General features: G+C 40.3%; 2 protein-coding genes across 2 annotated transcripts in view; both read left to right on the top strand.

Annotated features, from left to right (window-relative positions):
* The first annotated feature begins 246,153 nt into the window (after positions 1-246,153).
* Positions 246,154-757,948, top strand: LOC137501278 (neuropilin and tolloid-like protein 1). The gene is made up of 3 exons (XM_068228211.1): positions 246,154-246,361; positions 750,865-751,128; positions 757,779-757,948. The coding sequence occupies exons 1-3, from the start codon at positions 246,154-246,156 to the stop codon at positions 757,946-757,948; spliced, it is 642 nt and encodes a 213-aa protein (XP_068084312.1).
* Positions 757,949-763,099: 5,151 nt separating this feature from the next.
* Positions 763,100-1,153,433, top strand: part of LOC136875841 (uncharacterized) — a 479,643-nt gene continuing 89,309 nt past the window's right edge. The window contains exons 1-4 of the mRNA XM_068228200.1: positions 763,100-763,253; positions 863,566-863,806; positions 877,317-877,432; positions 1,089,078-1,089,224. Of these exons, the coding sequence (XP_068084301.1) occupies positions 763,110-763,253; positions 863,566-863,806; positions 877,317-877,432; positions 1,089,078-1,089,224 (648 nt within the window). The 5' untranslated portion in view covers positions 763,100-763,109. The remainder of the gene's footprint in view (positions 763,254-863,565; positions 863,807-877,316; positions 877,433-1,089,077; positions 1,089,225-1,153,433) is intronic.

Genomic DNA, 1,153,433 nt, shown 5'->3' with positions numbered 1-1,153,433 from the left:
CGGTCGTTCAGGTGGCAGATTCTCTATCAATATTCTTTACCTCATATTTATCATAGTTTACCTGGCTTTTTCTTAAATATTGTCAACGAACTTGCAAACTGATCGAACATTTCCCTTGATAATGCCTTACTCCCCGTCATATAAATCAATATTTTCCCCAGTTTGTCCTCTTGAATTCCAACTTTATCTTCATATTATGATCCTTCCTACTTTTAAAAACTGCACTCAAGCTTATTCTTCTATTATGTTATTCCAAGCCAACTCACCACTGACAGCTCGAAACATACCACGGAGTCTAGCATCTCGTATCCTTAGTCCCAAGTCTTCACACTCCAAAGTTTAGAACATTTTAGTAACCCTACTACTTTGTCGGGAATCATCCAGAACAAATTGAGCTGCTTTCCTTTGATTTTCTTCCAGTTCTCCTATCAAGTATCCTGGCCTTACCAGATACACCTTGATGAAACTTTCTACTTGACTTTTAGTCCCACTTACATTGTCTGCTCTCTATTCAGCACATTGTTGAAGTCCCACTGCAGGCGCTCACTCATTTACTACCCTAATACAGCATAACCTCACAATACCAGCGGATGTTCTCTTCCGTCTCAGGAAGTGTAAATTCCAAAGAACTCTCTGCATTCGAATAGTTCAAAACTCGACACAATGATAACACTACTTCATATTCTTTAATTCATTTATTCGATCAAAAATATTTAAACATCTTGCATTTTTCCCCCGCCTCTTCCTCTTCTTCTTCCTCCTCCTCCTCCTCCTCCTCTTCCTCGCGTATCTTCGTCACCATATTCTTCTCCCATTACATGTAGTATCCAGCATAATAGTACGCCTACTGAAAACAGCAGAACTCGGATCGCAATAATGCTCACCGGTTCTGCTGTTTCCTGGCTGGTCAACTGGATATGTTCCGACTCTGGAACAACTAACATAATATTCAAAATTATTACAAGAACTCAAGTGTTGTACGCATGAATGACCTCTTTATACTTTAACGGTTAAAATTTAAATTCCTGATCTCATTCCAAGGTGGTACATCTCATCTCAGGCAGCTGATGTACCCTTCTAACCACACACCAGTCCTCTTGCCAATCGTATACTTCTGGCAGCACCAGGAATCGAACTCGGGCCTCTGAGGACGGCTGCTAATAGTGTTAATCGTTACGCTATGGAGCTGGACGTTTTGAGATCTACAGGACTTCCTCTTAAACATGAATCATACCGGCTTCTGGCTGTGGTACGAGCATTCAGCAGGAGAGTAGCTCAGACGAGTGTTCAAATACGTCAGTGACAGATTTACTGCATTGTTGACATGGAATGGAAGCTGTACAGAAGAAGTAAGAAGCAGACTATCTATGGGAAAACAAGCTTTCGGTAATGTGACAGGTCCTTTAATATCTAAGGCAATCCCTATTAAAATAGGAAGAGGTTCGCGAAGTGTTTTGTGTGGAGTGTGGTGTCACACGGAGCTGAAACATGGAAATTAAGAAAAATACAAAGTATTTGCAAAGTTTTGAAATATGGTTGAAGAGAAGAATGGAAAAAGTGAAGTGGACAGATAAAGAGAGAAATGATGGCGTAATAAGAAGAGTACGAGAGAAGAGACACCTGATGTGGGGAAAATGTCCTCGTTGGGTAACATATTGCGTAGAAACTGTCTTCATCAGAGGCTGATGGAGGGAAAAATAGATGGAAGAAAAAGAAAAGCGAGAGGAAGAAGGAGGCTTGGAATGTTAAAAAATAAGGTACAAGCTATGAACAATGAAACAAGATGCTCAGGACAGTGAATCATGGAGGATGTCCAGCTGATACCTGGCTCAAGACAGATTCACAGAAGAAGAAGAAGAAGAAGAAGAAGAAGAAGAAGAAGAAGAAGAAGAAGAAGAAGAAGAAGAAGCACTGCCGCTTAAAATCTTCTCAACTTAAGAACATGGGTCCCCCAGCTCACTGCAGCATTAACTTGCACTCCTGACCTCTCTTGGAATACACTGGTTTTCTTTAGACGTTCAGCTTACCTGTCTTTTGCTGATTAGTATTAAGACACGATGGTTGCCATGTGTTTTTATCATAGGATCGGGAGGTATTTTCACGCCCATGACGGCTCTTCCCCTTCTTAGCCCCTATTAATTTTTCGAAGAGTTGGAGCTCTTAAATTTTCAAAGCGAGATCTTCAAATGATTGCTAAAACACGATTAGATTCCGGTCCCAACTTATGAGTATAATTAATGCATTTATTTTTTCACTTTTATAGAGTGAGGAAGAGGTGGTGGTGATTACTGATTGAACGTGAAGTACGGGCAGGCAACCATCTTCTCTAAACACTATTCGTGGACTGAAGAAAAAGAGTTTCATAATAATAATGTTATTGTTTTAGGATCCACTGACAACTTTTATAGTTTTCGGAGACGCCGACGTGCCGGAATTTAGTCCCGCAGGGGTTATTTTAACTGCCATAAATCTACCGACACGAGACTGACGTATTTGACCATCGGATTGAGCCAGGATCGAGGCCAGCGCCTCAACAGTGTGAGCCAATCAGCACGGCAAGAAGAGTTTCAAGCCTTCTAAATGTGAAGGTGTCGGTAATACAAAGTGAGGAGCGAGAATTGAAAACTCCCGAGGTCTCATAAAAATAGTTCCGTCGGGGCCGGAAGAGAACAACGGTAGACCAAGTGAGGTCGGGCAGAAGGGACGGAAGTGAGGAACCTAATGCCAGACTGAGTTAAGTGGACCGGGATTGCCAACCCACACTCCGAAGTTGAGAGCCATCAGTCACCTCTTATGACTGGCAGGGCATACCGTGTTTGTATTCTACCACCATGATCATTAGGTGTGAGTAACACGCTATTCGCTGAATTACAATGTTCAAAACTCACAAAGAAGAATTTCTCGAAATAAATAATAGAACTATAACATACATTTCTAAATGTTACAAATGTAGACTGTGTACTTAAATTATTACAAGAAAGTTAAAGTACAAGGTATGCAATGAACTGCGGAATAGAGATTTGAGAATTGCAAAGAAAAGAAAATTGGAAGTATAATACAAAAAAATAAGTGAAGCTATAATGATGAATATAGAAAAATATAGGGTGTAACTTAACACTTGTCGGGGCGTGATTCCTTCGATCAGACCATGAACAATGTCCCTGACAACACATGCACTGTGTTACTGAGTTAGAGAGCGTACATTGGCCACGTCACAGGAAAAGCTCAATGTGTGCGCCATGAGCGGCTGACGATAAAACAGCAGATAACCTGTTCCAGGTTGTTGATGTCGTTAACCGAAGTACCTTACACCAAACATTTCATGAGTTCTTAAAGGTTCTCTACCGTCGTGGGAATGTATTAACCACATGAAAACTGAAGTCTGCTGCAGCCCCGACATGTATCAACCACGTGGTGCGGAGAACTGCTAAGGGCACGTTTGCCAGTAGTAGTGGCAGCGTGTGTCAAAGAACGTTACGTACGGGTCCATTCGGTCATCGGTGTAGCGTCTATTGGCCACATATTTGCGTCCAAACCGCTGTTGATGATCGGCGACAACCGTACCACGTGTGAGTTTTACAAGTTTATGATGTCATCCCAAAACTGACGACAAATACGTCATTGCGTTCGTGGTCATGTGCAACGAATGTTCATCAATTACAAAACATTGTAGCGATTTACTTTTGCTTGTTAGAATTACCTCCGACGTTCGTTACAATTGGTTAGATAAGCCATGCGTAGATTCTGATAGCGCATTGTTTTATAACTAGCAAATAATTTGCACTTACACCAATCCAGGTTAAAATACACGACGGAAAAGATTTGAAACGAGTGTTGTAATGTGATGTTTTATTTATTTTGAAGGGAAGTTGAATTAAACAAAATCGTTGAGGTTTTATTTATTTATTTATTTATTTAGGATGAGCACAAGCATATCGTCGATTTGAGTAGAAATTGTTGAGTTTTTCCCAGTCGAACACTCAGACCATCTGGAGAAATTGCTGAAAGGTATGGACAAAGTCTTGGGGAAGGAGTACAAGACGAATTTAAATAAGTCTAAAACAAAAATAATGCAGTGTAGTTGAATCCAATCAGGTGATGTACGAAATATTAGGTTAGGAACTGAAGTCTTAAAGGAAACAGATGAATATTGTTACTTAGGAAGTAAAATAACTAAGGACATCGTAACAGAAGTAAAGTAATAATAATTATGTTATTTGCTTTACGTCCCACTAACTACTTTTTAAGGCCTTCGGAGACGCCGAGGTGCCGGAATTTAGTCCCGCAGGAGTTTTTTTACGTGCCAGTAAATCTACCGACACGGGGCTGTCGTATTTGAGCACCTTCAAATACCACCGGACTGAGCCAGGATCGAACCTGCCAAGTTGGGGTTAGAAAGCCCGCGCCTTAACCGTCTGAGCCACCCAGCCCGGCACAGAAGTAAAGAGGACACAAAATACAGACTTGCACAACTAAGGAAAGCCTGTCTTAAGAAAAGGAATTTGCTCACTTCGAATATTAGGAAATATGTTCTTGAAGAAGTTTTTGAATATGGAAGTGAAACATGGATGATAACTAGCTCAGAAAGAAAGGGAATGGAGCTTTCGAAATGTGGTGTTACAGAAGAATGCTAAGGTGAGATGAGTATATAGAATCAAAAATAAGGAGATACTGAATCGAACTGGTGAGAGGAGATCGATTTTGCTCAATTTAACAAGAACAGGTTATAGAATGATAGGACACATTTCTGACAACCAGGAATCTTTCTGTTGGTTTTTTATGGAAGTGAAGAAGGTAAAAAAACGTTAGGCATTGACAAGGTACGAATATGAGAAGCAGATTTGAGTAGATGTAGGATGTTGTAGTTACGTAGTAATGAAAAGAAAACAGGGGAAGGGTGGCACGGAAAGCTGCATCAACCGGTCTATGGACTGATGGCTCAAACAACAACATAGGGAAAAATTACAAAAGCTAGGGTATTTTTGCACAAATGATGAGATGAATAATTAATTGTGAAATAAAGAATAAGTACGCATTAGCGAGCTGGATAGCTGCGGTCGCTTAAGTGTGGCCACTATCCAGTATTCGGGAGATTGTGAGTTCGAACTCCACTGTCGGCAGCCCTGAAGATGGTTTTCCGTGGTTTACCATTTTCACACCAGGAAAATGCTGTGACTGTGCCTTAATTAAGGCCACGGCCGCTTCCTTCCCACTCCTAGCCCTTTCCTGTCCCATCGTCGCAATAAGACCTATCTGTGTCGGTGCGACGTACAGCAACTTGCAAAAAAAGTACGCTTTACTGTACATATCCCAATCCATATTTTGTTTGTGTGGTTAAGATAGTGTGCGCCAGGAGAACACTCTCGCATTTACAAGCCCGAAGTATTTATCGTCTAATCGCCAACCGGCACGTATTCAGTTAGCCATGTGATTACTCAGTGTGATAAGTAGATCACACAGCTTATTTTCCTACTTGCTTTTCAGTATTTAAAAATATAACTCCTGTAAAATAGATGTAATTATCGTCTTTTGATGTTTCAATTGGGGAATGGGGAAGGAATTAATATCAAGGGAATAAAATAATCTGATAAACACGAGAACAACAAAGTAGTGAAGCAGGACAAAAAGAAGATGACAGCATTGACTTGCACTTCTTCTTTGTTAAGAATAATAATAATAATAATAATAACCAAAACAAAGCAATCATCGAACGGACTCTAGCAAACACAACATGCAGAGTTAAGTTCAGAGGAGAAATTTCAGACACTCTCAAGAAAAGAACAGGAGTTAGGCAAGGTGGTAGTCTCTCGCCGCTGCTCTTCAACTGCGAGTGGCGCAAATAACTTTACAAGGATGGGCTCCAAAATGGTGTGAAATTCGGTTACAGGAACATGAACATTTCAATTGATTGCGTAGCTTTTGCAGATGATCTAGGAATTTCCTCTGAATCATTAGACATTTCTACGAAGCAAGATAATCACCTCAAGACACAGGCAGAAAAGCAGGCCTCCATATCTCTTAGCAGAAAATGCATTTCATAACTAATATCAAGAGAGCTACAAGTAAACTAGGGAGCAATCAAACAGACAGGTAAGCGTAAATATCTTGGTGAGTGGCCAGAACGAAACATCTCTGAAACAGAAACTTTCGCGTCGCGCATAAATAAAACTGACCAAAGACATTTATAACAAAATATTCAGATCATTGAACGCAAAACCCAGATATTATTGCACTGTCGTACGACCAGAGGCTTTGTATGCAGCGGAATGTCTTGCTATGAACAAAAATAGCCTGACAGAAAAGTTGGAAATTAAAGAAAGAAATATCTTAAGGAAAATTCTTGGCCCACTTAAAGACAAAGATGGATACAGACGTCGGCATAACGATGAGCTCTATACTCACGTCCATATGATCTCTGATGTCATGCGGAGGAGGAGAATTGCATGTTATGGCCACATGCTAAGAATGCAACCCACACGATAATTGAAGCAGACTTTTACCTATCTTAAAGGTAGGAAGACCCATTCAGCTTCGTTCAAGGAGGTGGAAAATGGATCTATAGAAGATGGGTACCACTTATGAAGATATACAAAAACGCAACCAGCTCAGGAGGAATCTAAAAGCCCAGCAGAGTTTTGAAGAAAGGCCAAAGTATAAGACGGGAAAGACGTGGATGGAGGAAAGAAAAGAGCAGCACCGGTAACGAGTGAAGGAGTGCTGGGCAAAGATCTAGGCCCAGAGAAGAGGTCCATAATAGGCCGAGTAGAGCAGGGACCTACAGCAATATTTTTTTTTTTACACTCTAAGTAAAAATATCAAAATAAGTTGACAACAGGGATTCATGGCGGATTTTGCTCTCCGATATTTATTTTTATACTTGCAGTATCTTGGTGACGTCAAGTGACACTGCATTTTCTCCCTCGTGAAGTTAGATTACACGAACCTAAAGTACTATGTTATTCTACTGAGAGTATTTCACTACAATGTTTAATACCTTCAATCACATATTCCGGCAGAATCAGCCTTCGCACCGGGAAGCCGGAGCAGGTGCACAGTACAGCAGCCAAGACCAAATATTCTCCAAAATACATTTCTCAAATTATCTCACCACAGTTTTAGTCAATTCTATGACAACCACAGAATTGTCGATATGCTATTTATAGCCTCTGGTTACTACCAACTGTTGTTAATGGAACATTGTTGCTTCTCGTGCTAATGGTGGCTATTGTTACGACACTATGTTTGCTCCATGACGGCCATTAACGCACAATTAACATTGGAAATGCATGTACTTGACGTACATTTTATCTGTCTAGTTTAAAATAATTCTCTTCCTGCTAAATAAACAGCCATATTGTTGGACATACGGCATCTTAAATATCCTAGTAAACAACTATTCAGCGGCCATGCCGCTGGACCTGAGGTCTGCAGTGAAGACCTGTATTCGTTAAGATGCACTATTTAAAAGAATGTAAAGGCCTGCGTGCCTTCCTTATCTTCAGATTTGCACTATGAACACAACCAAAATCAGAACTAAAGTAAAATCGTGTCCTCGGACCGAGGTGGTGTGGCTCCTTTTCAGATACATGTATAATTTCAAGACCTACCAGCCCTGGTGTCATTCTCAAAACGCTAGTAGTACCGGGAATCGAACCTGGGCCTCAGAGTACAGCAGCTAAATGTGCTAACCGTTTCGTTACCGAAACAGTCAAATAGGAAACGTTCGTTATGCATGTTATAAGATCTTGCTCTAGACTTGGTACAATTTTGTGTACGCGACATAACATAATCTACAGCTATTATTATTATTATTATTATTATTATTATTATTATTATTATTATTATTATTATTATTATTGTCCGCCTCTGTGGTGTAGTGGTTGGTGCGATTATCTGCCACCCCCGCAGGCCCGGGTCTACGAGTATTCCTGGCTCTGCCACGAAATCTTAAAAGTGGTACGAGGGCTGGAACGGGGTCCACTCAGCCTCGGGGGCTAATTGAGTAGAGGGGGGTGTTTCGATTCCCACCTCAGCCATCCTCGAAGTGCTTTTCCGTGGTTTTCTACTTCTTCTGCGGGTAAATGCCGGTATGGTGCCTAATATAAGGCCCCAGCCACTTCCTTTCATCTTCCTTGCATATCCCCATCCCCCACAAGGTCCCTTTTCACCATAGTAGGTGAGGGAACCCGGGAAAGGTAGCGGTCCTATTTCCCAGTTGTATTCCTGATCAAATGTCATACGCTCCAGGACACTGCTCTTGCAACGGCAGAGTTTGGATCCCTCGATGAGTCCTGGGTAAAAAACAACCCTCGAGGTTAAGCGGATAAGACAAAAAACTATTTAAATTTATTTTACTGGTTTGCGATTAAACATTGATAGTGAAGAGAAACTCTTTTACTTTTTTGAAAAATTTCATATAGCACACTTACATCTTATATCCCATTAAACACGGTGCTGTAATATAACTTAGTAGTCGTTAGCAGTTATTTTCGAGAGTTATCTCTCCACGGAATTCTTCATGTACTTGTTTTGAGAAATAGTTTTAATAACACCCGGTGATACAGAGCGAGTGGATCAGAACCTGGCGAGAAACAAATAGCATGTGTTACGAAATAAAGGACCGTGGAGCTGGAAGCGTTTAAAGAGAGAACAAATGATGCGCGAAGCAGGTTCAGAGGGGAACAAATAGCAATAGCACGCTACATGTGGCGGATTCCAGAAGCGCGACGTTGAAGTGCGGCGTGATTATTTCTACGTGCATGGCCTCACGAGCTGCAGGACCCTTTTGACCAGAAGGTGCAGAACGCCGAGGTCTACATATCGCCTGAAAGTTGGTATTGCGATGAAGGAGTGTATTGATAAAATGTTTTACCGTATTTTATGTTATCGAAAACTAAGATATGGAGAAATGTTTGTTCGTCAAGAACGCGTGAAGATGTTCTGGTACTGATGGTGATTATTCCTTGAAGAGGAATCCCCTGCCTGTGGTACGAGGTGACTAAAAGATGCCCCAGGGGCTCTCAACTTGGGAGCAGGGGTTGGTGACCATGATGTCCTTAGTTGAATCCTGAATTTGTTTCCACGTACTTGTATCAGGCTCCTCAATTTCGACTATCCTACCCGATCTCCACTGTTCAACACTTCTTGTCTTCCGACCCCGATGTTAATGGAGCATTCGAGAGCTAGGAAGTTTCAGTCCACGTACCACTTTTCAAATTTCTGACAGAGCCGAGAATCGAAGTCGCGCCTCCGGTAGTGGCAGCTCATCACGCTAACCACTACACCACAGAGGCGAACGTTATTATTATTATTATTATTATTATTATTATTATTATTATTATTATTATTATTATTATTATTATTATTATTATTATATTACTATTATTAGTAGTATGACTCGTTGGCTCAATCACCAGCGTACTAGCCTTCGGTTCAGAGGGTCCCGGGTTCGATTCTCGGCCGGGTCGGGGATTTTAATCGCTTCTGATTAATTCTTCAGGCTCTAGGATTGGGTGTCTGTGTCCGTCCCAAGACTCTCCTCTTCATATTCACACAACACACTACACTAAAAACCACCACAGAAACACGCAATAGTGACTACATCCCTCCATATAGGGTTGGCGTCAGGAAAGGCATCCAGCCGTAAAACAGGGTCTAATCCACATGTGCTACATAGTTCACACACGCGACCCCACAGATGTGGGAAAAACGGTAGGAAAAGAAGATTAGCGGTTCAACGCCGCAGTAACATACATAATGTTTTCGATGAGGAAAAGATGGGAAAAGGCTGTCTGGTAAGATAAATTGCAAATCCAAGGTCCATAGAAGTCTTCAACCTCTCAAGAACTTTGTTTATTAAAGAATGGAAATTCCTGCGACACTGCAGGAACAGTAATATGTAATTATTCGGACAGAGCTTGCTCAGGGAATAATATTCGCTCCGTTATTCAACATTTATCCCAATAATAATAATAATAATAATAATAATAATAATAATAATAATAATAATAATAATAATAATAATAATAATAATAATAATAATAATAATAATAATAATAATAATAATGATGATGTTTTGGGTTTACGTCGCATTAACTACTTTTTCAATTTTCGGAGACGCCGAGGTGCCGGAATTTAGTCCCGTAGGAGTTCTCTTACGTGCCAGTAAATCTACCGACACGAAGCTGACGTATTTGAGCACCTTCAAATACCACCGGAGTGAGCCAGGATCGAACCTGCCAAGTTGGGGTCAGGAGGTCAGCACCTCAATCGTCTAGATCCCGGAAGTTCAGGCATTTATGTTTGATAAAATAGGCACTTAAAATTTAGAAAGTAGGCAGTAACATAATTAAAATAGGCATTCATTATAAAAAATGGGTACTAAAATAATAAATATGGTTTAATACAAGCTAGGTGTTGCACATCTTCATCCCATTATACTACTTAATCTTACGTCCTCCTTTGGGTGGATATGATAGAATAACATTAACGATACTCCAGCCTGTCGCAACAGACAACTAAAAGAGACTTTAAAAATATAGATTTCAATCACCTAAAAGAAGATGCATGCAAATGTCCTTGGGGTGACATAATACTAATGAATGACATAGATGAAAAACTGGAAAATATTAATTCTCATATTCATGGACTTTACAATAAGCATGCTCCTAAGCGCTGTGTCAAAGTAACACGGCCGCCTTGTCCGTGGCTGACAAATGAAATTAAATCTTTGATGGCTAAGCGTGATTCGTTATATAGACGTTACAAACGAAATTTATCAGCTGACACATTTGAACAATACCGTGTACTGCGAAATCGAATTAAACAAATTATCCGCAATAAGAAATTCGATTACTTCCGGCGTCTATCCAATAATATAAACGCTGGTAGTACTTGGCGACAACTTCGTTCATTAGGTATTGGAAGGCCTCCTGTGAACCATGCTAAACCAGAAATACCGGTTGACGAGATTAATAGACACTTTTCAACAAATGTTTTTACTCCTGAACACGATATAGTGCAGGCCACCATCAAGTCTATAATACGACAACAATCATCTGATCGCCCGTATTTCGAATTTCGAACTGTTTCAGAGTCTGAAGTGAGACGAGTACTGATTTCAATTAAATCTCATGCAACAGGGGCTGATGAAATCCCTATTTACTTTATTACTAACATTATGGATATAATATTGCCGGTTATTACTGACTTATTTAATGCATGCCACTCCCGTAGCTATTTTCCGACAAAGTGGAAAGATACACAAGTGTCCCAGTTCCAAAAAGGTCGCCAGCTAATGTAGCATCCGACTTTCGTCCTGTATGCATTCTTTCAGCACTGTCTAAAGCTCTAGAAAAATTGATCTATAGCCAACTTGAACAATATCTGGAAAAATATTCTCTGCGTGACCCCTTCCAATCTGGTGTCAAGAAAGGACATAGCACAGGGACGGCACTGCTAAGAATTACAGACGACATTAGACGAGCTATAGATGAGCGGAAAGTGACTATACTTATTTTACTTGACTTCAGTAGTGCGTTTGACACAGTAGATATTGACATATTATTAGCGAAACTACAAAGATTTAATCTGAGTCCCTCTGCTATTCAGCTCTTTGCTTCGTACCTCTCCAATCGGCGACAACGTGTTGTCATAAACGGCACTACCACAGACTGGAAGACGAAGCAAACAGGTATCCCACAGGGATCCGTGCTTGGTCCTCTTCTGTTTACTCTATATATCAATGATATATCTTCTCAGTTCAGTAACTGTATCATTTATACGCAGATGATCCACAAATATTTTATCACTGTAAAGCTATTGATATTGAGTTTGGAATTCATCAGATGAATTCCATTTTAAATCTGATTAGCTCTTATTCTAATAAGAATTGTTTATTAATTAATCCTAGAAAGACACAAGCTATTATAATAGGGCAACAAAGGCAGTTAAATATCCTTAATAAGAAATTATTGCCTTCACTTTTGCTTTGTGGTGTAGCTATACCATTTCAGAAGTCGGTAAAAAATCTTGGAATTATCATAAGTGACACACTAGATTGGAGTGAGCACATAACAAGCATCTGTAGGAAAATTCACTCGCCACTTCACCCTCTCAAAACTCGCCAATCACTTCTTCCACTAAGCTTGAAAATTAAACTTATCCAGACCCTCATATTTCCCATACTTAATTATTGTGATATTGTAATGATAGATGCCACCATGGAACAGACACTAAAATTACAGAGGGCAATGAACTCATGCATTAGGTTTATATTTTCAATTAAATTTTCAACTCATATCTCCCCCTATTATGAACTTCTCTCCTGGTTAAAAATCGATAAACTACGACATCTTCACGTTGCTACTCTCGTATTTCGTCTGCTGAATGAATCTAAACCCCAGTATTTATCCTCAAAGTTTAATTTACTCTCCTCCTCTCATGAACACAACACACGATCGATTAAGACACTCTCAATTCCTGTGCATCGCTCATTTTTATTTAACCGCTCCTTTCAAGTGTCTGGTGCAAGGCTATGGAATTCCCTTCCAGTTAGTGTTAGGAATTGCACTTCCTTAGCTTCTTTCAAGCGGTCTTGCCGAGATTACCTATTAAATGTATAACCAGCTTGTATGAATGGCAGTATGAATGGAAGAATGAATAAGGTTAGGATTTATATTTTGTTAAATTATTTCATTATTCTGTTTTATAAAGTTTACTAGATATGTGGTTAAGTGTAAGAGAGGGCCGTGAGCCTTACGTCGCCACAAATGAAGGCATGAAATAAATAAATAAATAAAAGGGGGATCAGGAGCTCTCAACTTGGGAGTGTGGGTTGGTGACCACGGTTCTCCTAGCTGAGTCTGGCGTTGCTTCCAATTACTTCATCGCTCTTACCTTTCATACACGAACTCCCTTTTTTTTCTCTTCATTTTCACGCCCTTCGTGGCCCTTCCGTTTTCTTTAGCCGATGTCTTCATTTTTCGAATTATCAGACCTCTTCCATTTTCCTTCTGATTAGTGTCTTCTTCCTCTTTATCTGCTTACCCTCCGGGATCGGTTTTTCTCTCGGACTCACCTCTACTACCTCAAGCGCAGTGTCCTGGAGCTTCAGACTCTGGGTTTGGGGATAAAACAGGGGAGGATGACCAGCACCTCGCCCAGGCGGCCTCACTTGCTATACTGAACAGGGGCCTTGCGGGGATGAGGCAGGGGAAGATTGGAAGGGATAGACAAGAAAGAGGGAATGAATCGACCGTGGCCTTAAGTTAGGTACCATCCCGGCATTTGCCTGGAGGAGACGTGGGAAACCACAGAAAACCACTTCCAGGATGGCTGAGATGGAAATCGAAGCCATCTCTACTCAGTCGACCACTCGAGGCTGAGTGGACCCCGTTCTAGCTCTTGTACCACTTTTAAAATTTCGTGGCAGAGCCAGGAATACTCGTAGACCCGGGCCTGCGTGGGTGGCAGATAATCGCACCAACCACTACACCACGGAGGGGGACCTGATTAGTGTCAATAGAAGATAGTTACCAAGGTGTTCTTCCCCTTAAAACAATAACCACCACCACTTCATGTTACGTAGCAGGAACAGGATCAAACAACTCACTCGACCATTTGGCTTGTGGAGTGAGATTTCAGTAGACATTTGTTTATTGTTAACATATTATTGAATATTTAATAAAATTAGACATTAAAAATTGTTTGTGTAAATTTTATCATTTATCTATTAAGTTAGTATTAAATTGTCTTATTTACTATTAACTCAGTACATTGGAATCATATTTTATTTCCATTAATAGATCATGTACCCTTTAAATTCTTAGGGTTAAATGTGCAATAAATAACAGCAGAACATATCCACAACAACTCAAAAGGAGGCAAAAAAGACAAAATAAAAACTGGCCCTACTGTTCCCAAACGTACGGAAACATGTATGTCTCTATTCGACAATTAAACACCCAAATTAAAGAAAAGCATTTTTTCTAACTTACGGGCTTTAATTGAAAATTAAAACCCACAAACTGTTTTCCAGTCATTCGACCGGATCAGGTATGGAATGAATGAAGCCGCGATCTGGCGGCAAGGATAGGAATTGTGCCGGCTGCCGAGGGCTGTCGCACTCCTCTGGGGCATTGATTAATGACTGACAGATAAAATGCAATGATATTGGAGAGTTTTGCTGGAATGAAAGATGATAGGGAAAACCGGAGTAGCCTACCCGGAGGAAAACCTGTTCCGCGTCCGCTTTGTCCAGCACAAATCTCACATGGAGTGACCGGAATTTGAACTACGGAACGCAGCGGCGAGAAGCTGACGCTCTGCCGCCTGAGCCACGGGGGGTACTTCCGGGATCTAATCATAACCCTGAAATGCACACGGTGTAGTTGCAATACATTGGTAGATCTGATTTCGGTAGATGTTCTTAAAAATTATTATTATTATTATTTTTTGCTAGGTGCTTTACGTCGCGCCGACACAGATAGGTCTTATGGCGACGATGGGATAGGAGAGGCCTGGGAGTTGGAAGGAAGCGGCCGTGGCCTTAATTAAGGTACAGCCCCGGCATTTGCCTGGTGTAAAAATTATTGACTTGGAAGTAAGAATACCTATAGTTCAACAAAGTTAGTTATGAAAGGCCGGTAATTAGTTCTACGGGAAAACCCTTGGTTGACGGGAGATTAATTTTGCTCCTTACCAGTTATGTGAAATAAATATTAACCACCCACGATTTAGAAGATTTTATCAAATCTAGCAAGAAGGAAATCTGACGGTTTGTTGCTGAGTGAAAGGACAACGTGTGACATCTCTTGCTTGTTCTCTCAGTATTTTTTAACTGGGGCTCTTCACAACAAACTTACTCCAGCTGGCACTGCAACTAATGGCACGATTGTCTTGTGTTACTGGGAGTATTTTTAAAAAGGACACGACATTTATAGATTTTAGGTCACCGTTCTCGGTACAATATGGCGTTGTTAATTGGGTGGCTATAGTTATTTCATTAATTGGAAACAAATCATACATAGCTTGGAGTGTCCTTGAACTCATTGTAAAAGACAAATTTACTGTCAAACTATATAGACCACGTAAGTAATTAGTCTACTTTACATACACGGTAGGAATACTGGGAGAAGGCCAGAGCATGCAGAACTATGGTCGTCATTCCAATACTTGGTAAAGCATGCGGGAGATAAGAAAGGCTGCTGGGTATGCGCCAAATTCAAGCCTCAAAGCCTGACAATAAACACCTGTTCCGTCCGCTGTGTGTCTTGCGGACTGGGGTGCTGTTATGAAGGTTAAAATTAGTCGGGCAATTGTGCTTAGTTACATACTTAGTATAATTATATGCACTGCATAACGAACAGTTTCGCCGAGCTGAGTAGTTCAGACGGTTGAGTCGCTGGTCTTCTGACTCCAACTTGACAGGTTCGATCCTGGCTCAGTCCGGTGGTACCTGTTTGTACTCAGATACGTCAGCCTCGTGTTGGTAGATTCACTGACACGTAAAAGAACTCCTGCGGGACTCCGAAAGCCGTACAACTAGTTAGTGCGACGTAAAGCCAATAATAATATTACATTTAGAATGAACCTGGATCTGTCCCGTAATGTTTGTAATGAGTATACCACCTGTTACTCGTGCCGTGCCCAAAAACTGCCGCAACTCCTCGTGAGAGGTAGATAGTGCTTGGAATTACAAGATAGAAAATCTTAAAGTCCGCCTCTGTGATGCAGTGGTTAGTGTGAGGCCCGCGTTCGATTCCCGGCTCTGCCACGAAATTTGAAAAAGTGGTACGAGGTCTGAAACGGGGTCCACTCAGCCTCGGAAGGTCAACTGAGTAGAGGTGGGTTCGATTCCCACCTTAGCCATCCTGGAAGTGGTTTTCTGTGGTTTCCCACTTCTCCTCCAGCGAATGCCGGGATAGTACCTATCTTACAGCCACGGCCGCTTCCTTCCCTCTTCCATATCTATCCCTTCCAATCTCCCCATTTCCCCGAAAGGCCCCTGTTTAGCATAGCAGGTGAGGGCGCCCAGGCGAGGTACTGGTCATCCTTCCCAGTTGTATCCCCGACCCAGAGTCTGAAGGTCCACGACACTGCCCTTGAGGTGCTACAGGTGGGATCCCTCGCTGAGTTCGAGGGAAAAACCGACCCCGGAGGGTAAACAGATAAAGAAGGAGCATAAATTCTTAAAAGGCGAGTTAAACCGGATGCACAATCTTACCATTGCTACTGTTGTTTTTGGTTAAGTCATCAGTGGTGGTGGTGGTAATTATTGTTATAAGAGGAAATACAACTGGGCCACTATCCTCTATTTGGGCAACCATCCTCTATAAGCACTAATCAGAGGGGAAATTTGAAGGGATCCGACACCTCGAAAGATGAGGGCCATGAAAGGCAGGCCTCGGTACCTAATACCGTCGCGTTCAGCAAACGGCAAGAATTGACTAAGACTGGTCGGATACGAGCGACGAGTGGAAGCAGTGTCAGGACTCACCAATCCACCCTCCCAAGCCTCTTACGACAAGCAGGGGATACCAGGGATGTTATTCTACCGACCCCACTGACAAGGGGATTAGGCCGACGTCATCAATCCGTAGACTGGTTTGATACAGCCTGTGTTAACATTATTTAAATTCTTCCTCTTGGCCGGCTCCGTGGCTAAATGGTTAGCGTACAGACCTTTGGTCCAAGGGTTCACAGTTTGAATTCCCGTCCGTATCGGGGATTTAATACTTCATTGGTTTAATTTCCATGGTTCTTGGGCTGGGTGTGTGTGCCGTCTTAATCATTAGAATTCATCACGGATAGGGACCCAACCCCCACGGATGTGCAGGTCGCCTACAAGGCTTCATCTCGAAAGATCTCCACTAGACCTCATCGGAGACCATATTCCATTATTATTATTATTACTATGTTATTCTTCCCTGGCGCTTTTCAGATTATCTGGTGATGACGCTGATGTAGATTACACCTAGTTGTACGGCAGCATACCCTCCCTGCCGCCAGCTGATGTGAAGGAATGTCTTTCTTCATTCTTCTAAGTGTCGGTCCCTTTCAATATTTTTCGCCTGGCTAGTGTTAACAGAGGAAGGTTGCCCAGTTGTATGCCTTCTTAAAATAATAACCACTACCTCCACTGCTATCACCACTACCACTCGGAACGGACAGCAACCACAAGAAGAATTTCTTCTCTCTTACCGCCAAACTACCCCCGTTAGACCGACCAACATATTCCATTTCTCCTATGGTTTCTGTTACATAACTGCGGATTAATATAAAAGTCATAACTGTTACCTGTAATTACAATACGAATGGCATCTCATTAATATTGCCTTTGGACGGATTTTATTTATTAAATATCGTCGCAATTAAATGTAACTCGACATTCGTACAAAATGTTTTGCATTTATTATAACTGGTTTATTTAAATCATTTCCATGTATTTTGTTTATGCATCATGAGTGAAAGCTAAATTGTACATTTCGGATTAACATATCGCTGCGTATTACCCTATAATATTACATTCACTGTAATCGGAACAATCTCTCATGGAAAATTTTTACAGTAGGTAACCAGAGTGGAGTTGGTGACTTGTCTATCGACGATCATGTTTATAATAATAATAATAATAATAATAATAATAATAATAATAATAATAATAATAATAATAATATTAATAATAATAATAATAATTTGTATACCCTCCAGGGTCGGTTTTTCCCTCGGACACAGCCAGGGATGCCACCTCTACTCCCTCAAGGCAGTGTCCTGGAGCACGAGACTTTGGGGAGGGTTGACCAGTACCTCGCCCAGGCGGCCTCACCTGCTATGCTGAACAGGGGCCTTGTGAAGGGATGGGAAGATTGTAAGGGATAGACAAGGAAGAGGGAAGGAAGCGGCTGTGGTCTTAAGTTAGGTACCATCACGGCATTTGCCTGGAGGAGAAGTGGGAGACCATGGAAAACCACTTCGAGGATGGCTGAGGTTGGAATCGAACCCCCTTCTACTCAGTTGGCCTCCGGAGGTTGAGTGGACCCGATTCCAGCCCTCGTACCACTGTTCAACTCTCTTGGCAGAGCCGGGAATCGAACCTGGGCCTCCAGATGTGACAGCTAATCACGCTAACCACTACACCACTGAGGCGGACATTATTATTATTATTATTATTATTATTATTATTATTATTATTATTATTTTACCGGGAGATACACCTCAACTCCGCACATTTAAAAGAAGCGCTTAAGGAACGGTATCTCACAGACAAATCTTGAGACAGCTAAGGTATGAAGTTGGGACATTGGCCAGAAGATGTCACCACTGAATAATTGAGTAATGTGTTATTTTGAAGTTGCCTAAATTGACTGGATTTATTTGTTTTGTTTTGGTTTACGTCAGGAAGTTTGAATTTTTCTCCATACATGCCATTACAAAAAAATGAGGTAATGCACTCTGGTGCAAGGCAGAAGAATTAGTGATTTAAAGAAGTTTGGTGTTCATAGGTTTTCACAACTGAACTAAATTTCATTTATTTCAAAATTTCTAGGTTTGCAATACTTCTTTTTAATTACGGCAGCTTTTGAATCTGGCCAATCAGAAATTTTCTGTAACTATCTTTCAGCCAATAATAGGCTTCTTGTACCTTTTTAATTAACCAATAGATGAGAGGGTATTTCCGGATTTAGTCCAGAACCCTCTCGAGCCTTCCCCTCGGGTATATAAGCTGCGGCTTTTTCAACCTATCTTGTCTTTAGATCGCCGAATTTCTGAGAGTGTACGTGTTAAGACAGGAGGCGAGGAGCCTCATCCTTCGGCAGGCAGTACAACAGCTATTTGTACCTGTAACCTTGTTATCTCTCTAAGTGAAAAGTTTGTTAAGTTTGAGATTTGAAAAGAAATATAACCTTTACTTTTTAAAGTTTTATGTTAATCTTTGATATCGTAGATAGACCCATTCCAACCAGCACCTTCATTCACCTCTCTCTGAACCACGGAAGAACCGTAACAGTTATTATTATTATTATTATTATTATTATTATTATTATTATTATTATTATTATTACTTGAACTCGTCCTTTTGGGAAATTGTGGATAAGGCCCCATGTATTAATTATTCAAGAAATCTCTGCGGGAATTCTGAGATCTAATATTTCTTTTTGCTATTGATTTTACTCCGCACCGACTCCGTGAGGTCTTACGGGCAATGAGTGGAAAGGATGTGACCTATAATTTTACAATAGGAACGAAAATGGAAAACCATGGAAAAACTATCATAAGGGTACTCGAGAGTAGTGGTGGGGATGGAGCTGTGCGCTGAGGAGCAGCTGTTGTGGTGTCATCACCCGGTTGTACTGAGTGTCCGCCTCTGCGGTGTAGTGGTTAGTTCCGGGTTCAATTCCCGGCTCAACCACAAAATTTCAAAAGTGGTACAAGGGCTGGAACGGTGTCCACTCAGCCTCGGGAGGATAACGGAGTAGAGATGGCTTCGATTCCCTCCTCAACCATCCTGGAAGTTGTTTTCAGTGGTTTCCCACTTCTCCTCCAAGTAAATGCCGGGATGATACCTAACTGAAGGCCACGGCCGCTTCGTTCCCTCTTCCTTGTCTATCCCTTCCAATCTTCCCATCCCCCACAAAGCCCCTGTTCAGCATAGTAGGTGAGGCCGCCTGGGCGAGGTATTGGTCATCCTCCCCAGTTGTATCCTCGACCCAATGTCTCACGCTACAGGACACTGCCCTTGAGGCGGTAGAGGTGGGATTCCTCGCTGAGTCTGAGGGAAAAGTCAACCCTGGAGGGTAAACAGATTAAGAAGAAGTAGAAGAAGAAGGAGGACTACCGAGTGAACTACTGTAGCGGCACGTTTCAAGTAATGACTGATAGGCAACGTGTTTCGTAAGCTTAGAAAGGAAAAATATATTAAAATTAAGTTTACTTTTCATAAATTTGTGGGGGGGACGGAATTCCGAACACATGTTTCGTAGTTTAATTTTTGTACTGTTTATGTTGACTACCTTACGTTATAACAATTTCATTGTAACTTGCCCGTAAGTAGATAGTTTACTAATTTTTAGCCTTGTCCATAATATTCCTGAATTTCTACAAATCCAAATCTGCTAAGGGGACGGAATATGGGTCACCAACCTTACTTTAGCATGAATCTTTTACATACATAAAATTAGTACTTGTTTCGACAATGATAGAGCAAAGCTGTTGGAAATGTAATCGTGACTTAAGTGGACATGAAGCGTTCTTCCCTCAGGTGACCAATTCTAAAGGCTGATTTTCGTAATATCTTATTCACTTTACGTGCTTTAGGCACGTGACAATGTTCATACTAAGGTATTAGGTAATAATATCAGATAGCTTTTTCACTTACTTCCTCTTAAAACAACAAAAGACGTAAAGCATTTACCCCGTTTTATGCTCATAATAGTTCACGCTCTAGACCATAGCAGGAAGATAGGTTTTATGGTAACCTAGACCATATTGTGGTTAGTAAAGTACCTCACGTACAAGAGGCCTGTCTCGGGGCACCAATTTGTAATCTTGGTGCGTTCGACCCAATCAGGCGCTAATTCTCTTGGTCGTCATGGCAACGTACCGTGCCGGTCAACAAGAGTCTAGGGGACGCAGTCGAGTTTCACAGTGAATATTTCTTCAAAAGTGGAGAGTGACTTACACCCTCTCGAAAGATCAGAATTCAAGACAAGTATTTTCATCTTGCAAACATAAAATATTCGGAAATGCTGTAGAATATTTGGACTCAACGCACATTATATTGAAGTACGGCTCCCTGGTGAGCCAGGCGTGGGTGGTTAATTCCTGTGATCCACGGGTTGTGTTCTTGTGTTAGTCTTAATACGCGAAAAATACATCCTACTCGTAACGTACCGGTAGTCTAAAAGCGAATAGGGTTGGAGCCAGGAAGGACATCTGGCCGTAAATCTGGGCTCAATCAACAAAATCACAAACACATGGATTTTTAAAAAGCCAGGAAGCAGAAGAATTAATTTTTCAAACTTCACATTCCCTTTTGTGTATTGTCCATAGCGACTGCAGCGACCAAGTGGCTGGGCAGTTTGTATCTCGAAGGTATTAGCTTGTATTTGGGAGACAGTGGGTTCGAAGCCAACTGTCGGCAGCCCTGATGATGGTTTTCCGTGGTTTTCTATTTTCACCGAAGGTAAATATTGGTGTGTACCTTAAGTAAGGCCACGCTCACTTTTTTAACACCCCTAGCCATTTTCTATATTTTCTTCGCCATAACGTCGCCTGAGAACCTATACCTCGTATCTCACAATGCTCTTCCTATCCATTACATTACTTAAGACGAGTCACGCCGTCCATCAATGCAATTTTCCTACGGCTACGTGCAAAGGGAAAATGAACCTCACCATACAGTACTGTAGGGATGTATGTTTGTATGACGTATTTGTGCATCCTACAATATACTGTATATAAAGTTCATTTTCCTTTATACAAAGGCATACCAAAATGTACTCAAGAGAAATTTTTCTGATGCACTGCATATCCATACGGGCCTGGGAGAGAGAATAGTGGGTATGAAGAACATTGTGAGATACGAGGTACTGCTTCTTATGCGTCGATAAGACCTATCTCTGTCGGTGGGATGCAAAGCAAATTATGAAAAACAAAACAAAAACTCATAGTGATTGCTGGTGCTGATTATTACCCATCCATGTTAGAGAGAAATGTACGATATGCGACCCTTTGAAAAATAATGGTGTCATAACTCCTGTTGTCTGCGGTATGAGCGATGCCAGTAGTACCATACCTTATGCACCCAGTTCTTGTGATCGATGGTTTGAAAGTGTTGTTCACAGTGTTGGTTGGTGTGAACATTTCAGTTAGCTTCGCAGTCGGATATGCAACAGCAACTTCGTGCTTGGTGAAGTAAACAACGGGAAACTACCTCATTCCTAATAGCATAGTATGCTTCTTCAGTGACGCCTGGGTTACTTACAATAGCTGAGGATAGATGAGGATCCATTAGCTCGAGGAGCCAACATACAGTACGTATGACCAGTGTTTTTCTTCTAAAACTCTCAGTTGTGGCCGACAAAACATCACGATCTTACAATTTTCGGCAATTATGCACACTCCGGTTGTTACTTCTCCGGCTGACATGTTTATAGAAAAAAATGTTTACGCTATTTTATTTGTGGTCCACGTGTAAAGGTGGTAACTTCACTCAGTATTTCTTATCATTTTACATTTTAAAATTAAGTGAACACATCAATATAAGCCCTGTGGTAAGGTCTCATATTGCTGACCTTCTTACAGTAAATTCCACACTGGTAAAAGAGGCTGATCACTGCCAACTTTACGCTTCATCTCCTTGTTTTTCGTGTCGGTCGCCAGATATCTTCCTTTCAGGAACCATGGATTCACGTAATCCACAGGTTTGAAAATTCTTCGTGGAGGTCGAACCAACTTGATGAACACGAGATTTGCTACTGTATTCAAATGCAATGATGCTCTCGTTGGAGTCATTATCAAGTTCATTTGTAAGAAGCCTCTTTCAAATTCACCTGTCGAAATTGGGAAGCTCCTCATAGTATTCGTAAGGGGCAGGAGAGACAATGGGAATTTCTCAAATAGTTTCTGTTCATGTGTTCAGATTATCAACACAGTTCTGATAAGTTCTTTGCATTCTTTAAACTTGCAAACGCCGTTAAGAAATTCTTCCCCATGTTCCCGAATAGGTGATAATCAGTTGGTGTCATTTCTTTGGCGGTGGACTGTAGCTATGCTTCCTTTGCATCGATTGTTGTTCCGTTTGTGGCTCATGGTAATGGAGCCATTTCTTATCACCAGTCACAAGCCTAGCCATGAAGTCGGCTGGATATTGATCATGTTGTTGCAAAAGTTCTCTGTACACTTCCACACGCCCCTGTTTTTCGTCTGCAGACAAGAGTCTAGGCAGCCACGTGGATGATACCTTCCCCAACTGTAGGTGGCCGTGCACGATCCGCTGCAGGGTGTTTCGGCTAATTCCCGTGGCTGCCTTCATTTCCGTAAATATGATGCATTTGTTTGCTTGGATGACCTGTTAGACAATGGTGAAACTGTTACATTCCTTCCAGAACTGGTTCCCTTGTCCACCGATATGCTCCCTGTTTTCCAACCTTGCACTAAGTTGTAAACAGTTTTCCGAGACGGTACATGATCTCCGCAGACTGCTACCAAGCGCCGATGAATTTCTGCAGTGGTCACGCCTTCTTCCCATAGGAACCAAGTCGTATAGCGCTGTCCCTGACGGTTGCTTTCCATGTTGTCTGCTCCTATGCTGACAGTGTTGTTATGAAATGGCTATGACGAGTGCATTCGTTGGCCCCTGTGGGCGTGCTGCTACCAAACGGTGGAACAAGACACTAGTTACACGTCACCACCTTCAAGAGTGAAACGTAAACCATATCCGGCCGTACAAAAATAAAGTGTAAAACAATATTGTAAGCCCTAAGTAATTATGGATTACTTACCTTTCCTTCATATCGTTACCGGCGCCGATGACCTCCACTGTATGACAAAATTTGTCACCAAACTTCCCCATTACATGGTTTTATGATTCTATAAACTGTCAGAATGAGGTTTAATTACTTTCACCGCGTTCATTTTTTAGTCTGCTTCCCATTTCATTTCCAACTCCAGTTTTGCTCGTTGGCTGAATGTATTGATCGGAAACTTTTAAATCTGCTTCTATTTATTTCACGAACTGATCATAATAATTGTAAAGTTAACCAGTGGCCTACGTTCCAATTCATTAGAGGCTTGTTCAAACTCGACGATAACATTGAACCAACCGTTTTACATAGATTTTTATAGATGTGTGTGTGTCATTCATGGCCGCTGTAGAACAAAATACATCCGCTTGATACATGCTCTAGAGAAGTTAATGAACTGGATTTTTAGATTGTGTGTTCTAATATACTTCCCCTATGTGTTAGAGTTCATTCATGTAATGTATGACCCCCTCTGCTGTAGTTAAAAGCGGCGCACTGTTAACCTGTTCTGCACTTTGAAAAGCGTGATTGAGCAGAATAATGCTAACATATGTTGTGCATATCGTATTGCCAACGTTATAAAAGACGGACTGTAAATGAGATGATCAGGGCCTCGGGTCAGAACCCATATGCACGTAAAATTTCCTGACCCGACCGGGAATCTATTCCTGGGCCTAAGGAAAAAATGCACGGTCGCTACCTCTAGACCACGGGGCTGCACCCCCTCCCCCCAGCGTCCGCTAATTATTATTATTATTATTATTATTATTATTATTATTATTATTATTATTATTATTATTATTCCTTCGATTTTGGCCTGCTTTGGACCACGGTAAACAGTTGACTTGGCGGTTAGTCCTTGTTTCCTTCTCCCAGAATTTCTTCATCATTTCGCTGTGGTTCCTCTTCATCTTTCTCTCCTCTGACTACAGGTTCTTCGACTTTTGATTTTGCTGTTCTTTAATTTATCAATTTTAGCTCGAAACCTACCTCTATTAAAGGTTTATTTTGGATCGATGCAAAATTCCTCCATGCTTCTTCTTGTTTCTTCTACCCATTTAATAGTTGCCTCTAAGTTATTATTACTCGTGTCCTCATCCTGAGGTGTTGCAGCTCTTTTTGGGCATGCATATACCATTTCAACCACGTACCAGCCCTCCTGCCAGTTTTAAATTTCTGAAAGTACCGGGAATCGAACCCGGGCCCCCGAAGACGGCAGCTAATAACACTAACCGTTACGCTACGGAGGCGGACAACTTTAAGTTGATGATATGGCGCCGTTCCTGCTTCCAGGTAAGGACACAAAAGATCCAGGCTAGCTCAAATTGTGATAATAATTGTCATTTCGTCTTTTACGGGCTGTGAGTTCCGACTGAGAGGAAAGAACACCGATTTATATTCGTGGAAATATCTAACTCACGCAGAAGGACGTCTCCTACTCGTTTTCTTAGCTAGAATTCCCTATACCTTATCAGATCGCCAAAAATATAAGTGCCCACAGCTAAAAAACTACTTTAAAAGTCATTAAAAGGGTTGATTTTTGACATATTTCATTTATTATAAACTAAGTTCAATCAGTAGTAAGATCATCATAGTCCCTTTTTGGAATAAAGGTAACGAGTGTCGAACTACGCATTTACCTTGGAGTTCATTTCTGGTAACATTAAGTTAAAGTCTTTTTAAAAAAAATGAAATATCCAATTAGGATGCTCGAAAAACAAATAATCATGACCGTAAAAGATCTTAATTGAAGAATTATTTGTCTGGAAAATATCTAGTTGAAAAGAAAATAAATAAGTTAAATAAAGGTATCAGATAATAAAAGTATTGGATAACAACAATATCAGATAATTAAAATATTAGATAATTAGAATAATAGAAGCATCAAATGAAAGAAAATGAAAATTTACATCACAACATACTATGTACAGTATTGTAGATTGAGTATTGTCCAAGAAAAATGTAGGACGCAGTTTCATATTTGGTCATACATCTATTTAAAAACATTGGAATCACATCTTTCCTAACGGAAATCTAAAAAAAAAAAAAATTCAAATGTTCTGTTTCTCTCGTCATATTTACGTTAATTTATGGACATGCGTTAACTTCTCTTGATCTACATTCTTTGTGTCCAGATACACAACCAAATTAACCTGGGAAAAATATCCTCATAACATTCATAATATTTGACAGATGTCGTATTTTCAAGTTATGCTAATGTTTCTTGACGCTTCATCTTGCATCAGCATCGATAACCCCCCTTTAAGCCAATGTATACTCTTAAAAAGATCATGATCAAATATTACATCTAGGAAATTAGGCAAATTTTTCTCTTGAGATCATTCATAAATTTAAGTGCGTATCCGTGCTATGACACTGTATTAGCAAATGTATGTAATCACAATTCCATCAAAACATACGATAATTATGTGGTCTACCTTGTGAAAAGATTCTACTTCAAATTAATGACTCTTATTTGTGCAGTTAAGTCACCAGTGATATTGGGTACTGCCTTAGAATAAACTTCAAAATCTGCCTAACACGTGAGAAAAATCTTATAATTAGAAGATATACACGGATGTCAGCTAATGTAATTTCATCCCCCTCAGTATGAATCATTTGGTGATCTTTAATATAAATGTCAACATGCGGACGGCATTTAGATCGTATTCTATTCTACTCATGGCTTACTCATGGATAAATAGTCGACTGAAGACAGAACAAATTCACTAATTACTTCAAAAATTCATAAGTTGGAACAATATTTCCATAACAACACTACCATGACCATATTCACGAAGAACAATACCTATCACCAACATTAATTACCATATCTCATATCATTACCCACATTAAATAACCCTCATTTCACATTTCACTTCACAGTATATGCATTATCACATTCTAACTCGACGTATTTCTTACCGTCATCATGGTTCGTGAACTTATCTACTCTGTCATAGTTTTAATCCATTCAATTCCAAAAGATATTACCACATCTTTATATATAGTAAGCACTTCCTACATACGATCTCCTTTCTACGATCATTCGGTAACATAAGTTCTCACGTATGCCTAACTTCTATCTCAACGTTGTATGAAATTCACCAATAAATTAAAAATTAACCTCCTCACACATTACACTGACAGCGTTACGAACGAAGGCTTTATTATCACTGGATGACTGTACCCTACATGTGGATTTGACGTCTAGGCTTGATGAATACCTAACATCCTTTAACCTCACTTTGGTAACCATCTACTCGTATATAATTATCGCACTGACACTAACTAGAATAGCACTTTAATAAAAAGAGAATGAATAAATTCTTACTTGTACATTGGACTTAAAGTGAACTTATCTTTGCTCTGCAACTCTCATAGTCGTCTCATGTCCGGGTGGCTGGGCATGCGGCCATAGCTCCTTGCATTTCCCTTAGGTGTTTGAGAACATTCGGGACCGTCTCAATTGGTTACTGGTCATCATGGGCCGGCAACATTATCCTGCGATGCTTTCATCTGGGCAGTCTCGCCTTCATCTTCTTAGTGCATCATGGTAGTGGCTTGAGCAATTGGAACAGAATAATACATCGTTTCAGTCAATGTCGTCATCTTATGGCTATTTTCTGTTACTATTTGCCTATGATAAATAGACGTCATTCTTGGAAGTGTTGATATCAAAAATATTTTAACAATCTGGGATGGGCAAAGGTAATTATTCCACTCAAAATGTGAGGATTGCTTCTTTATATATATTTCCATTTTCAATGTTCAATCCTTTAGCCGTTCTAAATTGGTGATATCGGCAAATACGTCGTCTAAGGAGTGTAGTGTGACGTATCAGGTGGAATCTTTTATATTTTCCAGAGCAATTTAATTTCGCGGAGTGAAATAATTGATACCGCTAATACTGTAGAGAACTGCCGTGAACAAATATTTCTCTTGGTCTTGGGAATAGAATTCCTATGTGATGATATTTTCTCCTTCTGGTAGTCGACTGTGACGTTTTTCTTATAAGCAAGTTGAGTGAATGTTATAATTTTTCTATAATAATAACTCGCAACAATCTTCATACGTCATTCCTTTTATACCGCCTTCCATGTTCCGTTCTTTCGCCGAGCGCTTGATGAAAATATTACTACCTCAGTTTGTAATAGTGTCAAACGTTTAAAAAATATCGTCGTTTTGATAATTTAGACTCCATTTTTGTTCCGGTTGTATCTGTTGGAGAACAGTGAAATGGCACATTATAGTTAAATATTTTCTTTGTTAGTCGATTTTTGTGAGGTGCCCATAACACTTCAGTCTCCTCTTACGTGTAGTGTCTGTGCTCTTCTCTGTCTGTCTGTACAGATCTTCATTTCTCCTCTTCCTCCATGTACCATTACAATTTTTCTCCGGTCCTAAGATATTTCTCAACATTTTTCTTTCTTTCTTCTCTAGCTCATCCAATCTCAATTTCCTATTCAGTGTCAGACATTATGAATTGTAAAATCCGACTGGCTTGATAACCATGGTATAGTTAGTGTCTGATCTTCGCACTGAAAGATATCGTTCTTTTGTTGTATCTATTCTGTACTAATCTATAAGAGAACTGCCGTGAACAAATATTTCTCTTGGTCTTGAAAGTAGAAAGTACGGCGTTCGCGAGCCACCTGGTATAACTTTATTTTACATGTATGTTTTAGAAGGAACTTAGAAGGATTTTAAATTGTTCTTTCCTTTATTTGCTTCTTTATATGGCCCATTCGGGGGGATCCTTTACCAGTATATTTAAATGTATCTGACCTCTTCATTTCCCATACTTTGTTTCCAGATGCTTTTCTTTATTATGATTGTATTCTATGTAGTCTATCATTTTATATGAGGTACTGAGCCCTGCTTTCTCTACGATTTAATCTCTTTCTATTATTATTAGTAATAATATTATTATTAGACTGGAAAACACAGTTTTATTATATTTATATAAATACTTGTTATTACTTAATTTCGATGAGCAATTCTCAAATCTGAAATTATAATTTCTCTGTAAGCTACAGTATTTAATTTCCATTCAACATTTTTAAAAATTCTTAATCTTCATCTAAATTTTTCAACATTCAGTTAAACATGCAGAATTTCGATATCATCATGTACACCATCCTGGGGAGAATATTATTGATTTATACACAAAAAAATGCAATTATAAAAGATACTAGCTATAGTGCCTGCCGTTGCCAGGATAGTTTTTGAACATTTACCTTTAAGATTTGTATTAGCAGTTAGTTATGTGTGAAGTGAATCCTTATAGATTTCCTTTTTGAGTTGTTGTTGATTGATATTTCACGATCTACTATGTAGTTTTAGAGTTTTTTAGATGTGTTTGATTTCGAGTCTTAAATCATTTAATTTTCGAGTATGAGTATTTTCCAGCATACCTATCAAATAAATTTGGTACAAATATTACTTAATATGTGTGAAACATACTGTGGGGACAAGACACTTCTAGAACCCCGACAGAAGTGGTTTGAATACAAATATAACTAAAAACGACCAACTCGTCGCCATAAGACCTATCTGTGTCGGTGCGACGTAAAGCCGATAGCGAAAAAAAAAGACCAATAAGAGTGACGAATCCATAGTTTTCAGCACTACAGGAGCGATTCGAACCAACATGTACGCTTATGACTTTCTATGAGGAGACTAACCGCATGGGGGAAGATACCTCAGCTCCCTTACGGGTGTGGGTGAGGGGGTTAAGATATATAAATAATCGAACGTAGTGTCGAATCTATAGTTCTCTGCATCATGTTGATTGACCGTACGGACCTGCACATCTTCATGGGTGGTCAGAGAAATACTCGACCGGTACAAACAACACTTTTACAAAGTGTAATGTCTGCACGTGTATAAGTTGTGGCGTATATACAAATGCACCCTGTTACAGAATGTGTGCAGTAAAATGACGGCTATTTATTTCACAACATCCGCAACACAGCACGTGGTCGCTCCTTCGAAATCAAGTGATCACGCATCCCGTGCATTACTAGGGCACGCGATACATTTGTAAGTAGAAAGTACGGCGTTCGCGAGCCACCTGGTATAACTTTATTTTACATGTATGTTTTAGAAGGAACTTAGAAGGATTTTAAATTGTTCTTTCTTTTGATTGAATAATAGTATATGTATTAAGTGTTTCACGCCATTATATCTGTACCAGCTTGGAGGATAATGACTAAATAATTAAATAAATGAATTGCTTTCTGTCATGTGATCAGTGTGACGAATCCTCTCGGTCGTTATTGACTTTCTAGACCGGGCACACTACCTCACCTTCGGATAACTTTGTTGTTACGAAGACTGCGTCGACCCCGAACCAGCGTTCAGTTCCTGGTAAAAGTCGCAGGCCTGGCTGGTATTATGCCAGAAAGGATTCCTTCTGATGTGTAGCCGAGAGCAAGTAGCGACTGATTGGGATTGATCTGGCAGTGTCAGTGATAATCCTCACTATCCCATTGAGCTGAGTGTTGATCTTATTTACTTCAACACTCCAGCACAATATTCGCCTGTAGAGCAGCAGAACGCAGTACATTTGCATCAGCCCTCCATTTACTTCCTGCTAGGACATTACATAGGCCAACGTGGGGCATAATCCTGAGGGTGGAAGATAGTATACAGTGGCGGTCAAAATAATAGAGCCACCTCTATTGACGAGATTAAGAACTAGGATATCTATTAGTTCGCAAAATCTCCACGAGTGCCGTGTTGTCAGTCCCTTTTAGACAATATCAGGGAAGACGTCGCTGTTGTCTGTAGTCGTGCGAAAGGAAGCGTTTGAGCTAGATGTTCGAAAAGAGGCATAAAGGTAAGAATCTTATGGGTCAAAATAATAGAGCCGTTTTACAGAAGTCCCGTTCAAATTGATTTTTTGCAGTTTTTTGGGGGGCTAGTGCTATTATTTGTCAACAAACCTCCACTCAATATTATTTTGTATGTAAACTGACGTTTGGTTTTGTTTACATTCTTCTAGATGGGCAGAGCAGAGCATACAAGTGATGATGGTCGTATAGTAATGTGCTGGATGTTCAAAAGTGGAATATCCATGAATCAAATAGCCAAAGATTTACACGTTTCGCGAAAACGAGTCCAGAACGCCATTAGTCTGGCAAAACAAACAAAGCTGCAGGTGGGGAACAGGGGGCGACCTCGTGTAACTACTCCTCGCGTAGACAGACTCATCACTAGGGAAGTAAAGAAATCCATTTTTGTCACCACCACGACTGAAAGCCATTTTGTTTAGCGACAAAAATGATGTTCAACCATCAACTTCAACGATTCAAAGACGACTGAGATCCACAAAATTGAATGGGCGCATTGCGAGACAGGAGCCACATGTTTCAAAAGCTAATGTTCGGAAAAGGTTGTCCTTCGCCCGGAGAAATGAACACAAACCCAATATTTGATGGAGGAACATCCTTTGGTCCGATGAATCCAAGTATAATAGGTTTGCCTCAGACGGAAAAGTGCGCCGCCCACCAAACCAGGAATTTAATCCCAAGTACACTTTAAAAACTGTGAAATACGGTGGCGGAAGTGTTACGTTATGGGGATGTTTTTTCATGGTATGGCCTTGGTCCAATACACCGTATCAACGGCATAATGAACGCAGAAATGTACAACGACATCTTGGCAAATGTGATGCTGCCTTATGCTGAAGAGGAAATGCCGCTGAAATGGAAATTTCAGCACGATAACGATCCAAAGCATGCTGCAAGGATCATAAGGCAGTTTTTTCAATATCACCATATCGAAGTATTAGAGTGGCCACCTCAATCCCCTGACGCATCATCCATCGAGAACTTATGGGAGATCGTAGACAAGAGAATTGACCGCTCAAAAGCTACGACTTTAGATAAACTTTGGGAAGAAATCCAGAGAGCCTTGTATGCGATCAGCAGCGACGAATGCAGGCGTTTAGTCGACTCTATGGGTAAGAGGTGCAGGGCAATCCTCAAAAATAAGGGTTACAGCACGAAGTACTAATGCACTCCTATGCAAAAACGACTGTTCCTGTAAATTTCATAAGACTTAGATCAAGTACAAAATATTTGTGTCAATTGGCTCTATTTTTTTGACCCTGTGGTCTGGTATTATTTTGAATATTATTGATTAGTTTCAGTTGTGTTATCTATATAACTGACTGTGGTACAATGTGACTATGTTGTAATGGTTCCTGTACAACGTAAAATTTTGTTTCCATCATAGTACAAACATGTCTAGTAATAAATTTGCACTTTATTCTAAACCTTTGCCAGGTGGCTCTATTATTTTGACCACCACTGTATATTCACGGCATTTCCAGACTGTCGTAAGAAGAGACGTAAAAACAATTCTTCAAGTGTGAACCTGGCATTGCGTCTACTTGTGCTAGGCTCCTCTCATTTTTCTTTACCTTCAGACATCCACTGGCCAATTCTTATTCTCTTCTTACCCACTAGGTTTGTGAGAACTGCGGATTCCTTAACTTTCACACCATTTGTGGCCCTCGCTCTTTTTTAACATGAATATGATTCTGGGATGGGGATCTATCTAAAATTAGCGTCATTCTAACGATGACAACCAGTATTAGGTCAGTAGCACCATCTTCTAACTATTCGCTTTCTTCCTGTACCAAGGGGCTTGAGGAAGTGAACCCCGTTCCCCTCTTCAGTCCAGAATTAAAATCCATCAACTAACCAAGAAACGGATCCATGGCTTTTAAATAACCGACAGGCACGCTACAATTACACCACAGAGCTGGCGCTAATAATAATAATAATAATAATAATAATAATAATAATAATAATAATAATAATAATAATAATAATAATAATAATAGGAAGAGAAGAAGAAGAAAACAAGATGAATAATATCGATGGCTTAACTCTAATACCATGCATCCTATAATGGTTTTCCTATCCAATATTTTCTTTAAGATTCGTCACGCCTCTCAGGCACATATTGAAATGCATACCATCAGAACAATTTTCTTCGCGTTCATTTTCCTACGTTGACGTGAAAAAGAAGATGAACGTTAAATACAATATATTGTGGGTGTGTGTAATACGTCATACTGTCGGCAGCCCTGAAGATGGTTTCCCGTCGTTTTCCATTTTCACACCAGGAAAATGCTGGGGTTTTACCTTAATTAAGGCCACGGCTGTTTCCTTCCCATTCCTAGGCAGTGCCCGTCCTATCGTCGCCATAAGACCTATCTGTGTTGGTGCGACGTAAAGCCACTAGCAAAAAATGTAAACATACATTTCTACGGTACGGTTCATTCTGCTTTACACATTAGCATGGAAAAATGACCACAATGAAAATTAGTCTGTTGGACTACACGTCGATATGTGACTGGGAAGCGTGACCAGTCTTAAGGAAAATAATAGACCAATCCAAACCCAATGGCACTACAGCCATTCAAGGGCCTTGGCCTACCAAGCGACCGCTGCTCAGCCCGAAGGCCTGCAGATTGCGAGGTGTCGTGTGGTCAGCACGACGAATCCCCTCGGCCGTTATTCTTGGCTTTCTAGACCGGGGTCGCTATCTCACCGTCATATACCTCCTCAATTCTAATCACGTAGGCTGAGTGGACCTCGAACCAGCCCTCAGGTCCAGGTATAAATCCCTGACCTGGCCGGGAATAGAACCCGGGGCTTACGGGTAAGAGGCAAGCACGTTACCCCTACACCACGGGGCCGGCGAAAATAATAGACAGGTAGAGCATTGTGAGATACGTCGTATTAGAACTAAGCAATCGATATATTTACTAGGTCTAGAATGGCTTTCATTTTCTCACAATACATCAGCCTTTCCGTTCTTGTGTGGAAACACTCATTTTTCTTTGAGTTTGTCAGAACATTTTATCTCCCCTACACGTCGTAAGAGCCTACTAAGAGGGGAACAAGCATAAACGCTGTACTCGATCTCTCGATATGTGAGCCCAAAAGCATATTCATTGTTCATTCAAATCTCACACACGGACGTCCAAGAGAGATTCGGTTTACTCTGTCTGTCATCTAGTAACCCTAGTGTAAAACGGAACGTCGAAATTGATGAACACACAGCCGTATGGCGTCAGACAGGAATGTCTATACACGGGAGCTAAGACCATACGATTATTATTTTTATTATTATTATTATTATTATTATTATTATTATTATTATTATTATTATTATTATTATTATTATTATTATCATTTTATTATTCGTTGACACCACCTAGGACCGCGCTAAGTCTTGTTACATTTGGCAGTTTGCTTCGCTTTCTTTTGAACCCAGAACTCTCTCATTCTCTGTGAGTGGGCCAGCTTGCGTTCCTCTGTCCAGGTGGTACCTTGTCTTTTTATTTCGGTTGCTTGTGTCGGTTTATCCCATTCGTCAGTACCTTTTAGTGGAAGAGATCTCTATTGAAGGCATCTTCGGGTTTTATATGCACCATTTGGAGGTCTTCTTTGTTGTTCATAAGCCAGGGCATTGTGGTTTTGGGTTTGGAGTCAAAACGTGAAAGATCTGATTATTCAGCCTGTTTCCATCCATTCGTTTGAGATGACCGTAGTATCGTGCTCGTCTCTTAAGGATTGTTTCTACAATTTTCTCTGTTTTCCTGTACACCTCTTTGCTGGAGTTTTTATAATAGGTGCGATTCTTGTAATTGGATCAGATGATACTTCTGGGGATATTGCGCTCTTTTTTCTCCATTTCTTCGAGGACTCCTTTACCAGCATTTAGGGATATTATTATTATTATTAATTATTTATCGATACGGCCAGCTGTGGGCCACGTTTACACAATCTTCCTTCTTTAACGCTGACTGATACCCTTCTCTTTACAATCTCGCCAAACATTCTTGAGTCTTTGACTTCTTTTTGCTCGCTCTTCCACCGAGATGTTCCGTGGCTTCGCATGTAACTCTTCAGACGCATCCCTCATTCCCGCAAACTTCTTCCTAAATGATGTTCTTCCTTTTATATCCTTCTCCTTGATACCTATTTCTTCCAAGTTATTGTGCAACTGTGTAAGCCATCCCGGTTGTTTTTTCCACTTTTCCTGAAGAAGAAGTATCCTGTTGGCCAATCTATCAGGGTTCATTCTTTTCATATGCCCATAAAACGTCAGTCTTCTTTTTCTCACCACAGTCGTGACTTTCTATTGTCTTGTAGAGCTCCAAATTCGATATTAACCTAAATGTGTTTGGGTCACTCGTCGACTTTCTTGAGCCTATGACTTTTCGTAAGAATCTCCCTTCTCTTTCTTCAAGGACTGGGTCAGGCATCCTCGTCAAAGTTCCTGCTCCATGAAGGTACTCTGTTCTAACCACTGTGCAGTGATATCTTAACTTGGTCTTAATTGGGAGGGACTTACAGGTGTCCTAACATAGTCTGAATGCCAAGTTCATCCTTCTCACCCTCTCCTTTAATCCCTTCTTTTCATCTCCATTGGGGGTGAGTATTTTTCCCAGGTATTTAAATTTTTCACACGCTGAATATCCCTATACAGTGTAAGAAGTCTGTCCGTGTGGCCTTTTTTTTTTATAGAATCCATGAAGGAGATTCTTAACCCTGTTTTGACTGCAACGTTTTGTAGTTTCTCAACGTGTTTCTTGGCTGTTCGACGGTTGTCTGTAATAAGAAGGACGTCGTCTGAGAAGGCAAGGCAGTCCAACGTCATCGCATTTTTTCCACAACCTATCTTTACCCCATTCTTTATTCCATTTTCAGTCATTAGCAACCTCCACTAACTGAAAACACTTTATAAAATGCAATTAAAGAGTGGTAGAGAGGCTTTCTCCTTGTCTCAAACAAGTTTTTATCTGAAACGGGTTTTATAGTTCGCTCATAAATTTGACTTGAGAAAATGTGTTTGTAAGAGATTGTCGAATTATGGCCAGATATTTCTCATCCACACCAAACTCCTGCAGAACGTTCATGAGCACTCCACGATCTATGGAGTCATACACTTTTTTGAAATCAACGAAGGTTATGATGGTCCTCTTCTGATTTCTCATTGATCATATTTTTATAAGTGATTTTAGAATACAAATCTGCTCAGCACATGAACGCCCTTTTCTGAATCTGGCCTGGTATTCATCAATTTGTTTATCTAGAAGTGTTTCAAGCCTCCGCTGCAATGCTTTGGATAGGATTTTGTATGGTATAGGAAGACGGGAGATACCTCTGTAGTTGTTGACGTTAGTTTGCTCCCCTTTTCTGTGTAAAGGATGAATGAGTGCATTCTTCCAATCACTTGGTATTTCTTCTTTTTCCCAATAAAAGCGACGGGGTGACGGAATACAAACCATTAAGTACGCTAACTTGGAAGTTAAGGATCATTAATAATAATTTCAGAAAATACAAATTTAAACAGCTATTTATTAAGATGAAAAACGTGACGTAACGCCGTATTAACGACATCTGAAGTTAAGAAAATAAAATTAAAATTGAATGAAATTAACTCAAAGAAAATGAACTGTTGCGCGAAGACTTGCAGTAATTTATGTCATTAGCTCACCATTTGTAGACTCTGTTATGTAGAAGCTGATGATTGATGGATCTCTCGTACAGGTGGCGTCATCTCTTGTGGATTCTAGTCCTACTTCTGCTTTGTTCATAGTACACTAGCTGTACTATGACTTTCCTGCCTTTAACACTTCCTACTGTACTCCTTACATAAAGTCGTAATGAGTCCTAATTTTAAAAGCAAAACCACCATGGATTATGTTCATGGAGAGAATACACTTGTATTCTTCCGTATTACGAAACAGTAGCGTAACTAAATTCATAACAAAAGCTCTCCTTCCCTATACTAGTCAAAACCGGTCTCCCGTTGACTTTACCTCACGTCATTGAGATAACAGGTCCCAATGAGAGTAACTTTTGAGTAGTATACTACTCAGATGCGAAGTGAACTAAGTTAAAATCTTCTCCGATGTGCGGACGGAGAATCGTCGTTAGAGTGTCTTCCAAGAGTACGAGTACGAGTGTGGATGTTTGAATACGAGTCTCCTCTCCAGCTCTTGTCGTCGAGTATATAGCCTTCAAAATCTCCCTCCATCTACTATATCACATGGTCCAGAAAGATTTGTGGTCTCATCCCATATCCTATGTAGTGCTGTGAATCCATCATCTTGCTTCATTGCGTCCATTCACATAGGCTGAACTTTTCCGCGGAAATGAAGCGTCAGGTAGCGAACTTCGAAAAGTAGGCGTTCATACGTTTTCAACTGTCTCCTCAGAGCGTGGAAGGGGTAATGTCTCTCGTAAGCTTGATGACGTACATTTCCTGGAAATGGGCTGAAATTAGCCTGCTGACTCTGGTCACCCCACTACGGCTATTGGAAAATTTACTGCAAGCTATTAATACGAATGATGTTGAAATACTTTACACAATAAATTGTGCTTTCAGAGTACGTTATAGCAGCGATAGAAAGAAATGAAATGATGATGTAAAATGGATGATTAAAACCAAATATATATATATATATATAATAATTTTAAAATGACCTACCAGTGATTATATACATACATCTTATAAATTGATTATATAGTTCAATATGCCTTTGCTGGCGAGATGTAGTGTTTACAGTGCACCATGTCTTCTGGTATGGGCTATATCAAATTTGTTACTTTCATTGACCTGTCTCAGTCTCATCCTTGGCTTTGACAATATGAAAGTGACTGAGGTATGAGTGATGCTAGTAATACCATTCCTCATGCAGCCAGTCCCTGTTATGAATGGTGTTAAAATATCGCCCTTAGGGTCGGTTGGAGCATGCATTTCAGTGGGCTTGGCAGACTGATATGTAATAGCAACGGCTGGCTCGGTGAGGAAAGCAACGGGAAACTACCTCACTCCTCATTTCCCTAGCACGCCTCTTCAGTGACGCCTAGGCTATTTATGACAGCTGTTGGCGGAGCTGCAGAGGATCAAACAAGCCTTCGGGCTGAATACCCAACATATAGTTCAATAATTTAATATATGCAGTGATGTCCCAAACATCACAATGCGTAGAGAAGATACATCTATTGTACAGACCGCACTTCGCATCGTACTATCTGGAAATCAGCAAGAAACACCTTCAGAAAGACATGCGGTCTGTTCAATTTGTTCCGAACAATGCACTCACTGGAACCAAGTGGACATTGGCTTGGAAAACCGTCGATCCTGCTCCATTACGGGACAAGTTCTGAGAAGATGATGAAGACGATAATGACTAAGAATATTGTATAGCAAGAAGGTTATATGAAATATCTGAAGCCAATAATTCTCACTACTGATGAAAAAAATTCTGCTCAGCGAAAATATGAAATGTATTGTATAAAGGAAGAGATTGCACAGACTAGGCGAGAGTGGTTTCCCTGGAATATGGAAATGAATCTCCCGGGCCGAGAATGTTGACACAAATGATAGCTTGCGAGTGGAGCCAAGTCGTTTCATATGAGCTACTTACCACAGCACATAACAATATATTACTGGGGAACATCATAACCAAATCATCATGGATCATCCAGCCAATAACATGAAATATTTGGTCTCACGTGACTCGCCTACATCTAAGCGAGGAGAGATTCTGAAACTGCAGCTGAGTCAGGCATGTAGCATTATAGTATCACATTCAGTTTATCTCGTGTACTCTGAAGGATGATGTTTAGGGATAATGGCCATTCCATAGATTAATAATAATGATAGTAATAATAATAATAATAATGGAAGAGAGAAAACTTTTCTTGTAAGATTTAGCTACATGACGTTCACCAAATACATTATTGATTGTAATATTTGCATACTGTTTATGTACATGTCATGATGAATAATTGCTAAATAATTATCGCTAAATAATGGCTAAATATTTAGCGTTCTGGCCTTTGGTCACAGGGTTCACGGGTTCGATTCCCGGCAGGGTCTGGAATTTTAACCATCATTGGTTAATTTAGCTGGCTCGAGGGCTGTGTGTATGTGTATTCTTCATCATTATGTCATCCTCATCACATATGCAGGTCACCTATGAACGTCAAATCAAAAGACTTACACCTGGCGAGCCGAACATGTTCTCAGACACTCCCGGCACTAAAAGCCATACGCCATTTCATTTTTATCGGTACAGAGTCAGCAATATTATTTTCCACCAACGAGCAAAGTTTTAATTTCATGTGGGTATTTCTACTCGAGTGCAGCCCTTACTCGGATGACAGTGGGCGGCATCTGCCATGTGTAGGTAACTGCGTGTTACTATGATAGAGGATAGCCTAGTGTTGTGTGGTGTGTGAGTTGGAGGGATGTTGGGGACAGCACAAACACCCACTGCCCAGTATTGAAATTAACCAATGAAGGTTAAAATCACCGAGCTGCCCTGGAATCGAACCCAGGACCCTCTTAACCGAAGGTCAGTACGCTAACCATTCAGCCAACGTGTAGGACACGATAAAGGTTTATATTATTTATGCCTAAACTAAACAGTACGTTTGCCACCAGTCCATAAATTGTTCTCCTCACATCGAACAGAGGGCCATTGACGACAATGTAACCATGACAACCGGCATTGGTCTATATACTACTGTAGGTCATACGAAGTCTCTGTTGCCATGACTTCCACGATATTTCTCTTCCATAAAAGGAAAGCAGCTGTAATAGATGTTCTTTTTCTCCCCTGATCGACAGGTTGATCCATAGAGTTTGTTTCATAGCGTATTGTTTCTTCTACGCTAAAATATCCAAAACATCGATTAGCTCCTGGACCATCTAAGGTATGGATTACTTCAGATGTATCATATTCGATATCATTTAATAATAATAATTGTTACGGAGTTTCGGTGGAGCAGAAAGAGGTGATAGAAGGTGCTGGGTGGAATGAGTCTATCTACTATATCAATGGTTAACTTAAACTTTAAAAATAAAGGTTATATTTCTTTTTAAATCACAAACTGAACAACTTTTCACTTAGTGAAATAACAAGGTAAGAGATACAATGACAGTTTCAAGAATTAGAAAACTCAAGAATAGGCAAGTTAACAATTTTGGGCTGTAAGCCCCTAGTTTACAAAATTACAATTCCGCAAATTTGGTATTATTTAGACAAGGACAGAAATCTCCCGATTCGAGAGCATTTTGCTCCAAAGGTTACAAATCTATAGACTTCCAGAGGCACTCCTCGCTGTTACAGAAATCTCAGAAAAGAGCTTACATGCTCTCCAGCATTAATCAAGGAGACGGCGCTCTCAATTTCTTACAGCCTACTCAAGGCAGCATTACACAAAGTCATACAGTGTCCGGCCCCTCTAGGCCCAACCTACAAGTTACAATTTTGCACAGGGTTAACTAGTACCCAAACTACTGGGCCTCGTGGAAAGAAGAACAGGTTAATTTACTGCCCCGCACAGAAAATGAATGGAGGCGTACACTTGCACTCCTAGAAAATTAAAAACCCTAATTGGGCTCTCGGCCTGACGATGCAGAGGCTAATCCCAAGCTACTGAGGTGACTAGAATGGAGGTTAATCTAACACTTTACAGAAAAGAGAAAAGGTTACAAAATCATAGTCACCTCAAATTAAATTGAAGGGGAACTCAAGAGGGTAACGCACTCTCTATCCCCGATTTGCAGTTTTAAGGCTTTATGAAATTTTACATTAGCCGAAAGAAGGTTTACATTAGAAAATATCAGGCTCCCCGCCTCCTGTCATAACACACACACTTTCAGAAATATGGCTATCAAAAGACAAGGTAGCCTGAAAAGCCGCAACTTATATACCTAAGGGGACGGTTCGAGAGGGTTCTGGACAGGTCTGGACACGCCCTCTCGTTTTTATTGGCAAATTTAAAAGCTACAAGAAGCCAGATAATGGCTGAAAAATATTTACAGAAAATTAGCGATTGGCCAGATTCAAAAACTGGCGGAATGAGAAGGAAGTGTTGCAAACCTTGAAATAACAAAACAAACGAAAATGAATTTAGTTGAGAAATCATAATAACACACATCTTCTTTAGATCATTAATTCTTTTACCTTGCACCAGAGTGCATTAATCAGTTTTATAATGATATCTGTGGAGAAAAGTTTAAACTTCTTGAAGTAAATAAACACAAAGCAAATAAATCCAGTCAGATTAGGCAACTTCACAACAACATAATTACTCAATACTTCAATGGTGTCATCTTCTGGTCAATGTCCCAACTTCATGCATTAGTTGTTTCACGTTTTGTTAGAGAGATAGCGTTCCTTAAGGCGCTTCTTTGGAGTTGAGGTGTACCTCCCGGTACAATAATAATAATTGTTACGGGGATGTCGTGGATTGCACAGGTGTAAGAAAGTGCCGGGGTGAATGGGTGGACAGAGAAAAGATCAAAGCATAATTTAAAAACACTGAAATTTTAATTTTTTTCCTTCCTTTCTTTTCCTTCTAACTTTTAAACTTTGATGAACAAATCCAAATAACAGTTGAATAGACAAATGGTGAGTTCGACAGCTCTAATCACAACATTGACGCACAGTCAAAATTTAGTTACAAAATGAGCTTGTAGCTCGAAGTTACACTATTTTCAAAGAGCACCTTTGCTCTACTCAGTTTACACTCTGGAAGACTGAGCTTCAAACTTACTACAATGTAGCCTCTCCAAGGCACAATTGTCTTATTTAAACACTAAATAAAGGTAGAAAACAGAGTTCGTTGTCTTTTTTGCTCGACAGTCTGATATACAATAGACTATGAGTAAGTACAAAATTAAACAGAGGCAATAAGTGCCCAATCTAAATGGCCTTTATTGGTCAAAAGGAAAGGTTTAAGAAATCGGCCAAATACAAAAATGCTAGGAGGCACTTGCACTCCTTTTGAAATATACTTAGAAAAACACTTAAAACCTATCTGAGCTTATGCCCGAAGTTACAGAGCCTAAGCCATTAGGCCTACTGCAGGGGGTGACTAGTTGATGAAAATATTAAGTTCCAAAATAAGGTTAAGATTTAAAGTTTCAGAAAAGCTTTGTCACCCCCATACCTAAGTTACATCTTTCCCAGCAGGAATTTGAATAAAGCCCTTACACTTTCTTCAATATGTACATTGAAAGAATGATACTAAACTTTAGAGATTTACATTTACAAAATTTTTCAAACCTTCACCTCAAGTTAGCTTTCTGCAACTATTACATATTTAAAAGATGTCTGCCATTACCTTGAGCCGGTGGGCCTTCCGACGGTGGGCAAGGCCTCAAGAAACGTATGCGTTTTAGACTGGAACGGTGAAGAAGACAACGTGTTTCAAAAGCTCCCAGCTGTTATAGCAGAGAGGAGAGTTCCAGAACTCTCTAGGCTGATGGCCTGTACACTCCGACATTTTTGATTGGCTAACAAAATACGTACCAAAATTTCTGATTGGCTAATAATTTCATGAAGAAGTAAGAGATAGAAGTGCTAGTAACCTTATAACACAAAAAACACTACTATATCTACAAACGCTTCAGTTTCGAAAATATAGAAATACCAAAATTCCTCTGAGAATTAATTATCTGTCCTCCCACCAGAGGGGTTGCATAAGTCGACAGTAGAGAAATCTGAAGATATAAGTTCGAACTTCTTCCAATAGCCTACACCGTTGAGGGTTTACATCACAGATGGCCTTCTAAAAGGCGCTCAGTTCAAATGCACGGAGTACGTGTACCTCACGTATCATAATAATAATAATAATAATAATAATAATAATAATAATAATAATAATAATAATAATAATAATAATAATAATAATAATATTGTTTGAGTCATCAGTCCGTAGACTGGTTTGATGCAGCTCTCAATGCCACGCTAACCTGCACTAAACTTTCTTTTCTACGTAACTGCTACATCCTGCATCTGCTCTAAATTGCTGGTCATATTCCTACCTTGGTCTACCCCTACCGCCTACACTTCCCTCAATAAACCAACTCCACAAGTCCTGGGTGTCTTAACATGTGTCCTATCATTCTGGTCGAATTTAGCCAAATCCAACTCCTCTGACCAATTCGATTCAGTATCTCTTCATTCGTCATTTGATCTATTCATCTCTCCATCACAATTATTCTGTAATACCACATTTCAAACGCTTCTAATCTTTTTCTGTATTAATAATAATGATAATAATATTAATTTGACCTAACTGCTGAAGGCTTCGGTACTTTGAAGAAATGTTACGGGCCTTAGTTCTGACACCGCGTCAGCTCTTACAATCTGAAATCATTGAAGGAACGAATATTATTATAATAACATTGGAAGATAATTATAATAGTGCCTGAGTATGGAAGATATTGCAATATATTTTGTCCCCACTATACAGCTATTGCTCATTTATTTATCATGAACTTTTCGTTCTAACTGTATGATAATCATGGCTAGGACTTATATTTGAAGAAAATGGCTATATATGTACGGGATAAAACTGTTCAAATTATGGAGTTAAATATGGACTGAATTGTTCAAAAAGAGTTCGATGTAAATAATGCAAAGAACATCTCTACTCAATAAAATTATCATACTTATAAACCGAGTACAAGTAACGTTTATTGCTAAAACATGGAAGCCACAGTAGAAGAGTTTCATAATTTTAGTTATATTTCACAGTGGGTAGAGTGATAGGACCCAAACAAACAAGACAGAAAAGAATGTGCTTAAAACTGAACTTGCTTTCCACATTTCCACATTTTATAATGCAGATTTCAAACATTAATGCTACAAAAACGAATTTTAAATTATTTTCTATCCAAAATAATTGTAACCATAAACTACGGAAGATACTTAAAATAAATGATTATGTAAATATATGTGAGGTTTCCTCAAATATGTGAAAACATTTACTAATGCCGGAATAATATGGAATATGTTTTAAATACTCTAATTATCCTAATTGTTGAAAATATGTCAAAAGTGAAAAATCAAATACGTAGGTGCAAGATATCATGGTGGTAATCAACGCTTCTTTCTTTTTGTTTCAGGTGAGTTCCCTCAGAAGAAACATGGCATGTACCTGCTTTGAATCACTAATTGGTCATCTCAATAGTAAGTCAATAAGATTTGGTAACACTCCTCAAAGACGTGATATCCTGAATTGTGTCCTCAATTTGCATGACGTTCCTCTCCTTGTCTTAACTCCGTTCCTTTCCGTTTGTCATCGTGAGAGTATAGCGGCATTACGTTGTTATAGCCTTGGCCAGTTTCTCTGTCTTGGGCTACTAGTACGCCTTCATGGATGCTCAGACTAGCTGATCCAACCATCGTGCAGGACTCCGTTCTCTCTGTCGCTTCCCATTTACATTTCTACTTTTTTGTTTTTTTGCTAGTTGCTTTACGTCACCCCGACACAGATAGGTCTTATGGCGACGATAGGAGAGGAAAGGTCTAGGAGTGGGAAGGAAGCGGCCGTGGCCTTAATTAAGGTACAGCCCCAGCATTTGCCTGGTGTGAAATGGGAAACCACGGAAAACCATTTTCAGGGCTGCCGAGAGTGGGGTTCGAACCTACTATCTCCCGAATACTGAATACTGGCCGCACTTAAGCGACTGCAGCTATCGAGCTTGATCATTTACATTTCCAAGAACTATAAGCCTTTTTTGGTCGTTGGTAACTTTGTACATCTTTTCTTACTGTAAAATCATAATCCATTACCGTCAGATGAATAATATTACGTGTCACACTATTATGAGACGAAATACATACACGGAGTGATCAAATAGCTTCCGTTTGAGGCCGTCCTGCAGCGGACATTGCAATGTAGTGCGACTCCGATGTGAGTGTATAAGCACGGACATTATAGGCAAAGGCATTAGTGCGATAGTCGTGTCGTGCCGAGGTGCGTGCGTTAAATGCTGCCGCGTGAACTATGGTGGCGTTAGTACCAAATGCGTCCAAACAGGACCAATCTGCTGTTATTCTGTTCTTGGCTGTCGAAGGAAAAACATCGGTGGACACCCAACGGAGAATAAAGATAGTGTATGGGACTTCATATCTGTCGAAAATCACCGTCGTGAAATGGTGCACTAATTTCCATGTGGGTCGCGTTTCGACACAACACGCCGGTCGATCAGGAAGGCGAGGCTCATCCGTTACGCACAGCAACAAGTTCGCGGTGGATGAGGCGATTAGAACGGTCCGGTGCATAACTATTCGTGCGATAATCACGCCTTCGGTTGACTCAAAAAAGGCCTTGAAAGGTGGATGCTTCCTGTCGGACGAGGATGTGCAGCAGGCAGTTAAGGGCTTCCTCACGCAGCGGGACGCGGTGTTGTACCACAAGGGGATCTTCAACTTGGTGCGTCGTTGGGATGAGTGTCTCAATGCTCACAGCAATTTTGCCTGATTGGCGTCCTTATCCAGGGCTGTACGGCCGTCGAACGGAAACTGCATATAACTGACCAAAGGACTAACACGGAGTTTCCACATTAACCCCTGCTTCTTTCACTGATTGCCCTGGAGCCTTGTTTACCGTCATCGTGAAAGTTTGGTTACCCTCATGCAGTACAACCTCATAAACTAGCAACAGTTTCTACTAGTAGGCATGTAGTTATGATTTCCCCTAATGATGAACTTGATGTGAAGGATTCTGAGCAGACCTTCCAGTTGCGGCATTTTACGACTAAAACGAAGTTTTTACAGCCTGGAATAAACAGAGTCAAGAAAGTACAGGGTTATTATAAATGCCTGAAGCGATTTTACAGATTTCTTGTAGCTATATTTGTAGACATAATGTTACAGAACTTTGTGGATATACGGAAAAACTCAAGAAAAAAGAAATGTTCTATATAGGCCTATGGCCCCACTACTGATTCTGCAGATATCAATTCGATAATCAAGTTCTGCCCACACTCGGTGCAGCATTTCTCTATGAATATTTTCAAAAGGAGTGTTGATGCGAGTTCGCAATTCTGGTAGGTTTGTTCGTAAAGGCATAAACACTAAATATTCCTTCGTCCTGAAGTGTCTCTGCAATGTTATGACAGACTTATATGAAAGAAACTCAATCACAATATAAGCTTTCTCGGGCCCTGTCGCAGTTCTATCTAATTGCTCATTGCTGCGCTCTCGTGGCAGGAATCTGAAGTATGACTGCAACAGAACATTTTTTTTCTATATATTGTGCCCTTTTAAGGCACCCAACTGCGGTGGTCGTCTTTCTTGATATGTGCGCCGGCTGCTCCTGAAAATAATGACATTTTAAGAATACCCACCGCCACATGTAGACTCTTCTTCCTCAAGGGTGGTGCGTCCTTCGATCCCTCGGGTTGATGGGCCACACGTCGATCGGGGGGTGAGGAAATGAAAGATGGGGTAAACTAAACTATTAAATAACGGTACCCAAAGACTGAATTAAAATTGAAATAAATAAAACGGTTTATTCAACAAAAATTTTGCAAAGTGAAATTATGAAAGTAAACTGGTGTATAATAAAATGATGTGAAATGAAATTCAGATTTAAAACAATTGAAAGATCTGCATTACAATAAATTAATTATCTGCCTTAATAAAATTCTCAACTGCATGTCGATTAAATTTTAGTGTTCTGAATTACATCGAACCACTGTCTCCATGACGATGACGTGACCACATTTAAACACTGGTCGGAAATATATTCCCATTTGAATGAATTTTTTATAATATCTTAAAAATGTCATCTCACAATAAATTCAGTAATTAATTAATTGATTTATTAATCCATCCAATTGACATTGACGTTAAGGTGTCTGTCAAATATTTAACTCATGTTTAAATTCATTTGGGAAGCACCCCACTCTAAAATAATAACAAAATACACTGACCATGTGTAATAATAACGAAAAGAGAGAAAGGGAAAACAACCATGAACATTGTACTTTTTCTGTTATATAATCTTTGCCACATGTTTAAACTGAGTGTGGCTGAAAAACAAGGAAATTTTTACTGAACTGAACACCTGAGTGCTACCACCACTCATTTAATTTGTTAAACCTCATTTACTTAGCTGTGATAGTCTGGACTCTTAAAATTACTTAAATTAATTAGGCCAAGTGCCTCAGGTTTACATCTGAAATGAAAGCGATCCCTTTACATCATTAACTTTACCTAGTTTGCCGCTGTCTGCATTTTCATTGTGCACGCATATTTGTGGTACCAACTCTAGATGGAGGCAGATCCCATCTAATTTATGTCACTCATTTACGGCACTTATGATACAACTGCTTATTAAAGATCGCTTCATTTGCCTAACTGAAATGTAGTGGATTTTAAGACTTGGGGATTACTGACTGCCTTTTATATGAGCATCCCACTACTATATTTTTGACTATGAACTCATCAATGATCTCTTACCCTAACACATGAAATCTTATTTACATAAATGAACATGTCAATGGAGAAACACCGCTCCTAAGAAATACTGAAATTAAAATAATCTGACTACGCCTATTCTATTCTATTTTACAGACATTAAATCAAACACAATTCACGTATCAGATTTAAAATAATACGGTGACAAAATATATTCAAAGAAATGAAATCATAATAAAAATCTAGATCCCAAAAATCGCTGCCAAATAAAATTTAACAAAAATAAATATGCGCAATGAAGAAGCATAAAATGTTACCCTGATCCAAGTAGCAAAAATTATGTGAATTTGATGGCAACCTTCTAACCTCAGACCAAAATGTCTGGATATGACCTTATTCAATCTTTACGGACAATAATTATTCGCATTACATGTCATCAATGATTAGACTTGACTGTCGAAACACGCATTGATCAGTCGCTCTGTTCACAACTTATCTCGGGCTCTCGATTGCATATTTTCCGAGCATTTATTTTCCATGGAAACTATTTGAAGCACTACAGGCTTTCCGCCTACAGCCATTACACATGTCGTCATATATTTAACACTCTCGGTTAAATAACTCATCTCTCAGTTCTATTTATTCATCGATATTCTCGACGTAGTAACTCACAATACGGCCTCGCTCGTATCCGGTGGGCGAAATAACTCTGTCGTTCACGCATCCATTTATACGACACTATTAATAACATGGTCCAAATATCACAAATTTCCATTTCTCACCACAGAACATCAGGGATATTACTATTACTTTGCTCGTTACTTTGATTATCCTCCGTTTCACATCTTATGAAATATCAGAGCTAACTTATCAATGGCTTTCTGTCACTAATTAAATAACTGAAATAACGAGATTGCCTCTCAAAAACACGGCTATCGAACTGTGTAACCACGTTACATAAAGAAATTAAATCTTCGCGTATCAACCATCGTCGCGAAATACAAATTGTGAGAGCTACCGGAAACGGTCATCTGAATAATGATTACAGAACATGAAATAATAAACCTAATGCGCTAATAGCAAAAATAAACGTTTAAACTAACATGGCAGCATCCACAAAATCAAAGTGTCAACAAAATACCGCTCATTACCACAACTATTATTATTATCATCACTTTAAAAATCTGCACTACACCGTATGTAAAATTTCTTAGTAAAAACAGGATTCTCACATGTCAAAATGACTTACATTAAAAGAAAACTGCGCAAGTAACACACGCTAACACTTATTTATTATTATTATTATTATTATTATTATTAATATAATCCTAATTTTATAATTACCATCCGATCCGTGAATTATTTACAGTCCTATCTAAAATTCTAAACTACATTTTTGATCATCGACTGTTCATAGCCTTACTTGTTTACATGTTTATATTTTGCTCATTTACCTTATTTGTGCTGGACGTAGGTCAGATCATCCTCCGGACCCCGTCATGACGAATTAGTATTTCATCTTCAAGCTGATGTTATCCAAGAGGTCACACACGCAAACTTGATGCATTTTTACAATATCGTTGCACACGTCCATATTTATATTAACACTCGCATTTTAACACTCCTACGAAGAATATTCAATGACACTGCATTATCACCTGACGTGAAGTCGAAAGTCTGGACTCCGCTACCTGCCTGCTGTTGCCTCACTCTCACCCTTCTCAGATTGTTTGTGTAAAGGATTATTGGTTATTCACCTTCTCTGACCATGACACTGGACTCAAGTTCTTACTACGGCAGCATTCCAAGTATGAAAACAAAGTTTTTCTCCCTGTAACTGGCTGGACTAATTCTGCTCCCAAATATCTCACTTGCAATAATAGTTCTATGAGAGTGGGGAAAAATTACATGTAATGTTCCCAATGATGTGGAGAATTTTATAATAATCGTTCTCCAACATATGACTTTTCCACGAAATATACAAGCTACACGTGAAATAGGGAAATGTGATGCAGCTACGTGTTACGACGAGATTCAATGTTCACCTAGGTCCTAGCACCTTAAGTTCATTCATGGCAAGTGTTGAGAATATAACTACCATAGTCATTTGTTAATTTAATTGCCTGATTATATCTGCATAATCTAAAGTTGAATAAAAGTTTGTCAAAGTGTTCATTTTCGGCTAAGATATTACTCTCACAAATAAATACATTACTCACTCGGATTTCAACTACTGTATAAGACACTGAAGATTCTCATAAGACTGCGAATTCTCACAGGACTGCGATTCACTACAAGACTGAGATTTCGTGCAAGCCTACTCAGGATTACCACGAGACTGAGATTTCGTACAAGACTGAGGTTCACCACCTTGGTGTCTCCGTTTTTGTAAACAGTCCTCCCCCCACTTCGAAAATAGTCCCGTGGAAGGGATGTGGCATAATAATCCTGCCTTGGGACCGATGTATCATGTGTCCGTAGGTTAGAATTTTAGAAAATGTGTTCAAAATCTTCTTAATTCTGGTCCGACTTATGTGTTATATTGCGTTATGAGAAACGATCACAGGTTAATTTCTATGACGTCGCGCGTCACTGGCTCTATTTTCTGTCAGAGCATGGCGTCTTCCCGCCATGATGGTTCACTTCCTGGGCGATTCCACTCTTCCATGTAAAGTTGAAAATTTCTTATTTAGCCACTGATTAACCACACACTTGCACTGATAAATCCTTAAATATTACTTGGAAGTCAGGACACAATATTTTACAGCTACTTCGGGCACCAAATCGCGAAATACTAGCTGTAGATTCCCGCTATGACAAGCCATAAAAATTTGCAATTTTGTGATTGGCTGAGACGTTCGCGCTCTTGGTAGTTTGGGTTCTTCCATTTTCTGCTAAGAGGTGACGAGTATTATTCGTGTCTCACTCAATCTTCTGGGCACGGCACATTCCAATCGTGCGGATTCACGTGGGAACTGAATAGAAAGCTTTCACTTCCCGTCGGTATCATAAAACATAATTGGATATACCACTCAGGGTAGCTACATCCTGTTCGTGCCTTAAAACGTATTCTGTGGATATATTTTCAGTCTGAACGGCGCCTGGCAGTTGCTTTGTTAGACTGCAATCTTTTTCCAGCCTACTGCTGTATTCTCATATGCGAAAAATTGAACATTTAATTCATGCATTAATTACGCACATTCGCTTATGGGTGCAATATGTAGGGTTACGATTCGTCCGCATTTGTACGGACATGTCCGTACTTTCGACGTTTCATGTACTGTCCGCGTAACATTTTTACGATTTCTGCTAATGTTCGCATTTTTATTTTTGGTAAGTAAGATCTTTTGAATTTCGTTTTAATCTCGTATCTTCAACACGTTATATATATTTTGTATCTATTATTGAATTACTCCGGTTGTTACTCGCTTACAATCGATCTTTTATGCCAGTAAAACCGAAAATATCGATTTGATTTGCTTACTATCGATGTACCGGTATCGATCTTTTTAGCTACCTTAGAAGTAGCTTCGATAGTTCTTCTCCGCGTTTCACTTAACTGTTTATGTTTGTGTGGTACACGTGAACACTCTAGTGAACTGATGTGTTCATTCAGCTATACTTTCATTAAATTGCATATTCCACACCCAATAAATAATCTTATTAGGCAAGTTGAAAGAACATTTTCTTGATTTCTTATGGCTGAAAAATGCGTTTTGATTATGCTTTGTTTCGTTGTTTGAAGATGATCTATCGTTATGCCGTCCGACTCGTTGGCTGAATGGTCAGCGTACTGGCCTTCGGTTCAAAGGGTCCCGGGTTCGATTCCCGGCCGGGTCGCGGATTTTAACCTTCATTGGTTAATTCCGATGGCTCTGGGGCAGGGTGCGTGTGCCGTCTTCATCATTAGAATTCATCATATGTAGGGCCCCATCCTCATAGACACGCAGGTCGCCTATACGGCGTCAACTCGAAAGACCTGCACCAGACCTCTTCGGAGGCCACACGCCATTATATTAAGTCCAGTCAGAAATACCCATGGGATTTGGGCTCTAATGTGTAGGTATGATAATATCCTCCACCACAATAACACGCAGTTACCTACACATGGCAGATGCTGCCCACCCTCATCGGAGAGTCTGCGTTACAAGGGCTGCACTCGGCTAGAAATAGCCACACGAAATTTATTATTATCGTTATGCCGAAGAGAAAACGTACATTTACGGGTAAAGTCCGAGAAAAATATCCAAGCTGTTAAAACAAGTTTCAGTCGAGTCAGAGTCCGGCTCCATAGCTAAATGGTTAGCGTGCTGGCTTTTGGCCCAGTGGGTCCCGGGTTCGATCCCCGGCCGGGTCGGGAATTTTAACCTTAATTGGTTAATTCCGTTGGCTCGGGGGCAGGGTGTGTGGGCCGTCTTCACTATTAGAATTCATAATAGGTAGGGCCCCATCCTCATAGACACGCAGGTCACCTGTACGGCGTCAACTCGAAAGACCTGCACCAAATCTCTTCGGAGGCCACACGCCATTATATTAAGTCCAGTCAGAAATACCCATGGGATTTGGGCTCTAATGTGTAGGTATGATAAGGTGCAATATATTTTATTATATTTGCTGTTTATGTAAACACAGCTATTTGACAAGATAAAATTGAACCAATAAATGTTTCATTCGGGATTCGGCAGTCTCAAGAGAGTGTTGGTCAGTACCGTAAAGGGTGTCCTCGTTTTCGGGTTTTAGAATATGGGGACGTTATCTATATGACTACTGAGTTTAGTGAAAATATGTTAAATAATATAGCCACAGTGAATTTACAAAGTAGCTTCAATCACTTACGAAAAATAAATGGCGGGAGGTGTCCGAGGACTTCGGCTCAGGAGATACAGGTCTTTTGATTTGACAGCCGTAGGTGCCCTGCGCGTCGTGATGGAGATGAAATGATGATGTAGACGACACATACACCCAGTGTCATGGGAATTAACCAATTATGGTTAAAATTCCCGACCTTGCCGAGAATCGAACCAGTGCCCCCTGTGACCAAAAGCCAGCACACTAACCATTTAGCCACGGAGCCGGACTTAATTTGCTTATAATAACCCTGAACGTAATAAGGACGTCGTCTCAGACATAAGAAACGAAGAGGAATACAAAATTGTTGCACATATGATTGAAGCAAGTAATCCGCACCTGAAAGCAGTCGTTGCAGGGGCCTGTGAAGTACTGCTCGTGTGGCCAGTCCTTCCACGGCAACGTCGATATTTTGCCTATTTTATTCATTTCATGTTTTGTGTCCCCCTTACAAGATGGAGTCCACATTTAAATTTGACCTCTACGGCCCGTCCGAGTGCCTCGTGCACCTTGGCGTGAATTTTGGTACTGATCAGTGGAGGCGTGTAAATTTGCATAATGAACAGACAACCTTACGTTTGATTTTATAGATAATGTAGGTAGGTAAGGGTTATTCTGCCCGAAGGCAGGTCCGAACCTCCGGAGAGGTGTTCCTGAGCCGGAGTTTACGTACGGTAGGGTGGCCAGTTCCTTTCCGCTCCTCCATTCCCTTATCCCCCACCAACAGCGCGTGGCAACCCATCCAAGTCCTGACCACGCCCAATGTTGCTTAACTTCGGAGATCTCACGGGATCCGGTGTTTCAACACTGCTACGGCCGTTGGCTATAGATAATGTCGACAATACTACTTCAAACCCACACTGACTAGGTATATCGTTTGACAATACCTATCACGCAGTACGTATTCTACGTAAACACTTGCCGGCAAGACCTCACTGTAGCCCCATTCGAATTTTTAAACCCAAGCTCAGAAGGATGCGTTTGTGGCTAAAAGTAAAAGAGCTGAAATGAGTCCGTCGTAGAAGCTGATAGCAGGGTGTGATTGTGGAGCTACCTCACAGACCATCCACCATGTAATTGTCGCGTGTCCACAGAGAACTTTTCAAGGTCCATTGGAAGACATTCATACCGCAACTGAGGAGGCCTTAAAATGGATCAATGGACTTGATTTGGAACTATAGGCTTCTGTTAGTATATATTGTGTATATATTTCATACTTATTTATATAATCTTTATGTGTACATTATACGATAAATAAATAAATAAGCACCAAAATGTGCGTATACTCTCCTAGTAACATATTATGCAATTAACTCATTTTTTCATTTTTTGGCACTTGACTGCTTTCTGAATTAACCGATTTAATTAAGGTAGAGCCCCAGCATTTGCCTGGTGTGAAAATGGGAAACCTCGGAAAACCATCTTCGGGGCTGCCGACAGTGGGGTTTGAACCCAGTACCATCCGAATATTGAATACTGGCCGCACTTAAGCGACTGCAGCTATCGAGCTAAACTGTTTACTTAGTTTGATATTTTGTCACCACTGAAAGACATAGTATTAGCTCTCGAATCATGTACGGAGGATAATTATAATAAAATGTAAAGTATTCACAAGGTGGAAAAATGTTTCATATAAATGAAATATAAGCCAATACGGAGAAGATTGAAAAAACATGGTTAAAATAATCAGTTCCAGGCATCTGTTCGTTAAAGAGGAAATGCGTGTGGGATTGTCTTCAATAACTCTAGCACGAATTAATCTTTTATGTTACTAGAAAACAAACTAACGTTTCTCGTTTATAATATGAAAAATTCTCTGCAAAATGAATAAGTTTTAGCATTTGGATATATTCTCACCCATCTCCTTCACAGAATGGGTCGCGCCGAGTTCTTCTGTTGATATGTTCCTGCGTTCGAACCCCTGTGTGGGGCGATAGCCCCTACATTTCGTAAAAGGCGACTAAGAGGAGCCCCTGGGAACGTGATTTGGCGACCACGTGGCTCTGAGCCGAGTCCCGGCACTGCTTTCACTTACTTGTGCCAGGCTCCCCATTTTCATCTGTCCTATCAGACCTCCCTTGCTAATCTCTTGTTATTTTCCGACCTTAGGTTGCCAGGCCTAGAGAGACTTTCATTTTCACTCCCTTCGTGGTCCTTGTCATCCTTTCACCAATACCTTCTTTTATAGAAGTGTCGGATCCCTTCCATTTTTTCTCTGAATAGTGTTATATGATGTACTAGTTGTACTTCCTCTTAAAACAATAAAGACCACCACCACAACCTTCCTGGGTTCGGTTCCTGATCTTGTCGAGAACTTTAATGACGTATACCTGATTGCTCTGATTCGGGGACTAGGTGTTTGTGTTTATTCCAGCACACTCCTTTTTCGTATTCATATGACACACCACGCAATAGCAAATACTACAGGAAGGGCATCTGATCGTAAAACAGGGCGAAGCTCACACGTGTGACACAGTTCGCAAATACGATCCCAAGAAGAAGAATATTTGGATGTGTTTCTCTTGTTCCTTTGTCGAAAATATTGAGTGAAAATATTTTAATGCTTACCACCAGCAGTATGACAAAAGCCGCCTCTTCTGGAATATTTGCAATAGGCTGTGTGCTCACAGCTTCGTTACGCCTCATCCCGCTCTTCAAGTTCCTTCGTAACAAGAGGAAATTAACAATAAGAGGAGAGCAAGTCGTTGGTGTGGTGATCATCACTAATATTATGAAGGAAGCTGTTAAGGAAGCAAGAGCTGCTAACTCACACATGAGAGACATAATCCTACTACAATTAATGCCCTTGCGGCCGTAACGACCAATTTATCCCAATTACAAGGCCACAATGGGAGGTAATAGCCACCTGACATGAGCTCAACGCTCATAATGGAGACCCCAGCAAGTGGATCAGAGACATCTACTGGTAAGTACCGTCTAGTATGAGGTAGAGGTGTATGTATAGTAGCGCATTTGTCTCCTATGGTCAAGGCTACGGAATGTTCCACCTCCTTAGCTGAATGGTCGGTTCAGAGAGTTCCAGGTTCGATTTTCGGTTGGGTCGATGATTTTAACTGACTCGGAGAATGTGTGTTTGAGTTTGACTTCATATGTTTCTCTTCATTTACGCAAAGCACACTGCAATACCAAACGCCACAGAACAGGTAATACAAAGTTGCTGTCAGAAAAGGCAGTCAAGGGCGTGAAATTAAAAGACGCCCTAGGCCTCGCTGACCTAATACCGTCAGGGTTGGAAAAGAAGAAGAGTTTTACCAAGGAAGGTTGTACAGGAAAGATGAAATGGAAGGGCCTGACAGAACCACGTGGAACTAATGTTAGAAACCGAGCGCGTTGGCGGGTGCGGTTAGTGTCGCGTAGTTTGCCTTCGGGATATGGCAGGTTATAATCCTACCGTCGGTAGCCCTGAAGATGATTTTCCGTTGTTTCCAATTCTCACACCAGGCAAATGGTGGGGCTGTACCTTAACTGCGGTCACGACCGGGACCTTCTCAATCCTTGCCCTTTTGCATCCTTCTGTCACCGCCAAAACGTTCGATGTGTTAGTTAAACAATTTCAAGAATAAAACAAAACAATATTAGACTGAGGTAGGGAATCCGTGGCCACAAACCCATGATCCTAAATACAGAGGTGGTGGTGATTGTTATTGTGGTATAATTAACACATATTTTCCCTACATCTATGTTCTGGAAACAGGAAACTGATGGTATTAACACAACAAAGAGAACTCGACAAAGCCACATTTAGTGATGTACATTTCGCTCAAGTCTCCGTTTCACCTTCGTGGTGAGTTCTATCAACATGCGTCCCGGAACAACTGTGTACAACATGCCATGCTTTCTTCCCACGGCCAGTACGTGACATCTCCCTTGTGGTCTGTAGCGACTTCAACGTCGATGCCATCGTCAATCACGAATTTGTGCGCTTCGCCATATAGACTTTCAGCATTGCGGAAAGCGTCTATAGTACGTTAGTCCCGACTACTTCGAGAGACATTTGCATTCTCCAGGCGCATCACCGCCGAGACTCTGTCTTTCTCACATCATCGCCCGACACTCAATCGTTTGCACTCAACCACTGATCTTCCCTTCCGCGCTACAAAGAAATACATTGATTCTGCCAAACACACACACAATGCTTCATTTCTCTCACCCCCTACAGGCACCTCCGGCCTTTTAAACGACACAACCCACGTCATGCATTTGCACGTGGCCTGGGGTCTATTTCGAATCAACGTCATCAATTTCACAGCACCCTTGTAACCATGGCAACCAGTGTTCGCCTATGTACAGTATATTATTATTATTATTAAAGCGTCTTTATTGTGGCGAAGTTAGGGCTCCCGGCCCTTTCTTACACTTAACCACTTCATGTATATACAATGTATATTTTACATAAAATTTAAACATATGAAATCTTTACAACCTAAAGTATAACTAAAGCAACTTAAGTATCACTAACTAAACTAAGGTGAGTAAAGTATAACTAAATTATATACAGGAACACATTGCAATAAACAACCATATTCACTCTCATTCATGCATCCCATTCACACTCAAGAAAGACTGGAAGTGCTTAAAAGATGACGCTGGCAAAGGATTTTAAATTTTGTCTTAGATTTAGCTTCCCTGATGTCATTGGGGAGTTCATTCCACCAGCTCGTGGCGGTGATAGTGAACGATCTATTGTAGGTTGCGGTTCGATGCACAGGAATTTCTAGCGTACAGCCTGACCGGGTATTGAACAGGTGCAGGGAACTAAGGTAGCGAAATCTGGTGGATAGGTAAGGAGGAGTGTTTTCAGAAAGCACTTGATACACCAAAGTAGTTGCGTGGAGTCTACGTCTGTCATTCAGTCGTAACCAAGATAATTGTGTATAGAATGGGGATACATGGGCGTATGGTTGTATGTCGAATGCATACCTGATGCATGCATTTTGGGCACGTTGCAGTCTCATGCTTTGCTCGTTATTGATATCAATAAAAACTGTATCACAGTATTCGAGAATTGGAAACAAGAGTGATTGAATGAGCTTTATTTTCAAGGACCGAGGAAATATATTTTTAAACCGCTTCAGAGGATGCAGGCTTTGATATACCTTTTGGCACACTTTCATCACATGTTGCGACCAGTTCAATGTTTCGCTTATAGCCACACCAAGATTCATAACTGTTTTACAAAATGGAATAATGGTATTGTTTAGTGCTACAGGAGGAATTTCGTATTGTTTTAAGACGTGTAAGTTTTTTGAAGTACCAATGATTATTGCTTGCGTTTTAAGAGGATTAATTTTGAGATTGTTACTCAATGCAAAATTACTTATGAGACTTAAATCAGCATTAACTTTTTCTACAGCACTCTGAATTTTATCAGTTCTTGAGTGGTAGTAGATCTGCAGATCATCAGCATAAAGATGATACTTGCAATGTGTAATCGATTTGGCAACATCGTGTAAGTAAATTGCAAACAGCAATGGTCCAAGTACAGACCCTTGGGGGACACCGAGGGGTTTGTTAAGCCACTCAGATCTGCTATTATTTACTTTGACACACTGACGGCGATTTTTGAGGTACGAACTGAAAAAGTTTATTGCCGTCTTGCTGAAATTTAATGAATCCAATTTTGAAAGTAGCAGTTGAGGAACAACAGTATCAAAAGCACTAGAAAAATCAAGTAGAACCAGTACAGTCACTTGTCGAGTGTCCATTGCCTGTCGGATATCATCAGTTACTTTCAGTAAGGCAGTCGTTGTGCTGTGTCCTTTCTTGAAACCAGATTGGTAAGGGTCAAGCAGTGAGAAGTTAGTCAAGTAAGTGAGGACTTGTTCGTGTACCAAGCGTTCTAGTACTTTGGAAAGGGGTGGGAGAATGGATATAGGGCGATAATCTGATGGTAAACTAGGAGAATTCTTCTTAGGAATAGGAATGACGATACCGTGCTTCCACACAGTTGGGAATACTCCCTGTACAATGCAATGATTAAATATATGCGTCAGAATAGGTAATATGGCACCAATAATATTTTTTATGAAAGATAATGGTATGTCGTCATTACCGGGAGCATCAGACTTGAGGGAGTAAATTACAAGCTTCACATCGTTCGCCCCAACTTTTTTGAAAGTGAATTTTACTTGATTTACTCGGGAATGAGCATTTATGGCGTTAATATCATCATTAGTTAGGTCATCAACTGGTTGATTATTATTATTATTATTATTATTATTATTATTATTATTATTATCATTATTAGGATAGTTAGCATCATAGTCATTATTGTCAGTAATATCATTATTAGTGTATGCTGCTTTCGTAAAATGAGAATTTAGATCATCAAGTGGTATACTGGGTGTCTGCATGGTCAGGCTGCGACCTATACCCATCTGATGCAAATGTTTCCATATTAGTGCTGAATTTCGTCTGTTTGTTATCTCTTGAATATATTTATACTTGCTGTTACGAATTAATTTCTTAACTTGATTTCGGAGAATACGGTAATTTTCGAAATCACTAGTGCTTTCAGTTCGCCTAAATCGCCTATACCAAGCATCACGATTTGCCATGACCGACTTAATTTCATTTGTTAGCCAAGGAGACGAAGGGTGAGAAACTCGAATTTGCTTCTTCGGAGCGTGTTTGTCATACAGTCCTAATATTAAAGAGTTCAGTCTGTCAACCTTATCATCAATGTCATTAGTCAGTAGAATGTCATTCCACGGCAATTGATATGCTTCATTTCGTATTATCTCAGTATTAAAATGCTTGAAGTCTCTTCGCATTATGTACCTGGTTTTGTACTTTGGTGCCTTGAGAGAGTAACATAAGTATATGAGATCGTGGGTCGAAATACCTGGTACAGCAAGCTGTCCATGTTTTACCACTTTCTGCGGATTGTTTGTTATAATAAGGTCAATCAGTGTGTGAGACGTGTGGTTTATTCTGTGAACATGGTTAGTCGCGTCTAGTGTCAGTATATTGTAATCCATGCCATGGAATAAGTTTTGTAAGTATGTTGATTCGTTACTTGTAACTAGGAGATTAGTATTGAAGTCACCAAGAATGATTATGTTTTCGTACAGCGGAGTTAACTTCGATAATGCCACTTCTAGGTCAGATATATGTTGTATGTCCGGCGCCTTGTATACCACTCCGATCAGTAGTTTTTGATTATTAACCAAGAGTTCAACAAACATGAATTCAGGTCGAAATGGAGTCTTAGGATCTGAGGTCATAATTATTTTACTTTTTAAGTCGCTACGGCAATATATAGCGCAACCGCCCCCTACACGATTTAAACGATCTAGGCGATGTAACGTCATGTTATTCAGCTTTACGAGATCAGATTTGAGTGACTGCTGTAACCATGTCTCTGTTACACAAATACAATGCAAGTTACTGTTACTAAATAGAGCCTGTATTTCGTCAAAGTGACAAAGAAGCGATTGTGCATTGATATGACAACACTGAAAATATTGTTGGTGGGGAGCTAACATTTCCTTAAGAATGTCTCCTGCCACAGCTGGTGAAGGGGAAGGTAAGGGTGAAGGCGGACGACAATGAAGAGGGATAGTGTCAATGACATCACGGACATGCTGTTCGGTATAAATAATTGACTCATTTACGTTAGCCATTGTCAACAGAAAAATTCAAACTACTCACCCTAGTTGTTTCATAAGCACCTCCAGAAATATTTACACAATCACTCTCACACACACTATCACATTCACATACACAAACATTATACGCTATTATATCACTCATTGTTTTTCCTAGTCAATCTCGTCGCTCACATAAGGCTTATTAATTGTGCCATGCTGCTAACAAACATTTTCTGTCCATTGTCTTTCAAAACAACAATGCGGCCGTCCTGTGTCCACACCCGTCGGAGTCCGAAGTGATCACGTGCCCTGTTTAGAATAGTTTTTCTGATACCCGTCAGGGATTCAGTCAGTAGACTGAGACAGTAGCGACATCATCTCACTGTGCACTTACTTTATGTAATTAAGAGCTTGTATCAAGTGAACACTGTTCTGTTCCTCAGTCCAGAATTAAAATCCTTGAGCTGGCCGGAAAAGGAACACAGAGCCTGGTAAAAGTAAATAAATTTGTGTCCTCGTCTCGAAGTGATGCAGTTCTTTTCAGATACAACCCCAATAGAGATGAGCTACGTGTACCATTTTATTCGCATACCTGCTTTCCTGCTATTCTAACATCTCTGTCAGTACCGGGAATTGAACGCAAGCCACAGAAGTTAGCAGCTAAAGTGCTAGCCGCTACGCGGACAGGGCCTAATAACAAGGCTAGGGCACACTTGTCTGATTTTAATCTGCGTAACTGCATGTTTTTCATGCAGTTGGACGACCTGCGAGGTGCGTGGCCAAACTTGTATGATTTTATTAGTGTGTGTTATATTGTGAAGTACCAAATGTCACCACTTTTCTGCATATGGAAGGAATTACATGAAATAAAACTCCGTCTTAACTTTATGTTCTGCGTTGTTTGTTTGTCGTCGTCAAGGAAAATATTGGATCCATCCTACAATAAGTGACAGGTCATCAAGTGGACAATGTGTGCTCCTACAAAATAAACTGAAGTACAACAAAGAGAAATTCTTTAAGCATGTCCGTGACCTCATTTAAAATGGTTTTCTATTTGTTGAAAAATGCTACCAGCAAGGAACACAATGTCTCCTCCAACACAGTGCCCGTTATTGATAACCACGAAACTCTCATCATGTTTCTGGTTTTGAGCACTTGGTCCTTTGTATCGTAAAGGCACCTCCAAAATTATTAATTCACTGTCTACTTCCATTCTGCAAAGTGAAAGTACAAAACAAACGCAGATGGACCACGCGCAGTATTCAAACAAGAGCACAATACCGCAGCAAGTGTGGCCAGATACACGCGAACAAAATGGACCTCAGCCCATTCTCGAGAGAGCGCCCTGGCTCATGTTCCGCGGTGGGAGATCATGCTGTGTGTGGCCGGTCCCGTTCAAATTAGAGTTGTGCATTTTTGACGCGAGATCTCGCGCAGTAACGCATTGTGAAATCACGCAAGTGCGGCCCCAGCCTAAGAAACAAACAGGCTACCTCTATAGCACAGGGCTGGCTTAATAGTAATAATTAGGTTAGTATTATATTTATGAGGTATAGAAAGTCTATCATTTTCTCATAATTCATGAGCCATGCCATTCTTTTTAAGGTCTGCTGATTTTCCTTTCGATTTATCAGAACTCTTACCTCCCCTGTGAGTGGAGTCAAAGGATTTATTATCGGTACGTCTCATCTCAAAGGTAGCCTACATACATGGCGTTCGTAAATCCTGAAAAGGCATTTGATGATGTTGATTGGATCAAGCTATTTGAGATTCTAAAGGTGATTGGGATCAGAAACCGAGAACGAAGAATTACAAACTGTACAGAAATCAGTTTGCAGTGATAAGAATATAGTGCTTTGAAAAAGAACCAGAAATCCGGAAAGGAGTGAGACAAGGCTGCAGTTTGTCCCCCTCCTTTTCAATGTGTACATATAGAATGTATTTATTACAATTTGTTTACGTCGCACCGACACAGATAGGTCTTATGACGACGATGGGACAGGAAAGGCCTAGTAATGGGAAAGAAGTGGCCGTGGACTTAATTGAGGTACAGCCTCAGGTACTGCGCCTGGTGTGTACATGGGAAACGACGGAAAACCTTCTTCAGGGCTGCCGACAGTTGGGTTCGAACCCACTATCTCCTGGATGCAAGTTCACAGCTGCGCGGCCCTAACTGCACGGCCAACTCGCCCGGTATATATAGAACAGGCAGTAAAGGAAATCAAAAAGTAATTTGGAAAGGGAATCACAATCCAAGGAGAGGAAATCAAAACTTTGAGATTTGCTAGAAGACATTGTTATTTCATCTGAAACTGCAAAAAATATGGACACATTTCTGAATGATATGGATCGAGTCTGGGTAAGGAGTACAGGATTAAAATTAATAAGTTAAAACAAAATTAATTGAGTGCAGTCGAACGAAGTCAGGTGATGCAGGAATTATTAGATAAGGAAATTAAGTCTTAACGGAAATGCAGATGAATATTCCTTCTTGGGCAGTAAACTAACGATGGCAAAAGCAAGGATGACATAAAATGCGGACTAGCACAAGCAAAGAAGTCGTTTCTTAAGAAAGGAAATTTGCTCACTTCAAACATTGATATAGGAATTAGAAGGTTTTTTTTTGAAAAAATCGTCTGGAATATGGCATTGTAAGGAAGTGAAACATGGATGACAACTAGTTCAGGAAGAAAGAGAATAGAAGCGTTTGAAACGTGCTGTTACAGCAGAATGCTGAAGGTGAGATGGATAGATCGAATCACTAACGTATAGATACTGAATCGAGTTGGTGAGAGGAGATCGATTTGGCTAAATTTGACAAGAAGGAGAGATGGTATCATAGGACACATCTTAAGATACACTGGACTTGTGCAGTTTGTTTTTGAGGGAAGTTTAGACGGTAAGAACGGTAGGGGTAGATCAAGGTATGAATATGACAAGCAGATTAGAGCAGATGTAAGATGCAGCAGTTACGTAGAAATGAATAGATTAACACAGGGTAGGGTGGCGTGGATAACTTTATCAAACTAGTCTATGGACTGATGACTCAAAAAACAACCCCTGCCTGTAGTAAGAGGCTACTTATAGCGGAACAACCGACGAGTATGTACTCGTTCTCTCGTCTTCTAAGCCAAAAATATATCCATGAATCTATGCTCTTCCATGTGGTTGAGGAAATGTATTCGGGCGATTGTTCGAACTGCTTGTCAGTGCCGAAAATCTCTGTTCGTACAGGTACGTTTTGAAAGCTGAAATAGTAGTCGTACACAGGAGATAGAAACCTGCATGTAAGTGTAGGGTGTTAAATGTGAGGAAAGGAACGTTAACTTTATCACCACAGCTACAGTATTAATATACGAGTCCCAAGAATATCGTTAGATCAAACTCCCTTATTTATATGGGCCGTGGACTTTACCGCTTTACTTCTCCTTCTATCTTTACCTGTATTACCATACAACTGTCCGGCTCCATGGCTAAATGGTTAGCGCACTGGCCTTTGGTCCAGAGGGTCCTGGGTTCGGTTCCCGACCGGGTCGGGGATTTTTAACCTTCATTGGTTAATTCCAATGGCTCGGGGGCTGGGTGTGTGTGCTGTCTTCAGCATTATAATTCATCACAGGTAGGGCCCAATTCTCATAGACAAGCAGGTCGCTTCTACGGCATCAACTCGAAAGACCTGCACTCGGCCTCTTCGGAAGCCACACGCCGTTATTTTACCATACAACTCACATACAACTCACTGACCGAAACTTAAATACCTCATTTTTGATCCCGCTGGACCCCAGGCCAGGGATATTAATCATTTACAATTAAAAACCTCTGACCCGGCCGGGAATCGAACCCGGAACCGCTGGGTGACAGGCGGACGCGTTGCCCGAATACGTTAGGAGTTAAACATGTGTTGTCGGGCGTTCCGGTAGTTTATACACTTTCCGCTAGGGTTCGTGATCCCCAGCGTTTGAAATCCTTCTGATGTTGCCGTAATAATCTACAACTCCGAACAGCGTGTCACAGATGAACGTTAAAGAGTGGGTACGGAGTTTAGAAGACTAGATGAGGAGGACAGGAGGTTGACAAGACCACTTTATTTGATTTTGATCGTCTGGTAAGTGCTGCATGGAGATGTCTCCACTTCCTCTGCTTATTTTAATGAATGGGGAGCAGCTCGTCTGAACGTCGTGAGAGCAGGAAGAGGCCTGTTACTAGTAACAGCCCCTTCCTTCTCAAAGGGTCACAGCTTGTTCCTCGTAAGTCAGTCATCAATAATCTGTGCTTACCTAGTCGTTACTTAAATACGAACTTTGAAATTTATCGGGTGACGTGAACGCTACTGATCCACGAAATATCACTGTAATGTTTGTCACATATGAAAGGTAATCATTGATTTACTCAAATAAAGTCTAAAATCCCAGGTAGATTAAGAAATTATGGAAATATTTAATTTTACAGAATACATACTTTACTGCCTTACAGCTATATACAATTTTTTCTGCGTCGCAGGGCTTCCGTGTTTTGTTTATGTGTAACACAACACTTTCGTGTGTCATGTCTTTGCTCACGGTAATGCTTTGGTGTCGTGTCACTTCAACTGTCAATTGTCTAATAGTGCTGTTCCTTTAATAAAGTAATATATCTGTTGGTCCAGGGATCATGCTATTTTCCGGTTGCTTCGGCACGAGATTTAGGTCTTGTAATTTCCTTATTACATGGTGATTTTCGTCGTCAAAAAAAGCGATAACATCCTTAATGTTGCTCACCTCCATTTTGCTTTTTGAACTGTCCGCGCTAGACAAATGCACAAAGATAATAAGAATTCACAGACATGGCACTTCCATTCATCGGTGCCAGCCCTGGACCTCAAGAAACAAACAAAAGACGGCGCGAGCAGCGATATGCAACATGATGGACTCCTGTTTACAGCTCGTAAGTACGTATTCATATTTCTTGCTAGTAACGACGGTATTTCTTAATCTACCTGGGATTTGAGACTTTATTTGAGTAAATCAATGATAACCTTTCACATCGTGACAAATATTACAGTGATATTTCGTGGATCAGTAGCGTTCACGCCACCATTTATCGTAAATGATTTAAATCCTTTATTTCCCTTCCTATAATGCATATTTGCCCCGAATTCTCACCGTGACTTCCAACTTTATGTACATACTATGAACTCCTATTTATATGCATATAAAAATGTCACAACCAACCACCACAAAAATAAAAAAGTAGTGAATATATTCCTCCACGTAGGGTTAGCATCTGGTGGTCCAGAATTAGAAAAAGAGAATATTACAGTGCTTTCTGTCGCCAACCTCAGTTGAGGAGCTAATTAATTTGAAATTAACCTATTGTGAATGCAATTGCTTAAGCAGATGGACGAAATTGGCTGTAGTTTATGAATTGGAACTGTCCCGGAAGTGAAAATAGTAAACCACAGAAAACAATACATTATCTGAGCAGCCGACAGTGGGTTTCGAATCGACTCGCCTCCCGATTGCAGAACTTGGCCCCATAGCCGTAGCGCGTTAACACGCGTGATCACACCGCTCGGTATAAGTTTCTGTGTTTAAGAGACATGTATTCTTGATAAACCGGATGAGGAAGCCAATATCGTATAAGAAATTCGTTTGGGCTGGGCCTGATTCAGTGGACAGCAAACAGTGTGTTGTTAGGGCGATGTTCATAAACCGCGTTGTCCATGAATACCTGTTGTAAGTTAAACGGTGATCCAGTATCACTGATTTGTTGCCAGGTAAAACGAAGGCAGTGTAAACCTTGACTTCTAATGTGGTATGGTGCAGTGCTAAATTCCTAATGGCGCACTAATGAATGTTGCGGCCACACTGCGGCCAGTGCGCTCCCACTGACGATCCCTGGCGGTGCACTGGCTAATCTGGAGGCTTCACTGGTTTGTGGACTCTCATGACTGCGAACCACTGTTCTTCCTCCATCCTTTCTCTACGAGAGATAATTCGTGCATCAGCTACATGTAATGTCGTCAGGGGCCTAACGTTAGGGAGCCTTCGAGGGGCCTCCATAGACTCCTCGCAAAACAATAACATGTACAGGGTGGTTACAAACAACGTGAACAGAGAATATGAGCATCAGAGCGTTGGTCATACTGATTCGTAATTTGGAAAGGATTCCGTCAATATCACGCGTTGTTGTTATGTTTTCAGCTGCTGAATTTAGCCAATCAAATCACATCATATGGGCTTTATGAGGTGGTGTCACTAAATCTGCACATGGCTTGGTCAAGCTCGATGGCCATGCCGAGAAATTAGTATCAAACACGAACAGACCATGGGTTTCAGCCAATACCACTGTAGCGTGCGTGAATAAACGAATGACGGAGAACAAATAAAATCTTGAATTATATCACCAAAGTAAAGGCGAAAAAAGGAAAAATGAAATGGTGTATCACTTTTAGTGCCAGGAATGTCCGGGGACAAGTTCGGCTGGCCAGATGCAGATCTGTTAATTTGATGCCCGTAGGTGACCTGAGAGTCTGGATGAGGATGGAATGATGATGAAAACGGCACATATAGCCAGCCCCCTTGCCAGGGAAATTAAACAATTATGATTACAATTCCAGAAACTGCCGGGAATCGAACCCGGCACCCGTGCGACCGAAGACCAGCACTCTAACCACTTAGCCATGGATCCGGACGCAGGTTGAGGAAACAAGCAAGACGTATATGTAGTTGGGATCGATCCACAAGTGATCTGGAATAAAATGTGTTTTAAATGAAGGTTCGACAGTACTCTTCCTGTCGTCGCCCGTCACTGATTATAACTAACGTACCCAAACCTATGTCTGTGCAATAATCTGCAAGTATATTTTCATTTCATTACATCAGTATTGAATGTCTTGTTGGTAAAAAAGAGTTAGCACCCGTACATTTTCTCGGCTACACGGAAAAGCATTGAATCGTAGAATCTAGGGAGAACAACGTTCACTGGCGAAGAGCGTCTGATGAGAGGAAATAAGGAGACGCCTCATTGAAAGGAAGAAGAAAGAGTGAAATCATAGTGTCTAGGAAAACATGGTACACAGTTCAAAAGCGCTAGTTTAGAGGGAAGAAGGAGGAATCTCAGCGAAAGGAAGAAAGAGTGAAATCATAGTATGTAGGAAAAACATGGTGCACAGTTCAAAAGCGTTAATTCAGAGGGAAGATGGAGGAATCTCAGCGAAAGAAAGAAGAAAGCGTGAAATCATAGTGTCTAGGAAGAACATGGTGCACAGTTCAAAAGCGTTAATTCAGAGGGAAGATGGAGGAATCTCAGCGAAAGAAAGAAGAAAGCGTGAAATCATAGTGTCTAGGAAGAACATGGTGCACAGTTCAAAAGCGTTACATCAGAGGGAAGAAGGAGGAATCCCAGCGAAAGGATGAAGAAAGCGTAGAATCATAGAATCTAGGGAGAGACATGGTACAAAGGTCAGATGAAATAAGGAAGTACCTCAGTGAAAGAACGAAGAGATTGTGGAAGAAAGAGGTATGACCAACTAGCAACCAATAGATATTCGCTGTCCAGCGTAGGATAAACTCGTTTAAAGAAAGAAGAATTGCAATGAGAATGGAACGAGTCGGTAATGGTGTGAATCTCCATTCACAAGTTTTTGTGGCTGCTGACAAGCTAAATCCAGACAAAACATAAAAAAGAAGAATTTTGTGTTGGTGAACGAGTTCGATATGAATGCTACATCGCTTTCCAATACATAACCAGATGATCAGCCTGTCAGCACGTATTTCAACAGTTGGTAACTCTTTGTGACAAATGACCCGAGTGAGAGCGGAAGGTAGGCCGCTGTTTCAGAAAAAGTGGGTGTTGTAATCTCTCAGGTATCTCTGTGAACGTAATGACACAGCATAATGATGATTTCATGCAGGAAGTCCTATGACAGGTGGACGATGAAGACCACGCTATAGTTATAAATGTTCCAAAGTAAACGAAGCTTTACCTGCAATATATCTAAAGTTTCGAAATCGCTGAGATTTCGAAATTCCGGTGACAAGGACGTCGAAGTTCAAAAATCGAAATAATTACTAGGCATCACGTGCCATGACATTGTTTAATATCACCTTGTAAAGAGGAAGAACCAACGTACCTGTAACAGAGTTCGGGTTTAGGTAAGTTTATTCCACTGAAACTCAGCTTGTAGGATCTCAGAGAATTAGAGTAGGTGAAGCACTATGTCCGCCTATTTGGTGTAGTAGTTAGTATGATTAGCTGCCAACCCCGGAGGCCCGGGTTCGATTCCCGGCTCTGCCACGAAACTTGAAAAGCCGTACGAGGGCTGGAACAGGGTCCACTCAGCCTCGGGAGGTCAAGTGAGTAGAGATGGGTTCGATTCCCACCTCAGCCATCCTGGAAGTGGTTTTCCGTGGTTTCCCACTTCTCCTGCAGGCAAATGCTGGGATGGCCCCTACCTTAAGGCTACGGCCGCTTCGTTCCCTCTTCCTTGTCTATCCCTTCCAAACTTCCCATCCCCCACTAAGGACCCTGTTCAGCATAGTAGGTGAGGCCGCCTGGGTTAGGTACTTGTCATCCTCCCCACTTGTACCCCCAACCCAGAGTCTGAAGCTCCAGGACACTGCCCTTGAGCCGGTAGAAGTGGGATCCCTCGCTGAGTCCGAGGGAAAAACCGACCCTAGAGGGTAAACATATAAAGTAGAAGAAGCCATATCTGATCCCGTAATTACAGTATTAAGGGAAGTCGTTAAGGTCCAAATTGGCAAATTTTGACATTTTTACTTTAAAAAGTGTGAACATGTGAATCATTCCGTTTAACGTCGCACTCGTTTCAATCAAATATTCGACTATTTACTATTTTAAATAGTTTATTTAATATATTGATGCAATTCTATTTCAAGACACACTTTGTGCAATGCATCACTGATTTACACACATCTCAGGGACTATTCACTCTAGAAGGCTGTGGCTTGGCGTATTTTGAAGATAAATGCCTGTTTCATTAGTTGGTCACCCTGCTTGAGCTGTAATTGCAAGACATACTGTTGTTTTGCAGAGGATTTTTAAAGCTTCTATTCTGCCGTAGGTGAGCTTTACCGAAACTTAACTTCAATTTACTCCATATCACTTTCTTTTTTTGAACCAAACGATCCATTTTCTCAGAAACTACTGGGTTCATGTCCATGAAATTATTGCCAGATGTTTGTGATACAGTCGTGGTAGTATGGATCTACTTTGTTTGATATTTTTTATATAGTTTTTCGTTTATAATAAAATATCTGCAGAAAAAATTCAATTTCTGAATATTCTTTTAAAAATCACAATTTTTTTGTAGCACATACCTTAAAGTTGTTCTAGATCAGCGTATGCAAAGGACATGAGCTGATATATTCAAACGTCATCTTTCTACACTCAGCGGCTACTGACATAAAGGTTCATTTATTCAGCTATTTTAACAATGAAGAGACAGCTTTACGATTCACCTTGAGAGGGGGATTCCTCATGGAACTATTAATGGACCCTTTCTTATACAGGATGTCCTAGGAGGAATAGTCAAAATTCAGGGATATGATGGGAATGATTATTGGAAGCAAAAATCTCCATGTGCCCTATTCCGAATGATTTCTCAGATAGAACATTTAATGTACATTTGGTTTTGCGATAGTGGCGTGCATGTATCTGTCTTACCTTGTCTTGCCTTCTTCGCAACTATCGACGAACATCTGACAACAATAATGGCTATTCACCTGAATAGTCATCCTAGTTTAGGTCTAATTTCTCATTTGATTTATGTATTTACTTATTTTTTAATCATTTCTGTGAAATGAAATGAAGTGGCGTATGGCTTTTAGTGCCGGGAGTGTCCGAGGACAAGTTTGGCTCGCCAAATGCAGGTCTTTGATATGACACCCGTTGGCGACCTGCGCATCATGATGAGGATGAAATGATGATGAAGACGACACATACACCCAGCCCCCTGCCAACGAAATTAACCAATTATTGTTGAAATTTCCTACTCTGCCCGGAATCGAACCCGGGATCCCTGTGACCGAAGGTCAAGACGCTAACCATTTAGCCATGGAGCCAATATTTATGTGTTTTTGTATTTTCGCATTTTTCTGTGTTGCACGTATCTCACTCGATTTATACTTTGCGTCTTATCCTGACTATTTATATTTACTCTGAATTATTCGTTGTTTTTATTATTTTATTCCCACTAATTTTGTGTACGGCTTAACCCCAAATTGGTGAGGTGGGGTCGTTAATTGCACTAGTCAGAATTTTCCCTAAGTGTTGCTTTCCCTCGTACCTCACCCTCAGCCGAAGCGGCTGTTCGCTGATGTCATTCTTCGTTCTATCCAGTTTTTAAATAATAATTGTGCCATTCCTGACCCCATCTCAACGTTTGCGCAAGTGTAATGTAAGTATCTTTTTTTTACTTTACGAATTTTTAGCCATGAACATCGAATATTCGTGTAAATATTGAAGTTTACATATTTCTATTCAGCTTTAGCTCTCGATGAATAGTTTCTATCACCGACCCTGATTTTCCAGACTTTGTGATTTTTGTAATGATTACTATGGCAGTAGTGCAAGAGATGGGTGGATAATGATCCTGAGTTTGAATTTGGAATTTCTGAAGCAATACTGTACTGTGTCCCTTGCCAAAACCTCCGTCCCGTTCCTTCCCGAGAAACAACCAATAGTCATGTACTAATAAAATTCAGTCGGTTTCAGAAGCCAGGAATCTCCAGCCCATTGTAATCAATTCATCACATTGCAAATATCTGTACATTGAAAAACTGTAAATATATTCGTTAAGACATATTGAATACTGTAAGAATTGTACCCTGCAAAACTGTAAAAAATCTAGATGTAAAATTATGAAAATAATGTAAAAGTTGTAAAAATTTCTAATCAGATACACAGCTATAAATATTGTAAAAACTCCAATATTAATTTATACAGTTCAATAAAAAATAAAATAGAAAAAGAGAGAAACAGGGTAAATTATACAACTTTGTTACACCCATGCAAAAATAAAATCAGAATCATATTATAATTAAGACATTGTAAAAAGAAAACGGAATTCATAAAATGATACTAAATTGTTAAAAATACAAATCATAACCTCATTGTAAAAATTAAAAACTAATTTTAAAAGGACTAAGACCAACCATGTAAAATCAAATTTTACAATTTGAAGTACTCACTAAAGCACTTAGCCAAGAGGCCACAACACCTACCACCTCCTTTACAGATTCAAGTCTCCCCCCACCACCTCCTAACTCTATCAAAAATCTAATCTTTCTGAATCTCGTGGCCAGAGAGAAGGCGTTACCTCCTAGTTGGCCCGCCCTACCCCTCGAGTAGGGAAATGAAAACCTTTCCTAGGTCCTAGAAGTGTCCAGAAAAAAGATTGTGAAGTACTTTCACCGCTTGCGAAATAAAGGAACTGTGGAAAAAATCTTAATTTCTGTATTTGTAGACTCTGATATGGCCTGATATTTATTTCTCAGTATAAATGTTTGGAATCAACTGTGCCTTTCAAGGTGAAAATTCGTATCTTTTGGGACCTTTATCTTGAATAGTTCTTTGGCCTTTACACATACATTTTAGAATATTTACATTTTATGAGTATTTTTAAGTTGGTGCCAGTTTTGATCCCACATCACCATTTACGTACACCGGTTGAGTTGGCCGTGCGGTTAGGGACGCGCGGCTGTGGGCTTGCATCCGGGAGATAGTGGGTTCGAACACCACGGTTGGCAGCCCTGAAGATGGTTTTCCGCGGTTTCTCATTTTCACACCAGGCAAATGCTGGGGCTGTACCATAATTAAGGCCACGGATACTTCCTTCCCACTCCTAGATCTTTCCTGTCCCATCGTCGCCATAAAAACTATCTGTGTCGGTGCGACGTAAAGCAGCTTGAAAATAATTAAAAATCATTCCTTAGTGGATACGCTCATTTTTCTTTCGATATATCGAAACTATTTAGATCCCTTATGAATGAAGGCGCAGGAAAATCCGTGCATGTCGTAAGAGGCTACTAAGCGGGGAGCAACCAAAGAATCTGTACTCGCTCTTTCGTCTTCTAAGGGCAGAATCTTATCCACGATGCTACGCTTTACCGTGTCGTGAAGAAAATGTACGATTGCGACGTTTATTTTAAACTTTAACGCATTAAATGCTTTTACTGAATTGGGACCAGCATTACTCAGCTGAGGACGCTACCGGCTACCACCTAGCATTTGTATTTTGAACTGTTCCGCGGGAATAAGAGAAAGACAGGATCAGAATAGTGAAATAAAATATCAATGTCAGTGATGTAATTGTGAGTCATTTACTATTAAAAGATATTAAGATGTTATTTTATAGTCATTTTATGAATATTCCGTAAGCATCGATGTGAAATGCAACACTGGGAAGCCTTCATCTGTGCACAGTAGGGCCGTATTGACTGAAACACCGGGTGATATAAGCTAGAAATGGCACATCAAATATTACACCTTTTACTGTAATTTTCTCGCAGTAAAGTTTTAGTTAAAATTTTACAGGGGGCCGATGACCTTCGATGTTAGGCCCCTTAAAACAACAAGCATCATCATCATCATCAAGCAAAATTTTACAGACAAATTATATTATTCTAAATATTGGAAAACAAGACTGACTATGTCATATCCAAAAGAGACAAGGGATATCAACGAGGTAATATTGAATTCTCTTGAATTCAACTATATTCTCGCAGAGAAATTGATAGATCCTCTCGAATATTCAGCAGAATTTATTTCTGAATGAGATGATGAATAGACCAGGAAAACCTGGAAAGCTACTTCCACAAAAAGAAAAAGTCTTGTTTGAAATCACATTTTTTTAAACAGTTAGTAAACTGTGTACAACTTTTTACAATGTCTGTTAGGTCAACAGCCCAGAGGCTGGTTAGATCCTCAAATAGCACCACCAAAGTTTGTGGGGTTATAAGGAAACCCAAAAAACCAATGGCAGCACCAAAATGAGGCATACTAGGCAAGATGAGGAGTGAGGTAGTTTGCCATTGCTTTCCTCACTGGGTCAGAAAGTACTATTGCAGCATGACTGACCCTGTGAGCAGCACCTTTCATAACACTCAGAAGCACTAGTCGTGCTCCGAATGTCATTACTCAGCACTACCCATACCCCAGCAGCTTCCATATTGTCACAGCCATGGATGTTGACTGGGACTTCGGTGGAAGCTACACTTTACTCTGGTCTGTGCCAAGAGATGGACTCAAAAGTACTGTATCCATCAAGAAATGACAGCAGGCATCACTTTTTACAATAATCATTGGGAAAGTGGAAGTAGTCTGACCATTCGAAGCATGAGTGAAACGACAGAAGAAAGAAGGACGATAAGAAGGTCTGTCAAGTGTCGAGGCCGGAACAGAAGAAGACCTGACGGAGGGACGTAGGTAGTCAGATGCAAGTAAGTGGAAGCAATGCCAGTGTTAAGTTCATAGTCTCTGGTATTTCCCCATCTTAGTCACTACTTACGACAGGCTGGGCATACAGAAGCTGATGTTTTCTACCACCACAACCACAAAGGAAATCAATGGTAGTGCTTGGTTCATGACCACAGATTCGAGCCCGATTGAGGAATAAAAATTTAGAAGGATAGTCAGAAATATTGACACTGCATGCCATTGTTTTTTGGAAAAAATTACACAAAGTGGATGATTATCAAGAGGAATGGGGGATGATATTGGAGGCTGTCTGAAGACCTGTAGTGGTACGATTGGAAAGGTGGTATCACTTAAAAATCTGCGATTCCACATAATTGACGAATGGGATTTCTTTCGTGAGATCCGATGCAGAATCGAGTACGCCAGCACTTCATTTCAGAAAATGAGTATCGCCGAGCCGACGGAGGCTGAACAAGGACTTAAACGGCATTCAGAGTGTAACGATTCATCTCAGCAACCCAGGAACCTATGGAATCCATACCAATATTGGTCGTTTTGGGATTTTTGGCACTTCACCCCGTCTCTTAGAGGTACTATGAGTGTTTTACCTCCACAGTCGTTTTTTCCAGATGCTAAGTCATATGTGTACCAAGTTTTCTTGAGGGTGCAGAGGGAGCTAGGGACATGCAGAAATAATCGTCAACGACCTATATTAGTGTTCAGTCCACAGTTTTCGGGATCGCTGAGATGAACAGTGACACTCTGGATGCTGCTTCGGTCTCCATCGGCATTGGGGGTGAAAAAAGAAAATTTTGAGGTATTGGATGTATGTGTGTATGTCCCAGCTTAGCTCTAAACCATATGACTTACTATCTGGAGAAATACGGTTCCATGGCTAGATCGTTAGCGTGCTTGCATTTGGTACAGAGAGTTCCTGGTTCGATTTACAGCTGGGTGGGGGATTTTAAACTTCATTTGTTAATACTAATAGCTCGGAGGTCACACGCCATTATTATCTGGGGGTAAGACACCATTCGGGGTCAGGAGGGAGTGACATGTAAAGGATCATCGAAAGGGACCAATGTTAGTGTCGAATTCATACCTTTCGGGGACCCTGAGCTGGATTGTGACAATCTGGATGCCGTTTTAGTACAAGTTCAGCGTCCACCGTCACGAGTAGGGCATGGATATTTATGACCTAAAGCTGTTAGAAATATGCAAGCATTTATGACTTAAAATGTATTAAAATATGACCAGAAATATGACTTTAACAATTTTTGGTCTCATTTTTGAAATCTTCACAATTTTGCTACTGTTTAAATTAACATTAGATTGACAACATATTTTTAAAATCTAGAACATTCAGTAATAATAAGTAACAATATTTTTATTGTTATATTTTGAATTTATTTAATTACTGGTTGCAGAGGTAACAGAGAATGAAATAAATGTCACAGTCTGATGGGCGATCAGAAATAATAACAATAGCAAATTACATATACTTTAAAGTCTTCAAACAGGAACGATCTTCTATTTTCACTCAATATTGACTTGTAAGAGGAAAAAGACCGCTCAACATCGCAGGATGTTATTAGGCCATATTTTAAACACGTCAAACTATTAGAGTTCAGTCGAGGCTCACTATTATGTCGCCTTACACGCATCTGTCTCTTTCTATACAGCTTATTCTCCTGATTCACATAAATATATATTTCCAAGAAAGATAATGTTAGAAAATACAAACAACAATCAGGAGATATAAAAAATCCGTATTTAAGACAACTGAGAGCGGATATGCGAAAATGGAATAAAAATATAAAAATATGACAAAGACACGAAAATTCACGGAGAAATATGACCATAATATGAAAAATTACCGGAAAATGACAACAAACGTTAAAAAAGCCAAAATGTGACCCGTGAAAATTGCATCATTTTAGTCACCGTAGATAAAATCATGCTTAACTTGTATTTTCTATGGAAATACTAACATGTCATAAACATCCGGGTTGAAAATAAAATGTTGAAAATGTCCAAGATTGGCGCAGAACCTACGATTTTCTGGTTCGCCAGGTTGATTGGTGATTGCTACAATGGCAGTTGGAACCGTGCACATCACATCTATAGATCGACGCGTAAATACATTTATCACTTATTTTTAATATTTGTATGAATGGCTCATGTAATTGCCAGACAATATGGGCTGCAACAAGGACACAGTTCCTAAATAATCTAAAAGTGAAAATTTAAATTAAACACAAAAGAACTCAAAAACTACAAAATAGTTCACAAAATATCAATTAACGTCACAAGAAAGACATCTACAGAAATTCACTTCATAAAGGAGAGTGTTGGAACAGACAGGAAAGCCCAGTCCCTGAGCCAGAAGAATTAATCAGAAGCGATTAACCGGCCAGGAGTAGAATCCAGGACTCTCTGAACTGAAGGGAAGTCACAAACAGGTAACATAAATGGTAAAAATAAAAATTCAAAAATGTACTGTGTAAAGTGTCAAGAAATTTCATATCAAGGCACGTTATTTGACCCATTAAGAACGAATGCTATGGAGCAGCACGGGTCCTCTAGCATATTACATCTTTGACGATATAAGAACCTCTACGATCCGTCTGAGTGTCTCATGAGCGTTGGTGCAAATTTTAGCACTGATCAGTGGCGGCGTGTACATTTGTATAAAGAACAAACAAACCTAGGTTTGATTTTATAGATGTAGATCATCATCTTCTTATTCATCTTCTACTTATAATTATTTTTCTACCGTTTTCCCCACACCTGTGGGGTCACAGGTGCGAACTGCGCCGCGCAATTGTATTAAGCCCTGTTTTACGGCCGGATGCTTTTCCTGACGCCAACCCTATATGTAGGGATGTAATCTCTATTGCGTGTTCTTGTGGTGGTCCGTAGTTGGTGTGTTGCCTGAATTTGAAGAGGAGAGTGCTGGGACAGACACAAACGCCCAGTCCCCGTGCCAGAAGAATTAATCAGAAGCGATTAAAATCCCCGATCCGGCCGGGAATCGAACGCGGGACCCCTCTGTACAGAAGAGCAGTAGGCTGACTATTCAGCCAATAAGTTGAACTTTATTGATATAGATCAATTGTATGTATGCATATTGGGTATTCGGCCCTAAGGCTGGTTAGATCCTCAACAGATCGGCCATCACCTGTCATAGATCGCCTAGGCATCACTAAAGAGGCGTACTATGGAAGTGAGGAGTGAGGTAGTTTGCCGTTGCTTTCCTCACCGAGCCAGAAGTTGCTATTGGATATCAGTCCTTCAAGCTCGCTGAAATTCATGCACCAACCGACTCTAGGAGCAACATTTTCACACCAATCATAGCTGGAACTGACTGCATAAGGAATGGCATTACTGGCATCGCTCATACCTCAGTCACCTTCATATCGTCAAAGCCAATGATAAGACGATCAATCGTAAAGGAATCGTAATCTAAATAAAATGAAACCTATAAAGCCTGGGTTAGGAGCGCTTAAATGTACACAGGTACCTATAGACACAAGACGACCAGTCTCCACCTCCTGCTGGGCGGGGGAGGAATTTTTTATAATATTGGGGTCGTTGTCGGACCCAGAGTTGGCTTCGGCCATAGCGGTGGCTATGGTTTTATCGTGGCTCTTCACCCCTATATTCGGGGGGACAAAGAGGGGCTGATCCCCGACGTTGGCTGTGCTGATAATGGTTTTTCGTGGTTCCGAGGCAGTTCCTAGTTTAGGCCACGGCTGCCAAACTCCTCACATCTCCTTCACCTTTATTAAATCTCCCTGGCCTGATAGATATAGTTTCTAGGAGGCCCGCCGTCTCCTACAGTAGCTGAAGGTACTTTTATTTAAATATCATTATGCTCAGTTCGGGGTGCATCTTTCAAGCAGTCGACATCATACCTGAAATAATCTATATCATTCGGGAATCAGCCCAGAGATATATTGACTCTTACCAAGTGAGTTGGCCGTGCGATTAGGGTCGCGCGGCTGTGAGATTGAATTCGGGTGATAGTAAGTTCGAACCCCACTGTCTGTAGTCCTGAATTTTCTGTTATTTCCCATTTTCACACCAGGCAAATGAAGGGGTTGCACCTTAATTCTGGCCACTGCCGTTTACTTCCAAATCCTAGCCCATGGTCGCTGTAAGACCTGTCTGTATCGGTGCGACGTAAACCAGGGATGCGCGCGTTCATAAAACATGCGATGGCAAACCGCACCATCCCTTTCCGGCGCGCGACGAATGAGCTGGCAGCTCCCCGATAAGGAAAACAGCGCACCGGAGTTAAGGTTCAGTCACACAGAAAGCGAACTCTCCGTGCGAACGAAATGACTGCAGACCGTCGCGGACAGGCGTAGTCCAACAGAATGCGGACAATTCAGGGCGAACCAGTATAAAAGCATTCGCGATCAAGTGCGTACCAACTTAATTCGATATCGCCTTTCTTGAACTCAGGTTTTCTGCTTTTAATCAAATGTCCAGCAGTTTCTCCGTCCAATTAATTCTGTTCCCTTTGCGTAAAGCAAAACGAAAAAGAAAATGGATACATGAAATAAATAAAAAGCGAGAGAAGAGCCGTGAATTGATTTCATTTCAAGACCGATTTTTCACTAATTTTAGCTTCACAGAGCCATTTGTTTATGAATAAATGCAAACCTTCCAAGTTTCCACTTTCTTCAACACAACTTTGTAATTGGTATGCCGTGTGTCGTACAAGTGTTCATGACGATGCACTAGAGCAATTAATGCCTTCTGGAAACATTGTTCACTTTTTCCCGCCGCGGTCTCGATCAGCAGCTCGTGTTCTGTTTACCTGAACCTCACATCTTATTTGATTACTCTACACTGAAGATCTGTCATTGACAGTTGACAGTTCAAGTATCATAAGCGAAGAAAGTGTTTGGATGAATGTTCATTCATTTAGTTGATTCATTAAGTGCTTAAATTCTTATCGTCGTAAATCAATGTTGCATTAACCTAATAAATGCTCTGTACAACGATGGAAATCGCTTTTAAATATATTCTTTGGTTCTCGAGATTATTTCGAGAAAGCACAGACCGACACCGCCGAGCATTTTCTTTTATAATTTGTGTAGATATAAATTCTTAAACGAAGCCTCCGTGGCTAGGACGGCAGCGCGCCGGCCTCTCACCGCTGGGTTCAGTGGTTGAAGTCCCGGTCATTCCATGTGAGATTTGGCTGGACAAAACAGAGGTGGGACAGGTTTCACTCCGAGTGCTCTGGTTTTCCCTGTCATCTTTCATTCCAAGAACACTCACCAATATCATTTCATTTCATCTGTCAGTCATTCATCATTTCCCCAGAAGAGTGCGACAGGCTTCGACAGCCGGCACAATTACTATCCTCGCCGTTAGATGTGGCTTCATTCGTTCCATTACTGACTCGATCGAATGAATGGAAACAGCCTGAGGAGTGTCGTTCTCATCAATTCTTTAACCTGAGCGAGTGAAGGTGTAGGCAACAGTTAGTAAATAAATATATTTCTGTGTAAAATAAACATAGAAGTTAACAGGATAAAATAATCGGTTCTGCGCCGTGGTGTTTTTCACAAATACCTCGCCTTGCTGTAATTCCGGTAAAGCAGGGATATAGATGTCGTGCTGTGTAAATTATGGGCTCATCAGAATAGCTTACCTCGATGGGGAGTTGAGTGGGGAAACATTAGCCGCTTGGGTGTAGCTGAGTGCTGGGCGGCCATCAAGAGGGCTTTAGCTTCACGACTTTCTCACCTGAGTACCCAGATCAATACTCAACCAGCTTTTATGTTCCTGACATAACATAGTTTATTGTTATTGCCTTGAAATAAAGCACACGTTAATGATCTATTTTATTTAAATTCTGGCGGGGAGATTGGATGTAGTTTCTTTGTAATTTACTAGTTAAAAGTTTCCCCGATCGGGATAAGAGTGGGATTTTCGTACTGTGCGTAAGCTCTCTCGCTATTGAATACTCGATGGTTGTGAAGACCGTAGACACTTGTGAAATTGAGGCTCGGCCTGACAATGTGCACGCTCTGGACTATTGATGGGATTTAACTCGACAGGGGAGGAGGAGATTAGGAACGGCGCTATCTCCTCAACTGAAATCTTTCTCTCGGTGAGGTTCGTTTATCACCTCGCTGTAACACAATCCTGTTAAATCGCGTGAACATTTGAATATTTCTAGTTCACATTAAGAGCAACGACGGTTGTAATTGAAGAGTAAGCCATTATTCTTTGCTACAGAATGATATTTTATTTACTTATCACTCTTGCAACAACAGAGCTCTACAATGGCTTTACATCGCACTGACACAGGTAGGTCTTACGGCGTAGATGCGATAGGAAAGGGCTAGGAGTCGGAAGAAAGCGGCTGTGGCCTTAATTAGCGTACAGCTCCAGCATATTCCTGGTGTGAAAATGGGGAAACCACGGAAAACTATCTTCAGGGCTGCCAACCGTGGTGTTCGAACCCACTATCACCCGAATGGAAGCTCACGGCTGCGGACCCCTAAACGCGCGGCCAACTCGTTCAGTAAAAGTATTTAATGATTCTTCTTACAACCATAAACTTTATATCATGTTATAAACAAAGAGAAATATAATAGTACTAATGAACCATGCTCTACATTAGGTACACAATTAACAGTTATAAAGTGTGGCAGAGTTCGGAGGCGCCGGGATCAATTGCCGGACAGGTCAGGGATTTTTAACTGGATCTGAGGGCTCGTTCGTGACTACAATTGAGGAGTTATCTTACAGTGATATAACGATCGCAGTCTAGAAAACCAAGAGTAACGGCGGAGAGGATTTGTCGTGCTGACCACATGACACCTCGTAATCTGCAGCTCTCCGGGCTGAGCAGCAGTCGCTTGGTAGGCTATGTTTCTTTAGGGCTCCTGCGTCATGGGGTTTGGGCTTGGTTGGTGGCAGAGTGCTCCAATTATTACAATTTAACATCTAGGCACTTGTAAGAAACAATCTGAGCAATACAAGGCAACGACATATAAATATTTCAATTTTAAAAAAATATCGCTATTTCAACAATACAAATTTTTACGTACGTGGAAGGAGCTCGTAAACTAATATGACAGGGAATATAGCCCGTGTCCGCGCCATTCCAGGCCGATCCAAAGACGGAAACCACTGCAGACATTGCGGTGAGACTGAAATTTTGGCACGCGTCGTAGGATATTGCTGTTTCGGCGAATGTCTACGAAACACCAGACACATCACATCCGATCTTCGCTGGCCGATACGCTACGCGAAAAAGAGTATCTAATACACGAAGAGGTCCATGGCGTGGCAGTTGGGCGGTGAAACAAGACGAATCAACATGATCACCTTCAAATGCAGGAGCAAAATATGTTTCATTCTCCATCCGAGAATCGGATTAGAATCACGTGCACAACAGCCCGCTAAAGCCGACGAAGAGAGGACCAGTTATTATGGAATAGGAGTTAGCATCTGGGACATGTTCTGAGTCGTGGCGGCTCAGGCAGCTAGGACTGTACTGCAGATCCCTTAACCATTAGAATGCAGATATCCTGTTGGACTATGTGTATGTAGGGTAGCATCCTACTTCACAAAAGTTTATCCAGCTCAGGATACTTAATGGCTAGGCTTGCAGACTAAACTAACCATATAGAACCACAGCCGTGAAGGGCCTGTGCCAACAAAGAGACCGCTGCTCAGGTTAAGAGCTGTCATGTGGTCAGCACGACGAAACCTCTCGGCCTTTGTTCTTGGCATTCTAGTCCGGGGCCATTATCTCGCCATCAGCTAGCTTCTCAATTCTAATCAGCAGTCTGAGTGGACCTCGAACCAACACTCAGATTCAGGTAAAATTCTCTGACCTGGCAGGGAATCGAACCCGGGACCTCCAATATAAGAGGCAGGCACGCTACCTCTACAGCAGAGGGCGGCACACAATGAAGATATAGGCAGATATAAATGTATATAAAAATGTCTACTGAGCAATTAATCTACGTGTCTCAAGTGAAACTAAATTCAACCCAGTCCTCAACTTCTCGCATGACACACGATTAATCAAAGCCAATCTTTTATAATTTTACAGTCCATAAATTTTGCATAATGGTTTTTTTTATTTCTCAACTCCAATACGGATAGTTTAACTTACACTAGGGGAACCACAAATACACAACCTACTGATGTATCAGGTGAATCAAATGAAATGGCGTATGGCTTTTAATGCCGGGAGTGTCCGAGGACAAGATTGGCACGCCAGAAGCAGGTCTTTTGATTTTATGCCCGTAGTTGACCTGCACGTCGTGATGAGGATGAAATGATGATGACGACGATACATACACCCAGCCCCCATGCCAGCGGAATAAACCAATTATGGTTAAAATTCCTGACCCTGCCGGGAATCGACCTCGGGCCCCTTCTGACCAAACGCCAAAACGTTAACCATTTAGCCATGGAGAACTAAGAAGGCAATGGTAAAGAAAGGACCTCCTCTGACCAAACGCCAACACGTTAACCATTTAGCCATGGAGAACTAAGAAGGCGATGGTAAAGAAAGGGCCCCTCTGACCAAACGCCAACATGTTAACCATTTAGCCATGGAGAACTAAAAAGGCAATGGTAAAGAAACGGCCCCTCTGACCAAACGCCAACACGTTAACCATTTAGCCATGGAGAACTAAGAAGGCGATGGTAAAGAAAGGGCCCCTCTGACCAAACGCCAACATGTTAACCATTTAGCCATGGAGAACTAAGAAGGCACTGGTAAAGAAAAGACCCCTCTGACCAAACGCCAACACGTTAACAATTTAGCCATGGAGAACTAAGAAGGTAATGGTAAAGAAAGGGCCCCCTCTGACCAAACGCCAACGCGTTAACCATTTAGCCATGGAGAACTAAGAAGGCGATGGTAAAGAAAGGGCCCCCTCTGACCAAACGATAACACTTAACCATTTAGCCATGGAGAACTAAGAAGGCTATGGTAAAGAAAGGGCCCCCTCTGACCAAACGATAACACTTAACCATTTAGCCATGGAGAACTAAGAAGGCAATGGTAAAGAAAGGGCCCCCTCTGACCAAACGCCAACACGTTAACCATTTAGCCATGGAGAACTAAGAAGGCGATGGTAAAGAAAGGACCCCTCTGACCAAACGCCAACACGTTAACAATTTAGCCATGGAGAACTAAGAAGGCACTGGTAAAGAAAGGACCCCTCTGACCAAACGCCAACACGTTAACCATTTAGCCATGGAGAACTAAGAAGGCGATGGTAAAGAAAGGACCCCCTCTGACCAAACGCCAACACGTTAACCATTTAGCCATGGAAAACTAAGAAGGCGATGGTAAGGAAAGGGTCCCCTCTGACCAAACGCCAACATGATAATCATTTAGCCATGGAGAACTAAGAAGGCACTGGTAAAGAAGGGACCCTCTCTGACCAAACGCCAACACGTTAACCATTTAGCCATGGAGAACTAAGAAGGCAATGGTAAAGAAAGGGCCCCCTCTGACCAAACGATAACACTTAACCATTTAGCCATGGAGAACTAAGAAGGCGATGGTAAAGAAAGGGCCCCCTCTGACCAAACGATAACACTTAACCATTTAGCCATGGAGAACTAAGAAGGCAATGGTAAAGAAAGGGCTCCCTCTGACCAAACGCCAACACGTTAACCATTTAGCCATGGAGAACTAAGAAGGCACTGGTAAAGAAAGGACCCCTCTGACCAAACGCCAACACGTTAACCATTTAGCCATGGAGAACTAAGAAGGCAATGGTAAAGAAAGGGCCCCCTCTGACCAAACGATAACACTTAACCATTTAGCCATGGAGAACTAAGAAGGCGATGGTAAAGAAAGGGCCCCCTCTGACCAAACGATAACACTTAACCATTTAGCCATGGAGAACTAAGAAGGCTATGGTAAAGAAAGGGCCCCCTCTGACCAAACGTTAACACTTAACCATTTAGCCATGGAGAACTAAGAAGGCAATGGTAAAGAAAGGGCCCCCTCTGACCAAACGCCAACACGTTAACCATTTAGCCATGGAGAACTAAGAAGGCGATGGTAAAGAAACGGCCCCTCTGACCAAACGCCAACATGTTAACCATTTAGCCATGGAGAACTAAGAAGGCACTGGTAAAGAAAGGACCCCTCTGACCAAACGCCAACACGTTAACAATTTAGCCATGGAGAACTAAGAAGGCACTGGTAAAGAAAGGACCCCTCTGACCAAACGCCAACACGTTAACCATTTAGCCATGGAGAAGTAAGAAGGCACTGGTAAAGAAAGGACCCCTCTGACCAAACGCCAACATTAACCATTTAGCCATGGAGAACTAAGAAGGCACTGGTAAAGAAAGGACCCCTCTGACCAAACGCCAACACGTTAACCATTTAGCCATGGAGAACTAAGAAGGCACTGGTAAAGAAAGGACCCCTCTGACCAAACGCCAACACGTTAACCATTTAGCCATGGAGAACTAAGAAGGCAATGGTAAAGAAAGGGCCCCCTCTGACCAAACGATAACACTTAACCATTTAGCCATGGAGAACTAAGAAGGCGATGGTAAAGAAAGGGCCCCCTCTGACCAAACGATAACACTTAACCATTTAGCCATGCAGAACTAAGAAGGCAATGGTAAAGAAAGGGCTCCCTCTGACCAAACGCCAACACGTTAACCATTTAGCCATGGAGAACTAAGAAGGCGATGGTAAAGAAAGGGCCCCCTCTGACCAAACGATAACACTTAACCATTTAGCCATGGAGAACTAAGAAGGCAATGGTAAAGAAAGGGCCCCCCCTGACCAAACGCCAGCATGTTAACCATTTAGCCATGGAGAACTAAGAAGGCGATGGTAATGAAAGGACCCCTCTGACCAAACGCCAATATGTTAACCATTTAGCCATGGAGAACTAAGAAGGCAATGGTAAAGAAAGGGCCCCTCTGACCAAACGCCAACATGTTAACCATTTAGCCATGGAGAACTAAGAAGGCACTGGTAAAGAAAGGACCCCTCTGACCAAACGCCAACACGTTAACAATTTAGCCATGGAGAACTAAGAAGGCACTGGTAAAGAAAGGACCCCTCTGACCAAACGCCAACACGTTAACAATTTAGCCATGGAGAACTAAGAAGGCGCTGGTAAAGAAAGGACCCCTCTGACCAAACACCAACATGTTAACCATTTAGCCACGGAGAACTAAGAAGGCACTGGTAAAGAAAGGACCCCTCTGACCAAACGCCAACACGTTAACCATTTAGCCATGGAGAACTAAGAAGGCACTGGTAAAGAAAGGACCCCTCTGACCAAACGCCAACACGTTAACCATTTAGCCATGGAGAACTAAGAAGGCAATGGTAAAGAAAGGGCCCCCTCTGACCAAACGATAACACTTAACCATTTAGCCATGGAGAACTAAGAAGGCGATGGTAAAGAAAGGGCCCCCTCTGACCAAACGATAACACTTAACCATTTAGCCATGGAGAACTAAGAAGGCAATGGCAAAGAAAGGACCCCTCTGACCAAACGCCAACATGTTAACCATTTAGCCATGGAGAACTAAGAAGGCGATGGTAAAGAAAGGACCCCCTCTGACCAAACGCCAACACGTTAACCATTTAGCCATGGAGAACTAAGAAGGCGATGGTAAGGAAAGGGTCCCCTCTGACCAAACGCCAACATGATAATCATTTAGCCATGGAGAACTAAGAAGGCGATGGTGAAGGAAGGGAAGTTTCTTCTTCATTAATTTTCATTGAAATGTAAAGTATGCTAGTAGCTTTACGTTACACCGACACCGATAGGGACTAGGAGTTGTTGCAAGGAAGCAGTTGTGGCCTTAAAATACAACCCCAGCATTTACCTGGTGTGAAAATGGGAAACCTCGGTGTAAAGAATGACTGTTAGGTACGTAATTCACAATTTCTGGGCAGCTTCCATGCGGATGGATTACATTTTATATTGATAATTATTTAAAGTTATAAAGATGTTTTTTTTACGATTTGAAGATAGTCCTTGAAGATATCAAGATGTGTATCTTGCAAAATATTGGTGTGTAGTCCAAACCATTTAAAAAAAGAAATTACGGGGAAGTTCTCCCACACCGATATTTTCCAATATACTAATTCTGTTCGTCTGTTCCAAGTCACAAAATCAAAGCTCATAGTGCCTCTTATTTTCTCCATCAGCCTCTTTGGACTGCTCTCAGTCGTGCTCAACTCTGACTGGTGGATCGATAATGACGTCTTTGCTGAACTTCCTGCCGACGACTACAATGTCCGCTCCTTTAAGTGAAAGTTTAGTATAAGTACATAATACTTCTTCATACATTTGGAAATGTTTAGTTCTTCTGAGGCGTTCAGCTACCTTTATGTCTCACCTTGTGGTTCCTTGTTGCTCGAGAAGTGAAATTTAAACCAAGAACGTGAGGAAAGATATCAAGCTCGGCATAATCACGGCAACTGGCTTTACTGGTAACGAATCAGGCAGCTGAGGTACACTTCAGCTTACTACGAATGAGAATGTTACAAAATAAAATCAACGTTTCTTTTACATCTTTAGAATTCCCAAAATCTAATGTTCTTAATGAGTCTGTCATTGTTTAACGTCTCCTTAATGTGCTCAGATTTCAGCGACGCTGGTGTAGGAAAAGATCTAGGACTGCGATGCTAACGGCCTAGGCTACAAAAGATACACACATGATCAGAGTAATTTCAGGAGGAATAGGGTACAGGTAACGCCTGGGCGTAGATTTTGGCCAACCCTGAGGTTGAAGAAGAAAGAAGCGAGGCCACTTCACATGTGTTCGTCTACCTGGAGGTGCGGTTTGTGAAGTCACACACTCAGACATCACTCCAACCCCATTTTCTCGGGAACTGATTAAGTTTCTATGCTTAAACATTCTGACTATACTGGCTTTCCGTAATCAATGAAAACAATTAACTGTAATTTCATTATGAAGAAATATGCTCAATATAATCCCGCCCTAATTCGTATAACATTTAAATGTTTGATCGGCGCTGATAATAACTATTAACCAATGGTTTTTCAAACATCCTTTCATCTGTGATCACCATTAGTATTTAATGCCAGATTGTTGATGAAAAAGTACAATAATAATAATAATAATAATAATAATAATAATAATAATAATAATAATAATAGTAATTTTACCGGGAGGTACACCTCTACGCCGCACATTTAAATGTTGCGCCTAATAAAACCTCCTCTACAGGAGAAACACTGAACTTGAAACCAGACCTACTTAAACTTTTCCTCAGAAGATGTCACTACCGAATATTTTGGTTATTTTGAAGTTTTCCGTACTGTACAAAATTTTACGTGTTTTGTTTACCACTTATCAAGAAGTTTGGACTTTCTGCAACAGATGTCACTACTAACAAACTTTGATCATGCACCCTGGTGCGAAGTGGAAGAAACTTCTTGAAGAGATTTTGTATTCATAAGTCTTTTCTTTACTAAATTTCGTTCAACCAGTTTTTGGTTGGCAATTTTTATCTTTTCTTTCCACCTGTTTTGAATCCAACCAATCAATAATTTCTGTAATTAATTTCCAACCAATCACATATTTCTTCTTCGATTTTGTGTGTAACTTTTGTATCCTCCAATAAAATTCTGTGGGTGTGTCTTGATTATTCATGAAAGGTCTCGAACCTTCCCCGAGGGTTTATAAACTGCCCATTTTCACGTCTCTTGGCCTTTTGATCAACATCTAACTAAGTGTGTGTGTGAAGCAGGAGGCGGGAGGTGCCTCTTTCATCAGGCAGCAGTACTTCGACAAGGTATGGCCACTTAACATCTTCACCTTTTGCTAGCTCCGCAGTTTAACCCAAGGGATAGGTTCGAAACTTTAATATGTAACCACCTTCTCTAAAATGTAATTTTCTGCCGGCTTATGTAAAAATTTCATAAAACCTTTAACTGTAAATCGGGGATAGAGAATGATACACACTCTCGAGCTCCCCTTCATCTTGGTTTGAGGTACCGCATTTGTTTTTAATATGTATTAAAATTATCTCCATCCGAGAAACCTCAGTAGTTTGGGATTAGCCCCTGTTTCGTTGGCCAAGAGCCCTATAGGTTTTTAAATTTCTCTTTGGGAGCTCAATCTTTGACTCCATTCCAGTTGTACTTGGGCCGTTTAAAGAACCTATTCTTTTTCACTAAGACCCCATAGGTTGGGGTAAGTAGTAAGTTTTTTTGAAGTAAGTGATCCATCTCCAAATCAACTTAAAAGAGTGCAGGCGAGATTGTTCCATTTTTACCATAGAGTTAGCGATATATTGTCTCTAAAACTAAAGGAAAATCATGCCAAGGAGGCGAGCAATTTAGTTGATCATCTATCAAAAATGTCCAGTAAGGTTAGTCAATTGTTAACTGGGGCAGCTGCTCCCAAAACCGACCAGCCCACTGTGGTAAACATAGCTAAGCCTGAACAATCCGGTTTTCGGCGTGATCTGAATCACTGCTTTCCGAGTTATCCTTTTATTGGTAGTATTTGTAAAAAGTGCCTTGTAAGGCCAGTAATTACTAGATTTTCACATTCTGTTGCCTTGAGTAGGCTGGGAACACTGAGAGCACCTCAGCTCTTTTCAAGTATTGTAATAATGCCGCTGGGAGGCCCGATATTGTAATTAGGAGCAAGTGCTCCATGTGTTAGGGGATTTATACCCTTTGAACAAATTATTGTTTTGTAATGCTGAGCTACTAGGGGCTTGTAGCCCAGGACTGTTAAAATTCTGAAATATTGGATCTCTCTAAGTCTTGTTTCGAAATTGTTATTTCATCAAGTGAAAAGTTGTTATAATTTTGTTGTTTCTTGTGAAAATATAACCTTTGTTAGAATTTTAAATTAACTTTGACTTTGTAGTTAGACCCATTCATCACGGCACCTTCTTTCACCTCCGCGTTCCACAGATACCCCGGAACAAGTAGTATCGGAGCGTGGTTGAATGGGTCTCAATTAAGCTCCTTTTGACGGCTAAACATTAGATTCGATTTGGACTCGAACAATTTTCTCAGTCGCTGGAATTTTCTTTTAGTATTTTCTAAATTTTTAAAGTTTCTGTCATCATGGCCGGTTCTCGCGAAGTCCTCCATCCCGGCTACTTGCGCAAGGAGGAATTGATTTATGAATTAGCCATTAGAAATTTTCAATCTGGAGGCACGGTTGCGGCAGATACGACTGAGCTCAAAGAGTCATTAGAATTGCCTATCAGTCTCCCAACCTTGGGAGAGAAGGATATTGATGAGGCTCTGTCCACCATCACAGATAACACCACGGAGTTAGCTTCTGTAGTAAGTTTTTTTGACGTAAGTGATCCATCTCCAAATCAACTTAAAAGAGTGCAGGCGAGATTGTTCCATTTTTACCATAGAGTTAGCGATATATTGTCTCTAAAACTAAAGGAAAATCATGCCAAGGAGGCGAGAAATTCAGTTGATCATCTATCAAAAATGTCCAGTAAGGTTAGCCAATTGTTAACTGGGGCAGCTGCTCCCAAAACCGACCAGCCCACTGTGGTAAACATAGCTAAGCCTGAACAATCCGGTTTTCGGCGTGATCTGAATCACTGCTTTCCGAGTTATCCTTTTATTGGTAGTAATCTTCGTATGCATTTTCTCTTTTTAGGTCCTTTGTATCTGGACCACATTCTACATCAGACATATCATCAGAAATTTCATGCCATAGACTCAGCAACTGATAGTTTATGAGACATGTTTACTGTACAGTAACGAGCTTACGAAGGACAACACTGCCGGAGACGCAGTGGAAATAATGTTCGTACAATTCGTAATATATCAGAGTTCCATTTTTGATTTTTTTGAACATTACCGTTGTTGATAGGATAATTATGAGCATATGATTATATCTTAGCGAGAGATATATTTTATAATAACTTTTATTACGATAGTTAATACAGCGGTCAAAATGACCGCTCCGGCGGTAGTAGGTATACTCATTAGTAACGTCCCATCCATTGGCGCAAAATTAATTATATTTAATACGGATATTTCTGACCAGTAATCAGGAAAAGTCGCTGCAGCTCAATATCCTACAATGAAAACTGTAGTCAAAATTGAGTTTGGAAAATGTGTAGCGGTCATTCTGACCGCTCCGGCGGTTCTAGTGTTAAATTTTGAAATTCCCACAGTTCTTCCCCTTTCAAATTCCGTTCTCTGTTTTACCTAACTCCACTTTTGAACTTCTAAATGCCCACGCCCATTTTTATCACCAAGTCAGACAATATCGCCTCTCGGGACAGCGTCTCTCCCTACCTCTGCCTGGACTTTGTAAACCCCTACTGCTCGTCTGTAAGAGGTGATACAATTTGTCTAACATGAATAAACACAAGGTTCGACGTATTCTACTACCCTTCTCTCTCTAATTTTCCTAGCATGGACGTACACGTCCTGGCTTCAACCCATGCTCTCCGCTGAATTACAGTACGGGCGGTTCGGTTACAATATATAATCTATACTAAATATAAAGAGGTTAATTTTGTATGTAATGGCTAATCTCAGGAACTACTGGATCCATTCTAAACATTATTTTACTAATTTAAATATACGTTATTCCAGAGGGACATATGCTGTGCTTTATTTTCAAAACAATTCGAGGGGGGGGGGGGGAGCGACGGGAGGAGATAAAAATAATAGGCTAATATAGGTAATGTAGGTGAAATATCGAATTTGTCGTACAAGGACGAGGCAAGGCTCATTTTAAGCCCCTTGATGCTTGTTTTGTTTTCAGAAAAACTACTTATGGGGTTAAAAAGTGAAATGTGGATTGAATACCTTTCATGAGGATACTTATGTGGCAAAAACTGAAGAAGTTATAGGCTTGCAAATTTGTACGCAGTATCTTCTTTAAAAATAAAGGAGCACGCATTTTTTGAATTCCGAAAAAGCACTTAAGGGGCGTTTGAAAGAAGTAAAAAGGGTGTGAACCTTTAAAATTTGACATGGTACAGACGTGAAAATTGATACTTGGTCTTTCCTTTAAAAATACACACGAAACTTTTGTTTTCGGAAATCCACTTAAGGGAGATGAAAAGGACTGGAGAGTGTTTAAATCCTTTAATTGTGGTACTTATATATCAACACCTGAGTATGTTACAGACGTAAAAATTGGTATTTGAAATCCCTTTTTTAAATAAAAAATACGTACTTTTTGTTTTCGAAAAAGTTTAGGGGGTTGAAGTATTGAAAAAGGGGTAATTTTTTATGAGTGCATCTAAGAAACTTAACATTTTAAATACGTGAAAACTTGTATTTCGTCGTTGCCGGGACGAAACCTCCTATGTGTTAATATTTTTGGAGATATACTGACCCGCAGCACATATTTTACGAAGAGCGAGAATGCCTTGACAACTGTCACACAATATTGGCCCTTAGATGACAGAACCTTACCGGGCAAAATTCTAAGCTAAAATATTTCACATAGGAGGTTTTGTCCCGGCAACGGCGATTTGCATCCTTCTTTAAAAATAAAAGGACATGTATCTTTTGCTTTCGGAATATTCACTTATGGGGTGATAAGGACTCAAAAATGGGTTTAATCCATTAATTGGGGTACTGATATCTCAAATACTTAGTATGTTGTAGACGTGAACGTTAGTACTTGTAATCTCCTTTAAAAATAAGGAAATGCTTACTTTTTGTTTTCGGAAAATACATTTAAGGGGGTGAGAAAGACCCAAAAAATGCGGTTGAATAATTTTTATGAGGATACATATATCTCAAAACTGAACATGTTACAGACATAAAAATTTATACTTGGAATCTCCTTTAGAAATAAAGAAATGCGTATTTCTTATTTCGGAAAATCGATTTAAGAGAAGAGGGAGGGGTCCAATAAGTGAAAAAAAGTAGTTGGATTATGTTTGTGAGTATATTTAAATTTAAAAAAATGAAGTGTTGCAGATGTGAAGATTTGTATTTGGAATCTCCTTTTTTATAAAAGGCGTTTTTTTAGATTTTTCTCACATTTACAGTTCCATGTACCATGTTCCAGAGTTACCTCTGGATCTCAATTTTTCGGTAGTTTACTTTCGAAATTTTCATTTAATGTCTTAGTGCAGTACCGACGAATAATTACTTTTATCAAATTACGAAATCCATGAGAGTGAAGCCGCGGGTAACAGCTAGTCTTATATATAAAAATGAATGTTTGTTTGATCGTACTCTATAGACTCAAAAACTACCGCAGCGATTTGGTTGAAAATTTCGTACTTAGTTTTTATTACTCCTGACAGGGTTATGGAATTGGTTTGACTTGTTACGTCCTCACCATTCCCTAGATTAAGGGCCTTTGGCACTTCACAATAGGCTAATATAGGCTAAATATCGAATCTGTCGTACAAGGATGAGATAAAGCTCATTTCAAGCCTCACGAAGCGAGGAACAGACCTCCGTACGTTCCTGCGGGACCCGAAAACCACATTTTCAGGCCCTAAAACCAGCCGTTTTCGAGATAATGACACCTCGGTAGCCCAGCTGTAATAATCGGCTGCAGAAGTGACCCGCCGTAACAAAGGCAACGTTACATCAAGGATTCTAGGTTATCGAAAAAGACCAATATTAGGGTCGATCCACAGTTTTCAGGGTCGCTAAGGTGAACTGTGAGAAAATTATAGATGTCACAGAACGAGAGATACGATTACTGGTTCCACATTTCCATACTCTTATCACTACGTTGTCTAGATAAATGATTTTATAGAATGTCTCATTTCCTGGAATACGATCAGACGTGTTCTATCACACAGCTTCATAATGCTCATTTTACTAACTTTTCTTCGTCATCCACATTATTCATCTCCCAGCGTCCGGATCCATGGCTAAATGGTTAGCTTGTTGGTCTTTGGTCACAGGGGTCGCGTGTTCGATTCCCGGCAGGGTCGGAAATTTTAACCTTAATTGGTTAATTTCGCTGGCACGGTGTCCTGGTGTATGTGTCGTCTTCATCATCATTTCATCCTCATCACGACTCGCAGGTCGCCTACGGGAGTCAAATCGAAAGACCTGCATCTGGCGAGCCGAACGTGTCCTCGGACACTCCCGGCACTAAAAGCCATACGCCACTTTTTTATCTCCCAGCGGCATGGGGCGTGAGAAGGGGTCGAAAAGAATAATAACCAAAATTACCCAGATTATCGAAAAAGACCAATATTAGTGTCCATTCATAGTTTACGGGGTCGCTGAGATGACCTGTGGAAAATTTATAGATGTAGCACCACGATTATCACTTCCCGAATCAAGTTCAGAAATATAATGATCTCCACTACACCTTTCCTATAGCAACAAGATATGAAAATGAGTACATAGTAAAGTCTGAGTTGTGTTTTGTACATTATTATTTCATCCTCCCACATAGTGTTGGGGCTTCATCTCACACATACAAAGTAGAATTATTATTATCGATGCCGATCAATGTAAGTGAATCAACGAACGATATTTTTGGTTATCACACTAACATCAGAACTGCTCAGACTACCTGAGTTTCGCGAGGCCATTTCACGCCTTCCCAAAGTAAACACAGCGGATGATATACGTTCTGAAAGATGCCTGCCTAAAGTCGCTGATAATAAAATTCGGAAGGCCATGGATTCTCGAAAGTCTACGTCTTGCAATAGAATCGCATAATACTTAAGTTCTTCCGTTATAAGACATTGTTCTGGGAGAAAACGTTGTGTCGCAACACTTCAGACATAGCAGCACAACAGAAAATCGGAAAATTGACAATCGACAAAAGACAAACAGAAAATATTCGGTATGACAAGCTCGATAAATTTCACTTTCACACAGAAATAAATTTTCTTTGGACGTGGCAACACTATAGCTTTCCTACAGTAACTAGGCATGAAAATAAGTACATATTAACGTCTAAGTTGTGTTTTTGTTCATCGTTGTTTCGTCCTCCCACATATTGTTGGGACTTTATCTCGCACATACAAAGTAGAACTTTTAATAACGGTGCCGATCAATGTTACATTTACTGGAAAATTTCCGGTGCAAGCAGTAAATTTTCTATTTATTAAGTGAATCAACGAAGTATATTTTAGGTTATACAAGCTTAGAACGTGTTACACTGCTTCGTCATAAAATATGCCTCCAAAACGTCTTCATTACCAGCGCAGCACCTAGAAATAAGAGAATTCGAGCTTTTCAAACAAACGAGGAACGACAAGTGGGCAATGAAGCAGATCTATTAAGAATTGCAAATTTACGTGCATCATAATCTCGAGATAAACATGCAGGAAGAATCGAAACACAACGTTTATGTGCTACCCGATCACGTGCATCAGAATCAGAGGAGCAACATGCGGCAAGATTTGAAAAAGAACGTTTACGAGCTACCCGATCTTGACGAACAGTACATGTTTATTTGAATCTTGCTGCATTTCAATATGATGCTAAGTACGATTACTGTCTGCATCCCTGGTGGGCATTGCAGTTCACTTACGTTCAACGATGAAACACCTGGAATGTGCTGAGCAAATGGCAAAGTTAAATTACCGACATTGAATCCACAACCTGATCCATTTTTGTCATTGCTTTCAGGCGATTCACCTGATTCCAAACACTTTACGCAGAATATTCGCGAATATAATTCTGCGTTTCAAATGACATCTTTCGGAGCAGATAAAGTCTTTCAAGATTAGTACAAGCCTACATTCAAAATACAAGAACCAATATATCACCTTGTTGGTTCATTTCAACCCATTTCGGACTCTGAACATAAATTTCTACAAATATATGTTATGGGTGACGATGGGGCACGAGTTGATCAAGGCTGCGATGAAATTACAGACACAAACGCCACATTATATTCGATTTGCAAACATTGTTCCACCAATTGATAACATTATTCAAAACTGCAATTGACAACTTACCCGCGGATAATTACGCAATTCAAATACGAGCCGACAAAACGGCACCCGGACAGCATCCCGAACCCTACAACGCACCTACCATCAATGAAGTAGCAATTGTCATAGTTGGCGAAGAACGTGAAAAGCATGATATAATTTTTCAGCGACGGAATAATACAATTCAACGTGTCGCTGAAACACATCGGTCACATGATGATCTGCAGTATCCCATAATTTTATGGGAAGTGCAGGACGCATATCACTTCAATATTATACAAAATAATCCAATTAGAGGTAACTACAGATATCTTTATTTCATTTTATCAATTGGAAATATAGATTTATTTTCAACTTTGCATTATTCGTAAATGTAATCGTCATTTCTCATAATTTTGTTCTCTTTATTCTTACAGGTAAACAACTCAATAAAAAGTATAACCGATGAATTATTATTATTCACACCGCATAATGATATCTCAGAATGGAAGAAATCATATTCTGCAATGCCGTCAACTATTCCATCAATACGTGATAGACGGGTATGCGAAAATTTAATCCGAAGGTTTGTTATTCAATCGCGTAAACCAGAAATCGTTGCGTTTGCAAGAATACATTCATTTACGAGAGGCAATTGCAAACGGTGGAAATGTTTCCGACATTGGCAAAGTGGTCATACTTCCAGCAACGTTCAATGACAGCCCACGGCATATGCATGGATACGCACAGGATGACATGATATACGTGCGTTCATATGGCCGCCCCGACATATTTATCACATTTACATGCAATCCAGAGATAAGGAAGCTTCCATTGCTCCGTCAAATACCGTCCGATCGACACGATTTGACTGCACGAATGTTCAAGCAGCAACTCATTAAATTGATTGACTTAATTGTGAAGTATTACATTTATGGTGAAATTCGATGCTGGAGGTATGTGACTGAATGGCAGAAGAGAGGATTTCTACATGGTCATATTCTGATTTGTATCAAAACGTACAATACATGCAGCTCAAATTGATGATGTCATTTCTGCAAGAAATCCCTAATCCTGAAGAATGCCTACTGCTGTTCAATATTGTGGGAAAAAACATGGTACATGGACCATGCGAAGCAATGAGTCCACAATCTACTTGCGTGGTAGATAACAAAAGCACGAACAAATTTCCCAGAAACTTTGTTAATGAAAGACGCTCTGGCGATGACGGATATCCTCAGTACAGACGCCGAAAACCAGAAGACGGAGGTCATACAACAACAATCGTGATGAGAAATATTAAAGTTGAAATCAACAACAGATGAATTGTGACATATTGTCCATTTTTATCGAAAACATTCAAAGCTCATATCAACGTTGAATATTGTAATTCCGTAAAATCTATCAAATATGTGAACAAAGGCAGCGATATGGCATTGTTCAGTACTGATAGACCTGATGCGCGCCACGATTAAGTCACTCAATTTCAAACAGGTCGATATATCAGCAGCAACGAGGGTGTTTGACGTATTCTGAGTTTCTCAATTCACAGTCGCCATCCCAATGTTTTTCATCTCAGTGTTCCTTTTGGAAATGGACAAATAGCCTGTTTCACGGCAGAAACTGCGCAAGACGTGTTGATGAACCAGCGCACACACGACTCACAGCATTTTTTGCGCTTTGTAAGAAGGTGTATTTGCCAAAACATTATATTACGCAGATATTCCAAAGTACTATACATGGAATGCTACATCTAATAAATTCCAACGTCGTAAGCGAGGCATGCCCGTCGAAGGCTATCAAAACCTGTATTCGTCGTACGCATTGGGCTAAATTTACACAGTACATCCAAATACTACCGAGTGTTACCATTTGAGAACGCTGTTGGTTAATGTCAAAGGTCCTACTTCATTTGCAAATTTGAGAACGGTCGATGACGTAGAATGCCAGACGTACAGAGAAGCTTGCCAAAAGCTTAATTTGCTCGAAAATGACAAACACTGGGAAACAACATTGACGGATGCATGTGCTAGCTGTCATCCGCGAAAAATTCAAACATTATTCGCCATCATTTTAACCACATGTTCGCCATCCAATCCTAAAAATCTGTGGGAAAATTTCAGAGGATTTTAACGACGATATTTTGCATCATGTTCGTGCAGTTATCAATGACAATTATATTGAGTTTCAGAAAATAATTTCAATCATGCTCTGATGAAAATCGAAGACATACCCTTAACCATCAACAACAAAGAACTCATTCAACTTGGCATGATTACGCCACAACGTTCTGCATTTCAACTTTGTGATCACGATTTATTATGAGAACAGCAGTACAATGCAAATGATTTGCGTGTAGTTGTTGAAGGCAAACGAACAACTTTTCCTTGCGCAACAAAAATTGGTCTACGACACAATTATAAGCCGTGTCAAATGGCAGGGGTGGTCTGTTTTCCCTTGATGCGCCTGGCGGCCCTGGAAAAACGTTTCTCATCGGTTCAACATTGGCTCATGTTCGATCTCAAAATGGAATTGCTTTGGCTTTTGCTTCATCAGGTATTGTGACTACATTATTAGATGGTGGACGAACAGCGCTTTCGGCGCTCAAATTGCCATTGGATATGCATTTCTCGCAAACTCCAATATAAACGCTAGCAAATCTACCCGAGCTTCGCTATGGTATTCTACATTGTATACGGATATCGATGTAAATACTGTACGTGTAGTAAATAAGATTGTTTTAAAATTGCATGTCTTTTAGCGTTATCCGAGAAATAGCATGGCGAGGTGCCCATACGTTGTTTCCAATGTAAAGTGTGGGTTGCGGAGTTATGATGATAACGGGAATTGGGAAGTTTACATTATGACTGCAGGCCCCATTGCCTACTGCGCGATCACAATCGATTTTGGGAGTTTTCGTTACAATGGCAGGCCCCCTTTCCTACTTTCAGACATATAGCAGTTGAGGAGTTTGTATTATAATGACAGGAAACGTCCATACTACCAATCAAAATTGAGTTGTGCAGTTATCATTATAATGACAGGCCCTTGTTTCTGCTGCCAGCCAGCTTACTGCCAGTCATACAGAATTGGTGAGTTTCCATCAAAATGGCAGGCCACTATGCCTAATACCAGTCATATTTCAGATGGGTACATTTGTTTATAATGGCGGGCATCCTGGCCTACAGCCAAACACAATCGAGTAGGGGAGTTTTAAACAAAATTTCACGCTCTTTTGCCTTCTGCAAGTCAAATCGAGAAGTGAACTATTCATTACAAAGGTAGGCCCTCCTTACTAATGCCAGTTACACAGGAGATGGAGAAGAACCCCATTCCTACTGCCAGTCAAAGTCGATGTGGGGAGTACTGATTACAAAAGCAGACACGCCCTTTCTCTATCGCTACGAAACGACATCAATGAATATATATAGATCGACATACGAAAGTATATGCATGCTTACAATATTGCCGACCTTCATTTGCAGATTAACTGCTGCTAAACGGTACGCCATATCGACAAAAATTTGTACAATAAAATGCAGTATCTACCTGCCTAAATGGCTGCTCCTATGATACTTTCTCGCGTCTCATCTATTCATGGGTCAGATTGAGTTACAAACGTTGAATAGGGTGAAAGTTGTGTAAGATTATCTTACACTGCATTACTTTCGGATAATTATGTGACATAGCATTTGACTCACATATGGGTACTGGGTGGGCCAATGTTCGTGTAGAGTTTGATGATTCTGTCTTTCCTGTAAGTGATTGAAAGTATGAATTATGTATGTAAAAAGTCCAAATTTACTTAAAATGGAGAAATAGAGACGAATCTAACGAATAAGGGATACATGTACGACAAAAAAGTATAAGACCAAGGTTGAAGATCACTCCAAATTGAACGGAGATTGTGCCCACCGTTATGTGTTAGGACTTACCGTTTATCCCACGAAATACCTCGAAACGAATGTCTGCACCACCATTAAAACTGCCTCCTGTGGGGGAAGTTCATCTCGGGTCTGTAATACCGCTGATGCTACTATTACGGTCAGTGTAGTTTCTAGTATAGCTCGCAAGCCCAAGTTTGTTTCGATCAGCTGTGTATTCTAACCTCTCGCGAACTTCATCGACGAATTTACTGACGTCGGTTTTTGACAGTCTATCTCTTCAGAAATTGTTCCTCAGATAGATTTTCAAAGTCTTTCCTTCTCATTGTAGGCCTGTTTCTGTTAGGAACACCGTTTAACGAATCTAAATAAACCAACTCTGCATCAAATGCATGATTTACGGTGGCCATTTTGCTTTTAACCTCGAATAAAATGTTTAACCCAGATGAAAAAAGGGGTTAACTTAACTCCGATCTTAACCTTGAGTTAAAAATAACCCTCCTTGATGAAACGGAATGAACAGTCAAACTCAGAGTTAAAACTGTGTTGACGAAACCGGCCCTCAGGAAACTATACCTAAAAAAATGCAGATGGTCATTATCACCCCTTAAACTAAAAGCTGTACGAAAATTCCGCCAAAATAGTCAATGCACAGACACACGGTCATTACGATTTGATTTACATAGATAGATAAGGAATCGGCTCCACCTTTAACACCGTTTGTTCTATGTCCGCTGGACTTAGCCTGGAAAAGCGACCTTTCATGATATCTCCCTTATTAATCCTCCTGTTGAAAAAATGTACATAAGAAAAAAAAATAGAAAAGCATTTCCATCATGTTTGATCGATTTCCAGTCAGGCTGGTCTCTTACTTTATATATTGTGGGAGAGTAAAATCACAATTTCGGTTCCCTATAAAACCCCAGTCCATTCCGTATTTCGAAATGTTATCGACCTTAAAACCTACCCCTGGACAGGTGGATGCTAAGTATGAAGTTTGGTTTAAATATCTTCTGTAGTTTACAAGTTGTAAGAAATACACTTTATACGCACCCGCTCCTGCGTTAAGTCCGGTGGGACTTGTACCGAAAAACGGTCCGTTAATGATATCTCCCTTATTAATCCTGTTATCGAAATGATGCACATGAAAAAATGTTTAGAAATTAACTTTCATTAAGGCAGGTAGATTTCCATTAAGTTTGGTTGTGTATATTTTGAGGGAGTGCAAAATTACGGTTTCAGTTACGTATAAACCCCCAGAGAGAGTTCAGGGATTTAGAAACAATACTTGCCCTAAAACTCACCCAAGGGCAGGTGAATTCTAAACATGAAGTTTGGTGTAAATATATCCAGTAGTTTTCAAGTTACAGAAGGACAGACAAACAGACACAGAAGCTAAAAATTATGCAGATGGTCATTATAACACCTGAAACAGATAACTGTACGGAAATTTCTCCAAAATATTCAATTTACAGACACATGGTCATTACGATTGTATTTATATAGATTTTTTAAATTCCTATTTGCTTTACGTCGCACCGGCACATGGCATGGCTAAACACCCTCGTTGCTGCTTATATATCGACCTGTTTGAAATTGAGTAACTTAATCGTCTGGGAAGAATGGACTGTAGCTCATAAGAAATCGCTTGAAGCACTTTATAGAACTCTTAAAGATTTACGATCAAATGCACAACCGTTAGGTGGCGCTCTCATTTTTATCTGACAACTTTAGACAAACACTTCCAGTGATACTTAAATCAACACCAGCTGATGAGCACAATGTTTGCCTCAAAGCATCGCATCTTTGCAGACATGTGCGAAATCTCACATTGAAAACCAATATGCTCATACATTTTCAAAACAGCTACTGAACATTGGTTAAGGAAAAGTACCAGTATGCTACCAAGAAATGCCTTTAATTTCCATTGAACTTTTGCGTCATTGTGCTATCCATCGAACAAGTCATTCAGAAAGCTTTTCTGCAAATTGCTAACAATTATGAAAATCATAAATGGCTATGCGAACGTGCTATTTTGGCACCAAAAACACCGACGTCAACGCAATGAACCATGCAATTCAAGAAAAATTCCAGGCGATTGAATAACATCTTCTCTATTCGACATTCCGTTAAGAATAGTTGCCTCGATGACATTCGGCATCGGTTTCTTCACAGCCGGTCGATTGACAGCGTCATAAATGCGGACGAAGTTGTAAATGATCCAGTCGAGATTTTAAATCCGCTGGATCTTCCTAGTGTGCCACCGCACAAATTGTCACTAAGAGTTGGCGTCCCACTAATTCTCTTGAGGAACATTAATCGACCCCGATTGTGTAATGGAACCAGACCGGCTGTGAAGAAACCGATGCCGAATGTTATCGACGCAACTATTCTTAACGGAATGTTGAATAGAGAAGATGTCATTCAACGCGTTCCCATCATTCCCACCAAATTGCCTTTTGATTTCAAACGACTGCAGTTCCCAATTCGACTTGCATTCTCAATGACCATCAACAAATCACAAGGTCAATCACTTCAATTGTGCTGGTTGAACCAAGAAAATCCATGCTTCTCACATGGCCAGCTGTATGTTGGGTGCTCACGAGGCGGACAACCAAGAAATGTATTTGTTTTTGCTGAAGACGGGAAAATATTGTCTGTCTTAAAGCACTTGAATAATAAAGTCAAGAAAGCAGAATAAATACAATTTACGCTTCTATTTTATTTATTAATTTTTAAATGTACTCACTGAATATTGCATTTTCACGACCGCATTGAAATCGAAATCGAAAAAAAATTTTCATTCCTAATTAAACAAGATAAATATTTAGAATTTCAAATGATATTTCCAAAGTTATTTCTTCTGCGGCAGCAACGCACCGTGTAATACAGTTAGTCCCTTATATAATTCGAAATCTCTAACTTTACAAAAGTAATCACGACACTTTATTTTAAAATGACAGTGAGAAAACATTAACGCGCGCACGTTTGCAGCATGAACGGACAATCCGAGAGTGAGGCTGTTTTGTACACAAAGGACGTGTCAGGAAAGGGCAAGCCCTGTGGAATCATGAGAGCCAGGGAGCAGCTACATGAGACACGAGGCGCCCTCAGTGTCTGGGGACCCGCATTCAGATTGCTATCATTAAAGTTGCACGAGCTACATGGCTCAGCAATCTCACACGTCTTGTGTGTCGTCACGTGTGGCCATCTGACTGTGTTGCACTGATATCATAAAGAGATACATTTTCTTGCATTGAGATTGCACGTTAACTGACGATAGATGGAGTAGGTGAGTAAATATTTAAGAAATGTATTAAGGCAATCTGGTCCGACTCCTCGGCTGGATGGTCAGCGTTGAGGCCTTCGGTTCAGAGGGTCCCGAGTTCGATTCCCGGCCGGATCGGCGATTTTGATCGCGTCTGATTAATTCTTCTGGCTTCGAGACTGGTGTTTGTGTATGTCTCAACACATTCCTCTTCATATTCTCAACCACAATAGTAACACACAATAGTGATTTCACCCCTCCAAATACGGTTGGCTACCGAAAGGGCATCCGGTCGTAAAACAGGGTCAGATCCTCATGTTCGCACGCGCGACCCTACAAGTGTGGGAAAAGCGGTATAATAATAATAATAATAATAATAATAATAATAATAATAATAATAATAAGATTAGGCCAACTGGACAGGAAGCAAATAAGCCCCATAGCACTAAAACCCTGATGGGCCTTAGCCTACACAAGCGACCGATTCTCAGCACGAAGACGTGCAGATTATGTGGTGACGCATGGTCAGTGCGACGAATCCTTTCGGCCGTTATTCTTGGTTTTCTAGTCCGGGGTCGCTAACTCACAGTCAGATAGTTCCTTAATTGTAATCACGTAGGCTGAGTTAACCAGTTCAATATGAAAGTTTCTGACCTGACCGGGAATCGAACGCGGGGCTTGTGGGTGGGAGACAGGCACGCTACCCCTATACCGCGGGGCCAGGCATATCGACATGCAAAGTCGTCAACATATCTCCTATAGCTTTTCACTTCTTCCAATTGAGTAAGCTTTCCTGAATCCAAAAATATATGTGTTTTCTGGCAAGAAAAGTGTGTTTGAACTGGCTGGGGCGGTAAAGACGTGCTCGGGTCACTCGAAAGGACGTGGGTTCGATTTCCTCGTAGGAGGTAGAAAAAATTAATGAGATTTAGCTCACCAGGGTGCCGAGGTTACAAATAGTGGAAACCTTTACCTTCCACCCCACCAAGGATCATCATGGCCTGTACGGAGATGACCTTTCTTTGCAACCACTCGTACTCCACCTCAGCTGTCAGTAAAAACGTTTACATATCTGAAAATGCCAATTTTAAAAATCTTCCTAGAAGCCAACACTTTTGTCAGGAACCACAAAGCCTAGAGCACTCGAGCGCAGTACACTATTTTAATATAAAAAATAATTAGTATGGCATCATACATCACCAAAAAATATTAAAGTAGACCAAAACAAAAATGTTAAATTGTCTCAGTATCAAAAAGTGTATCGGGCAGTGTTCAACTATATAATTATTTGCTTTTGCTGTGCGCCGCTCCGCAGGCCGGTAAACCTGTCACTGTGCTGTAAGCGCTGAGTGAGCTAACCGCTCCATCCAGTTGATTTCAACAACACGCGCGCTGGCACTCTGCCGTTTATTTCAAGTGTTGTTTATTATAATCGAGTGTGATGTCTGTCGAAATGCCTACTTGTAGTGCGTGCGGCTGTAACAACGAAACGAGTAGAAACCGAAACTATAGAGAGAAAGAAAGAAATTTCCATGGATTTCCAAATCGAAGTAAGTCGCCTTGTAGTTTTAGCAGTTGGGTAGAATTTTGCAACAGGAAACATTTTTATCCGCGTAATGTTCAGAGCATTTAAAGAAATACAGATTACGATGGAACAGAACTTTCAAAAATGAAGTTGATGCGTACGAAAAGCTACAAGGACCAAAATTGAAGCCGGGGACTCTTCGTTCAATAAGATGTCCTGCGCCGACAGATGGAGATACTTCTCATGCAGGAATGCTAATTCATACGGAAGCCGCCCCACAAAATACACTGTAGGAGTACTCGTCAGTAACTAAACAGAGCAGTAAGGAAAGGTATGGGACTAAAAGTTGAAGGGAGTTTGTTGACACAGTATTAAACAAAAGTGATAATGATAAACATGTAACGAAGTTCAGAATGATATGAGTGAAAACATTTTACCAGACAGATACGAATTTAGTTTAGAAACTCTCACATAAATATACTGTTTTAATTTACAGATTGAAGCTCACATAGGTGACATCGGGTTACGGAGATGTATTCCTAATGGTGTTGACAACAAATGATGGTACGACAACTCTGTTCTTTTTACCAATCGCAGTGCGTGAACTGTTTGCAGGTAGTGAACTGTTGCAACAAATAAAACGCTAATTTCTAATTGATGAATTTAAAGTTGTCAGTAAACGTTTCTTTGCAACCTCTATCTGATAAAACCACGTGGCACAGCTCTACACCCGTCTAATCGCTTGCACAAATATCCTTGGTATTTATGTGGTTATACTTGTCTTGCAAAATGTAAGTACAGTATGCTAAATGGGTTTTTTATTTGACATATATAGGTAGATCGAGCGTCCCTTTCCTGCTGTAGTTCCTTTGAACCTGTTCAATTTTCCCATTTTGCACTCAACTACTGTATAGTAGATATCATTGGGTCATCATAGAATACTTTCCAGCATTCTTTAGGGGGTTTAGCAAGCTTGCCAACACCATTCACACAAGGTAAATGCATGGCGATATTTTGTCACTGGGTTTGAACTTTTCTGGGAGAATTAGCTTTACGCGACTTAGAAACTCCATTTCATGCTGGGAAGTGAGTACTGTCATTTTCTCCTGCTTCATTACTACTGTATGCGCCTCGTACAGTGTCTATACTTTCCCTCCTGGTTTTTATAAAATCTTCCACCTCAACACTACACAGTTTACTTTCTTCAACATCATCATCATCTTCAAGCAAACTCAGCACAATCCTTCAGTCTTCAAGGCGGTCAAGGTTATGCCTTCACACTACTTTCCACTCATTTTCAGCTCTAAAAATATGAAACATTTACATTTTAGCAAGAAAACGTGCAATCTGAGACATTCTGAAGAATAATTGCTGCATTGATATTGAAGATAATACTTCAAAACGGGAATTTACTTTGTAGCAGTGAAGTTATGGTAGCGTCTATCAGATGCCGTTGATGCTTGTGGAGTAATAATTCACCAGCACACGAGTTAGACTAGAGGCTGCCTGGCCGAGGCGGAAAGGCGTGCTCGGTTCGCCCGGAAGGACGTGGGTTCGAATCCACGTCAGGAAGTCGTAAAATTTAAGAAACGAGATTTCCACTTCCGGAGGTGCATATAGCCCTGAGGTTCACTCAGCCTACAACAAAAATGAGTACCAGGTTAATTCCTGGGAGAAAAGGCAGCCGGGCGTAAAGCTAACCACTCTACCTCATCACGTGCCGAGGTTAACAATGGTGGAAGCCTTTACCTTCCACTCCTCCAACGGCCATGAATGGCCTGTACGGAGGTGACTTTGCTTTTTTTTTTTTTTTTTTTTACGAGTTAGACATACACTGGCGTACTGATGCTGTATTATGTTGCTTGTGAATAGTTACTTGAAAGGTAGTCGGATATTCCGGTGAGTAGCCTTGATAGTTTCTTTGCAGTGACAGAAATAATCTCGTGTGGTGTCTCTCAGACGCCGCGCGACGACTCCAGGGTTAAGGCTTAAACATTTTCTTCTGCTAGCCAATTTTGATAGGTTACTCAACTTCTTGCTAACACTTCAAAGCCAGTAATAGGTTACGATGCCAACCTACTTAAGCGAGTAACAAGACGTATACTCTAGCGTGCAGAACGGGTATGTTTATGATATTTGCATACTTATTAGGGTCAAGGCTGTAGGAATATATATTTTGATGACAATTTTACGCACCGCAGCAGGATAACGAATTTAATGTTCACTCTCCTTTACACGTGAGCACATGAAAATGAACGCAACGAACACTGTTCTGACGGGCTGCTTACGCATATGTGACTGCGGGGCCTGACCAGTCCTAAGGACGACAATGGATAGGAAGATCACAGCGGAATATGAGGTATTGCTTTCGTAGTGACGATGTATAGAAGGCAACTTCACTGTAAACTCAAAATGGCCAAAAAATGTGACTTATGATGTCTCTGAAATAGATGATTCAGTTAATTACACAAAATCTAGACTGTCAAGGATGGACGTCTACTTGTTATTAAACACACAGTACAGACTATGACAGTAGATCAAAAATGTTTTTATTGTCTGCATAGTAGTTCGTCCTATACTGGCATGTAAGAATCTGGTACTGCTGATAACACTGTCCGCAGAGAATACAAGAAAACTATGTCGATACCTGGTGAGATCTTCTTTGATCGTGGAGCCCGAGGCCTGTATTCGCGTGGGAGTGCGAAATTAGGTTGTTTCAATTCCACACGGTTCATGGCAGGTATCTGATAAAAGTCTGGATCAATAGTCGATGCTTTCTCCTCTTTTTCTTGGATATGACATTTGTATGCAAGTCTGACATCAAGGTTGTCTTTCAAAAGTAGTTCCCTAATAATAAAACCAGTCCCTGCTTGTACATATACGAGCCTGGTTCGTGCCCTCCTTGATAATCGCAGGGCTCTTTTTATAGCTTGCAGTCTCTTCAAATTTGCACGGGATAGGTCCAATCTGAGCTGACCACGTAACAAGCTATTGGTGTAAGGGTAACTATATAACGTTGATTAACAAACAAAAAAACCTCGTATCCCACAACGCTTTTCTATTCATTATTTACCTTAGTACTGGTCACGCTTCAGAGCCACGTATTGATATGCAGTCCATCAAAACAGTTTTCGTTGTGTTCATTTTCCTATGTGTAAGTGTAAAGGAAAGTGAACCTTAAAAGTACACCATACCCTAGGAGTGCGTAAACAGGTCATGCAAACATACATTCCTACATTACGGTACGGTAAGGTTCATTTCCCTTTACCAAGCTGCATAGGAAAATGAACAAAACGGACATTTTCTGATGGACTCCATATCCACATGTGGCGTGACTAGTCTTACGGGAAGTAATCGATAGGAATAGCTTTGGGAAATAAGAGTTTTTTCTCCGGTGACGAAAATCGATATTTTCGTCATTTTGGTGAAATTTCTTAATGACCGAAATTGAAAGGAGTTTCTTTCTTCTTGTCACAGTTATTCTGCTGAATTCAAACTATTTATCACTGTAATAATGCTTTGTTTGCCAATTGTAATTTTACACTTAAATCCAATTTTCTCCCATAATATTCTGCCAAATGTAACAACATTTGTATGGTATATGTATCATAGATTAAGAAACCTGTGTATGGAATTGTTATTGCTGAATTTTTTCAAGTACTAGGGATATTTAAGTCCAAAATTTTAGAACGTAAAAGTTACACAATATTTAGTACGATATATCTCCTTATATAAATTATATACACACCGGCGAGTTGGCCGTGCGGTTAGAGGCGCGTGGCTGTGAGCTTGCATCCGGGAGATATTGGGTTCGAATCCCATTGTCGGCAGCCCTGAAGACGATTTTCCGTGTTTTCCCATTTTCACACCAGGAAAATGCTGGGGATGTACCTTAATTAAGGCCACGGCCGCTTCCTTGCAACTCCTAGGCCTTTCCTATCCCATCGTCGCCATAAGACCTATTTGTGTCGGTGCGACGTAAAGCCACTAACAGAACGCCACCTCACACGTGAGACAATGGAATATCCTACTATCATTATGACTATCAATGTGTCTCCTAAGAAAAATGACCGCTTAAAGGCACTCCCACAAATAGAACAACCAAAGGGCCTACCCCCTCTATGTGTAACGCTACGCGACACAAGAGAGGATTTAACCTAAAGGAACTCCAAAGGAGTTTTATAAGAGGTCCCACAAACGGAACGGAACTCGATCCCCACTATGACTGCTAGTACCTGACTGTGTACACTGTTACTCTATGGAATGTCATTACCTATGTAATCTAATCATTCTGCATTATTGTGTGTATGGCCATTGGCTGTAACAAATTGTTATATAAAAATTATGTACAGAAAAATCGATACGTAGTACTTTTAAAAGATGTATTATCTACCTAATTACGAATTTACATTAACATTCTAATTAAATTTCATGAATTTTTTTTTGGAAAAACTACTAATTGTATATGAAAGAAATTAAAAGAAATGTTCGAGAAAATATATGCGTTAGGTAAAAATATCTTTTTATCTCCGGATTGTAGCCTTAAGCGACGAAATATAAAATAAAGTTCGTCTAAAATTGTTTTTTCATACCTTGTTTTTACCTCATATTACATATACAGAAGACAAAACTTGGTACATTTCTATTTTTGTCTGTCAGTTAGTTTGTTATCACATCGAAGGATTAAGGCGTATCGGATCATATCAAAATTCGGTGTTCGAGTTCATGGTAGTAGGGTTGTGCCTTACTTGTGGAGGGTGTAGGGAATCAATAAAGATGACAGCCTATATATGGGCAGTCCTTAGTGTACCAGCCAAGTCTCAGGACAGTATCCTCTGTAGACCTTGCCACAGGGAGTTTGAAACCCTTGCGAATGTTGTTGGGATCTGCCCACTTAGAGACATGCTACCATCACACAATGATATCGTGAATTGCCAGTATATTCAGTAAACAAGGCTACATATTATTTAAAGAAGTAGATGGAATTTTCAGTGAAAGTATCACACACACAATTGGTATTATCGCCTTTATAACTACATCGCATTTATAAAAAAAAAATAAAGAATCACCTTATACACCAGCCGACTTTAACACTAGACTTCGTCTTTCAAAGCGGTTTGAATTTCATGACCAAAAACCGGAGGAGGTAAATATATAAAGGAGGCTTATTAACAAGCTAGCAATCAACTTCTATAAGGACGAATACAATCTCAAATCCATTACGATTACCGATCCGATGACTAGAGTTCATGGAACCATACCAATCCTCATGGTCCACTACTGTAAAATGTTTGACCTGCATCAAGATGTTATGATTGATTTTTCTCTGGAAGCCTTATAAGGTTCACCAGCCATCTATAAATTTCATTTATTTCCCATAAAATTAGCTTTCCTCATTTATAGCTCAACGCGATTTTCATAGATATAATATTCTAATCTTATTCCTCAAAATATGATTTCATTGTTATTACAAGCCCTCCTTCTGGCCGTATTATTAAGTCGAGAAGTCTATATGCATGCCCCGCGGTGTAAGGTTAGCGTGCCTGCCTCTTACCAGGAGGCCCTGGGTTCGATTCACGGACATGTCAGAGATTTTTGTCTGGATCTGAGGGCTGGTTCCAGGTCCACTCAGCCTACGTGATTACAATTGAGCAGCTATCTCACAGTGAGATAGTGGCCCCGATCTAGGAAACCAAGAAAAACGGCTGAGGGGATTCGTCGTGCTGACCACACGACATCTCATAATATGCAGCCCTTCGGGCTTATCCCCTTGTGAGTGGGTGCGGTACAACAATACCCACGGTATCAAATGCCTGTCGCAAGAGGCGACTAAAAGTGTCCAGGGGTTCGCAACTTGGGAGCGCGGGTTGGCGACCACGGGGACTTGAGCTGAGGCTTGTCATTTCTTGCACTTACTTGTGCTAGGCTCCACACTTTCGTCTATACTATCCGACCTCCCTTGGTCAACTCTTGTTCTTTGCAACCCAGACGGTATTAGAGCATTCGAGGCCTAGGAGTCTTTCATTTTCACGCCCTTCGTAGCCCTTGTCTTTCTTTGGCCGATATCTTCACTTTTCGAAGTGTCGGATCCCTTCCAAGTTTCTTTCTGATTAGTGTTCTATAGAGGATGGTTGCCTAGTTGTACTTCCTCTTAAAACAATAATCTCCACCACTTGAGTAGCGGTCGGTTGGTAGGCCATGGCTCTTCAGGGCTGTTGCGGCATGGGGTTTGGTTTGATTCATTCAAATCTATATTGTCTGACCCCGTGGTCAGCCGGTTCGAGTACGGCTGGTGGAAAAAAATATATCACCAACAGAATGTTGGTCCGCAGGATAGAAGACATGGTGTCCTACAAATTCTGATCACTAGATTGCGTGTCGAAAGCCTGGGTTCAACGCTAAACCTCTGCGCTGTGTTCATATACAGCGAGGGTATATGACACTGTTGTTTCTGATACATCATCTTCATCATCCGGACGCGCACGTCACCCATAGTTGTCAAATATTAAGAGTTGCACCCTGCGAGACGAACATGTCCTCAGACACTCCCAGCACAAAAAGGCATACAATAAGTTGTGGTGGTGATAGCTGTTTTAAGAGGAAATACAACTGAACAACCAACATCTACAGTATATAACACTAACCAGAAGGGAAATGAAAGAAGTACTTTCAAAGAAATGGAAGAGCCGCGTAGGCAGGTTTGCCAACCGTACGTTTACGGTGTACAGTTCGAGTGTCAGACTGTACGCGTTATATATGATTCTGCGAAATTTTTAAATAAACAGGTTTTATTATTGGAAATGTTCAAATTTTGCTTGCAAAAATATTTTTTCTCTAGTTTGAACATACCCCATTCTGTGGGCATGTATGACCTGACCTCTATTTCACCCGGGGACTCCCCAGCTTTGAATGTTGTGATTCACCTTTGAGCTGGTTCCAGATCAAGCAATGAAGCGCCTGAATAGTCTGAGACGTGGTATTTTCCTGTCTCACTCTGCGAACAGATTACCCTACTTCAAACTTTACAAACTGTGGATCTTGTAGTCGTATATTTGTTCACAGTCACACTCTTGAATGAGCCCCCACCGAACTCTGTCAATCGTTCCTTAACCAGTGTGAAGTGTGGTGTAGCGTCACACATGTAACAGTGCAGCGTCTAGTTGTATATATTATGGATAACGTGTTTTTAGTCAAACTTAGGAATAATATTGTGATGTACTTGCAAATTATTTTGCGTGACAGTGCAGTGATTCAATGTCTTGTTGGTTAGCTTACTATGTATTTGTTCCGGGGATTCCGTGGCTCACAGAGGGATGAGAAGAGTGTGGGTTGAATGTCTGAACAAGGAATTAACTAGAGCAGAACTTTACACAACTTCTTCTTCCTCCGCATTTTCCACATCTGCGGGGTCGAACTGTGTCGCACACATGTGGATTTGGCCATGTTTTAAGGAGGGATGTCCTTCCTGACGCCAACCCTGTATGGAAGGATGTAATTATTATTGCGTGTTTCTGTAGTGGTTGGTAGTGTAAAACGCATCCATAAAGACGCACACGAAATGCTGTCAGTTGGTACAGTTATTTATTCACATCTATTCACAAATTAAACACACACATAACCTTAATCACTGCTGTCACTAGCAAAATACACACATCAACAAAGTCGCCATTTTAACAAGTGTCTAACACTTCAACATGGAGACTGAAACCACTGCATGTCTTAACAACAGGAGGTCACAAGTATACTCCTACTACACCATAACTCTTCTCTACTGTCAAGATCGCCTCTTTATATAGGTGCCAGGCCAGGCTTCTAGAAAGATACATTTTCTCGTAAATTTTAGAGTACATAACCACACGATTATAATGTACAGCATATTCGACCATCATCTAGTGGCATTCGGGAAGTTAAAGTGAGTTTCACAATTCTGTAGAGGATTACACATTATATACACATTATATAATACTAATTTAATTTACAGGTATTTACAATAACTGAACTCACATAAATATTTATGAACAGTAAACGTTTCATGATATAACCTCACAAACAATGCGATCGTATCGTAATAATAATACAAATACTAACTAGATGTAACACTTCACAGCCATACACAACAAGTAATAATAATAATCATAATCGTAAAATAATAATTCGAGCTCGATACTTGCATTATTTACCCGTGGGTGAGATAATATTGTTTTCAGGTTATATCTGTTTATCACACTTCCGTCATGTAGTGTGTTGAATGAATATGAAGAGGAAAGTTTTGGGACGTCCGCCTCTGTGGTGTAGTGGCTTGCGTGATTAGCTACCGCCTCCGGAGACCTGGGCTGGATTCCCGGCTCCGCCATGAGATTTGAAAAGTGGTACGAGGGCTGGAACGGGGTCCACTCAGCCTCGGGAAGTCAACTGAGTAGAGGTGGGTTCGATTCCCACCTCAGCCATCCTGGAAGTGGTTTTCCGTGGTTTCGCACTTCTCCTCCAGGCAAATGCAGGGATGGTACCTAACTCAAGGCCACGGCCGCTTCCTTACCTCTTCCTTGCCTGTCCCTTCCAATCTTCCCATCCACTAGCAGGTCTCTGTTCAGCGTAGCAGGTGAGGCCGCCTGAGCGAGGTACTGTTCCTTATCCCCAGTTGTATCCCCCTACACAGAGTCTGAAGCTCCAGGACAGTGCCCTTGAGGCGGTAGAGTTGGGATCCTTCGTTTAGTCCGAGGGCTAAACCAACCCTGGAGGATAAACAGATTAAGAAAAAAAGAAAGAAAGAAAGATTTGGGACAAACACAAACACTCGGCTGCGGGCCACAAGAATTAATCAGACGCGATTAAAATCCTCGACCCGGACGGGAATCAAATTCGGGACCCTCTGAACCGATTTGTCCCTGTTTAACGGTCGGATGTCTTTCCTGAAGCCAATCCTCTATGGAGTGCTATAATCACTATTGCGTGATCCTGTGGTGGTTGGTAGTATAGTGTGTTGTCTGAATATGAAGACGAAAAAGAAACACCTAGCCCCCGAATCAGAATAATGAATCAGGAACGATTAAAATCCCAGACCCGACCGGGAATCGAATCCGGGACCCTCTGAACCGAAGGCCTCAACGATGACCATTCAGCCAATGAGTCGGACAGAACTTAACAAGTTTTGAAATTTCGTCTTTTTCCTGTTTTAATTTAAAAATTAAGAAATAGACAATCTGAGTAAATTACAACGATAATAATGATATCATCATCTCTAAAAATAACAGGGACTTAGAAGTAAGAAAATCATGTATGAAACGTGCGATAAATAACAGTTTGGTTGATTTACGTAGAAAATAGCGTTATTGAGCTTGACAGGTACAAATATTCACTAAGAGCAGGATTTGCTTCCAAAACTTACATAACTACGGAGTCTAGGGTCCACAATACCACAGTAGATTCTCGCGGAGGCATCCGTTTCTTATGGTTAATTAAGATTCCACCTAACATTAAGGTGTTCATCCACAGTTTCCGCTATGTTGGCTTATCCATTTCACAACAGTCACTATTCTCAAATGGAACGAATACAAGGAAACCTTTGCACTCTGAAAAGAATACACAGGAGCATAATAGCCCATACTACGTGGCCTTAATAGTACAAGAAAAAGATTGCACATGCCCGGCCATAAACAATGGGTAAGGAGGCGAAACTCTTGCAATCCTTCAAGAATGGCCCAATGATACGGAGGCTAATCCTGTACTACACCGTAGTGACTAAATGAGAAACATTAGTGCCAAATGAATTTACGAAATGTAGAGGTTTTGAAAACTTGAGTCAACCCATGCAAGGTTTTATGGGATACGGTAGAGGGTCAACACTCTTCGTTACCTTGTATTACATATTTCCAAGTTTGGAATAGAATAGTGTCCTCAGACTTGACGACAATTCTACATTTATACCAGCAGATTTAGAAATTTACATTAAATGAAAGAGGTTTCAGACCTTTCCCTCACACTATTCTCAGGAGGTATCGCATGTCTAAGGAAATTCAGCCATTACTTTGAGTCACTGGACTTTCTTCACTCAGGCCGCGCCGCTACTTCCCTTCGGATACGCCGTGCAAACCATCATTGGAGAAATACATACAATACGGTCCTAAAGCGAACTGCTGTTATAGTAATATAAGGGCAAGCTTCCAGAACTCTTTACTGATAGGCTGGATACCTATACACACCCCCAGTTTTAATTGGATAGAGAAAATATTTCCAAGCTTTCGATAGGTTGATTACAATCGAGGAGAAACCTGCTGTACTGATTATAAAATAAAGTCCTCAGAAGAAAAATAAGTATTGCTTTATGAAATAATTAGAGTTTGTCCCGCTAGAGGGAGCAAATAAAGAGATGGTAGAGGCATGTAACAGTCGAAGAGCAAAGTTCCTTGTTGTTCACGAGTTCAAGTTTGTTTACGTAGATGGCCTTAGGGAAGACGCGCAGTTTAACTGGCCGTGAAAGGTGTACCCCTGCTATAGTATTAATTAAGTGTATATTGTGTTCTTTGGCGTTTATTTTCAATGTTAAATAAGTAAAGATACGGATAACTTCTGATTTCGAAATTAAAGCAGGCCCTTCGACACCCAATAAAACTAAAACTTTCTGTTAAAACACCCAGAGGGAAACAAAAGTACAGGCAGTCGTGGGTGAGTATAGACAGTATAGGAAGTTGTCCAACATGTGAAGAAACGGAAAAGTGTGTATGTTGCATTATTTTAATAATAAGTTTTAGTTAAATTCTCCTATTTGGTATTATTGCTACTTGCTATTATTCCACGCATTCTATTGAATTTTAGTGTATTTAGGTGAACATTAGTACTGCACGGCTTTACTGCTATAAAGAATGTGGTTTATTTTGAATTTCTGTACAGTTTTAAGTTTTTGGAGTTTGGAAACGCTGCATGAACGGCTCTCCGCCCTTCGCAAACCGAATGCCGTATACATGTCGGAACAAGAGTTCAAGGGAGATCGTATAGGGAAGACGAAAGTGAAGAGACTGGCACAAGTAAGTGGAAGCAATGCCAGAGTTAGCTAGGGAGCCATGGTCACCAAACCATACTCCAGTGCTAAGAGCCTCTGGTCCCCTTCTAGTCGCTTCCTACAACAGACAGCGGATACCGTGGATGTATTCTACCGCCCCCCAGCCAGATGGCGTCGCCATACAATAATTAGCAATATTACATTTGGGTCTTGTTGTAGTGTTTCCAACATATATTAGTATTACATTATTATTATATTATTAGTATCATCTTCTTGTACCTTAAACCATAGCAGGAAATGCTGGAAACCGTAAATTCGGTGCACTAATCGGTTGCTGTCACATGTCTGCGCGTGCGCATCTCCCGCATGCTCCATCCCGAGTACGTCAATGTGTTGTTACATGTGAGTGAGTGAGTGAGTGAGAAAGAGTAGCAGATGTGTTTAGTGATCTGTTGAATGCAAAGGTGCTCATGGTCAAACAGCGTGTGTTCATTATCGAGTATTATGCGAATCACAATATTAGTGGAAAACCTGTGCGGAAGTATTTGCGCAAAAGTTTAAGACCGAAAGTGTTTTGGCAAAACGTTCTGCAATGTCTGCAATGCAAAACTTAGTATCAAAATGACCCGGAACGGGCTCTGTAGCGAATAAAAACCGTGACTATCCGAAAAGATTTCGAACACCAGAAAACATTACTCGACTGAAGGAAAGCCTAAAACGAAGTCCGACGAAATCTCTACGCTGTTTATCTGTGCAAGTGATCGTCGTGTCTGAACATTATCAAAAAGGACCTCCATTTGCATCCTGACAAATTTACTGTTGTGGATGCGTTAAAGAGTCTAGAGCAACCTTCCGTATTCAGTTCTGCCGGTGGGTTATGAGTGAAGTGGAGTCAGGATTTTTGAATCCTCACTTTTTATTTCCTTCAGATGAGGCCAGTTCCACCATCTTCATTAACAACCACCAATGCCGCGTCAGTTCTATTGTAACTATTTTCCGCGTCAGTTTTATTTCGCTCACCCTGTACTGTTCATCGCTCACAGCCTGCGACTACTGCAGGAAGCACTGTAAATAGGTATTAGTCTCAGTAATACACTAACATTCTCCCAGAGTCTGCGTGCTACTACATTTACCTTCTGTGTCCCCGCCATACTTCCAACACCTGTCTGTCGTATTACGAACGGCGCATGCTTCTGCCTCTTTGCCCACCGCATCATCGTCACGTCACGAATACGTCATCTCCTGCCGACTTTCTCGAATATTTTCATATGTATCCAGAACCTTCCACGTGCCCTATATATACTGAGACTTTCCGTTCTTTCCTCAGTCCATTCTTGATTGTGGTCTCTCACCGTGCTGCGTGCTGGTCACGCCTTATTAACATCCTGTGCCCAAGACATTTTATTCGGAGACACTTGCTGAGCAACTACAGTGTCCCATGCCCCTTTAGGATATGGCGCTTCTCGCCTCTAATCAAGCCGTCATATATTCTTGTAACTTTGTGTATTGGGTGCGAGTACTATGCTCGATTAGTGCATATAACTAGTTTTGAAACTGAAACCGCGATATCTGACTGTTGGAACGTTCAGGGCAACGTTCTCTGTCAATGCGATATGGACTCTTTAATTATGTGGTAATAGTTTTCTAAATATTCTTCCTTTTTAATTTGCTCGGCGAACTCCGGTTTTAACCATCTCTGCCTGTGATCCCCCTTTTCTTCCCCAGTATAAGGTTCTTCACCTTTTTACGTGCTTTATATCGTGCAATTGTACTCAGGTATCTCATTTTATGTCAAATGTGTTTATTTTTATCAAAGTTTTGTGGCAAGTTCAAGTTACTGATATTTCATACTTTTCTCAAGTGTTAATTGAGGTTGTTATTGCTACGCTAGTTTATCCGTACTCTTGCTTGTTGTTTGTAATTTGTCATTCTTACTTATCTTGTTATCTATTCTTTTCATATCTTAATTTTCGATCCTTTGCGTTTTCATACGCTTCCCGAACTCTGCTTATTGGTTCTTGTTATTATCATCATCATCATCATCATCATCATCATCATCATCTGTTTACCCTCCAGGTTCGGTTTTTCCCTCGGACTTAGCGAGGGATCCCACCTCTACCGCCTCAAGGGCAGTGCCCTGGAGCTTCAGACTCTTGGTCGGAGGATACAACTGGGGAGTATGACCAGTACCTCGCCCAGGCGGCCTCACCTGCTATGCTGAACAGGGGCCTTGTGGAGGGATGGGATGGTTGGAAGGGATAGGCAAGGAAGAGGGAAGGAAGCGGCCGTGGCCTTAAGTTAGGTACCATCCCGGCATTTGCCTGGAGGAGAAGTGGGAAACCACGGAAAACCACTTCCAGGATGGCTGAGGTGGGAATCGAACCCACCTCTACTCAGTTGACCTCCCGAGGCTGAGTGGACCCCGTTCCAGCCCTCGTACCACTTTTCAAATTTCGTGGCAGAGCCGGGAATCGAACCCGGGCCTCCGGCGGTGGCAGGTAATTACGCTAACCGCTACACCACAGAGGCGGACTCTTTTTATTATTATTATTATTATTATTATTATTATTATTATTATTATTATTATTATTATTATTATTATTGCATTATTATCGTTGAAGCCTTTCTCGTTGACAGTCGAGATTTTCTTCTGATGACACAGAGCACAGTTCTGTGCGATACGCAAAGAATTTCACCTTATTTTCTTGACACGGCATAAGCCCAAAAGCCTATATCATATCTATTATTGTTATTATTATTGGTTATTTTCTCACTATTCTGCCAACGGCCGTAGCCGTGTTGAAACACCGGATCTCGTGAGATCTCCGAAGTTAAGCAACATTGGGCGTGGTCAGGAGTTGGATGGGTTGCCACGTGGTGTTGGTGGGGGTAAGGGAATGGAGGAGCGGAAAGGAACTGGCCACCCTACCGCACGTAAAATCCGGCTTAGGATTACCCCTGCGGAGGTTCGGACCTGCCTTCGGGCAGTATAACCCTTACCTTACCTCTCACTACTCTATTTTTTTTTTTTTAATCTACAACCTGTTTTCCAGTCAATGACCGGGTTAGGGATGGGATAAATGAAGTCCCCAACTTGTGGAGAGGATATAAATTGTGCCGGCTGCCGAGGCCTGTAACACTCCCCTGGGGCAATGATTAATGACTGGCAGATGAAACGAAATTATATTGGAGAGTTTTGCTAGAATGAAAGTTGACAGGGAAAACCGGAGTACCCGGAGGAAAACCTATCCCGCCTCCGCTTTGTCCAGCACAAATCTCACTTGGAGTGCCTGGGATTTGAACCACGGTATCGAGCGGTGAGATGCCGGAGCGCCTCTCATTGTTATAAAATATGGTACCATGTTATAATATATAAATGACTTCTGCCTATTTGACTCTTATATTTCGTCAGAAAGCATTAGCTGAGCTAACCCGAGATACCCCCACAATACGCAGTGCCGTGGGAATATTAAGAAGTCAATATTTCTCCGCACCTTTATCGAAAAACGAACGCTGTAGGAATGCAGTTTCCGATATTTTATGCCCCATAGATGTTTACCGTTCGAGTTATATTAAAAGAGATTTTCAATAATTTATGTTGTTATTGGAATATCCATCAGTGGCGAGCATCGCTGAGCTGGAAATATTGCTCAGTCATGAAGTTAACGAGTTAATTAGAACAATAAGTGCGGGGAAGAATTAATAATAAACATTTTCGAGATGGGGCAGAAGTGAGGTTATCAATATTGGATGTTTGTGAAGTCCGACTCATTGGCTGAATGGTCAGCGTTGAGGCCTTCGCTTCAGAGGGTCCCGGGTTCGATTCCGGGTCGGGTCTGGGATTTTAATCGTTCCTGATTAATTATTCTGATTCGGGGGATAGGTATTTCTTTTTCGTCTTCATATTCAGACAACACACTACACTATCAACCACCACAGGATCACGCAATAGTGATTATAGCACTCCATAGAGAATTGGCGTCAGGAAAGACATCCGACCGTTAAACAGGGACAAATCAATATTTTAGACACGGTTAGCACTCGCGACCTGAAAAACGTGGGAAAATACCATATAAGAATAAGAAAAAGAAGAAGTTGCGGAATGAAAGTTATGTCACAAATTCAATTTACAAGACGTCGATGTTAAGTTCAGAGAAAGACGAATGGCATCATAGTAGAGAATTGTCACGTCAATACCATCGAGTTTTCATCGGTTTACTTCTAAACTTCGTATTTACGGACAAATTGACACCAGAATTGCTTCGATCAGATGAACCTCTCGCTCGCTGCCGCAGTTGGAAGTGTACTGAACCATTCGCGGTACAGCTCCACTGTGGCCTGATAAAGATAGCACAATGAGATAATCAGTGAGGCTAATAGTCTAAGGACTGACCTATGCAATTGTACATTTTCGTCAAGCTTTTCTGGATAATTTCTACGAAACCGAGTAAAAAACTCGTAACGCTCACTTCCAGAACCTGAGTGGCTGGATCGTAAAACATTCATAGGCCTACGTCAAAAGCTGGTGGGGGTGAGCTGATGCTGCTGATCCTGAAGGATGAGTGTGATGGACTACAACGCACGTACCGAGCGAGAACGCTGTGGGTCGTGTACCTGTGAGTTTGCATTCGGGAGTTGGTAGGTTCGAACCGTACTGAAGATAGTTTTAGGCGGTTTCCCATTTTCCTTCCAGGCAAATGCCGCATCTGTACTTCAATTAAAGCCACGGCCGCTATATTCCCAACATCCGCCGTTTCCCATCAGTCCGTCGCCGAAAACTTTCGATGAGGGATAAATAATTTGTAATGCACATCTCCAAAGCCCCTAAAACTGATAAAGAGTAACATGTGAGTGACTGTCTACTGTTAGCTGAGGTGTGCTCTGTTTCTTCTTCCAAAACCAAACCTCATGGCCTTCCAAGCGACCACTGCAGTTTACGAGGTGTCGTATGGTCAGCACGGCGAATCCTCTCTGCCGTTTTTCTTCGTTCTCTGGACCAGGGCCACCATCTTACCATAAGATAGCTCCTCAGTTGTAATCACATAGGCTGAATGCACCTCGAACCAGCCCTCAGATTCAGGTATAAATCCCTGTGATGGCCGGGAATCAAACCTGGGGCCTCCAGATAAGAGTCAGGCACGTTATCCCTACACCGCGGCACCGAATAAAAGTAATCTTATCAACCACGTGTACAGCACCTACTATTGAACACAAACCACATAGAATGGTTAACCGTAAGTATTAAAAACAAGACTGATGAAGTTCCTTCATTCGAAATTATTCCTAACAATAACCTCCATATCCGATTTCTAACCTCGTAGTTACTTCCTGTAGAATAAAAGTCATCTTCCTGATAGTGTTACTTGTAATGTCCTTCTGTGTGCTGTTAGTTGAAACTTGGGTTTTGCTCATGTTATTTGTTTTCTGTTCCAGTGACTACAGTCGTGGTGGGTCTTCTATGCTGCTCACTCGTCCAAGGTAAGTGTTTTATTACGTTCATGGAAATCACTTGTGGCATGGTCCAAACAATAAGAATATTATAGACCAGGGTTTCCCAACTTTCAGCAACTTCGTACCACTTGAAATTTTAGAAATTTTGACGTAAAAACAGCCCATATTTTCTTTTTAGAAACATACTTACTGTCGGAAAGGTGCCCAATGGCTTGATTTATTTTAACTAAAGCTTTGTAGTTAATTATTAACGCACTTGTATTTTTTTCAATCCTCCCAGTCAACATTGAATTTAACAGTGAGTTCACATGTTTTGTGAGGAAAGTTTTTGTGAGTTTCAACGTACTTAATTTCTTCGCTGCTCAGTCAGCATTGAAAATCACAGCGAACTCAAAGTGAACTAACAGTAAATTTATCGTGAAATTCGATGCTGACTGAGCATTATCAAGACAATAATAAATATGTATAATTTTTCCAAAACTTTTTCTAATAGTAATTTAAAAATATCTTGAGATATATGTATATTAATAAGACTTTTATGCCGGCCTCTGTGGTGTAGTGGTTATTGTGATTAGCTGCCACCCCCGGAGGCCCGGGTTCTATTCCCGGCTCTGCCACAAAATTTGAAAAGTGGTACGAATGCTAAAACGGGGTCCACTATGCCTCGGGAGATCAAGTGAGTAGAGGTTGGTTTGATTCCCACCTCAGCCATTCTGGAAGTGGTTTTCCGTGGTCTCCTACTTCTCCTCAAGGCAAATGCCGGGATAGTACCTAACTTAAGGCCATGGCCGCTTCCTTCCCTCTTTCTTGTCTAACCGTTGCACTCTTCCCATCCTCCCGCAAAGCACCTGCTCAGCATAGCTGGTAATGCCGCCTGGGCGAGGTACTGGTCACCCTCCCCTTTTGTATCCCCGACCCAGAGTCTGATGCTCCAGGACACTGCCCTTGAGGCGGTAGAGGTGTGCTCCCTCGCTGAGTCCGAGGGGAAAACCGACCCTGTATGCTAAACAGCTAAAGAAGAAGAAGAAAGGCTTTTCTTGCTTTAATGGATAGGATGTGCATTGTCCGATACGTGGTATTGCTCCTGAAGCCAAGGAAGCATGAATCGAGCAGCATTAGTAGCAGTTCAACTCTCTGGAAAGCATGATATTTCAGTTTCAGGAGATCAATATCTTTCATAATGTACATACAGTAAAGGCTGTTAATCTCATGGAACCCAGCGAGTTAGCCGTGCTGTTAGGTTCGCGCAACTGTCACTGAGGTTGCATTGGGGAGATATTGGATTCGAACCCTATTGTTGGCATCGCTGAAGATTGGGCCTTATGGTCTCCCATTTTCACATCAGGCAAATGCTGAGACTGTAGCTTAGTTACGACCACGACCATTTCCTCCCAACTTCCATCCTTTTCCTATCATATCGTCGCCATAAACATAGTTTGTGGGTCATAAAATAAATAACGGTATTTCTGTCGGTGTGACATGAAGCAAATTATAAAAAGGGCGGTGCTTCTATAATGAAGCCTCTGCTACAATAGGTGCGACAAATGTCGAGTTTTTTGTTAAACGGTGGAACAACATGTTCAACATCTATTAATAATCAAACGAATCACACGATATGAGATTAATTCACCTCGTAAAAACAGCCAATAATATTGAATATATGAGTCAAACTTCAATAAATTGTCTTGAATAGTTACCGAGTTACTGAATATTTTCTGAAACGTTCCGTTTTACACAAGGCCCACTAGATGGCAGAACAAACTGAATCTCTCTTCGGTGCCTAGGCTGAATTTTATTGAAATTTTTTGAGTGAGCACAAAATGTGTTACCAGATATATTTCACATGCCGACATCTTACGAGATACAGTGTCAAATAAACTTCGTTGCACCCTTCAAAACTCCATCTCCCTCTGTCGGGTGTGAATCCGGGATCTTGAAATTCAGAAGCCGACGCTCTACCACTGATCCAGAGAGTGAGCGAGATTATCTCCGACATTAAACTCTACGTAACTCAGAATGTTGAAGTAAGCAGAACAGTTCAATTAAACTTGCTGGATGTCGTTGAGTGCCAGACAAACAGCAGCGCAGTGTTAATGTTACAAATGAGCTGAATGATCAAGTTAAGTGGCGTCATGATTATCAAACCATGAGCAACTCTCACCATTACCATCAGACAATGTTAGGAAGTTTGTCTTCTGTCTTGTTATCGCTCATACTTAGTGCACTCCGGTGCACTTTACAGGAGCTGGAGTTTCTTGTGAAAGTCATGGTCGTTCTGCGAGACAAACGGGGCGATAATAATAATAATAGTAATAATAATAATAATAATAATAATAATAATAATAATAATAATAATAATAATAATAATAATAATAAACTGATAAATTGAAAAGGGCTTACAAAATCACATGGAACAGATACAGCAAAAGATGTATATCAAAAAATGCAAAATTACGACACTGCAATACAGTCATCAAACCAGAGGCACTTTATGCATCTGAAACACTGATCATTGGCGACAGGTCACAAATGAAAAGCATTGAGAAACAAGAGAGGAAAATTCTCAGAAAAATCCTGGGACCAATGTTCGAAAATGGAATTTGGATGAAAATGAAACCACACGAAATTTATCATTTCACAAAAAAAAATCACAGATACCATAAGAAAGAGACAACTAAAATTCTACGGACATCTACACAGAATGGATAACAACAGGCTGACAAAGAAAATTCTAAATCTAGCTCTAACCCTGAAAATCCGCTACAATTTGTTAGCAGAAATTCATGAAGATCTACAAGAAATGGGTATTGAGGACGAAATCATTCAAGATAGAATGAAATTTAGAAGCTTAGTAAACAAACAAAAATTTTCAGAGAAACCAACAAGCAAAAATACAGGCTGGACAGGAACACGCAGAAAGAAACACAGTGAAAAAAGGAAGAGATATTGGGAAGAAAAGAAGAAGAAACATTGTGGAAAATAAGTTCAAACGCGCTCCACAGTTGGGCACAACGAATCAAAAAGTAATAATAATCAAGAAGCCCAAATTATGCTTGATAAATGATATGAAATCGCAGAGAAAGTAGGACTCAGGATCCCATACAGAAAAACAGAGTACATAGGATACAAACATAGTAAGGAAAGTATCTGGGAACATTGTATGGGAATGTCAAGACGACAGATAAATTTAAATATCTTGGTGCATGGATCCAGCCGAATGGGCTTGATAAAGAAGCAAATAAGGGAAGGGCCAGAAGGATGGATTTAGCTGATAGATTGGTACAGAATAGATACAGTAAAAGGACGATATCTTACAGAGCAGGGATCAGTCACTATACCACGGTTGTCAGAATGTGTAATCCGAATAAGAAAGGGGAAATGGATGAGGCAGATAAGAAAGAAGGAAAATTCTTTAGGAAGATCTCAGGACCAGTGATAAGAAAGGATGGAACATGGAGGAAGAGAAGAAATGAAGATCTATACTGTACCAGGAAGGCCTAGGTCCCGGCACATATAAATTAAAAACTTTATTTCCAGCATACAATTCCATTCCGATACGTGATCAGCGGTGTGAAAGAATGTTCTTGTACCTAACACACTTTACGAGCAAGTCAAGCAAGGTCAAGTGACGTCACCGCCGTTTACTGCTTACTTCCCCTACAGATATTTCTAGACTTTTTTCATTAACTTTTTAACGCCTGGACCGATTAAAACGAGACCAACACTAAACTATAGCTAACATTATAGAAGTAATGCCCTGCAAATTTCAAGTCAATCCATCCAGTAGTTTTCGAAATATAACGATTTAAAGTTTGGAAAGAATGAACACCCCTCCGTCAGCTCATTCAAAGAGCCTCCCACCTGGCGTGTATATATATGCCACTAGGCCAAGGCCAGAAAGAGAGCAGTCTGACTTGTGTGGCGAGTACAGTCTGTCAGTGCCGTCTCGTTAGTGAAGAAAGTATGCTCCGTCGCGATTCGCGAGGACGTGGTTATGGCCATGATCGAACGCCGTTGAACTAGTACCGTACGTGAAGTTCCAATACGCCGTGATGACGGTAAAATTCTAGACGTTTCCGTAATATAGCATTTGTGAAATTATTGACTGAATAAGACCATAATTCGGAGTGAGAATTCAAGTTACTGATATTTTACGGACTGGTACACTTTACTAATTCCGTGTAATTGTGGACTATGACGATATCTTAAATTATCGTGTGTAACCAAATGGAAATCCTAATTTACGACAAATTTAATCATTCTAGGACACACTCCTTCAAGACAGTATAACAGTGAACTTATTTTCTTTACATTTGTTCCGTAACAAGACAAGACTTTGCTATTTTCCCCAGTGAACTTTCTCGAAATTTCTATCAACGCTATAATAAACGCAGAGAACATTAAGAACATTTTATGGTTATATTAAATAATTCAGACTAGTGTTATATAAACACGACCATAAAATCACCTTAATCTGCCAACAACAATTGTTCAGAGACTGTGATACAAACTATTGCAAATTACATTTTCAAGTGTTTGAACTGTGCTTATTACTTCGCAATCATAATTTCAGACGTAATCAGTGACGATTATGAACTGTGTTTTGTGCCACAAGGACTGTAAATATTAATTTAATATCGTAAAATTAGAGTTAGAACAGAACTGTGTATCACGACAGTGAGTGGTAATAATCTCCGTGATTACCGAATTGAATAGTGCCAATTGAACTTTCCGTGTGCTAATGTCATCTCCAAGAGTGACGGAAACCTTGGCGAAATATTACATCCTGCTACATCGGACATCATTTCTTCATCTATAGTACCCATCGAGGGACGTCGACGTGGTCTCTTCACGGAACATCGCCGAGTTCGAGTCTTCTTCCGCACTCCGCGGGATGTTCCAGACGCCGAGTCTCCAACTTCAACATTCGTAAGCAGATATTTCTGTTCTGAGTGAGTAATTACAAACTGACTGACTTTTACCAAACAGTTAATCCAATACAGTGATATTATCAGTGCTTCGTGTGCAAAGTATCCCATAATTTTCTCGCCATACCAAAGAAGTTCACATTCTGTGACAAATTTATTTCAAAGTTAATAAGTAATTCAAATTCACGTTACCTAGATAAACTTTAGGGTTTTCAAGTGCTTTATTATAATTTCTTACAATAAAAACTGAGAGACACTCAACAAGAGTTTAAATATTTTACTCTACTTTTTCATGATAAATGTGTGTGTTCATTTTGTGTGATTTAAAACTTAGAAAGACTCTAGGTGCAAAACTGATATCTTATGTTCTCACGAGATTTAAAAAGAATATAGGATATTAATGTCCCACGAAGGAGTGATATTTATTTTCAAACTGACTTCAAGAAGGTCACGATATAAATCTTTGATTTTGACAAATATTGATGATAGATTTGAGTTCTACAGTAAGATTGCAGGGTGATCTATCTACTGATATTATTAATAAATTTTATAGAAAAAGATATAACCATCTATTATTCGCCCTGCGATTCTATCCTTCTCTGTATCGGCTCCAAAAAACACCGTACACTACCTGAGATCCTTCTCATGCCCAAAACCCACTATCATTTCCTGGTACAATACAGACAGACAGACAGACAGAGAAGAACACAGACACAATACGTAAGGGAAGACTAAAGTTTTATGGGCTCCGCAAAAGAATGTTCGAGAGTCGACTAACAAAGAAAATATTTAACTATATCATCAAATTAAAAGCAGCTATTAAATGGGTAAAAGAGCAAGAAAAGTCATGAAGGTAGTTGACATCAATCCAAAAGCATATACGTTTCGAGATAAAATTGATAAATTCAAGTCGTTCCAGGGAAAGCAAAATGAAAAGTCCAAAAATATGTGGTCAGCGGAAATGAAGAGGAACCACAGCGAAATGATAAAGAAGTTCTGGTAAAAGGAAGGACTTGCCAGCAGGTCAATTGCTTATCGTGGTCCAAAATAGGCAAAATCGAAGATAATAATAATCTTTGTACGAGGTATATAAAATAAGTGTTTTATCTGTACACTGTTCAGTATTTAAAAATGTATTTCTGTATCGGTCGTGTACACAGTAACAATGAAATGTACTTTTTCATTTCCCGTTATCTCTGTTTGCCTATCTGTCTGTCTGTCCATCTGTCTGTCTGTCTTCGCACAACGAGAAAATGGCCGAAGAGACTTTAAATGAAAATCGGTATATAAATTCGGGGAATGAGGCACTACAACCTAGGCTATAAATAATTTTATTCACACTGAGTTAAATAGTAGTTTAGTGGAAAATCTCAAATGCAATTCTCAAATCCCATCGATAAACACTAAATAACTAAAGTTATATAGAAATGAATTACGACCATTTATGTCTTATATTGTGCCCTTCTAAAGGCACCCAAACGCGGTGGTCTTCTTTCTTGATATGTGCGCCGGCTGCTCCTGAAAATAATGACATTTAAAAAATACCCACCGCCGCATGTAGACTCTTCTTCCTCAGAGGTGGTGCGTCCTTCTATCCCTCGGGTTGATGGGCCACACGTCGACCGGGGGTGAGGAAATGAAAGATGGGGTAAACTAAACTATTAAATAACAGTACCCAAAGACTGAATTAAAATTGAAATAAATAAAATGGTTTATTTAACAAAATTTGCAAAGTGAAAGTTTGAAAGTAAACTGGTGTAAAATGAAATAATGTGAAATGAAATTAAGATTTAAAACAATTGAAAGATCTGTATTACAATAAATTAATTATCTGCCTTAATAAAGTCTCGACTGAATGTCGATTAAATTTTAGTGTTCTGAATTACATCGAACCACTGTCTCCATAACGATGACGTGACCACATTTAAACACTGGTCAGAAATATAGTCTCATTTGAATGAATGATTTATAATACCTTGAAAATGTCATCTCACAATAAATTCAGTAATTAATTAATTGATTTATTAATCCATCCAAATGACATTGACGTTAAGGTGTCTGTCAAATATTTAACTCATGTTTAAATTCATTTGGGAAGCACCCCACTCTAAAATAATAACAAAATACACTGACCATGTGTAATAATAACGAAAGAGAGAAAAGGAAAACAACCATGAACATCGTACTTTGCCACATGTTTAAACTGCTTGTGGCTGAAAACAAGGACATTTTTTACTGAACTGAACACCTGAGTGCTACCACCACTCATTTAATTTGTTAAACCTTATTTACTGGACTGTGATAGTCTGGACGGTTAAAATTACTTACATTAATTAGGCCAAGTGCCTCAGGTTTACATCTGAAAAGAAAGCGATCCCTTTACATCATTAACTTTACCTAGTTTGCCGTTGTCTGCATTTTCATTGTGCACGCATATTTGTGTGGTACCAACTCTAGATGGAGGCATATCCCATCTAATTTATGTCACTCATTTACGGCATTTGTGATACAACTGCTTATTAAAGATCGCTTCATTTGCCTAACTGAAATGTAGTGGATTTCTAAGATTTGGTGATTACTGACTGCCTTTTATATGAGCATCCCACTACTATATTTTTGACTATGAACTAATCGATGATCTCTTACCCTAACACATGAAATCTTATTTACATAAATGAACATGTCAATGGAGAAACACAGCTCCTAAGAAATACTGAAATTAAAATAATCTGACTACGCCTATTCTATTCTATCTACAGACATTAAATCAAACACAATTCACGTATTAGATTTAAAATAATACGGTGACAAAATATGTACAAAGAAATAATATCATAATAAAAATCTAGTTCCCAAAAGTCAGTGCCAAACAAAATTTAAAAAAATAAATATGCGCAATGAAGAAGCGTAGAATGTTACCCTGATCCAAGTAGCAAAAATTACGTGAATTTGATGGCAATCTTCCAACCTCAGACTACAATGTCTGGACATGACCTTATTCAACCTTTACGGACAATAATTATTCGCATTACATGTCATCAATGATTAGACTTGACTGTCGAAACACGCATTGATCAGTCGCTCTGTTCACAATTTACCTCGGACTATTAATTGCTATTTTCCGAGCATTTATTTTTCCTGGAAACTATTTGAAGCACTACAGGCTTTCCGCCTACAACCATAACACATGTCGTCATATATTTAACACTCTCGGTTAAATAATTCATCTCTCAATTCTATTAATTCATCAATATTCTCGACGTAGTAACTCATAATACGGCCTCGCTCGTATCCGTCGGGCGAAATAACTGTGTCGTTCACGCATCCATTTATACGACACTGTTAATAACATGGTCTAAATATCACATTTTCCATTTCTCACCACAGAACATCAGGGATATTACTATTACTTTGCTCGTTACTTTGATCATCCACCGTTTCACATCTTATGAAATATCAGAGCTAACTTATCAGTGGCTTCCTGTCACTAATTAAATAACTGAAATAACGACATTGCCTCTCAAAAACACGGCTATCGAACTGTATAACCACGTTACATAAAGAAATTGAATCTTCGCGTATCAAGTATCGTCGCGAAATACCAATTATGAGAGCTACCGGAAACGGTCATCTGAATAATGATTACAGAATATGAAATAATAAACCTAATGCGCTAATAGCAAAAATAAACATTTAAACTAACATGGCAGCGTCCACAAAATCAGAATGTCAACAAAAATACCGCTCATTACCACAACTATTATTATTATTATCACTTTAAAAATCTGCACTGCACCGTATGTAAATTTCTTAGTAAAATAGGATTCTCACATGTCAAAATGACTTACATTAAAAGAAAACTGCGCAAGTAACACACGCTAACACTTATTTATTATTATTATTATTATTATTATTATTATTATTATTATTATTATTATTATTATTATTATTATTTTATAATTCTAATTTTATAATTACCATCCGATCCGTGAATTATTTACAGTCCTATCTAAAATTCTATACTACATTTTTGATCATCGACTGTTCATAGCCTTACTTGTTTACATGTTTATATTTTGCTCATTTACCTTATTTGGGCTGGAGGCAGGTCAGATCATCCTCCGGACCCCGTCATGATGAATTAGTATTTCATCTTCAAGCTGATGTTATCCAAGAGGTCACACACGCAAACTTGATGCATTTTTACAATATCGTTGCACACGTCCATATTTATATTAACACTCGCATTTTAACACTCCTACGAAGAATATTCAATGACACCGCATTGATCACCTGACGTGAAGTCGAAAGTCTGGATTCCGCTACCTGCCTGCTGTTGCCTCTCTCTCACCCCTCTCAGTTTGTTTGTGTAAGGGATTATTGGTTATTCACCTTCTCTGACCATGACACTGGACTCAAGGTCTTACTGCGGCAGCATTCCAATTATGAAAACAAAGTTTTTCTCCCTGTAACTGGCTGGACTAATTCTGCTCCCAAATATCTCACTTGCAATAATAGTTCTATGAGAGTGTGGAAAAATTTCATGTAATGTTACCAATGATGTGGAGAATTTTATAATAATCGTTCACCAACACATGACTTTTCCACGAAATATACAAGCTACACGTGAAATAGGGAAATGTTATGCAGCTACGTGTTATGACGAGATTCAATGTTCACCTCGGTCCTAGCACCTTAAGTTCATTCATGGCAAGTGTTAAGAATATAACTACCATAGTCATATGTTAATGTAATTACCTGATTATATCTGCATAATCTAAAGTTGAATAAAAGTTTGTCAAAGTGTTCATTTTCGGCTAAGACATTACTCTCACAAATAAATACATTACTCACGCGGATGTCAACTACTGTATAAGACACTGAAGATTCTTACAAGACTGCGAATTCTCCCAAGACTGAGAATTCCAGCGAGATTGAAGATTTCCTACGAGACTGAAGTTTACCACGAGACTGAGATTTCGTGCAAGACTACTGATCTTCTACAATACTGAGGTTCACCACCCTGGTGTCTTTGCTTTTGTAAACAGTCCTCTCCCCACTTCGAAAATAGTCCTGTGGAAGGGATGTGGCGTAATAATCCTGCACTTGGGACCGATTTATCATGTGTCCGTAGGTTAGAATTTTAGAAAATATGTTCAAAATCTTCCTAATACTGGTCCGATTTATGTGTTACATTGCTTTATGACAAACGATCACCATTGCGTTATGAGAAACGATCACAGGTTAATTCCTACGACGGCGCGCGTCAGTAGCTCTATTTTCTGTCAGAGTATGACATCTTCCCGCCATGACGGTTCACTTCCTGGGCGATACCACTCTTCCATGAAAAGTTGACAAATTCTTATTTAACCACTGATTAACCACACACTTGCACTGATAAATCCTTAAATATTAATTGGAAGTCAGGACACAATATTTTACAGTTACTTCAGGCACCAAATCGCGAAATACTAGCAGTAGATTCCCGCTATGACAAGACATTAAAATTTGCAATTTTTTGATTGGCTGAGACGTTCGCGCTCTTGGTAGTTTGGATTCTTCCATTTTCTGCTAAGGGATGACGGGTATTATTCGTGTCTCACTCACTCTTCTGGGCCAAGTGCATTCCAACGTGCGGATTCACGTGGGAACTGGATAGAAAGCTTTCACTTCCCGTCGGCATCACAAAACCTAATTGGACGTACCACTCAGACTAGCTACATCCTGTTCGTGCTTTAAAACGTATTCTGTGGATTTATTTTCAGTCTGGACGGAGCCTGGCAGTTGCTTTGTTAGACTGCAATCTTTTCCCAGCCTACTGCTGTATTCTCATATGCGAAAAATTGAACATTTAATTTATACATTAATTACGCACATTCGCTTATGGGTGCAATATAGTTTTACCGTACCGGCTATGATAATATAATTGATGAATTTAGTCGCTCAGTCCATATCATCGCCGATCATTGCTAACATGGAAGTACTGTTCAATTGTGTTAACTGGCGATGGTTTTCGTCATGATTGGCTTAAGGTGCAAACCGCGTATTCATTGGTCTATACCGACAAGGAAAATCGTGATTTAAAAATGTAAAAAAAACGTAAAGGAACGTTGGTGGTGGTGATTATTGTTTTAAGAGGAAGTACAACTAGGCGACCATCCTCTACATAACATTAATTAGAGAGGAAAATTGGAAGCGATCCGACACTTCGAAAATGAAGGTATCGGCCAAAGGAAGGCAAGAGCCACAAAGGACGAGAAGATAAAAAATTCCCTAGGCCTCGAGTGCTCTAATACCGTCGGGGACGGAAAAGAACCAAGAGTTGACCAAGGGAGGTCGGATAGGATAGATGCAAGTAAGGAGTAAGTGGAAGCAATGCTAGGACTCAGCTAAGTGCCCCGTGGTCACCAACCCACGCTCCCAAGTTCATAGCCCCTTTGAGTCACCTTTTACGACATGTAGGGGATACCGTGTGTGTTATGATACCGCCCACACCCACAGGGGTGGATAAAAGGAGATAACAATGAGGAAATGAAAATACTATAAAGTAGAATAGCTGATCGTGGAGTGTAACGACTCAGTTGGAAAAATATAAACCAGAACATAGTCACTGTTCTTCTTCTTCTGCTTATTCTACTACTACTTTTTAAGAGGCCATTTCCATATGGAGGTTGGCAATCCACGTATCCAGCTCTGATCTCTGCATTCCACTGAGTGAATTTATAGGGATACCCTTAAGGATCTTTAATACAGTGGTTTCCCATTGCCTTCTGCATCCCAACGCCGTTGAAGAAATTGGATCCTCCACCATTAGGAAGAATTTCTTGCCCCCAACACAATAGAGTGTCCTAACCTATACCTACTCATCCACTCTCAGGGAGACTGTTGGCACTTGGTACAGGGGATCTCCTTATATCGGGAGATATTCGGTCCCTACGCAGTTTTCCCGCTCTAAGGATGACTGACTGAGTAAGGGCAGAAGGTGTAGGTAAACAATACAAACTTTGTGGCCTAGGAAACGCAGAACATGAAGAGTAGAGTCCCCCACCTGTATCATTGTTTCCGAGGCTATTGTTTTGAAGCACGCAGAACTATATATAATTATAACAATCTAAATAAGTTAAGGAGAAATAAAATTACTTGCAGGTTAGACTACTTTGCAACTCGTGGTGCATGATTATTACCTCCAAATTGCACACCATAATACGAATCATCGCTGTTACAGCAAAACCTCGTATCTCGCAATGCTCTTCCTATCCATTATTCCTATCCAGACTGGTCACGCCTCCCAGCCACGTAAGGATAAGTAGTCCATCAGAACATCGTTCGTTCTGTTTATTATCCTATGGTTACCCGTAAAGGAAGTTGAACCTTGCTGTAGCGATCTGTAGGATGGCGTATTTACGCACTCCTCTAGTATATTGGGTTCATTTTCCTTTACACGTATGAAGAGGAAAATGAACACAAAGAATATTGTTCTAATGGACTACATATTAATATATGACTGGGAGGCGTTACCAGGTCCTAAGGACACTAATGGATAGGAAGAGCTTTTTGGTATTGTTTCTTAAGCGACGGTATGTCAATTGACACAGGTGAAAATTTACTGGTGGCTGGGAAGCGTGACAAGTCTTAACCCGTGAGCGGGCGCACGTGAGACTTTCTCTCATATTAAAATTCATTTAAAATAAATTATCTTCTACCATTTTGCGGGGCATGAGATTGAAATGAGACCCAAAGCCTTCATTATACATTGTAGACTTTTTAAAATGAAATGATTATCCGTATATCACAGAAACAAATTACTACTCTATAGAAATTAGTCATTAGTTAAGTCACATGTCAGTACGTACTATTCACAAGAGTGCCGGGCTGAATGGCTCAGACGGTTAAGGCCAACTAGGCAGGTTCTATCCTGGCTCAGTCTGGTGGTATTTGAAGGTGCTCAGATACGTCAGCCGTAGATTTACTGTCATGTAAAAATCTCCTGTGGAACAAAGTTTTGGCTCCTTGGCGTCTGCAAAAACCGTGAAGAGTAGTTATTGGCACGTAGAACCAATAACATTGTGATTAATGTAGAACTTTCTGACAGACGCAATACGAATGCAATACGAATGCAAGAATACTGTGCAGTAGGTCTTCTTTCTACCATCTGAATTGGCTGGAGTTTTTAACAGATCTTATTACTCAGCATTCTTCCTCGACTCACAATTTCTGAATAACTGCAAATGGAGAACGTTTCGCTCGCGACTTGAGTCAAATACTAAGGCCTGAAACAGGGTAAAGTTTCCCTCTCGACTTCAACATAACACCAACGTCACAGGCCGCGCGATGAGAGAACCTCTCACAAAGGGCATATGAACTCACACGAATCATTGTTCCGACTAGAGGAAGGGATGCTTACCCTTCAAATGTGAATCGTCTTACTCACGACAGTTATCAACTCAGCTAGAAGAGGGAACAGTCACCTCCCTTTCATCACTGAGAAGTAAACTCAGAATGCAAAATAATGTTAGAAAAAAATCTCACATAGCGACCACTCCAGGGTTAAGGAATATAAAGGATAGGAAGAGTATTCTCAGATGCGAGGAGTTGTTTCTTCACCAACGATATGATCTTAAAGCCTGTTCATCAGACGAAGAGTATTGGACATACATTGCCAGAAGGAAACATAATAATAATACAACACTCAGTGAAATATTTCAATCTTCTTTCGAATCAAAATATTTAGTACTTGAAACTAAGAAAACTGAACATCGCTCCCGTATAACAGGTCTTCATTTGGAACCTTCGTTAAGGATGGCACTGTCATACTAGACGCCAGATTTTGGAAGCCACAAACATTCACATTTCGTAAAATTCATGTATATTTAGTCCTTAGCCGGAAATCTGGCCATCGCTGAAGACGTAAATGTGAAGCGACGTAGTGAGGTAGTGAGGTAGTGCCAAGCCCACTGAAATGCATGCGCCTACCGACGTTAAGAGCAACATTTGCACATCATTCATCATAGGTAATGCCTGTATAAGGAATGGCATTACTAGCATCGCTCACACCTCAGTCACTTTCATATTGTCAAGCCAAGGAGTAGACTGAGACAGATCAATGAATGTAACAAAATTCATCTAGCCCATACCAGAAGACATAGTGCACTGTAAACAGTAGTTATCGCCAGCAAAGCCATGTACAAGTAATATCTTAAAATAACTTGTTACGTGTGGATCCCAATCAGTACATTTTTTTACTATTTAAAACGCATTAATACATTTTCGTTATTTTAATGGGGACACCTATTGTATTTGTGATATTGAGAAGGTGATAAATACCAAATCAAGAAGTTCTCGGTTCGTTTTAACGGAAGAAAGTTATATAACATTACAAAGCAAGCTGACCAAGAATGTGCTAGAGTACTCATTAACTATATGGCTTAGGAACCTTCTGAAAAAATGCCCTTTTGAGATGCGTATCACTCTTGTTTAGACCGGAAACAGACGGGATATCATCAAGCCTTAATTTTTGATGTGCGAAATTAAGAGAAACCATTTCGAACATGTTTATGGGTGTGATACCACTTTTGTCGGCTTTCCACATTCAAACCACGGCTGCTATTATCTCAGATGGTCAGCCACAACCATTGATATCAACATGATCACCTGGATACAGCAATATCATTGTGTGACGGACATAGTTTGTATATTTGTGTCCTAAGTGCTCATCAGTGCCGAATGATGTGTGAAATAGTATAATTTTTCGAGAGATAATTGAATAAAATATGTGGAGTTATGAATAATAATAATAATAATAATAATAATAATAATAATAATAATAATAATAATAATTGCGTTACGTCCCACTAACAACTTTTTTGGTTTTCGGAGATGATGAGGTGCCGGAATTTAGTCGCGCAGGAGTTCTTTTACGTGCCAGTGTATCTGACGACATGAGGCTGACGTATTTGAGCACCTGTAAATACCACCGGACTGAGCGAGGATGGAACCAGCACAGTTGGGGTCAGAAGGCAGGCACGTGGCCCGTCCGAGCCACTCAGCCCCGCAATGACATTAGAGTAAGGGAACACATTTGGGGGTACATCTCTCCAAATCATCCTGCAGTTGTAATCGATGCGTGAAGGCCCCAGTCTAATCCCATATGCTGCGAATATCACAGTGAGTGGAGAACATCGACAGTTATCGAGTCACATATTTTGTCTTTCCAGCTTGAGGAACGGTGGGGAGAATCTCATTACATAGCATAGATAATGACCACAAGGAAATGAAGTGGCTGTGCCAGCCATTTCTTTCACCGGAATCCTCACGCCTAGAGATAAGATAGCACCCCCATTAGCAGTTGGCTAGGTACCGCTTGAACTCACCGCGGCTGGCAATTACGGGACTGACTGGGGAATGCACCATCAGCTGTTCGCCGTGCTAGGTCTGCAGACCCGCTCAACGTTAGGCTGCAAAGTGCGTCTTTAGTTTCGAGTTTATTGACACATGATTGTTGGAAATATTTCAGATGAGATTCAGTTTAGTCCTTGTTTTAGAAAGTTCAAAGCAATGCAGTCCAAATCGCCAATGATTGCATCATTGTGTATTGCTCTCTTGAAGACGTGCCCTCCGAGTTTTTTAACTTATTTAGAATTAGTGACGAGTCACGTCATATCACCACTCCGTATAACTGAGTGTAGAAATCGCCGCATCTTCACGATAGATACGTGTTTATTTGAGTCAAAATCTTTAAAGAATAATTTTTGCAAATATAATAGCTTACCAATTAACATGAATATTGAACAAAAACAGAAAAAAATAATGATGAAAATCACCACTTAAGAAACAAATCCTCGTATCTCCCGATGCTCTCCCTATCAGTTATCTTCTTCTTTTATCTTCTTCTTTATAAAAATAAAATCGTAACGCCCGTGTGTCTGTACATTGACTATTTTGGCGAAATTTCCGTACAGTTATCCGTTTCAAGAGCAATAATAACCATCTGCATAAATTTTAGCTTTGGTGTCTGTTTGTCTGCTTGTCGGTTTGTCTGTTTGTCTGTTTGTCTGTCTTTCTATAACTGAAAGTCAGAATTTTTACCCCCTCACCCAAAATCCAGATTGCAGCATAATCTGCCAGACGAGCAATAAAATTGAAATTTGGAAAAATTATACGTTTCAGCCTGTAACGGACGAAAAACTACCAAGCTCTTTAAATTTTTCATTTGTTATCCCCGAAGAATATCGAAATATGGAGGCAATTTTAATGATGGTTCAGACCTTCGTTTCGAGGTATTTCGTGGGATAAACAGGAAGTTCTATCACATAACGGATGGCACAATCTTCGTTGAATTAGGAGTGATCTTCGAACTTGGTCTTATGACTTTTTGTCGTATCTGTATCGCTTATACGTTAAATTCGTCCATATTTCTCGATTTTATGTAAATTTGGACTTTTTACCGGCATAATTCATACTTTCAATCACTTACAGGAAAGATAGTGTCATCAAATTCTACACGAACATTAGCCCACCCATTAACCATATGTGAGCTAAATGCTATGTCAAATAATTATCCGAAAAGTAATGCAATGTAAGATAATCTTACACAAATTTCAACCTATTCAACGTTTCTGACTCAATCTGACCCATGAATAGATGAGATGCGAGCAAATATCATAGGACCAGCGATTTAGATTGCTAAATTATGCACCTTACTGTGCAATTCTTTGTCGATATGACGTACCGTTTAGCAGCAGTTAATCTGTAAATGAAGGTCTGCAATGTTGTAAACATGCATATACTTTCGTATGTCCATCTATATATATTCATTGATGTCGATTTGTAGCGATCGAGAAAGGGTGTGTCTGCTATTTTAATCAGTACTCCCTACACCGACTTTGACTGGCAGTAGGAATGGGGTCCTTCTCCAACTCCTGTGTAACTGGCATTAGTAAGGAGGGCCTACCATTGTAATGAATAATTCACTTCTCGATTTGTCTTGCAGAAGGCAAGGGATCATGCAGTTTTCTTCAAAAGTCCCCTACCCTGTCGTGTTTGGCTCTAGGCCAGGGTGCCCGCCATTATAAGCATATGTCCCAATCTAAAATGTGACTAGCATTAGGCATAGTGGCCTGCTATTTTCATTAAAACTCACTAATTCTCTGTGACTGGCAGTAAGCTGGCTTGCAGCAGGAAAAAGCATGTGTCATTATAATGATAACTGCACAACTCAATTTTGACTGGTTGTAGGGAAGTTGCCTGCTAGTATAATAAAAACTCCTCAACTGTAATCTGTCTGAAATTAGGAAAGGGGCCTGCCATTGTAACTAAAACTCCCCAAATCGATTGTGACTGCGCAGTAGGCAATGGGGCCTGCAATTATAATGTAAACTTGCCAACTCGATTGTGAATGGCAGCAGGCAAGTGAGCCTGCCGTTATCATCCCAGCTCCGCAACCCATACTTAACATTGGAAATAACGTACGGGGACCTCCCCATGCTATTTCTCGGATCAGGCTAAGACACATGCAATTTTAAAACAATCTCATTTCCTGCACGAACAGTATTTACTTCGATATCCGTATACAGTGTAGAATACCGTAGCGAAGCACGGGTACCTTTACTAGATCTACTTAAGGCTGGTCATGCTTCCCAGTCTCATATGGATATGCAAGCAATTAGAACATTTTTCGTTGTGTTCATTTTCCTATACGGAGGTGTAAAGGAAAATTAACTTCATTTTGCACTACACAGTAAAAGTGCATAAATACTTCACGCAAACATAGATTCCTACAATACGGTAAGGTTCATTTTCCTCTACACATATTCATAGGAAAATATGACTGGCAGGCGTGTCCATTTCTATGGAAAATAATCGCTACCTAGAGCATTGTTACATACGAGGTTTTGTTTCTTCACGACGATAGACAGCAAAGAAAGAAAATAGAAAGTATTCTGCATGTATTTACAGTGTCATTGCCCAGAAGCGATTAACTGAAAACTGTATCTTGAACTCTAATTAACTAATCTTCAGTGCAAGGTACTGAGAGAGATGCTTCATTATCATTCGTCTACGTAAGACATCAGAAGGGATGAAGATTCTGTTCTCCTTCGAAGGACTAATATGACAAAAATGCCACATGTAGAAAGTATCAGGCGTTACTTAGGTAAAACCATGAAGTTTTTAAATAAATAATACCTCTTTTCTTACGAGCCTCCATGGCTTAGGCGGCAGCGCGCTGGCCTTTCGCCGCTCCGTTCCGTCGTCCAAATCCCAGTCACTTGATGTGAGACTTGTGCTGGACAAGTAAATAAATAATTAAATAATAAAAATAAAAAAATAAAAATACAGATAAATAAACATAAATAATTAAGAAAGTAAATTTTCTCCTGTGAACATCGAAATAGGTTGTGAAAGAAACAATACCAGATTTCCCTATACGAACGTGTAAAGGAAAATGAATGCGCCGAAAATAGTTCTGATGGATTGCATATCAATATGTGGCTGGGAGGCGTGACCAGTCTTAAGGAAATTAATGGATAGGAAGGGAATTGTGACGTACGAGGTTTTGTTACTTCAACGATGATATCACACTGCAGACGTATTACCTTCTTCACAAAGGACGTTTCCCTGTTTGTTTTTCCAGATGTTGATTGAAGTCCAGCTGGAATATGGACAGTGTTTCAGTGGAGTCGTTATTTGTCGTTTCTTAGATTTCGCTTATGCGATGTGACAAGGAGGCGACAACATTTGTCTTCTATCATAAGGAAGTAGTAATCACGCTCTTACTCTTCATGAAAAATGATAAGGTTGCTTTTTCTTATATCAATAAATGCAACAAAAGCTATTGTTTATGTTGAAGGGCGCAGTGCGAGTGCGAGAAGTGTACCTTCATGAAATTGAAGTAATTCTATTTTAGAGGATTTGAATATTTCTCACTGACAAAATGGTTAACGATCGATCAAAAACGAGGCAACGATGAAAATATGAAGACAGCAATGAAAATTGATTTGCAATTTCTCATTTTATTGTAAAAACATTATTTGTTTATTTTTTAATAAGATTTTATTCTGTTTGGACTGAAATTTTGGACCTGGAAAAATTGTTTCGATCTCATGAACCTGGACTTATATAGAACATTTGAAATTGACTGTTTTAAAAAACATTTATTTATTTATATATTTATTTATTTATTTATTTATTTATTTATTTATTTATTTATTTATTTATTTATTTATTTATTTATTTATTTGTAGCAAAAATTATCATTTAATCTGCAGATTTCCACATTATATTTTGGGTCAAATTATTTTGTAACATACTGTACTATAATGTGCAGTTAGGAAAGTGCGTTTCCTGTTGCTTAGTACACATCTTTATAGAACATTTAACATTTAAAAGATTGTGGATTAGTCCAGGTTAATGAGATCGAAACAATTCTTCCATGTCCAATATATCAGTCCAAACAAAATGAAATCTTATAGAAACAAAATTATGCAGTAAAATGGGATACTTCAAATCAATTCCCACTGCTGTATATATACTGTCGCACAGTAATCTATATGCTGGACAGGTCTGCTCTTGTGTGTCAGTCATTAGGACCCTAGGTCGGTTCCAAGTCATTGTAGTCGAAAGAATGTCGGCTTTCATACTTGTCCAGTGACCTGTAAACATTTCTAGAGTCTGTCTGGAGCATCACTTGAGAGCCAGTAATTGGTGGATTGCGTCGTACCTGAGTCCCTGTGTTCACAGTCTGGAGCTAAGTGGACTGAGTTAAGGACTCGGCCCTGTGATGGTGAATAATTCAGGAACTACTTGCGACACTCTGATTTATCCCCGAGGACAGAGAGCCGGCAACCTCTATGTAAAGCAAGGTCTGTCTTCTGTTAGGTTAGGGAGTAATGCCTGGACGACCAGTGGAGTGTGGAGTAAAGAGTTTGGAATATACAGTTATACAGTGTGAGTCTATCCAAATATTTAGCTCAAGTTACTCGTGAACTCACATCAGAATAAAGATTTTGAGGTTTTTTTGCTAGGGGCTTTACGTCTTACCGACACAGATAGGTCTTATGGTGAAGATGGGATATGAAAGGCCTAGGAGTTGGCAGGAAACGGCCGTGGCCTTAATTAAGGTACAGGTCCAGAATTTGCCTGGTGTGAAAATGGGAAACCACCGAAAACCATTTTCAGGGCCGCCGACAGCGGGATTCGAATCCACGATCTCCCGGATGCAAGCTCACAGCCGCGCGCCTCTACGCGTACGGCCAACTCGCCCGGTGTTTTGAGGTTTTAGACCTTCTTGGAATGGCGTGCCAGCCCAACTGATGAACTCAAATGGCACATTGTGGGCGAAATGTAGCACACAAACATACGGACTAATAACTAGACTCCGAAATTTTATGCAGTAACAGGTTGAAATGCAAACTGATTCGGTTAATAGGAAGTGTCGTCTAGCCCGTTTCTCCGTGATGTAGCAAGAATAACATAACTTGCAGACGTTCTGCTGAGTCGTACCTCTACAGGTTATGGAGGAATCATAACTAGGGACCAAAGAAAGGTCTATAACAAGGCATAAAATATCAAAATAAGGATGTTAAAACAGGCAAAAGATATAAAAATGCGAACCGAATTTATTCATAGTTTTAGTTACATATTTAATGTTTAAAAATGACTTGCTCTATACAACATACAGCTCCAAAATATGAGTGTAATATTTCGTCTCTCAGATATTATATACTTTTAGATTAACATAATTTAAAAAAAGGCATTCCGTGTTTTTAATAAGTGTACTTGCAGAATTTAGAATGATATTCTTTTTCACAAAGAAGGAATTCAGTGAACACGCAATGGACACCCTGAAGAAAGAAATTGAAATTAATATAATTGGCGTCATATTTGGTTTAACCACACTAGGGTTACAGAAACCTTACCTCAGTTGGCTCTTGAGTATATCACAATTGTCACTTCCTGGTTCATAGGTGTAAAGGATCGTTCAAGCACTACTTTACTTTCTATTTTAATTCAATTTTCTCTCTTTTCAGGTATGGTTCAGATATACATATTTACTAGAGAAATGATATCTAAGAGGTGATGGATGAACTAATGGTTATTCGAATCGGAAATGAGGGTTAAAAATATAGTCGAAAGAAGGTAAAGTTGCAAAATACGTTAAAACCTAAAAATGTCAAAAAGACCACCTCGTCTTCGGACACTCCAGGTAAAGAAAGTTTTTTTCCTCAACTTCCTACTCATAGCATAACCGTCGTATAAGGTAGTTGTAGTCTAATGTCCCCTCCCGTGCTATTACTGTCTGCGACACGCTCATATATAGTCTTACCTTGTTCAATGGTTCTCCCGGCCTTCTCCTCTCGGCGTCAGCTGCTGTACTGCCGAGCATCAACTTGCTCCGGGCCACCATGTTACGTCATATCGCCACGTCACACTTGCCAATCTACACCTCGTGATAATTCCAGTATGTACCACACGCCAACTCTCTCTGCTATATAAACTCGTGTTTTTCCCCGACTCATCAGTCCGGGATTGGAATTTGCTGGTGTGAGGAGGCTATTAATTGCCTTCTTCGCAGCACCACTGATACTCTTTCTGCAAGGCAGATAGTGAGTTTAGCATGTCACACAAATTTTAATTTCTATTCGGTGGCCATTTAGCCCTTTTGGTACTTTCGTCTGGAGATTTTGAAACTTTGAATTCCCTCCCCGGTGCCATGGCAACAGTTTTTTATCGTAAAGATTTTGAGTGGCTCAGTGGGATGTTCTATCCGTCCTTAGTTTTTCCATCTCAGTTCTTTTATTTTCTTATTTTTGTGCTTATTCCCGTTTTATTCTTTTCCCTTCTCTCTTGCCGGTTGAACTGCGCGTCCCTCTTCGCCTCCCTCATCACGATCATATTCCCATTCGGGTCCGCCTTTTTATATCAGATTTTTTTCGATGCTAATCTTTACTATGGTGTAGTTTGTATTCGATTTTGCATTTATCCTCTAAAATCCACGTTCAGAACAAAAATTTGGAGGCTCAAACAAAGAAACATAACTAGTGTACTGCCTTTTCCCCTTTCTTGATGTTTTTATCTTTCCTTTTTCTGGTCATACTTCTTTGTAAATGATTTTTGCAATATTACGATATATTTATTTATTAAGACTTGACAAATATTTGTGCTTGTTTTGTACCTACCACGGTCCTGTGATTTTCTTCACACGCTTCCCTGGCATTATTTAGTAAGTCTACGATCGTTTATAATCACAATATTTAAATTATCTCAAGGTAGTCTATACTTGTTACCCGCCTCAGTGAGTTTGTATTCTAACCTATTACTGCGTAAAAAGCTGGACTGTACTGACAAACCAACAACTTGGGGTTCTATTGTTCTGATTTTTCTATGTGCGCCCACGAAAGCCGCAGTTGGCAACTCCTTAACTTTATCAGTTACCTGCTATAATGTTAGCATGATATCATTGTGTATAAAACCAGTTCTTTGGTTGAATGGTAGGAATCGATGCCTCCACCCTTCAAAGGGTTCAGAATCGATTCTCGGGGATGGGATTTTAAGTGACTCGCCGACTAGGTATTCATGTTTTTCTCAATATACTCGCCTCCATACGATCACACCACACCACACAGTGAGCATGTCCTGCCACACCGGGTTGGTGTCTGAAAATGCATCCACATTTTCAACGAAGAACACAGCCCGCATCCCGCCAGGGATTAAACAATCTGCCATTAAGGCCAAGTAATCGGCATCAACCAAACTTATTACAATACAGGATGGTCGAAAACGACGTGAACCGAGTATATGAGCGTTAGAGTGTTCGTCACACTGATAAGTAATTTGAAAAAAAATTACGTCAATATCTCACTTTCATTTTATCGGCTGCTGAAGTTAGCAAATCAGATCACTTCGAGGGCGAAGTAAAGTTGGCTGTGCGAGGTGGTGTTGCTAAATCTTCACGTAGCTTGGTCGGGCTTGAGATCCATGCCGAGAAATGAGCATCAAACACTAACACACTGTGGGTTTCAGCCAATACCGCCGTGGAATGCTTGCTGTGGGCCGAACAGGTGGTCCTTGTTCAAGTCCCTCCCCTGGAGAAGTATGTTTCTTCCATCGGCGCTCTCAAACTACGTTCAGTTTTAGCAACACCGCATTGCAAAGCCCCTCTAAAATCACCCGCGAGGTGATCTCATTGGCTGATAAAATGACAACGGCCTGAGATATCGACGCATTTTTTTTTTCCATTCACATATCAGTATGACCAACGTTCTAACACTCATATATTAGGTTCACGTTGTTTCCGACCACCCTGTATTTCCAACTTACTTAATATTTCCCACCCTGCCCCTTTATAACTTTCCCTTAATAGCCAAAATACCTAAATGTAAAGAATCGGATTTTGGTACTTCTACTGGTTTTAAAACTTAGAAACGAATTTTTGGAATTTTGGCCCGGCACGTATTAAAAGTCTTATTATTTTTGATATTTTGACTCTCGTTAAGATCTTCGAGATATTGAACTGTAGGCTCACAAATGGCTCTCTTTTCTAAATCAACCTCCTCTGGTTAACAGGAAGATACCTCAGATCTCACGGTAGGGAGTAGTATGTAACCATTCTCCTCATAACGGTCAATGGCTATGATGTCAACCCAACACATGCAATTTCCTAACGAAATTCAAACCACTTTTGGGAAAAATCGGCTGCCATTTGTGATCTAATTCTGACCCAAGAACAGGAGCATTGGTTTCAGGTTCGGTGCAGTGTCTGTAGCGGACTCCGTGACAGCATTAGCTATCAACTGCAGTTCTTCAAATAAAAGTGTCAATAATCTAATTCCTTATAGAAAGGGTTACCTTACCTCCCCTTTTCCCGAAATACGTCGTCTTTTCCGTTAGTTTAAATGGCGTCCGGCCCGGGTTTCTGTTCATATTGAAATGTACGGATTTTCATTGTTTTCTGCATATACTTACATTAAAAATGGAAACAAATAACCAAATTAATATATTACACGATAGATAAATTAAGTGTTAAGATAGCGATCATCAACAAAATCGATACTCGTAAACTAAAGATAGTGATTAAACTGTTTATATCGTAAAAATGACACTCTAAAATAATCTTGTCCCCCGAATGCTGCACAGGTGAGAATGCCAATCACCCAGATTTATTGAAAACTATTCAATTATTTTCTTATTCCAGTTTATAATGGTCACAGTGGACAGACTAAATCCTGATTCTGCAAGGATATGAGTATTTCACTTTTTCTGTACTACTTAACAGATATGTCCTCGCAACAGTTGTTTTCAATATCATCGCTGTTATACTAAAACTGCGAATGTGACAATGCTCTTCCTATTCATTATTTCCCTTCAGGAAACCAGGAAGTGAGATGGGCACAAAAATGTCAATTTTCATTTTTTGAGTTTACAATCTCCAATATTTCCTGAAGAATTTGCTTTATCGATTATTGTGTTGAAGTTACATTTGATACAATAAATTTACGTTTAAACATAACTCTGCACGCTGAATATCGTTAGATACCAGCTACCAGTCAAACATTATTTTCGGATTTTCTATACCCCATAAATTTTTGAAAATTTGTGTAACTGTTTCACAGCAAATCTCACCTAAATGTATTTGAAATTAGACACTATATACATCTTATTGCGGAAGTAAATTTAATCAGATACCCTATTTTTATTAGTACATGGAGGCCAGCTTGAAGAGCAGCGAACATTTGAGAGAAAATTTGAGGTCTCAATTAGAAAGTAAAAAATTAATATCTCAACTGACGTAAATAATCGGACAATAGTTTTACTTCAGCAACTCAAAAATGGTTTAAATATCATGCATGCAAACTTTCCTGCGTCTGATTTGAGTATTTTCTCTGGAAAAGGTACATCAGTTAAGGGTTTTTTAAAATAATATTTTTAAAAGGTATTATTTTTATAACACTCTTTCTGACACAAATACTAAACATAGAAGCTTAATGTTCAAACCAAATAATGATGAATGCATTAAGAATATAATCGTAAGGGAACATTCAAGAAAATACCTCTTTTAGTTTCTGAGATACTCGTATGTAACTAATCATCGGTAGTTACATTTTTTTATCGTTTCACACTTCCCGGTTCCCTTAAGACCGGTCACTCTTCCCAGCCATATATTGAAATGCAATCCATCAGGCAAAATCGTTGTGTTAGACTTTTGCATAGGAAAATGAACATAGGAAGAGCATTGCCACATAGCAGCGACGATCTATGAAAGGAATGTCAAAATTGTTGAGTGGAATGAGATAATCTAATAAATAGGACATGGCAACAACGAAACAATAACTGGCTGTCCACTGTCTTAAGTATATTTTGAGACATACCACACATTTCATTGAACTGCCTCGCGTTCATGTTTAGTTGTATTTAAAGCTGGATTATTTTAGCAAGTAAATGCATTTTCACGCAACATTTTTGTATGTTATTTTTTCTTAAGTGTTACTTTTTCATGAATCACAGTATTGTGACCCTGTCTGTAAGGTCTGTGGTGTATTGCAGCCCTCTCACCACGGTAGCTGGTAATTCTTTCATTCAGGGATCGTAATTGAAATCTGACCATAACTTTTATTCTGTGATAGAAGATCGCTTTGAGTGCTATCCAGATAATGTAAATCTCACATTACATTCCCTCAAATATACGATATTTGCTCATCATGCAGATTTGAATATGTTTGGACACAATTGTCATCACAGTGTTCTAACTTCCCACATACTGAGAGATAATGAGTCCACGGTTTGATATTGCATCCCAAAAGCAATCGAAATGGCACTGCGTTTTGAAACGATTGTAAACGGGCGTTGAAAAATGAATTGTCTTCGACAATGGAGTGTGGACATAGAACACAAAGAGGACTCTTGATGTAGAAATGTACTCTGTGTGCATTTCACTATGAGGCACTCTCATAAAATCTCGCGGTGATAATGACAGTGTGCTGCAGATGGCTCGAGAAATTGCATCAAAACTATCAAGACAAGTGAGCGAAACAGGTGGATGTGAAAGGTTTATTTATTTATTTATTTATTTATTTATTTATTTATTTATTTATTTATTTATTTATTTATTTATTTACTTATACTTGACTTGCATTTGTGGCAAAGTTATGAAATCACTCGCAAAACTTTGCACGGGGAGGGAGGGAGATATCATCGTACAGTCCACCATATGACCTGGATATTACTTCCACCAGTTCAATTCTTCGAAGAACTTTTGGAGTGTCGGTTTGTCTGGTTATTCTTTAGAGCAGTAGTAGGTCGTATCCTCACAGACCACCACCAAAGGTGTCCTAGGGGCGTGGGTTCGTTTTACAGCTGAGTCGGGGATTTTAACATTCATTAACATTCATTGGTTAAAAGCTCGGGCCTAGGGTACTTGTGCAATCTTCAAAATTTGGTTTGGCTCGATTCTCACAGCCGAGCAGGTCGCCTATGGTGCGTCTACTCTAACGAATTTCACTAGACTTCTCCGGAGGTCAGTCGTCGTTATGATTAATACCATTTTTCTTTGCTAGTCGCTTTACGTCCCACCGACACAGATAGGTATTATGGCGACGACGTGATAGGAAAGGCCTAGGAGTTGGAAGGAACCGGCCGTGGCCTTAATTAAAGTACAGCCCCCTCATTTGCCTGGTGTGAAAATGGGAAACCGCGGAAAACCATCTTCAGGGCTGCCGACAGTGGGATTCGAACCCACTATCTCCCAAATGCAAGCTCTTAACCGCACGGCCATCTCGCCCGGTGTGATTAATACCACCGAGGGTTTTGGGGTTATTACGAAACAAGGAAAGTGAATGGCGGCTCTACATAGAGGTGTGCAGGCCATACAAGGGAGTCAGGCAGTTTGCCGTTGCTTTACTCACTGGGTCGAAAAGTGCTATTGAATTACGACCAACCCTCTGGGTAGACCCGTTCATTACACTCATCCGAACATGAGTGCTATTATTCAGCACCACCAATACCTCAGCAGTTTCCAAACAGTCACAGCCATAAATGATACTGAGACTTAAGTGGAAGCTGCATTTTGCTCTGGTCTTTGCCAAAATATAGATGAAAAAAAAAACTGTATCCGTCAAGAATTAGCAACAGGCTAATAAGTTGTATGTATAATATTCTTCTTCTACAGTTGTTCCCACACTCGTTGGGTCGCGGATGCAGACTGTGACACACACACTCGGCCCTGTTTTACGGCTGCCAGATGCCCTTCCTGAAACCATACCTACGTGGTGGGATTTAATCACTAAAGACAGATTCCATGGTGTGTTGTCTGATTATCAGACGCGATTAAAATTCCTGACCTGGCCGCGAATAGAACCCGGAAACCATTCAACTGAAGGTCTCAACGGTGACAATGCAACTAAGGAATCGAACATATAATATCATAACATTATAATATTGAAAATGATTAGGTTGATATTGAAACACCGACCATTTGGAAGAATGAAGAAAGTGTCGCAAATTAACTCTACATGACAGTGTACAAAAATATAAGATAAAAGTGTTTGAAATAATTGAAGGGTGCGGCCGGACAACACTGAGCACTTTGTACAGGAGAGGCTGAGAACACACCAGCTCATGCTGCTGACTGTGCACGTCTCCCGTTGTTCCATTCTACTTCGCGCGGTAAAACAAGTTTTGATAGGTACGATCTAACATGTGCAAGATTCTGAAACATTTCATTTCGTTTAATGAGCTGAGTAAAGATTGAGAAAGCACTAACAAACGTGTTAGACTCGGGAGGAAGGAAACTACTACTACGAAATGTTTTCATTCCCCCCCTGAAGGGGGAGGCGGGCCTCTTAGACGGTTACGCCGTCTCTCAGGCTGGGAGAGTTGTTACGGTGAAGGAGATGTGCGGTGAAGGTGAGGGGGTAGGCGGCCGTGGCCTATACTACGAACTGTCCCGGCATTCGCCTTAGTGCAGGAGAATGGAAAACCACGGAAAACCATTCTCAGGACAGCCGACGGGCGAGGTCAGGCGAGAAGTGCAGCACTGTGCCCAAGGCCCGTCTCCCGAATGCAGAGGCGTAGAGCCACGGTAGAGCCGTGACCACCTCTCCTCTGCTCGGTTGGCCGGTAAGAGTACAGAGCTTATGAGACAACAACCCACTCTGCATCTACCGACCAGGAAGGAAAGCACAGGCAGTGCTTTTATTGACTCATGTCCCGTTCTTCCACTAGATATAAAATATGGCTCGTTCAACAAAATCGGGCCTACCTCGCTTTCTAGTGGATTTCCCCCTAAACATACCCAATCTCGAAAATTTTGTCTCACTGTAACCGGGTCCAAGGGGCGGTACTGCGCTTTAATCGTCAAGTGTGTATCAGCTTCTGTACTCGTTCGATGTTCTGTTCGTTCGTAGAGTTCTCTAGAATTAATGTAGAAACAGTGAAAGAAGGGTATTTCTTACCGTAGAATGGTATTCCAGAGCAAGTTTTGGGATTCCGTTGTTATCCATCCTCAGAACGTGTTTTTTTTCAATTTATCCTGTTTTGGAATATTCTTTCATTCACTGAGAATATATTTAATTGTTGTCTTATCTCTTCATTTCGTATTTTATCTTTTAGGGAGTATCCTTTCACTGATCTTAGGAATCTCATTTCAGATGACTGTATTTTATTCATATAGCTTGTTTTATCCACCCATGTCTCACTTCATTATAACGAAGTTGGTACATCCATAGTCTTACAGAATTTAAGCTGATTATCTTCTCTTACTTTTCCTTTCAGTGTTCGGCGAATTGTCCCACACACATGTTGAAACCGATTAAACTTCTTATTCGCCTCGTCATCATCATTAAAAGATATTTCACTACCAAGGTTCTTCAAATTTTAGACTTCTTTTTCCTAATTGATTGTCAATTACTATCTTCGCTCTGATAGGATACGTCCATTGCCATGCCGTAACTTTAGTTTTCATTCTGGATAGGCGAAGATTGTAACTTTTACAAATAGTGTTTAACTGATTTATTGATTTCTGAAGTTCATCTTCATCATCCTGCATGATAAATTGATCATCCGCGAAGAATATAGTATTTATGTATGTGTCTGCCTTCAATTGTATTCCAAAGTGCACAATTCGTTTCCACTGTCTGATTACTTCATCTATATACCGGCTGGTACAGCTGCCCCTATTTTTTCCCGAATATATGCAACCAGCTAGGACGTAAATGCCTCTTAGTCCCATCTTGCGCAAAATCTTACAGCAAGGTTATGTGCAGTTAACCCGATGTAGACTTCTCCGCACAATGGAAAAATGGTACAAGAGGCAGTAAGTGAGGTCCATCTCAAAAACACTGTACCATTTTATGTAGAGCGGTGTCCAATACTCTACTAATTTTTACGAAATGTTACTATACTGTACAAACCATAAACACGCCTATAGCTGTCGGTAGAGAATTGCGCACCTGATTGGCCCAAGAGGCCATTTTCTTTTGATAGAAAGGGCGGTCGTGGTATCATAGAAAACGTGATAGGGTAAGACCAATTACAGACATGTCAATGCACCACCATTTTGTACAGTCTCATCACATCGAAATTGATAGAAACGTGTTTTGCACTGTAGCTTATAATCTGTGGCACGCAAATACTGTACAGCTGATGTGATAGCTTACGCCATGTAATTACTACCGTTAGAGCGATTAAAAAAGGCATAAAACGGGACCATAAGGCTGTAACTCATCAGTAACTTGTCGAAGCGGGAACTTCCGCTCTCCTCGTGAATACAGAGTTACAAGGATGGCGCTTGTACGTTGCAAATAGCTGCGCGGAATTACGTATGGAAGACGTACCTCGATAGGTTACTTGAAGCAGGAAGGGTTCCAACCATTCTTGAGTCATGCATTTTTTAATGTCATTTCGTATTCGCCTAGGCATCGTTTACGAAGACCTTTCTGAAGTCTCCGATAATCTTCTACGGAAGTTATAATAAACAGGTATCATAAATATCGCCACATACGCACCGATTGTGAATACCACCCGAAACATAACGCTGGACTCATTCGACCAAGTAACGCGTAGAAAATGGTTGCAAATATCTGGGCGTAAGAGAGACGCGATTCTTTAGTTCACTGTGGTGTTTGCACATTCGAGTTCAGAACTTTTAACATCAACGATCAGTATCGAAGCGATAGCCTAGGTAATTCCATTAGTACAGAGCTACGAGACCAATTCTTTGTCGCCTGTCGTGGCTACATGGCACTAATCGCAGCAGGCATACGATATGTTAGCAGGCATTTAGAGTTCGAATCTAGTTACGAGCTTTTCAATTTTATTTTTATATTATACTTGTAAGGCCATTCGTAATAAATATTTAACGTTCTTAAGTCTCAAAAGTAATTTGCCACCTTTACAAAGAAAGCATACATACGAAAGGAATAATAACATGCGACTTCCATATGGCAAACGACTACAGGGAATGAAGCGCAGTGCACGTGTTGTCAACATTCTGACCCACCCATTCAACCAAGCAACTGCGCACGTTCGACTCGAAGACCAACTAACAGCGGTCTACACTTCATACGTAGGGCACATGAAACAGCATATCGTAATCCTAGCAGCAACGTGTGAGCACGTACTGTACGGTTAGCACGAAAGCAAACATTATGTATTCACGGGATGATTATGTGAATATGGTACTACTTTATGGAGAAGCAAGGCAAAATGCACGGGGAGCCAGACGCTTGTATCAAGAACGATTTCCTGGACGAAGGCCGCCAACTGCAGATACATTTCGACGTGTTGAAAGACGGTTGCGTGCAACGGGGTCATTTCATACATTACCCCCCCCCCCGTTCGGGATGCTCCAGTGACGTCTGGAAATAACGACGAAGCTGTTCAAAATGCAATTGCATACAACCCGCACACAAGCTCACGGGCCATAGGAAATGAACTGAACATCAGTCATGTATCTGTACTGCGAATATTGCACCGCCATAAATTCCACCCTTTCCATCAACAGCTGCACCAGGAACTTCACGGAGATGACTTTTCAAAACGGATAGAATTTTCGCAATGGATATTACAAAGAGTTGAAGCTGATGCGAATTTCTTAATGGACATTATCTTTAGTGATGAATCCAGATTTCACAACAACGGAACTGTTAATCGTCACAACTTCCTTTACTGGAGCGTTGAAAATCCTCACTGGATCAGGGGAGCTTGATTTCAGGTACAATGGGGCGTCAACGTGCGGTGCGGGATACTAGGCGACAAGATAATTGGACCATATTTCTTCGAAGGAAACCTCATGGGACGACGCTGTCTAGAGTTTCTTCGTGAGTACCTCCCACTCTTATTGGAGGATGTGCCCCTTATGACACGGTTACGGATGTGGTTCCAGCAGGATGGAGCTCCCCCACACTGGTCGTTGGCAGTACGGAACCACTTGCATAGGACATATCCTGGACGATGGATTGGACGAGGGGGTCCGGTCACATGGCCGGCTAGATCACCTGACCTTACTCCACTCGACTTTTTCCTCTGGGGTTATTTAAAGGAAAGATTCTATGAGCAGGAGCCTGAGAGCCCGAATCATTTACGGCGGCTCATCACGGAAGCCTGCAGGCAGATTCCACCACATATGTTGCAGCAAGCAAGAATGTCTCTCCTCCACCGTGCTCAGATGTGCATTAACGAAGCAGGTGGTCATTTTGAACATTTGCTTCATTAATCGAATGGCCATGCATAAGTCCATCGCACCGCTGTCGGTACAATCTCACTTTATTGCAAATAGCTCTTTTAAGAGCTCCTTAAAAAACAAACATAGCTGAGTACCTGCAATATGAGAACTGATCATGATTTAGATTTGTCGTCAACAACACGACTCTCACGAACATCAACAACGCAATAAAAATATTCGTCGTACACAGGACTCGAACCGCCTACTAACGAACACCGGTACTCTCCTCTAACTTTTAGCAAGCTCGGCTATCACGGGTTGCTGTTGAGCGCTGTTGTGTTGCTGCTACTTCTAGTCATTCACCAATAATATTCTCTGTACAGGACGTTTCTGCGACACATAATTTTCACGATTCTTTACCATCAATCGGTATTTTATCATTAATGCTGATTTGCTTGACACGAGTAGTCAAGGTCAATATTTTTAGGTTCGACTATAATCTGCGGGTTGCATAAAACTGCGTGAATAGGGGCAGCTGGACCACCCGGTATATTGAATGGTGTTGGACAGAGGTAGCACTTTTATTAATTAATATTTATTCCGTTAGTTTGTATCCTAGATCTAACACAATTCTCGTCCCTTTGTACAGACTTTGGATAACTTTAATGAGATGTTTAGGGTATCGTCTTCTTACCGTTATATTCAATAACTCTTCTAAATCTACCCTATCAAAAGCCTTTCCACAGTCGACAAGTGCGACATAAGTATTCAAGTTAAATTCTCTTCTCTTCTCCAGTATCTGTTTGAGGTTAAATATATGTATAGGATCTGCCTTTTCTAAATCCACATTGTTCTTCCAATAAGAGATTGTGTGCAATGATTTTAAGTCTATTGTTTACTATTTTAACATATATTTTATAGCCAACACTTCGTAAACTTATTCCCCGAGAGTTACTGCAAAAACTTATATTTCCTTTCTTGAAAAGTGATATTATTTTAGCTTTCCTCCATTCTTCGGGTATATTTCTTCTTTTTCAACAGAGATTAATTAAATGTAACAATCTAAATTTCGAAATGATCCCACCATATTTGAACAACTCCATATTTATATTGTCTAACCATGGCGCTCTTCTTTTTATAATGATTTCAGAAGAGAATTAAGTTCTTCTATATCTATTAGGTCAATTTCTTCGACGTCGTTATCTATATCTTGATCTTCCTGACTCCCACCATATTCTTGGTTATACCACAATTCTTCTTAGTGTTGTATCCATGATTCTTCTTCTATTACATTATTTTATATTAGCAGTTTCTTTTTTATAAATTACTTTATTATTATTATTATTATTATTATTATTATTATTATTATTATTATTATTATTATTATTATTATTATTATTATTATTATTATTGTCTCTCTTGTGGTAGGTACAGGTGGGAAGAAAACTTTGTTCATAAATATAATTAGTGTTCATTTACTCTAAAAGTCTACATAATAAGATAATTCATTCAAAACTTCCAAGCCTTAGAGGACACAATTTGTAAGCCTCGTTGTCTTAATTAGTTTCAAATTAAGAGTAGTTCTGCAAATATAATAGAAGGAAGTGCCTTTTGTCGTCGGTGTAATAGAATAGCTTTAAAGAATTAAACAATTTTCATTAAATCTGAAAGAATATTTAGTTTAACAGAGCTAGAAAAAGGGAGAAAGAAAGCCGACTGTAATCAGAGGAAGAAAGCCTGCAGGAACATTTGCATGCATATCACAGTGGACCCGGCTCTTTGTTTACTCTTTCCTTCCATATTGTCCGCCTCCGTAACTCAGCCATGGGCAGGTGAAGGCAGAGCACGCAGTATGATGACGGAATTGAAAGCCACTCGTTAGAGGACAGAGGAATTCGACATAGCTCTGATTTTATTAAAGTGAAAGCGACTCGTTAGATACTTTGTAGCGTGCGTCTCCTGTTATTCAACTTGCTATCGAGGATCGGCTGGCCCTTTTATTGACGTATTATTGAGTCTCTTTGTCTTGTTCACTTTACAGCCTTCAAAACATAGGAATTCGTTCGTAATATAAAAATGCTTTTTACGTTATCTTTTGTTTTTGTGATATCGAACTAATCAGTCACGTAATTTGCATTGTATGAATGTTTGCATTCCATCACTCGCTGTCTTTATAGAAGAGACGGAATTTGGTCTTAAAAGGATGATCTATAGGCGGATGATAATCGTTAAATATGCAACCCTTAAGGGGTCCTTTTGTTTGCATACTGTATGTGCAACGATTTAAGCATGAGACGTTAGCTGAGAGTTTAATATACAAGAAAGCAGGAATGTTGATGCCATACACAATTTATCTATTTTATTAAAGGAACAACTATATTGGTATTATAAATATACTCATTCAGGACAAATTAATATTTCAGGTTCCGTATGGGAACCAATATCTATGTCATCTGATGGCCAGGCAGGCATCAATTTTTCTGAAAATGAGACGAAGTCTCTGATAGTGCATTGGACCCGTCTCCGAATTTATTGAAGTGAAAGCTACTAAGCCATAGGCAGGTGAAGGCAGAGCACGCAGTATGATGACGGAATTGAAAGCCACTCGTTAGAGGACAGAGGAATTCGGCTCCAAGTAGCCTACGCAGTCGCCTCCACGGCATGCACTACCCATATTTCTTGGTAAGTGTGTTATTTACCAACTGATGAGTCCAACTTAGCATACTGGGCCAAAACGATGGCAACCAGGAATGAGTTAGCTGAAAAATGTATAATATCCAATAACGGACCAACTTTATAGGTATTATAACCAGCCATAAGACATAGCCTGCATGGTTGCAAGGTAACATTGCCTGACCATCCATCCATATCTTACATCACTGTCTGCGTCCGACTCGTTGGCTGAATGGTCAGCGTACTGGCCTTCGGTTCTGAGGGTCTCAGGTTCGATTCCCGGCCGGATCGGGGATGTTAACCTTCATTGGTTAATTCCAAGGGCCCGGGGGCTGGGTGTTTGAGCCGTCTTCAACATCCCTGCAACTCGCACACCACACATAACACTACCCTCCACTACAATAACACGCAGTTACCTACGCATGGCGGATGCCACCCACCCTCATCGGAGGGTCCACCTTACAAGGGATGAACTCGGCTAGAAATAGCCACACGAAATTATTATTATTATCACTGTCTGCGCGGTTGCTGATTACACTTCCGTCACGAATTCTGTCGTGTCATGTTACACAAATTACACGGGCCTGCGAAAAACGAAATCTCCGGCAAAAGGTTGAGGAGGTGATAATTTAGGTGTGCTGATTTCAAATATGTAAACCATTTTTGCTATTTGAAGTCAAACTTTGACATATTGTTGTAATTTCGATAGAAAACATCATAATGGAGAATACATGTAATTTTAATGGGACATGATCAAATCGCTACCTATATACAATAAGTAATATGTTCATTGCTAAAATGTATGAATCTCACTACAAGAACACTATTGTTTGCTGCGCTTTGATGTGAATGAACGCTGTGTTGATTTGCGTTTGTGTTCCTCTGTAGTGTCATCTCGCACTAGACACCAACAGTAATCGGACATCATGGAGACGTCCCATCGCCCCTGATACCTTCGTTCCATTTCTTTTAGATGCTGATGGAACCTCACGCAATGTTCCTAGCTGAATGCTCCTAAATTTGCAGGAATAAATCCAGATGACTCTGCAGGAAATGTAATTTTAAGCTCATGTGGCAACCCAATTCCTCTAAGTTGTATAGCATGGTTTCCACAATCTGTTGGTAGTTTGAATCTTTAACATTACCCAGGAATTTGCTACAAACATCCTTGAATGATTCCCATGCCTGAAGCTGTGTTTCGTTCATCGCCGTACTGAATGTCGCATGCTTCATAAGCTTCCGCATTTGAGGACCGTCAAAAACACCTTTCTTAATTTTGGCATCCGACAGTCCTGGAAAATTCTGACAGAGGTACCGAAAGCAGGGACTGCCTCTATCCAAACTCTTCACGTACTGCTTCATAATTCCCAATTTAATGTGTGAAGGGGGCAATGTCATACTTTGAGGATGAATTAATGGACGATTTACAATGTTTTTTTTCTCCAGAAACGAACTGTTTTCTCTTGGGCCACTCAGACACCAACCAGTGACGATCCCTGTCCCGAAAGTCCCACTCACACAGATAACACGGGAAGTTTGTATATCCTTCTTCCTGCCCTAATATGATACCGCACACTTTTAAATCACAGCACAGTAACCATTTGTGTTCATTGTAGTTCAGTTTCTGCAACACCATAGGCACATTGTGATAGTTTTCACGAAGAGATGTTCAATGGGCGACTGGCACTGAAGCAAGTTTATTTCCATTTTGCAGAAGAACACCTTTACTGGCATCAGTAAATAGACGCCCGTCCTTTGCTCAGTAAATAGTTACAAGACGACGAATCAAGCCAGGGATATCACAGCAAAACACAAGTTCGCCTTTGTGAACAAAATACTACCAGAATGATTCCTCCAGTTTTCCGTAACAATATGAATTTTTCCCACGAAGGGAAAAAATTCTCTCTTTCAATCCTGATTCTAAAGTTCACTCATTTCTTTAGTGAGGCCGAGGTCACACTGATTATAAAGACGAGGAGTTTTATCGTCATCATCTGGTACAAAAGTACTATCGTCACCACCTTCCGCACTTGAATATGACGAAGACACACTGTCTGGTAACTGTATTGGTCATTTTGGGACAGGAATATCTGGTCCATGGGGTACGGGGTTTATGGCAGATGGAAGGCAGGGATACGTAATGTGCTTTTTGTTTTTCGTATCGAACCCGGATAATTTACATACACAAAAATAGCATTCGTCAAAATTGTTCCCGCCAATCCATTGGGATTCCGAATGGAATTGATGGTAACAACCCATTTTACCATTGCCGCAGGTTTTCTACACACGTTTTACACACACTATGGGGTGCGAAATTCTCGTCCTGATCACCTAACTTCCTGTTAAAATATACCAAGTACAGGCTTTTCATAATGGCGTAATATTTCGCTTCTGGCCTTTAATTGTATACTGGCCATATATATAACAGAAATAATTGGAATTGTTCACACATTTTCGCCTCCGAACATCACTGCCACTTGCCATTTTAACACAAACTTATTCACTCAATTGACTTCAAGTGCACGTTGTGACTTATAGACAAAGGCGTGACACACGTTCTCAGAATCTTCTCTCAGACTACGGAGAAATGCGATCTTGGCTTTTTGACCTTGACTGTCATTGCGCATGCGCGAAGTGCAACTATTGTTCTTCCGGTGTTCCTGTATGATTACCTACTGCCCTCCAAAACAGAGCACATACAATATTTTCTCTCAGATATGCCCATACCTGCATTCCATACTACCAATCCAAACCTCATTTACAACAACGAAGCTCCATTAGCATAAAAATGAGACGGACTTTGACAAATCTGTACGTGATACGAAACAACTGATATCATTTTTTACATAAGGACACTAAATGTAACGTATATCATATACAATTACTTCTGCAGGAATATCTTTGCAGGTCGGTGTTATCGGATCACCCCAGCCATAGGACATATCCTATTTATGTCAAGAGTAAGGTTATTGAGATTTCTTCGCTTACACTTTTGTAGTGGGTGTGTAATGTTCGAAAACATATAAATATAATAATTACCTGTCTTTTGAAGCACATGGAGATTGTGTAGGAGGAGGTCAAATGATATTTAATTACTCATTTTTCTCAGTCATAGGTCTCTTTGAAATAACCTAGATATTGTCGTTCCGCCTCAAAATACCGATATGTGACAATGTTGAAGGGGCAAATACTGATCCGCAGCACAAGTATCACTTGAACGGAAATTCGTTGATGCAGTTCATGCAATACTGAACCTTTCTGGTTCAGAGTTCTAAGCTGAAATATTATCACACAGCGGTTTATATAGCCGCAGTAAAAATGCAGGGCTTTATTTTTAACAGTTGACCGATGAGTTCGCATCCGCGCTACCAAACAGACTCCCTGCCTCAAATACTGTGTATAAAATACACCTTATAACAGATGCCGGAGTGCCATCCTTCCAGTATGGTTTGAGTTTTGGCAGATTTGTTGCTTTGTGTGCAGAAAAAAATTAAAACCCTACGTGTCGTGCTAATTTCGGGAGGGATTTATTGGACGAATGTTCAAAATATCATGAACTTCCTCTGGCATTTCCAATGTTAACACTGTTCGTTTGCGCTTGCGTTTCTTGTTTTCCACCGAACCAGTACTGCCATATTTGTTTTTAATATTATGAATTGCTGCTCTATGAGGTGGCAGGCAGGAAAGTTCCGAGAAAATTCAACATGCAAGCCACGAGCTGGTTTGTTTTTGAAATGCGTTTTACAGACGAAGATGTGCTACTTTAATTAAAGCATCTTTCCAAATGAACAATCCAGCGTTTCGACCTTTGGCTGAGCACTCGCTATTGCAGACTACAGATCGACTTTCAAGAACAGAACCGGTGCTATCGCCTGCCTGGCAGTTAAGAAGTAAGACGCTCTGTGATTGGTCAAGTGTCAGAAATAAGGGTGAAATATATTCCTTCACATTACAGCAATATTGTTTTACCTTCTGTTTGTGCTTGAGCAAGAAATAATCACTATTTTCGTGACATAGATACCGAATGAACTATAGTAAACACAGAACAATCACGAACATGTGTTCGTCAAGTAGCTTGCTTCCCGCTGAGTACTGTCCCCGTAGTAGTATACAGACTGGGGTGTAGGCGGATGTAGTGTGGGTCTCGACCCACAAGTGGGCACACCATTTCCGTGGTCCGACAGCTCTGCACTCCGACCGACCGACCGAGCAGTTGACGGGTGGCCACGGCTCTACGCCTCTGTGTTCGGGAGACGTCGGCGGTCCTGAGAGTAGTGTTCTGTGGTTTTCCATTCTCCTGCGCTAAGGCAAATGCCTAACAGTTCGTAGAAGGGGCGATGACCACCAACCCCCTCACCTTCTCTGCACATGTGATTCTCCGATACAAATCTCTTGGCCTGAGAGACGGCGTCACCGTCTAAGAGACCCGCCTCGCCCTTCAGGGGGGAAATGAAAAAATTTAGTAGTAGTTGGTACAGAATCGTGAGAGAATGAGGGGTCCGACACGTTTCTACACTCGCAGTGTACACACGACGGTCTCCTTAACACAATGAACTCCGAACTGAAATGCGTGTATTTGATAGGAGCCCTAATCTTACGATTATCCATGCTTACGGCACGAGGCAGGTGTTGAGCAGCATCTCCTGTAAGTTATCATCCAATTTACCCATTTGAGATTGAGTTATTATTTAATGCCTTGTAATCTGTACCATTGTCATTCTGAGTAGTATTTACTGTAGCGTCTTTACTAGGTAAAATAAATAAGTGCATGAATTGAGGCATCCATTTCCAAAGGGTTCCTTGTCCACCTACATGAAAAATCCATGTTATAGTATCAATGGCTTCGTCTATGCATCATCTACTGATTGATAATTGTCTTACAGAACGAATACGGCCCAAAACCCTCGAAAATTGCATTTGAATATCCTATGCAGTTCCAATGTGACCCTTGTCCAATGCCAGAAATCCAATATGGCAGACATAATAATATACAGTAACAAACGGTTGCTTGTCCCATTGCGAGGGTAAGCAAGCTGCACTACTGAGTTCCAAAGTGACCCTTGTCCATGTGTTTTAATATCATATTACCATACTTTATTATAAATGGAATTATTAACTCTTTGCTTTATTTCAATGAATAATACGTGTTTTCCAGTTGGCAGCATTGCTTTTATAGATAAATAAAATCAAAACATTATATTTTAAACGAACAGGAAGCCTGTAATGTTTATGTGAATTATTGGTTCGAATTAGGTGAGTAATTGCAATATGCTTATGCGTTTTATACTTCATTCATTATTTAGTGTACTTTATTGGGTTCATAACGAGAATTCTGGTTTTACAATGTAAGTCAATATAAATTGCAGACATGATGCAAGAATCAACACGCAGTGAAAATGTGGTTAGGCGAGATGGAACAATGACACCGTGTCCTAAAGGCAAGGCCAGAAAAAAATGAAATCCAATGTTATGGAAGAATAATGTGCATGAAAGAACTCTTTACTCCTCAAAATGCCTCCCGAAATTACCAGATTGCCAACACAAGGACCGCAAGGATCTCCATCCCAGGACTGATGAAGGATGTTGCTGATTCAGCTGAATAATTGTGGATATGTTGGTTTCTAAACAGCAATGTAATCTATTTTCAAGTTTTATGAATAAATTAGCTAACATTACATCAAGAATAATTGTTATTCTTATCGTTAAAACAGTAATTTTAATTCATACATAAACGAAGTCTCTCTTGTCCATTTCATACTGTTCCAATATGGCCCTTGTCCACCTTGCAGTTCCAAATGGCACGTTGTCCAAGTTATATTTTTTATTTTCCGAAGAATCGTTGGGTTCTATAAGCTGTGATCCCTCCAAATGGCTTCCATGATCAATAGTAAAAGGTGTTAAAAATATTATGAGCATACAATAAACAGTATGTCTGAAAAACACTTTTCGCATTTTCCCAACAATTTCACTTCTTCGACAAGGAACCCTTTGGAAATGGACGCCTCAGTTATTCAAATAGTTCGCTTTTATTTCAAAAACCGAGGGATTTCAATAGCGTGTATATATAAGATATGGATAGTATTTTCTCCCTCACAAATAAAGGCAAACCAATTTCTCGGCCGTTAGAAACTCTCAAGTATCTTACAGGTCAAACACTGTTTGGCATAATACACACGTGAGGGAAGCAGATATTGAATATCCCTTCAGTTCAAGGACAAAAGGTATCTTCAGAACGTCTGGTCGTAGTTCCATGGAGTTTGGGTAGACGGCATAGGAATATTTAGCGCTGTCACTTAGCATCACCAATGTGTAATGATTTCCGTGCGTGGAATTAAATAAATGTTAGAACACAGCGAGGGAGGGTGTTCATTTAGTTATCTAGGTAACGGCGCGCTATTCAATTGGCTTAAGTGGGCGAACTCTCCCCTCATGTTTGTAGTTGTTCTGTGTTTATTATGACACAGTTGGCTATGAAACGTGCGGTAAAGGTAACTTTATTTTACAGTGTCCATAAAAAGCATAATTTACTTTTCAAAGACGATTATACAACTAGTGACAATAAAGTTCGGTGAATGAAGTCAGAACGGTCGATCCGGCAACACTGGCGACACGCAACGCTCCATCTGCGTAGCAGCAGGTTTCGACCACCTGCTCCCAACGTAATTTAGTTGAGCATCGTGTGTGCGCGGTGTAAGACCTGTTTGACACAGTGCACGTTTAGTGCGTTGGTTCTGACCTGCGAACAGGAAAATGAATGACCAAAAGGTCAATGTACAGTTTTGTTTTAAGCTTGGCAAGACACCGAAAGAAACGCATGCGATGCTGGTACGTGTTTATGAAGATGAATCATTGTCCTTGAATTGTGTGTACGAGTGGTTCTCCCGTTTTCGAGGAGGCCGGGAAAGTGTTTCTGACAACCCCCGTAGCGGAAGACCGGCGACCGGCGTCAGTGACGAAAACATTGAGAAGGCGAGGACATTAATCACGAACGATCTGCGATGAACTGTGCGCATGATAGCGAATGAACAGCAGATTAACCGTGAATGCGTGCGGTCAATTGTTATCCAGAAATTAGGGAAGAGTCAAACGTGTTCTCGTCTTGTGCCTCACCACTTGACGGACGAACAGAAGCAGTCACGTTTAGATGCTTCACAGGATTTTTTCGAAACGGATGCGACACCAAATTTCTTGAACTGTATCGTCACCGAGGATTAAAGCTGGTGTCTCAGGTACGAACCTGAAATGAAACGGCAAAGCATGGAATGGCGTTCTCCGGGAAACCCTCGTCGGAAAACATTCAGAGCCGAAAAGTCACGCATCAAAACGATGCTCATCACCTTTTTCCTGACATCCAACGAAACGTGACGAGGCTTTTGAAAACCATCCCATAGGAAGGCTTCTTGAAAAGTTTCCAGGACATGTGTCGCCGATCTCAGAGGTGCATAGTTGTGGTAGGGGACTATTTCGAAGGGCAGTATGGTCATTGTCGTGCATTATTCATCTATGTTGATAGTAAAGGGCTATTCACCGAACTTTATTGTCACAGGTTGTATTTAGAAAACAGCTTGTTTTGCTGAGGTAGCAGGTAAAAAGGGAGGCCCCGTGGTGTAAGGGTAGCGTGTCTGCTTCTTGCCTGAAGGTCCAGGGTGTGATTCTCGGCTAGGTTATTTTTTACCTGGATCTGAGGAATATTTCGGTGTCTACTCAGTCTACGTGATTATAATTTGAGAAGCTAACTGATGGTGAGATGGCGGCCCCGGTCTAGAACAACGGCCGAAGGGTTTCGTCGTGCTGACCACAGGACACCTCATAGTCTGCAGGTCTTCGGGATGAGCAGCAGTCGCTTGGTAGGCCATGGCCCTTCGGAGGTGTTGCACCACTGAGTTAGGTTTTTAATAGGTAAAATTACAATCAGGTATTTAAGGCTCATAAATGCCAATTGACTTTTCGGAATTGGACCACACAAACTGAGTGTAGGGCAATTACAATGATCAGAAGGTCAAGATGTACCAATTTGTAGCCTTTCGTCACTGTGTGCCAAAATTATATTTTTCACATTTGAGGTGCAAGGGAGATCGAAACTTATCAGGAAAAAAACAGTCGAAACCGATTAACGGTCGTTATAGGCGATAGTCGCACAATGCAGTCTTCTTATTGATAAAAAGTCATTTCATAGTCAATTAACAGAATAAAATTAAAACATAAGCGAAGTAAGTGTTGTATTCGCAATACATTTTTGGTGAAGTATGACCAAGCGGAATTTTTCTTCTAACGATTGCGCAGTACTTACAGCAATAATATATCAGCAAAATATTAAATAATAAGTAAATGTAAATTGATCAGTAATGTCGTACACGGTCTTAGCTAATAAATAAGATGTTCTATATGTCCTCCGAAATAATTCTAGAAATCGCTGAGTGTGGTATACCTAATTTATTCGCGATGTTAACGTTTGTTTCCCCATATTTCTAATCGCTGTATTATAAGTGACTTCTCTGCAATATTAAGCACTTTCCTTTCCTTTTGTTATATATTCACAACGACGCTTGCCTTGACTATTAAGGAGACATCCTTTTGTTGCATATTCACAACGACGCTTGCCTTGACTATTAAGGAAACAGCCTTTTGTTACATATTCACAACGACGCTTGCCTTGACTATTAAGGAGGTATCCTTTTGTTACATGTTCACAACGACGCTTGCGTTGACTATTAAGGAGACATTCTTTTGTTACATATTCACAGCGACGCTTGCCTTGACTATTAAGGAGGTATCCTTTTGTTACATGTTCACAACGACGCTTGCCTTGACTATTAAGGAGACATTCTTTTGTTACATATTCACAGCGACGCTTGCCTTGACTATTAAGGAGACAGGCTTATTTGAAATCCAAAATCTACTGAAAACAAGATTTTAAAAATAAATTTTACATTGTTGTCAGCAACACCAAAATACGTAATAAATAAAAAATTAACACTGGACGTTGTAGTCGACAAAATTTTCCAAAATGTAATAAAAATACACCGTTTTGTACGATATGTCGCAATAAGCGAAAGCGAATACGTACTAAGCGAATTTTTAAATACAGTGTTTATGAAGAACTTAGTCGAGACCGTCAGATGTCCCCATTATATCCAGTACGCCGTTAAAAGCAATGTCCCAATAAACGGTTTCGTCTGTATTTTCCCTGCATTATCAATAACTTTCTGCCGAAGCTGGAGCAACGTTTCAATACCAAACCTGAATTTTCAACTTCCATATCACCATGATCGATATTAATCTTTAGGTGCCTTTTCTGAATCAAGCACTACATTCTGTGTGGGTGGAATTTATTTCAGTATAATTTTCATTGAACAGAATTGAACTGAAAGGCAATGTTTTCTGTCCACCGTATCGTTGTTCATGGAACGCTTTGGGTGGGAGGAACAACAGAGGAAAGGTTGAAACATATCAGAAAAGACGAGGGAATGCTGTAATGTGGAATAAAAAAAAATTGAAAATAATGGTTCGCTCTTTTTCCAAGAGTTTGTCCCGAGATGTAGCAGGTTCAGCTTGACTGATGACCTTTCTCTATCTTCACTTTTTTTATTTGTTTTACGTCGCACCGACACAGGTAAGTCTTAGGGCGAAGTTGGGAAAGGAAAGGCCTACGAATGGGAAGCAATTGACCGTGGCCTAATTTAGCTGCCTGGTGTGAAAATAGAAAATCACGTAAAACCATCTTCATGGCTGCCGACAGTGAGGTTCCAACCCGCTGTCTCCCGGATGCGAACTCACAGCTGCGCGCCCCTAACCGCACAGCCAACTCGTCCGGTTTTCTCTACCTTTCTAAACCGGGAACATCATTAGGAACATCTTCTTAAATCCGTATGTAGCGATCGAATCACCGTTTCTTCGGACGTTCATAGCGCTGCATCGTCTCGGAGAGTGTCTTTGCCTTCGAAATCTTATTACTTCTTACAGAATAGGTAGACAACCTACAACGTACTTCTCACTTCTTTCTGTAACAATCGCGCTCCCATTCCTTTTCTGACGCTGTCGAGACTTCTGTGTGGTCCAGCAAGTGAAGCATCTTTTCATGTCTATTCTATTCAGAACTTGCTCGTGTTACCATGAAGTACTCGTAAGCCAGCATTCACAGCCATCGAACGTCACTAGTAGAAACAGGGATTTGTAAATCATTCGCTTGGGTGGACGGGTATTCCCATAACAGTCTGTTCTCTTGTCCCTTGAACTTTCAATATCGATAGCCTAGTTCTAATACCACGTATCTAACAATGTTCTTGCTATCCAGTATAATCCTTAAGACTGGTCACACCTCCCAGCCCCATGTTGATATACAGTAGCCTACATCAGAACAATTTTCGTTGCGTTCATTTTCCTGTGCCCACGTGAGCCTTAATTCCATGACAGTGTAGAAGTGCATTAATACGTCATGCAAATATACATTTCGCCAGGCTGAGTGGCTCAGAGAGTTGTGGCACAGGCCCTCTGATCCGAACTTGGCAGGTTCGATCCTGGCTCAGTCCAGTGGTGCTGAAATATGTCAGTCTGGTGCTGGTAGATTTACTGGCACGTAGAAATAGGGGACTAAATTCCGGTACCTCGGCGTCCCCAAAAACCGTAAAAATAGTTATTTTTCTCCTTTGAGTAAGTCAGTCTAATGGCTGGTTTTCCCCAACTTGCTCGATAGTGTGCAGTACTTTTTCCGTCTGCACAGCAACTGCATCGTGAGGGTGTTTCTGTGATATTTTACCTTCCTAAATTTCCATCAACACATTCCTATGTCAAAGCCTATGTCCCAACCAAAATTGTTGCCTGTTCCTAACCTGACTCAATATCTGGAAACTGTTAAATACCTAAGTGTTGGTCTTCCTCCCCAACCTACTTATCCGTTGCAGCCGACGCCTGCACCACATCTCAAAGGCTTCTAGCTTCTTAATATCAATCTTGGTTAACGTCCAGGTCTCAGCACAATACAGAGCAACACATAACACTTCATTGTTCTTTAACGTACGGTGAGGGACATTGCTTTCTGACATACGAGGGACTGTTCGTTTGTACAAGCAAAATATCACAAGATGTTAAAAACAAAGCACTCCATATTATTCAAAATTTCTCCGTGACTCAGGCGGCAACACGTCGATCTCCCAGAGTTGGCTTCCATAGTTCAAATCCCGGCCACTCCATGTGAGATTTATGCTGGACCAAGTGGAGGCGGGACAGGATTTTACAGTCATCTATAATTCCATCAACACTCTCCAATATAATGTCATCTGCCAGTCATTAATCATTGCTCCACAGCAGTGAGACAGGTTCGGAAGAATTGTTTTCCTCGCCACTACATGCGAGCTTCATTTATTGGAATTCTGTCCCGGTTGGAACTGAAAACTTGCTGTGGATTTTCATTATATTTGCTCCACGACGAAATAAAGGAAACCAAGGAGAAATGTGTCTTTTTGTCTTCTTTCTTCCTTAATCCGTTTAATCTCTGGGGTTGGTTTTTCCCTCGGTCTCAGCGAGAGATACTGAATTTACCGCCTCAACACCAGTGTCCTGTAGCTTGAGACTTTGGGTCGGGGGATACGTCCAGGCGGCCCCACCTGCTATGCAGAACAGTGGTCTTGTGGGGGATGGGAACATCGGAAGGGGGAGAGGGAAGAAAGTGGCCGTGGCATTAGGTTCGGTATCATCCCAGCATTTTCCTGGAGGAGAAGTGGGAAATCGCGGAAAACCACTTCCAGGATGACTGAGGTGGGAATCGAACCCACCTCTACTCAGCTGACCTCCTGAGGCTCAGTGGACTCAATTCTAGCCCTCGTACCACTTTTCAAATTTCGTAGCAGATCCGAAAATCGAATCCGGGACTCCGCGGGTGTAATCTAATCACGCTAACAACTACACCACAGAGGCGGACAACTTGTAAGGTGTAAAATCTTTAAGTACATCAAAATAAGTATTTAGGTGCCCGTCATGAAACCCGCCACCAAACTCAAACAAGGAGATTTGAACTACTTTTGGATTTTCCTTGTAAAAATGGACATTTACTGTAAAATACCAAGTCTACTTATACCTCAGATGCGGAATTTTGTTCGCTGGTTGGGTTTCCCGGCAGTTTTTGCTACTTGTGATAAGCCTGCAATATATATATATATATAGCCATATTAAGAATATGAGATTGATACAGAACACGTGAAAACAAGGCCGCACCTTTCACCTTTCACAAAATACTTGACAAAAATAATAAAAAAATACTCACTAACTAATTTTCTTCTTAGTACTTAAAAATGTCATATTTGGGCCTTTTATTTCATTTACGTTCCATGCCAGAAACTGCTGTACCGTGTCGGTGTACCAGTAGCAGAGTTATAAATTTGGTATTTTTGACAATGAAATCCCTTTCTGTAGTTTCAATATCTACATTCAAATGCTTCCTGAATACTTTTTGACTATAGATCTCTTTCAAAGCAAGTCGCCTTGTAATTTGCCAACTTCAAAAGCCGCCCTGTGTAATTTACTTGTTCTCTTTGTGGGAATGTCTCCCGCACACGATCAAAGATTACGAGCGGACATAAAGAGGAATTAATCAGTCCACCATACGCAGTTACGAACTTATTTTTTAAATTCATTCCGTAGGATGTCAGACCACGTCCACTCAATTGCTGGCCGATTCTATATAAAAAGCGAAGCGGAGAGAATTTAACACACACCGCAGTTGCGTCACTCAAACAGCTGAATGTCTACCGCCGCATGTCGACACTGGCCTGGCGGTCGAGTGCCAACACTCCATGGCTCGCAGCCAGGGGATTCACCGCACCTGCCAACCGCCGAATAACATGGCATATTCATGTCACAGAAGAGCCCATAGTTGAGGTAGATCTTGGAGTTGTGCGTTCACAGAGATGCACGCAAAACTTTTTTTATATCCCATCATAGTGTGTCTCTTCTTCATCGAGGTTTTACTACATCTACCCCATCTTACTTTTCTTTGCGTTTCCATTACTTTTCCAGTGTTCACAACAGAGATACAAGGACTAAAACATCGAACCTGCCCGCCATACCTCGCCATCGAACTGCTATTTACAACAACGCATTTTCTGTGTCTGTCTCACGAGAATGGAACCGTTTACCAGACGACGTCAGAGGAATACGTGTCAACTGTGCAGTCTAGACTTTCACTGATCCTGTTATTACATTTATTTTTTTTTCTTCGTTATGCCCGTTTACGGATTGCGTTGGAACTTGTTAGATTGACGATGGTTTTCCTTTCTTCTTCTCTTCTTCCCTCCTTCTCTTTCTCGTCATGAACTCGCTATGCTCTTTCTTGCGTTCTTCCGTCCTTTGTTTCCCTGTAGTTCATTTATCATTTTCCGCGAACGTGTGCATTGCAACCAGAGTTCCAAAAGCCTTGCGATCCCTGATGGCATCTTCTGTGATGTTCATTTCTTCCAAGTCCTGCTTTGTTTCCTCTAACTAGCTGATTTTGACCTTCTTTGAATTAATTATACCAATGAGTATTTTGCATATGTAGTGCCGTCCATTCTACAGATTAGACCATAGAATTTCAATCGTCTCCTACGTACGGTATTATTATTATTATTATTATTATTATTATTATTATTATTATTATTATTATCGTTATTAAGTTTACAGTCATGTAACTATATATGTCACACTGGGGTGGATATTGACTTTAGTTATAGCATATCGATGGCCTACTTATATTAACATGTATCAGACTATGCTCTTCTTACCCATTACTTTCCTTAAGACTGGTCACGCCTCCAAACCACCGTACCGCACTCATTTGCGCACTCCTACAGTATAATGTATTTAAGGTTCATTTCACTGTACACGTCACCACCGGAAAATGAACACAACGAAAATTGTTCTGATGGACTGCATATCCATATGTGACTGGGAGGGGTGACCAGTCTTGTGGAAAATAATTGATAGGAAGAGTATTGTCAGATATGTGGTATTATAACTAGGACATAGATATTTTGACTGTGTTAGAGTAACTTGCTTTATTTATTAAAATATTAATTAAGATGGATTTAACCATGATTCAAATCTATGTATATCTTCTCCTTCTTAATCTGTTTTCCCTCCTGGGATGGTTTCTCCCTCGGACTCTGCAAGGGATCCCATCTCTACCGCCTCAAGGACAGTGTCCTGGAGCGTGAGATATTGGATCGGGGATACAACTAGTGAGGATGACCAGTACCTCACCCGGGCGGCCTCATCTCCTAAACTGAACAGGGGCCTTGGCGGGGGAAGGAGAGATGGAAGGGATAGACAATGGCGAGGGAAGGAAGTGACGGTGGCATTAAGTTAGGTAGCATCCCGGCATTTGCCTGGAGGAGAAATGGCGAATTACGGAAAACCACTTCCAGGATGGCTGAGATGGGAATCGAAACCACCTCTACACAGTTGACCTCCCGAGGCTGAGTATACCCCGTTCGAGCCCTCGTACCACTTTTAAAATTTCGTGGCAAAGTCGAGAATCGAATCCGGGCCTCCGGAGGTGGCAACTAATCACTCTAACCAATACACCACAGAGGCGGACATATATAATCCCTAATTCTCTCTGTCACTCACAGCGACATTGAGCAAAAGAGAAGGTTTCAGCAGCTCAAATTGGTACCAGTTATAGAATGATATGTCTTCTTTACATGAAAAAATACAATGAACCTCTCACGACGACGACTTTTGTAGCTTTAAAATAAAAATACGTTTCTGTCAGCAAATTACTTGTCACATATTTGCCACGATGACGTTAGGTACACAGCTATAGCTATCGAACTGTATACATTCTGGCTCCTGTTGCCTTACGCAGATATATTCGAGACACCAATTATGGGTTACAAGAACAATGCAATGTTGACCACCCTACTTGAACTCTTCTTCTTCTGCTTATTTATCTGTTTAACCTCCAGGGTCAGTTTTTCCTTCGGACTCACCGAGGGATCCCACCTCTACAGCCGCGAGGGCAGTGTCCTGGAGCTTCACACTCTGGGTCGGGGGATACAAGTGGGGAGGATGACCAGTACCTCGCCCAGGCGGCCTCATCTGCTATGCTGAACAGGGGCCTTGTGGAGGTATGGGAAGATTGAAAGGGATAGACCAGGAAGGGGGAAGGAAGCGGCCGTGGTTTTAAGTTAGGTACAATCCAGGCATTTGCCTGGAGGAGAAATGGGAAACCACGGAGAACCACTTCGTGGGTGGCTGAAGGGGGAATCGAGCCCACCTCTACTCCCGAGGCTGAGTGGACTCCGTTCCAGCCCTCGTACCACTTTTCGAATTTCGTGGCAGAGTCGGGAACCGAACCCGGAACTCCGGAGGTGGCATCTATTCACACTAACCACTACACCACAGAGGTGGACACTTGAACTCTTCAGTGAAAAATACTATCCTTCAGTGAAATGGATAGAAACATTCTTTCCATTCTCGGGATTATCTCTCTCGACAAGCACGAAATAGAGCAGCCCACCTGGAGGCCAAGGTCATTATCGCGTCAAGTCTGTGTGATCTGACACCGTGCATGTGCGGTTCGAGGCCCGTTTGTTTGAAATGTTTTTACCATCAGAATGTTGGCTGGCAGAATAGGGGAGGTGGTGTTGTGGAATTTCTAATAACTAGAATGCATGCCAAAGGCCTAAATTAAATTCAAAACCTCTTCACACTGCTCATATGGTGTGAGGGCCTATGGCGCTATTGATGATGATTCGTTTTGGACAGTTGTATGTAGCTACCTCAAGAGTACGCAGATCTATAGACATCGAGGTTCGAGTCCGAGCTACAACTGAACTCGATATGGTTTGTGAGGAAATACTACATTCCATTCGAATGCCGTATACAAGCTGGAAAGTATAACTTTAATTCATAAGTCGTATTAATAGGCCATTTAGAATTTCCAATTACATTATAGATTGTGATATCGACTGCCAAAGACAGGTTTACATACTAGTCTACATTAATTTGTTTAGTGTAAGGGAGGGACTAATGGCCTTAACTGAGCCAATAAGTACATTTATATACCTATCTATCTACGACCTTGTAGGGAGCTTATTCTATAGGTAGATATAAGAATACGCTGTAGTAGGGTAATAATAATAATAATAATAATAATAATAATAATAATAATAATAATAATAATAATAATAATGTCCGCCTCAGTGAAGTAGTGGTAAGTGTGATTACCTGCCACCGCCGGAGGCCCGGGTTCGATACCCGGCACTGCCACGAAATTTTAAAATTTATACAAGGCCTGGAACGGGCTCCACTCAGCCTTGGGAGGTCAACTGAGTAGAAGTGGGTTCGATTCCCCCCTCAGCTATCCTCGAAGTTGTTTTCCGAGGTTTCCCACTTCTCCTCCAGGCAAATGCCAGGATGGTACCTAACTTAAGGCCACGGCCGCTTCCTTCCCTCTTCCTTGTCTATCCCTTCCAATATTCTCATTCCCCGACCTGGACGATGTACTGGTAATTCTCCCCAGTTGTATTCCCCGACCCAAAGTTTCACGCTCGAGAACATCGCCCTTTGAGGCGGTAGAGGTGAGATTCCTCATTGAGTCCGAGGGAAAAAACCAACCCTGGGGGGTAAACAGATTAGGAAAGATAAAACGAATAATAAGAATAGCAATAATAATAATAATAATAATAATAATAATAATAATAATAAATGCATGTGGCATCCGAAGAGCCCTGGTGTAGGTCTTTCCTCTGACACACTCTTAATGGCAGTGAGCTGAAGGCGCAATTTTAGTCACATACCACGCCTCCTGCCATTCCTAAATCTCTGACAGTACCGGGAATCGAACTCTTACCACTCGAAGGGACTGACACACATTGCGATTTAACATAGTCAAATAATCTTATCCAAGGACTTGTTCGAACGGAAAAAATATGTGTCCAGTCCAAAAAGTCAGGTTGTGCGGCATACCGAACTACCGGATCGTTGTAGAATCGTTTACCACTCAGGTGTTTATTCAACGGTCCGAAGAGATGGAAATCACTGGCTATCAGGTGAAGGATGTGGGTAGGATGGTCTAGTACCTCCCACTGGAAGTGCTGTATCAGTTTACGTTTGCTGTTGACTGCGTGTGGCCTGACATTGTCGTGCAGAAACCCTTCGCCTGTTGAGAGAAGTCCAGCTCGGTTTGCACGGAACTGCTACCCGCAACGCTCCATTGTGTCACAAGCAGCATTCACTATCGCTCCCCTGGTGAGGAAATAATCTGAGAAACAAACATATGGAAGAATAGGTGGACATTTAAAAAAGTACCTTCTGAAGTACGGGAGATAATAATTTAAGAGGAAAGCATTTTCCATGAATAGAGTAAACTTTGAACTGATGAGTTCACGTCCTTGGTTGAATGGTAGGGTAGAAGCTTTTATTTCGGAGAGTCCTGAGTTCAATACGTGGATGGGTGGGGGATTTTAATCTTGTCTGGTCGATTCCTCCTGTTCGAGAACTTATTGATTTTGTTAGACACAATACGTACAACAGAACACAACCATGCGAGGGAAAGAGCGGAGAGCTGAACGCCCCAGTCCAGTGACAGCTGATGATGGTTTCAGAGCGGTAGACGTAAGTCAAAGTTAAGAAGTTGTTATTCTACTGGAATGAATGAAGCCACCATCTAGCGTCGAGGATAGGAAATGCGTCGAAAACTGTCGCACTCCTCTGGGGTAATGATTAATAAATGAAAGATGAAATGAAACGATACTGGACAATATTGCTGTAGTGAAATATGACAGGGAAACACGGAGTACCCGGAGAAGCACCTGACCCGCCTCCGCTTTGTCCAACACAAATCTCACATGGATTGACCGGGATTTGAACCAGAGAAGACGGCGGTGAGAGGCCAGCGCTACAGCCTGAGCCACGGCGGCTTCTAAACATGTAATATGTATGTCAACAACCTGCTGAAGTACCTCATGCCTTGCTCTTTTAATGTTGAATGCAGTTCTTAGCAGACAAAGTACGGATCCCAATACTTCGAAAAGCGTAAAATTAAGCACTTTCCCCAATTGTGCCGAAAGTTAAAGCGCTAAAGGGACTGGAAAGGTTTTAAATTGTGAGTCTTTGATAGCTCCAGAAAACTTTTAAAAAGTTCGAAAATATAGTTCCGGAAAATCAGCCTAAAATCGCTTGTTCCTTTAATGGATTTATTTTTAATTCAAATCCTAGCCAAATTAACTTATTTACATAATTCCTTCTTAAATGTGTTCCTTGGTTCAATACGCGATGCAGTTATCAAGGCTTATGTGCAACTCTGCATTTGCTCACATTAGCGCTCGTAGCGGTAGAAGAAAGGCAAACTGCCAATCTAATCGACCGGATAACGATGAGTAAGGAGAGGGTAATCATTTTTAGGAATAAATAAAGAATATATTCTCATACTTGATTATATTTTATTTACCAAAATTATTAGCTCATATCCCCAGGATGTTTTCAACATTGAGTTGCTTTCCTGAAGGGCCAGAACTATGGATTGTTACTTGGATCTCAGGGCTGGTTCGAGGCCCATTCAGCATACGTGATTACAATTGAGGAGATATCTTACGGTCAGATGGCGACTGCTGTCTAGAAGGATAAGAATAACTGCCGAGAGGTTACGTCGTGCCTACCACACGTCACCTCATAATCTGCAGGCCTTGGGGCTGAGCAACGGTCTCTTGGTAGGCCATGGCCCTTCGGGGATTGGTTTTGGTACTATCAGCTTTAAGGGGCTGCCTGGCCGAGGCGGTAAAGGCGTGCTCTGTTCGCCCGGAAGGACGTGGGTTCGAATCCCCGTCAGGATGTCGTAAAATATAAGAAACGAGATTTCCACTTCCGGAGGTGCACATGGCCCTGAGGTTTACTCAACCTACACCCAAAATGAGTACCAGGTTAATTTCTGGGGGCAAAGGCGGCCGGGCGTAAAGCTAACCACTCTACGCCATCAATTGCCGTGGTTACGAATAGTGGAAGCCTTTACCCTCCACCCTTCCAAGGGCCTTCATGGCCTGTACGGAAATGACTTTGCCTTTGCCTTTGCCTTTTACTATCAGCTTTACCCTTCATACACAAGTTTACAATATTAAAAACAAAACCATCCTACCGTATTAACAGGCTGCTATGAATGACAAGGTAATACGTGTGATGGAGACGTTACAAAGATATAACAGAGAAATTACATACTTTCGAAAGTTCATGTCAGTAATGACATTATGCGCTTCACGAGCCTAATGGAACTCCTTCGGTAGGTGGAAACGCTCCCATGTGTCGGCGAAATGTCCAGGTATGGTGCAGCACGCAATTACTTCTGTCTCTTGAAGACTGTATTTTGACTTGTGATAGGGGATTGTACCGCCCCGTGGTGTAGGGCTAGAGTGTCTGCCTCTTACCTGGAGGACACGGGTTCGATTCCCGGTCAGGCCAAGGATTTTTACCTCGATCTGAGGGCTGGGTCGTGGTCCACTCAGCCTACGTGATTAGAATTAAGGAGCTATCTGACGGTGATATAGCTGCCCCGGTCTAGAAAGCCAAGAATAACGGCCGAGAGGATTCGTCGTGCTGACCACACGACACCTCGTAATCTGAAAATCTTCGGGCTGAGCAGCGGTCACTTGTAGGCCAAGGCCCTCCAGGGCTATAGTGTCAAGGGATTGGATATAGGGGATTGTTGGTTCGTAGATCTCTTGTTTCTCCTCTTGTTTACCTCTTCTGATTGGCCTTTGTGGTGCTCGAAGCCTACAGTTGGGTCTATAACAAAGCATTTATGGCTGCGTTCTCTGAAAGCTATCATGTCGATACGACGAGAACTGCCGTTCATGGCCAATTCGTGAACTTTTTTCCTCAAAAAAACACAGCAACTATAGTAGATAGATAATGACTTTATGATCGCGAAGTTAGGGTTCAGGACCTTCTCTTACACATAACCACTAGAAGAGTATACATTTACAATATTGCAAACACACATGAAACAAGTAATAATAATAATAATAATAATAATAATAATAATAATAATAATAATAATAATAATAATAATAATAATAATAATGAAATGAAATGGCGTATGGCTTTTAGTGCCGGGATATCCCAGGACGGGTTCGGCTCGCCAGGTGCAGGTCTTTCTATTTGACGCCCTTAGGCGACCTGCACGTCGTGATGAGGATGAAATGATGATGAAGACAACACATACACCCAGCCCCCGTGCCATTGGAATTAACCAATTAAGGTTAAAATCCCCGACCCGGCCGGGAATCGAACCCGGGACCCTCTGAACCGAAGACCAGTACTCTGACCGTTCAGTCAACGAGTCGGACATAATAATAATGATAATAATAATAATAATAATAATAATAATAATAATAATAATAATAATAATAATAGAATCCTTAATTTTAAAATACTCAAAATAGAGTACAATTAAATAACGTAACTACAGTAAGCCAACATTCCATCAACAATTATCCAGCAAGTCAGCGGGATCTACTCAGCAAATGCTCGCGGCAAGCCACTCTAAACTTGGGATGAGAGGGATTGTCTCTAATGTTCGCAGGTAGCGAATTACATGACCTGGACACGGAGATTATGAAGGAGCGATTGTAAACAGCAGTACGGTTTACAGGTATGGCAAGAGTGTCTTGTTTTGGATTGCTCTAAGATTTGTTGAGCAATGAAGTGAGTTAAAGCCGATTTACTTCCTTCTAACGAAAAGAGGACGGGGCATTGCTGCTCGAAAACATTGGGGCGGGGATGGGGGCGCAAGAAACTGATATTACTGATATTTTGGAATGATTAATTCATACTAAGTATATACCGATGTACTGCTGTACTTCTTCTACCGCTTTTCCAACATTTGTGGGGTCGCGGGTGCAGGCTGTGTCACACATATATGGATTTGATCATGTTTTACGGTCGGATGCCCTTCCCGACGCCAACCTTATATGAAGGGATGTTTGTATGGTGGCTGGTAATGTTCACGGCTTTCTTAACAGTTTTTTTTTTTATCGAAACGGCTTCTCCAACCTATTTAGTTTGGTTAACCGGTATTTTACTGTGGTAGTGAATACATCTCTCCCCACATGATCACAGTAAGGAAGAGAATGCGGCCGTAAAACAGGGTCAATTCCACATTTGCGACATATTTTGCATATGCGACCCAACGAAAGTAGATAGGGGGGGGGGTAATGTGGTAGAAGAATGACAGTCTTTGGATTCATATAGCTGTAACTCCTCCCTCACTAGATAGCAGCCTGAGTGCACGTGGTCAGGGTAACGATATCTTCAGCTGTCTTCTGTGGCGGAATCCAGAGACTCCCTTATCAAGCAGCTCCTAGTAGGGCTTCACGAAGCTGAGTTAGCCCCGTTTCAGCACTTAATCAACAGTTACAGTACTCTAAGTGGATGGGAATGAAACCCAAAGGCCAGGATTATGACATTTCTAACCATAGACCTGCACTAATTTGAGGTAAAACAGTACAATGTTTGGTATCCTTATTCTTAAATCTCCGTCTCCAAATGGAAGTTGACCGAGCTCGATAGCTGCAGTCGCTTAAGTGCGGCCAGTATCCAGTATTCGGGCGATAGTAGGTTCGAACCCCACTGTCGGCAGCCCTGAAGATGGTTTTCCGTGGTTTCCCATTTTCACACCAGGCAAATGCTGGGGCTGTACCTTAATTAAGGCCACGGTCGCTTCCTTCCAACTCCTAGCCTTTTCCTGTCCCATCGTCGCCATAAGACCTATCTGTGTCGGGGCGACGTAAAGCAACTAGCAAAAAAAAAAAAAAAAAAAAAAAATTGAAGTTGGCAACGATGACAATGCAGCATGGAAAGCTTCTTCTGTTGTACATGTCTGGCACCTTCAAACGTCCTTTTGTTATGAATTTCTCCCTATCCAATCGGACCTTTCCGCTTTTATCTTTTCTTCAATAATTAGGAGTATTTAATGATAGAGCGCATTCCTCATAACATGTCCTTTGTTTTTTTTTTCATCCGATGAAGGACTTTGTGATTTTAAATCTTCAATATCCATGGTATGCCAAAGAGACGACGATACAGATACATTACAAAGGCATCGATACGTTTTTTAATGCTTAGATCCAGCGTCCATCTTTCACATCCATGTAGGAGAATAGACAATATGTAGCAACGGATCATATGGATTCGTAGCTGCAGACTGAGATCTGACCTTACAAATAATTTCTTCATATTAGTGAGTTATTTCCTGGCCTGCTTAATTTTATATTTCATCCCTCGTTTGGAATCTCATTGATCGTTCAGTATGGTGCCCAGGTATTTCAAAGAGGGCACTTTATCAACTAGTTTACCCAAAATGTAGTATAAAACTTAATAATTGCAGATGAGAATACATATTCCACACGCTCCCTTAGCTCCTTAAATGGAAATTATCATTACAGGGGAAAGAAACGCTTTCTTACCTGGTCACATTTTAAACGACTGGGAGCCATTCTATCCAGTGGATACTGATTACAACACCAAACGCAGGTAGTATTTTACCTGCTGAAATATTTTGATCAAAACGTTCAATTTCCTTCACAAAGTATCATTAATAAAACACGCAGAATAGCAAATCAAAGTATCACGTACTCGCTCGTAAAATATTGTACAATCACGAGAGCATTTTAACAGTTTAATTATTCCTTTTGAATGCAGGGCAAGTATAGATATGTATTTTATTTGTTACCGGTGACGTGCTTTATGAGTGCATACAGGTGGGTTTACATTTTGTTTTAATAATGTTACCTGCGTAATGGAGTGTATTACAGATGACTTTATTAACAGCGGTTTTATTAAAAATGTAAGGTTCTTACAAGGAAACCATAATTTAATTTCATCGATTGCATATGTTAAAAACATTTACACTGTTTAAGTCATTAATATTTTCATTTTAATATTATTATCCTATCATATCACAACCACAATACGCCACTGGCTACTTCTTGTAACCATATCTCCAAGTTTCATCATTGTTTAGAATAGCTCCTCATGTGAAATTTTACATCTCGTGGGGATTTTTAACATGGATACCAAAAATCACTTCCTGAGTGCATCCGACCGACTTGTTTGATGGGAGAATGAGCATAATTCTTGAATGTTAGAAAATATATATGGTACATCTCTCTTCTATGGCAGAAAGTAAGGAGGTGTTTCGGAGTACATAAGGAAGATGACAAATAACATTGGGTCTAATTCCCCTTCAGTAAAATCAACTACTAATAAATCTTTTAATGAATGAAACTCAAATCGATAACGTTTTAATTTACTTGCATCTAACGAATCGTTTTCGAGAGACAACTGTGTGGAATTTGGAGCCGACAAGTGTAGCATTCAGTGCTCCGAAAGATGTAACCTGACTCAGGGCCTATGAAACCACCACGAATTAAATAATTTAGCTAGGTTATGATGATGTGAGGTCTTTTTTTATATATGTCACAAGAGTCATGGCCATCGAACAATACTTCACATCATAGCCCGCACGATCTCATGGACCATTTCTACTGTAACGCCCCTCTTTGATAATATGTCTCTCAGTCATGGCCATCCATCAGTATATCACATCACAGCCTACAAGATCATAATGACCACTTCTACTCTAAGGCCCCTCTTTGATAATATGTCTCTCAGTCATGGCCATCCATCAGTACATCACATCACAGCCTACAAGATCACAATGACCACTTCTACTCTAAGGCCCCTCTTTGATAATATGTCTCTCAGTCATGGCCATCCATCAGTACATCACATCACAGCCTACAAGATCACAATGACCACTTCTACTCTAAGGCCCCTCTTTGATAATATGTCTCTCAGTCATGGCCATCCATCAGTACATCACATCACAGCCTACAAGATCACAATGACCACTTCTACTCTAAGGCCCCTCTTTGATAATATGTCTCTCAGTCATGGCCATCCATCAGTACATCACATCACAGCCTACAAGATCACAATGACCAATTCTACTCTAAGGCCCCTCTTTGATAATACAGTATGTCTCTCAGTCATGGCCATCCATCAGTATATCACATCACAGCCTACAAGATCACAATGACCACTTCTACTCTAAGGCCCCTGTTTGATAATATGTCTCTCAGTCATGGCCATCCCTCAATACTTCATAATCACAAGCTACACGGTTGCTAGGTAACATCGCGTCACACAAGATTTGTCGGTAATTTCATGACGCAGATTTTCGGGAGACCGTTAGCCATGAGACACATCTATGTCAGTATAATTCAGTTCACTACCGTTTCTACACTACAGGTTGTGTCTGATGATCATCGGTCAGTCTTTAGTGACATAACATACACGATATATTGGATGTGTACAAGATCGTTTCGTATAGCAACCTGCGGGGAGACTGTTGATCAGTTCGCCTCATGTTGCGGAGCGTACTCTGGGCCGGAACAACAAACAACGTCACAGCAGTTGCTCGATGTGAGGCTAAATTCATCGCAACACGATGTGCGTTCTCCTTCAAATTTGATAAACTGAAAGTAACAGACAGCACAGCAAAAGTTCAGTAAGACTAACAATCCTTCAGCGCACGCACCTGGGCGCGATTGCACTGACATTTATTTCTCTCTCGCTCACTTCTCGCGATGATCGTGATCGTGCGGTTGACAGGGCTTCCATCTGTTCATCAAAAGAACTAGTCCTAGTGTGGCGGTACTACTTTAGAATTTACGAATCTCGTACGGTAACTAAGCCATTGGTCAGGATACGTTAGGGTAGGGTAGTGACAAAACAATTGGTCTGAATACGTTAGTGTAGGTTAGTGACAAAGCCATAGATCTGGTTGACGCAAAGGAGGTCTGGGGACGTAAGCCCCCAGGTTGGAAGCCGTGAAGCGTCCCTAGGCCTCTAGTATCCCGCTTGACACCTCCATTGGCCTGGATACGTTAGGGTAGGTTAGTGACAATGTTAGGCATTTCTTGTGCGCGGGTATGTAACGAAATACAGTTTACTTCATTGCTAGGAGTGAGCTCATATCCCATTGTGTCTCACCCGATGGAAATGCTGGTACGTAGTTAAGCGATGGACAATGACACGTGATAAATTGCATTAGGTTATAAAAGAAAAATTACTTCTGGGGCACGGCGGGTGGATTCTTCGCTGTCGCAGTGAACACATCTCTCCTCTACAAGGTATTCCACTTTAGATTTCTAACATATTACATCCTTACCATGCTATAAGAGTAATGTAAGTTTTACTGAATTTCTTTTCTTTTTTTTTTTTTTTTTTTTTTTTTGCTAGGGGCTTTACGTCGCACCGACACAGATAGGTCTTATGGCGACGATGGGATGGGAAAGGCCTAGGAGTTGGAAGGAAGCGGCCGTGGCCTTAATTAAGGTACAGCCCCAGCATTTGCCTGGTGTGAAAATGGGAAACCACGGAAAACCAACTTCAGGGCTGCCGATAGTGGGATTCGAACCTACTATCTCCCGGATGCAAGCTCACAGCCGCGCGCCTCTACGCACACGGCCAACTCGCCCGGTACTGAATTTCTACGGACAATTGTACTGCATCTTGGCTTACTATCCTCCTAATCATTCTTATCATCACGCCAGTCAACTCCCTGTTTTTATTACGTACAGGGAGGACACTCCCTGTGTATTTGGAACTAATATGGCTAAACTTCAGTTTACTTCCAATATTAAGTTATTCCACCCGAGCACTTAGATTGAAATGAACGAGACCAACCAGTTGGCATCCATACGAAGAAATTTGAGTTATACAACCGGACCATACTCCACTGTCAATAAAAATAATGTATACTATCAGTTTGAGTTATAGAGTTAGTTTGAGTTATAGAGTTAGCATTCATGAATGGATCAAATGTCATTATTTCAAAATATCTTAAATTACTCCCTTGAAAATTGGGTACCTGTCCTGTCACGTCCTAATTTTATTTCTGAGATCCCTGGAAATCAATCCAGGGATACTCGGTTCAAGAGTCATGTGGATACAACACTTAGCTCATTACACGACCAGCTATGCTAGCTCTATACTCGAGAGACAAGTTCGTTGGAATCCGTCGTCGGCTATCCACGAAATACTTTTCCGTGGTTTCCTCATTTCAATTCCTGGGAAATGCCGGAATGTTATCTTTCTCAAGACCAGGGTCGCTTCGTTCCCACTCGTAGACCGAACGATCTATACCTACTGAACACCCACAGACATCGCCCTCTCACAGTGGCACATGCAGTTCAACCCCATGGGAAAAGCCGTTACAGAAATGACAAACTGAACGTGTTCTAAGATAGGTATACATAAATCTTCACCGGTGAAGACACGTAAGTAAATTATCTTGAATACTGCACAACATTATTTCTACTGAAGTTGTCAAACGCTAAGATATTAATGGTTGAATTACCGGGTCTGGTAAGTCATCCTGCGCAACTTTCAAACCTCAGAGGATTTAGATACTATCTACTTGGGAAGTCGTTAACTTTTACATTTGTCTGCTTTGGAACATGATGACCGGAAATCTTCTGTTCCCGTGTTGGGGCTGTTGAAGCGAACTACTTCAGTTCAAGGTGAAATGTTTAAGGAGTGGTTGGATAGCGAATATGCAAACAAAAATGAGGTAATCTGGGCCACTAGTAAATTTTAACCGACTGACCACTGGAAATCGTATCATTGGCTACATCTATTGGCGAATCTCTGTCGGTATTGCAGGTACTAGCCGTCTTCCTGAGAGTCTGTTCTGTTCGGCGCTGGAAGTGATTCATTCTTGAAATTGCCTCTGTGTGCTCTTTGTTGTAATTGTTATCTCCAGAAATTTCGCTTGATAAAATTTATCATATGCTTCGAAATTTTTAATCTCTTTCTTTGCTTCAACTCTTTAGTCCACTGAGAGAGAGGGATACGCGGATTGGGTCACAGAGATGTGTGCCCCAAGAGCTCTTAACTTGGGACCTTGGGTTGAAGACCACGAGGCACTTATCTGAGTACTGACATTGCTATCACTCACTTGTGACAGCCTCCTCACTTTCAACTATCCTATCCGATGTATGTTGCTCTTATCATACCCCTACATTATTAGGGTTCCGATACCTAGGGAGTCTTTAGTTTTCACGGCCTTCGTGGCCCTCGCCTTCCTTTTGCCGATACATTCATTTCTTGAAGTGTCGGACCGCTTCCACTTTTCCCTATGATTAGTGTTAATAGAGGATGGTTGCCAAGTTGTACTTACTGTAAAAACAATAATAAACACCACCACCTTCACTATAAAAGCTGTGACATTACATTCGGGAGATAGTGGGTTCGAACCCCACTGCCGGTAGCTCTGAAGATGGTTTTACGCGGTTTCTCATTTTCGGACCAGGAAAATTCCATCGTCGTTTCCTTCCCAGTCCTTATTCTTTCGCATCCAATGGTACTCAAAAACTTGCCTGTGTCGGTGCGACGTAATATAAATAGCAAATTTAAAATAATATGTATTTACTTCAGCATTTCGGCTGAATGATCTAGATGCTGGTCTTCCTTTCAGAAGACGCCGGGCCCAATTTAAAGCGTATAATTAATTCCTATGTCTCACAATGCTGTGTACGCGTTCCACTGAATGCACTTGTCTTCATGTACACAGCACACTACTAACCAATAGTGATTACCTGTCTCCAGATAGGCTTGGCGTCAAGAAGGGCATTCGGCCGTAAAAGTGAACTAATAGCGTCATGTATCGACTCTGTCAATCGGTAACAGGACACGGAGAGGAGTAAGAGTGTTTTGTATAGTTAATTATATTCTGGACATAAATACTTTTCTATCACCTAAACCGACAAGGCCTCTATTCGCTACGCACTAGCAAAGTAGACACAACCCTCGCCGTGACTTCAGCAGTTCCGAACACCATTCTAATCGACGGGCATTAATGCGTGTACTGGGCGTGACTTATATATGTTTGTACCGGAGTTTTTACTACTGGTTTAACGTCGCACTGAAGCATCGAAGTTTTTCGGTGACACAAGAACTGGAAATGACTGGGATTGGAAAGTTAGTTGGCGTGGCCCTAGTTTAGATACATCTTCCTGGTGTGGAATTGGGAAAACCATCTTCATGGCTGCCAACGATGGGAATAGAACCAACATCTCCAGATTGCAATCTCACAGCTACGCGACGCTAATCGAAGATAAATGGCACTATGCCCATTAAAAAGAGTTTTCACATCGTCCTTTTGTATTTTTCCCTGTCCATTCGGGAGTGCAAAGCCCTATCTCATTTCTTTTCTTTTCTTAATCTATTTACCATCCATGATTAGTTTTCCTTGGGACTGAGCGAGGGATTCGACCTCTACCACCTCAAGGGCAATATCTTGCAGCGTGAGACATTGGATTTACCGATACAACTGTGGAGGAGAACCAAAACCCTACTAGGCGGCCTCACCTGCTATGCTGAACAGGTATTTTGTGGGGGATGCGGGAAGAATTGAAGGTATAGACAAGGAATGGGGAATAAAGCGGCCATGGCATTAAGTAAGGTACCATTCCAGCATTTGCCTGGAGGATAAGTGGAAAACCACGGAAAACAAACCACTTTAAGATGGCTGATGTGCGAATCAAACCACCTCTACTTAGTTGACCTCCCGAGGATGAGTGAACCCCGTTCCAGCCTTCGTAACACTTTTCAAATTGCATGGTGGAACCGGGAATTGAACCCGGGATCCCAGCGATGACAGCTAATTACAGTAACCACTGCGCCACAGAGGCGGATGCCCTATCTCTTAAAACATAATTTCAACTAATTTAGCCGGTAGGAAACGGCACCCCGTTCTATCATGTTAGCACTACTGTAAACCCTTGACAACAACATTCCATCCGGTTTACAGAAGCCTAGGACACTCAACTGTTGTGACGCACTTTCCAGTTAAAAATTGCGAACATTATTGTGTTCATTTTGTACAATGTGTCAAAATGTACAACATATGTATAATCAAATGTCAATGATTTGAATGTTTCGTTTATGCGCAGCTGAAGTATTTTTTCCAAAGCTTTGAAATAATAATACTTATTACCACACTTTCAGAACAATATTACGAATCGTGTGCCCCTTCCGTTAACTTCGTAATGATCTTGCCCTATGGTTTCTTTAACTGTCCTATTTTACGATATCTTTCATTGTAAACAAAAGTTTCGTATCTGTTTTCAGTAATACAACATATCAATAATTCATTCTATATAATAACAGAAAGAATGGTAACACATTTCCTTGCTTTTTTTTTTACTAATTTATTTCAGTCCAAGGAATGTTTAAAAAATTGAGTACAATATAATTAACTCAATTTTATTTCATTTTGTAATGAATTTACTTTGCCGTATCACGAAGTAGTGCTTATGTAGATTGGCTTTCTACATTTCATATTATAGATGAAAGGCATCAAGCCCAGCTTATTTTCAACACAAATAATAAATATATCAATTTGAGTATTTGGTGTTAAGAGGGCAATTAATATTAGTACTTGATGTAAAGCAAGTTTATAAATCTTTTCATAAAAGTAATGCAAAGTAAAATAAAGAGAACTAATTCCTTCTCGCTGTCCTGTATAGTTGAATGCTCGTATTTGTGACCAAGTAACTCTGATGCACAGAAATCTTAATGCTTTAAAGTCACTGTTTTCGTTTTGCTCAAATTTTCATTCTAGCATCCCGATTTAAAAGACGAATTTACGTTAGAATGTTAGATCACCATATTTTTAGTTTCACAAGAAAAATCTTTGCTGAAAAAGATACATTAAACTTCATTATCCACTCTATTGTTACTCTCGTTCATCATGACTGTACAACTATCGGCAGATGGCGCTGAGGTCGAATACCTATCCTAAGAATTGCACAGGGGTTTCAGCCTGCCTCACGTTACGACAAGCGCTGGAGGACAATGTGCTACAGGTAAACTGATTCGTATATCGTCGTTGCATCTCGAAATGCCATTATATGACAATGTTGAGGGGCGAAATACTGACCCGCAGCACGTGTCAATTAAATTGCTTCCTCCCTCGCTCTGAGCGAGGGATCCCAACTCTACTTCTTCAAGGTCAGTAACCTGCAGCGTGAGACATTGGGTCTTGGACATACAACCGGGGAGGAGGAGCAGTATCTCGCCCAGGTTGCCTCACATGCTATGCTGAACAGGGGCCTTGTGGAGGGTCGGGAAGATAGGAAGGTATGGGCAAGAGAAAGGGAAGGAAGCGTCCGTTGCCTTAAGTTAGGTAGCATTGCGGCCTATGTCTGTAGAAGGAATGGCTGAGGATGGCTGGGGTGGGAATGGAACACCATCTACTCAGTTGATCTCTCGAGGCTGAGTGTAGCCCGTTCCGTTCCTCGCTCCACTCTTCGAATTTCGTGGCAGAGTAGTGAATTGAACCCGGGCCCCACACAGGCTGATTTGTTTGCTGTCACCGAAACATTCTAACATCCACTGTTTCTTTTTCACTTCATGAACCACAGCGCTAATATAGCAGGCGGTGTTTAAAGAGTAAATTTCATTTGTTCCTGGTCGACCTCTCACCTATTATTGACTGCATTTGTGCCGGAAGTTCGCCATTTTTCTGCCGGACGCTACTGGCGTGATTGATGAGCATGACGACGTTACGTCCGTCCGGAGACATGAGGGGTAGGGGAGGGTAGAACTGCTGGCTCAGTGACAAGCCCGTACCTGAACGTGACCATAAATTAGCTCCTACATGGAGCGGAACGTACTCTGCTGACAATGATCACAATTAATGCTGTCCTAAAGGGCTACAGTACCTGTGAGAGGGAAAATATTATTGTTTGAGAACCGAGAGGAAAGAAATGTCGAGCTGGAGGTCTAAACTCCGAGCTGTTAGCTTGCATTTGGGAGATAGTAGGTTCAAACCCCACTGTCGGAAGCCCTGAAGATCTTTTCCTATGGTTTCTGATTTTCACACCAAGCTGTACCTCAATTAAGACCACGGCCGCTTCCTTCCCTCACCTAGCCCTTTCCTATTCCACAGTTCTAGCTCATCAGGCAAGCAACTCATTCTTAAAAACATCCTACGAATATCAGATACGAATTTTATGTAAAAGCCCTTATAACTACATTCGGTGTTGACATTTTTCAAGAAATCAAAACCCTGAGGGTAATCAACCAAGGAACACAATACAAAAACAATTATGCAAGTAAGTATTTTTGGCTAGGACTTGAATAAAAAGGAAAACATGTAATAAAACAATCGATTTTAGGCTGTTTTCCTACGATGCATTTAGGGCGGAAGTGATTTTCGAAATTTGTTTTGTAATAGTTCGATAGAACATCCAAGATTCACAATTTGAAGCATTTCCGGGTCCGGCTCCTTTAGCCTTCAACTTTCGGCACAATTGAGGAAATTGCTTCATTTTACCTTTTCCTAGTAGGCTAATGGGACCCCTACTTTGCCTGATATGAAATGTTTTCAACATTAAGACGCAACACTCAATACAAAGGGTTGGTGCCAGGAAGGGCATCCAGCCGCAAAACTGGGCCCAATCCGTCTCATGTGCCATCCCGAGAAATTGAGGAAAGAGGCTAGAAATATTCCTTTCCACAGACTAAATCTATACAGTATATGGACTGTAATGGTAGTGGCCTGGAGTCACCTATCATTCATTAAAAATTTAGTGTTAATTAAACATATAGGATATATTTATACATAAACACTGCACCTGGGAGAGGTTTGATTCACTTCTACAATATTAATCATCATCATCATTTCCTCCGTTTCCAGCTGATACCGGCTGGGGGCAAAGAGGGTTCCTCTCTACTTGTCCTGTCTCTCCACTATTTCTCATCCAACCCCGTGTTCCAGTCCAGGTATCGTTGGCCTATGTTCTTATTCCCAGAGACCATCCATCCTAGTCTTGGTCTTCCTCGTCCCCTCTTCCCTGTCATCGGTTCTTTCTGTGCTTGTCTTGGCATTCCTTCTTTATGCATCCACTTGACATGTCCAAACAATCTCAGTCTGTCCTGTTCAGATTTTCACTTAGATGTTCCACATTTAGGTCTGTTCGTGCGTCGTCATTTCTCACTCTATCCCTCCTTATCTCCTATCCATGCTCTTGCATGTACTCTATCGGCATTTCTCCAAGTCATTGTCCAGGTTTGTGCTGCATATGCCATTATCAAGTAACATTCCTTGTAATTTAGTTCTTTAGCCTTCATTGGTATATTTCCATACCTGGTAGAAGAAGGCAATCCCCAATCGTATCCTCGTACTAATTTACATACCCAGTCTTCCATTTTCTACCAGTTCACTTCCCAAGTATTTGTAGTGTTCTACTATATTCAGTTCCGTGTCTCCATTTTGATATCTCCTACAGTATTATCTCTCGCAAAATCACTGTATCTTCAAGCCGGTAATACGTCTAATGAAGAGCCTCACAATGTGGCAGGTATTCAAGCGTGAAAAACAATATAAGTGGTTGCATATTGATTGAGTATGGCTAATGATCTGTGCTATCGACACATTCTCCACATTTCCTGGACTGGACAATGAGTACGTCCGCGCTGGAAGAACTTTTTTTGTTAGGGGCTTTACGTCGCACCGACACAGATAGGTCTTATGGCGACGATGGGATAGGAAAGGCCTAGGAGTTGGAAGGAAGCGGCCGTGGCCTTAATTAAGGTACAGCCCCAGCATTTGCCTGGTGTGAAAATGGGAAACCACGGAAAAACATCTTCAGGGCTGCCGATAGTGGGATTCGAACCTACTATCTCCCGGATGCACTGGAAGAACTAGGCATCCAGATGAGACTTAGAGAACAGATCATGCAGAATTACCTCAGGTACATCGACAGAATAGGCACATTGAAGAAGCTTGTAGTGGACGGAAGGCGCGAGATAGGTGGACCAGTTTCAGCCCCTGATCGGGATATCTCTCCACTAAACACGCTGTTTAGTTCAGTTCCTTATCAAATCTCCGAAGCCGGATCACTTATGGTACCTTTATGGGTAGTAATTGGCCGAGCCCCTAATATTTATGCAAATCTCGTAACAGGATTGCTTACTGGAGTTGAATATACTTGTTACCCACTTCAATACGTTCCCATTCTAACCTATCCATGGCTAAACATCCAAGCTCTACAGAAATCATGAACAAAGTTGTAACGGATACAAATATCACAGCTAGGAAGCGTCGGTTAGCGGTTTGATTTCTGAAAAGTTTCACATGAAGTGGTAAACTTAAGCTCAAAACTGATGGTTAATTCAATCACACCATTATCCATTTATGCCTCCGAATTCGCGGGCTCTGCTCTTTGTAAAGAAGGGCTTGTTCATCTCTGAATGAACCAGTTCCTTGCAACGTTAGTAAATCAATCAATGTCATCCTCCCTAGACTTTGCTTCGGACATGCCCTGTCGAACGAACTGGAGCAAACTCGGGCATTTTAGATTACACGCTCCAGTCACGCGTGATGGTGGTTGCGTATGCAGCAACGCACAAGTTGCTCCATTTTAGTTACCCGTCTCCAGTTCGAAAATGCACGCCTTTAGTATCTCGTTAGTGTAGCAATAAAATCTTACGAATTTGCCCATTTTTACATTCCTCACTGTACGGGATTGGGAAGACTGAAAGTAACAGACGAGGTTGACGGTGCAATCAGGTTGGAGCAATGTCAGGAGGATGCTTGGAATGAGGACATGGAAGTGAATGGAGAAGGGTAAGTTACCTAGAAGAAGAATTTGTTCAAAACTAAAGAATAACCGAAGTAGATGGAGACAAAGACGGCGACGGTTACCTTCAGTTTTAAGGAATATAGAAATTAAATAACAGACGAAGTTTTAAATAAAGGATTGTGAAACAGCACTGTTAATTCACAGAGACTTGCAGAATGAACGGCGAAAAGCGTAAGAGTCAGAAATAGAGATGTGTATGTCACTATGTATGAATAATAATAATAATAATAATAATAATAATAATGATAATAATAATAATAATAATAATAATAATAATAATAATAATAATAATAATAATAATAATTCCACGTCCTACTAAGTACTTGTACGGATTTTAGAGACAACGAAGTGCCGCAATTTTGTCGCACAGGAATTGCTTTATATACCGCTGAGTCTGCCGACACGAGTATGGCTTATTTTAGCACCTTCAAATACTACCGCCCAACATGGAATGGAACTGTTCAGTTTGAACCCAAAAGGCCTGCGCTATACGATCTGAGCTACTCAGGCTTGTAAGTACGTGTGTAATAATAACGTATTTTTATACCAGTCGTTGCAGTCTTCAGGGCTACCGAATATGAAACGCGCTCCCAAATACTAGCCGTTCAGCAACGATGTTGAGTGGGCTGCCTATCTTACGTTGCGGTCTACCGTTAGGTACGGGAAGAATTACCGTAGACCAAACTGGTTTTTACAGTTACCGCTGGAATGGCACTCGGCCACTTTCACGAATATCGATACTAAGACTATATCAGATTGGTTCGTGATTCATAAAAGCTAAGCTAGAGATAAGTACTACAAGTCATAAAAGACAAACACTAAGACAGAAAGGGAACCTTTCTAATTATGTTGAATAAGTGGGTTTCTTTCGAGGTTAAATATTAGTTCTATGTATATAGTCTTTTACCGTCTCCTTTCATGTTTGTATTTTTGTCCCTTCCGTATTCCTTCATTTATCCGGCTTCTCACATCGAAATTGACAGTCTCTCAATATGGCTCCTGAATTAACGTTGAAGCTGAAACGAACTCGTGATGTACTGAGGGATGCAGAAGAATTCGGATTGGTGACGACGTAGCCCATTTATTTGAAGACGGGAATGCATAAAGAAGTGGAGAATGCCATTGTCTGCTTTTTCTTCATGTATCTCATATCTTGTTCTTCTTGTTTTAATGTTGATCGTTTATCCTATTATGAGTTTTATACCGGTATATGACTTGACAACGTAACTCAAGGTGACATGGGTGTTCTTGTGAATTATAATTATTGTCCAACAATGCTGATGGTTCGATATTACTATAATGTTTTTAAAACAACAGTCCATATATATTTAATATTCAAAGCTAGCTTTCGGAATTTAAATTTCATCATCAGTGATTAAAAATTCAAAAATACCGAAGGCATTTTAAAAATCCAATTAACTGTGTTATTAATCGTTAAAATGTACGCCAATTTAATTGCACCTATAATGTTTTTTTAAACAACGTTCTATATTGCAACACAATATTTGATATTCAAAGCCGGCTTTCGGAATTTAAATTCCATCATCAGTGATTGAAAATACCTTTAAAATATCCTAATTATTTCAAAACATCCGCACGCGTGTGTCGTTAATCGTTAAAAGTTATAATTTTGGCCAGCAATTTTTAAACTCTATCATCAGTGATTAAAATTAAATGTATACTATCCAAGGTATTTTAATAATCCATGTAGGTGTGTCGTAACTAGTTAAAAGTTCACATTGTGCAATCGACCTGGCAACCATTTTAACTTTCACCTATGTGGATTGTTTAAATGCCTTGGATATTTTAAATTTCATTTTAATCACTGATACAGATTTAAATTCTGAAAACTGGTTTTGAATATTACATGTTTTGTACCGATACGGACTGTTGGTTTAAAAACATTATACTTCTGCTCTTGTGAAGTAGTCATGTGTTATTTTATTCTCAATAGATGTGGATTCCCATACCTACACTGTCTCATACATTTCACCAACCGCAGGTATCGTCATTACTAACGCTGATCCGCAAGAATCACTGTTTCCATTTTTAGCGTGTTAGGGTAGTGTTAAGGTGGTAGCGTGAAGTTCCTACTTGATTTGAAGGTTTGCTGGTATGAACTTACAGAGTTATCTCCACTACAAAAAATGTAATATATAAATAAATATACTGTCTTTTCAGGTGGGGGATGGCCCACTAGACTCGGCTGATCCTGCAGGGACTCTTCTGAGATAAATTAAGCAAGTAGTGTTTAGATGGTAACAACTAGCCATAACACGTACTGATTCCAATTTCGCCCGTGAAATATGCGTTTGCAGTTACTACTTCCCACTCCGCAGGCCTACATGCCCGGGAATTTTCGCGTTACGAAATTCTACTGTATATCGCGGACTGATTCTCGTAGACTGTACGTGATAAATCTGATATTCCGATACCATCAGTTAGTTAAAGGCCTCAGCTATACGGCACAATGGGAAATTTAGTGCGAAGGTGCAATCTGTTGCCTCGGGCTACTCGTGCTTCGACTGTATGATTGCAGGCTTTCAGTACTACTGCGAGTAAACTGCGTCTGGTCTGAACAATTGAATTACAGACAACAACGTTTTAGTGAAATCGCACTCTTATAGGCCAGGTGAATGAAAAAGTATTCAGTCGTTTACGTGGGATAAAATCGGACTCGCGAAGCATTTGCCAACGCACTTCATCGGCGAACAATACAGGGACCTGCTCTGAAATCATATCCACTTAGTTTTTCACCTCCCACCTGAAGAATACGCATACCTGCAGCAAGACAATACATCGGCTCATCGCCCCCGGACCGTGGCTGATTGGTACGTTGAACACTACACGGTCGTGAGGATACCTGAAGTTCACCAAACCTCAACCAAGTTGAGTATTGTGGGTTGCTGTCGGGAGGGGTGCACGGTTCCTGGAACCTGTTTTGACCAATCTACGTTCCTTAGGGAAGCTGCTTAGCGGTCAGGGGTCTCCACAAAGCTTCTAGTGCCTTGTGAAGGAAAAGTAAATTGCCTAACCGGCCCAGATTATTGTCAAATGGAGCTTTGAAAATATCATTTGATGTCAATAAGTAACAAATCCTAAGAGGTGAATTGGCCAAAAGATAACGTATCCATGTAGCCAATGAGGAGCCATTTCCAGGACACGTGATCAACAGAACGCTTTGTTTAATTTACGTTGTTGTGTTTGGTGATTTCATTTAATATTATTTAACTAATCTCCGCTTTCGCTCTAAATAATTTAAATGTCATCATAGTATATTGAAATACAGCCAGTTTCCTGATAACTTCAGTGAAATTTATGCTACTCCGGAAAAAGTACTCTATATGGAGATTCAGTGCCAAAAGGTATAAAATCTTTTCACGAATCTCTCTTTATATGCAAACGTGTTAAGAGAAATAGTATGTACAATAATGTGTTTAATATATTTGAACGAGCCAAAATGTATTTTCACTTGAAATTTTACACTATGTGTGTTTTTGCTTACGGATTTGTTATCTTCTGAAAATAAATTTATCAGGTAGATAATTTAAACTTAGGGAATTGTCCTTCGTTTTCGAACCGTGAAAGACACCATCCATAAAAAAAGAGGAACAAATATACTTTTGTAGCATTAATCGTACCAAGGGAGAGAGCTGGTTGCGTCGTTTGGATCGTGTAGGTTTGAGATTGCAATCCGATGTCAGCTCTAAACATGGTTTTCTGCTAATCTAATCGAACGGACAACGATGATTAAGAAAAAGGATTTTAATTTAGGGGGATTAATAAGGAATATGTTATTATATTTTATTTACTTAAAATTCATCGCTCTTATCCCTAGGATATTTTTAAGGGAACCGAGTCGTGTAAACGTTAGTTCCCAATAAGTCTTGAATATCTCCGAAACTACATGAGATATATTTATGACATTTTGAAGAATTGTTACAATAATATGAGGATATACATCAGTTGAATTTCGTGGTGATTGAAAGATTATGAGCAGTGGCGTAAGGTTAAATAAAAAAGTGAGCTGCTTTGTTTTTTTTTACCATTTTCTTGTGACCTGGAAGACACAGAACCTTGAATATTGTAGCATGTACTTACAAATGCGTGGTTAATAGCCAGTAGTTGATTTATGTTGATAGGATTTATGCTTGATTTTTAAACACAAATCTAATCGAGCAAACGTTTTGAGCATTTTGTAATGGGAGCACCAATATGAGTGCTATTTTGAGTCAATGTACAGTTTACATTAAGCCCTCATAACTACATTCGGTGTGAACATTTTTCGAAACATCAGAAATCAAAATACGCCTGAAGGTATTGAACCAAGGAACACATTACAGAAAAAGTACCTAACTTGGCTAAGGTTTGCATTAAATACAAAACGAGTAAAGAAGCAAGCGATTTTAGGCTGTTTTTCGGGAACTGCATTTAGATTGGAAGTGATTTTCGAAGTTTGCTTTTTTAGGTTGATGGAGCAATCCAAGACTCACAATTTGAAATATTTCCTGGCCCTTAACCCCTTCAACTTTCTGAACATTTGAGGAAATGCTCAATTTTACATCTTTCATAATATTCGTTTGCCAAGAAAAGTTCTCAAAGTTAAACATCCTTTAGTTTTACAGGTTGATTAATCCTAGTTTCTGACAAGGGTTTTTAATATTTACATTGTTTAACTGAAATTGAATACATTGTTTGCTTTATATTTGGTAATAATGTACAGCATGTGGTAGTTTTAAACACGAATAATTCGGCATCTGCAAAGCTATTGTGTACGCGAATCAATTTCTAGACTATATCGACGCTCTCTAGCTCTGATAATCACGGATCACAATGTGTTGAACGTGGAAGAGTCTTTCTGTGAATGGCGTAGTCCTGCCAACATCAGCACTGTGACATAACTCAGCTTTATTGCCAGATTTCTCATTAAGACTTCTCGATCGAAAACTGGGTCAGCGAGCTAGTAAATTGTGTTGGTCCATGTATTGTGTATTCCACTCTGTGGAGCTAATGGGCTGTCTCTCTCACATGACCACTGCTGGCACGTTGTAGAGAGTTTCAAAATTCAATCCTCTTCAGACTGTCTTCTTTACGTCCGGTCCACATGGTGCGTTCAGGTGGACACTCGTATCTATTCTTCTCCCAGTTAAATTATAACAGCTGCCCCGCAGTCTATGAGTAGCATGTATGACATTTCACGAAAGCCCGGGGTTTGGTTCGAGGCCAGGTCAGTGAATTATACGAAGATCTGGGGCTCTTTTAGAGGACACTGAGGAGCTAACTTACGGTGAGATAGCGGATCTGGTGATTAATGTTTCAAGGTAAAGTACAACTTGGCAACCATGCTCTATTAATACTAATTGTATTCCAGCTCCATTGCTTAATTTATAGCGTGCTGGCCTTTGGTCCAAAGGGTTCTGGGTTCATTTCCCAATTGGGTCGCGGATTTTAACTCTAATTGGTTTATTCCGATGGCTCGGGACCTGGGTGTGTGTGACGATTTCATCATTAGAATCATCACAGAGAGAGCCACATCCTAGAACATCCTCGAAAGTCACGCGCCATTATTATTATTATTATTATTATTATTATTATTATAACTCGAAAGTCATGCACCAGGACTCTTCGGAGATTACGGGCCATTATTATTATTATTATTATTATTATTATTATTATTATTATTATTATTATTATTATTATTATTATGACGCGAATAAGACGGAAAATATGGAAGGGGCTCGACACTTCGAAACTTGAATGTTCTGGCTAAAGAAAGACAAGAGTCATGAATAGCGTCGAAAGAAGTTGACAAGAGTTGACCAAGTGGAGGCGGACAGAATAGATAAAAGTGAGTAAGTGGGAGTAATGTCAAGAATCAGCTGAGGGCCTTGTGCTCGCCAACTCACACTCCCGTAGGACTCCTTTTAGTCACCTTTTACGACAGGTAAGGGATACCGTGGGTATTATTCTACTTTCCCCACACGCAGGGGACAGATTTCGAAGGATATCCATCGAAATTATTTCCCGCGCTGACCAGGCTTCACCTCGTAATCTGGAGGCCATCGAGCCGACTTGTGCTCACTTCGTAAGCGAAGACCCATCACAAGAGTTGCGCCATGGGCTTCATTACAGCGTGTAATAATTCGGGTCCTGACAACCGAGTTGCATAGTCACTTGTTTCTCATTCGTATGGAAATGTGCGATCTTTGAAATGAACAATTACATCCGCGAAATTCGTAATCCTCGTATAACTGGAAATCCTGTGTCTGCAATTTGATGTCAGCAGCCACGTAAAACCACTAACATGCTTGCTTCTTACAACAAGTGATTTGCAACGCAATATCGAAGTTTCATTTCTCAATAATGACATTTTCTTCGTCGCAAAGGAACATTCATATGAAGGTTCGTGAGTAGTTCCTCTGTCGTCCTCTGCCCTGGTCTGTCGAACTGACCCCTATAAACCTCCCGCTGACAAGCGACGGACGATGTGAGAATTAGACTATAAATAAATAAATAAATAAATAAATAAATAAATAAATAAATAAATAAATAAATAAATAAATAAATAAATAAATAAATAAATAAATAAATAAATAAATAAATAAATAAATAAATAAATAATTAGTAAATTAATATTGCATTGCTACGAATTAATAAGAATAAGAACTGAGCGCTCGGAGCAACACGAGTTTGGGGGCGTCATACCCGATGAATCCAAACAATGAACTATAGTGTTATTAAAACAATGTGCGTGTTCTGACAGCTCCCAGCGTGGTATTAAGTAGTGACAGTTACTATGGCGATCCGTTCTCGCCTCCCATTTAAGCCAATCCCAGCTCGAGACGCGCTCTCCCTTCTTATACCCCCTCTGTCTTAGAGCTCTGAGAGGCGGTCGGTCCGATTTCCACGTTGCCAATGTAGTATAACGTAGCACATGTGGCTGGACTATAACAGTGTCAGCTTCGAGTGATATGATTATCTGTATGGTGTGCTTTTGAAACCCAGCTAAATATTTATAGTACTATTGTGTTCGTGTAAATAAGTGTATATAAGGCTGGCAATGTAGTATAGTGTAATTTTAACACCTTGTCATTTGCTGAACTATAAAATGTTGCAACCCGTTCAGAGCGCCGCTAAACGACAACGAGGGCGATCAAGAATCCATTCTCTCGAAAAAAGGCAAGTGTAATGACGAGGCGTGGCTTAGTTATTCTTGGTCAAGCTCGCGATATGCTGTGTGCCTTACTAGAATATTTTGAGGCTGAAAGGGAAAATGGGGGCCACTGATAGACGATAAAAAAGTTGTAGAAACAAGAGCAGCAGCGTTAAAGATATCTCAAGCAACAGAAATTAGAATAGGGAAATGAAAAAGATAAAAGGAGCCCTGCAAACAAAGTGAGGGGGAAAAAGAGCGAGTGAATGTATCTGGACCATCACATGACGGCGTTCCCAGCACCCTTCAAAATGCTGTTAATGTTTATTATTTTTTGTTTCGTAAAATAATAATTATAAATTTTTCTTCTTCCGCGCTTCCTTCTCAAAGGTGCACAAAGCATGTGCGATTTTAGAAATTAAGAATCAAGACCTGTGGTTAGATTATATAAGGCTCTTTTCTTCGGATTTCAGTAAAAAAGAGGTCCCATGACTAATGATCGAAAGTTTAAAGGCATTCGAAACGACACGGTGAAAGATGGACTTTTACCTCTCACAACTCTAATTTCAATTATGGCTGGCATTTTATATTGTGCCAACGCCTATGACAGGGTTCGACGAATTTCTCCTCTTTATATATATAAATCTCTTAGATATTTCTCCCATCCTCACCAGGATTTGAACCCAGAATATGGAGGGCAGGCCACTCAAAGTGCCATTCTGCTATTGAAATCTACCTAAAATGAAATAAATCTTTCGGGGATAGACTGATAAAAGCCTAAGAGGAAGGGGATACGATATTTGAGCTGATAAAATTACTGCTGAGCTACCTTGGTGTAATAGCAGCTATACTATATGTTATTCTAACGCTCTCATGATGGATATTATTTTCCGCAGCGCCTAGTACAGTGTGAGAGGCTTTTCAGCCGGATTTTATTTTATTTATTTAGCGTGTGGCCCATAAAATCAAGCTGAGTTCAGAAATAAATTATATACATATTTACATAACAAGAAAACAATGAATATGAAAAGGCTCCTTACTACAGAATGTCGAGATCATTGATCCACTGTCTTTATTCTGGAGTTGCCACCAGGAAATCCACTTTGCTGCCTGTGTATGCCGGCGTTTCACACTCTCTGACAATATGATGTGTGGTTTGTCGTGCAGCTCCACAGTCACACGCGGGTGTCGGCAACTTGTTCCATTTAAACATGTCTCTGCATCTACCATGGCCTGTTCTTATTCTGTTCACATCAGACCATGTTTTATGTGGTAGTTGGAATCCGCTTGGAAGTTTGGCATTCGAGAACATACTGTGCAGGTGGATCTCCGTTGCTGCTTCCCACCGTCTTTCCCACTCTGTAGTTGGGTTGTAGCCTCTAGCAACCATGTCTAAGGCGTTACGTAAAGTTGGATGGCGTGAACATAATCTTTTTTGGTTAATAGTTCGTAGATCTTGATTTACAGGTAGATCGGGGTTCCTTAAGATTTTATTGAATTCCTTGATGAGAGCGGTGGATCTGCGTAAATCAGAAGCCATTATTCCCGATAGAAGAGGGAGCCAATGAGTTGGTGTAGATCGAATTCTGCCAGTTATTATGCGCATAGTGGAATTCAATTCAGTATCAATGACTCTTATGTGATGACTGTTCATCCATACTGGAGCACAGTACTCAGCACTTGAATACACCAAGCCTAAAGCTGAAGACCGTAAAACGCTTGCCAAAGAATCCCAGGTAGTTCCACAAAGCTTATGAATGATGTTGTTACGTGATTTCAGTTTCTGTGCAGAGTCCAGTAGATGTTGTTTGTAGGTTAGTGTTCGATCCAAGGTTACTCCAAGATATTTTGGGTTCCAGTTGTGGTAAAGTATCCTGCCACAGAAACTTACACTCTATTTAGTATTTGCTAAGTGATTGTTTAAATGGAAACAAGACACCTCCGTTTTATTGGTGTTGGGCTTAAGTCTCCAGTTCCTGAAGTAAGTTTCCAAAATGGACAAATCCCTTGTTAAAATCTCTTCAGTTCTCTCCAGTTCTTTGTGTTGCACAGCCAATGCTATATCATCAGCGTAGCAGAATTACCGTGATGTGACTTCAGTATATATAAGCTGAACAGGAGTGGCGATAGGACTGAACCTTGAGGCAAACCATTTTTAAGCTTCCTCTCCTTGCTCACATTGTTTCCGATGATAACCTGAAGCCTCCTATCACTCAACATATTGTTAATAAGTCTTGCTATCTTTATGCATGGTATGACCCGGAGAAGTTTATAGACCATACCTTTCCTCCATACGGTATCAAATGCAGTAATGAGATCAACAAAAGTAACAGATGTTTTCTATTTTGATTGGAACCCCATTTCTATGAATGTTGTAAGTGCCAAAACTTGATCACAACAGCTGAGACCTGGTCTGAAGCCTGCCTGATCCATGGGAATGTGCTGTAAAATGGTGCTGCTTATTCTGTTAAATGCGAGTCTTTCAAACAGTTTGTAGCAACAGCTAAGAAGGGTTATGGGGCCATAATGTTCTGGCTTGTTGTTGTGTTTTCCAGGTTTTAAAACTGCAATTATCTTAGCTTTTCTTAATTCCAAAGGTATGTGACCAGATGTCTGTGAAAAATGTTGCCAGCCATTTCTGCGCATTTTGTCCCAGATTGATCAAGAACTCGGGATGAATTCCATTGAAGCCAGGAGCTTTAAATGGTCTTACATCTTTCAGTGCTGTATCAATCTCGGATACTGTGAAGGGATTTGCATATTCTGAAGACTGAGGTGCTGTTGACTTCAAGACTTGAAGTTGTCGTCTAATATATTTGGCATGTTTCTTGTCAGCTGGAACTCGTGACGTTGCAATGATGTGAGAGACAATTTGATCTGTTGTAACTTCAGCCTGTTCTCTGCATACTGGTGGGCTTCCTCCTAATTTTCTGAGAATACTCCAAGCTTCTCTGCGAGTGCGAGTAAAATCTATCCTCTCAACTGTTTCTATTCACTTATGCCTCCGAGATTAGTCCAGACTGGACAGAAGCTCGGTTGCTATGTTAGGATCTCCACATCGTTCAAAGTCTTGATATAGTGCTTCACTTTCTTCATTCCATCCAGGGATATATTCTTTGCGGTAACCTCTTGGAATGAACTCTTAGCTGTTTCTATAACTGCACCAGCAAAACGCCTATAGTTGTTATATTTAGGAGGAATCCATCGGATGCACTTATCAAGTTCTGCTGTGAAATTGGTCCAGTCAGCTTTAGGAAAATTCCAACAAGAATGTAGTGTTGATCTAATTACAGGGATTGTGATACCAATTTCAATTAGGATGGGCTTATGTTAGCTATGTGGAAATTCATCAATCACTTTTCTCGTGATGTTTTCAGGAACACCACTTTCATTAGAGCTTACAAAACAGAGGTCTGGATTTGTATCATTGATCCATGCAGCTGATCTAAATGTGCCCTTGTCTTTAGCACAAAAAATCAAATGGAGGTCATTTTCCTCTGCCCATTTCACGAGCATTCTACAATATTTATCATTTTTTGAGTACTTCCTGAGTCCATGGTGACTGTTAAAGTCGCCGACATAAATTGCAAGATGCTTTGCATAATGTAAGACATGTTCAGGCCAAAGAATGTTAGATGGTTTATAGACATTTGTTATAGTAATGCCATGCAAGTGTGTATCAACTGCATGTATATTTCTATCCGTGCGAGGCCTCATTTATGTTGTTACGGATGTAGGTGGCTATTCCATACACATCGTGATACGTCACTCCAAGAGCAGTATAACCAGGGATACGACCTCTGCTTCCAAACTGATCTGCATTAGAAACAAGCGTTTCCTGAATAGCGACAATATCAATATTGTTGTCCAATAAAAGTTTAGATAGATATCACACTTTGCTTTGCTGATACTTTCAACATTTAGTTGGAGGAGTCGAATCGTTGGCCCAAGGGAGCTCTTAAAAGAGCTGTTGAGACGTGTTTTATATGTCATTGTATGTAACTACCAGGAGATCACAGTGATAGACTGACTGCCAAATATATTGTTGCTCGCTTAGCACCACCCAGGGGTCACGTGTAGGGTATTTTGAGGTTAAATCTACGGACGTGAGCAACATCAACCCCCGGATGATGTGGCAACACAGGGCTCCCATTCCTTTGCTCGGAATCACGTGCTGCGAGCTGTCAGAACATGCACGTTTTTTTAATAGGAGTATAAGTGAAGAGCAAAGTGAAGAAAACTGGACTATCTAATTAATTGTAGTTGACACTAGATTATAGAAGGTAAGGTAAGGGTTATTCTGCCCGAAGGCAGGTCCGAACCTCCGCAGAGGTGTTCCTGAGCCGAAGTTTACGTGCGGCAGGGTGGCCAGTTCCTTTCCGCTCCTCCATCCCCTTACCCCCCACCAACAGCACGTGGCAACCCATCCAACTCCTGACCACGCCCAATGTTGCTTAACTTCGGAGATCTCACGGGATTTGAATTTTATTAATAATTATTCACTAAATAAATGAGGAGAGAAATATTAGATAACATAAATACTACTACAGTTTTAAAATTACGTAATAATCGTATGCTGTCAGCTGTCGTGTTGCACACATCTTGATTTTACGCAATTTAATATATCTGCAACTACGATATGGATTACTGAATGGATTTGTTTACACCCTTCCAAAATGCAGATACTTCTGATGAGTTTGAGCACATGATCTCGAGACCTAATGGCCGACTCTCAGCCAATCATAAACATATGGATTAATAGTAACGTAAGTTGCTTTACGTCGCTCCGACACTGATAGGTTTTATGGTGACGATGGGACAGGAATGGCCAGGATTGGGAAGAAAGCGGCAATAGCCTTAATTAAGGTACAATACCAGCATTTTCCTGGTTTGAAAATGGGAAACCACGGAAAAACATCTTCAGGCCTGCCGACAGTAGGGTTAGAACCCACTATCTCCAGAATACTGGATACTAGCTACACTTAAGTGACCGCAGCTACCGAGCCCGGTACATATAACAATATACTGACGATCAAAAGAAACCAACTTTCCATTTGCGAAAATCAAATGATCAGTCATGGCCACCCATTAACGGCTGCTAATTCCAGATGGCAACCATCCATGCGTTTCATCACAGCCTGCATGGTTGCCATGTAACATTGTCTAGCCATCCGTTCATACCTTACATCATGGCCTGCAGGTTTGATAGGTAACATTGTCTGGCCATCCATCCATACCTTACATCATAGCCTGCAGGGTTGCTAGGTAACATTGCCTGGCCACCCATCAATACCTTACATCACAGCCTACAGGTTTGCTAGATAACAATGTCTAGCCATTCATCCATACCTTATATCACAGCCTACAGGTTTTCTAGGTAACATTGTCTGGTCATCCATCCATACCTTACATCATAGCCTGCACGTTTGCTAGGTAACGTGGTCTGGCCATCCATTCATACCTTACACCACAGCCTACAGAGTTGCTTGGTAACATTGTATAGCCATCCATCCATACCTTACATCATAGCCTGCACGTTTGCTAGGTAACATGGTCTGGCCATCCATCCATACCTTACGTCATAGCCTACACGTTTGCTGGGGTTACACTTCCGTTCCACATTTTCTGCCGTTAATTTCCGTAAAGCAAATTTTCAGTTGACCGATGATATGTATTCATGTCGAAAGGAAGAACCTGGGCGGGACAAATTCTTAATGCTAAGTTAATCGTCAATCAAAAGTTTGATAATAAATTTTGTGTACATCCAGAAAGCATGACTTTTGACAGAAATGAACTCGTTTCTTAGTTGGAAGAATTTGGTGCACATGAACAGACTTTAGCAATAATCAAGCTGACATTAAGAAGTATAAAATCCGAAATAAATTTTGTCGGGAAAATCTAAAAGCTTTTTTCAAATCAAAACTGGGATTAGACAAGATGACGTTCTCTCTCAAAAATATTTTGGATATTATTTAGAGAAAATAATGATATGATGAAAAATCAAACTTCAAGAAGTAGGCATTCTCGAAACTAGAATTGTGTACAAAAACTCCAAAGCATTTAGCCTTTAAAGATGATTTAGATATTCTGTCAGATAATACGGGTAATTTACGGGTCAAATCAATCTTTTAAAAAGGCAGAAGAGAAAGCAGGGCTACGAATTTGATTTGACAAGACAGAATTTTGACCAACATTAAATATTATTCTAAACATCTTAACTCGAAATATGGAAGAATTAAAATAATTAACAAATTTTAATACCTCGGAAGGATATTTCAGCCTGATGGTCTTGCTGAAGAAGGCAAAAGAATTACAAGAAATGGAGCTAGGTTATCAATTAACGAAATATATTTAAGGCAAATTATCAATGTCAATAGACGGTCTAAGTTGCTCAGACGGTTTAGCGCTGGCTTTCTAAACCCAACTTGGCAGGTACGATACTGCCGAAATCTGGTGGTACATGAAGGTGCTTAATTACGTCAGCCTCGTGGCGGTAGATTCACTGGTACTTGAAGGAACTCCTGCATGTCGAAGTTCCGACACCACGGCATCTCTGGAAACCGAAGAAGTTATTAAAGGGAAGTAGAAAGCAACATATAAAGTATTATCAATGCCATTAAAAAAGAAACTTCCTTATTACAACGTCGTTATAAAAGAGGACTGCCTGTATGTAGGGGAATGTTCGGTCTTGAAAATGGAGAAATTGAAAAATTACAAAAGGGGAAAGGAAACGAAGAGAAAAATTACTCTTCCAAAGAAGAGTGGTATTGAGTGGAGGAAAAGGAACATTAACGAACTGTATTTGTAAAATGAGAAGCTTTTGGACAGTATCAGAAATTTTAGGATCACATGTTAAGGCCATTTGGTCCAGATGAATCAAGACAGGTTAACGAAAAGAATATTTGAACACTTTCATTAACGTCCAAAAACACAAATCCGATGGTTCATTGAAGTTTAACAGGATATTACAAGAAAAGTACAAATTTTCAGAAAAATGATTAAGGAGTTCTTGGAGATTCATGAGGAAGAGAACGGGCAAAGGAAACCTATCCTCACGGAGTAAAGAATGAGGGAGCATAGTGAAAGAATGAAGTTATATTGGGAAGACAGAAAGGCAATTTAGAAGACGAAAATCATGAATTTAATTCACGTGGTCCACACATGGGACAAGATCGAATTCATAACAAAATTATTAATAATAATATAATGATAATAAAACAGTGAATCAGTAAAGAAAGTCTGCAACGCAGGAGAATAAGAAGTAAAGTAAGAAACACAGTTCGTTTTTCATCGCACGGTCGGATATCAGTACAGCGGAAATTAATTAGTGACCTTATCGATGTATACTTGCGAGAGGACAGGTGAAGAGAGAATAGCAGCAATGAAAATGAGAAGCTGTTAAGGGAGGAATAAGTCATACTGGAGGTGAGTAATATTTCGCTGCAGAGATCCTGGAAGTGTTTAAATATTTCATGACGAAACTATGAAACACAAGCGGAAAAGGCTTGCTTGGTTCGCGCGGAAGAACGTGGTCGTCTGTTCAATTCCCCATCAGGAAATCGTAGCCCAAAACTAAAATGGGAACATCGTTAGTCTGTGAGGTAAAGAACTATCCACTCTCTCCTAACTCTGTGCCGAGATTACGGAGCGTAGGAGCCTTTACCTTCCACTTCCTCCATGCTGCAGGAAGAATGCTCTGCTTCTTTGCTTTACTTTGCTTTCATGTCTGATTCATTAATCTAGTCAAACACACTCTCTTTTCAATAGGTCAAAAAGTAGACGTTGAAAAGCTGATAAATATACGAATGGTTTCAAACCACTACAATGCCATATAGCATGCTTCTCCAGCAACCAAAAATTAGATCATTGATCTTGATTAAGTATTATCCCACTCACATTACTTACATTTCCGCTTTCTCATCTTTGAAGCCTGTCGAGTTTTATTAATTACATTTTCTATACGGGGTTTCTCTGGTCAGCCTAACATAAACGTGGAACATGTTAATCATTACCTTTGATGTCCCTTTCTCATCAGCAGAGATTGGCATGGTGAGATAACACAAAGTGCCTGGCACAAAGTTTGCAGGAAACAAGATCAGTTCCTTGTAATCCTAGACGCAAGGCAACCCCCTCAACCTTACTGTGTGGCGGACAAGCACTCCGAGTGAGCGAATTCGTGACTTCCGCAGCAGTAAAACGAACATAGAGGCGTTGTTGGTTAGAAACTTCCTGTGTGACTGAAAGTAAATTTAAGGGAAGTTTATTACCCCTCCAAGTTTGTAAAAAAGGAAACCATACTATTTTAATATCGACTCGCTTAATAGAAGTTAAAAACTTTTCAGTCCATTACACATGTGCCAGGCTGAGTGTCTCAGACGGTTGACTAAATCCCGGCATCTAGGCGTCTCCGAAAACCGTAAAATAGTTAGTGAGGAACAAAACCAATAACATTATTATTATCACTATTATTAATATATTAACACATGTGACACCATTACATACATGTGGTGTGTTTTTGAGGTAAGGTATGTAATAGTGCAATATATATTATAATTCGTGTTTCGAGAGATGAAAAGTTTTGAAGTTGTATAAACTTTCCAGACGTTAAAACTGTTAAATGTATCTCTGAAATTTTTATAGTGCTTCACTTTAATATTTCTAGAGCAGCGATATTAGAAATGGAAAATTTTAGGATATATAATTTTTCTTGATACTTCATTAACTTCGCACCAGCAAATCGAAGGTTCCTGACTGTAAGATAGTGGCCCCGATCTAGAAAGCTGGGAGGATCCGTCGAGCTGACCACGCCTCGCCACGTAGTATGCAGGGATTCGTGATGAGGCATAGTTGCTTTCTAGACCAAAGCCCGTATAACTCATTATCGTAACGTCATTTATTGGGCGAAATTAATGGTATTCATTATCGGCATTAGAACTCGCTACGCTGAATACAATGGTTTAATTGGAAGCTATACAGCCACCACCATTGGTATATGGGGGTCATCTTGAATTTATTTTCATCTCTCATGGTGTTCTTCTTCTTCCTCTTCCTCTCAACCCTAAGATTGATGGCTAAATTGCATGTCTTCCAAGCGTATCCTTTCTTTGTCCAGCAGTTTTAAGTGGTAATAGGTGCGCTTGCCTTTAAAGTTGTCGTTAAATTGAAATTTAGGTCCTCCTTTGATCTTTTCACCTTCTAGTTTCCCTTCAAACATCTTGGAGCACCAGTCAGAATGACGAAGAAAGTGCTAAAGGAAGCTATTTATTCTTCTTTTCGAGGTTTCAATAAAGGTAAGTGTCTCGTTTGCTCTGTTGAGAACGTTATCATTTGTGAGTCAATCAGTCCAAGGTATTCTAAATAGTGAACGCCAGCACCACATCTCAAAGGCCTCGAGTTTTAGCACTTCCGTTTTGCACAGGTTCCAGGTTTCTGAGCCCTGCCTTACAACACTTTATGCGAATCTTTTCACGAAATGTTTTCTTACCTCCATGCAGATGTGAGATGTGTGCAATCTGGGCGGTTACGTCTCTCGTACATTTTCCGTCAGATATGATCAGACTTCAGATATGTTAATTCCTTACTTGTTCTAGTCTTTCTCCATCCATCAGTACGTTGGCAATTTGGTAAGTATACCTCGTACAGGTCCCCACTGTCTCTATTCTCATGCCACACCTCTATCTTACCAATTCGTTCATGTGATTTAGTGCCTTTTCCATATGATTTTATGCCTTTAACCGTGTTAAATTCATAATGATTTACCATCGATATCAGAATACCATTTTCCTTATCACGACTACCAATCGTGCAAACTGGACGAAATTAGGTGCGGGGACGGACTTTGCGCCCCCCCCCCCCCCCGCCAACTTACCACCAAGCTCCTCATCTTCGTTAACGATAATTCGTTTTGCAACACTTCTAAAATAACATAGAGCTTATGGGCATGAACATGCATTGTGCTGTTTGTGTTCCCACTTCGCCATGTAGGCAGTTCTGAAATGAACATCAACATGGCTTGGAGTTGGGAGGCTTCATGCGAACCGACTCCGCTGTTCGGAGTCGAAGGGGTCGACGCTCCCTACTGCCACTCTGGCAAATGTGCACGTACTCATACGTAAAATAGTCCTTCTGGTTTTGTTTTGGGTTCCTGACCTGATATTCAATCCTGTTAGGTCTCTCACCGTCACCACTTTTCTCTCAGAAATGCTCATTTCCATATCAGGTTACCTGAACTTGTTTTCCATCTACATGATATTAGATTGTAGACTTTTATCAAAGACTGCTGTTAAGATTAAGTTTATGATAAATAACAGACTTCTTACTACATCTCAACTCAGTAAAATTTCTCCTTATTATCTACATAAATAGAATGGTAACAATGGTGTGTCTGTACATTGAATTTTCTCCATTTCAGATGTAATAATGACGATATGCATATTTCGTAGTTTAGATATCTGTCTGTCTGTTTGTATGTTTGTCTGAGTTCTTATAAATGGAAATCTACTGGAAATACTTTCTTCATACCTAGCACTCACCTCTCCGAAGGTAGGCTTTAAGGCCCATACCATTTCAAATTCTTGGCATTGACTGGGGTTTTATAGGAAACCTAAACAGTGATTTTACTCTCCTACAAAATATACAAGACTAATCTGAGTGAAAATCAACCAACCTTAATGGAAATCTATTTCTAAAACATTTTTCTCACGTGCCTCTTTTCGATAGTGGATTAATAAGGGTGATATAAAAAACGAACGGCTTTACAGCTTATGTCCCAGCGGACTTAGCGCAAAAGAGGGTTCAGTTTGTAATCTTCTCATTAAGGATTGTGTTATCAGGTGCATATGACGTCAAGGTAACACTTGGTGTTAGCGTTTGTAGGGAAATTATTCCCAAATGTATACGTTAAATTGTTTCTATCAACAGGCTGTGTATAAGAAATGTTTAAGAATACTTTATTTCCGTTGTTTTATGCCGTGCGGTGGATAATAAATATCACGCTTACGCAAAAATGGATTTTTAATCCGAGTCCAGTGGAACACTTGGTCTATGTCTCTTCAAGGTGGGTTAACGGTAATATCTTTGGAACCACTTTACTCTTTTTGTCAGAACAGATGATAAGGATGGGTTTCATGAGTCTTCAGGCACAGTACCACTCCAGTAGTCAGAGAAACAACAGTTCGTAACCCAGAAACAGGGAGAATTTCGCACAACTTTGTACCCGGCCTCATTCTGTCTCAAGTTTGTCCTTTTGAATACAGGGGTGCAACTTGGCATGAATTCATTAAGGAAACATGTAATCCATTACAGATTCCCATGCGAAGAACGGGTATGAATGCTGGTTTAATATATTTCATTAAATTATCCAGCAAGCTGCGAACAATAAGGGTGATAGATTGCAGCCTCGTATAACCATTGCAATCCTTTTTAAATTCTAATTCCGTATCGGATTTACTTAATTGAAATGTGGTAATGTGTACTGGTGCCTTTGCTGGTGGGACCTAGTGTTTACAGTGCACTATGTCGTCTGGTATGGGCTAGAGCAATTTTGTTACTTTCATTGATCTGTCTCAGCTTTATCCTTGGCTTTGACAAAATGAAAATGACTGAGGTATGAGTGATGCTAGTAATGCCATTTACCGGGCGAGTTGGCCGTGCGCGTAGAGGCGCGCGGCTGTGAGCTTGCATCCGGGAGATAGTAGTTTCGAATCCCACTATCGGCAGCTCTGAAAATGGTTTTCCGTGGATTCCCATTTTCACGCCAGGCAAATGCTGGGGCTGTACCTTAATTAAGGCCACGGCCGCTTCCTTCCAACTTCTAGGCCTTTCCTATCCCATCGTCGCCATAAGACCTATCTGTGTCGGTGCGACGTAAAGCCCCCTAGCAAAGTAATGCCATTCCTTCTGCAGCCAGTCCCTGCTATGAATGGTGTGAAAATATTGCTCATAGGGTCAGTTGGTGCATGCATTTCAGTGGGCTTGGCAGAGTGGTATGTAATAGCAGCATCTGGCTCGGTGAGGAAAGCATCGAGAAACTACCTCACTCCTCATTTCCCTAGTACGCATCTTCAGTGATGCCTAGGCCATCTATGACAGCTGATGGCGGAATTGTTGAGGATCCAACCAGCCCTCGGGCTGTGGACTAACATACATGTATACAATGTGTACTGTATCTTCATCGAGTTATAAGTTACACACATGTCTGTACATCTTTCCCTGATCTACTGGGCATCTCTCTATATCTGGAAAGTGTAAGCCTCGAACTATAGCCAGAGACATCAAAGGCCTTCCAGGTGTTGCTTTGATGTCACACAAGTTGCAAACACTAGCTTCATGTGGGTAATCGGAGTCATTCAGTGTATAACTGTAGGTTCCAGAGATTATCACCACATCAATTATGTGGCAAAGACCGAAGCTCTACACTTGTTACTTTACCACATGGAGGTGGTAAGCTGATTACTTCGCCGGGGATGACAGAGGACGGGGAGATATAGATCACAGGAAAGGTTTCAGATCTCTTCTCTGAATAATTACACGACATTAGTAATCCATAGGGTACTCAAAGAGACCACCAAAGTCTTCCATGTAATTGTAATGATATTAAATGTCGTACTGTAGTTGGTAAAATGTGACATAAAACGTTACCAGAGGGATTTCTATTTACCCTGAATAATTTATAAAATCACTCCTGCAGATTTCCAGTACAACTTAAGGTCAAACAGTGAGTTCACATTCGTATCCTGCGTAGTGTTTTCCTTTCATTTCTAAACGTAGTTCTTGTATGCTGCGGGGATCATACCGATGAACAAGAAAGGCACTATGGACGACCTGGAACAAGTTGAAAGGCACATCCTCCAACCGAGATGGAACCTACCGACTCAAAGTGAACTCTGAACTGTACCAACAGTTGGAAACGGCTAACACTGGCTCGGGATGTCGGCGACTGAAATTTTACGGACACCTTCTGAGAATGGACAATGGCAGGCTTGCAAAAAACTTCTCACTCATCGAAAGTTGCAAAAGCATGTTGATAAACGAAGCAAAAGAAAGACTTATCTTTCGCTTGGATTCCTGGTACTGATATCTCCGACTACCCTTAATTTTATAAAATAGTAAGTTCGTCGTCTCCTCTACCAGAGGTTGTTAAATCTCGCAAACATCTTTCACAACAAGGAAAGGAAAAGCTAAAAGGAGGGCTCAAGAGGTATTGAGAACGAAAGTGAGCATCCAAAAAGAACTAGTCATATGCGCTTTCTAGTGGGCTTAAGTGACTAACAATTTAGGTATTGGTTTCTTGAAGGGCAGGCACACCCTGACGTACGATGCTGTCACGCAAACGATCTCTGCCGGCATATTCGATGTTTATCCAACGAAATTAACAAAACAAAATTTAGCTAAAAATCGTCCAGCAGAGATCTAGCGTATTTACATACGCCATTGGAAGCCATGTGATAACGTTTATTTATTAGTGGACACGAGACTGTTAGCCATTAATTGAATCGAATGCAAAGTAATTTGCCTACTAGGCAGTGTCGTCCAGCCCGTTCTTCTGGAATGTAGCTCGAGTAACATAAATCATAGGGGTTCTAATGGGGCGTACCCCTAATGTTTATGCAAACCTCATAGCAGAACGTTGTGCAGGTAGGTATTGTCATCAAACCCACTACTTCTTATTTTCCTATCTCTTTTTCCCCACACCTGTGGGGTCGCGGGTGCGAACTGCGTTACACATGTGGATTTGGCTCTGTTTTACAGCCGGATGCCCTTCCTGACACCAACCCTATATGGAGGGATGCAATCACTATTGCGTGTTTCTGTGGTGGTTGGGAGTGTGGTGTGTTGTCCGAATATGAAGAGGAGAATGTTGGGACGGACATAAACATCCAGTCCCCGAGCCAGAAGAATTCATCAGAAACGATTAAAATCTCCGACCCGGCTGTGAATCGAACCCGGGACCCTCTGAACCGAATGCCAGTACGCTGACCATTCAGCCAACGAGTCGGGCTAACAAACCCACAACTGCCGACCTTTATTTATTGAGATCCCCATATTAAATAATCGCCTGCGCAGCGTTTGATTCAGAGGGTGCGGGATCGGGGACTCTAGCTCTAGGACTGAGTGTTCGATTTTGCTCCGATATACACTGCCTGACAGTAAAATTGAAACACCCAGAAGAAATTGTCAGGATGTAGATGTAACTTCGTACACATACACATCATGGCCGGGTTTGTAAATTATTAGAACTGCAATTCTCTGTGGCAGGTAGAACGGCCACTAGAATGCATTAGTAGTGTTCGTGTTTAGTGTTGTTGCCAGCCCTGGGCGTGAACAGCGTCAGATGTTGAGTGAGCACGAAGGTGCCACGTACTCGTTGAGACAGTGTTAGCAGCACCTGGCAGAGTGCGGAAGTGGCCTCATTGTGGGTCTCCATTTGTCCAGCTGGTTCAATGGTGCAATATTCAGGTATGTGTAGCAATGGCTCGATGTTGGTCTGCACTGGAACGTGAGGCCAGGCATACTCGGCATCAAGATTCCAGTCGATCACGTCTAAGCACCACAAGGGAGGATCTCGTATAGTGCACCAAGCACATGTTAACCCCTTCACATCTGCGCCTGCAATCTGCGTCTGACATCCGTCACATGCATAGGCTCCTCGGATGACCATCGTCTGCGAGAGTGGCGGTGACCTGGAGAGAGGTACCATTCTTCCAATGTTTTGGAGAGGCACAGTGGTTCTACCACTGTCGTCATGGTGTGGTATGCCTTCAGGTCACGGCGGGTAGTGATTGAGGGAACTGTGACGGCACAACGGTACATCACGGACATCCTGCGTCCTCATGTGTTACCTCTTAGGCGACAGTATCGTGGCACAATTTTTCAATAGGACAACGCTCATCAATGCACGGCACATGTCTCTACGAAATGTCAGCCTGATGTTGAGGTACTACCGTGGTCAGACATATCCCCAGCTCTGCCCCAATAGTACATGTGTGGGGCCAGTTCGGACGTCATCTCTGTCCCTGTGCCAGCATAAAAGATATCAGAAACCAGTTACGACAGTTGTGGGCCAGCTTGCCTCTGGAGACGGTACAACGGCTTTATGATAACCGTCCCAACCGAGTCAGTGCGGAAATCCAGGCCCAAGTGGGGGTCGAATCCGCCAACTCGAGCTCAGACGGCCATGGTACTTACCATCTGAGCCACTCAGACCGGCTATTTATTAATGTACGGTACGTGTTTATATCCTGCATACAGCATACGATATGAATAACTTCTATTGCATAAATTATAGACTATTACAGAAATAAACATGTTAATAATTAATACTAATAATTGTTCTAGGCATTTCGTGGAACGCAGAGGTATAAGAAGGTGCCGGGGTGAGTGAGTGGACAGGGAAATGGCAGAGCCCAAGTTATTGCACTAAATTTTGAAATTTTACTTCTTACTTTACTTCTTTTTTATTTTAAACTTTGACAGATAATCGTAAAGAACAGCAACAATAATATGATGAGCTCGTCAGATCGGGTAACAACAGCTGACTATAAGTCCGAAAATCAGGCACAATAAAGAAAATTATCGACACAATAGCGCATAAGGCGTGAGCTTTGTAGCTCTGAAGGTACACTATTTTACAGGAGACCGAGCTCGATAGCTGCAGTCGCGTAAGTGCGGCCAGTATCCAGTATTCGGGAGATAGTAGGTTCGAACACCACTGTCAGCAGTCCTGAAAATGGTTTTCCGTGGTTTCCCATTTTCGCACCAGGCAAATGCTGGGGCTGTACCTTAATTAAGGCCACGGCCGCTTCCTTCCCACTCCTAGCCCTTCCTTGTCCCATCGTCGCCATAAGACCTATCTGTGTCGGTGCGATGTAAAGCAACTAGCAAAAAAAAAATTCAAGAGCATATTTGCTGCACTCACTTACATGCTAGGAGACGTAGGTCCCAAAGGTACTCTAGTCCAGCCTCTAACAGGAAAAAGCTTCTTACAAAATTATGTTCTACAACTTTCAAAAACAGTGTTTGCAGTCACTTCTGCTCAACAGTCTGTTACACACTCGTTTATCAACAATTACACTTTAAGCCGGGGCGATGAGTGCCTGGAGGTGAAACACTTGCACTCCTTTTGGTAAAACACTTCAAACCTAAGTGGGCTTGTGTCCCGAAGTAGCAGAATAAAGCCTATACTACAGAGGGGTGACTAAACGAAAATTATTAAAGCGCTGAAGGAGAGTGAATAATTTAAAGATTTAGAACATTTTATTCACCATATACAAAGTTGAATGGGAATAAATAGAGGGTGAACACTCTTTGTTCTCTTAATTTACATGTTTCCCAGCAGGTATTTAAAGATTGTCCTCATACTTGCCGAAAATTTACATTGAAATTATGACTTTATAACTTTACCTTAAGAAAAGGAGTTCGAACCCTTCCCCACAAGTTATCAGCCTGGAGCTACAACATGTTAAGAAATTTCTGCCGTTACCTTGAGTAGCTGGGTCTTCCGAGGATGGCAGGAAGCCCCTGCCTCGTTATTACGCTGCACACACACTAGACCGCAGCGATGAAGACGCAAAAACGGCCCTAAAGCGCCCACCTTTTTTAGTATCTCAGAGTGAAGATTCCGAAACTCTCTCATGATCGGCAGAATGCATGTAAACAACCCCAATTATTATAGTTGGCTAGAGAAATATATACAAAAATCCTGAATGGTTATTAATTTAAGGAAGAAGGAAGCCGTAGGAGTGTTGATAACATAGACACATTAAAAACTATCAATAAAACTTCAGGTTTGCCACCTTTAAAAATTGAAATTCCCTTCAGAATTAAATATGCCGATGGTAGAGATATATTATGGTTAAAGTTCCAAATAACTGGAGTTAAATTAGTTCGAGATTCACCACACAGATGTCCTTCTAGAAGGTGCGCAGTTCAACGGGACGGAGGAGGTGTATCCCCGGTACAACAATAATAATAATAATAATAATAATAATACTGGGCGGAAAAGGAATCTAAAATGTGTAAACGTTGCTTATTGTGTCTCTAACGGCCGTATAAACCTAAATAAAAATAATGGTATAACACTTATTATATCAAGGCATTTATCATGCCATTCTTTAGTTTTCTATCTTCGTAATCATGTATTTTTGCCGCTCATACACAATTTAGCTTCACATCTCACTGACACAGATAGAGATAGGAAATGGATAACAATGGGAAAGAAGCGAGCGAGAGTTTAATTAAGGTAGAGCATTTGCCTTGTGTGAAAATGGGGTTACCGCTCATGAACTCATATGTTTCAATATTGCATTTTACATATTTTCATTACGAAATACATATTTTAAGGTACTATTTTGCCACTGCATTTGTTTGTTGGTTGCATAATGACTTCTTTCCTTACTAGGTTTTCTTCAATCTATTATTTATTTATTGAAATTAAATTGCGTATGGCTTTTAGTGCCGGGAGTGTCCGAGGACAAGTTCAGCTCGCCAGAAGCAGGTCTTTTGATTTGACTCCCGTAGGCGACCTGCGCGTCGTGATCAGGATGAAATGATGATGAAGACGACACATACACCCAGCTCCGTGCTAGCGAAATTAAGTAATTATGGTTAAAATTTCCGACCCTGCCGGGAATCGAACCCGGGACCCCCGTGACCAAAGGCCAGCACGCTAACCATTTAGCTATGGAGCCGGACATTTATTTATTTATTATCAATAAAAAAGCCCTACTTTGTCTAGCATATTAGGGCTGTTTGTTATGTCTGGTTACCTTGAATAGTACAAACATACAATATAACATTTTTGAAGAGTGATTACACACACAAATTAACTAAACTGGGAGAAAAGGAACAACAATTCTTAATATTTTCTGAAATAAACTGTATAAACTTTTAAAAAGTCATTCAAACGGCAGATCTTGTGAAATATGCTAAAAATAGGTTTGACAAACATTACTGTACAACAATTTAAGTGGTGTTCCAAAAGATATCTGGCTTTGATGAAGAATGGACAATCAAAATAAGGTGAGTTGCAGTTTATTCATCTCCACAGACTCAACTGTTATTACTACTAATTTTGAATTCATATTTTAAAAAATAGATTTTCCGTGACCCGAAAGAAACCAAGTGCTGGTGAAGTTTAGTTTCAGTCTATTATTAATCGTAATTATACTTTATTTTGCTGTTGAATACCAACATTACTTTCATTACCTTCCAATTTAAGTGGTTAAATGTAAAAAAGAGCTGTGAGTGCTAACTTTACCACTAATAAATTAACTTTATAAATAAATAGATAATAACATTTTTTCTTCATGATGGAGTGGACACTTGTGAATGGTTCGCACTCCACAAGCGTCTGGAAATCTTACCCACTATAAACCACATACCCTTTCCCCACGATGTGCATTTCCACCCCGGAACCACTCTCGCATTACTTCAGGGCGGCATCGTGCTTCTACCCTGCCAGGCTTCTTCTTTCTTCGTTTCTCCTTTACTGACGTTCATGTGCATTCGAATCACTCTTTTTTCCTTGTAGGATAATTTCTGCGTATGCAGCTATCTGATCCCAAAATTCCTAGCTCCGTAACATCACTAGGACAATAGATTGTGATGTAAGTTCTCGTTGCTCAAATTTTAAACATATTTTCATCTAGACCAATGCTCACATAGAAAAATTACATCGTCAGCATACTTACAATAAATAAATTCTAAAAAATCCGTGGCCTGTCAAGACCTGCGTAAAATAATAAATAACTTGACCATGTTCCCGTGCTACCCATTTCGCTAAACATTGTATAATTAATAAAATAATAATAACAATAATAATAATAATAATAATAATACAAAATAACAATTCCAACATAACGTAGGGGAGAAGAAATAAAAGGTGTTGAAATTAAATGTCTGGTATTTGCAGACGATTCTCCTATTCATTTAGAGAGCTTGATAGGTACAATGACACAGATAAGCGTCTTGGAAGAAAAAGCCAACAAAACAGGTTTGAGAATCTCTGTCGAAAAAATACAACTATAAAAAACACTCCGAAATATTGGTCGAACAGAGAAGGTAATGAATTTCAAATATCTGGGAGAAATAATTCAAGAACCCTGCTTAGAATAGTCTGCTGTTGTAGACAGGTTACACACGATGGAAGGAGCGTATGACATCACTAAGGAAACTTTTGAAACAAGAAATGCTTATATAAAAATATTAAACATATTAGTAATATTAAAATAAGTTTAATTGAGAATGTTTTTATACAAGTGAATGTCTAGATTTAGATAAATCTTGCGTCCAGCGAATACAACGGAACAACGGGACTTAAGTAAATAAGTAAATGAAGAGGATCATAGTAAATGAAACAGAAGCAATATGAAAAGTAGGAATGCTATTTTAGGACATGTCTATAGAATGAATGATAACAGACTGTCAAAACATATATTCAAGTGCCTTTGGGAGAAAAAAACAAAAATTCGCTGGATACAAGAGGTCAACAATGATTTAGAAAGAAATAAATTAAGAGGAGGGGGAACTATGGAGAGATATATTCTTAAAAAGTTTAATTTATGAATGGAAGTATTTCAAGGAAGAATGAAGTCAAAACCCGCTCCAAAGTGGTTTGAGGTGAGAAGAATAAAAGATACAGTATACTGGAAAGAACGGATGAGAAAAATACCTGGAAGGATCAATTGAATTTGGCATGTGGTCCCTGGCAGGTCTCATTTTAAAGAAGTAGATAAAGAATATTAACGATTTTCTGACCAAAATCCTCGGTCACACTACGCTAGAAGTTCTCTGAGAGGTCCAATATCAGGCCAGCCAAATCTGCACCAGGCACCAACCTGGGAATTGCAAGGTATAGATCTGACAGCTGCTATATACGCGCTTCTGTTTTAGGCAAGTTAATATTTTTCCTTACCCTTGGGACGGATCTTCTTATATCACAAAAACATACGGTCCATTCAAGTATAAGGCCATATGAGAGATGTTTCTACGCGGTATATTTTTCTACGCCATTTATTTTTCTGTTCATTCAATCCGTCTAGAATCTCCATTACACCCTTATATTATTTATATATGCCGTATTCTTTGTCCTTCTCTCTCTTTCACTCTCCCTCGTTAGGTTCGCATTTAGAGAGTCCATAAATCTCAGCGACTATTAGCCTCAATAGACAAGGATAGCCCCCGTGTTCTGAATGGAGCACGACAAGGAGAGAAATACGAGATGAAAGAGGTCTCGTGGGAGAAGAGGAACAAAAAACGAGAAGTCCTCTGAATGTTTTATGTGAGGCTCGCTAAGTCCAGCGTGATGTGTGCTAGTCATCGGTCCGCCCTGTGTGACCATTAACAAACAGTTTTGTTTTCCTATTTGACATTAAATTTTCAAACGAATATTTCATAAGATTTGCAGGGAAATTATAATTATAGCAGAAAGTTGTAACAGATTATATGACTGATTTGACGAAGAACGAATGACGTGAAAAAATTGGTCACTACAATTTTTCAAGACCAATGTATTATGACAGAACTTAGGCTAGGTGTGGCGAGAAAAATAGAACATGATTGTAATATTACTGTTACCGTGGTTTGGTGGATCAGCAGAGGTGAAAGAAGGTGCTGGGATGAACAGGTCTCAACTTACGAAATGGTAAAGTTAATTTAAAATTCAACAAGGTTATATTTTCTTTTCGAGATCAAGAAATAACAAGTACAACAGGAACTTAGTTATATAGCAACAAAGTAAGAATGTACAATTACAGTTTATTAATGTATTTTGGGCTTCGAGATCCAGAAACACAATCCCTGAGCAATGAGCCCAACTTTACTTATACATAAGGTTTAACAAAAGGGGCAGAAAACCCCAATCATGCCCAGGAGCACTCGCTCCCTATTACTCAGAAAATCCTGCTCGAGGCACACAGAAACCAAATTTCAGAAAGACCAACCCGCTCTCAAACTTCAAGGCTATCAAAGGCCACACCAAACTCCACCTTCAAGCTGTCCTCCAAGCACATGAAAACAGGGGTATAAATACCCAACCTACTGAGGCCTATTCAATAAAGAAACAGGACAATTACATGGCCCCCAAAAATACCAACTTGAGAGGAGGCGTAACTGCACTCCTAACACACCTTTTTAAAACCTATTTGGCTCTTAGGCCGCTTATACAAGGGCTAATCCCATACTACGGAGGTGACACGATAGGAAAACTTGATTACATTATGAAAGAAAGAAAAACGGTTGAGAAAACGTAGTCACCTCAAAACAATATGAGTGGGAGCTCGAGAGGGAAAGGCACTCTCTATTCCAATTTGTGGTTACAGAGACAGAACTTTATACCAAGAGTCTTTTACATTTTAAAGGAAGGTTACATGATAAAAATTTCGAACCCGCCCCGAGGGTTAAACTGCTGAGCTAGCAAACAAGGAAGTTATTAAAAGGCCATTACCTGATGGTTGAACTGCTGCCCGAAGAAAGAGGCGCTTCCCGCGCCCTGCTACGTAACCACACAAAGAAAGATGTTACTGAAGTGGCGAGGAGACCAGAAAATTAGCAGTTTATATACCGTCGCGGAAGATTCGAGACGTTTCATGAATGATAACACCCGCCCACAAGCTTTTTATTGGACGGCCAAAAGATTACATGTCAAAACTGGGGAAGAAAACCAGGATTGGTGGAAAATTAATTACAAAAATTTGCGATTGGCCAATTTCAAAACTGGCGGAAAGAAAGGATTAACATAGCCAACTTAAACAATGGCTGAAAGAAATTTAATAAAGAACAAACTTATAAATACTAAATTTCTTCAAAAAAAAGGTTCCTTCACTTCGCACTAGGGTGCACAATTGTAGTTCTTAAGAGGTGCCATCTAGAAGAGACTGTTCACAATTCTTACTACAGAGCAAACAAATACACATCGAAACTGACATAGTTCAGAACACTTCAAAATTTACCGTAGAGACATCTTCTGAGAACTCAGAGAATTAAAGTGGAAGTTAAAGTTCCGGCTTCCTCCAGTAGAGGAGTTTCAACTGGCGCAATGTTTGAATTAGCGGAGCGGAGGTGTACCGCCCGGTACAATTACCATTGATGTTTTCATGGCTCGTAATTGTAGACATGATATAGGTTTTTAGGGATTATGTTGTGTCAAATGAATAAGGTAAAATTCTTTACTTCAGATGTAAGGCTTTCCAGGCGTTTACTCTATTAACCAGCATTTCGTCTGAGGTCTGACACTAGACTCGTCAGACCCACTGACGATGGGGTGTATGCAGGTGAACTTATGAGAAGCCCATTATAAGAGGCACAGTCTGATAACTACATACGGGAGGTAAATCTCCGCAATGGAATTATTGCCCACCTAACAATTCCGAATGGAAAATTCTAAGTTCCCATGGAGGGAATTAGATATTTTTCACCAATAGAGCTTGTCAAAAACAGATCAGATGTAAGGCTTTTCAGGCGTTTCGTCTTAGGTCTGACATTAGACTCGAGTCACCCTCACGCTAAATACGGTTCAGGAGGTTAAGAATAATGATAGCACTTTGTATCTAGATGTAATGTATACGCATGAACAAAAGTGGTGTCCCGACATAAACAATCAACACTGCACCACTGCAGTACTGAAAAGGAGGGAAAGGAGGTGAAGGAGTGGTGTTGAAGGCCACTCCAGTACTACAAAGGAGAGGAAAGAGTGAAGAGGTAGTGTTGAAGGCCACTCCAGTACTGAAAACGAGAGGACGGAGTGAAGGGGTAGTGTTGAAGGCCACTCCAGTGCAGAATAGAAGTGATGGGACTCAACAGGTAGTGTTGAACGCCAATCCAATACTTAATAGGAGAGATAGGAGTCAACAGGTAGTGTTGAATGCCATTCCAGTACAGAATAGGAGTGATGGAAGTCAACAGATTGTGTTGAAGCCCACTCGAGTGCAGAATAGAAGAGATGGGAGACAACGGGTAGTGTTGAAGGCCATTCTAGTGCAGAATAGCAGGGATGGGAGTCAACAGGAAGTCTTGAAGGCCACTCCAATACAGAATAGGAGGGATGGGAGTCAACAGAAAGTGTTGAAGGCCACTCTAATACATAATAGGAGGGATGGGAGTCAACAGGTAGTGTTGAAGGCCACTCCAATACAGAATAAGAGGGGTGGGTATCAACACGTAGTGTTCAAGACCACTCCAGTACGTAATAGGGGGGATGGGAGTCAACAGGATGTTGAAGGCCACTCCAGTTCTGAATATGATGGATGGGAGTCAACAGGTAGTGTTGAAGGCCACTCCAATACAGAATAGGTGTGATGGGGGGTCAACAGGTAGTGTTGGAGGCCACTCCAGTGCAGAATAGCAGGGATGGGAGTCAACAGGTAGTGTTGAATGCCACTCCAGTACAGAATAAGAGTGATGGGAGTCAACAGGTAGTTTTGAAGGCCACTCCAGAACTGAATAGGAGGGATGAGAGTCAACAGGTAGTGTTGAATGCCACTCCAGTACAGAATGAGAGTGATGGGAGTCAACAGGTAGTGTTGAAGGCCACTGCAGAACAGAATAGGGGGGATGGGAGTCAACAGGTAGTGTTCAAAGCCACTCCAGTACAGAATAGGAGGGATAGGTGTCAACAAGTAGTGTTGAAGGCCACTCCAGAACAGAATAGGAGTGATGGGAGTCAACAGGTAGTGTGGAAGGCCACTCCAGTACAGAATAGAGGGGATAGGAGTCAACAGGAAGTGTTGAAGGTCACTCCTATACAGAATAGGAGGGATGGGAGTGAACAGATAGTGTTGAAGGCCACTCAAGTAGAGATTAGGAGGGACGGGAGTCAACAGGTAGTGTTAAAGGCCACTCGAGTAGTGGAAATGTGGGGAAAGTGGTAAAAGGGTAGTGTTGAATGCTACTCCAGTACTGAAAAGGAGGGTAGAGACGAACGCGCAGTGTTGAAGGCCACTCCAATACAGAATAGGAGGGGAAGGAGTGGAGGGGTAGTGTAGGAGGCCACGCCAGTACTGAAACTGCAGGGAGGGAATGAACGGGTAGTGTTCAAAGCCACTCCATTACTGAAAAGGAAAGGAGAGATGAACGGGTAGTTTTGAAGGCCACTCCAGTACTCAAAGGAGGAGAGGAGTAAAGGGTAATGTTGAAAGTCACTCCAGTAGTGAAAAGGAGGGATAGGAGTGGACATGTAGTGTTGAAGGCCACTTAAGAACTGAAAAGGAGGGGAACAGAGTGAAAGGGTGGTGCTGAAGACCGCTCCAGTTTCGAAGAGGAGGTGAGGGAGGGAGTGTATAGGTAGTCTTGAAGGCCACTCCAGTGCAATAAAGCAGGGTAGGGAGTGTACAGGCAGTTTTGAAGGCTTCTTATCTTTTATCTTTAAAAAATGCTATTTTTTCGGGGTATCGAACATGTGATATGAACCTGCGTGTAATTGGAATGGAGGAAGTGTAGAATGTTGAATGTGAGGAAAGGAACGTCAAGGACGACACAAACACCCAGTCTCCAGACTAGGGATATTAATCATTTAGAATTAAAAATCCCTGTCCCAGTCGTAAATCGAACCCGGGGCCGCTGGGTGACAGCAGGCGGACGCGTTGCTCCCTAGATCGCGTGGCCGGACAAGTTTTGAAGGCTAATTCAGAACTGAAAAAAGGGTAAGTGGTGTACAAGTAGTGTTGAAGACCACTCCAGTACCGAACACGAGGGGAGCGAGTGTATGTTGAAGTGTTGAAGGCCAATCAGGCACTGAAAACAGAGGGGAGGGAGTGTACAATTAATGTTAAAGGCCAATCCGGTACTGAGGAGGAGAGGGGGGAGTGTACAGGTAGTGTTGAACGCCATTCTAGTCTTGCTAAGAAGGGGAGAAAGTGTACTGGTAGTGTTGAAGGCCACTCCGGTACTGAAAAGGAGGGAAAGGAGAGAACAGGTAATGTTGAAGCCATTGTGTGGATTCACCCCTTAACCTATTTCAATAACAAGAGTCCTGTAGCGGGCAGCAATGCGTTAAGATCCGGGGGTGGGGGTGTTCTTGGATATCCAGAATACCAGGTCATAAATTAGCATTTTTAAAACTATATTTAATGTGTTAGCCTAAGTTTTAGGTTTAATGTACAGGAATAATTATTGGAATATCTGAGTTCGTTCCAGAAATTTGCTTAAAATTGGGACTGGCTGACATTTTTTGCCAAGCCTCTTCCTCGTACACTTTTCTTCTCATTCTTGGAACAGTTACCAGAGGGCAGTCTCAGAAGTCAAGGAACCGAGCTCGATAGCTGCAGTCGCTTGAGTGCGGACAGTATTGTATTCAGTAGATAGTGGGTTCGAACCCCACTGTTGGCAGCCCTGAAGATTGTTTTTCATGGTTTCCCATTTTCACTCCAGGCAAATGCTAGGGATGTACCTTTATAAAGGCCACGCCCACTTCCTTCCTACTCCTAGCCTTTTCCGGTCCCATCGTCGCCATAAGGCCTATCTGTGTCAGTGCGACGTAAAGCAACTTGTAAAGAAGGAGAAATGAAAGCAAGGAGAATGATTATAAACACAAGAATAATATAACTATGGCAATGATGAAAGTAATTAGACGAATTTTTAAAGATTTTTCTTCCAGTGATCGTTTGAAATGTTGTACGGATAGTCATACGTAGAACTATAATGCCAACATTTGGAAAATATGGCCCAAAACAGGATTCTGCGGCCAAACATTCGGTGTTAATAGCAGTAAAAGATAAGGCTGTCACATTGAATTATGGGATGAATGGAAGAGTGAAGGTTTTGAAACAAATAGGACTGGAACCGTGAGCTTACTGGATTCAAGGAGTGAAACAGAATGATGCGAAATAGCACGTGAGTCCTCAAAGGAAGGCGGGAGGTGCAGAATGAGTTTCAAATTGCAGGAAGAAGGAAATAATCGAGAGAGTGAAGGAGTGACTTATACCCCAGCACAGTCATGGAAGGTGAGGGATTCAAAAGTTGTATCTGTCTGTCTGTCTATCTATCTATCTATCTATCTATCTATCTATCTATCTATCTATCTATTTATATAATATTTATTGCTGTCCCCACCACAAAAAATATTAATACGGATTCCATCTTAACTCTAATATTATTTCATTGATAATGACGATATTTTCAGGGCTCCTTCCCATAGTATCGTCCTACAACCTGTACCTCATTCAGATCAGAATGATGTATATTAGTTTCTATGTACTGTATTTATTCTTCAAACATATATTCGGCTGCCCAGAATTAAAATGCAATAAACTTACTACATTTAAAGTGAATGATATGGATGGGCAACATTGATGCATGGTTAAAAAAGCGGGAAATTTTAAACTTTTATATAAAGTCTTATCATTAGAATGTTGCTTCTGGTTGCCAAGGAGCAAGCCATTACAGGGATATATATCACAGTCTAATATACACAGTCGCGAAGCTCCTTAGTGATGAAATGGCATCCTGTTGACAGGCGGAACGACACCAGCGATCGTAGCGGCCAGCAAGCTCTAACTGTCCGGAACAATTCTCTACTCAACAGCTGATTGCACTTTCCCACGTAAATTATAAACTGCAACCACCTCGACAACTATATTAATCGTACATTTTAATAAAATACGTTGATACACCAAACTACTTCTTGTTACCGCGTGTTAATAATACCAAAGGAAAATAACAATAGTTTATTTTCGAAGGAAAACTGATCATACCACTGTAGTTAAAGTCTTAGCCAATTTCGAAGTCCTATTATTGTACTGAATTTGATACTTTCACATAAATCATAAAAATAGAAATGAACTACAAAACAATTCAAATAATATTCAAAGATCTCAGGAACTTAAATGGCTGAATTTTAAGCTTTTTTTTGTTTTATGACACTGAAAACTTTCATTGCAAAATATCACAATGTAATCTAATCTTAGTTTCACAAATAATTTCCACACTAATGACTTAGTACCTTCAGAGCATTAATGTGGAAAATCAGTTATTTACATTAGGGAATTAATAGCATAGCACATCCAAGTTAGTGAGCATACAGGAAATTCCTGAAAACAGCCCATGTTCTCTCGGCTCCTCCGAGCAAGTGGCCGCGCGGTTTAGGTCGCGTAGCTATCAGCTTACATTTCAGAGATAGTGGGTTCGAACTCCACTGTCGCCAGGCCTGAAGATGGTTTTTCGTGGTTTCCCATTGTCAAAACAGCCTGTACCATAACTAAGGCCATGGTCGCTTCCTTCTCGCTCCAAGCCCTTTCCTATCCCCCCGTTGCCAAAAGACCTATCTATGTCAGTGCAACGTATGACTGTGTGGTGTGCTCCTTTGAGACGAGCTAATCATCTCTTATCAATAACTTTCGGTTCGAAGAAATCTGCGGAGATTCCATACAATTTCTTCTTCTCTGCTAACATGAACTGGCTGCCTCCAAAATGATTCGAACATAACGTTGTGTTATTGTATAAATAGTTCACATGTTTCTCCAATAAATCAGCCCTCCAACTATTTACAAGCAATTTTCTTGCCTTTCTTAATCTGTTTACCCTCCAGGGTCGGTTTTTCCTTCGGACTGAGTGAGGGATCCCACCTCTACCGCCTCAAGGGCAGTGTCCTGGAGCGTGAGACTTTGGGTTGGGGATACAACTGGGGAGGAGGGCCAGTAGCTCGCCCAGGCGGCCTCACCTGCTATGCTGAAGAGGGGCCTTGTGGGGAATGGAAAGATCGGAAGGGATAGACAAGGGAGAGGGAAGGAAGCGAAGGTGGCTTTAAGTTAGGTACCATCCCGGCATTTGCCTGGAGAAGTGGGAAACCACGGAAAACGACTTCGAAGACGCCTGAGGTGGGAATCGAACTCCCTTCTACTCAGTTAACCTCCCGAGGCTGAGTGGACCCGGTTCCAGCCCTCGTACCAGTTTTTTCAAATTTCGTGGTAGAGCTGGGAATCAAACCCGGGCCTCCGGGGGGTGGCAGCTAATCACACTAACCACTACACAGAGGCGACAAGCAATTTTATACACATTGAAAATTACAACACCGCTACGTGTTAGAGGTTACGGTTGCGTTAAAACGTTATTTAAGTTCATATAATTATAATTGGATGGATTTCACTATGAGTTACATTCCTGAATCACTGATGAACGAAATGCCTACTTATCTGAAGTTAAATTTATGAATCTTCACAATATTGTTCTATTATCCGAAAATGTAAACACTAATTCAGGCTTTACTGTAGAGGGTCTTTAGAAAACCTAAAGAATTATAGCTCTGGTGTCTTATTGTAATTGAGCAATTTATTGCGCCACACACACATCGTTTCGTAAACACCATGTCAATTTAATAGACAACCGATCATCTATAATGTAATTACCGCACGCTTACCTCACAAAACGTATACAACTTACACATCCCAGACGACCGGTGGCTTGCTGGCCGCGTAGAGCGCTGCAGCGCCTTGGCTGCAGTCGCATGGATGAAAAAAATATGCCGACCTTCTCGTCTGTGTATATTAGACTGTGATATATATGGCATTTCTCAATAACAATTAAAGCATGTTCAACAATATTGACATTGTATTCCCCTCTAAAGCTGGATCTCTCTCCATAAGCGAGGTAGCGGGGGAGATACCATGCTTTGTTTATATTGGGAGAATCTTTCTGTGCATGCGTGCTCATGATTACATCAGTTAACGCTAGGTAGTGTATAGGGGGCTGTTGATTGTGACAGCACTTAACACTAGATTGTGTTTAGGGGGCTGAGAATTGTAACAGCACTTCACGCTAGATAGTGTTTAGGGGGCTGTTGATTGTGACAGCACTTAACGCTAGATAGTGTTTAGGGGGCTGTTGATTGTGACAGCACTTAACACTAGATTGTGTTTAGGGGGCTGAGAATTGTAACAGCACTTCGCGCTAGATAGTGTTTAGGGGGCTGTTGATTGTGACAGCACTTAACACTAGATTGTGTTTAGGGGGCTGAGAATTGTAACAGCACTTCACGCTAGATAGTGTTTAGGGGGCTGTTGATTGTGACAGCACTTAACACTAGATTGTGTTTAGGGGGCTGAGAATTGTAACAGCACTTCACGCTAGATAGTGTTTAGGGGGCTGTTGATTGTGACAGCACTTAACGCTAGATAGTGTTTAGAAGCCTGAGAATTGTGACAACACTTTACGCTAGATAATGTTGAGAAGGCTGAGAATTGTGACAGCACTTAACGCTAGATAGTGTCTAGGGAGCTGTTGATTGTGAAAGCACTTAACTCTAGATATTGTTTAGAAGCCTGAGAATTGTGACAGCACTTTACACTAGATAATGTTTATAAGGCTGAGACTAAGCTCGATAGCTGCAGTCGCTTAAGTGCGGCCAGTATCCAGCTTTCGGAAGATAGTGTGTTCGAACCCCACTGTCGGCAGCCCTGAAAATGGTTTTCAGTGGTTTCCCATTTTCACACCTGGAAAATGCTGAGGCTGTACCTTAATTAAGGCCATGGCCGCTTACTTCCCACTCGTAGCCATTCCTGTCCCATCGTCGCTATAAGACCTATCTGTGTCGGTGCGACGTAAAGCAACTGGCAAAGGAAAAAGAAGGCTCAGGATTGTGACAGCACTTAACGCTAGATAGTGTCTAGGGGGCTGTTGATTGTGACACCACTTGACGCTAGATAGTGTTTAGAAGCCTGAGAATTGTGACAACACTTTACGCTAGAATATCGTCCTATCACTGGGGGCTGAAGATTTTACGGAAAGTTTCCTTTTTAGATACTAGCGTTATATGTTGTGCTGAATAGCACAGAAAATACGTTCAACGATCATTATCCCTGGTGTGTATTTGCAGAGTCATAAAATGCTAATGTATGCCCCTTGGTATATTTTGACCCCACTGTCGGCAGCCCTGAAGAAGGTTTTGCGTGGATTACCATTTTCACACCAGTGAAATGCTGGGACTGTAACTTAATTAAGTTCACGGCCGATTCCTTTACACTCCTAGGTCTTTCCTATCCTATCGTTGCCATAAGACATATCTGTGTCGGTGCGACGTAAAACAAGTTCTAAAAGAAGAGGTGTATTTTGAGATAGCTCATCTGAATTTGCAAGTACAAAATAAGACTATTCATCACAGTCATACCCTATATTACTGACAAGCTGAGCAATCATATAAATTTTTGTGTTCTAAATTTCCCACTATCCTGTGTGTAGTAAATCGGTCGAGAATCCATTAAGCACAATACATTTAGTCATTGTGAGAGATGCACAGCAGTGTGTATAAAATCATAGCTCACTTCAAGGTATTTCGTAGTTTTCATTAATAAGACCCGTATGTTTTTTTCCTTTTACAAGTTGCTATACGTTGCACCGACGCATATTTTAGTTAGTTTCATAGGCCTTGGGACGTTCGTTGTATGTTTTGCCAGAAATTGGCAATCAACACTAGTGTTATCTTATAATCTTCTCACCAGATGTGATAGGACTTCTTACTCGAAGTCCGCATGCAGTTCTTTCTTGGCGTTTGGACAGTTATACTGTATGATCTAAGTGTTCGTTTGAATGTGTATCCATTGCGGATTATAATTTTCACTAGATAATAATGTTATTTACCTTACGTCTCATTAACTACTTCAACGGTTTTCAGAGACGCCAAAGTGCCGGAATTTAGTCCCGAACGAGTTCTTTTACGTGCCTGTAAATCTACAATCAAGAGGCAGACATATTGGAGCACCTTCAAATGCCACTGAACTGAGGCAGTATAGAACCTGCTAAGTTGAGGTCAGAAGGCCAGCGCCTCAACCGCCTGAGCCACTCAGCCCGCCATTCTCACTACAGTAGAGAGGTTCAAGAATCTACTCGTTAGCTGTGACGATAATTATTCTTGACCAACAGAAATGTTCACGTCACTGTTTCAAGAGGTTGAGAACGCAAAGTAAAGGTTCCTGGCTTCGATCCCGCCTCAATACGATGGTATTTGAAGGTGTTCACATATCATGCCAGTAGATTTACAGTTACGTAAAGCAACACCTTCTGGGAAAATTATATTAATTTAACGTCTCTGAAACCCACAAAAGTAGTTAGTTGGCCATAAAACTAAAAAAAATCATTATTGCTGCTTGGAAGAGCTACTTCACACGCACTTACAGTACATATTCCGTATTGTTATTGTATAAATATTATTGCAAAAAATTCGTGGATATAGCGATATGTTTTTCTTTTATAGTACTGATGCACACGTTATTTAATCAGTTTATTTGTTTCTTTGTTTGTTTCTATTTAGCATGCACTCATCCACTATGCAAATGTTTAGAAAATTGCATTTGCATGTTGAAGGCGTAATTGTCGGTAAATGCAGCACCGGTGGAACAATTCACTCTGCAATTAAACTACTGCCAACACAACTCCCTCTGTTCAGACGATTGAGAAATTTTAACGACGTTCTGGTAGCAAACTAGCAAATGTACTGCACAGAAGTCCTTTACTGAAGCTTCAGGACATTTTTCAACCTTCATTTCGAACGTAATCATTGAAGGCGTATGTCCCAGTTGTTCACAGTAATCATTGTCTTACGTGAATAATTCTGAGATTAAGAAGAACTCCCACGTTACTGTTGCATTTCCGGGCATGATACACTTGCGTGATAGATGGATACCCATCACGCTTAAGGAGAAAGTTTAGAAGAGGATAGTCATACTTCTGTCATGTATGGCTTCGAGGGAAGGAAGAAGCAAGGTAACACCATAGCGAGGTGAATGACACGAGGAAGATTCACGATCACGTCTATCTGTGAGAAACTGCCATATAATAATTGTATAATTCTCTGTTTAATTTATATACACCCTTAATAGATTCGATTGGTTTAGAGAAAAGTGTACCTGCGAGGAATATTTTTTGAGAGGCTTTTGCATAATTGTAATTATATTTTTCAAGTTAAGTAATTCATGCAATGGAGTGTAAAGAGAAATTCTATCAATATTCATAACGTTAATACCTCCCGGCGGTCCAAAAAACAATTGGCCTTTTATTTGTTAAATATATAATTACTAAAATACACATAATCATGAAAATTGTCAACAATCAGACGAGCTCACTAATGTGTTAATGGCATTAAATGTCATTGAAATGTAATAACATTTGTATCTGGTTTATTTAATTTATGACGCTCACACTCACTGGATTTTATTACACGAGGGTAAACTTACGGATCATTTGTTTATAAACCATTCACAGTCACAGTCTAGGAAATGACGATGGTGACGTATAATTTCGGGCTTCGTCTTTTAAATCAGAAATCAACAACAACAGCAATGAATCTGGTAGTCCTACTTCTCACACAATCTGCCTTATACCCACATACATCTTGTGATCAAACAATTATGAAAGGATACGAATAGAAGTAAGATTGCGAATAAGCGTGAGAATGGGAATAAGAAATTAAAATGAAATGAATCAATTGAAAAAGGCGAATGCGATTAAGAACAGAACTTCAATGAGTGTGAGGTTAATATTGAAAACAATAAAAGAAGAAGACGATTAAAAGTGTAAATGAAAATGGAAATAAGCCCACTTCTGTGGTGTAGTGGTTAGTGTGATTAGCTGCCACCACCCGAATGCCCGGGTTGTATTCCCTGATGTGCCACGAAATTTGGAAGTTGGTACGAGAACTGGAACGATGTCCATTGGGTCTCTGGAGGTCATTTGATTAGAGGGTGTTTCGGATACTACCCAAGCCAGCTTCGAATTCGTTTTCCGTGCTTCCCTACTTCTTTCACAGGCAAATGCCGGGATGGTACCTAAAGCAAGGGCACGGCTAATTCCTTCCCTCTTCCTATCCTACCTCTTCCAATCTTTCCATCTACCATATGGCCCCTATTCAGCATAGCAAGTGAGGCCCTCATCCTAACTCGTATTCCAGACAAAAGTCTCACGCTACAAGAAACTGCCCTTGAGGCGGCAAATGTGGTGTCCCTCGTTGATTTCGGGAGAGGAAACCAACACAACTGACTAAATATTAAAAATTCGAATACGAGTAAGGCAAGTAAAATTATTACTCTAACATTCCTCTACTGTTGATAACTAAATACCACGGCTGTCCTTCACTTCAGAATGCGGAAACAGAATGTTGATAACTTTATATAATCTTGAGAAATTTCAGCTCATGATGTTACAGTCTCACACATCTTATCAAAATAGCATCATACTTGGATCACAGTGATGTTCTCGAACAACACTCTGGTACCATCTAGTGCAACAGTGTTGTAGGTCTTCAATTTCAATTGGATCGTTTGTCACAAAGGCTTCGTGTGAACTCCATCCATTGGATCCATTTCTCCTCGATTCAAGTTGAAACTTATTCGATCGGTCGTCAGGAATCTCCTGAGCTACCAAGCGCAGTTATATCTGATTGGCGCCATTTAGTCAGCCTGCATGACAATCTTCACGTTACGTTTCCCTCTACCATCAAGCAAAGAAAAAAGAATTCGTCTTATTCGTCTTAATTTTCTCCTTCTTCTCCAGCATGATTAGTTCCCCTGAAACCTGGTGTCACACATGTGGACCGAGTCCTACATTCATTTCTTATTGATATAAATCCTATGGTTTGGCACCCTGCCAAAACAAGAGATATAACATTTAGGACACTGTAACATACCTGTACATACCTATTAGTAACAGAATGATCTGCTTCATTCCACAGGAACCTTCTCAGATGTTTCCAAATCACTTCGGACCATTGGTATAATATTACAGAATACTGTATGTACAATGTTCTTTATGTTGAGTAAACTTGCCATTTATTGTGAGTGATATTATGAACAAATGTAACAAACGGAGAGTCCGATATTGACTATTCAGTAAATTTGACCATTTTTTCTCTACTTAGATTAAACCATCTCTGACTTCACGTTTGTTAAATCCAGGGCCCTGGCTAAAGTGATTTCAGGTCACTGGCCTTCACTGTGGCTTGATAACACATGAATGTCAGTAGGGCAGTTAGGGGAAGGCGGAGGGTTAAAAAGGCTGTCCATCACAGAGAATGAAGTGATACGTGGCTGTAGTCTATTTGTCTTTACGTGCATTAGAAAAGGCATGAGAATCATATTTTTAGGAAATGAATGTGCAGCAATGACTTAAAGACTAATTTTTTGACCTTATTTGTGATAATATAGCACTTTACAAAACAGTCTCGAGTGGAGAGCCAGTGAGTAAATTCATAGAATTTAGTACAGATAAACATAACCTAACCCATATTCCAGACGTACTTCGCATCAGAGGAACCTCCAGTGGGATTAATTAAGAGCGAATGAAATATAGTGTGAAATGCTGTTTACAAATTTGAATTAATCTATCAGCATGAGAAACGAATTTTTCAGATTTGTCTCATCGTTGAGGTTGATTTGGTTAATGGTGATTTGATAGAATATGAAAATGTTCTTGTAGAGCGAAACATGCCGTTCTATTACCAACAGATTTTGCATGTCTGTTATGATGTTTTAGATGTACATTTCTTGTCTCTACAGACCGGGAAAAGATATATATTATTATATTAACAGAGTTGACACTGAAACGGAATGGCTTGCCTTCCTTCTCAATATATCTTTTCTGTTGTGCACTTGGACCTCCTACAATTCCGGTTCCATAAGTTCCTAGTTAACGCTAGTCCCTCCATCTCCCGCGGGACTTCCTTCTTTTATGTCCAACAGCAGAAATATCTAGCAGGCATCTTCCGTAGTCATATCCTCATAATGTGGTTAGCATGATTTTGCCGGTGTTTGGTTTACTTTTAACTAATTTTATCGAGTAAACACCGAAATTATCACTGGGGATCTCTTAAATAGTGTGACATGGGCTGACAGTTGTATTTTTTCGGCCCTTCAAAAATGCGACAGTTACTACCGGGTTTAAAACCCTGATATTATACAGCACACGCTGGCACTCTACCACTAATCCATATAAAGGGGCAAAATTCATTTGGATGAAACCAGAAGGATTGAAGGCGAATATTATCTGCAACAAAGAACTTTAAACTCAATAATAGAATATGAATTTTTGAATTTCAGTTGTTCATTGTATGGAATATGCAAATTCAATGAACGAATAATATTTTCAAGTAAATATCGCACGTTATTGAAATTAGTAATTGTTTTTCTGCGGAAATACAATTACACAACCATACTGTCTTTATATTAATCAAAAGAGCACAAAATATGTAATTTTGTGTCCTCGTCCCGTTGTTTCAGGCACATCACGAATAGAGGTAAATATCATGTACCATTTTAATTGCGTACCCTCCCTCCTGCCAAACATAAATTTCTGGCGACACCTGTAATCGAACCAGGTCTGAGGAAACGACGGCGAATCGTTACTCTGCGGAGACGGACAGAAAGAAAGCAAGACAATGCGTAATGTCTGAGTTGGACAGTACCTGGATTTTCAGAAAAGCGACCACTGTTCGGAAACCGACCAATGACAGTATGTGGAATTCATGACGTGGAAACTCACGCATTTAATTTCGGATTTCCCACGAAATTCTATATCCCACGTAATGCAACAAGGATGCGTTCTAACAGGGAAGGGGTTCAGGTCCCCCAAGAATGAAGGGAAATATCTTGAAGGGAGTGAAAATGTAGGACGCCCTTAGAACTCGCTTAGGGTTTCGGAACACTATAAGAGTACCTATTTATTTTATTGTTATTTATTTTACGTCCCCCTGAGAGACAAGTCTAATCGTAACGATGAGATGATATAAAAATGAATGAAAAGGAAACGCGGTAAAAGGTGGTCCGAGGAGTAAAGAACGGAACATAGGACAATGATGAAGGAATACTGGAGATAAGTAAGAAGAAACAACAAGGAAGTATGAATTGAAATTGTAATTTGGTCCCTAGCAGGTTTCATCGTAAATATAAATAATACTACTACTACTACTGCTACTACTGCTACTAATACTACTACTACTACTACTATTCTTTATTTTGCCACTAAATCTTTCGACACCAGGCGACGTATTTAAGAAACTTCAATTATCACTTGATGCAGGCGCGATCGAACTAGTTCTCAGAAGGTCAGCGCAATACTGCATGAGCAGGTCGACCCGGAATTCGAATATGAAGATCCACGCAAAACCATCCTAAGTGCTGCCGACAGTGGGGTTGGAACCTACCATCTTCCGAATGCAAGATCAGAACTGTCTGACCAAACCGCGTATCCAACACACTCGCATTGTTATTGTCTATAAGTGTATAATCATCCCCCTTTATGTCATAGAAGAAAGGATTTCACCGCGTGAGTTGGTTTAAGAAATGGAGATATTTCAATTGAACCGGGTGAAAAATGTAAAAACAATTAACTATAGCAAGGTAGACGTCAGGCAATTTTTCTCTAACTACGTCTTCTTAACCAACTTTAACACATTACTTTAAACTATCTTGTTGAGAAAAAAATATAAGTATCTAAGCTTTACCCCTTTAAGTGTCAGACTGACCTTTAAGAAAAGTCAAAACTGACGTATTGCAGTGTTTTCAAAAACAAATATGTGTATACCTCCATCATATGTGCACACCAACAGGTTATGGCCGCTGAACCACGTCATATAGGTCTCCGATTGTGGACCTGCATTCGCAGAATTTGAAACAGAGTGTTTGGATATTGCCGTCACGCTATTCCTTTTTACCTCCTGTGCAGTAACACGGTCGGCAATCTGCAGGCCAGCCTAGGGATGTGGGTTGCATACATTAGTTGTCTTGGCCTTCGCTACTGGAACGTGACTGTGACACTGAACTCCAGCAACATTATCCGTAGTATTCTGTGCTCGAATGTTCACGATATGGACAGGAATATCGTGTTTATCACTACTATTTTATAACAATAATGATAATAATAATAAGCGTGCCTTTTCGATGCATTTATGCTTTTTACTTCAGTTCTTGGTGGATCATGCATCCTGCTATGTGTGTTCTTCCTTGGTTGCCCTCCGCTTTTCCCTCAACACGTTTGTATATGGTAAAGACATTCGATGGAAACAAATAACCAAATATTATTAGGTGTCTATGTTCTGCGACTACGTTTACTCATGAAATGTGAAGCGCAATGAATCTTATTCACAGAGAATGCTCGCAAGTGCCGTGTTTGAAAAGGCTAGTAACAGTACCAAATAAAACTCCACAGCCCTTCAGGCAAGCAACGCAATGTTGAAAATACCCTAGAGGTATGAACTACTAATTTTAAGTAAATAAATTATAAAAAATTATGAGAATATGTTATTTCTTTAATCCTAAAAAATACAATCCTCTTCAAAATCATAGTATCAGTTTGCCTTTTCTCTACCACTACAAGCGCCAATGTGTTTCATTCAATGTTTCACTTAAGCACTAACTTGAGTCAATGCACAGTTTCACCTAAACCCTTATAACTACATTCGGAATGGACATTTTTATAAACCTCAAGAACGCTTGAGGGTGTTGAACCAAGGAACATATAAAGAAAGTTATGTAAATTTAATTCGGCTAGAATTTGAATCAAATAGAAAACGAGTAAGAAAAAAGTGATTTTAGACAAATATTCCGGAACTGCATTGGCCGGAAGTGATTTTTCAGATTTTTTCTATTTTGAAGTTAGTATCCAAGACTCACAATTTGAAGATATTTCTGGCCCTTTATTCCTCTAAATTTTTTACACAGTTGAGTAAACTGCTTAATTTTACGTTTTTCGTAGTATGGAGACCCGTAAAATGTCTACTAAGAAATAACAGCGACCTCTTTTCTTAGTAAATATGCACGAAGTAACTTATAACTCGACGTATTTTCCACTCTCTTTTGATAAAAATTTCCTCCCACGCAAAAGTAGTGCTAAATTCTTTACCTAAGTTTTAAAGTAATTTTTTCTAAATTTGTGTTATGTCTGCCAACGGCCGAAGCCCTGTTGAAACACCGGATCCCGTAAGATCTCCGAAGTTATGCAACATTGGGCGTGGTCATGAGTTGGATGGGTTGCCACGCGCTGTTGTTGGGGGGTAAGGGAATGGAGGAGCGGAAAGGAACTGGCCACCCTACCGCACGTAAACTCCGGCTCAGGAACACCACTGCGGAGATTCGGACCAGCCTTCGGGCAGAATAATCTTTACCTGCTTTATATCTGGGTATTTGGAAGAAAATATTGAGGAGTTATATCAAACACATTCTCAAAGCCATATAATGACAAGCAAACTGCAGACGATAACCTGGTTATCTTTAATGTTAAATTAGCAAGTCCAAAAGAATGAATGGACGTGAGAATTGAAAAATGGCTTGATCTTGGTTCAGTTCTCGAATTTGACATAAAGATTTTAAATTCTGAAATCACAGATGGAATGTGAGGTATTCGACATCGCGACTCACAAATCAGAGAAGAAATTAAGTCGATTCACTTCCTAATAGTACCTAATAATGTCACTGACTTCAAGTCCCACTATATTTTGGATACCGAGCTCGATAGCTGCAGTTGATTAAGTGTGGTCAGTATCCGATATTCGGAAGATAGTGGGTTCGAACCCCACTGTTGGCAGCCCCGAAAATAGTTTTCCGTGGTTTCCCATTTTCACACCAGGAAAATGCTGTGGCTGTACCTAAATTAAGACCATGGCCGCTTCCTTCCCACTCCTAGCCCTTTCCCGTCCCATCGTTGCCATGATACCTACCTGTGTCGCAGTGACGTAAAGCAACTTGAAAAAAAAAAGTATTTTTGAGAACCCGATATACTAGAGCTAGCTTACATGCCCGTATTAACACGCTGATTAATTCTGTAGTCAAGAAGTGATTCACTTAAATATAAACCAATTCATTAAAGAAATGTTGTCGTGATGGAAAATTTATGCCATGAATCCTGATATCACCCAATTACCTGTTACTGATTTTTTTGAAAAGGATTGGGGATCGAGCTTCACTGCTCCTTTGTAACTGCCGGTGTTTTGTAGCCAAACCTGTTGAATAATGAATACAGTGATAATGACTGCGGGGAATATTTTATGATTGGAGATAGCAGAATGGTTCATTAAGAATTAACAAGGGGGAGTACACACAGTTCACTCTTTATAACGGACAAGCTCATATTCACTGGTATATTGTTAGCAGGCTTGAGACTATTGATACAGTTTCGTTCGGAATAGGAAGGCTATGCTACAAATGAAACATCGACTAAACAATACTATAAGAAATAACAGTGGAACTGATTTTAACTCTCACTTTCAATATTTTGGGGATGCTGAGATTCTGCAGCTAGTTTAATCCACAACACTACGCTTTATGGGTGAAAGCTTGTCTGGCTGCGGAAGGAATTTTTATGTATGCTTCATTGAATACGAGAAAGCGTTTCATAAAGTGTCACGGAGCGAAGTGTTCCAATTCTCGTTGAGATAGGTTGCCCACATCGCATGATACAGCTGTTATACAATTTATACAAGCATCAAAATGCAGTTATCAGATTAGGAAACGAATTAACAGCCCCTGTACGGATACTGAAAAGAGGGAGGCAGTGCTGTTTGTTCTCACCATTCCTGTGTTGAAATTCATCAATGATTCTATAAGGAAAACAAACTTAGTGTGAAACTAGGAGGGCGACTAATGTAGACCATGGTATTTGCCGATGATCAAGCTATAGTTGTGGGTAGACCAAAAACTTCATCCAATGGAAAGATAAGGAAACTTTTATGAAAATGAATATTAATATAACAAAAGTCATGATGTTCACATCAATTGCACGTGATGATCAGTGGTGAGCCTGTACAACAAGTACCACAGTTCAAATACCTTGACCTGATCACACCCGAAATCTTTTAGACGAACAATGAGATAAAAACACGGATAGCAATAGCAAAGCCAGCCTCTAGAGATAAACATTCCCTTCTATGTCAGAAAACAACGCCCCTCACCTTACGTAAAGTAATAATGCAATGTTATGTTTGGTCTGTGGCGCTGTATTGTGCTGAGATCTGTACGTTAACCAAGAGTGAAATTAAGAAGCTAGAAGCCTTTGAGATGTGGTGTTGGCCTCGGCTGCAATGGGTAAGTTGAGTGAAGAGGGAGACCAACATTGAGGTATTGAACATTGTCCAAGAAAATAGGCAGCTCTTGAGTCAGGATAAGGATGGGACCTACGCTTCGACATAGGAATGTGTTCATCGAAAGTTTGGAACCTAAAATACCAGAGAAACTCCCTCCTGGAAGAGCGAGGAAGACATTCATGAGGATATTTGTTGTAAACTCAGGTTGCAGGCGCTATGCAAACGCAAATAGTAGCGCACAGGAACTACTCAGTTGGAGAGGACTTACCGCAGGGCCAGGGACTGAATTTGCAAAGAAAGAAATATTTATTTACTCGAGTCAGACATCATGACATCATTGTGTAAAATAATGAAATATGTATTATAAAAGAACAACTGAGTAATTCCAACTCTAAGTGAGAAAATTAAATAATCCTCGCCCAGAAATGGGCAACATCAACTCCACTTTCGTCAGCCTTAATAAATCTTCATCACTGCATCACTCAGGGCAGTGGGTATTGGCATAGATGACTCATTGTTGTTCTTCGCTACAGTCACATTTGACAAGGACACCTGCTGTTCAATGATCTCTAAGTTAACCAGTCCAGAGTACATTCAGCATGTTTCACCCACTTTTGAAGGTGGTCACATCTAGCAGCCCACAGTTGTTCTTTGGCTCTTTGAGGAAACACAGTTAGCGCTGAAGTTGAACTGAGGAAGCGTTTTCTCATTGGCTTCATGAGCCAATTCATCTCGTGCGATTTGGAATTTATTGACATGAAACATGATTTTTAATGCCCTGTTTGACAAGGATTGAAGCCGTTCTGAATATTTCTTTATATTTGTTACTACGGAGCTTCCTACCAAATTATGTGTTCCATCAGTATCATCATGGGTTTGATTTCTTTGCATTCAGTAATTTTGGAAACACACTTCCAAAATAGGTGCCTTAAAGCAGAAGATAGGACGGGCTATGCGATAGTTTACCACTGCATTCAACACAACCGGCCTAGTGTGTAGCATATGTCAAAAAAACTGGACACACGAGTACTGCTATAAATCTCTCAACATTGCCCATAACTCAACGGCTTCCATAGTATCACAGCCATGGATGAGGCTGAGGATTCAGTGGAAGCTACATTTTGCTCTGGCATGTATCAAGAGACTGATGCAAAAAGCACTGGCATTCATCGGTAAAGACCGGATGTTCAGCCATTTATATTTTAAAATGCAAACTCACGGAATGGTCTGAATGGTGTACCGATTACTCCATTCACCGGACAACAGCTCTGCTATGACATTTGCATGAATATTAGGGGCCAGGCATGTTAGAATCTATGGAAGTTATGTCTCTGTCGCTACATTACGGAAGAGCGTGTTAGACGGCAACTCCTACCAACCAAAGTAGTTTGCATTCTAACCTCTTACTGCCTAATCTTCCAGTCTCTACTCGTCAAGATATAGCAAGAGTCTGTAATATTGTACGGATGTCTAATGGTTCCTGGCCGTGAGTGCCGAATTAGAAAGCAACAGGCTCTGCGGAGTCACAAATGAGGGCGAATATTCCATTTAAATAAGAATGAAGAAGAAATATTCGTTAGTCCTAGAGAAAAGTGTCATAATTCCACATTTTGTCAAATTCAGATTATTTTCGGTTTAAATTGGTTTAGATCATTTCTTGCTATGAGAACAATAATATAAATGAACGGTTAATACAATCATGGTGAAATATTCATGGAAAATTATGATATAAATAATTACGTTATGGTTTTCAATGGTGAAAAGAGGTATGGCTAAATTTATGTCAGCAATCATCGGTAATTACTTATGTCACATTTCCCGGAGTTCATGTACTGTATTATTTTCGAAACAGCAACATCTACAATATAGAGTTAAAATTACTGAATTACATTGCACAAATTTCGACCAAAACTTTGCAATATCAAGAGCATTCTGTGAGCCTTGAAAGAGTTCGTCTTCTTTATTATTATTATTTTTTTTTTGCTAGGGGCTTTACGTCGCACCGACACAGATAGGTCTTATGGCGACGATGGGAGAGGAAAGGCCTAGGAGTTGGAAGGAAGCGGCCGTGGCCTTAATTAAGGTACAGCCCCAGCATTTGCCTGGTGTGAAAATGGTAAACCACGGAAAACCACCTTCAGGGCTGCCGATAGTGGGATTCGAACCTACTATCTCCCGGATGCAAGCTCACACCCGCGCGCCTCTACGCGCACGGCCAACTCGCCCGGTTGTTCGTCTTCTATACAGGAGGATAGGCACAGTGTACGTTCAAGCATGTGCTGTAGAGTATGGTTTTCCCTGCGTTCACACTTGCTGTGTTTAACATCGATATAACCCCATCTCGCTAAGGTCACTTTGGATCTGTCCACACCTGATCTCAGTTCTCTTTGTCGCCAGGTGGTAAGCATTCAGCTACTGCTATCTGTGCAAGGATATTGGGATACCTTGCTTTTCATAGCTTAATCTTGCTTTTATGGCTGATCCGATTAGTTTCTGAGATGTTTGTAGAATACTGTTTCGGGACTTCTGAGTTGGGTACATGACCATGTAGTAGGTGAGCACTTTGCTAGTTCAACTCGTAACCTCCCCTTGTCTTCGAACAGTGAGAAAGAGGTTAAGAAAGACAAGAATCGGGATGAAGGTAATGAGAGGAAAAAGTATGAAATCGAAGACTAAGCAACTCAGCCGGTAAAGGGTTGACCCTCTGAGCCAAATTTCACGAATTCGATCCCGTAGGTATTTGGGAGGGCTACTATTCGGCAGATTGACTGGCAGGTAAAACAACTCCCAGTTATCTTCAGGTTTATATGTGCTTATTAAAATAGTCATCCATGACGACTAAGATAACACTTCATACAACAGCAAAAACAAATGTATGTTATATTACAGAAGGAACAGTTCCACGGCTTCACAAACCCCAGATGTTACTTCAATTTCTCCAGTACACGACCAATTCGGTCTCCACAGCCCTCCGTGTCCTGCGGGCTTATATTTCCATGACAAACTCTGCTGTCTCTTGAGACCAAACCTCCCCACACACTCCTTATTTATAGACAGTGCCGTGTGTGTCCGTGATTCTCCGCAGCCACGTGTACGGCAAGAGCCACGTCGATTCTATATTGCAAAACTGAAGAGACTATAAAACTATAAAATATATTGCCAATTCACTTCTCAAGTTAGTTTCTCTTTTGATTACTTTTCTCAGGATAATGTCGATAATGATAAATTACTCTCATGAATTTGACATTTTTTGTTGGGACAGGAAACGAACTTCGTATAGCCAGTGCAACAGTCGATAATGGGTGGTGAATAGCGACACTAGCTACTTAAAACCACTTAATGTTTTGTCTGTGAGATATCATTATAAAAATGTCAGCCCAACGGTAACCCTGCGGGATATGCAGTGTAATATTTTTTCTTCTCCTTCTTGGTTCGAATGGGCCTTCTTTGAACCACGCTTGCTCATCATTTGGGCTTTGATATTTGCCAAGAATTTTCGCATTTCCTGTCGGTACAACTCCTTGCTTTCAATTGTCGAGGGGTACCTTTCTTGTGGGTTTTTCCTGAAATCCATAGACTTTTTCCAGGTTATATCGTACCGACTGTCTATCTTGAAAGTCTGACATTCCCTGTTATTCATTTTCATTCTAAGTTTCTGTCAGCCAAGTGGTAGAAATCTTCTTGTTCTGCCACAAGATGAGCAGGCGATTGGTCAGTATGTCGTGAGGCGTTCCTGGTATATATATATATACACAAGGGTCGAGTCATAAGTCATGGGGACTAACATTTTTCTCGCGAACACGAGACAACACGGAAAATATAAGATATTAACTGAGAAATATAGTGCATGTACTTATGTATAGTGCCTGAAGACAAGTTCTGACTCCAGGAGATTATTGTAGGAAAGTGACAGAACACAGGCCATTGGTAAACATTGTTTTATTATGTTATAGACAGCAAATACACAAGACTACGTACAAAGGACAGGTCTCCACTGAGTACAAGCCTTCGAAATAATCACCCAAGGTTTCAGCTGTACGTTGCCATCGGTGGGGCAGGCCTTGAATACCATTCACTGCATGTGTATCGCTAACATGTGACACCTCACTCCTGAATGCTGTTACGATGTCCTCTTTGTTAACAAACCGTTGTCCGCGTAATGGCTTCTTGACTTTTGGGATTAGATCATAGTCACACACCTAATGCTTCCCGCAGCTCTTCATGGCATTGGCGTGCATTTCTGCCGCAGAGAACTGCTATTTTAATTTACGGTCGTTGCTCCTGCTTGTTCACTTCCGTTTTGTGACGCTCTCACTCACACACTGAACTTGGGGGCATGCTTAGACCCACACTGTTGTTTACATACACCATCTAGTGGCATCATACGCAAGTGCATACAGTACGTTTCCAAATGCATATCTTAGACTTTCCGTGTTGTCTCCTGTTCGTGAGAAAGAAATAATTGCCATGACTTATTGTTAATACACAGTATATCATTAATAGTTTCCCGCGGACTCCGCCCACAAATCTTGCTGCACATTAATATCTCCCGCGGATGTACGTGCGATGTTTACAGGTAACAATTCGCGTGAATTGTTGTCAGACGTAGGAAAATACGTCTGAAATAAATCACTCAATACTCATTTAAGACAATAAATTGCTATGGTATCTCTACTGACTCTGAGTATCGTATATGATAGTCATGTATTTTATATTTTCCTGCCTCAGAAAATTAGTGTAACCTTTTGGCCGGCAGAGTATGAGAGGTGGTGTTACATAATTTCTAATCACTAGATGTGTGCAAAATCCTGGATTAAATTCCAAATCTCACCGCAGTGCTATCGTAATCCTTACTTTTATTGCCTTCCGCAGACATATTGAGGAAACGGCAACGATTGAGAGACTTGAGCTCGCACCAGTTATCGGTGACGGATGATACATTCTGTCTTTTATGTTTGTAATTGTTGTGTCTTCTCCTATTGCAAGGCGTAGGTGCCTGCACAGTGTAAATGTCGAAACTTGGTACATTCCCGGAACAAATAACCCTAGAACCCTTCTCCAAGGTATTGCTTTTACAGATATGTCATATTTTGTCCCTTAAGACCAAACTGAACAGGAAGAAATTAAGTTAATATCATAATCCCCAATATCCAAAGGCCACCTTAGCCAGCAGTTTGATCACCCCCACTGAAATACTATTTTTTTTTACGATTTGTCATATTTTGTTATCGAAGTGGCAATTAAACACAAAGATGATTTTTTTTTTCGAAAATTACCCTTGTGTCTTTGGAAGTTAAAGAAAAATCCGCCACCTTTAAGCAAATAATTGATATTCAGTTATGGAATTAAGGTTAATTTTTCCTAAAAATAACGCTACATTGTATCACAGACAACATGCAGGGAAGTACTGATGAAGTACCTTTGTATGAAGTTTGACCATATCCCTTGCTGTTGCAAGTTCCATGATTTTCGTGTCTTCAGTCTATTCCTTAAGAGCTTCGGTACAAAAATGGCATGCTCAATTGGCTTTATGTCGCACCGACACATATAGTCCTTATGGCGGCGGTAGGATAGAAAAGAGCTGGGAGTGGGGAGGAAGCGGCAGTAGCCTTAATTAAGGTACGTTCCCAGCAGAAATGGCATCAACCCATAAAACCGTCTATCCGTTGAGCCACACCTCGTGACCTGCTTGTCTTGTTTTTATATTCTTCAGATATCGCATTTCATGCGACGTCTTGTGTATCAGTCTGTCTTGGCTGCATAGCTTCATGTATACCGTGCCCGATATTTAGATATATGGCAGCTCATACTATGAGGATCGCCAAAACATTTATTTCTATCTTATCTGCATGTTGTGTGATCTTTAACATTCTGATGTAGATGTTTTGTGATGTGGCTTTCGTCTCTCACAGAAGTTATTATAAACGTTTTAAAACGTTACCCAGTACGAATCTCGGAGTATGGAGTCGGTAATATGAATACTTCTTCCCGAGGTAATGCTCACTCCTATCATTCGAAATGTGTGCTCCTATCATTCCGGGTTTGCCATAGGCAGTAATGCTGTTTATAAGGCCGTATCTCGTTTTGTGTGTTATTTCTTTTATTATCTTCTTGCTGACTTATTTTCTGTTACCTCCCTTCCTTCACATGTCTCCTTATCTGTGCTCATTTCGCCTTAGAGCGAAAGGTGACATCGGCCCGATTGTTTGTGTGCGTGATGGGTTTGCTTGTTTTGTTTGGTTGGATACCTTTAATTATTCTTTATCGTCGACGTCTTGGTTCGAGTTCGTGCTTTATTGTGTTTTGTCGCTGGTACTGTATGGTTCATGTTCGTCTATCTGCACGATATGAATACTTGTAATACAGCGAGTAAATGGTTTTCGTTGTAAATTTGGACTTAGTGTGCCATGCCCCCTTTGCGGCAATCCCGGTTTCCGATCTGCGCTTTCAGATAGAATTCATGAGCCGTTGACAGGAGCAATTTACGTTGCACGATTCTTGTCGTTGTGCGTCGTGCCATTGTACTTGACTAATACTTTATATTTCGTATGCTGGCCTCTATGTGTGTGCGCGAGTGTGGTGTGATTACCGGGCCTATGTTACTTTTAAGTATTCAGCTATTATTTATAATTATCATTGTTCCCATTTCGTCTTACTCTCATTTCCGTCATTCCTAGCCGATGTATCTGTTTGTTTTGGATTTTAACCCCATTTTACGTCTTTCTGCTGCATGTTCATGTAGGTCTTGTTACTATGGCAACCCTTCACATTACTCTTTTTGTTCCATGTTTGTTCTTTTCAGCCGGTCTTGACTTTTGTGTTTTCATTGATTTTATTTGGGATTTTACCTCCGTGAGGATTGTTAAAATATCTGAGAATACAGATTCTGATGATGTACCTCGGAATGATTATTGTTTTCTATTTCGAGGGGGAAATGCTTTGGAGTCTGATCTTAGACGCTCTGCTCGCTGTGTGGTGAGAGTAATATTATATTATAAAATAGATTCCTCCTTCGTGCTTTCTAGAATTATACTAATGAATTATGAGATTGTGTAACACTTCCTTTGGATGTACCGTTTTTGAACATCATGTATGTGAGTAACTGACTTCTCATATCCCTATTTATTTGTTCTTTTATGCCGGTCTTGGACTGATTTATTTCCCCTTTGTGATAATAAATGTTTCATTTAAATTAACCCTAGATCTGCGTTATTTTGACATTAGTTTTGGGACGTGCCTCTTTCACTCTGTTTATAAGTCCCAGAGGCCTAAATTCAGCTCCTGGCCAATTCCTTAGCCAATTTCGACCGATCCAGTGAAAATAGGTAGTAGTAATTAAGTTTGTTGATTCCCACCACCTCTCCAAAATGAGTCTCCCTTGTTGATCAACTATATGGGACTCACCGTACATCACATGTTACGACAAACTTTACCTTATTAAATCTTTGACGACATAACAACCTCTACCATCCGGCCGTGTGCCTCGTGAGTCCTGGTGCAAATTTTAGCACTGATCAGTGGAGGCGTATATATTTGTATAACGAACAAACAAACTAAGCTTCGATTTTAGAGATATAAATTCTCACAACAAAGCTAAGGCACAATGGCCCGTCAAAGGCCTTAGACTGCCAGGATGACAAGTGGTTGGAGTTTTGCGTGATCTGTGAGGTTACATGCACATTTATTTCTATTTACTTATTTATTTATTTATTTATTTAAGAGACCAAAACAGCGAGATGCCGCAGTGAAATATTTATTTACAATGGAGTAGCACAATCTAAGCATAAAAGAATAAGTGAAAGAGCAATGAAAGGTCATGTAATGACAAAAGTAGCGGAATAATATTAAGACTAACAGAATAACTGTAGAGACACAACAATTAGCAATGAAACATTGAGGTAAAAGAAAAAACGAGGAAAATTAAGATTGAAAGTAAAACAAAGAGGAGTTATACATAGGCACAGTAAGATAAATACAGATTTGGAACATGAGTAACCGCTATAGTACTGTAAGGAATAAATAAATATTACATTACGTACAATAGAGGGGACTGAAATGTGAAGAGAAAGAAGGAATTTGAAGGAACTGAGCTAGGTGAAGTTAAGGAAGATTCGATTAAAAGGGGCATACTGCAGGTTCGATCCTGGCTCAGTCCGGTGGTAATTGAAGGTGCTCAAATACGACAGTCCCGTGTCGTTAGATTTACTGGTACGTAAAAGAACTCCTGCAAGACTAAATTCCGGCACCTCGGCGTCTCCGAAGACCTTAGAAAGTAGTTAGTGGGACGTAAAGCAAATAACATTATTAAAAGGGATATACTAAGGAAAAAGGTCCAAAGTCCTGTCAGAAGATACAGAGTTAAGGAGGGTTGTAATGGGGATATATAAATTTATTTGAACAAGAGAGGCGGGAATACGCATTACGAAGGGTTGGACTTATCCTGGTCTTGCTACGTGGGACATGTATGGTAAATAAGGATGCAGGTTCAGGAGAATGAAATAAAACGTTAACAGCATTATATACGAATCTGATTGCTGCTCACGTTTTGACAAGTGGCTGATGACCTCTAGATGTTAGGCCCATTTACATCATCAAGTTTCGATAATCAGATACTCTGGCTCTAACAATGGCACAGAAGAATGACTGAACGCGTTCTGCGTGATTCATATTAGTTGGTGAAGGGGTAAGCCAAATGGGAGACGAGAATTCAATAGTCGGTAGGCTCTGAGAATGCGGATATCAGTGATGTTAGGAAATCTTGCTCGTTAGGTTATCTCTTGTACATGGAGGCAAATAACATTTTACTGTTAAATATATTGCTTGTCTGTCATGTATGTGACGCTGCCCATCATAACAATATCTCTTCGGAGGGAGTCACGAGACTATGAATCCCATCCGTGGACTGGCGGGGAATTAAACCCTGGAACTCTGAGTTAAAGGGAGGTATTCTGCTCCTTATTCACGTGGAGCTCTATTGTTATTTCGGTGGAGCGTATTTAAAATTTCATATATCCAGTAGAGGGTGGTCGGAAGCAACGTGAACTGGGTATATGAGTGTTACGAGTATTATTCCGAAAGTTTTTATTATAGTGTTAGAAAACATTATTTGCAAAACAGAAATTAAAACTTTTCAAAATACTCTCCATTAGCATGTGTACATTTTTACATTCTCTGAAACTACTTAGGAAACAATTCTATTCAAAATTCTTTCGGGATGTCACTTAGTGCACTCTCGAAGGCTGCAATGGCCTCTTCATCTGAAGAAAACAGCTGTCCACGAATTCTTCCTTGGCCTTAGGGAACAGAAAAAGTCACATGGAGCCAGATAAGGTGAATAGGGAATATGAGGTAACACTCGCACGTTTTCCTTTTCCAAAAAGTCGATTGTTCTGGCAGATGCATTGTCGGGTGCTGTGACCTCCATGTGGCGAGGACTTTGGGAAGGCAATCATTCACGAACCATTCAGCATTGACTGTACGGTGTGTGACCAAGGTCACAGAGGTGAGATGCCCCATTTTCGTTAAGGAAAACTTCCCAACATCTTCTATCCAGAGCTCTGACTTCGTCAAACTTTTGTGGGTGGTTCCTCCTCTGGAAAGCACCACACTGAAGACTGTCTTTTCGTTTCAGTGTCATATTGGTAGACCCATGTTTCATCACACCTGTGACGATATGGTAGGTGTCTTGGGACTGTCCTCCATTGAATGTTTCTAGCATGAAATGACACCAGTCCACTCTCGCCTCCTTTTAGCTTTCTGTCAGGGAATGGGGCACCCAACGAGCACATCTCTTGGTAAGGCCTAAATAATCGTCAACGATGGTTTGCGCTAATCTTAACCCAATATTTAGGGTCCCATCAATGTCACAGAATGTAAGATGTTGATTTTCTTTGATCATTTTCCTCACAGCATCAGTGTTTCCCCTGAGTCATCACCACCGCCGCCGCCACCACCACAAAAGTCACCTCATTCAGTTGGCACAGAAAATATCCACCCTGGCTCTCTTTTATATTTTGTTCTGCCAAGTGGTAGTATGTATCATTAGAGAATGTAGCAATACAATAGATGCTAACTTACCATAAAGGGGGTTAGTTCAGTGAAGTAGGGTCTTATTCTTACCTTCAGACCGAGCGAATCGGTTATACGCTGTTTGGGTCTCGCGACTGTTAGCTTGCATTCGGGGATTGGTACATTTGCCAGCCCTGAAGATGGCTTTCCGTGGTTTCCCATTTAGTTCAAAATTGCTTTAAGATAGGTCTTAGAGCAAAGATGTTACAGGAAAAGGCTAGGAGTGAGAAGGAAGCGGCCGTCATCTTAATTAGAAGGACATCCGCAGCATTTTTCTGATGTGAAAATGGAAAACCACGGCAAACGATCATCAACGCTGCCGGCGGTGAAATTTGAACCCACTATTTCCCTAATGCAATCTCACAGCTGCTTGACCCTGACCGCATGGCCAACTCGCTCGATGAATCCACAGTTTTCGGGTTCGATAGGCTGATTTTTGACAGTCCCAATGGCAGTGTATATCTACCTTTAGTGCGACGCGTATATACATAGCCTACAGTTATTTATTATTAGTATTACAGTATTTTCGTTTCGGTCTTCCATGGACCACGATATTTCAACTCATTTCTCCTCCTATCTTTTACATTTGCACAGTGTTCCCGCATTTTTCTTCGGTGAGAATGCCCCGTTCTTCAGTCCACTTCTTGCCGTTTTTCATTTTGGGTTTTGGCTGAAAACTCTGTACTTCCCCAAGTTTCTTCTTCAAAGAGTCACGTTCCAAAGTGTCCTCATTTGAGATCCCCATTTCTTGTACGTCATTTTCCACATCTATATAAACCAGATCCATTTTGTTGTTTTTCCCGCAAAGTAGGCACAGATTATTTTGGACAATCTCATTCTTGTCAAGTGATCATAGAAATATATTCTCCTTTTGCGTATGATGTCCGTTATACTCCCCACGTGTAGATACATTTCATCGTTGTGTCGTCTTCTGTACTCTCATTGTTCTTTGACCTGGCCCATAATATTTCTAAAAATCTTCCTCTCTTTGGCTTCCAGTTGTTCTGCCAGGCCTTTCCCATTCATCACAAGGCATTCTGATGCATGTAGCACCTCCGGTCGAATAACGGTACAGTACTGCCTGAGTTTGGCCTTAATTAATCACTTATTTCAAAGGATTAACTACATCCTAGACATTCTGGGCGTCCTTAAGGACACAGTTCCACGCGAAACAAAATAATTTTAACACTAAAAATTTAATTTAAACACACGACAACAAGTGTGCAACTACAAAATAGTTAGTCACATTGAATAAATCTGCAATAATTCACCTCATAATAATTTACAGGTAATACAAAATCTAAAATGAATTGAAAAAGTACCTGCACAGCGCATGGAGCAAATTCATATCAGGGCACTATCAAACCTAGTAAAATGTTAAGCTCATTACTGTTTCGAACGTGCACTACATATAACATCACAGTTCATAAATTTCCTGATCTTGATTTAAACTTTGCTGTTAGATACAATTATTATGTAAAATTATTGAAAAAGCACACAGTTAAAGTAATCATTACACTATGTTGGGCTCTTTGAGTTCAGTTAAAGCAGTATTTTTGAAGGTATACTCTATTTGTGTTTCATTTTAGTATTTCATTTTATTTAAATTTATTCAATTTAAATGTATATAAATAAAATGTAGAGAAAACTGCAAACAAATTGTCATTGCTAGCGTCGATTTGTACCAAAGATTTAATGTTCTGTTCATACTGATTGCCACTACTCACTCTTACCATGCATATATTTCATGCCTTACTTTTCGTGATGTTCTTTTATATGTCAGTTGCTATAACTGGTGTCAGTTTAGGACTAGAGTTATTTCTTTTGTACATACTAATTATTAATTTATTTTATGTTCTGTATTCCTAATTTTATTTCATTTATTTCTAGATATTAAGTATTTTATTCATAAGTCCATTTCGAACTTGAAAAAGTATTAATGTGCTGTAAATGCCGTTTGCTGCTTTAATTTTAAATAATATTGTATATTTTTATATTTAGATATTAAGTTCTTTCCGACATTTGTTATTTTTAATAATTAATGTATAGTGAGTACGCCAGCTATAATTGGAGAAACATCTCTGTTGGTGGTACAAAAGAAATAAAAAATAAATGATTATGAACTTAAAAATGATGATATCTTTATAAATTAGGATAAGAAACTTCCTTGGCCACAAGAGCGAACACATTTATACTTGTAACCCCCTAAAACTGAAAACTTGATGTGCAAATTCTCATGGACACGCCAAAACTGTATTTTTAGTTTGATTGCCAGTCGGGACTCACTACTGTCTTCTATTTGCAGCTAGGGAGGCCGCCATCACCACCATGACACCCCAAGAACAGTCGGACAAGGAGACGTCAGTGGCGTTATCGACGGTCAATCGCCTACAGCGTCGAGATATCAGTGACGAGCTGATGTCGTCTAAAGCTTGCAAGACCTTCACAGAGGGGAATCCCGACAGAAATGAATTCTACTCGCCGAACTACCCCATGCAGTACCCCAACAACACGGACTGTGTTCGCGTGCTGGACGGTGAGTGTGATCCAGCTTCCCTTTAAATACTTCATTCCTAGATTGAAATTTATTAGAGTAATTTGGTTCTTAGAAGAATTAAATTGACATAATATAGCAAAGACTAATTCTGTTTTGCAGTCCTGATTTTCTACCTTGGTGAGAACAAGATATTATTACTGAAATTAAATAGATGCATGCTAAAACTCGCTAACAACCAAATTTGTGAGAACTGAGTTAAATGCCTCCAGCTACTGTTGATGACAAAAATTACATTTACTGAAGTGGGATACCATCAAGGAACTATAAAAATTTCAAGATTTGGAATTTCTTGGAATATTAAATCATCTTGACATAATTGCAAAATTAGGTTAACCGATTGTTACTATAATTTCGTTTATGATGGCACCACTGTATCGGCAGGGTAGCAAACACTACGGAATTTCATAGTCCATGATATATGTCCATTTTGTTACAATTCAAAATGAAATAAAAAGTGCAGGTAATATTTTCATTTCAATAATAAATTGCCTTAGGAGGGTATTCAATGCAATAAATTAATGTAAATTCCAAAGTGACATACGGACATTTATTGTTTATTATTGGCCATATTGTCTGTTAGAAAAACAAGTAAAGATGGCTTCTGCTATTGAAGTTGATGATTCACATGCACATAATCAGAGTTCTACCAGCGAAAGTCACATAAAACTTGAAAAGAATGTCAGAAACTGGGAAAGGGGAAAGCAGAAAAGGAAAAGGGGTTTGTGGTGATTCTTACACTACGTTCAGATGTCAACCAAGGAAAAGCAACGCTTGGGTGGAGACTGTATATGTGTGCGAAAATACTATCGCTGAGAAATGGTGAAAGCATTTTGTGTTTTAACTTCAGGCCCAGTAATTTGTATTCCACTCACCTCTGTAGCTGATCATGTTTACTCATGCTCCACGACAGGGCTGAGGAGCTGTGACGTTAGGAGATCCGAATTTCGAATCCCGGTGCTGATAGCGGCTATGCAGAGTGTGGTTTTACTCTGGGATTTTCCCAATTATCTCCAGCCAAATTCCTGGATAGTATCTTATTTCAATTCGCCTGGCAACTACCCTATGACGACAACCATTCATCAATTGGGGAACCATTCTTCAATGGGCTGGATTTTGATTATGTGGCTGCATCTAAACATAATTTGCCTCACCCCTGTTATGTATATAAATAATGTTGTAGTTGGTCTGCTGTCTGTAATTTCATTTCTTTCAGATATTTATCCGTTTTAGGTCCGTTTGTCTGTTTGTTCTACCATCAAGAACATGGATAGATCTCAACCAAACTTCATATTAAGAGTATGCCCATCCCGAGAAAGGTTTTGGTATGCATATGACTAAAATATCTGTAAAGACAAAAGTTCATAGGAAAACCGGACAGTTATCTTCCGTTTTCTCTTACACTATTGATTTTTTGTAAAATCCGTGGGCTACATGTGAAACGTCCCTTCATTATAAACAACTTTTGTTATGTACATAAATTTGCTTACTCTTCAAATGACGGACAGACATACTATTTTCTGCGGGTCTCATGCTCTGCACTGAGTGCCCGATAGACCGACAGGTTACCATGGCAACGTCTCTGACTGCTTGCCAGCAAGGAAGCAACATATTGCCTTTTTCGTCATCATTCCTGTAAACTCGTTGGGTTTTCTTGCTTAGAAAGCAGGAGAGAAGTTAATCGGCCGTTTTGCGGGATATTGGTGGAATACCCTTGGAGGTTACAATTGTCCTCGAATAGCACTAAGGGGCGTTGTTAGTATTTGAACAGTACTAAGGAGTATAGCTCATTCTTTCACACTATAAGATGTTTTCAGGTATTTGCTATCATTTTTACTTTATTTCTATTCTACTTATGTTTTGTGCTTTAATTTCTTGCCTCTGCCTTGCCTCTGTAGGCTTCAATCATCCTCTTACTTGTTTATCTAAGAATCCATGCGTCTAAATTTCTTGTCTTATACCGTCTTCTTATATCTGTAACTCATACCATCACAATTTATTGAGGGGTATTTTATTTTCCAATACCTCCAATTGGTATTTACGTATTTCTCCTATCCGACTGTCCTCACTTATAATCCCCATTTCCTATTATTTTCAACTTTTCTAACTCTATTACTTTCTTCCTTCGTTTATTCGTATGTATGCAATTTTCTAATCCCTAAACCTGGACACTCCGTTCTTTGAGGAAAATTTCCAAGCTGTTCAAGTGTATAACTTTTGGCCCCGGAAAATATCCAAATATGGATGGATTTTAATGACGGTGCAGACTTTTGTTTTGGAGTAGTTATATTTTAAACGGTAAGTCGTATTACAAAAGTGATAGCACAATTGAAGTTCAATCAGCTATGGTCCTATGATTTATTGTCGTGTTTAGATTGTTGATACGTTTCATAGTGCTGCATTTCTCGATTATAATCAAATATCTCCAACTCGATTGTGACTGGCATTAGGAAAAGGGACCTGTCTTCATAATGAAAACTCCATATCTACTGTGAATGGCGGTTGCGAAGTGAGCCTGCCGTTATTGTGGAAACTCCCGAACTCGATTTCGATGGCACTAGGGAATGTGGCCTGCCATTATTATCAAAACTTAGCAAATGCCTGCCTTACATCAGAAACAATGTATGGCGTCCTCCCTGTTTTGTTTTTTTGGGTAGCGCTAAGAGACATGCAATTTAGTATAATCTTACTCACTGTCTTTACTATAATTTACGGAGAAATCCGTATACAATGTAGAATACCGTGACGAATCACGGGTACATTTGCTAGTTATCAATAACACGGTTAAATTGGTATGCCAATGTAAAATAAAAAGGTAGTTAATTCAGATAAGAAAAAACATGTATGAATTTTATCCTCCAAAAGATAGTTTTTCCATCAGTGAGAAAGTCTCTTTTTCTCCACTGTAAGAAAATGGTGGTTAGCCCATTTTTGCCTACATCCGCTCAATTTGTCACTCTGAAAGGCCGCAACAATAGCACCATTCAAGTGAAACAATATGCTTTTTATGGACATTTAGAGCATGAAAGGACACACATACGTACGTCTTCATTATATAGGTACATTTCAGCGGTCAGTCTGAAAATCTCTGTGAATTGACTCAATAACGTACAATTCCCTGTATACAACTAGCTCTGTGGACTCAAATATTTCCAATCATCTTGCTATTAAATCATTAAATATAGATTCTAGCTATACCTCTACTTCTCTTACTATCCATAGACGATTCCTTTAGTCTTTGTAGTAATTTATGTTCCTCCGTTCACCTCATTTTACCCCACCACACATGTCGCTTTATAGGCAGACCTTCATCCATCGTTTTTATTCGTAACTTAGCCTTAATATGCTCATTCTGAGTACTCTCTTGCCATTGTTCCCAACTATACTTCATGAATAAGATCTCGTGTCAACACAGCTTTCAAAATAGTACCAGAACGCACTTGTCTGTTAAAAAAGATTGCTGATAGCAACTGCGAGCTCGCTGTATTCCTCTTCAGAAAGTCTGAAACATTTAGAAAGGGCATTTTCATATCTGGAATGGAACATGGTACTAAGGTAAACTCAGCCTATAAAAAAAATTATATTCACCCCGACAGCTGGTTGGATCGTCAACAGCTCTGCAATCAACTAGGTGGCAATTAAGAGGCGTTCTAGGGAAATGAGAAGTGAGGGAGTTTCCCGTTGCTTTCCTCACGGGGCAAAATTACTGTTACTTAGTCGATTAATGAAATCTTAATTCATAATGTAAGTAGGTAAAAGACAGCCTTCCTGAATCATTCGTCTAGTGTTAGTATAATTGTATATGTAACTTATGAATACTACTTTCAATCTGATATTATTACGAAATCTTAAGTGTGTGGAACTGTGAGGAATGTTATTGTGAATCGCACACGAAATTAATTTCCTCAGTCGTCATTTCATGGAGTTTATTGCATAGAGTTGAGGGATGTACATATATTCCACGTCTGTAAAATACTTTACCATATTCCGAAGTCATCATCCCAGCTACCATAATGAACTTGAAAATGAGTTTGAATATTTGTAGAATTATCAAGTCCGAAGGACTCGACGCCTCTGCATTCACATTTCAGCTATAACAAGTAGGCTAATTATTATGTCACGCTCTGTTAAGAGGAATACGCAGCGAAAGAAAACGTGCACCAAGTCACAGGCAATACATTCCCAGGACCCTTAAAAGTGAATGGATTACCAAAACGGTTCATCATATTTAAAACATGAAACCTTCCAAGTATTCTTAGAATTCAGTTTCTCACAGAAAAGAAATCATGTGCGTTTCTTGCCAAATACTTTTTAGGATAATTTTATGCTTTCATGATTTTCAGTGAATGTAATACCCGATAAACAAACTGTTCGTCTTGTACCGTACCCAGGGGTAATAACCCTCTAGGACGATGCCTCCATTTCCTGATTAAACATCCGACTAACTCAGGTTGGGCAAAGAAGTGGGTATATTGTCGAGGGTAAATCTAAATGTCGAAGTTTATAACTTATATCTAATATATGACAGGAATAATGGAGGTTTATCTCGAATGAGAAACTCTGATATGGGGTAAGATGAGTTTATTACATAAAATAACCCCGAAACATACTACAACAAATAAAAATCCAAATAATAAAACGAGTATGAAATTAGCATTAAAATAAAATTGAAATTAATATGGACCACGGAGGTTAATTACGCAAATCAAATAAATGATAAAATGAAAGTTCAAAATCACAACATTAAAATATTTATGTTTCAAAAATAACTCCACATTATTGGCCTATGTTCCTGTTCGTTTGGAGTAGCACGATTTTAAGTATCACCATAATACGGATTAAAATTCAGGGTAGTTTCCGCAATAGCTACTTTTAAACGAGAAAGACGCAATGGGACACTATATGAACTACGAAAAATACTAGTGGCATTTCCCTACGCTATATTTACAATAATCACAACACAATTAAAATATCTCAAGTATTTACATTGGATCAGGTATGACACTGACTCGACGTGAAACGCGTTTCACGGAAGGATCTAGTAAGAACTAGATTGACCACAAACATTCACTCAGCACTCGGGCTGTTCCCCATTAAACAAGACAACATATCAAAAACAACATGAAATCACATAACACACCATCCTGTAAGAGAAAACAGATAATATAGGGCCTACTTTAATAAACACGTGGAAAGCAATGGGCAAAATTGCGTTCCTCTGCTGCATTTGCGCACCGGATAGTGCTTTTCCTCTGTCACATATATCCTGCTTTTCAGTGGTCTGAAAAGAAATGTTAAAACTCAAGACTGCTCTGGGGACTTGGTCACTGTTTCGACAAGATTATATTACGGAAATAACATCTCAGTTCGCGCTGTCTGTATACCCACGGCTGATAAGCTAACTTGTTGGGTGAGCTTGTATCTCGACAACTGCTCAGAGATTCACATACAGAATCGTACATCTTGCCAGCATGCTACTATAATTCAACACACACATGATATTCACTGGCCTAACTTTTATTTCACGGCAATTCTGATTCTCAATAATATCTCAGAATACAATCACAGGCCTATTCTCGCTTCACACAATCTTCATAACATCACAAGACATGCAATCTGCCTGCGTAAATAACTTCATATTTCAGCATGCACTAAATTCTCTTGTATATCTTATAATCTCATCAGCCTTTGTCATTATAAATCAGGGTTCGATTCCCTCTCAAATCCTTGTACAAAACAGTTTCCATTCCACATTAGAAGAATCTATTCTAGTCAACGGTGCATAATCAGCTCCACACGTGTCACAGCTCCTGAAATGCATGCATCATGCATCCTATCTGTTACTAATCTTTCTAAATGGAAAAATAAAATTTCGTCTCGACATCGCGAGTGTTTAACTCGGAACGTGGATGATTTTGGCAATCTAATCCGTCTATCTGTATCATACAAAAATATAGGAATAACTTTAAGCTAGTTAACATGCATATTTAACACCAATAAAAGCAAAATAAATCCTAACATCTCCCCTAATATCCCATTTAGCTAATCATAAATTAAAAGAAAAAAACAAAGAGTGTGATCCCCTCCTATCCAAATTTACCGCATCACAAATGTAAAATGAACACATGCCGTCGGGCAAAAGTTAAATTAAAGAAAATCCCTAAACTGAGCCTCACTAGTATTAATCGTATTTCATAAAACATGTCATTTAATTAATACTTGCGTCTTATCTTGGCAACTCCCTGGACATTGGTAGCAGTTTACATCCCTGCTACAGTGGTGGTCTACTCCATCTTCAAAAAGTTTTCAACACATGGAAACAATCGTCATTCTTCTAAAGACGGTGCCATCTTCTTGAGGTTAGTTCCTGTACACTGCAACATACAAGATTCTGGTAAATACCTCTTCACCGCTCTCCGTGCACGTGCCGAATAAACTCTTTGTCAGCTGTAATTTATGCCAACGTTAATATAACACCACAAAACACACGTAATATTCACTATACAGAAATGTTTAGGGTTTAAATACAGTCATTTACAGCGGCTCGCTGTTCGACACGACGACCCGAACGTACAATGCGGATGAGCGTCTCTCAATCATTCACCAGTCTGCGGCTATTATTACCGTCTGTTACTTTAATATAATAATTTCCGACATAGCGACCCAGTTTGCGTATCACTGTTCACAAAATAAATGCACTGTTTTTGGTCGGTGCGACCTTACACCGTTAGATTTCTGCCCACGTGGCAGCATTCGAGCACAAATAAAAGAGAAGTATGGAACGGCAACAAACACAATAAGAAGGACGCTCCCGATAAGTGGGGCGCTTAAGTAAGATAGCCAATGCCGTTGTAGCTAGGGAATTCCCAGTATGTTCAAATATTCAACCAATCAGCGTGCTTGTTTGATATTTATTAAAATTACCTTCAGGCACGCACCTGTTGACTTATAACGGCTCAGATAATTCCTATGACGTATTCCTTATTATTTCTCACTCTCAGACCTGTGGATGACCATCAAATAACAGAACTGACTTCTCTATATCGATGTACACTTCACACAGATATCCATGTTGGTCAACTTGGGATTTTAATTCTGCGCGGTCCAGAATTCTTATTAGCCACACCCTCGCTTCCTAATTGGCTGAATACTCCTCGTGGCCAACGAATTCTACACGTGCCGAGATGTGCTAACTTCTGGTAAAGCTGAACATTTACCACGGTTGAAAGCAAGCTTCGCGCAACATCCAGCGACATTACGTCTCCATGGACTTCCGGTCTCAACTGTTCTGTAATCTGCTACTTTTCCAATGCCTGACTGAAATCCACTTTTATATAAATATTAATTTATGACTTGATATCTCATACGGGCCTTCAGGGTACGACTCAGTCTTATCAGAGATGGGGAATAACTATAGAATTTAACATTAATGTAAATATCAAAGTTCTATCCTTATAAAGTTAAATATAACAATTTTCAGCCCCGTTTCTATGAAACTTTCCAGGGTAATAAAACTGACCTACCTTCATTAGAAATCATGAAATGATTTTTTTAATTTCTTAAATGTTTTTAAATGTTTAAATTTATTTATTAAAGATGTTTATGACCAGACTATACGTGGTATCTCTACCATTGTAGATCCATATAAATAAATAATGTTGTTAATGAGTGATAAACATTTCAGAGCTCAATCTTATGTAGTTTCTGAGAAAATGTGAAACTATCCAAGAAAAGATAGTTTCTCAGAAATTACAGTGCACTTGAAAGTGTAATGCAACTTTCAAGACGTGAATGCTACCATACTTCGGACTACATAAATACCAGATATGAAGTAATATCATAGAAACCAATGTAGCCAACTTATGCAGCAATATTTTTATTATAAGTCAATAAACATTACCACCATCTAGACCAATAATACCCGAGATAGCTTGTCTTAACTGAACAAGTGCTCATGAAATATGGAGAAATGCCTTGTGCAGGAATATAGTTCTTTTTAAATTTATAAATACTTAGAGAAATATAAAATCAATTAAACGTACACCAAATCAAACAGGAAATTCCAGATAATACTTTTCCATACAAATTTACCTGTGTCACCTTCTGCACTCCCATTAAATGAAACAAAATGTGTGTTTTACCGTTCGGATTTGAACGAATTCTCCTGAGGCAGGTCACGGCTTCCTTGACGTGTTCACACTCCACATGCAACACCCGAAACATTTCCCACTTTCACACCAGGAAAATGCCGGATCTGTACCTTAATTAAGGCCACGGCCGCTTCCTTCCCATTCCTAGGCCTTTCCTGTCACATCGTCGCCATAATACCTATCTGTGTCGGTGCTACGTAAAGCAACTGGCAAGAAAAATGTTCTGACTGTACTAGATTCTCCTAATCAATGAAAACAATTAATTAACTGTAATTTAGTTGTGAAAAAATGTGAACGATGTACTTCCGTCCTAATACGTGTGGCATTTATTTGTTTCATCAGCGCTGGCAATAAGTCCATAGGAACGGTTTTCCAAACACCCTTGTTTTTAACGAAGAACCATTGTTTCCTTTCTTTCCTAATTAGTTTCCTCCATCAATTTGAATTACTAGAAAATGATTATTTTTATTAAGAACTAGTGCACTGTTTAAGATTATACAGATACAATTATTTTTGTGCGTAGGAACCATCCATTTAATTTATTTATATTTTTCTTACAAAATGCACTCCTTTGCTTTTTAAGACATTTTCCTGTGATATGATAATTTGTATTATTGCCTACTGTTATGTTTTGGATTGTGAATAATATTCTTCATTTACACGTGTTTTAATTGTAAGCACTGTTTCTGTTTTGCATTTTTTTTGTAATTTTATCCCATTCAATTTCTATCCCATTTCCCATAATTAGGGCCTATATAAAGAAAAATGAATGGTATATTATTTCAGAAGTGGGTGGGCCATAAATCTTTATATGAAACAGTTTTATATTTTATATATAATGCTATTTGTTCTGGGCGTCCACCTATAGAGATCTTTTGCCCCTACGAAATAGTTACTCTCTTTCATTTTAATTTCTTGCGTTTAAATTTGATATCTGTGTATATTATAGTGCAAAGTATATTAAATATTCTTTCTTGACAGTGTCTGAATGAGTATAAAAGTAGTTTAATTTAATAAGGTCGATATTGACGAAAATATGGGTCATTCTTTCTTACAGTGGTTGAGTGCGATGAAAAAGTCATGCTCGAGATCGCTATCATTTCAACCATCCTTCGCACACAAGAATTACCAAAAAAGATGGAGAATTTGACCTTCAATGAGCTGGTATAAACAGTACATCTGTTGCCTTAGAAGACTCCACTCATTCCCCTCTCTTATCATTGTCAAGCCAGGGGGGACGTGCGGGCAGGTGGTGAGCAAGTATCCTTCACCCTCCTCGTGTTTCGTTCATGTTATATTTCCTTTACTTCACTCTCTCCACCTCCCCTCACTCTTCAGATGTGACCATGTGTTACGTGTCTAGTGGATGTGACCTATGAGAGAGAATGTGTAAGCAGGTACTGGCCGATTCTGTGGGCTGTACTGATTTCTTGCCTGAAATGAATATTTCTTGTCACGAGATACTAAATTTCTCGAGTGTACATGACGTCCCGCAGAGGAGCCACTCATCTGTTGTCGAAGATCATTTGGTGCCTGCGGTGGAGCAACAATTACATCACTCTCTCTGCTTTGGGTGGTTTTCGTCATTCTATTACAGAGTGATGAAAAGTGTGTGCCCCGATATGACAAGTGCCTTGGTGGCGACTACTTGGAAAAGGAGTGCGTAGAATAAATGATAATTAAATAATTTAAAATAATGTTGGCACATACAGAACGCGCCTCGTAGCAAGGATGTAAAGGACAAAGGGAGAACAGTCGCGGACAAGCCCATAATTATAGTACGGGTCTAGTATATTGGACATTAACAAGGATTACTAGATTCGAGAACTGGAATAGATTGAAGGGAAAGCAGAATGACTTGTTCAGGGTCATTTAATAAACAGACCAGTGTTACGAAAATGGTGCAACCATTGGACTGGGGTTAGACTTGGTAGTAAAGGAGACAAGCTGCTTGACTAAGTAAAATATTCCGAGATATCAGTGGAGAGATTGCCAGAAATGACATTTGCAAGCGAATAAGCTTGAAGTGCGTTCTTACAAGTAGAGCAAATCAAGGCTTGATCATGATAAGTTGGAAATCAAAGGGAAACCTTGTGGCAAATACAAGTTTATAGGGAGAAGAATTAGGAATGAGAACAATTTACTAAGGAAGAGGCTCGATATATTTCCAAATAATTTGATATTAGTGAAAAAATGCACAGTACCCTTCAGGCAAGCAACTCAATGTTGAGAACATCTAGGGATTTGAGCTACGAATTTTAGGTACATAAAATATAATAAAGTGGAAGAATATATTCTTTATTTATTTCTAAATATTACAATTCTCATCTTAATTATCGTTATCCGGTCAATCAGATTAGCAGTTTGCCCTTCTCTAACTCTACGAGCGCTAAAATGAGTCAATGCAGAGTTTCACTTAAGCACCACTACGACCGCTAACGTGAGTCACTCCAGAGTTTCAGTTAATCAACACTACGAGCGCTAATGTGAGTCAATGCAAAGTTTCACTTAAGCCCTTATAACTACATTCGGTGTGGATATTTTTCAAAAATCTACAAATGCCTGAGGGTATTGAAGCAGGGAACACATTATAAAAATAATCATGTAAACAATATAATTTCGCTAGGATTTGAATGAAAAAGAAAACGAGTTAAGAAGCCAGTGATTTTATGCGGTTTTACCGGAACTCTATTTAGATCAGAAGTGATTTTAGAAATTTGTGTTTTTAGATTGTTAGACCTCTCCAAGACTCGCAATTTGAAATCTTTCCGGGTCCTTTAGCCCTTCCACTTCCGGCATAATTGAGGAAATTGCTTAATTTTACGTTTTTCGTAGTATGGGGACCCCTACTTTGCCTAGGCTGGGCAATGAGCCACACGCTCCTTACATTAGCATATCCCAATATATAGCTCATGTTTATGTTCGCTTCTTGTGAAACCCTAAGCCAGGAAGGACTCTCTACTTGGAGACGTACCGAGTTGTGGAGATAAGGGTCTGCTAAAGCCATAACTGGGAATGACTCATAAACTTGGACAACCTTCGCGAATATAGAGGCCAATTTACTTGCGGAGACAACAACTTGGCAATCTGGGTTTGTGTCACGTTCGACAGTCAAAATAATACGAGACGAATAGCGATAACGGCTCAGAAACTGCAAGACTGCGTCAAACTCCGTGGGTTTATTACCTTTTGCTATATCCTACTTCGTTTTATTGCAGCTAATAACGTAAGGGGACAGCGACGGAGGTATTCGCCTACTTGTACCAATCAAACGGTCCTGAACTCGAATCCTACCAACTTTGGGTGGGAGTTTTAATAGTATCAGCTCACGGCTTAACGCTATGGCAGTCTTACTCCGTAGCGTACCGGTTAGTGTTATTAGTTGCCGTCCTCAGGGGCTCAGGTTCGATTCCCGGTAATGCCAGACTGGCTAGGGGGATGTTATGTGGTTCAAAGGGTACACGCAGCTCACCTCTGTTGGGGGTGTTGCTGACATGAGCTGCACCACCTCAGGATGAGGATACGTTGCCATGGCAACCAGCCTTAAAAATCCGTACAATTCTGAACTGACGGTCAGTGTTCCAACGAACCCGCATCGACATCGGAAGCAAGTGAGTGGGTTCGAATCCCATCTACGGCTGTTTTGAGAATAGTTTATTGTTCTTTACGATTTTGCATACCGGGCAAATGCCGGGAATGTTTCTATTCATAGGCCACAGCGTTCCTTACACCTTCCATCCCCTTACCAAATTTCATTCACAACCAATCACTTCATATCTTTTAGATTCTCAACTGAGTTTGGCGTCAGGAAGGGCTTCCGGCCGTAAAACACGTCATTTCAAATCATCTCATCCTCAATCCCCATTTCGTATCAAGAATCAGGACTAAGCGGTGGAGCAACAAACAAACAAACAAACAAACAAACAAACAAACAAACAAACAAACAAGCAAACAAGATTATGTGCAGGCCGGCAACTGCTATGACCAGGGAAATGAGATACACGTGTTGAGTTCTGACAGTTTTAGAAAATATTTTTGAAACTTTAAAGTATCGTTTAGTATTGGCAGTGTAAGTAACGTAGAACAGAATGAGAGGTTGTGAGATTTTCTGAAGCAAAATCTGAGTAGATTATTACATTAAAAATTTGTAACACATTTTACACATCTGTGGTGAGAGGCCGACGCGCTGACGTCTGAGCCACAGAGGCTCGCGTGTATTATAATATGAAATATTAATTTTCTATATCAACGTCCCAAGTGGCTCAGGTGGCAGCGCATCGGCCTCTTCCCCTGAGTTCCGTGGTTAACATTTTGGTCACTCCATGGGAGATTTGTGATAGACAAGGTGGTGGTGGGATGGGTTTCTCTCTTGGTACTCCGGTTTTCCCTGTCATCCTTCATTCCAGCAACAGTCTCCAACAACATCTCGCTTCATCTGTCAATCATGAGTCATTGCCCGAGAGGAGGACGATCGGTTTTGGCAGCCGGCACACTTCCTATCCTTCATTCATTCCATTCCTGACCATGTCTAATGACTGGAAACAGGCTGTGGATTTTCATTCATTTCATGAACAAAAATAATCACAAATACAACAGGCCGACACTGCTAATGCTATCATCAGCACCGACATCGTTCTTTCACATACTTCTGCACAGAGATGGGCCTATACCCTTCACAGAGACCTTAAGGGTAACAATCTCTACCCTGACATGGCTCAGGACAGAACTAAATGAAGACAACGAATCCATGTAGCGAAACCCTCCAGCATGACGGACAAACGCTGAAGAAAAGGAAAATTGATATTATTGTTGTTATTGTTGTTATATATTTATTATATATTAACTCTTCCTCAGGTTGAAGGTTACCTTACAGACAAAATACACTTAGTACCAGCTAAAAGCGTGTAAAAGAAAAATTACTAAAACAATCTCTGGAATTTTAAAGGATATCACCGAAGATAGTTTCTTAAAATTTTATTGACCATTTCAAGGCACAAAGTGTTATGTCAACTAATCAAAGGTGTTAGCAGGGAAAACGTCTTGCAGAACTCGAAGAATATTTGATATATATTACCTTCCCGCTTAGCAAGTCTATGATTACGATCCTTTTCAGGTTATATACTGTACCGGTTACGCCCTGTACATGCATATTTTTTTGAGAGTTGATCGTATTTTATCACCACGCGTATTACTCCGTGCAAGCCTGGTTTGTTTACATTCAGCAGGACGAGCAAGCAAGCTGAGAACAGCTCTATGCGTGACGTAGCCGCAGGGGCTAGTTAGTTCACCCGCCTGTCATGCCACGTGCAGCTAGCCTGAACTCGTATGTTCCAGATTCAAGCGTCACACCTTCCGGAACATTCGATGGAGAAAAAAATTAAAACTCCCATAATAATTGGGGTAGCGACTTGATCAACATGTCATTCTAAAGGGAATTACATAAACGTCGCAATGCTTGAATTTCAAGGAAATCCGTCGAGGGATTCAGGAGATAACCAGCTTCACGGCATTTGTGACGTAGATGTCCCAAACCAAATATAAGGAGGGCTCCATATAGCCTGATATCTCAGTTTATCAGTGACAGTCGAGTAGTTAACGTGGCCCTACTCGCTGCCATTATCGTCGGGAGCTATCTTCGTGTGGTTATAGTCTCACTGAGGAACTCTGAATTTTTCTAAGCCTTGATAAATGGGACTTGCAATATTTACGAGTGTTGAGGAACTCTGAATTTTTCTAAGTCTTTATAAATAGGACTTGCAATATTTACCAGTGTTGAGGAACTCTGAATTTTTCTAAGTCTTTATAAATGGGACTTGCAATATTTACGAGTGTTGAGAAACTCTGAATTTTTCTAAGTCTTTATATATGGGACTTGCAATATATACGTTTGTTGAGAAACTCTGAATTTTGCTAAGTCTTTATAAATAGGACTTGCAATATTTACGAGTGTTGAGGAACTCTGAATTTTTCTAAGTCTTTATAAATGGGACTTGCAATATTTACGAGTGTTGAGGACTCTAATTTTTCGCCAGTAAGACTTGTAATATTTACGAGTGTTGAACTCTAAATTTTCGCCAATAAGACTTGTCATATTTAGCAGTGATGGACTCTAACTTTTCGCCAGTGATTATTTAAAGACTTGTCATATTTACCAGTGTTGGACTTTAACTTTTCGCCAGTGATTATTTAAAGACTTGTCATATTTACCAGTGTTGGACTTTAACTTTTCGCCAGTGTTTATTCAAAGACTTGTCATATTTACCAGTGTTGGACTTTAACTTTTCGCCAGTGATTATTCAAACACTTGTCATAGTTAACAGTGATGGACTGTAACTTTTCGCCATTGATTATTCAAGGACTTGTAATATTTAGCAGTGATGAACTCTAACTTTTCGCCAGTGATTATTCAAAGACTTGTAATATTTACGAGTGATGAACTCTAAATTTTTTCGAAGTTTCCATGAGCATAGACTTGTGATCTTTGCCAGTGATTACTTGAAGACTTGTAATTTTTTCATTGATGAACTATAACATTATTGAAAGTCTTCATGACCACGGACTTGTCACTTCCGTGAGTGTTAAAGAGTGGATTCTTGAAAGTCTTTACGAACTTTGTCTTGTGATTTTACTAGTGGTGAGAAAACTCATTACTCAAGGTTTTCATGAACTTTGATTTATTCTGCGAGTGACGAAGAGCACATTTTCGGAGTTTGCATTGATTCTACCAACCTCATTGTACTTGGGTAATGTAATTACCCTCAACATCGTCAGGAACCAGCGGAGGTCATCACGAGCATCGGGAACTTGAGGCGTATTCCATGCAACCAACCTGGATGGTCCGTCCGCATCTTGATGAAGTACTTGGACATCTTCTGGAACGTGTTCCAGCCGGTGAGGCCAGGTGAGCTGGAGACCCTGGCCATTTAAAGGACGATGTGGAAGTCAACCCCTATCTACCATGAGCTGATGTGCAATTTATCATGCATTACATGAATAAACTCTTATCAAATCAGATTCAAATTTTTCTTGTAGATAGGACCCTGCCTCCTGTACCAAGCCCTAGCTATTATTCATCCAGTTTAGCCCTGAGAACTATTCCATGCTTGCGTTAAAGTAAATCATAAAGTCGGGCTCTTTACTGGTACAATACTTCCTTGTAAAATGTAACTGTGGGATCGTATATTTCCTTCTTCTCACGATCAACATCGGCAAGTTGACTCGCAAAGGATTCGAAGCGGAAGGTTAGATCGTTTGTAAATCCTACCTTCCTGTCAATGGGCGAGTGCTATCATTCTCTGCCAAAGCACGGATCCACTGTAGTACGGTAAATCCGGTTCTATCGAGGGCCTGGGAGATGGATATTCTTATTTCATGATATCTAGTTATTCGTAAAGTCCACAGATATCAAGGACGTTTTCAAGTGGTTCAATCTTGTTGAGGAATCGCCTACAACGGTTGCTGTCGGTTGTTTGGGAGGAGTTAATTATCAAGTTGGTAGTTCCAAAGATTAATTCCCTCCTAGCGCGGGTCCTTTGCTGAATGGTCAGGATACTGCCTTCAGTTAAGAGGACTCCGATTTCGATCCCTGGTTCCATTGGTTACTACTTTTGGCTCGGGGACTATGCGTGTTCGTGCCGCCTTCAACATTCCATCCTCACAGACGTGCAGGTCACCCATGTGAATCAACTTGAAAGAAGAGCATCAAACCTCTGATGAGGCTAAACACTAAAAGAAACCTTTAAACGGTCCATTCCGTATGTTGTTTGGTCTTTGTATTTGGTTTTGGAATACAATTCATTATGAACGGACCTTCACAGTATTAAATATTGAAAACGGATTTACCAGACTGATGTAATTGACAGCCCCACATGGAGCAGATGTAACAGTTTCAAAAGAAGCAGCAGCAGAGTGATCACTGACGTGGATGATTAAAGTCGCTAATTGATTTTTTGTTCCATATATGGAGCAATTCATGTTGCCGGCCGTACCGTGAGATGTATGTTGATTCGGTGTTAAACAGCATTGGTTTTGTAATAATTATCTCACAGTGACGGATATCATTTGAGCGTGAACATGCTAAATGTCACATTTCGGAAACATTTCATTAATATCGATACATGACGTTCGATTGAGAATACGTGATCGACCAAAGAACTGTTAATCTGCTGGGCTCAAATGGTCACTCTCTGTTTGGAAGTGCGACCTGGCCCAATATAATAATGTGCGTCACAACTCCCAATTACATCGACGTCACCTTCGATTGTACTCCGTCTTTCAGGCAGAACTATCATCGTTAACGAGCCACACAATGAGCGGTCCAGATAATGCGTTCTTGCCACTTTTGTGCACTCGTGTAATCATTAGTTTGTTAACTAGTAAATAGAATTAAAGACAATGAATTCCTCGTTATTATATGTCCATTGCAATACTTGCTTTCTTTCCCTCCCAAAATTCCCCTTGAATTTGAAGAGAGAAAGAACAGAAAATACAATTAAACAGGGTACTAAGAATAGTAGTCTATTCGTATCACCAATTAAAACGCCTGAAAAGTATGCAGAGCCACATAACGGTGTGGACGGACTAGTTGCCCGCTTAACTCCTAGCCATTCCAGCTCAATGACACCTTTGTTATCGCTGCTGTAGGACGGGTTGTGTCCTTACCAGGGTGAATATTCCTGCTCTGTGCATTACAATGCGAACGGGCTTAACGTCTTCACCAAACAATATGAGCATATCTCTAGTCCTTATGCGGACTAATTTCCTCTTCGTTAGTACTGCCAATATATAAGTGATAGTAAATGAATATCTAGACGTTTCTACATTCCTCAAGACGGGCTGAGTGGCTCAGACGTTTGAGACGCTGGCCTTCTGACTCCAACTTGGCAGTTCGACCCTGGCTCAGTCCGGTGGTATTTGAAGGTATTCAAATTTGTCAGTTTCGTGTCGATAGATTTACTGGCACCGAGCTCGATAGCTGCAGTCGCTTATGTGCAGCCTGTAAGCTAGTATTCGGGAGATAGTGGGTTCGAACCTTACTGTCGGCAGCCCTTAACATGATTTCACGAGGTTTCCCATTTTCGGGTCAGCTAAATGTTGGGGATGTGCCTTGGTTGGGACCACGACTACTTCCTTCCCGTTCCTCGCCCTTTCTTGTCCTAACGTCGCCGTAAAACCTATCTGTGTCGGTGCGACGTAGATCAACTTGTAAAAGAAAAGATTTATTGGCACGTAAAAGAACCCCTGCGGGACTAAATTCCAGCACTTCGGCGTCTCCGGAAATCGTAAAATTACTTAGTGGGACGTAAGTACAACCATAATTATTGTATCCTGAACAAGATATTAATAATCTATTTTTATTTGAGGTCATGCATTGCAAGGGTGAGCTCATCGCTGTTATTGGAGAATGAGAAAAATGAAAGCAACTTGGTGGTGCGATGAGGAGAAACACGTTCCGCTATTCCGCTACCGTTGTCACATGCTGTTGCTCGCTATCTATTATGTTGCGCTTGTAAGTAATGGCGTGCAGTCTCTGAATAGTCTGGGTTCAGCTTCTCGTAAGGCATAGAGAAATGGCCGTGTTAGCTGCGCGCTCTAATAAAGAGTGTGTACAAAAAAAAAGAGCGTTGTAGTCGTCGTTTACGCAGGCGTCGCCGTGTTATTAGTATTGCGACTAATGCTCTGTTTTTCTACTGACGTGACTATCGGGTGTAGCGTCACGTGGCCGTGACCAGTGATGGTGGTTAGTGGATGCCCCTGGTCATGCTGTGGCACAAAGTGACAGCCACCTTTGGCGGGAGCTAGTGTATCCGTATGATCCCGGCCTTAAAAAAGGAAATTAAATACAGCGAATTAGCCAATTTTAATCTGGCGTCTGAAAGTGAGATGTTAACCTCATTTTCTCGAACAGAAAAATGTTCTCCACCAATCTGATGGCACCGTCGTTCTTAGCATAACACGAAGAGCATCCTTGACCTTTTTTGGCGGTAAACTTATGATACATCTGTATACGCCAAATGTCGAAAAATGTTACTTTTCTTTTCCTTTTTGTATTTAGACATCAAACACTCGGCTGCGAAATCTCGCTCGTGGAACCTGTTCTAAGTGCCTCTGCGTTACAGTACCTTGCGGCCGTATAACTTAGTCCTAAAATTTCGAATATTTGTATTGGTGAAACGTATCGCATTTTGCTCGGAACAGCTATGATTCCACCGGGATTTAAGCTAATAATCACGGTAATTTGCTCCAGGATATTTGGGTATGGCGTTGAAATCAAACATATTTTGCCTCATCCTTTATTTCCATTCACTCAGGAGTTTTTTTTTTTTTTTTTTTTTTTTTACAACAGGTTTCTGAATACAGATCACAATTTAACCCTTCACATTAGAAGGTAAAATATGCCCCTTACAAAACGTTACTGTCATACAGAAGGTGCCATATATGAGTGTTAACCTTAACAACACCGTCGTGCGATAAATTCCTTTGTAAAGATTATGTCTTATGTACTCATAGGTTATATCCAAATCTTACGCTTCCCGGGGATCAAATAAAATAAAATATAAATGAAATATAAAATAAAGTCCTATTAGCATTTTGCCAATATTACCTAATAAATAAATGTAATTTTCTTTGTTTCTTTTATGATATGTTTACCGCCCGGGGTTGGTTTCTTTCTTGGACAGAGCGAGGGATCCCACCTCTGCTGCTACAAGGGCAGTGTCCAAGGAGCGTGAGACATTTGGTCGGGGACTACAACAGGAGAAAAAGGATCAGGACTTCGCCCAGGCAACCTCTCCTTCTCTACTGATGGGAAGTTTGGACAGGATAGATAAGGAAGTGGGAAGGAAGCGGCCGTGGCCTTAAGTTAGGTACCATCCTGGCATTTACCTGGAGGAGAAGTGGGAATCCTTGGAAAACCACTTCGAGGTAGGATAAGGGGGTAATAGCAGCCCCTTCCACTGAGATGACCTCTCAAATTTGAGTGGAACCACTTCCAGCCCTCGTACCGCTTTTCAAAGTTCGTTGCAGAGCCGGGAATCGGACCTGGTCCTGCGGGGGTGGGAGCTAATAACACTAACCACAACAGAACAGAGAATGACTAAGTATAATTTTAGTAGTAAAAATAGTGAAGTGTTCAACTGCTGAAAGGTACCGTGCATAACTTGCATGGAATTTTAAATAAAATTTTACTGTAGTCTGAGTGGATTAAATATTGAAGCTTCTTCGGGACGGTATCATTACTTTCTCAAATAAGTGGATAGATTCCCATTGTAATTCTAATAAGTAAATTGTTAAGGTATTCCTAAAATTCAATTATTACGTTTTGTTAACCAGAGACCTGGTACTTTAAAGATTACTGTACCTGTACTTTAATGACGGCTGTTATGTGAAGAAAGAATACGCCCGGCTGAGGATATGAACTTGGCCTAGATAGGTACGTTTATGGTAGTCGAATTACTTGCTACTCTCAAAATTGTGGCATCGGAACCTGGGGCAGCGGGTTAACATTTTACCTCCTCAGCTGAAATTTTAAAGAAATTCTATATTTTCTAAGTAATGGGATCATGTGAACACGAGCATATTTTAATAATATTTGTACCGGGCGGTACACCTCTACACCGTTTATTTAAAAGTTGCGCCAGTTGAAACTCCTCTTCTGGAGGAAGGTTGAACTTTATCTATTCTATTAATTCTCTACTTTCTCAGAAGATGTCACCACGTGGAAAATTTTTGAGTTTTTGAACTGTGTCACTTTTGATGTGTTTTTGTTTCGCTTGAAGTAAGAAGTGTGAACTTTCTCTTCTAGAGGACACTACTGAAGATCAACAATAGTGCGACCTAGTGCGGAGTCAAAGAACTATTTTGTTGGAGAAATTTTTATTTCAAGAGTTTGTTCTTTGTTAAATTTCCTTCTGTCATTGTTTAAGTTGGCTGTATACCCCTCTTTTTCCCCTTAGTTTGGATCTAGGCAATCCCGAATTTCTTTAATTAATTTTCCACCAATAATGTGTTTCTTTTTCCTCTATGTAGGGGTTTCTTTTCCCGAACCAATAAAGATTTTGTGGGAGGGTGTTTTCTTTCCCCTAACGCCTAGAAACTTCCGCGAGAGTATATAAACTGCTGATTTTGGGGTCTCCGGGCCACTTCTGTTCCATCTTTCAGTGTATTAAGTACATAGCAGGAGGCGGGAAGCGCCTCTTTCTTCTTCTGCCGTTCAACACCAGGTAATGGCCTATTAATAACTTCTTTTCTTGCTAGGTCGGCAGTTTAACACTCGCGGCGGGTTCGAAGCATTTCCATCATGTAACCTTTTCCTAATATGTAATTACTCTTTTCATCTTTTTCTTGTAAAGCTACATATTGGGATAGAGAGTGCTAACCCTCTCGAGCTCCCACTCACATTTGTTTTGAGGTGAACTTATTTTCTCAAACTATTCTTCGTTTATGTAATGTAAAGTGTTCTTCTCTAAATCACCTCTGTAGTATGGGATTAGCCCTTGCGTTAGTGGCCCAGAGCCAGATTAGGTTTTAAAAACAAGGTGTATTAGGAGTGCAAGTTCGCCTCCTCTCAAATTGTTATTTTAGAGGTCATGTAATCAACCTTCTTTTCATGTAATAGACCTCCGTAGTTTGGGTATTTTACCCCTGTAAATACGTCCTTAGAGGACAGCTTGAAGGTAGAGTTTGGTGTGGCCTTGTGATAGGCTTACAATTTTGAGAGCGGATCGCGCTTTGAAATTTGTTTCTGTATGCCTCGTGCAGGCTTTATGTGTAATGTTTGGAGCCAGTGCTCCTGGGAATGAATGGGGTTTTCTGCCCCTTGGCTAAAATTTTTTTTTGGAGTAAGGCGGGGCTGATTGCCCAAGAGTTATGAAGTAAGGGCACTGAGCCCGAACCCAGTAATATTGTACCTACATTTTTGCTACTCTGTACCTGTTATGATTGTTATCTCTTGTTTTTGAAAAGAAAATATAACCTAGTTAAATTTTAAATTAATTTTACCTTGCACGTTAATTTCGTAGCTTGAAACCCATTCACACCCGCACCTTCTTTCACCTCTACCTACCACGGATATATCCGTAACAAGTGGTAGCAGAGCGTGGTTGAATGGGTCTCAATTTAGCCCCTTTTGACGGCTAAACATTGCTTTGATTCGAACTCTAACAATTTTCTCAGTTGCTGGAATTTTTTGAGTTTTTCAAAATTGTTCTGTCATCATGCCCGGCCCTCGCGATGTTCTCCTCCTTAACTACTTGCGCAAAGAGGAGTTGATATATGAGTTAACTATCAGAAACGTTCAATCTGGAGGCACGGTTGCAATAGACACTAACAAGCTTAGAGAGTCCCTTGATTTGCCCATTTCCATCCCCAATTTGGGAGAGAAAGAAATTGATGACTCTCTTTCCACGATTGTCGAGAATATTACTGGGCTAGCATCGGTAGTCAGCTTTTTTGATGAAAACGATCCATCTCCTAATCAAATTAAGCGTGTGCAAGGCAGGCTGTATCACTTTGCAAATAGAGTTAATGATCTATTGTCTCTAAAGGTGAATGACGTTCAGAGGAAGCAAGCTAATACGCTCCTTGAAACTATTTCTGAATTGTCTAATAAGGTCACTCAATTGCTAACCGGCGAAGCTCCTCCCAAATCTGATCAGCCCACCATAGTGAATGTAAGTAGTGAGGAAGAACCTGCTAAGGGAGAAGGCAATAGGATAACCGTTGCTGCTCAAACTATCTCTGCCCCATCGAACCACGAATCTGAACGCCGCGCGTCATTGAGTAACATCCGCTCTGAATTAACTTCTTTGCCATTGACACCTTTAACGACTATGTCACCTGGGTTCAGCAGCTTGCCTCATCCATTGGCAATGTTGCTTAGAGGTATCTCTAAGTTTTCCGTCAACACCACCAGTGACGTAATTTCATTTTTAAGATTTCTAGTGGAATTTCAGGATCATGCCCTTGTGTTTTCTCTTTCCCCATGTCAAATTTTGCAAATTATCTATCCTTATGCTATTGGTGTTCTATCTGACAAAATAGTTAGAGCCATTGCCGAGCAATCTTCTATTGAGGATTTCCATGCCCATTTGCTAGCTAACTTCATCCCGGCTAGGGCCAGGTCCTCCCTTATTCAGAAATACTATTATCGGGTACAGCGCTTGGATGAAAACCTGGCAGACTTCATCCAAGATATTAAGTTTTATACTAGGGTGTTTGCTCTCCACTTCCCTGAGGATCAGAACGTGCAAGCTATTGTCGAAGGGATTTCACCACCCTACAGGTCATATTTGTGTTTCGCGGCGCGCCCGCAAACCTTCTCTGAACTGGAAGCATTAGCCGTCTCTGCGGAAGGAGTTAGGTATGCCGATTCCTTGCGTGTGGCGAAAGAACCCCCGCCTTCCTTTAGTAACACTCGGCCTCCACCTCGCCGACCAGTCAATCCCCGTAAATGTTATGCTTGTGGGTCGCCTGACCATCTGCGGAATAAGTGTCCTCTGATCAAGTCAAGTGGGACAAGGAATGGAGCAGGGTCATCACAAGGCTGTTTTAAGTGTGGGGCCTTCTCACATATCGCCAAGAATAGCCCAAACTCAAATAGCACCCCCTCCTGCTCAACTTCTGGTGCAAATTCCAGCTATGCCAATAATAAAAAGTGACTAGGGGCGTCGGCTGAGCCGACTAATCCATCTTCCCGAGACTCAGCCCCTAGTAAACAGGTTGTAAATGCAGAGAACGACCAGCCTTCAAATTCATCTTTTGAATGCCCTAAAGAGTGTCTTAGGATTGCGGCGGATACCCCCGCACCTGTTCCTTTTCTTAAGATTGAGTTAAATAACGAGCCTGTAACAGCTCTCTTAGATTCAGGCAGTGTTTGTTCCATTATTTCGGCTGATTGGTATTCTAAATTGAAATCTGTTTGTAAACTCCCTGACTATGTCTCTTCTCCTGTTCAATACGTTTCGGCTAATTCATCTCCATTAGAAATTCTAGGTTCCTTACTGGTCAAAATTCGTGTTTTTAAGTTTACATGGAAAGTTAAATTGTTTGTGGCCAAGCAATTGTCTTGCCCCATTATATTGGGAGCTGACCTTATTTCTCACACTGGTCTTGTGCTCGATCTCCAGAGTAGGTCGTGCACATTCAAATTTGCGTCCAATTGTAGAATTCCCTTGTTAAAGTGTAATTCTGTATCCTGTTCATCTATTTCGCCTACCCAGGATGAGATGTTGTTAGACCTTAGACATCTACCTGAGGAGCAGGCTGATAGTATTCGCAAACTGTGTCAGTCGTTTCCCGAGGTGTTCTCTGATACTCTTGGTGTTACTGACCTTATTGAATACAAAATTGAGGTTACGGATTCGATTCCTGTCCGTTTTCCACCGTATAGGCTATCTCCACCTAAAATGAAGGCTCTGAAAGAAATCATCGATCAGATGTTGAAGGATGGTATTATTAGGCCCTCTAAGTCAGCGTATTCTTCGCCTATTTTTCTAGTCCCGAAACCCCAAGGAGGCTTCAGGCCTGTCATCGATTACAGGGCTCTCAATCGGAAGGTGGTGTTGCAATCTGTGCCCCTTCCCGACCTTCATTCTTGCTTTTCATGGTTTCGTAAGGCCAAGTTCTTCACCATCTTGGACTTGAATCAGGCCTATAATCAAATTCCCCTTGCCGAGGAGTCTAAACATCTTACAGCGTTTGCCACGGACTGGAACTTATACGAATACAACCGCGTGCCTTTCGGGCTCCCCACGGGGGCAGCTGTGCTCACTAGGCTTCTAGATAGGGTCTTCTCCGACATCAAATTTGAGTACTTATATAACTACTTGGATGATGTCGTCGTATTTTCCGAGACTTTTGAAGAACATCTAGATCATCTGCGAGAAGTTCTGAATCGCCTTCGTAAGGCTGGGTTAACTGTCAAGTTGTCCAAGGTTGCCTTTGCTAAGCCCTCTATGTCATTCCTAGGGCATATTGTGTCACCCGATGGGGTAGCTGTCGATCATTCTAGAACACAGGCCATCCGTGATTTTAAACCTCCTAAGGACATCAAAGGTATCGCTAGATTCATTGGTATGGTGAATTTCTTCAGGAAGTTTATTCCTAACTTCGCTAATAGAGCGGCGCCCTTAAACCTTCTTCGTAGGAAAGGCATCAAATTCGAGTGGGGACCTTCTCAACAAGCCGCTTTCGAAGATCTTAAATTAGCTCTCTGTAATGCCCCTGTACTTGCTATGCCTGATTTCTCGAAGAAATTCATTGTCCAAACGGACGCGTCGTCGTCAGCTGTAGCTGCAGTCCTTCTTCAAGAGACTGAACTAGGGAGGCGTCCCATCGCCTATGCATCTAGGACTCTATCGGCTCAAGAAGCCAAGTATTCCATCTATGAGCTCGAAGGGTTGGCAGTCTTATTCGCCTTAGAAAAGTTCCGTCTCTATCTGGAACATGTCAAATTCGACCTGGAGACAGATAACCAAGCCTTAAGCTGGGTCTTAGGTAGACCGCGTCGTACTGGTCGTATAGCCCGTTGGGCCATCCGTATTTCCGCCTTCCAATTCGATGTCAGGCATATCAGAGGTACCGAAAATGTTGTGGCTGATGGACTCAGCTGTATGTTTTCAAACGAGGTCGAGACCCATGAACCGGTCGACAGTTCATCACCTTCCGAGTCCATACTATCTAAGGTTAATGCCATCCTAACAGATGCTCCCATGCTTTTTAGGGATATTGAGAAATACCAACGTGAAGATCCGACGCTGGCTCCTATAATGGAAACCCTTTCTTCTGGGGAACATGCTGTCCCTTATGTTCTGAGGAATGGTGTTCTATGTTGCCCTTCGAGGCATGATAAGTTGATGAAAGTTGTTGTTCCAGCGGTTCTTGTACCTATGATCTTCAAGTATTATCATGAGACCCCATTAGGAGGGCATCTGGGTATCTTTAAAACTCGTGAAAAGATTCGTGAAATGTTCATCTGGAAAGGTATGGACGGTGAAATTCGGGAACTCGTAAAAGCTTGTAAATCTTGTTTGATCAGTAAACCCACCATGTCCACTAAAGTAGGCCTTTTGTCTTCTCATCAAGCGTCGCGCCCCATGGAACGCCTGTATATTGATTATGTGGGACCCTTCCCCCAGTCAAAGGGCAATGCCAACAAGTTCATCTTTGTGTGTGTAGATGGTTTTACAAGATTTTCGTGGTTATTCCCGACTAAGCTGGCTACCGCTCAGTCTACAATTACTTGCTTAAATTCTATTTTTGCTTCTTTTGGTCCGTGTCAATATATTGTATCTGATAATGCTAAGGCTTTTACATCTAATTTATTTCGTAAATTCTGTTTTGACTTGTCCATCTCTCATGTAACTACATCTGCTTATTATCCTCAACCATCTCTGGCTGAACGGGTTAACCGTAATCTCAGGTCCGCACTCATTGCCTATCATCATGAAGATCCTTCCAGGTGGGACACGTCCCTGCATTGGATAGCTTTTGCTTTGAATTCGGCGGTTCATGAATCTCACAAGTTTACTCCAGCTTCTTTGATGTTCAAGTTTGTTCCCAACTCGCCGCTCTCTAACCTCTGGTCTTTGAATGACATTCTACCCGAGACAATAGATCCGGATAACATTAAAGATCTTTGGAAGAAGGCTAAAGCCAATCTTAAAGTGTCTCATGAAAAGGTTAGGGAAAGGTATGATCGTGGACGGAGACCCACCACTTTGAAGGTAGGTGACCAGGTTATGGTCAAAAATTTTGTTCCCGCGGGCAAGCTTGCCCCCAGATTTCATGGGCCTTGTATCATTCTCGATTTTCTTACGCCGGTTACCTTATTGCTAAGTAATCCAGCCACCGAGAGGATATTTAGAGTTCACCTGTTCCAGGTGAAACCGGTGTAATTTCTGTGTTAACTTGCTCCATATTATTTTGAAAGGATATGAAGGTTATATTTTTTTTTGAGTTTCACTTTTAAGGCTTTCTGCCCCTTCTGTAATATTTTGGTTTTAGATGTAAGCCTTGTGTAAAACCTGCCCCGACCCGTTAAACTGCCATCCTGTTCTTGCCACGGCCATTACCACGCTCCCGTCTCCTGCTCCACCTTACACTGTGGCTTCATAATAGTAAATGCCATGGATATCTACACGCCGCTGGCCCCTCAACCTCTCCACAAGCCTGTACCCTCAAAGAAGATGGTAGTCCAACACAATTCTGCCGCCTAGCTTTAATGTTTCAGCGCCCCCGCAGCCGCGCAGCGCCGTGCAGATCTGGGGAGGGGGATGGGCCCCCTCCTCTCCAGCGAAGACGACATGTGCACGGCGAACCGGAGCTCTCCTCCCGGCCAAGGCTGATGTGCGGCGCACGACCTACTACATGCCCGCAGCCTGTATCTGTTCACCGCGGGCGCGGCGTACTTCAACACCTCTGCTCCCCTCATAGTGCGGGCGAGCGGTATCTCAGGGTACTTGAGGGGTCCGAGCGGCCTCCGTTGGACGCAAGCTGCAACGGCCGGTCTGGCCATCCGACTCAATCTACATCAACTACATGGACAGTCACCATAAGCAATAATTACACTTGGGAATTCAACAACAATATTTGGTGGACATTGCTAAACTTTTCTTCACTTTTAAGCATTAAAGGTTTATCTTCAGAAATTCAACTACTACAACAGAAAACCTTTACTGCACCTGCAACAACAAAATTTTGAAATTGCAACCAACCAAATTACTAAAATCTTATAAATGCTTCCGCAATTAATCTTAATATCAACATCAAAACTTGGACCTTATTTTGGAAACAAAGCTTATGTTCTTCTGTGTTACCCCTTGGAGGAACTTTTGGGGGGGGAGGTCTGTACCGGGCGGTACACCTCTACACCGTTTATTTAAAAGTTGCGCCAGTTGAAACTCCTCTTCTGGAGGAAGGTTGAACTTTATCTATTCTATTAATTCTCTACTTTCTCAGAAGATGTCACCACGTGGAAAATTTTTGAGTTTTTGAACTGTGTCACTTTTGATGTGTTTTTGTTTCGCTTGAAGTAAGAAGTGTGAACTTTCTCTTCTAGAGGACACTACTGAAGATCAACAATAGTGCGACCTAGTGCGGAGTCAAAGAACTATTTTGTTGGAGAAATTTTTATTTCAAGAGTTTGTTCTTTGTTAAATTTCCTTCTGTCATTGTTTAAGTTGGCTGTATACCCCTCTTTTTCCCCTTAGTTTGGATCTAGGCAATCCCGAATTTCTTTAATTAATTTTCCACCAATAATGTGTTTCTTTTTCCTCTATGTAGGGGTTTCTTTTTCCGAACCAATAAAGATTTTGTGGGAGGGTGTTTTCTTTCCCCTAACGCCTAGAAACTTCCGCGAGAGTATATAAACTGCTGATTTTGGGGTCTCCGGGCCACTTCTGTTCCATCTTTCAGTGTATTAAGTACATAGCAGGAGGCGGGAAGCGCCTCTTTCTTCTTCAGCCGTTCAACACCAGGTAATGGCCTATTAATAACTTCTTTTCTTGCTAGGTCGGCAGTTTAACACTCGCGGCGGGTTCGAAGCATTTCCATCATGTAACCTTTTCCTAATATGTAATTACTCTTCATCTTTTTCTTGTAAAGCTACATATTGGGATAGAGAGTGCTAACCCTCTCGAGCTCCCACTCACATTTGTTTTGAGGTGAACTTATTTTCTCAAACTATTCTTCGTTTATGTAATGTAAAGTGTTCTTCTCTAAATCACCTCTGTAGTATGGGATTAGCCCTTGCGTTAGTGGCCCAGAGCCAGATTAGGTTTTAAAAACAAGGTGTATTAGGAGTGCAAGTTCGCCTCCTCTCAAATTGTTATTTTAGAGGTCATGTAATCAACCTTCTTTTCATGTAATAGACCTCCGTAGTTTGGGTATTTTACCCCTGTAAATACGTCCTTAGAGGACAGCTTGAAGGTAGAGTTTGGTGTGGCCTTGTGATAGGCTTACAATTTTGAGAGCGGATCGCGCTTTGAAATTTGTTTCTGTATGCCTCGTGCAGGCTTTATGTGTAATGTTTGGAGCCAGTGCTCCTGGGAATGAATGGGGTTTTCTGCCCCTTGGCTAAAATTTTTTTTGGAGTAAGGCGGGGCTGATTGCCCAAGAGTTATGAAGTAAGGGCACTGAGCCCGAACCCAGTAATATTGTACCTACATTTTTGCTACTCTGTACCTGTTATGATTGTTATCTCTTGTTTTTGAAAAGAAAATATAACCTAGTTAAATTTTAAATTAATTTTACCTTGCACGTTAATTTCGTAGCTTGAAACCCATTCACACCCGCACCTTCTTTCACCTCTACCTACCACGGATATATCCGTAACAATATTTAATCGACATATGTCCCAAAAATGAAACATGTTGTGTGGAAGGACATTTCCTTTACTTAGAATCAGTCAACCATTAAATGAAGTATACAAATTTTTTTACCTTAATTGTATTTAGAAGATCCTGCAATGAAAAACTTAGAACACATTATTAAAGATAATATATACCCATGTAAATATTGAAGTTTTCCATTACTAATCTAAAATAGAATTTAGAGTGAATTCTACAAAATAATCATGAATTATTTCTAGCGGGCCTATGTAGCACTGGCAGTATATCGCTGGCCTTTTCAGCCCAACTTGGCAGGTTCGAACCTGCCTCCATCCGTTGACATTTGCAGGTACGTAAGAGACAAAATTCTGGCACCTCGGCGCTCCAAAAACTATACTATATACTGCAGTTAGTAGAACACAAAAAATGACATCTTACTATATATAAAAATGTATGTATGTATGTATGTATGTATGTATGTAAATGACACATCTCCTCCTAAACCACTGGAGCAATTTCAATCAAATTTTGAACGCTTATTATTTGCTCTCCGGAGACGAGCACTGTGGGGGTAAGCCACCTCTAGCCCCCTTAGCAGTGGGGGGTTAGGGAGTCACAAAAAAATAGAAAATAGTGTCGAATCCAAAGTTTTTGAGGTCGCTAAGGTGAATAGTGGCACTCCCGACTTTTTTAAAGTCAAATTTCTGCTCCCATTTGGGTGGGGGGCGAGGGGGGACTGATGATGGATATATATGTGTAAATGACACATCTCCTAAACCAATGGAGCAATTTCAATCAAATTTTGTAACTTATTATTTGCTATCTGGAGACGAGCACTGTGCGGGTAAGCCACCTCTAGCCCCCTTAGGGGGGTAGGGGGTCGGGTAAAAAAATCGAAAATAGTGTCGAATCCATAGTTTCTGGCGTCGCTGTGGAGAATAGTGACACTTCCGATTTTTTAAAAGTCAAATTTCTGCTCCCATTTGGATAGGGGGCGAGGGGGGACTGATATATAAAATTAAACGAAAATAGTGTTGAATACATAGTTTTGGGGTCGTCGAGGTGAATTGTACACTCCGGATTTTTAGTATCAGGAGACAAACCACGTGCGGGTTAGACAGCCCAGGAAACCTTAGGGGTGGGGCCAAGGGGGTCAGATATACAAATTAACGAAAATAGTGTCGAATACATACTTTTCGGGGTCGCTGAGATGAATAGTGACGCTCCGGGTTTTTAAAGTCCCAGTTCAGCCCCCTTTGGGGGGTGAGGGGGGTGATATATTAAAATTAAAAAAATGGATGTATGTATATATGTGTGTAAATGACACATCTCATCCTAAACCACTGGAGCAATTTCAATCAAATTTTGAACACTTATTATTTGCTATCCGGAGACGAGCACTGTGGGGGTAAACGACCTCTAACCGCCTTAGGGGTGGCGGGTTGGGGGTTCAGGTAAAAACATAATCGAAAATAGTGTCGAATCCATAGTTTTTGGGGTCGATGAGATGAATAGTGACACACCCGATTTTTTAAAAGTCAAATTTCTGCTCCCATTTGGGTGCGGGGCGAGGGGGGACTGATGATGGATGTATGTGTGTAAATGACACATCTCCTAAACCACTGGAGCAATTTCAATCAAATTTTGAACACATATTATTTGCTACCTGAAGACGAGCACTGTGGGGGTAAGCCACCTCTAGCCCCCTTAGGGGTGGTGGATTAGGGGTGTCAGGTAAAAAATAATCGAAAATTCTGTCGAATCCATAATTTTTGGGGTCGCTGAGGTGAATAGTGACACTTCCGATTTATTAAAAGTCAAATTTCTGCTCCGGTTTGGGTGGGGGGCGAGGGGGACTGATATATAAAATTAACCAAAATAGTGTCGAATAAATGGTTTTCGGGGTCGTCGAGGTGAATTGTACACTCCGGATTTTTAATATCAGGAGACAAACCACGTGGGGATAAGACGGGCCAGGAAGCCTTAGGGGGTGAGGGGGGTCAGATATAAAAATAAACGAAAATAGTGTCGAATCCATACTTTTCGGGGTCGCTGGGATGAATAGTGACACTCCGGATTTTTAGTATCAGGAGACAAACCACGTGGGGTAATACACCCCCAATAAACCTTAGGGGCAGGGGGCAAGGGGGCTCAGAAAAAAAGTCATCAAACGTAGTGTTGAATCCATACTTTTCGTGGTCGCTGAGATGAATAGTCACACTCCGGAAATTTTTAAGTCTAAGTTCAGCCCCCTTCGTGGTAGGGGGCGATAGGAGAGTGATATATGAAAATAATCGAAAATAGTGCCGAATCCGTACTTTTCGGGGTCGGTGAAATGAATAGTGAGACTCCGGATATTTTATAACTTCATCCCCCTTTGGGGTGGGGGACGAGGGGTGAGTGATATATAAAATTAATCGAAAATAGTGTCGAATACATAGTTTTCGGGGTCGCCGAGGTGGATTGTACGCTTCGGATTTTTATTATCAGGAGACAAAGCACGTGGGGGTAGGACACCCCAGGAACGTTGATGGGCGGGGTGGAGGGGGAAGACATATATATCATCGAAAGTAGTGTCGAATCAATACTTTTCCGGCTCGCTGAAATGTATAGCAGCACTCCGGAATTTTTTAAAGTCGAATTTCAGCCCCCATCGTAGTGGGGAAGATGGGAGAATGATATATAAAAATTATCGAAAATAGTGTCGAATACATTGTTTTCGATTTCGCGGAGGTGAATTGTACACTTCGAAATTTTAGTATCAGGAGACAAACCACGTGGGGGTAGGACACCTCAGAAATCCTTAGGGGCGGGGGGGCGGCGAGGGGGCTGAGATATAAAAATCATCGAAATTAGTGTCGAATCCATACTTTTCGGGGTCGCTGAGTTGAATAATGGCACCCCGGAAATTTGTAAAGTTCCGCCCCCTTCGTGGTGGGTGGCAGTTGGAGAGTGATATATAAAAATAAACGAAAATAATGTTGAATCCATAGTTGTTGGGATCGCTGAGATGATTGGTGAGACCCCGGATATTTTACAAGTTCAAGTTCATCCCCCTTTCTGGTGGGTGGTGAGGGGGATTCAGATTTTAAAATAATCGAAAATAGTGTCGAAGCCATAGTTTTCGGGGTCGCTGAGATGAATAGTAACACTCCCGATATTTTAAAACTCAAAGTTTAACCCCCTTTAGGGGGGAGGGGGAGTGAGATACAATAATAATCGAATATGCTGCCTAATCCATAGTTTTCCGGGTCACTGAGGTGAATAGTAACATTCCGGATTTTTAAAGTCCAGCTTCAGCCCCCTTTGGCGTAGAGGGTGAGAAAGGGTGAAAAAATAAATTGTCAAAAATGCCCCCCTTTGGCATAGAGTGTGAGAAAGGGTGAAAAAATAAATTGTCAAGAATGCCCAAGGTAATAGACGTGTGTATGTTCCAGTATGACTTTTAAGTATGACTTACTACCTGGAAAACATACTGTGGGTGTAAGACGCCCTTAGAACCACTTCGGAAGCGGGTGAAATATATAATCCATATTAATAAATAGAAGTCAGTTTGGCGCGATCTATATATACTGTACTATACATATATAAATTAAGGCATAAAAATGAAAACAGACGTGAATTAATGAGACCATTCTAGGCATCCTAGAAACGTAAAAACTTGGTACCATACACCCTGATGACTTCAGGATCCCTAGAAAACACTAAAATTCTCAAAATTCTCTGAGAGGGACACGTTGGCAGTTTCAAATCTGCACAAGAACGGTGATATTTATCCTGAACGATAACCTATAGGTTTCATGGGCTTAAAAGTTTCCTGAAAGTACTAATTTTTAACCCCCTCCCCCATATCAAGATGGCAGCAGAATCTCCCAGACGAGTTAGAAAATTGAATTTTAGCAAAATTATAGATTTTAGCCTGTAACCGACGGAAAATTTACGAGATGTTTAAACATTACTCCCGGAAAATGTCGAAATATGGAGGCAATTTTAATGACGGTGCAAACCTTCCTTTCGAGGTATTTGGTGGCTAAACGGTAAGTCGTATCACAAAACGGATGGTAGAATCTCCGTTCAATTTGAAGTGATCTACAACTTTGGTCCTATGACGCTTTGTCGTATCTCTATCCCTTATGTTAAATTTGGCTCTATTTCTGGATTTACCTAAATTTTGCACTTTGTACACGTATAATTGATGGTTTGATTCACTTATAGGAAAGATGGGATCATCAAATTCTACACGAATATTGGCCCACCCAGCCAAATTCAATGTTTGAAGCTGTCTCATAAAAATCTGAAAAGTAATTCACTGTGTGAAAACCTTACACAAATTTCACTCTATTCAACGTTTCTAAAATAATCTTGCCTTTGAATAGATGAGATACGAGGAAATATCATAGGACCAGCCATTTAGATAGCTAAATGAGGCCAGAGGCGTCTTTTCATACAATCCGATTTTCAATATGAATGCACCGTTTAGCAGCAATTATTCTGTAAATGAAGGTGAACATGCATATACTTCCGTATGTCGATCTACATTTATTAATTTAAGTCGATTTGTAGCGATCTATTATGTCTTACACTGTAATTAATACTTTACAAATCAATAGTGACTCTCATCAGGAGGGCGTCTGCTGTTGTAATCAGTACTCCCCACATCGACTTTAACTAGCAATAGGAATGGGGTAGTTCTCCAACGCCTGTATACCATTGTAATGCATAATTCCCTTCTTGATTTGGCTAGCAGAAGGCAAGGGAGCATGCATTTTTTAAACTCTTTTACCTGATTCTCTTTATCATTAGGTATTGGTTCCCCCGATTATAAACAAATTTACCCATCAAAATGTGACTGACGTAACGCATAGTGAATTGCGGCAGACAAGTGGGCCTGTCGTTATCATCACAACTCTACAACTCGCACTTCACATTGGAAACAACGTCTGCGGACCTCCCTATGCTTTTTCTCGGATAAGGCCAAGAGACATGCAATTAAATTTTTTATTCACTTCATATACAGCAATTTAGTTCGATATCCGTACACATTGTAGAATACCGTAGCGAAGCACGGGTTCATTTGCTAGTTATTTATAATTTTTTCCGTATCTGTTCCTACTAGGTAATTAAAATGGCAGAATTCACAAATATTTATCTAAATATTAAACTTAATGAATTAGAAACAATGTATTGGTTTAACTGATAATAATTAACAATTCATTTGAAACGAATCGTTATTCCTATTGAGTGAAGGTTGCTTTTTCGTTGAAAACTCACTGTAATATAGGCGTGTGGTCTCCGGAAAGGCCTTGTTCAGGTTCTCCGAATTGACGCCGCATCGGCTCTGACACCAAATTTGAAAAATTAGTACGAGGGCTTGAACGGGGTCCACTCAGCTTCGGATGATCTACTGATTAGATGGAGGGGGTCGATTCCCACCTCAGGCATTCTCGAAATGGTTTACCTTGATTTCCTACATCTCCTCCGAACAAATCCCGGGATGGTACCTAACTTAAGGCCACGGCCTCTTCCTTCTCTCTTCCTTGCCTACCCTTTCCAAACTTGCCATCCCCCTACAAGGCCTCTGTTCAGCATAGCAGGTGAGCCCGGTTAGACGAAGTACTGGTTCTCCCTCTCCCGACCCATAGAGTCAAGGAAGTTGTAACACTTGCACGGAGATGGAATGTGTTGACATTTGCACGGAACAGCAAACATTCCAGGAGATTACTTATCATGGGTATGTCGAACAGTGACATTTGCACGGAGGTAGAAAGCAGGGTTGGAATGGAGAGGCACTGAAGCGTGAAGACCACCCGGCGAAAATATAGATAGATAGAGAGAGTGACTTTATAGTTCATTGAATTATAACAATTGTGTGCGATGTTTGGAGAGGTCTGGTTCAGTTCTTTCGAGTTGACGCCGTATAGTAGGTGGCCTGCGCTTCTGTGAGGGTAGGGCCTACCTACGACGAATTATAATATCGAAAAGAAGCACAAACACGTTGCCCGACGAGACAGAGGAACTAACCAACTAACCAATGAAAGCTGGAATTCCCAAGCTGGCAGTGAATCGAACTCAAAACCCCTTCTACCAAAGGCCAGCACGGTAACGATTTAGCCATGGAGCTGGACATTGCCACCTGTTGGCAATTACTGGTCTGTATTGAATTGTTCTCCATCTGTATAATTCTGAAAAAACTATCAAGCCTGTGTTGATTTGCGACGGATATCTGAACAGTATGTACTATACTAATAAACATCTGTTGACTTTATGGCGGAGCGCAGAATTCAGGAAAAGTAAATGTAAAGGAAGAATAACGAGAATAAAAAGAAAAACGAATAAAGTTTTAGGCGAGGCAAGTCATGTTTTCATTCCGAATGAAGTGAGAAATAGTGTATTTATGGAAAAAAAAGAGGAAGAAACGTACGAGGGACACAGAGTATGGTTTCAACAATTTATAGCGGAGAGGTAGTCCAGGTATTCAATGGAGCCCTTGAGAAGTACTGGACGTGTATACTAGTACCGGAATATGTTGTCAATGTGCCTCGAAATATAGAAATGTGACGAAGTATTCCTCAGAAATACTCACCCGCAGCACATGTATCACTCAGAATGAAAATCCGTTTATTTCATGCAATAATGAACCTTATATATACACCCTTTCTGGTCACAGTTCTCAGCTGAAATATATCACATAGCGGTTTATCTTAGCGCAACGACGGTATGAAAATCGAGGATCCGTGCTAGTGTCACTCCGTGCAAATGTCAACGTCCTACTTCTGACTCACAAAGCACTGCTAGACAGAGTGAAGAGCTCCGTGCAATTGTCACTCCGTTCAAGTGCCACTCTGTGCAAGTGTCACTCCGTGCAAATGTCACCATCCTACTGACTCACCAAGTACTGTTAGATAGAGTAAAGGGCTCCGTGCAATGTCACTCCGTGCAAGTGTCACTCCGTGCAAATGTTTCTCCATGCAACTGTCACTCCATGCAATGTCACTCCGTGCAAGTGTCTCTCTGTGCAATGTCACTCAATGCAAATGTCACCATCCTACTTCTGACTCACCAAGTACTGTTAGATAGAGTAAAGGGTTCCGTGCAAGTGTCATTCCATGCAATGTCACTCCGTGCAAATGTCACTCCGTGCAAGTGTCACTCCGTGCAAATGTCACTCCGTGCAAGTGTCACTCCGTGCAAATGTCACTCCATGAAATGTCACACCTTGCAATGTCACTCCGTGCAAGTGTCACTCCATGCAAATATCAGTCAGTGCAGATGTCACTCCGTGCAAGCGTCACTCCGTGCAAGTGTCACCATCCTACTTCTGACTCACAAAGTACTGTTACACAGAGTAAAGGGCTCCGTGCAAGTGTCACTCCGTGCAATGTCACTCCGTCAAAATGTCACCATCCTACTTCTGACTCACTAAGTACTGTTACATAGAGTAAAGGCCTCCATGCAAGTGTCACTCCGTGCAAGTGTCACTCCGTGCAAATGTCACCATCCTACTTCTGACTCACAAAGTACTGTTACATAGAGTAAGGAGCTCCGTGCAAGTGTCACTCCGTGCAATGTCACTCCGTGTAAATGTCACTCCGTACAGGTGTCACTCCGTGCAAGCGTCACTCCGTGCAAGTGTCACTCCACGAATATGTCGCCATTCTATTTCTGACTCACAAAGTACTGTTACATGGAGTAAAGGGCTCCATGCATGTGTCACTCCGTGCAAATGTCACTCCGTGGAAATGTCACTCCCTGCAAGTGTCACTATCCTACTTCTGACTCATCAAGTACTGTTAAATAGAGTGTCACTCCGTGGAACTGTTCCAACCCCGTCTCAAGCTGCAGGACACTGTCCTTAAGGCGGTAGAGGTGGGATCCCTCGCTGAGTCCGAGGGTAAAACCAAACCTGGACCGTAAACTGATTAAGAAAGAAAGAAGGAAATAAAGAAAGAAAAAGACCAGTGCATGATTTCGGGAGTGGGTGGGGCAATGTCAAAGAACGCTATTGATGTCTGGAATCATCCGACAAAATTTGAAACAAATCGAATTACCTGTAATGTCGCAATATATTTAGTTTCTTAGAATAACACGCTGTATTTCTCCTCTAAATTATCTACTGTATATCTTGTCAGTGCGCTCAATGCTTATCTTTAATTTTACAGAGTCACTATTTCTTTCAGTAGAACTCTATCAAAACTGCAGTCAGATTAGTCGGAGCTGTTATCGACTCGACGTATCCGTGGAACTGTTTGAATGTGAACACATCAGAAGGTAGCGGACTTCCTGGTCAATAGCTCTCAAGCGCTATTACCACATCGGCAGAGTCCCTAATGAAGTTTGTACACAAGTTTACTAATTTCGAAGTTAGAGGAAGAGCATTGAGTCGGTTTATCTTTCCCAACGCATCCTGCGGCACAGGCTTTAATGTTCTTGTCAAATGGCAGCGGGTTGTTAACGAAATAGATCGAGCTAGACTGTCATGAATTGTTTTATCAATCACGAAATGCCATTTTAAATTCCTTTTAAGGTTTTCTCACAATTTCAAAACTTTCAATACTCTATTCATTCCATTTATATTATAACTGAGCGGGGGGGGATGGCGCTGGGGTTTTGGTTAATACATTAAGAGGAAGTACAACTGTGCAACTTTCGCCCCATGAAAATAATAAACAGAAATTCTTTAAGAGGTCCAGTCCCTTCAAAAATAAGGTTATCAGTGAACGGGAACGGAAAAGCCACTAATGACGTAAAATCTAAATGTTCCCTAGGCCTTGGCACAAGATTGCAGAATCAATGGCAGGACTCGGCTAAGAGCCCCGTTGTCACCAACCCACGCTGCGTAGTTAAGAGCCTTGGGGCCCATTTCAGTCACCTCTTACGACAGGCAGGCTCGATTCTCTCACCCCCGCCCTCAGGAGGTGGGGTCTGAAGATTGTAGTTGACTTTTATTCGCCGGCTGACGACAAACTACAATCATTTTGCGAAAAGTACGTAATACAACCGACCAGAACATTATTGAATTATAAAGGATCATGAGACCTGGTAGGCCATGTGGTGATCAGTAGTGCTGAGGAAGCCCTCCCGTCGGTGAGGGTGATATTTAATGTTGAAGGCGGAACGAATATCCAGTCCTCGAACCGGTGTAATTAACCAATGACTAGGCCAGTAATCTAACTCAGGATCTTTTGGACTACCGGCCAATATGCTAGCCATTTAGCTACGGAGCAGAACACCAGCAGATTGAGCAGAGTGAAACGAGATTTCTTGTCTCATACTTTATTGGCTGTAGTCCTACTGTGTTCCCGTATATCAGCATGTCACTTAGTTCCGGGGACCTTGTCGAGATGAACACATGGGGCACCTAACCGGATCTCGCCAACATCAACATCCATCAGTCAAGTTGTCAACTCGTGTTATGATGTCCTTTACAGAATCCATCGTGTCAGAGATGGAACTGTTTAAAAGAGCGCTATTTTCAACAAGAAGGAATTAACTAAATTGCACTGGTGTTTCATAGAACTGGTATAAAAGTAGTCCCTTCATGGTCCATGAGTGATATTAACAGTGATACTAGATAACAATTTAAAAAACGTTCATTGCCTCTTCAACAGGATCAACAAAGGAAGCACTTACCCACTTCCTCGTCTTTTATTTTATCTTCTTTATTCCATCCCCTGTACCTTCCTGAACTCGGGTTGGAATTCACAGTTCAAGAATAAATTATAACTCTGCTTTGTTCCGTTGTTCTCTTGTTTAATGTTCAAGACACTTCATAGTAAATAATGTAGAGGTCCCCATAAGTAAAATAAGGCAATTTTCTCAATTGTTCCCAAACTTGAAGGGCTAAAGGGCATGGAAAGGTTTCAAATTGTGAGTCTTAGGTAGTTCTATCAAACTAAGAAGACAAATTTCAAAAATCACTTCCGGCCCATATGTAATTCTGGAAAACTCCCTAAAATCGCTTGTATCTTTATTCGTTTCCTTTCTTGTTGAAATCCTAGCCAAATTAACTTATTTGTAGAATATTTTCTGTAATTTTCTTCTTGGTTCAATACCCTCTCAGCCTTTTTTGATTTTTTGGAAAATGCCTACACCGAATGTACTTATAAGGGCTTAAGTGAAACTGTGCATTGACTCACATTAGCGCTCGTAGTGCCAGAGAAAGGCAAACTGCTAATCTGATAGACCATGTAACGATGATTAAGAAAATAATTGTAATTTTTAGAAATAATTAAAGAATAATATATTCTCATAATATATTTGATTTACCTAAAATTCGTAGCTCATATCCCTTGGATGTTTTCCAACATTGAGCTGCATTCCTGAAGGGCGAGAACTGTGGTTTTTACACCATAAATATGAATGTAACTCTTCAAAACTGTACTACGTTTATGTAATATTGTGCTCTTTCTTCTTGACTTTTGTAAATTTTTAAGTAAGCAGTTCCTGTTAGCTAGAGTTCAGGAGATCTACGTAGCCTAAGTTTATGAATCCTTACCTTGTTGTATTTATCAATCTAATTCTTTTATATTATTTTTAGGTTGTGCAGTATGCCAAAGCTAATTTTAAAAAATAATTTTACAAACTACCTGTAAAAGAGACAACTTTTGAGGTAAAATTCTGTTAAAATATGCTTTCTTTTTTAAGAAGTCGCCCTACACTTGTGTAGGTGAGTTGCATATAGTTTAGGGGTTCTGAGAGTTCATATCGCTAATATTTGTACAAATCTGACTGCAGAACTGTTGTGCGGGTAAAGGACAATTGCGCCTTAGATAAATACATTTCCATTTAACCTATTACAGCCTTTCCCTAATCATAACAGAGTATTTACTTGGTGTTCATTTTCTCGGCTAAGATCTACATTTATTTAAAACACTAAGCTGAATTTGTTCCAATGATTTTGAGAGAACCGCTGAACCGATGGATGTCGTAAATCATTCTGATGAAAGCTGTAGATCTGGAGAGAACTTTAAAAATCTTGCGATTTTTTTAAATTTTGAAAGCAAAGTGTAGCATTCGGATTCGCTAAAGCGCTCTCCAGTACTTCCAAGGCCGCCTGAAGCGTAAGAGCGCTGAGCAGGAGGCACGATGGGGAGGTGGAAGGGGGTAGGCACGCATGCGCATTCGACGTCTTTTTTGAACAGTGCACATTTCCTCGAAATTTAAGTAAGTGTTCGGTGTCCTTGTTAAAATTATAGTTCAAAGCAGCTGAAGATATTCGATTAGCACGGCACAAGATGGGATAAGGACCCGATGGCAAATAGTCATTCATTAACGTACGTGAATCGTCCTCTAAAATATATCATGGGTAACGACATTCCATTCCTTTTGGTTGGAAAATTATTGTTCTTGTGGAAGTTTTAATGACGGCTGTACCTGTTCTTCCACGGGCTTATAGTCAAACAGTTACCTATTATAACTGTATAAAATAATCTCCTCTTTGACTCTTCTTCAAACCGCTCCACTTATATAAATATATGCAGCAAGACCACAAAAAGGAAATGGAATTTGCTGATTTTTTGCAAGAAAGCGGTAATGGCGATTGCTGCTTTGTAGATGGTGACGGCTTCAGTATTATTGAAATACCAGTCAGAAATTTAGCACATGATATCGTGATTGAAATACAGTATATCGTACTCTATAGCAAAACCTTCCCTTCTGCAAAAGATGCCATTATTTTCTCGAAAATTGCCATTCTTAGTTAATTTGAAAGTCATTGGCCTTGTAACCGGTAGTTCAAAACCATTAACTAGCGTCAACAGATTAATACTGAAGATGGTACCTAGCCACTGCTATTTCCTACATAATTCATGAATTCTTTGAAAGTAATGGTTTGCCTCCACATATTCCTAGTCTAAATATTGGAGCCATAGTTATGCTACTTTGAAATAGGAATGTTTTTCAACGACTCCTAAAAGGAACCAAATTAGAGCCTAATTCTAAGAAGTGTGTACGAAGTGTGGACAGAGAGATCTAAGGTGGTGCTGGTGGTGTTAGTGATTATTGTTTTAAGAGGAAGTACAACTAGGCAACCATCCTCTCTATTCGACATTTCTAAAAATGAAAGACAAGGGCCGCGAAGGGCTTGAAAACTAAGGACTCCCTAGGCCTCGAGTGCTCTAACACCGTCGGGGTCGGAAAAGATTAAGAGTTGACCAAAGGAGGTCGGATATGAAAGACGAAAGTCAGGAGCCTGACACAAGTAAGTGGAAGCAATCCCATGACTCAGCTGGGTGCCCCGCGGTCACCAACCCACTCTCCCAAGTTAAGAGCTCATGGGCTCCTCTTAGACACCTCATGCAGCAGGCAGAGGATACCGTGGGTGTTACTCTAGCGCCCCCATCGACAGGGGAGAAAGAGATCTAACCCCTCGAACTGACCTTACAACGTCCGACAAAACACTTCCATTTTCTTTCAAGAGACATCAATTTCTAATTTGCTTGGTATTTTGTATCACGATCAATAAAACTCCAGGGACGTGAAGGTCTCTGTTTACATCAGCCAGTTTTAGCCACGGCCAGTTACATTTTGTAATGTCAAGGAAGCGATATTTCAAAGTTGCAACAGTGCCGAAAGGTACAAGGAATCCAAATGGGTGCGTGGTTTGAATCATGCAGCCATTTTTAACCCACTGTAGGCAGCCGTGAAGATGGTTTTCCGTGCTTTCCGATTTTAACATCACGCTAATACTGGTGCTGTACCTCAATTAATACCACGGTCGTTTCCTTCCCAACGGGCGAGTTGGCAGTGCGGTTAGAGGCGCGCGGCTGTGAGCTTGCATCCGGGAGATAGTGCGTTCGAATCCCACTGTCGGCAGCCCTGAAGATGGTTTTCCGTGGTTTTCCATTTTAATACCAGGCAAATACCTTAGTTAAGGTCACGGCCGCTTCCTTCCAACTCCTAGGCCTTTCCTTTCCCAACGTGACCTATCTGTATCGCTGCGACGTAAAGCCACTAGCAAAAAAAAGCGTTTCCTTCCCACCCCTATCTATTTTCTACGAACGGCCTAAATGCGTCGGTGCGACGCAAAGAAATATAAAGTACAAGGAGTGTCGTACATAGACCCTATTGACCGTGATGACTTGACGGGTTTCAGCTAAAATGCTTTTAAAGCTAGGACAGACACAGTTTAAGTTACAGGAAGAACATTTGACAATTAATGGGTTAAATGTAGGAGAGTGACGGCCTACCTAGCCAAGGCGGTAAAGGCGTTCTTGGCTCACCTGGAAGGACGCGGGTTCGATTCTCCGTCGGGAAGTCTAAAATTTATTAAACGATATTTCAACTTCCAGACGTGCACATACTACTGAGGTTCACTCGACCTACACCAAAAATGAGTACCAGGTTATTTCCTGGGGGCAAAGGCGGTCGGGCGTAGAGCTAATCTCTCTACCCCATCAAGCGCCGAGGTTAAGGGACACTGGGACTGAAATTTCAAATTCCTGTAAAACTTAAGATATCACCTTAATATTTGGTTGGCTTAAGGTATGTACTATGATGAATATCTGTACTAAATTTGATCAGTGTAGCTATACTAGTTTCATAGATATTAATTATTTTCCAATATTTATATGCAAATTATTCAAATATTCTAAATGTTAAGCGTATCAAAGCGATCCAGGTAGCATACATTTTTAGTAATGATCTAGTACCTTATCCTTATATAAATGAAACTGTGCATTATTTTTTAGATTGTATTATTTACTATGGAGATACGACTTTTTCCACTGTTGAAGTTTATTTTTTGTAAACTTATTGAAATTTTAAGTTTTGATTTTTTTTTTACCGGAAAACCAGAATTTAAATCATAAAAGTAATGCACACGTTTATGTATAATGTACTAAGGAACATTCATGTGAATTTTCAAGGTAATAGCATCGTATCTGTAATCCGTAGGACAAATTATACATCTGAAAATGTGAAACTGAGAAATTAGCATTTTTCTAAAGTCAGGCATATTTTTTAATATTGTCAGTTGACTTACTCATTAGAACTGTCCTGCAGCATAAGTCACACTCTCCGTCTTCCGTTTTTCAGCCTCTTTCTTCATTTTTGTGACTTTCGCCTTCCGTCGAGTTGATTTTTTTTTCTCAGAGGACGTGGCTGTGCAGCAGGCATTTAAATGTCCCGCTGTGCCTTTAAAAATGGCGGAACGTGAAAAATTATATCGCTAATTTATCCGCAATGGTCAGGGGTAGAGAATTACGTGAAAATCGAAAAATCGAAATATTTGATAAAATATGCCTAAAACTCAGTCCCAGTGTCCCTTAAGGATAGTGGAAGCCTTTACCTTCCATCCCTCCAAGAGCTTCATAGCCTGTAAGGAGGTGACTCTGATCCTGTATAAGAGGAGGGAAGCTGTCCCTAAATTTGACAGGATAGGATAAATACTTATAAATTATCATATATGTACCTATCTAAGCACAGAATTTGTCTTTGAAATGAACACCCAGATTGCAAAATTCATGGTTATCGGCAATTACAAAGTAAACAACATTCAACGGATGTTATATTTTAAGTACCCAGGATGCTCATTAACACAAGAATGGCGCCTTCATGTCGAAATAGGAACCTCAAAATATATTTTTCTGACATTAACAAATTCTTATAATACCATGATCTCCAAACCAAAACTCACTGGCGTGTTGTGAATTATGTTGCGCTCCCAGTGCTGCTATCCTCTCACCAAGGATGGATACTGAATACTTCGTCAATGATCGGAATGCAGGATTTTGATATGTGATTATATCACAGAACCCATCGGTAGATCACATCACCAATGAAGTCAAATATTAAAAATATTCTAACGAGGTCACTACATTCCGGGACCTTTTCCCAAGGGTTTCTTGCCTAAAATATTTTCTCCCTATACTATTTTCCCTATTACATTTCTACCATAAAACATTTTTTCCGCTTTGCGCAATTATAGTACATTTCTTTCCTTCAGTCCCTTTGTGGGTGAGAGCGGTAGAATAACACCACAGTATTCGCTGCCTGTCGTAAAAGGTGACTAAAAGCGGAAGCAGAGGCGCTTAACATGTTAGAGTGGGTTGGTAGCCATGGGGCTCTTAGCTGAGTCCTGGCATTGCATCCAATTACTTTTCCCAAGCTCACTTTCATCTATCCTATCCGACCTCCCTTGGTGAATTCTTCTTTTCTTATGACTCCGACGGTATTAGAGTATTAGAGGCCTAGGAATTATTTCATTTTCACGCCCTTTATGTCCCTTATCTTTCTTTGGCCTATACCTTCATTTTAGAAATGTCGGATATAGAGGATGATTGCCTAGTTGTACTTCCTCTTAAAACAATGTTCACAAGCACCACTTCTTTCCCTCGAAATATGTTTCCATGGAAACAGAGGAAAAGTTTTGAAATGAAAAGTCAAAGCAACCTTACTTTTCACCCTCATTTCGCGGTGGCGAAAAATTCATTTCCAATGGGTACATGTATCATAGGAGAGATTCCAGAGGGGAGAAGAAGTGTTATGAGTGAAAAATGAGCCATAAATTAGGACAACTTCCTTAACCACACACACTGGAAATGCAATCAATGTAGTAAAAGAATCGGGAGTAAGGTCAAGTAGTACTAACTTACAATAATTTCAAGAGAAGACACAAAGAACATCCGGAGGTAACCCAGTCATAATTGATTCGAACATAACTGCCGAGAACTGAGTCCGGGTTTTCTAATGTCATTTATCACAACTACAAAACTTAGAATTAATTCTTAGACGGGGCCGTAAGGGAGATCAATTATCGGGATCTAAAGCAGGGAAGGGAAGTGCCCGACAGATATAGGAAAATGTTGAACGTTCCATTGTTTCATTATAAAGAGTAAGGGAGGATTTTAGAACATTTAAGGGGAGACAGATTTTGGTAAAATTCTTTTAACTCGGAAACTATTTGAGTTACAACAATACAACCTTGCATGTTCATTTAAAATACATTGTCCTTAGCTATGACCTGTAAGCAGTAAGCTTAGCTGCATGAATGAAAATCCACAGCCTGTTTCCAGTTGTTCGACCGGGTCAGGAATGGAATGAACGAAGTCTCCATCTAGCGGCAAGGAAAGGAATTGTGCCGGCTGCCGAAGCACATCGCACTCCACTGAGGGAAATGTTAATGACTGATAGATGAAATGAAATGATAATGGAGAGTTTATCTCGAATGAAGTATGACAGGGAAAATCGGAGTACCCGGAGAAAAACCAGTCCCACCTCCGCTTTGTCCAGCACAATTCTTAAGACAAGCTTTTGAAAATCTTTTCAAATTTGAATTTTATTCATACTGATTACTTTTCCTCGGCAACGCTGAGATTCTGAACCAACATTTTTAAAAAAAGCAATTTAGGCCTAATGCCTGCAGGCGCTTTTAATGTCATTCCTATTTAGCTTTTCAAAAGTAAATGAACTTTCCACTTTGAAAAGTTCACAAAATACGTACCTAGGGTGGTAGGAAACCAGTCGTTTACGTCGTTTAGTACATGAGTGTATGCTGTGTTGTCTGCACTGTAAGCGCCAGTTCAAGGAGTTGAGTGTACGCCATATTGCCTACATTGTAGGCGCTAGTCCAAGACGTTCTTGACTCTAGTGCATGGTTGTACGCGGTAATGTCTACACTGTAGGCGCTAGTCCAGTACGTTGTGGACTATAGTATTAGAGCATTAGAGCGTAGGTTATACTGATAGGTAATTTGAAAAAATACGTCGATATCTCGCACCATCTTCATTTTATCAGCTGCTGAACTTAGCCAATGAGATCACTTCGCGGGCGTATTCATTTGGGCTTTGAGAGGCTGTGTTGCTAAATCTGCAAGTGGCTTATGATCGGATTGAGAGCACCAATAGAAGAAATAAACTTCTCCAGGGGAGGGACTTGAACAAGGACCTCCCTGCTGATAGGCTCAGCCCGTAGGAAGTAGCCTACGGTGTGACTGGTTAAAACCCACGCTGTGTTAGTGTTTGAGGTTCATTTCATAAGATTACATTTTTTTCTAATTTCCTTGCAGGAACACGTGTGACAGTGTTTAGCCTGCCTGACTATCAAGTTTCAGATTGGCATACATTGTAGTTCAAGAGAGAAAGGTACATTTTTCATGGAAGGTTAGAAAATGACGATTGAATTTCAAAACGCGCAACCTCACATTGTACGTCTCAAATCAAAACCAACTTCCGCTATGATCGCTATGCTCGATCAATACGAAGTGACGCTTCGCAGACTTCTTCATCACTCCAGCAAGTATTGACGTAGAATAAGTACTGCGTGGTAGTCGCTGTCGAAATAAAGCGGCCTACCCAGTCAGGTTGGGTTAGAAATTCAGTGTTTATTACTTAAGTTAACCCATGTGTGAATCTTCAAGACAAATTTAACTTCGATTTTTACATCATTAAATACTACACGCCTTCTTCCACCAAATATTGCATCGCCGCACCACTACCACCATTTTTAAAGACCCTGCTTCGATATAAATATCACCGAGCTCGATAGCTTCAGTCACTTAAGTGCGGCCAGTATCCAGTATTCGGGAGAAAGTGGGTTCGAACCCCACTGTCGGCTGCCCTGAAAAGGGTTTTGCGTGGTTTCCTTTTTTACACCCCGAAAATGCTGGAGCTGTACCTTAATTAAGGCCACGGCCGCTCCCTTCCCCCTCCTAGCCCTTTCCAGTCCCATCGTCGCCGTAAGACCTATCTGTGTCGGTGCGACGTAAAGCAACTTGTAAATACATATATATATATCACGGACTTTAGTGTAATTAGTGCATGCATGTCTATAATCGCTCTTTTCTCATACTTTAAATTTTCAGTCTATATTTGCAGTCTATAAAAATGCCTCTTGCATTATAGTTTTTGACACAGGCAGTTCAAACTTGCTACATTACTTCACAGATTGAATTAAAATATCCTTGGATTTCTTCTGAACAATATACAAATGATATAGAAATGATATCTGCCTCTATGTTGTGTTGTGTTGTATTGGTTAGTGTTATTAGCTGCCACCGCCCCGGAGGCCAGTGTTCGAATCCCGATTCTGACACGAAATTTGAAAATTTGTACGAAGGCTGGAATGCGGTCCATTCCGCCTCGGGAGGTTAACTGTGTAGAGGAGGATTCGATTTCCATCTCAGCCAACCTCTAAGTTGTTTTCCGTGGTTTTCCATTTCTTCTCCAGGCAAATGCCAGGATAGTACCTAAGTTAAGGCCACGGCCGCTTCCTCCCTCTTCCTTGTCTATTCCTCCCGATCTTACCACCTCACCCCCCCCCCCCTGTTCGCCATAGCAGGTGAGGCCACCTGGGCGAAGTACTGGTCCTCGTCCCCTGTTGTATCACCCGAACCAAAATCCCACGCTCCACGACACTGCCCTTGATGAGGTAGAGTTGAGATCCCTCGTTAAGTCTAAGGGAACATTCAACACTGGAGGTTAAACGGTCTGAGAAAGAAAGAAATATATGATGATATTTAATTAAAAATTTACGGTGTCCAAGTTTAAATAAATGTACAGGATTCTCTACTATTATTATATATTACCCCAAAAATGTAAAGAGTGCATGTATGATGAACCTCTTGACAAAATATGAAGTTGAAAAATAAGAATAAATTTGGTCATTTCATCTGAACCATGGAAGATACAGAAATGGGATTTTATGAAGCGTCCTCTGATATTATACTGTATATTCAGTAGAAATTTGAAAAATATTGTTTTGGTAATTTGATTTTCACTCATGAGTTACCTTAATTCTTAACAAATTTACATATCTTGCAGGCAAAGCCAAGGCACTGTAGATTTGTGATATGAGGAGAAACATATGTGGTAGGAGATAATACGAAAACAATACAATGAGAATATAAGTGAAGTCAAATGCAGCCCTATCTACACAGTGGCTTGCATTGAGGTACGAAGTATTAGCGTGTGTGTTTGCCACTCACCGGAATCACAGCTCCAGGTCTTCCACCTTGCTTGAGGGCGACACGCTCATTTCCGTTGGCTGAACAATCGAGACACAATCACATTTCCGGCGATACAGTTGTATTGTTATGATAGCTACATGTCTTGGTTCTCTCAGCACAGAGCAAACAAGAGACACCTATAACTTTGTCTTGAGTTGCACTAGATTCCTACTGTGAACAGTGACAGGAATTACGAATGTACGCATTACCCGAATAATATGGGTGGAGGCTGTGTTCGAGCCACAACCACAGATCGTTTGGACGTAAAAGACTTCACGTGAGTGTTAGATACAAGTAAATGGGAAAAATTTACGTTTAGAAAGTTTTTTCTTGCCCGGGTTCTCCCTTCGCGAATGTTTTCTCAAGTCAAGCTATTTCTGATTCGAATACATATTCCCGAGTGCCTACAGATTTATCGACCTGTTTCTACAGTGGTTTCACATCGCAGCTGGCCCCGCGGTGTAGGGATAGTGTGCCTGACTCTTACCCGGAGGCCACGGGTTCGATTCCTGGCCAGGTCATGGACTTTTACCTGCATCTGAGGGCAGGTTCGAGGTCCACTCAGCCTACGTAATTACAATTGAGAAGCAATCTGACGGTGAGATAGCGGCCCCGGTCTACAAAGGCAAGAATAACGGCCGAGAGGATTCGTCGTGCTGACCACACGACACCTCGCAATCTGCAGGCCGTCAGGCTGAGCACCGGTCGTTTGTTAGGCCAAGGTCCTTCAGGGCTGTTGCGCCATATGGTGGTGGTCGGGGGGTAACGTCGCACTAATCCATCGAAGGCTTTCGGGGGCAACGATGTGTAAACGGCTAGGATTGCGAAGGTAAAGACCGTGGGCTTAATTAAGGTACAACCTGATTTGAAAGTGGTGAACCACGGAAAACAATGTTCAGGGCTGTCGACGGTGGGATTGGAACCCACCATCTCCAAAAATTCAAGCATATCATTCTGCAAAGGAGACGTATTTTGTTGTCGCTGACGGTGAAGAGGGAAGCTCGACATGGTTTAGCCTTGTAAAATATAGTGGTTTTAATCGAATTATGATATTTATTTTAATAAAATGAGCCACGATAACCTACGATCATTAAAAATTAATTAATTAACCGCCGAGTATCTATGCATCCGTAAAGCTGCGGATGCACCTGCCGCTTATTTTATCACACCTAACTCTGAAAGCTATTTAGGTTGATACTTTGAACCTCCCTGTTTTCAGGTCACTTTTCATATTTATACCATCATTTATAGTTTTGAAAATTGAAGGAAGTCTGGCAAATATGTTTTGAGACACGCGGATTTTTTATCAAGGTTGCTAATACTGGAAAGAAACGATAAAGGTGAAAATTAGTTTTGATGCACATCATGTGGAATTCTGGTAACCTCCGGAAATACACTACCATAGTCTCACTTGTTTATATTCGGCTCTGTGGGCAGCTGTGCGAAGTTAAGTGCTTAGAAGTAAAATACATGTCCGCCTCTGTGGTGTAGTGGTTAGTGTGACTAGTTGCCACCCTCAGAGGCCGGGGTTCAATTCCCGGCTCTGCCACGAAATTTAAAAAGTGTTACGAGGACTGGAACGGAGCCCACTTAGCCTTGGGAGGTCAAGTATTCAGAGAGGATTCGATCCCCATCTCAGCCATCCACGAAGTGATTTTCCGTGGTCTTCAGTCAAATGCCGGGATGGTACCTAACTTAAGGCCACGGCCGCTTCCTTCCCTCTTCTTTGACCATCTCCTCCACTGTTCCCATCTCCCACACCGCCCCTATTCACCATAGCAGGTGAGACAACCTGGGAGTGGTGCTGGTTCTCCTCCTCAGTTGTATCCCTGACTCAAAGTCTCACGCTCCAGGACAGTACCCTTGAATCGGTAGAGGTGGGTTCCCTCGCTGCATCCGAGGAAAAACCCAACCCTGGACGGTAAACGAATTTAAGAATAAAGAAATTGTGTAAAGTTGAAAGTGTCATTTTTCAAGTACAAATATGATCCATAAATTGTTATGAAGGTATTGTCAATAGCCTATCTTCGGCAGGGCCAGTTATGGTTGTTATTTCTGTACGCTCGAGATAGGTAGGTTCGAGCATCCCGTCGATGATCCACTAAACAATTTTCCGTTGTTTAATATTTCAACTCAGGCAAATGTAGGGATTATACACATCTCAAGGCCTAGGCCGTTTCCTTCCTACTCCCAATCTGTACATGTACCTACCGATCGAGTTGGCCGTGCGCAGTTTTGAACTTGCAGTCTGCATCCGGGAGATAGTGGGTTCGAATCCCACTGTCGGCAGCCCTGAAGATGGTTTTCCGTGGTTTCCCATTTTCACACCAGGCATATGCTGGGGCTGTACCGTAATTAAGGCCACGGCCACCTCCTTCCCACTCCAAGGCCTTCCCAATCTCATCGTCGCCATTAGACCTATCTGTGTCGGTGCGACGTAAAGCAACTAGCGAACTTGCATTCGGAAGATTGTGGGTTTCGAACCTCATTGTCGGCAGCCCTGAATATGCATTTCCGTGGTTTCCGATTGACACAACAGGCAAATGTACCGTAATTAAGGCCACCCCTACAGTGACTTCCCGGCATGCTATTTCCTTCTAATTGCAAGTTACGAAGGAAGTAAAGAAACTTGTGTCCGGCTCATTGGCTGAATGGTCAGCGTTGAGGTCTTCGGTTCGATTCCCGGCCGGTTCGGGGATTTTAATTGTTTCTGATTAATTCTTCTGGCACGAAGACTGGGTGTTTGTGTTTGCCCCAACACTTTCCTCTGTATATTCAGACAACACACTACACTACCAACCACCACAGAAACACGAAATAGTGATCACATCCCTCCACACAAGGTATGCGCCAGGAAGGGCATCCGGCCGTAAAACAGGGCCAACTCCACATGTGCGACGCAGTTCGCACCAGCGACCCCACAGATGTGCGAAACGCGGTAGACAAAGAAGAGAAGAAGCGAAGGAACTTGTACGCAGAACTTAAGACGACTGCTGCCAATGTCTATGGGTTCTAAATGGAAGGCTTGACGACATCTTCAGCTGCTTTCATGACCAGGTACAATACAACTTATGTGAGGTGGCGGTGTTGGTGATTATTGCTTTAAAAGGAAGTACAACTGCGCAACCATCCTCTATATAACACTAATTACAGAGAAAAAATGGAAGGGATCTGACACTTCGAAAAATGAAGGTATCTGCCAAGGAAAGACAAGGGCTACGAAGGGCGTGAAAATATCCTTTAGGTCGGAAAAGAACAAGAGTTGACGAAGAAAGGTCAGATATGTGAGATGAAAGGGAAAGTCCTCGCATAAGTAAGTCGAAACAATGCTAGGATTCAGCTGAAAGTCACCGTGGCCCATGGTCATCAACCCACGCTTCCAAGTTGAGAGTTCCTGGGGTCACTTTTAGTCACCTCTTACGACAGACAAGGGATACCGTGGGTGTTATTGTACCGCCCCCACCAAGGGAGGATGTAATGTGAGGTAGCTCCCCAGTTCATCTCACGAAAGGGTTATGCGAAAGAATAGTATCCATGAAATGTCATTTTTTTCCTAAATGGAAAATAATTGTTGCTTTTACGCAATTCAACAGTAAAATTGGTGCTAAATACCATTATTACCAGAGAAATACATTCATGCCATTACGTCACAGCGCGTCTGTATTTCTTTTGTTCATGTAACCATTTGCTTGTGAAGTCTTTCCTCACTTAACTACTTTGATCTGCATTCCTTTGCTTTGTTTTATGTTACTTGTTGACTTGTGCCCGTAACACATTAATTAATATAACTATTGGTCCAGGGATCATGCTGTTTTTCTTTGAACAAAAAATCATTTTTGTGTTCTTACGATATACCTTAAACCCATATTTTCCCGTTTGAACTGCCCGCGCTAGCCATGATGGAAAAACGAAACTGAGAGTTGACAGACATAGCACCTCGAGAAGGAAACAAAACACGGCACAATGAAACGTGATGCCACAGAAGAGAGTCGTGTCTGCAACGTAACAGTCGCCTAGTAATAAAAGTATTTCTTAATTAACTGATAATTTTACTGTTGATTTGCGTCCCACCACCAAAGTAGCGATTGCACTGCACCACGGGACCGCTCTATTGAACAGACTTGAAGAGTGTTAAAATTAAAATCTAATAGTTTCTTTCCCAGCCACATCAAAATTCCCTCAACTACCACCAATGTGTGATAGTTTAATAACACATACTAGTTAAAGCCTTTTGTATTATCCCTAGAAGTTTGAAAATTTAATTTTGTGACACATGATATGCACAACAACGCTGAGCGAGTACAGGTAGTAATTAGCGCCTGGAATTTGTTTGTCCCGGAAGTACAAAATGAACTAAAGAATTCTTTGAAGTAGAGAAGTTTAATTTACTTTTATGTAATATTGATATTTATTACAGACTTTCACGTCCTAATTACGAAATGAGCTCATCAAAAATTCATTTCAATTAGTGCTTTTCATTTCTCATGTTTTGTTATGTTGACTCAAATGAAGACAAAGTCTGAGAGAAATTTAAAAAATAGTGATGTCCGTATCAATTAAGCGTCATATCTCTAACGATATTAATTACTGCAATATTCCGAGGCAGATCCCCTTTGTTCGTATGAAAACATCATATTAATTCACAGCTTCAAAGTAAGTGTTGCTGGACTAGACTGTACCCTATTATACCTCGGCTCTTACAAGCGAAGTTCAAACACGTACTTGATTATGATGTACACCGAACCACACAAAAGTCTTGTACATTCTCGAAATGCGGGGCTATTTGTAAACTGAGGGCAGCCGGTGGCCGACGAGGTCTTACTAGGAATCCTACAACCTGCATAATATATTCGGCCTATTTCAAACAAGGATATTTTGGAAATAAATCATCTTCTGTGACGGCCAATATTTGTGCAGTCCAATGGGCATAATTCCTGTCAAACTTTAATTGTCGCTTGACATCACGCTGATCTCTGGTCTAGTGAATGTTGCTTGTATCTATCCCCAGTGGCCTGTTCCTTACATAAACTAATCAAGTAAGCAGACTTTACCGTACAATGGGTGAAAAGGTCTTGTTTATATCTAGGGGCACCCAGTTTTGAAAATTAGTGGGGGGTGTTCTAATTCACAGTCCACCCTAGCAAGTGGATGCGTGGTTTCGGTCGCATAGCTGTCAGCTTGTATTCGGGAGATGGTGTGTTCGAGCCCCACTGTCGGCAGCCCTTAAGGTGGTTTATCGTGATTTCCCATTTTCACACCAAGCACGGTCGCTTACTTCCCACTCCTAGCCCTTTCCTATCCCATTATCGCCATGAGACCTGTCTGTATCGGTGCGACGTAAAGCATATTGTAAAACTTCACAGTCCTAAAATAGGGAATTTCAGAAAATACACACAATTTAATCCTCATTAAAATGCAATTTTTATGTGTTTTTGAATGAGCAATACTTATTATAACCCTAATTCATTATTCGCCATTAGAGGCAGGGAACTCATATTTCATTTCTGGACTGAAGTAGCTTAATGTATTTGTTAAAATCATTTTTCGGTACAGTGTTTATTAAGTGCGATTAGGTCCTTGTACACGATTAATTATTATTGACCATAATCTAGTATGTTCTCAGCTACTAGGTGCATGCATATATATCTGGCACGTTGTTGGCTGCCTGCATGTCAATTTAAACGTTTAATTTTACAAAACGAAATAGAGATACTAGGGTAGAATACCACAGTATCGTTAAAGGTATATTTATGGATGAGCATGCAATTTTTGACAATTTGTATGCTGTATTTGCTGCTAGTATGCTATCTTCATCATTATTTTTATTTACGTTACAAGACTTACTTTTAGGATAATTATTTGTAGCATTTTAATCACATTCGTCAAGATGAATGACTTTTCTCTGCCTGGAAACATCATCGGGCACTTTTCTGCCACTTACAAATATTCTTTCTATTAGGTCTGCAAATTTGGTCTATGCTGGTCTTGTTTTGTTTTGGAGTATGGCTTTCGTTTTCAGATTAGAAAGCTTGTTAAATTATTTGGAGTAAACTAGAGGAGCCGTCCCGATTGTGCTGCTCACACAATGACCTGCAGGTGGGCGTTACTGAGTTAAAGGAAGGTTAGATCTTTGTGTTAGTCCATATGAGGTGTGCACATTCATACAGAACTATGGAGATGGTGCCCTAGCAAGTGTGAGTATCCATGTGTTAGTTGGCTGGGACTGGGGCAGGAAATCGTTTTTCAATATCGACTCTCTGTCGCCTTGTGCATGATAAGCTCGCCCCAACAAGATAACGGCGTGGTAACTGCGCTGGTCCACATCACAACACAATCAGTGGAGATAATACCCTGCGAAGCGAAGATCAGAACTATAACGACTTGCCATTGAATAGTAAACACGAAGGACTCACAGAGAATGTAACTGAATGAAGTCAGTTGATGGGAAAATATCGCCCTGGAAAATTACATCGTGCATGCGGCTACCTGAGTATCTGAAAGGCTAGGGATTGCAAAATAAAAAACAGCTACTACTGACGCTGGGGGATGTATAATAAATACATGGTATCCCCTGGCTTGCGTAAAAGGCAACTAAATGGGGACGCAGGTGCTCTGAACGTGGGTCCACCTATTCGTCCCTTGGCCGTATCTGGGATTGTTTCTACCCACTTTCCTCAGGCTCCTCAATTTAATATTTCCTATCCGACCTCCGTGAATTATTATTATTATTATATTTCCGACGATATTAACTTTGCGAACCCTAGGGAGTCATTCACTTTGACACCCTTGTTGACCATCCCGACTCACTTGCCGATATATTCTTTATTTCAAAAGTCGGGTAACATGAATCTCTTCCAAATGTGCTTCCTCTTAAAAAATAATCACCACCACTACATGAAACATCAAGAAGTGAAGAAAGGAAGGTTTTATTGTTGTTGATTGGCTCATCAATCCATAGACTGGTTTGATGCAGCTCTCCATGCCACCCTATCCTGTGCTAACCTCTTCATTTCTACATAACTACTACATCCTACATATGCCCTAATCTGCTTGTCATATTCATACCTTGGTCTATCCTTACCGTTCATACCTACTACACTTCCCCCAGAAACTAACTGCACAAGTTCTGGGTGTCTTAGGATGTGCCCTATCATTGAATCACTTCTTCTCATCAAATTCAAGCAAATTGATCTCCTCTCACCAATTCGATTCAGTATCTCTTCATTCGTGATTTGGTTTATCCATCTCACCTGCGGCATTCTTCTGTTACACCACATTTCAAAAGCTTCTACTATCTTTCTTTCTGACTAAGTTATCGTGCATTCTTTCACTTCCATACAATGCCACGCTCCAGATGAAAGTCTTCAAAAACATCTTTCTAATTCCTATACCAATGTTCGAAGTGAGCAAATTCATTTTTAAGAAAGCTATTCCTTGCTTGGGCTAGTCTGTATTTTATGTCCTCCTTACCTCTGTCATCGTTAGTTATTAACTAGCCAAGTACCAATATTCGTATACTTCATTTAAGACTTCACTTCCTTATCTAATATTTCCTCCATCACCTGACATCGTTCGACTGCACTCCATTACTTTCGTTTTGGACTTGTTTATTTTCATCTTGTACTCCTTACCCAAGACCCTGTTCATACCATTCAGCATTTTTTTCCAAATCTTCTGCATTCTTACAAAAAATAACAATATCATCGGCAAATCTCCATGTTTTGATTTCCTCTTCTTTCATTGTGATACCCTTCCCAAATTCCTCTTAGGTTTCCTGTACTGCCTCTTCTACATAAACACTAAAAAGGAGAGAGGAAAACATTCAACCTTGCCTCTCTCCTTTCAGGCTTTCACCGTACAATAATCTATATCATAAGTATCGCTCGTCTCAACATTTATAGGTTTAATTCCTTTTTTCTACGTTTTCTATGCTTTCTATGTTTTTCTTCTTCATTACATATATAATACTCATTATATGAGATATTTCCCTGCACTTTTGGTTTCGGTCACTGAAATTGGAAAACAAGTGGACACATGTCACGCAAACTCAGTATGCTTGCCTTTCGCGCAAGGGTTCAAGGGGTTTGATTTTCGGGTGGGTCCTGAGTTTTAACCTTCATTCGCTAATCCATCTGGTTTGGAGAATGAGTGTATGCGCTGTCTTGGAAATAAGATTTCATCTAAGGAAGGGCTCGACTCTCACAGATTAGACCCGCACCAGGTCTCTGCCAAGGCCATATGCCATTATTATTTTCACTATAGTAAATATACTTAAACAAGAAAAATGACACTACGATATTCCATGTTAATATTTCATTTATTGCCAAAACCACAATATATGAATCGGTTATTTATGTAAGGGTGTAAGTCACATTTTGGTGAAAATGTGTTTATGGTACTAAACGTTTCTTTCTGTATAGATGCATCTGTCAATTGTGAAAGGAAGCAAGTCTGACCCTTATTAAATAGTTGAGATATAAACTTTCATCGTTAAAATTCACTAAACGTTTGATAACAAGTCAATGGTAATAAATACAATATTATTACAAACATTTTGAAAAAATGTGCAGGTTTATTTACGATATGGCATAAGTCAAGTATTGTTCAAACATGTTCACATCGTCGGTGAAGGATCAATGCCTAGTATGTCACCTTAAGACTGGTAACGACTCCCACTCACATATTGTTATGCAGTCCATCTGAAAACGTTCGTTGTGTTCACTTCTTTTTTTTTTTTTTTGCTATTTACTTTACGTCGCACCGACACAGATATGTCTTATGGCGACGATGGGATAGCAATGGCGTAGGAAGTGGAAGGAAGCGGCCGTAGCCTTAATTAAGGTACAGCCCCGGCATTTGCCTGGTGTGAAAATGGAAAACCACGGAAAACCATCCTCAGGGCTGCCGACAATGGGGCTCGAACCCACTATCTCCCGATTACTGCATACTGGCCGCACTTAAGCGACTGCAGCTATCGAGCTCGGCAATGTGTTCACTTCCCTATGCGAATGTGTAAAGGAAAATGAACCTTATACAAAAATATTATACTGTAGGAGTGCGTAAATACGTCACTAAAGAATACCTTCCTACAGAACGGCACAGTAAGGTTCATTTTCCTTTACAGACATGCATGGGAAAATGATCACAACGAAAATTGTTGTCATGAACTGCATATCCATACGTGGTGGGAGGCGTGACAAGTCTTAAGAATAATAGGATAGGAAGAACATTCGGACATTATTATTAACAAATGCATCGCAATTGTTAATTATCCCCGGTGGGCATGATCACTTACCATACCATACCAAGCGGCCGCTGCTCAGCCCGAAGGCCTGCAGGTTACGAGGTGTCGTGTGGTCAGCACGACGAATCCTCTCGGCCGTTATTCTTGGCTTTCTAGACCGAGGCCGCTATGTCACCGTCATATAGCTCCTCAATTCTAATCACGTAGGCTGAGTGGACCTCGAACCAGCCATCGGGTCCAGGTAAAAATCCCTGACCTGGTCGGGAATCGTACCCGGGGCCTCCGGGTAAGAGGCAGGCACACTACCCCTACACCACGGGGCCGGCATGATCACTCACAGTAGTGCGATAATAAAGTGAATTTCAAACATAACTGCCCAATAACAACAACTACAACAGGCATTTCCATGGAAAGGAAATATTACAAGAAATGCTACTAGTTTAACGTTCTAAATCCAGCATCATCATATACAAATTCGCGCGTTCCTAATTCATTTCAAAATTTTACACTATGACATGCAATATTTGCTCCTGTTATTAATTAAATAGTTGAGGTACAAAATTTCACTGTCAATTCGCTACATGTGCGACGGAAAAAAATCGAGTGCTAAAATTTTTCGTCAATAATGCTTAGGAAGATGTACTCAGTTTTGTTATATTTCTAATCAGTTAACTTTTTGACTTATATCGCTTCATGAATAACGTTTCCATATCCGAATCAATCAAATGTGTTCTGGAAATGGTGCATTCGAGTTCCAAAGTCGATAGCCCTGAAGATGCCTCCCTGTGGTTTCCCATTTTCACCTTAATAAACACCACAGCGTCGCCAAAAACTTTGATGTGTTAGGGCGACGTTCCACCTCTAGCGAAGAAAGTTTTTTTCTAAGTTCTCACATTACATAGGAATACAAAATTCCTCAGGGTCTCATTTTTGTATGGAGAGGGTTAATGATGAGAAAGTAAGTGATGAACTGAAGCACAACGTTGATTCCCACTCTGGAGGACTAACGTAGGAGGAACTGAAAGTTTTCATTTGCTTCATAATTTTCGCTAACGTCGCACCTCAGGCAGAGAGGGAGTGTAAATAACTCTCCGCCGCCTTTCTTAACAATCAATATTCTGCTAACATTTTTCACTTTTTTCGCGACACAAACTGGAACGTTCTGCCTCCCTCAATCCACGTTTAAAATATCCAATAATGTATTTTAATAAAACTGTCAATCAAATATTTAAGAAAGTTTGTCTGGCTGGAATATATTCAGACGAAAAAGATTTAATGAATACTGAAGCTGATTAAAATAATTCAATAGGAAAAGCATCGGTTTATATGTGGTAGTATGTCTTCTAACAAATATGTAACATAGGGCATACTGAATACATTTTGCATTAACGTATTACGAGCCATTTTAATAAAACAGAGAAGAATTCAGTTGCCGGATTAAGTTTGCTTCGAAGTATGGTCACATCGAGACTATGATCCTATCGATTAATTATTTATTGGAAATTAAAATTACACTCAACCCACTTAGACGTGTTCACTGTAAGCTCGTGTTACCAATAATTAAAATAATAATAATTTCAAAATAAGAGGATTACATCACGAGATCGGACTAGGATAAGAATTTCTACGGATAGTTATAAATTGCCTGGTTTCCTTGGAGGTATAGAGATAGCATCAGAAAATCAAAACCTTTTGAATGAAGTTGCGAGGAAAGTTCAACTTCAAACATCTTTTGAGAAGGCCAAATTCATTATCATCATCAGAACGCACCTAATATGTTAGGAACAGAAGACGTAAATATCGACAAATTTGACAAGTTCAAGCATCTATAACACGTAATTCAAATTAACGGACTAGACAAGGAAGCCAAACAAAAAAAAAGAATGAAAAATATGGAAGTAACATACCAACTGTCTAAGAATACCTATAATATAAGGACCATTCATGAGAAGTGAGCGGGAGACTATCAAATTAAACCTTGTACCGTTATTTCACTGCTGAGGCACTTGCCCACTGCGACACAAGGCGGCAAATGGCTGTCTCGTAAAATTTCTGGGGCTGAGTTTTGAACCAGTTCCGAAGGTACTGCATGGCGTCGGTGTCCGAGGTAATCGGTTGCCTCTCAGAGCCTCCTTTAACTCATATTGGATATTTTGGTTGGCGACGACCCTGCATGCTTCCACTGGAGATGGCGTCGTTTTGACTCGGTTTCGAAGTGATGACACCACGTCTCGTCTCCAGCAACCACCCGTGACAAGAACTCATTCCCTTCCTTGGCATAGTGCAGGTTTAGCGAAATTTCAGTCTGTCCTTACTGATGGCGTGAACACTCCGGACGCTCACTCCAACCTCTGCGGCAATGGCTGCTTCCGTAACTCGCCCGTCTTACATAATGAGAGCATCCACCTGCTGGACAATGGCATCGATAAAGCGGTGTGGCGTTCCTTCTCTGAATCGCTTGTGCCATGCCTTGACCGTTGCAACGGTCATGCAGTGCTCTCCGTACATTTGTACCATTCTTCGATGAATTTTTGTTCCCCTCACTCCTTCTGCTGTCCGGAAACGCTCTAGATACCACTTGCAATGAAGTCATACCATACCGACTTACCAAAAAGTCATATGATATGTAGGAAAAGCAGTCACATGGATACATCACCAAATTAGGCGTGACACATCTACAGTAAACACAAGATCAAAGGAATACGTCGTAATTACACTCAAAGTGTTGAAGGTACAGTCAAGTGAAACAGTGAGGGATACATTTCGTATAAATTGCTAAATATCCGGTCAAGAAGAATTCAAATTCATGCTTAGTTTCTTTCAGTTGCAATATCATAATTTCATATTCTCATCTGTTTTATCGCAACAAAACTTACTATTTTTATATAAAATTTCAAGAATATATTTTGTTCTATCAAATTAATCTTTCGTTTCATTTATGCAGTAAAATTACTTAACCTCAAATTTAAGGGGAAACCGAACGCCAATCTCCTTTTCCCAGAGCTTATAGGGTATGTTGTCAAAAGTAAGTTTATTACCCCACACCCTAGAGATAGTCAAGATTCTCATTATATTATTGCTGCACTGAGTGGTAGCTGGCGCCCATCAAATAACGTTTGTGTAAGTAAGCAGGTAAGAAGTAAGTGTGAGTACAAGGTTCAACGATTGTGTATTTTATTTAATGAATATTAATTTTCATAATTTTCGAGTTAAATGCAGTTTTATATGTTTCAAAAGCTAGTCGGCGAGATAGGAACATTACAGTGGGTATAAAACATTGGTTGGTAAGTCTAAAATAACATCGTTTTCTAATTTGAAATGACCTGACCTCAATATTATTATTTTATTTTTGATATTTATTTATTTAGGATCATTTCAACCTCCTATGGGTTACAATTACACGGCTTCTTTGACTGTGGATGTTCTTCCTTTTTACGCCAATACTCCTTCATTCTCTGGCTCGCCTCTGTTCCTTCCTCATCCGAGACCTCCCTTCTTGTTCTCCTGGGTTTCTCTACCAACAGATCCGTCACCTCCGCGATATTCCTTCTGAACACTGTTCTCTTTGTATTATCTCCCTCCTCAATGCTACATGTTTTAAGATCCTGATGAACTTCTTCCAGCCATGATACCTGGGTCTTTTTTTCTTTCCTTGAAGGTGAGGATCTTATTTGCTATCCGTTCCGGTCCCGTTCTCCTCCTGTGTCCATAGAATGTCAGTCGCCTTTTTCTTATCGAACTGCAAATGTACTCGCATTTTTCATACAGCTCTTCATATGATCTCAAACGGAAGGTAAATTCATTTCTTGTTACCATCTTGAGTCCCAGAATCTTCCTCAGAAATTTACGCTCTTTCTTTTCTATTGCGGTAATCCCCCTTTCTGGAAATTGTCTCTGCTGCATAGAGGCATTCAGGTTTCAACGCGGTGTTATAGTGTCTGAGTTTGGCTTGTGAGGAGAGAGATTTGGACTTATAAGTTTCCTGGCATAGTCTCAATGCAATCTCCATCTTCTTTGCTCCTCTTCGATAGTTGGCTTCTCATTGTTGTTAGGAGTCAGAATCTCCCCTAGATATTTGAGTTTGTGGACTCTCCTTGTGTCACCATTGTCCATGTCATTATTATTATTATTATTATTATTATTATTATTATTATTATTATTATTATTATTATTATTATTATTATTATTATTTGTTAACTGGGAAATATCCCGGTGGCAATGGTCACCTACAGTAGTGTGATAATAAAGTAAAGTTAAACACAATTACCCAACACCAATAACAAAAAGCTACAAAAACAAAAGTTCAAGCAATTTCATGAAAAGAAAATATTACAAGTAATACTACTAGTTTAACATTCTAAATCCAATAACATTGTTAGGATTAACGCACATCATTAGCTGTTTAAAATCGGTGGACATGATTAACTCTGTGGCTTCACAGCTGTCTTCCTTCCCAGAAGGCTCGGGCTCAAAATCCAGTCAATCATGGGTTCATATTTTCGTCTTATGAATTAATTGTTTAAAATTGCATAAATAATTACCGTAGCCTAGGTCTGCATGAAATTAAATACGAGAATCAGACGGTTGTGAATTGTTAATTAGTTACCCTCATGACTGCTGATGTCTCATACCCAACTATTTGATACACACTCTTCACCGTTCTTAAGATGTCGCACAATTTATTTGCGGTTATGTCATCTGCAGCTATGTTAATAATCTTCAGCAAACATATACCCGTATATTTACTACTGTATAGTCTGCTTAAAATACACAAATTCTTGTTCCTTGATACGTCTTTCGACCACCATTACCGATGAATATTTAAGTCTATTCACAATATTCTTGACTATAAAGCAAAGCAAAGTCACCTCCGTACAGGCCATGAAGGCCCTTGGAGGAGTGGAAGGTAAAGGCTTCCACCATTGTTAACCTCGGCACGTGATTGGGTAGAGTGGTTAGCTCTACGCCCGGCCGACTTTGCCCCCAGGAATTTTGGTGTAGACTGAGTGAACCTCAGGGCCATATGCACGTCCAGAAGTGGAAATCCCGTTTCTTAAATTTTACGACTTCCTGACGGGGATTCGAACCCACGTCCTTCCGGGCGAACCGAGCACGCCTTTACCGCCTCGGCTAGGCAGCCCCTAATCTTGACCGTCCTCGTTAATTTAGTGTGTTGCATTTCCAAGCCAGCGCAAACTTTTGAATTTGGAGAAAGTGTGTCTGAACCAGTTTATACTGGTATTCGTGTGCTCCAACTGATCAATTTTACTGGCATTTATTTATCTTGTCACTGCACTTGCTTGCACTTAGCTTTAAACTTATATTTTTTGAGGAGTTAGCCAACCCCAAAATTCGTATTCCTCCAACCGTATTTAAGAATGCTTGTTTTCTCCATGCTTTTTCAACCTTTAAATATTGTCTCCTATTTTCACGTACCATTTTAGTTGTGGACGGGCCTTGCTGTTCTGCAGGTGACATGTTCGGTACTAAACTAAAGTAACAGACAAAGCAATACACTCTTTCAACTCACTGAACAGAACTGTAAAACACACACCTACACTACTAGCAAGGAGAATGCTAAGCAGCTAATAGCTAAAAACGAACCAATGAAGCGCCGAATCAGCACCGCTCGGGGGATTCACACCCACTATGGCATGGCAACTTTTCCAGGTACTATCTAATACGTATCCTACATACAGATAATACGTTTCGGGAAGTGGTTTTAAAAATGAATTAATGCTACCATGTTATTAAAGGTAGGCTTTTAAAAATATTGTAACATGGAGAGTACCTACTATTAGAATATTTTCATGTTGGAAATTCTCTATAAAAATTAATGAGTAAATGTGCCTATATGTAGGGATAAACCCCTACATGTGGCTAATCTGCAGCCGACAGATCTCACCCTAGCGCATCCGAGTATTTTTGGTAGGTTCACATTGTCGGGCGCTAAACGTAAGTCAAATATTTCTTCTCGTTCTTTATCTGTTTACCCTCCAGGACCGGTTTTTCCCTCGGATTCAGCGAGGGATCCCACCTCTACCGCCTCAAGGGCAGTGTCGTGGAGCTTCAGATTCTGGCTCGGGGATACAACTGGGGAGGATGACCAGTACCCCGCCCAGGCGGCCTCACCTGCTATACTGAATAGGGGCCTTGCTGGAGGGATAGAGAGCTTGGAAGGGATAGACAAGGAAGAGGGAAGGAAGCGGCCGTGGACTTAAGTCATGTACTATCCCGGCATTTGCCTAAAGAAGAAGTGGGAAAACTACTTCCAGTATGGCTGAGGTGGGAATCGAACCCACCTCTACTCAGTTGACCTCCCGGGGCTGAGTGGACACCGTTCCAGCCCTCATGGCAGTTAATCACACTAACCACTACACCAGTGAGGCGGACAGTGAGAATGAACTATTTACCAAATAATATTTTAAAGGCGTATTTTAAAGTTCGTCTTTGGTAAATCCTTAACATAGACCACAAATACAAGTCATAAAGTCATCAGATGATATACAAGTTAAAGTTATTTCGAACAAATTAATAATTCATTTTGAAATATCAGATATCAGTGTGATCATTGGTGATATAACATCAATCTGTCTTCTTCACAAGCCCAAACATTGGTGACCTGTGGGTCATAACGTTCTCATTAACCTTTCCTTGCTAATGGGCCTTTAGGTGACCTGATTCATACATTTGATTTGTGCTGCTATCTGGTGTGGTCATAAGAAAATCTATAAAATATTCTGGTTCTGGTATATTTGGACTTTCTATGTTGGTGGACATGTTCGTAGTTCATGTCTCTAACAATTCTTCATGCTCCGTAACATTATCGAGCAGTGTATTGAGTTCCACAAACCAGTTAATTTCAGCTTTATCGATTTCCACGAACATTTTGACAGCACACATCGGGACTCCTCGGGAATCATCGTAGGAAGACGTGCTACAGCAGACAGATTTATCAACGTTTTCAAAAGTTTGCATCGTAACAACAGTTGTTGTGGGAGAGCAGATACTGAGACAACGAACTTCTTCATCGTGTCACACAGGGATGTATTTTATCACCCTCTCTGTTCCTCTTCACTGTCGATTTTGTTATGTGGAAGGCGCTGAATGGACCAAGCAATGGAATCTCGTGAAATGACAACATGCATCTCATTGACCTCGATTTTGCCGACAACTTCGCATTGTTATCGGAAACCAAACCAGTACCTCTCTACAAGACAAGACAAGGGGGCGGATGTTGTTGAAATGTCATCTTCTTTAGCTTTCCATTGGGACGTCACTCAGTAGTAAAGAAATTCATTACCAAGTGAGTTGGCCGTGCGGTAACGGTGGCGAGATAGTGGGTTCGAACCCCACTGCCGGCAGCCCTGAAGATGGTTTCCCATTTTCACACCTTGATTACCTTGATTACCTTGATTAAGGCCGCGGTCGCTTCCGTCTTACTATTAGCCCTTTCCTATCCCGTCGTCGCCATAAAACCGATCTGTGTCGTACAACGTAAAGCAAATAATTGAAAAATCAGTGCTACTATGTGCACCTTATTTTTTGATAGGGCCAAACGTTTCCCACTTCTTCTCCAGGAAATGCCGGGATGTTACCTAACTTAAATCCACGGCCGCTTCCTTTGTTCTTCCTTGTCCAAATGTCTCACACTCCAGGACACCGCCCTTGAGGCGGTGGAGGAGAGATCCGTCTTTGAGTCCGGGAAACAGCCAATCCTAAAAATTCACATCCAATTTCCTAAAGAGAAGCAGGTGGCAATAAACCCACAATAAAATTAATGAGGCGAGATTCGATCCGTGTATCACCAGCGTGTGAATAAGGTAGCTTGAGAATATGAATCACGAACTGGTCTCCACTCTCCAAGTACTCAAATTCCACTTCCGAAAAATTAGTTAACAATGGTGCTTTGCAATTGAAACCTTTGAAAATTCTCTCCCTTGTCTGCGAAAATATTGAAAATGAGTCAAATCGTTGGAGAAACGCTGACAATGTTTCCTTGTTAATTTAATAACGAAACGTAGCCGTCAGTTTACAGCTATACACGCAATATAACAATCTCTTGGTGGTTGCTTTATGGCAGCTTTATTTATATAGAACACCTCAGGGACTCGTTCTTCTGTTACAATAAAGAGCGACTAGTGAGCCATAAAGCACATTTCACGCCCTCTCATTTCAGAAATCTTTGCGGATATATATGAATAAAAATGGTTGTATAAAGCCTTCAGCAACTGGAAGCTTCCGTTTAAGTTAGAGGAAGATGACGAATTCTCTTCCTACTTACTCGATGATAGCAGAGTCCTCTGGAGTACCTTACCATCCTTTCATGAAGATTTGTTTTTACAGTAACTGAGTTTATAACTGCCTACAACTGTTGTCTTGACTGCAGTGAAATCGGGTAAACACTTAATCTAGCATTATGAAAATAGCGGCGCATGCAGACAATGTCCACTGTTCGTAGTCAATTTCTATTGTCATATCCCGACAAATCTGTGTGATTGACTTTAAATTGTTTCTGTACAATTGTTTAATCCTTTTCTTACACTTTCTTTCTTCCTTAACCGGCTTACCATCAAGGGTTGGATTTTCCCTCGGACTCAGCGAGGGATCCCACCTCTACCGCCTCAAGGACAGTGTCCTGGAGTGTGAGACTTTTGATCAAGAGGATACAACAGTGAGGAGGACCAGTACCTCGCCCAGGCGGCCTCACCTGCTATGCTGAACAGGGTCTTGTGAGGAAATAGGAAGTTTGGAACGGATAGACACCGAAGAGGGAAGGAATCATCCGAGGACTTGAGTTAAGTAGGCCCTACCTCACCGGAATTTGCCTTGAGGAGAATCGGGGAATCCCGAAACACACCTTCGAGGATGGCTGAGGTGGGAATTGAATACCCTCTACTCAGCTGACCTCCCGAGGCTGAGTCGACCCTGTTCCAGTCCACGTAGAACGTTTCAATTTATTGTCTATTCGTATTCCCTTATTTACCGCGGTTGTGATCTAAACTGCATTTTTCAGTATTATATGTTACTATTTCCTCACCTTTAGCTTTAACAATGAAACCTTTATGAATGCATCGTTAGGTGGCTTAGTTAATGTTTGAAAATTAAAGTCTGGAAAATGTTTAAATTGTTCCCCAACTCAGCAGGATCTTATCCGTTTCGTTCGTTATAAGGAGCACGCGTACTGCCCGATATTAGCGCGCGAGATCTGTTCATTTGCTTATATCGACCACCCCGAACCAGGAACAGGAGCGGGGAGAGTAAAACGTGACATGTAGAAAGGACCTTGCAATCGTTGGTGCTCAGTATGCCTCGTCGTGTTCAAACATGCTCCAGGGGCCTAAGTGGCTATACACGAGATTGATCTACCGCAGAGTGGACGATAATTTTGTGCTCTAAATTCTTTATTGCCAACTTTGTGCAACATTTGTGTATACGCTTTGTAATGTACAGTGTACAGATATACATAGACATAACGAAATAAAAAGTGCACTGAATCAGAATAGGCCTTTGCAAAAAATTTTGTAAGCACAGTAAATTAAAAATAGGGGTGATTCAACAAAGCTTTACCATGCACTATCGGTTATACCATCGATAACATACCTTAGATTATGGTATGTGTGTGGAGGGTGGATTGATGACGATGATAATAATAATAATAATAATAATAATAATAATAATAATAATAATAATAATAATAATAATAATAATAATAATAATAATAACCCCTCAACTGGGTTGACGTTTTTAGACGTTTTTGCGCTGGGCTTCTACAGTGGGTATGACGGCATTAGTCGATCGTAAAATTTATCGCGTATGTATCTTGACGGTGAAGGCATGCGGCGTGTCCGTGGAATCTATCGCATTAGTTGATATGTTTTCCACGAGATCATGCTGTGTATAGTCCTGACGCTCAAAGCATACCCACGCGGTATCTTCTGATCTCAAAACTTGGCCCACCCTGGTAATAATGAGGGTTGTCAGTCTGCCCGCCCTAGTGATAATGAGGGTTGTCAGTCGGTTCCTTTCCTCTGGACACAAGGGGCGCGTGTCGTTTAAAAGGCAAGTGAGCGCCGTCAAAAGCAAGGTTGTCATATTTTGCGTCGATTATTTAAAAATGTTAAGATTTAATTTATTCTAAAGTCAAAATATAAATATAAAAACTTGATCATGAACCACGAACCAATATCGCAGAATAATTTGTTTCGTGCTTAACCCGTGCGGTGGTCGCAGATGTTGAAAGAAAGAAAGAAAGAAAGAAAGAAAGAAAAAACAGGAAGAAGGAATTGGCAAATAAACTCGACAAAGACTAAACTTAAATTGGTACCAAAGTAGGCCTATTAAAAAATTAATTTTATGCTGCTAATATCAGTGTCTCGCTTTCAGTAAAGAAAGGAAAAGTACAACAATTTTTTCAATTTGTTTTACGTCGCACCGACACACATAGGTGTTATGGCGACGATGGGCTAGGAAAGGCCTAGGAATGGGAAGGAAGTGCCCGTGGCCTTAATTAAGGTACTTCCCCAGCATTTGCCTGGTGTGAAAATGGGAAACCACGGAGATCCATCTTCAGAGCTGCCGACAGTGGGGCTTGAACCCATTATCTCCCCGATGCAAGCTCACAGCCGCGCGCCCCTAACCGCACGGCCAACTCACCCGGCAAAGTAAAAGTAAAATCACGAACTAGGGACTGGAAATAATAATAATAATAATAATAATAATAATAATAATAATAATAATAATAATAATAATAATAATTGTCCGCTTCTCTGGTGTAATGGTTAGTGTGATTAGCTGCCACCCCCGGAGGCCCGGGTTCGATTGCCGACTCTGCCACGAAATTTGAAAAGTGGTACGAGGGCTGGAACGGGGTCCTCTCAGCCTCGGGAGGTCAACTGAGTAGAGGTGGGTTCGATTTCCACCTCAGCCATCCTGGAAGTGGTTTTCCGTGTTTTCCTTCTCCTCCAGGCAAATGCCGGGATGGTACCCAACTTAAGGCCAGAGCCGCTTCCTTCCCTCTTCCTTGCCTATCCTTTCCAATCTTCCCATTACCCACCAAGGCCCCTGTTCCGCATTGCAGGTGAGGCCGCCTGGGCGAGGTACTTGTCATTCTCCCCAGTTGTATCGACCGACCCAATGTCTCACGCTCCAGGTCACTGCCCTTGAGGCAGTAGAGGTAGGATCCCTCTCTGAGTCAGAGGGGAAAACCAACCCTGGAGGGTAAGCAGATTAATAATAATAATAATAATAATAATAATAATAATAATAATAATAATAATAATAATAATAATAATAAATATCGGAGTATGTAGTTCGGACAAAAATTAGCCAGCAAACTTAGCTACTTTTAAAACAAATGGCGTATTTACCTTACCTCTATTCGTCGTCCTCGTCATTGTCTGCTAGGTGAATTACAAATCTATCTTGGTTGCTATCCGTGTCGTGTTTCATGTACTTCTCTTCTGTCCTAATGGTGCTGCGAACACAAGCAGATCACCTCTCAGGACCGTTCGTTCCAGCTCCTTCACGCAGAAGTTGACACACACTAGCACTCAAAGTTGGCGTAACATTAATTTTCCTAACATACGCCTTCAGCTGAGACCAGATCATTTCTATGGGGTTTAATGTACAGTGATATGGAGGGAGTTACAAAACTCGTATCTACATGAGGCTGTGGTCTCCTGTACAGCGCACCTTTTACTGATATTGGCTGATTTGATTTCCTGCAACATAACTGCCTTGATAGGTACAGGTTTTGGCACGGGAATGTTATTGTACTCCATAAACTTAATAATGTCCTTAATAGCTTGTATTATCCATCACGATTACACATTTTCGGTCACGTGGTAGGTTCTGTAGAAGGTGAGACCTAAACCAGTTTTCGAAAACTTGAGCTGTCATTTCGTCATGGATATCAGCTTTGCAGTCTCCAATGTTTTTAGCCGATAAATAAAGGCAATTCTCAACCCAGCGCTCACTGCCTCCAGCATGCAATACCATAATACGCTTGCCTCGCGATGTTCGTGCTTTTAGTATGCAATTACAAGTTCCATCATCCCACCCTTTCTTCACAATGTCATGAGTATCGTACCAAGTTTCATCTAGGTAGACAACTCTGCACCCCTCGGAATGCAACTTCCGGAGATGGTCTATTAATTTATATCGCCAAGTTACTATTCTAGCAGATTCCATTACAATCTGTTTTTTACTAAGAATACGGAAACAAAACCCGTTTTATCAACAGCTGTCGTAGCGTAGTTTTTTTCATAAGGTATGCCACACACATTTTTCAAATGTTTTAACAGTTCCTGTACGGTTGATGACTTACCTTTAGTAAAGAATGCATATACCTCGCGTCTCACCAAATGACAACAAAAATCATCAATTTTATTAAAGATAACCCTATTATTATCATACTTTTTTGGAGTTGTAGGTCCCCTCTTTACTATTTTACTTATCGTTTTCCTGTTAAGTTTCAACATTTTAGCTGTCTCAGAAATACAGTATAACCCTTGCGAACGTTGTTCTTCATAACGTATTCGTATGCGTTACATACCAGCCGTTGACTTTGCTTACTTAAAGTTTAGTAGCCTTTCTTTTCTCCGCGGAACGTCTACTACCCGGATGAGTATCACTCGCGGACACGGAACCAGTACTACTCGGTCGAATATCACTGTTACTGGTGCTCGGTTGAAGATCGTTTGCGTGCACCGGCAGATTTAATTCAGGATTTTCTGATGCGATAATTTCCAGGTGTGATTCCCACGGCCTCCACATTACTCCATGAAGCGAAGTGAAGAACAACACACTTCACGAATAGTAATTAACGAAGCAAAGAAATAATCCAAAAACTTTCAAACAGCCAAGAAAGCAAGTGTGAATTGTCTTAGCTGAAAAAAGAGACTGACGACTATTTAACAAGAGGTGCATTGGCAACAGAGCTGGTGAGGATTTCTGAAGAGAAATGCGAACTTTCGTTTTAAAGCCCACTGCCGTCGTAAATCACCCCTGCTAGGACAGTGAGTGGCCAGGGGGATCAAACACTGGGTACGGGTTGCCCGTCTCAGCTTGTTTTTAGAGCTGTCATAGCTTCGTGAAATGCATTTGTTTTGGCGCCTTGCACGAAGTTCCCGCGCAGCCATTTATGTCGCGAAACATAGCTTCCAAACGTAAAGTAGATCGGCTTGATTGTGCGGGTTCTTCGACAGTTTGAGAAGCGGAGGAAACATCATACTGGTGTCCTGACTGTGAAAAAGCTTTGTGTGTAACACGTTGTTTCCGCCTATATCACACAGATAATCTACAAAACCTATAATCATCCTGATTCAGAACAATGTAAATAAGTAACACATTTGGATTCATAACAATGTAAATAATGTACATAATGTTAGTATCACATTATTGAAGAATGATAATTACTATCGTATTAGATTTAACTAATTGTGTACACATTTATGAAGGAAATATTTAAATATCTCAAAAAGTGGGGAAAAAGTACCCAGGGCAGGTTACGCATGTGGAGAATTTAGTACCCAGTTAAGGGAATAATACTAACATACATACATACATTCATTATCATTATAGACTGTTATGCCTTTCAGCGTTCAGTCTGCAAGCCTCTGAGAATTTACTAAACGTCGCCACAATCTTCGATTTGCAACTAGTGTTGTGGCCTCATTTAGTTATATACCTCTTATCTTTAAATCGTTAGAAACCGAGTCTAACCATCGTCGTCTTGGTCTACATCTACTTCTCTTACCCTCCATAGCAGAGTCCGTTATTCTCCTAGGTAACCTATCCTCCTCCATTCGCCTCACATGACCCCACCACCGAAGCCGGTTTATGCGCAGAGCTTCATCCATCGAGTTCATTCCTAAATTAGCCTTTATCTCCTCATTCCGAGTACCCTCCTGCCATTGTTCCCACCTGTTTGTACCAGCAATCATTCTTGCTACTTTCATGTCTGTTACTTCTAACTTATGAATAAGATATCCTGAGTCCATCCAGCTTTCGCTCCCGTAAAGCAAAGTTGGTCTGAAAAAAGACCGATGGGAGCTGACTTCCTTCTTACAGAATACAGTCGATCGCAGCTGCGAGCTCAGTGCATTAGCTTTACGGCACCTTGATTCAATCTCACTTACTATATTACCATCCTGGAAAAACACACAACCTAAATACTTGAAATTATCGACCTGTTCCAGCTTTGTATCACCAATCTGACATTCAATTCTGTTGGATTTCTTACCTACTGACATCAATTTAGTCTTCAAGAGGCTAATTTTCATACCATACTCATTGCACCTATTATCAAGTTCCACGATATTAGACTGTAGGCTTTCGGCACAATCTGCTATTAAGACCAAGTCGTCAGCATAGGCCAGACTGCTTACTACATTTCCACCTAATTGAATCCCTCCCTGCCATTTTATACCTTTCAGCAGATGATCCATGTAAACTACAAACAGCAAAGGTGAAAGATTACAGCCTTGTCTAACCCCTGTAAGTACCCTGAACCAAGAACTCATTCTGCCATCAATTCTCACTGAAGCGCAATTGTCAACATAAATGCCTTTGATTGCTTTTAATAATCTGCCTTTAATTCCATAGTCCCCCAGTATGGCGAACATCTTTTCCCTCGGTACCCTGTCATATGCTTTCTCTAGATCTACGAAACATAAACGCAACTGCCTATTCCTCTCGTAGCATTTTTCAATTACCTGGCGCATACTGAAAATCTGATCCTGACAGCCTCTCTGTGGTCTGAAACCACACTGGTTTTCATCCAACTTCCTTTCAACGACTGATCGCACCCTCCCTTCCAAGATGCCAGTGAATACTTTGCCTGGTATACTAATCAGTGAGATACCTCGATAGTTGCTGCAATCCTTCCTGTTCCCTTGCTTATAGATAGGGGCAATTACTGCTTTTGCCCAATCTGAAGGTACCTTACCAACACTCCACGCTAATTTTACTACTCTATGAAGCCATTTCATCCCTGCCTTCCCACTATACTTCACCATTTCAGGTCTAATTTCACCTATTCCTGCTGCCTTATGACAATGGAGTTTCTTTACCATCCTTTCCACTTCCTCAAGCATAATTTCACCAACATCATTTTCCTCCTCCCCTTGAGCTTCGCTGTTCACAACACCACCAGGATGATTTCCTTTTACATTGAGAAATGTTCAAAATATTCCCTCCACCTCTCCAGTGATTCCCTGGGATCTATTATTAGTTCACCTGAATTACTCAAAACACTGTTCATTTCCTTTTTCCCTCCCTTCCTAAGATTCTTTATTATTGTCCAGAAAGGTTTCCCTGCTGCTTGACCTAGCCTTTCCAGGTTGTTACCAAAATCTTCCCATGACTTCTTTTTGGATTCAACAATTATTTGTTTCGCTCTGTTTCTTTCATCTACATACAACTCCCTATCTGCCTCAGCCCTTGTTTGGAGCCATTTCTTATAAGCCTTCTTTTTACCTTTACAAGCTGCTCTCACTTCATCATTCCACCAAGATGTTCGCCTTTTCCCATCTTTACACACAGTTGTTCCAAGGCATTCCCTGGCTGTTTCTACTACAGCATCCCTGTATGCCACCCATTCACTTTCTATATCCTGAACCTGCTTAATGTCTACTCTTCGAAACTTCTCACTAATCATATCCATGTACTTCCGTCTAATTTCCTCGTCCTGGAGATTTTCTACCCTTATTCGTTTGCAGACAGGTTTCACTTTCTCTACCTTAGGCCTAGAGATACTTAGTTCACTACAGATCAGATAGTGGTCTGTATCATAGAAAAATCTCCGGGAAACTCGTACATTCCTAACAGATTTCCTGAATTCGAAGTCTGTTAAGATATAGTCTATTATGGATCTGGTACCCCTAGCTTCCCATGTGTAGCGGTGAATAGCCTTATGCTTGAAGAATGTATTCGTAACAGCTAAACCCATACTAGCACAGAAGTCCAGCAAACGCTTCCCATTCCCATTAGCTTCCATATCTTCCCCACATTTACCAATCACCCTTTCGTATCCTTCAGTTCTATTCCCAACTCTCGCATTGAAATCGCCCATTAGCACTATTCTATCCTTGCTGTTTACCCTGACTACGATGTCACTCAATGCTTCATAAAACTTGTCAACTTCATCCTCATCTGCACCCTCACATGGTGAATACACGGACACAATTCTAGTCCTAATTCCTCCAACTGACAAATCTACCCACATCATTCGCTCATTTACGTGCCTAACAGAAACTATGTTGCGTGCAATGGTATTCCTGATAAAGAACCCTACCCCAGACTCTGCCCTTCCCTTTCTAACACCCGTCAAGTACACTTTATAAACTCCTATCTCTTCCTCGTTATCTCCCCTAACCCGAATATCACTTACTCCTAGCACATCCAGATGCATCCTCTTTGCTGACTCAGCCAGTTCTGCTTTCTTTCTTCCATAAGCCCCATTAATATTGATAACTCCCCATCGAATTTCATTTCGTTCGCCAAGTTGTTTCCAAGGAGTCCCTCGCCTGTCAAATGGGAGTGGGACTCCGTTACTCCCATAGGTCCGAGGCTTGCTTAAAATGTTGTGAGCTCGGTCGATTCATGAAGCAGGATTCTGCCCTACTTGCACATAGTCCAAGTGAGGATCTCTCCTCTAACGGGTTATGGACCACCGATGGATTGTATGGTACTAGCCGCCTGAGCACAAGGAGGGCCAGGACTCAGAATATGTCCGAGATGCCCACTCCCATTCCATAGCAACTGGTATCCCGACACTCAGGACCACTTACTAGGCCACTCAGCCGTTGCCCATGGTTCACGAACTAGGACGTGACTACAGTAACCCACAAACATGAACCATGAATACTACTACTACTACTACTACTACTACTACTACTAATAATAATAATAATAATAATAATAATAATAATAATAGCAGAAAATTTGACGAGGATGGCTGACCCAGTCTTTGAGAAAAGAGAAAGAAGATTCTTACGAAAAATTTTAGGCCCAAGAAAGTCGACGAGTGACCCAAACACATCTCGGTTAAGATCGAATTTGGAGCTCTACAAGACAGTAGAAAGAATCACGACTGTGATGAGGAAAGGGAGACTGACTTTTTATGGGCATATCAAAAGAATGAACCCTGAGAGATTGGCCAACAGGATACTTCTTCTGCAGGAAAGGTGGAAAAAACAACCGGGATGGCTTACACAGATACACAATGACTTGGCAGAAATAGGTATCAAGGAGGAGTATATAAAAGAAAGGACATCATTTAGGAAGAAGGTTGCGGGAATGAGGAATGCGTCTGAAGAGCAACATGCGAATACACGAACATCTCGGTGGAAGAGCGAGGAAGAAGAAGTCAAAGACTCAAGAATCTTTGGCGAGAGTGTAAAGAGAATGGTATCAGTCTGCGTGACAGAAGGAAGATTGTGTAACCGTGGCCCACATTTGGCCGTATCGATAAATAAATAAAAATGAACATAATAATAATAATAATAATAATAATAATAATAATAATAATATCAAGCAAGCGTCCAAAGAGCTAGATGTACGACAGGGGAATATCAATCAAAAAAGCGCTCAAATATTTGGGTGAGTGAATAGACCCCAATCTTTCTCAGAAGGCGGCTTTCGAGTCACGTATCAGGAAAATGGAAATGGTATATTACCTAACACAGGCCACTTACAAGAAGAAATCCATATGTACGAACGCCGATTTAAGACATTACCACACAATCATTCGTCCAGAGGCCTTGTACGCTGCAGAGTGCCTTGCAATGCATCGGAAAGGACTAATAGATGATTGTTGTTTAAAGGGGCCTATCATCTAGGTCATCGACCCCTAATGTACGAAATGTAATTACAATTTAAACGTTCAAAATCATCCACTGACCACAATAAAAAATGTGATGAAGAATGAATGGATGGATATGAAATTAAAACAAGCAGTGGACCCGACCCTGAAACTATCATAAACAATAGTATTACTGACCAAGGGACTGCATCTATAGCACAATCTTGAATCGAGGAAGTTTGCTGCCTAAAGGGGTCCAAAATCCAGGTCAACGGCTCCTCATAATGGTAATTATCGCTAGGAAAGTAGAACCATGTTATTTGCCATGTAGCGGAAGTAGCGTAAACTCATGGTGTTCCACACATTATGGTCATACAATTATTATTGTACGTCGCACAGGTAAAGCAGACCTATGGTGTTTCTCACGCAATGGCGCCACTCATAGATTACGCAAACCTATGGTGTTCTTCACCTTGGTGTACTAATCACGTGCGCCGTTATTCCCGTGGTGTTTCTCATACAGTGGGTACTGATCACAGGCAGCGCCCACACCCGTGTTATTTCTCACAGTGGTACTAACACGGGTAATAGAAACCAACAGTGAACCACTCTCTGCTGCTACTAATCACAAACCTATTGTGTACGTCACATAGTCTAGTGATAATACTCGCAAGTAAAGGTGACCCAAGGTGTTCCCTAGGTGATGATACTAATCACAAGTAGTTTCATAGTTTCATGGGCGGGAGGGGGGACTAATAGAGAAACTGGAAGTGAAAGAAAGGACATTCATAAGAAGAATGTTGGGCCCTGTAAAAGAAAACGGGGAATATAGGAGACGGCACAACGACGAACTTTATACACATGTGTAAAAAGTAACTGACGCCATGAGGAAACGGTAAATTCCCTTTCATTGCCATATTATAAGAATGACCCCAATGCGTTTGACAAATAGGATTTTCACCTACTTTATTTAAAAGGGAGTTGGTTCACTGACGTGGACAAAGATTTACAAGAGATGGGACTTACAGACAACGATATCTGGGAACGTGCTCCCCTTAAACAGAAACTAACAAGACACCGATGTTTCCGAGAAAATACTAAGCTTCCAACAGGCAAGAAGTGGACAGAAGGAAGTAAGCAACTGCATCGAGAACTAATGCCAAAGTACTGGGAGGAGGTTAATGCTCTATGCAGCAAGACGAGGGCCTTGGATGGCCGAATCGAAAGAAGAATTAAAGCCAAAGCTCATACAATGAAATGGATCTTAAACACGCAGGAATTATACCAGAGAATGACCAAAACCGGGTAATCTTCAGATTCAAAATTCACAATTGGAAAGTTGACAAAGAGGCAAATTCACTCCCCTGTGAGTACTATGTGTAGTCCTAATGGGGTTCTTCTCAAACACAATAATAATAAAATAATAATACCTAATAATAATAAAAATAGGTTAGAGCAATTCTCCTAGACTCAGTGCTGGAGGTTGGAACGAGAGTTTATGAGATGTTTTAACCTCCCAGCTTCAGTCACGGAACATTGAGAGCCCGACCACGAGCCAAGACAAGTGAAACGTGAGGAGGCCCAGGCGAGCGTCAAGACTTGGACCACGACCAGCAGCTTACAGGGTGGTTCGCAAGTTGTTCAACAAACAATGCAATGAGGAGGTGTTGCCTAGCCTCAAGACTTCGACCGTGCCCAGCGGTGTAACAAGCAAGTGAAACTTGGCGTACTGGTCTTCGGTTCTATTTCTGGCCGGGTTGGGGATTTTAACTTTATCAGCGTTAATTCCTGTAGCTCCGGGGCTGGGAGATGGTATTCATCTTAATGCTCAATCTCATTTACATACAGCACACCTCAACACCAACCACTACAGAAGCAGACAATAGTGGAAACATCCCTCAACCAAGTATTGGTGTCAGAAAGGACATCCGGAAGTAAAACTTGACTGAATCCAAGAAAAATGCCGATCCAGTATAACTGAAGAAAGGCCAGGAAAAAGAAGAAGATATTTAAAGGGGTGTAAGCCTCAAGACCTGGACCGTAACTAAGGGTACATAGGGTGGTTCACAATCGATAATGGTGTGAAACATGCCTAGTGTAAAGGCTTGGCACAATAGCTCACAGGGAGGTCCATAAGTTACTGAGAACCACTGTAGGGAAAGGGAATAGAAGTTCAATTGTTTGTTGCATCATAGTGCTTATATGACAGTATCATGTATTGAAATCGATGTGTAATCGATGGAGACTCAGGTGACGGTTTGCTGAAGACGTATTTTCCACAACACATCACGTCGCCTTCACTATAAATTGTGGATGGATATTTACTGATTCATAAATATGTATTGGTTCATAACGTCCAGACAGACTACAAGAAATGAGATTGTGGGAGGTCACTGTTCATTCGGTCCTCCAACCTGATAGATACTGCGATTTCCATTAGGGAATTCATCATGGCACATTCAGGGCCAAGGAAATCAGCGCCTAAACCTAAATTTCATGGTGAAGGTAAAAATTTCATGATGAAGGCGAAAAGTACTGTTCTTGATTTCTTACTGCTTTCTTTGCATTTTTCAAGTTATAAATTGCCAATGGAAATTTATAAAAGCTATTTACAAATAGACTGTTTGTAGTCTGAACTTATACCACTGGAAAATGTTAACGATTCGAAATTTTTTGTCACGGTAAAGTCTGTGTAAATGTATTCACACATTTAAGATTGTTTGAAACAATTTTATCTATGTTTGCATCGACTTTTATTTTTGTGTGTGAGCAGATACCTTCACAAATGAACTAGGCCAAGAAAAAATGCAGGATCCGTTTCACTGACATCTGTTGGCGAGGTTGGAAAAAGCCTTAACTGGTTTGCAAGTTCCTGAGAACCACAATAGAGATTGGGGAGAAGTTCGATCCTTTGGTACATTATATCATTGCGGGAAAACGGCTTTAACTGACATAAACCGAGTTTTTAGTGAAGTAACTGAAGATGTTAATAAAATGCAAGGAAAAGTAAAATGTCTTTTAATTTTTTATTTGTTTAATGTAGTCTAAAATACATATAAACCGTAATTAGAATATGTCTAAGAATTATTAACTGATACTACACTCTTCGTCCTTTTGTGCCTTATTAAACCGGTTCGTTACGTAGTACGACGTTCTTTATCAAGCGGTTCGGTGTTTGCCCATTCTTCCAGTAATCATTTTCTTTTATCAAAACTTAATCATACCTTGAGGGTTTCCTTTTTTGAATTAATTAGTTTTCGACTTGCTTTACGCCAGAAACTTTATGATATGTTCAAGGTTGAAAGTATCTTTATATTTAAAATTCTTGTGACCCAGTGGATGCACCTTAACCATTTATCGAACACAAATAAACTATTTTATATGAAATTTTCCACATGCATTGACTGTTAGAAAACGAAGAAAATGTACTATAAACAGCGGAAAAATAGAGTGGTGCTGAGTGGGCTGCAAGCAGTTTTCACGATGCTATACTACTAAGAACAAACACAGACCTTCTCTTCCAATATGTAACAATACAAAACCTCAGCCGAATTACTTAGCTCCAGCATAATTCTCTGTTAGTCAAGTTTTGCAGCCCTGCTAGTATAAAGGCGAACATCCAGATCACAGATAATAGGACATTTTAACAAGATACGAGGGCGGATCAAATATTGCATTAACCAAAAATACACAAAAATAGGTCACTTTTCTACATAGTGTCCTGTCTTCGAAACACATTTTCTCCATCGAATTGGTAAATTTTTATGCCGTCCTGATAAAGAAGTGGGATGTATGCGGAGCCAGTTGAGTACAAACCCTTCTACACTTGCATCATCATCGAACCGCTGTCCTCCTAGGTCTTGTTTGAGTGGTCCAAACAAATGGTAGTAGCAGGGTAATAAATCTAGACTGTACGGAGAGTGTTCCAGAGGTGTCCAGTCAATTTCCTCCAGTTTTCACCGCGTTAAAACAGCGGCCTTGCAATTTCATGGAGAAGAATGACGTTTCGGCGCCGCTTATTGCAATACACAGATTTTGCTTCATCCAAAAGGCGACAGTAATAGGCTGCAGTTATTATCCTTTGTCTGAGAAGAAAATCCGCCATCAAAACTCCCGTGGAGTCCCAGAAAACGGCTGCAATCACCTTTCCAGCCGATGGGTTTGTTTTGGCCTTGACCGGACGTGCTTTGTCTCTTCTCCGCCCCTTCATGCTTGCTTTCTTTGACTCTGGAGTGTAATGATTCACCCAAGTTTCATCACAAGTGACAATACAATGCAGGAAATCCTATCCTTCCTCCTCATAGTGACGCAGGAGTAGTCTGCAGTGTTGTTTGTCCGCGGAGGCTCATTTTCCACAGCTTCTCTTCCTACCACAATTTTTTTGGCCCCCTCACACACTCGAGTCTGCGAAAGTGTTTCTTCCCCAAACTATGTGCATAGCCTTCCCAAAATTTTGGGAGGTTTGGTGCTCTCGTTTGCGAGAAATCTGATAATCATGCGTTGCGCAACAGGCGTGTGCACCTCTTGCTCACTCATGGCGTACTGAAGCAACCCAGCGCGAACATCCTGGCAAAGCCCCGCCTCAGAATTATTACTAACAGCAGCGGTGCATTAAAATTCCCGTTTATATTTGATCCACCATCGTAATATCAATACAAAGATATTTATAGATATATAACAGATACTTACTTAGTTCCTGGCATGATTGTGTAATTCGGAGATTTAAGGAGAAGCTTGTGAAAAGTGAATTAATTATTAGTCACTTAATTAGAGACTGTTCAAAATCAATTTGCCTCGTGTGAATTAAAATAAGAAATCTCTTCATTATACACAGTAACAGTCTTTGACCTAATCAGCTGTCTCTAAATGAGAGAGAATGCAAAGGAGGTACTTCTCGCAAGTATGTAAATACAAATTTCGGTGTTTTCGGGTAACGATTTATAAATTTAAACATGTTTATTTAGTTCCTGGCATGATTGGAAAGTTCGGATATTTCAAGAGAAGCACGTGAAAAATGAAGTAATTTTAACTACAAATTAGCCAACTTGTTTATGGAATTAGGATGTTTAAATAGCACACCAGTTTAATCACGAAGGATCAAACTCTAAGAACGTTTGCGATGTTTAAGGTTCAAACCAGCAGAGTGATCGTAGCTCCCTCTGTGGATCAGTGGTGGAGTATCGGCAGCAGAGGTTCTTTCGTTACCACGCGATGTTGGCAAGCGAAATATCTCGGGAGGCACATTTGGTTTACCCGAAGAAATCAATTAAAACTTAACCACAGGTCGTACGACAGAGATCTGTCTCGCTGCCAACTGGTAGGGGAAAACTGAACGTCGAAATTGACAGACATGCAGCCAAAAGGGCACAAAATTATATTATAACTGTGGCCGGTCGATTATTATTATTATTATTATTATTATTATTATTATTATTATTATTATTATTATTATTATTATTATTATTATTATTATTATTATTATTATTATTATTATTATTTATTCACTGGGGCCATCGAGGACCACGTTAAGTCTTGTTACATTTGAGCCCAGAATTCACTCATTCTTGCGCTCCTCTGTCCAAGGGACACCGTGTCTTTTTATCGGTTGTTCGTCTCGGTTTAGCTCGTCCGTCACTATCTCTTTTCGGAAAATATGTTTGTCAAAGACGTCTTCGAATTTGATCTGTAGCACGTCAAGGTCTTCTTTGGTGTTTATAAACCAAGCGAAAGATCTGTTTGGTCAACCTGTTTCGTCCATTCGTTTGAGGTCACTGTGGATCGTGTGTGTAATTTTTTCTATTTTTATAGACTTCCTTATTGGGTCTTTATTGGTGTATGCCATTCCTGTAGTTGGATTCCAGGATTTCCCTATCGATTCTTCTTCTTCTATGATTATTATCGGCAGCCCTGAAAATGGTTTTCCGTGGTTTCCCATTTTCACACCAGGCAAATGCTGGGGCTGTACCTTAATTAAGGCCACGGCCGCTTCCTTCCAACTCCTAGGCCTTTCCCATCCCATGGTCGCCATAAGACCTATCTGTGTCGGTGCGACGTAAAGCCCCTAGCAAAAAAAAAATGATTATTATCCATAAAGTAACAAAGTAGATCAGTCATCGCAAGCGAAATGTCCGATGACTTCTTTGCAGAGAGCTTGACTGACCGCTCGCTTAACAACGGATTAAGGGAAGTGTATTGCATATAGACAGCAAACCCTAACATTATGAAATTTGTCTGAGAGAACAGATACAAGAACTTTCACAACATAGTTCAGGCTAATGTAAAATGAAAACTTATAAAATTGATGGCATATTTTATACTGTACTGTGTGACGGTATATGTGTAATAATAGTTTACAAAATTCTATTGTGAATTCCCAATTTACACTAACAAAATATAAAGAGGGAACTTCGAAATTGTTACAGCAAAGATGTTTCGTGCATTTAGAGATGATATGTGTTTGAACATTTGTTATGATAAATAAGAGTATATTTACAGTTCACAAGGCCTAGTTTGATATGAAATACGTGATAACGTTTCGTGTAATTATATTGCGATATTATATTGGTAAATTACGAGTATAAAGAAGAGTACAATGAAAATGAAAATCCATAGCCTGTTTCCGGTCAACTAACCGGGTCAAGAATGGAATGTCCTATCGTCTAGTGACGAAGATATGAAATGTGCCGGCTGTCGAAGCCTGTCGCACTCCTCTGGGGCGATGATAAATGACTGACAGGTGAAATGAAATGTTAATGGAGAGTGTCGCTGGAATGAAAGATGACAGAGAAAACCGGAGTACCCAGAGAAAAACCTGTCCTGCCTCCGCTTTATCCTGTACAAATTTCACATGGAGTGACTGGGGTTTGAACCACGGTACCCAGCATTCAGAGGCCGGCGCGCTCCCGCCTGAGCCACGGAGGCTTGCTATTTTTTTTCTATATTTATGTTAATTAGAATCCTGTTCATTTTCAGTACAAAATGTAAATACGTTGTCGATATGTGAATTATCTTTATACATTTATTTCCTCTTTGGGTTAATAATGGAATTTTACATAATAATTGCATTCGGGAGATGGTGTGTTAGAAGCCTACCGACGGCAGTTCTGAACATGTTTTTCTATGGTTTCCAATTTTAACAACAGGAAAATGCTATCTATGTAGTAGTTAATCGAATTGTGGTAACAGAAATGGCTTATATGTCACGGTTTATTTACTCGTATTTTCATTAGTGAAGGTATATTTGACGTATATAAGGGGAGGAAATCCTACGCAAAATACGAGAGCAAATCTGCGAACTCTAAAATGTCTGGCCCGAGGAATCCATAACACAACTACAGGAGGTACCTCACAGTCTCGTTATCTATAACTGGCCGTTCTGCTGATGACTGAAGTAGAGATTCTCAGAGTGACTGTAGGGAGTGTATTACGGAGTGTTTTAAAAAGATGAATGCTTTTGGCATAAAGTCGGATAAAATTTTGTATTGATCATAAGTCACGTCAAACGAGTGGGAATAAAACGGTTCTGGTTAGAATGAATGTTCAACAGACTGTGACAGATCGCTTGAACGAGGAATCCTACAATGGTGTGGACATGCTCAGCGGATAGCCAAAGCTGGAGATTGATTGGTCTCACCGGACCGTATAACGGAGAGATGTCCGTACAGACGAGGAATAATGAGAAGGATGGAATTACGATAACCACTATTTAGTGGATAACAATTTAAAAGGAAAAGGCTAACTATTCTGCCAAGGATATAGAGAAGTGAAGAGATGAATTTAAGGAGTTTAAAATCATCCGCGAAATGTAAGCGACCTGAATCATTTAAATGCAGTTTGAGAGGTTGTTAATGAAATTCAGAGATAATGAACGGTATTATTCCAAGGTTCACCGACAGTGAGAATATAGTTCATGCTTCTCTCGTTCTCAGCAGCCTTTAGAGCGATCTGGGCGAGAAATTTGTATGAATTAAGGCTCAGTTCGTAGCTTCATATCCATGAAATTATTCGTTCGAAGACGGTCAAACACCACTCATCTGATAAAATTAAGTAGGGTAAAGTACATGCAAAATATTGACTACTTATGTCCCTTATTTCATCAACAGGGATGCAGAGAGCAACAACCCGTATGTATAAAATTCAAATGTATGCAGCAATTTCGAGTGAAATTTTCACGGAAATGAATACTTAAATGGGATTCTAACTAGAGTAACCTTTATTCATAGGGTTTTATGAGCAAGGATTAAAGTTGTTAAATTACTATGGCCCGCAATATGTGTGTCATACAACACGCTTTTGTAGACTACAACTATGTATCTTATAAATAAAGGTGTAGGTGGTCCGCTGTTTGGAATTTAATTTATTTCATCATATGTTGATATACGGTATTTATCTGTTTTAGTTCTACTAAAGATAGTATCAGTAGTTTAGCTTTCGTGGTTTTTGTTTGCTTGCCCGTTCCATCATCAGGGATAAATGACTTCATTTTTAAGAGTCTACTCAGCCTGGAGCAGGTTTTGATATGCATTTCATTTGAAAATCACTGAATAGATGGAGGATTTATAGGAAGACTGTTACGCAGCAGCGTGACCTAGGTGTAATATTCGATACAAAACTACAATTTAAGACCCACATAGAAACATATACAACCAAGGCTATGAAATTACTAGGCATTCTCTATCGCTTCACAGAAATTGCTGACCCCATTGCTCTTCGTCACTTCTTCCTCACGATCATTCAACCTCTCTTAAACTACTGCTCTCCTATTTGGACGACAGCCTCCCCCTTCAATACTAAGCAGTTAGACAGAGCAGTACCCTTCTTTGCTGCAATTGTAAGGAACAGAAACCCCAAGCTCAGAAATCTGTCTACGCAGCAGGTATTAATGGCAAGTAATATGTCACCGCTGCACATCAGGCGACAGGTAGCTGACCTGAGTTTCCTTCACGGGATCTTAAATGGGCATTACCGTTCGGAACATCTTGTCTCACTCTTCTCTCTCCGTGTTCCTTCCCGCTCCACCAGAACCACGTTCCCCACACTCAGCACTCAATACTTCAACGACCTTTCCTAATCCGCCTCCCAACACTCTTTAACAATATTAATAGGAGACAAGAGCTTGATATAGCATCAAATAAAAGTGTATTCGAGAGGTGTGTGTAAATAGTCTCTTAAAGATAAGTTGATGTGAAGGGATTATACCGCCATCTTGACCCACGACGACTTGGCTATGAAGATGGACATTCTCATGGTTTTCGATTCGGACAGTTGTTATTAGTAGGCTGTGTACCTGATCTTGTTATATTTTGTTATCTTTGTTATATTTTATTATGAAAGTTAACGTTTGTTAAATAGTCTGTTGACAGTGCAAGTGAAATTTGCTCAGTGTGGCTGTATCTTGTGCTTCGTGAATAAATAAATAAATAAATAAATTAATAAATAAATAAATAAATAAATAAATAAATAAATAAATAAATAAATTATATAAACAATCTGTTGATTGTATGTGAAACTCCCCTTTATTTTAAATCATTCTTCTTATGTACATCATTTCGCTTACTCCTCAAATGACGGAGAAAATTACTATTTTCTACGGGCTTCGTGCTCTGCAGCCAGTGACGCACACTGTCGTAGACTACAGTTATTTGAAGGACCCATAACAGGAGAAAAAGGATGCATAATATTTCTTTCAGCTTAAAAATTTACCCAAGTAACGTAACCGAACACCGAAGAAATATGAGCTAGAACTTTTCCCTCTGGAGTCAATCCGTCTGTCTGGTAATCTATCTGTTTGTATATTCCGAAAAGTGGAAAACTGATTGGACTTATTTCAACCAAACTATGTATTTGGATAATAGTCACTCAGGATTGTGTTATCAGGGGTATATGTCATCACGTGGAGTTGGTATTTATAGGAAGATGATTCTCAAATATTTTTCTTAATATTACGTCTGTCAAAAGACAGTATATAACAAACATTCAAGAATATGTTATTTCCATGCCTTTATACCATGCACGTATTTACTGTACGACGCATAATAATGCAAAAGATTACGAAAAATTGGATTTTTAGTCCAAGTCCCGAGGGACCTGTGCATGCCACTTCAGGGTATGTAACGGGAAAAGCTAAGGGGACATTTTACACCTTTCGGTAGGGCAGATGTTAAGGGAGGTATCATAAATGTCAGAGCGCCACGCCAGTGGTCAGAGATACAATATGAAACTTGAGAACCACGGGAAATTCCGCACAACATCGGACCAGGAAGTATACCGTACAATCAATTTGGAAATCGGCCTCATTCTCCCTCGACTTTATTCAGCTTCATCAGATTTCACGTTACTGTCACGAGTTTTCGTAGGTAAATACCATTTTAACACGTCGCATTGAACTTGTGTTACTTGTCATAAATTCCTGAAGGGAACATATAATTCACGGCAAATTATCGTGCGAAGAACGGGTACAGATGCTAGTATAAAATAAGAATTTTGTGTATACATTGCTCAGAATTTAAAAAGAATTTGTAATTTTTGAATGAAGGATAGATTTAAGATTTATATGAAATTAGTTGATAATTCTTAGTAACACTTTGTGGTCAGTTATAACAATTATATATATTATATATATTATTATATTATATTATATATACATACATTCATATAATATTATTTACATATACATACATATACTGGCCATGTCCACAGTAACAAGGAATAGCATTTTTTTTAATTTGCCGTCACCCCTGTCTGTCTGTCTGTCTGTTTGTCTGTCTGTCTGTCTGTCTGTCTGTCTGTCTGTCTGTCTGTCTGTCTGTCTGTCTGTCTGTCTGTCTGTCTGTCTGTCTGTCTGTCTGTCTGTCTGTCTGTCTGTCTGTATGAACGCGCATCACGAGAAAATTGCTGAAGAAGATAATGAAAATCGGTATCTAATGGCGGGGTTTGAAGTACTACAACTTAGGCTACTAATAGTTTTATACATGCTGAGTGAAATGGTAGTTTCGGGGAAGGCTTAAAATGTAATTCTCAAACATTCATTTTATTAAGTGGTCCTATTGGTAAATACTACATAACTAAAGTTATTTGGGATTAAATTCCCGAACATTTATATCTTATTCATTTTTACCGTACCAACTATGGTAACAGAGATATTCGTGAAATTCAATTTTTGTTCAAAATCAACGCCGAGTCACAAGAAGATGGGGGAACAGAATTTAATGAAAATTAGTATGTAAAGTCAGAGAAAAGTGTTCTACAGTCTAGGTTGTAAATAATTGTGTTTAAATAAAATAAAATAAAATATATAAATAGCCTTGTGAATCCCTTAAGGGCTATGGCCTCCTGCAATGTAGGGATAGTGCTCAGTTTACCTCATCAGGTGAGTACGTCCTGAAGAACATTATTATATAGGTTATTTCCCAGTTTGTTTCGTGAAAACGTGTTATTGCAAGATGTACACTTGTGTAGTCTCACCTCCGAGTTGATGCAATGGTGTTTTTCGAGATCAACAATTCGGGAAAACACATGTTTCATTATTGACACTTGTACACTTTTTACCCAGGGAGGGTTGAGATTCCTTCTTGGTGAAAGCGTACCCTTGCAGGCTTCTTGTATTTAAGCTGGATTAAGTGGTAGTCTAGGAAGGTGCCTAAATTTGTTCATACCTATTCATAGCTATTGCTCCTATCGAAAAGTACTACATAACGAAACGTATAGAGAAAAATAATTTGCAATCATTTATGTCTTATAGAGTTTTATCGTAGCAACTATGATAATACCTAGAATTCATGAATTTAGACTTTAGTTGCTTAGTCCATAGCAACGCTTTTCAATGTCCGATTCGTTGGCTGAACGGTCAGCGTACTGGCCTTCGGTTCAGAGGGTCCCGGGTTCGATTCCCGGCCGGGTCGGGGATTTTAACCTTAATTGGTTAATTCCTACGGCACGGGGCAGGGTGTATGTGCTGTCTTCATCATCATTTCATCCTCATCACGATGCGCAGGTCGCTTACGGGAGACAAATAGAAAGACCTGCACCTGGCGAGCCGAACCCGTCTTGGGATATCCCGGCACTAAAAGCCATACGCCAACGCTGTTCAATATCCATGGTTTTCATGATTGCCTTAAGGTATAAAATCGCGTGGTCATAGGTCCATATCGACAAGGAAAATTGTGAAGATGAATACAAATTTAGAGAAAACGCAAATGGAGGATCGCTGGAAGAGTAGGACGAGAGGGAATCATGGAAAAGGGAAGTACTCTCGTTACATTAGATACAATAATATCACAGAGTTGGAATAAAACTAAATGTAAAGGCCTACAATATGGAAAGCTCATAAAACTGATGAAGACCATTGTTGTGATGTTATATGTCTCTTCTGCTGGCACTCATATCTGGCAGAAAATTGGTGCGGAATTAGATTGTCCAGTGAACGTCAGGTCCTACAGCTACTATATAAAAGTGTGGGTTATGTCCGCTCGACACTCGAGAGTAGGACGCGTAAAGCTGCCCGAGACTGAAGACTGGTTCTATAGATAATGACGGGAAATGAAATGTGAATTATAAGGTCGTCGGTTGAACAGTGGTCTTCGTCTGGTCCGACGCTGTGCACTGCGACTGCCCAACCGTGCAGAGGAGGGGTTTCTTTCCACCTCTGCATTCAAGATACGAAGAAGAGCTGCACCACGGTCGTCTGTCCTCAGAATAACTATCCGTAGTTTCCATTCTCCTGCACTAAGGCGAATGCCGGGACAGTTCCTAGCATAGACCTGAGAGACGCCGTCACAGTCTAGGAGGCCCGCTCCTCCCCTCAGGGGAGGAATGAAAACATTTTAGTAGTAGGGAATTATAAACGCACTAAATATGAATCCTAAACCTGCACAGTATTACAGTGCAGAAACACGTATTACACATAGTATAATACGATCACGACGATGACATTGGAAATGGGCGAAAAAATCTGCAGCTCACAGCACTTCTCAAACTCATACGGAAAAGCAAGCTTCGCACTCCCAACAAGACAACTGTAGCCTCCAAACACTATCCGCACAATGGCGTGCTCATTTTTCAGCTGGCCTGATAACAAACCATCAAGTGGTCTATTCACGAGTGAGGGCGACCGCAGCTGAAAACACAATACAGCTGAATATTCTACAACACTTTTAGACACGAAGAAAATGTATATGACGGTTCTTGTGAAGAAAAATATTCCAGGCCAAACGGTGCACCTTATTTTTCAACTACCTGATGTACCCGTGCTTCGCTACGGGATTCTCAGAAACACTGCCCTTGTGGCTTTCCTAGGCGAAGTCAACATAGGTCATTACAAAAACGTCAGTAGGAAAGGAGCGATTAAAAGCAATGTTATCATATAAAACACTCAATGAAATGAAGAACCACACCTTTTCTCACTTTTAAAGAACAGTACTACGGTGGCGATCTAACAGTCCAAAGTTCCAGTGCTGGAGTGACCAGGCCGCAGACAGCCGTGAACACTCCTCTGCTATTGTTCCGTTAAATATTCACACACCGAGCTCGATAGGTGGAGTCGCTTATGTGCGTCCAATATCCAGTATTCGGGAGATAGTAGGTTCGAACCCCACTGTCGGCAGCCCTGAAGATGGTTTTCCGTGGTTTCCCATTTTCATACCAGGCAAATATGGGCTGTACCTTAATTAAGGCCACGGCCGCTTCCTTCCCACTCCTAGCCCTTCCCTGTCCCATCGTCGCCATAAGACCTATCTGTGTCGGTGTGACGTAAAGCAACTAGCACAGAAAACAAAATTCACACTGCTCATTCCAATCAATGCCTCGGAGTAGGGATTGAATAGCTCGAATCATATGATGAAACAGTGTGTCATGTATCAGTAGTATCAGTCTAACTCCCCTGCTACTTCCCACCAATATTCAGACAGGCTGTTATACTTGGTACGACAGACAGACAGGCAGACAGACAGACAGACAGACAGACAGACAGACAGACAGACAGACAGACAGACAGACAGACAGACAGACAGACAGACAGACAGACAGACAGACAGACAGACAGACAGTACTGAAAATTAAAAACTGCATTTCCTTGGTACTATGGACACCACCGTTACAGAAATACAATCCTTTTAAAATTCTGCGCAATGTATAGACAAAACTCTTATTTTACCTTTATTTCAGTTAATGTAGGGCAAAAATTTCCCAAATTTGGGGCATACTCCGTATAAACTCGCCCACTAGGCTCGAAACTGTGAAATATATCAAAATCAAAATTATCCGTTGCATCATTCTGGATTTCAAGCTATGTCTTTACCAAATTTCAGCTGAATAGGTCCAGTAGTTTTCAAGCCTATCCGGAGCAAACAAACGAACGAACGAGGCCGTGCGGTTAGGGTCGCTCAGCTGTGAGATTGCGTTAGAGAGATGGTGGGTTCGAACCACACCGTCGGCAATCCTCAAGATGGTTTTCCGTGGTTTCCCATTTTCAACATCAGAAAAATACTGGGGCTGTACATCAATTAAGGCCACGGTCACTTCTTCCCACTCCTAGCCCTTTCCCATGCCATCGTCGCCAAGACAAGTACAACAAATTGTAAAAAAGAAGCAAAACACAGACAGACCAAAAATGGACACCATCTATTTTTTATTAGTACAGATAATTTTTTCCAGTTCAGGTTATCAACGCTAGTATCTACAACAAAGACTTACGAAATAGCTTCTCATAGTGAAATATAATGTTATTGGCTTTACATCCCACTAAATATATGTTTCGGTTTTCGGAGACGCCGAACTGCCAGAATTTAGTCCCTGAAGAGTTTTCATACGTGCCAGTAAATCTACCTACACGAGACTGACGTTTCTGAGCAACTTCAACGACCACTGGACTGTGCCACGACCGAACCGGCCAAACTGGGGTCAGAAGGCCAGCGCCTCAACCGTCTGTGCCACTCAGCCCGGCAAATATTTATTTCTTCATACCAGTTATATTTTATGGAAGAATATACCATTTGCAGGTCCTCCTTGTAGTGTTCAGACAATTGGAGGTGCATAGTGACAACCCAAATGCTTCGAAAACATCGGCAAATATAACGTCGGAAGTTATCAGTCCTGGAGTAAATCTGTCAGGCTACAAAAGCACATCAGAAGGAATGGTTTAGGGACGTATTCTTTCCACACATCGGTGGAAAAATTATTTCGTTACTAGCTTTTTGTATCAATTGCAATGGTTCATGGTGTGGTTTAGTGTAGTCACGTCCTAGTTCGTGAACCATGGGCAATGGCTGAGTGGCCGAGTAAGTGGTCCTGAGAGTCGGGATACCAGTTGCTATCGACATCTCGGACATATTCTGCGTCAAGGCCCTCCTTGTGTTCAGGCGGCTAGGACTATACAATCCGTCAGAGGTCCCTAACCCGTTGGAGGGGACATTCTCACTTGGACTATGTGTAAGTAGGGTAGCATCCTGCTCCATGAATTTAACGAGCTCAGAACATTTTAAGGAAGCCTCGGACCTATGGGAGTAACTAAGTCCACCTCCCATTTGACAGGCGAGGGACTCCTTGGAAACAACTTGGCGTACGAAATGGAATTCGAAGGGGAGCTATCAATATTAATGGGGCTTATGGAAGAAAGAAAGTAGAACTGGCTGAGTAAGGAGTAAGTGATATTCGAGTAAGGGGAGATAACGAGGAAGAGAGAGAGAGATTATAAAGTGTACTTGACGGGTGTTAAAACAGGAAAGGGCAGAGTGTGGGATAGGGCTGTTTATCAGGAATATTATTGCACGCAACATAGTTTCTGATAGGCACGTAAAACTGGAAATGATGTGGATATATTTGGCAGTTGGGGGAATCAGGATGAAATTGTCTCAGTGTATTCACCATGTGAGGGTGCAGATACGGATGAAATTGACAAGTTTCATGGAGCATTGGGTGACATCGTAGTCAAGGTCAAAAGCAAGGATAGGATAGTGCTAATGAGTGATTTCAATGCGAGAGTTGAAAATAGAACTGAAGGATACGAAATGGTGAGTAGTAAACTGGGAGAAGATATGGAAACTAATAGGAATGGGATGGTGGTGGTGGTGATTATTGTTTTAAGAGGAAGTAGAACTAGGCAACCATCCTCTATATAACGCTAATCAGAGGGAAAAATAGAAGGGATCCGATACTTCGAAAAATGAAGATATCGGCCAAAGGAAGACAAGGGCCACGAAGGGCGTGAAAATGAAAGACTCCCTAGCCCTCGCAAACCTAATAGCGTTGGGGTCGGAAAAGAACAAGAGTTGACCAAGAGAGGTCGGATAGGATAGATGGAAGTGAGGAGCCTGGCACAAGTAAGTGGAAGCAATGCCAGGACTCAGCTAAGGGCCCCGTAGTCGCCAATCCACGCTCCAAAGTTCAGAGCCCCTGGGGCCCCTTTCAGTCGCCTCTTACGACAGGCAGGGGATACCGTGGGTGTTATTCTACCGCCCCCACCCACAGGGGGATAGGAATGGGAAGCATTTGCTGGACTTATGTGCTACTGTGGGTTTAGCAGTTACGAATCCCATTCTTCAAGCATAAGATTATTCACCACTACATATGGGAGGGTAGGGGTACCAGATCCAAAGTACACTATATCTTATCCAAATTAGAATTCAGGAAATCTGTTAGAAATGTACGGGTTTTCTGGGATTTTTCGATGAAACAGACCACTATCTGTTCTGTAGTGAAGTATCTCTAGGCCTAGGATAGAGAAAGTGAAATCTGTCTGCAGACGAATAAGGGTAGAAAATCTCCAGGACGAGGAAGTTAGAGAGAAGTACATGGACATAATTAGTGAGAAGTTCCGAACAGTGGACAGTAAGCAAGTTCAGGATATAAAAAGAGAATTAGTGGCATACAGGGTTGCTGTAATAGCAACAGTAAGGAAATGCCTAGGAACAACTGTGTGCAAAGTTGGGAAAAAGCGAACATCTTGGTGGAATGATGAAGTGAGAACAGCTTGTAAACGTTAAAGGAAGGCTTATCAGAAATGGCTCCAAACGAGTGCTGATGCAGATAGGGAACGAAAAAACAGAGCGAAGCAAAAGTTGTTGAATCCGAACAGAAGTCGTGGGAAGATTTTGGTATTAACCTGGAAAGGCTAGGTCAAGCAGCAGGGAAACCTTCTGGACAGTAATAAAGAATCTTAGGAAGGGAGAGGAAAAGGAAATGAACATTGTTTTAAGTAATTCAGGTGAACTCATAATAGATCTCAGGGAATTACTGGAGAGGTGGAGGGAAGATTTTGAAAATCTGTAAGTAAAAGGAAATCTTCATGGTGGTGTCGCGAACAAGCGAGCTCATGAGGAATAAGAAAATGATGTTGGTTAAATTACGCTTGAGGAAGTGGTAAGTATGGTAAATAAATTCCATTGTCATAAAGCAGCAGGCATAGATGAAATTAACCTGAAATGGTGAAGTATAGTGGGAAGGCAGGGATGAAATGGCTTCATAGAGTACTAGGATTAGCATGAAGTGTTCATAAGGTACCTTCAGATTGGACAAAAACATTAATTGCAGCTATCTATAAGCAAGGGAACAGGAAGGATTGCAACAACTATCGAGGTATCTCATTGATTATTGTACCAGGGAGAGTATTCACTGGCATCTTGAAAGGCAGGTTGCGATCAGTAGTTGAGAGGAAGTTGGATGAAAACCAGTGTGGCTTCAGATCACAGAGGGGCTGTTAAGATCAGATTTTCAGTATGCGCCAGGCAATTAACAAATGCTACGAGAGGAATAGACAGCTGTGATTATGTTCCGTAGATCTGGAGAAATCATATGACGGGGTACCAGGGGAAAAGGTGTTCACCATACTAGGGGACTATGGGATCAAGGGTAGATTATGAAAATCAATCAAAGCATTTATGTTGACAATTGGACTACAGTGAGAGTTGACGGTTGAATGAGTTCTTGGTTCAGGGTACTTACAAGGATTAGAGAAGGCTGTAATCTTTCACGTATGTTGTTCATAGCTTACATGGATCATCTGTTGAAAGGTATGTAGTGGTAGGGAGGGATTCAGTTAGGTGGAAATGTAGTGAGCAGTCTGACCTATGCTGACGACTTGGTCTTAATGGCAGATTGTGGCGAAAACTTGCAGTTTAATATATTGAAACTCGAACATAGGTGGAATGAATATGGAATGAAAATTAGCCTTTCAAAGTCTAAACTGATGTCAGTATGTAAGAAATTCAACAGAATTGATTGTCAGATTGGTGATACAAAGCTGGAACAGGTAGATAATTTCAAGTATTAAGGATGCGTGTTCTCCCAGGATGGTGATATAGTGAGAGAGATTGAATCAAGTCGTAGTAAAGATAATGCAGTGAGCTGGCAGTTGCGATCAACAATATTCTGGAAGAAAAATGTCGGCTCCCGGACGAAACTATCCTTACATCGGTCTGTTTTCAGACCAACTATTCTTTACGGGAGCGAAAGCTGGGTGGACTCAGGATATATTATTCATAAGTTAGAAATAATAGACATGAAAGTAAGGAGAATTAGTGCTAGTAAAACAGGTGGGAACAATGGCAGGAGGATACTCGGAATGAGGAGATAAAGGCTAAGTTAGGAATGAACTCGATGGATGAAGCTATACTCATAAGCATGCTTCTGTGGGGCGAATGGAGGAGGATAGGTTACCTAGCTGAATAATGGACTTTGTTATGGAGGGTATGGGAAGAAGAGGGAGACCAAGACATCGACGTTTAGACTCAGTTTCTAAGGTTTTTAGGATGAGAGGTATAGAGGCTGGAGCACTAGTTTCAAATAGAGCATTCTGGTGACATTTAGTAAATTCACCGAGACTTGCAGACTGAACGCTGAAAGGCATACCGGTCTATAGTGATGATGTATGTATGTATGTATGTATGTATGTATGTATGTATGTATGTATGTATGTATGAATGTATGTATGTATGTATGTACGAAATGATGTCAAAACTAATTTTTCGTGATGGCAAAGAGTTCGAATTTATGTAGTACGTGGAACATCGTCACGTGGTCACAGTGAAGTCGAGGTTGTACAAGCATGACAGACGGCTGACGTGGCACGAGCTGTGCTGCGCGGCCTGACCTTCAAAGAAGAAAAGCATATATTGCACGCTTTTCTCGTGCGCCAGCTGTGTTTTGGAATGCTTACATAATTAAAAATTCACACGTTAAATGAAGTTTTATCCTTTGTATCCAGCATTTGAATAGCTATCGCAAATATTACAACTGCAACGCTACAAACGCGTGGAGAGGGATTGATTACAGATTCGACGTCTGTCGCGCCCCTAATGGAGCGCATGCCGAGGTCTGGTATGTAAGTAGCTTTTTTGATTTTGTCTCCTTTCAGATGTAAACCTTCAATGATTATCTCCATTACTTCTCATGAAATTATTTTTTATTTCTTTATACATTCAAGCCGCACACTCTGAATTTTTCAAGCACTTGATGTGTATGGATTCCGAATTCGGGAAACTTTTGTCCGAAAGATTCCTCATCATGCCCAAGGGTCTGAAACACCTCGTACATAACCACCATTCCCCAGCAACATTTGTAAGCATTTTCAAGTTATTCATTTATTTATCGTATTATTTTAGTGCCGTGAGTGTCTGAGGACATGCTCGGCTCGCCTGGGAGTGAGATGATGATAAATGAGGTGTGGAGAGTGTGAAACTTCATGTCAAGAAGTAACCTACTCCATTCGAATAACATGAAACGGTCTGCTGGAGGCTTAACTTCTCCATCCGACGGAAGAATCAACATCAACAGCGTCATACGCCCTCACTCCCTTTGAACACTGTGGAGAGGTTTGGAGTTGAATCCATGCAATGTAGTGGTTAGAAATTGTATACCACCACCTCTCATACACTGTCGGCCAACATTCTGATTGTGAACATCATTTCCACCAACGGGCAACGAACGGGCTAACCAAGACTTCATTTTTAATTATGCCTGACTTACATGTGGCTCCACTGATTAAAGGCCTTCCAGTATTAAACATCCAGTTCCATTCAGTTTTACTAATAGAGAAAGCCAGGATGAGTAGCTCAGGCTGTTGAAGCTGGCCTTCTGACCCCAACTTGGCAGGTTCGATCCTGGCTCAGTCCGGTCGTATTTGAAGGTGCTCAAATACGTCAGCCTCATGTCGGTAGATTTACTGCCATGTAAAGAAAAACCTGCGAGAATAAATTCCGGCACCTGGGTGTCTCTGAAAACCGTAAATATAGGTAATTAAACGTAAAACTGATATTATTATTATTATTATTATTATTATTATTATTATTATTATTATTATTATTATATGCCCTCGCTGGCAAGATGTAGTGTTTATCCTGCACTATGTCTTCTGGCCTGTGCTAAAGAAATTTTGTTACTTTCATTGACCTCTCTCAGTCTCAACCTTTGCTTTGACTACATGAAAGTGACCGAGGTATGAGAGATGCTAGTAATGCCGTTCCATATGCAGCCAGTCCCTGTTATAAATGGTGTGAAAATGTCGCTCATAGGATTGGTTGGTGGATGCATTTCAGTGGGCTTGACAGACTGATGTGTGATGGCAACTTCCAACTCCGTGAGGAAAGCAACGGGAAACTACCTCTTCTTATTTCCCTAGTGCACCTCTTCAGTGATATCTAGGCAATCTATGAGAGCTGATGGTGGAGCTGTTGATGATCCAACCAGCCTTCGGACTGAATACACAACATACATATTATTATTATTATTATTATTATTATTATTATTATTATTATTATTATTATTATTATTATTATTATTATTATTCTTTCGAATGGGCCACCAGAGGACCACGTGCCAATTTCAATTCCTTCTTCTTTGTTCTTTCCTTTTCTTCGAGTACGCTTTCATCTGTTCACTATGTTTCTTCTTTCTGTCTTCAGACCACTTTGAACCAGTCTTTTTTACTTTCCTACCTTGGAATCCTTCTATTTTCAATACTTTTTCCCGAAAGCCTTCTCTATTATTTATTTCTTCTGTTGTTATATTGTTTTTTTCTAAATCCTTTCTTACTTCATTGACTCAGCTTGTCGTTGATTTCTTACCCCACAAATATCTGAAAATCTTACTGGTTAATCTACTATCTTGCATTCGATATAAATGTCCAAAAAACATAAGTCTCCTTTTCCTCATTACATCTGATATATTTTCTATTTTTTGATATATTTCAGCATTATTATTTTTATTATTATTATTATTATTATTATTATTATTATTATTATTATTATTATTATTATTATTGTTATTCTTTTCGTTTCAGCCATCTATGGGCTACGATTACGCAACTTCCATTGCTTTCTCAAGTTCTTTCTCCTTCCTCTTTCGCCAGTATTCCTTCATCCGTTGGCTTGCTCGTGCTCGTTCTTCTGCCGAGAATACTCTATTCTTCCTCGTTTTCTCATCAGCCAGGTCCTTCACCTCCGCAACTCTCAGCCTGAAGATTTTTCTGTTTGTTATATCTTCTGCCGTGATCCCACATTTTTCTAAATCTCGGTGGACTTGTTTTACCCCTGGGACTTGTGTCTTCCTGTTCTCCTGGAAGGTGAGGATCCTGTTGGCGAGTCTCTTCGATGCCATCCTTTTAATATGTCCGTAGAACGTCAATCTCATCTTTTTCATTGTGGTGGTGATGTTTTCAAATTGTTGGTATAGTTCTCGGTTTGGCCTCAAACGAAACGTAAACTTGTCTGATTTTATGGGTCCAAAAATCTTTCTAAGGAACCTCCTTTCTTTCTTTTCCAAATCTAGGAGTCCCTTCGTGGCTAATGTCTCAGCTGCGTATAAACATTCAGGTTTGACTATCGTGCTTAAGCACCTTTCACAAGGCCATCTAGAATTTAGTCGTCGAACTGTTTCATACAAGAAGTTTAGATGTTTTTCGACAGATGTCGCTACTATCAACTTATATTGCGCCCTCTGGGGTGAAGATGAACTATTAATTTTCATAGTAATTTTGTGGGTCAAGGTTTCCTAATCGGAATTGTTTATTTTTATTATTATTATTATTATTATTATTATTATTATTATTATTATTATTATTATTATTATTATTATTATTATTATTATTATTATTATTATTATTGTTATTATTATTATTATTATTATTATTATTATACCGGTTGTACACCCGCCCTGTTCATTTAAATTAAGCACCATTGACAAGGCCATCTAGAATTTAGTCGTCGAACTGTTTGATACAAGAAGTTTAGATGTTTTTCGACAGATGTCGGTACTATCAACTTATAATGCGCCCTCTGGGGTGAAGATGAACTATTAATTTTCAAAGTAATTTTGTGGGTCAATGTTTCCTAACCTGAATTGTTTATTGGTTGCTTTTGGTATTCTAAAGCTATCAACACTTCCATCTCTTCCACCAACTGAATATGTTACCCAATAAGGATATGTGTACATTTGTTTAAGTAACCTATCATAAATTTTTGACATTTATTAAAATTAACCAGTAGGGCCTAGGCCCAGAGAAATCTGGAACCTTCCTCTCCGCTATAAAAGCTGGGACATTTCGGGCCATGTTTTCTTTGTGATCGCTCCGGTCTAGAGTGTGTTCGTAACGGAGGAAGAGGGAAAGTGCTCCCTCATCCACCTTCGGACGGTCCACCAGCTCAAGGTAATGGCAGGTTCTGTTTTAAAATGTGATAGACTTTGAAAGCTAGCTCGAGGGGGAAGGTTTCAAATTTCTTTCGCAGTATAACTTTTAACTCTTAATGTAAATCCTCACTCAAGTCTAAATAACTTACTCGTACTTGCGGAATAAAGAGTGAGGATCCCTCTTGTATTCCTTCTCAACTTGGTATTGAGGTGACTATGATTTTGTAACCTTTCAGTTTATCTCTCAATTTTGTTAACTTTGCTCCATCTAGTCACCCCCGTAGTATAAGCTTAGCCTCTGTAACGTCAGGCCATAAAGCCATGTAGAATGGACATTTGTTACCCCTGTTACCATCAATTTTATTTCATTTTAAGGCAATTAGACTGTTGAGTCGATAAACAGGGAATACTGTTCGTTTTGTTAAGTGTAGGTTTTGCCTTTGATAGGCCTGGAACTTGTAATTTTCGAGAATAGTCTCCTAGATTAATTGTGCAGAGTAAAGACGCTCGTCCTTCTGGTGTAAAAATAATTGGGAGATCCGTCTCCTAGATTGTTGGTTGAAAGGAGCAGTAGTGCTTAGGTAAGAATGTAATTAGGGAGCTTCAAGCTCATATTGTTAAATTATTGTTATCTGATTATTCTACACCTCCTTAAAATTGTTACTCAAGCTTACTAGCTAAACTCTTGTACCTGATTAATTGTTATTTTCTAATCTTTGCTTTAATTTTGAAAAGAAATAAGTAAGGAAGAAATGTTAATTTTAAAGTTTTAAATGAATCTTCTATCCTTTGTATATCCACTCATTCCTGCCCGCATCTTCTATCACTTCTGCGTTCCACGGTATTCCCGGAGCAATTCTTCTTCTTCCTCCTCTTCTTCTTCTTCTTCTTCTTCATATTGTAACGTGTTGGCGGGGTAAATAAATGAATAATTGAGTACAGGACCTGGTAGCGTCCTATTTCTAAGATTTATTAACTTAGCACTACAATTACAGATTTACACACACACAGACGATAGCCGAGATTACAAGTTACACAAGTACATGGTTACACACACGACTCGCGCTCTCTTAGTTTCTCATGTCCCATCTACAATGACACATACACACAGAGTCCCCTATTATTTATACTACACTCACTCAGCCACTCAGTCACACTCGTTAGCGCTGTCACGGTCCACAGCCTACACGTCAGTCTCACAAGTCGGGATAGTATCCGCTGTTCATTCAATCCGTTGAACCCCGTTCGCAGTCTACACACGTCGTCACACAGTGTTCTCTTCTTCGCGGCTCCAGAACACCCAAGGTTCTTCTTCAGCAGCCAGCCACAAGGGACGCGCACACACACACGACGTCAGGGGAAGAGGAACGAGTCCTCGGCTCCAACAGGCAGATAATTCATCAGGCTGCACTCTCCCAGGCCATCACTGACTGCGCTCCAGCGAACTCAATCTCGCTCGCACTTACTCTTACTCACTAACTCCGTCTAACTCTCACTGACTGCAAGCAAGTCACTCCTCTCTTATATAGCCGCGCCAGCCCTTCTGGAATAGTCCGGATGTTCGACGGATCCAGGAACCTCGCGAAAAAGAAGACTCCAGATTAATCTTCCAGTCGTTTCCGTAGACCTCTGCTGCGGGACCGCGGGCGGAGGCGAGAGTGGCTGGCCTAGCACTAAAGCGCTGCGTGTGATTGGCGCAACTGAAGTAAGGGGGTGGGCAGAATGCGGTGACGGGGCGGGCCCGCAGCAAGTTGGCATGGCGGACATTATAACCATTACAATATTATTATTATTATTATTATTATTATTATTATTATTATTATTATTATTATTATTATTATTATTATTATTATTATTATCATCATCATTATCCGAGGATTGTCTGGAACACAGAGGTGAAAGAAGGTGCGGACATGACTGGGAGGATATAAGACAGTCAGAAGATTAATTAAAACTTATAATTAGAGCTATATTTGTTTCTCTTCTTTTTTCTTTTCAAATCTAGAATTTACAAATTCAGGTACCAAAATTTATCTCAAAGCTAGGTAACAACTTTTATAAAATTAGAAGAGTTAACTAATAACAAATTAGAAAGCTTGAGCTTGCAACTCCGTAATTACCAATTTTACATGAGTAAAACTGGTCCCGTTAAAAAACAGTCAAGGAGACGGGTCTCCCAATTTCTTTTACATCAACAGGAAGAGCATTATTGCTCTATCAGTTTACACTTAGTAATCTATTTCCAAAATATTCACTGTCTTAAATTCTCAAGAGTCTGATATCTTTACCATGGAAAGAATGACATAGAGTTCAACAGGGGTAAGGGGTACCCATTCTACAAGGCCCTTGGTAAAAACATAAGGTTAAAGTTACTGGCCCAAAAACCAAAATGGTGAGGAGGCAGACACTTTCACTCCTTAAAATTTGCATTAGGTGCATAAAACCCTATTTGGGCTTGTGGCCCGACGTTACAGAGTCTAAGCCTCTACTACGGAGGTGACTAAATTAAGAAAAATATTTAAGTAGCAGAAATTACAAGATAGAAAATGTTACAAAGCCATAGTAACCTCAAAATCAAGTTGAGAAAGAATACGACAGGGTACCTCACTCTCTATTCCCTGATTTCGGATCCGTTCCTTCCACTGGTTTGAAATTATATTTAGAGTTTGAAATTTACATTTTATTAGAAAATAAAGTCACATCACTAGAGATTTGAAAGGCTATTAGATTTTAATCAGCATCTGGTATCACCTTGAGCTCGTGTATCTCTCGAAGATGGACGAGGCGCCTCCACCTCCTTTATAAATACTCTCAATACTCGATCGATCACTAAGAGAATCTCGTCCGAAAAGGTGCCAGCTTTTATAGCCGACGGGAAAGTTCCAGGAAACTCTGGGCTAAGGCTCTGACACACCCCCAATTCTCATTCGATAATCAAATAAATACCAACATTTTCTAATTGGTGAATAAGTACAGTAAATGTACAAAATTTATGATAGGTCGACGCCTTGAGTTGGCGGGAAGGGATATAAATGTTGATAACTTTTGAAAATTTAAAAGTAAACGCTAAACATACCAGTTTCGGAAACCTTTACATACAAAATCACTCTAGAATTTTAATAGTTCAACTTCATCCCAGATGGCACAATATAAGTTTATAGTAGCGACATCTGTTGAGAAATGCTCAAACTTCTTGCACTAGTTGTTGAAAAGTTTTATATTTTAGATGGCATTCTCCAAGGCGCTTAATTTAAATGCGTGGGGTGAGTGTATCTCCGGTACAATTATTATTATTATTATTATTATTATTATTATTATTATTATTATTATTATTATTATTATTATTATTATTATTATTAACAGTTTCGTCAGAACAGGAGGGTACACTTTGAATGATGAGTAGTAGGAGTGATGCCATCATATTTAAGCATCCATTCAAAACATACATTTATTTATCGGTTTAGGAGGTCCGACTCGTTGGCTGAACGGTCAGCGTACTTGCCTTCGGTTAAGAGGGTCCCGGGTTCGATTCCCGGCCGGGTTGTGGATTTTAACCTTAATTGGTTGATTCCAATGGCACGGGGGCTGGGTGTTTATGTTGTTTTCATCATCATTTCATCCTCATCACGACGCGCAGGTCACCTACAGGGGTCAAATAGAAAGACCTGCACCTGGCGAGCCGAACCCGTCCTGGGATATCCCGGCACTAAAATCCATACGACATTTCATTTCATCGGCTTAGGAACGCTTATTCTATTTAAATGGCTGGAAAAATAAAGTGTGAATTATTTGTTAATACACAAGTCCAGTTGTCTTTCATCGCCGTTGTGTTTCATTGATTAGTCCAGCTTTTCATTCTTTTGGCGAATGACATGCAGAGGGAAAAAGAGCAACACGTGCATGATGACCACGTTCGTCTACAACTGGTGAGGTTGTCGTTCTTGTGTAATCACACACGGAAATGTCTCTGAGACAGCGAAGTTTACCGAGGTAAGATGCTTTACGCTCTGCAAACTTCTCACATGGGAGAAGAAAGAAAAGACATATCTACTTTAAGGAACTTGTACACATCCCCATCCATCTATGTTCTCTCTCGTAGAAAAGAACAATGTGGAGCTTCAATTCCAAAAGAATCCACTTTACTTCAACCACTTCGCCCATCACTTCCATTACATCCCTTTCACGACAGAAATCATAGCTCGTATTAACGTCACAACGCAGTTTTCTTCTATTAGATTGCCAAGAAACGTGGTCACTCCGCCAAGAAAGAGAAACATTGACTGTACTACGCAGTAGAAGACTACAAGGAAGTTAAGATGCCCGGTTGTCCAATATCTAAAACTGCTGCTCATTTAATCCCTTTGCGACTTTGTATATGGAAGGAAATATTGAGTATGGCTTTTCGATTTGACTTTATAATCAAGTTTGTGCAGCTCTCGTAGTCATTTCATTCCTTATGCAGGTGTACTTATTCGATCTTTCATTGTGTCTACGATCCTCCAGCGTGCCATGTATTCCGAATTTTACCCACTTATTAATCATATATTTGGACATTTTTGTGAAATGTTCGACTATATTCGGTCTAATAACCAACAACAATTTGATTTATTCACAGTCACATTTTAATATTTCTAATATTTTCTGATTGGCCTTGTCAAGATAAATCACATGTTACTTCCCTCGTCGTCGGGTGACACATACAGGATGACCCAAAACTCCGTTAGCATCTGACGGGGCCATACTTCACGGCATATTGAAGGCAGAGAGGCAATAATTGACATAAATGATTGGCATGACATGGGATTTTATTGACACCAGAACAAAGTACACAAACAGGCCGACAGATGGCGCAACACGTCAAGAACAAATGCCACACATGCTTGATATGATGTTAGGTTTTATTGACAACAACAACGAGTGCACAAAGAGGAGGACAGATGGCGCTGGACAGCAACACGTCAAGTAAAAATGCCACACATGCTTGATATGACGTTAGGTTTTATTGACAACAACAACAACGAGTGCACAAAGAGGAGGGCAGATGGCGCTGGACAGCAACACGTTAGTGATGCCGCATGAGATTCGTCTACGGTGTAAAAAGTGCTGTCGTGGGAGATGGCGTCAGATGCACCTGCAATCGCGGCATGTTGACGTTACCAGAAAATACACTGTTAGTGAAGTGTCCATTGTTACGTCTCTACTTCCAGTATACCGCTAAGTATTGACTCTTCAAATGTTAAAGGACTTTAGGGTAAGCCTGTAGATGTGAATCTACACCCCCACTTTTATTGATCTTCGACCGCCAAAATATTATCTTAAGTTAGCGGCCAATTTGTGATGACGTCATGCTTATTAAGTCAACTACGATGCACACATCGTGTACATTCATACTTCATACTTTCATAGTTACACAATGCTCTTTCTATCCATTATTTTCCTCCCAGACACATATGGATATGCGGTCCATCAGAACAACATTCGCTGTGTTCATTTTCATATGGTTATCCGTCAAAGGAAATTGAATCATACCGTACCACACTCAAAGGATGTATGTTTGCATGACGTATTTATTCACTCCTAGAGTAATTAAGGTTCATTTTCTTTCACACATATGCTTAGGAAAGTGAACAGAACGAAAATTGTACTGATGGACTGCTTATCCATATGTGACTCTAGCGTGAACAGTCTTACGGAATAAATGGACATGGAGAGCATTGGGAGATAGGAGATTTTGCTGTAAAGGTGACGATTTCATGTTTATCACTTTTCGCATTGTATAAAAAGCATCACACCGATTTACCGTCGGAGACTTCTGACCCTCTCGTGAATGGCGCTTTATGTAAGGAATATTGTACATTACATGGCGAAAGTGTTTCACGTTTAAAAGCTGTATACATAAAACCTCACTTTACTTTCAGACTCAAAAAGACAAACAAAAAGACACCTCCATACAGGCCATAAAGGCCCTTGGAGGAGTGGAAGGTAAAGGCTTCCACCATTGTTAACCGCGGCACGTGATGAGGTAGAGTGGGTAGCACTTCGCCCAGCCACCTTTGCCACCAGGAATTAACCTGGTACTCATTTTTGGTGTAGGCTGAGTGAACCTCAGGGCCATATGCACCTCCGGAGGTGGAAATCTCGTTTCTTAAATTTGACGACTTCCTGACGGGGATTCCAACCCACGTCCTTCCGGGCGAACCGAGCACGCCTTTACCGCCTATTTTCAAGCTCAGTAAAGTAAATAACTATAACGTGGGGATCTGTATTGCAATTATCTCTGGCAGCATTCTCTTCGTGGTACATCCTCCATATGAGAGACAGTGTCAAGACTGATTCATCTAAAGTCGCCGTCATATTTAATACATTACTCTCAAGATACAGCAGCCACTCGCGTTTCCATGGCAACCCCATGACCGATCCCACTATGAATACAGTGCTCCGTGGGATCCTGCACTGAGCAATTGGGAGTGAAAACTCAGCAGGCAATCTCAGGCTACTGAAGCAATGTTTGGATTGATTTGTTAACAGGACCAACGGCTCCTAGTCATAGTGGGTCAATGGAGGAGCCTACCACGGGGCCGTCCTCAGACTGAAGGCCTGATGATCACGAAGCGAAGCATGGTCAGCGTAACGCAAAAAATTTGGAGTTTAAAAGGTAGAAGGTTTTAATGATTGAATAAGTCCACCTTTAGAACACTTGGTAACATTATAAACACAGTTAAAACGGTTCATGTTGTTAAAATATGTTGTGTCATGGGAACAAAATCAATATATCGCCGCTTGACCGGTAATGGGTTGTATTCCACAAAGCTCTTTCTATCACGTATTCTCCTTAAGACTGGTCACGCCTCCCAGCCACGTATGGATATGCAGTCCATCAGAACAAATTTTGTTGTGTTCATTTTCCTCTGCCCATGTGTAAAGGAAAATGAACCTTACAGAATCGTACTGTAGGAATGTACGTTTGCATTACGTATTTACGTACTCCTAGTGTACAATGCATATAAGGTTCATTTTCGTTTAATCGTCGACATAGGAAAACGAACACAACGGACATTGTTCTGATGGACTGCGTATCCGTATGTGGCTGGGAGGCGTGACCAGTCATAAGGAGTATAATGGACAGGGAGAGTATTGTGGGATACAACGTTTTACCGGTGAAGCGACGATATGATGAAGGTTCCGTTGTGTTTTGATTCTCAAAATTAAATAAAATCGAAGTAAAGATCACAATGATCTAAAAGTGGAAAGAATATCTTAATTAAGTTGACGTCGTCTCAAGTTTATGAATGCTCGAGTACATGAGTATCTAACCGAACAGGGCTAGTTTATTTAGTTGGAATTTCTCAATATACTGGTTGTGTAGCCGGACAAATCGTATAGTACATATATAGGAAAAAAGGAAAAGAAAAATGTAAGAGAATTGTACAAATTCTAAGGTAAATTAGGATTTTACGGCATTTTATCAAGAATATCATGTGTCTGTTATTATTATATTTAAACTGAAGATGCCTCACATGGAAGAGACGAAACATGTCGCTTTTCAAAGTAAAATGAAAAGTAATATTAATAAATATGGAGTTACCCAATTATTAAGACTTTCTATAGCCGGGCTGAGTGGCTCAGATGGTTAAGGCGCTAGCCTTCTGACCCCAACTTGGCAGGTTCGATCCTGGCTTAGCCCGGTAGTATTTGAAGGTGCTCAAATACGTCAGCCTCGTATCGGTAGATTTATTGGCACGTAAAAGAACTCCTGCGGGCCTAAATTCCGGCACCTCGGCTTCTCCGAATACCGTAAAAGTAGTTAGTGGGACGTAAAGCAAATAACATTATTATTATTATTATTATTATTATTATTATTATTATTATTATTATTATTATTATTATTATTATTATTATTATTATTATTATTATTATTATTATTATTATTTGACTTTCTATCTTGTTGACATTGTCAATACGGATTAATTATGAAGTTTAATTCTTGTGTAAATTTGAAGTATCAGCTCTTTAACATTATTAGTGAAATTACTCATGATATGAGTATGCTTCAGGAACTATACATACAAATACAACAAGCAGGGCTTAAAGTGAAACTTAGCGTACTGTAGGAATGTATGTTTGCATGATGTATTTAGGCACTGCTACAGTATAAAGAATTTAAGGTTCATTTTTCCTTACACATCAGCATAGGAAATTGAATACAACGAGAAATTGTCCTAATGGACTGCATATCCATATGTGGCTGGAGGTGTGGCCAGTCTTAAGGAAAATAGTGGAGAGGAAGGGCATTGTCAGGTACGCGGCTTTGCTCGCGTAGCGACAAAATGCTCTGTGTGGAACAGGATTTTAACATTTTCTTTATACTAACCTGTCCAGTACCTGTAGCCTCTTATTTGCTCCTTCATGTTGCGCAAATTTCTTTGCAAATTATTATATTATATTGTTTTTGTTAAGTTGCTTTATTTATAGCGACAATGGGAGAGGAAAGGGTTAGGAGTGGGGAGGAAACACCCGTGCATTTAATTAAGGTACATCCCCACCATTTGCCTGGTGTGAAAATGGGAAACCACGGATGAACATCTTCAGGGCTGTCAACAGTGTAGTTCTCCCGATTTCCGGATACTAGCCGCACTTAAGCGACTTCAGCTATCGGTCATATGGGTACAATACATACATAAATAAACATACGTGTTCACTTTAGACGTTTATGCCTTCCTTCGTTCAGTCTGTAAGCCTCTCTGACTTTTCTAAGCCCCTCTGGAGTCTTCAATGAGCTACTTGCTCTGATGCTTCGTTTAGTCACTTCCACCTCCCTTTGCGTTTCTTACCCTCCATTGCCGAACCCATTCTTCTCCATTCGTTTCACATGACGTCACCTCTGAAGCCAGTTTGTATGCTAGGCTTCATCAATCGAATTCATTTCTAACTCAGCCTTTATTTCCTCATTCAGAGTACTTTCCTGCCATTGATCACACCCATTTGTACCAGCAACAATTCTCGCTACACTCATGTCTCTTATTTCCAATCTATGAATACCATATATTGAGTGTACTTACCTTTCACTCTCATACATCAAAATCTGCCTTAGAATGAGCGTTGTAAACATTTTGTCCGAGAATTCATATCCTTCCTACAGATTTATTGTAAATTTCAGGTTAGTCCGTTAACTTTGCTACCTTGATTCAATCAAAACGAAATATTATCTAAACGTCATATTCAATGTAACACTTCAACTAAAGAGAGGTAATAATAATAATAATAATAATAATAATAATAATAATAATAATAATAATAATAATAATAATAATAATGGCGTGTGGCCTACGAAGAAGCCTGGTGCAGGCCTTTTCAGCTGACGCCGGATGGGCGATCTGCGTGTGATGAATTCTAATGATGAAAAAGGCACACACAGCCAGTCCCCAAACCATCAGAATTAATCAATGAATTTTAAAATCCTCGACCTTGCCGGGAATTGAACCCAGAACCCTCTGAATCAAAGGGCAACAGGCTAACCAAATACCCACGAAGCCGGATTAAAGATGAATAGTGTTTATAGTCAGAATATGGCCTATAAATTAAATGTATACATAAGTCATGGACATGACACTCTGAACACTGTCATGAAGAGATAATATTTGGTACGGTTTTTTGTGGACAGTAGTGACGACTGCTAGTGTGTTCACTACTCGTGAGAAACAAGAAGATAAAAAATTTTAGTCGAAGTCTGAGATGGCTGGGAAAATGTAATGTGTATCAATACAGTTCTTGACTGGTAAATGTCTTTCAATAACAAGAACCTGAGTATGTTTCTCTCGCGTCCCAGTGTTTCCGGTGAACATGTTACAAAGTCTTACAATTTGACTAAAATTTATCATCACCATCATCATCGGTTTACCCTCCAGGTTCGGTTTTCCCTCGGACTTAGCCAGGGATCCCACCTCTACCGCCTCAAGGGCAGTGTCCTGGAGCTTCAGACTCTTGGTCGTGGGATACAACTGGGGAGTATGACCACTACCTCACCCAGGCGGCCTCACCTGCTATGCTGAACTGGGGCCTTGTGGAGGAATGGGAAGATTGGAAAGGATAGGCAAGGAAGAGGGAAGGAAGCGGCCGTGGCCTTAAGTTAGGTACCATCCCAGCATTCGCCTGGAGGAGAAGTGGGGAAACCACGGAAAACCACTTCCAGGATGGCTGAGGTGGGAATCGAACCCACCTCTACTCAGTTGACCTCCCGAGGCTGAGTGGACCCCGTTCCAGCCCTCGTACCACTTTTCAAATTTCGTGGCAGAGCCGGGAATCGAACCCGGGCCTCCGGGGGTGGCAGCTAATCACACTAACCACTACACCACAGAGGCGGACGACTAAAATGTATCAAAATCAAAATCGTAATATGAATGACATCAAACACAGTTTAATTTTTCTTTAGTACAACTCGCTCACTTTCCCTACTACGGTATACCAGGGTCTGACACAACCTGCGTTTGAAACCTCTTAAAACTACAGTTTGTCTATGTTTTCTTTTTTAAATCACATTCAAGCTATCATTATATTAAATGCAATGCTAAATTATTTTCTTGCAAAATCTAGTACTGGCCACTGATCATTAAACAAGGCATAATTATTAAATTATCTAACAACAATACAAATTCAAAATGTTATTTTCACTAAAGAAATCAAAACTGAAAGCATGTTAAAAGGTAAAGAAAGCAATGAAATGGCCAAATTGCCAAGAAAGCCAAGTTAAAAACATGTCAGAGTAGTTAGTCATCAAAATACACTTTGAGGATCAGGGGGAAAGTTCGATTACTTCGATATTTTCTGATGGTTCCAATATCAAATCAGAAATTTTACTAGTTGACGCCATTTTGCACTCTACGCAAGAGTTCACTCGCACGTATTAAGCAAACAACATAGTTACTGATACGAAGAAAAGGGTCACGAATACAGTACACCAGGATCAAAAGACGCTGTTAACGTGATTTGACTCAGATACATAAAAGTCCCTTTCATTAGAAAAACAAAATGCATTCTTGCTTCCATAGTTAGACTCGTACCGAATTGTCGTAAGTCTCCCACCACTTACAGTTATTCTGTGCATTTGCCTCAAGCAAAGAAAGAATATGAACCGTCTCGCTGATCTTGGTGTACTGAGGGATGTTTAATTTGAGCAAGGAAATTGATTCTGAAAATATTATCTCTGCAATGGTTGATCATGTTAATGTTTGATAAGTTCAATATTACTCCGCTCTCGTTTTCAAGCGTTTTCCCTACCTTTTATTTCAAATACATGGTGTAGATTTACACAAATAAGTGGCGGGGAACACAGTTCTCCTCCTCCTCCTTCTTCTTCTTCTTCTTCTTCTTCTGTATCTGCTTATCCACCAGGGTCGGTTCTTCCCTCGGACTCAGCGAGGGATCCCGGCTCTACCGCCTCAAGGGCAGTGTCCTGGAGCTTCAGACCTTGGGCGGAGGATCCAACAGGGTAGGATGACCAGTACCTCACCCAGGCGACCTCACCTGCTATGAATAACAGGGGCCTTGTGGTGGGATGGAAAGATGGAAGGGACAGACAAGCAAGAGGAAAAGAAGCAACCGTGGCCTTATGTTAGGTACCATCCCGGCATTTGCCTGGAGAAGAAGTGGGAAACCACAGAAAACCACTTCCAGGATGGATGAGGAGGGAATCGAATCCCCCTCTACTCAGTTGACCTTCCGAGGCTGAGTGGACCCCGTTCCAACCCTCGTACCACTTTTCAAATTTCGTGGCAGAGCCGGGAATCGAACACGGGCCTCCGGGGGTGGCAGCTAATCACACTAACCACTACACCACAGAGGTGGACGGGGAACACAGTTAAGGATTCAAAACTCTTCTTGAGGGTTGAGGATACGCATATATGACATAAGTCTGTTAATTATAACAGTGAAAGCTGTAACTTTAGTGAACCGTCAGTTGAAAGTTCTGTCGGGGAATGAACTTTTCGTAGCGTAAGAGACCCTTTTCTTTATGCCCATCAGCAAATGATTTTCTTATAATTATATCACTTTCCTCCCTCACCGCGAAATACTCCGTTAATTGCAAGTCCACTTGCACCAAGTAGGATTTAATAACGTCCAGTATCTCCTTTGCAACATTTCCTCCTGGCATCTGGACCAAATTTGCCACAGAGAGGATTATCTCCAACATTTCAGAGTCTATTCTCTAATTTCTCGCTTTCAGTTTTCCTTTGTTTCCCTCTATTTTACCTCGAACTTTAAAAAATTAGAAAATTATACAGGGTGGAACAGATGCGCAAGCGGCCTCACCTGCTATGCTGAACAGGGACCTTGCGGGGGGATATTTTCTCTAGAACATATGCAACCAGCTAGGAATTAAATTTCTCTTTGTCGTATCTAGTATAACATCTTACAGCAATAATATGTGCATTTAGCCCGATATAGACCCCCGCACACGAAAAAGGTACAAGAGGTAGTAAGTGAGACCCATCTCAAAAACAAAATTCTAGTCACTTTTATGAAATGTTACTGTATTGTACAAATCATAGGTATAGCTGTTGGTAGAGAATTGTGCGCCACTTTCTTTTGATAAAAAAAAAGCCCAGTCCTGGTATCATAGAATACATGATAGGTTACGACCAATTACAGACTTGTCAATTCATCGCGATTTTGTATACCCTCTTCTTCTTTATCTGTTTACCCTCCGAGGTCAGTTCTTCCCTCGGAATCAGCGGGGGATCCCACCTCCACCGCCTCAAGAGCATTGTCCTGGAGCTTTAGATTCTGGGTTGGGGGTTACAACTGAAGAGGATGACCAGTACTTCACCCAAGCGGCCTCACCTGCTATGCTGAATAGGGACCTTGCGGGCGGAAGAGAAGATTGGAAGGGATAGACAAGGAAGAGGGAAGGAAGCGGCCGTGGCCTTAAGTTGGGTACCATTCCGGCATTTGCCTCGAGGAGAATTGGGAACCACGGAAAACCACTTACAGGATTGGTAAGGTGGGAATCGAACCCACTTCCACTCAGTTGACCTCTCGAGGCTAAGTGGACCCCGTTCCAGCCCTCGTACCACTTTTCAAATTTCATGGCAGAGCCGGGAATGGAACCCGAGCCTCCGTGGGTGCCAGCTAATCACACTAACCACTGTACCACAGGGAGTCCGGCCCCGCGCTGTAGGGAGCAACGCGTCCGTCTGTCAACCGGGGGCCCTGGGGTTCGATTCCCGGCCGCTTTAGGGGTTTTTTAATTGTAATGATTAATATCGCTGGCCTGGGGACTGGGTGTTTGTGACGTCTTTAATCTTCCTTTCCTCACACACAACTGTCCACACTACCGTCATTTCAATTACACGGAGGTTCATACAATATGGTGCCAGTAGGGGCAAAAGGTCCACATGGGTCGACGCCCCGAACAAATAGGGTTAAAAAAAAAAACCACGACGGAGGCGGACTTGTATAGTCTCATCACATCGAAATTGATACGAACGTGTTTTTCACAGTATGTGGCACGTAAATGCTGTACAGCAAAAGTGATAGTTTTTACCATGTAATTACTACAGTTTAAGCATTCAATAAAGACATAAAGCGGGCCGTAAGGCTATGACAAACCAGTAAATTTTCGAATCGAAAACTTTCGCTCTTCTCGAGAATACAGATTTATAAGGGTTGAACTTTTACGCTGAAAGTAGTTGAGTGGAATTGTGCACGGCAGATATATTGCAATAGGCTACTTTGGAGGAGTGAGGGTTCAAACCCTTCTTCAAACCCTTTAAATTTTAATTTCGTACTCGCCTAGGCATCCTTTACGATGACTGGACTTTACTGAAGTCTCAGATATTCTTCTAAGGAAGTTATAATACATTTTGTTGACTCGAATAAACGACTTATAGAAAGTGTAGTAAGACCAGTCATTGCTGTGGGTAGTCAATGCCAATATTTTTAGGTTAGGCTATAATCTGCGGGTTGCATAAAATCTGAGTGAATAGGGGCAGCTGTAACACCCGGGATTAATATCGTCCTTTAGTAAAAGTGTCTGTAGACCATCTGAATCATTGCAGCTGACACTCATTTTGGGAGCCGGGCTTAGTGGATCAGATGGATGAGACACTGGCCTTCTGGACACAAACTGACGGGTTCGATCCTAGCTCAGTCCGGTGATATTTGAAGGTGCTCACATACGTCGGTCCCATGTCAGTCGATTTGCTACGACGTAAAAGAAGTCATGCAGGACAAAATTACTGGCACCTCGGCGTCTCCGAAAACCGTCAAAAATAGTTAGTGGATCGTGAAATAATAATATGTGTTATGTGTTAATTTCATGTTTTCATAACGTGCGTACACCAGTTTTACACCCCACCCACCCTCTAACGCCGTCTCACATCATTATCATCCTCAGGTTATCTCCACACACTTTCTTTCAGCTCTGTTCTATTCTATCCTCGTGTTCTTCGTTGCATTTTATTTTATTAGTTTCTATTTATTTTTTCTACACACTTTCGTCCCTGATTCGTGTAATGTCCTCTCTGTTACTTCTCACGCACACACGGTGTGATGAACATCTTCCTATCTGCGCACTTTTTAGCGATAGATTTACACCCTAGAGCTGAAGCGATCGACCTCGGCAATCTTCGAGATCCGTACTGGCAATCTTTGAAACACAAACTAGGAATCCCTTATGCATCACTGTGCGACGTCTGGCGTACACTTTACGTACTAGTATTGTTGTTATTTACACAACAAAGCCAAGCTATAGAATTCACTCTAGGAATAAGATTTGCATCGAGAAATGTTATATAATGTTATATAATGTGTGTATGACACAGATAATGGCTTAAAATAACAAAGATTTGTAAAATTCATATAGATCGATCATATTATCGATTCATACCAGATTTCATTTCCATTCAGTTGGCAGTACTTACGGAACCGGAAGCGCTCCCTTCTTACTCTTCAAACCCGTACAGAAATCTATCGCTACCGGGCGAGTTGGCCGTGCGCGTAGAGGCGCGTGGCTGTGAGCTTGCATCCGGGAGATAGTAGGTTCGAATCCCACTATCGGCAGCCCTGAAGATGGTTTTCCGTGGTTTCCCATTTTCACACCAGGCAAATGCTGGGGCTGTACCTTAATTAAGGCCACGGCCGCTTCCTTCCAACTCCTAGGCCTTTCCTATCCCATCGTCGCCATAAGACCTATCTGTGTCGGTGCGACGTAAAGCCCCTAGCAAAAAAAAAAAAATATCGCTAAAAAGTGCGCAGATAATAATTGGAAGTTAATGTTGTCGTCGGCTCCCGCTTGGAGCGCTGTGCCAGCATACAGCGAGTCACCTGGTGACCAACGAGCGTACCAGTACAGATCCAACGGTAAAATATTCTTAAATTCAAACCCTCATTATTGTAGATGTCTTTCTCTTGAACAGTCGAGGTTTTCTTCTCAAGACGCGAAGGGAAGTTCTCTGTGAAACGCAAAGAGGGGCATAAGCCCAAAAGCCCATATCGTGTCTACAAGTGCGGGCTGTGAAAGCAACAATGGTAACAATAATATTGTTACAATTACTATCAAATTTGGGAACCTCTTTAACGTAGTTGATTCCTTCTTGTGTCCTGTGAGTTATACAGTTTACATTATTTTAGCCTTAAAACATATTTTAGTTTTTTTAAAATTTTATCACTGTATTATAAGTTTAACATCACTGGCTGCTGGCCGACTCGGTGGCTGAATGGTCAGCGTACTGGCCTTCCGTTCAGAGAATCCCGGGTTCGAATCCCGGACGGGTCGGGGATTTTAACCTTCATTGGTTAATTCCAATGGCCCGGGGGCTGGGTGTTTTTGCTGTCCCCAACATCCCTGCAACTCACACACCACACGCAACACTATCCTCCACCACAATAACACGCAGTTACCTACAAATGGCAGATACCGCCCACCCTCATCGGAGGGTCTGCCTTACAAGGGCTGCAACACGAAATTATTATACTGGTTGCTAACTACTATCACGGGGAACAGTAGTATGAATTGCAGACAGACTTCAAAGTTAGAACAATGAATATTTCAAAAAAGTCCGGAGGAATATTAACAGTCGTATATTTAGCCGAGAGGTTTGTCCACTTGAGAACGAACAACTCTCATACAGAGATTTCAATCTCTCTCGCTAAATTGTCATGTGACGAAATTCTCTCATTTCCCTGCATCACTCTTTCATAGAGGAGTGTCCCCAAGCGCATGTGTTTAATGCGATTATGACAGCCGCGTCGCCAAATCAAAGTCCGTTGGTTTTTCTTTTTTGCCCGTGTCTAGTCTTTCTTTTCCTCTGCCAGCGCTAAATATACTCGCCGCATTTTTGGGCCGTGTTATGTTCCACAGCAGTGTGTTCACTCGTGCGATCTACGCTCCGCATAAGGACGACACTCCAATCTATAATATTTGCCAGTTCTATCCATATCAAAGGGAGTGGAAACAGGGAAAATCAATAAGTAATGCGAACATGTAACTATAAATGTAAATTTTCTATAGTTGACGAGCGGTGCAACACGTACCGGTATTCTAATCGAATGACTTAACGCGAGTTCCTTGCATTAATCTGTAAGCTGTACGATTTATTACTAGAGGGAGTCCTTTGTTCTAGGATCCACACTTCAGCGCCTAATATACATTTTACCGAGAAACATGTCCGACTCGTTGGCTGAATGGTCAGCGTACTGGCCTTCGTTTAAGAGGGTCCCGGGTTCGATTCCCGGCCGGGTCGGGGATTTTAACCTTCATTGGTTAATTCCAATGGCTCGGGGGCTGGGTGTTTGTGCTGTCCCCAACATCCCTGGAACTCACACACCACACGTAACACTATCCTCCACCACAATAACACGCAGTTACCTACACATGGCAGATGCCGCCCACCCTCATCGGAGGGTCTGCCTTACAAGGGCTGCACTCGGCTAGAAATAGCCACACGAAATTATATTTTACCGAGAAACATATCAGTGAATGTATCTTCTAGTGGAAGAAGAATCACCATGGCAGCACCTTCGCTGAACAGGACTGCTGCTGATTTGCATATAAATACTGTGATAAAATAATGTTGAAAATGAAACATTACCACACTGTAGTTACTTACAGCACCTCAATTTCAATCAATATAAAAACATAACATTAAAACGCAATATTTTGATAAGAAATTGTATACCCCTACCTCTCTTACCCTGCCGGCCAACATTCTAATGGTGTTATTTTTTTCGATAAATGGATCCCAAACCGGCTAGCCATGGTGTCAGAATATACATTCCTCACGCCTTAACAGAAGTTGGTCTTTGTCCACCTCTGTGGTGTAGTGGTTAGATTGATTAGCAGCCACTCCCAGAGGCCCGGGTTCGATTCCCGGCTCTGCCACGAAATTTGAAAAGTGGCACGAGGGCTGAAACGGGGTCCACTCAGCCTCGTGAGGTCACCTGAGTAGAGGAGGGTTCGATTCCCACCTCAGCCATCCTTGAAGTGGTTTCCGTGGTTTCCCACTTCTCCTCCTGACAAATGCCAGAATAGTACCTAACTTAAGGCCACGGCCGCTTCCTACCTCGTTCCTTGACAATCTCTTCTAATCTTCCCATCCCCACAAGGCCCATGTTCAGCATAGCAGACGAGGCTGCCTGGCCTAGGTACTGGTCCACCTTCCAGTTTGTATCCTCGACCAAATGTCTCACGCTCCAGGACACTAACATTGAGGCCATAGAGGTGGGATCCCTCGCTGAGTTCGAAGGAAAAAAAAAACCTGGAGATAAACAGATTAACAAAGAAAGTAAGAAAGGAAGAAAGGAAGGAAGGAAGTTGGTCCTAATTTTCAATCACGTTTTCAATCACTACCGATCTGAATTTAGGGCAGTCGCCCAGGTGGCAGATTCCGTATCTGTTGTTTTCCTAGCCTTTTCTTAAATGATCGCAAAGAAATTGGAAATTTATTGAACATCTCCCTTGGTAAGTTATTACAATCCCTAACTCCCCTTCCTATAACCGGATTTTTGTCCCAGTTTTTTCCTCTTGAATTCCAACTTTATCTTCATATTGTGATCTTTTTCTACTTCTAAAGACACCACTCAAACTTATTCGTCTACTGAAGTCCTCCCACGCCATCACTCCACTGACAGCTCGGAACATACCACTTAATCGAGCAGCTCGTCTCCTTTCTCCCAAGTCTTCCCAGCCCAAACTTTGCAACATTTTTGTAACGCTACTCTTTTGTTGGAAATCACCCAGAACAAATCGAGCTGCTTTTCTTTGGATTTTTTCCAGTTCATGAATCAAGTAATCCTGGTGAAGGTTCCATCCAATGGAACCATACTCTAGTTGGGGTCTTACCAGAGACTTATACGCCTTTCCTTTACATCCTTACTACAACCCCTAAATATCCTCATAACCATGTGCAGCGATCTGTACCCTTTATGAAAAATCATATTTATGTGATTACCCCAATGAAGGTATTTTGTTATGTTAGCACCTAGGTACTTACAATGATCCCCAAAAGGAACTTTCACCCCATCAACGCAGTAATTAAAACTGAGAGGACTTTTACTATTTGTGAAACGCACAACCTGACTTTTAACCCCATTTATCATCATACCATTGCCCACCGTCCATCTCACAACACTATCGAGGTCACCCTGCAGCCGCTTACAATCTTGTAACTTATTTATTACTCTGTACAGAATAACATCATCTGCAAACAGCCCTTTCTCTGATTCCACTTCTTTACACATGTCATTGATATATATAAGAAAACATAAAGGTCCAATAATACTGCCTTGAGGAATTTCCCTCTTAATTATTACAGGGTCAGATAAAGCTTCGCCTACTCTAAATCTCTGAGATCTATTTTCTAGAAATATAGCCACCCATTCAGTCACTCTTTTTTCTAGTCCAATAGCACTCATTTTTGCCAGTAGTCTTCAATGATCTACCCTGTCAAATCCCTTAGGTAGGTCAATCACACTGCAGTCCATTTGTCCTACTGAATCCAGAATATCTGCTATATCTTGCTGAAATCCTACAAGCTGAGCTTCAGTGGAATAACCTTTCCTAAACCCAAACTGATTTCTGTCAATCCAGTTATTAATTTCGCAAACATGTCTAATATAATTAGAAAGAATGCTCTCCCAAAGCTTACATGCAATGAATTTCAAACTGACTGGCCTGTAATATTCAGCTTTATGTCTATCACCCTTTCCTTTATACACAGGGGCTACTATAGCAACTCTCTATTCATTTGGTATAGCTCCTTCAAACAAAATATAATTAAATAAGTATTTTAGATATGGTACTATATCCCAACCCATTGCCTTTAGTATATCCCCAGAAATCTTATCAATTCCAGCTGCTTTTCTAGTTTTCAACTTTTGTATCTTACTGTAAATATCATTGTTATCATAGGTAAATTTTAATAATTCTTTAGTATTACTCACCTCCCCTATCTGGACATTATCCTTGTAACCAACAATCTTTACATACTGCTGACTGAATACTTCTGCCTTTTGATGATCTTCGCATACACACTCCCCTTGTTCATTAATTATTCCTAGAATGTCCTTCGTTGAACCTGTTTCTTCCTTAAAGTACCTATACATACTCTTCCATTTTTCACTAAAATTAGTACTTCTGCCTTTTGATGATCTTCGCATACACACTCCCCTTGTTCATTAATTATTCCTAGAATGTCCTTCGTTGAACCTGTTTCTTCCTTAAAGTACCTATACATACTCTTCCATTTTTCACTAAAATTAGTGTGGCCACCAAATATGCTTGCCATCATGTTATCCTTAGCTGACTTCTTTGCTAGATTCAACTTCCTAGTAAGTTCCTTTAATTTCTCCTTACTTCCATAACCATTTCTAACTCTATTTCGTTCCGACCTGCACCTCCTTCCTAGCCTCTTTAATTCTCTATTATAATATGGTGGATCTTTACCATTTCTTACCACCTTTAAAGGTACAAACCTATTTTCACATTCCTCAACAATTGCTTTAAACCCATCCCAGAGTCTGTTTACATTTTTATTTACCATTTTCCACCGATCATAGTTACTTTTTTTAAACTCCCTCATGCCTGTTTTATCAGCCATATGGTACTTCCTAATAGTCCTAATTTCAATACCTTCCTTTCTTTCATGTTTATTTTTTACTACGACAAAAACAGCTTCGTCATCACTAATACCATATATTACTTCGGTTTCTCTGTAGAGGTCATCTGGTTTTATCAACACCACATCCAAAATATTCTACCCGCTAGTTGGTTCCATCATTTTCTGAATCAGCTGCCCTTCCCATATTAACTTATTTGCCATTTGTGTTCATGCTTCCTGTCGATCGCATTACCTTCCCAATTGACATTTGGTAAATTGAGATCACCTGCTACTACCACATTCCTTTCCATATCATTTCCAACATAACAGATTATCTTATCAAATAATTCTGAATCAGCGTCAGAGCTACCCTTTCCCGGTCTGTACACTCCAAAGACATCAAGTTGCCTATTATCTTTAGAGATGAGTCTTACACCCAGAATTTCATGTTTTTCATCCTTAAATTTTTCGTAGCTTACAAATTCTTCTTTCACCAGAATGAATACTCCCCCTCCTACCATTCCTATCCTATCTTTATGATACACACTCCAGTTCCGTGAGAATATTTCTGCATCCATTATATCATTTTTCAGCCACGATTCAATCCTATTACAATATTTGGTAGGTATATATCTATTAAATTACTTAATTCGATTCCTTTGTTTACAATGCTTCCACAGTTGAGCACTACCGAGCTCGATAGCTGTAGTCGCTTAAGTGCGGCCAGTATCCAGTAATCGGGAGATAGTGAGTTCGAACCCCATTGTCGACAGCCCAGAAGATGGTTTTCCATGGTTTCCCATGTTCACACCAGGCAAATGCTTGGGATGTACCTTAATTAAGGCCACGCCACTTCCTTCCCATTCCTTGGCCTTTCCTATCCCATCGTCTCCATAAGACAGTGTCAGTGCGACGTAAAGGAAATAGCAAAAAAACAAAAACAGTTGAGCACTAACATTTTTATGTCATCCCTATTTGATTTCCAGTTTCCAGTTCGCTTAACACCGCTCCCTAGGCCACTCCCTTTCCCTGAATGTACCTGCCTATAACCGTTCTAAACAAGTTTCCTAACTTACATGTACCACTGTGGTTTAAATGAAGGCCATCTGAGCGCAGATCCCTCTCTCCTACCCACCCATTAAGATCTGGAAATCTCACTCCCAGTTTCCCACATATCCACTCCATACTCTAATTGCAGTAATAATAATAATAATAATAATAATAATAATAATAATAATAATAATAATAATAATAATAATAATAATAATAGAGCAATTTCAATAAACGAAAATTTCTGACGGAAATGTAATTATGGTCCCATACATGTACATGGCATATGCAATAAAGGAGAATTACAGACTTGTACACAGCAACAGGTAAGTTTACAGATGTATTAAGGGCGCTCGAAATTCTTTGGTCACATATGTAGTATGAAAAATAATAGATTTACTAAACCACTGTTCAATATAATCAATTCGGAGAAAGGCAAGATAAACTGGTTAGGAGAAACTAATTAGGGTTTGCAAGAAATAAAGTTCACAGAAATATCATCATAAATAGAAAAGCCTTTGGAACTCTGTTTGTGAAACACACATTCGCGGAGAAAGCTAAAATGAACTGTGGAAAGCAATGGACAGAAGAACACAAGGAATAATCCAGCGAATTCGTGAAGAGACATTGGAAGGAGAAGCACAGAAAGGGAAAGCCGCCGTACCAACCCAACAACTTCAACAGCGCCGTTCATTTGGGCATGACGAAGAAAAATAAAGAAAGAAGGAAAGAAAGAAAGAAAGATAGAAAGACAAAGAAAGAAAGAAAGGAAGGAAGAAAGAAATTGCTGTTTACATCCACGGTTAATATTCAGAAATCTTTGCATACGAGTGAATGTGTGTCTTAATTTCTCATCAGAGATGTGTTTCATAATGAATCTTCTATTCATTTAATGACAGGTTTTATTTTTTAATTTTTCCTGTCAATGAAATATGAATAATTATCGCACTGCAGACTTTTTATGCAACAGTTAATTACGCGTTATTTATTACTGATGCTAAGTTTATGAAAGTAATTCCAGGCTACATCCTTCATGCCACAAGACCAATATCTCATTAGAAACAGGTGATTTGTCATAGAGGACAAAAGTGCCATTAAGATGGCGTCAGACAGGTGATTTGATTCGCATAAACTGACTGTCGGAACTAATGGCAGCGATTACCATTTATATAGCGGTGGAGCGGGCAAAACTGGGCACATCAATCACTCGGCTCATTACCAATTAGTAGGCATTGTATTGAGCTCTGTCAAGCTCCGTTTCCTCCGACCGTTGATATTTTTGTAATGTTTGAGCTCGCAAACCTGAACAGGTGAAAGTGGAGAATAGAAATTCCCACTCAGCAAGGTTCTGATTTATTTTTTCTTCAGGTTCCTTGTCCTTGCAGAACTATGGCAATCTCGGGTATGATTTAGTTTTTAACGTAATCTTACATTCCTAGACAATGGGTACAAGTGAAGAAAAATGTTAAGACACTTTTCATGTTCTGGTAGAAAGTTTATATCGCCGAGTGTTTTTAACTTACGATAATGTTTAATGTCACAATTGACAGGTAAAAGAGGAGGCTTCCCGTTGCAAAAGAGAAATTGAAAATGCAATGCGTAGTTTTCATGAAATAGCAGTTCAAATTAAGGCAACATTTATGGTAAATATGTGACGTGACCTGCATACTCTGTTATAAGATGGCGCTGTGTTGACTCGCGCGCTCAGTTGAAGGTTGTGAATACATCGTGGTCAGCTGTATAGAATAACACACTTTTAATGGAAAATAAAGATTTGATTATGCGGAGCAACTATCCGAACAAAGTGAACAATTCATTTACTGATCTTGCTTTTACTCGTAATAATACTCCAGAACTCTTAAAATATGTCTCATATCACATACACATTACTACACCGAGTTATTGCCCACATTCCAAGTGTATCACATTCTATCGAATAAAATGTATTATCCACATAATATTGGTATTTTATTTCTAATAAGTAAGTCTACGGAACCATCAAAACTTTGCGGCGGTTACAATAGCGACACCTACCATCTATCTTTTGTCAATAGCCTTTGTAATGATTATGCTAAAGTGAAACAAGGAACACTTTTGACGTAAAATGCGTGTATTGTGGGCCTATCAGTCAAAACCGTGTGTTCCAAAATGGTATTGCCGGGCTGAGTGGCTCAGACGGTTGAGGCGCTGGCCTTCTGACCCCAACTTGGCAGGTTCGATCCTGGCTCAGTCCGGTGATATTTGAAGGTGCTCAAATACGTCAGCCTCGTGTCGGTAGATTTACTGGCACGTAAAAGAAATCCTGCGGGACTAAATTCCGTCACCTTGGCATCTCCGAAAGCCGCCAAAGAAGTTGGTGGGACGTAAAACAAATAACATTAAATTATTATTAAAATGGTATTATTAGTATTATTCGAACGCACGCATTCATTCGTATGCTGGTTACCTCTGCTGATGACCACCACCCTGTCAAGCCCCCGCGCCCCGCTTTTCCAAGACCATTTGCTCATTTATAATTCATCTCTAAAAGACGACCGGCGACCACAAGTCTTCATCATCATCATCATCATCATCATCATTTCCCTTTATCCAGCTGTAGCCGGGTAGGGGCAAATATGGTTCCTCTCCACTTTCTTCGGTCTTTCCACCACTCTTCCTCCAACACTGTGTCCCAGTACAGGTTTCTTTCTATAATGCAGCGTTGGATGGTATCCGTCCATCTCAATCGTGGTCGTCCACGGCCTCTCCTTCCTTGGATTTGCATTTTCATCACCTTTTTTGGCATTCTTTCCTCGCTCATTCGCTTTATGTGCCCAAACCATCTTAGTCGGCTCTTCTCTATTCTATCATTCAATTTCTCTACTCCAATTTCTTCCCGGATTTTTTCATTCTTTACTTTGTCTCTTCTACTCTTCTGTATCATACTCCTCAAGAACTTCATTTCGGCTGCCTGTATTCGAATCTCATCCTTCTTTGTCATTGTCCAAGTTTCTGCTCCGTAAGTTGTTATGGACACGTAATACATCTTGTACATAGTATCCTTTGCTTCCGTTGGCACATCTTTGTCGCATAACATGTTTCTTACACTATGATAGAAACAACTTCCAGCTTGAATCCTTTTACTAATCTCAGCATCCAGTCGAGCATTCTCCATTAATTCACTCCCCAGGTATTTAAACGATTCCACTACTTCCAGGGGCTTGTCTGCATGTCTAATCTGACCTTTTCATTCTTTCTCCCCTCTAGTCATAACAAGAGTTTTATTCTTTTCTACACTTATTTTCAATCCACATTCTTCGATCTTCCCATTCATCACATTCAACTGTTCTTGAACCTTCCTGTCGTCTTCTCCCCAAATCACAATATCATCTGCAAATAACATCATGTTCATTTCTCTTCCTCCATATGCTGCTTTTGCTGTTATCATAATGTCATCCATTACTATTGTAAACAGGATTGGTGATAGAACACTTCCCTGTCTCAGCCCACTAGTTATTTTGAACCAACTTGTCCTGCCAACATGTGTTTGCACGCAACTACAACATTCCTTATACAATGCCATGATAATTTTTATTAATCCCTGTCCAATTCCTTTTTGCACCAGACTGTCCCGAACTTTCGTCCTGGGGACCACAAGTATTGGACTTAAAATATGTTACGTAGCCTTTCAAGACGACCAACTTTGGACCGGGCGAACTGGCCGTGCTGTTAGGGGCGCGCAGCTTCCATTACGGAGACTGTATTATCCGCACACTTTATCTTGGTGCATTTGTGTACGGGATTGAGGAGTAAGGAGGGAGCTGTCCCGGTATCGATAGTGCTGCCTGGTGCTGCCAACTGAATGAAAATGAAATCTGAATTGAATCGAGAATATGATCGATCGATATGAAATTTCTAAACTGTTATCATCTTAAGCCAACAACTATGTCACATACACATTATATAACATTATAAAACATTTCTCGATGCGAATCTCGTTCCTAGCATGAATTCCATACTTTGGCTTTGTTGTGTAAACAACAACAGTACTAGTACGTAAAGTGTACGCCAGATGTCGCACAACGATGCTTAAGCGATTCATAGTTTGTGTTTCAAAGGTTGCCAGTACGACTCTCGAAGATCGCCGAGGTCGACCGATTCAGCACTAGGGTGTAAATGCACCAAGATAAAGTGTGCGGATAATAGGTTTTCCATTGTTTGCCATCTTCACTCAAGGAAAATCCTGGGATTGTACCTTTACAAAGGATACTTCCGCTATCTTCTCGCTCCTAGCAGTTTCGATGCGTTAGTGCAACGTTAACTAAGTACTAAAAATGTAGTTGTTTGACACATCCCTTTACGAAGGCAATCCCTCTGAAAACCATCTGAGTGGGTAAGAAGGGTTTCGCTTTATTAGAATTATTTAATTTTCTACAATTCTGTACAAAAATATGGAAGATTTAGTGAAAAGGGCGAGTACCATGCGTATATAGAGAAGAAACCACATTTCCCTTTGCGAAAATCAATTGATAATCAGTATGTCTCCCATGAAAAGTAGCCATAAGAGACAGCCAGCACGGTTGCTAGGTAACGGTATCAGTCATCCATACCTAACATCACTGCCTGCACGGTTGCTATAGTTACACATTTTGTCACGTCACGTTACACATATTTACGATGACCCTCAGCCATAACAAATATTTATGTCAAAAGTAAGCATGTTCAAATTCAGATTTCTTCGTTTACGCTTTTGTAGTAGGTGTGTCCTCTTCGGAATCATATAAATATCGTGATAACGTGTCATTTGAAGCACATGGAGATTCTGAAGGAGAAGGTCGAATTACATCGAATTCATTTTTTCTCAGTCATAGGTCTCTTTGAAATAGCCTAGATATCGTCGTTGCTCCTCGAAAGATGACAATGTCTAGGGGAGACATACTGACCCGCAGCACAAGGATCACAGAACGAAGATTCGTCGATACAGTTCATACAATACTGAACCTTTCTGGTCAGATTTCTTATCTGAAATAGCGGTTTTTCTAAGCGCAATGACGATATGTACAGTACATAATACAGGATTTTATTTTTAACAGATGACCGAAGCGTTCGCTTCTCCCTAGACCTATGCTTAAAAATATATTTTATGCAACATTTACATGGTTAACAACAAAGTGTGCAAAATTCTCACTACTTATTTGTTCTCTCTATCGACAGTTATTTAGTCACTAATTTCTCTGCTCATATTCTTCACTTCGTCTATCAGTCTGACATTTACACATTCCGCAACAACCTTACAAACTCTTACATCAGTTAATTTAAACAACATTTTTCTTTATGTTCAAATACAATTTTAGAAGGTTTAAGTTCTTGACATCCCCCTACAAAAAGTTACATAGCTTTGTTGAAAGCCAGTAAAATCCCTGGAATTAACGTGTATGGGCGAAACTATGAACAAGTGATTGACTTTACAAGGAATCAATATCTATAATGACCGAGGTGGATATGTTGTTGTCTCAGTGGAAGTTAATTTTATTGGGCGAGATGGAGTCTGACGATTAATTACCTTTTACCCACGGCACTGTATTCTGCTCATATTCTCCGCTGTTATGAGGCCGAACCATGCAAAGTTAAGCTAACCTTAAAGCTCGTGGATCGAAACCCTCTTAAATACCTAGGTAGGAACACGATATTCATTTTTAAATTGTCACACATTGTTATTCTAAGTAGTTTAAAACTAGTTCACTCAAAAAGGTAGGATATCAGAACGCCTATAATAATTTCTAAATTAGAAAAGATAACAATACTATAACTCCCTTGAAAGGAAAAAATCGCAAGAGTCAAGAACTGTCAAGTTTTTAATTTTGTATTTTCTTTATTTTAACTTTCTCTCTACAGACAAATGTACTTTACAGAGTAAGCATGTCTATAAATTTAATTTAATTATGATATTCTACTGTAGTTTGTATGAATAAGATTGTACATTTTTAATAAATATGCCACAAAATAGACTAAGCTAATATTAGAGCAGCTACGCATCTTGTTTGTAAACAATTACTACAGTCTGTAGTCTTCAGTACCGGGCGAGTCGGCCATGCGTTTAGGGACGTGCGGCTGTGAGCTTGCATGCAATCCGCGTATCCCATACTATCTGCAAATTATCACCTCAAGAACCTTCAAGTCTTGGGACTTAAAGTGCGTGTCAGAAGCACGACGATGCCTTTCTTCGTCCACTTCTACAACAGATCTGGAATTCAGAAAGATGTGATCGACACAATTTTTCTCACTGAACTGCAGGAATCTGTCAAGACACTAAGACATCTCATTCAATATCATGTTAACACACACAATGCGCCCCTAATCACAAATTTCCTGTTTCTTGCACACATTTCATTTGCTTTTTTTCATAACTGCTCTAGACTCTTCGGGTATAAATGTAACGTAGTGTCGTGGATCCTTGCGGTCACCTATTCATTTCACGCACATTAATAAAAATGTTCCACCGAGCTCGATAGCTGCAGTCGCTTAAGTGCGGCCAGTATCCAGTAATCGGGAGATAGTGGGTTCGAGCCCCGCTATCGGCAGCCCTGAAGATGGTTTTCCGTGGTTTTCCATTTTCACACCAGGCAAATGCTGGGGCTGTACCTTAATTAAGGCCACGGCCGGTTCCTTCCAATTCCTGGGCCTTTCCTATCCCATCGTCGCTATAAGACCTGCCTGTGTCGGTGCGACGTAAAGCAAATAGCAAAAATAAAAATGTTCCTTCTGACCACGTTTACATGTTAACGTAGCATGTTACGGAGTGATTTTTGTGGGTTTCGTTCCACAAAAGAAGGTGTATACCATTGATACCTCAATTCTGTTTACGTCAGATCGTAACGAAGATTTGATTAAGACACCGAATATGCGTGAAAACACACTTGACAAATCGGAGAACCACGACCATGCGATAAAGTGTCTTTCCCCACGTAAAAAGGAATTGTCCAAGCTTTTCCTTCAATTTTCGGTGAGCGAATCTAGTTCGAATCTCTTGCATACGTGCAGTTGTTTTGTTTAAAGCAACTTTTTCATAGATAAATTATTAATTAGGAGGCAATAGAAATGGGCTGCGTGGTAGTGTGCTATTGTGCCTGTTAACAAGTAAAATACACGAATGGGCAATAGAATTGGAGATAGCTAGTTAGTTGCATGTAGCAAGTACCTCGTTCTTCTCGGATGACGGTAGTGGGGTGGCGTAGCATTGGACTATTGAAGACACCGGAAACACTGGTCCACGACTGTTGCACAACTTCTTTACAACTAGAGATTTGTCCACAACCTCCTCAAAACTAGAGACTGGTCCGCGACCGGTTCACAACCTCCTTACAAGAGAAGACTGGTCCACGACCGGTGCACAACCTCTTTACGACTAGAGACTGGTCCACGACCGGTGCACAACCTCCTTACAACTAAAAACTGGTCCACGACCGTCGCACAACTTCTTTACAACTAGAGATTTGTCCACAATCTCCTCAAAACTAGAGACTGGTCCGCGACCGGTCACAACCTCCTTACAAGAGAAAACTGGTCCACGACCGGTGCACAACCTCTTTACGACTAGAGACTGGTCCACGACCGATGCACAACCTTCTTACAACTAGAGACTGGTCCACGACCAGTGCACAACCTCCTTGCAACTAGAGACTGGTCCACGGTCGGTACACAACCTCCTTACAACTAAAAACTGTTCCACGACCGTTGCACAACTTCTTTACAACTAGAGATTTGTCCACAACCTCCTCAAAACTAGAGACTGGTCCGCGACCGGTTCACAACCTCCTTACAAGAGAAGACTGCTCCACGACCGGAGCAAAACCTCTTAACGACTAGAGACTGGTCCACGACCGATGCACAACCTTCTTACAACTAGAGACTGGTCCACGACCGGTGCACAACCTCCTTGCAACTAGAGACTGGTCCACGGTCGGTACACAACCTCCTTACAACTAGAGACTGGTACACGACCCATGCACAACCTCCTTACAACTACAGACTGGATGTTTAAGTTTTCATAGGTTAGAATGCAAACTTAGTGAAAGGAATAAAAAGTATACTTTAGCCCGGACAACAGTTCTCCAATGAGATTCGCAGAAACATTAGGGGTTTGGCGTACTTGAACCATTAGAAGTTATGCTACTCTCGCTACATTACGGAAGAGCAGGGTAGACGCCAACTTCTACCAGCGAAATTAGCTTGCATTCTAACAGTTGTATTACTGCCTAAACTTTCGGTCTCTACTTAAAAAGTACGGGGTTAGGTCATAGCAGGGCGTAAGATGCGAACATCCCTCTCTACAGCATTCCAGATGTGCTCAGTAGGATCGGATCGGGTGACATTGGGGGCTAGTCATGCATTCTCGTATCGGCGGCTGATAATAGCAACATTTAGCCACTATTCGGGGGCCTTGGGTGGATTCAGCGCCTTGCTATATGTACAGGACTGCTGCAGGGCGTTGGAGGTGAAGAAAAGGGGCCTGCCAAACAGGAAGCAAACGCTTCACGCGGAGGAAATGACCGCAGGCCGCCGCGGACTGGGGTAGCCAAACAGAATGTGGACAGATCAGGGTAAACCAGTGTGAAAGCAGTCGCAATCAAATGCGTAGCCACTCAATTTCTTCTTTCTTGAACTAGTGTTATAATTTTGTTGTTTTAATCAAATGTCCGACACCCCGTGTGGTTGGGGGACGCAGACGAAGAATACATCCACGGTATTCCCTACCTGTCGTATGAGGCGACTAAAAGGGGCAACCAAGGGATGATGACATTAGAGCCATTAAACTACTTGTGATCTTTGTAATCAACGTACCGTGTGTCGTACAGGTGTTCATGACCACGCATTAGTTCAATTAATTTCTCCGTACGTTCTGGAGGCATTGTTCTGTGTTGGCCGCGCGAACTCTCTGAACATTTACAACTGTCCGCCAGTCCACTGCGGACTAGCCTAGTCTGCTGCATCCAGTATAAAGAGGCTCTTTATTTCTTTTTCTTCAAGCATTCGCGATTTTTCTGATTTTGTTAGTCATCTTCACAATTTCCCTTGTGCTGATGGCAACGCGGTTATTCAGCTTAAGACAATCGCAATAAAAACAACCACCTTCGCCAGTTTAAAAGACTGAACAATATTTCTATGTTACCGATGTTCGGCGTTCATATGGACTAAGCAAGGAATTTAATTCATGGCTATTTTTTATATTTTTTACGTCGCACCGACACAGAGAGGTCTTATGGCAACGATGAAATAGGAAAAGACTAGGAATGGGAAGGAAGCGACCGTGGCTTTAATTAACGTACAGCCCCCCCCCCCCAGCATTAGCCTGGTGTGAAAATGGGAAACCGCGGAAAACTATCTTCACGGTTGCCGACAGTGGGGTTCGAACCCCCTATCTCCCGAATGCAAGCTCGTAGCAAGGCGATCCTAACCGCAGGGCCAAGTTGCATGGTAAATTCATTAATAGGATCAGAGTGGGGGAGAGGGAGAAAATATGTATTTACAAATGTACTGCTAGATTTTCATCTAGTTGTCACAAGACACAAGATACTAAAATCAATCAACATTGACAATCTGTTGTGAACGCGTTTGCATTTATATTTGACAAGACATGATAAATGATTTTCCGTATTTATATCTTCACGGTAAATGTGATGATGGATGACGGCGACGGCGTCGGCGATGATGCTCTCCATAATCAGCATTAGATCTTTGTCTTAAATTCTATATGTTGCGAGAACATGGGTTACGGATTGTTTCATAGATATATGAGGATTACATTCTTTTGTTTGCTGTTTGTTTAACGTCGCACTGACATATCGAAGGTTTTCGGCGACGGAAGGGTGGAAGATTGGGAATGTTCCCGTGTAGTCCGCGATGAGGGACGCTGGGTGGTGTGCCATTTCATCGCACGCGAATATTGTCCATTCCGCGGCCTACCACAGTGCCATTTCGCCAAAACGCAATTAACCCTAAATCAATTCCTCATCGCTGTACTTTTGATGCTGGTGGTAATTATCGCTTTATTCCTTTGTTGCAATTTGCTTTACGTCACGCCGACACAGATAGGTCTTATGGCAACGATCGGAGAACGAAGGGCTAGGAGCACGAAGGAACTGACCGTGGTCTTGATTAAGGTACAGCCGCAACATTTGCCTGGTGTGAAAATGGGAAACAACGGGAAAGCATCTTCAGAGCTGGCAACAATGGTGTTCGCGACCCTAACCGCACGGCCAACACGCTTGGTGGAGTCCAATGAGAACAAAAATTTACTTAAAGGATGTCAGACGGGAAAATTGAAAGTGGGAAGTGTGTTGTAAGTAACTGAACGGACTGTCAGACTCAGGTATGGGTCGCGCAGCCGCAGAGTCGCAGTTGAGCCAGGCAGCTCAAGTTGGCAGGTGATCTTCGGCTCAGTCCGAAGGGATCAGAAGGAGCTGAAAGAATCTAACCTCCTGTCGGTGTTACTGGCATATAAAATAACTCCTCCTTCCGAACTTTTGAGACTCGGTATCTCTGAAAGCCGTACAAGTAGTTAGAGGGATCTAAAACCAAATAAACTATGTCATAATCATTAACCAAACTTTGGCCATTAGAAGAGATAGAGATAGAGATAGAGCGATAGATTTTGAGGGAAGTGCTGGTGGTAAGATCAAGACATGAATATGACAAACAGATTAGAGCGGATGTAGGATGTAGCCTAGTAGTTATGTAGAAATAAAAACGTTAGTACAAGATAAGGTCGCATGGAGAACTGCATGAATCTAGTCTATAGACTGACGACTCAAACAACATTAACAACAACAACAAAAGACAACAACATTAACTCTTAATAACACCTGTAAGTAGCTACTCCTCAGGAAAAGGAACATTGCCCATTATGTGATGTAATCCTGAAGATGTGTCTCTTGCCTGGGTCTCCGAATTGAGATGAACACTACTTTCAATTTCATAAGGCTAAAATAGATGACAGTGGATGAGAACCTCCTCACAGCCTTCTCAATTTCATTACCGGTAGGAAGTAATACAGCTGCTTCCCTGCCACTGTCTTCCTTAAACTGCGATACTAAAGTTTAACTTCATTGCCTTCTACATTCACGAGAGACACCATTTTTCCTGCAGCAAAACTAGACTTAACATAAGAGTTTTCTCCTACCTCAGGCATTTCTGTCTGGAAGAACAAATTGGTTTAGTGCCCGGGACAAAGAATTCCTCGGCAAGTGTTATGAAATAAAATACGAGATGGAGCTACTGGGACGTTCGGGCTGAGTAAAATAAATTTAACCGAGGATGTGTTCAATTATATGGCTGTGAAGTGAGGGGAAGCCAAATGAGCCGACTCACTGACTGTCTCGTGAAACGTGAGAGTTGTGCTCAAGGGAGAAGGAAGTTACAATAAATATAATTAGTCCTATATGTAGGAATACCCTGGATTATATTCGTCATCTCTGGGTGATAGTTGGTGGTGGTGGCGATTACTTTGTCAAGAGGAATTGCAAGGAAAACTAGGCAACCCACCACACTGAACACTTCTCGTTCACCTTTTTCCACAACCTAGTAGGGTCGCAGGCATGAACTGTGCGCCATCTGTTTTTTTGACCAGATGGCCTTCCTGACGTCAAACTTATATGGAGAGATGTATTCACTATTTGCGGTGGTTGATAGTTTGATGTGTTGTGTGAATATGAAGAGGTGAGAACTGGGACAAGCTCAAACACCTCGTCTCCGACCCGCGTGAATATGTTTGACACTGGGAATCAAACCCGAGATCGTATGAACCGAAAGCCTCAAAGCTAATCATTCAGCCATGGAATAAATAGCCTTTCTGGTGGCCAAGGTGGTAAAGGTAACCGTGGTTAGCCGGTTCGAATTCCGTTCATAGGAAAATACTTCACCATCAGAATTTGCCCGGGAAGGTAGGGGAGGTAGTAGTATGCAATTTCTAAGCACTAAATTGCGTGCCAAAAGCCTGGGTTCAATGCCAAACCTGTCCGCATTGTTCACATGGAGAGAAGGGTAGACACTGTTGACGGTGATTCGTCCATCGGATGTAAAAGTTAAGACTTTAGCAGAACACAGGGCGATATTCGAAAGAAGTAGGCTACATGCTGACACCGTTGATTCCCCCTCTCGCTATCTAATTATCATCGTAATCTAACACCCAGATGCGCAAATCGCCTATGGGTGTCAGATACAAATACCTGCACCAGGTGAGCACTCGGTCAATCCCGGCACTGACAGAAATAAATAAATAAATAAATAAATAAATAAATAAATAAATAAATAAATAAATAAATAAATAAATAAATAAATAAATAAATGTTTAGTCAGCCCGAAGGCTGGTCGGATCCTCAACAGCTCCGCCATTAGCTGTCATAGATGTCCTAGGCATCACTGAAGAGGCGTACTAGGGAGATGAGGAGTGAGGTAGTTTCCCGTTGCTTTCGTCACCGAGCCAGAAGTTGCTATTACATATCAGTCTGCTAAGCCCACTGAAATGCATGCACCAACCGACCCTATGAGCAATATTTTCACACCATTCATAGCAGGGACTGGCTGCATAAGGAATAGCATTACTAGCATCGCTCATACCTCAGTCACTTTCATTTTGTCAAAGCCAAGGATAAAGCTGAGACAGATCAATGAAAGTAACAAGATTGCTCTAGCCCACACCAGAAGACATAGTGAACTGTAAACACTAGGTCCCGCCAGTAAATAAATAAATAAATAAATAAATAAATAAATAAATAAATAAATAAATAAATAAATAAATAAATAAATAAATAAATACATTTTTAAAAATTGAGCCCAAGGAATATTCAGGAAAGGAAAACAACCCGCAGTGCAAAGATCAAGGAATACTGAGCTAAGAAGCAGTTCGGAACCATGTGACGTCCAATGCTCTCGACGAAATAGGAATAAATAAATAAATAAGTAAATAAATAAATAAATAAATAAATAAATAAATAAATAAATAAATAAATAAATAAATAAATAAATAAATAAATGAGAATAAATAAACAGTACGGGTGCTAAGAAATTTTAACTTTTGAAAGTGTTGGTGCGACATCCGAAGTCAGCCCTGAGTTAACGGAAGTTATGAGTACTGTTGATAGCGAAGTGATTCGGATTTGTAGACAGAAATAATTTAGTATGCAAATTTACTGGAACGAGTATAATGTATATTGTAACCTGCACAACCTGACTTCAGATGTTGCACCAACACTTTGTAAACGTTAAAATTTCTTAGTGGCTGTGTGGAATTACATATTTTTCTGATCTCTACCGCTACCTCAAACAGTAACAACTATTGATCTTAAATAGTATTTTTTCCTTACTTTTTTATAATTTGCTTTACGTTACACCGACAAAAATAGGTCTTATGGTGATAAATGAAGTGTCGTATGGCTTTTAGTGCCGGGATATCCCAGGACGGGTTCGGCTCGCCAGGTGCAAGTCTTTCTATTTGACTCGGTAGGCGACCTGCGCGTCGTGATGAAGATGAAATGATGATGAAGACAACACACCCACCCATCCCTCGTGCCATTGGAATAAACCAATTAAGGTTAAAATCCTCGAGCCGGCCGGGAATCGAACCCGGGACCCTCTGAACGGAAGACCAGTACGCTGCCCGTTCAGCCAACGAGTCGGACCTTATGGTGATGGTATAGGAAGGGACTGGGAGTGGGAAGGAAGCGGCCGTGGCAATAATTAAGGCAGAATTTGCTTGGTGTAAACATGCGATACCACGGAGAACCTTCTTCAGGGTTACCGACAGTGGGATTTGAACTCACTAAGAAAGCCGATACCTACGTGACTGCCAACTCACTCAGCTTTCCTTACATTTAATGTGCGCATTATTGAAATGGTGCTTTAGGTATCGAATACAAGCTGATCGCTGACTCAGTAGCGTTCACGATTGTCGATCTAACTGCACCAAGAAACATCAATGTTAAGCCACTCGACACCCAAATAAACTATGATTGGACAAAGGATTACTTTGTACTACGCGCATCTCCTAGCATAGGAGGAACTTACAAACAATACAAATTGTTCGCATTAAGTGAGAGATAATAAGGTAAGGTCTAAGAAAGTGTTCGTAGTTCTTGGTATCCGAAATTCATAATAACCGATGAAACCTTCATTCAGAAATAATAAGTTACATTCCATACTGGGACAAAGAATTGGTTAATTTTAACTGAGTGTTGGTGTTAGGTGAGTTCGTGTTAATGACGTTCTACTACATTTCATTCGACGATAATATTCCTACGGAGTACGTTAACAATTAGTCATGGACATTTCACAGAGCATGCCACTATATTCCGGTTCAGTACTGTCGTTTGATTACCTCTGGGCCACTTCCCGCCAGATCATTGTCAACTAATTTATTAGAGCGCATTGGGTAAACCTATTTCTACAAAACTCAAAGCACAGATTATTCGACATGGAAACAAGGCGAGTTGTAAATCACCTACTTACAGGTACTTCAAAGGTAGATGTTGCTTTGTACTAGTGATAGGCTACTAGATGTTACACATAATTAGGTGATACACTGATCAGTCGGTTTACTTTGATACAGTATGTGAGGGTTTACCGATTTTCTACCAATTTGAGACCGTATAGTGTCATCAGCCTTACCATAGATACTGTCAAAAGTATAGCACAGAATGTAGAATCGGTTTTAAGAGTCGGGACCAAGTCACCGTTGTAACTAAAGGCCGGTTTGCATTAGGCCAGTATTTAATTCAATGGCGAGTGATTTAGTAACTAAGCGTGTTCGGACAAAGCTATTTAGCTGAGTAAAATGATTTAATGAGCTCGATCCAGTTAAATGGGAAGTAGAAGATCATGTGCCATTCCCCTTCCCACGAAGGGCGTGAACAAGAAATAATTCCCAGACCTTGTAAACCTAACACCGTCGAGGTCAGAAAAGAGCAAGTGGAAGTACTGTCAGACTCAGCTAGGGGAACCATGGTTGAGAAAACCACATCCTTTAGTTGAGAGCCGCTGGTTCCTTTTTCGTCACCCCTTACAACAGTCATAGGATATTGTAGATGAATTCTACGGCTCCCATCCATAGCAGAAAAATCAAAGAAACCTGACTCTGAAGCCAGTGTTCCCACTGTGATGTATTCAATAATGTACTACACTATAATTTAATGATAAAAGTTCGAGCCAAGTGCAAAATTGGCAGCTGTTTACAGCATTGCGCACTCATTCATTTTCCGGCCCCGCGGTGTAGGGGTAGCATGCCTGCCTCTTACTCGGAGGCCCCGGGTTTGATTCCCGACCAGGTCAGGGGATTTTTACCTGTACCTTAAGACTAGCTCGAGGTCCACTCAGCCTACGCGATTACCATTGAGTAGCTATCTGACGGTAAGATAACGGCCCCGATCTCCAAGAATAACGGCCGAGAATATTTTCTTTGTGCTAACCACATGACACCTCGCAATCTGCAGACTTTCGGGTCGCTTGGTAAGCCATTGCCCTTCGGAGCTTTTGCGCCACGGGTTTTGGATTTTTGGCACTCATCCATTTAACCTAGATTACTTTAGGACAAACCATTGGATAACGTACTCTTAACATTTTATTGTTGGCTCCACTGGTCGAATGGTTGGTGAGCTAGTAGCCAAGTGTATTGCTTCGATCTCCCGGAGGTCAGTGAAGTTTCAAGACGCCAAGTCTTATCTGTCGGCACATCAAAGAATGCAGTTGGTGATGATGATAGTGACATTATTAGGTTGATGACGTACGGAGCATGGCCTAATCCTGCTTAGTAACAGGAATAAGTCTGCTCAAAGCTTAACGACGCCATCCGACACACGAATCACCATCAACAGCGTCACAAGCCCCTCACTCTACATGAACACTCAGGAGATGTTTGGAACTGTACCCATGCCATTGGTACCCAAACCTGTGATTAGAAATAGTCACCTCTCCTACACTGCCGGCAACATTCCAATGCTGAAAATTTCTTCCACCAACGGGAATCGAAACGGCTGATCACGGTGTCACCCAGTGTACACCAGTAAGGACTCGAAACATTAACGATCATGGCCACCAGACTGGCAGTGGTGATTACTGATTTAAGATGAAGTACGATAGCTCAAGATTGGCCTCTTACAAGAAAATGTGTTGTCTCCCTGTCCACCAGGCATCTCACCTCTAGATATCTGCGCAGAGGGTTCAGTCAAACATGGGAGGTCGAAGGCATCAAAGTCCTATGCATCATAGGAGATTTTACCGTCAACTTCACGGCTCAAATCACGAAGAAGTTTCCTTCGCTCAAAATAATTACTCTCTTAACCACTTCCACAATTCAGGCTGCGTTCTTGGCAGTGCAGTGCAGAGCAAATGATCTTACAGAGAGGACGGTACCAACTGAAAGTCTCCCTCCTAACCACGAAGAAATTTGGGTGTCATGAAGAATGCTTTGTAGTTGATAGGTCGAGGACCCTCTTGAAGAAGCAGGAACTTCCCTGCTACTGCACATTCCGTGTGAATGCGGTGAAGAGAAAACAATGAACCATTTTCTCACTTACCTTAGGACAGATTATTCCAACTCACCGTGAGAGGATTAGGGTTCATGACTCATCCCAGTGTCTACCCAGGGCTTATCCTAATACAGTCCCTCTCTCTCTGTGACTGCGCCATATGAGAACGCTGTCTTTGGCAGTCTAGCCGACAGTGATTTAAATGTTTCTTTGTAAGACAAAAATATATTGATTGGTGCTATGAAGGACAGAATTCGTACTTTTAAGGTGGAACATCCACATTTAGAAGAATATTTTTGGTTTGTTTTCACGATTTGCTTTAAGTCGCAACCGACACAGATAGGCCTTATGGTGACGATGGGATAGGAAAGGGCTAGGAGTGGGAAGGAAGCAGCCGTGGCCCATCGTCACCATAAGACCTATCTGTGTCGGTTGCGAGGTAAAGCAATTTTTGTTTTTAAGAAAATAAATCTGGATCTTGTATGTTTCCATGGAAGCTGGTAGTAGTGGTTGTGTTCGTGGGTAAATGAAAGTACTATTGAGACTAATACAAACAAACAGTCCCAGACCTATAAGAATTAACCACATGCGGCTGAACTCATCGATGTCGCCGGAAATCGAACCCGGGGCTTTTTGAACCGAAGAGAAGTTCGCCAAATATTCAGTCAAATTGTGGTTGAATAACTACACTAAAACTGATTAGGCGAGGTGCTAAAATCGTGCATGGTTCACTCGATGGCCATGGGATCGTTTCTCTGTCGGTAAGTCGAAATATTTAAGAAACCACATTTTCACTTCTGGGGCGGCAGGTGGTCCTGAGGTTCATTCAGGTTAATTCCTGGGAACAAAGCTGGCTGAACACTCTCTTCCAGTTAGTACCGAGGCTACAGCTAGTGCGTATTAACCTTCCAACCCTCCACGAGCCTTCATGTCCAGATCAAGGACGACATTGCTTTGCTTTTGTAAAACTACAATTACCTTATACTCTACCTGTGGTGTTTCTGTACAAACTGTGGGTTAGGAAGTTGGTTTTCATCCCTTTCTCAATATTATTATTGCCCCTCGGGCGACACTTTCACTGGGATCATGGTAGATGAGTAGCATTTTCATGGGTTTCTGCTGTTCCAAATCCCGTGATCTCCGTCTGCGTGGTGGGAGTAAAGTAACAACTACGGTATTCTCTACTCTTCGTAAGAGTCGTCTAAAAAGGTTCCCATTGACTCTCAAATAGGGAGTGCGGTTTGAAGACGAAGGTTCTCTTAGCTGAGTCCTGGCATTGCTTCCACTTACTTGTGCCAGGCTTCTCACTTTCATCTATCCTATCCGACATCCCTTGCTCCATTCTTATTCATTCCCGTCCCCGAAACTTACCGGGTCATACATTTTTACGCCCCGCGTGCCCTTGTATTTTTTTCGCTGATACTTTCATTTTTGAAGTTTCAGACCTTTTGCACGTTTCCCTCCGATAGGTGTTATATAGAAGAAGCTTACCCAGTTGTAGGTCTTAAAGCAATAATCACCACCATCATATCTCGTGAATATGTCTTCATATTATATATATATATAATTCGCTGGGGTCATCAAGGACCACGTTAAGTCTTGTTGCATTTGACACTGAACTTGGCCTTCTTTAGAGCCCAAATTTCCCTCATTCTTTGTGAGTGGGCCTGCTTACGCTCCTCTGTCCAAGGGGCACCGTGTCTTCTCTTCGGTTGCTCGTCTCGGTTTAGCCCGTTCGTCAATATTTTCTTGCGGAAGAGATCTCTGTCAAGGGCGTCTTCAGCTGAGATATGTAGCATTTGCAGATCTTCTTTAGTATTTATAAACCAGGGAATTGTGGTTTTGGGGTTTGAATCAAAAAGTTAAAGATTTCCTTAGTTAATTTTCTTCCGTCCATTCTTTGTAGATGACCGTAAAATCGTGCCCGTCTTTTTTTGATTGTGTCGGTAATTTTCTCTATTTTGCTGTAGACTTCATTGTTGGATCTCTTTTGATGGATTCCATTTCTGTGTTTTGATCCCAAGATTCCTCTAACAATTTTGCGTTCTCTTTCCTCCAGTTCTTCAAGGAGTCCTTTGTTGGCATTTAGAGACAGGGTTTCAGATGCATATAGAGCTACTGGCTTCAGAACTGTTTCATAGTGACGTATCTTGGTGTTTTGAGAAAGGTATTTTTTGTTGTAGATTGTGCGGGATGTTTGGTAGGCTATTTCCAGTTTGCGTACTCGCTCCTGAAGTGCTTCTTTGTCCAGTCAATTTTGCATGATGATCTCACCCAGGTATTTGAATTTGTCTACTCGGGTGATGTCCCCGTATTTTGTATGGAGTTTTGGTGGAGCCTCTTTGATGTTAGTCATTACTTCTGTTTTCTCAAACGATATCTGCAAACCAGTTTGTTCGGCAATTTCCTTTAAAATTTCAACTTGAGCTCTAGCGGTTTCTATGTCGTTTGAGAGAACAGCAATATCATCGGCAAATGCTAAGCAGTCTGTTGCGATCCCATTGGATTTGGTTCCTATTCTCAATGGACTGTAATTGGTTTCCTGTAATCTCACCCGCCAGGTTCTGATGATCTTTTCAAGAACACAGTTGAAGAGTATCGGGGATAGCCCATCACCTTGTCGGACTCCTGTTTTTATGTCAAAGGAATGCGAGAGATATCCGTGGAACTTCACCTTGGATTTTGTAACGGTCAGGGTGGCTCTAATTAATGCCAGCAGTTTCAAATCAACTCGAAATTCATTTAAGATGTTTAGCAGGACTTCCCGTTCTATGGAGTCGTACGCTTTCTTAAAGTCCACAAAGACAGACACGTACTGCTTGGACCTTAGTGTACAATATCTGATGATCGTTTTCAGATTTTGGATCTGTTCAGCTGTTGAGCAACCTTTTCTGAACCCTCCTTGGTATTCACCTATTTGATGTTCGACTTGTGCTTCCAAACGCTTCAGGATGGCAAGTAATAGAATTTTGTAAGTCACGAGTAGCAAAGATATTCCTCTGTAGTTGTTGATGTTCTTCATGCTGCCTTTTATGTGTAGTGGATGGATCAAAGCTGTTTTCCAATTTTCGGGTAGGGTCTCCTTGTTCCAAATTATTATTCTTATTATTATTATTATTATTATTATTATTATTATTATTATTATTATTATTATTATTATTATACTCAATCGACGGATGTCATGAGAGTAAATTGTTATGTATATTGAGCAACGTTAAACAAAGTGGCAATGATACTTCCGTTCGAATGGGGCAGCTTTTTATAACCAGGATATTCGTCTTCGTCCATGGCCTCGCCTTCCCTAAATTTTACCTTGAATGTGTCTGATACTTGCTTTTCTCTCACCATATACCAAAAATCATGCCATTGTTTCTTTTTACACCGTTCATGACCTCTTCTTACTTTGCTAGTTTTTCAGCTCTTCGGTGTCGCGTACTTCATCAACTCCCGATGTTTTGGGTAGGTGTCCGTAGCACAGCACTTGTGTGACTCTCTGGTTGAGTGGTCAGCTTCCTTGCTTTCGATTGAAAGGACACCAGGATAATTCAAAGCCAGAACGAGAATATTAACTACGTAATTTTAATTCAGCGCCTCTGTGGTTTAGTGGTTAGTGTGATTAGGTGCCACCCCCAGAGGGACGGGTTGGATTCCCGGCTCTGCCAGGAAATTTGAAAATAGATACGAAGGCTGTAACGGGATCCTCGCAGGTTTCCTATTTCTCCTCCAGGCAAATGCCGAGATGGTGCTTAACTTAAGGCCACGGCCACTTACTTCCCTCTTCCTTGTCTATCCTTTCCAATCTTCCTATCCCCCAACAAGGCCCCTGTTCAACATAGCAAGTGAGGCCACCTGGGAGAGGTATTGGTACTCGTCGCCAGTGGTATCCCCGACCCTATGTCTCATGCTATAAGACACTGCCCTTGAAGCTGTAGAAGTGCGATACCTTGCTGAGTCCCAAAGAAAAACCGAAACTGGAGGGTAAACTCATTAAGAAATAAAGAAAAAGAAATATTAATTCATCTGACTTGGGGATTAGGCGTTTGCGTTCGTCACAATACCTTCACCTACATTATGAAACCTTGACTTAGACATGGCCGACTATAGGGTTCAATACAACGACCAAGGAACCACGCAGTAGCGAAAGCTTTTCTCCACATAATGTTGGCGAACGGAAGGGTATCTAGCCGTACAATACGGTCAAATTCACACTAAGTGCAAATCACAAATAATTGGGGAATGCCATAAAGAAAAGGAATCACTTTGAAGCACCACACTTCAACATATTTTAATCTTTCCCTGGAACTGGCTGTGAGTGTTCAGGCCTCAGCACTATTTGGTAACACTGAGAACAAGCACCTCCCAAGCTTACTGACACGATGACGTACGTTAAGGTCTCTACTCCAGAGGCCATTGAACATTTCGAGTGTACGTGGAAGTTGTAAAATATTATGTTTCTGTATTCAACGGGAAATTGGAGGTTTCGTAACGATATCCCGTCAGAAAAAACTACAAGCTCGCTCTCCACTCAATATTCGAGTGGAGGTGATGAAGGAAGTGTGTATAGCTCCAGCGACACTCCGTGAAGAGTAATGAAGGACCCTGTGAGGACCATCCAATCCGAGCGCTCATTACTACCGATCACGTGATCAGTGGAGCCTACCTTACTGAACAAAGCCTTCGCGACGCTGAAAAGTGTTACGCATGACTGAATGTCGTTATTAGAATTTGCTCGGCGCGTCTACAAGCTGAGTTTTAATGAACTCCTTAATCTGGTATTGATCCCGACTGATGCATTTTTAATCCTATTTAAATGGAAGACATTTTTACATTGTTAATGCAGATTGATTTGCTTTTCTGAAGTGATCAATTTATATCCTGCTTTTCCATTAAGTAATTAATGATATCTCATTACATTGCCCGTCTCAGGTTCGCACATCACTCACCGGTACACTCACCTCCAAAAGTCAGTTCTGATCGTTAGGTACAGTTAGTGAAGCGGTATTCGCGATATTTGCTTGTAAAATCAGACACGAGAGAAATAAAAGGATAAAGCATAAAAGTTTATTGTTTAGTTTTAAATCAATAGCATAATTTAATAATTTATGAAACGGTTTACAGTCCATCCATTGCATATAGATCATAATGCTGGGATACCAAGAAGTCAGGCGAGCAAAATCTCCATGTAGGTGAGGTGACGATACGAAGATCGGCTCGTGGAGTGATCAAGCTAGACGCAATTTGTAACTGCACCGTCAAAAAGTCTCTGAGAGTAGGACCATGCTCACAGATATTGAAATAACACCCTTTAATATGGTCTGGTCACCTTAGGGTAATAACAATTGCATTTTTTATCATCCCGCTAAATACTTTTTGGGAGTTTTTGGAGACGCCGAGGTGATATAAGTTTTCTCCCGCAGTTAATTCATGTGCCAGTATAGTAAATCTACCGACACGGGGCTGACGTATTTGAGGGCCTTTATATACAACTGGACGTAGCCAGGCTCGAACTTCCCAAGTTGAGATCAGAAGGCCGGCACCCCGACCGACTGAGCCAGTCAGCCCGGATTGGTCACCTTCAAGGGCGAATATGTAGTTCATAAAGTGGACAAGCTTTTAGCAGTTGGCCAACCAGCTCAAATACGACCCAAGAAAGACGGACAGCCTGTGTTTGGGCGGACCTCAGCAGCACCAATGCCGATAAGAATAGGATGCGAGATACAAATTATTGGGGAATGGCGGGCCACAAAACTCGACCCTAAGTGGGAAAAGATGGAGAGGATCATAGAAAATTAAATTGCTGAAGATATTAATTAATACTCGATACCAGATTCATCTATTCAACTGTCCTAGATAAATTAAATATTGAATATGGCATTTCTTGCGACAATCCACTCCTCACAGATAAATTCTGAACTATTAAAAGTAAAAAAAAATCTCCGTACAGGTCATGAAGGCCCTGAGAAGGGTGGAAGGTAAAGGCTTGCAATGGCACTTGCGGGGTAGAGTCTTAAAGCTCTACGTCCAACCGGCCTGCCACCTTTACTCACAGGAGTTAACCCAGTGCTCATTTTATGCAGGCTGAGTGAACCTCAAGACTATGTAAACTCGTGGAAATGGATATCTCGTTTCTTAAATTTTTCGACTTCCAGACGGGAAATCGAACCCACATCCTTCTGGGTGAACCGAGTATGCCTATACCGCCTCAGCCAGGCAGCCTCTTATGAACTATTAAAGGGAGGACATTTAATTATTTATTTACAGTTCTAAATGTATCTTTCCTTCTTTCTTCAGCTTATCCTAAATTTTCTGGGCTTGCTAGACCCACCCAGCCTCAGTTTTGGTTTTGGTCGGGTGTGTAAAGCTGAATGCCCTTCCTGGCACCACGCGATTATCAAGCTAAAAATATTGTCCCTGGATTAATCAGAATTCTAACCTCAACCTTTGGCTGGCAAGCCAGGGGATCAGCCCCTAAGATGTTCACGCGCCCCACACTCCCACTAAGCATAATTTATCCATCTATACCTATAAAATCAATGGTAAATTTATTTTTACTTTATGGAAATCTACACATCATGACTAATGAGTACCAAACCTTACACTTGGATGCATGAGGCACTCGGACGTTTCAAATTTGAAATCCTTGTTGTAAGCGAGCACAAAACAAAATACAAAAGATAAAAAACTAGCACAAATCGAAGTTGTCCTGGAAGGGCAGCACACAACTCATTTTACGCCACTCACTCTGAGAATCAATACTCGGTACATACTGTACCCGGTAATACTAGTCAACAGCCGGAGAACACTGAGACATCTCAGGGGTGCTCAGTTCGCAAATAGGACGCCCGAGTAAAATAACCAAGGATGTGGCATGCATAGGAAAATGAACTTAAATTGTGGCATATAATAAAGAAAATATAGAATGAAATTCATACACTGACTGACAGTGACAATGCAACACCAAGGAGGAGTGGTTCGAAAGGGATGAAAGTTGGGGAAAAAACAGAGTCGGCACGGGCGAATAATTGATGTTTATTTCAAACCGATATGCAGGTTACACAATGCACACGGCATCGACTCAGTAGGGTGTAGGACCACCGCGAGCGGCGATGCACGCAGAAACACGTCGAGGTACAGAGTCAATAAGAGTGCGGATGGTGTCCTGAGGGATGGTTCTCCATTCTCTGTCAACCATTTGCCACAGTTGGTCGTCCGTACGAGGCTGGGGCAGAGTTTGCAAACGGCGTCCAATGAGATCACACACGTGTTCGATTGGTGAGAGATCCGGAGAGTACGCTGGCCACGGAAGCATCTGTACACCTCGTAGAGCCTGTTGGGAGATGCGAGCAGTGTGTGGGCGGGCATTATCCTGCTGAAACAGAGCATTGGGCAGCCCCTGAAGGTACGGGAGTGCCACCGGCCGCAGCACATGCTGCACGTAGCGGTAGGCATTTAACGTGCCTTGAATACGCACTAGAGGTGACGTGGAATCATACGCAATAGCGCCCCAAACCATGATGCCGCGTTGTCTAGCGGTAGGGCGCTCCACAGTTACTGCCGGATTTGACCTTTCTCCACGCCGACGCCACACTCGTCTGCGGTGACTATCACTGACAGAACAGAAGCGTGACTCATCGGAGAACACGACGTTCCGCCACTCCCTCATCCAAGTCGCTCTAGCCCGGCACCATGCCAGGCGTGCACGTCTATGCTGTGGAGTCAATGGTAGTCTTCTGAGCGGACGCCGGGAGTGCAGGCCTCCTTCAACCAATCGACGGGAAATTGTTCTGGTCGATATTGGAACAGCCAGGGTGTCTTGCACATGCTGAAGAATGGCGGTTGACGTGGCGTGCGGGGCTGCCACCGCTTGGCGGCGGATGCGCCGATCCTCGCGTGCTGACGTCACTCGGGCTGCGCCTGGACCCCTCGCACGTGCCACATGTCCCTACGCCAACCATCTTCGCCACAGGCGCTGCACCGTAGACACTTCCCTATGGGTATCGGCTGCGATTTGACGAAGCGACCAACCTGCCCTTCTCATCCCGATCACCATACCCCTCGTAAAGTCGTCTGTCTGCTGGAAATGCCTCCGTTGACGGCGGCCTGGCATTCTTAGCTATACACGTGTCCTGTGGCACACGACAACACGTTCTACAATGACTGTCGGCTGAGAAATCACGGTACAAAGTGGGCCATTCGCCAACGCCGTGTCCCATTTATCGTTCGCTACGTGCGCAGCACAGCGGCGCATTTCACATCATGAGCATACCTCAGTGACGTCAGTCTACCATGCAATTGGCATAAAGTTCTGACCACTCCTCCTTGGTGTTGCATTTGCTCTGTCAGTCAGTCATAGTTTATTAAAAAAAAATTCTCAGATTGTCATCCTTCAATAACTATGATAGTGGAAATGATCGCTAATAAAATTTAAAATGCAGCTCTTGACGTACAAACAAAATAATCAAATGGGGTGGTACATGATTCTCCGCCCCATCTTGCCCTAAAAAATCACAATTACATTTTAATTTCGATAATTTTGTTCAGGTAAACAGGTTTAATTTAATTCTCGGAAAGCTCTGGGTTCTGATGACACACTATGAACTATTAGAAAGAAGAAAATAAAATTAAATTATTCACGATAATCATATTAAATTTTCAATTATTTACCCAAAGTTTACATTTTTACCATTACATAATTTGATGCTATAATTCCTCTGTAAACTTAATCGACTCAACGAAATAATTATCTGTTCAGTTAGCAGTCGCTTACTGGATTAGCAGAATTTAATAACTAAAGTCTGGAAATATCGTGATAGTCATTTTAAATGGTCTGCCTAACACAAAATCTAACTTCTGAAATGCCACATCACAAATCCTGGATGCGAATATCAAAGAAAGTAACACTGCCCACATAGTATAACAACATCTGAGACAATAAGATAAAAGGTGAACTCAAAACTACCATAACCATGATTACAATACTAAGTCACACTAATATTTACAAAATATTTTACAATATCTACACATTTGGCTACACGGAAGATGATCATAGCGTCAGAATACCATGGAATAATTCTAGGATAGCTAAGTGTACCTCATGATTTCTAATATTCAAGCAGATTATCTGGATGAAAGTCCTCGAACATTCGTGAAAGGTCCCGAATTCGGGAAAAGTCTCGAATATTGTTCCAGAACCACTGCGAGTTAACGCGAACATTACAGTTACAAATTACGGAGAACTCGGGATAGAACCTAATTAGACATAACTCATGGAAAACGTAGTCAAACTCAAATATACGCAGACTCATCATCCAAAAATCACGCAAGTATTCACCATATTACAATACCTAATTATCATTTGCCTCAATAATCATCTTCCATAATCATGGCATGACTCTATTCTCGAAGAAATACATCAATTATGCACCACAATTTAATCTCTCTCGAAGACAAAATTATCACAATAATAGTGAAATCTGTAATAATGACCCATATTATACGACGATACATTTGTGATCCGCCCCGGGATCTCACAAATTCATTACAATAGCATCATGCAACAAGTCCTACGCGTATATAATTCTTGAAGATCCAATCCATCTACCGGTTCTGGAGTCTCGATTTAACTATCTCTACTCTTCATTTACATACACGGGCTCTAATTCAAAGTGACGGGATCATTTTTCAAGATTTAAGTTCAAATATCACACACCATTATATTCCAACTACCATATACAAGTATAATCCGCTTCTGTGCGACGATTGTACATCCATTAAAATCTAATCTATGTACTCGAATATTCTAACATCATTCTCCACCAATCGTGGCCATAATAAATTTATAAGATGAAACCATGAGAATTATTACCGCCTGATTCACCAATATACAAATCACGTATACCATTCAGTATCAAATTATGCCTATCTAACGGATATAAATATGTGAAGATCATCTATTGCTATTACAATATGGCAAAGTACTACGATTGCACAACTGCGACAAACTGCAAGACCATTTACCATCTATAACTACATAACTATCCCACTACAGAACAGATATTATTATACAATTGCGTCGACTTAGCTTTACGATGTCTTCATGATGCTGGACGGCTGGTCGTCCTCAATACTACAGTTATATGTGCCTTCCTCTCAACCCATCGCTGCCAGCTACGGTCTCATAGATTAGGCCACCATCCCAGCACTCACACACACGGCGTTGGGTAACATCACCATGATGAGATTTGTAACTGTCCTCTTATTGGATTTCAAGCTGAAACTGGTACAATAAAAATTAATAAATTTGTCTCACCAACAATTCCTGGAAATATTGTCCAAAGAATGTACACTGTAGGGAGCTCAACTTATCTTGACGTCTGTTGCATTATGTGCGTTGACAAATAGAATATCCCAAATGATATATTTATGGGGTATACAACTACGTTAAATGGAAGTTCGACATCTTATGATCATGTATCAGGTATAGCCGCCCGCTATCGAACCAAGTCCAAGTGGAATACTGCTCACGTACGGCAACTCACTGACCCAGTAACCTACTTTCAACATCAGCTGGCGAGCTGGAGTCCTTGAAGATTTGCGCACGCGTGATCAGACCGGAAATCTCGTCAAATTCACAACTGTAATAATTTCCCACATTTGTTTTACTCGTACGGTAATATTCAGATATGTTATCATTAATATAATTGTTATTATTGGAATACACATTACCTTTCCAGCACGCTGTATAATAGTATCACAAGTCGTTTACTTAGTTGGATACAGCCGGTGACGGTCTACAGATTTATCGAAATCTCGCGAGGCGCGGTCTTTTTCTTTCTGCTTTCTTTCTTTCTTTCTTTCTCTCTTTCTTTCTTTCTTTCTTTCTTTCATTCATAAACGGGTTCATTCCTAACCGCCGACACCAGTATGAAGTCTTATGGCTTAAATCGACTAATTAAAAGAGTACTAAGCCCACAGGTGAAGTCAATGTGAATGCAAAGAGTACTAACTCCAAGATATACCACTCGGTTCATATATTCGAGCCATCCAGCCTATCGAAACTGTCACAATACCCAAGGGTCCCCAAAAAAGATTTTAATTCACTAAATTGAACCGTTTCCGAGATATTTAAGAAAAAAGAAGACACCCAGCTTTTAAGAATTGATCAAGGAATAGCCAGGTAACGCCAGCTCATGATGCCCCATTCACCTTACCCTCTGTCTCTGTAAGAGACAGTGCCCAATAAATTGAGTGGCTAACTTTAAAAACTACAATTTCTGTAGTTCTATTTCTCGACGTCCTCGAGGTAGTTTACGTGACAGCTTGATTTTGCTCTAGGATACAGTCTAGCCTTTCATCTTCTGAAAAATTAACCTAAATTCCATGAATGAGTATGAAATATCACATAACACTTGTTTGAATCGTATGTACCCGCACTACGAAAAATATAAAATCAAGCAATTTGCTCAATTGTACCGAAAGCTGAAGGGGTAAAGAGCCAGGAAGTTTTCAATTTGTACGTCTTGGATAGTTCTATAAAAAAAATCGAAATTTTGAAAATTGCTTCCGGTCTATAGGCAGTTCCGGAAAAACTGCCTGAAATCACGTGTTTCTTTACTCGTTTTCATTTATATTCTAATCCTAACAAAATTAACTTATTTACATAATACTTTCTGTGATGTGTTGCGTGGATCAATATCTAGCGGCATTTTTTCATTATTGAAAAATGTCCACACGGAATGTACTTATGAGGGCCTATGTGAAACTCTGCATTGATTCACTTTAGCCCTCGTAGTGGGAGAAAAATGCAAAGTGCTAATCTTATCGACCGGACAACGGCGATTATGAGAAGGATTGCAATTTTTAAAAATAAATAAAGAATATATTCTCATACATTTTTTAAAATTAATTGACTTAAAATTCTTAGCTCATACCCTTAGGATGTTTCCAACACTGAGTTGCTTTCCTGAAGGGCTGTGGATTTTTCATTCCTTTTCATTTCTTAATTCTAAAGCGATGTCCTTACTATATATATTCTTGAATTTAGCCTGGAGAGACTTTATCTTAGTCGTAGATATCAGCAATTAGAAATTCAGCAATTAGAAAGAAATCATTTAAGAAAAGGCTAGAAAAACAACATATACGGGATCTGCCACCTGGGCGACTGCCCTAAATGCAGATCAGTACTGACTGAAGTCTGAACCTTTCACCTCAACTTCATCGTTATGGGAAATCATAACTATATACTTAGTAGCAGTTTATGAGATTTTACTACATGAGCGTAACGAAGCTTTCGTCATATCTGTAATCAAGGCTGAAAGTATCAGGGATTAATTTGGAAACTCCGTGTTTATCGCATGGCAGCTTGCTCCAGGGGGGAAACTCCGAGTATATATATTTACGCTCCTAATAATGTGATACATAATATTATGTATCCTAAGGCACTAAATGAGTGATTACGCTGTTAGAAAAATGAATAAGGTTATCGAATAATTCGTAATTTCAAAGTATTACTAAACTGCAGGAAAACAAATATAATTCAGTTCCTATTTGTGACGTACTTTGAAATGTTTCTTCATATGAAGTCGATTCCCACAAGAGTTCACGTCTATTATTTCATTACTTCTAAAGTTTGCACGTATGTCCATAGAGATATTAATGAACAACGTGATACATTGGAGCCCGCGGGAGGTTGTTATTACTGTATAATGACTTAAGAGTGTAGTTATTAAGATATTCAAGAAATACATTTATTAAATTTAGCACTAGGCAGTGGCGAGTGATTTAAAACTAAACGCGTTCGTACAATTTTTTTTAGCCGAGTAGACTCTTATTTTACTATTTGCTTTAGGTCGCACCAACACAGATAGTTCTTACAGCGACGATGGGATAGAAAAGGCCTAGGGATGGGATGGAAGCGGCCGTGGCCTTATTTAAGATACATCCCCAGCATTTGCGTGGTGTGAAAATGGGAAACCACACAAAAGCATCTTCAGGGCTGCCGAAAGTGGGGTTCGAACCCACTGTCTCCGGGATGCAAGCTCATAGCTGCGCGCCCCTAACCTCACGGCCAGCTCTCCCGGTGCCGACTAGATTTTTAAAATGTTTTAAAGGGCTCGATCCAATAAAATGGGATGTAGACGATAATGTAGCATTCCCTACTCCACGAAGGGCGTGAGCATGAAAGAATCGCCAGTCCTTGTAAATGAAATACCGTTGGGGTCGGAAAACAGCAAGAGTTTACCAAGATAAGAAAACTGAAAGTAAGGAGCCAGACTCAGATAGAGGAACTGTGGTTGGGAACACACACCCTTTATTTGAGAGCCCCTGGTCCCCTTTATTTCACCCATTTCGACAGGCAGAGGATATTTTAGACGAATTTTACTGCCCCCATCCATAGCAGATAAATCAAAGAAATGTCGTTGCCTTAGACGGAGTAGCCTATATACTGTACATGTTTGGAGTCCGACCTTGAAGCCAACAACGTACTACAGTATAATTCATTGATAACAGCTCGAGCCAAGTGCGGAATTGGTAGCTGTTTACAGCACTGCGCACTCATTCATTTAACTTAGATTACTTTAGGACAAAATACTGTATAACGTACTCTTAACATTTTAATGTTGGCTCCACTGGTCGAGTGGTTGGTGAGCTAGTAGCCAAGCGTACAGGTTTAAATTCCGAGAAGGTCAGTGAAGTTTTGGAGACGCCATGTTATTCCTGTCGGCATGTCAAGGAATCCGCTTGGTGGTGGTGATGATGATGATGATGATGATGATGACTATAATTATTAGCATGATGAGGTAGGGTAACGTAAGGGTTATTCTGCCCGAAAGCAGCTCCGAACCTCCGCAGAGGTGTTCCTGAGCCGGAGTTTACGTGCGGTAGGGTGGCCAGTTCCTTTCCGCTCCTCCATTCCCTTACCCATTTAAATCATATTTTACATGAGTTATTCATATCTGAATTAAATATCTCAATAATAACAAACACTACCGTATGGAAAAGAAATAAACACCGAAGAAAAACAAAGACAAATATCTCGTTTCCTTCTTTTCCAAAATGAGTTTTCACCTGTGAACCCGTTTTACGTCGACCTCCTCAATTCAACATAGAAATAATAAAATGGAAATCCACAGCCTGTTTCCAGCCATTCGACGGGGTCATGAATAGAATGAATGAAGCCCCATTTAGCGGCGAGGATAGGAATTGTGCCGGTTGCTGAAGCCTGTCGCACTCCTCTGGGGCAGTAATAAATGACTGAAAGATCAAATGAAATGGTAATGAAGAGTGTTACAGGAATGAAAGATGACAGGGAAAATGGGAGTACCCCGAGAGAAACCTGACCCGCCTCTGGTTTGTACAACACAAATCTCACATGGAGTGACCGGGATTTGAACCACGGTATACAGCGGTGGGAGACCGGCGCGCTGCCGCCTGCGCCTCGAAGGCTTCCTTTTGAAATAATCCATTTTTTAATTCATCCACTCATTCAATTCAGTCATAATGTACGTTGTAATAATACAAAATTAAGCACTAAATAACCTAAGGAAGGGGGAGATACATGTTGTCGTAGATTATACAGCATTGTTAACGTTTAGAACAAAATAAACTATATTTTGTTTAGTAATAGTAGTAGAGTGTTCGCCTCTGTGGTGTAGTGGTTAGCGTGATTAGCTGCCACCCCCGGAGGTCCGGGTTCGATTCCCGGCTCTGCCACGAAATTTGAAAAGTTGTACGAGGGCTGGAACGGGGTCCACTTAGCCTCGGAAGGACAACTGAGTAGAGATGGGTTCCATTACCACCTCAGCGATCCTGGAAGTGGTTTTCCGTGGTTTCCCACTTCTCCTCCAGGCAAATGCCGGGATGGTACCTCACTTAAGGTCACGGCCGCTTCATTCCCTCTTCCTTGCCTGTCCCATCCAATCTTCCTATCGCCCCACAAGGCGCCTGTTCAGCATAGCAGGTGACGCCGCCTGGGCGAGGTAATGGTCATTCTCCCCAGTTCTATCCCCCGACCCAAAGCCTGTAGTTCCAGAATACTGCCCTTGAGACGGTAGAGGTGGAATCCCTCGCTGAGTCCCTCGCTGGAGGGTAAACAGATAAAGATAGATAGAAGAATAGTAGTAGAGTTAGGTCCAAAATATTATCCCCACTTACAAATGTTACTTAATGTATGTCAAAACAACAACAAAGAGGCTATATTTCATTGGTTTACTAAACATTTTTGTTTAAAAGTTAAATTGATTTTGATGTAATATGTTCTGTACAACTTAATTTTAAACTACAAAAAGTTTAGTAAACCAGTGAAATATAGCCTCTTTGTTGTTGTTTGACATGCATTAAGTAAAATTAGTAGGTGAGGGTACATTTTTGGACCGAACTGTAGCATGCCTGCCCCTTACCCCGAGTCCCCGGGTTGGATTCTCGGCCAGATCAGGAATTTTTTACCTGGATCTGACGCCTGGTTCGAGGTCCACTCAGCCTACGTGATTTGAACTGAAGAGCTATCTGACGGTGAGACAGCGGCCCTGGTCTAGAAGTCCAAGAATAACGGCCGAGAGGATTCGCCAAGCTGACCACGTGACAAGTCGTGATCTGCAGGCCTTTGGACTGAGAAGCGGCCGCTTGGTAGGCAAGGATCTTGAGGGCTGTAGTGCCATGGGGTTAGGTTTAATAGTAAAAAAAAAAATTGTAAGAAGGAGAATGAAATGCAGTTGTCGAATTTAATGAATTGCAATAAAAGAAAGCTTGCGCTCTAGTTCCAGGCGATCGGGAACTAGGAGATCAGTTTTCTGAACTCATGCATTAACTTTACTGTATGTACACTTACAGTCCTCCAGTTGAGCCTACATTGCGTTGCTGTCCGCATATTGAGCATCTTCACGCTTCTTGTGGGACTACAATATCACCTTTGTAATACACAGTATTAACGACTCTTGCTTGTGAGAGAATCCTAATCTTATCACGTGAATAAAACGATTAACATGCAATTTCTTCCAGTTACAATTCTTTATTAATTTTTCATATCACTCAAGGCCACTTAAATATGACAGCACATATCTATTCACCTGATGGAACTAAAGGATGTATTCAGGAATGACTTTAGTTTGGAATAAAAATAAACATATCATTTTAATGTTTATATCAATAACTAGCATATGTACCCGTTCTTCGCACGGGAATTTATAATCGATTTCTTCTTCTTCTCCTTAATCTGCTTACCCTCCAGGGTTGGTTTTTCCCTCGGACTCAGCGAGGGATCCCACCTCGACCGCCTCAAGGGCAGTGTCCTGGAGCGTGAGACATTGGGTCGCGGGATACAAGTGGGGAGGATGACCAGTACCTCGCCCAGACGGCCTCACCTGCTATGCTGAACAGGGGCCTTGAAGGGGATGGGAAGAGTGGAAGGGATAGACAAGGAAGATGGAAGGAATCGGCCGTGGCCTTAAGTTAGTGGGAAACCAGAATCGCTGATGGGGGAATCGAACCTACCTCTGCTCAGTTGACCTCCCGAGGCTGAGTGGACCCCGTTTCATCCCTCGTACCACTTTTTCAAATTTCGTGGCAGAGCCGGAAATTGAACCGCGGCCTCTAGGATTGGCAGCTAGTCACACTAATCACTACACCACAGAGGCGGACTATAATCGACTTCATGATTCCTTAACGTATTTATGCGAAGTTACATGCCTGTATTCAAACGGCATGTTAAACTGCTATTCTTCTACGAAAGCACGTGGCGGTAACGTGAAGAACGATAAAGCTCAACAAAGTGGAGAGAGAACGGCGTAGATCGCAGAGTTTATTGAACGATACGGTTCCTTGTCCGAAGTTGTGTTTAATTCTCCCTATTTCTTCGTTACATATTGTTGTTCATCTGAGGCCGGGAGTGACACTGTGGCTGAAGACTCGTGAAACCAATCGTTGACGATAACCTCCCTTATTATCTGTTTTATCGAAGAGAGTAAAATGGCTCTGTATTTAAACCATTTGACCAAACTTGAAAAGACATGACAGCCTGTAAAACAGTCCATAAATATAAATCCCTTGTTATCATCCTATCTAAAAAGCGCACATCATAAAATAAATGTTTTAGAAATTGATTTCCATTAAGTTTGGTCATGTGGAGGGTAAAATTACAGTTTCTACTTCCTATAAAACCCCAAACCAATCCGGGATTTAGAAATAATATTGACCCTATTGACTACCCAAGGACAGACATAAAGTTTGGTAGAAATATATAGAATAGTTTCCCAGTTATAAGAACTCAAAATTCGGACGAACAGACAAATCGACAAAAAAGAAAGCTAAAAAACTCCGATCGAAGTTAGACGGAAAAATTGTCCGTTAATGATATCTCCGTTATTAATCCTTTATCGAAATGATGCACATTAGAAAAACCTTTTAGAAATTGATTTGCATTAAGCCAGGTAGATTTCCACTAAGTTTGGTTGTGTATATTTTGTAAAAGCTAAGCAAAGTTACCTCCGTACAGGCCATGGAGGAGTGGAAGGTAAAGGCTTCCACCATTGTTAACCCCGGCACGTGATGCGATAGAGTGGTTAACTCTACGCCTGGCCGCCTTTTCCCCCAGGAATTAACCTGGTACTCATTTTTGGAGTAGGATGAGTGAATCTCAGGGCCATATGCACCTCCGGAAGTGGAAATCTTGTTTCTTAAATTTTACGACTTCCTGACGGGGATTCGAACCCACATCCCTCCGGGCGAACCGACCACGCCTTTACCGCCTCGGCCAGACAGCCCCTGTATATTTTGTGGGAATGCAAAATCAGGGCTTCAGTTTCGTATAAATCCCCAATCAATTCAGGAATACAAAAACTACAATGGCCCTAAAACCTACCCAATGACAGGTGAATTATAAATACGAAGTTTGGTAGAAATAACTCCAGTAGTTTTCAAGTTATAAGAACTAAGACAAACGAACAGACATCAAAGCTAAAAAATATGCAAATGATCATTATTACACCTGAAACGGGTAACTGAATTAAAATTTCGCCAAAGTAGTCAATGTACATAAACACGGTCGTTACGATTTTATTTATACCAGATAATGTTAACAATCCACATTATTTAAATATCATTCTGAAGCCTTCATACCGAGCTCGATAGCTGCAGTCGCTTAAGTGCGGCCAGTACTGGCCTTCGGTTCAGAGGGTCCCGGGTTCGAATCCCGGCCGGGTCGGGGATTTTAACCTTAATTGGTTAATTCCAATGGCACGGGGGCTGGGTGTATGTGTTGTCTTCATCATCATTTCATCCTCAACGGGAGTCAAATAGAAAGACCTGCACCTGGCGAGCCGAACACTTCCTGGGATATTCTGGCACTAAAAGCCATACGACATTTCATTTTATTCCCACTCCTAGCCCTTTCCTGTCCCATCGTCGCCGTAAGACCTACCTGTGTCGGTGCGACTTAAACAACTAGCAAAAAAAAAAAAAAAGCCTACATATCATGCGTGTGAAAATTAAACCTCACTCACTTCGCTATTTCTAAGGATACGTGAAAACTTTATTTCACGTTCAAAGCGTTACTGTACATTCACACTGCATACACACCGTCATTTTACACCGTCATCATTTAACACTTAGACTCTTTTCAAGAATTAATGATATGACCACAGTAAATTTTAAGACGAAATAAATTCATAATTATGTACTTGTTTGCTCACAATACTTTCAGTGAAATCTGGCTGGTCCAACGCAAGTGGTTTCCTGTCAGTTGGACATAGTGGTTAACTCGTCCAAATGAATTACCCCACAGCAGAACGTATTATTGTTATATGCTGATTGAACCGCTAATTCTTCAGAATCAGTCATTTCTAAATTTTCTGACGTCCTAACTGGAAATCGAACGCACGTCTTTCTGAGTGGAACGAGTACGTTAGCATTTAATAGGTAATAAAATAATTTGTAGCTTTTTCATCGACACCGTTTCCTGTGATTAAGTCGTATATATTTTTATTGTCGAACCAATTCACTTCTAACAGTGGTCATTTCTATTCCTACAGACGTAATTACGACATATCTTCATGGATTTCTCGCTGATTGCATGGCAATTGTAGGATAACTCTTCGGAATAACAATAACTGACAAGCATGTTCAGCTACAAAATAGATCCTACTGCCAATTGATTGCTATTGAACCGGTAATGTACGGAAAAATGAATTCTATCGTAAACTCTGCTGAATGTAGTTAACTATGGCCGTATCTTTTGTGCAGAGCCTGCCTTCCACTTTCACTGGACAAAGAGCATTTTTGAATCCGCAACTCATTATAGGCAATATAGACGGTAATTTGATGCAGTAACGAGCCCATACACGACAATTATTACTGTTATGGACTGCCTGGCGATGCATAGCCGAGCTGCCGGCAGTAGGGTGGGCAAATGTGTGCAGCAGGCTTATGTGGCTTGGTCTACTTTTCTGTAATACTTTCATTGAACATAATTAAGAAGGAATTGTTGTCCGGTAACTTGGATGAATGATCAGAGTAGTCACCTTCGATTCATAAGGTCCTGGGTTTGATTCCCGGGCGGATGGAGTTCTTTTTTTAATCAACTTTTTATTGATACAAATACATGCTTACAAGTTTTACAGTTGGTAGGTTCACATGTCTCCTGGTCTACAGTAAGTCCGTTCCACTTCCACTACCACATGTCAGTTCTAGAACATTCTTACATTGCTATGACATTAATTGATGACCATTAACGACCTGGTCTTGGGTTAAAAAAAAAGAATAGTTCTTGTGCCTAATCCTTCGGCGCAGTGGGTACACATACAAAATACAACACCAATAATGACATAGATGACAGTACAAATTTAACAAACAATGTCTTAGTAGAAGTATAGAGAGTAAAAAAAAAAGTAAAAGGTCTCTTTTTACTTTGGTAACTTGGCACTATTGAAGTTTGTTAGAAAGCATTATTATGTAAGCGTTAGGATGAAAATAAATACAAATAATAAAATAAAATAGCAACACACTCTTTTTGGCTTTACCGAGCTGAAACAGTAGCACAAGTTTCGAAGAATTACAAAGGACATTAAAAATAAATTACTTAATTATTCATGTTGTTTTCAGTAGAGAAGTCTTCCATGATTGAGTACAATAACGGACTATATTCCCCCACATATTTAGCTTTTGGTGACGATAAAACTTGACCAATACCATCTTGAATATCTGGACACAAACTATTGTGTCGAGAGTTCCAAGTTCCAGGAGTTTTTAATACTGTATGCACGTACACTGCAAGCACTAACACGAGCACAGATGTAAAATGAGCGGAAGTTGTCCCAAAGGTGGGGCGGACAAGCCATTCCGGTGGTACTTCAAAATGTTGGGATCGAGCAGTCCGTTTGATGATGTACGTCACATATCGCCAAGCTTGCGTAACACGGGCACAATCATGCAGACGGTGGAGAAGAGTGTCTTCTCCTCTGCGACACCCGGTACATAGTGAACTTTCTGCCATACGAATATTATACAGTTTACTATTTGTCGGCACAATATCATGAACAACTATATACCACTTTGCTTGAAGTTCAAGAGGAAGAACCCGATGCGTAATATTCCTCCAGATGCGATTCCAGTTGCATACCAAAATAGACTGCTGAATCCTGGGAGCTACATATTGGCTACGCTGCAGAAACATATAGATGCTTCTCGAGGTCACGTTATTGTTCATAAAAGTTTGTGGTAGATAGCTCATTTCATATTTCAAATAGCGCGCATGAGGGGCGAATTTATCTACATCATGGAAAGGGGGAGGGTTAGGCAACTGCTGTAAACTGCACCACTGTTGGAGAAAATTTTGAGAATACGGATGACCTTCACCAATAAGGAATTTTATGTGTCGATTGAGGAATAAGGCTGTCACATGGTTCTGAATATTCTTGAGTCCTAATCCACCAGTAGATCTTGACAGAGTTAAAGTATCACGATTCACCCTTAGGATTGAACCTTGCCAAATGTACCATCCTACAGCAGACATTATCTTAATACCGGATACCCGAGGCAGAGGTAGGATTTGACCCATGTAACCCAGTTTACTGATTATATATGTATTGATGTACTGAATTCTTTGTAGTAATGATAAATTCCTGTATTTTTCTCGCTGTAACAGTCCACGTATCACATTCACTGTTTTGCCCCAGTTACGCTGGATCATTTGGTGAATACTGTTAAAACAACTAAGGCCTAAGATTTTTACCTCGTTCTGAACTGTTGCCCAGTTTAACAAAGGTTTATCACGTATATGGCTTGCTCCGAGTTTTAACAAACACGATTTATGAACGTTCAGCTGTGCACTGATAGTTTTTTGGAGATCTTGTGTGTTTGTTCTGCGGTCCGCAATGATAGTGACATCATCAGCAAAGGCAAGGATTTCCATCTTATCTCGGTCGCGTAAACATGCTAAATTACTCAATAGTGGTTCAAGAGATAGCACAAATAATAACATAGATAACGGACATCCTTGTTGTACTCCTGTTTTTATGTTAATTGCCTTAGTAAAAAACCCATTAAATTGGACCTTCGTAGAACCTCCCTGAAGAACATGTTGTAGGATACCAATAAAGCGGTTGTCTGGTCCCATTGCACGTAGAACAGCAATTAAATAGGTATGATTCACTCTGTCAAACGCGTGATCGAAATCTAAAGATATTAGTTGTTTACACTGTCTTCTGACCCTACAATCACTGATAATGTCTCTTATTGCACATACTGAGTGTATAATGCTCCTACCGGGAGCTCCGCACGATTGGTGTGCCCCTAAAGCATCGGACATAAGGAAGGTCAGTCGCTGTTTAAGACATCGGGTGAGTAACTTGTAATCGAAATTCAGCAGAGTAATTGGTCTGTAATCATCTATACTCTTAGGATTAGGCTTTTTTGGTACCAGTACAATCAATCCCTCTTTTAGGCGACTTATATTTGGTCTTGAATATAACACATCATTTAAAGCTAGCGTAAGGTCTTCCTTGATAACTGGCCAAAATGTCAGGTAGAATTCTCGTCCAAGGCCATCTAATCCAGGAGATTTGTTAGGCAGACTGCGCTGTATGACTTCATAAATATCTTCCTCCCGCAATTCTTCAATAAGATAGTCTTGTTGCACATGTGTCAGTCTTCCTCGAACAGAATCAAAAAAGGCGCTGTCGCTGTCAAGAAGAACATCATTCGTTTGTTCATACAATTGTGTAAAGAAATGCTCAATTGTGTTCTTAATGATATTGACATCCCCAGAAGACTCACCACTTGACGATGCCAGTTTCGAAATATATTTTTGTTTGCCTCGTTTACTCTCACGAATGAGATGGTACAATGATGACATTGCATCGGTAGTATTCCGATGATCTCGTGCTCGTATTTTAAGTCCTTCAATCATTTCTCTGTGTAGTTTGAGGAGAAGTGCTCTAGTTTTCTTGATACGAAGATATGTTAATGGGTTCCTGGGATCTTCCCTATAAAGCTGACGTAAGCACTTGTAAAAGAATTCGGATTTTTGATTGAGCTGTCGAGTATACTGAGCACTAAACCGTTTCAGGAATTTGATTACATTGGGCTTTGCATAGGATAACCACCACTCAAGTCTCGTTGTATAACGTGAATGATGTTTTCTCCATAGTTGCCACTGCACAGAAAACTGTTCCTGCAGTTCTTCACTGTTGAGAATATTTGTATTTAGTTTCCATACACCCCTTCCCCGAGCTACTCCCAGCTCTGATTGCTTTAATTTACATATATATGCTGCATGGTCCGAAAATTCGACGGGGCACACATCCGCATTCCCAACATGCTCTTGCAGACTTTGACTGACATATATTCGGTCTAATCTCGATGCTCCTTTCGCGCAAAAATATGTATAGCCGGGGTCGGATGATGCTTGTTATTCCCAGGTGTCTATCAGTTTGAGCCCTTTCACTAGAGTTGACAAGGCTATACAATTCTGAAAACTCCCGCTCTGATCTTTAGCATTGATAACTGCATTAAAATCCCCGCCAATAACCATGCGATCTCTATGATTTTTAATTAGATGTATGATATCACTTGTATAGAATTCATTTCGTTCGGCTCTCGCCTGAGAACCAGAAGGTGCATAAATATTTACAATTAGAAGTCCTTTTATGTTGAAACTGATACCACGAGAACTGGGAAGAAAAACGGGAGCTGTATGGGGAATTGTATCTTTTATATATATAGCTGTACCTCTTTTGGTCTCGTTGATATTTATTATTCTTTCATACCCAAATATATGAAGTAAATCATCTGTAGCAACCTCCTGTAACAATGCTATATCAATATCTTGGTCACGAATTAATTTCTTAAGAAACTGCTGCTTGCTGTCTATCTGGATACAGTTAATGTTTAAGGTCATTATAGTGTACGTCAATAGCATGAGGAATGTAACATTCATCTGGATACCAAACTGAAAGGTCGAGCCCGTGGATCTGACAGACATTGCCAAACTACCGTCTCTCACCTATCCTCCCTCCTTGTCTTCGAGGATCTTTTGGGCTGATATAAGGTTGTACTGACTTATGGACGCCATCTTTGGTGGTCGGGGTAGTTTTTAGCTTTTTAACGTTTTTCTCTGGCGGAACAATCTGACTTGAGGGAACTTCGCTAATGTCGTTAAGCAGGGAATGAGGCGAGGGTTCAAGGTCATCTGACCACAGCTGTTTAGGAGTCTCACTATGACCTGTCAAGTTTTCGGTGGTGTTACTATCATCAGTATCGAGTTCCATATCTTCCTTCGGAGGACTGTTAGTGTTGGGGTAACTAGAACTATTTAACTTGTCTGCCAACAAACTGGTTACGTCAAAGTCTGTATTTACGAGGTCAGAATTAATAAGTTCGTTTCCTGTCGTAAGTTCAAGAACATTTGTGTTATGGTGGGGTGAGTGTTCTTCAACTTGAATGTGATCCGTAGATTGTTCCAGTCCTACAGTTCCGACATGAGCTGGTTGTGTGTCTGTTTCTGGTCCGTGCACATCGACTGAGTTGCCTTGTCCATGTGTTAGAAGGTTATTTGGAAGGGAATGTATCTCTGCTTCCGTTGTGGTAACTTGAACTTCGTGTAGTGTATCTTGTTTATGTCCCCGGCTGGTCTGGTCTTGTTGTGAATCAAGACCGATAACCTGTCGTGAGTCCAGCTTGTCGCTCCTGCCTGTGTTTACAAACGTGTCGCTCGCGAGAGATGGGGCAGTGGAGTGCCCTGCAACTACTTGACTCATAAGCCGACTACCTGTTTCACCTGTCGAAGTTGCTCCTCGCCTTACCGGGCAATCTTGTCGGAGATGGTCACTACCACGACAATAATAGCATGTTTTTGGTTGTCCTTCATAAAGTACCTGAGCTCGATATCCGTCGATTGTCACTATTGTCGGGATAGCACTTTGTAATTCGATACGCATAGCTCTAATGCCACTAAATACATTAAATGTGTATGTAGAAGACCATTTTTCATTACGTATGTCCCTAACTTTCCCATATTGACTGAAATAAGTTGCCACGCGTTCATTGGCCATTTCAATAGGAAGATTCATTATCCGTACTAGTTTCGTGTCCACATCAGCACATGTGATAATTACCTCCGAAAGTGAACCATTGAATTTCTTTACCTGAGATTTTCCTGCTGTTGAAGTGAGAATGCGCTCCATCAGAAGTTTGCTGGTTAATTTTATGTACACTGCTGTTTCCAAATTGTCCAATTGTATTGCTTCCACTTGGTCAACATTTAATTTTAAAACTGTTTCAATCCACTCATGAATTTCTGCCGGTCCGGGTTTGTTTAGTTTATCAGGAAATGCACATTTTAATGTATTCTTCCTAATATTTAAGCTTGCCATTGTCTTGCACTTTGTACTAATACCACTCGAAACACTCTACCTCACAGTACACAACAGAACAGCGCGTTCGATGTTTACGCTTGCACGTCTCACAGCGAACTAACAAGCATGTTCAGCTACAAAATAGATCCAACTGCCAATTGATTGCTATTGAACCGGTAATGTACGGAAAAATGAATTCTATCGTAAACTCTGCTGAATGTAGTTAACTATGGCCGTATCTTTTGTGCAGAGCCTGCCTTCCACTTTCACTGGACAAAGAGCATTTTTGAATCCGCAACTCATTATAGGCAATATAGACGGTAATTTGATGCAGTAACGAGCCCATACACGACAATTATTACTGTTATGGACTGCCTGGCGATGCATAGCCGAGCTGCCGGCAGTAGGGTGGGCAAATGTGTGCAGCAGGCTTATGTGGCTTGGTCTACTTTTCTGTAATACTTTCATTGAACATAATTAAGAAGGAATTGTTGTCCGGTAACTTGGATGAATGATCAGAGTAGTCACCTTCGATTCATAAGGTCCTGGGTTTGATTCCCGGGCGGATGGAGTTCTTAATCGGGTTTGGTTAATTTCTTTATCTTCGGGACTGTCGGTGGTATTTTAATTACTATGAATTTCTGCCAGAAATAAATCCTTTGAGTCTCTCTGAACAAGAAAATATATGCTTCATCAGTCATATTTTGTTCCTTACATCGTTCCTCGGTGGTTGCAGAGTAGGTTTCAGATTCAAGTGGTCATGGCTGGCCCGTGGTCCGACAGCTCTGCACTTCGACCGACCAACCGAGTAGAGACGGCAAGACTGTTGTCGGCTGTCTTCAGAATGATTTTCCATTCTCTTTCACTAAGACGAATGCCGGGACAGTTCTTGGTATTGGACACGGCCACCAACCCCGTCACCTTCTTCAAGCATCTCCATCTTCACTACAAATCTCCTGCCCGGAGACAACGTTACCATCATGGAGGCCCGCCTCCGACTTGAGATGAAGAAGGAAAAACAGTTAAGTATTGGTAGTAGGCTGGGCAGCAGTCGCTTGGTAGGATATGAACCTTCGGGGCTGTTCCCTCATGCGGTTTTGGTTTTAGTAGTAGTAGAATTTCAGATCGTCCGGCTCTTTAGCTGAATGTTCAGCATCAACGTCTGCCGTTCAGAGAGTCACGGGTTCAATCCTCGGCGGGTCGTTAATTATTCTAAACTTGTCTTGTTAATTCCTATAACTCGGGGAATGGGTATTTCCAAAATTTGGATTTTACGTCAAAATCGACGGCTGGGCTTCGACGATACATGATATGAACATGGGAAGCTAAAGGTCATCTTTCGGGCTTTTGACAGTAAAATTCAAACCCACCATCTCCCGAATGCAAAGTAACAAATGTATGACCCGATTCGCAATCGGCTCGTTTATTTTTAAAGATTCAGCCCCTAAGGTACAAACAAAAAAAGTATTAAACCACGAAAATATAACAATATTGCTCTTGACAGCAATAGGTCGCGAGATCTGCTATGACGGATAAATTTTGTGTCGCTTGTTAGCACTGATAGACCATGAATAGTTAAAAAATAATTTATTCACAGGATTTCTTATGTTCAGACAGGCAAAGTATGCTTTGAGTCTCACTTATTGCTTCTTTGGTTGGAAATAAAGTAAAGTAATCTGCGTGTTCGATGACGCAGAACTTGTGGTGATTCGTTATTTAAATACTCGTATGCCCATCAAATGTGTATTCACTGGCGGCAGTGCGGTTTCTCAATAACTGACGATTATTAGAGGAGACGATAGTTAACTTTTATCCCATCTTTGTTTAAGGGAATTCATGACCGAATTGTGAACTTCTACAGTTTACCACTTACCACAAGGAAATTTGGAGTACATGCAGACATTAAGATATAGCCCCACACAAAATTTGGAACTGATTAGATAACTGCAAAAATTATTAACAAGTGTTATTTTATATGTTAAATGGAAAATACTCCATGAGGCGCAGTTTTCGTATGTATGGGCTATAATTTAGCAGGCTTGTCAAAATACTCTTTAATAATAATTCCGAGTTTTGCAGTCCGATATAAACTATTAGAGAGATCTTTTTGTCATTAATCATTCTTCTTTTCTTTCTTTCGTTCTTTCTCAAACTTTTTCCTCGGACTCAGCGAGGGGTCTCACCTCTACCACCTCAAGGACAGTATCCTGGAGCGTGAGACATTGAGTCGGGCTATACAACTGGGGAAGAGGACAAGTACCTCACCCAGGCGGCCTCACCTGCTATGTTGAACAGCGGCCTTGCTGGGGGATGGGAAGATTGGCAGAGTTAGAAGAGAAAGAGGGAAGGAAACGGCCGTGGACTTAATTTAGCTACCATCCCGGCATTTGCCTGGAGGAGAAGTGGGGAGCAACAGAAAACCACTTCCAGGATGACTGAGGTGGGAATTGAACCCACCTCTACTGAGTTGACCTCCCGAGGCTGAGCAGGCCCCATTCCAGCCCTCGTGCTATTTTTCAAATTTCGTGGCAGCTAATCACACTAGCCACTACACCACAGAGGTGGACTCATTCATTCAATAAGTAAAAATTAGTTTCTTGGTACTTTAGAAGCAAAAATATGAAGATATTATTGAATACATAAGGAAATGCAGGTCTACTTTTAACTCCTGTACATATTGAAATATTTTCTGAAAATTCTAGGAAAATCCGATAGGAACTGTGTCGCAATAAGCATTTTATGCGTGGAAAAGCACAAAAATATTTCAAATTCGCTGAAAGGAATTGGAAGTTTAAGAAACATATTTGCTTTAAAACTGCTCTTGACTGTAAATTACGCACTCAGATGCAATGATCCTCTCACGCACAATGTAAGCCTATTACAGCGGGATTATTGAAATGGTAGTCCCAAATAACTTTGAAGTTAAATAATGATAATTTCGTGTGCCTAATTCTAGCCGAGTGCAGACCGTGTAAGGCACACCCTCCGATGAGGATGTGCGGCATCTGCCATGTGTAGGTAACTGCGTGTTATTGTGGTGGAGGATAGTGTTGTATGTGGTGTTTGAGTTGAAGAGACGTTGGGACAAACAAATAGACCCAGTTCTCTAGCCAGAAGAATTAAGCTCATAATTGGCACGTACCTGGAATCCGGGACCCTCTGAAACGAAGGCCTCAACGCTCACCATACAGCCAAGGAGTAGGACAATTATAAACGTATTAATAATAATAATTAGAATCTGGAGTTTTGGACAGGAACTGTTCAGAGTACAAACTAACTGAAGCGAGTAAAAATTATACTCTAGCCTGCACAAAGGTTACGCTGTGAGCTTTGCTTAAACACTAGGTGTGCGACCCATAAGAACCTCAAGAATTTATCGTCGTTGCGCCTAGAAAAAAAAAATCGCTCTATGGCAATGTTCAGGGGAGGAATACTTCCCCACAGCACAAGTTATCACTTAGAACGAATATTCGTTGATCTAGTTAATACAATACTGAACCTTAGAAGACAGGACACCTTCTGGCCAGAGTTCAAAGCTGAAATATTACTTCATAGCAGTCTTTCTAGACACGACAGCGTTATGTTGCTCTCGCTACATTACTGAAGAGACACACTTCAGTTCGCGTCCTACCTATTACAGCCAAATATTCCGCGGGCTAATTAAGTAATAGAGACAATAATAAGGATAAATACCGTAACACTATCAGCATATACAGATTAATAACACCGGGCGGGTTGGCCGTGCGGTTAGGAGCGCGCAGCTGTGAGCTCGCAGGCGGGAAATAGTGGGTTCGAACCCCACTGTTGGCAGCCCTGAAAATGGTGTTCCGTGATTTCCCATTTTCACATCAGTCAAATGCTGAGGCTGTACCTCAATTAAGGCCATGGCCGCTTCCTTCCCATTCCTAGGCCTTTCCTATCCCATCGTCGCTGTGTCGGTGCGACGTAAAACAAATAGCAAAGAAGAAAAGATTAATTACAAGACTTTGAATATTATTACTTACAGAAATTGGACAGATGTTTGAATAATATAATAATAATAATATTAATAATAATAATAATAATAATAATAATAATAATAATAATAATAATAATAATCTGGAGAAGATATGAAAAAAATTCTAATAGTATGGAGAGAGTCTTGCGGAGGGCTACAAGATGAAAATAAATAAATCCATAATAAATGTAATGGAGTGTAGTCGAATGAAGTCAGGTGATACAGGAAATATTAGATTAGGAAATGTAGTCTTATGTGAAAGAAATGAAAATGGTTAGTTGGGTAGTAAAATAACAATGATGATGACAGAAGTAAGGAGGACATAAAATGCAGACTAGCTCAAGCAAGGAAGGTCTTAGTCAAGGAAAGAAATATGCTCACTTAGAACATCGATATAAGAATTAGAAAGATGTTTTTGAAGAATTTTGCTTGGCGCGTGGCATTGCATGCAAATAGGAACGGGGACGATAAGCAGCTCAGAAATAATGATAATAGAAGCTTTTGAAATGTGGTGTTACAGAAGTATAGTATGGATGAGATGGGTAGATTGAATCATGAATGAACAGAATCGAATTAGTGAGAGGAGATCGTTTTGGCTAAATATGACAAGCAGATGTTCGACTCGGTAGCTGAACGGTCAGCGTACTGGCCTTCGGTTCAGAGGGTACCGGGTTCGAGTCCCGGCCGGATCGGGGATTTTAACCTTAATTGGTTAATTTTAAATGGCGTGGGGACTGGGCGTATGTGTTGTCTTCATCATAATTTCATCCTCATCACGACGCGCAGGTCGCCTACGGGAGTCAAATAGAAAAACCTGCACCTGGAGAGCCGAACCCGTCCTGGGATATCCCGGCACTAAAAGCCATACGACATTTCATTTCATAAGCAGATTAGAACAAATGTGGGATGTAGTAGTTACGTAGAAATAAGAACATCAGCACAGGATAGTTTGGTATGGAGAGCTGCATCAAACCTGTCTATGGTCTGATGAGTCAATTATGTGACAATTAGCGGTGAAACAAGAAAAGAAAAAGAAATCAAATATAGAAAGACACTAAACTAAATTCAGTTAAAGAAAGGGGTAAATGTACTTTTAACTGAGAGTAATTTTCGCCCGAATGGGATAAAACTACCATCTCCGTGGCATTCTTGTCGCAAGAGTTCGGTACGCCTCTCTCGTGCTGTGGTACACCGTACATAGTTTTTGAGGTTTAGATCACAACTTCTCTGCTCTGGTTACAGTCACAGGACTCCACCACTGTACGACGTGCTTCTCTGGCTTAAGCCTGCCGGCTGTAAATTAAAAATTCCTTACTGTAAATTCTTTGATTACACGGAAATAGCGAGGCGTCGCCCGCAACTTGACGCGGAAAGCTGTGGGTAGAGTGGAGGGGGTTAGAATTGCCCAGCCGGAGCGCCATGTATAAAACAAATATTACTTATAATAAAAGGCCAGTTGTTATAAATATGTATAGCATTATTAGTGGCGGTATGGTAACAGCTGCAGCAAGCCCGGCTTGATACGGTCATCTCTCGGGGGATGAACACCATAACCGAGATTCATCTCTTATGTCTTCATACGCATGACAACATACTATGACACTGCATCAGGAGGTCCTTGCTTCGTATGCTCGCACTGATAGCAATGATCATGACTTACAGGAATATTGATAATTGTTGTTGTTAATAATAATAATAATAATAATAATAATAATAATAATAATAATAATAATGGCTTTTACGTCCCACTAACTACTTCTACAGTTTTTGGAGACAACAAGGTGCCGGAATTTTGTCTCTCAGGAGTTATTTTAGGTAATATCTTACGTACTAGTATTTTTTGCTATTCGCTTTATTATTAGTCCGCCTACGTGGTGTAGCGGTTCGTGTGATTAGTTGCCACCACCGGAGGTCCGGGTTCTATCCTCACCTCTGCCATGAAATTTTAATGACCCAGCCATCCTCGAAGTGGTTTTTCGTGGTTTCCTACTACTTCTCCAGCAAATGCTGGGAAGGTACCTAACAACGCCACGGCCGCTCCCTTCCCTCTTCTTTTTCTATGCCTTCCAATATTCCCATCCTCCAACAAGGCCCCTGTTCAGCATAGCAGGCGAGCGAGCGTGGGCGATGTACTGGTCCGCCTTTCCAGTTGTATCCCACTCCGGAATTCTCACGCTCCAGGGCACTGTCCTTGAGGCAGTACAGTTGGGAACCTTCGCTGAGACCGAGGGAAAATCTAACCCTGGAGGGGAAACGGATTAGAAAAGAAAGAAAGAAAGAAAGAAAGAAAGAAAGAAAGAAAGAAAGAAAGAAAGAAGTAAATCTGCTGACACGAGACTGACGTATCTAAACACCTACAAGTACTACAGGAGTGAGCCAGGATTAAACCTGCCAAGGCCGAACTACTCAGCCGGGCATATAAGAATAACAGAAATGAATTGTATCAGAACTCCTACAATCAGTTCCACAAACTTTGAGGACAAGAACGCGAATTGCTCAACTAAGTGGTATGTTCCGAGTTATCAGTGGAGAGATGGCGTCCAATTACATTTGTAGTCAAATAGGCTCGAATATAATTTTGAAAAGTATAACGGATCAATGCGAGGATGAATTTGGATTTCATTGGGATAAATCTGGTCAAATATTCGTTTATACGATGAGAAGTTAGGGATTGGAGTAATTTACCAATGAAAATGTTCGATCAATTTTAAACTCACTTAAAATAATTTAAGAGAAAATATAGATTAATAATTTATAGGGCACCCGAGAACTGATCGACAACCCTAAATACAGATCAATGGTAATGAGCTCATTACGTTCTGTCTGTGTAGTCCTGAGTTAGGAGTGTTTCCGAACATTGCCTAGCGTAATTATTAATTGGATATAAATGGAATTGAGAAGGAGCCTTTGTTGCTCACTCGGGAGCGCGCTAGCCTCTCAAAGGTAGTTTCCCTAGTTAAAATCCCGCTCACTCCTTCTGAGATTTGTGTTGGACAAAGCGGAGTTGGGGCATTTTTTTGTCCGGGTACTCCAGGTTTACCTCTCATCCTTCATTCCAGCAGCACTCTCCGACATCATTTCATCTGTCAGCATTAATCATGGCCCCATACAAGTGTGACAGGTTTCAGCCGCCGGAAAAATTCCTATCCTCGCCACTAGATGGGGGCTTCATTTATTCCATTCGTGACCCGGTCGAAGGCATGGAAACAGGCTGTGGATTTTCATTAATGGAATGGAGAGGACGGTGATGACTGGACATGCCGGAGAAACCGTGTGCAAGAAACCACACACATTCACACACACTGGAAGAAAATTCGTAACTAGTCGTCTATGTCATCATCATCATCATTATCAGGCGATCTTATTACTGCTGAGAGTCCCTACTTCCCTCCCTGAAACCTCAAAAAGGTCCTGAGGGGCTTTTTAGGATACCAGTGATAAAATTTACCCATACCACTCCTTCTGTTTGCTGTTCTAATATTTGATATTAACTGTATATGCTCAACACACACGCACAATTGACGAAATGTATAGTCCCCTGTTCCCTGGTACGCAGTGGTAAATTTACGGTGGTGCCAGTAGTAACCCAAAACGTTGTACGTACTTCGGTTTTAATTTCAACATTGAACATGAATGAAATTAGTTTGAATAATATTCAAATTCAATTATGCATTAATGTTTCAGGTTATATCATTGGAGCATTATTAACTTAATAGTGGTTTTCAGGTTTTATCCTATGGTCGATGTTAGAGAAAAACCTCGTACGTTCCAATTCACTTCCTACCCATCATTTCCCTTAAGACTGGTCGTGCCTCCCAGCCACATATGGATATGTTGCCCATCAAAACAAGGTTCGTTGTATCCATTTTCCTTTGAACCATACCGTACCGCACCCTAAGAATGTATGTTTGCATAACGTATTTACGCACTTCTATAGTATAACATATATAAGGTTCATTTTCATTTACACATTAGCATAGGGAAATGAACCCAGCTACTGCAGAATTGTACTGCTGGAATGCATAGGATAGGAAGAGCGTTGGGAGATATGAGGTTTTGTTGTAACTTCGACTACTTTTCAGTTAAATTTTATGTAAGTTTGTTTTGAATTATTCTCGGTATTGTGATTTGCGCTTACTTACTTCTCTTGAATTACTAATTTATGTCGAAGACATGCAACTTGAAGTGAATTTATAAATATTTCTGATGAAATGTGAAATGTCGTATGGCTTTTAGTGCCGGGATATCCCAGGACGGGTTCGGCTCGCCAGGTGCAGGTCTTTCTATTTGACTCCCGTTGGCGACCTGCGCGTCGTTATGAGGATGAAATGATGATGAAGGCAACACATACATCCAGCCCCCGTGCCGTAGGCATTAACCAATTAAGGTTAAAAATCCCCGACCCGGCCGGGAATCGAATTCGGAACCCTCTGAACCGAAGGCCAGTACGCTGACCGTTCAGCCAACGAGTCGGACAATATTCGTGATAATAAAATATTACACATTTTTGGCGGACGAATCTACAGTATGTTGTATCATTTTCAATCCCCAACGGCGTAAATGATGCAAGACGTCACAACACCGTTCATAGTTAACATCACATCCCTGATCCAGTATCACCACCCAGAGTGTTTTCTACCTCCTCCTAGTATAACATGGAATGTTAGGCTAGTGATCTTAACTTCTTTGTTTGATTTCAAATTCTACTTGCTGTTCGTTCTCCAAGTCTTCTGCTTTCCACATTACTTTTCACAACACTCTTCTCCAGATTCTGCTCAAGATACGACTATGGAGTTAGAAGTGGCTTTCACTCATGTGGACAGACATCCGCCTCCATTATGTGCAGAAAATAAGAATTCATACCATTCTCTATACCTGTCAAACTTTACAGAAATGAACAATCAAACAGGTTAGTTTCACATAGAAACTCTGTAACTTTCGCATAAGATTTCATCAAATTCTCCAAGAACATGAGACAATGACGAGTAAATTGGAAGTGAAGTGTTCCACAGTAATTACTGAGCCTGGTGCTACGTCAACTCGAAATGTAACTTGGTTAACTGCTTCACAAGACGGGATCTGCAGAACAAATAATTAATGTCTGGTCCGGCTGCCAGCCATTGTGAAATTCCTAAGAGACCAGGGTTATCACAGAGGTCCATTATGAACAGCCTGACCAAGTGAATAGGACCATAACTTATTGCCTTTGTGTTTGACTACACCAGTTTCAGTGGACATTTGAAGTTCGTTATCAGCCCAGGTGCGAATCACTGCAATGTTAAACTTGCAAACGAAATGCACAATTCAATCGACTTCCACCAATTGTCTTTTAACGCTACGATGTCAGTGCTTTGTATACTGCTTTCCAAATTTCTCTTACCAGTAGGACTAGTCTGTGTAAGATACCTATATATGTCTGCCATTCACAGTGATTTTGATAAAATATGATAGTGTTTCAACAGTTTTGACAAGAAAAATACAATTAGCCTTTCGCGATCGCGATTTTTGAACCTTGTATACAAAAATATGTTTCCTCACGAAGTACTCTGAGTTGTCTTGCCTTCGACAGCGATACCAATAAAAGGAAAATTGGGACCGTATATAGGTTAATGAACAACACAATGATGACCATCATGTTTGATCATTTTAGGGGAAAATCTACAGTTCTAGCTCTTCAGGCAAGCACCTCAATATTCAAAATATCCTAGGAATATGAGCTACGAATTTTAGGTAAATATAATAAAGTATGAGAATATATTCTTTTATTTTTCCTAAAAATTGCAATACATTTCTTAATCATCCTTCTCCGGTCGATTACATTTGCAGTTTGCCTTATCTACCACTACGAGCGCTAATGTGAGTCAGTGCAGAGTTTCGCTTGGACCCTTGTTACTACATTCGGCGTGGACATCTTTCAAGCAATCAAAAAAAGCCTGAGGGTATTGAACCAAGGAACACATTACATAAAGAATTATTTAAATAAGTTAATTTGGCTAGGGTTTGAATCAAAACTAAAACGAGTAAAGACACGAGCGATTTTAGGCTGTTATTCCGGAACTGCATTCAGACCGGAAGTGATTTTCGAAATGTGTATTTAACTCATAATTTGAAACCTGTCTGGGTGTTTCAGTCCTTCAACTTTCGGCGCAATTGAGGAAATTGCCTAATTTTACGTTTTCCTTACATTGGTGACCCCTAGGACATTGCTTTCATCTGTAAGCAGGAGGCAGAACTCTTGCCACTGATTGTAGGCAATGACCTCTCACACATGTTGATCTTGGATATTTCGCTGTAGGCATTTTAATGTCCACCTGGCCATTTTCATTCTGTACGTAACATCTCTTCTGTAAGGACTCTATGCGCTGGTAGGGGACAATGATATGAATGTTAGACCATTGAAACAATGAGGATCATCATCATCATCATTATCTTATATATAATGAATATTTCTACGTCGTGAAAATATTGAAATAAAGTATGAAAGTCAATTATTATTAGTACTATATACTTTAGTACAGTAGTACCATGTCAGTTTGAGGGAATGGAAGTCTTCATGAACGAATAAGTACAAGTTTGCCCACCGCTCCGTCTTGTAAAGTGAACTGCGAAGGGGGCTATATTTGTCGCTGCTGGAACAATTGACTAGAGAAGTCTGAGAGCTGAAGATTTCCCTTGGGGAGACCTGAAGGATGGGAAAGAAAAGAGATTCTCTGCTTTGAGAAGTGCATTGTGGGAAGAGAGGGAGTGTTTCTCTTAGGGCTGTTAAATAACTTTTGTAATAGAGATTCCTTTTTACAAGATAGCATTGGTCAGCTGCGAGAATCGTTCAAACTTATGAAGACTTATTACGAACTTGTACCTCGGAATTGTGTGACCAGTGTTCCGAAGTCCATGCTTGTACGAATTTGAAATGCTTCTTTTCCTGCCTGGAATTAAACGTATATGATGACCAGAGACCTGAATTTAGGCAGTAAAGGGTTAAAATGCAAACTAAATTGACGTCTAGGCCTCTCTTCCGTATTGCAGCGAGAATAACATTACTGCTAGGGGTTCTAACAGGCCGTGCCCCTAACATGTATGCAAACCTCATAGCAGAAATATTACCCGGAGAATATTTGTTACTACCTGTAAATGCGTGTGAAGATCCGGTCTCTAATCCTGGCTGAGAACGTCGATTTCCTCTATGTTGTACCTTAATTCCTCTCGCAGAAGATCGGGCTATTACAGCTCAGGGTTTGAGGGTTATGAGCCTTCACCCAACTGCATGTTTGCCCAGGGCTGATCCCCAAAACTTTCTCTCGCTGTGACTGTGTGATGGAAGAATGCACATGCTGAGTTGCTGACCTTGGACTTGCTAGGCGATATTACAAATCATTAGAGTGATTTAAATGTTACACTGCAAGGCAAAAATATGTTGATTGGTGCAACTTGGGACAGGATTCATGCTTTTAAGACGGAACTTTCACTCATAGTAAAACAAACACAGGATAATGATTTTGAAGAATTTACATTAAACAATTCGACAATGATTTAGAAATAATGAAGACATGCAACTTGAATTCAACATTTTTACAATGCCTTTCTTTTGTGCAGTCGCCAGGTATTTCTCTACGACATCTGAATGAGATAAAAGTTAAATCAGGTTTGATCGATGTAGACCGACTCATTGGCTGAGGCCTTCAGTTCAGAGGGTCCCAGGTTCGATTCCCGGCCGGGTGGGGGATATTAACGCGACTGATTGATTATCCTAGCACGGAGACTGGGTGTTTTTGTTTGTCCCGACAGTCTCCTCTTCATATTCATACAACACGCAATAGTGATTACATACCTCCACATACGTTTGGAGTCAAGAGGGGCATCCGGCCGTAAAGCAGGGTCAAATATGTATATGTGGCACAGTTCACACCTGTGACGTTACAGCTGTGCCAAAATTGGTACAAGAAGTAGAAGTAGAAGAAGAAGATGTTTGTCTTGGAAGCCGGGTTACGCATTCATTCTGCTCAAACAAGTTTTCCTGACATCAACAAGTCGTAGGAGCTCTGTTTTTTTGTAGTACAGTGAATTATCTCCTAACGGATGCCTCTCAACAGCGGGTACTTGTAAATTAGGGACATTTTAAAATTCCCCGGCAGTAATGCATGCAGTTTAATGGCAATATTGCCGGGCTGAGTGGCTCAGACGGTTAAGGCGCTGGCCTTCTAACCCCAACTTGGCAGGTTCGATCCTGGCTCAGTCCGGTGGTATTTGAAGGTGCTCAAATACGACAGCCCCGTGTCGGTAGATCTACTGGCACGTAAAAGAACTCCTGCGGGACTAAATTCCGGCACCTCGGCGTCTCCGAAGACCTTAAAAAGTAGTTAGTGGGACTAAAACAAATAGCATTATTATTATTATTATTATTATTATTATTATTATTATTAGATGCGAAAAAGACCATAAAACTGATCACGCAAAGCTCACTTAGAAGTTGTGCATTTCCTTCTTTGCCAGGCAGCCTTCAGTTTTTCTCTCATCGTGGTTCTTCGTTCTTCTGTCCACTTAGCGCCTGTCTTCTTCTTGTGGTTTCTCTCTGATTCTACTTCCCACTTGCTGATTTTCGTTCTGTAGCAGGTTCGGTTAGCGATGTCGGCCACTTTGATTCCTGATTTTTCCAGGTCTTGGCGGATTTCTGTTGTCCACCTATTTGTTTTGATGTTTTCTGTTGCCTCAAGTAAGATTCTTGTCAGTCTGTTTTCTGGAAGGCGTTTGATGTGTCCGTAAAATTTCAGGCGTCTTTTTCTGATGTCGGCCGCAAGGTTTGAGAGCTCCTCGGTTTTTGTACGAGATTGCAGTCTATATCCTTCGTCAGTCAGTTTTGGGCCGAGAATTTTTCTGATGATTTTACGTTCCTCTTTCAGGATGTCTTCGAGTACTGTTTTCCTATGGAGATCCAGTGTTTCACTCGCGTATAGTATTTCAGGTTTGATCACAGTGTTGTAATGACGAATTTTGGTGAAGTTTGAAAGGCATTCTTTGTTGTAAATGTTTTGCGTTCGGCCGAGGGCTCTCTTCATTTTTTGGATGCGGACCTGGAGGGCCTTCTGTTCTTTTCCTGTTGGTACTATAATTTCTCCGAGATATCGGAACTCAGTTAGTTTTTCGATTGTGCCAAATTTCGTGTTCATTATTATTATTATTATTATTATTATTATTATTAATAATATTATTATTATTATTATTATGGCAATATTACTTCTCGATATCAGACTTTCTTAATAGCGGACCCGAACACTGAAGACTGCCTACCCGATGGAATTAAAATACCTTCATAAGGATAGCGTGAGAAACAGCGGACATCCTTACGTCTGCACCCATTATTGTGCAAACCTTATTTGTTGTGCTGTACAGTAGTTGTGGAAGGGGAATACGTCCAACAGAATTGTCACTTTGTCAGAGTAACGCAGGTTCATCACCTCACGGGAGATGTGTAACGAGGTTGACCTGCTGCAGAGATAACAAGTGAAGAGCGGTAGTGCCCGGAGGTTGTGGCGCGCTTTGAGTGGCTCCAAGAGTAGCCTTCGTGCTCTCTTCTCAGAGGTGAGTGGACATCAAGAGAGTGTTGAGCAGAACCACGGCAGTTAATGCGGATATGTATACACTATACAGGTTGTAACAATCTGAACGCTCAGTCCAGTCGTATTTGAAAATGCTCAAATATGCCAGCCTCGTGATTGAGGCCTTACCAGCACGTACAACAACTCCTGGGAACGAAATTCCTTCAATTCGGGGTCTCGGAAGCACTTGAAAATACTTCGAGGGAGGGTAAATCTTCAATAGGTTACTATGAATTATTGTAAACAGGCAATAACAACATTCGAAGTCGTTAGATACCTATCTAAGAGATGACCAAGACAATGAGGAGCCAGTACAGAGTACAAGGACCTGAAGATTGTGAGTCTCCATCGTGACATGGCTCGAGACCGAACCGAACAGGGTAAACGAATCCACATAGCGGACCATGCCACCAGGTGGAACAAACGCTAAATGAGGAGAAAATCCACAGTTTTAGCTCTTCAGCCAAGCAACTCAGTGTTGAAAATACCCCAGGAATATGAGCTACGAATTTTGGGTAAATAAAATATAATATAAAGTATGAGAATATATTCTTTATTTACTTCTAAAATTTACAATCCTTTCCTTAGTCATCGTCATCCGGTCGATTAGGTTAACAGTTTGCTTTTTTCCACCACTACGAGCGCTAATGTGCGTGAATGAATTGTTTCACTTAAGCACCACCATGAGCGCTAATGTGAGTTAATACAGAGTTTCACTTAAGCCCAACGGACGAGCTGGCCGTGAGGCTAAGGGCGCGCAACTGTGAGCTTGCATCCGGGAGATAGAGGGTTTGAATACCACTATCGGCAGCCCATTTTCACACCAGGCTGTATCTTAATTGAGGACATGGCCGCGTACTTTGTCACTCCTAAGCCTTTCCTATCCCATCGTCGCCTTAAGACCTGTCTGTGTCGGTGCGACGTAAAGTAACTTGCAAAACAAAGAACAAGAAATCACTTAAGCCCTTATAAGTATATTCGGTGTGTACACTTGTCTAAAAATCAAACAACGCCAGAGGGTTTTGAACCAAGGAACACATCGCAGAAAGAATGAGGTAAATAAGTGAATTTGCCTAGGATTTGAATTAAAAAGAAAACGAGTAAAGAAACCAGCGATTACAAGCTGTTTTCCGGAAGTGCACTTGGGCTCGAAGTGATTTTCGAAATTGGTCTTTTAGTTTGATAGAGCTCTCCAAGACTCACAATTTGAGACCTTCCCGGGCCTTTTAGCTTTTCAGCTTTCGACATAATTGAGAATATTGCTTCATTTTACGCTTTTCGTAGTATGGGGACCCCTACTTTGTTTGCTATGAATATTTTTAGCGTTAAAAAGAAGAAGAAATAGGTGATACATTATTCTGCATGTAAGGAAGAGCATCCGAACGAATAACTAGGCTAAACTTACGTGAAATTCTGACTCCCAAAACTTGGGAAAACAACCAGGAATAAGAGGAAAATAATTTTAAGATAGAACAGTAGGTACGTTACACTGATGCAATGACCCGTGATCAAGGAACCGCAACCGAGGCGAGCAATACAAAAGCAAGCTACTGTAGAGTGACAGTCTGATAAGTTCGAATTTCCCCTCATGAAGAGCAGATTAGGATTTTCGGCACTCCAATATCTGCTGTTTTCCTACTTTCTATCCCCGTAAGTGAAACCACGCGTCGTGTGAGAAGATAATGTGTTTCTCCGTCATGTAAACTGTATGAAATCCATTCACTAAATCTTATCCTGCACACACCTGCACCGCAGTGCATTTATTGGATTTTGTAACTTCGTGCCCCATTGTACAATAAGAACAATGTTATTGATTTTACGTCCGACTAATAACTTTTATGGTTTTCGGTGACGTCAATATGCCAGAATTTTATCCTGCAGCACTTATTTTACGTGTCAGTAAATCTACCGACACGAGGCTGACATATTTGATCACCTTCTAATACCACCGGTCTGAGCCTGCCAAGTCGGGCCCAGAAGTCCAGCGCTTTACCGCTTGAGCTAACCATCCCGGCCCTCTACGTTCAAAATTCCTCTTTGCTGAGAAGGACGGCTAAGGGACTTCTTATGATAAATTTCGAGGCGTTGTCCAAATGTTTTCTAGATTTTCACTTGTTACCACTGTACATCGCCTTCAACGCTTCTTATAATTAACATTTCCCGTTTCACAGAATGTAATATCTAACCTATGGTCCATCCAACGAACTGGAACTTGAAAACTTTGGAATTTCCCTTGAAATATTCTCTTAACAGCAGGAAGTACGGACATACGAACACTGTGAATAAACACTCGAGAGGTGGAATCAAATATTTGGCCTGTTATTAAATACATCTTCATTATAGACAGTTAGGCCTTTCGGCATTCAGTCTGCAAGCCTCTGTGAATTTACTAATTGCCACCCCTTTCCTCTATCTGTAACTTGTTTGTGTGGCCTCGTTTAGTTCTATATCTCTTATCCTTAAATCGCTGGAAACTGAGTCTAACCTTTGTTGTCTTGGTCTCCCTCTGCACCATAACAGAGTCCATTATTTTCCTAGGTAACGTTTCCTCCTCCATTCGCCTCATATAACCTGACTACCGAAGTTGGCTTATGCGTACCGCTTCATCCATAGAGTTCACTCCTAACTTAGCCTTTATTTCCTCATTCTGAGAACCTTCCTGCCATAACTGCCTGCTAGTATATTTCCATTTATACTGTCACTTTGTGCACAGGTTTTTTCTCTCACAAACTGCTTTCCTAGGCAAAGCCAGGACCGGTGACTGCGTAGACTCCCTCCCTCCCGCGCAGCCATAGACTTAGTCACTCCCAGCCGGCACTCCGTTTCGAAGGTAATTGAATGGGCCAGTACCAATTTGGAATGATGATGCTATGTTTATATGATCCTGTATACTTTGTTCATGAGCGGTTATATATCTGGTCATGCTGTACGTTTTTACCGCACCGACAGAATATGGATTTTATTTCGATGAAGTGATCTGTAAGATAGGATTGTGCTCAGTCATGTCAGGAACCACTGCTTGCTGAACGTCTGGTGCTCTGCCAGTGCTTGGTGATACAGCTGTTCCTTTCACTCTACCACTGCGAGATCCTGAACGATCAACGTACATTCTATTCTTACTGCTTACTGTAGAATTTACAATTGTAGAACTCATATTTCTTTTCTAAAATTCACCTTGTGTTGTCGGTAATAGGGAACTCATCTGATGGTGCCTGCTCCTTACTCCGCTGTTCTCTTCCATCTTCTATAAGCAAGCGCCAGTGCCAAAGACGTGCGAGACCCGTATATGGTGCCCTAAAGTGGGAACTGTAAGAACCAGGATCACCCAGGAACTTTTCTAGGCTTTTTAAACAATCTCCACAAGGAATGGTGAAAATAGTGCGAAAGAAATGCCTGAAATATATCTTTGGGAAATATTTGTATGCATTTTAATTAAGTAGTGCTATATTAAATTTTATTGCATTAATCCCTATGCTTCTAATGTAATTATTTATTTTTCATGTGCGCGCCAGTGTCTTTGTGTGAGTCAGAGGCAAAATGAACTAAAAGCCTGATGTTTGCGTAATAATATATTTAGATTCAGTTGTATGATACTTGCACTCAATAACAAAATACAAAACTTCCATCAGATTAAGGATGTCCGGTTGGATATTAGCCATTTCAACAAAAATCTGGCAGTAAAAGAAATAATATGAAGATCATATAGGTTAAAAGAAATAATCTGATGCCCAGCGGTATAGGCAAACCAAACGTTTCTTTGCACCAGTGCTGTGTTCTACACTGAGTATAAAATATCCTCCCTAGTCTGTTTATGTTTGGTCCTTTCTGTCTGTGTCAGACCTCGTCCTTCACGTAGTTCCTTGGTATTGCACCAACACAATCACAAACAAGAACAATAACAACCGTTCCATGAGGGAACAAGTGTTAAATTTACCATCATCGAATCATCCGGAAGTACGGTCCTCTATAGACCCATGAAGTGCACCTGCGTGAAGATTCAAGAATTCATTTGTATGGTTGTATGGCACACATTTTTCCTATTGGTTCGCGTTCATTCCCGTTACCTTCTCAAACGTAGACAGTGTGGCTTGTTTGGTCCAGCTGAGTACTCTCATCGTGATTCTGTATTCTCATTCAGACAGCGAACTCGTTAGGTTAAAGGTTGTGCTGCTGGCCATTGGTGTGTGTGTGTGTGTGTTGTAATGTGAGCTTGGTGCTTGTGCCAATGATTGGCCTTGTGTCTGTGGGACGAGTACGTGGTTCTTATTCCCTTATTGCAATCAGTCTACTGTGTTCAGAAGAGTATTTTTCTGGAATATTGTCGAGACTGTATGATCCCTTTAGTGAATGCATCTTGCGAATACTTGAATATCTTCAGTTTGAATCATATAGGAGGGATAGATGTTTTACCCTTTGATTTGTTACTGATTTATCTCCGTTAAGAGGTCCTGTGTTTGTAATTACGTTCAGATCTGGGATGGTACTCACTTTTCTGTACGTTATTCAACAGTGTACGCTAGTATTTAAGGCGACACTTCGAAGATAAAAATATATTTTTACCAAATGCATGGATTTTCACGAAACTTTGTGGGAATATCCCCTACATAAAAGTGGAGATACCACAGACATTTCATTCACATATAATTAATAGTTTTTCCAAAATATTATTTTTTGAAAATTTTAATTCAATTTTTGCGGAATTTAAATAATATGTTAATATAAATTCGTACTTAAAAGCACTGCGTATCGATATTTCTGTACATACCTGTAATTTATATAAGGATATATATCGTACTAAAGTTTGTGTAATTTGTACGTTGTAAAATTTTGGACTCAAAAAGCCCTATTACTTGAAAAAATTCTGCAATCAATAATTCCATATGCGGGTTTCTTAGTACAGCTGTGTTACGTATACCATACAAATTTTGTTACATTTAGCAGAATATTATGGGGGAAAAGTGGGATATAAATGTAAAATTACAATTCAGCGGAGTAAGTTCGTGACAAGAAAAGAGAAACTCAGTCCTTTCAATTTCAGTCATTAACAATTCTCCAAAATGAATAAAATATCGATTTTTATCTCCGGATTGTCGCCTTTATGAAGAAGAGCGACAACGTAGTCCTAGGGATTTTATTCCTGTTATGAGCGAGAAAGTTATTTTGTTTTGGATAATATAGATTTTAGTTGGTAAAAATAATTTTCTGAACACTGTGAGAACGCAGCACGGGTCAAAGATATAGAATTCTCATGACCATAGACCGGGACTAAACGGTGAGTGGTCCGTTGAAAAAGGAATTGAAGGGTCGACGCTTCAACTCAAACATGGACATTGTTCGCAACTGGTTCCAAACTCAGTCTAAAGAGCTCTTCAAACAGGGTATCGATCGCCTAATGAAACAGTACAAGTGCTTGTTTTATCTGGAGATTTCTTTGGAAATATACCTTGCTGATTTCATTATGTGGCCCTTGTTCATTTTTCATTTGGTCCACCCTTATGGATGCAAATATACAGATATTGAAAGGATGGTCTTTCAGATCTGTATGTAATCTGAATACCTTTTCAGTGAAGCAAAATAATATGTTTTCTAATATGGAGACAAAAATTCTCTCTTTTTTTAGATATAAAATGTGACCTCGAAAATTATAACTCCAAATGGGTTGAAATGAGTTTAAACATTAGTATTTATCATATTAACGGCGTGTCTGTTGAGCTAATACTATATACCCTATAGTGAGGTACTTATCAATGCCAAGAGGTTGAAACGGCAGGCTCCTGAACATTTTAAAAACCTCTCTCTCTCTCTCTGTGTGTGCGTGTGTGTTATGCATTACTTGTTATATATTTACATTTCTGTGTGTGTTCTGCGCGATGACCTGTTAGTTCAACAGCCTCAGAGAAATTAATATCTATACAGATAAAACGCGTTACCTTTTCTGGCTCCGTGCCTAATAGTTAGCGTGCTGGACTTTGGTCACACGGTTCCCGGGTTCTATTCGCTGCAGGGTCGGGAAAGTTAACCATAATTGGTTAATTGCTGCAGCACGGGGGCTGGGTGTACGTGTCGTCTTCATCATAATTTCATCCTCATCAAGACGCGCAGGTTGCCTACGGGAGTCAAATCAAAAGACCTGCATCTGGTGAACCGAGCATGTCCTCGGGCACTCCCGGTACTAAAAGCCATACAACATTCCATTCGAAGGTCATGTTTTTCTTCTTATGCTTGTCTACCTGTGATGTTTCCTTGCAACAGTTTGTTTCAAGAACGGCTGGACGGTGTCATTTGTAATTTTTTATGGTTACACCTGAGTGACTGAGTTTAAACTTACGCCTATATTAATGTTGATATACCGGGCGAGGTGGCCGTGCGGTTAGGGGCGCTCAGCTGTGAGCTTGCAACCGGATGATAGTGGATTCGAACCCCACTGTCTGCAGCCCTGAAGATGGTTTTCCGTTATTTCCCATGTTCATACCAGACAAATGCTGAGATTGTACCTTAATTAAGGCAACGGTCGCTTCCTTCTCAGTCTTAGCACTTTCCTATCCGATCGTCACTATAACACCTATCTGTGTCGGTGCGACGTAAAACAAATTGTAAAAATAATGTTAATATATTGAAAAATATTTTTACCAAAATACATGAAGTGAATTGAAGGCAGTGAAATGCTGGAGCCCAATCTTACCATCGTTCTTTGCACCTCATTCACGCGATTCCTGTAATATCTCCTTCACGCCATCGTCCTTCTGAATTAAGTTTTATTATCGATTGATGTTTGTATTTAGTTGATTTAAAAAATTTCTCATCACTGGTATCTGGTACATTTTTGTAGAGGAAGATGTGACCGTGACCGTATGTTAAAAGCAATGTGCTCAAGGAAGGATTTATTTTACGCACTGGAAGATAACAACATTTTTATTATTATCATTACCCTGTATGATTACCATCTTTTTCTATTATAATTTACATTATGAAGAACTATATAGAGTGCTGATATATGCTCTCATGGTGAACTGGGATCCTACAACGTACGATAGAATCTACTGGCACGTATATTCCGCTCTACAACGTCCGATCAAGCACCTACACATCCTTATAGAGATATCGTCATAAACACTGCAGTAACATTAAGACGTTTCCACGAGGCGGAGAGCACAAGTAGACCGGATTTTTTAACAACAGCTTCAAAAAGAGATATGGAGAATTCGCTTGAAAGGGAAAAATCGGTTAGTGGATTATGATGCTCGGATTTGAAGGGTTTTAGCAATGAACTGCTGAACGCTCAGAGCGAATTCAAAAACCCGTGTGAGCTTACACCTGCACCCAGAGCGAGCTATTGGGATTTATTACGACCAACTCTGACAAAGATAATTTCACAGCATGTGGATAGTCACACAGTAGATTTTGAATGCTGATAAAATATCGAAAACTGGATACTGAAAATGTCACGAATGTAATAAAAGAGGCCAGCCAAATCGACGTTGATTGCTCACGACTACTTCGAGATATTCTTGTTTCCTATGAAGCTGATCCGACAAATTCATTGTAAGTTATGTTTGAAGGAATATGTCCATCTCAATCCTGGCTGTTCTCACCTCAAAAATCCTCCCAGTTTTCCACACATTTCTTTGAAGGAATCAGATCATCAGATAGTGTGTTCAAAATACATATTATAAAAACTGCAAGAGATAGATCTGGACTGATCTTCAGAATGACCCGCTTACTTTTCTTCAGAGTAATATTATTACCGTTGCATTCCACTGACTATATTTTTACGGTTTCGAAGACGTTGATATTCCAGAATTTTGTCTCACAGCAGACGGGCGTATTTGAGCTCCATTAAATACCACCGGACTGAGCCACGATAGAACCTGCAAAGTTGGGCTCAGAACGCCATTGCTATACCACCTGAGCTATTTACCCCAGATTATTTTCCTTCTTCGCAGTTGATTGGTGCCCTGAAAACGAAGTAGGTGCGTGTGCGGGAGTGGTGAGTTATTGTGCGTAATCGAAATGGGGATAGGCTCGTCGGCCGATGTGACAACCGCACTAATTACCAGGTATGTGGAGAAAAATATGACGTAAATTACTTTGAAATGGTGTTGGCAGCAATAGTGATCGCGGTGCTGTTGGTAATTGGAGGAGTGTAAAGCAATCCTGAGCCACTGAGTTGGGAAGATACTGAAAATGTTAAGAAGGTGATAAAAGAGGTCAGCCAAGCAGACACAACGAGGCAGCTAATCATGGACCGAAATAAGGACTTTCAGGATCTGAACGATAGTCTGAGAGGTGATATGGCAGGTATAAAAATATCCCTGGATCAATACCAGGAGACAGCCCAAATTGCAAAGGAATATTGCTTGGTGTTGGAACAGCGCACGCGGGAGGTGGAGATGCAGGTCCGGAGGTCAACGCTTGCCCAACGTAGCAGATGCTTTTTCATATGTAACAATAATATGTTTTATTTTGTTATGGAAAAAATTAGGGATGTCCTTCCTTTCTTACACTTAACCTAGTACAGTGTTTATAATAACTACTGATGACAATAATATGAAAACAACATAAAAATAATAACAATAATAGCATTAATAAAAGTAATCACACGTAAAGGAACAAATCATATCATCTATATAATACACGTCGTACATAAAAATATATGAATAATGAGTACTACAAATACTATTATTTTAAGAAAAAGTTTAGAAAATATACAAATTCCCAAAATATACCGAGAGGTAAGAGGTGAAGAGAAGGATTAGTATGAAAAAGAAGAGGAAGAAGTGTGAAAGGAAAAGGGGAAATAATGTCGAATAGGACGTGTTTTCAGGTCAAAACTTCATGATTCATGCATGTTTATCTAGTATTTCGACACAGGCATCTTCAAAACTGGGCTGCTGGACATGCTTCTGACGTCCACTCGTAAGAGCGAATGATTTCCTGTAGATTGTTGTTCTGTGTACTGGAAGGGATAAACACACTGTGCTGCGGGAATGTGTATTTTTGTTATGGTCTGTGGAGAGGAGTTTGACGCGATCATGGAAATAGGCTGGTTGAGAATTTTTAAGAATATTGTACAAAAAGCAAGCAGTATGAAGTGTGCGTCGTTCTTGCAGGCCAAACCACCCGAACTGTGTATAAGACGGTGTGACATGGACAGCATAACGAAATCCACAGATAACTCTTGCACAAGCATTCGGAGCACAATGTAAGTTATTTCTCCATTTTGTTGTTCTAAACTATATCGCTATAATCAAAATGAAGCAATGTGAGTAACTTAAGTGATTAAAGATTAAAGAAAATAGGGGCGAGAGTAAATTGACATTAAATTGACACTATTTTCCTTTCTGAACGTCTAAATCATATGTAAATGAATTCTATAACACCATAACTCAAATTCAAAGATGTTGCTTCTTGTACCATAAAAAATGTTAGGCAACAAGACAGTGAGATGTCTTCCCATGACCATCTGTCCAACAAGGAAACTCCTGTGTTTGGACCAGATCAGCTGCACTGAAAATTCGTGCGAGGAACAACTAAGGTACAAAATAACACTGCAATTGTTACATGTGGTCGTTGCGCCTCGAAATACCGCTATGTGGCAATGTTGAAGGGAGAAATACTGACCCGCAGCACTTAGAACTTAGAAAATTCGTTGATACAGTTCATGCAATACTGAACCTATCTGGTCAGTGTTCTAAGCTGAAATGTTACCACATAACAGTTTCTCTAGGCGCAACGACTGAATTCTGGGCACGAGAATCCCGCAGTTTTCGCGTTTGTTCTAAAAAGAGACTCTATTGCAGCTTACATGTTTATTTAGATTAGTTGACAGAAGTATCACTTGTTGATTATTAAATCATTTGCTTCGAAATCAAAATTTACAAGAAAAAGAATAAACCAAAACCAAAGTAAACCCTATGGCGTAACAACCCAGAAGGGCCATGGCCTACCAAGCGACCGCTCCTCAGCCCGAAGGCCTGCAGATTATGAGGTGTCCTGTGTTGACCATGACGAATCCTCTCAGCCACTATTCTTGGCTTTCTAGACCGGAGCCGCCATCTAAACGTCAAAGAGCCCCTCAAATGCAGTCACGCAGCCTGAGTAGACCTCGAACTAGCCCTCAACTCCAGGTAAAAATCCCAGACCTGGCCGTGAATCGAACGTGGGGCTCCGGGTAAAAGACAGGCATGCTACCCTTAGACTGCGTGGCAGGCTCAATAATAATAATAATAATAATAATAATAATAATAATAATAATAATAATAATAATAATAATCAATATAAAGAATCCTCAAAAATATTTGAAAGTGAGGGAACAAAAATAGAGATCGTCAGGGATTTCAAATAACTGGTCAAATGGATCACTTGGAAAGGTCTTGAGAAGAAAGCAATGGAATCTCGACGAACCAAAACAGAAACAGCCATGAAGCTTACGAAAGACACCTATAACAAAATATTTCCCTCTACTGGAATTCCAAGATCAGACATTATAATACAGTAGTCAAGCCTGAAGCCTTTTATGTCGCAGAAACACTGTCTATAACTGCATATGTTCCAATGGAAAAGTAGGATATCAAAGAAAGGAATATACTGAGAAAAATGATAAACCCTAAATGTGATAGTAACGACCTTTCTCACATCGGCAATGAAACACTGTATAGGAAATCAGAATGGATTTCTGACCCAATAAGGAAAAGGAGAATTGACTTCTATGGCCCCATCCTAAGAATGGACCCGAAAAGAATAACTAAAAGAATCTTCGACTATTTCCGCAATGAGAAAACCAAGCCGAACAGGTTTAAGGAAACTGAGAAGGACCTACGAGAATTCCAAGTTACAGAAGAGATGCTTGTAGATGGATCCGCGAAGGAAATAACCAAGGATAAAATGAAGAGGTTTCAGGACAGAGTGAAGCCCAAACGACTATACAGAATTTATGAAGAATGGAGGAAGGCAACATCTGAAAGGATGAAAAAGTACTGGGAGGACAGGAAAACACGACTCACTAACCACTGATAGATCTATCGTACACCAAAGTGGGTGAAACGGATAATACTAATACTAATAATAATAATAATAATAATAATAATAATAATAATAATAATAATAATAATAATAATTTCATATAATTCATCATTATTCGTTTGGCTCATTGATGAGAGTCGAGACCTCATAACTTTATCATTTCAGCGTTGTAATCTTGACGAAATGCCTCCATCCAGGGCGGTTTCCATCTTTCTTCAATATGATCTGAAGAGGTGGGCATGTGATCTTCTTCGCCTGATCTAACGATCTACTTGCTGTCCTCCCCCGTGGTCTACTCCCTACAACATTGCCTTGAAAAATGGTCTTTTCCAACCTCTATCCTTCTCTTCTGAAAATGTGGCCTAGGAACTCACAGACACGGGAAGATATACGTGTATTGATGCTCAGTTTGTTCAGAATGGGAACATTGGTTCTGCCTTCCGTCAAGTGTACACGCAGCATTCTCCGCCAAAACAATATAATACATGCATTTTAATCCTGATTGTAAAGGGTTCAATATATTAACCTTTTGCACTCCTATGTCGAGTGTGGTTCGACATTAAAATATTAGACTTGCACTCCGATGTCGAGCTCCACTCGACATGACAATATCTCGTACTTTCAGCTCTCGTATGACGACTGTGCCGTGTTCTGGTACTGTAGAGCTATCTAGCAGTCTCTAAGAGAACACGTTTTCCTATTTACAATAGTCCGCGGGAATTGTGCTAACGTTTTTAAGCTCTGTTATTCTCGAATGTTTATGCAAGTTCACAGATATTGTTGTTTGAAAGTAAACATGGCTTCTGCTTCGCCTTCACTCACGGAACTGGATATTTTAGAACAGTAAGTGGACAGTGATAGTGACGATGATGAACCAACAGCTGACTTAGATGGTTTATTAGTGAATAATGTAAGTGAAAGTGAACAAAGTGATAGTAATAATGAAACCGGAGGTGGTGATGCTCCTCCATACCCTTAGTGCAGAAATGAATTAGGAGTGGAGCAGGAAGCATACGCTAAAGGTAATGGAGCTCAAATGGTCAAAACCCTAATATTGTTATGCATACACCTTACGTGTTAGTCAGGTAATAGGATGGTTTTTTATGTAACACTAAAGTATAGCCTGAGGCATATTTCTGGAATGCATACCCAACAGCTTACTATTCTGAACTGTCCATCATATATTCAATAATTAACTATAACACTACTACTGATTTTGTCACAAAATCATTATTTTCATCATATTTCAGATATGTGAAATAATAATAATATATGCTCTCAGCTACCTTGTGGAGGCATTTTAATTTTCCACTATATGGCTGCCTGATCGTCAGTTTTGACGTTCCGTTTTCCTCTAGTCCTACTAGATCGCAGAGTAAACGAAATCTCTCTTGGGCATCTATTGCTGAATTTTGTAGGGTAAACACCAAATGTGTCACTACAGATACTATACATGCCGACATCGAACGACATTATTTCTGATTTTAGTTTCATACGGTTTCAATGGCCGGATGCTCCTCCTCACGCCACGTGATTTTTGCGCTGGAAATCTCAACACATGATCGACCGGAATACGAACACCAGTCTTACATTTGTGGATCCAGCAACAATACACTAGCACCAAGCAGTCGTGAGCCATGGATACTAACCAATGACATCATCGATTATTGAAAGAAATTTGAAATGATAATTTGAGCCTTTTAATGTTTAGATGCCATTTGTAATTGCAGTGTCATGAAGCCAATCTTAATCTGCATTTCCGTGTGACACTCCAAATTGTACGCGAGACACAGTACACGAACTAAATGAATATACAAAGGATCAAACATAAAACACATTAACATTGTTGAATTAACAACTCTCCATTATGTTACACGTGTTTCAATAACTCCTACATTCGATATAGCACTCCATATACCGTGAAGTGAAAGCGTAATTGGTGAAAGTGGGATCTGATTGAAACCAAATTTGAATAAACAGAATTTTATTTATTTGTTTATAGGTTTATACGCAAAACTGCCCATAGCATTTAATAATCTGATGAATCAATGGGCTGATCTAGAGAGAATTATAATAAACATACGCTAATATTGAATACAAATAGTCATTAAACAAACAAAATATTACAATAAATAAAAAATTACAAAACTTGCACTTTGCTGTACAACATTGCTGCTGTATTCATATTATAAATGTTCTGCTTTATGATTAATGGAATACGTGCACTTATAGATCATAAAATGTGCTTGGAGTGTATGAACCATAGGAACAGTGTGTGCTATACCTGACATATTTCTACAAAACGTGAGTGAATAATCAATTTACAGAGCTACCTCTAGGGATCAGTGGTAGAGTGTTGACCTACGGATCCCAAGATAGCGGGTTCAAATCTGGCAGTGGTAGTCGGATTTTTGAACGATCGAAAAAAGCCCAATCGATTCTCCATATCATACGATGTCGGCATGTATAAGATCTCTGGTGACACGTTTGGTGTTTACCCGACAAAATTCATTAAAGCTCAGCAGTAGACGCGCAAGAGAGATTTCGTTTACTCTGCCATCTATTAGGATTAAAAGAAAACGGAACGTCAAAACTAACGAGCAGGCAGCCATACGGTGGAAAATTAAAATACCTCCCCAAGGCAGCTGAGAGCATACATTATTATTATTATTATTATTATTATTATTATTATTATTATTATTATTATTATTATTATTTGTCCGCCTCTGTGGTATAGTGATTAGTGTGATTAGCTGCCACCCCCGGAGGCCCGGGTTCGATTCCCGGCTCAGCCACGAAATTTGAAAAGTGGTACGAGGACTGGAACGGGGTCCACTCAGCCTCGGAAGGTCAAATGAGTAGAGGTGGGTTCGATTCCCACCTCAGCCATCCTGGAAGAGATTTTCCGTGGTTTCCCACTTCTCTTCCAGGCAAATGCCGGGATGGTACCTAATTTAAGGCCGCTTCCACCCCTCTTCCTTGTCTATCCATTCCAATCTTCCCATCACCAAGCAAGGCCCCTCTTCACATAGCCTGGACGAGGTACTGGTCGTCCTCCCCAGTTGTATTCCCCGACCCAGAATGTGAAGCTCCAGGACACTGCACTTGCGGCTGTAGAGGTGGGATCCGTCGCTGAGTCCGAGGGGAAAAACCGACCCTGGAGGGTAAACAGATTAAGAAAGAAAGAAAGAAAGAAAGAAAGAAAGAAAAAGAAAGAAAGAAAAAGAAAGAAAGAATTAATATTATTTATCGTATCTGGGATAAGCAGAAGAACGTTTTAATCGATGACGTCATAGTGACTGTCCGGTACCTTGTATTAAAATCGGGATATTTGAGACGTAGCAAAATTTGTATCTATAGCACGCGACTGCTTAGTGCTAGTGCGTTGTTAGTGCCATCGTTACTATTCTCATACAACTCCATCAAATTTCTCATTTAACTCTATCATACTACATGGTGGTATTGTGTTGTAAGTGCCAACGTTACTATTATCATAGAACTCTATCATACTGCATAGTGCTATTGTGTTGTTAGTGGCATCGTTACTATTATCATAGAACTCTATCATACTGCATGGTGCTATTGTGTTGTAAGTGCCAACGTTACTATTATCATAGAACTCTATCATACTGCATGGTGCTATTGTGTTGTAAGTGCCAACGTTACTATTATCATAGAACTCTATCATACTGCATGGTGCTATTGTGTTGTAAGTGCCAACGTTACTATTATCATAGAACTCTATCATACTGCATGGTGCTATTGTGTTGTAAGTGCCAACGTTACTATTAACATAGAACTCTATAATACTGCATGGTGCTATTGTGTTGTTAGTGCCAACGTTACTATTATCATAGAACTCTATCATACTGCATGGTGCTATTGTGTTGTAAGTGCCAACGTTACTATTATCATAGAACTCTATCATACTGCATGGTGCTATTGTGTTGTAAGTGCCAACGTTACTATTATCATAGAACTCTATAATACTGCATGGTGCTATTGTGTTGTTAGTGCCAACGTTACTATTATCATAGAACTCTATAATACTGCATGGTGCTATTGTGTTGTAAGTGCCAACGTTACTATTATCATAGAACTCTATAATACTGCATGGTGCTATTGTGTTGTAAGTGCCAACGTTACTATTAACATAGAACTCTATCATACTGCATGGTGCTATTGTGTTGTAAGTGCCAACGTTACTATTATCATAGAACTCTATAATACTGCATGGTGCTATTGTGTTGTAAGTGCCAACGTTACTATTATCATAGAACTCTATCAGACTGCATGGTGCTATTGTGTTGTAAGTGCCAACGTTACTATTATCATAGAACTCTATAATACTGCATGGTGCTATTGTGTTGTAAGTGCCAACGTTACTATTATCATAGAACTCTATAATACTGCATGGTGCTATTGTGTTGTAAGTGCCAACGTTACTATTATCATAGAACTCTATCAGACTGCATGGTGCTATTGTGTTGTAAGTGCCAACGTTACTATTATCATAGAACTCTATAATACTGCATGGTGCTATTGTGTTGTAAGTGCCAACGTTACTATTATCATAGAACTCTATAATACTGCATGGTGCTATTGTGTTGTAAGTGCCAACGTTACTATTATCATAGAACTCTATCAGACTGCATGGTGCTATTGTGTTGTAAGTGCCAACGTTACTATTATCATAGAACTCTATAATACTGCATGGTGCTATTGTGTTGTAAGTGCCAACGTTACTATTATCATAGAACTCTATCAGACTGCATGGTGCTATTGTGTTTAAGTGCTCAAAATAATTTATGAACTACCGCTAATGAATGCTGGAGGATAGAGGGATACCTGAGGACGACGACAAATGTTACTAGGTACGGATAAGATTCCGTCGGCTGCCCACCAACATTCTCAAGAATGAGATTGGCCGTCTCATCGCCAGTGAAATAAATGCATGTAACAGTTCTGGTGATTACGTTTCAGACACGAAATTTTCTGAGACTGTGATGACGACAGTACCCGTCCCCTAAGATTACAAGCTTAATCGTTCCTTAACGCTTGCAAGTTGAAACTTCCCTCATACTAATGAAGAAAAGGACGCGAACTGTGAAATGTGCATTTGATCAATGACTGTGTGACACAAAACTTATAATATACCAGGTGGAACAAAATCAGCCCCTAAATTTTTAGAGTTTATAGAAGGGACCGAATAAAATACATTCCCCTAAATAGTTATGGATCAAAAATTGGTAATTCAGGTGTTTTATAAATGGAGAAAAAAAGTGTTACATTTCAATCGTAATCCTTTACAAAAACTGTTCAAAGATGCGTCCTCCTGTTGGAATGGATGTTCTACAACGACGTGCCATTGTCTGTGGTATAGATCCAAAGACCTCAAGCATGTGCTATGAAAAGTTCGCAGCTACAAGCGTACGACTGAGGAGCTCTTTCTCAGATTATAATGGAATTTCATATACCAACCTCATCAATGACTTCCTCAGAAAAGCGTCAATTGGGGTGAAGTCTGGAGAACAAGTAGGACACGCTTTCACAACTTCCATTATTTAAAATATATTTTATTCAGCAAACGTTTTTGTTTACGCTTCAAACTTGAGGAAAACAATATTATGTATTACACTAGGATTAGAAATCTCCGTGGCTGAGGCAGCAGTGTGCCGGTCTCTCACCGCTGGGGTTCAAACCGAGGTCACCCAGTGTGAGAGTTGTGCTGGACAAGCGGAGGCTGGACAAGTTTTTCACCGTCAACATTCATTCCAACAACACTCTCCAATGTCATTTCACCTGCCAGCAATTATCATTCCCCAAAGCAGTGCGTCAGGCTTCGACAGCCTGCAGAGTTCATATCCTCACTTGTATATGAAGGCTTCACTCATTCCATTCCTGGCACGTTCGAATGACTGGAAGGAAATAGGCTTAGGATCTTCGTCTTCTGTCACGACTGCCTATCTTCCTCGTAGCTCGTCGCTGGTTCGCAGTGCCACAGCCTGTCTACAAATAGCTAAGCGACGCCATGCTCGTTATCGTTCGTGTAAACTCGAGTTTGTTCGTTGGGTAGCGGATGGGAGAATCATGAACGCGCCAATCTACAGAATATTGTTTGACTTTAGAGTTGTATTCTTACCGGGCGAGTTGGCCTTACGGTTAGGGAGATAGTGGGTTCGAATCCCACTGTTGTTAGCCCTGAAGATGGTTTTCTGAGATTTCCCATTTTCACACCAGGCAAATGCTGGGGCTGTACCTAAATTAAGGCTACGGGCGCTTCCTTCATGCTCCTAGATGTTTCCTCTCCCATCGTCGCCATAAGACCTATCTGTGTCTGTGCGAAGTAAAGCTAGTAGCAAGGAAATAGAGTTGTATTCGAATAGACCTAAAATTCCATTCCATTTCCAGCGTCCATTTCCTTCGTTCTTGCTATGGTCACGAAGGCTGAATATTTTTCCTTTGTTCCTCTTTTATAAAATAGTCATTTTCTTGCTTCTATTACCTCTGTCCTGCCTCTTTTTTATTAAATTTATTTAACTCGTATGGCAAAAGAACGTGCTCTTAAGATAGTACCAATACGTGAAAATTGTTGTTCTTTGTTGTTTAACGTGGCCTAACAGCTAGTTCATCGTCCCTATGTTCAAATTAGTAGCACATCTATATATTTACAAATTAGGACATATCAATGACTGAGTGCAGTACAACTGAAGAAGAATATCCAATTTTCTTAACTTCATCCGTGGCTTCGTGGATATCTCTTATTGTGCCATTACATTTACGGAGTGGGCTCTCCATAATGATGTGATGGATTGTCTGAGATGCATCTGAACATTTACAGTAAGGGACCTCAGCGATCTTCCATTTGTATTTCCAGAACTTACATCTGCCATGTTGGGTTCTTATTCTGTTAAGTGACGTGCAGACTTTCCTGGTAAGTTGAAACCAGGAGCTTGAGCAACTCAATCCAAGATTAGACCTAATCTGTGTGGGTTGCAAGCTTTCCACCTGTCCCGCCATACTGCATTTATTTCACATTTACATTGAACCAGTCTCTTGCGTAGTAGCCAAGGGGGGTTCTTAGATTTATGCCAAAGATATTCGTATGGGCACTCTTGATGTGTTAGTAGGAGAGGATTGTTGCAATATTTGAGCCATTCTTTATTCAGTGCCTTTTGCTTTCAGAGATGTGGGGCTGAGGTGTTTCAATGAACTGTTAACCATTCAGGAGGAGTAGAATAGATATCTTCTGATACGATCCTCATAGTTTTATTTAGCTTGGTGTCTGTAATCTTGGTATAGGCACAATTAAGCCCTAATGGACTTTAGTATTTAGGTACTGGATACACTAAAGCAAGTACTGTAGTTCCGAGTTAAACCGCAGCCTGTTCCCAACAGTTTGTGCAGGATATTATTTTGGTCTGGCATATGTTTTACGTGGATGTACACTATAAATCAAAGAACGATCCAATATGATACCTAAATATTTCGGGTGTGGATTGAACTTTAGTGCACGACCATTGCATTGAACCTGAGGAATATAGTTGGCTAGACTATTGTTCAGATAAAGGCAAATAATCTCTCTTTTGGTTAAGTTCGATTTTAGTCGCCAAATTTTTCAGAATTTATCTATACTGGAGATATCTTCACTGAGTACAGTTTCAGCTGCAAAACAAAATATTCAGACTGGACTGTCAGGACAAGCATATTAAATGATAACAGCCATTAAAATGTCATCCTCTTTTCTGAAAACTGTCAAGCTTTCCGTTCTTTGAACTATAAATCCCACTGCAGTCACTTTCTCGTCTCCTTTCAGATAGAACAGCCGCTATTTAATATTATTTCAAGAATGTTTACATGATAAACAGGATTATATAGTTAATGTTTGTTCCAAAGAAGTGCGCCACTGATATCGGTGTACGAGGCACGCTGCTCGGCCATGGAGGTTTCCCCACATGCCCGGCATTCTTGCTCCAGTGGAAGAGACACAGAGTCTAGGAATGCCACTGTGGCCGATCTCTATCCTAGTGATATGTTAGGATATCATAGTTGCCCAAGCACGCCGATATTTTAAGATTAATTTCTTCCGGAATATATGGTACGCATCTCTATTGGTTATGATATTCAACGCAATTTTTACTCTTAAATAAACTAAAATGTATTTACATACAACGAATTATTCATTTTAAATCTGCAGATCGTATGCCATCAGTACACAATTTCGCTCATAATTTCGTGGAAAAATTTGTATTAGGATACAAATTTATCTTTTTGTCTGATTTTATTGAAAATTTCGATGTTTCGCAGTTGCGTTGCCTTTATGAAAATATTTTCTCTAATTTTCTATTATTTGGCTCACTTGCAGAATGATAACTCTTGTTATTCTTATAGAATTTGTTGCGTGCCTCCTTCCTATCTAAAATCCTCGGATCTTATTCCCGGCCATTACAAGCATTTTAATTCAGGAATGGCGAGGAAAGTACATGAAGGTCCTAGTTATCTGGACAGGATTTTGGTGAACCTTTCACATAAGAAATATATAGTCAAGATGGATATGTTCAAGAAATACTATATTCCTCAACCTTTTCAGATATAACCAGGATGGTATGGAATTCCTCACCCAGAAGCCTGGAGGTAGATGAATTTTATTCCTGTATAGAAGTTAAATACATTTTTTTTTCTAAAAGCAATTTTATGTGACTTTTGTTCCATATAGGAAAGTTACGACTGTAACCGTACTATCCCTTCAACAAGTTTGGGACACAAAAGTAAATTTTAAAAATGAAAAATTCGTTCCGGAACGACGGAGGCTATACAAAAAGTAGTCGTTCAATTATACAAATTGAATCTGTAAATCTGTCTGCTGTTTTTATATTTGCGTGTAGTAAAATTTTAATAATATTAAAGGAACCTGGCTGTCGGTTGTAATCCCTTACTTTGCGGAGCTGTGAATATTATAAATGTGGATGAGATGATTCACAAAATAAACAAACTGAAAATGCTGTTCTGTATGATCACGATTGTAACCCGTCATGGGGGTTATATGCATATAATTTATATATATTATAATAATACTGCTGAGGGAAATCACAAAGTATCGGTGACACCGAGTAGTTTCAATCTGTAGGTAGTAATATTACGCAGTGAGTTAAATGCCAAATTGAGAATGGAGGCCGTGGTAAAAAGAAAATCTCCAATAAGCATTGCAGTGTAACAATAGATAGCGCAGTGGAAACCATGCTACATGACATTAGAAAATCAAAGAGAATATGAGGAGAAATAAGGGACATGACGGCTGAAAATAGATGAGAAACCAAGATAAAATATGAAAACATATATTAGAATAATAAATCAAAACTCTAACAATTTACATGAAAGGAGAACTGTACAAATATGAAATTTTCCCAAACACATATACAAAATACGGATTCATTATAGTAAAATAAGATATCCAAGAGAAAGAAATCAAATGAGTGAGAATAGCGCAGGAATGGAAAGGGACGAACAAGGAAAGGATAAATATAGCTGTAAAAAGAGAAACCCAGAACAACAAGAAAAAGAGGATGTTCACAGTTACCAAATTCGAGTATGCCAGCAAGAAATCTTCTGAGCAAAATCTAAATGCTATATGCAAGTCACAACCACTTCCGTTATCACTCGATTGATACAAAGTAATGTAGTTCTACAGGCGAATAATCACAATATACTTCAAGTGAACCAGTTTCACAACATACAGAAACTCAAATGGCGAAGCACTGAACGGGTAGAAGTGTGTGTACAGTAGGAGTCACACAGTTACCAATACACCACACGCACATTTAGAAAGAAAGTCGTTACTAGGTTCGTCAATGAAAAGTTTAAATACAAAAAAGACAAGTGAAATTGCGGCCTGGAAATGCCATGCTCCCAGTCAGAATTTGCAAGGAAAGTATCTCCCAATGAAACTAAAGGTATTTACAGTAAAGAAATCAGTTTGTCATACCTCTTCATGAACCAAATTGCACCAACTGCCCGAAAATGGAGACTTCTGGGCACATGTCCCTAAGGACGGAGTTGACGTTGGATGTTTCTCCCTCCACACAGGCCAAAGTACATCTCAATACATACAGAGGAAGGCCAGGTATTTATAGTGTGGAGTAGAGGGGAAATAATAAGAAATATGTCTGGAAGATTCCAGAGGTCAGTGGAGCATGCGCGACAAACCAGGCGATGTCACATGACGTCAGCCGGCGAAAAGGAAGTTAGTTTATCCTAGATCGTAAAGGTGGATAGAGCAGAGTTCATGCAAGGTATGATGTGTGCAAATTCACATAAGTATGTAAGTTCCAGTTGGAGAGAAAATGCGGTTTATATCATGATGAGGGCAAGTCCATATTAATAGTAGAAAAAGGTTATGTGCGTGGCGAAGTTCATGACTGTAGTTACCGGTGAAGTGAGGAGTCCGTTACATGATACAGGACTTCCACAACGGTAAATGCAGTATGGCGGGACAGGTGGAAAGCTTGTAACCGAGACAGATTAGGTCTAATCTTGGATCGAGTTGCTCAACCTCCTGGTTTCAAATTACCAGGAAAGTCTGGACGTCACTTAACAGAATAAAGCCCAACATGGCAAATGTAAGTTCTGGAAATATAAATGGAAGATCGCAGAGGACCCTTACTGTAACTGTTCAGATGCACCTCAGACAATCCATGACATCGTTATGGAGAGCCCACTCCGTAAATGTAATGGCACAATAAGGGATATCTACGAAGCCACGGATGAAGGTTAAGAAAATTGGATATTCTGCTTTAGTTGTACTGTACTTAGTCGTGATCCGGCTAGTCAATATTATGTGTTAAAATTTTTGTTTAATATTTATATTTCACATTAAATTTATATTTGGTACATGTTTTGAGAATATGCAAATTCTCTTTTTCACCTAATTAGGTTAAAACTCGTGTATTACAATAACACCTGATGAAAATGGTGGCCCCCTTCAAGAAAGATAAAACTATGACAAGAACAATATAACATATTGAAAATTGATGGATAGTGGCATGGAATTAAATTCCGTCTTGTCATTCCAACACAAACACAGTAGGATGATATCTATATGGATTAAATGTTGAGCACCGAGCTCTGTTGCGATGTGACGTCAGTGTGCCCTTGGTTATCCAATACTCCCTTGTAAAAATTCAAGTGAGATTATATTAAGAATAATATAAAATGATGTAAAACGAAGTTGCCAAGGCTATACCCTCAGTTAATAGGTGTTTATGCATCCAGGTTGATATGAACTTAATATGGTCTGTAAGAAGGAGAAGTAAAATAGAAGCTGTAAATGCAAGAATGTAACACAAACAAACTGAGAAAACAACGTGTAAAAAATGATTAAAACTTACCTGCGCAAGGCTGTCACGTGACTTTCAAAGGGATATAAAAGCAACTGAATTTGTTCGACGACTGATTGCGGGAGGTGCAGTGGAATGAATGAGGGGTGGAGAGTACCATCTACGTGCTGTCACCGTCATGTTTCCGCCCTCACGCTGTGATATGTTTTTGGTCTACCTGGAGTTAACATAATCAATTTTCCGACATCACTGGAACCATGTTAACCAGTAAGAGGTCAATAGCGCCACCTTCTCACTGTGCGCTTTCTTCCTGTAACTAAGAGCTTGAGAAAATCTGGTACTACAAATTTTGGTTTATCCGTCTTGACTGTACAATAAAACTGTCTTAAAATGAAAAAGTGCGAATTTTCTTATTTTTTCTTTCAACACACACTTCTATGACTAAGGTCACCCAATTACATGCGTATTTTTCTAAGGCTGACCCCGCGATGCAGGGGTAGCGTGCCTGACTCGTTCTCAGAGGGACCCGGGTTCGATTTCTAGCCACGTCAGGGATTTTTACCTGATTCTCAGGGCTGGTTCGAGGTCCACTCAGCCTCCTTAATTATAACTGAGGAGCTGTCTGACGGTAAGATGGCGGCCCCGGTCTAGAAAGCAAAGAATAACAGCCTAGAGGATTCGTTATGCTGACTTCACGACACCTCGTAAACTGAAGTCCATCGGGCTGAGCAGCGGTCGCTCTGTAGGCCATGGCCCTTCGGGGCTGTTACGCCATGATATGTTTTCTACTTCATAATCTCGTTTTCGTATCATGTGAACCCCGTTCTACTCCTCAGTCTAGGATTAAAATCCTTGAACTGCCCGGAAAACGAACCCTGGGCCTTGGAATAAGATATAGGCACACTACGTCTACACCACAGAGCTGGCTAATAATAATAATAATAATAATAATAATAATAATAATAATAATAATAATAATAATAATTTATGGTCCGCCTCTGTGGTATAGTGGTTAGTCTGCTTAGCTGCTACCCCCCCCCCGGAGGCCAGGGTTCGATTTCCGGCTCTGCCAAAATATTTTAAAAGTGGTACGAGGGCTGGAACGGGGTTCATTCAACCTCGGGAGGTCATCCGCGAAGAGGAGCGTTCGATTCCCACCTGAGCCATTCTCGAAGTGGACTTTCGTGCTCTCCCACCACTTCTTCTTCAGGCAAATGTCGGGATGGTACCTAACTTAAGGCCACGGCCGTTCTTTCCTTCTTCCTTGCTTATCCCTTTGAATCTTACCACCTTCCACAAGACCCCTGTTCAGCATAGTAGGTGAGGCCGCGTGGGTGAAATACTGGTCCTCTTCCCCAGTTCTGTCGCCAACCAAATATCTCATGCTCCAGGTAACTGCCTATAAGACGGTGGAAGTTGGATCTCTCGCGGAGTCCAATGGAAGAACCAAGCCTGGACGGTAACCGGTCTAAGAAAGAAAGTTTTCTATTTATGAAATACAGAAAGTCGTACATTTCCTCACAATTATGTGCCTTACCATTCTTATGTGGATTCGCTGATTTTCCTTTCGTTTTATCGGAATTCCTTATCTTCCCTGTGAGTGGAGTCAAAGGGCCTGTGCCGACTGCTTGTGGGATACAAAACCAATCTGAACTTCCTCTCTCATCTCATGAGCCCAAACTATATCCATGATTCTATATTTACCCAAGAAGCGCAGAAAATGGGCGAATGCGTAGTTTCTTACAACGATCTCCGGCTCCACACTGCACGCGTCAGTGCCCTCGACCACATGATCCTAATGCTCGTTTAACGCGTCTAGAATCGTAATTAGCTGAATAATGGTTACAGCTGCGAAGAAAAAGCGTATTAGGATTTTAAGGAGAAATGTGTCTAATTCGACTATCATGGAAAGAGTCTTTTGAATTTGCAGGTGGGCGGGTGGACGCGTGAAAAGTGAACGAAAATTTGTTCATGCACCATTTCAAAATATGAAGGTATTACTTGTATGATAACAATTTTTAGAAGAATGAATAAGCAAAACGTGACCATGGTAGCTGTGATAATGCGTATGACGTCATCACAAGATGGCCGCCCAATTAAAGTATACCTTTGGGAATGGAAGGTCACATATCGCGCTGCGTAACTTGGCGTGTGGAGGCGAATGAGATCATTAGATATATCTCGACAAAATCTAGCGGAAAACACTTCTTTCTCTTCTTCTATGTGCCAACACGGTAACATTCTTTAGTGCTTCTATGCCTATCTAGGCTTTAATATTCTTAAGGCATGTTGTTCTCCTCCTGCCTACTCCTCGGCGCCCTTCAGGTTTGTCTTTCAAAACTAGATGTTAAACTGCGTATTTTTCAGCACGCAAAATCATGCCCTACGTATGCACATTTTCTGCATTTGATAGTGGTTACCAGTTCTTTTTACAGTTTGCTCTCTGTACAACTTGTTCACTAGTGGCATGGTAAATCCACGAGACTAATAGCATTCTTATGTGAAGAATTAAAATGTGCCCTTACATAAAGATAATGCTGGAGTTTTGATACTAAAAATTGATTAATTTTAATATACTTCATGAAAATAGCTCCAAATATGACGCTCATGAAGGCATTCACGAAGGAAAGGATGAACTGTTGCAATCACAGGCGAAGGTTTGCGCCTACAATGTTCTACCCAGCGGGTTGCTCGTGTTACAGGAGGAATCCCTACTAATACCAAATTGCAGGCGAAGGTTTGCTCGTAATCCGCAACACATTCTGTACTTAGCGGGTTGCACACAGTTAAGGAGCAATATATTTGCGTTAAGACAACGGCGAATCTAGAACTCGGCAACTCCAACTGAAACCCCGCAAGAAATGCGGACTTCGAGTAACTCTCTCCTGCCCTTCTGTTCCTCGTTGTGCAAGACTAATAGCTTTCTACTCTGTACAGAGAAGTGTCTCGTTTCGTGCCAATGGAAGTGAATATCGCCCAATGTTGATGAATACTGACCGCAGGTCAGTGCTCCTTAGCTCCCAGGGGAGGTCGTTCCGTTAAGCCAGTATTGAAGTGCTCTAGCTCCGTGCTTTGTCTGTCACTGCGTACGACTTGACAACACCGAACGGGAACCAGGTCTAAACAGCCAGTGCTGCCGGCTCTCCTACGCTGAGTGTTACTCTGTATCGAGTGTGATATTTTCGCTGACGTCTGTTTTGTAACGTGGTACTACTACTAAAATGTTCTCATTCCTTCCCTGAAGGAGAGGGTGGGCCTCTTAGACGGCGACCCCGTCTCTCAGGCCGGGAGAATTGTTACGGTGAAGAAGATGCTCGGAGAAGTTGAGGGGGCTGGCGGCCATGGCCTGAATGAGGAACTGTCCTGGCATTCGCCTTAGCGCAGGAGAATGGAAAACCACGGAAAAGCATTCTCAGGACAGCCGACGGTTGGGGCCAGCCGTGAGCTCCAGCCCTGTCCCATCTCCCGTATGCAGAGGCGTAGAGCCACGATAGAGCCGTGGCCACCCCTCCTCTGCTCGGTTGGCCGGTTAGAGTGCAGAGTTGTTGAACCACGGACCAGCTGTGGCCAAGACTCACTTTGCGTCTACCGACGTATGGTATTTCATCCTATAAGAGGTATATTACCTCCGTGTGCTAAGTACTAAAATAAAGTTGTTCATAGCAAATGGAGAGAGATAGTAAAAGCGCCTTCGCTGTCTGCTCTGTCATACTCGCCCAGCTATCTCTGTCACACCATCTGAGGGTAACTAGCCTTATATCGCAATTCTTTCAGCATTTTACTTGCGACATCGATGATTAAAATCGCCAGGTGACTATAGGTAAACCTGCAGCACAATCTGACCATGCAGCTCACCTACAATAAAAAGAACGAAAGTGTTACGACTGGAAAAGTGCATTCTTGAGATTTTACCATAAACATAATGCTTATTTCGATCTCCGAGACTGTTACGACAAAAATCTAATGTATTCATGCCAACAAGCACTTCTAACGTTCTTCAATGTTCTGAAATTAAACACTTTGCTTAATTCGAAAGGGTTATTTTGAGTTGTAATTCTTTTCCAGATTATAATAAATGATGTATGAAAAATTTACACAAGAATTTTTATAAATAAAATATGTGAACGAGTGTATTTTAGAGGCAATGATGTAAATTGATAAAACATTAAACTATTCTCTTGAAAAGTTATGAATTGTGATTTGCAATCATATCGTTTTCGCCCATCGGCACAGAAATAATACAACATAAGAAGTAGAAAATTCCAATACGGATATTTAGTCGCTTATACGGAATAAGAAAAAAACACATACACCAGGCACAAAAACAAAAAGAACTGTAGTCAAAGGACAAAAGACTTAACTCTGTCGGCGGTCCCAAGTTTCGTTAACCATTGTGTGCAAGAATCAATTCAGTTCAGCAATAAACCGAGCAGAAGATGTCTTCGGTTCAACAGCGGCTGGTTTTGCCTAGCCTTGAACTTCTACATTAGCCAGGTGGAAGGACTTGCCTGTTCGGAGAATGGTATTCCCTGGTTTTCCATTAACCTTCTCTAGGCGAATATCGGGGCAGATCACTTTATAGGCCACGGCTCCCTTCCCTTTAACTTCTCGCACTTCAAATCTCCTGAGAAAGACCATAACCTTCTAGGCCTGCCCTACCCCTTTAGGATACGGAGTGAAAACATTTCAGTAGTAGTCAAGTAAGACCAAAGGTATCTGAAGAAATAATGAGACCGCTACAGGAGCGTCGCAAATTTTATCCTACAGTTCCAACTTACAATTGTTCAGGTGACGCTCAATATCGAATCGCATCCTTCTAAACATGGCACAGTTGATCAGTAAATGGTCCACTGTTTGAGAATATCTACACAATCATAAATAATGGCCTGCAATATATATTTAAAATCGTTCAAAGTTGCACTTAAACTTTCCATGGTCGCAGAGGAAGTGAGTGAAAATGAGTTCTGGCACTAATGTTTTACACTGGAGTCGAACTTATACTGCACCCGTCCCCTACCCCTAGGGTCTCCTGTGTTATATCTACAGAGTCGTGTAATGGGTTGAAATCAGGTGGGCATCAACTATATAAAAATAACTTAGCGGCATAAAGGGTAGTAGAAGACGGGTGTATATCTTCGGTAGAATGAGAACAATATTTTTAAATTTTGAAAACAAATAAAGGGGATTTATTGAATCCTGGTGATGATGAATAATGATGCGTATATACAAGGCGAATACGAGAACTGATTTTAATATCGTTTCGGGTTGTTTAAATATACTATGTTTGAGAGATAAGACCGAGTACTACCATTCATTAAGGAACTATATCATGACTTCACGTGTACGGAATTCTCAATGGAATAACCTTAAATAATATAATATAAACGATACAAGCTTCAAAAGTCCAGGGTTCAGTTCAAACCCCCACCCATATACAGAAACTGGCCGCATGGATGGGAGACACCATTGTCGACGCTGAATGATACCACAAAACAAAACACAATGAACACTCACGAGAAATACAAAATTTATATATACAATAAAAGTGAAATACTAGTCATTTGTCCCAACAATGTGAGACTTCTGTTCACGCCTAAAGAAAAACCTGGGTCCACGACGTCACCAGGGATCCTGAAAACCCTACTAATTATATTAAATGCATGAATAAGGAGTAAGAAAACCGAGTGACTGATATCCGAAATCTATCTAAGCCAGATGAGGAAATAAATCAATAGGACTTCCCGCAGGGGCAAAAACACGATGGATTACAATTTCACGGTGCTTGTTCAAAGGCACAAAAATATAAGGAGCCTCACTCGTAAATACGGGTTCACTTGCCTCCCACCCTCTCAGCTGGGGAGGCGTGACAGTGGGACAACTCACCGCTGCAAAGGAGAAAAATATCGTCCCTTAAAATCACACTTTCACATCAAATCGCAACATAAAAAGTAAGTCCCCCATTACACTGAGATAAGACATAATTCATCTCCCAACACATATGCCTCCGCATGTGTAAAAACACAATCTGATTTCAAATATTTCACACCGTGAGTCCTGACTTTAAATACGTCCTAACTTCGTCGCCTGGAGCCGATGTCAAAAAACTATTTCTTTATCTACGCACACAACCGTAAACGCAGCTGGTCCGATAGTTGTAGCGAATGGAAGCTCAAAGTCTCCGAATTATGGGTGGGGAACTTGAAAATAACTAATTAATGAATGCTATGGAATAGCAATGGCAAATATTCCTGAATGGCACAAGCATGGTGTGTAAGGTGCCGCAAAAGCAAGTTACAGACGGCTAACGACCGAGATTTAAATACAATTTGATAATGACTATCAAATCGCTCGGACTTAAACCCTTCAAAGTGCAAGCATAAAATAAATGAGGTCAGAAAAGTCCTTATCAGGAACCAAACGACAAACTATTATAAAAGTAGCAAAGCACGGAGAAGGTGCTGGAAAAATGAGAGGGATCAGTGGTAGGTACAAAAAAGAAAAAAGGAAAAGGACCAAAATCTAGTAAAAGGAGCAGGCGATTTTTCAACAAACACATTTCTGAGAAATGTGCCAATTAAACACGAAATAAAAAAGAACGCACCCCAAAAAGGCTTTGAAACACAATTTAAAAGTTTGTGAACAATTAGATTCTAAGAATTTCACCATCAAGAAACACACGTACAGTATTATACTTTAATAGAAATTACGAACATTAAAAGAATTAAACATTAATCATCCATAATTTTAGTTCGAAGGCCATAATAATGTTTGAGAGGTAAGACCGAGTACTACCATTCATTAAGGAACTATATCATGACTTCACGTGTACGGAATTCTCAATGGAATACATTTTCAAAAAATATTTCACAAACATCGAAAATATTTTATAAAGGGAGGATATTCAAAAAGAATTACGCGGGGAAAGGAGGGGCTGAAAAGAGGGAGAAATGCGAAGGAATGCAGATTTTTTTAAAAACATGAAATATAAAGAATGCACTCAAACATGGTGCAGCCAGAAATTTGAATAGTATTAAAGTCTTCATCCACATCTTGATTTTCTGAGCAACAAGTCCAAATTAATTTTGAAGAGAAAGAGAGTTTAAGTTCTGGTAAAACAAAGGACGAATTATTAACCACCAAAAGGCAGTAAAATATTAGTGTCAACGGTGTGTGAAGGGCAAACAGGAGCGATAAATTTTCTGCATGTATATAAGTTGTTTCTGCTCAGCCAGTCCTCACGCTGATAGATATTTCCTGATAGGCGGAAGTATAATAAAGTCCGTGCGAAAAACACGCACTACGTCGTGGCTCCCTCCACTCCAAACCACAGTCGATGCCAGACTACTTTTACTGGGCATTCGTTGGCCCATCTATAGGCGGACTCAGCTACTACTACGAAACGTTTTCATTCCTCCCCTGAAGAGGGATGCAGGCCCCTTATACGGTTACGCCGTCTCTCAGGCCAGGAGATTTGTTACGGTGAAGGAGATATGCGGAGAAGGTGAGGGGGTAGGTGGCCCTGGCCTACACTACGAACTGTCCCGGCATTCGCCTTTGTGCAGGAGAATGGAAAACCACGGAAAACCATTCTCAGGACAGCTGACGGGCGAGGCCAATCGAGAAATGCAGCACTGTGCCCCAGGCCCGTCTCCCGAATGCAGAGGCGTAGAGCCACGGTAGAGCCGTGACCACCTCTCCTCTGCTCGGTTGGCCGGTCAGAGTACAGAGCTTCTGGGACAACATCCCAGCGGACTCAAGGTCAGTTGGTGCACTAGCAGGGAACATCTAGGGAGTTCAATGGCGTGGCAGATGACGTAGCGTAGAAACAGCTTGAGCAAGAGTGCACACAGTATGCAGTGATACCATGCTGGTGGCGGACCACGAGGCAGACAGGCGAGCAGATAGCACAGCATATGAAGTAATTATACGTAGTAGCAGAAGCCGGATGACGATGGCAGGTGGAGAAGGTGAACAGGTAGAAAACAAAAAAAGTAGATACATTAAGAGGAGCATGTTACATAGTAATCAAGCAAACACAGAAATCTGAATACCAAAACACCGGCTTTTATTATTATTATTATTATTATTATTATTATTATTATTATTATTATTATTATTATTATTATTATGGATTTTTTATGGGCCTAATATCGACCTGATTGGCCTACGTGACTTACATGGTACTAATTCGTCACTTCAAAACTTCCGTCATGGCAACAGAAACACACACGTTAATTAAAAATCACAATACAAATTTCACACGTTTCAGGGCCTAAATAGGGTCCTAAAGTTATCGAAACACGTGTTAAACGAACACAATAAAAATTAAAATGGGCCCGTCCTAAATATTTAATTAGAGGTCACGGTTCGGCTCTCAGGGCGATCGCATAGCTCCATTCCTTCCTTGAAACAACTTCATATATACTCATATTTCTCGACATGCATGATATGTCTGCCGGTTGAATACCAGCCCCTCTGCATCATCTATCCAAAAAAAAAATAGAACTAGCCGTTATACTGGAATCAACTACAAGAAAACGTAACCCCAAATAAAATGGAAAAAAGCAAATTTGCCCACAAATAAATTTACCCATATTTACAAGTTAAGTCGTCCAGACTTGTTACTATAAATTCTGTGCCATGCCTTGGCACATTTACAGTTAAATGATATTGCTCAGCCTTATTATCCCCGGATACACCATGGTCAGCTTCGGAGCGTCCATTTTGTGGGTTTAGTACTGGTTCATCTCCACTTTGATGGCTGTCTTCTCCATCTGCTGGCTGCGACCGTGAATTCCCATCGTCCTTGGCACTGGAAATCTTCAGTATCTAGGCACAGATACACACATAGTTCGTACCCACTCGGTTCGTCTGCGTGTCCGCGCACTAATCGACCCAATCTTTGAAGTCATTATCCCGGAATCAAAGAAAATTAATACAGGGAATTCCGACACGTACCGTACAACTTATTCAACGCTCGACTCTGAGTTAAACCCTGTATCAGAAACCGTAGTGATCTTGTACTATAACGTCTCCCTCAGTTGTGTCGGGAGACAGGCGTAATAATAATAAGTCTACGAGTTTAAATTTCCGTTCGAAACTTGTCAAAGTTTAACTACGCACTTAATTTATCTCGCGTCTTAGTTCACTTCTATTCTACCCGAATTAAGCTGTTTTACCTATTATCAGTTTTAACAGTACACAAGAAAGAGAAATTCAGAACTCGATCTGAAAATGCATCCGTCCCTCACGAGGAGAAAAGACCGACGGCCTTATATCAACTAAGAAGACTACCCCTCACATAATTTATATACACCCTGTTCCCGGTGTATTTTAGGCATAACAGTTCGACAACCAGATGACCAGTAATCTTATAATATAGACAAGACATATCCGTGCGAAATCCGATCGTGGAATTTTCTGAAATAAATAAATATATTTCATCAAATTCTCCTTCGCTCACAGGATTCCCCTTGTCAAGAGAGTGTGTAGACATATAACCCATGGCCTCTATAACTTTCCGCTGTTACGTAACCATCTACTCCTTCTTTTAACAGGGAATAATTGCCATAAAGGACGTCACACATTCTAAATAAATGCTCAAATCACAAACAGCTCTTTTCAATCATAGTGGAGTGCCGTATTATAAATTTCGATAAATCTTTCATTATGGATGATAAAATTGGTCATGCTGATTTAAAGATGGCTCCCATATATCGATTCTGGAAAGTATACCCCTCCCACTCGGCAACGACATGAGTTGGGGATGACTTCTCCTTTTTCTTCAGCTCAGGATTCCCTAGATCGGCCACACCCGTGGCGTTCGCAGATTCGAGGTCCCACGAACTAGCTACCAGACAAAGCAATGCGAGCTCCCTTTGTCACCAGTCCTTGGTTCATGTCCCCTAACGGGTACAATACATGTCGGGAAAAAATCATTCTCTTGTCACAGCACTCAGCGCAGTGAACTTGAGTTCCTAACCATAATATTTCTGAGCAGTGGCTACTCAAGGAAACAGATTGACGAAATGCTGCATCCCAAGCCAAAATACAGACCGTCACGTAATTCTCGTCCTTTGAGTCTGTACTTCTTACCATACGTACAATCTGTTACTGATAGGATTGGAAATATTCTAAGAAAGAAGAATATTAAAGCCATTTTAAGCCTAATATCGTCACAGACAATTGTTTTCTATCTGTCAAAGATCTTATTGGTGAAAACTGAGCTGGAATATATATGATTCCTGTCACCTGTGCATCGGTTTATGTTGGCCAAACATGTAGAAAGGTAGCAACAAGGTTTAAGGAACATCGCAGGCTCTTACGTCTTTGCCAGCCAGAGAAGTCTGCTGTGGCAGAACATGCCATACGTAATGACCATCAATTAATTGTTGATGCAACTTCTGCCATTTATAAAGAGAAACATTTCATTCCTAGAATCATTCGTGAGGCTAAACGCCCAAATAATTTTAACAAAAGTGACGGCTATATACTGGGTATATCATGGCTACCCTCCATACTTAACCCTTCAACATCCTTTTCCGTGACTCTGAAGGCCCTAGAATTAACTATATTTCTAACAGGGTCTCCCTATCTTGAGTATGGTTACTATGGGGTGACAGTTGCCATTATGCTTTGTTACTGCTCTGAAGACGATCCTGGTCGCAGGATGGAAATGCGTCAGGTCATAATTAATATTACACGAGTTAATATCCTCAAATAATTATCATAATGTCATTAATATATCAGCATTACATTTGTATAAAATGGCTGCGTTCTTAATGAGACCATAGTTTACACAGACTCTATTTATAATGTTGCTTGATGGTGTCCCTGTGATTATATGACCAGGCTATTCGCGAATGCAATGCTCTTTGCTGCTGATTTCTCTTTCTTTGTTCGGAGCAGTAAAGCGGAGTACGGATCCATGTCTCATGGGACTTTCTCCAGGATGCGGGAACTCCTAATATCCCCTCTTCCTTTCCGCGAGCTGTACACGAGAGTGAAGCCCGGTGTAAGTGAGTCTCCTCTGTATGAGATCTAACAGAAACCACTAATCCGATAATCATGTTTACATCGTACGTCATTTATTAAAGCTGATACCTGTTTTGTAACTCTATCCACTAGAACAGTATTAGATCTCAATCAAAGGAAGCGTTAATTTCTTTCTTCCGTTCGAATGAGCAGAAGTGAATTCACTGGAGCACCATAGATTGATAGAATTAGTAATTTGATAGTATTTTTCAATAATATTACAGTAATTTACAAACTAACAGGCTTGGAGGAGCCAGGAGGAAAGGAAGAAGATAAGACATGTACAATTTAGAAATATCCCACTGTCCAGAAGTATATCACAGCAAACATAGTGCTTCCCCAAAGATCTTAACATATGTAAATGTGCTGGCAACTTGCTTTTATTCCGAAAACTGATTTCCGAACATTACATTATTTTAACATGAACATGTGCTCGGGCTGGAAATGACGTCATCAATTTCCCGTCACTATTTTAACCATGATAACCAGTCCTAGGTCAGTAGCGTCATATTCTCACGGTGTGCTTTTTTCCTGTAAGTGAGAGCTTGAGAACATTTCGTATAAAGTGAACCCCATTCCACCTCACACTCTAGAATGAAACTATTTGAACCGGCCGGAAAACGAACACAGGACCTTGCATCAGGAGATAGCCACGCTACCTCTACACTAAAGAGCTTGCTAATAATAATAATCAGAACAGTGTGATATTTGTCCAACTCCTTGACTGAATGGTCAGCATTGAGGCCTTCGATTCAGAGGGTCCCGAGATCAATTCCAGGCCGGATATGGGATTTCAATAGCATCTGATTAACTCTTCTGGTTCGAGGACTAGGCGTTTGTGTTTGTCCAAACATTATTCTCTTCACTTTCAGACAACACACCACTACCCACCACCACAGAAACACGCAATAGTGATTACATTCCTTCACATAGGGTTGGAGTCAGAAAGGGCCTCAAAATAGGGTCAGATCCACATGTGCGACACGGTTCGCAACCGCGACCCCACCGGTGTGGTGGAAAAAGTGGTATAATAATAATAATAATAATAATAATAATAATAATAATAATAATAATAATAATAATAATAATGTAATATCAATAAGCAGGAATATTCAGCCTGGTGAGGCAACAACCCGCTCTACAGCAGTGATAACACAAGTGTTCTTGCACTGGTATGGCTGGGAGTTAAGCAGGCAACTTGTCCGCCCACACTGTTATGTGGCTACGCATACCTTCCAGGCGTTCTAAATGGCGATACGAACGGACTTGGGTTCTCACCAGATACTTACGAGGTCTAGAAGGTCTTTCATTTTCTAACAATTCATGAGCCTTATAATTCTTTAGTGGATATATTCATTTTTCTTTCGATTTATTGGAACTCTTTGTCTCTCGTGTCGAATGTATTATCCGTACCCTCTGTATGTTGTAAGACACTACTAAGAGGTAAACAACCAACCAATCATACTCGTTCTCTCATCTTCTAAGCCCAAAAGCAAAATCAAAGGTTTTTTCTTGTAGCGGAGGAAATGTACGAGAGCGAACTATTTTCCTTTTCTCCTCTTACTTCCTTTCTTCTTTCCCTTCTTCTAGTGCCGTCTCGCCACAGCAGATTGGCGACCATCATGGGGTATATTTGTATATTTTGCGACTCCTGTATCGCACTTTCCACATCGTGGGTGTCCAACTATTGTCAGAAGTTCTGAGTCTACTGGTCCTACCAAAAGTTTAAGGACACCTACATATTTAATGAACATGATTCTTGTCCTAAAAAGTTTGGTATCTGACATACGATTTTCACGACGAACTGGCACATATTTAGAGGAACATTTGCTGAAATTTATATTAGAATATCTCTTGTTTTGAAGTTATCACCTTGTTTTTAATGATAGTTACGAAGAAAACAGCTATTTTTATATTTAGGAGATCTGGGACAGTACAGTATGGGCGTTATATTAATAAATTTTGTTATGGAGAAACGCGGATACCTGTAGAATAATTATAATAGTAAAGCAGTATATGTTTACATTAAAAAACCACCCCCCTTGCATAGCTCGCAATAAAACCCCTCAAACTACCGAGAACGTAGTGTAAATAGGGACACAAGCTATCTCGGTAGCGTGAGGGGCTCTTGTCCAGCCAAAGACAAGGAATGTTTGTTTCATGACCATATAAAACTATAAAACAACTACTCGTACCTGTTTTCCTCGGTGACAAAAGTTATTAATGTATATGACCTCACAATGTACTGTCCACATCTCCTCAGGTATTAAATAATATCTATTTCCATTCCAATTATTATAAAGAGAAATTTCAATAACTTCAAAGCAAATGATATTTTAATGAAAATAATCCATGTAAAAATAATGGTATGTCTGAGGCCAATCGTTTAAGGGCGAGGATTATGTTTACGAAATTTGGTGGGTCCTGTAGGATAATCTTGTCTACCCTCATACATTTTTCCTTTGTACCTTGCCTGCTTTGCTCTGTTGTGTCAGGCAGTATTTTAAATCAGAAAAGAGCTCCTTCGCTGCGTTTAAGGGTTTTGCGATTTCTCGATACGACCGACTTGGTGATGTAGTCTACACACGGGGAATTGAACATTCTACGATAAATGCACATTTCACCGCATGCCAGCGAGTTTTCAATTGAAGGCTGCGCACGAGTTGTTTCTATTTTCGACATACTTCCCAATGTCGATTCTTCTTTCGATTTCTACATTTGGATCCAATATATCTGAAATGCGACATCGTTTCAATCGTGTATCCATCCTCGATAATAACAGTGTTGCTGATTACCATGAATTTTATTTCTTAGCAGACAAGTTATGTGTCCCCATACTACTAAAAATGTTAAATTAAGCAATTTCCCCATCGGAGCCACACGTTGAAGGGCTAAAGAGCCCGGAAATCTTCAAAATTTTGAGTCATGATTAGCTCTCTCAAAATAAAGGAACAACTTTCGAAAATCACTTCCCACCTAAAGGCAGTTCCGAAAAAGCAGCCGAAAATATCAAATTTCTTTACTCGTTCATTTTGTATTCAAATCCTGCTAAGAAATGTATTCAGCATAAAAATTAGACTATTACTGATCCTTGTTCTTTTCATTTTCGTCGTTCTGAGAATACTCAGTTTCTGTAACACTGTTCGAAATCTGTAGAAGAGTTTACGTCATATTTTAACATTTCCTGGACCTAGCAGATTAACACATTTGTCACGCATTGAACTTTCGTGTGTACTGTTGTGAATTCGGTTTCTAGTGCACCAGGTTTAGAGTTGAAACACGGTGCTGGAAGAATCAAATCCCCTCTGAAGTGTTTCGCGAGCAAGACGACAAAGATCGCCATAGCTTTGAGCTTTGTCCTGTGATCTAATGTAAGAATCAGAAGAACATAATTATAATTGGATTGTCTTGTGCAGATATCCGCGGAGCTGGTCTTACTCCAGCCCTACTTTGTTATTCTATTTGAGGCTCTCTGTCGTCGCTCCCACTTCCTGGCTGTCTTCGCGAAGCACCCCCACAGTCTTTGTGGTACCAACAGACGGAGCGCTTGCCACTTTTAAATATTTAGAGGCAGATGAACTCTAGCCTGAGCTATCAAAGACATTTGGTTTCTTTATATGTAGTTGAAATATTTGAGTTCTCGAGTCGAAATCTTCTCTGGTCGATTGAGGAGCACGCTTCATTGCGCACTCCTCTGCAATATGGAGGTCGGTGTGGTGGGCAATGTGATACCCGATAAAAGAGTTTAATACTGTCCTGCTACTTAGCTGAATGGTAAGGGCAGTGACCTTCCATTCATAGGATCCCGTGTTCGATTCCCAACCGGGACGGATATTTTATCCGCGTCTGGCACGGGGCTGGGTGTTTTAATACTCATCTTCATTGTGACACAACTCTTGTCACTACCATCCACTGAAGAAAGACACAACTACAACAATCCACACAGCACTTTTATAAGGCAGCGCATCTAGTTACTAAATAGGACCAAATTTTATGTACGATCCTGCTGATAAGACGAATCCATTGCCTCGAATCCTTGGTGACACTCTCGTACCCTGATATGGGCGTATGCAAACTAGTACCAAGACTCATTTTCCCAGGCGATCTTTCTCCATGCTTTGAAACTTCAGTGGTGGGAGACTGCGTCTAAAATTCTTAAATAATCGTGACATAATTTACTCTTGCAGGCTACTTGTATTAAAATCAGCTGTAGTACCGAACCCCGAGTAAGCATGAGAGATGTCGACAATGCACAGGCGCCACATAAAAATATTTGAAATGATCCTTCAAAAACGTCTCAGAAGTATCTTGAAAATTACCTGGTAGGATATACGCACGACTATTAACTGCCCAATCATCATATTCGAAAACAAGTAATTTACTCCGAATCACGTAAAGGCCATTTCCGTATTGGAGACCAGGGAAAGGGATGAAGCCTGCATCAAAGCCACCTTGAAGAAATGTAATATCAATACTGACAACTGGGAAGCGAGCGCTCGGGGGATTTCGGTCTGGAGAAACACTGTTCGTCAGGGAATCGAGGTCGTATTGCAACGGAACAACTCACTTGAAGAAAATGTAGGGATATCCTGAGGAGAAATGGCCTACTACGAGCAGAATTCTCACGGATTTGACTGCTCAGCCATCTGAACACACATCTGAAGGAAGAGTAGGAAAACTATATCCAGTGATTGCCGACGACGAGGACGATGATATTGACGATGATGGTGATGATGATGATCCTGACCAATGACATTGTGCATAATGGCGTCCGATGAGCACTGTTACCCAAATGTCCTGAATGGTACGGCTGCTCACACTTCGTTCTTATCCAGCATTGAAATTACAAGTAATATGCTGGACTGGTTATCCACTTGTACGGTGCAACTCAATCGTCCTTGAACCCTGCCATCAACTCGTTGCACTCCACGGTGGTTGACCCTGTTGATGGTGGTTTCGTCAGAATCTTCATAACTCATTATACAAACTAGCTAGACACGATGGCCCATGGAAAGCCCCTTTTCTGGACGACTTCGAATATGGAATAGCTTCTAAGTATGCCACCGACAATCTGGTCGTGATCGAACGTGCCATGCTCTCGTGTTTTACCCATTCTGTGTTCAGCTGTCATTCACAGAGGTCTGATGACATCGAAGTCACGTACCACGCTGAACTATTATATTCGCAGGGTCGACCACAGCGCCATTTCTTCCAAAACGCATGTACCTCTAATTCAGTTCCTCATCAGTTAAGGTAGACATCGACCCTCCATACAGACATTTTCAAGAAAATTTTGGAAATATTTTTATTAGCCCATACGGAAGTATGTTTTATCTAGTTTTTTACCGGGCGAGTTGGCCGTGCGCGTAGAGGCGCGCGGCTGTGAGCTTGCATCCGGGAGATAGTACGTTCGAATCCCAATATCGGCAGCCCTGAAAATGGTTTTCCGTGGTTTCCCATTTTCACACCAGGAAAATGCTGGGGCTGTACCTTAATTAAGGCCACGGCCGCTTCCTTCCAACTACTGGGCCTTTCCTATCCCATCGTCGCCATAAGACCTATCTGTGTCGGCGCGACGTAAAGCCCCTAGCAAGAAAAAAGTTTTATCTAGTTTCCAGAAATATATAATTTATACATGTTTTCTTGTTATTTAGCTTATTTATATACATTTCAGTGATCGGTGCGCACGTGTTTCAGCAGCTGTCGCTTTGACAACTTGACGTTTCTGGCTTGAAATTTCAATATTATTTCATTCAAAGCGCGGGATGTGTTTGAACACTTTATTTCTCATACTCAGAAGTTAGTTTTCCTGGTGGGCAGCAGATGGAAACACTAACTATGTTGTATTCTTTGACGTCTTTCTTCCTTGTCATTTGGCCTTCTGGGTGATAGTTATTTTGTACATGTGGTCTTCATGTTATATTTTCAAAGATGGGCTCCAAGTCTCGTACGCAAAAGAGAAGGAAATCACGCGTGTTCCAAGGGAATCAACAAGCTAAAACACTTACGGAATTTCAAAATAACAGTCTTACTGATAGTGTGAATAATCGTACGCCAAAAAGTGATTCACATAGGTTAGGTTCAGACACAGTAAATACTGACGTATTTAGTGATGTTAATTGTTGTTCTGGGAACTTTTTGTTTGATTTACAATGTCTACAGACTATGATTTCATTTGTAGATTGCCCCGAATGTTTGACATGTGGTAGTTTAGTTATAAACGAAGTAGATAGTAAGCGATTGGGCTGAGCCATTTCTGTATTATTATCATATAATGAAACAATGGCCCTCATCTCCAAGGGTTCAGTAAGATGTGTGGCTATCAAACACAACACATGTGTTCCTCAAAACACAAGGACAAGTTCCTGATTTAAACAAGAGACTGGTGTACTGCATGCGTGCTATCGGTTGTGGTCAGGCAGATGTCACGAAATTCTCTTATTTAATGAATATGCCTCCACTACCGACCACAAATTTATTTCAGAGAAATGTCAAATTTTAGTGACATCGTTACCGAAGTAGCTCAAGAAAGTATGCAGTCAGCTGCAAATCACTGGTGGGGAATGTGGTGTATCAGCTGATGGATCATGGCATCGTCGTGAGTTTACATCGTCTTTAGGTGTGGTGAAAGCTATATAAATAGGCACTGAAAAGATAATTGATACTGAAATATTAACAACGAATTGTGCTGGCTGCAAGAAAGACATGGAATGGGATACAAATTATCCAGCTTTCCAGGCTTGGGAAGTGGAACACAAACATAAATGTGGTGCTAACTACGAGGGTTGTTCTCCTAGTATGGAACCTTTGGGTGCTGTTAGAATCTTCCTTCGTTCCAAGGCAAATAGGAATTTGGAATATCTGAAGTACTTGGGCAATGCGGATTTTCCAAAATTTTTAGTAGTATCCATGATGTGAATCCATATAATGGTAAAGAGATAGTGAAGCCGGAGTTTGTAGGACACTATGAGAAAAGACTCGGTACTGCATTCCCAAATCTAGGTTCTGAGAAGAAGCTTGTTGGCAAGGGAAAGCTCACGGGTGTAATGATTGATAAACTACAATTTTATTTTAGCATTGCACTGAGGTCGAACACCAGCAGCATACAGGCCATGGCAAAGGTGATTTGGGCAACACTGTTTCATCTAAGTGCCAATGATAGTCTCAATCTTCATGGCAAGTGCCCAGAAGGTCTAGAAAACTTGTGTTCGTTTCAGAGGGCAGTGACTAATGGTAAGCGTGAGTCAGATAAACATAAGCATGGTTAGCGATTAGAGATTGCACGCGTTATAAAGCCTGTATACGAGAAACTTACTACTGCTGACATGCTGGCAAAATGCTTACATGAGGAAACACAGAATCCCAATGAATCGTTCAACGACATGATTTGGCACATGAGTACATAGGACGAAAAACCCTACAACTTGGAGTAGTGGACAGTATTTGCCACTTTAACAACGGCTGTACGCCAGAACTGGACATCCTCAAGAAGGCTGGCATCAATCCAGGCAAGTGTACAGTGTCCAGCGTAGGTGCCGCAGATAAGGAGCACCTTACTGTGGCTCTGAAGCAGTGTCCTCCGGAGCAAAACAACGTAGGAGATGCTTATGGGCGAGGAGGAAGCACAAGATTGACCAAAAATCCCAAGAAAAAGGCACCACCTATGCATTAGGAGGCTGTTAGGAGCATAGGAGTAGGCTACTTTACTCTAAATGTGTATCTCAACTGTGACTTTTTCTCGTGGTTTTTTTTTCTTTTTTTTTCAGTATTTGTCATTACTTTGGCAAATCGTCGCTGCCGGGACAAAACCTCCTATGTGAAATATTTTAGCTTAGAACGTTGGCCTGTAAGGTTCTGTTATCTAAGGTACAATATTGTCAAGGCATTCTGAATGTGCTGCGGGTCAGTATATCTCCAAAAATATTATCACATAGGTTTGGTCCAGGCAGCGACTAAATGAAATCTACACTTAGAATAGAGAGATTAACTTCATTTAAAAACTAAATTGTAAATAAGTAATCCATCTAGGTTGTATGACAGAATAATACAATTACATTGAAATTAAGGGCTCGGGCCTCTGCAATGAATTTTTTTCCTCCATGAGAATAAATGAATTTATAGACAAACATTAATAAATTTGACCCTTTGAAAGCTACGAAAACTATTCTGCTATACAACACCCAGAACGCATTGCAAAGCAATCAGAAGTGTCAACATAACAATCCTAAAACGAGGTAAAATTATTATTTCCTTTTCATCTATATACATAAAATAAAGGTTTTTCTTCTGTACATTGCTCAGAATTCAAAAATATTGATATTTATGAACCGGTCTTGACCACATTAATAAGGAAATGCAATTATTAATTTCTTCTTACCTCTGTCTGTCTGCCCGTCTGTCTGTATGTATGTCTATCAAGAGAACGTGGCTGAAGGGAATTTATTGAGAATCAGTATGTGCAGACGGGGAATGACGCACTATAATCTAGGCTATTAATAATTTTATTCACGCTTAGTTGAATGATCGTTTAGGGGAAGACCAGAAATGTACTTCTCAAATAACTTTATTATTAGTAAAACCGTCCATATCAAAGCCGAGCATTCCTAACATGGAATAACGTTCAATCGTGTGAACTGGCGATGGGCTTTATCATGATTGCCTTAAAGTATAAACCGCGTGGTCATTGGACCATACCGACAAAGAAAATTGTCAAGATAATTATAAACAATGTGAAAAATCAGTAAAGGAACGATCACTTGAAGAATAAGACAAGAGGGATTCATGAAAGAAGGAAGGACTCCCTTTAGATTTGATGCCCTAATATCACAGAGTCGGAAGAAAACTAAAATAATGCCAAGGTCTACAATATCGAAAGCTCCTTAAACCTGTTCAACAAAAAAATTACCTTGATCTTTGTTGTCATGCGTTGTGTCTTTTCTTCTGCCATTCATCCTCGATAGATGGGATTATTGCTGCATCCAGATCAAAATAACATGACTGAACAACTGCGAAATGTAGCTGGGGAGTTTGATAACTTTGCACATGCTATATGTTTGTCCCGACGGATACTGCAGCTAGCTACGGCACGGAAAATAGTACACATGAAATAACGTAAGGATAGGGGAGGTCCTAATATCACAGTCAAAAGGAAACGAAATGGGAAGGCCTACAATAGCGGAGCCCGACACTTGGTTTTCCGGAAGGAAGAGATCAAATCAAGATAAGCGATAATTCAAAACAATATTAAATTACAAAGAGCCACAGAGAGCCAAGCCGTTGACAGGGAATAAGTCACTACAGCCTAGGCCAGAAATAAATAAATATGCGCCTCAGAATCTGAGGAACAACATCAGGGGTGGACAAAAATATAAACATGTGCATACATCCTGACAACGACGGGTATTTCAGCTAGTTTGTAATAAATATTTTCTTCATATAACTCAAATAGTTTAACACTTCATTTATGCAAAATAAAACCGAGCTCGATAGCTGTAGTCGCTTATGTGTGGCCAATATTCAGTATCTGTACCTTAAATAAGGCCACGGCCGGTTACTTCCCACTTTTAGCCATTTCCTGTCCCATCGTCGCCGTAAGACCTTTCTTTGTCGGTGCAACATAATGAAACTTGCATTTATGGAAAAACTCCTCCGGCGCAACGGAAACCTAGATGCAGCTGTAACAACACTGGCCGGATACGTTTCCATAAGGTTCATGCCGTGTCCTGCCTGCTTTCCACTAAGGAATATAGTTGTGGTGGAACCTACTTAAGTTACGTTCTGTCAATTGACTGGTCTTGCTACTGGTTCAATTCCTTGATTGGCTGCTGATACTCTTTCAGTTGTTTGATTCCAATCATTTGAACGTACACTCTTTTATGACTAATATTCATCTACTGAGGGCAGAAGCTATATGTCAAGACGTAAAACGAGGTTACTCACCACACAAAATAATACAGTAAAAATGAAATGTGGACTACAGTTAAAGAGTAGAAAATTTCTTTGTGATGTAATTCTATATCGTTGCTTACTTCATGGGAAGCATATAACTGTAATAACACACAGGGATATGAGCTACAAATTTTAGGTAAATAAAATGTAATAAAATATGAGAATATATTCATTTGTTATCCCTAAAAATACATTAATTTTCTTAGTCATCGTTATCTGGTCGATTAGATTAGCAGTTTGCCTTTCTCAGCTACTACGAGAGCTGATGTGAGTCAATGCAGATTTTCACTCAAGCCCTTGTAACTACATTCGGTGTGGACATGTTTCAAAAATGCAAAAATGCCTGAGATTATTGAACAAAGCAACACATTACAAAAGGAATTATGTAAATGAGATAGTATGGCTAGGATCTGAATCAGGAAGAAAACGAATAAACAAACAAGCGATCTTAGGTCAGAAGTGATTTTCGAAATTAGTTTTTAGTTTGATAGAGCTATCCAAAACTCATAACTTGAAACCTTTCTGGGCACTTTGTCCCTTCAAATTTCGACACAGTTTAGAAATTGCTTAACTTTATGTTTTTTGTAGTCTGCTGAAAGTGTTTTCAACGTAAAAAATTACTTTTCATGCAACTCTACAGGCCCTACGTATAACTTTTTCGACAGTAAAAACACATTCGGCGTCTTTACGACGTTGAGTATCCAAATTGGTGGCCAGAAACGTTTACAATGATTCCGTATTGTTGTTTGTGAAACCATTTTGCAATGAAACATTCCATAAATTGCTGGTCTTTCTCGTCTTTTGGAATCTGTAAAGCATGTATATATGAATTTGGATGAATATACTTTGTACTTTCACCCACTAGAATAGTTGGGAATGGTCTATATGATGCCCTGTTAGGACTAGAAACTCAATTACGTTTCACAACAGGTAACGAGATAGTGTCACGTTGGATCACTTCGAATGTGGTTCATTTCGGCATGCAATCGTGCCACTGCTGTCAGTTTAGTGACAAAATTATCATTACCATTTATTCCAATCAAAGCAAAGGAAAGTCAATTCCGTACAGGCCATGAAAGCTCTTGGAGGAGTGGAAGGTGAAGGATTCCCCAACCCGAAACTTCGCCACTTGGTGGGGTAGAGTGGTTAGCTCTACGCCCGGCCGCCTTTACCCCGTGAAATAATCCATTACTCATCTCTATTGTAGGCTGAGAGGAACCTTAGGACCATTTGCACCTCCAGAAGTGGAAATCACGTTTCATAAATTTTTGGACTTCCTCACACGGAATCCAACCTGCATACTTCCGGTTGAAGCGAGCACGTCTTTGCCGCCTCGGCCAGGCAGCCCCTACCATTTAATCCAGTGTATTATATTTAATCAAAATCACAAGTGGCATTGTATTTGTCTGGTCCAACAGAAAGGTTGTGTTTTCTTGTTAGCAAGAGAGAACACTAGAGGCACTTAACTCATTCCGGAGAAATTCCTGAGTATATCGATAAAAATCTCTTCCTATAAAGAAAATGTATGATGAGTACTAAGTATTCTTAACCTAAACACTATAGACGACATGGTTTTAAATAGAAATACATACAATATAAGTATATAGGAGAGGCAGTAAATGTTTGTTGAAGTAATACATCGCCCAAGTCACGTCTTGATTTTTACATTAGGTCCTATACAAATCCTAGCTCAGCGTCATGCATTCTGCAAGGGTGTCAGGGATTGTTGATTTGGTCACGTAGCAGGCAGGATAAGGTGTAACCCACATTTAGAAGGCTGTGGCTCTGTCTTCAGACTCACTCTCGACCTGATAGAGAATTCCACTCTCGTATTGGATGTAAGCCTACGCATTCATTCCTTCATACATTTTCACAACATATATCTCTCTACAGCTCCTCTTTGGAAGCTTACATTCCTTCCCTTTGGTAAGTTCGTTCGTTCTTTCTCACTCCAGTACACACTTCCCTTGACATCTTCCTTCCTTTCTTCCACCGCTGTGTTTCTCGCTCCGCTATCGACCCAAAAGCGTGCAAACTCTTTATGACAAATTTCCCTCTATGGGTTCCCCTTAAAATGCAATGTAACTCACTTTTCTGGCAGTAAAACCTCGGGGAACAGCGAACACGCAATTCATTCGCCAGACGTACACCTAAGTTATATGCTGGTCACATTCAACGCAATTGATCACTGGGAAGTAGTGTCGTCATCGTCAGCAAAATGTTTTCATTAAAATAATATCCAAGAAATCCACAGAAATCCTTCAGGCAAGCAACTCAATGTTGAAAACATCATAGGGATATGAGCTACGAATTTTAGGTAAATACAATATGAGTTTATATTCTTTAATTATTCCTAAAGTTATAATCCTTCCCTTAATCTTCGTTACCAGGTCGATTAGATTGACATTTTGCCTTTTTATACCACTATGAGTGGTAATGTGAGTCAATGCAGAGCTTCACTTAAGCACTACATTCGGTGTGGACATTTTTTCGAAAAGTCAAAATAAATCATGAGGTACTGAACCAAGGGACACATGACAGAAAGAATTATGTAAATAATTTGGCTAGGATTTGATAAAAATGGAAACGAGTATAGAAACGAACGACTTTAGGCATTTTTCTAAAACTGCATTTAGACCGAAAGTGATCATCTAATTTTGACATTTTCAGTTTGACAGAGCTATCCAAGACTCATAATTTGAAAACTTTACGAGCCCTTTAGCCCTTCATATTTTGGCAAATTAAGGAAATTGTTTAACTTTACGTTTTCCGTAGTATGGTGACTCGCACTTTGTATGTTAAGAAATTTTTTCAACAATGGAACATTGTGGTACACACAGCCCATTAAGAACCTTACCCTCCCACTGCAACTCAAAATGTGGAATGTCTCATAGTCCTTAGGACGAATTACACAGCTTAACTAATTGGTTTCGCCTTCTTCTGCTTGCTGATCTTCTCCCAATTATTGGGTGGGTGTTGGGGGAAGAATAATTTGTAGATTAAGTTTAGTGTTCAGCTACGATTCGCATAGGACCTAATGTAAAATTCAAGACGTGACTTGGACGATGTATTCATTCCACGAATATTTACTTCCTCTCCTATATATTTCTGTTTTATTTATTTCTATTTAAAAATCTCTGTGTCTGAGTTGTTTCGGTTAAGAATACTTATTAGGCATATATTTCCTCTATAGGCAGTTAAGTTTTCCACCGTTCTATTCAGGAATTTCTGCGAAACGAGTTAATCACCTCCAGGTTTCCCTCTTCATAAAAAATGGCCTTTCTGTTGGACCAGACAGAGAAGTAAATCTTGGAGATCTGATTAACTAAAATATATTGAATATACCATTGTGTGTTTCTCTGGTGGTTCGCAATGTGGTGTGTTGTGCGTAATGAAGACATGTATCATTGTGAAGAACACAAAAACAGTCCCCAAATTATAGAAATTACCCGAAAGCGATTAAAATACCACGTTCCTGCCGGTAATAGCAGAAGGGACCTTCTGAAGTGAAGGCTACTACGCTGACCATTCAGCCAGGGAGCCGGACTACCAATAGGCTTTGTTGAACGGATGCATTTCCTCACGTATAAGAGAGCTTCTCAGTTGAAGGTATGACGCTGAATGAAACCCATTAAAGCTCTCATACCCTGATCTATGATCTTTAAAGCACGAAAAATCAAAGACAAGACCTTGGGACTACAGACAGCTCCTACTACGGAGGTCGTATATTAATAATAACTAGCATGTAACCGCAGCATCGCCCGCTTAAATTAATTCAACCGTTAGATGTGTAGACAATTTATTTAAGAGCAAAAACCCATAATATGTATTTACTCACATAGTTTTTACATAAATTGCATGAATTACATTATTTTAATTATAATGTTACTTTCAGCGCTTAAGATACCGGGTTGGTGGATGGTACAAATAATACCAAAACAATATAAAAGACCATTTTGCAAAAAACCAAATAATTTTTCCTTGTAGAGCTTCCGGATAAACTATATTGTCCTTCCATTTGGTGATTAGGTATATTTAGTGTGTTTGCCTTTCGACTCTTGAACAACTTATGAAACAGTTGACAATGGGAGAATCAACTTTTCCGAAGATCGAGTCCTAAAACGTTAAGCGGTTTTCCTTGAATTGATGCATAGAGTGAAACTCAAAGAAATGGGGAACTGCAGATGTCCAAATTGAAACAGTATGTCCGAATTGATGACTTGAATCTCCGGCATGTCCGCTCATCATGGTGCCTTCAGTAATATTCGGCATCACTTTCTTGACTGAGAGTTAGGTTCCATTGCAAACGGAAGGAAGATTCACATTCCTGAGAAGGTGAAACAATCTTCATCTTCAAGATATTAGAGGGTACTCCAAGTGACTCCAAGTTGTTCAAAAGCTCTGTCGTGTAGTTGTTAGCCTCATCTGTATTACATGTCGTGTCGATAGACATGTACATTTGTAGAACACGGAGTAATTCTTGTAAAACTTGTTTATTGATGACTTTCATAGCTTCATATCTCGGAGCAATAATTGCAATAATGCGTGAAATTTTAAGTGAATGAAATTAATATAGGGTAAATATCGAGCTTTACCTATAAAATAAATATTTGAAACGATAAAAAGTAATCAAATAATTAATGAAGGCATTACGCATCTGTTAACAATTTCAAATCTCTGATTGCCATATATTTGGCTGGGCATCACGCACATAGACATAGAGAAAATATACGGATATTACCTGCTGAATATGGCTCTTCGATTCTAGGCTCTTTTTGAGTGTGGTAATGGCGATGTTATAGATGAAATCTCTATTCAGCCCCAAAGGTATTGCAGAAGTTGAGAAAAAATGTAGGTATGGTTCCTGTAGCACCTAGCATCAACCCGATTACGGAGATGGATGAGAGCTTATACTTTTGCTTATAGAAGTCCACCGTTTCTTCATAAATTCTTCTTTTTTTCCGCATCGACCTCTTCTGACTGGTTTTCGTTGGTCTCAGATCTAATTGTTGGATCAATGATGAAGCCGTGTACTTCCTCTCAAAGCGTTAGCTATCATAGATCTGGCTACATTATGGCGTGAGGTGCGTAGTAATTCACCATGTGGACAGGCTCCCAGGACATTTGAAAGACATTCGAACTCTCTGTGGCATAGAAAAATGAACACAACGAAATTTGTTCTAATGGACTGCATATCCTAGACATCTACTTTGGAATTAGAAACTAAGTTAAATGCCGCTGTTTCTATTTTGAAACATGTTCACAAAAACTGGATAACAATCTTATTATACAATATCATAGAGATATACACCAACATGACACATTAAAAAATAGGATTATTTATACCTGTCAATGAGGTATGGAACAAAACGTTTGAAAAATTATTGAGGCGATATAGGCTTTTGGGCTTATGCCGTGTCACGAAAATCAGGTGAAATACTTTACGTTTCGCAGAGAACTGAGCTCTGCGTCATCGGAAGAAAATCTCGACTGTCCACGAGAAAGGCTTCTTAAACAATGAGCATTGAATTTAGAGGTTATAATAGAAGTGGAAATGGTACGTTCATTCGTCACCAGATGGCTCATCGGACGCTGTTCGAAGCGAAAGCTGACGGAACTATCAGGATCAGTCTAAGAGGGTCACATAACATGTGTACGTAACGTATGACACTGGCAGATGTATGGCATTGAGACAAGCCTGGAATGAAACCTCTGGCGATGAAGAACGTACGAATTTGGAAAACACCAAGACAAAATCACAATATTTCTATTTGTTTAAAATGTACAACGAACTAACTCATGAAATAAAATATATTTCAACAATTAATAAATTTAAGTTTAATTTAAGAAATTATTGTTTCAGTCCTACCTGGTCTAAAAAGTATGTAAAATATATCTGTAAATTACTAAGTTAAAACATGTAAGAATTGTTTTGTTATTAGTTAGGCTATAATTTAGTGTCTTTCAGTTTTATTCTAGACATGATACAGGATTTTGGACTTATGCCGTGTCAAGAAAATAAGGTGAAATTTTTTACGTTTCACAGAGAACTTTATTCTGTCTCTTCAGAATAAAATCTCGACTGTTCACGAGAAAGCCTTCTCAAAGAATGGGGTTTAAATTTAGACGTTATAATAGAAGTGGAAGTGGTACGTTCATTCGTCAACCGATGGCTCACCGGACGCTGTACAGTGCTAGCGTTCGAAGCGGAAGCTGACGGAACCATCAGAGTCAGTCTGAGAGGGAGTCACATGACATAACGTCTAAATTCAAGCCTCATTCTTTGAGAAGCCTTTCCAGTGAAAAGTCGAGATTTTCGTCTGAAGACGCAGAGCACAGTTCTCTACGAAACGTAAATAATTTCAACTTATTTTCTAGACATGGCATAAACCCAAAACGCCTATAACGTGTCTATAAGTACGGGCCGTGAAAGCGTCAATGGTAACAATTTTATTACCGAGCAAGTTGGTTTTCCTTCGTTTCCCATTTTCACACCAAGCAAATGACGGGCCTGAACCTTAATTGAGGCCACGGCCGCTTCCCTCCCATTACTAGTCCTTTGCTGTCCCATCGTCGCCATAAAAGCTATGTGTGTCGATGCGACGTAAGGCAAATAGCAAAAAAAAAAAAGAAGAAAAACAATTGTATTCTAGTTTCTGTTTGCATTATTGTAGTAGCTTCCAAATAAATAAAATAAATGTGGCTGAAAGGTGTGAACAGTGTCAAGGTAAAAAGTGGACAATGAATGAGTGCATTCTGACATGCAAGGTTTTGTTTGTTCACCGACGATTAATATATCCTCGCAAATTACGCAGAGTTGCACCATGTCCCTATCACTTGACCAGTATTTCTTTTGGATCTACTCTCAATTCACCTAAGTTATTCAAAGGGCATGTTTCTCATTTCCCCCTTCGCTCCATTCATAGATTGTTTATTGCACACCAAGAAGGTTTTTACCTTGTCTGACCTAACTTTCAAAATTTATTTCCTCCCTCAGCTTCCCTTGAGTCTCTATAATTCATTGTTCGATTATTTTCCTTTTTATAACTCTCCCTTCAATGCTCATACGCTAGGCCAACGGCCTACGGGTAGCGAGCCTACTCCTTACCAGTAAGCCCCAGGTTCAGTTCCCAAACAGATCACGGATTTTTATCTACATCTGAATGCTGGCTCCAGCTCCACTCAACCTATCTGATTACAGTTGAGGAGCTATCTGATTGTGAGGTAGTGACCCCGGACTAGTAAGCCAAGGATAATGGCCTGAAGGAATTCGTCACGATAACCACGCAACATCTCGTAATATGCAGGCCTTCGGATTGAGCAGTTGTCACTTGTTAGACGAAGGCTCATAGAGGCATGGGATTTTGTAAATGCTTCTGCACAAGTTTGGTATTCTCTATTAGTTCGCTTACTCCTCTCTGGTAATAATAATAATAATAATAATAATAATAATAATAATAATAATAATAATAATAGTTGTACCGGCTGGTACACCTCTACGCTGCACATTTGAATTTTCCGCCTTAAAGTACTCCTCTACAGGAGAAACTGTGAACTGTCGACTTAAACCTTTCCTCTGAAGATGTAACTGTGTGAATTTCAACGTGTTTTAGTTTACTAATTATCAAGAAGTTTGGACATTCTCTCATAGGTGTCACTACCAAAAAAACTATGATCATGCACCCTGGTGCGAAGTGAGGGAACTTTCTTGAAGATATTTTGTACTCATAAGTTTTCTTATTACTAAATCTCGTTCTTTCATTTGTGGGTTGGCAATATTAATCTTTTCTTTCCGCCAGTTTTGAACTTAGCCAAGCCTGAATTTCTGTAATTAATTTTTGACCAATCGTGTCTTTCTTCTTCGATTTTGATGTGTAACTGTAAGCTACCCAATAAAGGCCTGCTGCTTTTCCTGTCTCTCGGCCACTTCATCAACATCTAACTTAGTGTATGGACGTGTAGCAGGAGGAGGGTAGCGCCTCTCTCTTCAGGCAGCAGTTCTTCAGTAAGGTAATGGCCGCTTAACATCTTTATTTCTTGCTAGCTCAGCAGTTTAACCCGCGGGGAAGGTCCGAAACCTTTACCATGTTACCTATCTCCATAAAACATGTAAATTTCTTCCAATTTATGTAAAAACTTCATATATCATTAACTGTAAATCGGGGATAGAGAGTGCTTTACCCTCTCGAGCTCCCCTTCATTTCGATTTGAGGTGACTACGTTTTCGTAACCGATTTTCTGCTCTTCCTTAATGTATTAAATTTATTCAGTATACGAGTCACCTCCATAGTTTGGGAATAGCCCCTGTTTCTTCGGCCTAGCGCCTTTTAGATTTTAAAATGCGTATTTAGGAGTGCAAATTCACGCCTCCATTCATTTTGCATTTTGGGCCATTTACTTAACCTATTATTTTTCTACTAAGGCCCAGTAGGCTGGGTACAATATACCCCCCGTTTCATTTTTGTGTAAGTTGTGCCTTGATGGCAATTTATTTCAAAGCCTGGTATTGCCTTTAGTAGGCTTGGAAAACTGAGAGCGGGTCAGCTCTTTTAAGTATCGGAAATGTGCCTCTTGGAGGCTTGATATTGCTAGGTGGGAGCAAGTGCTCCATGTTATTAGGGGATTTCTGCCCTTTGGTAAATATATGTTTGTGAGCTGAGAGCTCAGAAACTGTAAAACTTGGGGCTTGAAGCCCAGCTTGTTAAATTGTCTCTAAATCTAGGCTTTTTCTGGTCTTATACCTGGATGTCGGTTATTTGTTGACTTGTTGTTATTTGTAAAATTTTGAAATTCTATGTGAAAAAGTTTTGCTATTTTCGAAAATATAACCTTTAATGAAATTTTAATTCATATCTCGGCTTTGTAGTTAGATCCATTCACCCAGGTACCTTCCTTCACCTCTGCTGTTCCACAGAAACCTCGGAATAATAATAATAATAATAATAATAATAATAATAATAATAATAATAATTTTTCTCAATCTGTTTATCCTCCAGGGTTGGTTTTTCCCTCATACTCAGCGAGAGATCCCACCTCTATCGCATTAAGGGCAGGATCCTGGACAGTGAGACATTGGATCGGGGGATACAACTAGGGAGAATGACCAGTACCTCGCCCAGGAGGCCTCGACTGCTATGCTGAATGGGAACCTTGTGTAGGGATGGGAAGATTGGAAGGGATAGACAAGGAAGAGGGAAGGAAGTGGCCGTGGCCTTATGTTAGAAACCGTCCCGGCATTTGCCTCGAGGAGAAGTGGGAAACCACGCACAACCACTTCCATGATGACTGAGGTGGGAATCGAACACACCTATACTCATTAGACTTCCCGAGGCTGAGTGGATCACGTTCCAGCCCTCGTAGCACATTTCATATTTCGTTGCAGAGCCGGGAATCGAACCCGGCCCTCCGAGTGTGGCAGCTAACCACACTAACCACTACAGCACGGAGGCGGACTATAATAATAATAATAATAATAATAATAATAATAATAATAATAATAATAATAATAATAATAATAATAATAATTTCCGTAGGCCTGTTACAACGTCGAGATATCTAATTTAATTTCGATGCTACGTTTAATTTAATTGTATGGCTGTGTTTATTGAACGCTAGATGTTCTGCTCCTTTTCTGTGCAGTAATAATCCTCATTCACCTTTTACAAAGTTCTGTGGCCTGAATGTTGATTGGAGGATACATTCTCTCTTCTGCTTTCAGTATCATTGAAGAGGATCGTTAAGCAATCCTGTATGCTGGAGCTTCGCTCGTCTAAAACTCAGTGCTGCGAACTGAATAAATTATGGAGCCATGGCTTTATTTTCACGGGATGTTTGGTGGCAGTTACAGATTTCCTTTATGGCAAGCAAATGCGCTGGCGCGTTAAGTAGCTTATCTGGCCGTGGAATGTGGCGACTGGAATACTACGTGATGCTAATCCCACCTTGTCTCCCGCTCGTGGTACTTTTTATCATCTCGCTTTCATCGCCTCTCTGGCGCGTTCGTCCACCTCCTCTCTTTTTTTTATTTTTGAGCGCCATGACGCATCTTCCTCTAGCAAGCTTATTCCAGCTAACCCTTTAGCCAAGATACTCAGTAATCTCTAATAACACAAGTAAGCCTCGCTATTCAAACCATGCAATACACGCGTTGCCGTCTCGTCAGCTGGAGAACAATGTCCTATATTTTAGAGTAATTTTCTTTATTGATAAATATAGAATTATACCGAAAATATGCTGTGATCAAGGAGTGAACAAATGAAGGCCCAAACGTACTAGTATTTTGTGGCATTAACCCTTTCAGTGCTAAGGTATAAGTTGCATTTCCGCTAGCTAGTGCCATCGATCAATAAATCATCAATGATCCGCATTTAGGACTGTCTCCCAGGTGACAGATTATCTATCATTTTTTTACCTAGCTTTCCTTACGATGAATCCACAACCTACTTTCGCTTCAGCCCTCGAACTCACCCTGTACATAACTACTGACCATGGATACCGGCTAACGACGGACACAAAGAGCCTCCGATAAATAGAAGAAGTATTCTCTTATATTCTCTCCTTATATTGATGATGATGATGATGATGATGATGATGATGATGATGATGATGATGGTGTTTGTTATGTAAAGGGGCCTAACAATTTCCTTTACGCCACACCGACTGCGATAGGTCTTATGGCGACGGTGAGATGGGAAAGGCTTAGGAGTGGGAAGGAAGGGGCCGTGTCCTTAATTAAGGAACAGCCCCAGCATTTGCCTGGTGTGAAAGTAGGAAACCACGGAAAAACATCTTCAAGCCTGCCGTCAATCTGGTTCGAACCCACTATCTCCCGAATGCAAGCTCACAGGTGCGCGCCCCTAACCGCACGGCCAACTCAAAGGGCAACAATAGCTAGGTCATTGGCCGGTAATGGATGAAACGATAATTAAAACTTCTAAATGCACCCACTGACTAAAATATAAAATAATTATGGTGAAATAATGACTATGAATTCAAAGCAATCAGTGGATCAAATTCACAATGCCTTACTATCTGAGATGATGCTTCTTATAAAAAGGAATCCATAATCCAGGTCACTGGCTCCTCATAATAGAAGTAATCAGTGGTGCAGCAGAGCCATTTTGTTCCTTCTATATTGGTATTAACCACAGGTAACGTAGACTGATGGTGTTCCTTGCAGTGTCGTACGAATCATAGGTAATGCAGACCATGGTATGTCACACGTAATGGCACCACTCGCAGGCAACACCGACCTATGGTGTTCCTCACATAAGCGCAGAACTTGTAAGCAACCCAGACCCATGGTGTTCCTCACATAATCGGACTAATCATGGGCGCTGGTATTCCCGTGGTGTTCCTCACATAGTGGAACTAATTGCAGGCCACTTATACTGGTTCCGCTCACCAGGTGGTACTAATCATAGCCAATGCAAGCCCACAGCGTATCACACATTATGGTACCATCCACAGGTAACTCAGACCCATGGCGTTCCGCGCATAATGGTACTACACTCAGGTAACGCAGACCAATGGTGTTCCTCTCATAGTGGTACTAATCAGAGGCAACTTAGACCTGTCGTGTTCTTCATATTGTGGTACTACTTATAGGCAACGGAGACCCTTCTGAACGCAGAGGAACCGACACATTCCAGCGCAGCGTACGGCACGTTTTCTCTCATGGACAATAGTCTGCGCAGGCCCTTTCTCTCCGGCCACACCGGTGGGATACACACGATGGTGCTAATCACAGGCAACGCTTGACATGAGGGCACTACTCCTAGCTAACGTAGATCCATCGCTAGTAACATCGATCCATGGTGTTCCTCACGTAATGGTTCCAATCGCTAGTAGTCTTTTAGTCACCTCTTACAACAGGCAGGGGATACCGTGTGTGTATTATTCATTTGCTTTCCTCACCCACAGGGTTTCTTGTTATATTAATAATTTCAGAAATACGATCATTAAATTGAGGTGGGTGTTAGTGCAGGCTGCGATCATGATTACAAGACTGTTATAAGGACTTTATGCAAAAATGACTGAGGTATAAAACACAAATACTAAAAAATATCAGGTGCTGACGACATTTATATTTGTAAATTGCAATTATTTCTTGATTAACTTTTAAGAACACACCTAATATCATATCATAATTTCAGTCCATTTAGACAATGTAAGCATTAGAGCCTTGTTACTATATTCATCACGGTGTATGACTGCTATGATAGATATAAAGATCAATAGAAAACAAAGGTCACGTGAGGACTTTACCAGGGTGACGTATGTGAAAACTAGTACAGTATAGAAGGTGTAGTAATAAGGTGACACTTTCCTCATACGTAGAACAATATACGTTGTGGAGCCTCGATCATTTTTACCACCTTTGCTTCCCTTGAAATCCAACTCTGTCCTATCAATGTATCTCTCCCCCATGGCAATTTTAATGAAGTCGTACTCTTCTCGTCAACTTGATTCAGCATCTATCAATTTGTTATCGAAATGATTCGGCTGATGTGTGACCAATCGCAATCTATCAGTCTGAGTGCAAACTTTCGGATGAAAAATTTATAGTAAGCTGTGTTACTTTCTTTCTGAGCAATAAAACAGGCTTACTCTCATGACGATGCCTTCATCTCCAGAAAGAAACATGAGTCATCGTAGGTACAAAATTAGTGCAGGAAATTTGAAATATGCATAAGGAACTGAACTGGGCTAACGATAGCACCTTGTGACACATATCAAAGATTCATATCTATGTCCTTACTCGTGATTAAACACTCTCTGGCTATATAGAGGCTAGCTATTATCGCCGGACGCCTGTGATATTTTAAATACTATTTTCAGAAATTCATTGAACAGGGAAAGTCACACAACATTACAACACTGTGTAAAATCACTTTTGCATTATGTAAAGGTATTACGTTTGCTTAATGAACAACAGGATTTTTTTTTAAATTCAATCATTCCCATCCAAGGAATTGTAAATCGTTGCTTGTACTCTTACACCCTGTATCTTTGCAGACAGTAATACAAAAATTATAACGTATCAGTTTTCTTTGAATGAATAAATATAAGAAAATAATACTAACCTTTTATATCGAGCGCAGTATAAATCAAACCGGAATATCTTGAAATGGTCAGGTTTTTGTTGCTATTATAGAGTTTCATTTTGTATCTCAATCAGCACTTCATAATTATCATCGAAGGTCAAAGCTCCGTCGCTTTCCTGCAAAGTATGTTCGCTTTTTCGCTTCCCTGTGACGTATGCTTGTTAGGTAAGCTGCCCGCATTTACGTCACGCCAGCCACGCCGCACTCTGCCTGGCCGAGGCGGTAAAGGCGTGCTCGGTTCGCCCGGAAGGACGTGGGTTCGAATCCCCGTCAGTAAGTCGTAAAATTTAAGAAACGAGATATCCACTTTCGGAGGTGCACATGGCCCTGAGGTTCACTCATCCCACACTAAAAATGAGTACGAGGTTAATTCCTGGGGGCGAAGGCGGCCGGGCGTAGACCTAACCACTCTACCTCATCTAGTGCCTAGGTTACGAATAGTGGAAGCCTTTACCTTCCACCCCTCCAAGGGCCTTCATGGCCTGTACGGAGATGCCTTCGCTTTGCTTTGCTTTGCTTTGCAGCCAGGCCGCACTGCGTTAGCCTCAACGGGCGCCCAGCTGAGCACCTCTGTATTAAAGGAAACTAAGTACATATCCAAGAGCACGTGGTTAGAGGGTGGATTTAAGTTACCACCAAATGTGTTATCGGATATCTTTTACAAGCCGGCATCTTGCGACATGGAGCTTCTTCTGACCATTAGAATTCCACTACTGTACCTCAGACACTTCTGGCCCCACTACTGATGCACAGAGGACGGTACAGTCCTGCCATATGCCTAGTATGAAAATATAAAACCACAGGAAACCGTCATCGGGGATTCTGCCGGTCGAATTCGAACCCAGTAACACCGGTATACAAGCTTACAGATGTACGAACTGACCATGTAGCCAACTTACCTGATAACACGGATTGCGGAAGGCTTTGAATTCGTCGCCTTTATTATATGTGCGCTGAACAATGATCTATTGACATGGCGCTGTCTGTTACTATGGTGACCGCCTATGACTCGTCGACTGGCAACAATTGCGTTACAACCTGTGTGCCAGTTGATTGGAAAATGCCGGGGAACATTTAATGAGTTCGTGTGACACATTCAACAGTCACCGATGTATCGCTGTACTACTCTTTGAGTTAATAATAATAATAATAATAATAATAATAATAATAATAATAATAATAATAATAATAATAATAATAATAATAATAATAATAATAATAATAATATTAATAATAATAATAATAATAATAATAATCCCGTGCGCAAACCAATTGCGCCAGTGGGGAACTCAGCTTCAAAGGCTTCCATGACGAACAGAAAATGAATAGGAGATGGACAGAGGAAAGAAGACAGGCTGCTAGAGAACGCAAAAATTTTGGGCTTTCTATCAATTATCAGTCATTATTGATCTGTATTTAGGGCAGTCGCCTAGGTGGCGGATCCCCTATCTGTTCCTTTCCTAGACTTTCTTCAAATGATGCAAAGAAAATGGAAATTAATTGAACATCTCCTTTGGCAAGTTATTCCAGTTCCTAACTCTCCTCCCTACAAATGAATATTTGCCCCGATTTGTCCTCTTGAAATCCAACTTTAACCTTATATTGTGATCTTTCCTACTTTTTTTCTAGTGGTTTTACGTCGCACAGACACAGACAGGTCTTATGGCGACGATGGGATAGGAAAGGGGTAGGAGTGGTAAGGAAGCGGCCGTGGCCTTAATTAATGTACAGCCTGGCGTTAAAATGGGAAACCGGGGTACAGTGCTGCCGACAGTGGAATTCGAACCCACTATCTCCGGGATGCAAGCTCACAGCTGCGCGCCCCTAACTTGCCCGGTCTTTCCTACTTTTAGAGTCACAACTCATACCTATTCGTCTACTAATGTCATTCCATGCCATCTCGCCACTTACATCTCGGAACATACCACTTAATCGAGCAACTTGTCTCCTTTCTCCCAAGTCCTCCCAGCCCAAACTTTGTAACGTTTTTATCAACGCTACTCTTTTGTCTGAAATCACCAAGAACAAATCGAGCTGCTTTTCTTTGGATTTGTTCGAGTTCTTGAATCAAGTAATCCTGATGAGGGTCCCATACACTGGAAGCATACTCTCAGGAGGCTTCTAGCAATGTGCGATTGTTGCTTAGCGTGGCCTCAAATGGCCGTAAACGAATATAATAATCATAAGAAGAAGAATACCAAATCACCAATTGGGGGCAAGTCACTGGCTAAAGACGCAGAAAACCAAGAAAGAAAAATCTTAAGGGAAATACTTGGACCAACCTGTGCAGGGGGAATCTCGGTGATAATGGAATTTCATGATTTATGCCAACACTCAGAGAAAATATCAGACGCATTTAGAAAAATGCGTTTGAAATTTTACGTACATATTCTCAGAATGAGTAAGCAGTGACTTACCAAAATATTCTAAACCTTTCTCTATCAATGAAAGTTTAAAACAAAATTGGTTGCTCGACGTTGGAAAAGATCGTTAGGAAATGGGTATTATAGATGACAGAAAATTAATCGACAATCACAGCTTTACACACCACCCAAACAAAACCACCGAAAAAACCTGTTTAGAAGATCGAATAAAACGTCACAGAGAGAAGAAGAACGGATTTTGAGAGAAAAAAGGTCGACAGCATCAGCTAAATAAATTCAATCGCACTCCTTAGTTGGACAAAACGAAGAAAGAAAGGAAGGAAGAAAAGAAAGAAAGAAAGAAAGAAAGGAAGGAAGGAAGGAAGGAAGGAAGGAAGGAAGGAAGGAAGGAAGGAAGGAAATTACCAAATAACCAGTTCCTCTTTACTCTGTCTATACAAATCTCTGAATGAATTAAAGACCAAGAAAACTTAGAGATTACATGAAGGAGGACCGTAATCCGGAACGGTGCAGCAAGACTTGGTGACCAAGAATTTCCAAGTTTGTCCCAAACAGAGAGGGTCTGGTAAAAAGGTTGAAATATGATTATAAATCATTCCATTCTGTAAGGAGTTCCTACTTTGCATTTTTTTTACTCCATCTCAATATAACCTATGTAGACAGTTTAAATCAATAACATGCTACCGAACCGGGAAGGAAGAAGTTCTGACAAGGTGGTATCCTAGTGACCGCAAATTCCCGCGAAGATCCAGCAAAAGGGGACTTTAGTAACAAACATTAAATTAAAAGACGAGCGTTTTCTCAGAGTACCATTATTTTCCCCACAGCGTGATTTAGCACTCACCAGAACGACATTCGAAAAAATTCAAAAATACATTCAACCCATGTACTAGAAACAATATACAGGGTGGTCGGAAAGAATGTGAACATGGTTTATGAGTGTTAGTGCGTTGGTCATACTGACGGGTAATTTGAAAAAATGACGTCCGTATCTGACGTCGTTGTCTTTTTATCAGCTGCTGAAGTTAGCCTTTCAGATCGGTTTGCGGGCGACTTCAGATGGACTTTACGAGGCGGTGTTGCCAAATGTGCACGTGGCTCGGTCGGACTTGTGAGACATTCCGAGAAACGAGGATCGAACACTAACACACTGTGGGTTTCCCCCAATGCCACTGTAGCGTGATTGCTCTGTACCGAAATGTTTAACTGAAATTCAGATTCCTTCTTATAATAGAGTTAGAATTTCCCGTCAAAAATTGTCGAATATCAACAGCCACACAAATGATCCCATTATCGTTCAACAAATACAATACTAAAATTTGCTTTACGCCTCACCCCACAGATAGGTGTTATAGTGACGATGAGATAGGAAAGGACTAGGAGTGACCTTTATTAAATTACAGCCCAGCATTTGCCTGGTGTGAAAATGGGATACCATGGGAAACCATGGGAAGCCATCTTCAGGGCTGCCGGAATTGGGGTTCGAACCCACTATCTCGCTAACTGAACGGCCAACTCATCCGGTCTGTAAGACTGATGCACACGATTGTTCATTCTGCCGGTGAAGAAAACTTTATAAGAATGTAAACACCGTGAATTCACATTATTATGCATATAATATTGATAAAGTTGACATATTCGCGTTATTGCCTCATTTAGTTTTATTTCGCGAAATACAGCTGTCAAATTTTCGAATTGTTACCTACGTTCAGTATAGGTAACTGTTCCCCAAGCATCTTGGGGAATATATTTAAAACGTCGGTGTTATCGCAAACACGATAAACGCTGATCCCTACCGATAGGTTATTTTAGCATATAGATACTCTCAATATAAAAGTAATCTGAAAGTTCCACGTCCCTACTTTCAACACAAGCTGAGAAAATGTTCCTTTTTTATACAAAATATAAATATACGGGAAATCGTATTTTAAGTGAAACCACTAATGCATGCTGGGATGATGTATATCTTCTTACATTTCATCCCCTAACCTTCTTTTGGAACCTATTCTGCCCTGCCTAGACTTTTCCTGCTGATTTTAACTGCTTTCTCAACATGCCTTATTCTTTCTGAGTCCAGCTGCACTTCAGTGCGAGAGCCTATACTCAAGCGTATTTATCTCAGAACTTTACATTTTGTGTTCCCCTGAGTGAATGTTGCAGCAGCATCAAACATCAAAGATACCAAAATGAAGGATCTGGAATCCTACAAACACAGTTTATGGCAAGAGGCTCCATATTACACTATTGACGCATTCATTAGGATTCTGTGTTCGACCATGTAGACATTTTTTTTTAGATTAATGTGTGAAAGATCGCGAAAAGTAGGTTTAATCTCCTACATCTAATTGCAAATTCAGTGTATGCTATCAACACAGGAATGCAAGACTAAATATCTCGCACCGACAGAAATGTATTACTGCTTCAGCAATCATGCACAGTTCGCATCAACATGACATTCGTGTTAGCAACCCAGTGAGCGCATGAAGACTTCTGCAACAAAAAAGTATAAATACATGTGATTGAAATATTGTAAATACTTATACACATATAGGAAGAGAAACAATCACAGATTCCAAATTCAAAATTTGAAAAATGGAACTTTTCATCATATTTTCTATTTCGGTCCCCGTAATGAGAAAAGACTAGTATATCACATAATGAGTAGAAATAGTACAATAAATTAAGATTACTATTGGTAAAAATGTACAGGATAAGTAGGGAGTAGACAGTTACAGGAATATATGTTTAATAACTAAATAATGTATCTCCTAACTAGCTTAAAGAATAGCTTATTCTAGTATGAGGTAAAATGAAATGAACTGAATATTAATATGTTATATGTTTCTAGGAACAATGCATAGTCTTGAATGAGAAGAGTAAAACCTTAAATTTATAACCCTATTGTTATTAGGATGTCGTCAGCCCGACTAGTGTTTAAATGAGCAATAAACAGTTCAGCGCTCTGTTCAACTGGAGGAAGTCTAATGCAGGCCAGTCGATCAATCCCTATCTCAATTGAAGCATCTGCCAGTTGCACATTTCCAGGTGGAAGCAGGCAGTCCATTGTTCCACTGCATCTGTTTGGCCGTGTCCACACAATACTGTGTTTAGTATTCCCTTCATTATTGGGATTCTATTGACACATGCCTACTGCAGCGCTCCGGGACTCGGGAGCGCAATTTTTATCGCGCACTCAAGCAGAACACTAGCTGTTTAATGATGTGTACAATGTACATGTTTCTCTGTAAGGTTCTTGAGTGTACGAACTGAAACTCATTATCGTTGCTCACACTCCTATGAAAAGTGATTGAGTACCATCACACCTACAGGAAACTCTTATACAGTACAGTCAATATCCTCTAGTCCGCCTCTGTGGTGTAGCGGTTAATGTGATTAGCTGCCACCCCAGGAAGACCGGGTTCAATTCCCGGCTCTGCCACGAAATTTAAAAAGTAGTACGCGGATTGGAAGGGAATTCGTGAGGTCAACTGAGAAGGGGTTCGATTGTCGCCTCAGCCATTCTTGAAGTGGCTTTCCGTGTTTTCCCATTTCTTCTCCAGTCAAATTCTGGGATGGTACCTAAGTTAAGGCCACGGCTCCTTCATTCCCACTCCTTTCCACTATTCCCATCCCCCACAATTCTCCTGTTAAACATATCAGTTGAGACCGCCTTGGCGAAGTACTGGTTCACTTCCCCAGTTGTATAACTTCACCAAATATCTCACGCTCCAGGATACTGCCCTTTAGGCAGTACAGCTGGGATCGCTCGCCGAATTCTGAGGAGAAACGAAGCCTGGAGAGTAAACGGATTAATAATAATAATAATAATAATAATAATAATAATAATCTTTGTTTCTACTTTCCTAATCCGTTTTGGTTTGGTTTGTTCCCTCGAACTCAGCGGGGGATCCCATCTCTATAGCCTCAAGGACAGAGATAGAATAGCAATTAGTTAGATGGTTGCAGCACTTTAAATGCTTCACCAAAATACCAGAATAACCACCTGGTGTCCATACTCGTTAAGGCTTCATGTTTGTTTGGTCTGAACCCGAGCTTAGGTGGTTTGAGTCCCATTCGTCGGAAAACATGTTCACCATCAGAATGTGGATAGGTAGGTTAGGAAAGGTGGTGGTAAACAATTTATAATCACTTGATTGCGAGCCAAAGCCTGTATTCAATTCCAAACCACCCCGCATTGTTCATATAGAGTGAGGGTATATGGCAGTGTTGATACAGATTCGTCTGCCGGATGGAGACAGTAGTCTTAAGCGGACCCCTTGTTCTGTTCATAAAGAGTAGGCTAAGTGCCAGCACCGGGTTTCACCCTCTCATTCTCTACTGTCATATCACGCCATTCATCTCATTAACTCCTTTGATGAGGCTGACATCAGGAAGGTCATACGTTTGTTAAAACTCGCTACGAAGATCCTTCTCACTTTATACCAGACCACGCAGAGAAACGGGATGGACATACGTACATTTAATTTTCCAACTTCTTATTCCCTTCGACCACCCCGAGTACTCAATATGGTTTGGAAGTTCTCATAGGCCACGTGTCATCGCCTTCATGATGATGAATTAGTTATGAGTTGACACACTATCTTGTTATCTGGCAAGTGCAGAACGTTAAGTTTGTTTTTACCTCAACTGCTTGATGTGAGCTGCCCGAGATAGCACGGATCGTGCCGACTCCTAATGTTCTGCTCATCGTTTGATTAACGAGCTCTGCTTACTTCAACTCCTGTCCAAAGAAACTCTCGACAACATCACCAGCTACTGGATCAGTAATACATCGGGTAGCCAGGACAAAGTTACCAAATACTTACCAATAAGATGAAATAATTTACTCTTGAAATACCTGTACTTAAAACGAGAATTTAATAATAATAATAATAATAATAATAATAATAATAATAATAATAATAATAATAATAATAATAAGTACAGAATAGACACACTAAAATAACGATATCTTACAGAGCAAAGCTCAGACACTATACCACGTTTATCAAGCCAGAGGGACGTTAGAGTTCAGAATGGCTGATACTGATTAAGAAAGGGGAAATGGATGACCTAGAGAAGAAAGAAAGAAAAATCTTGAGAAAGATATTAGCATCGAAAAAAATAAAGGATGGTACTTCGAGGAAGAGGAGAAATGATGACCTGTACAGACAGAGATCACAGACACCATACGTAAGAGGAGACTCGAGTTTTACAGGCACCTCACAAGAACGAACGAGAATCGCCACACAAAGAAAATGTTTAACTACGCCATCAAATTAAAAGCAATTACTAAATGGGTAGAAGAAACAAGGGAAACATGAAGGAATTTAGCATCAATCCAAAATATATATTTAATAAAGATTTATGTTCAGAGCAAAAAGTTGATAAATTCAAGGAGTTCCAGGAAAAGCAAAATGAAAAGTCCAGGAGCATGTAATCAGAGGATAGGAAATGATGACGAAGTTCTGGGAATAGAAACCAGGACTAACCAGCAAGAGAAATGTTTACTGTGGTCCAAATTAGGCCAAAATCGAAGAAATAATAATGATTATAATAGTAATAATAGCCGGGCTAAGTGACTCAGACGGTTGAGGTGCGGGTCTTCTGATCCCGATTTGGCAGGTTCGACCATGTCGCAGTCCGGTGGTATTTGAAGGTGTTCGAATACGTCAGGCTCAATGTCCGTAGATTTACTGGCACGTAAAAAACTCCTATGTGACTAAATTCTGGCACCTCGGCGTTTCTGAAAACCGTAAAAAGGAAGTTAGTGGGACGTAAAGCCAATAACATTCTCACGACACCAGGACAGCCGAAGGTAGGGACCAACAACCCCTTTCCGTCTCCCGAAGAGAGAAGTGTAGAACGAAGGCAGAGCCGTGGCCACCCTTCCTCTACTCGGTTGGTCGGCCGGAGTGCAAAGCTGTTGCACCACTGACCAGCCGTGGCCACTTTTAGGCCGATAACCACTCTGCGCTGCGATCGCCGACCTTAAATAGTGAACCCTTGAGGTTATTGCGTTGGGAAAAATTACGATATAGTGATTTAGGGAAAAGCAGTGGTAAGTGATGGTTTGTGTTACCAATTACATGTTTACGTCCGAGCAGCGGTCGAGGGCAGAATTGCGAATCAATTAAACTTATCACTCTAATGGATATTTGCCGGTCTGAGTGGCTCAGACGGTTGAGGGGTTTGGATTTGAAGGTACTCAAACACGTCAGCGTCATGTCGGTATCATTTACTGGCACGTAAAGGAACTCGTGCGGGACTAAATTCCGGCACCTCGGCGTCTCCAAAGATCGTAATAAGTTCTTCGTGAGAGGTAAGAAATAACATTATTAATAGTGGCTATTGTGTATCATATTTCATTCCATACTTTGGTTCAATTTAACATTTAATGTTACATAATTTTGACACAACGCCACACAAATCATCCATGTTTGACACATTCTGTGACATTTTTGGTTTGTGTGTGCATGGATTCATCTTCTTCTTCTCTTACGCTTTTCCCACCCTTGTGGTGTTGCGGTTGTGAACGTACTGGGTCTAACATGCGTATCCTGTTCTGTTTTACGGACGTATGCCCTTCCTGACGCCAGCCCAATATTCAGGGATGTAATCACAATTGTGTGTTTCTGTGTGAACAAACACAAACATGCAGTTCCACAAGCCTGAAGAATTAATCAGACGGTGTTCAAATCCCCGACCCGGCTGACAATCGATTCCGGGATTCTCTGACTCGAAGGCCTCAACGCTGACAATTCAATCAAAGAGTCGGACATGTACGTGGAGTTGCGTGGTAGTAAATTATAAAAATTAATGTTAATTGAAGCGGTGAACACGAAGTTACCAGACTCAAAAACATTGACCTGCGGTTCTGGATTAATGAATGTAATAAAAACTTTAAGATATGCTGTGATAGATGCGATATAGCAACAACAACTAGCAACATGGCCGAGTAGTGGGTGTGTGACGGTAGTGCTCCTCAATATCTTGTGATTTTGGTTGTACGTAGTTTGAATAACGAAGTGAAACCGTGTGCCTCTGGATTATTAAGGTTTGAAGAATTGATGTACGTATTGCATTTTTATTAGATCTTAATTAGTGATGTATTACGAGCCAAGTTTAAGTTATTTGAGGAAGAATCTGTTAATGTAAACATTGAGGTGAAGTGCTACCAACTTGAACATATTTCCAAAGAGTAGTGAAGAGCAGTTACCGTCAACTCACACAATCGATTCTTATATCGATCGTGATACCATTCTTCGCCACCATGAGCTCTCGTGTAGCATGTCAGAAGGCTGTTTCTAGGCAGGATATAAATTCTAAGATTCAGTGCGGTAACTGTCAAGGTTGGTTCCATTGCAAATGTGTTAATATAGGAGACGTTGAATTAAATTTCTTAAAATCTGAAAATCAAGTTTGGAGGTGTGCTCGTTGTGAAAAGGAAAGACGAAATAGTGTACATGGCTTGGAACTAGCAACAGCACCATCTATTGGCGACGTCTATCAGCTCTTACTTGAGTTGAAGAAAGAAATTGCAGAGGTTAAGAAATCAAGTATAGAGGCGGAGCGAGAGTTAGGCAAAAGTTTGGAGTTAGCTCACGTAAAATTGGATGAGAATGCAACATTCATTAAAAAGCAATCGGAAGTAATAAATCAGTGCATGGAGAAAATGGAAAAATTGAGAGAAGAAAATTTAAATCTTAAGAAGCAACTAAAAGACACACAAATACAGTTAGATGAACTTGATCAGTATGGTCGTCGTAACACGGTTGAAATTTTAGGCGTACCTGAACGAGTTAATGAGGATGTTTATGAAATTGTTAAGCATGTTGGTCGAGTATTAAATGTGGAGATCAAGAATGAATCGATTGATGCATGTCATAGGTTGAAGAGGCAATTGCATCAAGCTTCAGGTGCCATTGTAGTGAAGTTTGTACACCGTTGTGTCAAGAATGAACTCATTCAAAAACGCAAGGTTAAAAGGGATTTAAATGCGTCTCATCTCGGATTTTCTGAGTATGAGACGGTGTATATAAACCACAGTTTGACGTCCCTACGAAGAAAGGTTCTTGGCCAAGCTCGAAAAATTAAGAAGGAGAGAAATTATGCTTTTCTATGGGTAGATCATGGAGGTAACATTAAACTCCGAAAAAGAGAGGGTGATCGGCAGGTGTTTAATCTAAAAACCCTGGACGATGTGTATGGATTAAATGAGACTGTGTAACTTTTTGTTTTGAGAAAAATGATTTTTAATGCAATTAATATTTACTACCAGAATGTAAGAGGGTTGAACACTAAAATTTCGGAGTTTTATGTTAACAATAGTGAATCAGAATACGATATTCTGTTGATTACGGAAACATGGTTACAATCTCATGTTGCTAACAGTGAACTGTTTAGTAGGGATTTTAATGTGTATAGAAAAGATCGTGGAGGTACAAGAAAAGGAGGAGGCGCATTGATAGCTGTTAAAGGTTCTATAGTATCAAGACAAATAACGTTAGATTTTGGTGATACTGAAGCAGTTTGTGTAAAAATTATAGTTAATGGTCACAGTTATGTAATAATGTCAGTGTATTTTCCACCTGCAACCAAATTGGAAGCATATTTGGACTTCTATAGATTGTTTGAAGTTAATAAGGACCTTTCCAATTTAGATCTTATTATAGCTGGTGACTTTAATTTACCATTAATTACTGGTGAGCAAAGTAATATTGTAAATTTTGGACCTGCATATAGAACCTTAGCTGAGTTTATGTCACTCTATCAGTTGCACTTGGTCAATAATATTCTTAATGCAAATGGAAATACACTTGATCTTATTATTACGAATGTTAACACATTAACAGTATATAGAGATGAGTGCCCCTTAATTAAGGAGGATAGTTATCATCCTGCAATTGCAGTCACGCTACTATTAAACAGACAGCGTAGCCATGTTTCACAACAACCTGAACAACCTAAGCAATTATTTGACTTTAGAAGGGCTAATTTCTTTCAAATGTATAAAAGGTTCGAGCGAATGGATTGGTCCAGGATTGTAGAATTTACAGACGCTGACCAGGCTGTTGAGTATTTTTATGCTCAGGTACACTCTGTATTTTGTGAAACGGTACATATGAAGAATTTTCACACAAAGAAAAAGTATCCTCAATGGTTTACTAAAGACATAATAAATAACTTGAAACTGAAGGAAATCCACAGAAAGCGAAGGAAATATTCAGAGTATAGTAGGGTAATATTTAACCAGTTAAGGAGAGAAACGAAACATATGATCAGTAAAGCGTATAAGAATTATATTTCTAAACTTGAAGAGAATATCAAAAGTGATGTTAATCAGTTCTGGAGCTATATGAAATGCAAAAGAAATACCAAGGAGGGTCTGCAACAGGTCATGAAATTTAACAATATCTTACTTAATAATAATAAAAGTATAGCTGATGGCTTTGCAACCTTTTTTGGATCGGTATATTCGAAACCTCCACCAACCTATGATATTCCTGATTCATCTGATGTATATGTTAATTATCCGTTATCTTTAGAATTAGTGGACGAAAAGGAATATAAGTTAGCTATTAAAAAATTAAAACCTAAAAGGTCATGTGGTGTTGATGGAATACCGCCGTACGTACTGAAAGCATGTTCGAATTTGTTGGATTTTCCCTTACGAGCCTTATATAACATTGTGGTAAAAACGCAAACCTTTCCAAAAGTATGGAAGATAGCGAAAGTGTGTCCAGTTTTTAAATGTGGGGACAGTAAAAATATTGAAAACTATCGCCCTGTTTGTATTTTGTGTGCACCGGCTAAAGTATTTGAGCAAATAATGTACACGCGTATATTTAATCATGTGAGACTCGGTATACATATCAATCAGCATGGTTTTATGCCAGATAGATCAACTACGACTAATTTATTAAAATTTATACAATATGCTTATACCGTTTTGAATAATCAAGGACAGGTCGACGTAATATACACAGATTTTTCCAAAGCCTTCGACAAATTAGATCACGGCATTTTAATGAAAAAATTGTCATGCTTTGGTCTGACCCCTCCTTGGTTAAAACTGCTTGCATCTTATCTTAGTGCACGGAAACAATATGTTTACTATCATCAACATGAGTCTTTCACATACAATGTTACTTCTGGTGTACCACAAGGGTCTAACCTTGGCCCTTTATTCTTTATTTTATATATTAATGATTTGCCCACTAGAATTAGGTTTTCTCAGTGTTTATTATATGCTGATGATGTCAAACTTTATAAAGAGATAAAAAATGTTGATGATATGTTGAAATTACAAGATGATTTGGATTACTTATACGCATGGAGTATTGAAAACTGTTTGCAACTTAATATAAATAAATGCTGTTTCCTTCAGATTTCAAATAAGAAAAATACATTGAATTATAAATATAAAATGAATAATGAAGAACTCAAAGTTGTCCACTCTGTTAATGACTTAGGGGTAATTGTTACAAGAAATTTATCTTTCAAGGAGCATATTAATACAATGGTTAATGATTCCTATAAGAAATTGGGTTTTATAATTAGAAATTCAAGAGATTTTTCTAATACGTATGCACTCACCTTATTATTCAATAGTATTGTCCGATCAAAACTTGAGTATTCATGTATTATTTGGTCTCCATGTTATAAATCTTACCAAAATCAAATTGAAAGGGTGCAGAAACGCTTTTTAAGATATATTTATTATAAAAAATATAAGATATTCCCCTTTAGAAATTATGTTTCATATGAATTTTTGTTGAATGAATTTAAATATGTATCGCTAGCCAGTAGGCGTGTAATAGCCCAACAAATTTATCTCTATAAGATGGTTAATGCATTAATTGACGATAATAGTTCGCTTCACGAGTTATGTTTTAATGTTAGAAAAGGAAATTTAAGATTTCGGCAATTGTTTATTACTCCAGTCTCCAAAACTGTATTTTTTAAGAACTCTCCGTTTATCAATATGTGTGAAACATACAATAACTTAGTTAATAAGTATCATATAGATCTTGACTTTGCTTATGAATATGACACATATGTAAATATATTAAAAGAATTTTTCTCGTCGAAGTGATTTGTTTATATGTATAATATTTACATGATTTGGTTACAATTTTTTGTTTGATTTATTAACAGGCTTCTGTATACGATATATTGTTTCATCCATTTCATACAGAGCATTATCATCTCATTTACATAGCGTTTTCACATTTTCTTTTTGGTATTTCTATGTTATTTGTTCAAATAATTTGTAAAAGCCACCTATAATTGGAGCGTGTCTCTGTTGGTGGCACATGTATTAAATAAATAAATAAATAAATAAATAAATATAACGGCCAGAATTTGCTCAACCTAGGCAATAGTGAAGATGGTCATAAGCTGGGACGCGGGAACAACATTTTTTGGGGTAGATGGATAGGGTTCCACAGTGCCGCAATGAAGCATAGGAAAAAAATTACGTCTGATGTTCGCTGATTCATAATCTCTCTTAAAATGTTTAATTACTTAACAAGAATCTTTATATAAAGCACAATATCTGTCTGTCTATCTTTCCGTCCATCCGTCTGTTCCGTATAAAAATGCATACCGTTCCACCAACCTGAAACAAATTTTGTACACTTACCATTTAACACACTGATCAGGCCTCTCCATTCCCTAGATTTAAGCCCTTTGGCACATTGACATAGGCTAGTATAGGCGAAATATCGAATTTGTCGTACAATGACGAGACAAAGCTCATTTTAAGCCTCACGATGCGAAGAACAAAACTCGGTAACCATCTTTTTGAAGGCCTAAAATCAACCGCTTTGAATATATTGTGATACACCACCCCGCTCTAGGAACTGGATGAAGAAATGACCAGCTGTATCCATGGCAACGTCAGCTCAAGGATTCTACAGCAAAATGAGGGCCTGATGATCGAAGTAGACTCGTGCGTAAACGTAGACTACGCCAAGAACAGATGACTGTCTGGAAAAAAGCACTGTGGGGGTAAGCCATACCTAGAGGTGGTGTTCATGGTGCTAATTATTGTTTTAGAGGAAGTACAGCTACACAACCATTCTCTACATAACATTAATCAGAGAGAAAATATGGAAGGGATCCGACTCTTCGAAAAATGAAGGGATCGGCCAAAGCAAGAAAAGGGCCACGTTGGGCGTGAAAATGAAAGGCACTCTTGGCTTTCGCAACCTAATACCGTCGGGATAGAAGAGAACAAGAGTTGACCAAGGGAGGTCGAATATGATAGATGAAAATGAGGAGCCTGGCACAAGTAAGTGGAAGCAATACTCAGCTGAGGGCCCCGTGGTCGCCAATCCACGCTCCAAAATCAGAGCCCCTGGGACTTTTTTGTCGCCTCTTACAACAGACAGGGGATACCGTGAGTGTTATTCTACCGCCCCCACCCACAGGGGTCTCTAGGGGTGGAACCGGGGAGGGGGTGGCATATAAACTATTCAAAATAGTGTCGAATTTATAGGTTTATGGTCACTGAAATGAACAGTGGCATTCCGCTTGTCGTTTAAAAGTTCAAGTTCAGCCCCATCGGCATCGGTAGGTGAGAAAGTGTTAAAAAAGTTCAAACTGGCCCAGATCATGGATTTATGTACGTGCACACCTGTGGAGGGGGACGAAATGTGGGTGAAGTATATGTCAACGTTACAATAACGAAATATTAAAAAATCGCTTCACACATAATTAACAGGTAATAAAATACCCAAAAGTAAACAATCAATAAAGTGCTCGGGCAGCGCCGGGTATTATAGCAAGTAACTAATATAGTTGTCCGGAAATGAGGCAGTGTTCCGTAAAGTGTCAATTTCGTCGTAGTATGGAGTAAATTATATTTAATTCATGAATTGTCACTATATAAGGGCAATAAATATTTTCAAAATTATCAGAAATGCATTTGAAAAATTGGTGGGGCTTGTCAGAATTCCAAAAATTACTAAAGTGGTCCAAAATCGCCAATGCTGAGGAGCGACTGAAACTAAGGAATTCCAAGGTTTCAAAATGTAAACACAGTTTTTAATTACAAAATGATTAGAATGTAGAACTAAAGGAGAACACGGAGTTAGTCAGAAGCAGAGGAGATTGGAAGGCAGAAGTCACAGTGCGGAAGATTTGTGGGGGACTACACTTCAGAAGACGACAGAAGTTATCTCGTTCCCTCGGAGGGGAGCTTGATAGATTATCTGACAGAGAAAGAGAACATAACATGAGAATGTAATGAGATGGCTCGGAGAAATTTACCGTGAATATCTGAGTGGTATGGCTCGAACCGCAGATACGACCAATAAAAGTGGATGTAAATTGAAATGGCAAGGAGACGGCAGAATAATGGCTCGCTTGACGTGCTTAACCTGCGCCTCATGTATGTATAGCCATTATGGGCAGAGAACACTTGATACCTGCCTTAAACGACGAACGCTAGTGCCCTTTTATGACGCACTTCTCTTGCCTCAGTAATGAAACATTAATCTCTTAGCTGATAAGTGCAACAATATTCGTGCCTCTTTAATGTTTTATAGAACACTTACTGTAACCGCGGCTCTGCCCACGCTTAAGTCCAAATTACTGTAGGCATAAATCGGATTTCAACACAGCTGATAACATAGTGAGCAATCCAGTAATAACTTATCAATGATCAAACTCCATGTCCAGTAACATCTCTCTCCGGAACTTCTACATCAATTCCTTATGTAGGACGTGTGGAGAAAACTGGACATTAAACGAAGGTGACATAAAGAAGTTTGGAAAAAGTAAGCTGAATGCTGAAGATGGCATGTGTGAGTATACTCGAGTGAGTCACCGAGAAGTGACAACTAGTCAATAAAATCAAAAGAAGATCAACATGGCTGGAGCACAGATTGCGACATCGCGATTTAATCATTTAAATACTTGACGACAATATATCTCGAAAACGCCTCCGTGAGAGACCAAGAAAGACATTTACGAACACGTTCTCCAATTGCAGTGGAAGTCCGTGTAATTTGGACCACTTAAATTAAAACGTCCATAACTCTATTGACCGTAATGAAAATTTCTCAAATTTTATACACGATAATTAGTACAATGCATCAAATGATTTAGTGAAAATAGATTATAATATTACTTTTAGTATTTGTTTCAAAGTAATATAAATTCTAAAATTTATCACTGTATAATCTGGACCGATTGCGTGTAACTTGGTCCAGCTGACCGTGTAGTTTGGACTGGAAAATATTGTATAAACACTTGGACAATGATGAGACTTTTTGCAACTATTGCACTGAATCCAATCGTCATAATAATAATTGTGTCATGCAATGCCGTCAGATAGCTCCTCAACTGTAATCAGGTGGGTTGAGTGGACCTCGAACTAGCCTTCATATCCAGGTAAAATTCCCTAACCTGGCCGGGAATAGAACCCGGGGACTCCGGGTAAGGGGTAGGCATGCAAACCCAGGAACGCGGTGCCGCCTCAAATTATAAACAAGTTCTTTTAGAATTAGCAGTAAAACTACGAACAAACGTAATTATTACCATTATTTCAACGGAAAAAATTACACACACTCGGGCAGTCGAAATTAGATGACGTGAAAGGATTTAGGGAGAATGAGTAATCATGATTAAGTGTTTGACATTTGCTGACGACTTGGCGCTGCTCGCAGGAATGTGGGAGGAAACAAAAGAACAAATCGCCGAATTACAAGAGCAGGCGGGGAAGGTAGGACTTAAGATTTCTTTCGAAAAGTCGAAGATCATGACGAATATACTTGACACTCCTAAGAGAATTAAAGTAGGAGCTCAAAAAATAGAGGTGGTGAAGAGTTTCAAGTACCTAGAGGAATGGATTGAATGGAACAACCTTGAATAGAAAGCAATGGAAGCGAGAAGGAACAAAATGGAACTAGCTTTCCAAAAAACCAAAAACACATACAATAAGAAAGCGCTCTCTTGGAACACCAAAATAAGGCCTTATAACACAGTAATTAAGCCGGAAGCACTCTATGCAGCAGAGACACTAGTCATGGGGAGGAAAGGGCAAATGGAGAAATTGGAAATCAAGGAGAGAAATTTTTTGAGAAAGATCATGGGTCCCAAATTCCAAAATAACAAACAAGTTTTTTATAGAAACGAATCCCTCTACGTAAAGTCGGAGAGACTTTCGGATACCATGAGGAAAAGGAGGCTTGATTTCTATGGACACATATTCCGAATGAATCCTGACAGATTAACTAAACTGATCTTTGACTTCTTTTACGAAAAAAAGTTGAACCCAATTGGTTTAAGGAAGTTGAAAAGGATCTGAGAGATCTTAAGATTACCGAACTCTTGTTAAAGAATGGTAGAGCCAAAACCGTGACCAAAGACAAAACTAAGAAGTTCCTAGTTAAGAACAACACAAAAGAAATCCGATTCAGATATCAGAGGAGGAAAGGAGGAGAAGATCAGTTAGACTGAAGAACTATTGGGAGAATGAAAGAGCGCAGGCATTTAAGAAGTGATTCATATGACGCACCCCAAAGATGGGTGATTCGAAATGAAGAAGAAGAATACAAGTTATTTAACATTTATGAATGAAACTATATTGAAACTTGCCTGAATATTTCATCAGTACTTGCAAAGGCTAGACATCGTCTTGGCATAAATAACTACTTCACAGTACACTTACTTGTCACCGTATAAGCTTACAAGCGATGTGAGTATAAATCCATTACCAAAAAAAGTTCCAGGAAGAAAGCTAGCATCGCCTGTCTTCCTTCAGACAGGGGATGACCAATATTGAAAACAACAAAATTTTATCGGTCCAAATTACATGTAGGTTAACATTTCAAGGACTTTCCATACTAGTCTAATAAATTATGAAGATAGTAAAAGGACTGGATACTTGTAGATGACGATTATTATAATTATTATTTTTTTATTTCGTTAGGGCCATCTCTGGACCAAGGTGCTTGTGTTTTAGCTGTTTCTTAATGTCATCGTCGTTGTTTACCACAATTGGTGTTGTTAGAGGTTGGTTTGGCAGCTGTTTTCTTGTTGGTACCTTGAGGTTTTCTGATGGCCCAGTAGTCCTTCATTTTCCGGCTAAATTCAATCTTACGTTCTCAGACCATTTTCTGGTCTCGTGTTTTGGTCTTCGGGTAACTCCTGTGAGGGATGTTACAAAGGATTTAGTATTAAGATTTGTATGATAGTTACTCCAATCAGCTATGTCGTTTTGATTTATATGGAGTTCCGAAAGGTCCTTCTCCACTTGCTTCATCCACACGAATCCAGTAGCTTTGCCCTTGTTAGCAGTCTTGAAGATCCTATGGGATAACCTATTTGAGTCCATTCTGGATAGGTGTCCGTAAAAAGCCAATCGCCTTCTTCTGATGGCATCTATGATATTTTCTTTGTGTTTATATAGCTCACGATTTGGTTGATACCATCGGCTTCCATCTGGTAAAATTCTTGGTCCCACTATCCGTCTCAGGAACTTTCTTTCTTGTACCTCGAGGGCTCTTAGTGGGGTCTTCTTAGTTAAATATAGACACTCTGCCGCATAAAGGACTGAAGGTCTCCTTACTGCATTGTAGTGTCTTAGTGTGACATTCATCGACAGATTTTTTGAAGCATATAGCTTTCTACAGGCATGGTAAACCTTATCTAGTTTAAGTCTCCTGTGTTCAAGAGTCATTGTTTCGGTGAGGTCCTCTGAGAACCATTCCCCAAGGTACTTTACACTTTTGACTCTCTTGATGTATATATTATCACTGACTCTCATCTTTCCAGGGGCATCTTTGATGTTAGTAACAACCTCGGTCTTTCCTATGTTGATCAAAAGACCCGCTTTAGCCGCTATTGTGTTATACGGTGTGTCTTAAAAATGATGGCCCTCAGTTTGAATGCGTGCGTACATTCTCGGGGCATTACACTTATTGAGTCCCCTGTACATGTTTACTTGAATTGATTGCTTCATGTAGTTATACTGTACATTAATATGTTTCATCTCTACCATTAAACTTTTATATTTGTTAATAAATGCAGTAAGTATTGCCATTCAATTTGTAATTACTTTTTGGGACACCCTATACTAGGTATTGCGAAAAGTACTTTGGTAATTTCCCTCTCATCAGAAGGTTAAAATGTCGATATCTTGAAGCAATAATGTTTGACTGTAAGCCCACATGCTGAAGCTGCGGGCATTGAACCCATTCCCCCAGGACATGGGAGCTGGTCGCTCGGTATTAAGTTATCGCGAACGAGAGCGCAGTGCGGGTAGCATAAACTAGCTTCCTGCAGGCGTGGCGCTCCTGCTATCTTGGCTGGGAGTTGGGACTCCGATCACGACTGTAAAGAGTCACACAGACTCTGAACCTTATCCAACATCTGTCACCATTATTACGAGCCATGAGATGCTGCTCCTCAACACTTCTCCCCGTATCTTGATGTGCCCCTTCTGGGCTTCAATGAGTTACATCATTAGCCCAAAGAATATACTCTTGGTTTAAAAACTCAAGCATGCTGTTGTTTTGTTTATTCTCAGTATTAATTCCTGTCCTTCGTCTGCTTGACTGAATAATCACCCCAATGGACTTGGGTTCAGAGAGTCCAGCCTTCGAATTCTGTCAAGGTCGGCGACTTTTACTCCGCAAAGTTAATTCCTTTGGCTCGGGAACTGGGGATTTGCTTTCGTCTCTATACACCATAATACTGACGATGATATCTTGTGCCTCGGAGAGGCCTGACGCAGGTGCTTCCAGTTTACGCCCTTGGACAACTTGAGCGTCAGTGAGTATGAGTGTGTGTGTGTGTGTGTGTGGTAATGACACCCGGTGTTGGCACTTAACCTACTCCTCTCGAATAATAGTAAGGGATTAAGGGGTTGCGCTATTGGACTATTAAAAGGTGATTAAAAACAGTACTCTGAGAAATATGCTCTGAATATTATACCTTCTAAATTGATGTTGTGGTGAATTTTGGCGCTGTCTCATGTGTATGCAAGAAAACACAGGTATTGAACGAATACCAAGCTGCCATCCATATCGATTTATATCGGTACAGCCCGATCTCAAGAACTGAGTGTACATTCATCACGTAGGGGAATAAAGGATAGGAGGTTAATTTCTAACCCCATTCACACCCCTAATCACGAAGTTCAATCTACCTCAGCTTGTTTGAAGTATATTTCCAGAAAATGAAGTGGTTCACAGTTTCCGAAGCAAAAAACCTGTTAGACGAAGCTGTGACGACCGAGCTCGATAGCTGCAGTCGCTTAAGTGCGGCCAGTATCCAGTATTCGGGAGATAGTAGGTTCGAACCCCACTGTCGGCAGCCCTGAAAATGGATTTCCGTGGTTTCCCATTTTCACACCAGGCAAATGCTGGGGCTGTACCTTAACTAAGGCCACGGCCGCTTCCTTCCCACTCCTAGCCCTTTCCTGTCCCATCGTCGCCATAAGACCTATCTGTGTTGGTGCGACGTAAAGCAACTAGCAAGAAAAGAAACACCCCGTTCCAGTCTGGGAGATCATTGTTAATATTTGAGAAATACTCTTTTTATGAACTATTTACAAGTAGGAGCTATTTCATTGTAATGACACAAAGATACAGCGATGGATTAAAATGACTAAGTAGACCGGGCGAGCTAGCCGCGTGGTTAGGGGTGCGCAGCTGTGATCTAGCATCCGGCAGATAGTGGGTTCGAATCCCACTGTCGGCAGCTCTGGAGATGGTTTTCCGTGGTTTTCAATTTTCACGCCAGGTAAATGTTGGGGCTGTACCTTAATTAAGGCGACGGCCGCTTCCTTCCCACTTCTAGGCCTTTTCCCTCCAATTGTCATCATAAGACTTATCTGAGTCGGTGCGACGTAAAGCAAATAGTAAAAAAAAAAAAAAAAAGAAATGATATTTGCTACATAACATCTCGTAAAGTCAATTACACAATGTACAGATGTCTGGACGTGAACACGTACTATGCATTTCCGTTACATTGGAAACTTCCTTTATAACTGAGTGAAATATCAGTTCATTGCTATAAATTTTTCTTTTGCTAGTTGCTTTACGTCGCACCGACACAGATAGGTCTTACGGCGACGATGGGACAGGGAAGGGCTAGGAGTGGGAAGGAAGCGGCCGTGGCCTTAATTAAGGTACAGCCCCAGCATTTGCCTGGTGTGAAAATGGGAAACCACGGAAAACCATTTTCAGGGCTGCCGACAGTGGGGGTTCGAACCTACTATCTCCCGAATACTGGATACTGGCCGCAATTAAGCGACTGCAGCTATCGAGCTCGGTCATTGCTATAAAGAAGAAAAACCTAAACTTTAATCAGCTTATCCCAGTTACTTCTGGGATCGCTTAAGCCAACCAGGCTCACTTTGGTTTTAGCCGGGATGCCATTCCTGACGCCACGTGATTATGGAGATGAAAAAAATCGATCCAGAATTGACCGAGGTTCGAACCTCAGCCTTTCGGGAGGGAGACCAGCATTTAAGCCACTGAGCTAATCACCCCCACCTCACCCCCACTATAAACAAAATACTGTACTAATTATTATTTGAATTACACCATTCTTTCTTGAAAACCGTAAGCACGTTTTAACAACCGGCTTCACTCTGTAAAATGTACTCAGATATTCAAAACGTTTTATATCGTAACCACCTGAATGATTTTTGCTTTTTTCATTAGAATACATGGCCAGACGAATCCGTATTAACTGTCCAAGGGGAGTTTTTGGAGTAAGAAAAAATCGCGCGGTCTGAAATATCGGGCCCGGGTAGTTAATAGTTAAACTTAACGTGTTATTTCCGATTTCATGTGATATTAGAAGATGGGTACATTATACGAGACAAATGTGAGTGAACTTCTGGGACGGTGAAAGCCGTAATACGTCCTTGCAGCGTTGCCATAATAATTGAAAATAGTTTCGGTCCGTTTTTCGAAGCTTGAAATATCGGAACTATTTCTAAGGAAACGCACTAACCTATTATTGCCACAAAATATATTATTGTGTGCAAATAAGACAGCTTTTGACACACGCGATGTACAATAGCGTGATGCATTATTGACATGAATGAGATAGTGAAGCTAGGCATTCTAAAATGTACATATGTTCGGGATGAAGTGAGAGAAGGGAGTATATCACTTGTCGTGACCTACCTGTCCAGTGAGACGATCTCGTAGGTTGGTCACCAGGCCGTTGGATGTTGAAGTATTACCTGTCCTGCCGAGCGGAATGTAGGGAGGTAATTTGTAGGTATGACTCGTCCCGCAACTCCCGAAATAAAAGATGAAGTTATTTCCCTGTCCTTTATTACTGAGGACACTAAAAACTACTATGTACAGTATATTTACAAGTCTGAATGTAATGATCTAAAGATAGAGAGAGAGCTTGTTCCACGCGCCTACTTTTCTACTACGCGTATCTCCGAATCTTGCCCTACGGCACTTGGGCTATGCTCGAAAAGAATATCGTTCTGACAAGTACGAACTACTAGCTGGAAGAAGGCCCCGCGCCATCTTGGCCAGGGATTATATCTCCGCTTCTGAACTCAAAGTTCTATCCCTACCTCCTACCAAGGGGTTGGGTCTTACAGGCATTACCAAACTGTTCATCCAGTCCGTGGCGCCTTCAAGCAGCTATTCTCAAAAGTTGTCACAGTAAGTGCTGCTACCTAGGCACTACTGTCTTCTGTCTTACTTTGTCCTCATCTTTCCTTGTTTCCTAAGTGCATCTGTACTGACCCTGAATGGCCTTGCACTCGGCTTTGTTCCTTTGTCGGTTATCAGGCGGGCCGCCTGGCCCGCTGGCATACTAGCTCTGTTTGTCGATACACAGTAAATACCTTGTTGTGATCAACAAGTCCCCGCTCTTAGTCAACACTTGTGTAAGCGCACTTCGAAAACTCTCTCTACTACATGTAACTTCTTGAAATATTTCCCTTTTCTCACAGTAACTAAATCTGACTATAATTATTATTCAATTACCTTAATGCTACAAGGTGTCTCCTGTCTTTGATCATCATTCTAACACTAATTAATCTCCTCTGACACCTTGAGCTCAAGACTCGGCTGTGAACCCCGGCTGCCTTCCACCTGGCAGTCCGCCGGTTCGAGTCCGTGTGAGGTCGGTACACGACACACTGCCCAAATCACCAATCCCTTGATGAGAAACAATATCATATACAAGATAAACTGACGTTTTGGTTCTTACCACCTTAGTGCTTAGAGTTCCATATTTTTTAGTTATCATAAGAAATACTAGTGTTAGAAAAATCATGTATCCTACTTTAAAGTCGGAACCAATTACATGTTTGAAAGTTAACAATAATACAAGACAGAGACATGTTAGCGTTGAATAGGTCGCTTACTGTGCAGTCCGCATTCATTTTATATAGGAAGCAAGGATTTTGTCTTCTGTTTGGAAACAACGAAGCAAGCATCTATAGGGGCAACCCGCGTCCTAAAGTATTCCGGAGACAACAAAGCACACCAACTATCTGGATGGTCGCTACGGGTTTTGGTGGGGAGCTGCGGTCACAACTATGGGTGCTTGCTGAGTCGTTGCCTCATAGGTAGAAGGAGCAACTACACAATCATTCATAGGGGCGTTGCGCATCCGAATGGATTCCGGAGGCGACAAAGCGCACCAAATATCTAGATGGTCGCCACGGGTGACGGCGGGGAGGTGTCGTCAACACTATGTAAGCTTAGGCCAAGGTAGCAACATCCCCTCATCGTATTTGATGATATCCTCGGGGAGACAGCCCAGAGGTTCAATTCCTCGGAGATATCAGCAAATAATTATTGGGTATGGTGCGCATCCGGGAGTATTTTGGGAGCGACAAAGCGCACCCATTCTTTGCATGATCGTTACCAACACAAGATTTTGCTGCATTGCCAGTTAAGCTAGAACTGTTTGAATTCTCCTCGGTTGATTTTAAGTGAAAGACCAGTCAGTGGAGTGGTTTATGTCCCCGTATTCTATTTCTTTCTTTTTTGTTGTTGTTGTTGTGAAACTACAACCGAGTCCCGGAGATGGCTGAAGTCTTAACTTCCGAAAGCGCGTCCATGGTGATTGTGGTGCTGATAAAATTCACCGATTCTCGGTTATAATCTGCGAGGGTGATGGTGGCTAGTAATATTCACCAACCTCACACGGCAGACAAATATCCGAGTAAGTTCTTATTTAAAAAAAGGTAAACCAGCTCAGTAATATTGTTTGTTACGTTTTTCAAATACTTTTTCTCTGGTCTAGTTATTGATGCCGCTCTTCGTGGTTTCTCAAACATGGCACATGCGATACAAGAACCTAGGAGCAGGCCTAGTACGTGAGAAGAAATGTATGGTGATTCCATAGAATGACGAATGTTCAGTTTCTGTGAAGAGCTTCTGAAGTGTCAGTTCAGTTCTCAAAAAGTAAAAGTACGGACCGTTTGTACCAGCTTATCACACCTGCTATATACATTTCAGTGTTACTGTGCTATGAGAACTATAAGCTTCACCACTCCAAAAAGTAAATATACTATAGTTTTATCCTTGGCTTTGACAACATGAAGGTTACTGAGGTGTGAGCTATGCTAGTAATGCCATTCCTTATGCAGCCTCTTATCTTCTCTTCTTCTTCTTCTTCTTCTTCTTCTTCTTCTTCTTCTTCTTATCTCTTATCTCTTATCTTCTTCTTCTTCTTCTTCTTTGTCTCCTCAACCCGAAGGTTGTTGGGCAGTATGATCTTCACCAAATTATCACCCAATTATGTGATAGGGGCGCCTTCTTTTTACTTCATCTAGATATTCTGTTCTTGCTCGACCTCTTTTTGGTCTGCTTCCACTTTTCCTTCGATCAGTGAGATGCACCAGGATGAATTACGCAGTAGATGACCAACAAGCTGTTCCGTCGATTTTCAATATTTAATAACAATGAGCGTTTTCTTCCATTCTCTTCAAAACTTCATCATTTTTTTTACCTTACTTTTCCATGGTATTCGTAGGATTCGACGCCACGCCATATTTCAAAAGCTCTTATTCTTGCCTTTTCTCTCTCTTCAACAGAGTCCAGGGTTCTGAGGCGTAGGTTGCAACGCTGCAATAAAAGCGTTGAATAAAATGTTTCCTCACTGAAAGTGAGATAGCCTTTGATGTTAATAGAGTTGTTTTCTCTGGCCTGAGGAATACGAGAGCAATACATCGTTTTTACATCTTCCATCTGACGAGACGAGACTTCCCAAGTATTTGAACTGTTTCACTGGTGTAAGTCTTCCTCAATCTAAGCAGATATTTGCAGTCCGATTTCCGTCACGTGTGCACAACATTATATTCGTTTTTGATTTGTTATGAATGGTGTGAAAATGTTGCTCATAGAGTCGGTTGATGCGGGCTTTTCAGTGAGATTGACAGATTGAGATGTAATTTCAACTTCTGGCTCAGGGAGGAAAGCAATGGAAAACTACCTCACTCCTCATTTCACTAGTACGCCTCTTCAATGATACCTGGGACACCTGTGACGGCTGATGGTGGAGCTGTTGAGGTACAAGCCAGCCTTTGGGCTGTGCACTCAACATACATACTTTATATTAGACTAGTTGATGCACCTGTGTGTCGGTACGGAAATCTACAGTGCGTATAGAACTCTTGGTGAAGTAGTGTACGCGTCGTGGGTAAGATTTTATTAAATCGCGAGGATCTCTGCGTTATCTTGGAAACATGACTCGGAGGTCGCCATACGTCATTTCTCATGTGAAGTACGGATTCGGGAGTTTCAATTGCCCACTGCCGGTCACAATCAAGTTTGGCAGTTTCCATAGTAATGACAGACATTCACTCGTCATCCACATTTTTATATCATCAGAAAGACTGCCTCTGCGTTTTCGCAAAGTCCTAAAGGATCTTCCAATTGACAGAACACCAGCATGACCGCAATACTGAGGCAATAAAGCAAACCGTTTTAAATGCCTGTATGCGTAACTACAATTTCAATTAATGTTTTCCTGCTGCGCAAATGGGTCACTTAGGACCACGTGGAATCAATACTTGTTGAGCTTTCCTCCTCGCCCATAGCTCCTCAATTTCATCGATTGTTGTGATTTCTGTTCCTCCGACCAAATACGTCGTGTTGGTTTCTTCTCGTCTTCCTCTAATCCCCTTGTGTGAACAATTTGTCTGATTACATTTTTATCCTGCAGATTTTGTAATCCTAATTCAGTGAGGTCTTTCTCTACTTTATTGTACCACTTTGACCTCGTACGTTTGATTTGCAAAAATTGTGTATTTGATAAGTAAGTCTGTTATTAATCATTCTTTCCAAGTGGCTTATAAATTGAATTCGCCGCAGTCCCATTGTACCAGTAAGTTTAGATATTTTTATTTCTAAGTTGGGTTTGGGTAATGTATTCCATTTTTAATTCTTGGCCCTAAGGTTTTTCTCATGATTTTCCCTTCTTTATCTATAATTGTTCCTTTACATTTTTATGATGTAAATTAAAGGTGTCTGAAACATAAATAACTTCAGGTTTGAACACTTAAGTAAGGACGAATTTTACTGTTCTAGGAAAAGCACTTTTTGTTATAAACATTATTTTTGTGTTGAAAAGCCATTTCCATTTTCTGAATTTATGAAGCTCGCTCGTTCGTAATCTGTTTACCCTCCAGGTTCAGTTTTTCCTTCAGACTCAGCGAGGGATCCCACGTCTATCGCTTCAACGGCAGTGTCCTGGAGCTTCAAAATCTGGGTCGGGGGATACAGCTGGGGAGTATGACCAGTACCTTACCCGGGCGGCCTCACCTGCCATGCTGAACAGGGGCCTTGTGGGGGAATGGGAAGTTTGGAAGGGATAGACAAGGAAGTGAGAAGGAAGTGGCCGTGGCCATAAGTTAGGTACCATCCCGGCATTTGCCTGGAGGAGAATTGGGAAACCACGGAGAAACACTTCGAGCACGGCTGAGGTGGGAATCGAACCCATCTCTACTCAGTTGACCTCCCGAGGCTGAGTGGACCCCGTTCCAGCCATCATACCACTTTTCAAATTTCGTGGCAGAGTCGGGAATCGAACCCGGGCCTCCGGGTGTGACAGCTAATCACACTAACCACTACACCGCAGAGGCGGTCATTTATGAAGCTACTGATTTATATTCATTGCTATTTTCAGTGGTCCACTCGCTTAAAAATTAAAATTCCTTTACTCTTCCAATTTTATTAGTATCAATGGTAAGTTTTGACATTTGTCATAAATTGAGTTTTTTCATATGAGATTTTAAGTGGTACTTTTGTTGCTTGCTCTTCGAGTATAGGTTAATATTAATGGTTTATTATTGTAATATACGAGGCAAGAATTCCATTCTACAATCAAGCTCATATCCTGAAAAAGACAGAAGTGTTAGGCGTGGTGATAGTGTTTAAAGCACAGTACAGGAATATTTGTAGAGTTCTGCGAGGCATTACAGAGGCCGTATAAAAATCATCGATGAGTGATTTTCGATTTTTGTCTTGAAATCGTCAATAAATATTTTAAGGTGCCATCTTCTGAGATCTTTGCAATCCAATGAACTGATAATTTTATTAATTTCCATTAGGAATTTCAAGAAACCAGATTCGGTGATTTTCTTTGAAATCAAATAGATTACTTTTCTTTACTTTCCCGTTGCACACTTTTGGATCGTATAAATGATCATGCTTCTTAAAAAATCCTCTAACCTGACGAAGAGTTACTTTGAAAGAAATAATAAATAAATAAATAAATAAATAAATATCGTGGTTTATATGTGGTCTATCTATAAATACTTCACAATATAACGCGATATTTCAAGAACGTGGCACAATTTAAGACTCATATTGTCTGTTTTAGTTACCGAGCCGGCAGAAGCTTGAAATCAATTTCCCCTCCGGATATGAATTGTTTACGTATTACCTATCATGTACGTTTCCTCTTTGATGCAGTTCACTCACTCGAATGCCGATATTCATCGTCATTCAGTAGAGAAACCGGAAGGCTGATTATTAGATACGCAGCCAGATCCATACACAGGTCTTCTCTTGTTCATGGGGAATGCACTAAGTGAACGGATTGTTAATTTAGTATATACTCCACATACTCCTGTCACTCTCTATCCTACTATAAGAATCTCATACTGTATCGATCGGGATGATTCATTAGACACGGCTTTTGGAGATAGTTGGTTCGAACCCCACTTTTGGCAGCCCTGAAAATGGTTTTTCGTAGGTTCCAATTTTCACACCAGGCAAATGCTTGGGCTAGGCCTTTCATATGCCATTGTCGCTATAAGATCTATAAGACCTAAAGCAAATAAAAAAATTAGACACTACCTTCCTATATCCAGTGTTGCAGCTTACAATATTGGTACACTCCATTAACAAAGGTGGTGGTGGTGGTGGTGGTGGTTGTGGTTATTATTGTTTTAAGGAGGAGTACACCTGGACAACCATTCTCTATAATTAATACAATCAAGACCTAGGAGTGGTGTGCTAGTATATTCAATTGAATGAATGATACTGAAACATTTTTAGGCTAACTTTGCTTCACTGCATTATTATTATTATTATTATTATTATTATTATTATTATTATTATTATTATTCGCTATTCCGAAGAAGAAGTTAAACAGGTGACCTTTGTTATAGATGAGTTTAAACTAATAATATATTCTAAACTTTGAGAACGGTGAACATTGGTCCAGATTTCCAATTATTTCTTTTATTACAATATTTGCTTTACGTTGCACCGATACAGATACGTCTTACGGCGACGGTAGGATAGAAAATGGCTAGGAATAGTAAGGAAGCGGCCGTGGTTTTATTAAGGTACAGATCTTTTATTTGTTTGGTGTGAAAATGGAAAAACCGCGGGGAAAATATTCAGGGCTGTCGACAGTGGGGGTTCGAACCCACTGTCTCCCGAATGCAAACACACCGATGCGTGATCCTAAGCGCGTAGCAAGTATCCCAATACGAACGAAGAATAACGACGTGTAATAAATATGTAATTATTTACTACCAAATGTACCTGTGCATCGCTACGGTATTCTATATTGTGTACGGATATCGAAGTAAATTACTGTACACGCAGTGAATAAAAATTTTTAAATTGTATGTGCAATAGTGTAAGTTTCTCTCAGGTAGGCTCAGATATTACTGTGCGGAGTTGTGATGATAACGTCAGGCTCACTTGTCTACTGTCATTCACAATCGAGTCGGGAAGTTTTCATTATAATAGAAGGGCTCCTTGCCTACTGCGTGGTCACAATCGATTTGGGTAGTTTTAGTTAACTGGCAGGCCCCCTTTCCTACTTCCAGACACTTTAGAGTTGAAGAAATTGTATTATAAAGACAAGCAACTTCCGTGCTGGCAGTCAATATTGAGTTGTGCTGTTTTCATTATAATGACAGGCTTCTTTTCCTGATGCCAGCCAACTTCCTCCCAGTAACAATCGACTTGGTGAGTTTCGATTATAATAGCAGGCCACTTTGCTTAATACCAGTCACATTCTAGACGGGTACTTTTTCAACAGCGGGCATCCTTTCCTGCTGCCAGACACAATCTGATGGGGGGAGTTTTGAACCAAATTGCATTCTCCCTTGCCTTTTGCCAGTGAAATCGAGAAGCGTATTATTCATTACAATGGTAGGCCCTCCTTAATAATGCCAGTTACACAGGAGTTGGAGAAGGACCTCTTTACCACTGCCAGTCAAAGTCGATGTGGGGAGTATTGATTACAATAGCAGACGCCGTCCCACTGGCAGTCACTATCGGTTTGTAAAGTATTACTTGTAATGGCGCATATCCAGTTTCTTGATAGCTACAAATCGACTTCAGTGAATATATATAGTTCGACATACAAAAGTTTACAACATTGCAGACCTTCATTTACAGAATAACTGTTGCTAAACAGTACGTCCAATCGACTTAATGATTGCACCATAAGACGCCACTTTTAGCGGTATAAGTGGTTGATCCTATGTAACGTTGAAGAGGTCAAAATTTGTATGGGCCAGAGTTCGTGAATAATTTGATGATTCTATCTTGACTACGTGTGCCAAACGATGAATTATACGTGTAAAAGCAATCGAGAAATACAGGCAAACCTAACGTATATGAGATAGAGATACCACAAAATGTCATAGGACCAAAGTTTTAGATCTCTAGTAATTGAACCATGATTGTGCCATCCGTGCAATACGACTTACCGTTTATCCCCCTGATACCTCAAATGAAAGGTCTGCACCGTCATTAAAATTGCCTCTATATTTTAACAATTTCCGGAGGTAAGGAGTAAAAATTGAAACATCTCACAATTTTTCCGTCCGTTACAGGCTAAAAGCTGCCAAATTTCAATTTTCAAGCTCGTTTGGCAGATTGTGCCGCCATCTTAATTTGGGGGAGAGGGTTAACGTTAGGACTTTCAGGAGACTTTTAAGCCCATCAAACCTATAGTTTACCGTTTTTGATAAATATATCCGAACGTGTTCTCAAGCTGAGCCCAAAATTTGAAACCACCAGCGTTGCCCCCTCAGGGAATGTTGAGAATGTTCGATTTTCCTTGGGATCCTGAAGTCACCAGTTTCTCTGGTACCAAGTTTTACGTTTTAATATGCATGGAATTGCCTCTTAAATTCACGTCTATTTTCATTATTATACCTTAATTTATAAATACAGTACAGTATATATAGATCGCTCCAAACCAACTTCCGCTTATTAATATAAATTACATTTCCCCTCCCCCTTTCCCTACGTGTTCTAGTGCGTCGTGCCCCAACAGTATTTTTTAAAGATAGTTGGTAATATTTGTACGCCTCCCACCCCAAAGGGGGACGAACTTGTTCATTGAAAATATCTGGATTGTTACTATTTATCTCAGCGACCCCGAAAACTATGGATTCGACAATATTTTCGATTGCTTTTATATCTAATCCCCCTACACATAAAGGTGCTGGGGATGGCTTACCCCTACAGTGTTCGTCTACGAATAGTAAGTCATAAGTGTACTAAGTTTGGTTGAAAATGCTCCAGTGGTTTAGGAGGAGATGTGTCATTTACACTCGCAATCACACACATATAGTATGCGAAACTTTTCTTGAGCCCTGAGCTCCATAGTGCTGAATGGGAACTAGGGCTCAAGAAAAGGTTGCCGTACTATACATACATCCATTCTTATATGTTGGTCTATTTATTTATTTATTTATTTATTTATTTATTTATTTATTTATTTATTTATTTATTTATTTATTTTATTTTTATTTACTAATGCCTTGTTCAGTAGCAAGGTTGCGCTCTAGGTCATCTCTTACACTTAGCAAGGTTTTGATTACAATCTAAAATAAATTACTACAATAATTAAATTGTTGATACCAAATAAATTAATAGAATTACTTATGAATTTAAATACATTATAGACTAAATTAGTAACTTCTTAAAAACCGACATAACTTAATTTACATTTAAGACTTAAGTAAACATCGTATTGTTAAGATCATCGAGGTTGTATATGAGAAATATTGAAACCTTATATTTAACAAAGTTCCAACATTCTTTAAGAGCAAGTATAAACAAAATAATAAAAATAAATACAAAAAAATCAAGAAGTGCAGTTCATCACCCAAGGAATTCAAAAAATTAAACAACATCCACACACAATTAACAATATATGCACAAAAATAATTAGTTTTTATTATGCCAGTGAAGAAACATTAATCCGCAGGTCCCACAAATAAATATTATTAAAACTGTACAACTAATCCACAAGCACACACTCATTCATACTTCAACCATTCAGTCAGTTGTCCTCAGCAGGTAGCCGCGGCAGGCAACGTCACATTGTGATAACTATTAAGTTTCTCTGACATGTATGTATGTATGTATGTATGTATGTATGTGTGTGTGTACAGCTAATTCACTATTTTGAAGAAAATCCGTGTGACTTAAATATCTAAACCTCATAACATTTGCGAAGAGAGGTGTTAATAGTTTTTACGACGTCAAACATATTTTAATGTTGTTTAAAAAGAAGGGAAATATGTAGATCATAAAATCTCCCGAAGATGATAATACTACTAATAATATATGTTTTTTGTTTCAGGTAAGTGGTGAGGAGGGCAGGAACTCCTAAGAATTGGTGTGTCTGTGGGACTTACGTAAGGTTTGTTGTTGTTTCGAAATGGCATGCATACACTGCATACTTCTATTTATCAATGAATTTTATAAATGATTTGACATATGTAAATGGAGGCAAAATATATGTATAGTCCCTCAAGAAAAGAATTAATGCATGCTATAGTGTAAGTTTCTCCCAGGTAGGCTCAGAAATTACTGAACCTATAGAAAATTAACGTTCATTTTGCGCACCTGCATGGTTTATTATATTATATTGAATTATATTTTGATGTTGTTTGAGTCATCAGTCCATAGACTGGTTTGATGCAGCTCTCCATGCCACCCTATCCTGTGCTAACCTTTTCATTTCTACGTAACTATTGCATCCTACATCTGCTCTAATCTGTTTGTCATATTCATACCTTGGTCTACCCCTACCGTTCTTGCCACCTACACTTCCTTCAAAAACCAACTGAACAAGTCCTGGGTGTCTTAAGATGTGTCCTGTCATTCTATCTCTTCTTCTCGTCAAATTTAGCCAAATCGATCTCCTCTCACCAATTCGATTCAGTATCCCTTCATTCGTGATTCGATCTATCCATCTCACCTTCAGCATTCTTCTATAACACCACATTTCAAAAGCTTCTATTCTCTTTCTTTCTGAGCTAGTTATCGTCCATGTTTCACTTCCATACAACGCCACGCTCCACACAAAAGTCTTCAAAAACATTTTTCTAATTCCGATATCAATGTTTGAAGTGAGCAAATTTATTTTCTTAAGAAAGCTCTTCCTTGCTTGTGCTAGTCTGCATTTTATGTCCTCCTTACTTCTGCCATCGTTGGTTATTTTACTACCCAAGTAACAATATTCATCTACTTCCTTTAAGACTTCGTTTCCTAATCTAATATTTCCTACATCACCTGCCTTCGTTCGACTGCACTCCATTACTTTTGTTTTGGACTTATTTATTTTCATCTTGTACTCCTTACCTAAAACTTCATCCATACCATTCAGCAACTTCTCGAGATCTTCTGCAGTCTCAGATAAAATAACAATATCATCGGCAAATCTCAAGGTTTTGATTTCCTCTCCTTGGACTGTGATTCCCATTCCAAATTTCTCTTTGATTTCCTTTACTGCCTGTTCTATGTAAACATTGAAAAGGAGAGGGGACAAACTGCAGCCTTGCCTCACTCCTTTCTGGATTGCTGCTTCTTTTTCAAAGCCCACGATTCTTATCTCTGCAGACTGATTTTTATACAGGTTGTAGTTAATTCTTCGTTCTCGGTATCTGATCCCTATCATCTTCAGAATCATAAATAGCCTGGTCCAATCAACATTATCGAATGCCTTTCCTAGATCTACGAATGCCATGTACGTGGGCTTGTCCTTCTTGATTCGATCCTCTAAGATCAGACGTAAAGTCAGGATTGCTTCACGTGTACCTACATTTCTTCTGAAGCCAAATTGATCTTCCCCCAACTCAGCTTCAACTTGTTTTTCCATTCTTCTGTAAATAATACGTGTTAAAATTTTGCAGGCATGAGATACTAAACTAATAGTGCGGTAGTTTTCACACCTGTCAGCACCGGCTTTCTTGGGAATAGGTATAACAACATTCTGCCGAAAATCGGATGGGACTTCTCCTGTCTCATACATCTTGCACACTAAATGAAATAACCTTACCATGCTGATTTCTCCTAAGGCAGTCAGTAATTCAGAGGGAATATCATCAATTCCAGGTGCCTTGTTCATATTTAGGTCACTCACAGCTCTGTCAAACTCTGACCTCAAAATTGGGTCTCCCATTTCATCAGCATCAACAGCCTCTTCATGTTCCAGAACGAAATTATCTACATCGTTACCTTGATACAACTGTTGGATATGCTCCTGCCATCTTTTTGCTTTGTCTTCTTTCCCTAGAAGTGGCTTTCCATCTGAGCTCTTAATATTCATGCACCTAGATTTCCTTTCTCCAAAGGTTTCCTTGATTTTCCTGTATGCAGCATCTACCTTTCCCAGGACCATACAGCCTTCGACATCCTTGCACTTCTCCTTCAGCCATTCTTTCTTAGCTACCTTGCACTTTCTATCTACTTCATTCTTTAATCGCCTGTATTCTTTTCTGCCCTCTTCATTTCTAGCATTCTTGTATTTTCGTCGTTCATCAATCAGGTCTAGTATCTCCTGAGTTATCCACTGATTCTTAGTTGATCTTTTCTTCCTTCCTAACATTTCTTCAGCAGCCCTACTGACTTCATTTTTCATGACTCTCCACTCTTCCTCTACTGTGTTTCCTTCGGCCTTTTCATTTAGTCCTTGTGCAACATGTTCCTTGAAACGATCCATCACACTCTTTTCTTTCAACTTGTCTAGATCCCATCTTTTTGCATTCTTTCCTTTCTTCAATTTCTTCAACTTCAGATGGCATTTCATGACCAACAAGTTGCGGTCAGAGTCCACGTCTGCTCCTGGGAAAGTTTTGCAATCCAACACCTGGTTTCTGAATCTCTGCCTAATCATAATGAAGTCTATTTGATACCTTCCAGTGTCTCCAGGTCTCGTCCAAGTATACAGCCGTCGTTTGTGGTGTTTGAACCAAATATTTGCGAGGACTAAATTATGGTCAGTGCAGAATTCAACCAGCCGACTTCCTCTTTCGTTCCTTTGTCCCAATCCAAATTCTCCTACTGTGCTACCTTCTCTTCCTTGGCCTACCACTGCGTTCCAGTCTCCCATCACAATTAGATTCTCGTCACCTTTGACATATTGTATTAAATCTTCTATCTCCTCATATATTCTTTCAATTTCTTCATCATCCGCTGAACTAGTAGGCATATAGACCTGCACTATTGTGGTGGGCATTGGTTTGGTGTCTATCTTGGCGACAATAATTCTTTCACTATGCTGGTCGTAGTAGCTTATCCGCTGCCCTATTTTCTTATTCATTATTAAACCAACTCCTGCATTACCCCTGTTTGATTTCGTGTTGATAATTCGGTAGTCGCCTGACCAAAAATCCTGTTCTTCCTGCCAACGTACTTCACTTATACCAACTACATCTAACTTTAGCCTATCCATCTCCCTTTTCAGATTCTCTAACCTACCACAACGATTCAAACTTCTAACATTCCACGCTCCGACTCGCATAATGTCAGTATCCATCTTCCTGATGATCGCCCCCTCTCGTGTAGTCCCACCCGGAGATCCGAATGGGGGACTAGTTTACCTCCGGAATATTTTACCCGGGAGAAAGCCATCATCAGTACATCTTTCATACAGAGAGAGCTGCATGTCCTCGGGAGGTGGTTACGGCTGTAGTTTCCCGTTGCTTTCAGCCGTGTAGCAGTATCAACACAGCTAAGCCATGTTGAGTATTATTACAAGGCCGTATCAGTCAATCATCTAGACTGCCGCCCTTGCAACTACCGAAAGGCTGCTACCCCCCTTTCGATGAACCATTCGTTAGTCTGGTCTCTCAACAGATACCCATCCGATATGGTTGCACCTGCGGCTCGGCTATCTGCATCATTGGGACACGCAAGCCTCCCCACCGCGGCAAGGTCACATGGTTCACAGTGGAGGTATATTTTGACAGTCATTAAAATTAAGTCTCATAAAATATTAAATAGGAGTAACATGCAATACCATGCACCTACTCGAAAATCGCTATTGGTCGTTATCTGGTACAGAAAGCAACCTGATTATTGGAGCCGAAGTATATCCCTAGACACATCTTCCCTGATCTCTCGGACTGGGAATTAGAGCTCACTTTAAACTTTAATTCGATCGACTGTGGCACACAGCGAAGTATGGCAATATTCGTGTCTTTTGTTTTGTTTTGTTTTTGTTTTGTTTTGTTTTGTTTTGTTTTGTTTTGTTTTGTTTTGTTTTGTTTTGTTTTGTTTTGTTTTGTTTTGTTTTGTTTTGTTTTGTTTTGTTTTGTTTTGTTTTGTTTTGTTTTGTTTTGTTTTGTTTTGTTTTGTTTTGTTTTTTGTTTTGTTTTGTTTTGTTTTGTTTTGTTTTGTTTTGTTTTGTTTTGTTTTGTTTTGTTTTGTTTTGTTTTGTTTTGTTTTGTTTTGTTTTGTTTTGTTTTGTTTTGTTTTGTTTTGTTTTGTTTTGTTTTGTTTTGTTTTGTTTTGTTTTGTTTTGTTTTGTTTTGTTTTGTTTTGTTTTGTTTTGTTTTGTTTTGTTTTGTTTTGTTTTGTTTTGTTTTGTTTTGTTTTGTTTTGTTTTGTTTTGTTTTGTTTTGTTTTGTTTTGTTTTGTTTTGTTTTGTTTTGTTTTGTTTTGTTTTGTTTTGTTTTGTTTTGTTTTGTTTTGTTTTGTTTTGTTTTGTTTTGTTTTGTTTTGTTTTGTTTTGTTTTGTTTTGTTTTGTTTTGTTTTGTTTTGTTTTGTTTTGTTTTGTTTTGTTTTGTTTTGTTTTGTTTTGTTTTGTTTTGTTTTGTTTTGTTTTGTTTTGTTTTGTTTTGTTTTGTTTTGTTTTGTTTTGTTTTGTTTTGTTTTGTTTTGTTTTGTTTTGTTTTGTTTTGTTTTGTTTTGTTTTGTTTTGTTTTGTTTTGTTTTGTTTTGTTTTGTTTTGTTTTGTTTTGTTTTGTTTTGTTTTGTTTTGATCGGCTATCCTTAGTTATGTAAACTTTTAATAAGTGGTGCAAAAGTGAACATTTAGTTAAGAATTACAAGCTAATAAGTGGGCCATTGCATGGGTTATGAGCAACAAATCATGAGGAAAGAACATCTTGTGTATATATACATGAGCGAAAGAGCATCCATGGCTCAGGTGGCAGTGTTCCAGCCTCTCACTGCCGGGTTCTATGGTTCAAATCTCAGTCACTCCATGTGAGATTTGTGCTGGACAAAGCGGAGGCGGAACAGGTTTTTCTTCAGGTACTCCGATTTTCTCTGTCATGTTTTATTCCAATGACACTCTCCAGTATCATTCATTTCATCTCTTAGTCATTAATCATTGCCCCAGACGAGTGCGATAGGCTTCGGCAGCCAGCACAGTTCCTATCCCGGTCACTATATCGGAGTTTCAATCAATCCATTTCTGACCCAGTCAAATGACTGGAAACAGGTTGCGGATTTTCATTTTCATTTCATTTTACCATGAGTGAAGTCGTTGAATGGCATTTGAATGGAAGTTGTTGGACGGTAAACCTCCTATTTTAGATATTTTACTGTTCAGTGTGTACCAGAGGTATGCAGACAATATCCGGATAATTTTAAACCGTATAGAATAATTGGAAGGCTCACTTTACTGTCCTGTCGTACCTAAGATCTCTAGTGCTAATTTGTTAAACTAGTGATGGTCGTTCCTTGAAAATTCACAACGAATGAGATTCTCTATAATAGGACGCGCACCAGTCACCGAGAACATTCGTCATCGGCATAGGTCAAGCTTCTTACTAAATTTCCATCTCCTGATATTTTATAACAATTAGGTTCTATAGTCCACCGATACAAATTTTTAGTAATAAACGAATAAATTAAATGAAAAGAAACGTATGATAACAGTATTTTATTTGAAAAAGGAACAAATAGAATGACATGTTTCGTTCCTGAAAGAACCGAATCACACTAAAATACTTAGAAACTAGAAAATGTACCTGTGCTCCACTAAGGTGTTCTATATTGTATATTACTGTAAGGGGGGTGAGAAAGATTATATTACATTGCATTTCTCTTATCGCTATCCGAGATACAAAACAGGGAGGTCACCATACGTTCTTTCCGATGTAAGGTAGGCTATTTGGGAATTTTTTTGATAATGGCAGGCCATATTTCCTACTGCCAATCACAGTCGAGTTTCGGAGTTTCTACTATAAGCACGCTCACTTAGCAACTGCCATGCGCAGTAAAGATGAAGAGTTTTCATTGTAAAGACCGGACCATTTTCCTAATGCCAGGCACAATTTAGCTGGATAGATTTGATTATAACCGATAAATGCAGCACTATCTAACGTATCAAAAATCCAGACATGACAATAAGTCATAGGATCAAAGCTGTAAATCTCTCCAAATTGAACGGCAATTGTGTTATCTCTTTTGTAATACGACATAACGTTTAGCCACCACTAATCAACCAATAGTGTAAGAGAAAATGGAAGAAAACTCTTCTTTTTTTCTGTAAAGCCCCTGTCTTTTCAGAGATTTTAAAATCATATGCATATCAAAAATTTTCGCGGGATGAACATAATCTAAATATTAATTTTGATCGACATCTATCCAGCCGTTTCACTGTGATGGTGGAACAAACAGGCAAACAGGCACGAAAAATAAACACCACAGGTACGGTCTTGAGTTGACCTTAAACGGATAAATTTCTGAAAAATTTGCAAAACAAAACGAAATTATAGGCAGAGCACCTCCTGAAACTTTATTTATATACATGTATAAACATTTCTGTTCAAATATCTACGAACTTGAAATCTGGAGGTGTTGAAAAACCGTTGCTCTGTCACATCGGCGCGAGTCCAGATGGCAAGCCAGTTCGTTGACCTTCCGGCACGTCACACCTCCCATTCTGTTAGAGTCTAGAGGAAAGATGACTTCAATAAAATAAATTCCACATTTCAAGTTGCTAAGTATTTAGCAGAACGAAGCGAAAACGTTTATTCATTTCTAAAATTTGAGTGTGATTTGATAGAACCTGACGATTTTCTTTCATGAACAAAACGAGTTCAGTTGTTTCTTTTTGAAATATAATTCTGTTTTATCTTTTTTCTTTCTCAGAAAATTTATAAATTTCTTACCCAACATTAGTTTCGGCAGATTGAGTCTAAACTAAAAAGAGAAAGCTTCAGGCATTACTAAAAGAATCCCTGCTGGTAGTTCCTGGACTATTAGAGTGAAGCATTGTCATACGGACTATGCATAAGTGAGGGCTGCATCCTGCTTCAGAAAAATTACCCCGCAGACTCAGAATATTTTAAACTAGCTATTAAATGAAGAGAAACTGCATAAAATCATTAAGGATTACAAGTAATTTACGAGCAGGTTACAAATATATGAGCACGAGGTTCACAAGAACTATTCGAGTAGTGTACGGGGACTGGCGAGTTCCCCTGTAGTAAAGGTCAATTACCGGTCGGTAATCAATGAGCAACTGCTCTCGGCAGGTGCTCAGCACTCTCGTTAAGGCCCTCTCAATTAGCTCGGACCAGTCCTTGTTCACTTAACGGCCGCCCATAACAGTAGAACGTTTAAACGGATTCGAATTGCTTCTTAACGTTCCATTCCTGATCGACAAGGTTCTCCGCATAAATGTGATTAAAACAGCGAATACTTTTACGAGCGTGGTCTCTTTCGTGCTCAGTTTGTTCAGCACAGCATCGGACTGGAAATTGAAGCTCGCCTTAACATCTAACGCAATCGACTGTGGCCTGAGACAGCTGTATGGTGTTTGGAGTTATAAAGCAAACTACGGTAATATTTATATATATAAACTTGTGAACTGATAAATAAATTGAAATACCTTTATCAGAGTCTTATCCCAATCCGGAAGCGACTCCCATATTCTGCAGCATGGGCATGCTATCGAACGGCACTGCAATTGCTGACGGCAATGCCGGCTCCCATACTTCCAACACAGTGAGAAATACGCATCAGAGATTAGGACTGGAAACTCTTTAGCAGCCTCCTATACCCTAAAAGTACCCTTTAGATTTCCACATCCTTGGAGAGATGAATAAACACAAACTTGGACATCAGTTTGTATGAGATGACGACGCGAGTTACGGGGTAAATATGTGCTTCAGTCGACAGTCTACGAGTTTTTCAAGAATGGAAGTGACTCTCTCATTGTCCAATGGGACACATTTTGTGATTAAATTTGAAGTTCGAAATGTTCTTCCATACTTTTGAGCAGGTGAATATCCGTCTGCTTGGCTGAATAGTCAGCGTAGTGCCCTTCGGTTCATAGGGCCCCGGATTCGATTCCCTGCAGGGGACTGTGTATTAGCACTGCCCTCAATAACCCCGCAATACACATACCACACACACTATTGTCTACTACAATAACACGCAGTATCACATATATGGCAGATGATACCACTATTGTCGGAGGGTCTGCCTTACAGGGAGAGTAACACGCTAGAAATAGGCACACGAAATTACTAGTAGGTGACTCATTTTTAACTCTCTGCCCCTGTTTTCAAAAAACACAAGTTTTAGTAGTCTCAAATGCGATAATGCCGACTCAGCTTGTGATTTCAGATACGGTCACTTCAGCCACGTACGGGCCCATCATCGCCGACCTAAAGCGTCAAGAAGGCGATCATTTTACATTTCGACAGTGGGGACACATCTGCCGTGATTCTTTTGACGATATTTTCCATGAGACACGGATAAATTGATTTCCAAAGAAAGAGAGAAAAATGCCGAGTGAGTTTGCCGTGTGCTTTGGGTCACGTAATCAGAAGATTTTGGATTTAAATCGCGCTCTTGGCTGCCCTGAAGATGTTAATTCCATGGTTTCCCATATTCACACCTGACAAATGATGAAGCTGTTCGTTCGCAGGCCTCTCGTCGTCATAAGTCCTGTCGTGTCGCGGCGTAAAACAACTAGCAAAATGGAAAAATGTAGAATAATTCGACTGAAACTTACTAACAGAAGTTGAACTGCGGTTCTGTTTTCATTTCCTCCTTGAATTCGCTGTGTAGAAAAACTGTAATGAAATACAGTCATAGATGAAGAGAGCTCTAAAGCTCTTATTTTAACAACTGGCTGTGAGATGCACCAGGCGCTTTCTGTGAACAATTTCAAGTACTCTAATAGCAACGTTTTTGAAGTCAGAAGGCTCTTGTAACATCAGGCTCGCTTGAGTCTCATTTACTAGCAACAGACAGTAATTACAAGTGAAAGAATGAACTATTATGAGACTAGCTGAGGGCTCTCTCTATTTCTTTCCTTATCCTTTGAGTTCCACTCACTTACACAAAAGTAACTATATTGATGTTAAAATTAAAAGAAGACAAATGACTCCGTTATTTTTCTTCTTATGGCGGTTAAATGTGGCGCAAACTCAGACAAACTTCTGGTGACGACTGAAAAGGCCTATAACAGGGGTGGTCATGGTCTTAACTACGGTAGACATTTCCAAGTTGGCAGCCCCGGGCTCTAAGTGCTGAGAGTAAACCGCAAGCGAGAGAGAGTAGGAAGGACATAAAGGGGATGACATTATGGAAGACACATTTTATGAATTAAAGAGCTACAAAAGTCAGCCCTTAAAGAATGGCATTTCTGATATTTCGCTGATTTCGCTTAGTGACGTCAGGGAAAATCGTTTGAGCAAAATGAATGTGTAATTCTGCTTCCAACGTAATATCGGACAAACACGACGTAGTTTTACCCTTGCCGGACTGAGTAGCTAGAGAGTAGAGCGCTGACGTTCTGAACCGAACATCGCAGAATGGATCCTAACTCAGTTCAGTGGTATTTAAAGGTGAACTAATATGTCAGCCTCGTGTGGCTAGATTTGCTGGCATGCTAAAGAACTCTTGCAGCAGTTCGACTTCTCTGAAAATCTTGAAAGTATTTAATGGGACATAAAAAAATCAAACTACTACACTTTTCTTCAGGTTAGTGACTTGTTTGCAAAGTTATATAGAACCAAGCATAGTTACAAATTTGTGGACACGCGGAAACTTCTCTTGTTCAAAGTTCGTATAAAATGCAAGGAGACCTGGATTATAAATGTTTAAACATTTTTTAACATCGAAGTCTCATCTGTTCTCTGTGAATTTTTTGTGGATTCTGCTCAACATTTCCAGGAAACTATGTCCTAAAAATGCTTCATTATCGCGACACATCTTCGATATTTCTAAACAAATTATTGAATTGTTTAACGCGCTCTCAGTAACTATCAGTCTTAGTTCGTACAAATCACATGGTTTTAAAACATAGGAATTATTCAAAATCTTCACCCTGTAATAGCTTCTCAGACAATGAATCTCCCATCTTACAAGGGCCAATTCTCCCTCAGATAGCAACAATCACAAAAATGTTGCCTTGTAAAGAAATATTTACCTACTCAAATTCTTTTCAATATCCACTAAAGTAGGAAGATTACCAAACTAGCACGTACGTGTTTGCACCACCGCTGTCGGAGCGACAGGAAGTATTGAAGGTCAGCTCTGATTAGACAGGAGATGCGTCAGGTTCCCTAGCCCTCTGAGGCTGAGTTATAATGGAGTGAATTATGTTACAGCTGTATCATGCGTCTGGCGTGAGAATGGGAAAGCAGGAAGATCATAATCCTGGCTGCCGACGGTAGAGTTCGAACCCACAATCTCTCGAAAACAAACTCACGGCCCGTATCACGCAGCAAGCTCCCTAGGTTACTGCACTACTTCTGGAACCAGTTTCCTGATAGAAATGATATTAAATCAGCAAATTTGTGGTCTGTCCAATGTTTCACAATGAGTTGGGCGGAATTATGATAATTCACAGAAATTTCATTTGTCATTTTCAATATTGATCAGTGATTTTAAAACGTAAGATACTCCGTGTATCAACCAAGAACGTAATAACAATAAATAAAATATATGTTTTAGCAGTTTAATTAGAAAATTACTTTATTTTATTAAATGGAACTTGCTATGTTAGCCAAAGACCGCACACACAACCTGTTAAACATTCGTCTGTGTGTGTGTGTGCGTGTGTGTGTGTCTCCGTAATGTAAATCAATTGAGGCTTTGTCATATATTACTTTATTTTATGGACTCTTTTCTTGGTAACAAACCCGCAATAATATTTCCAACGTGAAATTATAAACGACCTAGCCAGTTCAAGGTAAAAGACACCAAGTCGTGTCTACTTTCAAAGCAAATGGAACAAGTGATGCAAATTTGGAAAGTTACTGTAAGAAGTCGAAAAATATTTGTGATAGTTACGTTGTTGGTTTTACGTCCTACTAACGACCTGTGACAGTTATTGGAGACGCCAAGATGCAGGAATTATATCCGGCAGGCGTTCCTTAATGCCCCAGCAAATCAACCGGTACGTATATTAGCAGATTCAAATACCACTGGGCAGAACCAGAATCGAACATGTCAAGTTAGGATCAAAAGTCCACCTCCTCAACCGCCTGAACTACTCAGCCCTGACAAAATATTTTGTTGAGTAATTCTTCAATTTTTTCACTAAAGAGGGTAAATGGAACGAATGATGAATAAGTTTCTTTTAAAAAACTTTTTAAAAAGTTGCTTTACGTCGCACCGACAAATGGTGACGATGGGATTTATTTATTTATTTATTTATTTATTTATTTATTTATTTATTTATTTATTTATTTATTTATTTATTTATTCACGAAGCACAAGATACAGCTACACTGAGCAAATTTCACTTGCACTGTCAACAGACTATTTAACAATCGTAAACTTTCATAATAAAATATAACAAACATAACAAAATATAACAAGATCAGGTACACATCCTACTAATAACTGTCCAAATCGAAAACCATGAGAATGTCCATGTTCATAGCCAAGCCTTCGTGGGTCAATATGGCGGTATAATCCCTTCACATCAACTTATGTGGGAAAGGGTTAGGAGTGGGAAGGAAGCTGCCGACAGTGGAGTTCGATATCACTATCTCCCGAGTCCAATCTCACAGCTACGTGCCCCAAACCGCATGGCTAACTCGCTCGACAACATTATTTTAATACATGTGCCATAGTATATCTCCGAGCTCTATCACACAAACACACGCGTGAATATACGCAAATAATTCTATGCGACTAAGAATGACCATATTCACTAATTGCTGCCTCCTTTTAAGACTCTATCCTCCAGCTCATTGGTATACCTAAGACGGCTATAATTCGTATTGACAGTTTAGACTTGCAATTTGCTTGCAATTCCCATCACTTCACACACTAGCTAGCTGCAGCTGGACAGATAACGAGGGCTGCTGACCCCCGCAACAGACTATGAATGTTCCTCAGTTCAATTTCAGAAGAGGCAGTCCAGTAATTCACGCAGTCAACAACACGCAGTGAACATCTTTACACTGACAACCAAACAACAAGGGCTCAACAGCAGGGAAATGCTCCTCACAACAACGAGCATTAACACTGCTCCAGTCACTCCACGACGGTCCTCAGGCCACGGTAGTACACACGCAACACTCCAGAGCAGTACATGACTATACTCTGACTCCACCCCGATACACTTACAGAACTCCAGTCAGTACTCCAAGGCAGTACACACACACTGCACTCCACACGGATACTGTCACACTGGTGGAACACACTCGACCTTCCAACATTACAACTGCTCCTCGTTAGCGACGGCCTGTGATTGATATAACGATGACGGGTTACTACAATGTTCAGGGCTCGGCTAGAGACGGAACATTTTCATTCCAGAAGGTGCGCGGGGAAACTTAACGAGGAGAAAAATATCGTAAGAGGCCAGCTATGCCCACAGGCAGGGAGCCCTTATTTGACGCACCACGTCACAATGTATATATATAGGGTCATCAAATTAAAAGTCAAAGAGCATACTACGATATTTCGTACCTTAAAGTGATCACTTGAGGTGATAAAGCATTTAGTCCAACGGACGATGGGATAGTCAGTCCAATCCTTTAAACTCATCTTTGGTTATCGACGGAAACACCAGCTGTAACCCCTCACACATGTTGTCGTCCGATGCAAACTCATGTCCACGAATGTACTTCTTCTATTTCTCAAAGATGTTAAAATTACGCATGGACCTGGGTTTTAGGGCGGCAGCTAACGAGTTTACCACCCAAATATCTGAAGCATATTTCTCACATAGTTTGCATTGTGGACGCGAGCGTTGTCATGGAGAAGGACAATGCCATTTGACAGCACGTCCGAGAGTTTTTACTTTATGGCGCGCCTCAGTTCCAGGAACACGTATTTATAGCACTGTGCCTTACATCATGCAGTTAGATAAAAATCCACAGTTCTGGCCCTTCAGGCAAGCAACTCAATCTTGAAAACATCCTACGGATATGAGCTACGAATTTTAGATAAATAAAATATAAAACAGTACGAGAATATATTCTCTATTTATTCCTAAAAATTACAATCCTTTCCTTAATCATCGTTATCCGGTCGATTAGATTAGCAGTTTGACTTTTTCTACCACTACGATCTGTAATGTGTGCCAATGCAGAGTTAAGCCCTTATAAATTCATTCGGTGTGGATATCTTTCAAAAAATCAAAAAAGGCCTGAGGGTATTGAACCAAGAGGCACATTACAGAAAGATGTATGTAAATAAGTTAATATGGCTAGGACTATAATTAAAGAAAACGAGCAAAGAAACAAGCTATTTTAGGCAGCTTTTCCGGAACTGCACTTAGGCACGAAGTTATTTTGAAAATTAGTTTTTAGTTTGAGAAGAGCTATCCAAGATTCCCAATTTGAAAACTTTCCGGACCTTTAGACCTTCAGCTTTCTGCACAATTGAGAAAATTGTTTAATTTTACGTTTTTCCTAGAAGGGGGCCCCTACATTTTTTTTGCTATTTGCTTTACGTCGCACTGACGCAGATACGTCCTATGGCGAACCCACTATCTCCCGGATGCGAGTTCACAGCTGCGCGCCCATAACCGCACGGCCAATTTGTCCGGTGGCCCCTACTTTGTCTGCTAAAAATGTTTTAAACATTAAAGCGCAACTAAACCAGTTGCCGGTCTTTTATAGCGTATGCATAATGCAAGATTACGAGAATATATGGGAAAATTCTCAGAGTTTTCATATTGAGTGGCAAGTGTACGCCTCGTCGCTTAGAAAACAATACCACGTATCTGACAATCCTTTCCCTATCCATTATTATCCTTAAGCCAGGTCACGCCTTCCAGCAACATATGGATGGGAGGTCCATGAGAACAAGGTTCGTTGTGTTCATTTGAGTATGCCTTCATGTACAGAAAAATGAACCTTAATTACTTTTAACTGAAGGAGTGCGTAAATGCAAAAGTACAACGAGTGGCCAAAATCAAGGAAAGGCACTGAATATGATTTTAATAACGATTTACTTCTACGCGAGCCCTCAGAATGGCAGCAATACGGCGAGGTATCAGATCTACAAGGTTTTGGGGGATTCGGGACCCACGCATCTTGTACTGCTACCCACAGTAGGTCTTGTGTAGTTGGTGTGGGGTCATCTACAGCATCCCATAAATGCTCGATTGGATTAAGATCGGGGGATCTGTGCGGCCAAACCGTGGACGTAACTTCACTGGAGTACTCCTTCAACACCTTGTGTGCCACCACAGAGCGGTGACATGGCGCATTGTCCCGTTGAAACATGGTATCTCCATCAAGGTATTCTAGGGCCATAAAGGGATGCAGATGGTCTAAAAGAATGTCCACATAATGTGCACCAGTCAGAGCTCCCTGCAGCCGGACAAAGGGGCTTAATTGCGACCATTAGAACGCCGGCCAGACCAGAACTTAGCCACCTCCCGCCTGGACACAACCTTGTTGACACGCAGGATCCATAGCTTCACGGGATGTACGCCACACTCTCACGCGCCCTTCGCCTCGATACAAATGGAACAGTGATTCATGGGACCATATCATACGTCGCCAATGTTCCGTGGTCCATTGCTGATGTTCGCGGACCCTTGCACATCGGTGAGCTCTGTGATGAGGTGTCTGTAAAGGGACACGATTTGGTCGTCGGCTGGTGAAGCCTATGCGAACCAGTAGCCTCCTTACAGTCCTGGGAAAAATGGGTTCCTGACTCCTAACATTCAACTGGGCGGTGATTCACCGTAGCCCGTTGGCTGCCCAGTATGATTCTGCGGAGGTGAAGTGATTTCCGTTCATTAAACACCTCTGGTCTTCCCATGCTGCGGTTTACGCGGGTGTTATCTTTCTCTCGGCGATATTGAAGATCCACCCTCGACATTGTTAACCTCGGAAACACGAATTCGTGTGCTATGACCCATGCGCCGATGATCACTCCACGTTCAAACTCGGTTAACTCGTGACGAGACACCACCTTCACGACACTGGCGTCTGTGACAGACTGCGCAGCTACGCTGCAGCAAGCCGCAACGCTCAGAGGTCATACACGACACATTTCCTAATACGACACCCCTTCCCGTGACCTTTGGCCGCGCAGTGTGTATTCCTGCAGTACGGTACAACAAGGTTCATTTTCCTTTACACTTTAGCATGGGAAAATGAACACAACCAAAATTGTTCTGAGGGACTGGATATCCACTTATGTGACTGGAAGGCGTGACCAGTCTTATGGGTAATAATGGATAGAAAGAGCATTGTGAGATACGAGGTTTCGTTTGTTAATATTATGTGACATCTGAATGAGGAGAATTTTAAGTAGGAAATAACAGAAACGCTAGTTGAAAGATAGAATACATAGTAAAATAAATTACTCTGAAGTATTTTTTACATATCTGTCATGCTGAAAAGAACACGGCAAATATAATTTGGTGCTGATTTCAGATTAATTTCTACGTTCCTGTTGACATCAGAAAGAATATAGTAACTGTGGTGAGGACATGCTAGAATCAGGTAATGTATAGAATAATCATACTCAGAAACGATATAATATGACTAAGCTCAGAAAAATACGTTACACTATCTTCTTACATAACACTATTTACGGGATGTCTCCAAAACTGTTTCTCACATGATCGATGCTTTTGAACATAAATTGGAATTTATGACGCCACGCATTTGTCCATCTTCTAAAAGGAGAGAAGTATTGAAAAAACTTATTTATGTTCCATGCACCACACAATAATCTGAAAATGTTTTGCGCCACCATGTTTATGATCTAAATGTCTTCCAAAAAGAATACACAGGATATCTCCTGTCTCGAAATAAAGGCATCTAGTAATTGAAATCCCAGTTTGACGCATTTACTCTCCAATAAATTTAACGCAGCGAACTTGAAGAACTAATCCACAAGCATTAAATGATTAAATATCTCGCTAGAATGGATTTTAGAACAATGTAAAGGAGATTTGGGGCTGAAATATACTGTAAATCCTCTTACCAAACATTTATTTGCGGATCACAGAATTATCTGCAAAACCGTTAATTAAATACCATCCTGTGGCATCTCCAGCTTCAATAGGTCACATATCCTTAATTTGGTCGCCTGTGATACAGAATATGAGAGTCAGAAAGAACGTTGTGTCCGAACATCTTTTAAATCTGCTAAATTTATCGAAATTCTATTTTTATATTCTTAAGTAGTATAAAGGGGCTTGTAAAATAATATCTTCCACTTTTTTCTTAGTGTTGAAAATAACGTAGATATGAAAATCATTCGACTTGGTCCGGAATGGAATGAATGAAGCCCCCAGTTAGCAGCGAGGATAGGCAATTTGCCGGCTGCCGAGGCCTGTCACACCCCCCTGGGGCAATGATTAATGACTGACACATGAAATTAAATTATATTGGAGAGTGTTGCTGGAATGAAAAATGAAAGGGAAAACCGTTTTACCCTGAGAAAAATTATATCCTATCTCCGCTTTGTACAACACAAATCTCAAATATAGTGACCGGGATTTGAACAACAGAACCCAGTAGTGAGAACCTGCCGCGCTGCCGCCTGAGTCACGGAGGCTCTAATTAAAAGTAAAGGACATATTTATAAGACATTTACATATTTATACATCTATGAAGGGAGGGAGTGTCTAATCAAGTCAGTGAACGCGTGTTCGGTTCGCATAAAGATGTTAGGCCGCTTTAAACAACAAACATCATCATCATCATCATCATCATCATCAACATCATCAATGGACGTGAATTTGGTTCTCCATCTTGAAGTGGAAAACATTATAACCGCGATTTTTACTTCTGAAGAGATACATTCTCCTGATGTCCACTTAGCCTACACCAAAAGTGTTGTTGAGTATTCAACACTAATGCTCGTTTCATCATCACCAGCTCCGCTATCATCTATCCCCAGGGGCTCTGAACTTTAGAGGGTGGGTTGGCGACCACGGGGCCCTCAGCTGAGTCCTGGCATTGTTTCCACTTACTTGTGCCAGGCTTCTCACTTTCATCTATCCTATCCGACCTCCCTTGGTCAACTCTTATTCTTTTCCGACCCCGACGCTATTAGGTTTGCGAGGGCTAGGGAGTCTTTCATTTTCACACCCTTCGTGGCCCATGTCTTCCTTTGGGCGATACCTTCATTTTTCGAAGTGTCGGACCCCTTCCATTTTTTCTCTTTGATTAGTGTTATATAGAGGATGGTTGCCTAGTTGTACTTCCTCTTTAAACAATAATCATAATCACCACCACCGCTTTCAGCTGTCTGAGACAAGGGTGTATATTTATAGAGCTTTCTTTCCTTGCGTTTTTCCCATACAATCGTATGTTCTACACGTTTGCAGTGTATTCGTAATTTCTTGTGGTAATTTGCGGCTGCATGCGTGGATGGCTTCTAAGATGTCTCCAAAACTCTGTATAACCAGCGCTTCCTTGGTCTTCCAAGTGGTCTCCTTCTGACAGGTTCCAGTCTCAACGGCGTGTTAGAATCCACGGCACTTCGGACAATGTGCCCATATCATGTCAGTCGCACCACCCGCATCTTCTCTACGACCGGAGGTCAAGCCCAGTCGCAGACGGACAGTCTCATTTGACATATGACCCCATTGTGTGAACCCAAGACTCCAACGCAACATCCGCATATCGAGTGTCTGTTCGTGTCTTGATGCTGCCGGTCAGCACTCAGTTCCAGAGAGAGCTACAGGGTGAACGAGTGTCATGCATATTCTTTTCACGAGTCTTTCGGACATCTGGTGATGACGGGGGAATCCAGTGGTTTCAGGGCATATCACACAGGTTGTGTTACTCCAATGCGGGCATTGGAAAAGATATTACGTTCAATCCTTTAAAGATACTATTTCTATATAATGACACAATAATATTGATAGTATCCAAATATGCTGGTAAATGGGCACTATAAAGCTACCAAAGAAGATAACAGTAATCAAAATTAGAGTAAGAATGATGATAATAATAACAATAATTTATCAGGAAGTATCGTCTAGCCCGTCCTTCCCTTATGTAGCAAGAGTGACATAAATTCTAGAGGTTGTGACATGCCGTGTCCCTACAGGTTATGCAAGACGCATAACCTAGCCGTTGTGTAGGTTAGACTATATTTGTTACACGCTTCAATAAGTTTGCAATCTAACCTATTAGTGCCTTAAAATCCGGAAAACTAACAATAACAAGAGTAAAACAATTGTAGAACATAAAACTGCTATCTCACGTTGTGTACGAAAATCGCAAATATGGCAATCTGTTCTTACTTGAAACTCCTCAAAAGGATCGAAGATTAAGTAGGAGCATGCAACCAGGCTTCCACAAAACAATTTGCGTGACAGATGAGTTGAGAAAATGTAGATAAGAATAAAATAACGCAACCCCAACGAATGATATTTTACGTTAGGAGTGAGATGTTTGAGCTTCCGTGGCTAACGTGGCAGCGCGCCAGCCTCTCACCGCTGTATTACGTAGTTCAAATCCCGTTCACTCCATGTAAGATGTGTGCTGGACAAAGCGGAGGCGGGACGTGTTTTCTTCCGGGAACTCCGGTTTTCCCTGACATCTTTCATTCCAGCAACACTCTCCAATATCATTTCATTTCGTCTGTCAGTCATTAATCATTACCCGCGGAGGAGTGTAATGGACCTCAGCACCCGGCACAATTCCTATCCTCGCCGCTAGATGGGGGTTCCTTCATGCCATTCCCGAGCCGGTCCAATGACTAGAAACAGGCTGTGGATTTTAATTTTCAGTCAGATATTTACGCCCTTGCCTGCCGATGGGGATGAATTTCGAAACGAGCATTTATTTATCGTATGATGGATACAATATTATGTACAATATGTACAACAACCATCTCAAGTTCATAACTGAGGTTCCATATCACTACTTGAGAGCCAGAAAAGGACTTCGCTTGAGACTCAGTATAAGTCCTCTATAGAATCTCTCTATGAACGCAAAGAGCACTCAAATGTAATGTGATCCACTGTCTGCTCCTCTTCTCAGAAAGCACATTGCGGTGATGTCTTCCACCCCCATTTGAAGAGAGAGGCTGCACATATACCGGTTTAGCGCCCTCCACTGCCGTCTGGGAAGGAAAAATCCATCTGTGCACTTGCAGGGGTTCTCAATGATATGAAGATGTGGTAACGACGATTACTGTTGCCATTGTTCTTTCCAGGCGTTCGATACATTAAAGGAGGTGTCCTGTAGATTCATTGCAGTACGCCAAGAAGGGTGTCTGGAGTTTGGCCCTTTAGCTGGAGAAGCTGCTATGTCAGAATGAATAGGGAGGTGAGGAATGTTTTCTATTTTCTTCCATAAGTTGAACAGTGACCGTGATCTTCTTAGGGATTGAGATGGTATGTCTCTTAGGGTGGGAGGCCAGTGTGTTTTAGTTGGTCGGATGCACCCTGCAATGATACGCATTGCTTGGTTCAGCTGGGGGTCTACTAGTCCAGTGTGAGTACTGTTAAGCCAGATTGAGCAGAAATATTCAGCGACGGAATAAAAAATTGCAAGAGCAGTGGGTCCCAGGATGAACCCGCCACATTTTAAGGATGTTATTCCTGGTCTCGACCTTGGCTGACAAATTATAGACGTGATTCTTGTAGGTCAAGGACCTGTCCAGTGTGACTCCCAGGTATTGTGGGTTGCTACAGTACTGCAGAATCTTTCCCCTGAATGGTATGATGGGTTTTTACCCAGCACTTCTATTCCGCAAGTGGAAAGTAGGCACAACAGTTTTCTGAGCGTTTGGTCTAAGGTTGTTCTGACGAAAGTAACTGTCTAGAATCTTTAAGTCTGATGTATGCATCGACTCAGACTCATTGAAACGTTGGTGTTGGGCGACCAATGCGATGTCATATGCGTAGATGAATTTTCTGGATATAGTTACTGGGAGGTTGTATGAGTACAAGAAGATCAAAGATCTAAGAAGACACCTGTGCTTACCATTTTGTTTCTCAAAGACATTTGCAGTATGGGTAATTACTGCTAAAACATGTTAGTAACATACACGTCCAGGTCTAAATCCAGCTGGCCCGACTGGAATATGGTGATTGATTGTCGTACAGATCCTGTTATGTATCAGCCTTTCTAGAAGCTTCATTGTAACAATGAGGAGTGCTATTGGTCAGTAACTCTTAACTTTTGTTGGGTCCTTACATGTTTTTAGTAGAGATATTATTGTTTTCTTGAAGAGTGAAGGTAGGTTACCTGTCTCTAGTATATTTGTGAAGAAGTTAGAAGCCATTTAGCAGCAGCTGGTCCAAGATGAAGAAGGGACTCTGGATATACACCATCAGCACCTGCCGCTTTCCCAGTTTTTAGACTTTCTATGATCTTCTTAGTCTATTTTGGTTGAAATAGGGCAGAGAATTCATATGATCGCAGCGCCGAACGTTCCTTTTCCTTCAAGAGGTGATTTACGTGCATTCTACGTTGTTTTTCAACTGAAACCTTTGAGGTAGAGATCATATGCTAGGCCATGTTGTCTAGACTGATGCTTGTTTTTGGTCTAATTTTGCTGTTTGGTGTGTCCAATTTCCTGATCAGACTCCAAGCTTCTCTGCTGGAGCGAGTGAAGTCTAGGGACTCTACAGTTTCTTGCCAAATTCTCTTCCTGTTTTTATCTAGGGATTGTAGCAGTTCCTGAGTTGTATCTGTATATCCATTGGCCTCAAATTCTTTAAAGAGCCTTTCACTCCCCTCGTTCCAGCCTGGAATGTATTGTTTACGATATCCTCTTGTGATATATCGTTTTCCTGCACTTTTAACTACACTGATGAATCTGCTGTAGTTACTATGGATAGGTCTTATCCATCGCCAGTTGGAGTCAATCTGTTTAGAAAATTCATCCCAGTTGTTTTTTTAATTCCATCTCTGTTTCGGGCAGAAGTGAACGATAGGCACAAGAAATCCAGACTGGATAATTATTGCTCTGTGCTGACTGCGAAGAAATTTGTTGAGCACTGTGTGTCGTACGTTGCGTGTCGTGATCCGGGGTGTATTCTTTGTTTCATCGTGAAGAAGAGAAGGAAGGCTTAACCTTGGCATCATAGATAAGTTTAATGTTTTCAGTTTCCAACCAATCAGTGAGCTTTTCTCCATTACTTTCGGTCTCCTTGCATCCTCATAGTGTGTAATGGCTGTTGAAATTTCCTGCAATTATATCTGGATTTTGGGGAGTTGCAAATGGCGTAGGTGGCCAGGGAGCTCCAGGAGATTTATATAGATAGATAGATAGATAGATAGATAGATAGATAGATAGATAGATACATAGATTTATCATCAATAGGTTATTTTCCCAATTAAAGATGATTCAATAAAACATAATATAGAACGAATACACCTTAAATAAATAACACTAATTTCAAACAAAATCTACAGTCCTTTATATATGCATACTTAAAACACCTTATATAAATAAATAAATAAATAAATAAATAAATAAATAAATAAATAAATAAATAAATAAATAAATAAATAAATAAAATAAAACTTAATCAAATAATTGACATTATGAAACTATATCTAGTAACATTTACATATCTTACAGTTAAGGCCTTACGTTCACAAGGGTGTTTGAATAAGGTCCACTGATTCACCCTCCTCATTCAGTGATGTTAGTGTCCTCACAAGCCATGAGTTAGCCAGAGTCACAGTTCTCACTTTAGGCAGATGAAAAATATACCTCTGTCTAGTATTGCGACGAGGAACACGTATCAGAATCAGCTTCAATAATGTTCAGCAATCCACACTATTCGTCAGGTACTTATAAATAAAGAGGGCATTGACACATCTGCGGCGTGAGTTCAATGTTCTCACGCCCATAGTCTCACAAAAAGACTCGTAAAAGGACGAAGAGAGAGAAATTCCTAAACCCTTATAGGTGATCAATTTCATGAACCTTATTTGGACTCTTTCCAGTTTTTTTATTAAATACTGCTGAGAAGGCAGCCACACCTCGCAACAGTATTCTAACGATTGCATGATTATAGGGCAAAACAAAGTTATTCGAGTTCTAGGAGAAACAAATTTGGCACAGTTTCTTTTCAGAAAGCCAAGTAATTTAAACACTTTCCTAGAAATATTTTCTAAATGTATCTAGAAGGAAAGACCGTAGCAGTTTGAAAGCGTCAAATAAAGATCATTTATTTCATTCGCAAGAGCTGTCAGAAAATTGCATAAATGGTAAAGGTAATTTACTGGTTCCAACTTACGTGAAAATGTAATTGCATTGCATTTTGATGTATTCAAACCAAGCAGCCACTTAGCAGGTTTAAGTCAGACTGTAGCAACATACAGCCCAACTCACTCTTGATCACCTTAATGATCATTAGATCATCAGCATAGAGAAGGCAATTACTGGGTTGTATACATGATGTTATATAATTTATGAATATGACAAAGAAGAGAGGGCCCAGTAAAGAGCCTTGGGGGACACCTGAAGTAGGGTGGTAGGCTTTGATATAGTACCACCAGCTCTTACTACACAAAACCTATTAGTGTGATAGCTTCTAATCCATTCCGGAGCACTTCCTCCTATCCTGTATGCCGACAATTTGATGAGTAGGTCATCATGTTGAACTGAATCAAAGGCTTTGAAGAAGTCCCTGTAAACAACATCCACTTGTTGCCTCCTATCCAGACATTCTGAAATTAAATTGATGTACGCCGCCATATTGGACACGGTAGAACGTTTCTGTACAAAACCGTGCTGCGCAACATTAATATACTGTGAAACTTAACTGTACAACATCTTATACACGATCTTCTCTGCCACCTTTGAAATCAGGGAAAATAATACAACAGGCCTATAGTTATCAAACAACATTTTGTCTCCTTTCTTGAACACTGGCATGGCGTAACCTTTCTTCCACTCACACGGAAAGTACCCTGACGGGAATGACATTTGTTATGATGCTAAGTGGCCTACCTAGCTCAGATGTGTAACAACACTACAGTATAAGAGCCAGCTCTACCTTGGTGTCTCCAAAATCTTTCCTAATCGGTAGCGGTTGGACAACACAGGACCTTCCAAGTAACTACCGAAATGAATTACTTACCACTAGGTCCTAAGAAGAGGAAGCGTGCAAACAAACACTCGGTCCTAGAAGCTATGTGAATCAAAACCAAGAGAACGTACTGACCAAAAGGAAAAGACAACTTAAAAATTTAAACTAACTTTAATGAATCAGGATTTCAATTATCAAAGAACAGTAATAACCTTCGGACTTACAATACGAGGACTAAAGGAAATGAAGAAAATGATCATCACACTAAAAGAAAAGATAATGTAACATGGGTCGACCCTTGAAAATATAAAAAATAATCCTATGGATCACAATCCTTGAAAACCAAAATTACCAATCAATTAGTTGAGTAGTGGTGAATTAAATAACGGTAAGCTGAGACTTGTTTCTCGACACTTCTGATATGAATTCAGTGAAATAACCGAAGGGTAAATTGATGTTACCAAATTTTAGGCGAAATAGAACAAAATCATCAATAAATTAAAACTTGGGAAAGGAAGACGTATTTCAATTTCAGGATAGAAAATCGGAGTACAATACGAGTCCTGACACCGGATAAAGATACAATCGACAGTCATCAGCTGTTTTTATCAACACAGGGAGTCTATGTTTGTTTACCACAGTTCCCATAGAAACGAATCACGTGTCGCGATAAAACATGGCTTCCAAACATTATCAGATAGACATCAACCAGACAACTCCAACTTACCGATTTTCATCTAAGTGTTACAAAAAGTTTTGAAATAAAAATTTACAAACACATAAGAAATCTGAGTCCCGATTTTAAGAAAAATTACATCTTATTAACGCCAGAGTAGGGGCTACCGCATGATCAAAGGAATTCCTCTTGATAACCGAAGTTTAAAACATACTCCCAATTCGAATCTTATAACCTTTCAGTCCAAACAAAATATCTTAAGCATTCTGGAGATACCTCAGTAGGAAAGGGTATTCATGCAGATTTCATCATGCAGGGTACTTACAATTTCTCCGAAGTAAATATAACATGTTAAACAAACCACAAATGCAACCAGAATTTGGGGCCGGTTGGCCACAATCTTAACCGGGGTCGAAAATCAGCCTCATCTGGCCCCGTTTCTCTTCTTATTGATTAGGTTTCTATTTAAAACCAAGTCTCTGCGACTAGGTTCCAATACTTTTTCTTCACAATCTCAAACAACAACTAGAACATCAAAAAACAACCACATATCTATTGTCGTGCTCGATCGATAATTCTGTAGTTCACGGAGCACTCACAGATGGCAGGAGGACGCAGTTCAGATGGAACTCTCAGTTCGATAACCACCGCCAAGCGCTCGCCAACGATTCTACTAGTAAGAACCCGCTTCTTATGAATCGTGTACAATTCCATCGGGCTTCAAACGACCTTTAAATAATTTTCAAGTCCATGCATACTCGTAATGCGTGATATATATGCATACACCATAGATTCACATTCTTTCGAAACTATTTCGGGTACTTCATCCTGACCACATGATTTAGAGGTATCAAAAATACATGAATTGAAGATACCTCTACTGGAGAAGTCACTATTGAGGTTAGGCCTATATCACACACGGACGAAATGGATTAGTGCGGTAGGTGAGTGATACTTTTCAAAGGTATCTGCAAAACTGACCAAGATGCTCCTCTTGTCCTGTAATTCTTTCCCGTCCTCAAGCATAGTAGATGGCAGGTGAGATGACCTCCGTTTGTTGTTTACAAAATTCCAGAAACACTTCGGGTTGGCAGCTAATTTCGATTCCATCGAAGTTATACAGTTTCTGTATTTTTTTGAGATGAATACGCTTAAATTCACCGCGCATGGTCGGAAATTGCACATAATCACTACTATGGCCCGTTTTTTAAAATTTACTTCTTGCCCACCCCTTTTCTTTTAATTCATCTATTACCTCAGAGTCGTACCAGCATGGGTACTTCCGCGTGCTAACTATACGGAACGGGCAGTGTCTTTTATTACAGCGTAAAGAGGTCGTAGAAAAGGGTTAACGCCTCATCGACTGACGAGAAGTCCTCGATTAAATTCCAGGGACACAACGAAAGATCTCTCATTTGAGGAAAATCGGCCTTAGTCCATGCGAACATAAACTCCGCGGTACGGGGCGCATAACTTGCGGTAAACATAGACTGAATTATACAGCTCGATGGTCGGATGTAATTACTTTTTCCGTCTCAAAGCAGTCCAAGTGTCCACAGTATTGATCCGAGATTAGAAGAAGGTCCAGGAAGTTCTCGTTTCTTGTTGGGGGGTGACACATTAGCTTGAGTCCAAATTTACTGACGATTTCAAGAAGAAGACTTTCGCACATCTTCGTTTTATAACGGGACCAGGACTCCAAGCCAAATGGCTGATGTTAAAGTCTCCGTAAACTAGAAGGATATCCTGCGGGTTTAAAACAGCTGTGACGTTGGCCAGTGTTGCTCGAAGGTTACTCATCCTAGCAGTCACTTCGTCCGGTGGCAGGTAGCAGGACACTATAAACACAGACCTTCCTGATGTTGGGGTGGCCTTGACCACGACACACTCCCAGACTCCCGCCAGCTCTCGTCGGCGAGGTTATTATTATTCGGGAAAAACAGAACTGTAAAAATATCAAGACTATTCTCTAAAACAAGGTTTCACTAACATTCTTGTGAATAACCACGGATGGCCTCAGTGTGTTCTGTGCTTGGATGTGTTAGTTTACGATAGTAAACGATAGGAGATTGCTGTTAATATAACACCAGGGGGAAATAAATTGGTACAAGTAAATCCATGCAGATATTTTGAAGTTTGGCAACATAAAATTGAAGCTGTAAAGAAGAATAAGAAGCAGAATATCTAAGAGAAAGGAAGCTTTCGGAAAGGCGAGAGGGCTCTTGACATCTAAGGTAATCCCTATTGATTTAAGAAAGAGGTTCGCAAACTGTTCTGTGTGGAGTGTAGTGTCATATGTAGCTGAAACATGGACATTAAGAACAAAATTATTTGGAAAGTTTTGAAATATGGTTGTGGAGAAGAATGGAAAAAGTGGAGTGGACAGATAAGGTGACAAATGATGAAGTGCCAAGAAGTGTAGGAGAGAAGATAGACCTGATGAAAACCATAAGGAAGAGGAAAATACCCTGGTTGCGTCACATACTACGTAGAAATTGTCTTAAACAGAGGGCGAAGGAGGGAAAAATATATGGAAGAATAGGAAAAGAAAGAAGGTTTGGAATGTTAACATATGTCAAACACGGGAGAAACTATGAACAACTGAAGCAAGATGCTCAGGACAGAGAATCATGGAGGATATCCAGTTGATACCTTTATCAAGACAGATTTACAGAATAATAATAATAATAAGAAGAAGAAGAAAAAGAAGTTTGAAACTTCCAGGACACTTCCAGACAAAACTTATTTATCCCAATTCCATTGGTATCAAAGTGAGTCTTCCACTATTGACAGATATAGGGCTGACAACCCTATTTCACATAGTCTAAGTTTAGGGATTATAGAAGTCTTTACTCATTTTGAGACCTTCATCGCCTGTACGGAGGTAGTTTTGCTTTGCTTTAACCACACAGGTTTCATTCCTAAACACAGAAGTATTCAAATAAGGGTGTAGAATTCCATGACACAGTTCTAATACCACGTATATGGCAATGCTCTTCCTGTCCATTATTTTCCTCAAGATTGGTCACTCCTCCGAGCCAGAGATACAGAGACCATGAGAACAATTCTCGTTGTGTTGATTTTCCCATGCTAATGTGTAAAGGAAAATAGACCTTAAATACTGTACATGTCAGCCTCGTTGGTGTAGTGGTTAATATGATTAGCTGCAACACATGGAAGCCCGGGTTCAATTCACGGCTCTGCCGCGAAATTTGAAAAGTGGTACGAGAGCTGGAACGGGGTCCACTCAGCCTCGAGTGGTTAACTGAGCAGAGCAGCGGTTTCGATTCCCTCCTTAGCCATCCTCAAAGAGGTTTTCCGTTGTTTCCCACTTCTCCCCCAGACAAATGCCGGGATGGTACCTAAATTAAGGCCACAGCCACTTTCTTCCATCTTCCTTGTCCATCCCTTCCGAACTTCTCATCGCCCCACACGGTCCCTGTTCAACAAAGTAAGTGAAGTACCCGGGCGAGGTACTGGTCCTTGTCCACAATTGTATCACTCGACCCAAAGTCTCCCTCTTCAGAACACTGCCTTCGAGGTGGTAGAGGTGGGATCTCCCGCTGACTCCGTGGGAAAGTATCCTGGAGGGAAATCGGATTAAGGAAGGAAGAAAGAAAGAAAGAAAGAAAGAAAGAAAGAAAGAAAGACTGTATATTATACTGCATGAGTGTGTAAATACGTCATACAAACATAGCTGTCTACAGTACGGTACGGTTCCTTTTTCTTTCCACTTCACCTTAGGAAAATGAACCCAACAAGAATTGTTCTGATGGTCTACATATCCATATGTGGCTGGGAGGCCATAAATTATTGTTAAACAGGAAAAATCAACCCAGTCATACCTATAATGTTTCGTTTTTATATCTGTGTATTTTAAACTTATCTGCAAGCTTGCATTCGGGAGATAATGGGTTCGAAGCATGCTATCGGCAGCCCCGGAGGTTTTTTCCGTGATTCTTCTTTTTTACAGCGTATTAATTTAGGCCAGTGCGACGTTAAGCCATTATTCAAAAAGCGAACTTACACATCTTCAAGACACTGCCAATTAGAGTGGGATGATCAGCATTCACATCATGCGTTCTAAAGCCCCGGGGCTGGAGATGTGTTTATTTGTGGTCCAGTATAATGAAACTTCTCTTACGGTGTCAGCCAGCTTCAATTTCAGACCTTCTCAATAAGCCCTCGACATTATCTTCATTTCATCTTCTCGAATGTATTCTCCATAAATCCGAAGCCAATTATTGTCCATACATCACGACAATTTACACAGGAAATACATTATTCACCATCTACTCACCATTTACCTTTTCTCTGTCATATAAATACGGAAATTGCTGAAACGAACCAACCGACACCTTTCCCGTCATGCCGAAGTCTAAAGCTACACTAATTACTGTATTACAGGTTAGGATGCAAACTTGCTGAAGGGGGTAGCAAGTATACTCTGCTCTGCACAACGGTTATGTTAAGATTTTAGCGCAAATGTAGGGGTTTGGCCCATCAAAACCCCTGCACTTTATGTTACTCTCACTACTTTATGGAAGAGCTGCCTTGTCGGCACCTCCTAATAACAAAAGTAGTTTGTATTCTGACATATCACTGCATAAATATTCCGTGTCGACTAATTATTAACAGTGTAGCACGGCTATTTTTGTACCTCAGGATGGCGGCCTTACTGTAACACCTGATGATGTCATATCAGGGCCTGACACTCCTTGTCAGATACACTGGTCCATTCTCTTTCCAATGAGATACTGAACACCGTCATCTCACGCGTTTTCTAGAAAATATTCCGATTTAAAATACTTACCAATTTTATGAACGGTCTCGGACCCTAGAACGGTTCCAAAGCTATACTCATATTCAATGTCAAACGATGTTCCAGGAATGGAGCGTTTTTACTCAGTGCCAGCGATAAGGAGGTAATGCCACTGCCTCTCATCCAGATGTCCCGTGCTTGATTCCCGGCTAGGTCACCTGAGGGCTGTTTAGAGGTCCACTCAGCCTGCACAGAGCCTCCATGGTTCAGGCGGGAGAGCACCGGCCTCTCACAACTGAGTTCCGTGGTTCAAATCCTGGTCACTCCACGTGAGATTTATGCTGGACAAAGCGGAAGGGAACAGGTTTTCCTCCGGGTACTCCGGTTTTCTCTATCATCTTTCATTCCAGAAACACTCTCCACTATCGTTTCATTTCATTGATCATTCACTAATAATTGCCCCAGAGGAGTGCGACAGGCTTCATCAGCCGGCACAATTCCTATCCTCGCCACTAGATGGGAGCTTCATTCATTCCATTCCTGACCTGGTCAAAAGACTGGAAACAGGCTGTGGAGTTTTATTTTCACTTAGCCTACATGATCAATATTGAGGAGCTATCTGTCAGTGAGATGGCGACCCCGATATAGAAAATCGAGAATAATGGCCAAGACGCCGCGTTCCTCTGACCATGAGTCACCTAGTAATGCGCAGCAGGCCTTCGGACTGAGCAGCGACCTCTTTATAGGCCAAGGCCCGCCACGGCTCTAGTGCCATGGGGGGAAGCTATTAATTTGATGCAGAAGTAAATATGCTGATTGAAACTGCGATACATTATTGCGAAATAGACGTATTATATCGTCGGAACAAAGATAACACTACAAGGCATCATCAAAGTTGTGTTGTTCATGCAAGACGCAACAACATCTGAGCGACTGTCAATACAACGAGACAGTCTGGTCGTGTAGCTTGACAGCGCAGTATGGGGTATTTGTAATGTGATTTACTCCAGTCGTGATGTCATTGCTTAGTTGAAAGGACTATTGTGTCGCGTACGACCTAGTTCTGTCCAATTACTGTAACCGGCGCTCGTTCTACGTGTAAACATTTTGTCACGTATGTACTTTAGTTACTCTCGTAAGAGCGCCTACTCATACAGCAAACACTAAACTTGTATGCACAGCGGTGAAAAACAACTCAGGGGTTGCACACTGATAAATATAAAGTTCCCTTTTAGTTCCTACGATCTGTTACAGGATCAGTTCACAATGAATACATGTTTATACATTTTTAAAGGATGATGATGGAAAATTGAGTGTGTGTATATTTTCGAGCGAGTTATTTTTGCAAAACGACAATGAATTCATTCATCTTACTTCTCACACAAAAAAACATTGTTCACAAACCAGCCAATATTGCGTAATGAAATAAACCACGAAAAGAAAAAGAAAATATAGGTACCGTCAAAGTTCCCAGATAGAAAAGTATGTAATACATAAGTGTACTAAATTAAATTAAAATTAGTAACAAACATAATCAAAGTAGATTAGTAGATAATGGCACAAGTAAATTGTGGTCTTCTCTGTTCTAAAGAACACTAAATAACTAGTGCCGGAGAGTAAAGAGGTTTTCGCAGAGACATTTATAGAATTCAATTAGTAATAATTCCAGACAAAAGCTTATTGACATAAGTATGTCTTATGGCTTGGGGTCACCTGAAATTTGCAATACAAAGTCTGTAATGCGATGTTATCTTACAACCGTGCAGGCATTGTAAAAATGTTGGGAAACAAAATATGAGTACCTCCACGCAGCATTTCTTGGGTTACGCTGAAAACTGTATGTAAAGAATTAGTTAAACTACTCTCATCCCTTTTCATAACCATGTAAAGAACAGATATTTAAGCTGGTGCAGTGACATCCGCCAAGTGAGCTTCCCCTTTACGCTAGGCTGCCCTTTCAGCTTGTGAAGCGTGCGCCGGCACTACAGTAATGAAGGCGGCCATGACAGATGGAACACAATAAAGCGCTACTGTTTACTATCCATCACGATTCATGGCCACATATTCGTGTTGTTATTGGCAGCGCGAGAACTGTTTTTTCCCATTGGTTTACATAATGTCGAATCACAACCAATGTTTGCAAATTGTGTGCTCTACAACCATTGAGAGTCATATTTGTTTGCGAATACAATTTCTAAACTTCATTGTAATTGTAATACCAACTAGTAAAAGAAACTTATCGCATTTATAGCTTATAATATCCGTTATCTCCATGTCTGGTGGGAACTGATATAGTTTTAGACACAATCGTCACAGCAAGACTGCACTTACCACTTTGATAATCTGATATGGAAAAAACCGATACGTATTGTATCCACCGGGCACGAGGAATTCCAGTAATTACGGGTTCTTATGACTCCCGTCGTCTTCTTCCACGAAATTCCTACGTTAAATCCAAGTCCAGGAGCTAATGTTTCACTTTAACTCCGAAATAATTCATAGTAAATATAGTTTGGATATCTGCTTTAAAAGTTTAATGAGGTCAGTAATGCTAAAGAAGATTCCCTTCTTTGGAGTCAAGACAGTTATGAGAATCATTTAAATAATCTTCAAGTCCAAATAAGGAACTGGTCTCATGCATGAGGAGCTCACCTTCACCAGCTTAGTTTGAACACTTTAACAACAAAATCTGGAGTGTAGAGCATAAGAAAGGGCAGTTAATTGGAGAACCCTCCGGTTTCACGTTGGCCAGACGGGAGAGGTATTCTTTACAAGTAATATACTGTAAAAAAACACATCGATATAGACCACTGTGTGATTGACAGTAAAGAAACTGTGGCACTGTAAGAGAGACCATTGAACACACAATACGAAGGCAGCCGAGGAAGATAGGAGAAACTGAGAAAAGATAGTAATATTACCCATAGAATCAAGTTATCAATTTAAATGTAATCCAACTGCTAACAGTGTCATCTCTATCCTACACTCCATCATCGCCATTTCACAGTCGATTTCACTAACTCTCTCCACCAATTTCTTATCAATTGGAGCCTCTTCCCTCACCTCAGCATACAGAACTCTCTCATTCGCAGTCTATTTTCCACTTCACTTTTCCAATAATGTTAGGATTGGCTCTCTCCTGGATTTATCCTCCACTTGCCACCTCTCGTTACTCAGGATCCTTGCAAACCATCTCTGCTCCTGCGTTCAGTAACCAGACCATCTATTACTTAATATTCCGTCCATATTTTAACTGGCAGTCCATTTCTTGTCTGTTGTATTCGTAGGCTCTCTCTGTTGTTAACTTAAAGGCTAGAGAAGAATATGATTTCTTTGGATATCAACGAATATTTTGCATTGATTTACTTCGCTGTCAGGCTAGAGGAGCAAATCTCAGGCAGAGTCACAAGCAAGTAAACAAACAAACAAACAAACTCACAAGCAAATGCAGGGAATAATGCAAAAAAAAATTACGCATTCCTAAGGCAAACATCAGAATCGAGTACTCCAAATATTCGCGGCTATACCACTCGACGCCCAAGTGTCCCCATTAAGTCAGATTCAACAGATCATCTTTGTACCTAGAAAAACCGCTGTATGATAACATTTCAGCTTAAAATTCTAACCAGAAAGTTTCTGTCGCCTAAGGTTCAGTACTGTATGAACTGTATCATTCTAAGTGATACGTGTGCTGCGGGTCAGTATTTCTCCCAACAACATTGTCAGATAATGGCGCAATGGCGATATGAGTCGCTAATAGCTACTACTCCTGAAAGAAAAACCCAAAGTTGATAACCATATTGTCTCACCTCCTGGTTTATTCTACATGAAGGTGGCAGTCATCAAAATCCAGACACAAGGAACATTACACACACCAAGTTTACTGAAAATTACGAAAACTAAACTAGACAAACACGCTGAATTTTTTCCTAGCCCTTTAATGTCACCCCAAATCAAATCATATTTTCAATGTCGATGGGCAGGAATGAGCTAGGACTCGGAAGGAAAGCGTCCGATGCGTTAATTAAGATACCTAGTGCGAAAATAGGGAACCACAGAAAACGATCTTCAGAGTTGCCTCTGGTGGAGTTCGAGACCACTATCTCCTAAATGCAGAGACTCCAGGATGTCGAAGTGGAGACATTTTGTCCTTGAGCGTGACGAAAATGCTGACCCACTTCTTCGACGGTGCCAAAATCTTCTTTTATACTATGTTAGTGGAGGTTATTAGCAATTCGATCTGTGGTGTTATGCATATAAAGGGAGATAACGGTTGCTTATTGTTCCATTAGAAGTATACATAAATCTAAACAGCTTTGTAGCCGTTATCCGTGATTGAGACTTTTAAGTGTGTGTATGTCACCAGATGTTTCTATCAAGGTGTCATATATTTACTACCTATTTGCACCCTTTACTTAATTCCTGTCTCTTTCTCCAGGCTCCTTAAAGTGTTTAAAATTCATTGTATCTTTTCTGCTCCACTTCCCCACCTCCAATTTTAAATTTTTCCCTGCTTCCTGTCCATTTCTTCTCGGATCCGGCGACGAACGAGGGTATCATTTCATCAATAGAACAAAATGATTATTGATTCGGTATTATTATTATTATTATTATTATTATTATTATTATTATTATTATTATTATTATTATTATTATTATTATTATTATTACAGTTTGTTTTTAGTAATAGCCGTGCTAAGTAGCTCTCATGGTAGAGCGCTATCCCTCTGAGCTCATGTTGCCAGGTTCGATCCCGGCTCAATTTCTGTTAATTTGCGAGTGCTGAAGTGCGTGAACCTGGTGTCGGTATATTTACTGGGACGTAGAAGAACTCTTGCTGGAGAAAATTCATGCACATCTCTGTGTCCGGAAACAATAAAATTAGTATTATTATTATTATTATTGCCTTAAGTAATTTCGGTTTTCAAATAGCATTATTTCATTAATTATATCATTTATTGATTAATTATGCAACACACCACAGTTAGTCCTCAAAGTAAACGTCGTTTACTTACTAATCATGAGCCACCTTTCTGCCAGGACTATGACGATAGCAGTCTTCACTTTTTGATGCGAAGAACTCACTTATACCGTTTTCGATTTGATCAATATTTTGGAAGTTTCTTCAGCGAGGGAAACGAGCCTTGAATCTGGGAGATAGGTGATCAGAAGGCGTAAGATCTGCAATGTACGCTCAGTGTAGTAGTAGTAGTTGTTCTATTCCACCCATCTACCGGATTGTTCTTAGGTAGTTCAAGCTGCATGTGGTCTTGCGTTTTGTGGTGCAACCGTATTCTCTTGCAATTTTCATCAAAATAATATAACGCGCTTGAATTATTAGAAATACAACGAAACATTCAGAGCATTTCCGTTTGGAACGAGTTCACAATTCCACCAAACACACAGTAATGTTTTCCTTTCAAATCCACTTTGTTTAACAATAGCTTTAACAGGATTGTCAGGCTCATGCGATTGTTTTCGGGTGTGAGGACTACGAAAGTAGGCACATTTCTTATCACGCCAGACTATTATCTTAATTAACAAACACACCGTCCATTGGGTTACTGAGAAGCTTCTGTAAATATCTGCTCGGTGCTGAGGTTGCAGTGATGTTAATTCATGACGTAGAGATCGGAAACTCTGATGTGAACTTTTCAGAGTGTTCATGTGCCGCTGTGCTGTTCTTCTAACAGTCTTCTTGCGCTGGTAGCTCTACCGGTGTTCTCAGAATACAATGTAGTAGACTTTCCTGGATGTTGGGGGAGGGGGGAACTTTAATGTTCCTGTCCTCATTACTGAATCGCTTGGAACGGTCCTTAGGATGACCCCTGGCGGACGACCGCTTCTGCTTCTACTTCACTATATCTTACGGGCATCAGAAACTGGTGTATGGTTTGTTTCCAGTAGTGAAACAAGTAAGCATGAATTTCTATCTTGTTCTCCTTCTACTATCAAGTTAGCACACGTTGTTGCCATGTCAATTCACAATACGCCTGTGCGAGTCATTGTAATGTATGTCTCCTAAGAAATTTTCACTCTGCTTGTTAAAACTCCCAATAACTGAAAAACTGACATTTCTTTCCTAGTTGCTTTACGTCGCCCCGATACAGATAAGTATTATGGCGACGATGGGACAGGAAAGGGCTAGGAGTGGGAAGGAATCGGCCGTGGCCTTAATTAAGATACAGCCCCAGCATTTGCCTAGTGTGAAAATGGGAAACCACTGAAAACCATTTTCAGGGCTGCCGACAGTGGGGTTCGAACCTACTATCTCCCGAATACTGGATACTGGCCGCACTTAAGCGACTGCAGCTATCGAGCTCAGTAAACTGACATTATTAATGACGTGGTAGTTGTTGTGGTAATTATTATTTAGAGGGAACGAATAACTGGGCAACCATAATCTATTAACACTGAGCAGATTTAAAAATTAAAGAGGTTCGACACTGGAAAGAATGAAGTTATCGGTACAATAAATGCAAGGGTCACGAAGGGATGGAAATGGGAGACTCATTGGCCTCGCAAATCTAGTAGCATTGGCTGGGAAGAGAACAAGAATTAGCCAAGGGTGGAGCCTCACACAAGTAAGTGGAAGCAATCCCATTCTCAGCTGGGGGACGTATGTTCGCCAATCAACGCTTCCAAAATGAGAGCATTTGGGTCCCCATTTAGTTGTCTTTGACGATAAGCAGAGGTTGTATTTATACCGCCTCCACCTTCAAGAGGGAGACATTATTCATAGGACAACATTAATTATAGCAAGAAGGAGAAGAAAAACAGCGTGTTGCTATTGCATGATGGGGGCAGTAGTTTTTCATCTGTCTTTTGATACAGGCCAGAGAAAAATGTACCTACCAGTTCAGTCTCTCCCTCATTTATAGCTGTGATAGTATGGAAACAGCTGAATTATATCCGGCTCCATGGATAAATGCTTAGCGTGCTGGCGTTTGGTCACTGGGATCACGGGTTCGATTCCCGGCAGAGTCGGGAATTTTAACCAGCATTGGTTAATTTCGCTGGCACGGCGGGTGGGTGTGTATGTGTAGCCTTCATAATCATTTAATCCTATGCCTACGAGCGCCGAATCAAAAGACGTGCACCTGGCGAGCCGAACTTGTCCTCGGACACTCCCGGTACTAACAGCCATACGCCATTTCATTTAATTTTCAGCCAAGTTATGGCTGGTGCTAAGTCTTGCCATTCGGAATACGACAAGTGCTCCAGTATGTTATAAAAGGCACTATTCATAGAGCCGGTCGTGCTGTAATAGTACTTCCTGGCACAGTGAGGAAAGTAACGGAATACTACATCACTCCTTATCCAGTCTAGTATTGCCAGAGCCTCGTTACGGCAAAGCCATCGGTTTTGACAGTTTCCTTAAAACCGCATAGCATGAGAATCCAACCCGTATCCTAGATGAAGCATTGAAAACTAATAATAATACATAAATGTTATTGGTTTTACTTTCCAACAGCATCCTTTATGATTTTCAGAGATTCCGGGGTACCGTAATTTTGTTTCACATGAGTTACTTTACGTGCCAGTAAATCTAACAACACTAGAGGCTGGCGTTTATGTGCACCTTCAAGTACCACCGGACTGAGCCAAAATCGAAGCCACAAACTTCAGCTCAGGAGGCCAGCACTCTACATCCTGAGATACTCAGACAGACACGGAGCAGTAAATATTGCCTGCAATTTTTCTTATCTCACACGATAAAATCTCGAAAGATGTCTATTGATGTGGACCGTAAGATTATCAATCTGCATATTGTTATTATTCTTGATTCATTACGCCCAACTAAGGGGCGCATTTGAATTATTCTTCCCAATATCTCCTCAGTCATTCTCTGAGTTCCTTTCTGCGTTCTCCTGTCCGTCCTGTATATCAGTATATTAAAAGAGTTTAGTATAAGCAGCTTTGGAAAATACGTCCATTCGTTCTACTGGACCCATTTGCTTCATTTTTGTTTCATTCTCTCCGGAATTACACGCTGGTGAATCATGAGGTCTCTAAGTTCAGCCAACTTTGAGTAATCATGAAATCAAATCATTAAATGATCACTCTAATAATTGCAGGCAAAGGCTTACACTAACCCGCAATACATTCTGTACTTAGCAGGTTGCTAAGCGACTAGCACTTTCATTTACATAGTAATATGACTGCATGCAGCCATGTTTGATTACTACCTGTTAAGCCAGACAGTATACATTTCCTCTGATCATGGAAGGATACTATTCTGTCTTATATACTCCTTGATACTTTCATCCTCCCCAACTTCTTAATATATTCAACAGATGGCAGAACTTTCCTAATAAATTACATGCTGCTACTGGAAAACATCGACGTACGCATAGAAAGGAAGGCATCAAGACGACTTGCCTACTGTATGACCATTACTAGTAATAAATAGCAGGGGCCATCTCTTGAAAAAGTGGATGTCTACATACCCCAGTCAGTATTCAGCCACAGCCAATTAGATGTTGCGCTATATCGGACAAGATCGTTTGAAAATGTTAAGATCCAGATACGGCCGAACGGTGGAAGCACATAGAATATTGTATGAAAAGAAGAGTGTTATAAATTATTGTACATAACGAATGAATCATTTTCTATATATCGGTAATAAATGTTCATAAAACTATTGAAAAGGGCAGGCAAAACAATATGAGTACGACAAACATATCAAGACGAGTTATCTGACCTATTTATATCGAATACTGCGGGTCAGCGAGGGTCCACTAGTTTTATTTTAACTTGATCTTCAAATTTACGTTTGCTCATTAAGTTTCTAAATGTTCAGCTATCGAGCTCGATAGCTGCAGTCGCTTAGTGCGGCCAGTATCCAGTATTCGGAAGATAATAGGTTCGAACCCCACTGTCGGCAGCCCTGAAAATGGTTTTCCGTGGTTTCCCATTTTCACACAAGGCAAATGCTGGGGCTGTACCTTAATTCTGGCCACGGCCGCTTCCTTGCCACTCCTAGCCCTTTCCTGTCCCATCGTCGCCGTAAGACCTATCTGTGTCGGTGGGGCGTAAAGTAACTAGCAAAAAAAAAAAAAACAATTCAGCTACCGTGAATGGTTTCCTCGCTAATTTCAATGTACTTCTATATCTTTTTTATTTCCAATACACAATTGTTGAGGTTTAATTATTATTGTTATAATTATTACTATTAATTTTATTATTACATGCTCCAAGCGCAAGACTTACAGAAATTGCAGTATTCCCTCAACTTTGTTCTGTTTTACTTGATAAATTGATCTCCTCACCTAAGAATGTTGGCCAAAGTTCTGCTGCGAATATTCATCCACAAAGGAGACGGAAGACTTAAAATGAAAACGACGAACTTTGGGTCTTCTTCCCTGATTTCAGAGAAAGTGTACCGCATATATTATAATATTTGGCAACTACTTAAAAGTTAAACTCGGAACATAAATAATGCCTTCTGTTCGCTCATAAATTGTGCTGAGCATGAACGAAACTTTATCACCAAGCCTGATTAAGGAGAGTGGAACACACTTGCATTCCACTTACAGTTTGTCTACGCTGCGTTTCTTTACATAACGCCAAAAGTGTGGGGGAAACTTAGATTCTGTCCACAATAAATGAACAATATGAAAAGAGTAATAATATTTTTAATTTTTTTTATTAATTTCACATTCATTATTTAATCTGTACTCTCCGTCGCTGTCGGATTATTGGACAACTAAAGATCTCGGATGTAATACATTGTAATACCAAGCCCCCACATTTCCATGCTGAAAAGATTTCTTAGCAGACAAATTAGGAGTCCCCATACTAAAAAAAACGTACAATTAAGCAATTTACAAAATTACACCGATAGCTGAAGGACAAAAGGGCATGGAAAGGTTTGAAAGTGTGAGTCTTAAAGATTTCTATCAAAGAAATAAATTTCGAAAATCACTTTCGGTCTAAATTCAGTTCCGGTGAGACAGCCTAAAATCGCTTGCTTTTCTTTTTGATTCATAATCTAGTTAAATTAAATTATGTACATAATTATCTGTGGATATCTATGTGTTCCTCAGAGTTTTCTTGAAATTGAGAAAAATATTCACACCGAATATAATTATTAGGGCTTAAGTCAAACTCTGGATTGACTCACATTAACGCTCGTAATGGTAGAAAAAGGCAAAACTGCCAATCTAATTGACCGGATAACAATGATTAAGAAAATTTTTGTAATTTTTAGAAATAATTAAATATTATATTGTCATACGTTAATATATTTTATTTACCTGCAATTCGTAGCTCATTTCCATAGGATGTTTTTAACTTTTATTTGCTTGCTTGAAGGGATTTTTAGTTTAACTTCTTCAACCTCAATCTGCGTCAGAAGTTTTTGGTTTATTTAAAAAATATTTCCCTAAAGTACCTCAATAAATCGCATAATTAACTGGGTATGTCTGTTTCTCAATGTAATCTCCTAGCTCCACCCGCGGGTTTTGGGTATTGCTATGCTTACTCAGGTAAACCGCCGCCTCATTTCCGCATTCTACCTGTAGCATGTCGAAACTCCCCTGTGTTCATCGTACTCCACCGGATATTGAAACCTCCTAAAGTAACGGGTACATCAGAACTCTGCACGTACGTAGACAATATCATAGGGGCTCTAGTAGAGCGGTACGTTTGTTTGTACTCTCGCTAGCAATAACTGCAGTGCGGAACCTTGGGTACTGACCTGTGAACAACGGGCGATGGCGTGTGAAGAGAAGCGGGCTCGTTGCTCCAAGATAGGGACGGCAAGCTGACGGGACGATAGCGAATATGTGGTGAGATGTTGGGATCATTGAAGATAGATCACAAATATTTCTTAATTTTCAATATAAATCTTGGCAGCGTTTCTTATTCTCCACTCCTCACTGTTCATTGTTATTACAATACAATTATCCCCTCCCCAGGTTCTGAACACCTGAAACCAAGAAGGGAGATGTCTTTAATTGTGCTCTAAAATGTGTTTTGATACCATCATTAATTTCCTTATTAGTATTTTCCTATTACTCCATTAGCCCATTTCCCTTTAACGACGAGTATAACCGTTATCATGTACATAAATAAGAAATGCAGAACTGTTATTAGTCTCAACTTGTGAAAATTTATATTTTATAATTCCACCTTTACAATACTGTAATTGTCTTTATAACAAAGACTACATTAAATTACACTCGTGAAACATGTTTCGTCCTCTTATAGGACATCTTCAGTCACAAATACAAATACATAACATTAAGGCGAGGACACATTAAAATAAGACTTTGCATTCACTTATTTTAATGTGTCCTAGCCTTATTTTTAATGTTATATATTTGTATTGTGACTGAAGATGTCCTATAAGAGGACGAAACATGTTTCACGAGTGTAATTTAATGTAGTCTTTGTAATAAAAACAATTACAGTATTGTAAAGGTGAATTATAAAATCTAAATTTTCACAAGTTGATACTTTGACAATACGGGCTCTAATATGAAATTTATAATGTGCAATGTTACTAGTCTGTTTATTACATTTTAATGTTGTAAAAAAAGTTCTTCGCAGGCAGCGCTAGAGAATTCATGGATCTTACCATCATTATTGTCATCATCCGGTTGATACGGAGGGCCGATTTGCTTTGTTGAGTGCTAGTAAGTGAGATGCCTTATCATGAGAAGGAATTTTCCAGTTTCCTGCTCATTGTCGAGAATATGGGGACTGAGAAGCTCCTGATACGCTTTAATCAATAACGACGATTCAGCATCTATATAGAGCTAAAGGGTTAAAAATGAAGTCCTTCTCAGGATTCGAACACGAACTCTCCTTCCGCTGGGTCGTCAGGTGTCGAAAATCTTCGCCAGATATTTCAGTGATGAAGTAGGAATCTAAAATAAAACTCAGCGGTCGTTGTTTGCAAAATTAATAATTTAACACCTACGTAAATAATCACATCCTCTGGCACCTGTTTCAAGCGAAATAATCGTATGACAAAGGGTTAAATATTAAACTTAAACCTATTAACTATTCCAATCCAACTTCTGAATTGTGGCTTTATTTCTTTTCAGTTTATACATATTCTCGGTTAAACATCTCTCTTATCCTTGATTGTTATCGTTGAGGCTTGTTTTATTTTTCTTATTTCCTTTTGCAGTTCTTCTCGGTGCAATGCATTCCTTATTCAATAATTGAACAATTGTGTAGAATTCATTCTTTATTTCTAGTTGTTCTTTATATTCCATTTGTTTCTTCATTCTCACGCATGATCTTGCTCCTACATCTCCTCTGATTTGTATTATACAATACTCATTACCTCTTCCACTCTTACCTCCAATAATTCCTTTCACTATATTAACTCTAAAAACTAATGTGTTCTTAGAGGTATTTTCTCACCTAAGCATTTCTTCATTTCAGAGCTTATCTGTCCACGAGAACATCTTTCTTCATCCAGCACCGCATCCCAAATACCCCAGACATTTCTTATCGCATTAACCAATAGTCCACATTTCCGAGCCTTTTCTTGTTATGAGCAGCAACTTTTTCTTGTATGCAGAGGTTTGCTTATGCCGTTCAATTCTTTATGTCGGTTGAACTTTTGTCATCTGAAATGATCTGACTTTCTAATTAGAATATCTAAGTCGGAATGGGATACCATTAATTCTAATGACGACTGCAATATATTTTGTTCTCCTTTGTATTAATTTTCTTCTTACACTTCACTATCAATGTCTTGTTCATTCCTGCTAGAACTATTTGTAAATCATCGGCTATTGCGCATAGAGCAGCAAGAAAGGAAAATATAAAAAAAGCAAATCTGCGACCCAGTAGGACAGAGGGAATCTGGATGAAAAGGAAATCTCATGAACTAAATCGAAATTATTTGACACTCTCAGGCAAGAAGGGATTGGAATTCTAAGATGGTTGCATTGTCAGAATGAATAATGATATAGGATTCAAACGAAATTTCTAATTTACCGTCTCAGATACGCTCGTTTAAATAGAGATCTCCAGGAAATCATAACCATATCAGAAATTGTGGAGGGCAGATCTACATTCAGAACACTAGTCGGCAATCACCAATTTGCAGACTAACTCAAATTAGAACTAAGAATACCTGGACTGAGGAATGCAAAGAAATTTTCAGTAAGAAGTTGCAAAGATTTTAGGTTCACATGAGGTAAATAAGTTCAGCTCTACTTGTCAATTAGGCTTAAGAATGTAATAATAATTTTATTTATTTGTTTCTTTCTTTATTTATTTATTTTTATTTATTTATTTATTTATTTATTTATTTATTTATTTATTTATTTATTTATTTATTTATTTATTTATTTATTTATTTATTTAATTATTTATTTATTTGGGGAACCAAATTAGTGAGATGCCGGATAAGAGATTTCAGCAATGAAAATTATATTTATATTGGGTAACGCAATGTACACTTAAAAATAAGATAAAGAAAAATCATCTAATGGCAAAAGTAGCGGATGAAAATTAAAAACTAACGGAATAACTGTAGGGACATAGCAGTTAACAATTGAACATAAAGGCAAAAGAAAAGAACGAGGAAATCTGAGGATTGAAAGTATAATGGAGAAAAGAACTTATAGCTAGGTACAGTAAGGTAAATACAGATATGACACATAAGTAACGGTATAGTAGAGTAAGAAATATTACATTATTTATAATACAGGGGACGGCGATGGGAAGAGAAAAAATGAATATGAAGGAAATGAGCTAGGTTAAGGAAAAATCGATTAAGGAAGGCATAGGAAGAAAAACGTCCATTTTCCTGTCAGAAGATAAAAAGTTAAAGAGGGTTGGAATGGTGTTAATATAGTTCTTTGAAAAACAGAGAGGCGGGAATACGGAATATGAAGAAGGGATTTACCCTTGTTTAGGGAGTTGGGACTTGTAGCGAAAAAGAAGGATTCAGGTTGAAAAGAACGAAATAAACCGTTAACAGTGTTATATAGGAATCTAAGTTCGGCTACTTTCCTGCGAAGGTTTGTCCTGTGTCTGATTGCTGCTCAAGTGTCGACAATTTGATACTCCGGCAATAACAATGGCGCAGAAGAGTGATTTCAAGCGGTCATTGTGATTCAGTTTAGTGAGTGAAGAGGTAGACCAAATGGGAGGCGCGAATTCAATAATCGGTTGGATGCAAGATACATAGTAGGCTCTGAGTGCGTGGATGTCGGTGATGTCAGAAAATCTACACAACAAAGTATATTTTCTATAAGGGGGACAAACAAAAATTTTATGTCAAACAACACTTCTAAGTGAGAGTTTGGAACGGGTTACCGAGGAAAAAGTATTTACTAAGAATAAGGGATTTGCTAAGCGTGATCGAGATAGAGGAACACTTGGCAGGGTTAGGCTCAAGACTTATAACACCACGTGCTAGGTATTTCTGAAATAAAGTATATACCTAATCTGCAGCAGTAGATATTCTGCGCTGGTCTCCATATCTCACGTAGCTCGGCCGTCTTAAATTTTGGACGCACCCAATAAGACTCTTAACGCTCTGCACAATGTTCTTCCTACTCATTATCCATCTTAACAGATGGGCTGAGTGTCTCAGGCGGTTGAGCCCAACTTGGCATGTTCGATCCTGGTTCAGTCCGATGGTATTTGAAGGTGCTCAAATACGTCAGCCTCGTCTTGGTAGATTCACTGGCACGTAAAAATAACTCCTGTGGGACTAAATTCCGGCACCTTAGCGTCACCCAAAATCACAAAAATAGTTAGTGGGACATAGAAACAAATAATATTACAAGCTCACAGGACAGGCAGTTAGTCACCCCTAGCATCATTCAATACCATGTAACTCCGCCTATGGACTTGATAACCGCCTAGATTCAGTTAAGAAGTGAGTCCACAAGGTTGTACAGGTACGTAGCATCCAGGTTAAGCCACTCGCTGAGGATTTGATCGCGAAATTCCACAAAATTGCTGTTCCAACATGTCCCACAGATTTTTAACTGAGGTGATTTTGGACCAATCGAGATGCACTACTGTGGGGGAGTGTTCATAAAACCAGTCATGTATGCGTCCAGCCCGAAGAACTTTCCTGTTATCATCTTGAAAATCCGGGTATCAGTAGCATACTCCCCATGCAGGTGTTGACTGAAAGGCAACACGTGATGATCCAGAGTGGCTGGTTCATGTTAGTGGTCACCTTACTGAACGGGCTCAATCCATGATGCAAGAAATACCCCCAAAACATCACAGACACACCACCGGCTTGAACCTAACCTTAATCACATCCAGGATGAAATGCTTCATTTGGCAATCGGTGCACTCGACTACGTGCGTCATTGGAATACAGGCAAAAGCGTGATTCGTCGGACCATAACACGTTCTTCCAGCCACCATGTTCGATGATTTCTATCCCATTGAAGACGCGCAGTTTTATGTGCCTGTGTGGGCGATGGCCCCTTGTGAGGTTACCGACTCCAAATGTTAATTGCATTGAGTTCACGACACAACGTTCTCTCGCTAACAGCTTGGAATGGACCTTTATTCACTGACAGCAGCAATTCCTGTCGGGTTTCGACGTGATTTTGATTCAAAAGCCCTGACGGTCCCTCTCAGTCAGGATAGTTTTCCGACCAGAATTCTGGCGTCCAGTTTGGTGGGCACCACTGTTTGTAGAACAGTTCGTTGCGGAGCACCATCAAATGCAGCAACTTCACACACCGTATGGTCAAGGGCGCGACCAAACGTGATTGCCCACTTTTTTGCCACTCTGTCACATGTTAACGTACACTGTCCACTTGAAACATCAATGCCTCACTGATCGCTACTGCCTTATGGTCACGTAGGACGCTGCGCCATTCATACAGGCTTAATGATCCATCTGTGCGTGCGCACTAAGGTGACTAACTTTTTGTCCGGTGAGCTAATGTTCCTTAAAACTAGTCTCGCCTCCCAGCCAGATATGGATATGCAGTCCATCAGAACAATGTTCGTTGGGTTAATTTGCTATGCTATGGAGGTTAAGAGAAGCGGGATATGAAGATGACGATGGTCAGACGCAGTATTAGAGGAGCCTCAGAGGTGGATGGAAGTAAAGGATTGTGGAGATAATTCACAGAGTTTGCAGACTGAACGTTGAAGGACAGAGCAGACAAAAGTTCTTTTTTTTTTTTTTACTTTCTCGCTCAACCTAACAGCCAACGGTTTCGACGGAAACTGCTTATTCCGATCCAAACGTTGTCCTCCAGGAGCTCCTTAGCGTATTTCAAGCTATTGATAGGGCGTTGTCAGATTTGAACATCCTTGTATACCACCGACCTCGGTCAGTATAGAATAGAATAGAATACTCTCTTGCATCCGGGAGATAAATGGGTTCGAACCCCACTTTTGGCAGCCCTGAAGATGGGTTTCCATGGTTTCCCTTATTCACGACAGGTAAATGCAGGGGATGTACGTTAATTAAGGCCACGGCAGCTTCCTTCCCATTACTAGGTTTTTCCTCTTCCATCGTCGCCATAAGACCTATCTGTGTCGGTGTGAGGTAAAGCAACTAGCCAAAAAAAAAAAAAAAAGATTACTCTCATCCCCTAGTTCTCGATCGCTTGAAATTCATCAAGGGTTCATAACTGCATTGTACATTACTCTTATAATTATTTGACTATTCTCTTCTTCTTCTTCTTCTTCTCCTTCTTCTTAATCTGTTTACCCTCCAACATTAAGTTTCCCCTCGGAATCAGCGAGGAATCCCATCTCTACCGCCTCAAGGGCAGTGTCCTACAGCGTGGGACTTTGGGTCGGCGGATACATTTGGGGAGAATGACCAGTACCTCACCGAGGCGGCCTCACCTGCTATGCTGAACAGGGGCCTTAGTGGGGGTTGGGAAGATTGGAAGGAATATACAAGGAAGAGGGAAGGAAGGGGCCGTAGCCTTAAGTCAGGTACCATCCCGGCATTTGCCTGGAGGAGAAGTGGGAATCCACAGAAAACCACTTCCCGGATGGCTGAGGTGGGATTCGAACCCACCTCTACTCAGGTGACTTTCTGAGGCTGAGTGTACCCCGTTCCAGCCCTCGTATCACTTCTCAAATTTCGTGGCCGAGTCAGGAAGCGAACCAGGGCCTCCGGGGGTGGCAGCTAATCACACTAACCACTACACCATAGGCGGCTCATTTGTCTGTTACTGCACTAAATATAATTTATTTTGTCCTAGACGTTACCAATGCTGTATTGTCTATGACAACATGTACCTTTCCTTTCCTTAGCCTATTCAATGCTTGCTTTTGTGCACAAGTCTGGCGGAGAAACCTACCATTAACAACTGCCTTATTTAACGGCTGAATTAAAAATAGGAGATATAGACACGACAGTACAACAATTACAACAATTTATATGTTACTAAATTCATTATTCTAGGACACGCAAGCCTCTTTTCCAGCTTCTTCTTCTTCTTCATTGTTCTCGTTCATAATTGTTTCATTCTTTAAATTCCTTCTTCCACATACTTTACTAAAATACAAAAAAATGTCCAGTTCTTCGACCTCGGTCAGTATCGAAACGGCTAAACTAACAACACAAGACTACGTACTCTCTTTACACATGTCGCAGTAGCACACACAATCTTGTTCATTGGGGAGCTATGAAACGTGGCAACAGCAATTACATTACTGGTCCCTGAGAGAGAGCTGACCACAACACAGGAGGCCTTGCTCTCACTTAATTCTCTCGTCCCTCTGAAGTGGACCCGTACAGAAGTGTAACTAAGGCTCTTAGGTGAATTTTAGAATGGTACCGAACGTTCAGGCTTTTTCCACAGAATTGAATCAGCATTCCGTGATTCCAAGAACCTCCGTGGCTGAGATTACAGTGCACCGGTCTCTCACCGCTGGGTTCTGTGGTTTAAATCCCGGCCGCTCCGTGTGAGATTTGTGCTCGACAAAGCGGAGATGGGATAGTTCTTTTTCCGGGTACTCCGGTTTTTCCTGTCATCATTCATTTCAGCAACACTCTCGAATATCATTTCATTTCATCTGTCAGTCATTAATAATTGCCTCAGAGGAGTGCGACAGGCACAGTTCTTATCCTTGCCGCAACCCTGACCCGTTCCAATGACTGGCTGTGGATTTTTATTTCCATTTCCTGAATCCAAGTAAGTCAGTTCAGCCCTATTCTCTTGAAAGAGAAATTTTATTAACTATTTTCCATTGTAAACATATATTATGCGTGGAAATTTATCTTAAAACAATGCAACTACAAAAACATATAACTGTAAAACATTACCAATAATGTCATATTTTCTGATTCTGCTCACTTTTTTGGATTGAGTTTCCACTTAAACCAAATACCAACTAGCAGGTGAATAATCTGAACTATCATTTTATTAATATTAGGTAGGTGTAGCGGTTAATTTGATTAGCTACCACTTCCGGAGGCACGTGTTCCATTCCCGGCTCTGCTACGAAATTTGAAAAATGGTACGAATACCGTAACGGGGTCCACTTAGTCTCGGCGGGAGGGGAGGTCAACTCATTATAAGGGTGGGCTTTGAATATCAGCTCAGCCATCATCGAAGTGGTTTCTCGTGGTTTCCCACTTCTCCAAGGAAATTCCCGAATTGTACCTGATTTAAAGTTAAGGGCACTTCCTTCCCTCTTCCTTGTCCCTTCCTTCCAATCTTTCCATTCCGTTACATTGGTCCTGTTCAGTATAGCGGGTGATGATACCGGGCGAGGAACTGGTCCTCTTTCCCAGTTGTATTCCCGACGCAAAGTGTCACACTCCAGGACACTGCCCTTGAGGCGGTAGAGGTGAAATACCCCTCTGAGTCCGAAGGTAAACCAACCCTGGAGGAGAAACGGATTAAAAAAGGAAGAAAGAAAGAAAGAAAGAAAGAAAGAAAGAAAGAAAGAAAGAAAGAAAGAAAGAAATCTAGATAGGTTTTTACAACTTGTATATAATACTACTACCACTTCCAATACCTTGGTAGTGTTCTGACTTAAGATAACCGATCAAGTGTTGAAAACACGAACAGAGTTCGAAGAGGAGCTGTCCTATACAATCAGGTTAGAAGCCTTCTCTGGGACGGCCAGATTCCTATACTAGTCAAACACTTTGGCAGTTCTGAAGATATTTTTCCGTGGTCTCCATTTTCACACCAGGCAAATGCTGGGACTGTACCTTAATTAAATCCATGCCCGCTTACTTCCCACTCTTAGCCCTTTCCTAGCCCATCGTCACTGTAAGACATATCTGTGTTGGTGCAACGTAAATCTATATTGTAAAGAAAAGAAAGAAAAACCAATATTCCACCCTGTATGAATTACAAGGGTATTGGGGATGACACAAATACTCAGTCACTGATCAAACTGAGTTAACAAATTAAATTGAAATTTCCAAAACTGCTTGGAATAGAACGTTTGATTCTCTGAACCGGAGGTCTGCATGCTGACCACTCAGCCAAGAGCTAGACGTTCGTTTGAATTACCTTTAATAATAATGTTATTGGCTTACGTCCCGCTAACTACTTGTACGCTTTCCGGAGGCACCAATGTGCCTAAATCTTGTTCCACAGGATTTCTCTTACGTGCCAGCATCTTCTAATTTGAACATCTTTAAATACCCCTGTAGTGAGCCAGGATAAAATCTGCCAAGTTGAGCTCAGAAGGCCAGCACTTTACCGCCTGACCTACACGTCCCAGCAATCACATTCCTGACACGTTGTAATCATTTCCTTGAAGAAGGTATTCTACTGGATGCGTAAGCCGTTGCGATATTGATCATCAAAGCTTGTTTGATGTTATTTTCTTAGATGAAATACATCTTTAAACAACCCCTCAATTCAAATCATGGAAGTATTGTTTCATTTCCAATTGTTATTCTTTCCCAATCTCACCATTTTCGACCCTAGAAAAGAACTAGTTTGGTGGTTAGTATTTTCCTCACCTCCCAGAATTTCTCCATATTTTCCCTGAGATTCCTCTTCCCTTTCTCGGACCTGATACGTTTTGCTTTTAGGCTTTGTATTTCCCAGAACCCTTGACATATTCAATCTCAGTTCTAAACACATTTAAGTCCTCATCTCCTTCTAATCGATCCCAACTTCCTCTATTTCCTTTCTAGATTCCTCGACCAGTTTTGGTTGTTTTTATCATCATGACGTAGTTGACGACTACAGTCAGTCTGTTCTCACTCGTTCTTGTGAGGTGCCATAACAACGTCTGTCTTCACTTGCGAATTGTGTTTGTTTATCTAGATCTTTATTTCTTCTCTTCCTCCACATACCATCCTTTGCTTCTTCCGGTCCGAGGCTCTTCCTTCAGAATTCCCTTTCATCTTCTTCAGCTCTTCTATTTTCCCTTCCCTGTTAAGCATCAGATATTCTGAACTCTAGAGTCCTCCTTGGTTGATAGCTGTGTTTTAATATATTATCGTCGCCTGTTATAGTTTCCTATTTTTATTATTAGTACTAGCCCCGTGGTGTAGGGGTAGCGTGCATGCCTCTTACCCGGAGACTGCGGATTCGATTACCGACCAGGTCAGAGATCTTACCTGTATCCGAAGGCTGGTCTGAGATACACCAAGCCTACGCGATTACAATTGAGGAGCTATCTGAGTATGAGATAGTGGCCTCGGTCTAGAAAGCCAAAAATAACGGCCGAGAGGGTTCGTCATGCTGACCACACGACACGCCGTAATCTGCAGAAGCGGTCAGTTGATACGCCAAGGTCCTTCAGGGCTCTCGCATGAGGGGTAGATTATTATTATGAAAACGAACACCTAGTTTCTTGTAGTAGGAATCATAAGAGGTCTATTTTAGGCCGCTACTGAGGCAGTAATGTCTCAAATGTACTTAAGATTGAAATTGTTGAGCACAGTCCTCGGTAAGCAGAAACAATTACATCATAATTACGAGCTACACGATGTCGTAATTCAGAGTAACGACTTTTTGATTTACGAGTCCGATAAAGCAGTCTACTTGAGCAATGTGTTCTCACCGCTGTGCTCGCTGTTTACGGCGCCAGCCTCCACATTACGAAGAAACGTATTCCTTTTGACATAAAACGTCCTTCAAATTATGGGCGGATTCCTCTTTCCTTTGTCGGACATGATATGATTTGCTTTATGGCTTTTTATTTCCACGAACCCCTTGACATTTTCAATTTCAGTTTTAAATACAATTAAGTCCTTATCTCCTTCTAATCGATGTGATTCTTTTCATGCAAGTGATCGTAACTCAAAAATTATTACATTTAAGAGAATTACTCTTAGTGGATAAACGAATTCACTAGATGTGACAGCGGGTAATGTGCATGACGTCATCAGAAGATGGCCACCCATTGGAGGTATAATTTTGGCAGTACAAAGACATTGGTGTAATCTGGAGAGTATAAGTCCCACAGAAACGAGTTAGGTGCCATTTGATTTCGAAAAGTTCTATTAGAGAACACAAGAGAAACAAAAATGCGACTGTTAAATAAAACACCTCGTGGGGGGCAAAAGTCCTTTCGTTCCGCTAATTAGAACGCCTGGAAAGTATGCGCCACAAATTAACTGCGTAAACGGACAAATTGCTGCCTCAACTCCTACCCATTCCAGTGCAAGGGCTTATGTTATGGCTGCTGTAGAGCGGGCTGTATCCTTACCAGGCAGAATATTCCTGCTGTATGGATTACACTGCGATCTAACATATGCAGGGTGACCCAGGAGGAAAGGGTAATGTGGCACTGCTGTTCATTGTGATAAGAAAGTTCGCATGAACATCCAGTCAATATGAGAAGGTTGTCGAGTAGCCCTGTTTCCCTTTCGCTACACGTCTTGTAATGTACGTACTTTCGCCATGATGGAGCCCCTCCTCATAACTGACACCAGTTAAGGGAGCAAATCAATACTACGTTTCGTAATTGGTAGATTGTTCCTGGTAGTACCATTCCCTGGCCACCAAGGTCTCCCAACCTCAACCCCTTAGATTATTCCTTATGGGTTTGGGTGATGAATGACGAACTAGACGAACAGCTCGCTCGCATAATGAAAGCTTTTGCTGGCGTTTGGAAACGTCACGATGATCTTCGACGGTAATCACGTCATACTATTCAGCGAGTTGACAAATGCATTGAGGTCAATGGTGTGATCTTTGAGAACTTACTGTGAAATCATTGACACTCGACCACAAAAGGAAACGACATGAAAAACATGCTGTGTATAGGTATTATAATATTGTTATTACTTCTATCGAAAGAAAGAGAAATATAAATGAAATAAAAACCAATACATTTATTTTCCCAGGTTATCAATGTTCATATTCAAACAGAGTTATCTCGACAACCGTTTCGCATTGAACCCATGTTCATACGAAGTATGTTGATCCAAATGACAAGTACTATCACATCCTGCGAGTATATTGTACTTTCGTCCCGGGTACTCTGTGTATGGAAGGTTTTGCTGACTGAATGTTGACGAATTTCGACACAGGCCTACTTTAGAAAGATGCTCACATATATAACTAATATTCATGTAAAATCGTATAGAGAACGTATAGAGGAAGAAAATAGTCTCAGTGTAGGATCGAGTAATAAGCCAATTGACGGATCAAATGATTTACTGAAGATGTTTCAGTGCTCTGTTCTGATGAATTTGCATAAAAAAGTGCACATGATTAGGATACAATTTAAGTAAGGTATGCGCCAATATATGATGTAGGGGGGGCCAAATTACATCCCCGCACCCAATTTCGTACCCCTAGGAATTTACAGTTGGTATCTGCTTTTTTATTCTTGTTGTTTATTTTCTTTCTTGTTTAAATAGCTCAGTCTTCATTCTTTCCGGAACATTTCCATTTTTTCCACTTCTTCCTTCTTTCCATTAGTGCTTGCTCACATACGTTATTCTACCATACTTTATTTTTAGTTTTAACTGATCCAAATGCTTTCTTCGCTGCACATCATATGTATGCCGATGATTTACAGATCTATTACCATTTTCCTGTGAATCGTGTTGTCGAAAGTATTAGTAAAATAAATCTAGATATAGAAAGACTACATCAATATGCACTAAGTCATAATTTACTATTAAATGAAAACAAAACCTTAGCTATTTTTCTAGGATATCGAAGAAGAAACTTATCAAATCTTTTCAACAGGGACATTCCTCCAGTAATTGTAAACGGTTCTGTAGTCAAGTATCAGGAATGTGTTAAGAATTTAGTTATTGTAATGGATAACACTCTGTCCTGGACCTTTCATGCCAAGCACTTGGTCAAGAAAGTGTCTGGCATATTGCATCAGTTTCGACGAAACTTGCCGCATCTTCCTTTCTCGGTGAGAAAGATGTTGATCCAAACTATGGTATTTCCTATTTTAGATTACGGCGCTGTAATTTACAGCGATATCTCTGAGAAATATAATAGCAAACTCCAGCGTATTCAGAATGCCTGTGTTCGATTCGTCTTCAATATTCGTAAAGACTGTCACGTAACATCTTACTACAAAGCCGCAGAGTGGTTGAAACTCAGGGATAGACGATCATACTCAGCTGCTTGTTTACTTCTGAGAATTTTAAAATCTAATGCTCCCTCATATTTGATCAAGTCCTTTGTTCAGATGAGTCAAGTGCACGACCGGGACAATAGGTTTACAGCTAACACCCTTCAGGTTCCGCAGCATTGTACGGTAAAGTGCAGTAAGTCGTTCATTGTCACTGCCTCTCAATTATACAACGATCTTAAACTATATGAAATTCAGCAAAGTAGTGTTGGAACTCAGAAAAAAATATCTTAAATACCGCTACCTTTCCACTTATTAAGCCATGTAAATGAATTTTCACCAAATTAATTAAATAGTACGAAATATCATAACCCCCTAGATACATTTTAGATGCTCAGTTTTACTCTTAATTCATCCTCGGCTTTAAATTTCTTAGGTTTCTCTTTCGTCTTCTGTTCCTTGTTAGTATAGTGTACATTTATGAAGTCTTCTCTTCCTTGTTAGTATAGTCTATGTTTATGAAATGTTAAAGTATTATTGTAACCTCCTAGATGTTTAGTTCTTAATCTTATTCTTATATCCTCAGTAGGAAAATGTATCTTACGCTTTTTATGTATTCTTTTATTAGATTTTGTATGTTAGTGATACATTTAAGTTAAAGTGGCAGTTAGTTACAGCCAAAGGGACCACCGGTCCTACTTGTAATTAACTTTAAATAAATATATTTCTATTTCTATTTCTATTTTTGTTAATCTGTTTAGATAATTCTGGCCATTTGCTATGCTGAGTTATTTTAATTTCTTCCTGAAAGTTCTCTATGGTTGATTGTGTAATGTTGAGCCTATCTATGTTGTATTTCATTAATTTTCTCAGCCTTCTTTGATTCCTGCGAGCTAGAATTTTTAGCTTAATTTTAGAGAGGTGGTGATCGGAGTCAAAATCCCTACTTCTTATTACTTTAACATTCATAATTTCCTTAATACTTTCTTGAGAAATAGCTACATTGTCCAATTGAAACTCACCTAACATCGGGTTTGGAGACACCCATGGTTTAGACTTTCTTGGAAGTTTCTTAAAGAAGGTCTACATTAATTTTAGGTAAAAGGATTTACAGAGGCTAATTAGTCTCATGCCATTTTTATTGTTTTTGTGTGCCGAAAAACTTTTTCTTTGCCTGTCTATGCATTAAAATCACCTAGTAGAATAATAACGTTTGATTGTGGAATTTTTGACATTTCATCATCTAGAAGACTCCAGAATTCTTCAGTTTTACTTGCGTTCTTGCTATTATATTCATTTGTTGGTGCATGAAGTTAACAAATGTATACTTTTTGTTCTTGCATTTAGGTGTACGAAGAGATAACCTTTCTGAACTAGATTTGAATTCCATAACATTATCCTAGTAGTGGCATTCCTTTCATAATTTTGATTGCTGGTTTACCTTTAAATATTCTATAATTTTTGGTTTCTGTTACATTCTCATCCATAAACTGTGTCTCTGGAGCTGCTAAGATCTGGATTTCATGTCTATCTAAGAAAATTTCCAGTTATTTCTGTTTGCCGATTTTTAGCAAGGAATTTACATTAATAGTGCCAGCAAAGAATTTCCTCCTAAATTTAAGTCTGAAAGGATTCCAAGGATGCTCCGATTCACCCTTATTGCAGATATTGGGACTCCCCAGAACCTAGGTCCCGATGCATTGCATAACGCAATGGTGGATTTTTTACTGAAATGGTGTTTCATTGAGTGTAATGAAAAGGCTAGAAAACTCCGCCATTGCCGGTCTCAAGCTCGAGGCCTCATCTTGCAAGTGATGGGGAAGGAGTAACAACCTCGTAAAAAAACCTGGGTCCATTTGGCTCTGGATGGTAGCACCCTGTAAGGGCTCCTGCCTAGGGTTACAGGTGAAACCTGGTCAACGGTGCTTTCATTCCGCCTTCCAGACCGTTCTAGGTCATCTTCCTCATCCTCGAATTCAATTTCAAGATCTGATACATCAGGGTCAATGAGGATATCTTGAATTTCAGCGTCACCTAACCCTAAGATTTGTAATATTTAGATTTTAAAAATCCCCATCAGGAGTTAGGCTATTTTGAAATGACCATTTAGCTATTGTCAAATAATGTATATAGTTACGTTGTACACGTTGTATAGTTCCAGTATTGGAATCATAAAACTAGTCACATAGATTTGAAGGGTTATCACAAAGTAGAATGTTAAATGACGATTGTATCATATACGATACATGTTATAAATCTGCTCTCTGCGATCAACGTATTTATTCTTAGCAAATGTTTATGAATTTGACAAGATCTAAATACACAGTAATGTGTTAAGACAACAAATAAAACAATAAATATTAAAATGCAGCTTACTTACCTGTACTTCGATGTGCCATGATGTAAACGTACACAAACGGTGGTTTTCAAATCAATGCTGAACCCTACTGGACTTTCCGAGAAACAAAAACAAACGCGCATCACATAGCGGTACTCTTTCCGAACATGATACAACAGGCTGCCTGGAGTTGCAGCGCCAGGGCAGCGAGAAAAAAATCTAACTTTATGTATCATATATGATACATGGGGACTGAAGAGGATAACATTCCTGAATTTCTACAGGTCCAAATCTGCTAAGGGAACGAAATATGGGCCCCCTACCTTACAGTACTGGATTACCCGCAGTTCTCATGCGCATGTCCGTTCGTCGTCTTATCGTTGCATGAGCTTTATGTGTTCATAAATTTGCAAATAACAATATTTTGTGAGGTTAGAGTTGAAAATGGGTCTCAAGGCGCAGGGGGAATTTCTCATAGTGGAGGGAAATGGCTAACAAGGCCAGCCGAGTTTCAAATTATTGGTGGAACAATATCGCAAACAATTTATAAAGGCGGCACCAAGCAACACAGATATGCTGTCTATTATTACGAAAGTTCCCCTTTCTGGTCGTATATAGTGTCAACGGAAGGGAAGGTCTCGTAGGCCAGTAACTGTGTCCAAAAACAAGAATTATGAACGTGTCCTCAATCAGGTGTTTGAATCACCAAAACGAATTCTTCGACGAATGCCATTGTAATCTAACATCAACAACATCATCTCACGGCGATTGCTTAAGGACATAAGTGGATTTCCATACGGGATATAGGTTGGCCAACTGTATATTTCGAAGCATTATATATAAAAAAGGTAAACTTGTGCTTTTAGACAACTTTTGATTGAAGTTCCTGATATTCTTTTACCGGTTTAGTCGTTGGAGAGTTGACCTAAGCAGTTTTAGCAAACTACCATCTCGCTAGAATATGTGACCTAAATATTTGAAGTCATATACATGTTGGAGTTTAGTGTTTTATAGTTGATATTCAGTTCTATTATATTTCTTATCAACATCACCTTAATCTGCGAAAGTATGAGCATATTCCCAAGCTACAAGATACTACATTTTAGGTTTTAAGCACAGTCTGCCATTAAGGCACAAACCAGGCTGCTTACTACTGTACATTCCCACGTAATCTCTAAAATGACTTGATAAGACACTCCCCTCCTAGGTCCGGTTGTATAAAGACATCTGACCGGAGAACAATTTAGAATCTAGTTCTGAAAATGAACTGAGATTACGACTTCGTCGCGTTGTACAAAAATGAACTCAGTTTACCCTGTGTATTTCAAATGTAATTGGAATTCAGTAAAGTGGAGGTTGCAACACCACAAAACAATTGGAATACGAAGTAGCTTTTCCAGTTGGATAACACTTACATAGTGAATTGAGCCGGCCGTGACTGCCGATAATGTTGTGATCTCGCGAACTAAACATGGAAGAAATTGCAAAGAAGCGTTCCGCGAATTTCACACCGAAATAAAAGGTCGATCTGGTGTATATTGTACTATTACTGTAAGGTAAAAACATATAACTTTTGCCACTATCAAATCCTTTCGATGAAGACGAGAATTTCCATCCTGCGTTAAATGATTCGGGCAGTCAGCAATCAGAAAGGTTAATAGAGGTAGAGGATGTGGAAGTGGGTGAGGATCGTATGATACAGGAAATGCTTGTTGATTAAAGTGTGCTTCCTTAGAGAGAAAGTGTTACCCGTCATGAAGCATCGAGTTCAGAGTTCGGAAGGGAGGCAACCGTTCGTAGGAGGTGAAACAACAATTTTATTCTAAAAGGTTGAAATATTTATAACTGGAACATGAACTTAAAGTACGGAATTTAGAAATGGATTACAACGTAAAAGAACTTCAGCTTAAAAGTTTTCAGCATTTAAGCTTCTGAAATATAAAGTGAAATATGTGGATTTAAAATGTTTGATCAAGATTATACATAGTATTACGTGAATAAGTTGTCAATAATTTGCAAATTTAGAAGGGATTATAAAATAACTTCAGTTTAAAAGTCTTCAAAATTAAGCATTTAAGCTTGTTAAATGTGAAGTGAAGTATGTAGAATGTTTGGTCAGGATTATACATAGTATTACGTGAATAAGTTGGTAATAATTGCAGTTCACTCTGCAATATTTCTCCCCTCTGTCTTTCATTTGCAGCCATTTCTGGGAGGTCTATGTAAGGCATTTCCTCTCTTGCAGCATGGTGATCACTATCAGATAAGTCATCATTTTCATTTAGAGAAACATTGATTAATAGAAATGAAGCTACAACAATTGAAGGAAATTGAGGTAGTTTGAATTGAAGCTTCATCCTCAGGCATGGAAATCTTCTCTTAACCATTCCGAAGGCCCTGTCAATTTCAGATCTAGTTTTTCTATGGACATGTATTTCCTCATGTAAAACAGGAGTCAGTGGATAGGGTCAAAACAGTATCTACTATCGCCTTGAAATTCACCATCCTCAAACTGTGCATGAATTCTGGAATTCTTAAAAGTATTACCATCATGGGCCATCTCGCAGTTACATTACTGAATCGTATCTTTGAGACACATATAGCTTGTAAACCACACTTGACGGTTTCTAAACATATCAGCATCATTACGACCAGGAGATATCATGGCCACATGACTACAGTCTATCGCCCCCAAAACGCAGGGCAAATTGCCGATTTCGTAGAAGACTCTCATTACCTGAGCTAATTCATGTCGTTCGGTAGGCATGATTATTAAATCCGTTCTCAATGAAGCAATTTGTCTGGTCACTTTATGAATTTTTCTGGAAGCCGTTGACTTGTCAATGTTGAAGAGATCTCCAAGAACCATTTGAAACTTCCTGCAGCATAAAACCTAAGGGTTATTAATAACATACACATGGGTAACAGGGTATAATTTCCTTGAGTAGGTTTTGTAGAGTGCCCCTTAGCTTTAGTTCCAATCGTCCTCAACATCTTTTGACAAACGAAATATAATTTTGAATATTTTCTTATTCATTTCAATCACAGAATTCCGTCAGTGCCGCAAGACGCGAGGAGCTCATCGTAAAATCAATTCCTCTTCAACAGACCAAAGTTTGGTATAATCTGACGTTCCTGATAAAGAATACTGTATGTATATATATATTACAAAATTTATTTGTTTTGTAAACTTGAAAAACAATAATTAATATTATTACTAATTGAAGTAGTATAATAAAACAATAATAGCATCGTGTTCATATTGCAGTAGGCTACTCTTTATAGGGTAGTCACATAACCTAACTTCGGAAAAAATCCAACGATCTTTAGCAATACTATTTAACTTCTAGCATTGAAGATATTTATAACTCACCTAGATGTTATTCAGGTATTCTTAATCAGATAAGATACAAGGAAACACTTCTTCAAGGTTTCAATGTTTAATATGAATGATAATGATCTGTGTTCAAGGAGATTAACTGACGAATATTCGGGAGTCAAATCTAAACTTAGATCATAGAGAGATGGTTTTAGATTAGCGTTTATACAACGGAAGAGCGAAGTTCAATTTCACTGGCAGCCATTTACTCCTCGTTAAACTCAGATAAAATATTTCATACAACTGGGCCCTAATATTACATACTCAATGTACTGTATCTTCAATGACATTCATGTTTTAGTACAAGTTTGATTACCGGACATTGCCGATAAAATAAACCTTTAGGGCGTGAGTCTCTGGCATTTAAATTCTTTTATGTGACAATGGATTGAACGGGACTCGATCTCTTCATCTTTGTATAGAAGGCGAGCACCTGATGACAGCTGAATTGCACACCTTAGCGACTTTCAATTTGCTGCAACATTATGCTAGGTTTCTCGCTGTTATCATTCGTATCCGACTTTCCTTGGTCACTTTTTTTTTCTGTTTGAGCTCTGAAAGGCACTGTCAGTGGCCCTTTCCTTTCTTTCTCCTAATGGTCTTCATTCTTCGAAAGATTTTAGGTAAGAAGGAACAGCTTTCTGGTTGCACTTCTCCTCATATAAGAACTACCACCACGATAATGTATGTTAGACATCTAATTCATTATCTTCATTCTTCTGTTTTCATTTCGTGACCCTGTGGTTTAAGGATACCGTGCTTGCCTCTCACCCGGAGACCATCGACGGGATCAAGGATTTTTACATGGATCTGAGGGGAGTTTCGAAGTCCACTCAGCCTACGTGATTTAACGGAGGAGCTTTATAACGATTAGAATGTGGGCCCGGTCTAGGAAAACAAGCATAATGAAAGGTTTTGTTGCACTGACCACGCGTCACCTCGCAATCTGCAGACTATCAGGCTGAGTCGCAATCAGTTAGTAGGCCAAGCTCAGTCATGAATGAAGCGCCATGAGGGAGGGTTTTCTGTCTTAGTTTATACTATCTAAGGATAATGCTCCAATCTGTGACATGTATACTTTGTGTTTCGCCATCTCGGACTTCACTTCCTGCCAGTAACGTACCGTTCACCAACCGAGTTGGCCGTGCGGTTAGAGTCGCTCAGCTGTGAGCTTGCGTTCGGTAGATATTTCGTTCAAACCCCACTGTCGGTATACCAGAAGGTGCTTTCCTTGATTTCCAATTTTCACACCAGGAAAATTGAGGCCACGGCCCCTTCCTTCTCACTTCTAACCCTTCCCTACGCCATGGTCGGTGTTTGTGCGACATAAAACAAATTGTAAACAAAGAATCCACAATTATAGCGCTTCAGGCAAACAACTCAATGTTGAAAACATCATAGGGATATGAGCTACGAATTTCGGGTAAATCAATTATAATTAAGTATGAGAATATATTCTTTATTTATTCCTAAACCTTACAATTCCTTTCTTAATCATCCTTATCCAGTCGATCAGATTAGCAGTTTGCCTTTCACTACCACTACCAACGCTAATGTCAGTCAATGCAGAGATTCACTTAAGCCCTTATAACTACATTCGGTGATGACAATTTTTCAAAAAAGCTTGAGAGTATTGAACCAAAGAAGACATTACACAAATAACTATATAAGTTAATGAGAAATGAAAAAGAAAACGAGTAAATAAACCAGCGATTTCAGGCTGTATTTTCCGGAATTACATTTACACTGGAAGTGATTTTTGAAATTTGTTTTTCATTTATTTTGATATTGCTATTCAAGGGTAACAATTTGAAACTTATCGGGCAAATTACACAATTGTGTAAATTGCTTAATTTTGCGTTTTTCGTTTACTTTTTCTGTTAAGAACTGTTTTCAACATTAAATATTATATTCATTATCTCACTTATTTCTTGTGTTCTTTTGTATATTTTCTTTCTTACATTGACGTTTCCTTCATTATTGCTCCTTACCTGTCTCTTGAAAACCTCTGAACTGCTTTTTGTCTTAAGGGTGATTACCATGTTAGGTTTCCTCATAGAACAGCAATCACCACCATTTGTGATTTAAATCAATATTTCTGACCGGTGTGTACGTTTCTATAACTCTAATCTTGGTCAAGTTAATTCTTACTTCCCGAAACGTTTTTGACTGAGTATTCCAGTGTGTGAAGACCTTGAAGTTTCGTTTTGTCAGCAGGTTCCTGTCCATACGCATTATTTTTCCGCAGAACTACTGTATTTTCTTTCTTACTAATTTCATCATCATTATTAGTGTTGTTATAATTTTCTCGATTTTGGCCACCACTTGAAATAACCCATTGTATTTATTTCTGTTTGTTTCTTGCTTCATTCTCTTCTTTGATCCTCTCTTCTGTCCAGATATCAGTCCGTTCCTTGTTTTTTCCTCTTCTCTATACCCTTCAAACTGTGTATCAATCTCCTGAAAGTTGTTATGTCCTGTAATTTATCCGCTGTTATCCCCATCCCTGCCGTATCTCTCTTTATACTTTGCATCGACTGATTGTCGTTCTTACTCTTGTAAATCTACTTAAAACGCCCGATGGTGTCATTTTGACTCCTCAGTCATTTTTTTTTGTTTGCTGTAGAACATAATTTTCAGAATTCAAAAATTCTGCTCAATGAGTTTTCGTCATTTAAGGGGAGGATAATAACAACACCTTGTACATTTCCCTGAATTAAAAATTAGGTTTGTAGTCTTCGAATTTATCTTAGACGTTTTGAATCCTAGAGAGATATGTATACAATTCATACCCTTCCTCATATTACTTTGATTTACATTAGTAGGCAGTCAGGGTGTGGAACCCAACGCTGTCATGACTTAGTTCATTATTGCCTTGGATGACGTTACACTGTTCTTTTAAAACCGTGAAACACAAACTCTACTCAACAAAAGTCTACAAGAATGATATGACCCTTACTGCAAGCGGGGGATGAATGTGGTGCTTCTGAGCACACTCCATCCAGACGCAGACAATGAATGAGAAGAAAACACTCTAGGCAGTGACATGTTATAATGAAACAAAGTATGGTGTCGATGTAGTGGACCAGATGGCCTCCAAATACTCTAACAGAACAGGGACAAGCTGGTGGCCAGATCAATCTTTTCATAACAAATTAGATCTGGTTGCTATAAATGCTTGGATCTTACTGACGAAACAACATTAGAGAAAATAGCAAGATCACAATTTCTGAAAAAAAAGCTGAAAATTTGACAAATGCTTACATGAACAGCAGAATAGCTGTCCATATCAACTGAACAATCCCAGGCTGTGTCATTCACAAAGTACTGTCCAATCAAAGAAAGTTTAACGAAGAATAGGAGATAGCAAAATGTACCACATATAATAAATCAGTCAGTGAATCTTGCACTGCAGTCTGTACTAGAAAGTGCAAGAAATTCAATGGCCTCTACTTGTGGGTTGAACTGATCATACGTATTTTGTTCCTTTCACAGTACACAGAAAAGAACAATCCATGTAACAATGTTTAAAAATAGGGTTCTATACCAAGTTACTGATGTAACACATAATTTTAACACTTAGATAAAATGGTTGCTCATTCTTTGATTTCTTGCACTTATCTTATTCAAAACCATAGTTCGAATTACCATGCAATGTATTGAATAACTTCGCCAAAACTACCAAATATATAATTACACGACATACAATTCCACTTATCGTGCCTACAGTTGTTTTAGAGACTGTATCCTAAGAATGTTCAAGTTATGAAAAAATCATAGAAAACAGAAAAAAAAGCAAAAAATCATATTCATACATGCAAACTTGGTTAAAATCAAGTATAGAGTAAAAGTGACCCCCTTTGGGCATTATAGGAAGGTTGTAAACCCCGGGAGTGCTAGTGTTAAGAATGTGCCTTGTGATTTTGCCATTATCCATCCCCATTATGTGACCAAAGAACTTAAATCTTCTGTTTCTGATCGTATCAGACATTATCTTTCTTCATGTGAAAAATACAGTCTGTACATAGACACATCTGGTTTAATTACCGTCTTGTAGTTTTGACGGAGAGGCACTTGGTAAGTTTATTCCAGCTTCGCGGCTGTTTCCAACCTCACTGCGAAATGTTTATGTACGGTGAGCGGAAACACTCTTTTGTATGGGACAAGGTTACCGGTGTGAATAATCTTCTCCTTCAGTTTGGTTTGAGCAGACAATTTATCTTCACTAGCTCTTTTTTTTTTTTTTTTTTTTTTTTTTTTTTTTTTTTTTTTTTTTTTTTTGCAATTATACCAGTAATGTCTGGAGCAAAGGAACGGCTGACAGCAATTCTCTGAGCGTTCTTTAAATTACAATCAGAAATACTCGCACGCAATCTAGGTTTCGTACAAGTCAAAACAGAAAAAAATGACTTTCATACGTGCAGGTGGAACCAAACATAGAAATAATTTTAGCTGCCTCTTGATACAGCTTAGGAAAATCCTCCTTCGACAACTTCTGATAGAATTCGAGCCAAGTCTTTGTCTTGAAAAAGAGATCTTTTTAATGACAACGTAATTATTGACCAATAGATTAAGCATTTGGTTTTATTGTCACGACTGAAAAATAGGAAAGTCCCCAGTTCGATTGAAATGGACTTTCGGAAATCTTTGCTTTCTTCGAAACAGGTTGCTCCATTATTATATTGTTGTCTTACGCTTATCTATTTTGCTGATAAACTAGTCTCTCACCGTTCGTATCTCTCAGTGCACTGTATATTGCGAGTCAAACCGAGTTGAGCCGAGTCAGACCGATGCACAGAGCCTCTGTGCCTCTGCACGGGTGAGATTTTGGGCATTTGAGTGGGCCTACCCTAACTACTTACACATTCCTACCCTTTAGATTTTTCCATAATCATTAACACTGTTATTAACACTCTACATGTGTTTCCAGGGATAGTCAGACTTTTGATCTTCTCAAAAGATATCTGAATTCCAACTTAGTCCAATTTTCTCTGCAGTTTCTTTCAAAATGCTTACCTGAATAAGTGTTATTGCACATTTTCAAAATGGATTGCGATGTCGTCTGTTAAGGCCAAACAATTTATACCTACCAATTTAAATTTCGACTCTAGCCTTATCTCAAGGTGGATTTTCTTTCTTTTTAGCTTCTCTTCCCATACTCTCATTGACTTTTCAAAGACAAATTTGCATCGGGGAAAATCTAGCCCTCTGTCTCACATCAGTTATTAATTGGAAATTCCCCTCAGATGTCTCCCATGAATTTCACTTTAGACTAGGTGTCCATTAGAGTATCTCTGATTAGATTGATTTATTATTATTATTATTATTATTATTATTATTATTATTATTATTATTATTATTATTATTATTATTTTGTCAAAACTTCCCAAATGTTGGCTGAAACGTCAACTGCACTCTACCATAATTCTGATTTTGAAGCACGAGCATGTGAAGCCCCATGACGTTGAATAAATAACAAGCCGTGCTTACAGAGTATTAAAAAATAATTCTCCTCTTTTGGTTGTGGCCTACAGAGCTGAGGGCATTAGGACACGGGTCACTTGGTCGCCACTCCGCAGCCCTCCACGAATTGGTTGTCAGTCTGTCTCGCCAGTGTTTTGTTTCTCTGAAGCGCTCCACGCTATTATTTTGTTTCGTATTTCCATTCCACCGATTGCGATACAGCAGTAGATATCTTTATTTTAGGGACATGCATATCATTGACAGCCTGGACGTGCGGGTCAGCCTTAAACAATTAGTGTTCACTGGCAGTGTCCGAATTCGTCACTGTTCAAACGTGCGGACACTCTTCTGAGATTGACGAAGTTATCAGTCACTTAGAGACGCGAGAGAAAGCATTGTTCTGAGAGATAATGTGAACTATGGTAACAGGAGCTGACTCTTTTGTATCAATATTTCCTTAACTCTTTCGGGTTACCGCCTCGTTGACACCATATTCAGTCCCCACTTCCTTACTTGGGGTAGTATATATCATCGTTTTAACAGAAAATACAACTGGGAAAAATTCCTCTATTAATATTTTCAGAACCGAGTTTCATTCACGCTTGTGCATGCTCATCCCGGATTTCTCTGGATGTTTTAGCAATGGCTGAAATAGGCCAATATTACAACCTCGGAAGGAGAATTTTAACAACTCTTATCTCTTGCCTCTTTTGCAGGAAGTGAAAAAATTGTGTATTGAGTTTTGAGAGGACTCGGAAAGCGGACAAGGGGTATTGGATTCGAATCCTGGAGGGCTCGGGGTTTCTAAAGTTCATTAGTTAATTCATCTGGCTCGAGGACTGGGTTTTTGTGTCCTTGCCATGAACTGGCCGAAAAATAAATCCAGGGACTTGGAATAAGAGGCAGACACGCTACTTCTAAACTACATGGACAGTTTGAATAATAATAATAATAATAATAATAATAATAATAATAATAACATGAATAATATTATATTTACGATGTCTAGAATGTGTTTCATTCTCTTGCAATTCACAAACATTGCCAATCTGTTGTAGAAACACTCAATTTTCTCTCAATATGTTGGAAATCTTTTTTCTCCTCTGAATATGGAGTCAAGGAATGTATTGTATCTACACCCTCCATGTCGTAGGAGGCTACTGTCCGCTGCTTTGCTCCTCCCTACCTCTCCGCCACACCCCGATACTCCCGCTGAACTTCTAATTTTATGACTATGTATTTGTTCAATTTTGGCGTTTAAACTTGCGCTGGGCACATGCAGTTTTCACCTTAGCATTCTACTGCCTCCCACGAATATTCCTACCAAATTTCAACCGAATCCGATTGTAACACATGTATGTGTTCCCTCGTAAGAAGGGAACAGGCAAAGAATCTCTTCACTCCTCCCTCTCGTCTTCTAAACCACCAACACAGATCCATCATTCTATGCTTTTCCGTGTGACGGAGAAATTGTACGAGTGTGCAGTTTTTCGAATCAGTGTTGCAATATTGCGAATATTGAACCTGTGTGGGAGGTTGCATGTCCAGGATAGTATGTTTCGTCCACATCCATCTTGTTACCATCTGATTTATAATTTGGGAAGATGCGACCGAAGAAGGCATCCTCTTGATCGTTGTTCACTTGATTTCCCGGCTGGACGGAGTACTCCTTCGTAAAGCACGTGGTCTAACCATAACATACCCATCATTCGGCATAGATCGGCGTTCCACACGCAGTGTCCATTCATCGAGACCGCCAAAGCAGCATGGTTAAGAAATAACACTTCACGACACAACAACGAGTTTCAGTTCGGAAATTACTCTTGAAAACAATGCTATTCAAGTTCAGACACACTTCGTACGATGTCAATTCTCTTTCTGATTTCTTAATCCGGATCAATTTCATATTCTAACAAGCCTTCTAGATACTTGATCTGTGACAACCTTTAAATAGCTTTGTAACTTAATATTTCAAACATACTTGCCGCACACTTGCGTGATAATTGTAACTATATCAAGACTATCAATATATCATAATAAATGTACTCAAAATGACTTATTCTAAAATAATGTATATAAATAATAATAGTTTTCAAAAAATCCTTCTTAATAGGTGCTATGAAGTCACTAAAGAATCCCTTATTTTTTTAATAATAGAAAATAAGGTGACTGCGAGTCTCCGTGGCTCAGGCGGCAGGGCGCCGGCCTCTCACCGCTGGGTTCCATGGTTCAAGTCCTGGTCACTCCATGTGAGATTTGTGCTGGATACAGCGGAGGCGGGACAGGTTTTTCCCCGGGTACTCCGGTTTTCTTTGCCATTTTTCATTCCAGCAACACTCTTCAATATTACTTCATTTCATCTGTCAGTCATTAATCATCGCCCCAGAGGAGTGTCACAGGCTTCCTCAGCCGGTACAATTCCTATCCTCGCCGATAGATGGGGACTTCATTCATTTCATTCCTGGCCCCGTCAAATGACTGGAAACAGGCTGTGGATTTTCAGTATCTAAGATGACTAGTAGAAATATGACATCAGTATTTCCAGGTTCCATATGAATGTTCCATATAATGCTGTTAAATTGCCATTACCTGAATTCTCACGGAAACGATTTTAAAATGTGTGGAAGGCTGTCACTACTGTACGAGCAGCAATGCTTTTGAGGGTTTCGTAGACTTACTTATTACAATTAGAAAGCAAATATAATGTGGATAAAAAATATTCAAGGGAACGTGGTACGTTTTCACTGTTTCAATGTCTTATAGTAACGGCTATTACGCACTTTCCGTTTCATTTCTTTTATTACATCATCATTCACTTTTCTCGTTTCAAGTCTTCCTTTTGCACGTTTTTGCGGAATGCTAATCAAATCTTTCTTTCCCATTATTAAATTTGTTATTCTGTACAGCTGACCACGATATATTCACAATGACAGCTCATCTCCAACTGAGCAACAGAGCGCCATCTTATAACAGAGAATCCGAGTGACGTCACATATTTAGCACAAATTTTGCCTTACTTTGAAGCGCTATTTTATGAAAATTTCGCTTCAGATCTTCAATTTTCTCAACAGAAAGCCTTCTCTTTTACCTGTCAATTGAGACATTAAAAATCGTAAATGAAATACTCTCGGCGAAATTCGCGTTCTATGCACACTCTAAAAGAGTCTTCATTTTTTCTTTCCCTGTACCGTTGTCGAGAAGTAGAAATCTACTTAAAATGCCTAGGATCATGCACTCGGGGTACGCTCTAAAAATGTACTTTTTCAAATATTTTACGTAATTTATATTTCAGTAAAATAAAACAATTGGAACAGTCTTGGAATACACTTGTAATGTCCTCTCACCAAGGTTATTCGACAAGACCGAACAATTGTGTATCGTATATTTTCTTCTAATAATCTCATCCTATTCTCCGTTTATACACCTTCTCAGTTGTGTTTTCTGTCCTGATGTTGGTTGAAATATTAAATGTCCTTGTAGCAATAACATTTTGACCCCCATAGGGATATAATTTTGAGCGCAACTTATTGGTAGTCATATAGGCGTTAAGCCTTGAAAACAACCGTTGATGTTACTTGACACCAGGTTTCACTCTCTATCTAAACCATCTTCTCACACATAGACGCGCAAGTCACTCATGGGAGTCAAATAGAAAGATGTGCATCAGGCGATCCGATCATATCCTCGGATTCTCCCAGCACAAAAAGCCATTACATAAAAATAAAACGGCCAAAGTAATTGCTTATATCATCGATGCTGTTTGAAAGGAATTAAAGGTCTTCTACCAAGATGCTTTACACGTTGGATTAAAGCATAAACATGTTATTGTTTTAATCGCACAACAGAGTTATTGATAAGTATCAGTGGCTAGCACTGTAGTAAAATTATTTTAAGCATTCATCGTACCTTACTTACGTTTCCTGTATTAACATTTATAAAATATCGTCTCAAGTGAAAATGACCTGCTTTGAGCGGCGTTACAAGTAAGAAATTGTGTTTCAGGCGAAAATTGCTGTCATAAAAAGTTATCACAAGTGCTTCTAACTTTTGATTGGAAAACGTAGAACTGTTAATGAAGTCGCGAGGAACAGCTTAAAGTTCTCTGTAGTTAATTTCCAGCGTCGCCTTTTATTAAAGAGTCCGTACTCAATTGGCATGTTCTCACTTCTAAATGAAGTTATCTCAATATCTTTCTCTACCCCACACCTCCTGATAGCGACATTTCAATTCACAAGGAACTTTCCGTCTTTCACCATATGTTTAACTCAGACAGTCCTCTTGGAGGCGTCTTTTTAACGCAAGGAAATAATGAAAATTAGCCGTCCATTTCTACTTTTCAAAATAAAGCTAAATATTTGGACCTGTTTGTCAATCGTCTTCAATTAGATGTTTGCAGGACTTATTGTTTTTGACACAAGAGTAGGACCCCACCGTAGATATTATCGAAATTAGTAATAGGCATTGTAAGAAGCATGTTTCCAAAAATTAGAATATTTTATTTGGTGATTGTGTTTCAAAACATGTTGGCTTATCGATAATATTTTTACCGATTATGTTCTGCGATATATCCATCTTTATATACCCTACATTCGGTTCATTGATGAATCCTTTGGAGTCCAACCTACAAATTGTTCGTTCACGACCTCGATTTTTTATTTTCTCTGTAAAAAGTGCCCATCAGTTATTAATTCACAATGTTATTTCATATTATGGTTAGGAACGTGCAGTTTGAATAGTGAATGTAAGGAGCATGCTCTCCGGCTACTATGAAAGAAATGATATTTTACATAATTGATATTAGAATAAAACAAAACAATTGGGGCTAAGGCAATTTGACAGTCTTGAAATACACTTTTAATGTCACCTCACCAAGGTGTTTTTTCAACAAGACCAACCAGTTGTGCATCGTATACTTTCTTCTAATACTCTCATCGTATTGTCCGTTTATAATCGGTTGTTTTTCACTACACAGGTGATAAATATATTGCTACTGCATTGTTTCTAGAAAAGTAAGTCTGATTTACAGTCATATTTTTGGTTACTATTGACGACAGAAATTACATTTTCCAACCTAGGAATATAAGTTCCTTTTACCGTCATATTTTTGGTTGCTTTAGAAGAAGTGCGTAAGTAAGATGATTTTAACTAATAGCTTCACATGTTTCATAGCAACAAACAAAAAAATGCTGAAACTCGATATATGCATTGGTATTAATTAATGTAAATTCAAGGTAATTTTCTAAATCTCAGTTTTATTCGTGACGAAAGGGGGACCAATCTCGAACTATATTGCCCGCCCTCGATTTCGTTCGTGCGCAAAGTCACCATCGACTGGAAAGAAGAGGTAACTTGTGAGGTTAAGGAAAGGAGGGACACATGTCAATTATTTCTTGAGAAATGAAAGATAATGCTTGAGTAAAAACTTACCTTGCCATTTATTTCTTGTAGACCAATTTTATCCTATTTTAAGCTGAAGCAAACATCCCTATTACTTGCCTATTGAAGTGTGGCAAGGAATGTACTATCTTATTTCAGAGAATAGCATTGCAGGTGCTTTCAGTCTTCCATCATCAAATAATCAATGAAGAATTGTTCGTTCACGACCATTATTTATAAATTGTAAATGTGTAGGTTAAGGAGAAGAACAAATATAATGGATAACTAGCACACTGGTTCTTGTCACGATACAATCCGAATCCAACTGAGAACTGCGTGAAAAAGTCTATTCACCGCGTGATTTAGCCTTGTGCTTGAGGACACGCAGCTGTGAGCATCCATTCTGGAGACAGTTGGTTCGAAATATCACGAGAAATTGCCTCTCTGTCTCTCCACTTCCAATTTCAGTCCATGTTCGGGTTGTTTCTTTCTCCATTTTTTTAAATCTTAGAGTTGTCCCACCAAACCTACAGCAGTTATTGACAATGACATTGAAATTTCTCCGGAAGGGAAATGGATAGAAAACTACGGTGTGAATAAAAATAATTACTATTATTATATTCCTAATTAAATGTCCTATTTACCATCTACCTCGTAGATCGTGGCAAACCATCGGACCCTGAAAGCTGAAGTCGTTCCCTCAAATCGGTCAGTGGTAGTCGGAGTTTCGAAGCATTAGAAAATACGCCCATCTCACACTCCATGTCGTATGATGTCAGCATATCTCTGGTGACCCATTTGATTATTATCTCATTTAAAAAAATTAAAACTCATTTGTAGATAATAATATCTTTAATGTTTTTTACGTCCCACTAACTACTTTTGACCACTTTTGGAGACTTTCGAGGTGCAGTAATTTTGTCCCGCACGAGTTCTTGTACGTGCCAGTAAATCTACGAGGTTGACTGACGTATTTGCGCACCTTAAAATACCACCGGATTGAGCCACGATCGAACCGGCCAAGTTGGGGTCAGAAGGCCAGCGTTCTATATTCCGAGCCACTCAGCGTGGCATAACAATAATAATAATAATAATAATAATAATAATAATAATAATAAATAATGTGTTATTGCACATATTTTCACAACTGTTATTTCTTATATAATCGTGCAGTTAGGTTACACATTTCAGAAGGAATATTTTGGACATTTTCTGATTAACTTATTTCCTATTAGACCGTAATCAGTGTTGGTGCACCTGAAGAAAACTTTTTCTGATACTTTTGACGTTGAATATAGTAATAATCTTTATAATCCGTCTTTCCATCTCAATCTGTTTACCTTCCAGGGTTGATTTTTCCCTCGGAATCAGAGAAGGATCCCACCTCCATCGCCTCAATGGAGGGTGAGACTTTCGGTCAAGCAATACTACTGAGTAGGAGGACCAGTACCTCGACCAAGCGGCCTCACCTGCTTTTCTGAACAGGGGCCTTGTGGGGGATTGGGATGGGAAGATTGAAAGGGATAGGCAAGGAGGAGGAAATGAAGCACCCGTGGCCTTAGGTTATGTACCATCGCAGCATTTGCCTGGAGGAGAAGTGGAAAACCACGAAAATCCACTTCGAGGATGTCTAAGGTGGGAATCGGACCCTCCTCTAGTCAGTTTACCTCTCGAGGCTGAGTGGACCCCGTCCAGCATTGTGCCTGTTTTCAAATTTCTGGCATAGCCGGGAATCGTACCTGGGCCTCTGGGTGTAGCCGCTAATCACGCTAACCATATAGTAATAATGACAATAATAATATGGCTGTAGGGCTCGACTCCTTAGTTAAATGGTCTACGTAGTGGTCTTCGGTTCAGAGAATTCCGGGTTCGATCACCGGTCGGGTAGGAATTTTAGCCATGCCCGATTACTTCTCTTCGCTCGTGGACTGGGAGCTTGTGTCCATCCAATTACACACATCTTCACTAATGCACGATAAATAACACTAATAAATAATCACAAGAGACAAGGGAGAATAAGTACTTACCTCAGCATAGAGTTGGTGTCAGAATGGGCATCTAGCCGTAAAACAGGCAAATATACACACAATGTACACTCCAATTTTGATTAAATTAGTGCCTCGTAGAAGTGAATAACAATTACACCGTATTATCTCGTAATCATGTCATTTACTTGGGAGAGATATTTCGTATTGCTGCATTACTCATCACTGAATTAATATCATACAGTTCATTTCTGTACTCACCAAGACTGTCATACGCGGCGGGGATATATACAACAACTAAACATGATGAAAGCAGAATACAAGCAGCCGACATGAAATTCCTTAGAGGAATAATTGGGAAAACGCTCAGAAACATAGAAATCAGAGAGAGTATTGCATTCCCTAAACTTCAAGGCAAGACAGAGTCCAGTAAGCTAAAATGGTATGGACACATGATGAGAATGGAGAAAGGCAGAATTCCATGGCAAGTATTTACAGAAAAAACAATAGGAGTCAGACAACGGGCAAGGCCCAGAAAGCGGTGGACGGATACGGTGAAGGAGAGTATAGAAAAGAGATGAGTAAAAGTAGAAGAAACATTGTAGTAAGGGAGTGGTGGACAGAAAGACAACTGTGGAGAACCTTGATTCACAACCTGGCCCAGAAGAATGGTAACGGGAAATGAAGGAGAAGAAGTTCATTGGATATACAAAAAAGTCATTTTCTTAAAAATCTGAATATTTCTAATATGTTATTACTTACGGGTTTAACTGAAATCTGCATTGTGATCATGACTTCAAAGGTTAATAACGTGTCCATCCTGCAATGTGGAAGGTTGTAGTGGAGAAGATGATTAAAATAAATCCAGCTCATAGATACCTAAAATACAACTACAACTACAGAGAGGTATCACACAAAATCTGTAGGAGTGACTGACACGAACCTCTTAAATATATTTGAAGTCATAGTTTTTCTTTCATTTTATTAACCCTTGAAATCTGCAGTGGCGTCTCAGAATCCAGCAGGAAATACGCTGTATCACTGCACTCCTATCTTGTTTATATCAGTAGAGCTTGTGTTCGTCTATGTAAATTAAGTTTGTAATTTTCTGTCCGCTACAAAGAGTCGTTCAGATCTGTCAGTTCAGGCTCCAATCGACCTGTGGGGGTGGGGGATTCCACAAAACGTTTCATCTACAAAATTGTAAATTTTCAGGAGGGATGTTTTAATTAACTCACTAATGAAACACAGTATTTTTTCAGCTAATATCAGTTTAAGGAAACTGATATAAATGAAATATATAGCGGATATTTTACATGATTTTATAATTAAAAACTCTCTCTAAGTTAACATTGAAAATAACAAATTTTTACTAAAGTAAGCATCTACTCGCTTCTATTACCAGTTTCTAAACTTCTTTATCGATATTTTTAAGAAGAAACCCACCATCCTTAGAAATTTAAAGCATATTGTGCAGTGTAAGGAAGAATAAGAAATTTCAGACATTTAAATGTCTTTGTTCAGGTGTATTATTGAATAATTGTCGAAAAATATTGTCAATAATAAAATCCTGAAGATAACAGGGCCCTTAACCAATAAACAAAATATTAATAACTCATATGAAGTTTCTTCATGAAAATACACAAACACTGCTTTATCCTCACCATTCTTGTGACAATCCCAGCAAATCTGTTCATAAAATGTTAACGCTTCTTGTAAAGACACATCGAAGTACTTCAGTAACGTCTTGATGCCATCACTCTTTCTTCCACTAGTGTAAATGTTTAATGCATGTTCCACAGCTGTATCAATGCCATTACTTATTCTCCACTTAAGAACTTCAACTTCAATACTGAACTCTGCGCATGTTGTTTTCATGGACGTCCGTCATTTTGAATGGAAGCTGTTTCTTCAAAACTTCCTGATATTTAGATATAAAGTAAAATATTTGCCATATTTTCCTCATATCACATGATATTCTGATGGTAAAATGATCGTGTCTACTCTTCAATAGTCTTAATCAACATTTACAAAGATGCGGTGTAGAGGAAGGTAATTGTGACCTCGGATGGCGAAAAGAAAAAGAACAGTAGAATTATCTACTATTTCCATGAGAATCCGTAGCCGTTTTGAAACACCGGATCCCATGAGATCTCCGACGTTAAGCAACATTGGGCGTGGTCAGGACTCAGATGGGTTGCCACGCGCTGTTGGTGGGGGTAAGGGAATGGAGGAGCGGAAAGGAACTGGCCACCCTACAGCACGTAAACTCCGGCTCAGGAACACCTCTGAGGAGGTTCGGACCTGCCTTCGGGCAGAATAACCCTTACCTTACTTCCATGAGAACGGAGAAGACCCTAGAATTTTCGTTCTGTGAGGCACATGAATCCGATAAAAGCCGTAGGACGAGGTTCCTTTCCTTTTCCTACTTTAAATTGTTTTCCGGTTCAGTTATGCAGTGGTTCAGTGCAAACACTCTGCAGAGGCTGATCCATCAGCCACTAAGTGTGGGATTCATATATTTGATAGAGGCATGGAGTGAGTTTTTGCTATGCTTTAAATTCAATGGCTTCTCTGAATATATGAATATTACAAATACATTGCATTGATAATGTCAAATGTCAGCAGTTGTGATCAAAATGTTTCAACATTAAAACTCACACAAACTTAACATCGAATCATAAAGAGAATACCAACCATTATTTGCTATGACAATGTAAGCAGTGACGTTTTGTCTACCTTTTAGTGATAACTCTCGTTTAAAAAAAGGAACGGACGTAGAGTCTGATTGGCCTGATGTTTCACATGTATTTCCCTTCAATGTTATACAGTACATAAAAAAGTTTTCTGTAATTTTTTTTCATTCTCTGGTTAAATAGAATAAAGGACCTCACGGCTTTATTTAAGCCAGACGAAACTAACGTTGTATACTGTTGTAAATATCGAAGTCTCGTGGCTATATCCACCCGTCGCACAGAACTGTAACCTTACTTGCCTTAAATATTCACCTTACACAAACCACTTTGCTCTACAGATTCCACGACATTTGAAAATACTCCCGATTTAGATCTGGAGATCTCGTCGGCCCATTAATTGATTCACGTAGAACTATCCAGCTATCTTTGTACTAAACGGCTCGTATAAAATTGTGCTCTGTCATGTAAGAACACATATAGCTTTGCGTTTCATACGATATATTAATTAGACATCTGGTATGTTTTTAAGATCTCCTGGGAAGTCAAAACGTTTATTAAAGGTTAATTAAAATGAGTCCAACACTAATAATGTCGATCCACTTGCTGTGTGAGATCTGGTCTTGCTGCACTGAGCAGTATGTTCCATATCATAAATATGTGGATGTTGTGAAGATTAAATCCTTAATTTGCGTGAAATGCTCTTCATCTGCCAGCAACACATGAAGTTCGGATTATGTGCTTGATTAATTTACCAGTGACACAGGTTCATTTGCGTTTGATAATCACATAGTGACGGACAATGCACACGTTGAAAATGGGATCAATACATGAAATCTTCACGAAGTATTCTGCTAATACACTGACGCCAAATACAATACCCCACCAACTGCAGCTAATGACAATAGTTATTTACGTTAAAAGGACAGAAAGTGAGGTTTTACCATTGTATGGCACAATATTTTATTTCGTGTTTTGGTCATTATCACCCGGTATTTTAGGCAGTAATTAGCTGGAATGCAAATATAGTGAAGCGAGTAACACGTACACTCTAGCACGGTAATGCTGTGACATTTGCATAAACATTAGGGCACCGACCTATTGAATCCTTCATGGATCAGGTGGCAGCACGCCGGCCTCTCATTCTTGGGTTTCGTGGATCAAATCTCGGTCAATCCATGACATATTTTTGCTTGACGAGGTGGGACAGGTTTTTCTCCGGGTACTCGGATTTTCCCTGTCATATTTCATTTCAGCGACTTTCCCCAATATCATTTCACTTCATCTGTCAGCCATAAATCATTGCTCCAGGGAAGTGCGACAGGTTACGGTAACCGGCTAGTTCCTATTCTCGCCGCTAGATGGGGGCTTGATTCTTTCTATTCCTGACCCGGTCGAATGACTGGAAACAGGCCGAGGATTTTCACATTTCTTACCTATTACCGCCTAAAAATCCGAGATATGATGATAATTTACTGTAGACTTGTTCATGTAATATTACGATGTATATGTTGTGTTCAGTTCATACGACGTCATCCATGAAAGAATCGATCTCCTTCAGCAATAATATTACTAAATGTTAAAATTATTCCCCACTGCTTTGTTTATACGTCTACTACATCCAACATGCCTTTCCGTCCCCCTAAATGGCGTCGTTCATCCATCCACATGTACATAGGTTGTTTTGTTGTGGTGTCGGTTGTTTGTCGCTAATTCCGGATAGACGATACATACACACGCCCCCTACCCCCCGCCCAAAAAAATTACCATGTTTAAAGACCTACGTGTGGTAGAGATGGGTTGTGACAAGGATTTCTAGTCACCATTCCAAACTGCTCTGCTCCGGGCAAGTCACTGAACAAGAACCTGTGATTTTGTCAGTTGTGATTTTACTTAATATTGTTCCATGTCCGTAAACACATAGTTCTATACATATATATCTATCTACTAATGTGGATGAAACTAATAGAAGACCGTAAAACATTAAAATGTCATTTTACATATTATATTTTATACTCCTGGACATATTTATTAATATGCTCTACAAATTATAAACTATGCATTAATGGTGTTTTTCGATATACAAATATTTGAATTTTATGCAGAATGATTTCATGTTTCTATTACATAATTATATTAGCATATAGTAATCAGTACCCACTCCAAAATTAGTCAACTATTTTATAGTTATATTTTCATACATGCATTGACTATAACATTAAAGTAGAAGGAAACTTACTTCAGTCATTAATTATGCCTTTTGTGTCTGTGTTACTAAGCTTCGCACTGACATTACAATACGTGAATTTCACATTCATATTTCCATGTACATTCAAAAATAACACCTGTCGAACGTTTTCTGAATTGACGTTCAGTTAAAACATTTCCAGCTTTTTAAAAGATCAGCTCGCTCGGGACCGAAGTTCCTGAAGATCTTTGGATAACTGTATTTGTGCTTTTGGAGTGTTTCTTGATAATGTGCCGCTTTAAATTAGAAACCGACATTTCATAGGAAAATATCTCATTTTGCCTAACCAGAATTCTCTATTGGAGTGAAAAAATCCCAAACAGGGCTCAACTTTCTTCTTCTCTTGTCAGACGTGATGCTTTAATTCACGATTGCCATGTCGATTACAGTGATCACGGTGTTGAAATATTTGGAAATGTATACTCATGCCCCAGCAGCAGTTCACATGGCCTTGCCCCACAGAGACTGGAACTAGAAAAGCGCCGACGAATGTGTTGTGACTGACTGCAGCGTTGCTAGTTCCGATAGATGATCCACTTTTGGAAGTGCGCGCGCGAAGCACTCGTCACAGTGCTGGTCCTCGTAGTGGTGATTTTGTGAGCTCCGTCACAGGTGTACACAGTCCAAGCAAATCACAGCGGAAAAATCACAGGTTGTGAATTCACAACCCATCCTCAACGTCTGACCAGTTTCAGTATATAGTGAAGAAACCTCGACACTGACCAAAGGTTATGTAAAAAAGACTAGAAGCGTTTGATATGTGGTGCTGGCAACGTGTGGAAGAAATACGCTATGTGGAGAAGACGGTCCGTGTGCATGTACTCGAGCGAGTTAACCAGAAGTGATACCTAATCAAGAAAATCAACAAAAGGAGATCAAAATTGATGATGCACAGTGTGCGACATGGCGGTTTTTTTCATTGAAACACTTGAGGGAAAATACCTGGAAAGCGTCCTGTTGAGGGAGTGAGAAACACGTTTATGAAGGCACTCTTAAGTTGTACTCGTCTAAGAAACGAAGAAGGAGCTAAAAGGACAACCCAAAATAGATTCATCTGGAGAAGACTCGTCGTAGGGGAAAACCAGTTGTAAGACTGAATTTATTTATTTATTTATTTATTTATTTATTTATTTATTTATCTATCTATATGATTTATTAATTTATTTATTCGTCTCTTTGAAAACACACAGGCAGTAGGCCCAATACAGTGCCTTCTTGATACAACAATACTGGGTTTACCAGCACCGTGTCCCTCTTGTTGGTTCCATCAATTTCTGATTCAGCTGTCCTATCCAGGTTAACTTACCAATTGTTGGTCATGCTTCCTGTCATTCGCATTTTCTTCCCAATTGGAATTCTTCAAATTGAGGCTACCCACTGCAATCACTTGCCTTTTTCCTTCACATCCCACCCAGATAAGCTCTTTAGAGAAACTGAGGTAATACATGGTGTAAGGGATCACAAAGATGTTCTCGTAGTTAAAATTAAATGTGATATAAAATAAATACAAAATAAAGACAAGGAAGAACGAAAAGAAGAAAATACGTGTACAGGGAAATAGTTATCTAAAGTACATCACAGATATTTTTATACAATGAAAATGTAGGAATTAAAACAAAGATATTGAAGTATTAAGTGACTATAATAATACATGCCTTAAGGAGCAACGATTACTAAAAAATGAAAGTTTAAATTTATGAATAAGAAACGCGTTCCTTTAAATGCGTATTATTATTATTATTATTATTATTATTATTATTATTATTATTATTATTATTATTATTATTGTACCGGGAGGTACACCTCAACGCCGAGCATTCAAAATTAGCTCCTCAATGAACTCCTCTATTGAACAAAAATGGAAACTACTACACAACAGGAAATTAGAACTTTAATCAGAAGATGTCAGCACTGAAAAATTAAGTAATTGTTTTGTTGTGAAGTTTCCTAAACTGAGTGAATATCTCCTTGTTTTGTTTGCCATTCATCAAGAAGTTTGAACATTTTTCCTACAGATGACACTACCAAAAAAACTGTGATCATGCACCTTGGTGCAAGGTGAAAAAACTTATAATTTAAAGAAGTTTTGTATTTCTAGGTTTTTGTAATTGATTGATGTTCATTTATTTTTGGGTTGGCAATACTTCCTTTTTATTTCCTCCAGTTTTGAATCTGGCCAATGAAAAATTTCTGTAATTAATTTTCAACCTATCACAGGCTTCTTGTTCGATGTTGAGTGTTACTTTCGAAGTCAACCAATAAAATTGAGAGGGTGGGGCTGGTTTAGTCTTGAATGATCTCGAACCTTCCCTGAGGGTTTATATACTGCGGCTTTTCTTTATCCATGTAACCTACGTTTCTAAAATGTAACTTTCTTCCGGCTAAAGTAAAAAAATCATTAAATCTTTGACTGTAAATCGGGGATAGACAGTTTTGTACCCTCTCAAGCTCCCTTTCATCTTGGTTTGAGGTGACTACATTTTGTAACTGTTTTTCCTTCTGTAATGTGTTAAAGTAATTACTATTCCAGTCACATCAGTAGTTTGGAAATAGCCCCTGTTTCATCGGCCTAGAGCCCTGTAAGTTTTAAGTTTTCATTATCTTGGAGCGCAGTGTATGCCTCCATCCATTTTGTGTTTGGGCCAGTTATTTAACCGATTCTTTTTTCATGAAGGCCCCGTAGGTTGGGTATTAAATGCCCCGGTATAAATCATTTTCTAATTGTAAGTTGTGCCTTGAGAGGCCAGTGATTGTAAGTTGATGTTGCCTTGAGTAGGTTTGGAAACCTAAGAGCCTGTTAGCTCTTTTTCAAGTTTTGTAACTGTAAAGTGTGCCTCTGGGAGGCTACATGTTGTGATTTAGGGAGCAAGTGCTCTTGAATTCGGAGATTTCTGCCCTCACTAAATAACAACTCTTCCTCTTGTAAAATTGTAAAACTAGGGGCTTGAAACCCAGAATTTGTAAAATTCACTAATCTTGGATTTTTCTAGCCTTGTACCTGATATTCTGTTATTTGTTGACTTGTTGTTTTTTGAAGAAATATAACCTTCAGTTCAAATTTTAAATTAAGTCTGATATTTTAGTTAGACCTATTCAAACCCGCACCTTCTTTAACCTTTTTCTGCTCCACGGGTAACCTCGTACCAATTATTATTATTATTATTAGTAGTAGTAGTAGTAGTAGTAGTATAGTTATTATTATAAGTATTATTATTTCATTTTACCACGTTAATTCGATTTCAGCTATTTCTGGGTGTTGATCCTCGCCCAATACGTCTTCATTCTTTCACTCTGCAATCTCCTCTCTTCCATCCATGAACCATGGGTCCGGAATCCAAGCTTTCTTCGGAAACGCTTCGTGTATCTGTTTCTCGACCTGTAAGCCTTCCTGTTGATGACTTCCGTTCCTCTTACTTCGATTCCTTTCAGGTCCCTCTTCGTCTCCCGATGCCAACCATCCGTAATTCCTTTGGTCTCAAAAGACGTTACTACCTGGAAGTCGGTATTTCCTTATCCTTTCTGTAGATGTGTGCGGAGAACATGGATTTATTTTTCCGGATGTTATCTGAGTTTACTTCCGTCATGAGATATAGTTCTTGGAGTCCTTTCTTTCTGTATTATCCATTGTATTTCCTTTGAGGTCCCAGTAACTTCCTCAGAATTTGTCTCTCCACCAGTTCTAACTTCTTGTCCAACCGTATTTTTATCAGGTTCACACATTCAGCAGTATATAAGGCGGATCGCTGCGATGTCTGAGCTTTTCATTGATCGAGATATTCTTCATGTTCTATGTGTTCCTAGTTAGTTTGTACCCCAATTTCATCTTGTTGATTCTGAATATCACTGCCTCTTTTAATGACAATCTGTTATCTATACACTCTTTCAGATATTTAAATGTATCCATTTTCTCTTTCTACTATCATGCATCTAGTTTATTATTAGTAACTGGTATTTTTCCTTAGTTCTACACATTGCTAAAATGTGTATGCATAATAGTTTTCTAATGGGATCGAAATTTTTATGTTCTTGTGTACGAAATTCTTGATCATTAATCATGCTGTTTACAGCCTTTGAAGTGCTAACAGATGGGTGATTACACAGCTTAAGCGTGTGGCGGAATGCTTGCCCGTGTCAGTGTAATTGCTCGAGATTAACCCACTGTCTTTAGGATATTTTCAGCTTAGTTAATATCACCAGATTTTTGACTAGCCAAGAAACGTTTCTTTCAATTTAACTCCTTGTCTACCCCTCTTGCTTCCCTTCTGGTTCGTTGACTCACATGCACTTCACAGAGTTCTTTTATTGGAGAAATCTCCTTCTTTCTTTTTTGTGATCTGAGTTGAAGCTTGATCAGATCGTTACGACTTATCTGAATGACATTCATTCTCATTTACTAACCATACTGCGAAACCTGACAACTTAAATGACACTCTACGCTACTCTTCATTACTGTAAATATTGACTGTGAAGACAATAATTACGCGTTCGTAGCAACGCATTCCACATCAAAGTTGGCATAAGAAAGCTAAAATGTGACCAATAAAATTTCCTCAAAATTCTCAAATAATGGCCTAAACCCTAACAGAAGATGACCTAAAAACCAACAGTTTAATGTTGAAAATTAAATTAAATACACTTCTAGAAATACACAATATTCATAAATTATGCCCTTTGTAATTTTCACATGACAATATTTCAGTTCATTTTCTTTAGAAAACAAACTATGAGGAGATCCGAAGGTCTTAATTGTTATGACGCCGTACAGTCCGAACAGGCAAATGATTTAAAAAGGAAAATATCTTCGCTATAAAGGTGATTCCACTCCAAACTTCCGAAGATCAATATCAACTTTAACTTTTCAGCGCCGTATAAAAGATGGAAGAATACTTAAAAATCACTGATAAGATAAAAACAACTTAAAATGTGAAATAATGACACCACCTGTGTAGTGTATTGTTCATTGTGATTAGCTGCCACCCCTGGAGGCCCGGGTTCGATTCCTACCTCAGCCATCCTCGAAATGGCGTTCCGTGGTTTCAAACTTCTCCTCCAGGCAAATGCCGAGATGGTACCTAACTTAAAGCCACGGCCACTTCCTTCCATCTTCCTTGTCTATTCCTTCCAATCTTCCCATCCCCCACAAGCCCCTGTTCACTATAGCACGTGAGGCAACCTGGAAAAGGTACTGGTCCTCCTCCTCAGTTGTATTCCCCGACCCAAAGTCTCAGGCTCTAGGACACTGCCTCTGTGGCAGTAGAAGTGGCATCGCTCACTGAGTCCGAGGTAAAATACAACCCTGCAGAGTAAAGGGTAAACTGTTTAAGGTAGAAGGAAAGAAGGAAAATAATGACACAAAAAAGCGACAAATGACCTAAAAATAAAATACAAAAATGACTATAAGATGACGTAACAAAGAGGCACTTCTGTAATGTGCTGACATGAACAGCATTTGTATATACTGTAAGTTGACAATATCTATGATTCACCATCTAAAACATTTTAAGGTATGGCGATGAAAGCTTCTCATTTAGGAAATTTCTTTGTATCATGTAGCTGTGAGCTGGAATTCGGGAGATGGTGGATAGGTTCAAATTTTTCTGTCGATATCCCTGAAGATGTTCCTTCATGGTTTACCATTTTCCCGCCAGGCAAGTGGGGTTCTACCTGTATTAAGGACACAGTCGCTTCCTTCCTTCCGTTTCTCATCCTATAACAGTCACAAATTCTGTCCTTCACGGTGGCGCGTAAAATAAATAGCAATAGTATGTGACGTGTTTATTATTATTATTGGACGGAATTTTCTTATTTTACCGATATTTTGCAGGAAACAAAAAAATTCATGTACGGATTGAAATAGCTTATGTACTGTGCATGAAATGTAAATGTATTCTATACCAATCTTAAATGTAGACATAATTTAACTATAATTCGTATGGCATACTTGGAATTGGTCTATCCATTCCACCATTCTGAAAGTTTGAACTCGCTCGTCCATACTTTTAAATCCGACTTTAGATGGAAGATTGGCAATTGTATTGTTCGCATTACACAGGCGATCATCTTCTACTTTTTCTTCCACCGCACATCCCACAACCTGCTGAGGTCACAAATGCGAACTGCGTCGCATATGAGAACTTGACCTAGTTTCAAGGTCGGATGCTATGAGCGACCTAATCGTCTGTGAGAATTATGTCCTATATATGGATGTTGCAGATGACACACACACAAACTGTAAGTCCCCGAGGCAGAATAATTAAACAATGAAGATTAAAATTCCCAACCAGGCGAGGAATCGAACCCAGAAGCCCATGGACCGAAGCCTAGCATGCTAGCCATTGAGCCACGGATCTAGAAAATCGTGTATAGGAGCCTAAGGGAAACCTGGTGCTTCTGTATTAACATGCATGTTACCGCCAAGCGAGATATGCCAGAATACCTTACCTTATTGTTTAAAGGGCTTAACATCTAAGGTCATCGCCCAGATCTTGAACAGGAGGTTTTACATATGGTTGGTGGCAGACCTCCAGTAGTCGCCACATTGCACGAAAAAGTAAGCAATGGAAATGCTTTGAACATCTAACACGAGAAGCAACTGCACCATTATCATCGACAGAAAAATCACTCTTTGCAGCCAGGGGACATTCTACAACAAGTTACGCTTTCAAAACGGTTCTTACAGAAAACCACCATTTTCCATGTTTCATGTTGTATCTACTTGATATGTTATGTTCAAATATCGGAATAGCTATATCAGGGCCGGCGAAATCTCACATGCGTCTACATATCTTGCCAATCAACAGACATTTGTTGTGAAATGTATGGGCTGCTATTGTAAAATATTGGGCACTTTTACTTAAAAGTACTTCCTGACGACTGATCGGAGCGGTATACAAAATGTTCCTTGAATATGTCCTCCCACAAGTTATGGAAGATTTTCTGCTGTCCAATTCGCAGACGCATGTCGTTTCAACATGATGGGGCGCCGGCGATGTTAGGAACCACATTCATGTACACTTTGGGCAACAATGGCGCCCTTGTTCCGTGGTCTTCCCGGTTACCAGATATGATGCCGATCGTCTTTTTCATCTGGAGCCACGTGAACAACACTCTCCTCAACACTCCAGCGTACCTCGTTACTAGGATTGCCACAGCCATTGAAGACGTACGCCGATGCCGTGGGGTGGGAGAGCGTGTGTGACAGTTCGTGATGCGTAGGTGTACAGTTTACCGTGATCACAGGTCAGTCGTGCGTGTTTTGTTTGAGGGTTGGTGCACTACTACTCATCTACTTTTTGAAATGTTTGATAATCCATTCCTGTACGCATGATATTACAATAGTCAGAGGGTAATGGATACTTGATTAATTTAATCCATCTGCCACGGTCTAATAGACTTTGTAATATATTATTTGATATTACTGGATTTTGTATTTTTAGGCAGCACTAGGGTAGAATGCAAACTTACTGAAGCCAAATACGCCATACGGAATACGTGACACTTTCCGCGATATCGCAAGTCGTTGATTGACGGCGCACCTAGCGGGACGGCCGTGAAACTGGATGTAGCAGTAATTCCCACCAGCGGATGTAGTGTGAAATTTTGTTCTTGTATTTGTGTTAAAAAGAAGATTTTCTTGAGAATTTATTCTTTCCGGTGACAAAAGTTTTTTGAATTACGATCATACAAGTATTGAACCATGTAACCGTAAGATTTGTGCTGTTTTTGGCTGCAATAACTTTGAACTTGTTCAGCTGTAGAAAAAATTCTTCCGCTTTCTTCGAGACAAAACAGTGTAAGTGTCCGACTCGTTGACTGAACAGTCAGCGTACTGACCTTCGGTTCAGAGGGTCCCGGGTTCGATTCCTGGCTGGGTCGGGGATTTTAACCTTAATTGGTTAATTCCAATGGCACAGGGGCTGGGTGTAGGTGTTGTCTTCATCATTATTTCATCCTCATCACGACGCGCAGGTCGCCTAGAAAATAGAAAGACCTGCACCTGGCGAGCCGAACCCGTCCCGGGATATCCCGGCAGTAAAAGCCATACATTTCAATTTTCGGTGTAAGTAAATTCCAATACTGTAAACTTTTAGGGTACACATCACATGAGGTTTAACATTCAGTTGTCAACAAGTAATTTTTATCTTACATTAATTATATAAAGGCCGCGCTGAAGGGCTCAGACGGTTGATGTGTTAGCCTTCTGACCCCAAATTGGCACTTTCGATTCAGGCTCAGTCCGGTGGTATTTGAAGGTGCTCAAATACATCATCCTCGTGTCGGTAGATTTACTGGCGCGTAAAATAACTCATTTTCTGGTTCCATGGTTCAAACCCCGGTCATTCCATGAGATATTTATTCTGGACAAAAGGGAGGTGTGATATTTTTCTTCGGGTACTCCGGTTTCCTTGTTATCGTTCATTCCAGCAACACTCTCCAGTAAAATTTATTTGCATCTGTCAGCATTAATCATTGGCCCAGAGGAGTGCGACATTGTTCGACAGCCGGCACAATTCCTATCCTCACCCCTAGATTTCATTTTCATTGTGAAACATTGTTACCTGCTTGCTCGCTTCTGTGTCCACTTCGGTATTTCCTGGAAGGAGTTACTGAGTCAAATAGGAGCTCCCAGCTTGAGGCATAGTGACAGCCTTTCTCCTATATTGTTCTCTCCTTCTTCCTTTTCGCGGACATTCCGAAAGAAAATATTCATTCTGGCTGCACTCCAAAATGTCTGGAACTTTATCACGTCACCGGGAATATAAACTGGACACGCCGCGAACAGACATTGAGTGTAGGGTAGTAGTAGTACTGGCCGTCGTCGGAATTGGTGTGGTGGGTGTCCTAACTCTGTCAGTGTCACAGTGCCATTTTAGTAGAGTATTGTTGGAATACAGAAATGAGTACTCTGTGTGAACTGCCTTGGACTACAGAATGTGTGCTGGCTTGGAGTTAAGTACTGTATGTGTACTGCCTTCAAGTAGTGAGTGGAGTAATGTATGTGAACTGCTTCGGAGTACTGAGTGAAGTACTGTATATGTACTGCCTAGGAGTATGGAGTTAAGTACTGTATGTGAACTGCCTTGAAGTACTGACTGTGTATTGCCTTGGAGTAGTGACTGGAGTACTGTATGTGAACTGCCTTGAAGTACTGAGTGTGTATTGCCTGGTAATAAGGAGGGAGGTGCTCTGTGTGTACTACCTTGGAGTACGGAGCGATGTATTTCCTTGGAGTACGGAGTGACGTACTGCGTGTATAGTGCCTTGGAGTACTGAGTGGAGTACTAATTTGGAGTGCTGAATATGTACTGTCTTGGAGTACGGATTGAAGTACTGTTTGTGTACTGTCTTGGAGTACTGAGTTCAGTACAGCGTGTGTAGCGCCATGGAAAACCGAGTGGAGTACTGTATGTTCACTGGCCTAAAGTACTGAGTGCGTAATGCCTAGAAGTACAGGGCGATGTAGTACGGAGCTAAGTACTGTGTGTTTACTTCCTTAAAATAGTGCCTTGAAATATTTATTTAGTGTACTGAGCATTCACTGCCGTTGAATACGGAGTGAAGTACTGCGTGTGTATGCCTTGGGGTACTGAGCGTGGAGTGCTGTATGTTTACTGCCTTGCAGTGCTGAGTGTGCATTGCCTTGTAGTACGGAGTGAATCACTGTGTGTGTGTGTGTGTGTGTGTGTGTGTGTGTGTGTGTGTGTGTGTGTGTGTGTGTGTGTGTGTGTGTGTGTGTGTGTGTGTGTGTGTGTGTGTGTGTGTGTGTGTGTGTGTGTGTGTGTGTGTGTGTGTGTGTGTGTGTGTGTGTGTGTGTGTGTGTGTGTGTGTGTGTGTGTGTGTGTGTAATGCTTTTGAGTACTGAGTAAAGTACTATATGTGTATGTCCGTGAAGTGCTCTGTGTAGGTGTACATGTGGAGTCAGTGTGTGCAACACGTGGTGTCAGTAGAGCAGGACCAGTGTTAATTGTCCTTATTGTGAGGAGTAATATAGTGCTGATTAGAACTGTTTTTGTTTAGTGGTACGTGTTAAGTAGTGTACTGTGTGGAACAGTCACGCTGACAGTGACCTAATTGAATTCACTTTGCTCAATGAGGTGAATCAAGTGAATAGCGGTCATGTGTTGTCATAGTGAACAGCGCAGTGTTCGAGCTTATCTGCATGCAGCTGCTGTGTGAAGTGATTAAGCTTGTGGAGCCACGTAAAAGGTGAGCTGTCAACCGGGATCAATCGTTCTAGGTAGTACCAGCGAGCCAGAATGCGTTCTGTGAGGACATATAAATAGACAGCAATTAGTGAAGTGTGGTCACTGTGTGCGGGTGTGTGTTTGTGTACCAATTGGGTCACCTTATATCAAATTATATCGATAAAAGGGACAGTGATTTATTTGTAAAAATAAATATTCAGTTCACAGAATTCTACTTATGTTATGTTGTTGTTACATTCAGTCTTTATTGTTTGTCTTTCTACATCTTTCATTCTTTCACAATTAGCGCTCAAAACTTGTCAAGGGTACATAATTATTTGATGGAGTTTTAATGAGATGGCAAGCGTTATTTATTACTCCCAGTTGTACATACGTTTTGCACACATTTGTGTTAACACTGGATGTTATGCCAATTATACGGGGTTGCGAGAAATATGTTACGGTTCGCTGATTACATACTTAATGACTCTTCAAAGTGATCCTGGCCCATCATTATTGCAATCTAGTAGTACTGTGCTGAACACACGGATATGATTTACACATCAGCTCTTCGTTCCTGTGTTTCACAATTATCTTCATCCTTGGTTATTGAAATTTCAAGAATATGAAGGAGTAATAAGAATAGAATCAAATATGTCGACGTATTATAAATAAGGGCCCGGATGTTTATGCAGTAATAGGTTAGAATGTAAACTTATTGAAGAGAGTAATAAGTAGTCTATTTGTACGTAGACTTTTTTTCTTAGCAACGTCTAAGTTATTAGGTACTCTTTGCCATCTGTTGAATAAACTTGGAAGCTGGGAAAGGTTAGGTAATGAAGGAGTTTCTAGCAGGGGATAGTATTGTTCCGTAATCAGAGGAAGTGTATAGTCTCTGGCTTGACAGGCAGTAATCAAGCATGGCTGTATGCAACAACATTACTAATTACACATATACCAGCATATTAATGAAAGTATTTGTCGCTTAGCAACCTGCTAAGTACAGAATGTATTGCGGGTTACACTAACCCTTCACCTGGAATTATCGGAGTGATCAGTTAATGATTTGATTTTATGATTTTATGATTACTCAAAGTTATCTAAACTTAGAGACCTACCAATGTTTTATGATACATGGCAGGTGGTTCCGGAAAGAATAAAATAAAAATGAATCAGACCGATACAGTAGAACGGACGGACGGATTTGCCAAAGCTGTTTATAGTGAACTCTCTTAATGTAGAGATGAGGATATATTCTTTATTTACATCAAAAAATTACAACAATTTCCTTAATAATCGTTTCTAGTCAATTAGATTAGCAGTTTGCCTCTTTCTAACACTACGAGCGCTAATATGAGTCAATGCAGAGTTTCACTTAAGCCTTCATAACTACATTCGGTGTGGATATTTTTCAAATATCAAAAAAGGGACCTAGGATAACATTAAGAAAAAATTGTGTAAATAAGTTAATTTGGCTAGGATTTGAACCAAAAAAGAAAACGAGTAAAGAAACAAGCGATTTTAGCCTGATTTTACGGAACTTATTTTCGAAAAAAATATTCATAGAGCTATCTAAGACGCATAATTTGAAACCTCTTTGGGGCCTTTAGCCGCTCAACTTTCGGCAGAATTGAGCAAATTGCTTACTTTTACGTTTTTCGTAGTATGGGGACCCATACTTTGTCTGCTAAGAAATGTTTTCTACGTTAAACGAATTGGTTATTAATCCAGTGGATGTTTGGCCTACAGCATAAAATTAACCCTCTTGTAATGGGCATAGCCCAGCCATTCTTCGGATGTGGTTCACTCTCAGACTAAATAGCATCAATCCAAGAACTCTTAAAGATATCTAAACCACGTGGTGAATGTATACAAGAAATATGCAAACGCATTTCGAGATCGTTTTCTGACGATAAAGATCGATACAGGTGGCTGCCTGTGATTGGATAGTTGCCTCTCATTCCACTCGTAACCACTAGAGAGCTCGGAAATGTTACTCAAGATGTTATATTATTCAGACCATGGGTTTTAGAACCCTATTTTATGAATCAAATAAATGGCCAGATGGCATTCCAGTTCTCTCATCAATTTCCTTCTTCTTCTTTCTGGCCTTTTTCCCAGTTTATCGGGGACAGTACTTCAGGTACATTTGGACCCAGTTTTATGGATTCATGACCTTCGTAAAGTCTTTCATTCTCTCTATATATGAGGAATACCATGTATTTCAGCTAGCGATCTTTAAGAAAGTGGAAGAACACGAGTTTTTCATTCAGTCTTCTTTGTCTCAGCGTGGCATTTTTCTTTCCACTGTTTATCTTACGGCTCATGTTAAGAGCACTCTCTATGAGTTATCCTCAGGCTACAGGAGATAAGCCCCAGGCTGGAGCTCGTTCCTTACCCGCTATCTGCTTGGCCCCTGGTCAGGACGTTCCCTTGTGGACACTGCCAGCTGCCTTAAGAACAGCTCCATTGTCTTCTCAAGCGCTTCTCGAACACGTGTGGTTATTGGCTACTATAATACTACGAAATAATTAACATTATTAGGTATTTTATTTGTAGCGAAGAAGCCCATTTTAAAACTACGCAAATAATTCACAGGTATTTTTCTGTCTTGCATTTTTCCTAAAATTAATTCGTTCTTTGCTATGGGCATTTTTTCTCTACGTGCTCCAAGTTGATTCGGTCATCTTCTTTGGCTTGCCGTTAATGAATTTTTCATTGAAAGATTTCCCTGTATTTGATATCTTCTTGAGCCCTTCCTGATGACTTCAGACCATTTCTGAATTCAATGTTCTATTTGATAGTGTCTTTTTACTTTACTCCTAAAAAAGGGCGTCACGTCTTTGCGATCTGACACCGTGGTTAGCAGGTTCGGCTCCAGTTGCTGGAAGAAATGTTCACCATCAGAATGTTGGCCTGCAAGGTAGGAGAGGTGGTTGTATATACAATTCATAGTCACTCGATTTTGTGCTAAAAGCGTGGGTTCAATTCCAAACTTCTCTGCAGTGCTCATAGGGAGTGAGGGTCATATGGCGCTCTTGATGATTTTCTTGAGTAGGCTCTATCCCTACCTGATTTTCATTATACACACTCAGAAACGCAGGTCGCTAATGGGAGTCAACTAGAAAGAACTGCAAAAGGTCTGTCCGGAGGCCTCATGACAAAAATCAATCAATGAATCAATCAATGAATCAATCAATGAATCAATCAATCAACCAATCAATCAATCAATCAATCAATCAATCAATCAATCAATCAATCAATCAATCAATCAATCATATTGTATAGGCTTTTGGGCTTGTGCCGTGCCAATATCATGTCTATAAGTACGGGCCGTGAAAGCATTAATGGCAAAATCAATCAATCAATCAATCAATCAATCAATCAATCATATTGTATAGGCTTTTGGGCTTGTGCCGTGTCAATATCATGTCTATAAGTACCGGCCGTGAAAGCGTTAATGGCAAAATCAATCAATCAATCAATCAATCAATCAATCAATCAATCTATCTATCTATCTATCTATCTATCTATCTATCTATCTATCTATCTATCTATCTATCTATCTATCTATCTATCTATCTATCTATCTATCTATCTATCTGTCTGTCTGTCTGTCTGTCTGTCTGTCTGTCTGTCTGTCTGTCTGTCTGTCTGTCTGTCTGTCTGTCTGTCTGTCTGTCTGTCTGTCTGTCTGTCTGTCTGTCTGTCTGTCTGTCTGTCTGTCTGTCTGTCTGTCTATCTATCTATCAATCAGTGACTCACTCAATTACTTTACTTCTGTTTTCGTTGACTTCACGTATTTGTTTTCCGAGACTAAGATGGCTCATCTTCTTGATGTGCGCATAAAGTTTTCGTCTGCGTTACCCCATATCACTGAGAATGTCTATGTATTGTTTTGTGTCCTATTTATTTCGAAGTCTTTGTTGTTCGCAGGAATGGGGGGGGGGGGAGGTTAATTGTCTCACCCCACACCCCCAACTCGTTGGGGGAAACATTACATTTTTATTCCAGTTTAGCCACTTGAATCTAGGAATTATTAAAAACAAGGAAGTTTAAAAAGCCCTGTTGTCTTATCAGCTAATTATTTCCTTTAATCCCTTTATTTATTAAGACAATTTTAGCAGAATTAAGCATAAAATATATTTCGTCACGACTAACACGATTCATACAGGGCCACAGCAAACAGTGCAGACTTTGCATGCGTTGTGAGGAAGGACATGGTATGATTGGTAATTGGTAATTGCTCCTTAGCTGAAATTTTGTTTATATGGTACTGAAACGAAATTTCAAAACACTATTATTACTGCAGTTAAGTTGCTAAAATGACAACCTTTACCTCTCTGTCGAAATTCGCTCAGAGAAAATCAGAAATCTTACCATTTTGTAATTATGTTTGACAATCCATTATACTTCTCGTTGTCTATAAAGTGCTTTATCCCTCCCCACCACTTCTAATTGCCAATCGCCACTAGTGTTTCATAGAGCGTGCTCTACTATGGAGATGGGGCCTAGAAACTTGGCGTGACAGGCAGAAGTAGAGTCAAAGCATTCGTGTTGTGGTGTTACAAAAGAAAGCTGATGATATCCTGGACAGATAGAGTTAGCAACCAGGAAGTACTGAGAAGAAATGGGGAGACGCCATGGTCACGATGTGCATGAAGAAAAAGGAGGAACATGTGGATTTGACAGATAATCAAGCACGAAAGTCTCCTGGTGACTGTCCTGCAACGTGCAGGAAAGAAAGACCTCGACTGAAGAACATACTAGGACTAATGGAGGAGATGAAGGCCGGGACTTTGGAGTACCACTTCAAACCAGCCTCAGCAAAGATTGTTCGCCAAAGATGTAAACATCGCTCTCTTGGTCTTCTCGGCCGTAGGGAGGTTGCTGAATAATTCTTCACCCAGATCTATGAAGCGAGTTCCCTATAGAGTTGGCAGTTGGGGGCGGGCATTATCATGAAGAAGAAGAATGCTCTTCATAGCTTGCTCGGGCGATTTGACTTCATAGTGCGCCTCAGTTTCTGAAACGTGTCTTCATAGCTCTTTGCATTGATTGTGGATCCATACTCGAGGTTACGAAAATCGTGGATATCGGTTTTCATCTGACAGCAACGTGTGAGACTCGGTACAGATGTGGTTCTGTCGACAAACCGCGATCTTTTTCAAGAGTAGATTTGACCATCACATCATTGAGTGGGATGAGGTATGAAATGCTCTGCTATGATATTCGGCAGGTGACCCCTTTTCATTTGACTGCCCCTTATAGTTTCGAGGTGTAAATTTGGATGTAAGTTCCACGCAATAAGCAAACCCCATGGAACTATTGATCCGAAGGGCCTTGGTCTAGCAAGCGACCAGTGGACACACGATGGCTGCAGATTACAAAGTCACGTATGGTGAGGCCATCGAATCCTCTCGGCCTATATTCTTGGCTTTCGAGACCGGGCCACTACCTCGCCGTCAGATAGCTCTCACATAGAGTTAGTTACTTCGAATCATCTCTCAGATCCAGGGAAACATTCCTGACCTGGCCGGAACTCGTTCTAAGAGCCTCTCGATAACAGGGAGGTTCGATACCCCTGCGCCTCAAAATCGGCATCAATTTCTCAATGCCGGGATGAGTGGCTCAGACGGTTCAGGCCTTCTGAACCCAACTTAGCAGTTTCAAGATGCTCAAATACGTCAGCCTCGTGTCATTAGATTTACTGGCACGTAAAAGGACACCTGTGGGACAAAATTTCGGCACCTCGGCGTCTCCCAAACCCATTTAAGTACCGTAGTTATTTAAATTTCTCAACATATTTCTCAACTTTTTGAGCACTTGCCAAGCTTTCTCAATACGGAGCCTAAATTCTTTGATAGGGTACCAATTTTCATGTAGTACACATCGCTGGTACTAAATGCTAGATTATTGTCTGGGAGAGAGAAATTAAACTGACGCTCATTTTTGTTGTAGGTTGAATGAACCTCTGAACTGGCTGTCCTTCCAGAAACGGAGGTGTTGTTCACAAATGCCTAGAGTTTGCTTTCATGTCACACGGACAGAGATAGGTCATATGGCAACGATGGTATAGCAAAGCGCTAGGAGGGGGAGGGAAGCGACCGTGGCCTAAATTAATGTACAACTCCAAAGTTTGGGTGTAGTGAAAATGGGAAACCTCAAAAAATAATCTTCAAGGCTACCGACAGTGGGGTTCGAACCCACTAACTCTCTTAAATTTTTAAACGTCCTGACTTGTGATGAAAGACACTGGAGCATCAATCCTCATAACCCCATACTGCGAAGAAATCTCCTGAGGAAACTACAAGTGAAATTACTTGTAAAGGCAGTGAACACGTGAAAATGTTGGTGGTAGTAATAAGTTCAGTATTTGGGTGACCTCTCTGTCGCACAGACGTGGAAGGTACACATTTTACTCTCTTCATTCCTACGTTCCTGTCATAAATCATCCCTAAACTGTGCTCCCTTATCTGCGTTATGGCTTGGCAAGTCCTGCGCCCTTTACACAGTTCAGACATTGGCCGGCAGATAGCTTTATCCTCACTCTTGTGCCATTTATTTAAAGTGCAAGCCATTTTTCTTGACGATTATGACGTGGATTGCGCTGCCATGTCAACAAACAACGTCCTTTCTACGCTGACTCCCTCTGATAGAGCCTGGGGGAGAGAATATTTTATAATTTTTAACACTCACATTTGTGGTCTTTCATCTCCCCTCCCAACGCCCATCCCTGTCCCTTTTATTTTATTCTCTGTGGATGTTTGTGAGGGAAAGAGAAATGTTTTTTTTTTCTGTACGCGTATAGCAGCAATGCTGTGTTAGTTGATATTACCGACTGATAATGTGACAAGGGCGCGTGGAGATTTTCATACGCCATTTGCATGGCTGTCATGGCCAACTAATGCGACCCCTCGTTTAATATGCTAACTACCACTCCGCTGCCTCTAACGGGAGTTTCGTTGTGGCTCTGGAATATTTAAATACATATCCATGTATGTGTGCGACCAGTTCGTGGTCCAAAAGGCCCCATTCACGCTGAGATGTGTGGCGATGAAGGTGTCGATACAAATCGCAATACATGTGTCTGAGATTTGTGTCAAGTGTTAGCTCAACGTACCCACTGACACTGAGTCATCAGATATCAGCATAGTTGAAACGTCTACAACTACTGTTTGTAACAGCTGCAATAGCATTACAAGCAGAGTCACAAGATTGACTAAATGTATAGGCCTAGATATGTATGGAATAAAATGCTTCAAAATATGGTGTGAAGTATGGACTATATTTTAATAAAATATGGCTGAAAATAATATGAAGAATATCTATATAGTGTCAAATAATACTTATACAAAGAATTTGGGCTCTTTCCTTGTGAGAAAATTTACCGATACTCACAGTGTACGTGCTATTATAGCAACTTCCATAGTTCTAAAATAAACTTCGATATACCGTCGAGGGGACCAACGACTCCATTCCCTCGCAGACATTCTTTTTCTCAATCATAAGAACAGTCTTGGTTTCGTCCTTCTGCCGGACGGAGTGGCTCAGATGGTTGAGGCGCTGGCCTTCTGACCCCAACTTGACAGGTTCCATCCTGGCTCAGTCCGGTGGTATTTGAAGGTGCTCAAATACGTCGGCCTCGTGTCGGTAGATTTACTGGCACGTAAATTAACTCCTGCGGGACTAAATTCCAGCACCTCGGCGTCTCTAAAAACCTTAAAAGTAGTTAGTGGGACGTAAAGCCAATAACATTATTATTATTATTATTATTATTATTATTATTATTATTATTATTATTATTATTATTATTAATTTCGTCATTCTCTTCACCTCGTTTACTTTCGTTCACTATGCCACGCTGAGTGGCTCAGACTGTTGAGGCGCTGGCCTTCTGACCCCAATTTGACAGGTTCCATCCTGATTCAGTCCGGTGGTATTTGAACGTGCTCAAATACGCCTGCCTCGGGTCGGTAGATGCACTGGCACGTAAAACGAACTCCTACTGGACTAAATTCCGACACAATGGCGTCTCCGAAATTCGTAAAAGTAGTTACTGGAACAGGATCACAAGTAGATTTCACACTTTCTACTTCTTCAGCCTTTCTTATTTTACTCATTGACACTCATTGACTTATTTTGAACGATAATTTCACGTATTTAACTTGCAGTAGATTCATTCAAAGCTCACGTGAACACCTGCGTGTTGTAAAGCGGATATGGAATGGATTAGCTGACATAGGAAGCAATTGGTATAAATGCAACTTCTGACACCGCCTGCGAGACATGTAAACACGGTACCAACCTTGTGAGTTTCAAAACTGGAAAATTCAAATAGTGAATACAATACTAGCTGCTGGAATATTTATAACAAATTTATCTGTCAAAATTTTGCAGTTCTCTTTCTTATTTTGAGAAAAGGACGTGCCGGTATTGTGCACCAGCAGAAAGAAAAACAGAAAAAGTATCTGTTGCTTAAACATGAAAGCTACAAAAATAAGAATTTAAATTAAAGACATAGCACAAGAATTTAACTTTTTCCTATATATGGGTCACAGCACATTGAGTGACAAGTCAGCAAGGCAGAAGAAATGTACAAAAAGCAGAAGTTCGTTTCCATATTTCAGAGAAGCAGCGTGCCAAATATATATTTGAATTATTAATGCTAGTAGAATGAATTTCAAATTATTTTCTTACAGGAATATCCTTAAAACTGCAAAACGTGGAACATATTTAAAATAAAATGTTCATATATGCAAATGTATGTGATGTTACTCCAAATAATATCCTAAATCTTAATGATATGTCAACATTTTCACTGCAGCTAATTCTTCTCATTATTCTTCTACCGCTTTTCCCACACCAGCTGTGAACCGTGTCGCACACGCGGATTTGGCCCTGTTTTACGGCCGGCTGCCCTTCCTGACACCAACCCTATATGGAGGGATGTAATCACTATCGCGTGTTTCTGTTGTGGTTGGTAGTGTAGTGCGTTGTATGAATGTGAAGATGAGAATGTTGGGACAAGCACAAACGCACAGTCCGCGAGCCAGAAGAAGTAATCGGATGCGATTAAGATCACCGGTGATTAAAATCCCCCCCCCCCCCCGAACGGGAATCATTCATCCAAGGATTCGGACTCACTCTAGCAAATTAAAAAGAATTTATATATTTTTATAAAGAAGTCCCAGCCCTGACTATAAGGATATTTAAATTCGAAAAAGAGACGAAAAAGGAATATGGACAAAGAATTGAATTTACTTCATAAAGTTAAATGTAGCGAAGCGAACTAATACAAAAACTCTTTACAAATGGATCATAAGCCATTCACAAATCTCTTGGAAATAGTAAAGCGAAGAAGTGAATAACGGAATACTGTCATGAGGGAGACAGTAAGTTCGGAATAAAGGCTGTTTGTGAATGTGAGATATCTGGCTACCAGATACAGCGACAAACCTAGGATTCAGTGCAGCATTTTCCCCGCTGTTAAACGGAAAGGTTTCGAATCTTCAGTATGCAAACGACGCTGTACTCATCACCGTAGATATAAAGGAAGAGCTTCTCACTCGAGTCAAGAATGTGTATACCAAGATAGGATTGCGAATCGATATACAAAAGACTCGAAGACGTTGATAACTGGCAGGGCAACGTTGAGAAAACCAAAAACAACACAGTGGTTGAAAACACTACTTTGATTTTTCTTTGTCCAACCATTCTCCCGTTTCTCTACGGCGCTGGGTATTTCGTGAGATGAATGTGTCGTGGCGGGTGCCCTTCCTGGCATCAACCTCATCAGAGGAGTTAGTGAGATGAAATCAATGACGAGGGAGAGGCTGAAAACCGGTGCCGGTACATAGCCTACTCCTGTCGAATAGCACCAAGGGGTCTGCTCAAAGCTTAATGTCTCCATCCGACGGACGAATCACCATCAACAGCGTCATATGCCCTCACCCCATATGAGCACTGACGAGAGGCTTGAAATTTAATGCATGTTTTTGGCACGCAAGATGCACTTTGATGAGTTCTTTTAACTTAAAACAAGCTGAATCTGTGAATCAGTGGTAGAGTGTCGGCCTCCGGATCGCAAGACAGCGGGTTCAAACCCGAAAGAGGTAGTCGGATTTTTAAGGGAGGAATAAATTCCATTCGATAGTCCATGTCGTACGATGTCGGCATGTGGAAGATCTCTGGTGACACATTTGGTGTTCACCCAACAAAATTAATGAAAACTCAGCCATAGACGCCCAAGAGAGTTTCAGTTTACTCAGCCATCTAGTAGGCAAAGTAAAACACAACGTCGAAATTGACGAGCACGCAGCCAGATGGTGTCAAATGAGAATGCCTGAACGCGGCATCTGGCCCCATACGATTATTATTATTATTTATTTATTTATTTATTTATTTATTTATTTATTTATTTATTTATTTATTTATTTATAAAATGGTAGAAAGGGATTCAGTTAGGTGGAAATGTAGCAAGCAGTCGGGCCTATGCTGACGACTTGGTGTTAATTGTGCCGAAAACCTGCAGTCTAATATCTTGGAACTTGAAAATAGGTGCAATGAGTATGGTATGAAAATTAGCCTTTTGAAGACTAAATTGATGTCAGTTGGTAAGAAATTCAACAGAACTGAATGCCACATTGGTGATACAAAGCTGGAACTGGTCGATAATTTCAAGTATTTATGTTGTGTGTTCTCCCACGATGGAAATATTGTGAGATTGAATCAAGGTGTAGTAAAGCTAATGCAGTGAGCTCACAGTTGCGATGAACAGTATTCTGTAAGAAGGAAGTCAGCTCTCAGACGAAACTATCTTTACATAGGTCTGTTTACAAGACCAACTTTGCTTTACGGGAGCGAAAGCTCGGTGGATTCAGCATATTTCATTCATAAGTTAGAAGTAACAGACATGAAAGTACCGTAGCGAAAAATGATTGCTGGTACAAACAGGTGGGAACAATGGCTGGATGGTACTCGGAATGAGGAGATAAAAGTTAAGTTAGAAATTAACTCGATGGATGATGCTGTACGCATAAACTGGCTTCGGTGGTGGGGTCATGTGCGGCGAATGGAGGAGGAAAATAATGGACTCTGTTGTGGAGGTTAAGAGAATCAGAGGTAGACCAAGACGACGATGGTTAGAATCAGTTTGTAACCATTTAAAGATAAAAGGTATAGAGGTAAATGAGGCCAGAGCACTAGTTGCAAATAGAGGATTGTGGCGACGTTCAGTAGATTCACAGAGGCTTGCAGACTGAACGCTGAAAGGCATAACGGTCTATAATGATAATCTATGTATGTATGTATTAATAACGACTTTTTTCAATGCCAGGAATAGTGGTAATCTCTGTTAATTTTGAAGGAATTTCACCAGAGATGGAAACATTTCTATCTAACATTTGCATTAAACACAAATGTGATTTTTTGCATGCTGAGGAACGTCGACCGAAAGTGAACTCAATAAAATTAGTCAGGGAGTGACCTAACAGGAAATAAGGGAGCGCAACTTTTACTTAGCTTGGTATTGAGATGATGTCTGCAGGTATGACCTACGTTAATCGAAATCCTAACTGTTGGAATTCAGTCTGTACTATTCTATATCTTCTCATAAACCACCACAGAAGGAATATAAATTTAAAGAAAACTTGCGATTTTTATTCTCAACCAAGAAAGCTAGTCATAGTACTTCTCTTGGGGATATAAGGACACGACACAAATGGCAAAGTCCTAGAAGTCTGGGTCGAATGCATGGGCTAAAAGTTTAATACACTGACTGACAGAGCAAATGCAACACCAAGAAGGAGTGGTCAGAACTTTATGCCAATTGCAGGGTAGACTGACGTCACTGAGGTATGCTCATGATGTGAAATGCGCCGCTGTGCTGCGCACGTAGCGAACGATAAATAGGACACGGCGTTGGCGAATGGCCCACTTCGTACCGTGATTTCTCAGCCGACAGTCATTGTAGAACGTGTTGTCGTGTGCCACAGGACACGTGTATAGCTAAGAATGCCAGGCCGCCGTCAACGGAGGCATTTCCAGCAGACAGACGACTTTACGAGGGGTATGGTGATCGGGCTGAGAAGGGCAGGTTGGTCGCTTCGTCAAATCGCAGCCGATACCCATAGGGATGTGTCCACGGTGCAGCGCCTGTGGCGAAGATGGTTGGCGCAGGGACATGTGGCACGTGCGAGGGGTCCAGGCGCAGCCAGAGTGACGTCAGCACGCGAGGATCGGCGCATCCGCCGCCAAGCGGTGGCAGCCCCGCACGCCACGTCAACCGCCATTCTTCAGCATGTGCAAGACACCCTGGCTGTTCCAATATCGACCAGAACAATTTCCCGTCGATTGGTTGAAGGAGACCTGCACTCCCGGCGTCCGCTCAGAAGACTACCATTGACTCCACAGCATAGACGTGCACGCCTGGCATGGTGCCGGGCTAGAGCGACTTGGATGAGGGAATGGCGGAACGTCGTGTTCTCCGATGAGTCACGCTTCTGTTCTGTCAGTGATAGTCACCGCAGACGAGTGTGGCGTCGGCGTGGAGAAAGGTCAAATCCGGCAGTAACTGTGGAGCGCCCTACCGCTAGACAACGCGGCATCATGGTTTGGGGCGCTATTGCGTATGATTCCACGTCACCTCTAGTGCGTATTCAAGGCACGTTAAATGCCCACCGCTACGTGCAGCATGTGCTGTGGCCGGTGGCACTCCCGTACCTTCAGGGGGTGCTCAATGCTCTGTTTCAGCAGGATAATGCCCGCCCACACACTGCTCGCATCTCCCAACAGGCTCTACGAGGTGTACAGATGCTTCCGTGGCCAGCGTAATCTCCGGATCTCTCACCAATCGAACACGTGTGGGATCTCATTGGACGCCGTTTGCAAACTCTGCCCCAGCCTCGTACGGACGACCAACTGTGGCAAATGGTTGACAGAGAATGGAGAACCATCCCTCAGGACACCATCCGCACTTTTATTGACTCTGTACCTCGACGTGTTTCTGCGTGCATCGCCGCTCGCGGTGGTCCTACATCCTACTGAGTCGATGCCGTGCGCATTGTGTAACCTGCATATCGGTTTGAAATAAACATCAATTATTCGTCCGTGCCGTCTCTGTTTTTCCCCCAACTTTCATTCCTTTCGAACCACTCCTTCTTGGTGTTGCATTTGCTCTGTCAGTCAGTGTACATGATGTAAAGCTGACACATTCACCTTTAACAGTGGTCTGATGGAGTCGGGGTTACAATCGGGATTGCATTTTTTCCTCAGACCACATTGCTTATCAAACCAGGGCAAATACTGTACAACCATTTCTAAGAGCATAACTTAGAGATCTTATATGTGTTGTGAAATCAGTGATCGAAACTGAGTAAATTACTTTCAGAAGACACTTTAACCCGTGAGAGGGCATGTAGAATGTTCGAACGTCAGAGGTCGTTCACGGAGTTTTCCTCCGCGATCATTACAGAAACAAGTTGAGCTTCACGTACGATATATTTGTGTCACAATTGATATTTCTTCATAGCTGATATATTACCGTAACATAAGTAAATATTTGGAGGCGTCATATGCTTGCATTAATTCAATGTTTTAGTAATTGTTTTCAAAAATTAAACCTAGAATTTTTAAAAATGATTCTAATGGCAACAGATTTTTATAAATGTATGCATATTTTGCAGAAGTTGTAGCACGCAATTAACACACCAGGATAACATAATAATTGCGAACTGAACAAATGCGTTACATACTAATTACATAGTTACACTGGCAGTTTTCCAGAAATTTCTTGAACACTTTTCGGATTGGCGCAATTTTATCAAACGATTTTTGTTCCTCTGCTGTTTACACCGTCAAATCTAAGAGGTTGCAGTAAGTAATTGAAATGCTTGAGAACCATACAAATTAGAAATAATTCCACACCAATGCCATCTAATACGGAAAGATCTTCAGAATTTCCGATTTCTTTACAATAATACAAACTACCAAAAATGGCTTGAATTTCTGAAGTCGTTGTGTTCACAGCGCCTATCTCTCAATAGTAATTACTTCGATTTTCCTCTATCCATATATCTGTAAATGTTTGTAAATGTCACTCACCATACCGTCAGTGAAGAACAGTTACCATACATCTCGTGGTGTGCATACTTAAACGGCTTGTCTCCGCAATTGAGGTAAATGTGTTCGTATTTTATTGCGAGCAAAAGTCCTAAATGTTTACGCCGTGCGTGAATGTTTCAGTGTGTTGTCCTATCTCTTCCAGTATACTCGTGTACACGGTCTGGATTATTGCATTTACTTCCTTGTCGATTTCACCTAGTTCCTGTACTGTAGTTCATAAGCGGAAATTGTGGAATAAGACACAACACATTGGCATCATCATCAACATCATTTAATCCATTAGTTTGGGCCTCTTCTGCCTCTTCAGCGAAAAATTCCCTTCGAAATGAATCTTTCGTATTTGAATTTAGCAGTTCTTGCCACTCCTCACGTTCCATAAATCTCCGAACTCTTTCTTTCTCCTCTTCCATGTTAACACAGAGTGTTAGAAAGTACTTCACTGCTGAAATATTTCCACACTGAGCATACATGTTTGGATAATTTTCGTAACATATGAAGTCGCGTACGGATGAAAACTCCTGGTCGCTGAGAAACGCGAGCGGTCGCACACGGGAGACGGCTCCAGGCGTTCACGGAAAGCGCGCTTACACTGGCAGTGTGATGGTTGCCAAGCTAAAACTTCGTCCACCACTACCTAACAGTTTGAGGAAGAGGTACAGAGAGAAACAGCCCATAAACGAAATGCTATGACATTACAAATTCGTAAATATTTTGAGCCCGACATAAACTACGTATGCGGCCGCTCACTGGTTAAGAAAGCTCAACTGGATAATTTCTCTCAAAAATTTAATAAAGGTTTTGAAATTCAGGCCTGATCCAGAAAACTATGGAGACGTTGTGGATCTAGTAAAGAGTATCTCCCTTAAACTCATCCCAAGGTGTTTTAGAACAATGTACATACCTGGGATTGACACAGATTCAAAATTACTCCTAAAAAGATGTGAAAATTTCTTCGAATACGATGCTTTCTAGGGAGTTAACACCTTCGCCTAGCGATATCAACATCACGAACAGGTAAATGCCGTACAATCCTCGAACGTTTGGACTTAAACGTAATAGTTGGCAAGCCTGCAAATTATTAAGAAATATTGACGGCAATCCTAGAGTTTCACTCCCGGGACTCATCAAGGTCACCCTGCCTCTGAATGGCAAAACCACAAAAAGATCAAAAGTCACGAAAATCGTGAAGTATGAAGAGGAGAATAATCACCTTGAAGCACCATTCACACATGTTACATTTAGAACCGATGCAAAAGAAGAAAGGTCATTAACCAATGTTCAGTCTACGTACTATTGTGGCAGTTAAATATGAAATAAATTTTCTCTAAATAATTTTTATGATCTTATTTCACTGAACAAATTTACTGCGAAGAGGACAATGATAATAATTTTGTTCTAATTCACTGTCAAATTACGTTCTGGGGGCAATGCTGATGGAAAGTGACATAAAGATACCAACAGCAATTTTATGAGTCCATTTCCATATTATTTTGGCCACCAAGCCAGCTGCAAAACTCTCTTTCGCTTCTCCTGATTCTTAGATTTCTTTGACTTGTTGCCTTTGTGTAGTTAGCAGTTACCAGTTTGTTGAGTTGGGCTCGCCACAGATTGCTGCTACAGCAGGCTCTGAACACACGTTCAAGGGGTCATATTGCTGCAGGCAAATGGGAGTTCTATCTTTCAACATTTATGAGTTTAGTTTCGTGATTGCAAGGCACACAGGGGGATTAGTAGATCGCCTCCACTCTACCTGCTTCCCGTGCGATAGAGTCGTATCGGTTATAGCTTTCAGTTCATAATAAGCAGTAAGCTGCATGCAGGGAACAGGCTGCGCGTGGGAGGAGATTATAGAGCCAGTTTTATGTAGGAAGGTGATGGTGGTGGTGTTTATATATTCTTAAGGGGAAGTCAAATATGCAATCATCCTCTCTTGACAGGAATGGAAGAGGTACGGATGTTCGAATTTTGCGGGTGTGGGCAGAAGACGAGAAAGGCCATGAAGTCCAGTTAATCAAAAGCTTCCATAATGATTTGTCCGATAATTTTTCGGTCGTTGACACATCTTCCAGTTGTTATTTCACCAATGTCAAATTTATGCATAATAATATTTCGACCATCAAGTTCGAAAGAACAAGACGTTTCCTTCACTTTTTCCCGGTCCATTGACAATATGTCATCTCATTTTGAAGGGCGGAAAAGAGTCCATTTGACACACCATGTCGTACGATGTCGGCATGTAAAAGATCTCTGGTGACACACTTGGTGTTTACCCGACACAATTCATTAAATCTCAGCCATAGTCGCCAAAGAGAGTTTCGGTTTACTGGGTCTGCCATCTAGTGGGCCTAGAGTAAAACGGAACGTCGAAGTTAACGAGCAGAAAGCCAGATGGTGTCAAATTTAGATGTCTGCACACGGTAGCTGCGGCCATACAATTATTATTATTATCTCGTTTTGTCTATTTAAAACACCCATTTTCTCTTGCTCCATTTCGTCAATTTATTATTATTAGTATTATTATGCTTTTGCTGGCAAAACCTTGTTGTTTACAATGCATTATGTCTTCTGGTATGGGCTAGAGCAATTTTCTTACTTTTATTGTCCTGTCCCAGTCTTATTCTTGGCTTTGACAATATGAAAGTGACTGAGGTATGAGCAATGCTAGTAATGCCATTCCTTATGCAGCCAGCCCCTGTTATGATTTGTGTGAAAATGCTACTCATAGGGTCGATGGTTGCATACATTTCAGTGGGCTTGGCATACTGATATACAATAGCAACTTCCGGCTCAGTGAGGAAAGCAACGGGAAACTAAATTTCTTCTCATTTCCCTAGTACGCCTCTTCAGTGATGCCTAGGCTATCTATGACAGCTAATGGTGGATCTGTTGAGGATCCATACATCCTTTGGAATGAGACCTCATACATTATTATTATTATTAGTAGTAGTAGTAGTAGTAGTATTCAGTCACCAACGATCTGCATTTAGGGCTATTATTCACGCTCCCATCGGTTTGCTTACCTAGCTTTTTCTTAAATAAATTATTGATTAATTATTCCAATCCGGCATTCGTCTCCCTACAGAGGAGCATTTGCCCCAATTTTTCCCTTGAATTCCAAATTTATCTTTGTATTGTTATCCTTTCTACCTTTAAAAACTTAATCTACTAATGTCATTCTGAACAATTTCTTCACCGACAGCTCGAAACATTTCAATTAGTTGAGCTGTCCATCTCCTTACTTGCAAGTTTTCCCCGCCCTAAGTTTGCAAAGTTTGCGTAATACTACAGTTTCTTTTGCAAATTACCGCAAATGTATCGTGCCCCTGTCCTTTCGATTTTTACTGTTCTCGAATTAAAAAATTCTGGTGAGGACCCCATTATCTAGAACCGTATTCTAACTGGAGGTCTTCCCAGAGACTTATACACCCTCTCCATTACATCCTTACTACAACACATCTCTCATAACCATATGAAGAGATCTGTAACCTGCATTTACAATCTCGTTTATGTGAGTACCCCAATGGAGATGTTTACTTATATTAACTATTTTGTGTTTGCAGCGTTCCCTATGAGGATTATTCACCCCACTAACACAGAAATTAAAACTGAGGAGAATTCTCCTCTTGGTGAAAGTCACAAACTGACCTTTCACCCTGCCCAATATCAAACCGTTGTCTGCTGTCTAACTCACAACTTTGTCAAGGTTTTCTTGCAGTCTATCTCAATCTTGTAAATTATTATTATTATTATTATTATTATTATTATTATTATTATTATTATTATTATTATTATTATTATTATTATTATTATTATTATTATTACATCTTGGCTGGCTGATCCTTATGTGTAAAATGATATCACTGGTTGTCTGCTCTGTGTTACAGCGCATCCACAGCCAAGGAGGGTAGGACTGAGAAACGACCCTGAACGAGAGAGTGTTTGTGCTAAGGCATGTTTGCAATGAGTACGTTGAATGACACTGGAGCAGGAACAGAACCTTGAGGCAACCCGTTTCGAGAATAGGCCATATACTGTTCTTTTCAGTTTAAATACTCTACCCTGAATCATTGGATACTTGTACATTAACTGCAAATTTGTATGTTTTCGGCTCGAGCATATAACAATTGTGTACATAATATGTTGTCGCTTAAAAAAATGAATTTTTGCAAGCACAGTTTACGGACATTTTCTGAATGGTCATGAAATGTACTATTACGGAGACCATGGATTTTCTCATAATCAGAATAATAGTATAGCTGCTCGACGAAGATTACCTATCTGTTTGCAACAATGAGCCAATTCTCGTGTTCCGATTCCCGGAGCCTAGCTAACACGAACACTGAAACATGTGTATTCGCACAAATGTTTGCAGCACCTCTAAATATGTCATTTTCATTTGTGGGGTGTAATGCTGTGTGTTATTGGCCAAGTACTTCATTCAAATGGAATGCAAAAATTTCCAATTTTATGCTGTATCTTCACTCTTTATTACCACGAATTTACATTTTAATTGTTATCGGTGGAACTTTCATCAGAGTAGCTCCATTTCCATAGCGTGATACTGAACAGACAAGCAATAGGTCGAGTATATTGAGACCGGAGAACTTATATGCTTGATACTGTTCCTTCCACACTGGTCTGGGATTTACTCTGGGCTTAACCTAACATCAAAAGGGCTGTCCAGAAGAAACATAGACTGATGTCTAGAAACTTTCAGTACATGTATTGCACGACTGGCTGTAGTATCAGTCGTTGACAGGACTATCTACCTCCTCAGCTACTCTCTGCCAATACTCAGGCAGGGTTTTTTACTCGCTACGCAGCAGAAATCCCATCTATGGGAGATGAGTGGCAGCAGAAGGGACAAATTACATCAAAGCGATGGTCAATATAATGGTATTCCTGATTAGTTTTATGAGCCTCCGATATTGTAGGCCTTCACATTCAGTTTTCTCCCGACTACGTTATAGTATCTAACGTAAAGGGAGTCCTTCATTTTTTCACGAATCCCCTTCCTTTACAAATTCCTCTCAATTTTTATGATCATCTTCACAATATTCCTTACCTACTGTATGTGGACCGGTGACCACGCGATTTTACACCTTGAGCCGATCATGATAAAAACCATCACCAGTTAACACTATTGAGCAGTATTTCCGTGTTAAAAATGCTTAGCGTTCATATGGTCTAAGCAACAAAACCTTAAAATCATGAATATGATAGTCGGCAAGGTAAAATTTTATAAGACATAAGTTAAATGATTCGAAAACATTTTTTTATGTACTAGTTTTTGATAGGACCAATAATATAGGTATTTAACAATTTAAATCTAGGCGCCTTCCCCTATACTACCATTTCATCCAGCGTGAATAAAATTATTTATATCCTAGACATTGCTACCTTATTCTCTGACCTTACATACCGATTTTCATTACATTCTGTTCACCCATTTTCTCGTGATGCGTGTACATACATACAAAGTGAGATGATGCAAAATGAAAAAGTGCATTTCCTTGTTACTGTGCACATAACCTCTCACGACATAAAATACTAAGGTAGAGCGTATAGCACGACCAGGGATTGAACCAAGAAAACAAGAATAACATGAACCAGATAACTTACCGTGCAATCCCAATAGTAAGGTCGTCGCAATGTGTAGAAGCAACCGGGGCCAAGAGGCCAGGCGAATCAATAAAAAAAAAAATTAGCTAAAGGCTCGAATAATAACCACTGAATAAAATTTGAAGAAAAGAAAACTTTAATTAATATTAACCTCTAAAGAAAAAATAACCGACCTCTCAAACTACAATTGTTTTAAAATTTAAAAGTTGCAACTGGATCAATTAAAAGGCAAAATTAACTGAAAATTAAACCATCAAGGTCGATGCATTAATTTAAAGAATCAAATCACAATTAAAATCTATAAATTCACAGTTACAGTCTTGAAGGTGAAAACTTCTCCAATGACAATCTCGGTCATACCCTACCAACCCATATTACTTCGGTAATCTTCAAGAAATAACCCAAATGAAGGTACATGATCCACAAGAAGGATAACTAAGAGAACATTACATCAGAGACCGAAACTTAAATCACTTGAATATCATCAAACAGCAACCGGTCCACCACAAGGCGACCAAATCAAGACCATTACATCACACGGTTCTAGCCGTCAATAATCAACTCAGATCCTCGCCTGTCACAGGCAACAGGACAACGCCCACCCACGTGTGCATTCTATTACATCGTACAGAAACAAAACAGAATCACCGTAATTCAAAATGGCTACGCCAGTACCGAGTAGCTCAAAAGAAAAGTTTTCATCTTAACAATATTCCAATATTACCAAACACCCTCGAATAGGTTTGAAAAATTTAGTAATCAAATAATTATTATTATTATTACAAGGGAAATAAGAAAAATGAATTAGGTTACACCGATACTACATACATATTTACCAATGAGGAGCTCCCCAAATATAAAAATCTTGTTTCATGCGCATGAAACCTTAAGTGACAGAACCAAAAGTTAAAATTAATATCATAGTTACCATTGAACCTTGAAACCCCAAACCTAGATTGAATTTTACAAGCTCATAACAAGACCAGTAGGAAAAGTCCTTCACTTTAAATACGCAAAAGAAATGTCCGAAACATCAAATATTCCATTTCTCAGATTTCATAGCCATAAATTTTCTTCATGTCTTCAAACGTCATTATTAGTAGTTTCTTCGGCGATATCAACCCAATTCAGAAGTACATATGAATCTACTTACGAGGTCGGCTAGTTAGAAGAGAATATTTTTTTAAATGACAAACCAAACAACGAGCCTAAGGCTCAGGTGGAAGTCCTTTAACCCGGATCAAAATTCACCAACATCTTCTTTCTTGAATAAATAACTTGTTGTTAAACCACAACCAAGAGCTTAGCTTCAGAGCGTCTCTTCAATTCAGTCCCAAGAATTAAAAACAAAAAACGCTCAGACATCATTGTCGAGGACGGTGCTTCGCCAGGTAACTTCACATTTCGCAGACAGATCGCAGCACCACTAGCCACCTCGTGTTTCTATAACCAAGTCCACCGCAAGATGGCTCCCCATGCGCAAATCCAAGAAGGGACCATGGTATCTCGAACACTTAATTCGTGGACACGCACACCATAATATTAAACTATATAAATGGAATCCAATATATGTAGTTCTAAGGTAATGGAGTAATACAACTCCATTACAGCCTCCCCCTCGAAAAGATCTACAAGGGGTGGGGCATGACGAGCAGGTCCGATGAAAATTACAATTATATATATGAAAATTTGGTTTCCTCCAACAACCAACACTGACATGTCACGAAGCGAGTAGAGGCACATGAACACACATGCCAAACCAAGTGCTACAGCTCACCCACAGTTCGTTAAAATTTCTTTAATTTTTTTTTCACATTACAATCTTCCTTGAAATGTTCACTTAATTCCGAAGCGATTGACCTAATACGAGTAGTACATGAATGCACAAGTTCGTTGTAACACAATTAAACCTCAGGAACACACTACGCTGAGAAGACTGGTCTTACAATAATTTTAAGAGTAGCATAAAAAATTCTCTGGAACCTGTTTTGGGGTTTTCTCTTACGTAGGAAAAAGGCATGACTTTCTGAATGGTAAGGTATTACCACATTAAGTAATAAGATTAAATACAAGGAGAAGAAAAGAAAAGAAAAAATAAGATAACCAGGAAACACAAACATCTTCAAGACATAAGTCAGTGCACCGAATTCTACATAATCCTTAAGTGACGTTTCCACACTAATCTCCTTATCATCAGTTTCCTTTACCATAGAGGCATGAACTCCAGATCAAGGAATATTACATAAATAACTAGACAACACACAATCAATAATCATGCCATCACCAAGAATTAGGAGGAAATAACATTACAATACAGTTAAATTTAACACACATATACATCTCCGTGAAATCAAGGGCCAGCAAACAAGTAGAATTACATAGTCCCCCACAAAATTTCTTTTAAAATCATTTCTAGTTCAGAAATCAACAATTACTCAACACTAACTCAGGATCAACTTCCATACCCCAGTACACATAATCTCATTCCAAAGAGAAGCTGAATGACTAGAACAAGAATCAATAGAAGGACACGGAACAAACATGCTTAGTATAGAAAAATTAAACTAGAGTAGAAGATATCAATGTTCAGAGCCATGGTAAAGGTTAATTACAGTTGGAGACATATGCACAATTCAGATGTAGGGTACGCGTAAGGTGGGTCATCAACAACCGAACTAGCAGCGATTACCAGACAATAAACATACAATATGAAGACCTACACCGGGACAGAAAATGACCAGGAGAAACACGGGAGACAACACAATTCTGAAATCACATATTCCTTCTACAAGCCCCCATATGCAGGTAGAGGATCGATGACTGCAATACGGTCAGAATGAGCAGAATAATCCCATACTTATTCTTCTTCATGACAGAACGATAATTTACTATACCAACGACATCATTCAGATGTAACTCCCATAATAAAAGGCCTTAGACAGGCAGGTTACTTAAAATGAACGTTTAAATCCACAAGCATAAGCAAGATGACCACAGGTGAACAAGACATGGCAGAGAATATAAGAAGTTGAAACACAAGTCAGGTGACAAACCCAAAATAAACACATAGTTAAGAATTTTTCCCAAAATGAGTTGTAGATACATAAAATGAGTTTTCACCAAATCCACCTTTGACACCAAGAGAAAAATAAAAAGGCAATGTACAACCTCCTCAAGGTGTCCATACTACAACAACCCACATAATAAGTAACTCAAATAACAACAATACATCACCACTCAAATGACCACCAGTGCCGATGTGTCAGCCACGAAGGTAAAGGACATACAAATCCTCGACAGCATCTCACAAATCACAGAGTGCCCACCCAATATCATCACAACAACCGCAATAACCATCATGACTTCAGAGGAACACAGTCACCTCTCAACGAAACCATAATACCTCCCAAATATAATTCCCAAAATCAAACCCATAATACCAAAACTTCACCAATACACAAGGATCAGAAACCATACCCTAAGGTCAAAAGGAGGTACACTCCTTAGGTCATGAATCCTTTAACTATCTCAACATCACTCCACACTAACGGACGGAAGAAGTAAAACTCTAAGTACATTACATGAACCTACAACTCAAATTAAACAACATTTTCAATAAAACAATTCGTAATTTTCCCCAAAACACCTTAGAAATTGATGATAACGGCGATGAATAAGCAGGGTACCAGAGCACCTTACAACGTGAAGTCCACACGAATATTCAATACTTCCACAGGATGAAATCACTTAACACAACTATCCTTACACTTCACCTTTTCAATAAGATTCGAACTCCACCAGATATGCAAGGCATCAAGATATAGTTACACCAATACTTAACTTTTCCAATATTGATACGGACCGGACAAGTCCTACGCTTATATCACAGTTTTAACTAAAACAATTACCTGATCAAATACCATCGACTTCCCACAAGATTTTGAACTCAACCCAAAACACACACAATATATCAAGTCGCTTTCACTTGGGATAAATGAACTCTCCGAATCCTTTTTGCCACAGGATCACTGACAAGCATAGATACAGGGCTCAAAAACTGCAATATCGTACAAGGTCCCTGAAATCTAGGAGCTAATTTTGAAGTAAATTTATTTATAGCCTTGCTGACGGGATAACATTTTACGAAGACTTGGTCTCCAACACTTAGCTTGGTGGGCTTTCGGCCTTTGTCATAGTTCTTTCGTACCTTTTCATACGACACAGCCAACCTCGTTTTGGCCTCATCCCACACCTTTCGCATATCACGAGGAGTAGAGACTTCAGGAAGCAGTTCCTCAATTCGAAGGAGATTTGATAGCGGAGAAAATGGAACAAAGCTAAACATTAACTCCATAGGAGTTTTGCCATGAGACTCATGGGTTGCAGTATTAAATGCATACGACAACCAATGAAGACAGGTGTCCCACTTGGTATGATTCGAGTGGTGCTAAGCAATGAGAGCAGACTTCAAATTTCTATTCATCCTCTCGGAATATGAGGGATTGGGATAATATGGAGTAGTGGTCACATGGGAGATGCACAAATCAAACAAGTACTTCCTGAATAAATGGCTAGTAAACCCAGCAGCATTGTCAGATACAAGAAACTTAGGAGTTCCAAAGGAGGCAAAAATAGAATTTAAACAGGAAATAGTGGTCTGCGAATTGGTCGATCTAGTCGGGAAGATCCAGCAAAATCTGGTAAAACCATCAATGCACACCAATGCATGAGTATTTCCTCGACTGGAACGTGGAAAGGGTCCAACATGATCGATAAACAATCGCTCCATAGCTCTGGAAGCTTGAGTCGATGACAACAACCCCACACGTTTGTTTAGGTTAGGTTTACTAATGGCGCAACTTTTACAAGACTTAACCATGGATGTGATATCCTGATCCATGTTTTTCCAAATAAAAAACTCCCTTATTTTTGACCTAGTTTTGAAGTTTCCCAAATGTCCACCAACCGGACTATCATGGTAATACTGAAATATTACAGGAATTAAAATCTTGGGGACAACAATCTTTATCTTTTTATCATAACGGGATTGACAACAGAGTACCCCTTTTGCCAAGGAATAGGGTTTGATAATTTTACCAGAATTAATCTTTTCCAGAATTTCCTTTAACTGGGGATCATCGTTTTGATGCAGAGCAATATCTTGATACAACATTGGAAGATTAGTCAAGATAGAATTCACTTTTACCGAAACAACTTGAGATACACTCTTCGCTTCCAAGTTTTCAAAACCATCCTCCTCATCAAACATGCGACTAAGCCCATCAGCGATTACATTTTCCGTTCCACGAATGTGCCGAACATTAAATTTAAAAGCAGAAATTCTCAGCGCCCACCTAGTTAGCCTTCCAGTTCTTTTGGGTCTTTTCAGAACCCAGGAAAGAGCTTCATTATCTGTCTCTAAATCAAAATTAACGTGCTCCACATAAACACGGAATTTCTCCAACGAAAATAGTACCGCTAAACACTCTAATTCATAGACAGAATATTTCCTTTCCAGAGGGGAGAGAGCTCTAGATGCGTAAGCGATAGGACGTCTACCCATTTCCGACTCTTGCAATAAGACTCCTGCAATAGCCTTGCCTGAGGCATCAGTCTGGATGATGAACCTTTTATTAAAATCGGGAATAGCAAGTATAGGAGCATTACTGAGCGCTCTCTTCAAGGTTTCAAAGGCTCTTTGTTGAGGGTCTTCCCACACAAATTTGACATTCTTTCTACGTAAGGAATTCAAAGGTGCAGCAATTTCAGCATAATTCGGAACGAATTTTCTAAAGAAATTAGTCATACCAATGAATCTGGCAATCCCTTTCACATCTTTAGGTGGTTTAAAATCGTGAATAGCTTGAGTACGGGCATGATCAATTGAAATTCCCTGTGACGATACTACATGTCCCAAGAAGGAGATCTGAGATTTGGCAAAATTGGTCTTCGAAAGCTTGACAGTTAAACCTGCTTTCTTCAATCTTTCAACTACTTCCTGTACATGCTTGAGATGATCTTCAAAATTTGCAGAATATACAACAAGATCATCAAGATAATGAATAACGTACTTAAATTTCACATCCCCAAACACAGAATCCAGTAATCGAGTTAACACAGCCGCTCCCGTCGATAGCCCAAAAGGTATAACCGTGTATTCATACAGATTCCAGTCAGTGGCAAAAGCAGTGAGAGGAATAGATTCCTCATCAAGAGGTATTTGGTTGTATGCCTGATTCAAATCAAAGGTCGAAAAATAATTAGCACCATGGAACCAAGAAAAGCAAGTATGCAAATCCGGTAGGGGCACCGACTGCATTACGATCTTACGGTTTAACTCTCTATAATCCGTCACTGGCCTGAAACCTCCAGATGACTTGGGCACCAGAAACATCGGAGACGAGTATGGAGAGATAGAAGGTCGAATAACACCATCCTGAAGCATCTTATCGACGATTTTCTTTAACTCAACCATCTTAGGTGGTGATAACCTATAGGGCGGAGATCTAACAGGAATCTTGTCCGTAATATCAATGTGGTATTTAAGCACATTAGTTAATCCTAATTTATCAGTGAAAACTTCAGGATACATAGCACAAAGATCACGAATTTTGCTAGCTTGGTCGGGAGGCAGATGATCAAGATCTAATTTATTACCACTGCTGTCCTCAATATCCTCATCAAGAGCACAAGCAGGATACCTTTGAAATATTATATCCTCATAAAAATTGAAAATTCTACCGGGACAAAACTTGAAACTAAAATTTCTATCTTGAAGGTTCAAAATCATTCCAACCTTGCCCATAAAATCAGCACCTAAAATTATTTGGTGAGATAAATCAGAGGCAACCAAACAATCAGCTTTCCAAGTGAAATCACCAATTCGGATCTTAACCGAAACCGAACCCAGAATCCTTAATCCGCCTCCATTAGCAGCCACACATTGAAGTTTAGAAGCTTTAATAGTGGGTAATTTACAACAATTCTTCATCTTCAAATACCAAGCTTCACTGATAAGTGACACCACACTACCCGAATCAATCAACCCCAATGCAGGTTCATTATTAACTTCAAGACAAATGGTAGAAGATTTCGGAACAATATCACTAGAGATACCTAAGATTTGAGGAAAGGGAATCCTATTCTTTCCATGATCTTCAACCAATAAGTTCTTATTCACTGCACTGGGTACACTAATAGGTCATTGTGAATTACCGTTCCTCATTTTAGGGCACTGTCTTTTCATATGAGACTTAGATCCGCAAACATAACAACTAGCGTTTTGATTTGAACTCACGTTACCACTTTTCCTCACTGAAGGACAATTGGATGCCGTTATGCATCACTAGACCAAGCGCCAAAAGTTGGTTGCGAGATAATCGCGTTTAAATTTGGTTCTATGTGTAAATTCGAGCGAACATAATTTTACTAAATATGGTATTACTGGTGTTGTAGGATAATAGATTGTACCTTCTCACCAAATTTCAACATTTTTATACTCGCACTACATAGATTTCCTTCAAGAAATGGCGCTTAGTCTACTGATGCAATTTAAGGTTTTTCTCAAGTGCGAATAATGTATCACGATGCTACACCAAGAACCCTCAACTGTTGAGTATCTACTGAGTAAAACTTCAAAAAATACAACGTGGCAGCAGCCACGATTAAAAACTGAATCTCCTACTGTCTGAAAAGGCCCGCTGAGTGCTTGATCCACCACGAGCCGCGCCACAACTCCGGTACATTATTCAAGTTTTAGATGGAGAAATTCTAGAAGGAAAGCTATTCTCTAAAGTCGTTGCTATAACGACTTACTGATTTGAGGAATTTCAACTTATCTGAGTCAAATACATTTGTAAGACATGAGCCATTGTAGTCTGTACAATTTTTGAATGGATTTTCCTTCACGATGGGCCTATTATGTTCTGAGAGTACAGTATTGACGTGATATTTTTAAGCCTTGTTTTGTTCTGCTTGAGACAGAAAATGTGATTAAAGATGTTTTCTCCCATAAATACACACAAATCACTGGATAGTTAATAATATTGTTGCTCTCAGTTCATTCAATCTCGAAATCAGGATATCCATTAAACCTATCTACGTCATCCACGATGTCTGAATCTGCTTGAAGATTCTGGTAAAATTGTTTGGCATCTGCAGGTATTAGGTGCATCAGCGAACCAAAGTCTCTTAGTTTGTCTTCAGAGATAATAGGTTTTTATTTTGGCCAAAATGGTATTAATGCCTGGTGAAAGGGAACTCTACTTTCCCGTGGTCGTCTCTGTCTTGACTTATTTAGATTTATTTCCTGAGATTCACCATCAAATTCTAGAGAGTGATTCTCAGACTCAACCTTCTTAGCAAGCTGCATAAGTAGCATTGTCCTTCTCCTTACTTTTGGGAGTACTTGATACATCGTTGAACTTCGTCACTTGATAAACTACTCAGTGTATCACCACGTAAAAATGTCAGCACTATCGAAAACGCGGGCTCCTTCGCTGTCATCCGCGCGCAATGTGAGGAATGTGGCGCTTGGTCCAATGATGCAAACTGGAACGTCGCATAGTCTACTGATGCAATATACATTTTTACTGATTCCCGCTTTGTCGCTTAGGTTTTCTATTTATTAACAACTAACGGCCTTTTGTAATGCAGTGGGGAATTTTTTATAAATAGTTCAAGCCTTCCTCAACAAGATGGCGCTAAAATCTCAATTTTCGTCAAATGGCGCTTAGTCTACTGATGCATAACGGCATCCAATTATTTCTTAGATGATCTCTGGATCCACAAGCGTAACATTTTTTCGATGATAAGGGAGTGACATGATGGTTAGAAATATCATTAGGTCTATGAGAAACACAGGGAGGAGGATACCTAGTGTGCCGAGACTCATCTCCATGTTTTACGTCTTCAGCAAAGGTACATGCTTCCTCAAGTTCTGCAAAATTACTCGGGCACTTAGTCAATGATAAAAAGGACCGATATTGAGGAGTAATGCCTTTGATTATACGAGCTACCATCTCTTCTTCCTGTACCATGATTTTAAAAACCTCGCAATAAAATTTCAAATCCAAGACATAGGCCAATAGATTTTCATGCAAGTACTGCGTCCTATAACAATGTTTTGGAACTAGACTTTGTAACGCAAGGGACGGAATAAACTTTGCCAAGATTAACTCGTGAAATTCATTTACACTTAAATTGCTGCTAATAGCCTTAGAAATTTCCTTTTTAAGGACACCTTGACAGTTAGGAAATAACACTCTAAAAATCCCCAGAGCATCCATGCTATACACATTAGCCGACTCAGATAATTCTACCAGAAACCGCAGAAATCTGATGGTTTCGTCAATGGAATCTACAGAAAAGACCTTTACATCCTTAAAGAGATCTTTAATAGAGTTTGGGGCCGAACATGACCTAACCAACAAATTCTCTAGCACAGGACTTAGCCCACAGCAATGAGATGAGCACGGATTAGTTACGTTTTGGGGAGAAATATTCTCATTAGATTGACCAAAGCAATTACTTTCATTATTCTCAATTTCATCATTCAACGACAATTGACCAACCTTTTTGGTACTAATCATTAAATCAAGTTCCACAGAAATGTTGATGACAGAAGTCAACAAGGAAGTACACTGGGAAATCAACTCTCCATCAGGCCCAAGGGAAATTAAATCCTGAACCCTGTTGATAAGGTGATTAGTTCGAGCCTTTAGCCTTCTCAACTGATAGTCAGATGGATTGCATTCTTTAAGCTGATTTTAAAAAGACTAACAATTCACTAACTGAAACTGAAAGGTAATTCACTGACTCACCCACTTGGATGTTCATGTCACCTGGTTTTACAGCAGAATCCAGGGAAGCCTGAAGCAAGGCAACGTCACCCTCCATGGAACCGGTTGATGCCAAGCCGCGGACTTGCAGTTCGTACTGCAGCTCCCCTTTTCGTAACATTCGCGGCAACAACACAGCACGAGCAGGCATAATGATATGAAACAGAAAACACAGAAGTTACCACCCAACGTAAGTCTGCTTTCCCTTCACAACCTTGAATTTTTGTCTCAATCTCCTTATTATTCCAGCCAATAGACCATTGTGACTTGGCTAAATTAGCCAATAATTCACAAGAAATATGAAAAGAAAAGGTGATACACCAGGTATCAATTAGTAGTTCAGTAAATTACACGTGCTCAGAACTAAGCACAAATAACGAGGATAACAGAACGTAGTTGCTATGGCAACCACGCTCTGCTACCAAATACACTCTCACGACATAAAATACTAAGGTAGAGCGTATAGCACGACCAGGGATTGAACCAAGAAAACAAGAATAACATGAACCAGATAACTTACCGTGCAATCCCAATAGTAAGGTCGTCGCAATGTGTAGAAGCAACCGGGGCCAAGAGGCCAGGCGAATCAATAAAATAAAAAAATTAGCTAAAGGCTGGAATAATAACCACTGAATAAAATTTGAAGAAAAGAAAACTTTAATTAATATTAACCTCTAAAGAAAAAATAACCGACCTCTCAAACTACAATTGTTTTAAAATTTAAAAGTTGCAACTGGATCAATTAAAAGGCAAAATTAACTGAAAATTAAACCATCAAGGTCGATGCATTAATTTAAAGAATCAAATCACAATTAAAATCTATAAATTCACAGTTACAGTCTTGAAGGTGAAAACTTCTCCAATGACAATCTCGGTCATACCCTACCAACCCATATTACTTCGGTAATCTTCAAGAAATAACCCAAATGAAGGTACATGATCCACAAGAAGGATAACTAAGAGAACATTACATCAGAGACCGAAACTTAAATCACTTGAATATCATCAAACAGCAACCGGTCCACCACAAGGCGACCAAATCAAGACCATTACATCACACGGTTCTAGCCGTCAATAATCAACTCAGATCCTCGCCTGTCACAGGCAACAGGACAACGCCCACCCACGTGTGCATTCTATTACATCGTACAGAAACAAAACAGAATCACCGTAATTCAAAATGGCTACGCCAGTACCGAGTAGCTCAAAAGAAAAGTTTTCATCTTAACAATATTCCAATATTACCAAACACCCTCGAATAGGTTTGAAAAATTTAGTAATCAAATAATTATTATTATTATTAAAAGGGAAATAAGAAAAATGAATTAGGTTACACCGATACTACATACATATTTACCAATGAGGAGCTCCCCAAATATAAAAATCTTGTTTCATGCGCATGAAACCTTAAGTGACAGAACCAAAAGTTAAAATTAATATCATAGTTACCATTGAACCTTGAAACCCCAAACCTAGATTGAATTTTACAAGCTCATAACAAGACCAGTAGGAAAAGTCCTTCACTTTAAATACGCAAAAGAAATGTCCGAAACATCAAATATTCCATTTCTCAGATTTCATAGCCATAAATTTTCTTCATGTCTTCAAACGTCATTATTAGTAGTTTCTTCGGCGATATCAACCCAATTCAGAAGTACATATGAATCTACTTACGAGGTCGGCTAGTTAGAAGAGAATATTTTTTTAAATGACAAACCAAACAACGAGCCTAAGGCTCAGGTGGAAGTCCTTTAACCCGGATCAAAATTCACCAACATCTTCTTTCTTGAATAAATAACTTGTTGTTAAACCACAACCAAGAGCTTAGCTTCAGAGCGTCTCTTCAATTCAGTCCCAAGAATTAAAAACAAAAAACGCTCAGACATCATTGTCGAGGACGGTGCTTCGCCAGGTAACTTCACATTTCGCAGACAGATCGCAGCACCACTAGCCACCTCGTGTTTCTATAACCAAGTCCACCGCAAGATGGCTCCCCATGCGCAAATCCAAGAAGGGACCATGGTATCTCGAACACTTAATTCGTGGACACGCACACCATAATATTAAACTATATAAATGGAATCCAATATATGTAGTTCTAAGGTAATGGAGTAATACAACTCCATTACAAACCGACTCATAAATACAATTCTTTTTAAATTCTGAGCAATGTACAGACCGAACTCTTATTATATAGACATACCGCTCTATATTGTTGGTAGTAGCATATGAGAGAGTCCATCTGTAGGAAAAGAGACTAATATCTAGAAACTTACACTACATTTATCGAACAACGTACACTAAATCAAAACGACAACATACGCAACATAATCTGAATTGATGAGAAAATAAAGGGTATTTTTAAAGTCCTGCGTGACCAATTGTGTAGTAATTAATGACTGTATCGCTTACTATTTGTGCAAGTTCTCAGCTCGAATCAAGACACAAAGAGGTTACACCTGTGAACAAAATAAACGCGCAGTCGTATTCTCGCAAAGTTGCTTTCCGTTATTGGAGAAGGGGAGCATCTCCTGCTGTGCTTCCGGACAGTCCCATTACAATACAAGTCACCTGTACAATATTATTTATACCAATCTTATTACCTCGATCAATTTCTCTAGTATCATTGTACTGGGAATGGTATTTATATTGGAAATATAATCTTGAGTATAACAAACAACCTGCGAATTTGTATGCGGGAAGAGATCTCAGTCCTCTTGTGATTGTAGCAGGTGCTGTTCTCAAGGGCGAAAAGTCAAGGTCTTCCTTCTGGCTACTCTTTAATGGACCAAATAAACAACGACTAGAAATAGAAAATATCCAGTGTCTATCATTTCCACAGTGTATATGCCATAAAATCAAAATATTTTCTCGTTGTAATTCAGAGTAATAATTATACTATCTGGAGAAACTGATGAACGGTACGGATATAGTCATGGAGAAAGAGTACAAGACGAGAATGAATAGATCCAAAGCAAAAGTAATGGAGTGTAGTCAAATGAAGTTAGGTGATGCAGCATATATTTGATTAGGAAATGAAGTAGATTAATATTGTTACTTGGGTATTAAAATAACTAACGATGGTAGAAGTAAGGAGAACATAAAATGCAGACTAGCAAAAGCAAGGAAGGCCTTCATTAAGAAATGAAATTTGTTCAACATTGATTTAGATATTAGAAAGACGGTTTTTGAAGACATTTGACTGGACCGTGGCATTGCATTAAAGTTAAACATGGACAATAACTATCTCAGAAAGAAATAGAATAGAAGCTTTTTAAATGTGGTGTTACAGAAGAATTTTAAAGGTGAGATGGTAAAATCCAATAAGGAATGAAGAGATAGGGTACGGCAGAGGTAAATGAAGGTATGGATATAAAAACACATTAGAGTACTGTGGATGTAGGATGTAGCCGCTGCATAGAAAACAAAAGGTTAGTACAACATAGGGGAGCAGATGGCATGAACAGATGCATCAAACCAGTCTATGGACTGATGACCCAAGTAATAATAATTAGAAGAAGAAGAATAGTTTTAGGTAACAATGACTACTCTAACGATTTTCATACAAGCCGACGTGCAGGAACTGTTGTTCTTCAGTAGTTTATTCACATGCCATTAAATCTTCTGACCCAAGGCATACACGAACAACTTCAAAAACCACCGGACTTGGTCGCACTCGAACTTGCAATCAGGAGCTCCACTTTATAAGTTTCTCAGCCCAACGCTATTACTATTTATTTTAATTTGACTGCTGATGACCACAACGCTCTATAATCCTAGCATGTATTTTCTCATTATCAAGGCTACTGTCCCATCCTTGATGAAAGAAGGTCTTGAAGCAGTCGTCAGTGCAGATTAGCGCTGCCTGAGACACACTGTTACTAACTTAATTCACTGGAGTACGTTACTCTGGCCCTTCAAATTGATAAACCTATCAGCAGCCTCATCATTCAACTCTGTCGAGTAGAAATGAGGCGACAGAGAGGGCATTTAAGAATGTAATTGTCTGCTGGGAACACAGTAACCGTTAATAAATCTTGTCTTCTTCAACCAGAGCGCAGCCTTAGGAAATTCTCCCACCTTTAAACCCATATAGTCGAGTAATAATATGCATAGAAGAAAAAATCCGCTTAAATTAGGGAGATTTTGGTAGGGATATGACAGACTCTTGTACCATCCTTATGCGGAAGTCCGCGTTATGAAAATTATGAAGGTAAGAGAGACAAAGAGGGACATTTATTAAAGAAATAAATCGTCCGTCCTCTAGTTAGGGTGGTGACAATTCAGACCCAATAATACAGTCATGTTTTAATTTGAATGGAGTTTTAAAATATGAAAACTTTAAAATTTAATTATTACTGCTGTTACTATCATCTTTTCTCAAAGGTTAGTGGGGCAGGAATGTCAATCACGTTCTCAGATATAGTTGGAAATGAATGGTTCGTAGATAGTCTATCAGTATCTGTATTACTAAATTTTATATTTTTTCAGAATGGAACTTTCATTATTTCCTCTCCATCTCACGAGGGAGGATTCCTCTTGCTCTGAATAGCATGACTCTCTCAATCCACCGATCGACAGGTATTTTATATTTTGCTGAAAGGAAAGGCATGCACAGACCACAGCTTGCTTTTCTAGTTCAACATCCAGAGCCTGATTTGAGTTTTTTTCAAAGCGAATGGTGGGATCTAAGACCATTGCTTTACTGCCCTTTCTATTGATGACTATGAAGACAGCCCTCCTATTAGAGTCATCGGGAGAGATGCAGTAAACCTCCTCGTGCATCTCCCGTCCACGCTGTCTCAAGCCTTGAGCAATCGACGTACTAACACGGTGGTGGCGGTGGTTGCGCATTAGCTCAGTGCTCCGGCAGTATCCCAGCATATGTTCAATGGTTTCTGTCTAGTTGCAGCCATTTCGGCGACAACGGGTTGTGCTGAATGACCTACCGTGAACCGACATGACTGCGGTGAGGTTGCATGACATCTTCACTGAGTTTATGTATTCAGAAGATGACAGAGGTTACTGATGGGTCTTCTAGGAGTTTGCTTTCGGGCAGTCTGAATGTAACAATACTCACTTTCCTTTATTCGGTAAATTGCACCACTACTGAAAGGATCGATTTCTTAGAATTTCACGTGGTGTTCCTCCGTCAATCCTTGGACGAAGACTTTTTTTCTGTATGTCAAGTCCGTGAAGTGCCATATCTTGTTCTTCAGGTTACTTCGTTATGTATCGTAGATGAACGTCCTGAGTGTGTAGAAAGCGATTACAAATGTTATAATTGTGTATACTTGCCGGGTTCTTTGAAGCATACACATATGAAATTAATTTAACAAAACAAAATCAAACCGCAAACCCTATGGCGTAACAGCTCCGAAGGGCCATGGCGTGGCGCTCTGACGTTGATGATACCTACCTTAATATCTGCCCTATCGAAAAGACTAAAATGGCTCTTTAGTTTTTCCCATTATCCACCTTGAAGTGACATACACTTTTTCTTAATCATCTGTCGTACTATAAATGCGTACATGGCATAAAGGAACGGATATAACATATTCTAAGACGTTTGTTATACACAGTCTTTTGATAGACCTAATGTTAACGAAAATATTTGAGAATAATTCATTTCTAAAGAAGTGGACTAAAGTTTTCACGAAACAAGTTTTGCTTTAGTTTGTCTATTTCACACAGCATAAACCCTAAATAGAGTAATAATCAGGCAAGTAATTTTACGGAACAATTGTTAGCTCCGGAACATTTAGCTTTACACAGAATCAGAACCACATAGCTATTACTTTTCAAAACGTTCTCAGATGCATCCTTCCTTCTGTCATAATATTAACCATATAACTTAGTTCCCCTCCCCCACCGCTTCTTCCCTATCTCATCTCTTGTATTTAGGTGAATTTTTCCTCTGTCTATGTCGTTGTGCGTGTAAATAACTAAAATATAGTATTCTACAGTTCATATTATGTATATTTATGCCCTTGGTAAATATCTGACATTATTTTTCCGTTTGACACCAATAACTATTGTACATATTACGGATTTTTGTAATTCGGTGTTGTGCAGTTCCTGGTTGCAAACAAATAAATACATTGGTTGAACATATTGTGCAAGGGTGGGGATTCCATGTATTATGGCTTCGGTCACCGGCTATGCACAATTTACGAATATCCCGGAACTTCAAGAATTTATAAAATTAATAAATTTTGCTGCCCAATTTATGTGCATTTAAGTTTACGGTATTTCGGTATCTTTACTTTATATGTGCAGATTCATTTGCACTAATATCACACACATAGAAAAAATAACTTGTTTTAATCAGTTAACAGGCACAAAACATGCTGGAACGAGCTATCATGACACTAAGGATACAAACAACTCACTGCTGGAGGCAAGCTACGCACGTGCCAAACCCTATTGTTACTAATTCTTAGCCCACGTAAGTGTACCCAGGGAACCCACTAAAAACAGTGTATCGTGAACAATAAAATATTGAGATCTTCTCATAATAGCAACTGATACTTCCCTGTATAGAAGAATTTGTTTGCGATATCGCAGTGCTGCTCCATTTGATATATGATTGCCCCAAACTGAGCACATGGTGCAGGCGGAGACTGAGCTACTACACCACCAACACAGCGGCTTGGCTGGTTGCCTATAGAACTCGGTGGCGGTTGGCCCGGCCGGCTGCTCCTACACCCTGGCAGGCTGGTGCTCCATGACGGGATTATTCCCCTGACGAACGACGAGTGGCTGGCAATGAATACAGAATATCAGGCTATCACATCGGTTTACTCCTAAAATACAGGATTGTTTGACTACAAGGGGATGAGCGATAGAAGTCGCCACTGTCGTCACTGGGCGAGCAACACCGCGTATCTGACATTAAACTTCATATCCATTATTTCCCTCAAAGCCCAGTTCCTTCAACGAGTGTTAAAGGGTTAACATTGCTGTTAAGTTGACCTAACACACAATTTAACAAAATGGCGATCTTATCAAGAATTGTTAACTCAAACAAAGTGTTAACAGGTGTGTTAAATTAACAAGGCAGCAACCCTGGGTTAAACCTCTTAAGACCTGTTAACTTTTCAAAATGTTACCGCGTAGAATACAGAAGTGTAAAGATTTACTGATGTAAGAATACGATTTATAAACTGAAAAAGACAAAGGACGACCCGTAGTAAGAAGAAAACGAATTTTTAGAGTTGTCAGAAGAAAGTTTTCTCCAATGATACCTAATTACCAAACTATTATGCACAAGGTACTAGATGAAATTTAAAATAGATTGAAACTTACCAGTGTCTTCAGTGCAGCAGTTGCTTATAAGTTAGTTCTTATTGATAAGTGTTATGTTTTAGACTCTTTTCGTGTAATTGTAGGTGACTATGTTAACGAGTAAAAGACGAGACTGTGTATAACGTTGAAGGAGCCGTAGATTTCACTCAAATAAGAACATATTGAATGTTGTGATATAACAGTCCGTCCCTTCAAGCACACTCGCATACTTTCAAATTAAATCTATAACAACATTTGTCTCGCATTCATTATAAAAACGCTTTTGTTGCCTCTTACTGCTCATGTTCACGTCTTTGCGGGTCTCCGCTAACCATAACCTACAATAATGTCAACTACGTGTGACAAAATACTATTCCAACGTACCGCTAGAAGCGCTTTATGTAAGGAAACAAAAGACGCTCACTTCCAAACCCGTTCAGAAATCTCTCGGAAATGTGTTCATTTGTCTTCAACAATTGTTTCCTTATACATTTTGGAAGTGTGTTCGTGAAACAGGGTACTTCTAACCGAAATGTTAAATTAATAACAATTGTTAGTTATCATATGTTAAGTAAAATTTAACACAGAGCTGAAGAAACCGGGCAAGACACTCCTCTCAGTTACATATGGATAAGCAGTCCATCAGAACTATTTCAGTTGGGTTCATTATCCTATGCCCACGTTGAAGGGAAAATAAACCTTAAATACATTATACTGTAGGAGTGCGTAAATACGTCATGCACACACGCATTTGCCAGCCTGAATGGTTTGGAATGGTTAAGGTGCTGGCTTTCTGAACCCAAATTGACAGGTTCGATTATGGCTCAGTCCGGTGGTATCTAAAAGTGCTCGAAAACTTCAGTCTTGCGTCGGTAAATTTACTGGCACATTTAGGAAGTCCTGCGGGACCAAATTGATACAGCTCTGAGTCTCCCAAAAAGTAAAAATGTAGTTAGAGTGTCGAAAAAGGAATTACCTTTCTATTATTTAAAAAATAAATCCCACAGTACGATACGGTAAAGTTAATTTTCCTTTACACATCAGGAAAAAGAACAAAATTAAATGGTGTTGATAGACTACATATCAGTATAATTGATAGGAAAAGTATTAGGCGGTACACGGTAGTGCTCGACCAGTTATAATATATTCCTTGGTCTCAAACAAAGTAGAGTTGTATTAGTTTTCGACCAAATTTTTTAAGCATATATAATTCCTTTGTCAGCCTATTTGGTGTAGTGATTAATGTGATTCTCGGCTCTGCCACGAAATTTGAAAAATGGTACGAAGAGTGGAACGGGGTCCACTCAGCATCGAGAGTTCAATTGAGTAGAGGAGGCTCGATTCACACCTGATCCATGCTGGAGGTGGTTTTCTGAGGTATCCCACTACTTCTCCAGGCAAATTTCGGGATGGTACCTGACTTAAGGCCTCGGTCTCGTCCTTCCGTCTTCCTCGCCTATACATTCCAAAATTTGCATCCCCCATAAGGACCCTTTTCAGCATGAAAGGTGAGGCTGCCTGGGAGAGGTACTGGTCGTCCTCCCCAGTTGTATCCCCGACCGAAGGTCTCACGCTCCAGGACAGGAAAGTGTGAGATCCCTCGCAGAGTTTAGGGGGGTGAGGAACAACCTCTGGATGGTAAATGGATTAAATAAATAGTGTAATTAGTTTTCTAAAACGTTTTCAATTTCTCCTGTTATAAAAATGGAACAAAATTCAAACTTTTGTAAATCTCCATTCTTCTGCTGCTGCCTTCTCCTTATATAAGGTTAAAAGGTCATGGAGTATGTGTTGCGTTTCTCTCATAACAGTTGTCATATTCTGGATTTCAAAAGTTCCACAGCCAAGATAATTGTCTCCATCTACGTCCACGTGAACTTCGTACCTTGTATTCTTATTTCTATTCTTTCTATCCGTATTTGTCATTGTTCCTCACAATCCAAAACCCTGAGATTTGTTGCTGATATTGTTATTTTATCTGAGACTGCAGAAGATCTAGAGAGATTTCTGAATGGTATGGACGGAATCTTTGGTATGTAGTACAAGACGAAAATAAATAAGTCCAAAGCAAAATTAATTGAGTGTTGTCGAACGAAGTGAGATGATGCAGAAAATATTAGATTAAGAAATGAATTCACAAAGGAAGTATGTGAATTTTATTCATGAGTTATATTTTTGGGCTTATGCCGTGTAAATAATTGTAAACACGCTCAACGTTTCAAAAGGAACCTTGCCTTTCTTCATCAGGAGACAAAAGAGAAAAGAAACGACGTATTGATGGTTGCTAGGAGAAAGCAACAAGGAAGCTTCAAATGGTGCCCAAAGATGTAAAGGGGAAATCGGCACATAATCGGACGTCTGTTAAGAAAAAAGATGTAAAAGGAACTGTTTACCTTCCTTACATACATAACACGACGGATCGTATTGCTAAAATCTTACGTAGGTACCATGTACGAACTGTTTTTGGAACATCAATTAAGATTAGGCAACTCCTGCGACCAACAAAGGATAGTTTGCCTAAATTACAACAACCTGGTATCTACAGAGTTTCCTGTACTTGTGGCAAGGTTTATATTGAGCAGACTTCGAGAACGGTGTGTTCTCGCATCAAAGAACATACCAGATGTATCAGACTCAACCAACCTGATAAATAAGCTGTAGCTGATCATGCCTTAACATCTGGCCATGATGTCTTGTTCCAAGAAGTGGATGTTCTCGCCCGTATAAAGCAATATCGCCCAATAATTAACAGGGAGGCGGTTGAAACACGTAAAGACCCCGATAATTTCAACCGCGATACAGGTTACAACCTCAGTGAATCATGGCTACCTATAATCAGAACCATTAGAGAGTAATGCTTTGCTGTTACTATTCATTGTCTCTAGCATTGGGCTAAAATGGCGTGTCCTTTACATCTTTGGGCACCATTTGAAGCTTCCTTGTTGCTTTCTCCTAGCAACCATCAATACGTCGTTTCTTTTCTCTTTTGTCTCCTGATGAAGAAAGGCAAGGTTCCTCTTGAAACGTTGAGTGTGTTTATAATTATTTACACCGCATAAAGCCCTAAAATATAATTCATGAATAGTTAGATGGGCCGTGAAAGTCTAAATGATAATATGTGAATTTTGTTACTTCGGTAGTAAAATAACTAACGATGGCAGAAGTAAGGAGGACATAAAATGCAGACTAGCACAAGCAAGGAAGACCTTTCTTTAGAAAAGAATTCTTGCTCTCATCGAATGTTGATATAGGAAGTAGAAAGATATTTTGGAAGAATTTCGTCTGGAGAGTGGCACTGTATGGAAGTGAAACATAGACGATAACTAGCTCAGAATCAAAGAGGATACAATCTTTAGAAATATGATGTTACAGAAGTATGCTGAAGGTGAGATGGTGAAAGGAGATCGATTTGGCTACATTTGACCAGAAGAAAAGGTAGAATGATAGGAAACATCTTAAGACATCCAGAACTTGTGCAGTTGGGTTTTGAGGAAAGTGTAGGCAGTAAGAACGGTAGGGGTAGACCAATTTATGAATATGACAAGCAGATTAGAGCAGATGTAGGAATCAGCAGTTACGTAAAAATGAAAAGATTAGCACATTATAGGGTGACATGAAGAGCTGCATCGAACAAGTCTATGGACTGGTGAGTCAAGCAACAACATTTGTGACCTTGGAAGCTGGGAAGGAAATAGGCTGCTCGACTGTTATCCCAGCTAGCGGGCGGCGTGTATCTCAGGGTACTAGGGGGTACGGCAGTTCGCAAAAATGGCCTCCACACCACTAGCGCCCGCTCGCTGCTTCTACCACACTGCGCAGATCGTTACAATTCCCCTCATAATGAAATACCTCCTCGTAGATGATGTGGTCTGCTTGCGGCATCTTGTACATTCTGAGATTTATCCACATTTCGAAGACCTGCAGAAGACTCTAGTGTCCATGCTTTGAAACAACAAACCAGGGCCGAAATTAATACACTACACATCAACAACATTTGAATCAAAGAACAGAGTTGCTCACGAAATGTTTCATCTTCAGTAACATACATCTTACATTTATCAATAGACAGTTAATTTTTTCCTGCCTAGTATAACCATATTGTCTCGGCATGAACATGATTTCTCGTTCAAGTAATCACAGACGTTTGTGCAATACGCAGTGTACAACAAGACACACCAGTCCGACTGCTCGGCTGATGAAGAACATAGTGAATTAGGTTCGGAGATTCCTGGCAACATTTACTCTGGGGCTGGGAGTTTAGTCACGCCTATTGGACAACACGCCTATTTGTGTTCACACCATCCCTTCTGCACATAGCATACCACACACCAACCAACATATACAAATTGAATAGTCAAAAAATGCCTCCATTTGTCGTTGACGTCTGGAAGGGCATCCAGCAGTTAAACTGGAATTAATCCACATCTAGTATCGACCGCAATTAATTGATAAAATACGAAGGGGAATAAAAAGGAGACAGGTAATCGACGTACAATATTCTACGAGGAAAGATTTGCCTGTTATTCCTCGCGCCTCTGAATTATAAATGACTAAGCCTGCTTTTACTTTATGTGTTGAATGCCTTCTTGTAATTCCTACACCTACATAGGAATTTAAAGAACCATTGAGTAGTTTAAATTAAAGTATGCCTTGCAGTCCTACCAGATCATAAGCAATTTTGTATAGATACAACGCACATGGCTCTTAATTGATTTCACCATTATTTATGGAACGGAAAGTATTGCAATTGGTTCTATAATGAGGGCTTTGGGATACGTTAGTCAATCTAATACTTTTACTACTAATATTATTAAATTATAAACGATAATAAAGCCATCAAAATTATTATATGTAATTTTACATTTTTGCAGACATTGCTCTCCTTGATATTTTGAGGAATTTTTCAACCTCATGTTTCGTGGAGATGCACAAAGGCCCTACCCACGTTTAAGCTTATATATTACCCTTTCCTATGCTACCGATAGAAGTTTGAAAATCGGCTCAAATGTTCAACCAGTTACAGGCTAACGACTATTATATTATTTGTCCGAATTGACTCAAGAGTTGTAGTCTTGAAGTTCATCTGGAAACTCACTTTATATTAGAAAAACATTGGATTGCAAGTGGGAGAGCTAATTTTGAAATGTATTTATTTATTTATTTATTTATTTATTTATTTATTTATTTATTTATTTATTTATTTATTTATTTATTTATTTATTTATTTTAGAACCTTCTTCCAGCATTTCCAGTTTGCCATGATAGCAAAAAAGTACCAAACACAATACAAGAAAAAGAATCGGATTGATATAAATAGTACGTGTCTAAGCCATTAAGGGATAGTTCTACTAAGATCCATAAGAACAGTTAATAAATAATTAAAAAACGTCTGAAGTAACTATAATTGTTATTGCAGCATCATAATTAACGTCAGAATCGTTTTCCACACAACATAAACGTACCACCAAAGCAGAACTAATAATGACAGAGTATATTATCATATTCGAGAGAGATTGTGGTGTGTGTCACTTGCATTTGGGAGATTGTGGGTTCGAACCCTATTTTGTGCACTCCTGATGATGGTTTCCCGCGGTTTCCTATTTTTACACCAGATAGATGCTGGGTCTGTACCTTAATTAAACAACGGACGTTTTCTTCTCCTTTCCTATCCCGTCGTCACCATACGACCTTTTTGTGTCACTGTGACGTAAAACATATATATGTAAAGCCTATGTACTGGGGCTGAAAACTATCGAAAGCGACCACTATCGTCTGACATCGATAGTCAGTTGCCTATTATCGATAGTCAACGATAGTTTTTTTTTCGTTATTGGCTTATTTTTCGCACTAACAGAAATTGTACAGATGTTTCACTGTTTGGTAGTAACTTTAATATACCGATTTAAAATTGTGAACTTCATATATAGATACCCAAAAGGAGGATACCTGACGTTTGGAAGTGATTTAGGCGTAGTGAGGATGAAAAGTTAGCTAAGTGCAATGGGTGTGGAAAACTGTAAAAGAACCCCTACACCAGAATATCCGTAAATGGAATGATATTAGATCGTTCAGTATTTACAATATTACTTTTTTCCACACGAATGTATGTACTACATCACCATTGTTTCCGACAAAATATCTTCCTCACATTCATTAGAAATATCAGGTCATCATGCGAAAAATCATTATTACTACTATCAGAATCACCAATATCATTTAGAGATACATCTTTGATGTAGGCGAGTCACTTATTTTGTCATCAGACAAAATTTTTCCTTTTTGCGCTCGCCATTTCTGTTTACCTTGTCAGTTGGTGAGTCAAGAGATTGAACAAATTATAGGCGAGAGAAGATAAGGCAAATTTCAGGCCAAAGCCTTCACGAAAGCAACTGAAAACTCTCCTGCCATCCGTTCAGCATGCTGTAAAACATTTTTACAAACATGTTACTATACCCGAGAAAATGTCGGGCGATCGCAAATGAACACTGCAACTGAACGAGAATTTCTCGGGCGGTTAAGTTATGGGCAAGCGCGTGCAGTTCGAGAATGTCTCGGACGTGCGACTAAGTAGATTTATGAGTGATTCCGATTTGAATTTCTGAAATTAGATAGCATGAAATAGTTGTAATTTCTACTGAATTTTTTTTGGATTGTGTTCAGTAAATGTCCGATTTTCATGTTCCACTTTTTGAAAACTATCGATTACTATCGATAGTAGAGCTCATACTATCGTAAAATATCGATGGCAATTACTATCGATAGTTTGCCGCCTCTAAGTCTGGGGGTATCTATATTCAATTCTCAAATATCTAGAGATGATAAAGGAGACCAAACAGATATTCTTCATTAAATGACCTTAAGTTGTAAACGAATAATAGGAAGTACATTTTAGGGTGGTTGCGAATAAAACTAGTATATGTTAATTTTTTGTTTTACAACAAATCAAACGTGTGCCCTCCAGTTTCAATGTACGTTCTGCAAAGACGTATGATGGTCTTTGGTACACTTTCAAAGAATCCAGGGAGTAGCTATTTACCTTGTACTTCTACGTCACAACAATAAAGGCAGGGCCAGGAGAGGAAAGGAAGCGACCATGTCCTTAATTAAGGTACAGTTGCAGCATTCAACTGGAGTTTTAACTCCCTCTCGCTGTGCTCTGAAGGAAAGCACTCTGTGTTTTCACAGCACATACATCGCGTTCTGACGTCATGGCACGCTTAAGAGAATATATAATATTGGTGGTTTCGAATAATGCTAGTCGTAATTTCTACCCTTATAGTGCAGTTTCTGATTTCGTCAGGCAATACTTTGTTTCAGGCCCACTGGTATGTAACAAAACGAAAAACTTCTGTTTCATTCCCTTCCTACATCGGAGTACTGAATTTTGGTACATCTCTTATGCATATTCTGAATGCTGCAGATTCTAGTTTAACAGCAAGAGGAGGAGAGTTCGTCATTGGCTGAAGAATGGTCGCACCGCTGCCGAGGTATTTCACTTGTAACACCGTAAGTCTTTGTTTGTGTTATAAAAGCAAAGTAAATTGAAGCCAGCTCTGAACTGGTTAGTGTGCGGTTTGTACTTCCCGTTCTCGCACTGCATAGTTGATTATACTCCCAGGTGAAAGTATTTCCGTAAATATAAAGTTTTAATTAAAGTTTAACATTGCAGGAAACTACTTTATCGCCCCAGATACTGCGTTTGAGAGTTGCATTATTAACCAACGCGAAATCCTGGTTTAATAATTCCAGTTTCTAAAAGAATTCCTCTACATAGTTATGCAAATTGTTATTACTGTAATGAATTTAATCAACACCTTCAGGAATTTCTTGCATATTTACGTAGTTATCTCGTAGGTGTTTTTCTACTTTTGGAATGCCACGCAGGATAGGATCCGTAATATAATGTTATTATTTGTGTCTTCTTAAAGCGGCGAAGTTAGGGCTGTTAGCCCTCTCTTACACTTAACAACATACAATTTTTAGATTTTTACAGCATGAATTTAAAATATCATGATAATTAATTACAGTTAATGTTATCAGACGAGTAAATCACATAAAGAATGGCAATAGTACAATTAATTAAGATTACTATTGATGGAAAAGGTATGCGATAAAGTGAAAGTACGCAAAAACAAACGAGTATCAGATTAATAACTGCAGAATATGTCTAGTAACTATCTTAAAGGAAAACTTATTCTAATGTGAGGCAAAATGAAATAAACTGAATATTAATATGTTACAATCTGAGTTCACTAAAACCATGTTACTATGTTATCTTCTTCTTCTCCTTTCGTTGAGACCCTATGGACCACGCGGTTCCTAGCTCTGATGAGCTTAGGCTAGGATTCCTTCATCTTTGCACTGCGGGTTGCTTTCCTGCCCTGAGCCCTCTTCTCTCCCACTGCAGGACCTGTCAGGACTGGAGAGTGTCGGTTGTTCTGGTCAGCGTTTCTCCCCTTCCCTCTAGAAATGGTGTTGAAGATTCTTGGGGTCAGTCTCTTGCTGTCCATTCTGACTATATGACAGTAGAAGATAGGTCTCGTCTTTCTCATGGTAAATCTCGTTGTTATGCCTGATTCAGTATTCACCTCCCTCTTTAATGAGACCCATGATTTTTCTCACGATATTTCGTTCTTAAGTTCCAAATTCCTGAGTTGTCCACTTTTGACTATTTTATCTATTTCAAGGAACAATAGTTCTTAATAAAAAGAGTAAAAAATATAAATGTGACAGCCTAAGATACTTTAATACCTAATTTTTTATTTCATTCACACTTCATTCATTGAAGTCAACTCTGCATACTCTGGAGGAATTGACGGTAGGCTTTTTAATAACCACTGGGATCGTATTCCATAATCTCGAAGCAGTGACCGGGAATGAAAGGCTGGAGGTATTTGTTCGATGTTGTGATACTTCAAGTATTGATCCGGAACGAGTATTAATAATAGTGAGTTAATAAGATAGGATGGTTATCTTGTTTGTAATTCCTCTTTAAACGGAAATCGTCACCAGTCACCGCCTGAGTCTCAAATGCCTCCAGATACGTTAGAGACATTAGGTTTACATATTCGTAATTAACATTAAAACTCATTAATTATGCCCAAATCATTCTTTGTTTCGTTTTGTGCTCATTATAAGAGAGGTTCATCATAGAATAGATGCACCGCTCTTTTCAGGAGTGTATTCTAATAAAGTTGCAAAAGCGCATTACTATGCAAATAACAGTAATGGTAACTACAGTCCGTGAATTTTTCATTACATTCTTGTCACAGTAATGATTTTCTTTATCAATCCGTGAAGCGACTGTACTATCTATATATATAAAATAAGAGTTTTGTCTGTACATTGCTCAGAATTTGAAAAGAATGGTATTTCTGTATCGGTCATGTCCACAGTAACAAGAAAATGCATTTTTTACTTTTCCGTAATTTCTGTCTGTCTGTCTGTCTGTCTGTCTGTCTGTCTGTCTGTCTGTCTGTCTGTCTGTCTGTCTGTCTGTCTGTCTGTCTGTCTGTACACGCATCAAGAGAAAACGGCTGAAGAGAATTTAATGAAAATCGGAATGTAAAGTCGAGTGATGAACCGCTACAATCTAGGCTATAAATTATTTTAATCACGCTGAGTGAAATTGTAGTTTAGGGGAAGGCCTGAAATTTTATTCTCAAATATTTATGTTATTAGTGGCCGTGTCTTAATGAAAATCGCTAGACAAAGATGGGAAATAATTCGCTACAATTTAGGCTATACACGCTGAGAAAAATGGTAGTTTAGAGGAAGGCCTAAAATTTAATTGTCAAATATTTATTTTATTAGTGGTCGTATCTTCACGAAAATTGGTATGCAATGTCGGGGAATAGATCGCTATAATCTAGGCTATAAATAATGTTATTCGCACTGAGTGAAATGGTAGTTTAGGGGTAGGCCTGAAATGTAATCTATATATCTATCTATCTATCTATCTATATATATATAAAATAGGAGTTTTGTCTGTACATTGCTCAGAATTTGAAAAGAATGGTATTTCTGTTTCGGTCATGTCCATAGTAACAAGAACATGTACTTTTTACTTTTCCGTAATGTCTGTCTGTCTGTCTGTCTGTCTGTCTGTCTGTCTGTCTGTCTGTCTGTCTGTCTGTCTGTCTGTCTGTCTGTCTGTCTGTCTGTCTGTCTGTCTGTCTGTCTGTCTGTCTGTCTGTCTGTCTGTCCACACATCAAGAGAAAACAGCTGAAGAGAATTTAATGAAAATCGGTATGTAAAGTCGGAGGATGAGCCGCTACAATCCAGGCTATAAATAATTTTATTCACGCTGAGTGAAATGGTAGTTTAGGGGACGGACTTAAATTTAATTCTCGAATATTTATATTATTAGCGGTCCTATCGATAAATACTATATAACTAAAGTTATATAGAATTAAATTTCCAATCAATTATGTCTTATACATTTTTTCCGTACCGGCTCTGATAACACAGATATTAATGAATTTGTAGTTTTGTTGCTAAGTCCATATCAACGCCTAGCCACGAGAAAATGGGTTAACAGAATTTAATGAAAACCGCTATACAGAGTCGGGGAATAAGAAACTGCAGTCTAGGCTGTAAATAATTTTATTCGCCCGAGATGAAATGGTAGTTTAGGGGAAGGCGCCTAAAATTTAATTTTTAAATACCGGTACTTATGTTATTGGTGCTATCGAAAATACTACATAACAAAAGTTATAGACAATACAATTTCCGATCATTTATGTTTCATTCAATTTTACTGTACCGATTATGATAAGAGTGGTATTTCAGAAGGCCTACAATATCGAAAGCGCATAACACTGATCAACAATAACTTTACATTGACCATTGTTTGTTGTGATGTTCTTCGTTTCTTATGGTCCCGCTCAACTCCGATAGATGGGACTACTACTGCGTATCGAGTATAACATTCCGACTGAATATTGGCGGGAAATGGCTGGGGAGTTGAAGAACTTTCTTCTTTAGCATGCCATTCCTCTGGTTCATGTACTCTCCGTGGCTCAGACGGCTGCGCGTCGACCTCTCACCACTGGTAACCGTGGTTCAAATCCCGGTCACTCCATGTGAGATTTGTGCTGGACAAAGCGGAGGCGGGACGTGTTTTTCTCCGGGTACTCCGGTTTTCCCTGTCATCTTTCATTCTAGCAACACTCTCCATTCTCATTTCATAGCATCTATCAGTCATTAATGTATCACTGGGAGTGGCGACCCCATCTTACTGACAGCTTATATAGGGCCTATATGCTTCATTCATTACATCCCTGACCCGGTCAATGACTGGAAAACCGGTTGTAGGTTTTCATTTTCATTTTCCTCTGGTTCATACATTTTCTGATACTGCAGGTACGTAACACACTGGTTCATCATAGTATTAAAGTTATTCGATCCCTACTCTGACGCGCTATTTTGAATGAGCTGTATGCACACTTACGGCAGAGGCTCACTTAGTAGTAGTAGTGGTATGACCTGGTCTAGAATTACTATTTAAGCCTTAAGAAACGCTTCTTCCTCTTCACTTTTATTAAATTCTACATTTATTTAATTCCAAATTAGCAGTGAAGAGGGGGCTTCTCCTCTGGCTTGGAGGACAAAAATGCCTCCAAATCAGATAGGTTTTTCCGTTGCCATTGTAGTGAATTGAGATTTTCCGACTCATCGGGTACTCCTCGGAAACAGATTAGTAAAAAGGCATAGTTTTTGCCTGGGACTCTGCACTATTCGCCTTCCCCTCCACTCCACCCCGCACCGCAGAAAAAAGACGAAGAGTGTTCATGGATCAGTACTGTCTGCGACTTGGTCATTCCAGCTCTGGAATTCCAGCATAGTACTGTTCGTTAAAAGTGAGAAAGTGTGTAGTCTTTCATTTGATGGAGTATTTCATATAAAAGTATCGCCATTCCTACTGACGTCATTGCAATGACCTATGTTCATTTCAGTTGGAAAAACCGCTAAGACAGTCTTTCTGAGGATGTAAAATGGCTGGTGGAGAGTGAGTGTCTGCCATTATAATGAAAACTCCCCAACCTGGTGGTGACTGATGTAGGCAAGCGGGCCTATCATTACAATGAAAATTCCCTAACACAGTCTTCATATGAGAAAAGACGTTTGGTGACTTCCCCGTCGCGTTTCTAGGGTAACGTTAAGAGCTATGCAATTTAATACAATCTTGCTCACAACGTGTACACTACCTAGCCTAGAATTCTGTATACAATGTAGAATTCCGTAGCGAAGCACGGGTACATCAGCTAGTCTACATATATATTTAAAATGCAAGGTCTTTTTTGAACTAAACGACAGTGAATTTTACTGAAACGATTTATGTAACTCTTTTTAATTAAACCTTTTTCAAGGGCGCAACAGTCCCGAAGGCCTGCAGCTTACGAGGTGACGTGTGGTCAGCCCGACGAATCCTCTCGGCTGTTATTCTTGGCTTTCTAGACCAAGGCCGCCATCTCACAGTCAGATAGCTCCTCAATTATAATCACGTAGGTTGAGTGAACCTGGAACCAGTCGTCAGATGCAGGTAAAAATCCTTGTCCTGGCCGAGAATCGAACCCGGGGCCTCCATATGAAAGGTAGACTACCCCTACATCGCGGGGCTTTGCTTTCAGATGTACAATAGCAAAATTCTGTAACTTGTTATTGATTGGATCTGCTAAGGATACAAATATACTGGAAGCAACGCAGATATTGCCAAGCGCTTGTTGCGGTTGTCAGCAAAATTTCATTACAATAAATAATAACGCACCACCAACAGCTTTCGGCGTTTTTCGGAGAAGAGCCGGAATTATGTCCCGCAGGATATATTTTAAGTGCCAATAAATCTACCGGCACGAGGATGACGTATTTGAGCCCACATCGAACCTGCCAAGTTGGGGTGAAAAGTTCGGTGCCATAATCGCCTAAGCCACTCAGCCCGGCTACGCTTCATAACAGAGCGCGACAACGAGTGATGTCGCGCTGTAGCGTGCCAATTCTTACGATGCCCGCTACCCTCTAGCGGTGATTGAAGGAATCCTGACAGTGCAGCGATACGTTCAGGAATTTCTGTGACCTTCTGAGTGAGAGTATAGAGCAGCGAGCCACTGCGGCTCATGTTCTCACCTTACACCATAACATCACAGTACCTACTGTATGTCAGAGCAATAGAAAAGGTTTTGACGCATGCCTTGCAGATATCCTTCTCTTCAACTCCATGTGATCACGGTACAACATTCCCTATCACTCTGCATTTTAAAATATAATTACTGCATAATATTTTATTATACATTAAAGACCAACCCCCGAATCATGGAATAATAGATTATCTTTATTGATTTAAACCACATAATCCGACGTTATACTTGAGAATGGTTTATGTTAACTTGGATCAGAGCAGAGTACGATCATGCACTGCATATCGATTCATAACGCAGTAGGAATGTCATTTTACTAATTATATCCACCAGGACGCTCGGGTTTGATTCCCGGCTCTGCTACGAAACTTGAAACGTGGTAGGAGGGCTGGTAGAGGTCAACTCAGCCTCGGGAATTCAACTGAGTAGTGGGGTTTCTATTTCTACCTCAGCCGTCCTCGAAGTGGTTTTGCATGGTTTTGTACTTCTCCAGGAAAATTCTGGGACTGTACCAAACTTAAGGCCTCGGCCGCTTTCTTCCCTCTTCCTTTTCTAACCTCTCCAATGCTCCCATCCCCCCCACAAGGCCCCTGTTCAACATAGTAGGTAAGACCGCCTGGGCGACGTACGTGCCCTCCTCCCCAGTTGTATCCCCGAGCCAACGTCTCGCGCTCCAGGACACTGCCCTTGAAGGATAGAGGTGGGATCCGTCACTAAATCCGAGGGAAAGGGTCACCCTGGAGGTTAATCAGATTAAGAAAGAAAGAATGACCTCCAGAATATCGCATTCTACGTTAAAATGGCCCCACACGTTCCGCCCGACAACTACGCCATTAAATAAACTAATTTATTATGTGACAGTGGATTCAGAAAATATCCTAACAAAATATAGCGTGACATCCGTGGGATGCCAAGTTCAGAATACAGAACATCCATCATAATAATGATGCCTATTATTTCAAATCTAGGAAAGAGGAATTTATCACGTCCCACGTCGTTAAAAAATAATTTAGGAAGAGTGACGCGGTAAATTAGTTATTTGAAATGACAATGGATTTTATTGAAGTCGCTTTCTTGCGAGTGTCATTTTCTGCGCTGCTGCGGCTGGAAATATCAGTTCTTTGATCGCAGCTGTCACAGGTTTATTTGTATTGTGTGCCGACTAATGGCGGGCACCTGTTGGCATCAGCCGTCTCATGTCTCTATTGAGTCCTCACTAATGAACGTTTTATTTCACTGTGTCAGCCCCATCGGGTCACCTCGCCGGAAGGTGGCGCCAGCTCTTCGTGCTCTCTCTGAGGATCAGTAGAAGAGTATCGGCTTCAATATCCCACGATAACGGGTTCAGAATCGGCAGATGGAGTTTGATATTTAAGGGCGAAGGGATGGCAGGTACTGCAGATGATCCCTGATGATACATTTGGTATTACCCCGTCAAAATCCCTCGATCTACTCTGCCATCTAGTAGTGTAAAACGGAACGTCGAAATCGGGCAGGCAGCATAAGTGGCACCACATTAAAATGACTGTACAAGAAAGCTGAAAACATACTCCCGTTCCTGGCATTTTCGAAATTTTTGCGATCGACATTTAATGTGTATTTGGCCGAGTTTTACGTCCACGGCCTTCTTAATGCCAACCCTATGTTGAGGGACATGTTCACTATTGCTTGTTTATGTTCTGATTGGTAGCCTTGTATGTTATATAAACCAAATTACCCAGTCCCCGAGCTAGAGGAGTTAATCACACCCAGTTAAAATCGATGACCCTACTGGGAATCGAACCCTGGCCTCTCTGAATTGAAGACCACAACGGTGACCATTCATTCAAGGAGCCAGATATCCTTAATATTATTATTATTATTATTATTATTATTATTATTATTATTATTATTATTATTATTATTATTATTATTATTATTATTATTATTATTATTAAAATTATTGCTACATATATGAATAAGCCCTTTAAGACTACGCAAGTAGGCGTGCATTTTTCTTTCTTTCTTTGTGCCCATATTTCTTTCATTCTTGTGCTATCGAGTTCCTTTCTGTCTTCAGACCAGGTTGTTCCAGTACTCTTTGATCTTTCATTTTGGTCATCTTGCCATTTGTGACGTTTGCCCTGAAGATTACCCAGTATTGGACATCTGCTGGTGCAATTCATGCCTGTTTCAAATCAGTTTTGATTTCGTCATTCCGTTTCGTTCTGTCTGTTCTAGCTTCCCTCCTGTTTTCATACAATTCGACTATTTGTTTGGTAAGTCTGTCTGGATGCGTTCTGTTAATATGTCCATACAATCTCAGCCTGCGTTTTCTAATGTCACTATGAATATTTGTGTATTCTTTGATTTCCTGTCTGCTTCTAAGTGGTATTGCCCGTCAGTGAGTTTTGGGCCTGGAATTATTTATTATTATTATTATTATTATTATTATTATTATTATTATTATTATTATTATTAGTAGTAGTAGTAGTAGTAGTAGTAGTAGTAGTATTATTACATTTCTCCATATTTATTGGGGTTGGAACGTTTTATGGATTTTGCGACACAGTTCGCACCCGCTAAAAGAGCGGTACAACAAGAAGAATAAAGTGTCGATACTCAATAATCAGCGACAGACCGTACGAGAAGAAGCATTAACACTCTTCCTGCTCTCCATCTATCGAAGGTGTTCTCTTTTTCAAGAAATTTCTGTTCACATATTTAGAATATTTTTCCAGTGGTCGAAACGGAATCTAAACGAGCAATATTGTACTTTCCAGGTTTAGATATGCATTTTATTGAGTTTTGCGGAATAAAACCCTCCTGTGCACAAGTATTAACAACGATGGGTTGGTCAGAAACTCGTGATGGTCTACAAAAGTTGCACCTATTTGCGTTAATGTTAATTGAATCAATTATTTCAGAAACCAGTCAAGCGCCAAATCCATCATTTTTTGGAAAATGAAAAAAAAACTGTCTAACATCAGACAAAATGTTGTGGTAGGGGTTTTAATATGTTAGCATGAAAGTATTATACATTTTAATACTTTCTATCTAAAGAAAAATATTTTGTGCTTATTAACTTTGGTGTAAAAAATTCCGAAAAATCTTCCACTTAACTGGTTTCTGAAATAAACGAGTGTTGCAAACATATTTTATGGGGTAATTCCTGAGTTATGAAAGCGTTTTGTCATAAAACCCATATTTGTGGAAATAGAGAAATATTTTAATAGGTTTAGACTACATTGCTGATACAAATATAATTGTTAAAATGATGAAATCAGCAGTGCCTGTTCATCATGACAGGAGGTGATCAATCATCATAAATAAACTCCGCAGCACATTCTTTCTCTGTAGTAGGCCATTGTAAGATGCTGTCATAAATGTTCTTTTCCCATCAGGTAAGGTTTTAAGGCATTTAGGTCACGTATCTTCTTGATATTGATGGGCACCTACAACAAATAATAACTAAGAATAATGTAGGGCTCAGGCCAGGTACTTCCTTGCCTGAGTATGAAATATAAACTTCTCCTTTTACCCTTGCATTCCGAATAATATTACGCTTGTGGGTTTGTTTGTCTACCATTCCTCATTTCATTTTAGATACAGGTTCGTCTTCTGAACTTTCAGACATATCACTACGATTATAAAAACACTGCACGGAAGAAAAGAAATACTTTTTCAAACAGTTGTTCACAAAACTACGAACATGCGATTCCAGAAACACAACAATGACAATAGAACAGCTGGCTATTCTGGATTCAGAGCAGCAGCGCCAACTGGCAAGGTGCGGCACATCACAGAATATACCAGCAGTTTACTGCAGAAATCAGCTAAGCGGTGTCACTTAACTGGCTTGTGAACTAAATACGAAATTCAGCGTAATGCCTGACCATTACAGGAGGACGTTTCTTGACTGGTTTCAGCACCAAAATGTGCATATACTCTCTTAGTAACATATTCTGCCATTAACTCATTTTTTCATTTTTTGGCACTTGACTCCTTTCTGAAATAATCGATTCAATTCCATATAAGTTAGTACTCATAGATTAGCATAAAATAAAACGACCTTTAAAAGAAGTTGGTCCTTACCCGAAATTTGAAAGGGATAATTGTGGAGTGTGTGTTCAGAAGGTACTAATTCTACTGTGAGAAAGTTACGGATAAACGCAAAAATCGGCCAATAAAAGAAACGTACCCCTGATCGGGTATGGTACAACTTTTAAGGAATTGCGTTTTCCTCGTCTAGACTGCTCATGATAATCGACAATATTCAACTACTGTAATGCATGTGGACAAAATAATGGTTTGTTTTTCGATTTGGAAATAGCATCTTTTGAACAGAGACTCCTCAACTGGTGAAATTAAATTAAGGTTTTAAATTATTTTTCCGGGTTCAGTAGTGTTGTTGTTTTAAGTACACGTTGCCAACATTTCTAGAACATTACAGTGTTCTCTTCCAAGGCGACCAATATACTCTTACTCGACCCGAGGTAATCCGTCTCCCCAGGCAACGAAAATGAACTACGATGGTGGTCATCGCGTCTCGCCTTAAATAGTCTCTGCTCTTCCCGGCGACCGCAAAGCCCCGGGGGCCTCTTGGAACGCTTCGAACCTACCTCGTACTCGACGGTCAGCTGGGAGTTTCCAGAGCTATTATGTAACCTGGTGGTTCGTCGTGTATTTTCATGGTTTGGCCTGCACGTTGGTAATTTATGTAAAACACGTATCCAAGAATTATGCACTGATTTTATACCCTTCCTCTCAGTTCATATTATTCGGATGTTTATTAATTTCTGAAATATTTTGGATTTTTGTTCCAAAATTCCAGGGCACATGCGTTAAAATCATTGTTCTGTTGAATTAAGCTCTACAGGATTTTCGAACTAAGTTCTTTATTGATATTTCAATAAACAAAATAAAGTAAATCATATATCAGTCCCGCCCCAAGGCGTAGGGACCAACGCGGCCGCATGTCACCCGGCGGCCCCAGGTTCGATTCCCGGCAGGGACAGGGGTTTTTAATTGTAAATGATTAATATTCCCGGCCTGGGGACTGGGTGTTTAACGTTCCTTTCCTCACATACAACATTCTACACTTCCGCAATTCCACTTACACACAGATTCCTCTCATATGGTGAAAGTAGTGGCAAAAGATCTACAGAGGTCGACGCCACGAACAAATATCATTAAAAATATATAAATCATATATTTTATATGCCTATAATAAGCACTAAGATTTTTTTTGTTTATATAGTTTAATTTACTAACAAAAATCCTAGATATGTCGAGTTTTAAAATTTTACGAACAACTAAAAGCACAATAATATACGTGCACACAGTTACAAGACACAAGATGAGATAGAAGTTCGCATTTGCGTTTAGAGTCCTGTCACAGTGCACAAGAGAATAACAGGAGATGAAGATTGTGACATAGCTCTCTCTACTGTTTCCTGTTTCAATGAACAGCGTACGGAAACAAATATTTGAAAGACTCTGTGGTGTATTTGTTAGTCTGATTAGCTGCCACCCTCGAGTGTCCGGGTTCGATTCCCAGCTCAGCCACTCTGGAAGTGGCTTTCCGTGATTTCTCACTTCTCCTCCAGGCAAATGCCGGAATAGTGCCTAACTTAAGTCCACGGCCGCTTCCTTCCCTCTTCCTTACCTATCCATTCCAATCTTCCAATCCCCCCACAAGGCCCCTGTTCACTATAACCGATGGGGCCGCCTGGGAGCGTACTGGTCATTCTTCCCACTTGTATACCCTGACCCAATGTCCAATTCTCCAGGACACTCCCTTTGAAGCGGTAGAGGTGGGATACCTCGCTGATTTGAAGGGAAAAATCAATCTTGGAGGGTAAACTGATAAAGAAAGAAAGAAAGAAAGAAAGAAAGAAAGAAAGAAAGAAAGAAGATATATGCAGAATTATGAGATAAAATACCTTACGTCTCGTTTTCTTTGAATTTAGATTTTTCTTATTTATTCTGTGATTGTGATAAGTTGGCCAATAACATTGTTATTCCACTGAACAACTACAGCATTTAGGTTATTCTAATACGTAATATTAGTATATTTTTATGATCGATGCGTACATAATATTTAGCTTTTACCTCGTGTACACAGAGTGCAAGTTACATCAGTGTTTGCAGTCAATTTTTCCCCATTTATTTATTACGTATTGTGTTTGGTTTTCTTTCAGATTTATTTTCCTTTGTTTTTCTTTTGAGCTTTGCTTTCCTTCCTCGTTATATGTCCTCCAAATCATTAATTTATCTTGGTTGTCTTTGACGTTATAACAGTATTCAGTATATGTATCTTTTAATACCATCTAATGTATGTGATTAAATGCAAGAAGGGGCCACGAGCACAAACTTCACAACTACCAAATAAATAAATAAATAAATAAATAAATAAATAAATAAATAAATAAATAAATAAATAAATAAATAAATAAATAAATAAATATGTGTCCGACTCAGTGGATAAATGGACAGGGTTTGAGGCCTTACCTTCAGAGGGTCCCGGATTCGATTCCAGGCCAGGCCGAAGATTTTAATCGCGTGTGATCAATTCTTCTGGCTCGGGGACTGGTTGCTTGTGTTTGTCCCAGCACTCTCCCCTTCATATTCAGACAACACACCACAGGAACACGCAATAGTCGGTAAATCCCTTCTCAAAGGGATGAGTCAGGAAGGGCATCCGGCCGTAAAAGAGGGCCAAAAAATGAATACATAAATAAATAAATTGCGTGGAGGGGGAGTTGAAAGCGGTAGAAGAAAATAATTAAATATATCTAACATTCAGTTGTAATCTGCCTTCTTTTCATTCTTGTCAATGTAATACTCTTAGCCTAGTCACTATAAATGTTTTACAAAATATTTGGTGCTGAAAGTATTTCACAGAATTTACATTACTTTAAACACGAATACATTCTGAATTTGAACGCAAATTCTTTAAAACATATATTTTTGTAAACAGTTAAATTACAATTCTCTAAACCTTACTAAAAATAATGCACTAATAATAAAGAAACGAGTATTTAATATCAACAGGTAACTTTTGCACAGTCCGCCTCTGTGGTGTAGTGGTTAGTGTGATTAGCTGCCACCCCCGGAGGTCCGGGTTCGATTCCCGGCTCTGCCACGAAATTTGAAAAGTGGTAAGAGGGCTGAAACAGGGTCCACTCAGCCTCGGGAGGTCAACGGAGTAGAGGTGGGTTCCGTTCCCACCTCAGCCATCCTGGAAGTGGTTTTCCGTGGTTTCTTACTTCTCCTCCTGCCAAATGCCGGGATGGAACCTAACTTGAGGCCACGGCCCCTTCCTTCCCACTTCCCTGTCTATCCCCTCCAATCCTCCCATCCCCCGCAAGGCCCCTGTTCAGCATAGCAGGTGAGGCCGCCTGGGCGAGGTACTGATCATCCTCCCTAGTAGTATCCTCCGACCCAGTGTCTGAAGCTCCAGGGCACTGCCCTTGAGGCGGTAGAGGTGGGATCCCTCGCTGAGTCCTAGGGAAAAACAGACCCTGGAGGGTAAACAGATTAAGAAAGAAAAACTTTTGCACAAATTATTATTTCCAAATAGTCGAGTTGAGGGGTTAAAGAATGTGAACTTTGGATCCTCCAAAGAGCAGAACCCTTCCGGCCACTAGCTAGAAAGGGCTCTGATCCATCACATCATTAATACCGTAGTCTGGCAGCCTGCGTATAAATAATCAGTGAAAGCTATTTCGAAGGAAATCATTAAAAACACAAACATGATATATTTTCAGCAAAGGAATCAATTCGAACGGGTTCACAACACGTGAATCTCAGAGAGCGATTGCATTAGATACACGAGTTGACGCTACGAGGAAGCGGGTCCCCCGAGGATGGGATTTCCCCTCTAGAAGCATTCGAATCAGAAGAATGCGCTGCTAATCATCACCTAAGAGCCTCTTTGAGGTGCACGCTCTGTGCTCCAAGGCTCTCATTAAAGTCGCGCGGCTGCTTTACGTCGCGCACTTTTAGACAGCTCTGAATGTTACAAGTTCGTGAACTCAGCGGAGTTCAACTGGCTGATAAGATCAGCCGCTGAATGGAGCGCTCCGAAGCTCGATGCTTACCGAGTCGGCGCTTCCGGGCGTACTAGAGTGGCTACCGATCCGAACGGCGGTGTTCACATTCCAAGTACAATCATGTTAGGAGCTGGCAAGAACTTCGTGAAAAAGTCGATGATGATGATGATGACGATAATGATGATGATAATGATGATGATTTCGTATGGCTATTGCTTGTTTGGTGCATCCCTTGTAAGGCAGAGCCTCCAACGAGTGTGGTAGTGATAATTATATTGATTAAGAGGAAGTACATCTGAGCTATCATCTTCTATTAACATTAATCAGACGGAACAAATTGAAGGGTTCAGGCACTTTGAAAAATGAGGGTATCGGCCAAAGAAAGACAAGGGCACATAGGACGTGAAAACTGAAGACTCCTCCATACGTAATACCGTGGTCGAGAAAGAAAAAAGTTTGACGAAGATGGGATGGAAGGCAGTTGACCGTGCGATTAGGGACGCGCATCTGTGAGCTTGCTTTCGGTAGATTCCATATCCCATCGTCGCCATAAGACCTATCTGTGTCAGTGAGACGTAAAACAACTTGTAAGAAAAATGTCGGTGGAATCTGACGGACCCTTGGTAGGCAAACTACGCTCCCAACTTAAGAGCCCCTGGGTACCGTTTTAGTCGCCTCCTACAAGAGACAGAGGGTACCGTGTGTGTCTTTCTACCGCCCCCACCAACAGGAGTATTCCAAACAGTTTGCGCAGCACTGCGTGTTATTTTAGTGAAATAATGTATGAGTTGCAGGGATGTTGGAGACAGAATAAACACCCAGCCCCAAAGCTAAACGAATTATTTTTATTTTTTTTATTATTATTATTATTATTATTATTATTATTATTATTATTATTATTATTATTATTATTATTATTATTATTATTCTCAACCTTAAGGCTGGTGGGTAACCTGCGTATCTTTTAAGCGTTTCCGTTCTTTATCCAGCAGCTTCAAGTGACAATACAGTAGGTGCTTATGACTTTAATGTTATCTATAAATTGCAGTCTAAGTCTTTCTTACTTCTACCTTCCACTTTCCCAGTCAGAATGACGAATTAATCATTTAAAATTCAAATAACTAACCCGGCCGAAAATGGAAACTGTGGCCGAAGGCTGACCGTTCGGACAAGGAGCCGGACACAATGATGATGATTATGATGATGATTATGATGATGATTACAATAGTACTAATAACTTGGTAGATTTTGCGGTTAGTTTTTCGAAAAATTATGATTCCAAAGTAACTGGGAAAAATTCCAATCGGTCTTTACAATCTATTTGTAACCGTAGCTTTATTTAACTGAGATAAGCCACGTCCAGATGGACATCACCTAGTAGACATGTTGGAATACTGATTTGTATAAGAGGCAGTGACATGAAAACGGCTCACCTGCCAAAATGTATAGTAGAACATTTCGTACAGCAGAAATAATCACCAGATCTGTTAAGACATTTATTTCACTGGGTGATGAGACGGCCAGTCCCATTCTTAAAAATATGGTTTGGCAGGTGGGGCTGTCGAGCGAACCACACCTGTCACACACGTTGTACTCCAGCGAGCACCTATGTCTAGGATTGTCTTCCTTCAGCTCCACAGGAATTTTAAATGTCGCATGAGGAGAGATCTAGGCTGTTGAAGAGCTTACCACCAAAATCTCTAAAATGTATTCCTCACTACGTTCTCAGTGCTAGGGCGGGCATTGTCATGTATACGAAAAGGATTTATAGGCACTAATACAAACGTATCTGACCAAGGCGCAAGTATCGTCTACCCGCTCTGCAGTTATGTACAGTAAGTGAGTTGCATAAATTTTAGGGGTCCTGACAGCAGAAAATTTCGTACCTCAGAAATAATCACGAGATCTGTTAAGACATTGATTTCACTGGGTGATGAGACGGCCAATCCTTTCTTGAAATGAAAATCTCACTTCATAACTGTTTTGTGAGCTAGAAGACAGTTTCCCCTTGGTTAAATACGTTTGTATTCTAACCTAATAGTGTCTAAATATCCTATCCTTTAAAATGTCATTCGACAGCATGTCCAGGTATTTTACTTTATGCTGCGGCTCAGTTTCTGCGGCGTGTCTTCGTAGCTCGGTGCATTCATTGTAGTTTAATGCTTGAGCTGTATTTGCATTACGAAGATATCACCCAAAGAGGCTGCTCTCCTGCATTTTACTTGGGTTAGCTGCCATCCTTTGTGACGTAGAGTAACAACGAATACTAATGTAATGTTGCAAGGTAGGCAACTATCTAGGCAGTCTGGTTGCCAGTATCGAAATTTAGGTTAAACTACTACCTAGCAAGGACAGTGGAAGTCCACCAGACTGTTCCTGTGAGAGATTTCTTTTTTAAATCGAGTGACAAATTGTACCCTTAAAGGGTCTGTATCATTTCGACAAAAATAATAATATGGGTATGAACCCGTGAACTTAGCATCATAAACAGGACACTACCATTGATCCATCGAGGCATCTACAAAATAAACTGAATCTCTCTTAAACATTACCACATAATTCATTACTAAATAAAAACTGAGTGCATGGTGTTGCATATCTGTAAGTTAGAATTAGAAATTAGTTTGCGTTACCCAGAAGAAAATTCAGTCCCGGTAATAGTTCTTATTCTTCGTCTTTTTCTAAATACTTGGAATTGGTAGTAATGTGGATTAAGATGAATTTAACGATCAAATGCCCTTTCTGGCGCCAATCCTTATATCGAGGGATGTGTTCCGTATTGGGCTTTGTTATCGTGAATGGTAGTGTGATGCTTTGAATATACGTTTACTGAAACACAAACACCCAGTTACCAAAAATCAGGACTCAAGAGAGAGAGTAAAATCCCCGAACTATAAGGCAATTGAACCGAGAAGTCTGAAGCAAAGCTCTTGTCACTGATTATTCAGAAAATTCATTTGAATACTTCTCAATTATTATCAGATCAGACAGTATTATAATAAACAGGTTACATACCTGAAAGTTGGAAGAATTTAAAACATTAGTTAATGAAACATGTAGTATGTGATTTGGAGATTGAATTCCAGGACTTGTAGACAACAGATTACAACGGTAACCTTTTAACGGAGGACGTATTACTTGCCATAGTCGGAGCTCGAGTTTTGATTCCAGGTACTGCGGGAAATTTAAGATAGGCAGGAGAGCTGGTATGTGTTTTAATAGATACACTAACAGCACAAAAATTGTCCGGCAATGAAACATTTAATTTTATTCGTTCTCGAAACACGATGAAATTCGTAAACCGTGCGTAGCTGGTGGAGTCCTACCACCTGCACAATATGTTCATGAGGACACGAATTTATTGTTTTTACGAAAGGGTTGATATACAACGAACTGTTTCACCCAAGCTACCTACTGTTGCTCTCCCACTGTGTGAACGTGCAGTAACAAAACAATAGTAGGTGTGTGCTGATTGTGACGCCCCTCGATAATCGATAAACAATAGAACAATCGATTGTGTGACACACATGGAGCCGCCCCAGGCAGGACAATTTTTGGTCGCTCGTCCGAGTGCACAACTCTCATCACTTCCAGTTCAATTGGCAGGCATCGGATCGGGGCAGTGCAGGCGCTCAGTCTCCATGGGCGAAAAAAATATTTACTTGGTGTCGGTGTTTGCTGCCTGCCCTCAGGGCGTGTCTGCACGAGGCTCTTGCAGGTTGCTTTTTTGTTGTTGTTGTTTCTCTGTTTACAAGTGAGTCTTGAATTGAACATAACGTTATGATTAGGCTCCATAGTTTTGGGCAGTAACAGGTTACAATGCAACCTCATTCGGTTTGTAGAATATGTCGTCTAGCCCTCTCGTTAATAATGTAACAACCCTGAATATATTCTGTTAGGCCATGCCCCTAAAGTTTAGGCAAATTTCATAGCATAACCGTTGTGCGGACTGGTGCGTACTTGCTATTCTCTTCAATAAGTTTGCATTCTAATCTGTAACTGTCAAAAATTCCTGGCTTTCCTTATGAATATTATGAAAGGTAGGTAACTTATTTATAAGATTGTCCGAACACTTTTGACATGTGTAGTTTATCTTAGAATCTTCCGTATTTGATTGGGGAATAATAATAATATAACAATAAATTTGTATGGCTGTTGGTAGTGAACCCTTTGTCCACACTGAAGGATACCTACCCTCCTTACCTATCAGCAAAATTCCATGAGATCTGTCTCTTGGGTCGTACCGGGTTCTATGTCACTTGCTGAGGTAAAGGTAGGGTTCAGTAATCCTAATCTAACTACTGAAATGAAAGGTCTGTTTAAAATATTCCTAAATATAATTTCTGAATGATTAATAATTGAGCATCGGTATCATTGGGATCCAATCGTGTCCACTGGACAGCACAATCATTTTACACATAGGGTAAGAACACTGGTGTGAGCTTTTTACATAACTGCCTGTTGGGCATCCTTACTAGAAACCATTGTCTCAATTATTAATTAAAGAAAGGAAAGTCTCTAAATCCTTAAATTCGGCTTCCATGTGAGACTACATGTACCATCATAGTGATTCTTTATGGTCCAGTACTCGTAACACGAACTCTGGACTCTGGGTATAATTAAGGCAGTCCAATCGGTGTGTGCCACACAGTGGTTATATGGCATGGACCCTTAATTGAATCGATGTGACCTGCGACTCTATCATGGACTGACATCTAAACTTCTAAGTTACTTTAAAGTCATTGTGAATGATGAGCGCACGGAAAATGATTCTACGGTGGCATATGGCCCTACTCTAAGTCACTGAGGTTGATGACGCCATGACTATCCAAGTTTGTAACTTGAAGGCTAAACACAATTAAGTTACATCGGTTGATGCCCAAAGTTTCCACTTTACTAACCCCAGCATATTTACTGCTCAATCAATCAAAGTCAAATAATGCAACAACAACAATGCTCACAATACTTTGTGGCAGTAAAATACATTACCTTCGGATATGTCCCCTTAATCGCTACGTTGTACATATTTTCCAGAAAATAAACTAAGATTTCCAGAATGCATCTTCAAGTTATTCGCTTGATTTAAAGTTATTTCAAAATACGGTTTCCACTGAATTTAATAATTAAATAAATTTAAATGATTTAATGGAATCTTAATGAACAGCAAATTCTATCTCCGCGGACGAATGGTTTCTTTCACAAGTCTCTACACAAGTCTTGACGTAATTCATTTTTAATCATGTTGGATGTTTATCGTTGGTTGTTTATCACTGTAGCTGGAAAAACTTTACATCATTTATTTCCAGTATTTACCTTGTTTCGTGACATCACACTTTAATTGTATCTAATACTAACCATTATTACTATTTGGATAACCCTGATAATTAAGTACAAACCATAAGTAACTCACCGTACAATGTAAACCCATTACGATGTCATATCTTGTCATAATATTTCCGTGAAGCTTTGTGCACCCCTCACAAACAAAAAATCTTCATTACCATCACTCTATATTTTGGACAACCCTGAAATTGGCTAATCTTACTTATTATACTCTAACTTCGTAGTTTCAAATGTACATTTCAATCTCAATTAAACAAATTCACAGTATCCAACAACTTGCACGTTATTCCCGGATGATATTTTCAACAAGATCTCGCAAATAAGGATTTCAGTTGCCAAGAAATGCCATCTCAGTTCTAACACACTACACAAATCACGTTATTCTCGAGCTGCGAACTCCTATCAGCTGACGGCATTGAGACGCAAACGACCCTCGCTCCGCTGTAAGTTTCGATATGAAACATCTGTCTTCCGTCTTGCCTGACTGGCCCCTCAGAATGAAACCTTTAACTTCGCCGATATAATTAGAGAAATACGATATTTCTGACCAACGAAATGCACATAGATTGTACTTGAAAATGACCTAGAATAATTGTACACGTCGCAAATTAACACCGGCATGGATTCTCTAGTTCTACTTTCCATCCCAAACATTACACAAAATCTTCCTCGGGCTTATACATATCCCGGCACATTTACAGGCTTCCAGTCGCCTGATTCACAAATCCTATCTCAACTCATACGGCAAATCTAACTCTTGCCTCAACTCGACGGCTCTCACTGACAAAAACTGGAATTAAAAAATACTTAGAATCCACGACGCATAATACGCACAAATACATTAATAATGAACACTTCGCATAATGGTCTCGTATTTTCCAAAACTGGATTTCAGAAAATGATTGTCAAAATTCTGCCATTATTTATTGTCAGTCAGACACAGTTTAAATGGACATAGAATAACGTTTCACTTCGTGACAAAATTCACCACTCTACATTTCTCAACCCGACAGCGCGCTTCCACTCGATTGAAAATGGGTAACCGTGGTTTTCTTAAATTCCATCAAATTCAAACAGAAAATGTTTACGTCAGATAAAATATAATTTGACATCGCAAAAGTATAGGCAATAAATTCACGGAAATGACGATCTACTCTGGACGTGATATCACTTCGAAACCCTCACTAATAACATTTTACATGTCACACGGCACTCGCAATATTTTAAAATTTCTCCAAGCAGAAAATAAAACAAATGACCTTTCGTCATATTTCTGACATTCGCCAAAAAAGAACATATGGATGACCAACTTCGTCATAAAAACCCATTTCAAATGCACATAAGTTCGGCATCACAAAGCAAGATATAATAGGTAGTAAGATGGCAAGTCACCTACCTTAGGTTTACGTCGGATTCCATCTTTCGGCTCACCCACGACCTTCCGTCGCTTATCTAGCCATTTTACATTTCTGGCTGTACACCAAAATATTTATTTATATTTCCTGAAAATAAAACATAAAAAAGAAATACCCTTCACACGTGTCTCCGTTGATCGCACTCGACTGATGGTATTTACTGCCCGCACACGAATTACTTTTTATAACACAAAAAATATTTTACAACTTTCTGATACTTCTGCTGTATCTTGACCGTCCTTTTATCAAACTGAATCCACTTGGATTTAAGTCACCAGCCACATCGGCCAAAATCTGTTCGTTGGACTTAGTCTACTTTTTGTCGCTTGATTCACAGAACAGTCTAACTCTCTCGCTCAAGATTCAATAACACAATGCAGGGGTTTCAACATGGCGTCCGTTCTATATTTATAGCCATTACCCCCTCTCTCCAGGCATTTTCCCTTTCCCGCCAAGAAAATTTGCGTAACTTTTCTGACTTAAATGAACCGTATTTAAAAAGAGTTTTGGATATAACCATATATTTGTTAACTCACTAGCAGTAGTGATCCTGAACATTTAAAATTTATACTTATTAAATTAACTGGTTAAATGACCTCATTTGATAGGTACTATTTTCTGTCAACTTCGCGTGGGGACGCTGGACACTCGCGCCCTTCTGAAATTATCCATCGAAAATGGCTTAGCAGTCTCAAACCTGCCTTGCCAAAGACCAATTGTCTTATAGATAAATACAGGACCCCCATAATACTGCGTTCACCACCAATTCTTTCATTTAAATATATTAATTCACCCTGAACTTTCTTCTGTATACTTCCACGTAAGACACGTGCGGATGACGTCACGTATCCCAGCGTGGGAATGAATGTAGGCACCCCCTTGCCACGTGCTGCTTCCGTGATATCAACACTTTGTTCAAGCTCCTCATCACCATTGCCATGGGGCCTCATGGAGTAACTTTCATACTTAAAATTCTTAGGGCGCAATGGTCATGGGTTCAGTGGCATGGTTCAGCCCTTCTAAAGCAGACCCTGCGAAAAGGGTGGATGGCATTTGTTGTGTACAGGAAATTGTATGTAATTGTGGTGGAGGATAGTGTTATGTGTGGTGTATGAGTTGTAGGAGTGTTGTGGACCCAAGGGTGTTAATAATTTCAGATTGAACTTCCTTACCCGACCAGGTATCCTCTGAACCGAAGATAACTACGCTGAACATTCAACCAAGAAGCCGAACCTAATAATAATCATAATAATAATAATAATAATAATAATAATACCCGTCTGTGGTGTAGTGGTTAGCGTGAAATGCTACCACCCCAGGAGGCACGGGTTCGATTCCCGGCGGTGCCACGAAATTTGACAAAGTGGTATGAGGCCTGGAACGGGGTCCACTCAGCCTCCGGAGGTCAGTTGAGTAGAGGGGGGTTCGATTACCTCCTCAGCCATTCTCGAAGTGGTTTTCCGCGGTTTCCCACTTCTCCACTAGGCAAATGCCGGGATGGTAATCAACTTAAGGAAGCGGCTGCTTCCTTCCCTCTTCCTTGTCTATTCCTTCCATTCTTCCCATCGCCCTACAAGGTCCCTGTTCAGCATAGTAGGTGAGGACGCCTGGGTGAGGTACTGGTCCTCCTTCCCAGTTTTATGCCCCTGACCCAGGGTCCCACGCTCCAGGACGCTGCCAACGAGATGGTAGATGTGTTATCCCTCGTCGAGTCCGAGAGAAAAACGAACCCTGAAGGGTAAACCGATTAAGAAGGAAAGAAAGAAAGAAAGAAAGAAAGAAAGAAAGAAAGAAAGAAAGAAAGAAGCAATAATACCGGGCGAGGTGGTCGTGTGGTTCAGGGCTCGAAGCTGTGAGCATGCATCCGGGAGATAGTGGGTTCAAGCACCACTGTCGGCAGCCCTGCAGATTGTTTTCTGTGGTTTCCCATTTTCGCACCAGGCGAATACTGGGGCTGTACATTAATAAAGGCCACGGCCGCTTCCTTCCCACTCCATAGCCTTTACTATACCATCGTCGCCATAAGACCTACCTGTGTCGGTGCGACGTAAAACAAATTGTATAAGAATCATAATAATAATCTTCTGTTCTCAGCCACCAAAATACAGACCTCTTGACGTTGTGCCATCCAGGCAGTGTGCCTAGCAATTTCAACATCATCGCGATTTTCGTGCTTTTAACTAAAGACCTCAAAACTCTACTGAAACGTTCGTATGGCTGAGCAGATTTAATTTTCTCGGACTACGCTGGAGTGGAACACTTTTCCATGTCCTTGAACTATCGACTACCTTATGTGACCTTCGTGACCTTCGGGTCTAAACCCTCCGAGCCAGACGTGGTGTTTGGAAACAAAGAAATCCGTAGAGGTATGTGATGGTGGAGCTTTGCGTCTAGTGGTATTTTGAAGCTGGTTAAGTACGTCGGTCTAGTGTCGGTAGATTTACTAGCACGTAAGGGGATTTCAGTAAGGCAAATTTTCCGGCACCTCCGCGATGTCTAAAACTACCAATGTAGTTAGTAAAACGATTAGCATTGCCATTAAACTACCGCAAAATACTTCCATATTATTGGTTGCTCCCTCTATCTCAATGATGGGGCCATACTGTAAAAGATAAATTAAGGGGGTTGTTGTTGTTGTTGTTGTTATTGGTGGTGTAATTTTGTTTGACCGTCCCTACATAGAAGTGTTTCTTTCTCTCTATCTTTGTTTGTTTGTTTGTTTGTTTGCTTGCTTGCTTGCTTGCTTGCTTGTTTGTTTGTTTGTTTGTTTGTTTGTTTGTTTGTTTGTTTGTTTGTTTGTTTGTTTGTTTGTTTGTTTGTTTGTTTGTTTGTTTGTTTGTTTGTTTGTTTGTTTGTTTGTTTGTTTGTTTGTTTGTTTGTTTGTTTGTTTGTTTGTTTGTTTGTTTCTTAATCCGTTTACCCTCTAGGTTTGTTCTTCCCCTCGGACTGAGCTACGGATCGCACCTCAACCGTCTCTAGGGCAGTGTTCTGGAGCGTGAGACATTGGGTACCTCGCCCAGGTGGCCATCACCTGCTAGGCTGACCAGGAACGTTGTGGGGAATGGGAAGATTGGAAGGAATAGACAAGGAAGAGGGAAGGAAGCGGCCGTTACCTTATGTTAGGTACCGTGCCGGCATTTCCCTGGAGGAGAACTGGGAAACCACGAAAACCACTTCGAGGTTCGTTGAGGAGGGAATAGAACAACCCTCAGCTTAGTTGACCTCCAGAGGCTGAGTGGACGCCGTTCCAGCTATCGTACCACTTTCCAAACTTCGTGGCATAGCCGGGAATCAAACCTGGGACTCCGGGAGTGGCAGCTAATCACACTGACCAAGGATAGACCAGGATTGACCAAAGACTTGGGAGGAAGCGACCGCGGCCATTAAGGCACAGCCCAAGCATTTGCTTTTGTTTGAGAGTAGGAAAATAATCTTCATGGCCCGAACCGAGCAGGTAACTCACTCATCCTTTTTTAAATAATTTACTAAATTCTCTTAATGTAAGCATGACCGTAAGTACCTGTCTTTCCTCACGGACCGATGACCTAGATGTTAGGCCATTTTAAGGAACAAGCAACAAACATGTCCTTTTTTCTACACCCCTACAATTTCAGTGAAAGTCATTTGAACAAGCCATCCGTGCTCCAAATATATGTCCTCTCAGTCACTCTCTTCTAATGATCAGCTTCCGCCAAACAGTTCGGCCCGACACCAACGTGACCTCTTCTTCCATGATCAGATCTAACTGCCTCACTTCCAATACTGTCTATCTGCATGGCTAAGTGGTTAGCGTACTGGCCTGTGTTCCTAGGGATCCCGGGTTCGTTTTCCGGACGGGTTGGGGATTTTGACCTTCATTGGTTAACTCTGTACACTTGGCATGTACACCATTTTCCACATTTGAATTCATCGTCCTCATAGACGTGCATCAGGCCTCTCCGAAAGCCACAGGTCATGTATTTACTTCCAGTACTTTCCATTAATATCGCTCTTCAAGGATGCACTGTATTCTCTTCCCAGTTGCTCTCTATTTTGTATCTTAAACTTAGGTGTTTTTATTTTCAAGATCAGACATCTCCTATGTCGTTCTTCCGCCGAGATGCGCAACAGTTTAGAACCTTGTTTTTTCAGGATTATCCCTCGATTTCGCAACCTTCTATCGAAACACAAATATCTTTTCCATTTTTGCAAATTGTATACCACCTTCACGTGTATCTCCATGCACTCCTCATAGCTTTGTTTTCAACTGTATTTAATTCTTCAATCTCTCCAGGCTCGTTTTCTTCGTGGTGGTGATCATTTTGATTATCGCATTTAACTCTTGTCAGACCTCACGAGGAAGGTTAAGATTTCCTTCAGGAACATTCTACTTCCAGTCAATCATAGTATTTTGACAAGAATGTCTCCAAAGCTCGGGAGGCACTTAGCAAATTAGAAGGAGATTAATCTGGATTTCGTACACATTCAATGCTGTTTCCTTCTTTCTTCCACTTTTTCCAGCGATTGCATTTCATGGGCATTCGGGGTAAGAATCCCTCCCACGTAAATACATGATAATGTCCTCTGAACTATTCCATTATTATTATTATTATTATTATTATTATTATTATTATTATTACTAAGAACATTGTAGTGGTAGTGACGATGTCTGTGATTTCAAGGAGAAAACATACAGAAATCTGCCCTCATTCTATGCTGGTGGTAAGATATAAAATAAGGGTCCAACCGTACCGTGATTAATGAAATCAATGACGGAGGAAGAATGCCACGAAGGGCGTCTTAAATGCTCTCCATGTTCGGATATAATGCAATATTTTATATTTATTGCAAATCATAACTACCTCTTCATTTGCCTCCAACAGATCCCTGTATACTAGAATATATCCCTGTCTCCGAATTCCTCCACATCCACAGTCAGCACCCCTTCTGCCAGAAAGAGCTCCAACGTCTAGAAGTTCGTCTTGCACCTCAAAACACCGGTTATTTGTCTACTAAGGGGTATCCATATGGTGCATGGGATATCTCATCCTCCTTCTTAACTTCCACGTCTGAGAAATTCAGTTTATCCTCCTATCTACTGAAATAATTTCTTGTGATCCTTGGAGACCATCAGATCTAGTGACGGAGCTCTTCTTGGACCTCGGCAGACATTCGGAACGGCGGTAGTCATGCAGAGAGCGAAATTGATAATTCAATTGCTTATTAAGTTTCTCATGACCTCATGAGTTATCACGTACCTTAAGGCCTTGAAAATAAAGGCCAATTAAACAAATTACTGTCAGGATTATGAGAGAACAATTTTTTTAGGAATCCACTTGTTCCTAAACAACTGCTCGTATTTAGGATTAGATCCGCAATAACATTCGGAGAATAATAATCCATAACTCCATAACCAACAGATTCCTGACAGTAAGCATTCGAAGTGAGTGTTAAAACAACAGAAAACTTGAAAGAATCTCTTTCCCAGAGCTCATCTTCACTTCTACCTGGGCCAGAGAGGTATTGAATCATCCAAGCTGAACTGCCAACCTTTATATGTATTGGTAGTGAGAGGAAGTTCATAAGCTTATTCATATCCTGCGCGCGGCAGAGGAATGCACGACGTGTTACGTCCCTCCTTTGACTTCAAAGAAACACTAGAATATTTTAAGAGCAGCGCCAACAACAAAGAACCGTATCTGTTCTCTGTTCTATGGGAATGTTAATCTAGAGGCAGTGGTGAGCAACACACAACACAATGCCTCATTCAGCAAGTGAAATATAAATTAAAGGAACTATTTTCTTTGCCATTTAAGGCAGAGTATTATACTCTACTCCTGGTAACTAAACATCTCCTCTGCCGTGAAGGTCCGAGCCACTTATGTTGTAATCATTCATTTCCCAAAGTAAAGGCTGAAAAAACAAGCATGTCATGCAGCAATAATATGTCACTGTGAGGAATATTATGCATTTTTATGGCTTGAAATAGAACCGCAAATACATTTACATTGGCACTCCTTTACATTTATCGCACATATATATGTCTTTATTCGTCTGTATTGAAGGGAGTCGTTTCTCTATATATGTTATGTATAGGCGCTCAAAAAGGAATAAACACTATAGCAGTGTATGACCGTCAACTATAGTATATACATAAAAATAAATCTTTCTTTCTTTGTTTTTCCCGTATGGATTCAAGAACTACTGGAACGATTTCGCTGACTATTTCATAATTTGTTCTTATTAACTGATAGCGTTTGGGAAACGCCTTGAATGAAATCCTATAGATAGATTATTTGGCTGAGTACTTAGATTGTCGCTAGGCGATGGCAACTTAATCTGTATTACGGTAGTCCGGTAATAAATGCTGTATATAGAAGGACGGAAACACGGCGCAATGTTTCATGAAGTCCTCTTTTGCTAGGAGGTTCAATACCGTTGTTGTATATAGGAGGAAGGGAGCACGCCACCGTGTTTTTATGAAGTAACTTTCTATCTAGGAGGTTCATGACGCTGTACATAGGAAGATAGGAGCACGCCGCCATGTTTTATGACGTACTTTTACACATAACTCCTAAATCACTGGAGCAATTTGAACTAAACTTGGTACACTTGTGACTGAGACAAACAATGTGCGGGTAGGCCACTCCTAGGGGTGGGAAAGAGAAGGGGGAATCTATAAAGTCGAATCTATGGTTTTCCCGGTCACTGATTTCAATAGTGACACTGTGGAGAGATAAAGTTTAGTCCCCAGCAGCAAAGGTGTGTTAGAAGAAAGTGATCTAGATTATGGATGTATGTGTGCATGTTCCGTCGTTTCTCTCTACCAAACATGGTACATATGAATTACTATCCGGAAAAATTACTGTTGGAGTAAGCGACCCCTAAAGGCCGGGGAGCGGAAAGAGGTGAAATAAGAAAAACAGAAAACGGCCAATATCAATGTAGAATCCATGGTTTTTGTGGGTTGCTGAGACGAATATTGACACTCGGATGTTGTTTTTGTCTAAGTTTATTCACCATCGGCATGAGGGTTGAGTAGAGATGAAAAAGTATTTCCAAAATGGCTGAGAGTATGCAGGTATATGTGTATGTTCCAGCATAGCTCTCAACTAGACAGATGACTCACTATCTAGAGATAAAAACTGTAGGGGTAAGAAACAACTACCAGTCCTAGGAGCAGTGTTGCCAGATACTTTCAGTAGAAATTCTCCTCACTTTGCTAAAATTTCCCCTCGCCTACCGGATTTTTCCCACAACTCTAACATTTCATAATCCAAATATTTCCACGTAGGTACGATAGATTGAAGTAAAGTATAGGGATATGGCAGACTAATAAAAACATTTTATTTAGGGAAACAAGGTGGTCAAAAACTTGATAGCAACGTTGTGTTCAACAAAGAATGCGGACAATTTAATTTCAGCCTCCTTACCTTTTTCAGAAAATGTTCCATTCTATATAATTACACTGATTGACTTTGTAGCAGAGAACGCTTCGACCAGTCTGCTATGTTTTTGATCTTGTGTGCAGTTAACTTTTGCTACACGATAATTCGACGTTATATGTTATACATGTAAACTTGCAATCATTTCCGGTTCTGGACACTGGCTTCAGCCACTCCTGAAACTTTTCATCACTAACCCATTCCTCTTCAAACATCGTTTTTCCTCCCTCCTCGGTTCCGCCATTTCTCCTGAAGATAACTAACCCCTCACCTTACGTTCCTTCATTCCTTACCCCACTTAGGAAGAAACTGCACCTGTTTTCAACTGGTTCAGTGAATAATAAACACCAAAGGTCAGTGGATGTGGGGTGGGTCTCGGCCCATAAGTGTACACGGCTGGTCCGTACTCCAACAGATCTGCACTCTGAGCGGCCAACCGAGCGGAGGAGGGATGAGCACGGCTCTACCGTGGCTCTACGCCTCTGTATCCGGGATACGGGAAAGGGCTGACCCCACCCGTCGGTTGTCCTGAGAATGGTTCTCCTTGGATATCCATTCTCCTGCACTAAGGTGAATGCCGGGATAGTCCCTAGTATAGGCCACGCCCGCCAACCCCCTCACCGTCTCCGTGCATCTCCTTCACCGTAACAAATCTCCCGGCTTGAGAGAAGGCATCACCGTCTAAGAGGCCCGCCTCCCCCTTCAGGAGGGGAATGGAAACGTCTCAGTATTAGTAAACACCACAGTCACAAATAACGAGCACCCTACAGTCACGCCGATCATGTGATATGAGATAATAACCACTTGCAATAATTAGGATGAAAAAGAGCGGGGTGCAGAGGGACGGACCACACTGTCGCACCAACCTATAGATATGAACAATAAACAGGACTCATGAAGCTATTCTAAAATATGTTGAAGCATCACCATCATATGAACAGACGAGCTCATTTTGTCTAAACATGTAAATGAATTGTATATTATTTAAAAAACTTCATAAGCTACTTTTATAAGAAATGCGTAGTGACGTTAAAATATCCCACGTTTTTTTAGATATTTTACGATGTTTTCTTGCTTTCCCACATTTCCTTCAGTTCGTCGATTTTTCCCTCAATTTGCCAAAACTTCCTAGATGTGAAGGGTGAACAGGATTAGATATAAAAGTAAGAGAAAATGACCAATATGCATGCATATTCCATAGTTCCTGGGGTCCCTGAGATGAATTTTGACAAACTGGATGCCGTTTAATTCCAAGTTCAGTCTCCATCGGCAAAGGGTTGAGAAGGGGTGAACAAGAATATGTCCAAAATGACCGAAATTTGTGTTGAGTCCACAGTTTTCGTGGTCCCTGGCCTGAATGGTGACAGTCCCAGTGAGAGTTGGAATCGTGTACATCATACCTATTGCGCGAGGATTAAGTACATACAGTTATCACTTACTTTTTTTACTTGTTTGAAAGGATCAGCTACTTTTCTGGGAATCTGGATTGCCACAATGAAATAGTTTGACGCGAAATTATCATCTCAAACTAAAACTCAAAATTAAACGACAATAACTCTAAATTTACAAAAGAGTTCGTAAACTCTAAAAGTTACATTAAACGGTTAGTGAAAAAATTCAGAGGAAGTGCCCGATCAGAGCTGGTCACTGCACCTAGTATTTAATAGTGTATCAGTCTTAATTATTAGCAAAATATGTAGACACAAATCCTCTGAACATCCACAACAAATATTACATTTACCGGTTCAGTTGACCGAGTGAGTTGGCCGTGCGGTTAGGGGCGCGCAGCAGTGAGCTTACATTCGAACCCCACTGTCGGCGGCACTGAATATGACTTTCTATGGTTTCCAATTTTCACACCAGGAAAATCCTGGGCTGTACCTCAATTGAGGCCGCGGCCGCTTTCTTCCTGCTCCTAGCCTTTTCCTATCCCACCGTCGCCATAAGATCTCTCTGTGTCGGTGAGACATAAGGCAAGTTGTGAAGGTTCAATTGTTTCTAAGTAAAGTGTACCAAGGAAAAATTTAAAAAATACCATGTACTTATGTTTTTCTCGGAGCCGCACTACATAGCGGCAGCCCATACATAAGGTACGGACAGATTCAGATAGATACTGCGCAGTGTGTTGTACTGACATACCTGGTAAGTGCATTGATATGTCGGGGATTATGAAAAGAAAATCGCGGTATGCGTTTGCGTGTGTATGTGTGCGTGTGGTTTTTTCGGCTAGTGGTTTAATGTCTCATTAATACTTCGGTTTCCGGCGATGGAAGGTTAGAAAAGGGCTAGGATTGGGAAGGTAGCGACCACGGCCTTAGTTAATATAGAACCGCAACATTTACCTCGTTTGACAATGGGAAACTACGGAAAACCATCTTCAGAACTGTCCATTTTGGTTTCGAACCCACTATCTTCCGAATGCAAGCTTATGGCTGCGCGCCTCTCATCGCACGACCAACTGGCTCTATAAAAAAATCCCTATTGATTTTATATCCCACTAACTACTTTGTCATGGTTTTCGGAAACGCCAAATTGCCGGACATTTGTCTCTAAGGACATTTCATAAAATTCGATAAAAGTGGACTCTGCTCCGAGTAATAGGGTACAGTGCTTTCCAGATGGATTTTACTTGCTTTCTCTTGTACGGATCTGTGCATAGTACAGCATAACTTATGTCGTGATCTATCTTCACGCAACCGCTGAAAAGATGGGCGTCGCAGATGACTTCCTTTCATAATCCTCTTCTTGAAATAGGATGAACATACTGTGCAGGTGGTAGGATACCGGGTATCTTTTCTCGACCACCGGCTGTCCACAGTTTGCGAACATACTCGCCTTTCCAGGAAGTTTAAAATTTCCTTGCCAGCTAACTTTTTTGCGGTTGAGTATACATAGATTTCCTGTAAGATGTGGCACACGATACAAGTAAGTTTGGTATGTTCAAAAAATTACGGACGTGCTGTGTCAGAAGAATATGCGCAAGGTTTATGTTATGCACTACGAATCAGATAAGCGTTTGCTTGCTCTTCCACAGCCTAGTCCCAGACAAAAGTCTCCCCAGGGGTGGCAGAAGTGCTAGTCCTATGTTCCACTCTGTGGTCGCCTACAGTCCCATGCTCACTAAACAAGTCCTACTGCAGAATTATTCTCCTGAATACGCTAGCAACAGTTCTTGTCCATTTAAACCAAAGGTACTTTTGTTATTTTCAAATTCATCACAGTTTTCGATATTTCCACGGACTTGGTGAGGAAGCTCTGGTGACAACATCAGCTAGCACGATAGAGTTCTACGATTGGAAATATAGCGATACTACTAGCAATAATTTTGAACCACGTAGTCACGTGCTACACTAATTTTACTGCGTCGCCACAGTTTCCATTTCAACACGCTCAACATTATTATTATTATTATTATTATTATTATTATTATTATTATTATTATTATTATTATTATTATTATTATTATAGTGTTATGGCCTAGTAGGGATCACGTTCCAAATTCAATTCTTCATCCTTTTTTGTTGTTCCTTCTTTTTATTCCAACATTCTCCATTGTTTCACTGTTTCTTTTTCTTCCTTCAGACCACTTTGTGCCGATTTTCTTTGCTTCCCTCCCTTGGAATCCTTCCATCTTTAAAACTTTCTTCCTGAAAATTTCTCTTTCCATTACCTCTTTTCTGATGTTGTTTCTTTCCAAGTCTTTTTTGATCTTTTGAATCCAGGTGGTTGTTGACATTTCTTTCCAAAGATACGTGAAGATCTTTTTGGTTAGTCTATTGTCATCCATTATGTAAATATGTCCAAAAAAATAGCAGTCTCCTCTTATATACCAGACGGCTCGCGAACGCCGTGCTTTGTAGTTATAAGTGTCCCCATGCACAAATGATGTTTGGGATGACTACTAACTGATTTTCACAGGGGCACTACTGCCACCATGCAGGTTACGTCAGAATATGAAGAGATAACAACCGGACCGTCGCTTGCAGCATGTTCTTCAGCGCTACATGTCTAATGCAAACCTTGGATTAGTAAACTTCGTTTACGATGGCATAGTTCTAGGCTGGTGTATGTACTAATGTACAGCAGCACTACATTTGCTGTCTGCATATCGGCAATCGCTAGTGTCTTCAGCAGCGACGAATACACAGATATCATTTTAATCTGTGGAGAATCTGGTGAGAATGCATCCGAAGCTCCAAACAGACATCTGCATTCTACACACGTATTTCGCCGAACAGTATTCGTTTTTGTTTCACACATACAACTATTTTATAGACTGGACTGTCTACACGTGTATAAACTAGAAATTATTAAATTTTCTTTTCTGCAACTTTGACGTGTTTTCTAATGCACCCTGTTATGGAACATGTGCAGTTAAATGACTGCTATTTATTTCACAACATCCGAAATACAGCATGTACTGGCGCTCCTTCGAAAACAAGTGATTAGGCATTCCATGCATCACTACTGCATGCGGGACAATTGTAAGTAGAAAGTACGGCGCTCGCGAAACACCTGGTATATAAAAATGAATGTTTGTATGTCTGTCTCGAATGGACTCAAAAACTACTGGACAGATTTCGCTGAAAATGTCACTATTTGTTCTTATTACTCCCAGGAGGGTTTAAAAAATTGTTTGAATTAAATTCGATGGGTAGTTTATTATGATGAGTAATTTTATGTACGAGTAATTAATTGAATTGCAAAGCCGCACAAAGACTGGGTCGACTTGATTGTCGCTAGGAAACATCGGCTTACGCTATATCATGATAGTCCGATGGATGGTAACACGCCGCCATATTTTATAAAGTATCCTTTCTTAAAAATGACCGTGCCTCTTATTAGGAAATAGCAAACCAACATGCCGGGATCGAGACGTACTTTTATGTCATAGGACCAACTTTGATAGGTGTACCCAGTTTGGAGAATGTAACTGTGTATTAGATTGGAAAAACAATATTTAAAAACCGGTGAAAAATGTATAATATCAACAGTGGAAAGACACGAGTTATCACCCACTCCTAACGAACAGCAACTGGGGATTCCCAATGAGCAAAGGTGAGTCTATATAATAATACATCTCGTATATAAAAGTCATAGTATGTGTGTGTATGTGGGATTGTACCACATCTCCTCCTAAACCACTGGAGCGATTTTAACCAAACTTAGTACACTTCTTACTTAGTATCACGAGACAAACCACGTGAGGTTAAGGCACGCCAAGCATCGTTGGGGACGGGGGATCGGGGTGGGGGTTGCGAGGTCTAAATACAATCGAAAATAATGTCGAATCTATACATTTAGGGGTCGCTGAGATGAATAGTGACTCTCCAGTTTTTTATAAGTCCACGTTCAGCCCCCTTTGGGCTGTGGGCGAGGTGGGAGTGAGGAGAAATATAAAAATAATCGAAAATAGTGTCTAATCCATACTTTCCGGTGTCACTGAGATGAATAGTGACACTCCAGTTTCTTTTTAATTCTAACTTCAACCCCTTCGTGGTGGAGGTATGGGGATAGAGGAGTGAGATATAATAATAGTGTCGAATCCGTCGTTTTACGTGTTGCTGAGATGAATAGTGATACTTCCGTTTTTAAAGTCAAAGATCAGCCCCTGTTGTGGTGGGGGCGACGGGGAGGAGATTTGAAAATAATAGAATATGGAGTCGAATCCGTAGTTCTGGGGGTCGCGGAGATGAATAGTGACACTTCAGAATATTTATCCCCCAAGTCATCCCTCTTTGGCATAGGGGTGAGAAAGGGTGAAGAAATAAAATGATAAAAATTACCGGGATTATGAATGAATGTGTGTAATTTCCGGCATTGCTGTCAAGTAAATTTAGTACAAAAATTACTTAGGCTTACTATGAAAAACGCTGTTGGGACAGGACATCCCTAGAAACCCCAGGGGACGGGGTGAAATACAAGTATGAATAAAAAAGACCAATAATAGTGTCGAATCTATAGCTTTCAGAACTACTGGAGCGATTTGAACCAAACTTCGTACACTTATGACTTACTATCAGGAGACAAACTGCGCGGAGGTATGGCAAACACAGCACACCTAGGGGTGTGGGCTGGGTGGGAATGAAATGTAAAATGAATGGGAAATAACCGATATTAATGTCGAATCCATTGTTTATGTGCCATTGAGATGATTTGTGACGCTCTACATACCGTTTAAGTCCACGTTCAGCGTACATTGAGACGGGGACTGAGAGGGCTTAAAAGTTAATAGTCTGAAATGACTGATATTAATGTTGAATCCAATCTCTAATAGGATTAATTACAGTTGAAATCGCGTGCATCATACTAATAGCGCTACGGGTAAATAGGTCTACATATTATGGTTATCACTTATTTTTTGCAAAGGATCAAATACTTGATAGTCAATTCGATCTTTCACAAGGACAAAGTTTTACTCGAGAATTAAATCATCTGAATTTTGAAATCAAACAAATATAAATAACTCTAAAACTACATAATAGATCACAAAATATCAATCAACATCTCAAAAAGCAATTCTATAAAAATACACTTTACAGATAACTAACTGGTAATAAATTTTTGAAGGCAAACATTAAAAACTATCCGGGCAACACCGGGTATTACAGCTCGCCATGTATGGTGAATGGAGAAGGAGCATAGCCTCAGACACAAGAAGATGCTTCCGTGACATAAAACGACTTTTTTAACGAATTTCAAATTCTTCCTTCACATTTTAAATCGTACATCCACCGTTTGGATATCCGTTTGTAGGTGTACAGTTATGAAGATAAACTTACAATTACTTATATTTCCGAGTAACGCTCGAAATTCTACGTGAGGTACAATTCGGGAACGATAGGATACATATATTCTACGCCAAAATAGGCACATCTGATTCACCGTTAAGTGTCTCACTCTAAAGTTTTACTTAACAATGGCGCATGGTAATTTTTACCACAGCAGAATATGCTCATGCGGTATATAACCGTATGCAGCACTGTATCCGTCCCTCACTTTTGACAAAGATCTTTAGAAATGCCTTATTTTTTCTACACTAAAAATGTAATTGAGGAGAGGCTGCGTCAACATGCATTACTCGCTCTATGAACGTGGAGTGACGAAGCTTGTTCCAGAATGCCCCGCAAGCTTCCTCTAAGAAGTACTACATTGTTATGAAAGTTCCTAGATTCAGCTTTTGACTAACTCCTTATTGAATTAGCTACGCTAACTCAGGCTAAGTAAAGCTCCCAAGGGCTCTTGTTCCCACCAATTAAGATAATTCATCACGCATTTCCTCGCCAGGCTTTTAGATGAAGGCACGGGTTCTCATTAGGGCTGGGTGGAATTCGGGGAGAGTTCTTTCAATTAACATTATTTACGTCTTCACTTTTTGCTAATTTATAACGTAAAGATTTTGTGTTCAGGGAGAAGACTTCACTGGCTTACGGCACATATCAACCACCAACGTCTGGTTTAAAAAAGAGAGAAGACGGCTAACTGAGCAGTGGAAGGCAAGATAAATAACTTGTTCAAGATAAAACTTAGAACAGTGGTAGAAAATAGTGGCTTTAAAACATTTTGCATAGCAAAAATATGATCAATACAATTATTGACCGGTAGAATCCCCATTACAAATTCTCCTACTCTTGGTATACGTTTGAGGCTGATTTATGCCAATTTATGGTTTTATGTTCATTCTAGTAAAATAATTTACTTCAAAGTAAGGTTCCTGGTAGGAAACCATCATTTAATTTCATCGATTGAAAATATTAAAAACAATAAGCTCTTTAGGATTTTCCAATCGTGAAATTACCAGCGTTTCACTCCAGTGTAGCAGTGGGTTCATCACTTGGATTTCTACAGCTTTCCAAGACGCTGGCAGCTAGTGCGCCGCTGAGACACCACCGGACAATTAAGTGAGGGTGCACCAAGAGAAGCACGTGCCTCTACTTGTATAAATGCCTGGTAATTTCACGATTGAAAAAGCCTAAGTGCTTAATGCTTTTAACATAATGTATTGTTATGTAAATAATTTTATATGAATTGTTTTTGAACACGTCGTTGACGGAATAATTAATTGCCGATTCCTTTTGAGATTCAGAGGAAATTAGGTGAACAGACCTCTCCAAGTTAGCGGCTTGCCACTCGATTCCTAGCTTTCTGTGGCCTTTTGAAATTTCAGTTCTTTTGCATTATTGTTACTCTTGATTTGGTGTCTTCCTTCCGATAAGAAAACAAAGCATAAGGTATAAACTTACAAATCCTTTTAAAAACTGCGTAGATGATTAAAAAATATGTGAACAAGTGATGCAATTCAGACTCTGCGAATCTTGTTTGAGCTACGTTAAGACCTCCATCTGATATTCGTAGATCTCGATAAATCCTTCGATCGTGTTCCTAGAGATATTGTCTGTGCATCACTACATCATCAGAAAGTTCCTGAGGTGTATGTGAAGATGATCCAAGATATGTGCCTAAGTCCAACTACTATGGTGAAAACCACTGTAGGTGTTTCAGGTAGCTTACGTGTTGATGTCGGTGTATACCCGGGATCGACACTGAGCTCGGCACTGTTCAACGTTGTCATGGAATAGCTGAAGACAGACCTGCTGTGAATTACAGTTTACGCAGACGATATTATTTTGGTTGGTGAGTCATGCAAGAGTTTGAGGTATTCTTGGAACGATGGCGAGTAATACTGGAGGCAAATGTATAAAGAGTAATTCGCAAAAAGACAGAATATGTTCTTCAACTTTGTGCTTCCAGGACAAGAGGTCCCACACAATACTGCCTTCCTTAGTGGAGAACCACTGATGGTGACCGACAAGTTCAAATATCTTGGATCAGTCATCACAACTGATGGTAATATCGATACAAGCACCGCAATATTGTTGGTTGGATCTTACAGGTACTCTGTGTGATAAGCGTGTGCCAGCGAAATTAAAGGACAAACTGTACAAAACCACTGTCCGGCCTGCCCTCATGTACGGCTCCGAATGTTGGGCAAGGCACGTCACAGAGATGCGTATGTTGCGATGATGGTCGGGAGACACCTTGCTTGACAAGGTGTGCAATGACTCATGTGCGAGGGTCTTTCAGCGACAAGATGGAGAAAAACAGCTCCTCTGGTATGAACAACATTTAGTACAGAATTTTCTTGCCATCGAAGAATCGACGAGAGTCAGAGGGCGTCCTAAGGTAAAATAGAAACGAACTGCTGAGAAGTGAAGTGGTACAAGAACGTCGAAGATGTTCTCTCCGAGTCAGACGAGCCGAACCTGAGTATCCTCGGAAGTGCCCGTGTTATGGGTACATACGATATACGGCCAGAAAAGGGGAAGAAGAAAAGTACTTGTAGTGTGTCCCGTACTAGATACGTCATAAAAATACCTAGGGGTAAATATAATATGTAACATTTACATTGCATAAGCCTACCTGAATTGTATTCTTAAAGTGAGTCGAACTCACCTCAAGAATACGAAGTTATTTAGTTTCAGTATTCAGTTATTTTCTAAATAGTGAGACTGTCAACAATTTTGTTTTGCGATAAAATCACACCGTTTTGCTCAAATGCTATCTTGCAAGTTGTTCACATAGTTTCGTTGGTAAATCTGTTGTTGCGTAATTAATTTTATGTAAATGAATAGCTCTTGAACCCCGTTGCAGTCTGTGAATCAGGTGACATCATCTTCAGATTCGGGGAATTATTCTCTGAAAGCTTTAAGTAAGTCATGCAAGTATCCAATGATTTTCATCAACGCAGTTGTATAAACTGGAGTATCCACTTGATTCTGCAATGAAATTGTGAAGACTGAAAACACAGTCAGTACTGCTCCTCTTTATGTACGTTTCCCAGAATTCCAGCTTTTAATACTTATTGCAAGAGAAACCTTGAATTCATTCAACAGCGAGTTAATTCCAATGATTCTTAGACGCGTTTTATGCACATTTGCATGCTTTCTCACACTAAAATATAGACAGGTCAAGCTGCTCAACATTCCAGGAAATATTCCATAAGTTACCCCAGAACATGGTCACTCGTGTTAACGGGCTATGCTATACAGCCAAGCTCTGCATTCTGGAGACGCGCGGGTTCGAACCGCAACGTCGGCTGTCCTGAGAATTGTTGTCTGTTGTCCCCCATTTTTACTTCCACGCAAATACCGTGACAATTCCTATGCATAGGTCACAAACGATTACTTCCAACTTCTTATCCAAATCCATTCACCGTCATACATTTCACCTTCGTTAATTTCGCGTGAGAAAAAACATGCCTCATCCCCGACCCCTGATGGAGAAACGGAACAAGGGGATAGACATTTACCGCAGAACCAGCTCCGAGAAACGCTGCGGTTCCACACAAGAGAGTTTACTAACTACTGACACAGAATGTACATGCATATGGTACAGTGAATTTGCGCCAGTGCTGCTGTTTATTCGTTTTGTGAATACTCCAGGTGAATTCACTTGTGCCAGCGTCATTCTGCCTTCTGGTAATATTTAAACGTTGGTATTATAAGGAGAAACCTTACAAGACAAATGAATGTTGGCTAAGGGATTGTATCTGATTCATATAAGATCTCTTAGCGGTGTGTCTGCAATGGTGACGTCCATCGTGGAGGTGGTCGAGGAAGGAAATGATAGGAGAAATATTTATTGTTACGAGATAGACAGAAGTAAGTTTATAGGAACTCTTATACCTGTGAAAATGTAAAAATACGCGTGAGTTGCACAAATGATAACTGTCCTTGACGATCTTGACTTTTAATGTGTTTTCAAGGAATAGATTTAGTTCAGTATTAGATATAAATTTGATTTCACATTTGTCAGTCCTCAAACTGGCAATGTGTGACGAGAATTTTTGGTCTGAAGTTTCCATTGGAATAATATGTCGAAATATCCATTTATGCTTAAAATTTCATATCCACCTATTTTTTGATATGTTGATTTTTTATGTTTTTCCCATTTAAAATATTCCCTTAGGTGTTTAAAGAATGAAGTAATTTAAAATTGTGGCTGGACTCGTCCACAGTACATATCGGTCACTCATGAAATGGCACTTGACAAGTATATCGCGTTACGTAGGGATGTAAGAAGTGGTACATAAGATGTTCTAGTTAATACCAGAGTCCCGGAATGTTGTTCCTTTCTTTAGATATATTGTGCAAAAGAAGTGCTGTGATCTTTGTAGAAGTCCCGAAGGCCCTTGGAAGAGTGGAAGTTAAAGGCTTGCACGTTGTGTGACCTCGGCACCAAGTGATAGAGAATAGTTAGCTCTGAGCCCGGTCACCTCCGGTTCCAGGAATTAATCTGAAGCTCACTTTTGTTGCAGGTTGAAAGAATCTGGCCATGGATCTGTACCACTCCAGAAGTATAAATCTAGTATATAAATGTTCGACGTTATAAATGGGAATCGAAGTCACGCCCTTCAACATCGGCTAGACAGAGCTCATGTATGGAACAGATGGAGAATATAACTATACTCCATAAAAGTAGCTTATTGTCTTAGTTTAATACCCAACAAGACATGTATTACATGTTACACGTATAAAATTCTCTTTAAGAACGGAAGTTGTTTCACGGGAGATTTATCACCCTACTCTGTGATGTTCTTCGTCCCAAGAAAGTGAGCGTAATAGCTGTGAACGTCACAAGCAGCTTGAAATATGGCGGAATTGGGACGTGAGGGATTGAGCATTTTACGACCGGGATTTGGGAACATACTCTGGACCATGTCCAGCTTCTAAGGCCTTAACGAGCCCCTGCAGATGTGACAGGAAACGAACTCTGATAGAAAACGTACAGTGTATTGAGGTCTAAAACACGATGCGCCTGTAAGGTCGGCGTCCAATATAACACCTTATAATGTATTTTTATCTCTTTTGGCAGGTTCATATCAGCTGTGCGCCATGACATAAGACTTCCTGGATATTTAGTGCCTGTCAATATTAAAGATCTCTTGAATTATTAAATGGGGAATTTCTTCTATGAAATTAATTAATTAAATTTATTTATTTATTTATTTATTTATTTATTTATTTATTTATTTATTTATTTATTTATTTAACAGCGACAAAGTTAGGGATCTTGACCCTGTCTTATACTTAACCATGTAGACTGGAAAAGTCGTCTGTGAGTCAAGCAAAAGCTTTATTTTTTTACAATTTGCATTATGTCGCACTGACACAGACAAGTCTTATGGCGAAGGTTGATTAAGAAATGGGTAGTAGTGGGATGGAAGTGGCCGTGGCCTTAATTGCCTGGTGTGTAAATGTGAAAACACACAAAACTATCTTCAGGGCTGCCGACAATGGGGTTCGAACCCACTATGTCTCGACTTCAAACTCACAGCGGCGCGCCCCTAACCAACGGCAAACTCCCTTAGTACCACAGAAATCGATGTGGTTAAAAGGGTTGAAAAGGGAATGGAGGGAGGGAGGTGTGTTCATGAACATCAGATACGGAACAAAATGACAGTATGAATTTCTTATCCGCATATGACAGAGTATAGTGAGCTGTCAGAAAGTAGAGAGTAACAGTTCATCAATAGAATAGGATTAGATCAACAATTTCTTGTCTATCATGTGTCTTCTCTTTCTCTTGAGCATCAGTTTCAGATCTTGATCCGAACAACCTTGCTTAGCAGCTGGTACACACCTTCAAGTAATTGCGTTACCTAAGTAATTCGACCTAGTCATCGTTATGGCAATGGTCTCTTTCGTTCTTGTTGTTCGGTAACATAATGATCACGGATGAACTAAGATTATGTCTTATCCTGTGGAGAATGACATTATCGGCTTACCATTGCTAACAGTAGAGTAGTACATAATACTTCATAATGAATGTACATGGAATCTTTAACTATTTCTGAACTAATTTTGTTCAAGCGGTCAGTTAATAATTTCATATACAAAGATTAAAAATTACACAGGAAACTGGAATACAGGTCTAAATGAAACGTTAAAAGAACAACATTTCATTTTACAAACATATTGAAAGCCATACAATCCAAAGTAAGACTACATTGTACAACAGTTTATACGCTTTATAGAAATAATGTAATAACTGAAGTGGCATGTTTCACGTTCTTTAAAGGGTGTAATTTTTTCTGAAGTAAACTTTTTACAATTCATCCTAATGGACACGTACTAAATAACTTGCAGTCAGAGGTTATTAAACTGCTCATTGAAATAAGAAATAACAATACTTAGTGGAGTAGGTCAAGGGAACTATAATATTTTAAAATGAATACGTTAAATCCATCATATTTACATACCATATTCATATTATTATATTCTCCTTACAGTTATATTTCCGTAATTTTGACGTTCGTACACTTGAAAAATTCAATACAGAGTCTTATGGACAGAGGGAAGGGGAATACATTTTTTTCGTTGAACTGAAATATTCATTAAAGGGAGATTTATTAAAACGCCATTTGAAAAGATCATCCAGTCCCTCCAGTGGACAGCCAAGGGCCTCAGGCCAGTTTTGTTGTTGTTAGAGTCACCAATTTCGAAACACTGTACTCTTCATCCAGGTTTTGCAAATATTTAATAACAGGTTCCTATATTTCTGTACGATTCATGAATACATCCTGTTTCCAGCGCTTTTAATGTTTTTCAGGTCCACTACGTCACATTGGTGCTACGTGCTTGCTGAGACTCCACAAGCTCAATTGCGTTGTTCTGGCATTGAAAAGGGAACAGTCATACGATTTCATTTCCTAGCACTTAAAAGTTACACCACTTGTTCTGAGAGTGGCAAAAGTGAAACTTCTCAATTCACCTTTGTTACCTCATCCCTCTTCTCGAATACGAGGCGTAGAATGTGTAAAAACAGGCTACCCTGATAGACAGAGCGACTGTATGTTTGTTTCGAACGGGCTTCAAAGGCATTTTTGTTATTTAGAATATATAAAAACCAGAGGTGAAAAGGGGATTTTACAGTGTTACATGTCATTGTTTGAAAGGCTGTATTCTGAATAGTTTAAATCCTGCTAGTTTCACGCACGAGAGAAGAGACTAGTTTTCTGAAATGGTAATTGATCAAATGTAACGTGATCAATGAAGCCCATTGGGAAATTCCAAGGAGAAAGTTTCCACCATTCGTAAACTCGACATTAAATGATACAGAGTGGTTATCTATAGACTTGCAACTTTTACTCTGGGAGTTAATCTTCAAGTCACTTTATGTGAATTTTAGGTCCATTTACCTCTCCACTTGTTGAAAACTAGTTTTAAATTTGTTTTCAACTTCTTGATGGGGAATTGAATAAACTACCTCAGAGAGCAACCAGATGTCATTAACGACCATAATAAGATTGATAATTTCTTGACTTGACCGGCAGAGACCTCTTGTTCTGCACGTAATGGATTGACACCATAATTTAGTATCTCGCTGTACGTATCCTACACTGATTGGTCTTATGGCGGCAATGGGATAGTAAAGGTCTAAGAGTCAGAATGAAGCGGTCGTGGCCTTAATTAAGGTACAGTCCCAGCATTTCCCTTGTTTGAAAATGGAAAGCCACGGATAACCGTCTTCACAGCTGACTAGGGGGGGTTTGCACGCACTATCTCCAGAATACTGTACACTTACTGCACGTAAGCGGCTACAGCTACCGAGCTGTGTGTACGTATCTTCACACTTCCTTCTCATCAATATCAGTCAGCACTGATCTAACTTATGGAAATCGCTCAGATAGCAAATTCTCTATCAGTTGTTTACCCATCGAGCAAATGACCCGCATTTGGGTCATGTAGCTACCAGCTTGCATTCAGGAGCTAGTGGTTTAGAACCTCACTGTCGGCTGCCCTGAAGATGGATTTCCGTGGTTTCTCATTTTTACACCAGTTACGGCCACCGCCGTTCCCTTTCCGCTGCTAGGCCTTTTCCACCCTATCGTCGCTGTAAGATCTATCTGTGTGGGTGCGGCGTAACGCAAGTTCTGAATAACAGATATCGGTAACCTTTATTTTAAATCCCGTTAATGTAATTACCCCACTGAATATATTTCCTTGTATTAACACTCCGTCACCCTCGTGAGTTACTTGCCACCCATGAACGTAGTAATTAAAACTGAGAGGTACTTTCCTTTCGGTGACACCCACAACCAGACTTCTTCTTCTCTTTTTTTTACAATTTCGCTTCCGTCTCCGTAGAAATTTATCTTTATTTGTCGCATAGTATCTGAGAGTTATTTATTTTCCTTGTAGTGTTTAATTCGTGATGTGTATTATCTCATTATCCTGAAATTTTAGCCCTATGATCTTTCTTAAAGTCGTCCTTTATTTTAGCTCGAGTTTCTCCATCTGGCCTTTGAAATGCATGTTCAGTGTTCCTGCTGTGTATGGTGCCTCTGGTTTAATCACTGTTATATAATATTTAATGTTGGACCCCCATCAGAGGGATTTCTTGTTGTATGTATATTTTGTTAGATATTTTAATGTATTCCTTTTATGTCTTCTCTTGTAATCATTAAATTTCTCGTTTGGATGTAACATATTATCACATATTTTGTTTTTTCATGTAATTTATGTTTATAAAAGTAATTCTCAGATGAGATCGGTCCGATAAGAGACAATCCCCACGTAGTCAAGGAACAAGTGTTAGAACTACAAAGTTTTGCGGCCAAATTTCAGTCGTTGACCCAGATAGAGCAGAGGTCACAGATATAATTGTAACTCAACTTTGGGACATTGATCGCGTTCAAATGTCTGTCAGGTCATCAGCCCAGAGGCTGGTTGGATCCTCAAATAGCACCACCAAAGGCTATGCAGTCATAGGGAAATCGCAAAAACCAATGGCAGAGCCCAAATGAGGCCTACTAGGCAAGATGTGGAGTGAGGTAGTTTGCCATTGCTTTCCTCACTGGGCCAGCCGGTGCTACTGCAGCACGACTGATCCTATGAGCAACACCTTTCATAACACTCAGACACTAGTTGTGCCCCAAATGTCATTACTCAGCACCACCCATACCACAGCAGTTTCCATATTGTCACTGCCATGGATGAGACTGGGACTTCGGTGGAAGCTACACTTTGCTCTGGCCTGTGCCAGCAGACGGATACAAAAATACTGTGTCCATCAAGAAATGGCAACAGGCGGCGCGTTCGAATACTTAGAATACCTCACTTCCAATGAAAATGAAGGGAAGGCATTAAGAGGGAGGTAGGGAGGGTGGAGATGGCCTTCAGACTGTGCCATGACACATACAAGTTCACGTCCATCTCCATCCAAGCCAAATTACTGCACATTACTCAGAGCTGTGTGCCTTTATAGAGTAGAGACACTGACAACGGTTGCGGACTCGGTCCTTAAAAATATATAGAAAGGTTTTCTTCAGAAAATGTTGTGTCCAAAATTGTCTAGAAAGGACCAACATACTCTCCGGTTGAGATGAAATGAGGAACTCAATAAATCTATCAACAAATTACGATGATTATAAGGAAAAGGGAACTGATATTTTGTGGCCATATTAAATGAATGACTCAAGAGATGTTGCTAACAGAATACTCCTTCTGCAAGAAAAATAGAAAACACAACTGGATTTCTCACGCAAGAGCACAAGGCCGTAGTATCTGCGTCGGACGAGAAGTCAGTGGGTAGAGCTCGAGTAATAGATACTATACTCGTTAAGAATATTGGCCGTGACAGAGGAAACAGATCCATGTTCATTATTAACTTGTTCGTTAAGCAATATATAAATAATTCTAGTAAATGTAAGTATAATAATTGCCCCACTATTTTTAAACTTCAAAACTGCACCTAAATTCACAAGAGTCACCGCGGATGGAACAGATGTCTATTGTCGGGCCCTCAGACGTGAAACAGTCGTATGCATGGCAACCATCCTTACTGCTCGCGCCCCTTTCCCCGCAACCATCATCAGATGACCATAGTACCTGAAGTTGGCCTAGTTATCAAGGAGGAAGAGATATAGAACGGAGCAGCATTTAGAAAAAAATAATTCGGAAATGAGAAATGCACCCGGATATTCAGTGGACAAGCCTCGGAACATCTCTGTGGAAGAACGAGAAAAGAATCGAAATACTTAAGGATCATTGGCGAGAGGCGGAAAGGCAAGGGCTTTAGACCGCGCGGCAAAAACGGCAAGTAGGTTGTTACAAGTAATAAATTTCATTATCGGTTCAATATAGACTCGACTATAAATATAATTGTTGAAAAAAATTTCAAACAAAATGTTCCAGCTGTTCAGTACAAAGTTGTTACCGTTTCAAATGTTTCTTTTTAAAACATTGCATTACAGAAGGACATGTTTCGACCATACTAGAGGTCATCTTCAGCTTAAACATTACTGTAAAACAAGATATGCATATAAAGCTGTGGGACAGAAATAACATGATAAAAATTACACAGATGCTATAAAACTCACACTATTTCTAAACGTTTATCGTTCTTCGATCTTGTTGGTGTGAGATGAAAAAACTTGCTTGAACAAAGTGGTTACATGTTACGATGAAAAATGGAAGAAAATTAGACACATCCCTACAATTTTCCAAGGAAATCTTCCAGTGAGTCCGTTTTTTATAATGTAATGTTTTAGAAAAACCATTCGAAAATGTTATTTGTAATTCACTTTTACAATTATCTTTACAGGTAGGTTATGTAAATTTGGCGTGCCGAAAGGCCTATCGATGATTTAATGTGCTGTAATGGTTACTGTGGTTATATGCCACCCCTGCAGGCCCGGGTTCGATTCCCTGCTCTGTCACGAAATTCGAAAATTGGTACGAGGGCTGTAACGTGGTCCACTCAGCCCCGGGAGGTCAACTGAATAGAGGGTTTTCGATTCCCACCTCAGCCTTCCTCGAAGTGGTTTTCCATGGTCTGTCACTTCTCCTCCAGGCAAATTCCGGGATGCTACCTAACTTAAGGCCATGGCCACTTCCTTCCCTCTTCCTTGTCTATCCCTTCCAATCTCCCCATCCCCTACATAGGCCCCTATTCAGCACAGCAGGTGAGGCCGGCTGGCCAATGTACTGTTCCTCGTCCCCAGTTGTATCCCCTTGCCCAATATCTCATGCTCCAGGGCCCTGCCTTTGAGGCGGTAGAGGTGAGATTCCTCGCTGAGTCCGAGGAAAAAACCAACCCTGCAGGGTAATGGGATTAAGAAAGAAAGAAAGAAAGAAAGAAAGAAAGAAAGAAAGAAAGAAAGAAAGAGAATATTAATAACTAGCGAATGTACCCGTGCTTCGCTACGGTATTCTACATTGTATTCGAATATCGAAGTAAATAGTGTGCATGCAGTAAATAAGATTGTTTTAAAATTGCACGTCTCTTAGCGTTATCCGAGAAAGAGCATGGGGAGGTCCCCGTACGTTGTTTCCAATGTAAAGTGTTTGTTATGGATTTGTGATATAACGGCAGGCTCACTTGCCTGCTGCCATTCACAATCGAGTTGGGAAGTTTACATTATAATTGCAGGCCCCATTGCCTACTATGCGGACAGAATCGATTTGGGGAGTTTTCGTTAAAATGGCAGCCCCCCTTTCCTACTTCCAGACAGATTACAGTTTTTATTATAATGGCAGGCAATTACCCTACTATCACTCGAAATTGAGTTGTGCAGTTATCATTATAATGCCAGGCCCATTTTCCTACTTCCAGCCAGCTTACTGCCAGTCACACCAAGTTGGCGAGTTTCCATCAAAATAGCAGGCCACTATGCCTAATGCCAGTCACATTTTAGATTAGGACATTTCTTTATAATGGCGGGCACCCTTGCCTACTGCCAAACACAATCGGGTAGGGGAGTTTTAAACAAAGCTGCATGCTCACTTGCCTTCTGCAAGTCAAATCGAGAAGTGAACTATTCATTACAATTGTAGACCTTCCTTACTAATGACAGTTACACAGGAGTTGGAGAAGGAACCCTTTCATACTGCCAGTCAAAGTCGGTGTGTGGAGTACTGATTACAATAGCAGACCCACCCTTTCTCGATCGCTACAAATCGACATCAGTGAATATATATAGATCGACATACGAAAGTATATGAGTGTTTACAATATTGAAGACCTTCATTTACAGATTAACTGCTACTAAACGTACGTCATATCGACAAAGGATTATACCATAAGACACGCCGGATTTAGTGGCCTAAATGGCTGGTCCTATGATATGTCATCTATTCTTGGGTCAGATTGAGTTAGAAACGTTGAACAGAGTAACGTTCTTGTAAGATTATCTCACATTACATTACTTTTCGGATAATTATGTGACAGCGACATACATAGCATTTGGCTCATATATGGCTACTGGGTGGGCCAATTTTCGTGAAGAGATTGATGATTCTGTATTTCATATAAGTAATCGAAGGTATGAATTATGCATGTGAAAATTCCAAATTGACTTAACATCCATTAATAGAGAAAAATCAAACGTAAAAGGGATACAGATACGGCAAAAAGTCATAAAACCAAGGTTGTAGATCATTCCAAATTGAACGGAGATTGTGCAATCTGTTATGTGATAGGAATTTCCGAAGGTCTGCACCATCATTAAAATTGCCTGCATATTTCGATATTCTTCGGGGATAAAAAGTGAAAAATTTAATGATCTTGGATGTTTTCCGTTCGTTACAGGCTAAAACGTACAATTTTGTCAAATTTCAATTATCTTCTTTTTCTTCTGGCAGATTATGCCGAACTCTGGATTTTGGGCGAGGCGGGTAAAAATTAGGACTTTCAGGAAACTAAACCAAAAATTATGCAGATGGTCATTATTACCCCTTAAACGGAAAGCTGTACGAAAATTTCGCCAAAATAGTCAGTGTAGAGGCACACAGTCGTTACGATTTGATTTATATAGATAAGGAATCTGCTCCATGTAAAACACCTTTTTGGCTATGTCCGCTGGACTTAACCTGCAAAACTGACCATTCATGATATCTCCCTTATTAATCCTCCTGACGAAAAAATGCACATGAAAAAAAGGTTTAGAGGTGGAATTCCATCACGTTTGTTCGATTTCCAGTCAGGTTGGTCTTGTTCTGTATATATTGTGGAAGAGTAAAATAACCATTTCGGTTCCCTATAAACCGCCAGTCCATTCCGGAACATGAAATGTTATTTACGTTTAAAACCTACCTTTAGACAGGTGGATGCTAAATATGAATTTTGGTTCGAATGTCTTCAGTAGTTTTCAAGTTGTAAGGAATACGCTTTACACGCACCCGCTCGTGAGTTAAGTCCGATGGGACTTGTACAAAAAAACGGTCCGTTAATGATATCTCCCTTATTAATCCTCGCATCGAAATGATGCACATGAGAAAAAAGGTTTAGAAATTAATTTCTACCAAGGCAGGTAGATTTAAATTAACGTTGGTTGTGTATATTTTGTGGAAGTGCAAAATCACTGTTTCGGTTTCGTATAAACCCCCAGTCAGTTCAGGGATTTAGAAACAATATTTGCCCTAAAACCTATCAAGGACAGGTGTATTCTAAATATGAGTCTTGGTGGAAATACATCCAGTAGTTTGTAGCACTCGCGTTCATACGGCGTAATTAAGGAAGAAAATAATACAGTTAAGAAAGTTGAAAATAATAGAAAATGGATTATAACTGAGGATAGCCGGATAACGACAAATATGTAAATGCCAACTTAATGTATTGGAAAATCAAATGCCCCTCAATAAATTATGCTAGTGTGAGTTATGGATATAATAAAGCGGTAACAGAGGAGAAATTTAGGTCCATTGATTCCTAGGTAAACAAATAATAAGAAGATGACTAATGGTGTTATTACTTAATCTATTCGAAGGCGATTTTAAAATCCAACGATATTCCGCCAATATCCCGCAGATGGGCCGATTGACGCCTCTCTTGCCTTCTACCCAAGGAACAACCACGAATTTAAAAGCATGATGAGGAAAATGGCAATACGTTACTTCCCTGCTGGCATGCAGTCAGAGACGTTGCCATGGTAACCTGTAGGTTCGTTGTCGGTCTGTCGGTCACTCAATGCAGAGCATGGTACCAGCAGAAAATTGTAAATTTCTCCGTCATGTAAAGAGTAAGGTAAATTATGAACATAACGAAAGTTGTTTATAATGAAGAGACGTTTCACGTACGGTAAACGAAGTTTACAGAAAATAAATAGTATAAGAGAAAATGGAGGAAAACCATTCTGGTTTTCCTATAAACCCCCCGTCCATTCAAAGATTTTAAAATGATATGCATATTGAAACCTTTCCCGGGATGAGTATACTCTAAATATGAAGTTTAGTTGAGATCTATCGAGCCGTTTCGACGTGATGGTGGAAAAACCATTCTGGTTTTCCTATAAACCCCCGTCTATTCAAAGATTTTAAAATGATATGCATATCGAAACCTTCTTCGGGAGGAGTATACTCTATATATGAAGTTTAGTTGAGATCTATCGAGCCGTTTCGACGTGATGGTGGAAAAACCATTCTGGTTTTCCTATAAACCCCCCGTGTATTCAAAGATTTTAAAATGATAGGCATATCGAAACCTTCCCCGGGATGAGTATACTCTAAATATGAAGTTTGGTTGAGATCTATCCAGCCGTTTCGACGTGATGGTGGAAAAACCATTCTGGTTTTCCTATAAACCCCCCGTGTATTCAAAGATTTTTAAATGATAGGCATATCGAAACCTTCCCCGGGATGAGTATACTCTAAATATGAAGTTTGGTTGAGATCTATCGAGCCGTTTCGACGTGATGGTAGAACAGACAAACAGACAAACAAACAGACACGAACAATTTTATTTATATAGATAATTTGTGTATAATGGCGTTTGATAAACATACTTAATGTAACTGTTTACTACTTTCTTGAATCATTATCTTCTCACGACTTGAAAGTGCAGTTTCATTTGGCACTTAATCTGTTTGAAGGATAATACGAAAGTCAAGTGAATATCAGCTGTAGCCTTTACTCTGCAAACTGCAAGCTGGGCCAGTGCAGTTCTGAGGCTCTACTAGAAAATTCGGCCTGCTGAAGAGATGTATTACCAGCCCTGGGGGATCGTTGAACTACATATTAAATGTTCATTGCCAGTGAAGGAGATTATAGAGCGACTGAAAGATTACTTGAGAAAGGTCTGTTCAACCCATTATAGCGTCTTGGCCTTTAACAAAGGCGTTACTTTGCGAAACAGACCCTCCACTCTGTTCTCAAGATCTCCGCTTGGAGGTTTCATTAATATTTAAAGGTAATAGACGATCGTACACTTGGACTTTCTTCCTTAAGGCGGTAAGCAGACAAAGAATACTCCGTAAGAGAAACTGGACGAACGTCAAAAATTTGAAACTTATCTATAATCGGGTTAGTGCTCAACGGCACTGTGCCCACCAAGTTATAAAAGTTATCTTACCAGCAGTGTCAGCTTATTTAGTTGAAATAATAATAATAATAATAATAATAATAATAATATATGTATAATAGTAATAATAATAATAATAATATATTTATTATATTTATTATTTAATATTATATTTTATTATTATTATTATTATTATTATTATTATTATTATTATTATTATTATTATTATTATTATTATTATTATTATTATTTAATTTTCGTCTCGGCCTTCTATGGACCGCGTTTGACGATCTTTGCAGTAATGAAACGGCGTATGGCTTTCAGTGCCGGGAGTGCCCGACGACGACAAGTTCGGCTCGCCAGATGCAGGTCGTTCGATTTGACTCCCGTAAGCAACCTGCGCAGTGCCGGCCCCGTGGTGTAGGGGTAGCGTGCCTGCCTCTTACCCGGAGGCCCCGGGTTCGATTCCCAGCCAGGTCAGGGATTTTTACCTGGACCTGAGGACTGGTTCGAGATCCACTCAGCCTACGTGATTAGAATTGAGGAGCTATCTGACGGTGAGATAGCGGCCCCGGTCTAGAAAGCCAAGAATAACGGCCGAGAGGATCCGTCGTGCTGACCACACGACACCTCGTAATCTGCAGGCCTTCGGGCTGAGCAGCGGTCGCTTGGCAGGCCAAGGCCCTTCAAGGGCTATAGTGCCATGGGGTTTGGTTTTGGTTTGGTAAGCGACTGGCGCGTCGTGATGAGATTGAAATGATGATGAAGACGACACATACACCCAGTCTCCGTGACAACGAAATTTACTATTTATGGTTAAAATTCCCGACCCTGCTGGGAATCGAACCCGTCATGCTAACCATTTAGCCATGGAGTATTTTTAGCCTCTGCAGTATCTGTTCATCATTTCTATAACCTCCTTCTTCTGTTCTTCCGTATAGGACCTCTCTTTGCTCACTAGTGTTTCCCCAGTCTTCCGGAACCCCCATCTTCTTCAAGTCCAACCTCATTTCTATAAATCATTTCATCTCTCCCTTCCTCTTCCTGAAGAATTCAAAGATCCTCGTTGTCAGTCTGTCACTGTCCATCCTCAACAAGTGTCCATTGAACCTTAACCTTCCCTTTCTCATCAGTTCAACCATTCCTACAGTTCTTGGATACAGATCTTTGTTAGATTTGAGTCTCCTCTCCCCATTTTTTACATTTGTGCCCAGAATTTTTCTTAGAATATTTCTTTCTCTCTTCCGGATACCTTGAGACCACGTTTTCCAATCATGTCCAATGTTTTTGCTACATAAAAGTACGCAGGTTTAACAACGGTGTCAAGATGCCTCAATTCATGCCCATTTTGTTTAGATGTTCGTTGTCATTTGAAATGCGATTTCCGCTTTTCTCGCCCGCTCCTTGAAGGGGTAATTTTCCGACCCAATCTCTTGCAATGTTTCTTCCAAATACATAAAACGATTTTTTTAATCTCCTCACTTCAACAATTGAGGGGCCTGTTTAATGTTGGTCATGAACGCTGTCTTCTCAAATTATTATTATTATTATTATTATTATTATTATTATTATTATTATTATTATTATTATTATTATTATTATTATTATTTCGTTTCACAGCTTCGATACTTTTCTTATAGTAAAAAGATACATAAACCAAAAACTTACTCGTTACTTACACAAAATCCACTACACACTAAAGTACAGACATAATCTGTTCTGTCACACACGGTCCATCCAGAAATCAGTGAGAGCAATTTCCTCTTTGGTCGCGTGAAAGAGGTTTTTGAAATGTACAGTGGAGAGGGCTCAGTTGACAATTATACATGTGCGGAGTAGTTTGTATTTCCCCACAATCGTACATTCCTGATTTCCTATATACGCTCACCTCTTGACGTTGTCCCTAGATCTTTCAGTAGCACACCTAAATCGAGTAGGTGACCTCCAAGTAGCCCAGTTGAGCTGACATCCAGGAGGTAGAGATTCATGAGGTACAATCCTCTCCGAAATGTGTTGCATTGTAATTCCACATCGGTGTGGGCATGCTGTTCCTGGTGATTATCTGAAATAGGCCCTAACTATTAATAGGTGAAGCTAATAGGGCAGAATAATAGACTGAATCATGGAGAGTATGAAAATCAGATGGAAACCAAGGCGACGATTGTTGGACTCACCTTTAGACGTATGATAAGTAGATATTTTCACAATCGTGCTTGTGCCGAACTTGCTCTAGACAACATGTGCGAGAAAAGGGTTCAATATCTCATTGTAAAGAACAAATATATCTGGCATCAAGAGTTTGAGCTTCGTATGACGTCACCGTGCGATGCAAAGTGCAGCCACTTTGTTGTAGTAATATCGCAGTGCCGCTCGGATAACAGTTAGTGTAGTTCTGGATTCCGATGTCCTGGCACGTCGTCCATGGTGTCGTTTTATTCATCTCAGTGAGTTCTGCAGGTATATGAAAATATAACTCAAATAATAAACATTTGAGGAATTTGCTATGTGAAGAATTGAGGCAAAATCTCTTACTTTCACAACGTTTCCTGACATATGACTTCAAAATAATTTACAATGCATTTGATAGGATAGAGCGGCATGTAAAATCAACAATTCTGAGAACATAAGGATTACAGTATATGGAGCATCTCAAATTTAAAGGGGACACTATAGAGAAACTTCATGAATTTCAAGAAAAATATCGAAATTGGGTTTAGAACACTTAAAACTACCCTATCAAAAATACTTTCCTTTTTTAAATAACGCCGTTTGTCAAGTCCACGGCGCCTCCTTTAAATGGCGCTGGCCTGGCATTTAAATGCCTCATGTTCTACAGGACTCGCCCCAACAAAGCAGGAAAAGGAGTGCAGGTGAAAGCAAAGAACTGAGGAAAAGAAAGAAAGTGATAAAAAATATCCTTACAGCAGAGAAGAACTAAGTCAATAGAGCACAATTATTGTGTAGGGTAATTCTAAAGTGAGTGAAGTCAATTAGATTTTTATTTTCCACTTCATGGCTTAGGAAAATCTTCATGTTTTCTTTCATACAAAGAGTCCCTTATCAAGCACATTTTGTTTGTTGTGGGCGAAATTTTATAAAGCAGTAGTTAGGTAATTGATGCATAAATGGTAATGCTCATTTTACGGTGGAAGATGTTTAAAAATTATTTTTACCCACGAAATGTTGTGTCCACAAATATATTTTAAAATATAATGTTTACATTACATTTAAAAAGTTCTACATGCCAATATATTTCTCAAACAAGAAACTTTGACACTGATATTTGTTAGCGTGACTATCCGTCAGATTTTTGCAAAATTTGGTGCCAAATGGAAAATAATGGTGATGCCAGGGATTCTTTTTAACGATGCTGATAAAATGAAATTGAAGAAGTTACTACTCAAAACGTTTTATAGGTACAATATTGAAAGGTTGCAGCATTTAATGTATGAGAAGAGATATACCTCAGGAAAGAAATGGTAAAAATTCTTTAAAAGATATAGGATTGAAATTTCACTATAGTGTCGTCGTCTAAGGCGTTCCGCGCTACTGGACCACATCCACTGTGCGAGTGGTGGTAAATAATTTTAAATTCAGGGTCTTGAAGATGTGCAAATTCGTTTAGAATTACAGAGTAAAATAATGTTCATAACATTATATTTCAGGTCCACACTTTCCAGATAGGTTATTTCAATACGGGATAAGTATTCTGCGTAAACTTCTGGTCGTGACAAGAACACAGTTTAATTAATTCACAGAGGCTTGCAGACCGAACGTTCAAATGCCTAACAGTCTAGAAATTAAGATGTATGTACATCGTTTTTTTATAAATTTACTTACAACTTATTCCATTACAATTAAAGTAATAGTATATGCACTATTTTCAATGTATTAATTTTAAATATTTCAATAAATAGACTGAACCATTGTTAAAAAATTTGTAGGACCGATTTTTGAATATCGCAAAACTAAGGTCTGTAGTTCGATTTGAAGGCGGTCGTGTATGATGTGACAATAACGTTACTAGTGGTAGAGTTAGTCAACCAATGAGTTTCCTGTTTGAGGTTATGTTTCTAACAATGAATCACGTGAGTACGTCGTGCGCCATTATGCCACCAACACGCAGACGTCGTTTGGTTGCAAGTAGTAAGTTAAAAAATTGGAATAAACTTACAGTGGTGACGCATAGTGATGAACCATGACAGAGTGGTCGACCGGACAAAGATATCGAGATAGTAGAGCGATTAAAGAAGACAACTGATTAAACCATCGACATTTATATACATCATTAACGAGGAGTTCGAGAAGCAAGAAAGAAAGAAACTCAAACACATCTCACAAAATGTGTACTTATTTGTATATAATTACAGTAATAAACATTGTGTACATTGTAAGCAATGTCTTAAGAGTTCCTCATTCCACATTTCGTGAAGAAACATTTTCAATGTTCAGTTGCCTGTCTAAAGAAATAGAACGGTGAATTTTTTAAAACTTATTTATTATGTTTAATGTCTAATTATTGTCTTTGATTTGTCATATCTCCCACACTAATATGTGATTTTCTTATACATTACGGAGTCTGTAATGGTTCCTATTGGATATTTACGTTTTCACAAACTTACATAAAACGTATGAATAAAGAGCAGGAATGACAAATGAGGCTGTTTTTGCGGATGGAGTAACAAATATGTTGCACCAGTGTGAACGACAGGAAAAATTCCTGGCCAAAGTTGGGTTCTTTTGTCCATACTGTATATTTCCTCCTAGGTTTCTCTGAAAATTCATGTCAGCTTATTTTTTCGATATTACTAATTTCTTGTAGATCATTGTTAATAATAATAATAATAATATTTATTATAATAGTTTTCATTAGCGTGTATCCGGGCTGGTGTCAGGGTCCGCTGTGTCGATGCGTTGTCTACATTTAATTCGGCCTCGAGCCATGTCTGGATGTAGTCTTACAGCTTTCAGGTCGTTGTGCAATGTATCGGTCCATCGCTGTCTTGGTCGTCCCTGGTGCCTATTTCCAGGGACATCCAATGTATACGCTGACTTTGTCAATGTATTGTCTTCTGCACGCAAAACATTCCGGAACCACCGCAGTCGGTTTTCCTGCGTTTTCTTCTGGATCGATACAACACCGAAACGTTGCTTGATGTAATCGTTCAAAATATGATCCGGTCTAGAGATGCCATCTGTCCACTGTCTCCGTGACACTTAGTCGATTTCTACCTCCTATGTATTGTAGCTCGGTGCCGTAGAGAGCGACATGACGGATAACAGTCCGGTAGATTTTAGATTTCAGATGGTCCTTCATCCGACGGTCGCAGGTGACGCCCGTTGTCATTCGCCACTTCAGCCAGGCTGCGTGTATCCTTGCGTTGACCTCATCAGTAAGTCGGCCATCGTCAAGATATTTTGAAGCCAAGATATTTAAATGTCTGTACTCGCGATATATCTTCACCGTCAACGTGGATGGTTCCAACTTCTCGAGGATCTAATGGCATATATTATCTCTTCCTTTTGCTCAGGCGCAGGCCGTATTCCGCTAGTCAGTTGTTCCAGTCTTCTGTTTGGTGCTGGAGATCAAACTAATTCTCAGCAGCCAACATGACATCATCAGCGTAGAGAACTGTCCATGGTATTGGCTTGTGCAGATCTGATGTAACAGTGCCCATCACAAGAATGAACAGCACTAGTGATAAGGCAGAGCCTTCGTAATAATAATAATAATAATAATAATAATAATAATAATAATAATAATAATAATAATAATAATAATAATAATAATAATAATAATAATAATAATAATAATAATAATAATTTGGTGTGGCTAGTGCATCCCTGGTAAGGCAGGTGGTCGACATCTGCCGTGTATAGAGAATTGTGTGTTATTGTACTAGAGGACAGAGTTGTGTGTGGTGTGAGAGTTGCTGGCAATTAGGGGACATACAAACACCCAGCACCCGAACAAGATGAATTAACCATTTAAGGTCAAAATCTCCGAACAAATAGGGAATCGAACCCGGGTTCTCTGAACCGAAGGCGACTACGCTGATCATTCAGTCAAGGAGCCGGTCTAGGTGTGTGTTCATTTCTACTAACCACTTGAGTGGTTTGTCGGGTTTAGAAGTTTATTTATGTTACTCGCCTTTCCTTAAACGTATCTGTGATTTTCTCTATGATTTGGTAGAAATATTGTGGTTTCCTTTATATCTCGTATCAGTTTTCATATTTCTGAGAATCATCCTCTCTTGTTTCTTGATTATGTTCACTTGGGACTTGCCCGCTGTTATCCGGGTTTCAGATGCATGAAGCTCATCTGGTTGGACTCTTGTGTTGTAGTGTCATAATTTTGCATTTATTTGACACGGTAATTCTCTTGTATCTATTCTAAGCTCTTATAAACATTACAATTCTCTCCGTGTTTGTTTCCTAATGTGTCCTTGCTGGTTGAATAATTTCTTAGAAAATGAAATTCATATAATCGTACTTGGAAGATTCTTCCGAATTTGTTCATCGATGGTTTTTTTTTTTTTTTTTTTTGTCTAGTCTTGATTTATTTCGTTGCATACCCTCCGTCCTTCCAAACAGAGTTAGGACATCGATTTTTCCCGCTATTTCATGAAGTTGTTTTATGTAATGGTTTGCTTCTTGAACATGCACGGGCCATCGAGGAGAGGAGCTAATTGCACTATTGCACTACGATTGTAGACATGATGGCGATGATGATGATGTTGATGATGAAGATGATGATGATCGTATAACTTCAGCTGTGAGAATTTTGATTTGACGCCACCTACCTAAATATCAATTTCAAAATTTGATTGTAATCTAACAGTATACATTTATGTTCGTCTAAGTACATTTCTCATCTTGTACACATAACACACCACACTAACCAACTATCACAGACACACGCAATAGATCACACATCCCTCCACGTAATGTTGGCGTGGAAAAGGCCATGCATCAGTAAAACTGGGACGAATTCATAGGCAGAAGGACTCAGAAGAAGATAAAATATACCCATCCTCTTTATATTTTGGTCCGTTTGTATCGCCATTTACAACGCCTGGAAGGTATGCATATCCTCCTAACGGCGTGGATGGACAAGTTGCCGCCTTAACTTTTAACCATTCCAGTGCAAGGACACCTGTGTTATCACTGCTGTAGAGCGGGTTGTGACCTCACCAGACTGAACTTTTCTGCCGTACGGATTACAATCCGAAAGACTTACGCCCCCAACAAATAATATAACGCTGTTGGAAGATTGCTTTATGTTCCTAAGTGCTCAAGGTCATGTTCTTATCAGGACCTTCTAATGTGGTACCATTAAGGCTTTTCATCATTTACTTATTCCTGACATAATCAGAGTATTGATAACATAAGATGACAATCTTCAATACTTTGAATCTCATTTTAAGTTTACGACAGATGTAAAAATATTCTTCTCCAATTTCCTCACGAAGTGAAATTTAATTTCCCTGCCTTCGTGTCACAACTGGCAAGACTGCAAGAGGTAGTAACGAAGATCTCTGGAAGTTCTTATCAAGATGGTGCCGTAAGCATATTCTGAAGTTGTCTCCAAGTAGCAGACAGAATACCACTTCTGCGTGGAGAACCTCATAATGAATTCAGTTTGTAAATATTTATCCCGCAAACATGACCCCTAAATGAGCGTTGCTCCGTTGAGAACTTTTGTCCTCACCACCAACGGCGGGGCGCTAAACAACACGGCAGGTAGCGTCTGCTTCTCGTGCTAGCAAAACGATTGTCAGGAGTTATTGTTGTTTTGTGACTATCAGCTCCAGTCTGCAACCAGTACATTTAATACATATAATCTTAATTACTTCTGTGGTTTTATCAGCCACGTTCCTTCCTCCCTTCCTTCCTTCCTTCCTTCCTTCCTTCCTTCCTTCCTTCCTTCCTTCCTTCCACACTCAATTCTTTTCTTCCTGCCTTCCTATATTCCTGCCTTCCTTTATTATTTCCATCCTTCTTACCTACCTTTACTTCCTACTAGCTCTATTTATCCCTTCATTCCTTCCTTTCTCCTAACCTCCCACCTTTCTTTCCTAAATTTATTCCTTCGCCCCTCATACGTTTCTACGTTTCCCCTTCCTTCCTTCCTTCCTTCCTTCCTTCCTTCCTTCCTTCCTTCCTTCCTTCCTTCCTTCCTTCCTACCTACCTTCCGTCCGTCCGTCCTTCCTTCCTCGTTTCCTTCTTTCCTTCCAGCCTTCCTACCTTCCTACCTGCGTTCTTTTTTTTCTTCATTTCTTCACTCCTACTTTCCTTCATTTATTTCCTTCTCTTCCTACCTACCTTTACTTATTTCTTCCTTCATTCCTTCCTTCCTTTTTCCTAAATTCTCAGCCTTCCTTCCTAACTATTCCTTCGTCCTTCCTTCCTTCCTTCCTTCCTTCCTTCCTTCCTTCCTTCTTTCCTTCCTTCGTTCCTTACTAATTTCCTTCTTACCTACCTTTCACCTTACCGTCCACCCTTCCTTTCCACCTTTATTCGTTTATTTCTTTCTTCTTTCCCTCTTTCCTTCCTTCTATCCCCCTTTTGTTCGGTTCATTGGTTTCCATGTTGTTTTTAAACACGTTTCCATTTCTCTAGAATTTTTTCTTGTTTTCTTCGCTAATAGCTCACCTAATTTACTGTATTTGCTAATGTCCTACCTTATTATCCTCCTCTACCCTGTCTTCGTGTCTATCATTTTACAATTTTATAAATGTGAGAACGTTTTATGAAAATATAATGCCTAGGGTGCGTTTCTTATTCCACTGAAGCACCACAAACATTTTGTATACATAACATTTGATTAATTCGTCTTCAGGTGAACTTTCACCTATCGCAGATATCAACTACCAAGTGATTAACCTCGGACGTTATTGTTTTATTAATATTACTAAACTGTTTTCAATGTATTTATACTCATTACTGATATTACTATGATATTATAACTGACAAATGGGAAAACGGAACATGTAGTGTATATGTAGGCTTATGAAGTTACACATGAAATGAAATGTCGTATGGCTTTTAGTTCCGGGATATCCCAGGATGGGTTCGGCTCGCCAGATGCAGGTCTTCCAATTTGACTCCCGCAGGCGACCTGCGCGTCGTGATGAGGAAGAAATGACGATGAAGACAACACATACACCCAGCCCCCGTGCCATTGGAATTAGACAATTAAGGTTAAAATTCCCGACCCGGCCGGGAATCGAACCCAGGACCCTCTGAACTGAAGGCCAGTACGCTGACCGTTCAGCCAACGAGTCGGACATGAAGTTACACATGACCTGTTGCGTTTGAGGAAGTAGGTTTGCTACATTCAACTCCCTGCCGTGACATCGCCCTCCCGGTCCACTGCTGGGGTGCCATAACAGTGCCGAGCAGTAAATATCAAACTCTGAGGAGATTTTTTAAAATACCTGAAGGTGTTGACATTCATTGCCCGCGGTGATCTGTGAGCCGGCCGGAGGGCTGTGTACGCGTGGCCTCCGAGCACATATTCCTGGTTTCCATTGTCCCACCGCTTGCTAGAGATACATAAATTGCCTCATTAACTCTCAAAGCCCCATGTAAAGGGATTAAAACCGCACAATGAACTGGGCTCTACATCCTAAATCCAGTTGCTGCCAAAAGTGCACTGGCTAAGTAAAGGAAGTTCTCCATTCAGCTCGAGCTGGCCACAGAAAACATTGCCTTCATTCTGTGCGAGCTTGTAAATCTGGGCATGTATCCACTGCTTTGGAACTTTTACGTTATGGTTACAAATGGTTATTTAGTACTCGTCCACCGTATTCTCGTAATTTTAAGGTTTATATTTATTCGTAATACTAAACCTCTCACAGATTTCTCTGACAAAAGTAGCTGATATAAGGGCACATGCAAGGCTCATAGTGTATACATTAGAACAACAGGTCTGTGTAATCCCTATCCACATATACGAGTTCTGTGGATCAAATAGTGGCAATATTGATAACAAATGCAATTTTATTACATTCCTTCACTGTAGTCAACAGTAAAGTCTATTACCTTTTACCAAATGTCGGGAAGCCGTTGGGGACCCTTGGCAAGGCGTTCTCTGTTGATGACAGCGATGGAGTGCCCTACTGCGCGGAGTACAGTTGCCACGTCAAGAAACCGGTGGCATCAGGGGGGTTCCTTCAACTTCGGAAACTGGTCGAAGTCACGAGCACTCGTGTCTGGTGAGGGTGTTCCAAGACCTCCCAATGCCACGGTTGCAATAAGAGCTTGAGCGGACATTACGCCTTGACCTACCGTGCAACCATGCTGTACGGTAATGCATTCTCCCCACACGTAATAGTCGATAACATTCTGGTATATTTTTGCCACCGGAAACTTCGATTTTAATACACGAACGCTGATGATCTTCTGAAAACAGGCTTTATAGCGCTGAAAACGATACTCTTCACTTCAATGCCACCCAGTAACAACATTCCAAATTTGATGCCCTTGATTCCACAAAACAGATCAACAAAGCGCCATCTGACCGCTCCAATATCCTATTTGCGCACGCCCGATCTCCTGCGAGTGTCTGGACTACGTTGTCGCTGCGTTATTTACAGCCTCCGTACGTCCTACCTCTTTCTCACCCTCGTATGGCGGATTTCAGACGAGTGGAGTGATAGGAGATTAGAGAGCGATTTAACCGAGCAATGAACACCAGGAAAGGTAACAGTACTTGCATATCTTGTTTACTTTCTGCTGTCAGGTATGAAGAAGCATTATTTTATCAAATTTGACAAAATGGCCAAATCAATAACGCCCCAAGGGATGGGCTCAGAATGTGAACATATGATTTAAAAAATCTATTTTTTGAGCATCTAAATGTCAATTCTGACCCCTCACGTCGGATGCCGGCAGAAGGTGTCTCTAAGCCCGAAGTACGGTACAACAGCCTTATGACACTTATGAACAAAGTTTTGCCGTAGGAATGTGTGAGAATTCTATTCATACCGACCTTTTAATGTAAGTACTGGGCTATAATGTGTGTATCATTGAATAGAGAATCTTACATTCCGGTAGACTTAGGATAATTAGAACAAAAGTTACACGGTGTAAGAAATTCCGTACATAACCAAACTGTTTCAGGTACCACTGGAGAGGGGAATTTGAAGGAACTGAAGTGTATATTTCTGCCTTCACAAAGCACGCATAACATCAATAAGTCTGTAATTACTTCCTGTTGAAATACAAATGGAAACCAGCACATTATAATGTGAAACTTTTATTGCTAAAGCCGCAAATTTACATGAACAATACCGAAATAATGACTGTTGAAATTAGCCTGCAAAGTGCATAGGCATCTTCAAGGAATTTTAGAACATCTCAGAAATGATATACATTGGTTGAGTCATTTATAATTCAGATATCTTTGCGCCTCAGGTTAAGATAAGAAGAGGTATGGCCAAAATTGTAATGACCAATTTGTCCCATTTATCGAAGTTTCGCTCTAACTCGTTACTACTAAAAATGAGAGTACTATCCAGCCTGGTATTTTTAGTTCTCGTCTACTGAACCCTTTCTACTACAGGCCTGCAGAAAAAGGAATTATTTTTAAATGTTGTGTTGGCGAAGAATTTTGGGTACGCCTTGGACAGCATTTCGTACCAATTATTCCATTAAAAACCGGCTAAATCTCATAATCATGTGAATATATACACAAAGAGCGTTATAAGTATTTGGACGCACTATCTGACATGGGAGGCACACCTTAGAAAAATTGATCGTCCTTCGAAATATTTCCGGCAAGAGATCGTCAAAGAAATGTTGCCCCTCGGTGATCATGATCTTCAGAGTTGAGGGAACGATAACACAGCTATAACAAAATAAATTGTTTCAGAAAGTTAATTATATTTTACAGAGAGTGCGCCAGGATGAAGGAGAAACTTCCTGGGGGTCGTTAGTATTGGTGAATGGAATCACACCAGCAAAATATTATGCAGTCATAACGAAACCACAAAAACTGATATAAGGTGGTTTTCCGTTGCCTTCCTCACGAATACTTGCAATGTCTATGAAATAAAAGTTAATATTTTATACATTACTTGATTTCCTTTTAATATGTTTCATTCCTTACAAATATTATTCATGTTATGATAAAATGGCATCCGATTTCCCTTAGGAAATATCAAATGATAATTTCTTTCAATGCTAACCTCACAGCCTGTAAGATCACATCCACCATCTTTACTGTAAAGCCCCTCCTTGATAATGCATCTCTCAGTCATGGTCATCCATCAATACTTCAGATCACAGCCTGCACGGTTGCTAGGTCACACACACTTTGTATCGCTAATTTCGTGACGCAAATTTTCAGCCGACCCAAGCCAAAATAAATATTTACGTCAAAAGATAAAATGATATGTTTCGACTTTTCCCAACTATAGATTGCCCCTGACGATAACGTATACAAAATGACAACATGAATATTGAAAGTAATCGTGAGTTGGTTAGCACACTTGGCATAGTGCATGTTGTTGCATTAACAAGTTTAGGAGATATGGTTCTTCAGGATTTGGATGGAATATCTCAAGGCAGTCACAGCATTTTATTTTATGAATGTCTGATTAAGGTTAAATGATTTCCAGAAATGGTCGAAAAAGAGAGGAATGATTCCTCTAGCGCCAAACATTAAATTACCATGACTTCGATATCATCCAGCCGGTATTCTTGTTGCGACGTTAAATGTTTGCGTTCGTGTAATTTAAGGAATCCCCAACGTCACTTACTTAAATCTATACACTAATAAAATGTTGGTACATTTTAAGCACGAGTTGCATAAATAACCATATCTATCACATTGTTGAAATGTGCTTGCGAACTTGAGGAGAAATAGTGTGAAAAAGTAACTTACTTCGAAACTAAAATATGTGTCGGAAACATTACTATTACAATTCGGCTGTCTTAAAATATTATTTTAATGCAGATAGTTATATTCGTTATACTTTGTGTTTGGTTTAACCTCGCGTTAATAAGTCGAAGGATTTCGACGACACACTGATTGCAAAGGGCACGGAATGGGAAGGTTGCGGCCTTAATTAATATACAGCTCAGCACTTGCCTGAAGTGAAATTAGGAAATCACAGAAAACCGTCATCAGGAATGCCGACGATGAGATTCGAACCCAATATCTCACGAACGTAAGCTCACAACTACGTGACCCTAACCGCAAGGCCAACTCGTTCTATTTTTTTATACTTTTAAAGCTTGCTATTTTATTCGTCTGGTGAGATTTGTAAGAAGCTGTCCTGAATCAGCAGAGCACTCTCTGATGCAGCCTCTCAGTGTTCTATGGCACGAGCCCCCCAGCAGTGAAGTGCTCAGCGGAATGTCTGCGCCAGCTCCAGGCGAGTGACGACAGAGAAAGCTTGTTTAATAATGCCCGAGGAGCAAGTCAGGAGAGAGGTAAGATGAAAATGAGGATTTAAAGGCTATATGCCGCACACGGTCCGGAGGCTTGGGTCCAGAGTTCTTTCATCACTGCCGATCGTTATTCACTTTTACGACTTGCCAAAATGGTAACGTCTTAATTTTTGAGCTTACATTCAATTTTAATTGTTTTTAAATGTATTAAAATGAATACAGACCCCGATGAGGACGTTTCTCTATAGGGAAACTCTATTTTAAATAAAAAGTATTTTAACATGACTTCTTTTGTGTTCTTGGTTTCTGAAAGAAGCGAAGTTCAGCGAATCTTTCCGTCGAAAAGCACTAAAATTGTCGTCATTTGAGGCATTTTAATTTTACTGTCAGAAGTAATAGAACGTAGTGTAACAAGGAAGATTACTTGCATACGCAGTTTTTGTCCATAATCCATTGAAATATGACAGCTTTGCTATGGTACCTTCACAGCCAGTTTACCTTACTTCAAAATACCTCTCTTCTTATCACAGTCTTAAGGGCACATACCTGTAAAAGTCACGGTAAAGTATTGGAAAATCACTGTCTTTTCCATCATAATTTGGACAGAAATTCTTATTCTAGGTGGGCAATAATTATCATGTGCAATGAATGAAAACTGTAGATCTCTATTAGCGAATTATACACCGGTTAGACTTCATAGAAAATTGTATGACATTTTGTTCTTTTCGGTCTTTTTTAACATTGCAAATTCACTCCAAGAGGTCGGGAGGGTAAACTCGGAAACTACTCATGTGACATAAATTATATTTTTACAGCTGCTATCCACATCATAGACTACAATGATATTTGGGTAAAATAGCTTTTTGTAGGAAAATGTCAAATATTCTATTCAAACATTCTCAAATTTTGTCGAATATTTGATGGCCTATTTTCATAAATAAACAGCTATATTCATGATTGTAGACCTATTGAGACAATTGCACATTGAAACAGTGTGCCAAATTTACTTGGTCTATCATTAATGGTTACTGATGTATTGGACTTACATTTCTTACTTTGTATTCTCTCTCCTGTAAAAGATTATTTTTTACAATATTACTTTTACTGTTTCTATAACTATTAATGACATATAAACTAAATTCGGCACACTGTTTCAATGTGAAATCATGGACTATAATCACGAATATAGCCCTTTATTTATGACATTAAGGGCCATCAAGTTTTCGACAAAATTGATGAAATTTGAATAACGACATTTGAGCTTTTCTGTCAAAAAAATATATTAACAAATATAGTGATTGTAGTCTACATTGTACCTACATGCTGTGGGTAGTAGCTGTAAAAATATAATTCATGTCACATGAGTAGTTCCCGAGCTTACCCTTCCGACAGCTGGGAGTGAATTTTCAGTTATGAAAAGCATTGCAAGGAATAAACTGTCATATAACCAGTAACTAATAAGCTATTAACAACCTCGGATGATCATTAATTGCAGATGATAATTTTTTGTCCACCTATAAAAACTATTTCTGTCCAAATTATGGTGGCAAATATAGTAATTTTCCAGTACTTTACTGTGATCTTCACAGACACGTGCCCTTAACACCAGATCTACTAATAATGCCATCATCGACAAATCATTCACAGTAATTGCCTGCCGTGAATGGAACCTCCTTCCCGAAAGTATGACAGGGTTAGACGCTATTCGCACTTTCAAGGAAGCACTTCGGAGACATTTTATGCACCATTAAGGATCATCTGTAAACTTGATGCTGCTACTAACAACCATCCTGTTGTCATGGATGTCCTGGTAGAAGATTAGTCTAAAATTCTTACCCGATTTGTTTTTCAAATGTTATTAAATTTTATGTACCACTCCTTTTTTGAGACGAAGGATATTAGTATTAAGAATGTATCCTTCTTTTGTATCTAATTTATTTCATCTTAATTTAATTTAATTAATTTAATTAATTTGTATTGAATCTAATTATTGTGAAACAATTAAATGTAATGTATATATGCATATTTCAGTGCCTGCTTAAATGGAAGAGAAGGCCACAAGGGCTTAATCTAGTGAGGAAAAATAAAACATTATTAACTAACTACCTTATCTCCATGAGATTCGTTTTCAGACGTCTATGAATGTACAAAGGCCCGCATACATTTCAGGTCTTCCAGAATTCACATTTCAATTGTTTCTTTCATCACCTGATTTGGTGATGGTGGTGCTGGTAGTTTGGAGGTCGTAATCTTCGTAGTAGTGGTCGCCTTTTAAGGCAGGCAGGGGAAACTGTGGGTATCATTGTACCGCACCCACCCACTGGGAGATCACCCGATTCGTCGTCTATCGAATATTTTTGCAGCCCTTGAGACACCGTCTTCCATTATGGTCAAGTGTTTTGTAACTTGAAGCATAATTTGCGACAGTTGTAGGCAAATCTGCAACTGAACAGCATATGGGTCTGATCACATGCCCTTATTTTAAATAGGCAAGCAGATACTTTTCACGAGATAGAGCCAAAAATATCACCATACCATGCATTCGAAATTCAGTGTAACCAAGTCATGTGCTCACATTTGTACGTTCAGATCTGAAAGTAATGATGTGATCGTAGTAGTGAACTACCGTTTGATTGAAAATGTCCAATATGAGCGGTAGTATGACATTCTGTGAATCTTAATCAGATTCGTGGAAACGTAGGGGGGAGGGGCTGGCTCAAAATATGTATCTATTTCCATCTAACATCAAATTATTTAATATGTTTTGAATTTATTTTGGTCCCTAGCAGTCAATACATGGGGATAAAAATACTTACGGTTATCCAGCCTTCTAGCTAATTCTTCACGATTTGTATTTTATAGATATTTTATTTGCTATCTGCCCTCTAGCGAGTCTTTACTGAACTCATTTTAAGGTTGACAACAATGAAGGCGCCACTCAGTTCTGATTTGTATGTCACTGGTTAACTCGTGAAAAGGAGATATGTTGGCAAGTAGTGGAATTATGTGTGGTATTCTTAAAAGTATTTTATTTATTTTATTATTAGTATTATTACTACTATTATTATTATTATTATTATTATTATTATTATTATTATTATTATTATTATTATTATTATTATTATAGTTGATTCTGTACTTTTTGATGAACTATACAGCTTTAGTAGGGAAAAGTATTGCACCGAAATGGCACCAATTCACATAAAACGAAAATAATAAGCCCAGACAGTGAAACACTTAAAATGGGAAACCAATATATAGAAGCTGTCGGTGAGTACATCTATATTGGACACAAGATAAAACTTGGAAAAGATATCCAACGTGTAGAAATTCCTCGCAGAATAGGTATGAGTTGGATTGCATTCCGAAAACTAAGATTCATCCTGACCAACAAGGATGTTTCAATTAACCTGAAGACAAAGGTTAATAATACGCGCGAGCTGCCAGTTACTACTTACGGCCTAGAAAGGATGACTCTGACTAAGGCAAGTGCTCGCAAGCTTCAGCGAACACAACGAGCCATGGAGCGACAGATGCTAGGGATCAGCCTTGGGGATAAGATCCGTTCAGAGGACATTAGGAGAAGAACGAATGTAACAGACATCCTAGAGAGAGTAGCAAGACTAAAATGCCAATGAGTAGGACACATAGCTCGACAAGACTACAACAGGTAGACCTCTAGGATTGTTCCCTGGAGACCACGAGAACACAAAAGAGGCATTGAAAGACCCCAGAAGAGATGGCTCGACGACATAAAGCTGTTGGCTGGAACACGCTGGTTCCAAGTGGCTCAAGACCGAAGACGATCGAAGCATATGGAAGAGCCTTATATCGAGCAGTGGATTGAAATAGGCTAGAATAGAAGGAGAAGAAGAAGAAGAATGTCGATTGTTTCGAATGGTTAAGTGTCTTACAGTACTACTTTGCCATACCTGCACATAACGAAGGTGTAGAGACAATTTTCAGTGGAAGGGAGAGCGAAATAAGCTCACAATTGAAAATGTGACGTTTTTGTTAAATGTACTGTACAACATGGAAAATGTAGCATGCGTAAAGTGTTTTTTCAAATTGCTTTACGTCGCACCGACATAGATAGGTCTTACGGCAACGATGGATAGTAAAGGGCTGAGAGGGATAAGGGAGCGGTCGCAGCCTTAATTAAGGTACAACCCCTGTATTCATCTAGCGTTAATAGGGGAAACCTAGGAAACAACAACTTCAGGGTTGCCGACAGTGGGGTTCGAACCCGCCATCCCCCGAACGCAAGCTCACAGCTACTTGTGTTGACATTCTTACTCTCAAGTAGCACCAAACGCCGTATCCGTCTCCATAGCTAAATGCTTAGTGTACTGGCGTTTGGTGGAGAAGGTCTTCGGTTCAATTCATCATTGCTATTCATCTTAGGTAGGTCTAAATTTTCATAGACGCAGGAACTCTGCCAGGCCTCTATGGAGGCCACACGCGTTTACTACACCTGAAATGTTACATAGTTCTCCTGTGCCACTACTACTAAAATGTTTTATTACTCCCCTGAAGGGGGAGGCGGGCCTCCTAGACTGTAACGCCATCTCTCAGGCCAGGAGAAGGTGAAGGTGAGAGAGTTGGCGGACGTGGCCTATACTAGGAAATGCTCCGGCTTTCGCCTTAGTGGAGGAGAATGTAAAATCACGGAAATAGATTCTCAAGACAGCCCCTCCCGTCTCCTGAATACAGAGACGTAGAGCCATGCTAAATCCGTGGCCACCACTCCTCTGTTCGTATGGTCGGTCGGACTACAGAGCGGTCCGATCACGGACCAACCGTGGCCACTTGCAGACCGAGACACATTCTGCATCCCTCAACTCTGCAGTGCTTTACCACAAAACCGGAAATCACTATTTCAGTACGACTGGCTCCATGAGTAGGATCTTTCACTACATCTGGACTCACTGATCGTGTTCTCGAAGTCATTACTCAGCACCATCCATACCCCAGCGACTTCCAAACTGCCACAGCCATAAATGAGACCGAGACTTCAGCGCAAGATATATTTTTCTGTCGGTTATGCCAGGGTAGACATGCATCAATAGTACACGCAAGCACAGAAATAGAGTCCGGATATAAACAAAGCATGGCCTCCTCGATTAACGCATTACTGTAGGTAGACAGCCCGCTACAAGACTGTTGTGAGTGAAATCGGCACAGTAGTGGATGTATAGTAATACACACACTGTGCCTTCAACAGTACCGGTTCACTCTCTTCCCTCCATTTCTGTACTTGAGTGGGGCAGTGTTGATAGTATATGTCGGGACACCATTTCTGTGCTTGCGTGTACCAATGTCAAGAAATAACCTCGGACAGATTCCATTATATGAATCAATCGATAATTCTATGTTCGCTGTCAATATTCTATATCGATTCCTCTTATACAGTAGTAGTTGACATAACTGTAACTTTGATGTGTCATGTTGAATAGTGGAACAAAAGAGAGCCTTGTAGATCAAACGAAACACTTAATTTGAGGGTAATGAAAGTGTATGGTCACCTCATCACTTAACAGAGAGTGAGGAAAGCCACAGAGCGCACGAATGCCACCGGCCAGCACTTTCATGTCACTTTCCAGTAGTTAACGAGATCGCACACAACCCAGGTAAATAACACTAATTGATTTCCAATATACTACCCAATTAATACTATAATTACCACAATAATTGAATGTTAAATATTGGAGGGTAATATACTCTCCCTTTTAACTGCCCTGGGATTTGACGGTTTATTATCAAATCCCCTGCGTAATGGAACACTACAACCAGTTTGCGAGGTCTGTTTTTCAAAAATATCCTCAATATGTTAGAGAGAATAAAAGCATTGCCTCTACAGTTTCCCTCTCAACGCTTGATTGGACACAACAGTTGTCCATTTATATCTACAGTATATGCTGTGTGTAGAAGGCTTCGTTTGACTGACTGACTGACTGACTGACTGACTGACTGACTGACTGACTGACTGAATGAATGAATGAACGAACGAATGACTCACTCGCTTATCAATTACCAGTCAAAAACTGTTGTATCAATAAACGTGAAATTTCGGTAGTTAATTTTCCTTATGTCGTAAGCAAGAAATGAGTAAGAATGTTTCAAATATTCGAATCCCAAAGGGATGAAAAGTGAGTTAATCCCCATTTTAAGGACCAGACTCGACCATGTGAGCCTCCTGTATCTAGTTCTGCAGAAGGAGATAATGACAGTGTACTTAGCGATTCTGATGGAACTGCATCTAATGACTAAATTGTTTGGTAAGTACATGTATTCCAGTATCTGTTTCTAAACATTCTAAAAAGCATTTCCCACTATTAACATCTATTTAATTTCTTAAAGTTATAAGGAAAAAGAATTGAATAACAAAATTACTAATTCTCTACTTGGCGTACTAACTTGTTCATTGCAGTTGATTTTCCACACCCTTGATTGTCTGCAATAACAGCAGTGGTATGCTAAGTTTTATGTAAATCGGTCGATTAGTTTCCGGGATACGATTTTTGGCTGGCTAGATTCCTGAAATTACACACTGTGCATCGTCTGTGTCTGTGTCAATGAGAGTTACGCTAACTACAAAAGAACTGTTCTTAAGGTATCCATATGTCTCGACTGAATACATCTGGAGACTTGATACATGAACTCCTCACTGAAAATGCTCTGCCACCCTTCGAAATTAAGCTGTTATAGGGTTTTAATAATGTATATCTTATTCTTCTTCCCCTTTATTAACTGATCCACTCTGTGATGAGATAGCGTGTGCGAACTGTGTGACAATTGTGGAATTGGCCCTGTTTTATTTGCGAATGCCCTTCTTGACACAACTCGACCTCGATAGATGTATTCACCATACCGTGTTTCTATGGTGGTTGGTAGTCTGGTGTGTTTTGTGAATATGAAGAGGAAAAGCACAAGATACCAGTCGCCGAAACAAACGAATTAAGGGGACACTATCGTGAAATTTCTAACTTCTACATTTTTCAATGAATTTTTACCATTTTTTTCTGAGGTTTAACTCCTCAGATATAGTAATCCAACCAACTTTCAATATTGTACCTTTAAAACTTTTTGAGTAGGAATTTTTTTACTTTCCTTTCACCAGCATCGTTAAAACAAGTCCCTTGCATCACAATATTTTTCCATTTGGCACCAAATGCTGCAGAAATATGCCGTATAGTTATCCCAACAAACATCCGCATCAGAGTTTGTTGTTTGAGAAATATATTGTCCTGTAGATTTTTGTGTATTTTTAATGTTTAAACTATTTATAAAAATATGTGTACACATAACATTTTGTGGGTCAAAAAAACTGAATCACCTTAAACAGCAAAATGCACATTGATATTTATGCATCAACTATCTAACTACTACTGTGAAAACTTTCACCTACATCAGACAAAAATTGCATGATAAGGGATAATTTTTCTGAAAGAAATCATGAAGATTTTGCTAAGCCATAAAATGCAAAATAAAAATCTATGTAACTTCATCTACTTTAGAACTGTCCAGCATAAACTTCTTTCTTCTCTCCTCCAGTGATATTTTCATCACCTTATTATTTTTCCTTAGCTCTTTGCTTTCACCTGAGCTCCTTATCCTGCTTTGCTGTGTGCGCCTTTGGTCTCGCTGGTGACTGAAGTCCACAGCAGAAGTTAGTACTGGCTTCCCTCTGATTGACTGAAGGACTTCTAGTTTTCTAACACACTCCATATTAAACTCACTTACAGCACTCACAATACCAAACGGAAGTTTATTCCTAATAACAAATACTTATTTTGGACAATTATTCCAAAAATCACTGTGAAGGCCCTCATTTGGATTTTGTGTCTTCCCTTTTGTACATCTTTGTAGCAGTCCATCTGATGCATTATTTTTAAAACTAGAACATACGGAATACCACATCTGCTCCTCAATTCTTAGATTGCATTTGAAATCCAAATGAGAGAGACGTAAGAATGAGAAAGCAGCAACTGGAGGGGCGTGTCCAGTAGAGCATGGGACAGTTAAATGCTAGCGCAGCACCATTTAAAGGAGGCTCTGTGGGCTTTAAAAATGGCGGCATTTAAAATATAAAAGCATTTTTCGAAAGAACACATATTAGGATATATTTTAGAGTTCTAAACCCAATTTTGATATTTACCTCGAAATTCATGAAATTTTACTATAGTGTCCCTTTAACACGGCACGACTAAAATCCCTAATCCGGCCGAGAATCGAATACGGAACACTTTGAACCAAAGGTCTCAACACTGACCTTTCAGCCAAGGATCGGGATAGTTAAATAATGGAATTAACTAAGATCTGGAAGAACAGGAGAGTTTAATACAATGGTTTATCTCGTTGAAACACTTATATTCTCCGTAAAGACTTTGAACAGGAAAAGCATCTCTACCTTTGAAATGTGGCGCTGGCTGGTAATGCTACCTGTTATTTAGACCGAAGGAAAGAGCAATGAGTCCATTCATCACGACCTGAAGATTACAAAACGACTTCCTTATCGTATTAATGCAAGAATACTGCAGATCCTTGGACGATTGAAGGGATGACCTGGTGAAAATACAGGGACGGTTGAGGGGAATGGACCACGGGGAAGCACTGCAAGCAGGTGGATAGGACAAGTGAAGACTACCATCAGTTTACCTTTCCAGTGTACTGTGAGGAAAACCGAAGTTCGCCCGAGATGTTGAAGCTCCAGCAGAGACGGTCGGGTCATGACACTCAGGAATGAGGAAGTGTAATAGTGATTATGATATGCTTATATACAAATTAATTTGCAATTCTGCCAGTATAATTCAAATTGTTGCCTTATACTTCATTACTTAATTCGGATAAGGGGAACAAACTTTCAGGATAGATTGAGACCAATATTTGTTTGTCTGTCTGTTACATCACAGTTAACAGAATTTCTAGAATCACTGTATTTACATTCAGGGGTAGCCTAACTCTACACTCAGCTACACGTTAATTATAATATTTATCATCATCATCATCATCTGTTTACCCTCCAGGTTTCTGCTTTCCCTCGGACTCAGCGATGGATCCAACGTCTACCGCCTCAAGGGCAGTGTCCTGGAGCTTCAGACTCTGGGTCGGGGGATACAACTGGGGAGTATGACCAGTACCTCGACCAGGCGGCCTCACCTGCTATGCTGAACAGGGGCCTTGTAGGGGGATGGGAAGATTGGAAGGGATAGGCAAGGATGAGGGAAGGAAGCGGCCGTGGCCTTAAGTGAGGTACCATCCCGACATTCGCCTGGAGGTGAATTGGGAAACCACGGAAAACCACTTCGAGGATGGCTGAGGTGGGAATCGAACCCACCTCTACTCAGTTGACCTCCCGAGGCTGAGTGGACCCCGTTCCAGCCCTCGTACCACTTTTCAAATTTCGCGGCAGAGCCGGGAATCGAACCCGGACCTCCATGGGTGGCAGCTAATCACGCTAACCACTACACCACAGAGGCGGTATAATATTTAAAATTGTTATTTAGTTTATATTTATGTTAATTATAATTAGGAATACCATCTAATGACAAGTAACAGGAACATCAAACAGCAGGTCAAGCACTATTACCAGCACAACTGTAGAGTGCGCGCAAATCGACCCTTTGAGAACAAATAAATTATTTAATATTTACTTTTCGTTACTTGTTGTTATTTTAAGGCGGCTGCTTTCACTAAAATTTATCACTTTAAAATAAGATAATCTCCGTTTCCATCCAGACCCAATAACTTATTTCAGTATAGCAAGTAATATTTCCAGGTGATATTTGGGAGCCCTATTCCAGATTTCTGTACCACGTATGCTCGTACTAAACCGTAATATACAGTTATCTTTCCATTAACATTTGAATTCCATTCTGCAAATATCAGTGCTTCATTCCCAAGAAAAAACTCCTTCAGCATATCCTACTTATTCCTGGGGTCACTGAAACCACCCAGGGCACGTTATTCATGCGATGAAAATTTCGATCCAGGATTGACCGAGATTCGAGCCTCAGCCTTCCGGGAGTGAAGCCGCCACACAAAAAACTGAGCTAATCGCACCCATCTCAGTGCTTATTGAGATAAATAAGTGCTAAAGCCTGGCTATCATCAGGAAGATTCCCGGCACAGATTTTAGAACTGAAGAGTAACTTACAAACAGTACAGGCTGTGTTGTAAGGTATGGCTGGATGGCCAGACAATGTTACCTAGCGACGGTGAAGGCTGTGATGTAAGGTATGGATCGATGGCCAGACAATGTTACCTAGCAACCACGCAGGCTGTGATGTAAGATATGGATGGATGGCCGGACAATGTTACCTAGCAACGATGCAGGCTGTGATGTAAGGTATGGATGGATGGCCAGTCAATGTTACCTAGCGACGGTGAAGGCTGTGATGTAAGGTATGGATCGATGGCCAGACAATGTTACCTAGCAACCACGCAGGCTGGGATGTAAGATATGGATGGATGGCCGGACAATGTTACCTAGCAAAGATGCAGGCTGTGATGTAAGGTATGGATGGATGGCCAGTCAATGTTACCTAGCAACCGTGCAGGCTGTGATGTAAGGTATGGATGGATGGCCAGACAATGTTACCTAGCAACCACGCAGGCTGTGATGTAAGGTATGGATGGATGGCCAGAAAATGTTACCTAGCAACGATGCAGGCTGTGATGTAAAGTAGGGATGGATGACCAGACAATGTTACCTATCGACGGCGAAGGCTGTGATGTAAGGTATGGATGGATGACCAGACAATGTTACATACCAACCATGCAGGCCGTGATGTAAAGTATGGATGGACGTCCAGACAAAGTTACATATCAACTACGTAGGCTGTGATGTGAATTATGGACGGATGGCCAGACAATGTTACCTAGCAAACATGCATGCTGTGATGTAAAGTATGGATGTATGGCCACAAAATGTTACATAGCAAATACGCAGACTGTGATGTGAAGTATGGATGGATGGCCAGACAATGTTACCTAGCAACTACGCAGACTGTGATGTGAAGTATGGATGGATGGCCAGACAATGTTACCTAGCAACCATGCATGCTGTGATGTAAAGTATGGATGGATGACCAGACAGTGTTACATAGCAACCATGCATGCTGTGATGTAAAGTATGGATGGATGACCAGACAGTGTTACATAGCAACCATGCATGCTGTGATGTAAAGTATGGATGGATGACCAGACAATGTTACATAGCAACCATGCAGGCTGTGATATAAAGTATGGTTGGATGGCCAGACAATGTTACATAGCAACTACGCAGACTGTGATGTGAAGTATGGATGGATGGCCAGACAATGTTACCTAGCAAACATGCATGCTGTGATGTAAAGTATGGATGGATGACCAGACAATGTTACATAGCAACCATGCATGCTGTGATGTAAGGTATGGATGGATGACCAGACAATGTTACCTAGCAACCATGCATGCTGTGATGTAAAGTATGGATGGACGGCCAGACAAAGTTACATAGCAACCATGCAGGCTGTGATGTAAAGTATGGATGGATGGCCAGACAAAGTTACATATCAACTACGCAGGCTGTGATGTGAATTATGGACGGATGGATAGACAATGTTACCTAGCAACGATGCAGGCTGTGATGTAAAGTAGGGATGGATGACCAGACAATGTTACCTATCGACTGTGAAGGCTGTGATGTAAGGTATGGATGGATGACCAGACAATGTTGCATAGCAACCATGCAGGCCGTGATGTAAAGTATGGATGGATGGCCAGACAATGTTACATAGTAACTACGCAGACTGTGATGTGAAGTATGGATGGATGACCAGACAATGTTACCTAGCAACCATGCATGCCGTGATATAAAGTATGGATGGATGACCAGACAATGTTACATAGCAATATTGCAGGCTGTGATGTAAAGTATCGATGGACGGCCAGACAAAGTTACATATCAACTACGCAGGCTGTGATGTGAATTACGGACGGATGGCCAAACAATGTTACCTAGCAACCATGCATGCTGTGATGTAAAGAATGGATGTATGGCCAGAAAATATTACAGAGCAAATACGCAGACTGTGATGTGAAGTATGGATGGATGGCCAGACAATGTTACCTAGCAACCATGCATGCTGTGAATTCAAGTATGGATGGATGACCAGACAATGTTACCTAGCAACCATGCAGGCTGTGATGTAAGGTATGGATGGATGACCAGACAATGTTACATGGCAACCATTCAGGCTGTGATGTAAAGTATGGATGGATGACCAGACAATGTTACATAGCAACCATGCATGCTGTGATGTAAAGTATGGACGGATGACCAGACAATGTTACATAGCAACCATGCAGGCTGTGATGTAAAGTATGGACGGATGACCAGACAATGTTACATAGCAACCATGCATGCTGTGATGTAAAGTATGGACGGATGACCAGACAATGTTACATAGCAACCATACATGCTGTGATGTAAGGTATGGATGGATGACCAGACAGTGTTACATAGCAACCATGCATGCTGTGATGTAAAGTATGGATGGATGACCAGACAATGTTACATAGCAACCATGCAGGCTGTGATGTAAAGTATGGATGGATGACCAGACAGTGTTACATAGCAACCATGCATGCTGTGATGTAAAGTATGGATGGATGGCCAGACAATGTTACATAGCAACTACGCAGACTGTCATGTGAAGTATGGATGGATGGTCAGACAATGTTACCTAGCAACCATACATGCTGTGATGTAAGGTATGGATGGATGACCAGACAGTGTTACATAGCAACCATGCATGCTGTGATGTAAAGTATGGACGGATGACCAGACAATGTTACATAGCAACCATGCAGGCTGTGATGTAAAGTATGGACGGATGACCAGACAATGTTACATAGCAACCATGCATGCTGTGGTGTAAAGTATGGACGGATGACCAGACAATGTTACATAGCAACCATGCAGGCTGTGATGTAAAGTATGGATGGATGGCCAGACAATGTTACATAGCAACTACGCAGACTGTGATGTAAAGTATGGATGGATGGTCAGACAATGTTACCTAGCAACCATGCATGCTATGATGTAAGGTATGGATGGATGACCAGACAGTTTTACATAGCAACCATGCATGCTGTGATGTAAAGTATGGATGGATAACCAGACAATGTTACATAGGAACCATGCATGCTGTGACGTAAAGTATGGATAGATGACCAGAAAATGTTACATAGCAACCATGCAGGCTGTGATGTAAGGTATTGATGGATGACCAGACAATGTTACATAGCAACCATGCATGCTGTGATGTAAGGTATGGATGGAAGACCAGACAATGTTACGTAGCAACCATGCATGATGTGATGTAAAGTATGGATGGATGACCGGACAATGTTTCCCAGCAACCATGCAGGCTGTGATGTAAGGTATGGATGGATGGCCGGACAATATTACCTAGCAACCGTGCAGTCTGTGATGTAATGTATGGATGGATGGCCAGACAATGTTATCTAGCAACCGTGCAGGCTGTGATGTAATGTATGGATGGATGGCCAGGCAATGTTACCTAGCAACCGTGCAGGCTGTGGTGTAATGTATGGATGGATGGCCAGATAATGTTACCTAGCAACCGTACAGGCAGTGATTTAAGGTATGGATGGATGACCAGACAATGTTGCATAGCAACCATGCAGGCCGTGATGTAAAGTATGGACGGATGACCAGACAATGTTACATAGCAACCATGCATGCTGTGATGTTAAGTATGGACGGATGACCAGACAATGTTACATAGCAACCATACGTGCTGTGATGTAAGGTATGGATGGATGACCAGACAGTGTTACATAGCAAACATGCAGGCTGTGATGTAAAGTATGGATGGACGGCCAGACAAAGTTACATATCAACTACGCAGGCTGTGATGTGAATTACGGACGGATGGCCAAACAATGTTACCTAGCAAGCATGCATGCTGTGATGTAAAGTATGGATGTATGGCCAGAAAATGTTACAGAGCACATACGCAGACTGTGATGTGAAGTATGGACGGATGGCCAGACAATGTTACCTAGCAACCATGCATGCTGTGATGTAAGGTATGGATGGATGACCAGACAATGTTACCTAGCAACCATGCATGCTGTGAATTCAAGTATGGATGGATGACCAGACAATGTTACCTAGCAAACATGCAGGCTGTGATGTAAGGTATGGATGGATGACCAGACAATGTTACATAGCAACCATTCAGGCTGTGATGTAAAGTATGGATGGATGACCAGACAATGTTACATAGCAACCATGCAGGCTGTGAAGTAAAGTATGGACGGATGACCAGACAATGTTACATAGCAACCATGCAGGCTGTGATGTAAAGTATGGATGGATGGCCAGACAATGTTACCTAGCAAACATGCATGCTGTGATGTAAAGTATGGATGGATGACCAGACAATGTTACATAGCAAACATGCATGCTGTGATGTAAGGTATGGATGGATGACCAGACAATGTTACCTAGCAACCATGCATGCTGTGATGTAAAGTATGGACGGATGACCAGACAATGTTACATAGCAACCATGCAGGCTGTGATGTAAAGTATGGATGGATGACCAGACAGTGTTACATAGCAACCATGCATGCTGTGATGTAAAGTATGGATGGATGGCCAGACAATGTTACATAGCAACTACGCAGACTGTCACGTGAAGTATGGATGGATGGTCAGACAATGTTACCTAGCAGCCATACATGCTGTGATGTAAGGTATGGATGGATGACCAGACAGTGTTACATAGCAACCATGCATGCTGTGATGTAAAGTATGGACGGATGACCAGACAATGTTACATAGCAACCATGCAGGCTGTGATGTAAAGTATGGACGGATGACCAGACAGTGTTACATCGCAACCATGCATGCTGTGATGTAAAGTATGGATGGATGACCAGACAGTGTTACATAGCAACCATGCATGCTGTGATGTAAAGTATGGATGGATGACCAGACAATGTTACATAGCAACCATGCAGGCTGTGATATAAAGTATGGTTGGATGGCCAGACAATGTTACATAGCAACTACGCAGACTGTGATGTGAAGTATGGATGGATGGCCAGACAATGTTACCTAGCAAACATGCATGCTGTGATGTAAAGTATGGATGGATGACCAGACAATGTTACATAGCAACCATGCATGCTGTGATGTAAGGTATGGATGGATGACCAGACAATGTTACCTAGCAACCATGCATGCTGTGATGTAAAGTATGGATGGACGGCCAGACAAAGTTACATAGCAACCATGCAGGCTGTGATGTAAAGTATGGATGGATGGCCAGACAAAGTTACATATCAACTACGCAGGCTGTGATGTGAATTATGGACGGATGGATAGACAATGTTACCTAGCAACGATGCAGTCTGTGATGTAAAGTAGGGATGGATGACCAGACAATGTTACCTATCGACTGTGAAGGCTGTGATGTAAGGTATGGATGGATGACCAGACAATGTTGCATAGCAACCATGCAGGCCGTGATGTAAAGTATGGATGGATGGCCAGACAATGTTACATAGTAACTACGCAGACTGTGATGTGAAGTATGGATGGATGACCAGACAATGTTACCTAGCAACCATGCATGCCGTGATATAAAGTATGGATGGATGACCAGACAATGTTACATAGCAACATTGCAGGCTGTGATGTAAAGTATCGATGGACGGCCAGACAAAGTTACATATCAACTACGCAGGCTGTGATGTGAATTACGGACGGATGGCCAAACAATGTTACCTAGCAACCATGCATGCTGTGATGTAAAGAATGGATGTATGGCCAGAAAATGTTACAGAGCAAATACGCAGACTGTGATGTGAAGTATGGATGGATGGCCAGACAATGTTACCTAGCAACCATGCATGCTGTGAATTCAAGTATGGATGGATGACCAGACAATGTTACCTAGCAACCATGCAGGCTGTGATGTAAGGTATGGATGGATGACCAGACAATGTTACATAGCAACCATTCAGGCTGTGATGTAAAGTATGGATGGATGACCAGACAATGTTACATAGCAACCATGCATGCTGTGATGTAAAGTATGGACGGATGACCAGACAATGTTACATAGCAACCATGCAGGCTGTGATGTAAAGTATGGACGGAAGACCAGACAATGTTACATAGCAACCATGCATGCTGTGATGTAAAGTGTGGACGGATGACCAGACAATGTTACATAGCAACCATACATGCTGTGATGTAAGGTATGGATGGATGACCAGACAGTGTTACATAGCAACCATGCATGCTGTGATGTAAAGTATGGATGGATGACCAGACAATGTTACATAGCAACCATGCAGGCTGTGATGTAAAGTATGGATGGATGACCAGACAGTGTTACATAGCAACCATGCATGCTGTGATGTAAAGTATGGATGGATGGCCAGACAATGTTACATAGCAACTACGCAGACTGTCATGTGAAGTATGGATGGATGGTCAGACAATGTTACCTAGCAACCATACATGCTGTGATGTAAGGTATGGATGGATGACCAGACAGTGTTACATAGCAACCATGCATGCTGTGATGTAAAGTATGGACGGATGACCAGACAATGTTACATAGCAACCATGCAGGCTGTGATGTAAAGTATGGACGGATGACCAGACAATGTTACATAGCAACCATGCATGCTGTGATGTAAAGTATGGACGGATGACCAGACAATGTTACATAGCAACCATGCAGGCTGTGATGTAAAGTATGGATGGATGGCCAGACAATGTTACATAGCAACTACGCAGACTGTGATGTAAAGTATGGATGGATGGTCAGACAATGTTACCTAGCAACCATGCATGCTATGATGTAAGGTATGGATGGATGACCAGACAGTTTTACATAGCAACCATGCATGCTGTGATGTAAAGTATGGATGGATAACCAGACAATGTTACATAGGAACCATGCATGCTGTGACGTAAAGTATGGATAGATGACCAGAAAATGTTACATAGCAACCATGCAGGCTGTGATGTAAGGTATTGATGGATGACCAGACAATGTTACATAGCAACCATGCATGCTGTGATGTAAGGTATGGATGGAAGACCAGACAATGTTACGTAGCAACCATGCATGATGTGATGTAAAGTATGGATGGATGACCGGACAATGTTTCCCAGCAACCATGCAGGCTGTGATGTAAGGTATGGATGGATGGCCGGACAATATTACCTAGCAACCGTGCAGTCTGTGATGTAATGTATGGATGGATGGCCAGACAATGTTATCTAGCAACCGTGCAGGCTGTGATGTAATGTATGGATGGATGGCCAGGCAATGTTACCTAGCAACCGTGCAGGCTGTGGTGTAATGTATGGATGGATGGCCAGATAATGTTACCTAGCAACCGTACAGGCAGTGATTTAAGGTATGGATGGATGACCAGACAATGTTGCATAGCAACCATGCAGGCCGTGATGTAAAGTATGGACGGATGACCAGACAATGTTACATAGCAACCATGCATGCTGTGATGTTAAGTATGGACGGATGACCAGACAATGTTACATAGCAACCATACGTGCTGTGATGTAAGGTATGGATGGATGACCAGACAGTGTTACATAGCAAACATGCAGGCTGTGATGTAAAGTATGGATGGACGGCCAGACAAAGTTACATATCAACTACGCAGGCTGTGATGTGAATTACGGACGGATGGCCAAACAATGTTACCTAGCAAGCATGCATGCTGTGATGTAAAGTATGGATGTATGGCCAGAAAATGTTACAGAGCACATACGCAGACTGTGATGTGAAGTATGGATGGATGGCCAGACAATGTTACCTAGCAACCATGCATGCTGTGAATTCAAGTATGGATGGATGACCAGACAATGTTACCTAGCAAACATGCAGGCTGTGATGTAAGGTATGGATGGATGACCAGACAATGTTACATAGCAACCATTCAGGCTGTGATGTAAAGTATGGATGGATGACCAGACAATGTTACATAGCAACCATGCATGCTGTGATGTAAAGTATGGACGGATGACCAGACAATGTTACATAGCAACCATGCAGGCTGTGATGTAAAGTATGGACGGATGACCAGACAATGTTACATAGCAACCATGCATGCTGTGATGTAAAGTATGGACGGATGACCAGACAATGTTACATAGCAACCATACATGCTGTGATGTAAGGTATGGATGGATGACCAGACAGTGTTACATAGCAACCATGCATGCTGTGATGTAAAGTATGGATGGATGACCAGACAATGTTACATAGCAACCATGCAGGCTGTGATGTAAAGTATGGATGGATGACCAGACAGTGTTACATAGCAACCATGCATGCTGTGATGTAAAGTATGGATGGATGGCCAGACAATGTTACATAGCAACTACGCAGACTGTCATGTGAAGTATGGATGGATGGTCAGACAATGTTACCTAGCAACCATACATGCTGTGATGTAAGGTATGGATGGATGACCAGACAGTGTTACATAGCAACCATGCATGCTGTGATGTAAAGTATGGACGGATGACCAGACAATGTTACATAGCAACCATGCAGGCTGTGATGTAAAGTATGGACGGATGACCAGACAATGTTACATAGCAACCATGCATGCTGTGATGTAAAGTATGGACGGATGACCAGACAATGTTACATAGCAACCATGCAGGCTGTGATGTAAAGTATGGATGGATGGCCAGACAATGTTACATAGCAACTACGCAGACTGTGATGTAAAGTATGGATGGATGGTCAGACAATGTTACCTAGCAACCATGCATGCTGTGATGTAAGGTATGGATGGATGACCAGACAGTGTTACATAGCAACCATGCATGCTGTGATGTAAAGTATGGATGGATAACCAGACAATGTTACATAGGAACCATGCATGCTGTGACGTAAAGTATGGATAGATGACCAGAAAATGTTACATAGCAACCATGCAGGCTGTGATGTAAGGTATTGATGGATGACCAGACAATGTTACATAGCAACCATGCATGCTGTGATGTAAGGTATGGATGGTTGACCAGACAATGTTACATAGCAACCATGCAGGCCGTGCTGTAAAGTGTGGATGGATGACCAGACAATATTACATAGCAACCATGCAGGCTGTGATGTAAGGTATGGATGGATGGTACCGGGCGAGTTGGCCGTGCGCGTAGAGGCGCGCGGCTGTGAGCTTGCATCCGGGAGATAGTAGGTTCGAATCCCACTATCGGCAGCCCTGAAAATGGTTTTCCGTGGTTTCTCATTTTCACACCAGGCAAATGCTGGGGCTGTACCTTAATTAAGGCCACGGCCGCTTCCTTCCAACTCCTAGGCCTTTCCTATCCCATCGTCGCCATAAGACCTATCTGTGTCGGCGCGAAGTAAAGCCCCTAGCAAAATGGATGGATGGCCAGACAATGTTACCTAGCAACGATGCAGGCTCTGATGTAAAGTATGGATGGATGGCCAGTCAATGTTACCTAGCAACCGTGCAGGCTGTGATGTAAGGTAAGGAAGTATGACCGGACAATGTTACCTAGCAACCGTGCAGGCTGTGATGTAAGGTATGGATGGATGGCCGGACAATGTTACCTTGCAACCGTGCAGGCTGTGATGTAATGTATGGATGGATGGCCGGACAATGTTACCTAGCAACCGTGCAGTCTGTGATGTAATGTATGGATGGATGGCCAGACAATGTTACCTAGCAACCGTGCAGGCTGTGATGTAATGTATGGATGGATGGCCAGGCAATGTTACCTAGCAACCGTGCAGGCTGTGGTGTAATGTATGGATGGATGGCCAGATAATGTTACCTAGCAACCGTACAGGCAGTGATTTAAGGTATGGATGGATGACTAGACAATGTTACTTCGCAACCATGCAGGCTATATCGTATGGCTAGAGATCACGCGATAAAATATGTGTGACGCGATGTTACGTAGCAAGCGTTGATGGATGGCCATGAGCGGGAGACATGCAAGACACATTAATGATCATTTGATTTCCCCAGCGGGAATCGTGACACAATTTTTTTAAATAAATTTTCGCTGAACTTCCATTTCCATTTCTTGGTACTGGTTTCCTGCTCAACTCACCGGAATGTTCTCTCAGCGCTTTAAAGTTTCGATATTAGAAATTAAAATGTCTTTCTTAACACTTTAAAGCTCACGAAAATTGTATGTTACCGTATTCTTAGTAAAAAAATATCGTCGCCATTAGACATAACTGTGTAGGTGCGATGTAAAGCAGAAAGCAAAAAGAAATAGCATTCTTTGTAAAGATATTTCCCGCACACGTTCGTGTTTTAGTGTTTCCCTGTGTTTAGAACACTGTGTAGCTCCAGTCCTTCGGGGAGTATTGAATAATTTTTTTAGTTTTCTTAGAATCTTGGGGGTAACAGTTTAATATTCTATGTTTGTTGAGTGCATGAAATCACCTCATTAATGCATGTCTATTTTCGTTTATTTATTGATCCAGATTATATCCTTACTATCGCGAAAATCTCATTCAATACTTTCTCCAGGTTTGATGTTGAAATTTAATTTGGTCTTTCACGAAGTCTATTGGTCTCTGCTTTCGAAGCATGACTTCCACTGAGTGAAAATATTTAGATATTCGCGTACATCTGCGTTTCTGTCTCCTGTTTCCTAATTTAGAAACTTCCTTATGTCCATTCTCTCAAGGGAGTTTCGTGAATTTTAGATTTTGCTACCCCGTTTTGGTCCTGGTTTCTAGGATGGCTGGAAGTGTTTCATTAGGTCATATCTGCCGGATGAGTGATTCAGTTGGTACAGCACAAGCTATCCGTACAATTTGAAGGTGCTCGTATAAATCATCCTAGTGTATGTAGATTTACTGGCACCTAAATTAATCAATCATGTGGGGCGAAATTCTGGCACCTCTAAGTCTCCTAAGACCGAAAAGGTTCCAGCTAGTGGGACATATAAACGAATAATAATAATAATAATAATAATAATAATAATAATAATAATAATAATAATAATAATAATAATTGGATGATGACTTTCAGAAGAACAACACCAGAAACTTTTACAGAGGCTTTAAACGGAACCTTAATCACTACAGTCCACCCAGTCTCCATTTTCGTGGACCATATTGGAAGAGAGCCTATAATGACATTGACAATTGCCACCTTCTCGAAAAATACTTCGACGATCTCCTTAATTGTGAATCACCTGATACCTTTTTTACCTGCCAAGACAACATCAAGCAACCAAACTCGCAACCACCATCCAAAGAAGAAGTAATACAAATCATCCAGTTTCTGATAAACAACAAAGCATCCGGAGAAAATTCAATAGTAGCCGAACTATGGAAACTGGCTGGAGACAAGACTGTAAGCAAGCTGACAGAAATTCTACAAAACATCTGGGAGACCGAAACATTACCTAGTGACTGGACCACTGCATTGATTCATCCCTTGCACAAAAAAGGAGACTTGACTGACATCAATCATTATCGAGGAATCTCATTGGTACCTGTCACACACACACTTTCCCTAAAGCCTTATTAAATAGAGCTGAACCTCAACTAGACCCACAATTAGGAGAGTACCAGGCAGGATTTAGAAAAGGACGCTCTTGTACAGAACAGATACTCAATCTACAATCAGTATTACATCAAGCAAAAATGGCCGGTAAGAAATACGTTGTCATTTTCGTCGACTTTACAAAGGCGTATGACTCAGTAGACAGACCTACTCTTATGAAGATTTTGCAGGAACTAGGACTAGATGAGAAGACCCATAACCTAATCAAACAGACTTTAAGCAACACCAGGTCACGAGTAAAGTTCAGAGGAACCATATCAGAAAGTTTTGAAATTAAATCAGGAGTGAGACAGGGAGATGGTCCGTCCCCTCTCCTCTTTAACTGTGCCTTGGAAAAAGTAATAAGAGAGTGGCGAAAGGAGTTAGCTAGAATGGAGATTCCATGTGGCATTTATTTGGGACATAAGCGCAATGAGCTCAATGTTGACTGTCTGGCGTATGCCGATGACCTGGCCCTTATATCTAATTCAATAGAAACTTCAGTGAAACAACTAAATGTTCTCAGACAACAAGCAGCAAAGGTTGGGCTACATGTGTCTCTTGAAAAAACACATTTCATCACGAACATCGGTGAATCTCCTTGTACGTTGCATCTGGAACAGGGAGAGATCAGGAAAACCAACAGGTTTAAGTACTTGGGAGAATGGTTGGAATCCAATCTCTCTGAAGAAACAGCTTTGTCAACTCGAGTTAACAGGCTTGAAATGGCCTACCAACTGACGAAGAATACTTATAATAAAAAGTCTCTCTCTCGTAATACTAAGATGAAGCACTACCGGACAGTCATCCGCCCTGAAGCCTTATATGCTTCAGAGTGTTTAACATTCAACAGGAAGGGACTCGTGGAAAAACTTGAAATCCGGGAAAGAAAGATAATGAGGAAGATACTAGGGCCATTTAAGAAAGGGGACAGTTAAAAAAGACGGCCTAACCAAGAGCTCTACAAGTACTGTGAAAGAATAGCGAATGTAGCAAGGAACAGACGCCTAGCATTCTATGGGCACGTCTACAGGATGCATCCTACCAGGTTGACCAACTGGATTCTCAGCTAGTGGCAAAATAGGAAGACCAAGTCACCATGGTCGATCGAAGTGGATAAAGATCTACAGGAACTGGGAATAACAGAAGGAATCTTAAAGGATCGTACAGCACTCAGGAAGATGCTTAAACATAAGAAGTTCCAGGACAGACTACCAACAAAGAAGACTGGCGCCCTTTGGACAAAGGAAAGGAAGGAGCAACACAGCCTGAGGATGCGCAACTACTGGGCAAACATCCAAGCCCATTTCAAAATACAATAGTTGAATGTCGTGGTCCTTAGCTGGCCTATACGAAACAAGAATAAGGAGAATAAGAAGAAGAAGAAGAATTCATGTGTATGTTCATATAAAGGATGATACGAAGCATGAGGCAAATAAGAGGAGGGTGGATAGTACTCCCCAAAAAAGAGAGCAAAATATCCCTACGTTCGATTATTCATGAGATATGGGAAGTACTGATAATAGCCTTACCTGGCACATCCCATGCCGAGTAGCTGTCACCATGTTCGTCTACCACAGGGATACTGCATTTCAATACAGGGAGAGATCAAAATATCCACCATGCGCTTGAACACGCCCCCTCATTCATTTTCGGGCAAGTTCGAACAGCCCAGACATCGATGGCTACCTTCTTCCACACGCTGGAGAAGTACTTCAATGTCCGTAACGGCAGCCTGACTCCGAACTGAATTGTAAATATTAACTCTCCCATCTTTATAATATAATAACTTAAAGCAGGCTTAGCTCGTGGCGTCTCAAGATATCCGAGTCTCAATAATTCGAATTTCAGAGGACAGTTCGCTTCCTGGAAGACGAGTCTCAAAATCTCCGAATTCCAGAGGGCAGTTTATCAAACCAGCTTGCTACCTGGAAGACGACTCCCAAAATAACCGAATACCAGATGGCTGTATAACAAGCCATTTTGCTACCTTGGAGACGAATCTCAAAACAGCCGATTTTCACAGGATAGTTTAACAAACCAGTTTGCTACATTGAAGACGTTTCTCAAAATATCTCACTTACAAAGGATAGTTTAACAAACCAGTTTGCTACCTTGAAGACGAGTCTCAAAATATCCGAATTCCAGATAGCAGTTTAACAAACCAGTTTGCTGCCATGAAGACGAGTCTCAAAATATCCGAATTCCAGAGAATGACACTCTGTGAAAACACTCTGAATGTATATAGTATCAACATAATAAGCATAAAGTGATATAAAAAAGGTGCGAAAAGGTTCATTGTTAGGAAAGTTGGATTGTGTGCCCTTTTGTAAAACTGGTACTTCAATCTTGCGGTGGACCTGTCGTATTGCCTCACATAAACATATACGACAGGTGTCGTTAGACCTACGGACGTCATGAACCAGGGCAAAATTTGGCCTAGTGCCAATTTTTTAATGCAGCTATTTTTGTCACACATTAATAACCTTCATCATTTACAATTTTTTAAATAACATTATTTACAATATATTCGCAAGAATATTGTCACAGGTTTCAGTCCGTTTTGATGACACAAGAGATTATTTTGAAATGTTCCTCGTTTCGTTATCCTTTTATTTTATTCTCAAGGCTGCCACAAAACATGACAAAGACTGAAAATATGGTTATGCAATTGCTGATAAAAGATTGGAAATTAGTAGATGAGATTAAGGTCAATAACGGATTAATATGTAGCGTATAAGTAATTTCGTAAAATTGCGACAGATCCCTTAACTGCAGAGGTTACAATATCTTTTATGGTATTATTGGGGATGCCTAGCATTGTGCAGGTCTCGGTATCATTCCACGAGCTTCCACCACGAATCAATTCACTTCAGTACATTCAAGTTTGTACTTGTTTTTATAGTAGGGCAGTGTAGGTTCGTAGATAGTCTTCTTCTCGACGTCAACCTCCTGTGGCTGGTCTGAACTGAGTTCGAACCTCACGGTTGGATCTAGTATGTAGCCAGTTTTTGAATCGGCCATTTTGTTTCAAATATTTCTTGATTCTCTTCGAAACTTCGAGATCCATATCCATTCTGGATACTTGAAAATCACATGTTCCAGCTTCATTTTTTCAAGCAAGATGCCAACATTTTGAAGCGGGTATGATGTATTTTTATCAGACGGATTAACTTAGAATATCATCTTTCAACGGCATCGTTTGTTCGGTGTCGTTTTCCATGACTATACCACAGCTTAAGTGGCATTTGTAGATTGTTCAGCCATTGGTCGTCGAAGTAGTCGAAGAAATAAAACGTAGCGAAATACGGGTGCCCAGCCAGTGAACTTAAGAATCGATTATTTTTAAGTCCTTGGCGCCTATGCAGCTACCTATAACTTCTAGGATATTTTGAACATCATTACCTTATTTATTTCGGCTGCATATCTTTTGCGAATATATTTATACTGTTTTCTGTAAGTTTCATGTTCACACATTTAGAGACTCGGATATTTTTTGAGACTCGGATATTTTGAAACTGCACCGATCGATTGTAGAGCAAATATTTGTACGGAATTTTGTTTTGTTTTGGTTACTATCCAGCCCCGAATTCCTTTCGCACATACTTTGAAACACTCTGTATATACCCACCATTATAGTTCACTACGATTTTATTTCCATTTATTTGTATACGAGAAGATAATAATAATAATAATAATAATAATAATAATCATAATCATCATCATCATCATCATCATCATCATCTTTGAACAGTAGATTACCAAGTCCTGTTTTGTTAGCTCGTCTCCACTGTCTGCTTCAGTATCTGATAACGCTTGATTATGTCAGGATTGAGGTCGGCCCATTCTCTAGACTAATTATGAGGCTAACATTAACAGTGTAGTCTGTTCAAATATTCGGTTTCAATTTACAGTTTCATCCCTGATAACCGACAACACTTCAGATTACATACCACATAAAAGATGTAAGCACACAATGCATGTGAATTCCGCTCCCTCTAATGTCATGTAGTATTATGTACGAGTTATTGTGATCGAGTCTGCATGTAATCCTTTCTATAATGCTCTCAGAAGTAGATCATGTTCCCCAGTTTAATCATCGACCAAATGTATCAGTCAAAGAGGCACAAACGTCACATTTAAACTTGGAAAATTATTTTTAGTAGAGAACTCAGCTATCTCCCTGTAGGTCGTGCAAGTCCTTCGAGAACAGTAAGGTAAAGAAGTAACATCGACTTTATGTGTTCAAGAGAAAATCAAAATATTATTTGTGTTGTCATACATAAATTTAAGAATTACCTATCTGTATTAACTGAATGGTTTAACTGTAATTTTATACTTTTACGAAGAGCTGGATATATATATATATAGGCCTGACTCTTAATGGTGTAATATCCTTTAATTCATAGCCATTTAAAATACTCTAATGTTGTATAGAGTTGCTGCATTCAAATTTAAATAACAGAACTTCAAATTCATAATCTAAAGAAGAGCTCTTTATAGTATTCCATTCTCCATGTCCATACAAATAATATACTCGTCAACAGGCATTCCTCCGGTTAGGTTACCTGTTGCATACTTTTTGGTGCCTTCAAATTTAAACATAGTTTGGGTCGGGGAAAAATATAACTCAAATTCATCAGTAAGTCATACATTCATGATCAAGCAACACGGCAATCTTGAAACGTGCATGTCCTTATAATCAATACAGTTAAGTATGGCTTTAGTTGTGTATTTTATAGGGCTATAACAGCATTTAATTCCATTCCAGACTCGATGGAAGCTTGTCAGAGTTTCAATATATTCAAAAGAAGTATTAAGAAACATTTATGGACAAAATTTTATGCTCTTGAATTTAGTCTGTTTAAATGAACTGAATATCAGGTTTCATTTCGAGCTATATAATTCTATTTATATAAACTTTTAAGCGCACTTAGAAAATGCTGATTTTTTATTTGAATAATTATAAATTTTTATCAGCTCAGTATCATCAACATTTCGATTTCTCTTTAATATTTCTCTTTAATATTGTAACTGTGCCAGCTGTTAAATTATGAAGGAATTAATTAAATAAATAAATATACACATAAATAAATAAATAAATAAATAAATAAATAAATAAATAAATAAATAAATAAATAAATAAATAAATAAATAAATCAATCAATAAATAAATTCCTATGGCGGATCCAACATGGCGCACTAAAAATGAAAAATTGAGCGGAATAAGGCTTTTCAAGGTCAGCGCGTTCTGTATGTTCAGTGGTTCATTGAACCCCCTACATAGAGATAAGTCTTAGTATAATGATTTGTCAAGAATCTACTCATTTGCTTAGCTCTGTATATTCGGGCACGTAACGATAATTTTAACATCAACACTCCGTTGCTCTTCCGATCCAGCGAAGAGGTTCAATTTCAGGGCTGCGGGCTTGGGGCTGTGGGACGTAAGGAGAGTAAGCAAAGCTTTGAGGAGCAAGGAACATATAGCCAAGGTATTGCTGGTGAGTCGACCAGCGATAGACACGAGTTACATCGAGCAGCCCCGAAATTACCCGAAGCACTATTTCAGAGCACGCGGTTAACATTCGACGTATGTTTTGAAGGGATTTTAATTTCACGCTTTTGTGGTTCTGATGTAGTTAACCGCAACATTTTAGTAACTACGATTTATATAGCATCAATAGGTTTACGTAGCCCAAGTTTATGTAATTATTAAAATTTTTAATTGGTAATACGTGTTTTATGGAACGTAAACAGGAAGATACGTGAAGACATAAATAAGAGTAGTCTGACCATCTTTACGTCACAACAACACAAGCTGTACTGATCTGATAACGCTGAAACCTACCATAGATATAGACAATGGTGCCATCTCTCGGCAGGTGAGCACACAATGCCATGGAGCCAACCTAAATATAATTAGAGCAAAATTGCTGATACTTACTGACTTTCCCTCGTATATGTATTTTTTAACCATGTCGGCCCTCAGGTTCAAGGTCCACATCAATATCTCGGCGCACCACCACCGACTGGTAAAATGTGCCTTCGGCTCTCGTTGTCCCTATAAACCGAAGGTAATGGATCAGTGTGACTTAAGCAGACGTGCAGGATGCCTCGAAGACGAATGCGAGAACTGTACCGTCAAATGTGTCAGTTTGAAGCAGGGCGCATTGTTGGCATGGGAGAACGTGATGCATCCATCCGGGAAAATGCTGCTTGTGTGGAACGAAGTGTATCGCAGCGTAACAGGTGAGTACAAAATTATTCGCAGAAAGCCGTAGAATACAACGAGATAGATGTGGTCGCACCACCCGTACCACCCCCCGAGAAGATCGACACCTCAACCGAATGGCATTTCAGGACAGATCCGCATCCTCCTTGGCCCTGGAGTAACAGTAGAACAGTGCAACACATCGTACACTACCAGGAGTGACAGTCCGTCAACGTTTATTACGGTCTGAGTTACCGGCGCGTCGTCCACTTCTCCGTCTACCTTTGACTAATATGTATCGAACCCATGGGACCAAAGGGTTCAGTATAAACATGCTAGACGACAATTGTGTATGGAACGACGTCACTGGGGACAGGAATGGCAGCAGATTGTGTTTTCGGACGAATCCAGGTTCTGTTTGTTTCAAAATGATGGCCGCAGTTTGGTTCGCCAGAGGCAGGGGCTGAGGAATATTGACTGCATTCGCGAAAGACATACAGCGCTAACACAAGGCCTTTTGGTGTGGGGTGCCATTGGTTACGAGGACAAATCACAGTTGGTGCATGTCCAGGGCTCTGTTACCAGTCTGACCTACGTGAACGACATCCCGCGACCCGTAGGCATACCCTTTGTGTACGACACCCCGGACGCCATATTTCAGCAGGACAATGCGCGACCACATGTTGCTGCACGAACACGTGCCTTCTTGTTATCACAGGATCTCAGACTCTTGCCCTGCTCCGCCCGATCACCGGACTTGTTGCCATTCGAAAATGTGTAGGACATTGTGATTCGACGGGTGCGGCGCTGTGACCAAATGCCAACCACCAAAGATGAACTGTGGACCCAGGTGAATGCAGCATGGATGACTATAACCCAGGACGCCATTCGCCCCTGACACGCGTAGATGCCGTTAGGCACGGAACGAGTTATCAGTGCCCATGGAGGACCCAGTGCCTTTTAGGCTACAGGATACATGTTGAACCAAGGTACCTGAAAAGCTAACCGTTTCTGCAGAACATACTAATGAACATGTCCTGTGAATATCAACTTCCTATCTCTAGTCTTTCAAGGTATTCTGTTTTTTTATGAACATGAGTGTAGTTTACACATTTTTTACTCACCATTAGTTTCGACAGATTGAAGAAACTAACCGTTATAAATTAGTCGATTCAAAACTGGAAAGGATGACTTGATATATTACAAGCTACTGTATGAGAACACGAATCATCTACTCTCGAGCTTAAACTGAAAAATGTTAGAAAATGTTTTTGTTCTTCTTTCTTGGCCAATAAAACGGGATCTCCCAAGGTTCACTGAGGATCAGCTAGTTTATCTCGAAGTGAATACGTCCAACGTTCTTGCACTAGGTCTAGCGACACTTTACTTTTTCCGTAAAGGAGTCTTAGCAGTTCGTTTCCTAATCGCTTAAAAAACTATCCCTCTCTTCGGCTGCTCGATGGCAAGAGCTTTCTCTACTAGATGATGTTCACCACGGCTTCTGACGTGACTGTACCAGTGGACATGTTTTCTCTGCATTTTGTCACAAATAGTTCTTTTTGTCACAAAAGTTTCCCGCATCTGCTCATTGCTCGCTCCGTGGTACAGACTGACGTCCGCCGACCATCGTAGCTTCCGCATCCCTGTGACATACATTCGCTATTTATACTTTATTTGCCTTTCCCAACATTGCAAGCCGGCCTGACTTCTGATTCTTCTTGGGGATGATGACCGTGGATCAACGTTTTAGTGGACTGTCGCTGGCACACCATGGAGATATGAGGGGGATATTACTGGCTTGTGAGTTGATGAAATCTCTGATGTGTTAATACCTACTAGGGGCTGCCTGGCCGAGGCCGAGGCCCGGAAGGACTTGGTTTTCGAAACACAGGAGTTTGTCTATTTTGCTTTTAGCCGCTCCACCCCTAACAGGGAGAGTGGTGTAAATAGTGAGTTTTATAACTCGCTCTTTACAGATGAACGCTTGTTTAATATTGGGTATAGTTTCGCTAGCATAGAGTAGGCAAGATTGAATCTCGAGATGATGTGAAACTTCCAGCTTGGATGTTGGTTAAGGTGAACACCAAGTTACATCACCGCTTGGTTATATGGAGTCCATGGGATGTCATTAGTGTTCATACTGAGTGGAGGTGATGTTTGAGGTCGATGCAAATTTGAGCACGTTGCGTCGCAGTAGCTTTATGTGGACGTGGTCCATGACTGTGAGAATATCCCCCAGACCACTGCAGTGACACGCCACTGATACAGTGTGCCCTACTTGTCCAGCAATCCGTCCATACGTCCATCACCATCCTGTCGAAGAAATGGCAGTAGCACGGGGACAACAACCTGCGCAATGTACTGTTGACGTTACCCTGCAGAAACACCAACTGTGACCGCGGCCCCCCACACCATCACGCTTGGGGTGGGATATGGGAGCCGTGGGCGAATGCACTCTGGAATAGGCCACTGACCAGGTCTACGCCGTACTCGTGTACGTCGATCACATGCATACAGACGGAACCTACACTCGTCACTGAAGACAACAGAGAGCCATTCCACTCTCCAGGCACCATAGTAGCCGTGTTTGGCAGTGTCGTGGGGTCAGTAGTAGCGGGACCAGAGGCACACGTGATCGTAATCCTGCTGCAAGCAGACAATTTCCAGTGGTCCTTGGTGACACAGAAGGTGCAACATGTGACCAGATTTCGTTCCTGAATGATGTTCGGCGGGCCACCCCTGCTCGCACAATGCCTCGATCTTGACGTGCGTCTGTATTATGCGGACGTCTAGAACCTGGCCTACGGGTATGGATATCTCCCATAGACCACTGCTGAAAGCAGCGATACACCAAAATTACAATGTGACCAACATGTACAGCTATCAGTCGATGCGTCCATCCAGCTTCCCGCAGGCCCATAAAGCGACCCCGTTCAAATGGCTCCAGGAGCGCATACTCGTTGGGGGGTACGGTTATACCCTAGAATGAATGTTGCAAACACTACTCATCTCTAACCTCAGCACAGTTACAACCTGCAGAGTCAAAAGAGAGTGCGAACGGACAGGTTACCTGAGCGCCATGTCCGCGACAAGTGAATCACTAACACAACAACCCCTCAGTATGCACATATTATACCCTGATGCCACTGAACACAGTCCTTGAGAATGTTGACTGCTTTCTTGGCAGTGTATAAACAGAGATCATTATTGGGATAATCACATGAACGGGATTGTAAATAATGGTTATATGTCTGTCCAATAGTTATGAGGGTACTTAAGGGTTATAATGCTGTGTAAGCCAGCGGTGTGGTGTAGGAGTAGCATATCTGCCTCTCATCTGGAGGTTCCGGGTTAGATTCCCGGGCAGGTTATGGATTTTATCTGCATCTGAGGGCTGGTTTGTAATTCAATCCGCCTACGTGATTGCAATTGAGAAGCTACCTGACATTAATGTGCGGACCTCGGTCTAGAAAGCCAATAATAGAGGTCGAGAGGATTCGCCACACTGATCATGCATCACCTGGTAACCTGCAGGCCTTCGATCTGGGCAAAGTTCGCTTTGAGGGTGTAAAAGGACAGGAAATTCACAGAATACTTTCAGCACAATATGGGGACTATGTTTTGCCACTGGGAAGTGTTTAGCAGTGGATTGAACAGTTCAAAACGGGTCGCACAAACGTTAAGGTCCGGGAGTTCATCTGCAGCAGTAACTGATGCCCGTATTGAGCAAGTGCGTGATATGACCTGAATAACAAACGAGTGGCTGTTATGACGTGGCAAACCATACGTTCACAGACATGGTTCTTAGACTACAAAAAATGGATTACGGAACGCTGATCTTCCTTGGTGCAAATAGAATGTGGCGCGGCCAATTTTACGTCGCAGCAGCGCAAGCTGTACTGATCTGATAACGCTGAAACCTACCACAGACCTAGGCAACGGTGCCATCTAGCGGCTGGTGAACACACAAGGCCATAGAGCCAACCTAAAGACAATTAGAGCAAAATTTCAGGTACTTCTTGACTTGCCTACGAAGAACAAGGCCCTTAAAATTCTGTAGCACCATCGTAACAAATAAAAAGCAGACAAAAGTTCTAATGAGGCTACTTTAGAATGTTTAAATTTAATCCTAGACACAAACATAGTGTGAGACAAAATTCTGAGAGCAGATTCGATCCTGGCTGAGTCCGGTGATATTTGACAATGCTCAAAATATTTTTATTAAACATTTGAGGTGTACGGATTAAGTCATAATTATATTTATGTAGAGGATTGTTCTTATAGTACGGAGCTCAGTTTCAAAGAGGATGCTTTCTCTCGCTCTATACGGCATTTAATGGGACTGGGAATTTTGAAACGATATAAAAATGTAACTTCCGATATTTAGTTGCATATCTCAGAAACTAAAATAGGTATTTACTTTAATGTTATTTTTATATATTCATAGTGCATTCATCATTATTTGTGCAGAATATATGGCTTCTATGTTTAATAATTTGTTTCAGAAAGAACATTATAAAAATTATATTTTTAAAATGATTATTAAAAATTCCTTCAAATGATGTACCTTTTTTCGGGGAAAGTACTCAAACCATATCGAAGAAACTTTGCATGCATAATATTTATACTTTTCCAAGCTGCTGAAGTAAAATTTATGACCTATTTGTTACAGTAGTCGAGAAATTATTATTTTTATATCCCAGTTGAATGAAATTTTCTGTAACATTTTCAGTGCTCTTCAAGCTAACCTCCATGAACTAATCAAGATATCTGATTAAATTTACTTCCACACTCAGATCTATATAGTGTTTAGGACACTACCAAGTTTCAAATACATTAATGAGATAGTTTCTGAGAAAAAGGTACATACAATTTTTAAAAAAATTATGACTTACGGAAAATTCGAAAATAAAGTTTGATTAGTAGCTGGCAGCTACTGATACTCAGCGTGCAGATCTATGTTTAAACCTAATTTTATTGCCTCAAATGTCACTTCAGCACAATAACTGATACACCAAATTATTCAGGAAATATAGAAGATTCTTTTCAGGTCGAAAACGAAAATTGACATTTTTGAGCCTATCTCACTTCCCGGTTCCCTCATTTCCCTGTCAAAGTAAACGAAAGTCCCCCAAGTACGTATATTTATTATCGTTTTCAACCACTGCTCTCTTCAGAAATAATTTCTCTGACATGTTATCCCGTTTTCTGATATCAGTTTCTTTAGCGGAACCTAAAGCAGGAAGTTGTTTTAATTTCCCTGAAATATTGAGATTTTAGCGTTCCAGGAAACAAAGTGAGAGTCGTTTCATTATAATGCGGCGTCCTTTGAAATATGACTGGGGGTGGTAGATCAACCACTTCAAAGCGGCTTTATTCCTACACTTATCTAAAGTTTCACAATCCTCCGCCATTATCAAAAGCCAGTACTAATTAGAAGACATAGAGATGTCAAGTAGACTGATGAGTTGTGGATGTGAGAGTCGATGATACGTGGTCGATATTACTTCTGCCCTTTTGGTCTCTCTCTCTCGCTCGTGAACAACGGGTCGGAACAGCAGAACCTCACAACGTCTAACACTCCTTCCTCACCACTTTTGAAAATCTGGATAGTTTGTATGCAGATGGCACAAGGCCCACGTTTTGAGGTGAAAAATCATGTAAGGAAATTGTTAGTACAAAGTCTTATAATGTTTTTCTTTGTTTACTGTGATGTAATTTATCGCTTTCCTCCAAGTCTGGCTCTATAGTTAAGTGGTTAGCATGTTAGCGTTTGGTCCAAGGGATCTGGGGTTTGATTCCCGGCACGGTCGGGTAGTATAGCCTCAATGTGTATTGTCTTAAGCTTAGAATTCATCATAGACAAGGTTCCATCCTAACAGACGTGTATGTCGCCTGTACGCGTCAACCTACAACAGGTCTGTCCAGAGCCCATACGACACTATTGTTATTATTACTATTATGCTTATTATGATTATTATTATTATTATTATTATTATTATTATTATTATTATTATTATTATTATTATTATAGTCGTTTACGGCCATTTGATACCACGTTAAGCAACAATCGCACACTTCTGGAAGCCTTCTTTGCAGCCCAAAACCTTTGCATTCTTCCTCTGGTCTTTTCTCTGTCCATCCCCTATTCATTTTCTGTTCGGTATGGAAGCCCTTGAAGCTGTCGATCGACCCTGTTCGGTTTAGGATGCCTTCCCGGTTTAATCCAGACTGTTCAAGATCCTTTCTTACCTCCCTGTACCATTTGTCGGACAGTTTACGTCTAATGTCAAATGTTTTAAAAATCTGTTTAATGAGGCGAGTTGCGTCTGCGGTTAGGGGCGCGAAGCTGTGAGTTTGCGTCCGGAAGATAGTAGGTTCTAACTCCACTGTCGCCAGCCCTGAAGATGGTTTTACGTGCTTTTCCGTTTTCACAATAAGCAAATGAAGGGGCTGTACCTCGATTAAGGCCACAGCCGATTCCTTCCCACTCCTAGGCCTTTCCTATCCCACCGTCGCCATAAGATCTATCTGTGTCGTTACGACGCACAGCAATTTTTTTAAAAAAGTCTGTTTTGTCTGCCTCTTCTCGTCCACTCTAAACAGTTATCCATAAAATTTGCGTCTTCTTTTCCTCATTGACTCAATCAATCTTTCAATTTCTTGGTAAATTTCTCCCCTCCTCACAACCTATTTAGGACATTTACTATTTTGGACCCGTTACCTTGCCCAGGATCTTTCTCTCAAATTTCTCGGCTTCTCTTAGTCCCGACATTCGGAGGCATTCACTAGCATACAGACACTCGGTATTGTAAGTGTCTCGCCTTGAGATGGCTTTCCCCTTGTACGGAGCATATGTCCTACGGCCATCTTCTCTCGTCTGGTGTAGTTGTCTTCATTCTCGCTAATTCTCAGCTGTACGATTTCTCCGAGGTTATTGTTATTATGTACCGAGCTCGATAGCTGCAGTCGCTTAAGTGCGGCAAGTATCCAGTATTCGGGAGATCGTGGGTGCGAACCCCACTCTCGGCAGCCCTGAATGTGGTTTTCCGTGGTTTCCCATTTTCACACCAGGCAAATGCTGGGGCTGCACATTAATTAAGTCCACGGCCGCTTCCTTCCCACTCCTAGGCCCTTCCTGCCTCATCGTCGCCATAAGACCTATACGTGTCGGTGCGACGTAAAGCTAATAACAAAAAAAAAAAAATGTTATTATAGTTGCTATTCCCCGAAACTTGAATGACCCCATAATGCATGTATTAGAATTATCGTTTGCGTAGCATTGTTCGATAATGTCCTCCGAACGTTCTCCGAACTCACTTGGTTACGTATAGAGGAACGATGGAATCTTCACTTACATTGTAACATCACACACTGGCCCGGGAAATGTCCAGAATACCTTGCCTCGCAGCTTCATTACCTGTAAGCTACTAGGCTACCTGCCAACAAGCGAAACCCTGTATAAGATGTATACTCATCCACCGCTGAGCTGACTAAGTCAGGTTATGTCTTGTCTCCGCAAGATGCACCTGGAATTCCCTACGTACTGAAATCACCAGCATACCGCATCGAACTACAAGAAGCAGTGCAGGATATAAATGTTGATAAGTACATTAGCCAGCAGTGTGATAAGTATGCTAATTAATATGCAATACAATATCATTGATTTACAGTCCCAAGACTGTTCAGTTGCCACAAAACATTTTCAGATCATCCTGTTATTTACTTCATCCTTCACTGAAATATAATTAGAATTTGTTTAAGGAAGGTATTTCTAGAACTTACCTGTGAAGGGATTTTATTCATTGAAGCCGTCTTCCACAGTTCTAGAACCAGAGTGCCTTGAACTTTGGGGTTTGACCTTATCTCTCCACGTCACATTTCCTATCTTATGGTAGCACCACATCTACAAAGCTTCAGGACGGTTCTTATGATTTGTATTTAGTGTCCGCGTTTCACAGGTATTCAGTGCAACTGTCATTACAAACGCACGAAGCATTCTCATTCCGAGGGGAAGACGAAATTGACTGGTACACAGTAATCTCTTCTGCGTAAAAGCTGTTTTCACCTGAGAAATACGGCATTTAACTTCAGTTGTGCACCTTTCGTCCTCTGTACTATTCTGACATGCGTACGTAGAATACTATGTCTGATCCATCTAGTGAAGAAGTATTCAAAAACGGTTGTTTTATCTTAGAAACAAATTAGCCATCGCAATGATTTGAAGTAAAATAAGTTATTCCTATCATATTTTAAGGCAAGTCTATTTATGGTCACACAGAATGGCAGGTTTATGTGAAACAAGATATTTAATAAATAAATAAATTAAATAAATAAATAAATAAATAAATTCAAATTTAATATATTAACTCACAACCTACCAATGAGTCCTTGGCGCTTGTAGTAAGTAAAATCAATCACGAAGCAAGTAACTCTGTACTGAGCTATGCGATCTACGGATCGTGAGGTCTGTAGGGTGAAAATGATTTCAACAATTCCGTGTTTATTAGACTCTACTGGACACTAACGTAGGAGAAGTAGCCGTCTGAGATGTGATCCGAAACACGCCAGGAATATTTGAAAAATGTGTGACAGAATTTCTCTTGCCTGAAATAATAATAACAAGATTAAGAAGAATAACATTAATCACCAAATACGAAAAATTCGAAGTGGATAAATTAGAGTGAAAATTTGACTGAATCACGAGTGGAATAAATGAAGCCTCCATCCAGCGACGAGGATTGGATTTATGCTGCCTGCTGTTGCCTGTCGCACTCCTCTGAACCAATGATTAATTACTGACAGATGAAATTAAATGTTATTGTAGAATGTTGCTCGAATTAAAGATGACAGGGAAAAACCGGAGTACCCGGAGAAAACCTGTCCTGCCTCCGCATTGTCCAGCAGAAGTATCACATGGAGTGACCCGGAGTTGAACCACAGAATCCAGCGGTGAGACGCCAGCGCACTACTGTCTGAGCCACGGAGGCTCTTGAATAAATCAAGTGTCTAGGTGAAATTATTCTATCAACAGGAATCGATCGGGAAGCAAACAAGGAAAGGACACAACAAAACATCTACATGAAATAAGGCAAAATTACGACACTGTAGCGCAATCATCAAATCAGAGGCACTTAACACAGGTCAAAAATAAACATCGAAAATTAAGAGAGCAAAATTCTCAGAAATACCCTAGGACCAAAATACGAAAATGGAATTTCGATAAAACAGAGACAATATCAAATTTATTAGGTTACCAAAAAATCACAGGTACAATAAAAAATTAGATTAAAATATTATGGACACCTACACAGTCTGACCAGGAAACTTCTAAACATAGCTCTACAATTGGTTAGTGGAAACGAATGTCTCTAAGAAATCTGTATTATCGAGGAAACCATTCAAGATATAGAAAAATTAAGAAGTTTAGCCTAGTAAGCAAACATAAGGTTGCACAGAAACCTGAAAACCAAATATACAGAATGGACTGGAGAACTGGGAAATAAGTGAGCGATATTGGAAAGAAAATGAACATTGTGCTAAATAAGTACATTTCTGAGTTGTGTATAGTGGATCTATAATAATAGGTTTGAGACCTAATGAGAAATTATACAACAAGTACATAATCAATTGGAATGAAAATATTTTCTGCGGGATCATCGTGCATGTTTACCAGCTGATTAAGAAGATGTGGAATTTGACAAGATCAAGACTGCTATGTATATATGGTTCTGAGAATGTGAAAAGTATCTAAGACAGGCTACTATCTCATAAACTGAAAACAATTACAGGAACGAATTTAGAAAAATGTCATTAAAAATTTTAGGGGGTCTGAAGCGAAATCAGAGTCCAGAAGGTGGACAGGGGCTATGTCAAAGAAGATCTTGATCGATAGATACTGAAATGAGAAAATTAGATTGGCCTTTAATGCACACTCCATAAAGTCTTAATTTGAATGTAATATTAATGACGCAAACAACGAGCCTGTCTTACACATAAGATGACGGTGGATGTCCGGGATAACAATTCAGTAATATCCTACAAGCTTTTTTATTAGTAACTGATTATTTACTCAATGCGCAAAGTTTTTAACATTCCTCTGATAATATGACAATACCGTTGATATTCCATTCTCAAACGTTGCACTTCAGCCTCTGTCAATTTTAATGGACTCCCACGAGCACCAAAGAGAAACCCATGTACCTCCCATCTAAGGTAAACTGCATCACGTGAAGAATACATGGAAGATTGAGAGCCTATTTCTCGTTTCGATGTGTCACTGCGACATCAAACCACCACGAGCTTACTCCTCATCATCCACTTCTTGCGACTGCTGGTCATCTGTTTCAAAGCATATCGTTGGGTCCAAAGTAGGCTAATAACGTTCTTTGCTGGATTATCAATTATTACGATATCCGCACCTAATTATCCTAGCGAAAATAGATACTTTCACTCAGAAAAAGGATAGACATTTTCTCAGGGCGAAATTAGGACCCAAGAAAATGTCAGAAGTGTTTACGTTCCATCCTGCGTCTAACAAGGACCTATATGCAAGAATAGGAAACATATCCATCACAGCGCAAAAGAAGAGGTTGACCTTTCACACGTATTTGAAAATAATGAACTTGGAAATATTGGCACAAAATATATTTGCGCATCAATAGAAATGGAAATCCTGTCCAAACTCAAAGAAATGCAAAAGTAAAAATTGTATGTATGGTATGTATTACATCTCCTCCTAAACCACTGGAACGATTTACACCAAACTTGGTACACTTACAGGAGACAAACAGCGTGGGGGCGGGAGCCATATAAAAATATCCGAAAATAGTGTCGAATCGGTAGTTTTGGGGGGTGGTGAAATCATTTGTTTCACTCTGAAATTTTTGTTAGCGTTTCACCCCGTTTGGTGTGGGGAGCGGTGGAGGAATGATATATAACAATAATCGAAAATAGTGTGAGAAACGGTGAAACAAATGACCAAATGACTGAGATTATGGATGTATCTGTGTATTTTCCAGCATAGCTGACATCTATATTTGGTTCAAATATTACTTACTATCTGTAAAATGCGTGTATGGGCCAAACACCCCTAGAAACCCTATGTGAAGGCATGAAATGTAGATAAGAAACACCAATAATAGCATCGAATCTATAGTTTTTAGGACTACTTAAGCGATTATTTTTATATTTCACTCCCTCCAAAACCTATCCCTAGGGGTGATAAAGTTGACATACACCCGCGCGGTTTAACTGTTGATAGTAAGTCATAAGTCTACCAGATTTGACTGGAATCACCCCAGCGAAATCAGAGTCCAGAAGATGGAGACGGGCTATGTCATAGAAGAAGATCCTGATCGAACAATAATAGTGTCGAAAGTCGTATTCGTTAGAAACAAAGTTAGAAGTTTTGGATCGCTATGAGAAAAGTGAGCATATTGTTGGCATTTAGCGTGCTTTGGGACGTAGTGAATCCGCTAAAAGAACTATTCCTTAAAATGCGAAATCAATTCGAAAAATTGCTCAATCTTCTACTAATGTAAGTGTGACTAGAGTGACCATATCTCGCTTGGTAGCGATGGAAAAATGGAAAATATTGTTAAGCTGAGCATCACAACCAACACCACATGCCTCTCTCTGGAGCTCCTATTCAAGCTAAAGCCAGAGTTTAGTTTATTAATGCGTGCTTCAGTGTTAAATGTTTAAGTGTATAAATTTTACATTAAAATGCGTTTCAGAAACATGATAATTGTTATTTTTGGTAAAAATACTAAAACTCTCTGCTATTTTAAACTTTATATGTGAGTAAACGGAAACCTAACCCTATATTTTACATATAATATGACTCGATTTACGCGAATTCGGTAGGGGCGGTAATTTCGCGGAACATAACAATCGGTTATAACGAGGCCTACCTGCATTTCAAAGGAAATAGAAACGTTTGTTGTAAGCAGGAAGTTGGAAATCGTCATATTCTTGATAGACAGCAAGTAGTGCACTTTAAACGATATTTTTTTCGTGTGTAAACGAGTGCTGTGAGTTGAGACTGTTGGGAACACCGTCATGTGCTGGGAAATAAACTGTGCACTTCACCTACTGTGTCCTCATGTGACACAATCAATACCCCTCCAGGCAGGAGATTGCCAACTGAGGGCAATAAATTTTATATCGCGCTCTGCGTTCCGCCCCCCAAGCCGCGGGGTAGGTGATTAGCAGCCTCACGCCGAGCTCGGTCAGCACGCACAACTTGCCTTACAGGAGAGTGAAAAATTATAACATGTTAATTTATTGTCTCGGACACAAGCCAGTGCCATGTTGTCCAGTCGAATCCTCTTCTTGAAGCTCTCGAAGTCCATCAGCAATAGGGATATCCTAGCATATAGCGCGTATTTGTAACTAAAAGTGTTACGAAACATGAAAAACACGAAAAATTGTATCCAATATCACAAGAACTAAAGCCTCCGTGGCTCAGACGGCAGCGCGTCGGCCGCTCACCGCTGGATACCGTGGTTCACATTCCGGTCACTCCATGTGAGATTTCTGCTGGACAAAACGGAAGCGGGACAGCTTTTTCTCCGGGTACTCCGGTTTTCCCTGTCATATTTCATTCCAGCAACACTCTCCATTATCATTTCATAGCGTCTATCAGTCTTTCATAAATCACTTTGGGAGTGGCGACCCCATTGGAATAATAGCATATTTGCGGTTCTTTCATTACATCCCTGACCCGGTCAAAGACTGGAAAACAGGTTGTAGATTTTCATCACAAGAACTAGACGCTTTCTAAACAGCTTTGTGTTTGAAAAGTAGCCCTTTTGTGATCACTGTGAAAACCCCTTGATAATCCTTGTTAAGAATCAACAAACTTTACCGCACTTGTGCGAGAAAGTACCCATACCGCACACTTCATGGCGGGATTACTGCACAGTACATCACTGTCTCCACAAACGTACCTATATCACAAAGTAACTAATTATCTCCAGTTCAAGTAAAGTGCGGCAATATATTTATTGTTATAGCATGAATGAATATATTTAAACAAATATTAATGCTACTGGCTTTACGTCCAACTAACTACTTTTTACGGTTTTCGGAGACGCTTAAGTGCCGGAATTTAGTAACGCATGAATTCCTTTGCACGACAGTAAATCTACTGTCTAGAGTCTGACGTATTTGAGCCCCTTCAGACACTACCGGACTGAGCCAGGATCAAACATCCCAAGTTGGGGTCAGAAGGCCAGCACCTTAACAGTCTGAGTCTACAGAAGATCTGGAGAAAATGCTGAATAGTATGGACAGACTCTTGGGTGAGGGGTACAAGATGAAAATTAATAAGTCCAAAACAAAAGTAATGGAATGCAGTCGAATGAAGTCAGGTGATGCAGGATATATTAGATTAGGAAATTAAATCTCAAAGGAACTATACGAGTATTGTTACTTGGGTAGTAAAATAACTATGACAGAAGCAAGGAGGATATAAAATGCAGACTAGCACAAGCAAAGAAGGCCTTTCTTAAGAAAAGAAATTTGCTCACTTCGAACATTGATATAGGAATTTGAAAGGTGTTTTGAAGAAATGTTTCTGGAGAATGGCATTGTATGGAAGTGAAGCATGGACGGTAAATAGCCTCGAGAGCAAGAGAATAGAAGCTTTTGAAATGTGGTGTTACAGAAGAATGCCGAACATGATACGGATAGATCGAATCACGAATGAAGAGATACTGAACAGAATTGGTGGGAAGAGAACGATTTGGCTAAATTCGACCAGAAGAAGACAGAATGACAGGACACATCTTAACACACCCAGGACTTGTGCAGTTAGTTTTTTAGGAAAGTGTAGGCGGTAAGAACGGTAGGGGTAGACCAAGATACGAATATAACAAGCAGATTAGAGCAGATGCAAGATGCAGCAGTAATGCAGAAAATAAAATGTTAGCGTCGGATCGGGTGGCGTGGACGGGATGGATCAAACCAGTATATGGTCTGATGACTCAAACAGCAACAATAACATATACATTTATAAATATCTATGGCGAGTACATAATGAGAGCTGCACTTGAGGAATGTGATGGTGGTAAGATAATAACCAACCTCTGGTGTGCAGACGACACTCCACTCATTGCTAGTGATGAGAAGGAGATGGCCGAGCTCAATTTTTGTGTCAAACATGTCAGTGCTCAAAAGGCACTGCAAAATAACATGAACAAGATGAAAATAATAATTGTTGATAGAGCCGAGAAATGAGCCTCCACAGACATCTTCAAGGAACTGGAGAACCTATCAGAATCAATTTTTAAAGAAAGAATTTTACAACTCCTTGCACACACTATGTGTATACGTGTACCGTCACCATTTTAGTTCTCAGAGAACTACCCAGCGGACCATTTTCTACTCACACCATCTCTCCCTTATCTTGATCTCTGAGGTGGCTATTGGTCAGTTTTCAGTTATTTCCACGTCGGTAGCTGTGCGCCTGACATTAAGAAAAGAACAGCTTTATCCAAAAATGTAATTAATTTTTTGTCCAATTTACGAAAGGATCGCTCTATCTACTTACCCCTGACAATGGGAGTAGTTTTCTTCTATGGATTCTTCGTGCTGCAGACCTGAAGAAAATCGATTATTTTGAAATATGGTGCTGGCAAAGAATGTTAAGCTTACCTTGGACAGCAATTCCCACCAATGATTTCATTATAAACCAGCTGAACCTCAGAATCAGATTATCATCACTTTGCAAAGAAAGAGTTTTAAAATTCTTTGGGCACACTGTGCGTCGTGAGAATGACAGCATAAAAAAATTGACTGATCTTGGAAATGTTCCCTGCAAGAGATATCATAGTCGGTGGTCGAACATTATCAAGAGTATCACATATTTAGTGCGGCACGTGTGGCGGAGGGCCACGATAGATGGAGACAACTGACCAATAGGCTGCTCGGAGATCACTATCCTCAGAATTACCGGAACGATAATAGAGAGAGAGTCGAAAACAAGTACACACAAGCTTAGCATTTCTAATTAGTTTGTTTTACATAGCAGAGTAAAACAGCTACCAGTATAGAAATTCTAAACGAGCTTGAAGTACCTGATCACTCAGGCATAAACAAAGATTAAGAGGAAAAAGATACAGATTCTGGTGATGAAAACTTGGCAGATTCCACAGACTGTGCCTAGCTTACGTTCGAGCAGAACTGTAGGTACCTGTAAAGTATAGCTTCATCCCGAATGATTCTCTCGAATTAAGTTTCAGTGTAGAAATGTGGTGAAGCTAACAGCAGTGACTCAACATAAATTGTAGTAATGAAGAAGCAGATCATACCCTTCCAGGTGGGAACCACGTGACATGAAATGCTTTGCCATCTTTACATTTATCTTCTGTGATTCCTTATGAAGGTTTTTGTGTGTTTATAAAACATATTTTGTAAAAGAAATCTTATTCCATCCAAGAATAATAAGTTTTAAAATTCTAGTTTCTAATGTAAGCTATTGCTGTCTCAAGATCAGTCACGAGAAGTTTGCAGCCCTGTTGCTGGTCTTCTTAATAAACAATAACAACTGAAGTTTTACTCGGAGGCGACAGAGTTGAGCGCCGTTCTATTGAAACCCTCCTCAGATTTAAACTTGTTGGGCCGATTGCAGAAACGATGAGTAGTCTTAAGGCTTAGACAACGTATATCTAAACAACGTCTAAGTTGCGCACTATCTTCCATTGCATAAACAATGTTCAGCCGGTGTTTAGCTAGACGCAACTCTTTGCTTGTCGCAACCAATGAAATTCAACAGTGCGCGCGCCAAACGTTAGTCAGCTGTCGTCTTCCTACACATTACACAAACATGCATTACTTGTCCAGAGATAAGAATATCGCTTTCGGTGGAAATAAAATCCCCTAATATTATCGACACTGTTCCTTTGTTGCGAATGGAGCTAGGATACACAATATTCTCCCCCACAACATTAGAGCCATAAAATCCTTAAATTCCTTTAAGTCGTCTTGCCGTGAGCATCTCTTCGATGTGTGCCGCCAGGCTGAATGAATCTGGTAGAGTGAATATTTGTATTAATGTACGCTTGCTGTGCTTATGTTATTTTGTGTCATTCAACTATTAATTTGTAACGATATCTTTAAGACATGACTAATAATATTATAGCGTTTATGTTATTTTGTTTCAAATTTTGTATTTCTAGTTTGTAATGGTAGTTTTAAGATAAGATTCTGAATATTATTCTCAGTTGTACACTGCTAATGAAGTGTGGTTAAGTGTAAGAGAGGACCATGAGTCCTAACTTCACCACTACAAATAAAGGCAAATATAATAACAATAATAATAATGACAATAATAATAATAATAATAATAATAATAATAATAATAATAATAATAATAATAATAATAATAATACGTGATACTAGCTTTTATTGTCCTCCGAAGTCTACTTCTCTGCACCTATTACATCTTTCCATTCATTATGAAGATAGTTCAAGATTTAGATAATACTTCACCTGCTCCTTTGTAACGGAGCAGACAGTTACTTGTGGGTTGAGTCTGATAGCAGCTCCACGATGGAAGACGATGAAGTAGATTTCAGAATTTTCAACTCACATAATTCTCGATTATCTTAGCTGAGTGTTGGAGAGCAGGTTCCGCCACTTTCCTCACAACTTCACTCCGTGCAGCATCTCATTACAGCCTCGCTGGATGCGACATCTGGCGAGATAAATGAATACTACACGTGCCTTATAAGCTGATAAAAATCTATCTTGGAATTGCAGCTGCTCCTTCTATTTAGATCTCAATCTAGACGTCTTCTATGGCCACCTATCACAGTCAGCGCTGTCAGGTTCCAGTGGCAGAGGGTCGGCCTCCTAATCCCAGGATAGTGTGTTCGAACCCGGCAGAGGTAGATGGGTTTTTAAAGGGCTAAAAGAGTTCCATTTGACACTTCATGTCGTACGATGTCGGCATGTAGAACATCTCTGGTGACACATTTCGTGTTTACCCGACAAAATGCATTAAAACTCTGCGTTAGACGCCCAAGGGGGATGCGGTTTACTTTGCCATCTAGTGTAACATGGAACGTCGAAATTGACGGGCAAGCAGCCAGATGGTGTCAAATTAAAATGCACGCACGAGGTAGATAAGGCCATGTGATTGTTATTATTATTACTCCACTAGGATCTTCTAGGGCCCACGAGACAATTTCAATGCATCCTTTGTTGTTCCTTTTTCTCGGCGAATACTCCTTCATCTGTTCGCTATGCCTCATTTTCCTCTCGTCGGACAATTTGGAGCCTTTCCCTCGCGACCTTGGAATCCTTCCACGTTTAACACTTTCTTTCTAAAAATCTCTCTCTCCCCCCCCTCTCTCTCTCTCTGTTGCTTCTTCTTTCTTTATGTTGTTTCTTTCCCAATCTTTGTTGACTTCATGAATCCAGTTTGTTGTTGACTTCTTGTTTTAAAGATACTTGAATATCTGTTTGGTTAACCTGTTGTCATCCATTCTGGATAAATGTCCAAAAAATATCAATCGCGTCTTTTGCATTGCATCTGTTATGTTTTCTATTATTGTATTATTATTCACTAATCATCCAACTAGAGACCACATTTTATTTCATTATACTTTCTGGCGCTTACTCAGTTTTCCATTGATCCAGTAGGTTCTCATTAGCTCGCTGTGTCAAGCACGTATTCAAACGATATCCGCAAGGCTGTTTGTTCTGCTACCACATTAATTTCTTCTTTTGCAGTTTCAGAATGTCAGTCCATTTTTCTTCCATTCCCAGTGTTTATCATTTTAAAACTAGTTTCCACTGTGTTTGAGCTCACAACAAAGGCTCTTACTCACGGTAAGTCAGTAAGTCTGCGTGACCTATAAGAATAGATCAGTAACGTAATATACAATAGAGTACTCCCATCCTCTACTTGTGGATCGCCCGTAACTGGGCAGAGAGCACTTTTTTATTGCAATTCATTAAGTCTGATACATGCATTACATTTTCCTTTTATGATTGTTTGATTATTACTAAACTAAATAATAATTTATTTTGTCTCAGACCTTAACAATACTATATTGTCTAGGACAACATGTATATTTCCTTAGCTCACTTAATGCTGACTTTTGTATCACAAGTCTTTTTGGAGTATCCTACCATTAACAACAGGCCTTACTTAACTGATGAATTAATAACGGCCATACAACCATTTATATATTGCTACAATTTGATACTAATTTTTAAACTATTACTTATTTATATTCATTATGATAGGATATGCGGGATTCTTATCCGTCATTACTCTCGTTTGTACTTGTTTTGACGTCTTTAATTTCATTTTTCAACATACATTTTTAAAAACAAATATTTCAATTCTTCCCGGTGTAATCCACTCATTATTTAATATTTTATCAATCGTATAGAATTCTCTCTCTACATTTTTCATATTCACTTCCTAGTCAGTTGTTCCGTTGTCCTACAAACTCTTAATAGGCGCGCTTCTTCCATTTCTTCTCCACACAGTGGACGTTGATTTTCATTATTTCTCTCTCTCTTCCTGGCCCTTATTTTTACAAATTCCCATAAGCCACCACACAATACATCCTAATTCTCTATTAGGAAGCCTTTCTCTCTTTATTGCCATATTTCGTATGATTCAGTAACATAATATTATATAAAGTGTTGTAAAAACGCAAGCTTATTCTTTCGCAAAAAATTAATACTTTTTTGGCTATTTGTTTTACGTCGCACTGACACAGATAGGTCTTACGGCGACGATGGGATAGGAAAGGCCTAGGAATAGGAGGGAAGCGGCCGTGGCCTTAATTAAGGTACAGCCCCAGCAATAATATACTGAATTGAATCTCTGCACTCCTGTAACATAGTACAGACACCCGCATTATTCAGAACTGTCGATATGAACTCACTTTCTCATCTTCTTAGCAGGAAAACACATCCATGGCATTCATACTTTCTGTCTAGCGGAGAAAAATATGTGTGTTCTAATGCCCAGGCACTTGGATACGATCATTGGTCCTGGTGATGGATGATTTGCGATCTTCATTATTTGGGTGCAGAATAACAATAATATAATTGGGTTTACTTCCTATTAAACACTTTCAAGGATCAAGGGGAAGCAAATGTGCCGGAATTTAGTCCTTCAAGAGTTATTTCGCGTGCCAGTAAATCTACCAACACGAGACTGACGTATTTGGGCACTTTCAAATACCACCGGACTGAGCCAGGATTAAACCTGCCAAGTTGGGGTCAGAAGACCAGCGCCTCAACTGCCTGAGCCACTCACCCGCCAGATTAGAAATTGTGTACTCGCGTATGAAATGTCGTATGGCTTGTAGTGCCGGGATATCCCAGGAAGGGTTCGGCTCGCCAGGTGCAAGTCTTTCTATATGACACCCGTAGGTGACCTGCGCGTCGTGATGAGGATGAAATGATAATGAAGACAACACATACACCCAGCCTCCGTGCCAATAGAATTAACCAATTAAGGTTAAAATCCGCGACCGGGCCGGGAATCGAACCAGGGACCCTCTGAACCGAAGGCCAGTACGCTGACCGTTCAGTCAACGAGTCGGACCATGTACTCGCGTATAAAACCTAGAGACAGACATTTTTTTAATTTTTAAAAAGGAAAGTTGACAATATCGGTATTAACAACATAAAACCTGTCGATCAAAATTGAACATCTGAAACTCCTCAGAAACATCCATTCTATTAGCCTTCAAAAGATAACACTAAACAACGTCATAATAATCACTTCGTCAACCGTGTAGAGCCTTATACCGACCTAACAGACATTCGAATTTGGACCAAATACACGAGAACTACGTGTAAAAGAGTGCAGGCGTCTTTGCATTCCTTGAGCGGCTAAAGAATTTCCTTCCTTTTAAATTAAACGTTAAGCTTGTTCAGACACTTATGTTTCCATTACATTGTACTTACTGACCTAATGTCAAATACTCAAATAAAAACAAAAGTACTTCGGTCATATTATGAGAAAACATGATTCACTGGAAAAGACATTAATGCTGGGGAAGACTGATGGTAACAGGAGAAGTGGGCGACAACGGATGAGGTGGATTGATGGCATCAAGGAAGCCACGGCTCTCAATTTAGTAAGACTTCGGAAAATAGTACACGACAGGTAGAAATGGCGCACTTTGGTCTATGGGGTCACGGAGAGTCGAAAGTGACTAAACGACTAACAAGAACAACAAGTGACCTAACAAATGTGTAAAGCTCCAACGAGCACAAAATGCGTGTGTCAGATTTATTTATGATCTACGATATGGTGTGCATGTAACTCCTGCTTATAAGCAGATAGGGTGGCTAGAATTGGAAGAAAGAATGAATATATATATCGTACCTCAAGTATATAAACTGGTAACCACTTCGGCGCCAGCATACTTGGCATCCAGGTTCCATGTTCTTTCATCATGTCATAACCGCAAGACACGTTCTCATTTAACTACCACCCTTCTTATCCCTTTATATCGCACTGTTTCGTACAGACATTCGTTCACAGTTGTTCGCTCTAAATTATGGAACTGTTTTGCAGAAGGTATCAGGACATCAAAGTCCCTGAATATCTTCAAAAGTGCTCTGCGTGGTAATTTCCTGGAGAATATCAAGTAGCACATTCCGTCTGGTACTGGAATAATGTTAAGTGCGCGTGCGTTATAAATGAATAACTCTTCTGTTCTGTTCCTTTGCTGTTTCTTTAAGCTCATAAATATAACTCATTTACAAAGTATTGTAATACAATATGACAATCTATCTTTTCTCCTTTGCTTCGCTTCTTTAAATAAGTTTGCAGTTGCATTTGTAGCACGTTATATATTGTGTTGTTAAATGTAAGAGCGGACAAAACTGCCTTAATTTCGCCACTAATAAAGACACCTGATACTATTACTACTACTGCTCCGCTCATTTGAAGGTGGTAGACATGATACATTGGCCATGCACATTTTATTCCAGTTAATTTCGAAATAACGTTTTGTGTAAGATTTAAAAGTTAGTCCTACTTCATTGTTTGTTTTCTTCTTTATGTTACAGCGGGAAGCGGTCAAATCATTAAGTTGGACTTCCGGGACGAGTTCAACATTGAGCCTAGTCCTAACTGTGTGTACGACTTCCTGGAGGTGCGTGACGGTGGTCACGGCTATGACCACCTGATCGGCAAGTTCTGTGGTCACAACCATCCGCCCACAGTGATACAGTCCAAGGGGCGCCACCTCTGGGTCCATTTCCACTCCGACGAGAACATCGAGTACTCGGGGTTCAGCGCGGTCTATGAGTCGGCGCCAAGGCCAACGGGCAGTGAGTATATCATATTCTGTTTCTTATTTGCCCTATATAATCGAGTTAATCGGTCAGTGCTAAGGGTGTAAATCAATATCAATCAATAAATTATTCAAAAATAGTCTAAAATCAAGATCACCGAGAGAAGTGTCATTTCTCAACTAAAGACTACGTTAAAATGTAAGACACGATATAAAATAATACGTATATTGTATATATTTAACTAGTGATAATTAGGTTCGAATCCCACTGTCGGCAACACTGAAAATATTTTTCCGAGGATTCCCATTTTCACACGAGGCAAATGCTGGGGCTGTACCTTAGTTAAGGCCACGGCCGCTTCCTTCCCATTCCCAGTCCTTTCCTCTCCCATCGTCGCCATAAGACCAATCTGTGTCGGTGGGACGTAAACCATACTGTAAAATTAACTAGTGATGATGTTAATTAACAAAGATCTGACAATATCTCACGATGAAGTTAATACAAAAATAAGATGCAAATGCTAGGGCTGTACCTTAATTTAGACCATGGCCGTTTTCTTCCCACTTCTAGCCCTTTCCTATCCCACTATCGGCATAAGACTTGTGTCTGTACGACGTAAAGCAAATTATAAAAGAGAAGAAAAAGTACACAGCAATTAAACATTTCTGACGAGCAATGCTAACATAATAATAAATAAGAACCACATAGAAATTTATAGCAAACTTACAGAAAAGAATTTATTCGTGATGCACGTTATCTACTCTGAATTATTGGAACGAAAATAATGGATCGATATGTACTATTAAAACTATAAATTTTCGTGGGTCGTGCAGTATGAAGCGTACAAACCAATCACATCAGGCTCTTCCTGAAAGAGGAAACAAATTGCGTATCGGTAGCCTTTAATTGTTAGATATAAATAGATTACAAATAAAGTAATTAATTACCTAACACCAGGAATGTACAAGATTGGATTTCTGCTATCTCTTTTTTAACATGCAAAATACAAAAGACGTTATTTAAAATTTTCCCCACCAGGGTTTGCCTCCCGGTATCTCATCCATGATTACACCCAGACCTCTGCGTGGTAAATGTACTTATGAAGAGCAATAAACTAACCCTTGGAATGGCAACTGTCGAATATTTGTTTTCATTATCGATGTCGACAGTAGCCGTGAGTTCAGTTTCATTCATATTTACAACCTCTTTGGGCGCAATCTCACGGAAATAAATGAGTGCAGTTTCCTGACCATCTGTTTGAGTGCCATTTCTGTAGTGTTTGTTTACGAATATTCACGGGCTCTGCTTTGCTCTTCTATTTTATTGTATTTCGTAGATTTCCGTTCGGTGCGAGTTATTTACGACTTTATATACCCTATTATGTTATTGATTATATACATGTTTAGTACAGAGTGTGTCTAAATATGGCATTTTCATTACGGAAAATTAGTGACGGTTCTGACTTCGAGGATAATGATAATGAGCCAACAAATTCCAACTCGGATTCGGAACGTGTATTAGCTATTTCTTCGCATCAAATATCGGAAAGTGATGACGAGCCTGCAATACACTAACCTAGTGTAACAATGTGGTCTCTGGCCACGTCCCCACCCCCCACCCCCCACCCCCCCGCTCCTGAGCAAGGCATGCCAATTCCTTTTCCTTAATATTTTCAATAATACACCTCTCAGATGCAAAGATGGAGCTAGAAAATCTAGCAAATACTGCGGCGACGGTTGGCCTCTGATAGCATACAAGAAGACCAAGATACTGAATGCAAAGGACAAGTGGAAGGTTGGATATCAAGTAGTAGAGAGAGTCGACATCTTCTGGTACCTACGTGAGAATATAACGGGCAAACTATAGAATAATAAGACTGCAGGAGACAAAGCATAACTCCGCAGAAACTACGATTCACGGCCAAGACGACTGATGGGAGGAAGGACCTGCTGAGGAACGTCAAACTGGCACACTATACGATGACCATCCGGAACGTTGCATTGTACGATGGCATTAGGAAAAGAGCTTGTATTCGATTTTAAAAGGAGGAAAGAAAGATCTTCAGAGATATATGGGGTACCAAAAAACAGGATGAAGTATAGGTGCATAGATCAAGACAGGAGATATACGAGAAAGTAGAACCAATTTTAAGTGCATTATGAACAAGAAGCTTGAGTTTCGTGGGACATTTGATGAGGATGGGTGACAATAGGTTAACAAAGAAGATATGATTTGGGACGTGCTTAACGGAAAATAACTGGCTGAAGGAAGTCAGGGATGACTGGAAGGCTATTGGCATGATAGAAAAATATCTACTACCGAGTGCAAGTCACAAAAGGACCGATACTCAGAACAAGATCCAAATCAAAGGAGCGGATAGAAACAGGAGGTACTGGGAATATCGAAGTTGTGCTGAGCAAGTCAGTCGAGATCTTAATGGTCGAAGTGAATAAAATAAATAATGCCCTCAGAGTGATGAAACATTTGTTAGTGCATTACAGGCAAATTATTGACAATCCGTATTTCTCAGTTTGTGTGCATATCATCAAAAGTTTTATTACTTTTTGAACTTAGGAATTACACTTCTTGAACAGACCGTACATTTTTCTAGTCAAAACTTTTATGCTATTTCGTGTCAACACGACAATCTTAAGTGCATTTAGTTTAGGTAGATATATGAAACTTTGTAGATTTAATTCATAAATCGTGGATATTTTGTATTTTATTTAGACAAGTACAAGGTGTCCAATATGACAGCCACCACAATATTTAACAATGCCACTTCTAGAGTTAATCAGAAGAAAGTAATTTAAACTGCATCAAAATTTCGTGAATATCCCAGCGCTAAAAATTCGTTGTGTCCCTACGCAATGCCTACAACGGCAAAGAAACGGTGATCGTACAACTGATGTTAAAATTGTCTCTGTCTACTGCAATTCACTGACTTCTGGGCATGTTGTACTGAATTATTCTTACTTAAATATTTTATAGAGCTGTGGAAAAATATTCTAGTGAAAATCCACAGCTTGTTTTCACTCATTCGACCGGGTAAGGAATGGAATGAATGAAGCCCCCATCTAGCGGCGAGGATAGGAAATGTGCTAGATGCTGAAGCCTGTCGCACTCCACTTGGGCAATGATAAATGACTGACAGATGAAATGTTAATGGAGAGTGTTTCTGGAATGAAAGATGACAGGGAAAGCCGGACTACTCGAAGAAAAACCTGTCGCACCTCCGCTTTGTCCAGCACAAATCTCACATGGAATGAGCGGAATTTGAACCACGGAACCCAGCGGCGAGAGGCTGGCGCGCTGCCGCATGAGCCACGGAGGCTTCATGAAATAGTCTCATTAGAACTTTGGGCGCCAATTTATTGTTGTTGAAATTTTGCTTTTTGGGTCTAAAATTTACTTCTACCCTCTACAAGCGCACACTCGTCTCCACCGTAGTCTAGCAGGAAATTTGTAACTAGTCACCGGATATCCCTTGTATTGCCCAACGCGTTAAAAATATTTTATCAAACTTCTATCTTCTAATGCAACAGAATCTACCGGAGTGTCGTACAATATGGTTTTTATTTGCCAGTGGTTAACGTGACACCAATTCAAACGGACCTTGCAAACACGTCCCCACGAATTTGATCCATTTTAGATATATGTTCAGATCGTGACAATAACCTTCACCAGTTCAAAATGTAACGCGCAACCCTCACCCAAGCCAGAGAAAAGAGAATTAATATTTTGATACGACTTCACAAGACTAGAATGCCACACATTCAGACATCGAACACGCAGCTCAACGAGCAAATTCTCATTTCACAATCACGCTGTGGGCGAAAGACTGCATGTACACTAGACCTGATAATGATAATGATGATAATAATTATAATAATAATAATAATAATAATAATAATAATAATAATAATAATAATAATAATACCTTGTGGGTATTTGCAGCCTGATTTGTAAGGCAGACCCTCCGATGGGGGTGGACGGCATCTGCCATATTTAGATAACTGCGTGTTATTGTGGTGGAGTATAATGTGTGGTGTTTGATGTTGGGGACAGCACAAACATCGAGCCCCCGAACCACTGGAATTAACCAATGAAGGGTTAAGACCCCGACTCGGCCCGGAATTGAACCCGGGACCCTCTGAATCCAAGGCCACTACGCTGACCATTCAGCGAACGAGTCGGGCACTAGGCCTGATAACCCAAAAGCTTCTTATTGCTGCATTTCTCCTTCGTCGTGAAAGCGTTATATCTCTTTGGGATAGCAAATAGAAACTTTGACTTCACCCTGGCCAGTGGTATTCAAAGTGTGGTACGCGTAGTACCACTAGCGGTACAGGGCGTCGTCTCAGAAGATTATCGTCTGGTACCTTCTGTCGCTTTACATCGCACCCGCACAGATTGGTCTTACAACGATGATGGTGTAAGAGAGGAGTGGGAAGGAAGGATCCGTTGCCTTAATTATGGTACAGCTCCAGAATTTGCCTGGTATTAAAATGGGAAACCATTATAAACCATCTTCAGGATAGACGACGGTGTGGAAAACTGTTTTTAAATGACCATTTCAGGAAAGATTTGAGCCTGCTCATTTTCAATGAAATCTAATTTTGATTTCGTGTTTTTGTCTGCCAGTATACCGAGTCCCCTTTCCGATTATTCATTATTTGTCAGTTTATATCTCCCTTTGACTAGGCATGTAAAACGGCTTACTCGTGTTGTATTTCTCCTTTTTAATTCGCTGTTTCATAATCCACTCATTCACTTCCATTTCTTTTCTGCAGCAGTGTAAATAGTACAACATTAATTTTTGCATGAATAATTATATATCGTTACAGATGATCTGGCACTATTAGCTAACAATTTCTCACTATGGATGTACAGTAAGGGATAGTAAGGAGTGATGGGGAAGGAAGAGCAGGACATACCCGTAAGAGGATGGGGTAGGACGGGCCTACCCAATATATGTAAAAGAGAGATATATGCGGAACGAGGAGGGAGAGAGGCAGGGTACAAGAGTAGAGCGGTTTCAGCCTCACATGGTGGCCGCAAGAGGAAGGGTGAGAAAGCTGCAATGTCATCTGGTAGGGTGTGTTGGGGTCTTCCGTTGGGCCCCACCTTTAGGCCCGGTCGTGTCATCACTGGGAAGGTGGCCTTTTTCTCACCAGGGGTGATGACACGGCCGGATAGCAGTAGTAGTAGTTTTTTCTCTCTTCATATCAAGCGGGGTTTATGGACGTGGCATGTAGGAACTGAGGATGACTGCTGTGGTGACCCTCCCTAGGGAGTGTCACGTGTGCGGAGTATCTGATGGACCTCATGGCATGCCCAAGGAGTCTCGTGTTATTTTTCCTTTCGTTGTATGTTGTTTTATTGTGAACATGTATTTGGGCTTAACGCCTGTTATGTTCAATAATAATAAATACTTAATACTAAAATAATACTAGCTAATAACCTTAATGAAGCTCGGTATCAAATCACAAGTCTCCAATCTATTTCTGGAAAACTAGGATTAACAATTTCATTTGGAAAACTAAAATAATGTCAAAAGATCCCCTTTTAATAAGCAGTAGTCTGGTATGTGAGAATGAAATGGAAATTGTAAAACAATTCAAATACTTTGGAGAAAGTATAACATACAATTTAAATGAAAAAATTTTTGGACAAAGAGAACGAATAAATTATCCAGAGCCCCAAAAGGTAATCAGAAATGTTCATCAATAAATACAAAATTGAAAGATTATAGAACTGTAGTCCAACCTCAAATAACTAATGGAAGTGAAACATTATTTAAACTAAGACAAAAGAATAACATAGACAACATTTTAAAAATATAAAGAATAATAGTAATAACGTACATTAATAAGAAGAATCAAAACGAAGGAGGATGGCGTATCATTCCAAATGCAGCAGTATATCAGGAAATAGAACCTATAATGGATTTCATAACAAACAAGCGAATATCATTCTTTGATCAGCTGTTGAGAACACCTCAAGACAGGTTAATATGCAAAATTTCGGAGAAGTTTTGGAAACAAAAACAACAACCTGTATGGATAAAATAATTAAAAGAAAACATCAATGAATTAGACATAACACTGGAGGATTTAAAGAATAAATCAAAGAAACTAAATAAATTGAAGAATAATAAAATTAGATTCTATCAAAAACTAAAAGAGTATTTTCAGAAGAAGAACGAAAACTAAGCTCAAATAGAATGAAGAAATACTGGAAGAACAGAGAGAAAAAACCATAAAACATTATAGAAAACCGGACAGAAATTGACTACAGTGATCCAATGCGGCCGTAAATGCACAACAACAATAATAATAACATCGTCGCTAGGCAATAAGAACCTTGTAATTCCACTCGTGGGAAAACCACGTTCCTCGATCTGTCCTGTGAAGACTTGTCGCGATGCCTGATAAGGGAACAGAAGTTCACAATGGTCGAATATTTGGGCTAACGTTAAGCAATGAAAATGTCAGCAACCGTTCTCCGACCATTGCTGACAGCGCAGCTTTGGACTTCGTCTGTGAACTTTACTGCGAATGAGTTACGAGGTTTCCATTCCGCAGCGGTGATATACAAAATACATTGTTATTATTGGGGAACAGGGTGGTGTAGCTGCTTGTCTGCCATCACGGCGATCATGGTTTGATTCTTGTTGTTGCTAGGGTGGTATTTTCAGTTGAAAGTCCCGTGCTCTCAGGAAGGACATGCGACCTTAAACCCCCTGCCACAACTCTTTGATGCCTCAGTGCGTTTAATGACCCTCATCAAGCGGGATAAGCTTCGGAAGATGACTTCTGATGATGATAATGATGATGATGATTGTTATAGTTAATATAGTTAATAATCGCTATATACTTCGGGGGTAAGAAGATAAAACAATAGGATTTTAGGGATACGCCAACCAAACTGTTTGATATCAGTGACCTAGACAAGTCCAATTTTAATGGAGCGTATTCGCTTTTGGAGATATTGAACGCATATATTTCCGACAACTCCGTCATACAAATCCACAGTCGAAAGATTTAAACGGCATACTTTCGATTATGTCTTGAAAATGTGTTGAGTGGAGAAGATGATTTCTGCCAATCTGAGTGTCGGAGGCTTGAGTTTGTGGGTGGCATCTGACGGTGCTCAAAATATGTCGGCATCAATCCTAAGTAAAAATTACCTGCGAGACGACATTTCCCGTCCTTACGAGTGCAAGGGCAATTATTGAATTACGAAACAGAACCATTTGTACGTTGAAATACTATCGTTAGTACGTAGTATCCGAGTAATTGAATAATCAGTAATAATTTATGAATGCATGAGTTTATCCCTCAGCAATGACTTTAATGGGATAAGAGGGAATTGAAATTAATAACTGATATAATTTGTAGATATTCAAATTATTACGTGCTTCATCATTGCAAGTAAAAGGCTGGTATCCAGTAGAGCAAATGCCCTCACTTGCTGATTTTCTGCAGTTGTACAACGATGGCATCCATTCTCCATGGCATCCATTCGTTAATCGATTCACGTATTAATACATTATTTCCTGTATTAATTAATAAATTAATGAATTAATTAGTGCATGGATTTTGCATTAATTAATTAATCCATATATTAATTCATATCCCATTCATTCTTTAATTCATCTATTCATTCTTCGTTCACCAATTGTTTGATCCAATGAAACATTCATAAATTCGTTTGACCTTCACTCCGATCGCTCCCTCCTCCATTCATTTACACAACTGCTTCCAGTTCCTGGTGATAGAATACACGTCATGTTGTAGATTGTCCTGTAGGAAACTGTCGAGTGCCCTTCACTGGGCTGATCTTACGGATCACGAAGCAAGTTGTACCGATAGTATAGGAAGTGTGGCATTCACAACCCCCGAGGGACACTCAGCGTTGTGTGACGGTTCTATTAGCTTTTTTACATTATTTCTTCCTTTCACCGGTAACTAGTTCATAGGTTTCGACATCCTCACATTTTTTTCTCTTCTGATTCGAGTTAATAGGGGCTCATTACCTGGTAGGACTTCCCCTTGAAGCAGTAATCACCACCACTAGCTTTCAGAGAGTTCATCATCCAGCGCACTGGAGCTCTGGCGTTACTCACACATTCTCAAACGTCAGTGGTAGTTCATTATGTAGCTTGCTCGAGTACACGGACCTCAAAGAAATGTGGTCTAATGAGCTGGTCACCCAGCACTTGCTACACTCGTCACCGCACTTCAGTTACTGTGTGTCGTGTAGAGAATGAGCACAGATCCTCTAATATGAGAGGCCGATGACCCAGATGTTAGGTACCTTTAATCAAAAATCGTAATCATCATCTGACATGGACAGTACACGGAATTTGTGTGCCACAATTATTTCAAAAATCATTACTGTGGGAGCAATCACTTAATGGCAAAGTGAGAGATGAAAGTGCCAGGTAATATTGGCGATTATTGTTTTAAGAGGCAGTTCATTTCTTGGAACGTTCTGTATAGTGGTATATACCGAAAAATAAATAACTCACCTTCACTTCCCTAGTGCTCAGAGTTATGTTACAATTGCTGTATTCTTGACATATCATATATTTATAAAAATTAAGACCACAGGGGAAAAGGGAGGCAAGTCAAGATTTCATATTTTCATACTTGAGCTGATTTAAAGTATGGAACGAAATAACGTTCATTTGTCTTTAGATATCTTACAATTATTTTATGTAATGAAATAAACATATACTTCTTTGTTTTACGCCTTTGCTGGTGAGATGTAGTGTTTACAGTGCGCTATGTCTTCTGGTATGGGCTAGAATAAAATTATTACTTTCATTGGCCTGTCTCAGTCTCTTCCTTGGCTTTGGTAATGTGAAAGTGGCTGAGGTATGAGTGACGCTAGTAATGCCATTCCTTATGCAGCCAGTTCCGGCTGTGAATGGTGTCAATTGTGTGAAAATGTTGCTCATATTGTCGGTTGGTGCAGGCATTTCAGTGGGCTTGGCAGACTGATGTGCAATAGCAACTTCTGGCTCAGTGAGGAAAGCAACGGGAAACTACCTCACTCCTCATTTCCCTAGTATGCCTCTTCAGTGACACCTAGGCCATCTATGACAGGTAATGGTGAACTTGTTGAGGATCCAACCAGCCTTCGGGCTGAATACCCAACATACATACATACTTCTTTGTTATGAAATACCATGCTCAGCAATTGTTGTCAACAGAAGCACAAAATATTAATAAAAATGTTTCAAAGAGTCACCTTTTACAGCAGAATAGGGAGCTGAGTCAACAAATCTATCATTGTTTTAACAAAATTTTATCACATTGTTTTTTCCATATTCATTTTCTTCGTAATTTACTGCAGTTTCATGTGGTAGATTCATGTAATAGATTTTAACCTCCTTAGAACAAAAAGCTTTCAATTCTTGGAGGTATTTGAACTTCTTCTGACATCGGTACACGTTCCGGGTATGCTCTTGGGGGATAACGAAATCTTCCATAGCATGTACAATGCTTCTTTCTGATTTCCTCTTGCGTACAACAGTGGAAATCCGTGCTGTATTGGATAATTCCTTGTGGATGACTAGGCGCGAATGGTCTGCTTCAACTTTCAATTCCTTGATTGGCCCGGTTGGAATGGGACACTTGTTACAGTAGTAGTCATCAAAGAAGCTGCTCCAATCTCTGATCATTCCATCGTCTCCTTCCGTAACTGTGAAAGTTTCAGGTTTCACTCTTGAACGTTGGAACATCTCAACCCAGTCTTGAGGAATTTCTGTCAGAGCTTTTGTGTTTATCAATCCCATATCTTTGTCACATTCCAGGTATGAATTCCCTCTCACTGGGAATGTGACATGAACAGACTCTAGACGTTTCTTCTCGTGGACAATATAGTGTAAGTATCGGAAAAGGGTGTACATTTTGTTCTGCCCCACTGCAGAGTCACAGAAGATATTTAACTGCCGGAATTCCGGGCTAAGAATTCTTGTAATGTATTCATTAGAAAAATATGTTAACTCATTTGCCCCTTTTTTGCTGTCAGTTTCAAGGTAAACTTAGAAAATAGACAGTTAGTAGACACTGAAAGAAAAGACGATCAATTTTCGCTTGTAATAAACAATGTTTGTAGAAACATTTGGACAGAGGAGGTTTTTCATTGAAATCTATGCACACTGATTCAGTAATGGGATCATTTCTACTGTTCATCCTTGTTTCTCTCTTGCGATTGTAATAAAGTCTCAGCTCTAAGAATGTGCACTTTATGTTGAATTTCTAGGTGCATAATCCTCTTCGGTAATTGTTCTTTCTCCTCTTAACTTGGTGTACTCAACTGGGATAAGAGTGATATTTTATTTGCAACAAACTCATCACAGGTACTGCATGAATCACTTCTGGGATACTCACAGGCAATGCTGAACCATGTATTGAAAATTGTTCGGTATGTTCCATAGGGTCCGCCTCTGTGGTGTAGTGGTTAGCGTGATTAGCCGCCACCGCCGGAGGCCCGGGTTCGATTCCCGGCTCTACCACGAAATTTGAAAAAGTGGTACGAGGGCTGGAACGGGGTCCACTCAGCCTCGGAAGGTCAACTGAGTAGAGGTGGGTTCGATTCCCACCTCAGCCATCCTGGAAGTGCTTTTCCGTGGTTTTCCACTTCTCCTCCAGGCGAATGCCGGGATGGTACCTAACTTAAGGCCACGGCCGCTTCCTTCCATCTTCCTTGCCTATCCCTTCCAATCTTCCCATCCCTCCACAAGGCCCCTGTTCAGCATAGCAGGTGAGGCCGCCTGGGCGAGGTACTGGTCATACTCCCCAGTTGTATCCCCCGACCAAGAGTCTGAAGCTCCAGGACACTGCCCTTGAGGCGGTAGAGGTGGGATCCCTCGCTAAGTCCGGGAGAAAAACCGAAGCTGGAGGGTAAACAGATGATGATGATGATGATGATGATGATGATGATGATGATGATGTTCCATAGGACACCAAGTTGTCAGGATTCTTTTCTTTACACATGTTATACATTTTAGAAATGCTGAGTTCCTCAGGAAGGTACACCTCTGCTGTCTGTCTGCTATAAGGGCTTTTAAGGCCCTTAAATGATGATGTGATCTACAATTAGCCTTTCAGTTTCTACTGATAATTTATTGTGGCAGTCATAGTGTTTGCAACGCATGTCGATGCCTATTTGTGAATTAATTCTTTTGGATCTCTGGATATTTTCAAGAAATCCCATGCAAAGACCTGAAAGCCTTTTGACGCACGTCAATTTCTTTTGCATCGTTTTCATTTTACATCCTTTCCTTGTACTTGAAACTTTTACCTCGTAAGATGGCATCTTCTTCGGTTCTTGTCCTACTCTGTGTTATATAATGAGTTGAAATTAAACCAGCCAAATGTAAAGTTTGTTTCTTCCAACACTGCAAGCTATTGAAGTCGCTGATGATTTTATTTCGCTGCTTTACGTCAATTACAAGGATCACAAATCTCATGAGACTGGGCTCTCAGTTTTTTGTTTGCATCCTTGAGCCTACCAAAACTCTTCCTCTTCTTACTGCATTAATAAGATGTACACGGTTATTGACCAACTTCACTTTCTGCATTGGAATTTGAATTCATGTTGTAACTTAACTGGCAGACGATAATTACTGCCAAAAAATTTGTATCTCATAGCAGGCCTTCTTCTTAGTCTTCTTGCATTCCAGCAATGTTGCCGCACATAGCACACTGCATATTCTGTAGAGCTGCATTCTGATAGATGTAATAATATGACATACCTCCCTATTTCCCTGTTTACTACTGACTTACCTCCTCTTGCCCTGTAGGCGAAATTTTCAATATGAATTTTCTCACTGACTAGCCTTCCTTTTGCTCTTCAATTTTCCCCATACAAACTATTCCACTCATACTATGTGGTTACGTTCTTAACTGGTTTTACCCCATTTACTGACTTACCTCGATTTTCCATTGTAGTCTTCAAATGTTTTTTCTTACTCTTCAGACACGCCGCACCCCCCGGAGATGGAGTACTGCAGTATGCACAGGAACGGATCCGAGGGCTACATCCGACACACGGACATCGACGAGACTCGTGTTGCCATAGCCAACGAGTACCAGAGTCCTCTGGACTGCATGTGGATCATCAAAGTGGCCGAGGGCTGGAAGGTACTGTGTTGACACTCTTAACTCTTAATGACTGTAACTGTTTGATTATTCCCAGTTAGTGTTATTTTCATTGTGGCTAAAAGAATTAAAATCATATGGCATATGGTATTTCGATTTGTGGCCATTTATACCACCTGTTCCGTTTACTGCACCAAAAGGCAGAGGAAAGGGCAATTCACACATGGAGTCCTGTGCACCAACCATTCACATAAAGAGAATAGTGAAGTGCTGACCGACATTATTGTAGCTGACTTGTGCATTCGTAGAATGAAGGTTATGCGATTGCTAATGTGGAGCTAACATTGCATTGGAATAACAAAAGGAGAGAATGAAAACAAAATATTGGATTGTGTGGAGTGAAAGATGAAGAAGGACAGTTTCAAACTGTACAGTATACAGGGTCGCTGTTATAAACTCAGATCGTCCAGCGGCGTTTCTACTCTCCGAGACGTAAGCAGCTGTACGGGAGGCCTGCACATAGTTCTCGACCTTGCAAGGAGCGTGCAGGTGTTCGACCTGGCAAGCATGAGTCGCCAGTCTGAATCTCATGTTAACATGGTGAGACAGTTACCATTGCAGCACCGTGCTTTCGTATGTAAATGTTATTTTCAGTTCAAGACGGCTCGATGGGGACCCGATTCATTTCTTCAGCAATTTTCTGGTGAAGTGCCACCTTCATGAGCACAGATTCAAGTAATAGTAAATAAAATTGGAACTACTGGATCAGTGCTCAATAAAAAACATGCACGCACAAGAACGGTTTTAAGAGATGACTTTGGTGCGAATCTTGAACCGTCACCGAATAAATCACTCACAAGATTAGCACAACAAGTAGGGGTTCCGGTTTCTTCTGCACACAGAGCTACAAAGCTGTTACACCTCAAACCGTACAGGTTTACACGGGCCCATTGCTGATCCAGCCACAAGAGTGAGATATTGTGAGTGGTACCTTGCATCATTAAATGATCGTATATTCGACCCACAGCTTGTGTTCTTTCCGGATGAGGTCTGGCTTCATCTTAACGGTTGTGTGAACAGTCAGAACTCTCACTATTGGTTGTGCAGAAAATCGTAATGGTATTTATGAAGTCCCTCATTATGAAGAATGACATTTCCAGCATATTTTATAAGGTAAGGTTTCATATAAGATTGTAGGCTATACACGCCTAAAGCAGGTCGGGCTGTGGTAGCTGTCGTAGCTCAGAGTACAAACACCGTGGGTTTATGAGAGAGACTCTGCATTCTCGCTTGACCATTTAATTACCACGCAGTCACCTGTATGTTCCCCACTGCATGTGACCATACTGAGCCGCAACACATGGATCGCAAAAAAAAAAATTATAATAATAATCGCTGGTCAAGTTCATGCAATACTGGACCTTAGATGAGAGAACCTTTCTGGTTAGAGTTCTCAGCTGAAATATTATTACATAGCAGTATTCTACACGCTACGACGATATGGCCTATAAATTTACCGGTACATTTCGCAGATTTTTACCGCAATTTTTACTACGCACGTACATGTACAATTGCTTCATATGCTGATATGAGTGGCGTATGCTGCGATCAAGACGTGGGCTATTCTATTTCGATAGTTGATTTATTGAATGTCAATCCTTAAGTGTTTTCAACCACTGGAGTAGCCTGCTGTGTTGTCAATGCTGTTTCACAAGCAGCTGCCCTGGTCTTTGTCACTGCCAATACTAAATACCTGATTAGTGGAAATGGTAGCCTAGGGTATAGCAAATTAATGTCCGGCTTTATGACTAACTGGATAGAACGCTTGCCTTTGGTCCTATGTCCCAGTTCAGTTCTCGGAATCAACCTCCTCGTGCTCTTAATTCCCCTCGCTTGAAAACTGGGTGTTTATGACGTCGTCACTCATTTCATTCTCATCAGGTCACCACTAAACCTTTCCAGAGGCTACGCATCATTATTTTTTTATACGTCAAGTTGAGCCTCTATGGTCTGCGTGGTAACAACCAACTTCATTTTAGTGTCTAGCTCCTGTTCTTGTTCCGGCTTTGACTTCCTGCCAGTACATTCTGAGCCCTGCGACGAGTGCCTGCTTATGCTCTTCAGACAAAGGTCCTTTCCGTCTTCTGGAGGTTGATGCCATTTTGAAACCTAGATAGTTGTTCACCAGTCTTCTGAATGCGTTCCTGTCATGAATTTCTTGGTCTGAAATACCAATCTGCCTCAGATCTTTTCGCATTCCTGGAACCATCTCGGCCCACTAACGACTTTTACGGTTTTCGGAGACGCTGAGGTGCCGGAATTTTGTCTTGCATGAGTTCTTTTACGTGCCATTAAATCTACCGACACGAGGCTGACGTATCTGAGCACCTTCAAATACCATGGGACTGAACCAGGATCGAACCTGCCAAGTTGGGATCAGAAGACCAGCGCCTCAACCGTCTGAGCCGCTCATCCCGGCATTACTATTACTATTATTATTATTATTATTATTATTATTATTATTATTATTATTATTATTATTATTATTACAGTGTTGGTGGCCGACCGATGGTCACGGGTTCCATTCCAAACAAGAAAAGAGAATATTAAACCTGAAAGATAGCATTCCGTCTTACCAGATCTACCTATAAAAATATTATATTAATCCTATAACAGCAGACATTGCAGTGTCTTTCTACAACGATATAGAAATAGAGCGGAGTGATACACCAGCACTCTCGTATCTATATAATTAATTCAGAAGTATGAGGTGAGGAGGTATGTACGATAAGGAACGCATGGTTGCTCTCTCTCCTGCTTAGCAGCGGCGAACTGACGGAGCGAACCATTCCCTGCCTATCCCGTCAGTCGCCGCACCCACCTGGCATTCAGCAACATGCCCCTTGAGGTGATTCGAGAGGAGATGGACGCAGTGCGATTCCCTGAACTCAGAAATACCAGTGACGTGTTATCTCATTGCTTTCAAGTTTTGTAAATAGAACAATGTGTCAGATGCATACATTATAATGTGTTCAAATTTCTATCGTTCTCATTTGAGATTTGGGCCCCCAGCATATCGTCGCTGCTGGGACAAAACCTCCTCTGTGAAATACATGTAACATCCCGGCATTTTCTTGTAGGAGAAGTGGGAAAACTCGGAAACCACTTCGAGGATGGCTGAGGAGTGAATTAAAAACCCCTCCACTCAGATGTCCTCCCGAGGTTGTTCCACCTCTCCTACCACTTTTCAAATTTCGTAGCAGAGCTGGAAATCGAACCCCAGCCTCTGCGGGGTGGCAGTTAATCACACTAACCACTGCATCATAAAGGCGGACACTGATATTTCACTTTTCAAAAAAAGTTGGTTACATCCTTATTCTGAGGAGGTCTTCATTGACTTCGTTCTGTTCTGTTTTAATTTTCCATTTTTTTTGTATAGAGTGGACTATACGTAGGTTATGGCAATATCTCCAAGAAAATGAAAATCCACAGCCTCTTTCCATTCATTCGACCGGGTTAGGAATGAAATGAATGAAGCGCCATCTAGCGATGAAGATAGGAACTGTACCAGCTGCCGGAACCTGCCACATTCCCCTGAGGCAATGATTAATGACTCACAGATGAAATGAAATGATACTGGGGAGGGTTGCTGGAATGAAATGTGACTGGAAAAATCGGAGTACCCGGAGAAAAACCTGTCCCGCCTACGCTTTTTCCAGCACAATTCTCACGTCAAGTGACCGGAATTCGAACCACGGAACCAAGCGGTGAGAGGCCATCGCGCTGCCGCCTGAGCCACAGGGGCTCCATAAATGATCAACAGAACTGTAGAGGAAAGCATCCGGCAATTCCACGCGAGCGGCCGTGTTTGTTAGTGAAGTGCTGAGGACGCAGGATATCGCCATTGTTACACGGCCGACGCCTTTCCGTCCGCGCGCCGCTTTGTTCACCAAGTAATCCATCTCAGTGTACAAGCTCCGGCTGGGGTTAGGAGCAATTAAATTGAAGAGCGAGCGCCGGCTTTCAAGTAAATGATTTACTCTTCTGGTCCAGCAGCAGAGTTAAAAGTATGGATACGTGTGGCTGATATCTTCAGTCCCGGTCTAGAAAGCTAAGAATAATGGCCGAGAGGATTCGTCGTGCTGGCCACACGACACCTCGTAATCTGCAGGCCTTCGGGCTGAGCAGCGGTCTCTTGGTAGGCCATGGCCCTTCGGGGCTGTAGTGCCATGGGGTTTGGTTTGGTTTTGGTATCTACAGTATATTGTGTTACACTTACAGAAACCATTGGCACATTGAGCCTAAGGACCTTAACATGGTGACTTATGCAAGGCAATAACAACGCCTTGCGGTCATAGGGTCTACTCACAATTTGCTGGTTATATTGTTAACAAACTCGATCTTTCTGTACAATTTGCTTTAGGTCGCACCGACACAGTAGGTCTTATGGCGACGATGGGATAGGAAAGGTCTAGGAGTGGGAACGAAGTGGCCGTGGCCTTAACTAAGGTTTCACCCCAGCATTTTTCTGGTGTGAAAATGGGAAAACACGGAAAGACGCCTTCAGAGCTGCCGACAGTGGGGTTCGAACCTGCTATCTCCCAGACGCAAGCACACAGCTGCGCCCCATAACCACACGACCATCTCGCCCGGTCCAATCTTTTCTTGAAAGAAAATAGTTTTAGATATGAAAGAGGAACAAGTATCGAACAAAAGAACAGGGGCTTTGTTGGGGAGGGCGAGGAGATTGGAAGAGGAAGGAAGCGACCGTGGCCTTAAAAGATGCAACCCGCTATCTGCCGAATGCAAGCTCACAGCTGGGCGGGCACTCCTAACCGCACGACCAACTCGGTGGGTGCTATTCAATCTGTCGAAAACATTAATTATAACACCTGTAGCAACATAACATACCGTGCCTATAAAAGAACACATATTCAGAGTCAATGACAAATTTACGCAACATAAACAATACTTGTACATATACGCGCATGATTTAACGTGATTTGAAAGGATCTGAGGATGTTCTTGTAGGACGAAGGATGTCATTCTCTGCGTGTTTTTTAATGGTGTGCTGTAGTGTTATATGTGCTTGCCTTTAATCCAAGGGGTCCCGCGTTCCATTCCCGGCCGGGTCGGGGATTTTAACCTTAATTGATTCAATCGTCTGGCTCGGGGACTGGGTGTTTATATCTTCAACATTAGAAATCATCTTAGGTAGAGCTCCATCCTCACAAACATGTAGATAGCCTATGGGCCGTCTGCTAGGAAATGACCTGCACCAGGCCTCTCCGAAGGTCATACGCCATTATTAGTGACTTTGAAAACTGAAAAAATTCAAAATTACCTTCTCGATAAATCAAGAATTCAGAAAAGAACGCCGATTAGGAAAATTAAGACACTCCAGATACTGAAACCCTCAACGTTCAACTTTCATAAGTTTTCACAACATTGCTTGCAGATCTGGAAACAACAATGCATGCAGATTGGTTTCTTGTAGACAAAGCAGGCTTTACAAGTCTTCATTTTTTACTTTCCGGAAAGTTCCGAATATTTTCTTGCTATTTATGCAATTTATTTATTAAATTCTATGTCTGAAGTGTGTCCCTGTATGGCTCCGAAACGAGGTAATGGCGCATTCGATAAGAAAAGTCTGGATGCTTTTGAGATGTGGTGCTGGAAAATCTCATCGACAGCGAAACTCACAAATTACTATTATTAAGCGTATGGAATTTACAGAATGGACAAGTATATACAATATTATACAAAAGAAAAACCTGCAAAGAATACAAGGTAAGTAGGGAACAATTACACATGAATATCTAAATTGTTTATCCACTGCACTAGGGATACTGAGACATCAGCAAAGTCTTTTCGGTCTCCACCATAAGCACGCAGAGGGCATTCGTCCATTATATGATGCATGGTCTGGACTAAAGCACCACAATCACACGCTGGAGAGTCCCTGAAGCCCGACTGGTGAAGGGAGAATGCAGATCTTCCACAATTTGTGCGGAACCTGTTTAGTGATGCCCACGTTCTTCTTGGCAAGCTGAAACCAGCTGGGGCGTGGTTTGGATTAAAGAGGCTTGGCCACTCCGGAGCTGTACAAATCCATTGCTCTTTCCATTCCTCTTTTAAATTTAAAAATTTAAAATTTAAATTTAAAAGAGGAACTCACAAATGAAGGTATTCTTTGCAAAAATATGTGAAAAAATAGATTTATTATCAACAATAAGAAAGTGAACAGACCAATTAATAGGCCATCTCTACAGGCACACTATTTTTATATTTAATGTAATGGAAGGAATGGTTCAGATCAAGAGAGGAACAGGAAGACATAGAGAAGGTATAGGGTCATATAAGAAAATGAAGAGATTAACAGGTTACAGAGAGAAGAGGAGGAGAAGAATTGCTGCCAACGAATCCTCGGACTGAGGATTAATAATAATAATGTTATTTGTTTTACGTCCCACTAACTACTTTTTAAGGTCTTCGGAGACGCTGAGGTGCCGGAATTTAGTCCCGCGGGAGTTCTTTTACGTGCCAGTAAATCTACCGACACGAGGCTGTCGTATTTGAGCACCTTCAAATACCACCGGACTGAGCCAGGATTGAACCTGCCAAGTTGGGGTTAGAAGGCCAGCGCCTTAACCGTCTGAGCCACTCAGCCCGGCGGACTGAGGATTAAGAAGTGCAAGTAGAATTATCATTTTATCTACAAGAAGATCGCCTTTCTACGCCAGGGCTGTACATACTGTCTAAAAGGGACGGCAAGCAAAAATATAGCAGCATTCGAAAAGTAAGAAGAACAAAATAGTACGGTCAAACTCACCTCTGAGAGATTTGATGAGGATCCAACCATCCTTATGACTGATAATTCAAAATACAAACACAATTTATTATCATAGTTTTTCATTAATAATATTTTGTCGTTAAGACAGATTTTAAATACTATTCTGATCCTTAAGCTATGAACGTTTAACAGCAAATTACGATCTGAGGTTTGTCGGTCGACACGGAAACAAATTGACAATAGAGCCGCTCATTGGAGTGTCATTCGAAATTTAAATAAATGTTAGCTGCTTGTGTGTTACCAACGCGGCGCGGTTTCCAGAACGTCGATTGTCATTATGTCATCAAGTGTGGTGGCAGGAATGGTGACCAGACTGATGGCCTGTGTTATGAGAACAATGGCCTTTAGTACTGACACTTCGGGGAAATTAGTTTCTCTGAAAACAATACCTTCATCCACGATTACGTGAGATAATGATTGTTTATATAATCTGTACCATTTTATTTTTTTATTTATTTATTGAGCCAAATGGATGAAAAATATGACGGAAGTAAATGTGTAAAATAAAACAAAACAAAAAATAAAAATTAAAAAGCAATAAAATAAAACAATTTAGATGGAAAGCCGATTGCGGATTCGTCATTATCTAAGGCATTGGTTGTAACTTCCACACTAAACAAGTTTGAAGGTGCTCAGTTACACAGTCTGCTGTCCGTAGACTTACAGGCACATGAATAAATAATATTAATTTGTTAACTATATTATTTTCCCATTCTCCCCCACCCCAATGCCAACACTCCTATTTTCATCTTCATCTTTATTCTACTCTTGTGTCTTTATCCTTTTGTATCGATGATTTTCCTCCTCCCCATCGTCTTTGATTACTCTTGCTGTCTAGTCCGCAATTCACAGTAGTTATGAATATGAATTAGAGCTCAGATGCCTACTCGGAACGCTGGAACGCTGACGATCGGGAATATAATTTACAATATACCACAGCCGACTTCATGCGCCACTCTAGGTGCTCCTCTACCGCTCTTAACAAACAGGTCCTTTCTCTGAAATTAGATTAGTGTTATAGGTCGACACGTGGCGCTGTCCACCAAGGATAGTGCAGTGGAAAGAAATACTCCACTGTGGAGAAGGTAATGACTTTCATTGTCGCCTGCTTTTAATTTAGAGCTGTGGAGTTCGGTACATAACTTAATCATTTTAAATGATTAATCCTGTATTTGCCAAAATTAGGTCAGGTCAAATTTGTAAGATATCGGGACCATAGCAGTATAGCTAACATTCCGTAACCGTGATTAATAATAGCAATCGCCTTTATTTCTCACTAGGTGATGTACCAGTGCTTCGCTACAGGATTCTCAGAAAGACTGACTTTGTGGTTTCCCTAACTGAAGTTAACATAGGTCATTACAAAAACGTCAGTATGAATGTAGTGATTAAAAGCAATGTTATCATATAAAATACTCGATCAAATGAGAAACCGCACATTTTCTCACTTTTAACGAACAGTACTGCAGTGCCCATCTAACAGTCCAAAGTTCCAGAACTGGAATAACCAGGCCGTAGACACAGCTGCCGTTGCTGGCAGGACCTGGTGTTTACAGTGCACGATGTCTTCTGGTATAGGCTAGAACAATTTTGTTACTTTCATAGATTTGTCTCTGTCTCATACTTGGCTTAGACAATATGAAAGTGACTGAGGTATGAGCGGTGCTAGTTATGCCAATCCTTATGCAGCCAGTCCCTGCTATGAATGGTGTGAAAATGTTGCTCATTGGGTCGGTTGGTGTATGCATTTCAGTGGGCTTGGCAGACTTATATGTAATAGCAACTCTGGCTCGGTGAGGAAAGCAACGGGAAACTACCTCACTCCTCATTTCCCTAGTACGCCTCATCAATGAAGCCTGGGCCATCTATGACAGCTGATGGCACAGCTGTTGAGGATCCTACCAGCGGCATCGCTGACGGACTGAACATACATACAGAGAGCTATGAAAACTCCTCTGCCATTATTCCGTTAAATATGCATACCGCTCAATCCAATCAGTGCCTCAGAGTAGGGATTGAATAGCTCGAATGCTATGATGAACCAGTGTGTTACGTATCAGAAAATTTATGAACCAGAGGAATGGCATGCTAAAGAAGAAGGTTATCTTACTCCCCACCTACTTCCCGCCAATATTCAGGCAGGCTGTTACACTCGGTACGAACGGGCGAGTTGCCGTGTGCTTAGGGGCGCCCAGCTGTGAGCTTGCATCCGGGAGATAGTGGATTCGAACCTCACTGTCGGTAGCCCAGAAAATGGCATTCCGTTGTTTCCCTTTTACACACCAGGGGCTGTACATTATTTAAGGCGAAGGCCGCTTCCTTCACACTCCTGGCCCTTTCCTATCCCATCGTCGCCATAAGACCTATCTGTTTCAGTGCGACGTAAAGCAAATTAAAAAAAATATATACGGTACGCAGCAGTAATCCTATTTATTGGCGATGTGTGACAATAGAAGACACAAAGCACATCACAAAAACAATGGTCAATGTAATGTTATTGTTGATCAATTTTATGAGCTTTCTGTATTGTAGGGCTTCACATTTACTTTTCTTTCGACTCTTTGATATTAGGCGTCTTAAGAAATATTTATGGAGTAGACTGTAGTTCATTATTCTCCGACTTTACATACCGATTTTCATTAAATTATGTTTACCAATCTTTTTGTGACCCGCCTATAGACTTAGTAACAAAAATCCAAATTTATTAATATATCTGTGATCATGGCCGGTACGGTAACAATGTATAAGACATAATAAATGATCGAAAATTTAATACTATATAACTTAAGTTATGTAGTATTTATCGATACGACTACTAATAACATAAATATTTGAAGGTTACATTTTTAGCCTTCCCCTGAACTACCATTTTTCTCAGCATGAATACAATTATTTATAGCCTAGATTATAGCGACTTACTCCCCGACTTTTCATACCAATTTTCATTCAATTCTCTTCAACCGTTTTCTCGTGATGCGTGTACATACATGCACATAGACAGACAGACAGATAGATAGACAGACAGACAGACAGACAGACAGACAGACAGACAGACAGACAGACAGACAGACAGACAGACAGATATTACGGAAAATTAAACAAATGCATTTCCTTGTTCCTGTGGGCACGACTGATACAGAAATACCATCCTTTTTTAAATTCTGAGCAATGTACAGAAAAAACTCTTATTTTATATGTATAGATTGTAGGTGTTTTAGATAAACAGTAGAACTTACTATTCTCCACCTTTCTTCACACGTCATTTTTGTAGAAAATATATTATCATCTTTTGTATGAGACACATACAGTAATCTGATAATAATAATAATAATAATAATAATAATAATAATAGCAGGCCTATTTCCCAATAGTCTTACTAAAAGGTCCGGCACCTTAGCTGGATGGTCAGCGTACTGGCCTTCACTCCAGAAGGTCCCGAGTTCGACTCCCGTTCGGATTCCTCTGGTTCGTGTTTAATTTTGTTCCAATACACACATGCTCACACACCCCTAGCACATCTCAGAAATACGCTATAGTGAGCATTGCTCCGCCCTTAGGTGGGCTACAGGAAGGGTATCCGGTCGTAAAACAAAGCCAAATTCAGAAGTGCAGGGCAGTTTGTACCCCTGACTCTACCAAGTGTGAGAATAATAGTTGAGGAAGCATATGTGTCAGAAATAACACTCAGTTTAGAAAAGTTCAGGGCTATGGAACAAGACGGTTTAAGGAAGTACAGAGAAGAGGAAGAAATGAAAATGGAAGGTATGATGGCAACTCGAACCCGAGCACTTTGCATTTAATATTCATAGCTGTGAGTACTATGCTATGAGAATGTTTCTCTAAATTCCACTGATTGGTATGACGGTTCACATCTCGTGTTTGAAAACTGACAAGCTAAGATATCGAAAATTAGAACCCATTTCAGACTAGTTTCGAATAAATATTGATTTTGTGTCCATGAAGATTTAAGTTGTGAAAGTTCGACAAAAGCGGTGTCGAACACACTATAGATTTGCCTTGTGAGTACGACTATTCCCTTACTCATAGTACTGTACGCGAAATAACGCTAGGTTGGTACTCCTATGAAGTAGTCCCTCCAGGCAAAGATAAGAGAATAGAGAACATAATACAGATGTAATGTGCAGACAAATTTTACGATGACGAAGGTACTAGGAGAGGTTACCCTGAAGGAGAGTTAAAACACAGAACAAGGTAATGTCGCTAGATCCCACTGGTGGAACATGGTAGTTGTTCGCAGAACGGCTTCACGCACGATTACGCTCACTATTTTTATTAATGGATAATACATTCATACAGTGAGTACCCAGATAATAAGCGTACTCGTTTACCTTATTTTGGTGTCAATAAAACACCATGTCATGCGAATCATGTGTGTCAATTATTACTCTCTACCTCCAATGTCCCGTAAAGTATTGCCTCTTCGAATGTGAATGGACTTTTGGGTCACCTGTATTTCAGCATCACAAATGTGGGATTCATAATACAATACAATACAATACATTGTTTTTTTTTTTGTCTGGCAAGATTAAGGCCATTAGGCCCTATCTTCCATCTAACCAGAAAATACAGTGTCTGCATGTGCAAAATTAAAATAAGTAGATATCGTCGGTAGATGCAGAGTGGGTCTCGGCTCCTGCCCTGAGAGTCGTTTTCCGTGGTTTTCCATTATCCTGCAGTAAAGCGAATGCCGGGACAGTTCCTAGTACAGGCCGTGGCCGCCAACTCCCTCACCTTCTCCGAGCATCTCCTTCACCGAAACAAATCTCCCGGCCTGAGAGACTGCGTCACCGTCTAAGAGGCCCGCCTCTCCCCTTCAAGGGAGGAATGAAAACATTTCAGTAATAGTAGTAAGTATACTTACAATTGAAATATCTTGCAACTACTAAACAATACAACAAGAGCAATAATAAAACATAGGGGAAGAGTAGGAAAACTATTATTATTATTATTATTATTATTATTATTATTATTATTATTATTATTATTATTATTATTATTTACACAATTATGACATTATTACCTATTGTCTATTAACCTTGTGTCCGGCTCCATGACTAAATGGTTAGCGTTCTGGCCTTCGGTCACAGGGGTCCCGGGTTCGATTCCCGGCATGGTCGGTAATTTTAATCGTCATTGGTTAATTCCGCTAGCATGGGGGCTGGGTGTTGTGTCGTCATCATCATTTCATCCTCATCACGACACGCAGGTCACCTACGGGAGTCAAATCAAAAGACTGCACCTGGCGAGCCGAAGTCCTCGGACACCTCCCGGCACTAAAAGGCATACACCATTTTATTTATTAACCCTAATAATAACAGTGAGATTATATAAAATCTATAGTTTGAGGAAGGCTAAATCTACAATATTTCCAAAACGTACGAATAACAATTTAGGACTTAATCTATTACTTAGTACGTAGTGGTGACAAAGTTGCCTAAAACTAGCAGGTGAGGCTCCTCTGACAGAGACGAGTAGTGTATTCCATTGTCGTGCCGAAGAAATAACAAGTGAGATTGTGTATCGTGTGGTGCGGTGTGGTGGAACAGATAGGAGTGTATCAGAATTTGACCGTGTTCCGAAACTGTGATTGGATGAGAGGTGATGAAATTGACTGTACAAGTAGAGAGGTGAGCATGAGGAGAGTATTCGATGAAGAAGCCATAAAGCATGAAGATTACGCCGCTGTTTCAGTTTTAGCCAACCGAGTTCACCGTAGGCAGTTGTGTGTCATAGTAACGTAGGTCACATATATAGCGAACACAGGCGTTTTGCGAGCATTGTAGTTTGTCGTTGAGAGTAGCAGTCAGGTCGCTGTACACGGCGTCACAGTAGTCGAAATGAGGTAATACCAGAGTGGAAACGAAGCGTTCTTTTAATACTCGAGAAAATATGTTGCGGAATCTTTTCAGTGAGTTAAGTGTCGCAAATACTTTCCTGGAGACGCTGGTAACCTGCTGCTTCCAAGAAAGATGTTCGTCTATCATAACACCGAGATCATTGACAGATTCATTGAAATCAATGGGTGTATTTTGTAGGTAAAATTTTGGTAAAGTGAAGTTGCTCGAGTTTAAACCACAATAAATACTGAACTATAAATACGCCAAAATGTATCTCCTTTTTGTCTAGGTTTAGAGATGGCATAGAATATTTTTATCGTTTATTTGACGCTATGGCTTATGGTGCAGGTTACAGCAGTCACATCCTAGTATGTGAACTATGGCAAATGGCAGAGTGGCCTAGTAAATGGTTCTCAGAGACGAGATACCAGTTGCTATGGAATAGGACTGGGAATCTCGGACATATTCTGAGCCGAGTCCTTCCTTATGCTCAGGCGGGTAGGACTGTACAAGATGTCGGTAGACCGTCAACACCTTTAGAGAACAAATTCTCACTGGGACTATGTTAGAGTAGGGTAAAAGCCGACCTCAAAATGATGTATACAAGTCTCGGACCTAGGGGGCTGACGGAGTACCACTTCCATTTGAAAGATCGGTGCCTTCACGAATGAAGTGGATTTCGATGCGTCCTATGTAAATAAATACAAATCCACAGCCTGCTTCTAGTCATTCGACTGGGTCAGGAATGGAATTAATGAAGCCCCATCTACCTGCGAGGATAGGAATTGTGCCGGCTGCCGAAACCAGTCGCTCTCATCTGGGGCTATGATCAATGAATGATAGCCGAAATCATATTAGCGAGTGTTGCTGGGATTAAAGATGACTGGGAAAGCTGAAGTATGCGGATAAAAACCCAACCCACCTTCACTTTTTCAAACACAAATCTCACAAGTAGTGACTGGGTTTTGAACCATGGAACCCAGCGATGAGAGGCCGGCGCGCTGCCGTCTGAGCCACGGGGGTTTGATGAGTGCTATCCATATTAATTGGAGATGGGTAAGAAAAATATAGAAATGGCTCAGCAAAGAGGATCCAACTAGATGTGTTAGGGGACATTAATGTTCGGTACGGTAGTGAGAGGGGGCGTAATAACACGGAAGAGGCTTTACGTCAAAAAGCTTATTCTCACATAGTTTATAAATTGAGAAATAAGTTGGTCACTCCAATACTTTATATGTAACAAATTCTTACATACTATAACTCACTAGAGGTATCAGTAACATTCATATTGACTTAATTCACACAACTAAGTATGACAACAAATCCGTACTACTCTGCACGTGTGTATAACTCACTTTCCCAGGCTGCTTCATTTTCTATATTTAACGCAAAATTATAAATTATTTACATAAGATGCTATAAATATCTGTGTTATCTGAACTGTGCAACTTCTTTAAGGTAAATATATCGCACCTATATGTATTCAAATGCTCTATCATCTTTTGATTCTGCCATTTGTAAAAAAGATATGTATTGCACCTACATGAGCCGCTCCTCAGGTGCCCTTTACCAAAATAAATAAAATTAAATAATAAAAAGCGTCCACCTCTATGGTGTAGTATTTAGTGTGATTAGCTGCCACCCCTGGAGGCCCGGGTTCGATTCACGGCTCTGCCGTGAAATTTGAAAACTGGTACGAGGGCTGAAACGAGGTCTACTCAGCCTCGGGAGGTCAAGTGAGTAGAGGTGGGTTTCCGTGGTTTCCCACTTCTCCTCCAGGCAAATGCCGGGATGGTACCTAACTTAAGGCCACGACCGCTTCCTTCCCTCTTCCTTGTCTATCCCTTCTACTCTCCCCATCCCCCACCAAGGCCCCTGTTCAGCATAGTAGGTGAGGCCGCCTGGGCGAGGTACTGGTCATCCTCCCCAGTTGTATCCCCCGACCCAGAGTCTGAAGCTCCAGGACACTGCCCGCGGTAGAGGTGGGATCTCTCGCTACGTAAATTGGCAAGTAGTGTGGATAGGTTTGATGGTTGAACGAATTAGGACGAGGAACGTCTCAGAGTATTCACCATGTGAGGGATAAGATGAGGATGGAGTAGACAAGTTCTATGAAGCACTGGGTGAATTCGTAGTCAGGGTCAACAAAAATGATAGGATAATACTAATGGTAATTACGAATAGATTCTATAGTCTTAGTTTTACTATTATTATTATCATTATTATTATTATTATTATTATTATTATTATTATTATTATTATTATTATTATTATTATTATTATTATTATTATTCACGCTCTTCTCCAGCTCAACCCCCAGGGCACTGTGGGTCGGGTGCTAATAAGCCCGTGATCACGTACTGGCTGCAAGTCATATATTCATGAGGAAAGTTTTTGATACTTGACAGTTAATACATTAATTAGCCGCTAGGCCAGGTGAGGTACCAATTAGCAAACTTTGTTTTAGTTAATGTCGCAGCTTGCCTCCGTCTTCTTACATGAGTTATGAGACTCGCTCTTTTAATAGCCCGCGAGGATAACGGCTTCTTGTTTACAATTATGTCCTGATTAATGGATAGGTCCTCAATTTTGAACCAGAGTTCCTCTCGCGCATTCCTGTTCACACATATCATATAACAAGATACGCTAACCGTGACATTCCCTCTCAAAGCGAATAATAACAATTTCCCATTGTGTGATTCACATATGAATCAATCTGAGAGTAGTTCCAAAATATTTGCGTCAAAATATGTCAATGCCAGAAGGTCATAATTTCCCGCTACAATTAATTTAGCAATACTTCTTTCAACGCCATTGTCCCACATTACCCAGCTCAGCTTAAGTCTTGGCTGGGAGTTGTATATAGGGTGTCTGATATAAACTAAGACAGTCGAAGCGGCGTTTGTACTCTCCGATCCGTAAGCTGCAGAATCGGAGGCCTGCACGTGTTCGATCCGACAAGCATCAGTCGTCAGTCTGAATCTCAGATGTTAACAAGGTGATACAGTTTGTCATTGCTTTCATATTAATGGCCGTGTGAACAGTTATAACTCTCGCCATTGATGTGGAAAAAATCCTAATGGTGTTCATGAAGTCCCCCATTATGATAAGAAGATTGGTGTTTGATGTGCGGTTAGTGGAAGACGAAAAATAGGGCCTATTTTTTCGAAACAACAGTTAACGAAAGAAAGAAGATTTAGTCCCTGCTCATATAACAAAAGATTCCTTTCTTACAATCTCGGAAGTGTTAGCAGACAGAGTGATCAGTGCTGGTACATTTCCTCCTCGTTCTCCAGATCTAACAGCGTGTGACTTTTACTCGTGGGGTGAACTGAAAGAAAAAGTGTGTAGAACAAATCCTCACACATTGGAAGAACTGAAATAAAGCATTACCAATGGAAACATTACAATGGCAGAACCCACTCGTGTCAGCCAGAATGTGGTTACCAGATACAGGAAAAAGCCTGCATAACCCAGAAAGGACGACATTTAGAGCATCTCTTATAAGTTAAGATTTCATATAAGATTGTATACACTCTTAGAGCAGTGGATGTCCTCTCCGTCACAAAGAACTGGTCGTATAAACTCAAGAAATAGTCAGGAATCGAACCTGGACACTCGTGTTGCGAATTAAAGGACTACCCCGCATACTACAGTAAGTTTATCAAGGATGATGATAATTTCAGACTGTGCTGGAAGCTTGGAAACAACGGATAGTCAATATAATGTCAAAATTGGAAATCTTACGACGTAGAATTTCACGACCGCTAAAGGACTTTAGAGTATATCATTTTGGGACTGACAGATGCAACTAAAATCCTTGTTATTGCTGTGAAGACGATCCTGTTTGCAGGTTCAGCTTATAATAAGTATTGCACAACCTAACATCCCCAATATTATGTCAAAATTAGAGCGTTAATGACTTCAATGAGGGCAGTCGGAAAGTAGCCTAACAAGACTTAATGTACGTAACACTAACAAGTAGAATACATCAAGAAGACCTACTTAAGAAATGTATTCTCCCAAGGCGGTATTATAGGCTGTCACTAATCGAAACAAGGTGCAGCAAAGCTAATGCAGTTGCAATCGGCAGTATTATACAAGAGTATAGCAGTTTTGAGCGGACTCCGCCGCAATGCATCTTGTTGTTCATTAATATTCCCACGGATGTACTTGAATAGTTTCTATTTAAAACACACATGAACTGCTGTGGTACTAGAATGTAATATCATATCAACAAACACATGAAAATATATGACAAATAGAAACTGAATTACATATGTTCATCTGCAGTTTGTCAACTCTCTGAACTTATTGCGAATTATTCAATCTATTCGTTAACTTTGTACATTTTCAAACTGTGAAATCATTAATGGAGTTGTAGTAAAAGTTTCAGAGCAGACTTTGCAAGGCTGTAATGTATGGATGTGGTAAAGATGTTGTCAATATATGTTTGTTTGTTGGTTAAACAACATCTCTCTGCTAGCTCATTTTGTAAAATATATACTGAAGACAATTAATAGCAATTTACTAACCATATTTACGTCATATACTTAAGAAGTTCAGACGCACAATAGCGCGCGGCGATCAGTGCTAAATGCGCGATAAGTGAAACATAGTAGCTCAAGTTCAAATCTACAATCGACCATTGCTGCCGGGACAAGTCCAACAGTCCCTCCAGCCCATTGTTAAGGGCGTCCAACAGAGCAGCCAAGCGGAACACACAAAAATCACTTCAATAATGCAAATACCACAACAAATGCAATCAGAACAATTGTACAAATAAACATACGAGTATAAGAAAGTCCCTGTCCCAATAACATGAAATAATTGTAGAATTGCTTTGAAAATTTCTTACCTGTGTTCAGAATTCAATTAGACCCTATGAAGGTAATTTGGTTGCAGTCGGTTGATTTATTCATTTATAGGTGACAAATTACTAAATCATCATGTGTATTAACATGCGTTTCTTGCAGTTCGAGTAGTTATGAATAAATTTCATATGCCCTGCACCAACGAACAGTTTAGCCCGATATCTCTATGAAGTTTGCAATTTACAATTTGCTTCTCGTGGCACCAACACAGATAGGTCGTAGTACGACGATGGGATAGGAAAGGGCTAAGAGTGGGAACGAAGTGGCTGTGGCCGTATTTAAGGTAGAGTTCAAGCATTCGCCTGGTGTAAAAATGGGAAACCACCTAAAACTATCTCCCGTATGTGAGCTCACAGGCATGCGCCCTAACCGCACAGCCAACTCCCCGTTTACGAAGTTTGGTCATGGCGGCTGAATGTCAAAGACAGTACATAAACATGTGAATAAAAGATGAGAGCATCATTTGAAAACACAAAATTTTGAAATTTGACTTCTTTCCGGGTTTTTTTTTTCAGTTTAAAATTTGATAGTTAATCTGAATAAGTAACGACAAATAACAGTTCAAGAACATCTCAGCTCGTATAATAAGGTATAAAAATCAGGTACAATAGGGAAAATTATTGGCACAACATTTTACAAAGTATGAGCGTTGTAGCTCTAAAGGTGCACTGCTCCACTCATTTACACTTTAGGATACTGAGCTCCAAAAACTCTCAAAGGCACAAGTTCTTAACCGAAATTTTACACTAGATAAACTTCGAAAACAGTGTTTAGTGTCATTTCTGTTCGACAGTGTGATCCGCACTTGTCTATGAATAAATACAATTTAAACAAAAGAAAAGGTTTAAGAGAATCGGCTATGAACAAAATGTTAGGAGGCGAAACATTTCCACTAATTTTGAAACCTTTTGAAAAACACTTACAATCCTACATGGGCTTATGGCCCTAGATTGCAGAGGCTAAGCCTATACTGCAGAGGGTGACTAGTTTGCAAAATGGTTTGAAGAAGTTAAAGTTTTAGAAAATCATAGTCACCCCCATTCCAAGTTGAATGGGAATTAATAGAGGGTGAACACTATTTATTCCATAAGTTACAAATTTCTCAGCAGGGATTTGAATAGTGTCCTTAGACTTGCCTGAAAATTTACATTTAAAATGTGGTATTAAACTTTAGAAATTTATATTGAGAAGAATTTTGAAACCTTCCCCTCAAGATAACTTTCTGTATATATCGCATATTTGAAAGATGTCTGCCATTACCTTGAGCTGCTGGGTCTTCCGACGATGAGCAAGGCTGCCCCTGCCCCCTACTATGCCGTACATACTCATAGTAGACAAACGAAGATGAAAAACGTCTCTAAAGCACCCAGCTTATATAACAACTCAGGGACAAGGTTCCCGAACTCTGTTGACCTAGGGAGAAGGCCTGCACTCACCCACAATTTTGCGGTGACACCCGCATTCAACCATTTACGATACACCCTGGACACGGTTGATCGTCTGAAGCTAATTCCCACACCACTTCCGAAATCGCACTTCCCATCCGTCGGGCACCGACCACCATACCCCGTTCGAATGGTACCAGCTCACGACGACGTTCCATGTTACACCTGTCACATGCACAGCCACTGCTCACAAGGTCTCCTATACAACTGCCGCTGACACAGGGGGCGTGTGGGGAGCACACAACACACCTGCGCATCAGTGCTCCGCTATCCCATGACATTCGCTCAGTCAGTGTACCATAATTATCATCATAAAAAGAATTTAACTCTTTCACGTTTTCCCACCGACACCCCACCCCCGCTTAGCGAACTTACCCGAGAAAAGTACGTCTGTAAAATACTAAGTTTTGAGATATATGCATGACATTTAAAGGATTCAACCCATTTCTCAGCACTTTTCACCCCTTCTAAGTGCATTTTCCGAAAGCAAAAGATGATTTTACTTTTATTTTTAAGGGAGATTTCAAGTATCAATTTTCACGTCTGTCACATGTTCAATTTTTGACATATAAGTATCCTCATAAAAAAAATTCAACCCTATTTCGGTATTTTTCACCCCTTATATGGATTTTCCGAAAACGAAAAATGCATGTTTCTTTATTTCCAAATGAGATTCCAAATATTTAAATTTCACGTCTGTAACATACTCATTTTCTGAGAAACCATTATTCCAGTTAAAGGCTTCAACCTCCTTTTCAGTCCTTTCCACCCGCCTCAAGTGGATTTTTCGAAAACAAAGAATACGTGTTTCTTTAACTTTAAAGTAAATTCCAAATACCAGTTTTCATGTGCGGAACATGTTACTTCTTTAGATATTCTGTAGATATACTCATTTTTAAAATTCAACCAATTTTTCACTTCTTTTCACCCCCTTTAAGTGGATTTTCCGAGAACAAGAAATACGTGTTCCTTTACTTTTAGAATAGATTCCAAATACCAATTTTCACATCTGTAACGTCTTCAGTTTTTGAGATAAAAGTATCCTCATACAAATGATTCAACGCCCTTTTCACTTCTTTTTCTGAAAACAAAAGAACGTGATTCTTTATTTTTATAGGAGAACCTATGTACCAATTTTCACGTCTGGAACATCTTCAGTTTTGGAGATATAAGTATCCTCATAGAAAGGATTCCATTCCCTTTTCACTTACTTTTACCTCCATATGTGGATTTTCCGAAGATAAAAAGTATGTGTTTCTTTATTTTTAGAGAAGATCCCAAATACCAATATTCACGCCTACAAACTGTTATGTTTGTTGAGTTATACAGTAGATACACTCATTTTGAAAATTCACCTCCCTTTTCACCCTCTTAGCGACGGAATATCCACAAATCCTTCCCTAGGGAGCATCTGCACTGTAATTTCTTTATGTCCAGTAGTTTTAGCTCGGTGATGACAGTGCATTTCTTTATCCGATTCCTAGAGTGGGGGTAGTGTGGTGCCATTATCTCCATAAAGGTTGGTTTTAGGGGCTTCGAGTATGGTTTTCGGGCCCGTACGGCTTAAGTTTTGTTATTTTGCGTCAATGGGTTAAAATGAGCTTAGTCTAGTCATTATACGACAAATTCGATATTTCGCCTATACTAGGCTATTATATTTATATCACATCCACCTCGTCGCCCCCGTTCCTCGAATTGTATTGAAAATAAAATACAACCCCTGTCCCTCAGGGATAATGCATATTTACATTAGTACAATCATTTTTAGAATCGTTCCAGTAGTTCCTGAAAATAGCCATTACATACAAACAAAGTTTACTTCTTTATATATTATTAGTAAACCCCTCAAAACTATGTCGTCGTTACAATACTGAGAGCCTACCACAACTTTTCTTTAAATTCGATTTTATTGTCTTTAATTTTAAATTTCTATTTAAGATTGCAAAGACAATGGGGTTATATATAAGAGAGGGCCTAGAGAACCAACTTCGCCGCTGGTAAAATGCGCTAATAAATAAAGCCCGTTCTCTCGAGGCCAAACAGCACGTCAGATCAAATTTCTCTCATGGCTGGCTCAGCTCCAGGGCAGATGAGCAGATAAATTGATGATGCAGTCAACACAGTTAGAATAGTTGCGTATTAATATTCAATTAGCAAGTGCATCCATAGATTCAATTTTAGCCCTCGCCATGAGCTGAGTTGTGACAATTATATGCGACATAAACAATTCAGAGAACTTGTCATAAAGCCTTCGACCAGCGGATATGGTCCGCAACACTAATGCCCTTATGTACTCAACACCGTTGTTTAAATCAGCGCCATATTTACTACGCGTGTGCATCCACTGTGCTCTGCAGAACTGACGTAGCTGTAAGTAAAACAACAGAGCGTGCTTTCCTGCATGGACGAAGTGAGAAATTCATTTTTGTGATGCTCTAATGTCTCAGATAAGGTTCTTCGGCGATGAAAAACTAGGAAGTGACCGAACGGATCCAATATTATTTGGAGTGAAATTGGTAAAACGACGGAAAACCACATTCAAGGCTGCCGATTGTTCGGTTCAAGCCCATCATCTTCCGGATGCAAGCTCATAGCTATACTATACGTAACGCGCAGCGAAATCGCTCGGTATGTAATAAATAACTTGTTTAAAGCCGTGGAAAGTACTGTTTGACGTTAAATCCGAACAACGGGGACGCTACCTTTCACTTTTAGAAACCACAAATGTATTGGCTGGTATTCGAGCTACGGCCATCTATATATATAAAATAAGAGTTTCGTCTGTACATTGCTCAGAATTTGAAAAGAATGGTATTTCTGTATCGGTCATGTCCACAGTAACAAGAACATGCATTTTTTACTTTTCCGTACTTTCTGTCTGTCTGTCTGTCTGTATGTATGTATGTATGTATGTATGTATGTATGTATGTACACGCATCACGAGAAAACGGCTGAAAGGAATTTAATGAAAATCGGAATGTAAAGTCGGGTGATAAACCGCTACAATCTAGGCTGTAAATTATTTTAATCACGCTGAGTGAAATGGTAGTTTAGGGGAAGGCCTGAAATTGAATTCTCAAATATTTATGTTATTAGTGGTCGTGTCTTAATGAAAATCGCTAGACGAAGATGGGAAATAATTCGCTATAATATAGGCTATACACGCTGAGAAAAATGGTAGTTTAGGGGAAGGCCTAAAATTAATTGTCAAATATTTATTTTATTAGTGGTCGTATCTTCACGAAAATTGGTATGCAAAGTCGGGGAATAGGTCGCTATAATCTAGGCTATCAATAATGTTATTCGCACTGAGTGAAATGGTAGTTTAGTGGAAGGCCTGAAATGTAATCTATATATATATAATAAGAGTTTTGTCTGTACATTGCTCAGAATTTGAAAAGAATGGTATTTCTGTATCGGTCATGTCCATAGTAACAAGAAAATGTACTTTATACTTTTCCGTAATGTCTGTCTGTCTGTCTGTCTGTCTGTCTGTCTGTCTGTCTGTCTGTCTGTCTGTCTGTCTGTCTGTCTGTCTGTCTGTCTGTCTGTCTGTCTGTCTGTCTGTCTGTCTGTCTGTACACGCATCATGAGAAAACGGCTGAAGAGAATTTAATGAAAATCGGTATGTAAAGTCGGGGGGTGAGCCGCTACAATCTAGGCTATAAATCATTTTTTTCACGCTGAGTGAAATGGTAGTTTAGGGGAAGGCCTTAAATTTAATTATCGAATATTTATATTATTAGCAGTCCTATCGATAAATAATATATAACTAAAGTTATATAGAATTCAGTTTCCAATCATTTATGTCTTATACATTTTTACCGTACCGGCTCTGATAACACAGATCTTAATGAATTTGTATTTTTGTTGCTAAGTCCATATCAACGACGAGCCACGAGAAAATGGGTTAACAGAATTTAATGAAAACCGCTACATAGAGTCGGTGAATAAAGAAACTACAGTATAAGCTGTAAATAATTTTATTTTCCAGAGATGAAATTGTAGTTTAGGGGAAGGCGCCTGAAATTTAACTTTTAAATACCGGTACGTATGTTATTGGTGCTATCGAAAAGTACGGTACTACATAACAAAAGTTATAGACAATACAATTTCCGATCATTTATGTTTCATTCAGTTTTACTGTACCGACTATGATAAGAGTGGTATTTTAGAAGGCCTACAATATCTAAAGCGCATAACACTGATCAACAATAACTTTACATTGATTATTGTTTATTGTGACGTCCTTCGTGCCGCTCAACTCCGATAGATGGGATTACTGGTGCGTACCGAGTATAACAGCCTGACTGAACATTGGCGGGAAATAGCTTGGAAGTTGGAAAACTTTCTTCTTTAGCATGCCACTCCTCTGGTTCATACATTTTCTGATACTGCAGGTACGTAACACACTGGTTCATCATAGCATTCGAGCTATTCAATCCCTACTCTGAGGCACTGATTGGAATGAGTAGTGTGCATATTTAATGGAATAATGACAGAGGAGTGTTGATGGCAGTCTGCGACCTGGTTGTTCCAACACTGGAACTTTGGACTGTTAGATCAGCACCGTAGTACTGTTCGTTGAAAGTGATAATAATAAATAATGTTATTTGTTAACGTCCCACTAACTACTTTTTAAGGTCTTCGGAGACGCCGAGGTCCCGGAATTTAGTCCCGCAAGAATTCTTTTACGTGCCAGTAAATCTACCGACACGGGGCTGTCGTATTTGAGCACATTCAAATACCACCGAACTGAGCCAGGATCGAACCTGCCAAGTTGGGGTTAGAAAGCCAGCGCCTTAACCGTCTGAGCCACTCAGCCCGGCACGTTGAAAATGAGAAAGTGTGCGGTTTTTCATTTGATCGAGTATTTTATATGATAACATTGCTTTCAATCGCTACATTCCTACTGACGTTTCTGTAATGACCTATGTTGAATTCAGTTAGGAAAACTACCAAGTCAGTCTTTCTGAGAATCCCGTAGCGAAGCACGGGTACATCAGCTAGTTTTTATGATAAAGCAATGGCGATGTCGCTACCTATCATAGACCCCTTCCGCTAGAATATTTGTTTTAAATTTCTAAATTCTCCATGAAGAATCGTGATTCAATCAGTGACTTAGCTGCTAGTCTCCCAATCGGACGGCCATGGTTTGAATCCCAATGAAACAGGAGCTAAAATTATCAACAAATGTAATGTAAGTTTATTGTTTTATGTGGATGTTCATATCGTTATCACAGCCATTTCAAAACTTCCATAAACTTGCTTAACACACATACTTGGCAATTGAAAATCCGTATGGTACGGTGGTCGCTAATCATTTATAGCATACCCCGCTTTGCATGTAGGCCAGGTTTTGGACAATATTTCCCACAACGTTGGAGTGTATGTTGAGTTGCAATGCATTGGCCTTTACGGCCTCCTGACCTTAATCAGCAACACCAATGTAGCTGTTAGATAGGACCCATGTATCTTCGCCAGTCCATGTTGAGGCTCCTGTTATGTGGGCAATGTTGCTGTAACTCAGTAAGAACGCATTGTAGGACATATATTTTCACAGCGACAGTTTTTTTTCGATCTCAAAATACGACCCCAACCCCATTAGACGATTGATACAAATGTTTAGATACACCTTCTATATCGCAGCATTACGGAAGACGGAAAATTCCACGTAAAACCGATTAGAAGGATAAATACCGTATTTACGCGAATAATCCCCGCCACCGAATAATCCTCGCACCCTAACTTTACGAAGGCTGATTTTGAAAAAAAAATGACAACATTGATGCAAATAAAACCCGCAGCCCAATTTCGTGCCTGAATTGTTTTTAACAATATATGCGGGTATTATTCACGTAAATACGGTAATATTAAACCCCGTGTTGAACGTGCTAACGTAGAACCCCAACAAGAACTGCTAACTTGTAACCTCCAGGAACTAATGATGTACACTTTTCTTTAACTACCTTCCAGACTGAGAACATATCAATATAGTTAGTGATTCCAAATTACATTACTATAAATTTAAAATTAATTTCATCTAACAATAGTTAACAGGCGTGGTTTATAAATTAAATTGGAAAGGTTTTGTGGAGTAGCATTGCCTGTAGGGTAAAGATGAACAATATTGAAGTTTTGCGGTGATTCGTTTGACGGAAGTGAACAAAGCTGCGGTTTCATTATCCGTGTGGAGGTGGGCGTGTGGTCTCATGAGAAAAATTTTTCTTTGATACAGAAAGCCAGAGGGGTTGAGGGGGCGGGAGATTTTAACGCTCACAACAAAGACCAGTCCTTCTCTATTTCTCTACGAACTATTCCCTCTAGAGTTAGCTTTAAGCCGGTGGTGATGATAATCAGAACACACTCCTACACCTCAGACTAACAGTACAGAGGTAGAAATAATTCCGTGATTCGAGGTCTGAGGTTCGTTTAACGACTTCTTTGTTCAAGGACGTTATTTTTCGTTCCTGTTTTCCAAAATTCAATCACATTATTATCATTATTATTACCATTATTATTGTACTGGAGTTATCCTGCAGCTAAGAAATTTATGAAACGTGAAGGTTAAATGGACGGACAAAAAGATACAGAATGATACCCAAATATCAGAATATTTTGATATACACTGCCTGACAAAAAAATGTTAAGCACCCACAAGGAATGGTTGAAATTGAATGAAACTATACATGCTGAAAGAGTGAACTGATTACAATATGGGATGAAAGAGACAACGTCGTTGGCAGTTACAGGTGGAATGTTGGGGCCAGGTCAGTAGGGTGTCGCACACACCCTGTCCGCAATGCATGCCGTCATGCGGTTCGGAATGGAGTCAGTCAGCCTTTGGATCCTCCCCTGCGGCAATTTAGTCCACGGTTGTGGCAGCTGTCCCTCCAGATCCCGCAGGTTGCTACTGTCACGGAGCCCTGTTCCAATGTCATCCCACACGTGTTTAATGATGGAGAGGTCCCGTGACCTTGCTGGCCACTGGAGGATCTCAACATGCTCTAGGCATTCCATAGACGCACGTGCTGTGTGTGGATTCATTATCTTGTTGGAACACTGTCCTAGGTCATGTGCCATAAAAGGCAGGACTTGCGGACACAGAATGTCTGTGACGTATCACTGTACCATCAAAGTCTGCCGAAGCACTATTAGAGGTCACCTGAACGCATATTCTGTGGATCCCCACACCATGACGCTAGGGATTATGGTTGTGTGTTCTTCCTCAATATGGGTAAAATCTACCCTCTGCCCTCGACGCCGCCAAACTCGCACATAATGTTCATCGGAGTTTGTGGAGAAGTGGGACTCATAACTGATCATAATGAGACGCCTGTCGTCCTCTGTCCATGCCTCCCGGGCAAGACACCATTCCGAACGCAGGCGTCGGTGTTCTGGTGTCAATGGCAACCAACGCATGGTACGGTAGGACCCCAATCCGGCAGATGCGAGTCGCCGACACACTGTGATGGAACTCACAGGATGTTGTAGAGTCTCCAGTAGACGTTCGCGGATGGCGGGTGCCTAAGTTATGGGATCCCGCAATGCTTGGCGCACCATACGACGGCCCTTCCTCTGGGTGGTGTTTCTTGGTCGACCCTAACCTGTACGACGTGACAGGGTGCCCTCATGTACCCATTGAGTCCAACATCGTGCCTCTGTGACATCTGAATGACCCACATGCCTGGAAATTGCACGATACGACCAACCAGCCTCAAACAGCCCCACAATGCGGCCTCTGTCAAATGCTGTCATTTGGTGGATATACTGTCTAACGTGTCTGCAAGGCATCGCGGGTGTTTCGTACTGTTCGTAGTCCTCTCTGCATGTCTTGCTTAACTGTCTGGCTCACAGCAATTGACTGGTAACAACTTATCAACAACAGGACGGTGCAATCACGAATGCATTCAGGTGGGCGTTCCACACATCACAGATCCTTGTAAATCTTACCATTTAGTCACACGTCAATGGTACGCAGGGATACCGAAATGGGATAATATTGGACCACTCCTGTTGGGTGATTAACTATTTTTTATCAAGCAATGCATGTTAATTTCTTCTATCTTTTCTAATTCATAAATACATGGGAATACAAAACCAATTTAATAGACAGAGAAAGGTGAAGCCAATGCCTGAAGTATCAAGGTCACATTAATGAAGGTAGAGTGTGTTACACAAAATATGAGCACCAGGCTCAATATGCTTTACAAGATTTACGGATTCAGAACCATGTTGCCCTGGTGAGCAGAACACTCTAAATGTTTACAAAATTACGTAGTTCAAGTTTTAGGCCGGCCAATATATTACAGTTTAGATGTTCTAAGAACTATACACTTAAGAAGCCGTAGCTTACAATGGATTAACATACGGGTCTAAGCCCAGTTGTCTGTTTGACATGCTTCAATTACACTCACACCGCCTACAAGGCACAATCGTTACTAACGGGAAAGGTAGTATACAAAGAGGATAAGGAGATCCTAGTAATACCAGAAGTCCCCAGCAATCTGGAAAAAAAAAATTAGAAAAGGAATAAAAGCCAAGATAAAATTTACCAGATTCGAAAAAGAAGGGCAAGGGAGTCCAAAAGTCGTAATTCCTCAAAAGTTTAAAAGTTACCTACTTGGGATGGTGGTGGTGGTGGTGATTTTTGTTTTAAGAGGAAGTACAACTAGGCAACCATCCTCTTACCTACTTGGGAATAAAGGCCCGAATACGCAGAGGTTAGTCCATACAAAAAGTAGCTAAGTAAAAAAAAAGAGAAACCTCCAAAGGGAAACATTAAATTTTGAAAGTTCAAAAACTTAGTCACCAAAATTTAATTTGTGAGAAAGCGTAACGAGGGTACCGCACAGGGTCTTCCTTATATTTTCCAATGTTTCATCAGCGGAAATATCAAAATTCGAAAAAGGGTTTTGCATAAGTTGGAAATACTAGGAAAATTTGACATGAAGAAGTTGAAAGCAAACACCTAACAATTACATACTTAAGGGGGCGTAGAATTTTCCGAAGGTAACCTCACATGACTGGTATTCTCCCTACCTTGTAACTCCCCAATAAAGCTGGCTATCTCCCTCAGCTCCTCCGGACGCTCATGTAGAGGAGCTGTTCCCTCAACTACGCTGCACAAATTACGCTCCGCCGAACAGAGAACCATACGCTTAAATAGTTACTGTGCGGAACATACCGGAATAAGCAGGAAGGAGAAAGAATAGTTTGGGTGGCTGAAAAACGGGAAGACATAATGTGATTAGCCAACATTTTATCGGCATGAATTCCAACCCATACCAAATAAAATATCAATACAATCGTACGACTGACAAATTTATTCCAAGAGTTCAATTTCTGTTCAATAGATGGCTCTAGAAAACTTCCAGTAACGGCATCTGTCCGCTTAAGTCCACAGCTTCTTTCATCAAATAATCCAACACTTTGAAGAGGAAGGAACACTAGCAGCGCTGGCGGTTAATTCAAACCACCGGTGAGGCCAATTGCGTGGTTCTATTATTATTATTATTATTATTATTATTATTATTATTATTATTATTATTATTATTATTATTATTATTACTGGCATTTTTTCCACTTACCTACGGACAGCACTTTGTACGGATTCATCCCACGTTTACGGCTGGATTCAAACCCTGTGTGGAGGGTATATTCGCTATTACGTGTTTCTGTGTTAGTTTGTAGTGGTAGATGAAGATGTGTATTGAGACAGAAGTATTAACGGTACTCAGTTAAAATTCTCGATCCGGCTGAGAATCGAACCACAGTGCTGTCTTAACCGAAGGCTTGTACCCTAACCATTCGTCAAATAGCCGGACATTATTATAATTTACTTCTTCTTGAAGTGCCATATCCGGTTCACGAGACGTTCGCAATCCCCCTGAAGAAATCACTACTTTATTTCCTGTTTCCATCAGTGACACCTTTGCAAAAGTATACGAACATATACTAATATTTTAAGATCTATAATCACACTAAGGCAGGAATTTCAGATTTTCAGCATGGATTTTTACCTAATAGATCTGTTATTACAAATGTTGTAGGATTTACTCAGACACTGTATGATGGATAACAACGGAAGAACGGATGTTGTCTACACAGATTTCGAAAAAGCATTCGACAAGGTAGATCATAAAATTCTTCTCCAAACAACGCACCAGTTTGGATTCTCGGAACCACTACTTCGAATGTTATGTACTTACCTGAAAGATCGACGTCAGTGTGTGTCTTTTGAGGGCGAAATCTCAGACAACTTCATTAGTTACTCCGGTGTTCCTCAAGGAACTAATTTGGGTCCCATTCTATTTTTAATTTTGATTAACGACTTGCCGAATAATCTTCGTCATGTCAATTGCTTGCTGTTTGATGACGATGTAAAACTATTTAAAGTTATATATAACAAGAAGGATGAGGTCTCAATATGTACGTACAAAAAAAGGTACTCATTCAGGACTAAGCAGAGATTCACGTGCTTTTTCTTCAATATAGGCTAATGTAGAGAGTGGAACTTCACGATTTTAGTTACATACCATTCTAAAATTCTAACAGTATAAAAACATAACGACAGAAACGTTTCTGAGTTCATGTTAAACACTTCAATTACGTGTCAGATGGCTACACTCCGTCAGTAGGTGAATCAATACACCTATCCACTGACTTCTAAATTAAACAAACTTTCCAACGAAATCGTAAGAGATCGGGGAAATGTTTCCTTAAAAAGAGCTTCCGCTGAATGAACGCGAATTAGACACTTGAAAATGCAAGAAACATAAACACATATAGCTTACATCACAGCCTGCACGGTTACTAGGTAACATTGTCTGGTCATCCATCCATACATTACATCACAGCCTGCACGGTTGCTAGGTAACATCGCCTGGTCATCCATCCATACCTTTCATCACAGCCTGCATGTTTCCTAGGTAACATTTTCTGACCATCAATACATATTTTACATCACAGCCTGCACGTCTTGTAAGAGTACACTGCGTTACACATTTTGTTGAATACACCATTTCGTTATACAAATGATTGGATGAATCCCAGCTCTGAGACATATTTATGTCAGTAAGTTAGTGGCACAATACTGTATTTTACATTCTCAAGCAGAGTTTTTGTAATTTCATTGATCTTACCCTTGTTTGCCTGACGTAGAGCTAAAGCAGTAGCCTTATAAATTATACAGAACGTATCCGAACAAATGCCGGCCGCACGGTATAGAGGTAGAGTGCCTGCCTGTTTTCCCGAGATCCCAGGTTCGATTCCAGGCAAGGTCAGGAACTTTTACTTGAATCTAAGAGCTGGTTCGAGGTCCACTCTTCCTACGTGATTACAATTGAGGAGCTGTCTGACGATGAGATGGCGGCCCCGGTCCAGAAAGCCAAGAGTAACGACCTAGAGGATTCGTCGTGCTGACCACATGACACCTCGTAATCTGTAGGCCTTCGTGCTGAACAGTGGTCACTTGCTACGCTATGGCCCTTCGTAGCTGTTTTGCCATGGGGTTTGATTTTATTCGAACAACTGCATTTGCTAGTGCACTTTGTAATGTGGTATGCGCTAGAACAAATGTACTACTTCAATTGAACTGCCTCAGTTAGGTTTGACAATGTGAAAATGACTGAGGTACGACTGATGCTAGGAAAGCCATCCCTTATGAAGCCATACCCTTTTGATTTCTCCGTGTGTTTCAGTTGGCTGGGCAGACTGATATCTAATAGCTACTCCTGGGTTGGTGAGGAAAACATTGTGAAACTATCTCACTGCACATTTCCTTAGAACGCCTCTTATGTGACGCCTGGGTAATCTATGATAGGCGATTGCGGAGCTGTTGAGATTTATACCAGCCTTCGTATGGTGAATTCCTGCAGCTGCTTTAATTTGAGGACATTTTGATAAGTCTTCAATCGGCACTCAATCCCTTTAAGTTCAACGTCATCTCTCTACTCCTCCTCCCTTTTAATGTTTTCTTAGTGGACAAAGTGTGGGGTCCCCATACTACGAAAAACGTAAAATTAAGCAATTTCCTCAATTATGCAAGACGTTGAAGGGCTAAAGGGCCCCGAAGAGTTTCAAATTGTGAGTGATTGATGGCTCTATCACACGAAACAAACAAATTTCAAAAATCCCTTCCGGCCTAAATGTAATTCCCGAAAAACAGCCTAAAGTCCCTTGTTGCTTCACTCGTTTTCCTTCTTGTTCAAATCCTAGCCAAATTAACTTATATCCATAATTCTTTCTGTATTGTGTTCCTTGGTTCGATACTCTCAGGCTTTTCTGGATTTTTTGGAAAATGTCGACATCGATTGTAGTTATAAGAGCTTAAATGAAACTCTGCATTGACTCACATTTCCGCTCGTAGTGGTACAAATAGGCCAACTGATAATCTAATTGACCGAATAATGAAGATAAAGAAAATTATTGTAATTTTTAGGAATAAGTAAAGAATATATTCTCATACCAAACCAAACCCCACGGCACATAACGCCCTTGAACGGGCATTGGCCTGCCCAGCAACCGCTGCTCATCCCGAAGGCCTGCATATTACGAGGGGTCGTCTGGTCAGCACGACGCATCCTCTCGGCCGTTATTCTGGGCTTTCGAGACCGAGGCCGCCATCTCAGCGTCAGATAGCTCCTCAATTCTAATCACGTAGGCTGAGTCGTCCTCGAACCAGCCCTCAGGTCGAGAGAAAAGTTCTTGACCTGGCCGGGAATCGAACTCGGGGCCCCCTACTCCAACGGGCCGGCGTGTATTCTCATACATTATTATATATTTCATGTACGTAACATTCGTAGCTCATATCCGTGGGATGTTCTCAAGATTGAGTTGCTTGCCTGAAGGGGTAGAACAGTTAACTTTATTTTCTAGCAGTGGCAACACTGAACCGCAACTGGTTATTTCCAAAGATAATTGACAACTGATTTTAGAACAGAATACTGTACGTAAAGTGTATTGTCCAGATATAACAAATAGTCAGCAATTAAGCCCAAAACAATGGGACTGACTTTGCGTCATAGACCGACTGGAATGTATTTTTTTTTTTAATTTTGCCAAACGTTCCATTAGGAGGGCAGAAGAATACTCTTTTAAGGACTTATTTTGGTTTTAGTTACCATGTTTGTCAAGTCCGGCACAACCTACGACCGTTCGCCTTATATTTTGGCGCCCAAGTCGAGAGACTTAGGATAATGTTTCATGAAAGACACGTTTCTGCTTAATAAATGTTACAATCAATTCCGGTTTAATGGCACAGATGGTGTCGACTGGTTGAGTAGAGGTTTCTCACTCAGCATAACGCGGTGAAGTTTATCGCAGTGAGGACGAATAACTCAGGCGGAATGTGCTGTACTGTGAGATATGCTATTAGAATGAAATGAAGCTGGGATATTACTTTTTAATTTGAATTAGGAATCTCTATTTGGATATTTCTAATATTGGATATTTGTCACAAGTTCCAACAACACATTGGAGAATCGTAATTAAATATCGGCACATTTGAACACCGGGTGGTATTTCTGTTACCCTCAGGTGCAATATACAGCCTTCAGTCAGCATCTGGATCATGAAACATCACACAAAGAGAGCTGTCTGTTTAATTAAATATCCAGAGTTTATTCTGTTTATATAGCTGTTGAGTTGTGACACAATGGGGCACCAGAACCCCTCTGTACAGCAGAATTTAATAATCTGTACCTCGTGAACACATTTCACAAGGACAACAGTGATCCAACCTAATACTTTCTTATTTATACGCTTCCGTCCATCCTTCCTTCCTTCCTTCCTTCCTTCCTTCCTTCCTTTCTTCCTTCCTTCCTTCTACATTCCGTTCCTTACCCTCTGTCTCCTTTTTTCCTCCCTTCATTCCTTCCTTCCTCCCTTCCTTCCGTCCTTTCTTCTACATCCCGTTCCTTAAACTTTCTTTCTCCTTCATTTCTTCTTCACTTTTCCTTCCTTCCTTCATTTTTCCTTGTTTCTTTCCTCCTTCCTTCTTTCCTTCTTTCATTTCTCCGTTCCTTCGTGCCTTCTATCTTTATTCCTTGTTTCCTTCCTTCCTTCCTTCCTTCCTTCCTTCCTTCCTTCCTTCCTTCCTTCCTTCCTTTCTTATACATTCCGTTCATTACTCTCCTTCTTTCTTCTTTCCTTTCTTACTTTTCCGTTCCTTCATTCCATCCTCCGTCCTTCCCTTCCATCCTTCCCTCCTCCATTCTACATTCTCTTCCTTACTCTCTTCTATCCTTCCCTTTTCCTTCCTTCTTTCCTTCTTCTTTATTTCCTTCCTTTCTTCCTCCCTTCCTTCCTTCCTTCCTTCCTTCCTTCCATTCTTCCCTCTTCTTTCTTTCTTTCTTTCTTTCTTTCTTTCATCCTTTCTTCCTTTCTTCCTTTCTTCCCTTCCTGCATTCATTCATTCATTCATTCATTCAGTTATTCATCCTACATTTCCCTCCTTCCTTCCTTCCTTCCTTCCTTCCTTCCTTCCTTCCTTCCTTTCTTCGTTCTATATTTTGACCCCTCCGTCATTTCTTCTTTCCCTATTTCGTACATTCTTCATTCCTTCCTTCTTTTTTCTCTGTTTCTCTTTACATCCTCAACATTTCAATTGCTTATTTCTTTACCTACCCACATACTTGCTATCACCCTGTCTTCTTCTTAGCTAATATTTTCTTTGCACGATTTTCTTTTAATTTCATTCTTAATTTGCACAATGTGTGTTCATTTTTAAAGTATCACGAAATCGATGAATAAGCCGTTTGAATTTGGACTTTTCCCTGTTTCAAAATACGTAATAATTATTCATGTTAACTCAAATTTGAGTTGGTGCATCAGATGGCGGTATACAGCTGGGAAATCATCTTTAATTATCCTCAGCTAGAAAGAAAATTGTAAGAGGTCTGACAAATAATAACAATGCCATTGTTTTTACGTCCCACTAACTATTTTTACGGTTTTCGAAGACGCCAATGCCAGAATTTTTCCCCGCAGGAGTTTTTTACGTGCCAGTAATTGTATTAATTGAAAATCTAATACAGTCGGAATCAGAAGAGAATAAGAGTTGACAAAGGGAGGTCGGAAAGAAACACAAATAAATGTAAGCAATGCCAGGCTCAGTTAAGAGCCCCGAGGTCCCAGAATTAGAGTTCCTCTTATGACAGATACGGGATTTATTCTCCTGAACCCACTCACAAGAGAATATTGCGCATCACTCTGAGGCACATCTAAAGTCAGTTTCATTATAAGCAATACAGAGCTAACAAAGAGGTCCTTCAATTCACTCGTGTAAAATGTCTGAAAATCCTGAGTTTTACTCGTTAACGAAATACTGAAAAGGAAGAGCTGTGTTTGAAATCAAAGTCATATAAATACCTGGTAAATGTCTTGAGGCTCTTGCAATAACCTCAATCACATTATCGTAGGGTGGACCTACGAACAAAATCTATGGTTTCGAAATCGACTTTCAACGTATTAGGTCATGTTTAAGATATGTTAAGCACAGAACAAAAATGGCCAACCGGACACCAGTGGGATCCGAACCCACGACCTTCGGATTTCGCGTCGGTTGCTCGACCAATTGAGCTATGGTATGTACGTATAACTAGACCTGATAGGTTGAAAGCCGATTTCGATTAAAATGCGTTCGTAAAAATTCAATATTCATTAAGTTAAATCTATGGATGTCAACAACTTACAACTGAATACACTGTTACATGCACAAGAGCAGATAACGATGACTTACTACGCTTTATTTATCATCCAAATACCTGCTGAAGCTCATGTCCAAATATCAATTAAGAAAACAAAAAACTCACTTTCAAACTTAAAGAAACAAGTTCTACTTAACTGTACTGAATAATAAGACAGCGGAAGAACTCCTTCAACAACTGTCCCCTGGCTACTCCCTGGTATTTGACAACAATAAAAAGAAACCACATTTGCCTGTGCGAAAATCAAATGTCCACAAATATAGTTCAGGGTCATCGTCATTCATCAACGGCTGCTAATTTCAGATGACAACTAGCCACAAGACATGGCATGCACAGTTGCTGGATGATATTGTCTCACCATCCATCCATACCACAGCCTGCGAGGTTGATAGGTAATATTGTGTGGTCATGCATCCATACCTCACATCACAGCCTGCACGGTTACTAGCTAACATTGTCTGGCCATCCATCCATACCATACATCACAGCCTGCACGGTTACTAGCTAACATTGTCTGGCCATCCATCCATACCATACATCACAGCCTGCACGGTTACTAGCTAACATTGTCTGGCCATCCATCCATACCTTACATCACAGCCTGCACGGTTACTAGCTAACATTGTCTGGCCATCCATCCAAACCTTACATCACAGCCTGCACGGTTTTTATGTTTACACCTCCGTCACACATTTTGTCGCGGTATGTTACAAAAAATGTCCGCTGACCCGCAGCCATGAGACATATTTACTCTATGTCATAACAGTGCGAGTGGCTACGTATTTTAGGTCAAGAAACAGTCGGCTTTCATTCTGGATACGTCTTCGAACCCCACTGTCGGCAGCCCTGAACGAGGTATCCGCGGCTCCAGATGAAGTCCCTCTATTTGATCTGAGCTAAGAGATGGATCGAGAGTTCAACACGCCACTTGTCCTAAGGCCCCTTTCACGGGATCCACCGCTTTCCACGCCACTCCATCAAAGATGTGGAAAGGGTCAACGGCGCTTTCACACGAGACGTTTCGGGCGGCGCCACTTCCCCCAACTCTTGTCAACAGCAGGTTGCTGTCAACCGGCCTGAAGTCTCTTCTACGCTTGGCGACTGGTAGCTTACTAAATCAGCTTAGTTGGTTCAGACGGTCAACATCGTGTGCGTCCACAAGTTCGAAGTTTTTGTCTCAAAATATCGGTTCAATTCATAGGTGCTGAAGAATTAATAATTGAAACACAAAATATCACTTACCTTAAAGTAACATCAAGCCTCCCTTTGCGATGAATACATTTTCTCATGTTGGGGTCCTGACGCTATAAACTTGCTTCAAAGATTGAGAATAATCCATCAAACGAATTCCCACTCATACGAAAGTAACTAAAGGACCTTTTTTTGGATCACTGGTACTCCCATCTAGAAGAAAACGATGAGCTCCTCGCTATAGGTAATAATAATAATAATAATAATAATAATAATAATAATAATAATAATAATCTTATGGCCTCAGCTACCGTGTCCAGACATTTCAATTTGACGCCATCTGGCTGTCTGCTCGTCAATTTCGACGTTCCGTTTTACTCTTGGCCCACTAGATGGCAGACCGAGTAAACGGAAGCTCTCTTGGGCGTCTATGGCTGAGATTTAATGAATTTTGTCGGGTAAACACCAAATGTGTCACCAGAGATCTTTTACATGCCGACATCGTACGACATGGAGTGTCGAATGGACATTTTTCCGCCCTTCAAAAATCCGACTACCTCTGCCGGGTTTGAACCCGCTATTTTGGGATCTGGAGGCCGACACTTTACCACTGATCCACAGAGGCAGCTATAGGTGACATGAATTCAATGGATGGACCCAATAAACCCTAATACTCTTCTTCCTCCTCAATCTTTACTTTACCGAGCTCGATAGCTGCAGTCGCTTAAGTCCGGCCAGTATCCAGTATTCGGGAGATAGTAGGTTCGAATCCCAATGTCGGCAGCCCTGAAAATGGTTTTCCGTGGTTTCCCATTTTCACACCAGGCAAATGCTGGGGCTGTACCTTAATTAAGGCCAAGGCCGCTTCCTTCCCACTCCTAGCCCTTTCCTGTCCCGTCGTCGCCGTAAGACCTATCTGTGTCGATGCGACGTAAAACAACTAGCAAAAAATAATCTTTACTTTGTAAGAAATAATTCCCGTCCATGCTCCAAAGTCAAACTGGGACGCAAAGATGTGATGGGGACTAGAAGTTAGAGTTGGGCACTATGTGCCTGTTGCGGCACACTGTACCGCTGCAGAGTTATGTTCCGCTGTTCCGAAACACCGAGTGTCAGCTGTTTCAAAACATTCTCAATCGAGACCGAGACAGTTACTCTCTGTCCTCTCAGAAGCGCCACTATGCACCACCCTTCTCCGTTCGCACTTCGCCTATTAGCTGACTGTCGATATCGGCAGTGTGCTACCACGTGCTGGAGTGTTCTCTGTTCTGCTTTATCCTCTTTGTTCTGTCTCCCGTTGCACCGGACACTGGCCTTCGATAAATGCGAATCACTTCATGCGTTCTGTTTTGCTTTCAGCTGTTCTGTAAGAGTGTTTTCATTGAAGCCTTGTGACACACTGTATACCGTACAAAAGACGGTAAACTTTGAAGACCTTCACACCGGAATTCTGCTTGTGATAATTTAAACATATCTACTGTCGGTGTAATTGTGACAGGTGTATTTCAGAATGAATGAATATATCATAGACATGATATAAGCTTTTGGGCTTATGCCGTGTCAAGAAAATACGGTTCTCTGCGAAACGTAAAGAATTTCACCTTATTTTCTTGACACGGCATAAGCCTAAAAGCCTATATCATGTCTATAAGTACGGGCCGTGAAAGCATCAATAGCAACATGAATGATAATATTGTTGTCCTGAAAGCAACATTTGAACAGGATTACCTTTGGATGCGTATTTCACACTTTCGACTACCTTTTCACGTGCCATGAAAATGTATCCTGGCCCTAATCGCCAACTCGCCCGATAATGTTACGTAACAGCTGACTGTTCCGATCTTTTCAGTTCTACTAAAAGTTTCCGGAAATAGACAGCGAGGAAAAACAGAGTGTCTGAGAAATGGAGTGGTGTGGGGTGGAAAGCGGAGCATCGTGTGAAAGGGGCTTAATACGTGCTGATGAGAATGATGATGTGAACAGAAGTCACACTACCATCACATGAAATTCAACTGACAAGTATTAGTTTTGAATCGTGTGGTTTAAACTGGTACTGGTACTCCACGATCCTGCCAATTTCTACGATTATGCGCTGACCCCCTTTCTTTCATGGGAGTTCATAGTCTCAAATCACCGCTTTTATTTGATATAATATTGCTTTATATAGAACTAAATGTCACAAACTCATTTTAAACTTTGGAAGGGTGTCTGTGAGAGTCCCTCTCTAAGAATGATTCATCAAAAAGGTCTTTGAGAACACAATCCAATATACTCAGTTATTTCCAATTACAAAGGTCATATTATCAACATAATTCCAGCTACAATGAGCAGCAAATTGCGCTTCATTTCCTGTTATAAACAATAATTCCATTTGCATGAGTAATCATTTTCCAATTGAATTGATGTACCTAATAATGGTTTGGAATTTCGTGAAAGAAAGAATTCAATAGTATTTTCTCTCCTCAGATCCACTGAATTACGTTGCTTCATTGATTTATGTGTGTATAATATATCGGTTCATGCAAGATGAATGCCCTGCCCATATCTAGACTAAGAGTAGCCCATTTGCAAAACAAGCTATGTGTATAAAATTACGAAAATTAGATAATAGTAACCCATGTTGCTTTATGATACTGGCGTTTTATATTTAGCTATGTTTCAGGTTCCAAGACAATCTATAATAGGTTAAAATTGGACGTCAAAAATGGAAAACGGTTGCAAAAACTGCTAAATTCACAGGCCAATATTTACGTTTGCAAAACCTGCTATATGTCTATTAACTAACATGGCTGTCCTTCGAGTAGAGGTGCGAAACCTGGTGTTTTTCTTTCCATAAGAACAGTATCGCACTCCTCTTTGTCAAAGAAAATAATCATAAAACGCTTATTTCTATTATGGATAGTTACATGAACTTTGCTTACACATACCTGGATGTGCAAATGGACTACTCATTCAGGGGCAATCCAGTTTTGGCTCCCTTAGCCTCAGAGGCTGAAGTGAACACTAAATTGTAATTTTTCCGACATACAGGCGGGAATCAAAGCCCTGTTCTTATGAATGACCTGAACACGCTTTAATGACCTTAACTAGGCAGCCCGTGTAAAGAATTGAATCAATAGCACGCGGTGTTCGAAAGCGATCAATCATCGAACTACAGACCAACCCTGATTTTTTTAAATGTGCTGATCGGACGAGAACCATGCTTTTCTTATTATTATCCTTCCCTGTTCTCAATTATGAATGAATAAATGAATTTATAAATACTCTATCCTCCCATTCACAGGTGATCATCAACTGGGGACAGAGAATTCATTTATGCTAATCATAACTATTAAATGGAGTGTGTTTTTGTCATTACTATAAAATACCAAAGATATTCCAATTAGCGAAATGTTTAAATATGTAATTAAAATTAAATACGTATCAGATACATATCTTCCTTCTTTCCTTTCTCTTGATCCATTTACCCTACGGGGTTGGTTTTCCCTCGGACTCAGCGTGGGATCCCACCTCTACCGCCTCAAGGGCACTTTCGTGGAGCTGAGAGATTGGGTCGGGGGATACAACTAGGAATGAGGACCAGTTACTCGTCCAGGCAGCCTCACCTGTTATGCTGAACAGGGGCTTTGCGGAGGGATGGGAAGGTGGGAATGGGCAGACAAGGAAGAGGGAAGGAATCGGGCTTAAGTTAGGTACCATCCCAACATTTGCCTGGAAGCGAAGTGGGGAAACCACTTCGAGGATGGCTGAGACGGGATTCGAAACCCCCTCTACTCAGTTTACGTCCTGAGACTGAGTGGACCACTTTTCAGCCCTAGTACCGCTTTTCAAATTTCGTGGCAGCTAAAAGAAAGGGAAATTTTAAGGAAAATCATAGGACAAAAATTGAGGATAATAAGATAATATACATCAAGGATGAAACACTGTACAGAAAAATTGAAAACTCTGAGATACTATGCGATAAAGTAGGATAAATTTGTACGGTCATCTTCTCAGAATGAACGCTAATACAAACAAATCTTTGACTTCTTCCGTAACCGCAAAACAAAACCTAACTGGTTTAAAGAAACTTAAAAAAGATCTAGTATAATTAAAAATTACATAAAATTAACTATTCGATGGAACAGGTGAAGGAATAACTAAAGACCAAAATGTAAGGTTCCAAGACAAATCTAAATTAAAAAGGCAAACCTATTATCTCGGAAGAAGAGAGGAAGCGAAGATCAGAAAGAAATACTGGGTACTAAGAAAACAACAACACAGAGAGAAATGATTGATTCAACGTGCCCCAAAGTGGGTAAAACGAAATTAAGAATAATACATAAACATATAAATGTATATTTAGTTAGTAATTTTTCGTCATCCTTTCCCAATTTTCATTTTTAGGTCATGTATTCCGTGTCAAGACATTGGACCCCGTTCCAGCCGTATTACCAGTTTTCAAATTTCGTGGCACAGCCTGGATTCGAACTCGGTTCTTCGCAGGTGGTAGCTAATCGTATTAACCACAACACCACAGAGACGGACTCCGATATACGTTACTTGGAATAATGTTAAAAGTTAGACTTCCCGGCCTTCAAAAATATTATAGAGTCTGCGATACATCCTCATGCATATTCTTACTACACATGGACGAAAAAATCGAACAGTAACAAACTCGAGAAGAGAATATCCGTCCTTCGTAGTCATATTCAAGTACTTTTGTCAGCATTAGAAAATACAAAAAATATTCCCATTAACAGACTGTAACAAATACAGGGTGTAACTAAATATGTGGGAAAGCTCCGGGGATTCAATAGAGGACCTGACAATAAGCAGAACATGTCCTGTAAACATATGGTTTATTTGCTTTGGTTTCCGTGTTACAGGCATTGTTTCTGGTGTACATAACACAGATCACTTCACTATGCAGGTTGATCACTTGTGCTGATAAAGTGTAATTTACTACTTCCAGTTCTCCATACAAGGTGCTCAATATGGCTACCACGAGCTGTAATGCGCCGCATCATTGGCTGTCTCACTCGTTCCCATATTCCAAGCGTCTGTCGTATCTGCTGACACACTATTCGCTGATGCAGCATTTCTATGTTATGAATAGTTGTGGCATACACAATGGACTTCAAATGACCCCATAAATAGAAATCTAATGGATTGAGATCGGCAGAACGAGCAGGCTATGGTTTCGGACCCTGACGCCCTATCCATTTGTTTGGGAATCGCTGATATAAAATTTCTCGAGCAGCAAGAGCAAAATGAGGCTGTGCTCCATCATGCATGAACCTCATGCGCTGAATTGAATCCAGTGGAACGTCTTCCAAAAAAAAAAAAAAAATCTATGTTGAAGTGTTTACTTTGTTAAGCAACTGACATCACGTAGCCTTGAATGCAAAACAAATGCACACAGACTTGAATTGGGACGAAATGTACAAGTGGACTGTGTGCCCCACACACTAGGAAGATACACGCGGTCGCCATCTTGCGCATTAGTCCCTAGGCCGTCGCTTTAAGTACTATGTATACCGCCAATCCTACCCTGGGCGAGCTTTCTCCATAATAGCCTATATATAGCCACCATCCTGGGCATTTGCCCCACAAGTTAGTCCCATAAGAGCGCATGTATAGCTGCCATCTTGCGCATTAGTCACTGGGCCATCTTTCTCTTACTCTCAATACCGTCTTCGTCTCCCTGTACCGCACTTACCCTCCATAACGGAGTGCATTATTTTCCTTGGTAACCTATCACCTTCCATTCGCCTCATATGACCCCACCTCCGAAGCCGGTTTAAGCGTACAGCTTCATCCATAGAGTTCATTCCTAACTTAGCCTTTATTTCCTCATTCCGAGACCCGCCTGCTATTGTTCCCATCTGTTTGTACAAACAATCATTTCGCTTCATTCATCTTATGAATAACATATCTTGAGTCCACCCAGCTTTCACTCCCATAACGCAAAGTTGGTGTGAAAACAGACGGATGTAAAGATGGTTTACAGTAGTCCGGGAGCTGACTTCCTTCCTACAGAATACTGTTGATCGCAACTGTGAGCTCACTGCATTAGCTGTACTGATCCTTGAACCAATATCACTTGCAATATTACCATCCTGGGAGAACACGCATCCAAAGTTATCTAACCTGTTCCAGCTTTGTATTCCCAATTTGATATTAAATTCTCATGGATTTCCTATCTACTGACATCAATTTAGTCTTGAAAAGGCTAAATTTCATACCATAGTGATTGCAACTATTTTCAAGTTCCAAGATGATAGACTGCAGGCTTTCGGCACAATCTGCCATTAATACCAGGTCGTCAGCATAGGCCAGACTGCTTACTACATTTCCAACCCACTGAATAACTTTCAGCAGATGATCCATGTAAACAATGAACAATAAATGTGAAAGATTGCAGTCTTGTCAAATCCCTGTAAGTTCCCTGAACCAAGAACTCATTCTACTGCCATTTCTCACTGCAGCCCAGTTGTCAACATAAATACCTTGGATTGGTTTTAATAATCTTATTTTTAATATAACAATAATAATAATAATAATAATAATAATAATAATAATAATAATAATAATAATAATAATAATAATAATAATAATTTCGTGGCTATTCCTAGCCTGGTGTAGCTCTTGTAAGGCAGACCCTCCGACGAGGGGGTATGGGTAACATCTGCCATATATTTACAATAAGAAAAAAAAATATTTAATATCTAACTTAAATCAGTCCTTAAAAGAAATAAGTGCATAAATAGATAGATTACTATTCTGACGCCATGGGCATGATTTTTATATAATTTAACAATGTCTGTGGTGCACCAATTAGAAACAGCGCTCATCAAAGTCCAGGCCGTAACAGTAGCAACTCCCCATCTGTTGCGACCAAGGGGATGGACGGAACAATGTTACCAGGCTGCTAGATGGAGTGGAAGAACCGGCCGTGCTGCGAACACTGTTGTCACGTAATGAACACACCCTTGAGGATAGTATTAACACTCGGAACACGTACGATGGCGCCAGGCGGACTAGTTACTTTATTACGGACTCTCACTCTTGACATCCCACACCAATTCACAGAAATACTTTGCAAGCTGCATGAAGTGTCACAACTCCACCCCGTATGGTGTCACCCTGAAGAATATAAAATAAATGTTGGACACCAGGAATGAATCTCAATTAAATATGTATTCAGAAATAAAATTGAATACACTATGACTCATATTGACAGCTAGTGTACGATGTTACAGAAATCCAGTTCCAAGTCACTTAACTCACCTTCACTTGGGAATGTACTTTTGATGATAGACAAACCGGTTATTGAACAAGTAAAAATACATAGTTAAAAAAGATTGTGGGCTCGGAATCACTTTCGGTAGCCGTGATGAAGGTTTGAACGTAGACTTATATTCATCGACAACGTGTATATGGAAAGAAAAATTTTAAGACGTTTTTGGTGTTTGGGTAAAAGACGTATGTCGCCGAGAATATTTAACTTACGATAAGTTTAAAAACTCAATTGGCAAAAAAAAAATTATGAGTGTTAGATTTCATGAAATGGCGTTTCAAAGTAAGACAAAATTTATACCGAATACGTGACGTCACACGCATACTCTGTTACAAGATGGCGCTGTGTTGAATCGCGCGCTCAGATGGAAGTTAGCTGTCGTGATGAATACATCGTGGTCAGTTGTATAGAATGAGAAATTGAATAAGTAAGTTTACGAAATCTTCAAAGCTCTACAGCCGCTAGAATAGTGTAAACCTACACTTGGACTACTGCTGCTAAAATATTTTCATTCCTCCCTTGAAGTGGAGAGGCGGGCCTCTTAGACGGTAAGGCCGCCTCTCAAGTTGGGAGATGTGTTACGGTGAAGGAGACGCTCGGAGAAGGTGAGGGGTTTGGCGGCCTGGCCTATACTAGGAACGGTCTCAGCATTCACCTTAGTGCAGGAGAATGGAAAACCACGGAAAACCATTCTCAGGACAGCTAACGCTGGGGGCCAGCCGTGAGGTCCAGCCCTTTCCCGTCCCCCGAATACAGAGATGTAGAGCCACGGTAGAGTCGTGGCCACCCTCCTCCGCTCGGTTGGCCGGTCGTAGTGCAGAGCTGTTGGACCACGGACCAGCCGTAGCCATTTGTGGACCGAGACCCACTCTGCATCTACCGACCTCGTGGCTGAAGTGGCTGAGTCGTTTAATTCGAAGGCGAACGTATTTCGCGCGAAGGAGGGAAGCTCTTGACCAGGTGCTGACTTCAGATCCATGTCCAAATCACCACCGAGTTCAATAGGTAGTTAATGATACTCGTTTTTACGAACCTTGCGTTCTTATGGCAACTTATGGATGTCGCTACTGACCTAGTATATATAGAAGACGAAGACTGGTTATCATGATTACAACTTTGTTTTGAATTTGATGACAATGATTCCATATAGACCACAGCCCGAAAACATATCCTTGCTAAAATCGACTCTCTCTCCCGAGATGGAACCCAGGAACGTGGAATCATGAGTTGTGCACTCTATCGCTAATCCAGCTAGAGAGCTTGTTCCCGGTAAGAAACTACCGTATAGAAACACGAATCACGCGCCGTAGGATTTACAATGTACTCTCAATTACGTGTCTTCATTTTTAACTAAAGAAATTTACTCACCCCACTATAGAAATTAGAAGAACGTGAAGAGCAAAAGGTAATTTCACAGAGAAAATAGATTAATTACTAAATAACTTGCTCATCAAATAAGAAAGAAGCAATTCACGAAGATATTTATTTGTACTGTATTGTTATACGTTTGCGAAACCTGGATTGTATTGAAGCAAGTCATGAGATGTATAAAGGGAGTGGAAATTGTGTTATTAAGAAGACTTACAAAAACTAGCTCGACGGAAAGAGGAGTCGATAAAGAGGTCCTGAAAGACGTTCAGGAAGAAAGAAGCCTCACAGTTAATATCCAGAGGAGGAAAATGAAACATTTTGGCCATTTTTTCAGGCAAAAAACATGTTCAGAGGCGAAATTCTGGGTAAGAGAAGAAAAGGGAAAAGAAGTAAATAAATTATTAAAGATGCACTGGAGGTATAGGAATGTCAAAATTTTCAATACTGGTATGGAACAGCATTAAAGGGAGTCACTACGAAAATGTTCGGATTTTTACCAAAAAGTCTAATTTTCAATTTTATCCTTAAAATTCGCCCAGTTCTTCCACATTCATTTCCCGTTATCAATAACATTATCAATAACATATTTATTGATGAACAACACAGGCGTTTAGCCCCAATACATGTTCACAATAGAGTCTTACCTAAGCCACCCTACAACTAAATAAATAGCTGAATAAATAAACAAATAATATAATAATAATAATAATAATAATAATAATATAATAATAAAACAATAATAATAAAGGAATAATAATATTAATAATCAACTGGCCAACGGTAGATTCCCTCGAACCGTTTGCCTTACTTGCAATATATCTCATATGTGATCCCGGGGCAAGACTACACCTTCCACCAACTGTCCTTTCTTACTCAGCACATTCCCACACCGCCATTGTTTTTCTGTTTGACCTACTCTGCTTTGTGCTCAGGCCAACCGTGCCTATGTTTACCTTCAGCATTTTCGTCAGCTTTATTGTTCCCTGACCTACTCCAAAATAAACTACCACAGCAACATTACACAAATACATACCAAACCAGCCAAAATAACAACAATATTCCGTCATTACATTCCAATCCACCATACCACAACTTTCACAAAACCTCGGTAATATTGCTTCATTTCATTTCATTCCTTCATAACACTCCATAATAACATTGAAATTTCGGCAATCATATACCAACACCTCTCCAACAACATATTTCTTCGTCCCTTCTGCACAAACAAACCAAAATTTACAAAATGATAATAAATCATCTCTCTCCAACTCTAAAAATTCAATACTCATACCAGACACAATACCACCTCCCAACTCCTACGAATTCAGCCGTAAATAAACCATCTCGATACCAAACCATACATCACCTCATAACCACATTTCCAACACCTCATTTCTATATATACCACTTCTACTTCTCCGACAATTACACTCACACAATCTATTTAACAGACATATCACATATCATAACTTATTCAATTTACCATACACTCATACTCCTCCTATTACCCACCATAATTACCTACCGAAAACTCCATCTTCCACCAAACCAAAATTTACAAATAGCCAAAATTACATTACTACAACTTCATACTTTTCCAACACCACCTTTCAACATCTACAAATACCACCCACTCGTATACCATCATCACATTCAATACAACTTACTCATGAGTACTCCACCACTTCTCCATACCTTTCCAACACCACATTTCAACATTTACCACCTCTACTTCCAACACCACATTTCAGCCCTAGCACACACTCGTCCTCACAACATTTAATAACTTACTTACTCGCTATATTACAAACAAACCTAAATTTACAAAATGATAATAAACTCACCTCTCTCCAGCTCCAAAAATTAAATAGTCATGCCAAACACCAATACAATAAAACCACCTCCCAACTCCCACGCAATCATCCGTAAATAAACCATCTCAATACACATAATAGCAAACCATACATCACCTAATCATAAATACTAAGCTTCCAGCCCTAACACACACTCGTCTGCCATCACTCCGCATTTATACCAGTCACCAATACAATACAAAATGATAATCAATTACAACTTCAACTCCACCTAATAAAACACCTCAAGACAATTATTCAAACAAAAACACCACTTCTCCAGTCTTATCCCTTTCCACACTTAAAATCTATTCTTACTTCTAGTAGTTATCGACCTCTCATCCCTTATCTCCATATACCGTTCCATGTCCTCTGTATCTTCCATCCCTTTACGTACTTTTCCCCATATGTCTTTTAAGCTCCTACTTCTGACTTTACTCATAATTTTTTTACCTTCCTGTCGATCTGTCTCCTCGTGCCCTTTCTTGTCCACCTTCCTCTGTCCTTTCTTGCTCACTGCAACACTACACTCTACTCTCCCAGTTTCTTGCTGCTCACTCTCACCGTCCACTTCACTACCCCTTTGTTCTTCAGCCTCTCTCCTGCCTTGTCCGTCCACTGCTCTTTCCTTACCTTTGTTCATACTTCCACTTAGCACCTCGCTCTGTCTCTCTTGACACTTTCCCGTACTACTTCCTATAATTACACTTACACTGTTACTTCTTGTATTTTGTCTATCCTCTCCACTGCTCACTGCACTGCTCCCTTCTTCTTCAGCCCGCTTTGACTTCATCTCTAAGTCCATACTAATACTGATATCACTCCTCACTTCCCTACCTTTCGTTGCACTACTCACTTTTTCTTCGTCTTCTTTTATCCTCCTGTCCAAGTCAATCAGTCCATTTACAGTCCAGATTTTCTTCCAATTTCTGCCTGCTACCACTAGCTCTTGTCCTTTAATAGTCGCTCTCAAACCTTGATTAATTGCACGCATCTTGTGTTTTCTAAGTATTTTCTCGTTCCTAATCGTCTCCCATCCAACGTCTCTCTTGATCCATATTTTCTCTCTCTGCATATTACTCGCACTTCTTACCACAGCATCAGCCATCAACGTAGAAAACAGTTCCAGTTTGATAGGCCTTTTGCCCCTAATTTTTCCCACCCTCTGCACATCATCTATATCTACTTCACTAAAATTATGTTTCAACTTCCCCTGTATTAAGTCCACAACTTTGTAAGTTGTCAGTACTTTGTCTTCTCTCAACTCTTCCGGCACACCATAGATAAATAAGCACTTCTTTCTTCGATATAAAGTATTGGCTTCCACTTCTATTTTCAGCTTCAAGTTCTCCTTTTCTATTCGTCCTATTTTTTCCCTTAATGCTGCCACTTCTCCGGTGTTATGTCTCACTTGTGCTGTTATGTCTTCCGTTTTTTCTCTTAACCATACCTCCATTTTTTCAAATTTCCTGGTTTGTTCCTTAATCATATTTTTAATTTGCTCAAAAGGGCCAACTTCTTCCACCACCTCTTTTACGGCTCTTTTGAATGCGTCCATATTCTCCCCTTCTTCATTCCTACTAGGGGTCGGGCCTGGGTTCAACTCGACCCCCCCAATACATAGCAAAATTATAATCACCGCCGCTGATAGCAGTAATTCACCTTTTCTCTCCAAATCCATATAACACCTTCCTAATTTCATTTCTTCTTTCTTCATTCTTCCCTGCCATCTTCCTACCGTCGCCCTGTACTGCTCTATACTAATCATTGTACTTCTCCACAGCCTTCCAGCACTCAGCACTTTCACCCACACCTCCCACTCCCGGGACCCTCCGCTCAACGCGACCTCACTCGTCCGTGGCTTAGGCAAGACTGCATTTCCCGTTATCACTTCCTAATGTCATTTTAAAGCTCTAAATGCATATGGCACTTCTCTCACGTTCTCAGACAATATTGGCTTCAAAAATCTTCCGCACTACAATTTCAATAATCCCGCTGGGACGTGTATTTACCTTGTAGTGGGCCGAGGCTGTACATAAGGGGAGACAGACTGTACAGTCCATAGTAACTTTCATGCATGTATGTTTCTTAAAACATTCAATTCGAATTTTTAGCTTAAAATCCCATGCAACATTTAAAAATAAATATTATTTTTAATGCCATTGCAACAAATTAGCTAGCTATTGGCTTTACGTCGCACCGACACAGATAGGTCTTATGGCGACGATGGGACAGGAAAGGGCTAGGACTGGGAAGGAAGCAGCCGTGGCCTTAATTAAGGTACAGCCCCAGCATTTGCCTGGTATGAAAATGGGAAACCACGGAAAACCATCTTCAGGGCTGCCGACAGTGGGATTCGAACCACCTATCTCCCGAATACTGGATACCGGCCGCACTTAAGCGACTGCAGCTATCGAGCTCGGTCAACAAATTAGCTATCAACTTCAAATTTTATCTGGTGTTCCATCTTATTAGTGTATATTTGTGTTATAAATTTGATCGTGATAAGTGCTAAATTGTAGGAGTTCAAAATTTCAGTCATGAAAGCCTGTATATTTTCTCCATTACACGCACACTCATAGAATCATGGATATGTTTCTGGGCTTACAAAACGCAAGAGCGAGTACAGACACTCTTCTCGTTCCCCTCTGAGTTGCCTCTTACGACGTACAGTGGGGGAGGGAGGTGCACTTCAACCACAGGGGAGGTAAAGTTTCCAGATGAATAGAAAAATGAGTTTATCCACAAAATAATGAAAGATTCGCGAACTGTGATCTAGATGTAGCGTGTCTGTCTATTATTCCATGGTCCAGGGTTCTTGTCTAAGCCAGTGCAAGGATTTTAATTCTAATACTGAGGAGTAAAACGTGGTTCACTTGATACGAGCTTTTCTGAAGCTCTTAGTTACAGGAAGAAAGCGCACAGTTGAAGATGGCGCTACTTAACGAGTGTACATGGAAGAACATTGGTTATCATGGTTACAATGGTGTCGGGTGGTGGTGGTAATTATTATTTTAAGCGGAAGTACAATTGAGCAAACATAAAAACTGATGACGTTAATTCCAGATAGAACCCAGCCCAATAAACAGCAACGTCAGGGGAGATAAGCCTGTGAACAGGGGGCCACGACTTTGACGTGATCCATCTGTTCTTTTAAAAGGGGAGAAATATTGCAGCGACAAGGCATAGCCTTTAAAAAGTAAGTAGAAGAAGAAGAAATAAAATTGTAGTGATGAAATGAAATGTCGTATGGCTTTTAGTGCCGGGATATCCCAGGACGGGTTCGGCTCGCCAGGTGCAGGTCTTTCCATTTTGACTCCCGTAGGCGACCTGCGCGTCGTGGTGGTGGTGATGATGATGATGAAATGATGATGAAGACAACACATGCACCCAGCCCCCGTGCCATTGAAATTAACCAATTAAGGTTAAAATCCCTGACCCGGCCGGGAATCGAACCCGGGACTCTCTGAACCGAAGGGCAGAACGCTGACCGTTCAGCCAACGAGTCGGACATTGTAGTGATGATGATAATGATTAAAAGGCGTATGGCCTCCGAATAGGCCAGGCGCCGTACAAGCGATCTTCGCTTCTCTGAGGATGGTGCCGTACCTAACATGGAATCTAATGCTGAGAACGTCACCAACACTCAGTTCCACAGCAATAGTATTTAACTAATGAAAGTTAAAATCCCCGACCGGACGAGCAACCGAACAAGCACCCCTGGAATCAAGGGGCAGCATGCTAACCATTTAGCCATGGAAATGGACTTAAAGATAAACATGATGATGATGATGATGATGATGATGATGATGATGATGATGATGATGATGATGGTGGTGATATGTTACGCACATTCTCCTCGACCTGATGTGTTCATTTTTGTTCATAACTACCGTTGTTGATTATTGATTACCTTATTGGTTCAGGTCAAAGTCGTGGCCCCATGCACCCTTGGTCGCAGAATTGTTCTCCAATGACGTTGCTGGATTGTCGAAAATGAAAATATTCAACTGAAAAGTGTTTTATTACCACAAACAAATTTGATCCATTACGGCCATATCATTTTAACTGAAGCACTTGACGAACTTCATGAAGGAATCAAAATCAACGGGAGGCGAATGAACACTATCCCTATTTTCTTGAATTTTTTTCGAAATGACAAATACAGCCTCACAAAATCGGTCATAGAGGAGGTGAAAAAGATTATCTGGAGCACAGAAACCCCGACAGCAGCTGGTCATGCAGGATTAGGGAATCCCAAAAAGAGAATAATTACTCAATGGTGGACAATAGCCTTCTGTTGAAAGTGCCAGAAGCTCGAGAAGAAATGAATTACGTACTTGTTTGTTCATTCTATTTGTGTCCTACTATACTTTCTTTATCCCTTCCCCTGCTCTTTAGCGCCATCCAGGTCATTCTCATGTTCTTTTACTCAGGCGATATCTTTATTTCTGCGAGAGGCCAGTCAACAGCCTCGCCCCCGCTAATATCCTAATTGGTTCCGCTCCAAGGCAAGTAGCTCCTTGCTGCTGGCAATTAGCGCTTTATGGAAACTCTCCCCAGTTGCTGCTGTCAGATTGCACTGAGAGGTATGTACTCTCTAGTTTGAAATAATCCAATTTATTTCATAAAACATAAAATACACACTCAGTGAGGTACCACGGACTTCCTTTCTAACTTGGGCCCTGTTGTAGATAGTGGAACTTCAGTTATATTTATCACAACTTAGAAGTAAAGCAAACCTTTTTACTTGAGTGAAAACTGGGGAGGTTAAGAGAAGTAGAGAGAGATTTATAATTTAATTCTAAGTGTTGGACTAAACGAGGGCTCAGAAGAAGTTGCAAACAGATGGTTGTTGAGGCTCTTCATTAATTTACAGAAAGTTGCAGACTGAACGCGTCAAACCATAGCAGTCTATGATGCAGATGTATGTACTGTATACATTTTTGTGAGGTGGTACAACTGGGCAAGCCTGCTGTATTAACACTAATCAGAGGGGAAAATGGAAGAGGTTCGAACATTTGGAAAAAGTAACGAGCTTCGAAGAGTGTGAAAATTAAAGACTCCCAAAGCCTCGGGAACCTAATACCGTTCGGATCGGACAATAACTAATGTTGACCAAGGGAGGTCGGACAGAGAATATAAGAGTGAGAAATCTGACACAAGTAAGTGGAAGTTCCAGCTTGGAGAACCGTCATCGCTAAACCACGCTCCCTAGACGAAAGCCCTTTGATCAACCCTTTAGTCACCCCTTAAGACAGTCAGGGGGCACCATGAATGTTAATCTACCGCCCCCAGTCACAGGTAAATGTTTATCCATATATGATGATGATGTTTATTATTATTATTATTATTATTATTATTATTATTATTATTATTATTATTATTATTATTATTATTATTATTATTACGTTTCGCCCTCTAAGGAGCATGTAGAATCATTTCTTAGCACTGGTTCTTTCTTCTTTTTATCCTTCTTATCTTTCCTAAACTTCCTCATCCTTTCACTTTGCGCCTGTCTTCTTTCTTGTGTGCATTCGTTTTTGAGTTTCAAATTACTTCCTGTTCGGTTCTTGGGGATGAAGTTATGTGTATTGACTTTCTGCCAGTATGTAGTCCGCGTAGTTGCCAGTGGGTCAATATCTATTTCTGTGAGGTCACTTTGGGTGTCCAGCAGCCAGTGTATTTTGGATTGTCGGGTTCCGTTCATGATGCGGAAGATTTTCTTGTTCAAGCGAGAGTCCTCCATTTGTGCTAGTGTATATGACCGTAGAATTTCGTACGTCCTTCTAGTGGGAGTGAGATGAATCGTTCAGTCAGCGAATACAGTCGTTCTGTTCATCCAGATAACATCGTGAATGTTGCGTCCAAATATTTTCCTCAGTTTCTGTGGTTCTATTTTCTCGATGACTTTGACGTTTGTAATTAATGATGACGTCTTTTGTAAGAACGACTGTGTGGAGTGGACCCCGTTCCAGCCCTGGTGCAACTTTTAAAATTTCGTTGCAGAGCCGGAAATCGAACCCGTAAAATACGCACAAAATATCATTCGATGCAGCTAACCGATTTTTAAAGCGCCACAGCAAGTAGTGGAGACCCGCGCAGCGGCGTGCAGACGTGTGATTATTATCTGATTGCACAATACCTTAGTCGCGCAATAAATGGGTTTTGTATGTGGACGTTTCCATGTGCTACAGCGTGGGCCCTACACTTCGCTAGTTGCTACGGTAGGGTTCACGTCGCTTCGTGGCGATTACCTCAGAGTGACAAGCCTTCGCGTCGCTCCCCCACAGTTCAACAGTAGTTACCCCCTCCACTACCTTCCTTGCCCTACTTCCCTACCAAGCTCGGAGCTTAGCGCAGGTTTGTACAATCATAATTATAGTAATCACACTTTTAGCATGTGCTGTGAGAAAGGGAAGAAGGGGTATTTCTGCCAATACCATGGACACTGAGGTATAATTCACCTGCTTGCTCTGCGCAGTTTCAGTCAAACAATGCGTCAGTCTACTTCTCTCTATTGTCTGTTACTGTGTTACTGTGTAATCAAATGCTATAGCGCTATTAAAACAACGTGCGTGTTCTGACAGATCCCAGCGAGGTACTAAGTGGTGGCAGTTACTATGGCAACCAGTACACGCCTCCCGTTTAAGCCAATCCCAGCTCGACACGCGCTCTCCCTTCTCCTACCCTCTCTATGTTAAAGCTCCGAGAGGCGGTCGGTCCAAGATCCACGTTGCCACGACCTGTGGTTATAATATATAAGGTTTTCTTTGCTTCGGATTTGAATAAAAAGAGATCCCGTAACTAATGATCGCAAGTTTAAAGGCTCTCGAAACGACAAAGTGAAAGACAGACTTTTACTTCTCACAGCTGTAATTTCAATTATAAATGGCATCTTAAATTGTGCCGACGCCTACGACAGGGTCTGACTGATTTCTCCTTTTTATATATACAAAATTCTCTTAGATATTTCTCCCATCCTCACCCGGATTTATACCCAGAATGTTGAGCGCGGGCCAGTCAAAGTGCCATCTGCTACTGAAATCTACCTAAAAATAAAGTCAGTCTTCCTGAGATAGACTGATAAAAGCCTATGAGAGAGGGGAAACAGGAGTATGTCTTACGGTCTTTGAGCTGATAAAATTACTGCTGAGCCACCTTGGAATAATAGCATCAATATTTAATATTATTCTAACGCTCTCATGATCCCCGTACATGGATATTAATATCCGCAGCGCCTAGCGCAGAACGAGAGCGGTTGTGATGTAGTAATTCCAGCCAGATCATATGGCAACATAGCGCTCCCTCTCCTTTGCTCGGCGCCTCGTGCTGCGAGCTGTCAGAACACGCACATTGTTTTAATTGGACTATAAATGGCTTTTTAATGTTACAAAAACATAAAATTATGCAATTTCATCAATTGCTACGAAAGTTGAAGGCCTAAAGGGTGCAGAAAGGTTTCCAATTGTGAGTCTTGAATAGCTCTATCAAAGTAAGAGGAACAATTTTCGAAAATCACTTCCGGCCTAAATTTAGTTCCGGAAAAACAGCATAAGATCGCGTTTTTCTTTACTTGTTTCCTTTCATATTCAAATCCTAGCCAAATAAACTTATTTACTTAATTATTTCTGTAATGTGTACCTTGGTTCAATATCCTGAAGCATTTCTTGATTTTTCAAAAATGTACGCATTAAATGTAGTTATAAGGGCTTAATTCACTCACATTAGCGCAATGCGCTCGTTGTGGTAGAAAAAGGCAAAGTGCTACCCGAATGGACCGGATAACGATGATTAAGAAACTGATTGTAATATTTAGGAATAAATAATAAATATATTATCATACTTTATTATATTTGATTTACATAAAATACGTAGCTGATATCCCCAGGATGTTTCCAACATTGAGTTGCTTGCCTGAAGGGCTAGAACTGTGGTGTTTTATTGTATAGTCACTCCGTACTTCTATTTTGTAATGCCTGTGTAATTGTTACTTGGGTGTAATTTTCATTGTAGTTGAATCAAAATCTAAAACTCTATTATTACCGAAGTTAATGTTGTAAACTGTCAACATTTATTACTCCGTCAAAATTCGCTCAGACATCATAAATAACTTACCATTTTGTAGTATTTTAATAAATATTGTTTAGCTCCTTTCCCGCCATATCTCGCAGACTCTCGGTACTTTTTGTTGTTTGTAAAATTGTTGTGCTCCCCGCCTACATCCAATTCCAAACCGCCGCTACTGAATGGAATTTCACAATACCTGTTATGATTCTCTATAACTGACATGTATATAACATGGAAAATATAACAATTTCCGTAAGATTCGAATATTTGCAGGTTCATTTCAAATTCCAATTTCATTTGACGTGCTAATTGTAACTATCCAATACAGACTAACTTGCTAGTAATGAATATTCTGAACGTTTGCTTTTTTACAATGTAAGAGATCCACGTCCTTCTTCAATAAGTCCGTATCTCAATACAGTACAATGTACGTCGCCTTACCTGAATGGTGAGCTTTCTATTCGCATTATCCTTGTTTCAGTTCCCGATCGGTTAGGAGATTGGAACTGCATTTGAATAATTCATCGAGCTCCAGTTTGTTTTGTATTGGTTTTAATACGATGTGTTGTAACACAGGACATCACATTCCTAACTACCTCAAAAGCACGCAATGGATAAAACATCTATCGGTAGAGATTTGGCGTCAGGAAGGGCGTGTTGCCGTAAACGTTAAGCCACGTAAATATGTACGATATAAATCATTCCTCCATGATATTGGCAAAGAAAGGAAACTAATCAATTCAACATAGTTTAAAAAAAAGGACTGAAGGAACTGAACAAGGATCTAAACACTTAAACGGACTCCCCAAGGAAAGAATGTTTGATCACCAAAACTATAAATTGCAACTTGAACTTATTCGTTGATCTGCGTATGATTGTTCGTTTTGCTGTCGCATCTCTCACCATCATTATCCAGCATCTCCCAGATTCTTCTTCTTCTTCTATTAAGCAAGTGGCCGCGTGGTTTGTGTCACGTATCTGTCAGCTTGCATTCGGGAGATAGTGGGTGCGAATATGGTTTTCCGTGGTTTCCCATTTTCACACCTAGAAAATCCTGGGACTGTAGCTTAATTAAGTCTACGGACGCTTCTTTCCCACTCCTAGTCCCGTTCTACCCCATAGTCGCCATAAGACCTCTTTGTGGCGGTGCGACGTAAAGTCAATCGGAAAGAAACTCTTCCCCTGTACCTTTCAGGTGATTTTCCATTCAAGTTGCGGGATCGTGCTGGTGTGTACATAATGCCGGTTAATTTTGAATTACATTGCACATCTCATCGATATTGTCCTCGCTTAACAGTGAGCACCGTTTCAAACGCTGATGGACCTGTCTTAAATTCGTTCCAGAACTAGGAATTGAACAAAGATCTAAACAATTAAATGGACTCTCAAGGAAACAATGTTTGATCACCAAAACTAAAAATTACGAATTGATTTATTACTCCCACAGATGTCAATATTACGGTTCGAATATAGGGTATTGTAATCAGGCCGCCCTTAAGAATGTCAGGATCAACGTGTACTTTATTGTGTGAAGTCATGTTCTATCTCTCTAGACAGTAGTGATCGCAATGTCCAAGGCAATAACGTAGACACAGATAACAGTGTGTAACTTCTGGTCTGGAATATTAACTTTGTCAGTGGAGAAACAACGGAGATCATCACGTATAAATTCAGCCCAACAATGTCCAGTCTTGAGAGTAGCACCTGACTTGGAATGGGCTACAATTCAACGTTTTGACACGGACACAATTCATCTCATACCACATCAACTAATACGTTCCTTATGTTTTTCACGGGTTCTGGAATACCTGGGACAACAGCTCCCCGCATTTGGTGCCCACGAAACCCGCTTGATAAGGAGTCGGCCAAGATGAGCGTTCGTTATTATTACTCTGTGTACTTTGCCTCAATTCCACTGATATCTAGCAGGTGTCTAGTTGTTGATACTACTCTGTATTGCAGGACGGTTGACAGAACCTGTTTGACAGAATTAAATATTAAAGATAAGTTTTAGAGTAGAGTTTAGATTTACTAAAGCGAGTAACGAATACGCTCCACACTGCACAACATTTAAACCATGCGATTTGCATAAACGTAAAGGGTACAGTCCATCAGAATCCCTAGAATTTATGTTACTTAGGGTACACTACTTACTAACCAAATTAGTTTGCATTCTAACTGATTACTGTTTAAAAATACGAAGTATATTTAAGAGTGAACGTTAGGTCATCAGCCTTTCCTTCACCCGAAGGCCTGGGGCTTCATTCGCGACCAGGTGAGAGATTTTTCCTGGACTTGAGAGCCGATTCAAAGCCCATTCAAGCTATGAGATCACAGTTGAGGAACTATCCGATGGTGCTATGCTGGCCCGGTCTAGGAAATCAAGAATAATGGCGAGAGATTAGTTACGCTGACCATGCATTTCCCGTAATCTGCAGGCCTTCCCTCTGAGCAGCATTCGGTTGGTAGACCAAGGTAGGACCCCCATTCTCAAAGATTCGTAGTCATGCTCCTTGGCGAAATGTTTAGCCTACTGGCTCTTCGTCCAGAGGGTCCCGAGATCTATTGCCAGTTAAGTCGGGGATTTTGTCCTTCATCGCTTAATTCCGATGGCTCTTGGACTCGGCATGTGTGACGTCTTAGTTATTAGAATTCACAGTATGCAGAGCCCCACCAAACGACGCACGCTATTATTATTTCCGCCTCTGCAATGTAGTGGTTAGCATGATTAGCTGCCACCCTCGGACGCCCGGGTTCAATTCCCTCCTCAGGCATCCTCGAAATGCTTTTCCGTGATTTCCTACTTCACCTCCAGGCAAATGCCGTGATGTTACCTAACTTAACGCCACGACCTCTTCCTTGTCTGTCCATTCCAATCTCCCCATACCCCCACAAGGCCGCTGTTCAACATACCAAATGAGCCCGCCTGGCGAGGTACTGGTCCTTCTTCCCCAGTTGTATCCTCCAACCCAAAGTCTCACGCTCCAGCACACTGCCATTGAGGTGGTAGAGTGCAAGGGAAAAACCAAAAAGAGGAAGATTATTATTATTATTATTATTATTATTATTATTATTATTATTATTATTATTATTATTATTATTATTATTATTATTATTATTATTATTATTATTATTATTATTATTATTATTATGCAAGTGAACTGAAGGTATTCTGGAAGTAATTTCGGCAATCCATCTTAAATTTTCTGTGACAAAGCAAAGCTCTAATGTTAGTGGGAAGGGTACTCCACAGCGTAGCAGCAGTGACTACAAAGGAGCGGTTGTAAGCCGTCGAGGGACTGAGATATATAGTTAGGAGGCAGATCGTGCATCGTGTTTCAAGATGCGAGGAGAGGTAATTAAAGTTTGAAGAAAGGTAATTCAGTACACCTGAATTTAGAACTGCATGCAGAAGGGACAACATGTGGAGACTATGACGCTCGTCCACACAAAGCCAATACAGTTCCCTGTTACAAGGTGAAATGTGAGGATCGTAATATTGCAGCTTAAACACAAATCTAATACAAGCGTTTAAACCTCGTTCGAGCATCTTGAGATTATGACCGTAAGTATAGTGTCGCAGTAATCCAGAACAGGTACGTACCAATTGCACTTAGAAACGTTTCAATATGAAAAAGGGACACTTATTTCAGTCCAATTTTTAGTATCAGTCATTATAACACGGGTGCCTTCGTGGCTCAGGCCTCTCAACGCTGGGTTCCTTGGTTCAAATCCCGATCAGTCCCAGGGTTTTCTCCGGGTACTCCAGTTTTCTCTGTCACGTTTCATTCCAGCAACACTCTCCAATATCATTTCGTCTGTCAGTCATGAATAACTGCCCCCGGAGGAGTGGGACAGACTTCGGCGGCCGGCACAATTCCTATCGTAGCCGCTAGACGGGGGGCTGACGAATGACTGGAAACAGGCTGTGGATTTTCATTTTCTTCATTTTCATTATAACAGCAAAGTCCGACGACTTTCGTAATATCATCGGGTAAGCCCCTTCCTCCTTTAAACCCTGTGTCAAAAGTAAAACTACTGTAAAGCATACGCCGAGCTTCAAATAAGTATTCGCCGTCGATTTTATTCATAAATACGTATGAACAAACATTCTGGTCTCTGAGGATGTCTAGTCCAGGTAGTGAATGCGTGTTTGGTTCACCCGGAAGGACGTGTATTCGATATTCCATCAGGAAATCGAAAAATTTAAGAAACGAAATTTTCATTCATGGAGAGTTTCATTCAGCCTACACCAAAATGAGCACTAGGTTAATTCATAGGAGCAAGGTGGACGGCCATTCGCTCTATTTCACACAGTGCCCAGAAACGGATACTGGTGTCCTTTATCTTCCAGTGTTCCATGGGCCTTAATGACCTGTACGGATATTGTGTCGCTTTTGTAAGGCTTGTACGTTTTTTCGTTTTTTAACAAGGAAGCCAGACTTTCCATTGTCGACTCTGTTAAATGTAACTTAAAACTTTTCAGTCTGTCGAACACACACGTTGAGTATAAATATTAATTCTAACATACCTGTAAAAACACATTATTAAACGGACAGTAGTTATTGAATTTTATTTAACCTACCAACACAGTATTACAGGTCAAATTCAAGAATGGAATCTCAGAGCCTTCCAAGATAAAGACTGGGGTGAGACAAGGGGATGGACTTTCTCCACTTCTGTTGATTTTATCATGGAAAAGGTAATCTGAGAATTGAGAAATTCGCTGAAGAAAGAAGAAGGAAACGAAGAACGGTTCCGATTAGGCCCCAGGCACAGAGGAGTATGTGTTGACTGGCTTTCGCGGATGCAATGACTTGTCCATATTTTCCAACAACATCAGTTCAGTTCAGCAATCAGGATGATAAACCTTACTAAAGGACCAGGAGGGAAACTAGGTGTACAAATCTCCATTGAGAAGACGAAATACATGACGAACATCAGTGATGGCCCAGACTGGATCTTAACGGACCATGGAAAGTTTGGAAGAGTCAAGAAATTTAAGTACCTGGGTGAAGTAATCCAACAGAATAGACTAGAACAAGAAGCGACCAATATCCGCATCCGGAAATTAGAGCCAGCATTGACTTAAAACATCTACAATAAGAATACGCTGAATTTTGGGGTCAAATTAAGCCATTACAGCACTGTTGTTATACGAAAAGGATTATGTGCTTCGGACACCCTGTGCATGAATTTCAAAGGAGAAGTCAATCAAGTACATTTAAAATAATGCAGGCTACTAAGAAAGATGTTGGGGAACAGAAGGGTTGACGGGCAGTTTCGATTGAAATCTAATAAAGAGGTAAACAAAAAGATGGAACCGATAACAACAATTAGAAAGACAGCATTGCTCTTTTATGGGTATCTATATCTTCCGTTTGAATCATGACCGGCTCACAAAGAAAATCTGGAACTTTCTATAACCAAAGGCATGCAAGTTAAGATGGTTCCAAGTGAAATATCTGAGAAAGGTGGGCGATACGGAGGATAAAATTAATGACAGAGTTGGTTTCAGAAGGATGGTGAAAAGCTATCAAGGTTGTCTAGTGGAGACAGAACCCAGAATACGGAGGAGCCCTTTACCAGAGGTGTGGAAGAAAACGCTGATCGACGGGCTCAAGAGATACTGACAGGATGTGAAAGCCGGCAGACGACCAAGACACAGACACTGAAAATGAGACAGGTTGTTAACACGCAGTCCATAGAAGTTCAACTCTAAAAACGTAGACAAAACAAGGGGTAGAAGCACCAGAAGGGATAGTACAGCGTGTCGTTGACCTGGCCAGGCGCAGGGGAGGGGTGAGCGACATAATAGAAGACAGTAGACTGGCAGCATCGCAGTGTATACTGGAGTTGAAATAAGGCTGGACTTCATTAAGATAAGTTCCAAATTTAAAATTCATAGGTGTTTGGAAAGAAATACATTCTTTGTTTTATAGTTTGTATTTGTATTATTTGCTTAATAATTAATTTAACAGGTATGTCATAGTCTAATATTTATGTTTAACTTGTGTGTTCGACAGACTGAAAGGCATGAACAAATTTTAGTCAAACAACGTGATCATTTCCATTATTTACATAAAAAGTATATATTTTCATAACCAATACATTTCTATTTACTTCTTCTTACAATTTACTTTACGTCGCACGGACACAGATATGAATGAATATTGATCTGCATTTAGGGCAGTCTCCCAGGTGGCAGATTCCCTATCTGTTGCTTTCCTAGCCTTTTCCTAAATGATTTCAAAGAAATTGGAAATTTATTGAACGTCTCCCTTGGTAAGTTATTCCAATCCCTAACTCCCCTACCTATAAATTAATGTTTGCCCCAGTTTGTCCTCTTGAATTCCAACTTTATCTTCATATTGTAATCTTTCCTACTTTTATAAACGCCACTCAAACAAATTCGTCTACTAATGTCATTCCACGCCATCTCTCCGCTGACAGCTCGGAACATACCACTTAGTCGAGCAGCTCTTCTTCTTTCTCTCAGTTCTTCCCAACCCAAACTTTGCAACATTTTTGTAACGCTACTCTTTTGTCGGATATCACCCAGAACAAATCGAGCTGCTTTTCCTTTGGATTTTTTCCAGTTCTTGAATCAGGTAATACCGAGATCGATAGCTGCAGTCGCTTAAGTGCGGCCAGTATCCAGTATTCGGGAGATAGTAGGTTCGAATCCCACTGTCGGCAGCCCTGAAAATGGTTTTCCGTGGTTTCCCATTTTCACACCAGGCAAATGCCGGGACTGTACCTTAATTAAGGCCACGGCCGCTTCCTTCCCACTCCTAGCCGTTTCCTGTCCCCTCGTCGCCGTAAGACCTATCTGTGTCGGTGCGACGTAAAACAACTAGCAAAAAAATTATAAAAAAAAATCAGGTAATCCTGGTGAGGGTCCCATACACTGGAACCATACTCTAGTTGGGGTCTTACCAGAGACTTATATGCCCTCTCCTTTACATCCTTACTGCAACCCCTAAACACCCTCATAACCATGTGCAGAGAACTGTACCCTTTATTTACAATCCCATTTATGTGATTACCCCAATGAAGATCTTTCCGTATATTTACACCCAGATACCTACAATGATCTCCAAAAGGAACTTTCACCCCATCAACGCAGTAATTAAAACTGAGAGGACTTTTCCTATTTGTGAAACTCACAACCTGACTTTTAACCCCGTTTATCAACATACCATTGCCTGCTGTCCATCTCACAACATTTTCGAGGTCACGTTGCAGTTGCTCACAATCTTGTAACTTTTTTATCACACTATAGAGAATAACATCATCCGCAAAAATCCTTACCTCCGATTCCACTCCTTTACATATATAATTTATATATATAGGCTTAAGAAAACATAAAGGTCCGATAATACCGCCTTGAGGAATTCCCCTCTTAATTATTACAGGGTCAGATAAAGCTTCACCTACTCTAATTCTCTGAGATCTATTTTCTAGAAATATAGCAACCCATTCGGTCACTCTTTTGTCTAGTCCAATTGCACTCATTTTTGCCAGTAGTCTCCCACGATCCACCCTATCAAATGCTTTAGACAGGTCAATTGCAATACAGTCCATTTGACCTCCAGAATCCAAGATATCTGCTATATCTTGCTGGAATCCTACAAGTTGAGCTTCAGTGGAATAACCTTCCGTAAAACCGAACTGCCTTCTATCGAACCAGTTATTAATTTCACAAACATGTCTAATATAATCAGAAAGAATGGCTTCCCAAAGCTTACATACAATGCAGGTCAAACTTACTGGCCTGTAATTTTCAGCTTTATGTCTATCACCCTTTCCTTTATACACAGGGGCTACTATAGCAACTCTCCATTCATCTGGTATAGCTCCTCCGACCAAACAATAATCAAATAAGTACTTCAGATATGGTACTATATCCCAACCCATTGTCTTTAGTATATCCCCAGAAATCTGATCAATTCCAGCCGCTTTTCTAGTTTTCAACTTTTGTATCATACTGTAAATGTCATTGTTATCATATGTAAATTTTATTACTTCTTTGGCCTTAGTCTCCTCCTCTATATCGACATTATCCTTGTAACCAACAATCTTTACATACTGCTGACTGAATACTTCTGCCTTTTAGGTTTTATGGCGACAATGGCATAATAAAGAGCTGGGTATGCGAAGGAAGGGACCCTGGCCTTAATTAATGTGCAGTACAGCCGCATCATTTGCCTGGTGTTAAAAAGGGGAAGCCCGGAAAACCATCTTCAGGGCTGCCGACAGTGCTATTCGAGCCCACTATCTCCCGAATGCAAGCTGATACTAAATGACCCAAAACCACGCAACCCCTTGCTCGGTCAATCATATATAAAATAATACAATAGATAATATTTGAAATGGTAAGGTACGGGTTATTCTGCCGTAAGGCAGGTCCGAACCTCCGCAGAGGTGTCCCTGAGCCGGAGTTTACGTGCGGTAGGGTGACCAGTTCCTTTCCGCTCCTCCATTCCCTTACCCCCCACCAACAGCGCGTGGCAACCCATCCAACTCCTGACCACGCCCAATGTTGTTTAACTTCGGAGATCTCACCGGATCCGGTTATTTGAAATGAGTGAATAATTATTTTAGAGAATATTTGTTGGGGACTGCAGTTCTACGAATGGGACCAACTATTTGCGGTACAGGTATCTGTTGAGTGTTTCATTTTGGCCATCAGTTTCACATATACTGGCTAACAACTGGTGCACGAGGTCATGTTTAGGTCGTGAGGTTCGAATCCATATGCACACACACACTGTGGTTAACCACATTTTTGCTCGGCTTTACGCTTGTGGCGGCGCAGATTAGGGCTAGTTGGGCGCGATATGGGGCATGCTGTGGTTCCTTGGCTCCGTCACTTTCCGTACTCAGCACACCTGCACGGGTATATCATTGACGGATTCCTCGTCACTAGAAGTTTGGAGAAGACAAATAGGTGAAAATGTTTCTCTAATACTGACTTTCACGCAAATTCAGTTACATGAATACTTATCATACCACAGGTTTGCACTGAACTGGTCAACAGATTGTATTTAACTTCACCAAAAATTAAAACAACACTTTACGGAAAGACATGACAATCAGCTTAGTGGATGAAGATGTTATACTACCAAATTTAAAAGTTTATTTCACAAACATATCCAGAAATGAAAAATACTACCCCATACAATTGAGAATGGAAGAAAATATAGAAATGAAAATGGAGGTTTGGGGGAAAGGTGATCAAATATGTGGAACATCCAACAGTTGTTTGTTAATCACGTTACGGCCAGACTGATACAGCAAGTGCAAAACAGGCATAACTGCTTCAAGACGGTCATGTATCTTTTATAAAGAAATGTATCAGAACAACATCAACATCTAAATTAATACTCGAATAAAAGTTAGAATTCGTACGTGTTTGACCTGATAAAATATTGTTAAGCTACGTTAGCTTGACACGGAATATTTTGAAATAAGAGATAAATGGCCATAAAATAATTATAGCCGTATTACTGAAAGATGCATTCTTACAGGTCTTACAGGGATGTCAGTTTACTGCTTGTCTGGGTGGGGAGAAGGGAGTTGGGGTATGCTATATATGGCGGACCCACTGCGGTTGCTATGGAGATAAGATTGCTGGCCGACTCGTGTTGCTTGGAGTTGCCAAACCTCTCACTTCTGAGTTACGTACAACAGAGCAAAGCGGTCTGAAAGAACGAGCAAGTGAGCCAGAAGCGAAGGGAAAGAGAAAGGAATGCGAAAATATGGCAACATCGTGCAATGCCCCTCCGCCCAGCCCTATCAATCAAAACGCTTTTTTTAATATTACAGGGATAGAACGGACTACTTTGTTGCAGAGACGTGGAAGAAAGAAAACGTGCTTGTACCAAAGCTAATGAAAGGACATTAAAGTCAAAGAAGGCAGTTTTAATGTCTGTGATTCGGAAGCAAGTTTTGTATTACTCTGTACCGTGTGTTGCGTCCGTTTATTATTATTCAACTTTTCGTCGCTGTAACCCCAAGAAGAAGAAATCAATTCGCCTTGTTTTAATCTTCAAAGCCTGGCGGCTGTTAAATGACCTCTCCTCCTGCACTACTTGCAAACCATCGACTCCCATTGTGGTGATTAATTTTTACCGAGCAGTGGGTGATAAAATTTAATCACCTCACCACAACCACAAACCACGTAATCCGCTTTGCGATGACTAAGTACACTCCGTGTGAAAAATATGTGTTATTAATTGTGTGTACAACAAACACACCGGTTACACATTCAAATGTACGATAAAGTACTAATCCTTATATGATAGGCATTAAGTATTTGTGTGATAATATTCGATATTATTATATTTTACCAGTGAAGTGTTTGATTGTTTGCCAATGTGTGAGTTATTATCTGTCTTGCCAATACAAATATGTTACTGGGTTCTTCCCATCGAAGACCTTACCAGCCTCTTGTGTCTGGAAACATGATGTACGAGAAGATCTCAGCGACGGTTTAATTTAGAAATATACCAATCTTGGCAATTACTCTTTAATGCCAAAACATGTTAAACATAATTACGTATTTCATGTCATGATTCGACACAGAACTGAAATCATTGCGGACCCATTTCTGGAAAACTGATATATCATTTTATTATAATCTTCAAATTAATTGGTGCCTCATACCTTTTTTTTGTTTGGGAAATGAACTTAGACAATATTTGCGATGGCGAGTCAAGCTTGAGACTACGTACATATATGTTTCTGTTACATATCAATTTCCTTCAACAAAATTAATTGAGAAATTGTTTCGCCTACAATGTGCATGGATTCCTCTAGGAAAATAATATTTTGGCTGTCTATGCAGTCTACCCTGCATCATGTTACCCCTTGAGAGGCCCAAGCACGTGGTAATCACTGCGGGCGAGATCCGGTAAATATGGAGGTCTTAGATGGACACAACTGGCATTATCATGTTGCTACTGCGACAAGCATACATTACCGTACAGAATTATCATTCTTCGATGCATTTCACAGATTTTACACATTCACTATCCTAAAAATCATGTCAAACCGGTGTTCTCCTTTTGTACATGTCCGAATTCGGACGGTCATGACTACACTGGTGTTTGTTTGTCTGCACGCGGCTGCTGCCTATAGGACAGTCGTTAAATCCTTTGTAATAGTACTGCCAATATACAGAACTGCGCAGTGACATTTAAGGGGGAGACCTAGCTTAACAAAGGGAAAATAGGCCAATATTCATTCGATTGTTATATATGCTACAAACGTAGTTGATAAATCCTGCACATAACCCAGTATCGGCATGCTTCAGAGCAATCAGAAGCAACTTCAATAATATCGAAATTTTAATTACAGCATTCCAAAATAAAAATGTTCAAAATTTACCGCCTTTTAACGGTCTCCTTCATAACTCCCTTACTGTTTCACTGATAATTATGAATTTTTCAGAGTTTCCCCCCATAGTATTGTTCTACAATTTATACCTCATTCAGATCAATGCGATTGAAATTAGATTTTATATAACATATTTATTTACAAAAATATTAATATTTTCTGGTGCTCGGAATAAAACCCAACAAAAAATCCGAATTACAGTCTATGTTAATGATTGAGGTTCATTTTGTAGCTGGAGGTTTGATACACACTCTAAAAAAGAAAAGTACGAAAATTCTTATAAAGTTGGAATCTATAAGGGAAACAGTGATATTCTGTTAAAAAAGGAGGGAAATTTTGAACATTTTATTTTAAAATATTAAAATTATTAAAATTCTGACATTATTGAAGTTGCTTCTGGTTGCCAGGAAACATGCCAATACTGGGATATATGCAGGGATTGTCAACAACAATTGTAGCATATTTAACAATCGAATGAATATTAACCTTCTTTTTTCCTTTGTTAAGCTAGGTCTCCACCCTTAATGTTGTCATGCAGTATTTTCCTGAAGAGTGGAAAATGCATAGAGGCAGATATGTGCAAATTGGAAGGTTTTCCCTTTTTAATTTTTTTGTGTGATATACGAAGCCAACTCTTTTCAGTTCCACTCAGTTAATTCATAACTGTTACGTTCTTCAGTCATCCGAAATTAATTTTGAATAAATAAATTTATAATCTATGTGAAAAAGAAAACCCAAAAAAGAAAGAAAATGAATATAGATTGACATGTTTCGTTCTTGAAAGAACACCATGAGGTTCTATAAAATGCCACTCAAAGTACTTAGAAATGTATAAATTCTTAATAAATTCTTAAAATCCTAAAATTTGGAATGTAATTGAAATTTCGAATGGAACTGAAATTTGGAATAGAACTGAAACTTGAAATGAAATTATTTAAACATAATTTTAAAAGAATGTTTACAAACATTTTATGTGGAATTTTATAGAACCTGACGATGTTATTTCAACAATGAAACGTGTAATTCTGTTTTAATTAAGTTGTTTGCCTTTCACGTAAAAATATGTTCCAAGATGGTTTTCTTTCAGGCAGTTTATAACATACTTTATTCAAAATTAGATTCGACATAGTGAAAAACCTAACAGTTATAAAATAATGGATGTATTCCAAATGCTGTGCCCCCGACAAATACTGGGATTCCCTTTGCGTAATCGGCTTCGTAATGTAACCATGAGATTGAAGTGTGGGAGCCAACCAACTATCGAAACATCCCTTCAAGAACGGAGATCCTAAATATCCGAGCAGCGTCTACTTCACCGTCGGCCCCTGGTGTAGGGGTAGCTTGCCTGCCTCTTACTCGGAGGCCCCGGGTTCGATTCCCGGCTAGGGCAGGGATATTTACCTGGACCTGAGGGCTGGTTCGAGGTCCACTCAGCCTACGTGATTAGAATTGAGGAGCTATCTGACGGTGAGATAGCGACCCCGGTCTAGAAAGCCAAGAATAACGACCGAGAGGATTCGTCGTGCTGACCACACTACACCTAATCTGCAGGCCTTCGGGCTGAGCAGCGGTCGCTTGGTATGCCAAGGCCCTTCAAGGGCTGTAGTGCCATGGGGTTTGGTTTGGTTTGCTTTGCTTTGGTCCACCTCACCAATTACTTTGCGGACAGATGTACTTTCATTGGACGGCCCTAAGAAATGCTCCCAAGGAAACGTGGGCAAACAGACTGAGAATGGCCTCAAAAATCTAACGCTTAGTCTTCTTGACAACAAATGCGAATCCCTCAGCCGACAGGGCTAAAAAAAGGTTTTACGTGACTTTCGTGATCCAACAGCAACCATAGCGGCACATTGGCTTCGATCTAGACGTTTACTAAAAGAAAGAAGGTAGAATAGCAAGTAGGGTTTATTCGTTTGAGAAATCACACAAGTCCAGAAAGTTCCAAACGCCATATTACTCTTATATAAATAGCACTTTTCTATAAGGTTCTGTAATGACGGCCATGATGTCGTTAACTCATTGTATACAATTCAGAACTTTGAAAAAAAATCGCAATACTTCAGAGAGTTTTATTTCCTCTTTTCAGAACTACTGTGTGGTCTCTTAGATAAGTTTATGTTCATTCCTAGGACTATAAGGGTAGAAAAGTTTAATTCTATTCGCTTAAGATATTCTTTAAAGCAAAATATACTGGTCACTTCTCCGAAGAAGCTACAGCGGAGGAAAGGAATTTAATAAAAGGAGCAAAGTCATCTCCGTACTGGCCATGAAGGCCTTTGGAGGAGTGGAAAGTTTCCACTATCCGTAACCTCGGCACTTGATGAGGTAGAGTGGTTAGCTCTAAGCCCGACCGCCTTTGCTTCCAGAAATTAACCTGGTACTCATTTTTGGTATTGGCTGAGTGAACTTCAGGGCCATGTGCACCTACGGAACTGGAAATCTCGTTTGTTAAATTTTTCATCTTTCTGACGGGGAATAGAACCCACGCCCCTCCGGGTGATCCGAGCACGCCTTTACTACCTCGGCCATGCAGCCCCTAATTTAATAAATGCATCTCAGATTTTAGGCAGTAATAAGTTACTATACAAAGTAATTTTCAACTAATCAATCAATCAATCAATCAATCAATGATCTGTATCTAGTGCTGTCCTTCAGCTGGCAAATTCCCTATCAGTTATTATCTACCTCGCTTTTTCTAAAATATTTTTCAAATAATCTGGAAATTTATCGAACATTTCCCTTGATAATTTATTTCAGTTCACTACCTCTCGTCCTCTAAATTAATATTTTCCCCAGTATTTGTCCTCTTGAATTCCAATTTTATTTTATTTCTAAATTTTATTTTGAAAGCCTATGCTCTGGCTTATTCGTATCCTAATGCCATTCCAAGCCATCTATCCACTTACAGCTCGAAGCATTCCACATAGTCAAGCAACTCGTCTCCTTACTCCTAAGTCTTCCCAGCCAAAAGTTTGCAACATTTTCGTGACACTACTCTTCTGTCGGAAATCACCCAGAACAAATCGTAGGAAGTGTCAGTCTTGCCCGCTCTTCCCTAATGTAGCGAGAGTCACATAGTTGTTAGGGGATTCTGATAAGCCTTATCCCTAATATCTACGTAAATCGCATGGCAGAACCGTTGAACGTACTAGAGTATACTTCTTACTCCAGGCGCTATTATTTAATGTTCTTTTGTACATTAGTGAAGCCTCTAAAAATAGGACTGCAGTAATATTTCACATTCTATTCATTTTAAAAATAGTGAGCAATTTTCTCTAGCACTGTTGCCTAGTTTTTTTTGATGTGCTATATCTGTTCAATAAAAAGGGCGGCGTTTAAATATGCTGCACTTCACCCACAAAATCTGATACTTATAAATTTGTTCGCATTGCTGTACGATGGCTGATATTCCCCTATACTTCTTTGAGTGTCCTCGGGAAGAGAATGAGGCTATATAAAATCAAATAAACAAACGAATACATCCATAATCGTATTATTGAAGTAACCTATTGAAAAATCCAAGCATTTATGACAGTCCTTTGAATGCGTGGCTCGAAATTTTTCTCGTGTAGTATCGACGGCAACCTTTTGATAACCGCTGAACGACCGATCAGAGCAAATATAAACTGATAGAATAGCACTGTAATATCAAGTGGAAGTTTTATATTTCCTATTTCATTTATTAGAATTACCCTTTATGTAAATATTTTATTCATAATTTACTCCATTCGAGTTAGTAAGGATTTGTGAATATGAAAAAAATAATCAGGCACGTTTAAAATGATATCATGCTGTAAGTTATGTAATTCTGCCTAAGTGGTTCTTGTAGTTCAATACAGGTCACGTAAAGTTCCTTGTCATTTGAATAAACTACATTTATTGCTGATAACTGCATATCGTACAATGTTGTCGTATAAAAGTACTCTAGTGGCGCATTTCTTGTTTATCCAACAAAATGTAAACTCAGCCATCGATCACCTTGCAAACATCAATTCGTCGCTGTTCGGAGAAAGCGTCAAATCTCACCTATCTATTATTCTCCTTAATATTGGCCACGCCTCCCAGCCACATATGAATACGCAGTCAATCGGAACAACGTTCGTTGTCTTTATTTTCGAACGCCTACGAGTAAAGGAAAATGAACCTTACCGTACAGCCCTCTAGAAACGTATGTTTTCATGACACACTCCTGCAGTATAGTGGATAGTATACTTAACGTTAATTTTCCTTTACACATACGCATAGGAAAGTGAACACAACGAACATTGATCTGATGGACTGGAAATACTTACGTGGCTGAGAGACGTGACGAGTCATATGGAAAATAATGGATAGAAAGAGCATTGTGCGATATGACTTTTTGCCCGAACAGCGACGAATTCCTCTGCCCGAGTAAAATGGAATTTTTTGAAGGGAGTAAGAAAGCCCATTTAATTTCTAAATCGAGATGCTAGCAGGCTAAATGGCATCAAATTAAAATGTATCAGCTCATTAGCTGACGCCATATGTATTATTATTATTATTATTATTATTATTATTATTATTATTATTATTATTATTATTATTATTATTATTATTATTATTATTATTATTATTGTTGTTGTTCCGAGGTATCTGTGGAACAGTAGAGGTGAAAGAAGGTGCGGGGGTGAACGGGCCTCAAAATACGAAATTAAAGTTAAGATAATATTTAACAAGGTTATATTTTCTTTTCAAAATCAAGAAATAACAAGCATGGCAGGTACAGAGTAGCAAGGCAACAAAAGTACAATTACAGTATTTACAGGATTTGGGCTTCGAGCCCCGGACTCACAATTCTTGAGCAATTAGCCCAACTTTACGATATACACAATTCAACAAAGGGGCAGAAAACCCCTATCATACCCAGGAGCACTTGCTCCCAATTACACAGTAAAGCCTCCTCGAGGCGCGCAGGAAACAAAACTTTTAGAAAGAGCAATCTGCTCTTAAGTACGAGCCTATCCAAGGCTACACCAAATTCCACTTTCAAGTTGTCCTCCAAGGACACGAAAACAGGGGTAAAATACCCAACCTACTGAGGCCTATTAAGTAAGGAAAGGTTAATTACGTGGCTTCTAAAATACCAACTTGAGAGGAGGCGTTCTTGCACTCCTAACACACTTTATATAAAACTTATTTGGCACTAGGCCGTTACTGCAAGGGCTACTCCCATACTAAAGAGGTGACTTTAGAATAAAACAATTTACATTACGTTAAGGAAGAAACGGTTGTGAAAAATAAGTTCACTTCAATGCAATATGAGTGGGAGCTCGAGAGGGTTAAGCACTCTCTATCCCAATATGTAGTTAAAACAGAAAGTATTGACACCGAGTGTCTTTACATTTTTAAAGGAAAGTTACATGGAAAAGGCTTCGGACCTGCCCCGAGAGTTAAACTGCTGAGCTAGCAAGAAAAGAAGTTATTAAAAGGCCATTACCTTGTGGTTGAACTGCTGCCCGAAGAAAGAGGCGCTTCCCGCCCCCCTCCTACGTACTTTACACACTGAAAGATGTTACTGAAGTGGCCCGGAGACCCGAAAATCAGCAGTTTATATACTCTCGCGGGAAGTTTGAGGCGTTTTAGAAATGAGAACACCCTCCCACAAGAATTTTATTGGCTAGGGTTAAGCAACATATCCCCGTTGGGGAAGATACCCCTGATTGGTCATAAATTAATTAAGAAATTCGGGATTGGCTAAATTCAAAACAAGGGGAAAGAAAGGGTTATACAGCCAACTTAAACAATAACAGAAAGAAATTTAACAAGGAACAAACTTTTGAAATAAAAATTTCTCCAAAAAACAGTTCTTTCACTTCGCACTAGGGTGCACCATTGTAGTTCTTCAGTAGTGTCCTCTAGAAGAGAATATTCACACTTCTTACTACAGGCAAAACAAAAATACATCGAAAACGACCCAGTTCAGAAACTTCAAAATTTCCAAGTAGTGACATCTTCTGAGAAACTTGAAAATTAACACATTAGATAAAGTTCAGACTTCCTCCAGTAGGGGAGTTTCAACTGGCGCAAAGTTTGAATTAGCGACGTGCAGGTGTACCACCCGGTACAATTATTATTATTATTATTATTATTATTATTATTATTATTATTATTATTATTATTATTATTACGTTGTTGTAGTTGTTGTTGTTGTTGTTGTTTGAGTCATCAGTCCATAGACTAATTTGATGCAGTCCCCCATGCCACCCGATCCTGTCCTAATCTTTTCATTTCTACATAAATGCTGCATCTTACATCTGCTCTAATCTGCTTGTCATATTCATTACTTCGTCTACCCCTGCCGTTCTTACCAAATAAACATCTCTCAAGAAAACAACTGAACAAGTCCTGGATGTCTTAAGATGTGTCCTATCATTCTATCCCTTCTTCTCGTCAATTTTAGCCAAATCGATCTCTTCTCACCAATTCGATTCAGTATCTCTTCATTCGTGATTCCATCTACTCATCTGCCCTTCAGCACTCTTCTGTAACACCACATTTCAAAAGCTTCTATTGTCTTTCTTTCCGAGCTAGTTATCGTCCATGTTTCACTTCCAAACAATGCCACGCTCAAGATGGAAGTCTTCAGGAATATGTTTCTAATTCCTATATGAATGTCTGAAGTGAGCAAATTTCGTTTCTTAAGAAAGACTTTCCTTGCTAGTGCTAGTCTGCATTTTATATCCTCCTTTCTTCTGCCACCGTTAGTTATTTTATTACCCAAGTAATAATATTCATCTACTTCCTTTAAGACTTCATTTCCTTATCTAATATTTCCTGCATCACCTGCCTTCGTTCGACTGCACTCCATTACTTTTATTTTGTTTTACCCAAGACTTTTTCCATACCATTCAGCAACTTCTCGAGATCTTCCGCAGTCTCAGATAAAATAACAATATCATCGGCAAATCTCAAAGTTTTGATTTCCTCTCCTTGGACTGTGATTCCCTTTCCAAATTCATCTTTGATTTCCTTTACTGCCTGTTCGATGCAAACACTAAAATGTAGGGGGACAGACTGCAACCTTGCCTCACTCCTTTCTGGATTGCTGCTTCTTGTTCAAAGCCCTCGATTCTTATCACTGATATTGTTTATCTCTCGCGTCTGGTGGTTGGATGGAACGAATGATGAAACGTGTTAATGTGGGTGCTTCAGGGCCTCACCTGCAGCGTATAGCCCACATTAGCGCGCTTAACGGTTCACCTTTAATGAGCTTAAACGTTTCGATTTTTCAAAGGGTATTTCACGGATCTATCCACTCTCATTTAATACCGTGAGAAATAACGAATATAACTCAAGGCAAGCGAGTTTTAGGTAAAAGAACATCATGGCTAAATATTCTGAAGGACTGTCATGGAAAATATTAGTTGAAAATAGTAAGAGAGCAATCGTTCGGTAAGGTAGCTTACAATAAGTTAGGTTGTTTTAGGGGAGGTAAAACTGCTCAAGTATCCCATCTTAACCCGTCAAAGCCCAATGTCACCTACAGGTGACACTTAATATTAATAGCATTTCCTGCTCATCAGGCTATTTGAACTTCTCTGCCTGTTGAAATTATTTAAAAAAAGGTCTTATAATTTGAAATGAACCATTTTTGAATTCTCAGCGTGCACTGGTCAGTCAGTTCTCGCTCAGATAAAAGAGAAAACAGACTGGATTGTAGTGGAGAAGCAACTGCAAGACATTATGGTATGGAAAGTGTGCAAAGGAAGGTAATTTTATTTTGCATTTTATGCACGTAAATTGGTAAAATGTTCGGTAATTAAAGTGAGACATTCTTAAGCACAATATTATAATTTAAGGATGTGTTATTGCCGTTAAAAGGCATGGTGTTACTTATAGGTGACATTGGTCACATAATGTAGGCCTTTCTGTGCAGTTCCAGTTATGAATAGTATCCGATATTCACTTCGTGCTTTCTCCATCGAGGTACTAGAAATGACAGTAATATTGCACCATCTACAGATGTTTCCTGCAAATTAAGGACATTTTACAGATGAGGAAAGTAGTGATGATGCAATTATTTCTGTCGATGTCTATCCCCTTCCTGGTAGAACATTGACGTTGACAGTGGAAATAAATGCGATATCAGATGATGGTTCGTCGATACCTTATAATGAAATGAAGCAGGCAGCTGGCTTTTCTAGGACAAATAAACCAGCATATTCTAAGAAAGAATACAATATATTGTGGGCAGCTACAGAAGGGAATTTTATTTTCCGATTGGGTGAGGTGACGTGCACGAGGAACCTTCTGAATATGACACACCGCAACTGTCTCCAGTTCAGTGTTTTGAGTTACTGTTCATTGAAAAATAATATAATTGTGAAAATGTCCAAGCTATATGTTCCGCTCAGGAACCACGTGTTAGACATAAATTCAGATGATACAAGTGTTTATATCGTTGTACTACTGTTGACCGGCTAAATGAATTTGCAAAACTATAGGAATGCTTTGGGAATTAAAATCAGATGTCTTCAATATCTTAGTTTCCAACAGCATGAGAATAAATACATTTTCAGAAACTCATCAGTATTTGCACCCTTCAGATAATATGAATATTCCCCCCCACCCCACCCCTCAATGACAAACTTTGCAAGGGATGAGAATAGTTAAAATTTCTAAATCAAATCTTTGGTCAGTAATTTGAAGAAATCTGTTCAACTGATCTTGCAGAGGATGAAGTATTGGTTCCGTATTACAGCCGTTCAGTACCAAGCAACATATCCAAGAAAACCCTTGTGGTTCGGCCAAAAACTTTGGAGAATTGTTACGCGATTTGTTTACCTCATAGCCTTCAAATCTTACCTAGGATCTCAATGGGTTCAGCATCCTGAAAAGTCCGAATATGCGTTAGGGTCAGCAGTTGTCCTCGCACTTTAAAGTAAACTACCAGCAAGCTGCAAACTATAACTATACTGACCAATGTCACCTATAGGTGACACCCCTGCATTTTATTTGTAGAACACTTTTCCTGTAGATTTTTATTTTTGTATTGTTTTTCGTAATATACCTAACATAATCTGAAAGGAAATACATAGAATTATTTCGCTCATTGTGTTTGGGCTTTGACGGGTTAACACTGATGACAGGGCAAAAGGAAGAGGTCAAATTCTGGAAAGCATGAAGGTATCTGCAAGGAAATGGAGAGGCCAAGTAGAGCTTGAAAATGAAAGAATTGTTTTACTATTGAAAACATTTTTAGCACTACGAATAACCTAAAATTAAGGAACTTCCTCAATTGTGCTGAACGCTGAAGGGCTAAAGGGCCCGGAGAGGATTAAAATTGTGAGTTTTGCAATAGCTCTATCAAACTACAAAAAATACAAATTTCGAAAATTATTTCTGGCTTAAAATCAGTTCCGAAAAAGCAGATTGCTTGTTTCTTTATTTGTTTCCTTTTTTATTCAAATCCTAGCCAAATTAACTTATTTACAAAAATTGTTTCTGTAATGTGTTCCCTGGTTCAATACCCTCAGGCACTTTTTGATTCTTGAAAAGTGTGCACACCGAATGTTGTTATAAGGGCTTAAGTGAAACAATGCATTGCCTCGTTTTAACGCTCGTAGTGCAAGAAAAAGTCAAACTGCTAATATAATCGACTGGATAACGATGATTGAGAAAGGGATTAATTTTAGGAATAAATAAAGAATATATTCTCATACTTTATTACATTTCATAGACGTAAAATTCGTAGCTCATATCCCTAGGATGTTTTCAGCATTGAGTTGCTTGCATGAAGGGCTAGAACTGTGGTATTTCATAGAATTTGTTTTACGACGACGCTCCGACGCAGATAGGTCTTATGAAGACGATGAACGAGAAAGGGCTAGGTATTCGAAGGAAGTGACCTTAGCCTTATTTAAGATACGGCTCCAAAATTTCCCTGGTGTGAAAATAGGAAACCACGGAATCCTGTCTTTCGGGGTGTCGATAGTGGAGTTCGAACCCACTACCTCCCGAATGCAAGCCGATAGTTACGTGACCCATGCCGTGCGGCTACTTGCTGAGTATGAAGGACTCTCTAGGCCTCGCAAACCTAATACCGTCATGGTCGGAAGAGAACAAGAATTGACCAAGGGAGGTCGGATATTAAATATGGGGAAAATGACTGGCATAAGTAAGTAGAAGAAATGTCCGACTCTGACAGGGGTCCCTGTTTAGTCACCAGAGGATACCGTGATGTATTTTACCAACTGCACGAACAGGGTTTAAAGTTCGCCAAGTGGATAGGGTACAGGCAGTGGCCAGCCTGAAGAGCGCACCTCTCGAGTCTTCTCCTTTCAAATGACGAGTCGCCTGACCACCGAGGACATCCTTTACCTGTCAAGGTACAGGCAATATCGCGGTGCCTGCTACATGTCGCCGGCTAAGATTCATCTTTTCTATCGAGTGTGGTGACGTCGACTATCGATCAAGGGCAGGCAATACGTGTCGAGAACATGGCTTATCGACAGGTGGTAGTGTTGTCAGCCCTCTCCAACACACGTATGACAAATGTGATACACAGCCCATATGAAAGCTAAATATTTTTCAAGTCAAAGTAATTTCTTTCTATTTTTCAGCAATAAATTTTTCAGTATCTTGATCAAAGCAGCAGAGGAAGAACTTTTCTTGTGGAAGTCTGAATATTTCAACTCGAAGTTCACTGGAAGAAGAAGAAACTTGCTTAACTCTGAAGCACTCCCGACTACCGGTAACTGCATCAACATTTAGGAGAGTCTCGACTGAAATGTGACGTGACAAAAAATCTAATTTTCAATCCCAACCTGAAAAAATCCCCCAATTTCAAATCCGTTATCAGTTTTTCCCTAATGTCATGTTAAAGTTCCAAATACCGAATTTAGAACGGTAAACCGTTTATTGAGCAGCCCCAAACCCATTTCTCCCATGCTGTCAGAAAAAATTAACTTCAAACTTCCTTCGGATTACCATTCATTAATTTATCTGGAATATATTTACCTTGTAGTAGCCCTACGGCGTGCGTAAGACTTCTGAGGGAGTAATTTACAGTCCAGGGCAATTTTAAAGCAAGTACCTTTTAAAAACTCTATAAAAACATGGGCGTGGTTATGAATGACACACTAAACTGGAATGACAACATAATAATTGTCTGCAGAAAGTGTTTCGACCTCTCAGAGTAAATCCATACAAAGTGCGCTCTTGTCAGCGTCTCGTTTAATTGCCCAGAATGCATCTGGTTTCCGGCATCTACATACACTCTCGACTCGACAACATGTCGTCTTCAATCAGAGCAATCAATCAATCAATCAATCAATCAATCAATCAATCAATCAATCAATCAATCAATCGATCGATCGATCAATCAATCAATCAATCAATCAATCAATCAATCAATCAATCAATCAATCAATCAATCAATCAATCAATCAATCAATCAATCAATCAATCAATCAATCAATCAATCAATCAATCAATCAATCAATCAATCAATCAATCAATCAATCAATCAATCAATCAATCAATCAATCAATCAATCAATCAACATCGATTTGTATTTAGGGCAGTCGGGCAGATGGCAGATTTCCTATCTGTTGTTTCCCTAGCCTTTTCTTAAATGATTGCAAAGAATTTGGAAATTTATTGAACATTATTCCAACTCCTAACTCCTCTAGACTTAGACACACATTCACGGCCTCGGACTTAATCGATAGCCATCCAGACACTTCATATTATTCTTTAAGGTGTAAATAGTACTTGTGCATATTGTTGTTAATTGTTAAAAATTGAAATAAGGGTTTTATTACGTGTAATATTGGGCCCTATGGTCTAACCACGTGCATAACCAAACTACAGTGCACTACCAGAGTAATAATCGTTGTTTAGTATTGCAATATGTGTGCTACAGTATTCATTTCGTCAATCCAAAAGAAAAGTATATGCATCTTTTCACCCGTAAAAATGAAACAATGCATTTTTCCACATAGCATGAAAATTAAACTTATTCAAACTCATTTTTAAAACAATGTATTACTGAGATGTTGTACTAACCCATTCAACTATAGAACACACAATGCATCTTCAAAGGGAAATGAACTCTTGCATACGATTTATATTTTATTTTAACTTTAGGACACATATTTCTCCTTATTATGGGAAGCTATCCAGGCAGAAAATTGATAAACTAAGAAACCTACATATTGCGACACTAATTTTTCGACTTCTGAACGAATCTACACCTGAATACCTGTCCTCACATTTTAACTTCCTCTCACCTATCCATGGATATAATACCAGATCGACTTCTACCCTTATGATACCGGTTAATTACTCATCCGAATACAGCCGCTCTTTCCAGGTATCTGGGGCAAGGCTATGAAACGCTTTCCCTGTCATTATACGTAATAGCACTTCAGTAGCCATATTTAAACTGTCTTGTCGAGATTTCCTCTTAAATACGTGATCAGCTTGTATGAATGTTAGTGTGTATGAGTGCAAGTATGATTTATAGCTATTGACAGGTGATGTAGATAGATCATATTAATAATAAAAATAAAAATTATAATACTATTTTACTTCAGTGTTATTATTACAAATTATGTGAAAATGTATTGTATATTGTGGTTAATTGCAAGAGAAAGCCGTAAGCCCTAACCGCCTCGTACAAAGGCAATAAATAAATAAATAAATAAATAAATAAATAAATAAATAAATAAATAAATAAATAAATAAATAAATAAATAAATAAATAAATGAAATAATTAAAACTTGCAATTGCTGTTCTCCAGCTCGAAACCTTTTTCAACTATTTGTCATTCATAAAATGCTCCTTGCGACAGAGTTCTTATCAGATCAACCTGAAATTTTCAGACAATATTCAGATATGTATTAAGACTAGTTCTGTATTATATTATCAGGAGAATATTAACTTCATATTTTTCCTTCTAAAGTAGCATGAAACTAAAGTTTTGCCTTCTGGATGAATAACGAAAACTGGCAAAATGATCGAAATAGACTTTGAGCATATTAGGTCGTGTTACGAACATGTAGTAGCCTACGTGTTGAAGATATGTCAAGTACAGATCAAAAATGGCCAACCGGACACCAGTGGGATCCGAACCCACAATCTCCCGATTTCGCGTCTTGAAAATTGAACATGCATTGTCTTGGCCTACAACGGGCGACTTGCACGCACTCTACAGTGTGATGGCAATAGTGCCAAACCTGTAGCTCATATCCTTTCCAACAGAACAATGATGACCTAGGCCACCATAGTTCAATTGGTATAGCAACCGACCATCCCTCTGTCTAAAGGTAGCTTTTAAGGTCCATAGCATTACGAATACCCGAAGTGGATTGGGGGTTTATAGGAAACCGAAACAGTGATTTTACTCTCCCACAAACTGCACCAGACCAACCTGGATGGGAATCAACCATCCTTGATGGTAATCCATTCCTAAAAGTTTTTCCTCATGTGCATGTTTTCGGTAAAATGATTAATAACGGAGATGTAATTAACGGACGGATTTACAGGCTATGTCCAATGGACATAGGCCAAAAGGCGTTGTACTTCGAGCAGATTCCTTATCTACATAAATAAAATCGTAACGACTGTTTGTCTGTACATTGACTATTTTGGCGAAATTGTCATTCAGTTTTCTGATTCAGGTGTAATAATGACCATGTGGATATTTTTTTAGCTTTGGTGTTTGTTTCTTGTCTGAGTTCTTATAAATTAAAAACTACTGGATATATTTGTACCAAACTTCATATTTAGAATCCACCTGTCCTTGGGTAGGTTTTAGGGCCAGTATTGTTTCTAAATTTATGAATAGACTGGGGGTTATACGAAACCGTGATTGTTTACTCCCACAAAATATAGACAACCAAACTTAATAGAAATCTACCCGCCTTAATAGAAATCAATTTCAAAACTTTTTCTTTTATGCATCATTTTGATACGATTATTAATAAGGCAGATATCATTAACAGACCGTTTTGTAATCTTTGCGGACTTTTTAAAAGTGTTTTATGTCAAATTGTCTTTTTGTCGGTTTTTTTAGTTCTTATTACTGGAAAACTAAACTTTATATCTGTCCTTGGGTAGGTATTGGGGTCAATATTATTTCTAAATCCCCGATTGGTTTGGAGGTTTGCTGGAAGTCGAAGCAGTGATTTTACTCTCCCACAAAATATACATGACCAACCTTAATGGAGAACTACCATCCTTGAGGGATTTCTAAAAATATTTTTCTCACGTGCACCTTTTCGATAAGGGGAAAACCATGGAGTTATCATTAATGGACTGTTTTACAGGCTGGCGCGTAATTTCAAATTAGGTTATAGAGTTTAACTATCAAGCCATTGTAATCTTTACGATAGAACAGATAATCAGGAAGGTTCTCGTCAACGATTGGTTTCATGATTCTTTAGCCACAGTAGCCCTCCCGGTTTCAGATGAACAACAATATGTAACCGACAAATAGGGAGAATTACGCACTGTATCGTTCAATAAACTCTGTGATCTGCCCCATTCTGTCTCCACTTTGCTCAGCTTTATCGTACTTCACGTTACTGCCACGTGCTTCTGTAGAAGAATATCAGTTTAATATACCGTATTAAACGTTTCAATACAGGCATGCAACTTCGCATAAATTCATTAAGGAATCTTAAAAGAGATTACCAAATCCCTTGCGAAGAAGGGGTATATATGATAATAATAATAATAATAATAATAATAATAATAATAATAATAATAATAATAATAATAATAATAATAATAATAATAATAATAATAATAATAGTTTCGTTTGTCTCATCAGTCGATACACAATTTTGATCCAGCCCTCCACGCCACTCCATCCTCTGCTAACCTTTCCATTTATACGTTACTGCATCCTACATATTCTATTATCTGGTTGTCACATTCATACCTTGGTCTACCCGTACCATCCTCACTGCCTACACTTCCTTCAAAAACCAACTGCACAAGTCCTGGGTGTCTTAAGTTGTGTCCTATCAATCTGTACCTTCTTTTCGTCAAATTTATCGAAAGCATTCCCCTTTCACCAATTCGATTCAGTATCACTTAATTCGTGATTCGATGTATCCATCTCACCTTCAGAATTCTTCTGTAACATTACTTTTCAAAAGCTTCTATTCTCTTTCTTTCTTTCCGAGCTAGTTATCGTCCATTTTCACTTCCTTATAATGCCGTGCTCCATAAAAAAGTCTTCAGGGACATCTTTCTAATTCCTATATCAATGTTTAAAGTGACCAAATTTATTTTCTTATCGTTAGTTATTTTACTACCCAAGTAAAAATATGAATCCACTTCCTTTAAGACTTCATTTCCTAATCTAATATTTTCTTCATCATCTCCCTTCGTTCGACTGCACTCCATTACTTTTGTTTTGGTCTTATTTATTTTCACCTTGTACTCCTTACCCAAGACTCCGTCCATGCCATTCAGCAATTTCTCCGGTTCTTCTGCAGTCTCAGATAAAATAGCAAAACAATCTACAAATATCAGGGGTTTGATTCCCTCTGCTTGGATTTTGATTCCCATTCGAAATTTCTTTACTGCCAGTTTGACACCTGATCCAGCTGATCCAGCACACAACATTCACATGCCATAAGATAACCCCACCTATTAAGATATACGTCCAACAATATGGCAGCTGATCCAGCACACAACATTCCCACGCCGTGTCACAAAATAGACCCACCTGTCAAGATATACGTCCAATAATATAGCAGCTGATCCAGCACACAACATTCCCATGTCATGTCAAAAGATAGCTCCACCTGTCAAGATACACGTCCAACAATATGGCAGCTGATCCAGCACACAACATCCCCATGTCATGTCAAAAGATAGCTCCACCTCTCAAGATATACGTTCAAAAATATGGCAGCTGATCCAGCACACAACATCCCCATGTCATGTCACAAGATATCTCCACCTGTCAAGATCTACGTCCAACAATATGGCAGCTGATCCAGCACAAAGCATTTCTAGTTCATGTCACAAGATACTCCCACCTATCAAGATATACTTCCAACAATATGGCATCTGATCCAGCACCCAACATTCCCATGTCATGTCATAAGGTAGCTCCACTTGTCAAGTTATACGTCCAAAAATATGGCAGCTAATCCAGCACAAAACATTCCCATGTCATGTCACATGTTACTCCCACCTATCAAGATATACGTACAACAATATGGCACCTGAACCAGCACACAACATTCCCATTTCATGTCACAAGATACTCCCAACTATCAAGACATACGTCCAACAATATGGCAGATGATCCAGCACACAACATTCCCATTTCATGTCACAAGATACTCCCAACTATCAAGATATACGTCCAACAACATGGAAGCTGATCCAGCACACAACATTCCCATGTCATGTCGAAAGATAGCTCCACTTATCAAGATATACGTCCAACAACATGGCACCTGATCCAGCACACAACATTACCATTTCATGTCACAAGATACTCCCAATTATCAAGATATACGTCCAACAACATGGCAGATGATCTAGCGCAAAACATTCCCATGTCCCTATCAAGATCTAGTGTAACAAAATAGTCGCTAATTAGTACACAATTTAATGGTCATAAATATTTTCCAAATACGTATTATGAGAAAAATGCAGCTGCCTCTGATGACGTTACCATGTGTAAAGGTATTTTTTTACTTATACGAAACGCCAGTCAAAGACAGTAGAAACTCGTTTAAAACACGCTGCCATTTGTACCTACTCTATATAGAAGGCAGTGTTCTGGTATACGGTAACAACGTGAGGAAGATGGTAACGGTCACGGTCGCATCGTTACCACACTGTCGGTTTTCGACCACGCTAATCTGATGACGCTAATTCCTCATAGATCCCAGTCCAAAAACATATCCATGTTAAATTAGAATCCAAGGAGAGAAATATCCGAAGGAAAGTCGTGGGCGTGGTCAAGGAAAATGACGACTACAGAAAACGTCACAAACGTGAGGTTTGCTCACATGTAGAAAAGATAAAGGGCATCATTCGAGAAAGTCGGATCGCTTTCTATGGTTCAGACACGAATACGTTCAGATAGACTGTCCACTCTGATATTTGCCTACTTTCTAAACGTACGCGCTGGTTCTCTGAGGTGAAACAAAGATTTGCAAGAAGTGATTGGTATCCTTAAACGTGACTTGGAAACCGCCGAGGTTTCCTTAAAAGGCTCTAACTCTAACCAAGCAAGAACTGGACTGCAGATAGAAATAAAGATCACCGAAGTCTGATGCGGGAATACTGGGCAAAGGAGACCATGGTCGAAAACGTTTCAAATGATGTGGTCTACACCTAGCCGAACCTAAATAAGTAAATAAATAAATGTGTAAATAAATAGGTTGGTGGATGGATTAATCTTCATCCACTCGTGCAGAGGGCAAATTGGCCGCATTTTTGAATTTTGTCGCACATTTCTCGCCAGAGAGTTGAGAAAGGCCTGGGAGGGGCAGATATTCTTTAGTTACTCAGCTCGTCGCTAGACGGAGTTCGATTTCAGTACGTCCACCACTCGCTACTATCTCAGTACAGTCCGATATATGATGGTGACAGACAAGCTGCCGTCCTGCGAGCGGAAGCGAGAATTAATTCTCCATCTCTCAACAGAAGATGTAAGTAAATATTTACTTATTTTTGCTAGTATTTCGGAATATCTTTTATCTTTCTGTAAGCTAGTGTGACAGAAAGATTTTCCTGCTAATTTTGGCGTTGAAATATAGCATCTTTTTCCTTTGTTCGCCATAAAATATTAACGATGAATTCACTGACCTAGTCACCTACTGTTTTATGCAGAGCTCAACGATTCTGAAAATATTCTTCAAATCCTGGAGGAACTGGCGAATAAACAAGGGGAAGTAACAGTTCCAGATTTGTGTTATTAAAAGAAAACATAAAGGAATATAAAAACATAGACTTAAACCACTTTTGTAATTTATATGTGTTTTTCTATAAAAACCTATTTGGGTGAAATAATAAAGAAAAAGTACACATGAAGGACTGAAAATGTGTTATCATTTTACTAGCCAAAAGAAAAGAAGAATTAAATTCATTATGAAGATGTCTGTGATGTACGTAATAAATATTTCTGTGAATTATTTAATAAATATTTTTGGTCAAAACTGTGGTTGTGAAGTGTTGTCAGAATTCCAGGCCTGATTATTTTGAAGCGTTGCGGGTGAAGTGGAGACAATGATCAAACATAATGGGCGGCCCAGTTGCCATCCGTGTGAGCGGATGAAGGTTAAACATTTTCGTTTTTTTTTATTAAATAAGTACTGTATATTTATCTGAATGTCACCGAATGAAGACTAAGAAGCGGCCTGCTAAATGAGCTGACCTCTGACACAGCAGCGAGTACCCGGGCAGCTCCCCCAGGATATTCACAATTCCATTAAGGCTATTTAGCCAATCAACCCCCATATAAATGTAAATCACTTGTCATTGAATTACCCGACGGCTTGTCCAGTAAGATGGATATTATCTGCTTGCCTGCCTGTACTACATTCATTACTGTAATAATTGCAAATTTCGATCTAGCAGAAGACTAATCTGTGGGGTAATGACCAGTGGGCTCAGAAGAGGTCCTGTTCTGGTCTGATGGAGGTACGACATGATCCAACATATCAGGCATTCTGAGGTTGCAATTTGTGAGGCGAAGTGACTCTCATCACATCCCACACATTCTTTATGTTGATTCTTCAGCCTAAGGTCAGTTTTGTCACCAAAAACACTATCACCAGCCTAGTAGTTAGCCCAGACGTCAGCGAAGAGGGATCCTAGGCAAATTAGGATTGAGTTTGATTCCCGTTGCCTTTGAAAGACTGCAGGGATTTGTACTCTCCTCAGGTTTCTCTGCCATTTTTATTGGTTTCAGTAGTTACTTAATTTTGTTGTACGTCCCATATTACGAAATAAATATTCATCGAACTCACAATGACTCCTGCAGCCATAAGACAAGAATTGAACTCCCCGTTGCATCTGCCGAGAAAGCAGAGAAATGAAAAAGAGTTTGACAGCTTGTACCATCGCAGATCATGAACAGGGTGCAGATTTTGTCATATTTGAATGCCATACTCCTTTGTCGCATATTACCCAAAGCACTAATATATAAATCACTCTCAGCTTATTTTCAGGCAAAGAAAAATTTACTATAAGCACTGGAAATACTTAAGTTGTATGTGAATTTGTATACGATGGTGTTGTGATGCTAAGCTAGTAGTAAGCTGAATATATATTATAGTAAGCCGCAGTGTTAAGCACCGGAAATATTTAAGTTGTGTGTGAATTTGTATATGATGATGCTGGATTTAGAATGTTAAACTTGTGATATTTTCTTTCCATGGACTTGCTTGTTGTACTGTTGTTGTGGATGCTGTTTTGTTGTTGTTGTTGGGCCATTATGTTTTTACTTTATTATCACACTACTTTAAGTTATCATTGTCACCGGGATATTTCCCAGTTGCGATGTATTTGTTAATAAGAATAATATTGCACCTCTATCCTAGTCCAACTCTCCAAATGGATATGATTGTTATCTCCAAACGTTTATGTCTTAGCCGAGATTGAAATACAATAAAAATAAAATAATGCTTCATGTTATTATAAGAGTTAACGCAATGCGCTAATGAACTCATTCAAAGATAAAATTTTAGAAGAAACACTGCAGAAACATACAAATTATAACTTTGAATCTCCAGAAATATTATTCTATCTTACAAATGCAGACATACTACTTCCTTACATGTTCAGCACAGGGTACTTGTTCTTCTTCTCTCCTCTGGCGGGTAAATATCCCAGGTTTTCCCCTTAAACTCTTCTAACCTGACCTCATTCGAATCCTCCGGGATTAGATCCATTTTGATGATCGTTCCTGTGGTTTCATACGCCACATGCATGTTCACTGAGATCTCTAGGATCACACCTCATTAATTAAATTGAATTTGATGATCAAACTATTCCACCCCTAACATAATGCTCTGATATTAATTACATTATGGGAAGTAATAAGGAGATTGCTCGCTTTTTTACTGGAAGGATGTAATGCAGAGGTAACAAAACAGACCTCGCCACAATGTGTGCCATATCCAACCAAACAAACATTTGCATATGTGGATTTATCATGGGCACGTGCTAATGTGTGTACTTTTGTAATTAAAATATAAATTTCCATTACGTAGCCACACGTCAAGATTTATATATATTTGATGTTAACACAGCATTATTTTTCTTCTTAAGACGCAGTCTCCGAGCGAAGGTTGGCGATCCACGTAACTACCTCCGATCTTGACAGCGCAGAATGTAATGCCACTTCTGAAGTACAGCAGTGCTATCTTCGAAGGTCTTTCAGCCATGAATTTCTTCTTCTCCCAGCAGATCTCTTCCCCTGTATCATTTCTTCGATAATAAGCTGTAATAACTCATACCTCTCACCTCTCATGATATGTCCTAGGTATTGTTCCTCTGTTTTATGGTGAGCAGTAGTTCTTTTTGCTTTTTCATCCGACGAAGGACCTCGGCATTTGAGATTTTCATTACCAAGGATATCCGCAAGAGACGGCGATACAGGAACATTTCGAAGGCATCAATAGGTTTTTCTATATTGAATCCAGAGTCCAACTTTCACATCCGTATAGGAGAACAGAAAATATATAGCAGCGGATCATACGAATTCGTAGTTGGAGACTAAGATCTGACCTCACAAATAATTTCTTCATGGTAATGAATTGTTTCCTGGCCTGCTCAGTTTGGAGTTACATTGGTCATCCAAGATGGTACACAGAATATTTGAGTGAAGACACTTGCTCAACTATTTTGTTTTTAACTGTGAGATTTGTCCGAATTGTCTTCTTAGAGAACACCATCAGTTTCGTATCTTCATTGTGCTGAACTAAGGAGTGTATCATGCACTGAAGGGCAGGCATGTCATCAGCTATGACAACAGTATCATCTGCATATGTGATGTTGTTGATGGTTTTCCCGTTAATTTTGATCCCAGCATAGTCTGCCAATATTTCTTTAAAGATTGCCTCTGAGTAAATGTCAAACAACAGAGGTGACAGTACACAACCTTGGCGGACACCCTTGCTGATCGAAGCAATTTCTGACGTTCCTTGATCAGTTTTGACATTTGCAAACTGGTTCCAGTACAGGTTACTGATTATACGTAAGTCACCGGAGTCAATACCTGTTGATCTCAGAATCTCATAACACAGCATTAGCACTCTATTATAAAGGATATATCACCCTTGTGTTGAATCAGTTTTTGTGTAGTGAGAAGCATACTTTGAAGGAACATGTTTCATTGTTTGTCATGTTCATAGATGTTGAAGAAAGACATAATTATTTTCACGAGAAAAAGTATTGATGAGAACAAGAGATCATTGTAGGTTATTGCAGTCGGTGAAGGACATTTATGCTACGTAATATAGTAAGTTCGTGGACTGCCGCCTATAGCGTAGGCAACACGACATACACCCGTGTGCTACAGTCAACAACTTCTTGGACTGATGCTTAAAGTATAGGCAACACAGTGTACATCTATTTACATACTACAGACAATATGTTCGTGCTATGGGGCTAATAGTTCAAGGATCGCACAGTCATTTGACCTGTCTTTTAGCGTCTTTTTCCCGTCGTGATCATCCGGGTGAATTCGACTTGGTCATCTCAAACGTGTCGCTAGCGGATTTGCCTAATTTTTGGCAGAACTTGAAATTTTAGCGTTGCTCAGACTACGACATTCTCAAGTTCAGCCGCTAACAATCAACTGCCCTCCACAACATACACCGTAGTTCCTTCCATCATAGCGTCCATAACCCATTTATTAAAAGGTAGAAAATACCAGGATGAGACTAAAATTCGCGAAATTCTTGCTTAATGCTTTTCCCGTACCGATAACTCTGCATTTGAGAGTGCTGCAAGTTTGTATACTGTTATCAGCGTTGTGTGAATGATGGACCAATGTGGATCGCGACTAACAATGTAAAACGTGGCATCCAATGGGATTTGGTCAGAGTGACTTCTGAAGCGCACGGTGATATATAATCGAAGGGTTGACATAATAGCCAAAGGAGTTACGATTTTACAAGCCGGTCCTGTGGTGTAGGGGTAGAGTGCTTGCTTCTTGCCCGGCCAGGTCAGGGAATTTTACCAGCATCTGAGGGCTGGTTCGAGGTCCACTCAGCCTACGTGATTACAGTTGAGGAGATATCTGACGGTGTGAGGGCGGCCCCGATATAGAAAGCCAAGAATAACGGCCGAGAGGATGAGTCGTGCTGACCACACGACACCTCGTAATCTGCAGTCCTTGCGCCATGGGGTTTGGTTTGGTACGATTTTAGATAGTTTTACTTGCTTGAGCAGTGCACTTACTACATACGGAGGAATTACACGGGATATATTTCAACGTATTCGGAAAGCAAAATGATTCCTTTGTCGACTCTAAATGGTACAGAATAACCACAAAATATCCGTCAAGACCAAACTTCCCACGGAAGATCAGTGTTACTGTATGGGTAAGAGATGTGGAATGCAACAAAAGCGATCACTTCCAAGCTGTGGATCGTCAAGCGCAGTTTGAACATCTACAGGCCAGAAGTAATTTATAACCCTGAATTTTGGACAAGAACTGGATGAATCGAGATGTCCGTACTGATCAAGCGCAGGCAATCGAAATGAATTGGCTTAATCCGAGGGTGGAAAATGAAGCCATCTACAGAGAGACATGGACTAGAAGAAACGAAGACCCAAATATTTGTTCACACTAAGGAACTGCAAGAATGAAGCAAAGAAGTTGATCGTCAGCAGGACCAGATGGTACTCCTATGTTCCATGAGGTAAAACAGAAATGATGTCAAATTTAGTCGAGATCTACGTTGGTTTGTAAAAGTAGCGGTTAGTACCCCACTTTACAAATAACTTTGAGCATTTGCAAGATAAATAATAGTATACTCTATTTTTATTTACTTTTTTAATGCAATATGAAGAACTATCTGCTTGTACAGGATAGTATTTCCAAGTGTATCCATAGATTTCCTCACCCTACTGGGGGAAGAAGAGTGGGGACTTCCCGACCACTCGCGGCGATAATACGCACTCAATAACGAGCTGACCCACCTTGTCTGCCGGTAGTATTACCTGTGTGTGTGTCTACTCTTCGCTTCGTGAGAGATGCATTTTAGCTTTTGGATTTTAGTGCCGGGAGTGTCCGAGGATATTTCCGGCTCGGAACTTGATCTACAGTACATGTACCGACCGCTGTGTGAAGGTGTTTCCTCTGGGTGTGTTACTGTATGGACTAGGGACGGGAAGGAAGCGACCGTGGTCTATAAAAAGGCACTATGCCAGCATGTTCGTGAAGTTGAAATTGGAAACTTCGGAAAATAATTTAGAGGATGGCCAATGGGGGATTAGAGTCTACCTGTCCTGAATAGAGTTAGCAACCAAAACTGACCGTGCTGCAAATCACTTACCTAATTTGTTCGGTAGATTTTCTGTTGATGGCTCGTCAACTGACGATGCAACAGCGTATTTATGAGTGTTGTAGATTCTTAAAGAACGAAACCACAGGAAGAGTTAAAAGAGAATTTCATTATGAGTTTCACGGTGCGCAATTTCCAACACGTGATGGAATAGGAAAGTTTGAGAATAAATTCAAATGTATGGGTTCAGTGTTAAACTAGAAATTTGTTTGCTAAGCAAAATTTCCAAGTACGATCGGAGCAACCCCCAAGGAAATCCTTAAAGAAACATGCACAATAAAGTGATGTTTCGTATTTTACTGCACAGAGGGCAGGAAAAGACTGAAATACTCCGGGACAAAGTTCTGGCACCTCGGCGTGTAAGAAAAATGTTGAAGTATTTAGTGGAAACAAAGCTCAACAACTTTATTGTAATTAACAGTACAAAACACTTACTGGTCGGGTTGCTTGACTGGATAGTTGGCGTAATGGTCTTCCGTTCAGAGGATACCGGGTTTGATTCCCGCCCGGGGTAGTTAATTCATCTAGCTCTGAGGTGGGTTGTTTGTGATCGTTCTAATACATCCTCCATCCACACACAACATATCACTCTACTAACCACCTGAGAAACATCCAATAGTGAATTCATCCCCCTGTATAGGGTTGGCGTGAGGAAGGGTATCCAGTCGTAAAACTGGGCCCATATAACTAGGAGAAAGTGACATGAAAGAGGAAGTACAGAACATAAATATAAAACGAAGTAACGATTTCAACGAATGGGAATTACCAGCGTTGGATGTCCATTCAAAGAGATAAGGTACGTCTCATGGAGGTGTGAGGAAATAAGAAATTGAAACTCCTCCATATTAAAAATTGTCCACAGTTTAGCTCATTGTTAAGCGCAGTTGTTTTAACCTGTGTGATGATATTCAGTATTCCCGCAACTGCAGGCCTTAACACTTCCATTATTGATTGCACAATTGTCACCTCAAATTAATGTGGTAATCAGTTTCCATTAATGTCACAGTAATAATCACATCATCCATCTCCGTCCTGATAAATGACGCTGCACGTGGTAACTTAGTATGCATTGCAAAGCCTGAAACCACAACTATTCACTAGAATGCCACCAGGAATTCCGCATTATTTGGGAGAAATGTCCCTCCTTAGCACTTCCTAATTTTACATGTTGCGAGATTCATGCACAAGTACGAAATATAATTTTGCCGAACAAATAAAGGAAACAAAAGTGATTTAATCATCAGTCCATAGACTGGTTTGATACAGCTTTCCATGCCACCCTATCCTCTTCCAATATTTTAATTTCTACGTAAATGCTTAATCCTACACATGCTCCAATATGCTTGTCGTATTTATACTTTGGACTATCCCTATAATTCTCACCCCCTACACTTCCATCAAAAACCAATTGAACAAGTCCTGGGTGTATTAAGATGTGTCCTATCATTCTATCTCTTCTTTTGGTGAAATTTAGCCAAATTAATCTCATCTCACCAATTCGATTCAGTATCCCTTAATTGGTGATGCGATCTATCCATCTCACATTGGGCATTCTTCTCTAACGCCACATTTCAAAATCTTCTATTATCTTTCTTTCTCAGCTAGTTATCGTCCATGTTTCACTTTCATACAATGCCACGCTCCAGAAGAAAGTTTTCAAAAACTTCTTTCTAATTCCTATATTAATGTTCGAATTGAGCAAATTTTTCTTAAGAAAGACCTTCCTTGCTTGACCAAGTCTGCATTTTACGTCCTCCTTACTTCTTCTATTTTTAGTTATTTTACTGCCAAGTAACAATATTCATCTACGTCCTTTAAGACTTCATTCCCTAATCTAACATTTCCTGCATCACCTGACTTCTACGACTGCACTCCATTACTTTTGTTTTGCACTTACTTATTTTCATCTTGTACTCCTTACACGAGCCTCCACCCACACCGTTCAGCAATTTCTCCATATTTTCTGCAGTCTCAGATAAAATAACAATATCCAGCAAATCTCAGGGTGTCGATTTCCTCCCCTTGGATTGCGATTCCCTTCCCATATTCCTCTTTTAATTACTTTACTGCCTGTTTTATATGAACATTGACAAGTAGGGGCCACAAACTGCAACCTTGCCTCACTCCTTTCTGAGTTGTTGCTTTTTTTTTCTCAAAGCCGTCAATTCTTATCTTTGCAGACCGATTTGTATACAGAGGGAAATATTATGCAGTAGATTTATTTATAGTCCGCCTCTGTGGTGTAATGGATAGTGTGATTAGCGGCCACCTCCGGAGACCCCGGTTCGATTCCCGGCGTTGCCACGAAATTTGGAAAGTGGTACGGGAGCTGCAACGGAGTCCACTCAGCCTCGGAAGATCAACTGACAAGACAGGGCTACGACTCCCACCTCGAAGTGGTTTACCACTTCGCCTCCAGTCAAGTACCGGGATGGTACCTAATTTAAGGCTACAACCGCTTCCTTCCCACTTCCTTGTCTATCCCTTCCAATCTTCCCATTCGGCCCCCACCCCAGGCGCGCTAGACCACTGTTCATCATAACAGGTGAAACCGCCTGGACGAGGTACTTGTCATCCTGCCCAGTTCTATCCATGACCCAAAGTCTCACGTTCCATGACACTGCCCTTGAGACGGTATATACTTCACTTAGCCGGAGGGGAAAGCAAACACTGGAAGGTAAACTGATTTAAAAAGAAAGAACGAAGGAAAGAAAGAAAGAAAATTTTTGCTAAGGCGTCCATATCGTTGTCATGACATGCTATAATTTCTTCTAGGAAATGTTACGTCTTCATAGAATGCTTTTATCCGGTATTTTATCACGGATATGTGGATGCTCCTATATCGTAACTGGAGGTTGCCAAGCACTTCTTTACACGTATAGTCGCTCCAAAGAATAAATATGCGCATGGTATTTTATAAGGAGCATTCAAACGAAAACCAAACACCCGCTACAACGTGTTTTATTCAAAAGTAATCACCAGAAGCGTTAATACATTCATTCCACTTGGAGACTAGGCGATAAGATGCAGGTCGCTGACGGATCCACTCTTGCACGCCATCGTCCGAATGAAACCGACGTCCACGAATGTCTTTCTTCAGGTCACCAAGAATGTACGGAGGATGTTCAAGTGTTTCAAAATCAACTCTCCGACCTGAACACGAATTTCTTCCCCCGTGGTTCGTCGTTTCTCCCCGATGAGGCCATTAATCCACGCTATCACAACAGGAGACTCGCAGTGATTTGCGCTCTTCTCAGAATCACCTATGCTACTCGTGCCCAGTCCTTATGGACAGCGATAATGCGTTTCGCGTAGTTCAGCACTCGGAGCCTCAATAAAACGAACCGCACTTCTCTGCTCTTCGTTGCTTGCCTCCACTTCTACAGCTGGACGAACACACTAGACCAGTCCGCGCACCAACAAAGACCTAACCCAACAACTGCGTGCACCTGTGAGTTGTCACTATGCAGTTCTCCTACCGCAGCGATGGCAGTGTCGATACGTAACAACAGTGGTGCCACCTTTCGCGCGGAATGTGTATTATGCGGTTGTTCGATTTTCATGACTTCCCCTTACACTTCCACGCATTTAATATTTTATTGTAGATTGTCTGCAACCTCTGAAATTGATGAACGTCTTTCAGAAATGCGTATTTACACATTTTTTGGACATTCGTTGCCGGATATAATGATATTGCAAAATGTATACATTAGCGCACATATTTCTCTTTGTGTTCAGGCCTTGATCTCTTCCATCCTTCCCTCACACACAGATCAAACAATTTCCATATAAAATATCTAGGTATCACTTCAATATTTAAACATTAGACTACAGACAGATGTTCAAAGCCTCTGAAATTTTGTTTGAATAATCTGAATGGGGTCGGTGGATGCAGAGTGGGTCTCGGCTTACAATTGGCCACTGCTGGTCCGTTATCCGACAGCTCTGTACTCCGAACGGCTAACCGAGTAGAGGAGGGGGTGGTCACAGTTCTACCGTGGCTCTACGCCTCTCTATTCAAGAGACGTATAGGGGCTGGTCCTCACCGTCGGCTGTCCTGACAATGGTTTTCCGTGGTTTTCCATTGTCCTGCATTAAGGCGAAAACGAGACAGTTCTTAGTATAGACGACGGCCGCCAACCCGCTCACCTTGTCCGTCACAAGTCTCCTGACCTGAGAGACGCCGACACCGCCAACAGGACAACCGGGTGCCCGCTGTCAGCCGCAACCACAGCAACATAAGAAGGTCTTCCAGATCGACTCTGCCTGTTCTGGACCAAGGACTCCTACCCACATTCAACGGAATGATGTGATCCCTGCACTTTGTACATGGATCATGGGGATGTGTACAGTTTTGTTTCTTTCGGGCTTTTCAGCCCTGTTGATTCTCTTTCTCAAGTGTTTTCTCATCATTAAGTGTTTATTGACATGTTTATTCACTTTTTTCGCTTGTATGTCGTTTGTGGTTCCTTTTATTTTTATCAATAAACCACTTGAGAAGTTTACCCCAACTGGGAAGGGGGGACCAGATGGCGTCGGGGGATAGTGGCTACACTCCTCGGCGTCTGTTCGGCTCCTCCCTCGGGACAGGCCTGCTCGCATGGTCCTTCGGCCAGTGCTAATCCCGTACACGCGCCAGGGGTTTTCCTATGTAAGCCCCCGGTACGTGACCGAGGCGAGCAGTCACAAAGTGGTGAGAAGACGATGCAATAATAACATTTAGTAGCAGTATCTATATAGCAACTATTCATACGTCTTCTTACCGGTTCTTGGACTTGTATTTTCACATGACCACCAATGATATGTCGCTTACTGTTTCACTGCATCGGAAATGCTATAGCACAAGAAAATCTGTGAATAATATTATAAATATGTTTTTTCACAAGACAGTTCCCCGTAAAATTAAAGTTAAGAAAGATATCGAGTTTTGTCTTTAATGTTCTGACTCAAGCTCATTATTATTGGAATTTGCTTTACGTCGCATCCACACAGTTAGATCTTATGGCGACGATGGGATAGGAAAGGGCTAGGAGTGGGAAGGAAGCGTCCGTGGCATTAATTAAGGTACAGCCCCAGCATTTGCCTGGTGTGAAAATGGGAAACCACGAAAAACCATCTTCTGGCCTTCCGACAATGGGGAACGAACCCACTATCTCGTGGATGCAAGCTAACAGCTGCGCGCCCCTAATCGCACGGCCTACTCGCCCGGTGAACTCCTTTCCCGTACAAGCTCGTATTATATTTTTTTAAGTTTCTTCACATTATCTGCACAGTGGTCCAAACAACATCTGGGAATTGAGTCACTCTGGAAATAAGTACCATTTTCTTATTCAGTCTCACTTCGGGCAAAACTACCTTGCAGCATAGTCGGCACCTCACTAGGTCTAACGTGATTGGAATGCATTTGGGATATTTGATACGGAAAGTCACGTTCCTGTGATTCGCATTCAACGTGATATTGAGGAGCGTCTGTTCAAAACTTACCATTTCCACTTTCAAAAAATAGGTCAGTATTTCGTCCACATGCATTTACAGCAGTTTGATTGCCACGAGCAATCCAGACAAGAAAGATGTAATTCCTTAAAAGTTGTACCAAACCAGGCCATGTACCTTTTTTTTCTCGAGTATAGTTTAATTTGTTGTACGTACCACTGACTAGTTTTAAGGTTTTCGGAGACGCCGAGGTGCCGGAATTTAGTCCGCAGGGGTTCTTTTACGTGCCAGTAATTCTACCGACACGAGGCTAACGTATTTGTGTACCTTCGAATACAACCGTACTGAACCATATTGAACCTGCCAAGTTGGGTTCAGAAGGCCAGCGCCTCAGCCATCTGAGCCACTCGGCCCGGCTTTTTCGGCTTTATGTGGCCTACTCGGGTCCACGGGGCTCGTCTTAACTCTTAGGTAGGGTCTTCCGCTTTTCCTTGGCCCAGCACGCTTTTATTTTCTGGCTGTCTTCCTGCTTCCTTCCATCCATTCACTTAGGTCTGGTGGTCTCTGTACTCTTTCTACTTGTGAGGGACAGTGGGAAGACTCCCTGAAGGATGATTTTACTAGGGTAAACCACTTGGTCTTGGAAGTATTTCCCCTACTTGTCACTGTGAGGATTCTGTTGGTGAGTCTGCAGGGTTTCAGGCGGCTCATATACCCGTAGGAAGTCAGTCACCTTTTCTTCATACATGTGACTATGTCTTCCTGATGTTCGTAGAGCTCGATGTTGTGCGTGAAACTGTAGCAGCCATCCTCCTTTCTTATGGGTCCTAGTATGCTCCTCAAAGTCTTCCTCTCTTTAAGTTCTAGTTTCCTGTGCTTTCGATTTATCAAGAGGCGCTCATAGGCGTAGAGTACAGAGGGTCTTCCAAACGAGTTCATGTTCTTGGTGAGGTACTTGGAGGTGTAGATGCTTTTACAGGAATGATAGGCCCTCTCTAACTTGGTGCACCTAGTGTCCATGGCCAAAGTTTCACTCTCGCTTGCTGATATCCATTCTCTTAACTACGTAACTGCAGGAACTTTACTTATGGTGTCGTTTCCTAGGGGGATTTTAGAAGGCGCTCACTTTATATTAGTTATTAAATCCGTCTTCTTTAGGTTGACCCTCAAGCCAGTTTTTGCTGCAGTACTGTAGAGGCTCTGTGCTTGGTGAATAGCCTCCTCCATGCTGTTGGTCAGTAGGTTGAGATCATCAGCAAAGGCTAGACAGGATGTGCTGAAATTGTCTTTCATGTACCCAAGCTTCAGTCCTGCTTCTGGTGACAAGGTGGCTATCCATTCCCTGATGATCTTCTCTAGTACACAGTTGAAGAGGATACAAGAGGGGCCATCTCGCTGTCTGATTCCTGTCTGGATGGGAAAGCTCTCAGAGAGCTCACCCGCGAACTTGAGTTTGGAGGTGGTCTTCGTTAAGGTAGCTTGCGCCAGTCTGGTGGTCCTCTCATCTAGGCCTAGTTCACACAGGGTAGAGAAGAGGATCTGTCTGTCTATTGTATCGCATGCCTTTTGGGAAATCCACCATAGTGGCTATCTAAAGGTGTCCCCCTTGGCACCTATATGTGAGGATGATTTTGAGGTTTGAGTATCTGCTCTGTGCAGGACGTGCTGACGCGGAAACCAACCTGGAATTTACCTACCTGGGAGTCGGGCTGTTCGGTGACTGTAGTTAAGAGGACTCTAGAGAAGATCTTATAGATTACGAGCAATATGGTGATGTTTTTATTTTACGCTTCTTGCGCTATTCGCACAACTTTCTTAAGATGAAAATAGCACCTTTAAACAGACACTCCTCATTAGTAGATCCAGTTCTTCTTATCACAGTCACTTAAACCTACAAGCTGACATATTTGTTATTTTAGAGCACATTCAGACACAGCTCCAAAGTAACAAGAGAATGGAAATGCAAATTTGAAAACAATCCATTCGCGGCTGTGTCGGTAAAGTAAAGAAGTGGTGGTGATGGTGGTGGTTGTGGTTGTGGTGGTATTAATGGTGGTGGTGGTGATGTTTGTTTTAAGAGAAAGTACAACTGGGTAACCATCATCTGTTATCACTAAATAGAGGAAGAATTGGAAGGAGTCCTACATTTCAAAAAATGAAGGTATCGGCATAAGAAAGACCATGGCTGCGAAGGGCATGAAAATGCAAGACTCTCTAGGTCTCGTAACCCTAACACTGTGGGTGTCGGAAAAAAACATGAGTTGACCGAAAGAGATCGGAAAGGGAAGATGAAAGCAAAGAGCGTGCCAAGACTCATTTAGGGGAACCGTGACCCTTCCCATTTCAGTCGCCTCTTACTACAGGCAGGATGCTTTTTACCACCCGCACCCACACGGGGTTTAATTTAAAGAACTGTATGCTCATTATCTTGTGTAATAAAATACTTCGCCGCACGGGTTTTGACCTCATCCTTGGGTGAGCGAACTGCGCTCAGAGTTTGGTTCTAGAAGAGCTTGCTCCAATGAAATTACTGCCGTGTGCAATCACGTTTTATTGTTGAGCGAAGTACAGGCCGCTAGGGGCCCAGGGGTCCTCGCTACATCTATATTCACAATCCAGTTATGAAGTGAAACTACATTTCCCGGATATTCTCACGTATCGACCCTCTAATGTTCGCCTGCGCACACTCCATTTAGCGGGCTGCCCCAAGACCACGGGCTCAGTCCCAACTGAGCTCTGTGATTCTTCTACAAGTCAAGCTCTTCTATCGGTTAGGCCGTAGGGAACACGTTGCTCTTTCGTACGTTTGCAGAGAGTTCTCTTCATCGCCTCCAGATGGCAGCATTGCAGCTCCAATTATACACAACGTAACCCTCAATGACAAGTACAAGTGACTGTTTAAACATAAGATAGTAGTATTTCTGTCTGTATATTTTGATTTTACATCTAATGGATAGATGACTAGCTAAGGAACCCGTTCTTCACACGGATTTATGAGATAGGATTAAAGATCGCGGCCGTTCGGATAAGGTTAACCTTTACCGCCGTATCGTAATACTTGTTCTTGCTTAACGGAGTTTATTTCTGTGTTCTTATAAATTTTAGATTATCATATTCTTATTTTAATAATTTTTCTGTGCATGGGAGCCATGACGCACTGCCGATGAGATTTTCGTCTGGATTCCCGGTTGAAGCAGCGTATATATCATGATAGGTAATGAAGTGGAATCAGGGAGAGAATGTTTTGTTCGATCGTAGGTATTAAATAACTTTTATACAGCAGATACACGCCTTATTTAACATTTCTGGTAAAAAATACTGCGTATATTGCTGTGTGAACAATCGCTGTACAACGGACCTAGTCAGGAGAAGTCCGCTTGTTTACATACAGTAGGTACGAGCGGAAACACGAACTTTAATATTTGGTGCATAGTGTGACGTACGTGTGACGTCATCGGGAATAAGTGAAAGTAGAGTCATGATGTACGTGTGTCGTCATCGGCCGCGAACGTGTTAAATTAAGGTGGCCCACAACCGAAAACGTATGTTACATAACGCTCTTGTGGATGACATTCATGACGACGGCCTGGATGTTTATGACACGTCATATATTTGTTCTTTAAATTATTTCCATGGAAAATACAAGTTAAGCATGATTTTATCTACGGGGACTAAAATTATGCAATTTTCACGGATCATATAAAGCCAAATTTTAGCTCCGTTAACGTTTATTGTCATTTTTCGGTAATTTTTCATATTATGATCATATTTCCCAGTGAATTTTCTTGTTTATGTCATATTTTTTTATCTTTTTATTCCATGTTCACAAATCTGCTTTCAGTCTTCTCAAAGACGGATTTTTCACATCTCCTAATTGTTGTTTGTAATTTCTTACATTGTCTTTCTTAGAAATATATATTTATGTGAACTTGGACGGAAGCTGTATAGAAAGAGACAGATGGGTACAAAGTGACAGATTAGTGAGCCTCAGTTGAACTCTAATGATTTGACGTGTTTCTTATACGGACCATCAATATGCCTGCAATGTTGAGCGACTTTTTCCCTTTACAAGTCAATGTTGCGCGAAAATAGAAGACCGTTCCTATTTCAAAGCTTTGAAATGTACGTAATTTGCTATTGTTATTATTTCTGATCACCCATCAAAATGAGACATTTATTTCATTCTCTGCAGAGTCAAGAGTTATCTTTGGAATGAGTACTCGTTGGCTGAACGGTCAGCGTACTGGCCTTCGGTTCAGAGGGTCCCGGGTTCGATTCCCGGCAGGGTCGGGGATTTTAACCTTAATTGGTTAATTCCAATGGCACGGGGGCTGGGTGTATGTGTTGTCTTCATCATCATTTCATCCTCATCACGACGCGCAGGTCACCTACGGGTGTCAAATAGAAAGACCTGCACCTGGCGAGCCGAACCCTTCTTGGGATATCCCGGCACTAAAAGCCATACGACATTTCACATTTCATTTTGGAATGAGTAATTAAATAAATTCAAAATATAATTAAATTAATAGTATTACTTATTATTATTATTATTGAATGTTCTAGACTTTAAAAGTGTATTTTCAATATAATGTTAATTTAAACAGCGGCAAAAATTTAAGATTTCAAAAATGTGACCAAAAAAATTCAAACCATATTTATTGTCATATTATAATACATTTTTAGTCATAAATCCTTGCATATTTCTAAAAATTTTAGGTCATAGACATCCAGGCAGTATTCATGATCTTCTCATCCGTTACATAAATACACATTTTATACCCTCTCGACACTCGAGAGGATTGATTTTAGCGATGGTGGGTGAGGAAAAGGTAAGACTGTGAAGAAAGCACCCCTGTTCTTAATTCGGCTAAAACCCCATCCTCGCCGTAAGACCTACCTGTGTCGATGTGACGTAGAGTGATCGTCGTTGCCGGGGCAAAACCCCCTATGTGATAATATTTTGGAGATATACTGACCCGCAGCACATACATTATGAAGAGCGAGAATGCCTTGACAATATTCACACAATATTGCATCTTAAATGACTGAATCTTACCGGCCAAAGTTCTAAGCCAAAATATTTCGCATAGTAGGTTTTGTCCCAGTAGCGACGATAGTAAAAAGCAAAGAAACAAAATCAAAAATAAATTTATGTAAAATTTGATTGAATCCTTTAAAGTAAAAATCTAATATTCAAATTGAGCCAACCAAGAGTCCGATAACTTCATTACTCTTGAGTTTGTTCTGCGCTGTGTGATAGTGTTCTTTTTCTTCTTGAATCCCGTCGACGTGGATACGAACACAGGCATTTAGGACTTTCCCGTCAGCTGTCCGTAACCTCATTCTCTCTCGCCACTTGTTCCAATACATATTCTCCTTAAAATTTAGGCATCTAAGGATAATGTCTTGATAAACTCCCTTCTCAAAATTATGGAGAATGAAATAGGCTTATATCATTTCTATAAGCACGTATTTTCTTTTCTTTCAGATCCTACTCAGCTTCGAGGAGTTTGAGCTGAGCAAGCCCAACGACTGCGAGTCCAACTTCGTGTGGGTGTTCAAGGAGCGCACGGATATTCCCTCGAGTCTCAAGCGTTTCTGCGGGGCCATGGCGGACATGGCCGTCTCCGAGAACAACATCATGCACGTCCGCTACTACGCGGACAAGTCGGCGTTTGGCTCCAAGTTCAGGGCGCTCTTCACAGCATTTCGGGAGGGCAACAAGAAAGGTGAATCCATGTATTTGTACCTTTTCTCCCAGTAGCGACCGTGACCTTAATTAAGGTACACGCTCAGTATTTCGTAGTGTGTGAAAGACAAACCAGAAAAGAATCTTCAAGGCTGCCAACATTGAGGTTCGAGTAGTTAAGAGCAGGTATGACTGAAATTTGAAGGATTTTTGCGAAAACTATCTTCTTTCTTTTGAATAATAAAATAGCTCAGTCTTTTCTGTAGCAGAAAATATAATAAATTAGTACCAGCCATAACAGAACAGTTCTGAGATGAGGACATGGTTGTCTCTTTTTTAAGTGTTGTTTTCTCAGTTTCACATCTTAGTAGTTGTTGCTTGTTGCTGTGTACAAAATGCTCCTTGTGATAGAGTTTTCCTCGTAACCTGCACACAATTTATTTACGAGCTGTGTTATACAGGGTGGGGCAACAGTCACCGGACAGTTGGTTAAAAGAATACGAAAGTAACAGCAAGACGTAGTACAGTAGGAAGTTTTAACCCGTTAAGTTGTTATTGTCAAATGGCGATAATTATGCCTTGTCAAGTTAGTATACAATGCTATGAAAAGCAAAATAAATACGATAATCAAACTAATGCATTGTTGAAAGAGCGATCTGTGAAACGTGTTTACAGCTGTAGTTTTCCGCATTGTCACGATGTTAAAGAAATAATGAAGGATTTTTGCGTTAAAAACATTTTACAAAATTGGTGCTAATTCAGTTGTTAATAAATGGGGACAACACCTTTGATCTAGACAAACAGTGTACCAGATACAGAGTAGATTTGAAGAACATGGATCTGTTATCTATACACCAAGATCAGGCCGCCCGAGGACAATCACAAGTGAGGAATATAAATTGCGTGTACTGTATGTTTAACTGTGACCCAAAGTCCTCAAAAATCAGCCAGACGATTAGCAACTGAGATGGATTTATCACGAAGGTCAATGCAAAAAATGTTACACAAAGAGAAGTTTAAAGTTTATATTCCACGTTTATGACATGGGTTACCTGATCCAGATCTACGTCTCCAGTTTAGTCAATTGATGCTTGACCGACAATAACATGATCCTAACCTACTCAATAAAATTGTGTGGCCTGACGAGGCCAACTTTAAGTTAATCGGACAATTACATAAAATCAGCTTCATGGTCCGTATTGCACTTAAACAGATTCACAACTAAGTATTTTTATTTTCCATCTTGTCGATACACTAAATTGCTTAAGGCAACTTATAGGTACATGTTTCGTATATTATCAACATCTACAGCCACATAACACTGTTTAGATGAAAAATTCATCTATTAACAAAGTATCAATGTTTTAGAGGAAGTGTCCTAAAATTAACATAAGATATTAACCTATAAGTTGCCTTAAGGAATTTAGTTTATCTACAAGGTGGAAAATAAAAACACTTAGTTGTGAATTAAGCGGCCAAGTTAACAGACATAACTGCACTTACTGGTATTCAGCATCTTCTGTTAGAAGAACAACTCAATCAACCTGGTGTGAGAGTCGGGGGAGGGGGGCAATATCGTCATTTGACGCACTTGGATCATACTTTTTGACAGAACAGTGACAGGGGATAAGTATTTGGATACACTTCAGAATTACATGGCACCAGGACTTAAGATGTGTGCTGAAAACTTTCAATAAAATTACTTTCAACACGATGGGACACCACCCCATTATGCCACTGCTGTCCGCGATTATTTAAACGAAACATTCCACAGAAATGTCATTGGTCGAAGGGCAGATATTGACATGCCTCCACGCTCACCAGATATCACGCCCTAGGACTCTGTTTATTCTAATAAGTCTCGGCCCATTGCTGAAATCAAAGGCTACATGTATGTATGTATGTTCAGTCCGTCAGCGATTCCGCTGGTAGGATCCTCAACAGCTCTGCCATCAGCTGTCATAGATGGCCTAGGCATAATTGAAGAGGCATACTAGGGAAATGAGAAGTGAGGTAGTTTCCCGTTGCTTTCCTCACCGGGCCAGAGTTGCTATTACATATCAGTCTGCCAAGTCCACTGAAATGCATGAACCAACCGACCCTATGAGCAACATGTTCACACCATTCATAGCAGGGACTGGCTGCATAAGGATTGGCATTACTAGCATCGCTCATACCTCAGTCACTTTCATATTGTCAAAGCCAAGGATAAGACAGAGACAGGTCTATGAAAGTAACAAAATTGCTCTAGCCTATACCAGAAGACATAGTGCACTGTAAACACTAGGTCCTGCCAGCAAAGGCTAGATACACGACGCAATTTATGATTTGGACAGTGATACCATAGAGTATGTAACAGTGTTCCATAAAACTTGAAAGATGTATCCATGCAGACGGAAAAGAGTTTGAACACAAAATAAAGTATAATTGTAAGCGTTGCTTGTATTTTTAATGAAACATAAATTCAATCCTTTGTTTAAATCACTGACCAATGTCCCGTGATTTTTACGCCACCCTGTATGTCAGGATCAACACTTGAAATTGATGTTTGATATCCAGTATGTACAACAGCCTTGTTGTTCACATTTAATTAGGGCCATTCCCTTCAAAATGATAACATCCAAACCTTAAGTATCAAAAAATCGATTGACTGCAATAATCTATAAATAATTACAAAATATATAGCAAACATCATTTTTACGTCTGTAAGCTACATTTTTACTCAATTTGGATTCATGTCAGAAAATTTTGTGTCACGAGGAGCGTTTTATATCGAGCGTCAAGCTATTGTATATAAAGAAGAATAACTTCAAAACCAAATGGGGGAAATACATGAACATTAGTGAATAGCTTACTAGTAAGGATCTACATATTTGACAGAAATTTCATTACAGTAGCTAAACCCTTCAGTTCTCGCGCTGAGTTTTATCACGCCAATGCTCGCGCGGGGTAAAGTAATACCCCATTCTTTCGCGAATATTTATCAGAACATAAAAGTATTTCGTTTCTGAATAAGGACATTATAAATAAAGAAAACACAAGTGAACTAACTCGTAGTATTGCCATTAATACACACACCATACAGAAACTAGGTATCCTTTGTAACTTCAAGTTGGACAAATATCTATGTATATAACATAACATGTCCTCGCTGACTGACTGACTGACTGACTGACTGACTGACTGACTGACTGACTGACTGACTGACTGACTGACTGACTGACTGACTGACTCATCATCGTCGAGCCGAAACCACTGGAAATAAAATAAAGACATTTTGGGAATACATGTATATTACAGTGTAGGTGCACTCTAAGGAAGGATTTTCGGATATTCCGTCGCTAAGAGGGTGAAAAAGAAACGGGTGAATTTTTAAAATTAGTGTATCTGTATCTCAAAACACGTACTATTTGTTTTCGAAAAATCCACTTAAGGGGGGTTAAAATAATTTTAAAAATTGATGAATCGTTTTGATGAGGAACTGAAGATGTTACAGACGTGGAAATAGATATTTGCAATCTGCTTTAAAAAATAAACGCTTATTTATTCGTGTTTTGAAAATCCACTTAAAGGGGTAAAAATGAATGGGAATGGTTTTTAATCCTTTTTATGAGGATATATCTCAAAAACTGAAGATGTTACAGATGTAAAGATTGGTGCATGGAATATCCTTTAAAAATAAAGAAACATATCCTTTTTTTGGGAAAATACACTTAAGGGGGATGAAAAGTATTGAAAAGGGCTTGAATCCTTTATTAGGGATACGTGTACCTCAAAAAATAAAGATATTAGAGACGTTAAAGTTGGAATTTGGTATCTCCTTTAAAAATAATGAAATATTCATTTTTTGATTTTCGGTAAACCTAGTTAAGTTGGAGGAGGGGTGGAATTGAAGAGAAGTGAAGAAAGAGTTGATTATTTTTTCTGAGGATACTTTTATCTGAAAACTGAAGATGTTATAGACGTGGAAATAGGTATTTGGACTCTCCTTTAAAAATAAAGAAACACATATTTTTTTCGACTTGTGAGAGGACTGTTCCTCACACGTACAGTTCTATGTCGCATGTTCCAGAGTTAGCTCTGCCAGTAGCCTGGTCATGTTAGCCCCAAAACGCGATACCACAAACGTGGTTTAGAAAGAAGTTCTGGAGTAAATGAAACTCAATTTTTCGGTGAGTTTTTATACTTTGTGGATTTACAGTACCGAGGAACAATTACATTTATCAAATTACTAGATCCACGCGAGCGAGTAACAGCTAGTTTTCCATAATGCTTAAGTTCATGTCGTCGTAAAAACTAGAACTATGAAAATCAATCATACTTCGTTACGGTTTGAAGTTTAGTATGTTTCACTCACTTTAGGGTTTCTGGTTGAGGAATTCTTCACACGCGGTATTGAAATTGTCTTGGCAGACATACTTTGGACACAGCACCCAAGAGTTTCTGTTTTTTCTGACCCAATTTATAGAAGATACAGCATATCTTCCAGATGATACTGGTGTTTTTCTCTTCAAGAGTTGCATCGGAGTACCCCGGGAAATTTCTTCTTTAGCCTCTGAACCTAATCGCAAGGCTTTCTATCTTATATTGCGAGAAAAACTTGTTTTTAATGCTCCAGCTGCTATCTGAGGTTTCACCAAGTCAATTCCTATTTATCTTAGGAAGATTCTTCTAGGTGGAATATTTTCAAGGTTGTTTCTAACATAAACGAAATACGTTCTCACAATAAAAGCGCACGCAATAATGGAAACTGAAAACCACGACTATGCCAATTCAGTTTCACCGGTTCTCGCATGGAGTAAGATGTTATGCCAATCAACTTTGCCTCACTGTTGAAAACGTGCTGACGTCCGAAGATCTATGCTAAACAACTCGTGAGGTGCCATATAGTTTCCTTGAAAGGCACGCAGCAGCACAGGGTACAAGGTACAATCAGTGACAGAAAAAAATGGCAGTCGTTTCCAAACAGATGGGATAATTTATTACCCCACGCGAGTACTGGAGGGTTAAAAACTGTAGAAGTTTGAAATTTCAGTCATACCTCCCCTTAACAGCTCCATAACCGGGACTTCGCAGTCAACTCATTCTGCATTTGTATGAAATACTAAAGGTTGATCAGGATGGATGTGAACGGGTCTGATCACTTGCTGAACTCCGCATTATCGTGTTGCAGCAAATTATTTCTCTTAGCACGCTCAATATCGTTCTACGATAATTTGAAAGAAGTTAACGGGGCAAGGAAATGGCACTGAGATTCCAAATTCTACGATTACAGAAATTTCATGGTTTGTGTAACTACTTGCACAAAGAGAGAGAAGTTCTATTATTCGTCGAAGTACCACCTTCCAAATCATGGGTGGTGAAATACAATGGGCTGTCATCCTCGGAAAGAGGAACATGCTGAATATGATGGCAATGGTCATCCCAGGGCGACTGTACCTGGACGTTCTAGGAGCACAAGGCAGTGATTATGAAACACTACCCCCCGTGCTCGGCCGCTGACCTGAGTCACTTCGCATTAAGCGTCATAACACCGTGAGATCTTTATTAGCGGGCAGTCTGAAAGGAAAAAATCCTTGAGGTTCCTGAAGAAGTCCACTGTGTAGCAGAAGGTGGAAGCAACCGTTGTATTGTTGCCATCAATCAGAGAGAAAACAAAGCAGAAATCATTGACCCTACAATAAGGTTTGAAAACACCCTTTCCCGGCCAGATGATATAGATAAAGGAAAACAGGATATATATGCACCAACAATACCCTACTTCCGGAGAGTTTTCAGCGTCAGGAACATGTGAGTAAGAAGACTGATTCTGGATGATAGAGAGATTTGTCGAATGGTGGCCATCGTACAGCCGTACATAAATATTCAGGAAAAAATTGTTAACGCGATTATAAAATTCTCAGTGGAAAAAATGCGGAACCATTTGTATGGAAAACAGTATTTAATTTCCTTCTGATAGCATAAAAATGTTCATATTTTTGATTAGGCCTACATTGATACTTTACGAAGCCAACAATTCAATTATTTTTTGAAAGACCTTTTGAGCTATTCTGTATCCTTTGGCAAAAACGTATTGGTGTCACAGAACGAATAAGTTAAAGCATAAATATTTCCAAATATTAAGTGTGACTTGATGGAATCTGTTGATGTTCTTTTAAGAATAAAACATGTCATTCCTTCCTTAATACTGTGTATTTCACAGGTAACTTGTGTGTTCGACAGGATGAAAATCTTTTAAATTACATTGGACCAAATTTCTCTTAGGAGACAGCACGAGAAGAAGAATACTCGAGCCCTTACTCACCCTCCATTTCTGGTATTAAATGAAGTGAGACACAGATGAAATGAGTTAATAACATGCCTCTGCCTGATCACTTCGCCTGGCCAAACTGTTCGTGCGAGCCTCTGCTCGGTTCCTGCGATGCATATTTATATTGTCCCTCACCAGGTCGATGAGAATTCCAAATAAGATGAGAGCCTAAGACAAAGCTGAAGGAATTTCCATCTGGCGCGAGGACGCGTCGCTTGGAATGCGCCCGACTTGCCAGGTGTCAGTTCAATAAGTACCGCGTCTTTTTATCTTATAATCCACAAGCGACAATAGCAGGGGCTTCTTTGTTACCTATGTATTATTCATGCATTCAAATGACAAAGTTCTCTTATAACTGTGATGAGAAGAAAATGACAGCCACCAAGTTGAGATACAATGTATTATGAAGATCAGCCTCATAAATAATCTGTTGCTACCTCTGTCTCGTATTCATTGGTGAATGTCTAACAGCCAAGCGCTGCTACCATGTTACTGAATGCACCAGTAAAGTACTTCAGCCACATAACGAACATTTTCGTACGATTGGTGGAAAATAAAGTTAAGATTATTTGTATAGGCTACCTTACTCATGTAAAATGAAGAAATGAATGTTAAATCACAGATTACCGGGCAAGTTGGTCGTGCGGAGAGAGGTTCGCAGCTGTGCGCTTTCATCCGGAAGATAATGAGTTCGAACCCCACTGTCGGCAGCCCTGAAGGTGTTTTTCTGTGGTTTCCAATTTCACAGCAGGCAATTCTGGGGCTGTACCTTAGTTAAGACCACTCCTGTTTCCTTCCCATTCGTAGGTATTTCCTATCCCACCGTAGCTATAAAACCTATCTGTGTTTGTGCGACGTAATGTCGTATCCTAAGGATGAGACAGGCAGGGGACTGGAAGGGATTCTCAACACAAGTATATGATGCAATAATGACACCAGTCAGATGGCCTTCTGTCGAGCTAAGTTGTACTAAATTTACCAAGAAGATTTACACAACATACATACATATAGCAAATATGTACAATTACATTCAAATTGACTCTTCTCTCAATAGGCGAACTTCCTAACTATACAACACTCCAAAGCTACATAAGAAGTCTTTGGTTCCATTTGTTCCTAAAACTGTCTGTTTCAGTAAATACTTATTTTCCGAGAGGGATAATATTTTTGCTATGTCTTCTTTCTCCTCCTTCCTCGTTCCTCCTGATCGAACTGGCACTCAAGCGTTTCAGCACTTCACACCTCGCTAACCGTCAAGGCAATGCAGTTCCTTTAAACTCTAAGTCTGTATTACGGATAACTTCCCGTACTACGTTGCTCTTCCCTGTAGTAGGCTTCCTTCACCTGCTCATACGAATCTCTAGGATTACTGTCGGTCTAATTTCGTGATTGCGAAGACTTAGCAGTCTTCTGTAGTTCTTCCCTACGAACAACTGTGATAACGTCCTTCAAAAGTCTCTGAAAGATACTTTACCAGAGCCACAATTCATTTGTCTTGTGAATAGTCCGAATTCATAATAAACTTAGACTCTTACTTTTCTACTTCTTCTGTTACTTGAATTGCTTGTCTCTATCCGTGGTTTCCCCTAACCAACTTCCCGTGCTATGCGTGACAAGCCCCTTCTTCTCTCGTGCCTATTCCCATGAAGTTCTGAGATTGACCTGCCTTGGTCCTCCCTCGAACTGTCTCCCGTAAATTCTCTAGACCAACCTCTCGGACTGATTGACTGACTGACTCCTGACTGCCTGATTGCCTCCAATTAGCCCTCTGCACCTCCTTAAATAACCTCTTATTTTCCGGAACGTACTATTTGGTGATCGACTTCGCCCTGTTCGTGATTCTGAGTTGGCCCTTCCTCATTGGCTGGCGTTTCCCTCACCAAGGAAGAATGTTACCACAGGTGTTTTCTAGGAACAGAGAGAACATAGATATTTCCATTGCCTACGTGCGTCCTTCAAGTTCCCAGCTACTGATCTTAGAATATTTACATACCAGTGATAAGGCTGGCACAAACATCCTATGATATGTCCTAATATTTCGCCATGCCCTGGCTTGTTCCAAGCCTTCATGAACTACATTGCCTTTAAGGTTTTTAACATATATGTATTAAATTAGTCTCATATAATTTTCTTTATCACACGGAACACTAGATACTTTCACTTTACTGACCACGCATCTCACTATGACAATGTTGTAGGTCTTGTGATTGAGCTTCCTTTTCTTAAATCTATTACCCCTTTTGTTATATCTCTCTCGTACTAAGAGGTCGCGGTTCGACCCTCGTTCGAACCGTTCGCTCTTCTGTACATGGACGGTGGAACGCACCATGTCGAAGACATGATGTTAAAGCAAATGTTTAAAAAATCACAGATTCAAAACTGTCATCACTAGACAGTAACACATATAATTCAGAAAGCAAGTACTGTATTCAGAGGCCAGAAGCATAGATTGCTGACTCGTTAGTTCAATGGTCACAGTTCAGGTCTTCGGTTCAGAGGGCCGGATTCCCGGCAGTGTTGGGTATTTTAATCACATCTCATTAATTCTTCTGGCTTGGCGACTATCCTCTTCATATTTGGACAACACAGCACAGTACCAAGCAACACACAAACACGTAAAAGTTATTACATCCCTCCAAAGAATACCAAATCCCACACGTGTAGGAAAAACCTGCAGAATAACAAGAAGCAGGGAGTTGTATCTAGAAAATTTATTTTTTCTATATTTTACTTATATGCTAGTTGAGCTGTTTTCTAAGCAGCGCCAGGCAAATATACCTCCAAGGCAACTCTATGTCATTTCTTTTAACCTGAAACATCAATCTACTTTTGAGTACAGAGAAACCTTTAAATTAACTTTCATTTTTAAACAGCTGTAGTAGCCAGTGTATTCAATTTATGTATTTGGTTAATGGGGTGGTTTCGTATAATAGCCTGAGTCCCACTATACACGGAAGGATCTTAATAATCAATGATTTTTATTCATTTTAATTCAAAACACAATAGCGCAGTCATCATGTTAGTGAATCCCACATAAGGAACTTGGGTATCGGTCTGTGTACTTTACATACAGTGTACAGTAGAAAATCACAATTTCATTTATTTTGAGGAAACGTATCCCGTGTACATATTTAGTACACAGCACGACCTCGTATTAACCAGGGACGTCTTGCTGGGAGGGGAATTGTTCTTATCAATGCCGTGACACGCTATCCTCCTTCCTCTACAGCTGACACTGGCATTACACCTAACACAAGCGTAAGTCAATTATTCTCCATATCTATTGTCTATTATACTATCTATACCTGATACTGCATCATCTATATGAATAAAGTTGTAGGGGGTATTCTCTCCGTAATTTCGTTGTTGTTGTTGTTGTTGTTTTGTTTTGTTTTTTGCCAATTTTTTAGATATTTATCCCATTTAGGTCAACTCAGCGCCGTATCACTTGTTTGTATTTTTCGTTTCTGTTTGTTTGTTCCACCATCACGGCGAAACGGCTGCACAGATCTCAATCAAACTTCATATTTAGAGTATACTCACCACATGGAAGGTGTTGATATGCATATGATTTAAAAATCTCTGAATAGACTGAGGTTTATAGGAAAACCAGAAGGGTTTCCTTCCACTTTCTATTATACTATTGATTTTCTGTAAAATCCGTGGACTATATGTGAAACTTCCCTTCATTATAAACAACTTTTGTTGTGTACATAATTTCGCTTAATCTTAAAGGAGATAATTACTACTTTCTGCTGGTCTCATGCTCTGCATTGAGTGACCGACAGACTGACAACGAACCTACACGTTGCCATGGCAAAGTCTCTGACTGCTGGCCAGAAGAGAAGTAACATAATGCCAGTTTTGTCATCATTCCTGTAAACTCGTGGTTGTTCCTTGGGTAAATCGTATCACAAAACAGATAGCACAATCGCCGTTCAACTAGGAGTGATCTACAACTTTGGTACTGTGACTTAGTGTCGAGTCTCTATTTTTCATACGTTAGATAACGCAGCATTTCTCGATTATAATCAAATTTTTTGAACTCGATTGTGATTAGCATTAGGATAAAAGGCCTATCTTTATAATAAAAACTCCCGATCTCTATTGTGAATAGCAGTTGCCAATTGAGCCTGTCATTATAGTAGAAACTCCAGAACTCGATTGTGATTGGCAGTAGGAAATGTGGCCTGCCGTTATCAACAAAACTTCCCCAATGCCTCACTTACATTGGAAACAACGTATCGTGTCCTCCCTGTTTTGTTTCTAGGACAGCGCTAAGAGACATGCAATTAAATATAATCTTACTCACTGCCTTTAGAGTAATTTACGGAGAAATCCGTATAGAATGTAGAATGCCGTAGCGAAGCACGGGTATATTTGCTAGTATGCTAATAAATTTTAATACAGATAACTCATACTAAATGGGGCGGGTTCTTTTCGTCTACATTAGATCCGTCCTGTAGAGGAGAAATAAAGGTGTTTCTGTGGACAGAAAGCTTTCACTATACTTTAAAGTATAATAGTACTTCAGATTATATGACGAGGTAAACAATACGTACCATATAAAACACAGCTAGACACCTAACTATTAAAATTTAAAATTTAAACAAGCCTGTCTGAAGAGTCTGCTGTTCTGTAGACAGTGTGTTCGTAAAATCCTATTATAAACTACCTTCCCCTGTAGACTGAGTAGGTAACATTATGAGAAACGTACACTTACTATGCTATTTCTACAGCAACTTCAAATCAAGTGTTTAAATCAGTGTATAAACTTTACCTTCTTTCGCCTGTACTGGTAAGCAACAGGCTTAACAAATATGATAGCATCAAAGTTACCACGAAATTCTAAGGTGGATGAGATTATAAAAATGTTCAGTTTTCATTTGTACCATTCTGCCTACCCTCAGTTTAAGTTGCATGGGTATTTTTTAGAGATACCAAGTATCAGTTTGGTGAATGGACGAGGTCACTCATCCGGAGGAATGATATTTAGAGACACTGAGTGAAAGATTAATTTTAGAATATTATATTATTTCTCACATAGTCATTGGCGAAGCACGAGATTTAACGAGTCCTACTTTTACATATTTCTTTTCATATAACAACGGCTATTGAGAAATAATTTCAACACCATAAACTGCACTTTTATCATCGACAACAGACTGAACTTGATGAGTAACAAGATCTTTATCACTGTGCTCTTTGTTGTAACCAGGCATCAGCCACCTCTTATTTTGATGGTTGGAATGTATGGTATGTTTCAGGAAAGGTTAATATGCATCGTCATGATCGATGATAATGTACTATCCTCGTTCAGTAGTGTTTAATTTTTCCTTATCATGAAGAAACACGCTCTTCGTCAGCACTGAAACGGGGAATTACAAAAAATAATTTTATAGTTTCCTTATCGTGTTGATACCTTAATTCTCAGCTTGGTAATTTCATCTCAGACAAGAATATCCAAATTACATTCATTCGGTAATGCTGGCTTGCTTTTCCCTCGTCGTCATTCTTTTTTCTTCCGACACTCACGGGAGCAGAATACAGACTCACGTTGCGGTGTTACCAAATCGTGGTGGTGGTGGTGATTACTGTTTTAAGACGAAGTACAACTCGCCAACCATCCTATATTAACATTAATCAGAAAGAGAAATGGAAGATAAATGAAGAAATCGACCAAAACAAAGACCACGAAGGGCGTGAAAATGAAGGACTCCATAGCCCTTAAATGTGGGGTCGGAAAAGAACATTTGTTGACCAAGCAAGGTCAGGTGGAAGTGAGAACCTGGCACATTTAAGGGGAAGAAATTCCAGGACTAAGGTAAGGGCCCCGTGTAGGCCAACCCACGCTCCCAAGTTGAGAGCCCTTGGGATCCTTTGAGTCACCTCTTACGACAGGCAGGGGATACCGTGGGCGTTAATCTACCGCCCTCACCAAAGGGTAATGCTGCCAACTCATGCACACAGTAAGAAGCTAAACTCAAAAGGTGCTATGTCCACCCTGAGAAAGTTGAGAAAAAGCGCAAGGAAACGTATAATAAAAGACGCGTGGAACATACCCATGATCGAGTGTGGTACTGCTTTTAAAGAGCTACATCTTTCTTGTCTGGATTGCGCATAGCATTCGATAGTATTCACGATGTGGATGAAATACTAAAAATAAAGAAAAGCCGTCTGAAGTGGAATTAGCATCTTTCGAACAGACACTCCTCAAATAACACATTTGGGAGTGAACGTCTGGCAAAGGCAGAGAGATAGGGGTGCTGTCCCCACCTGTAGGTAACCGTCACAATCTTGCAATTCGTTTCCATTATGCCCCCTTTCGGCATCGGTTACTGATTAGTGACAGCAAAACACGACTTAAAAACCAACAATCAAAGTACAAACTTTACGATCCTCAATGGGACATACATCATCAGTATACACCATTATGCCTTTCAGCGTTCAGTCTGAAAGCCTCTGTATTGTCTTCAAATCTTCAGAAACTGAGTCCAACCATCATCGTCTTGGTCTCCCTCTACTTCTCTTACCCTCTATAACTGAGTCCATTATTCTCCTAGGTAACCTATCCTCCTCCATTCACTCCACCACCTAAGAGGGTTTATACGTACAGCTGCATCCATCGAGTTCACTCCCAGTACCTTCCAACCTGTCTTTACCAGCAGCCATTCTCGCTACTTTCATGTCTGTTACTTCTAATTTATGAATAAGGTATCCTGAGTCCACCCAGCTTTCCTTCCCGTAAAGCAATGTTGGTTCGAAAACAGACCGATGTAAAGATAGTATCGTCCGAGAGCTGACTTCCTTGATCGCAACTGCGAGCTCACTGCATTAGCTTTACTGCACTTTGATTCAATCTCACTTACTATATTACCATCCTGGGAGAACACGCATCCTAAATACTTGAAATTATCTACCTGTTCCAGCTTTGTACCACCAATCTGACATTCACTTACGTTGAATTCCTTACCTTCTGACATCAATGGGACAAATTAGTAATATTTCAATCTCAGTGCTGAAAGATGAGAGTCACGCATTTAACGTTTGAAAGTTAGCAATTTTGATTTTGTACTGATAGTAGACTCAGGTCTCTGCTGGGGGAAGTCAGTCTCGTTCCACACTTAACAATGGGACCATTTAATTATGACTTCAATGTTCTGGAATTGTTTGCAGTGATAGACTTTAGTACTGCAATTTTTCTTCATGTTAACTGAATTGTTTTTGATTTTTGTTGAAGGTTGTGAAGAGGACGAGTACGATTGCCAGGATGACACCTGCATCTCAGGCGCTCTTCGCTGTAACGGGCGGGTCAACTGCCGCTTCCGCTGGGACGAAGACGTCGTTGAATGTGCGGTAAGTGCGGGTAGTTACTTATTTATTGTGTTCCTAGTTCTTATGAGATGAGGTAGTGGGGTCAAATTACGTCCTCGCACCTAATTTCACCACCTAGGGAATTCCATTTTGCACGGTTGGTACCTAATGTTTCGCCGCGCGCACATGCATAGCCTCATCTTGTTGTCTTGATGTGAGAGTTGGTTGTGTTCACCACGTTTAGTGTCCGACTCGTTGGCTGAACGGTCAGCGTACTGGCCTTCGGTTCAGAGGGTCCCGGATTCGATTCCCGGCCGGGTCGGGGATTTTAACCTTAATTGGTTAATTCCAATGGCACGGGGGCTGGGTGTATGTGTTGTCTTCATCATCATTTCATCCTCATCATGACGCGCAGGTCACCTACGGGTGTCAAATAGAAAGACCTGCACCTGGCGAGCCGAACCCATCCTGGGATTTCCCGGCACTAAAAGCCATATGACATTTCATTACCACGTTTAGTTTCCGTGTATAAGGAGGATTCATTTCTCATGCAGAGTTGAGTTAGTGCAGCATTCAAATTAAGAGCCTGCTATTCCTAGAGTGAGCAGTGATATGTGTATGAAATACTGGACTGTATTTCAGTCGTGTGATGTAGTTCCTGGTGTGTAATCCCTACAGTGAGTTACTGGAGCGGCCATTGTAATAAATGAGGGAATGTTCTAATGTCATCCCCCTTCATTTTCCTTGTCATTTATGAATTTATTATTACTTTCAGATTCGTGAAAGCAAACAGTGGGATAATGAGGCTATGAAACAGGCTATTAAGGCAGTGAGGGACTAGATAGTGGGTTGCAAACGTGAAAGTAAAGCGTCTAATATTCCACGAGCAACGCTGAAACACTATGTTGAAAAGAATACCAGAAAAGTATTATTTATAAATGGCCTTCAAGTAATTCATTATAGAGAAAGTGTATGGTAAGGTTAGAAAGGAAGAAAACTTCTACCGCCTCAAGGACAGTGTCCCGGAGCTTCAGACTCTGGGTCGGGGGTACAACTGCGCACGATGACCAGTACCTCGCCCAGACAGCCTCACCAGCTATGCTGAACAGGGGCCTTGTGGAAGATGGAAAGTTTGGAAGGGATAGACAAGGAAGAGGGAAGGAAGACGCCGTGGCCTTAAGTTAGGTACCATTCCGGCATTTACCTGGAGGAGAAGTGGGAAAACCACGGAAAACCACTTCCAAGATGGCTGAGGAGGGAATCGAACCCCCTGTACTCAGTTTACCTCCCGAGGCTGAGTGGACCCCGTTCCAGCCCTCGTACCACTTTTCAAATTTCGTGGCAGAGCCAGGAATCGAACCCGGGCCTTTGAGGGTGGCAGCTAATCACACTAACCACTACACCACAGAGGGGGACTGAAATTAATTGTACTTTTCATAAATTTGTTGAGGGACGAAATTACGAACATATTTTTCATAGTTTAGTTTTTGTAGTGTTTATGTCAAATATTGATTACCTTACGTTATAACAGTTTCATTGTAACTTGCCCGTAAGTGGAGAATAATATTCCTGAATTTCTACAAGTCCAAGTCTGATAAGGGTACGAAATATGGGCCCCTTACCTTATAATCCTAATAGGATGGGTACCTGCATGGTACACATTACTCGGCCAGGGAAATATCAAGCTGGTAGGAAAGTTTGAATATCTAGGTGAGTTAATAGACTCAACATGTCCAAGAAAGAATCCTTCATGTCACGCGTGGATAAAATGGAAATAGCATACCATCTAACGAAGGGCGTATACAGTAAAATATCGACATCCTTGAACGCCACCGGGCGATTTGGCCGTGCGGTTAGGAGCGCGCAGCTGTGAGCTCGCATCCGGGAGAGAATGGGTTCGAATCCCACTGTCGGCAGCCCTCGAAATGGTTTTCCGTGGTTTCCCATTTTCACACCAGGCAAATGCTGGGGCTGTACCTTAATTAAGGCCACGGCCGCTTCCTTCCCATTCGTAGGCCTTTCCTCTCCCATCATCGCCATTAGACCTATCTGTGTCAGTGCGATGTAAAGCAACTAGCAACCTTACAACCTGGAACGCCAAGTTCAGATACTACCGCACCGTCATTCATCCGGGTCCCTCTGTACAGTGGAGTGCCGTGCAATGAACAAAAAAGGCCTTACTGAGAAACTTGAGATCAAAGAAAGAATTTGAGGAAAAGATAAATTTGAATATAGAAGACGGCACAAACATAAACTCTTTTTTCACGTGGGAGAGATAACCGATACGATCCGGAAAACAGGGATTGCTTTCTATGCTCACGTGATAAAAATGACCTCTGCAAGATCAACCAAGATGATCTTCTTCCACTTCCAAGGTAAGAAGACAAAAGAGGCCTCGTTCAATGAGAAAAAACAAGATCTATAACAGGTGGGTATCACACATGATGATTTAATGGAGCGCAAACCACTTAAAAATAAACTTCAGGACCACAAGAGTTTCCAAGAAAAGCCGAAGCTGAAAACAGGGAAGACGTGAACCGAACAAAGAATATGGGCAATGAATTTGGGAATACTGGACAAATGATAATGCCGGGAAAGGAGACATTTGAAATTACGTAGTCCTTCGTTCGCCGGAATAATATTAATAATAATAATAATAATAATAATAATAATAATAATAATAATAATAATAATAATAATCATCATCATCATCATCATAATCAAAAACGCAAACATATGTGCAACAGACATTTTAGAAGGAGACACCTTCAGACACAAAGTCAACAAGTGGGAAGTTACATCAGAGGAACCAAAGCAAAAACAGTGCAGACCGAAATGGTCGATAGAACGTAAACAAGCCTTCTCAGAGAGAAAGAAAGCCTATTGGAAGAACAAGAAGAACCCAAAGAAAGCTTGATTGAGTTGTTTTCTTAACGTCTTCCATTATTGGGAGAATACGATAATAATAATAATAATAATAATAATAATAATAATAATAATAATAATAATAATAATAATAATAATAATAATAATAATAATGCACCGTGTAATATGTGGTGTAGACCTTCAGACTTGGCACCATTATTGCGATCATCAATGATTTATTGTTGTTTAAGTGGAAACATAATTGACCTAGCTCCAATTCTCGGCCTACCAACTCAGAGATCTTTGAACAGTTAAGAAGTTCAATCTCGCTTAAATTTTCCATTCGACACAGATTTCACTTACACACGTAGTTGAACACAGAGCCCTCTGGGGCGTCGGACTGCCGCTCACCAACACGGCCTTTCACAGCACATAGTCGTTTCTACAGCAGTTCACTACCCACGGACTCACTGACTTGCGTTCGTCTCGTATCTCACTTACGTTCACTCATGACAGGTATTTCACAAGGTATGAGGTTTATAAAAGTGAAATAAAGTCTGTTATCACCAATCGTATTTCTAGTTTTCATTTTGCTGGACAAAACACGCATATTCCATTTAAAGAAACGTAAAATTTTTGAAGGTGATATTTGAAGCACACATTTCCTGTCCAGAAGATTTTTAGAAAATCAATAAAATCTTTATCACTGTTGCAAATAGTAACAACAGAAGAAGATTTTTTCCATGGTAAAACTTTGCCTACTTAAAAATGTTGTTGTATACCAAAATATGAATCATCACAAGAATGTCACTTAGAATAAATTACTGAATATGCTGGATTTGTGTTATTACTGCTGGACTCATTTCAGTTCTTACATTTTAAAGGGGAAGATGAATATGCTAATTTGCGGTTGAAGAATATTTGAAGGTATAAACGTAATATCTAATAATCATATTTGATATTCATATAACTTTTACAAAACATTACTCAGCTCATTATTTCACTCAGAATCAACCACTTCAGTTGCGGAATTCTCTACCCTTTGTTGAATACACATAGCGAATGTAATCAAATTTACCTTGTTTCACTTCGAATATATTTGAGGTGGTAAAGTTATGTGAGATAGCCTGTATAATAAGGCGGTTGTTTGAAATTAACGGTTTTTCTCCACTCGAGGCTTTTTCTGCTGTAATACTCCAACGATCTACAGTATTTCTGATCAATTTTGTTCATTACATAAGCAGCATGTTCTAGTTACAAACTCATCCTCTTTACAGTGTTTTATTGTTACCTTAACGTTTATTGGTTTTCTCCTTTTTAATTTATCTCATATCTTGAGAGGATTGTGTGAGAGTTTGAGAAGTAGCAAGCAAACAATGTCATGAACCAGCAGTGTGAAATGACGGGGACACAAAGTGATGTTTACTTAATGTCTTGCCTCGACACGTAGTCGTCGCACGTTCTGGATTAAAGAACATCCCCTCTGAATATTTTATGTACACGGGCAAATAGTAGATTTATGATTCTTACGGAAATCGGAAACTTATGTAAATTGCAAGAGTTATTTTCCTTTGTTCTCTTTCTGAGATGATGTAACTTGAAGGAATAACATTTCCCTTAATAACACTCAAAACAAAACTTACGGTCTCATCAACCCGTTGCTTTCTCAGAGGAATCTTCAATGAAGAAAGAGACGTCCTACATCTCCTTTCAGGAATAGGTTTACGGGACCCTGATCCTTCAACGAATAAATAATTTGCGGTGTTTTATATTTATTTATTTATTTATTTATTTATTTATTTATTTATTTATTTATTTATTTATTTATTTATTTATTTATTTATTTATACTTCTTTGTCTGGATACTTTTCTGAATGGTCAGAACAGTGGTATTACATTCAGAGAGCTCTGCGTTCGATTCCCCACACCATCATGATAACATTTATTTTGTTATAGACGAAGTCATTTGCTTTTCAATTTCGATTTTCTTAACATACAACATCGAATTTTTCAGTCTGTCTGGACTAATTTAATAACAATAGAACTAGAAAACATATAGGAAAGAAAATAATTTGTAGCAGAATATGCCTGAAGAAAAGCATCTAATTAAAAATAGAAAGAATAGTTTCGTCCTTTAAAGGACACCAACAGATTCTTTCATATCATAAATTCATAACACTCGACAGTTCATAGAGAATAATCATAATAATGCTACTATTACTACTACTACTACTAATAATAATAATAATGTCCGCCTCTGTGATGAAATAGTTAGTGTAATTACCTGCCACCCCCGGAGGCCCGGGTTCGATTCCCAGCTCTGTCACGAAATTTGAAAAGTGGTAGGGGGTGGAACAGGGTCCTCGGGAGGTCAACTGAGTAAAGTGGGGGAGGGGCTGGATTCCCACCTCAACCATCCTCAAAAACGTTTTCCCTGGTTTTCCACTCCTCCTCCATACAAATGCCGAGATGGTACCTAATTTAAGGCCAGGGCCACTTCCTTCCTCTTCCTTGTCTATCCCATTTTCCCATCCCCCTTCATGGCGAGATATTGGTCCTCCTGCCCGGTTGTATCCCGCGGCCAAAGGTCTCCCACTCCAGCACACTTTCCTTGAGGCGGTAGAGATTGGACTCCTCGCTGAGTCCGAGGGAAAAACAACCTTGGAGGATGAATGGATTAAGAAAGAAGATGATTACTTTCGCCCTTCACGGACATCATTGTTTCATATCATAACATTCAACAATTCATAGAGAAGCACTGTAATAATAATTGTTCCGGGGTATGTGTGGAACGCAGAGATGGTGAAAGAAGGTGCGGGCTTGAATAGGTCTAACTACAATGTCAAGAACTGAATTAAAATTTTAACAAAGGTTATATTTCTTTCAATATCAAAAACAACAAACAACTTTCCACTAGTCAGGTAAAATGCCAATCTTGAAATCAGATTTGGAAAAATCCAAGATTCAGATTACTCAAGGGCAGAAATCCCCAATTCAAGAGCACCTGATCCAAAAATACAATATCTAGCCTTCCAGAGGCACTCGTTACTCTTACAAAACATTGAAAAGGGGCTAACCGGCTCTCAGTTTCTTACGGCCCACTGAAGCCAACATTACATCAAAATTTACAATCTCTGGCCGCTCAAGCCACAATTTATAAATTGAACTGTTTTTTACACGGGGGTATTTAGTACCCAACCTACAGGGCCTTTGCGAAGAGAACAGTTTAAATAAACGGCCCGAAGACAAACTGAATGGAGGCGTACACAGCGCTCCAAGATAATGAAAAAACCTACAAGGCTCTCGGCTAGTCCCAAACTACTGAGGTAGCTCGAATGGAAATAACTTTAATACATTACAGAAGAGCAATTACTAAAACGTAGTCACCTCAAACCAAGATGAAGGGGAGCTCGAGAGGGAAACTCACTCTCTATCCCCGATTTCCAGTTAATGACTTTGTGATTTTTTTACATTAGCCGAAGGATGATTTACAATTTAGAAGAGTTTGTTACATAGTTTAAGATTCGGACCTTCCCCTCGAATAAAGCTGCGGAGGTAGCAAGAAAGATAGAATTTTATGTGGCCATTACATTATAGATGTTCTGCTGGCCGAAGAAAGAGGTGCACCGCCTCCTGCCTTAACACACATACACACACACATACATGATCAATTGACAAGGAAACACGAAAAACCCGCAACTTATATACCCTCATGGAGGGTTCGAGAGAATTCAAGGCTAATCCGTACACATCCTCTCAATTTTATTGGTTAAACTCAAAAGATACTCTCAAAATCGAACAAGAAGCCTGTAATAGTTTGAAAGTTAATTATGGAAATTCCTGATTGACTAGATTCAAAACTGGCGGAATGAAAAAGAAGTGTTGCCAACCCAAAAACAAATGAACATAGTTTCAGTTATGAAAAACCTAGGAATACGAAACTTCTTTAAGTTATCAGTTCTTCCACCTTGCACCAGAGTGCATGATCAGAGATTTTTGGTACTGACATCTGTGGGGAAAATGTCCAAACTTCTAGATGTATACCAAAACAAAACAAGGAGAAATTCAATCAGTTTAGGAACCTTCACAATAACACAATTCCTTAATGTTTCAGTGGTGATATCTTCTGATTAAAGTTCCAAGTTCTGGTAGTATTAGATTCACCTTTTGATCGATAGAGGAGTTTATTAAGGCGCTGATTTTGAATGAGCGGAGTAGAGGTGTACCTCCCGGTACAATAATAATAATAATAATAATAATAATAATAATAATAATAATAATAATAATAATAATAATAATAATAATAATAATAATAATAATAATAATAATAATAATAATAATAATAATAATAATGTTTGTTTGTTTGTTTGTTTGTTTGTTTGTTTGTTTGTTTGTTTGTTTGTTTGTTTGTCCAACCCTTGTCCCGTTTCTCTACGGGGTCGGGTATAAGGTGAGAGCAATCTGTCGTGGCGGTATTTTCTGACCGGATGTCCTTCCTGACGTCAACCTCATCGGAGGAGTTAATGAGATGAAACGAATGACGTGATATATGATAGCAGGAAGGGAGAGGGTGAAACCCGGTACCGGCACAGAGCATAGTCCTGTCGAATAGCACCAAGCGGTCTGCCGGTGCAGACGGACGAATCACCACCAACAGTATCATAATTTAATCCAGGATTTTGGCACGTAATCTACTGATCAGCAATTATATACCACCACCTCCCTTACGCTGCCGGCCAACATTCTAATGGTGAAAATGTTTTCGAATAACGGGACTCGAACCGGCCTACCATGGAGTCAGACCGTTTAGACTTCAACGCCTTAACAAGCATGGCCACTAGGCGGAAATAATAATAATAATAATAATAATAATAATAATAATAAGTGTGATTGTATAGAGCAGGGATGGCGAACACGATTTCGGTGGCACGTCACATGAACATAATAATATTTTCTATACGGCTTGTACTACAGGCAATACATATCTTGTTGTGTTTTATGTGTAAGAAATAAATATCGAAAATCTATATACTAGTTCCATCCGGATGTTCAATATGGCAACACTGCTACACTGATAGGTCTGAAGGTCAAGTGAGATGACAGTGTTGTTTTCTGGTGAATGAGTGAAGAAGTTTCGGAGCATTCAAAGCTAATTTGGATAACTCCCAGATGTATGCAGTACGTTTTGATGAAATCATGGACGTGACTTTACAAGCAAGGATAGCTTTACTTTTTTTTCTGATTCCTTCCGGAAATGTGATGAGGTATAAAATAGTTAAATTGTTGATCATACGAACTACGACAACATGAAAAGATAATGAAGCTAATGGAGGAAGTGAAGTCCATTAGAAATATTATTATTTTTAATGATTATATGTAACAATACTTACCTTTTTTACAATTTGTTTTACATCGCACAGACACAGATGAGTCTTATGGCGACGATGGATAGGAAAGGCTTACGAGTAGGAAGGAACCAGCCGTGGCCTTAATTAAAATACAGCCCCAGCATTTGACTGGTGTGAAAATGGGAAACCACCGAAAACCATGTTCGGGGCTGGCGATAGTGCGGCCCGAATCCACTATCTACCCGATGCAAGCTCACAGCTGCATGTCCGTAACCGCATAGCCAACTCGCCCGGTAATAATATTTAATGACGAAGTGTGTTACAATGGCAGCTTAATACTTATTTATTTACAGATAATAATAGGTATTCTCAAAACTTACATATTTGCAATGTATTTTTTGCAGTATTTGCAAAATACGACCACGGACCATGCAATAACATTTATTTACTAGGCCTATTTCGAATAAATAAATAAATAAATAAATAAATAAATAAATAAATAAATAAATAAATAAATAAATAAATAAATAAATAAATAAAGCAGTAAACAAATTAAATAAATAACTTATTATTAAGTATAATCGGGAATTTGGGAAGGGAGTCGCGGAGGGAGGAGGGGGTTGTAGGTTGTAGGTTGTAGCCATTCCTTAAAGAAAAATAACAAGTGGCACAGTCAACCAGACTTAAAATGGCACAGTTATTGGAAAAGGTTCGCCATCCCCGGCATAGACTCTGTTGATGTTTCAAAAACTAAACCAATCGTTTTGTTTTTAATTAAATGTTTTAAAGCATATTCTGCTATTAGGGCCTGTCTGGCCGAGGTGGTAAAGGCGTGTTCGGTTCACCCGTAACGGCGTGGGTTCGATTCCCTGTCAGAGAGTCGAAAAATTTTAAACGTTATTTCCATTTCCGGAAATGCACATTGTGCTAAGGTTCACTCAGCCTTTGGCAAAAATGAGTACCCGGTTAATTCCTGGGGGTGCAGAGCTACCCACTCTACCCCAACAGGTGTCGACGCTCCACCCCTTCAAGGGCCTCATGACCTGTACTTTATGTGATTATATGAACACTGTTGATGTTACTTCAAGAATGGAAGTAATCATACCGATTTTAATTAATTTTTCAGGAATATTATTCCATAAAACGTTTGTTACCACTGCATTTGTGTTTGGCCTCAGGAAGGGCATCCGGCAGTAAGACTACACATTATTTTTGACTCAAGAAGAAATTTTTATGACTACTTTCAAGTGGTGAATTTTCGGCAGCTGGTTCTCTCTTACACTTAATCGCATCAAAACATCTCATCTTACAACTGACGCTATTGGTACTGAAAGGAGCAATCTCCCGATTTCTGAATTTTAATGTTCGGCTAGTTTTCTGTTTGATATATTTCTAGCCGAATTATATGAACGAACGCTATTTCCTCAGTGCTCAGTCAATTTTTAATTATAAGTGACCTAGAGTTTACAAGTAAAATGAAGAGTCTTGTATTTATTTTAGCTCTTAGGTTTGGTTTTGCCCCTCTTGATACTGAATACATTCAAACTTATATTGACTTAAATGCAGGGGGATGACCCATAACCCCATTATGGACTGCCTCATGTTTTTGTTCAGTTTCTCGTTTGGTCAACATATCACATGCACAACAAACTCACACAAAACCATCTCTTGTGGGGCAAAAAGAGCTGAGCCATCTACATGGAGTAAAATATTGAAAGCATTCCGTCCGAGGATGATTCACGTGTACATTTAAATTTCTTTATAAAAATTTAGTTGTACGTTTCCTATAAACCAATTTTCGGTTGAGAGAGGTTTGCTTAATGGAGCTGGTGTAAGTGAAATTTGTGAATATGTGTACCTATACATGCATATTCTGATACCAAAGTTTGAAACTATACTAATATGTCCCAATTATGGGGTAAATAATTGCGTCAAATATCAATGATGATGACGTTGATGCTTGTTGTTTTAAGGGGCCTAACATCGATGGTCATCGGCCCCTCCGCCATTTATCAATAACCAAATTACTATGATAGGAACTTCAGAGAATCTTCCGCATCAAAGATAAGCAAAGGTATCTGAACTTGGTAAAACTAACAGGTGAGTTTACACAGAGACGAATTTGAAAACAAAGCGCTTTGTCTGTAAAGTTGTCGATCCTATGGCTCGTTAGATTCACAAAATCACTACGAAAGGTAAGGAATGGCAACAACCAGAGCTAGAAAGTGTTATTCCAGCACAAGTGACTCTACAAATAGTACCTTTCAATGTGTAGGCATTTATAGGTTGGAATTCAAACATAGTGAAGTATACACTATCCCGGTCAACAGCTGTGCTATGAGATCTGCATAAACATAAGGAGCCCGGTGCTACTCTCAGTGCATTAGGGCACTTTCTACTACACAAATTAGTGTGCATTCTAACCTCTTACTGCCTAAACTCCCATACTAGAGTCATTACACAGCACCACTCATATCTCAGCAGCCTCCATACCGTCACACAGTTCAGTTAAAGTTACATTTCATTATGATCTGTACCAACAGAAAAAATTTAGAAGTAGCCTACTACAATTGTCGAAAAATAGTCACGGGTAGTAAAGTCCTGTACGAACATAAAAATCTATTTAAAACTTAATAAGCATAATTTTGGTCAGTCCTTGATTCAGTCTACTTCCTGGCTGCTAGATCCTCTCCTTTACTTTAGTAGTGGAGATAACTGTCACGCGATGCAGATTCGTAGTCATAATTGGGACAAAAGAAGAATATTTGCAGTGTTCATCAACTAATACACCGGCTACATTGTCTTATTCTAAGAAAATTGAAGAACTCGTTTCCAGAACACACTAAGTCAGTTTTGGGAGAAATTGAGAAATCCGTTGGATCTTGTTCGTAATGTGTAGACCTATCTATGTTATTAATATCCTTTTTCCAGAATTCACTATGTCATCGTTAATTGCAACGTAGTATATTGTATTTTTTTTCGAAGCCTGCACTAAGTCAGGCCGTGATGTCTTCCAAACTCTGCTGAGTCTATTGCACATGCGTATGAGTAAGTCCCTGTTTCCTGGCAATAATCTGTTGGCTATTTCATGTGTAATATGTTGATGAGCTGTATTTAAGAGCAATTTTCCACATATTAAGAGAGTGTACAAGATGAGTGACTTTGATGTACAAGGTAACTCTGCTAAGTCTATTCCACATGCGTATGTGTAAGCCCCTGTTTCCTGCCAATAATCTGTTGGCTATTTCATGTGTCATATGTTGATGAGCGGTGTTTAAGAGCAATTTTCCACATATTAAGAGAGTGCACAAGATGAGTGACTTGATTTACAAGGTTTAAAGCGTCCTCTCGAGGATTCCGGTAGTAGCAGGAAGAGAAGAAGGGATGTAAACACCTAGAATTAAAAAATCGCAAACATGCAAGAAAGAGTTCCAGTGCTCACCCTGCATCTAGTATCGCTTGCAATCATGCTGGAAGACCGAACTATACATGCAAGGTAGGATTATTCAGTCAAGAAAATATCGCTCCTTTCTGTGATAAACTCTATGACAACAAATCAAAAGTAGAACAAGATAACTTCCTTTTAAATTATATTATAACCACACAACCACAATCGCATCGACCAAGGAATGTAGACAATCCCCGTGCTGGGTTATTCACACAATACTTTATACGGAGGAAAGCCAGCCAGATTGTACGAGTTTGTGCTCAGCTATTCTCTTCTGTAACAGTAATGAGTAGATTCAGATTGAATAGTTTATATAAGAATGTATTGCTACAGGTGAACAATGTAAAGAGAACAGGGGTGGTGGTCGTATTAAATCCAAATACAGAGAAACTGAGGTTTCAGTTGTAACTTTCATGAAAAGTGCAGAGAAAGCCGTTATCGTAGGGCAAAGAGCTTACGAGTTTTGATGGACCGAACACTTTCCGTCTAGATAGATTTGGCGAATGTCGAGAGAGGCCTCGGTTGCTGCTTCAAGGCCAGTCGCATCTTATAGCAAATTTTATAGAATTTTCTAAACACGATTTGATATCGGGTTTGGGCATCTGAAAACCGATACATGTTCATACTGTGAAGAATTACAAATCAAAATACTAAATAATTCTACATCACCAGATGAAAGGGCAGACCTGATGGGATGTCATAGAGTGCACAAATTATGTACTAAAAAGTTTTATGAAATGTTGAAGCGAGAGTAATATATACTGTGAAACTAGCATTTGACATGCAACAAAACCAGCCACTTATCATGATTAGAATTTCAGAGACTTTTTATGCTCGAGAGCTTTCCTTGTACAACCTAACTTTCATGAAAACGTCCAAAATGTGGAAAACACAACAATATATTCTTGGACAGAAGGTCAGTCTGGAAGAGGATCGAACAAAATTGCATCAGTCTTGTATAACTTTCTGCATTGTCTTGAAGAGAGGGTTCGTCAAGAAGCAAGACCAGAAGGCATTACATCTCAGAAAACATTGAGACTGTTCTCTGACTCTGCCACAAATCGAAACAAGAACTCGACCACCACGGGCTTCTTGCTTAATTACGCTAACAAAAGAGAAATTTTTCATAAAGTGGAACACGTATTTCCTATCCGAGGACATAGTTTTTGCCTCCAGACCTAGCGTTTGGAAGAATATAAAAAGCGTACAGAACTCGCGAAACTTTAGAGTCACATGATGATCATGCTATTCTTCAAAAACATGGAGCAGTTAAACGTTTAGGGAGAGATTGGTGGCTACTTGATTTTAACAGAAGTGCCAACAATATCATGAAAACTAAGCTCCCATTCTTGATGAAGGAACAGCGTGTTATTCTGTACAGAAACGGAAGGAAAGAAAGAAGTGTATGCCAGGAACATCTGCAATGGAGACTGCAATGAATACGAAGTGTTAAGGAAGAAATCAGTCCATTCTTGGTGGAACTCTTACAGATTGGTCAATGTGCTAGAGGAATGTAATAAAATATCTTCAGAGAAGAAGAAGGATGTTGAAGAATTTCTGAAGTTTGTTTCTCTGCCTCAGCAAGCTCAGTTATACTGCAATAAAGATCTCAGAAACTTCAGAGATGATGCAAATCTGGCTGATCACACAGAAATTCACTGTGCTGAAAAAGAGCCGTGCAAGCATTGGAATTTGTTTACTACATATTTATATTTTTAAAATTCTTTTTAATGGCAGGTATCGGACAATTCAATAACTTTTTCTTTACTTCATTAATTTTCGAGGGAAGTATGTGTAATCTATAATAAATCGCTCAGATACCATAGTCTTGAGTGCTTGCTTCCGATCTGCCAAATATGTAACTTACCATGTGCATGTTTTACTCCAGAACTCACTAAGTCTGTAGTTCTTTTCCAGAATTGACCTAAGTCAAGTGAACTATCTTACCTTTGGAAAAAACTAGGCATTTTAATGTTCATAACTTCAAAAAATGGTTGTGTTTTGTTATCATTGTTCTTCATATTAATTTGAAAAATATTTTTATGTCATAGTGAAGTAATATTGCCAGAGTAGGCTCCGATTCAAAATCTTTATTTCCTGAAATAGCATAATTTTTGACTTAGTGGGTTTCGGAAACGAGCCCTTCAATTTCATCCAGACAGCTTGAAACTAGAAAGAACACTTAATAACAAACTGGACGGTCACAACATCTGACAATAGGGTAACAGTACGGAGAGAGTGAGTTAAATAGTATGAAACCAACTGATTGGATACAAAGATTGTTCTATTTGATTCTAAGGAAGCTCGGAGATGGCCTATATTTTTATTGATTCTAACTTCCAACTTCATAATTCGAACATAAGTTATTTTGTTCTTTTGGAAAGAAACTAATATTATGGAGTAATACAGGGCTAAACAGTTTGGTACGAGGGTTTAAATAGCATCGTTTATTATTTCATCAGAGTTTGAAGTTTTATTCACACTATATTGCATGAGAGATTTGTTCTGTAGGCATGAATGCCATACACTTACGAGAAATTAAGACTCTTTGATTTATAAAAGAGTTAGAATCATGCTAGTTATGAAATAACTTGCCCACTGAACGAGGAAGGCAAATGGGCCCTCTGCGGCAGAAAGGTGACCCTGCACATGTTTACACCAGCCTATCATCGCTGACGGTAACTGTTTATACGCGATCATTCCAGGGTTTTGTTACGTTTAAACATTCCCATTCAAAGGATGAAACCACAAATCTCATTATTTTGTGAGATGCAAAAATTGTCAAATTCAAACATCTGTAAATTGTAAAACAATAATTTCTGGACATTGTGACCACAGATACTCTGACATATATATTAAGGGCTACAATTGATAAAAGCCTCAAACATTTTGACCAAGGCACTGTAAAATTCAATAGGCAATAGTTTTAAACATATATATTTTTATAATTCGAGCCATTCCGACCTACACATTAAGAACTATCAGTTACGAAAGTTTCAAAAATATTGGCTGAAAGCCATTTACCATGAAATTGATAGTTCTAAACTGCCGTAATTTGAAAACTATAAATGTTTGGACTTTGTGAGTATGGGCACTTTAAATCTGCACATGAATGACTATCATTAACCAAACTTTGAAGAATTTTGTCCGAGAGCCATTTGCCGAGCAGATTCTGCGGTGTCCTCAGTTTGGTTGTTACATAGTGGGTGAGTGAGTGAGTGAGTGATACAGGGTGTAGGAATAATGCGATGTGGTGATAAGAGGCCGTGATAGAGAGGATCACAGCAACAAAAAATTAGGATAGTAGCCAACATTCCAGCTCGCAAATCTAATCAAAATTCAAACGGGGCAAGGCACGTGATGTCTTTCCAGACGAGGTCAGAGGCCCAAATACTGCACTTTGAAAGAAGCTTTAACGTGACAAATCACAGTTATGTTGTTAAACCTATTGTTTTGGAGTCTCGTGGCCATGAAACCTCAGGATTTCTTCACTCACACCACAGTTCGATATCCTGCTGGGTCGGATATTGTAACCTTCCATGGTTAATTACCCTGACCCGGGAACTGTGGTTTGCATCGTTTTCAACATTGCATTTCCTCCTCTGCTGTTCCTTCTTCTTCCTCCAATTCTCCTTCGTCTTCTCATTATCTCTCCTCTTCATCACTTGGTCCATTTTCAGCCTGCTTTCTTAGGACCTTGGAATCCTTCTGTTTTTAACATTTACTTTCTAAAAATCTCGCTCTCTCTCTCTCTCTCTCTCTCCCTCTGTTGCTTCTTCTTATTCTCCTCGCATGTTGCTTCTTTTCAAATCTTTCTGGACTTAATAACTCCAGATTGTTGTTTAATTCTTGTTCCAAAAATATTTGAAGATAACGTTGGTTAACCTGTTATCATATGCTGTATCAATGTCCAAAATAATCAATCGCTTCTTCCGTAATTTTTCCGTTACATTTTGTATGTCCCCATATATTTCATCATACTTCTTGATTACCCGAGTTCTCTAGTTTTTAGCGGACCGAGTGTTTTCCGTATAATTCTTATTTCCAGTACTTCTAAATTGTTCAGTTTGTAATTCGGTATTAGACATTCAAAACAAACAAACCCTACGTTGTAACAGCTCCGAAGGGCCATGGCCTACCAAGAGACCGTTGCTCAGCTCGAAGGCCTGCAGATCATCAGGTGTAATGTGGTCAGCACGACGAATCCTCTCGTCATTATTCTTGGCTCTCTAGACCACGGCTGTTATCTCACAGTCAGATGGATTCCCAATTGTAATCACGTAGGTTGAGTAGACCTCAAACCAGTCCTCAGATACAGGTAAAAATCCCTGATATGGATGGGAATCGAACCTGGGGCCTCCGGGTAAGAGACAGGCACGGTACCGCTACACCGCGAGGCCAGTACTAGACATTCACATAATAATAATAATAATAAAAATAACAATAATAAATTATTATTATTATTATTATTATTATTATTATTATTATTATTATTATTATTATTATTATCATTGTTACCGTGTTTTGTGGTAGTTATGCGTGAAAGAAGGTGCGGGGTGGTGAACAGGTCTCAAGCTACGAAAGTAAAATTAATTTAAAATTGAACAAGGTTATATTTTCTTTTCAAAATAAAGAAATAACAAGCATTGCAGGTACAGAGTAGCAAGTCAACACAATGTCGGTACAATATTTACTGGATTTGGGCTCAGCGCCCTTACTTCACAATTCTTGGGCAATCAGCCCAACCTTACTTCAACATAAGTTTTACCAGAGGGGCAGAAAACCCCATTCATGTTCAGGAGCACTTGCTCCAAATTACACGGAAAAGCCTCCTCGAGGCATACAATACTCAATTTTCGAAAAAGAGCCACTCGCTCTCAACTTTAAGCCTCTCAAAGGCTACACCAAACTCCACCTTCAAGTTGTCCTCTCTGGACATAGACACAGGGGTAAAATGCCCAACCTACTGAGGTCAATTAGATTTTTTAAAAAGGGGTAATTACATGACCTCTGAAATAACAATTTGAGAGGAGGCGATCTGCACTCCTAATGTATTTGTTTCAAAACCTAATTTGGCTCTAGGCCACAGATGCAAGGGCTAATCCCATACTACGGAGGTGACTTTAGAAAAGAAACAAATTTACATAATGTTAAGGAAGAATAGGTTGAGAAAATAAGTTCACCTCAAAACAATATGAGTGGGAGCTCGAGAGGGTTAAGCACTCTCTATCCCAATATGTAGTTTAAAAGATAGAATAGATACAAGTTTCTTTACATTTTAAGGAAGGTTACATAATGGAAAAACTTCGGACCCGCCCCGAGAGTTAAACTGCTGAGCAAGCAAGAAAAGAAGTAATTAATCGGCCATTACCTGGTTGTTGACCGCAGCCGGAGAAAGAGGCGCTTCCCGCCCCCTGCTATGTACTTTACACACCGAAAGATGGAACAGAAGTGGCCAGGAGACCCAAAAATCAGCAGTTTAAATACTCTCGCGGAAGGTTCGAGGCGTTAGGGGAATGAGAACACCCTCCCACAAACTCTTTATTGGGTAGGATACAGCAACATATTCAAGTTGGGGGAAGATACATCCGATTGGTCAGAAATTAATAAATGAAATTCGGGATTGGCTAAATACAAAACAAGGGGAAAGAGAGGGGTATACAACCAACTTAAACAATAACAGAAAGAAATTTAACAAAAAAACAAACTTTTGAAATAAAAATTTCTCCAAAAAAATAGTTCTTTCACTCCGCACTAGGGTGCACTATTGTTGATCTGCAGTAGTGTCCTCTAGAAGAGAAGGTTCACACTTCTTATTTCAAGCAAAACAAAAACACATCAAAAATGACACAGTTCAAAAACTCCAAAATTTCCAGGTAGTGACATCTTCTGAGAAACTTGAAAATTAATACCGTCAAATAAAGTTCAGACTTCCTCCAGCAGAGGAGTTTCAACTGGCGCACATTTTAAATTAGCGGCGTGGAGGTGTACCGCCCGGTACAATTATTATTATTATTATTATTATTATTATTATTATTATTATTATTATTATTATTATTATTATTATTATTATTATTATTATTATTATTAATGCCTTTTGACACGGCTTGTGGTATTTGAATGGCATGGTTCCTGTTATATTACCAGGAAAACATCCATTACTATTAAATGACAATTCGTTCTTCTCTTAATCAGGGACAGAATGTAATCCGAGACTGTAAACTTTGTTAAATGACCGGTAAGGGAAATTAAAGCCTCCTGATGTTTGTTGCGATTTCTATGACCTGATGACACGTGCAATTGTCCACCCCGCGCCACGTGTCATTCCGAGTGTTAGTTAGCCATTCTCTGTGCTGCACGCCGCGGACATTACACGGGAACAAATCCAACTCACCTGTCACGAGCTTTAACAACAGTTACTTTGATCCTTAAAAGCCATTTCAATTCTGTGGTTTCATTGACAAAGCTTCATGTCGATTGTGACACTTCTGAGAACAGTGTACCCTTGTGATTTATACTAGGTTCATATCTCTCCAATGACGGTTTCTGCTGTTTTAAGTGGAAGGAAATAAAAGATTGCTGACACTGTTACCTTAGTTAAAGCCACAGCCGTTTTCTTCCCACTCCTAATACTTCCCTATCCCACCGCCGCCGTAAGACCTGTCTATGTCGGTGCGACATTAAGCGACTTGTTAAAAGAAAAGTTTCCTTGCACAATTGTATGTGTTGTACTAGGAAATGCGCGTACAAAGTGCTAGATTCAAGAGCATGAGAATATCGTCCGTATGGTTGTGTGTGGTACACTAATTGGAGTCTGGTAAAGAAAGAAATAGGTTTTTCGTGAAAAGTAGAACAGTGGTTTAGTTTAAATAGCTGTTTATTTTCAAAATAAAATTCAAGATTAAATTCGTACCACTTGGTACAATAGATCATGTGAGCTTGTGCCACAGCGGGACGCCAACTCTCCAGTATTCGTTCGCCACGATAGCATTCTCCATATACCACGGACATCACGAAGTTCCATTCACCATAGGCCCCATGACGTTCCAGAATGAAAAGTCACGGGGTAACTTAGGTCGTAGTACCTTGACGGAAGGTCACATATTGAAAATCAACTCGTCGCGAACTGAGCGACTGCCCTAAACGCAGATAAGTGGTGATTGATTGTAGACGAATAAAGATGAGTATTCTTTTTAAACGTAGAAAAGATCAGGATATGAAGATTAAGTTGGAATTCTTCTGTCTCTCTTTCTTTTTTTCTTTCTTTCTTTCTTTCTTTCTTTCTTTCTTTCTTTCTTTCTTTCTTTCTTTATCCGTTTAATCTCCAGGGGTCATTTTCCCTCGGACACAGCGAGAGATCCCACCTCAAGGTGAGTGTCTTGGAGCACGTGACTTTTGGGTCAAGGATACAACTGGGTAGGAGGACTAGTACCTCGCCCTGGTGGCCTCACCTGCTATGCTGAACAGATGACTTGTAGGGAGATGGAAATATTGGAAGAGACAGGCAAAGAAGACAGAAGGAAGCGGCCGTTGCATTAAGTTATGTACCATCCCGGCATTTGAGTGGAGAAGTGGAAAAACACGGAAAAACACTTCGAGGATGGCTGAGGTGGGAATCCCCTTTTACTCAGTAGACCTCCCGAGGCTGAGTGGATCCAGTTCTAGTCCTCGTACCACTTTTCAGATTTCGTGCCAGAGCCGGGAATCGAACTGCAGCCTCCGGGGATGACAGCTAATCACACTAACCACCACACCACAGAGGCGGACTGAATTTGGAATTTAAGAGAACAAATTTGATCAAACACTCGATTAAAGGAAAAGAAGTTAATTTCAATTCCTTTATTGACGAAAGGAGTAGGTAAACAACTGATAAGGAATCTGCGATTGATTGATTGATTGATTGATTGATTGATTGATTGATTGATTGATTGATTGATTGATTGATTGATTGATTGATTGATTGATTGATTGATTGATTGATTGATTGATTGATTGATTGATTGATTGATTGATTGATTGATTGATTGATTGATTGATTGATTTATTGATTGATTGATTGATTGATTGATTGATTGATTGATTGATTGATTGATTGATTGATTGATTGATTGATTGATTGATTGATTGATTGATTGATTGATTGATTGATTGATTGATTGATTGATTGATTGATTGATTGATTGATTGATTGATTGATTGATTGATTGATTGATTGATTGATTGATTGATTGATTGATTGATTGATTGATATTTGAACTTAGCACCAAGCTAGTATGTGCAGTCTATGGTTTAAAACGAAATTTATACTTGGACGACTAATTACTCGTCTCACCTGGAAACCATTAGTTTAAAACTTTAAATTCTGCACTATTGTTTCACTAAGTATTTACGAGATTCTGTGTGCCACGCTGATTTCTAACGCTAGATGAATGTTATTTAACGCTTCATAATTTCTACAGTTCAAATTAGGAGTGCATAAGGATTTAAACCCTGTCTACGGAATTGTTTAAATACTCGATAGAGTTCTCCAAGAACACAAGTGTTTAAATGTTAACGGCGAGAATATTCATCACTTGGAGCAGAAGAAAAAGTCTTATACATTGTTCAAACTTTTACGAGTGTTGTATGGTGAACGAAATTAGTCTAACTTCGCCGTGCCAACAGCTGTTCCATGGAGAGTCTGACCTCGGCAGTCTGTCTGAGAGATGGAGGTTGAATGTGCTTGGCCTGCTTTCCGCGTGCCTTAAATAGCAGAACTTCGTGTGACTTAAGCCATCATGCGTTTGTGTTACATCAGCCGTTGTTTTCTTAAACGATTGCGAGCCATAAAGCTCTTATAATTTGAGTACTATAGGCTATGCTTGTTTCGTCGCGTATTGTATTAATGTAAATGTTATTCCATTGCGATGTTTGAAGGATATTTTGAAATCATCAATGAGTTAGTTATGGATGACGGCGTAAGCGAGAAGTCGGCTTTTCCACCAACCTAAAGTTCGTTAACATTTGACGAGGCAATATGGGAGGTAAAGGGGTAATTGACACACGTGATTGGTATGATATCGGGTTTTATTGACACCAAAATAAATAAAACTTAACTGACAGTGCCTTTTCTGGCAACGTCAACATGCCGGGATTGTAGACGCATCTGATGCCCTCTCTCACAGCTCTTTTTACACCGTACCCAGGTCTCGTGCGGAATCCCTGATGTGTTGCTGTCCGGAGCCATCTGTTGGCCTCTCTGTGTTCATTGATGGTGTCAAGAAAACCCAAAGTCATGTGAAGCATGTATGGCCATTTGTACCTGAACAGTTGGTGTCGAGCTCCATGTATTCGTCATTTTATGTACTTTATTTTGGTGTCAATACCCCATGTCATGACAACCATGTGTGTCAATCTCTACTTCCGAGATTCCGTGAAGTAGTGCCTCGTCAAATGTTAACCGACTTTTGGGTCACTTTGTACTTTGAACTCCAGGAAGTACTTCGTGTTCTAACTTATAATAATTAATGTACCGGTGTTTCTGGTACAGTACGTAATTGTTCACCCGTACACTTCAAATGATTTGCACGAAAAAATATCCTAGAATATTAGCACTCCGATATTGCATGACATCTGGCTGCTGGACAGCAGTCGCCTTGGCAAACTAAGCCCCGGAAATGGGTTGTATGTGCCACGTATTATCAAAGGGAGCATACATCGGTGAAGTGGCTGAATAATATCGATTATTTCGACATTATTAGTCCCCTTATGTACTCTATCAGAGAGAAGTAATAATGTCATCCATTTAGCCCATCACTAGTATTATTATCTCCCGCAGAGAATTTATTGGACTTCAGATTGGTGTGTACCTGAGGGATACTTTCCGTGGTGCACGCCTAATATCGCGGGCGACAAGCGAAATGCAGCCACCATTAACCTCCTTGACCGTAGCAAGAATTATTACAGCTGCTGGGAAAACATCTTGGCTACTGGAGGAGGAGGAGCTCCGACTGATTTATAAGTGGACACTGCGGTGATTAGCTGAAAACAACAGAGTGACCTAAACCTCACTTCTAATCGTTATGTCTATAGCTTGAATTAGGAAAGCACAACGCCGAAATAGATCGAGGTATGTTTTCCTGGTCTGCTTCTTCATTCGTTTTACGTGACCGTTGACGTGACCAGCAGTCTTTCGTGACTGTCGATAACGTGATCAAATAGGCGATAACCTCCAGTTTTACGTGACTGTTCATAACGTGATCATATACAAAATAACCTTCGTTTTACGTGACTGTTGATAACGTAATCATATACAAGATAAACTCCGGTTTACGTGACTGTTGATAACGTGATCATATACAAGATAACCTTCGATTTTACGTGACTGTTGATAACGTGATCATATACAAGATAACCTCCAGATTCACGTGACTGTTGATAACGTGATCATATACAAGATAACCTCCGGTTTTACGTGACTGTTGATAACGTGATCATATACAAGATCACCTCCAGTTTTACGTGACTGTTGATAACGTGATCGTATACAAGATAATCTCCAGTTTTACGTGACTGTAGATAACGTGATCATATACAAGATAATCTCCGGTTTTACGTGACTATTGATAACGTGATCAAATAGGCGATAACCTCCAGTTTTACGAGACTGTTGATAACGTGATCAAATAGGCGATAACCTCCAGTTTTACGTGACTGTTCATAACGTGATCATATGCGAGATAACCTCCGGTTTTACGTGACTGTTCATAACGTGATCGTATACAAGATAATCTCCAGTTTTACGTGACTGTAGATAACGTGATCATATACAATATAATCTCCAGTTTTACGTGACTGTTGATAACGTGATCATATAGAAGATAATATCCATTTTACGTGACTCTTGATAACGTGATCATATACAAGATAACCTCCGGTTTTAGGTGACTGTTGATAACGTGATCATATACAAGATAACCTCTAGTTTTACGTGACTCTTGATAACGTGATCATATACAAGATAACCTCCAGTTTTACGTGACTCTTACTAACGTGATCATATATAAGTTAACGTCCAGTTTTACGTGACTGTTGCTAACGTGATCATATACAAGGTAATCTCCAGTTTTAAGTAACTCTTGCTAACGTGATCATATACAAGTTAACCTCCAGTTTTACGTGACTCTTGCTAACGTGATCATATACAAGATAACCTCCGGTTTTAGGTGACTGTTGATAACGTGATCATATACAAGATAAGCTCAGTTTTACGTGACTCTTGATAACGTGATCATATACAAGATAACCTCCAGTTTTACGTGACTGTTGATAACGTGATTATATTTACGATAACCTACGGTTTTACGTTACTGATGATAACCGGATCACAGCTTTGGAACCTCGAGTTAAACATGGAAATTCTGCGTTGCGACGAATGAATAATTTTATAAGTAAATTTACCACAGTAATAAATATTGTACACAAAGGCACCTACAGTTTATGTCACTCGTTTCGAACTTCGTGACCATCTCTCTCCTCACTTTCCGTGACGGTTGTGTAAATAAGTACTACCCTGTACCACCGCCCACTAGTGCCCTTGCGATGGCTCCTTCCTGCTGTTTAACTTATTTTGTATGTGAGTGTAATTTTGTTTTGTGTGAGTACCACGCTGCACTGGTACGTAATTGTCATCTCGCAGACAGAAATGCTGCTCCAATAAGAGTAATACCAGTATCACTTGCAGGCAATGTGCGCCCCAGATAACACTCGGAGAAACAAAGCGCGATGTCCACATTTCAATTTGTGCCACATATTTTCCTCTTATGAAAGGTTTTTACTAGGACGTGACGTAGTGTTCCCGCAGTATTACACAGTTGTTATGATATACTGCGGAGATCCTGACTGAACTACTATAGCGAGACTGCAGTAGGGTAGCGGATTCACAGGCTGGCATCCAGATCAGTGAATATTTATTTTCAGGTCCCACCGAAAGTTTAAGGACACCTGCACTGCATATTTTATGAACATGTATCACTCTTTGTTTTGAAGTTACTAAATTTGTATTTATAATGGTTGGAAAAAAAATAGCTTCTTAATACTTAAGTGACATTTTAGAAAGGATATTTACCCTAAAATGGCAGTGGGCATGCCATGTTGCCCGGAGAACTGATGGTAGGTGGACAAAGCTTGTGCTTGAGTGGTGTCCGAAAGATCATCTCAGACCAAGAGGAAGACCACCGGACAGATGGGATAAAGACATCCGGAAGATTACTGGGATCAATTGGCAGAACATCGCTCAAGACCGTCCCAGATGGAGAGACCTCATGAAAACCTACCTTGCTTCGGACTTAAAGAGGCCACATCGTAAAAACGATTGAATTTGGCTGATAGTGATAGTCATAGTGATAGTGACTTAAGGAGATCTGGACAGAGCAATATCGGGATTACATAAAAATCTTTTGCTAAGGAGAAACACAGTTATCTGTAGAGAATGTGCTTCCATTAAAATTTATAATAAACCCCCGCTTCAGAGTTCGCAATTGAACCACAGAAGGTTGCCAGAAAAAATTACTTGACCTCGGCAGGACAATAGAACCCTCAGTATGTGTGTTACGTTGTAGCGGGATATTTACAGTACAACGCAACACACAAATGATCTCCGTAGCTTGAGGGATCTGATGTCCATCCAAGGTCAAGGAATGATTGCATTTTTTAACACGTTCTGTGTTTCTGTTGCAAGCAACAAAACGGGGTATATCTTTGAACCGAAACACATTCTGTTGCCTCTATTACAATTTTAAATATTTTTCAGGTGTTTTTGTTTCTCCATAACAACAATTATTAATGTAATCACCATATTGAACTCTCCAGATCTCCTTAAGTATTAAAAACTAGTTATTATCCTTCCAACTATCATGAACAAAAATGTTAGTGACAAAAAGTGATATTCTTATGGCAATTTCAGCAAATGTTCCTCTAAATACATACAATTCCTCTGTTAAAAATCGTATGCCTGAGACCAAACTTTTAAGGATAGGAATCATGTACATGATATATGCAGGTGTCCTGAAGCATTTTGTAGGACCTGTGGTGCACTGTAAGTTCAGAAGTAAATATTTCCTTCGGGAAATAATGAGAGATTGTGGTACAGGATGTATATTGAATTTCCTGCACAAAGGCTGCTACACATAGCCTAGGCGTAAATCAAGATGCGTACTAGGGAAATAAGGAGTGATATTATTTTCCCGTTGGTTTCCTCATTACTTATAAATCTGGCAAGCCCACTGCAGTGGACACATGAGTGACACTTTCAGATCAAGTATCGAGTGGATTAAGGGTGGAATTAGCAACAACTCTCATATTTCGTACCGTAAAAATAAAGGATGAAACTGAGGCCGATCAAAGAAAAAATCCACAGGCAAACAATACAATAGTGAAGAGATCCTAGGAATATGAGCTACGAATTTTAGGTGAATAAAACATAATAAAGTATGAGAGTATAGTCCTTATTTATTCCTAAAAATTTCAATCATTTTCATAATCGTCATCCGGTCGATTAGATTAGCAGTTTTTTTTCTGCCACTACGAGCGCTAATGTGAGTCAATGCAGAGTTTCATTTAAGCCCTGATAACTACATTCGGTGTGGACATTTTTCAAAACATCAAGAAACTAGTGAGGGTATTGAACCAACACACACAGTACAGAAAGAATTATGTAAATTAGTTAATTTGGCTAGGATTTGAATCAAAAAGAAAACGAGTAAAAAAAGAAGCAATTTTGGGCTTTTTCTCCGAAACTGAATCTAGGCCGTTAGTGATTTTAGAAATTTGTTTTTTTAGTTTAATATATCTATCCAAGACTCACAATTTGAAATATTTTGAGCCCTGTAACCCTTCCACATTCGGCACCATTGAAGAAATTGTTTAATTTTACGTTTTCCGCAGTACTGGGACCCCTACTTTGTCTGCTAAGAGATGTGTGCCAAACCCCTCCCTTACGGATAGCATATGACGAAAATGAAACAAACGTAACGGGAGAATGAGGTGCGGACCGCGATTAGGGAAGGCAGAAAACGGCCCTGAGCTCAAGATGGGCCTCGTTATTAACCAACGAGGACGATTATAGAACACTACTATAAATGAAACGTAGAATAAACATAAGGACAAGGTTTATTAGCAAATTAATAATAGAATCCAAACATGGAAAAAAGAAGCCAATCGCATAACAGAGAAAAGAAAAAAAACAAGACATAAACATACCTTCACAAGCGTTTCTGCCGAGGTCGTGGGGTGAGCTCAACATAAATAATTATAACACACACCAAATATTACGTTATCAGCTCACTGATACAGTAATGACCTCATTACCATTAATATTTCAATTAAATTTGCCGTGCGCACGGTAGTACAGCCAATATATATTTTTTTTATTTTTTTTTAAACTTCAGATTAAATTATTCACAGCGCATATCTTTCCATTCTCCATTCGCACGACAATAATAAAAGCCTCCTACTACAAAAACATTTTAACCCACGTCACCACAGAGATCAACATAAGACGCAAGGAGTAAAGGAATGAACCAGGCAAAGGCGCTGAGTACAGCATCTTTGGTCCAGCAAAATAAAACAGGCATGCGCAGAGATACGAAAAATAAGAATACCAACATGGCCGACCGGCGGTTAGGCCGAGCCCCAACCAACACATGGCCAAGTAAATAACAAATCTGTACCAAGATAAGGAAATGAGGTACCCAAACAAAATCGAAATGAAACCGAAATAAAACATGAATGAACCAATCGATAGCCCATCTTCTACTTGCTTCAGACACCAGCATTCACTCATAACATTCACATGAGGTACAAATACACGCCACATGACTCACCTTAACGCAGTTCCAGATCTCGCATATTGAACTAATAACGTGCACTATGGGAGCACAATATAAGATTATACGTATATTGTATAATCGGGCAAAACAGGCAGGATCGTGCACCAAATCACATTAAGCTTGAGTTTCGTACGACTTCAAATTAAACTTTGTCGACACGAAAGTCGTTACTTCGAAGGCGGCCAGGTACAAACAAAACAAATGCACCCGAACAAGTGCACCAAAAACGTGATGGATTCGAGACCAAATTCCCAAATTAGCAGTAATCATAATATTAACCTCTGACAGTCACACACACCATTTACACGAACCGAAATAGAAGATGCACATCGACCGGCCCATCAGGGATCGTAAAAAGGTAATGCAAACGTAGTAATAATAAAGAGACAACAGAAAGCACATACCTGTTAAATCAAGATATTAATTATGGCATGAATGGTGGAAAACCCACGTTTAAATAAGGTAAAAATCCACCTAAAGCAAAGGAAGGCGATTTCACATCGTCTAGCCTCCATTGTTAAAAAAGAATCACGAGTGAGGAAGGCAAAGATATGCGTCAAAAGATGAAAACAGTAGTCTAGTACGGCAAAAGATCGTCAATACACACCACGCAGAGTGCTGCGCTCTGTGGCCTATCAAGGGATATACTCAGGTTTTTCCTCGAACTGAGGTCAACAAAACTTGTATGAGTAGTAAACATAACATATGAGAAACATGCAAAAGGAGCATGGTTCACCATCCAGCAGCCCCACGTTTAAAATGTGTCTTATCTTGGTGATCAAGCAAGTAGACACGTTTTAAACGAGATTTCCCTTAAAATAAATGCGCGCATTTATTAAACTAAGACCTTAAAATTAAATTATGCCTATATACAAGCACAACATAAATGATTTTAACCATATGTTTCAACAACATTCAAATAAGTCAGTTCGTTACATATTGACGTGTGTATTTTCTCACAAAGGGTTACGCTGAATCAATCAGTCTATGCCTTATTGCATTAAACGATCCACTTCATTCATAAATTCGAGACCGGGCTTGAAAGAGGAATGGTACCAACAGGTGAACCTCTCCCGTTATGCCAAGGTTTTGAAATTCATTCGGTTCATTTTCATCGAAAAATACCAGCATCCATTCTAACCATTTCATTTTGCGTCGTTATCCCTGAAACAGGAAGGACTTTAGAATGCAAATAATGGTATGACAGTTCACTCAAGTATACGATGCTACCAAACTACAAGGCAAAAACATCAAACATTACTGGCCCGTTGACGATAGGGCTTCAACAAACTCACGTGAGCTTTTGATACCCTCTTATCGGTTAAATCCATTAACTCCACTGTAACTGGTCCCAGGAATCTTACGGTTTTTTTGGGGCTAGACCATTTCAGACACAATTTACCAGTAATTTGGTCAGCAGCAGAGCTTATTGGAAACATCTTCACCACGACCAAGTCTCCAATTTCAAGAGTGACTCTTTTTCTCCCTTGGTCGAATCTTTTAGCCACTCGGTTCCGGGCTCTGACCAACTGGTCCAAAGCTTCTTTCCATTTCTCCTCCACGCTCCTGTTTCTGGATGCCTCCAACAGATAGTTTATGTCCCATTTCAATTGGAGCGGGTCAGTAAGATTTCTCCCTAGAAACAGAACAGCTGGGGAATTGCGATGAGACTCATGAAGTGCATTATTAAAAGCTAAAACAAAGAAAGACAGGTTATTGTCCCAGCTACGCTGGTCCGCGCTGTGGAAGGCTGACAGACAGGCTTTCAAATTTCTATGGAAACGTTCGACATGGGAAGGCTTGGGGTAGTGGGGACTCAGAAAAACGTGTTTAACACCCCATCCGAAACACAAATGCCGAAATTGGCGACATCTGAAAGTAGAACCATTGTCAGACACTAGGACTTTCGGGGGACCATGAACACCAAATACATGTCGGGTTAAAAGCTGAACAGCGTTGCTCGAATTCATTTTACGCACGGGGAACAACCATACGAACTTGGAAAAGGCGTCGACGACGGACAGAATTCCGACGTTGCCATTCATAGATTTTGTGAGAGGACCAAAATAATCGATAAACAGTTTTTCCCCCGGATATGTCGCAACATCGGCAGAGTGGAAACCGGTTAGGGATGATTGAGCAGGTTTAGACCGCTGACACACATCGCAGCTCCTTACATACTCAAGTACGTCCTTTTTGAGGTTGGGCCAAAAGAAATCACGAGAAACGCGGTGCAAGGTTTTGTACTGGCCAAGGTGAGCGCCTAGGTAGGAATCGTGGTAATAATGCAACATCATGGGCCTTAATTTAACCGGGACATAAACCTTGTCCTTTCCTTTTTTGCAATTACGATGAACCAACAAACCCCTTTTGACACAGAACGACTTGTCTCGGACAGACCCATCAGCGACTCCTTTTAACAATTCCTGACACTCATAATCATCCTTCTGATGCTCGGAGATGTCCGTGAAGGACCAGGGATAATTCTGCAAGATATTGATACTCTCAATACTATCAGTTTGACAATGGTCTTCCTCCAGTTCGGCTTCAATCTCCATTTCCCCGTCAAACATTCGCGTCAGACAATCGGCCACGACATTTTCCTTACCACGTACATGCACAATTGTAAATTTATAGGCCGACAGCCGGAGAATCCATCTAGCCGTGCGACCGAGCCGCTTGACATTCGCGCTCATCCACGACAGGGCTTGGTTGTCCGTATGGACGAAGAAATGACGGTGTTCCAAGTATGAGCGGAATTTTTCAACACCTAATACAACAGCCAGGCATTCCTTCTCGTAAATCGAGTACTTCAATTCAGCTCCACGTAACAATTTGCTAAAGTATGCAATGGGGACTAGCTTTCCATCCTCATCAGACTGATTAAGCACGGCAGAAATGGCGATTTCACTAGAGTCGCACTGCAGAACAAAGTCTCGTGAAAAGTCGGGACTGTGGAGGACCGGGGCTTCACAAAGAGCTTTCTTCAGTAGCTCAAAGGCACGGGTTTGATCTTGCTCCCATACGAAACGACAATTTTTCCTTTTCAAAAAATTAAGGGGGGCCGAAATGTGAGAAAAATCCTTGATGAAACGGCTGTAGAAACCGACCATACCGAGAAATCTCCTGACGCCACGGACATTTTTGGGCTGAGGAAACTCCCTAATACATTTAACTCTGTCAGGGTTAACAGCGATTCCAGAATCGGAGATGATATGACCCAGAAAGTTCAAACGTTTGGAGCAAAGGGACACCTTTTTGGGGTTGATTGTGAATCCGTGCTTTCGCAAGCGAGTCAGAACTTCACGCAGATGAGCCAGGTGCTCGTCGAAAGTGGCAGAGTAAATGAGAAGATCGTCCAGAAAATTAAACACGTAGGAAAATTTTAAATCGCCGAAGATCGTATCCATCACCCGGCTGAGCGCTTGGCCACCAATAGAGATGCCCATCGGGACTTTATTGAACTCAAATAAGCCAAAAGGGGTGGCAAAGGCAGTGCAGGGGCGGCTTTTGGGGTCCAAGGGGATTTGGAAGTAAGCAGAATTGAAATCGAAAACAGTGAAATATTTGGCCCCATGGAAATGTTGAAACGCACTCTCGATAGTGGGCAACGGGAAGCTGTCGAAGACGACGTTCTTGTTTATTTTTCGATAGTCGATCACCAATCTAGATTTACCGTCCTTTTTGGGGACTAGGAAGGCGGGGCTACTATAGGGCGACTTGGAGGGGGAGATGACCTTCTTCTCCAACAGGTCGTTCACAGATTCACGCATGGCGCGTAACTTAGGAGGGCGAGCAACTGAACGGAGGAGATCTTACAGGGGTATTTTCTTTCAGTTCAATGGTGTAGGAGAAATCTTTAGCACACCCTAGCTCGACACTTAGAACATCACAAAACTCTTCCAACAGCGCATTTAACATAAGATTTTGATTGTCAGAAAGGTCACATGAGGGATTGGGAAGTTGGCATTGAGTTAGGGTACACACAGAGGCGCGTTGGAATGGGGCTTCAAAGGGGTAGCTAACGCCCGATTTAAAACGGAAGGCAAAGGTTCGAGTGATAAAGTCAAGAGACAGGCCAGTAGCTAGCATGAAATCAGTTCCAAGAATCATCGGTACCGACAGGTCGGGAACGACATTGAAAGTCCAATCCCAGGACAAACCATGATTTTTAATGTGACATATGACTCGACCCACCGGACATACCTCACGACCGTCAGCAGACATGAACTTTCCTAAGCTTTCACAACCTTGCAGATACGCTAAATTGACAGAAGACACCAAGGATTGATTGACAAACGAAACACACGAACCGGTGTCCAACAGAGCATAAAATATGCGCGATCCTATAAGAATTTTGGCCCAGGGTGTAGACGAAGGAAGGCCCCAGATCCTCTTATTCACACCATCATCAGGCGCCAACGACGGGCCACCACGCCGGCGCGCCTCTAGTTTCCCTGCTGGGAGTTGCACCGAGGGCATACGCGCAGTGTAACACCAGCAAGACCACACTTAGAGCATTTAGCGGGACACCTTGACCAACAATTTTTAGAAACGTGTCCCATTTTCCCACAATTCCAACAATTTCTCACTGTGGCCACACTTGCACTGGGTGGGTTGGAAGGTTGGATAAAATTTACACAACGCTGAGGGGCAGATGCAAAGTTGGGTCTACGATTTGGGGTACTAAAAGGGGGGGATGCAGAAGGTGCAGTAGCGAAGGAGACGGATTTGGCGGGCGCACGACAAGCAACATCGGGGAAAGAACAATCAGATGGGGTAGGAGGTGGGCGATACAGTTTATTTTGATTTACGGCAGACTCAAACTCGCGACCAAGGTTTATGATGTCCTCTACACACTCGACCTCAGACCGCTTGATATGCAATTTATAATCAGGGGCTAAATTCCGGTAAAACTGATCGAAAACCTCGGACTCAGGTACCTTCACGCACATCCGATTAAACAAGGTGAGAATTCCAGTAGCATAATCATCAATGCTTTCCCCTATCCCTTGCGTTCTTCTAAAAGTTTCCTGCCTCAAACAATAGTCCATGTCGGACAATCCAAAGCGCTGTTTTATTCGAGCAGCAAACTCCTCCCACGACTGGATGTTACTTTTAATTAATCGGAACCATCGCAACGCCGGACCTTCCAGCATTCCAGGAATAACAGGGATAAACAAGTCAAGGGGTATTGAGCTACACTGAGCGATATCTTCCACCCGTTCCAAAAACTCGACTACACTGAAGCCGTTCCCTTCCCCCGAGAAGTTTAATTTCCACTTACGTACAACCTCGAACACAGGGTTAACATTAACCTTATAATCGCTAGTGAATCTGGAATTTGGAGAAAAAGGGTCAACACGATTTTCGCCGAGGGCGCGATTACCATATGCAATGGGATGCCTATCATCAGTACATCTATCACTGTTACTACCAGTAGCAGGCATTTCATTAATTCTACCACTACGATCTCTCTTATCATTCTCAAGATTAGACATATCTGCCGCGAATACCTCGCTATCTTTACTCAACTCTAAATCTTTGGGGTTTTCCATGATGCAGATTATTTCTCAGAGATATTAAACAACACACACATATAATGACAAACAAACACAGAAGGTTAGAATTAAATTATATATATATATATTGGCTTCATGAACTTAAGGCATGGGAATTTGCACTAGACTAATATGTACATAATCTCCATCTCCAGCTCTATCTCGTCTGAATTTCCTTCTTTTCAGAAGAGATACCCTAATCGAGTACGCCTCTGCTACCATTTGTGCCAAACCCCTCCCTTACGGATAGCATATGACGAAAATGAAACAAACGTAACGGGAGAATGAGGTGCGGACCGCGATTAGGGAAGGCAGAAAACGGCCCTGAGCTCAAGATGGGCCTCGTTATTAACCAACGAGGACGATTATAGAACACTACTATAAATGAAACGTAGAATAAACATAAGGACAAGGTTTATTAGCAAATTAATAATAGAATCCAAACATGGAAAAAAGAAGCCAATCGCATAACAGAGAAAAGAAAAAAAACAAGACATAAACATACCTTCACAAGCGTTTCTGCCGAGGTCGTGGGGTGAGCTCAACATAAATAATTATAACACACACCAAATATTACGTTATCAGCTCACTGATACAGTAATGACCTCATTACCATTAATATTTCAATTAAATTTGCCGTGCGCACGGTAGTACAGCCAATATATATTTTTTTTATTTTTTTTTAAACTTCAGATTAAATTATTCACAGCGCATATCTTTCCATTCTCCATTCGCACGACAATAATAAAAGCCTCCTACTACAAAAACATTTTAACCCACGTCACCACAGAGATCAACATAAGACGCAAGGAGTAAAGGAATGAACCAGCCAAAGGCGCTGAGTACAGCATCTTTGGTCCAGCAAAATAAAACAGGCATGCGCAGAGATACGAAAAATAAGAATACCAACATGGCCGACCGGCGGTTAGGCCGAGCCCCAACCAACACATGGCCAAGTAAATAACAAATCTGTACCAAGATAAGGAAATGAGGTACCCAAACAAAATCGAAATGAAACCGAAATAAAACATGAATGAACCAATCGATAGCCCATCTTCTACTTGCTTCAGACACCAGCATTCACTCATAACATTCACATGAGGTACAAATACACGCCACATGACTCACCTTAACGCAGTTCCAGATCTCGCATATTGAACTAATAACGTGCACTATGGGAGCACAATATAAGATTATACGTATATTGTATAATCGGGCAAAACAGGCAGGATCGTGCACCAAATCACATTAAGCTTGAGTTTCGTACGACTTCAAATTAAACTTTGTCGACACGAAAGTCGTTACTTCGAAGGCGGCCAGGTACAAACAAAACAAATGCACCCGAACAAGTGCACCAAAAACGTGATGGATTCGAGACCAAATTCCCAAATTAGCAGTAATCATAATATTAACCTCTGACAGTCACACACACCATTTACACGAACCGAAATAGAAGATGCACATCGACCGGCCCATCAGGGATCGTAAAAAGGTAATGCAAACGTAGTAATAATAAAGAGACAACAGAAAGCACATACCTGTTAAATCAAGATATTAATTATGGCATGAATGGTGGAAAACCCACGTTTAAATAAGGTAAAAATCCACCTAAAGCAAAGGAAGGCGATTTCACATCGTCTAGCCTCCATTGTTAAAAAAGAATCACGAGTGAGGAAGGCAAAGATATGCGTCAAAAGATGAAAACAGTAGTCTAGTACGGCAAAAGATCGTCAATACACACCACGCAGAGTGCTGCGCTCTGTGGCCTATCAAGGGATATACTCAGGTTTTTCCTCGAACTGAGGTCAACAAAACTTGTATGAGTAGTAAACATAACATATGAGAAACATGCAAAAGGAGCATGGTTCAGATGTTTTCAACAGTAAAACGCGTTTATGGCATGGAGTGAAGGAAAGTCTTCATTGTTGTACTGGAAGGTGAGGAATACCGGAGACATCAGAATTCAGAGTTCTACTCCCAGTCAGAGAGGGTCTCCGACTGTGCTCTCTATGTTCATGCGGCAAGATTGTCTCCCAACAGACCTGTTCGTCTTCTGGTGAAACAAGAAAGTCCGTATCACATACCTAAGAGAGACTGAGAAGGCTGTTCGACTTACAACATACAAAGTGTGTGACATTAATTCTGAACAAGGTCCGTGTTTTTTTTTTTTTTTCAGGAGATATCACTCAACAAGCAAAGTAGATCGGTGTCCATACTCGGAGAACGGATGGAGCTACACCAGAATAGGATGTGACAATACTGGGCAAAAATCAAAGCCAAAATTGAACCAGCGTGGCTCTAAGTAAGCCTATTCGAAAGAAGAAACAAAAGCTGTTCTAGATTGCACCACTAAACGCTACCATATGTCCAGCCAGAAATTAATTTGGGCTAACGATCCTAATAGAGTACACATCGTCCAGATCCTTTTCTGGCGAGATGTTCGACAGAAACATTTTCCCTTTTTTTATTTTAATGTTGTACCAACTCACATAAGCTTTCGACGATGATGGTTAAGAAAGGCCACAATCGCAACATTTGCTTGTGGTGAAAATTGGAAACCACGGAAAACCGTCTTCACAGCTGCCGATGGTAGAATTCGAACCCGCCATTCCGGAACACAAGCTTAGAGCTACGCAGTCCTTAACGTGCAGGGAAGTGACTGTAGTATAGGGAAGTTACTCGTTTGTTTACAACTGAATAGAGAGACGTTACTCATTTGTTTACAACTCAATAGAGAGACGTTACTCATTTGTTTACAACTGAATAGAGAGACGTTACTCATTTGTTTACAACTGAATAGGGAGACGTTACTCATTTGTTCACAACTGAATAGTGAGACGTTACTCATTTGTTTACAACTAAATAGCGAGACGTTACTCATTTGTTTACAACTTAGACGTTACTCATTTGTTTACAACTAAATAGTGAGACGTTACTCATTTGTTTACGACTGAGAAATTATATGAACAATGATGAATTATCCTGCTGTTGACAAATTAGATTTTGTAAAATCATAAACAATGTATATTCAGAGGAGTTGAATATCGTTATTCAATGAGGTTTCCTGAAGAAAAAATTCGGTGATCTAACACCAGGGCGGACCGTTATCGGAACACCTTATACTTAGTTCCAGACCAACTGCATATTCGTGAACTTTAGAATCTCTAGCGAATCGCAGCGGTCCGTTTCATTGTGGGCATGTCTTAAGTGGATCTGAATTATCCTCGATTGAATATTTGCTATCTCCCATTCTTTCATCAACAAAATTGCTCTTTTCCTGTACCTGAGACGTTATTTCTAACAGACTTAGGGCGTATTTTCATCTTCAACCCCGCGTGACTCGTTCCTTTACCTATCCTTCAATCTTCCAAAAGCTGAACTCTTTCCAACTAGGTTAAAGAGGTAATGATTGAGCATCTATATTTCCTCATAAAACAGTAATCACCACCACCAATCCTTCCCAATAAGAAGCTCTCAGTAGGTCAAAAATAACGGAGATATTGAAGAATAATACAAAACAATAAACAGGGTAATGTTTTTTTCATTGAATAATTCACTATCGCACTTAGTATTTTCAGTTCGTATTAATAAATAAATATATCTGTATATTCCATAGGCCTACATTTGGCTGAGATGTATAAGTGCATATCTTAATGACCGAGCTCGATAGCTGCAGTCGCTTAAGTGCGGCCAGTGTCCAGTATTCGGAAGATAGTAGTTTCGAACCCCACTGTCGGCAGCACTGAAAATGGTTTTCCGTGGTTTCCCATTTTCACACCAGACGAATGCTGGGGCTGTACGTTAATTAAGTCCACGGCCGCTTCCTTCCCACTCCTAGACCTTGTTTTCCGTGGTTTCCCATTTTCACACCAGACGAATGCTGGGGCTGTACCTTAATTAAGTCCACGGCCGCTTCCTTCCCGCTCCTAGCCCTTACCTGTCCCATCGTCGCCATAAGACCTATCTGTGTCGGTGCGACGTAAAGCAACTAGCAAAAAAAATCTTAATGAATATAATTATTGTTTGTCTAGAAATCCTCTGCCTTAGAAAGTTAGAATCTTCCAACTTACGTCCTTTCAATTTAAAGGCCGTATTTCAAGTGACCTCTTATTTCTAGAGTTTTATTTATTGGCCTCTACTCCCGCCAGCATTCGTGAGTGGCGATCTCCGTTACCCAGTAGATAATGTCTTGGCTTCGTGCCTGTATTTTCTCCCTCCGGACTAGAACTCTGGACACTCATGAATCACAGTACGGCCCATTGATGGATGGCGGTCTTGGTCACTGAGACCTTGCGTCTACTTCTTTTTTTGTCCTGTTATAAGACAGATCAAAGCTTCCGCACGAAGTTCGATAGCCCCTCCTCAAGAGACATCAATCATTGAGATTCTGTGCGACACGCAAGTGACTAGCAGCCAGGTGAACTGCAGTGGTCTGTGGGCTACTTTATAGTTCAAAAATCAGTGGTGATATACTTAAGAGAGTAATGAAAAACACCTGAAATACCATTTACGTGGATTATGTTAAACAGGTCATTATAATTAGACTCATTTGCGTTTGGCTTGGGATTTAATGCTGAATACCCTTCCTGACGCCGCTGACTCTTCAGATGAAAACCTTAACGTAGGAATGGCCGGGTTTTTGTTGTTTTTGTTTGACTCAGCAGTCCATAGAATGGTTTCATGCAGTTCCCTATGCCACCCTATCATATGCTGAACTTTTTATTTCTATGTGACAGCTGCATCCTACATCTCCTCTAATTTGCTTGTCACATTCATACTTTGGTCTACCCCTACCGTTCTTACCACCTACACTTCCTTCAAAAACCAACTGAACAAATCCTGGGTGTCTTAAGATGTGTCCTATCATTCTAGCTCTTTAGGGGCCTATGACCTCGATGTTAGGCCCCTTTAAATAACAAACATCAATCAATCATTCTATCTCTTCTTCTTGTAAAATTTAGCCAAATCGATCTCATCTCACCAACTCGATTCAGTATCTCTTCATTAGTGATTCGATCTACACATCACATCTTCAGCATTCTTCTGTAACATCACTTTCCAAAAGGTTTTTTTTTTTTTTTTTTTTTTTGCTAGGGGCTTTACGTCGCACCGACACAGATAGGTCTTATGGCGACGATGGGATAGGATAAGCCTAGGAGTTGGAAGGAAGCGGCCGTGGCCTTAATTAAGGTACAGCCCCAGCATTTGCCTGGTGTGAAAATGGGAAACCACGGAAAACCATCTTCAGGGCTGCCGGCAGTGGGATTCGAACCCCCTATCTCCCGGATGCAATCTCACAGCCGCACGCCTCTACGCTCACGGCCAACTCGCCCGGTCAAAAGGTTTTATTCTCTTCCTTTCTGAGCTAGTTATCATCCATGTTTCACTTCCATACAATGTCACGCTCCAGATGAAAGTCTTGAAAAACTAATTTCTAATCCTATATCCATGTTCTAAGGGAGTAAATATCTTCAGGCCTTCTTTCTTTGTGCGAGTCTGTACTTTATGACCTTATTCCTGCCACCGTAAGCTATTTTACTCAACAAAATTCATCTGCTTCATTTAAAACTTCATTTTCTAATTTAATATTTCCTGCATCACCTGAAGTCGCTTGACTGCACTCCATTATTTTTGTTTTGGACTTTTTATTTTCATCTTGTACGTCTCCCCAAGACTCTGTCCATACCATTGAGCAGTTTCTCCAGACCTTCTGCAGTCTCAGATAAAACAACAATATCATCATCAAATCTAAGGGCTTTTATTTCCTCCCCTTGGATTGTGATACCCTTCCCAAATTCCTCTTTGATTTCCTTTCCCGCACTGAAAGGGAGGAGGAGCAAACTGCATCCTTGCCTCACTCCTTTCTCAACTGGTCCCTCTTTTTCAAAGCCCTCGATTCTTATCACTGCAGAATGATTTTGTACAGATTGTGGATAATTGTTCGTTCTCGGTATTTGATTCCAATCACCTTCACGATCTCAAATAGCTTGGTCCAATCAACATTATGAAATATATTTTCTGGATCTACGAACGCCATGTATGTGGGCTGTCCTGCTTAATTCGGTCCTCTAAGATCAGACGTAAAGTCAGGATTGCTCCACGTGTTCCTACATTTTTCTGAAGTCAAATTGATCTTCTCCCAACTCAGTTGTCGTCCTCCATCATCTCTGGAAGTTTGTATACTCATCACCGGTACACCCTGTATCGCTTGTAACACAACTCATTTAAAAATCACGTTTTACCGTATTCATAGTCTCAGCGAGTCCATAATCGTTTTCTCCAGCGGAAGTTCACGCACCAAATCCTTGAAGCAGACACAGCCACACCTTCTTCCTCAGCCATGCTCCCATTGATAAACTCATGCTCCAAACTACGGAAACTTTTTCAGTTCTTCCCCAATAGCAAATTAGAAATTAAATACTCTTTGAAGTGTACTTAACTCTCCGTTAACTTTACTTTCATTGTACATGCACCATGCGATGTTTAAATAAATCGAGAATGTGAAGGGGCATTTTTCAGCCGCACACAAGAAGCCTTTCTATCAGCGATGAACATGATTGTGTCGGTTACATAATTATTACGACCGAAATGTACTGTATTATAAATTTCTTTCCAGAGCATCTTTTTTTATGCCTTTATATTTCTTATTATAATTTTCTTCTCCGCAGAGAGTTTATCCTCTTACCTTTCATTGAACTTCTTCTTTTCTCTTGAAATTTCCTTTACATCTTCGAAGCAAAAAATCACAACGCTAATTTCTACCGCACAAACACACAGCTTCCTGTATATCCACCCAAGTGAAAAAAATCTGCGTTACAAGGGTTGCTCAGAGCTAGTAATAGTCGCAAGGATACTATTATTATTATTATTATTATTATTATTATTATTATTATTATTATTATTATTATTATTATTATTATTATTATTATTATTATTATTATTATTATTATTATTATTATTATTATTATTATTATTATTATTATATGCAGCCAGTCCCTGTTATGAATGGTGTGAAAATATCGCTCATAGGGTCGGTTGGTGCATGCATTTCAGTGGGCTTGGCAAACTGATATGTAATAGCAACGGCTGGCTCGGTGAGGAAAGCAACGGGAAACTACCTCACTCCTCATTTCCCCAGTACGCCTCTTCAGTGACGCCTAGGCTATTTATGACAGCTGTTGGCGGAGATGCAGAGGATCAAACCAGCCATCCGGCTGAATACCCAACATACATACATACATACATACATACATACATACATACATACATACATATTATTATTATTATTATTATTATTATTATTATTATTATTATTATTATTATTATTATTATTATTATTATTATTATTATTATTATTATTATTATTATTATTATTATTATTTGTTCCTATCGGCCTACGAAGGACGCCCTTTATTTCAGCTGTCTTCTCTTGGCTTTGATCTGTGCCCAGTGTTCCTTTATTCGTTATCGGTGTTGCTCTTTTGTTTCCTCCGTCCACGACTTTCCCCTCCTCAACTCTGGCCTTTCTTGAAAACCCTGGTGGTCTTTTAGTTAATTCCTGAGTGGGCTGTGTTCTTGTGTATCTTTACAAGTGATCCCCATCTCCTGTAGGTCTCTTTCCACCTCCTTGAAGCAAGTTGCCTGGGTCTTCTTATCTTTAAAACAGGTAAAGATCTGGTTCGGTAATCGTGTTGGTTTTATTCTTAGCAAGTGGCCATAAAATGCAATGATATCAGGGATCTTCTGGACACGAGTATACAGCTCATAGTTATGTCGACGTCTGTATTCAACTTTGTCTTTAATTGGGCCAGGAATTTTCCTTAAGATCTTTCTGTGTTTAATTTCGAAGTTTTCTGTCAGGCCTGTCTTGGTCACAGCAAGGCATTCCGCTGCATACAAATCCTCTGGTCTTAAGATATTATTATTTTTATTATTAGTAGTATTATTCGTTGAAGGCTACGTTAAATACCTGTTACATATATTTAGAAGTTTCTTTGCATCCCATGATCGCTGCATTCTTTCCTTGAGCCTGTCGTATTTCTTTTCCTCTTTTTACAATCTGCTTTACGTCGCACCGAAATAAACAGGTCTTATGACGACGATTGAAAAGGAAATGGCTAGGAGTGGGAATGAAGCGACCGTGTCCTAAATTAAGGTACAGCCTGGTGTCAAGATGGGAAGTCACGGAAAATCATCTTCAGAGCTGCCAACAGTGGGATTCCAACCCACTACCTCGTGAATGGAAGCTGACAGCTGCGGGGACACTCGCTCGGCCGTCTTTCCGTCTTCCAGCCACTGTTCTGCTTTCTTTCTTCATGGAAGCCCTTGAAGTTGTTGATTTCTAACAGGTACTGAACACGATCCGAGAAGTCCTCTCGTCTTAGTCCAGCCTTATTGAAGCCCTTCCTCACCTCCTGGAGCCACCCGTCACAAACTTTAGGTCTTCTGTGAAGTATTTCAAAGATTGGTTTTGTCATCGCTTTCCATCCATTCTAGATAGGTGTCCATAGAATTTCTCTCTTTTCCTAACAGTCTCACATGCTCATTTTTCTGACACAGTTCTTCATATTCCCTTAACTTATATCGTCCATTTACAATTTTTGGATTCATTATGTTGCAGATAATTTTTCTAAACACCTTAGTCTTCGGTAGAGCTAACCACCCTCTTGCTATAACGCTAATTACCATTGTACAAACATGCATCTTCTCCATGACCGTGCGGACAATATCACCCTCCATTTGATTTTCCTATACTTTATTCTTAGTCCTTTCTTTCGTTCCAACACTAGACCAGCGTTTCCAGTCATTCAGGAGCACTCACTGGCATACAGATATTCCGTTTTTAATCACTGCTGTAGTGTCCGATCTTCGCCTGTAATGGGATTACTTTCTTCTCATGAACGTTGTGAGTTCTACGAAAAGCAGTGACCATCAGTTGTTGTTGGCTTCCCTTCGACATGTTTTAATTTGTACAATCTCACCGAGGTATCTGCAGCTCTCAACCCTCTCACTCCTACCATACCTTGTGATGGAGTACCACGGGCGTAAAGAATGTGTTACAGGACCAGCTGCCAAAATAAAACTACGGGCCCCCTCAAATAAAAAATAAACCTAGGAATAACGTAATATAGATTCGGTTACGTGAACGAATGCTATTTAAGGAATTTCACTGCAACATTTCCGCCAAATGGAAGGAAATAATTCCTTTTACTCAAACGGAATTTAAAATCTGCGGTAAATTAAGAAATACCATCGTTACTAGAGAAATATCTATACGTACTTACGGGCTGTACACAGGACTCCCTTATGTTGCTTTTCCCTGCTCGCGCCGTCTTTTGTTTCTTTCTTGAGGTCCAGTGAATGAGTTAGGCCACAAAACTAATGAGCAACATGAAGAAAACGACACCGAATTAATTCAAACAACTTCAGGGAGCAGCGACATCACACACGAATGTGTTAGACAAGCTAAACGCATACGGAAGCGCTGCGACGTAGCTGAAAAATAGTTGTAAGTTAATAAAGTACAAATCCATATTATTCTCTACAAGGAAAATATTCGTACTATTTCTTAATTTACCGCAGATCAACGGAATTTCACTCCAACATTTCCGCCAAATGAAGGAAACAATTCCTTTTACTCAAATGAAATTTAAAATCTGCTGTGCTTTGTTATACTCAGCACAATAAACTGCTGCTAGGTGCGACCAAGTAGCGATTCCTCTACGTACCAACTGTAGAAAAAATCCTATTTGAACTCATTCTACAAAACCGCCCAGATCATATATGTGCGGAGTCACATATATAGGGTGTCCCCAAAAATCACCGACAAGGCTTAATTTGTTGTGCGAGATGGCGGACTGATCGGCCTTCTAAAAGGAACTCCTGTCGGGAAATGCATAATTTGGGCGCTCGAGAGCGTCGAAGTCTGAGAACGGTTGTGAAAATTTGTTCCGATTTGGTGTCTTAATACGCAATGTATGCAATTCTTTAGCCATCAGTGTACTGCGGATGGACTTCAGCCTAACAACATTCCTACATATGCGCTACTTTCCTCCACACAGTCTTTGGTGCGCATTATACTGCGTAACGTTGTTAACAGCAGTGCGACACGTACCAGTAAACAGCTGCGGAAATGACCAGCATGGTGCTTGCATACGGCAAAGCGCATTGCAATGGCAGAGCTGCTGCAAGATTGTATGCTGAACGTATTCCAAACAGACGTACCCCACATCATTCACCGTTCGGGGCCATCGAGAGACGACTAAGAGAAGCCGGACAGCTCCACGTTGGTAGTACGACGAATATGGTGTATGACACTTGTAACGGCAGCGGAGGATCTTATTGCTCGAGTCCACGGAGTGATTGAAATTCTCCAAGGACAACCACACGTATTGGGTCATGTGCCTGAGGCTCAGCACTGCCGATGTAGGCTCTGCAATGACGTAGGAGATACACAGTTCGAACCCCGATTGTAATGAGCCCACTGTGCTGTTGATGTTGGGTTTATTGACGACATGAGGATCGCACACCCATCTAACACTATGATGCGCTACAGCGTCCAAGCCGTGCGTTTCTGGATATGGGATCCTTCTTGAAAACGGATCTGATTGCCTTCCCACGTAGCATACTAAGCGTTATCGGTGTTTTTGGTACATCATGTATATTATGTTTATATTTTCGCGAGGAGACTGCGGGGCCCCTTAAAGTCGCGGGCCTGCCTGCACTGCACGCCCTAACGTACATTTTAATCTTTGTCAGGAACTTTGTTTGTGTTTGGTTTTCAAAGGAAATCTGGTGCCAAGCTTATCCTGTCTCTGGCACCGAACTCCGAACTCAGCTCCTCAATCCTCGTCTTGGACTCCCTCCTCATCTCTTCACTGATAACCTGTATGATCTCCTCTACCGTGGTGTCTCCTTCTCGTTGCGAGCTCTTTTCTAATGCCCTATTTTCCTTGGTTTTTCCTTTATTTCCATGCCCGTCTTCACCAACTATACTATCTGTAGTTCGCATTTCTTCTACCCTCTTCTCCATTACCACTTCCTTCTCATTCTGCTCCATTTCACGTAATTGCGTTACTGTCCAATATTTGGTCCATTGACCATTGGTTACCACTAATAATTGACCGTTGATGTAGGCTCTTAACCCTTGCAATCGCGCCCGGACCAAATGTCTTTTCAGGGTGTTTATATTCTTGATCCCATCTCTTCCCATATCTCTTTTAATCCAAATTTATGCTCCCTGTATATTATCCGCTCCTCTTATCACTATTTCCGCCATCAGGGTGGAAAACAACTTCATTTTTATCGGTCTATTGTCCGACTCGTTGGCTGAACGGTCAGCGTATTGGCCTTCGGTTCAGAGGGTCCCGGGTTCGATTCCCGGCCGGGTCGGGGATTTTAACCTTAATTGGTTAATTCCAATGACACGGGGGCTGGGTGTATGTGCTGTCTTCATCATCATTTCATCCTCATCACGACGCGCAGGTCACCTACGGGTGCCGAATAGAAAGACCTGCACCTGGCGAGCCGAACTTGTCTTCGGACACTCCCGGCACTAAAAGCCATACGCCATTTCATTTCATCGGTCTATTTCCCCGTGCTTTACCTACCCTTCCCACATCGTCAATATCAGCTTCGCTAAAATTGCTTTTCATCATTTTATGGACGACTTCCACTACTTTGTATATAGTCAGCACTTTGTCCTCACCTTTTTCTTCCGGGACCCCATATATGAATAAGCATTTATTCCTGCGTTCTTGGTTACCATCTTCTAGTACTGACTTCAACTTTACCATATCTTCCTCCATCTTCCTTATTTTCGTTTTGAGTGATGTAATTTCTCTCTCGTTAGTTTTCACTTTGGTCATTGTTTTTCCCTGTATCCATCGCCTTATATTTTCAAGTTCTTTCACTTGTTCCTTCATCACATTTTTAATCTGTTCAAACGGGCAAACTTCTTCTACAACTTCTTTGACCACTTTTCTTATAACCTCCACGTCTTCCCAGTTCATGTTGCCACTGTGAGTCGGACCGGAATTTGCTTCCACGCCCCCTATAATTAACAGTACCATAATCACCGCTGCCACCTGTATTATCTCACCCATCATTCTCGTTTCTACTTTACCTCCTTCACTCCAGGCTGTTTCCATCTTCCGTCTTCCCTGCCATCTTCCAATAACCACCCGATATTGGTCCACACCAATCATCTTCCTCTTCCCTCCCGTCTTTCTTCCCACTCGCCGCACACTCTGCGCTCCCGCTCTACCGGCACTGTCCGCTCCTAACGTCTGCTTCCGTCCGCTGCTTAGGTAAGACTGTGCTAATGTATTATCATTACATACTTTTATTTTTATATATCTTCTGCTTCTCTCACTCAAGTGAGATCAGTTTTCTTGCCACGCTCCTCTAACAACTTCTATCCTGGTCTCCATTTGCATGAGCATTGGTGTTGTCCAGGTCCTTTCTAACACCATCTCTCTATCTTCTTTTGGGTCGTAATGGAAGTGTATAACCATCTTCTAGAAACCTCTCCAGTCATTGAATTACGAATTTCTTGAAAGAGACCAAACCATTTTTCCGAAGGTGGTGTCAATCTCAGAGATGTTTGCATGGTGTCACTTCCAGTTTTGACCAGCCTGATAACTTCATGAACCCCCTTTAATATCCTCATTTCATGGAATTTCTGTTCTTCCGAATTCTTTGTAGCCCAGTATAGCTGCCATAGAATAGATCGACAAAAATTGTTTTAAATATTTTACACTTCAGATATAATATGAGTTTCTTACCATACTATTATTAATGCAGCCATTTGCCCCTATATAATGTATATTAGGCTATTGTGAATAAATATTAGGCTATTAGTTGTCCAGGCAGAATTTCGTTACGGTGGTCCCTCGTTTGGGACACTTTAGAACGTGATGTCTGGTCACACATACAATCTTCTTCAGGTAGGTGATAATCGGTGGCGGAAACCGTGCACTGACATTCTGGTCACCAGCTCTTGCAGTTCGTAGTTTGCTCCAGCCCATCTGCGAGAAGTGTCCTCTGTGGCGTAGAATTCCATCCATACAACTGCTCTCTTTTGCTGTAGTTCCTTGATTATTATTATTAGGCCATCTCGTGGCCATTATGTTTAAGGCGGCAAGTCTATATTGTCTAACACCGCAGTTGGGCAGTTCGAGTCCCACTGGCGGAAAAATGCCACCATCAGAATATTGGTGGGCAGGGTAGGAGAGCTAGTGGTATACAATTTATAATCACCAGTTTGCGTGCCAAAAGCCTGGGTTGAATTCCAAACCTCTCCGCAGTGCTCAAGTGGAGTGAGGCCATATAACGCTGTTGATGGTGATTCGTCCGTCGGATGGAGACGTAAAGCATTGAGCATAAGCCTTGGTGCTATTCGACAGGAGTAGGCTATATGCGGGCACCAGGTTTTACCTTCTCTCTTCCTGCTGACATGTATCATTTCATCGATTTAAGTCCTCTGATAAAGCTGACGTCAGGAAGGGCATCCGGTCAACGTTCCGAAGTTGGTTTGCTTTTTCCTCAACCGGACTCGAACCAACAAACCACGGTGTCTGACCATAGAGAGTTGACGACTACTCGATGATGGCCACGAGGCGAGATTATTTCCCTCCTGAATGTACATAATTCGAATCTATTCAGTCATACTAAGCCTGTCCCATGCTGGCACTCTGTGAGTAAACAGTTACTGATTACTGATCATTAATTCGCTGTTCTAACGACCTCACAGCTCCTCAGATCAAAGGACATGGGCTGTTGATCAGCCCTCATAATTGACGAGTTAATCTTCAGAGGAGCGGGAATTGTCAGCATACCTCAGGCACGTGCTCTGTGGTCAGTGGTTCTCCAAACAGCACAGCCATCAAATCAACACTAAGTGGTGTATATCTCCGCCCTGTTTGAATGTAAATGATAGGCTACGGTGTTTCAGTTTATTCCATATAAAGCCTACAACAGATTTTATCAGACAGTGCAGTTAATTAAAAGGCATAAAAGTAATGCCTGTTCTACCTATAAAGCCTAAATTGATTTTGTTGTAATTTTTATGAATAATGCCACAGCCGAAATACCAGGAGTAAAAATTAAAACAATATTATAACTATCAAACCCTGATATATTAGTTACATCTTAAAATGAATCAGTGAATGAATAACTTTATAGATTGTACAAGAAAAGAAAATTAATTATTAAATGTCTACACAAAATTGTCATTACTTCCATAAAAATCCAGGGGTAATGTTCTTTAGGTGCAGTCCACCATGTGGTACAAGGAGCAGTGCTGCCTGCAAAGTGAACACGCTGCCATTCATGTCGCAGGCAAATTCTGTAAACAAAAACAGTAAATAGCTGTTCTTGTGTACAGACGTCTGTCTCTCCACACTTCGGTAGTCCTGGCTGGAGTTGAGTAGAAAGCTGACAGTAATTCGTTCTTTTCCCTAGTATTCTCCTGAAGGAATATTCAGACTTGCTTCTGGATAGTGGACGTTGTGCAACGACACCAGCTCTTGAATGAAAGAGGGAGTTTTAGTTAAGGCGTAGACTGAACGTGATGGAGCAAATTTCGAACCTCTGAGAGTCTTGACTCTGTTAAGTCTTGCCAGATTTCTGTAGGTCAGAGAAAGCCATATTGCCTTGATAGCATCTGAAGAAGTGGGGGCTGTCTGTAATTTAAAAATTTCACAGGCTGTTTCTAATAATTAGTTTCATTATTCAATGAACATTCACTATCAGCAACGAGGTAATATGGCTTAAGTTGGCTGGAATGGGAAATAAACACAAGACTGGTAGCGTTAAAGTTATATGAATAAGATTTATTAACTAATTCCTACACAAATACAGACTTAAAATTCCACCAGTTTGCGCCCTCTCTGCTCAAAATAACTCACAGTTTTTCCTTTTCTACCGCTTACAAAGAAACACAATCACGCTAGCTACACAGTACACATTCTCGCTGCTCCTCTACTCTCACGTATAATCTATGGCAGTTACACAATATTCGTTTTACTCTATCACAGCCACTTAATTCACAGCCTGCGTACAATATATTCTCACAAACCTGTACGGCGTAGCTGTCCGTATACTCACAACAGTCTTAGTTCACTGCCCCTTTACGAACTCTCATCAACTTCTCCTACTCGTTTACGGCCATTGCCGACCTCTCTCACGCTGCGCCACAGACGTTGACTACACAGCAGCTGGACACGCGAGACTCAACTCCTAGACGAAAGATAGAACAAAACGATAGCCTCATGGTCAGAACGCTCACTGCATTGTACTGAACCGCACTGAGCTCATCCGGTCCGCCTTAAATAAGGAGACCGTCCATTCTAGGTACTTCTCTAAAGAAGAATTCTGAGTCCTCTCGATTCGAAATTATCTGGAACCGTCTTGTAGGTTTTGTCTCCAAGTCGGGAGGCCTCCAGTGAGTGTACGGAGAGACGACGGGGAAAGGATGGCAGGCCGTGCATTACTGACTCGTTCCTGATCAGTTGCCTGCGGGGTTGGTGTCAAAATCAAGCAGTGAGTCCACGGTTCCGGATGGATCCAACCAATATCTCCCTTTTCCGAGGTCCCTCAAAAAATACGGGCGCCATCGCAATGGTAAATATGTGAGAACTCACTTGTTAAGACAAATAATTTATTTTAACGTTAATCGAATTCTGCTACTGAGCAGGGAAAACACTAACAAGATGGTTATGTATTATGAGCGGATCGGATGAGCTCAGTGCGGTTCAGTGCAATGCACTGAGTGTTCTGTCCATGAGGCTATCGTTCTGTTCTATATTTCGTCTAGAAGATGAGTCTCGCTTATCCAGTTGCTGTTTAGTCAACGTCTGTGGTGCAGCGTGAGAGAGGTCGGCAAGGGCCGTAAACGAATACTCAGTGAGAGAGGTTGATGAGAGGTTGGTAAGAGGCAGTGAATTAAGACTGTTGTGAGTGTACGGACAGGGTAAGACATACAGGAACCCACCCTCTCTGAATGCAAGCCAACAACTGCGAGAGTCTAACCATATGGCCAATAAGCTCAGTACACTCAACAGTGGATACATCACTACAAATATTATTGGCGTTAAATAGGCCATCCGGCCATAAAACTAGGAAGATATAGGTAAAGGCCAGGGAAGGAAGGTGTTAAGACCAATCATAATGTTTACACCTCTCTGTATAATACTCGATTCCATCTATGTGTAAAGCTGACTTGCACTCTGTTTGACTCAGAGACCCTCGTCTGTGCCTCTAAGCTCCATCACATTGATGAAGTTCTGTCTGGCGCTTTAATTCCCATTTAGATCGCGCCTCGGCGTTGACACTGGCCACTTGATACACGCTGCAATCAGTGCAAAAGAAGAAAAAAATGATTTGTTACTTCTAAGTTGGCTGGCGATCTTGTGAAATTGGAAAACTTGCTTCAAGACCAGTGTCGCGCAACGAGGTGATGGGTGACAATTAATCCCGCTACAGAGGAGAAGTAATCGCAAATCCTCGAGCAGTTGAAAAGTCTGGGACACTTGTCACTAATATGTAGCCGAGTTCTCGACCTGAATATTCAAAAATTACACTTTCATATGAAAGACAAGCTGAGGTATCACTTCCATACCGAAGTACCAACCGCGAAAACAAGTGTACTTAACCTGGTACTCGCGCACCTTATTGAATTAATTAACACTTACCGCTGATGCAATGACTTTCTTTATGTAGCATCTACATTGAAAACAATACCTAGTACTGGTATTAAGGTAGGAGGCCACATTTCGTGCCCTTAGCAGATCTGGACTTGTGGAAATTCAGGAATATTATAGACACCGATAGAAATTGGTATATATATTACTGAATATATTCTTCACTTAGGGCAAGTTACAATGAAATTGTTAGAACGCAAGATAGTAAATATTTGACATAAACGTAAACACTACAGAAACTAAACTATCAAATGTGTTCGTAATTTCGTCCCCCAGCAAATTTATAAAAAGTACAAATAATTTTAATATATATATTTTTTCTAACCTTACCAAACACTTTCGCTATAATGAATTACTTAAAGGCCATTTGTGAAAAATGTTTTCTTGGTATTTTTTTAACATAGTTTTTCAGCGTTTGGTCGGGGGATGTTAAACGCTTTACTTGCACATTTGTAACCCATCATATTGTCACTCACTGCCTTAATAACGTTTTTCATGTCCTCCTTTTCCCACTGCTTGCGTTTTCCATATGAAAATAATAATATTTAACTTCATGAATAAAATGTAAAACGGAGGAGGACGAAATTACGAAAATTCCTGATGTAATGGCCGCTACAGTAACTCACGCCAACCTTCTCACTGTAGCGTTACACGCCAAGTACTGCACCAGACGACTGAAATTCTGTCCAGTATTTCATACAAATATCAGTGCCTCACTCTGGTGCTCTTAATTTGAATGCTACACTAACTGAGCTCAGCACGAAAAAGAAATCCTATTTGTACACAGAACCAACTGTCACAACAAGACAACGGAATGAGTGTGCGCGCGGCTAAACATTAGGTACCAACCATGCAAACAGGAAATCACTGGGAGGGCGAAGTTAAGTGTTGGATGGACAAATAAAAAGAACGAAGGCGATCAAAATAAGTATAACAGCAGGTAGAATTGTTCAAATTACTTCAATTGTTTTTCCTTCGAGGAGAAAACGTTGGGTGAATTTTATTGAATATTAAGCTTCCTATAATGTGAGCTACTAAGATAGTAATTATTGCGCCCTTACTCCGTCAAGCAACGGCGTAACAAAAATTCTCCGACCACTTAATTTAACTCAGGTTAAATTTTCTTGTATTTCTCCGTTTAATATGAGTTCCGAATAGAGCTGCAACTGCATATTAATCGCTACTCAATGTACTGGATGAACGTCTCCATGTCCTCGCACCTAACTCAACGCGTAAAATAACATTAATCGCACTATCTCTACTTAACATTACAATGTTCTACTGTATCAAACTATAAAGTAATACGCCACACACGTTCAATCTTAATCAACTAGTTTATTATCATGAGATTATGCATAGGAAAGAGAAAAATTAAATTAAGTCTGTTCCTTGTCTATGAACTAAAATAAAATACATCCATTGATTTTATGTACAACTGCACTCATTAATGACGTTCATTTTCAGTCCTGACACGAGCTAAATTCATATTCTGGATCAGTACTTAATGTCTTAACTCTTCCTGTAAATAATTGCATGTTCAAAAAGTAATTCAATTAAAAATCAATAACATCATTGCTGAAAATAACACATACTTTCCGTCTTTGAGTTTGAAACTTTGAATCAGATCCACTAAATTGTTTATTTGTCATTGCTGTTTCTCTTAATTTGCATCGAACGACTTTCTAAGCTTACCATCACCTACTGCCATACAAAATCTCGGCACCTACTATCCTAACTGCACTGTGTTTAATCATTTGAATTCAACATATAACCTAAAATCCATATCTAAAACTCATTTCTAAATATTCTAGTTCTTAATTAACTATCGCTTCGAATTAATATTCCAAATTTAATTCTCAATGAAATGTAATTTACCTTGAAAATTAAGTTACTCCTTTCAAATCAGTAGGATTGCTCAAATATAATCTCAGATGTCAATATTATTCATCACAGCAATATATGTATCATCTAGTATCTTGTGCACTATCTCCATAGAATATTTAATATACGGGTCTTTCTTAATAACACAACCACATTTTAGTTATAACAAGAATTATTTACCTTGACTTATATGTTTGGGTTAGCTATGCCTACCTTATATTACTATATTCCCTCGGTGTGAATTCTTTCTATGCATATTCCACATGTATACGATCCAGAAACTAAATATACGTATTCTGCGTCCATCACTTTATAACATCTGCACCTAATTCCATATCAACTCTCTTCAACGCTTTCTTATTTCTTCATTAAAATCTACTAATCATTCAATTCATTCACCACAACTTCTTAAAGTAACCATTTTCTTAAATTTTATAACCTCTCCTTGTATACAATCTTTCCCACGACGTATTACACTTCATTGAATCTATATTCGCTTCACTGGATCACACTTCATCCCTCAGAATAGCATTTAACCGTCTGGTATACTGAGATACTTCTTCACGTTCTACATCGACAAGGAATAATTCGCATTAATTGCATATCCCTTCTATATCACACCATTACGATGACCGACAAACATGTTTGGTTTCCTAACCCATTTCAGATACCCACAACTCACGTATGCTTTCAATTTGCTGTGTTAATATCAACTCATTCCTGCTATTAATCATGAATTCTCCATAGATATCATATTACACACAATATATACGGTCATTTCTTCCAATCGAGATATATCGAGATTCTGAAAATTCACTTCACTGAATCACTTGACATAATAAATACACCACTAAAATCAATAATTTCATGACATTATTATATCGTAATTTAATTAAGAACTATAATATAGTAAACTTAGCTTGCCATTCTCTGGCTTTCGCCGATTCTGTAGCCCTTTGAGGCTACAACTGCTGTCCTCGGCCGGCTGGAACCCATGGATCAGCTGGTCTCCACTTCTACATCAGGTTGGTTGGTCGGCCAGTGACACACTCATCTTCCAGGTCGGTCCAGTGCGGATTTATCAGCACATATTCATATTCTTCTCTCTTGCGCTAGGCTCAACAGAATACAGTTTTGATATGTACAGGTTCATATCAACTCCTCCAGTAGTTTATAATAGCCTATCAATGTTCTTCTTATCTGTTTGCTAATTAATCTGACTATTTTCAAATATACACTGACTGACAGAGCAAATGCAACACCAAGAAGGAGTGGTTCGAAAGGGATGAAAGTTGGGGAAAAAACAGAGACGGCACGGACGAATAATTGATGTTTATTTCAAACCGATATGCAGGTTACACAATGCGCACGGCATCGACTCAATAGGATGTAGGACCACCGCGAGCGGCGATGCACGCAGAAACACGTCGAGGTACAGAGTCAATAAGAGTGCGGATGGTGTCCTGAGGGATGGTTCTCCATTCTCTGTCAACCATTTACCACAGTTGGTCGTCCGTACGAGGCTGGGGCAGAGTTTGCAAACGGCGTCCAATGAGATCCCACACGTGTTCGATTGGTGAGAGATCCGGAGAGTACGCTGGCCACGGAAGCATCTGTACACCTCGTAGAGCCTGTTGGGAGATGCGAGCAGTGTGTGGGCGGGCATTATCCTGCTGAAACAGAGCATTGGGCAGCCCCTGAAGGTACGGGATTGCCACCGGCCGCAGCACATGCTGCACGTAGCGGTGGGCATTTAACGTGCCTTGAATACGCACTAGAGGTGACGTGGAATCATACGCAATAGCGCCCCAAACCATGATGCCGCGTTGTCTAGCGGTAGGGCGCTCCACAGTTACTGCCGGATTTGACCTTTCTCCACGCTGACGCCACACTCGTCTGCGGTGACTATCACTGACAGAACAGAAGCGTGACTCATCGGAGAACACGACGTTCCGCCATTCGCTCATCCAAGTCGCTCTAGCCCGGCACCATGCCAGGCGTGCACGTCTATGCTGTGGAGTCAATGGTAGTCTTCTGAGCGGACGCCGGGAGTGCAGGCCTCCTTCAACCAATCGACGGGAAATTGTTCTGGTCGATATTGGAACAGCCAGGGTGTCTTGCACATGCTGAAGAATGGCGGTTGACGTGGCGTGCGGGGCTGCGGATGCGCCGATCCTCGCGTGTTGACGTCACTCGGGCTGCGCCTGGACCCCTCGCACGTGCCACATGTCCCTGCGCCAACCATCCTCGCCACAGGCGCTGCACCGTGGACACATCCCTATGGGTATCGGCTGCGATTTGACGAAGCGACCAACCTGCCCTTCTCAGCCCGATCACCATACCCCTCGTAAAGTCGTCTGTCTGCTGGAAATGCCTCCGTTGACGGCGGCCTGGCATTCTTAGCTATACACGTGTCCTGTGGCACACGACAACACGTTCTACAATGACTGTCGGCTGAGAAATCATGGTACGAAGTGGGCCATTCGCCAACGCCGTGTCCCATTTATCGTTCGCTACGTGCGCAGCACAGCGGCGCATTTCACATCATGAGCATACCTCAGTGACGTCAGTCTACCCTGCAATTGGCATAAAGTTCTGACCACTCCTTCTTGGTGTTGCATTTGCTCTGTCAGGCAGTGTATAATACCGGGATTAGTATAGTTCCAGTAACAATTCTGCCTTAATTTCTATGTGAATTCAAATAATAATTTCGTTTTCTGACGTCTTCGTGTCTCTTAATTCCTTTTTCTTGTAATAATTCTTGTCCTCTATTTACTTGATGATCTTTAATTCCAATAGCATTCAACGTTACGGTCCGTGTCTGACCACTTGCCTCGCTTAATCTTAATCTTCTTATTTTCAGCTGGACTACTGTTCTTTCGTGTTGAATACATAATATTCTGCTATATCTTCTTCTCTCAATAGTTATTTTCAGTATGTTCTAACGGAATCTGGCTAATTTATTTACGATTATACGCAGCTGACTTCTTCGTCTACCTTTTAGTTTCACGGCAATTTAGTTGTGTAATAATATTAAATTTTGTCTTGTTTCTTTTAAACAACTCACTTAGCATTTCAATGTTCTTTTCTTCCACAGCCTTCGTGATTATGCTCTCTTTCTCCGATTTCGGCCCCCTGTGAACTTCTGAATCATAGTTCGGTTTACAAAATTCCGTCTTTCGTGGGCTATACATCTACTTCACCCCCATTCTATAACGTGCCAGAAAATGCAATGGGCACATTAATAAGATAAAAAAGTGTGTGATCATGGAAGAAAATTAATTGTTCTATAAACTACTGTAAATATAAGATCATATTATTATTAATGATTATACAAGTACAAAAGCTATTTTAAACATGGTATATTAGGTCTGTAGATAATAAAAATAGATTAATACATAAAACAACAACAAAAACTTAAAACTTTTAATAAAATGGAGAAATTTAGCCAACGCTTTATAACAGCAACTTTTTTAAATAAAGCATGAAAAGGTGCTTGCTATTGTACATCACACATATTTAAGTGTATTACTAATTCATATCTTCTTATTTAAAAATGGGAGATTCAAATAAAAGGTGATAAACAGTTTGTGGCATTTCACAGGTACAAGTGAAGGACTTCTGGATATTGATTTTGAACCTCTCAAAACAAGATCCGAATTTTTCATGTCCTCACATAAACTCTATTAATCTACAATCATGTGTTAATCTACTTTCCATCCTATTCTGAATCTTAGGAAAAAACGAATTCCTTGTAAGCTGACCTCTTGAGCTTGTTATCCATAGATTATTCCATATATTCTCCGTATACATGTTCAGTTACAAAATAATGACACAGGGCTCTTTTTATACATTAACAGAGAGTCGGGGGTGGGTGCAGCTTCTTTGCTAAGTTCATCAACTCTCTCGTTCCTTTCTGTGCTGTTATGACCTCGCACTCATTTCATGCAGATTTACTTCTTGTAGCCTTATGCATGTGATCTCATAATAACAGCGATCGGGTGTAAATTGAATTTATCTTGAATTCCATTCTAAGCATCCTTAGAATCACATTATATTTAATTACATTATTATTATTATTATTATTATTATTATTATTATTATTATTATTATTATTATTATTATTATTATTATTATTATTATTATTATTAATCGATACGGCAACCTGTGGGCCACGTTTACACAATCTTCCTTCTGTCACGCAGACTGATACCCTTCTCTTTACACTCTCGCCAAAGATTCTTGAGTCTTTGACTTCTTTTTGCTCGCTCTTCCACCGAGATGTTCGTGGCTTCGCATGTTGCTCTTCAGACGCATCCCTCATTCCCGCAACCTTCTTCCTAAATGATGTCATTTCTTTTATATCCTCCTCCTTGATACCTATTTCTGCCAAGTCATTGTGCACCTGTGTAAGCTATCCCGGTTGTTTTTTCCACCTTTCCTGCTGAAGAAGTATCCTGTTGGCCAATCTCTCAGGGTTCATTCTTTTGATATGTCCATAAAACGTCAGTCTCCTTTTTCTCATCACAGTCGTGATTCTTTCTACTGTCTTGTAGAGCTCCAAATTCGATCTTAACCGGAATGTGTTTGGGTCACTCGTCGACTTTCTAGGGCCTAAGATTTTCCGCCAGAATCTTCTTTCTCTCTTGCCAAGGACTGGGTCAGCCATCCTCGTCAAGGTTTCTGCTCCATAAAGGCACTCTGTTCTAACCACTGTGCAGTAATGTTTTAACTTGTCCTGAATTGAGAGAGACTTGGACTTATAGGTGTCATGACATAGTCTGAATGCCAACTCCATCCTTCTCACCCTCTCCTTTAATCCCTCCTTTTCATCTCCATTGGGGGTGAGTATTTCTCCCAGGTATTTACATTTTTGCACACGCTGGATATCCCCATACAATGTAACAAGTCTGTCCGTGTCGCCTTTTTTTTTATAGAATCCATGAATGCTGTTTTTTCGAAAGAGATTCTTAACCCTGTTTTGACTGCAACATTTTGTAGTTCTTCGACTTGTTTCTTGGCTGTTTGACGGTTCTCTGTAATAAGAACGACATCGTCTGCGAAGGCAAGGCAATCCAACATCATCGCATTTTTTCCACAACCTATCTTTACCCCATTCTTCATTCCAATTTCAGTCATTCTCAACCTCCATTCCCTAATAACTTTTTCTAAAATGCAATTAAAGAGTAGTGGGGAAAGGCTGTCTCCTTGCCTCAAACCCGTTTTCTTTATCTAGATGTGTTTCAGGCCTCCGCAGCAATGCTTTGGATAGAATTTTGTATGCTGTAGGAAGAAGAGAGATACCTCTGTAGTTGTTGACGTTAGTTTTGTCCCCTTTTTTGTGTAAAGGATGAATGAGTGAATTTTTCCAATCACTTGGTATTTCTTCTTTTTCCCAAATAAAAGCGAATAATTCCTCTAGTTTTTCCACTATATTTTCACCTGCAAATGTGAATAACTCTGCAGTAATTGAATCTTTCCCAGGAGCTTTGTTGTTTTTAGTTGCTTAATGATGTCCCTAATTTCTTTCTTATTTGGTGGTAATGAATCCTTCAACTTGAATTGAGGCTCTCCAAACAGCAATCCATCTTCGGGAGGTTCACAGTTCAGAAGATTCTGGAAATAGTTGGCCAGATACTCGCAATTCTTCTTGTCACCAATAATGAGTTTCCCTTGTTCACTTTTAAAACATAGATTACCAGGGGAGAAATTTTGATTTTGTTTTGTTTTAATTACATTATGAATATGAAAACAAACTTAAACATTATAACAGAAACTACATGAAAATAATGTGGTTTGAATTTCTAAGTTGTTTCTAATAAGGTTATCTAATAGCTAACAAAGAAGAATTAGAATAAATATACTAGACCCCACCGAAAGTAAGGAATCTATTTACAAGGGAAAGAAGGAATTAAGTCTTTTAAAAGAAGAATCGCTGTGGTTTATGGAATAGCAGATAATTTAACGGAAATAGTGTGCAAAGAAACTGTCCTTGTAATCATCCGGGAAGTAGATCGATAGGTATTTTTTCAGTCACGATGTTGGCAGAATTTGTAGTTCGGTAAAGATCAAAATATTAAATGCCGTGATGCTGTGTAGAGAAAACGCATGCTACCGGAGTGATAATGTTGCTATTCATCCTATTATACTGTAATACGTTAGCATTAAGTGGCATAAAAGGCTATGTAACCAATAATCTAATATCACCAATCGTTCTACGTTTTATGTATTCGAAATTTGAAATAATGTGGATGCTCGTGGGGAATTTAAATAGATAAATCCCCATACGTTCTTGTATGTTAGGTATTCAGACCGAAGGCTTGTTTGATCCTCCACAGCTCCGCCAACAGCTGTCATAAATAGCCTAGACGTCACTGAAGTGGCGTACTAGGGAAATGAGGAGTGAGGTAGTTTCCCATTGCTTTCCTCACCGAGCCAGAAGTTGCTATTACATATCAGTCCGCCAAGCCCACTGAAATGCATGCACCAACTGTCCTATGAGCGATATTTTCACACCATTCATAACAGGGACTGGTTGCGTAAGGAATGGCATTACTAGCATCACTCATACCTCAGTCACATTCATATTGTCAAAGCCAGGTATAAGACTGAGACAGATCAATGAAAGTAACTAAAATAATATAGCCCGTAGCAGAATACATAGCGCACCTTAATCACTACATCTCGCCAGCAAAGGCATCATACGTCCTTAGTGATTAAATATTTGTTCGGAGAGGAGAAATAGAAGATATCAAAATGTTTCAAATAATGTAGAGTCTATATTCAGTATTGTGAGAAATCTTCATTTGAGAAATGCCTCAAATTAAGTACGATCACGATGAAGTAATTCACGTGTACAGGCTGATTACATGTAGTTAAAAGTGACTTGAATGAATGTCCAATGACGTCCAATAACCTCCCAGTTTTGAAAACATTGTCCTGGCTCAGTCCGGTGGTATTTGAAGGTGCTCAAATACGACAGCCCCGTGTCGGTAGATTTACTGGCACATAAAAGAACTCCTGCGGGACTAAATTCCGGCACCTCGGCGTCTCCGAAGACCTTAAAAAGTAGTTAGTGGGACGTAAAACAAATAACATTATTATTATTATTATTGAAAACATTGGTCGGGCGAATGTTTTATGTCCTTCAGTCTGACAAAGTATATCATAATTATTGTTGTCTCAATTACATCAAGTAGGTTGTTGTGAATATTTGCAAATACCAGTTTGTTGTTATTTTTAATATGGCAAATTTTAAGTTACTCTCTCCACGAATAAATGTGTATAAAGACATTGTTGCCGATTGATTCATCACTCCAAACACTGGTTTCATGCACCTCTCCATGGCACCCTATCTTGTGCTAACCTTTCCGTTTCTAACGTAATATAAATACTACATCCTATACCTCCTTTAATCCACTTGTCATATTGATACTGCTGCCGATCTTACCACCTACACTTCCTTCAAAAACCAACTGGACAAGTCCTGGGTGGCTTACGATATGCTCTATCTTTCTCTCCTTCTCGTCAAATTTAGCCGAATCGATCCCCTCTCACCAATTCGATTCGGTTTCTCTTCATTCGTGAATCTATCTACCCAACTCACCTTCAGCATTCTTCTGTAACACCACATTTCGAAAGCTTCCATTCTCTTTCTTTCTGACTTAGTTATCGTCCATGTTTCACTTCCATACAATGCCACACACCTGACGAAATTCTTCGAAAACATCTTCCTAATTTGTATATCAAAGTTTGATCTGAGCAAATTTCATTTCTCAAGAAAGACCTTCTTAGGTTCTTCTAGTCTGCATTTTATGTCCTCCTTATTTCTGCCATCGTTAGTTACTTTACTAACCAAGTAATAATATGCATCTACTACCTTTAAAACATTTACTAAGCTAATATTTTCTGCATCACCTGAATTCCATCGACTGCACTCCATTAATGTTGGTTTCTAGTTATTCATTTTCATCTTCTACTTCTTCCCCAATACTTTGTCTATGCCATTCAGTAATTACTCCAGGTCCTGTGCAGACTCAGATAAAATAACATTATCATCGAAAATCTCAGAGTTTTGATTTTCTCTTCTTGGATTGTGATCCATTCCCAAAGTCACCTTCGAATTCCTTTACTGCCTGTACTATATAAACACTGAAAAGGAGAGGATACAAACTGCAGCCTTGCCTAACTCCTTGTTGGATTGCTGTTTCCTTTTCAAAGTGATTTCTGTACATATTATAGATAATTCTTTTTCCTTCATATGATCCCGATCGCTTTGAGTATCTCACCTACTACCGAATGCCTTTTCTAGATCTACATGAAGACATTATCTTATTATAATCATAACGTCAGATTTATGAAAGCGAACACAGCCATCCGTAAAATAACTGATGAATTCACTCGCTGATCATTCAGCCAAAGAGCCGGTCTATTCTTCTTCTTATTATTACTATACCCGTTCAGAGAAAAAAGGGAAATACTATCGGGAAGGACATTAATGTTACATTTTAAAAATAAGCAGTAAAAACAATTCCCCTGGTCGCCTTTTCGGAAGGAGTTAATCTTATTTCAAGTGGCTGTAGAGTTGGGAAACTAAAATTTGACGTTGAAATGTTTGTACCCGCTGCTCCCCTTGAGACCTACGGCTGGGTCGTACAACTTCTACTGTATGTGGCGTTCTTTGTTTCAAATTCAAGAGCCTGTCATAAGCAATGTAACCCGGAATAAAGTGAGGGCTGGAAACAATGTATATCAAGAATTCGTAACACATCTTTCCGCTACATGCCGTGAGTTACTCAAGGATTGCAGTCAAATTTGGGTCGAATACAATTTTTATTCGTATGCTGGGGCACAATCGCTCAGTATATTCATCAGTAATGTAGTACATGACCTACACTTTGAACTGAATGACATTCGTCATTCTTCAGGCGATAAACTACTCAATTCTAATCGATGAATAGGTACTTCGATAGATATATTACCGATTCAAGCTCACTGGAAGTGGGTGCTGCCCAATGCTCGTAACTACATCAGGAGACTGAAGAAGGTTCACGATAGTATCCCTTCTGTATTGGTTGCAACGCAATATTTGTCACTACGAAAGGACCAATCCTCGTAATTCAAGTATGACACATTATGAACAGATCAAAACAAGGTCACGTTATCTATAAACAATTCCTCAAGGGAAATCTATAGTTATCATTATTAGGCTATCACTTGTTAATAAGTATGATTGTTTTCAAAAGGTATGAAGTTCAAATCCCATGAGTTGTTTGATGTCTGTATAATCCAGTTCTGGAACTGCAGATTCTTCCACAATGTCGGCACACGATGTCTTGGGTAGTCACTGATTCTTAAGGGTTGATACTTCTACAATCGGTACCCTATTTTCGAGCATTGTGTTTGTCAGCCAGAAGTTTCTCCGCTGTATTTCAATGGATAGATGCCCTTGGTAGACGACGCGACGCCATTCTGGACGAGTGGTTTCCAGAACCTCCCAATTTTAGGGGTCAATTTCAGATTTCAATAGATTCGTCTTCAGAACGCCTTTACAGTGTTTTTCACACCCTATTTTCTCTGTCCGACCTTCAACTGACAGTACATGATTTGTTTTGAGAGACGTGACTCATGCACCTTATTAATTGACCTGTCCATCGAAGCTGGGGTTTTATTACGAGAGTATCAACGCTGGTTGTATTAGCTTGCTCAAAAACGCTTACGTTAGTGCGCCTGTCTTGTGATTTTATTCCCTAAATCACTAGTATATCATAAAAGAGTCATCATCATATGGCATTTTGCTTAAACATGTTGTTCAGTACGCTACATAATAATATGCTACTTACTACATTCTATTTCCAGTTTCACTGTGTCGTAGACATCGTAGCTTTTATGCAGACGCGGTAGCTTTCTCGTGAAATACATTTCTACTTTTGGAGCATTCAATAAAAGGAAAGTAAAACCAATAAGCTTTATGGTTGTTAAAAACACCCGATGTAGATAGAAAAGCAAAGTATTAAAATTAAAGGCGTGTGTTTTCATCGGAATTACGTGCAAACATTTATTTCCTATTTTATATGTATGTCCAATATTTATTTAGGCCTTATATTTTGAGTGTAAAAACATAGTGTATTTGAAAGAATGGTGATATATTTCCTGTATAAATTTCACTGCGTAGAAAAAATGTGTTTAAGGCAATCGTAATTCGATCATTTTCAGAGATTAGGTAACATAGGCCTATACGTTATTATGTAGAAAACATAATATGCTAGTTCGGAGAAAAAGAGACAGTTCAGAATATGGGTGTTACGTGATGGCGGTGGCTTTTGTTTCAAGAGAAAGAATCTGGTGGGGCAAAACTCCGCTCGTACCACCATTTAGAACGCCTGCAAGGTATGCACAGTCACTTACCAGCATGTACGTATAAGTTGCCGGCTTAGCTCCGAGCCAATCCAGTGCAGACACCTGTGTTGAGCGGGTTGTGGCAGCCCCAGGCTGAGTACTTCTGCTGTTTGGATTTCAATGCAAAAGAACTTAGGTTTATGCCCCAGCCAAATATATCCGGATAACCATCCTCTCTTTACACTAGTCATAGTGTAAGATGGAAAAGTTCGGGCACATCGAAGAATGAAGGTATCAGTAACACAAAGTGAAGGTCTGTCTAGGCATCGAAAATCTAATATCGTCGTAGTTGGAAGAGAACGGGAATTGATCAAGGGAGGTTAGAAATGATAGGTGACAGCGAGGAGACCGGCAAAAGTAAGGAGAAGCAATGCCACTCTCGGCTGGAAGCTCCGTGGGCGCCAAACCATGCTCTTAAGTTGAAGGCTCCTCTGCTTTCCTTACAACAGGCAGGGGATAGCGTGGATATGTTCTAGCGCTCCTACACATAAGGGGTGTAAATTTATAAATAAGAAGTAATTTCCTACAAAATAACCTCATAAATTTGATCTTTAAGTAATGTATTTTGTGAGACAACTCATGGCAACGGATCGTGTGAATGTTGGACCTGTTCCACCCTTCCCTTTGATTATTGTTATTTTTGAAATGGTATCATATATATTCCTTTGGGAAAATCAAACGATCATAAATTATGTCTTTAAATAAATGAAACTCAAATTGATAACGATCCATTTATTTTCATCTAAAGAGTTGTTTTGGAGACGCATCTAAATGGAATCTGGAGTCGACAAGTGTAGAATTCATTCATCACATCGAAAGGAGGAAACCAGCTCAATAGCCATGCAGCTACCACGAATGGCGTTATCAGTCCTGTAGGTATGATGATATGAGCCCTACGTGCCTGAGTCATGGCGATCCATCAATACTTCCCATCACAGCATGCAAGATCACATCGACCATATGTAATCTAACGCTCTTTTTTGACTATATGTGGAACAGTCATGACCATGCAGCAATACTTCACATCACAGCCTGCAAGATCACATCGACCATCTGTACTCTAACGCTCTTCCTTGACAATATGTGAAACAGTCATGGCCATCCAGCAATACTTCACATCACAGCCTGCAAGATCACACAGATCATATGTACCCTAACGCTCTTCTTTGACAATATGTGAAACAGTCATGGCCATCCAACAGTACTTCACATCACAGCCTGCAGGATCATGTACTCTAACGCTCTTTTTTGACTAGGCCTATATGTGAAACAGTCATGGCCATCCAACAGTACTTCACATCACAGCCTGTATTGTTGCTAGGCAATATTACACCAAACATTTTGTGTCACTAATTTCGTGACTCCAATTTTCAGATGACCGCCATCCGTAAGACATAGTGTATGTGGAGCAACAATAATTACTACCACTCCTTCTCATTAAGGTGCCCACGGTTCGAATCTTCGTCCAAACATATGGGATTTTTAAAATCAATGTTCACGTCTGTGTGGTAAAACTTCAACATTTTCTCTCCTCTCAACTTACAATTTAACTGCCTTTATGTTTAACAGCTGGTCAAAGAAGAACACAAACCTTTGCACTCGTTCACTAAACAGCATGCAAATTAAAATGTCAGTCGTTTCGCGCTTCACGGAACAATCTGCTGTAAGTAATCGTGAAATAACCGCTTAGCTCAGACCAAGCCAGCACCCAGGTCGATACAATCCCGGTCGCTCCTGGCTTGTTTAGCCCCGCAAACAAATGAAGCATCCGTGAGATAGATGACTCGAGAGGAGCGCTCTTGTCACGTCCAGAGGGATACTGGCACCCTTTCTAAATAACATTTTATATATACACAGAGTGGGCTTGGCCTGGCTGTTTTCTAGCAGCTCAGATTTTCCTCACCGTCTTCCATTTACACATGCACTAAAACTACAAAAAGTGTTCACCCTATATACCCAAATAATAATAATAATAATAATAATAATAATAATAATAATAATAATAATAATAATAATAATACAATAGTAGACAAGCACAAATTCGGGTAGAAACCTAAAAAGAAAACTAGTGGGAAGTGCTCCACAGAACTCAAGGTTCAACACAGTGCATTTTTGAAGATATTGTGGGAGAATAAGAAGGCGAAAACCTTCAGGACAACGAACGTTCACCTGTACCTTCAACTTGAAATTATTGAATTACTTGAGAAAAGTTGGGATATTCCCACGAATTAAGAAGTACATCGATTAACATGGACTTTCATTTTCTCCATCCGAAGACACTAATATTAGACTACACTGCATTCATCGCGAATAATCCATTAACATGTGAAAAGCTCAGTTTCACGAAGATTCATGTCATGCACAATTATTCCATATACTCCACACGTACAGTGTACTACCATGACGACTCTAATTTGTCGCATCCTAATCTCAAATATGTGTAGCCATGAAATATCAGGACCTACCATCGTCCTACAAATACCTAATATCCACTTAAATGTGTCTCGATGATTAATTACTCTAACTAATTATCACATGCCCCCAATGCATATATTCACATTAAATTCGTACATAGAATTCAGACTCAATATCCCGATGACACGTTATCTCAAACACGAGGTACAAGTAGAAGTTCCATTACAAGAAAAATATTGAAAATATGGACGAAATATCCTACCATTAAATCCATCGGACATAAATTAATTCATATTCGTGGCGAAATTCACTCAATAAGCAAAGATGGTGTCGATAACACATGGATAACTCTATCAGAACCCTCACTGTCAAATTCATGGCCACATGGTCATCAAGCAATCGCATGTGTCAGTTTTTACGACATATTCGAGCAAATGTACAACCATAAAATGTGTCAAAATAGCTTACTAAGAAGAAAGAAAGAATAGAACAAAACTACATAGAACAGATATAAATGAGACGTAATCGACTTAACTTAAGGAGAAATCTTCACGTCTGGAAGTCTGGGTTCTCAATCAGCCATGCTAGGATGAAAGAATCTGCATCCCGACGCTGCCGACGGTGGTCGATAGTTTAGAACTTCATGGTGAAGCACTGGTAATCCATAATGCGAAGTTCCGTCCTCTTCTGGAAATGATCACGTGCACGTCTTCCGCGTCCACTCGTGAGAAAGCTGAAACTTACACAAAGTGCTTTAGAATAAACTCCAAACAAACACGTAACTGTATTTTGGAAATGACACGTACTTAAGGGATTAATATCTGCACATTCGACGTCTGATCACAGCACTGTTCTAAATTGTATACAATTATCGGAAGTGTAGAGCACAGGAGTGAAGCCACTGTTCTTGACGACAGTATCCACGACGTTCCACGCTGAGCGACTGCAGATGATAGTCCAGGAACACGTCAGTGAGTGTGAGAGTGAGTACTTGTATCACATGACTTCAATATCGTTTCTGGTGCACATGCACGGAAGTAAAGTCAATTTAGATACTAAATTCTTCTACTGTACGAATCTACAACTTCATTACCATTTTAGCCACAAGGTCGTGTAAATTATTTCAAAATTTCAGTTTTTAATTTATATCCTCTAAATGTGCTATTTTTTATCCAGTTTATTTTAATTTAATCCTTGAGCCTTCCGTAATTATGCACGTCGCCACCAAAGATATTATAAGTATTTCATTCATATCGTTCCTCGCAATTACAAGTGACACAAGCTGGCCTCCTTCTTTCTCTCGCCAACCTTCATTTTTTTTATTCTGTTAGCCAACCGGCCGCCCTCTTCTCGTAAAAAAACTCGTCCTCGTCCTCGCCCAAGGTCGCGCACACCCCATCTCGCCGACAAGCGAACACAAGCCAGACCAACACCTGTCAGTCAGCTGTGGCCTCACGGTCACATCCACCTCTTACTGGGACAAAAATTTTTAAACAAGGTTAAAGAATTTTAAATCGTGTTCATTCCTTAAAATGTGGTCCGTATGTTGTCTACCTCACTGTTTAATTTTCCACGGTGTTAATAATTTTCAAGCATCTGTCAGTTGTCTGAACGGTAATCATTCTGCACGACACAAACTGGTATTTCTTTGACGGCCGACCTGGGTCTCTTCTTTTTTCTTTCTTCACTCTTCTGCTTTACGGTAGAGTCTTAGGTTCGAGGCATTGAATATAACTGTTCATAGGAGTGTAATAGTTTGATGTCTTCACATTGGAGTCTTTCTTCTGGCACCCTGATTTTCAGGTTGATATTGTGGCGCAGAAGGATTAAATCTATCGTCATGAGGTGAATTCCGGTGTCGCTGGAACTGTGGGCTCTCGGCTCCCATCACATCTGGATCGGTGTCTTGATTATGAATGGCGTCCTTCCATTTTGAGCCTTTTTCAGTTTCCTTCCTTAATTCTTCAATGTACCGCATACTTTCTCGATGACGGTTCTCCATTTCATCTCTGAAATTCTGATAGTTACGATCTGAATAATATCTAGGTCTATCATAGGGCCTATCTCGCCTGTAGTCCTGTGGTCGGTCCCGTGTCCTGTAATTTCCCCTTCTTCGGACGTTCTTCGGATCTTCCATCCTGTCCTCTCTGGGTCTCGTTCTTCTCTCTTCCCATCGACGGTCGTACGCTCTGGGATAGTTTTTGTACTCTTTAGGGCCGCTCTGACTTCCGTTTTCAGGCATTTGAGTCGAATTCCGGTTTTTCGGAGTGTCTATTACGTTGACCTGGTAAGTATTGCTCCTTTGAGTTTTCGGTACTGTTGAGACATTCATGGTATGGTCGAGTTGTCTGAGGATAGCCTCAGCCTGCACTGCGGTCTGAACATTGGCAGCAATGAGTAAACGCTGTACTTCCACAGGAAACTGCTTTGTTATCGCTTGGACCAACTCATTTTCAGATGGTGGAGTGTCGAGGTCTTTCATTCGTCGTACTTGATTACAGAAGTAATTAGCATACTGCATCTGCCCGTCTATGGAATATTTTCGTGAATACAAATCCAACCGTAGTGCTTGTTGCAAATCCGCTCCCCAGTATCTCTGTAGGTACAAGCGCTTGAAACCTTCATAATCTTCAAACGTATAACGGAAAGCGTGGTACCAGTTGAGCACGTCTCCCTCTAAAAATTTCTCCGCCGTTCGAAGATTTTTTCGGTAGGGATCTTCTGTTCGCGGATATATTCATCAAGGTCCCTAATGAAATTTTTAGGTGTGACCCCATTTAAGTTGTTGAATTTTCTAGGCCTGTCCTCGCTCATTCGGATAAAATTAATGATCTGAGGTACACTTTGTGCCGGTGTAGTACTTAGATTTACTGTGGGTTGTTCAATAGGGGTAATATTCTGAGACGATTCAGCTACTGGCGATATTCCTTCTGTTACAGTAGATTTAGCCTGTACGACCTCTTCGACATTACTCTGTCGGTCCATTAATGATGTCACTAAGACCCTAGTGCTCCTATCCTGCAACTTCAAGAATCCTACTTCTTTTTCTAATTTTTGGAGGGCGTCCATATTTTCCTCCATCTTCTGTTTCCCGGACTTGACATCTCCGGCAAGATTAATAATTTGTTCAAGTATTTCCGACTTGTCCTTGTCAATCATGCTCTTGATATCATCGAACTGAAGTGAAATACCTTGTATCTCCATTTGGTTGACTGAGATACTATCCTCTACGGATCGGAGATCATCGTCGACCTTCTCTTTTATTTTCTTTAAGTCTTCTGTGACCTCTCCTCTAAGATTTTTCACTTGTTCTGACATCTCTTCTTGTACCGTAGAAATCTCTACTTTTATAATATCTATCTCCTTCTTCACGGATTCAATGTTATTTCTTACTAGGACTACGTCACTCTGAAGAGCGGTGACCTTCCCGGTGATAACCTTATTATCCTCTTTAATCTGGCTCGTCAAAGTAACAACATGTTCCAGGGTTTTTTTTCTGATTTTCCCTGCACTCTAACACGATATTGTCGATCCGACAACTAGTTTCCTCCAGTTTTGCATATAGTTCGTCACGACCCTTTTTCGCCTCTTCCTGTATCGCGGCACCCATAATGTTCATTTTTTGACTTATTCGCTCATTACTATCTTCATGTATTTTCCTAAATTCCTCTTTATTCTCGTCCTGTATTTTCCTAAATTCCTCTTTATTCTCGTCCTGTATCCTTCTACTCCCTTCCTGTATTTTTCTGAGTTCCTCTTTATTCTCTTCCTGTGCTCCCCTACACTCTTCCTGTGCTCTCCTGTTCTCCTCTGTCATAGTTTCGAATAACTTCCTAATCTCCTCGAGATCCATTCTATTATTCATAAAGTGACCTGTGTCAGCAAACGCCGAAATGCAGAGACTTTCCCCCAGACATGTTGATTGTGATAAGGCAAATTCAAGTTTCATGAAGAAAATTCCTAACCCTCATTTTTCCATGTGAAACACATCATCATAAGTAAAATATTCTGAAAATTCCGCGTACTCTGTTAGAATTCTACCTAACTGGTATGGCATTAAATCTGAAATGAACCTGCCGAACCGTGAATAATTAATAATTTAATCAAGTCAATTTAAACCACGTGGAGAAGCAATTAATCAAGTTCCACGATGGATTTAGCCACTTTTTAAGCCACAAATCGAGCCCCACGGAAGGGACTAGCCACTAAGATGTGCCCGACATAGCCAGTCTACGAACACGAGACACCCCAGGGGTGCTCAGTTCGGTGGCTGTAGGCTTATAAAATAAATGAATGCGGCAGGATTGACATAGGGTTCATCGAATAAGCACGTTCCAGGTATAGAACAAATATGACACTTTTATTTAATGAAATGAAATATTGGCCATCCTGAAATCTGTGATTATGACTATGATCGCTACGTTATGGAATTTAATATGGCTCTTGATGTAACAAACCTGAAATCTGTGATTATGACTATGATCGCTACGTTATGGAATTTAATATGGCTCTTGATGTAACAAACCTAGGTGCAAACAAATGGGATGGTACACGGCAGTTGTTTCCCTAACATTCTAACAGAGTATTTTTACATGGTGAAATTTTTTTATCGTCTTTAAAGTTATTAAATCATTTATTTAAAGTCGAATCAAAAATTTTCATTCGGAAAAATGAGGTCTGGGCCAAGCCTTCATCGACAATCTGGAAAAAATGCAGTAATGATAAGAACGAGTATAATAAAGAAATATCCAAGAATCGAAAAGTTAACAATTATAGCAAAAATAAAATTTACAGTCGTTATCTTAACAATTTTGTAATTATAAAATGAAAAGTTGAATTTGCCTTGGTTTTCTCTAAGTTAATCCGAGACGTCGGATATACCTGTTCACGTCATCTCACATCTCGTTTCGTGAGAATTAATACTGAACTTTAAGCATCTAATCAATAATTAAACAAAATAAAACGCCTTCTGGGCTTGCAAACGTAAGTAAATGGGGAGAATATCATCCATGTGGAAATCCCGTCCACTATCAATCGATAATGTCAAAGTGTCACATATTTTCAGAACAGAACACATAGAAAATAATTTTCTAACTACTAACAAATTACTACTTCTACAGCTAACTACGGAAATTGTCAAGAAGACTGTGATTACCAAGAAGAAAATATCTACACTATGTACATGTCGACGAGTGTCGATCAATCATATTACTCTCCTGTTAACAGATTTATTGAGTTACATCACGATTGAGTTACCTCATGAGAGCGAAAAATTGCACCAACGAATGAGCTTGCATAGTCACGAATCAAATATTATTTAGATATTTCGTCGAGGACCTGTTCTTCAGACCTAAGGCCTTCTCGAACGTTCACCTGTACCTTCAACTTGAAATTATTGAATTACTTGAGAAAAGTTGGGATATTCCCACGAATTAAGAAGTACATCGATTAACATGGACTTTCATTTTCTCCATCCGAAGACACTAATATTAGACTACACTGCATTCATCGCGAATAATCCATTAACATGTGAAAAGCTCAGTTTCACGAAGATTCATGTCATGCACAATTATTCCATATACTCCACAAGTACAGTGTACTACCATGACGACTCTAATTTGTCGCATCCTAATCTCAAATATGTGTAGCCATGAAATATCAGGACCTACCATCGTCCTACAAATACCTAATATCCACTTAAATGTGTCTCGATGATTAATTACTCTAACTAATTATCACATGCCCCCAATGCACATATTCACATTAAATTCGTACATAGAATTCAGACTCAATATCCCGATGACACGTTATCTCAAACACGAGGTACAAGTAGAAGTTCCATTACAAGAAAAATATTGAAAATATGGACGAAATATCCTACCATTAAATCCATCGGACATAAATTAATTCATATTCGTGACGAAATTCACTCAATAAGCAAAGATGGTGTCGATAACACATGGATAACTCTATCAGAACCCTCACTGTCAAATTCATGGCCACATGGTCATCAAGCAATCGCATGTGTCAGTTTTTACGACATATTCGAGCAAATATACAACCATAAAATGTGTCAAAATAGCTTACTAAGAAGAAAGAAAGAATAGAACAAAACTACATAGAACAGATATAAATGAGACGTAATCGACTTAACTTAAGGAGAAATCTTCACGTCTGGAAGTCTGGGTTCTCAATCAGCCATGCTAGGATGAAAGAATCTGCATCCCGACGCTGCCGACGGTGGTCGATAGTTTAGAACTTCATGGTGAAGCACTGGTAATCCATAATGCGAAGTTCCGTCCTCTTCTGGAAATGATCACGTGCACGTCTTCCGCGTCCACTCGTGAGAAAGCTGAAACTTACACAAAGTGCTTTAGAATAAACTCCAAACACACACGTAACTGTATTTTGGAAATGACACGTACTTAAGGGATTAATATCTGCACATTCGACGTCTGATCACAGCACTGTTCTAAATTGTATACAATTATCGGAAGTGTAGAGCACAGGAGTGAAGCCACTGTTCTTGACGACAGTATCCACGACGTTCCACGCTGAGCGACTGCAGATGATAGTCCAGGAACACGTCAGTGAGTGTGAGAGTGAGTACTTGTATCACATGACTTCAATATCGTTTCTGGTGCACATGCACGGAAGTAAAGTCAATTTAGATACTAAATTCTTCTACTGTACGAATCTACAACTTCATTACCATTTTAGCCACAAGGTCGTGTAAATTATTTCAAAATTTCAGTTTTTAATTTATATCCTCTAAATGTGCTATTTTTATCCAGTTTATTTTAATTTAATCCTTGAGCCTTCCGTAATTATGCACGTCGCCACCAAAGATATTATAAGTATTTCATTCATATCGTTCCTCACAATTACAAGTGACACACGCTGGCCTCCTTCTTTCTCTCGCCAACTTTCATTTTTTATTTTTATTCTATTAGCCAACCGGCCGCCCTCTTCTCGTAAAAAAACTCGTTCTCGTCCTCGCCCAAGGTCGCGCACACCCCATCTCGCCGACAAGCGAACACAAGCCAGACCAACACCTGTCAGTCAGCTGTGACCTCACGGTCACAATATATAGGAGAAATCTCAGAGTTATCCAAAATCAAACAAGTGTGAAACAAGGGTATGGATTCTCACCCTAAAATTTCAAATGTTTTTGTAAAAATAATACCATAACGGAAGGAATTCAAATAAATCCTAAAAAATAATCAACTAGTCGCACCATGGAGAGGATTAACTAACCTTTTCAGACTAGCTAGCAATCTTAACTCGTGAACCCCCTGTGGGTGAGAGCAGTACCCGTGGTTTCCCCTGTCTGTTTTAAGAGGCGACTAACAAGAAATCCAGGAGTTTTCATTTTGGAAGCGTGAATTGGCAAATACGCGTCCCCTTGCCACTGCTTCCTCCTCACTTTCTTGTATCCTGTCCCAGCTCCCTTGCCAACTCTTGTCTTCTGCAACCCCGATGGCATTAGGTAAACGAGGCCTAGGGAGTTCTTCATTTTCTCGCCCTTCATGGCCTTTCTCTTACTTTCCCGATACCTTCACTTTTCGAAGTTTCGCATCCCTTTCAGTTTTTAGAGGATGGTTGACGATCTGTAGTTCCTCTTAAAGCAATAATTACCTCCACTAATCTCCACCAAAAGATACTTTGATAGAATATACTTTGAGACACTCATTATTCGTCTAGTAAGTGTAAAGGGTAAGAACAGCAGGCTTACAATATAATGTGCCATTCAATTAGAGTAGATGCACGCTGCAGAAGTTATGTAAAAGGAAACTTTTACCACAGGATAGGGTGGGATGGACAGTCATTCTATAGACGGATCACTTAAATTATAACAATAATTAAGCTCTTCACGTGATAGCATTCGACAATAGGTCCATGTGAGGAGACTTTAAATCGGTAAGTTACGTGGGGGAAAAGAACCAAGGTGATATGATAATAAAATAAACTACTTTTATGGTTTTCGGAAAGGCCATAGTGCCGGAATATTGTCCCGCGGGAGTTCTATTGCCTACCAGTAATCGGACGACACGAATCTGGCACATTTTAACACCTTTAAATACCACCATAATACGTCAGGATCGAACCCGCAAACTTCAGATCAAAAAGCCCAGAGCTCCACCAACTGAGCTACTCAGGCGATAAAATGAGATATTGGTTGGACTCGGTATGAGGTGTAGAACATGACGATGGCGCCGTACTTGATGAAAATGTATCAAATATCTCCCTTGGTAAATTCCTCCAATCCCTAATTCCTCTCCATACTCCAAGCACAAATTTTGCAACATTTTAGTAGCACTAAATTTTTTGTCGGAAACATCCAGAAAATATTTCACTAATCTACTTTTGGAAGTTATCTTGTTCTCGAACAAAGTAACCTTAGTGAAGGTTCCATTCGCTGAGACCATACTCTAATTGGGGTCGTACTAATAACGTACTTGCTCTCTCCTTACAACTGTATTAATACCCCTAAATACCGTCATAAATGTATGAGATACTTTCTCAGAACCAACACAGGACTTTTCCACTTAGTGAAACTTCGAACCAGACTTTTCACCCCGTTTATCATAATTTCATTGTCTACTGTCCATCTGACAATTTTGTTGAGGCCTTCTTTCTGTCGCTCCCATTCCTGCAACTTATGTATTACTCTATACGGTATAGCATAATCTGCATAAAACTTTGCTTATCATTTCAATTCTTAACTCATATCATGTATAAATGTAAGAACACCTGAAAGTCCAATAACATGGTCTTGGGTAACACCCCGTCTTAATCACTACAGGACCAAATAATTCTCCGAGTTTTATTTTCTAGAAATGTAATCGCCCATCTAATCCCACTTTCGCTTAGTTTATACCCCTCATTTTTGTCAGTAGTCCTCCCCCCCCCCCTATCAAAATCCTTGGATTGGTAAAAAGCGATAAATTTAACTTCATCTCTTGAATCCAAAATATCTGCAATATCTCACTCGATAAACCTTCCAAAATCCTAACTGCATTCTAGAAAACCATTTAATACTATTGTAAGCCTATCTAATATAATCATAGAGAATGATTTCCCAAAGCTTACTTGTCAAGCTGACAGTAGTTACCCGCTTTATGTAAATCACCTCTTTCCTTGTACACTGGGACCACCATAGCAACTCTGCAATCAATTTTTATTGTTTCTTCTTGCAAAACAATATATAGATAAGTAGTTCAGATATTGAACTATATGCCAATCCATTGACTTCAGTATATCCCCAGAAATCGTAACAATTTCAGGTTTTTCTGGCTCTAAAATTTTTATCATTATGCAAATATCTTTGTTATCACACGCAAATACTGATTCCAATCGTACAGAACAAGATCCTGTTTGTACCCTTTTTTGCAATTAACTATTCTCTGTGACATATCGACTAAAACTAATGCCTGAATTTCTCTTTATAGACACAAAACTGGAATGCTTACCTCACAAACAACGAACAGTGTATATTTCTTTCACATCCCAGTCGTTTAACTGGAACATTTCGTTTCATATATGAATATGTGCTTTCAATATTGAGGAATTACTCACTATTCGTAGGAGTTCCTCGTGGACCGCCAGACTGGGCAGAGCATTTGTAATGCAGTGCACAATGGGAGGAAATTGAATGAATGTTTCCCCTCGCACGGAGGGAGAGCAATGGATTAATAATGATGGCATTCAATCGAGTTATCAGGCGTAAGTGAACGTGCATAGGGAGTTCTGTTTGGTACAAAATATATCTTATTAGCCTACAGCACGTACAGTACAACATATTCATCGATCTGTCATTTTCATTACTATAGAGAATATACGTAACATTGGCATTTCTGTACCTCCACCAGTCTGTCAAAACTAATATGTGTTTAAATAAAACTTAAAATATACTGGTGCACAGGGAAGATAGAATAATAATATGAGGAATACTTCATTAATACGATAAATTACTAGGGGAGTGAAGAGATGTTTTAAAATACATGATTTTGCACTTCTTAATAATATTGAATAATTCATAATTTTAAGAAGTGTGATTTTGTACAATCTGACGATGTTCTATTTCTTCATCATCACTGGCCAGCTAGCTATACAAGAGCCGTTTATTTCCTGGATGAGTGTCCGTCTGTGTGTATGACAGGACTGGTGACCTTGTTGTGTCACTGCGGGATTGGGCTATGGTTGGCGGGCTAAAAAAGTAGAACATCTTTGATAAAAGGTTATTACATCACCGTGTTATCCTCCTGATTGAGGGAGATGTTTTAGAATTCCAAAATTATGTAAAGATGTAGCTGTTAGGTTGAGATCTTTCTTTTTATTGTTAAAGTGCACTACTGTGCAAAACTGAAGGAGTCGGTAGAAATGAATGAAAGTGTGGTAACATGTTGTCAGAGGTCTCCGAAACGTGCATAGAAACCTGGCGTGAGGTCAGCCTGACTATAGTGCCAGATAGGTCTGGCCCCACAAAACTTGGCAGTTCAAGAAACGGAACAAGACTGTGAGTCGATCAGCGAGCTGTTACAGTGCACTTTGGTGCTGTTATTAATTACAACATGGTGCGGAGACACTTTTGGATGAATTCACACGGGGAAGAATCATCGGAAAACTGGAAGAAAGACGAAGCGTGACGAGTGTAGCCCAGGAGTTTGTTATTGCTCACAGCATTGTTTCACGTGCATGGAGAGCATTCCGTACCACAGGCACTGCTGCCTGAAGGAGAGGAGGGGGTCTACCACGGCCAAATACAGCAGTAGATAACCGCTACCTTATGCAACAGGTCAGAAGAGACTCACGTCAAACAGCGGGTGCAATTGCAACCATATTAAACAGGACTGCAAAGCACCCAATCACACGCCGACTGCACGAGGTTGGTCTGTTTGCCCGACGACCATTACGTTATGTTCCGCTGAAACCCGCACATCGGGAGCACCGTTTGCTATGGATTGGACCGACGAGGAGTGGGGTCGCGCTCTCTTCTCAGATGAGAGAAGGTTCAGTCTGAGAAGTGATTCTAGAGGTACCCTCATCTGGTGAGAGGTGGTAACACGTAATGCCCCCAGGAACATTGTAGAACATGGTCACTTTGCTGGTCCAAGTGTTATGGTCTGGAGAGGCATAATATTGCATGGGCGTACCGACCTCCAAATCTTTGAACGGTATACACTCATTGGTCAAAATTATTGTGACAGTGTACTCTTTTCCCGCGTGCGTCTTTTCACGGGTGCATTCGGCCCTGACTTCATTTTTATAGATGACAATGCCCGACCACATCGAACAGCGCAGGTGGAGGACCTCTTAGAACGAGAGGATATTTGGCGAATGGACTGGCCTGCGCGTTCCCCGGACTTAAATCCCACCGAGAATGCGTGGTACATGTTAGGCAGACGTATTTCAGCACGTCCACATGCACCAACGACCACCCAATAGTTGTCAACCACACGGGTAGAGAAATGGAACGCCCTACAACAAGAACTCTTTACCAATCTTGTGGTCAGCATGAGAACACGTTTCGGAGCAAGCATCGTTGTCCGTGCTGATTACACATCCTTTTAAGAACCATGTCCCTTCTTTCGTGATGTCCAAGGGACTATCATGAGTCGCAATGACTTAGGTGTAATTTATTTTCTCTCTATAAAAGTGTCCATTCTGTTCGTTTCATCACATTTGCCTTTCAGTTGTCTGCCGTACCGTACTGTATGTATGGTTCAAGTTTCATAGAGCTATGTTACTTGGCAGTAACACAAGTATTGTACAGCAGTATATATACGGAAGATATGAATTGTTAAGTCTTTAAAAGGGTAAGTGTTAATGTGTTTTTGCCATTTGGGGCTAGTTTAGGAATCAAACTTCACTTGAATTTTTCCCTAAAGTCATGAGGAACTTCTAGTAAGTCACCCATGCTACCCTCTTCTTATTGATGTTTTCGGATTTTAAGCTGTTATTGTCTAAAAACAAAGCCACCGAGCTCGATATCTGCAGTCACTTAAGTGCGGGCAGTATCCGGTATTCGAGAGATAGTGGGTTCGACCCCACTGTCGGCAGCCCTGAAGATGGTTTTCCGTGGTTTCCCATTTTCGCACCAGGAAAATGCTAGGGCTGTACCTTAATTAAGGCCACGGTTGCTTGCTTCCCACTCCTAGCTCCTTCCTCTCCCATTGTTGCCATAAGACCTACGCAAAGTGCCAACTCCGCCTCTTCAAATAACAGGTGGTCGCAAGTCCAAGGGTATGATGCCTCTACTCAAAACTTTTACTCCAATTGGGATGATAAAATGAATCCCAGATACGCTTCCAGAATTTCACCTAGTATCAAGTTAAAATTATGTAATTAGTACCAGTGCAATGGCGTGGATTATAGATATAAAATCAATCAAATTTTAAATGGTGAAATTCTGCAAGACAGCAAAATGCCTGGTAACCACAGGGTTACGCGGCACGCATTGGTCCCATTTAAGAAAGGAGGGCACATGGCTACTCGTACATTCTACCATTGTTTCGCAGAGTGAATCTGCGACATTCAATATTGCCTTTGTCGTGTCTTCGAACTGATTGCATAACTGAAGCAGTTAATACAGTTAAAGGTATATACACTGCACACCTGAAAAACTGCTATTGATACGTGGGATTACAGAAGGTTAGTGCATAAAATGTTCCTCTAATGTCCCACAATTGGGTAAATTTCTACGATATCCCATGATCTCTCCCTCTTTACCGGTGACATTCAAGAATTTTTTAAAGGCATTCTTCCTTGTAATTAATTTTCCCTCTTCTTTGTTTGGTACCGCCATTTTAAAGTGAAAGTTAAACAAAAATGTTGGCTTTCCTCCACTTCTTCATCCTTTCAATTGATAGTCCTTTTCTCTCGTTATTTCAGATGTAGACTCCTCAAAAACCTTCTTGAGTTGCCTGAATCTTATTATGTTCTTTATGTCTGAAACTTGAATGTTGTCTTCCTTCATATTTTACGTATCTCTAGTATCAGGTGCATTTTGTCTTTGGCTTGTTGTTGAAGTGTTTGTCACTCTTAGTAAGTGTCCGTAAAACATAATCCTCCTTTTCTTCACGGTGTCCGTTATTCTCTCAGTCTTTCTATATAGTTCTTCATTACTTCTCTTAATGCACGTATCAGTTTTCTCACGTGTACCTAAATTTTTTAAATATTCTTATTCATTTATTTTTGATATATTCAAATTTTTTAAACTATTCATCGTCAAGCATTCTGCTGTATGTAGACACTCTGGGTCTACCACCGTGTTGTAGTGTCTGAATTTTACATTGATGGACAGAGATTTCTTGTTGTAAACATCTTTCGTTACTTGGTATGTAAATTCCAATCTTTTGGTCTTAATTTGTTTGCTTTTTGTTCAGTCCATTTAGCTGTATGATCTCTCCCAAATACTTACATTTGTCCACTCTTCAAATTTTCCCATAATGTACGTTGATATGGTCAAGTGTGTTTTGCAATTTGTTATCAATTTCGTCCTTTCGAGGGAGACTTGCAATGCACCTTCTTTTTGATATTATTGAACCCTAAACAGGTCGAGGTTCAGAAAATTTCCCAAAAGGAGATTTTTGATGTATCAATGCGTCTCGTAACTTAAATCTCAAATATTGATCATGCTTATGACTAACCGATTGCGACAGATCTCTACCCCAGCCGGCAGCCAAGAATTTTTTTCTTTTAAAGGGAAGCTGGGAATCGATATTTGACTGTAGTAAACTGTTCTCTGTTCCTTCCTCTTCAACCCATTTTTCATGACAATCTGTCAGTGCCTTTACAGAATGGATAATAAGCTATGCCGGAGAGAGCGGCAAGAAAAATGATTTGTTCTTCCACTCCAGTTAATATCCCCTGTATCGTAAATACCAGAGGTGATTTGAAACACGGAGAGAGGTTTGGTGGTGTTTCTGCTGGCTGGATTGTCATTGAGTGAACTGAGCTAGTGTCTGACTGAGACACGTTAATTTTAGTTTATTGTACTCAGGGATTTGAGGTGCTTCAGCTGAAACAATTGGTTCTTTTCGCCTTGTTTGGCTGGCAGGGAAACAGTCTCCAGAATCATCATCGTCGATTTTAGAATTAAAGTGGAGTTTATTTAGTTTTCTTGGAGGATGGAGGAGACTTACCACCTTAGATTACTCGGCAATGGTGGAGATGGCTGAGTTTATCTATAGAAGAGCGGGAGGACTTACTGCTATAGGTTATAGAGCTAGAGTGGAATTTCCTGGGTTTTCCTGCAGAAAATGGTGCAGACTAACCAAGGCATGTTTCTGGCCTACGTTCAGAATTCTTGTTTTTTTCTGGAGAGCAGCATGGAAAGTTCCTAGTCAGGTCATAAGGTTGTTGTTGTTGTTGTTGTTGTCTGGGTCATTCATTCAGAATATGGTTTGATTCAGTTCTCCATACCACAATATACTGTCCTAAACTTTATCATTTCGACGTAAGTACTGTGTCTTAATTCAATGTTATTCGCTTTATGTCTCACTAACAAATTTTACGGTTTCTTCGAGATGCCGAGATTCCGAAATTTAGTCCCAGAGGTGCTATTTAACGTACCGGTAAATATACCGACACGAAGCTGACATGTTTGAGCACCTTCAAATAGCACCGGACTGGGCCAGGATCGAACCCCCCAAGTTGGGGTCAGCCACTCAGCCCAGCTACTGTGCCTTACATCTACCCCAATCTGTTTTTCCACACTATATATTTTTCTACCTCTATCGTTCCTACCACCTACACTTCCCTCCAAACCAACTGAACAAGTCCTGGGTCTCTTTAAGACGTGTCCTATCATTGTATCCCTCCTTACGATCAGATTTTACAAAATCGTTCTACTCTCACTAACTCGATTCAGCATATCTTCTTTCGTGATACGTTCTACACATATCACGTTTAGCATTTTTCTGTAACAGCATATTTCAAACGCTTCTATTCTCTTTTTTCTGAGCTAGTTGCTTCACTCCCATAAAATGTCATGCTCTAGACGAAAATCTTCGAAAATATGTTTCCAATGTTCGAAGTGAGAAAATTTATTTTCTTATAAAGGCTTTCCTTGTTTGTGCTAGTCTGCATATTCTGCCGTCCTTACTTCGCGTGGTGAGTTCTGTCACGAGGTTTCTGAATGAAGTGGAGTCAGGACTTTTGGATACTCAGTTTTCATTTCTTCAGTTGAGGCCATTTCCTGCATCTTCATTAACAAGCGTCAATGCCACGTCAGTTTTATTGTAAACTAGCTGATGTACCCGTGCTTCGCTACGGAATTATATATTGTATACACAATTCTAGGTTAGGTAGTGTACACGTTGTGAGCAAAATTGTATTAAATTGCATAGCTCTTAACGTTACCATAGAAACGCGACGGGGAAGTCACCAAACGTCTTTTCTCGTATGAAGACTGGATTAGAGAATTTTCATTGTAATGGTAGGCCCGCTTGCCTACCGTCAGTCACAATCAGGTTGCGGAGTTTTCATTATAATGGCATACTCTCACTCTCCAACCTGCCTTATATATTCAATACACTGGCGGCAGAAAAAACTATCTCACTTGGAGGCAAATTTTTCCTCCAAATCAGATGAGAAATGCGTATTCGCTGCTAATCTGGAATAAAATGAATGTAGAATTTAATAAAAGTTAAGAGGAAGAAGTTCTTCTTAAGAAACGGGTCTTTTTAGGGTTGAATTTTGAGTTATTTAGTGAATTGTAGTGCTATAATTTGGAATAGGCCTAAATTGTAATTCTAGACCAGGTCATACTTCCACTACTACTACTAAGTGAGCCTCTGCCTTAAGTGTGCACACCGCTCATTCCAAACAGCGCGTCGGAGAAGGGATCGAATAGCTGGAATACTATGATGAACAATTGTGTTACGTACCAGCAGTATCAGGAAATGTACGAACCAGAGGAAATAAGAACATTCTCCATCTCCCCAGCTATTTTCCGCCAGTATTCGTACAGGCTTTTGTACTTGGCACGCAGAAGTAATCCTGTCGATCGGAGTCGAGTGGCAGCATAAGAGACAAAGAACATCACAACAAGCAATGGTCAATATAATGTCATTGTTGATCAATGTTATGCACTTTCGATATTGCAGGCCATCACATTTAGTTTCCTGCCGACTCTAAAAAACCACTCTTATCACACTCGGTACGGTAAAACTTAATAAAACATAAATAATCGGAAATTGTATTCTCTATAACTTTTGTTATGTAGTACTTATCGATAGGACCAATAACAGGTATTTAAAAAATAAATTTTAGGTGCCTTCCTCTAAACAACGATTTTCTCCAGGGCGAATAACATTTTTATAGCTTATACTATAGTTTGTTATTCCCCGACTCTATATACCGGTTTCCATTAAATTCTGTTAACACACTTCCTCGTGGCTCGGCGTTGATATGGACTTGGCAACCAAAATACATGTTCATGTGTATGTGTGTTATCATAACCGGTACGGTCAAACTGTACAAGACATAAATGATGGGAAATTTAATTCTATATAACTTTAGTTTTGTAGTATTTATCGATAGGACCAATAATATTGTAAATATGTGAGAATTAAATTTCAGTCTTTCGCCTACACTACCATTTCACTCAGCGCGAATAAAATGATTTATAGCATGGGTTGTAGTGGATCATCGCCCGACTTTATATACCGTTTTTCATTAAATTCTCTTCAACCTTTTTCTCGTGATGCGTGTACAGACAGACAGACAGACAGACAGACAGACAGACAGACAGACAGACAGACAGACAGACAGACAGAAATTACGGAAAAGTAAAAAGTAAAAAGTGCATTTCCTTGTTACTGTGGACATGACCGTTACAGAAATATCATTCGTTTCAAAGTCTGAGCAATGTACAGACAAAACTCTTATTATATATATAGATAGATAGATATTCTGCCGGCCAGATTTGTTTTGCCCTCGCGATATAAAAGGTTATGAAGCTCCATAATGTGTATGCATTTTATTTGTTAATATCAGTCATCGCGGGCTAAATATTGTCTTTGATGATTTTCTGTCTATAAACATATACGATAAGTTCTGCTTGCTGTCTCTCGCAGCAGTTATTTATTAGTGCGTGTGTGCTCATGACGCGATGACTAGCTCATTAGTACAGGCGATCAAGTATGCAGTCCGCAATACACAGGAGCTATACATTTTGCCTGCAGCACACGGCGTTCGTCAGCCGTATTGTAATGCAATCAACCAATCGTTCTTTCACACAAAGTTATAAACTGACTGCTAAACAAAAGAGTTTCCTTGTCTATTTTAAATATTACTTTGTTCGTCTCATAAACCTTATTCTCTATAAACTGTATGTATTGAATTCATATTTAAGTCCTAAGATATTTTTCCCCTACTCTAAATTCTAATAACTAGATTGGCGAAGAGAATAGGTCACATGGTGGAGAAATGAGCCGAGCTTTGTGAGGTGGTCTCTATAGACATTTTAACCGCAATAGTTGTAGAGAAAAGTTAGCAAATCATACAAAATATGACCGACAGCAGCAAATACAAGAAGCTTTGTACCGGCATAGCCTGCGGTCCTAGAAATGATCTCTTCAGCCACCGGGAAAACCAAAATGGACGACCTGGATCAGATAGGAAGACATAATTGTTTTGGCGAGAAAATTATAGTCTATAATGATATCCAAGAACGAAAATAAATGTTATATGAACTACAATTTGCTTTATGTCCCACTGACACAGCCAGGTCTTATGGGGATGATGAGATAGGAAAGGGCTAGGAGTGGCACGGAAGCGACTGTGCCCTTAATTAATGTACACCCCGGCATTTGCACGATGTGAAAATGGTGAACCATAGAAAACCCTCATCAGGGCTGCCGACAATAATATTCGAACTCACAATATCCCAAACAATAACCCCAGAATTTGCCTGGTGTGAAATTAGGGAGACCATGGAAATCCTTCAGGGCTGCCGACTGTCGTTTTCGAACCTACTATCTTCCGAATCCTCGTGGTAGCTACGTGACCCAAAAAGCATAGCGGCGTGCTTCTAGATCTCGAAATCGTAATACTGTGTTATTGTTAAACCTCAAATTTAGCCCAAATGCCTATATTTTTAAAGACAAAACTGAAGCACTGAAAGCCCTTATCCCAGGGAGTAACAATATAAGTCAAAAATTTAACACGTTGAGTGCCATGCGACCCCATATGGGTACGTGAGAGTAGTAAAATTGTTGAGCTACACGTCCCCATATGGGGTCGTACGTTTGTTCGAAATCAAGAACTGTGCGTACCCATTTGGGTGCGCAGTATACCTGTGTTTCATAGCTTTATAAAGCCTCTTCCTGCCATCTTTCGGCCGTCTATTTAAGTATGTGCATAGTCCACCTTTCATTCTTCAATTTCTGTTTTGGCGCGACCCCATATGGGTACGTCAGGCGTGCATTGTAGAGTGACAAAGTCATTGTCTATCTCGCGCACGGATTGTTTATGTTGGTGTGCAGTGCTGTGAGTTTAGTGTTGTGTGAGTTAATTTGCTACTTTTATTCATTACCACTATGAGTAAATCGAGCAGCAAGAGACTTAATGAAGATAGCCTGAACGATTTGTTGAATAATTCGGACAATGAAGATGTAGACGAGGAATATAGTTACAGTGACTTTGATCTCAGTACAGACGATGACATTGCAGAAAGTAGTGGCAGTGCTGAAAGTGATTGTCGAAGTGAAAACGAGGATGGCATTTCAGTGCAGGGAACAGCTGGGAATAATGATAATAACAGCAGCAACTGGGGCCCTTGTATTGGCGCTCAGCGTGTCTTTCTTTTTCAAGGTGCGGAGGCTCTTCACACCGGGTTGGCGAATAATTCTGAAGCCTCACCTTATGATATGTATTGTTTATTCATAACAGATGATGTAATCAATTTAATGGTACAAGAAACCAACCGAAATGCTCAGCAAGTTTTGATGTCTAAGCATTTAAGCAGATCAAGCCGCCTTAATGAATGGGTCGATACAACACCTGACGAAATGAGGAAATTCCTCGGTTTGCGCTTGTGGATGGGTCTTGTACAACTGCCATCGTTTGCCTGTTATTGGAGCGATAAGACAATATTCTACACGAAAGTTGCTCGTAGTGTTATGAGCAGAAACAGGTTCCAGTTACTTTTGAGATTCTGGCACTTTGCCAACAATGAGCAGCAGGTAGGCAAGCTGCACAAAATACAGCCGCTAGCGAATTTGTTAGTTAACCGATTTCAGGAAGTGAAGACTCCTGGAAGCAATATGGTCATAGATGAATCTATGGTTCCCTGGCGAGGAAGATTATCGTTCAAGCAGTATCTCCCAGGAAAGGCCCACAAATATGGTATTAAGATGTTCAAGTTATGTGATGATTCTGGTTACACGTATAGAATTATTATTTATGCCGGAAAAGGAACAGTCCCTGCTGATAAAAATCTTTCTATGGCGTCAGAAGTTGTACTCCACCTGATGGAGCCGTACTTAGACCAGGGGCGATTTTTATGCACCGATAATTACTACACTTCGCTAGAGCTAGCGAATGAACTTCTTGAACGCAAGACACATCTAGTCGGGACATTGCGAAAGAATAGGAAGGGCTTCCCGAGAGAAGTGACTGCGGCAAAACTGAAGAAAAACGAGTGTAAGGCAATGGAAAATGATAAAGGTATCACAGTAATGAAGTGGATGGACAAAAGAGATGTGTTGATGATCTCAACTAAACACAGCAATACCATCGAAGCTACAGGAAAAACAAGTAGAAATGGTGAAGTTATAATGAAGCCTAGTATGACCATAGATTATAATCGTATGAAAGGTGGCATAGATTTATCTGACACCTTGTCGTCTTATCACTCTGCTCTACGCAAGACAATACGGTGGTACCACAAAGTCGCAGATGATCTGGTGTACGGTACGTGTATTGTCAATGCTTTTCTCACATATAACCAGACGCACACAAAGAAGATCCAGCTTTGTGACTTTCGCCAGCAAGTGGTGATGATGATGCTCTCTCTCCCAGAAGACCCAGTCAATAGGACACCAAAGAGGGACAATCATTACCTCGAACAGCGAGATCAACTCACAGACCTAAAATGTCGCAGGTAAGTTATATTTCGCACAAGTAACACTGAACATAATCAATATTTTACCATAATAAAATACTTTTATATGTCCTGAAATTGCCTTACAGAAGAGTTCGCGGACGCTGCAAGCGATGCTACGAGGAGTGCAGGCGGACTATGAGCAGCACAGAAGCATGCAAGAAAGCAACAAAAGTGTCCACCATCTGCAAATCTTGCCCTGACAAGCCCTACTTGTGCGTCAACTGCTTTGAACTGTACCACAAGAAGAACTGGTAAGTACTTTCAGCACGTTTACATTCGTGATACTACAGACAACACATTTACACAGGTTCACACATAAGTACAAGGGACTGATGATCGTGATGTTCCTAGTCCGTAATGAATCAGTAACTACATTCACATAAGTTATAATGTTTCCGGACAATATTTGCCTACTTCTCTTTTTCCTTAGATCACTTCTGATGTGGATGATGCGGATGACGCGGATGACGAAGAAGTAGCGCAATTATCTCCAGTTATTGCAGCAAATACTAAACAATTCACTTTCTCTGCTATTATGCTAAGTTATGTATATACATTCAAAATATTATGTATAATGTATTCTTTAATTTCCATTTATATAAAATCTTGTGTTCGTGAATAAAATTTGATATCATGTTTGTCATTTAGTTGAAATTTGCTTTCTCGGTCATCCTACAAATCTGAAAAACCCTTCAGCAATAGCAAGCTCATAGTATGAACAAGCTAACGCGTCTCTCATAATCAACGACATATAAAGCGTCGCGTCCCTGCAAAGGAAGAGGTAAGTATGGCTGAACGTTGGGACATAAGCAATTGTTTAAGTGCGACCCCATATGGGGGCGCGTGTACGTTTACAATTCGTAATGACCAATACGACCCCATATGGGGTCGCAATATTTTACCTAATCTACATAATAAGTTAACCTAATACATCATAAATATATCCTCATTTCAGCGATCACTTGCTTAGTTAAGCCTGTGAACGTTTTGGCACCAGGGAGTAACTCAGTGTTATTAGCTCACGGCACCAGACGACAATCCCAAGAATTTCGCTCTGCCACTCAACGTGTTAATGTTCTCCCGACGAGAAGCATTTTTTGTTCTTAAACAATACGAAATCACCGATTCACGAAATGTTGTCAAACCATTCTGCGTTGTATGAAACAGCTTTTTAAGTAATCGTTTTGGTTGTATTTTGTTTAATTCAAAAACTGAATGAAGTACCTGCTTTGGATTGTGAATGAAACTGACTTGTCCTACATTCAACCAGTCATTATGTTATTATGTGAACCAGTAAAAACAAAAGCGTTAACAGAGGCAGATGTGTAAATTCACTAAAGCCGTGATCGTTAAGGCGTTGAAGTTTAAACGGTCTGATACCGAGGTTAGGCGGTTCGAGTCCTGTTGGTCGAAACATTTTTCACGATCAGAATGTTGCCGGTAGGGGATGGGAGGTGGTGGTGTATAATTTATAATCACTAGATTGTGTGCTAAAAGCCTGGATTACCAGGCGAGTTGGCCATGCGGTTAGGAGAGCGCGGCTGTGAGCTTGCATCCCACTGTCGGCAGCCCTGAAGATGGTTTTCCGTGGATTCCCATTTTCACACCAGGCAAATTTTGGGGCTGTGCCTTAATGAAGACCACGGCCGCTTCCTTCCAACTCCTAGGCCTTTCCTATCCCACCGCCGCCATAAGACCTATCTGTGTTGGTGCGACGTAAAGCAACCAACAAAACAAAGCCTGGATTCAATTCTAAAGCTTTCCGCAATGCTCTTATGAAGTGAGGGCATATGATGCTGTTGATGGAGATTGGTCCGTCGGATGAGGACATAGAGCCTTGAGCAGACCCCTTGGTGTTATTCGATAGGGGTAGACCACGTGCCGGCACCGGCTTTCACCCTCTCCCTTCCTAGCATAATATATAACGTCATTCATTCCATCTCATTAACTCTCCCGATGAGGTTGATGTCAGGAAGGGCATACGGTCATAAAAACCCGTCACGACAGATTCTTCTCACCTCATACCCGACCACGTAGAGAAACGGAGCAAGGGATGGACAAACAAACAACAAACAAGCTGTCTAAATTCACTACAAGTAATTCATTTACAAGATAATAATATCCGCGTCAACTATAACCATAGAAAATGTATTGAACACAAGACAAACTGATTTATGTGGAAGAAGCCCCTTTTAATAGCAATATTCAGAATATTAACGAGACAAGTCAACTTATCTGAGTCTTACTGGGGAATGTCTTGTATTCTGGAATAATCTGCAGGTAAAATTTGACTATTTGTTCAATATTATGATGAAATAATTTATATTGTGAAAGTAATGAGAGCATCAACGACAGAAGGTTCCTGAAACATTTTAGAAAAAATTGACTTATCTGGATTTGTCCCAGGATGAGCGAAATATCCTTACGTTTACTCCTGAATACAAACATTTAGGAGTAGGTTTCAAAGAGCGGTAAATGCCTATTTTGCGCGTTGTGACCTATTCTAAGGTTATGCAGCCTAAAGACAAATAAATATTTGAAAATCGTAGTTTTGTGCTGCCCTCAACATTCCTGCAATTCACACATCACATACAACTCTTACCACTCTACCAAAAGCCACATAAATTATAATTATATATGATATAAATCGTTCGAGGCGGCCAGTATTCAAACGAAGGGCTATCAGAACCAAAGGCCAAAGTGTTAATCATTGAAACAGAGCCTGTTTAAGACACCTACAGTAAGACTATAAAACGTCAAACTGCAGTGTTTATCGTTGATACTGCTGTTAAGCACGACACCACCCTGGCCTCGACCATCCTATGATTGTGTTGCAACAAATCCTTATCTTTCTAAGGCTGCATAAATAGACAATGACTCAAAAATTAATAGCTCTCGAGAAGGTGGATGTTCCTCTCCTTGTTCTGCCTTGTTTATTTTTGCCCCCGTTTCCTTTTAAAATGCAGCAACAAATCATAAATTAAGCGATGTAGACCATAACTCAGCCCGGCATGAAACTCGAAGCTCTGTTTCGGACGGTAAAGCAAGTGCTTCCTCCTTTTTCCTTCCCAAGACGTAGCAAGTTGTTATGCTTGCCAGGAGACATTAAATTTAACCGCGACTCCACGGAATAACAAATGTTACTCTGTAACTTTAAATGTCGTCCTTCCGAAAATATAAAGTGGACGAGGATGATCGCGTGACAGATGAAATATAATAATAAGGACTGCAGACTTGTACAGCGTCCTGGTGGGGACAGAGCGTTCATCTCGGTTCAGAGTACCGACAGTTTGGTAGAATCACAACTAAGATGTTACTTCTCAAACTACGTGAGTTACTGTAGTCTTCCAGCCTATGAAGAACACAGTGTTTTATAACTGCCAGGTTCTGCCGAAATTCATTTTCAAAAATAAATAAATTTAAAAAATATCTCGAATGGAAAACAACTTAATTAAAATAATTAAATTGTCCCTTTCTTGGGTACAATTCTGTTATCATATGTTTTCATTTCTACATAACTTATACATCCTACTGTACCGTACCCCAGGGTAAATACCCTCTAGGACGATGCCTCCATTCCTGTATGAACATCCAACTAACTCAGGGTTGGGCAGAGTGTGGGTTGGTTGTCTGTTGGGTCAGGATAAAAAGTCGAAGTTCTACACTCAAATATCAGTCAATGACAGGAAATGGAGGTATAACACGAATGAGAAACAATCATAGGGGGTAAGATGGATTTATTGATAAATATCCCCGATCATATTACGAGAAAACAATTAAATCAATGAAAAAAATAATATGTCAAAATTAACTCAAAATGTAGAAAATAAATAGATGTTAAAACGTTATTTGAATGATAACACAAAATTTGAAATCAAAAATCAAGTTCAACAAAGATCATATATATACATCAAGACTGAGCTTCTTCTTATAGTCCATTGTTTATATTGTATGGCAACAAGTGTACGCAAACACTGACATGTGGTATTTCCGTATGGAGTTACACACTATCGCATCACAACGATACAGTTTCCAAAGTTAAGTTAAATCCGAGAGTCGCCGAAATGTTAGCGTTAAATAAAAGTTACATTATAAAGAAAAGTTACGACGAAAAGAAAAATAATTAAGACGCAATGGGATGCTATGTAAGTTATGCAAAATACTAGGGGCATATCCTATACTATATTTACAACAATTCAAATAATCAAACTAACCACCTCTATATACATCGGATATCGAGTAAAATCTTAAATGCTACACAGATTCTAATGTGAATCCCGGTTCACTGCAAAAGATCTAGACAGAACTAGATACACCGCCAATACTTCAGCACTCGGGCTGTTCCCTTTTAAAACAACGAGACAAGGTATACAACCACAAATAACAATGTAAAACATCATCCTGTAAGGGAAAAACATATAAATAACCCTTAGTATCATGAAGAAAGCAATGGGCAACATTGCCTCCTTCTGTTGCATTTGAGCGCTCAACAGCGCGGTCATCCGTCATGTACTTCCGGGTAGATTACGAACTGAAAAGAAATGTTGAACTCAACACTATGCTAAAGTTTGGATTCTGCCTCCCGTGGCTGTCACAAGGAAATATCGTCTCATTCTCGCCTACAGATAAACACAGGCCAGAAATCAGCTTGCCATGAGATAACGTCTTTCGCTGGCTACACGGAAACTCACGTATATTCATTCCTTCTTAGCATGCTTGTGCCATTTAACAACATCAGACTCAATAGTCTGGAATTAATACTGTCCATTCTGATCACAATATACACTCAGAAGACACTAGGCAGGCACACACATCTGCACAATATTCATTCTCTTGTCAGGCATACAATCAGCCTGCACCAATACATTATAATTCAGCATGCAATCTTTATCTCTTATTTATGATAAATCCCATTGGCCTTCCACATTATGAGACTCAGTTCGTGTCCTTTGCAGACCATCAGGCAAAACAGAATCCAACTTAACTTCAAAGATCTTATTTTGACAACGACGTTCTGCAGCTCCTTCAGTCAGCTTCCGTAAAATCATGCATCATGCAGAATAACTATACCTGTCTCTCTGAATAACCGAAATGAAATGCAATAATACGTATTTAACGTTGTATAAAGAGGAACCTGTCAATCTAGCCCTTCTAGCATATATATAAGGAAAACTCGGAATATCCTACACTAAGTAAAATGCATAAATAAACAACAACTAATCCTATCAATCCCTCATTTTCCCAATCATCTAATCATAAAGCAAAATGAAAATAAAATGAGCATGCATTATTCTCGTATCCGAATCTATCATAGTAACAAAGTTAAACAAACACATGCCGTCAGGCTTACTTTACATACAATTAAAAATCCTATCTACACTGCCCTAGTACCTTAACATAATTTACATATCATGCCATAAATAACACATGCGTCTTAACTGAATTCCATACGACGACTCTCGAGATACCAGGATAGCAGCTTACATCCCCGCTGATTGAGGTATTCACTCCATGTTAATCACAGCATTAACATGTGGGAATGCACTTCCTTCTTCTGCATGCATAGCCATCATCTTGCTGGAAAATAATTCACTGGAACACAGAAGACTTCGGTTGACAATATCTTCGCTGCTTAATGCTACGAACCGAAATACCCTTTCTCTTTACAAGATCAGCTAAACACACTGATATATTTATAATACCACTTCACTTAAAGGGTGAGAATACAGTTTGAAAAGCAGCACACGGTTCGCTACGGAAGTTCCTCGCGAAACGCGCCCGTCGCGAAGTAGTGAAACAATAGCACGTTTCCTCTACACTTGTTACACAGCGGTCACTAAACACCGTCTTTATATATTGAAAGTAAACTCTGCTAAAATATACTCTTCCATTTACTCAAGAACACTAAATCTTCCAACTGCACAATTTAAAATATCATTTAGAACCAGTTACTGTTACTGGAATAACACTACATTAATCACGATCACCAATCAGAGTTCGTGCTTCCGCACTATCCAAGCATTTAACACAGAGTGACGCTCTCCAGAGCTTGGGTTACTGAGGAGGCTTCGGTGACGCCATTTCAATACTGGGGTTCCCGGGTGTCTGAACCAACCACCAATCAGAAAATTCGTCCTATATGATGACACAATATTTATTGTGATATATTAGCAAAACACAGCTCAAACACTAGCAAATCTCTTCCACCAAATTTTTTATATTACATTTCCAAGTATATCTGACTTCTGAAACTGTGGAAAACCGATTACCGACAGAAACTGACTTTATCAACTGAGCACGTTGGTCATTCTGGAATTAAGATTTGGCGCGGTGTAGCCTTCATGTTTGCCAAGTCCTGAAGTTCCCATTGGCTGAAATATTTTGCTTGGTCAGCATCTAATACACGCTTGCCAACGCTTGGTTACGCCACCCTTTCTCACGGTCATACGGAAATATGAAGCAATGTCCAGCGACTCACTGTCTTGCTCAACATCCGGTATCAACTATCTTGGGATACGATACTTTAACATATTAGGCTGTAACTCGTATGAATAAATTTTACATATTGGGTCAAATAATACTCCAATTATTATTAAGGGCCGGCAGGATACGGCTCACTACATCTGCTCTAATCTGCTTGTCATATTCATACCTACCATTCATACCGCCTACACTTCCCTCAAAACTCAACTGAACAACTCCTGGGTGCCTCAAGATGTTTTTTGTCAATCTATCTCTACCTGTCGTCAAATTTCGCCAAATTGCACTCGGTATCTCTTCGTTCGTGAATCGATCTATCCATCCCACATACCATATTTCTAAAGCTTCTGTTTTCTTTCTTTCTGAGCTAGTTATCGTCCATGTTCCACTTCCATACAATGCCACACTCCAGACGAAAGTCTTAAAAAACATCTTTCTAATTCCTATATCAATGTTTGAAGTGAGAAAAATTCTTTTCTTAAGAAAGGCATTCCTTGATTTTGCTAGTCCTCCTTACTTCTGCCATCGTTAGTTATTCCTTTTTATTTAATTTGTTTTACGTCGTACCGACACACTTATGTCTTCTTGCGATGTGAGATAGGAAAGGTCTAGGAGTGGAAATAATTCGGCTGTGGCCTTAATTAAGGTACAGCCCCAGCATTTGCCTGGTGCGAAAACGGGAAAACACGGAAAACCATTTTCAGGGCTGCCGCCACTCAGGTTCATATCCACTATCTCCTTGATGCAAGCTCACAGCTACGCGCCCCAAACCACACGGCCAATTCGGCCCGGTCGTGAGTTATTCTACTACCCAAGTAACAATATTCATCTACTTCCTTTAAGACTTCATTTCCTAATCTAATATTTCCTGCATCATCAGACTTGGTTTGACTGCGCCCCATTACTTTAGTTTTGGACTTATTTATTTCCATCTTGTACTCTTCCCATACCATTCAGCAATGTCCCCAGATCGTCTGCAGACTGAGATAAAATAACAAAATAAATATTAGCAAATCCCAGAGTTTTTATTTCCTCTCCTTGGATTGTGATTCCCTTTCCAAATGTCTCTTTGATTTCCATTATCAGCTATTCTATGTAAACATTGGAAAGGAATACGGACGAACTGCGTCCTTGCCTCACCGCTTTCTGATTGCTGCCGCTTTTCCAAAGCCCTAGATTCTTATCACTGCAGACTAATTTTTGTACAGATTGTAGAAAATTCTTCTTTCTCTGTATCTGATCCCGATCACCCTCAGATATTAAAGAGTCGAAACTAAAAGAGCTGGCTTCAGATGTCACAAAAAATACCATAGTAGTGTCACCTTCTTCTTCTCCTTCTTCTTCTTCTCTTTCCCAATTCTTGAGGTCGTCACTGAGTATCAATTAAGCCCAAACTTACGGCAGTGTGCCTTTCCTGAAGCCAACTCCGTTGAGAGGGATGTTCATCTGCTGGTTGGCAGTGTGATGTCTTGAGTGTATTAAGACGACCACAAATACTCAGCCCCCGATCTATAGGTATTAACCAAACGTGGTTAAAATCTCCGACCGATCCGGGAATCAAACTCAGGTCTCCTGATCCGAAGACAAATACGCTGACAATTCAGTCATCCATTCGCTCTTTTAATTTCTTCCGGCTATTACAACTGGGTGGAGTAGCCACGCTATGGTAATGAAGCCGAGCTCTGCATTCGGGAGATGAATGGGTTCGGACCCCACCGTCGTCTGTCCAGAGAATGCTTTTCTGTAAGTTTCCCATTTTCACTTTCAGTTCCTATTCATAGCTCACAGCTGATTCCTTCCACCTCCTCCTCCTCCTCGCATAATTTCATTCGCTATCATTCATTTCAATGTCATTTGCTCACCAAGTGAAGGTGCCGTCAGGAAGGGCTTCCGGCCGTAAAAACATGCCTCATCCCCGAACTTGCATCAGGAAACGGATCTAAGAGGTGTACAAACATACACAGCTGCACACACAATCCTTGAGCCAAGGGATTCGAACCCAGGACCCCAATCACCTAAGGCCAAAATGATGACCAGTCATTAATGGAGTCGTACATGCCATCCATTTGTTTAACACATCACAATACATTATACTTGTAAGACATTGTTTACCATTCATTTACTTTCCTTCAGAATAGATGCCTATAGTATGTGTTTGGTGAAGACAGATATTGACCGCCGCACTTTCACTACAGTTTGATGTCCACTAAAATTCTGGGATTAATTTCCAAATGAAGCTGAGATCATAAAGTCATGTGGTCCATTGAAGGACCGGCACGGTAGCCAATGACATTTCCTTGGTCCTTCATGTACTGACGCTCCTCACCTAGACCCATTTATACAGTATTCTTCTTGTGCGTATCCATTACTGAATGTTGGCGACCGCATGTTGCACTCCTGTGTGACTGGTTGCATTGTGTAGGAGTACCGTCCATTGTGTGATCATGACCTTCTTCTTCACTCTTTCCCGCGTTTGACCCCACCCCCACATTCCCTTCTAGTATCAACTTACTGTAGAAGATAACATGTGGAATTCAGCAAGATACATCCCAAGTATGCACTCTTTCTCCTTTTAACTAACTAGGAGTTCTCTCTATTTAAAATTATAATGACTTGTTCATGAGTTTACAATTTTTGTCCACGGTGTGTTAAGCGTCCTGCGGTAAGTCCAGAGGTGCCCAGCCGTAGAGTTAACTACTCTTTCCCACTAAGTGCCAAGGTTTGAGAATTTTGATCATCATGTACTGTTTAGAGAAGCATGTTCCGCGGTGTAGGCGTAGCGTGCCTGTCTCTCAGCCGGCCCCTGGTCGATTCCCGGCCGGATCACGGTGTTCTACCTGGATTTGACGACTGGGTCGAGGTTCACTCAGCCTACGTGGTTACAATTGAAGAGCTATCTGACAGTGAGAAAACGGTCCCGGTCATGAAGGCCAAGAGGATTCGTCGTGCTGACCACACGACTCTTCGTAATCTGCAGTCGCTTGGTAGGCTGATGCTTTTGTACTGTATGGAGGTGACTTTACTTGGTCTTGTTGAACTTGGAACCAGTACCCAACTCATCTAGAGTCACTGTGGTCAACTCTGAGTCCTTCTGAATTGCCTCTTACGACTGGCTGCATCCTCTTAAGAAGAAGATATAATGTGAAACTTCTCACTTAGTACAATCAAACTCAGCGCCGGATCATAAAGCTTGGATCTCCGAAAGGCGAAGCTTCAGAATCCTGTCATGGATCGTGATTTAAATTAGAAAGTTTCTCGAATCATCTCCCAATATTCAACACCTGTATATTTAAAGAACGTAGATGACAGTTATTGTGAAATCAGTCGACAGAAGAAATTTCGTTCCCTCAGAATATTGGACAACGTTGCGCACAAGCAGAACCAAATTCTGGATAATCACTGCAACGTGCCTTCCACCACCATCAACTCCTAATCGCTATCAGACAGTAGATTACAGACACACATTTATAGTTTTACCAAGCTGAAAAAACAGCTGGGGAATGATGGAAATGGAATCTGAGTAATGTAGCTGGTAAACTCCGCTTTCAATCAATGAGAGTTTTGATAATCGCGTACGAGAAGGCTCTGAGGTTAAATTCCCGCACAATCCTGTCATACCATGAATACCGTTCAATGTACCATACATATTCTATATCGAAACTTCATTTTCTGCCTTCCGCTATCGCTGATCTGATTATCAACCAAATCAAGAAGGTTAGATTTTCCCATGTTACTGCTCAGAAACTAAGGAGCGGAGCTCGCTTAAACTTATGTATCAGTTACAGGGTCTCTCATACAAACTCAGGCCGAACGCATGGTGTTTTTACTCTGCGCTATGACGGCTTCCTCAGCCGCACATACGTCGAGGGTGGCTGCAAGACTTAAAAGCGTGAATACAATCTTATATGAAATCTTACCTTATAAAAGATGCTGGAAGTGTGTCGGGATGACGACGGGATAATATTTATATAGTAGTTAGATATAGCACAATGAAGTAAAATGTACCATAATTGATAAGATACGTTAGGTGATCAAACGTGCTAAATATAATATGAAGTAGGCTAAGATGAGGAAAATCGCGCAGTAAGGAAGGAACTAGGCCCAAAAGAAAATGACCAGAATAACAGTGCAAAATAATATATAAATATATTTTAACAACCATAAGTTAACAACCAGATAAAAATTTGGTAATGGAAGAAAAATCTAAAAAAAAGATCTGCCACATTTACAAAAGTATACAATATGCATCGAAACCAGAACCCTGAAAAGAAAAGGGACGCATGGGAAGGGAAAGGGGACTAGGATGAGAAAGGATCTTCTTCACCGGGTAATTGAATAGTTTAGCAGTAGCAACAGATCATAAATGAGAACTGAAGAAGCTTTTTTTTGCAAATAGTCCATAGCGCAGTTCGTAAGTAGAAAGAGTCTATGTGAAAGTTTTAAAGCGAAGCATTGCCACTCGACTGAGTAAAGTATTTATAATAGGCAAATGCCAGAATGAAGGTAAAGTCCAAATGTAAACAAATGTGTTATAAGCCTTGCTCACCGAGTTGCAGCAGATAATGTCCGGCTGAAGTTGACAATATAGCACAGCACACAGTTGTTAGCGTGTGTAAACCACCACTCCGCCACGAAAGCCCGACTCAAGGATGGATGGGCGGAGAGAGCAATTTAAAGAGGAAAGGAAGTTTCCAGAAACGAAGCGAAGGCTATACACACTAGCGAGTTCTAGAAAGAATAAAGTCACGTGGTGCACAGCACACAAGCACGGCAAAGTGTAGCACAGCTGACGTAATCAGTCGAGTTGACAGTAGGTGAGCAGAGTACATCATGCGGCGAGCGTAGAATAGAAGCAAGCAGCGCCAAGCAAGGTAGGGAAACGTAGAGTATATACGGAGATCGTAATAAGTGTCATCCTTCCTGGGTTATACAGGCATTGTATCTGGTAACCACATTCTGGCTGACACAAGCGAATTCTGCCACTGTAATGTTTCTGATTTATTCCTTAATATTTTCTTTCAGTTCCTCCAGTATGTCAGAATGTGTTCAATACACATTTTCTTTCAGTTTGCCCCACAAGTAAAAATCACACACCGTTAGATCTGGAGAACGAGGGGGAAATAGTCCAGGACTGATCACTCTGTCTGCAAACACTTCCGTTTTTTTTCTTCCCTTAACTGATGGAAGAAAGGCGTCGAAATGTCATCTTGGTAGTTCACTGCATTTACTGTCGTCTAGAAAAAATACTCCCAATTATTTGTCTTGCAGTAACAAACACCAATCTTTGTATCATAATGAGGGACTTCATAAACACCATTAGGATTTTCTGCACAACCAATAGTGAGAGTTATTGCTGTTCACACGACCATTAAGGTGGAACCAGAACTTATATATAAGAAAACACGTTATCTCTACTCTCTCACCATACTATAGTTGAGATTCATACTGGCGACTCATGTCTGCAAGGTCAAGAACTATGCGCCCGCTTCCCTTACTGCAGCTGCCATAGCCCAGAGTGCAAACACTGTGCGCTCGGTCTGGCTTTATAAGAGAGACACTGCAGTTTATAGATCTGCCTATTGACGGGACACGGGTGCGTAAGTAGGTGGAAAATAATACTTGTGCAACGAAAGTTGAAAAATGACGAAATGAATTGATGGTCACTGGAAGAGGTTCGTGCAGGTAAGACATCATAGAACCTATCAAACCGAGCTCGATAGCTGCGGTCGCTTAAGTGGGGCCAGTATCCAGTAATCGGGAGATAGTGGGTTCGAGCCCCACTGTCGGCAGCCCTGAAGATGGTTTTCCGTGGTTTCCCATTTTCACACCAGGCAAATGCCGGGGCTGTACCTTAATTAAGGCCACGGCCGCTTCCTTCCAATTCCTAGGCCTTTCTTATCCCATCGTCGCCGTAAGACATATCTGTGTCGGTGCGACGTAAAGCAAATAGCACCAAAAAAAAAGAACTTATCAACAACCATGGGTGGACTGTGTGTGTCCGGAGAGAAAGTGATGTCTGATCAACAACTGCAGAATATGTGCTAGAATTTGTCACTCATAATTAAGCTATGTAGTATTAAGAGGAGAAAATTAACTTAAACAGCCAATATATTGCTGTTAACAGTTTAAAAAAATATCATACGTAGTAGGAAGATTTCTTTGTTATCTCTCTCGGTCTCTCTGTGACAAATACCCTTCCTGGCACCAAGGCTTTATTTATTTATTTATTTATTTATTTATTTATTTATTTATTTATTTATTTATTTATTTATTTATTTATTTATTTATTTATTTATTTATTTATTTATTTATTTAACTTCCTATGCATGGCGTAATATGGACTACAAAACCTCTCTTACAGTAAACCAAACTTAAACATTAAAAGTTAAAAGTTAAATACAGACATTTGAAGCCTTCAAAATGTGGGTATGGAGAAGGATTTATAAAGTAAAATGGAGTGGTAAGGTTACGAACAAGGACGTTTAAGCTCAAATAGGGAAAGAGGGGAACATAATAAGTAATAGTAATTCCCTAGCCTGGGACAGCCCTTGTAAGGTAGACCCTCCGACTAGGTTGTGTGTTAACTGCAGTGTGTAGGAAACTGCGTGTTATTTAGTGGAGGATAGTGTTGCGTGTGGTGTGTGAGTTGCAGCGGTGTTGGGGAGAGCACACCCAGTCAGCCCCAAGCCAAAATAATTAACCATTTAATGTTCAGATGTTTGACCCGACCGGGAATCGAATCCGGAGCCCTATGAACCGAAGGCAACTACGCTTATCATCAAGCCAAGGAACCGGGCAATAAGGAAATACTAATTATGAGGAATACTTGGATAGAAGAGGCACTTTGCTGTAGAAACTGTTAGGTTAGGGAAGAAGACATGAATATCCACAGCCTGTTTCCAGTCATTCGATCGGGACAGGGATGGAATGAATGGAGTGGCGAGGATAAGCGAGATGCGGAAACCTGTCTCACTCCGCTGGTGTAATGATTAGTGACTGACAGATGTAATCATATTGGAGAGTGATCTTGCAATGAAAGGTGACAGAGAAAGCCATAATACCCGGAGAAAAACATGCCCCGCCTCCGTTTGTGCAGCAAAGATCTCGTATGGAGTGATTGGGATTTAAACCATGGAACCTAACGGTGAGAGGCCGGCCCGCTTCTACCTGAGCCAGAGAATCTCTGGAAGGGAAGAAAACAGGATAATTTTTAATAATATTGTTTTTTTTGCAATAAAATAATTCTCACTAATATTAAATTGGAGCCTCTGTGGCTCAGACGGCAGCGCGTCGGCCTCTCGCCGCTGGATACCGTGGTTCAAATCCCGGTCACTCCATGTGAGATTTGTGCTGGACAAAGCGGAGGCGGGACAGGTTTTTCTCCGGGTACTCCGGTTTTCTCTGTCATCTTTCATTCCAGCAACACTCTGCATTATCATTTCATAGCATTTATCACTCATTAATAAATCACCTTGGGAGTGGCGACCCCATTGTAATAACAGCCTATATATGTTCCATTCATTACATCCCTGACCCGGTCAATGACTGGGAAACAGGTTGTAGGTTTTCATTTTCATTAATTAAATTATATGTCGCAGCTGAATGGAATAGTAACACTAATGAAATATGGAAATGTAGGGAAATAACAATTTAAATGGAAACATAATTTTTAAAGAGGATGCTTCCATCAAACAGCCTTGCCATTTAGAATCACATGGAAGAAATAATATTGATTTTACGCCCCACTGTCTACTTTTAAGGTTTTCGGAGAGGCGCTAGATTTTGTCCCGCGGGAGTTCTTTAACTAGCCTGAAAATCTACCGATACAAGCCTGACATATTTGAACAGCTTCAAATACCACTGGACTGAGCCAGGAGTGAACCTGCCAAGTTGGGTTCAGAAGGCCAGCGCCTCAACCGTCTGAACTAAGAAAAGAGGACGAAGGAAGGTTAGCATTGAAGATGAACTGAAAAACCGTCCTAGTTCTAGGCTTCTTTTTCAACAGGAAATTGAAGGTACAGTCAAAGGAAAGAGAATGGCTTTCTCAGGGTGAGGAAATAGAAAGCCTCCCTTCGGACTCCCAAATCTAACACCGTAACGAATAGAATACCTTAGTGTGATCACTCCGCTCTCTCAACATTGTCGTTGGTGGCCGGGCCGGTGTGTGGCGCTGTATTCGCAACGCACCAGCTGCAAGAATGTGGGAGCCAAATTGTCGACGTAGGTAATAGCGTGCGTGCATGAAGTCATGGTAACAATTTTAACGCCTATCGCGGGAATTTATTTGTTTTTATATTTTACGAAAGTCTGTATTAATATCTGTGTGTGTAATCAACTAGTTTTCTATTAGTTCAAGAAAATGTAGTACTGTTTCGTTCCTAGTTGAATAAACCGATTTAGAGAAGGAAGCCTGATGGTAGGCGACTTTTATACCGCGAAAGAAAATAACCTGTTTGCGAAGCGGTCGAGAGTTTTTCCGCGGAATGATACGCAATTGTCAGCCAAAAGCATAATATGTGACCTAAAATTTTCGGCAGACTGTTTCGTTGTAAACGTTAAAAGCGTTGAACTTTCTCGTGTGAGGTGGAAATTGTAATTTAATGTTATTTGCTTTAGGTCCTACTAACAACTCTTACGGTTTTCGGGATCGCCGAGGTGCCGGAATTTAGTCCAGCAGGAGTTGTTTTACGTGCCAGTAATTCTACCGTCACGAGGCCTCTCAAAAGGCGACGAAAGAAGGCAACTCGTAATTTAATGCGAGCTAACTCTCTTTCCTAAGTCAAAGTTAGGATTAATTTCCGACAAGGGCAGATTAAGAACACGGAATATTTTGTTAAAAAATCTTCTTTTTTAAGTATGTAAAGCACAATATGGCTTTCGTAATTTTCCATTTTATCCCGTGTATTCTCTTATTAAACTCCTATTTGAGCACCTTCATATACTACTAAACTGAGCCACTCTACCGTCTCAAGGGACGTTTCCGGGAGTGTGAGGTATTCGGCCGGGGATAAAACTTGGAAGGAGGACCAGTACCTCGCCCAGGCGGCCTCATCTGCTATGCTGAACAGGGGCGTAATGGGGGATGGAAAGACTGGAAACAAGTGGCCTTGGCCTTACGTTAGGTACCGTCCCCGCATTTGCCTGGAGGAGATGTGGGAAACCACGGAAAACAACTTCGAGGTTGGATGAGGTAGGGATCGAAACCTCTCTACTCAGTAGGGTGCTTGAAATCAATGAGTAAGTGAAACCATTGCCAGGACTCAGCTGAGGGCACCGTGGGGATTGAGAATATTATTTACAACTCTCTGACAGTAATATTCATATGTCTAAGGAATTGGGTGTTATATTTGGTTATTTGCGTATCATTGTAACCTTCACTAAAACAGCTGACCGTGTAGCGTTGGTGACTGTCTCCACTAGCGCCGCTCTGCGGGAGCACGCTTGAACTCAGTGGTGGTGATGTTTATTGTTTTAAGAGGAAGTACAACTAGGAAACCATCCTCTATATAACACTAATCAGAGGGAAAACGTCGAAGTGGTCCCACACTTCAAAAATGAAGGTATCGGCCAGAGAAAGGCAAGGGCCACGAAGGGAATGAAAATGAAAGACTCACTAGGTCTCGAGTGCTCTAATATCGTCGGGTTCGGAAAAGAACAAGATTTGACCAAGGGAGGTCGGATAGTATAGATGAAAGTGAGGAGCCTAGCACAAGTAAGTGGAAGGAGATGAGGGCCCCGTGGTCTCCAACCCACGCTCCCAAGTTGAAAGCCCCTAGAGCCCACTTCATCCGCCTCTTACGACAGGCAGGGGATACCGTGGGTGTTATTCTACCACTCCTACCCACAGAGGGTGAGTGATCGCACTAGGTCATCCTAATACCGTCGGGGTCGGAAGAGAGATGGAGTTGACAAAAGCAAAAGGAATAGTTCAAGTAAAGTAAGCAGCCTGCCACAGGTATGTTGAAATAATGCCAGATTCAGTCGGCGGACCGCAGTCACCAATCTATCCTCACAAATGAACAGCCTCTGAGGTTTCTCTTACAACAGGCCGGGTTGATTCAAATCCCTAATATTAATCAAGAACTCGTGCAGTAGCTGGAAATGGCTCTCTCCAAGATACCGCCGCGCCGGACCTGTTGCAGAGGGCCCGGCAGAAACAGATGACTGCAGCAGCCCGTAATTAATGGCCACTCGCGATAATCTTGTGCGTGTCGCGCCATTGTGCGGTTACCATGACGACAGAGTGGCCACCCTCTTTTGTTTGTCCACAATGAGCTTTGCGTTGATGCGCCTAGTGTGTCATTGGAGGAACACGGCCTCATTCAATCTACTAATTTCTCTTGGCGTTACTATTGATCTTGAGTCCCAAAAAGTACATCTGTGGTTGGCAGTGGTGTTGAATCTAGCAAGGACAGGAATCCTATAAGGCTATCCATATGGTGAATTACTGTGGTAGATGGTCCTAAAATCTTGATCATTGATAAGAATTATCACCTTCCTGGGCAAGAAGGGAAATATGAGGCCATAAAAAAATATCCTAATGTTCAGTAACAACAAGAAGAAGAAGTAGAAGAAGAATGTGTAATATGTTATTTACAGTAATCCGTTTACCGTCCAGGGTTGCTTCTTCCCTCGGGCTCAGTAAGCGGTTCCACCTCTACCGCCTGGAGTATGAGATATTCGGTCAAAGATACAACTTGGAAGGAGGACCAGGCGGCCTCAACTGCTATGCTTATGGGGGATGGGAAGATAGGAAGGGATAGACAAAGAAGAGGGAAAGACGTGGTGTTGGGCTTACGTTAGGTACCGTCCCCGCATTTGCCTGGAGGAGATGTGGGAAACCACGGAAAGTCACTTCGAGGATGGATGAGGTAGGGATCGAACCCTCTCTACTCAGTAGGCATCCCGAGGCTGAGTGGACCCCTTTCCAGTCCTCGTACCATGCGGCAAAGCCGGGAATCGAACTCCTTCCTCCAGGGATGTCAGCTAATCACATTGACCCCTACATCAAAGTGGCGGACATAACAAGAAGGAGAAGATGAAGAAGAAGCCACCTGAGTTGCTCAGACGGTTGAGGCGCTGGCCTTCTGACCCCAACCATCAAAAGTAGCTAGTGTCTACCACATAGCCCCATTTCCTGTTACGGAGTCGAGGATGAAATGACATGGAATTATATGGCTTTTTTACGTCCGGATGCCCTTCCTGACGCCAACCTCAGTTGAGGAGAGCTAATGTAGATTGGTGGTGAAGAAAAATTGTGTAAAAGGGGTGGAAGGAATCGGGTGTGTCTTATGAATCGGATATGTCCCGGAATTAGCCTGGAAGGGGGAATAGAAAACCAGAGGAAACCATTCTCAGGACAGGGGATAGTGAGGTTCGAACTCACACGTCTCCCGAATACAGAGCTTGGCTCCATAGTCGTGGCACGGCCACTCTGTCGGATATTAATTATAATAAAACATGCATGCATCTTGGTTACAGACGGTTATACTTTTCAGCGTTCGGTCTGCAAGCCACCATGAATTATTTAAGCGCTTCACCGATCCCCTATTTGCAACTAACTCTGGGATCTGAGTCACTTCCATATCTCTTATATTTAACACTGAGACTAAACCATCCTAAACCAACCGCCCCACATGTCCACACAACGGAAGCCAGTTTGTGTTAATTCCTAACATATCCCGAGCACTCTATCTCCACTCTATTCCCAGCAAACAACCTCGCTACATTCATCTCTGTTACTTCCAGATTATGAACAAGAAAACCTGAGTCCACCCTATTCTCCCTCCCATACAGTAAAATAAAGTCAGTATGATAAGAGACGGATGTAACAATAGCTTACTCTGAGAGCTGACCTCTTTCCCACAGAAAACCCTCAATCGTAACTGCGAGATCACAGCTTTAGGTTTGCTGTACCTTGATTCGATTCACTTACAGTCCACTTATATCTTGGGAGAACACATTGTGAAAATTAATTTAAAATTGTGTAGCTAAGCTGGATGTATCATTTGATTTTAAAAAACTCGTTTAAACAGTGGTTTCGGCTTGGACCACATCGGTTGCAATGAAATTGCGCATGATAAATAATTAATACATGAGAACACCGCTGCACACTTGCAGGCTTTGCACATCATGAGAAAATGTGTCATTCTGAACAGGAATCCAGCAGTTTCCTAGTTGGAAAGAAATTCAATAACGTAAAAGACGAATTCACTTGCATGTCGTAAGAGGCGACCAAAAGGGCACCAGAGTCTCTTGACTTAGGAGCGTTTGTTGTCGACCACGGGTCCCTTAGCTGAGTCCTGGCATTGCTTCCACTTGCGCCAGGCTCCTCACTTTCATCTCTCCTGACCGATCTCCCTTGATCAACAGGTGTTCATTTCCGTACCCGTGATATGAGATTTGTGAGACTTAAGGAGTCACTTTCACGCCCTTCGATGTCCTTGCATTTCCTAGACGATACCTTCATTTTTCTGCAGGGCATCGGGCTGACCGAAGGAGACACCCCATGCTAACCACTTGCTCGGCAGGAAATTCTAGCAACAGAAGTTTCTTGGAATAAAATTATTCCGAGAAGTTCATATTGCATAGTCGGAAAGAAAAGCTAGGGCGCGATCGGAATCTATTACAGAAATGTGAGTGAATATACAGTGAGAGAAAAGTATCTTGGATAAACCCATTCCAGATAGGAAGGGAAACTGTATTCTGTCGAGAAGAAGTAAGCCTTCGAAATCCAGTGAGGTTTGAAATTAGATTGAGATGTCACCACCCGCCCGGTGCAGGAGACGAACGTCTGTACGCGCTGCATATCGCCAGTAAATCACTGTGTTGCTACCATAACTGTTTATAGCCCCGGCAGGTGCTTCGCCTTTAAACATTATTCCTCTCCGAGGAAACAAACAACAGTAAATTTTCTAGAATTCATGATTACTTCTTGGGCCCACTTTAAACCTGCGTAAATCAGTTTTAGCACAGTATATCGCCATCGCAGCTTTTAATGTGAGGACATTGATAGTTTACGGGAGTATTAGCTCGAGAGGTTATTCTGAGACTTCTAAATGTAATTTAAGTGAACAATTGCGTACGTGTTTCTCATGACTAAAATGTCCGGCTCATGGCTAAATGGTTAGCGTGCTGGCCTTTGGTCACAGGGGTTTCGGGTTCGATTCCCGGCAGGGTCGAGAAATTTAACCATCATTGGTTAATTTCGCTCGCACAGGGGCTGGTTGCATGTGTCGTCTTCATCATCATTTCATCCTCATCATAAGGCGCAGGTCGCCCACGAGCGTCAAATCAAAAGACGTCCACCTGGTGAGCCGAACATGTCCTCGGACACTCCCGGCACTAAAAGCCACTCCCGCAGTGGAAATGAGACGCATGTAACATTCTCAGCCACATACCAGCCATCCTGTAATTCTTAAATCTCGGGCCACCGAGGACGCCAGTTTATTAATGTTAACCGTTACTCTACGCAGGCGGACTTCGTGAGGCATTGAGGATTTCAGGCCAAATGATAAAAGAATGTGTTCCTAACGCCTTTAATACGTCTGTACAATACAGACGATCAACACTTTGGCTAGGGCTCCACTTGGGTCATTTCAAGCTGCGATATTGCGTGTTTTTCACGCAGCTGGAAGACCTGCGGGGTGGGTGGCCATATGGAGATATCTTACTAGTCTTCCTTTATTTCTTAATCTGTGGTTTTTCCTTGGGACTCAGCCCGTGATACCACCTCAGCCGCCTCAAGAGTAGAGTCCTACAGTGGGAAACTTTGCGTCGGGGTTACAACTAGGAAGGAGGACAAATAACCCGTCCAGAAGGCCTCAACTATTATGCTGAACAGGGGCCTAGTGGGGGGGGGGGTATGATTGGAAGGTATAGACAAGAAAGAGGGAAGGAAGTGGCCGTGGCCTTAAGTTAGGTACCATCCCGGCGTTTGCCTGGAGGAGAAGTGGGAAACCACGGAAAACCATTCGAGAATGACTGAGGAGGGAATCGAACCCACCTCTACTCAGATGACCTCCCGAGGCTGAGTGGACTCCGTTCCAGCCCTCATACCACTTTTCACATTTCAATCAATCAATATCAATCAATACTGATCTGCATATAGGGCACTCGACCAGGTGTCAGATTCCCAATCTGTTGTGTTCCTAGCCTTTTCTTAAATGATTGCAAAGGAATTGGAAATTTATTGAACATTACCCCTGGTTATTTATTCCAATCCCTATCTCCCCTTACTATAAACGAATATTTGCCCCAATTTGTCCCCTTGAATTCCAACTTTATCTTCATATTGTGATCTTTCCTACTTTTATGGACACCGCTCAAATTTATTCGTCTACTAATGTAATTCCACGCCATCTTTCGTACAGAGCCGGGAATAGAACGCGAGCCTCCGGGTGTGGCAGCTAACCATACTAACCGCTACACCACAGAGGTGGACTAAAACTTCATTAAGGAACAAAAATCGCGTACAGACCGACAGAGGAGCGCCGGTATCGGTAGTTCACAAACCACATATCTCTCCGTAGATAGGTGGTTCATACGGATGATGGATTATGTTAGCTTTCTCATGGACTCGTATGGTGGTGTTTGATAATTGTCTAGGTTTTCCCAAGCTCTTCTTTTCTGAGGACGTACCGAATGAGTTAGCTGAGCGACAGTGGACTCGGAATCCCGCATTCTGCAGCTCTGAAGTTGGCTTATTAAGGCTACGGTTACTTATGTTCCTACCCGTCGTCGCTGAAAAACTATCTGAGTCTGTGAGACGTGAAATGCCAACAAAAGTAATTACTGAGGGATCAATGGGAGAGTCCTTGTAGTTCACCCAGTGCAATAAACGAACAGATTTGCGTGCTCGACTTGCTGTAAGTGCTAATGAATACAAAACTAAAAATACAATGCTGTGCTGTTTATTTAACTCAAAACCGACATAATTCACTCATTTGGTGAGTGAATCCGTCCATTGAGCTGGCGTTCAGCTAAAGCGATTCTGTAATTAACGGGCCCATGAATGAGTGTCATTATGGATTTATCTGGTCATGCCCCGAGCTAATCTTGATTGACGGATCCACAATGAACTAAATCCCCATAATAAACATTCCTAATAGATAAGGTTTGCCCTTACGCTGTTTTTAATAGAATAATATGAATTATGAAAAATTATAATGACATTTGAATGAAACCTCTCAAAGTGAAACGTAGATTACGCCTCATTAATTGTTTTGTAATGTCAAAGTTCATTGTTTGTACACTATAATGTACAATCCGGAGTAATATAGAATAAAATGTAAAGGAACAAAAATGTATTTCCCTTTAAATTGAAATATGGAATGAGTATTTGTGAAGGTCACGGCAGTGTTACCAAATTGAGGGAAATTCCCACGGAAGAGGGAAAATGGACGTTGTTGTGGAATAGTGGTAAAAAGGAAAATTTTCAAAAATATCTGAAAAACGTGGGAATTTTAATATTGACGCACCCTACTTACATGAAATAGTATACCGTAATTTTGTGACAAATGAATCATACTCTTCAAATGAGAGAGATACTTGCGTCTCGTACAGTATCATTATCATCTACCAAAGGCAAAGCTGTAGCCACATCTGACGATCTTCTGCTAGCCTCTCCATGTTGCTGTATCAACCACATTCCAGTTCCTGATGTATGACATCCCCCGGGTCTCTTCCCCAGTACTTTACCTTCAGTGATGGTTTGGAGAAGAGAATCATGTCTCAGTGCGTGTCCAAGGGACTTTGTTTTCCTGTTTATCATCGTATTTAATAAATATCGACCCTCTTTAACACAGTATACACTGACTGAGCAAATGTCATGGGATAGCGGAGCACTGATGCGCAGGTGTGTTGTCTGCGCACCACACGCCTCCTGTGCCAGCGGCAGTTGTATAGGTGATCTTGTGAGCAGTGGCTGCGCATGTGACAGGTATAACAAGGAACGTCGTCATGAGCTGACACCGTTCGAACGGGGTAGGGTGGTCGGTGCCCGACGGATGGGAAGCGCGATTTCGGAAGTGGAGCGGGAATTCGGCTTCATACGATCAACCGTGTCCAGAGTGTATCGCGAATGGTTGAATGCGGGCGTCACCGTCCACAACAGACGAACGACCGGCCGTCCAGCCACCTTCGATGACCGTGACCCGCGACATCTGAGACGAATTGTTAATAGTGACAGACGGGCAACCGTGCAACAAATTGCGGCTCAATTCAACACAGGCCGTGCTAGACACGTCTCCCAGTGGACAATCCGTAGTAACATGGGTTCTATGGGGTATGGGAGCCGGCGCCGCACACGGATGCCACTGTTAACCCAACGTCACCGGGCACAACGACACGCATTTGTCGCCAGTCACCAGGGATGGACACTGGAACAATGACGCAACGTGATATGGTCGGACGAATCACGATTTCAACTGCACCATGCCGATGGGAGGCAACGTGTATGGCGCAGACCACATGAAGCGATGAATTCCGCCTGCCTCGAAGGTGCGGTCCAGGGCGCGGGTGTCTCTGTTATGGTCTGGGGTGAATTTTCCTGATATGGAATGGGGCCCCTAGTTGTTCTGGGAGTTTGAATGGTACGCGGTATGTTGAGCTGCTCAGAGACCATCTCCACCCATTTTTGGCCTTCCAGCGCCCAGACGGTTCTGCGGTGTTTCAAGATGATAACGCGCCGCCACATCGCTCCCACGTCACCCGATAATGATTCCAGGAACATGCAGCGGAGGTCCAACGACTGCCATGGCCACCCAAGAGCCCCGATATGAACCCTATCGATCATATCTGGGATGTCCTTGAACGCAGGCTCCGTGCTATGGATCCTGCACCCACGAACAGACCAGCATTGGCGGCCGCTCTGCAAACAATTTGTTGTCAGGTGCGTTCAGAGGACTACCAGGGACTTGTCGACTCACTTCCACGGCGTCTCACTGCAGTTCGCAGGGCCAGAGGAGGCCCCACACGCTATTAGGTGACTATCCCATGACATTTGCTAAGTCAGTGTATTTTGTAGCACCCTATTTTTGCTCGAACTCTGACACTATCCACAATACCGCTCAACAAGAGGTTGTTATAATTAAACGTTCCTTGCATTACTTATCAATAACTAGCTGATGTACCCGTGCTTCGCTACGGGATTCTCAGAAAGACTGACTTGGTGGTTTTCTTAACTGAATTCAACATAGGTCATTACAAAAACATCAGTAGGAATGTAGTGATTGAAAGCAATGTTATCATATAAAATACTCGATCAAATGAAAAACCGCACACTTTCTCACTTTCAACGAACAGTACTACAGTGCCGATCTAAGAGTCCAAAGTTCCAGAGCTGGAATAACCAGGTCGCAGACTGCCGTGAACACTCCTCTGTCATTATTCCGTTAAATATGCACACTACTCATTCCAATCAGTGCCTCAGGTTAGGGATTGAATAGCTCGAATACTGTGATGAACCAGTGTGTTACGTACCAGATATATCAGAAAATGTATGAACCAGAGGAATGGCATGCTAAAGAAGAAAGTTATCTTACTCCCCAGCTACTTCCCGCCAATATACAGGCAGGCTGTTACAGTCGGTACGACCAGGCGAGATACCCGTGTGGTTAGGGGCGCGCAGCTGTGAGCTTGCATCCGGGAGATAGTGGATTCGAACCCCACTGTCGGCAACCCTGAAGATTGTATTCCGTGGTTTCCCATTTTCACACCAGGCTGTACCTTAAAGCCAAGGCCGCTTCCTTCACACCACTATTCATTTCCTATCCCATCGTCGCCATAAGACCTCCCTGTGTCGGTGCGACGTCAAGCAAATTAAAAAACCTCGGTACGCTGCAGTAATCCTATCTATCGGGGATGAGAGGAAACAGAAGACAAAAAGCACATCACAACAAACAATGGTCAATGTAATGTTATTGTTGATAAAGTTTATGAGCTTTCTATATTGCACACCTTCACATTAGTTTTCTTTCGACTCTGTGGTATTAGGTGTCTTACAAAATTATTTATATCGTAGACTGTAGTTCCATATTCTCAGATTTTACATACCGATTTTCACTAAATTCTGTTTACCCATTTTCTCGTGACTCGGCGCTGATATGAACTTATTAACAAAAATCCAAATTCATGAATATCTCTTATAATATGCGGTACGGAAACAATGTATAAGACATAAGTGATCGGAAATTTAATAACTTCTTACATAACTACTACTAACTTACGACATAATTAAAGTTATGTTAGTTATGTAGTATTTATCGATACGACCACTAATAACATAAATAGGCCTAACTTATTTGAGAATTATTTTTTAGACCTTCCCCTAAAATACCATTTCACTCAGCGTGAATAAAATAATTTGTAGCCTAGATTGCAGTGGTTCATAACCCGACATTACATACCGATTTTCATTAAATTCTCTTCAGCCGTTTTCTATTGATGCGTGTACAAACATACATCCATCCATACATACAGACAGACAGAAATTACGGAAAAGTAAAACATGCATTTCCTTGTTACTGTGGACATGACAGATACAGAAATATCATTCATTTCAAATTCTGAGCAAAGCACAGGCAAAACACTTATTTTATATATAGATTACATTTCAGTCCTTCCCCTAAACTACCATTTCACTCAGTGCGAATAACATTATTGATAGCCTAGATTATAGCGACCTATTCCCCGACTTTGCATACCAATTTTCGTGAAGATACGACCACTAATAAAATAAATATTTGACAATTAAATTTTAGGCCTTCCCCTAAACTACCATTTTTCTCAGCGTGCATAGCCTATATTGTAGCGAATTATTTTCCATCTTTGTCTATCGATTTTCATTAAGACACGACCACTGATAACATAAATATTATCAGCAATAATAGATCTTCCATTATAACGCACATAATTTTAATAATGCAATCTGCTGGTAACTTGGGGTATTAATATAACTCTCGCCGTGACTGCTCGAGTGCTGCGGCTCGTCAGTAACTATATTGAATTTCTCTCATCGGTTGGCTGGCAGACGCGCCAGCTTATCGGCCACCCGTTGACTCATCACTCCCCGCTCCGTGGAACAGCAACAAGGACAACACTTTGCTCACTTTGTCCGTGCATGACATGAGATAACAATTAAAATTAAGAAAATTTAGTAATATAATAATTAAGAAAATAAGCTCGTAAATTATGACAGGAGATGATGGAAATGTTCTTCTCCTACATGCACACTTTTCTGGTTTCTATCTTAACATTTTTGTAGCCCACCATGCTAAGATCTTCAAAATCCCGGCTACTTGCCCAAGACGTTTTAGGGATCTTGTAGGCGTATGTTCTAATCTTTCTGCGATTGCATTTCCTTTTACCTTGTTAAGTAGGCTACACGTTTTTTTAACACTTCGCTTCTTATCAAGTAAAAAACCCGTTCCTCTCAATTTGTTTACGAGTTTCCGTAGGCTTGCACATGGAAATTGTGTTACAAATCACAAAAAGACTTCCCTGCAAGACTCTGTTTTTACATCATTACCGCACACAAATACCCTTTCTTCTGCCGTGTACATATTTGGAGGTATTATGAGAATTGTACCGCAAGTAACACTTCACAACTCGAGAACAGTTGCAGCGACAGATCAACACTTAACACACGTTCTAAGCACGGACCTGAACTGCGAAGTGCGGGCATTGCGCTGTGTAGCGGGAAGTGATGAGTCAACGGGAGACAGATAAGCTGGACGCGCCTGCCTGCCAACCAATGAGAGAAACTCGCTGCAATTTGTAGCGCTCGTTGCAGCACCGCAAATATTGATTTCAGTTTTGTGATTATTATTATTATTATTTGTGAATTAAACCTCCTTCTTGAAAAGAAAAGAAGGAATCGGGGTGATCGCCTGAAAAAGTGAAAGAACAATTGTTATATGTACCTTAGAATTCACTGTTCCTGTCGATATTTCTGGTGTCCAAATCACTTCTTGTTTTTTTCTTTAATACGTAATAGCAATGCGAATCTTAGTCCGATGTTTAGGATTATAAATATTACAGATGTGGGAAAAATCGGGTAGATGACGGAAATTTTAGCAATGTAACGGGAATTTCAACAGTAAATATCTCTCAACACTGGGTCACAGTCGTAAGTTTCTGGTTATGTGTCTTTTCACGAGAGTTTAATCCTGATGTAAACAAGGTATGTCCACGCCTGCGCCAGAGAAAGAGTTGTGATTCGCTGAGCGTGTAGCACCGACCTCCACACCGTCAACGTCCTGTGTTCGGACATACAGTGCTGTGCATCGCAGAGGACCAATTTCTAAATAAACGACTAAACCTGGATTCTGCTCACTTAGTTTAGTGAACACATTCAAAATGCACTGGCTGTGGTCACTTCTAAACAGTTTTCCATGTTTGTGCATTACTACACGCGATGGTTCTAATTCTTGTTCCATTTCTCTCACTAAGAATACCTACTCACTGACTGCTGGAAGATGCAACACCTTATCTTCACGGTGTACCGCTTGGAACTTCCCCAACTACGAGAAGACTTCCTGTATTACACCACGCCTAGTGCCTTCATTTCCCGTTATTTAACCAACTTTTTTATGAAAGAAGCATACATATATCTGACAACCGTATTTTAAATTGATTACGTACCCTTCCAAACTCTATAAATGTAATAAACTAAAATAAACTAAAATAAAATTAATGCGACGTACCTCTTTTCTTCGAGCTCGCATACAGTCGAGTGAGTGCGACGGCAAGGTGCTCCGCCTATTTGTTTACAACAGGAATAAACTATCGTGAAAAGTGGTATAGAAAACGTAGCGCGCGACGTTTATTGTCGAAATAAAGCATCTACCGTATGTAGCGAAAGAAATGGCAATGAATTGCCATTTAATTGCGTCTGTACAGTAGGTATTCAAAATATTCACCACCACGTGCCACACAATGTTGATAGTTGAACATGTTGGTGGATTAAGGTTGTTGTAAGGATGCAAAATGACGTTAACTTCTCGAGTAATTCGGAAATATTTGTAGATTGGTCATGCGACTTCAAAAATGATTCTCATTTTGTTGACATCTGTAACCGTGAGATTCGGGGGCCGTACGGAAATGGAGTTCCGCTAGAAATTCGACGATCTCCAATGTGTTGTTACAGAAGGGTAAGTCCAACACACGTTTCATTGTTGGACACTGAGGAACTTGAATGCAGAGTGGTTCTCGACCCGCAAGTGGTCCGACAGCTCTGCACTCCGACCGACCAAGCGAGAAGAGGAAGGGTGGCCGTGGTTCTGCCGTGGCTCTACGCCTCTGCGTTCGGGAGACGGGGAGGGTCTGGTCTTCTCCGTCGACTGTCTTGAGAATGGTTTACCATTCTCCTGCACTAAGGCGAATGCCAGGACAGTTGCTAGTACAGACCACACCTACCTCACCTCCGCACATCTGCTTCTAAGAGAGATTTCTAAGAAAGGGTTTAAATTACTTGGCTTCCTGAAAATAAACTGCGCCGATTTGGTTTCCCTTAGAACTGTGATAACTTTGTTTTGTACTCTAACCAGGCCATCGTTAGAATACTGTTGTGAGGTGTGGCTACCTTCTCTGCAGCATTTAACACAAAACCTGAAAGAGTCCAAATATGGTTCATGAAATGGATCACCTATAATGGTTTGGGTATTTCTCTCTCGTCGTCCCATTACGAGCATTTTGGTGAGACTACGAGGACATTGGACTCGCGCCGCAGATGTGCCAATGCCCTCTTTCTTTATGTGTCCGACGAATAGAGTAGATTACCCGACATTTTGGAGTTGATATGTCCCTCGTCGCAATACTAGGAAAAGGTATACTTTCCATCTGCCTAAAGTGAGGACTGTGACTCGGGCAAACTAACATCACTGAATGAGGTGGGTGAATCAGTGGAACTTTTCCACTCACTCTCGTCTAAAATCAGACGTGCCCTAACGACCTCATGGATGTAAGGTACCAGTACACACTGTAAAATATATATGTGTATATAAATGTCTCTAGATGTACTGTAGCTTTATCGTGATATTTATTTAAGGAGATTAATTTTTATTTATTTATTTATCAAAGGTGTGGTAAATATGTATAAAAAAGTATCCAGGTTTAATTTAAACTAAGTTATTATTTTAGGAAATTAGTGGTATATATTTAAGGTGTATTTGTTGTACATATTTGTTATTTAATCATCTACAATTGGGTAAATAACCTTTTGTATCCCCGATACAAACATTCTGGCCTTAGGTACGGCGCCTGCCCCTTCATGGGAGGATTGAAAACAAGAGACCTACCGCTCAAAACGAGTTTCAGCGATGTTCGTCGTAGACTACGCTTTGAGGACTTTAACACCTGTTAGACAAATTGTCCATGTTTCTAATTTCTAGGACGTCAGGCGTTCCATAGGAGTGCGACAGGCTTCGGCAACCGGCACAATTCCTATCCTCGCCGTTAGATGGGGGCTTCATTCATTCCATCCCGGTCAAATGACTGAAAACAGGCTGTGGATTTTGTCATCTTAGGTGTTCTGTTGTCCCCTCTCATTGACGTAAGCCTTATCCCATATGACGGAACTTGTCAATGATAGCTAACATTGTTCTGCTACTTGGTGCCTCCTCCTCCTACTGTTCTTCAACGTGAAGCAGACTTGGCCCATTCTGACGCCCAATCAAATGACCGGAAATAAACACCTTTCCTTCTCTTATGAGAACCGTAGTTGCAGAAATCAATTCAGTAATGAATTCACAGCATGTCAAAATTCTTCGTCTTCTTTTGGCCATCTGAAGAATACGTAAAGTAACACTGTGCATTCATCTTGACCCTTCTTTTCTTGACTTCCACCAGTTATTCATCCGGTCACTCTGGTGTCTCCTCATCTCTTGTCTCCGGATATTATTACCTATCCTCTTCTCCTTCTCCTGAAAACTCTTCAAGTCTTGTATCAAACTTCTGAAACTTGTTCTGTCTTGTACTATAGCGACTGTTATTCTAATGTGTCCTTTTTTTCTACCCTTGAATCCACTTGCTGCCATTCTTGCTCTTGTAAACATGGTTGTCAATCTGCTGTTATCCATCCTCATTATGTAACCAAACAATTGAAATCTCGTCATCTTGATCGTGCCTGACATCCTTTCATTTTCTTCTTCCTTGTATACACTGACTGGGATAGCGGAGCACTGATGCGCAGATGTGTTGTCTGCGCACCACACGCCCCCTGTGCCAGCGGCAGTTGTATAGGAGACCTTGTGAGCAGTGGCTGAGCATGTGACAGATGTAACATGGAACGTCGTCGTGAGCTGACACCGTTCGAACGGGTATGGTGATTGGTGCCCGACGGATGGGAAGGGCGATTTGGGAAGTGGTGCGGGAATTCGGCTTCACACGATCAACCGTGTCCAGGGTGTATCGTGAATGGTTGAATGCGCGTGTCACCGTCCACAACAGACGAACGACCGGCCGTCCAGCCACCCTCGATGACCGTGACCGGCGACATCTAAGACGGATTTTCAATAGTGACAGACGGGCAACCGTGCAACAAATCACGGCTCAATTCAATACAGGCCGTGCTAGACACGTCTCCCAGTGGACAATCCGTAGGATCATGGGTTCTATGGCATATGGGAGCCGGCGCCGCACACGGGTACCACTATTAACCCCAACGTCATTGGGCACAACGATACGCATTTGTCGCGAGTCACCAGGGATGGACACTGGAACAATGGCGTAAAATGATATGATCGGACGAATCACGATTTCAACTACACCATACCGATGGGAGGCACTATGTATGGCGCAGACCACATGGAGCGATGGATTCCGCCTGCATCGAAGGTGTGGTCCAGGGCGCTGGTGTCTCTGTTATGGTGTGGGGTGCATTTTCCTGATATGGAATGGGCCCCCTAGTTGTTCTGGAAGAGACTTTGAATGGTACGCGGTATGTTGAGCTGCTCGGAGACCATCTCCACCCATTTTTGGCCTTCCGGCGCCCAGACGGTTCTGCGGTGTTTCAAGATGATAACGCGCTACCACATCGCTCCCACGTCGCCCGGGAATGGTTCCAGGAACATGCAGCGGAGGTCCAACGACTGCCATGGCCAACCAGGAGCCCCGATATGAACCCTATCGAGCATATCTGGGATGTCCTGGAACGCAGGCTCCGTGCCATGGATCCTGCACCCACGAACAGACCAGTATTGGCGGCCGCTCTGCAAACGATTTGGTGTCAGCTGCGTCCAGAGGACTACCAGGGACTTGTCGACTCTCTTCCACGCGTCTCACTGCAGTTCGCAGAGCCAGAGGAGGCCCCACACGCTATTAAGTGACTATCCCATGACATTTGCTAAGTCAGTGTAGATCGTTATTTCTCCCATGACTGAATTCCCCTTCCTCCGTTTCCATTGCTCCCCAGAGTTTCCTCAATATTTTCCTTTCTTTTATCACTGAATGAATACCTACAACCTGTTTCCAAGTCAGTGACCGGGTCAGGAATGGCTTGCGGCGAGGATAGGAATTGTGCCGGCTGCCGAAACCCGTCGCACTCCTGAAGTGACTGGCAGTTGAAATGAAATGATATTGGAGAGTGTTGCTGGAATGAAAGGTGTCAGGGAAAACCGGAGTATCCGGAGAAAAACCTGTCCAGCCTCCACTTTGTCCAGCACAAATCTCACATGGAGTGACCGGGATTTGAATCACGGAATCCGGCGGTGAGACGCCGACGCGCTGCCACCTGAACCACGGAGGCTTCTCCTTAATCTCTATTTCACCTATTTCAGCGGTTTTCATAAACAACACGCATTGTGTGACATACAGTCTATATGGTTTGATGACTGTGTTGTAGTGTTTGATTTTAGTTTTCCTTGAGAGACAGCAGGTGAGTAATAATTTCAGTGTCATCTGTTTTGCTCCATATCGTACTTAGTATGGCTTTGAAATTTTGCTGTATCATTATATTTATTTCAAGATAAATTTCAGTATTTTGAAGAGCATCATTTTAAAAAATCATTTTCCACAACTGTGGCAAAATTTGTGCTCCTCTCTGGCTAGTAAGACGTTCGGCCATCTTATGAAGAATTATAATAATAAGTTTTAAGCCCCACTAACTAACTTTACGGTTTTCGGAGAAGCGCACGTGCCGGAATTTCGTTCTTTTACTTGCCACAAAATCTACCGACACAGGGCTGACGTTTGTAAGCACCTTCATATACCACAGACCGAGCCAGGATCGAACCTGTCAACTGGGGCTCAGAAACCCAGTGCCTTAACCGCCTGAGCCACTCAGCCCGGCATTTTTGAAGCCTGCCAGGCCACTCTATTCAATCTAATGCAGTTTTTCAGCAGATTAAAAGCATCCAGTATCCAGTATTTGGTTCGAACCCCACTGTGGGCAGCCCTGAAGATGGTTTTCCGTGGTTTTCCATTTTAACTCCAGGCCAATTAAGGGCGCGCCGCTTCCTTGCCACTCCTAGCCATTTCCTTTCCCATCGTCGCTATAAGAACCTGTCTGTGACGGTGTGTTTATAGTCAATTTTTCATAAGAATTTATAAAATAAATTTATTTAGGCAATATCCAAATGTTCAGTATTTCATTTGAATTTTGCTGTATACATTTGGAACCCACTGATACAAATCGAAAGACAGCTTACACGGTGTGCTACCTCGCCGGATGGCTACACATTTGATCTCATCGCATGATTACTGTAGCAGGGCCACAGGAAATGAGGCTACTATTCAAACTAATGAATAGTACACAACGCCATCGTTCAACCACTTTATTGAATCACAATACTCACCGTTAACTTCTAAAGGTAATCGGTAAATACTCTCCTCCGCGAATTCACATTCCTAACAATACTTCCTATCCAGTCATTACAGAAAGTGTGACTGATCCACTTTTCGAACATCGTCATCATCACCATCATCATCATCATCATCACAATCAATGCCTTGTCTGTGCAAACATTGTTCTCTGTCCTCAGCTCCTCAATTCATTTCATAGTAGGAACAAGTCTTGAGGGAATTGTTTTCTCGGTCGTCCTCGGCCTTTTCCCCCGTGATTTTCCCTTCCAGCAGGTTGGTAATAAAGGTTGCCATTGATGCTTTCACGGCCCGTGCTTATAGACGTTATACAGGCTTTTGGGCTAGAAACCTTTCTCGTGGACAGTTGAGATTTCCTTCTGATGACGCAGAGCACAGTTCTCTGCGAAACGTAAAGAATTTCACCTTATTTTCTTGACACGGCATAAGCCCACAAGCCTACATAATGGTAATAAAGGTATTACGTCGTAGGGTGCGGCCCGTGTATTTATCTCTTGTTCTCTGCACCGTTAGCATCAGTTATCTCTTCCCTTGAATTTCTTTCAGAACGCTTTTGTTTGTTCTCTTTTCAATCCATTTAATCCGTATCATTCGTCTCTAGATCCAGATATCAAACGATCCCAGCCGCTTTCAGTCCTGTTCTCTGATTGTCCAAGATTCACAAAAATTTTCCTGATTCCGTAATCTAAATATGCACTGATCAGAATAATTCTCTTATTACTAAACGTCTGCCGAGAGTCAAAAGAATTCAAAATCTCTCTCTAGCACAATAATAGCAGTTTTGTTTATTAATACATCCGTTGACGTGTAACACAGCTTCTCGTAAACGTGTAATTTCGGGAAACATAAATGTCGTCGCTTTTTTCATTCTTTTGAAACAAATTCGCACAGTTCAATCGTCTTTCAGTTCGTCGACACAAATCTGTTTGAAGGGGCGAGGCACAATAAGAACTGGACTAAAGTATACTAAGCTCACGTGTAACTTGGCGCGTGAATTTCAACACTAACAGTGACTCATATAAAATGAACGAGTAGACTTTCAAGTTGTATGTGCTAGTCATCATTTCCACCTGTAACATACTGTAATGCACCACATTTGATTTAAATGTGTAGCCGTATTTATAACTGACTTGCACTTTAGGTAATATTAGTTTTTCACAGTGTTTCGGAAAGCAAATTCAAAGCAAGTCAGGCAATTTCTCGTAGATGACCCGATAGTAATTCACGATCAAAAAACTTACATACTTGTCTGTGTTAGCGGACAGCCGATCATTGCCCAAGAGTGGATACATTTTCAGTATTTTTACCTCAAACACTCCACCACAATAACACGCTTTTCCAGATTGTTGTTACACAGACAAGTGCATAGATTTTATGACTAAATTATACCGAAACACAGTTATTTAATTATTTTTGTCTCCAAAATTTCCTCGCTGGCAGTGATCCGTTCCGATATTTTCTGTCACAGGCTGTTTTGCATGTTTAATGGCTGACATGCACGGATTATGCTATTAACTCTGGCTTGTTTGATTGCTATTTATTTATTTGTCCAGTGTGAACCGTAATTGCTCCAGCACCGCGCGATCATGTATGCCAACAGTTTCAGTAATTATATATGCAGAAATAATCAGCTAGTCATGGTTTGCTATAAAGTTAGCAACATCATTTAAATAAGGGGGGAAATATTACCTACGGGAGAGTAAACTTGCTTCGAGCCACCATCCTGGCATAACAATTCTAGAACGGGCACTACAAAGAAGAAAATAATTGAACTAAGTAATGCTTCTTGGTTCCTTAACGGAAAGTCTATGATCTGGTGGGAGATTTGGCTTCAATCACCAACAGAGTATTTCAAAAATTAGATGTAAGGCTTTTCAGGCATTTTCAGCGTTTCGTCTTAGCCACTAAACTCAACACCTGCACACACCACAGCGACAATGGGTAGGGTCTGTCACATCTCAGTCTAATGGGTCTGGTGTCAGGCCCAAGACGAAACGCTGAAAATGGCTGAAAATCCTTACATCTAATTCTTGTTACCTTGGAAATATCAAAGTCAAAAACTAAATTCCCGTAATAATTTTAATTCTAGCGGATAAAGGAAGATCAATAATAACAGTGTTTTATTTCCGCATTGCGCCTTTAGTTTCTGATATAATCACCCAATTTACAACTTGTTTATTTTAGAATTAAAATCCTGTTAACATATGTTGTCTTTTTCCGGTAGTTAATAAATTTCTTACTTTCTTTTTTGTTTGTTTGTTTGTTTGTTTGTTTGTTTGTTTGTTTGTTTCTTTCTTTCTTTCTTTCTTAATCTGTTTACCCTCCAGGATTGGTTTTCCCTCGGACTCAAGGGCAGTGTTCTGAAGCATGAGACGTTGGGTCAGAGTATACAACTGGGGAGGAGGATCAGTACCTCTCCCAGGTGGCCATGCTGAACAGGGGCCTGTTTATATATTTATTACCCAAAGTTGGTATCAGCAGACTGTAGAAGCTAACAGTCAAAACTGGAAAGAGATGGCTTCAAATATCACAAAATAATCACTTAATACATTCAAATACATTTCATATCCTCCATTCCTTACAGCTCATTCCACGTTAAGTAAACAGTATTGTTCTTATGGACCTACAAGGAGTGAACACCCCCACTCTGAGACACCCATAATTCCTCGTTATTAAGGGATATTATACTGTACTTTGTAATGTATTATGAAAGATAGAAAGAAAGGATGAGGCATTTTTGCACGTGAGTTATTAAAATAAATAACATTTCCTTTTTCATAAATACATTTGCAGGGAGGTCGCACAATGGCGGAAACAGCCATCGCTTCGTTGCCTTCCTTCCGTGCTGCTCTCGCACAAGCCTCGTATAGTAGTCGCTCACTCTGTGAACCGCCAGAAGCTTGCGTTGAGTGAGAGTTATACGATAAGGCTACGTGTGTGATTTATTTCTTTAACATTCATACTGTGATCTTTTATAAAGTCATCTACAGAATTTGTTTGTTCCGTCTGTTTTCTAGCCTTTATTGCCTGGATAAATTTATTAAATGCAATTAAATGCATCCCTCACCCCTCGAGCATATAAAAATTATTTGTCTCTTTTCTCCCCAATTTACCTTACAATTCAATACTGAGGTTTTAATGTAGTTCGTTTACCTCTGATTCTGTACAAACCAAAAATATACCTCATGTAAACCGCTCGTCCCTTTTAGCTCATAAAAATAATTTATATCTTAGTTTCTTCCGCCTTTGTCTTGAACTTAAATATTGAACTTCACAAATGTATGTGCCGCCGTTTTCCCGTGATGGTGTTGAGCAGAGCCGTTCGATATCGCAACCCTGTTGTCATAAGAGCAATACTGTTTTCTTAACATGGAATGAGCTATAGCAACAGAAACGTTTGTTTCCGCCGTTGAACTATTTCACCTCTTCCTCCTTTGACGAGCAGTTTTGTAGCTGGATGAGCATGGGGGACCTAGATGAGACTGGGTTTGTGTCCATGTACTTGTGCTTTTCTAACAGACCTTCCTTGTGGTCAACAGTTTATTCTTTTCAAATCCAGATGGAGTTCGCTTCAAGGACATCTTACATTTCGTGACCGTCCTCTTTCGCTGTCGATAACTTCATGCCGAGCAAGTTGGGGGCGCGCAGCTGTGAGCTTGTATTCGGGAGATAGTGGGTTTGAAGTCCATGGTCGGCAGCCCTGAAGATGGATTTCCACGGTTTCCCATTTTCACACCACAGCAAGACCACGGCTGATTGCTTTCCCCTTCTAACCCTTCCCTATCCCATCGTCGCCATAAGACGTATCTGTGTCGGTGCGACGTAAAGTAAATTGTAATAATAATAATAATAATAATAATAATAATAATAATAATAATAATAATTTAATTTTTAGGAGGATCGGACTTTTTTCAATTTTTCCCTCCTCTTGTTAGTATTAAGCAAGGATACATGTCCAGTTGTACTTCCACCTAATGTTCACAGCCATTCGTCCTCGGCAGATTCTGGCATAATCTTGGCACGTTTTGGCTGAACATCACGTTTTCTCCGTAAACACACACAAGTGATTGTTGGCAGGTTTTGTGTGAAAAACATTTAATCTATATAAGACTTTTCCAATCGTGTAATTACCAGCGTTTCGCCCCAGTGTAGCAGTGCGCTCATCAGTTGGATTCCTTGACCTTTCCAAGAGCTGGCAACTAGTGCGCCATTGAGACACCACTACAACCCTCCTATGCAGGACAATACAGTGACAGTGCACTAGCGGAAGCATGTGCCTCAACTAGTATAAATGCCTGCGTTCGGTCTTTATTTAAAAAATAGGGCTCATCAGCATTTGTGGCGATGAGGACGGGATGGGGGGCCCGTGACTGTTTCTTGACTCAGTAGCTGAAGAGTGATTTCACATATTGATAAAGCTGCAGCACACAACACAATATTATTTGTATTACAAAGGGTTATTCGAAACTTTGGCCGTCGTAGTGCAGAGTTTCTTTAATCAATAGGAGAATGGTAGTTATTTCTGTTCCAATAATAACCATCCCTTGCTGCCACTCACAACAATCAACAAGGCTTTTTAAGTAATTAGCCAGTTCTGAGAACCGAGTAGTCAGCGAAGATGCGATAACAAAAACATCCTCCTTATCTAAACTCTAAATACTGAAGTTTCGAGCGTGTTTATAACTCTCGGCAGTCAGTGTAGCTAAGTGGACGGTTGAGTTGTAAATTATTCCGACTTCGGAACGAGATTATTTCTTAATATTTTGACGGTCAGCGTGTTTTGGTTACAATAATCGGAATATGCATTTCTTGTGAGCGTGTTCGTACCGTATAAGTGTATTAATTTCAATTCCTTCGAATTTGAAAATTAAATTATACTATTATTATATATAAGGGGCTGCCTGGCCGAGGCGGTCAAGGCGTGCTAGGTTCGCTCGGAAGGACGTGGGTTCGAATCCCCGCCAGGAAATCTTAAAATTTAAGAAGCGATATTTCCACTTCCGGAGGTGTACATGGCCCTGACGTTCACTCAGCCTACACCAAAAATGAGAACCAGGTAAATTCCTGGGGGCAGAGGCGGCCTGGCGTACAGCTAACCACTCTACCCCATCAAGTGCCGAGGTTACGGATAGTGGAAGCCTTAACCTTCCACGCCTCCAAGGACCTTCATGGCCTGTACGGAGATGACTTTGCTTTTTAGCTTTGGTTTTATTATTACATATATATTATTCTTTAGGGCCATCTAGGACCACGTTAAGTCTTGTTACATTTGGCAGTTTGCTTCTGTTTCTTTTGAACCCAGAATTCCCTCATCTCTGTGAGTGGACCAACTTGTGTTCCCCTGTCGAAGAGGTACATTGTCTTCTTTTCAATTGCTTGTCTCGATTTATGCCATTCGTCAGTAACATTTTGCTCAAGAGATCTCTATTGAAGGAGTGTTCGGGTTTTATATGCAGCATTTGGAGGTCTTCCTTGGTGTTCACAAACCAGAGCATTGAGGTTTAGGGTCTGGAGTCAAAAAGGTGAAAGATCTGTTTAGTCAGCCTGTTTCCGTCCATTCGTTTGAAAAGACCGTAATATCGTGCCCGTCTCTTAGGGATTGTTTCTGTAATTTTCTCTGTTTTACTGTACACTTCTTTGTTGGACTTTCTATAATGGGTTCCATTCTTGTAATTCCTGATGATTTTGGACTATTTTTCTCCAGTTCTTCGAGGAGTCCTTTATTATCATTTAGGGATAGGGTTTCGGCTGCATAAATAACTACTGGCTTCAGAACTGTTTAATAACGATGTACCGAGCTCGATAGCTGTAGTCGCTTAAGTGGGTTCGAACCCCACTGTCAGCAGCCCTGAAGATGGTTTTCCGCAGTTTCCCATTTTCACACCAGGCAAATGCCGGGGCTGTACCTTAATTAAAGCCACGGCCGCTTCCTTCTAATTCCTAGGCCTTTCCTATCCCATCATCGCCATAAGACATATCTGTGTCCGTGCGACGTAAAGCAAATAGAAAAAAATAACGATGTAGTTTAGAAATTTTGGGATAGGCATTATTTGTTGTAGATTGAGCGCGACGTTTGATAGGCTTTCCTTCAGTGCTTCTTTATCCAGTCCATTTTTGATTATGACCTCACCCAGATACTTAAGTTTTGCTACTCGGTTGATCTTCCCGTATTTTGTCTGGAGTATTGCTGGGGCATCTTTTATGTTAGTCATTACTCCGGTTTTTCAAAAGATATCTGCAAGCCAATTTGGTCAGTATGCGTTTTGTCCATCCGCCGTAAGTGACCGCATTATTATTATTATTATTATTATTATTATTATTATTATTATTATTATTATTATTATTATTATTATTATTATTATTATTATTATTATTATCGTTGCGCCGTTGTTGCAGATTTTAATAATTTAAAACTCTGTACTACGAAATAAATTTGTAACTTTCCCTGTCAGGAAACGGGGGGCCCATTTTCAATTTTGCTGGGAGGGGAGGGGGGCGAGCTTCTTAGCGCGGCTACTGTTCATCAGGTGTTATGTTTTCTTTCTACAGAAATCAGTACAATGCAAGCACATCTTTTAATGACATATACTTCACTAGCTTCACTATATTGTAATCGTCATTGCACCATAGTTCCTTTAACACGATTTGTGCGCCTGTGCGCTATCAATCAACTGAAGTACAAACAAGTGGACACAAAAGTTCGAGAGATTTAATGTCATTTGTTTCTGAGCAACCAAATAGGGAATCTTACTTTTTGAGTTACCCTCGTAGTCACAATACATCGCATTACTAATCACAACAGAAACACACGACAGCAAATGCATCCCTCTATACAGGGTTGGAGTCAGAAAGGATAGTCCCCACAAATAGGGCGACAACATAGAGTGCCGAACTTAATACGTTGGAAGAACCTAAGGAAAGAATTAGAGGATTAATTAGGCCCAGTCCCTCTTGTTGAATGTCCATAAATAAATAATTAATAAATATATTATAATAGTAATAAAATAATACGGTCACTTACGACTAATGGACAACTCTCTGTGGGCAAAACGAAGTTTTAACAATTTCGAATTTAAAAAAAACAATAATTTCCTGGTACCGGGCGAGTTGACCGTACGGTTAGGAGCGGGCAGCTGTGAGTTCGCATCCGGGAGATAGTGGGTTCTAACCCCACTGTCGGTAGCCCTCAAGATCGTTTTCCGTGGTTTCCCATTTTCACACCAGGCAAATGCTGGGGCTGTACATTATTTAAGGCCACGGCCGCTTCCTTACCATTCGTAGGCCATTCCTGTCCCATCGTCTCTATGTCTATGTCGGTGCAACGTAAAGCAAGTAGCAAAAAAAATTCCTGGTACGTTATCGTCTAGCAAGACCTCAAAGAAATAGGCCTAAAACCAGAGACTTTTTCAGAACATGCAGCGTGAAATTTGGAACTCTCCGAGATGAGAAATAGACAATATTGGTGCAAAGTGGTCGGATGACCGCCGTGCTCGACACAGCAAGCTAATGAAAACCTACTGGATCTTTCAAAAATGGAATAAACGCCAGAATGTAAAACGAAACTTATCGTGGTCCCTAGTTGACCCATTAGCGAATAATAAATAAATAAGTAAATAAATAAAGAAAGAAAGAAAGAATCGTATGGCCTCAAATATCGTGTGCAGATATTTTAATTTGACGTCACCTGGCTGCCTGCTCGTCAAATTCGACGTTCCGTTTTGCTCTAGGCCTACTAGATGGTAGAGCAAACCGTATGTCTGTTGGGCGTCTATGGCTGAAGTTCTAATGAATGTTATCCGGTAAACACCAAATGTGTGACCAGAGATCTTTTACACACCGACATCGTACGACATGGAGTGTCGAATGGACTTTATCCCGCCCTTCAAGAAAGCGATTAACTGTGCCGGGTTTGAACCCACTTATCTCAGGCTCCGGAGACCAACACTGTACCGCTGATCCACAAAGGCAGCTATGAAAAGAATATAGAACTCCCCACGCCGGTTATCTTACATCAGGGACGACAAATATGCGGCCTTTCGAGCAAAATTTATGAGTGGAATTGTTCCTGTTCACATGACGAGTAACATACCTGTCTTACATTAATATTACAGACTAAATCCATACCCACCAAGCCATCGTGAGGTCTTAGTTTCCTGTTCCCAGCATGTCTACCCTTTTTCACTCGATGATTTTAAAAATCCTGAAAGAGTTTCCATTAATAAATGAAGTCCGTTTGCTATTGTATTTAATGTCAAGCTGTGAGTTATGGGTCACATGTGTTCATGAAATGATTTTAACAATTAAACTGCAATAATATTCGTGACTAGACGAGCGATCGGCTTTAAAATGTTAGCTGATAGAGAGCTCTGTCGGGAATCCACTGAGCCTGATGAAATAACAGCGGTATGATGCTGGATTTTAGTTTGTTTTTTTGCTAGGGGCTTTACGTCGCACCGACACAGATAGGTCTTATGGCGACGATGGGATGGGAAAGGCCTAGGAGTTGGAAGGAAGCGACCGTGGCCTTCATTAAGGTACAGCCCCAGCATTTGCCTGGTGTGAAAATGGGAAACCACGGAAAACCATTTTCAGGGCTGCCGATAGTGGGATTCGAACCTACTATCTCCCGGATGCAAGCTCACAGCAGCACGCCTCTACGCGCACGGCCAACTCGCCCGGTGGATTTTAATTTGATCAGCTCACAGCATTGATGTTCACCTCATGAATGACTTAGACGTAGGGCAACAACGAAATGTTGAGGAAGGCAGCTTAAATGCTATGTTCCGAGAGAAGGCGTGGAATGACATTACTGGACGAATAAGTCTGAGTGGTAATTTTAAAAAACAGGAAAGATTACAATCCCTATTACAATCACTCGCACTTCACACATGCATATTTGCTTCGTTACGGTAAATCAAAATGAAATGGCGTATGGCTTTTAGTGCCGGGAGTGTCCGAGGACATGTTCGGCTCGCCAGGTGCAGGTCTTTCGATTTGACCCCCGTAGGCGACCTGCGCGTCATGATGAGGATGAAATGATGATGAAGACAACACATATCCCAGCCCCCGTGCCAGAGAAATTAACCAATGATGGTTAAAATTCCCGACCCTGCCGGGAATCGAACCCGGGACCCCTGGGGCCAAAGGCCAGCACGCTAACCATTTAGCCATGGAGCCAGACACGGTAAATCAAAGAATTGTGGATATGTACTCGCTCTGTCGTCTTCCAAGCTCAAACAGAATATCCATGATTCTACTGTTTTCCGTGTAGTTGAGCAAATGTGCGAGTGTGATGTGCGAGTGACTGTAATAGATAACAGGAGTGTATATTCTATTCATTGTTTCTGTTGTTCTTCTTCTCCTTATTATTATTATTATTATTATTATTATTATTATTATTATTATTATTATTATTATTATTATTCATTCAATCATTCAACTTCGCTAATCGGCCAACTAGGGACCTCGATAAGCCTCACTTTACATTCTGGCAGTTGTTCTTTTTTCGCTTGATCCACATCGTCTTCATTAGCTCACTGTGTTTAGCACGACGTTCTTCTGTCCATTTCGCACCCGTTGGCCTTTTTCGTCCCGGAAAGCCCAAAAGTCTTGATGGCTGCTGTGAAAAGATTTCGGTCTTGTGCATCTTCTGCTTGTATGCCCAGTTCTTTAGGATCTTTCTTGAAATTAACGTACCATGGCATTGCAGTTTTTGGTTTTGAGTCAAATATACAGAAGATACGTTTCGTGCATCGAGAGTCGATCATTCGTCGTATTTGACCGTAGAAGTGAACTCTGCCTTTACGCATTGTGTCCGTGATCTCCTCTATCTTAGCTTATACTTCTTGCTTGGATTTTCTAATGTAGTTGCTATTTTTGTAGTTTGGGCCAAGTATGGTGTATAGAATCTTTCATTCTTTGCTCTCTAAATCCGTGAGAAAACATTTCTCGTACAGGGTAGGGCATTCAGATGCATCCAGTGATAATGGCTTGATGACAGTGTTGTAGTGACGAATTTTTATGTTCAAGGGAAAGTACTTTTTATTGTATATGTTGCGGATGGTTTGGAAAGTGATTTCCATTTTCTTGATTCTTGCTGCTATGGCCTCTTTGTCAAGTCCGTTTTGCTGGATCCATTCCCCACGGTATTTAAATTTATTAAAACGGTTTATCGTTCCATATTTGGTGTTTAGTTGTGCCGTTACATCTTTGATGTTCGACATTATTTCTGACTTTTGAAAGGAAATTTGTAAACCTGTTTGTTCAGCTACTTCTTTCAACACAATGTCCTGTTCTGTTTCCCTTACGAAATTTCCCGTCATGAGGGCTGTATTACCAGCGAACGCTAAGCAATCTATTTCCACTCCGTTTTTATTTGTCCCAATTTTTAAGGGTCCGTAATGTTTTCTTTCTTTTAACGTCTTTATATTATTATTATTATTATTATTATTATTATTATTATTATTATTAGTATTAGTATTATTATTTATGAGCCTCCGTGGTTCATGCGGCAGCGCACCGACCTCTCACCGCTGGGTTGCGTGGTTCAAATCCCGGTCCCTCCATGTGAGATTTGCGCTGGACAAAGCGAAGGCTGGACAGGTTTTTCTCCGGGCACTCCAGTTTTCTGCGTCATCTTTCATTATTCCGGCAAAACTCTTCAATATCACTTTATCTGTCAGTCATTAAGCATTCCCCCAGATGAGTTGGACCTTAGCCTACAAGGAATACAAGGCCTGCCCAACATCCACTCATAGCTGTCCGCCCTGTGGATGCTAGATTTGCCAATAGAGGCGCTGCAATTCAACCTCACATGAACACCTCGGATGGCGGTTTTTCTACACGTTGTATGCTTACTGGTGACGTCGTATTGTTGAAAATACGTCAAGGATGGGAAACCCATATCTGGTAGGTTCATCAGGAAGTTGTACGACTTACAGAAAGGTAAAAGTAAAATTATTAACAGGACTGACACACAAACATGTCTACCCGACAACATTTGAGAAGATGCACGCGGGCAGTGCCGTGGATATTTTCTCTTCGGATGTCATTTCGGCGCTCGATTTCTTGAGGCAAATCGGGTCTCAGTTTGGAATAAAAGAATTTCAGGATGTTGAAGGTACTATTGAGTTCTTGAAGGTAGTTAATAAACGGTTCACCATCCTCGACGTGAAGAACACTTTGCAGCATATTCGCTCTCGGAATGAAGACGCAATGCATTTCTTCTCAGTTGATGTTGAAAGATTGGAATGGCTGGATAACGACTTCATTTCCTATCTGGAACTCTGGGAGAAATCATGAGCAAGTTCGGTGGAATTCATTAAGTAAAGAAACTTATCAAGCAACTTGTCTGACAACAAAATCTGCCATCCTGTGTGTCAAGTACCTGCTTGAGAATGGTTTCCATTTTTACCTAACCAGAAAATTTTCTTCTGATGAAGTAGAAAGCTTATTTAGTTGCATCAGACAACTTGGAGGTAGCAACGACCAAACAAACGCAGCAAGTGTTACGCAGGCCGTACATAAAATTTTAACAACTGGACTCGCTAGTGCATCTCTCACGGGAAATGTAGCACATGAAACCGCCTGCAACGACTGGATGACAACATCTAACTGAACAGAGAAACGTACTAGCTCAACAATGCACGCGGATGAACCAGCAGCAACGAATCCTGAGTTAGCAAGAAATTTTCAAACACAACTGGAAAGCATCAAAAAGGAAGCCGACATGCGTTTCTATGTCGAGGGCCGCAATGGCATGTATCGGAGGGTATTTGGTAAGAGTTGTCTAAGACCACTTGCCATGTCAAGAGTGTGTTGATAAAATTAATAGTATCCAGAGTCCACCTCCACTAATGTCATTAATAAAAATCAAAGACAGAGGTGGTCTCACGTATCCAAACCGAAGTTTTGTTTCACTGCTGATGAAACTGGGGCAAGTAACGGACGAAATGATATCGGTAACGCTGGGCAGTCCGAAATTAGCACAAACATTAACCGAAATACTGTCGCCAAATGTTGCTAAATATCCTATTCTACAGTGTGGGAAAAGTGATCATCGTGAAGAACTAAGCAGAATAATACTGCGGAAGTTTCTGCGCCCCTCTGTCACTAACTACGCTAATGGCATGAGAGATGAGTATCGCCGAGAATACTTCTTGAGAAAAAAAAAATGATGAGAAGAAAATATCAAAGAAAATGGTTAAAGTCGTTCCTTTTCACTGAAAATCTACTGTGCCGTAGTAAAAATATCTAGTACAGACCTTATATCCCTTTAAATGCCCGACATAAATTTCGACAGTTATGTGTATTATCTGAAATGAAAATCCACAGCTGAATTGAACTCCTAGGGGTAAAAGGTGAACATTTATTATTTTCTACTTCATTGTGCTCAGTAACGCATATAATATACAGGAAGTATAGTGTAGAGGTAAATTTGTGCTGGTTTCAACTCCCGGTACCAATGCTAGTGAGTGCCGATGTGAGGTGGTATACTAGCGCTGCAGTGGTCAAGGCGCGCACTGCCAGGTGGACACTGTTTCTGAAGAGAGCACCGCGAGTGAGCAGGCTTTGTATTACTTGTAGGCTAAGGTTGGACAGAATTCGGCAGCCGCCACAGTTCCTATCTTCGCCGGCAGATGGGAGCTTCGTGCATTCTATTCCTGACCAAATCGAATGACTGAAAACAAGCTGTCAATTTTCATTTTTATTATTATTAATAATAAATAATGCTTTACGTCCCACTAACTACGTTTACGATTTTCTGAGACGCCGAGGTGCCAGAATTTAGTCCCATAGGAGTTATTTTACGTGTCAGTAAATCTATTGACATGAGAATGACGTATTTGGCCACCTTCAAATACCGCCGGACTGAGCCAGGGTCGAACCTGCCAGTGCCTCAACCGCCTGAGCCACTCGGTCCAGTATTATTTGTATTATTATTATTAAGTTGTCTATTTAGCCATGGAGCCATGCGTAGGAACTTATCACAGTTTTTGGCTACTTTGACTGTTCAAAACTTCACGTATGGATTTCCGCGATTAACATTTCACTGAGCGAGTTGGCCACACAGTTTGGGTCACGTAGCCGTGAGCTTCCATTCGGGAGATGGTGGGTTTGAACTACACTGTCGGTAGCCCTAAAAGTGGTTCTCCGTGGTTTTCCATTTTCACACAAGGTACATTATGACTACAGTCACGTCGTTAACCGTTCTAACCCTGTCTTATCCCACCATCGCATATGTCCTTTGAGTGTCGGTGATAAGTAAAAGAAATTAAAGAAATGCTAACTTAAAAAGTAAAGAAACTAGATTCCTGTTTATATTCCTGTGGAAGAGCTGATCAATTTTACTAGAATAGAATATTCCCATTCCTTAGTTCGGGATCGCCTGAAATTAAGGAGGTTGCGTCTATTGCAATCCATTAAATTCGATACATGCATTACATTCTCCTTCTTACAACTATTTGACTATTGCTACGAATGGGTGGATGTTACTAAAATGGCTTGTATAGACCAACCTGTGCTAGTTCTTGATTCTGAAAAGTAATGTGTCTTATGATTAAGATTCTCCCTTCATCCGTATCTGCTATTCTCCTGAAGTAGCTGTATTTCACCGCCACGCTGCGACTGTTGTATGCAGAGAGAAAGGGCTGCTGACAGGTTCTGAGATACCTTGGAGAATATGGTAGGCAGATATCTTTCTCAAAGCCGCCTGTAGCTGGGCAATATAGCGTACTGCAAGCCCCAGGGGGTGGGCGCTCTTCGTTTGTTTTAAAGTGACTCGCTTTAAAAAAAAGACGCGGAGATGAAAAATAATAAAAGATGGTTTGTAAGAGAGGACGTGAAATACCAAAATAAAGGAGAGTACAGATTAAAGTAAAGTGGATGAAGAACAGGATTTAAATGTTTATGACAGTGAGTAAAAAGTTGTTGATGGCAGACTCCTTACTGCTCTGCGTGGATCGAGGAGCCGTGGTAAATAAAGCAGCAGTTGCGAAACTTTTTATCCCATCCTATAAACTGACTTACTTGACGCTAAAGTATCATAAACAGGATGTAATTTACCTGTTGCTATTTCGTGATTGTTTGATACAGATCAGAGTAAAATGAAGCTCCACTGGAGAATCAGTCTTATAAGTTATGACTGTAGGCATGTGGAGGTTGCTGGGGTATCTCTGGTGTCGAATAACGACAAGAGCGTGTTACTCATAGTGTCAGTAGTGCTGTAATAGCACTCTCTGGCTCAGTGGGGAAAGCAATGCAAACACATAGTGCAAGGTACTGCACTTGTTGTGTTTCTTACCTTACACGTAGTGAGCTTATAATTTAGAAAACCAGCTTCGTATTTAAATATTTGACCTTCAACTACTATTGTCGAGTCGAACCGGTCGACTTCGATGATGACACTATATTTTTGCGCAGTTTACTTCTTCGTTGTTTTCTTCATGGGTTACTAAAAGAATTCCAAGTTGCTTTACGTCGCACCGACTCAGATAGGTCTTACGGCGACGATGGGACAGGGAAGGGGTAGGAGTGGGAAGGAAGCGGCCGTGGCCTTAATTAAGGTACAGCCCCAGCATTTGCCTGGTGTGAAAATGGGAAACCACGGAAAACCATTTTCAGGGCTGCCGACAGTGGGGTTCGAACCTACTATCTCCCGACTACTGGATACTGGCCGCACTTAAGCGACTACAGCTATCGAGCTCGGTAAAAGAATTCAGCGTTAAATGGAGTAAGAGTGAGTCCACCTGTTCAATACGTGAATATTAATGATTTTCATTTCGTGTGGCTATTTCTAGCCGGGTGCCCTTGTAAGGCAGACCCTTCGATGAGGGTGGGCGACATCTTCCATGTGTAGGTAACTGCGTGTTATTGTGGCGGATGATAGTGTTATGTGTGGTGTGTGAGTTGCAGGGATGTTGGTGGCAGCACAAACACCCATAACCCGAGCCATTGGAATTAACTAATGACGGTTAAAAACCCCGACCCGGCCGAGAATCGAAGTCGGGACCCTCTGAACCGAAGGCCAGTACGCTGACCATTCAGCCAACGAGTTGGACATACTAATAACAATATATTTTTGTAAAAATAGTTGGCTATGTTCTCATTTTTGTTTTTTCTTCTATTTGCTTTACATCGCACTGACCCAGATATGTCTTACGGTGACGATGGGATAGGAAAGGCCTAGGAAATGGAAGGAAGAGGCCGTGGCCTTAATTAATTAAATTGCCTGGTGTGCAAAATGGGAAACCACGGAAAACCATATTCAGGGCTGCCGACAATGGGGCTCGAACCCACTATCTCCGGATTACTGGATACTGGCAGCATGTTCTCATTAAGACATTAACGGGGTAGCAAAGGCTTATCATGACAATATTAAATTTAACAGGTTCACATTCCAGTTTCACTGCCACCTTCCAAGGTGATAAAATGAAATTTTGATAGGATATAGATTCGTATCTGACACAATTACTGGTCTACTTTCTTGCTTGCATCTTTATTAGAAATCAAAATATGGATTTTTTACATCATGTTCTTCAATTTTTAAATTTATTTTAAAAATATTTATGATCAAACTATGTGTGATATCTCTGCCATTCTAGATCCATATAAAAACAATAATGCTGTTAATGAGAGGTAAAAATGTCAGAGCTCTCTACCTTACGCAGTTTATGAAAAATTGGAAACATTCGCAAAAATATGTACAGATCGCACTTCAAAAGGTGTAATGCCACTTACAAAACGTGGCAGCTATCATGTTTCTTAGCACATAAATACCAGATAGGAAATGATATCATAGCAACCAATGGAGCCAACTTATGCAGGACGATGTTTACTATAAATCAACATAAATTACGGCCTTCTAGAGCAAATAGTTCCCTAGGTGACTTGAACTAAGTGAACAAGCGCGCACGAAATCTGGAGAGATGGCTTGTGTGGTAACATGTTTTAAAAATTTATACATGCAACCAGTGCCAGTTATGAACGGTATAAAAATATCGCTCATAGGGTCAGTTGGTGCTTGCATTTCAATGGGCCTGGCAGACTAGTACGTAATAACAACTTTTGGCTCGGTGAGGAAAGCAACGGGAAACTAACTCAATCCTCAAATCCCTACTGTGCCTCTCCAGTGACGCCTAGGCTATCTATGATAGCTGTTGACGGAGCTGTGGGAGATCAAACCAGGCTTCGGGCTGAATACTCACATAAGTTACAACAAATATATAGATAGACTACTTGCTGTCACCCAAATTCAGTGAAACATAATATTAAAGAGGAAACTCCAAAAAATAGTTTTCCATAAAAACTAAAAATCGATATATTTTTATCAGTACCACCTTTTGTGATCCCCTTAAATGGACTAAAAGTGGAACCACCTATTGAATACCTGAATATTAATGACAATATCGCTATATGTTTCGTAAAAATTTTGCTATATTCTCATTAACACATGAATGGTCTAGTTTCGACTCTACCTGAGGTTATCGTCAGCCATTTAATGGTCAAAATTTACATAATCGAAAAATACTGAAAAATACTAAACCCAAAAAATTTGTTTAAAAATAGTTTGAAGAGTGATACCATTGTTCATCAGTTGTAGCATAATGTACTGTTATTCAGAATCAAATGTTTCTTAAGCTAATGGCGTTGTTTTTGTAGCCGTAGGAACCAGTCGCAATCTTGATTAATACTGTGGCTAGTGATGTGAAAATATTTTTGACAAAATTGAAAATTGTCTGAGGGAGGACATCCACGAAATAGAACTGTGGAATTCAGTAGCCCGGTAGGTGTCTATAGGCTGCCAATATGGATCAATTGTGTGTATCCAGCATAGAGGTTCCCCTGTCACACAGCTGCACGGGTGTCTCTCACCAACAGCGGAGTGATTAAATAGTGTGTTATCACTTTTTACATGTTTGTAAACGGCATGGTTGTACTAAGGCCATAAAGAAGCAGATACTAATGTTTTTTGGGTGACTATAATACACGCGTTAGTTGGATTACCTACCTCCGAAAAAAATAAGGAGCTAGTGTACCACCCGGTATATATATTGTTACAATCCACAGTAACGTAACCAAAATGACATGAGACATGATGCAACAGTCCTAAAGGGTCACGGTCTACCAAGTGGCCTGAAACTTACGAGGTGTCGTGTCGTCCGCACGACGAATCCTCTCGGCCATTCTTTTTGGCTTTCTAGACCGGGGTCGCTATCTCACCTTCAGATAGCCCCTCAACTGCAGTCACGTAGACTGAGTGGACCTTAAACCAGCCTTCAGATCCACGTAAAAATCTCTTACCTTGGTGGGAATCGAACACGGAACCGTCAGGTAAGTGGCGGATTCGATGAGTCGGTGGTTATCTAACTGCGCAATGGTTGCTACGTTTAAGGCAACGAAATCGCCCTCCAAATAATGTTTAAGTGACGAATAGTTCCACCAAACAAGATGATTACGCGGTACGGGTCGTGTAACTGTAGCATTCGGGAGATGGTAGGTTCGAACCCCACTGTCACCATAACTGAAGAAGTATTTTCTGTTTTTGTTTTTTTCTCTTATTTACATAGAAAATGGTTGCCTAGTTGTACTTCGTCTTAAAACAATAATCACCACCACCTCTTATTTTAACACCTGACAAACGCTGAGGTAATAACATTAAGTGAGGCCACCGAGCTCGATAGCTGCTGTCGCTTAAGTGCGGCCAGTATCCAGTAATCGGGGGATAGTGGGTTCGAGTCCCACTGTCGGCAGCCTTGAAGATGGTTTTCCGTGGTTTCCCATTTTCACACCAGGTAAATGCCGGGGCTGTACCATAATTAAGGCCACGGCCGCTTCCTCCCAACTCCTAGGCCTTTCCTATCCCATTGTCGCCATAAGACCTATCTGTGTCAGTGCGACGTAAAGCAAATAGCAAATAATAATAATAATAATAATAATAATAATAATAATAATAATAATAATAATAATAAGTGAGGCCATTGAGAATTGCGTTTAAAATCCACAGCACGCGAAAATACGCCCTTCAGCACATAACTCAGAAGCAGAGGAATGCACTAACGTGATCAATTACTGCGGTATAAGAAGCAATTACGTTGCACGGAAGCCTATCGCAGACAAGTCGGGACCACGACAACACTGGGGAGAGCTATATTGGTTAGATGCACTGCTCAGTACACCGTGGGGCTGGCTGACGGCAACTTGGAGCAGTATAATACAGTAAGCGAGATATTATTTTAGATGTATATCATGCGAGGGCTACCAACTACAGCGGAACTTATTTCGTGAAGACTTTGGTTTGCTTCATCAGAAGTGAACTACGACTGACCACAACAAGTCTTGGAATGGTGAAAGGTTTGAATTCAGTTGACCACGACGCATGATTCTCTTTCGTCGCCATATACCTCTTTTTTGAAATCCGTTTAGCCTCCAAGGTTCGTTTTACCCCGGACCCAGTGAGAGATCCCACTTCTGCAAGACAGTGACCTGCAGCGTGATACGTTTGGTCGGGGATACAACTGGGAAGAGTACCAGTACGTCAACCAGGCCACATCACCTATAAGCGCCTTGTGAGGGATGGAAAGATAGAAAGTGATAGGTAAAGAAGTGGCCGTGGTCTTAAGTTAGGTACTATCCCAGCATTTGCCTGAAGAAGACGTGGGGAATCACGGAAAACCACTTCGAGGATGGCTGAGATAGAAATCGAATCCTCTTCACTCAGTTGACCGGCAGAGGCTGAGTGGAACCAGTTCCAGTCCTAGTATCACTTTTCAAATTTCGTGGCAGAGCCGGAAATCGACGCCCGGTGTCCGGTGTTGGCAGCTGATCATACTAACCACTACACCAAAGAGGCGGACATAGCTAAGTATGTGCTACTATATCCTGAGAAGTAGTTTATTACACCATGTTTGCTCGAAGTCTGATGTTTATCTGGCCATAAGTTAGTAAATAGAAAGTAACTAGATCATCATATTCGAGAAAGTTTACGTAACATAAAATCAAGAGCAATGATATATTTCATACATTTACAACACTAGTGAGTCGAAGTGAGTAATGAGAGAGAGCTTAAGCTGATCATGAGATTACTGTGTGTTGTCGATGTTCGCTTTTAATGCAGTGCACAGTAGAAGATGTAAGTACTAAATATCTTTATTTAAATATCATTATCTAAATTACACAGAGTACATCTCACATTCACGAGCTGTACCCTTGGAAACAAGGCGATTTGGGTGCAATATTATATTATTTTTCTTTCATTCTTTCTTTCTTTACCGAGCTCTATAGCTGCAGTCGCTTAAGTGAGATCAGTATCCAGTATTCGGGAGATAGTAGGTTCGAACCCCACTGTCGGCAGCCCTGAAAATGGTTTTCCGTGGTTTCCTACTTTCACACCAGGCAAATGCTGGGGCTGTACCTTAATTAAGGCCACGGCCGCTTCCTTCCCACTCCTAGCCCTTCCCTGTCCCAACGTCGCCTAAAGACCTATCTGTGTCGGTGCGACGTAAAGCAACTAGCAAAAAAAAATTAGCTTTCTTTCTTTCTTTCTTTCTTTCTTTCTTTCTTTCTTAATCTGATTACTCTCCAGGGTTGGTTTTTCCCTCGGACTCAGCGAGGGATCCCACCTCTACCGCCTCAAAGGCAGTGTCCTGGAGCGTAACACATTGGGTCGGGGGTACAACTGGGAAGAATGACCAGTACCTCGCCCAGGCAGCCTCACCTGTTACTCTGAACAGGGGCTTTGGTGGGGGATGGGAAGATTGGAAAGGATAAGCAAGGAAGAGGGAAGGAAGCGGCCGTGGCCTTAAGTTAGGTACCATCTCGGCATTTGCCTGGAGGAGAAGTGCGAAACCACGGAAATCACTTCCAGGATGGCTGAGGTGGGAATCGAACCCACCTTTTCTCAGTTGATCTCCCGAGGCTGAGTGGACCCCGTTCTAGCACTCGTAAAACTTTTCAAATTTCTTGGCAGAGCCGTGAATCGAACCCGGGCTTCCGGTGGTGGCAGCTAATCAAACTAATCAACACACTACAGAGGCGGACTACTACTTTTTCATTATCTAAATTACTTAGGGAACATTTGACTTTCAGGAGATGTCTTAACATGCGTCCTTGCTCATGACATGTTACTACTGACTGATCAACAAAATCTAATACATATTTTTTCAGGTGAAGTGCAGTTTCCTAACTTACGTTACAAGTTGCTTTCAGTCGCACCGACACAGATAGGTCTTACAGCAACGATGGGACAGGAAATGGATAGGAGTGTGAAGGAAGCGGCCGTGGCCTTAATTAAGGAACAGTCCCAGCATTTGCCTTGTGTGAAAATGACAAACCACGAAAAGCCATCTTCATGGCTGCCGACGGTGGAGTTCGAACCTACCGTCTCCCGAATACTGGATACAGGCCGCACTTATGCGACTGCAGCTATCGAGCTCGGTGGTTTTCTAACTACTGCGAAATGGATACTATGTTTGAGGGAACGAAACCCCTCCAAATAATGTTTGAGTGACGAATAATTCCACCAAACAAGTTGATTACGCGGTACCGGTCGTGTAGCTTTAGCACTCGGATGATGGTAGGTTCGAAACCCAATATCGCCATAACTGAAGTGGAATTTTCTTTTTTTGTGTTTTCTCTTATTTTCACAAACGATGGTTTACTAGTTGTACTCCCTCTTAAAACAATAATCACCGCCACCTCTTATTTTCACACCAAGCAAACAATGGGGCAGTAACAAAATTGAGGCCAATGAGAATTGCGTTGAAAATCTACAGCACACGAAAATACGCTCTTGAGCACTTAACTCAGAAGCAATGATATGCACTAAATTGATTAATTACGGTTGTGTAAGAAGCAATTACGCTGTACGGAAGCTTATCTCAAAGTATGATGATAAAATTGGAATTCAAGAGAACACATTAGGGCAAATATTCGTTTATTGTTAGGGAAGATAGGTGTTGGAATAATTTACGAAGGGATGTTCAATAAATTTCCTAATTCCTTGTAATCATTTCAGAAAGATCTAGGAAAACAACAGATAGGGAATATGTCACCTGGGCGACTGCCTTAAATGCAGTGTTAGTGTTTGCTTGTTTACATTATACCTATCGTGCCTCCTAAGAGGGTGTCGAAAACAGAAAGGGGCGAGATAACGGCTTAACTTCTCCATTCGAAGAATTAATCAATATCAACAGCATCGTATGCCCTTAGCCCTTATGAACACTGTGGATCAGTTTGGAATAGAATCCAGACTTTTGAAATTATATACCACTCCCAGTCATTATGGTGAAGATGCTGTGTTCTATTCCACCATTGAGACTCAAACCTACTAACCTTCCTCAACGATCATGGCTTAATGGCAGACAAACCTTAGGGTTCTCTTCCATTTCTTTCCTCAGGCACTCAAGGCATCTTAAGCCTTAAGTCTCGTCGAACTTTCTCGAATGCTTGAACAAATAACCATACTGGATACCACAATAATACAGACTGTCAGATTTCATGAATAGAGAGTTCATAGAAATGACAATAATAATAATAATAATAATAATAATAATAATAATAATAATAATAATAATAATAATAATAATAATAATAATAATAATAATAATAATAATAATAATAATAATAATAATAATAATGTTGTTGTTGTTTGAGTCATCAATCCATAGACTGGTTTGATGCAGCCCTCCATGCCACCCTATCCTGTGCCAACCTTTTCATTTCTACGTAACTATTGCATCCTACATCTGCTCTAATCTGTTTGTCATATTCATACCGTGGTCTACCCCTACCGTTCTTACCACCTACACTTCCTTCAAAAACCAACTGAACAAGTCCTGGGTGTCTTAAGATGTGTCCTATCATTCTATCTCTTCTTCTCGTCAAATTTAGCCAAATCGATCTCCTCTCACCAATTCGATTCAGTATCTCTTCATTCGTGATTCGATCTATCCATCTCACCTTCAGCATTCTTCTGTAACACCACATTTCAAAAGCTTCTATTCTCTTTCTTTCTGAGCTAGTTATCGTCCATGTTTCACTTCCATACAATGCCACGCTCCACACGAAAGTCTTCAAAAACATCTTTCTAATTCCGATATCAATGTTTGAAGTGAGCAAATTTCTTTTCTTAAGAAAGCTCTTCCTTGCTTGTGCTAGTCTGCATTTTATGTCCTCCTTACTTCTGCCATCGCTAGTTACTTTACTACCCAAGTAACAATATTCATCTACTTCCTTTAAGACTTCGTTTCCTAATCTAATATTTCCTACATCACCTGCCTTCGTTCGACTGCACTCCATTACTTTTGTTTTGGAATTATTTATTTTCATCTTGTACTCCTTACCCAAGACTTCATCCATACCATTCAGCAACTTCTCGAAATCTTCTGCAGTCTCAGATAAAATAACAATATCATCGGCAAATCTCAAGGTTTTGATTTCCTCTCCTTGGACTGTGATTCCCTTTCCAAATTTCTCTTTGATTTCCTTTACTGTCTGTTCTATGTAAACATTGAAAAGGAGAGGGGACAAACTGCAGCCTTGCCTCACTCCTTTCTGGATTGCTGCTTCTTTTTCAAAGCCCTCGATTCTTATCACTGCAGACTGATTTTTATACAGGTTGTAGATAATTCTTCGTTTTCGGTATCTGATCCCTATCATCCTCAGAATCATAAATAGCTTTTTCCAATCAACATTATCGAATGCCTTTTCTAGATCTACGAATGCCATGTACGTGGGCTTGTCCTTCTTGATTCGATCCTCTAAGATCAGACGTAAAGTCAGGATTGCTTCACGTGTTCCTACATTTCTCCTGAAGCCAAATTGATCCTCTCCCAACTCAGCTTCAACTTGTTTTTCCATTCTTCTGTAAATAATACGTGTTAAAATTTTGCAGGCATGAGATAATAAAGTAATGGTGCGGTAGTTTTCACACCTGTCAGCACCGGCTTTCTTGGGAATAGGTATAACAACATTCTGCCGAAAATCGGATGGGACTTCTCCTGTCTCATACATCCTGCACACTAAATGAAATAACCTTACCATGCTGGTTTCTCCTAAGGCAGTCAGTAGTTCAGAGGAAATATCATCAATTCCAGGTGCCTTGTTCCTATTTAGGTCACTCACAGCTCTGTCAAACTCTGACCTCAAAATTGGGTCTCCCATTTCATCAGCATCAGCAGCCTCTTCATGTTCCAGAACCAAATTATCTACATCGTTACCTTGATACACCTGTTGGATATGCTCCTGCCATCTTTCTGCTTTGTCTTCTTTCCCTAGAAGTGGCTTTCCATCTGAGCTCTTAATATTCATGCACCTAGATTTCCTTTCTCCAAAGGTTTCCTTGATTTTCCTGTATGCAGCATCTACCTTTCCCAAGACCATACAGTCTTCGACATCCTTGCACTTCTCCTTCAGCCATTCTTCCTTAGCTACCTTGCACTTTCTATCCACTTCATTCTTTAATCGCCTGTATTCTTTTCTGCCCTCTTCATTTCTAGCATTCTTGTATTTTCGTCGTTCATCGATCAGGTCTAGTATCTCCTGAGTTATCCACTGATTCTTAGTTGATCTTTTCTTCCTTCCTAACATTTCTTCAGCCGCCCTACTGACTTCATTTTTCATGACTCTCCACTCTTCCTCTATTGTGTTTCCTTCAGCCTTTTCATTTAGTCCTTGTGCAACATGTTCCTTGAAACAATCTCTCACACTCTTTTCTTTCAACTTGTCTAGATCCCATCTTTTTGCATTCTTTCCTTTCTTCAATTTCTTCAACTTCAGATGGCATTTCATGACCAACAAGTTGTGGTCAGAGTCCACGTCTGCTCCTGGGAAAGTTTTGCAATCCAACACCTGGTTTCTGAATCTCTGCCTAATCATAATGAAGTCTCTTTGATACCTTCCAGTGTCTCCAGGTCTCGTCCACGTATACAGCCGTCGTTTGTGGTGGTTGAACCAAGTATTGGCAAGGACTAAATTATGATCAGTGCAGAATTCAACCAGCCGACTTCCTCTTTCGTTCCTTTGTCCCAATCCGAATTATCCTACTGTACTACCTTCTCTTCCTTGGCCTACCACTGCATTCCAGTCTCCCATCGCAATTAGATTCTCGTCACCTTTTACATATTGAATTAAATCGTCTATCTCCTCATATATTCTTTCGATTTCTTCATCATCCGCTGAACTAGTAGGCATATAGACCTGCACTATTGTGGTGAGCATTAGTTTGGTGTCTATCTTGACAACAATAATTCTTTCGCTATGCTGGTCGTAGTAGCTTATCCGCTGCCCTATTTTCTTATTCATTATTAAACCAACTCCTGCATTTCCCCTGTTTGATTTTGTGTTGATAATTCGGTAGTCGCCTGACCAAAAATCTTGTTCTTCCTGCCAACGTACTTCACTTATACCAACTACATCTAACTTTAGCCTATCCATCTCCCTTTTCAGATTCTCTAACCTACCACAACGATTCAAACTTCTAACATTCCACGCTCCGACTCGCAGAATGTCAGTATCCTTCTTCCTGATGATCGCCCCCTCTCGTGTAGTCCCCACCCGGAGATCCGAATGGGGGACTAGTTTACCTCCGGAATATTTTACCCGGGAGGAAGCCATCATCAGAACATCATTTATTCAGAGAGAGCTGCATGTCCTCGGGAGGTAGTTACGGCTGTAGTTTCCCGTTGCTTTCAGCCGAGTAGCAGTATCAACACAGCTAAGCCATGTTGAGTATTATTACAAGGCCGTATCAGTCAATCATCTAGACTGCCGCCCTTGCAACTACCGAAAGGCTGCTACCCCCCTTTCGATGAACCATTCGTTAGTCTGGTCTCTCAACAGATACCCATCCGATATGGTTGCACCTGCGGCTCGGCTATCTGCATCATTGGGACACGCAAGCCTCCCCACCGCGGCAAGGTCACATGGTTCGCAGAGGAATAATAATAATAATAATAATAATAATAATAATAATAAAAATAATAATAATAATAATAATAATAATAATAATAATAATAATAATAATAATAATAATAATGTATGGCCCAACCCTTGCCCCGTTTCCTTACAGGCTTGGGTATGAAGTGAGATGAATTTTTTAGTAATGTTTTACAACCGGATGCCCTTCCTGACACCAACCTCCTCAGACGAGTTAATGAGATGACACACATGACGTGTTATATGATAAGAGGAAGTGAGAGGGTGAAGCCCGGTGCCGGCTCATAGCCTACTCCCGTCTAATAACATCAAGGGTTCTGCTCAAGGCTTAACTTTCGCATTCTACCGAGCTCGATAGCTGCAGTCGCTTAAGTGCGGCCAGTATACAGTATTCGGGAGATAGTAGGTTCGAACCCAACTGTCGGCAGCCCTGAAAATGGTTTTCCGTGGTTTCCCATTTTCACACCAGGCTGTACATTAATTAAGGCCACGACCGCTTTCTTCTCACTCCTATCCCTTCCCTGCCCCATCGTCGCCATAAGACCTATCTGTGTCGGTGCGACGTAAAGCGACTAGCAAAAAAAAAAGAAAAAAAGAAAAAAAAAAAGAAACAACTTTAGCATCCGAAGGACGATCAGCATCTACAGCTTCATAGGCCCTCAGTCCATATGAGCACTGTGGAGATATTTGGAATATAATCCAGGCTTTCTTCACGCAGTCTAGTCATTAGAAATTGAATACCACCACTTCTCCTACCGTGCCGGCTAACATTACACTAATGAACATTTTTCCACCAAGGGACTCGAACTAACAAACCACGGTGTAAGATCAATTATAGACTTCACGTCTTAAAGATGATGACCACTGGGCGGATGCGTCTGAATTATTGCAACATTGCATTATCAAAATCCCTGTATCATTTGTTTAAGAAGCCGTGCTGTTACAAACATTTTGTTAACTTCATCCACTTAATTTTCCGCCGATTAGATACATGAATTCATTTTCATTGTAAAACGGAGTATGTATTTGAACTATAACCCCAGTATACTATGTAATATAGGGTTCCTTTGCTTTGGATATTCACTGATAATAATAATAATAATAATAATAATAATAATAATAATAATAATAATAATCATAATTTTAATATAGGTTATGATGAAGGGGAGAAAATTCCAAGAAAGAGAAAGATTGATTGAGTCAATGAAGGAAAGAAGACTCAAATTTTATGGACATCTGTTGTGAATGCATGAGAAGAGGCTGACAAGACAGATTTTTAAAACACTTCATAGTAGACCTAAAGTTTTCGACAAATGGTTCAGGGAGGTAAGAAAGGATCTTGGGCAATATGGATTAAGCCGGGAAGACATCTTAAACAGAACAATATGTAGATCAGTGATCGACAGCTTCAGAGGCTTCCATGACGAACAGAAATTGAACATGGGGTGGGCAGAGGAAGAAATACCGGGTGTTAGTGTGACGGTAAAATATAAGCATGGAAGACATGACAAATTGTACCAGATAACTGTGCGACATCCATACTGTATGTTCGTTCTGAAAGTAAAAGAATTCTAGCTGAAGCCAAGATGGAGCTGAGAAGCTGGGAATCTACAACAATAAATTGCGAACTTTCAAATATTGAGGGCAACAATGAAGATATTAATAACAATGGATATGTCACAAAGGTTTTGGGCATTAAGTGGAACAGGAGGTTGTATACATTGGGGGTTATACTGTAACTCACTTTCCATTCTTCCAAGCAATACTTAAAAAATACAGAAAATTTATGAGAGAATTCTACTCTCAGCTATACCGAAAATTTATGACGTCATTGGGTTTCTCAGCCCTGCGCTTCTTCCATTCAAATTATTGCTACAGGAGTCATGGAAAACAGAAGCTTCAAAGAAATTAAGTAAAGAGAATTTAAGTCAAATTGGGACTTCCCTCTATCTGATATAATGTCGAAGAGGTTCAACCAGCGTTACCGTGAAACTGGCTACTGGAAAGAAACAGGGATTCAGAGACTGGTAACTGGTGGAAAAATAGATAGACAGTCAGTCAACACGCCTACTTAGCAGTAGCGTATCTCAAAACCGAGGATGAGAAGGGTGCATCAGTTCAGTTAGTACTAACTAAAGCTCAAATATCACCTCTCACAAGTGGCATTATTCTTCGAATAGGATTGTTAGGTTGCCTTGTAGGAAGTCGTCTTGCTTCGTTAGTCAGATCATCCCTTTCTTTAGAAAATGTGAAAGGTTACATTTGGAGTGATTTCACGACTACGCTCGCAGGGATCACAATAAATGAACGTTTGCTGGAAACCGAGTGAAGTAAATAAGACAACTGACTGATCCACAACACTGGAGACATATACCTGGAGTTTATAATCCTGCAGACCTACTATCAAGATGGTGCTATCCATCAGAATTGGCTAATTCCAACCGGCCTGAGGTACCCCTCTGGCTGAGAGGTCCTGAAGAGAAGTGACCTGTTTATCACACTGATGAAGGCAAATATGATGAGGATATATTTTTTTCAGGGAGAAAGGAAAACAAAGACGATCCTGTAACAATGATGGGCATTGATCTAAAAATGTGTTCCACCTATTTCCAAAGAGTAAGAATAGTGGGATGGGTATGTTCTTCAAGAACGCTCGATATAGCAGAGAGAGGCAAAATGGCACACTAACATTTCCAGAATTAATAGAAGCATAATTAGTTAGTATAAAGTGTGTACAACAGGAGTTATTTCCGCAAAAAGGTGATGCAGTCAGCGGATTGACAGTAATTCGAGACAGTAAAGGACTGGTCCGTGTGAAGACGAAGATCACAATGAGAAATGACCTCTTCAGTTTCCGATTCCCCTTGTTATTACCAAGGAATACTGATGTAGTTGATGCCGTGATCAAAGAACAAAATAAAGCTCACTGTCACGCTGGCATACAATTTCTCCTTGTACATCTGTGAAAAATGTTTGGGATCATTCAAAGTAGAAGAGCCATCAGAAATGCGATTTCCAAGTGCATAGAGTGCAAGCGACACAGAGCTAAGCACACAGAATCAGAGAGTACGCAACTACTACAAGATCGTATCAAGGATGCTGCAATATTTGAAGTTATTGTAATTGATCGAGCTGGACCGTTGATTTTAAAGAATGATTCGAAGGTGTGGATTGCATTGTATACGTGCGCAATTTATAGGGCTGTACACTTAGAAATCATATATTCACTCAGAAGTGAAGCATTCCTTCCCTCATTAAAGAGATTCATTGCAAGAAGGGGATGTCCATCCAATGTATATTGTGACAACGGAACTAATTTTGCTGAAGCTGCAAATATGCAAAAATAAATGTCTGTCCGGAATATCCTAAGTGAATCTCAGCTATCAGAAATTGAGTGGAAGTTCAATCCTCCCATAGCTTGTTGGTGGGGAGTTTGGTGGGAGCGCCTGGTTCGTTTTGTCAAGGATCTATTGAAAAGGATTCTCGGAAAGTCTGTTCTGACTTAGGAAGAACTATCAACTTCATTGTCTGATGTGGAGTCGGAGATTAATGACCGACCACTAACATACGTATCATAGTATCCATTAACTCCCAAGTTTTCTTCTACATGAAATCAATGCTACCTATGTATCGGATCTAGATGAATTAGAGAGAGAAAATTTCAGTTCTCGCTTACGATTCAGACAGTACTTAATTCAAGATCTGAAACAGCGTTTGAGGAAAGAATATCTCTCACAGTTGGTCCAACGTCCCAAAGGAAAGAAGGCAACATCTCTGAATGAAGATAACATGGTATTACTCGGTTCTGAGAAACTGACAGGGGTGAAATGGCCTCTGGCGAGAATTTTATTGCTCTTCTCTGGTCACGATGGTGCATCACGTGTGGCTAAAGTGAAAACGAAAGATGGGGTTCTGATTTGTCCAATTGAAACACTTTACTCTCTGGAGGTAGACAGTGACCAAATAACGTTTAAAAGAAAACCGAACTTAGGTACAACATCAGGACAGAGTTCGTATGTGACAAAAAGTGGTCGTGTAGTGATACCTAACAGGAAGTACTGTGACTTGAAATTGCTCCCACAATTGCAAGGTGGGAGGGTGTTATAAATACTTCTTCGTTTGTACTCTTTGAATTAGTTATATCCATGAACTGTTGATTCAGAGCTCTTAGGAGTAAGTAACTATCATGGGGCAATGTGCTAATAATGTGGTTGTTGTTCTAGTTTATTTTTTAAAAATGTTGAAGGTGTATTTCAATATAATTCTCACGAGAGAAAAATAAAAGTATGTTTGAATATAAATACGAAGTCAGATAAAGATTTTCTGACAGGTACATTTGTTGTTACGGCCGCAAGTGAAAGCCTCTTGAAATGTGTATGGTGAACGCTGTTGGCAGAAGCTATTTCCTATTTTCTTACTGCACCTTCGTTATCCTCCAGCGCGACTCTTGAATTCATCTTGGTTGTTAGACGAGCTTGTTCCACTCCTACCTCGGCGCCCGAGGCGACCCCACGTCGATTGTTTTCTCTTGTTGACATACATTCCTTATCTCGAACAGCTCAAGTTTATTTCTTTGTCTTGCACAGAGTTGCGGATTATTCCTTTGTATTCCCTCTGGCACTTTCACTGTAAAAGGGGTACTGGTGCTAAATTGGGCCACTTCAGATTTCCCAGTCATAAACCGAAGTGAAGTTAATAACATTATAGAGTTGTTAAAAATTGCATTACACACAACAATGCAATCATGATCTATTAATTTCTGAACATCTATTTGTTTTATAAAGTGCATTCTTCGGCGTAGATTATCAGCTCTCCCTCCAGCCCCGTACTTTCCGTTTACAGGTGTCCCACATGCAAGGGTAAGGAATGGGATGCCTAATCTCTGGTTTCCTAAGGAACGCTACTTATAAGTCTCCCGCATGCACTAATGATGAATGGGATGCCTATAGCCTGGTTTCCAAAGAAGCGCTATCTAAAAGTTTCCCACACGCACTAATGACGGATGGGTTGCCTAGTCGCTGGTTTACAAAAGAGCGCTACTGATAAGTCTGCTATAAGCACTAAAGATGAACGGGTTGCTGATCACTAGAGCTTAAAGGGACACTACGGGTAATAAAATTGCATATGGTTTTTAGTGCCAGGAGTGTACGAGGACATGTTCGGTTCGCCAGGTGCAGGTCATCCAATTTGACGCCCGTAGGCGACCTACGCGTCGTGGTGGTGGTGGTGGTGGTGGTGGTGATGATGATGATGATGATGATGATGATGAAATGATGACGAAGACGACGCATACACCCAGCCCCAGTGGCAGCGAAATTAACCAATGATGGTTAAAATTGCTGACCCTGCCGGGAATCGAACTCGGGACGCCCAAGGCCAGCACGCTAACCATTTAGCCATGGATCCGGACAGCGCTACTGATAAGTCTCCTACATGCAGTGAAGAAGAACGGGATGCCTAATCGCTGGTTTACAGAGGAGTGCTACTGATAAGTCTCCTACATGCACTAATGATGAATGGGATTATTAATCTCTGGTTTACAAAGGAGTGCTACAACAGGTGTGAAACAAATAACAGTCATTTTACTACACATGTTCTGTAACACGGTGTATTTTTAAAAACGCCTAAGGTGCAGAAAATAAAATATAATAACGCATTAATTTATGCACGTACAGACATACCACTCTGCCAAAGAGTTGCTTGTTAAGTGCCTTGAGCGATCCATTAGCTCTGTTTTAAAATGCTATTTGTTCGGAGCGTCGACCTATAGAGGAGTTTTTGCCCCTAATTGCACCATGTGATATGAACCTGCGTGTAATTGGAATAGAGGAAGTGTAGAGTGTTGAATGTGAGGACGCTACGAACACCCAGTCCCCAGTCCAGAAATGTTAATAATTTACAATAAAAACGTCTGAGCTAGCCCGGAATCGAATCCGGGGCCGTCAGGTGACAGGCGAACGCGTTGCCCTCTACATCGCGGGGCCGGACTCCATTAGCACTTAATTGCTACTTTGTTCGGCATATACGTATATAGAAGGCAGAGGCTATTTGGAAACTCCTATGCATACTACCTGCAAGCTTCGGCTGCATATCAATCAGATTCTCCAGGGATTAAAATTATGTCTGTCGTTCAACACACCAGTCACTATCGATATGCTGACAGCAACTGCTGTGCTACTATACCAAATACCAGCCTACTGCTGAGCGTTCGAAAACGAGGCTTACTACTGCACGCGGGCGCATTTGATGGGTAGCGCTGAGGAACACGCGGAGAGTGGCCCGTCCTCTTGTTATCTCTTCGTATTCTGAAATAAATAACCTGCAGGTTGTAATAGCCCTGGGTAAATCAGTTATTAGGCAACCCATTTACCGCTAGTGCATGCAGGAAAGTAGAAACTACGGCGCTGACGGGTCACCTGGTATATAGTTTCGCCAATGAGCGTTACAAAAACACGGAAATTTTTAAACCAAAGTAATTTCCAGACTACTCGTGTGATGACGGTGTTCAACGTGCCATTTTAAAGAGAAAGGACCAGTATTTCCAGTAATAAGAATCTGATCTCGGTGACGTCATCGAGTGATACAATAATACTGCCATCTTGGGGTCATAAAATCGCCGCGTAAGCACATATCCCAGGTTCGAGCCCACAACAGTTATGAACGAAAGAAGAATAGTGTCTCTGAGAAGTAATAGAATTAGACTAATTAGACTAATTAGACTAATGTAAGGTATGAAATGAAGGTAATTTTATTCGCACGAATGAGAATTGTATTCCTGCATGAAAACTGTAGTGATATAAGTCATGGTTATAACCACACCAGAAAGTAGACTAGAAAAGCTAGACTAACGGGTGACTGCATCTACAAGGGCAAGGTCTAGCATAATACCGGATTACAAGCTATTTTTTGACACATACAGGCCCAATATGGAGCTTTCCATAGTTTTTTGGAAGTGGCCGTAGGGAGGCAGTACAACGGGCTGCAGAAGCTGATAGGCCATTTCCCGTCTAGAATACACCGTCTCGAATCTCTGTCAATTGAGGGCTGATTCCACCTACGTTAATAAAAATAACAAGTCACTTCATAAAAACATAAAATCAGGGATATGTTTTAGGCAAGCATATATGCTTTGATTGATTCCCTCTTAGTAGCCTCTTACGACATTCAGGGGTTACACATAATGAAATGCTAAAATTTCCAAACTATCACCCAATTTTTTCATCCAAAAGTAGTCAGTTTACAGCAATCGGTCTACTTTGAGTTTTCCAAAATAGAAAATTGTATTTTTATATGAATGTTATTGCTATTTTGACGCATCATTTGACTCCACCCACAGAGAACATTAAGAGCGCCGATAAATCGAAAGAAAAAATGAGCGTACCCCCAAAAGGACGGCAAGCAGTGAGAAAACGAACGACCTCGTAAGTATAATACTAATCCATTATTATTATTATTATTATTATTATTATTATTATTATTATTATTATTATTATTATTATTATTATTATTATTGTCCGACTCATTGGATGAATGGTCAGCGTTGAGGCCTTCGGTTCAGAAGGCCCCGGGTTCGATTCTAGGTCGGGTCGGGGATTTTAATCGCCTCTGATTGATTCTTCCAGCCCGGTGACTGGGTGTTCGTGTTTGTCCCAATACTTTCCTCTTCATATTCACACAACACATTACACTACCAACCAACACAGAAAGACATAATAGTGATTACATCCATCCATACAGGGTTGGCGTCAGAAAAGGCCTCTGGGTGTAAAACAGGGCCAAATCCACGTGCGCTACACAGTTCGCACCCGCGACCCCACAGGTGTGGGAAAAGCGGGGGAAGAGAATAACAATAATAATAAGAAGAAGAAGATTAATGAGTTCGTTTGAGCCGCTAGAGAGCCGCAGTGCTTGTGTTGACCTTTTCTGTTGGCCCTGTAATCCTTCGCCATTCCTTCATTTCTTTTTTCTTTTTCTTTTTTTTTTTTTTTTGCTACTGGCTTTACGTCGCACCGACACAAATAGATCTTATGGCGATGATGGGATAGGAAAGGCCTAGGAGTTGGAAGGAAGCGGCCGTGGCCTTAATTAAGATACAGCCCCAACATGTGCCCGGCGTTGTAGCACTTAGAGCAATTAATAGCATAACTACCCCAAGTGACAGCACCAAGTGTCTGACCGTGTACGAAAGGCACGGTTCAGATAGGTGGAAACGTGCTAGACAAAGACCAAAGAAGGAAAAACAAAGGCACTTACCATTAGAGAATTAAACAGGGCCCCCAAAGGAGCGGATAAAATACACCTGGTCATCCCAAATTAACACCCCTTTTAAAAGGAAAACACCAACACCTTGGGGAACAAAGATATTTAATCAAAATAATAAAGAGGTAAACAAGAAAGTAATATCCTCGCTGGAAAATAATAAAATTAAAAATTGGAAAATACTTAAACTCAAAGCAAAACCCTACGGTCGACCGTTTATTAAGGTAATGATAATTTAGTTCTTAAAGGACTTTTTAAGATAATGCAGATTTGTGAAACCACTCCTCAACTCTCAAGTTTTGTTACGACCAAAAGTTTTCTTAGTACAGTACCAAAGTTTTTCTTTTTTAACATCATTTTAACCTCCTTTAAACAGAAAACCACCTTTTAGGATGTGTCAAACGACCCCCTGCAAGGATGGGTAGGTATTACGTGCACTTTTCAAGAAATCAAAATAATAATAATAATAAGCACCGAAACACCGGCAGGGAAAACGACCAGAAGGTAAAATAAAAATCACAAAGAAAAATGAAAAGGACCAAGGAAATCCGCGGAGAAGGTAGAATACATCACCGGCACATCAAATACAAATCATCAATCATCACAACCAACATCAACAACATTAGCATTCCCATGGCAACGACCAACAATGGGTCAAGGGAAGGAACGGACCAATCCCAGGCCGCAAACAACAATAGGCGTAAAGCAACAAAGGACCAAGAAAACAGACGCAGAAAATAACCCAGAAACCAGAAAAATAAATTAAATTAAGTTAAATTAAGATACAATCAACCCGAGAAACACGAAAGAAAGGAACCGGGACACAATGTACACGTAACACCCACACCCCTGAAGCGACTCGCTTGTTAAATTATTCAGGTTAAATAATACCTTTTTAGCACAAAACCTTTAAGCCAAGAAAGGTCATCAATAAACCCTAGGTTACCCAATTACATTATTGAAGAATCCAAAAATTACTTTCACACGGTACGCAAGCCCCAAATTAACAGACATAATTACACATTGTATAATTTCCAATTAACAAGCCGAAAGTTTAAAATTCCACAAGGCAAGACTTAGTTTTTTTTTAGATGACGCCAGTTACATGGTACCACGCGCACTTTCTGCACATAGGAAAATTTTCAGGTCTTTCACCAAAAATCAGTAAAGGTTTAGTTGTAACAACACTTACAGTTTCTTCCAGATGAAAGTTGTGAGGGCAGCTTCGGTAGCCTAAGTTGACTTACTTACATAAATAAAACATAACATGTAAATTCCAGACGAGGAAAAAAATTAACCAGAAACTTGCAGAAATCCCCAGGGCAAAAGCCCCGTATATATCACTTAGCCAGGCTCGAACATTTTCGGTGAAATTATCTCCTTAGGGAGAGAGAAACCACACACGTCCATCTCTTCCATGTCACCAAACAGCAATGGCGATTTCCCAAGATTCCGCAGTGCTCCAACGATCACATGTGCGCAGAGGCCAAGCGCCTGAGTGGTAACGTAGCTCGCGAGGTAGTACATACCTACGCCACTAGAGTGCAGGAGAATACGGTCAGGCACCGATAGGACGTGCATACAGTCAGTTGTAAGGTTTGAAAAGAAGAAATAAAGAAGCGGCGAACCACTTCTAAAGACACAGTTTTTCCACAGCCTTTAGGCTAGTTCAAAAATAATTCCAAAGGGGGAAAAAATTGTTACGCAGGTAACAGTCTCCCTCCCCGAAACTTGACATGTCCAGCACAAGTTTACCATCATAAGGCGGTGGCCTAGAAGCAAACTAAGTTTTTGGTAAAATAGTCCGAATGTGAAAATGACCACCAATCGCCAGCCTCAGTTTATGCACCACCAGCAGAACGAGTCCAACAGTCACTAAGAACCCAAACACATGTGATTTAAATTAAAGGAACAGTACAGTTCACTTAGACGACACCAAATGTCTATCCACTTTCAATAATAATGAAGTTCCATGCACCAAACTGTGCAACACCCAAGTCGCAGGAAAATTATTAATGGTCCAGATCACAGGGAACACTTCTCCTCTAGATTTCTTGCTAAAATTTAATGCGAACTATTATCTTCCGCAAGTTCGTTTGCGTCATCTGATCGGAGGTTACGCTACCTTGTGGTACATACACACCTTTAGGTAAAGTTCATAACTATTTGCTTTCAGAACATTAGACCTTCTAGGTCTTAACTGCGCCAGATCACATACCTAGACTTAAATTAATACATGTTCGTTAAATTTGTAATATTATAGGACTTGCGTTAGATAAGAAACGCCTTCATTTGGTTTCCACCCTTTGGTTTGGATGGTAACGACAACCCCAAAAAGGAAAAACGCCCAGAAAGGGAAGGGAAGAGAGAAAACAACATTGGTGAGCGTAAAACACAATCACAAGGTACAACCGGTAAATACTAAACCTAACCTTAACCTAGATTAACATGACTTAAGATTACGGTATGGCACAGCAACAGAATACGATAATCTTTTAAACAAACCATACCCAAAAACCAAATTACATTACTTTCAAGGTATCATGCCAACTAAAATATATGGCCAAGGATACAATTTTCAATACACAAGGAAAACAATAACCTGTGAAACCAAGATAGTTATCTCCACAAAACACCTTTCAAAGCATACAACCAATCCTACCAGGAAGGTTACACAATAACGTCACCATTGACAAACAGAAACCAGGAGGCAACTTTACATAGAAAAACTTACAGACAAGCACCAACTCAAGGGTGCTGAGAAATTGCAATAACGGAAAAGCTAAGAGAAACTCCCTTCCATACATAATATTACGAAACCAAGACCCAGACCAAGAAAAAGGATGTTGAAAAACGTAACACAGAACTACAAATTAATTAAGCTTACAACCTCCCTTAAGTTAAATTTAAAACGGAATAGAACCACCAATCAGTGAGTCAATTAACCAGAGTTAACCCCTTTAAGCACATGCCCAAGGACAAGAAATAAAAATTTAGCAATAAATCAATTTTAATACCACGTATACATTCCATGCAAAACCCCAAATAAACAAGAAACAGGATTGGAAATAGTTTACCCCTTTTTAATATTACCATTAAAAGAAACTTCCAGAAACAGGATACAAGGTAAGAATCAAAATTTCATGGGTCACAGTAAATAATTACTCAAGACAAGATGAATGTACAGGCTGCGGTTGGAGACTTCAAGATCTTTCAGATGGAGGGTACGCGTATAGTTGGTCATCAGCAACGAGCCAAAACAACACCAAGCAAAGAGTAATAGGAGGGTAGCAGAGGTTATGAAACACAATCTTTAACACCATGATGAAACGGGACAGAAATTGGCCGAAAGGAAATAGGAGTGTTACCCAATCTAAAATCATATTTCCCACAATTTTACTACACATACAAACATATACCTTAACAATGGGCGACCCAATCAATTAAAAGGTTCAATAAAGCACCTCAATCAAGCCAACGCCCTTGAATATGGGAACACAGATCTGACCAGATTCCCTACCGGCAATCCACAAGAAATCTCGGACAAATCCAGACTAAAACAAAGTGATAACTGAGACTCACACTGTGGCCACAGAGTCACAGGTACCTCGCCAACAATAGTACAAGGGAAATAAGGTATGAAAGGAAGGTCACGAACCAGGTAACTAGAAAACACTTCAAATAACAGAGAAATAAGAAACACCACCAAACCAACACATCACCAGATAGTGGGAAGATTTCAGTGCCGCCTATGAAGCACCAGCTGATCCCATACTCAACTGTAGCACCGTAGGACGACAAGATGATAAACGATAATCAAGGTTTTCAAACACTCCAGAAGAAAAAAGGACCAATAGGCTGGCAGGTTATTTCGAGAAGAACCTTACAGTATAGGATAATTGCATGATGACGTCAGATTACTAGGGTATGCAGAAAATTAAAATTAAAAATAGACCAGGTCGTACAGAAATCACACATTATATTCAAGCAGATAAGACACACCTACAGAGAGAAGTAATTCCATGCCAGGGTTTATTTCCCAATCTACCGGGACACAGGGTAAATTAAAGGCAACACCGCCCATACCGAAGCGCCATAATAATTAACCAATACTACACGACAACAATACAACAAAAATGGACCACAACGGACATGCGTTAGCTAAAAGGGAGGAAAAAAAAACAACTACCCTCAACAACATGTCGTGAAGCCGTCATTCTACCCCACCAAGGTAAACCTAAAACCAAACCACGGTACCGTTTACAACATTACAAAGACAGGACCGAAACCAAAACCTACAAGGCACGAAAGGAGACTGCACTCCTCAGGTTCAGGATCCATTAGTGCAACACATGCAAAACACCACAATAACAAATAGACTGGGCAGGACGACATGGAGCTACAACTCGTTTAAATAACACACTACAAGAATAATACACCACTTTAGAGACTAAAACCAGGGAAGTAAAGACTTCAGAAGAGGTTAGAATTAATACCACTTGCAAGCAGAAATACTTTAAGAAACCAACTAGTTAACTGCCACAACCAGGAAGGAAAACCCAAAGAAAAATTTACCAAAATAGGTTAGCCGGGGCTTTTTTTCTCACCAGAAAACCATCGGTACAAAATGATTAGGAAAGGATAACTTAGTAAACCGGGAATTCACAACAGATAACAGAAATGCCCCAGAGAAGGACATCAGAGCACTCGCAACCTAGGGAATCGAGTCACCAGAAATTGGAGATAGAAGGCAGTGAAGACTGTGAAGTCCATGCCGTAGAGACAAACAACCAACCACCACCATTCCCAATTGACAGAGTTCCGCCATTGCCATTACCCACATCCAATCCAAAACATAACCAACAGGACCATAACACCGGGTATATCCAGATCCTAGTCAACTTACACCAACAAGGAAACCAAAAGCTAATTCGTTTCAACAAAGCACACCTAACAAACCACGATAGGAAAAGATAACCGAAATATTACCCGCAAGGAAACAGATAACAAGAACTAGGACCAAAGACCAAGACAGGGCAAGATAAATAGGGGTTAGGAGACTAACAGATTTCCTACCGGATTAACAACAACGCACAGAGCAGAAATTGCCCAGAATTTTCCAAATGAGTTCCAAACCAAGGCAACAGCAGTACAAGAGCCAATAAATAAATTTATTATCAAAATTTTGCAAACGTAAATGATCAGGATATAATCGAATTATGATAAGACGGAGAGACCTGCAGCCAGACCCAAAGAGTAGTTAGATATTAACAATTAAGAAATTGGGTGCCAATAGACCAAGAGAAAGTACAGACACTTCTCGCAAACCACAATTACCTTTCCAAAATACAATGTTTAGACAAGTACACCCTAGAAAGTACTACATGGTCATGCCAAGAATCACCGGAGGCGCGAACGCAGCAGATAAGGCACCAAAGCTTAAACACGAGGTAAAAATTCTCACCCAACTAAGCAACCATGGTTGACAGGAAAAGAAGTTAAGTACGACAAGCAATACCAAAACTCCACAAAACAAATACAGTACATGAGAAAAGGGAGAAAAATATTACATGATTAACTTCATACTAGACCAGAATAATTACATAATAACCCACGGAGACCAATTAAATTTGCTCACTGAAAGGTAGCTCTCATCCACAAGTCCAAACATGCGTTAACCTGTTTTTAACTGGGACAAATGAGCCCGTCTAATCCTCTTGGCGATGGGGTCACTCACCAGTATCGACACCGGAGATAAAAACTGTAAAATAGTGCAGGGACCATGATACCGAGGAGCAAGTTTGGCTGAAAACTTGTTAATAGCCTTGCTAATAGGATAGGTCTTCACAAAAACTTGATCTCCAACCTTCAACCTAGGTGACTTTCTACCCTTATTATACTTAACCCTACCTTTCTCATAGGATACAGACAACTTCTTCTTTGCTTCATCCCAGATTTTCTGAACGTCATTTGGTTTAGACAAGTCTGGAAGAAGATCATCAATACCCAGAACATTGGATATAGGGGAGTACGGGGTGTAGCAGAACATAAGTGACATGGGGGTTTTACCATGAGTTTCATGTGTGGCAGAATTGAAGGCATGAGCCAACCAGTGCAGGCAAGAGTCCCACTTGGATTGGTTATTGTGATGATATGCAATTAAAGCAGATTTGAGGTTCCTGTTCATCCTCTCGGCGTAAGAAGGGTTAGGATAGTATGGGGTAGTGGTGACATGAGAAATGCTTAGCTCAAAAAGGTACTTCTTAAACAAGTGACCAGTGAAAGCACTGGCATTATCAGAAACCAGAAACTTGGGAGGGCCAAAGGATGCGAAAATAGAATTAAGGCAACTTATAGTGGTACGAGCAGTAGTAGATCTAGTGGGGAAAATCCAAGAGAATCTAGAAAACGCATCAATAGCAACGAAGATATGAGTGTTTCCCAAGGTAGAGCGAGGGAGCGGACCAACGAAATCGATGAATAACCGTTCCATAGGGCGAGAAGCTTGTGAAGAAGATAATAGACCTACACGGTTGTTCAAACTAGGCTTGCTAATAGAACAAATTTTACAGGACCTAATCATGTTTCGGATATCACCATCCATTCTTTTCCAAACGAAGAACTGTCTAATTTTCTGCCTAGTTTTAAAGGTGCCTAAATGGCCACCAATGGGACAAGAGTGATAGTACTTGAAGATGATTGGCACTAAAACCTTGGGTACAACAATTTTGAAATTAGTGTCCCTTCGACCTTTGCAGCATAAAACACCCTTCACCAGAGAATAAGGCTTAACCACAATACCATCACTAATTTTGTTGATGATTTCTCTCAAATCAGGATCAGCCTTTTGATGATCTGCATACTCGTGGTACAACAGAGGTAGGTCCGAAAGAATGGCACCCACGCTAGCAACATTAGTTTCATCATATTCTTCAGCCTTAGATTTTTCATCAAGACCAAAACTCCCGTCAAACATTCTACTAAGGCTGTCAGCGATGACATTTTCCGACCCCCTAATATGCTTTACTTGAAAACTGAAGGCTGAGATCCTAAGCGCCCATCTAGTGATTCTGCCCGTTCTTTTGGGACGGTTCAAGGCCCACGACAGAGCCTGATTATCTGTTTCCAGATCAAAATTTACATGTTCAATGAAAGGTCTGAATTTTTCAAGAGCAAACAGCACGGCCAAACATTCTAATTCATAGATGGAGTACTTACTCTCCAGATCATTGAGGATCCTAGACACATAGGCAACCGGTCTACGACCATCCTCATATTCCTGTAAGAGTACACCAGCAACTGCTTTTCCAGAGGCATCGGTTTGTACAATAAAGCGTTTACTAAAGTCGGGTATAGCCAACACAGGGGCATTTGACAAGGCAAGCTTCAGGGTCTCAAAGGCTTCTTGCTGGGAGGGGCCCCAGATGAACTTGACATCCTTACGTCTGAGATGATTTAGAGGAGCTGCTATCTCTGCAAAATTTGGAATGAACTTCCTGAAGAAGTTCACCATGCCCACGAAACGTGCGATGCCTTTGACATCTTTAGGGGGTTGAAAGTCCCTAATAGCCTGGGTCCTAGAATGGTCGATGGAGACACCATCAGAGGAAACCACGTGTCCAAGGAAAGACATACTCGGCTTAGCAAACGCTACTTTAGACAACTTAACAGTTAGTCCAGCTTTTCTCAAGCGATGCAGGACTTCTCTAACGTGTTCGACATGTTCATCAAAGGAATTTGAGAAAATTACGAGGTCGTCCAGGTAATGAAAAACGAACTTGAATTTAATACCCGAAAGTATCGAATCTAACAGCCTAGTAAGAACGGCCGCCCCACAAGAGATCCCGAACGGAAGTCTCAGAAACTCGTAAAGGTTCCAATCAGTAATGAAAGCAGTCAGTGGAATAGATGACTTAGACAACGGGACTTGGTAATACGCTTGATTGAGATCTAACACAGTGAAAAACTTGGCTCCTGAGAACCATCCAAAACAAGTGTGCAAATCCGGTAAAGGGATAGATTGCAAGATGATCTTGCGGTTCAAAGCCCTGTAGTCAATTACAGCACGATAGCCCCCAGAGGGTTTAGGTACTAGGAAAACAGGAGATGCATAGGGAGAAGTGGACGGTCTGATGACCCCATCGGCAAGCATCTGATCAATAATCTTTTTGAGTTCTAACATCTTAGGTGGTGAAAGACGGTAAGGAGGAGATCTAACAGGTGTGTTATCAGATAGCTCAATCTGATACTCAAGAACATCAGTAACTCCTAACTTGCTAGTGAAGACATCGGGAAATTGGTGGCACAAGTCACGCACACAATCAGCCTGCTGATAATCCAAATGACTAAGATCCAACTGATCTATTTCGTTGTTCTCCCTAGGTAGCGCCCTACCTACACAAGAAACCCTGAAGGTACCCAAAGGAGCATCAATAATATCGAATTTACAATTTGGAGAAAATTTAAAGTGAAATTTCCTAGCCTGGAGGTCCAAAATTAAACCAGTTCTTGACAAGAAGTCCGTACCTAAAATCATGCTACACGCTAGCTTTGGAGTCACCAAGCAAAGAACCTTCCAAGTAAAATTACCAATACGCAATTTCACCTCAACGGACCCCAAAATTTTCATATTATGCTTATTAGCCGTGACACATGCAACATTGACCTTCTTCAACTCAGGCAGTTTACAAGGGGACCTCATTTCATTATACCAATTAGCATCAATTAAGGTGACGACGCTACCCGAGTCCATAAGAGCAACAATGGGTTCATTATTCAGTTCCACCTTCGCGAAGGTACTTTTAGACTCAACCAAAGCAGAAATCTTATTGCATGCCCGCGGGCAAATAACCTTTTCAGAATCCACGAAAAATTCTAGCGCAAGCGATTCACCAGAGTTACCTTTAGGCCTTAGTCATTGACTGCGTTTTCGGAACGAAGTAGGGCAATTATTTTTAAGGTGCTGCCTCGAGCCACACAAATAACAACAAGGACCAGAGCCACGCTTGACTGAGGGGCAAGCGTTCCTAAGGTGATCACGTGACCCGCAATTATAACATTTTTTAGAAGACCCACTATCCCTAGTTTGAGGCGAAACAGGGGTGACAGTAGGAGGAGGGTGGCAGATAGGTCTTGCAGCATCCCCGTGCTTTACATCTTCAGCAAATGTACACGCAGCTTCCAATTCAAGAAAATTAGTCGGACTCTTTGTGAGGGAGAGGTATGAACGATAGGCGGGGGAAATACCCTTCAGAATACGGGCCACCATTTCCTCTTCTGGCACCGAAATTCTAAATACCTTGCAATAAAACTGCAAGTCTAATACATAGTTCAAAAGGTTTTCATGGAGCAATTGAGTCCGAAAGCAATACTGAGGAATCAAACTCTGCAATGCCAATGAAGGAATAAATTTAGACAATACTAGTTCATGAAATTCCATAATGGTTAAATTATTCGAAATTGCTTCAGAAATTTCACGTTTCAAAATTCCCTCACAATGAGAGAATAGGGCTCGGAAAATTCCCAAGTCATCGACAGAATACACGCTACCTGACTCTGTCATTTCTACCAGGAACCTCAGAAACCTGGTACTTTCTTCAATAGAATTGACGGAGAAATTTTTAACTCCGTTGAAAAGATCCTTCAGTGAAGAGTGAGAGGGAGCACAATTTAAACGGGCTAACAAATTTTCAAGAACTGGGGAGGCAGCACAACATGAAGGTTGATTATTAAGTGAGGCATCAGCATGACTAGAAGGCAATGAGGTTTCCCTCTCAACAACTGATAAATTCTCCATATCCTTACTTGCTAGCATAATATCTAGTTCAGCAGAAATGCTAGAAGCAATTGTTAACAGCTTAGTGCTTTCAGAAACAAGACTAGGTTGGGGACACATAGTAATCAAATCTTGGATGCGGCCTAAATAATGCCACACCCTAGCCTTAAGTCTGTTAATCTGCCCCTTAGTGGGGGAAGTTTCAATAAATTCTTGTCTGACAACCTCAATTTCAGTAAGGGAGTCAGTAATTAAATTTAAGGACTCACCAAAGTTGCAGCACATCTTTACAGAGTCAAGATTAATAGGAACCTGGACATGCGATGTCAGCAAAGCAGCGCACTCGGCAACAGTGTTAGCAGGATTGATACCCCTGATAGTGAGCTCATAAACTAGCTCTGACTTCCTGAGTTGGAAAGGGAACAGCACAGCCCTCGCCATAGTTGATGTACATGAAACAATAAATCAAAAATAATTAATCCAAATAAAAGCGTTCCTTTCACAGTAAGATACTTTACAAGTTTCAGTTTTTTACACTCTTTGAAACCTCAAATAAATTAAAGTTCCCCAATGACCAGGTTTTTTAAAGGGACAATGCAAAAAAAAACTCAGGTGGTAGGCACCAACAAAATAGAAAAGCTTAATGAAAGGGAGATAAAGCATATAGTACACAGTGCCAAAATAAATTTAATGAGGATGCAACAGACCTACAGGTAGATCCAAGTAAGAGGCACACAAATCAATTAACTAAAGCTCTGCTGCCACGAACTGTAAAGTCTGTTGGGGGGAACAGACCAGATTACAAAAGTGAGGATACAACAAGCCTACATTAATCCCACAACACCCAAACAAATTAACCACAGAGCTGCTACCACGAACTGTAGCACTTAGAGCAATTAATAGCATAACTACCCCAAGTGACAGCACCAAGTGTCTGACCGTGTACGAAAGGCACGGTTCAGATAGGTGGAAACGTGCTAGACAAAGACCAAAGAAGGAAAAACAAAGGCACTTACCATTAGAGAATTAAACAGGGCCCCCAAAGGAGCGGATAAAATACACCTGGTCATCCCAAAATTAACACCCCTTTTAAAAGGAAAACACCAACACCTTGGGGAACAAAGATATTTAATCAAAATAATAAAGAGGTAAACAAGAAAGTAATATCCTCGCTGGAAAATAATAAAATTAAAAATTGGAAAATACTTAAACTCAAAGCAAAACCCTACGGTCGACCGTTTATTAAGGTAATGATAATTTAGTTCTTAAAGGACTTTTTAAGATAATGCAGATTTGTGAAACCACTCCTCAACTCTCAAGTTTTGTTACGACCAAAAGTTTTCTTAGTACAGTACCAAAGTTTTTCTTTTTTAACATCATTTTAACCTCCTTTAAACAGAAAACCACCTTTTAGGATGTGTCAAACGACCCCCTGCAAGGATGGGTAGGTATTACGTGCACTTTTCAAGAAATCAAAATAATAATAATAATAATAAGCACCGAAACACCGGCAGGGAAAACGACCAGAAGGTAAAATAAAAATCACAAAGAAAAATGAAAAGGACCAAGGAAATCCGCGGAGAAGGTAGAATACATCACCGGCACATCAAATACAAATCATCAATCATCACAACCAACATCAACAACATTAGCATTCCCATGGTAACGACCAACAATGGGTCAAGGGAAGGAACGGACCAATCCCAGGCCGCAAACAACAATAGGCGTAAAGCAACAAAGGACCAAGAAAACAGACGCAGAAAATAACCCAGAAACCAGAAAAATAAATTAAATTAAGTTAAATTAAGATAAAATCAACCCGAGAAACACGAAAGAAAGGAACCGGGACACAATGTACACGTAACACCCACACCCCTGAAGCGACTCGCTTGTTAAATTATTCAGGTTAAATAATACCTTTTTAGCACAAAACCTTTAAGCCAAGAAAGGTCATCAATAAACCCTAGGTTACCCAATTACATTATTGAAGAATCCAAAAATTACTTTCACACGGTACGCAAGCCCCAAATTAACAGACATAATTACACATTGTATAATTTCCAATTAACAAGCCGAAAGTTTAAAATTCCACAAGGCAAGACTTAGTTTTTTTTTAGATGACGCCAGTTACATGGTACCACGCGCACTTTCTGCACATAGGAAAATTTTCAGGTCTTTCACCAAAAATCAGTAAAGGTTTAGTTGTAACAACACTTACAGTTTCTTCCAGATGAAAGTTGTGAGGGCAGCTTCGGTAGCCTAAGTTGACTTACTTACATAAATAAAACATAACATGTAAATTCCAGACGAGGAAAAAAATTAACCAGAAACTTGCAGAAATCCCCAGGGCAAAAGCCCCGTATATATCACTTAGCCAGGCTCGAACATTTTCGGTGAAATTATCTCCTTAGGGAGAGAGAAACCACACACGTCCATCTCTTCCATGTCACCAAACAGCAATGGCGATTTCCCAAGATTCCGCAGTGCTCCAACGATCACATGTGCGCAGAGGCCAAGCGCCTGAGTGGTAACGTAGCTCGCGAGGTAGTACATACCTACGCCACTAGAGTGCAGGAGAATACGGTCAGGCACCGATAGGACGTGCATACAGTCAGTTGTAAGGTTTGAAAAGAAGAAATAAAGAAGCGGCGAACCACTTCTAAAGACACAGTTTTTCCACAGCCTTTAGGCTAGTTCAAAAATAATTCCAAAGGGGGAAAAAATTGTTACGCAGGTAACAGTGTGAAAATGGGAAACAACCGAAAACCAACTTCAGGGCTGCCGACAGTGGGATTCGAACCTACTATCTCCCGGATGCAAGCTCAAAGCCTCGTGACCCTAACCGCACGGCCAACTCTCCCGGTCCTTCATTTCCTTGATGAACCCTGTGTTGCATTCCTCGGACCATTTCCTGGTTTCATTGTGGTTAGCTTCTGTAAAGGCCTGGTTTTGATAGCTGAACGGTAGTTACTTCCCTTAATTATGATGGTGTTATTAAGTCCTGCCACATCCTTCTCTACATGCTGGATCCACAGCGATGCAGTGGCTTTACCCTTGCTCGCTACTTTGAAGATCATTTATAGGTCTGCCTGTGGGAATCCATTCTTTACAGGTGTCCTTAGAAAGCCAGCCGCTTTCTTCTGATGGCATCTGTGAGGGTTTCTTTGTGTTGGTAGAGTTCACCGTTTGGTTTGTACCATAGCCGTCCATCTGATAGGATCCTTGGTCCTACCATCTTTCTTGTGTACTTCCTTTCTTGTAGTTCGAGGGCTCTTAGTGATAGGCACTCTGCTGCGTAGAGGACTGGCGGTCTGATGGTGTCGTAGTTCGACATTCATCGACAGATCTTTTTATCTTTTATTTTCTTAACAATTTGCTTTTTGTCGCACCGACACAGATAGGTCTTATGGCGACGATGGGACAGGAATGGCCTAGGAGTGGGAAGGAAGCGACCATGGCTTCAGGGCTGCCGACAGTGGGGCTCGAACACAGTATCTCCCGGATGCAAGCTCACAGCTACGAGCGCATAACGTTTGAATTTTCGGGTTCTTTTATTGGCGAAGCTTCTACAGGAAATTCAAGACGTTCAACTTGAAAGGGGAATCTGTAGGGTTAGTTGGGCTGCTGGATATGTAGACGAGTCCTCCTGTTGCCGGACCGGTCAGAATGGCGATGTCAATTATGTTTTATTGCAGCCTGGTCATATTACACATGTTGGATGGATTTTGTTTAATTTACTATAGGCTTTACGTAGCACCGACACAGATAGGTTTTATGGCGACGACGGGACAGGAAAGGGCTTGGAGTGGGACGGCAGTGGTCCTCGTCGTATTTAAAGTACAGTTCTAGCATTTGCCTGAGGGCTGCCGACCCACTATCAACCTAACGCAAGCTGACAGGTACGTGACGCAAACCGTGCATCCACTAGCTCGGTGTTATGTGCATTCAGGTTGCAGGATATCATTGAAACTAGATAATTAGTTTGTCGAAATGTCGATGCTTGAGTTTGGTGACCTCGATGCCCCGTCTAAGTTTCATATTTCTCTGCAGTGAATTTTCTCATTGCTTCCGAGGACTTTTAATGTAATTTCCATTTTAAGATATTTTAAGACCTGTGGCCTATAGAGAAATGGACAACGGACCGAAGCAGCTGTAATATTTCACAGGAAACTGAAGCAAATAAACCAGAAAAAAACACGCCTATATGAAATGTTTCTCCAGTTGGAAGTCAAGACCTGAAGCATCTGCTACACCCAAATTACTCTGGAGTTGAATGATGAAAGCAGAATCGATAGTGACATTATTCGTAGAGGGTTTGTTCCTGATGTACCAGGGATTAGACACTTAGACCTTTAAAAGTTAATGTTCAACAGCGTTTGGCGTCACTAGACGTGAAATAATACACGGCGAGTCTTGCAAGGGTAAACAGGGGAGCGCTTCCCCGTTCGGCCGTAGAAGACCCGTTAACTTCGATAAGTGGGTATCAGACAAGAAGACTTACCCCTTAACAGGAAGTGTTGAAAATTCTCTCCATCACCCTGGAAACAAGCGCCATGCCTGCCTGTTTGGTGTTCAGTCCGAAGGCTGGCTGGATCCTCTAATAGTATCACGAAAAGTTATGCGGTTATGGGAAAAAAGCAAAAACCTATCGCGGAGTCAAAATGAGGCGTCACTGTCGGCAGGCCTGAAGATGCTTTTCCGTCGTTTCCCATGTTCACACCAGGCAAATGCTGGAGCTAACTAAGGGCACTGCCTATTCCTTCCAACTCCTAGCTCTTTCCTGCCCCATCGTCGCCATAAGATATATCTGTGTCGGTCCGACGTAAAGCAACTTGTAAAAAAAAGAGGTGTACTAAGTTGGATGAGGAATGAGGTAGTTTTCCATTGCTTTCCTCACTGACCGTGAAAGTGCTATTGTAGCACAAGTAACTCTATGAATAGCGCTTTTCATAACATTTAGACGCACTGGTCGTATTACTCAGTACCATCCATACCTCAGCAACTTCTCCACAATCAGAGCCGTAAGTGGGACTGAGACTTGGAAACTACATTTTTCTTTGCCCCGTACCAAGAGACAACTTTAAAATTCACCACAAACAACAACGTGTCATAATATTTATTTTGTTCTGAAGTCACCCCTTTTCAACTTGGAACCAGTTAATCTGTATCTCAGGCACTTCAGTCGGCAGAAACTAACTTTGAATAAATAAATTTAAAAAATAACTGAAAGTGAAAACACAACGTACCAGCATTAATGCTGCTAAAGAACAACTTAACTTAATTAAATGAATTAGATTATTTCTTTCTTTTTCAGATAAAATACTGTTACCATATGTTTTCTTTTTCAGGTAGTTCATAAATTTATTTACTCAAAGTTAGTTTTGGCAGACCGAAGAACGTAACAATTATAAAAAATATAAATATATATGTTCAGTATCTGCCATTCAGTCACAAGGGTTGTCAACATATCGGTGTCATTCGCATTTAAAATCTACAGCACACGAAAATACTCTGTACTGAAGCTTATCGCAGACTAGTTGGAGACCATGACATCTCTGGGTGAGCTGTACGAGTCAGGCGGCTATTGCATGATCCACTCGCCCAGACACGACACAGAGAATAACCGGCAGTTCGACTGAGCTCCGCTGGCCCATGGTATCCATGCGATCAGATGAAGATCAACGTTTTATAAAAATCCGCCGTGTAGTACAGATTAGCTTTGGTAAGAGAAAATACTTCGTCTTCTTGTAATAGTACAATTATGATGATGATGATGATTATTGATTCGTTATGCGAAACTAAGGAGAGCGTTTGAACTTAGCATTTTTCTTGGTTTTTCTTCTTCTCTACCGAATATCTCTTCATCCTCTCTCTGCGCTCCTTTTTACGTTGTTCATTCCAGCCCGTATTTAGTCGGGTGGACTTTACGGAAAACTTCTCTTTGTGAATTAAGGTTCTGAATTGTATGCTATCTTGAACGGTTTCTTCATTATTGCCGAATTCATTTTTGTCTTCACCGATTACTTTTAGCCAATAACTAGCGAATGTACCGGTGCTTCGCTACGGTATTCTACATTGTATTCGGTTATCGAAGTAAATAGTGTACATGCAGTAAATAAGATTGTTTTAAAATTGCATGTCTCTTAGCGTTATCCGAGAAAGAGCAGCGGGAGGTCCCCGTACGTTTCCAATGTAAAGTGTTTGTTACGGATTTGTGATATAACGGCAGGCTCACTTGCCTACTGCCATTCACAATCGAGTTGGGATGATTACGTTATAATTGCAGGCCCCACTGCCTACTACGCGGACAGAATCGATTTGGGGAGTTTTCGTTAATATGGCAGCCCCCTTTCCTACTTCCAGACAGATTACAGTTGAGGAGTTTCTATTATAATGGCAGGCAATTACCCTACTATCACTCTAAATTGAGTTGTGCAGTTATCATTATAATGCCAGGCCCATTTTCCTACTGCCAGCCAGCTTACTGCCATTCACACCAAGCTGGAGAGTTTCCATCAAAATAGCAGGCCACTATGCCTAATGCCAGTCACATTTTAGATGAGGACATTTCTTTATAATGATAGGCACCCTTGCCTACTGCCAAACACAATCGGGTAGGGGAGTTTTAAACAAAACTGCATGCTCACTTGCCTTCTGCAAGTCAAATCGAGAAGGGAACTATTCATTACAATTATAGGCTTTCTTACTAATGACAGTTACACAGGAGTTGGAGAAGGAACCCTTTCCTATTGCCAGTCAAAGTCGGTGTGGGGAGTACTGATTACAATAGCAGACCCACCCTTTCTCGATCGCTAAAAATCGACATCAGTGAATATATCTAGATCGACATATGAAAGTATATGCGTGTTTACAATATTGAAGACCTTCATTTACAGATTAACTGCTACTAAACGTACGTCATATCGACAAAGGATTATACCATAAGACACGCCGGATTTAGTGGCCTAAATGGCTGGTCCTATGATATGTCATCTATTCTTGGGTCAGATTGAGTTAGAAACGTGGAACAGGGTAAAGGTTTTGTAAGATTATCTCACATTACATTACTTTTCGGATACATACATAGCATTTGGCTCACATATGGCTACTGGGTGGGCCAATTTTTGTGAAGAGTTTAATGATTCTGTATTTCATGTAAGTAATTGAAAGCATGAATTATGCATGTGAAAATTCCAAATTGACTTAACATCGATTAAAGAGAAAAATCAAACGTAAAAGGGATACAGATACGGCAAAAAGTCATACGACCACGGTTGTAGATCATTCCAAATTGAACGGAGATTGTGCAATCCGTTATGTGATAGGAATTTCCGAAGGTGTGCACCATCAATAAAATTGCCTGCATATTTCGATATTCTTCGGGGATAAAAAGTGAAAAATTTAATGATCTAGGATGTTTTCCGTTCGTTACAGGCTAAAACGTATAATTTTGTCAAATTTCAATTATCTTCTTTTTCTTCTGGCAGATTATGGCGCAATTTGGATTTTGGGCGAGGCGGGTAAAAATTAGTACTTTCAGGAAACTAAACCAAAAATTATGGAGATGGTCATTATTACCCCTTAAACGGAAAGCTGTACGAAAATTTCGCCAAAATAGTCAGTGTAGAGGCACACAGTCGTTACGATTTGATTTATATAGATAAGGAATCTGCTCCATGTAAAACACCTTTTGGGCTATGTCCGCTGGACTTAACCTGCAAAAGTGACCATTCATGATATCTCCCTTAGTAATCCTCCTGACGAAAGAATGCACATGAAAAAAAGGTTTAGAGGTGGAATTCCATCACGTTTGGTCGATTTCCAGTCAGGTTGGTCTTGTTCTGTATATGTTGTGGAAGAGTAAAATCACCATTTCGGTTCCCTATAAACCGCCAGTCCATTCCGGAACATGAAATGTTATTTACGTTTAAAACCTACCTTTGGACAGGTGGATGCTAAATATAAATTTGGTTCGAATGTCTTCAGTAGTTTTCAAATTGTAAGGAGTACGCTTTACTCGCACCCGCTCGGGAGTTAAGTCCGATGGGACTTGTACAGAAAAACGGTCCGTTAATGATATCTCCCTTATTAATCCTGGTATCGAAATGATGCACATGAGAAAAAAGGTTTAGAAATTATTATCTACCAAGGTAGGTAGATTTCCATTAAGTTTGGTTGTGTATTTTTTGTGAAAGTGCAAAATCACTGTTTCGGTTTCGTATAAAACCCCAGTCAATTCAGGGATTTAGAGACAATATTTGCCCTAAAACCTATCAAGGACAGGTGTATTCTGAATATGAGTCTTGGTGGAAATACATCCAGTAGTTTGTAGCACTCGCGTACATACGGCGTAATTAAGTAAGAAATAATACAGTTAAGAAAGTTGAAAGTAATAGAAAATGGATTATAACTGAGGACAGCCGGATAACGACAAATATGTAAATGCCAAGTGAATGTATTGGAAAATCAAATGCCCCTCAATAAATTATGCTAGTGTGAGTAATGGATATAATAAAGCGGTAAAAGAGGAGAAATTTAAGTCAGTGATTCTTAGGTAAACAAATAATAAGAAGATGACTAATGGTGTTATTACTTAATCTATTCGAGGGCGGTTATAATATCCAACGATATTCCGCCAATATCCCGCAGATAGGCCGATTGATGTCTCTCTTGCCTTCTACCCAAGGAACAACCACGAATTTAAAAGCATGATGAGGAAAATAGCAATACGTTACTTCCCTGCTGGCATGCAGTCAGAGACGTTGCCATGGTAACCTGTAGGTTCGTTGTCGGTCTGTCGGTCACTCAATGCAGAGCATGATACCAGCGGAAAATTGTAAATTTCTCCGTCATGTGAAGAGTAAGGTAAATTATGAACATAACGAAAGTTGTTTATAATGAAGAGACGTTTCACGTACGGTAAACGAAGTTTACAGAAAATCAACAGTATAAGAGAAAATGGAGGAAAACCATTCTGGTTTTCCTATAAACCACCCGTCTATTCAAAGATTTTCAAATAATATGCATATAGAAACCTTCCCCGAGATGAGTATACTCTAAATATGAAGTTTGGTTGAGATCTATCCAGCCGTTTCGAAGTGATGGTGGAAAAACCATTCAGGTTTTCCTATAAACCCCCGGTCTGTTCAAAGATTTTAAAATAATATGCATATCGAAACCTTCCCCGAGATGAGTATACTCTAGATATGAAGTTTAGTTGAGATCTATCCAGCCGTTTCAATGTGATGGTGGAAAAACCATTCTGGTTTTCCTATAAACCCCCCGAGTATTGAAAGATTTTAAAATGATATGCATATCGAAACCATCCCCGGGATGAGTTTACTCTAAATATGAAGTTTGGTTGAGATATATCCAGCCGTTTCGACGTGATGGTGGAACAGACAAACAGACAAACAGACAAACAGACAGACAAACAGACAAACAGACAAACAAACAGACACGAAACGTAAAAACCACCGATTCGGTCTTGAGTTGACCTAAAACGGATAAATATCTGAAAAATTGGCAAAACAAAAGAAATTACAGACAGCGGACCCCCTACAATTTTATTTATATAGATTGTGAGTTTTCATTGATAAGGCTAAGTTTGAAATTTTCTTTGTGAGCCTGTTATTATCCATTCTATATAAGTGACTATAAAATTGTAATCACCGTTTCCTGGTTGTACCTGTGATTTCTTCTGTAACTCGATACATTTCATGTGATTTCTTTTTCATCGAAAATCCATTTTCGCTCTTTAGTCCTAAGATTTTTCTGAGAGTTTTTTTCCTTGTGTTTCGATCTTCTTCGTTCGAGATCTGCCACCAATTATAACAGTTTCAGATGAATAAAGTGCTTCGGTTTTAAATTATTATTGTTATTATCATTATTATCTTCAGATGTCTGTGGACGAAGTTATTTCAACCGTTTGAATCTTTGAGCTTTAATTACTTTCCAGCATTCTCACATTTGCTTTCTGTAAGCCTCCTTTCTGTCATCAGCCCATTTCTTATCTGTTTTCAACTTCGGCTGTTCTTGGAATCCCTCAAAGTTTCTTCTGGAGGTAAACACACTGCTAAGAGTATGAATGTGTTATCCCTATTTTTTAAGATCCTTTCCGACTTCGGAGAACCAGGCTCCCTTGGTTTTCTTGTTCAACAAAGTACGAAAAGATCTGCTTGGTCAATCTCTGCGAACTCATACGTGTTAGATGGCCATAAAAATTAATCATCTGTTTCGAACTAGTGCTCGTTATCTTTTCTACATGCAGGTACATTTCATTGTTATGCCATCTCCTGTACTCAACATTTCCTCTGATTGGACGTAAGATCTTTCTCAGGATTTTTCTTTCTTTGGATAGCTTTTCAATTAGACCCTTCCTGTTCACTCTGTACGGATGACTGAACAATAATAATTATTATTCAAGGAACATATTATCGGTTATCCGCAGGGTAGATTCCAGCACTATACATAAATGAAAGGCGCGATTAAAGTAATATATTTTCTATCCCTAGTGCTGGACATTTGGATAAAATATATACGAGCATAGAGTCAATATTCCATATTAATTACGAGCAAATATCAGCAGACGCGCCTGTTTCAAACATTCCAATAACAACAACGTTATTAAATCTACGGAAATTATATATATATATATATATATATATATATATATATATATATATATATATATATATATTACAGCATTCTGATTGAAATTTACCATAGAGCTGCAGTCCTGGTCGTTTATAAAAATTACTATTGCAATGTGGATATAACACTTCACAGTAAACAGAAGAACGGTTCCTCCTTACATGAGTTGCAGCGGGGGACGGAACTGCATGCAAAGTGTTGAAAAATATATTACGAAAAATCTGTTACCATAATGGTGGCGGTGGTGGTGGTGGTGATTATTGTTTAGGAGGAACTAAAATTACTCTCTTTTCCTATAGTGTAAGTAAGTGTTGCTACCTCAACATACAATGTACTATATTTGTAATATCTGAAGCCGTCTATTTTCTGTTTCCATTCAAATTATAAGTGTTAGGTTCTTCAGCCTGACGAAACAAAGTTTTGAGTAACAACATTATAAACTAAGAGAAACATATGATAACAATATTATACTTGAAAAATTAATAACTTAATTAAAATAAAATGACATGTTTCGTTCATGGAAGAACATCATCAGGTACAAATTTAGTAGGTTATCCCTTCTCAATGAAAATAACGTCTTACAAGGTGCACTTTAACTCCTTTCATGCATTATTTAATCAAATCATTAATGCGACACTCCGGAGATAAAAATATATTTTTAACTAATGCATGGAATTTCACGAAAGTTTGTGGGAATGTCACGGACATAAAAGTAGAGATATCAAGAACATTTATTTCATATACAATTAATAGTTTTTACAAAATAAATTTTTGTTTTTAAAATGTTTAATTCCATTTGTTGCATGAAATGTAATAAACATGTTAATGTAAATTCGTAATTAGGTAGATAATACTTCTTTTAAAAGCACTACGTTTCGATTTTTCTGTACATAATTTATATAAGGAGATATATCGTAATACATTTGTGTACTTTTCACGTTTTTACTTAAAAATCCCTACTACTTGCAACAATTCTGCGATCAAATTTCCATACGCAGGTTTCTTAATATACAGTAGCTGTGATACATATAGCACGCAAATGTTGTTACATTTGGTGGAATATTATGGGAGAAAAATGGGATTTAAATGTAAAATCACAACTGGTAACAAACCATTCTTACAGTGATAAATTGTTTGACTTCAGTGAAATAACTTCGTTACAAGAAAAAAACTAAATCCTAGCAATTTCAGTCATAAAAATATTTCAACAAAATGACCAAAATATCGAAAAATATCGACTTTTATCTCCGGAGTGTCGCCTTAACATAAATATAATCCCAAATACACAACAAGATCATAAATAATAATAATAATAATAATAATAATAATAATAATAATAACCAAATCTGATACACTGCAACACTGTAGTACTCAACGCCTCTCAGTGCCTCTTGATGAATCGAAAGGACCCGCTCAGGAAACTAGAACTTAAAGAGAGGAAGATCTAGAGAAGGATACTAGGACCCATAAGAGAGGAGGATGGCACCTACAGGATCAGGCACAACAACGAGCTCTACGAACACCATGAGGACATAGTCACATGTATAGGGAAAAGGCGATTGATCTTCCACCGGTACATGATCCGACTGAAACCCTGCAGACTCACCAACAGAATCCTCAAAGCGACAAGTAGGAAAATGACTTCGAAGACCAAGTGGATCACCTCAGTAAAATCAGACCTAGAGGAACTACGCATCTCACCAGAGACCACAGAGAGCTTGTCTCAGTATCCAACAGGCTTCCTAAAGATAGTCACCTCATTGTCCCTCACAAGCAAAAGAGTGCAGGGACGACCAGACCTAAGTGGACGGATGGAAGGAAGCAGGCACACGGCCAGAATATGAAAGGGTACTGGGCCAAGGGAAAGCATAAGAACATAGCTAAGAGTTAAGACAGCACCGCGGTCCCTAGTAGGCCAAAACGAACCAAAATAATAATAATCCAAAATTTCAGATATAATTACACTGTCATAAGATATTTCTTTCATATACAATTAATAGTTTTCCAAAATAAATTTTTGTTTTTAAAATTTTCAATTCCTTTTTTCATCAAATGTAATTGACATGTTATTGCCAATTCGTAATTAAGTAGGTAATACTTTTTAAAAGAACTACGTATCGATTTTTATGTACATAATTCATATAAGGAGATGTATCGTATTAAAATTCGTGTACTTTCAAAATTTTTACTTAAAAATCCCCACTACTTGAAAAAATTCTGCAAGCAAAATTCCATACGCAGGTTTCTTAATATAGTTGTGACGTGACGTGACGTGACGTGACGTGACGTGACGTGGTGTTGTGTGGTGTGGTGTGGTGTGGTGTGGTGTGGTGTGATGTGATGTGATGTGATGTGATGTGATGTGATGTGATGTGATGTGATGTGATGTGATGTGATGTGATGTGATGTGATGTGATGTGATGTGATGTGATGTGATGTGATGTGATGTGATGTGATGTGATGTGATGTGATGTGATGTGATGTGATGTGATGTGATGTGATCCAGGGTCAAACTGAAAGGCTACGATTTTCACAGAGCTGTAGTCTCGACCCATGGCATGACCATACCATGAGAGCCTTGCCTCTCTCACATTTCTACATTTAGGACCACACCTGGTCTTCGTCGCACCTCTATCTTTGTCACATGATCGTAGCGTGTTAGGCCGAGGGTCCATCGGAGTGTTTTTTGCTCTATGGTGTGAATGATCTGGCCTTGTTTCCTTGTCATAGGGCGACATTCTGACCCATAGAGAGATTCAGGGATCACTATTTTTCTAATGTACATTGAGCTTCTCTCACCTGTTGGCCGGCAGGCGCACCCAGCTTATCTGCGTCCCATTTACGCATCAATCCTCGCTCCGCGGCATAGCAACATTTTATCCCTGCATGACATGAGATAACAATTAAAATTAAGAATTAAGAACATAATTTCGTACCTTATGACAGGAGATGTTGGAAATGTTACCCTCCTGCAGTCACACATTTCTGACATCGTCAAAGGAAACTCCGATTCACACTCGTAAGTTCGTCTTCCTTAATTGAGGGTATTTCTCTCCGGACATGTTTAGTTCAATTTTAACATGTTTGTAGCCAGAAATACTGAGCTCCTCAAAATCCTGGCTTCTTATCCAAGTCCTCTCAGGGACCTTTAGACGTATATTATAATCTTTCTGCGATTTCATTTACTTTTTCCTCGTCAAGTACACGTTTTTTAACACTTCGCCGCTTATCGCGTTAAGAGCCATTTCCTCTCAATTAGTTTACGAGTTTCCGCACGGTCTCTCTATGTAAAGGGCGTACACCTGGAAATTGATTTACAAAAACGTATATCGAACTTCCTGCAGGACTCTGTTTTCACAAAATTACCGTACATAAATACCCTTTCCCCTACGATGTTCACATGTCAAGCGATTATGAGAATTATACACCGAAGTAACACTTCACAACTTCAGAACAGTTGGAGCGACAGATCACCACTTAATACACGTTCTAAGCACGGACCTGAACTGCGAAGTGCGGGCATTCCTGTGCTGGACCTGCGCTCGCGTCTGCGGGCCAACCGATGAGAGAAACTCGCTGTACTTTCGCCTTGAGGTATTTGGGTATGTGCTTGTCACAGAGAACGCCTGCAGCTTGCCTCCACTTGAGCAATTCTGCATTTTCTCTTGACGTCACTGTCACATGTCACCTGTGATTTAAACTCCTTTGTCGTCAAGTCGTCGTTGTCGACGCTGATGCTGCCGTCGGTTGGGGGCACTTTCTAGATAGGCCCACTCGGTTTTTTGGACCTTCAGCCTTAGTCCGTTTTCAGCCAGTCTTTCCTTCCATATTCGAGCACGAATCGGGTCCGCTGCAAGAGCATCACATCTTCCGCATATAGTAAAGACCAGGGAGGTGGAGCATGTAAGTCAGCAGTCATCGATTCCAAGTAGAGGATGAATAGTAGAGGCGATATTGCTGAACCTGGTGGACTCCGACTGGGATGTTCAAAGGTAGTAAAATTCCGGCCGGACATCACTTTTCCAAAATCATGCATTCAATAACGTGATTATGCAGGCCGTGAAGGAAGCTTCCAGTTGAATGTGTTGCCTTTGAATCACCTAATAATGTTATCTGGGACACTGAATTATTCTTCGAGTTGCTCAACGCCGAACTCCACAGATGCACCAGTCATTTAATGTGCTTATTGTCATTTACATATGTGCAAACAGATTACTAAATCAAGACCCACAAACATGTGTAAGAAGAGCAAAAATAAATAGAACATTAACTATTTATATACGAAAATCCTGCCATATTTATTATTATAACAATATTCATCTAGGGTCATAAACGTGTATAATTACCGCTATGAGCAGCCAGAACTGGTAAAATAAACACTGACTACAGATAAACTTTCCCTTGTATTCGATTTTAAATCATTACTACCAAGAGAGCCGTACTTTATTACCGGTACGGGTTTAAATAGAAGTTCTCCTCCGAACTTTTAAATGTCGGAATCCTCACCGTCGATCGTGTAAAATACACCTTCAGTTCGTAAACTAAACGGTCTTGAAGAAACGAATATCTCTCTTTTCGGATGTAACGGTCATTTAAAGCACATAAATCTGGAATCATTTTAAAATCCTTTGTTATTTCACAGCCTTTTATTCTTTCCTAATCTGTTTACCGTTAGTTCAATAATTATGTGACAGCTACATACATAGCATTTGGCTCACATATGGCTACTGGGTGCGCCAATTTTTGTGAAGAGTTTGATGATTCTGTATTTCATATAAGTAACTGATAGTATGCATTATGCATGTGAAAATTCCAAATGGACTTAACATCGATTAATAGAAAAAAATCAAACGTAAAAGGGATACAGATACGGCAAAAAGTCATAAGACCAAGGTTGTAGATCATTCCAAATTGAACGGAGATTGTGCAATCCGTTATGTGATAGGAATATCCGAAGGTCTGCACCATCATTAAAATTGCCTGCATATTTCGATATTCTTCGTGGATAAAAAGTGAAAAATTTAATGATCTTGGATGTTTTCCGTTCGTTACAGGCTAAAACGTATAATTTTGTCAAATTTCACTTATCTTCTTTTTCTTCTGGCAGATTATGCCGCAATCTGGATTTTGGGCGAGGCGGGTAAAAATTAGGACTTTCAGGAAACTAAACCAAAAATTATGGAGATGGTCATTATTACCCCTTAAACGGAAAGCTGAACGACAATTTCGCCAAAATAGTCAGTGTAGAGGCACACAGTCGTTACGATTTGATTTATATAGATAAGGAACCTGCTCCATGTAAAACACCTTTTGGGCTATGTCCGCTGGACTTAACCTGCAAAAGTGACCATTCATGATATCTCCCTTGTTAATCCTCCTGACGAAAAAATGCACATGAAAAAAAAAGGTTTAGAGGTGGAATTCCATCACGTTTGGTCGATGTCCAGTCAGGTTGGTCTTGTTCTGTATATATTCTGGAAGAGTAAAATCACCATTTCGGTTCCCTATAAACCGCCAGTCCATTCCGGAACATGAAATGTTATTTACATTTAAAACCTACCTTTGGACAGGTGGATGCTAAATATAAATTTTGGTTCGAATGTCTTCAGTAGTTTTCAAGTTGTAAGGAACACGCTTTACACGCACCCGCTCGTGAGTTAAGTCCGATGGGACTTGTACAGAAAAACGGTCCGTTAATGATATCTCCCTTATTAATCCTCGTATCGAAATGATGCACATGAGAAAAAAGGTTTAGAAATTAATTTCTACCTAGGTAGGTAGATTTCCATTAAGTTTGGTTGTGTATATTTTGTGGAAGTGCAAAATCACTGTTTCGGTTTCGTATAAACCCCCAGTCAGTTCAGGGATTTAGAAACAATATTTGCCCTAAAACCTATCAAGGACAGGTGTATTCTAAATATGAGTCTTGGTGGAAATACATCCAGTAGTTTGTAGCACTCGCGTATATACGGCGTAATTAAGGAAGAAAATAATACAGTTAAGAAAGTTGAAAGTAATAGAAAATGGATTATAAATGAGGACAGCCGGATAACGACAAATATGTAAATGCCAATTGAATGTATTGGAAAATCAAATGCCCCTCAATAAATTATGCTAGTGTGAGTTATGGATACAATAAAGCGGTAACAGAGGAGAAATTTAGGTCCAGTGATTCTTAGGTAAACAAATAATAAGAAGATGACTAATGGTGTTATTACTTAATCTATTCGAGGGCGGTTATAACATCCAACGATATTCCGCCAATATCCCGCAGATAGGCCGATTGACGCCTCTCTTGCCTTCTACCCAAGGAACAACCACGAATTTAAAAGCATGATGAGAAAAATAGCAATACGTTACTTCGCTGCTGGCATGCAGTCAGAGACGTTGCCATGGTAACCTGTAGGTTCGTTGTCGGTCTGTCGGTCACTCAATGCAGAGCATGATACCAGCGGAAAATTGTAAATTTCTCCGTCATGTGAAGAGTAAGGTAAATTATGAACATACCGAAAGTTGTTTATAATGAAGAGACGTTTCACGTACGGTAAACTAAGTTTACAGAAAATCAATAGTATAAGAGAAAATGGAGGAAAACCATTCAGGTTTTCCTATAAACCCCCCATCTATTCAAATATTTTAAAATGATATGCATATCGGAACCTTCTCCGGGATGAGTGTACTCTAAATATGAAGTTTGGTTGTGATCTATCCAGCCGTTTCGACGTGATGGTGGAAAAACTATTCTGGTTTTCCTATAAACCCCCCGTGTATTCAAAGATTTTAAAACGATATGCATATCGAAACCTTCCCCGGGATAAGTATACTCTAAATATGAAGTTTGGTTGAGCTCTATCTAGCCGTTTCGACGTGATGGTGGAACAGACAAACAGACAAACAGACAAACAAACAGACACGAAACGTAAAAACCACCGATTCGGTCTTGAGTTGACCTAAAACGGATAAATATCTGAAAAATTGGCAAAACAAAAGAAATTACAGACAGCGGACCCCCTACAATTTTATTTATATAGATAATGAGGGACTTCATAAACATCATTAGGATATTCTGCACACCAATAGCGAGAGTTATGACACGACCATTAAGATGAAACCAGAACGTTTACATACGAAAATACGGTGTTGCAATGATAACTCTCTCACCATGTTAACTGCTGGCGACTCATGCTTGCCAGGTCGAACACGGGCAGGTTGGTTGCAAGGATAAGAACAATGCACGTGCCTCCCAGACTGTAGCTGTTGTACCCCAGAGATCGGTCTGGGATGTTAAGAGGGCATAAAGGAACCACCATCATGTGAAATGTTAATTTCGTACGTCAAATTGTTTTAAAAGAAAGTAGGCCTATACTTTTTGCGGAGCTAACTCCTGTCTAAACTCCTCAGAGGTGATTTTATTAAATATATGTGATTTTCTGACGTAGAACAACTGACAACATGTAAGCTGTCAACTTCTTACGTCAAACGTATCGGAAATATGAGCATTTATATCTTCGAACTTACTCCACTTTAAGGCCCTCAGTGGTGAGAAAAATGATTTATTGTTTATTATTTATTATCAAGTAAAATGTCCGGCTCCATGGCTAAATGGTTAGCGTGCTGGCCTTTGCTCACAGGGGTCCCGGGTTCGATTCCTGGCAGGGTCGAGAATTTTAACCATAATTGGTTAATTTTGCTGGCACGGGGGCCGCGTGCATGTGTCGTCTTCATCATCATTTCATCCTCATCACGACTTGCAGGTCGCCTACGGGAGTCAAATCGAAAGTTAGTTAGCGTATGTAACAACCATTGAAACCTTCTAGAGGTCGAAAGTTTTAAGAACATTTCCAATTTAATACTTACTACTTAGAAGAACAACCACTTGTGAAATTACAACCTCGTATTTATAACACTTTTAGAGGAATAAACATTTTTTTCATGTCTTAACTCCAATTTAACCCTTTGAGGAGTGAAAATTTTTCAGGCTTTATTTAATTTTAACACTTGGGACTTAGGTGTGATCATCATGTAAAATTTCAACTTCGAATTCCAAACCATTTCGGGTGAATGGATATTTTTCTTTCCGGAGCTAACCCCCATTTTAACACCTGAAGTGTGAAATATTTAATATTCAAAAGTCTTAATTAACATTTAGAACATAAAGGAGAAAAATCATGTGGAATTACAAGTTTGTGCGTAAATGGTTTTGGTGAAGGGAATATTTTTGTATTCGTTCACTAACCGCAATTTAACACCTCGAGGGATTATTTTTTCTAAACTTATTTAACATTTAGTAGATGAAAGACAGTTATTATGTTTAATTTCAAATTTGGCCGGTGAATGTTTTCGGAGGAATCAATATTTTGGTTTTCAGGGTTTTACCCTCTTTTTTTGTCCCTTTAGAGGTAGAATTCTTTGAAATCCTTCCTTACTGAGCGCCTAACAAGTAAGAGGAACCACCATACAAAAGTTGAACTGCCTAGGTTTTGGGGTTGTAGAGATACAGTGATCAGTCAATAAGTGGTATTTGGCTTTTAGATAGATCAAGTCTCTATATTCTGGTGGCAGCATGCTGGCCTCTCACCACTGGGTCCGTGGTTCAAATCCCGGTCACTCCATGTGTGATTTGTGCTGGACAAAGTGGAGGTGGGAAAGGTTCTTTGTCCGGGTACTCCGGGTTTCCCTGCAATCTTCCATTCCAGCAAAACTCTGCAATATAATTTCATTCTATCTGTCATTCATTAATCATTGCCCCAGAGGAGTGCGGCAGGCTTCGACAGGCGGCACATTTCCTATCCTCATTCATTCCTTTCTTGACCCGGTCAAATTACTGGAAACAGGCTGTGAAGTTTTTCATAGATAGATAAATAGCGAGAAAGCTGGTCGTGCGGTCAGGGTCGCGCAGCTGTGAACTTGCATGCGGGAGAGAGCGTATTCGAATCCCACCCTCAGCAGGCCTGAAGATGGTTTTCCCTGGTTTCCCATTTTCACACCCACACCAGGCTTTACCTTGATTAAGGACACGGCCGCTTTCTTCCTACTCGTAGCCCCATCGTCTGCATAAGACCTACCTGTGTCGGTGCCACTTAAAGCAAATTGCAAAAAAAAAAAAAATAGAAAGATAGACAGAAAGATAGGCAGATAGATAGATAGATACATCAGGCAGGGAGGCACTTGGTGAATGTTCTTTGTAAGGTTATCTCCATGAAATAACTCCAGAAGTGACCTCTGCTCTATGAATTATGAATTGTATTGTACGCACATTAATCCTTTGCCGCTCACTGAGACGGCAGACAAAAGAAGGGTACTTCCCGCAGCTTTTAAGATTATATTAAACAACGAACGCACGGGGAGCATGCTGGAAAAAATTTCGAATTTCTAATAGAGTTACACAATGCTTTGTAAAGAAGACGGAAAATAATGTGGGAGTTGAAATAAGCTCCCAAATACCTTCATAAGCCTCATTTTGAAAGATAAATAGCTCCTGAAGTATCATCTCCCCTGTTTCAACTGGATGAGAGTGCTGCTGACTACTGCACTCAAGATGAAAATACAGCCGTTGTGCGGATGAAATAAAATATCATTACCCCGTCCAGGAAGGCAAATATGGCAGAATCACCATTGATGGCAATTTGAATCGCTCTAAAAATAAATCGTACGTTTTATTTGTGTATTATGAAAAAATAATTTTGTTTCACTAATAAAGCATTCGCATGTCGAAAAAATTAATGTAAATTTCTCCGCCAAAGGGAAAATCATAGAATTATGGATATGAATTTAAGGCTTAGGAGACGAGATGGCGTGTACAGATTCTTATGTTGTTCTCCTTCTAGTAGCCTCTTACAACATGCAGGGGTACAAATAATCAATGCATCCTTTAATAATAATAATAATAATAATAATAATAATAATAATAATAATAATAATAATAATAATAATAAATAAGGTTCCTAGAAGGAAAGCACAATTTAATTTCATTGTTTACAAATGTTAAAAACATTTAAGCTCTTTAAGATTTTAGGCTTGTTCAATCGTGAAATTACCAGCGTTTCGCCCCAGGGTAGCAGTGGGCTCATAATTTGGAAACGCTGGTCATTTCACGATTGACAAAACTTGACAAAACCTAACGACTTAAATAGCTTAAATGATTTCATGCTCGACGATGCCGAAATATAAATTTTATGTGCCAGAAAACTGAATGTTATTGAGGCTCATTATAGTTCAAGTTTCATTATGATCCAGGTTCTCCACCAATCAGAGTTCAGATTTTCATTATAGTACAACTGTTTGAGCAGTTACGTAAGGATATCATCGCATCTCCGCTCAACGCAGTAGCTTCGCACTTGTTTCCAAAATCAAACATGTCGGACACACACATTAACATCAATGCACCTTCTGCTTCCAATATTCCACAACCACACGGCACATTCCCACAAATTCACTTCACTAACTGTACAATGAACGATTTGTAGTTGAAATAAAGCTAGGTTATGACAACCTTCTATCAAAGCTTTGAAAACACATGGCATTGTCACGGTCTCTGGTCCACTCACGGAAAATCAATAACCCAGCGCATGCGCTCTGCGCTCTGTTCAGTAAACTCAACTGTCGAGCGACATCTCGACAGAAATTTATGAATATTTTAAAAATAGAGTTATAATTATCGTCGAGCATAAACAGTCGTATGCAATTCACCTATAATGGTAATTAAGACATTCGTATGGATATTATAAATCTCGCTTCGCTCGTTTTATAAACACACTCGAGTCTTAATTATTGCCATTAACTTGTTCCATAATGTACTATTAACATTTTTAATCGATGAAATTAAATTATGGTTTCGTTCTAGGAACCCTACTTTTTGAATTTCCGACTGATGAGCCAACTACTACACTCGAGCGAAACGCTGGTGATTTCACGAATAGGAAAAACCTAAAGACTTAAAGAGCTTAAATATTTTTAACACTTGCAATCAATGAAACTAATTATTACGGTTTCTTTCTAGGAACCTTATTTTTTTATGTAGGGCAAAGACAGGCGTCCATGCAAGTGGAGGCACATGCTTCCCCTAGTGCACTGTCACTGTATTGTCCTACATAGGAGGCTTGCAGTGGTGTCTCCCAGCGTCTTGGAAAGTTGTAGCATTCAAGCTTATGAGCCCACTGCTACACTGGGGCGAAACACGACCGGCAATGACTAAAGACTTAAAGAGCTTAAATAATAATAATGTTATTTTCTTACGTCCGACGACTTCTGACGGTTTTTGGAGGCACCGAATTGCCCGAAATTTGTCCCGCAGGATCTCTTTTACGTGCCAGTAAATCTAAATCCGTTGATCAATTCTCTGTAATAACTTTGCTGCATTTTGATTCAATCTCACTTACTATACTAGCAACCTGGGAGAATACACACGATCCAGCTGTTCCGGATTAGTGTCCCTACTCACCATTCAAATAGAGTAGAATCTCATTAATCCGGACCAATTGAAGCTCTAGGTTACCCGAACTAATGACAGTACGGATTAAATGAAATAACTTACGAAATGAGCAGAGGTACATATTTAAAAGGAACGTGTACAGAACATTATTTTATTTTTATTTTTATTTTTTTGCTATGGGCTTTACGTCGCACCGACACAGATAGGTCTTATGGCGACGATAAATTTTATTATTATTATTATTATTATTATTATTATTATTATTATTATTATTATTATTATTATTAATATTATTATTATTATTATTATGTTATTGGCTTTACATCCCACTAACTACTTTTTACGGTTTTCAGGGACGCCGAGGGGCCGGAATTTAGTCCCGCTGGAGTTCTTTTATTGTACGCGCACTTTTTAGTGATAGATATTTGTACTGGGTTGAGGAGTAAGGAGCGAGCACTGCCTGTTCCGGCAATACTGCCAACTGAATGGAAATGAAATCTGAATTGAATCGGTAATATGATCGATCCATATGAATTGTCTAAACCTATATTATCTTACGCCAACAACTGTGTCACACACACAATATATAATATTATATAACATTTATCGATGCAAAACGTGTTCCTAGCATAAATTCTACAGTATAGTTTGGCTTTGCTGTGTAAACAACAACAGTACGAGTACTTAAAGTGTACGCCAGATGTCGCACAGCGATGAAAAGCGATTCTTAGTTTGTGTTTCAAAGGTTGCCAATACGAATCTGGAAGATAACTGAGGTCGACCGATTCAGCACTAGGGTGTCCATCTATCACTAAAAAGTGCGTGTACAATACGTGCTTGTAAATCTACCGATACGAGGCTGACGTATTTGAGAGCAAGGATCGAACCTGACAAGTTGAGGTCAGAAGGCTGGCGCCTCAGCCGTCTGAGCCAATCAGGCCCGCTATTTTAAAAGAAATGCGAAGGTTAATTAGTACAAAAGATATAATTAAAGGACCTACAAAGTACAGAATAACAAGCGCAGAACAGAATTAGAACGTGACAATCAAGGCGCACCTTTATTAACACACACTTAGCGGTTTGAAGAAACTGCTGATGTTTTATTGTCATTCTTTGACATTATCTTCTTTAAAAATTCACTGACGTAGATGCCCAAAATGGTAGTAATATGCAGATATGTTTTCATCATTGTTTTCTTCAATGTATTTAATGATGGGTCTTCAATTTCAATAAGTGTTGGCTTAGCGTTAATAATATCACCTGCCTCATCCAGGTCACATTCATCCGTATCCGGGGCTTCTGACCTCGTAACTAAGCTTTATTCTCTAATTACATTTATGTATTATTAAACGGCTGTCCGCATTAAGCTAAGTCAGGTCTAATGCGCTCCGGATTAATTCGGTTCTACTGTATCTCAAACAAAACTTAAACATGTTATGTCAAGACAGCATTTTTCATGGAGTCAACCCTAACCGACAAGATTGCCATTAACCTAGGAAACGACTCCAATGTCGGGTTTGAACTTGCAATCTCCAGCCGGGCTCTAGTACAGCGCTCGCCTTCTGAGACCAACTTGGCAGGTTCGATCCTGCCTCAGTCCGTTGGTATTTGACGGTGCTCAAATCCGTCAGCCTCGTGTATGTAGATTTACTGGCACGTGAAAGAATTCCTGCGACACATAATTCGGGCACTTTGGCGTCTACTTAAAACGTAAACTTAGTTAGTGAGACGTAAAATTGTTATTATTGTTATTATTATTATTATTATTATTATTATTATTATTATTATTATTATTATTATTATTATTATTATTCCTTCATTTATCCATTTACCCTCCAGGGTTGGTTCTTCCTTCGGACTCAGCAAGGGATCACACCTCTACCCCTTCAAGAAAATTGTCTTCGAGTGTGAGCATTTGGTTCGGGGATACAACTATAAAGGAGAACCAGTACCTCGCCCAGGTGGCCTCTCCTGTTATGCTGAACAGAGGCCTTGTGCAGGAATAGGAAGATCGGAAGAAATAGGCAAGGAAGAGGGAATAAAGCGGCCGTGGTCTTAAGTTAGGTACTGAGACCTTACATTGATCCGCGGAAATGTATGACCGTTCGTGGATGGTTCTGACTGAAAGGTTCGAGTAATATAATGGGTATGCCACGGCTGGTATCAACGGAGATAGCGGGTGTGTAAGTTCGTTGAATACTGGTTACATGTTACAACGTTTACCATCAGGCACTTACCGACATCACAAGAATACGTATCGTGTAACTATTTGAGACTATCCTAATTAATTTATAAATAAGAACATCGAGAATTTGTTTTTGTTTTTGGAAGGACATTGCGATTTAATTAAACCTTTTAATGAAACATAACTAAAATAATAAAATAATTGAAAATAACATTATCGGATTGTAAAGGAAATTGAATATGATAATCAACGCAGTTGAATAAATAGCTGTTTGCTTTCGTTGGTTGTTATGTTCTTCACACACAAGGCATTATAATATTGTACAATTAAGGAAACATGTTGGTGATCAATGTAACGTTAAATTAATATCTCAAACAATTCATCAAATCCAACATGACAAACTGCTGAAGGCTTAAAATATCTGATTATTTATTTAATTATTTACATTATTCGTTTCCGTCCGCCAACAAGAGTAAAATAGGAAAACATTTATATCTGTCATTTGTTGGCCAAAATCTTGTCCTATATTCCATTAATATATCGTAAAAATCATCGCGCAAATTAGCGAAAACCTAAATAACAATTTGAGTGTTCGTTAATAACCTGCATTCAACGTCGTGAAACCTAATAATGACATGATCATGGACATCAAAATGAAACTCGTAGCTCATCTCCAATGACCCAAATTGCAGAACAGGAACAGCATATTCATGGAATCCTAAAAATTGCAGCACCTACAGTAAATAAATCAAATATCTAGCCACACAACATCATCAAAGATCATCATGATTTGGAGTTATCATGGTCGCACAGCATCTGGAATAGTAAATATTTGAAATTCTAATACCGACTACAAGACATGCGTACTAAATCAACAACTACTCAATAGGAAGTACTAAGTTATGCATTACATCATACGACACTAATGTTATTAACAGTTATACGATATTTCGCATTTCTCATTGCTATTACTTGACGTTGAAGATCTTCCAACCGCAATTATATAAAATGCATGAAATTCGTTTCATTACCGTATCACGGGTTAATATTCTGACGACCATTCACACGTTCAATATGCCAGTATCCTTCGGGAAATATTATTTTGAAAATACAACTGTCAACCTTTAAATTCTTGTCCATATATCAATATCAATCAATATATTCTCATGCTGAACACCTATTTTATTTTCCTCAACATTAACCTCATTTGTATTCTCGAAGACTACATTACATTGCTCGTAATGCTTATTTCCCAACGAACTATTATACCATAATCATCGCAAATATTATCCTTTTATTAGATCGACGACCCTATCATTCAATACTTTCTATCATTTTTGCATTTTCTATTATTTTCACTAAAAACATACTAGCTCATTATCACCGAAGAAGACTCTCTCATCCCAAATACGTGCGAAATCCACCCTCGTGTCATGGCGGTACATTTCAAATATTTCTCTTACGAAGATTTACATGCATTACATATTTTAGAGGAAGATTTCCAATTTCAACACATATCAATTGCTTTATGATTACTCCAATGAGAATTATCTATGCAATAAGTGGCATGTTAAAAAGAATTATGAAGACGGTACCTCACGAAACATAACTGGCAAATCCTTAGTGAAATCCCTATATAGAACTTTATACTTGCGTGCTCAAAATCGCCTGAATAGCGCATGGAAAACTACGACTCCAATTACGCCATTATTTAGAAGATTAAAGACACTCCACGGATGTCATGAAATGCCTAGCGACGATCATATCATATTATTCACGTTGTATCCTATGAACACATCACATTCTAATAACCTGAAAGAAAATCTACACTACTGTAATGCATCTACGTAACAGAATAAAGGAAAGGACAATCTTTTGGGTACATATCGCGTTGACGAATTCTTGCAGACACAGCTCCATCGTTTTGGCTGTTGTAACATCATGGTTTAAATCATCTCAACATATTTCCAGACCCGCCAGGATTCCAACCTAGCTTAGGCATGCATATTCATGTTGGTTGATGGCTCACGATAGCAATCGTTCATACATGTGGGCATCATGCTACCTGAAACTTGTTCGGCAGGATTAGTATGATATTACAAACTTAAAATAAATATATTAGCGTTTCTTTACGGCACTCGCCTTATTGTCTTTATATTAAACTCCATAATTCGTACTTTTATAATTTACTTCTCGTATAATTATACGACAACTATTCAGATTCCTACAACTTATGACTAGCTTCCTTCTTGTCGTGTATATTTTTCTTATGCGAAGCTCAATCTCCTTCTTGTTAATTGCATTTTTCTTCTAAAACAAAACCTCATTCTATTACACCAATAATATGTTGGCTCGCATTTTTATAATTAATGGTAAATCATTGGCATATAACTTCCTTTCCAAATATCTTTCATATTTGAGGAATAGTCTCCCTGACATAAGACACTCTCGTAATCGGGAGTTCAGATAAAGGAACACGCTTAACAATCCGCGTCGTCTTCTTCAACTATGTACCAATCGATTGCTTCATAACCGACTTCTCGATTACTCAAAAATATCCGTAAGAGCTACATAATGCATAAGCAGCGCAGATGAAATCGAGCTGACATGAGTAGTATAATAGGAGAGTTCGGCCGCCACCACCTCCTCCGGCTCCCAGAGGCCACCTCCACCACCACCACCCCCACCGGCTCCCAGATGCCTCCTCCACCACCATCACCACCACCACAGGCTCCCAGAGGCCTCCTCCACCACCACCACCACCACCACAGGCTCCCAGAGGCCTCCTCCACCACCACCACCACAGGCTCCCAGATGCCTCCTCCACCACCACCACAGCCAGAGGCCTCCCAGAGGTCTCCTCCACCACCCGCGGGAAATTTGAATTTGTAAACAAAGCCACGTGCTTTTTGACAGCTGTCATCGGCAACAACGCATCGCTAACCTCAGTACTGCCATCTTGACGGGCCTAAACCTCAGTAGTACCAACTTAACCTAACTAGCGCGAGGTAAACAAATCCACGTGTTTTTGACAGCCACGTGCTTTTTGACAGACAACAACGCATCGCTAACCTCAGTACTGCCATCTTGACGGGCCTAAACCTCAGTAGTACCAACTTAACCTAACTAGCGCGTGGTAAACAAAGCCACGTGCTTTTTGACAGCCACGTGCTTTTTTGACAGCTGTCATCCGCCATCTTTAAACCACAGAGCACTGTGCTGCCCTCTTTATCGTAGTAGATGTAAATTCGTCACCTGTCATCGGCAGTGCTGCCATCTTGGCGGGCCTAAACCTTAGTGCTACCAACTTAACCTCACTAGCGCGAGATAAATAAATCCACGTGCTTTTTTGACAGCTGTCATCCGCCATCTTGCATCACAAACCTCAGTGCTGCGCTCTTTAGCTAGTTACCTTTGAAATGTGGTGACGGCAATTTGAAAAATTCTATGTGCTCTTGTTTAGTAAACAAAGTCACGTGCTTTTTTGACAACTGTCATCCACCATCTTTAATCAATAGAGCACTATGCTGCTATCATGCGAGCAATTTCGTCAGCTGTCATCCGCCATCTTTAATCCACAGAGCACCGTGCTGCCCTCTATGTAGTAGCGGGCAATTTGAAAAGTTCTGTTAGCTATCATCCGCCATCTTTAATCAAGAGAGCACCGTGCTGCCCTCTTTAGCTAGATACCTTTGAAATGTGGTGGCGGCAATTTGAAAAATTCTATGTGCTTTTGTTTAGTAAACAAAGCCACGTGCTTTTTTGACAGCTGTCATCCACCATCTTTAATCAATAGAGCACTGTGCTGCTATCATGCGGACAATTTCGTCAGCTGTCATCCGCCATCTTTAATCTACAGTGCACCGTGCTGCTCTCTGTAGTAGCGGGCAATTTGAAAAGTTCTGTTAGCTGTCATCCGCCATCTTTAATCAAGAGAGCACCGTGCTGCCATCTTTAGTTGAAATGTGGTGGCGGCAAATTGAAAAATTCCACGTGCTCTTGTTTAGTAAACAAACTCACGCGCTTTTTTGTCAGCTGTCATCCGCCATCTTACATCGCAAACCTCAGTGCTACACTCTTTAGGTACATACCTTTGAAATATGGTGGCGGATAATTTAAAAAGAAAAATTCTACAGCAGCCATCTCTCGGCGCTAATTGCACAAGATGGTGGCTATACATGACTCCTTAAAGGTGCTTATGAGATGCCCTAAGGATGCTTGCGCAAGATGGCGGGCGCAAGATGGCGTTTATACACGACTCCTTATGAGACGCCTTAAGGGTGCTTGCGCAAGATGGCTGCTGCTCTTATGAAGAAAGCTAGCTTAGAGACTAACGCGTCGTGCTAGTTCGATTCATTAAATTTGGGGCTTAAATGCAAAATGTTAAATATCTCGAAAGCGGTGCATCGTAGAGCAAAACGGACACAAATTTTCTGCCCAGTACCTCGGTTCGCAGTACGAGGAACAAGAAAAACATAGTCTAATGATGAGATCAACGGTTCGGTTCTAACTTAGGCCCTTTGGCATTCGCTCTGTTTTAGCTTGTAATGAAGCAAGTCTTCGTAACATGATCAGGTCTAGCTATGGTAGAGAGTATAACGTACCTTGCAGGTTCGATTCATTATATTTGGGGCTTAAATGCAAAATGTTAAATATCTCGAAAACGGACAAAATTTTTCTACCTGATACCTAGGTTTGCAGTATCAGGAACAATAATAGAACAGAAATAAAAGAGCCAAGCCTCCATGTGCAATGAGTGGGGTGCCTATACTAGGCTTCTGAAGCAGGAAGTGTTAGGAAAAGTACCCAGTCCCCGAGCCAATGGAATTAACCGTTTAAAATTAAAGCTCTGGATGTCTCCGGAAGTAGAAGCCTACATCCGAAAACCAAGACGCTAACAACTCAGACACTTATCCAGCTATATAATAAAATATAATAATTTAAAGCAACATCTAGACAGACTGCTTTTGTTTCCATGAGAATGACAATTACTCCATTTGATTATACCCTGCCGGGCTAAGCAGCTCGGACCGTAGAGCGCTGGCCTGAGCCCAACTTGGCAGGTTCTATCCTGGCTCACTCTGGTGGTAATTGAAGGTGCTCAAGTACGTTAGCCTGCAGGACAAAATTCCGGCACCTCAGCGTCTCCAAAATCCTTAAAAGTAGCACAGCAAAATTAAACAGGCACGGAAAATATTTACAGTAGGACTGAAGCAGAATTGAAGCTTTTTAACGCAATGACCTCATTTGAAGAAATGAAAAACTGAGGATCCAAAACTCGTGACTCAGGAACCACCGCGAGAACTCAACACGCGAAGTTTTTTTTCTGGGCGTAACGCTTGCACAACAGTAAATTTGTAAGAAAAATGCTTGTAGGTCCGTTTTTACAATGTTTCAACACGACGATATCCTAACTCAAATTTGCACAGATAAACGCCGTTGAGATTTAGTTGAACTTTGATCCAAGCTTTATTTCACTCGAGCAAATGTTTCATGGTGTTCATTCCGTGTGTCACTAAGTTTGACTAAATTTGTTTCTATTGATGTATTAGGACAATTTACTTTATTCTGTGTTATTTCATATATGTTTCCTTTTTCTTTCTTTTAATGTGTTTTATAACTATTTGTAAAATTTAGTATAGTGTCCGTGGTTTCCCATTTTCACACCAGGCATATGTTGAGGCTGTACCTTAATTAAGGCCACGGCCGCTTCTTTCCCACTCCTGCCCATTTCCTATTGCATCGTCGCCATTAGACCTGTCTGGGTTGGTGCGACGTAAAGCTAATTGTAAAAAAATGTGGTATAGTGTGTGTGTGTGTGTGTGTGTGTGTGTGTGTGTGTGTGTGTGTGTGTGTGTGTGTGTGTGTGTGTGTGTGTGTGTACCTAATAAGTTATATGTATATATGTTTAAAGGAATGATATTTCCGCATTAACGATAAGCGATACAAAAAATATATTTAGCGATTTTGAGATATTTTAGCGAATCATTTGATTCTGATTAAGATATTAGTGATTAGGTTTTTGCAAATTGCAGTGAATTAAAGCGACAAGGCCAATTTAAAACGAATTTACTACCTTTTTTCGATTAGCTTGAAAATGCAGCGAAATTCGTGGAAAATAATGATCATGAAATTGTATTGCAATATCACGTGTGTGAATGGAAAGAGAAAACAGATAAACGATTTCTCACTTTGACAGGAGGATCTCTTCGTATTAATATTCTATAAAATCCCTTAATGGCCATATAGGGTGAAAGCTATGGCCATGTAGGGTGAAAATTATGGCTATGTAGGGTGAAAGCTACGGCCACGTATGGTGAAAGTTATGGCCATACAGGGTGAAAGTTATGGCTATGTAGGGTGAAAATTATGGCTATGTAGGGTGAATGTTATGGCCATGTAAGGTGAAAACTATTTCCATATAGGGTGAAAGCTATGGCCATATAGGGTGAAAGTTATGGCTATGTAGGGTGAAAGCTGTGCAATGTAGGGTGAAAGCTGTACCATTCAGGGTGAATGCTATGGCCATGTAAGGTGAAAGGGTAATTTGTTATGTAATCTTGATTATGATTGTATTATGCAGGAATAATGAAAAATTATCAACATTGCTTCTCCTTATTTATCCATATTTCACCTAAATAATTGACAAACTCACGAATTGAACTTTTTATGAATTATTCTAGGAAAGGATTAAAGCGAAATTAATGCTATGAAGTCAGTCCTATTTCGCCAAAAAAAGAGGCGATAATTGGTTTCCTTTTCCTGAAATCTAACATAAATTAATGCGAAAACATCATGCATCGTCATATGTTAAACTGTATGCACATTATAAGACATAGTTTGTCAGAATAGCAGGCATAATAAAAACTCAAGCACAGGTTTTCCACGAATCATGTTTTGCATAACACACGACAATGAACACGCGCTGTTGTATCGTGACTACCATTTTGTGTTGCATTCAACTGGTCACCAAACACGTCTGCTCCTCTCACTAAATCACACGTAATGACACAGTGGCGTACTCGGAAGATGCGCAAGCGCAGACATGTGACAGCAACCAATTGGTGCATCGAAATAGTGGTGTCCAGCATTTCCTGTGATGGGCAGTTCTCCTGTTCATTAACATGTGTCAATTCCGCGTCAGTCTTATAAATATTTTCCGGACCATTTTTTATTTTGCCCACCCTGTAGTTAGCGGGACGATAAAAGAATAACATTATTATTGACTAGCTGTAGTACCCGGCGTTGCCCGGATAGTTTTTGAATGTTTACCTGTAAGATATGTATTACCAGTTAGTTGTCCGGCTCCATGTCTAAATGGTTAGCGTGCTGCCCTTTCGTCACAGGGGTCTAGGGTTCGATTCCAGGCAGGGTCTGGAATTTTAACCATCGTTGGTTACTTTCCATGGCACGGGGGCTGGGTGTATGTGTTTCATTCATCATCATCTCATCCTCATCATGACGCCCAGGTCGCCTACGGGCGTCAAATCAAACGCCCTGCACCTGGCGAGTGGAACCCGTCCTGGGATCTCCCGGCACTAAAAGCCATATGCCATTTCATTTTACCAGTTAGTTATGTCTGAATTGAATTTTTATAGAATACCTTTTTGACTTGTAGATTTATATTTTACAATCTATCGTGTAGTTTTAGAGTTATTTAGACGTGTCTGATTTCAAGTTTTAGATTGTTTAATTTTCGAGTATGGAAGCTGGAACTGACTGGGAAGTGATAATTATAGGTATTTAGGCCGTCGCACTATAGATACGATGTACAGGATTTCAACTGTCAATGAGACTGCCCCCCTCTCGCTCCCCACCTCTAAGAGATAAACAGTCTGGATTGTCACCATTCATCTCAGTGACCCCGAAAACTGTGGATTCGACACTATTTTCTATTATTTTTAAATCTCAATCTCACCTCAGTCCCCCACTTCAAATGAGCCTCAACATGGACTTTAAAAATTTCGGAGTGTCACTATTCATCTCAGCGACCGCGAAAACTTGAAATGAGCTTTAGTTCGTCCTTGTACGACAAATTCGATATTTCGCCTATATTAGCCTATTATTTTATATCTACCCCGCCGCCCCCCACCCTCGAATTGTTTTTATTTTGAAAATAAAATATAACCCATATTCCCCAGGGATAATGCATTTTACATTAAGAAAATAATTTTTAGAGTCGGTCCAGTAGTTCCTTTGATTAGCAATTACATATAAAATAAGTTTACCTCTTTATATATTAGTATAGATTACATCCTAGACAAAATTAATTTAAATGCTGGGGCTGTACCTTAATTAAGGCCACGGCCGCTTTCTTCCCATTCCCAGGCCTTTCCTGTCCCATCGTCGCCATAAGACCTATCTGTGTCGGTGCGACATAAAGCAACTAGCAAGAAAAAACTATTTTATTTTCATTCATAATTGGTTACAAATTGAATAAGAGTGTCAATCAACTCTCAACAGAATGAGGTAAGGGGGAAAGTCAAAGATGGCGGAACGCTGTTAGTGCTGTGTGTGTGTGTTCCCAGTTTTCGATCATTAGCAGGTGTAGTAAAGGCGTAATTCGTTACGAAAATAGTGAATTTAAACTTTAAAAAGTGTGTGTTGCTTACTTCACATCATCACTCTGTGCTGTACAGTTGATTTTTGCAAATATAAACGAAATTTAAGTATGGGAAGAGACAAGAGGAATGCGGCCAGCCGGGGAACCAGGACCGAGACGGGACCTGTAGCCGGCAGCGGAAGCGAGGCGACCCTAGCGGACAGCATTGTTCAGCAGGTAAGAGAAGCCCTACAGTCGAAAGACATTCTCTCGGCTATCGTTGAGGCAATAACTGAAAGTGTCACAAAGGCCGTGGCTGAACAACTTAAGGCCACCCTGGACTTCAACACTGAGATTATCAATTAACTTAAAATTGATATTAAAAATAGGGAAATTGAACTGAAAGCAGTGCAGGATGAACTCAAAAGGAGTACTGATGCTTTGGAGCCATATCAACGTAGAGGAAGTGTGCGTGTGTTCGGAATTCCCGAATCACCTAATGAGAATACGGACGAACTTTCAGTCAGGTTGTTTAAAGATAAACTTGGCCTTGACATTGCCGTGCAGGATATTGATAGGTCTCACCGAGTTGGCAGGCCGGGGCTGGGAGTGAAACGCCCTATAATAGTGAAATTCGTAAGCTATAGGAAAAGGGAGGAAGTCTTCCGTAACAAGCGCAGGTTAGCAGGCACTGGAATCACTATCAGGGAGGACCTGACTGCGGCTCGCACTCTCATATTAAAGGCGGCTGTAGATAAATTTGGAGTGAGAAATGTCTGGACCATACAGGGACGCATTGTTGTCAAAAGAGGGGAAACCAGACACAACATAACAACAATGGATGAACTGAACGCTCTCAAATAAATGAGCAATACCATAGTGTAGTATCTCACCATGTGTATGTAGATTCAACTGTGAAATAGCTTTCTAGTTCCTCAACTATTTCTTCATTTGTAACAAATTCGTAAAATAGTCGTATAGCATTCACCAGTTCTACCCACACGTACAAACTCTTTCTCTTCTACTTATTTCGGAAATTCTCGCCGGCAGGTGCACTTAAAGCCTGGAGCACAGCACCTTAGCTAAACGCTACTCTAGACTAACTCTTCAACTGTATATTAGTGTAATTTTATTAGTATCCTTATTTAATTATTATTATTATTACTTATTTTCCTATTGAAATGTTCAAACATATGCTATGTGAATTTAATTATCTGCGTGTGTCTGTCAGTGTGTGTGTGCTATCAGTGTTTGTTCCAGAAATGAGTCACCTACTCTTTAAACATGTCAGCAGCTGGTGTCCTTAAAACTACTGTTACGGTAGATGAGGCATTCCTGAGTGTCATTGATCCGAGTGTATTCCAAGACGAAAATAACCCTCGTGTACCTTCACCAACTGTCCCCAACCCTCAGCCTACTGAACTGTTATTGAAACAATCTCTGTCTCAGTTCTCGCGAAGTCTACAGTGTTGCCATATCAATTCTCTCTCACTCCTCAGTCACATAGATGAAGTTTGTTCGATAATATCAACCTGTAACATGCATATTACGTGTATTACTGAAACCTGGTTATCCGATAAAATTAGCTCTAACCTTGTAAATCTAGAAGGATATACTCTCTATCGGCATGATCGCACTGCCAGACGTGGTGGAGGTGTAGCAGTTTATTGTAGAGATGATATTAAATGTAGAATAATTATCAGATCAACATCTGGCATCACTCCACATACAGAATATATGTTTGCTGAGACCATAATTAACCGTCAAAAAGTATTGGTAGGAGTTGTCTATAAACCACCGAATGTTACTAATATCTCTGACCTTGAATCTGACCTTCTCAAACTAGTACCAACCTACGAGCATATACTACTTCTTGGTGACTTTAACTCAAATATCTTAGCCCCGACTGGCAAATCAGAACGAATCAGCAACCTACTTACCTCCGTCGACATGACGATCTTACCGCTTGATGCAACGAATCATGTTCATACACTTAAATACACAAGCCATACTGGAATTGACCTCCTAGTTACAAATAACCCGCATAAAGTTCTGAAGTACGGTCAATTTCCTGTACCTGGCATATCAACTCATGACTTAATTTATCTGTGCTACTCTCTACGTGTACCAAAATACAGAGCTAAATACATTATAGTTATAGGGATATGAAAAATATCGATCTACAACAACTCCAAAATGATGCGTACAGTTTACCTTGGGAAGATATAAAGCAGGTGCAGAACACAGACATGAAAGTGAGAAGATTTAACTCTCTACTCATGGGACTATATGACAAACATGCTCCAGTTAGGCAAGCTAGAGTCACTCGCTCGCCTGCACCTTGGTTAACAAGCGATATAAAAGCAACAATGGCTCGCCGTGACGCAATATTCCGCCGATACAAGGAAACAAATAATGAATTAGATTTCGAACAGTACGTCTTTTACGTAACAGAACAAAGCAATTAATTCGCAATAGCAAATTTAATCACATTAAAAATGTAACACGGAACTTAAATGCACGTGAAACCTGGAACGAACTTCGAGCTATGGGTGTTGGAAAATGCAAAGAGCCACATATGCCAACTATATCTCTCGATACACTTAACTCTCACTTCGTAACTAACCCAATAAAGGAATCTCAACCTCAAAATCATATCAATCTAAATAAAATAATCAGTGACCTTACAGAAAACGAAAATAATTTCTCTTTTCACTCTGTCAGTGTAAATGATGTAAAGCGTATTTTAAATTCAGTTAAGTCACAAGCTAAAGGAGCAGATAACATCCCAATAGGTTTTATAAAAAACATTATTGGCGCGGTCCTACCAATTATTACCCACATTGTAAACCACTGTCTCACCACCGGGACGTTTCCAACTGGATGGAAGGATGCTCTAGTAACCCCAATATTAAAGCATACCGGTACCACAGCAAATGCGCCATCTGATTACCGGCCTATTTCGATTCTTCCCCCTCTCTCGAAAGTTCTTGAACGAGTTGTACACGAGCAGCTAGTAGAATTCTTAACCAGGCATTCTCTTTTTGACCCATTGCAATCTGGCTTCAGAAAGGGACACAGTACTACGACTGCACTTCTTCGGGTAACAGATGACATAAGACTAGCAATGGACAAACGGCAGGTGACGATACTGACACTCCTTGACTTTAGTAGTGCGTTCGACACGGTAAATATAGACATACTATTATCCAAGCTACGCTCTCTGCATATCGGCCCGATAGCCCTTAATTTTTTTAAGTCGTACCTTACAAATCGTCGCCAGTGCGTAGTGGTAAACAATCAAAGATCCCAATGGGCTGTAAAATCATCCGGTGTCCCCCAAGGGTCTGTTCTAGGGCCCTTACTGTTCGTCTTGCATCTTAATGACATATCTTCCACACTTCAGTAGTGCAACTACCACTTATATGCTGATGATATGCAGATATACAAACACACCACTACAAACAATTTACATGAAACAGTTCAGCACATTAATTCGGATATTGAAAGGCTTACCGCCTATGCTAAAAACAACCACTTACTCCTAAATCCTCGTAAAACACAAAGTATTATCATAGGAAACTCTAAATTATTACATGTAATAAGCAATATCAATCCTCCTCCAATCATAATCAATGACATTACTGTACCGTACCTTAAAAATGTAACTAATCTTGGAATCTCCATCAATGAGAATCTGACCTGGAATGAACACTTAACAAATGTATGTAGAAAGGTTCATGCAGCTCTATATCCCCTGAAACGTCACAAGAATTCTTTTCCTCAAAAACTTAAATTAAAATTAATCCAAGCACTAGGGCCTACTATTCCCAATTTTAGACTACTGTGATACAGTACTAGTCAATCTAAATGCTGAACAAGCTTTGAGACTTCAGCGAGCACAAAACTCATGCATACGATATGCCTTCCAACTGCGACATGACACTCATGTTACACCATATTTGAAAACATTGGAATGGCTACGCATAAATGAACGAAGGAATTATCACCTAATGACACTTGTTTACCAAGTGCTCTCGACGAACACTCCTACTTACCTCTCTTCTAATTTTCGTTTCCTTTCCTCATTCCATGAAATTAGTACCCGTTCTGGTTCCTTACTTGAAATTCCACTAAGTCGAACGAATTCCTACAATCATTCCTTTTTAGTTACCGCATCGAGACTCTGGAATACACTCCCAATGGACATTCGGCACCTTACTTCCTCTCATAAATTCAAATCTGCCTGCAGAAAGTTTTTCCTGGTAACATAAAACTGAGTTGTGTGAGTCATTGTGTGTATGTTGTGTGAATGGGTTTTCTTCATTTATTATTATTGTTATTATTATTATTATTAATATTATTATTATTATTATTATTATTATTATTATTATTAATTTTCACATTAATTGCTGTACTCATATGTAGGCCTAACTTACCGGTAGTCTTAGAATTATCTGTCTGTAGTATTATTTCTTTTTAGAATTTATATGTCTTACTTTTATGTTTACATTTTTAAATTCTGTTTATAGTGGTTAAGTGTAAGAGAGGGCCGTGAGCCCTAACTTCGCCACAAATGTAAGTCAGGAATAAATAAATAAATAAATACTAGACTAAACAAATGGAAGATCGGTTTGTAGGTGTGGTGTGTTGCATGGTGCCAAGGTCAGTCCGTCTCATTTTGCAGTTTAGTGAGTCACTACAAACTGTGCTAAGGGGTCTTGCTTCGTTGTGGACGGGGTGGTGTCGAAGCACTTGTATCAGCATCCTCCCACTAGGAAGAGGACGAAAAGAAAACGGTTTCGCTTATTTGCGTAAACACACTGTAAGGTCGCCGGTTGCAGAGTGAGCTTCGGCTAGTCCGACGGCTCTGTACTCCGACCGACCAACTGAGCAGAGGAGCGGTGGCCGTGGCTCGACGCCTCTGCATTCGGAAGACGGAGAGGGGCTAGTCCCCACCATCGGCTGTGCTGAGAATCGTTTTCCGTGGTGTACCATTCTCCTTCACTAAGGCGAATGCCGGGACAGCTCCTAGTTCAGGCCACGGCCGCCAACCCCCTCATTTTCTCCGAGCATCTCCTTCACCGTAACAAATCTCCTGGCTTGTGAGAGAGCGTCACGGTCTAAGAGGCCCGCCTCCCCCTTTATTAGTAGTAGTACCTAGTAGTAGTAGTAGTAGTAGTATTAATAGTAATACACCGCAAGCAAGCCGAAGATATGCAAATACCATGCTACTACGCAGATGCATAAGTGGTGACATGCATTGCCTGTATGTACAGGAACTGATACCATTCGATGCTCCCGGCCGCAACACTCAAAAGAACTACATGTTCCATCGTCTGAAGTGTGGAGCTCAGATGTTTCGCAATTCTTGTTTCCTTCAGGGTCACTAAACCAAAAGGACGAAAGAACGGATTTTTTTTGTTTCTATTTGTTTTCCGTCGCATCGACACAGACAGGTCTTACGGCGACGAAGCGATAAGAAAGGCCTAGGAGTGGGAAGGAAGCGGCCTGGTGTGAAAGTGGGAAACCATGGAAAACCATTTTCAGGGCTGCCGACAGTGGGGTTCGAACCCACTATCACCCATATGTAAACTCAAGGCCGCGCGGCCATAACCATACGACCAACTCGTCCGGTAAGAGGGATTTATTCTACAACTACTCCTAATGAAGTCCGGAGGACTCGCTTCGAATCTGAAAACTTAAATATTTCTAGAACTTTATATTATCGCACTCACAAAGACTCACACACGAAATGCTGTCAATTGTATACATTGTTTTATTTACAAATTATACACACACATTAATTGAACCGCCATCTTGAACAAACACTTGACTGCTACATTAGCAAGTCAACCAACTACCAACACAACAAAATCACAACATGAGTTCACAGACTGAATTCGACTAGCCATTTTGACAAACAAGTCAACTCTACTACGCAAGACTGTCTCCTTATATGCGTTACCTGACCAGGCTTCTAGAAAAGTATGACACAACATGTTCTTCTCGTATCTTCTCGCGTACCCAATAACCTATGTACAAATGGATAAAATGATCTTTAAAACTCTAGTGACAAAGGTGTATTGTTCTAGACTATTACCCCGTGTTGCACAACAGTACATTGGATTAATACATCTTATTTACAGATAATAAGAAATTATATAGTATTAATAACGTGTTGTTACACTAAATAAAGTCACGTTAATACGGTATACATATAGCAGACGTGTTGTGACATAACCTCACATGTTTTGTTACACAAGACAGATCATACAACACACAAATAATACGACCACGATTTATACCAAATAAAGTCCGTACATAACTACATTAATAATAATAATAATAATAATAATAATAATAATAATAATAATAATAATAATAATAATAATAATACCTGCTAATCGAGCTCGATATTTTTACTATCGACCCATGGGTTTATAGAATTGTTTCCAAGTTACACTAGTCCATTACACTTGCATCAGTATATAGATGAACATTGCACTTTGGTTTTGATCTCTTAGAGTTACATTACATTATTGTATTTTCTGTCCTTAAGTTAAATGAATTTTGGTATGACTGCTCTATGTGCTGCCTCTCTTTTAGCGGTTAGGTGAGATGTATGTTGATTTTGAAGTACTGTCTGTAATTAGTATGATTTCATTTCTATCCAGCTCCAAGGCTAAATGGTTACCATGCTGGCCTTTGCCCCAAGAGGTTCCGGGTTCGAATCCTGGCAGGGTGATATATTTCAACCTTAATTGGTTAATTCCAATGGCATTAGAAATAATGCTAGGTAAGGACCTATAGACGCGCAATTCTACTATAGGCGTAAACTCGAAAGAACCACACCACGTCCCTTCAGAGGCCATACGACATTAAAAATCCTTCAGGCAAGCAACTCAATGTTGGGAACATCCTCGGCATAACAACTACGAATTTTAGGTAAATGAAATATAATGGGCTAAATTATGAGAAAATATTATATAATTATTCCTAAAACTTACAATCCGTTCCTTAATCATCGTTATCCGGTAGATTAGATTAGCAGTTTGCCTTTTTCTACCACGACGAGCGCTAATGTGAGTCAGTGAATTGTTTCATTTAAGCACCACTACGATCTCTAATGTGAGTCAATACAGAGATTCACTTGAAGCCTTGTAACTACATTCGGTGAGGACATTTTTCAAATAATCAAAAAATGCCTGAAGGTATTGAACCAAGGAACACATTACAGAAAGAATTATATAAATAAGTTAATTTGGCTAGAATTTGAATCAAAAGGAAAACGAATAAAGAAACAAGCGATTTCAGGCAACTTTTTCGGAACTGCGTTTTGACCGAAAGTGATTTTCGAAAAAAATTCTGTTTGGTAGAGCTATCCAAGACTCGAAATTTGAAACCTTTCCGGGCTCTTCAGCGCTTCAAATGACGGCACATTTGAGTTAATGGCTTAATTTGCTATGAAAATTTTTCAACATAAGAAAAATCTTCTCACCTATAATAGGGATTTAACCCGTCGGTGGTGAAAATATCTATCATTCTTTAACCACAAGTTTATTTCTGGGAAGAGCAGAACTCTTTCCCCTATGATTTACGTTAAGGAAAGCCGATGATCAAATGGTTTTGTACCTCGAAACAACGATATACCACTCCAGTGAGCAATAGAATCTGATAAATTCACAGCTACAATATGTAATGCCTCAGAGCGATATTCTGCATACAAAAATATACATATCTTTTGACTTGACACGGATTGACGGGCAATTGAAACGTATTGCCCTCAATGGAACATCAACATGTGTTCATCAAATGCTACGGCCTATTGAGTTGCAAACGCTCCGATAAAAATTATATAGTGAAGAGAACAGATAAGCCTCGATCAAAATGATGACACGCTATAACTCAAAAAGAGCTCCTCCTAGCATATGAGCTCAATAAATATCACATAAAATACATCTTCATTACAGACCGTTATGCCTTTCAGCGTTCAGTCTGCAAGCGTCTATGAATTTACTAAACGTCGCCACAATCCTCTATTTGTAAATAGTTTTATGGCCTCGTTTAGTTCTATAACTCTCGTCTTTAAATCGGTAGAAACTGAGACTAACCATCGTAGTCTTGGTCTCCCTCTACTTCTCTTACCCTCCATAACAGAGTATATTACTTTCTAAGGTAATCTATCCTCATATATTCGCCTCACATGGCCCCACCACCGGAAGGCGGTTTATGCGTACAGCTTCATCCATCGAGTTCGTTTCTAGCTTAGCCTTTATCTCCTCATAGCGAGTACCCTCCTGCCATTGTTCCTGTCTGTTTGTACCAGCAATCGTTCTCGCTACTTTAATGTATGTTACTTCTAACTTATGAATAAGGTATCCTGAGTCCACCCAACTCCCACTCCCGTAAAGTAGGTCTGAAAACAGACTAGTAAATAGCATGTAAATACATCTTCATAGTTCACCGTTAATAATAATACTATTGGTTTTACGTCCCTCTAGCTACATCGGTATGGTTTACGGAGACGCCGAGATGCCGCAATTTTGTCCCCCAGGTGTTTTTTACGCGCTAGTAAATCTTATCTGCAAATACGACCGCACTGAGACAGCATCTAAACTACTAATTTGGGCTCTAACATCTGAGCCACTCAGCTCGGAATTATATACTGTTATACCTTTCACTGTTCAGTCTGCAAGCCTCTGTGAATTAACCGAGTACCAACATGATCCTCTGTTTGCAACTAGCTATGTGGCCTCATTTAATACTACAGCTCTTGTCTTTAAATCACAAACTCAGTTTAACAATCGTCACTTCCGTTTCATCTGCTTCTCTCACCCTCATCCATTCGCCTCACCATCAAAGCGGTTTATGCGTCAGCTTGAGCCATCGAGTTCATTCCTAACTTACCGTTCACTTCACCATTCCGAGTATCCTCCTGCTCTTGTTACTATCTATTTTTATTATCGCTACATTCATGTGAGTCCTTCAGGATTATAAAGAAGATATCCTGAATCCACCCAGCCTTCACTCCCCTACAGAAACATTGGCATGGAGCGAGTTGGTCGTCTGGTTAGCGTCACGCAGCAGTGAGCTTGCATTCGGGAGATAGTCTGTTCGAATTCACCGTCGACAGCCCTGAAGATTGTTTCCGGTGGTTTCACATTTACACTCCACGTAAATGCTGGGATGTACCTCAATTAAGGCTTGGGAGCTTCTTTTCCCTCCTTGGGTCGCCGAAAACCTTTGACGGATTAGTGTATCGTTAAACCACTAGCGAAATAAGACATAAACATTAGTCTAGGAAAAGAATGGATGTAGAGGTAATTTCACTCGAAAACACCTCCTTTTTTGACGGAAAACCGTTGATTGGAAGTACAAGTTGACTGCATTAGCTTTTTCAATATTTTGATTCTTTCTTCTTTTTTTTTTTTTTTTTTTTTTTTTTTTTTTTGCTATTTGCTTTACGTCGCACCGACACAGATAGGTCTTATCACGACGATGGGATAGGAAAGGCTTAGGAATGGGAAGGAAGCGGCCATGGCGAAACATTTGCCTGGTATGAAAAGGGGAAACCACGGAAAACCATCTTCAGGGCTGTCGACAGTGGGGTTCGAACCCACTATCTTCCGGATGCGAGCTCACAGCTGCGCACCACTAACCACACGGCCCACTCGCCCGGCATATTTTTTTTATCGTCGCACCGAAGCAGAGAAGGCATATGGTCACGATGGGATGGGAAAGGAAGCGACCGTGACCTTAATTAAGGTACAGACTGATGTGAAAATGGAAAACCATATTCAGGACAGCGGACAGCAGGTTTCGAACTTACTAAGTCCCAAATGAAAGCTCAGAGCTATGTGCACAAACCACCTAGCAAACTCAGTCGCTGTATTTAATTGACTTATTATCTATCTGTATAAAGCGCTAACGTGTTAGTTTCACAAAACTTAAGCTCTTAAACCAGAGGGATTTTAAAAGGTGCGGTTTGTACCAATATCTTCCAAATCTTCTCAATAATATAGGAAAAAATCTTGCATTTCTTGAAAAGTCAACCGAAATATAATTACGGCATTTTCAAGATAAAATACTTATACAAAGCCGCACCCAGATTGAATCGACCTTGCTGGATAGATTGTCGCTAAGCGACAGCGACTTACTCTTTATCATGATAGTAGTATGAGCAATGTATGTTCTAAAACAATGGGTGCTGTGTCAGCATTTTGTCACGAGGTCATTGACCCATGACGTCATGGTCACGTGCTATTGTTTACAAATAAGACCACATGCTCCTGACAGCCATCATCTTTACAAATCCTAACCTCACCTTTGGGCACGTGCACTTTATTTGGCGTGGAATTTAAATAAGTGGGCGAAGTTAAGCTCACAGCCGTCATTTTGACAGGTCCTAACCACGTGCACTTGTTCGGCGCGGAATTTGAAAAAGTGAACGAATCTAACCTCACTGCTATTATCTTCACGGGACTTAGCCACGTGCTTTTTACAAGTGTGCATGGCGTGGAATTTTGAAAAGGAGAACGACTCTAACCTCACAGCTGTCATCTCGGCGGGACTTAGGAACGTGCTTTTTAACAGGTGTGTGTGGCGCGGAATTTTGGAAAGAGAGGACGACTGGCGGCCTAACTAAACAGAACCTAGTTTTACGGGCAGATGCCCTTCCCAACGCCATCTTGCCAGATACCCTTCCCGACAACACCTTCGAGGGGCCTAACCTCACAGGGTCCTAGTTTTATGGCTAGATGCCTTTCCCGACACAACTTGTCAGATACCTCTTCCCTACACCATCTTATAGGGCCCTAACCTCAGAGGAACCTAGTTTTAAGGCTATCTGCCCTTCTTGACGGATACCCCTTTCCCGACACATTTTTAGAGGGGGCTAACCTCATAGGGTGGCCAGATGCCCCTTCCCGACACCAGACAGGTATGAGGTGCAGAATTTTGAAAAAGAGAACGATCCTAACCTCACAGCTGTCGTCCTGACGCGACTTAGCCACACACCACGTGCTTTCGGAACACCATCTTGGAGGAGCCTAACTTTACAGGTTCTAGTCTTAAGGTCAGATGCCCTTCCCGACACTATCTTACAGGATGCCCATCCCGACGCCGTCTTATAGAAAACTATACTCACATTACATAGTTTTACAGCCAGATGCAATTCCCGACGTCATCTCGGAAGGGCCTAGTTTTACGATCAGATGCTGTTACCGACGTCATCTTGCCAGTTCCCCCTTTCCCGACACCATCTTGAGCATTTACATCTCCATCCGACGGGCAAATAACTATTAACACGACCTCCTTTTCCTAAACGCATCTTTAGTTAGTTGTGCACCTGTATTACCGTGTGGTCTGCTCAAGGCTTTACGCCTCCATTCGACAGATACATAACCTCCTCCTTATTGTTTATCCCCTAGTTTTACGGATAGATGCCCTTTACTCCTTCTCCGCTGCCTCCACCTCCTCCTCCTCCTCCTCATCGTCTGTCCTAGTTTTACGGATAGGCTACTGGATGCCCTTTATCACGCAGGGAAGATAAAAAGATGAAATGAATGACGTAAAAAATATTTCAGCTGTACCTATCCTAGTCACTATTTTGTTAAAGACATGTTTTAGGCTGTACGTCGCCATCCGACCGATAAATAACGTGACGTCGCAGCGTGACCTGCCTCCTCCTCCTTATGAACATGTCTAAACATGATGACAGGGCTCAAGCAAACTTTGCAGGTTCTGTCCTGTTACAGAGGACCTGAAATGCATTGTGCTGTGACCTCTTAAAATGCTGACGTGACTGTGAATTTTTTTGAATGCATATATATATTTTCGTGTTTAGAACATACATGGGCTGTTGTTATCTTACCTTGCTTATAAATTTTAATAAAGAGTAAGATATGAATAGTCAGCATACAACTCCTTATGTTCTAAACAGAAAACTTACCTTGATTAAAAATAAATCCTAGGTGAATGTGGAGGCCGCGGTGAGGTGGGAATAAACATTCGAAATTGACACGCAGGCAACGTAGATCACGAACCTACTATCTTCTAAATACGAACTTACAACTGTATGGCTGACTCAGTATAAAACAAAACAATCGAAATTGACACGCAGGCAACCTAGATTGTGACTAGACACAAATACATAGTCACCGAGCGTGAATAAAAAATATCTATTACAGGCATGGATTCGAACCCCGATGTGGAAAGCAATGGGAAACTTCATCACTCCTTATTTTTGCGAGCTAGCCACACATCTACGTTTAAACGCAACGGATCGTAGCAAGACACAATTAGATAGTTATCGAGCTCCAAAAAAAGTTATCTATTACAAGCATGGATTCGAACCGTGAAGTGAGAAAGTACCTCACTCCTTATTTCTGCGAGCTGGCTACACATGTATAAATACATGAACACTAATCGCAGTAAAATAAAAACTCAGTAATTTTATACACACATGCAATGAACCTACCAACCTCAAGGCACAAATACATAGTCACCGAGTGAGAATAAAAAAAACAATTCTCTGTCATAGACCCTAAAATGAAGAGGAAGAGTATTTGTACACATGTTACGGGGAACTGCTGCAAAACAACAGATTATTCGAAATCTGTGATAAACTTTCCTGGTCATTACAAAAATTATAATGAACGAGTAAGATAATAATAGACCTAGGATAATATTCATAAAAAACAAGCGCACTACATTTGATGATGAAAGCAATGGGAAACTACTCCACTTCTTACAAAGCTGCACGCATGTAAACCGAGCTCGATAGCTGCAGTCCCTTAAGTGCGGCCGGTATCCAGTATTCGGGAGATAGTAGGTTCGAACCCCACTGTCGGCAACACTGAAAATGATTTTCCGTGATTTCCCATTTTCACACCAGGCAAATGCTGGGGCTGTACCTTAATTAAGGCCAAGCCCGCTTCCTTCCCACTCCTAGCCCTTCCCTGTCGCATCGTCACCATAAGACCTATCTGTGTCGGTGCGACGTAAAGCAACTGGCAAAAAAAGGGACGCATGTAACACAATGCAACGGCATTTGTCATGGAAATGCTGTGAACTGAAGCCCTACTCACGCAGGAAAGACAAACGCATTACATTGGATGATGAAAGGAAAGTGAAACTACTTCACTTCCTACAACACTGCACGCATATGCAACGGAAAATTGGTGTGTCAAGCAAATGCAAATTCCTATGCGAAGGACGCCGAAAATTAATCTTACTTTCTAAACGAGTGATTAATTCAAGAATTGGTAAATAAATGTATACAGTAAGCAAGAAAAGGGAGCTCTAAAAATATACAAAGCGTTCGTCTCACGCCTTCTGAGTCTTTTTATTCTGAACGTGGAAAGAAGTGGATGCGGTTACATTTACTTCCGAGAGGGCAGCACGGTTAAACGATTCCTTCCTTCATTCTGAATTCACAAGTGTGAGAAAACAAAGGTTTTGTGCCTTGTGACACTCTGAACGCCATTCCTTTGTTTGTGCGACTTTCGGAGCCTCTTTTCTTTCATTACAATTTTTTCCTTAAAGTCTACATCGTAATGCATTCTTTCCCTGTAACAAAAGGACCTGAAATGACTTATTAGAAGCAAGACGAACTTTTGTTCCATTCGCAGCAATGTAATATTTCTTCCTCGGCTCACTTCCCTCCTTCACGCCGGAAAATGAACTCTTGACGTCGTAACATGATATCTTTATACATTTTATATCGTAACGGTCTATTTCCTGAGTTAACACGACTACTACCAGCACTAACAATTCTTGACTTCCTCTTTCCCCACACCTGTGAGGTTGCCGGTCCTATGAGGATTTGGCCCTGTTTTACGGCCCTTGTGTGGAGAGGTGTCATGACTATTGTGTGTGAGTGCTGGGCTGAGTGGCTCAGGCGGTTGAGGTGCTGGTCTTCTTACCCCAACTTGGCAGGTTCGATGGTATTTCAAGGTGCTCAAATACGTCAGCCTCGTGCCGGTAGATTTACTGGCACGTAAAAGATCTCCTACCGGACTAAGTTTCGGCACCTCACCGTCTCCAAAAACCATGAAAATAGTTAGTAGGACGTAAAGCAATATCATTATTATTGTATTGCATGTTTCTGTGGTGGACGGTAGTGCGGTCTTTTGTCTGTATATGAAGAGGAGAGTATTGTGACAAACACCCAGTCCCGGAGCCGGAAGAATTAATCAGACACGATTAAAATCCCCGACCCGGTCGGGAATCGAACCCGGGATCCTTTATACCGAAGGCCTCAATGCTGACCATTCACCCAAGAAGTCGGACACTATCAGTTTTACAAGTTCATCAAACTTACAGGCTGTAAAGCAATCTTAGAGCTCATAAACAGCATGCTATCGAAAAGGGTGATCCGGGTTGTGATGCGTAATAAGCATAGTAAACTGAAAGTGCTCAATAATGGGCTTCCTCAAGGATCTGTGCTTTCCCCTTTGTTATTCAACCTGTATATTGCAAATATCCCTTCTACTACCTCCCATCAATTTGCTTATGCAGATGGCCTTGCTGTTATTACTCAACAGGCCACTTGGAGTTACTTTGGACCGAGCATTGTCCTTCAGGACACACTTGACTAAGAGTGCTGAGGGCAAGGAATAACATCATTCAGAAACGTGCGGGTTCAGTAAGGGCAGCTATTGCGTCCACTCTTCGATCATCAGCAATGGGTTTAGTCTACTCGACGGCAGAGTACTGTTCCTCTGTATGGTTGAACAGCCCAAGTGTTACGCAGATCGACACTGTTGTGAATCAGACAGTGCGCATCATTAGTGGTACAGTAAAGCCTACTCGTCTTTTCTTGTTACCCGTATTGAGCCATATGGAACCTTCAAGAATAAGGAGAGTTTATAATCTGATTCGTGAGTTATCAGCGAACGTCGGTCTTCCCATACATGAAGCCTTACTTCATAGATTTGGCCGTTTGAAATCACGTTCCCCGCCTATACTTAAAGCGAAAGAACTGATAAACAGAGGGTTTAACGCCTCAGTAGAATGGAGACAGGAAATGAATAATGTAACTCCGAAGGAGTGGTAGTCTCTGTTCAATACCCAACATCCACCAGCAGGTTTTGATCTGCCACGTAAAACGTGCGTTGCCCTTAACAGGGTAAGGACCAGCCCTGGGATATGTGGCTCGCTGCTCTATAAGTAGGGCTCGAGAAATTCACCTAACTGTGACTGTGGTGCGGAAAAACAGAGTATCGTGCATATTGTTACCGAATGTCGTAACAGGCGTACTTGGGTTCGCTCAAAGACTTTGCTCAAGCAAAGAGTGGCTAGACAATTTAGATATTAAACTTCGAATATTTCAGGTGCCCAGTTGATTGTTTTCCATTTTAGATTGTTACAACAATTTTATTTTATATGTATTGTGTAATTTGCCTTGTGCTAAATAAATAAGCATTACTACTAATAATACCGGGTGAATCGACTGCGTGGTTTGCATCACGTTGATTTGAGGTTACGTTCGGAAGATGGTGGGTTCAAACCAGGTTCTAAAGGACTCATCAAGCTGCTAGAACAATATGGTGTGGGAAAGTCTATTTTCAGTAATTTTGTCAACGAAGGCTTGTTTTCGAGCTAGTTTGAAGGATTTTTTCTAGCAAATCAGTACGATTAATGTACGGTAGTGGCATTAGTGTTACATAGCTGGAGCAGACAACAGATATTATTTCTGGGTTACAGTGCAGCAAGGTGGCAGGTTTGTACATTGAAATCACGGTTCCCAGCATTTCCTGTGATAGGCAGTTCTCCCGTTCATTAACAAAGGTCAATTCTTCGTCAGTATTATCATATTTTCCAGACCGGTTTTATTTTGCCCACACTGTATTTTGTTGCGGAATGCTTGTTTGGCAAGCGCTATTCTTCTTCTTAGCTCTTGGCTGCGACGGTTATCATTTGTGATTAGACTTCCGAGGTAACGGAAACTAGTGACTTGTTCCACTACTTTGTTAGCAAACCTGATGTTGGTGTGATTGCGCTCAGGGTGTTTACATACAAATAATTTTTTTTCTTCACGTTAATGTTTAAGTATAAATCTACTAAATTTGATGACAGCATATTCAGCATCTTGGATGATTCCCTTTCTGAGTCTGCAATCATCTCCACGGTAATTAAAACGGAGAGGAGGTTTCCCCTTGCTAAAACCCACAACTTAAATTCTCAACTTTCACCAACATGCTACATTCTGCTTTCCATGTCGACGTCTTTTTGCGGTCGCTCACAATCCTCTAATTCACTTATTACTCTCTACAGTATTATATCATCCAGGAAAAGCTTAATATCTAATTCCAGCTCTTCATTTATATACAAAATGACCCAAAAGTGCGTTAAAATTTGACGAGGCAATACTTCACGTGATATTGGAGGTTGAGAGTAATTAATTCTCATATGATTGGCATAAAATGAGGTTTTACTGACACCAAAATAAAGTACACAAAATGACTAACACGTGGCACGTGGTACCATGTCTGGTACAAATGGCCACACATGTTTTGAAATGACATGGGGTTTTATTGATACCAACAACGAGTGCACAAACAGGCCAAGAGATGGTGCTGGACAGCAACACGCATGAGACTCGTGTGCGGTATAACAGGTTCTGTCCTTAGAGAGGGCGTCACATGCGCCTTCAATCGCGCCATGTCATGCTTGGCCTCCCCAGTCCCCTGACCTCAATCAGTGTGATTATTGGTTGTGGATTTATCTGAAATCGCAAATCTCCCTCATTCGTCCGACCTCATTACGGATGTTAAAAGACAACATCCGACGGCAATTTCTCACCATACCTACGGATATGCTGTACAGTGCTGTTGACAACATTGTCCGTCGTCTACAGGTATTGCTGACGAATAACGGCCGACATATTGAGCATTTGTTATAAACAACATCATATTATCATCATATTATCTAAACCTCGATTGTTATACTAATCATTGCTTGAGTATCGCAAGGAGCGCCATCTGTTGGTCATTTTGTGTACTTTATTTTGGTGTCAATAGAATCCTGTGTTTTATAATGCATCAACCTCTCTATCTCCAATATTCCGTAAAGTATGGCCTCTTCAAAAATGAACGCTCTTTTGGGTCACGCTGTATAAGAGAAAACATAAAGGTCGAATAATAGCTCCTTGAGGAACTCCCCACTTAATGATCACGGGATCAGATAATGCTTCACTACGCTTTTGTCTAGCGGAATTGCCCGTAGTTTTTCCCAGTAGTCTCCTATTATCTGCATTATCAAAAGCCGTCTGATTTTAAAAAATAAAGGTAATCTTACTTGTACATCGAATACAGAGATATCGTAGAAATAATTACACTGAAAGAACGCCCATTTGAGAATTGCACTGTTTTAAATTATTCCGAGTATAAAGTGAAAGAGGCCAGGGCAGCGTTTAAGTGTGTAATAGGGTGCATGTGATGAGGTCGTTATCAAATTGTCCACATTCCAGTGGACGTCCTGCGAGGTAACGCGCCAAATTGTTACGGTACTTTTAAATGATGCGTCGCATACCAAAAATTACACGCAAATTCATTTCCTCACTGCCAACCCGTATTTATAAATTAAATAGGGGAAAGGTACAAAGGTCCACATTTCTCATGTGGGACTGTACAGTCTGGGTCTATTAAAAGGAGCAAAGAGACATGTTTTGTTACAAGCCAGTGCATGTTATACTTTAAAATGTGACTGTACAGTCCGTGGCCATTAAACCTCACAAAGAGGCGACATGTTGTCACAAGTACATGGCCAGACCAGGTGATATTTTCAACTATGATTGTACGCACCTGGTACAATAAAAGAAATAAAGAGGTACATGTAATAGAACTATCATTAGCGCAGTCCTATAGGCGTTGTCAGTTCACTGTATTATCGGGACATCTAGTAGTCAAATTGTTTTCTATTATAATAAAATTCAGCAAACGCGTGCCTTTTTCCAGATTAGTGGCCTGGCACCTCTGAGCAGTAAAAGATCAAATCATTCTTCGCCTAAGACATTTTTCGTTTTTATTTTATCCATTATTAAGCACCCTTTATGATGATTTGGCCTTCCTGAAAACTCAAAAATCCTTATAACTAAGTTATAAAAGGAAGTGTTTGAGTGTCTGTGTCTGCACAAAGTGTGTGCCATACCTACGACACACAGAAATCTGAAATTTTTAACATAGATAGATGGAAAGGAGTCATAATGCACCTCGAAGTCGGATTTTTAATTTTCGCTTTCGTTGATGAGCAATAAACGAGAAACCGGCGAAAACATGTGTTGGGATATAAAAACACAGCGTGCTGTCGCTAGGCAACGTACGTAAGATACGTAACATAAGTCAAGGAGCCATACTCAGTCCATGAGTTAGGAAGCCATTTCCGGTCCCCAACACTAGGACCCTTATTCAGTCAGTGATGTCCGGAAGTGTTTGTTTCTCTGTGTGCATATACCGATGCACAGCCAAATCTTCGGCACACAAAGATCTGAAATATTTAACGTAGGCTTATTCTTACATGAATCTTTGTATGCCTTAATTATCAGTATTAGTTTCAATCGTTTTACTTGATTGTCGCAAACGGTGCTTCTCCTCATTGTGAACTATTTGTTGGAAGCTAACACTCTATACATTTTAGATCAAAACGGAAGGACACATAATATAGTTTTTCCGGAAGTTCTATAAGGACTATGGGGATTGAAAGTAACCGACTACATATCAAAGTAGACGTGTGTGTTCGTATATTTCACCTTGCAGCCACAACTATCTATCACAGACCACTGGTGCTTGTGTGCCTTGAGCCTCCCATCGTACACAATATTGGTTGCGTGTCTGTAGCAGATGTTGGAGATGTGGGACTTGAAAGTGGCTGACTTCGTCAATGAATGTATTAAAGCGAGTGAGAATGTACTGGAAGGATCGGAGTGAGAATGTATTCTAGAAGGCTGTGATGTGTACTCCTTGGTTTTATATACCACCTTTGATTCATCTGGCAGGAGTAATGGTGATCTCAAAACCATAAGAGTTTACTGCCTGAGTACAACTCTGAGTAATTTCTGTAATTCCTGTAGATAAAGCAGATACTTAGGTACTGAAACAGCTCCTTTACCATATCATTGAGACAGTAATCCTAACCGGAAAAGAAAAAGGGAAATGGGTTTTCATACCAATAATTCCATTAATCTCAACTGATTTGACACTTTGATTCATACGATAACAATTTCCCAGTGAGATTAGCTTATACTAGTATGACTATGAATAAGGCTCAGAGCAGAAAATCTGTTTCTGCATGCGGCAGACAACAAGACATCAAGTGTAGTATATAAGAAAGTATTTTGATGAAATCTCTTAGTAAGTAAGATGTTTAAATACCCCGAAAAAGAATAAACATTAAAGAAAAAACGGAAAAAGAGTGGTCTTTAAATGCACATCTCCTGTATTATATAGGTAAAATCGCACGGATGTACCAACAAAACAAGTGAGGCGGGTTGCCTTCACCAAGTATTATAATAAAAATGAAATAATGTATTTCACGCAATTTATATTAAAACAATGTGTGTTATAAATTTTTTTGTTGCTTTGAAATACATTGTTTAAAACATACAGCGGTTAAATTAATAAACGCGGGAGAAACCGCAGGGACATTCTAGTAATAAGTAATATAGATATAATAAATATGAACTACTACAAAATATGTTTCAACATTATAATGAACACATCCATTCACTGTCAGTGGTTACATCTATGGATGGTTAAGAGGCGCATTATTCAACATACTGTGTTGGTTACAGCAAAGGAAATCTGTCTATACATTGTATTTCACTTTTTCTAATAGTTTGCGTCACACTAACACATATAAAGGTTTCTCGGCGCCGGATGGATATGAAACGGCCTATGCGAGTTGTATAAATGCGGATGATTCAAACGGTATACTAAAATATTGGAAAAATTAATATTTTTTATGAGCCAGACTTCCATGTAATCTTCTCTCTCTGTTTATTTCAGGTGGACAAGAATAGGCTCGCCGACATCATCGGCGCCGATCACATTATTATCATCCTGGTGATATTCTGCCTCATCCTGTCGTGCATGTGCTTCGCCTTCCTCTACAACTGCATCAAGAAGTTGATCCACGACCACAAGATCATCCGGGTGAGTGATAGCTGGAGCCCGCCAGCTAGAGGACAGTAGGCCACGTACGTTGACTACTTATCGGGGCTTTCTTCTCTCTAAACTATGGCAACCCATTACGAGCTGCTTAATGTCCCTTCCATTGCTGTAGATATTATTGATGAGCCGTTTTCCAATAATGGAGAAACTGAGTTAATGGCTGTACATATTTTAATGAACAATACCTTATTTTAAAATGAACGTGGTGGTGGTTGTAGTATATACCAGGTGGCTCCCGAACGCCGTACTTTCTACTTAAAAATTTCCCGCATGCACAAATGATGAATGGGATGTCTACCAACTGATTTTCACAGGGGCACTACTGCCAGCGGGTAGGTTACGTCAGACTATGAAGAGGTAAGAACCAGCCTGTCGCTCGCCGCATGTTACTCAGCGTTACAGGTCTAATGCACTCCTTGCAATAGTAAACATCGTTTTCCACCGCATATTTCTCTGTTGGTGTATGATACAGCCGCACTGTATCTGCTGTCAACATATCGGCAATGGATAGTGTGTTCAGCAGCGACAAATACACAGACATTATTTTAATCTGGACAGCATGGTCGGAATGCAGCCGAAGCTCCAAACAGACATAGGGCATTGCCCCCTACACACGTATTTCACCGAACAGTATTAGTTTTTGTTTCATACAAGCAACTCTATTATCGAGTGGAATGTCTACACTTGTATAAATTAATATGTTATGAAGTTTCCTTTTCTAAATCTTTGGTGGGTTTACAAACAGTAGCGGTGATTAAGGGGTGGGGTGAGGAGGGACAGTGGCACCCTGCCCCCACTTTTTGGAGTAAACATTACATTTTTTCCAATTTAGCCAGCTGGAACTAGGAATTATTTTTAAAAAGCTTTTTGTATAAGCCTTGTTGTCTTATCTGCTAATTATTTCCTTTATTTTTTAATTTTTATTTTTATTTTTTTAAGGGCTACGCGTGGAAAGGAAGAGGCCGTGGCCTTAATTAAGTTACAGCCCTAGCACTTCCCTGGTGTGAAAATAGGAAAACACGGAAAACCGTCTTCAGGCCTGCCGACAGTAGGATTCGAAACCACTATCTCCCACGTGCAAGCTCACAGCTGCACGCCCCTAACACCACGGCCTGCTCGCCCGGTGCAAGTAAATAGAAGTACGGCATGATTATGCAATTAAAATCATTTAGTATTTGAATACACACTAAGAAACTAACAGACACTAAACGAGACTGCCAGACAGACGGATGCGCGCGGCGGGCGGGTGAATTATAACTCAGTGTCCACAATCTTGTCTAAAAATATGTGTCCCTACTACCCTTCCTCACAGCACATGCAAAGTCTCCACTACTTGCCGCAGCGCTATACAAATCGGTTAGCCTCGACGAACGGCATTTTGTGCTTATTTCCGCCAATAATTATGTTAATAATTAAAAAATAAAGGAAATAATTAGCAGATAAAACAACAAGGCTCGTACAAATAGCTTTTTTTAAATAATTCCTAGTTCCAGCTGGCTAAAGTGGAAATAAATGTAATGTTTACTCCAAAAAGTGGGGGTAGGGTGCCACTGTCCCTCCTCGCCCCACCCCCTAATCACCGCTACTGCTTATAAAGACGCCAAAGATGTAGAAACGGAAATTTAATAACATATTAATTTATACACGTGTAGATATTCCACTCGATAATAGAGTTGCTTGTATGAAACAAAAGCTAATACTGTTCGGTGAAATACGTGTGCAGGGGGCAATGGCCTACTGTACGTCTGTTTGGAGTTTCGGCTGAATTCCGACCAGGTTGTCTGGATTAAAATAATGTCTGTGTATTTGTCGCTGCTGAACAAATTATCCATTGCCGATATGCTGACAGCAAATATAGTACGGCTATACCAAACACCAGCCTAGAAATATGCGGTGAAAAACGATGTTTACTATTCCAAGGGGTGCATTAGACATGTAGCACTGAGAAACATGCTGCGAGCGAGAGGCTGGTATTAATCTCTTCATATTCTGACGTAACCTACCCGCTAGCAGTAGTGCGCCTGTGAAAATCAGTTGGTAGACATCCCATTCATCATTTGTGCATGCGGGACATTTGTAAGTAGAAAGTACGGCGTTCTTGAGCCCCCTAGTATACATGAAATGCAAACGTGTATGTTTCGCAAGACTCAAGCTCTTAAAGCAGAGGGATTTAAAAGGTGCAGTTTGTACCAAAATCTTTCAAATCGTCTCAACAGTACAGGAAAACTCCTACATTTCTGAAAAATCAACGGAAAAATACTGTATTTATATTATGTAATTAATTTAATTACAAAGCCGCACCAATATTTGGATCGACCTTGAAGGATAGATTGTCGCTAGGCGACAGCGACTTACTCTATCATGATAGGCCGGTAAGAAATGCTGTTTATAGGAGGATGCGAACACGCCGCCATGTTTTATGAAGTACCTTTCTTGCTAGGTTCATGTAACTAGGCAACTCATTGCCTGTTGTTTGGAAATAGCAATCCAACATGCCGTGTTCGAGATGTACTTCCATGTAACTTGGCAACTCATTTCTTGTTGTTTGGAAATAGCAACCCAACATGCCGTGATCGAGATGTACTTTCATGTAACTAGGCAACTCATTGCCTATTGTTTGGAAATAGCAATCCAACATGCCGTGTTCGAGATGTACTTTCATGTAACTAGGCAACTCATTGCCGATTGTTTGGAAATAGCAATCCAACATGCCGTGTTCGAGATGTACTTTCATGTAACTAGGCAACTCATTTCTTGTTGTTTGGAAATAGCAATCCAACATGCCGTGTTCGAGACGTACTTTCATGTAACTAGGCAACTCATTGCCGATTGTTTGGAAATAGCAATCCAACATGCCGTGTTCGAGATGTACTTTCATGTAACTAGGCAACTCATTTCTTGTTGTTTGGAAATAGCAATCCAACATGCCGTGTTCGAGATGTACTTTCATGTAACTAGGCAACTCATTGCCTATTGTTTGGAAATAGCAATCCAACATGCCGTGTTCGAGATGTACTTTCATGTAACTTGGCAACTCATTGCCTGTTGTTTGGAAATAGCAACCCAACATGCCGTGATCGAGATGTACTTTCATGTAACTAGGCAACTCATTGCCTATTGTTTGGAAATAGCAATCCAACATGCCGTGTTCGAGATGTACTTTCATGTAACTAGGCAACTCATTGCCTGTTGTTTGGAAATAGCAATCCAACATGCTGTGTTCGAGATGTACGGTACTTTCATGTAACTAGGCAAATCATTGCCCAGGAATCTGTTCATTTTCGCACCAGATGGAAAAGCAAAGAATGTCAAGTCGTTGCAATGAACATCATGAATCATGCAAATAAAAGGCCATTTATGTAGGCAAATAGAAGTAGTTTAATAAAATTAATAGACACAGGAATCTAAAAAATAGAACGTAGTTGTAGTAATTATTTCTTTGGTTTGTAAGTGAAATTACAAGTAAATGTAATAAGAAAATATAAATAACCAGACAACCAAGAATAATGAAGGAAATTGTCAATAAAAATTACACAAAGTAGAATTAATAAAAAACACCCTTTATTTATTGTGGCGTAGCAGCGTACGCCGGTTATCAACTAGTATAATTAATTTCGTGTGGCTATTTCTATCCAGGTACAACCCTTGTAAGGCAGATCCTCCGATGAGGGTGGGCGGCATCTGCCCCATGTGTAGGTATCTTCGTGTTTTTGTGGTGTCATGTGTGGTGTGTGAGTTCCAGGGACGTTGGGGACAGCACAGCCACCCAGCCACCGAGCCACTGGAATTAACCAATGAAGGTTAAAATCACGACCCGGCCTGTAATCGAACCCGGGACCCTCCGAACCGAAGGCCAGTACGCTGACCATTCAGCTAACGAGTCCGACGGTAGTTGTGGTGACATTTGTTTAACAGGAACCTTCCTCTCTTAACATTAATCTAAGGGCAAAATAAACAGGTCCGACACTTCGAAGAACAAAAGTGTCGGTGGAAGCAAAGCAAGGACCACGAAAGGTGTGAAAACGAAAGGCTCACTAGGGTTCGCAACCTTTCAGTTTTATGCACCGAGAGTATGAGCTGAACGGGCTGATTCACGTATATGTGAGCTTGCATTCGGGAGATGGTGGATTCGCGTATCTGTGAGCTTACATTCTGGCGATGGTGGGTTCGCATATCTGTGAGCTTGCATTCGGGAGATGGTGGGTTCGCGTATCTGTGAGCTTGCATTCGGGAGATGGTGGGTTCACGTATCTGTGAACTTACATTCTGTAGATGGTGGATTCGCGTATCTGTGAGCTTACATTCTGGAGATGGTGGGTTCGCGTATCTGTGAGCTTGCATTCGGGAGATGGTGGGTTCGCGTATCTGTGAGTTGCACTCGGGATATAGTGGGTTCGCGTATCTGTGAGCTTGCATTCGGGAGATGGTGGGTTCGCGTATCTGTGAGCTTGCACTCGGGATATAGCGGGTTCGCGTATCTGTGAGCTTGCACTCGGGAGATGGTGGGTTCAAGTATCTGTGAGCTTGCACTCGGAAGATGGTGGATTCGCGTATCTGTGAGCTTGCATTCGGGAGATGGTGGGTTCACGTATCTGTGAGCTTTCATTCTGGAGATGGTGGATTCGCGTATCTGTGAGCTTACATTCTGGAGATGGTGGGTTCAAGTATCTGTGAGCTTGTATTCGGGAGATAGTGGGCTCGCTGAGTTTGCACTCGGTCGATTGTGGTTTCGCGTATCTGTCAGCTTATATTCTGGAGATAGTGGACTCGCGTATCTGTGAGCTTGAGCTTGCACTCGGGAGATTGTGGTTTCACGTATCTGTTAGCTTATATTCGGGAGATAGTGGGTTCACGTATCTGTGAGCTTGCATTCGGAAGATGGTTGGCTCGCGTATCTGGGAGCTTGAGCTTGCACTCGGGAGATGGTGGGTTCACGTATCTGTGAACTTGCATTCGGGAGATAGCGAGTTCACGTATCTGTGAGCTTGCATTCCGAAGATGCTGGGTTCACGTACCTATGAGCTTGTATTCGGCAGATAGCGGGTTCGAACCCTACTGTCGACAGCCCTGAAGATGGTCTTTCGTGGTTTCCCATTTTCACACCAGTCAAGTGCTGGGGCTGCACCTAAATTAAAGCCACGGCCAGTTCCTTCCCACTACTAGCTCTTTCCTGCCCCATCGTCGCCATAAGACTTATCTGTGTCGGTGCGACGTAAAAGTAATATTTTCTAATTTTTGTCAATTCAGAAATCTTACTTGCATTGGCCACGATTCGAACTGCGGCCTCCTCAGTGACAGGGGCACACGGCTTTCACGCCCCTCTATTCGACCTTCTTATTCCTTTTCGACCCTCTACAGGACTGAGTGGCTCAGACGGTTGAGGCGCTGGCCTTCTAACTCCAACTTGGCGGGTTCGATCCGGGCCCCGTGCGGTGGTATTTGAAGATGCTCAAACACGTCAGCCTCTTGTCGGGAGATTTACTGGCACATAAAAGAAATCCTGCGGGATTAAATTCTGGCACCTACCGTCTCCGAAAAACCGTAAAAATGTAGTTAGTGGGACGTAAAGCCTATTACATTATATATTTTAAAATGTTCCTGACCCTCTTACTTACTTTTACGAACATACTAATCTGAATTTAAAATGAAAAATATGACAATTAATATCCATTAAATAAAATACACAATCGTCGGACCTTGTACTCACACTTAGTTCTTACCTGCGTACTTACACATACGTTATTTGAAGAGCACCAGCTACAACTCAGTGCAGCAATAAGAGAATGAGATTCTTGAATATCTCTAGGGTGTGGGGTAACAAGCTTACTTGTGACAACATACCATATAAGTTCTGGGAAAAGGAGATTGGCGTTCGGTTTCCCCATTAAATTTGAAGATAAGAAAGTTTACTGTTTAAATTAAACGATGAATTAATTTGATAGAACAAAATATATTCTTGAAATAATTTCAAACAGATGCGAATATAAAATTACATCATTGCAACTGAAAGAAACTAGGCATGAATTTGAATTCTTCTTGAGCGGACATCAAACAATTATACACGAAATTTATCCCTCACTGGTTCACTTGACTGTACCTTCAACACTTTGAGTGTAATTACGACGTATTCCTTTGTAATGGTGTTTACTGTAGATGTATCAAGCCTGATTTGGTGATGTATCCTTTTTGTTTCACTGACACTAAGTATTCATGTGACTGCTTCTTCTCCATCGAGAGGACTTCTTTTAAGTCTGTCCTGTATACCTGCATGGTAAGTGTATCCCTCTAACAACTGACCGACTGAGGTCTTACCTTCCACTTCACTCCATCACTGTTCACCTTCCACTTTACTTCTTCTCTCTTCACCTTCCGTTTGATTGATGACTAATTGAGGCCACTCCATCTCGTTCACTCAATGACTCTCGGACCAACTGTGGCCTCTGCTTCCAATTGAATAATGACTAACGCTACAATATGCAGCCACCTTTTATAGACATTGGTTGACACACCTACGCAATCTCCAGGAATAACTATGATCTACTCCCACCTCGCGACAAGTGTTACGTACAATGGTGAAACCGCCGGCGGCACCCTAGGTAACTCCCAGGAAGTGAGCTCACCGCTAGATGTTCACGATGACGTAGCAATGACTCTGCGGTTACTCCACCAGTATTTCGGAATATTAGAATGACACAAGTTATTGCACACACTACATTCACATCTGATATACAGCGATTCTTACTGTACATGATTTTAGTGTTAATCTACACACACATATATACGTAACAATTTGACTACAATCACGCAAGCGACAAGCATTGCAGTATTGAGTTGAACAATAATAATAATTACAATAATAGTATAGACATAATAATACGACTAATAATAATAATAATAATAATAATAATAATAATAATATCACACATGAAATAATAATAAAAATACAGATATCATCCTGTAACGGGATTTGAACCGTTACAATTCGCCTCCCTCATAAATAAATCGAAGAACAAATGATCGATTGATTTATGAACAACATAATATATATAACACTGACACACATAAACACTTTAAATGAGTATACAAAAATAATTTTCTTTTTCAACATCCGTATATTTTATAAAGAATCACAGATATGAGATTTTTTCTCGCACATTGTCATCGTAGATAACTGTCCAGTGTCCCATTCTCTCCCTATTCACAAGATTATAGCACGTAATTTAACACATACAAATAATTTTAAATGATTATACAACATTCTTCTTTTTTAACATATCAAAATATTTTATGAAAAATCACTTTTATGAGAACTTTTCTTGCATATTGTCATCACAGGTAACTGTTCAATGTCTCGTTCTCCGCTTTGTCATACAATTCGTGACAATGTCGCACTTATTCTTCCAATGCACCAATACGGCACTTGGTTAACACGCAAATCGCAGATGTTAGGTTTTTTGTCAGATTCTTACAAAATTAATCATCTTATTATTATCTCAACAAATCTCACGTAACATACTTCTTTAAATTTTTTGTTATAAGTACCGACAATCTTCCCTTCTTGATCTTTTTATAAGAATATGCACACTCCCCGATACGGTTCACAATAGTGAAATGCCCCTGATACAAAAGAAAGAATTTAGACATATTTCCCGCCTCTGCAGATGATGAAAATGGAACTCTGAGTAGCACTCTCTCACTCAAACTGAATCAATTTTGCTCTTATTAACTTACATATCTCAATAAATTACATCCTTCTTGGCAACAACAATTAAAGAATCAGTACTATGGCTACAAGATGGTTCAATTACTCCGTAATCCAGCATAATGTTTATTTGTTCTTCGATTTTAAGTTGAATGGGGTACTTACCTTCCACAAATGTTGAATGGTCATGTACTACAAATTTGTTCATATACATGTTCTTCCTTGATTATCACTAAATACGTCTCCATGCTTACCTAACATCGAACACAATTACTCCTCCTATAATTTACTCAAATTACCTCACGTCATTGCCTCATACCGACTATACCTCGGATCCTGGTCGTATAGACACGTGACACACATCACAACATTTCCACTCGCTAGGAACACCTTCACTTACCTCTCATATCTTTTTAATAAATCACACGTCACCAACACACTTACTTCAGACCATCATAATTAACACGTACTTCTTTGCTAGTTTCCTCCCAGAACAAACACATACTACCTAAATCAAAGTCTATTCTACTTCCATGATTTGCAACCAAGTCAGCTCCTAAAATAACTGAATACACAAGCTTTGGTACAAGGCATAGATAAAAGTTACAATTATCTTCAATCGTGATTGGTACCGCTATCATCTTATTTACTCACTGTGACTTACCCAACGGCTGTTATAATATCTAATAGTACCTTCACTTACCTTCTTCATATTACAATTTCCATCATCGGAGTTACTACCTCACTACTTACATCATATTCTTAGTATTATAAGTACTTATATCACATAACAGATCACTTCTTACGTCTAACTTACTACTACCATGAATTACTTCATTACCTACGACTACGTCATTACTTAAATATCTCACTTTACATTACTTAGGTCAGAATCACACTGTACTCTTAAATCTACTTTCATTACATAACTACTTATACTACATATCTGTTCATCTTCTACCTTCGGCCTGTCCGCTTAACTTACCCGATTCCCTGTGAATCTAAAATACTCTGGTACGATAACAACTTCTGAATAGCATTCATATTCGGCCTGTCATAATCGCTCTGATAACTCAAATCCATACGCCTCCCGTCTTCCGATTCTCTCTGGTTACTCATCTGACCCCTATTACCATCGACATAACTATCAATCATCTGCGGATCATGATCACTACCTCTACTCTGATACTCGGCTAACACTTTTCCCCCTCTCTCTACTATACTACTTTCCCCAGACATCATGCGTTCTCTCTCGCGCACTTGCACACTTTCCTCCCAAAACCTGTCAATGAACTTCTCTTTAAATTCTCCCAAATTAGACATATTATCCCAGTATACCCGAAACCATACTTTATTTTCACCGATCAAAACATTAGACAAAATCTCCAACACATATTCCCCTTCAATAATATTATTCCTCAACTTACTTGCAAATATTTTCTCAACTAGTTTTACAAATTCTATAGGATTGAGCTGTTTTCCAGAAAACCTAGGTAATTCACGATCCCTACTGAACAAACCACTCGCTACTATCACCTCTCCCGCCGACTCACCTCTAAATTCCTGCCGTAGCACTCCCTGGCAGTTCAAAATGTCTTCTTCCGCTACTCTCTCAGCATTCTCATCCACTATTCTCACTTCTTCCTGCAATTCTTCAATTCTTCAATTCTTCCTCTCTCTCTCTCTCTCTCTCTCTCTCTCTCTCTCTCTCTCTCTCTCTCTCTCTCACCTGCTGTGATAGCGTTTCTTGTTCGTTCCGTAGTTCAGTGACCCCCCAAGCCTTCCTTCAATCTGCTCGATTCTACTAACCTGTTCCCCCTATTTTCCCCAACTGCATTGTAAATCTTGTCCAATCCTTTCTCGACTACCTCATGAATTTCTTCCCGATTACTAGAACCTTTATTACATAACAGCACAATATTTTTACTGTCCTCTGTACATATTTCCTTAACTTTCTCTGTCTGAATATGAAGATCGCTCCGATCCAACTTCATTTCACCTTCAATTTCAACACACTTCTCATTTGACTTACTTTCTAACTTAGATGTTTGATTATTTACCTCTAATATCTTAGTATCTATTTTACTACTGGTCACATTAACATTTTCGTTATTACTGCTAATTTCTTGTTCCATTTTGCTAATTATCCGTTTATTACTATTTTCAAAACTAGTATCAATCATTTTTTCCATTTTCCTACATACCTGTTCACTAATATTTTCGCTAGGTTTCTTAGAGTTGTCATTATTGAGCTCGGCCATTCTGGTCATCAGCAAATCAAAAAGATCCTGGTTCAACCCTCCCGCGACTTCCTTTTGAGTTTCAGTGTGCCTCTCAACTTCTGCACTTTCCTGAATTACCTCAGAAACTTCCATCGTATTCACCTGCTCCCTACTCTCAAACTCACCTTGGATATCCTTAGAAGCAACAGCCTCGTCATCACGTGATTTGCTATTGTCTTCCTTGTCCATCATTGGTTTACTAGTTATAGTACGCGATCTCAAATAGTACAATACAATAATAATAATAATAGTGTAGACATAGTAATACTAATAATAATAATAATAATAATAATAATAATAATAATAATAATAATAATAATAATATCACAGTTGAAATAATAATAATTTTAAAAATACAGATATCGTCTTGTAACGGGATTTGAACCGTTACAATTGTTCTATTATTATTATTATTATTATTATTATTATTATTATTATTATTATTATTATTATTATTATTGTTGTTGTTGTTGTTGTTACCGTATGTTTGTGGTAGTTAGAGGTGAAAGAAGGTGCGGGGGTGAACAGGTCTCAGGCAACGAAATTAAAGTTAATTCAAAATTTAACAAGGTTATATTTTCTTTGTAAAATTCAGAAATAACACGAATGGCAGGTACAGAGTAGCAAGGCAACAAAGTACAATTACAGTATTTACAGGATTTGGGCTTCGAGCCCCGAACGCGCAATTCTTGGGCAACTAGCCCAACTTTACCTCAAAACAAGATTTAACAGAGGGGCAGAAAACCCCATTCATGGCCAGGAGCACTTGCTCTAAATTACACAGAAAAGACTCCTCGAGGCATACAACACTCAATTTTCGAGAAAGAGCCACTCGCTCTCAACTTTAAGCCTATCAAAGGCCACACCAAACTCCACCTTCAAGTTGTCCTCTAAGGACATAGACACAGGGGTAAAATACCCAACCTACTGAGGCCTATTAAGTGAGAAAAAGGTTAATTACATGACCTCTAAAATAACAATTTGAGAGGAGGCGATCTGCACTCCTAATACATTTTGTTTAAAACCTAATCTGGCTCTAGGCCGCTAATGCAAGGGCTAATCCCATACTACAGAGGTGACTTTAGAAAAGAACAATTTACATTACATTAAGGAAGAATCGGTTGTGAGAAATAAGTTCACCTCAAAACAATATGAGTGGGAGCTCGAGAGGGTTAAGCACTCTCTATCCCAATATGTGACTTTAAAAGAAAATAGAGCTAAGAGTCGTTACATTTTAGGGAAAAGTTACATGGTGGAAACGCTTCGGACCCGCCCCGAGAGTTAAACTGCTGAGCTAGCAAGAAAAGAAGTTATTAACCGGCCATTACCTGGTTGTTGAACTGCTGCCCGGAGAAAGAGGCGCTTCCCGCCCCCTGCTATGTACTTTACACACTGAAAGATGGTACTGAAGTGGCGCAGAGACCCTAAAATCAGCAGTTTATATACTCTCGCGGAAAGTTCGAGGCGTTTCAGGAAAGAAAACACCCGCCCACAATCATTTATTGGTTAGGTTTAAGCAGCATATCCAATTTGAAGAAGAAACACCTTATTGGTCGTAAATTAATTAAAGAAATTCGGGATTGGCTAAATTCAATACAAGGGGAAAGAAAGGGGAATACAGCCAACTTAAACAATACCAGAAAGAAATTTAACAAGAAACAAACTTTTGAAATAAAAATTTCTCCAAAAAAAAACAGTTCTTTCACCTTGCACTAGGGTGCACCATTGTAGTTTTTCAGTAGTGTCCTCTAGGAGAGAATGTTCACACTTCTTACTATAAGCAAAACAAAAATACGTCGAAAACGACCCAGTTCAGAAACTTCAAAATTTCCAAGTAGTGACATCTTCTGGGTAACTTGAAAATTAATACATTAGATAAAGTTCAGACTTCCTCCGCCAGAGGAGTTTCAACTGGCTCAATTTTTAAATTAGCGGCGTGGGGGTGTACCGCCCGGTACAATTATTATTATTATTATTATTATTATTATTATTATTATTATTATTATTATTATTATTATTATTATTATTATTATTATTATTATTATTATTATTATTATTATTATTATTTGCGAATGAGCCCATTAGGACTACGCAAAGTACTTAGAGACAGGCATTTGTCTTTCTTTGTGCCCACACTTCCTTCATTCGTTTGCTGTGTGCTTCTTTTCTCTCTTGAGACCATGTTGTTCCGGTCTTCTTCCTTGGTTCCCCCTCTTGGTCAACTTACCACTTATGAACTTTGGCTCTGAAGATAACCCGGCTTTGGATGTCTTCAGGTGTAATTCCTGCCAGTTTGAGATCTGTTTTAATTTCGCCAATCCATTTTATTGTGTCCGTTTTGGCTTTACTTCGGTTTTAATAAAACTCAACTATTTGCTTATTATTATTATTATTATTATTATTATTATTATTATTATTATTATTATTATTATTATTATTATTATTATTATTGTAACCCAACGTTATTAGTTTCCCATGTCTATGGGTATCTGACATCTTCACACCTTGCGTTGTTCTGTTTATTTTGCCGATATCTTCATTCCACTTTCATCTCTGATGAGTGTTAAAAGTGGATCGTTGTCCTGTTGTAGTTCTTCATAAATTGATAATCATCATCACCACTGGTTTAAGCTCCACGATATGACTGGACCTTAATTTTGAAGACCGTCTGATCACAACACGTGACTTCTGCGACATAGTTTGGTATCCGAAAACCAGCAGAACAGTAGATACCAATAACTACGTGGGTCCGGTCTTTCAGACCACACGAGTTCTGTTTTCTTCCAAAAACTCCCATTTGTTATTAAAGGCGAACTCGTCCATGGAATCACTCGGCGCTAGAACTCAAATAAACTGGCCTTTTGAACGCAACTACCATCCAGGTGGTTACGATATGCTACTTGTTGAACATCTGCGTACGACTTATCGACCGGACCAGGGTGACAATAAAGTGAGAAAGAATGGTGTAATTCTAATAATAATTTATTTTGTTTGCAATGAACTGATATTTCATTTTGTCATAAAAGAAGATTCCATTGTAAAATAAGGACATAGTTTGCACACAAGTGCATACATTTTGTAATTGATTTTACATTGTGTTTTACTTAATATTTTGAGTCCATCGGTTTGCCCTTGTGAAAATACATAGAAATAAATCCTACTGATCAACAATTAATGAGAAAACTATATCCATTTCTTCTTTCAAATTTCGACAGTTAATGTTTATGGAGATCCGACTCCTTGGCTGAATGGTCAGAGTTGAGGCCTTCGGTTCAGAGGATCTCGGGTTCGATTCGCGGCCGGATAGGGGATTTTAATCGCATCTGATTAATTCTTCTGCGTGGGGACTGTGTGTTTGTGTTTGTCCCAACACTCTCCTTATCATATTGAGACAAGACACCACACTACTAACCACCACAGAAACACGGAATAGAAATTACATCCCTCCATATAGGGTTGCGTCAGAATGGGCATCTGGCCGAAAAACAAGACCGTATCTAATTTTGCTGCATAGTTTGCACCCTCGACCCCACAAGTGTAAGAAAATCTGTAGTAGAATAAGAAGTAGAAGAAGAATTGTTATGGAGATCTCCCAGACCGGACCCATGCGTTAATGTCCCTATCATGGTAGCCAGGTAGTTAAGGGATAAGAAGCTTGGTTACGGAAAGATTTGCTCCCGATGGGTCCCAGTAATGTTGGCTGACGAGCATAAAGAGGTCCAGAAGGACATCTGATCAGAACTTCAGGAACGGTTCATTAATCAGAGAGAAAAGTTTTTGTCGTGCATTGTTTTAGGAGGTGTAACATTGGTCCAACATGACGACAGAGATCAAGAGATAGTCAGGCAATGACACCATTAGCATGCCTTCGGTGGAGAAGCTTATGGCTATAGAGTTCTAGATCACTTATGGAACTCACAGATTTATGGATTACCGGGCTAGTTGGCCATGCGGTTAGGCTGTGAGCTTGCATCCGAGAGATAGTGGGTTCGAATTCCATTGTTGACAACCCTGAAGATGGTTTTCCGTGTTTTCCCATTTTCACACCAGGCATATGCTTGGCTGTACCTTAATAAAGACCACGGCCGCTTCCTTCCAACTCCTAGGCTTTTCCTGTCTCATCGTCGCCATAAGACCTATCTGTGTCGGTGCGACGTAAAGCCACTAGCTAGCGATTTATGAATTGTATGGGTAGAGGTTGGATAATTATCTCGGAGCGATAGGTGCAAGTACCGAATATGCCGCAAGCGCACATTTGCAGAGTCTGAGCATGGATGATATCCTACCTCTTTACGACAACGCAAGACCTCATATCCGTCTGCACACATGTCAAGAAATCATAAGACTTTGTAGGTATAACCCTTCAAGTTATCATATTTTTGTCTCCTTGAAGAAGCACCGCTTGCCCACCATTTTCCTGATGACTAAGCACTGAAAGAAAGTTCTTTCTGCTGACCTGCGGAATACTACTAAAAATGTTTTTATTCCTCCCCTGAAGGGGAAGGCGGGCCTCTTAGACGGTGACGCCGTCTCTCAGACCGGGAGATTTCTTCGGTGTGGGAGATGTTCGGAGAAGGTGTGGGGGTTGGCGGCATTGTCCCGGCATTCGCCTTAGTGCAAGAGAATGAAAGACCATTCTCAGGACAGCCGATGGTTGGGGCCAGCCGTGAGGTCCATCCCTGTCCCGTCTCCCGAATGTAGAGGCGTAGAAGCACGGTAGAGCTGTGGCCAATTATGAAACGAGACCCACTCTGCATCTACCGAGCCTAACAAGGAATGTTACGAGATCTAGATACAGGTGGAGCACGGGCATAGGAACAGATGGTAACTGGATGGAAATTTAATAGAATATTCATGAAGGATGCAAGAATATTAGCAATTACAATTTTTGAGAAAAAATATTATGCAAGACTTTTGTACTGCTGCCGGTACGAAAGTTTAATTTCACTCGAGGCCTATAAACATGCTACATTGAATTAATATCAAGGAAATTAAATTTCTCAAAATGTTTAGCCGAGGTGTGGGAGCAGTGTAGCGGCAAGCAGCCCGCTATGAGCGCGTGGATCATTTAAAACATTCCTGGAGAGATAAATAAATGTCGTGCCGTTTGTTTCTTATACTTGGCTGAATTAGAACGGCGCATCACGCTGTCACGGTCCAGCCAGTGCAACTGCTCTCAGATAAATGTCTAGATGGAATGGCTAACGTTCTGTGATAATGCAGGTCATATTCCGTAATCGCTGCCTCTAAAATCCACTCTATAAACAACAGGAAGTAAAAAAAATGTATCTTACGTAATGCAGACGTGAGAAATGAGAGGTTGAAAATATCTATTGGCCAAGTTCTCATCGAGAAACATGGCTTTAGTCATTTTGTCACCAAGGAGATGTTTGAAATGCACGGCACGCTACGTTCGCGTTTATACAACTTTTCACGGCTGATTAGTGCGAACTCCGTAGAAAAGTGGTCGTTTGCTGACTGGTTGAAGTGGTTACAGTTCAGAGTGCCATGGAAAAGAGACTTCTTCTTCTTGTACCATATCCTCATTGGATGTCGGCTGTCATCAGGGCGATCTGGTTCTTGTCCTCAGCAACTCGGAAAAGAGTGGGAGTACTGAGTCCATACCATTCTCGTAGAATCCGTTGCTAAGATATTCTCCTTCTTCTCCTACTTCTCCTTCCTTCAATTTTACCTTGGAAGACATTATAAGCTGAAGGTGTCTACATTTATCATTTCAAATGATATGGCCAAAGTACTCAAGAGTTTTTATGTTGTGCATGACCTCTACCTCCATGTTTAGGCGTTGGAGTACCTCAGTGTTATATTCTGCCAAACCATGATATTCTGAGCAGAGGTCGGTAGCACCACATCTCAAAAGATCGAAGTCGTTTTGGTGGTGTTCTCTGTTAGGGTCCAAGACTTAGCACCGAAGTAAACGGAGACGGAGATTGACCTTAAAGTCTCCGTTACAGAGAAGTTTGTTCATTCTTTTGAATTCAATCCTCGCCTGTTCAATCCGGGACCTAATTTCAACAGCATTGTTCCAGCTGTGTTCAAGTGTACTCCAGAGATACTTAAAGCGTTGGACTTGCTCCAGTGAAAAGAGATACATGCCACAAAACAATAAGAAAAGTTCCTGAATGTCCAGTGGTTTAAATGGGACATTGAATTAAAATTGCTTGTGGTAGTGGTGATTATTGATATAAGCGGAATTACCACCAAAGTTCGAAGAATGAATCTGTCGGCCAAAGAAAGAGAAGGGCTGGGGAGAGCGTGAAAATGTAAGACTCCCTATACTCTGCATACCATCGTTTCGGAAAAGAACAACAGTTGACCAAGGGAGGTTGGACAGCAAAGAAGAAAGTGAGGAGCCTGTCGCAGGTAGTAGAGGAAATGCCAGATTCAGCACGGCAGTCGTGGATGTATTCTACCACCCGCATCTACATAGTGTGAAATTGAAATATTGAAATTTCTTCCTATCATTAGTCATAATGTATTGAATAGTGGCTACAATATGATCACATGACGCTACTGAGGATTTATTGCCCCTTTAATGAAAATAAGAGCGATGAATCTGTGACTAGGGCTTATTAGGTAAAAGGAAAAGGTATATTTTTATTACAAATTGCTTTATGTCATACCGACACGTTGTTCTTCCTGACGCCACGTGAATTTCCAGATTTAAATTCGAACCCGGGATCCGAGAGGTTTCAATACGCTGACTACACGTCACCCCTTAAACTGGAAGCCTTCGGGATGAACAGCTGTCGCTTGGTAGGCTAAGACCCATGAGGGCTGAAAGAATAGTTATTAATTTGAAATGATCACAGAATAACAAAAGAATTGATCTATATTAGACGTTCGCTATATTTGAAACAGATATTAAAAATATCATCAGTGCAATAGTCCGCCTCCGTAGCGTAACGGTTAGCACTATTTAGCTGCCGTCCTCGGGAGCCCGTGTTCGATTCCGGTACTGCTAGAAAGGTAAGAATGGCAGGAATGCTGGTATGAAATGGTACATGCAGTTCACCTCTATTCGGGGTGTGTCTGAAAAGTGCTGGACCACCTCAGGATGCGAACACGAGTTTACAAAGTACACTAAAATTTAATTAAGAGGGTAATAACAGTAACCATTTACATAATGAATTCGATTATTTAATCGGCGGACCGACCAAAAATGGGATTTTTAAATTTATTTGTTTTTTCGTTTGAAATTCAACTTTTCTCTTTATAACAGTGCAAAAGTTTTGTTAATATCTCCAACACTTTCGGAGTTATGACCCAAATCGTGAAGCCTCCCAACCCAAGCAAGCCCTTTATCTGTAAGTTTTTTGCTCGCTTCTCGTAAATTTTGATTTTCATAAACGCTTCCCTGATAACTCAAGATGATATGTTGCATGCATGTATATTTCATGGAGAAGAAGAAGGTTCGCTACAATTATTAGGTCAGCTTCATTAAAGTTTAAAAAATATATTTTCAAAAGAAAATTAATAAAAAATGACTACTTGAAATCTTCATGGAAAAGAAATATTTATACTTGATGGACTTCACTTATTCTAGTACATGTTGTAGCTATAACATTACTAATCATAATTAAAAAGTAAATATAGAAAAATATTCATGTGTTTGGAAATTATTGGGGAAACGGCAAAATAGTGGCCATGATGCAGCGCCATTTTGAGTGATTAATTATATATAATGGAATAGGTTTATATTATTTCTAAATATCTAGGCATATTTTTAAGGAGTAATGAGTTTGTTATACCAAGTCTCCTTTCAGTATTAATTTCAATTGCGGCGGGAAAAAAATGTTTAATGCACCCCATTTTTCTATGTTCAATGGTGTTGCACCCGTCTCTCTCTCTCTCTCTCTCTCTCTCTCTCTCTCTCTCTCTCTCTCTCTCTTTCTCAAAAGAAAATTTGCAAATCTTGAGGTTTCACCTAACGACGCTAGGGTTGATATCCAATGCCTCCAGTAAGAGTCAGTCATGCTACCATGACATGTTAGAAATATTCAACGACTTCCTTCAAACTCTTAATTGATTTATTAGTTTTATTTGCACCGAGTAAGTTGTGAAACCACATTTGGTCAGACCCCGCAGGGAGCACATTGTGGAGAGGACGGCGGGATGTGAAAGGGAACTCGCATCATGAAATCCAATTATAGGGCAGGTTAGCTCCATAGAGCCTCCTTCCATTAAGCCCAGGTGACACGAATTAAACTCTCTTCACTAACAACAGAGCCGAAGCTTATCGATTATACTCTCCGCGAGATAATTTCCATTATGATATGTTTGTGGTTGACAACATGGAGCACGCACAATACATGAACAGCTTGTAGCTTATCGTCCCTTCATCATGGAGTTCCGTTCAGAGCCAGTACCTTCAGATCTGTGTCCACTGTCACTAACAATTCACTTCCGTCTGCAATCTGTACTAAAATCAGTCTTCAGTGATAAGAATCCATGGCAGTGAAAACGTAGGCATTCATGCAGAAAGAAAAGACTCCACTTTGTCTCCCCTCATTTTCGCCGATTATATAGAATAGGAGGTTAAAAAATTGTAAGAGAAATTTAAGAAAGAAATTACATTTCAAGGAGGGAAAATCAAAACTCTCAAATTTTCCGATGATTTTGTTATTTTAACTTTGCTATGAAAGAGGTAAACAAAGTTGAATATTATAGACACAGCCTCGAATGACGAGAACAAGAGCGCAAGATAAATAAATTCAAAATAAATGTAATGGAATGCAGTCAAACAAAATTAGGTAAAGCAGGAAATATTAGATTAGGAAGTGGGTGAGTACTGTTACTTCCGTAGAAGGATGTTTCACATTGATAGAACTAGGGAGGACATACAATGTAGACTAGCACAAGTAAGCAAGACTTTTTCTAAGGAAAGAAATTTGGTCGTTTCGAATATGGATATATATACGTAGTATAAGTTGTTTTTGAAGACATTTCTGTGGAGTATATCATTGTATGGAAGTGAATTACGGACAATAACCAATACAGAAGGAGAGAGAAGGCAAGATTTTGAAATGTGTGTTTACAGAGTCGCGGTAGAGCAGGTCAGCGTTTGTAATAAAGTAAACTTTCTCCCAAACTTTGCAGACATCACTCTGACTCACTCCAACACGAGCAGTTACATTAACTTGTCACCATCCTCCTTGACGCAATGTCACAATTTGGATATGGTCAATAGCATAAATGACTACTCAAGCCATGCTTAGCGTGTGCTGACTGTATACCATCGAACTTACAAGTAAGTACGAGGTTTGTCCGGAAAATACGTATAAAAGTTGAATAATAACTTTATTTGACAATTATTCAGGTATTACAATATGGTCTCCTTCAAAGTACTCTCCGTGAGACAAGATGCACTTCTGCCAACGCTGTTTCTACTGTTGATAACATTGCTGAAAGTCTTCAGTTGTGATGCTGTTCAGTTGCCGTGTCGTTTCTCCCTTGATGGCTTCCACATCACCCAAGTGCCGCCCCCGAAGCACCATTTTGCATTTCGGGAACAGGAAGAAGTCACAAGGGGCTAAATCGGGTGAATAAGGCGGGTGGTCTCTCACGGTGATTGAGCTTCGGGCCAAAAACTCACGCACAACGAGCGACGTGTGAGCGGGCGCATTGTCGTGATGAAGGATTGTCTCCGTAAACTTGTTGCAAACACTCAAAAATCTCACGGCCATTCTTACCTAGTTTGGCAAGAAACTTGATGTTGATGCGCTGTTCCTCAATCAGAGAGAGCTCCATACCGACGGCAGGTGAAAACAGGTAACTTTCAACAAGCAGCCGCACACTGCTACTGACACGCAGAGCTCTCCGACTCGAACTGAGCGTTGAGAAGATTGGCGACAACAGCAGTGCCACCTGGCGGCGCCTCCACGATACGTGATACGTCACCCCGACGGATTTATACGTATTTTCCGGACAAACCTCGTATGCATGTCCAATCCTCCTTTATTAATGGTGGCAAACAGTTTTTATGATAATGAGTACGTAAGAAAACTCATTTCTGATACATAGGGATGTTTATCGGACAATACAGGTGAGTTTCAGCTATTTTTGATCGATATTTGTCTTCCACTATAGAGCTCTTATTTCTCTGCCATCTGACAGAGTAGAAACAGAATGTTGAAACTGAGACGGAGGCAAAGTAAAGTGCGTCAAATCAAAATGACTGCACACGGTAGCTGAGGCCGTACGATCACTATTCTTTTAGACAGAGGAAGCCCTACCCGCAGTACACAGCGTGCCACATTCGAATATGCCCCTCCCCGAAACTCCTCCTACTACCACCCCGAAAAAATGCTCGAAATCACTAATATTGCGTATTTTGAATTATACTTTCAGCATTAAAATACAACAGTCTTTAAGAAGAGAAAAGTAATTGTATACTTGAATCAAAACCAGTACCAATTAATGACTCTTACAAATTTTATGAAAAGTACCTATATTTTCATCTTAAATATCCATTCAAGAAATACTGTATAAAAACACCTACAAATTAAATGACATACTCCACACTGAAAGAAGTGATACGAACAGAAAGCTTAGTTTCTGGATAGGCTTTTGTGTGCCTATTCCCAGTCATCAAAGTTGCGATTCGTAGATGATGTTGCCAGAAGCAGCAGCGTTTTAAGGTGACCGTTGATCAATATTTGCTTTTGACTATGCTCATAACTGAAAAAGTTTCGCACATATGTATGTCGACCCAACCCTTACAGCACCATCACAGGGCCACGATTCGCAGCACTGGAATGAAGACACTGGATCCAGTACAGGCGACAGTTTCATATACTTGGTGGAGAGGGATTTGATGTCAATAATGCAAGGATATTTGAAAATATTGCTCTTCAAATAACCTGCCAGTAAGAAACTATAATAGCGCCGGGCTGAGTGGGCCAGATGGTTGAGGCGCTGGCCTTCTGGCCCCAACTTCACAGGGTCGATCCTGGCTCAGTCCGGTGGTAGTTGAAGGTGCTCAAATACGTCAGCCTCGTGTCGGTAGAATTACTGACACGTAAAAGAACTCCTGCGGGACTAAATTATCGCACCTCTTTGTCTCCGAAAACTGTAAGTAAAGCAGTTAGTGGGACGAAAATCCCATGCCCTGTTCCTGTTATCAGTTAATAAAAACACCCACAAATTAAATAACGTACTGCGCACTGAAAGCAGTGATACGAAACAGAAAGCTTAGTTCTTGGATAGGCTTTTGTATGCCTATTTCGTTACCCAATCACCAAAGTTGGGATTCGTAGATGATGTTGCCAGGAGCACTCCCGAGGCTGAGTGGACCCCGTTCCAGCCCTCATACCACTTTTGAAATTTCGCGGCAGAGCCGGGAATCGAACCCGGGCCTGCGGGGCTGGCAGCTAATGTCACTAACCACTACACCACAGAAACGGACATATTGTACATGATCCGCTATATGCTATGGATATTACATGAAATATATAATGTTTGTATATATTTCACTTTATATTACACATGCACATTGTGCTTAACAAATATTTTAAAAAGCAGCATGTTTCAATAAATAGGATTTAATAAATCATTATATTCATACATTTTACTACTTTGCGCGTACCTAGGGTCAAAGCTGACACTCTCAGTCTCGTAGCTTCATAGCTTCAGATAACGGGACCGAGCAAGTGGAAGCTATCAGCTTCGTTCGGAAGATAACGGGTTTGAACCCCACTGTCGGCAGGCCTTAAGATGGTTTTCGGTGTTTTCCAATTTTCACACCAGCCAAATGATGGGGCTGTATCTTAATTAAGGCATTGTCGCTTCTTTCCTGCCTTTCCTACCCAATCGTCGCTTTAAGACCTCTGTGTGTCGGTGCGACGTAAAACAAGATTGTAAAAAAAGAAGAAAAGGAAAGGAAAGACCAGATAATGGAGGCCGTGGTACAAACATGCCGAGTGGATTACTCTTCACTCATCACTCATCATTCAAAGGCGCACATACCGGGTGGGAGACCCTCGCTCTTTCTTCATTAATGAGGAAACGTTTTTTATCCAGTTATGATTGTGCAGCATTCACGAGAAGATAGCGTTGTGTTCTTTAAATGTAATTTTGTTTCGTGAAAATGTTCATACTCATCTGTATACATAATAGTACTGGGCGAGTTGACCGTGCGGTTAGGAGCGCGCAGCTGTGAGCTTGCATCCGGGAGATGGTGGGCTCGAATCCCACTGTCAGCAGCCATGAAGATGGTTTTCGGTGGTTTCCCATTTTCACACCAGGCAAATGCTGGGGCTGTACCTTAAGCCTACGGCCGCTTCCTTCCCATTCCTAGGCCTCTCCTATCCAATCGTCGCCATAAGACCTATCTGTGTTGGTGCGACGTAAAGCAAAATAGCATACATAATAGTTAAGTATAGTAGCAGAAGTGATGATGAACTTATGATAGCAAGCAAACTGTACTTGATTTCAAGTTCTGATAGAAGATACAGCACACATCCAATTAATAAGAGTGGGTGAATTCCATCATTTATACCAAGAAGTGAAGAAAGACCCACAGAAATGTCACGACTACTGAAGAATGTCATTTCAGTATACGACTCCTTGGCTGAATGGCCAACGTTCATCCCTTCGGTTCAGTGAATCCCGGGTTCGATTCCCGGCCAGGTCGGAGATTTTAATGGCGACATTAATTCTTCTGGCTCGGGGAATGGTTATTTGCGTTTGTTCCAACACTCTCCTTTTCATACTCAGACAACACACCATACTACAAACTACCACCGAAACACGCAATAGTAATTACATCCCTCCACATAGGGTTGACGTCAGGAAAGGCATCCATCCGTAAAACGGGGTCAGTCAACATGTTTGATACGGTTCGCATCCGCGGCCCCTCAAGGTGTGGCAAAAGGCGGTAGAAAAGAAGAAGAAGAATGCAGACATTTCAATATTTGCTGAAAGGAATTGAAGGCAATATGAAACCACGGAAGTACAGTAACTATCATGTCAGTCATATTTGCATTGACGAACTGGTCATTACAATAACGTAAGCAGTAGTAATATAATATTATTCTCCACTTCACTAAAGCAATCCGTACTTCAACGAATGATTAAATTTACCGAGTAAAGATAATATTCAACATGGATATTTTACCTTTAGTGAACGCAGGCCGATAATATTATGAGTAGGCGGCCGTGGCCTTGAGCCAACCAATCACAGAACAGCGCTCAAGAAGCACATCGCTCCAAAATCAACCGATTTGATTCTTGAGGGAGGAGTGGAGAGAAGAGGGATGAGTGGAGTGCCGGCATGAACGCTACTATTGAAATGTATGGGTTTGTTTTGCATCTCTCAGCTTCCTGTGTGAAGACACAGGAGTGATGAGCGCTGAGCGAGGAGTAATCCACTCGGCATGTTCGTACCCTTGGCCTTCCATTACTCAAGAGGCTGGACATGGCTTTGTGTCACAATCCTAACTACTTGTAACTTTATTAGGCGCTAGCTGATGTACCCGTTCACCGCTACGGAATTCTACATTGTATACAGAATTATAATCTAGGTAGTGTACATGTTGTGAGTAAGATTGTATTAAAGTGCATAGCTCTTAACTTTACCCTACAAACGCGACGGGGAAGTCACCGAACATCTTTTCTCATATGAAGACAGGGCTAGAGAATTTTCATCGTAACGGTAGGCCCTTTTGCCTACCACCAGTCAAAATCAAGTTGGGGAGTTTTAATTATAATGGCAGACACTCACTCTCCACCTGCCTTTTTTACATCCTCAGAAAGATTGTCTTAGTGGTTTTCCCAACTGAAATCAACAACGACACCAGTAGGAATGTCGCGATTAAAAGCAATGCTATCATATGAAATACTCGATCAAATGAAAAACCACACCGATCTAACAGTCCAAAGTTCCAGAGTTGGAATGAACAGGCCGCGGACAGCCGTGAGCCGTCCGTGAACACTCTTTAATTTCGGAAGGGAGGGTTATAGGAGGGGGGGCGCATAGTGTAGAGTCTGAGAGCAAAAACTGTGGCCTTTTACTCATCTCTTTAAAAGGAGTACCCGATTAGTCCGAAAATCTCAATTGGGGGGGGGGGACTATCTGAATTGGAGGCAACTTTTTTCCTCCAAACCAGAGGAGAAACTCCCTCTTCGCTCCTAATTTTGAATAAAATGAATGTAGAATTTATTAAAAGTGAAGAGGAAGAAGCTTTTCTTAAGAAATGCCTCTTCTCAGGGTTGAATTTTGAGTTATGTAGTGAATTGTGGTGCTATAATTTGTAATACGCCGAAATTGTAATTCTAGACCAGGTCATGTGTGAGCCTCTGTCATTATTCCGTTAAGTGTCCACACTGATCATTCCAATCAGCGCGTCAGAGTAGGGATCGAATTACTGGAATATTATGATGAACCAGTGTGTAACGTACCAGCAGTATCAGAAAATGTATGATCCAGAGGAATGGCATGCTAAAGAGGAAAGTTTTCTAACTCCCTCAGCTATTTCCCGCCAATATTCGGGCAGGTTATTATACTTGGCACGCAGCAGTAATCCCATCTAATCAAATATAAAACTACACATTTTCTCGGAGATGAGTGGCAGCATAAGAGACAAATAATATGTCAACAAACAATGGTCAATATAATGTTATTGTTGATCAATTTTATGCGCTTTCTATATTGTAGGCATTCACTTTTAGTTTTCTTCCGACTCTGAAATACCACTCTTATCATAGTCGGTACGGTAAAACTGAATAAAACATAAATGATCGGAAATTGTATTTTCTATTACTTTTGTTATGTAGTACTTTTCGATAGGACCAATAACATAGGTATTTAAAAGTCAAATATTGGACGCCCTCCCCTAAACTACCATTTCAACCAGGGTGAATAAAATTCCTTAATAGCTTAGACTGTAATTTCTGTTTCCCCGACTCTATATACCGATTTTCATTGAATTTTGTTAACCCATTTTCTCGTGGTTCGGCGTTGATACGAACTTAGCAACAAAAATACGAATTCATTAATATCTCTGTTATAGTAGCCTGTACGGTAAAAATGTGTAAGACATAAATGATCGGAAATTTAATTTTATATAACTTAAGTCACGTAATATTTGTCGATAGGAACACTAACAACATAAATATTTGAGAATTAAATTTTAGGCGTTCCCCTAAACTACCAATTCACTCAGCGTAAATGAAATGATTTACAGCCTACATTGTAGTGGCTCATTCCCCGACTTTACATATCGATTTTCATTAAATTCCCTTCACCCGTTTTCTCGTGATACGAATACAGACAGACAGACAGACAGACAGACAGACATTACGGAAAAGTAAAAAATGCATTTCCTTGTTACTGTGGACATGACCGATACAGAAATACCATTCGCTTTAAATTCTGAGCAATGTGCAGACAAAACTCTTATTTTATATATATATATATATAGATGATAGGCTCACGATGCGCATTGGTAGAGAAAACAGAGGTGTTCGATGAAAATCCTCAGCCGAAGTGCCGGTAACATGTTTTACTTTCTGTGCTATCCTGTGGTGTTCCATGTTCCACGTCTCCTGGTGTGTACTCTGAGATTGTAACCGGAGAATCCAATAAGAAGCGGACGGACTATGTTTCTCTGGTGGGAACGTACTCTTTAGGGCGCATTACCCGCACTTCGAGAATCCAATATTGAGCCGGCGGTTTCTCCACTAAGCAAAACAGAAAAAAAAAGGAAATAAAAGAAACTTGATCAAATATGAAGTGAAGGCTTGCAGCTTCTCCATGTCCAAGCCACAACGAATACTGTCACCAGCCCCTAAGTCAACGTTAAACTTAGTATTTTGGCAAGTTATTATTATTATTATTATTATTATTATTATTATTATTATTATTATTATTATTATTATTATTATTATTATTATTATTATTATTATTATTATTATTATTATTATTATTATTATTATTATATATCGCTAGGGCCACTAAGGACCACGATATCTTAACTGTTTGTCTTCTTGCGGACCCACCAGGTTTTCATCCATTCGGACTGTGCTTGCTTCCATGCTTCAGTCGGTATGGAACTTTTTCTTGGTGAACCTGTCTAGTTTGTGTTTGAGTGGTGTTCGGAGTTGAATGTCTGTTTCTGGCATGTCATCTCATACTTTAAAAGATCTTTATCGATCTCCTCCAACCAAGGAGACTTCTGAAGTAGTAGAACAAAGGTTTACAGATTCTTTCATCTGGCAATCTGCAGTGGTCAGCGTAAAAAGTTATCCTTCTTTTCCAGATTACGCTTGATATCTTTCCGGTGTGCGTGTATATTTCTAAGTTGCTCCGAAGTCTCTAAACACCGCCATTGAGTTTGGGACCAAGATTTTTTCGGATAATCCTCCTTTCCTTAATTGCCGGTTTTTCAAGGCGTCTATGTGTTCGAAGTGTTAAATATTTTGCTGCGTATTTATAATGCTAATTATAGTTTGATAACGTAGATTTTTTGCATTTCGAGAGATAGGCTTTTGGTTATATATGTCTTGAGTGAGTCGGAAGGTTGTTTCAAACTTGTTAACAGGTGTTAAGGCGGGGAACTCCTCAGAATTGTTCGATTAAACGCATTCACCAAGGTACATGAATCTTTCCAGTTTCAAGATTCTACCGTGGGTGGTCAGAAGATGTGGTGGAGTATGCATGATGTTAGAAATGAGATGGATTTTCGTATAGGAGATTTTGAGGCCAATCTTAACTGCGCACCCGGATGACCTTCTAGAGATCACAGTTGAAAAGTAGTGGTGATAGTCCATCTCCTTACAGAACGTCTGTTTGGATTTCAAAGCCTTCAGAAATCTCAAATCTGAATTTTTCTTTGGAAGACGTACCAGTGTGTTTATTTTGAATTATTATTATTACCGATATCGATAGCTGCAGTCTCCTAAGTGCGGCCAGTATCCATTATTCAGGAGATAGTGGGTTCGAACCCCCTGTCGAAAGCCCCGAAGTCGGTTTTCCGTGGTTTCCCATTTTTACACCAGGCAAATGCTGGGGTTGTACCTTAATCAAGGCCACGGTCGCTTCCTTCCTATTCCTAACCCTTCCCTTTCCCATCTTCGTTATAAGACCTATCTGTGGCGGTGCGACCTATAACAACTTGCAAAAAAAAAATTATTATCAACAACAATACTCCAGTTTCGAACAACAGCAAGTGTCAAATTAAACAGACCCATAATTTCCTAGTCAATAAGACTACAGCTGCACTACGAGCGCATTAAAATCTGCTCAGTTAGTTTCTTTGGTGATGCTAGTTTGTCACAGCAAGGAATTCATTACCCTAGTAGACGGGTGACGACATAATAAATATTGACAGAAAAGATCAATGGCTGGTGTTTTAGAAAATCATGCCCCGCATCTGTTTCCTCTTGTTTCCCGGGGCTACCAATCATATCTGGGCGGGTGTGACGTCCAATTAGTCACCGGCCATTTAACCTGTCCAAGAGTGTGAATTATAGCGATTATATTGTGTCCTGCACTTTTAGCGGTAGGAGGAGCCTGCCACGATTTATTGTTGCACTCCACATTTGTAAAATATCGCACTTTGAGCTTTCAAGGTGGGACGTACGCTCGCATCCCGTGAGGGTTTATTACGTGGTCTGAATGTATCTGGAACGTAGTATGAGGGTACGTCAAAAAGTAATGTGACAATGACTGCAATGGAGTTGGTGGGATTCAACAATGCTGGCAAGAGGCGACAATGAATACGAGCCAGCGGCGGGCGAATTGTTGAGGCTCGCGATAAGGGAGCTCATTGAAAGAACCTGGAAGCTGATTAACAATGGAATGATCAGGAATTTGAAATTACGAGAATCTTCCTCGGTATAAGAATGAATTTTCCGGCGTTGGTATGATGGTCAATTGAAGCAACGTTCACAGGCGATGGCTTCCAAAACTTTCATAATCAGCACATATGGCCAGGCATAAATCCGCATGCCACTGTTCAGTTATTAGAGGTTGTCCATCAACATCTCGGAGAGCATTCTTGGTGATTGCTTGTTGGGATGTCGATTGCATCATTCAACACTATCGAGCACCTGTTCATAATGCATGGCCTGTAGCAGAGTGGTTACATGACAATAACGTCCCTATAATGGACTGGCCTGCACAGAGTCCCGAACTGAATCCTATAGAACACCTTTGGGATGTTTGGAATGCCGAATTCGTGCCAGGCCTCACCGAGCGACATTGCTACTTCTCCTCAGTGCAGCACTCCGTGAAGAATGGGCTGCCATTCCCCAAGCAACCTTCCAGCACCTGATTGAACGTATGCCTGCGAGAGTGGAAGCTGTCGTCAAGGCTAAGGATGGGCCAACACCATATCGAATTCCAGCATTACCGATGGAGGGCGCCACGAACTTGTACGTCATGTTCAGCCAGTTGTCCGGATACTTTTGATCATATAGTGTATGTCGCTCCAACTGTTGTCGAGTTGTGAAATGTAACTTCGAGGTATAATGCCTCCACATGTGTACACGGTAGAGCGAAGGGTATTAATGGATGATAATTATGTGAAAACAGAGTCTTGTAGGGAAGTCGTTGGGCGATTTGTAACACAATTTCCAGGTATACGCCCTCCACATTTTAATTTTAATTTAATAGTTATCTCACGCCATGCACGGATAAAGTTAGGGAAGTGCTGTCCTTGTGGCTATACGGCAGAGCGGGGAATGATGAGTCAACGGGAGGCAGATAAGCTCGGCGCGTCTGCCGACCAACCGATGAGAGGAACTCACTGTAGAGTACGTATTTCCCTTTCTTTAACTTTTAACTTTATTATGTTAATTAACCTTGTAAGTGTGCAGTCTAACACTTACAGATATGACATTTTTAACAAAAAAAATAGACTGGTTTGTGCGACTGTCGCCTATAACGGACGTTCATTCGTAGCCCCTTCAGAGTAGTTTAAGCGGTTTTGACTGTTCCGACTCCGCTTAGCTATAAGTTGGGGATATTGCTTCTTTTGTGTTTAATTATGAGTCTAGGTTGTCCAAGGATTATTGCTTGCCTTTTATTCGGATGAATTAGGTAAGTAGAAATGAAAAGTTTAGCACAGGATAGGGTGGCATAGGGTCTGCATCAAATCAGTCTATGTTCTGATGATTGAAAGTACATCACTCCACTTAAATAGAACTAAATTTTTAGAGAGTAAATTTAAGATGAATTTCAAATGAGGGAAGTAAGAGGTACAGACACAATGTCGCCAGAACCCCTCGACTTGGCGAACTAGGAGAGGAAGAAACCGTACACCCACTGAAGACGACTTAATTGATGAAGCCTCGGTTTGACAGCGGCTGTACTATTAGCTCTACCCACAGTAATAATAGAACTCATCCATCAGGCTGAAGAGACTCCTCGTAAGTATTGTACAGTACAACTGCACAAGGCACTGAATCACGTCTAAGAGACGGCTGTAATGCAATTCAGAATGCGAGGAAAAGAAAATGGAGTTTGCTTTTATGTGGTTGGGTTATGACAAGTAAGAGTTATACAATTCCATTTTTACGAGCGTGGCTGTGATACAGAGAATCAAACTGCAGTTCTCTCGGCGAACAGGACTTGTTTAAGTTGTTCCACCACGTGATTTAATTTATTTTAGTACACCCTATAAGGGACAGCATGTCGTCAGTCCGTATTTGACAATTCATGATAAATCTTGTGTGAGCACACAAATATTTCTCCTCTCCACATATGTTACTACTAAGTGGCATGTTACACAAAGTCATGAATTCTAAAAATGCGTGGTATCTTCACGGTATTGTGACTATGACAGACAAAACCTGGTCCGAACTGTTTTGAATCACACAGCCATTGTCTGTGTATATCAGTAGAACAAGTGTTTAAACTGTAATTATATGGAACGTCACTCACATGCGGGTAATGGTATGATTAATCGGTATCAGAAAGGAGGATGATAACGTGAAATTTATTTAACTTATTAAAACAGAGAATAGACTTTTCATTGAGCTGATAGTAACGCATTGTCCTCCACGAATTAACAAATTTCAAAGTACAATAAATAAAATGAGGTACATTTTGAAGAAATTTTGTTAAGAAGGAAATAATTTCGGTAATGATTAACTCCTTTCTTGTTGCTTTTTGCTTAAAGGGGCCTAACATCTAGGTCATCGGATATTATTAACTGCATTATAATTGTTCCAGGATTCCGTGGAGCAGAAAGATGTGAAATAAGGTGCTGGTGTTGAATGGGTCTAACTACAATATCAAAAATTAATTTAAAACTAAAACGAAGGTTATATTTCATTAGAATCTCAAACTTAACAAATTTTGCGTTTAGTGAAATATTAATGTTACAGACACAATGAAAATTTCAAGAATTGGAAAACCCAAGACTCGGAACTTTAACAATTCCTGGTCTTCAAGCCCCTAGTTTACAAATTTACAATTTCGCAAATGAGGTATTATTTAGACAAGGACAGAAATCTCCCAATTCAAGAGCACTTTGCTCCAAAGGTTACAAATCTATAGCCTTTCAGAGTCACCCCTCCCTATTATAGGGATTTCACAATCTCAGAAAAGAGCTTACATGCTCTCCAACATTAACGATTTTCTTAGAGCTCGCTTAAGGCGACATTACAGAAACCTTACAATCTCTGGCCTGTCTAGGCACAATTTACAAATTAAATTTTCTTTTACACAGTGATATCTATTACCCAATCTATTGGGCCTCCGTGGAAAAAGAACAGGTTAAATTAATGGCCCGAACACAAAATGAATGGAGGCGCACCCTTGCGCTCCAAGATAATGAAGTATAAAATCCTAACGGGGCTCTAGGCCCGATGATACAGGGGCTAATCCCAACCTGCTGAGGTGACTCTAATGAAGGTTAATTTGATGCATTACAGGAATGAAAAACAGTTACAAGGTCGTAGTCACCTCATACCAAGTTGAAGGGGAACTCGAGAGGGTAACGCACTCTCTATCCCCGATTTACAGTTTTAAGAGTCTATGAAATGTTACATTAGCAGAAAGAAACTTTACATTTTAGGAAACAGGAGGTTACATAATTAGAAATGTGGACCTTCCCCTCGTGTAAGACTGCGGAGATAGCTACAGAAAAATAAGACTTTTGGTCATTACCTTGGCTGATGGACTGCCTTGCGAAGAATGAGGCCTCCTGTCTTAACACACACACACTCTGAAATACGGTGATCCAAAGACAAGGTAGCCAGAAAAGCCGCAGCTTATATACGCGAGGGGACGGTTCTAGAGGGTTCTGGATTAATCCGGACACACCCTCTCAATTTTATTGGCAGAATCAAAAAGTTACACCCAAAAACCAACAAGAAGCCCGTGATAGGCTGAAAAATGATTACAGAAAGATAGTGATTGTTAGTGATTCTCAAATTCGAAAACTGGCGGAATGAGACAGAAGTGTTGCAAACCTAAATATATATAAAAATAAATTAACAATAATTTAGTTGGGAAACATAAGAACACAAAACTTACTTAAATCACTAATTCTTCCGTCTTTCACCAGAGTGCATGATCACAGTTTTTGTAGAGGCATCTATGGAGGAAAGTTCAAGTCTCTTTATATACACCAAAACAAAACAAAATAAATCCAATCAGTTTAGAAAACTTAGAAATGACAAACTTCTCATTTATTCAGTAGTGAAATCTTCTGATTAATGTCACAACTTCATGCAGTAGCAATTTCACGTTTTGTTCGATAGATAGAGTTCTTTATGGCGCTTCTTTTGAATGTTCGAAGTTGGGGTGTACCTCCTGGAACAATTATTATTATTATTATTATTATTATTATTATTATTATTATTATTATTATTATTATTATTATTATTATTATTATTATTATTATTATTATTATTATTATTCCGTTTGACGTTGAATCAATAAATTCTCTCTGTGTTGTTATTTCCTTAGCGCCCAGTATTTCTTCATTCTTTCTGATCTTCGTTTCCTCTCATCTTCCGAGATAAATGGTTTGGCTTTTAATGTAGATTAGTCTTGGAACCTTATATTTTCGTGTTAGCTGTTCGATCGAATAGTGAATTTTCCGTAATTTTTAATTCTAGTAGGTCTCTTTCAGTTTCTGTAAACCAGTTGGGTTTTGTTTTACGATTACTGAAGAAGTCACAGATTTGTTTGGTTAATCTATTAAAGTTCATTCTGAGAAGATGACCGTAAAAATGTATCCTTCTGTTACGCATAGTATCTGAGAGTTTTTGAATTTTCTTTGAGAGTGTTTCATTCTTGATGTATATTATCTTATTTCCCTGAAATTTTGGTCCTATGATCTTTCCTAAAATGTTCCTTTCTTTCAGCTCGACTTTCTCCATGTACCCTTTGAAATTCATGTTTAGTGCTTCTGCTTTAATCACTGTTCGATAATGCTCAATTTTGGATCCCCATGAAAGAGATTTTTTGTTGTATGTATCTCTTGTTAGGTGGAAGGCCAGTTCAAGTTTAGTTTTACTGGATTTCATTGTTTTGCATGGCACAGAATTTCAACTAATCCAATCTCGCAGATATTTTAATTCTTTTACTATTTAAATCTATTTGTTCTTGGACTTTGAGGTGTTTGTTGTCTGTCACGATTTCGGTTTTTTATTAATATACCGAGAGAATTTCCAACAGATATTACGCAATCTGACGAATCAGCCTCGTAATCAGTTCACACAGAGCAACATTTATAACACTGAATGTTATATTTTCGCTACGTTTTATTGCCAGCAATAAGGTTATGTCTGGTATGGATATCTGTTCGATTTCCTGTCCTTTACTGTATTTAAATTTTAAGCATTTTCAAATTCATGTCGTGGAATACAGGCGATGTCTGATAACGACTGTTTAGCGTAAAATAACTCCTGCGGGACTAAATTCCGTTACCTCGGCGTCTCCGAAGACCAAAAAAGTAGTTAGTGGGACGTAAAGCAAATAGCATTATTATTATTATTAACTTGTACCATCCATAGGTCAAATTAGGAGTTACATATAATGCATGTAAGTTATACAACAGTAAAGACATAGTTCCCAAAATTAATATAATATAGCCTAGTGCTCTATGAATTGTATTTACATTGGAACGATGCATAACTTCGTGCGGTATTCTTTTGGGTTGGCAACAATGCGGCGTGAAGGGATTTCTCACCATTATTCCGTTGTTTTAACTGAGTTTGGAGTTTGTGTGTTGTGAAACACAAGTGTTCTTGGTTGTGAACGTATTATTTGCGTATATTTCAGACAAACAGATATGGATTGTCAAGTTGAGTAAAGTGAGCATCTCCGACGCATTTTACTCTTTGAGTTTAACCGAGGATCTAGTGCAGCAGAAGCTGCGAGAACAATTTGTGTAGTGTACTGGAATGAAGCAATTGCTGAAAGAACAGCAAAAAATTGGTTTTACCGCTTTCGAGCTGGACGGTTTGACTTGTCTGATGATCCACGTTCTGGGAGAGCTTCAGATTTTGACGAAAATCGCTTGAATGAGTTGCTTCATGAGAATCCTCGTCGAACAACACGGGAAATGGCGCAAGTTTTTGAACGTGATCAGTCAACTGTTGTACACTAAGGTACAGAAATTGGGTATGTGGGTACCACATGTGCTAAGTGACAGTAACAAAAATCAACGGGTAAACATCCTTTCGTCATTGCTTTCCCGGCACCGGTCGGCTTGTGATAGGCACAAAGCTTTAGTTTCGAACATTGTCACCGGTGACGAGAAATGATGCCTGAATGTCAACATGAAGAAGAGGAAAGAGTGGATCAGCGCATCAAAAAACAGCAACTCCCAGTGCCAAAGATAGTGCCCGTCCACAGGAAATCACGTTGTGCGTTTCGTGGAACACAGATGACATTCTTCACCATGAACTTCTTCCGAAAAACGTAACGATTACCTCTGCTGTGTATAGTGAGCAGCTAAGACGGCCTGGCGTTGCTATTGACAGCAAAAGACAACATGATAACGCTTGTCCGCATACAGCGCAATTGACCAAAGGTGTGGTTGCTGAACTTGGCTGGGAACATCTTCCTCATCCTCCGTATAAGCCTGACCTTGCCCCCTCAGATTTTCACATTTTCCGCTCTCTTTCTAACCGCATTCAGGGGCAAGTGTTTTCTGACGAAGCTTCTCTTGACCAATGGCTAACAGATTTCTTCCAGTCAAAATCAAAACAGTTCTACAGGCAAGGCATTCAACTGCTACATGAACGTTGGCAGGAGGTCATAGAAAGTGGAGGTGAATACATCACTGAGTGATTGTGATTGTGACTGTGAGTTACAGTGCGTGACAGTGACAGTGAAATAAAACAAAATAAAATATAAAATATAAGAACTGCATGAACTTATGCATCGACCCATTACAATAAAATTTCACTCTTCAAATACTTACAAGTTACATTATTATTATTATTATTATTATTATTATTATTATTATTATTATTATTATTATTATTATTATTATTATTATTATTATTATTGCGGGCCCCTTGGATTATAGTCGTGGCCCCCAGGGGTTCCCGGACCACAGTTTGAGAATGGCTGCGTTACGGTGTAAAGGAGAACAATAATTATGAAATATGGTTGAGATGTCAGATAACTTTGGCAAGGCGTGATAGGCCGTGCTTCAAGTAACAAAAATTAGATGTCAACTTTCCATTAGGTTATCGTCGCGGCGCGCGTCATCATAGCGTCACTTAACGCTCGCTGCGAGATAGTCGCAACATTACATAAAGATTGTGAAAGCCAGTAGCGCCAAGGGAGGCATCAAGATTAGTTTATTAAAAGGCACAACATCCTTCTTTTATAAGCCGTAAACACACAGAGTTTGGCTTCTAACTTTATGGCTTCACATAAACGTATCGTCCAGCAGTATTCTGTATCTTAACTGCAGGATAATATCTCTCTCCCGTAATATATCACTTCTGCTATGTCACAAACAGCATCTCTCAAACGACTTACCCGAATAATGGTAAATATGGCCTAAAGGGAGTGGGCAACCACTAGACTTAGGTTACCGCTTTTCTATAGTTTATTTAGTGAATGTCAGGCCCTAAGACTTCTGAGCTCCAGCCAATAGCCAACGGAGTACCTGCTGGGTTGTCAGTGCTGCTTCACAAGCTACTGCCCTGTCCTCTACTACTGTCATTACTCAACACCTGATCAGTGGAGAAGGTAGCCTAAGGTTTAAGAAATTAAAGTCCGGCTTTGTGACGAGATGGATAGAATGCTTGCCTTTGGTCCGATGGCCCCGGTTCAATTCTCGCAATCAACCCCCTCGTACTATTGTTTCCACTGGCGTGGGGAGTAGGTGTTTATCACGTCTTTGCCATTCATTTCATCCCCACCAGGTCACCTCCAAACCTATACAGTTGCCATGCACCATTAGTAGTAGTAGTACTAGTAGGAGTAGTAAATTAAAATGTTGAATTGTTCAGGATTACCAGCAGTCGTAACCATCGTGCACTGGTTTATTAGCTTCGTCGGGAGATCAGTGGTATTGTCCGATCCATGATCACAGGTTCAATTCCAACCAACCAAACAGAAAACTAAACCTAAAAGATTGCATTTCATTTTACCAGATCAACCAGTACAAAGAAAACTATATTACTCCTATAACAGTAGCCTGCAGTGTCTGTCTATAAGGTTGTGGAAGCTAAAGGGAGCGAAATACCAGCACCCTTATCGGGATAATTAAGACAGAAGTATGACGTGAGGAAGTATCTGCGATAAGGAACGCATGGTTGCTCTCTCCCTATTTGTCATTGTTCATCGCATATGACATTTGCCGCAATGCCATGGTCACTGGACCTCCGAGAAGGAGCTGTTCAAGGGCCACATATCAGTTACAGTTGTTCATTCCCTTGTAACTTGTCCTGGTGTATAGGCTGGTTATTATTATTTTTCTCATTCAACAGGTCAAATGGGTATTGTTACTGTAGATCTGGAGAAAAATAATAAAGAATAAAGAATTGATAAAGAAAAGAATTGATTGCTCTCTCTACTTCGTTAGCAGTGGCGATCTGACGGGCTGCTAAATTTGGCGGAATTAGAAGACTGTCTGCGGAGAAATATATCATTTAGCGGACAGCAGATTTTTTGGTGGAGTTCTAGATTTATTATAGCGGAATTTACTATTGTATCCATTTTATGTTTATTAAAAATTTGTACTCCAGACTGTCTCCAAGCTATTCCGTATTTCTTATCAGGAACTAGCAGTCACATGAGGAAAACATGTTATTTGGATTTGATGTTATGAGATCATGGTATCATGAATTTGTAATGCGTGAGGAAAGGATACTTTTCTTAGTTGACGAATGACGACAGATAATGAAACTGGGAGAGAGTAGCATCTATATTTATGCTATGGAGGAAGACCGTTTAATGAACTGGCCTGTTTTGTGTGTGGCCCGTGAGGTAGGGGATTCACCTAGTTTGCACCCGGCACTAAAATGCCTGCAAGTTTTAGTTCGCCGGCTCGCAGGCAGAGGGTTAATCCCAGTGAAACTCACAGATCAGGTGAGTGCAGACATTTATTATTATTATTATTATTATTATTATTATTATTGCTCATTTTACTGCTCATTATTTGAGATCGGATTTCTTGGCGGAATTTTAGCGAATTTTTAGTAGTATTTAGCCGATCTTGAAAATATAAGTTAGCAACACTGCTGAAGCCTAGCACACCTATCCCCCGGCTCCCCACACCTCTTTAGGATGTATTTTGCATTATGCATATCGAAGATGTTTTACAAGCACTCTTCAAGAAAATGTAAAGTAATTAATAGCGTGAACTCTTACGGAATGAGAAGCCTTGCTCTGAACGAACAATACAGGTGTGCTAAGATTTCAAGGAAAAATCAAGACAAGAACAGAGCGTGCGCTGTCGAATTCAAGTACTGTACAAACTGTCACATCCGTGGATGTAGAGAGATCATTCTCCGCACTGAAGCTAATTTTAACAGACAAACGCCGCAGATTTATACAAGAAAACTCGGAGAATATTGCTTTAGGGTACTGCAAATAGGGTGTGCAGTGTAAACTGAAAGAGGGATGTGTATTTAAGTTTCGTTATTCATGCTTGTGTTTCCTTGCGCGGTTTTCTTTTCAGCCTTATTAATTATGATTTATCATGTGTATTGCTTAAGGAAACCGGGAAGTGTGAAACGATAGCGCTATACAATAGAGAAAAGATTTAGCATATAAGACAACAAGGCCTGTACAAATAGCTTCTTTAAAATAATTCCTAGTTCCAGCTGGCTAAAGTGGAATGAAATGTAATATTTACTCTACAAAGTGGGGGTGGGAGCGACTGTCTCTCCTCACCCCACCCCCTGACCACCACTACTGTTTGTAGACACGCCAAAGATGCAGTAAATGAAATCCAATAACTTATTAATGTATACACGTGTAGACATTCAACTCGATAAAAGAGTTGACTGTTGGAACAAAAACGAATACTGTTCGGCGAAATATGTGTGTAGAAGGCGTACGTCTGGTTGGAGCTTCTGTTGCACTCCGACCAGGTTGTCTAGCTTAAAATAATGTCTGTGCATTCATCGCTGCTGATCATACTATCCATTGTCGATATGCAGACAGCAAATATAGTGCGGCTGTACCATACACCAGCCTAGAACTATGCGGTCGAAAACGATGTTTACTAATGCAAGCGGTGCATTAGTTCGGTAGCGCTGAGTAACATGCTCCGAGCGACACTCCGTTTCTTATCTCTTCATATTCTGACGTAACCTGCCCGCTGGCAGTAGTTCCCCCCTGGAAATCAGTTGGTAGACATCCCATTCATTTATAAGTAGAAAGTAGGGCGTTCGAGAGCCACCTGGTATATCTCAGAAACTGAAATAGTTATTTCCTAGAATGTTCTATTGATATATTCAGAATACAATGATAATTATTTGGGAAGAATATGAAGCTTATATGCTTAATATTTTGTAAGAAAGAGCATTTAAAAATATATTTAAAAATATTTTCAAAATTCCTTTAAAGGATGTACCTTTCTTTCTGGAAAAATATCCAAACCAGACCCACGAAATATTGCATGCATAATATTTAAGCCGATTTTGAGCTGTTGAAGTAAAATGATTGACCTATTATTTACAGTAGTTGAGAAATTATTATTCTGTATATCCTAATTGAAAACTGAAATTTTCTCTAAACTTTTTAGTAGACGTACTCTTCAAGCTGGCCTCCATGAACTAACCAAGATATCTGATTAAATTTACTTCCACAAGCAGATCTGTATAGTGTCTATGAGACTACAAAGTTTCAAATACATTGATGAGATAGTTTGTGAGAAGAAGGTACACAAAATTTAAAAATATATGACTTACCGAAAATCCAAAAGTAATGTTTGACTAGTAGCTGGCGTCTAATTGTATTCAGCGTCAAGAGTTATGTTTGAATCTAATTTTATTGCCTCACATATAACTTCAACAGAATAATTAATACACCAAATTCTTTAGGAAAGGTTGGAGATTTTTAAGCTCAAAAACGAAAATTGACATTTTTGAGCCTATTACACATCCCGGTTCTCTTAACACGCTGCGTCTAATCTAGGATATGTTTGCATACTGTGAACAGTGATAAATTGATACGTCTCACAAACTATGCATGGATTGTTTGTACTTGTGGATCAGGCGCAGCTGTAAGCAGAGTGAGAATTTTTGTTTTTCATTCATTTTTAATACAATATACAACAAAAGCTAAAAGGTTTCGACCTATTCAATACTATTTATTGTAACATAAAAACAGTTACTTATATGTGATGAGACTAGTTTCTGTCTTGTTAGAGAGCATCATCACTCAAAATCATTTTAAGTTAAGGCAAGACATGAATTATAGATAGATAAAATTTATGAGGCAAGGATATTCCGTGCAAGACAAGTAAACAGTTGAATGTTAAACACTCACGACGACCACGCGCCTTGTGTAAGTTCTCAATTTGAAGAATGCCCTTCACAAAAGACCAGGTGAAACACTGAAAATAATAGCACTTGAAACATCTTGAATTCAGTTCTTTGAATAGGTGGAAACCTTTTAGTTTTTGTTATACAGGGTCTTTATTTATGCTTGGCAGGGACTTTATCGCTCGAACTTGGCCGCCGATGACAGGCCGCTACCGGCCGCTGGCGTGCGCGGTTTCCGGCACTTCCTGCTGTTGCTGAGAGCTGAGCTCCGAGAAAGTAGGGTGTTCAATGAAGCTACTGCGCACTGTATGTCGTATTGTATAGTGTTTTATTGTGACTGCGTACAGTGCTGTAATGTATGTGAAATATTCGTTACGTGAACGTGTATATTTGCACAATACTTACATTAAGTGCAGAAAATCGTGCGCTAGGACAAGACAAAAATTTCGAGGGAAATTTCCAGGGAGACCCATTCCTATCAATCGGACAATAAAACAACTGGCCAAGATACTCAAACGTACAGGTTCAGTAAACAGTAAAAATAGATGTAAAGGTCGTTATCTCCTTACTGAAGCTTGTTTGGTACGAGGATCATAAGTAAAAATCTGTGGCCCCCTCGTAGCCAGATTTAACGACATATGATTTTTAATTGTGGGGAACGTTAAAAAATGTACTTTATGGGAACATTCCTCACACACTTGATGAACTTAACCCTTAGGTACTCGCGCTCATTTTCCCCCCTTTATTACTCGCGTGGGGTCTTTAAGGCCTCCGGGACAGTATGCATTGAAAAAATACCCTAATTACAATACAATTGCATCTTATTTTACTGCAAACACTGCATAACATTAAAAAGGATGTTTACAAGAAATCAATACACATTAAGTGACATTAAGTTCATGAAAATAGTCTTTTTCTCATATTACACACAATTCTCACATATTTTCTTCATGTGCTCCCCACAGACATGTTCCTTGCATTTTACACATCTAGTTTTTATTTTCCTCTCATTTGACCTAAGGCAAATCACGCAACTCTTTCTTGAATTGTCTGGCTCCTCTACATTTTCCCTGTCACCATCATCTGTACGTAGTCTTTTCTTGAGATTTCTAGGCAGGCTAGGTACCAACGTACCAACAGCCATGGTTTCATAAGTTCTTTCACCAGCTCTTTCAAAAATACTCTCCTTGGGATGTTTCTCTCGTGGCTTGAATTGAATTCACATACAACGAAAGCGTTGATACCAACCACATTGAAGAGATGATAGAAAACAACGAGTGTCCATTTGTTGGTTCGTCGTGCTACGTTGTAAGTTTGGCATAACTTGTTATTTGTGTCTACACCACCTTTCGTGCTTTTATAAAGCAGAACTATTTCCGATTTCTCCTTCTCAACCTCTTCAATAGCTATCATGATGGATTCTGGAGTTCAGTATTACCGCTTTATGATTGCTCAATATTTCACAGTCTGGATCAGAATCAGAAGCAACTGGGACATCATCATCATCATCATCATCATCATCATCATCATCATCATCATAGACTTCTTCTTCTTCTTCTTCTAAAAGCCACTGTTCAATATCCTGTACTTGACGACTGTGCCTTCCAACCGTATTCATCTGAAAGCGAAATACAAATCGAAGTAACCCACTCTATTTGCTGCACTGTATCTCATGTCAAAGTAGAAGCGCCTTATACTGTAGGTTATAGGCTTACTTTTGTATATTAGCAATTCCCAGACTTTACAAGAGGTTTAGATGCTGGCCAAAATATGTGCATTACACGTTCACATCATCAAAACTAAACAAATAGTTAATTATAAGCAATATGTGCAAGAATATGAACATATTTTATTTTCATACGTAATTACTCGCGTGGGGTCTTCCAGGCCTGGTCACTGCTTTCCACCGAGTACCTTACTTGGCAACAGTGAGCCATCTACTGAACTGAGATCCCCTCCCCACTACATGAAGCTATTGCAAGTGTCAAGGTCACACGTAGTCACTTCGGGAAAATATACCAATTTAAAAAGGGAGTGGGGCCTCAAAGACCCCGCGCGAGTAATTAAAGGTTAAGGACAATATAATAGTTGCAATTGTATCCATCAGTGCTGAAGAACTTGGTAGAGTAACCGAAAACTTCATTAGAAGATGCAGATTATTTTGGCAGCGCTTGGGGAACATTTTCAGCATAAACTGTAAAAATGGTGAGTAAAATGCATGATAATGATTTTTGAGCACCGTATTCTGCCGTACATACGCACGCGCGGTAGCCGGCAACTGAGCCGTCACTGGCGGCCAAGGTCGAGCGAGAAAGTCCCTGCCAAGCATAAATAAAGACCCTGTATATTATATTGCTCTCCAATACGGAATAATATGAAATTTATTATCTACGATTCTTTTTTATTTTTATGTATTGGTGTGCGTGAATCACGTGCGTCTAGTAAAGAAATGTTACGTTTTCACTTGATGAAAATATGTTGCATGCTTATATTGGTGATTTGGACAGCACATAAATCCGATGTCTATTTATTACATACTTTGAAGAATATCACACAAAATTGTTTTCGTGTACATAGGAGTTCGTGCTATCCTGACAGTCATGTAAGCAGTGGCGTATGCTGGGATGAAGACGTGGGCTACCACTAGACTTAGGTAACTCTATTTCGATGGTTGGTTTAGTGAACGTCAAGCCTTCAGGTTGTTGAGCTGAAGCCAACGAAGAAAGCTGTTGTGTTGTCAAGGCTGCTTCACGAGCTACTGCCCTGGCCTCTGCCACTGCTAATACTTAACACCTTATCTGTGGAGCTGGTAACCTAAGGTTTAGCAAATTAAAGTCCGGCTAAGTGGATAGAATGCTTGCCTTTGGTTCCATGGTCCCGGTTCAATTTTCAGAATCAACCCCTTCGTACTGTTAATTCTCTTGGCTTGGGAACTGTATGTTTATGACGACCTCGTCATTCATTTCATCCTCATTAGGTCACCACCAAGCCTATACAGATACCATGCACTATTATTATTTATTTTTACATCGTTATGCCCTACTCAGGAGCACGGTTGAACTTGCTTAGCTGATGTGTTGGCCTTCTTTTCCTCCCAAAATGTTGAATTTTACAGCGGTCGTACCCATCGTTCACCGGTTAATTAGCTTCCTCGGGAGATCAGTGGTGGTGCCCGACCCATGATCACGGGTTCCATTCCAATCAACAAAAGAGAACACTAAACCTGAAAGATCGCATTTCATATTATCAGGTCTACCTATAAAACGAAAGCTATATTACTCCTGTAACGGCAGCCCTGCCGTGTCTTTTTACAGGGATGTGAAGTGTTGCCTATATAATTATGTCAGGAGTATGAGGTGAGGAAGCACATACCATGAGTAACGCATGGTTTTTAGTCAGCAGTGGCGATCTGACGGAGCGAAGCCTAGCAGACCTATCCCCCCGTTCCCCACACCTAACGGATATTCAGCAGCAAGCCGCGCTAGGTGTGTCGAGGTGGGAGGGACGCAGAGTCCGGGCTGCAATATCTGTCTCCGATGCCTTGCTCTCAGAAATACGTGCGACGTATTTTCTCATTGCTTTGAAGTTTTGTAAATGGAACGATGTGTCATATGCTTACATTATAATGTGCTTTAGTTTTCTAACATTCTCAGTTGAGGTTTGGGCTTCGCAGACAGCCTTGGTAGCCCTCAGCATACGCCACTGCATGTAAGTATGTGGTATTGTTGACAACTCTGTCCGCAGAGAATACAAGAGCACTGAGCCAATCTCTTGTGATATCCTCTTTGGTCGTGGATCCCGCATGTCGGAGTGCGAAATTAGGCTGTTTCCATTCCTCAGTGTTAAGTCTGATAACATTCTGAACCATTAGTCTCTGTTCTCTTTCTCGGATATGAGCTTCGTATGCAGGTGTGACATCAGGGTTGCCTCAACAGTAATTCTTTAATAGAGAAATCGGTCTCGGCTAATGCATATACAGTACTAGCCTGTTCCGTGTGCTTCTTGATAACCTCAGGGCATTTTGATGTAGGTGGCTTTTAGAGCTTTTAAATCCAGATGAGTGATGTCTGGCGACTGGAGGGCGGATTCATATGCACTAAGAGGGCAAAATATTCCTTCATATATGCACTATTGCATCTTCTCCTTTTAGTAATTCAATCTAATAACTGCTTTGCCCCTGCGATGAGTCTTCTCCAACTGGGTCGAACCTGTGCAGTGCGCTTTGCGTCTGCATAGCTCCTGCATCCTGAGTTCACAAGATATGTCACCATGAATGTCTTTCTTGGTCTTCCATGAGGACGTTTCTCTGGTATTTTACCTTCCAATATTTTCATCAACACTTTCCTATGTCAAACCCTATGCCCCATCCTAATCTAACTCAACAGCTGCCTCTTTTCTTTAACATTGTTCAATACATCAGCGTTAGTCGTCTTCTCCAACCAAGTTATCCGTTGCAGCCGACGCCAGCACCACATCTCAAAGGCGTCTAGCCTTTTAATATCACTTTTGGTTAATGTCCAGGTCTTAGCACAATACAGCACAAATATAAGATTTCATTATATTTTACGTAAGGTAGGGACATTGTTTTCTGACATAGAAGGGACTGTTTATCTCATGCAATATTGCGCACTCTGCAAAATACTTATTTCTCCTCTATTTATAAGGTTGGTTCTCCGAATACCAACTGATGAAGCAGAATATATTTAGCTGCTTTTTTGGCATGATTTGTAGTTTTTACTGGACTTAAATAACAAAGGAATTAAAGTATAAGGTATAAATCCAACATAGCTCGCAATGCATTAAACAGGCCTGCCAACTTCGGCGCATTATTCACCGATACTGAATAACACGATAGGTGAACGGTAAAGATAGATTAGAGCTATGGACTGGTCAGGTCTGCTAGTGGCAAGACCACAGGAACAATGAAAATGGTGGCATTATTTAATTTCAGTCTGTTTCTGTTTTAATTATTCTACATAAGTAAGAATAATTTTGGGGTGGGTAGGTTGGTCCCTGTCAAGGATCAAGGAAGGATCTCTCCTATCTGCTACTTCGGGTCTCGTAAAACATTATTTTTCTATTCCAAGATCCGACCCGAATACCAAAACGGCACCGAAGAAAACACATGGCCAAGTCTTGTTAATACTGACGACTGTCAACAACATTGCATTGTGAAGGCTCCCGGCGGTGAACGGAATATTTACATATTCATTTTCTTGAATATCAATGTACAATATTACATGTTGTTCTATACAAAAATAATAATAAAAACTGCTATCTAGAGCATGCAGATATTCTGTACATATGCACTACAAAACATAGCCTACAGCTTCGCTTAATTTATTCTATAAAGTATTCCAAGTCTCCAAGATAAACATAAGATATAGCGATAGAAGGATGAAAGGGGTTTAATATGGTGGCTCACGGGATTATATAAAAGCAAGGGATGGATTAGGAGTAAAGAAAACTCACAGTGTATTTTGTGTGGGAATAAGACTGGTGACCTACCTTTATTAGGTTTTGGCAATGAAACAGAGAAGGTAAGGGTAATATTTCTAAGTACTAAGCAGCAAGAGATGTTCAGGCAAAATGAAGAACAAAACATTTTAGCGTGTATAGTGAAAGAGTGGAACAAAGAAGGAAACTTGAACAAAAAATTAGGTTCAAGAAAAGTGAAAGGTATGGTCTTATAACTTAGTTGGTTAGGGATATAATAATGTGTATAATAATAGGCTTTGGAAGTGCAAGAAGCGTTTATGTGGTCACACAGGTGGTCTGGAATTTAAATAGGAAGGAGGACAGTACAAGGAGAAGAGAAAGATAGACAGGGTGCACTCAGCAATTTGTAATGTTTTGATAGGGTCATCTTGTAGTGGTACATCGTAATACCAGACAATCTGACGCAGTCGGATGAACGTCAAGAAGTAAGTCAACACCAGGTTGCTTTTTTCTTTCCCTTGTGTTACGTAACCCAGTGGTTACAGCTTTCGTAACAATTTCTTCTACTTCAGATCATTTGCCAAGTTGCCGTGGTTGCCAAGTTGCCGTGGTTGCCGATTTCCGTATTTTTTTTTTTGCCTTTTAGTTACTTAACCTCCTGTCTACAGGTTACTTACATTCCTCATGTTTTACATACAAATAGTTAGGGTAGTTTAGTAGTAGTTTGTGTTAGTATTCATAATTTAACCTGGTTTTGATCTGCTCAATACATATAGCAGAGGGTCTAATAATGGAGGAAAACTCAGTGTAGTCTCATTGAAATAAATAAATGAACAAAACATAGCGATTCGATTTCAAATGATATGAATCGCCTTTATTTCTTACGGGCATATGATATCTTGAAACAGACAACAGAACATCTGTTTTGACTGGATTCACGGTCATTGTGGAATATCTGGAAACGAGAAAGCTGATCTACTGGCAAAAGCAGCGGCTACATCTAATTTGAAAATTTCTTATGACAAAACGTCACCGAGCTACGCTAAAACAAATCATAAAGAAGCACGTAATCCATCAATGGAACAACATTTGGACTTCTTCCACTAGAGGCCAAGTTACCAGAGAAATATTCTTCCCTGAGGTTTTCAACCGCCTGCAAAGTAACGTGTTGGTGCCAAGCTTTGAAATTACTCAATTTTTGACTGGTCATGGCAAATTTGGTTATTATTTTCATCGATTTGGAATCAATCGTTCTGATGGCTACGTGTGTGTTTGCGGATCCTCACAAACAGTGGACCACCTACTGTTTGAATGTGCTGCATTTGAAAGAAGAAGGCATGACTTGAACTCTCATTTGAATTGTTGCAACATTGCATTGTCAAAACCCCTGTATCATTTGTTTAAGAAGCCATGCTGTTACAAATATTTGATTAACTTCATCCACTTCATTTTCCGTCGATTAGATACATGAATTCATTTTCATTATAAAACTGAATATGTATTTTAACTACAACCCTAGTATACTATGTAAAATAGGGTTCCAAACTGCTTTGGATATTCAATAGTAATAATAATAATAACAGACAACAGGTGTAAATATTCCTCTACTGATAATAAATGTACTGCGTAGACCTAGTCTGAAGCTAATCCCTGGCTATCATAAGACATTTTATGATTTCTTCTGCTATCAGCCACGCATATAGCAAGATCGAAGATGAATTTGTTCCAAGTAATGAATTTCATCTTGATCAGTGGTGAAATTATTATATATAACAAATTCCAACTTGTGCGTTTCAGAAGTTCCACCTTTCCACCACTTCAAAATGTTGCGATTTTTTCATATTAAAATCACATCAATCTATATATTAAAATAGTTCCCTAAGAACAGCATTTTTCCAGTCCGTGTCCGTTCTACTGGACCAATTTGCTTCATCTTCAAGTTCAGCCAACTTTGAGTAATCATGAAATCAAATCATAACTGATCACTCCAGTAATTGCAGGCGAAGTCTTACCCCAACCCGCAATACGTTCTGTACATAGCAGATTGCTAAGCGACCAACACTTTCGTTAATATTCTGATAAATGTGATTTTCATCCTTGGTAATGTGATTGCATGTAACCATGTTGGATTACTACCTGTCTAGCCAGAACCACAGATCACGGAAGAATACTATTATCTGTCAGATACTCTTTGATTCTCTGACCTTCCGCAGCTTCTAAATATACTCAGCAGATGGAAGAATGTTCCTTATAACTTATATGCTGCTAAAATAGAAAACAGTCTACGTACGTACAGACGGGAAGGTATCAAGTCGACCAGCCTTCCATAAAGCGCAGGGACAACCTCTTGAATAATTGGGGTGTCTACTTACCCGAATCAGCATTCAGTCACGGCCAATTGTAAGTTGCATTATCTCGCGCACGATCGTTTGAAAATGTTAAGATTCAGATACGCCCGAAAGGTCAGTGAATATTGTATGGAAAGAAGTGCTATAAACTACATTACGATTGAATCAATTAATTTCTCACGGTATTAAATGTTGATAAAATTACTGAAAAAGGCACGCAAAAATATATGACTACGACAGGCATATCAAGACGACTTATAACAAACTCTGCGGAGCATCACAGCTCCACTAGTTTATTTTAAAATTAGTCGCTACAGTTAATGTTTCGTTCTTCACAAATTTGTACACAACCCCATCATAGAAAATTGCTTTACATTTTGAACACAATTAGTCCATTTCATTTGACAAGAAAATTCGCCCTTTCCATTCACATCAAGTGTTGAATGTGACAAGAATTTGCATAGTTGTACACTACCGTTTCATTTATTCATTAAGAAATTTTAAGATCCCTTTATCTTGGGAAAATTTTCAAGTAGCATTCCATGAATAACATATGTTTTACACCAAGAGGTGTCAAACAGTGACAACGAAGAGAAAACCAAAGAGTCTTTAGACATTTAGACTTTTCATCTTGTCAAGGACAAGTTCTTTTATAATATGAGTGGTTAGTTATGTAACTTGTACTTTTGTGCATATTTTAACTGTCATTCAAGATCACGTCTGAAGATGTTTTCTATGGAAAACGAAACACGTACCGAGTAATTTTAAGATAAATTAATGTTATTTTAATCTAAGAAAAATCGTAAGATTTTAAACTGGTGGAAGCTGGAACTTCTCAACGTACAAGATGGAATTTGTTCTGCAGAATCACCGGAAACTCGTTCTCTTCTAAAGAACCAACCGACATGAGCTGTCATAACATGTCAGGGAAGCACTTACCAAGATATCGAAACTAACTCTGTCAGAGTGAGAGGACTGTTTCATCCCCCTGGGAGTGGGAAGCTGACAACCAGACCTTCACACATCACACATGAAGTATGTGTACTGGATACACAAATGGGGGAGTTAGCTTGGCTGTGCATGTCAGTGGTGGTGATGAAAGGAAGTACGTCTAACTCCATAGCGTTATTATCTGCCGTCCTCGGAGGCCTGGGTTCAATTCTCGGTATTGCTAGAATAGCAAGGGGCTGGTATGAAGTTAAAATGTTACATGCAACTCACCTCCTTAGGGGATGATGGCTGAAAAGAACAGTATCACCTCGGTACGAAGACAAGAAAATACTACAGTGAAACCTCTCATTTTAGACACCCCCACATCCTGGACACCCCTTTTGATTGGACATATATTGAATGCACCGTTTAATTCCCTATGCATTTACATGATAAATATCCTCTGTACTTTGGACACCCTTCAACTCTGAACATTGGACTGCTATTAACTTACAGTTTGTGCAGTCTCAAAACTATTTCGTTTTGTGTTTTGTAATGGTTTTTTTTGCTAGTGGCCTTACGTCACACCGACACAGACAGGTCTTATGGCGACGATGGGATATGAAATGGCTGGGAGCATTTGCCTAGCGTGAAAATGGGAAACCACGGGAAACCATCTTCAGGGCTGCCGACAGTGGGATTGGAACCCACTATCTCTCGGATGCAAGCTCACAGCTCCGCGCCCCTAACTGCACGGCCAACTCACCCGGTAAATTCAGAGGACCACTGTTTTTATTATGTACTAGCAAAAGTACCCGTTCTTCGTACGGGTTATCAGAAACCGGTTTTAGTTACTCATACTATCGGTGTGAGTGACTACATTAGATATTTATATCACTGATGTATTTACTTAAGTACGTAGAAATTATTTGTCGTGTTTGAAATTATAGTGTAAGTATAGTGTAAACTAAATACTACCAAAAATATAAATACTATTGAATGTATTTTTTTGATCCGACATTTCGTAACTAATAAAAATGTGTACCAATTTTGGGTGGCAAGTCTCGCTGCTGTAGAATCCTCGAGCTGACGTTGCCATGGTTACGGCTGGTCGTTTCTTTATCGAATTACTGGAGCAGGGGTAGTGTGGTGCCAATATCTCCATAACGGTTGGTTTTAGGGTCTTAAAACATGATTTTCTGGCCCGCTGAGTTTTCTTCTTTGCATCAAGGGACTTAAAATGAGCTTTGTCTCGTCCCTGTACGACAAATTCGATATTTCGCCTGTTATTTTATATCCTCCCCCGTCACCCCCTCCCTGTAATTGTTTCGAAATTTTAAAAGTAGCCTAATTTTCTCCTTATACCATCATCTATCTGCCAGTGAAAGTCTCGTCAAAATCGTCCCAACCGTTTCAGAGATTAGCCGGAACAGACAGACAGGAAGGCAGACAGACAATTAAAATATAGCCTAAGACATTCCTTAATTCATCATCTATATGCCAGTGAAAGTCTCGTCAAAATCGGTCCAACCGTTTCGTAGATTAGCCGGAACAAAGAGACAGATAGCCAAAAATGGTAAAAATTGTTTTTTTTGTTTTGTTTTTTTTGTTTGTTTTTTTGTTAGAAGTTTAATATAAACTTAGTAAAATGCTGTTATTTTGATATTTTGACATTACAAACAGACACTTAAATTTTACTTGTATAGATATACAGTACGCACTAGCTCAGAATTATTCTTTTCCTGCACTGTCAGTGTACTTTTGAAATACTGTACACTCACCCAGTAGATTGGACACCCCACTACATTGTACACAGTTTTAAGGAACCGTAGGTGTCCAACTTAGAGGGGCTTCACTGTACTATAGAGAGTACAACTCGGCAATCATTTAAAGTAAGTGGTGAACAGGAGGGCGCCACAGGCTCTCAATTTGGAAGCGAGTGCTAGCCAGAGGTTCCACTTTCATTTTTTATTAGTGTCAGGAGCAGTGTTGCCAACTCACGAACATGAAAATTAGAAATAGGCTAGATAAACTCATCTAATTGTTGAAAAATATGGTCTCCTCATCTTTTCTTTTCAACAGTACTACTATATATAGCAGAAGATACGTAATAGTTTTGCCTTTGCTGGCAGGACCTAGTGTTTATAGTGCACTATGTCTTTTGATATGGGCTAGAGCGATTTTGTTACTTTCATTGATCTGTCTCTGTCTTATCCTTGGCTTTGACAATACGAAAGTGACTGAGGTATGAGCGATGCTAGTAATGCCATTCCTTATGCAGCCAGTCCCTGGTATGAATGGTGTGAAAACGTTGCTCGTAGGGTCGGTTGGTGCATGCATTTCATTGGGCTTGGCATACTGATCTGTAATAGCAACTTCTGGCTCGGTGTGGAAAGCAACGGAAAACTACCTCACTCCTCATTTCCCGAGTACGCCTCTTCAGTGATGCCTAGGCCATCTATGACAGCTGATGACAGTGCTGTTGAGGATCCAACCAGCCTTAGGGCTGAAGACTGAACATACACATACGTAACAGTTTTAGAAGCACCCATCAAAGTGTATGCAGCTGTGGTGCCATTGTTAGCACACGTGTGCGGAGTTAATATGAATGGCAGCAACTATTGGTTCTTCTGGGGCCAAAACGTACAAGCAGAATTGCATCTAATGCTTGTGTCATCATTCTGTTTCTTGATTTTAATTTTACAATATTAGCGTGACCAAATGGACGTTCTACATCAGCATTTTAATATGGTAAATGCCGGGATTACAAGTTCTTGATAGGGGATTTTGATCGCCATAACTCTATTGTATTCAATTATTTTCCTAGTTGGTGTAAGTAACGCTTTTCCATTGGGTTACCAGAAACGGTACATAGACAGAAAGACTGTATGTTGGGTATTCAGCCCGAAGGCTGGTTGGTTCCTCAACAGGTTCACCATTAGCTGTCATAGATGGCCTAGGTGTCACTGAAGAGGGGTTCTGGGGAAATGAGGAGTGAGGTAGTTTCCCGTTGCTTTCCTCACTGAGCCAAAAGTTGCCATTGCACATCAGTCTGCCAAGCCCATTGAAATGCGTGCACCAACCGACCCTATGAGCGACATTTTCACACCATTCATAGCAGGGCTGGCTGCATAAGGAATGGCATTACTAGCGTCACTCATACCTCAGCCACTTTCGTATTGTCAAAGCCAAGTATAAGACTGAGACAGGTCAATGAAAGTAACAATTTTATTCTAGCCCATATCAGAAGACATAATGCACTGTAAACACTACAACTTGCCAGCAAAGGCCTAAGAAAAAAACTATGCAGCAATTTTGTAACTTTTCTTTGAGTAGAGCGAACACTCCGTTATTTTGTTCCATCATGACATTAGCATTGTCTGTCCCTCCAGACCAATTAAGCTGTTCAAATTTCTTTCTGAGAGCCGACATAGCTTTTTGCTATGCCATCAGCACCCCCACATTCAAGTTCCACGATGGCGAAGAATGTGAATACCAAGACTGCGACTGAGATAACGCATACTGACGACCAAATGTTCTACTACAGAAATGTCTATATTTCTCTTGTACTGTGGAAGTCTGTTTGTTCGCTGACGCCGACAGGTGAAGGCATCGCATTGTGCATATGACCTTAAACAAGTTTTAATTTTATTTCATACTTACAATATAAACAATCCATGATTCGTGTAATAACGTATAACATGGGAAAGCCAAAATTGCTGACGTAACCGCAATGTATAGCTATAAGTGTAGCTAATAGTTAATATCAATTTTTTTAACAAATGACTTTCTATAATACCTAGAATTGGCTATAAGATGGCTAAATTGGCAACACTGGTCAGGAGAGACGTGTTACTCAGTTGTATTTCTTCTCCCCTCCCCTCCACCACTGCCATCAGGAGTCCTTTGGTCATATACCAGGTTTCACTAAGAGATGAAATGAAATTTCGTATGGCTTTTAGTGCCTGGATATCCCAGGATGGGCTCGGCTCGCCAGATACAGATCTTTCTATTTGACAACCGTAGGCGACCTGCACGTCGTGATGAGGATGAAATGATGATGAAAACAACACATACTCCCAACCCCGTGCCGTAGGAATTAACCAATTAAGGTTAAAATTCCCGACCCGCCCGGGAATCGAACCCAGGACCCTCTGAACTGAAGGCCAGTACGCTGACAGTTCAGCCAACGGGTCGGACCACTAAGAGATGACGCCAGCGAACAGTACGAATTTGACACATACTTCAGTTTGCTACCAGCACACACTAGTTGAGTCCGCCAAATACTAGCGTCTGTGTTGTATTCATCATGTCGACGTTTGAACCGGAAAAACATTTGCGGCTCGCTTTGCTTTTCTTATTTAATCAAAAGGAAAAGGCTGTGGAAAGTCATCTTTTGCTGGTGGAAACATATGGTGAACACACTCCATCGATTAGAACATGGTTTCGACAATTTAAATGTGGTGATTTCAGTGTGAAAGACAGCGCGATCTGGTAGACCACAAAATGTGCGAACACGAGCAATTTCCCGGCAAAACCGTTAATGCACACCGCTATCGCCAACAAATGATTAATTTGAATCACGCATTGATCGAAGGACGACCAGAATGGGCCAGAAGACATGGAAAATTGATTTTGTTACACGACAATGCTCCATCTCACACAGCAAAACCAGTGAAAGACACCTTGAAATCGCTTGGATGGAACATCCTTCCGCACCCGCCGCCGTACTGCCCCGACCTGGCACCATCTTATTATCACCTCTTCGTATCAATGGGGCAGGCGCTCGCAGACCAGCACTTCAGCAATTTCGAGGAAGTTGGAAAATGGCTCTACGAATGGTTTGCCGCAAAAGACAAGCAATTTTTCTAGCATGGTATTTATAACTTACCTGAAAGATCGGCGAAGTGTGTAGAAGGCGATGGCCAATATTTTGAATAAACAAAAAGTGAATTTCCCTTAAAAATTACGTGTTTTATTTACCACAAAACCGGCAAAAATGTATGCATACACCTGGTATTACGGCGGCAAGAACACAACCTTCAGGAAACCGTTGTTCAGGGAGTATTTGAAGGACAAATAACTCTATGGAGATGCCCAATAGACCAGATGAAGGAGATAACAACAAGATGCTGAGTCAATCAGGTCGTGAAGCAGAAGATCGGATGCAATGGAGGATACGTCAATTGATAGGTTGTGCGGAAAGACAGATGAAACGAGTAATTTATCTGCATCTAACGAACCGTTTTCCAGAGACATTTGTTTGGAATTTGAATTCGACTATAGAAGGATTCAGTCCACTGTAAGGGGGAAAATGGCACAAGGACTATGAAACTGCCGCAAATAAAGTAATCAGTTGTCTGGAGTATGATAAGATGAGGAGTCTTTGATAACACTCAATCATGGTCATCCATCCGTACTTCACAGTTTGCAAGATCACATCGACCAGCTGTAATCTAACGCCTCTCTTTGAAAATATGTCCTCAGTCATGGCCATCCGTCAATAATTCACATCACAATCTTCGTCCAACTCGTTGACTGAATGGTCAGCGTACTGGCCTTCGGTTCAGAGGGTTCCGGGTTCGATTCCCGGCCGGGTCGGGGATTTTAACCTTCATTGGTTTATTCCGATGGCCCGGGGGCTGGGTGTTTGTGCTGTCTCCAACATCCCTGCAACTCACACACCATACATAACACTATCCTCCACCACAATAACACGCAGTTACCTACACATGGCAGATGCCGCCCACCCTAATCAGAGGGTCTGCCTTACAAGGGCTGCACTCGGCTAGAAATAGCCACGCGAAATTATTATTATTATTATTATTATTATTATTATTATTATTATTATTATTATTATTATTATTATTATTATTATTATTATTATTATCACAATCTTCAAGATCGCATCAACCGTCTGTACTCTAATGCCCCTCTTTCGTAATATGTCTCTTATTCATGGCCATCCATCAATACTTCACATCAAAACTTGCAAGATGACACTGACCATTTGTACTCTAACGCCCCTCTTTGATAATATGTACCTGCCATGGTCATCCATCAACACATCCCATTACAGCCTGCAAGATCACGTCGACTATTTATACAACGACGCCTCTCTGATAATACAGTATGTCTCTGAGTCATGGCCATCCATCAATACTTCAGGTCACAGCCTACACGGTTGCTAGGTAACATCAAGTCACATATTTTGTATCGCTATGACCTGCAGTCGTATGACATTGATATGTCAAAAGTAAGGTCAGGACCTGAGTATACGGAGTAAAGGATTTACCATATGGCGGAGAAATTAATCTCTATCGGGCGAACTACACTCGATTTTTAATGAATTTTGTCGGGTTAATATCAGATGTTGTTAACAGAAATCTTTTATACACCGCCATCGTACAAGACCGAAAGCCGAACTGACTTTCATAAATCCGACTACCTCTCGCTGTTTTAGACCTTGCGATTCAGAGGTCGACACTCCACACAAATCCATAGAGAGAGTTATGACCTACAAGGGCGGATGCACCAGACTTACGCAAGCAGACGACGCTACGGATTCATCTTCTGCAGAGTTCACCTTGAGGAAGAATTAACGAGCTACCGTGTAATACGTAAGATTGGTTACGATGTTACAAATGGGAGGTGGAGGGTGGGATGATTGGATGTGGGGAGAGAGGGAATTAATAACGAGGAACAGCGTAGAAGAGAGGATTTAAAAATATAATTCGAGCATGTGAATTACCTCGCTCTCTAACCGCAGGAGGAAAATTTTGTGTGCGAGGATTAGATTGTGAACGGGACTAATGTGATAAGTAGTCGAAAAAGCTCTGCCATTTTTTATCTGATGTATGGCTCTGGAGTTATTTAAAGAGGGAACTACACCATAGGCTAGCTGGCATTGAGTGGTAGCGGTAGAAATGGTGATTATTATTTTAGGAGGAAATACAACATTGAGCAATGTGAATCACCGAAAGAAATGAAGGAATCCAGAGCCCTCGATAAAATGAAAGTATCAGCAAACGACAGAGCAGAGTAATTTGGACCATTTAACTTTAAACGTCCTTAACTCTACTGAGATTAATGACAATTTCTCAAATTTTACACACGATAATTAGTATAATGTATCAAATGATTTGGTGAAAATAAATGTTAATATTGTCTTGAGGATTTGTTTAAAAGCAATATTCATTATAACATTTATTATTAAGGCCCGGATGTTTATGCAGTAATAGGTTAAATGCAAACTTACTGAAGCGAGTAACAAGTAGAGTGTACCCGCACGACGGTAATGCTATGAGGTTTGCATAAACATTAGGGGTTACGCCCATTAGAACCCACTAGGATTTATGCTACTCCCATTACACTACGTTAGAGCGGGCTAGTCGACATTTCCTACTATCAAAAATTGTTTGGTAACAAAATTATTTAATAACAAAATTATTTAGTAGGAAATGCCAACTAGCCCGCTCTTACGTAATGTAGTGGGAATAACATAAATTCTAGGGATTCTAATGGGCCTAACCCCTAATGTTTATGCAAACCTCATAGCACTACCGTCGTGCGGGTAGACTCAACTTATTACTCACTTCAGCACGTTTGCATTCTAACCCATTACTGCATAAACATCCAGGCCCTATTTATTATCATGTAATTTGGACCGACACGTGTAACTTGTATCAGGTGATCGTGCAATTTGAACTAGTAAATAGAAACACTTGGTACATTATTTAATGAATTTATTATAAAATACGAAGCAATAAAATACGATATTCTGAATTGTTGTCGTCACATTTGGCACATAGGGCAATGATAAAAAATATCATCCTGAATTTTGGCGCAGTTTTCATAAGCTCACTTTTTGCAACTACTGCACTGAATCAAATCGTCGTCATAATACTTGCACATACAAGGCCGTCATATAGTTTCTCAATTATAATCACGTAGGCTGAATGGACCTAGAACCAGTCGTGAGATCCAGGTAAAAATCCCTAACCTGGTCGGGAATCGAACCCGGGGCCTCCGGTTAAGAGGCAGACACGCTACTCGTACACAGCGGGACCGGCCACAAATTATAAAACAAATTGTTTTGGAATCATCAGTAAAACTGCGAAGAAATATAATTATTACAATTGTTCCAGCGGCCCAAATTGCACACTCACAAGAAGTCCATATTACACAACATGCAAATATTTAATAAAAAACTTAATATTATGCAAAGTATTTAAAATCCATGAATGAAACTTTGTTGTACTTGTAAAAGCTAAACACTCTCTTGGCTGAAATAACTACTTCACAGTACACTTACTTGTCACCGTATACGCTTACAAGGAATGCGAGTATTACATCGTTTTCCTCCTTCCCCTTCAGCCTCAACTCCATTAGCAAACAACTTCCAGGAAGAAAGCTACCCTCAGCTGTTTGTTAACCTTGTCTAAGACAGGGGTGACCAGATTTTCAAATACCAAAAATGTTATCGGTCCAAATTACACGCGGGTCTTAATTACACGGACTTCCCCTACTCTCGCAATCCCACTAGAATGGGGTTCGGAAGAGAACATGAATCGACCACGGGAGATTGGAGAAAAGATGAAAGTCTGATACAAGTGATTGGAATCAATTTCGCTCTCAGCTAGGAGACCTGTTGTATCTCCCTGTAGGTAAGCTTGGTAAAATACATCTAAAGTATCCCTCCTTTCATAAGAGCAGTTTTAAAGTGGGACGAGTGGCACTCAATTTGGGTCCCCTATCTGAGTCTGCATAGCTTCGACTTGTATTATGTTCCTCGCTTTCATGTTTCCTGTCTGACCTCCCTTGATCAACGCTTGTTCCTTTCCCATTTCAATTTCAAGCTCTTTCTGGCTGTGTCTTCATTCTTCAAAGTATCAGAGTACTTCCTTTTCCCAAACAGTGTTAAAAGAGGATGTTTACCTGTCTGTACTTCCTCTTAAAATAGTAATTACCACCACCGACCCGAAGTCACCAGGGGCGAGACGCCCCTTATGGCTCTAAGGCTGAGCTTACCCGTAAGTTCCCAAATTACTTTTCTTCCGCTCTTATTAGTGTCTTTTAGTGATGTGCGCGAGTGACGCCTGGAATCGCGGTACTCGACTCTTTCGAGTCCAGGCTCGGGCTCGTTTCGCTTGCGAAGACTCGATGACAGCATGACGTCACACGTTCGCTCTCTCGCCCGCTCTTGGATGGATGGAGCATAATATACAAGTGGTCGCCGAGGTTTTATGGGATTGCGATGGACCGGTACGGTATAAATATTCTTAATGAGTGAGCAAAATAAATAATCTGAATTTGATGATGACTTGCGAAAGATAATACTACAACTATATACGCATAATAAAATATGAAAATATCAGTTCTCGGCGTCTCTCACCCACTCCACTGAATATGCCCTATATTTTAATAATGATAGCATAGTTTCTCTGGCCTTCACCCCAGCTTGGCAGGTTCGATACTGGTTTAGTCCGGTGGTATTTGGAGGTGCTCAGATACGTCAGCCTCGTGTCAGTAGAATTGCTGACACATGAAAGAACTCCTGGGTGACTAAATTCCGGAACCTCGGCATCTCCAAAAACCATAAAAATGTACGTAGTTGGACATAAAAGTGGTGGTGGTGGTGGTGGTGGTGGTGGTGGTGGTGGTGGTGGTGGTGATTTTTGTTTAAAGAGGAAGTACAACTATGCAACCATCCTCTATATAACACTAATCAGAGAGCAAAATGAAGGGATCCAACTCATAACATTATTATTATTTAAAATCACTGTCACGGAGTCCGGCTCCATGGCTAAATGGTTAGAGTGTTGGATATGGTCGCAGGGCTCCCAGGTTCGATTCCCGGAAGGGTCGGGAATTTTAACCGTCGTTGGTTAATTTCCGAGGCACGGGGGCTGGGTGTATGTGTTGCTTCATCATCATATCATCCTCATAACGACGCGCAGGTCACCTACGGGAGTCAAATCAAAAGACCTGCACCTGGCGAGCCGAACCCGTCTTGGGATCTCCCGGCACCAAAAGCCATACGCCATTTCATTTTTCTTTTTTTTTTTCTTTTACTGTCACGGTATGCCTACAATCGTCCGAGGGAACTGGTGAATAGTTTATACTTACATCATACTTTCGGCAGATATAATGTAGGGTATTAAGATTACGCGTCCGGAATGTGATGTATGTACACGAAGCAAATCATCAGACAGAACGCCATTCTGTTCTAGCTAAACAATGAACGCAATGAACAAAATAACCCCTCCGTTTTGACATTTATCATTGCAACACATGACTGTGCAAAGGAACAAAACCGAGTGTAGTCTTTCGAAGTTGAACGAAGGTCGAAGAATAGCGGCGGGATGTAAGCATTATTTGTTATGTTTTTTCTTCTTTTTTTTCTTTACGTCGCACCGACACAGATAGGTCTTACGGCGACGATGGGATAGAAAAGGCGTAGGAAGTGGAAGGAAGCGGCTGTGGCCTTATTTAAGGTATATCCCTGGCATTTGCCTGGTGTGAAAATGGGAATTCACGGAAAGCAATCTTCAGGGCTGCTGACAGTGGGATTCGAATCCACTATCTCCCGGATGGAAGCTCACAGCCGCGCGCCCCTAACCGAGCTGCGTGTTTCTGTGGTGATTTGTAGTGAAGTGTGTTGTGTGAATATGAAGAGGAGGGTGTTTGGACGGACACAAATACCCAGTCCCCGAGCCAGGAGAATTAATCAGAAGCGATTAAAATCCCCGAACCGGCCGGGAATCGAACCCGGGACCCTCTGATCCGAAGGCCAGTACTCTGACCATTCACCCAACGATTTGGACAACAACAATAAGTGATACTACAGCACACGCATGTTTCTGAACGCCCTACACATGTATCTTCGCAATAAATTCTCTGGCAGTAATATTGTCATTATTTCGCACAATATTATTACACGTTTTCCTACAAGGACGTCGCGGGAATAATATTTCATGGCTATCAACAAACCCCTGGTGGCTACTTCCAGGCTGCACAATAATAATAATAATAATAATAATAATAATAATAATAATAATAATAATAATAACAATAATAATAGAACGCTGCCGTTATCAACATTAGAAAAGGTCCCCACCACAGTGTGGAAATTGTTCCCATCCCACACTCATCTTCGGTCCTACGTGTCTATCTTTCAAGTTGACGGTTTGTTAGTAGGTCATACATATTTTGCCTATGATGATAATAATTATCCGCATCACAAAAATATTATGTGAGTGACCCTGAATGCCGTGCAGTCCAGTACAATAGATTATAGTTTTAAGACATGTCCACAGATAGCGACACTAGTATGCTTGGACTCGAGTCTGGCGTCGAATATACCGATTCTAAGAGCACATTACTCTATTCTACTCGATTCTACTCGATTCCGTCGCTAGCCCATCACTAGTGGCTTTCTACTACTACTATTCTCGTTTTCATTCCCCACCCTGAAGGGGTGGGGCGGGCCACCTAGAGGGTTACGCCCTCGCTCTGGCCAAGAGGTGCGGGCGGGTCAAGGAGATGTGTGGAAAAGGGAAGGTGGGTAAATGAAGTGAGAAATGATAAGGTATATGTTCGAAGAGGAAAAGTTAGATAGATGGGAAGTAGAGTTGTGGAATAGGAGGTGCATGTGGACGGTTTTAATATATGACGGATGATATTTAATTATCGGGGACGTGTGGAAGGATTAAATATAATGGGAAGGAAGGTGGGTAAAGGAAGTAAGAAAAATGAAGGAGATGATGGGGGGTTTTGCCTCTTGGGTGAAAGATTTTAGACTTTATTTTATTTCTTACAGTAACAGTAGCTATGATAGGGATTGATTGTATGTCTTTCTATTGATATTTCAAAATAACATGAATTCGCGCTGCCTAGTGAATGTCTGCCGACAACCAATAGCCATTCATCTCAACTCAGCCTGCTGCGCGCACAAACAGCGGCAACTTCTTGGTGGTCGGGGTGAACAGGCGTTGTATTTCGTAAACATGTGCTTAGACTTGTCCTAGGATCTACTGGTTTTCGTAGTGGGAGAAACCCACAACGCTGATCGTCCACTGAGCCGATTGTTAGTAACTGCTACAATCTAGTGGTGTTTGAGACAACTAAAACAGTACAGTGTAATGAAACATGAAGGATACAGGACAGGGATTTCAACGATGTTTAATAGAAGATAGCATTGTTTTATGACGGTTTAACAGCGACTGATACTACAATGCTTATCAAGTGAAATATCGCAGCCTTGAGAAAGGTATAGTTCTAAGAGCTGAAACAAACCCTGTGCTAGTCTTATAGACTAGGTGCGCCCCATTTCTAAGGTCTCACTAATGTACTTATACGCAATTACGGATTTGAAATAACACTTCTGCTCTCTTATTAATATGTTAAAAATACAATTTAGTTTTAATTATTCTATTTTTAATTTTTTCCATACCGTGTATGAGTAACGTGCGCAGTACCTCTTGAAAGGAAGAAAGTTTTGACCTCTAACGGGACACGGAGTTTATCGTAGAATAAGGCTGTTATTTTTGAGGAATTGAGCACGTTTGTTACGTTCGAGATTCATTAAATCTCAGCCTACCTTACAAAAAATATCATGTTTCGCCACTGGAGGGCACTAACCCACGCTCCCAAGTTCAGAACGCCCTAAGTGTTGAAATTAGTAAAATTATGTTTAATACAAGATAACATTGTTTTATGAGATGGTTAAACTACGGCTCATACTATAATGCTTATCAAGTGAAATATCGCAGCATTGACGAATGTACACTGCTACAATGGGGGAGAAAGCTGGTAATTTCTCTATTGAAAAATGCCAAATACTTAAAGAGCTTAATGTTTTAAAATTGACATTAAAATTTTTTCTGGTGAGGAAATACAAGTGGAACCAAACTGTGCATGCTTATCATGCATTTTTACTTACTTTACATCCTTTGTCATCTTCTTTATACAGGGTGGGAAAAATAAAAGTGTTCCGCAAAATATGAATAAGGCTGACGTGGAAATGACCCTTGTTAGTGAACAGGAGAACTGCCTAGCACAGGCGATGCTGAACACTGTGATTTCGATGCCCATCCGTCTGTTCGTAAAGTTGCCCAACCCACAAGAAATAGCTGAAAGTCATGCCGTGGTGAAATAGTTTAGTAATGTCCTGAGGGAACAGATGGTCAATGAGAGACATGACCGAGTCAGTCGGCACTTTAGTGAACAAGGACTTCACGTCATAGATATAGTTCATTCAATACTGAACGCTAGATCACAGCAACTTTCTGGTCAGAGTTCTAAACTGAAATGTTATCATGTCACGGTTTTTCTAGTTGCAACGATATACAGGAAACAACTAGACTAGGTAGTGTTGCAGACAGGGGGTGACTACGGCTGGTCCGTGGTACTACACCTCTATAGTCAAGAGAAGAGGAGGGACTGGGTCCCACAGTTGGCTGTCCTGAAAATTGTTTTCGAGTGTTTCCATTCTCCTGCACTAAAGTGAACGCCGGGACAGTTCATTTCATAGGCCATGGCTGAAACGCCCCCCCCCCCTTTTCTTTGTCCGCATCACCTTCACCGTAACACATTTCCTGGCCTGAGAGAGGACGTCACCCTCTAAGAGGCCTGCCCTACCCCTTCAGGGCACGGAATTTGTAGTAGTGTTAGTGAATAAGACGAAACCTACGTCTGTAAACCGAATGAGATGGCTGCGGGATCGTCACAAACTTGAGCCTGCAGAGTTCGTCTCTTAAACGAACGATATAGATTGAGATTGTACTTCTCGCGTCACTCAGCATTGTTCAATAACACATTGATAATTCCTAAAAGCTGTACAAATGAAGATTTAAATCAATAAATAGAATCATGTGGAAATGTCAGAGCGTTTATTATTTCTAAATACAATCTATCAATCTTCTATATAAATACCGGATGACTCTCATGCTCCGTATTTACTCTTATAAGTGTCTCACATGCACTAATGATGAATGGGATTCCTAACCGCTGGTTCATAAAGGAGCATTCCTGACAAGTCTCCTACATGCAGTAATGATGATTGGGATGCCTAACCACTGGTTCACAAAGGAGCATTATTGACAAGTCTCCTACATACAATAATGATGATTGGGATGCCTAATCACTGGTTCAAAAAGGATCATTACTGACAAGTCTCCTACATGCAATAATGATGATTGGGATGCCTAATCGCTGATTCACAACGGAGCATTACTGACAAGTCCCCTACATACAATAATGATGATTGGGATGCCTAATCACTGGTTCACAAAGGAGCATTACCAATAAGTCTCCTACATGCAATAATGATGATTGGGATGCCTAATCACTGATTCACAAAGGAGCATTACTGACAAGTCTTCTACATGCAATAATGATGATTGGGATGCCTAATCACTGGTTCACAAAGGAGCATTACCAATAAGTCTCCTACATGCAATAATGATGATTGGGATGCCTAATCACTGGTTCACAAAGGAGCATTACTGACAAGTCTTCTACATGCAATAATGATGATTGGGATGCCTAATCACTGGTTCACAAAGGAGCATTACCAATAAGTCTCCTACATGCAATAATGATGATTGGGATGCCTAATCACTGATTCAAAAAGGATCATTACTGACAAGTCTCCTACATGCAATAATGATGATTGGGATGCCTAATCGCTGGTTTAAAAAGGAGGGTTACTGATAAGTCTCCTACTTGCAATAATGATTGAGGTGCCTAATCACTCCACAAAGGAGCGTTACTTGATAAGTCTCTTACGTTCAATAATGATTCGGATGCCTAATCACTCGTTCACAAAGGAGCGTTACTGATAAGTCTCCTATATGCAGTAATGATGATTAGGATGCCTAATCGCTGGTTTACAAAGGAGCGTTACTGAAAAATCTCGTATATGCTGTAATTATGATTCGGGTTAATCTCTGGTTCACAAAGGAGTGTTACTGATAAGTCTCCTACGTGCAATAATGATGATTGGAGTGCGTAACCGCTGGTTCACAAAGGAGAGTTACTGGTAAGTCTCCTGCATGGATTAATGATGATTGGGATGTCTAATCACTGGTTCACAAAGGAGCGTTACTGATAAGTCTCGTGCATGCAGTAATGATGACTGGGTTGCCTAATCACTGGTTCACAAAGCAGCGTTACTGATAAGTCTCCTGCATGCAGTAATGATGATTGGGATCCCTAATCACTGGTTTACAAAGGTGCGTTACTGATAAGTCTCCTAGTGCAATAATGATGATTGGAGTGCCTAATCACTGGTTCACAAAGGAGCGTTACTGGGTAAGTCTCCTACATGCAGTAATGATGTTTGGGATGTCTAATGACTGGTTCACAAAGGAGCGTTACTGGGTAAGTCTCCTACATGCAGTAATGATGATTGGGATCCCTAATCACTGGTTTACAAAGGAGCGTTACTGATAAGTCTCCTAGTGCAATAATGATGATTGGAGTGCCTAATCACTGGTTCACAAAGGAGCGTTACTGGGTAAGTCTCCTACATGCAGTAATGATGTTTGGGATGTCTAATCACTGGTTCACAAAGGAGCGTTACTGATAAGTCTCCTACGTGCAGTAATGATTATTGGGATGCCTAATCACTGGTTCACAAAGGGGCGTTACTGATAAGTCTCCTACGTGCAGTAATGATGATTGTAATGCCCAATCACTGGTTCACAAAGGAACGTTACTGATAAGTCTCCTACATTCAGTAATGATGATTGGAATGCCAAATCACTGGTTCACAAAGGAGTGTTACTGATAAGTCCCCTGCATGCATTAATGATGATTGGCATACATAATCAATAGTTCACAAAGGATCGTTACTGATAATTCTCCTACGTGCATTAAAGATGATTGGAGTGAATAATCACTGGTTCACAAAGCATTGTTAATGACAAGTCCCCTGCATGCATTAGTGATGATTGGGATACATAATCACTGGTTCACAAAGGAGCGCTACAATGTGCTGTATTTCGGTTGGGAAACAAATAGCAGTCATTTTACTACACACGTTCTGTGACAGGGTGCATTTTTAAACACACCAAATATGCAGAATATAAAGTTTAACATCTCATTAATTTGTACAACTACAGACATCGCACTTTACCAAAAATTGCTTGTATGTGGTATATGCCTTAACCGATCAAATAGCTCTTAACTGCAACTCTGTTCGGCGTAATAAATGCATGCGGCTATTTGTAAACGCCTGTGCGTACCGTCCGCGAGCTTCGGCTACATTTCGACCAGATTCTCCTTAGACTAAGATGATTCATAGATTACGATTATGTGTATTCGTCGTTGCTGAACACACAAGCCATTGTCGATATATTGATAGAAACTGTAGCAAGTATGAGCCTAGTACTGTGCTTTCGAAAACGAGGCTTACTAATGCAAAGGGGCGCATTAGACAGGTAGCGTTGAGGATCATGCAGCGAACTTTTCATATCCTGACGTAAATAACCTACAGGCTGTAATGTCCCTGTGGAAATTAATTATCAGACATCCCGTTCATCATCAGTGC

Source organism: Anabrus simplex, chromosome 6, assembly GCF_040414725.1.
Source record: "Anabrus simplex isolate iqAnaSimp1 chromosome 6, ASM4041472v1, whole genome shotgun sequence".
NCBI classification, from domain to species: domain Eukaryota; kingdom Metazoa; phylum Arthropoda; class Insecta; order Orthoptera; family Tettigoniidae; genus Anabrus; species Anabrus simplex.
This window is presented reverse-complemented; position numbering and strand designations above follow the sequence as displayed.

Bases quoted from the DNA above. Each gene is read 5' to 3' on its own strand.
- LOC137501278 (XM_068228211.1), top strand. From the start codon at position 246,154: ATGACACCCCAAGAACAGTCGGACAAGGAGACGTCAGTGGCGTTATCG. The intron at 246,362-750,864 runs GTGAGTGTGATC...TTTATGTTACAG, and splicing joins CTGTGTTCGCGTGCTGGACG to CGGGAAGCGGTCAAATCATT. The intron at 751,129-757,778 runs GTGAGTATATCA...TGTTGTTGCTAG, and splicing joins GGCGCCAAGGCCAACGGGCA to GGTGGTATTTTCAGTTGAAA.